The sequence below is a fragment of the Ovis aries genome, chromosome 4 (assembly GCF_016772045.2).
Source record: "Ovis aries strain OAR_USU_Benz2616 breed Rambouillet chromosome 4, ARS-UI_Ramb_v3.0, whole genome shotgun sequence".
Taxonomy (NCBI): Eukaryota; Metazoa; Chordata; class Mammalia; order Artiodactyla; family Bovidae; genus Ovis; species Ovis aries.
Genome location: NC_056057.1, coordinates 8,574,490 through 9,727,922, shown reverse-complemented (window position 1 = coordinate 9,727,922; position 1,153,433 = coordinate 8,574,490). Strand labels below are relative to the sequence as shown.

The following is a 1,153,433-nucleotide window of genomic DNA, read 5'->3' as shown; positions in this document are numbered from 1 at the left end:
TGTTGGCAATTTGATCTCTGGTTCCTCTGCCTTTTTTTTTAAAAGGCAGAGGAAATTTATGGTTCATATACTGCTGAAGCCTGGCTTGGAGAATTTTGAGCATTACTTTACTAGCATGTGAGATGAGTGCAATTGTGCAGTAGTTTGACCACTCTTTGGCATTGCCTTTCTTTGGGATTGGAAGGAAAACTGACCTTTTCCAGTCCTGTGGCCACTGCTGAGGTTTCCAAATTGTGCTGACATATTGAGTACAGCACTTTCACAGCATCATCCTTTAGGATCTGAAATAGCTCCACTGGAATTCCATCACCTCCACTAGCTTTGTTTGTAGTGATACTTCCTAAGGCCCACCTGACTTCACATTCCAGTTTGCTTATTGTGTGCTTATTGAGCATTTGCTGTAGCCCTGGTAGTATAACAGATCAAGGAGTTGTGCAAGAACAGAAAATGTTACCCTTTTCTTCAGAAACCTACATATTAGTTAAGAAGACATGACAAGCACCTAAAGTGATTGGAGAGGCCAAATCAAGTATGTGAAGTGAAGTGCAACTTGCTCAATCATGTCCAACTCTTTGTGCAGTCCCACATCTCTTGCACTGGCAGGCGAGTTCTTTACCAGCTGAGCAACCAGGGAAACCCTGCAATTTTCAGTGATAGCTAACTTTAAAATAATCTTTAACTTTCCCAGTAATTTGGCTGGAAAAAGGTTTGCATTATTGCTTTTTCCCTCTGTTCATTCTTCCCTGCTCTGCAACCCTCTCTCTGAGGTACACAGGGCCTGGCTGTTTCTCACCCTGCTTTGCAAGCCTCAGCCAGTTTGGAGTCATGTGGATTTTGAGCTGAAGCAGGCAACAAGGTTCTCTCCAGGGATGGATTTGGAGGGTCGTGTTGGCAAGTTCAGATTAGCTGAAACTATTTCTCTTAAGGCTTGGGTGTGTTTCAGAAAGGAAAATGGTTTCAGCCCAAATCCATTTGCCATACCAACCTTCCTGGTTGGGGAATTGAATGCTTAGCTAGTTTATTTTTGATGGGCAGGCTTCTGTGTATTTTAAATGATTGCTGACTGGCTTAGAAGCTGAGTTTCTCCAGAAGGCATTTGGTGTTGTTCCATGATCTTCAAGGGAACTCACACTTTTTGTGGAGGAGAAGCAGGAAGCTGTGGTTGGTCAAAGCTCTGCCATTTCTCTAGACTCACTCCACTGACTTTTGATGATTCTTCCCACCAACTTTTTTAAAAAATTTATTTATTTTTGGCTGTGCTGGGTCTTCATTGCTGCATGGGCTTGCTTGCTCTAGTTGCAGTGGGTGGGGGCTACTCTTCAGTTGTGGTGTGTGGTCTTCTCATTGCAGTGGCTTCTCATGTGGCACTGCCAGGCTTTAGAGCACAGCCTCAGCAGTTGTGGTGCACAGACTTAGTTGCTCCGCAGCATGTGGGGTCTTCCCAGACCATGTCTTCTGCATTGGCTGGTGGATTCTTTACCACTGAGCCACCAGGGAAGCCCCACACCAATACTTTCTTACTGAACATCTGCTCTGTGCAAAGGACACAGCTTTTGGGATGCCAAGCAAGTCAATAGAGAGCTGAGGCATGGACTCTAAACAAGGCAGAGTTTAGAGACGTAAAGTGTTGTATGCATGGAGTGAAAGAGTTGCTTCAAACTGGGTGGATCAGGGAGAGGTTTACCGAGAGTGTGACCCTTGAGCTGGGACTCAGAAAACAGCTTTGACTTGGCAGCTAGAGAAGGAGTCACCAAACTGAAGCCTATGGGCCAAATCTGTCCTCTCCTCCTGTTTTAATAAATGAAGTTGTATTGGAACTCAGCCAGGGTCACTGATCGATGTGTCATCTATGGCTGCCTTCACATAACAAGAGCAGAGTTTAGTGACTGGGACAGAGACTGTAGAGCCCTTAAAGCCACAGAAAGGTGCCATCTGGCTTTTTACAGAAGAAGTAGGTGACCCCTGGTTTAAAGTCAGTTGCTTGAGGGACTTGATATATGGCCTTACTGTTTGGACTTGATGTAAGCCAAAATATATGACTTCATTTGGCAGACATTCTGGAAACAGAATGTTTCTGAGCCTGGGGAGTATTTGGGTGTTGATGGTGGCACTGAACTTCAGGACAGAGAATGAAGTTGATGAGCTGCAGAAGAAGGACACTGATGGTGAGAAACGAAACTCAGAAGTTCATGTTGTCACCTAAGTGAAAAACAGGGAATGTGGATTAGGAGGGTATCTGTGATGAAAGGGAGTGGACACACACATGAAAAAAAATATTGTGAATAAAATTCTAGAAAGATGAGCCAAAGGAAAGACAGAGTTGAGGATGACTCTCTGGTCTTGGGGGGCTTCCTTGGTGGTGCTAACAGTAATGAGCCCACCTGCCAGTGCAGGAGATATTAGAGACACAGGTTCAATCCCTGGGCCAGGAAGATCCCCTGGAAGAGGGCATGGCAACCCACTTCAGTATTCTTGCCTGGAGAATCCCATGAACAGAGGAGCCTAGTGGGCTGCAGTCCACAGGGTTGCAGAGTCAGACACGGCTGAAATGACTTAGCGCACACGCACTACGGTATTGAACCAGATGAGTAGGGATGTCAGTGATTCTTTCTCTGAAAATACATCCTCCTAAACAGGACATATTTTCCTTTCTTCCACCCTACTCTGTTTAGGTGGAAGGAAAAAGCTGGAGTGGCGGCTGGTGTTGGGAGGTGAGGTGGTCAGAAGCTATTGTTACAGATGGAGTGAGACTCAAAGCCTCACCTGTGGAATAGTATCTGTTCCCAGACAGGAAATCAACATATGTCGTCTCTGAGGGAAGAAAACCACTCCATGAGTTGGAGGAGTGTCCTTATATTTTAGGTCATCTTACAGGACTGCCAGATAAAATGTACATTGCCCTGTTAAATTTGAATTTCAGATCAACAAAGAATATGTTTTTGGATAAGTATCTTCCAAATATTACATGGGACCTATTTGTACTAAAAATTATTTGTTCTTGATTTAAAATTCAAATTTAATTAGGTATCATTTTCAGATCAACAATGAATAACTTTGTAATATATGTCCCCAATAGGGGATGTATTTATTAAAAAATTATCTCCTGGTTATCTAAAATTCAAATATCATTGACCTTTTATCCCTCTAAATCTCACAACCCTACGTGTTTGGCAAACAGCTGAAGTTTTCACTTTGGGAGGGAGAGACCGAGCAAGAATCGGGATACCTATATATGCTTTTCCTCAGAGCAGTAGAGTTGACTCCTTCAGCCCTTCTGGAGCCCACAGTGGGCAGAAGAGAGCTCAGTGAATGTCAGGCCAGGTTGTGGGGTGCTAATATAGAGGGCAGACAAAAGAGGGGCCAAGGGGTGTATGTGGGGATGGGGAGAAGTTTCCAGTGGTGGTGGATTGTGCAACCAGCTGGGGAACTTAGTAAGGGAGTGTGTGGCCTATAGAGGGTCTGGATGAGAGGGAGGGAGTGAGTTCACAACAGAGACAGATTCCTTTGAGGAGCCTCCTTTCAAAGACCCAATTTTGGAAGGAATTTTCTTGGGACAGTACAAAGCAAAAATTGTTCTAGATAAAAGTCCCAGCTTCTCACAGTCGCTCCAATGTGGAGATCTGCCTACTTCAGACCTCTGAACCTTTGATCCACTGGCTCAGTATCTGGAGGGCTGCATTTATCTCAGGTGTCTTATAGAGCTGTGTGATTGTTAATTTTATGCATCAGTCTGACTAGGCTGTGGGGCCCAGTTGTTTGGTCAAGCATCCATTCACATGTTGCTGTGGAGGGATTTCTTTTAGAGGTGGTTATTGGGATGATCCCTTGGAGGAGGGAATGACAACCCACTCCAGTATTCTTGCCTGGAGAATCCCATGACAGGAGCCTGGTGGGCTACGGTCCAAAGGGTCGCAAAGAGTTGGACACGACTGAAGTGACCTAGCATGCAGCACACATTTAAGTCAGTAGACGTTGAGTAAATTAGATCACCCTCCATAATGTTGGTGAACCTCATCCAGTCAGTTGAAAGCCTTAAGATAAAAGGCTGAGGTCACCAGAAGAGGAAGCAATTCTGCCCCCTGATTGCCTTTGACAGAGGTTCTTGACATTATACAGGAGACAGGGATCAAGACCATCCCCAAGAAAAAGAAATAGAGGAAAACAATAGAATGGGAAAGACTAGAGATCTCATCAAGAAAATTAGAGATACCAAGGGAACATTTCATGCAAAGATGGGCTCAATAAAGGACAGAAATGATATGGACCTAACAGAAGCAGAAGATATTAAGAAGAGGTAACAAGAATACACAGAAGAACTGTACAAAAAAGAGCTTCATGACCCAGATAATCACAATCGTGTGATCACTCACCTAGAGCCAGACATCCTGGAATGCAAAGTCAAGTGGGCATTAGGAAGCATCACTACAAACAAAGCTAGTGGAGGTGATGGAATTCCAGTGGAGCTATTTCAAATCCTGAAAGATGATGTTGTGAAAGTGCTGCACTCAATATCCCAGCAAATTTGGAAAACGCAGCACTGGCCACAGGACTGGAAAAGGTCAGTTTTCATTCCAATTCCAAAGGAAGGCAATGCCAAAGAATGCTCAAACTACCACACAATTGCACCCATCTCACATGCTAGTAAAGTCATGCTCAAAATTCTCCAAGCCAGGCTTCAACAGTACGTGAACCATGAATTTCCAGATGTTCAAGCTGGTTTTAGAAAAGGCAGAGGCCAGAGACCAAATTGCCAACATCTGTTGGATCATCAAAAAAGCAAGAGAGTTCCAGAAAAACATCGATTTCAGCTTGACTAAGCCAAAGCCTTTGACTGTGTGGATCACAATAAACTGTGGAAAATTCTTCAAAAGATGGGACTACCAGACCACCTGACCTACCTCTTGAGAAACCTATATGCAGGTCAGGAAGCAACAGTTAGAACTCAACATGGAACAACAGACTGGTTCCAAATTGGGAAAGGAGTACATCAAGGTTGTATATTGTCACCCTGCTTATTTAACTTATATGCAAAGTAAATCATGAGAAACACTGGGCTAGACGAAGCACAAGCTGGAATCAAGACTGCCGGGAGAAATATCAATAACCTCAGATATGCAGATGACACCACCCTTATGGCAGAAAGTGAAGAACTGAAGAGCCTTTTGATGAAAGTGAAAGAGGAGAGTGAAAAAGTTGGCTTAAAGCTCAACATTCAGAAAGCTAAGATCATTGCATCTGGTCCCATCACTTCATGGGAAATAGATGGGAAATCAGTCAGACTTTATGTTTTGGGTCTCCAAAATCACTGAAGATGGTGACTTCAGCCATGAAATTAAAAGACACTTACTCCTTGGAAGAAAAGTTATTCACTGGAAGGACTGATGTTGAAGCTGAAACTCCAATACTTTGGCCACCTGATGAGAAGAGCCGACTCATTTGAAAAGACTCTGATGCTGGAGAAGATTGAAGGCGGGAGGAGAAGGGGATGACAGAGGATGAGACGGTTGGATGGCATCACTGACTCGATGGACATGAGTTTGAGTAAACTCTGGGAGTTTTTGATGGACAGAGAGGCTTGATGTGCTGCAGTCCATGGGGTCCCAAAGAGTCGGACATGGCTGAGCAACTAAACTGAGCTGATTGCATTTGAACTCAAGACTAGCATTGACCCCTGCCAGAATTTCCAGTCTGACAGCCTGCCCTGAAGACTTTGGACTTGTCAGCCCTCACAATTGCATTAGCCAATTCCTTAAAATAACAGAAATTTCTTTCTCTATACCTCTCTCTGTCACATAAGCATATGTGTACACCCCCTCCCGCCACTACACATACACATTCTGTTGGCTTTGTCTCTCTGGAGGACCCTAGTATAGGCAGGCCAGCAATTCTGAGTAGCACTGACCCCCCGTCATCTTCTTCAGATTCTCACTGGGAACTGGATCTTGTGAGGCCACTGCTGGTTTCTCCCAGCACCAGATTCTTCTCCTTAACCTCAAGCCAGAGCAAGAGTAAAACCAGATTTCCTGCTTGCCCACACAGGCCATCAAGATACGTTCTTCAATGACAGGAAGGCAGGACCTGCTACACCTGGGTTATACATCTCAAAGCCATCATGCACGGGAGAAGGGTTATTCCCTATTGCTGGATGGATGCAGCCTTTGCCTTGGAATCTGGGGAGTGAGATGTGCCCTTTGACCTCAGGCATACCTGCAACACAGAGTGTGCTGTAGACTGTGCTGTTAAAATTGTGTAGGAAGACTGCTTCTCCATATTTCTTTCCCTTCCTTATCCTGTCTCCTCACTGAAGAGAGGATGCCAGCAAAGACGTGCAGGTTTATATTAAACGTCTTTGGTGGGTGGCGTGTCTGTCTGCTCTCCTCTCAGCTCCCTAGCAACAGCTATGTCATGCTTTTTGAAAGCTTTTCATGGAAACTCTAGCATTTCTGGGAAGATCTCTCTCCAGGTTTTTTGTCTCTCAGTGTCTTTCCGTCTGCCTATGTCTGTTTCTCCTCCCCTTTCCTCCCCTGCCTCTCTCTGTCTCTGTGTCTCTGCATGTCTCTTTCTCTCTGCTGTGATTTCCCATATTAGCCACTGTCCATTTCTTTGATTCCTTCTTGGCAACAAGAGTTACAGCACCATTATGCAGCAAGCAGTCCCGCTTCCCTGCTACCTTAAAATAATAATGTTTCGTGGTGACAAATGGCTATAGTTAACAATGGAGGTAAAATGCTTAGCAGGCAGGGGTGTAACCGGGTCAGATTTCTCTGTCTGGCAAAAACCAGAGCGTATTGTGAGAATAACTAAAGAAAGATATATATATATATGTGTGTGTATATATATATATATGTGTATATATATATGTGTGTGTGTATATATATATGTGTATATATATTTGTGTGTGTGTATATATATATGGGGGAAAGCCGGTGATATTTATTTTTATTTTTAAACTTCTTGTATTGGGGTGTAGTCAATTAATGATGTGATAGTTTCAGGTGATGCTGCTGTTTTATTTTTAATTTAGCTTCTAACTTTTAACTGCAAAAGTAAGTTTTCGAAGGCAGAACAATGGTTATTCTTAGTTTACTAAGGTTTTGTCATAAGAAACTTAAAAAGAAAAGATTTAAAAATCTTATTTTACATCTTCTGTTTTTCTTTGATTTGAAAAAAATCAAAACCCAAAATAAGATGGTCTGAACTGATGAAGGCATATAATCTTTTTGTGCCCCAGTGGCTGAAGTTTCCATATTGTATCAAAAAGCCCCAGTTAAAGTGAAAAAAAAAAAACCCAATATTTTCTAGACCTCCTTTCCCTTTCTTCCACTAAGAGGAGAAAAAAATCCTAATATCCAAGAGATCTTCCAACCCAAAAGCTGTCTGCATGCCCGTGTGTGTGTGTGTGTGTTTTGCAGACTGCCCGTATGTCTCCCCCTGTGCAGATGGCTGCTCCTCCAGCAGTGCATGTGTGTCTGAAAGCTGGCTGGGTTGTGCGCATGGAAAGAAGAAAACAAGAGAGGGAGGTGAAAAACCACACAAGCCTAAATCAAAAGCAAGTGTCATGTGTACCATGAGGGAAGCAGGCGGGCCTTGTTTCCGTGCACACACCACTCTGTCTTTGCCGCCCAGACTGATCTTTGAAATAAAATAAAGAAGCATGGCAAACTAACTGAAACATAGGTAGAAATAATATATTTGGGTTTCAGAAAGAGAAAAAAAATGAACCTGGCATAGCTTGAAAGGCAACCCATTTCATAACAACACATGTGCAAAGAATTACAATAATTGCAGTGCACACATCGGTAACAGACAGAGTGAACAATGAATATTAAAAACACATTCCTAGCACTGGCCCCATGGCTTGGCAGCGGCACGCAGCGTGGAGACCTGCGCGGGAGTCAGAGGAAGGCGTTTGGCTTCCAGAGCTGTCAGGGCTTGGCAGGAGCTGAGGAAGAGAGAGGAGGACGGGGAGGTGGCAGAGATTGTCCCCATCACGGCGACTCCTCTCTCCCACTGACAGCGCCCTAGGATGGCTTCCGGAGGGGAGCACAGAGGAAGTCTGCCTCCAGCCTTCTGGGGCTCTGGTTCAGAGCTGAATCCGAGCCAGGCTGAGAAGGAGGAGGGCTGAGGATAGAAAAACAAACACCAAAGAACAGATAGAAGGTAACTCTGGGAACACCCAGACGGTGCCCTGGCCGGGCATCCCAGGCCTCTCTCTCAAGGCTCGCCTCCAGCGGGATCCAGCAGGTTGGACTTCACTGCTGTGGAGACAGAAACTGGAAACACGTTTTTCTTCTGTGGACTAAATGCATGGCTCTGCCTTTTCGCCTTTAGTATTTGCTATGCGGTGGCATTAAAGTCTGAAGCAGGGTGAATTCTTCTGGTGGTTTGCTCTGAATCCTTCAAAGGCACATTAACCAAACACCCAAGGTACACAATGATCTTTGCACCGTGAATCCTTCCCATTGTCAGCAAAGACAAAAGCCCGTCTCTTAAGTACAGCTTTGGTTGCGAATGTTCAGATTTTGTCTCTTGCCATTGGCAAGGAATTGACTTTTCAGTCCTTGCAACTTTGGCAATGAGACAGGCCAGAGGGTGAGAATCTCTAACCAGAAAGTTTGGTTCACACACTGGGAGCTGAGACCCACGGATTCTTACCCTGAGGACCATGAATATCCAAGGAGTTGGTGAAGCAGAATTCAGGGACATCCATACACTTGGATGGGAAAAAAATGATATCTTTATTTTTGCTGATATCTGAGATTTAGCATTCCCTTACATTACAGGTATAGGAAAAAACCATTATGGTACTAGTTGATATGTACGACTTTGTCACTGCTAAAACCCATGGATATCTTCATGTCATTTCACTGTTGTTTCAGATATCTCTAATTATTATCTATGCTCATCGCTACTAGGAATTTTGGTAATTATTAGACCTGCCACAAGATCTTGTCTTGTGCACTAGTGCAAAGCACATAGCAAAATAAAATAATTTGTTAACTATATTTTAATATATTATTTTCCCTTAACATGTTATGTACTGCCTTTCATTATTTTTAAGATTATTCTGAGAAGAATACACAGGCCACTTGGCCTCACTGTGGAGGCCTCCAGGGCACCTGAAGAAGGACCCAGTCTCTAGAGCAGTCATGAGCGGTTGGTGATTCCCAGCGTCACACAGTGCTTCCTCAGGGGGTTGGCCTTAGGCTTGTCTCCACATAAGAGAGAGAGAAGGGGACCACAAACATACATTTCAAGGCCCGACACTGAGGACTTAACAGAGGAGCTTCTGGCTTGTCCTTTCTTAAGAGATGCTCAATAAACCTTAGCATCTGCCAGACAAAAATTTGCATTATCTCTTCAATGATTTGTGGCACAGCTTCAAAATGGTTTCATTAAAAAGAAAATATTGGGGGAGAATGGATACATGTACATCTATGACTGAATCCCTTTGCTGTCCACCTGGAAATATCACAGCATTGTTAATTGGCTATATTCCAATATAAAATAAAAAGTTAAAAAACAAACTCCTCAAACAACTTCTCCAGTTTCTCCATATGTTGGCCAAGAGTGTTTGCCATAAAATCACAGTTGATAGGGTAGAGAAAAGCTAATGAGGAACTAACTATATTTGCCAGTTTCCAAACTGAAGGTAGCAGGAACAGCTATTAGAGGAGTGGTAAGAGAATCAGATAAAACAAGACAGCATGGTGATGGTATCTTTTATATTAAGGAGTCAGCTAGGGGAACTGACTAGCTTCCCTGGTGGCTCAGTGGTAAAAAATCTGCCTACCAATGCAGGAGACGCAGGTTCCATCCCTGGGTCAGGAAGATCCCCTGGGAAAGGAAATGGCAAGCCACTCCAGTATTCTTGCCTAGAAAATCCCATGGACAGAGGAGCCTGGCAGGCTATAGTCCGTGGGGTTGCAAAGAGTCAGACACGTCTTAGGAACTAAACGACAACACAGCAACAAATCCTGCTGAACTCTTGTACCAAAGCAGAATCTAGCAGTAGGAGTGCTGGAAGAAACAGGCCTAATCACAGTCCTCAAAAATATGAAGCTCAGCATCTGACCTACAAGGGGCAAAAATATTGTCCTAAAAGAAAATATGTAGAAGATTAGCAAATCTTCATAGACACTTTTTTTTTTAAATTGGGAGAGAGAGAATATTTTACTAGAGTTCTTGATATGATCATATAAGAAAGTCAGGAGATATATAGAGAAAGATAGATATATAGATGATAGATAGGCAGATGAATAGATAGAGGATTTGGTAAGATCTAGACCTATTATGTGTCAGACACTACATTTGTTTTTAAGATATACTCATTTAATTTTTAAGATATATCTCATTTAATCTCTCAGCATTTGCATGAGACATTATTAGCTCAGGTTTCTCAGATGGAGGGTAAGCTTAGCGAATGAAATAATTTGATTGACGTCACAGAGCTAAAATCAGTGGGATTTAAACACAGGCTTGTCTGACCCCCAAAGCCACTATTCCATTATTTCAAGTGGCTCCAATTACTAAAAAAAAAAAATTACCCCTACTAAATCTTTAAAACACAAGTTGTTATAGGAGTTGAAGGATCAAATTTCAAGTTAGAAACATAAATGGCAATATGGTAACAGGTTACAAACTGATAAAAGAAACTTTATGATATCCAACAAAATTGTTTCTCATGTACTGAAAGTCAGATGGGCTTGTTCAACTGTTTTATCATTAACATTAATATTAATTTAATCATTTTATAAAAGTAGGTATAAAAGCAGGCACCTGGAATTTGAGTTCCTTAAATATGTAGTAGTTTCCTGTACATACCTATTTTCAGAATGTGAAATTGTCATCTCTGATTATTATAAAGTTATATAAAATTTTGTGTATGAGACTAAATTTCATTATGTTTGAAGTGTGCTTTTGTGCCAATTGCCACCTCTTAACTACTGTGTCTGCAGAGTACCCAAGGTTAGAGCTGAGGCCTTGATGATAGCTATCAACAATTAGGTATAAAGTAACAGTAGAAAATCTCAAGCTTATGCCAAGATATCCATCATGGAATTTCTGCTCTTCATGATCCATGTGTCTCCTCCCATTTTAAGTAAAGCCATGATGAGAGAATGAACACATTTTGTTCTCCTTAAAATAATCTCTCTTCATCAGATCTCAGCCAGGTATTGTAATCTACACGCTACAGACATTAGATTCACTTTGGGATGATCTCCAAGACCTTGCCCTGCCCTAACTTTCTCTGATTCCAGGAACTGAACAATTGCCAAGATAGAAAAGCCCCCAAGGGGGTCTTCACAAGGTCTTATAGCCGTCAGAACTTAAAGGGTCCTTGACCTGAGTTCTGCTTTGGGAGACTACCCCTGAGTTCTTTTATGCTGCAGGAGTTACTCAGTCAGTATGAAAAACAGGGGCAAGTTGCAGGATTTCAAAGACTAAGTAAATAACCTACGATCAGAAAACTCAATTTGTACATGAGGTGGAGAAAGGCATCCTGCCATTAAGCAGTCAGATGGAAAACATGCAAACCACAGTTTGTAGAGGAGAAAAGGAACATTAAAAGCCCTTGCCCAGAAGCATAGGCGAGTGCAGGAAAGTTAATGCTCAACAAAGTGAATGTGTCTGTTGTAAATGTGGGAAGTGGGAGCCACAACACTGATTGCAATTCCAAACTGTGTAATAATCAGAGACAGCACTGGCAGGCCAGTCCCTCTAATGAGGAGCACGGGGGAATCTGAGATTTCTGGTCCAGTGATTGGCAAAGATAGCAGAAGGCACAATCTGAGAGGGTCACCTTACTCAAGAAAGATCAGACAGATCGGATCTCCTCTGGGAAGAGAAAAAAAAAAAGCTCATGATAAAGCATATATTAAATATTGCTGCAGAAGATCTCAGATTTGTGTGAATGGGGTGATAGCAAAAATTACATTGGCAATAAGAATCACCCGTGTATCCAAAAATGAATATTGCCTAGTGCAAACACTGGCAAGTACTGCCTTATTCTAGCATGCCCTCTTTTTCACAGCAAGGAGACTGTTGTGCATACAATTAGACCCCATTACCCTGTTACTGTTTTGATATCTGTTGTAATACTGGGGTGGTGTCATCAGGGCCACTGGTGGTCCATTTGCCACCTTGGTGTAGATTTGAAAGAGAAATTTTCTTCTTCCCGGTGGAGGCAGCCCCAAATGGAGCATGCAGTTTGGCAAACAGAAGGTGGCCTGGATTTTAGTCTCTTTCTCACTCTCAGTTGGATGCCCTTCCACACACAGTCCGAGGAGCAGCATTCTCACAGGCTTCCCAGGGTCGGTCCTGCTGGGTCTTAGGTTCCATTATACATCAGTGGGCATGGCCAATGCTGCTGGAGTCTAGCCATATCCCTTCAGCCACCTGCAGCTTCAGTATTCAGCTTTGTGTATAAACTAAGACTTCCTAACTCAGGCTCCTGATTCTGTCTGCTGAGAGCTTTTTCTAGCTCCAGGAGCATGCTAGACGAGACAGGGATTAATGCCCAACAGCAGTCTTCAGTCACAGAGCGGTGGAATGGAGTTGGTAGGTACATTCCCCGGCCTCTTCATCCTGAGGAGGGTCAAAGTAAGGGGCATTTTCTCCATGTCACACAGAGTCCTCGGCAGGATCAACCCCCCCCCCCACCCCCACCCCCCCCTGCTCAGTTGCCCAGAGTGGCCATCTGCTTGTTAATACTTCCTTTGTTGACTTCCTTCCCTTCCCTGTTTCATTTCTTCACTCCCTCTCTCCATGTTTCTTGGGATTACTTCTAAATCCTTGCACCCAAATCATTGTCTCTCTGAGTCTGCGTTTGGGGGAATCCATATTAAGACGCTGGACCTCCTCACTATAATTCTACCTCTTGGCTTGATGTACCTGCCAGTGTTTGCAGCTTTAAATCTAATTTGACCAACACATGACATTTTTTATGAACTGAAGTACTCTTTCACAAGTCAGATGACATTAAGAAAGGAGCAAACCACACCATAAAGAAAGAAGAGGCAAAAGGGTGGCCTGTAGAACTCACAGTAGGAAAAGAGTGCTGCAACTGTCTTAAAGAAAATGTACTTAAAGGAAAAGCAAACCATATGCCCTTTCAGCAGTGGGGGGTGGGGGAGGTGCTTATTAACATTTAGGCAGTTGTATACTGGCTTTGGATTTAGTACCATGGTCCTAGTTGTGAGGCTAGGAGGACCAAGTGAAGAAAGGGGCAAGAGTGCAGCAGCTTGGCAGAGACAGGCCAGGAGGTGCAGCCAAGGGCTGTGGGAGAAGACACCGTGTGGAGCAGGTGCTTCCTGTCCATCCATCCGTCAAGTTTTGAAGTTATTGCCATGTGCAGGGACTCAACACAAGCATTTATGGAGCCCTTACGATATGTGCATAGGCTAAGCACAGCACGGACACTGCTTCTTGGTGACTGAAAAAGAACAGAACACAAACTCCACCCACAAGGAACTCGCAGACTAATGAGGACACAGGACGTGACAAGACATCGGCAGGGGCCAACATAACTGTCCACAAACAAGGCTGCCTGCTAGGCTCTTAGGAATCTTAAGGGCAGGGCTGTACTTTTCATATCTTCGTATGAGATGGAAGACAATGCCTTGGATACAGTACGTGCTCATAGATGGGTGGTGTTTGCATCACCCAACAAAGAATTTCATTCTATCAATATAACGAAACTTTCATGAAAAGATAGAGAAGGCAGAAACACCTGTGGCTGGGGGAATACTGGAGGACTTCATGGAAGAGGTGGCTTTGGAGCTACTTGACAGTTCTGAAGTCAAATACACCCAAGCAAAATGGCCCATTGGGTTTTCCTTTGCTTGTCAGCAGAGATCTTGACTGAAGTTTGGAGATAGGTCCTTCCTTCAGCATTTCTTGGTATTTGAAAGTTAGTTGCTCAATCACGTCCAACTCCTTGCAACCCTATGAACTGTAGCCTGCCAGGCTCCTCTGTTCATGAAATTCTCCAAAGAAGAATACTGGAATGGTTGCCATTCCCTTCTCCAGGGGATCTTCCCAACCCAGAGATCGAACCTAGGTCTCTTACATTGCAGGCAGATTCTTTACCACCTGAGCCACCAGGGAAGCCCTTCTTGGTATTTAATGAATGCCTATTCAACTTGGACTTTTTAATATTTTCAAAAGTGGTTTGCTGTTAAAACATCCTAAGTCAGAGCCCTTTCTTCTCTTGACATCGATCGAAGGATATGATTTTACTGCTTTTCCTGCAACTGAGGGACCATTGTTACTTTATACTTCATTGTTGTTGAGAGATGCACTTACACACACAAGGATACATTTGAATGTGGCAAACAAAATAGATGGGAAAACATACACTCTTTAGGAAAGCTGAGCCTCCCAAAAAGAAAATGAGCGGCTGCCAGGTCGATGTGTGTTTTAACTTCTGATCCTTCTCGTTCCCAGCTTGTAGCCACCTAACCCCTCACACCCCGGCTCACTTTTCCTCTGCCAGGAATCACAGTAGTGCTCTCAGTCGGTTCTCCACGGGTAAACAAGGGAGCAGCATGGGTTTCCGAGGAAGACCTTGATTTTGGGAAACCCTCAGGCAAGCAGCGGTCCCTGCCGGCCCTGCAGGATTTGCACCTGCCGTGTGGATAAGCTACCTTTTCCTGCACTGAGGAGCCACATGACATTGCTGTTGCTGGGGGTCGACAATCGGCTGAACTGCAGTCATTTTACATGGTGTGAGCTAACAGTTTAAAAAATAAAAGACTAATTATTGGGTTGTGCTGGGTCTTTGTTGCTTTCAGGGCTTTCCTCTAGCCGCGGCAAGCGGGGGCCACCCTCTAGTTGCAGTGTGTGGGCTTCCCATGGCGGTGGCTTCTCCTGTTGCTTAGGGCGCGCAGGCTCAATAGTTGTGGCACATGGGCTCGGTTGCTCTGCGGCACGTGGGGCCTGCCCAAACCAGGGCTCAAACACATGCCCCCTGCGCTTGCAGGTGAATTCTTTACCACTGAGCCACTACGGTAACCCTGAACGAACAGTTCTGTAGAAAAACTAGCCCCTCAACTAAGAAAAGGGCTTCCCTGATAGCTCAGTTGGTAAAGAATCCACCTACAACGCAGGAGACGTGGGTTCAATTCCTGGGTCGAGAAGATCCCCTGGAGAAGGGATAGGCTACCCCTCCAGTATTCTTGGGCTTCCTTTGTGCCTCAGCTAGTTAAGAATCCGCCTGCAATGCAGGAGACCTGGGTTCAATCCCTAGATTGGGAAGATCCCTTGGAGAAGGGAAAGGCTGCCCACTCCAGTGTTCTGGCCTGGAGAATTACATGGTCTATATAGTCCATGGAGTTTCTAAGAGTTTGACATGACTGAGTGACTTTCACTTTCAACTAAGAAAATGAATAAATCAATCTTGAGGCTTTTCTTTTTTCTTCTGATTTCCATTGTGGCATAGCAGGCATGTGCTGCACGAGAACTCTTAGTGAGTCTAAGGAGGTCACCACAGGCAGAGTAGATCTGAGTATCTCAGTCCTTGAAGAGAGACTGGCAGGAAACATCATGCCTGTGCAAAGATCAGTTAATGGTCATGCCTCTCACAACCCCTTCCAGTGAGCTCTTCTAGAAGGCAGATCCAAATTCTTGCCACCCTGGATCAGTCAACTTCTCTGCATCCTGCTCTCTTACTTCTAGACCTGCAGAGACCCCTTTGTTTGGATCTCTCCCCAGGCTTTTCTAGCTCTGCTTCTATTCACAGATTCCCTTCTCTTCTCCTTACCCCTCCAGTGAGATCATGTTCTAAACATTTAGGCTTTTGCTAACTGTTTGACCTTGGAGACTTTTCTGCTTACTGATTATAAATTGGACTTCCCCTGGGCAAGGTAAAGGAGAGCTACTTATATGGGCCAAGGGTAGCAGGAGGAAAAAGTGGAGAAAAAAGTAATTAACATCACAAAATCATTAGCCACAAGGAGAATTTCTGGTAGAGGAGTCACAGTTAGAAATACGTCCAGAACTTCTCCTTAATAATTTTTCCCAGGGCAAATTTTAATTCTCTTGATGCCTTGGAGTGCTTTGAGACCCATAGAAGAAGCTACTGGAATAATTTGCCTCCAGGCAAATTAGGAGAAGTAAATTAGTACGACATGCCCACTCCAGCACTCTTGCCTGGAAAATCCCATGGGCGGAGGAGCCTGGTGGGCTGCAGTCCATGGGGTCACTGAGAGTCGGACACGACTGAGCGACTTCACTTTCACTTTTCACTTTCATGTATTGGAGAAGGAAATGGCAACCCACTTCAGTGTTCTCGCCTGGAGAATCCCAGGGACAGGGGAGCCTGGTGGGCTGCCATCTATGGGGTCGCATAGAGTCGGACACGACTGAAGTGACTTAGCAGCAGCAGCAGCACCCCACGAAAAATGCAAGACTGGTCTGGGTTTGTGAGATGGACTGGGGTTGGTTCCTATCTCGTTTGAGCTGGCTCATGAAAAATAATCCTAATAAAAAGCACAGGAATCTTTTCTAGACATTTAGAATCAGAGCAGGACAGTCCAAAGGAACTTCCTCTCTGAGCCCCAAGGTACTCTTTACATTTCTTTTGATTCTCAGGGCCGTTCAGAATTTTTGTTTCAAGACTGCTTCAGACTCTTTGCCTCCTGTTCACATGTGGGTGGCACTGGTTGATGTTTAAATTTATTTTTTGACTTAACTTTCTGTTTGCCCAGTTACCCAGGTGATTGATTCAGGTGGCTTAAAAGCCACGTTCAGAAGCCTTCCCTCTTCCATGCACCACTGACAGCCAATATTTCCAGTCTGACTCAGAGAGCCACCGTCTTTGTGGAGGTCGCCATGGCACGGGCTGGTCTTCATTGGCGTTCCCTCCTGCACGAGCTCTGCCAAAGACGCGTCTGCAGGGGTGAGCTAGAGGACATGCGAGGCGTTTAGAAGTCAGAGTTTCAGCCAGGCCTGCTGACAGTCCGTGAAACTGCCATGATTTAGAGAAGCCAGTGAGCAGCAGAAACTGAAAGTCCAGCTGATGTGCAGTGCTCCAGAGTTTTCTGTCAAGCAATGTTGTTTTCTGACAACAACTTTGAAAAATAGACAGAAGGGCCACCCAAGAGGAATATGCATCAATGAGAAAAATTCTATGCCAGATAAGAAATGAGAGATAGTAAAAATGGATTAAGGTATCTTGCGGAGTTAAGAGAATAAAACATTTACGGAAAAAATCTTCATTTGGGGCTGAGAGTCTGAATGCCAACAACAACAACAAAAAACAACAAACTTGCAGCTCACTGAGTTAGGATACACTCCGTCCTTAGCTGCTCGGTGTGTAAGAGGCGGTGAGGAGATTCCTAGCTTGTTGCGAAGAAAAAGCTTCAGAGGGAGGGAGAGGGGGCAGGCCCAGACTTGGTGGGGCTGAGCTGTGAGCAGATGAAAAACTAAGTCAACAGAAGCAGTGATGAAATGCTTCTAAATGGCCTCAGAAGGACTTGGAATGCGGCTCTGTATGCACTATCTGACCATTTAATCTCTGTGTGTGAAAGAAGAACCCAACATGGCTTTTCTTCTTCAACTCTGTACAGGAGGCAGTAGAGGTTGAAAGATGGCAGTGAATGGCACATTCGCCTCATGCGTACAGAACTGAAAGGTGTTGAAAAACAGGAAAATCTTTCTCTTTTTTGGCCATCTGTTCAGGACCACAATTATAGTTGTCAACCTTGAGGTCATAGGTTTAGCAAGTTTTTCCACTTACAGGGAAAAAAGTGTTATTTGTGTGTGGCGGGGGGAATTTAACCTTTCCTTTTTAACCAAGAGCTCTTAAGCAAATAATTTTTCATGGTCCTGGGAGTTCTGGGGCTAATTTCAGATCTTGAGCTCACTTGCTGTCCAAAAATGGGGTGGGCATCTTTGTTCTCCTTGCTGGCTACCTCAGGGAGGATGTAATTCTTAGCAGTGCCTCACAGCAGAAGGGTTAGACAGCTTGTTTCTGGGTTTGAGAAGGGACCATGAGACTAGAGACCTATAACCCAGAGCAGAACACAGGTTTCTGTGCCAGTTCTCGCCAGTCTCCTCTCACTGTTAGAGTTTGGACAGTCTGACAGTGGCTGAAATTTTCCTGGGGAAGATCAGCAATCAGATATTGACAAAGCACCAAGGGAAGGAGGTTACTTACTCTGGAAAGAGCAGGGCAGAGGATTTCCCTGGTAGTCCAGTGGCTAAGACTCCCAGCTCCCAAGGCAAGGGGTCTGGGTTCAATCCCTGGTCAGGGAACTAGATCCCACATGCTACAACAAAAGATCCTAAATGTTGCAACCAAATTAATAAATTAAATATGTTTTTGAAAAGAAAGAGCATGACCTTATGAAGAAAGGAAATGACTAACTGCCAAAGAGAGGTTCTTACAAGTGATCCAAAACTATATATAGACGTGGCTGGGTTGTAAGTATGTGCCCCAGAAATGGCCACTGACGGGTCAGTCTACCCCTCTGGTTCATGGCTGGGCCCCTCCCCACACCCATGACCTCCCAGCCCTGGTAGCCATGGTGACCATGTGGCCAATGAGAAGAGCCAGAATCCTGTAACCTGGGCATATAACCACAGTGCACACTCATCACTCAGTGATTTCATTTCCCTGGACAAATTGCTTAATCTTGTCTGATCCTGTTATCTCCTCAGTGAAATGGGGATGCTCAACTTAAGCTATACTAAAGATTTCCTTGAGTCAGCTACAAGAATACAAAAAAGAAGACCTAAGCCAAAGGCTACTGCAGAGTGCTATATACAACTGTGAGGTCTACAAAAGTCAAGATGGAAATCAACATTCTGTATCATCATCACCTTCACTGCATGCATTGTTGTTCAGTCGCTCAGTCATGGCTGACTCTTTGCAGCCCGTGGATTGCAGCACACCAGGCTTCCCTGTCCTTTGCCATCTCCTGGAGCTTGCTCAGATTCATGTCCATTGAATCGATGATGCCATCCAACCATCTCGTCCTCTGTTGTCCCCTTCCCCTCCTGCCTTCTATCTTTCCCAGCATCAGGGTCTTTTCTAATCAGTCAGCTCTTTGCATCAGGAGCCCAAAATATTGGAGCTTCAGCTTCAGCATCAGTCCTTCCAATGAATGTTGAGGGTTGATTTCCTTTAGGATTGACTAGTTTGACCTCCTTGCAATCCAAGGGACTCTCAAGAGTCTTCTCCAACACCACAGTTCAAAAGCATCAGTTCTTCAGTGCTCAGCCTTCTTTATGGTCCAACTCTTACATCCATACATGACCACTGGAAAAACCATGGCTTTGACTCTATGGACCTTTGACGGCAAAGTAATGTCTCTGCTTTTTAAGACCCTAAGTTTATCATAGCTTTCTTGCAAGGAGCAAACGTCTTTTAATTTCATGGCTGCAGTCACCGTCTGCAGTGATTTTGGAGCCCCAAAAAGTAAAGTCTATCACTGTTTCCATTGTTTCCCCATCTATATGCCATGAAGTGATAGGACCAAATGCTATGATCTTCGTTTTCTGAATGTTGAGATTTAAGCCAGCTTTTCACTCTCCTCTTTCACCTTCATCAGGAGGCTCTTTAGTTCCTCTTTGCTTTCCGCCATAAGAGTGGTGTCATCTGCATATATGAGGTTATTGATATTTCTCCCAGCAATCTTGATGCCAGCTTGTGCTTCATCCAGCCCGACATTTCTCATGGTGTCCTCTGCATATAAGTTAAATAAGCAGAGTGCAGTATACAGCCTGGACATACTGTGTGTGTGCATGTGTGCTTCAGCCATGTCCAGCTCTTTTGTGACCCCATGAATTATAGCCTATCAGGTTCCTCTGTCCATGGAATTCTCCAGGTAAGGATACTGGAGTGGGTAGCCATTCCCTTCTCCAGGCAATCTTCTTGTCCCAGGGATTGAACCTGAGTCTCCTACATTGCAAGGAGATTCTTTACCATCTGAGCCACCAGGGAAATCCTCTGCATAGTAAGATGCAATTAACTATGAATGTAGAGGTAACTGATGGTTTTAAGAGCTGCTGAAAGTATCTGTGGATTTTTACTTTTTGTTAGTCCTTGTTATGAGCCTAGATACCTTATAGCTTTCTTGAGGATGTACCATGTTGCATAAAGCCCACCAGTTTTCCTTGCAAGGGTTTCCAGACCCTTTTCTATGTGCTTATTTTTTAAAAATTGAGATATAATTGACATATAAGACATACAACAGTATATTAGTTTCAGATGTACAACACAATGCTTCAATTTATGTACATGCTGCAAATGATCACCATGAAAATCTAGTTAACATCCATTATCACACATAGTTACAATTTTTTTCTTGTGATGAGAACTTTTCAAATTTACTCTCAGCCGCTTTCAAATATACAATACAGATTATTAACTACAGGCCCTCTTCTTTATGTATCACATGGTACCCACTTCCCCTAAAGGAGTGACAGTTTTACTTAGCAGTTCTCCCCAGTCTTCCCAACAATTGAGATTTTATAATTATTTTCATTAAAGGTATGTTGTTTGGACTGTACAGGAAAAAGTGTTGGTTTTCTATTGTGACTTGGCACATTTTCATAAATCCCAAGCCCTGTTTGAGATGTCAAAAAACCCTATTTTTCAGATTTCAGACTCTGTAGATCAATGTCATTAAAGAGACAGAAGAAAAAACACATCACCCTGGAACCAGTGTGTCTTAGGCTGAGCAATGGAGCTTGTTTCTGCCTTCACTTGTGGCACCATTTCAGATTTATGTGCCTTTATCCCTGGGCCAAATTTGGGGCAGGTTTGGGACTGAGGGAGTGGATGCCAGAGGAAACATACATTTTATTTTATATTCACACAAATCTCTTCAAGTTTTATTACAGGCCTGTGAGCTCCCTAGGCAGGAGGAAATTTTGAATGAACTTAGCTTTGAGTGACCAGGAGTGGAGACATAAAAAGAGCTATTCAGCCTCTCTGGTTACAGAGATAAGTACAAAGGGTAACCGGCATTAAGTCTGTAGTAATAGCTGCTCTAAGTACTGACCATGATTTGAATCTCTCGATAACTGATTCTCGGGAGGCGGGAATATTTATCAAGCCATTAGGAGAGGCTGTTTCTTGCTGATAAGATGCTTACAACTGATGAGGTCCACCTGAAGAAGCGGATGAGGCCAGGCTAGATTTATAGCCATTTGTGGCAAAAGCGAAAAACGTTCTCCTTAAAAACAGCATGAGACATTCATCAGCAAAATTATCAGTCTATCCTCTGGGGCCAGCCTATGGCGTCTTCACGAGACAGAGCTGGTGAACACCCTGACATATACGGTGATTGGACACCATGCTCAGACAGCCGGCAAGTCACAATTTCACTGACTCATAGACCGAGGAAGTCGGGGGGGCAGGGGGTGGGGTGAACTAGACGGAAGAGCTGCTTATCTGTAGATCTCATTTTTTTCAGAAAAATCTCACGTTCAGTTATAAGGTGCCAGCTATGTGATTACCCTAGGCTTTAAAAAATGAAATCACTCACTCTATACAACTCAGGGGCTTTATTTTGGTTTATTACTACAGTGGAAGAAGTTGCAGTATGGGGATATTAAAGTTAAAAACAAACAAAATAATGAAACAGTCACCTGCATTTTGTCTTCCCTCTCTGTGAAGTTTTGTAGCATGTGTAACCTCGATGCCAGCTTTTACATTTTTTAAAAAACACAAATTGACTCTTATTACTTAAGATATAGGATTTTAGTTGGAGAAGGTAATGGCAACCCATTTCAGGACTCTTGCCTGGAAAATCCCATGGATGGAAGAGCCTGGTAGGCTGCAGTCCATGGGGTCTGGAAGAGTCAGCACGACTGAGCGAATTCACTTTCACTTTTCACTTTCATGCATTGAAGAAGGAAATGGCAACCCACTCCAATTTTCTTGCCTGGAGAATCCCAAGGATGGTGGAGCCTGGTGGGCTGCCATCTATGGGGTTGCACAGAGTCAGACATGACTGAAGTGACTTAGCAGCAGCAGCAGCATAGGATTTTAGTGACTTCTGAAATTTAAATTCATTTTTCTAGATTGATTCTATTTTGAAAAATAAAATCTAGAATAAGAGGTAGATATGCTGATATGGGGTGGTTGGGTGGCCTCTTCAGTAGCCTTCTAGGTCATGTTTCTTAATGTCTGTAATGGAACATCCTTCTTACCTTCTTGATTGATTTTTCAGAAGCACATAGATATGGTCTAAATTAGCCAAACAAAATTTCCCTCTTTCTAGGCTCAAAATATCTGCTGCCCAACATTTGCCTAAAGCATGTTTATGAGAATAATATTTATGGAAGATTGCCTGGAATATGTATAGTTATTTTATTTCACTTGATAGCCTAGATTTTTCTCTCTGGATGAAACCACTTTGACTTGGTTTGAAGAATTCTTTAACCAATTGTCGCTTGCTTGCTCAGTCATGTCTGACTCATTTTGACCCCATGGACTGTAGCCTGCCAGGCTCTTCTGTCAGTGGAATTTTTCATGCAAGCATACTGGAGTGGGTTGCCTTTTCCTACTCCAGGGAATCTTCCCAAGCCAGGAATTGAACCTGCATCTCTTGCATCTCCGCCATGGGCAGGTGGATTCTTTACCACTGCGCCACCTGGGAATAGCCCTGTGTAATTTGCTGCCATAAGTCGAGCTGGCTGTGGTGGAAGTTGGCGATCTTCTCCTACCCCTCCCCTCAGTCCGCCGGAATCTCTACTCTAGAAGAATTCAATCCTCCCAGATGGGCAAAGTGTGTGTGTGTGTGCGCGCGCGTGTGTGCGTGTGTGTGTGTGTGTGTGTGTGTGTGTGTGTGTGTGTGTGTGTGTGTTGAATGTGCTACCTCATGAGCCTTGTGACTTGTCTGGCTCCCTTTCTAGCTTTGGTCTTGAAGACTCTTGTGGAACACATCAGTAACTGCCTGTGACTGTCACTGATGTTTCCTCCATCTCATTTCCTCTTGTTTTTCCCACGGGCTGTAGACCCTGGAGCCACACAGTCTGCGTTTGAATCCTGCTCCACCAACTCTGGCTTCACTGAATATTAGAATATTAGGAATAATATTAGGAATAAGCTAGTACTCATTTGTTGCTCCTGGAGCCCTCTCTTCTTCTTTCCCACTGTGAACGTTACCCCAAAGCTTCTTGCGTTTTCAAAATGTTGGCAGGATTCGTGACAAAAGCACGGCAAGTTCCCACTAGTGTCTTGCTGCTCTGCTGCTGTCCTGGCAGTGTGCGCACACAGGGCTCCAGGACAGGGTGGGGGCCGCGCCCGACAGGCTGCGGCTGGATCCACAGCCCAAACCCCCTCCTTGGAGGCCCCTCTGCCAGTCCCCTCCCAGGGGGCGCTGTGCCTCCTGAGCACCAGCTCCAGGAGGCGTGGGCTTTGCTTCTGAAGTGGTAGCAACCAAAGAGGAAAAGGATGTTCTCCCCTAGTGTGCCTCACTCTTGCCCAGTTCAGTGTCTTTCAGAACAGAAATTTCAGGCACTAGATTCTCAGTTCGGGGCTTGTGTGAGAGCCTCGCCCTCCCATTGGCACTAAACAGATAAAATATTAAGCACCAGTGTGCTCCCTAAATCATTAGCAGCGAGTCCACAGGTAATGAATTCCGCCCTAGGCCGTTTGGGGCCTGTTGTTTTTGCTTCCTACCCATAACCCACGCTCTCCAGTAATGAACTCTCCCTGTACGAGACTGAGGGTGCACACTGTCCTCAGAAGGCTCCGAGTGCCTCATTTCTGCTGGAAACTCCGGTCCTGGGTGCTGCAGTCCCGCTGTCAGGAGCAGAGAGGAGGAAAAGACAACCACCTGACCGTCCAGCCTTCCCTTGCTGACTGACTGGATAAGAAAACTCTATTTCTTTCTTTCTTTTTTTAATCTTTTTATTTTGTATTGGAGTATAGCCAGTTAACAATGTTGTGACAGTTTCAGGTGAACAGTGAAGGGGGTTCAACCACACACACATGTATCTGTTCTCCCCTAAAGTCCCCTCCCATCCAGGCTGACACGTAACACTGAGCAGAGTTCCCTGTGCTATACAGGCGGTCTTTGTTGGCTATCCATTTTAAATATAGCAGTGTGTACATGTCCATCCCAAACTCCCTAACTAACCCTTCCCCCAATCTCCCCCATACCCCAAGCCTAAGTTCATTCTCTGTCTGGGAAAACTCTTGTTAAATCACTGATTTGGAACAGTTTGGAATTTAAAAAAATCTGTAAAAATAGATCAAAAGTTACTTGGTACACCTTTTTTCTTTTCCATAATTGTTGTAAATTGGGTCATTAGTTGACCAATGCTATCTTTGGTTCTCACGCTAGCCCTAGGAGGCTGGTGGCTTTGGCCTCTGCCATTTCCGAACTCCCAGTGGAGAAACCAAGTCTCAGAAGAAATGAAGTAAGTTTCCAGAGCTCTCCTGATAAGTGAATGGAGATGGATTTTGTAGGTGGTCTCAGCTGCTTGTTCTGATATTGAAACTGCCACGTTCCTGGTAGTCTCACCTTAATAGTCCCCTGAGAGGACGATTAAGTGGGGAATGGCAGTTCACTTTACACGGGGCTACCCAAGTATTTTTAGTAAAAGAGAGAAGCACATTTCCAGTTTAGACAAGGTATCAGCTAGACGGATAAATTATGTAGCCCAAAGTATGTTTCTGAGCTGCAAGACTTTGGAATGGAGTAAATGCCATTCATTAAACTGTCAAAGCAACTTTGTTTGATGTACTTTTCACGTGGGGGCTTATCATATCAGAATTTTGCTGATTGCTCTTTGGAATATAAATATCATACAGTTTAAATACAAGGTATTATTTGAAACTTGTTTCTCTGTTCTAGACTCAATGAAGTCAGCTACTAGTTATTTCCTGCCTGGCCTTTACAAAGGCTGTATTGGTCTTTTAGTTCAGTGAATCATAGTGAGGGATTGTAGGGACTGTGTTTAAGAAATTATTTTCAAATATGCAAAAAAGTAAGTTAATATGCAGTGAACTTGACTGTTTGATTTTTAAATCCAGAAAAATACTGCAAAAAAAAAAAAAAAAAAAGACGACGGCTGAAAATCGGGAGAGAAAATAAATCTTCTCTAACTCCAGGAGTTGGTGATTGACAGGGAGGCCTGGCGTGCTGCGATTCATGGGGTCGCAAAGAATCGGACACGACTGAGCGACTGAACTGAACTGAACTGAATGTAATATGTTGATGAATGCATTTGAGGATGCTGTTGGTGTTGTAGAGTTGCTAAGTCATGTCTGACTCTTTGTGACCCATGGACTGTAGCCTGCCAGACTCCCCTGTTGAGAGGGGATCGAACCCACATCTCCTGCACTGGCAAGCAGATTCTTTACTGCTGAGCCACCAGGTAAAGTGGATGAATTCACTTTATGAGTTCATCTTTGAGGATGAATGTTATGGCTAAAGGCTATGGCAGAACCATTTAACAAGTTTATAAATGAGTTAGTCTTTAGTGTTTATCAGGTATCAGGACTATTTCTATTGTAACATAAAAGCCACCCCAAATTAAGTCAAGAGGGAATTTATTCACTGATGTAAAACTCACCATTCCAGGTAAATCTGGTTTCATGCAAGGCTTTACTTAGCAGGGACTCCAGGACATAGTCTCTCCATCTCTGCTTGGCTGTCTCTGTTATGTGTTGGATTCATTCTTGGGCATCCTGGGGTTTCAAAGTGGTTCTAGCAACTGTTTATTCTCATTATGCTCAAATTAAGGTCCAAACGTTTCACTAAGAATCTCATGGCACCTTACGTTTCTGATGCCTTTCTCTGAAACAATCACTGTGGCCAGCAAAATCTGCGACTGATTGCTGGAGCCTGGGTCACATGACATCTGTGAAGTTGGGTGTGGAATCAGTTATGCCATTACTACTGTGGACTGAGAGGCGAGGAGAGAAAATACTCAAAATGGAATGGTACACTGATGAAGGGAGGGGAAAGAATGGATGCTATAGGTCCAAAAGCCACTGTCTACTGCACATAGCATAGTCATTAATCGTAGTGATAAAGGAAAAAATAAATTACTACAGAATTTTAAAAATAGCATTAAAAATGGAATACTGCCCCAATGAATGGTTGTTGGTCTTCTGTGTTAGACACATCCTTATGTCTTTTCTGTATCACAGATATGCTTCAGACAAGATATATTAGCTAAAGACTATGGAAGAGGAACTAAAAAGCCTCTTGATGAAAGTGAAAGAGGAGAGTGAAAAAGTTGGCTTAAAGCTCAACATTCAGAAAACGAAGATCATGGTATCTGGTCCCATCATTTCATGGGAAATAGATGGGGAAACAGTGTCAGACTTTATTTTTTTGGGCTCCAAAATCACTGCAGATGGTGACTGCAGCCATAAAATTAAAAGATGCTTACTCCTTGGAAGGAAAGTTATGACCAGCCTAGATAGCATATTGAGAAACAGAGACATTACTTTGCCAACAAAGGTCTGTCTAGACAAGGCTATGGTTTTTCCTGTGGTCATGTATGGATGTGAGAGTTGGACTGTGAAGAAGGCTGAGTGCCGAAGAATTGATGCTTTTGAACTGTGGTGTTGGAGAAGACTCTTGAGAGTCCCTTGGACTATAAGGAGATCCAACCAGTCCATTCTAAAGGAGATCAGCCCTGAGATTTCTTTGGAAGGACTGATGCTAAAGCTGAAACTCCAGTACTTTGGCCACCTCATGCGAAGAGTTGACTCATTGGAAAAGACCCTAATGCTGGGAGGGATTGGGGGCAGGCGGAGAAGGATGAGATGGCTGGATGGCATCACTGACTCGATGGATGTGAGTCTGAGTGAACTCCAGGAGTTGGTGATGGACAGGGAGGCCTGGCGTGCTGAGATTCATGGGGTCGCAAAGAGTCAGACACGACTGAGTGACTGAATTGAACTGACTGATGCCATTTAATAGTGGTGGAAGATCTGAAGTGTTTCTGCAAGTTTTTACCAACAGAGTGCAAAGGGTTGTTCCACTGATGTATAGCTCTGTGCTTCTTTACTCACTGACTTTTCCCATCTTGAGGATTATTTGCAATGAACAAAATAACCGAACTGGGTTAGGAGAGCCTTCTGGTAGAACTGAGGCTGAAAGAGGATCATTCTTCCCACTTCAGTCTTTCCAGGGCATGTGTGGGAGTTGCACAAGCAAGCTACAGTCCCATGGCTCCTGTCTTACTTGGGTGTGTGTGAGACCCATGGAAGAGGACTAAGAGAGACATGAAGTTGACACAGTCTGAACACTGAGGCAGAGTGCAGCACTTGCAAACCAAGGGAGAAACAGCTTTCTGGAGGCATCAGCATTGTGACCAGAAGGCATCCAGTCTGTCATGAACCAGCATGGGATGTTCACAGCCCTCATGTGTTTTTCCTTTTGCCTTTTCTTCTGCCTGGAATATCATGACTCCACCTTTCCCCATGTTTGGTACATGCTTATCCTTTAATCCTAAACTCTGCAGAGAGAGATTTCCAGATCCCTCACTCTGCCCCATTTACTTAATGTTCTGTTTGTTTCCTTTATGGAGCTTTTCTTAGTTTGATATGACACATGGTAATATAAGTTTCCATGTTACTCTTACCTTACATCTTACCCTCCTCCCTTCTCCCCATGTCCATAAGTCTGTTCTCTATGTCTCTTTCTCCATTGCTGCCCTGTAAATAAGTTTTTCAGTACCGTTCTTCTAGATTCTGTATACATGTGTTAGAATACGATATTTATCTTTCTCTTTCTGACTCACTTCACTCTGTATAATAGGTTCTAGGTTCATCCACCTCATTAGAATGGACTCAAATGTGTTCCTTTTTATGAATGAGTAATATTCCATTGTGTATATGTACCACAACTTCAACAGACTTCCCTGGTGGCACAGTGGATAAGAATCTGCCTGCCAGTGCAGGAGACATGGGAGACATGGGTTCAGTCCCTGGGTTGGGAAGATCCCCTGGAGGAGGGCATGGCAATCCACTCCAGCATTCTTGCCAGGAGAACCCCATGGACAGAGTAGCCTGGTGGGCTACAATCCATGGGGTCACAAACAGTTGGACATGACTGAGGTGACTTAGCACACACATAGCACAGCACTCTGCATTCAAATGGATATATCTTTCCTTTTCTCCTTTGCTTTTTGCTTCTCTTCTTTTCACGGCTATTTGTAAGGCTTCCTCAGACAGCCGTTTTGCCTTTTTGCATTTCTTTTTCTTGGGGATGGTCTTGATTTCTGTCTCCTGTACAATGTCATGAACCTCCATCCATAGTTCATTAGGCACTCTGTCTATCAGATCTAGTCCCTTAAATCTATTTCTCACTTCCACTGTATAATCATAAGGGATTTGATTTAGGTCATACCTGAATGTCTAGTGGTTTTCTCCACTTTCTTCAATTTCAGTCTGAATTTGGCAATAAGGAGTTCATGATCCGAACCACAGTCAGCTCCAGTCTTGTTTTTGCTGACTGTATAGAGCTTCTCCATCTTTGGCTGCAAAGAATATAATCAGTCTGATTTCGGTGTTGACTACCTGGTGATGTCCATGTGTAGAGTCTTCTCTTGTGTTGTTGGAAGAGGGTGTTTGCTATGACCAGTGCATTCCCTTGGCAGAACTCTATTAGCCTTTGCCCTGCTTCATTCTGTACTCCAAGACCAAATTTGCCTGTTATTCCAGATGTCTCTTGACTTCTTGCTTTTGCATTCCTGTCCCCTATAATGAAAAGGACATCTTTTCTGGATGTTAGTTCTAGAAGGTCTTATCGGTCTTCATAGAACCGTTCAACTTCAGCTTCTTCATGTTACTGGTTGGGGTATAGATTTGGATTACCATGATATTGAATGGTTTGCCTTGGAAACGAACAGAGATCATTCTTGAGAACAGAGATCGTTTTTGAGATTGCATCCAAGTACTGCATTTTGGACTCTTTTGTTGACTATGACGGCAGCTCCATTTTTCTAAGGGATTCCTGCCTGCAGTAGTAGATATAATGGTCATCTGAGTTAAATTCACCCATTCCAGTCCATTTTAGTTTGCTGATTCCTAGAATGTTGACATTCACTCTTGTCATTTCCTGTTTGACCACTTCCAATTTGCCTTGGACCTAACATTCCAGGTTCCTATGCAATATTGCTCTTTACAGCACCAAACCTTGCTTCCATCACCAGTCCCATTCACAACTAGGTGTTGTTTTTTCTTTGGCTCCATCCCTTCATTCTTTCTGGAGTTATTCCTCCACTGGTCTCCAGTAGCATATTGGGCACCTACCGACCTGGGGAGTTCATCTTTCAGTGTCCTATCTTTTTGCCTTTTCATACTGTTCATGGGGTTCTCAAGGCAAGAATACTGAAGTGGTTTGCCATTCCCTTCTCCAGTGGACCACATTCTGTCAGACCTCTCCACCATGACCGATCCGTCTTGGGTGGCCCCACAAGAAATGGCTTAGTTTCACTGAGTTAGACAGGCTGTAGTCCATGTGATCAGATTGGCTAGTTGTCTGTGATTGTAGTTTCAGTCTGTCTGCCCTCTGATACCCTCTCTCAGTGCCTACCATCTTACTTGGGTTTCTCTTACCTTGGACTTGGGGTCTCTTTTCATGGCTGCTCCAGCAAAGCGCAGACACTGCTCCTTACCTCAAGAAAATTAGAGATACTAAGGGAATATTTAATGCAAAGATGGGCTCAATAAAGGACAGAAATGGTAGAGATATATCAGAAGCAGAAGATATTAAGAAGAGGTGGCAAGAATACACAGAAGAACTGTACAAAAAAGAGCTTCGTGACCCAGATAATCACGATGGTGTGATCACTTACCTAGAGCCAGACATCCTGGAATGTGAAGTCAAGTGGGCCTTAGAAAGCATCACTACGAACAAAGCTAGTGGAGGTGATGGAATTCCAGTTGAGCTATTTCAAATCCTGAAAGATGATTCTGTGAAAGTGCTGCACTCAATATGCCAGCAAATTTGGAAAACTCAGCAGTGGCCACAGGACTGGAAAAGGTCAGTTGTCATTCCAATCCCAAAGAAAGGCAATGCCAAAGAATGCTCAAACTACCACACAATTGCACTCATCTCACACGCTAGTAAAGCAATGCTCAAAATTCTCCAAGCCAGGCTTCAACAGTCCGTGAACTGTGAACTTCCAGATGTTCAAGCTGGTTTTAGAAAAGGCAGAGGAACCAGAGATCAAATTGCCAATATCCACTGAATCATTGAAAAAGCAAGAGAGTTCCAGAAGAACATTTATTTCTGCTTTATTGACTATGCCAAAGCCTTTGATTATGTGGACAACAATAAACTGTGGAAAATTCTTCAAGAGATGGGAATACCAGACCACCTGACCTGCCTTCTGAGAAACCTGTATGCAAGTCAGGAAGCAACAGTTAAAACTGGACATGGAACAACAGACTGGTTCCAAATAGGAAAAGTGTACATCAAGGCTGTATATTGTCACCCTGCTTATTTAACTTATATGCAGAGTACATCATGAGAAACGCTGGGCTGGAAAAAGCACAAGCTAGAATCAAGACTGCTGGGAGAAATATCAATAACCTCAGATATGCAGATGACACCACCCTGATGGCAGAAAGCAAAGAAGAACTAAAGAGCCTCTTGACTCAAGTGAAAGAGGAGAGTGAAAAAGTTGGCTTAAAGCTCAACATTCAGAAAACTAAGATCATGGCATCCGGTCCCATCACTTCATGGGAAATAGATGGGGAAACAGTGGAAACAGTGTCAGACTTTAGTTTTGGGGGCTCCAAAATCACTGCAGATGGTGACTGCAGCCATGAAATTAAAAGATGCTTACTCCTTGGAAGGAAAGTTATGACCAACCTAGACAGCATATTAAAAAGCAGAGACATGACTTTGTCAACAAAGGTCCATCTAGTCAAGGCTATGGCTTTTCCAGTGGTCATGTATGGATGTGAGAGTTGGACTATAAAGAAAGCTGAGTGCAGAAGAATTGATGCTTTTGAACTGTGGTGTTGGAGAAGACTCTTGAGCGTCCCTTGGACTTCAAAGAGATCCAATCAGTCCATCCTAAAGGAGATTGGTCCCAGGTGTTCATTGGCAGGACTGATGTTGAAGCTGAAACTCCAATTCTTTGGCCACCTGATGCGAAGAGCTGACTCATTTGAAAAGACCCTGATGCCGGGAAAGATTGAGGGCAGGAGGAGAAGGGGGCTACAGAGGATGAGATGGTTGGATGGCATCACTGACACAATGGATATGGGTTTGGGTGGACTCCGGGAGTTGGTAATGGACAGAAAGGCCTGGCGTGCTGCAGATCATGGGTTCACAAAGAGTTGGACACTGCTGAGCTACTGAACTGAACTGAACTGAGCACAGCACACCACAACTTCTTTATCCATTATTCTGTCATAGCAGCCTAGCATCTTGGTTGCTTCCATGTTCTAGCTATTGTAAATAGTGCTGGCATGAACAATGGGGTACATATGTCTTTTTCAATTTTGTCTTCCTCAGGATCTATGCCTAGAAGTGGGATTGCTGGAATATATGGTGGTTTTATTCCTAGTCTTTTAAGGAATCTCCATACCATCTTCTATAGTGGCTGTATCAATTTACATTCCCACCAGCAGTGCAAGAGCTTTCCCTTTTCTCCATACCTTCTCCAGCATTTATTGTTCATAGACTTTTTGATGATGGCCATTCTGACCAGTGTGATGTGATATCTCATTGTAGTTTGGATTTGCATTTCTCTAATAATGAGCAATGTTGAGCATCTTTTCATGTGTTTGTTAGCCATCTGTAGGACTGATGCTGAAGCTGTAACTCCAATACTTTCGCCACCATATGCGATGAACTGACTCATTTGAAGAGACTCTGATGCTGAGAAAGATCAAAGTTGGGAGGAGACAGTGATGACAAAAGATGAGATGGCTGGATGTCATCACTGACTCAATGGACATGACTTTGAGTAAACTCTGGGAGCTGGTGATGGAAAGGGAATCCTGACGTGCTGACGTCCATGAGGTCACAAAGAGTCAGACACAACTGAGTGACTGAACTGAACTGTATGTCTTCTTTGGAGAAATGTCTGTTTAGGTCTTTTTCCCACTTTTTGATTGGGTTGTTTGTTTTTCTGGCATTGAGTTGTATGAGCTGCTTGTATATTTAGGTAATTAATCCCTTATCCCTTATCCATTGTTTCATTTGCTATCATTTTCTTCTATTCTGAGAGTTGTCTTTTCACCTTGCTAATAGTTTCATTTGCTGTGTAAAAGCTTTTAAATTTAATCAGGTCCCACTTATTTACTTTTGTTTTTATTTCCGTTACTCTAGGAGCTGGATCATGGAGAATCTTGCTTTGATTTATGTCATCGAGTGTTCTGCCTATGTTTTCCTCTAAGAGTTTTATAGTTTCTGGTCTTACATTTAGGGGTTTGATGCATTTTGAGTTTATCTTTGTGTATGGTGTTAGGAAGTGTTCTAATTTCATTCTTTTACATGGAGCTGTCCAGTTCTCCCAGCACCATTTATTGAAGAGGCTATCTTTGCCCCATTGTATATTCTTGCCTCCTTTGTCAAAAATAAGGTACCCATAGGTGCATGGGTTTATTTCTGGGTGTTCTATCTTGTTCCATTGGTCTATATTTCTGTTTTTGTGCCAGTACCATCCTGTCTTGATGACTGTAGCTTTGTCATATAATCTGAAGTCAAGAAGGCTGATTCCTCCAGCTCCAGTCTTCTTTCTCAAGACTGCTTTGGCTATTCAGCGTCTTCTGTATTTCCATATGAATTGTGACATTTTTTGTCCTTTTTCTGTGAAAATTGCCATTGGTAATTTGATAGGGATCTCATTGAATCTGTAGATTGCATTTGGTAGTATAGTCATTTTCACAATATTGATTCTTCCTGCCAAGGAACATGGAATATCTCTCCACCTGTTTATGATGCCTCTGATTTCTTTCATTAGTGTCTTATAATTTTCTGTGTACAGTTCTTTTGTCTCCTTAGGTAAGTTTATTCCTTGATACTTGATTCTTTTTGTTGCAATGGTGAATGGAATTGATTCCTTAATTTCTCTTTCTGATCTTTCATTTTTACTATATAGAAATGCAAGTGATTTCTGTGTATTGATTTTGTATCCTGCAACTTTGCTAAATTTACTGAGTAGCACTAGTAATTTTCTGATACTATCTTTAGGGTTTCCTATGAACAGTATCATGTCATCTGCAAACAGTGAGAGCTTTACTTCTTCATTTCTTATCCGGATTCCTTTTATTTATTTTTCTTCTCTAATTGCTGTAGCTAGGACTTCCAAAACTATGTTGAATAATAGTGGTGAGAGTGGACACCCTTGTCTTGTTCCTGATTATAGGGGGAATGCTTTCAATTTTTCACCATTGAGAAAATGTTTGCTGTAGGCTTATTATATATGGCCTTTATGATGTTGAGGTAGGTTCCTTCCCTGCCCATTTTTTGAAGAGTTTAAATCCGGTCCCATCACTTTATGGGAAATAGATGGGGAAACAGTAGAAACAGTGTCAGACTTTATTTTGGGGGGCTCCAAAATCACTGCAGATGGTGACTGCAGCCATGAAATTAAAAGACGCTTACTCCTTGGAAGAAAAGTTATGAGCAACCTAGATAGTGCATTCAAAAGCAGAGACATTACTTTGCCGACTAAGGTCCGTCTAGTCAAGGCTATGGTTTTTCCTGTGGTCATGTATGGATGTGAGAGTTGGACTGTGAAGAAGGCTGAGCGCCGAAGAATTGATGCTTTTGAACTGTGGTGTTGGAGAAGACTCTTGAGGGTCCCTTGGACTGCAAGGAGATCCACCCAGTCCATTCTGAAGGAGATCAACCCTGGGATTTCTTTGGAGGGAATGATGCTAAAGCTGAAACTCCAGGACTTTGGCCACCTCATGAGAAGAGTTGACTCATTGGAAAAGACTCTGATGCTGGGAGGGATTGGGGGCAGGAGAAGAAGGGGACGACCGAGGATGAGATGGCTGGATGGCATCATGGACTCGATGGACGTGAGTCTGAGTGAACTCTGGGAGATGGTGATGGACAGGGAGGCCTGGCATGCTGCGATTCATGGGGTCGCAAAGAGTCGGACACGACTGAGCGACTGAACTGAACTGAATCATACATGGGTGCTGAATTTTGTCAAAGGCTTTTTCTGCATCTATTGAGATGATCATATGGTTTTTATCTTTCAATTTGTTAATATGGTATATCACATTGATTGATTTGCATATATTGAAGAATCCTTGCATTCCTGGAATAAACCCAACTTGATCATGGTGTATGAGCTTTTCGATGTGGTGCTGAATTCTGTTTGCTAAAATTTTGTTGAGGATTTTTGCATCTATGTTCATTAGTGATTTGGGCATTTAGTTTTCTTTTTTTATGTTGGCTTTGTCTGGTTTTGGTATCAGGGTGATGGTGGCCTCATAGAATGAATTTGGAAGTGTTCCTTCCTCTGCAATTTTTTGAAAGAGTTTTAGAAGGATAAGCATTAGCTCTTCTCTAAATATTTGATAGAATTCTCTTGTGAAGCCATCTGATACTGGGCTTTTGTTTTTGGGGAGATTTTTGATCACAGCTTCCATTTCAGTGCTTTTAATTGGGTTGTTCATAATTTCTATGTCTTCCTGGTTCAGTAAGAAGATTCCAGATTATCCGTCTTATTGCCATATAGTTGTTCATAATAGTATCTTATAATCCTTTGTATTTCTTCATTGTCTGTTGTAATGTCTCCTTTTTCATTTCTAGTTGTGTTGATTTGATTCTTCTCTCTTCTTTTCTTTATGAGTCTGGCTAAAGGCTTGTCAATTTTGTTTATCTTCTCAAAGAACCCGGATTTAGCTTTATTAATCTTTACTATTGTTTCTTTCATTGCTTTTTCATTTATTTCTGCTCAGATCTTTATGATTTCTTTCCTTCTACTTATTATTTTTTTTAATCATCTTTTTCCAGTTGTTTTAGGTGTAAAGTTAGGCTGTCTATTTGATGTTTTTCTTGTTTCTTGAGGTAGGATTGTATTGCTATAAACTTCCCCTTTTAGGACTGCTTTTGCTGCATCCCATAGGTTTTGAGTTGTCATGTTTTCATTGTCATTTCTTTCAAGAAAATTTTTTATTTCCCTTTTGATTTCTTCAGTAACCTGTTGGTTATTTAGAAACACATTGTTTAATCTCCATGTGTTTGTGTTCCTTACAGTTTTTTTTTTCTTGTAATTATATCTAGTCTTACAGCATTGTGGTCAGAGAAGGTGCTTGATATGATTTCAATTTTCTTAAATTTACTGAGGTTTGATTTGTGACCCAAGATGTCATCTATCCTGGAGAATGTTCTATGTGCACTTGAGAAGAAGGTATATTCTTCTGTATTTGGATAGAATGTCCTGAAGATATCAATGAGATCCATCTCATCTACCATTTAAGACTTGTGTTTCCTTATTAATTTTCTGTTTTGATGATCTGTTCATTGGTGTGAGTGGGGTATCAGTCTCCTACTGTTATTGTGTTACTGTCAATTTCTCCTTTTATGTCTGTCAGTGTTTGTCTTATGTATTGAGGTGCTCCTATGTTGGAGAAGGCAATGGCACCCCACTCCAGTACTTTTGCCTAGAAAATCCCATGGACAGAGGAGCCTGGTAGGCTGCAGTCCATGGGGTCGCTAAGACTGAGCGACTTCACTTTGACTTTTCACTTTCTTGCATTGGAGAAGGAAATGGCAACCCACTCCAGTGTTCTTGCTTAGAGAATCCCAGGGATGGGGGAGCCTGGTGGGCTGCCATCTTTGGGGTCACACAGAGTCAGACACGACTGAAGTGACTTAGCAGTATGTTGGGTGCATAGATATTTACAATTGTTATGTCTTCCTCTTGGATTGACCCCTTGATCATTATGTAGTGTCCTTCCTTATCTCTTGTAATCTTCTTTATTTTAAGGTCTATTTTGTCTGATATGAGAATTGCTACTCCAGCTTTCTCTTGGTTCCCATTTGCAGAGAATAAATATTTCTATCCTGTCACTTTTGGTCTATATGTGTCTTTAGGTCTGAAGTGGGTTTCTTGTATACAGCATATATATGGGTCTTGCTTTTGTGTCCATTCAGCCAGTCTGTGTCTTTTGGTTGGAGCATTTAATCCATTTACAGTTAATTATTGACATATATGTTCATATTGCCATTTTCTTAATTATTTGGGGTTGATTTTGTAGCTCTTTTTTCTTCTCTGTATTTCTTGACTATATAAGTCCTTTTAACATTTGTTGTAAAGCTGTTTTGGTGGTACTGAATTCTCTTAACTTTCGCTTGTCTGAAAAGTTTATATTTCTCCATCAATTTTGAATGAGATCTTTCCCAAGTACTGTAATCTTGGTTGTAGATTTTTCCCTTTCAATACTTTAAATATATCCAACCATTCCCTTATGGCCTGCAGAGTTTCTGCTGAAAGGTCAGCTGTTAAGTCTATGGGGTTTCCCTTGTATGTTACTTATTGCTTCTCCCTTGCTGCTTTTAATATTCTTTCCTTGTGTTTAGTCTTTGTTGCTTTGATTAGTATGTGTCTTGGCATGTTTATCCTTGGATTTATCCTGTGTGGGACTCTTTGTGCCTCTTGGACTTGATTGACTATTTCCTTTTCCATGTTCGGGAAAATTTCAACTATAATCTCTTCAAAAATTTTCTCACACCCTTTCTTTTTTCTCTTCTTTTTTTGGGACCCTTATAATTCAAACATCGGTGTGTTTGATATTGTCCCAGAGGTCTCTGAGACTGTCCTCAGTTCTTTTTATTCTTTTTGCTTTATTCTGCTCTTCCGTAGTCATTTCCACCATTTTATCTTCCAGCTCACTGATTCGCTCCTCTGCTTCAGATATTCTTTTATTGATTCCTTCTAGAGTATTTTTAATGTCAGCAATTGTCTTGTTTGTCTCTGTATGTTTATTCTTTAATTTGTTTAGGTCTTTGTTAATTGAATCTTTCATTTTCTCCATTTTGTTTTCAATGTTTTTTTTTTTAAATTATTATATTTACTATCATTATTCTGAATTCTTTTTCAGGTAGTTTGCCTATTTCTTCTTCATTTATTTGGACTTCTGTGTCTCTATTTTGTTCCTTCATTTGTGTAGTATTTCTCTGCCTTTTCATTATTATTATTTTTTAAAGTTATTGTGTTTGAGGTCTCTTTTTCCCAGGTCAAGGCTGAATTCTATATTCCTTTTGGTTTCTGCCCTCCTAAGGTTGGTCTAGTGGTTTGTGTAAGCTTCATATAGGGTGAAGTTTGTCCTGAGTTTTTGTTTGTTTGTTTGTTTTTCCTCTGATGGGCAAGGCTGAGTGAGGTGGTAATCCTGTCTGCTGATGATTGGGTTTATATTTTTGTTTTGTATGTTATTTAGATGAAGCATCCTGCACAGGGTGCTACTGGTAGTTGGGTGATGCTCGGTCTTGTATTCAAGTGGTTTCCTTTGTATGAGTTCTCACTATTTGATACTCCCTAGGGTTTGGTTGGCACCCCACTCCAGTACTCTTGCCTGGAAAATCCCAGGGACAGAGGAGCCTGGTGGGCTCCAGTCCATCGGGTCACAAAGAGTTGGACATGACTGAGCGACTTCACTTTCACTTTTCACTCTCATGCATTGGAGAAGGAAATGGCAACCCACTCCAGTGTTCTTGCCTGGAGAATCCCAGGGATGGGGGAGCCTGGTGGGCTGCCGTCTCTGTGGTTGCACAGAGTCAGACACGACTGAAGCAACTTAACAGCAGCAGCAGTAGCAGGGTTCGGTTAGTTCTCTGGTGTTCTATGGTCTTGGAGTCAGAACTCCACTCCAGAGACTCAGGGCATGACCTCTGCTCACAAACGAATATTCCACAAGTGGTTTGTTATGGCATTAAGTGAGATTAAAGCAAATATCCAAAAAGGAGAAACCAAAGATGAGTCCCAGGCAAATGGCAGTTACAAAATCAGGCAAATAATAATTAAAATATAGGAATATACATATACATATACACCCATGAGCAAAGTCAAAACAGTCCAACAAGGGGGGCAGTCCTAAGATGTCAGAGGAACAGGACGGGGAGACCACTTTCTCCCTTACAAATTCATCGAAAGAACATTTGAGCGCTGAACAAATTCCACAGAACAACTTCTGAATGCTGGCAGAGGACATCAGGCACCCAGAAAAGCAGCCTGTTGTCTTTGAAAGGAGGCAGGACAAAATATAAAAGATAAAAGAGAGACAAAAAAGGTAGGGACGGAGATCCATCCAGGGAAGGGAGTCTTAAAAAAAGAGAGAAGTTTCCAAATACCAGGAAACACTCTCTCCTGTGGGTCTGTGGTGAGCCTTGAAATCTCAGAGGGCAAAATAACCAGGAGGGAAAATAAATAAATAATTAAACCCCACAGATTACGTGCCCAATAGCAACTCCCAGTGCTGTAACAGCTCAGAGGCTCGCATCCCCCACTAGCAAGCGGGGGAGGGACAGGGAGGAGCGGGCCACATTGCTTAGGGTAAGGACCGGGACTGAATGCCCTGAGGGCAATCTGAGGGAACTAGCTTGAGTTGGCAACCCAGACTGTGGGATAGCTATCTCACTATCGTGAGATCCCACAAAAAGCCCTAACCACCGCCAGGCATGCTCACAGAACAAAAGACTGAGCAGAGCTAGATGGCTGCAGACTGGCCCATCCCCCGCTGGAGACAGGCAGGTGAGGGCAGCCAGAGCTGGAAGGGGGCAGAGAGGCATCCTATACCAGACTGCAAGCAGACTTCGTTGCTAACCAAGATTTCTTGGGATTCTGGATGGTCGACATCCTCCAGGAGGGTCGCAGCCAGAGATCATCAGCTTCCCAGAAGAGAGAATGCATGCCCTTTGTACACCCAGAAAACCGAGCAGCTGGGATGGGGGAGGGGATAAGTCGCAGCCTTCAACTGGGGGCAACTATGTACGCTCCAAGCACCTGGTCACCTGAGCTGCTCAGACCTGGGACGGGTGCAAAACACAGGCCCAACCAAGTCTGCGCCTTTGTGGAGTACCCAAGAACCTGAACCTGAGCAGCTTAGATTTGGGAAGTGCATACAAACCAGGGCCTGCTTCAGACAGTTCCCGGCAGAGCAACCTAGAGTCTGAGCAGTGTAGACTGGGAAAGCACACGTGCCGTGAGCGGGGGCAAACCCAGTGTGGCTGAATCACTGTAAACACACCCCAGTGATATTTGTTTGCAGTGTTCCTCCCTCCCCAAAGCACAACTGAATGAGCGAGCCTAAAAAAAAGTCACCACCACCGCACCTCTTGTGTCAGGGCAGAAATTAGACACTGAAGAGACCAGCGAACAGAAGAAGCTAACATAAACAGAGGGAACCACTTTGGAAGTGACAGGTGCAATAGATTAAAACCCTGTGGTTAGCACTGACTACATAGGAAGGGGCCTATAGACCGTGAGAATTACAAGCCAGACCAAGGAACTACCTGAAAATGAACTGACCCCACACTATCTGCAACAACTCCAGAGAAAGTCTTAGATATATTTTTACTATTATCATTTTTTAAATTAAAAAATTTTTATTTTATTTTTTGTTATTTTGAAGTCCCCATTACTCCTTCAATTTTCATTTTTATAACCTACTATTACTTTGAAAGAAAAAAAAAAGAAAGACACTATTTTTAAAGCAAACTTCATATATATATATATATATATATATATAATTTCTGTGACTTTGTGTGTTTTTTTTGTTTGTTTTTTGTTTGTTTGTTTTGTTTGTTTGTTTAATATTGTATTTTTGAGAATCTAACCTCTACTTAAGATTTTTAATCTTTGCTCTTTGGTATTTGTTATCAACTTTATGCCTTTAAGAACCCAATCTTCAGTACCCATTTTTACTTGGGAGCCAGATCACTGGCCTGATTGCTGTCTCCCCCTTTGGACTCTCCTTTTTCTCCACCAGGTAGCCTCTATCTCCCCCCTTCCCCTTTTCTTCTCTACCCAACTCTGTGAATATCTTTGTGTGTTCCAGGCTGTGGAGAACACTTAGGGAACTGATTACTGGCTGGATCTGTCTCTCTCTTTTTGATTTCCCCTTCATCCTCCCGGCCACCTCTGTCTCCTTCCTCCCTCTTCTCTTCTCTGTGTAACTCTGTGAACATCTCTGAGGGATCCAGACTGTGGAGAGCACATAGGGAATTGATTACTGGCTAGTTTGCTCTCTCCCCTTTTGATTCCCCCTCTTCTCCTCCTGGTCACCTCTATCTCCCTCCTCCCTCTTCTCTTCTCCATGTAACTCTGTGTACCTCTCTGGATGTCCCTTACTGTGGAGAAACTTTTCATCATCAACCTAGATGTTTTATCATCAGTGCTGTATAGATGGAGAAGTCTTGAGGCAACTGTAAGAATAAGACTGAAAACCAGAGGCAGGAGGCTTAAGTCCAAATCCTGAGAACACCAGAGAACTCCTGAATCCAGGGAACATTAATCGATAGGAGCTCATCAAACACCTCCATACCTACACTAAAACCAAGCACCATCCAAGGGCCAACAAGTTCCAGAGCAAGACATACCACGCAAATTCTCTAGCAACACAGGAACACAGCCCTGAGCTTCAATATACAGATTTTCAATATACAAACCCATTGACATCTCATAACTCATTACTGGACACTTCATTGCACTCTAGAGAGAAGAAATCCAGCTCCACCCACCAGAACACCAACACAAGCTTCCCTAACCAGGAAACCTTGACAAGCCACCTGTACAACCCCACCCACAGCAAGGAACCTCCACAATAAAGAGGAACCACCAACTGTCAGAATACAGAAAGGCCACCCAAAACACAGCAATATAAACAAGATGAAAAGGCAGAGAAATACCAAGCAGGTAAAGGAACAGGATAAATGGCCACCAAACCAAACAAAAGAGGAAGAGATAGGGAATCTACCTGATAAAGAATTCCAAATAATGACAGTGAAATGATCCAAAATCTTGAAAACAAATTGGAGTAACATAAATAGCCTGGAGACAAGGATTGAGAAGATGGAAGAAACATTTAACAAGGACCTAGAAGAAATAAAAAAGAGTCAATATATAATGAATAATGCAGTAAATGAGATTAAAAAAAAAAACAACAACACTCTGGAGGGAACCAACAGTAGAATAACGGAAGCAGAAGATAGGATAAGTGAGGTGGAAGATAGAATGGTAGAAATAAAGGAAACAGAGGGAAAAAGAAAAAAGTATTAAAAGAAATGAGGACAACCTCAGAGACCTCTGGGACAATGTTAAACGCCCCAACATTCGAATCATAGGAGTCCCAGAAGAAGAAGACAAAAAGAAAGACCATGAGAAAATACTTAAGGAGATAATAGTTGAAAACTTCCCTAAAATGGGGAAAGAAATAATCACCCAAGCCCAAGAAACCAGAGTCCCAAACAAGACAAACCCAAGATGAAACACCCCAAGACACATATTAATCAAGTTAACAAAGATCAAACACAAAGAACAAATATTAAAAGCAGCAAGGGAAAATCAACAAAGAACACACAAGGGGATTCCCATAAGGATAACAGCTGATCTTTCAAAAGAAACTTCAGGCCAGAAGGGGATGGCAGGACATACTTAAAGTGATGAAAGAAAATAACCTACAGCCCAGATTACTGTACCAAGCAAGGATCTCATTCAAATATGAAGGAGAAATAAAAAGCTTTACAAACAAGCAAAAGCTCAGAGAATTCAGCACCATCAAACCAGCTCTTCCACAAATGCTAAAGGATCTTCTCTAGACAGGAAACACAGAAAGGGTGTATAAACTCAAACCCAGAACAATAAAGTAAATGACAACAGGATCATACTTATCAATAATTACCTTAAACGCAAATGGGTTGAATGCCCCAACCAAAAGACAAAGACTGGATGAATGGTTACAAAACCAGACCCCTATATATGTTGTCTATAAGAGACCCACCTCAAAACAAGGGACACATACATACTGAAAGTGAAGGGCTGGAAAAAGACATTCCATGCAAGTAGAGACCAAAAGAAAGCAGGAGTAACGATACTCATATCAGATAAAATAGACTTTAAAACAAAGGCTGTGAAAAGAGACAAAGATGGACACTACATAATGATCAAAGGATCAATCCAAGACAAAGATATAACAATCATAAATATATATGCATCCAACATAAGAGCACCAAAATATGAAAGACAAATGCTAACAAGTATGAAAGGGGAAATTAACAATAACACAATAATAGTGGGAGACTTTAATACCCCACTCACACCTATTGATAGGTCAACTAAACAGAAAATTAACAAGGAAACACAAACTTTAAATGATACAATAAACCAGTTAGACCTAATTGATATCTATAGGACATTTCACCCCAAAACAATGAATTTCACCTTTTTCTCAAGTGCACACGGAACCTTCTCCAGGATAGATCACATCCTGGGCCATAAATCTAGCCTTGGTAAATTCAAAAAAATGGAAATCATCCCAAGCATCTTTTCTGACCACAATGCAGTAAGATTAGGTGTCAATTACAGGAGAAAAACTATTAAAGATCCCAACATATGGAGGCTGAACAACACGCTGCTGAATAACCAACAAATCACAGAAGAAATCAAAAAAGAAATCAAAATATGCATAGAAACAAATGAAAATGAAAACAACAACCCAAAACCTATGGGACACTGTAAAAGCAGTACTAAGGGGAAGGTTCATAGCAATACAGGCTTACTTCAAGAAACAAGAAAAAAGTCAAATAAATAACCTAACTCTACACCTAAGGCAACTTGAAAAGGAAGAAATTATGAAACCCATGTTTAGTAGAAGGAAAGAAATCTTAAAACTTAGGGCAGAAATAAATGCAAAAGAAACAAAGGAGACCATAGCAAAAATCAAGAAAACCAAAAGCTGGTTCTTTGAGAAGATAAATAAAATTGACAAACCATTAGCTAGACTCATCAAGAAACAAAGGGAGAAAAATCAGATCAACAAAATTAGAAATGGGAATGGAGAGATCACAACAGACGACACAGAAATATGAAGGACCATAAGAGACTATTATCAGCAACTATATGCAAATAAAATGGACAACGTGGAAGAAATGGACAAATTCTTAGAAAAGTACAACTTTCCAAAATTGAACCAGGATGAATAGAAAATCAGACCCATCACAAGCACAGAAATCGAAACTGTAATCAGAAATCTTCCAACAAACAAAAGCCCAGGACCAGATGACTTCACAGCTGAATTCTACCAAAAATTTAGAGAAGAGCTAACACCTATCCTACTCAAACTCTTCCAGAAAATTGCAGAGGAAGGTAAACTTCCAAACTCATTCTATGAGGCCACCATCACCCTAATACCAAAACCTGACAAAGATGCCACAAAAAAAGAAAACTACAGGCCAATATCACTGATGAACATAGATGCAAAAATCCTCAACAAAATTCTAGCAATCAGAATCCAACAACACGTTAAAAAGATCATACATCATGACCAAGTGGGCTTTATCCCAGGGATGCAAGGATTCTTCAATATCTGCAAATCAATCAACGTAATACACCTTGTTAACTTTCATTAACAAATTGAAAAATAAAAGCCATATGATTATCTCAATAGATGCAGAGAAAGCCTTTGACAAAATTCAACATCCATTTATGATAAAAACTCTCCAGAAAGCAGGAATAGAAGGAACATACCTCAACATAATAAAAGCTATATATGACAAACCCACAGCAAACATTATCCTCAATGGTGAAAAATTGAAAGCATTTCCCCTAAAGTCAGGAACAAGACAAGGGTGCCCACTCTCACCACTACTATTCAACATAGTTTTGGAAGTTTTGGCCACAGCAATCAGAGCAGAAAAAGAAATAAAAGGAATCAAGATTGGAAAAGAAGAAGTAAAACTCTCACTGTTTGCAGATGACATGATCCTCTACATAGAAAACCCTAAAGACTCCACCAGAAAATTACTAGAGCTAATCAATGAATATAGTAAAGTTGCAGGACATAAAATTAATGCACAGAAATCCCTTGCGTTCCTATACACTAACAATGAGAAAACAGAAAGAGAAATTAAGGAAACAATTCCATTCACCATTGTAATGAAAAGAATAAAATACTTAAGAATATATCAACCTAAAGAAACAAGAGACCTATATATAGAAAACTATAAAACACCGGTGAAAGAAATCAAAGAGGACACAAATAGATGGAAAAAATATACTGTGTTCATGATCGGAAGAATCAATATAGTGAAAATAAGTATACTACCCAAAGCAATCTATAGAGTCAATGCAATCCCTATCAAGCTACCAATGGTATTTTTCAGAGAACTAGAACAAATAATTTCACAATTTTTATGGAAATACAAAAAACCTTGAAGAGCCAAAGCAATCTTGAGAAAGAAGAATGGAACTGGAGGAATCAACCTGCTTGACTTCAGGCTCTACTACAAAGCCACAGTCATCAAGACAGTATGGTACTGGCACAAAGACAGAAATATGGATCCATGGAACAAAATAGAAAGGCCAGAGATAAATCCACGCACCTATGGACACCTTATCTTTGACAAAGGAGGCAAGAATATACAATGGAGAAAAGACAATCTCTTTAACAAGTGGTGCTGGGAAAACTGGTCAACCACTTGTAAAAGAATGAAACCAGAACACTTTCTAACACCATACACAAAAATAAACTCAAAATGGATTAAAGATCTAAATGTAAGACCAGAAACCATTAAACTCCTAGAGGAAAACATAGGCAAAACACTCTCACACATAAATCACAGCAGGATCCTCTATGACCCACTTCCCAGAATATTGGAAATAAAAGCAAAAATAAACAAATGGGACCTAATTAAAATTAAAAGCTTCTGCACAACAAAGGAAACTATAAGCAAGGTGAAAAGACAGCCTTCAGAATGGGAGAAAATAATAGCAAATGAGGCAATGGACAAAGAATTAATCTCAAAAATATCCAAGCAAGTCCTGCAGCTCAATTCCGGAAAAATATAAGACCCAATCAAAAAGTGGGCCAAAGAACTAAACAGACATTTCTCCAAAGAAGACATACAGATGGCTAACAAACACATGAAAAGATGCTCAACATCACTCATTGTCAGAGAAATGCAAATCAAAACCACAATGAGGTACCATTTCCTGCCAGTCAGAAAGGCTGCTATCCAAAAGTCTACAAGCAATAAATGCTGGAGAGGATGTGGAGAAAAGGGAAGACTCTTACACTGTTGGTGGGAATGTAAACTAGTACAGTTACTATGGAGAACAGTGTGGAGATTCCTTAAAAAACTGGAAATAGAACTGCCTTATGACCCAGCAATCCCACTACTGGGCATATACACCGAGGAAACCAGAATCAAAAGAGACACATATACCCCAATGTTCATCACAACACTGTTCATAGTAGCCAGGACATGCGAGCAACCTAGATGTCCATCAGCAGATGAATGGATAAGAAAGCTGTGGTACCTATACACAATGGAATATTACTCAGCCATTAAAAAGAATACATTTGAATCAGTTCTAATGAGGTGGATGAAACTGGAGCTGATTATACAGAGTGAAGTAAGCCAGAAAGAAAAACACCAATATAGTATACTAACGCATATATATGGAATTTAGAAAGATGGTAACGATAACCCTGTATGTGAGACAGCAAAAGAGACACAGATGTATTTAACAGTCTTTTGGACTCTGTGGGAGAGGGCAAGGGTGGGATGATATGGGAGAATGGCATTGAAACATGTAAAATATCATATGTGAAACGAATCACCAGTCTAGGTTTGATGCATGATACAGGATGTTTGGGGCTAGTGCACTGGGATAACCCAGAGGGATGGGATGGGGAGGGAAGTGGGAGGAGGTTCAGGATGGGGAACACATGTACACTCACATCAGATTCAAGTCAATGTATGGCAATCAATACAATATTGTAAAGTAAAATAAATAAATTAATTAATTAAAAAAAAACAGTGCAACCAAAATAAAGTACAGTAGATTGACTGGAGGTACAAAGGAAATAAAAAATTATATTTAGCAGTTAAGAACAAAACTAACTAAAGCACAAGCTAGAAAGAAAAACTAAAGCAAGGTGCCTAGTGGGGAATAAAGCAATGAAAATAAACCTAACAAATATGTTGAGAGGAAAGGAAAGAAAGGAAAGAAAGAATAGATATGCAAAGTTAAATAGAAGTAGATGAAGAAGATTTATATAGCTTAAAGATTAACTGCAAGGGGAAAAGAACAGTAGGGAAAGCAAACAAAGGAATAAATGTAGAAAAAATAATAATAGGTTAAAAAAAAAAAACTCCACAGACCTGCAAAAGCCCAATATAGAGGCAGAGGTTTATAACAACAATAAAAAATGTGACTGAGGAAAAGAAAATGGCTTAAAAGCTTAATTAGATTTCATAGTGCCAATAAGATCAACAACTACAACAGAGGGGAAAAAAAGGGAAAAAAAAAATCCAAAAGAACCTATAGAATAAGTCAAAGCATAAGAATAATCGTTTTCTTGAGTCACTGCTGTCAGAGTCCTTTTGCTCACTGGGAGTCACAGTCCACCTCACCTCACTAGGATGCCCAACACTGTGCTGGTCTCTGGACCTGCTGTGGGGGCAGCTCAGATTCTAATCTGGTCCTACTCCTCTGTGTTCTTGCCTCTAATGTCCACAGCTATCAGAACTAGTGCATTTTCTTTTGTGGGAGCTCTCAATGACCTTTTATATGTTCCATAGACACAGAGTCTGCCTGTTGATCGTGTGGATTTGTGCAGCTTGTACAGATGGTGGGAAGGTTTTGGGTCTTCTTCCTTAGCCACACTTCCCCTGGGTTTCAAGTGTGGTTTTATTTCCACCTCTGCATGTGGGTCATCCACTGGGGTTTGCTCCTGAGGCTGCCCTGGAGGACTTGGGTCTGCCCCAGTGAGGGCCCGGTGTGGAGGTGGTGCAGCTGCTTGGGTCTCAGGGGTTCTGGCAGCACCAGGTACTCAGGGGAGTTGGCGGCTAGGGCAGCAGGAGATACAGTGCTCTAGAAGGGCATGGCAACCAGTATTGGCCAATATGCTCCAGTATTCTTGCCTGGAGAAACCCCTCCATGACAGAGAAGCCCTGTAGGCCGCAGTCTACAGGGGTGCAAAGAGTTGGACTCTACTGAAGCAACCCTGCAGGCATGGATGCCAGACTTTTTTTTGCCTGTGGCAGCTCTGTTCCAGTGAAGGTAGTGCAGCTGCTTGGTTTTCGGGGACGTGGCAGCACCAAGTGTGAAGGGACATGGACTGCCTTTGCCGCAGGAGTTATGGCCCTATGAGAGTCTTACTTTGAGCCTCTTGTAGCTGGCCATCAGAGAGCCTCTTTGTCCAGTCCTTCTCCATAGCTCCACCCATTTAGGCACTTAGATGGCTCCCTTGCCTGGGGTCCTTCTCTGTTGTTTGATGTGTCAGGCACATAGAGGGACCTCTCTGGCTGGGGTCCTACTCTGTAGATCCACATGTCAGGCACTTAAAGGGGCACCCTGGGTCGGTTTCTTCTCTGTAGTTCAGGGGCACATCAGTCACTTAAAGGAGCACCCTGGGTGGGGTCCTTCTCTGTAGTTCCACACATCAGGCATTTGATAGGCCAGCCTCTCTGTTGTTCAGCTGCGGATGCTGGTGTGTGGGGAGAGAGAGGCTATGGTGATGGCTCCACCCCCTACACACGACTCAGCAGTATCACCTTGCTTCCTTGGCTGCCCAGCTTTCCTCAACTGGCATTTCTCACCACAGTCTCCTCCCTCACATTCCCTCGGTCCATCTCTCCTCAGTCAACAGCAGCCCTCACCTTGGGATTGCTCCGCAATCCCTAAACTCCAGCTCCCAGCTGCTGTGCCTTCCGGGGGAGCCATGTCCCTGTCTGGGGTTTGTATGTCTGTGGCAAGAACTGTCTGATTCTCATTCCATTTAGGCTGCACAGATCAGCTGTTTAACTCTCAGCCTTAAATGTTTCTCCTCTGACTCAGACAATTGCCCCAATGTGGGGTCAGACCCCTGCTTCAGTTCCCCACTGGCCAAGGGCAGGTCCAGTCCCACTAACACTCCTATTTTCCTTCCTAGATCCTTCACCCTACCAAGTTTTGTGTGGTTCTATATATTCTTTTCCACTGGTCAGGTACTCCTGTTTGTGCTCAGCTCGTGTTCTGCATGTACTTCTGTGTCTGAAGGTGTATTCCTGATGTATCCATGGAGAGAGATGTACTCCACGTCCACCTACTCCTCCACTATCTTGTTCTGTCTTGTGCTTCTTTAATGTAGCAAGTAACAAGATTTAGTGATGGATCTAATAATTAACATGATTTTAAAGTAATGATGAGTGTAAACAACATTTCCAGATATTTGCAACACCTATAATGTGATATGAAAATATGCATTATTTTTAACATATTAGTAACAAGGCACAGGTATGCTGATACTATGGTAGCTTATTGCCTACTAACATAGTTGAAGGAAATGCTAAAATTCTTTGGAGATTAATGAAAATAAAGATGTAATTTTTTACCATCAAAATGTATGAAATCTGAACACTAAATTCTATCTACAGACTTCTTAGGAAGACTATAAACAAAAAGGTACAAACTTCCAGTTATAAAATAAATAAGTCATGAAGATGTATGATTCTAATTAATATTATTATATTGAATATTTCAAAATTTCTAAGAAAGTAGATCTGGAAAGTCCATATCAAAAGAAAAAGATATAAATATGTGTGGTGATGGACAGTAACAACTTATTATGGTGGTCATTTCATGATACATACAAATATCCTATCATTATGTTATACATCTGAATCTAATATAATGTTATATATGATGTATTATAATACTTATATTTTATATATTATTATTGTTATATGTCAATTATATCTCAGCTTAAAAAAAGAACCACTAGGCTAAGAATTTCAGTACTCCATAAATGGGGTGAGATTGAGATTGAGAATGAGTATTAGTCAACCTAAATCTTCAGAGAAGGCAATGGCACCCCACTCCAGTACTCTTGCCTGGACTGAAGTGACTTAGCAGCAGCAGCAGCATACCTAAATCTTACCTTAAATTGCCTAGTTGTGAGAGTAATTTATGTATATATATATTTATATATGTATGTATATGTTATTAGAAAACTATATATAGCTCATCAATGGTGGTTAAAGTCCTTATTTAAATAAAGTTTTCTTGCCCTCATAGAGTATCAAGTTAAAGGACTCCTTAAGTACTGCTAAAGGGAAATAACTGACCAGGTGACTATTGTTGCTATTCTGGTTCTATGATTGGAGGAGTGAGAGAACAAAATTTATAGAACAGAAGCTCCTTCAGAGATAAACTGTTTAGCTCAGGTGGGTCAAGACCCTTAATAAATGCAGGGAAGCATTTAGGACATCAGACAGTTCTATAAAATGCTCATACATCGTATCTTCCTTCTGCAGGGGAATCTGTTTATCATGAACTTTTGCCTTTCCAGTAAGCAATATAGTACTTTTTATATAATAGTATATAAAGGGATTTTCCTGGTGGCTCAGACTAAAGAATCTGCCTGCAGTGCAGGAGACCCAGATTCAACCTCTGAGTTAGGGAGATGCCCTGGAGAAGGGAATAGCTACCCACTCCAGTATTCTTGCCTGGAGGATATAGTACATATACTATTACATAGTATAAATTACTATAGTATACCATTATATATAGTGTAATATATAGTATGTGTGTATATATATATACACACACACATACAACTATCTGTGATGCTCCTCAAACTAGAACATGAGGGTGTGTGAGTGTACATTCATTTCAATAAGGGTCTCAAAGTGATATTTAAGAATTTTCTTTCCATTCTGACCTGAGAACAAACTGTGATCCTCACACAAAGTTTTTCTTGATTTGTTTAAGGTTTCATTAAGAATTTAGCAACATAGTTATAATTTTAAAAATTTCCAATATAGAGAAGTCATTTTCAATGTGAGAGTCTCATTTTCAGGTATTTCCAACAATACCTATCTCAGCAAGAGCAGGGTTTTCTAATTCAGTTTAACATGTGAATCAGCCAGTATCTATTAGATTTTTTCACAGTAACAACTTTCACATCTCTGTAGCTTAACCCAAGAAGTGTTTATTTCATACATTTTTCTTGTGGTCCAAAATAGATGCTTCTGCTCATAGTAGTCACTTGAGACCAAAGCTGAGAGAGGCTCCATCTTGATAGATGCTTCCATGATTGCTGTTCTAGGGGGAAGGGGGAAGGGGGAAGGGGGAAGGGGGAAGGGGGAACGGAACACCGAAATTGCTCCCTAGCTCACAGCACCATGCATCTCCTCTTTTCATATTTTATTCTCTAAAGACAGTAGCATGGCCACACCAGACTTCAAAGGATAAAGCAAGAGCAGGTTTACTGTGTGTCAAGCAGGAGGAGAGCTAGAAATATCTGTGAAAGTCCTTATGATGACTATGGTCCACCTTTTGGTCACCATATATTTTGCTCACTCCCTGTGCCCAAGGCAGACAATGCAAAAGTCCCATTCATTGAGAACATCAGGTTCAGAGCTCAGGATCTCAGGGATATTCAAAGATACTCTAATATTCTGAGTAGTATCTGTACCAGGTCTGGATGTAGCTCTTCTGAAGCCAGAGCATCTGGGTTATATTTCCTCCAGGGATCCAGAAATAGGAAAAACCTCAATAAATATTAGTATTCAGTAAGGGAAGGAGGACATGCACTTAGGAATTCTGAAGTTTCTCTGGGCAAAAGTGGCAGGAGTCTCCTTTCCAAGGAGTGTGGGATGTTTCTTCATAAATTTGTGCTCAGTCATGTCCAACTCTTTGTGACCCTGTGTGCTGTAGCCTTCTAGGCTCCTCTAGTCTGCGGAATTTCCCAGGCAAAAATGCTGGAGTGAGTTGCCATTTCTTCCTCCAGGGGATCTTCCTAAGCCAGGGATCGAACCCACATCTGCATTGGCAGGCGGGTTTTTACCACCGAGCCACCTGGGAAGACCGATGTTCCTTTGTTGACCTGACTTTGCTCTTGTTCCTCCCTTTAAGATGCCCTCTCTTCCCCTTTATCTCCCTTGTGACATCTGAAATGAGCATCAGAGACTGCTTTCCTTGATCTCTAGCAGCGTGCTCACCTTCTCCTTTCACTTCCCCATCCTTCTCCTCCCCCACTTCCTTCTCATCCTCCTTCAACCAGTTGTTGTCTATCATCCAGTAGTTCTATCTTCGTGCACGCAAGTTCTTTTTGTTCTGATTGATCTTCCTCTTGGGAAAGTTCCTCTTTTTTATTTGTTGGTTGCTTTGGACGCGGATCCAGTACCCTAAGTTCAGCAGTTCCCTAAGCAGGGAAAGGTGACACAATTTCTGCCTACGAGGTCAGTGGTGCAGAAGCAGGCAGGCTGCAAGTCTGCTAATAAGGCACCTGGAAGAAGCCTCGTGGCCCCCTGGACTCCATGAATTCCTCCAGGTCAAGCTCAGGAAAGCCAAAGTCTATCTGTTGAGCTCCCCTTGGGCTTTTAGAGAGCGGAAGAACTCCACGCTTACAGGAGACCACACTTGGGGTCCAGATGTGTTTCTGAGTCAAGCTTTTCCAAATCCATTACTTTGTGGTAAGCAGGAGAGTGATTATCTTCAGTCATACATTCTACCTGCAGGGGAAAATTCTCTCCACCAAGATTCACAAGCCCAAGGCTCTCTTTCCTGTGGACTACAGCAGCCTTTTATCCTCATGAGAGGATGAAGGAATGAAGTTGGGTACAGGCTTCCATCAATCCCTAAATAATCCCTATGTGTTGCAGGAAATAACCAGAGAGTGCAAAATGTAATTTCTGTGATGGTTGTGTTTGTGGTGACCAAAAAACTGACACTGCCAGAGAAAAAAATTATGACCACCAGAGCAAGATCACATTTTAAAAATTTTATCATGAACAGTATCTGTGTTTTGGTACTCTCTTGTCCTGAAATTTTTATACAGATGTTTTTGTCTGCTAGCACATTATTAATTATAAAAGATAATTTAGCAGGTTGCTGCTGAAATACAGGAATCTTAAGTGTTACTTTAGCCATGATTGAATAATCAAGTTGAAGCTTTTATACTCACAGTATTAGAGTTTATTGAACTGCTCTTAAAGCCCTATAATGAGTGAACTGTCTTTGAACTCAGATATCAATAAAATATTTTTCAGTTTAAAAACATGTTGAGTAGCTGGAAACTGGAGAATTTCTCAATGAGATTTAGTTTATGCTGTATGCAAGCAGAATGACAGATCTTTATATACTAACAACTTCAAAAGTTACAGAGGAAAATTAAATTATAGCAGAAATTTATAAATTTAGATGAGTACAGGAGGGTGTAGGGAAAGGGAAGAAGCAGCTGGATTTAATAAATAATTTGATCTTTAAATTCTTTTGAAATAACTTTAAAGTACAGCATCTTGGCTCCTTAAAAACACGCATATATATGGAATTTAGAAAGATGGTAACGATAACCCTGTATGCAAGACAGCAGAAGAGACACAGATGTATAGAACAGTCTTTTGGACTCTGTGGGAGAGGGCGAGGGTGGGATGATTTGGGAGAATGGCATTGAAACATGTATAATATCATATACGAAATGAGTCACCAGTCCAGGTTCAATGCATGATACTGGGTGCTTGGGACTGGTGCACTGAGATGACCCAGAGGGATGGTACAGGGAGGGAGGAGGGAGGGGGGTTCAGGATAGGGAACACGTGTATACCTGTGGCGGATTCATGTTGATGTATGGCAAAACCGATACAATTTTGTAAAGTAATTAACCTCCAATTAAAATAAATAAATTTATATTTTAAAAAATTATAATAATTTCTAGGTAGAAACTGTTGAGTGGAACCCTGTATCTTGTTTAAAATTTTTCAAATTAATTTTAATTTGTAAAATTAAGTTTGAGCATGAGTTTGAGCAAACTCTGGTAGATAGTGAAGGACAGGGAAGCCTGGAGGGCTACAGTCTATGGGGTCGCAAAGAGTCAGGCACGACTTAGCAATGAAACAACAATTTGTAAACAGTAGAATCTATTTCTAAAGAATTAATAGATTAAAATCCTAAGTTTTATTGACAACAGTATAACATTCTATAAAAATCTTAGTTCATAAATTCAATTTATAAACACATTTAAGCAGGACAGATCTTTATATACTATATATATAAGTATACACAGTGTATATATACTGCATATAAAAAATTGTAGATTGTTGCTGTTGTCAATAAGACAGTCTTTAATTGTTGCAAAACCTAACTCCCTCTTATAATCACTGCAGAATCTCTCTAAAGGAACCAGAAAGAACCCAAAATAATGGGACCAAGCACAGTTCTCCAGACATCTGAAAACTTGCTCGGCTGTCTACACCTTTAATTAAACTAACATTGGACTATGCCAAGGTCATCCTTTTGCAGTATTTCACTGTGAGGGATTTATGGGGACAGAGTTTAGATCACCAGGTGCTATGGCCAGAAAAAAGTACCCATTTCTTTACTTCGTGCCTCTCGTCAGGCATGAGAAATCCATGATAAAAGCACCAATACAATGCCCTTTAGATAGTTTGCTAATCCATTTGCTAACGTATGTAGATGAAGTAAAAATGTCTAGAAAGAAATTGTATCATTATATATTTCCTCATATTATAATAAAAACACAGTTTATAATAAAATACCGATACCGGTATGCATAATTCAGGTAGTGACGCTTTGCTAGGTTTCACTAGGGGAGAGGTTTCTGTGTTCTTCACTCTCCAGTCATTGTGATCGATGATTACCTGACTGAGCTGGCAGTGCCACTCCCGATTCTCTGTGTGCACTCTTAGTTTTTAGGACACAGGCCAAGTGTGCGGAATGCTGGTTTGGTAGGTTCACTCTCATCTCTTCCCTCTTCCTGGTTTTAGCAAGCACAGAGAAGAATAGAGAGACTGCATTTATATCAAGTACTCTCTGAGCACCTTTTACATGCTTCACTCCATACTTGTTACCCCTCAGGATGAGAGAAGAATAAACATGGTCCATATTCTCAAGGGACTGGCAGCCTAGTGAAGGGGACTAGAGAGAGAGAGCCTGGGCATCTGTACTTTTGATAAACTCCAGAGTTGAATGTGGTTCATGCCAGAACAATAATCATGACTTCAGGATGAGTTTATAAGCCTCACAAGCTTTCACCTTACCAGTAATCTCTGGTGTGGGCCACTGGTTTTGAGATAATTTATTTGGTTAGACGATCAAGAGTCCCTTCACTCCCTTCCCATAGAGCAAAAGAAACACTTTCAGCTTTAAAATAGCATGATATTATCTGTTTGTCTTGTACATTTCTAATTCCTCAGTGTACATAGTGAACAATTTGAGGATTTTTACCAAGACAAGAATGCTTGGAGCACTGATTTCTGTTGGTTTCATTCATTTAGTTCTTAAGAGACAAAGGCGATATTGCACTAGGTTGAGTGAGAAGCTCAATCAGTAAGGAGTTTATTCTTACAACCTCATGATTATTTCCAAAACCCTAAAGTATACCATGACTTCAATAGCTTGGACAATGTGCTCTGAGAAAAATTACATACATTCTTCCCCTTGACTGATTATCTAAATACTGCAAAAGAGTATTTTGCAAATACTACAAATCCCATTTTTTGTTCATAGCTATGGATGGGCACTGTTGTAAATACTAAAGTACTCAGCACTATTTTACCTTAGCATGAGGGCCTAGATCAGTGGTGCCCAACTCTGATTTCATCCAAAATCTGGGCCATGCCACATTTCTAAACCAGTAGCTGAGCAAGTAGAGGATCAAGACACCATTATTTGATTCTAATATGCAGCCAGGTAGACACCCGCAGCCTTAGGCCACCTGAATATGATACTATTTTGAGAGTCCCATTGACTGCAATCAAAGTATAGAGTAAGGTGATGCTATAGACTTTCTTGGCCTTCTCAAGGAAAGCTCTTTAATGGCCTAGTCTCTTATAGCAGGGGCCCTCAACCACTGGGAATCCAATGCCTTATGATCTGAGGTGGAGCTGATGTAGTAATAATAGAAATAAATTGCACAGTAAATGTAAGGTGCTTGAATAGTCCTGAAACCATACCCCCCACACACACTTGGTTCATGGAAAAAATGTCTTCCATGAAACTGGTCCCTGGTGCCAAAAAGATTGGGGACTGCTGTCTTAAACAGCATTCCTTCCTTCAGAAGACATTGTCTTCTTGAACCTGGAGGCTGAGAAGGATAATCCTCCATGTTCTGAGATGTGGTGAGCACGTAAACTGACCTGCAGGTGCTGTGAAGCAGGAACTCCCAAGCACTGATGACTAGTTGGGTCAGCAGAGCCTTCTGCCTGCATTTTGTGGCTCTGGTTTTAGTGGTGAAGGAATGGCCTCTCACTCTCTAGGGCCTTTCCTTTGGTCAAAATAACGATCAAAATGGTATCATTGAACAACTTTTATTATGGATTTAATTATGTCTTGCAAAAAGTATTCTGAGATCCTATTCCCAGTACCTTAGAAAGTGACGTTATTTGGAGACAAAGTCTTTAGAGAGGCAATAAAATTAAAATGAGGTTCATAGGATGGGCCCTAACCCAATATAATTGGCGTCCTTATAAAAACAAAAAAAAATATTGGACACAGAAAGGACACTGCGTGGAGACTGGAGTTATGTAGCTACAAGTCAAGGCTCTACCAGAGCTAGAGAGGCTTGGAATAGATTCTTCCGGAACACCTTCAGAGGCAGAATGGCCCTACTGACGCCTTGATCTAGGACCTAGCCTCCGAAACTAGAAGACTATCTGGAACTTAAGCCACGCAGTCTATGGTTCTTTGTTAAGGAAGCCCAATGCGCTTCCCGAGAGGCTCAGTAGTAAAGAATCTGCCTGCCAGTGAAGGAGATGCAGGTTTGATCCCCGGGTTGGGAAGATCTCCTGGAGGAAGAAGTGGCAACCCAGTCCAGTTTTCTTGTCTGAAACATCCCTTGGACAGAGGAGGCTGGCAGGCTACCGTCCATGGAGTTGCAAAGAGTTGGACATGACTTAGCCACTAAACAACAACCGTTAACTAATCCAGCTTTCCATACTAGACAATTTATAAATAGCTTTTTGCCTTCTTGTATCTGTACAATGTTTAATAGTTTACAAAGGGCGCAACATGCATTTTCATATTATGCTTCTCAGAAAACGGCATTTGGGATTGACCTTGAAGAATGAAGGAGAGATTAATAGGCAGAGAACAGGGTGGGAATGGAGCCAAGGAAACAATAGAAACAAAGATATGCAGGTAAACGGTGAAGAATGTACCCCAGAAACAGAACAAGAAAGTCTCTGTGGGGCATCCCTGTCAGTGCAGGGGGCCATGAGAGAAGAGGCTGAAGAGTTAGGTTACCGTCACATTGACGAGGATCTCAGACACCAGTCAGAGGGGTTTGTGCACAAACGGGCACTTGTCAGGCCACAGAGAGATGTCATACATGAAAAACGTGTTTGAAGAGGTACGTCGAATCGCATGTAATGGGGTGGGTTTGTTTGGGGAAAGACTGAAGCAGAGATTTAGCTGAGAAGCAATGGCACTAGCCCAGGCAAGTGATGGGGGTGGGGGAGGGGTGGCGATGACAGTGGGGATGGAGAGGATGAGGTGGACTTACGGGCATTGACACAAAGGAAGAGAAATAGGCAGGGACTTCCGGCGCATGGCAGACTGATGTGGAAAGGTTTTTAGGCATGTGGGATCTTTTTTTTTTTGTTTGTTTTTTCACCTGTTAAATCACACTTCCATGTGCCTGGGCATAAAACTGGCCTGCTGAGGCTCTGCAGTTAGAAATACAAGTCAGGAACCTGACCCAGGATCTAAGAGAGAATTCCCCGAATGGTACCTATAACTCGGAGCACTCAGGATTTGTGACAAGGGGTGTGACACTGTGCAACACTAGTCAGGCAGCTGCACTTAACACATCTGCATCCCGGGGCAGGTAAGCCTGCGAGTAAGAGCATCTAGAATCTTTCAGTTCTCCTCAAAGTCTGCTACCCTGACCAAGGACAACATACTTTAGTCAGGAGTCACCTGCTATCCACCTGAAGTATAACCTAAATTATTCCTCTTCTGCACAAAATAGCCACTTATTTATTAGCTTTCACACTTCAGCCATCTTTTTACCACCTTCTCCTCCAGCCAAAATCAGACCCCCAGCAAGGAAAGGCAACCCCTGCTCCTTGGAAGGACAGAAAAGTCTGAGGTCTCACAGAAGACCAGGCTTTGCCCATCTACAGTGCATGACGGCTGCCTAACCTACTTAGGTAGCTCCGCACTCACAGGTAAGTTAGAAGTGACAGTGCCAACTGGATGGATTAGAGTGCTCAACATCAGGTCACTCTTTCACTTGAAATTCTTTGTGAGTATAGACAAGTCTGGAGCCACAGAAGCAGTGTGATCCTCCGCCCCGGGCTCTGTGGGCTAAGCCAGCTCTGTGGCTGTCTGGCTCCCTCCTCCAGGCGTTAGACATCACTCACTTCTTAGTCCTATCCTGAGGACATAGTAGCTTTTTGCCTGTTGATGGGAAAGTGTAAGAGCGGAGAGACCTGAATTAGGGGATGCTGGGGGCTACGAGCTGCTGTTCTGTGTGCTTACCCTCACTGCGGGGAGGGCAGCAGCTCCCTCCAGGTACCCTGGGGGGCCATCTGGAATCCTGGTTGCCAGCAGAGCCAAATCCTGCATCTGATTAGTAACTTCCTGGCAAATGCTCTAAGAGCAGGACCTTAGCCTGTTCCCACTGCCACTTTCATAATCTGAAACATGCATAGCCGAATCACTGTTAATAAAGGCTCTCTACCGAAAGGATTGCGAATTTGATGATCATGAAGAAGAGGACATCCAATCTCTACTGCTTCTCAGGGTCACAACGTAAGACAGCCCGTCCCAGAGTAGCATGCAGAAGATGACTACAAATGTGGGAGTAGTGAGTCAGGCATATATTTCCCCTTGTAGCAAACAACAGAGACTGTCTCTGATGATCTTGGGAGTTGGGAAATTCACCACACACTACTGCTTTATGGATGGAGAGGCAGAGGGAACTATTTTGAGAGGGAAGGAGAGAGAGAGAGAGAGAGAAAATTAGATTTGCAGAGGAAAATAAGGGGATTCAGATAGAGAAAGATTCTTTCTGGCTTTGCTGGTTTTAGTTCCAGAAAGTTACGAGTCTTTATTTCATCCCTGCCCCACATTCCGAAAGATGATCTTCTATCCTTACAGTGTAAGTGCTTAGTCTCTCAGTCGTGTCTGGCTGTTCGTGACCCCGTGAACTATGTATAGTCTGCAAGGCTTCTCTGCCTATGGGATTATCTAGGCAGGAATACTGGAGTTAGTTGCCATTTCCTTCTCCAGGAGATCTTCCCAACCCAGGGATCGAACCCAGGTCTCCCGCTTTGCAGGTGGATTCTTTACCATCTGAGCCACCAGGGAAGCCCTGTCCTTAGAGTAACTCCCACTTTTTCATTTCAGCTAGTTTAAGCAGGTCTCAGCTGTTAGCAGCCCAAGGGTCTTAACAAGGCATGGATGTTTCTTGTGATAGACCAAGCTAATTTTGACTAAAATGTAACAGCCTTTTGCCAAGTCTCAGAATAAATGTAAGTAAATGAATAATCTCCTTGATTTTCTCTCCTAAGTTATTTCTCAAGCCACTGGCACTTGTGATGTCTTGCCTGATTGTGAACACTGGGAGATGACCAAATGACATGCTAAGTGCTAATGGGAAAACAGAGAAATAGTCCCCTGTGTCTAGGGCACAACTTATTTTGCTAGAGATGGTAATAATCATTTTGCATTGTGTATTCCTACAAATGTATATTTATATGTACATATAAAATGTGTATCTATAACCTAGTCTTATATTCTGCTAGTAATCCTCGTTTATATGTTAGAATCCTGGTTTTATGTTAGAAGTAGAACAATACGGGTTTTGACACTTGGACAGTGTGGGAATCACTGCCTTAGCTTAACTGAAATCTCCCATTTTCTTCATTCTCTCCTCTTCCAGGCGCTGTGGGGCCCCCATCTGTCTCTCCCACCACTGCTTCATCCCCTGCAGCCCAGGTTCTAAGCCTCGCCCAGTGACAGCATCCTCATCACCCATCCTGCCACTTCATGTGCGCAGGGCGACTGCTGTGCGCACAGCACGGAGGGCCAGAGCCTCCATGTGTGACTTGCTGGGAGAGGCGCTGTTCCTCCCAGTGACCCTGGGGTTGGAGGGCCGATGGTGAGGTGAGCACCGTAGCAGAGACTTCTTACAAGTTTGCTCAACTCTGGGTAAGCCCAGTGGAGAACACATGCGCTTTGTCTGGCTTCTTTGTCTGGTTTAGAGACAATATTTTTAAAGTTAGGCCTGTGGAGGGGAATAGGAGTGTTTTAGGAAATACAGTAAAACTTTTCAAAGCAATTAAACCTAGGGCTTCTTTGTTAGATACTTTTGATAAAATGTTTATTGAATGTCCCATAAATGGTGGTCTGATAATAAAAGATCGTTTTTATGTTTGTGGAACTGAAGACTAAGTTGATTTTTTTTCTCTTGCTATTCATATATTTTAATGAAGAGTTGAATGCTAATTATTGAATCTCCCTTTTCATGAAGATCTCTGTTACTCATGTAGATAACTGGCAAGTTCAATATTAATGAAGCTTAGTTTCCCATAGATAAGGAAATCTGGCAATTATAACTCTATTTGCTAAAATTTCAAAGGAGCCGGTTTTCCCTTGGGAAAGCCATTTATTTATTCATTCTAATTTGGCATTTAAAATGCTGTTGTTTATTGAATCTTCCTCAGAGTCCTTGTGGCTTAGAAAATCATACTGCTATAAATGGAGTCTTTCCCTTTTGTTTGGTATTTTTAGGTAGTAAAATCTTTGCCTATAAAACTATTTATCTGTGCCACTTCCCCCCCACCCCAAACAAGTCCTTCACTCCTTACTGTATTTAAGAAGTTAATCTCTTGATAGCTATTATGTTAGACAAACGTGAAACATTTTCATAATATCTTCCTACTAAATGTTAATTTCTAGCCAAAAATTTCTAGTGTGTGTTATTTTGCTTTGCAGTTTTGTCGCCGCCTACCCCCTCAACTTCCTGCTCTTACTTCCAGTTCTTCTAGGCCTTTCTCCTGGTGAAACTGTTCTCCCTAGTGGCTCCTCCATGTCTAAGAGTCCTTAGTAGTTATGGGTTATCCTTTATCCTCCCATCACTACTAAGAACTCCTCTTCTTAAATATGTACAACACTGTCTTTCTCTTGAAAGCCTCCCTGACCCTGCCTCATTTACCTTATATTTTCTTTCAGCCTCACTTGAAGTCTTATTTCCCTATAAAGTCTTTTCTAATCACCAGAGCTCTTTGTGAATACCACTTTCACAGAGCTGTATTTATTGCTGCTCTCACTCATGTGACATATTATAAAATATATTTTGCCAGGTTATTTGAGTTTTTAGGTATCTGTTCCATTTCTCCAGTTAGATTCTAATGCTCTTGAAGGCAAGAAATATCCATAGAGATTTTTGTATCCAGCCTCAGAGCATAAATAGGTCAGGGCCTATGACATAGTAGATATTCAGTATGTGTACAGAATGGTTGATGCTGCTGTTCTGACTGGAAACTGTGATCAGAAGTATTTTTGAAACAATTAGCTTTTCTAGGATATAGAAACCGTCATTATACATCTCTCATTAAGGTTTTAATACATAAATAGTCATATGAAAATGACATTTAAGTCAGTTTTTGGGGGGGTCATGTTAGTCACATGAAATCAGTCTAATTATAACTGTACTGAAAGGTGACTCTAGGAGAAATCTGAACTATCAATACCCTTAGTGTATCATACAAGTACCGTAAAGTGGAAAGAGAAAGGACTTTAAAATATAAATGTATTTAAGATTTTGCAAGGAATGTAGACATTAAGGATGACAGATGAAAACTATTAAAAAAGAACCAAATGGAAATTCTTTAAGAAATTCAATATATAAAATTTAAAAAAAATTGAGTATGCTAATAGAAGTTTGGATACTACATAACAAAGAATTTTAGACTTCAAGACAGGTCAATAGAAATTATTCAAACTGAAATGAGAGATTAACAAGGTTTAAAAACTGAATGAATATCAGTAACCTGTGAGAAAATATCAAGAGGTTTAATATACATATAATTGGAGTCCTGAATGATAAGGAAAATGGAACAGAAAAATGTTTGAATAGATACTTACTTGTTGAAAATTTTCCAAATAACAGGATTCCATACACTGAGTGGCTTAAACCACAGAAATGTGTTCCTCATGGTTCCGGCATCTGGGAAGTCCAAGATTAAGGTCCAACCAATTCAGTTTCTGATGGCAGTTTTCTTCCTGGCTTGTAGACACCTGTCTCCTCATGGCCCTTTCTTAGTATATGTACTCAGAGGATGATCTCTCTTTCTTCCTCTTCTTATAAGGACACTAGTCCTGTTGGATTAGAACCCTATGCTTAGGCCCCCATTTATCCAGGTGGCTCAGTGGTAAACAATCCTCTTGCCAAGCAGGAGATTCGGGTTCAATCCCTGGGTCAGGAAGATCCTTTGGAGAAGGAAATGGCAACCCACTCCAGTATTCTTGCCTGGGAAATCCCATGGACAGAGAAGCCTGGGGGGCTACAGCTCATGGGGTTGCAGAGTCGGATATGAAGGAGCAACTAAACAGTAACCACAAAACTTAATTACCTCCTAAAAGCCTCATCTCCAAATACAATCACTTTGGGTGTTAGAGATTCACCAAATGAATTTGAGGGGACACAATTTAGTCCCTAGCAGGTATGTTCATCCAATGGAATACCACTGAAAATAAAAAAAGAAAAAATTACTGACTTTCATAGACATTAGGAGTGGAAGAAGCCAGATACTAAATAGTACATACTTTTGATTCCATTTAGATAGTGACAGAAGTCAAAGGTGGTTGACTGTGATTGTGGAGGGTGAGAAGGGCAGTTAATTGGTAAGGGGGCACTAGGGAAGCTTCTGGGGGTGATGGCACTGCTATGGCTTGATGGGGATGACATTACATTGTGGTATATGTTTGTCAAAACATTTTACACTTAGAGGATCTGTGCATTTCACTGCAGGTAAATTATAGCTTGACAAACTAAAGGCAACTCAAACCAAATAACTTAGTTAAATTTATCTTAACAAAGAACAGCAGTCTCCTTCGGTAATTTTGATGAGCTCCTAGGGGTGTGTGTGTGTGTGTGTGTGTGTGTGTGTGTGTGTGTGTGTGTGTGTGTGTGTGTCTGTGTGTGACTCAGTCGTGTCTGACTCTTTGCAACCCCATGGACTGTAGCCCACCAGGCTCCTCTGTCCATAGAGTTCTCCAAGCAACAATACTGAAGTGGGTAGCCATTCTCTTCTCCAGGGGATCTTTCCGACCCAGAGATCGAACCTGGGTCTCCAGCATTGCAGGCAGATTCTGTACCATCTGAACCACTAGGGAAAGCCTGCCCCTAGATTAGCAAATACTCTTCTATAGAGATTTAAAAATTTTAAACTTCTTTACAAATGACGTCAGAGTTAGGGGATGTCAGATCAGCACATATTTACTGTGTGCCTCCAATAACAGACTCTCCCATTCACAGACCCAGATGAGAGGAAAGTCACATTACTAACCAATTAATTATGGGATGGGGACCATATTTCTGGCTTCCAAATTCAGACTGGTTTTAAAGAAAAAAAAAATAGCATAGCACCGCAAGTCAGTGTAAAGGGGTTCAAGTTGCTGGAGCTCGCTGTCTCCCAGAAGGTCATCCTGAACCTACATTCGAGTTGTGAGAGCAATTAGGAGCAGGCAGGTTTTCTGTGACGCTGAAAAAGGCTCGCACTGACCACACAGAGGCAGGGAATTTGATCTCAGCGGGAAGAGTCTCCAGTACCCCTCTCAATCCTGTAACTCTAACTGAGTATTTCTCTCAGACTTTCAAGTCTTTCCTTCCTTCCAGGGATGGGCTTTTCAAGCTTAACCTCTGAGGCACCAGGTCTACCCCTTTAGTATTTTCCTCTCTCAGGCATTTTCAATGGCTCTTTCGCTAGGCATCTTTGAATTCTCTGGGAGCAGGAAACCTCTGGCTCACACATCTAACACAATGGTGGGGGCTGAATGTTTGTGTAATCACTGTAGGTGTTTAACCACAGAGAAGCAACCAGCCTCCTTTCCATCAGCGACAGCTAACTGTGTTATGCAAGCGCTTTGACGCAGCTTCACGAACTGCAGAATTAAATCTGCAACCACATAAGAAAGAAGCTGATTTCTCATGGCCCTTTTGTAACTTCAGAAAGGGTTTTGGGAAGTCTCTAAATTGAATTTAACTGTTGAGCACAGGCTGAACTTGAAACCCTCATCTGTTTTAAGTCATGCACTCGCCCCCATACGCTGTGCCTCATGCAGGGTCTGACTCCTCAGCGTTGGCTGAGGACACATGCTCTATGGGAAAGGCCAAGGAACCCAGGGGGCTGAGATTACTTTACTGCCTACATCACCACATTCCTTTTGTTCGAATTCACTCAGATGAAAACCACTGAGTGCTTGTCCTGTACGGAGGGAGCGGTGGGGTCCCATCAGGCCACAAAGGAGGGCAGAAAAGAGCGCAGCCCCACAAGGAATGTTGGTGCTATTATTCAGGAAGAAAAACTGGAAGTTGGGATGGGAAAGAGAGATTTCCCAACAGCAGCAATATGCCAAAAATATCCTACTTCAAAATGAGGGTATAATTGGCATCTACCATGAAGCCAGACCCCGTGGTGAAAAAGTGAAAGTCAGTCGCTCAGCTGTGTCTGACTGTGATCTCGTGGACTGACTGTAGCCCGCCAGGCTCCTCTGTCCATGGGAGCTTCCATTCAAGGGTACTGGACTGGGTTGCTCCTTCCTTCTCCAGGGGATCTTCCTGACCCAGGGATTGAACCTGGATCTCCATATTATTTTTACAATCTGTGTCCTGGTATCCGCTGTGACACTTGTCTCACTGGGTCTCACTGAACCTTCCTGAGCACAGGGAGTGTATTTTTTCATTGGGATAACTGTTGTAACAAGCTGCGGATATTTGAGGGGATGGATGGGATGAGGAGAGTTCATTTTTCTTGCTCTTATCCCAGTCCAGTGAGGGTAAGGAGGCAAGGGCTTGGGGATACAGCAGGATTAGAGGTTGGGTCTAACAGTGCCCGATGTGGCTTCTGCCCACCTTCCATTGGCAGGAACTTAGTCATAGGGCTTCAAAACTTCAGGGGAGACTGGAAAACGTGGTCTAGTTTTATCTATTATTTTTAAAATGTGTTGTATTTACTCATTTATTTGCGGCTGCACTGGGCCTGTGCCGTGTGTGGGTTTTCGCTGATTGCAGGCCATGGGCTTCTGTTGTCGCAGAGCACGGCCTCGGTGGTTGTGGCACCTGGGCTTATGCAGTCTTCCCAGACCCGGGATCAAACTCGCGTCCCCGCACTGGCAGGTGGATTCTTAACTTCTGGACCATGAGGGAAGTCCTGAGGTCTAGTTTTATAAGTTCTAGAAGAAAAATGCAGGGGCTTTCATGAACACATAGCGTTGTCTCTGTCACACTATGTAACTGTAGGTAACAATAATATAAATTCTGTACTTACTAAGGTATTTAGATCTAAATACTCTGAGAAACAGAGTATATCCCAATCTAATTTTCCCAAGTGGTGTTGGTGTGGCTTCTGAGGATATTACCAACAACAAACCTGAAATCTCCTACTTCCAAACAAGGGTGTAATTGTCATCTACCTTGAAGCCGAAACCTATAGTAATGTATCTTTTTTATTTGTGTCTTGGCATGGACTGGCCCTGTCTAAATGCAGGCAGTAACCTTTTCACTCTTGTACCATTTTTAGGATCAATGCCTATTGAAAAAAAATTGTTAACCTTTTATAAAGGTTTATTTATTTCTTAATTTTTGGCCGTGTTGGGTCTTTTTCGCTGCACACAGGCCTTCTCTAGTTGTGGAGAGTGGGGGCTACGTTCTTGTTGTGGGGCACAGTCTTATTACAGCGGCTTCTCTTGTGCAGAGCATGGGCTCTAGAGCCAGTAGCCGCAGTAGTTGCGGTGCCTGGGCTTAGCTGCTCCGCGGCACATGAGATCTTCCCAGACCAGGGGTCAAACCCGTGTCCCCGGCATTGGCAGGTGGATCCTCAGCCACTGCGCCACCAAGGGAAGCCCAGTGCCTCTTCCTGAAGCTACAGTTTCACAATTGCCATTGGTTATACCACAGTTGTACAGGACAGATTTCTCTGCAGGACTAAAATCATGCATATGTTGAAGGCTATGCAAAGCCTTTAGCTGATCAGGAGACAAGAGAAAGGACTCCATTATAGGACTTCTAAAGTGTTGCTTTTTTTGTTCTATTTTCTAATTACCATTAAGCAGCACTGTTAGTCAATATACCCCATTGTGATTAAAATAGAAGATAGTATCAGTCAGAAAATAATATCTTCAAATTTCTGTTCACTAGTTAGATGGTAGCAGTTCTAAAACCAAGTCAGAAGCATGGGTTCGGAATAAGGTCTTTAGCAGGTACAGGTGTTAGGAGGCAGGGAGGAGTGTAGGTACAGATCTGGAACGCTTCACAGGGAAGGAAGATATGACCTGGAGTCCCTACCAGCCCGGGAGGAGCTTGAGGGTGCAGGTGTCCCTGGAAGAGATGGCAGTAGAGAATAAATTCCAGAAACAGAGTTATTAGATGCTACAGTATTTTAGGTGTCTTGGGGGCAGGTACCACAGGCATTTCCAACTGAACTGACCTCTCTTGGTTTCAATGCAATGTCTATGTTAAGTACTAGTGAATTCCTAATATCTGTCCCTTAAGTGGGTTCTCATGACTGATCAGGCATCTAAAATCTAGACACTGTTTTCAGCCAATCAAACCATCTCGAAGTTTCCTTGGAGGTTCTTTATCAAAGACCTGACATGGAGCTGGAGGATTAGAGTCATTGCACTGGTGATAAGTAGAAATCCGGGCCATCATCTCTTCCTACCAGAGCTGTCACTCCCAGGAAAGTCACAATTTCATTTTGTAATGAAATATAGCATTATGTTGCAAGAGCGTTTCTAGTGCTCGCTGCTCTGTATGTTGGACTATGGCAATGATTGAATAACTGTGAGGGGTCCTGGCCTGCACATTCCCATGTGGTTAATTGCAACAGCATGCGGTAGAAGTCTGTACTGAGCATGTAATCTGATGCCACTAACATGATGGTGTCAGGTGCATAGAATGCTCCAGATAGTTGGATTTTTTTTTTTTTTCCTACTACAGTGGGGGTTTGGAAACTTGCCCAACAGTTTTCAAGAGCAGGGGAAAATTCTCTTTCTGTGTTTAAGCCTTTCAGACTTCTTGCAAATAAAAGCTCTCTGCTATGAGCCTGTCTGAAAGAGTGCTTCTCTGCACCCGTGTTCTGAGCTTTGCACTTCTTGTAAGTAGGCAGAGGAGAAAGGTGGAAGGAAAGTCGCACAGAAGCCCTACACGTGGGGGTGATGAGGACCGAAGTGTGATTGAGGGAAGAGAGTCAGTAGAAGAGAGGACAAGATAGTAGATCCCGGAAGCACAGAGGAGAGTAGCATAGAGAGATGCTTTAAGACTAAGGGGATAAGTGTGTTTCATTCACTTGAAATAAATGCAAGAAATGTAAAAATCATCCAGCAAATATGAGGTTCCAAGTCATAAAAGTTATTCTTTATCAAATGCCTTAGGTTATTTAGACAAAAAAAAAGATATCATTATTACTAGTGGGCAAGTCACATAATCTCTCTTAGTCTCAATTTCCTTGTATGCAAAATGGGGACACTAATATTATCTACCTAACAGAACTGTGGTGAGATTTCTAATAGATGGTATGTGTAAAGCACTTAGCACAAACCCATTATAGAGAGAGAACACAATATAGTTTAATGATAATGATGGAGATGGAAGAAACTGACGACAATGCCAAAAGAATCGAGCCAGGGGATCTTATTCAAACCAATGTGATACGTTTATATGAGGCAAGAGTTAATCAGATTTAAAAATTACTGGGTCATTTCCAGCCCCATGGAAGAGCTATACAGTAGCTACAATTTATTGGCAGATTTTCCACCTCCCTTTCATTCCCAAACGCATGGACGAAAGAAGAAGTAAAAGCTAGAGAAATGTTAATATATGTTATTATGTGTTAATGTTAAATGTTAAAAATGATATGTTATTAAATGGTAATGAATGTTAATATATTTGGGATATATGGTTACAGTGTTGAAATATCAAAAAATCATCTTCTATATAGAAGTATATTTAAACATCCAAGACAGGTGAATGTCTAGCCTATTCCTAAGGACTTCTAAAGGTGTGACTTTTCTTAATAGTTGGGCTTATGGTCTAATTATCCAGATGTTTGACTGAGACAGTATTTCCATCTGGTTGTGATCTCCCTGTACAATAGCTGGGGTTCTATAAAATAACCTGTGACCCACAGAGTTGGAAGATAGGAATAACAGCCACACTATAACCTGGTTGTGCTTAACCAGACTTAGCGCAGATTCCTAAAGGTGAGCTGAAGGTCAGGTGTCATCTGCCTTCAATCAGGGATGTTTGTGGAGAAAATGAGAAGTGTGTCATGCCACAATGTGGTCCAGATGGCTGAAGCATCTCCAGGGAAGAGAAACAGGAGGCAATAATGCAAAGCAGGTGTAGTTCAAGGTGACTTATTGGGCAACTCTGGACTGGTCCCTTTTGACAGCAAAAGAGCCAGAAAATAGTGGAAACTTCATAGTGGAAGTTCAATCCCTTTGCGACTTCCTTGGGGGAACGTGCTGTGAGTCATGGTAGAGCTGAATGTGAAGCCAGCTAGGATGGAGCCTACTATTGCTTCCATCAGCATCTCCAGCGCCTTCTTTTGCAGGCCTTCCTCTCTTCCGTGCATCTCCACTAGACTCTCCCTAGGGTCCATATCCGTCTCTTGAGTGGAGGAGAACAAATCTGAACTCCGGGCTATGTTAGAGTCTGACTCATGATGTTTGCAGACCAAAGATGTCTCTTCAGGTGTTATAAGTCACCTGTCATATAACATGTGATTCCTGATAATCCATTCTAGGACAGTCCTCCTGCAAACAAACAATCAAACAAATAAAACAAGAGCATGTTTCCTGACTCATATGTATGATGCGTTTCAAGACGTGAATCTTTTCTGTTTAGTTATTGAATCTCTCATTCTTTATGTTTTAGTGGTATAGTTTATTTGGGATTCTTAAACTTATAACGTGCACCTGGCTAAGGAAACAGAGAGCGCATCTTTAATTTTTATTTCTCCATTGCCTTAAACAGTACTGACACCATAGGTGAATTCCTATTGTGCACATGAATGAATAAGGCATGGGAAAAAAATCATCTATCTTTTTGCTCACGGTGATTTTTATTTCAGATCCTAGACCTGGAATTTTAATTCACCAACATGCTTACGCACAGCTGCATGCAATACCCTTGGTTTTCCTAGTACCATCTGCTGGCTAAGCTGTGCCCCGAAGGCCAAAAGACACAGAACAAAAGGAGCATTGGGAAAGGGGGAAGGAGGTGTGGAAAGCGGACAGGAAGAGGTGTTTAAGGGAAACGGTGTACATTAACACGTGCCGCAGAGATTTATTCCTTTTTCTATGGGGATTTACTCCAGTGACCAAGCTCTGCTTTTAGGATTTTTTTTTTTCCAAAAAGGCTTGAGGTATTTATCATTTGCTATAGGGACTGCTTTGTTGGCAAAACTTTCCCTTTTTTTTCAGATTTTTGATTCAGGTTTTAGACTTGACATATTGAGAGGAGCAATACTTTGACATGGTGGCGAGAGAGAAGGTTGAAAGCTTACAGTGGAGGAGGGAGTTGTCAAAATAATTTTTCGAGGTACCTTTTTCAAAACCATCATTTCTCCCACTCCTCACTCCTGGAGCAACCACATCAAGAGGATGAAAAGAGTGACGGCCTCAGACCCTCTGTGTGGTGGGGAAATGTGGGCGATGAGGTCGTGGCATAAATTTTAGGCCGCATTTTAGAACCAGTGCCCAGACAACAGGTCCTGTGTGTTGCTGACGGAGCATCCGCAGTGGTAAGGCTCAGGGTTGTCAACCAGCAGGGAAGCCCTTGTGTGAACTATATTCCTAGGAAACAATAAATCCTCGCTGATTCATTCCAGACCACCACTCCTTGCCCAGTTAGAGATGTAAATTTTCCTCAAAAATGTTTTTGAAGATGAGGAGTGCTTGAAAGGGTTTAAAAGAAGGGGGGCTTTAAGAAAAAATTTTGTCGGGTATCTATTTATTTTACAAATAACTATGCTATAAATGTGGAGAAGGCAACGGCACCCCACTCCAGTACTCTTACCTGGAAAATCTCATGGATGGAGGAGCCTGGTAGGCTGCAGTCCATGGGGTCGCTGAGGCAGACATGGCTGAGCGACTTCACTTTCACTTTTCACTTTCATGCATTGGAGAAGGAAATGGCAACCCACTCCAGTGTTCTTGCCTGGAGAATCCCAGGGATGGGGGAGCCTGGTGGGCTGCCATCTATGGGGTTGCACAGAGTCGGACACGACTGAAGCGACTTAGCAGCAGCAGCAGCATGCTATAAATGTGTTTTTATGGCCCTTGTGTTTGAGTGCTCAGTTGTTTCAGTCTGAGTTTGAGTATCACACATACTTTGAGTACCATACCTAGAAATATAGGAGAGTGATCATTGTGTGCCCAGTCACGTCTGAGTCTTTGCAACTCCATGGACTGTAGCCTGCCAGGCTCCTCTGTTCATGGGATTTTATAGACAAGAATACTGGAGTAGTTGCCATGCCCTCCTCCAGGGGGTCTTCCTGAGGATTGAACCCACGTCTCCTACATTAACAGACAGATTCTTTACCACTAGTGCCACCTGGGAAGCCCAATAATTATCCTTAAGCTTTAACTAAGAGAAAATCAAGGGACAGAAAGGCAGTCATTGGAAAATGACTTGGGAGAATCATTTCCATTTTGTAAAATTAAAGTCAGTGAATTTAGCAAACAAGTATTTATAGTGATAAGAAATAACAGAAATCTTAATCCTCTTCTCCAATAAAAAGTATAGTCATTTTTCTAGGGTACTGCTAGCTAGGTTTGCAGACAAAGCCTGCAATGTCATTGGTTTTCTCAAGAAACATTTTTTTTTTCCTTTGCTCACGGAGTAAGGCACATTTGTTCTACTATTACTTGGGGGCCCTGGATCAGCAGCTCTGCCCTCTTCAGCACGTGCATACCAAGGACGCCCCAGACAGCAACACACGCCAGAGGATGGGAAAGGAGAAGCATGCAAAGGTACATCTGCTTCTGACACAGAACGCTTCTGCTCACGTTCCACTGATGAACATGGCCACACCCAAAAGGGTATAGGGCTGAGAGCGTAGTCCCTGGCCTGGCCCCCACTCTTGGCCAAAACTCTCTACCCTGCAAAGGGAAGCTTGAACTCACTGGGAGACAGTTAGATAGTTTTTCCATGAAAAGAATCAGGAATTGTGTTGGAAGGGAGGCATCAATGAAGTCAAATTTATGCAGTCATTTTAGAATCTGGCTCTGATACCTACCAGCTGAGTGATTTAGTCTCTTTTGACAAACAGTTTCCTCACCCGGAAGATCAAGATCATAATAGCAGATCACAGGATTGCAGTGAGAACGAAATCAACACTAAGTGTGAAGGTTTTTGTAAATAAGGAAAGGTCCCCTGAGCAGAGCTGATTTTGTAAAATCAGATTTACTGTATGTTTTTGAAAGCTTACTATTCAAGTCATGGGCTAATTCAAGACTGAAGAAAACTAGGTGTTTCTTAAGCTTATATTTCTTAATTATTACATGAGAAAAGGATAGTGTATTTTTAAAAGTGTAATTTGGAAATTTGGGGTTGGAGGAATGGAAAGAAAACCTGGATTCTAATTGTAACTCAGACCCGGGCCAACTGACTGACCGCGATCTGGTCACTTCATCTGTCTCGGTTCTCATTGCCTCAGAGGCAAAAAGAGAGCGGTTAGCTAAGTGGTCCTTTCCTGATCGTGAAAGAGATGCTGTGAGGCTGAGACTCATCTAAACGACTCATCTGCGGTACCGGATTACGATCATGTGGAGGTCACTGGAGAACGAACACCCAACCTTTACAAATTCTCTCTCTTGTCTTGCTTTTGCAGTTTTCTTGTTGAGCATGTAATATGGGGGGAGTAGTGTGTAAAATATAAATATGACTGGGTACATGTGTTTTCAAGGATAAGTACGCATGAAATTGTGACAAACAAGTATCACTTCATTAAGTTAGATAGAATCATTTGGAAAGAAAGACTTAGACCAGACATCTTAGGCAACTGAACTTATTTCTCTGTTAAGAAGCGAGCGTTTGCACAGTTTACTTTCTTCTCTAGATACTGATATAAAGCTTTGGTTTCAGAGGTTAAGTAAGTTCTCTGATCCTAGCAGACACTGAATAGTTGATAAGAATAGTGAACTAGGTCAGCAATTACTAGTAATACTTTTTTTCAGTTCCTGCTTTTCTACACAATTAACTATGACCATCTAATTACTTAAAAGGTTTTATTCATTACATGCAGAGTCATTCTTAATTAAATTAGCAGTATACCTTGACTTAGTCTCATAGTCTCTCTGACCCTCAGTTTCTTGATCTGTAAGATGGGGATAATTTTTTTCCTTTGGGGTTATCATACAATTGTATGAATCAGAGACAGTGTATGTTAAATGCCTAGTGCAGGGTTTGGCACGTGGAAGAGAATCAATAAATGGCCGCTCTTAACTACTTTTATTATACAATCAGGGCTTTCCCGGTGGCTCAGTCGGTAGAGTGTTTGATCCCTGAGTCGGGAAGATGCCCTGGAGGAGGGAATGGCAACCCATTCCAGTATTCTTGCCTGGAGAATTCCAAGCACAGAGGAGCCTGGCGGGCTACAGACCATGGGGCCACAAAGAGTCGGACATGACTGAGTGACTAACACTGCATTATACAATCAATGGTCACCTACCTTGCGCTTTCCATACTGTACTAAGTTATGTCTATTAAAAGAGAGTTGAGAAATAGTCCTTATTTGTAAGGACATACAGACCAGTTGGAGAGACAAGCACACTAATAAAACTACAGGGTGTCATTTGCCAAGTGCCAAATCATTATCAGTGATGATGTCCTTATTGTAGAGACAGCCAGTGTGACTGTCGGATGCTTCATACTGTATGCATCATATTTAAATACAGCCATTACCCAAATTTGTATTTCTGGACAGCCTTGTATTTGCAAAACTTTTGTTGATTCCTTGTACATACTGTGGTAACAATGGGGGAATCAGTCAACTTCCTCCCATTTTACAGAGTGAGATTTGAGATGAAAAAAGCTCAAGGTTTTTGTAAGGTTGTGCATGAGGGGCTTTACAGAGGGAGGACCAGAAATCAGACGTGTTGATACCTGTACTTGTGTTCATCTCTCTATGTCCCATTGGAGTTCAGAGGAAGAAATAAGATTCACTTAAGAACTGAGTCTCATTTTCCCATCTCTTAAAATTCATTACATTTATTCAAAAAAGATTGATGGCTCAAATGAATACTGGAAACTGCCTCCACCTTTCATCTTCTTGAAATCATGCCAGAAAAAGCCTCCAGCATGCTCAACTCTAGTTTACCTTTTCTAAAGTTTCTTCCTCCCTGGATGAGGGTAGTAAGAATCATCACTTGTTAAAGCACAGATGACTCCAAAATGTCTGCACTTCAAAGTGAATCCTTTATTCACCTGAGTGTTTAACTGTGTCAATGCGCTCTCATTATCAGATTTAGTTGAATAATTCAACAAGGAAATGTGCCCAGTGCCCACATTATACAGATGTGTTTGCCAAAGCTATCTTGGCTTATGGGAGAGAGCAACCCTCTGATGCCCTGAGTTACTCAAAAAGGCCATCACAGATGTCAGCTTAAGGTGGGAGAGATAGATACCCCCGGTAATATGTGAGTATTGAAATTCATCCCTATTTCAGCCCATCATCACACTGATAGGATGTCACCCTTGTGCTGGAGTTATGCAAATGAACAGCTGGTCATGAGGAAGTTGTTATACTTACCCTCCCACTGGCTGGGGTGTTATTCTGCGCCAACATAAAGCCTGTAGGAGTGGCTGTACTCTAAGATGCATGCTAGGAGGCCTTGCATATGTGAAGACCTTGCTAGGTTCCTGACCAGCTAGTAGAAACTGAAATGTTTCTAACCTAATGGAAAGATGCAGGTATATTTCCATTGCATCCACCCAAGTGTGGCTACCAAACTACATGGTACAAAGTTTTTCTTTTTTGCTTGTTCATATGGAGACTTGATTAAGTTGGAGAATCAGATATATAATTTGAATTGTCTACTGTGATTTATATAAAATATAGAGCATGCCAGAATAATTTCCTACAAGATTACTGAATAAGTCAGCTTTATACTGAAATAAGGCTATAGAGCAAAAAACTCCCCAAGTCTCCATTGACTTCTAACAACAAATACTGGTTTCTTGCTCATCAGTCTGTGGATTGGGTTATGACTCAGCTGGGTTTGGCTGGGCTTGGCAGCAGGATATGGGTTAGATTCGGGTCTGTTCCATATGTCTCCTTATTCTGGGATTCAGAATGAAGAAACTGGTGTTCTGGACAATCTCTTCATGGAGAATTGCAAGAATGTGAGAGGGCAAACCAAGCCACACATATACATTTATAGTCTGGTTCAGAGTAGTACACAGAAGTCCTCTCATGTTTCATTGGTCAAAGCAAATCACCTGGCCAAACTCCAAGCTAGGGACACTGGGAAGTTTCTCTGCTAAAAATGCATCACAGCTGAGGGGAGTGGGGTAGAAGAATGGTGAAGAAATAATTTACCACAGCTAGTTACTGTAAGCTGCTAAATGAAATTCAAGCCAACTGGACCACACCAAAAAAAACCAAATCAATCAGAGTCAGTTGAGTATTTTTTAAAATGTTAAATCAGGGTATTTTTAATTCCCTTTAAATCATTAGGCCATGTGATTTCCGTTCCATTGAATCAATGGGTTTCAGTGCTTCAGGGCCTAAATATATGTCTTATAGGGCAATAATGCCACTTGTTGGTGTTGTTCAGTCGCTCAGCTGTGTCCAACTCTTTGTGACCCCATAGACTGCAGCATTCCAGGCTTCCCTGTCCATCACCAACTCCTGGAGCTTGCTCAAACTTATGCCCATTGTGTCACTGATGCCATCCAACCATCTCATCCTCTGTCACCCCTTTCTCCTCCTGCCTTTAATCTTTCCCAGCATCAAGGGCTTTTCTAATGAGTTGGCTCTTCTCATCAGGAGGCAAAAGTTTTGGAGTTTCAGCTTCAGCATCAGTCCTTCCAATGAATATTCATGATTGATTTCCTTTAAGATTGACTGGTTGGATCCCCTTGCAGTCCAAGGGACTCTCAAGAGTCTTCACCAACACCACAGTTCAAAAGCATCAATTCTTCAGCACTCAGCTTTCTTTATGGTCCAGTTCTCACATCCATACATGACTACTGGGAAAACCATAGCTTTGACCATACACTGAAAACCTTTGTCGGCAAAGTACTGTCTCTGCTTTTTAATATGCTGTCTAGGTTGGTCATAGCTTTTCTTCCAAGGAGCTAGTGTCTTTTAATTGCATGACTGCAGTCACCATCTGCAGTGATTTTGGAGCCCAAGAAAATAGTCTGTCACTGTTTTCATTGCTTTCCCATCTATTTCCCATGAAGTGGTGGGACCAGATGCCATGACTTTCATTTTCTGAATGTTGGGTTTTAAGCCAGTTTTTCACTCTCCTCTTTCACCTTCATCAAGAGGCTTTTTAGTTCCTCTTTACTTTCTGCCATAAGGGTGGTGTCATCTGCATATCTGAGGTGATTGATATTTCTCTCGGCAATCTTGATTCCAGCTTGTGCTTCTTCCAGCCCAGCATTTCTCATGATGTACTCTGCATATAAGTTAAATAGGCAGGGTGACAATATACAGCCTTTACGTACTCCTTTTCCAGTTTTGAACCAGCCCATTGTTCCATGTCCGGTTCTAACATTGCTCAGCCTCAAATTAGGTTTTTTGAGTCTGTAGTAAGACAATAGTTTTAAAGGTCAGGGTTTTGTGGTAGAGAAAACAGATTTCAAATTCCCAAATTCCCTTTTATGTATAAAAACAGAGTTTAGGAATATGAATGTCAATTTTTATTATAAAATACAGGTAGAAAGGGCTTATAAGATAAAAAGTAAGTTCCTAATTGTACTGGAGGAAGGGACCGCCTCTAGGTCTTAGAGGTGGGAGGAGATCAAAGAGGAAGGGCAAGCTATCATACATGTGGGGCCTGGCAACCCCTCCCAGGAGGATAGGAAGAGTTAGCATTTGCAGGTAGCTTGGGAAATTTAGAAAACAATGAAAGCTGTTCCCTGATGCCCTGATGCTCAGCAATATTATTTCAAGACCTTTTTGAGAAGCTTTGTGTTCAGCCTAGTACCAGAGGAAGAAATACAAGTTCTAGTAGTTAACCCCATATAGCCACATTTGCTGATGGCAGTGCAGTAAAATTAGAAATCAATTAATTAACTGGTATGTAAAATAATTAGTACTCTGGAAAAACACTTCTAGTAGCTCTTGGTTTCAAGAAAATAAAAATTAAGCTACAAAATATTTTATAACTACATAGCAGCAAAAAATTTTATATAAAATCTTATGGGATAAGAGAGTCAAAGAGAAAGCTGAGGGAAAATTTAAAGTATTATATATGATTTTATTTTAGAATATAAGAAATAATTAAGATGAATGGACTAAGTTTTAAACTTTAAAAAGAGGGAAGGAGTTAATAAAGATATGAGAAAATGTTAAGGAAAATAAACAACAAAGTAATCACAAAATAAGACTTCATTACTTGAAAATGCTTATAGGCAAACACAATGTCAACAATGTCAAAGTTAGACATTAACAGATATCAGAGAAAAAGAGAAACCCCCAAATAATAAGATTCATAACAAAAATGGAACATAAACAGGAGAATAAAATATTATAAAAAGGACCAGTCAATGTGAATATCAGATGAAACAGACACTTTTTAAAGAAGTGTAAATTGCTAATTGGCCTGGGGGATGCTTGAACAGACCGAGTCCAGAAAAGAAAGCAAAATGGTAATTACTGATCTGTGTCTACAAGAGGCAATAAAGTCACTGCTGTCAACTCTGCAAACAATAGGTATAGTCAGTTCTCATTATTGGTGGGTCGCAAAGAGTCGGGCACGACTGAGAGACTGAACTGAGCTGAACTGAACTGATGCTCTAAAAAGTCACTATTAACACTGAATTAGCGAGCACTGAATTATTGCTGTTCGGGGAAATGTAGAGTTAGTCCTGTGAGCCTCTGGCCACATTTTCACCAACTGATCAATACATAACTTTATTTTATGTATGTTTCTGTTTAAAAATATTTTACTTAATAGATATTGTTGATTCATTAACATGAGACTCATGGCCAACAGCACAATAAGTTATGCCTCAACAAGACTTATTTCAAATACAAATTTCCTCCATAAGGCACGTCATAGCCTTCTTGTGCTTAGAAACTTAGGCAACATGCCAGCACTGTGCTTGGAGACCACTTTAAGCTGCAGAATCACCAACAAAGGCACAGAAACGCAAAAGACACGGCACTAAGTAGACCATGAAAAAGATACTTGATCACAGTAGGAGAGCTGAGTCACGGAGGCAGAGCATCACCTTGTTTGACCTCCACTGGGAATGTGCCTGTAGGATGATTCAAATATTTCACTTCTCTGCATCTGTCTTCAAATGACCACAAAAGTGCTGCAAGTATTGATTTTGGGATTACAAATCAATTTTAACTGGTAGGCAAATTCACAGATAGAGAATTCACAAATAATGAGGATCAATTGTAATTTCTAATGTATCAAATTGCTCTCAGACATAGAAAAATAGGAGGAATTAAGCCACTCGGCTTAACCCTGATATCAAATTAAGCTGGAGATCACACAAGAAAATAAAATTATGAAATATTTCCTATGTGTGTGTGTTCAGTGTCTGACTCTTGGTGACCCCATGGAGGGCGACATGCCAGGCTTCCCTGTATGTGTGTGCTTAGTCACTTCAGTCATGTCTGACTCTTTGCAACCCTGTGGACTGTAGCCCACAAGATTCCTCTATCCTTGGCAAGAATGCAGGATTGGGTTGCCTTGCCCTCCTTCAGGAGATCTTCCCCACCCAGGGATCAAACCGGGTCTCCCGTGCCTCCTGCATTACAGGCATATTCTTTACCACTGAGCTGCCTGGGAAGCCCAGCTTCCCTGTATATTTCTTAGCAAGCTAGGGCTCAGGGCAGCATTTGGCTAGCAACCTGAGGATGAATCCAACATAGGAGGGTAACAAAGCAGGGAAGTCTTTCACTGAAGCAGAACTGGAACTTGACATGCTGTACCTGTTGCCGCCCTATCTTGGAATTTCTTGGTATATAAAGCAATCAATCTTATATTGTTTATGTTCACTTAATCATATGTTTTGGGTACTTCTTGACTTATATGAAAAGCAAGACCTAAAACAGCCAATTACTTCAAATGATTACCTATCTAAAAAGAAAAAAATGAAGCTCACATCATGATTATTGGAACCAATAAGAAGGTTAAATGAACTGGCCAGAAAGAGTAATGATATCTAGTAATTAATAGCTTGAGAATCATCATAAACTTGGAGTAGACAAAAAATTTTAAACTTTACAAAAAGCGATAACCATAAAGAAAAATGATAAATTACACTATAAGACACCATTAAAGAATCCTCAGTGGGAGAAGCTTTCGACAATACATAAATCTGACAAAAGACGCATATCTGGGATGTTATTAAAAAAATAAAAAACTCCTATAAAGCAATAAGAAAAATATTGTTGTTGCTCAGTGGCTAAGTTGTGTCTGACTCAGTGACCCCATGGGCTGCAGCACGCCAGGCCTCCCTGTCCATCACCAACTCCTGGAGTTTACTCAAACCCATGTCCATCGAGTTGGTGATGCCATCCAACCATCTCATCCTCTGTCGTCCACTTCTCCTCCTGCCCTCAATCTTTCCCAGCATCAGGGTCTTTTCCAATGAGTCAGTTCTTCGCATCAGGTGGCCAAAGTATTAGAGTTTCAGCTTCAGCATCAGTCCTTCCAATGAATATTCAGGACTGATTTCCTTTAGGATGAATTGGTTGGATCTTTTTGCAGTCCAAAGGACTCTCAAGAGTCTTCTCCAACACCACATTTCAAAAGCATCAATTCTTTGGTGCTCAGCTTTCTTTATGGTCCAACTCTCACATCCATTCATGACTCCTGGAAAAACTATAGCTTTGACTAGATGGAACTTTGTTGGCAAAGTAACATCTCTGCTTTTTAATATACTGTCTAGGTTCGTCATAACTTTCCTTCCAAGGAGTAAGCATCTTTTAATTTCATGGCTGCAGTCACCATCTGCCGTGATTTTGGAGCCCAAAAGAGTAGTCCCTCACTGTTTCCACTGTTTCCCTACCTATTTGCCATGAAGTGATGGGACTGGATGCCATGATCTTAGTTTCCTGCATGTTTTTCACTCTCCTCTTTCACTTTCATCAAGAGGCTCTTTAGTTCTTCACTTTCTGCCATCAGGGTGGTGTCATCTGCACATCTGAGGTTATTGATATTTCTCCCGGCGATCTTGATTCCAGCTTGTGCTTCCTCCACCCCAGCGTTTCTCATGATGTACTCTGCATATAAGTTAAATAAGCAGGGTGACAATATATAGCCTTGACGTACTCCTTTTCCTATTCAAAACCAGGTTGTCTTTCCATGTCCAGTTCTAACTTTTGCTTCCTGACCTGCATACAGATTTATCAAGAGGCAGGTTAGGTGGTCTGGTATTCCCATCTCTTGAAGAATTTTCCACCGTTTGTAGTGATCCACACAGTCAAAGGCTTTGGCTTAGTCAATCAAGCAGAAATTGATGTTTTTCTGGAATTCTCTTGCTTTTTCAGTAATTCAGTGGATGTTGGCAATTTGATCTCTGGTTCCTCTGCCTTTCCTAAAACCAGCTTGAACATCTGGAAGTTCACAGTTCATGTATTGTTGAACCTGTCTTGGAGAATTTTGAGCATTACTTTACTAGCATGTGAGATGAATGCAATTGTGTGGTAGTTTGAGCATTCTTTGGCATTGCCTTTCTTTGGGATTGGAATGAAAACTGACCTTTTCCAGTCCTATGACCACTGCTGAGTTTTCCAAATTTGCTGGCATATTGAGTGTAGCACTTTCACAGCATCATCTTTCAGGATTTGAAATAGCTCCACTGGAATTCCACCATCTCCACTAGTTTTGTTCATAGTGATGCTTCCTAAGGCCCACTTGACTTCACATGCCAGGATGTCTGGCTCTAGGTGAGTGATCACACCATCATGATTATCTGGATCATAAAGACCTTTTTTGTATAATTCTTCTGTGTATTCTTGCCACCTCTTAATATCTTCTGCTTCTGTTAGGTCCATACCATTTCTATCCTTTATTGAGCCCATCTTTGCATGAAATGTTTCCTTGGTATCTCTAATTTTCTGGAAGAGATCTCTAGTCTTTCCCATTCTATTGTTTTCCTCTATTTCTTTGCACTGATCACTGAGAAAGGCTTTCTTATCTCTCCTTGCTTTTCTTTGGAACTCTGCATTTAAATGTGTATATCTTTCCTTTTCTCCTTTGCTGTTTGCTTCCCTTCTTTTCACAGCTATTTGTAAGGCCTCACACAGCCATTTTGCTTTTTTGCATTTCTTTCTCTTGGGGATGATCTTGATCCCTGTCTCTTGTACAGTGTCATGAGAGAAGATCAAAACTGAAGCCACAGTGTGATAGTACTACACACACAACTATAATAAATGACTAGAAAAGGGTGCAGAGTACCAAGTGTCAGCTGGGTGCTGAACAACTGATGGGTTTTGTACTAAATTAAACTGGAACTCTCATACACTGCTGATGGAACTATAAATTGGTTCAACTACTGTAGACATCTGTTTGGCAGTACCTTTTAAATATGTGGCTAAGCTATTCCATTCCTAGGTGTGAAACCAACAAAAAATGCATAAATAAGTTCAAAAGACATGTTGAAGAATGTTCACAGAGATACTATTTGTAATAGCCTGAAACCAATGCCCATTAAAAATAGGGTGGACAACCAAATTGTGGTATATTAGTAAAAAACAAAACAAAACAAAACTATTCAGCACAAAGAATGTACAAATGTCAATTATACAGGATAAGGATAAATCTTGCAAACATAACATGGGATAAAAGAAGCCAGACACAAAAGAGTTCATAATGTAGGATTCTATTTATATGAATGCAAAAACAGGCAAAGTTGTTGTATGGTTTTAGTGTTGGGTTAGCAGTTATTCCGGTGGAGGAGTGGTGGGAAAGGAGAACAGAAGAAGCACCTTTTCTCGCCCTCAGTGCAGTACTGAGTTTGTGAAACTGTAGTGAGCCATATGTTTTTCTGCAAATAAAATGTTCTTCAATAAAATTATTCTCCAAAAGACTACTGCCAAAAAAAAAACCCAAACAGAACAAAAATAATATTTTCTCATGCATAATTAACAGCTAGTCAGTAAATGTGTTAGAAGAAAATATCCCTTTCAAAACGAGCATAAATAGAACAATGCACCTAGTAACAAGCTGACAAGAAATTTTATAGACAACTTTGGAAAAATTAAGAAATTTTTAGTAAATAAAGATACATACTATGTTCATAGATTAGAGAACTTCCTGTAATTCAGTCGCTCAGCCATGCCTGCAAAAACTTAGTTCCAGGATGAAAACTTCCTCTGTTGTTTCTGGTGTTCCCCTTATCATGGACACTTTAGAGATCAATGAGAGATTAGTGCTAGCTCTGAGACTCAGAGCAGTTCAGATTGTTGAGGAATCTCACGTTCAGTGGAGAGTTGGAAGAAGAGAAAGATATACATCGGTATTATCTGGCATTCTACTTGACAAAAAAAATAAAGGGATATTAAAACTCTGACTAGTGTTTATGTTCTGGGATTGTGCAATTTCCATCTTATTGCATCTATAAGAAGGAATCAGTGTGTGTAGTCCAGAACGGAGACGTAACAGCTCTAATTCTGGCATCTGCCAAAAATAATACAGGGTCCATACTCTGCTCTTATGACCAACCTAGATAGCATATTAAAAAGCAGAGACATTACTTTGCCAACAAAAGTCCGTCTAGTCAAGGCTATGGTTTTTCCAGTGGTCATGTACGGATGTGAGAGTTGGACTGTGAAGGAAGCTGAGTGCCGAAGAATTGATGCTTTTGAACTGTGGTGTTGGAGAAGACTCTTGAGAGTCCCTTGGACGGCAAGGAGATCCAACCAGTCCATTCTAAAGGAGATCAGTTCTGGGTGTTCATTGGAAGGACTGATGCTAAGCTGAAACTCCAATATTTTGGCCAACTCATGTGAAGAGTTGACTCATTGGAAAAGACCCTGATGCTGGGAGAGATTGAGGGCAGGAGGAGAAGGGGACGACAGAGGATGAGATGGCTGGATGGCATCACCGATTCGATGGACATGAGTTTGAGAAAACTTCGGGAGTTGGTGATGGACAGGGAGGCCTGGCGTGCTGCGATTCATGGGGTCTCAAAGAGTTGGACACGGCTGAGCGACTGAACTGAACTGAATTGACAGTCTGGTCTGTATCAAGGCACACTGTGAAACACTATGGAATAGACAAATCTGCCACTGGGATAAAATAGAGTTAAGAAGCAGATTCACTTAATGACACCCAAACCTGTGCTAGAAGATCTGTTTACTTATTAATTTATAATCAACACTCATGACTAAGGTACATTATTACATGTCATGCACACTGTTTCTATACTCACTGAATGAGTGAGTATATATCTCATATCTCTGAATGCTAGGTTGAGAACAACAGATGGAAAAATATACCCAATACTACACTCTGTCATATGCAGCTCAGTTGATATTAACTGAAATGTTTATTCTTGTCCTCAACATGACTTTTCTGTATTCCAATTTTTTATTGGATTATGTTACTTAAAAATGGAGAACAGCCAGCACAGCGGAAAGAACAAATAAGCCCGTGACAAAGAGTGCAGGCAGTGAGATGAAACAAGTGCACATAAGCCCCGTGATGCAGAGGGTGGGCATGGGAGCTGAAACAAGTTCACACTGGCCCCACGATGCAGAGGCCCGCCTGGGGAGCTGAAACAAGTGCACACAGAGGGTGGACCTCGGGGACTGAGTCAAGTACACACAGCTCTGCGACCCAGAGGGTGAGCTTAGGGGGCTGAGGGAAGCCCACACAAGTCGCCACGACACAGAGGGATCCACACAAGAACCTACCTGGCAAGTTTCGGCCAGCAGCGCAGGGCGGGATAGGGGAACAGAAGCACCAGCAACGATCCCAGGGACAAGCAGGGGACTGGCGGCACTGCAGTTATGCCGAGAGAGCCACTTTGAAGCAGCTGCAGAAATAGATGTGCCCACCGTGAAAGCTGGAACCACTGCCCAAAGGCATGCTGAACCCATAGACACTCCAAAACCTACTACTGGACACTGCCCTGCCTTTCAGAGAGAGGAGGTCCATTCCATCAACCAGAACACAGGCACGAGCTCTGCCAACCAGGAAAACATCACAGGCCTCTACCCAACCGCTCATTCACAGGGTCAGACTCCACAACTGAGAACTACGACTTTGGAAACTCTTTTAAAAATGTTTTTCCTTTTGCATTTTTTCTTTACTTTTCTTTTATAAATCACACTGTTTATTCCCCCCAAGATATCTCCACCTTCACACTAGCATTTAGCAGTGCTATGGAGTTCTCCTTTTTGTTTTCCATTTATATATTTATATAAAGGTCATCTTAAGATTCTTTCTTCTTTTAAATCACACTGCCTATTCCCCAACATATTTCCACCATTACATTAGCTCTTTCCAGTGCTGTGCAGTTTTCCTTGTTAAAAAAAAATTCACTTAAAGATTTTTTTTCCCTTATAAATTACACAGTTTATTCCCCCTACATATTTCTACCTCCATATTAGCCTTTTGTGGTGTTGTGGAGTTTTCCTCTTTGTGTTTCTTGTAAAAAAAAAAATCATTTTAGGTTTTTTTCTCTTTCTCACTTTTTTTTTCTTTTTTCTTGAAGAGTTTTTTTAAATTTTGTTTTGGATACATTCAACTGCTTTTCCTACTGTTCTTTACCAGCTGTAGCTATTCCTGAATTTATATAAATCTTTTCCACACATATCTATTCATCTTTGCTTTTCTATTTTTTCTTTTTTCTCTCTCTTTTCATTTTTCAATCCTCTTCTCCTTTCCTCTTTTTCCTCCCTTCTCCTCTTTCTTTTTTCTCTCTTTTTTATTCTCCCCTTTTTCCTTCATGCTTTCTTCTTTCACCAAGTAGGTTAAATTGTTGAGCTCTCTATGCTATATTCCCGTCAGCCTTCTGCTCATGCTAAATTTCCAGACTGAGTGTAACTCTGCTTTCAATTGGTTGAGATCACCACTGGTTTCCTTTGCTCACCAAGTCAATCTCCTGTACTCTTTTCTTTAGAACACTTTGGTTATAACTGTATGTGTGGAAGTGTGTGTGTATATGTCCCAGTATTTCTGTAATTATCTACTTGATCTCCTTCCACTAGAACACGGGCACAAGTCACCCCCAACAAGGAATCAGCACAAACCATCCAGCCAACATTTCCCTCCAAGGGCAAAAATCAAAAAGAAGAAGTAATACAACCTTAAAGCCTGGGAAAAGGAGAGCTCAAGTGGAGCAGGTTAAGACAGAAAAATACAACCAAATGAAAGGGAAGATAGCAACTCACAAGACCAAATAAACGAAGAGGAAATACACAATCTCCCTGAAAAAGAATTCAGAATAATGTGGTAAAGATGCTCTGAGGACTTGCAAATAGAATGGAGGAAATGCAAGAAGCATTTAACAGTTAATACAATCACCAAGAAGAAATAAAGAAATACGATCACATAGAAGAAATAAAGAAGAAGCAAACAGAGATGAAGAACACACTTACTGCAATTAAAAACACATTTGGAGGAACCAATAGCAGAATAACTGAGGCAGAGGAATGGATAAGTGAGCTGGAAGATAGAATGGTGGAAATAACTGCTGAAGGGCACAGTAAAAGGAAAAGAATGAAAGGAATTGAGGAAAGCCTCAGAGACCTTTGGGATGATATTAAATGCACCAATATTCGAGTTATAGGGGCCCCAAAGGAAGAAGAAATAAAGAAAGGCACTGAGAAAATTTTTGAAGAAATTATAGTTGAAAACTTGCCCAACATGGGAAAGGAAACAGTCAATCAAGTCCAAGAAGCACAGAGAGTCCCCTATAGATTAAACCCAAGGAGAAACACTTTGAGACACATATTAATCAAGCTAACAGAGACTAAGCACAAAGAAAGAGTATTAAAAGCAGCAAGGGAAAAGCAACAAGTAACATACAAGGGAAAACCCATATGATTAACAGCTGATCTTTCAGCAGAAACTCTACAGACCAGAAGGGAATGGCAGGATATATTTAAAGTACTGAAACAGAAAAACATACAACCGCAATTACTATACCTGGCAAAGATCTCATTCAAAATTAATGGAGAAATCAAAAACTTTATGGACAAGCAGAAATTAAAGAGAATTCAGCACCACCAAACCAGCCTTGCAACAAATACTAAAGGGACTTACGTAGCCAGTAAATACAAGAGAAAGGAAAGACCTACAAAAACAAACCCAAAACAATCAAGAAAATGCCAAGAGGAACATATGTATCAATAATTACCTTAAATGTAAATGGATTAAAGGCACCAGCCAAAAGATAGAGACTGACTGAATGGATACAAAAACAAGACCCATATATATGCTGCCTACAGAAGGCCCACTTCAGACCTAGAGACACATGCAGACTGAAAGTAAAAGGATGGAAAAAGATATTCCATGCAAATGGAAACCAAAAGAGCTAGAGTGGTGATCCTGATTTCAGACAAAATAGACTTTAAAATAAGGAATATCATAAGAGACGAAGAGGGAAATACACAAAGATCAACGGATCAATCCAAGATGAAGACATAACAATTGTGAATGTCTATGCACACAACACAGGAGCATCTCAATACATAAGGCAAACACGAAAGGCATAAGAGGAGACATTGACAGCAACACAATAATAGCAGGGGACTTTAACACCCCCCTGTCATCAATGGACGGATCATCAAAACAGAGACTCAATAAGGAAACACAAACCTTAAATGAAACATTAGACCAAAAGGACCTAATTGATATCTTCAGGACTTTCCATCCAAATGCAGAAGAACACACTTTCTTCTCAAGTGCACATGGAACATTCTCCAGGGTAGACCACATCTTGGGTCACAAGTCAAGCCTCAGTAAATTTAAGAAAATTGAAATTGTATCAGTATCTTCTCTGACTACAATGCTATGAGACTAGATACCAACTACAGGGAAAAAAACAGCAAAAAAACACAAACTCATGGAGATTAAGCAATACATTACTAAATAACAAAGAGGTTACTGAAGATATTTAAAAAAAAAAAATCAAAAGATTCCTAGAAGGCAATGATAATGAAAACATGATGACCCAAAACTTATGGGACTCAGCAAAACCAGCTCTAAGAGGGAGGTTTATGGCCATACAATCATAGCTCAAGAAGCAAGAAAAGCATCAAATAGACAGCCTAACTCTACATCTAAAGCAGCTGGAAAAAGAACAAAAACCCCCAAAGTCAGCAGAAAGAAGGAGATCGTAAAAATCAGAGCAGAAATAAATGAAAAAGAAATGAAGAAAACAATAACAAAGATTAATAAAACTAAAAGCTGGTTTTTTGAGAAGATTAACAAAATTGACAAACCACTAGTCAGACTCATCAAGAAAAAAAGGGAGGAAAATCAAATCAATAAAATTAGACACGAAAAAGGAGAGGTTACAACAGACAACACAGAAATACAAAGAATCAGAAGAGAATATTATGAGCAACTATATGCTAATAAAATGGACAACCTAGAGGAAATGGACAGATACTTAGAAAAGGTCAGCCTCCTAAACTTAACCAGGAAAAATAGAAATCATGAACAACCCAATTACAAATACTGAAATGGAAACAGTGATCAAAAATCTCCCCTGCTATGACAAAGACCCCAAGTACTGCAACTAAGACCCAGTGCAGCCAAATTAAAAAGAAAATGTTTTAAGATAACTTATTTGTACAATATATATCTGAGACATTGTTTAATAAAACTTACTGCAATAATGAAAAAAAACCTCCCCAAACAAAAACCCAGGGTCAGATGGCTTCGCAGAGGAATTCTATCAAGCATTCAGAGAAAAGCTAATGCCTATTTTTCTGAAACTCCTCCAGAAAATTGCAGAGGAAGGGACACTTCCAAACTCATTCTATGAGGCCACAATCACCCTGATACCAAAACTAGGAAAAGACAACATGAAAAAAAGAAAATTATAGGCCAATATCATTGATGAACATAGGTGCAAAAATCCTCAACAAAATTCTAGCAAACAGAAGCCAACAACATATTAAGAAGCTCATACACCATGACCAAGTTGGGTTTATTCCAGGGATGCAAGGATTCTTCAGTATATGCAAATCAATCAACGTGATACACCATATCAGCAAACTGAAAGATAAAAACCATATGATCATCTCAATAGATGCAGAAAGAAAGAGACTTTGACAAAATCCAACATCCATTTATGATAAAAACTCTTTAAGAAATGGGCATAGAAGGAACCTAACTCAACATAGTAAAGGCCATATATGAAAAGCCCACAGCAAACATTATTCTCAATGCTGAAAAATTAAAGCTTTTCCTCTAAGATCAGGAACAAGACAAGGGTGTCCACTCTCACCACTATTATTCAACATAGTTTTGGGAAGTCCTAGCTACAGCAATTAGAGAAAAAAAAGAAGTAAAATGAATCCAGATCAGAAATGAAGACATAAAGCTCCCACTGTTTGCAGATGACATGATACTGTGCATAGAAAACACTAAAGATAGTATCAGAAGATTACTAGAGCCAATCAGCAAATTCAGCAAAGTCGCAGGATGCAAGGTCAATACACAGAAATCACTTGTGCTTCTATATACTAACAATGAAAAATCAGAAAGAGAAATTAAGGAATCAATTCTATTCACCACTGAAACAAAAAGAGTAAAATATCTAGGTATAAACCTACCTAAGGAAACAAAAGACCTGTATATGGAAAACTATAAGACACTGATGAAAGAAATCAAAGACAACATAAACAGATGGAGAGATATTCCATGTTCCTGGGTGGGAAGAATCAATGTTGTGAAAATGACTATACTACCAAATGCAGTCTACAGATTTTATGCTATCCCTATGGGAAAAACTGAGGGCAGGAGGAGAAGGGAATGATGGAGGATGAGATGCTTGCATGGCATTGCTGACACAATGAACATGAGTCTGGGTAAACTCCAGGAGTTGGTGATGGACAGGGAGGCCTGGCGTGCTGTGGTTCATGGGGTTGCAAAGAGTCAGACACAACTGAGGGACTGAACTGAACTGAACTATCAAATATCAAAGGCTTTTTTTACAGAACTAGAATGAAAAAAAATTCACAATTCATATGGAAACACAAAAGACCCCAAATATCCAAAGCAGTCTTGAGAAAGACTATACTACAAAGCTACAGTCATCAAGACAGTATTATACTGGCACAAAAACAGAAATATAGACCAATGGAACAAGATAGAGAACCCAGACAACCCAGAGATGAACCCATGCACCTATGCTTTATTTTTAACAAAGGAGGCAAGAATATACAATGGGGCAAAGACAGCCTCTTCAATAAGTGGTGCTGGGAAAACTGTACAGCTATGTGCAAAAGAATGTAATTAGATCACTACCTAATGCCATACACAAAGATAAACTCAAAATGGATTAAAGACCTAAATGTAAGACCACAAATGTCAATGTAAAACTATTAAACTCTTAGAGGAGAACATGGGCAGAACACTCGATGACATAAATCTAAGCAAGATATTCTATGACCCACCTCCCAGAGTAATGGAAATAAAAACAAAATGAACAAGTGGGACCTAATTAAACTTAAAAGCTTTTGCACAGCAAAGGAAACTACTAACAAGGTGAAAAGACAACCCTCAGAATGGGAGAAAATAATAGCAAGGGAAACAACTGATAAAGAATTAATTTTCAAAATGTACAAGGAGCTTATACAACTCAGTATCAAAAAAGCAGACAACCCAGTCAAAAAGTGAGAAAGGGACCTGAAGAGACATTTCTCCAAAAAAGACATACAGATGGCTAACAAGTACATGAAAAGATGGTCAACATCACTCATCATTAGAGAAATGCAAATCAAAACTACAATGAGATACCACCTCACACCAGTCAGAATGGCCATCAAAGAGTCTACAAACAATAAATGCTGGAGAGGGTGTGGAGAAAAGGGAACTCTCTTGCATTGCTGGTGGGAATATAAACTGATCCAGCCACCATGGAAGGTGGGATGGAGACTCCTTAAAAAGCTAGGAATAAAACCACCATATGACCCAGCAATCCCACTTGTAGGCGTATACCCTAAGGAAATCAAAACTGAAAAAGACACATGTACCCCCAGTGTTCACTGCAGCTGTATTTTTAATAGCTAGAACATTGAAGCAACCTAGATGTCCATTGACAGATGAATGGATAAAGAAGCTGTGGTACATATGTACAGTGGAATACTACTCAGCCATAAAAAGGAAGGCATTTGATTCTGTTCTAATGAAATGGATGAAACTAGAGTCCATTATACAGAGTATAATATAAGTCAGAAAGAAAAATATAAATATCATATACTGACACTTATTTATGGAATCTGAAGAGATGGCACTGATGAATTTATTTTCAGGGCAGCAATGGAGAAACAGACATGGAGAACAGACCTCTGGACAAGGTGGGAGGAGAGGAGGGGCAAGGGGAGATGTATGGAGAGAGTAACATAGAAATTTACAATACCATATGTAAAACAGATAGCCAATGGGAATGTGCTGTATGACTCAGGGAACTCAAACAGGGGCCCTGCGACAGGGTGAAGGGTGGAGGGTGGGGAGGGAGCTGAGAGGGAGGTCTGGGAGGCAGGGGACATGGGTATACCTATGGCTGATTCTTGGTGATGTATGACAGAAAACGACAAAAGTCTGTAAAGCACTTATCCTTCAATTAAAAAATGTTTTTAAATTAAAAAATGAAGAACAAAAAATAAATTAATATCACTTATGATTTCTAAGAAAGATAATAGAAGTCAAATCAAAACTGTCTTGTTTTGGTAGTGGTAGAAACTGAAATAAGCAAATGCTAGTGGATTGAGTATTAAAGAGCTGTGGGTCTGTAGCGGGATAAAACGCCAGCTTCAGCCCAGGTCTGATTTTGCTACTGACCTCTTCAGCTGGCATTACGCTCATTCAGCTGGCATTCATCTGGCATTACACTGGCAATTAGAGAGGAGCCTGTGCTGGTCTCACGGCTGGATCTTCCTCCCAGTGCCTATTCGGAGTCTGAACTCTGCAAGGAATCATTATGTTGCAGGAAGAGGGACCCCTTCCAGGGCCCGAAACCGGGCTCTTGTCTAACACTCAGAAATGAATTGTCTGAGGAGACACATGTGCTGACAAAGCAAGAGATTTTATTAGGAAAGGGCACCCGGGTGGAGAGCGGTAGGGTAAGGAAACCCAGGAGAACTGCTCTGCCACGTGGCTCGCAATGTCAGGTTTGATGGTGATGGGATTAGTTTCCGGGTGCTTTTTGGCCAGTCATTCTAATTCAGAGTCTTTCCTGGTGGCTCACGCATCGCTCAGCCAAGACAGATGCTAGCAAGAGGGATTCCGGGAAGTGGACGGACACGCAGTGTCTCCTTTAGACCTTTCCCGAACTCTTCCGGTTGGTGGTGGCTTATTAGTTCCGTATTCCTTCTCAGGATCTCCTGTCATAAAACAACTCATGCAAATGGTTACTATGGTACCTGGCCAGGGTGGGTGGTTTCAATCAGTGTGCTTTGCCTAACAATTAAAAACGTGAATTCACAAAATTCATTGAGTCTAACATACATAGTGCACTGGAATATGTTTGAGGAAAGGTTTCTTTCTGCCTATGAAAGTATATATAATCTAATGAGAGTGGCGAAAAACAAGCAAAAAATTTCAGTTGAGAAGCTCCTTTTCCATCAGTTTAAGTCATAGATATCCTCTGGACAGAGAAAGCCAGATCATTTTGGTCTTGATTTTCAGGGACCCATATCTAGGAGGAAACCTGTAATTTCTTTCTAAGTAGCTCTGAGACATTATAAATTGTCATTTTTCCCTTCCTTCATTTACGCAATTTCATTTTACTGTTGGTAAGTATAAAATACAGTTAACACACATCAAGAAGTTCCTGCTTGTGGCTGGAGAGGACAGCGTACTTCACATACAATAATGGGGAAGGTCCATCACTTAGCTAAAACTAGAAAAGGTAGCATCGTGGGTAAGGGAAAAAGACGAGGTCCTTTTCTCTGAGAACAAAGCTAGTGAAAAACAGGATGCAAGGCTAAGTCGTGTCAGGGGTCATGTGGGACTGGACTTCTTTTGAGAAATTTTGAATGTTTTGCAAACATAAATTAATCTTTATTTATCCTTGTGCCTTTTAAAATTTGGAATCTTAACAAATTTTCCCACTGAATAACATTTTATATTACAGAAAAATAGTAGAAGAAAGCACTGTCAGTTTCCCTGTTTGTTCTGTGACAGGGCAGAATAGTCCTCAAGCTTAATTCTTTCATAAAGATAATCCGTGTTTGTCAGAAACAGAGACAAAAGGAGCCTCTTCTTGCTTTTCTGTTGCCAGTTAAGTCCATATTTTATGATTTGATTTACATTTTATGACTTGAGTTTTTCCTTAACAAATTTACACATGACTTGGAGATGATAAAAGTTTTCTCATATTAGAATAAAGATAAGGCTCCAGAGGAAAAAAAGGTATTTGAATGTTTTATTCCCATAACATTTTTATCTTTGAATCTAATCTAATGCCAAGTGGGATTTCCAACAATGTGAAACAAGGCAAGCACTGCTGAGAGTCCTAAAGAGCCCCAGATTGTCAAAAAGGGGAAAGTCCTTTCTTTTCCCCAGAGGATCAATCATCTTGAAATGCCTGCTTCAAATACTGGTAGCTGTGAAATAATGATTCACCTGAAATAGTGCTTCTTAATGCGAGGGTATGTTTACTTTCTCCTTGAAACCGGAGTTACCCAAATGTAAATCATATCAAAGAAAGATCACGGCAGTAGCTAGATATTCAGATTATAAAATTCTTCAAAAGTCTGCATCATGTAATAATTTTATGCCTGTGAATATTTTGCTGGTTTTAAATCATCTCTATTTCCTTTTCTTCATTTGCTTGTTTCAGTGAATTTATGTTTTAAAGGATAGTAACTAAAGAAATAATTCTATCCAAAAACCACATGTACAGTTATTTCCTCATATTAGCATTTATTTTTCATTTAATTTTACTTTTTGTTAAATTTTAATTTAAAATTCACTCAATACATATTCATTAGGGAAAATTAGAAAATACAGATAAACAGAAAGATAAACATAATATCAAAAGTGATCAACTAAAGATCTTTATAATGGACATTTTCCATGATCTGTTCAGATACTTTTCTGCTGTGTGAGTATGTGTGTATGAGGTATTTTAATGGGATCCTTCTATGCCCGTCTACATTTTTTCAGCTGACCTTTTTCTTTTTTAAAATTGCTGTAATGTGATCATCTTCCCATGTGAATATGTATATTTTTACATTAGTTTTAGTGATTCAATTTCATCCTTCAGAGTCCTTGGATTCATTTTCATTCAATTAGTATTTTATTTCTCATATAATTTCTTCTTTGACCTATTGGTTATTCAAGAATGTGTTGTTTAATTTCCACATAATTGTGAGTTACAGTTTTTCTTCTGCTATTGATTTGTAGTTTCATTCCATGTGGTCTGAAGAATCGTATAATTTCAATCATTTAAAATGTGCTGAGACCCATTTTGTGGCCTAATGTATGGTCTACCCTGGAAAATGTTTCAAATGCACTTGACAATAGTATGTGTTCTTTGTTGTTGGGTGGAATGTTCTGGGTATGTATCTCAGGGCTAGTTAGTTAGCCGTATCACTCCAGTCCTCTATCTTCTTATTGATCTTCTGTCTAGTAGTTTAATCCATTACTCAGAGTAGGGTGTCATGGTCTCCCAACTACTTATGGAACTTCTTATTTCTCCCTTGAAGTCTGTCAAGTCTTGCTTCATCTTGGGGCTCTGTTTTTAGGTGTGCACATGTTTATAATTTTTATGTCTTCTTGATATGTTGACCCTTTTGCCAAAATATAACATCCTTCTTTGTTTCTTATAATAATTTTGACCTAAAATCCATTTTACCCGATACTTACATAGCAATTCCAGCTCTCATTTGGTTACTATTTGCATGGACTATATTTTTTCCATGCTTTTACTTTCAACCTGTTTGTGCTTTTGAATCTGAAGTGAGTGAGTCCCTTATAGACACTATAGTATAGTTGTATATTTGAATCATTTAAAAAAAATTCTTTCTGTCAATGTCTTTTAATTGGAGAACTGAATCTATCTGCATAAAAAGGAACAGATTCTTTGGGAATAAAGTCCTCTTTGTTTTCACCAGCACCAGGAATCCATACCAGAAATGTAGGCTGTTGCCCTTAAGACTGTCATTATAGAGGGGGTTAGGTAGGATGATGTTAAGTAAAAACACCACAAAGGTCTCCTATTGGGTTTCAGAGGGTTTCTTGATTAAGCATTTATCTGACTGCTGTAAATCTTTGATTATCTTCCATATCACATTTGTGGATTTATTATGCCTTAAATTTGGGGCTATTATAAATAACACTATTATAGCCAGAATTTATAGACATTATTTCCTCAGGATAATTCCTATAGAAGGAATGATACATGCTAGGAATAAAAGGTTATGGGTTTAGAATTTTACTAGGTAGATGGTAATTAACATTACTAGAGAGGAAAACACATCCCAGATCCCTCATACGAGTATGGTGGTGGTGGTTTAGTTGCTAAGTTGTGTCAGACTCTTGCAACCCCACGGACAGTAGATTCTCTGTCCATGGATTCTCCAGGCAAGAATACTGGAGTGGGTTGCCATTTCCTTCTCCAGGGAATCTTCCCCATCCAGGGACTGAACCCATGTCTCCTGCATTGGCAGGCAAATTCTTTACTGCTGAGCCACCAGGGAAGACCAGGATGCAGTATAATACTGCTTTAATTCCAAAATGCTGGGGACAAAGGTATTTCAAGACCAGTCTTTAAATTTCAGAGAGGAGTTAGAGTCTAGGTTTTTTAAAAAATGGGGTTAAAGAAGTAATCTTTTCCATTAATTTCTATTTTTCTTTCTGAGCACTCTGTATGAAAATGAACAGTTATGTCTTCCGAGAGAAGAAAGGCTTCATTTACCAAAAAGTGAACACTATTTATTCCTTTTTTATTCCTCCATTTAGTATCTGTGAATTGCCCTATATACACCGGGTGCTGGGCTGCAAGGTGATGGAAAAAGCGTGTGCTATTTTCAAAGAATGAATGTCATATCAGAATTTTAGGGGCAGTATGCTGTTTCTGTCAGCGTCCATGGAAATATCCAGAGCTAAGTCTAACCTCATAAACCGTTACCCACCAATTCAATAAAAATAAACACACACAAATCTTGAATTCATTCAGCTTGTGCCCTGTATAACCATTATAACTTGCTTTAATTTTTGCATTTTATCCAGTTACTTGGAAAAAGTTTTACTTCAGCTTCAGTCTGAACTGTGGAAGTAGACTGGCTTAGATGTGCTGATTGAGAGAGAAATCATCTTATGTGTAAAAATGTCTCGTCTATTGGATCAGGTGTTCCAGCAAATAATTACTCAATGAAATATGTACATATGACAATTTTTATGGATAACAATTAAGAAGGGCTTACCTCGTCTTCCTTTTATTCTCCAATTTCTGGCAGGGGTACCAAGATTTTCATGGAGGGTTTGTAGAATAACAACTCAATCAGAAAAAGGAAGTACTTCAAGTCCTCCTGGGAAAGAGTATTCTTTCTGGTCCAGGAAATTTCAAACTTTGGCTCTTTGCATTTTTACCAAAACATTACAGAGATTTTTGGAATCAAGTTGCTAAAACCCTGGGTGGTTCATTCATCTTCAATGGTAACATTAAGATGTACTGACTGGACTAGCCAGAAGCAGTGGAAAGAAGTTGCCCACAATTCTGTTCAGCATTTTTGCAATGAACAAAATGTCAAGTTAGGAAAATCGTTGGTTATGGGCTTGCAGCATGATTTTCCTCCACAAATAAAGCCCAATGTGACATTTTATACAAGTTGCATTTCAAAAATAAGGAAATGGCATCTTTTATCTGTAACTAGGTTCCAGAATTAATTTGCTTTTATTCATCCTCTAATGGCATATATTGCAGCCCATATGGAAAACTCATGCACAAAGAAGTGTTTGTTGCAAGAGCAGTGTGAACAGAGTATTAATAAAATTTTGATGCCAGATAAAGTATTTGTTGTATTAGAGAGCATAATAATGAAGAGACTTACAGAGAACCTGGTTTATTGGTGTTTGGATTTCTTGCATGGGACAGTAGTAAAGTTGGCTCAACCATTTCAACAGCTGAGTAGAGTGTGAATATTTCTTATTATCCACAACCCCTCTTAAATGGGATAGCTTATAGGAATTTCAGAAAATTTTGATAATTTTATCATGTAGACTTGGTTCAATTCAGTTGTTTATATCTTGAATTCTTTTACATTTTAAAAATAATCTGTTTATTATAAATATAATTTAATAAAGGATAACTATGTTCTCACTTATGCTCTTCCATTCTATCTGCTACAATGTGTCATTTAATTTATTACATATGAATGAAATCTAGCCTTATGCATATATAAAACATAAAAGGAGTAGTATTTTCATAATTCTCTCAGGTAGTGGTATATATTCATTTTTGATCCTACATTAAAGTTTGGTAAGTATTAGTACCTTAAAGATTAGTTGTAGTTATTAAATGGATATTTAGAGAGTTTTTGATGGCCCACCTGTACCACAGTTTGAGAACCAATAAGCTACACAAGAACACAGCAAATATGTAGAATGATTGACACTATCGACCACCATTTTGTAATTAAAAATTTTGGAATACCATATTGAACAACTGTATAATTCACAATCTTTTCAAAGGAGCGTGATATATTTATGATGAATTAACCATATTCTGTGATTGATGAATTAACCAAATAGCTGTGAAGAGAAGGGAAGCAAAAATCAAGGGAGAAAAGGAAAGATCTACCCATCTGAATGCAGAGTTCCAAAGAATAGCAAGGAGAGAAAAGAAAGCCTTCCTCAGGATCAATGCAAAGAAATAGGGGAAAACAACAGAATGGGAAAGACTAGAGATCTCTTCAAGAAACCCAAGGGAACATTTCATGCAAAGATGGGCTCGATAAAGGACAGAAATGGTATGGACCTAACAGAAGCAGAAGATATTAAGAAGAGGTAACAAGAATACACGGAAGAACTGTACAAAAAAGATCTTCATGACCCATATAATCACGATGGCGTGATCACTCACCTAGAGCCAGACATCCTGGCATGTGAAGTCAAGTGGGCCTTAGGAAACATCACTATGAACAAAGCTAGTGAAGGTGATGGAATTCCAGTTGAGCTATTTCAAATCATGAAAGATGACACTGTGAAAGTGCTGTACTCAATATGTCAGCAAATTTGGAAAACTCAGCAGTGGCCGCAGGACTGGAAAAGGTCAGTTTTCATTCCAATCCCAAAGAAAGGCAATGCCAAAGAATGCTCAAACTACCGCACAATTGCACTCATCTCACACGCTAGTAAAGCAATGCTTAAAATTCTCCAAGACAGGCTTCAGCAATACATGAACTGTGAACTTCCAGATGTTCAGGCTGGTTTTGGAAAGGGCAGAATAACCAGAGATCAAATTGCTAACATCCACTGGATCATCAAAAAAGCAAGAGAATTCCAGAAAAACATCTATTTCTGCTTTATTGACTATACTGCTATATTGCCTTTGACTGTGTGGATCACAATAAACTGTGGAGAATTCTGAAAGAGTTGGAATACTGGACTACCTGGCCTGCCTCTTGGGAGGCCTGTATGCAGGTCAGGAAGCAACACTTAGAACTGGACATGGAACAACAGACTGGTTCCAAACAGGAAAAGGAGTACGTCAAGGCTGTATATTGTCACCCTGCTTATTTAAGTTATATGCAGATTACATCATGAGAAGCGCTGGGCTGGAGGAAGCACAAGCTGGAATCAAGATTGCCAGGAGAAATATCAATAACCTCAGATATGCAGATGACACCACCCTTACGGCAGAAAGTGAAGAAAAACTGAAAAGCCTCTTGATGAAAGTGAAAGGGGAGAGTGAAAATTTGGCTTAAAGCTCAACATTCAGAAAACGAAGATCATGGCATCTGGTCCCATCACTTCATGACCAATAGATGGGGAAACAGTGGCTGACTTTATTTTTCTGGGCTCCAAAATCACTGCAGATGGTGACTGCAGCCATGAAATTAAAAGACGCTTACTCCTTGGAAGGAAAGTTATGACCAACCTAGATAGCATATTAAAAAGTAGAAGCATTACTTTGCCAACAAAGGTCCGTCTAGTCAAGGCTATGGTTTTTCCAGTGGTCATGTATGGATGTGAGAGTTGGACTATAAAGAAAGCTGAGCATGGAAGAATTGATGCTTTTGAACTGTGGGGTTGGAGAAGACTCTTGAGAGTCCCTTGGACTGCAAGGAGATCCAACCAGTCCATCCTAAAGGAGATCAGACCTAGGTGTTCATTGGAAGGACTGATGTTGAAGCTGAAACTCCAATACTTTGGCCACCTGATGCGAAGAGCTGACTCATTGGAAAAGACCCTGATGCTGGGAAAGATTGAGGGCAGGAGGAGAAGGGGATGACAGAGGATGAGATGGTTGGATGGCATCACCGACTTGATGGACATGGGTTTGGGTGGACTCTGGGAGTTGGTGATGGACAGGGAGGCCTGGCGTGCTGGGGTTCATGGGGTCACAAAGAGTCAGACATGACTGAGCGACTGAACTGAACCATATTCTGGGCCAAAAAGTAATAAATATAAAATACTTAAGTGTGGGTAAGATACACTCCACAATGAAGTTGGGATACAGGATAAATCTATTGAATAATTTATAGCAATACTAAAGAGAAGTTATACTGAGAAATGGGGATTTAGCTTATGATTCAGTTCTTATTGAGACAGTACAGGAAAATAAATGTGAAGACAGTAATAATATTTTAATAGAAATCAGTTGGGTTAGAAAGGATAATCCACACATATTTTAGGAATAAGAAAGAAAACAGCTTTGTAAGAAAAGAATATGTAAGAAAACAGCTCTGGTGTAGAGGGAAGATTGGTGGATGAAAAACCAGGGATAGATTCTAATTATAGATTCTAATACCAATTCAGTTGAGTGGCTTAGAGAAATTGACAATGCTGAGGATAATAACACTTAACCAGATTATCTCATATGGCAGTTGTGAGATGAGTCGTTAATGTACTAAGTAATAATAAAGTTCTTTGAAAATTAGAAATTACCCATCAGTTGTTATTTCAGAGCAAGTTTAAAGGTAAGAGACGGACAGATGAACAGATCTTGCCTAATCTTAAAAAAAAGACAAATGTATACGCCCGATAATACACATGATTTGACATTCCACTGAAATGTAAGTGGTAACATATATTAAATCTAGATCCCTTTCCTGTGGTTCTTGGGTTTCCATGTTAAGCTTCAGCTTTAATGTGTCTATTTATGCAGCTTATGACATCACAGCTGCAGTGCAGGTCCCTGGCAAGGATGATTAAGAATAAAATTTGGTGGAAGGCATAAAATGTGAACTAAAGGAAAATCTGCATTTTTTCTCCCCCTGTAAACTCAGCTTTAGGGACATGTGGGAATATCTTAGTAGGGTCTTCAATGTCAAGATGCTTTCTGAGAACTGACTAGTTGTGTGCTGGACAGAATCAGGCCCTTGGCCAACATAGACCTGAATGGAGGGACACATAACCAGAATGAGTTAAATAAAATTGCTTTTTTAATGTAGTACTCTTACTTTCTAAGAAGATACTTCAATTCAAACCCCTTGTGGATCAAAAACCAACAATGAATTAATCAAAATGTTGTCAGTTTGAGACCCTGGTGGGTCTAGTTTTATTTGGAAATGATTAATTCATGATCAGACTATTTATATTTGTGTTCAATGAGAGTTTGTTGTCTATTAAATATAAAGTCATGAAATCTTAGTTTCACTATAAATTTTCTTAAACTCCTACTTACCTTCTGCTGACTTATCCTAAATCCCAAATAGTGGAATTCAAAGCTCTCTTCATAATCTGCTGGACCTCAGAATATTGGAAACTGAATGCGTCATCATGTTTAGCCCTCCAAAATTTGATTCCATGACTTTCTTCCCACTTTCAATTTAGACAGAGAATTATTTGAGAACCAAAAGAAAGGTTGTTTTGATAGTACTTTAGTCCAACAGGAGGCTCTGTAAATATCCAAAGAAACCTTATTCCTCAAATATTGCCAGTTTTTTTTTTTGTAGATCCAAGATATTGAGATAATCATAATCAGCTCAGTTTCCCCATCCTTTGGCATTCAGAGCTCCCAGTGTCTCAAATAAAATGTAATAAAAATGAAAAAATTAAATATAATCTTAAAAGGCAAGAGAAATAATGAATCATCAGTTGGGGTTGGAAAAGCTTAGTTGTTTATCCTGCTGAAACCTCTGTGATTTTTTATTTTCCTTGAATGGTTAGGTGGGAACAATAGTATTCAAAGACCATTATGAATCAAGATTCTGGGTTCTATTTTTATTTCCATATTCTTCAATCTAGTTGAATTTCCCCAAGAACCAAATACTGAGATTCTGAGTATATTGTTGAACAAATGTTTATATAGGCTCAAGATTCTTGGATTAAAGGTTCTGTAAAGGAAAAGAATATTATTGCTGTTACTCATGAGAAATAGTTTTAGTGCTGATTTTGGCATTGTCTAGCTGCCTTCATGTTGGCTAGCAAAGAAAAGTCAACACAAATTCATCAAGCACATTCTCTGCACTAAGTATTAACGGTAAGAGTTATCAGGCTGGGAATTAAAAATACTTCCTTTAGAAATAGATGATTGAGTACAAACAGGCTTCCTCATGAAAATAATACAAATAATTTATCTACCTAAATTCCTGGTAGGGGGCTGGGCACTCATTAGACTTGATTGATTTCCCTCCACTTTCATCTGGTTAATTTTATCCTTTAACCAATCCACCTGAAGCAAGCAGAGTAGATTCTCCAAGAAGAACTTTTATAAAAATTACTTCTTTGCTCTGAGATCCATATTTCCTTCCAGGCAAATTTATAGGGGCTGGCCATGTATCAACAAATTACATGTTTTGAAATGATTTCAGAGAGATGAGCATGTAAGCATGGATTATCAATGATAAAGTTAGGGCTTCTGTCGCCCAAATTTTCAGTTACGGCGATTTCACCTACAGCTTCATAGTGCAATGGCACCCCACTCCAGTCCTCTTGCCTGGAAAATCCCATGGACTGAGGAGCCTGGTAGGCTGCAGTCCATGGGGTCACTAAGAGTCGGACACGACTGAGCGACTTGACTTTCACATTTCACTTTCATGCATTGGAGAAGGAAATGGCAACCCACTCCAGTGTTCTTGCCTGGAGAATCCCAGGAACGGCGGAGCCAGGTGGGCTGCCGTCTGTGGGGTCGCACAGAGTCGGACACGACTGAAGTGACTTAGCAGTTCATAGGAAAACCCTATTGAAGGAGGTTTAAATAACTTATTATTTCCCAGGAACACAGTTTCTCAGAGCCTTTTCTCCACTCTGATATCCTCCCCTAGCTCTGCAGTGCTTCCGGTTGTGTTCATCCCTGGGGTGAATGTCAAGACGGTTGCAGCAGCTCTGAGTGTGACATCTGGACAAAGCCCTGTCCACAGGATTACCGTAAAGGGTGCACATCTTCCTCATGGTTTTTTTAGGAGCAAAGAAGGCTCTCCTGGAAACCCCCGCTCCTCTTAGCAGACCTTTCCCCTTAGATCATTGGTTGAGATTAAGTTATATTCCTTTTCGAAACACACTGGCAAGGTGAATGGGATTATCATGATTGGGAATCTAATTGAATAGGGAATTTATATTGAGAGACTGCCACCATGAATTCTTTATATGAGGAATATGAAGTTCAAATTCCTATGACAGAAATCCCCTTAAGTATTCCGTAATTTATCAGTCCAGAATATACTCTGAGCATATTAAAATTGTTAATTTTTTAAATAATCAAGATATTAAAAGCATCTAATACAAGAGTTTTTCTTCATAAAGATCTGTCTTTGATGGATTCTACAAGAATGAATCTGAAGGACAGACCACGAATTTGCAAGGAGTCCATAGCACTAAATGTCTTCACTGTAGGCTCTGGGAATTCTCAGCTAACCCTGCTTCTCAAGGGCTTCCCAGGTGGTGCTAGTGGTAAAGAACCCAGCTGCCAATGCAGGGTTGGCTTGATCCCTGGGTCAGGAAGATCCCCTGGAGGAGGGCATGGCAACCCACTCTAGTATTCTCGCCTGGAGAATTCCATGAGCCTGGCGGGCTACAGTCTACGGGGTCGCAAAGAGTTCGACAGGATTGAAGCGACTGAGCACGCACACATGCACGATGCTTGTCAAATGCCAAGCGAAAAAGAGGATAGGAAGGGTGGGGAAATTGATCGTCCCCATTTTCACTAAGGCCTTTAACCCTTCTAAGTTCAAAACATTTTTGTTAGTCAAATTAGTTACACTAGAATAATGAAAAGGGACCCAAGGATTGCCCAGGTTTGCTGTTTGCAGTTGTAGTCTCTCATAACCACTAAACTTTTCTTCGTTTGCTTAGATAACAGCAGGGTCCAGGCTGAAGTCTCTCATGTCCCTAATTCTAAGGAAATATAATGCTGGTGTCCTTCAGTTTCTGCTATTTCCCTTTGCAAATAAAAAGAGAAATTGCTTCAAAGCAGATAACCTAAAAGAGAACAAATCCAACTGAATAGGGCTGGGCCTAATCATTTCTGAAATAATCAAGGGCAGACTTCCTAGACAATCACATGACTGAAAGCACTGTCACTTGTAAAGCCCAGAAGAAATGCAGTGAGTGGATCTCAAGTGGCTTTGTCAGTAGGTATGTGGGAGGGGAGCAGAGACAAAGGAAGCATCTTTTATGAAAAGTGAAAGTGAAAGCTGCTCAGTCATATCTGACTCTTTGCAACCCCATAGCTGGTAGCCCCCAGGCTTCTCTCTCCATGGAATTCTCCAGGCAAGAATACTGGAGTGGGTTGCCATTTCCTTTTCTAGGGTATCTTCCTGACCCAGGGATCAAACTCGTGTCTCCTGCATAGAAGGCGAGTTCTTTACCATCTGAGCCAGCAGGGATTCCCTGGTAGCTCAACTGGTAAAGAATCTTTTATGGGAAAGCAGAAATAGAATAATAGAGAAAATGCTGCATTTTCCAACATCCTTCCATTTATGAAGCATTGCTATTTGATCCTTTGATCTTTACCACAATCTGGGGATGCAGAAAGAAACTATGTTATGGTCTTCTTCATTCTACAGATAAAAAATATGAGACTCAGAGAGCCCACAGGTATGATACTGGCAGAACCAGTAGAGAAGTGTCTTTGGGGAACTCTACCTATTTTTTTAAGCCATTGACTTGTTCATATTTGTTTAGGTTTAAATGCTAGAACTGTTAGACAAACAGTTTCTAAGGAAGTTTTGTTGGGTTGGGATTCTCATGTTATCCACTTAATAAATACTTACTATCTATCACGTGCCACGCATGCTTAATTATGTCTCCATATTGAAGTATGTGTATTCATACCTCCTAGACCTTCCCTCTAGTTTGAAAAGCCTCTGGTTGGCTGAGATATTTTGACCTTGAGTTTAAATCTCTTCTTTGGATTTAGAGTTAAATGATTATTCTAACCTTTCTATTTCATGCCTTTAAAACAGAGAATAGGTTGACTAAAGAGCTGAGAGCAAGGCATTTGCCCCATTCCACACGTAAGGCCTTCCCGGCAGGATCCCTACTGGGGCTTTTCACAAAACTACTGGCAGAGTCAGAAACAGAAACAGTTTGTTACCCCAAGAGCTTTCAAGTTGCTACATCTATTTAGCCATAAACCTGCTAAGTCTGATGAACACTGCTTTTTAAAGTTCCCTTAAATACCACTACTCTTAATCTTTTAACATGTTATCAGTATGGCTAAACAGATTCACAGATTTGTTCCATTGTTACGAATCCATGCTCATGCCAGGCACTTAAATAGCAAAGAAACTTTCAGAATGGTGATTTAACCGGACTTCGTCCAAGAAAAAAAGATACCCCAGGTAGAAGCTGGAAACAAGCCCTGGCAACTAACAGTAAAATCAATGTTTTTTCCATAGACCATGATGATACTTGTAATTACTGTCACCTAAATCAAAATGATTAAAGTAAAATCATGTCCTTCCAGATGCTCAGCATACACTTCCTCACAGTAAATTAAAGTCACCATCAAGCATCTGAAATGCCTATAATTTGAACCACAGCTGCAAGAAAAGTCACTCACTTATGAATTTGTTAGGCCATATGTTATTGTACAAGTGTGGGTTTTCTTTCCTAAGGCCCCTATTGCCCCCACTGGGATAATTTTTAAAAGAATGACATTGACTTGTGCTCATAGCTACTCCATGACTAAGAGGTAGCAGGTTAAATAATAATAATAAAAACTACTTCAGCAAACACCAGCTTTTAAAAATAGAATTAGTCTTATGTTTCGGGTTTGAACTGTTAAATCTGTTTATCATAACCATCTCTCTCCCCACCCCTACCTCAACACACACACGCAAACACACACACACACACACACATACATCACTCACGTCAAAAGTGTCAAGATGCAGAGAGCTTGTCATCAGCGATTGTAGAATAATTCTGAAACCACTGTTTAATAAACAGTTTTTACTTCTTCCCACAAATGAACAGATTTGTTTAACTATGATCTGGTTTCCCTCAAGTATCCAAGTCTCTCTTCCAATGGAGAAGCAGAAAAATGGTGATCAAACAACCAAAGAAATAAGGAGATGGCATCTGGATAATCCAAAAAGAAAAATAGTTTTTAAAATTACCAACTTGGATTGAATTGTTGACTAGTTTCAAAACATTTAATTCATGAGTCTTCCTGGTGATTCACTGAGAACTGGCAGAGAAGGTTCTTCCGTAGATGCTTCAATAATTTTAAGAGTCTAGAAGCTGAAGTAAATTGCCTCTTGCCTCTTGGATAGGCCATTAAGAGAGAAATAGCCAGCTTTTTAGTCAGTTAGGTCTGTTGTGTAAAAATGGACATTTGAACTAGTACAAATTCAAAATGAATTCGAAATTTTAAAATATTCAAGTATATTCTGATTATGTTTTCTCAGAAGGTGGTTTCTATAAGTCAGACAATGTATTTTTTACATCTATTTGCATGCATGCTCAGTCACTTCAGTCATGTTTGACTCTTTGTGACCCCATGGACTGTAGCCCGCCAGGCTCCTCTGTGCATGGGATTCTCCAGGCAAGAATACTGGAGTGGGTTGCCAGTCCTCCTCCAAGGGATCTTAACACAGGGATCAAACCCATGTCTCCTGTGTCTCCTGCCTTACAGGCAGATTCTTTACCCACTGAGCCTCCTGGGAAGCCCTCAAAGGGAATGTTACTACATTTGGGATAGTGGTGAAGACAACTGAGACTGGCTATTGAACATTTATTCTTCATAGAAAAAGACTCCCATCTAATATTATGGCAAACTCTCTATCGCCTATTATATCTTTCTAGGAGAATTGATGCTTTTAAACTGTGGTGTTGGAGAAGACTCTTGAGAGTCCCTTGGACTGCAAGGAGATCCAACCAGTCCATTCTGAAGGAGATCAACCCTGGGATTTCTTTGGAAGGAATGATGCTAAAGCTGAAACTCCAGGACTTTGGCCACCTCGTGTGAAGAGTTGACTCATTGGAAAAGACTCTGATGCTGGGAGGGATTGGGGGCAGGAGGAGAAGGGGATGACCGAGGATGAGATGGCTAGATGGCATCACAGACTCGATGGCCTTGAGTCAGAGTGAACTCCGGGAGTTGGTGATGGACAGGGAGGCCTGGTGTGCTGCGATTCATGGGGTCTCAAAGAATCGGACACGACTGAGCGACTGAACTGAACTGAACTGAAGGCGTCTCTTCCAACATCTTCAAAATTTCCAAGCCATAGTCCAATTATCAATGGTGCTATTCCTAGAGACCAGAGGCCAATTTCCATGGAGACAAAACTGCAGACTTTTCCCTCAATAACTTTATTAAAGCTCTGATTATCACAGTGCATATTAGAAATAGTTAAAAAGTTTCTGAAGAAAATGACAGTGCTTAAGCCCCAAACCAAGGACAATTAAAATGACAATCTTTGGGCTTGTAAACCTAATATTAGTACTTTTTTCTGAATATCAGTGCTTTTTAAAAGCTTCCCAAGTGATTCTGCTGTACAGCCAGGAACCTCTGACTTGGTTTACCCTATTACATCAGAGAAATGAATACGGGAGTTCAGAAATATAATTTACATACAATAAATAATAAAATTTTATCACTACAGTTTAGTTTTGCTTATTCTATCACTTCATATAAATGGGAGAAAAATCAAACCCAGTGTGTACTCTTGTCTGTCTTCTTTTGCTCAGATAAACGTTTTTGAGATTCATCCATGTTTTTTTGTGTGTCAATAGTTCTTCCTTTTTATTGTTAAATAATATTCCGTTGCATGAGTATACCACAGTGTATAAATTCACCCACTCATCTGTTGATAGATATTTAAGTTGTATTCAATTTGGGATTATTATGAATAAAACTTCTATGAACATTCATGTAAAGATCTTTCTGTGTATATAGTTTCTTTTCTGGTACAATGCCTAAGAGTAGCTTTGTTGAGTTACATGGTAAGTTTATATTTAACTGTATAATAAATTGTCACACTGTTTTCTAAAGTCGTTGTACCATTTTACACTCCCACCGGAATCTCTGAGACTTCCAGTGGCTGCATCTTCTCATCAACACTTGATATGAGTTTTCAATTGCTGCCATAAAAAATCACCACATATTTAGAGGCTAACACATTGCAAATGTGTTATCTTCTAGTTCTGTAAGCCACAATGCTGACATGGACCTCACGGAGCGAAAACCAAAGCAATGGCAGGCCTCAGTTCCTCTCTGAAGGCTCCGTTTCCCACTCATTCGGGTTGTTGGCACATTCAGCTTCTTGAGGCTGTAGGATCAAGATTCCCATTTCTTACTGGCTGTAAACTGACTGCTCTGTTTCTGGAGGCTATGACGTTCCCTGGCTTGTAACCATCTTCCTCTATCTCCAAAGCAACCAGTAACCAGTGGGGAGTGGCCTCCTTTTCCCTTAACATCTCTCTGACCCACTCTTCTGCTTCACTCTTCCTGTTTCAAGAGTTTATATGATTAGAACTGAGTCCATTCAAATAACTCAAGATAATCTTCCTGTTTCCATTATTGGCCTTAATTCCGCTTCCCGTGTAAGGTAACATATTCCAGGTCTCAGGGACTGCGGGCTGCATCCTGCCTGCCCCACCCCCGACCCTAGATCTTTATGCTATTACTGTCATTCCTTTTGCTTCTGTATCTGTTATAGACTCTACTTGACAATGTTACTGACTTTTCTTTCAAATAAGCTGTCTTTCACAAAAGGCCACAAATCGTATGATTTCATTTATTTGAGATGTTTAGAGTAGGCAAATTCATAGATACAGAAATAGTTCAGTGCTTTCCAGGGGCTGGATGGGTGAGCGGAGGACGAGGTGACTGCCAATGGTGCAGTGTTTCTTTTTGAGGTGATGAAATGTTCTGGGATGAGATAGTGATGTTGGTTTCACAACCTTGTGGATGTATTTAAATTTATTGTACTGTACACTTTAAAGGGTGAGCTTGACAGTATGTATATCTCAATTGAAAAATTTACTTGTCTTTGAAAGAAATTGCATGAAGGAAAAAAAGCAGGTTTTTTTTTGTGTGTGGTTTTTTTTTTTTTTTTTAACCAGTCACAGGTTGATTAAGCTTTTTCCATCAGGATTCAACCCAGCTGCGCTATGTCTGGCATTCTACCGTATTCTATACCGGAGGCTATGATGAGCAGTCTTGAATAAAGAGAGTAAAAGTGCCTGGCTGGACCTTTAACTATAGGTAGAAGCCCAGTTCAAAGGAATAATGAAGTTAATATGTGAAGATAACTTCACTGTACATATATATATATGTGTGTGTGTATAATATATATATATATATATATTTATGTATTTGTCTGTAAAGGATACTGACCTCTAACATACAGATTAGTGTATTTTATGTATACTATGATTTCTTTTTCTTTCCCTATTTCCCTAACCAATCCTCCACTAAAATGTTTAAGAGAAATGGTGATAGTGTACATCCTTGTCTTATGCTTGACCTCAGAGGGAAGCATCCAGTATTTCACCATTAAGTACAATGTGTGCTTTTTGTTTGTAGTCAGAATAAGAAAGCATCTTTCTATTCCTAGCTTGCTCTTTGTTTAGTTTTCAAGTATCTTAATAACTTACTGGTTAGCACGTAGAAACAAGTTCATGGTATCTCACTTAGACCATCAGATCGAATCACTCAGTGAATGGTGACAAACTTCTGTGTGGTTAGTACTATTTAGGCACTAGGACACGGTGAAAAATATGACACAGTCCTTGTCTTGTACAACCTCACAGTCAAGATGCTGTGGGATTATGAAGAAAGAAAATGACTTTAGTTGAGAAGAATCAAGGAAGAATTCAGAGAAACTAATATTTGAGCCAAATTTTGCAGGCAGACAAGGTGAACACAGGATATTCTGGGTAAAAGTCACATCTTGGAGCTGTGAAAAGAAACATGGAGTATGAGGTCACACGTGAGGCCAGAGGGGGATGTCTGTGTACACCATCAGTAAAGTCAGTTGTGAAGCTTGCTGACAGGGTTACATGGTATCCTGTGGACAAACAGGGGCCATCAGATTGTTTCAGAAAGATCATTCTGCTGACAGTATCGATGATAAAATGAAGATGAAGGAGGTTAGAGCTGAGAAATTGGGTGGGAAGCTAGTGATGGGAATCTGAAACAGAGGAGATAACACTCAAGAGGAAGGAACAAAATAGAGTGAGATTTAGGAAGCAGAAACAACTGAAAGGGTTGTCCAACTGGTTGTAGAAAGTGAGGGAGAGGAAGAATCCCTGTTGCTTTCCTGGTTGCCTGGGTAACTACAGGGGATTTGGAAGGGTGAAGATGCTGGGTTCAGTTCTGCAATTGCTGAGTCTGAGGAAGGCCACCAAGGGGGACGTTTGATAAAAAGCTGAAAATGTTGGCCTCATGCTCCTGATTATGATTTAGGGTCAGTCCTGGTAAAGCTCGGATCCAGACGCTGGATTATTAACGTGAATCTAGGATTGGTGCTAGCAGTTTGAGGGATTTACAGCAAGCTGTAGCTCCAGAACCCCCCATTCAGTAGTCAGGATCTTTAACCTGCATATGGCAGGTCATCTGATGATTCCAAGCCTCTTTAATCATTCTTTTCCAGGCTTTTGCTCTGAATTATTTTGACCTCTGACCCAGCTATCCTGGCTTATATCTAATTTTAACCCAAATATGGAAGAATCCCTTTGAGGTCTGATTCTGTTCTCTATACGACTGAATAAATGTCCAAAGACAATTCTATGAGACCTAGAAGAGTTATGTGGATGACTTCTGAAGGCACTCTTGAAGGAGTGGCATGGGGTTTAAAGAGTATATCACATAGCAGAATAATGTAAAACTTCTCTCTACCCATCCATTACTTCAAAGCCTCCACATCAACCCATTAGCTGTCTAAAAATCTCTTTTCTCTCCACCCACCTTCACTTTCTCAATACCCACTGCTGCAGTTTAGTTCTTGCTACTCTGGTCTCTGTTTCTGTAAGGATAATATGTATTTAACAATATATAGATACATAGACACATACATACCATAAATCATTACTGAACTCAAAATCTCTTCCCAATGGAAGGATGAGAGGAAATAGATACGCATTAGGCATGTGTGTGTTTAGTTGAAATGTAATTAAATGCAGATTGGATACCGGGTTAATGATAGCTGGAGAAAGTAGGAATTGTGCAGGAGAATGAGAAGGCTTTGCAAGGTTTGGGATTAAAGGAGAAGGAATGTTCCTGGGAGATGGCGGGAGGAAGAAGGTCATGCCAAACAGCATAGCTGTGATGTTGGACAGGAAGGTTCACTAAGCACATCAAAGAAGAACTCTACATATAACCCTGGTCTGACAGAGCCCCTCTCACAGTGGTTGAGGAAGGAAATTCCTCTTACTTGATGAGTAGTCTCAGCCACAGCTGGCTCCGGGTCCCCCTCTGGTGATCAGTGCTGTGTGGGAGTGGTGGTGATCTGTGGGTGTTGGGTAGGGTGGCCAGAAAAGGCCTTACAAGGTGGTTGGGAAATCACGACCCTTTCTGTCCCATGCACTCCTCCCCTGGCGACTCTTCCCCAGACCAAACTCAAAGGCCAGAATTCAAAGGAAGTACACACATTCCCTTTAGGAAAATGTCAGGAAGGTCTCCCTGAGCAGTATCACCTGAAAACACCAAGATTTCTGTTTTCCCTCCTACCACGGAAGGTGGTAGGGTGCTTACAGACTCAGACGTTCAGACTGAAGGTGCACTCCACACGCTTTCTTTTCCAGCTCTCTTTCACTCTCCCCCACCTCCTCTTACGTCATCCTATGGCTCATTCTTCTAGACCTCCAGTTCAGTGTCCACACCCACTCTTCAGGACGCTTCATTGCTCCTCAGTGGAGTCTCTTCCCTTCTGTTCTTTCCAGTGTTCTGACTCAAGCTTCTCGGGGTTTGCAGATTCCAGAGGGGAAGTAATGTGCTCTGGATTTACGTGTGGAAGAGACAGACAGTACCTTGATTCAATTTCCCTACCAGCAAGAATTGTGGCTGATTTCCTCTGGTCCAAAGAAGCAAGCATATTCATCAAAGCAAGCATTCCTTTTCACTCACCAAACCCCTCCAGCCCACCCCACTCCACCAAAGACTTCACAGTCTAGTCTCACATGAAGAAAGCGTACTTCATGGGCAACTGTAATACTGACATCGTCAAACCAAGGGGCATTGGCCCCTCCACGATGAGAGCCACAACTTGAGTGTGAATGGCATCATTGATTGTGAATGAAGCCATCTGCAACAGGCGGCTCTTACTCCAGTTAGACCCTTCACTCGTGAAAGAAATAGACCAGTATGCATGTGTTAGGTCTCAGTCCATTGTGCAATGATGGCTGCCACTTGCTGATATGTAACTCACTTTGCACACTTAATCTTTTATAATCCTCACAGTGACCCAGCAAGTTTCATATCATGAAACATTTCTGGGGCTCAGAGAGTTAGAAAATTGCCCAAGATCTCATAGATGATGAATAGTGGAGCTGGTATTTGAGCCCAAATTTAGCTATCTTCCCCTGATCTTATTACTATATTGTGCTACCTCTTAGCATGAGATGAACAGAGAAGAAATCACTCTGGTTTCAGAATGATTCAAGTGCATCACATTTGTTGCACGCCTTATCTCTATTATTAGTACATCAGCTCCACCTCAGATCATCAGGCCTTAGATCTAGGAGGCTGGGGACCCCTGGAGTCTGAGACTGGTCACAGGACCTTCCTATAATATAAGGCAAATATTTTCAGCCAAAGGACAGCGCTGATATTTTGTGAACTTAGTGTTTACTCCTTTCACTTCTCGTCCTGGGCAAGTGAAGAGTCTGGAGCTCTGACCTAGGACTGTGTCCTCAGATCAACGGCTTAGGCATTGGAGGCACTCTTTTCTGTAGGATCTGCTGAGAACCAAGAAGAAAGATTACAGGATTTTGGACTTTTAATTTCACAGGATTCTGGACTTTTAAACAAGATGCCTCTGTGCTTATTAATTGGTTAGGAAGAAAAATAAGACATAATTCTTCATTCATTCTCTCTCCCTGCCTTCTTTCCCACCATCCTTCCTTTCCCCCCTCTTCCTTCTCTTCATTATGAAACCCCAATAGTAATCATAGAAAAATCAGAAATAATAGAGTGTAAACTGCCTTAAACCAATGTCTGGATGAAAAGCTATGAAAACATTCCATTGTTTTATGATCCTATTTAGAATGAACATTATATTTATGGCTTTTTCCCTGAATACACATTAAGGTAATAGTGAACTTTTGGTAAAAATTATGCCACACATCTATGCTGACAGCTTGTTTCCTGAGCACAAATCTATATCTACTGCTTTCAGCTTTCAATATTTTCTCCAAAGAGTAAGTTAGGACATTAAAAAGTCCAGAAAGAAACATAAAACAGATTGGACTAGATTTTTGTAGGGAGTGACAACCATGCTGAACTTAATGGAAGCCTAGCTAGAGGGAGGCCTGAGAGGAAAACCCATGAAGTGCATGTAGGGAGGACCCTGGTATGGGATGGAATCACGAGAGTGTATGCAATTGGCTTACGGCTGTAGATTGTCCTTGAAGCTGAAGGTTCTTGCACGCCTTATCTCTATTATTAGTACATCAGCTCCACCTCAGATCATCAGGCCTTAGATCTAGGAGGCTGGGGACCCCTGGAATCTGAGAATCACAGGCTCTTCCTATAATATAAGGCAAATATTTTCAGCCATTGGACAGCGCTGATATTTTGTGAACTTAGTGTTTACTCCTTCCACTTCTCGTCCTGGGCAAGTGAAGAGTCTGGAGCTCTGACCTAGGACTGTGTCCTCAGATCAATGGCTTAGGCATTGGAGGCACTCTTTGCTGTAGGATCTGCTGAGAACCAAGAAGAAAGATGCAAGGGGAGTCCAAGTTAACACAGGACAATACCAGCAGCAGCATGCATCCTTAGATGTATTTCCAATGAATCCTTTTCATTTCTGTTTATTCAACCCCTCCTTGTTAAATGGACTAGTCTCATCAATATTTAAATGGTAAATACCTGCCCATCACTGCATGGCAAATAGATGTGGAAACAGTGGAAACAGTAGCTGACTTTATTTTTTTGGGCTCCAAAATCACTGCAGGTGGTGACTGCAGCCATGAAATTAAAAGATGCTTACTCCATGGAAGAAAAGTTATGACCAATCTAGATAGCATATTCAAAAGCAGAGACATTACTTTGCCAACAAAGGTCCGTCTAGTCAAGGCTATGGTTTTTCCAGTGGTCATGTATGGATGTGTTGGACTATAAAGAAAGCTGAGCATGGAAGAATTGATGCTTTTGAACTGTGGGGTTGGAGAAGACTCTTGAGAGTCCCTTGGACTGCAAGGAGATCCAACCAGTCCATCCTAAAGGAGATCAGTCCTGGATGTTCACTGGAAGGACTGATGTTGATGCTGAAACTCCAATACTTTGGCCACCGGATGCAAAGAGCTGACTCATTTGAAAAGACCCTAACGCTGGGAAAGATTGAAGGCAGGAGGAGAAAGGGACGACAGAGGATGAGGTGGTTGGATGGCATCACCAACTCGATGGACATGGGTTTGGGTGGACTCTGGGAGTTGGTGATGGACAGGGAGGCCTGGCGTGCTGTGGTTCATGGGTCGCAAAGAGTCGGACACGACTGAGCGACTGAACTGAACTGAACTGAAATACCTGCTGGCCCCTCCTACTTAATAATAAGAAAATAAGCCCCATTTAAGGTTGCTTTCCCTTTCATCTGCCAACCCTCCCTTTTCTCTTCAAATGAATTTTGTCAAAACTCTATACCCACTCTCTTCATTTCCTCACATTCCAGTAACTCCTCTAAAGACACATTTCATTTTGGCCTTTTGTTCCATCAATCTTAACAAAGAGCCGTCTAACAAAATGACTCTCTGTAGACTTATGCTAAATCTTAGACTTTGCTAAATCCCCCTGTCGATTTCCGGTTCTCCTCTTGTTTGATACTCAGCAGTGTGAACCCCCACCCCTCCACACTGACCGCTCCTCCATCTTGAAACCTCCTCGTCCCTTGCCACCACCCCCCACCATACTTCATGTTTTCCTTATGAAATACTCTCTGGCTGCTCTGGTTCAGCTTCTGTGCCAGTTTTCCTCCTCCAAGCACTAAATGTTGGAACTTGTTAGAGCTCAGTTTCAGGCCCTCTTTTTTTATACTGCATGTTCTCTTGCCGGGCTGGCTCATCCATCCCCATGACCTGAGTTACCTTCCTACCATCAAGTGTGGTGAAAGCCATTGGAAGTGCCTTCCTTCACATTGCGGTAAAGATCAACATCCTTAATAGAGTCTATAAAGCCATGCATACTCTGGCCACTGCCTGCCTTGCTCCTCTTCTGCCTCCTCTCTCTGTACTTCATCCTTCAGCACATGGCATCTTTTTATTTCTCTCTCCAAATTCTGTCTTCCTCAAAGCCTTGACACACATTTTCCCCTTCTCCAATCATCCTCACTTGTCCACAGCAGATTGTTGAAGAAGACTGGGGTGCTCTTGTGATTCATACTTTGAAGAACTAAATTGCTGGCCCACTCTCTGAGCTGGCTAATCCTGTTGTGCTGAATGAACCCCAAGTAAACACACATGCCATGAACAATGCTCATACCATTTATTTCCTCAGATAAGTTATCAGACCAACTTTTAAAAAAAATTAAAGCAACATAGAATAGTAAAACTTCCTCGTGTGCATGCTCAGTCGCTTCAGTCATGTTCGACTATTTGAGACCCTGTGGACTATAGCCCACCAGGTGCTTCTGTCCAAGGGATTCTCCAGGCAAGAATACTGGAGTGGGTTGCATGTCCTCTTCCAGGGGATCTTCCCAGCCCAGGGATCGAACCCTCATCTCCTGCGTCTCCTGCACTGCAGGCAGATTCTTAACTGCTAAGCCACTGGGGAAGCTTAGGAGTTTATTAATTTCTCCATACTTAACAGATTATCACAAAATTAACTAAGATTTTAAACTGTGTCATTTTAAACTAGGTAACTAGAAAGTTTCAAACAAGAAATAGTTGCATGGAGATATATGAAACAATTCTATATTTTATAGCAACATTTGCAGTGAACGTGATTGTTAATTGATTTTCCTTAGGCTACACTTTAACATGATACTGACCAGAAGTAGGTGAAACAAAACTCTCGGCCTCTGGCTCTCTTGATACCAGGCAAGTTGAAATAATAGGTCTTGGTCCTAACAAAAGATTTGAAGCAGGTAAGGAGACCGAGTTAATGAGATCCCATAGTCTGATCTCCAGTAGTCTGGGGCGGTTGTTCTCAGAGCCCTAATGAACCCTACCCCTTTAAGATCATGGACTGGTAGAATCTGACCCTGGTGGGCACAGGCAAGTCTTGACACCAGGTAAATGGCTTTGCTGGTGTAAATAACAGGGATCTGTTACCATGAGATTACCTGTCTGTAAAATGCCTATTTATCTTCATTATGTTGCCTCTGTCGGGGAGGAAGGAGGTGGTGAGTTGAGTGTTAGTGTGTAAGAGGATGGAGCTAGGAGAGGAGAAAGATCTCTGACCTAAGGTGAAACCTGCTTTAGCACGGTGGGCTTGTACGGCAGCCAGGTGAAGTCCGCGGTGTTATTTCCAGCATTGCGCTCCCTTCAGTATTATAAGCAAAATAATGCAAGAACGAATTCATGCCTGGGCTTCCATACAACTTCATAGTATGCGCAAGAGAACAAGATGGTAGTTTGTATTTAGTAGTTTCAATCTGATTGTTTTTCATTATTTTTTCGCTCATTCATCCATCCATTCCCCGAATAGTTGAGTGACTGCAGGACTGGCCATGTGCTCGGCACAGGCTATTGTCAGATGAACAAAATAAGCACGGTGGTACCCTGTTGGACAGCTGAGTCCATGGGACACTGAGATAACAATATAAACAATCAAATAAACATGTGATTAAAATGTGATAAATGCTACAAAGTAGAAAAGGGTACCATGCAGGAGAAAAAGAGGAAGAACCTACTTTAGAGAGAGAAAGGGGGGTGACTTTTAAAATGATACATGGAGAATAAAATGGAGCCAGCCATGCAAAGGAGATGCAGTGGGGACAGCTGATCAATTTCATTTATCTTGAGTTTAATGTGAAATTTAAATATTAATTTAATTAAGTGCAATTATGAGATATTCTTTTAATCAAAATCAAAACAATTCCAAAAGAAAAGTGACTTCTTTTTACCTATGACCCTACAAAAATTCCACTTTTGGTAGGAAGTATGATTAACAGGTTTGGTCTATTTTGTTCTTACCCAGTCGTTTCCCATCTGTGAAAGAATACAAACAGTAAGGCTCTTCTTTTGGAAAGAAAAAGCAGACTGACCCTAAAGTAACAAAGGCAACACATCACTAACCTGAACATCTTTCCAATATCTTAGTATACTTCCGATAGCATGGTAATTTGCATCTGTGAATAATCAGGGAACATAAAGTTCTGTACACTCTACTTTCCAATAATCACATTTCCAGATCTTTCAGAAATTTACTTGAAATAAAGTTTATAACTGTTATCTTTCTGACAATCCCTCGAACTAGTGAAAACTTTTACTGCTTGTTTTGGCAGCTCAAATCTCAATTTTTGGGTCATTCAAGTTGCCTTTGCTTTTGTTCACACTTGATTGATTTTGCAATAGTGGTGAATACAGGAATCAAAAAAATCCCCAAAGTGGACATACAAGGCATATCACATTGCTAAATGAAAGCAAACAGATGACATTCAGAATAGCTAACTGACAGCACTCAGTATTTCACTAGATCAAAAATATACTTTATAACAGTCTGGATTAATTTTAAAAGTATAGTTTTTTAAAAAGTCAGTTACAGACTCATGATATATCCCATGAGGAGAAATAAATTCAAAATAGAGACTGCTGAGCTAGCTCGGCTTCATGTGAAATTCAGAGCGTCTCCATACCACGAGGTATTTATTTCCCAGCACAGTATGCTTCATGCAGTGAATTGAATCAGGAGGCGTCCTGGGCCTCAGGAAAGCCAAACCACAGGGTGAGGAAAGCCACGGTCCAGAGGCAGATGTCCGTGGCCCCACAAGAAAAAGTACCCAAAATGTTGGACTTATTTGTTAACCATGTAAAGAACGGTGAAATGGAACACATCTGTGGAAAAGTGTTAACATCTAAAGGTGTGTTTAATACATGTCACCTGTCTTTACCGTGAGCCAGGTCAAGGGACCAACCGTTGCCAGGACCCCCAAAGCTCCCCTGTGCTCTGCCCCAGTCCCAACCCCCTTCCTTCCTTCAAAAGTTAGCACTTTCTTGACTTTTCTAGTCATCACCCCTTCGCTTTCTTAATACTTTTGCCTTCTGATTATGTGGCTTCCCAGATGGTGCTCGCGGTAAACAACCCGCCTGCCAATGCAGGAGACGTAAGAGACGCGGGTTCCATCCCTGGGTCAGGAAGACCCCCTGGAGGAGGGCACGGCAACCCACTCCAGTATTCTTGCCTGGAGAGTCCCATGGACAGAGGAGCCTGGAGGGCTACAGTCCATGGGGTCACAAAAAGTCGGAAACAACTGAAGCGACCTTGCACGCACGCACACTTATCGGATTCTGTGCCTCTAAACGCTGGAGAGTAATAGTGCCTGTTTTTGAATTTTACGTAGATGGATTCACAGTGTATGCGTTCTTTTGTGTCTGGCTTCTATCACTTGATCTAATATAGCTGTGTGTGGCTGAGATTCATTTACTTTCATTGCTGCGTGATTTCCCATATATGCTCTACCCCAGTTCATGTATCTCTCTGCTGTTGACAGGGATGTAGGTAGCTCTACCTACATTCTATTTGGAAATAATGTTGTGATGGACATTCTTGTGTGTATTTCCTGGCTTACCTGTACAAAATAGTATCTATTTAGGAATGGGATTGTTGGGTCACAGGATATGCATGTTTTTAATGTAACTAGATAATTTCAAAGTGATTGTATCAGTTTCCACTCCCACAGGGAGTGTGTGAGGGTTGTTATTGCCCCATAACAGCCTACATTTACTATTGTCAGACTTTGCATTTTTGTGAATTTGGTGAGAATAAAGTGTCACAAGATTGACTTCTGTTCTTTCTTAGGGATCATATACAATATTAGTTACATCTAACTTTTATAAATAGAACAAATAAATAGAAAAATTAGAATATAGAGAGTAAAAATATAAGTTTTTTATTGATGCCAGCATGAACATTAGATTAAATCAGGCAAAGTGGCAATTAGTGTATTTCTCTTATAACTGAATCCATTATTCCAATCATATAATTTGGGGACAAAGCAAGAATAGAAGTAGTATGGTTGACACCTTATAATTTGTCCCTATTTTATTACATATAGTTAAATTAGTGACAAAATATATGAATGAATGGGCCACTAAGATGTGTTAAATGCAGTCTCTAATTTAAGTGGATTTGTTTCTTAACCCTTTGTTGTTGCCATCGATCTGTTTATTCCTGTGATGTTGCCTCACTGTTTTAACCACTAGAGTTTCATGACTGTCTTGCTGTCTAGTAGGTCATGACATTTGTCTTAGTTTCTGCTAAAATTAGAGCCATTTTCCTTTTCTGGACAATATCATATTTTGATTCTTTTTTAAAAAAAAAACATAATGAGGTTAAAACAATACAGATTAATACACAGATACAGATCAGATAATTTCACTTTCTTTTTCTGTCTTATTGGGTAGAATGTTGGGTAATGCTAATATTTTACCAGTTCTGCCTCCAACTCTCTCCTGAATGTGAGATTCTTCTGCAGTTTGAATCTGATCTCTCCAGAGCTGGCCTTGCTCTTCCATGTGAGGGAGACCAAGGAGGGTGGTTCACATGTGCAGTCAAGTTTTTGCAGGCACGACTGAGCTATTGACCTGCAGTTTTCTTACCTATGAACATTATATATATGTTTGTTTATTTACTCAAACATGCTTGTTTCCAGATACATCCTGAAAATCTCTTATAGGTATGTTCTTAAGTGTCTTGTATTTTTTATGGTATTATAAGTGAGATATTGTCTTCTATATTTTTTTGTTCAATCGCTAAGCCATATCCAACTCTTTGTGACGCCATGGACTACAGCCTGCCAGGCTCCTCTGCCCATGGGATTTTCCAGGCAAGAATTCTGGAGTGGATTGCCATTTTCCTCCTCCAGGAAATCTTCCCAGCCCAGGGACTGAAACATCATCTCTTGTGTCTCCTGCGTTGGCAGGTGGATTCTTTACTATTGGTGCCACCTAACAGATACTGCCAAACAGATTTCCAGAGTGACTGAGCTAATGTACATTCCCACCAGCCATGCATGTACTCCTCTTAAGTCAAATGATAGAACGTGGTCCACATTACAAACCGCTGCTTCAGTTGGCCTAGATTGGGAGCATTGATGAGGCCACGAGTGGAGCACTTGGGTTTCAGTGGTATTTCTCTCATCTCATATTCCAGGAAGTTGGGCAGCTATCCAGTCACCTACCGAGGAGCCAGCATTTTCCCTGGTGACATATGTGAGGGAAAATGTAGTCAGTGATTCTCTTCTCTCAAGTTAAAAAACGACTGTCCTAATTATGTCCTTGGACTGCATGCCCCCTTTATGCTGTTTTGATGCTTTGAGCAAAAGCTGGTTTGAATCCAAAAACTATTATGGAAATCTTTACAAATTTAGTACAATTTAGGTAGAAATTCTTCCAAATTTTAGCAATCACAGGACAGCAACATACCCATGGCTCTTCAATTGATTTTCAATAGCTTCTCTTTATCTTTCAGGCTAGTATTAAAATGTCTTTTTAAAGTAACCGTATCTCTGTTAAGGAAAGCTTTTTGTTAAAAATACCACAGAGTTATTAAAGACCTCTGAGGGAATAATGGCTGATTGAGTGAAGCTACCCATTAAAAACCCTATAAATTTTTTTTTTAATCTAAAGGATTTCTCTCTTCACTTGCCAAACTATGCAGTCTACGTTGCTTTTATGAACAAGTGCCATTAAGTTGGTCTCTACCTGCAGTACCATTGAAAATAAACCATTGTAGCGTTTCCACGGTGAAATCATTAGAATTCTATTCATTTCGATGCCTTACACCATTTGTCACCTTTCCAAGCTACCAGGCAGACATACTCAAAACCCATTTTTATGTGAGCACACTCTATTACTCTCCTCTTGTCATGGATTTTTATTCCTTCCTGTGATGCTTCTATTTCTTCTTAGGAGTCTCAGTGCAAGGATCCCAACATGTGGGTCCTATTATAGACTCACTACCCAGCTGCCACCATGTCTTGCGTTCCTTTTTTTTGTAAAACAAAGGGAAATGAAGCAGCCACTTGTACTAAGAGATTTGAATATCTGTTCTACCACCTTGCGATCTTGGATTTCCTCTCGACTAAGTTTCCAGGCAAGAGACAGATAAGCCAATCAAACACAAAGTGAATGCAAGAACCCACAGGCTGAATGATGATAAAGGCACGCATCAGTCCTGCTGGGCTCTTCCAGTGATGTCTCGTGAAGCAGGCACACCCCTGAATAATCACTAGAAGTAACCGCAAGGAGAGGTGGTAGAATTGGACATTGTCCCAACACCACACATTCTGACCAGCATTTACACGTAACATTGTTTATAAGCAGCCTGTCATTGTGACATTTTGAGCAATATATTGCTGGCATCTGGGTCAGGACAACAGTTATACACTTAGATTGTTGGTCAGCCAAATAAAATTGCAACACTATGCAGTGATTTTATCCCAAGCCTGTTCATATGGGATAGGTGTTAGCCACATCCTCTTGAGCAACACAAACACGGGGGGCCTACAGCATCTTAGCAAGCCTAGCACAGTGCTTGACACATAGTGGAAACTTAACAAATGTTTATTGAATTAACAAGTGACTGAGTAAATGAATGAAATAGTGAGCTTGATTCTCCCCCTAATGATCTTCTAGGCTTCTTATCATTCGTACGGTACCAACCTCTTGTGTGAGGAAGGGAAGCTAAACTCAGAATTCTCTGGGAGGTTTCCATTTGATTCCCCTAATTGTTCAGTGTGGAAAACCCCAGCTCATTTTCTGACCAACCGGATCAGAGCCAATGGGATCCCACAGGGCTGATCTAATGGAGAGAGCTCTCTGGGAACTGTGGCATTCCAAAGTCAGGGAAGTGCGTCAGGCTCACTCCCCTTGGAGCTGGGGTAGGAGAACCTCTGGATTATCTCCTAGTAATCCAGAAAGAGGAGTGAGAATAAATGCCCCCAAACTCAGTATCAGGAAAGAAGTGGGAAACCAGGGAAAAGATTAACAAGATAGGGATCAGGAAAGCAAGGAGTCAAGAAAGAGGTAGGACCTGATAAGGAAATGGCAGTTATGTACAATTACTTGGGCTCTTTGTGTGCAGTGTGATGTCTGGGCCTGCCAGGCTAAGGACAGGGCTAAGGGTAGCATGTCCTGGGACCCTGTATATTCAGCGCCTGGATTTTAGTAACTTGAATGGTCACCCCGGGCTCTATCACTCAGTGGATACAGACTTGGTGTGCTCCTAGGTCCAGTACCAAGACATGCAAAACAGCCTGCCCCTAATTTCTGCATGAAGGCTTGGGGTAAAGGACATGGGGTGGGTGTGAGTAGAGAGAATGGAATGAATTATTAGTGCCTAAGATGACTCAGTAATATCAAAGCATAGGCTTACAGTTTCAGGATCTTTTTCAGCAAGCTTCAAAAATCAACAATTAAAAAGAAAATTTTTTCAAGAGGAAAAAAACAATGAAAATGAACTTTCCATTGGTTTTCCTAATGTAATTTTTCTTGGAAATGAATAACCCTGTCTCTGATTCATTCTTCTAACTCACTGTGGCTCAATTTCTTCCTTGCAGATCAGCTCATCAAGCTGCTGGGAAGCCCAAGAAGAATATAATACATAATACAGAATTGGGGGGAGGGTAGGAATCCCAATTACTGTTTATGTTTAGTAGAAGTGCTAATTACTCAGAAAATACTCATTACACTCAAAAGGAATCATCTTGTGGCAAAAGAAAACTCCCTCAAGAATTAGCTAGAAATATGCTGTCCTTTCACTTATTTGCAGAGGAAAATCTGGGTTCAGATATTTAAGAACTCAAGTGAAGGTTTCCTTTCCTTTTGCGTGCTTCAGGGCCTCTCCCTTCAACCCCTGGGGACGGCATACCCACCACTGACAGTATCTCTGTCACCTCCAGGTGGCACCTTCCTCTGGGACCCTAGGATTTTGTGAGCCAGATGGTTGGGACTAACTTAGCATCTGTTTACCAGATCTCTCAAGGGGAAAAAATAGCTTCCAACTTCCATCGTCTTCTGCCTTGCTCCTCATGGCCCTAGAGCCCAGTAAGAAAAGGCGACTGTGTACCCATGTTTGAAATTCTCCAGATTTCTTCAAACGTGTGAACGGAATGAGCAGCTCCATTTGTGTGATTAACATCCCCAACTGCTTCGTGCCTTTTTCATTTCCCCATTGATAATACTACACTTGGCAGACATACCTTAGGTTATTGTTGGTTTTTCCTTTCCCAGACCTATTCTTTTTCTGCTTTTCTTTGTGTAAAGGGTATGTACTGGCTTTGTGAAATCCCTGTAGCAAGTGGTGAATGATACATGAAGTGAAAAGTCTTTTTTTTTACGCAGGGCACAGTGGGAATACAGAAAGTGCTGTGCCTTCACTGCTGGGCTGAGCATTTGTGCACTGGAGTCACAGATAGCCTGCGTTCACGCTGCACTGCCTCAAAATCCCTGGAGCTCTCACCTGGTGGCAAGGGGCACCATCCCGCAGAAAGGCAGAGAGTTGCATTTATTGACCTCCAAAAGTCCTTTCTGGCACTGTGATTCTGCTTTCGCTACAGGTAGGTCTTTTCCCCTGTAATTTTAGCAAAGAAAGAAGAATAGGAATCCACAGTCTGAGTCCAGAGTGTAGAAAATTAACCCGTTCCTGAGCCTGTGATACGGGGAGGTTGGGGAAGGAGGTGGGCAGTTGTCAGTACTCTGCAGGCTAACATCACTTGGAGAGGGTATGTTTCTTCACCCCAGCTTGAGAGAAAATTTGTTATTCTGAGAAGCCAGGGACAGAGCTAGCCTTTTGATTTATGTGGTCTTTTCCTTTCAAGAAATCCAAACTCTCTGAGAATGATCACAGCTTCTCTATGAACCAAGCGTCCCATTGATTCATGACCTAAAATTCTACCATGTTTCAAAACTAGATGCCTGATCGTACAGCAAATATCTTATACAATCAATTAGACATTATGCAGTGTCTGTTTGTGGACCCGTGGTTAACTGACCCAGGTGCAGCAAGGCTGTGGGACATTTACCCACGGGAGGAGGGAGCTGAATAATTATGCACCGGCTTCTATGTGTGCTCAGCCGCCCAGTTGTGTCTGACTTTCTGCAGCCCCATGGACTGTAGCCCACCAAGCTCTTCTGTCCATGGGATTTTCCAGGCAAGAGTACTGGAGTGGGTTGCCATTTCCTCCTTCAGGAGATCTTCCCACCCCAGGGATCAAACCCGGGTCTCCTGTGTTGAATGTGAAGTCTTGACTGCTGAGCCGCCTGGCACTGACTACTTATTGCTAATTGCTGACTTCCTGAAGATAGACACAGGGGTTAACAGAGTGGCTCCGGTTGCGAGGAAGGGAGGCAGAAGGGGCAGAGTCCTCTCATTCATCCTCTGACTCATTTCTTTCTCCCAACAGGAAGCCTTGGAACATTAAGTCTTAAATACTCTCTTCTGGGGGGAGGAGAGGAACTAAGCAACTCTTTGTTTAAGCAGTACTCGGGGTTGAGCATGTTGTGGGTCACGCTGCTCCTTAATGACACTTAGGACAATGCTGAATAATTGAATCATAATTCTAGTTTCATTTCTGTGCTTGAATTTTTTGTTACCCATCCACTTCTACCCCAATCTCACTGACCCAGTTCAAAGAGAGTTGCCTGCTTTACCTGTCTTGTCTCAGAAGATGGGAAATTATTCTCCAAGCTGAGAGACCAACATTCAAACAGAAACCCTGACTTCCCAAATTGCATCTCTTTCCAGAATCCTCCAGCATTCATGATCAGGATTTAGGCATTCCATTCAAAGTCAGGCTGTCTTTATTATATGGCCCGTGGCCTCCCCTTCTCAGCCTTCAAACTGAATTACCACATCCTGTTCCCTCCTTCACAACGCAGAGGGTAGCAAACCTAGAGGAGACCCACGAGGGAGAAAGAGGCCTCACAGAAAGCCAGGTTAAAGAAACCACGGGTCCTTTCATCCTGAAGGGAAGAAACCAGAGACATAACAATGGTTTTTCAAGGATAAGAAGAGATTCCAGGGAGAATGGGAAACAGTTGTGTTGAAGTCGGTTTGGAAAGATGGAATGAATTCAATGAACGGCCAGGAAGATTTGAGTGAGAATCATTATAAATCATTCACCTAGCTCTTGCCTTTGATATGGAGAGGTTTCATTTCGTTCCTTGCATCTGTTATAACAGGCTACTTAAAGTAACATGGAAAATAAAGTGGAAGCAGTGACAAACTTTATTTTCTTGGGCTCCAGAATCACTGTGGATCATGACTGCAGCCATGAAATTAAAAGACGCTTGCTCCTTGGAAGAAAAGCTATGATGAGCCTATACAACATATTGAAAAGCAGTGATATCACTTTGCTGACTTAATTCCATATAGTCAAAGCTATCGTTTTCCAGTAGTCATGTATGGATGTTGAGAGTTGGACTATAAAGAAGGCTGAACATCAAAGAATTGATGCTTGCAAACTATGGTGCTGGAGAAGACTCTTGAGAGTCCCTTGGACAGCAAGGAGATCAAACTAGTCAATCGTAAAGGAAATCAACCCTCAATATTCACTGGAAGGACTGATGCTGAAATTGAGGCTCCAATACCTTTGGCCACCTGATGCGAAGAGCAAACACATTGGAAAAGACCCTCATGCTGGGAAAGACTGAGGGAAAGGAGAAGGGGATGACAGAGGGTGAGATGCTTGGATGGCATCACCGACTCAGCGTACATGCTGCTGCTGCTACTCAGCTGCTCAGTCGTGTCCGACTCTTTGCAACTCCATGGACTGTAGCCCCCCAGGCGCCTCTGTCCATGGGAATTCTCCAGGCAAGAATACTGGAGTGGGTTGCCATGCCCTCCTCCAGGGGATCTTCCCGACCCAGGGATTGAACCCAGGTCTCCCACATTGCAGGCAGATTCTGTATCATCTGAGCCACCAGGGACATGAGTTTGACCAAATTCCAGGAAATAGTGAAGAACAGGGGAAACTGTCCATGGGGTTGTGAAGAGTCAGGAATGACTGAATGACTGAACAAAAACAACAAAATTAACAGAAATCTGTAATGGAAAGTACCTTGTAGAAAAGTTGGGATAGAATCTTTGGAGGGCTTTGCTCATTGCTGGCGCTTGGTTAAAACAGAGAGCGGATATTATGTCAAGCTACAAACAGTTTGGTGAATCTGTTGTGGGAAAATTGGTATTTTATTCATGCATGATTTTCTGTATTAGGGTAGTATGTTATTATGATATTTCAAGTTCTCATCTCATAATTTTTCTTGTCCCAGGCCATTTGCCCATACTTCCCTTCCAAATGAAAATTGCTGCCTGAATTTCTTGCATTTGCTTCTGGAGTTCTATTTCCTATTTTCTCCTTCTATTTCTCTTGATGACTATCAGATGCTCAATTATCCACCCATTGCCTGCTAACATTCTAGGCATCAAATGTAAGTGCCAAAACAGTGAAAATATGGGGATGATAGTAGAGGTGCCTGCCGTTTATGTTAGAACAATTCATTTAACTCCAAGGGCCAGAGTGAACCTTGGTTTCTTGTAGACTAGGAATATATTTTCCTACTGAGACTCTTCCCTTATTTTAAGTAGCCCGAAAATAACTGGTCTAAGGAATAAAATGAAACCTCTCTTCTTCAAAAGCAAGAGCCTTAAGCAAAGGTTGTATCAAGCCTTGAGACACTAAGGTTTGTGTGAATTCAAAATTCAGCAGGGTTCTATCACTTAGCATGTCAAAAAATCTGAATTGTATCTTACAAAGAGCGACTGTAGATTCTGGGTCCATTAGGAGCATATTAAACCATGGAGATATAAAACATTCTTTCTCTCTAGTAGTAAAGATCAAACAGAATCCTGAATGCAAATATACTCCACCATCTCACCAACAGATAGTCTTCAACAACTCAGATCGTGCATGAGGAAGCACCCTTTCCTTAGGAAGAGTCTTATCTTGACGGTAGCGATGGGCCTGTCATGATGCCACTGCTTGGGTTCATAGCGATAGCACAGGCAACACACTCCATGTTTATTCCTAGCATCATTGTCAGAACATTCAACACAGGAACTGCACACTCCAAAGAGAGCGCCACTTGATGGAGGCACAACCTATTCATACCCTCGGCCACAAGAGATCCTGCCAGTCCATGACATGGGAGGTTGCTGAGCGCTCCTCCAAACTCTGCACCAGCCCGCCATGATTTCTTACAGATATTTACTTTCTCACATGGCATATAGAACATTAAAAGGGTTTTGAAAAATCCCTCAGTTTTTTGACTTCTGAAGGATTATTAACTTCAAAGTCTGAAGAAATGTCGCCTTTCTATCTTTGGAAATGCCAGAAGCCTTTGCATATCCCTACCACAGGACCCAGCAACCCCCAGCAGAGAAGAACGATTACTGCCTCAGTGGCAAGAGGCTGGCTTTTGATCTCTTAACATATTGGAAATTACTTAAAGGTAAGCCATCTGCTAGCTGAGGAACAAAAACAGATTACATCACACCCTGCTAGAAAGATTGTGTTAAATCCTGTATATCAAGGCTTCTAATAATTCTATATTAAGTCAGCTAATAGGATTAGGTACACATCTTCTTTAGGCTTATTTCCTCAACTATTAAAAAAAAAACTTTTTGTGTGTGTTTGACGATCTGCAAAATTCAAGAGTATTCCACTGTGAATAGAAAGGGTTCTTTCAAGAGAAGGAAGCATTGCTTCAGATCACCACTGCTCTCCAGAGAGACGTATCGCACAAGTGCCTTTCCAGAGCAGTTCGTAGTAGGGGGAGGGGAAAGCAGTGGACTTCCCTTGTTGCTCCTGTGCTTCACTGCCTGTGCGTTACAAACCTGCCTGCAGGAGCCCCATGCCTGCACTGTTATTCTTCGACAGAGTCACAGGTGGGATGTGGCAGGTGGGGAAGGTGAAGATGCCTGCTTCCCTCAATAATGCTAGTTAATGGTGACCTTGGTTGACAGTTTACCATGAGGTTGTGCTGTCTCTTCAGTTGTGTCTGACTCTTTGTGACCCTGTGGACTGTAGCCTACCAGACTCCACTGTCCATAGAATTTCCTAGGCAAGGATACTGGAGTGGGTTGCCATGTCCTTCTCTAGGGGATATTCCCAACCCAGGGATTGAACCTGTGTCTCTTTTGTCTCTTGCACTGGCAGACATGTTCTTTACCACTAGCACCACTTGGCAAGCCCAACCATGAGGTTGGTGTGGCACAAATATTGGGGATGAAAAAGGAATGAGCCTTGATTAATAAGAGCTTTGAGCACCTGCAATACTGGACAGTCCCAGCCTTGAAAAAACTCATGGTAAAATTATATCATGGCCGTGTCATAATACTGTCCCCCCCACTCACGGTAAATTCTAGGTCATGGGAATATTACAGTATATTCACTTGATTGCATGTGGAGAATAAAAAGAAAGGGTCTTCTTTCTTCTCTGCCCCTTCTTTTGCTAATTTGTTTAGTGTTATTCTACAATCCCAGAGCATTAAATATGCACATGATGTAAATTAACCTCCACTCATTGCTTCTAAATCTTTGATAAGAAGTTCATTTACACACTCTGGGATACTAAATGTTGAAAGTTTTAGTAATAGTAACAACAAACACTTAATCTCTCAACGGTCCTTGAAGTAGTACCTGAAAACACACCTAAAAAGTCTCAGGTCTTCTGAGATAAGGAAATTCTTATCTTGTTGACAACAGAGAGTTACAATCAATGAGAGCAAATAAAATATAAGAATAACTTATTTAGAAACCATTATGTGTTGCATATTGAAAGCGCTTAAGTGTTTATTTAAAGTATATATTTACAACGTTCTGTTAGTTTCCAGTGTGTGCAAAGAAATTCAGTTATCAGAACTTTTTCCGTTATAGGTTAATCCAAGGTGTTGAATATAGTTCACTGTGCTATACAGTAGGACTTTGTTGTTTATCTATTTTATGCAAAGTAAGGCTATGGTTTTTCCAGTGGTCATGTATGGATGTGAGAGTTGGACTGTGAAGAAAGCTGAGCACCGAAGAATTGATGCTTTTGAACTGTGGTGTTGGAGAAGACTCTTGAGAGTCCCTTGGACTGCAAGGAGATCCAACCAGTCCATCCTGAAGGAGATCAGCCCTGGGATTTCTTTGGAAGGACTGATGCTAAAGCTGAAACTCCAGTACTTTGGCCACCTCATGCGAAGAGTTGACTCATTGGAAAAGACTCTGATGCTGGGAGGGATTGAGGGCAGGAGGAGAAGGGGACAACAGAGGATGAGATGGCTGGATGGCATCACAGACTCGATGGACTTGAATCTGAGTGAACTCCATGAGTTGGTGATGGACAGGGAGGCCTGGCGTGATGCGATTCATGGGGTTGCAAAGAGTCGGACATAACTGAATGACTGAACTGAACTGAACTGAATATGTATCTATTAATCTCAAACTCCTAATTTATCCTCCCCCCGCCACCTTCTCCCCTTTAATAACCATAAATTTGTTTTCTATGTCTATGAGTCTTTTCTGTTTTGTAAATAAGTTAATTTTTATCATATGTTTCAGATTTCACATGTATGTGATATATGACATTTGTCTTTCTCTGTCTAACTTATTTCCCATAGTATGATGATCTCTACTTGCATCCATGTTGCTTCAAATGGCATTCTTTTTAATGTCTGAGTAAGATTCCATTGTATATATAGATATAGATACATATACCGCAACTTCTTTATCCACCCATCTGTTGATAGACGTTTTGGTTACTTCAGTGTCTTAGCCATTGTGAACAGTGCTGCTATGAACATTGGGGTGCATATATCTTTTTGAATTAGGCTTTTCATCTTTTCTGAATATATGCCCATGAGTGGGATTGCTGGATCACATGGTAACTTTTAATTTTAGCTTTTAAACGAACCTCCACACTGCACCAATCTACATTCCCACCAATAATGTAGGAGGTTCCCTTTTTTTCACACTCTCTCCAACATTTGTTATTTGCAGACTTTTTTTATTGTAGCCATCTTGACTGGGCCATTCTGGTGTGAGGTAGTACTGTAGTTTTGATCTGCATTTTTCTAATAATTAGCAATGTGGAACATCTTTTCATGTGCCTATTGGCCATCTATATGTCTTTGGAGAAGTGTCTACTTAGATCTGCTTATATTTTGACTATGGTGTTTGTTTTTATGATACTGAGTTGTGTGAGTTGTTTGTATATTTTGGAAATTACACCCTTGTTGCTTGCATCATTTGCAAATATTTTTGCTCATTTGATAGGTTGTTTTTTCATTTTGTTTATGGTTTCCTTTGCTGTGCAAAAGCTTATAAGTTTGATTCGGTTCCATTGTTTATTTTTGCTTTTATTTCTTTTGTGTTGGGAAACTGACCCGAGAAAACATGGGTGCAATTTTTGTCAGAGAATGTTTTGCCTGTGTTCTTTTCTGTGAGCACATATGTTTTGCCTGTGTTTTCTAGCTTTATGGTGTCATGTCTTATATTTAAGTCTTTAAGCCATTTTGAGTTTATTCTTGTATATGGTATGAGGGAATGTTCTAACTTCATCGTTCTACATGTGGGTATCCAGCTTTCCCAGCACTATATGCTGAAGACACTGTCTTTTACATAACTTGATAGAGAATATCAAATATGATGGTGAATCAATTTCTATTTGTTGTTGTTGTTGTTACTGATTCAACCATGCTGTATGGCAGTGGCCTTAATCATAATTACTTACCACTCTAAAAATGTGCATTAATTCTACTCTGTAACACACCTTCTGGGTGATATGAAGGATTTTATTAAAGTCTGCTCTTTCTAATCTGGACTCCTGGGAGTGGATCAGCAGCCATGTTGTAAAATGTGAAAAGTAGAGAGGAGCCTACACTGATTTACTATCTCAGCCTTCATTTTCAGCAAGTCACTTATTTCCTCTGAGCCTCAGTTTCCTCACATAGAAAGTGATAATAGTAATACCTATCTTCCAGAGTGAAGAAGAACTAAAGAGGCTCTTGATGAAAGTGAAAGAGGAGAGTGAAAAAGTTGGCTTAAAGCTCAACATTCAGAAAACTAAGATCATGGCATCCAGTCCCATCACTTCATGGCAAATAGATGGGGAAACAGTGGAAACAGTGGCTGATTTTATTTTGGGGGGCTCAAAAATTACTGCAGATGGTGACTGCAGCCATGAAATTAAAAGACCCTTACTCCTTGGGAGGAAAGTTATGACCAACCAAGACAGAATATTAAAAAGCAGAGACATTACTTTGTCAACAAAGGTCCATCTAGTCAAGGCTATGGTTTTTCCAGTGGTCACGTATGGATGTGAGAGTTGGACTATAAAGAAAGCTGAGCACAGAAGAATTGATGCTTTTGAACTGTGGTGTTAGAGAAGACTCTTGAGAATCCCTTGGACTGCAAGGAGATCCAACCAGTTCATCCTAAAGGAGATCAGTCCTAGGTATTCATTGGAAGGGTTGATGCTGAAGCTGAAACTCCAGTACTTTGGACACCTCATGTGAAGAGCTGACTCATTTGAAGAGACCCTGATGCTGGGAAAGATTGAGGGCAGAAGGGGTAGGGGACGACAGAGGATGAGATGGTTGGATGGCACCACCGACTCAATGGACATGGGTTTGGGTGGACTCTGGGAGTTGGTGATGGACAGGGAGGCCTGGCGTGCTGCAGTTCATGGGACTGCAAAGAGTCGGACACGACTGAGCGACTGAACTGAACTTTCCAGAGTTCTAGGGACAGAAATACCTACATGAAAGAACCAGGACAGAGTAGACTATAGAACACAGAAGGCACTGGATAAATGGTATTAATAATAATGATTGATCATTTGTAATGTTAGCATTCATAATAAGGCTTCCTTGGTAGCTCAGATGGTAAAGTATCTGCCTGCAGTATGGGAGACCTCGGTTCAATCCCTGGGTTGGGAAGATCCCCTGGAGGAGGGCATGAAAACCCATTCCAGTATTCTTGCCTGGGAAGTCACATGGACAGAGGAACCTGGTGGACGACAGTTCATGGGGTTGTAAAGAGCCAAACACACCTGAGCAACTAACACACACAGTCATATTAAAAATGAAGAGCATCATGCAGTTTTGTTTCCTATTAGATATGTTGCATCAGAAAGTTTAATATCTAGAGGCAACATCATAACAGAATGTGAGGTGGAGGGCAAGTTTTTCCAGCCTCCTGCTGTCTGACTTCCTGTTGAGCAGATATAACCCTGAGGACATGACAATCCATCAGATGCCATGTCAGCTAAAAACTTGAGCTGCCACTGTCTCCTCTATGAGTCATCTGCCTTTAGCTTCCAGAAGGGTAAACAGCCAGCAAACCAACGAAGCTCTTGTCACTCAGTCCCACACAGCCTTATTAAAGGATCTTACCTCTTTCAGTACCTGCCAGCAGGTGTGGAATGTTAGAATGTTTATTCCAAATCTACTGCTGTCTTGATTTAGTGACCTTGGCTCAGAACTGACATATTTCTATATCAAAATAGTGGAAGCCTTCCTTTTCTCTCTTTCCTGATGCATAACATTCTAAAAGACAGGAATGGCCTTCAGCTAATACAGATCAATTTCTACTCAGCTTTTGGTCATTTAATTACTGTTGACTGCTTTAACCTTTGTCACTTCCTTAATGGATTATGTTTCTTTCTCCTCTACTGCCATTTAATTTATTCACTGACATAGTCAAACTTAAAATTATGTGATAGGGTTTGACATGTTTCTTATTCTCTAATGTTTTTATTGTGCTGAATTTATTTAGAAGCAAATTATTTCCTGAAGGAGAAAATGTTTTAATGAGCTGACTTTTTACTTAATCTGTGTATTCACTTCTTAAATCTTGATTCAATAAGAGAGAACACTCTGATTTCCTCCATCACCCGTTTCAAAATGATGAACCCCTGCCATTCCCTTTAACATTCCTATAATATTTACCTGTGTAGAAGTGCACTGTGTACTAATTTACATACTACAAAGAAAAATTAAATCTTAAAGTGAAAACCAACCATTAATAGTGCAAAGGGGGTTATCAGAATGATACAAGCATGGGAATTGCCTTCTTTCTGAGAACTCACTTGTCACCATTGATCTAGGCATAAAGGTGGAGAGGAAGGACTTTGAGTTTGAGACTTATATACTTAATGGGTCAGAATCTGACTCTGCACCTCATAAGCTGTGTGTCCTTTAGCAAAATCCTTGACTTATCTGAAACTGTCCCTGGAAAATAGAAATAACTGTTCTACCTTTCAAGATCATTGTGATGATTGATAAAATAAAATAAGATAGGGCTTTCCTGGTGGTTCAGTTGTAAAGAATCTGCCTGCCAATGCAGGAGACCCAAGTTTTGGTCCCTGATCCAGGAATTGATCCAGTCGTCAAATGAGTAGAGTCACCTCATACATTTGGAAGGCAATTAGAGAGGACTTTGTACAAGATGATTATTATAAAATCATCTTGTGGATTTCATGACATCTAAAGACCCTTCTAAGAATATGGAATACACAAATGATAGTACTAGGCAGCCAAGAAAATATAAAGATTCACCTGTGTTTTTTTCTAACAACCCTAATAGTTTTGTGGCAGCTCTAAAAGCATCCTCTGAGGGGAATATGTAATTTACCCTTCAGCTTAGGGATGTGAAACTAGTGTCATTAGCCCATTCTTCCCTGGATGACTTAACCATTTGTTTGACATCATCCACCTCCTCTGTGGTTAATGAAACCCAGCAGTGGGAGCTGCTAAACACAGTTATCCCACAGTTAGCGTCCACTAAACCTCCCACTTCTGCTACAGTAGTTAGTGCCAAGCAGGTGAATATAGGAGTTTTGACTTGTTCCTAAGGATTGAGTCACAATGAGACGCTGGGTCACCAGAGCCTCTGCTGCTGTTGTTTCCATTTTCTTGGCAAGTATCTTCCAAGACTTCCCATTGGCAAAGGAAGACACTCAAGATTGGTGAAAACCAATCCAGTTTTTCTAATTATGAGTTTTTGAAAACTTCAGCATCAGCCCCAAACCAGTAAAAGATGTATTAGTATATAAGTGGTTGGTTAAAGTGATGGGATCTGGGGCCTGACTGCTGGGTTCAGGGTCTGCTTCTGCCGCTTGCTGGTTGTGTGGTGATGGGCTCGTTACATACCCTCTCCAAGTCTTCATTTCCTCATCTATAAAATGCAGATGGAAATAGGATGCACCTAGTAGGATCTTTGTAAGAAATAAATACAAAGGTGAACACAGGTTAAACACTTAGCTTAGCATCTGGCACATAGTAAGTGCTCAGTTAACAGGAGTTATTACTCTTACTATTAGGTGCTATTAGCTGAAAATAACTTCCCAAGGGCCTCAGTGAATGTGTTTGAGAAATGAGTGACAAGGAACGGCTTCTCTGAAGACATTTGGTTGTGAGAAGAGCACAACCTAGAATTGCTTTGAATTTCTCAAATCTCATTATCTTTTCCTCTTGTGAAAGAAAGAGGTCAACATTCTTGAAGACTTGGAGGTACTGCTCAGCACAAATCACAGGGAGCTTTTAAGTGAATATTCCTTCTTCTGGGGAAGGCTCCAGCTAAGAGATCATATTCAGTTGGCCCGCCTTCTCTTTCTCTTGAATTGGTGCCATGTTTCCCAGGTGGCTCAGTGGCAAAATATCGGCCTACAATGCAGGAGACACAGGAGATGTGGGTTCAGTCCCTGGGTTGGGAAATTCCCCTGGAGGATGGTGTGACAACCTGCACCAGTACTCTTACTGGGAAAATCCCATGGACAGAGGAGCCTGACAGGCCACAGTCCATAGGGTCACAAAGAGTCAGACATGACTGAGGCAACTGAGAATACACACATGCAATCCAATCACCATAGACTTTCCCTGCAATGTGAATTATTATCTCAAAGAGGAGAGCAACAAGAGGACAGAATCAGCCCTTCTTGGCAGTGTCTACGGTAATAGTCCTCAGCAACACTCTTACTAAAGCAAGCTGTGCACAGAGAATTCACCCCTTGGGCCAACCGAACCATTTCTTCCTCAACGCTGTGTCTCTCCTGCAATCTACATGTATGATGATCGGACTCTTGACCACTGGATATGTCTAAAGCCTCTGCAAGTATAGATTTACACATAAATGCTCGTATAAAATACTTCTAGACATGGACAAACATGCACAGTACATATGCGTGTGCGAGGCACATATGCCTTTCTACAGAGAGAGAAACTCGGTCTTATATTTTGCTTGCAACAAGTCTTTATCTATCCTTTGGTCTAGTAATTAAACAATTAAATGTAATTTATGATAATTACACCTTACAACAAAGCCGTAAGTGGGCATTAACTCATTTGAGAAATATGTTCTGTTTTAGAGCCAGCACAGCGTGATAGGCAAAGTTGAGAAGGTGTTAGTGCTGGGCACATGGCTCACTGCTAGCATCCTTACAGACAGACTAAGGTCGCCAGAGATAGGAAAGGCCCACCATCCATCGAACCAGCAGGGCTCCATGGCCCGCTCTGGAGTGTTATCACCACTCCATTAGTCTCATTTACAAGTGGTTCCGGAGATGCCAATTCCTGTGCCTCTCTTGAGGATTAAGGGAAGGGTGTGAATTTGCCTATTTCTTCCACACACATTACAAAGGATTCTTCATTTGTCTTAAATCCTGTCATGGGGAATATTAAAACTGCTGGGCTTAAATTAGAGGAAGGAATATCCTTGTCTTCTTATCTGTTCGTCCTACACTGAGCTTAAAGATGCTTCATGAACCTCAGCTTTGGAACGTGAGGACTTCAGGGCTGCACCAGCCATGTGGCTTCTGAGAGGAGAGGAAGTGAGGGAACTTGGAATGGCTGCATTTGAGCCCACCCTTCCTGGCCGTTTCTTTCTCTGCTGTGTGCTGTCTGAGCCCTGCCACTGATCAGGGCTGGATGCTGTCAATGCAGAACAGAAGAATTAGAAGGATCAAAAACATCTCAGCAAGACCATGCCCCAGCTGGCCAGCTACTAGGCAGAAACTTTCAGATTTGTTACTTTAATGGATGGGGCTTTCCAGGTAGCACTCGTGGTAAAGAACCCACTTGCCAATGCAGGGGATATAAGATCTCTTGCATTTCTTAATACCCAAGAGATCTTTGGGTCAGGAAAATCCCAGGAGCAGGGTGTGGCAACCCACTCCAGCATTCTTACATGGAGGATCTCATGAACAGAGGAGCCTAGTGGGCTACAGCCCGTGGGGTCACAAAGAGTTGGACACTTCTGAATCTCCTTAGCACACATGTACTTTAATGGATAAAATCATTGAAAGTTCGAAGAAAAATTATAATACTGGGGAGGGTGATCGTCATACCATTAATAGTTGCTGCTGCTGCTGTTGATGAATAACAGGACATAATAGTAGCTCTTCTTTGGGCCATTCATATTTACACTGCAGTGTTTTAAGTATCATGGTTTGACTCTAAAGCAACTGCTCTTAAGGGCTTACAATATTGCCCTTATAACCTTATTATGTGCTGGTGTTTTAGAGCTCTTAATGGTTTTCTGTAAGATCTTGAAAAAAAGGAACACAGCATGCTCAAGTTTTGTTAAAATATATGATCTGGGAAGATAATAGAGTTTTAGCAAAGGAGCTGTGTTGACATGCCTGAGAGGAAGTGTTTAGAGAGGTCAGACACTGATCAGATGCTACAGTGAGGTTGCCATTGGCCATTCAGGGATGCAAAATGCTAAGGGGTTACTAGAGCAATAAGATATAAAGATGCAAAATCTCCCTAGACAGAAATCACCTGGATTGCAGCTCTGCCTTTAATAAGTATTGAGGTTCATTCTGAAGCCCTAACCTGAGCCTGGCGGGGAAGAACAGCAATGGGATGATAACGGTCTTTCTAGTAATTCTACCAGTGTTAATCATAGTAGATATTTAAAAAACAGTTTAATAAATAAATCAGGGCAAAGATTTTAAGGGCACAAAGTCTCCCTTAAGGACATCTGCCAGGTCACAGCCAGCCACAGATACTGGGCACCTTGCGTTACATCTCTCTGTTGTAGTTAGGGCCCAGAAAGAGCTTGAGGAAAACTTGAGACATGTCTTGAAAATGCAGAATTCTAACACATGGGTTTTAGTCTCTAAAAACCATTGTGTTTTCTCTGCCATTGTTTCTAGTGCAAACCAGAAGTTTGGGTGCTGAGCTCCCACAATACTGTGACTTCTTCAATGACCAACTTTCTGTCACAAGCTGACAGAAATTGCTGAGGAGTCAAATATGGTGGGCCGTGGACCGCTCGCTTGCTAAAAGCTCTCGTACCTGCAGTCTTTGCACTTTCCCTGTTAACAATAATAATAACAATAGCAGGAAGATATCTGTCTTTCTCTGGTGTGAAACTGAACTCCAGAGGAAGGATCTCACTTATCTGCCCCCTCTAGAAAGATTTCAGAAATAGGGCTGTGGTAGAAATATGTAGGGAATAGAGCAGTGGTGTTAGCATCTTCAGGGGACATGAAAATTCCTCACTTATCTACTGTAGACTGAGGCAATTTTTTCTGAGATAGCCAGGATTTTTAAAATGCCTTTCTGGAAGCAAAATATACCACATACCAAATATGATTGGAACAGACTCTCTTTCCTTAAAGCTTGTATTATATAAATGGATATAGCTAGACCTTTTGTTCTTCAACAAACAATTCCCATCAACACTCAGAAAGAATCTAAAGCTGACCAGTTGGACAAGGAAACTGGAGAGGGGAAACCGCTGGTGGAGGAGAAGAGTGTGAAGGAGACAAGCCCTGCTGTAAGTTCCCAGTCTAGATGCTCTTGCTGTTTAGTTGCTTCAGTCGTGTCTGACTCTTTGTGACCCTCGTGGACCTGCCAGGCTCCTCTGTCCATGGAGTTTTCCAGACAAGAATACTGGAGTGGGTTTCCATTTCCTTCTCCAGGGGATCTACCTGGGTCAAGGATTGAAATCACGTCTCCTGCACTGGTAGCCAGATTCTTTACTACTGAAAAACCTGGGGAGCCCTCCCAGTCTCAACTCAAGGTTAATAGACCCATCAGTGCTCAAAGAAGGTCCTGCTTCTTTTGAATCAAGTCACATGAAGAGACTACTCAGTTGCTTGCCTCTCAGTTTAAATCCAAAGCAATCAAGCCAGGTATTTGAAAATACTTTTTTTCCAAAGCACTTATTTTTAATGTCCAACTGACATTTTTATTATGATATAATATTCCATGCTTCAAAATGACTCTGAGAAGTTAATCTTTGGCCTACTTGGTAGATTGCCAGTGTGGGGCAGGATTGAAAGGATGGGGGCACTGTGCTTTGTTTTAACTCTATTCAGTATCAAAGACATCACATGGAGACAGTTATTTAATATGATTCTAGTCCCTACCATGGTGCAAGGTTTCCCTCAGCAGAATCAAGAGGGAAGGCAATGGGGTAGTTCTCCAGGAGCCTTGGGCTCATAGCTGTTTCCAGATGGGCCTCAGTTTCTTTGTTTGTAAAATGAGACACTAGCTTCCCTGAGGTCCCTTCCCAACTCTGCTTTTCATCTCAGTTAACATTTTTAAAAGTATGAAATGTCTAAAAATGATCGCAGTATATTCCCCTGATTTTCTATGGCATCACTTTTTGAGACACTCAAAACAGTGTTTCTCATTCATTTTCTGACAGGTAAAAAGACAGAAAAGTCTAACCACATAAACCCAGTTCAAAGAGGGAAGGTGAGAGCCAGAAAAATTTTCCATGTAACAGAGAAATAAGAAGAGGCAAGCTATGTCAGACCTGCATTTCCAGGCATCAGCTTCCTCTATATACTCAGAGAATAAGGTAATAGCCCAGGACTAATTCCAGTTCTGTCAGTAACCCTTAGCTCTGACATTCTAGGGCTACAAAAAACACAAGCAAGAGAGAACAAGGTGGCGGAGGAGTAGGTGGACGTGGAGTAAGTACACCTCTCTCCATGGATACATCAGGAATACACCTTCAGACACAGAAGTGCATGCAGAACTGAGAGCGAACAGGAGTGCCTGACCAGCAGAAAAGAATATATAGAACCGCACAAAACTTGGTAGGATGAAGGAGCTAGGGGAAAAAACAGGAGTGTTAGTAGGACTGGACATGCCCTTGGTGGGTGAGGAACTAAAGCAGGGGTCTGATCCCCACATTGGGGCAATTGTCTGAGTCAGAGGAGAAACGTTTAAGGCTGAAAGTTAAACAGCTGATCTGTGGCAGCCTAAATGGAATGAATCAGACAGTCCTTGCCGCAGCCATACATATCCTGGACAGGGACACGTGTCCCCTGGAAGGCACAGCAGCTGGGAGCTGGAGTTTAGGGAGTGTGGAGCAATCCCAGGGCGAGGGCCCCTGTTGACTGCAGAGAGACAGATTGAGAGGATGTGAGGGAGGAGATTATGGTAGGAAATGTCTGTGGAGGAAAGCCTAGCAGCCATGGAAGCAAGGCAATACTGCTGAGTCACACATAGTGGGTGGAGCCACACCACAGCCTCTCTCTCCCCACAGGCTACCGTCCACAGCTGAACAATAGAGAGGCTGGCCCATCAAACGCCTGACACACTGAACTATATAGTAGGACCCCACCCAGGGTGCCCCTGTAAGTGACTGATGTGCCTATCCACAGAGTAGGACCCCAGCCAGGGGGGGCCCTCTGACACACCAAATAACAGAGAAGGACCCCAGGCAAGGGAGCCCTCTAAGTGCCTGAACGAGCAGAGCTATGGAGAAAGACTGGCCAAAGAGACCTTCTGATCACCAGCTACAAGAGTCTCAAAGTAAGACTCTGATAGGGCTATAACTTCTACAATGGAGGCAGTCCATGTCCCTGCACACTTGGTGCCACCAGGGTCCCCGCAAGCCAAGCAGCTGCACCACCATCATGCTCAACTCTCACTGGGGCAGAGCTGCCACAGGCAAAAAAAGTCTTGCGTCTATGTGTGTAGGGTCGCATCAGTAGTGTCCAAAACTTTGCAACCCTGTAGGCTATTTCTCTCAGGGAGGCTTCTCTGTCAGGGATGCGGGGCTCTCTAGACAAGAATATTGGGGCGTATTGGCCAATACTGGTTGCCATATCCTTCTAGAACACTATATTTCCTGCTGCCCGAGCCACCAACTCCCCTGAGTACCTAGTGCTGCCAGAGCCCCTGTGACCCAAGCAGCTGCACCACCTCCACACCTGGCCTTCACTGGGGCAGACCCAAGTCCTCCAGGGCAGCCTCAGGAGCAAACTCCAGTGGACAACCCGCATGCAGAGGTGGAAATAAAACCACACTTGAAACCCAGGGGCAGTGTGGCTAAGGAAGACCCAAAACCTTCCCACTAGCTATACAAGCTGCAGATTAAATCCACACGATCAACTAGGCTGATTCTGTGTCTATGGAACATATAAAAGGTCACTGAGAGCTCCCACAGAAGAAAACGCACTAGTTCTGATAGCTGTGGACCCTGAGGCAAGAACACACAGGAGTAGGAGCAGATTAGAATCTGAGCTGCCCCCACAGCAGGCAAGAGAGCAGCACAGTGCTGGGCATCCTACGGAGGTGGGGTGGACTGTGACTCCCAGTGAGCAAAAGGACTCTGACAGCAGTGACTCAGGAAAAACATATATTATGATGATGTTTTGACTTGTTCTGTAGATTCTTTGGATTTCTTTTTCTTTTTTCCTCCTCTCCCCACCCCCTGTTGTAATTGTCAATTTTAGGGCCACTATGAAATCTAATTAAGCTTTTGAGCTTTTTTTTTCCCCCTTTCTTTTCTCAGTCACATTTTTTATTGTTTCTATAAACCTCTGCCTCTATGTTGGGCTTTTGCAGTTCTGTGTAATTTTCCTTTTTTTTTTTCTTTTCTTTTGATTTTAATTTTTTTAACATATTATTATTTTTTCTATATTTATTCCTTTGTTTGCTTTTCCTACTGTTTCTTTCCCCTTGCAGTTAATCTTTACTGTATATAAATCTTCTTTATCTACCTCTATTTAACTTTGCATATCTCTTCTTTATTTTCTTTCTTTCCTTTCCTCTCAAAATATTTGTTAGTTTTATGTTCATTGCTTTAGTCCTCAATTGGCACCTTGCTTTAGTTTTGTTTTCCAGCTTGTGTTTTAGTTTTGTTCTGGTAGATATAATTTAAGTTTTCCTTTGTTTGCCAGGTCAATATATTGTGCTTTATTTTTGTTGGGCTGTTTTGATTTTGCTTACGGGTATGTATATGTGTATATTCAGTCACACTTTTTATTGTTGTTGTAAACCACTGCCTCTATGTTGGGCTTTGCAGTTCTGTGGAGTTTTCTTTTATTTTTTATTTTTTTACTTTTATCTTCTTTTTTTTCTTTTTTATAATTTTAATATTTTTAAGCCTATTATATTTTTCTACATGTATTCCTTTGTTTTCCTTTCCTGCTGTTCTTTTCCCCTTGCAGTTAACCTTTAATGTATATAAATCTTCATCTACCTCTATCTAACTTTGCATATCTATTCTTTCTTTTCTTTCTTTCCTTTCCTCTCAACAGATTTGTTAGTTTTGTTTTCATTGTTTTATTCCCCACTTGGAACCTTGCTTTAGTGTGTTTTCTAGTTTGTGCTTTAGTTAGTTTTGTTCTTAGCTAGTAAATATATTTTTTTATTTCCTTTGTTCGCCGCGTCAATCTACTGTATTTATTTTTGTTGGACTGTTTTGACTTTGCTCATGGGTGTATATGTATATGTGCATATTCCATTATTTTAATTATTATTTGCTAGATTTTATAACTGCCATTTGTCTGGGGTCCTTCCTTGGTTTCTCATTTTTGGATATTTGTTTTACTCTCACTTAATGCCATAGAAAACCACTTGTAGAATCTTCGTTCCTGACCAAAGATCAAGCTCTGAGCCTTTAGAAAGAGAGCACTGATTCCAAAACCCTAGACTACCAGAGAACTGACCCTAGGGAGTATCAAATAGTGAGAACTCACACAAAGGAAATCACTTGAATACAAGACCCAGCATCACCCAACCACGAGTAGAACCCTGTGCAGGATGCCTCATCTAAACAACAAACAAAACAAAATGCAAACCAAATCATCCGCAGACAGGATCACCACCTCACTCAGCCTTGCCCCTCAGAGGGAAAGCAAGCAAACAAATTAAAGCTCAGCACAGATCTCACCCTATATGAAGCTTATACGAACCGCTGGACCAACCTTAGGAGGGCAGAAACCAAACGGAAGAAATAATCCAACCTTGAAGCCTGGAAAAGGAAACCTCAAACACAATAACTTAAAAAAAAATAATGAAAAGACAGAGAAATACTACACAAATGAAGGAGCAAACTAGAAACACACTCAGGCAAACTATCTGAAAAATAATTCAGAATAATGACAGTAAAAGTGATAAAAACCTTGAAAACAAAATGGAGAAAATGCAAGATTCAATTAACAAAGACCTAGAAGAATTAAAGAATAAACATACAGAGACAAACCACACAATTACTGAAACTGAAAATACTCTAGAAGGAATCAACAGCAGAATATCTGAAGCAGAAGAATTCTAGTGAGCTGGAATATAAATTGGCGGAAATAACTTCTGAAGAGCAGAATAAAGTAAAAAGAATGAAAAGAACTGAGGATAGTCTCAGAGACTTCTGGGACAATATCAAACACACCAACATTCGAATTATAGGGGTCCCAGAAGAACAAGAGAAAAAGAAAGGGTGTGAGAAAAGTTTTGAAGAGATTATAGTTGAAAATTTCCCCAACATGGAAAAAGAAATAGTTGATCAAGTCCAAGAGGGACAAAGATTCCCACACAGGATAAACCCAAGGAGAAACATGCCAAGACACTTACTTATCAAACTAACAAAAACTAAACACAAAGAAAGAATATTAAAAGCAGCAAGGGAGAAACAACAAGTTACATAGAAGGGAAACCCCATAGACTTAACGCTGATCTTTCAGCAGAAACTCTGCAGACCAGAAGGGAATGGCCAGACATATTAAAAGTACTGAAAGGGAAAAACCTAAAACCAAGATTACTGTACCTGGCAAGGATCTCATTCAAAATTGAGGGAGAAAAAAAGCTTTTCAGACAACAAAAGGTAAGAGAATTCAGTACCACCAAATGAGACAAACATTAAAGGGACTTATATAGTCAAGAAATACAAGAGAAGGAAAAAGAGCTACAAAATCAACCCCAAACAATTAAGAAAATGGCAATATGAACATGTATATCAATAAATTATTTTAAATGTAAATGGATTAAATGCTCCATCCAAAAGACACAGACTGGCTGAATGGACACAAAAGCAAGACCCACACATATGCTGTCTACAAGAAACCCACTTCAGACCTAAAGACATGTATAGACCGAAAGTGACAAGATGGAAAAATATATTCCATGCAAATGGGAAGCAAAAGAAAGCTGGAGTAGCAATCCTCATATCAGACAAAATAGACCTTAAGATAAGATTACAAGAGATAAGGAAGGACACTACATAATGACCAAGGGGTCAATCCAAGAGGAAGACAAAGCAATTGTGAATATCTATGCACCCAACATAGGAGCACCTCGATACATAAAACAAACACTGACAAACATAAAAGGAGAAATTTGCAGTAACACAATAATAGTAGGAGATTTTAACACCCCACTCACACCAATGGACAGATCATCAAAACAGCAAATTAATAAGGAAACACAAGTCTTAAACGATACAGGTGAGATGGATCTCATTGATATCTTCAGGACATTCCGTCCAAATGCAGAATACACCTTCTCAAATGCACATGGAACATTCTCCAGGATAGACCACATCTTAGGTCACTAATCAAACCTCAGTATATTTAAGAAAATTGATATCATATCAAGCTTCTTCTCCGACCAAAATGTTATGAGACTAGATATCAATTACCAAAAAAAAAAAAAACAAACAAAACTGTAAGAAACAGAAACACATAGAGATTAAGCAACGTGTTTCTAAATAACCAACAAGTTACTGAAGAAATCAAAAGGGATATCAAAAAATGCTAGAAACAAATGACGATGAAAACATGACAACTCAAAACCTATGTGATGCAGCAAAAGCAGTCCTAAAAGGGAAGTTTATAGCAATACAATCCTACCTCAAGAAACAGGAAAAACATCAAATAGATAGCCTAAATTTCACCTAAAACAACTGGAAAAAGAAGATTTTTAAAAAAACCCAAAATTAGTAGAAGGAAAGAAATCATAAACATCTGAGCAGAAATAAAAGAAAAAGAAATTAAACAATAGTAAAGATTAAAAAGCTAAAAGCTGGTTCTTTGAGAAGACAAAATTGACAAGCCTTTAGCCAGACTCATCAAGAAAAACAGAGAAAAGAATCAAATCAACAAAATTAGAAATGAAAAAGGAGAGGTTACAATAGACAATGAAGAAATACAAAGGATTATAAGAGACTAGTGTGAACTATATGGCAATAAAATGGATAATCTGGGAAAAAAAAAAAACAGATTCTTAGAAAAGTTCAATCTTCCAAGACTGAACCAGGAAGAAGTAGAAATTATGAACAACCCAATTAAAAGCACTGAAATGGAAGCTATGATCAAAAATCTCCCCCAAAACAGAAGCCCAGAATTAGATTGCTTCACAGGACAATTCTATCAAATATTTAGAGAAGAGCTAATGCCTATCCTTCTAAAACTCTTTCAAAAAATTGCAGAGGAAGAAATATTTCCAAACTCATTCTACGAGGCCACCATCATCCTGATACCAAAACCAGACAAAGACAACACAAAAAGAGAAAATTACAGGCCAAAATCACTGATGAACATAGGTGCAAAAATCCTCAACAAAATTTTAGCAAACAGAATTCAGCGACACATCAAAAAGCTCATACACCATGATCACGTTGGGTTTATTCCAAGAACGCAAGGATTCTTCAATATATGCAAATCAATCAATCAATGTGATACACCATATTAACAAATTGAAAGATAAAAACCATATGATCATATCAGTAGATGCAGAAAAAGCCTTTGACAAAATTCAGCACCCATTTATGATTACAACTCTTTAAAAAATGGGCATAGAATGAGCCTACCTCAACATGGTAAAGGCCATAGATGGCAAGGCTATGGCAAACATCATTCTCAGTGGTGAAAAACTGAATACATTCCCCCTGAGATCAGGAACAAGACAAGGGTGTCCACTCTCACCACTATTATTCAACTCAGTTTGAAAGTTCTAGCTACAGGAATCAGAGAAGAAAAATAAATTAAAGGAATCCAGATCAGAAAAAAAGAAGTAAAGCTCTCACTGTTTGCAGATGACATGATACTGTACATAGAAAACCCTAAAGATAGTATCAGAAAATTACTAGAGCTATTCAGTGAATTTAGCAAAGTTGCAGGATACAAAATCAATACACAGAAATCACTTACATTTCTATATAGAAACAATGAAAGATCAAAAAGAGAAATTAAGGAATCAATCCCATTCACCATTGGAACAAAAAGAATTAAATATCTAGAAATAAAACCAGACATCCTGGAATGTGAAGTCAAGTGGGCCTTAGAAAGCATCACTACGAACAAAGCTAGTGGAGGTGATGGAATCCCAGTTAAGCTATTTCAAATCCTAAAAAGATGATGCTGTGAAAGTGCTGCACTCAATATGCCAGCAAATTTGGAAAACTCAGCAGTGGCCACAGGAATGGAAAAGGTCAGTTTTCATTCCAATCCCAAAGAAAGGCAATGCCAAAGAATGTTCGTACTATGACACAGTTGCCCTCATCTCACACTCTAGTAAAGTAATGCTCAAAATTCTCCAAGCCAGGCTTCAGCAATACATGAACCGTGAACTTCCAGATGTTCAAGCTGGTTTTAGAAAAGGCAGAGGAACCAGAGATCAAATTGCCAACATCTGCTGGATCATGGAAAAAGCAAGAGAATTCCAGAAAAGCATCTATTTCTGCTTTATTGACTATGCCAAAGCATTTGACTGTGGATCACAATCAACTGTGGAAACTTCTGAAAGAGATGGGAATACAGACCACCTGACCTGCCTCTTGAGAAACCTATATGCAGGTCAGGAAGCAACAGTTAGAACTGGACATGGAACAACAGACTGGTTCCAAATAGGAAAAGGAGTACATCAAGGCTGTATATTGTCACCCTGCTTATTTAACTTATATGCAGAGTACGTCACGAAAAACACTGGGCTGGAAGAAACACAAGCTGGAATCAAGATTGCCTGGAGAAATATCAATAACCTCAGATATGCAGATGACACCACCCTTATGGCAGAAAATGAGGAGGAACTAAAAAGCCTCTTGATGAAAGTGAAAGAGGAGAGTGAAAAAGTTGGCTTAAAGCCCAACATTCAGAAAACTAAGATCATGGCATCTGGTCCCTTCACTTCATGGGAAATAGATGCAGAAATACTGGAAACAGTGTCAGACTTAATTTTTCTGGGCTCCAAAATCACTGCAGATGGTGACTGCAGCCAAGAAATTAAAAGATGCTTACTCCTTGGAAGGAAAGTTCTGACCAACCTAGATAGCATATTAAAAAGCAGAGACATTACTTTGCTAACAAAGGTCCATCTAGTCAAGGCTATGGTTTTTCCACTGGTCATGTATGGATGTGAGAGTTGGACTGTGAAGAAGGCTGAGCGCCAAAGAATTGATGCTTTTGAACTCTGGTGTTGGAGAAGACTCTTGAGAGTCCCTTGGACTGCAAGGAGATCCAACAAGTCCACTCTAAAGGAGATCAGTCCTGGGTGTTTATTGGAAGGACTGATGCTAAAGCTGAAACTCCAGTACTTTGGCCACTTCATGGGAAAAGCTGACTCATTGGAAAAGACCCTGATGCTGGGAAAGATTGAGGGCAGGAGGAGAAGGGGATGACAGACGATGAGATGGCTGGATGGCATCACCGACTCGATGGACATGAGTTTGAGTGAACTCCGGGAGTTGGTGATGGACAGGGAGGCCTGGCATGCTTTTTCTTCATGAATAAAATTTAAAGGCAGTGATCAGTGACAGTGTTAAACACTCAGTGGTGTCCAACTCTTTGCGACCCCATGCACTGTAGCCCACCAGGCTCCTGTGTCCATGGGATTCTCCAGACAAGAATACTGGAGTGGGTTGCCATTTCCTCCTCCAGGGGACCTTCCTGATGCAGGGATTGCACCGCGGTTTCTTGCATTGTAGGCAGATTCTCTACAGTCTGAGCCACCAGGGAAGACCCCAAAATAGTGATTGGAAATGTACAAAATGTGAAACTCTTTCCTTCCCTCCTTTTGAAAACCTCCCATTTGCCAACTCCCTTTTTCATGGAAACCATCATGATAAAGAATGGGTCCCATCTCCAGGCCTTTCCAGCTCCTCCTAGGCTTTCATGCCTCATCCCTCCTCACGAAGTCTTCTGATTCTCTTTAACTTCTCCAAGAAGAAGCTCTTCAGTGGTAACTTAAGATATATCTGACCAGTATAAATGTTATTAACTTCATTAATCGACTTCTAACTGCCTTTTCTTTTTATGAAGGAAGGATCAAAGCTCTGAGAAACAAACTACAAATAGCCCCACAATAGTAGCAGGATGGTATTTCAAAAGGAGGCATGAAAGGAAGCTCACCAACAGTGATACTTTTTCCTAATGGTTCTAAGAGGATAATTAAGTTGTTTATCACCTTTGATGCTTATAACCCTAACACAGGTGTTCCCTGGAAACCAATTAAAAATACTTACAGCTGGTAAAGAGTGTCTCTCAGCTCAACAGATTTACTAATAATTTCAATCCCATTTGGAAAAGAATCTTGTCAGGTCTTTGGACACCAAAAGGCAACATTCACACTCATTTACACTTCAATGCCTGTGGTGATAAGCACACACGGGGTATTTACTCAGCCTCTCTTGATCTTAGTAGCAGTGTCCTCCAGAAAGCTTCCCTTGGCCATTGAATGTTAAGTTTAATTTCTGAGTATGAATTGTGCTCAGTAGTTTGGGATTTCCTTCGAAAGGCAATGGACCAGGATCCTTCTGATGTTAGCTTTACCTAATTGTCAGGAAGCAGTGGTGCCTTGAATCTGGGGCCCTAACTTTGTAACTTTCAGTGGACATCAAGTTGAAAATTTTTATTTCTTCAGGGACTCATAGAAGCCAGAAGGATTCTTTGTGAGAATCTCAGGTGGTAACAGTTGGCTTGGGCTTCCCCGGTGGCTCAGACGGTAAAGAATCCACCTGCAATTCAGGAGACTCAGATTTGATCCCTGGGTTGGGAAGATCCCCTGGAGGAGGGCATGGCAATGTTCTTGCTTGGAGAATCCCCATGGACAGAAGAGCCTGGTGGGCTACAGTCCTTGGGGTCTCAAAGAGTCAGACACGACTGAGCAACTTACCCACGTACAACAGTGGGCTTATATGGCTGACTCAATAGAAGGTGGACTCCGACTTGGTAAGTTTGGTCAGGACCCACTTGTTTCCTTACATTCTGAGCAGTTGGTTCACCACCCCCACCCAGGTCCAATTCATACGCACTGACTATTTTTCCAGAAGTTATTTCAATCTAGTTGAAAAGCTCCTTGACAAAGTTCCTGCTTCTAGTGTCTGAAGGCTCACTAGTTCTTTTGTGGGAACGTTTGCTGGTTGATTGGTGGGTTGGTTCAACTCCTTTCATCTGCCTCAGCCTCATTCTGATCCCTCCTCCATGTCTTTAGAGCTACGTTAATTCTCAAGTCACTTTATTTCTCATTAGCTATTCACTCTTCAGTTGGGTCAAGAGGTATGATTTTAGATTTAGGCATTTACCTTCTAGCCCTGCTATTAAAGAGCTGTGTGGCTGTAGTCATTTCATGCTCCTCTCTGGAACTTTATTTCCTGTCCTTCTTTGGAAGGAAAGGATTAGACCAAATGTGTGTGAAGGACCTTTCAGCCCTAAATTTAATGCCAGCTGGGAGCCCTAGGTAAGCAGAAGATACATTAAATTAGTCTTAAATAATTGAGCCTGAGATAACTTTGAGACATTCAGTGGACATACCAAATAGGCATATAGGTCTGGACCTAAGAGGGCAGTTTCAGGCTGGATGTACAGATTTTAGTCATATCCAACTCTTTGAGACCCCATGGACTATACAGTCCATGGAATTCTCCTGACCAGGATACAGGAGTGAGTAGTCTTTTCCTTCTCCAGGGGATCTTCCCAACACAGGGATCAAACCCAGGTCTCCTGCATTGCAGGCAGATTCTTCACCAGCTGAGCCACAAGGGAAGGCCAAGAATACTGAAGTGCGTAGCCTATCCCTTCTCCAGGGGATCTTCCCAACTCAGGAATCAAACCTGGGTCTCCTGCATTGCAGGCGGATTCTTTACCAGCTAAGCTATCAGGGAAGCCCAGCTTTGGGAGTCATCAGCAAATAAATGGTGGTTGAAGATACAGAGAGTTTACCTGGAGGAGAGAACGTGAACTGGAAAGAGGGCCTAGGACTAAAGTCAAACTTTAATAGCCAGGTTGAGAAGGGAAAACTGGCAATGGAAGTGATTATGGAGGTGGAAGGAAAGCCCAGAGGATGCAGTGCCAGTGAAATAAGGGGCTTATTTCATGAAGCAGGGAGTGATCAACAGCATCAACTTTTGCGGAGAGATTAGCTGGGGGTAAAAAATAGCCATGTGATTGAATAACGTGAAATTAACCCATGACCTTTGAGCTGCTTCGATGGAATAGTAAGAGTGGAGCCAGGCTGGAGTGGGAAGAAGCGGAACTAGGATGAACTCACAGGGACAATGCGTGTTAAGATCTGTTACAAAATCGGTTTCTGAAGTGGATGGAGGAGACGGAGGAGTAGATCTAGGAGGACTATGGGGTTGTGTGACATTGTTTTAAAAAGAGAGAGACTCAAGCATATATTTGTTCAACACAGATCAGACAATTACCTTGTACTCAACCCGATTTAGGCAACATAGCAAAGACTTAAGAAACCTTGGTCCAGTGGAATTCACTTTCTAGTGAGTAGGGACAGAGACAATCGCTAAACACATAAATGCATAACACACCCACTGATGATAGTGTATGAAGACAAAAAAAGTGAAGAAAGGGGATAGAAACTATCCATAGGGGAGTATTATTTTATACAATGAATGGTCAAGAAAGACCTCTCTGGTATATGGCTGCTAGATATCACACACACACACACACACACACACACACACACACACACACACACACACACACACAGGAAGATGAAGGATGCCCAGTCAAATCTGAACCGCAGAGAAGCAACAAATACCTTCCAGTACAAGCATATCCAGTGCAATACTGGGGGCATACTTACACTAAAAGATTATTTGTTGTTCGTGCTAAGTTGCTTCAGTTGTGTCTGACCCTTAGCGACCCCATGGACTGTAGCCCGCCAGGCTCCTCTGTCCAGGGGATTCTCCAGGCAAGAATACCGGGGTGGGTTGCCATTTCCTCCTCCAGGGGATCTTCCTGACTCAGGGACTGAGCCCACGTCTCTTATGTCTCTTGCACTGGCAGGCAGGTTCTTCCCCACTAGCACCGCCTGGGAGGCCCATTTGCTCCCCCTGTATTTAACCCGGCAAGCCCACTGTGAAAATGTCAGATGACATTGTCAGTGTTTAGTGTCAGTGGAAACTCTCCAGTTAAGAGGCCGGTTGAATATAAAGGAGAGAAGGGAAGTTGTGCTGGAGAGTGGTCTGAGGCCGCTGAGGATCATGAAGGGACGGGATCCGAAGGCCAGGTATAGGGGTGGACCCCAGACAGCGGAAGGAAGAGAGAACGCGTGTGGATGGGCAGTGGTGCGTAAGCGTGGAGGGAGGAGAGGAAGGCTTCCTGGGTGATTCCTTTGATGTCTCCCTGGGAGTGGGATGGAGAGGCAGGGGCCGAGGTGGGGAGTGTGTGGCAGGGAGCCGGGTTGGAGATTGAATAGAATGGAGATATGAGAAGAGGAAGATGTTGAGTTGGCCTGCCAGGCTGAGAGCTCTTTAGGACGGAGGTTGATTATTCATGGTCTCCATTATGCTTCCAGAGCACCCTGAAGATGCGAGCAGAGACGCTCAGTCTACTTGCTGACCCCCTGCTCTACCCGACCCCAGGTTCCTGTAGGGACTGCTTGCTAAATACTCACACCCAGCATCCTCGCCCTGGGGCTTCTCCAGAGAATTGGACCCATTAAGCATTTACGCTATTTTCCTTTGGTTGCAAAGATTGCTGTCCCTGTAGAAGCTACTTTAATAGCCCTACTTAGGAAAGGAGATGAAGTTGAAGATACTATCAAAAGAGCCGTTTATGGAGCATCTGATTTTGACACACAAACTCCATCTTCACAGCCTGAAGTAAACTGGAGATCTGGCAATTAACCTGCTAATTTGAACAGTATTGACAGTCACTCAGCATAGATAACACGGTAAACTTGACTTTGGGGGGTTTTGGCTTTTGTCTCAATCGTGTTTCACTTTCTGCCTCGTGTATGCTCCTTCAATGTGGCATCTTCCCAGGTTTTAGTTGCACACAGTGCATTTGAGAAAGGGGCAAGTCATTTTGAACAAGTCAAAACATATTTTATTCACTATTAGCACTTTTCATGTCATAATCCTATTGTTGCCTTTTTAACAAGCATAATAATTGCTTTGCATTATTTCATTTATATGCAGACCATTTTTACAGCATGTACTTTCACGTTTCACAAACACAAGGCTGAATAGAGGGTGCCTTCTGAAATGAGAGCAGCTAAGGTGAAGGTAACTTCCTCTGCTTTCTCTGCTGTGGAGATTAGCTCAGCAGGCCATTGTGCAGGGCTCCTATCCGAGCAAATCAAGAGCTCAGTGGGCAGCAGCATTTAGTGACATGTCCCTTCTGCCTATGAACACTTGAGTGCTCGTGAGGTCAGCATCCAGCAGGAGACATGGAAACGCTCACCAATCCTGAAAAGACAGATTCGAGGTTGGGTGACGGGAGCCTGGGGCTTCCCCTGTGGCTCAGTGGTCAAGAATTTGCCTGCAATGCAGGAGACCTGAGTTTGATCCCTGGGTCAGAAAGATCCCCTGCAGGAGGGCACGGCAACCCACTTCCAGTATTCTTGCCTGGAGAATCCATGGACAGAGGAACCTGGTAGGCTACAGTCCATGGGGTCACAAAGAGTCAGGCACGACTGAAGTGACTGAGCATGCATGCCCACAGGCAAGGGGGGAGTTCTGTGCAAAGAGGCCCCTCTTCCCTTCCCCCAAGGTGACAGCAGGCTGAGAACCTTCAGAGACACACTTCGGAAGCACTTTTTTTTAACGTGTGTGTGTGTGTGTGTGTGTATATATATATATATAAACTTTTTATTTTGTACTGGGGCAAAAGAAAGTGAGGTGTTTTCACTTTGGTCATGTTTGACTCCTTGCGACCCCATGGACTGTAGCCCGTGAGGCTCCTCTGTCCATGGAATTTTCCAAGCAATAATGCTGGAGTGGGTTGCCATTTTCTCCAGGGGATCTTCCAAACCCAGGAATTGAACCTGTGTCTTCTGTATTGCAGGCAGATTCTTCACTGTGTGAGCCACCAGGGAGGCCCCTGGATTAGAGTATAGCAGATACATGAACCATGTGTTGATAGTTTCACGGTGAAGCAGGAGGGACTCAGCCATACATGTATATCAGATACATGTACCCATTCTTCCCCCAAACCCCCTCCCATCCAGGCTGCCACATAACGCTGAGCAGAGCTCCATGTGCCATACCACCTTCTCTGGATGAATTTAAATAGAAGAGGCAATCTGTAAACAACCTTTAATCACTGACTTAGATCCAAAAAAAAGAGATGGGGTGGGGGGAGATATCAGGAGATATCAGATATCTAAGTAACATTTGATAGCTAAATGTGTGATATTTGGTCTTCTTGGCTTCCTTGGGTCTCATCCTCTGGGGACCTTTCCTCAGATGAATTTTACGTGATACGGAACTGCATTTCCACCTGTCATCTGTAACTGCCTCATTCACATGCAGCTTGAGGCAGAAGTCTTTCAGCGTTTGTGAAGTGGGTGAAGGAGCAGAGGAGAATTCTGTCCAGGCCACATGTTAGGAAATGTTATCTCTTACATGTGAGAAAGACTGGTCCCCTGCCAGCTTTCTGGGTATTTCTGTACAAAATCACTCTGGCCGGTCAAAAGCCCGTGAGGAATCGCTGCCCAGTTGTGACTGGGATCTTTGTTTCTTTCACAGAGTCAGGGAGTTCAGACGTGAAAGAGACCCGTGTACATTAACCTTGTCCAATGGTCCCGAGACGTCCCACTGGCCTACACTGGTGGGTTACAATCACTTATGAACAAAGTGTCAGAGTTTTGCATCAGAAGGATTAAGGATTATTTCCAGGTTAATGCCACGTTCTCTCAATTGCATTTTGATGTGCTTTCTTGCCCGGGTGACAAAGCAAAGGTGCCATTTCCCATAGTCTGTGTGTCTCTGTGACCATGGGCTGTGCTTGTGAACAGTATCTCCCATGAAGACATGGAGGAATAGAGGTTGAGAAGTTAGTCACCCTGAGCTGATGGCTGTCTCACACCCACTGGCCTGCTGGTCAGGGTCAAGGCTCAGCTGCAGTGTTAGCAACACCCCTTCCAAGTACTTGGGGGTGTGGCCTCAGAGATCTAAGGGGCAGCCTGTGGTTTTGAACTTTTACCGGAGTGGCGAGTAGCAAAGGCTACTTGCCCTTGAACCTCTTGTCTTTCAGCCCTTGGACAAGAAAAATGATTGCATTGGTTTTGAGGAGGATTACAAACCCTATATCCCAACTCTGTCTTTTGGAGAAGGTCCCATTAAATGTCACTGCTTACCCTCAGACATGAAAGTGTGTTAGTCTATCAGTCATGTCCAATTCTTTGCAATCCCATGGACTGTAGCCCACCAAGCTCCTCTCTCCACGGGGATTCTCCAGGCAAGAATTCTGGAGTGGGGTGCCACTCCCTTCTCCAGGGGATCCTCCCGACCCAGGGATCAAACCCGGGTCTCCCACATTGCAGGCAGGTTTCTTTACTGTCTGAACCACCAGAGGAGTGCCTAAGACATGGAAGTAAGGCAGATTCTGTTTTGTACCATCTCTTGTGTTGAACAGACAAAACGAAGTGGAGAATCGTCCAGTTAATCAACATTAATTAACACATATAAGGAACTTGGAAAATTAAAGCCAAGACTCACATGTTCCTCCTAAAAGCAGTCTTGCTTTTAAGAATATTATTGCTCCATTTTATTTTCAATTTGTGGATAGCATATCAGAGATAGAATATTCAGCTTCTGCTTTCTTAGTAAACATTCCAATTCTGTCTTTTGACAAAAAAGACCTGCTATTACTCCACTGCTAGTTCAGGGACAATTTAAGACAAACATAACAGACACATACACAAAACAAAGAAACAAAAGCTCATCTTTATTCTGTGTATCAGAGCACATCAATACACCTTTATTTCACACACTTGACTTTATAGTTTTTAACCTTCCATGCTGATTTACTTATAAGAATAAGGTATGGGATTTAAATAGTCTACTTTAGAATATAAATTATCAGCTGAATAAATAGAGGTTACTCATTGGATAAAAATGAATTTTCCCCTTTGAGAGAACCCATTATATGTTGCCTTGTACATTCAACTATCAACAGTTTCTTCTAAACCCATGCAATAAATCAGTTTTCAAATGATGATGGTGACCGCCTTGCAAGAGGCATATACTTCTTTCTCTGTATATCTACTGAGTGTTAAATACATTGAGAGCTTAGCAGTTAAAACCAATATAGTTAGGCCGTTTATATTTGGTCAATAATGAAAAGAATGCACTATATTTAAACCAAGCCTTACAAAGCACTTCTCATGTATTATTTCCCTTGGATTTTACAAAAGACTATAGGAAAAGGAATCGCTAAACAAATTGTGTAACATCCAGGCAATGGAGCAGTTTGCAACCATTAAGGCGCGATCAGTATGAAGTGGGATGAGGCCGCACTATGGATAAAGGAATAAATTACAGAGCAACATGTACAGCGTGATTCCATTTGCATTAAGAATTGATATGTGTGACTTTTACATACATTTAGGTAAATATATATTGTGTCTTGGCATGGGCCTAGAAACTATGCCCCGAGCTCTGGGATGACACAGAAGGGGAGGAGAAGGAAACACTGCCCCTCCATCTTCAGAAAGCACAGGGCTTCCTTCATGGCTCAGATAGGAAGGAATCCACCTGCCAGTGTAGGAGACTGGGTTCGATCCCTGGGTCAGGAAGATCCCCTGGAGAAGGGCACGGCAACCCACTCAGACAGAGGCACCTGGCAGGCTACAGTCCACGGGGTCCCAAAGAGTTGGATACGACTGAGCAACTAACATTTTCACTTTCAGAAAGCACAAAGTGTGAATGATTTAACTATTTTCTGTCTTTCTGCATTTTCACATGCAAAACCTTCCAAAAACATTGTCTTCATTTTGAGGATGAAAAAGCAAGGCTCAGATTTTAAATGATTCATGCAAAGTCAGGCCACGCACTCTTTGAACCCAGGCTTCCCAATCTGATTCTGCAGCAGTGGCTCTGGCTACCATATGCCCAGAACAGAGCGTCTGAACTGTTGACTAGGTTGGAAAAGATCTACCATTCAACGTTCCTTCGTAAGACTTCTTGGTCTCCAGCAACCAAGGGTTAGCCTAGTTAGCATATAAAAATATAAAATATAAGCTGCTAACTGCTTGTATTTTCTTTCTGGGAAGAAGGTAGCCCACTTGAGTGTGTCCGGATGGAAACCCGGAAATTTGTGTCCCTACCCGAGTCGTACGTGTGGGGTGAACCCCCGAACACTGTATCTCAGTTTCCTCACCTGTGAAAATATTGTGCTGACCTACTTTCCCGGGATCACTGGGTGGGCCACTTCATGATTTAAAACTGCTTTGAAAATACAAAGCTCCATTGAAATTGTTTGTCAAGAGTTCCTCCTGGTTTCACCTTCTTCCTTCTCATGCCCTTCTCTGGCATATAAGCCCTCCAGACTTGGTGTTTTTCTAATCAAAAAGCATACAAAATTAAGCAGTAATTTTCAAATCAGAAATATGTCCTCCAATATTTGGTTCAAATGAGAATGGAGTCATTCTTTCTCTTAAACCTGAATAAAAAGTGTGTGTGTGTGTGTGTGTGTGTATGTGTGTGTGTGTGTGTGTACATGTTTGACACAATCAAGCAGAAGCTCATTGGATCTGGAGGCAGCTTGCAATGCTCTCATCACGAGGGCACATCTCTGGCTTCATGTGGTGTTATGAGGCTTAACATCACCTGGACAGTAGGATTTAGTGGCACAGACTGAAGAGGGGAGGCAGAAATTGTTTCCACTTCTTCTCTCTCCCCTTACTCACTTTTAAAAATTTTTATTTATTTTTAATTTGAGGATAATTGCTTTACAGTATTGTGTCGGCTTCCACCATACATCAACATGAATCAGCCATCGGTATACAACTGTCCCCTCCCTCTTGAACCTCCCTCCCATCTCCTATCCCACCCCACCCCTCTAGGTTGTCACAGAGCACCAGGTTTGAGCTCCCTACATCATACAGCAAATTCCTGCTGCTGCTGCTGCTGCTGCTAAGTCGCTTCAGTCGTGTCCGACTCTGTGTGACCCCATAGACCGCAGCCCACCAGGCTCCCCCGTCCCTGGGATTCTCCAGGCAAGAACATTGGAGTGGGTTGCCATTTCCTTCTCCAAAGCATGAAAGTGAAAAGTTAAAATGAAGTCGCTCAGTCGTGTCCGACTCTTCGTGACCCCATAGACTGCAGCCTACCAGGCTCGTCCATGGGATTCTCCAGGCAAGAACACTGGAGTGGGGTGCCATTGCATTTTACACATGGTATTCCTCCCACCCTCTCCTTCCCCACGGTGTCTGCAAGTCTGTTCTCTAGTCTGTGTCTCCACTGACAGATGAATGGATAAGGAAGTTGTGGTACATATATGCAATGAAATATTGCTCATTCACTTTCGCTGCCTGTCCCATGACTGCCCTCACCCCAGTCTATGGGGAAGTGGTGACAAAGGATCAATAAAGCACCATGGAAATAAAAAGAAGAAAGAGAGACCAGGGAAGGGAAACCAAGAGTTTACAGGAGCTGCTTTCAACAACTCAAATATTGGTGAGTGGAAGTGAAAGTCTCCACCAAGAACAGAGTGCCTCCTCCCACCCCACCTCCCACCCTGACGCGGCTGCGGGACGACAAGCAGATGTGGGTGGTCACAGTGTAGGACTGCCCCGTGGAACACTTTCAGCCGGGTGCAACACAGACCTGGGGAATGCCAACCCCCTAAGTTACAGCTGGAATCCCTTCGATCACTCTCTCTTCTTTTATATTTGAATGTTTCTGACATTCTCTGTGTTAATCCTGAGTTTGGGGTTGGTAAAAATGCCTTTCTCCAAATACATCAGTCTTTCCCTGGGCCATAAACATCCTGTCACTGTCCCAAAACCTACACCTGTGTACAGCGGGGAGCTCAGAAGGGTGAATGAACACAATTCTCCATGCTGTCCAGCCTGTCGGCTGTTCTGCAATTCTGGGATTGTCTCCAGACTCCTGGCAGCTGATTCTGGCAATGGGCATGCTTTTGGTTTAAAGGGGTTTCTCTGGTTCATGATCATCCCTAATACATTCATGAAGACCTCACAAAACCCATTTTAAGAAAAAGAGAATTGACTCGTGTTCCTCTCCGACACGCTCTGACTCAGGTTGTGTTTTCATAGATTCTTGAGGGAGAAAGGAATCTCTGTGCATTTCCTGCCCAGTCACCCAATGGGTTTCCAAAATGCCTCTCCGACTTCTCCACAGGATGGGCTCCCAGCCTCCGGCTGAAGCTCTTTCCTTCTTGGAACAACTCTGATGGAAAGGCCTCTGCCACACGGAGTGGAGGTCGCGGTGGCTCAGGCAGAGGTCCGCCCTGGAGTTCTGCTTCTGGGACCATGGAGAGTAAACCTAGTCTGCCTTGAAGATGACTCTCACATGCCTCCTCCATCTCATAAGTTGTCCTCGAGTCTTTTGTCCTCCTGACTGAACAGTCTTGCTCCCTTCCTTCTACTAAACAGCTGCCTAGCTGCTGCAGGTGTCATGGTCTGTGGGACAGAGATAAAGCCCTCTGAGTCCTAGAACCCCATCAGGCCTGTGGATGGAAGAAACGTGAGCATCCATCCCTTCTCTCCTTTGCACCCAAGAGCCCACACCCAGTACTTCTGCTAAGGGCAGGCACTCAGGGCGTGTGCCCACCTTCCTTCCCTCCATCCAAATATGTCCTGAGGGGCATGGTGCCCGCTTCACACCTGCTCCCTCTCTGAGGCCTGAGTAAGGGTGAGGCTGGGCATCAGGAACTGACAGACACAGTCCCTTCATGATGTCATCCTCAGAAGGAATCACCTCAATCTTTGGGTCACCCCACTCAGGTTTAAAATTCCAGGGAGGCAAAGTTTGATTGTGCAGCAGTAGGCAAGGAACCTTGGTTGACCCAAACACTCTGCTGGACTTAGGGGACATCATGCTGGTTTTCCTCGAGCAGGGAGAGTGAATTGCCAGTGGGCCTAAGAGCTGTCTATTAGTACAGGTGACCTCATTCCTGTTTTATTTTTTCCAGCTTCAAGTGCACTTTACTTTACATTGAATAAAATAATGTACCTCAAGCATCATTTTGCTGGTTAAATAGTCAACTTATCCAATTAAATGGACTGAAGCTCTGACTAATGATAAGCATAATGATGAGAACACAGATTCAGGAAGCCCAGACTAATGTGGCATAATCTTTGTTTTATAGATTAGGAAACTGTAACTCAGAGAAGCTGTGCAGATCTCCCCAGGTTACACAGAAAATAAGTGGCAGGGCCAGGGTTTCAACCTAGACCCTTTACACTCTATAAAGTCCAGGTGCCTCCCATTCCTCCTTGCTGCCTGTTTGCCTGACCTGCATGTGGATATTGATATTTGGAGTCGAGCTATGCCTGGTAGGAGAAGAAGAGGGTGACAGAGGATGAGGTGGTTGGATGGCATCACCGATTCAATGGACATGAGTTGGAGCAAACTCTGGGAGAGACTGGAGGACAGAGAGCCTGACGTGCTGCAGTCCATGGGGTTGCAAAGAGTCAGACATGACTTAGCAACTGAACAGCAAATGCCTGGTAGGCAGAAACTCTGCTATCAGTCCTATATCTGGGTCATCCTCCTTAGTTTCCACTCCAGTTCTTCATGGACCGCTCCAGAAACATCTTTCTGTCCCTTAGCAGGAGCCTATTTTGCTGTGAGGAAATAGCCATGTTCTGTTTGCCCTAATAGGAGATAAGAGAACAGCCAACCACAGCCCTTCCCTCCAGTTTCTCCCATGTTTTGCCCTTAGGACCAACACACAATGCTCCTTTCTCTACATGCTGACCTTCTAAATATTTGAAAGGAGCTATCTGTCCCACCCAGATCTTCTTTTCACAAAGCTAAATATTCCCATTCCTTTAATGATTCCTCATACCGCCATCCCATATGACCACATGGGGATAATTTCCATATGTCGGCTAATTCTCCAGAACTTACATCAGATGAGAATCTGGCTCTGAATGAAAAGAAACTATTTCCTCTTGCTTTCTCTTTCTGATTCATTAGATTTCACATAAACCTTTCTGATGACTACCTGCTGTTTTCCAATTCAGCTGCAACCCAGTATGACTCACTAGGCAAAATTCTTTTTCTTCAGTCTTCGTTTATCATTTCCCACCAACCTAGAGCCTGGAAAATCTCCCTTCAGAAGCGCTAGCCCATGGGCAATGTGTGTCCACTAAAAAGGCCGGGTTTGATTCGGTGCCGTGCTTCAGTTTATACATAGTCATATGACATTTTAAAATCAAGGTTTTTGTTCAATGTAAATAATTTTAAGTTTGAACAGCTGTAATCACATCCTCCAAAGAAAATACCCTGGAAATTGGCTGAGGGTGTTGCATGCCAGATTCTCCCCCTCAAATCTCTTTAATTGTTCTTTCCATTTTTCAAAAAAGAAACTAGAGATTTGAAAATTGTTTGAGGTTTTGAGCATTTACAGGGCATTTCCTCACAAAGACATTAGTTTCTGAAACAGTGTCTGATTATATAAATAGTCATGGGACCTCCGAGTTTGAGCTGGAAGAAAGGGAAAAGGAGACTTGCAAATGGAGGGAAAGCAGCTTAGGATTTTTCTGGTCTGAATCTTACAGCTAGGCAGCTTGGAAGTCTGGTGCTGGCATGTTGTGGAATTAAATAAATACATGCAGAGTTGGACTGAATGACTCCATATACTAGGCTCAGCCTATGATCAGCCCAATCAAATATTCCCATCCTCTTACTCTTCAAACCATGATTCAAAATTCACCATTTCCAATCTGCATGTCATAGAAAATGAGCTGAACTCAAACAGCAGCACTTATTGTCAGTTCTGCAATCAATGAACTATGTATCGTTAAAAAAAAAATCTTAAAAAATTATGTTTGTTTGACTGTGTGAGGTCTTAGTTGCAACATACAAGATCTGCATTCTTCATGCAAACTTAATTGTGGCATGTGGGAGCTAGTTCCCTGAGCAGGGATTGAACCGGACGGAGCACAGAGTCTTAGCCACTGGACCACCAGGGAGGTCCCTGAACTGTGTATCTTTGAACAACTTACTGCATAATTTTGAAGACCTTTTCCATAGAACCGTTGGTCAGTAACCATCTCTCTAGAGAGATGATATTTAAAGATGAGTCTGTAGTGAGTGGAAGGAGCCGTTTCTATTGCTCTATGGTGTTATTTCACCTGGAACAAAGAGAGAGCGAGTTTCTGTGCTTCACTGGCCTCAGCCTATGCGGGCTGCAGCATGAATTGCTAAACCAAGCTGGTAGCTTCTGTGCTCACCGGTCATAGGTTTACGGAATGCAGAACCCCAGAACTAGAAGACTCATTAGGAATCATCTAGTGCAAACCTTTGCCTGTTGCAAAAATTGCCTCCACAACAGCTCTGAGCAGGGGCATTTAAGGTGGTGGATGCTTCAGTACAAAAGAGTAGGGTGCCTGCCGCCTTCCAATGCAGAGTGTTCCATCCTGAGATGATTCTAAACATTATACCCTTTCTGTATTGAACTGAAACCCAGCACCTCTTGGTGAGGCTTATGCCCTCTAGAGCCACACAGAATAATACCTGCACTGTCCCTGAACTTTCCAGTTTCTTTCAACCAGTCTTTATATTACTTAATTCCCAGACCCCTGACTTCCTTGGTTGCCTTTTCAGTGTGCATAATTTGCATCTGGTCCTCCTGCTGTGTGAGCATCCCGGATATGCAGAAGTCTAGAGTAGGAGCCCTATGAGGGCCAACGCTGTGTTTGTTTCTCTAGCAACTAGTAATGCCTGAAATGTTGTCGATACTCAAAGAATATTTTCTGAATGAATGACTCTGGCCATTTCTTTAGTTGCCTTGTATAGAACTCCAAAGACTGTTGCAAGTCCGCTCTCCTCCTAAGAGGATGGGAAATTATACGCTTTGTGTTTAATTTGAATAAAGAGACCATCTCTTTCTCACAGGCAGAACCAGGTTAGACTTGCTGAAAGGCTGATAACATATGCTTTAAAATCTTAAATGATGTAGAAACATTACTAGAGAATAAGTTAGATGGCAACTTTGGCTCAACACGTGTTATACTGGTGTTTTTCAATACCGTTGTGATTCATACAGTTTTCTAGGCTTTTTTGATTAATAAGAGAAAAACTTATAAATCAGCAAGAAGAGGAACTGTGGAGTTTTGCCTTACTCAGAATAAGTAATCACCTGAACTCTGCAGAAGGTCACCCCTGGCACTTGGCTACACAGAACAGATAGTTCACTACTTACTTTGTTGTGCACCCCTTGAACTGATTTCGGGGGTGAGTGGGTGTTTGAGGGACTCAAGGGGAGTAAAATACAGCTGTCAAATTCATTAATGTTCACTTGAAAAGCAAAGAACACAAAAGTCCTGTGATTTCCTCTCAACATTCCCAGGCCCCATGGACAGACTCTGGCTCGTCCTCAACCAACAGAAGACCCAGGTCTTCTCTCCACCATGACCGAAGGCGGTCTGTGGCTTCCCTCCCTGGGAAGTGCTGAGATCAGCAGGCATCTCCATCTGCGGAAGAGGAAACAGTCTACTAATAGGACTTCTTATCCTTCCATAAAACCACTCCCAGTTTTAGCGAAATTGAGTTAATGTGAACATATTTTTCTATGGTACTGTCTTTCAGTGAGCTTTCTGTGTGTGTGTGTGTGTGTGTGTGTGTGTGTGTGTGTGTGCACGCGTGCATGTGTGTGTGTCTGTATAGACATGTGTACTTTGTTTCATTTTAATACTCTCACAAACAGCCGGGAGACTGCAGAGGGCATGGCCAATCAGTCCTCTAGTTCCTGGCAAGGAATCATAAACTGCTGGAAATCAGCTTTAAAAGCTTTTTTGGCCCCTCACGTTATGATTAAGCTAAACCTAACAAGGATCTGAGTGGGGGAAAGGAGGCAGTATGCTTTCCAAGGAAACTAGCCTGAAACTATATATAGAGACATGGTATCTACAAATTCTGGAAAAAGAAAGAAAAAGAGAGTTTTCAATATCTTCTTCTCTTCCTAAAGTTTGAAATAACACTTAAAGCCAATGTAATTACAGCATTTATTTCTGATCAACATCTTTTTTGTCAGCCTTCTTCCACCTCGACCTCATATAACCTTTGCCACTGAAAACCGCCTTGTTTAAACTAAAAAAATAAAAGGTGTTCCTACAGTGGTTCATTGGTAGAGAATCTGCCTGCTAAAGCGGTGACCCACGTTCGATCCCTGGTCGGGGAAGTCCACATACCATGGAGAGACTAAGGCTGTGTGGAAAAAAAAAAAACAACACAACAACTCATGATCATATATGTTTCTAGTTTTTCAGCAAAGACCTACAGTTTATTATAGAAAAAAATAAATGACTAACAACAAAATCTGTTCTTTACTTGGTGATCCTGGACTGACTTTTTCTCAGATGATTTCAGTTTGTTTTCACTGGGAAGCAGTACCTACTGAGGAACAGGATTCTGTCTGAAAAGAGATAACAAGTCACAGAAAAGATTAAATGTCCACCAACAGGTTTTCACTTTTCCCAAACTTCCTAGACCAAAACCTCTCTAGACCTGTCTGTAACTCCCGCAGAAAGACGTCACTAAGGGCTCTCCGTGGCTGTCTTCCTTCGAGTTCCTGCTTTTCCTAAGGCTCTTGGTTGGAATTGTCCCCTGCTAAGTTCCAGCAGTCTGACTCACCCTCGGGACTGGAGTGGAAGGGCCTTCCACACTGTGAAGTTCAAGGCTTCTATAAAAGAAGGTCAGACAGCGTAACCGCAACTGGGCTTAAATAAAGGCCCAGGGGAAAAGGCAAAATAATTCTGGGGCCAACTCCCAGGTTTTACTGAGGACTTGTTGATTTTAGTTTTCTTTTCTGCTTTTATTCAGATAAAAGGTTCAGTGTAAGGTGTTTATATGTGACTTCTTGACCTCCCACGTGGTTACTCAAAAGTATGCAGTGGGAAGACTTTAATCCAAAGCTATCTCTCTAGCATCACATCTTACAATTTTGGGTGTGGAGAGCTGAAGATGCCATTATAATGTTATTTACTTGTTTATGGTTCTGTCTCTCCTGCTCAGCTGGAAACTTTATCAAAGGCAAGAACTCTGTCCTTTGTGTCTCTTTTATTTTTTTAAATCCCCAAAGTCTTGTTTAATGCCTGGTACATAGCTAATAAGTATTTGCTGAATTAATCCATGAAGGTAAGTTGAAAGGATGCCATCGACTTTAATTGTTATTACTGGCGAGACCTTCTGTGGGCAAATAAATGCCTCCACTATGGGTCTGGTAACCACTGTGTCTTTTGAGGCCCAGTGTTAAGCCCTTTTTTCATTTTTCCTCCCAAGCATGGAGCCTGAGAAGGCTCAGCTTGATTTCCAGGGTTGGATCATGCTGAGTGCAGACCCCGGTTCCATAATCCATTTCTTTCTGAGGCTGTTGGCATCTTTAGAGTCAGGAAGTAACATCTGCTTCAGTGCGCTGATTACCAATGAGGAAAAAAAAGAGGTAAAGGCCAGCGTTAGGTGGGGTCTGGCTTTGCTTCAAAGCCGGCATATGGCTTGTATCTTAATGAGAGAGTTTACATATTCAGGAAAGATACATCTGAAGGGCAAATTAACTGGTTCAAGACCAATGCGGTGTTGTTGACTAGCTTGCTCTGAGTCAGTGGCACACTGTCTGGTAAAAGCTGCCCGCTCCGTTCTCACTGATTCACTGTGGCTGGGGCCCTGTTTGCCTCAAGCCGGGATAATGACAGTGATTCCTCCTGTGATCCACCCTCCTGGGGGTCTCCGCACCAAATCCTGTTCCATACACTAGAATGTTAATATCCCTGAAACACCATCTTCATTGCTTAAAAACTTGTTTTCTGGCATTCAGGTATATCCATGAAGCTCTGGTCTTAATCCATATTTTCATTCTACCTCCCGACAGACTTCCCAACCAACGCTCCTTCCCGCCAGCCTGGTCCACGCACTCACACATGGCCTCCTGGCTCCGTCCTGCCCTGCTTGTTGGTCCTGTTAGTCTGCAAGTCCTGCCTCCACTGCTTCCTATCTCCAAGCCCTGCCCACCTGCCCAGGTTCACTTAAAGCCTTCCTATCTCCAAGCCCTGCCCACCTGCCCAGGTTCACTTAAAGCTTCATCGGATCCACAAAGCCTTCTGTCATCATTCAAGTCCTCGGCAACATGTCCTCTGAACACTTAAGGAACTGCTGGATACTGGGGAGGGACTAATGTGTAGGGTAGTTTTTAAAAAATATTTATTTAGTTTTGGTTTCCCTAGGTCTTTGTTGCTCCACGAGGGCTTTCTCTAGCTGTGACGAGTGGTGGCTGCTCCTTGTTGCCGTGCCTGGGCTTCTCAGTGTAGTGGCTTCTCTTGTTGCGGAGTGTGGGCTTTAAGGTGCACGAGCTCCAGACTTGTGGTGTGTGGCTCTAGGGTACGTGGGCTTCAGTACTTGCAGCACACAGGCTTAGTAGATGCAGCTTGTGGGCCCTAGAGTGTGTGGGCTTCAGTACTTGCAGCACACAGGCTCGGTAGATGCACCTTGCAGGCCCTAGAGTGTGTGGGCTTCAGTAGTTACAGCAAATAGGCTTAGTTGCTTCATAGTATGTGGAATCTTCCCAGACCAGGGATTGAACCCATGTCCCCTGCATTGGCAGGTGGATCCTTATCCACTGTGCCACCAGGGAAGTCATAATGTGTACTATATTTTAAGTATCCTTGGATTCAAATGTATTCAATAGGATAGAGCATAGTTTCTTTGAAATCTCAGTGTTGGCTCAGTCCCATGTGGAGAACTCCTGTGGTACAGAAACCAGAGACTCAGTCTAATGAGATAAAACCAGTATTTCAGGATGAGATGCTCTATCCACTTCATCCCCTTGGTCCCTTCCAATCACTGTCACGTTTAGTCTCAGTTATGTCTTGAGGATGAGTAGCATCAGTCAGAGAAAGGTTTTAGTCTTAGGAGGACTCCACTCTGAAGAACTGGAAGATCTAGGTGAAAAGAATCTGCTGTTTGAGTGGTGATAACTTGCAGTGGGATGAGCTCGAGTGGTAGCTTGATTGGTTTGGATATAGGGAATGGTGGCAGAATGAAGCTGAGATCCCCAAGGAGAAATGGGTAGAAACAGATGAAGGAGAGGATCCCAAGGGAAAGGGTGTGTCCAGGCATCCATGCCACACAGCACAGCGGAAGGTGGCTTGATGAGAATAGCAACACTGGAAACAAGAGCCCATCCTATCCTTTGGACTCTATGGATTTCTGGCAACCATGAGTAAGACTGCATTATTTCTGGTGGTGAACTGATCATGTACTCATTTTCAGGAGATGTAGAAGATAAGGGCTGGGATACTTCAGCTTGTAAGGGACTAGATCTGAGGGCTCTACCTCAGAGATTCTCCTATGGAAAACAGGAGGAAGAGGCGGTGGTGATGGTGGTGGTGGGATGAAGGTAACACTGAGAGAAAATTAGCTGGTTGGTTCATGGTGCCATAACAGAAGAGAAAGCCATTTATCTAATGGCAGTTATATACATTTTGGTGGAAATGCCTAGAAGAAAATAACTTCTAAAGTGCTAAACTTAGCGTCTAAACCTTGCCACTTATTCCACACGTGCTCTTGGTGCTCATAAGGTAGGATCTTGTTTTTAAAAGACATGTTTTTTAAACTTTTTTGATGGCTACCTGTACTAAAATATATCCTACACAGGCTCATGTTTCATGGAGGGGGAACCAAATGTTACTAAGAATAAAGACAATGCATTTTGGTATTTTCTAATCTGGTAAAGTCTTTGGACTGTGAAGACAGCTGAGCGCTGAAGAATTGATGCTTTTGAACTGTGGTGTTGGAGAAGACTCTTGAGAGTCCCTTGGAAATCCAACCAGTCCATTCTAAAGGAGATCAGTCCTGGGTGTTCATTGGAAGGAACGATGCTAAAGCTGAAACTCCAGTACTTTGGCCACCTCATGCGAAGAGTCGACTCATTGGAAAAGACTCTGATGCTGGGAGGGACTGGGGGCAGGAGGAGAAGGGGATGACAGAGGATGAGATGGCTGGATGGAATCACTGATTCGACGGACCTGAGTTAGAGTGAACTCTGGGAGTTGGTGATGGACAGGGAGGCCTGGCGTGCTGCGATTCATGGGGTCGCAAAGAGTTGGACACGACTGAGCGACTGAACTGAACTGAACGGAATGTCTTTTTAAATGGAAAAAAATGCTGATCAAGACTTACTAAATTACCTTCATGACCCACTAACGAGAAAACTATGTCAGAGCAATTAAGCATGGCTGCCACAAGACCATAAGACAAGAGTGGAGAGAGAACCAGCAAACCTAGTTCCAAGTATGTTCGAATGGATCGTCAGGGGTGGTATTGGGAGAAAATTTTAAAGACTTCTTATATCCTTTAAAATACATCTTCTGTTGTTTAACCCTTTAGGTACAGGTAAAACTCCTTAAGAAACCCCACAAGTTTGGAAGGAGTGCTTAGATACGTGGGGGATAACCTTGAATCTGAGAGTCCACACCTCATTCCACAGTGGTTCTTGGAGGGAGAAAAGATGTTCATAGTAAGCCAAATCTGACTCTCTGAAGGCAGGACTGCATCTTCTATTCCTTTCTGTACCCAGTATGGGGCTTTTCATGAGAAAAGTACACAATAAAACACTGGCTCACATGTTTTGAGACTAATCAATTCTAAAACAGTGACTTTCAACTTTTGAAGTGTATTCTTCCTTTTAATTAACACTCTCAAGTCTCTGATCATATACCCCAGACTCTGATCCTAGACTTTCTCTTACTTACTGCTCCATTGTTGCTTACTTAAAGATGAATAGAAGACGAAAGGAGCATTTGTGAAAAATATTAAGCTTTAAGCACATAGTATAATTTGACCCTGTGGACTGCAGTCCACCAGGCTCCTCTGTCCATGGGATTCTCCAGGCAAGAATACTGGAGTGGGTTGCCATTTCCTTCTCCAGAAGATCTTCCCGGCCCAGGAATCAAACCCAGGTCTCCTGCATTGCAGGCAGACGCAGGCAGATGCTTTAACCTCTGAGCCATCAGGAAGCCCCATAGTATAATTAATGTCATTTAAATTGTGTAGCAGTTTTATGAGATAGATACTGTTTCCCCCATTTTGAATGAAGAAACTGGAACCCCATGGAATTAGAAGATTTGATCAAAGACTCAGAACTAGGGTGTTCCAGGGCCAGGATTTGAACCCATGCCTAGATGATTCTGAAGCCTACCTTCTCATGCCTTCAGAATAGGTGAGACATGGAAGTCAGGCCTTTGGGGCCTTGGTGGAATGAACAGTGATCTGAGTACACGTGTCAGTTCTCCTAAAACTCTCCTTGTAGCCTGGGCTTTATTGGTCAACCCTTCTGAGTTTCAGCTTTTCCATTTATAAAATTGAGGATCATGCCCTCCTCACAATAGCAACACTGTGAAGATTAAAGGAGATGATTTATATGAACTGTAAACTGGTTGATTTTATAAATATGAGATGTGACTTGGTGCCTTGGTTTCCTCTAAGGGATGATGGTAAATGTGACAACTTTTATAAATAACCTGGCATCCTGCCTGAAAAAACTGATGAATTTCGATACATTTCTCTCTCCTCTTCTTCTTCCTTAAGGTGTGTATGACAAATCTACTCTGAAGTAGCCCAAGAAAAGTATACAAATAAATACTAGGCTGGCAAGATTGAAGACAAACTTGCCAAGGGTCCTAGCAAGAAGGCAGGGACCAGAGCTTGAGAGCCCAAACTTGCAAGATACATGCTCGCTGACAGCTTCTTGGAGTCCTGTCTACAGATGACATGAGTGGCATCCAATTGGTGAAAGTTTAAATCCAGGTTGCCAAGCAGCAGTTTCAGAAAAATTAAAAAATCGCTTTTCCTGGCTCAAGCAGCATGTCCGTCTCTGTTGGATAACTCCCACGGGGTGTGTTAGCTTAGATGGGAAAGATCAAGGGAAGAGGAGATAGTTTTGTTTTTATTCAGTTCAGGGTCATTAATGATATTTAACTGCTTTCCAGTCCCAATAGGTGTGACCCAATGGTCTCCCAGTTCTCTGCTTGTCTCAACTCTCCCCTCTACACTACAGAGTATTGCAGATTCCACACCTAGACTCTCCAGGTTTCCTCAAGTTCAGAGGACCAAGGAATAAAGACCTGCTCTTCCAAAATCCTCTTTCTTCTCCTGCATTGCTGCCGTAGCTGCTGGATTTCGAAGCTTCCTTTTTCCTATCTCTTCCTCTCAAGTTCATTTTATAGACATCTTCCTCTATTTTGTCCCCTAGTTCAGAGGGAAACTCTGCTTGAGAGTGTTTCTGAAAAGAATTCCTAGCCCTAGCTCACAGAAAACAGAATAGAAGGAATTTTACTCAAGTCACTGCCAAGGGCCAATTTCAAGATGAAGTACAGAGAACATTTTTCCAGTGTCAAAGGACTCGGACCCTCTGAGATCATGGACAAGGCTAAGAAGACCTTAGTGTATCTCTCAGGGCTGTGAGGATCAAGTGAAGTAGAATGCTACCAGCAGCAGACATCAAGCTACTAGAGTAAACGTGCCTTGTCATATAGAAAACATTTTACAAATGCAAGAGTGTTTTTGTGTCAGAGGCTAGAGAGTCCAAGACTCACCCTCCCCTTTGCTATGTTCAGACTGACAGGGAATACGTGTAATGATAACAAACCAAAGAGAACAGTACAGACCGAGAATAGACCTTGCAACTGACAGAGAAAACACCCACCGTTCCTCACAATGCAGCGCTGAGAACACAGAGATCAGAGGGCACAGTGTGACCTTGAGGCCAACGTGGAGTCATTCTAACACTCGCCTGAATCCAGACCATAGGCTTTACTTGACTGGTTGACTCCTACTGTGGGGTGGCCTCCAAGTCTCCTTACCCCCTCAGCTGGGGACCTGGGAGCAGAAAGGGGCTGTGAGCTGCACTGTTGAGAGATTCTGTCCATTCTGTGATGCCAGCTCTGACCAAGTCAGCTCACTCTTCCTCTTATGGGGTGAGGGAAGGTCCCCAACAATCCCCAAGGGAAGAGAGAGGGCAGAATACCAGTGGAAATATAGGAAGTGAGGTGGGGAATTAAAAAAAAAAAATGTTAGTTGCTCAGTCCTGTCTGACTCTTTGCGATCCCATGGACTGCAGCCTGCCAGGTTCATCTGTCCATGGAATTCTCGAGGCAAGAATACTAGAATGGGTCACCATTCCCTTCTACAGGGGCTCTTCTGACCCAGGGATTGAACCCAGGTCTCCTGAATTGCAGGCAGATTCTTTACCGCCTGAGCCACTAAGGAAGCCAAAGTTCTCCCTTTTTCAACATATCCTACATGGTGCAATGGGATCATAATTTTCCATACAAAGCAAAAAAAAAAAAAAAAAAACACCATTAATTCAGGGAACTGACTTTCCTGTTGCATTCAGCAGAGAGCAGAGTCCAAAATCCCTTAGTTGGCATGAAGAGTTCTCTGTGTGACTTCTACTGAGCTTTCTATTTCTCATGTGACCCTGGGGAGCCCCACAGTCTGGTCAACAGGAACTACTTTGTCTCTCTGCTCTCGTCTTTCAATTACCCTCCCTAGATTTGGTTCACTGTGATTAGTTGGGAAGTGTTTTGTAAGCAAAAGCACAAGTTCAGGATCAAGACAGATAAAGGACAAGAGACTCCTACTGGGCAGATTAACGGGCAGTGAAGAAGCATTCAGGTTGTTTTGATGAGTTATGTTTACCCAATATATTGTATCTACTTGCAGTAGCAAAATATACTTAGAGATATTAAAAAGTTTTATTACTGAAATTCACATACAAAAAACAATTTGTTGTGACCTTAAATTTATTGGTCAACAAAGGTCCATCTAGTCAAGGCTATGGTTTTTCCAGTGGTCATGTATGGATGTGAGAGTTAGACTATAAAGAAAGCTGAGCACCGAAGAATTGATGCTTTTGAACTGTGGTGTTGGAGAAGACTCTTGAGAGTCCCTTGGACTGCAAGGAGATCCAACCAGTCCATTCTAAAGGAGATCAGTCCTGGGTGTTCATTGGAAGGACTGATTTTGAAGCTGAAACTCCAATACTTTGGCCACCTGATGCAAAGAGCTGACTCATTTGAAAAGACCCTGATGCTGGGAAAGATTGAGGGCAGGAGGAGAAGGGGACGACAGAGGATGAGATGGTTGGATGGCATCACCGACTCAATGGACATGAGTTTGTGTAAACTCCGGGAGTTGGTGATGGACAGGGAGGCCTGGTGCGCTGAGGTTCATGGGGTCGCAAAGAGTCGGACATGACTGAGCAACTGAACTGAACTAAATTTATTAGCCAAAATCTCCTTTTGAGCTTCCCAAGTGGCCCAGTGGTTAAAGAATTCGCCTCCAATGCAGGAAACGCAGGTTTGATCCCTGGGTCGGGAAGGTCCCCTGGAGGAGGGCTTGGCAACCCACTCCAGTATTCTTGCCTGGAGAATCCCAGGGACAGAGGAGCCTGGCGGGCTACGGTCCATGGGGTCCAAAGAGTCGGACACGACGGAAGTGACTGAGCACACACGCATCACACAACCCCCTTTTCCTATTGAAACTACTGTTTTTGTAACATAGGTTTTCTCAGTGAGATAATAATCATATTATAGAAGGCAGATCACATTTTGTTCATCAGCTATCTGCTATGTATCTGGCATGTGTTAGACCCCATGAGGAATTTAGAATTAAACAAGACAAGGTTCATGATCCGGATAGCCAATGGGAGAGACAGTGGGAAAACTAATCATAAAATAATGGGAGCTAAATGTATAGAGCTTATAACTCAAATTGGAAAAAAGGAGGTGCTCAGAGTGGGGTCCATACATACATTAAGTAATAGGGTAATTCCTGGGCTTCCCTTGTGGCCCAGCTGGTAAAGAATCTGCCTCCTAATGCAGGAGATGAGGGTTCCATCCGTGAGTCAGGAAGATCCCCTGGAGAAGGAAATGGCAACCCACTCCAATATTCTTACCTGGAAAACTCCATGGACAGAGGAGGCTGGCGGGCTGCATGAGGTTGAAAAGAGTTGAACACACACAGGGTGATTACTAGCCTGGGGAGCAGAGACAGGGAAGATTTGGGAAGGACGAAAAAACCCAGGAAGGACTTCAGAGAGGAGGCAGCATTTGAGGGGTCTTCCAAAGGTAGGTATTATTTAGATATACAAAGATGGGTGAGACATGATAGGCCAACAGAGTAATGAGAGAAGGCACTTGCGTGTATCTGTGCACAGTCGCAGCTGACTCTCTTGCGACCCCATGGACTGTAGCCCACCAGGCTCCTCTGTCCATAGGGCTGTCTGGGCAAGAGTACTGGAGTGGGTTGCCATGTCCTTTACCAGGGGATCTCTCTGCCCCAGGACTGAACGCGAGTCCCCCGTGTCTCCTGCATTGGTGGGCAGGTTCTTCACCACTTGGTGTGCAAGTTACAATAGGAGAGTACTTCCTGGTGACCAGGCTGGGGGGCTGTACCAACCAAGAAGCTCATGAGGAACAGAAGGCTCAGCAGAGGCCACACAGGGAACTCTTCTTGCCAACCAAGGGATTTTGGACTCTGCTCTCCATCGGCAGTGGGGCTTTGTTTAACAAAGCCAGGAGCAAACTGCAGGATCTCTTGCATGTTTGGCGTGTGTAAACCTTGGCTTTCCCCTCAAAGGTTTGGAGGTGGAGGGAGGCCCTTGGGGAGGCTGTCATCATTATCCAGGCAGGAGTTATGTTTGCTTGAGCTGGGATGGTGGCTGTGACTGCAAGAAGAGGGTGAATGGTAAATGTATTGCTCAGAAAGAACTGATGGAATTTGATTCCTTGATGTCAACCAAATAAATGCCATGATCCATTAACTTTAACAGAGATGCCCATCAGCAATGTAACGTAAAAATCATTTTTTATCAAGAATAAATACAAGTATTATTTAAATGAATACACATTGGCTTCAACTCGTTAATTTTCCAGCACTGCTTATTGTGTTGCTCCATTTTCTGAGTTAGGTGACACTAGACAGAGCAGCTTGCCCAGGTGTTTGAAACCTGTCGCTCCAACTCCCAACCTGTCCCCTCCTTTTCTGCTGTTTAATTTCCTCCATATATAGGCTTCCTGTACCATTTCTCTTGCCCGAAGGGTTCCATAACTATAAAACAACTTGGAAATCACTAACTAGCCCAAAGGCTTCCTAGGTAGTACTAGTGGTAAAGAGCCTGCTTGCCAATGCAAGAGAATAAGGAGATGCAGATTCACTCCCTGGGTCAGGAAGGTCCCCTGGAGAAGGAAACAGCAACCCACTCTAGTATTCTTGCCTGAGAAATCCCATGGACAGAGGAGCCTGGAGGGCTACAGTCCATAGGGTTGCAAAGTCGAACTGAAGTGACTTAGCACACACACAGCTAATCCAAACTTCATCGATGAAGGAATGAGCTGGAAGGACATCATGATTTCTGGACTCCAGGTCAGATCACAAAGAAACAGATAATAAAGCCCCTTTCCATATGGTGAATTCTCAATTTCTCTTTCAGTGTTGTAACCCCTGCTGTGTTATTATTATTCTGTTTTTCATCTTGGCACAATATTAACATCAGAGGTGGTTACAGATTTATCAGTATTCAGATGTGGGAAAATTAATCATTTACAAAAAGAATGCTAACTTCTAGACGGAGAGCTGCAGAGCCACTGCTGTGGGAAAGAAATAGAAAGTTTCGCCTGGGTGTTCTTTGTCTTTTTTAATTATTTGTGTGCAGTACCTTTTTACTCAAATGGCTAATATTCCATTAACAACTCACATTATAGAGTCAGATAATTATGAATTTCTGTTTCTGGCTGGAAAATTTGTTGTTTTAAACAAAATAATTACAACCCACTAATCCTCAGGGAAGGTTGTAGACATAATCAAAAGATAATTTATAAATCCATAAATGGTCTGAAGGGTCAAAGAGAAAAGAGAAAAGTAAAATGTATCATTCTTTTAGGATTTCCCAGGTGGCATTGGTGGTAAAGAACCTGCCTGCCAGGGCAGGAGACATAGAGACGCAGGTTCGATCCCTGGGTGGGGAAGACCCCCTGAAGGAGAGTATGGCAACCCACTCCAGTATTCTTGCCTGGAGAATCTCATGGACAGAGGACCCTGGCGGGCTATAGTCCATGAGGTCGCAAAGAATCAGACACAAGTTAGCATGCATACATGCGCATTATCCTTTTAACAAACTCATACTCCTCAAAGAAATTTGAAAAAAATGCTAATAATGTTATACAAATTGTTAAATTTCTAAAGAGGATAATGGAGTACAGCTTTGGCAAAATTGAGCTGCGTTCTGGTATGCCTTACATTTGAGATGACTCTACTGGACGCTTTTCCCCCCTCTCCTGCACTAGGGTTTCTCAGAGTCTAAAGCACAGACAGCCCCAGCTGAGTATCTTGTCAAAATGCAGATTCTGATTCAGTAGGTCTAGACAGGTGATGCTGTTGATCCAGGTGATGCTGCTGGTCCTAGGGCTCTACTTTGAGTAGTAAGGCTATAAATATCCTTTTTAAATAATGTATTCCTATTTATTTATTTGGCTGTGCTGCTCCTAGTTGCAGCATTCTGGGTCTTTAATCTTTAGTTGTGGTCTGTGGGATCTAGTTTCCTGACCAGGGATGGAACCCAGGCCTCTTGCATTGGGAGTGCAGAGTCTTAGCCACTGGACCACTGGGGAGGTCCCAAGGTGGTAAATACTTCTCTGCTCTGGCTCTGTGGAGTCTGGTTACCTTCACAGGATCTCCAACATCCATGCTGCAAACAACTTTTTTCTCAAACTGTGCTTCCTGAAATCCTACGGCCTAGTGGATATGGCTGAGGGGATAAGGGTAGGGTCCAGAAATAGATTCAACAAATATGGCTCAGACACTATACCACTCTGCTACAAAAGTTTCATGTTTATGGGCTGGACATGTAGGCTATTGTTTTAAGGAGAAACTCCAATGCTCAAAAAGGAAAAAGGTATCTGGAAATGATTGTTCTAGACTTTTCCATCTTCTCTTCTCTTCAAGGAAAGCTAACAGTTACTGAGAACTCAGGCCCATACAAATGAACTGCCCAAGGTCACACACTTGAGAAGCTGTGGAGGAGGGGGATGGGGTCCCAAAGCTGTCTCATGTTACCTAAGCCTGGGCTATTTCACATGCACCAAGCTTCTCTCCTGTCCTGCTTCTACGCTGTCATAGCCTCACGGGGTCTGGTGCTCTGTTTTCTCTGGTGAGAGCTAATATTATGAAATATTCAGTATTTGTACATAGAGAAACAAGTCTCTGGTGTAAAACGCAATAGACAGAGAAAATAGAGGGGCCCAAGAGATCTCAGAAGACCTCAGCTTTCTTTAGATGAGTGGTATAATTCAGATCTACAAATATTAAAAGGCTGAAAGAGTTGAGTCAATTACTGACTGGCCCATCTGGACCAACAGAGAACAGAGTGTATTACTCTAATAACTGAAAACTCTGTAGACAAGCAAAAGATGAAGGCATTTTGATTTTCAGTTACTCATTATAGTCTTCATCTTTTCTCATTAGTCTTCTCTCTATATACTATTATGTCAATACAGGCAAATAGTGATTACTATCTCTTCCTGGGGATGCTTTGGTGAAAAGTAATATATTTGAAGGCTAAAATTAAGTTGTCAATTCATTCTGTTCCTCTGGTTCCCCCAAACTGGGAATGCGGAGGCTTAGCAATTTGATACTACTGCCTCCTGGTGTGAGTTGTGAGAATTGCAGGCATAACAAACTGCTAGGTCAGGGGTCAGCAAACTACAGTCCATGGCCCACAAGCTAAGAATGTGCTTTGTATTTTTAAAGGGTTGTGCAACAAAATCAAAGAATGTGTGACAGAGACAATATATGTCCTAGGAAACCTAAGACATTTGTCTGTTTATAGAAAAAGGAATGCTGAGTTCTGTTTCATTCCTGATTTGAAACCAAACCCCACAAATTTCAGCAAGTAGGATTAGATGGAAGCATCCTCAACCTTACATACTGCATCTACAAAAAACCTACAACTGACATCATACTTACTGGTGAAAATCTGGATGTTTGCTCTACTCTCTAAGATCAGAAAAAGGACATGAACATACACTCTCCCCACTATTCTTTATCATTGTGTCAGAAGTTCCTGTCAGTTAAATAAGAAAAAATGTTTTCCCAATTTGGAAAAGAAGAAGTAAAACTGTCTTTATTCACATATGACATTATAATTTAAATAGAAAATCCTATGAACTCTACCAAAAAACTACTGCAAGTGAGTTTAGCACATTTATAATATATATAAAAGTTCATTGTATGTCAATATATTAGCAATGGGTGGAAATTTAATTTGAACATTTTAAATAACATCAAAATGTAAAATACATAGGCATCTACTTCAAAAAATAGAAAACACCTCACAAGGAAGTTCAAGAAGACCTAAATAAATTGTGTTCATAAATCACAGGAATTAAAATGGTTAAAATGTCAATTTTACCTAAATTGATGTGTAGGTTCAGTGGAATCCGAACAAATTCCAACAGGCTCTTTTGGACAACTTGAGAAGCTGATTGTGAATTTATATGGAAATGCAAAGAGCCTAGAAGAGCCAAATCATCATTTTAAAAGGACAGAGTTGGATAAATCACACAACCTGTTAGAGATTCTTAAAAAGAAGCAAATCCCTGAAGGCAAACCAATGACAGTAATGACCCTCACTGAACTGTACAGTTGCGAGGATAAATTGAAATATGTTTTTCAGGTCTGATAGTGCATTTTAAGACACACACTACAACCATAAAGATGGGTGATATGTCTAGCTAGAAGACCAGTTTTAGAAACTATTGAAGTAACTAGTAATATTTAACCTGGAAAAGAAAAGGACTTATTAAGGAAACCCAATAGCTATATTAAAAATATAGGGTCTTCCTTGATGGTCGAGTGGTTGGGACTCTGAGCTTCCAATGCAGGGAGCATGAATTCAATCCCTGGGTGAGGAACTAGGATCTCACATGCCCTAAGCATGGCCAAAAAATGAAGAAGAAAAAAAAATAACACTAAGAATAATAAAATAAAAACATATATAAAGGGTCATCATAATAGGAGACATATTTGACTTTTCTGTGTAGCTTCCGAGGAAAGAACCGGACGATAAAGGAGGCAGAGACTGACTTGGGCTGGGAACAAGGGAGAACTTGCTACAGTGAAACGGGGCTGCTTTGTGGGCTGGTGAGCTCACCATGGCTGGGCGTTCAAGCCAGCACTGGAAACTTCTTGTCATGTCTGATCTGTTGAAACTAGATCAGTGTTTCTCAAAGTGTGGTCTGAGGTCTACTTGTACAGAGAAGTTGTTAAACATTTAGATTCTTAGGGCCCATCCCAGACCATAAATCTCAGTTTCTAGAGATGGGATCTGGGGATCTGCACTTTCACAGCCTCTGCAGGTAATTTTTAATGTTCATTAAATTTTATAACTGCTGGTTGAGATGACTGACAGGGATCCTTCTGAATTCAATGAATCTCTGATTCTCTCTTTCCTAAAGTTCTCCTTTTGTTCACTTTGGTGGGTCAGTGTGAGAGTCTTCCTGGGACTTGCAATTATTTCTGCATCCCAGAAAACTTCATGGCCAACTAAACTTCGAGAGACGTTGAATCGTGGGATGATGCAATGTGTTGTCATGCTTGTGATTATTATGGTAGAGCAACATGACTGCATGCTGATTGCTATCTCCACTTTAATGCCAGGATTTCAGCAACCCATGGGACCAATTGGAGCCTAACATGGAGAAAGAACACCAAAGGGATGGCCTCACCACAGTAGAAATTATGGGCATGACATAGGCTACCACGGGCTGTTGACCCAGCTTATTTTCAAAGTCACAACTCCTGGCTAGAGAAGTTTGCAAAGGAGATCCCTAAATATACTCCATGAACTTGGGGTTATATCCACGAAAATGGTAACATTTTTTATTTTCAAGTTAAAAAAGAAAGAAACAATTGCCACCTGAAATCCATATATAGTTTCTAGGCAGGAAGAAGCATACCATTTACCTACATTACACATACAATCACTTACACCTACACATACAATTACACTACTTAAACCATCTCACATCATCCCTGGGTATACAATAGCCACAGAAAGGACAGGAGCTCTCCCACAAAAATGGGGGGCAACTTTCCCACTCAGCTCTGTTTTATATGCAGTCTAATTAGTAGATGCATACACATTTACCATTATTGCATCTACAGATGAATTGGTTCTTTTTATCATTATGATACACTATTTTTATCTCTGATAATATTCTGCTTTGAAGTCAACTTTGTCTGATATTAACATGGCTTACACTTATTCTTCACATGGTGTATCTTTTTTTATCCTTTAACTTTTTTAAAAAAAGATTTTTTGATGTAGACCATTTTCAAAAAGTCTTTATTGAATTTGTCACAATATTGCTCAAGGCATGTGGTATCTTAGCTCCCCAGCCAGGGATCAAACCCACATCCCCTGCATTAGAAGACCAAGTCTTGATCCCTGGGTTGCCAGGGAAGCCACTCACCTTTAACTTCCAATGTATGTCTTTATATTTTAAAATACCTCTTATATAAACAGGATATGGTTGGGGTCTTATTTGTTGTTGTTTTCCCCAGTCTGATCATCTCTCCTTTTTAACTGGCATGTTTAATCCATTCACATTTTATCTAATTATCAATATAATTGGGTTTAAGTCTCTTACCTTTCTGATCATTTTTATTTGCCTACTCTATTCTTTTGTTTCCTTTTTTCCTGTGTTATTTTTTGTGATAATCAATGAATTTTTAGTATTTTATTTCATCTTATCCTCTGTTGGCTTTTTTCTTACACTTTGTATCTTTTCCTGGGAATTACAATATACGTGCTTAACTCAGCACCGTCTGTGTTGAATCAATACTGTATTGCTTGCAACAATACAATTCCTTTTATACTCTGACCCTTTTTTGTGCTATTGTTGTCAAATATTTTACTGCTACATCTGATATAATGCTCCACATAAACTGTTTATCAACTGACTTATAAAGACTTTTTTAAGAGGGAAAATAGTATTTTATAATTACCTACATCTTTACCATTACTAGTACTCACCCTTTCTTCCTGTAGATCTGAATTTCCAACTTATATCATTTCCCTTTTGAATAATTTTTAGCATTTGATATTTAATTTTTTAAATTTAGACATTTAGAATCTTTAGTACTCTTTTGTAGTCAGGTCTGCTGGTGCAAATGTCCTCAGCTTTTATCTAAAAATGTCTTTATTTCACTTTAATTTTTAAAGATATTTCACTAGATATAAAATTCTAGATAATGAGTTTTAAAAGATGTCATTCTATCATCTTCTGGCTTAAACTGCTTCTGAAGTCAGCAGTTATTGTAATCATTGTCCCCTATATTAAAGGTGTCTTTTTCTGTGATTGTGCTAAGAATTTTCCTTTATCACTGGTTTTCAGCAGTTTTGTCTATGATGTTCCTATAAGTGGTTAATCTTAGTGTTTTTCATGGCAGCGTTCTTAATATTTATCCACTGGGGTCATTCAGCATCTTTGATACATGAGATGCTGAGTTTATTTTTTAATCAAATTTTACAATATTTAAATGTTAAAAAATATTGAATCATTATTTTTGAATTATATTTTTTCTCTCATTTCTCTCTTCTCCTTCTGGAAATCAATTTACACCTGTATGAAGTCACAGGAGAGTCACCTACATGTTCATTCTCTTCCCAATCTTTTTTCTCTCTGCATTTTGGGTTGGATAATTTCTATTCATCTGCCTTACATTTTCCTGATTTTTTAAAAATGATTTTTCTACAAGCTGTTAATTTCTATTTAGTGATTTTTTTAAAAACATCAGATAACATATTTTTCAGTTTTTGAATTTCCATCTGGTTCCTTCTCAGTCTTTCACTCTCTCCTGTAATTCCCATTCCATAATTCCAACATCCAGGGCACTTACCAGTCTGATTTTTCTTTGGGTTACTGATCACAACATCACCTTGTAGAGAGTCAGTATCCTGCGATCTTATCCTAAAGAGTGTTAAACTTTGTTCCAGCAAGCAGTCAGATTACTAACTGATCGCCATAAACTTTTTTAGACTTGGTTTTATGCTTTACTGGATGTATTTTCATTTGTCCTTAGTTTCAGAGAAAACCCATTAATCTCGTTACATGGTCTTTACTCTTAAGGTCTCTCTGGTGTTTCAGTGCAAATCCAAGGTGTTTACCGAGCTCTTCTAACTTGCCATAACTCTCAATGCAAATGGTTTCCCCTGTGGTTCCAGCAGGAGCAATTTTTCTCAACTCTCTCAGCCTCCTAGATGTCATTTTCTCCTTAGGATATCTGGAATCCTACTTGTGCCTATACTACTCAGAAGTCAATGATGGTCGTTTTTAAATTGAATTAAATTATTTGGAGCTGTGCTGAGCCCGCATTGCTGTGAGCTTCCCTCTAGCTGCAGCAAGCAGGGGTCTCCTGCGCTGGTTGTGACGCGAGGGCTTCTCACTGCAGTGGCCTCCCTTGCGGCGCACAGGCTGTAGGGGGCGTGGGCTTTGGTAGCTGCAGCACGTGGGCTCAGGACTTGCCGTTCCCCAGCTCCAGAGCACAGGCCCGACAGTTGTGGCTCACGGGCTTCGCTGCTCAGTGGCGTGTGGGATCTTCCCGGATCTTGGCAGGCAGATTTTTTCTTTTTTTTTTTTTAACCACTGAGCCACCAGAGAGGCCTCAATTATGGTTTTGAAAGAAGTTTATATGGAGAGCTTAGCCCGCTCCTTCACGATGGCTTCCTCGCTTCTGGGATCCACACCTTCCACTTCCAACCATTCTGCTTATCCCTTCAGGCAGAAATGACTGTAGGTTTCTTGCTTACGTTCTAGCACCCTGTGTGGCGTGCAGCCTGGGAATCTCCTCAGAGGACAAGCTCCCTTCTTTCAAGGGCCAAACGCTCCCGTTTCTGCCTGCTTCTGGTCACTGTTCAGTGCTTTCAAACAGCTCTATCATCTAGTATCTGCGGAGGGGCTACGCAGGGGTGCTAGTGGTGAAGAACCTGCCTGCCAATCAGGAGACTCAGGAGACGTGGGTTCAATCCCTGGTCCGGAAGATCCCCTGGAGAACGGAGTGCCTGCCCACTCGAGTATTCTTGCCTGGGAAATCCCATAGACTGAGGAGCCTGGTGGGCTACTGTCCATGGGGCCACAAAGGGTCAGACATGATATGTAGTGTCTTCAGAAGCATTAATCCAATAAAAGCTATTCTCCCCATACAGGAGTTGGAACCCCAATATGTAGTTTTGATGTCAATTATCCTAATTCCTTCACAGGATCTTTTTCTAGGGACCATTTCCTACTGCTGGCTCAGGGATTACCACCTAATGGTTTATGAAACATTTCCAAACTCCTTGTAACATTCAAACCAATTATTTTGTGCTATAAAGAGCCAATCCAATTATAGGTTTATTACTTTAAAAATTTCTGTTTTAACGTTAAAGGAACTTTTCATATAAGAAAACTCAGAGGATATGTCTAAAACAAAGTTCCAACAAACCCAGTGTAACTATCTTTAGGCGCAATAGCGCCTTCTTAGTATAATTTACCACTGATTATTTTTTCAAGAATATTCTCCTTCGCATTCCTCTGCTACCTCTTCTTCTTCTCTGTCTTTTAATTCTTAGATCAGCCATTCCTCCTTTAAAAACTTCCTTGATCTTCTCCTCCTCCAAAATAGCCTTACCTAGCTTTTATCATTGCACTTTCCACATTATTTCAGTAATTGCAAATTTAAGGTCAGGCTGGCATCCCACAATTTTTTTAGGTGATAATTTGTGGTCACTCAGTTCTAAATATTTCATAAGTTCCATTATTATTTCTTCTCTGATTCATGAATATTTATAAGATTATTTTCATTTCCAAACATATTGATTTTTTGGCTCTTTTTTGTTGTTGATGTCCAATATAATTGCATTATAGAAAGAGAATGTGGTCAGTGTTATCAATTCTTTGGTATATCTTAAGACTTTTTTTGGAAGTTGGTGTTTTCAATGTGTACTTGATAAGAATGTGAATTCTCTGTGTGAGGAATACAGGCTTCTTCTATAAAGGTCTCCTTTACAGCTGTCCTGTTACTTATATTGCTCAAAAGCGTCTATATATTTACCAACTTTTACTGCTTGTTCAGTTTATGAGACAGGCCTACAAATATATTTCCCATTAAGAGAAATTTGTCAAATTTATTTTGTAAGCTGGGAGCCTGTTTTGTTCGAAATATACAGATTCAGCATTGCTTTTACTTTCCTATAATAATACTTTTGCAATCCTTAAATCATGACTTTATTCCAGATGACACTTTTTTGCCTTAATATTGCTTTTCCAGCAGTATTATTCTTTACTTGTTTTATCTTTCCCTTTTCATTTTCAATCTTTTAGCATCATCATGTTTTAAGTACAACTCTTGTAAACAACACATAATGGATTGCTTCTTTAAAATGAACTAATCTCTGCCTTGGAACAAATCAGTTTAATCTATCTACATTCACTGAGATTACTAATATAGCTAGACTTTTTCTGCTATATTTTGTTTTTTCTTAGCTTTTACATATATTTTTCCTCTGTTTCTTATTAGATTATCCTAGAATTCTTTCTTTTGCATGTACTTGTTTTTAAAATTACACATTTTCCCCTATTATTTAGGCATTACTCATAAATTTTAAAAGGCATACTTGCTTAAAGTGTAGGTTAAGCCTATCTCCATCTTCCTCCATACAGAACTTGGAATTTACAATTTCGGCCTCTCCCAACTCCTTTTGTCCATGTTATTGTCATCTAGCATTTTAGTTTCTTGTTGTTTGTACAGCTTCCTAATTGATTTTTTTGAAACCGTGCTTCTTTAGATTTACAACCATTTACAACTTTTTCTGCTCATCATTCCCTCTTGCATTTTTACTTTAGGCTTAAAAGTCCCTGTTTCTTGAATGATATCTATGAATGGTTACTTTGACAAAGGTCTAGAGTTGGTAAACTCTCAATCTTTGTTTCTCTGAAAATGCTTGAATAATAATCAAGCTTGGTGTATTATTCTGAGTTAATTTCTATTTTTCCTCCTCATTTTAAAGATACTATTCTATTATGTAGCGTCTATTGTTGCTAATGGGGAGTATGTTGTCAACTTAATTTGCAGTTCTTATAGAAATAGCTGCATTATTTTATATGGAGTTCATATTCCTTTACTTGACACATCCCTGAAATGGTGTTTCTTAACTTTAGATTTGAAGAGGGGGCTGGTTTTACAGAGTTCTATGAGACTCTGATGACAGAAGTCATCCCCACATTCCCCTCCATACATGATCAATAGGTTCAGGGACCACTTGAAGTCCATCTTTGAATACTGTTGTGAATCTCTGTGTAGAATCATAGTGAAACAAAAGAGTACTCAATAAAAACTTATTTGTTAAAAGAATTAATTAATGTGTGCAAGTCTGATAGAGCACTGGATGACTGAGCCCAATGAATTCCAGGTAATCCTGGGTAAATGCCATTATTTCAGACATTTGTATCTGTTATTCTTTTGAATATTACTGAGAAAGATTGTGTCCTAGTCTGTTAATGCAGTATAATTTGAATAGAAAAATGGAGTTTAATGCCAATTCTTAGAGATACAGTCCTATTCAACATGACAATTTGATTATTAATAATAATACCTGCTTAAGAAATAGCCAATGTTTACTTGTTAGAGTTTCTAAAACATTCCCACATATATGCTTTTAATTCATTTGATAATCAAATAAACCCAGTGGATTGAGAATGGTTGCCTTCAATTTTTTGTAGCTAAAGAAACCAAAGCCATGAGAAGATTTGAGTGATTTGCTTAAAGTTACAAAACCAGATAACTGGACCCCACTCAGATTTTCATTCTGTTCTCTCTGATTTCTCATTGCCTGCTGTTCATTTCTCATCCTTCACTCCCCTAGCCTCAGAGGGGCCAGACATCTGTATACATACAGTATATATATACCATATATATATATATATATATATATATACCCCATAGCAAGGGCAGCCACGTGAGAGGAAGGGCACCCCCAAGTCTCCAGAGTGGACTTCACACCTGAGCAGCCCTTGAGCCCAAGCCACGTGGACTAAAGAGAAAAAGAAGAGAGGGGTGATTTTCTAGGACCATGTCATATGCCACAGAAAAAGGCAGAGAGGGTGACAGAGATCCATAGTCTTCTCCTACCTCCGAAATGACCTTGAACATGACTGCTTCCTCCACCAGGCTTCTTTCTTCCATCCTATCCTTCCCTCACAAGGTCATGAGGAACCCTTTCCATTAGATCTGCTGTTCACTCTTCTTCCTCACTCTGTACCATCCCGTAAAATCTAGCAAGCGTTGGTTAGAATTCTCCACATCATTCACCCCAGCTTCTTCTGGTGCTGGTAGGAGTGCAGAGGGGCACAGCTCTTTGGGGAAACTGGCAGTGTCTACATACCATGCAGCCCAGCAATGCTGCTCCCAGGTGTAGGCCCAAGGGCAAGGATATGTTTACCAAGCCATACGTTCAACACTTACAGCAGCGTTGTTCATAATACCCCCAAACCAGAAACTATCCACAAACCTGTTAACAGTAGAGTGATAAGCTATAGTAGTCACACCATGGGATGGTACACGGCCGTGAGAATTGAACAAACTGCAACCACATAGATGAAGTCTACAGACGTGGTAAAAGCAGCTAGGCACAAAGGGCAAAAGTTGTACGGGTTCATTTAAATTTGGTGCAAAACATGTACAATTAATCTCTGTTGATAGAATTGAGGATAGTGGCTACCCTTGGAAGGAGTAGAGATTGGGAGGAGGGCAACGGAGGTGTCTGGGGTCCTGGTGATACTCTGGGGGTTGGTTATATGAGAGTGCTCATTTGTAAACTGGGCAATTACAATATGTGTGCTTTTCTATATGTACATTTTATACCCAGTTAGAATATTTATATTTATCCACACTGGACATTTAAATGCACATGTCCAAGACTTAGATATACCACATAAATGTGCATACTAGTTATGTGCTTGACCATTATGGATGGATTTGAGGCCCTAATCCAGTCCTTAAAAAAAAAATCAAAAAGAGTCACTAACTGGACCAGAGCTTGGAATTTTAACTTTCTCGTTTCATGAGATATTATTTTAGTGGCCTCCCACCAAACCACACTGAGATAGTAAAGGAATCATGTATATACAATAGCTAGCCCTGATGAGACAGTAATTATATATCTTAGCAGCTGTGTGCTTCTGTTCATGTTAGATAATTAGCCAGAAAATTGTTTGCATAATTATTTTATGGAGCATTTGGTGATTTAACCATTTAACTCCAAAGGCATATCCAAAAGTCATTAAACCGTTTAAAGAGGTAGAGATCACAGTTGGTGCTGTTTCAGCAAACATAACAAAACCCAAATGGCTTCAGAATTCCATGGATCTCCTCTGTGTGACCAGTCATTGCAGCTGGCAGGTCTGAGCCGGCTTTTGCTTTTTAAATTTTATTATTTTCTCTCTAAAGGACATGTGTGTCAACTCTTTTAAAATGATATACAACGAAATGAGTTCTTGGGCCTTCCACTGTTCTTTCTGATTAAATGAAAGTCTACATGAATCACTGCCCCGGTTATTAAATCCATGTGGCTCATTCCCTGTTTGTGGATAGGAAACATGGAGAACGAGAAATCAAGAGAAGTTGCGAACCAAGGCAAAAACAGGAAGGAAAAACTGACCTTGGAAATCGGTTTGAAAAATGCTCCTGGCCCACCAAAAGTAGGGCCAATCTTATAATGTCACAATAATGACATTGTAGCTCAAAAACAAGCCTCAACCAGGAATGTTTTCTATTTCTTTTTGTTTGTTTGTTTGGCTTAGCTGAAGGACTTGATTCTGTGTAGCTGGCAAGATGCTGAACTAACTCATTGGTTAGTTGGCATGATGGCGAAGGCATGTTGCCTCATTATAGCATTAAGCTTGGGGTCCAAATACATGTATTCAGGTTCCAACTAGTTCTTCTCATAATGTATAACTTCTCAAAGCCTCAGTCCTTGCTTCCCAAATGGGAACACTAAAGGCAATTAGAGTGGTATGTAGAGTTCAGATTGCAATCAAACTGCACATGCTCACATCTCAACTCTGTCCTTACCAGCTCTACGATCTTGGGCTTGTCATCATTTAACCTCTCTGCATTTCTGGCTAATTTTACCAGAGCCCTGTCTCATCTGGTGCTTGAGGATTAGATGAGTTAATGCAAGTATGGGAAGCACTTAGAGTTGCCAAGCATAGAATAAGCACTTATTAAGTGAAGGCTATTGTTATTTTTACTTCTGACTATTGTTTGGGAGGAAAAAAGTAACACTGTGTATATGAAAGTTCTACTCACACTGTACATCCTAGAAAAGATGATTCCTATAATCCTGTTATTTCCTAAGAATAATCCATTCATGATTCTCCAGAGAACAAGTCAGAAGAAATTCTAAATTGGAAAGCCAAGTTCAGGTTAGTGCTCCTTGGGGAAGGAAACCCAACTGCCTAGCTGCCATCAGGTAAGTCTTCTCAGAGAACCCACTGCAGGCACAGGTCTTCTGAAAGATCTTGAGTGAACAGTTAAGTCCAGGAAAAGAACAAAAGATAAGCAAACATTGCTTAGGAAACAGTGTCGATCACTTTTTAAACTGCCCCTTGGGAGTCACTGCTATTAGGTATTGAGTTTCTTTTTCTTTTCTAAATTTGATTGTGGTGATGGTTGCCCAGCTCTGTGAATATACGAATACTACCAAACTGTACACTTTAAATGGGCAAACAGTATGGTATGTGAACTATGTCTTGATTTTTAAAACTACCTATTATACTTCAATTCATATCATGGATTTTTTATAAAAGCGAGGGAAAGGGGAGCGAGAAAGTGAGAGAGAAGAAAGGAAGAGAAGAAGGAAGGAAGGAGGAAAGACAGGAAGGGGAAGAAAGAGGGAAAGAAAGAGAGGAGTGAAGGAGGTGGAAGGAAGCAGGCATGTGGCTTTTTCCAAAGCGGGCTGTGGCTGTGGGCACCCAGGCTGGGCTCGGCAGTTCAGCATTTGCCGTCAAAGTGAGCTTGGCAGGTAGTGCAGACCGCAGCCACTTAAAATTTTCACGGGACCCTAGGGGATGGACAGGGTGAGCATACGGGGGACCGTGGCGCACAGACTCCCAGATGGGCCCCTGCGACTCCTGCCGTGCTTATGGTGCCGCTGCTCTCAAGCTGCTTGCATTTGCACAGGGTCTTCGGAAGAGTAAACCCTGAGCTCTCAGGTGGTGGTGGTGGGGCTTCTCCTTGCCCTTCTGATAGCCTCCCAACTGGTGATCACTCTAGTCTCCCAGTTCAGACATGGGGCTCGGAGCTTAGAGGCGAAAGCTAACCATTTCCAGTGTAAACAATTAGAAGCCGTTGTAAGGAGATCCACAGGTTCGAAAAGACAAAAGCTCTGCAAAAAGCCCCCCAAACAAGCCACAGACTGCAGTCTCAGGGACGAGAGTAGACAGGCATGAGAGATTCTCTGGAGGCTGGCAGGAGGCCAGCTTGTCCCAACGCCAGCTTGGAGGACTGTTTGAAAGAGCTCTCTCCCAGGGGGAGTGGAAGGAATTGTTAAAAGACACAGGGCCTTAGAGACACGAGAGAACCCAAGCCTGATCTCTGGGCGTCTGGGCTCTGTCATGGGATGGCCTCGTGCACCTCAAAGCACATCCTTCTTTGCTGTGCCTTTCTGGGGAGATGAACTTTCATTAATAGCACCACTTTGTTATTTTTAGCCAAAAAAATTACAAAAGGGGAAAATGTGAGGAGAAAGACAATGTTTCAACAGTTTCCAAGTATTTCCCTACAAGGTTTTTATTAATTACAAAGAGAAGAACAATCTCACAGTTAGGGTGGTAAAAGAGGACAAACTGACATCAGGCGTTTCCTGGAATGATCCACTGAGAAACATCTCCTAGGATATTCCTGCCAAATGTGCATAAGCTGAAAATAGTTACGAGGAAACCTCAGACAAATCCAAATTGAGGGGCATTCCCCGGAATGAATGGCCTGTAGTCTACAAAATTGTCAAGGTCCTAAAAGACAAAGGCGGAAGAAGAATTCAAGATTAAAGGAGACTGGAGCGATGAAAGGCGGTGTCTGATTCTAGACCGGAACCTTTTGTCATAAAGTCCATCATTGTGACAAGAGTGAAATTTGAAAAAGAGCCAAGGATTGAGTAACAGTGTTACAGCACTACTAATTTCTTGACAATGATAATTGTACTGTGTTTATGTGGGAACGTGCCATTATTTTTAGGAAATACACTGATTATTTAGGGGTAAAGAGGCTTCATATCTGTAAATGGTTCTCAAATGATTTTAGAAAATAGTAGTGATAATAATTATATATAATTATATTATAATTAAAACAACTGCACTAAATGTTACCATTTGAGGAATTTGTGTGAAGGGCATATGAGATCCTTTGGATTCTTATTGCAGGTCCTTGGGAAGTTTGAAATATTTCAAATAAATAGTTCTCATATATCATTATATTTCCCAGGAGGAAAAAAAAAAAAAAAGAAATCCTACATGGCCCACTGAACTGAGTTTTGTCTGTAAACCCTACAAGGAGGATGCAGGTTTGGATAAAATGCTTCTTGTGGAGTAGGCTCCACGTACCGTGCTGTGCTATGCTGCTGTTGGAGCTTTGGAATCCCAGAGAAGTCTCTTCCAGGAGGCTGCTCTGGGGTTGCTAAACTCGTCCTGTCCCCAAGGAGAGCCAAACTGTTTAATGGTTAGGAGAATGTGAAACACTCCCGTGACACTCAACATTTGGAAATAATATCTAATGTGATAGAGGCTGGGGACCCTGTCCAAGGGAATCACTTCACATCCTCCTGTGTGAGCCAGCAAAGGGCTGTTGTTTTGGATTATTAAGATAATGAAATGCAGATGAGGACTTACATTATAATGCTATAGAATCCTGACATGTTTTCTTACTGTATCTCGGGCTACCTCCTCCTCCTCCTTGTCCAATTTCCTTTTTATCTGTTTTATGTTTATGAGTTCATTAGCTGCCATCCCCAAGACACTGTAGGAAGAATCTTAGGACTTTGTAATTCATCATTTGCCAAACACTTTTAGAAGCTTTAATCTAACAGTCCCCTGCCCCACCCCCACTCCCAGCTGCCCTCACCCACTGAAAGTTATATTTTTAACTGGTGAAAAGAATAAAGGGGAAAAGGAGGGAAGAGACCTAACAAGCGAGTTACACCAGTATCTCATTAAAGTTTCACACAGTCTTGGAAGATAGGTAGAAACACCATTGGCAGATGGAGACCAACACTCAGAGAGGTGAAAAAAGAGGCTAAAGCCACACAAATCACAAAAGCAGAACAGGGATTCAGTCGCCAGGTTCGTTCAACTCTGAGGCCTCTGCTGTTTCCACCTCACCATGTAATACTAATGAAATCTGATGTGTTTGTTTCTCCTTAAAAATAGCAGTTTTTCTAACTGTGGAAGTGATTTTATATATTAAAATGTGATTACATATATACATATACGATTATATATATATATATATACATATATACACACACACATATATATAAGCATAGAAAACTGAAAACACAGACAAGCACACTATGGAATCCCTTATTCCTAGACCCAGAGTTAACCTGCACAGTTTGGAAGTCAAGGCTAATTAAACAGCACCACATTGATCAGTATTAACAAACCCAATCTGATATTCAATATCTCGGCTCTTTTTTTGATTGGTAAATCAAATTTCAGAACAAAATACATTTTAGATAATCCAGGATGGAACACTCCTTTTTAGGTATGAGGTCTCCTCCATCTGGCAGGGCTATGAAAACATCAACTTTCTGAACTGAAAAACAAGTTGTACTACATGATCTGAAAGGTTCCTCTTAAATCAAAGGTTCAATGATTCCGGGACCTGTGTTTCTGTATATTTGTCTCCTGTGCTACTAACCACTAACATGCGTTTCTAAACTGAACATTTAGTTCTTCTGTATCCAATAAGGCAGTGATAGAAACTTGTATGCAGTGATGAAGGGAAATTTTAAATATGACACTGATCCATCACTCCTTTCCAGATCTCTTGTCTAAACAGCATACATGAGTGTGTAGTCCCTTCGGTCATGTCCGACTCTTTGCGACCCTATGGACTGTAGCCCTGCAGGCTTCTCTCTCCACGGGGATTCTCCAGGCAAGCATACAGGAGTGGGTTGCCATGCCCTTCTCCAAAACAGCATGCTGCTGCTGCTAAGTCGCTTCAGTCATGTCCGACTCTGTGTGACCCCATAGACAGCAGCCAACCAGGCTGCCCCATCCCTGGGAGAGTGTTCTCCAGGCAAGAACACTGGAGTGGGTTGCCATTTCCTTCTCCAATGCATGAAAGTGAAAAGTGAAAGTGAAGTCGCTCAGTTGTGTCCAACTGGTAGCAACCCCATGGACTGCAGCCTACCAGGCTCCTCCATCCATGGGATTTTCCAAGCAAGAGTACTGGAGTGGGGTGCCATTGCCTTCTCTGCCAAAACAGCATACATAGTCCTTAAGAAAATGAACTTCAGAGTCAGACACTCCTGGGATCCAGTTTGAGTTCTGCCACTGTGGTGTTGGAGAAGACTCTTGAGAGTCCCTTGGACTGCAAGGAGATCCAACCAGTCCATTCTAAAGGAGATCAACCCTGGGATTTCTTTGGAAGGAATGATGCTAAAGCTGAAACTCCAGTACTTTGGCCACCTCATGCGAAGAGTTGACTCATTGGAAAAGACTCTGATGCTGGGAGGGATTGGGGGCAGGAAGAGAAGGGGACGACCGAGGATGAGATGGCTGGATGGCATCACTGATTCGATGGACGTGAGTCTGAGTGAACTCTGGGAGTTGGTGATGGACAGGGAGGCCTGGTGTGCTGTGATTCATGGGGTCGCAAAGAGCCGGACATGACTGAGTGACTGAACTGAACTGAACTTTCTAGCTATGGCACATTATTTAAACTCCCTAGGCTTCCTTCCCTCTTCCATAAAATGGAAGCAATTATAAAGAATACTGAAGATAACTCAGGGAGACAATATGGCTTTGAATAGTTTCTGATGGGGCTTCCCAGGCGGCACTAGTGGTAAAGAACCCACCTGCCAGTGCAGGAGACAGAAGAGATGGGGTTCAATCCCTGGGTTGGGAAGATCCCTGGAGGAGGGCATGGCAACCCACTCCAGTATTCTTGCCTAGAGAATCCCAGGGACAGAGGAGCCTGGTGGGCTACAGTCCATAGAGTCACACAGAGTCAGACACAACTGAAGTGACTTAGCATGCATAATTTCTGATATAAAGGAAAATGCCTGATTTTCCTATTATCAATAAATGCTGGGATTAATTAGATAGCATCCCATAGTGAAGTAAGCGTGGGTTCTGGAATAAAAACAGAAACAGGTCACATCTTGGCATGATTTTTCTACGTACAAGCTATGTGATCTCAGTCACGTAACAAATTCTACGTGCTTCAGTTTCCTAAATTTATAACATGAAAATAGTGATTCTGATCCCAGTCTGTTTGACTCACAAGCTTAGGCGCTCAACTACTATACTGCAGTGATAAGAAAAACGCCTGCAGGCTTGATATTCATGTAGCACTCTAGCAAAAATGGCATCTAGATGAATTAAGTATCAACAGACACAGCGGTCATAGCAGAAGTAGTTTTTATTGCTTCAGCCATGCTCTGATTCACCATCATCACCATTCACTGATCCAGGATGGGACTGAAAGGTGGGACTAGGCCCGTGTGAGACGGTGACTGAGATTGCACAAACTGGTAGAGGCATAGCAATAACACGGCCCTACTAGCTTATGGCTGGCCGGGTCACAGCCACTTCTGCTCATGTTCTCCACCTGTTCAATGGGGATGCGATGGGGACGAGTTGTCTCATGGCTTAGTTCCTGTGTCTTCTCCCCAGGAGGAGAAATGACTGTGAAAACCATAAAGGTCTTTTGTAGCCTTCAAATTTTCAAGCTGAATAACTAGGGAAGTTATTAGGAAATTAGGTTCTGATTTTGTAAAAACTTTTGATTGTGTATTGGAGTATAGCCAGTTAATGTTGTGATGGTTTCAGGTGAAAAGCAAAGGGATTCAGTCATACATATACATGGATCCATTCTCCCCCAAAGTCCCCTCCCATTCTGGCTGACACATAACATTGAGCAGAGTTCCCTGTGCTATACAATAGGTCCTTGTTCATTATCCATTTTAAATATAGCAGTGTGTACATGTCCATCTCAAACTCCCTAACTACCCCTTCCCCCCTTCCTTCCCCCTTGGCAAGGAAACTAGGTTCTGATTTTAGCAGACCCTGGTTCTGAGCCACTCAACCTCTCCGACTGTTTTTTGTCATCTGCCAGGTGGTGATAATAAAACCCACATCCTCAACTCCTGGCAGGGACCACTTACTCCCCGTATCCTGAACGCCTAGGACAGCGCCTGACCCTAGGATGAGGATGTAGGTCTGAGCCTGTTGCATCCTGAAGAAATGGGGAGGGAGAGGTACCTGCCAGTGCATTTATCCTCTTATATTAACCAAAAACACTGAGCAGAGGTCACTCACCAGCTCCGTTCCTGCAGCTCCTCACAGAGGAAGGCTCTTTGAGAGTGGAGAATGCCAAAGGTGTCCCCAGGCTCTTAGGTATAGAGGAAACCGGCCTGCAAAGTTTAAAAATGATGTAAAATCCCAGCTCCTCCCAACTGCCCATGAGAGAGCCAGTTTAGACTCCCTGCAGGGCTCACCAGACTGGAATGTGATACCCAGGAATGGGGTGAGGTGCAGCTTGACGGGGTCGGCAAAGCCCAGCCCCCTTAAGTGTTTCTCCATGCTGCCCACCAGCCACCCACTGGGGATATTTCTTAGCAGCAGTGAAACTGTAGCCTCTGTTGTGTGCTTCCATATCACATTCCCCCTTCCTCCCCAGTCCCAATCATCATCACCATCATTCATTGCCTTTATTAAGGGCCCGCCAATGGGCGTTTGACTGTCTCTGTACAACAGTGGATCAGCTCCACTTCCGGTTTAACATGTGAGTGCTCTCCAAGCGTCCCCACCCCCGAATGTCTTCACCACTCTTTATCCCTATTTACACACACACACACACCCCTTACTATTTTCAGCCAAGAGGTAGAGAGCTAGTTAATAAGCAAATGTTCCTAGATATTGGGAGCACATTAAAGCCATTTTAGTCCAGTGTCTCCAACCAGTTCTCTGGGATTGGGGGATTCAGAAGCAGGTACCTGGAGTATATTTATGTCTGGGCATTGGTTTGGCAGGGAGAAGGCTGAGACAAAGATCTGGAACAAGGATAGGGTGTAGAATACACCACTGCAGAGGGGAGCATCTTCAAAGTCATGTTTCTTCCACCCAGACCCAGCCCGGGGCTGCCCTCCAGATATTTGCAACAGGATCTTGACAGTCATCCCCCAAATTGGGCTCAAATAGAAAAAAACACTGAAAATACAGTCGATGTGAATGATAGCATTTTCTTGAGGCACAGTCTCCCACACCAGAAGGGAGAATGTGTGTCCTCATTAGCTGACTCCGAACAGTTCTCAGCGCTGCGTGGAGTCCAGGCTTGGGTGCTACGGAGGAAGGGCAGCTCTCAAGGTCTGAGCCCACCAGTTAGTCTGCGATTCCCACGCAGTGCGTGACCCGGGGACAGCCCGGAAGCAGGCACAGCCCGACAGAGCGCCCTCTGCTGGCTGGACCTCACACTCCCAATACCGCGCGGTAACGTCGGGGCTGCTTTGGTGGCTCAGCCAGTAAACAATCCGCCTGCAAGGTGGGAGACCCGGGTTCAATCCTTGCGTCACGAAGATGCCCTGGAGAAGGGAATGGCTACACATTCCAGCATTCTTGCCTGGACAAGAATTCTATGGACAGAGGAGCTTCGTGGAGCACAGTCCCTGGGGTCGCAAAGAGTCAGACACGACTGGCTGACCAAGCACCCAGAAGGAGCAGAATCAGGACTGGAAGGCCAGGGAAAAGCAAAAGTGATGAGGAGAAAACAGCTTTCTCCCTGTAAGAAACAAAGACTTTCTGTGGAACTGCTCTCAGGCTATCCGCCCTCTCGTTATCGATTTCCTCCTGGCAAATCCTTGGGTCATAATGCTTTCATTTCTAATGCAGCCTCCGGTCCCCTCAGACCAGCTTCACCTGGGTGGATGGCAGTACCACCGTAACCCTGATTTCCACTGGTGTAGTTCCTCTTCTTGCTCTTGTGTGAAACCACAGTCTTCTTTCGGGCTGGGTTTCAAAGGAGCCGGAAATGCTGCTGTCTGACTTCTTGAACTAACGAGTTCACTGTTGGGACAGCACAAATAAAGACGGGTGCTTGGGACATCTTGGCTCACTTTGGAAGGGCGGTGTTTATGAGAGCGCCTTCAACAGTGATCAGAGGAAGTGAGAAGAGTTATAAAAAGAACTCTGTGTAGTCATCGGGAGTGGAGAGATGGGAAAAGCTTAACTAATCTGACGGAGCGGGTCCTTAAACAACATTACTAAGCTTCAGATGCACAAAGACACTTAAATAAGTTGATGCTTTAAAGTCAAAGGAAAACCAAACAGAAACTAATCCGGGGAAGTGTTTGAGTGAGGAGGTGCTGTACCTGACTGGCAGTAGTGACTTTCAAAATCCCAAACATGGGGAGAGAGGGAATTGCTCTTTTCAAGACTTTAGAAATTTTTATCTTGCTGTTCTTGTAAAGGGAAAACAAGTCTGTCCTTGGGAGAAGCTGTAAGACAGCCTTCTTTGTTAAAAAACGCTCTGAAAACAGTTAAGTGCCACAAAACTTTGAAAGAACTAAGATCAACTTGGTGTTTGACAAAGCTAATATAAGAATGGTAATCAATCCCTTGGCAATGGAAATTTTAAATTTAAAATAAGCTTCAACAAAGCCTTTGAACCTTCAAACACTTTATCCTTAAGAAATTAATGGGTCCCTGAAGAAGTCACATTTCCTTTTCTGTTTCTGTAATATATACTTCAATTACATTAATCAACAATGCTGCAAAATAACTGACATCCACCAACTTCCAAGTCACATTTCCAAATGCTCTTTTTCTTCAGCAGAGACTTAGCATTTGAAGATAGCTAATTGAGGTTTATATAAGCATGAATAAATATTTGGTGTAGCTGGATTTTCCCATCCTGCTGTCACCCGTTGCTCACCCCAGAATGGTTTCCCATCCTTTCTTTAAAAATTTCCTTCTGTCATTTCTGTTGAGTATGATAAACTAGTTTGATGAAGGAGATATTATGTTAAACCCTTCCTTCTACACTATGAAGATGCTGAAGCACCCCTCAAAATACGTCTTCTTCCAAAGCAAACTGGAATCCGTGAGTCACTTTGTTTTTCCCCAGTGAAAAGTGAGCTGGGGTTTCTCCAGTTCTCTGCGTCCTCCTCTGCTCTGAATGAAAAACAACAGCAACAACAAAAACAAGTCTCACGGCATTCATCTTTTCTAGATGTGATCTCCCTTGAAAACTGGGTTATGCGTTTATTGTATTTACCCTCAAATCTATCACTAGTAGAGTTTTTGTCTCATTTAACTTGTCTCAGAGAAAGTGACTCCAAGGATCCTGTTTTTTCCATTTTTGCTCACTCACTCTCTTTCAGTCTCAGAAATGAAAACCTTAACAATAAAAGGCTCCAAATACTAATTTTACTAGTGTAGTATGTACACCAGTGTGTACATACATACAAAAGAACCGTCATTTTCATTCGAGTATTCACTTGTCTATTTGGAAGTGACCAATGACTCAGTGGTAAAAAAGCTAAGATCATGGCATCCGGTCCTATCTCTTCACGGCAAATAGAAGGTGAAAAAGTGAAAGCAGTGACAGATTTTATTATCTTGGGCTCCAAAATCACTGTGGATGGTGACTGAAGCCATGAAATTTAAAGAAGTTTGCTCCTTGGAAGAAAAGCTATGACAACCCTAGATAGCATATTGAAAAGCATAGACATTTTGCCAACAAAGGTTCATGTAGGTCAAAGCTATTGTTTTTCCAGTAGTCATATATGGATGTGAGACTTGGACAATAAAGAAGGTTGAGTGCTGAAGAATTGATGCTCTCAAAATGTGGTGTTGGAGAAGACTCTTGAGAGTCCGTTGGACTACAAAGAGATCAAACCAGTCAATCCTAAAGGAAATCAAGCCTGAATATTCATTGGGAGGACTGATGCTGAAGCTCCAAAACTTTGGCCACCTGATGCAAAGAGCTGACTCATTGGAAAAGACCCTGATGCTGGGAAAGACTGCAGTCAAAAGGAGAAGAAGGTGGCAGAGGATGAGATGGCTAAATAGCATCACTGACTCAATGGACATGAGTCTGAGGCAGCTCTGGGAGATAGTGAAGGACAGGGAAGCTGCAGTCCATGGGATCACAAAGAGTCAGACACGACTTAGCGACTAAACAACAACAGCAACAATAACTGTCCAGTGGGAGGTCACGTCTCCTTTTTGCTGATGGCCTTTAAGAGAACTGATCCTGACACTGCACATTGCAAAGATGGTCAGTCTTGCTTTGGAGCTCTTTCAGCCCCTGGTGGACATTTCTACATTTATCGTCTCCTCTCTGCAAGGCATAGATAGTGAGTCTGTTTCACTAAGACTCTTGCCTTAACCATTATGTTAGATTTCCCCTCCCAAGGTGAACCAAGGACTTTGGATTTTAATGGGGGAACCTCCTGAGAAAAAACCAAATCTGTTTCTAAGGTGGAAATACCTACACACAGCAGTGTAAGAGATTTTTTTAACAGGTCATGTAATAGGGTAGACCTTTGAGTCTTGTCAACACAGCACCTTAAACCCATACATTCACAAGGCTCATCCTTTGTAAAAAATAATTATGGGTTATCAAGTACTGCAATGCCAAAGCCTTTGACGATGTGGATCACAATAAACTGTGGAAAATTCTGAAAGAGATGGAAATACCAGACCACCTGACCTGCCTCTTGAGAAATCTGTATGCAGGTCAGGAAGCAACAGTTAGAACTGGACATGGAACAACAGACGGGTTCCAAATAGGAAAAGGAGTATGTCAAGGCTGTATATTGTCACCCTGCTTATTTAACTTCTATGCAGAGTACATCAGGAGAAACGCTGGACTGGAAGAAACACAAGCTGGAATCAAGATTGCCGGGAGAAATATCAATAACCTCAGATATACAGATGACACCACCCTTATGGCAGAAAGTGAAGGGGAACCAAAAAGCCTCTTGATGAAAGTGAAAGAGGAGAGTGAAAAAGGTGGCTTAAAGCTCAACATTCATAAAACAAAGATCATGGCATCCGGTCGGTCTCATCACTTCATGGGAAATAGATGGGAAACAGTGGAAACAGTGTCAGACTTTATTTTGGGGGGCTCCAAAATCACTGCAGATGGTGATTGCAGCCATGAAATTAAAAGACGCTTACTCCCTAGAAGAAAAGTTATGACCAACCTAGATAGTACATTCAAAAGCAGAGATATTACTTTGCCGACTAAATTCTGTCTAGTCAAGGCTATGGTTTCTCCTGTGGTCATGTATGGATGTGAGAGTTGGACTGTGAAGAAGGCTGAGCACCGAAGAATTGATGCTTTTGAACTGTGGTGTTGGAGAAGACTCTTGAGAGTCCCTTGGACTGCAAGGAGATCCACCCAGTCCATTCTGAAGGAGATCAGCCCTGGGATTTCTTTGGAAGGAATGATGCTAAAGCTGAAGCTCCAGTACTTTGGCCACCTCATGAGAAGAGTTGACTCCTTGGAAAAGACTCTGATGGTGGGAGGGATTGGGGGCAGGAGGAGAAGGGGAGGACAGAGGATGAGATGGCTGGATGGCATCACTGACTCGATGGATGTGAGTCTGAGTGAACTCCGGGAGATGGTGATGGACAGGGAGGCCTGGTGTGCTGCGATTCATGGGGTCGCAAAGAGTCGGACATGACTGAGCAACTGAACTGAACTGAACTGAAGTACTGCAAAAGTCCTATTATTTAGAGTTCAGTATTCTGCAAGAAATTTTCATATAGTGCGAGATCTGATCCCATAGTTGATCCTTCAGTGGTTACTTTGTTTTCAAATCCTCTAGTCGCTGAAGGGGAAATCAGGACATTTGGGACCACATAAAACAAATCATCTGTACAAGTGGTTGGGTTTTTCACTTTCCACATGGATGTCTTAGTCCAATAGCTAGAGACAGGGAATTTCAGGACTTAGCTGTCAAGGCAGACCTCTCCACAGTCTTGTCTTGCTTCTCTCTGCTTTGCTGATATCAAGAGACCTGAATCTCTTCCCTCCAGTTCCCGGGGAGTGGAGAAGGGCTTTTCACGTGCCCTTTTCTTGATGCCTTGAATATCACTTTTGTGGCTGCATATGTGTGTGTTGGTTACTTTCTTCTATTTAATAAGATTGGCAATATACTGTAAACAGATAAGGTGGATGAGGCCCTCCACCCACATACCCTTACACACAGAGACTGACTCCAGGTCACCACTGGAACTAGAAACTGGGATTCATTTATCCTAAACAACATCCTCCGGAGGGAGGTTCAGGCGATCCCCAGCACTTGCCTATCAAGGGCGGAAACTCCACACACCTGTTCTCAGCTACAAGCAAAGCTCAACATCGCCACAGTCTCTGGGAAAATGAGATGTTACATGTTCTTAGCAGGAGCAGACAATTAGGCCAAGTGAACAGTCCTGCGAGGCGGGGGAGTGAAGTTCACGCTGCTTTAGCCACAGGCCTCAGGTGCTGGGGCGAGTGTAAGGCCAGGGCCAAACACTTTCAACCACCCAAGAAGCCGGGGACCCCCAGATCTGCAACCCTCTGGTTTGTTATTCTGTTTATTATCGTGGAGACGGCACTCTTCCTTCCAACTGTTTCCTCTGGCATGATAAGGATTTTGTGAGGTGTCAGGGGAGCCATAATTTATCAGAATCAAGTAATGATTTGTAATATTTAAACTATTCCGTTAAATCAGGAAGCAGGTCAGAAACTAACCTTTAAATACAGCCAAGGGAGAAAGTCAGCCCAGCAGCTTAAAATATATATCTTTTGCAGGAAGCATGGAGTGTGTAATTAGCTGTAATTATTGCAACTGTAGTCAAGAAGCTTTATTTTTTGGCTGATAGGCAGTGTTATCTTCTGATGGCCTGGGAAACTAGGTTGTGGGGTTACAGTCTCTGAGCTCCCACATGGACCCTCGTGGGTGGCTTTGGGGGGAAACTTGGCAAGGGAGCAGAGGAAAAGGATGGGCAGGGTGTTGTCAGGAACTGGAGAAGTTACAGGGAAGGATCCGGGTGAGAGCTTCTTCAATTCTTCTGGAAGGAGACTCTGAATTTTGTGAATTAGGTCGAAACATATTCTGATTTCCAGTGTGATCATTTCCCCAGGACACTATTAAGGCTTAATATACTGAGCCAAAGCTATCTGCCTTGGCTCCTGCTGGTAGTCATGGAGGAAGTTGAATGTGCTACTGTTAGAAGATCACTTTTATTTTTGACTGTTTCAACGAGCATGGAATTTTTTTTTTTTCCAGTGGGCAAGTCTCAGTCTGGTAGAGGCATTAAAAATTAGTGAAGGTGGAAATGCTTTGAAACATTTGATCTCTTCTCTAGGAAGCTGAGCAGAGGGGTTGGAGAGTCTCCCTGGAAGGCTTGCTGGGTGGAAGCCTACACACCGACAAGGAGATCTCTTCAGTACCTCCTATGGCCTTGACTTCTCCCTCTAGCCAAGCACCAAAGGAGAAAAATATCCAGCTCTCCTCTCTGACATTTGATCTAAATCTCCTGAGGTCTCGGGGGAGGCCGTGGAGGCTCAGATGGAGGGCAGTGCAGCCAAAACAGCAATGTGTGCGTGCATGCTCAGTCATGTCCGACTCTGCGATCCCGTAACTGTAGCCTGTCAGGCTCCTCTGTCCATGGAGTGGGTTGCCATGCCCTCCTCCAGGGGGATCTTCCAGAACCAGGGATAGACCCCGCATTTTTTGTGGCTCCTGTGTTGCGGGCAGATTCTTTACTTCTGAGACACTGGGGAAGCCCAAATAGCAACAATAGAAAATAAATCTGACTTTTGCCCATTCCAGCTAAGGCTTATTTGGTTTGGTGGAAAATGAGTGCTCTTTCTTTTGTTTTCTTGGAGATTGTCAAATCCTGCCTCACCTTGTCCTCTGAACCACACCAACCATCTGATCATCTAACAGAAATCAATCCTGTTCTTAACAAGTGGTGGTAATTGGCATTAAGAAAAAATTCTCTCTCCCAGTTATTTGTCAGGATCCCACAGTAGATTAAACCACTTTCCTAATTATTTATTTTAAAAAAATTCTACAGTCCATTTGGCAAGGAAGAGAGGTGATTTTAAAGGATTTAATCTTTAAAAATTGTGTGTGCTTAGACTGGCACCAGAAAAGCCCAAATACCATTTCTCTCTTCTGCTTCCTAGGATGCGGTCCCTTTGATGGGGATCACGTTCAGATGTGTGTTCTACTGATATTCCCCAGATAACACATCTTGAAATACAAACTCCGGCATCTTGCAGGTACTGAGGAGGGGAAAAGACGAAAGCAAGAAGGTGAACAAGCACTCATTAGAAGAGAAACGGAGAAGCGGCGGGGTGGGGGGGGCATCTTCCCAGGGACCTCTGTCGCCAGCATTCATCCCACAACAGCCACAGTATACAAGTAATTGCCTCCAAGCCCCTACTTGGCCAGAGAAACCTGCTTTCCGCCTCGCGGAAACAGCCCGGGACCAGTCCTCAGAGCTCACCTCTCTTCCCCAGAAGCTGCCCTTCTGTAATGCGGCAGTTCTGTGCCGCTCCCCAGAGCACAGCGCCATTGTCCCAGCTATGAATAAATCATTGACCCTATTTTATTAATAAGGTGAAGCTAACAATACTCCCCACCTCGCCCTGCTCTTCCTCTCCATCAGTGCCTCAGAAACAAGAGCCAGCCCCTCTTCCTGGGAGGGGAAAGGCTGGAAGCCCCAAGGAGGCAGCCTGAGGATCTCGGGTGTGAAGTGCCAGCCAGCTGTGGGCAGATGAGCCCTGACTCTGCAGCTTCGGAGGTCTGCATCTGATGAGAGAACGGGCTTTACCAGGAGGCGGTTACCCAGGGGTGCCGGCTGCTTCCCTGAGCTGTGGCAGTGATGCAATGCCAGGGGAGAGAGTCCAGGTGAGGAGGCAAAGCAGAGGAACAACTTAACCTTGGGCTTATTGTTTTAAAAAGAATTAACTGAATTTTAAGAGCATTTTGCTTAAGAAATATTAATACTATTGTAATGTCATGCTTCTCGTGTGTGTGTGTGTGTGTGTGTGTGTGTGTGTGTGTGTGTTAGTCGCTTCAGTCATGTCCAACCCTTTGTGACCCCATGGACTATAACCCACCAGGCTCCTCTGTTCATGGGATTCTCCAGGCAAGAATACTGGAGTGGGTAGCCATCCAGGGGATCTTCCCAATCCAGGGATCAAACCTGGTTCTCCCACATTGCAGGCAGATTCTTTACCATCTGAGCCAGAAGGGAAGTCCCTAACCCTTGTCTGAGCCATCAGCATCTCCTCTCATGGACCAGTGAGTAAGTCACAGGGGAATGACTTGTCTCCTTACCAATATTCTTCCTCCCCTAAAGTCCCTTTTTCATGCTTAGCTATAGTAACCATTTTCAAATGATCATAAGTGGTGATTAAAATCTTCTCTACTTTTTCACTGTTCTAAAGGCTAGAATTCTGGATTCGCAGTGTTGACAAGGGTTGGTTCCTTCTAGAAGCTCTAAAAGAATTTTTCCATACCTCTCTTCCAGCTTCTTAAGAATGCCAGCTAGTGTTGGTGTTCCTTGGCTTGCGGCCGCATCACTATAATATCTGCCTCCATGGATGTCTTCGTATGTTTCCTACGTCCATGTCTCCCTCCTGTTATAAGGATACCAGTCATTGGATGGGATCCACCCTAAGCTGGTGTGATCTCCTCTTAACTTGATTATGTCTGCAAAGACCCTGTTTCCAAATAATATCACATTCACAAGTACCAGGGGTTAAGTCTTAACTGTATCTTTTGGGGAGACACATTTCAGCTCAGTATAGTATACCCACACATTCACCTCCTCTCAGATCCTTAAGAGTCTCAACCTACTCCAGCATCAATTCTAAGTCTAAAATCTCATCTAAATATAACTGACTCCCCAGATCCCAAATCTTGTCTCTTAAATTATCTTAAATCAGGTATGGGTGGGGTTTCCCTGGTAGCTCAATTGGTAAAGCATCTGCTTGCAATGCAGGAGACCCTGGTTCAACTCCTGGGTTGGGAAGATCCCCTGCAGAAGGGAAAGGCTACCCACTCCAGTATTCTGGCCTGGAGAATTCCATGGACACAACTGAGCGACTTTCACTTTCACACTTTCAGGTAAGGGTGAGACTCTGGGCACAGTCCATCCTCAAGCAAACTTTCTCTCCATCTCCGGACCTGTGAAACCTAGAAAGCAAGTTATCTGCTCCCAAAATACAACAACAGGACGCACATATGACAAGCATTCCTGTGCCGAAAGGTAGAAACGGGGAGAGAAAAAATGGGTGACAGGTTGCAGACATGCCTGAAACCTAGCAAGGCCGATTCTGTTAGGTTTGAGGGGTCAAAATCCTCTGTGGCTGAATGTTCTGTCTGCTGGGCCAGCTGGCTTGAGGGACCTGAGCCCCTAGGGAGTTGTAGTGGGGCCTGGTGCCCTTGGGGATGGGGCCTAAGGGAGGGTGGCGTGAACTGAAAGGAGAAAAATACTGTGAAACAAACTACTTGTTTTACATGTTGCTGAGGATGAAACCTGGGTCCCTGGGCTGGGCTAACCACATCTGTGTCTGCAAACACTCTAGCAGCCCCAGAGCTTCCCTGAAAGCCAGGAGAAGGGAAGGGAGGAGGAAGTTCTGCAGCCAGTAAGTTGTTTATGCTTGAGAAGAAGGGAGAAGCAGGGCTGAGTTCGCGGGCCTGCAACCTGTACAGCTGCATGGGGCCCCACACTTTGAAGGACCCACAATTGATTTAATGGTCTTCTGTCAACATCTCCAAATTCTTAATATTTGAACCAGGAGACCTATATTTTAATCTGACACTGTGTGCATGCTAAGTCGCTTCAGGTGTGTCCAACTCTCTGCAACCCTATGGGCTATAGCCTGCCAGGCTCCTCTGTCCATGGGATTCTCTAGGCAAGAATACTGGAGTGGGTTGCTATGCCCTCCTTCAGGGGATCTTCCCAGCCCAGGGATCGAACCTGTGTCTCTTATGTCTCCATTGGCGGGTGGGTTCTTTACCACTAGCACCATCTGGGAAGCCAAATTTTATACTGGGTCCCCCAAATTATGTAGCTAGTTCTGAATATGATCACTGCCTACCACTTACTTAAGACAACTTGTATATACATGTAAGACAAAAGCTGCAGTCGGTGTCAAGTTATTGACACAGTTATCTCTGGGAGAAAAGGTGATTTTCAGTTTTCTTTTCTTTTGCTCATCTTGTTGTTGTTCAGCCGCTAAGTCGTGTCGTCTGACTCTTTGCAACACACAGACTCATGCGACCCTAGCACACTAGGCTTCCCTGTCCATCACCATCTCAGCTGTTTGCTCAAACTCATGTCCATTGAATCAGTGATGCCATCCAGCCATCTCATCCTCTGTTGCCCCCATCTCCTCCTGCCTTCAGTCTTTCCCAGCATCAGGGTCTTTTCCAATGAGTCAGCTCTTCACATCAGGTGGCCAAAGTATTGCAGCTGCAGCTTCAGCATCAGTCCTTCCAATGAATATTCAGAGTTGATTTCCTTTAGGATTGATTGGTTTGATCTCCTTGCTGTCCAAGAGACTCTCAGGAGTCATTTGCTCATCTGTATTTTCTAATTTTCTATAGTGAATATGTATTACTTACATAAATTAGTTTTTAAACTTTATAAGTTACTGGTATGGAAAAACTGCAGAAATAAATAAATCATGAAGTATCCTTTCCATCTTGAACTCAACTAGAATGAGACCCAGAGGCCATATCTTGTGTGTAGAGTTTATTTTGAAGGGGAGGAAGCTGTACCAGGCAAGAATGCTCCTCGGGGAAGTAGCAGAGGGGATGGAAGGTGAAAGGGAAAATGCTCCCCCCACCAAAAAAAAAATGATGATGCTTTCAAGATCCTCAAGCTGTGTCCCTACAGTCTTCTCTGAAGAAAGTAACAGGAACATACCTCCAACACTCACAATCTGTTCTTTCATGAAGACCTAGCTACTGATTTCTGCTTCTGTCGCTGCAGAAGGAAGCCATGCAGCTCTGCTAATGGGCCACGCGACACAGTTATGGGTCAGTGTCAGCTGGGCTAGGGCTTCTCAGCATACCAAGTGCTTCATTGGGAACCATTTCCCATTTTCCACAGCATATGCCACACTTAACTGCTCTTCTCAACCCCGAGTAAACACTCACTTTCCTAACTACCCCAGGAAAAAAAAAGGGCATTCAGTACGAATTCCACAGTCTCACCCTTCCAGAGTTTCTCTGCATCGAAGTGTCTCTCTCTCCTCTGACTTCTACCCCTTCCAAATGAATAAGGTCCTCCTTCTCTTCCGGTGCAACATAATTAGACACCCAAGATCACTCTCATCCATTTCTTTGTCACGCGGTATATCTTTCAGGATTTAAAAATATCCCTATTCAAGCATTAGTATAACTCTCTATGCTTTGGGGGTAACTGATGCTTGTGTGCACGCTCAGTCGTGTCTGACTCTTTGCGACCCCAGGGACTGTAGCCCACCAGGCTCCTCTGTCCATGGGATTCTCCAGGCAAGACTACTGGAGTGGGTTGCCACTTCCTCCTCCAGGGGATCTTCCCAACCCAGGGATCAAACTCACATCTCCTGCACTGCAGGCAGATTCTTACAGTTAATATGCTTTAATCTATCTATGAATGAACTCTTTTCGTCTGCCTTAGCTCAGAGCTCACTTCCCCTGTCTTTTGTCTCTAATACGATTACCTTGACTATTTATGATAAGCAGGCTACAGAGACACCCCCCAGTGAGCCACATATCCCAGAAATCACAACTTTGTATAGCCCCTGACTTTTGAATCTGACTGACCCTGTGATCCACTTCAACCAATAGAACAAGACATCATTGACACTGTGCTGGTCTGGGTCTAAGCCTTTGGAACATCTGGCTACTTTTGCTTTCCCACTCTTGAGATTTAGATTTAAGAGGCCTATTTAAAGAAGCCCAAGCTAGCCCCAAAGTGAGACATATTAATACAGAAAGACATCAGCCTTCCAGGCAACCCTGCCAATGCTTGAGATGAGTGGAGTCATCTCAAATTATTCAGCTTGTGCCACTTTCTCTACCACATGCAAGACTCTGAGAGAAGAACCCGGTTAACCCACTGAGGCCATTGTAAGAGGTAATAGGATTACTGTTGTAAGCTCCTAAGTTTGAGATGGTATGTTAAGTATTAATAGATAACTAGGACACTAACTGTCTTCACCAATCTACTCCTGGTAGATTCACAATACCCCCTTACCTCCATTGCCTGATCTCTGCCAGGCAACCATGGGCAGTCAACATACTGAATAAATGAATTCCAAGCAGATGGAATTCCAAAATATATCTTTGCTTCACAGTTTGGATTTCTTTGGGGAAGTATCTTCCTGTCTTTTTAAAATCCAACCTTGGGCTGCCATTCAAACATTTACCAATTACCTTGTAATTTGGGCAGTTATATTTTGCCTGACATTTCTGTGGACCTCCATTGTATTAAAACTATTTCAACATGGACTTAGTAGGTTATATATATATATGTATGTATATATATATATATCAGAGAAGGCAATGGCACCCCACTCCAGTGCTCTTGCCTGGACAATCCCATGGATGGAGGAGCCTGGTAGGCTGCAGTCCATGGGGTCGCTGAGAGTCGGACATGACTGAGCGACTTCACTTTTACTTTTCACTTTCATGCACTGGAGAAGGAAATGGCAACCCACCCCAGTGTTCTTGCCTGGAGAATCCCAGGAACGGTGGAGCCTGATGGGCTGCCATCTCTGGGGTTGCACAGAGTCGGACACGACTGAAGTGACTTAGCAGCATATATATATATATATACACATACATATGTGTGTGTGTAATATAGACACTGGTCTAAAACATGGAACATTGTTTAAAATTAATGTGTTTTGATTGCTGTGAATGCTTTGTCTAATACTGAGGTAATTCATAAATGATATCTTGGAAGCATTCATCCAGGGTTGCAGGCTGTTCCGTAAGTATATTACTTCTAGCAATGTGTTGCAGACTTGTGAAAGTAACAGTCTAGAATGCATGCCACAGGCAAATGCCAATTTGGAGGATTTAAAGAAAAGTATAACAAACCACCATATTTGTTAGCATTTTGAGGTAGCAAAGTATTTGGGAAATTTCCGAGAACATCCATTTCCTCAGGCCTATATACACCAGTGCGGTCACATTATAAATCAGAACTCGCAGGCTCTTGCCTGAAGAAGTATTTCCTAGAAATGTCTAGTGAGTTTTGAGTGAGGATATCTTGTCCACCCCACTGGACCCTCCCATTTCTCTGCCATCTTTCCTCCCACAGCGGATGGTTCTGCCATACCTCCCAGAACAGATGTTTTCCCCTCAGCGCACACACCAGAAACCTCAACTTGCCAAACCACTTAGCATTTTGTTCTCGTACATGTTCTGTTAGGTAGACACACAGCTGTGCTCCTTGGGCACAAAGTTTTGCAAAATTTTCCTGAAACAAATCTTCCAAATCTACTCCCTGCTCACCACACAGCTCACACATAAACTCCTTGGGCTCAGAGAGGACTTGTCTTCATGAACCACGTGACTGACACCTTCCCATTCTCAGGACTAACCCCCTTCCCTGGAACCCTGAAATTCCAGCACCAGGGCACACTTTTCAAGCTTCCAGAAGCAGCTTCCCCTCTTCCTGTAGAATCTTCTAGCAGGCCTGCTCCACCAACTCACAGATGCCTAGCCAGAGTGAGCTGTAACCTTTTTCCAACTTATATTCAAATTATATCTTCCACTACACACACAAAACGTTAATAATTTCATGAGACCCTGAAGACCTGAAATGCAGGAGTCGTTTACTGAGTGGGAGGCCAGAGGCTGTGTGTATTCCTCCCTTAGTTGCTGGTTGGGTAATTCAGGTAAGACAGTGAACCTCTCTCAAACTCAGTGCTGGGATAATTCCAGCAAGATTATCCTGTCCTGGAGCGAATGTTGACTCTTTCGCATGCGTCTTAGTGAAGCTCCCTTCTCACTAAGTGTAGCACATGGCCTGAAAAGGCAGGGGGAGCAAGGGACACAAGCTAAGTCATGGTAGATAAGCATGGAGCCAGCAACGCAACAAAACGCAAGTGCAACAGAGAGAACCTTGGCTTTCTTTTGTAAAAACAAGAGGGGGGGCGGTGCGGGGGGTGGGGGAAGATGAGAGAGAGCTATCTCACTGAAACAAATCAAAGATCATTTTTCCTGCACTTCCTAATAGGCTAAGATAGGACATTGTTTTTAGGATTAAGATGGAGAAAAGCTATTCCCTTGGACAGCATGAATTGAAGGTGTTCTTTTAAGACAAAGAGAAATCTAATTTGCCTCCCTAAGGCCAGAAAGGCTCTAGATAATAAAAATAGGAGCTATCCCAGGGAGCCTTTGCTTCATGCCAGAGGCTGAGCTAAGCATTTTACATGCACTAGTACATCTCATTATAACATCAGCACCATGACTTAATACTACTACGTGCGTGCTAAGTCGCTTCAGTTGTGTCCAACTCTTTGCAGCCCCATGGACTATATCCTGCCTCTGTCCGTGGGATTCTCCAGGCAAGAATACTGGAGTGGGTTGCCATGCCCCCTAGTCATTTCTATTGTGAAGCTGGGAAAACTGAGGCAATAAAAAGTTAAGCAACTTGCCCTAGACCCACAGTAGTAAGTTACAGAAGCAGAACTGGCATTTAGGCAATCTGCGTAAGAGCATTTAAATAATGTGGCACCAGGATTTTTCAGCATCTGCATTAGCAACACTTCGAGCTGTATATCTCTTTGTTGCAGGTGGTTGGTGGAGGGGGGAGAGGTGGCCTGTGCATTGTAGGATGTTTAGCAGTATCCCTGGTCTCTACCCTGTACTTCCCAGGTGGTGCTACTGGTAAAGAATCTGCCTGCAATGCAGGAGACCCAAGAGGTGCTGGTTCGATCCCTGGGTCAGGAAGTTCCCCTGGAGGAGGAAATGGCAACCCATTCCAGTATTCTTGCCTGGAGAATCCCATGGACAGAGGAGCCTTGTGTGCTACAGTCCATGCGACCACAAAGAGTCGCACACAACTGAGCGACTGAACACACACGTGCACACACAAGCGCTGGTCTGTGCCCATTAGATGCTGTACCACCTCCCTGCTGAGACAGTCAAAAATGTTTCCAGATGTTGTCAAACAACCCCATGCTGAGAACCATTGTTTGGTACTAAAAGTCCTTACCGTCTGACAGTGAACCCTATCTCAGCACTGACGAGCAGTTTTCTGTTCCCAGATTCCTTGAGATTATAAGGTAGATTGTATGTAAGTATTAGGTGAGTTAATATTGGTATGGTGCTTAGGAAAGTGCCCCGCATATAGGGAACTCTAATGTGAGTATTAGCTATAGTTATTGCTGTTTTTGTTATTGTCATCATGACAGGGAAGGCAGCAGAACAGGGTAGAAGGGAGGCTGTAGTGGACGCTGGAGATATAGGGGTTAATAGTCCCCACTCTTGGATAATCACATCCAGGAGTGCAGTGTGGAATGTCCAGCCATCAGTGACTAACTCCATCAGTCAGGGCAGCAGTAGGAGCTTTGTAATCACAGTCAAAATGGGAGTCTCGTCCAGGCAGAAAATAAAATCATCAGGAAAACAATGAATTGTTTTCAGTGAGTCTTTAACAAAAACTTTTTTTAATGCATTTTTAATTTAAAAAAAAGTCATTCCCAGAATACGATCACTTTCCCATTCTTGCAATTAATCCTTTTCACTGGCATCTTGGGTGTCTCCCACTTTGATGCAATCAAGCCACTGGACTTACTGAAGAACTTGTCTCACGTCCAATAGGTCATGGTTTGAGGGAGAGAAAGGGTAGGTCTGCATGGAGTAAGAAGGCTGATGCTGAAGGGGCAAAACAGTAAAGAGAATCATCCTGTCTTCTTGCTCAGTTGCTCATAACGAGCATAATGGCTGCCTCAATAAGCAGGCAGCCATTTTTAACTGGCAACAGTGAAAAGGAAATGGCAGACCAGGGAGGCTGAGTGCTGACACACCTGCGTGAAGTCAGCACTGGGACTCCTTCCAGACGCAACCACAGAGGGATTTCAAGAGACGTGGAGATACTAAGGCACCCCGAGGCAGCTTGTGAAATGCTAGCTAACCACCGCCCCCCCCCAAGTCTTCACTGCCGAAATCAAGACTGACAGGCAGGGTTCAATGGCATCAGCTGTTTGAAAGCGAGAAACGTTTAAAATTCAGAGGACGTGAGAACACAGGGCCTGAAAGAGGATTTTACCACTGTCACTCAATGTCAGGTTGGCAATGCTCACAGACTTGGAAAGCCACGTTGGGGTTCACAGGTCAGGGTTGGGAAGAAACCTAAGCACCTTTCTGTAAGTCCACTCAGCTTCTCTGGGGCTCAGTTTCCTTATCTGAAAGAGTAGCTGTTTTGCACATGATTTAATGTTTTTCACATAGAAAATTTATTCTCATAACACTTCGAGAGGTAGGTGTTATTGTCCTTAATTAAGGGATAAAATCGAGGTTCTGAGAGTTTGTCTGTTACTTCCCTAAAGTCACACAAACTGTCCTAAGTCCACCAGGCTCTCTATTTCAAGCTCTAATACTCTTTCTAGAATCCTGCTGAAAACCAGAGGTCAGCTCCCTGAGGTCTCTTTCAGCTCCAAAATTCCATGATTTTATGGGTTCTGTGCCCAATATGCTACTGGAGGTCAGTGGAGAAATAACTCCAGAAAGAAAGAAGGGATGGAGCCAAAGCAAAAACAATACCCAGTTGTGGGTGTGACTGGTGATAGAAACAAGGTCCGATGTTGTAAAGAGCAATATTCCATAGGAACCTGGAATGTCAGGTCCATGAATCAAGGCAAATTGGAAGTGGTCAAACAAGAGATGGCAAGAGTGAACGCTGACATTCTAGGAATCAGCAAACTAAAATGGACTGGAATGGGCGAATTTAACTCAGATGACCATTATATCTACTACTGTGGGAGGAATCCCTCAGAAGAAATGGAATAGCCATCATGGTCAGCAAAAGAGTCCGAAATGCAGTACTTGGATGCAATCTCAAAAGTGATAGAATGATCTCTGTTCGTCTCCAAGGCAAACCATTCAATATCACCATAATCCAAGCCTATGCCCCAACCAGTAATGCTGAAGAAGCTGAAGTTGAATGGTTCTATGAAGACCTACAAGACCTTTTAGAACTAACTCCCAAAAAAGATGTCCTTTTCATTATAGGGGACTGGAACGCAAAAGTAGGAAGTCAAGAAACACCTGGAGTAACAGGAAAATTTGGCCTTGAAATGCAGAATGAAGCAGGGCAAAGACTAATAGAGTTTTGCCGAGAAAATGCACTGGTCATAGCAAACATCCTCTTCCAACAACACAAGAGAAGACTCTACACATGGACATCACCAGATGGTCAACAGCAAAATCAGATTGATTATATTCTTTGCAGTCAAAATGGAGAAGCTCTATGCAGTCAGCAAAAACAAGACCGGGAGCTGACTGTGGCTCAGATCATGAACTCCTTATTGCCAAATTCAGACTTAAATTGAATAAAGTAGGGAAAACCACTAGACCATTCAGGTATGACCTAAATCAAATCCCTTATGATTGTACAGTGGAAGTGAGAAATAAATTTAAGGGCCTAGATCTGATAGATAGAGTGCCTGATGAACTATGGAATGAGGTTCGTGACATTGTACAGGAGACAGGGATCAAGACCATCCCCATGGAAAAGAAATGCAAAAAAGCAAAATGGCTGTCTGGGGAGGCCTTACAAATAGCTGTGAAAAGAAGAGAGGCAAAAAGCAAAGGAGAAAAGGAAACATATAAGCATCTGAATGCAGAGTTCCAAAGAATAGCAAGAAGAGATAAGAAAGCCTTCTTCAGCAATCAATGCAAAGAAATAGAGGAAAAGAACAGAATGGGAAAGACTAGAGATCTCTTCAAGAAAATCAGAGATACCAAGGGAACATTTCATGCAAAGATGGGCTTGATAAAGGACAGAAATGGTATGGACCTAACAGAAGCAGAAGATATTAAGAAGAGGTGGCAAGAACTGTACAAAAAAGATCTTCATGACCCAGATAATCACGATAGTGTGATCACTCATCTAGAGCCAGACATCCTGGAATGTGAAGTCAAGTGGGCCTTAGAAAGCATCATTACGAACAAAGCTAGTGGAGGTGATAGAATTCCAGTTGAGCTATTTCAAATCTTGAAAGATGATGCTGTGAAAGTGCTGCACTCATTATGCCAGCAAATTTGGAAAACTCAGCAGTGGCCACAGGACTGGAAAAGGTCAGTTTTCATTCCAATCCCAAAGAAAGACAATGCCAAAGAATGCTCAAACTACCGCACAGTTGCACTCATCTCACATGCTAGTAAAGTAATGCTCAAAATTCTCCAAGCCAGGCTTCAACAATACGTGAACCGTGAAATTCTGGATGTTCAAGCTGGTTTTAGAAAAGGCAGAGGAACCAGAGATCAAATTGCCAACATCCGCTGGATCATCGAAAAAGCAAGAGAATTCCAGAAAAACATCTATTTCTGCTTTATTGACTATCCCAAAGCCTTTGACTATGTGGATCACAATAAACTGTGGAAAATTCTGAAAGAGATGGGAATACAGACCACCTGACCTGCCTCTTGAGAAATCTGTATGCAGGTCAGGAAGCAACAGTTAGAACTGGACATGGAACAACAGACTGGTTCCAAATAGGAAAAGGAGTACGTCAAGGCTGTATATTGTCACCCTGCTTATTTAACTTATATGCAGGGTACATCATGAGAAATGCTGGACTGGAAGAAACACAAGCTGGAATCAAGATTGCTGGGAGAAATATCAATAACCTCAGATATGCAGATGACACCACCCTTATGGCAGAAAATGAGGAGGAACTAAAAAGCCTCTTGACGCAAGTGAAAGAGGAGAGTGAAAAAGTTGGCTTAAAGCTCAACATTCATAAAACAAAGATCATGGCATCCAGTCGGTCCCATCACTTCATGGGAAATAGATGGGGAAACAGTGGAAACAGTGTCAGACTTTATTTTGGGGGGCTCCAAAATCACTGAAGATGGTGAATGCAGCCCTGAAATTAAAAGATGCTTACTCCTTAGAAGGAGAGCTAAGACCAACCTAGATAGCATATCCAAAAGCAGAGACATTACTTTGCCGACTAAGGTCCGTCTAGTCAAGGCTATGGTTTTTCCATTAGTCATGTATGGATGTGAGAGTTGGACTGTGAAGAAGGCTGAGCACCGAAGAATTGATGCTTTTGAGCTGTGGTGTTGGAGAAGACTCTTGAGAGTCCCTTGGACTGCAAGGAGATCCAACCAGTGCATTCTGAAGGAGATCAGCCCTGGGTGTTCTTTGGAAGGAATGATGCTAAAGCTGAAGCTCCAGTACTTTGGCCACCTCATGTGAAGAGTGGACTCATTGGAAAAGACCCTGATGCTGGGAGGGATTGAGGGCAGGAGGAGAAGGGGACGACCAAGGATGGGATGGCTGGATGGCATCACTGACTTGATGGATGTGAGTCTGAGTGAACTCCGGGAGTTGGTGATAGACAGGGAGGCCTGTTGTGCTGCGATTCATGGGGTCGCAAAGAGTCAGACACGACTGAGCAACTGAACTGAACTGAACTGTGTCTTGAAAGCATGTCTGATCCTTAACATTTTCCTCCCTTTATCCTGAAGGGATTTAAATCATTGGAGGCAGATAACCGCCCAAGGGGGCCAGTTTTTCACCTTCCCTCCCACCTCTTATCTCTTTCTGCTCCAACCAGCTTAGAAGACTTACAGATGGTCCCACATGCCTGTTCCATTTAAATGTTTAGATTGAGAGTCTTACCTCAGAAAAGAACCACAGAGGATAAGTTAGGATAATCCAGACAGATGCTAGCAAAAGCCTAACTAGGGATAGGCTAGACCTTGTGGCCTTTTGACTGAGGAGCAGAGCAGTCTGAATTCTCGAGTTCAGTGAGATGATACTCTCACACTTGGCAAGAAGCCACCTCAATATCTCTCACCTCCAGCAAATCCTTCACACGGAAAACAAGTGAGCTCTAGAAAAAACAAACCATGTTGCTTCTTGACTGAAATATCTTCATGGGGTTTCAGCACATTTTAGGAATAGCCAGAATCCCAAGGACAGCCTCCCAACCGCTTCAGTCAATGTATTCTTGCTTGGGTATATTACTCGACAACGGGGAATATTCATTGGAAGGACTGATGCTGAAGCTGAAGCTCCAATACTTTGGCCACCAGTCACGAAGAGCTGACTCACTGGAAAAGACCCTGATGCTGGGAAAGATTTAAGGCAGGAGGAGAAACGGACAACAGAAGATGAGATGGTTGGATGGCATCACTGACTTGATGGACCTGAGTTTGAGCAAGCTCCAGGAGCTGGTGATGGACAGGGAAGCCTGGTATGCTGCAGTCCATGAGGTCGCAAAGAGTCAGACGTGACTGAGCGACTGAACTGAACTGTATCTTACTTGAGGCACATTTTTTTTTTTTTACAAGCATTTAGAATCTTTTACTTTGACATTAAAAGCCAAGACTAAATTGTTTTCAGAGTATAGCATTGGCTCCCTAAGTCATGGAGGGGTCGATGCTTAGTCCATGGCTCCATAAATATTAATGAAGGGTCTAGATACCGATGCTGATGGCAGCGGTGCTGAACTGGTTCTCAGCCTCTGCTTGCACCCAGAGGGGTCGGCTATGACTTCATGATACAATATATCAGATGCTGTGATATATGTCTTCCTGCTTCTGAACAATGAACTCTATGCAAGTTCACAGCCGTACACACACACACATATTTAAATTCATAAAAACCAAACTCATTGGATTGATAGAACTGTTTGTTTTGCTTCTGAGTTTCAGTTTTGCCACTGAGACTATATTTCTTCAACTTTAATCTGATTATTTTGCTAATGTCTAAAAAGCCTAGATATGATGGCTTTTTTGGGGAAAGCAGTACTTACCCTAATTTCCCCCACATTTTCCCAAGGTTTCTCATACCTTTCAGTCCCGATAGTTCCTTCCCTCCCCCCCGCTTCCCATTCACACGTGACACTCTCAGCTCACCTGTCTTCTATTTTTCCATCTGACTGTGGACATGTTTCTTTAGCAATGATCTAAGAACTTCGTATCTGCCTATGTCTTCCTGGCACACGCCATCACACACACATGGGCCTGAACAGACACACTGCTGGCTGCTGGTCAAGGGGCTGGGTACCATTTTCACACCGAATGGGGAGGAACTGTCCTGTGCATCCATATCGCATTCACAATACACTGGCCATAAGCATCATTTAGCGGTTCAGTAACCAAAACTCCAAAACCGCATATGCCTGCCTACACGCTACCCCAGAGTCACCATGCCCACACAACATCATTAGCATGAAACCACAAAATTATAACTGAAAATCACATAGGAACTTAAAGAAATAACTATTCATGATTTTACTTCTTAGCAGCAAATAATAACTAAGACCCAGAAACTGTCAAAGGAAAATTGACTTGGCAAAATAATCATCTGACTATAACTTGACTTTTCCTTCTAAAAGAGTCTTACATTGTCATTAAATATTTTTTTTATATCATGAAAAGGCAGGAAATAAATACATAAGCATCCTTTCAAAAAATCCACCATAGATCCATCCATGATACTTATCACTAATATGACTTTATAAGATGATACAGAACATACAGAAATTTCAAATGTTTTTAATCTTCAAATCAACAATTCTAGAGATTTATCCTAAAGATGTTATAAAAGTATCAAAAGATATATCCACAAGTACTTCATAATAATGAAAAAGAAACTGTATGATTAATACTCCTGGGTTCGATCCCTGGGTTGGGAAGATCCTCTGGAGGAGGGCATGGCAACCTACTCCAGTATTCTTGCCCGGAGAATCCCATGGACAGAGGAGCCTGGCAGGCTACAGTCCATGGGGTCCCAAAGAGTTGGACACGACTGAGCAACTAAGCATAGCACAGCACAGCACATGATTAATACTAAGAAACCAGGGACTTCCCTCACGGTCCAGTGGTTAAAACTCTTTACCCTGCAGGGGACGTAGGTTTGATTCCTAGTCAGGGAACTAAGATCCTACATGCCATGAGGCAAGGCCAAAAATAGAAAAAAAAAAATTGAGAGAATGCTGTAGAATGTAGTTATGGGCATGAGAATTTGAACATGTGTGTTTCTCAATTAAAAAAGGAAGTTTTTGAAACAACATATGTATGTTTGTGTTTATATGTGTTTGTGTGTATATATGCACAGAAAAAATATCTAGAAAAATATTAAAGGTGTTATTACTGATAGTAAGGGTGACAGTTATTTTTCCTTATTGCTTTATACCTCTTTGCATCGTACGAACAGTTTTGAGAGAGGACGAAAGTGAAGCTCTTTAAATTTGGGGAGGGGAGAGGAAACACATGACAATAGGGGCCGTAAAGATATTAAGGCCAAACTGAAACGCATAAATAGCCACCATCAAAATCGATGCCCGAGCATCTCAGGGGCCAGGTCCAGTTACTGCAAACTCCCTCTGTGCACACAAGCTCAGTGAGGTGGTGAAATCCGGGGAAACCGTGACTGTGGAAACCAGCGCTTTTCCAGTGGTGTCTCTCCACACACAGCCTTGTCTTGTTATGATTTAATATTTGCCCCCCCACTCACCTTCCTCAGTATTCATGGTCAGCCTGCTGGTGCTTGGTGGTCTCGCTATTGCCAGAAAAATGCGCTGAGCTGTCAGGGGAGTGCAGGCGACAGTGAAGAGGGGCGTGTTCTGCAAGGCAGATGACATCCAGGAAAATGTGCCCACGTATGACGTGCCTATGAGATCCAGCAGTGCACTTGCTCATCAAGACACGACCAGGTGAAACGTTCAACATGGGTTATTTAGCATCCATAGTAAAAAGTGAAACAGCTGCAGAAACAAAATCCAGCCTTTATTTTTTTCCCTTCCTTCTCTTTCTCTCCCTCTCCTTCCTTTGATTCTCCTCTCATTCCCTCCCATCCTCCCCTTCCCTCTCTCCCAGCATCTCTCTCGAATTTCAAACATGTCTTATAACCTGTCATATGGACCAAGCCATCCCTGCAGAGAGATGTTAAACAATTCTGAGCGGCAAGCTGCCATATTTAAATTTAAAGGTTACAAGATAAATAAGTACAGAGGATATAATGTACAATATTAAAATAATAATTAACATGGCCATATGTTACACATGATCAGTTCAACTCAGTCCCTCAGTTGTGTCCAACTGTTTGTGACCCCATGAATCACAGCACGCCAGGCCTCCCTGTCCATCACCAACTCCCAGAGTTCACTCAAACTCATGTCCATGGAGTCGGTGATGCCATCCAACCATCTCATCCTCTGTCATCCCCTTCTCCTCCTGCCCCCAGTCCCTCCCAGCATCAGGGTATTTTCCAATGAGTCAACTCTTCACATGAGGTGGCCAAAGTATTGGCGTTTCAGCTTCAGTATCAGTCCTTCCAATGAACACCCAGGACTGATCTCCTTTAGGATGGACTAGTTGGATCTCCTTGCAGTCCAAAGGATTCTCAAGAGTCTTCTCCAACACCGCAGTTCAAAAGCATCAATTCTTTGGCACTCAGTTTTCTTCACAGTGCAACTCTCACATCCATACATGACCACTGGAAAAACCATAGCCTTGACTAGATGGACCTTTGTTAGCAAAGTAATATCTCTGCTTTTTAATATGCTATCTAGGTTGGTCACAACTTTCCTTCCAAGGAGTAAATGTCTTTTAATTTCAGGGCTGCAATCACCATCTTCAGTGATTCTGGAGCCCAAAAAAATAAAGTCTGACATTGTTTCCACTGTTTCCCATCTATTTCCCATAAGTGATGGGACCAGATGCCATGATCTTTGTTTTCTGAATGTTGAGCTTTAAGCCAACTTTTTCAGTCTCCTCTTTCACTTTCAACAAGAGGCTTTTTAGTTCCTCTTCATTTTCTGCCATAAGGGTGATGTCATCTGCATATCTGAGGTTATTGATATTTCTCCCAGCAATCTTGATTCCAGCTTGTACTTCTTCCAGCCCAGCATTTCTCATGATGTACTCTGCATATAAGTTAGATAAGCAGGGTGACACTATACAGCCTTGACGTACTCCTTTTCCTATTTGGAACCAGTCTGTTGTTCCATGTCCAGTTCTAACTGTTGCTTTCTGACCTGCATATAGGTTTGATAGTTGTTAAGAAAGTTAATCCTGAGTTCTCATCACAAGGAAAAATACCTTTTTTCAATTTCTTTAGTTTTATATATATATGGGATGATAGATGTTCACTAAACTTATTGTGATAGGTTTCCCAGGTGGCACTAGTGGTAAAGAACCTGCCTTCCAATGCAGGAGACTTAAGAGACTCAGGTTTGACCTCTGGGTCAGAAAGATCCCTTGGAGGAGAGCATGGCAGCCCACTCTAGTGTTCTTGCCTGGAGAATCACATGGACAGAGGAACCCAGTGGGCTATGGTCCATGGGGTCACAGGGAGTCGGACACAACTGAAGCGACTCAGCACGCACACACACAACCTTATTGTGATAAATATTTCATAATGTATGTAGGTCAAATTATGATGCTGTACATGTTCAACTTATACAGTGTTGTCTGTCACTTGTATCTCAATAAGACTGGAAGATAGATAGATAGATGTGAAAACAAAGAGCAAACGTCCCCTTTCCCCCCACCACACCCTGGTGCTAGAGCTGGAGTGAGTCTGTTCTGTACACTCTCTACCCTGAGCATGACCAGCATCGAGTTTGTTCTTCCCACCCCTTCTGCAAGGACTTCTCTGGTGGCGCAGATGATAAAGAAGCTGCCTGCAATGCAGGAGGCTTGGGTTTGATCCCTGAGTTGGGAAGATCCCCCGGAGAAGGGAATGGCAACCCACTCTAAGTGTTCTTGCCTGGAGAATTCCATGGACAGAGGAGCTTGGCAGGCTACAATCCATGGCATTGCAAAGAGTCAGACATGACTGAGTGACTTACGCTTTCACTTTCAACCCTTCTGCAAGCATGTCTAGTCCGTTGTGCTGTCTTATTTCCAGCCTGCCTTGGGCTCAGACACTCCACCAGGCATACGATGGGCCAGTTAAAGCTATACACTAGGCAGAGAAGGAGGATGTAGATTTTACGTAAAAGAACACATGGCCATCCATTCAAGAGGAAATGCTGTCATCCTGGTCAGGCCTCGATCCAATCTGTGTTGGAGAACATGAGAGGAGCCCTGCCTAAGCAGCACAGCACCGTGCGAATGCATCCTAGTCAAGGACACCGCTATTTCTTGCCGTCTTCTTTTTCTCCTATGAAGAGTGCCATCGTTTCACACATGTGATAAAGGTAGTTCCATTACTATCCGTCAGGTAGGGATTGGAGTGTGTATGCTCAGTCATGTCTGACTCTTTGCAACCCCATGGACTATAGCCCATCAGGCTCCTCTATCCATGGGATTTCCCAGGCAAGAATACTTGAGTGGGTTGCCACTTCCTTCTCCAGGGGATCTTCCCAACCAGGGATCGAACCTGAGTCTCCTGCACTGGCAGGCAGATGCAGGAGCAAACATTTCATAACTGGGTTTGGACAGTTTTGACTAGACTTCCTCAGCTCTCTCTTCACCCTAAGCCTTTCTCTTTATATGACTTTTTGTCTTTAAATACAAATATGATGCCCTTCTTTGTGAAACATAGATGCACAAGGTCTGGACAAATAGCTAGGGGATTAGGGACTCTGCTGTCCCACCTCCCGCTGAATATTTAAAATGGAATCAGGAAACTCAAACCACGATTCTCTCAAAGCAATTTGGGGGTGAGCCATCCCCAGACTGATGGAATGTAGATGTAGCAAAAACTCACTCTAAACATCAGAAACCGGAAGTCGGGGAGAGACCTTGCAGTCCTAAGTCTCTGAAATCTCTACCACTCACTGACCCTGAGAAGCCCACAGCACTCAGCTTCAGACCTGGAACAGGAAAGACCGAGACTTGTAGTGCCTTTCAGTTCATTGTGGCTGCAGTTCACGTGTGTAAACAGTGTAACTCCTAATGAGGTCATTTAGTGAAATGTTCATCTCCTTCTATGTTATTGCCATGACACTCAGCAGTGAAAGGGCATCAATCAAGTATCCAGTAACTAAATACTCTCTTGGATGTTACAACTTTCTCCCCTCCTTTCAGAAGGGATGTTCTATGACTTTCACCTCTCAGGTATGTTACATGTTGGAGAAAGAAAAAGGGGGGGAAGAACAAACAGCATTTACCACCTGCCACTCGAGCAATAGTAATTGGCAACATCATTCAGAGATATTCAGCAGCAGTGCTGAGCCCTATAGAAATGAGTGAGATCAGTTCCATTTCAGTTATAGCACAACAGGAACCAGGCCTATGTGTTTGTATCTTAGTGGAGGAAGGCGACAGACTGTAGAGAAAGTCTAAATTCAAGGATCAGACAGAAATAAAGCCCTCCTCCCCAAAATCAAAATGAGATAATTGCCACTGGCAGCTTGCCTTGGGTTCTGAGAGTTAGGCAGCAAATATTTTTGCAAAAGGAACCATAGGGAAGCAAAACAAAAATAAATTGCTTCAGTTCCAGGCATTCTTTGACTTTTGGGGCATTGGCTGTTTTTTTCACACAGTCCAGAGAAGAATGGATGGTTCAGAAACAAAATAAAACAAAATAGAACATGTAAGGGACTCTATCTGCATGGGCCTGAGTGAAAAAACTTCAGGCTTCCCAAACTTGTGTCTATGGTGTAATAAAGGTTTTAAAATCTACCTTGCTTTATCTCTAGTTCTTTTTCTCTACCATTGGGCCAAGACACAAAGAAGACAAGTTTTAATCGAATTTTCTAAATACTACACTGGAAAACAGAAATCAATATTGAGAACTTTAAAAAAAGAATGTCTATTTCGCTTTTTTATTAGCTTCAGGTCTGCTTTTTTTTTTAATTAATTGGAAGATAATTGCTTTACAATGTTGCGCTGGTTTCTGCTGTACAACAACGTGAATCAGCCATAAGTATACATGTATCCCCTCCATCTTGAGCCTCCCTCCCACAATCATCCCGCCCCTCTAGGTCGTCACAGATCACTAAGTTGAGTTCCCTGTGCTATACAGCAGCTCCCCACTAACTATTTTGCACATGGCAGCATATATATGGGCTTCCCTGGTGGCTCAGATGGTAAAGAATCTGCCTACAATGCAGGAGACCCAGGTTCAACCCGACCCAGGTTCAACCCCTGGGTCAGAAAGATCCCCTGGAGAAATGTACATAAGTCACTGCTACTCTTTCGTCTCAGCCTCTCCTTCCCCCAGTGAGTCCAAAGTCCAGTCTCTACACCTGCATCTCTATTGTGTGCCTGCTAAGTCGCTTCAGTCGTGTCTGACTGTGCGATCCTGTGGACTGCAGCCTGTCGGACTCTTCTGCCCATGGAATTCTCCAGGTAAGAACACTGGAGTGGGTAGCGGTTCCCTTCTCCAAGGGATCTTCCCAACCCAGGGATCCAACTTGGGTCTCACTCACTGCAGGCAGATTTTTTTTACCATCTGAGCCACCAGAGATATATGTGTAAATATATAATATTTGTTTTCCTTTTACTTCACTCTGTATGACAGGCTGTGGGTTCATCCCTAGTTAGCTTTTATGGCGCCCTGAAAACAAGCAACCCTGAGAGGTCTGTTGACTTGGATCTGATCCGAGATTTTGAAATCTACTCTTCCTTACTTCTGCCAAGTGAGTCCCACCCCTGTCTTCCACTCCCACTCCTGAGCCCTTTATGATTTCCTCTCTCCCTGACATCCAAATGCAGAACCGAAGTGTAAAAAGCCGTTTAAGCAGTCTTAACTTACAGAGCAAGGAGGCTCGCCGCCCATTTTTTATATTCCATGATATTAAAAAAAATTCATCTGCATTTGCACTAATGACAGTAAATCGCTGGTGCTGACAAGCTGCGGTCAATTATCCTTTCTACAGCCTTTTAAAGTCGAAGTACTAGGAAATGCGTCAGTGTTGGAAGCTTGTGGCTTGTTAATTCAAATGAAGCAGACAACCAGCCTGAGCACTGCTCCCAAACAGCTCTCCTAGGCCCTCCAAGTGTCGGGCACTTCCGCCGGAATTTGCATGAACGGAGGAAACGGTTTAAATAAAGTGGCGTGTTATTTATCCCTATAATGACTAGTTTAACAGCCACAATTAGGAAGGAAATTCTACAAGCCCAAACTCCAGTTACTTATTACTGCCACCGAAAGTCAATTAAAGTATCTAAGTAATTACAGGGATTGGCATCATCTGTCATCTGGCGAATCCTATTAGAGGGAAGAGGTTCTTGGTTTGTTTTGAGAGTGTGTAATCTCCTCTCCATCACGTTGGTTAATTTTTGGACAAGGGAGCATGGGAGGGGCCAGCCTGGGGACCTGCTCACCTGGAGAGCCACAGACATGACCACTGAATTTCCTTCAACCTCAGCAGCCAAGCAAAGGAGCAAGAATCATCCTGGGGTGAGTGGGAGGTACCCGCTCTGTCAGAGAAGCCATCCAGGGACATTCAGCTCAGTTCCGTTCAGTCGCAGGGACATTGCTCTCCCCTCAAGAGCCTCCAGTGGTGCCTTGTTCCTTCCTGAGCTTCTACTGCACCACGTACTTGATTCTTTGCCCACTTCAAGGCCCACCAGCTCCCCAGTGACCTCCTCAGTCATCTGGGTCAGCTCCTGTCTCATAAACGTTATCATCATAATTCTAAGGCTTCTGTGCTCTTGCTTAGCCTGTTACTTAATCTGCTATCTTCCCCTCTCTTCTGTCTATCCAAACCTCTTCTCTCTCCAAGGCTCGGTCAGAGTCCTAACCCCTCCCCAGTGCACATCCGATATCAGACCTCTCCTTGCGCCAGCTGCCTGTGGAATGATGAATTTACCGCTCAGTGGGTCTCAGGCTGTGAACACCTAGAAGGGTCTACAACATCTGAAGTTTCCACTACTAGCCTAGCATCTGGGATACATTTACACCCCCAGTATGGTAACCCCCGATCCTTGATTTCTGTGGTTGCTGTAATTGAGTCTCGTGTATCATGACGTCTTTCTTCATATCATTTAATTTATTCATTTTCAGCTGCGCTGGGTCTTGTGGCTGCTCGGACTTTTTGTCTAGTTGCAGTGCGTGAGCTTCTCATTGCGGCGGCTTCTCTTGCTGCAGAGCACAACTCTTGGTCGCCCGGGCTCAGTAGTTGCAGCTCCCAGGCTCTAACACACAGGTTTAGTAGTTGTGTGCATGGGTTTAGCCGCTCTGCAGCATGGGGGATCTTCCCGGATCGGGCACTGAACCCCCGTCTCCTGCACTGGCAGGCAGATTCTGTACCAGTGAACCAAAGAACCCAGGTGAAATGTCTTACTCAGACCTGCCTGCTCTCCCTCCTTTATTCACTCCTTCCTTCCTTTAGCAGCATGTATTGAACGGCTGGCTTAGACCAGGACACCAGGACCATGGCTTTTCAGTTTGAATCCAGTGCTGCTTCTCCAACCATAATGCCTTGATGGGAAACTATGTTTTGCTCACACCACCCTGCACAAATGAAGGAGTCTCTCAATGCTCATCATTCATTTGCTGGCCAACACTTGCAAGGAAATCAGCAAAAAAGTACATATAAATACAGAAAGAAAGCCTCTGTCTCCCCGGTGATTCCGCAGGGCTCTCCTCAGAGCATTCTCAGTCCAAGCGAGGAGGCCAAGATAGGAAAATAATTTCAAACGATCTTCCAAATGACTTCAGCGCTTACATAGGGTTCAAGTTTGGTTCAAGGGATGGGCAAAACTCAGGTCAGCCAGCTCTGTTAGGGTTAGCCAGACACTGGGGTTGATGGGCCATTTGGGGTAGAACTGAGAACTTTCTGCTGTTCTTCACATCCCAAGACAGATATTGGAATTTTAACTTCTTTTCTCACAGTCTCCTTATGTTTTGAAAATTCTTTTCATCTTCCCAGAAGATCTCTTTTCTCATTCTCCCCTTTCATGGCACGTCCTTTGGTAGCTCCTGTTCTGCCCCTGTGGTATTCAGACTTCGTATTTCCACTAGCAATCTCCCCCAACATGCTTCTCACTGTTTTCTGCAGGAAATACTGCCCATAACAAAGCACTGAAAATAGAATGTTCTCAGGAATTAATCATTAAGGCAAGACTGACAAGCTCAAGGACATCAAACCATGTCAGAAGACTGCTGAGAACACTTGAGTGGCTTGAGCTCTCTGACAGTGGTGGGCATATCACAGTGAGTCTGTTGTGCCTGCGTCTAACCCTAACCACCCCCAGGCAGAGCCCCAGCTCAGGGCCAGGATTTGCCGTGTGTCTCCCTGGTGGCTGGCATGGTGCTTGGCGCCCTGTGTGTCCTTGGTAAATGCTTGTACAGTGAGCATTTGGTCACTGTCTTGTTATATAAATACCATGTGCTAGGTGTGCAGGTCTTTTAAAATACTATGACACACAATCCTCATCTTTAAGAAGTTTAAACCCAAGCCTGAGAAAGCACCAGAATTGCTCAGGAAGCTCTGATACTGCTGCTGCTGCTAAGTCGCTTCAGTCGTGTCCGACTCTGTGCGACCCCATAGATGGCAGCCCACCAGGCTCCCCTGTCCCTGGGATTCTCCAGGCAAGAACACTGGAGTGGGTTGTCATTTCCTTCTCCAATGGATGAAAGTGAAAAGTGAAAGTGAAGTTGCTCAGTCATGTCCCACTCTTTGCGACCCCATGGACTGCAGCCCACCAGGCTCCTCCATCCATGGGATTTTCCAGGCAAGAGTACTGGAATGGGGTGCCATTGCCTTCTCCATCAGGAAGCTCTAAAAGTACTTACTTGCAGGCCTTACCCCCAGAGATTCTAATTTGGTAGGTCTGGGTTAGCCCCAGAATTCCATGCTTTTTTGGTCATTTTCCAGATGCCTTTATTAATTAAAAATGTTTTAAATTTTATATTGGGATATAGCCAGTTTAACAATGTTATGATAGTTTTAGGTGAACAGCAAAGGGACTCAGCCATACATACACATGTATCCGTTCTCTCCCAAACTCCCCTCCCATCCAGGCTGCCCCATAATATTGAGCAGAGTTCCCTGGGCTATATAGTCCATTCTTTTTAAATAAGCTTCCAGACCCCTCTGATGATCAGATTGGGACCCTTGGACTAGTGGGCGGTAATAGAAGCCTTACGTTTTTACATCTCTTTTTCCACATATGAAGTGTTTTCATATCCCTCCTCTCGCTTGATTCTTACTTTCTCAGAATCTCAAGATTCTAAGAATCTCTGCAGTTTATGAACGAGGACACAAAGTCCAGAAAGTTCACATGGTTGGTGAAGTCCGAATCTGGGTCTGAAGCCAGGATTCCCATCTACAAGCTCAGCATGGTTTCCTTCTCACAAACTCCTTCTTGTGAGTGATGACCAGGCTTGCTCTACTGGGTAAAGAGCAAAAAACCGTATTGTTGTTCAGTTACTAATCCGACTCTCTGCAACACCGTGGACTGTAGCCCATTAGCCTCCTTGGTCTATGGGATTTCCCAGGCAAGAACATTGGAGCGGGTTGCCACTTCCTTCCCCAGGGGATCTTCCTGACCCAGGGATCTGCATTGGCAGGCGAATTCTTTACTGAGCCACCTGGGAAGCCCAACAAACCTTATAGGTCATTATTAAATGAACAGTGAGTAGGGTTCAGACCTCTCCCCTAGGTTCTTTGGGGAGAAAAAGTGAGAGGAAAATATTGCCTTCCTCACCCCACTCCAGCCCTCCACCCTTCACCCTGAAGAATCACACTGGGAAAAGGAATCAGTTATGGAGACAGGCTCTCTCAGTGGTAGCAAGTAATGAAGGTTATTTCCTTATAGGTGTGTTTTACCTAGAAAATAAAGAAGCCAACTGAGAAAGTCAGTCCTACTGGGTGGAATAAACTTGGCTCACACTCCACGAGGTCCCTGGAGAGGGACCACGTGGTGAGCCAGGCAGCGAACCAAATGCCCTCCTTTACGCGAACATGGCTCAGGAAGCAGCCTCTTGCTGCCCTCTGGTTGGTTACCTGCCCCATCCTGTTTCACTCTTCTCTCCGTGGTGTGGGTGAGACAAGCCGTTCCAGGATTTACCTCACCATTATCACCTAATCCAGTATGACATCAGCAGTGCCTTCGACAGCAGATGGATGAAGATTCCAGCTGCCTTTCTGGATTAGGAGCACAGCAAGCTTCACTTTGCAATGACAGGCTGTGCGAGAGCACAGTCAGCAAAAGGTGCCCCCATTTCCCACGCAGGTACATGGCCCGCAGCTTGCGCCTGCCACATCCCCGACAAGAAAAGGCCAGGGGCTCAGTACTGTGAGCGCTGAGCTCTCCCATCCTTCAGGGACGCTGCCCCTTCAGGCTGTGTCTGAGAGTGAAGTAAGGCTCTGTGAAGCAGCTGGAGAGCTTGTGCTGACCACGGGAAAAGGGAGTGGGGTGGGGAGACCAGTCACTAGAAAAATAAGCAGAAACAAACGGTCTCCTTTAAATTCTGCCTGCAAGCGTTTATGGGTGGAAGGTTTTTTGGTTTTCCTCTCGGAGGTAACTTTCTTTCATGGGCTGGCATCAAGTGTGAACTGAAGAAGTTAAGAAAGGGAGATGGAAAGACTGACACTTCACCTAGCCGGTTATCGGAGCACAGATACTCAAGCAAAATCACCAGTGGCCCTTATTTCCTGATACTTAGAATTGGAAGGTAACAACTCTGAAAGGGTAGTTGTGAAGAAGGAGGCATTCTGTGATGATTCTTCCTTTAGCATCTCCTGGGTTGGGATTTTCTGACCAGTTTACAAAAATCTGATCTCACTCTTTAAATTATACACACAAATATACAAATTCAAGGGGCTTCCCAGGTGGCTCAGTGACAATCCACCTGCCAGTGTAGGAGATCTGGGTTAGATTTGGGTTAGGAAAATCCCCTGGGGAAGGAATTGTCAACCCACTCCAGTATTCTTGCGTGGAAAATCCCATAGACAGAGGAGCCTGGTGGGCTGTAGTCTGTGGGGTCACAAAAGAGTTAGACACGACTGAGCAATTAAGCACACACACATGCAAACATACACATTCAGATCACCTTCTAAGAAATCAGTTTGAGATGCCACATGCTGGATGGGAACCCTTCTCCTTTAAATTGAGCTTTACAGTCTATGGTGTGTTCCTTTTAACCGTAAGGTATGTGTCTACTGACTCTATGATTAAACAGCTCAGAAACATGTGCCACCAGGGTACGATCTCATCCTAGCAGCGGCAGCAGAGTGGACTGGGGATCCTCCTGGAAATGTACAACTGGTCACTTCCTGATAAGAAGGAGGCCAGCTGTGTCCCTGGCTGTGCCCACTTCCCACTGGACATAGATGAAGTCAGAGAGGGGGAGAGGGCCGGGAATGAAGGTGCTGTGTAGACTGTGAGCCTGTACGGTGATGTGAAAATCTGAGATTTGAAGGCTGAATCATACTTGCTCCGATGCCAGGAGTTTCTCTTCTTCTGTGCTCGATGTGATTGGTAGGAGCTTCCTCAGGAACGAAGGGTACATCCAAAAGCCTGGGTTATATGAGTTTTATGTGTTAGTCTGGGATGGCCTATGAGCTCCAGTATTTTTATTGGGGCAAGCTGCATTTCGAAATAAAACCAACAAAAACAAGGTCTCCTGCAGCTTACCAGAACAGGATCCGTGAGAGCATGTCAAAGTGGTCATGCAGATCTTAAAGAGTGGGTTGTGGTGGCTGGACCATTCTCCACGGGAGCTGGCGAGGTGGCCAAGTTCACGGCTTAGGCATTCGGATCAGTCCCCAAGGGCCTCCATTAGGATGTCTCAGCGTCCTTGTGAAGATCTCCAGTTACAGTCATTTGTGTTCCAGAAGAACAGAACGTGGAGACCCTAAACGTCTTGCGAGCGAGGTGATCCACATTTTGTGGGTTTTGCAATGCTCGTGGTCACTGTAGTCTTGTTAATCTTTGTTAGGAACTCGCCACAAAAGCAAACATTCTAATCATTCCGTGAGCGGAGCGCTTTTAGTTAGCTATGTTAAAGGCTTGGGCATCGCGTTAAAGAGCTTTCTGCTGAGAAGACTCAGCTGAGACATCCCTTGGCCTAGATTCCGCTTCTAAGCCTCCCAGTCTGTGTAAGCACACAGATTAGTTATCTAAACAGGGCCCTGGACATACTGAACCCCTCTACAGCAATGCCAATGGACTACATATTCTTTGCAGCTTCAGTTTTAACTTGCTCATTTCTCCTTTTAAAGGAGAGGCAAGATATGCCTGTTGGTGACACCGCTGGTACTTTGAGTAGCTTCCTTGAAATTGTTGTGGGGAATGTCGTGCCTGCTTGCCTTTAAAGATACTCAATTAGTCTAGGAAGACAGCTTGTGTTTTCTGGTATGATGAAAAGCAATAAATGTAATCTCTCTAATGTTCTTAATATCTCTAATAGTCTTAATAGTAATGAATAAAGCTCAACCTGGGAAATTGGGCAGCTAACTAGTCAAAGTGTCTCCTAAAGAAATGGATATCTGACAGGTTTTTGAGAAACAAATTTAATTAAAACCTTATTTTGTAATTCTACTGCTAAATGAGTTAGAATTTCAGAATGTGTCTGAAAATGACATTGTCCCCTTACATGATAGTCTCTGGAGACAATCGTTTTTTAAGATTTCACTAATTTGGATCAAGAAAAACTCATTTTCTAATATTTAAATTCTAACAGTTAACTAAAATGATCTTAGTATAGGTAGTTTCTATTTTTATTAACATTGTATTATTGTATATGTATATGTGTATATGTGTATACTGGTTCCTCCATGAAGAACTAATGGATTAATGACCATTTTAAATGTAAAAGATGAAATGCCGTGTTTCTTTGTTGTTGAAAATACAAAGACATGCCCCTGTATGAGGATATTGGTCAAGCAACCTACTAGTCTAGTCTAGTAAGAGTAGAATTTTTTCAAAATACTATTGCAAATTTTTGTCTGGGGATTTAATTTGGGGGAATTTTTGAACATAGTCTAAAGAGATGTGGAACCAGCCCTGGAAGACTGAGTAGGTTAAAAAAACTTTGCAATAATATTTTGGACAATTTTTAACTATAATAAAAAGACTAATTTTCCTTTTGGCTCAAAGACTACTCTACCAAAAAAAAGTTTTGAAAATGTTTGGAGAAAGGCAGTACCAGCAGAAGAAACAACACACGTGTCCTCATGCATGGCTGCCCTGAAGGGGCCCTAATTTGAACTTAATGATTATGAGGTATTTGCTTACAAATCAATTCAACAACAGAATGGGAGAGATTATGTTTAAAAAAATCTGTTTATGTTTTAAAAAATCTGATTATCATAGGTAAGAAGTTTAATTTTTTAAGAAAATAAAAACACATTGGTTTTGCAAATAACACCAGAGTGAAATTATTCTAAGATCACCTCTTAGGCAAAGAATCTTAAGCACTGTTTATTTTCCAGATGGGAAAAAAAAAAAGTTGATACACCCAACATTCTTCTCTATGCCTAAGAGATTAATTTATCACCACTCTGGGTAATATCAGTGAAAGTCATTCTGAGGTTAATCAAAAATTTTAATGCAAGGAATACATGGCATGGGAATACTGGTATATACAGGCAATGATTAACTAAAAAGTTTTCTTTATCCATAAGTAACAAAACTGTCCATTAAAAACTTTTTTTTAAAAAGGCTGAAAACTTGGCAAATTCTTTTATTTAAATGAAGTTGATGTTAGTTGTCTTCAGTACTAGTACATTTATCTGTTATACTGCATCCAAAAAATTCTCTCTGAATATATTCATTTTTACAAGTTTAAAGCGGATAAAATAGACCTTGAAAAGCTGCATATGCTCAAGTGTACAGTTTAATGCCTTGTTGGTGGTAAACATCCAGGAAATCATCACCATAATCAGCATTGTGAACCCATCTGTCACCCACCAAAGTCTCTTCTGGCCCCTTTATAAGTCCTCCATCCACAGACAGCCACTAATTCACTTTCTGTCTCTATAGATTCTAAGATTTTATGTAAATGGGGTCACATAATATCTACTCTATTTTTTTCTGACTTCTTTCACTCAGCATAATTATTTTGAGATTCATCTATGTCTTTTTGTGTGTATCAGTATTTTATTCTCTTCTATTATTATTATTCCTTTTAATTCTACTTATTCTTACTTATTCCAGATATTTCTATTATTTATTTAATTTCATTGTTTGAATTTACCAGAGTTTGTTTACCCATTTACCTGCTGATGCTTGTTTAAGATGTTTCCAGTTTTTAATTTTCATTCATAAAGCGGCTGTGGACATTTACGTACAGACCTTTGTATAAACATATGATTTCTTTTCTCTCGAGTCGTAGTTAAGTGCGTGTTTAAATTTTTAAGAAACTGCCAGTTTTCCAACGCAGCTGTCCTCTTTCACATCTCTAGCAGCAGTGTGTGTGAGATTTCTGGCTCCTTCCTGTCCTCTCAATGCTTGGTCCAGTCGGCTTCCTTCAGTCTGAGCCATTCTGATGTGTGTGAAGCGATATCTCATTGTGGCTTTGATGTGCATTCCCCTATGGATACCAATGTTGTCCCTCTTTTCATGTTTTTATTTGGCATCCATATTTCTTCTTTAGTGACATGTCTATTCAAATCTTACGGGTTTCCATTGGGTTGTTTATCTCGTTAACTAGTCATGAGTTCTTTATATAGCTTAGACACAATTCCTTTGCTAGATATTTATCTTGCAAATATTTTTGCCTAGGCGGTGGCTTGACTTATATTTTTGTAACTGTGTTGTTTGAAGAGCAAAGCTTTAAAATTCTGATACAGTGTCATTTACTGATTTTTCCTTTTGGGCTTTGTGCTTTCAATGTTGTATTTTAAAGTCTTTGCCAAGTTCAAAGCCGCCAAGATTTTCTCCTATGTTTTCTTCTAGAAGTTTGATAGCTTTAGCTCTGACATTTAGGATTGTGAGCCATACTGAGTTAAATTTTATATGTATCAGTTAAGGGTCAAGGTGTATTTTATTTAATTTTTTTCACAAGTCCACCAATTGTTCCATCACAACCTCAGTGGAATATAGTTTCCTCATTTGTAAAATGGATTTACATTTTCCATCTCAAAGTTTGTTGTGTACACTAAATAAAACAATATACGTACAGTGCTTAGAACCTGATAGGCACTTAATAAATATAATTTCCTTCCTCTAACCACCCCCCCAAAAAAAGAACCTTAAAAAAAAAACTATGGAATACTACTTACTGTGTATTGGAAAATGACTTATCACTTAGTACAATATTTAAATAAATAAAAATATGAGCAAAGAATTCATAGATGCTTGAAAGTTTGGTGCTAGAAAGATTTTTCAAAGCTTATTTCATTCAACCCTCTCCTTTCAGATGAAGAACGTGAAACCAGAGGGCTGACATGATTCACCCGAGGTCATTGACCAAGATGGTCAGAGATGGGCTAGAACCCAGTCTCTTAGCCTTCATCTCAACTCTTACTCATCATTACTTAATTGAAGGGTGGGCTATGAACAGATTTTTCAGAGGGAAAAATCACCACATACATTGAATTAGAATAGTTTTAAAAGAGACACATAGTAATTTCCTCACAAAATTATCACTAATTACGTCTAGTAGTCTGAAAGTGCTAGCGCATAATCCTGTATCCAACAACACTGAATTCTTTATAGGTTGTTATTAAAAGATTTTGGAAAAAGTGTTAGGAGTAAATTCATAACATTATTGAGAGCTTTTTAAATGAATAATAAAAGCAAACTGTTTATATATTTGGCTATGTGAAAATTAAATTTTCTGCCTAGCAGAAGACTTCATAAATTAGAATTTTAAAAACTGACATGACTTAGAAAAGAATGGTAAGCTATATTAACAGGCAGTTAATTGATATATTTGATATACGATGAGCTGTCACAAATCAGCAGGGAAGACATGAAGACCCCGGCAGAAAACAGGCAAGTGTGTCTCAGGTAAACACGCATGACCATTAAGCAGGAGGAAGGAGCCTCAGCCCACTAACATTCAGAGCACATCTGAAAACAATGAGATACTTATTTACCTTAGAGACTTTGAAGGATTAAAAAGAGCAACAACACCCTACACCTTGGTGAGGATGTGGAAAAAGGACCCCTTTCATGTACGCTGTTGCTATGAGCCTAGTATTGACATGACTTTCCTGGAGGGCAATTTGGCCATTTCTATGAAGAATTCCATGAAATGATTAGCCCAGAAATGCCATCGCCATGAATTTATCTTATATGCCTAACTAAGTGCCTATTTTTATTAAGAAGTACATTTCGGGCTGTAATATCAAAAACAGAAACCATCAAAATGTCCACTCATCAATGGACCGTGTAAAAATAACAGAGGAACCATGTGTTCATACGGCATGCTCTGTTTTTCTCAGAAGAATGAGGTTGCTTTAAATGTACCACCTCGAAAAGTGCTGATGAAAAGTGAAAAGGCAAATTGTTAAGTAAGATGTACAGAATGATCCTACTTTGTTAAATCAGGAAAGGGGGAAATAGGTGTTGAATATGCATGGAAGGAAGCTTTACTAGGACTCTTTAGAGAAAAGTTTCTCAACGGACAAGGAGAATGCAGCCTAAGGCAGAAGGAAGGGTTTGGCTCCCATCGCTGGAAACACACAGAGCAGGCCCAAGGGGTAGCTGAAGTTGGGGGCTCAGGTAATGTCCTCATCGTCTCCCCCACTGACTCCACCTCCCTCCATATTTATCGTCACTGTTTTATCCCAGACAGCTGCCTCCCTCATGGAGCTCAGAAATATGGCTGCTGGCTAACTTTGGGCGTCCGTGGTGGCTCAGTGGTGAAAGAATCCCCCTGCCAATGCAGGAGACCTGGGTTCAATCCCTGGGTCGGGAAGATCCCCTGGAGAAGGAAATGACAACCCACTCCAGTATTCTTGCCTGGGAAATCCCAGAGACAGCGAAGCTTGGTGGGCTATAGTCCATGGGGTTGCAAAGAGTGAGACAGGACTGGGCGACTAAATAATAACAAGCTAACTGCAGATCTTCCCGATAGAATGGCCTGAAAGAATAAGAGAATTTCCTGCTAGCTCTCCAAGGAACCCCAGCTAAGACTCTGACATTTACATCCCATTTCTGTTAAGGATCAAGCCCTTTCCTGAAGCGTGACTTGGGTCTGGGGCCAGTGTTCATTCTCATGACAGGTGAAGCTCCTGATCCCATCTCTGGGAGCAAGGGGAGCGCAAGTGGGGGCACAAACTGGGGGGCAGCGGTTCCCCATAGCAAGGAATTCTACTGAACAGCCAGTGTCTACAATATGCTGGACACCTTTTATAACAATAACGTTAGGAAGTGGGTTACTATTATAATTGAAAAATGCAAAGATTGGCACTACAGGAAATGGTATAAGAAATAAGCAGCCAACCAGGAGTCCTACATCAACCCTTATCAGATTTCCTTTCCAAGACTTAAAAGAACAAAGAAACACATACACACTAGCATATTTTCCCATTATTTTGTCAAAATGTGGCATAGGTCTTTCTTGGCAACAAAGGAGTTAATTTCTTCTGGAAAGATACTGGGAAATGAATTTTTATTGAAGAGGCTGATTCAACATTTTCCGGGAGCAGACACTCTTGGACTTGGTGAGATAAGGGGAGGGAGTGCAAGGCGGGGTGAGTGCTGAGCCGGCTCTGAGTGAGCTTGTCCTGGAGCCCCCTCGGGGCAGGAGGACTAGAGGGCAAGGCCAGCCCCAGGCTTTCTGACAGCTTCTGAGCAGGCTGTAAATGTCCCCAGCATCGATTTTTCTCTCCAGAAAGCAGTCAGTGCCCTCTGTCACACTTGCTGCTGACTGTCTTCTCCCTGCCACCCCTGCCTCCCCCTAACAGTTGTGTCGAAGAGAAACCAGAAATGCAAAGCCTCTCAGTTAAAGTCCTTAGTTTGGATTCCACAAATTCTGCATTTGAGAGAAATCAGATAGGAGCTATAGTGAAGTTTCTGTATTTATTACCTCTGAATAAATGATTGATTTTGCAGATTATAGGGTAAATAAGATTGTAGGAGAGTGGAGAAGATATTTCACTTCAAGCACCCTTTACTATTTCAGAAACATCCATCAATGGGTAATCAACTGAGAAAGTAGTGACTAATTATAAATCACTGCTGTCTAGTCAATCAAAAAATTTTTTTTAAAAAAGTTCTCTTCTACTGGAAACTATAGCCTGATTCCTCATTTCTGTGAATAGCCTCAAAAGTAATTAAACAAAGTGAAGTTCCAAATGTCTTACTAATTCAGATCACAGGATAGATTTTATTGTAGGATAGTTAAGACCCTGATGTGAGATGTCTGATATCAGATGTGATATCTGGCATAGTTATAGTGGTTAAGACTCTTTTGAAATGGTTACCAACCTTTCGTGTATATATAGATACACACACACACACACACATATAATTTTATCTATTTATTTTTTAGCTGTGCTTGGTATTCATTGCTGCATTAGCTTTTCTGTGAGGGAGTGGGGGCTGCTCTAGCTGTGATTCGAGGGCTTCTCATTGCAGGGGACTTCTTTTGTTTCAGAGCACGGTCTCTAGGGCGGGTGGGCTTCAGAATTTGCAGCACGTGGGCTCCGTAATTGCAACTCCCAGACCCTAGAGCACAGGCTTGGAGAAGGCAATGGCACCCCACTCCAGTACTCTTGCCTGGAAAATCCCATGGATGGAGGAGCCTGGTAGGCTGCAGTCCATGAGGTCACTAAGAGTCGGACACGACTGAGAGACTTCACTTTCACTTTTCACTTTCATGCATTGGAGAAGGAAATGGCAGCCCACTCCAGTGTTCTTGCCTGGAGAATCCCAGGGATGGGGGAGCCTGGTGGGCTGCCGTCTATGGGGTCGCACAGAGTCGGACACGACTGAAGCGACTTCGCAGCAGCAGCAGCAGCAGCAGCAGCAGCAACAGCAGAGCACAGGCTCGGCAGTTGGGGGGCCCCGGCTCAGTTGCTCTGCAGCACGTGGGATCCTCCAGGACCAGGGGTTAAGCCTGCGTCTCCTGCACTGGCAGGCGGATTCTTTATCACTGAGCCATCAATGAAGCCCTAGTTAAGACTTTTGAGTCAGGGCTGGTTCAGGTTCAGGTTCTATCATTTCATGCCATCTTGGGCAACTTGCTTGCCTCTGTGAGCCTCTATTTTCTCATCTGTATAATTGGATAGCTATACTGGCCTTATGGAATTACTGTGAGAATTCAGTGGGAAGCTTGGGACATAGTAAGGAAAGGGAAAGTGAAAGTGAAGTGGCTCAGTCATGTCCGACTCTTTGCGACCCCATGGACTGTAGCCCACCAGGCTCCTCTGTCCATGGGATTTTCCAGGCAATAGTACTGGGGTGGGGTGCCATTGCCTTCTCCAGCGGATCTTCCTGACCCAGGGATGGAACCCAGGTCTCCCGCATTGTAGATAGATGCTTTATCATCTGAGCCACCAGGGAAGTCCATAGTAAACCATCAATAAATACAGTAAGTCCCTGCATATGAATGAGTTCCTTTCCAAGAGTATATGTGTCCAGTTTGTTCACAGCAACGAAGTCGGCCTAGGTACCCAACAATCGGCTATATAGTACTGTACTGTAATGCTGTATAAGAACAAGCGATGTCTACCGTCTTTTTACCTCACTCCACTCAATTATTTCACTGTTGTTTCCATTATTGTCACTTGGCACTTCTTAGCAATAGCAGCTACATCATCACTACTTTATACTTGCTTCCAAATATCTTGGGCTGAAATAAAGATACTGAAATACTGTGCTCCAAAGCTAGTGGAGGTGATGGAATTCCAGTTGAGCTATTTCAAATCCTGAAAGATGATGCTGTGAAAGTGCTGCACTCAATATGCCAGCAAATTTGGAAAACTCAGCAATGGCCAAGGGACTGCAAAAGATCAGTTTTCATTCCAGTCCCAAAGAAAGGCAATGCCAAAGAATGCTCAAACTACCACACAATTGCACTCATCTCACATGCTACTAAAGTAATGGTCAAAATTCTCCAAGCCAGGCTTCAACAATACGTGAACCATGAACTTCCTGACCTTCGAGCTGGTTTTAGAAAAGGCAGAGGAACTAGAGATCAAATTGCCAACATCCGCTGGATCATGGAAAAAGCAGGAGAGTTCCAGAAAACATCTATTTCTGCTTTATTGACTATGCTAAAGCCTTTGACTGTGTGGATCACAATAAACTGGAAAATTCTTCAAGAGATGGGAATACCAGACCACCTGACCTGCCTCTTGAGAAATCTGTATGCGGGTCAGGAAGCAACAGTTAGAACTGGACATGGAACAACAGACTGGTTCCAAATAGGAAAAGGAGTACGTCAAGGCTGTATATTGTCACCCTGCTTATTTAACTTATATGCAGAGTACATCATGAGAAACGCTGGACTGGAAGAAACACAAGCTGGAATCAAGATTGCCAGGAGAAATATCAATAACCTCAGATATGCAGATGATGGGTGCAATGGCACCCCACTCCTGTACTCTTGCCTGGAAAATCCCATGGACGGAGGAGCCTGGTGGGCTGCAGTCCATGGAGTCGCTAGGAGTCGGACACAACTGAGCGACTTCACTTTCACTTTTCACTTTCATGCATTGGAGAAGGAAATGGCAACCCACTCCAGTGTTCTTGCCTGGAGAATCCCAGGGACGGGGGAGCCTGGTGGGCTGCCATCTATGGGGTCGCACAGAGTCGGACACGACTGAAGCGACTTAGCAGCAGCAGCATGCAGATGACACCACCTTTATGGCAGAAAGTGAAGAGGAACTAAAAAGCCTCTTGATGAAAGTAAAAGTGGAGAGTGAAAAAGTTGGTTTAAAGCTCAGCATTCAGAAAACAAAGATCATGGCATCCGGTCCCATCACTTCATGGGAAATAGATGGGGAAACAGTGGAAACAGTGTCAGACTTTATTTTGGGGGGCTCCAAAATCACTGCAGATGGTGATTGCAGCCATGAAATTAAAAGACACTTACTCCTTGGAAGGAAAGTTATGACCAAACTAGATGGCATATTCAAAAGCAGAGACATTACTTTGCCGACTAAGGTTCATCTAGTCAAGGCTATGGTTTTTCCTGTGGTCATGTATGGATGTTAGAGTTGGACTGTGAAGAAGGCTGAGCACCAAAGAATTGATGTTTTTGAACTGTGGTGTTGGAGAAGACTCTTGAGAGTCCCTTGGACTGCAAGGAGATCCACCCAGTCCATTCTGAAGGCGATCAGCCCTGGGATTTCTTTGGAAGGAATGATGCTAAAGCTGAAACTCCAGTACTTTGGCCACCTCATGAGAAGAGTTGACTCATTGGAAAAGACTGATGCTGGGAGGGTTTGGGGGCAGGAGGAGAAGGGGACGACCGAGGATGAGATGGCTGGATGGCATCACTGACTCCATGGACGTGAGTCTGAGTGAACTCCTGGAGTTGGTGATGGACAGGGAGGCCTGGCGTGCTGCGATTCATGGGGTCGCAAAGAGTCGGACATGACTGAGTGACTGAAGTGTACTGAACTGATACAGTCCTTTATCCAGTACTCATATATGGATGTGAGATTTAAACCATAAAGAAGACTGAGTGCAGAAGAATTGATGCTTTTGCACTGCGGTGCTGCAGAAGACCCTTCAGGGGCTCTTGGACTGCAAGGAGATCAAACCAGTCAATCCTAAGGGAAAACAACTCTGAATATTCATTGGAAGGACTGATGCTGAAGCTGATGCTCCAATACTTTGGCCACCTGATACAAAGAACTGACTCATTGGAAAAGACCCCGATGCTTGGGAAGATTAAAGGCAGGAGGAGAAGAGAACGACAGAGGATGAGATGGTTGGATGGCATCACTGACTCAGTGAGTTTGAGCAAACTCTGGGAGATAGTGAAGGACAGGAAAGCGTGGTGTGCTGCAGTCCATGGGGCCCAACAAAGAGCTGGACACAACTGAGCAACTGAACAACAATACGGTACTGTACAGTAAGCACAGCCACCTGCAGGGGATGCACACACGTGGCGATGTGTGCCAGGCAAGCAAACTAACTTACGTGAATGAATAGGCAGATGCATGTTCACATCTCTGAAAGTTTGCAACTTGAAGGCTCGTATGTTGGGGACTTACTGTATTAACTTTAAGTTTTTAATCTTTTTTAGTCATGTGTTGTGTTTTACAGGTAAATGACCCTCCTAGGTTCCCAAGACATTTCCTAAGCTTCGGTTTAGTGAGAACAGAATAGGGCTGGCCCTAAACACATATTGGCCAAGTGCTGAACTGCTCAGTACAACGGGTCATGTAGTATCTGAGGGGAGGAAGTCGATCATCTGAACCAATATGCCAACTGTTCATTATTTTGATAGGATTTGTGGATTCTTTCCTCAAGAGAACAACATTCCCTGCTGTGTTCTACCTTTCCGTTAGCAAACAAATGAACAAATAAACAAACAGGCAATCAAACTTCTACTCCTCCACAGAGTTAGGCAGCATTTTGATCTGTTCAGCCTTGGAGGAGTCCACCAGCATAGATGGTTTCCATTTTGACAACATCCCAGCGTATGGCGCATGCAAGCAGTGTTTACCCACAGACCCAATTTCCCAGCTGAGTGGTGAGCTCGGAAATTGCGAGGCAGGTCAAGCAACTGTCATGTTTAAGTACAGAGATTAGCTCTTCAAGTGAAAAATTCCACTAAAAGTTTACAGAAAGCTCACTAATACTCTTTGCATTTGAAAAATCATCTCTTTTCTTCTTTTTCCTTCTGTTTGTTTTGGGCTAACTCTTCTGCTTCTAGTTTCCTAAGGTGGAAGGTTAGTTATTGATTTGAGATCGTTCTTTTTAAATATAGGTCTTTAGGGCTATAAAATTTTCTTCTAAGCACTGACTTCGCTGCCTCTCATAGTTTTCAACATGATGTATACTTTTTCAAAACAGTTTCTACTTTCCCTTGACCCACTGGTTTTTTTTAGGAGGATGTCTTTTAAAATTTTCCATCTAGTTGTGAATTTTCCAAATCTTCTCCTAATATGTTTACTGCTTTGATTACGCTGTAGTCAGAGAATATGCTTTGTATGATTTCAGTCCTCTCTAATGTGTTGAGACTTGTTCATGACTAACGTATGGTCTATCCTGGAGACGGTTCCATGTGACTTTGAGAAGAATGTGCATTTCCTTGCTGTTGATTGGAATGTCCTATAGATGTCTGGTAGGTCTAGTTAGTTAGTTTATAGTATTGGTCAAGTCTTCCACTTTGGTATTGACCTTCTGCCTATTCTGTCCTTTATTGGAAGTGGAATGTTGAGGCCTCCCCAGCTATGATTATTGAATTGTCTATTTCACCCTTCAGTTCTGTCCATTTTTGCTTATGTACTTTGGTGTTCTAGTGTCAGATGCATTTATGTTTATAATTGCTATTTCTTCCTGATAGATTGACCATAGATTAAAACTTTTGTACTATTTTTTATCTCTGTTAACAGTCTGTGTCTTAAAGTCTATTTTTTTCTGATCTTGATAGAGCCACTTCAGCTCTGCTTTTGTTATTGCTTGCATGGCATATTTTTTCCACCTTTTTTCACCTTCAATCTGTTTGTATTCTTGAATATAAAGTATGTTTTTTGTAGGCATAAGTAGTTGGATATTTTTTTAAACCCTTTCTACCAATCTGTAGCTTTTAATTGAAGTGTTTAATGTATTTACATTTAACGTAATTGCTGACAAATTAAGATTTTCAGTTGCCACTTTTTTTTCCTATGTCTGATCTTGTATATTCCTTGCTTGATCTATCACTGCCTTCTTTTGTATTACATAAATGTTTTTAGTGTGCCATTGTTGTTTACTTTACTGTATTTGGGGAGTTAGTTTCTTAGTGGTTGTCCTGAGGACTACAATAAACATCTTAACTTAATATAGTCTAGTTTAGGTTAATACCAGCCTAATTTTAACAGCATAAGAAACTTTGCTCCAATACAGCTCCATTTCAACTCTCAACCCTTCCTGGTGAGAATAGCTTTTGGAGGGATATTCATTGTATCCTTTTTGCTAGTTACCATTGGTTATGTCTCACTTTAACTAATGGGTATGTCTTAAAGAATTTCTAATTTGTAGTTAGGAGTCAAATGAAGAGATAAAGTAACCACGTTGCTAGTTAAACAAGGAACATGACACCTCCATTTCACACAGGAGGTTTTGAAGGAGGCATCCCCATTCACTGAGCTTTCCCAGTTTTCATTCGGCAGCTCACAAAATGATTTTATGTGCAACTGTAAAACTGTTTCCCACAGTGCTTTAAACAAACTATAATGCATTTTCAAATACAAAGGGCTATAGGGAGATTTCCTGACAGGCTTGAATAAAGGTGGGAATTTCAATTTTTTATGAGATTTTTAAGTACTGAGTCTAAGACAGCAGCAGCTCACTCTTGCTAGCTATGAGTGCACGGTAATTCCCAAGCTGAAGAGGGTGAATGAGCATTCCAGAGAATGCAAATTGGAAAAAAAAATACATTTACAATTCATGTGTCACAGAAACAATTATTCTTCAAGTTTTATCATCAGGAAATGAGAAAGGCAAATCAAATATATTCATACACATACATTTATATAATGTATAGCACATTTCTTTGTATTGCAATGATTTGGCCATGGGCTATAATAGAAAGTGTGGCTGGTATATAATAGCTTCTATATGGTCTTTCAAATCATGTGTATCAGTACAATTCAAAATAGCTTGCTTATTTGCTTGATTGGTGCTGATGTTAGGTGGATCTGAACTTGAGCCATGGTGTTGCCACTTAACTCCTGTGTGACTTGGTACTTCATCTCTCAATCATTTAATCTCTTTATGCCTCAATTTCTTCAACTAAAACAAGAGACTTAAGGTTGGTACCCACCTCACAGGGCTATTGACATGATAAATCAATGTGATTAGTTATTGCTAATAATATGTGTTAATTAAAAACAATAATAGAAACTATTCTGAGCACTTGCTATATGCAAACTAATGTAAATGGTTTGGTAAGTGGTAAATGGAATATACTGAATCCATGTGATTCAAATATGCTTCAAGGTAAGTCTGAGAAACAAGAAGTAATGGCATAAAGAATGCTGACATAAAGCAAATCTCAGTGGAATTTCTAGGGGAATTGGGAACAATAGGATTAAAGTAGACATTGTGTTGGCATTGTAATGTGTCTACTTACCATTTTCAACATAGCTCTTTTTGGGGGCAGTTTTTCACTACACTTATTCTTTCCTCAATACCCTAAGGAGTTCTATTAATATCGATTGGCCTTTGAGTTCCATAATAAATTATCTTCATTTTGACAATTAAAGATATTTAAAAATTCTATATATAAATCATATAATGTAAAATAATATGAAGTAACTAATATAAAATAGACACAAGTAAAGTAAATTTTGCTTTAAATTGTTCTGAAGGAGCTTTGCGCTTTCTAGTCATCGCATTTCATTCACTTCACTTCTTACTTAAACAGTATTTCTGTCTATTATCTGTCAACTCAGATCCTAGCCTGTCTTTTAGAATCATCACCAATACCACTTCTTCTCCGAAACTTTTTGACAAATCTGGCTTTTCGGCTGGAACTTAGAGCTCAGCAAGGTTTATACTTTTTTTTTTTTTTTCCAGAGATGAAAAAGTGGCCATTTAGAAGCAGTTTTGCTTTGTCTCTACAGTAAGAGGAAAAATTCACCTATAAGGAAGAGTTTTTATTTGGAGAAAGCACTCTAACATGCATTTTGGTGATGCAGCAGTAAAGCCAAAATGCTACTCTGGAATGGGACTCTAGGGGCCATAAGTAGCCAAACTACCTTGCACAAAGATGTCAGTGTTTGATTTGATCATGGAAAGAGTTACATCTTCAATAAATTAGCTTTTGCCACAATAATGGTGCACAACAAAACCCCTCAAAACGCAGTGACTGAAACGGAATTCCCCCCCACCCCCAGATCTGAGTCAGCTGGGTTGGTTTTGCTTCACACTACAGATCTGCAACTCTGGGTCTTTCCCTCATGTCTTTCTTCTTCTCTGGTCCTCTTGGGCTCTTCCGGATGCATTCTTACGGTGATGGCAAAGGCACGTCAAGCGGCAAGCCCAGCCACAAGAACACTTCCCAAGCTGGTTTTTGCATTGCAGCTGCTAACATCCTTCAACCCCAAACAAATCACATGGAGGAGCCCACGTCAAGAGGCAGGGACTGTAATAAGAGGGAATACAAAGCTATAAGGCAGAGGGTGTGGATAAAGGAAGGGGCGAAGAACTGGGCCCAATAGTTCAATCCATCAGACATTGCCATGGAGACATCAGTGGAAACTGAGGGAAGGGTTTGGGGTTTGGAATTCTACTTGCTGGACCAGGGAAAGGAAAGCAGAAGGTGAACAATCTGCACAACGTAGGAATAGGTGGGACTTGATGAGAGAGTTAGCTGTGGCCATCTTGTGATACTCAAGTTGCTTGGTAGGGTTCCTTAAATGTTACTGCATGATAGTAGCTGCGTTGGGAAAGTTGAGATGGGCCCATGAACAAAGCAAAGTCAGGAACATTGAACTGGCAACCCAATTTTGGAATGATTGTAGAATCTGTCTACAGTATGATGCATGGCCATGAAGGCAAGCAACAATGAGAGGGAAGTGTGGGAAATACAATTTTCCCAGGGCTTTTGGAAATAGTCTTTGTGGGCAGCCCTGGAGAACAGTGAACTTTCTGGTAATATTGGCACATAGAGTCTGCTCTTTCAGATACCACAGTTGTGTAATAACTGTGAAGCAAGACATAATTAGGTCTGCCTGATTCAAGCAGGTTTACCAGTGATATTATTAATTATAACTTGTCTGTTTTAGATTAGACTAGGTTTTGGTTCACTTCCTGGACCTGTTAGCCCAAGCTCGTTTATTTAGATACAAAGTTACATTTCCCTGTAGGCTTGAATCATACATCTCATGATCACTTATATCTCTGGTCATTTACTCAGTCCATACTTAGGAAATCTAAGCTATATACAAGATAAACAGCTGTGTAAAACAAAGTTTTATTTTAAATTAAAAAGTTTAATTTTAAATTATCACTGCAAATAAAGTGATAACACGATAAGATAGATGATACAAAGTCTATAAATATTTTGAAGAGAGACGCACTATTCAGTGAAAATCTTGACCTATAAAAGTCTAAAACAAACCTGATCATGGTAACAAGTCCCTTAATGTTTTTAAATGGACTGTGACAACCAGTAAGGAGCTGGCTCAGCGTTCAGAAAGTTAAGCACATAAGCTAAACATATATCATAAATGTTAGACTCCATCATGGGACTCCCAGTGAAGAATATACCACAGAAACTCAAAGCAATTAAATATGCCCATTTGCTTATGTGCGTGTCGTGCTAAATCACTTCTGTCATGTCCGACTCTCTGCCACCCTATGAACTGTAACCTGCAGGCTCCTCTGTCCAAGGGGATCCTCCAGGCAAGAATCCTGGAATGGGTTCTTCAATCTTTCAATCTTCCCAACCCAGGGATCAACCCTGCATCTCTTACGTCTCCAGCATTGGCAGACAGGTTCTTTACCACTAGGGCCATGCGGGAAGCCCCCATTCACTTTTATACTTGTTCAGAAACTAATCACAGAGCTCTCATTATGTGCCAGACACTCACCAAGGAAATAGTAATGAGCAAAGTAGAACAGAGTTCTGTCTTCCTTCCAGTTGGTTGAGAGAGGAGAGACAAAAATCAGCCAGCAAACAAATAAAATGAACAACGCCATCCTAGAAAAAACAAATCCTTTATTCTGATCAAGAAACGTCCTAGCATCTCTACCCATCCTCAAATCAATGAACTTGCTACTTGGACTGTGGCTGGAGGCTCCCTCTTTGTGTTCCTTGCTCACAGATACAGCTCACCTCCAACCTTCCCCAGACAGGCCTGCAGCTTGTTGCCTTTTGTGTTTCTCGAACTGTATTTCCTCTGCTATTGCCAAATAAACTCAATTTCTGGTTAGTTCAAGCTTGCCTCAGTTTACCTCTTTATTTAGGTTGCCCCTGGATAAATGAGGCTTCCCTGATGGCTGCCTGCTAATGCAGGAGACCCACGTTCCATCCCTGGGTTGGGAAGATTCCCCCAGATAAATGATTTTAAACTGTTTTCATAGTGCCTTGAACAATGTGGACATTCTATAGTCATTAAATGAATGAATGAATGATGGATTACATAATTCCATAGCTCAGTGAAGAAATGCTCAAAGAAAACATAGGACAATAATAAATAATTCCAAATATTATCATTGTTCAAGATTTATTTTTGCAACCTAAGGGTACGGTCATGCTAGTTTCTGTTTTATACCAGATTTCCTGGCTCCATCCCACTATTTAGGGCCAACTCCACTAAGCTGAAACAGGAGGTTTAAACTAAAACATGTTAAATGAAAATCCATAGCACTTTAAGGAGCTTTCCTAGTGGCTCAGATGGTAAAGAGTCTGCTTGCAATGCAGGAGACCTGAGTTCGATCCCTGGATCAGGAAGATCCCCTGGAGAAGGGAATGGCGTCTCACTCCAGTATTCTTGCCTGGAGAATTCCATGGACAGAGGAGCCTGGCAAGCTATAGTCCGTGGGGTCGAAAAGAGTTGGACACGACCGAGAGACTAATGCATAGCACTTTAAAGAAAAGTCCTTTCTCTGGCAGGCAAACATTTTCAGAATGTTAATTGGAACAAATTTTATATTGCAGCCTTTTGTCACATTGTAAAATAATCCCTAACCAACTGCAGGGATTCTGCTGCTGAGAAGTCATTGCTGTTGGCGAAATTTCGGTGAAAAGAGAACAATTGTTGTGTTCTACTGTTTAAGGGAATTGAATTGACTCTTGCATATGTAGAAAGATGACAGACTCTAAAAAATGTATGTACTGTTTAAAACTCAGTTATTCCCAACTGAAATTGGCAAAATGGTAGCCTAAGGGATTAGTCAATTTATAATCTACCATTCACTTTTAATGTGTAAGCCTTCTCTGGTGACTCAGCCGGTAAAGTGTCTGCCTACAGTGTGGGAGACCTGGGTTCAGTCCCTGGGTTGGGAAGATCTCCTGGAGAAGGAAATCGCAACCCACTCCAGTACTCTTGCCTGAAAAATCCCATGGACGGAGGAGCCTGGTTGGCTATAGTCCATGGGTTCGCAAAGAGTTGGACACGACTAAACGACTTCACTTTCACTTTCTCTTAATGTGTTAGATCCCAATAAGTTTTGAATATTGATTTAATACCAAATCCTCTGACTGCAATTCAATCAAGTTAGAATTCTATACCAGTGTCCTCCTGCTCTCAAGAACCAGTTGTTCAATTTTCGGGAATTTTGTGAACCAGTTGTAAAAGCACCCATTATTATTAACAAGATTATAAAAACTTACAGATAAACATAAGGGAAATAAGGATTCAAAACTCATCATCATTTCCTAGTAATTTGATTGTATTTTACTGTTATTTATGCTCTTGAGGTTATTTACATCTATTGTGTCTGTATGGCAGAATTTTATATATATATATATATATATATATATATATATATATATATAAATTTATATATATAGTACACAGGGCTTCCCTGATAGCTCAGTTGGTAAAGAATCTGCCTGCAATGCAGGAAACCCGGGTTCAATTCCTGGGTTGGGAAGACTGGAAGATTCCCCTGGAGAAGGGATAGGCTACCCACTCCAGTATTCTTGGGCTTCCTTTGTGGCTCAGCTGGTAAAGAATCCACCTGCAATGTGGTGGGTTTGATCCCTGGATTGAGAAGATCTCCTGGAGAAGGGAAAGACTACGCACTCCAGTATTCTGGCCTGGAGAATTCCATGGACTGTATAGTCCATGGAGTCACAAAGAGTCGGACACGACTGAGCGACTTCCACACTATTCACTATTCACTATATATATATAATGAGACGCTAATGAACAGCCTTTAAACTCCATGTTCAGTGATATTGCCCTGACAGTGGCCACGGTGGAAATTAGACAGCACTGTAAGCCAGGGCTTAATTTATTTTGTCTTCTTGATTGTCCAGACAGAGAAAGTGATGGAGAAGTAATGACATTCAGTAAACTTAAAAGTGTCCAAGAAGTGCATTGGCGAGTCAGTTGGTAGACCCTTACCAGGACTCACTGAAGCTAGGGATTCAGATTTCGGGTGCATTAATCTAGAAGTCTTATGCCCTGTGTCAGGGTCCATTCTCTAACAATGAAGGTCCTGACCTTGGGATAGAAGACCACGCTTGGTTGGGAGTTAGTATTCATCAGAGCTCATCTTCTAATTAAATCTTAAGCCTGTTTCTCAGCTTTTTACATCTTTCCACTGCAGGAAATGGGAGATTCTTCATATGCTACCAGGAAGACTCCCCTTGGCTTTTAAACTTGACTTTTAATTGCTGAGTAATTGCCCTTAGCATGTTTTTTAAAAAATCTTTTCCCAGAGTGTTAACTGAGCTTAGCAATAAATCACCACTCAATTCCAAAGTCCTTATAGAAATGATTTCTCCCATACTTCTGAAATGCCTCTACAATGTACCAACTAACGCCTTTATTTTCACTAGTATACAATCCTGGTTTACCACCATTCAATTGCTACCTAGTGGGAGGGACGTGCCACATCCCACCCGTGTTGGAGTCCTCATTGCCTGTCGGTTGGCAGGTGGTTCCCCTCCAACATCCCATTTAAGCGTCTGTTTTCTCAGTGCCACTCCTGAGTCATCTCAGGTTGGGTTTCCCAGGAAGCAGACTACGAGACAGGGCTTAGCAGTGCGTGTGTGCTCAGTCACTTCAATCCTTTCTGACTGTGCGAACCTCTGGACTGTAACCTGCCAGGCCCCTCTGTCCATGGGATTCTCCAGGCAAGAATGCTGGAGTGGGTTGCCGTGCCCACCTCTGGGAGATATTCCTGACCCAGAGACCGAACGTGGGTCTCCTGTATCTCCTGCATTGCAGGCGGATTCTTTACCCACTGAGCCACTGGGAAGCCCCAGGTTTAGCAGTGTGTGTGTGTTAGTCACTCAGTCGTGTTAGACTCTTTGTGATCCCATAGACTGTAGCTCACCAGAGAGCATGTCAAATAGGAAATGTTCCTGAAATCCACATTTGCGGAAAGGAGAGGAAGGAAGCAGAACTGGGCAGAAGGAAAACCTGAACACTGATGTAGGCTTAAGGAAGGCTTCAGCCGACCCCATGGAGAGATCTGGAACTTGGGTGGTCCTTCACAGTGGACCCAAGGCGGGCATGGCATACAGACCTTTCTCCCCTGCACTGATCGGTCTTACCAGATGGGAAGAAGTGGCCCCATGCAACTGTCTAAGCTGTCGGCAATCTCCCATGAGGTCTCTCCTTTGCAGGGCTTCCAGTAGTTTCCATCCCTGAAGCATGCACCTACAGCAGTGCCCACTATGTGCCACCGTGGGCACTATTCTAGATCTGGGGGTATGAGCAATAAAGGAATCAACAAGAAAACCTGCAGCATGTCAGCTGGTGATGAGTGTTACAGGGAGAAATGAAGCAGTGTCACTCAGCTCCAGCCCGTGGAGCTCATCACTCATCACTCATCACATCCCTGATGTTCTTCAAGCCCACACTGTGTTTCCATTCTGAAATCTTTGCTGTTTCCTCCACTTGGAATGTTCTTCCTTCCTGCAACTTAAGACCTCTCTCCCTTTAGATAGTGGCTCAAATGTTATCTTATCAGTAAATCACTGTCTGACCATTTTATTGAAAGCTGCAGTATTCCCCCAGCATATACACATCCTAGCATTCTCTGTGTGCCTTTCCTTACCTATCACTGTTCTCTGTTTTCCTGAAAAAAAGAAAAAACTGTACTCAGCTACCCTGGGCTTCTCGGGTGGGTCAGTGGTAAAGAACCTGCCTGCCAATGCAGGAGACATGGGTTTGATTCCTGGGTCGGGAAGATCCCCTGGAGTAGGAAATGGCAACCCACTCCAGTATTCTTGCCTGAGAAATCCCATGGACAGAGGAGCCTTGTGGGCTACAGTCCATAGGGTGGCAAAGAGTCGGACATGACTGAGCAACCAAACAACAGCTACCCTGGCTGCCTACTGCCCCTCTGAAGCCTCAGCATCCTTACTGAGACCTTAGTAAAATTTTTCTTTTCCTTTATTTTTCCCAAACAAGTAACACAGCACTGTTCAGGAAGGAGAGTGGCTACTCTGTTGGGTCTCCCCATCCCTGACTTCTGGCCCTTTCCTCCCCCACCCTCTCCACCAAATAAATGATAATGTAATTTTTCTCAACTGGGGGAAAAGAAATTAATAGGAAACTGATTAAAGCAGATCAGGAGGAAATGATGGCTACAGAGTGGGGTGCACACACATGACTGGTTTCCTCTGAGCAATTTTATTTTCCTCTTTGGCGGAAACCAGCTTTTCCCTTTGCAAAATCCTAGGTGGGTCCAGCGCTGTTTCTGAGTGCCTCTTGATGAATGCACGTGTTTGTGTAGTGGTTGCCCCTCCTATCCCCCTAGCTGGATTTGAACGCCTTCAAACTTGAAAAGGACCCCTTCAATCCGCTCCCTCAGCAGATTTGCAGCAGCATGTGCTCAGGCTCTGAATCGTGGGGTGGGAGAGAAGTTTAAGCATACTTTGTACAGTTCGATTCTCAGTGTAAGTTCAAAGCCAACACAATAGTTAAGATCTGAGCAAAAGCAAAGGGCCAGCCTTTCTATGCTGTGCAGTAATGCACATCACTGTCTTGTCGGCCAGAAAGACAGGCATTGCCAGCATACAGCTACATGCATGGTCACTGACAAGGGTTGAGTGCTTGATGCTTTCTCCAGTGCATCATTTTCCTGCCATTTCACTTGCCACTTCCTTTTCATGGCCCTCCATCATGCACATTCCAACTCACCCTCCTCCATGCCCCAATTCACAAATTAAAGTGTTTCTGCTGGGACTTATATATTCTGCTAGATGACAGGGGTTCCCTGCTGGAGTCCATGTAGCTGAAATATCCAGATGGCTGTCATAATTTTTCACTTGACTTTTTGGTGTGCCTGGCTATTCTTTCTTGTTTCATCCATCATCAAAACATTTCTGAAAGTCATTTCCTCCAACAAATGGCAAGGCGAAACTTCAAGTAAGGGGTTCTACAGCAAAGCTAGAAATTACACTTGAACTCAGAGAGCAAGTTTTTCAAAACAAATGTTGACTGAAGTGAGAAGATTAACATACCTTTAAAATGTTTGCCTTTTCTCTGTTTATTAAAGTTTTTGAACAAATATTTATTGAACACTTATGATGTGCTGGACATTTTTCTCAGTGCTCAGCATATCACAATGAAGAAAATGAAGCCTCTGAAACTGTGAGAGCTTACATTTCAGATAGGAATGCTGAGAATAAACAAAAATGCAATAAGTAAATAAATTATACAGATTGTTAAGAAACTTCCTATGTGATACTGGACTGGCAGTCCAATGGTTAAGACTCTATCTGCACTTTCACTGCAGGGGTGATGTTTCAATCCCTGGTCAGGGAACTAAGATCCCACATACCAAATGGCATGGCCAGAAAAAATAAAATAAAATCTACTGATTCCCAAACATAAAAAAAGAGTGTATGTTGAATTAAAAAAAAAGAGAGAGAGAACAGAATAAGGAGGATCAGGAGAACAGGAGGTGTTGAGGGTGCAGTATAAAATAAGGTGCTGGGGGCAGGTTTTGTTGATGAGGTGACATCTGTATAAAGAGTATTTGCTTTTTCAGGCAAAAGTGACAGCCCCCAAAAGGCCCTTAAGTGGGATTAGCCAGGCATGTTTAAGGAACAGCAAGGAGACCAGTGTGGCTGAAGGGAAGTGAATTTAGGGGAGAGAAGGAGAAAAAAAAAAGGCTCAGCTAGGGAACTGGGGTCAGAACACATAGGGCCCCCAAAGACCACTGCAAGGATTCTGGCTTCGAATCTGGTTGAACTGGGAAGTCCTTAGGAGATTCTGAGCAGAGATGTAATCCGATCAGATTTAGATACAAGAGGGTTACTTGGCTGTTGTGCTGAGAACAGATGTTGGAAGGGATAAGGCTGGAAACAAGGAAGAAGGTTAGGAAGCTGGTGATGGTGATGCAGACCCAGACGGCAGCAGAAGTGCTGCTGAGAAGTGGTCAGGCTCGGGGTGCATGACGGAAGCAGAGGGAGTCAGTTTCTGATGAATTGGGTACGTGTGTGCGCTAAGTCACTTTAGTCACGTCCAGTGCTTTGACACACCATGGCCTGTAGCCCCCCAGGCTCCTCTGTCCATGGGATTCTCCAGGCAAGAACACTGGAGTGGTTGCCATGCCCTCCTCCAGGGCATCTTCCCAACCCAGGGACTGAACCTACGTCTCATATGTTTCCTGCACTGGCAGGTGGGTTATTTACCAGTACCGCCACCTTGGAAGCCTGAACTGGGTATAGGGCATGAGAAAAATAAAAGTCAAGGATGATGCCAAAGTTGCGTCTGAGCCCCAGGAAGATTGTATTGCCATTTAAGTGAGATGGGGACAGCTGCAGGGGACCCAAGTGTGGGTGTCGGGGGCTCAGTCTGGGGTATGTTCCGTTTGAGACAACCAGATGACAATGTGGTTGGTAACTATACATGAGCCTGGCAATCAGGGAAGAGGTCTAGGGTGAAGCGATGAGTTCAGGAGTCCTAGGCATTTAAGTGTCGTCCTCTGATGGTTAAGGCTTCACCTTACAATGCAGAGATTGTGGGTTCGATACCTGGTTAGGGAGCTAAGTCCCACATGCCTCATGGTTAAAAAAAAAAAAAGAACATAAAACAAAAACAATATTGTAACAAATTCAATAAAGACTTTTAAATGGTCCACCTAAAAAGAATCTTTTAAAAAGTGGTATTTAAAGTCACGAGTCTTTAAAATGTCGGCAAGAAAGTAAGTGCAGATGGAGAAAAAAAGAGGACCAAGAACTGAGACACCAGGGATCTCAATATAAAGAGATCAGGGAGGAAAGAAACACCAGGAAGTAAGACTGAGAAGAAACAACTAGTAAGGCAGAAAGAAATTCAGTGAGCGTGGTGTCCCAGAAGCCAAATGAAGAAAGGTGGAAACAGCTGACCACTGGATTTCACAACAGGGAGAACATTCTCAGTCTTGATAAGAGCAGTCTCAGTGAAACAGTGGAAAGAGGTACACATCTGGTTGGAGAGGGCTCTGGAGAGGAAGGAAGGAGAAGAATCAGAAATGGAAGGTCGTGACATCCCTTTCAACACATTTTGCTAGAAGTACCCAAAGAAATGACGTGATAGCTCGTAAAGGAAAGATGGGAGAAGAGCAGCACGTTGGCATGCTACTGGAAATGGTCCAGTGCCGAACTAACATCTGGATAATACAGGCGTTGTTGTTGTTCAGGGGCTAAGTCATGTCTGGCTCTTTGCAACCTCATGGTCTGCAGCATGCCAGGCCTCCCTGTCCTTCACTGTCTCCCAGATAATCTAGGAGAGAGAGAACAATTGCTAAAGCAAGTAGGTGAAAAAGGATGGGAACCAGTGTCCGTGTAGTCAGGAGTCTGGATAGCTCATCTCTGATCGCAAATGGGACAACACTGTAGGAGGGGACAGATGGGAGGGTGGAGCTGTGACTGTGGAAGGTGGAGGGTGGAGATGTGATTAGAGTCGGTGGAAGTTCTAATATCTTCAGTTTTTCGGTAAACTAGGATATAATATCCTCAGCTGAGATGATGAAGATGGGGGGAAGACCTTGGAGGTTTGAGGACAGAGAAGATGTCAATTAGGTGGTGAATAGGTGAGTGAAGGGACTAGAGAGGGGTATGGAGGAGAGGGTACCGTGAGTGCTAAGGGTGCATCGAGTGTGCGCTTCTGAATTTAAAGTGAGATCCATCAGTACAGTCGTGTTCTTCTCCAGCCATGACAAGTGACCCTCCAGCATAGACAAAGAGCTGTATTTAGGCAACATTACGGCTTCACCAAACCAACGTGACAGGACAACAGAGGGGCAAGGAGCCCAAAGGTGTGCGCAGTGGTGTGATGGTTGTGGATGGAATTCAGCTGGGCCAAGAGGAGTCCGGACACGAAGGAGTAAGAGACAGTGAAAATCTGTCAGAATTGCAGGCCCCAGTGGGGTCAAAGAACTACAGTCAGAGTACTAACGGATAGAGGGGTGCGATGGGGTGGGAAGCGGGAGGGAGGTTCAAGAGGGAAGGCGTGTATATGTGCCGATGGCTCATTCATGTCGATGTATGGCAGAATCCGATACAGTATTGTAAGGCAGCTATCCTCCAATTAAAAATAAATTGAAAAAACAAAGAATACTAAAGGGAGTGATCCAGAAAGTCAGAAGATGTTGGTCAGAGTGGGATACACGACACCGGGGGAGTGGGGATGGCATGGCCCAGTAGGGTCTGCCCGGGGGAGCAGGTGACTGAAGCAGGGTGGGCACCACCACTAGGGAAAAGGTGTCAGGGATCTGAGCACCCAAGGCCCTGGAAAGATCATTCACTGCAGGACTGAAGTCACCAAGAAGGTAAAATCTCAAATGGCAAAGTGGACAAAGTTATGGTACAACTGTGCAATGAAATATTATGCAATTGTAAAACACAGAATTTGGGGAAAATACTTAAAGATATGAGGAAATGTAAGAATGCCAGAGAGGAAAAAAATCTAAGATCTATAATTTTGTGTGCAGTACATAATTACCTTAAATTATATCTTTACCGATAGAGAAAAGACTAGGAGGAGATAAAATGTCAAGGAGGTTTATCTTGATGTGAAATTTATTTTTTTCTTCGTATCATTTGTGATGTTTCTAAATTTCCTACTCCCTCCCTAAAACAAAACAAAACAAGAAAAAAGCATTTTAAAAAGAGAATAAACAAGACAGTAATATTAAATTATAATTCCAGCACATTAAGCTTCCCGAGTATTTTTTTTTAAATTTAGTCACAACCCTCAAGTTTCTCTCTGTCTTCTAGATGATAGCTTACATAGGTTAAGTGAAATATGTCACACTCCTATGGTTAAATTTTAAATTTTCTTTTATCTTCAGAGAATTTTTTTCATACAATAGTTTGTGTTTTCAGTTAACTGGGACTCTAGGAATTTGTCCCAATTGGGACAAATTGGGACTCTAGAAATTTCTCCTGAGAGTTCTGTAAATGGATGTTCACATTTGAAATGATCTTTCCTTCTAGATAGTATAATTATTTTTTTACAGAGGCTATGGGAGCTCATAGTTCTGTTTCTAAAGCTTTAAGCATCTAGATCTGTCGTGGAGAGCCAGAATGGCTATAACTTAGGTCACTTCTGTAGAGCTTCTGCTGTTCAAGGCTAAGTTGGTCTAGGCGTGCATCAACAGATGAGTGGATAAAGATATTGTGGTACGTATATACAGTGGAATATTACTCAGTCATAAAAAGGAATGAATCTGAATCCGTTGTGTGTGAAGCGCATGAACCTAGGGCCTATTATACAGAGTGAAGTAAGTCCCAATGAGAAAAACGAATATCTGTTCATGCATATATATGGAATTTAGAGAAACAGTGCTCATGAACCTATTTGCAGGGAAGGAACTGAGGCGCAGACAGGCAGAACAGACTTGTGGGCACAGCAGGGAAAGGAGAGGGTGGGACGAACTGAGAGAGGAGTGTTGATATATACACTACCATGTGTTACATGGATAGCTAGCAGGAAGCTGCTGGGCTTCCACGGTGGCTCAGCTGGTAAAGAATCCACCTGCAACGTGGGAGACCTGGGTTTGATCCCTGGGTTGGGAAGGTCCCCTGGAGAAGAAAATGGCTACCCACTCCAGTATTCTGGCCTGGAGAATTCCATCAACTATACAGTCCATGGTGGGGGCAAAGAGTTGAACACAACTGAGTGACTTTCACTTGATTGCTTGGGAAGCTGCTGTTTAACACAGGCAGCCCAGCCTGGTGCTCTGTGACCACCCAGAGGGGTGGGATGGGAGGAGGAGGGAGGCTCAAGAGGGAGGGGATACATATAGAATTATGCATTTTTTTAAGGCAGAAACCAACAGCATTGTAAAGCAGTTATCGTCCAATTAAAAAAAAAGAGGCTAAGTTGGGAGAACAAGGCTTCCAACTGGGGGTGGGTGGGTGGTGTCTTTGTTCCTTGTAGCTGGGCATTTTTAAAGAGAATGCAGTTCATTTATTAATAAAAATTATAATTAAGTAATTAGCACAAACATACTTATTCCCTGCTGCTGCTGCTGCTGCTGCTGCTGCTGCTAAGTCACTTCAGTCGTGTCCAACTCTATGCGACCCCATAGACAGCCGTGCACCAGGCTCCCCCGTCCCTGGGATTCTCCAGGCAAGAATCAGGGACAAATAAACTTCCATGTTTGTGAACTAACTGGTTGTCTTATGTTGTTTCACCTTTAGTTCCAGCTTTCCCAGATCATTTTTTCCCTGACCTATTAAGGGTAACTATAGGGGAAAAGAGAAAGACCTGCTTTCGACTCTCAATAAAATAGATTTCTACCAGCCCTTATCTCGAACACCCTCTGTAGTCTCATGTTGACAACAGAGGAATAGGTTAGGCAAGATATTCTAAGAAAAGACTTAGGGTCGGACGATAGGACATTTTGGAACACATTAATCTCACACTGACCCAACCTGAGAAATAAATCCCGTTTACCATTTTAAAGATTTATTTTACTTTTAACAGGTAAGACTAAAGAGGAAAACTTTTATTTTTACTTTAAAGCAACTTACAACTGAAAGGAAAAAACTGAAAAGAAAATATGACTGAACTTTAGCCATCAAAAGTTTGTGTCTAATCGTCTCTGCAGAAAAATCTCTGGGGGTGATTTTGAGAGGGGGGAAAAAGAACCATTTTCTGAGAGCTGAATGATACTAGTTTTAAACATGAAGTTTCGTAAGTCACGAGGGCCCAGGGTCACACGGCTGTTTCCCTGGTTACTGCTCCTTTTAAATCTTTGGACTGCATGCATAATCAGTCACTCAGCCATGCCTGACTCTTTGTGATCCTATGGACTGTAGCCCACCAGGCTGCCCTGTCCGTGGAATTCTACAGGCAAGAATACTGGAGTGGGTTACCACTCCTTCCTCCAGGGTATCTTCCCGACCCAGGGATCGAACCCGGGTCTCCTGCACTAGTAAGCAAATTCTTTACCACTGAGCCACCAGGGAAGCCCAAGAATAATGGAGTGGGTTGCTCTCTCCTACTCCAGGGGATCTTCCCAACCCAGGGATAGAACCCACGTCTCCTTCATCTCCTGTATTGGCAGGCGGATTATTTTTTAATCACTGCGCCACCTGGGAAGCCCCAAATCTTTGGTATCCTCGTTCAAAAACTTAGTGCCTACAGCCTGGGGAGGGAGGAAGATGGAGTGGCTCCCCCTGTAAAATATCGCATGTATCCTCTTTTGTCTCGATCCCTAACTACAAGATTAAAGCAAATGAAAAAGAAGACTCTTATTTCTCCATCACGTTTATGTAAGACATATGTTTGAGGTGTCTAGGCGACTTCTAGCCCTTTTTATAATAATTCCAATTTTTAAAATTCCACTTTTATGGTAGGATGTGTGTTGAGTCACTCAGTCATGTCCAACTCTTTGCGAACCCATGGACTGTATCCCTCCAGGCTCCTCTGTCCATGGGATTCACCACGCAAGAATACTGGAGTGGCTTGCATTTCCAACTCCACAGGATCTTCCCAACCCAGGGTTCAAACCTGCATCTCTTGTGCCTCCTGCATTGGAAGGCGTGTTCTTTACCAATGCACTGCCTAAGGAGCCCGTTTATGGTAGCATAAACAGCCTGAAAGGAGAAAACACCTGAGGGGTAACAGAGAGCCCAGTCTTACAGACTAGGAAAGTACATGACTTACCAAGTTCATGAGGCTGAATGAAGACGTCAGAATTAGATTCTCCTGTGTGCTTGTATCTACAATATAGATTCTCTACACACACACACACACACACACACACACACCTTCAAAGTCTTGAGGTAGCTCTATTTTAAGAAGAAAGAAGCAAAAGCTAAAAATTTAGTTATAGTTACTGGTTAAAATGTCTGCCCGCTATAAACTGGAATTCTTTCTTATTTAAATGGAACATTTCAATTGCCTTAGTTCGGACACTTTGTATTCTGAACAATCATAAGTGTACAAATATTTCAAAATTATAGACATCCAAAAACAGTTTTTAATATATTAACATTGAATTTTTCTATTTCTTCCCATGCCAATTTATGAAATTTTTGTTGATTCTAAAGTAAGAACTTGGCTGCATAGTCCAAAAGTACCAAGAAAGTCTGGCCTGCATGATCTAAGATAAGTGGAAGTTTATGCAACTAATATGATTTTGGCAAAAATATACTTTTCTTATTAAAAGAGCCCTATAGCTGTATAAAGAAGCTGCTTATGTTAAAGCTAAAAGCAACAACAATAATAACAAATATTTACTACATGCCAGAAACTGTGCCTAATATTTTACATACATTCTCATTCAGTATTTCCAAAAATCCCATGGAGAGAACTACTGTTCTTATGCTCATTTGAAAAAAAAAAAACTATTTCATTGAAGTATAGTTGGTTTACAATGTTTGTTAATTTCTGCTACCATAGCAAAATGACTCAGCTATACATATATATGCATTCTTTTTCACATTCTTTTCTATTATATTTTATCACAGGATATCGAATATAGTTCCCCGTGCAATACAGTAGGATCTTTCTGTTTACCCTTTCTATATGTAATGGTTTGTATCTGCCAGTATTATGTTCATTTTATAGATGGGGGAACTAGAAAAATTACAGAATTTGCCAAGATAACAAGCTAGTAAGTAGCAGAATTTGAGATTGGAACCAAGCAGTCTTAACCACTCCTTCAACCAGATAGCACAGAACAACTATTGGAAAACTGGAAAAGTACGCTTTTGTGTGAATTCAGTTCTCAGTAGAATGGATTGTGTATTTGATGGCTGATAGCATAATTAGCACCATATATGCTTTGGAAATGTTGCTTGTCAAGCATGGAAAATTAAAACATTTCTGCATGCTCTCCTATTCCGAAGACAAATTTTATTAATTTCCACTAACATATTGATAGTAATAATAAAAAAAATGAAAGATAAACGGTTAGGTTAAGAGTCTACACAGGCATGACCCGCCAATTCTCCAAAATGATAGTAGAAACGAATGGAGGGATGGACTTTAACCATTGCGTGAAAACAATCCAACATGGCTTGTAAATCATTATTGAGCTCATTACTCATTGCAGATTATACGTCTCATTATCATGCCACATGTAAAATCTTGGCAAGATTTGCCTGACATCCAAACCGGCTCTTCTAACTGTAGCAGCATGCTTCTCCTGTGTCAGCCCGCTGCAGGTATTTCTCTATCACAATGAATAATTACATCAAACAAAGACAAGAAATATTCTAAAGCTGACAAAACCACACATCTGAAATCTGTATTTTCTACCTCTTGGGAAATTAAAATCTACAAGTTCAGGGGCTTCAGTGCCCATGTCTTGGGGCCATTCCAGGTTTATTAAGAAAGATCTTTTCTTTGCAAGCCCGCAGATTGCAATAATACAGGAAATTAAACTATATTTATAGACTGGACACCAGCATGCCAGCATGCGTTCTTAGCTCTCTGAATCTCCCAACAAAAACAAAAACACTAGCAATCAAAAGGGTGAGCAAGACATGACAAGTGTTTTGACAGCTCTAGAATACTTTGAGGTATTTTTAGCATATTTCTGAGTCGTATTAGCTTAACCTGTAATAGAATATAAATGAGCCCGTATGGCACAGATGTAATTATGTTCCATGCGAGAAATCCCTGTGGTAGGTCGGGGAGGGGGGCCAGGGGAGAAGAATACACCAGCCCCACCCCCTGCCCACCCTCTCCCCCTCGCCACATGTGCCTTCTGGAGGGCATGATTTACACATCATTTGCATCGAGAAGAAAATGAAGAAACGCAATGCTAACAACACGGGACTGAAAAGGGCAAGCGAAAGAGTGGGGATCCCTAGGGGTGCTGCTCTCTGTGACTGACATCCCACTAGGAGCGGAGGCAGCAGCCCCTCGGGACCACATTTGATGAAGCGATCTTTGATTATGTGGGCACAGCAATCATAAGGCGTAATTATTATTACTGCAAGAAATGGGCGACACATCTCTGGGGAAAGCTTCTGTCACAGACACTTTGCTGGCGCACGCTGGAAGCAAATGTTCTCCCAAGGATCATTTTCATTCCAACCTGATATTTAGCTGAAGCTTCTTTGACTACCAGTCATGAAACATTAAATATAGATTAGAGCCAGAGAGATGTTGAAAGTTGAAATTCACCGGAGGTGCATGCCTGTGTCCTTGAGAGGCAATGCGAATGCCGTCCAGATGTTGAGCAGCAAGTCAGAAAGGTCCCAAGCTGCACGGAGGCCACAACAGAGGGGAGCGGGGATGTTTAGCATTCCACCAGCCTTCTGTTCCGTTTATTTGTCCGACATCCATTTAGCAGAGGATCCTAACAGACTGTTAGTTGGTAGATGTTGCAAAGTGTTCACTGTCCGGAAAGAATGAAGAAATGCTTTGGTGCCAGGGCAGGGAGTAATTCAAAGCACGTAATTGATTTTCCACAGTTTCAAACTGTGATAAGACTAAGGCCGAACAACAGAAACATGTGTTAGCAGTTTTGTCTGTGTTTCTCAATGAATCCACTTAAAAAAAGAGCAACCCCCCGTAACTCATAGATGGTTAACTGGCTTTGAACATCTCACTCGATATTAACCAACACTCGCCGTGGAATTTGGAATAAACGGGCCCGCTTTGGAACAGTCTGCAGAAGGGCAGCTGTGCTGGGCAAAGCAAAAATCTATCCCCCAGGTGTGTGATGGGAACACCCCTTTCGTTTCCACCACAAATCGCCAGAGCCGTGTTTACACTCGAGGCTTTCTACACTGGGGCCCTCCTCCAGCCCCAACCTCATCCACTTTTAAATCCGAGGGAGGCTCTGATACAAGTTTGAAACGTGTAACTGGCGTGTTCGGGGATCCCTCTTGCTTCCTGGCAGCCCCTGGAACCTGGAGCTATGAAGCCAGTCACTGTAGAGGCAGGAATTGGAGATAAGGAGATGGGTGGTGGGCACGGGCAGGAAGTGAGACCCAGAGACTCCTTGTCAATGAGGGCTGACAGGTGCTGGCTGCAAAAAAAACAAAGGATTTCTCATTCCCACAGACCTTTAAAAACTGGTAGTACTGGTTAGTTCCTGGGTCTTTCTGGAAGCAAAGAACTGCAGTAGATGTTATGCCGACTGTCCCACCCTTTTCCAGCTCTAAGATTTTACCTTTCTATGAAACTAGCTCACAGGATTTCTGAATCTCTTGTCCAAAAAAAAAAAAAAAAAGGCGGGGGATGGGCAACCAACAGCTTTGTCTGAAGTTGCACTAGTCACTGGGGGTCTCTCATCCTGTGCTTCAGGGCCTACGGTGGTCATTAACAGTCAGCAAGGCAAGTGCCCCGAGGCACGAGCAAGCGGGAGGGGCAGAGCGCCTTCTGACCTTTCAAGCCTCCTCCGCAGCTCACGATCCAGGCCCCTTCTGCAGTGCCTATCCTTGCGTTTATACTGATGGTGGGGATAGGTTTGTATCGAGTAACATTTAAGTCACGTTTAAACAAATACGATTCACCAAAAAGAGGGGAAACACCAGTCCCTACCCATCTCTGTTCCGTTTCCATCAGAACTCTGGCAAACTGGGCACAAAAGGAATTTCAGGAAATATTGTCAGACTCAATCCAGTGGACAGCCCTTCCTATCAGACTCAATTCAGTGGACAGCCCTTCCTATCATAGTTGTAGGGTAGAATGGGAATTGTTTCACCAGAGAGGAACCCCTTGAGTTGGATCTTAAACATAAACAGGTGTTTCCTAGGTGAATGGGGCTGGAGGTGTGAGGTGCTGAGGAGGACATTCTTGTGGTTGGAAGGGCACAAGTATAAACAGGGAGATTTAGAATCATACCCGGCAGGGAGCTGCAAATAATCTGGTCTGGTTAGCAGGTAGTGGTGAGATAGAGGTGAAAGTGAGGAACTGGACAAATACGTAGATGGTGGCCATCCTGCGGTGTCTGCTGCCACTGAATGCTCTGAGTGGGGGCAGAGAAAGCACTGCACAGTAGATGTAAGATCACTTAGATGGGATTATAGCAGCCCAGAGGAGAGAGAGGATGAGTTCCTAAACTAGAGCGATAATGGTTCGGATGAAAAACAAGGTGGGTAGGGGAGAAGGTAGGCTGGTTAAACCTACCGGGCTCAGTGGCTTTAGAGTGTGAGAGATCCGGGAAAGGAGGCATCTAGGATGACTTGCAAGATCAACAAATAAACCCCAAAGCATTTAAATTTCATTTCCAAGTTCATTAAGGTGGCTCAGATAGTAAAGAATCCACCTGCCTCTGCCGGAGCCTCAGTTTCCATCCCTGGAGGAATGCAGGGCAACCCACTCCAGTATTCTTGCCTGGAGACTCCCATGGACAGAGGAGCCTGGCGGGCTGCATCCAGTCCATGGGGCTGCAGAGTTGGACAGACTGAGGGACTAATACTATAATAGTTATTGGTAGCAGTTTTTTCTTCTTGTGTTTTGCTCTTATTTGGTTTGGGGAGGGGGCTTGGTATGGGACTCTCTGGGGATCTCCTCCATGGGTGGCCAAGGAAGGCACACAGAGGAAGGGCTGGGATAAGAGAACGTCTGTGACAGGAACCTGGGATCACAAACAGAGCAGGAGGGGTGCTTATAGTCACTGATAGGCCCGTTGGGGAAAGTCATGTAATAAAACGTGTTAAAAGTCTTTAAAAGTTTTAAATCTTTTGACCCAACAAATCACACTAGTAGGAATCTATCCTAAGGAAATGACCCAAACTACTCAAACTCTGTTGTGGATGTTCAACACAACATTATTGCAACGGGAAAAATTCTAAGTGGTCACTAATTGAGCTTTAGGTATATAATTGCTTTACAAGTACTTGTTCATACAGTTACACAAGAGAACAAAATAAGAAGCTTAAAAATTGGAAAAGAAGAGGCAAAATAGTCATTATTCACAAATGAGACAGACATCTGTGTAGAAAACCCCAAGAAAATCAACTAAAACCTGCTATTATATATATATAAGACAAGAAAATTCAGTAAAATGACAGATTATAAGATTTGTAAAAATGTTCACAGCTTTCTTACATACAATGTGCAATCCAATAGAAAATAGAATTTAAGAAGCAACTCTGTCAAAGGGCCATGAAATGACCAAATAAAAGAAAATCAGATATATCTCAACTGAAAGGAATTTAAGTAGCCTAATATTTAGGGGAAAAAATGATTCAACAGCATAAGTCAGTTCTCCCTACAGCAATCTCTACATTTCACAAGTTTCTCAATAAAGATAAGGTTGTTGGTGGTGTTGGTATTTTGGAGTGTTTTGCTTTTGTTTTGCTTTTGAATAGGAAAAGTGATTCTAAAGTTCATGGTGGGAGTAAGTCATTAAATAATAGTCTGGACACTTTTAAAATTAAGAGACTAGTCTTATCCGCCATATTACAGTAAATAAAACTCTTGTGCACTGGTAATTATATACATGGCCAGATCAGTGGAAGAGAACTGAGAGTCTATTAATAGAAATAGAACCAAATATACACTGGAATTTAGCATCTGATAATAGTTCAGCATTGGCCTGGTCTTAAATTCCAGGGAGATGATGGTCCCTTCAGAAGCAGACAAAGTATTTCAAAATTCACCGGATTCTGAGTAATTACTTGCCTGTTGGGGAATAATGTAATTTGGTTCCATTTTTACAGCAGGCAAGATGGAGCATATATTTATTTCAATACAATTGTTTTTACCAAAAATGTATATAATTAAATGTCTGCATATATTCCTCACATTTGTATATAACCAGATATCCAGGGAGCAGTGTATGTGTGACATTTTTGCTTCATGCAGACATTTTTGGGTACCCAGAGAAACAAACCCCTTACATTATCATCTTTAGTAAAAGGTTTGATAGGTGAGGCGTGTAAAACTTCTGGCTAAAATAAGGTTTGGGGATTACTAACAGATTTAATTTCTGCAAGCCAGGCCCATGACACATTACCACGGCTAACTAAGCTTTAACTGGATTTCCCATATTGTTGGGCTCAACCTAAACTTGTCAACTTGGGCAAATCCCTTAACCCCCAGTAAGCCTCAGTTTCTTCCTCTGTCAAATGAAAGAGGTAGGAGAATTGATCCCTCCAGGCCCTTCTCACTCAAAGCTTCTGTTACTCTGGTTACGGCCGCTCCTGCCATGCGCTCTTGCAGGAAGCATCCGGTAAAACCGAAGGAGGAATGTGGGTAGCTAAAAATGGTGCAGACATTTTAGTGAAGGTTGTTACCAGTTAGGAAGAATGATTCCCAAGCGCTTTTGAGCCTGTAATTCTGTGTTTTGTTTTGTTTTTAAGAATCTGTCTCAATATTTATAAATATACTTACTTAGAAATTATACACATTTATTGCCATATATAATGTATTGTGTGTGTGTTTATTTATGTATATACGTGTTGAGGTATACTGCAATGATATACTATGCTCATTCCAACACATCCAAAAATATAAAGGTAAGAATCCTAATATTTTCTTTCTGGTGTGTATCCTCCAGAACTTCTGGCATAGAGAATAAAACTACTTTACTCTTCCATTAGTATATTTAATGGACAACAAGCTGGTAGCACCCAGAAGGTTTTTCTATTTAATGACAAAAGAAAAAAAAATACTCAAAACAATTTTGTTTTTCAGCTTGCCAGATGCTACCAATTAATTTGTGGTTGAGAATCAGCCAAGTATGGTTTAAACAATATCTTTGAATCTGAAGTGAGAAAACCATAGTTTGAATCCCCATCTCTGGGGGTTTCTACCACTATCATTACATCTTAATTTTTTGTGCCTTAGTTTCTTCGTATACCAAATAGAGTTAATAGTACATGCCTTATGTACCTCACAGAGTTATTGAGACCACATAGGTTACATACATAATATATAAAAAGTGAAAGTGTTAGTCACCCAGTTGTGTCCAACTCTTTGAGAATCCCATGGACTGTAGCCCGCCAGGCTCTTCTGTCCATGGGATTCTCCAGGCAAGAATACTGGAGTGGGTTGCCATTCCCTTCTCCAGGGGATCTTCCCAACCCAGGGACTGAACCCGGGTCTCTTGCACTGCAGGCAGATTCCTTACCATCTGAGTCACCAGGGAAGCCCCACATAATATATATATAAATATATTTATATATAATATACACATGTTCATGGGGTCACAAAGAGTCAACACGACTGAGAGACTGAACTGAACTGAATAATATACACTGCATTATACATGTGCAAAGTGTAAGAATTATTATTACCAAATGTGCAAATATTAATAGTACAGATTCTAAGCCAACTTAAGCTTCTACAGCTGACCCAAGTCTTACAGACATGGAACCTAACCAAAGAGGACTTGAACCGTGTCCCAAGTTGAAAACCTTCTGAGAATAATGCTGACCTTCTCATCTTTGTAACATGATTTGTTCCCGGGTAGACAATAGATATTTTGGTCGTAGGGGCCCCCTTGCTGTTCTGCTCACATCCTGCTCCCCCAACCGCTCAACCTTAGCCACCCAGTGGCTGTGCACTTACAGTGAGCCCCCTAGCAGGATGGGGCTGCCCCCTCCTGGGCCCTGTCCTGTGCTCTGATGCACTTTGTGCCCCATTATCAAACTTACCCACCCCATGGCTCCTTCTCTCAGAATTTTGCCATTTCTTCCCAGAGAAAGCATCCCAGGGCAGATGACATCAATCCTGATCACTGATGAAAGGTTAACACATCAGAGTCAGAGTCAGTGGGGGGCACTTCCCAGGTTCAGTGGTAAAGAATCGGCCTGCCAATACAGGCAGGAGACCTGGGCTTGAACCCTGCGTGGAGAAGATCCTCTGGAGGAGGAAATGGCAACCCACCCCAGTATTCCTGCCTGGAGAATCCCATGGACAGAGGAGCCTGGCAGGCTGCAGTGCATGGGGTCACAGAGAGTTGGAGTCGACAGAGTCAGTGGACAGGCAGCCCAGATGCTCTCATACAGGGCACCGATTCCAGCTTTATTCAAACCTCTGAGAGCAGCGGGGAGCGCAGTCGCCACATCTCATCTCCCTCATAAAGGCAGTTGTTCAAGGAAGCGGGCTGGGACAACGGCAGGAGACTGCACGCTTCTCTCTGTACCAGTCCTATGCCAGAGGAAGAGTGCAATCCACAATGCCGAAACTTTTCAAAAGTCACTTGAAAGAGCTTAAAACCAAACAAGTACACTTTGCAATGGAAACTTCTAGCTACATGTTAAAATTCACTAAAGATAAAACCTCAAGCTAGTTTAAAAAAAAAAAAGAAAAGAAAAGAAGTCAACTTTGTGAATTAGGAACAAAGTAAATTAGATCTTGGTCTCATGGGTACTCTAAAGAGATTTCCTACCATTAGTGTCTTGACAGGACTGATGTGGCCGGCTGTGATGAGAAGTGACGTGTTTCTAAACTGGACTGCCAGGCTTTTAACATAAAAACATCCTTTTGGACCTTGAAAGGCTACTAACCCAGAGAGAAAACAAAGCAGAGAGTGCGATCAAATAGCTAAAGTGGGGCGTACCATGACCACTGGGACAGCATGACCATTCTGTGCAAGGTAGGCCACTGCGGCGTTGCCAGTGGGAAAAGAATCATTGACAAGGAGTGTACAGACATAACCTTCTGGACTATAATATGGCATCAGGAAGTGGGGAACTAGGGTCAAACCAACAATGTGACTGTTGGAACGATGACAGAACGCTGCTTCTGTCTTTGCCCTGTCCCTCTTGGGAGACCTCATTCCTTTGGCTTCATTTAGACGTGTGCGTCTGTGCTCACTCACTCAGTCATGCCTGACTCTCTGGGACCCTATGGACTGTAGCCCGCCAGGCTCCTCTGTCCATGGGGTTCTTCAGGCAAGAGTACTGGGGTGGGTTGCCATGCCCTCCTCCAGGGCATCTTCCCAACCCAGGGATCAAGCCTTCATCTCTTACGTCTCCTGCATCGGCAGGCGGGTTCTTTACCACCAGTGCCACCTGGGAAGCCCTTTAGATGTGTAAGTTATATAATTTTATATATTTTTCTGATTTAAAAAATACATGCGTAAGATTGAACCGCAAACATTATAAAACTAAGAGTGGAAGCGACAGTTCTTAGGAGAAACTATTTGTGACTCTACGTGGCAGTTTGTCCAGGGTGTTCTTGCTGTGCTGTGTTAAGTCGCTCAGCCGTGTCCAGCTCTTTTTGACGCTATGGACTATAGCCTGCCAGGCTCCTCTGCCCGTGGGGTGTTCTTACTTGACCTCAGTTGTCTTAGCATTATTAATAACATACCCTTCATTCTCAAAGTCATCCTGTTTGGATGACAAATTGCTTGTTGTTGTTGGCGGTGGTGGTGTTTAGTTGCTAAGTCATTCCCGACTCTTTGCAACCTCATGAACTTTAGCCCACCAACCTCCTCTGTCCATGGGATTTCCCAGGCAGGAATACTGGAGGGGTTTGCCATTTCCTTCTCCAGAGGTCTTCCTGACCCAGGGATCAATCCCGCAACCCTTGCATTGGCAGACAGATTCTTTACCACTGAGCCACCTGGGAATTACTTGTTACTCTATTCATAATGACACTCTAGACTTACGTATGTTAACTCTTCCAATCCATTTTCAGAATTCACTCACCTATGAATTTCAATGGCTCTGAAAGCCAGCTCAAATGTACTCAAGACCAGGGCCCTCACCACCTGGTATCTGCACCATCTTCCTCTTCCCTCCATGTGCTTCTGAATTGGCAGCACCCACAGAGGTTCTGCGAAGGCTTTCCTGCAACCCCTCTGCTGCCCCATTGGAACTGGGCCACTTCCGTTTCATGTCAAAACCAGTTACAGCACCGATGATGCTGTGACATGATAGCTCTGGGCTAAGCTGCTCAGTCATGTCCAACTCTGCAACCCCATGGACAGTAGCCTGCCAGGCTCCTCTGTCCGTGGGATTCTCCAGGCAAGAATACTGGAGTGGCAAATCTGGTGCTCTGGGACAACCCAGAGATGGTGTGGGGAGGAAGGTGGGTGGGGGGTTCAGGATGGGGGGACACGTGTGCATCCCCGGCTGATTCATGTCAGTGTATGGCAAAAACCACCACAATATTACAAAGTAATGATACTTCAATTAAAATCAATAAAGTAAAAAAAAAAGAATACTGGAGTGGGTTGCCATGCCCTCCTCCAGGGGGTCTTCCCAACCCAGGGATCAAACCCAGGTCTCTCACATTCCTGGCATGATAGCTCTAAGGAAACCAAATGTAACCAAATTGCCAAGCATGTAAAGATCCAATGCTTTCAGCAACCCAAAGTCGAGATGAACTCTCAAGTGACCAAGGGCACCCCCTTCATGGAAACGCTGTGTCAGTGAAGTGAGAAAACTAACTGCTAGGATCTTTCACAGCTTTCCTTTAAAAAAAAAATTATTTATTTTAATTGGAGACTAACTACTTTACAATATTGTATTGGTTTTGCCATACATTGACATGAATCCGCCACGGGTGTACATGTGTTCCGCATCCTGAACCCCCCCTCCCACCTCCCTCCCCATCCCAGCCCTCTGAGTCATCCGAGTGCATCAGCCCTGAGCACCCTGTGTCATGCATAGAACCTGGACTGGCGATTCGTTTAAATGAAAACAGTACTATTCTTGTTCATTCTCAGGTTTCCCTTTTGGTAGGCTTTCGAGAAGTTTCCATCAGGATCCATCCAAGGGCAATATGCTCATACGTCCCACTCCAAAAACTCTGCCACTAATTTTCCATCAAGCTGGGTCATGACTCTCAGCCTAAGGTGAGCTGTTTCCCAGGGGGTGCCTTGGTCCTAATTGAAACACAATCCCCATGGTGCCCTTGCTATGCAGGCACGTTTAAATCATAGCCTGATCTTATTTACCACATGCAAGAATTTCTTAATCTATTTATACTCATGGTCCCCTTTCTCTTTACCTTTGCCTTCCTGTCCCACCTTCCATTCAGGCTTCCCAAGCCCCATGGATTTTTTTTTTTAATTACTGCATCGTCTGTTCACCTCCCTGGTGGTCAGTGGTAAAGAATCCCCCTGCAGCAGACACAGGAGAGGGGAGTTCCATCCCTGGGTCAGGAAGATCCCCTAGAGGAGGGCAAGGCAACCCACTCCAGTAGTCTTGCCTGGAGAATCTCAAGGACAGAGGAGGCTGGCGGGCCACGGCTCATAGAGTCACAAAAGAGTCGGACATGACTTAGCGACTAAAAAATGTTTGTTCATTTTGTTAATTCTCAGACTTCTTATAAATTTTTTTCATGGTGGTAGAAGAAAGAATGGGGGAAAACCTTTCATGTAAAAAATCTGTCAACTGTTAAGTTCTAGAGAACAAGACCATGTCATAATACAGACTCAGAGCCACAGACAGATGAGTCCTTAGTAACTGAAGTTCTGGTTCAGAAAACATAACTCAAGGATTTATGATAAATTCTTCATATTATTGCTTCCCAGGTGGCGCTAGTGGGAAAGAACCTGCCTGCCAATGCAGGAGACATAAGAGAAACAGGTGTGATCCCTGGGTCAGAAAGATCCCCTGGAGAAGGGCATGGCAACCCACTCCGGTATTCTTTCCTGGGAAATCCCATGGACAGAGGAGCCTGGCGGGCTGTAGTCCTTGGGGTCACAAAGAGTTGAACAAGACTGAAGCGACTTGGCATGCATTTCATATTATTAACTTTTGGACAGAATATAAATATAGATGCCAAGGCATTAAAATTGGGTGGGTTTTGAACTATGGTGTTGGAGAAGACTCTTGAGAGTCCCTTGGACTGCAAGGAGATCCAACCAATCCGTTCTGAAGTAGATCAGCCCTAGGATTTCTTTGGAAAGAATGATGCTAAAGCTGAAACTCCAGTACTTTGGCCACCTCATGCGAAGAGTTGACTCATTGGAAAAGACTCTGATGCTGGGAGGGATTGGGGGCAGAAGGAGAAGGGGACGACTGAGGATGAGATGGCTGGATGGCGTCACTGACTCGATGGACATGAGTCTGAGTGAACTCCGGGAGTTGGTGATGGACAGGGAGGCCTGGCGTGCTGCGATTCATGGGGTCGCAAAGAATCAGACACGACTGAGCGACTGAACTGAACTGAACTGGGTTTGGGAAATAGAGATGTATTTTCTTTTTCACGGCATCCAACAGCTGACCAAAGGGGAGAGAACAAATAAGAACAGTATTTCTGTCTCTTCAGAATCTGCTCATGGAAAGCCTACTTTTCATTAGGGCTGCTTTATGTTAAGAAGCAAACCATATATGAAAAGCTTCCGTTTGGGTAGCTTTCTATTTCTCACATTTTCTGCCTCGGTGTTCCCAAAGTTTCTCTTGTCAGTCAGCCAGTAGCTGGCTGTTGCATTCTGATGCTATATTCGAATAGAAGAATTCAGGGTAAGGTCAACAAAAGGGCTCTCTGAGATCCGGACAGAGCTGCCTAGCCAGATCACATTCCTGCGTGCTTCGGCACTGGGCTTCCTAAGACCCTGGCCTGGTCTGCCAAATGGGACAAGTTAAGATCATTTTAAGCAGCCTTAAGTCACATTGCAGCATTTTGTACGAAGAAACTGAAATTCGGTGCTAATTAGGAATATTTATATCATGGAGATGTCTTGCAGAGGAGAGTTTTTAAAAACCAAATAATACTGAGTTTTCACCAGAACACTCCTTTAGACTTCCCACTGTGGGACCTCCTTTGGAGGGGGCGAATAGCTTCTAATAACATCTTTTTAAATGTTCTGGGAATGTGAGGAGAAAGTGTTCGTCGCTCAGTCGTGCCTATCTGTTTGTGACTCCCTGGTCTGTCCATGGAATTCTCCAGGCAAGAATACTGGAGTGGGTTGTCATTCCCCTCTCCAGGGGACCTTCCTGCTCCCAGAATAAAATCCCTTGAGTAGTGCCTCAGATGCCCCAACTTGGAAACTCAGCACTGCAGCCTAGAGTTATGCAGACATTTCAGGGCAACAAATACACTTTGAAATGTGTCCATTCCAAATTGACCTTTTGTTTATTGAGAAATTGTTATGCTCCACATTTTAGGAGGTTTACGATTTTGCTGAATGTAAGTCATCATTTGATTAGCTTATGGGAACCTGAAATGCTGCTATCAGAGAAATAATGTGATCTGCTGACTGCCTTTCTTTCCCTGAAATAATGTCACTTGTTACTTTGAGATAACATACCCCATCTTTTTAGTGACTGATCCAGCCAGTGGTGGAACCACACAAAAGAACATAGTGTTTATACATATTATCTAATTGATCTAAAGTAGATTTGACTCAAATAAAATTCTAGCCAGGCAATGTGCTAAGCTAGTGAGATGCTGAGTAAAAGCTAGATATTGAGACTGTAGATGGGCAACGGATAGGGACAATGACACAAACTATGACGCAAGCTCTCTGATGGTGATCACGAGATGCCGTTGGGGTGCGCAGTTGGGACACGTGAGACTTGTGCATCCAGGGCAGGAAGGAGGGGTTGGGATGAATTGAGAGCAGCACTGAAGCATTTACACGACATGTGTTAAATAGACAGCTAGTAGGAATCTGCTGTAGAGTGCAGGGAGCTCGGCCCAGCGCTCTGTGATGACCTTGGGGTGGGATGGGGGCAGAGGGAGGTTCAAGAGGGAGGGGATATATGTATACTTACGGCTGATTCATGTTACTGTATAGCAGAAACCAACACAGCATTGTGGAGCAACCATCCTCCAATTAAAAACAAATTTTAAAAAATTACCACCAAAAAAAAAAAAAAAAGAGTGTCTGTAAGGGTCAGGGAGTCATCAGGCAGAGAACATGTATTTTAAATGATGACGTATTTTTCCAAATCTATCTGAAGTTTTGATGAGGGATGGTAGGAAAGAGGAAAGCAGTGGTTTTTTTTTGTTTTTTTTTTTTGTTTTTTTTTTTTTTTAGAAACTTGAATTAGAAGGACAATAAAAAAGTTTCCCAACAAAAAATTGGACTGACTGGATATTTTTTCTTTGGGCACTAAGTCCACAATTAGATTAAAAAGGCGAATGCATATATTTCACATTATCCTCCCACACACAATGACATCAAACTAGTTGATAGAGCGGGTGGGACACGTGACCGAATTAACACTGAGATTTTCCGATTTGGTCTGGCAAGATGAAGTTGTCCGTTCCCTCAGAGAACAAGATGACATTTATCGGGGTACAAATAAAGGCTCACATTTAGATTAGAAAGTGAAAGCTGAGGAAAACCTGGTTTTCAGAGCAGATGGGCGCTCGGCACCCTGATGGGCTAAAATCTGCAAAACGTTTATTTCACTCTGGGGATCACTTCTAAAGACGGACAGTGACAAACAGGTGCGTCTATGCGAGGGTAAGAAGTCAGGGCTGACTGACAAAAGCAACCTGGCACCGTGCCCCTTGCTGAAGATCTGCTCTGTGACAGTCACCAAAGGCGGGAAAGTGAAGACAGCTCCTTCCCTGTGACCCCATCACTGTCCACCAGGGAAGGCTGACCCCTAAGCAAACGACACCTGGAAAGTCTATATAGTGGCTGCTTACACAGTGCTGTGAGCGCACAGAGAAAGGAAGATTGATTCTGTCTGGGGGGCATGAGGGATCGACCAAGAAAAAACAGTCACGTATGAGTTTGGCCTTGAAGACCTGTGTTTGGATTTCCTCAGTGGAAAAGGTGGGCAGGGCAAAGAGCGAGTGTGGGTGCCTTGCTGGGCGCAAGGACTTCAGAGGCTGCTCTTAGGCCTTCTACCATCTGGAAGAGTCAGCAGTGGCAGGAACTGCATCAGGATTTAGCCTCTCCTCGACACTGGACGGCTTGTGCTGAGAATAATGCTGCTATGGTGGCATTGATGGAGTCTATCTTGTTTTCAATTTTATGAATGTTACAAATTTCATAGTTCATCACTTTACTCTGGCTCCTAGGAAGCTCAAAGACAAAAACTTAACCCTCCTCTAGTGAGTGTGCCCACATGATAAGTCGTTTCGGTTGTGTCCGACTCTTTGCAACCCCATGGACTGTAGCCCGCCAGACTCCTCTGTCCATGGGATTCTCCAGGCAAGAATACTGGAGTGGGTTGTCATGCCCTCCTCCAGGGGATCTTTCCCACCCAGGGATGGAACTGGAGATTCTTATTTCTCCTGCATTGGCAGGAGGGTTCTTACCACTAACGCCACCTGGGATCAAAACCTTGTAATACACCTGTTGCATATTTAAAGTTTCTACTCACCCAACACAGTGCTATTACTTGTAGCAATGTTTTATATTTTCCTATGTTTATGTTATACATTTTGATAAGCTATAGGCATCCTTTTATTAATAGAGTCATATATAAAGAAATAGGTAAGCTATGATCCAGTTCTAGAATTTAACCCTAGAATTTCCTTTTTCAGTTTATTTGGAGGTATGAAAACTATCATGAGCTTCCTTCCTTTTTTACCATTGAATCAATTTCAAAACATTGAAAGAGGCAAAATTGAAATGCACATCAAAACCACAGTGAGATACCATTTCATACTCATTAAAATGGCTATAACAAAAAAAGAAGACAATAACAAGTCTCAGCAAGGATGTGGAGAAATTGAAACCCTCATCCATTGTTGGCAGGGATATAAAACGGTAAGGCCACTTTGGAAACCAGTTCAGTAGCTCCTCAAAACATAGAGTTACTATGAGCCAGCACCACTCTTAAAAGTATACACAAGAGAACTGAAAACATATGTCCACACAAAATCTTGTACACAAATATTTATAGCAGCTTTATTCTAATATACCAAAGTGGAAACAACCCAAGTATCTATAGACTGATGAATTAATAAGCAAAATATGTTATATCCATACAGTGGAATGTTGTTCAGTCATAAGAAGGAGTGAAGTACTGGTATATGCTAAAACATGCATGAACCTAGAAATCATTCGCTAGGTAAAAGATGCCAGACACAAAAGCCACATGGATGGTTCCATTCATGAGAAATATCCAGAATAAGCAAAGACACATTGACAGAAAGTAGATTAACAGCTGACAGTGGGGTGGGGGCAGGAAGGAATGAGGAGGACCTGCTAAAGGGTCAGGATTTCTTTTTGGTGTGATAAAGTATCCTGCAATTAGGTAGTTGTGAGGTTGTAAAACTTTGTGAAATATCAGAAGCCACTGAACTTTACACTTTTTAAAAGGGTAAATTTTATGGTGTGTGAATTACATCTCAATAGAAAAAGACTGAAAAAATTAGTTGGGGCAAGTGGAATGTGTGGGAGAGAGAACAATTTTATTTTCCTGTAAAAGGCTTTAACTGATTATCACTTCAACCATCTCTATTTACTTCAGGTACTTTCTACTGTAACTTTCTTTAAAACTCATCACAAAATTTGTTTTCTGTAGCCATGAAATGTGTACAGTTTGTTAACTGGAGGGGGTGATTTTTTTAATGACATTTTTTTCCTTCTTAGTCATGAGCTGTCCCTTGAGTTAAGTATTAAGACTATGTACAAGTAATAAATTAGTGACTAAACAACAGCATAGGTAATTAGTTAAATCTAATATTTGTTTTTGGAAATTTAATATCCATCTTTACTTAGACCACAAAAACACTTTCATAATTCTGAAGGAGATCAGTCCTGGGATTTCTTTGGAAGGAATGACGCTAAAGCTGAAACTCCAGTACTTTGGCCACCTCATGCGAAGAGTTGACTCTGGAAAAGGTCCTGATTCTGGGAGGGATTGGGGGCAGGAGGAGAAGGGGACGACAGAGGATGAGATGGCTGGATGGCATCACTGACTCGATGGACGTGAGTCTGAGTGAACTCTGGGAGTTGGTGATGGACAGGGAGGCCTGGCGTGCTGCGATTCATGGGGTCGCAAAGAGTCGGACACGACTGAGCGACTGAACTGAACTGAATAAAAATGTTGATCAAAAGCTGTTTTCCATATGCCCATGTGTTATTGTTTAGTTGCTCAGTCGTGTCCGACTCTTTTGTGACCCGCCCCCCCCAGACTCTAACACTCCAGGCTCCTCTGTCCATGGCATCTCCCAGGCAAGAGTACTGGAGTGGATTGCCGTTTCCTCCTCCAGGGGAATCTTCCTGACCCAGGGATGGAACCAAGTCTCCTGCACTGGCAAATGGATTCTTTACCACTGAGCCACCAGGGAAGCTGCATACTCCTTTGCTGGGTGCTAACATGCCATTCACTCTTCCGAGAGGAGGTGTTACTTTCTGGTATATCCCCAGCACAAAGGAAGAAGCCACTTGGAACTTTCCAAGCTTCGGTAGATTGTATGGAATAAAATCACTTCATTCTAAAAAGATGTGACTGTCCTCTCCTCTGTAACACGATTATTCTTCCCTATGAAACAAGTTCTTAACATGCTCAAGACAACATGACTTTAGATACCCTAGGTTTGGTGGGGTTTTTTTAATCTTGTAAAATCAGTTGGGTTATATTTTAGTCCTGTGTTACTCATATTTCCCAGTTACCTGGCTTAATTGATGTGAACAACAACAATGGTGCTTTGAAGTACTCAGGTACAACAGTGGAAATGATCACATTTCTTACTGAATGAATTGCTCTTTCATAAGGCTTTGTTTACGGAAATAAATAGAGTATCACCTTCATTAGTGAATTCCCTGGGAAGAAAGGGCCTTCTAAGAAGTCAGTTGTATGAAAAATCTAAACAAACAAAACCAGAATGGATGGGAAGCTGAGTTGCCTAAGAGGCCTCCATGCTCAGCTTCTGCTAATGGCTGCCCGGCTGAAAATGAAGGGCCCAGGCTGAGGGGAAACAGGAGCCTTTTGAAATCCCTGCTCTGCCTGCCCATCAACCCTCCACCTGTTGCTCTATCTCCCTCTCCGTGTCGCTGTCAGATGCTGTATGTAAGTGAGAGGAGGAGACCCTTCTCCTTCCCTACCTCGTGATCAGTGAACTGACTGGATTCTGAAAGTCTTCTAACTATTAATAAAGAAATCACTTTAAGTTAACCTCTGGCTCAGAGGTAAAGAATCTGCCTGCAATGCAGGAAGCCTGGGTTCGATCCCTGGGTCAGGAAGATCCCCTGGAGAAGGGAATGGCTACCTACTCCAGTATCTTTGCCTGGAGAATTCCATGGACAGAGGAGCCTGGCAGGCTACAGTCCATGGAGTTGGAGTCAGACATGACTGAGCGACTTTCACTCCACTATGGAATTAAAGCCCTATCCTTTAAAAAACAAAAACTTAGAAGAGTTTTAGACGTGGCCTTGGAGAGGGGTCTGTTGGGCACACCAGACTGGAACCTGGCTGTTTCTAATTTTGATCTTCAGGGACAAAGGCAAGCAGGATGGGTCACCTCCCTGCTGAGAGTTCTAAAAAGCTAGTTCTTATAGTTTTCAGGCTCTGAGTCCAGTGAGCTTTCTACACTGTCTTTATAAAAGGAGGTTTGTAGATAGGAGAAAGGGCTAGGGACTTGTCTTGAGGTTGTGTTTGTTAAACCCTTCACACAAGCTTGAGAAACCTCAGCTGTCCCCATCAAAAACTGAGGGAAAGGCTGGTAGAGCAGAGGGTCCTACGAGCACTGCCCCTTCTGTGCATGTAGTCAGCAGTTCCATCCAAGGCCCCACTACCCCGACTTGGTCTGCTGGGGCGTTCTTTCTCCAAGCTAGCTCTCTTTCTGGACTGAGCGCTATTGGTCACTTCCTTAACCTTGCCTAATCCAAATGTTTCAATGAAAACCTCTCAAGGGACTTCCCTGGTGGTTCAGTGGCTAAGACTCTGCACTCTCAATGCAGGAAGCCTGAGTTCAATCCCTGGTCAGGGAACTAGATCCTGAGTGCCAGAACTAAGACCCAATGCAGCCGCATATGTATACTCAAGAATCACCAGTGTCAGAATCACTAGATTGGAGCTTTGGGAATCTCCTCTCCTGGCCAACAAAATCAGAGTCTCTTAAAATGATGCCCCAAAGCCTCATATTTATTAAGCTCCTTGAATGGTTCTACTGTATACTCAATATTAAGAATTTCTAATAATCCATTACCATCTTTGATAAATATTGCATGTTTTGAGGATCATATAGTTTTAGCTCAGTTAGCATTGAATGAATTTTCATTATAACTTGCCTTATCTGAGATCTTCAAACACACCCTATACTGCCTATATTAATTCAACTTGACTCTAATGAAGCTGTATATTATTAAAAACATCTTTATAGAACAATTGCTGCATTCAAATGAACTTTCATCAAATTATCTCTACTTGGGGAAAAAATATAGAGAGGATGAATGGTGTAAATTTTAAAAGAGATAAATGATAATGTATTTGATCATAACTTTGTACATGCTAACTCATTATTGATTTTGAGAAATTCTCTGTATCCCTATATTATCCCTGAAAATTCAGATGCTTGCAAATAATGCATATTTGGGAATAAATGTGAATATTTGAAATCCTTCTTCTTAAATAACTTGCTGAAAAAGGCATATTTTTTCAGACATATTTATATGTATATGGGAGGAAAATATGTACTTTTAGCCCTAAGTCTAGATAGAAAAAAAAATCTTGCAGTTTGTTTTTAGTGTAGGCTAAAAGTCATATTTTAGAGAACATTTTTAAGGATGCATTTGTAATGCTAGAGAAATTTCTCCTCCAAAATGTCAACATAACATTTTAAATTAGGGCAGGCGTGCTCATTACCTGAATTTGTCTAAAAATGCAACCCAGGCAATTGAAATTTTTCTTTTTCAACAAAATGTTTAAATTTAAAGATGAGAACAAATTTTCTCTATGAACATGGTGGTAACTTCATAAAGAATTAAAATCTTTAGTCACAGCTAGAAATACAGATCAAATTAATCTGAAATGGGGTGAATTAGGTAAACCGTTTCTCACATCCAGTGCTTCATTAAAGGGCAAAACTATAATCATTTTGACAGGTGTGTTTCTGATGAAAATCATAGAATTTTATCACCTGCAATTAAAAAATAGTGGGATTATATTATTGTTCACTTGGAAGAAGATGTTTGACATTAGTCAATCATTGTCTCTTTCTGACCTATTTCTAGGACAGACATAAAACATGAATCTAGCGGGAAATGTATTGAGAAGACATATAGGGTAACAAAAAGGGTAGCAAACAAGAGGATATGTAGCAAGAAACATGAAGAAAGATGACATCTGGAATATAAGGAAATCTGGTAGAATTCGAGGGTGAGAACTGATATGCAGCCTACTTAACAGAAAATGGGGTGTAGGGCAATCTATGAGGAATTGACCACTGAGAGAAACGTACTTTGAGAGGACAAAATGAAGAACAGAAGGAATTTAGGAAGCCAGTTTCTAAAACTTGGAATTGTAAAGAATGAGAATACGATAGGAATACTTCTTCTTCTAAAAAAAAGATCCTCTAGCTATTTCCAACATCTAAACGTAGACGTGGCAGGTGGAATTCAAACACTCTAATTCTTAGAGCCTTGTCCTGCATTGATCTAGTCATACGTGTGCTTGAAGTCAGGGCACCAGTCCCAGCTGGTGAGAGTCAGACAGTGAGAGAAAAGGCTTGATCCAATATTGCTGGTTTGGGGATGGGAGAAGGGTGTCAAGAGCCACAGGAGCAGCCTCTAGAAGTTGGAAAAGGCAAGAAAATTGATGCTCCTCTAGAGCCTACTGAAAGAAACATAGCCATGCAAAACCTTGATATTCATAGCCCAGTGAATGCCACACTCGGAACTGTAAGACAGCAGGTTTGTATTTTTGTGTATGGTAATTTGTTACAGCGGCAACAAGAAACCAATACTCTAGACCCTGGGTGGGGGGGGGGTCACCAAGGCACTAGAATGTCCAGCTGCCCTTTCTATATTAAAAAAAATAATGAGATAATGAAATGACCAACTGCGCCCATATAAGCCCTCAACCCTGCTACACTTCAGGCATTAAAATATATTCAGTATGTTCCAGTAACATCAAAGGAACATTTTCACAATCACTATCGAACAAGCTCCCTTTGGCAACATAGGCAACAGGGACAAAGGACTCCTGCAATTCAATTAGTTAGCAGTCTGGTAGAGCAGCTTATTTCTAAAAGGAAGATATGATTCTCTTCCTGGTCATGATTTAGAGTAGCCCTGAAGAACTGCTGCCATGCTACCCAAGTGTGCAACCTACCAATTAGGTCAGAATTGTTAGCATCCACAAAGAAACTGAATTTGAAACGGTGACTCCCACGGTGGGTATGGAATGCAGAAAAATGCACTTATGCTATAAGAGCAACATCACTAGTTCATTAATATACAGAACCTTATTTGTGTCACTTAACCTTAAGGTTGCCCATTAACTTAATCTTTATCTGAATAAGTCTTGCAAAACATGCTTAGCCTGGAAAAAGGATGCAGGAACAATATATTAGTTTTCACTATGCATTTTCAATTTCCATCAGCAATAAACATAACTTACAGAAGGAAGAAGGGAAGGGGAGGGAATTACGGGAGGGAAGAGTGAGGAGGGGAAGTGAGGAGGGGAGAATAATAAGTAGCGGTGTGTGTGTGCTAAGTCGCTTCAGTCGTGTCCAACTCTTTGCAAACGCTATGGCCTGCAGCCCACCAGGCTCCTCTGTCCACGGGATTCTCCAGGCAATAAAGAAAAAGAGAGAAAAGAAATATACAGTGAAGAGAGGAAGGCTAACACCTGTAGATTTAGTGCTTAAGTGAAAGTGAAGTCACTCAGTCGTGTCCGACTCTTTGCGACCCCATAGGTTGTAGCCCACAGAATTTTCCAGGCAAGAGTACTGGAGTGGGTTACCATTGCCTTCTCCAGGGGATTTTCCTGACCCAGGGATCAAACCCGGGTCTCCCTCATTGCAGGCAGAGGCTTTACCTCTGAGCCACCTGCTTAAAATGCTGTCATATACTTTATTTCTTTAATCCTCCCAACAGCCAGATGAATTAGTAAAAAGTTGTTATTACTACCATTTTAGATAAATGTATCTGAGGCTGAGAGCTAGTTGAGATTCAAACCACGTCTTGCAAATCCAAAATTCTTTCCAAGATGACATTCAACCTCTTTGTGCCCACGAGTCTATTATCTTGAAATTGATTTTTTTGAAAAAGAGAAAGATGAAAGGTCATATTTCCAACTCAGGATTACGGCCTTATTCACCAGATGTGTCCACTCAGCTACCACTCTATCTACTCCCATGAGACTCAGTTCTGAGAAAGATTGGTTGGCTTTGGTTTGCATTATATCCCTTTCTTTTTCACCGCTTCCAGTCCAAATGACCCCAACCTGTCTGTCTTGATCAAGCAGACTGTCTCAAGCTGCTCCACACATCTACCCCAGCTTCATTAATGAAGGGACTGACAGTTCCTGAGGCACCTGTGCTGCTCTGTGAGGCCTCCCAAGCCAGAGTGTCTGTGTGTGAATTTGTCAGTTTTGGACCTGGACCATATTGTTAACCTTCCTACGGTTCTGACCTTCAAACACTCCTGTAGCCAAATTCTTGCCCCACACCAGCCGTCTCAAACAAAACCCTTCTTTCTCCTCATGAGGACTCAACCCCATTCAGTGCGGTAGGCACTGCAGATCAGTTTATCCTAAATTGAACCACAGTCTCATAAAAACTGGGGAAAATCCTGTGTGTGTCCTGGAGAACCCAAGTCCGTAGTGATAAAGTCAGAGGACTGTGACCAAGAAAACTGCAGAAAGACCCTCAGTCTCCTTGAGTCCCTTCAGTGACTGGAACGTCCTTTTACAAAAGTAGTGGAAGGGAGCAGGCAAAGCCAAATCTTCAAGATGTTTCAATCTCCTCCTTAATTAGCTCAGTGTGAGAGAGTGGAGACCACTAGGATTTGTACAGAGCTTCACTGTTTATATGGAGAAGGAAATGACAACCCACTCTAGTATTCTTGCCTGGAGAATCTCATGGACAGAGGAACCTGGTGGGCTACAGTCCATGGGGTTGCAAAGAGTCGGCCACGACTGAGCGACTTTCACACTTCACTGTTTACAAAAGGGTTTGCAGTCTATTATTTCATTACTGTCTTCATTTGACTCCTGAAATCCTGTGTGTCAGACTCACCCAAGGAACTCCAGTGTGCTTAGCCCAGTCCAGACTGGGCCCAGGTGTTCTGCCTCCCAGGCCAAACCTGGGAGGAACCAGGTTCCTCTATAGAAGAACCTTCAGTGATGCAGGGACCTGCATAAAGAAACTGGAAATGTGAAATATGAAGAATAATAGAATAGAATAGAATAATAATAATACTAACTCTTTAAAGAGATTTCCCAATAAACTAATTTACAGATTTGTTTCCCCACTAAAATTATGATACTCTGTGTCCTTGTCTAGATTGAAGTAATAAAAGCAGCGTTTATTTTATTGAGTGTTATGAGCTGAATGTCTGCTTCCCCACAAAATTCATATGCTGACATCTTAATCCCCACCGTGTAGGTATTTGGAGGGAGGGTTCCATACTTCAGGAGATTTGTCTCTGGCATCTTGATCTTGGACTTTCCAGACCTCAGAACTATGTATGAGAAATAGCTGCCTGTTGTTTAAGCCACCCAGTCCATGGTATTTTGTTACAGCAGCCTAAAGCAGATGAAGACATTGACTATGACTGTGATACAATGTCATCAGGCTATTCAACAGTGTTTACAATGTTTGCAAGTCAAAAGTGAAGCCCATGCTGCGGGCACAAGAAAATCTGTATTTTTCTCAATCCTATTTCATAAATATAATGTGTAATTATTTAAAAATACATGCTCACAGTTTTAAGTATCCCTCTAAAGCAGCGTTTCTCAACTTTGGCACTTGGAATCAGATAGTTGTTGGTTGTTAGGGGTTGCTGTGTGCATTGTGAAATGTCTGGTATCCTGCCTGGCCTCTACTCACTAAATGCCCATGGTAACTCTACCCCCCAGTTATGACAGTGGAAAAGGAGTCCAGATGGTGCCAAATATCTCCTGGTGCCAAAATCGCTCCCTATTGAGAACTTTGGCTTTAGAGTCAAATGTGTAGGTACCTCCTGAAATAATTACATTATCTGCACATCTTTTTATTTTTTTACATCGAGTTTAATTCAAAGATAGCAAGAATAGTCTTTTGGTTCAGCCACAAAGGCAGTGAAAATTTATGTGTATTTACAAGAAGATTGATAGGAATGGATGAATCAGAAGGATGACAAGAAGGATGAAGTCGATATAAAAAGGGGTAGACCAATTTGAAGAGTTTCATGCAAATAGATGTGAGAATGCCATGGATTTCCTGGCCCACACCCTACCTCTTCCAACTCCCAATAATCACCATAGAATTTTAAATGTATTTATTCTTTTTCATTCTTGTAGATACAACTTTTCATTTGGGGGGAAAACATGGGTTCTAAACCTATTTACCTCTGAGAAGAAGCATGACAATTAAGTGTTGATGTATGGCCATTGGGGTGCTCCCTGCTTGAGTTTGTAATCTCATTACAGTGGACTGTACTGACAGAAAAATAAAAGAAATAAAACCATATGAAAAAGTCTAACAGTTCCTTACAATCTGATAAACTCTAACATCAATCAGAAAAGAAAAAAAAAAAACATTGTATTCCAAAGGAATACTTTTGAGAGTCTTTTATAAAAATAGCTACTTGACCTGGTTTCATAAGCAGCAAGAACAGGGCTCTAAGTGGCCACTTAAGTTTCTATCTCTATGCCCCGTTTCTTCAGAAGGCAGAGGCAGAATGGCCAAGATATCAGTGTGGTTTGTTCCAATATACCTTCATGTTCCACTCAGCCTCTGGTGATTGCTACTCACTGTCAAGATCAGTTACAAAGGGCTGTATTCACCGGCTTTTCATCTAGTAATGAATGAGGCTACAACTACAGTGGAATAGTTTTAATGCTGGACTGGTGACTGCCACAGCTTTTACTCTATCTTGGAAGCACAATTTGATCCATCATCCCACTTTGCCCAGGACTTTCCTGGTTTTACCACTGAAAATCCCACATCCCGAGAAATTCCTCAGTCCTGGACAAACCCAAACAGTGGTACCTAGTCTGACTTATGAGTTTTTGACAGAATGTTTATTGAAGCCAACTTTTAGAAAGTATCTGCCAAGAGCTGGAAAGATAAGGTCAAGAACAGTATCTAAATCTGCCTTTAAAGTAAAAGAACTCTCTGTTTTATAACAATCAAGTGGCACTTAGCATTTGGAATATACATTTAACTAGCCTGTATGACTTCCAGGTATTTGCTGCTGTGTTTGTGAAGATGAGCATTTCCAAGGGCAAGAGAACAGTCTGTCTCTGAGTGCTTCATTTAAGCAAGGACACGCTGCCAACTTGAAAAGAAATAAAGGCCACACTTTGTCGAGGGGGGGATCCTGCAGTTATTCCTCTGCAAATTTAATTCAAATAGGTAAAGAGATCTAAAACATGGAGATATCCACAAATTAGAGGATACTTGGATTTTAAAAAGGAAAGAAAAGAAATCCAGGCCACTGAGAACTATCTCGAAACAGCAATAGTGTTTCCTTTTCATGGTAATCACTCTAGTCCTGTGAACATGTTTTGAAAGTCCATATTGTGAATGAAATTTCTTGAGATCATCTTTATATGAAATATAAAGATAAAATAACAATTTTAAAAGCTAAAAATTGTCTTCAAGCAAATTGATTTAAAAAGTAGCATGCGTGTATAAAATGTGCAAATCAATGCTATTCTGGTACTTTGCTTTTAGGATTATTAATTATATAAATATGACATTCAACTAGTATATTAATGATTCCTTTAGAAAATTCAGTGTTATTTTTATCACTCAAAATTATACCTTTTTAGAATATCACTATCTTAAAAGGAATTATTCAGAGAAACTGCTTTTGGAAAATGTTATATTATCTTTTCAAACAATTTTAAGAATCAGCTTGACTTATAAAACCGATGATAACCTTCAGAATATTTATTATGTGTTCATATAAGATATAGATTATACTTGATTCTATCCATTACATGAGAAAGATTTCTGTGATAAATCCTTTTACCTGATCCATTATTAGGCTCCCAAACCAACTTATAAACAAAAGTCCCCACTGGAAGTGTTATTAAACAGGAACTTGATTCTGTAATGTAGTAGAGACACGTGTCACCACAGATCACGATAAAACTTAAGAAAATTAGTCTGGAGTCTCTCTTTTTATCACCACGTTACCAATAATTTGTTTTGTCACTATAGTTATGGTTTTATCCATCCATTGTCAAAGTTATGACCAAACTGAATAGAAATATTTAAGCCCCAGAAGTTTTACAGAATTCTGAGTCATGAAGCTCAAAAACTGTTTCTCAAATTCTAAAGGTATCTGCCAACAGTTCAAAATATAGATATAAATCCTAGTAGTCACCAGAATTAACCTTATCATGTTTGGCACCTCCCTTGTAAGACCCCATTTCAAATGAAAGGGTCTTAAAATAAGTCTTGAATTTAAGATTGTATCACAATTCCTTTTTAGTAATGTAACTGGGGAACTCTTATATGTAGTCCACATCTCATTTTGATTTCTACAGCTTAATCCTGCAAGACTTTTATGTTTGTATTAATATTCTCCATGAAGTATTTATTGACAATATTACTAGTGTCGACCTCAAGACATATGTAATGATCACATTTTGATTATCTCTTAGGCCCCAGTTACACAGAACATTATAATCAGAAATGTATCAGAGCTATCCAGTGCCATAACACTGGTTTCAATTAATTGCATGTACATTACAAAAAATCTGGCTTACAGCCAACAGATGGATGAGAAAGCAATAAACCAAGAGCAGCTGAAGATGAACACAAATACACACTGAAAATATGACATCCTTTAAAAAAATAAATATGTACCAGGATCGAAACATGGTACCATGGAAAGTGATCTGAAGTCACTCAAGTCCTGAAATGGTTTGTGGTTTAGGCATTTTTTTTAATTGGCCACCAACTCCTCACCGTGGTCTCCTTTCCTAGTTCACTGCTAGACTTTGAGAATGATGCAACTACAGCGGAAGGCTTCAGTGCTGAGAGACAAAAGAACCAAGACCAACTCAGGCTAACAAGTGACTGCCTCAGATAGACTGAAAAATCCAATCCAGCTGTTTTGCATATGTTTGACACTGACTGGCTTTGAGATTAAAAATATGACTTTCTGCCCCCCACAAAATGTAAGAAAAACTGGCTTTTTTTTTTTTCTAAACAGAGCATTAGAAAGCTTTCATACTATGCATAGATTTACTACAAAAGCTGAACCAAGCACACAAACCATAAAGGGGAAAATTGACTCCAATTGATAGCTGGCTTAAAAAAATAAAATAGGCAAACAGAATAATCTGAAAATAGGGCTTGTCATGGAAACAGCATATTAATGGGACCATATTCCCAGTAGCCTTATGGTTTTTCAGGCAAGTCTTATTTTGCCATCACTGCACAAGAAACAAAAGAATACACTAGCTTTTTTATATGCTACACAATTTAAAAGTTGTTTTCTAAAAACAAAGCCTGGTGGTGACTTAAAAATGTCTTTTAAAATTGCTTAAAGCTAGCATTATAAAAGCTGTCTGCATTAAATTTATAGTTACATCATTTTAAGGACACCCATAATAAGAATGCTATATATTTATTATTTGGATAGAGGCTAATAATCTTAAATTTTTTTTCCAGAAATTATCTGCTGAATTATTTAGTGAGAAGATGTTTTTAACTTAGCCTAAGCATTGTTATTTTTTGTGTGCCTATACAATAAAACCTTCTTCAATATCGCCTAATACTAGATTAATGTAACAAAGAAAAAGAAACATAAAATTGCACCTTGGTAATTGAAATTGAATGCTCTTATTTTCACTTAGATTTAATTTTGTCATCTGCCTTAAAATGATGACGATGACTTATGTGACAACTGGCTTACAACCATGAAACTAACTCTATTGTATTAAAGGTCTTCATTTCAGCCCCTTGTCATTTTATCACAAAATGTTTTCATGGGAAAATTTAATATAGGTATTTTTAGTGCATACAGGGATAAGAGACTTATTTTCCAAAGGTATTTGAGGTTTTCCATCTGGCATTCTCCTTTTCTTATAACCTTATTTCCATATTGTAAAATATATAAGTAAACTTTGTATCTTTAATTTATAAAAATTAGCGTGTATATGTGTATATTTTATACATAGACATAGATATATGCTTATTTACACTATGCATATTATACATTTATAGAAATTCTAAGAGTAGACCAACCAGATAATTCCTCTAGGGCAAGTTCTTTGAACAATATAAAAATGGGTCTTCAGAAACAAACAACAAAACAGCCTTATCCACCTAACTGCTGCTTAAAATGCTTATAAACACACAGTTAACCATTTATTGATTGCCTGTTTATGGTTTTAGAATATCCAAATATGATAATACTTCATAAAAATTGTGACAAAGATGATGGCTGATGATTTAAAAATCAACCTCCATATTATAGAAAGTTATGTAAATTTATTCTTTACGGAAAAAAAGCTACAATAAAATTAGAGTTTTCTTCTTAATACTCTTCTGTAGGTAAGGAAATAATTTGTAAACTTCTGTTATATTGTTACTGTCATGGAAACAGATCTTTTCAAGGGACTTCACATCATCAATCGCTACAATGGAAGTCAGTTAATTTTTTGGAAAGATTGGTCTCAAGGTTTAAAGATAGACTTTTTCATTGAATTCCTGAATTCATATACTGTGGATTTGGACACTATAAAATGTAAAGACAGATAGTGCATAGTGCAGACAGTTACAGCTCTATTATTTTCAGGCGCAAAAATCATAGAATTTTGTACAAAACTTTGATTTTTTTTTATTTGTGAAATTAAAAATATGGTAATATATATATATATAAACTTCTATTCCTCTATAAATATAGATGATTTTGTGATAGTGAACAGAATAAATGCATACCAAATTCAATGAGCATTGTCATTTTAGGGTATGACAGACATAGATAGATTTATGTCCTAAGTACGGGCATTTTGATAAAACTCTTAACAGTTTAAAACAATACAATCAGGAAGATTGCTTTTCTCCTCTTTTTCACAGAGAACTAAAGTGAATATTTTTCAATGGCTTTGAAAGATTACACTGGGCACATTTCTGTAAATCCAAAAAGGAACACACAGGATTTAGTGCAGCAGACATGCAGCACCCATTCTCCCCTTAGCATACATGCCCATATTTTGTTTATTTCGGTGGCTAATCCCATCAATTATTCCACCTCCTTTACTTCCTGGAATCTTACCAGGTTATTATTAGTGATGTGGATTGTTCCTCCCTCACAATGTGTTGTTGAATAATGATCATAATAATATGTTACAATGTACAAGTGTACAATGAACATTTTAAACTTTCTGACATATGTCTGATTATTATTTGATTGAAATGAGAAAGTACCACTTCATTTTGAGGACATCCATTACACTGAAATCTCCTTCAAGTTTTCGTACTCAGTTTACCGTCTTGCTCTCCTGTTAAGGAAAGCAAAGATTATCAGCTCCTTAACAAAGCTTTCCAGGTGACCTAGTGCCTCCACTTTGCAGAAAGGGAAATCTAGACAGAGGTGCTCTCTGTCTTCAGAAGCAGTTTGCCAGGCACCCGGATGCAATTAGAATTGTCTCTCCCCACCCACACAAAGCTCCATGCCTCTTCCCCAGATCTCAGTAACCACATCTTTCCATGACGCTGGCCAAACCCATACCAGGTTTTAGACGCTAGAGAATGAAATGAGCTCATCCACCAAAAATGAGACTTAAAAAAGTTTGGCATTGGTTACCCCACTCACCCTCTAACCAACTTTGTTGGAAGGAGGGAGTGTCTGGGCGTTGGAGGCCTGAGCCAAGGAGCCCGGGGCTGCCCCTGCCCACATCCGTGGGCCTCCTAGAAGCCGGGGAAGGTTCTGGACAGTGAAAATTTCAGCTTGGGAGAGTCTACGGGCCCGTCTTGGCGATCTGTCTCCGGACAAGAGCAGATTTGGGATCGGCCCGGGCCCACCTTCCGATGTGGAAGCTTTGTGGATTTCTGTACCTGGAAGAGTCCCGACCCCAGCAAGGAAGGTGAGGGAGGGAGCAGAAAGAGGAGGGGTGTAGAGACCCAGGCGGCGCGGCCCAGGCTCTCCCCACCCGCTGCAGGGAGGGGCGCGCCAGCACCAGGCAGAAGCTCCCAGCGCTGCGCTATGGTTTTCTCTCTGTGCTGCTCTGAAAAGGGCTAAAAGGAAAAATGGTCAAACCGCCCGAAATAATTAAAATTAAACAAACAAACAAGGAGAGTAAAAGAAAAACGCGTGACCGGTCATTTAAATACAAATATACTTACAAAAATCTTACACAGGCTATTTACAAGTCATAAAAGCATACAGTCCTGGTACCAGAGCAAAAAAGGTCTGTCCATCCCCCCCGCCTCTGGCAGTTGGGCCCTCAGGTCCCTGTGCACCCCCGGGGACAGAAGCTTTTGCAGGAGCCTTGTTAAAAGCAGTGAGTGGCTAGGGAGAGTAGCCAGACTTGGCCAGGATTCCATAGGGCCAGGGAGGCTGGGACCAGGCCGAGGGCTGGCGACCGGCTGAGTCCCGAGCCTCAGACGGTGGTCTCCCCCTGTTTGCTGTTGGTAAGCCGAGTGTAGAACTTCCTCCAGGAGTTGAGGGTCTTGCCGGACCAGATCCAGAAGCCTGACGTGATGCCCACGATGAGGGTCATAAGGTACTTGATCATGAAGACTGTGAAGTCGGGGCTCATGGGCGGGTGCGGCGGGGCGCCCCCCGCCTGCAGGTGGGGGCAGGGGATGGCATAGCTCTTGCAGCTCTGGGCCACCCAGCTGCGCTCCCACTGGTCCCGGAAGGCCTGCTCGTAGAAGTAGCAGGCGATGACGATGGTGGCCGGCACGGTGTAAAGCACGCTGAAGACGCCGATGCGCACCATCAGTTTCTCCAGCTTCTCGGTCTTGGTGCCGTCGTGCTTCATGATGGTGCGGATGCGGAAGAGCGACACGAAGCCGGCCAGGAGGAAGGACGTGCCGATGAACAGGTACGCGAAGAGCGGCGCCAGCACGAAGCCGCGCAGAGCGTCCACGCTGTTGAGCCCCACGAAGCACACCCCGCTCAGCACGTCGCCGTCCACCTGGCCCAGCGCCAGGATGGTGATGGTCTTGATGGCTGGCACGGCCCAGGCGGCCAGGTGGAAATACTGCGAGTTCGCCTCGATAGCTTCGTGGCCCCACTTCATGCCGGCCGCCAGGAACCAGGTGAGCGACAGGATCACCCACCAGATGGAGCTGGCCATGCTGAAGAAGTAGAGCATCATGAAGAGAATGGTGCAGCCCTCCTTCTTGGTGCCCTGCGCCACGGTGCGCGCCCCGTCCTCCGCGAACTTGTCGTTACACACCACCCGGTCCTCCAGCAGGAAGCCGGCGATGTAGGCCACGGCCACCGCCGTGTAGCAGCCCGACAGGAAGATGATGGGCCGCTCGGGGTAGCTGAAGCGCCGCATGTCCACCAGGTAGGTGAGCACGGTGAAGAGCGTGGAGGCGCAGCACAGCACAGACCAGATGCCGATCCAGGTGCGTGAGAAGCGCAGCTCCTCTGGCCCGAAGTACATGAGCCCGTACACCTTGGTCGGCTCGCAGGGGGCGCCGCAGTCCTTCTCCCCCAGGAAGTGGTAGTTGAGGTAGGAGGGCACCTTGAGGGCGCGCGGGCACGAGAACTTGCCCCGCGCCGCAGCGCCGGCGCCCCCCGCGAAGCCGCCGCCCCGGTGCCCTCCGCCGCCGTGCTGCGGGTTGCTAGTCCAGAACTCCGGCAGCAGCGAGGGCGTCGGGGTGCCCTTGTCCGACGTGTTCTGGCCCACGCACAGCTCGCCGGCGCCGTGCACCGGGAACTTCTCACACTTGAGCGTGTCGGGCCACTGGAAGCCGAACTTGTTCATGAGCGCCTCGCAGCCCTGGCGCGCGCGCTCGCACAGCGAGCGGCAGGGCGGCAGAGCCTGCTCCAGCACGGTGCACACGGGCGCGTACATGGAGCACAGGAAAAACTTGAGCTCGGCGGAGCACTGCACCTTCACCAGCGGGTAGAACTGGTGCACCTCGAGGCCCGCATCCTCCTGGTTCGTGTGGCCCAGCAGGTTGGGCATGATGGTCTGATTGTACGCGATGTCGGTGCACAGCGGGATGGAAATGGGCTGGCAGTAACCGTGGTCCGGTATAGAGATGCCCCGCTCGCCGTTGTACTGCTGCCCGCTCTGCTGCTGCTGAGGCGGCGGGGGCTGCTGCCCCGGCCCGGGCCCCTGGCCGGCCGCCTGCGCCCGGACCCCCAGCAGCAGCGGAGCCTCCAGCAGCCAAAGCAGTAGTAGCAGCCGGCGTGCCAAGCGCCGGGAGTCAGCCGGGGTGCGGCGGCGGCTGCCCGCGTCCCCGCTCCCCTCCGCCGCCGGCACAGTGCGGAGCGCCCCGGCACAAAGTTCCCAGCTCGCGCCGCCGCCGCCGCCGCCTCCCCCGGCGGCTCGGGACTTCTTAGGCGCCTCCTCAGCCATACTTTCTCGGCGCCGCTCGGCTGAGGCTGGCTGTCTCGCGGCGGGAGGATGCTCCCCCTGCGGCCGGGGCGATCTCCTCCCCGCCGGTGCCCTCCGTCGAGCCCGAGCCGTGCTCGGCCCGCTCCCCCGGCTCCCGCTCCGCGTCCCGCAGCCGCCGCCGCCGCGGAAACTTGCGATTCATGAAGCGCGGGCTGCGGGGAGAGCCCGGGTGGCTCGGGCGCGCCGAGGGTCGCGTCCCGCCTTCCTGGCCCTCTGCTGGCTGGCTCCTGGCAAGCGGCGCCGCGCTAGTGGCGGCGGCCGGGTAGAGCGCGCAACTCTCGGCAACCCAGCAGTCTCGGCTCCCCCCCGAGCCTCCGCCTCCTCCTCCGCCGCCGCCGCCTGACCATTTGTGTCAATCCCTCAACTCGCTCGCTCTCCTCTCCCTCGCGCGCCCTCCGACCGGTTTCCAGGCGCCCCGCAGTCTGTCTTTCACCAGAAGGGAGGAGCCTTGAAACCGACGCGGAACTGGAGGCTCAGGGATCGTCGCCCAATCGCTGCACTGGCTTCCCGGCGCAAAGGGCGCCCGCCGCCTGCTTCCCAGAGCGAAAGTCGGCGGCGGGCGGGAGAAGGAGGCGGCGGGAGGGGGAGCGGTGGCCGAGGCACCGCTCGGGCACAAAGAGTGGGTTTGCTATGAAGCGGGACAGGCTTGGTTGCTTTTGCTTTTGCGGAAGAAAGGGCGCGGACAAGTAGGAGAATGGTCCCATATGCTGCTGGAGATCATGAATAGGAGTCGGCCGATCGCGCGATTTAGCTTTTCTTTTATCCATTTTCGTGTTTAAAAATCCTGCTCTGAACGCTGGTTACAAACAGCAGACCGAGCACCTCGATCCGAACAGATTCCTGTGACTTAAGGAACGCACGGCTTCCTTCGAGTTTGTATCTGTATATTTATTTAAAATATTACTCTCAAATCCTAGAGCTCTCAGGCTGGGCTTGGCGGGCTTCGGGCGCGCCATTTCCCCCGAGAAGTTCGCCGGGTCGCAGTCAGATGAAGAAAAACCACCACAACCAAACACAAACTTCGATAGCATTTAAAAAGTAAAGCCAGACCTACAGTCCGCTGTTACTGTCTTTTCTGTAGTCAAACTCCTTTTTCTCCTTTTTATCAATCCAGAAACAGAAGCAAAGGGAAACTACCCATTAAATATTACGAGAGAAAAACTTCAGAGCCCTACTAGTCTCTGAAGGAGGAGAGAGTCCTGGATGCCTGAGACTCCAGAGGGGGTTCAGGGCAGAGCTGGGCTTGGGGGCAGCCTGGACCCTGGGGAGCTTCAGGGAGGCTTCCAAAGGCCGGTACGCCCACGGCTCCGGGGGAAGTGTGCAAGGGTCAGACCTGGGCCAGTTGGGTTGGGCTGCAGAGTGATCTGCCACTCAGATGCAGAACAGCGGGATGCCAGTTCAAAACAACAAAACAATTCAGCCCACTTACATCCTCGTTGTTGTTTTCCTGTAAGATATTTTCAAGTAATGGTCTAACCAGTGATTCGTTTTATCAATAAAATGCCACCGTATTATTAATTCTACCTAGGATTTGTGGGCCTATGATTAGACTGTCTCTTGGGATCCTCTTCTACAGTTATTTTCTGTCTTTTGTTTATCCATTCATTTTTTAAAATAAATACTTACCAAGCTCCTATTGTCCTAGAAGCACTGTTAGGTAGTAGAATACACAGATAGACAAGACCTGGCCTAGCCTTACAGGTAGGAGAGTGTAGCAGGGCACAGAGATGATCAGTTCCCTTAATGCACATCCCTAAGCTGAAGGAGGGGCTTTCCTGGTGACTCAGATGGTAAAGAATCCGCCTGCTTTGCAGGAGACAGGTTCCATCCCTGGATGGGGAAGATCCACTAGAGGAGGGCATGGCAACCCACTCCAGTATTCTTGCCTGGAGAATTCCATGAACAGAGGGGCCTGGGGGGGCTACAGTCCATGGGGTCGCAAAGAGTCAGGCACGACTGAGCAACTAAACACACACAAGCTCAAAGAACACACGAGAGCAGCCAGCCAGTGGAAAAGATGGGGAGGGATCTGATGGTGAGATGGATGGAAGATGCGAGAGACAGGAGCTCCAAAGTGCTTAAATTGCCAAAGGAGGAGACGGGGTGGGTGTGGCTGAGATATTATGGCAGGAGAAAATGTTAGCCCAGAGTCAAAGTTATGGTTTTTCCAGTGGTCATGTATGGATGTGAGAGTTGGACTATAAAGAAAGCTGAGCACTAAAGAATTGATGCTTTTGAACTGTGGTGTTGGAGAAGACTCTTGAGAGTCCCTTGGACTGCAAGGAGATCCAACCAGTCCACCCTAAAGGAAATCAGTCCTGAATATTCATTGGAAGGACTGATGATGAGGCTGAAACTCCAAGGCTTTGGTCACCTGATACAAAGAACTGCCTCATTGGAAAAGACCCTGATGCTGGGAAAGATTGAAGGTGGGAGGAGAAGGGGATGACAGAGGATGAGATGGTTGGATGGCATCACTGACTCAATGGGCATGAGTCTGAGTGAACTCCAGGAGCTGGTGATGGACAGGGAGGCCTGGCGTGCTGCAGTCCAAGGGGTGACAGAGAGTCAGACACGACTGAGCGGCTGAACTGAACTGAACTGAAAACATTTGGGCTAAATTTTACAGACAGTAGGGAGCTGTGGAGGCTGACTTTTCCCCACATGAGCGGGGAGTGGCTTCAGGGGTGGCTGAACAATATTGTTATAATTCATATCAGTTTGATATGTTAAGTTCAACGAAAATATAGCTTTTTCTTTTCTTTTTTAAACAGCAGTGCTCCTCAAAGTGTGATCTCTGAACTAGCAGCAGCCCTTGGGAACTTGTTAAAAATTCGAATTCTCTTGCCCCACCTAGGCCTTCCTGAGTCTGATATCCAGGTGAGTCTGATGCTAGACAATAATTGTTGTGTTCTTTTCTATACTGAACACTTTATTAAACATTTGATGTCAACTCCATTTTAAAATTGTCATAGTAGTTGATACTAAATGGTAATTTATATTTGGCCTGATCATTTGCTGTCTAATCAACTTGGTCACCAGATCTACGCAGTTGAATTGATCATCTAATTCCTGAGAATGGATCAGACCACCAACCTGCCAAGAGTTGAGATGACTGAACACAAAGCCTTCATTCATAAATCATTTATTAATAAATCGTAAAGCAGGAGACTCAACTGGAAGTAAAATTCTTCATTCTCATATAATGCATAGGATGGATCTTAAAAGATAATTCCATCTGGATAACATTCCCACTGAAAACAAGCTCAATTCATCAATATTCACAAATACTCTTAAGAGCCCCAGAGTTTTTCCGAGGTTTGCAGTGATTCAACCAGTGGCTTCAGGATGACTGGGGAAGAGGGAACCTGGGGCAGTGTCATTGGGGAAGCTTAAACATTAGTCTAGACAGTACTTCCCTGGTTGTCCAGTGGTAAAGAATCTGCCTTGCAACTCTAGTTTGATCCCTGGTCGGGGATTAGATCCCACATGAGGCAGAGCAGCTAAGCCCCCTTGCCAAAACTCAAGTCCATTCGCCTCACAGGAAGATCCTGGATAATGCAACTAAGATCCGACATAGCCAGATAATAAATTAAAAAACGAATATTTAAAGAAACAAAAAACCTATAGTCTAGATATAAAGAGTGGCTCAGTGGTGAAGAAGCAGCCTGCCAATGCAGGAGACACAAGAGCCGCAGGTTCAGGCCCTGGGTTGGGAAGATCCCATGGAGTAAGAAATGGCAACTCACTCCAGTATTCTTGCCTGGGAAATACCATGGACAGGGAAGGGGCAGGCTACAATCCATGGGGTCACAGAGTCAGACATGACTTGGCAACTAAACAGCAAAAGGGCACTACTTAAGGTGAGCGTCACTTGTACTGCACACTGACAGGGCACTGTGAATCTCATCATCACGTATGTTGGTGTCTCTAAAGAGTGTGCTGTTCTATCTTCGCCGGTTGAAACAAACTGACGTGTATTTGTCTCAGATACATATGTTATTATTTTTCAACTATTCATGGATACAGTAAATTCTTAAAGCTCACATTTGTCTTAAACCATTTCTGGATTTCTAGTATTTTTAAAAGAAAATGCAACCGGTATCATAATGTGCTGTACAACAAGTATCATAGGTGACTGAGAGAGTGTGTGTCTGTGTGTGTGTTGGCAATAATTCATGAAAAATGATATTGAACAGGAGGGTGGGAAGCTCAGGTGCTCTCTGAGGTCCTTTGAACACTGATGGTTCATAGCCATTCATTCTCCCCCAGCATCCCGTTCCACAAGTCTCCCAGGGACCCTTTTCTCCAGCTTCCCGCCCTGATGCTCTTTCTTCTGCTGATAGCATCCCATGCTTAGAAACTTTATCAAGCCGTGTTTCTTCTGCCACTCTGCTCGTGTAAAGATGTCTCTGTCTTCTGTTCTATTCTCTCGAGGTCATTCGTGGTGCCAGGCTTGGGAAACATGAATTCATTCTACTGTGTTACTTACCAAGAAGCATCACATGCATTGAACGTGCACCATCACTCCAAGCTCTGCCTCTTCTCCCCAAGGAGGTGGGGAGGCACAGGGAGTTTGGCAGAAGGCAGTTCTGTCCCCCACAGTCGGTCACACTGTACTGCTTCAAAAGTTGTTCTTTTGACTTTCTTGTACTTTTTTTTTTTTAAATTGGAGGAAAATTGCTTTAAGATGTTTTGTTGGTTTCTGCCGTACAGCAATGTGAATCAGCTATAAGTATACACATATCCCTGCTCTCTTGAGCCTCCCTCCCCCCGGCCCATCCTGTCCCTCCAGGTCATCACAGAGTGCCAGACTGGGCTCCGTGTGCTACACAGCAGCTTCTCACCTGTTCTCTGCTTTGCACGTGGGAGTGCATCTATGTTGATGCTCCTTCCTCCATTCGTCCTGACCTCTCCTTTTGAAATTCTTGAGCTTGTTTTATCTTCCACTGGACAGGGGAGTTTACTGGAGAGGAGGCTCGGAAGAGCAGTAAGAGTGAAAAAGAGAAAAAAAAAAAAGTCATTTTTTTTCCAAATCATGGAGCTGGAAGGAACCAAAAATATTCTCTAGGAACTAGTTAATTTTCTCTAGTTTATAGTTAAGAATACCAGAGGTGTTAAAGGAAGAGCTACAGGGTAAATGGCCTTGTTTGGCTTAAATTTCATTAGACACTTATTTTAACACTTTCCATGTTATTTTAGGGCTTTCCACGTGGCTCTAGTGGTAAAGAAGCTGCCTGCCCCTGCAGGAGTCACAAGAGACGTGGGCTTGATCCCTGGTTACGGAAGATCCCCTGGAGGCGGGCATGGCAACACATTCCAGTATTCTTGCCTGGAGAATCCCATGGACAGAGGAACCTGGTGGGCTGCAGTCCATAGGGTCGCACAGAGATAGACACAACTGAGTGACTCAGTACGCATGTTCTTTTGAGTAACTATCATTCTTTGTACTAAAAACTTTTATTGGCATATAATTCCTTTACAATGTTGTGTTAGTCTCTGCTGTACAAAGAAGTGAATCAGCTATGTATACAGGGATCCCCTCCCCTCTCGGCGCCCCCTGCCCCAGCCATCCCACCCCTCTGGGCTGTCACAGGAGGAGGAGCTGAGCTCCCTGTGCTTCCCATCAGCTGCTTTGCGCGTGGCAGTGCATGTATGTCCACGCTGCTCTCTCAGTTTGCCCCACCCTCCCCTTCTGCTCATGGTGCCCACAAGTCTGCTCTCAACATCTGCGTCTATAGACATTCTCTCTCAATGGCTTGTCTAAACAAGAAATCATTTCCCAAGACTTATCTTCCAAAGTTTTTTTTATTTAAAAACCTAGATTGTCTATTTATTTTGATACTAATATGTTATTTCATTTATCAAACCTACGTGATACAGAGGAAACCCTTAAAAGCAAACAATTCAGGGTTGTAGCCAAGAACAGTTAGTGTTATGGAAAGTCTTTTGGGGAGGTGAAGGCAGTGGATAATAAAATGTTAGAGGGAAAATATGAGCAGCATATCTTGACTCTAAAATACGTTATTTTCTCATATACAGTGGAAGGGTTTGAGATCCAGATAAAAATTATTTAAGTATGAACTACTATGAACTTGATAATAAAAATATTTCAATCAGGTATAAACTATAAACACAACCCAACTCCTCCTTGATACTGATTCTTCAAGCATCAGATTCAGTCAAATTTTCTTTTTTTTTCTAAAACAAATCCTTGTGTCCAGGGCTGATTTTTCAGGACATTGCAACAAGGGAGCTGCTCTGCTATGCAGGAAACCCCGACCCCGAAGCAGGTCATCTAGGAATGGCTTAGTGCCAGGTTCCCCAGGAAAATGCAGTGTGTGATGTGCCAGGTTCCCCAGGAACATGCAGTGTGTGATGGGCGAGGGGGCAGCTGCCTTTGAGGTGACTACCAGGACACAGGGCTTTCTGAAACGCCAAGGTCCTTACACTTATCAGGGAGCCTTGCAGAACCAGTCAAGTTTTCTTATATCAAAGATCTTGTTTTATCAGCCCTTTCTCCAGACTGCTTATATCAGGTTGAATATGGTTACCAGCGCCAGTTACAGTTGGGTGCACATGGACACGCCAGTTGCTCCAAGTGCAATCAGGCAGACCTTGAGCTTTCAGGCGAGTTGTTTGTTGCTGGCTTGTGGGTGGCAGGATTGCGTTGTCTTCGTTGAATACTGGAGATTATAACACAGCTTAAGCTCTGTTGTATCAGCATTTCCTAATTTTTTTCTGTGAAATACAACATCCTCCCCCAAAGACGTTCTGTGAAAAACAAACAAACAAACAAACGTTCAACTAAGTTTGGGAAAAGGCCATACTCTATGTCCTTTCTGGAGACCCATGTTAGCCTAATGAAATCATTGAGAAGTCCTGAGGTTAGGAACCCTTTTAAAACTAGTCTTACCTAGTATTTCCCACCTTGGGGATTACACACACACACACAACAGCTTGACATCACGCTCTGAATAATACAGGATGAGAAACCTTGGATTAGATCTAAGGTATTTTAAAACTAAACTTTGTAAGGTTGAACTGGTACCTCTGTGTCACTTTCGTAGGTTAAGAGTATAAAGTGAGAACTTGGCTTACTATGCTTTGAGTTCCTGAACCTGATCTTTGAATTCCTAGTGAAGGGAAATTGATTAGTTCAGCACCTGGTAGTAATTAAGAAAGCTGGGGAAAAAAAAAAAAAAAAAGCCTGGACTATGCTATTCCTGCCTTACTCTGAGGCATCACCTAAGAATCTATTATATTGTCTTTATAAAATTCATTTTATTTATGTATTCGTTTTTGGTGTCTGGGGTCTTGGTTGCTGCGTGGGCTTTACTCTCTGAGTAGCTGCGGGGAGCAGGGACTGGTGTCTAGCTGCAGTGCCCAGGCTTCTCATTTCGGTGACTTGCTGCGCCCGGAGCAGGGACTGTAGGGCGTGCAGGCTTCAGCGCCTGTGGCATGTGGCTCAGTGGCTGTGGGTCCCAGGGTCTATCGCACAGACTCAACAGTTCTGGTGCACGGGCTCAGCTGCTCCGTGGCACATGGGATCTTCCTGGATCAGGGATCGAACTGTGTCTCCTGTGCTGGCAGAAGGATTCTTTTCCACTGAGCCACCCAAGGAGACCTGTCATAGTGTCTTTGCGGAGATCTGCGTAAACTCTCAGCATAGATTTCCACCTCTCTCTTCTTGAATTTCCAACCCAGGAATTATGACATAAACTAATTCTTAATTGCCAAAACATCCAAAAAATCTTGCAAGAATTCTAAAACTAAATGTCTTTTCTTTATTATTTTTCTCCATCATTCTGACTCAGATCTGTTCTTGACACTGGTGAGATGGTTCTTGGATTCGTTTATACACAGAACCTCAATTTATAGACTCTCTTTGAAAAGTCTATCTTTTAAAAACATGTATGGCTTTCCCTAAGGCAACTTACTGAAGGAGACAGTCCGTTTCACTATGTTGACTTTTATCTTACAGGGCAGTTATAGCCAGTTGGTATTAAGATCCTAAACTAACTTGTTTTTTCTAAGTCAGCCAAAATTTGTTAGAATTTACATTTTAAACATTGTTAAGACTCAAAGATTTAATATAAATGGGTATATTCACTAGGTCTAAGTATGAATCATGTATTCCATAGACACAAATCTCACAAAACACATTAAAAAAAAATAAAAGTGTGAAAGGAAAACAGAATTATTGAACTATCATTAAGATCAGGTAGTTGTTACCCCAAATTTTCTTATAATTCAAAGATTAAACTATAAAAGGGGGTTTACTAAATCTATTATTTAAATCTCACTTTAAAATACAAAGGGCTCTCTCATGATTGTGCTTTGAGTTCTGTTGTCTTTATGACATTGGAGATGGTGTACACTATCTGGGCAAACTTTCGTAAAACATATAGGCATTTCTATTGGTTTTAGAATATAGTCCTTCTGGGCAGCCCTGGGAAAGAAATATAGATGATCCCTTGTAAATTAAAACCTTATGCTTCTTTAAAGAGGCCTCTCTGATTTGCTAAGATGTGGGGAGCCGAGTTTGGAATCATTTTGGTGCAGAAAAAAATTTTTAAGAGAATGAGTCAAACTTGTACTTCTGTAAGCAAGCATGTCTGTTTTCCCTTCTGGAGGACTTGACAGTTTTTGTCAAGGAAGGGATGGGGAATAGTATTATACATATTTTAAAACCACAGACTTATCAAATTAGGTTTTTTGTTTGTTTGTTTGTTTACTTGCTTCTTGCTTCAACCTGAAATCCTCTGGCTGAAGATAACATGTAAATTAATCCATGGTGTCTAAAGTATTAGTAAAATTTCTTCTTAAATTAACATCTTTGGAATTATGATTAAGAACAAGTGGAACAAGCAACCAGGCATTTTCATTTAGAGCCAACATTCCTTTGGACAGAGTAAAGCAAAGCACTGGGTTGTTTATAGTTTCTTAGACATCTAAAGTGAAAGAAATCCTAATACATGAAAAGAAGTGAAAAAGAACCATTATTTTCTCATGAAAGTTGTCGTGTCTTAGTACTTGACTTACTCTTTACAACGGCACTGATGAAGGTAGCAAGGAGATGACTCTCGATTCAGATGCAGAAATGGAGGCTTTAGATGTTGACTTGCTCACCTAGCCTGTCATTATGGGAACCAGAATTCAAACACAGCTGCTGCACGCATTACCACAGCAGCACACCCCGGGAAACAAGAGAAGATTCCACAGCTTCTGTGACCTAATTAAATAAAGTGAAAGTGAAGTCACTCGTGTCCGACTCTTTGAGACCCGTGGACTGTAGCCCACCAAGCTCCTCCGTCCATGGGATTCTCCAGGCAAGAATACTGGAGTGGGTTGCCATTTCCTTCTCCAGGAATTAAAGTTCATTAGAAAGAGACTCACAGGTTTAGAGAATAAATTTATGGTTGCCAGGGGGTGGTAGGAAGGGTGAGGGATATTTAGGGAGTTTGGGATGGACATATACATGCTGCTATATATTTAAAATGGATAACCAACAAGGACCCACTGTACAGCACCGGGAAATCTGCTCCATGTTATGCGGCGGCCTGCATGGGAGGGGAGTTTGGGAGAGGATGGATACATGAGTATGTAGGGCTGAGTCCCTTCTGCTGTTCTGAAACTATCACAGCATTGTTAATTGACTATATTTAAATACAAAATTAAAAGTTCAAAAAATAGATAAATAAAGCTCATTAGAAAATCCAAAATTCTGTCTAGAATCTAGCCCTCAGACAGTTATTTGGATGTTTTAGTATAAAGGACATCAAACACTACAGGGGACTGTCACATGGCCATTTCTTGTACCCACCCATGATAAAATCCAAGAAATAACGGTACATTTTAGATAAGGGAAGGCGTTCCATAAGGAGTCGGAAAAATAGATTTAAAATGCAGCTTTCCTGTGATCTGATCTGATCCGTGGGTAGACCTTTAGGGGATATACTCACCATCCTTACATTTATTTTGCATCAGAAGAAAAGCTTGGACACTGGGGTATTCTTTGTGCTCAACAAAAGGCCCCTGCATTTCTTTTATCATGGTGAGTTTTCCTGCTTTCCCAAGCCTCAGTTTTCTCATTTATAAAATTAGGATGATAATCTAATGAATACCCATTAGATTATGTAGTTTGCTGGTTTTTGCGTGCTGTAATTTGGATAACAACAAAGAAATATGCACATTTATATTTAAAAGTCGGGGTATTAATCAATAGGCAACTGCATTTGGTAAAATGCCTCAGCACATTGATTTTAGGAATCTCTGCATTATTGATCTGATAAGTTGAAATGCAATTGGGGTCCATTTAAACCAAGGGCTTTTCTTTTCAGCTTTCAGGCCCTCTCAGTTCTCTCAAGAACAGAAGTAAGAGAAGTACCTGTCTGCACGGGCTCATGAGCTTCCCCTTGGGGCCCTGCAGTGTATGAAGTTCGTATGGCATTCTGTTTGCTGCAGGCTCTTCAGATGAGCACAGACTTTTTGCTCAGAAAAAAGAAATTACATTTTGCCATCAGTGAAATCTGATAGAGGGATTTTCCTCGCAGTCCAGTGGTTAAGGCTTCACCTTCCAAGGCAGGGAGTGTGGGTTTGATCCCTGGTCAGGGAGTTAAGATCCCACATGCCTCGTGGCCCAAAAACCAAAACATAAAACAGAAACAATATTGTAACAAACTCAATACTTTTAAAATGATCCACTAAAAAAACGTGATATTTGAAAATTATGCCCACAGATCAAGGTTGGATCTGATGATGTTTTAAATTTTATCTATTTTAATTTGGAGGATAATTGCTTTACAATACTGTGTTGGTTCCTGCCGTACATCCACATGAATCAGCCATAGTATACATATGTTCCCCCCTCTTGAAATTCCCTCCCACCTCCCTCCCCATCCCACCCCTCTGGGCTGTGACAGAGCCCTGATTAGAGTTCCCTGAGTCACACAGCAAATTCCCCCTGCTGTCTGTTTTACGCATGGTAGTGTGTGTTTCCCTGCTACTCTCTCCATCTGTCCCACCCTCTCCTTCTTCTGCCCCAGGTCCCTAAGTCTGTTCTCTATGTCTGGGTCTCCATTGCTGCCATGCAAACAGGTTCATCAGTACCATCTTTCTAGATTCCACATAGATGCATTCAGTTCAGTCGCTCAGTCGTGTCCGACTCTTTGCGACCCCATGAATCGCAGCATGCCAGGCCTCCCTGTTCATCACCATCTCCCGGAGTTCACTCAGACGCACGTCCATCGAGTCCGTGATGCCATCAGCCATCTCATCTTCTATCACCAGTCACATCCACAACTGGGTATTGTTTTTGCTTTGGCTCCATCCCTTCATTCTTTCTGGAGTTATTTCTCCACTGATCTCCAGTAGCATATTGGGCACCTAATGACCTGGGGAGTTCCTCTTTGGTATCCTATCATTTTGCCTTTTCATACTGTTCATGGGGTTCTCAAGGCAAGAATACTGAAGTGGCTTGCCATCCCCTTCTCCAGTGGACCATGCTCTGTCAGACCTCTCCACCATGACCTGCCCGTCTTGGGTTGCCCCGCAGGCATGGCTTGGTTTCATTGAGTTAGACAAGGCTATGGTCCTAGTGTGATTAGATTGTCTAGTTTTCTGTGAGTATGGTTTCAGTGTGTCTGCCCTCTGATGCCCTCTTGCAACACGTACCATATTTGTTTTTCTCTTTCTGATTCACTTAACTCCATAATAGGCTGTTGGTTTATCCACCTCATTAGCGTTGACTCAAACATGTTCCTTTTTATGGCTGAGTAATATTCCACTGTGTATATGTACCACAGCTTCTTTATCTACTCATCTGTCGATGGACATCCAGGATCTGATGATTTTGATATGGTTAATTTGCTCTTTTGCCCCATTGTTTCCCTTCAAATCTATTATTTTCTGAATGTTCCATATACCTATTGCTGTATAGCAAACCACCCCAAATTTAGTGGCATGAAATAATAGTCATTTTATTATGTTTATGATTCATGGAGTAGACATTTGGACAAGGACAGACAGAAGGACTTGTCTGTATGTCTTCAGGGTCTGGGAACTCAGCTGAGAGGACCCTAGCAGCTGGAGGGGACTCAGGCAGTTGAGGGCTGGAACAGTTGGAGCTGAAGGATCCACTTTCAGAATGCTTGGCCCCTGGGGAGGGACGCTGGACTCTGATGGGACGATCAGTCAGAGTGATGGCTTGTGGCCTCTCCAGCATCATGGAAGCCTTGGGGTCATCAGACTGCATGGGGCAGCTCAGGGGCCCAGCTAGCCAGGCAGAAGCTGCATGTTCTTTCATGACCAAGCTTTGGAAGCCACATAGGGTCATTGCCAATGTATTCTAGAGTCAAAGCAGTCACAAGCGTGATCAGATTCAAGGGGAAGAGACCTAGATTCTACTTCCATGGGAGCAGTGTCAAAGGATTTATAATCATTTTTAAAAACTGCCATGCTAAGAAATCTAAATTTATAAAATAATTTTATTTTATATTACATGGCTAACAATAGCCATTTTCATACAGTCCTTCACTGGAAGGACTGCTGCTGAAGTTCTAATACTTTGGCCACCAGATGTAAGAGCCAACTCGTTGGGAAAGACCCTGATACTGGGAAAGATTGAGGGCAGGAGGAGAAGGGGGTGACAGAGGATGAGATGGTTGTATAGCATCACTGACTCAATGGACATGAATCTGAGAGAACTCTGGATGATAGCAGAGGAGCCTGGCGTGCTACAGTCCATGGGGTCACAAAGAGTCAGTCACGACTTAGCGACTGAACAAAAACAACAAAGATAGCTATAGTAATAACATTGAAATGGCAGCCCACTCCAGTATTCTTGCCTGGAAAATCCCATGGACAACAGAGCCTGGTAGGCTACTGTCCATGGGGTCGCACAGAGTCGGACACGACTGAGCGACTTCACTTCACTTCAGTGCTTACTATGTGCAAGTTAATTCTCACGTTCATTCTTTGAGGGATGTCCCCTTGTTATCTCCCTTTCACAGAGGAGACAATGAGGCTTAGGGAGGGTAAGGAACTGGCCATACCCCGCTGAACGGGAGAATGAAGGTTGAACCAGGGTTAGCTGGCTATAGCCTGGAGGAGCTTCATCTCTGGGCTCTATATCATTCCTCCTTAGCACCTTAGAGCAAAGTTTTTCAAGAATTGTTAAACAAAAAAATTAAAGGTATGGACCCTGCCAACTTAAGAAGTTTGCACAGTGTGAGCTGAACATGTTAAGTTTTATCAGGGCAAAATGTGGGCTGCAAGCCTGGGAGACAGCACCTCAGATAGCTCTGAGAAACTGTTTCAAAGAACCAACCAGGAAAGGTCAGTATAAATGTGATTTTGGTGAAGAGGGAATACATGCAATCAATCACATGTTTTCCCAGGTTTCTACTAGTCTCGTGAAACTTTGCTAGTCACAAGGAACAGTCATCACCATGAGGGATTTTAGTGCTTTTCTTGATAAGGGGAGAAACAGTAGTTGGGCTCATAAACTTGGCTCCTGAAGATATCTGAAGACCCGTGCTGGCAGTTTCTCCCCCAGCACCGAGTGCCTCATTTCTGCTCTCCACCCTCAACTCCTTTCAGGGGGCACTGAGGTTCAGTAGCTGTGGGAACGTATGATTTAATCCTTGTAGAGCTAGATGGCAAGTGCCAATTTGTAGTTGACAGCCCTCAACAAATATTAAGAAGCATTTTGCATACAACTGTTACTAAGACAGAGGTGGTAGTCTCAGACCCATAGCAATTGAACAAAATATCTCAGCTCTCCAAAGACACCTGTACATTGGCAGAGCATTTTCTTGGCAAGATTGGACACATTTAACTGGTAGAGCTGGAACCTACCCCAAGAAGGATGAGATGACTCACAGGGCTTGAAGGCCCCTGGATTGTGACTGCTGGGAAATCAGATTTTCCTCTTGGACTCTTAGCTGGATATCATTCCAAAATTCAGAGATAGTTTTCCATTCAGAATTCGGCTGTTATCAAGACATATTCTGACATAAAGTTGTTTCAGGGTAGTTAGAAGGTAGGTAGCCACAGCATAGAGATACAAAGCTCCCATTTTTTTGAACTCAACATCCACACATCAGACAAGTGAGTTAGCAGGTTCATGTCCTCCAAATAAATGTAAAATTGCAGAGGCACACCTCTGTGGTGAATTAAACCCTGCTTCTTACTAGAATCTTTCAGCCTGCAACTTAGATCGAGAGCCCTGTGTATGCGTGCTCAGCTGTGCCGGACTCTTTGCGACCCCATGGACTGTGGCCTGCCAGGCTCCTCTATCCATGACACCGGCCTGGAAATACCAAGGTGTAGTGAGCGACCCCAGAGTTCTGTGGCTTTAGAGCCAGTGTGGATACTGAATGTCAGAAGACAGGAAATGGGATCTCCTCTAGCCTTTCACTTCCTTCCACTCCCACTCACTCTCCTTGCTGCAAAAAGCTGTCACGGCTGCTCTGTCCTCACCCCTGACCACTGGAGACTTCCGGCGTTATTCCGCCTGCAGGGCTGCCCTCTCGTCCGTCAGTCTGCGAGGAGTCACACAGCCCTGCAGGGTCCACTGCTTCACAGAGCTACGCTCCTTCTCTCCTGCACTACCCAAGTTACAGAGATTTTCTTTCTGACTTTAGCTCCTTCAGCTTCAGCCTCAGCTCTCTTGCCTGGAGAATCCCATGGACGGAGGAGCCTGGTAGGCTACAGTCCATGGGGTCGCAAAGAGTCGGACACAACTGAGCGACTTCACTCTCTCTCCTTCAGCTAGTCTGGGCATCCGAAGGTAAACAGGGTCTTTGTATTTGACTCTTTCTGTCATCAGATAATACAGGATGTTTTTCCAAACCTAAGCAATTCGACCAAGAGTCTCCATTCAAAATATTTCTCACCAATGTGGCATCCAAACCACAATGGTCCCTTAGTCCTCCCACCCAGCCTAGTGAAGTCTCATTCTCCCCCAGGCACTTCCTGGAGAGCTGCACTAGTCTTATGTCCTTATTTATTATTTTTGGCTGCCCTGGGTTTTCATCGCAGTGCCTGGGGCTTCTAATTGTTGTGCTCCTCTTATTGCAGAGCACAGAGTCTAAAGTGTGGACTCAGGAGTTGTGACATGCAGACTTAATTGCCCCATGGCCTGTGGGATCTCCCAGACCAGGGATCAAATCTGTGCCCCCTACATTGACAGGTGGATTCTTAACCACTGGACCACCAAGCAAGTCCTGCATCAGTCTTGTGCCTCCACTTATTCATTCAATAAATATTTATGGGCCACTTACTGTGTGTCAACCACTTCACTTGGTGTTCAAGACACAGTGCCAAGCAAGGCAGGCATCTTCTTGTTTTCACAAAACCATCATTCCAGCACTGAAAAGGACGCGGAGCAAATACGCTAGTCATTATGCATGCATGAGTGAGTTCATTCCAGTTAGTATAAATTGTCTAAGTCTTTGAGTTGTAGAAAATTCTGGAGAGTTTCAGGAAAGAGCAGAATCCATGAGGAAGTCATACAGGTGTCTAATAGAATACGAGGAGGAGATATACAAGCGCAAGGAGCAAATTAGCTCTCCCTCTCTGGCACGGATTTATGGACCTTCCTTCTGCTGCGCTTCACTAATGCAACTAGTGATCAAAACTCCGCATCTTTCAGTTCAGAAGGAAATGTCTTTGGTCCGTCTTAAGGTTAGTGTCTGCCTCTGGACTCATGGGTCAGAACCAGGGAAGCTGGTCTTACTGTATACACACTGTTGGGGGCCACCCCCGAACAATGGGTTAAGACCCCAGAGAAGGGGTGAGGCAGCCTCGGCAAAATTATTTATACAACAGGCATAGGATTGGTCCTAATTGGCATCTGACCTAATTCTGGGAACCGGGTGGGCTCAAAGAAGATTTCACTGTGGATGAGAGATATAATCCCATCACCCAAGAAGCGGTCTGCAACCATTTTGGCACCAGGGACCAGTTTTGTGGAAGGACCAGGAGGGAGGTGTGTTTCCGGGATGATTCAACACTTAGCGTTGATTGTGCGCTTTATTTCGAATCTAACGCCACCCATGTCTCTTCTGTCTCTTGCGTTGGCAGGTAGGTTCTATACCACTAGCAGCACCTGGAAAGTCCAATTATAGCCAATAGCATATCTCGACTAAAGAACTGGTGGTCTTATCTCCATCCTCACATCCCTCCCATCAGCAACCCCCGCCCCCACCCCCCGAGGAGGCCAACGGGACACGCAGTGGCCAGTAAGGGCGCTGCTGAATTCCTGGGAAGGGCGCCTACAGCTGCAGTAAGCTCTTCCCTATTGTTCAGTAGCAGAGCTGGTTGACACCTCTGATTTATGGCTGTCCTTGTCTTTCAGAAATATTCACCTTCTTTGCAGAAATATATTGGCTTTTCTTTTGGGAAAACAAACAAAAAAAAGGTTGATTAAAATTCACTTCACCTACTTTCTCTAGATTTTATGGATATGGTACCTGATCTTTGTATCTATAAAAGAGACCTATATAAATTCTAGCTGAATTTTAAATAGTTCTTCAAGCAGGTCTTGAATTTTAAGAGTCTAGAAATTGAGCTATTTTGTTCTTTTGGAGAAGCAGTAATGCTATGAGTTACATAAGATGATCTAACTCAGATTTATTAAAACAACCAAATAGCTATTGTGATTACTGAGGTGATTTGAGCTGATCAAACATGGACATCTATGCTGAATTCAAGCTGACCACAGATTCCTTGCCCTTCCCCTCACTGAGGGATGGAATCTATTTCCCCTCTCCTTGACCCTGGGTTGACCGTGAGATTTGCTTTGACCAGTAGTGCTATGAAGAGGAAGCAATACTATGATAATTGCTGGTCTAGACCTTCAGAAGGCAGGCAGTTCCTGTTTTGTGCTCGTGGAAGCCAGCTGCCGTGATGTCAAGGAGTCCAGGACTAGAGGGTAGTGAGAAGGAACAGACGGGTCCCAGACGTTGAGATTCCTGCAGCCACGCTCCTAGCTGCGTGCTGCTCCTAATTGATCTTGGTTATACCCCTGTGAACCAAAGAACTGCCTAGCTGAGCCCTGTCAACCCACAGACATAAGACATCATAAATTGCTGTGTTTTAAGCCATTCAGTTTTGGGATAGTTTGTTACATAGCAATAGCCACTGAAGAGGTTCTATGTGGATTTCTTTTCCATTTCTTTGGGAGACACTGGATTGTTTCCTATGAAACAATTATAATGTCCAATTATAATTCCAATTATAATGTCATAGAAGCCAGCAAAGAGATGGTGCCATTGAAAAGACTTAAATTTCTTGATGGATAAAGGGAAGTATTCCAGGTAAGAGAGAAAGGCTGAGGCATGCTGTGGGATGGGAGTGAAGGGAGAGACATTGGTCACTGATTGAGAGAAATTCTTCAAGAGATGGTGGTGGTGCTGCTGCTAAGTCGCTTCAGTCGTGTCCGACTCTGTGCACCCCTACGGACTGCCAGGCTTCTCTGTCCATGGGATTCTCCAGACAAGAATACTGGAGTGGATTGCTATTTCCTCCTCCAGAGGATCTTGTAACCCAGGGATCAAACCCAGGTCTCCTGCATTGCAGGCAGATTCTTTACCTCTGAGTCACCGGGGAAACCCTCCAAGAAGTGGTGACAGGGAGGGGTTTCTAGCAGAAGAAGGGGTTGACTTGGCCTTGGAAGGGAGGAGGCCACCTCTTCCCATGAAAGTGGGGCTGACTATGGGAGAAAATCCAGGAAATCCTGAGACAGGGAGAAAAGCTGAAGAAGCTCATGTCCTCAGACGGTGGGATCCCACTCAACTGGCAGTAAGATGATAGGCAGAGGAGGAGGGCAGCCAGTGGTTTCAGCAATAGCCTATTTGGAAGAATATCAGTAATAAGTAAATATTAATAAATAGGCAGACTCAGTATAAAAAATCTTAAATCACAAGTGATGATTCACTGCCATTGTTCTAGCAGTTGAAAATGAAAAGTCAGCATTGGATAGAGAAAGTAAAAGTTGGCAGATTGGGCCTCCAGGGCCCAACGCCTGGCATGTATATAACTCATATATAACTCATCTGAATGAACTGCCTTTTCCTTCCTTATTTAGTGGAGCTAATTCTCAGCACACAGCGTCCACAAGCAGGGGAGGAGAGACAAGTTCCTGGAACAAGGGAGATGGCTCTTCTGGAGACCAAGGGATTCCTTTCATTCAGGCAGTGGGCAGCATTTGAACAAGTCAGCAGGTATGAGTACCACATACCTGGGTATGTAGGGGAAGTGGCCGCAAGGCCACTTTTAAAATTTTTATTGGAGTACAGTTGCTTTACAATGCTGCGTTAGTTTCTGCCGTACAGCAAGGTGAGTCAGCTGTATATATACATATGGCTCCTCTTTTTGGATTTCCTCCCTAAAGGTCCCCACAGAGCACTGAGTAGAGTTCCCTGTGTTGTACGCTCGGTTCTCATCAGTTACCTATTTTTTGCATAATATCAACGTACGTATTTATCAATCCCAATCTCCTAATTCATCTCATCTGTCTCTCCCCACTTGGTATCCATAAGTTGGTTCTTGATTTCTGTGTCTTTATTTCTGCTTTGCAAATAAGTTCATTTGTCCTGTTTTTCTAGATTCTACCTATAAATGATATTATACAATGTTTGTTTTTCTCTTTCTGACTTACTTCGGTCTGTTGGAGAAGGCAATGGCACCCCACTCCAGTACTCTTGCCTGGAAAACCCCATGGACAGAGGAGCCTGGTGGGCTGCAGTCCATGGGGTCGCAAAGAGTCGGACACGACTGAGCGACTTCACTTCACTTTTCAGTCTGTGACGGTCTTTAGGTCCAACCACATTGCTGCAAAGGGCACAGTCTGTTCCTTTATGTGGCTGAGCAACCACCCAGAGGACTAGTACCATATCCAGTCCTCTGCTGATGGGCGTTTAGCCTGCTTCCACATCCGGGCTATTGGAAATAGTGCTGCAATAAACATTGGGATGCCTGTGTCTTTTTAAATGGACAATATTAGGGCTTTTAAAAATGCTACTTATTTATTTTTGGAGGCACGGGGTCTTTGCAAGCCTGGGCTTTCTCTGGCTGTGCGGAGCAGAGTCTCCTCTTTATTTTTGGAGGCACGGGGTCTTTGCAAGCGTGGGCTTTCTCTGGCTGTGGGGGCAGGGTCTCCTCTCTCATTGCAGTGTGCGGGCTTCTCATTGTGGTGGCTCCTCTCGTAGGGCACAGGCTCCAGACTTGCTGGGCTTCAGTAACTGCAGCGTGTGGGCTCAACAGTTTCAGCTCACGGTCTCTAGAGCGTGGGCGCAGCAGTCATGCTGCACAGGCTTGGTTGCCCCGGGGGGTGTGGAATTTTCCTGGACCAGGGGTTGAACCTGAATTCTTACCCATTGGACCACGAAGGAAGTCCCCATGTATGTTTTTGAATTACAGGTTTTTTTCTGGGTATATGCCCAGGAGTAGGATTGCTGGGCCATGTGGTGAAGCTCTTCTCCTTTTAATGACCCTGGAAAGTCTGTTTCACGTTCTTTCAAAAAGGAGACGAGAGCTGAACCTGGAAATCATTAAGTATTCTCAACTGTCCTGTCTGCACCCTTGAGGAGGAATCACTCTGAATTTTATTTAAGTGTCTGATCTTAGAAGTGATTAAGCTTAATATGTGATGAGGTAATTTATAGGCTTTATTAACACATGACACTGGGTTTATTCTGCTCTGGTAGCTCATTAGCTGGGTTACTTTGGACAAGTTTACTTAACAACGCTGAGCCTCAGTTTTCTCATCTGTAAAATGGTGGTTATGAAAATAGCTTCCCCCATTATCTCCTGGCTGTTGTGTAAGGATCAAATGAGCTCATGAATACACAGAACACTTTGAAAGCACTCTCCAAGCATAATGTATATTGCATAAGTCACTTGCGAAAAAAATCTCTGCTTACTGTTAAAGCTCATCCCAGGCCTGGGACAGAACTAGGGGCAGAATTTTGCTCTTCCTTCCCCAAAGCACAAATGAAGAAAGGAATTTTTAGTATTTGAGGGCAATGCCTTGTGGACTCTGTATGGCATGGATTGTGATTTGCTGAGCTTCTGAAACCCTGTTTTTTAGGCTCTGGGCTGATATACCAGCAAGTTATACACCTGGAGTTCAAGCACAGTGAGGATGGGGCCAGAATGACTTGCTATATAGGGAGATTCTGTCTGGAATAGGCTGGAGTGGATAACCACCGACACAGCGGGCGGATGGGTGGGAGGAGATAAAAACCTTTGACTGGCATGAGAAAGAGAGAAACAGTATATTTTCAAATAACCATTACAAGCTCAATAGTTACAGAATGTTCTGGTTTAAAGACGGGAACTCAGGGACCAAACTGTGTGTATTAAAAAAAAATTACTCTGTATTGGGGTACAGCTGATACACAATGTTGTGACAGTTTTAGGTGAACAGCTGAAGGGACTCAACCATGTATGCACATGCATCGGTTCTCCCCCAGACTCCCCTCCCATCCAGGCTGCTACAAGGATCTGCTGTTAGATCCTTGTTGGTCATCCATTTTAAATATAGCAGTGTGTCTCTCAGCTCTGTCACTTACCAGCTCTGGGACCTTAGACAAGTTGTCTAACTTTCTGATTTTCTTCCCTGTTCAGTGAAGAACATGCCGGGATCTCCTTCATGGAGTCATTGTGAGGAGTCAAGGAGTTAATTATAATACACTTGAAACAGTCTCAGGCAGATGCAAGTGCTACATAATGACTTATTAAATAAGTTATCTGGCAAGATAGTATTAAGTATGTTGAACTCCGCTTAGACTCTGTTTGTCTGCTAATTCAGTACACTGAATACAGAGTTTAAAGAGCCCATGCCTTTACAGACCTAAATGTAAATATTTTCAGAGACATTCCCTTGCATTTAGTGCAAAACTCCTACGTGGACACAATTACAGAGACTTTCTCAAGACAACATCAAACCAAGTTTGAGAACTGTGATCACACACGCGCTCTCAGATGGGGAATATGTTTCACCTCTTCACGCCTCAGCTGCTCTCTCTAGTCATGCTATAAAAAAGGCTTGCTTCACAAGGGTGTCATGAAGATGAAAATGAGATAATGTTTTTAAAACTCTTAGTGCTTGCCTGGAGAGGCGCCACCTAAATGCAGATTGTAATTATTAACATCATCTGGTATCCTAATGGTGATTGGTTCGAATGCTATTATCTTATTAAATGACTAAAGCCAATCGTAGAAATTACAGTGTTGGGTGGTTGGAGGGTTAGGAGCATGGCCGCAGACAGCTTCCTGTGTGAAACTTGTTCAGAAGGCACCATGGCTTTGTGCTGGCTTCAAACTCACTAGCTGCACCCCCAGGATTCTGCTGGGGCAGAGGCTTAGCCATTCTCTCTCTCTCTCTCTCAGGTTAGCCTCTGTGATCCCTGAGAGCTCCCAAGTCCACAGGAATCTGGAACGGGAAGATCTGGGTTGTGAATTTTCCTATCAACATTCATAGCCACATGGGCTCACAAAGCTTTTTCGAGCCATTCAAAGCTTTGTGAAACCAGTGATGTTCATCTTCTCCTGCCTGTTCCCGGTGACAAATACTCAGCGAGTAAGTTAATGACCTGGTAGAGACAAAAAATTTTTCTGTAAAATATTACTATCCCTGGGAGGATAGAGTATTCCAAAATGGCAGACATGTAGTTGGTAATAAGCAAGATGATAACCACCTTTCAGGTAATATACAGATGAATGTTGTTGTTTAGTCACGAAGTCGTGTCCGACTCTTGGCTCCTCTGTCCATGGGATTTCCCAGGCAAGCATACTGGACTGGGTTGCCATTTCCTTCTCCAAGGGATCTTCCCAACCCAGGGATCGAACCCACATCTCCATCGAACCCACACCTGCATTGGCAGGTGGATTCTTTACCACTGATCTGCCAGGGAAGCCCGTATGTATGGCAAACACATATAGAAGTGTATATAGACATGTACATATACATTTATTTGTGTGTGTGTGTGTGCGCAAAAAATTAAACACTAGGACATAAAACCTGTGTATTCATGAATATTGTTGCTTAGGCAAAAATAAAGTTAGTAATTGAAGAAGATAGTTGGTAGTAAGTAAAAAAAACATATTGGATTTAAATGAAAAGATTAATAGTAATTAATAGTAGTAGAAAATAATAATGCAGTTTTTATAGCAAAAATCATGACTGAAGGAAGCATCACCTTGGAAGAAAGATGAGAGCCTCTGTTTGTTTCAGATTTCTAAGTGTGGGATTTAGATCCCAGGGAAGAATCTAGGGAGAAGTGATTTTTTACAGCTGGATTGATCACCACTGTCTGCAAAGTCCTTTTACATGCCTTTTGCTTATTTTCAGAACAGGCATAATTATTTCTGTTTCATAGACAAGGAAACAGACTAAGTGTCCTTGAAAAGTTGAGCAAGAGCAAGCTGGCAAGTGAATAAAAATCTGCACATGTTGTAATACTGTTTAGGGAAAAGAATCATATGCTAAGTGGTTTTTACAAAGTAGAAAACTATTCACTAGAACTAGCGGTCATTCTTTTAACTCCTTGGAAGCCAGCACTGCTGATGGTGGTCCTGTGCACCCAGGATCATTCATGGATCAGGTGCTGGGGGCTGAGCTGGAGCCGAGACCTCACTGGGCACCACCTGCTCTGTTACTCCAGGCCCTGAAATCTGGACGCAGCTAACACTCTGCTAGCCCAGTTGGGCCTCCAGTTCTGTTCTGCTTGAACAATGGAGTGGTAGCGTTTTTTCCCAGGTGGCACAGTGGTAAGGAATCCGCCTACCAGTGCAGGAGACCCAGGAGACTCTGGTTCGATCCCTGGATTGGGAAGATCCTATGGAGAAGATCTTCTCCATGATGGCAACCCACTCCTAGGACATCCCACGGGCAGAGGAGCCTGGTGGGCTACAGTCCCTGGGGTTGCAAAGAGTTGGACATGAGTGAGCAACCGAGTGCACACACAGTTTTTCTTTTTAAACAATGTGTGATTAGTATTTAAGAAGCTGGAGGTTTTCAATATAAATCTGGTGTCTGGCTTTGCCTGTGAGCTAAGTCGCTCAGTAGTGTGACCCCATGGACTGTAGCCCGCCAGGCTCTTCTGTCCATGGGATTCTGCAGGCAAGAATACTGGGGTGGGTGGCCGGTGCCTTCTCCAGGGGATTTGCCCACCGTGGGAATCGAACCCACATCTCTTGCATCTCTCGCATTCGCAGGCAGGCCCTTTCGGGTTCCTGCTTAGTTAGCCTTTGGCAGGAACTGTGTGCTGTCCGGGACACAGCCACTTGCTGGATTCCTGTCTCTCCCTCCCCTGCCTTAGAAAGCCCCGGTGCAGAGGGCAGCTCTTAACACATCCGCCCTCAACAGGGTGTGGTAAAGCCAGAACGGTGGACATCAGCCTAAAGCGTGAAAAAACCCAAGTTGGGAGAAATCAACCTTACTTTCATTAAACCGAAGGTTAAATATATATGTTTTTAATATGGACCACCTTTTTCAAGTCTGTACTGAATTACTTACAATACTGCTTCTGTTTTATGCAAAGTAGAAAACTTTTTTTGGCCGTGAGGCAAGTGGGATGTTAACTCCCTGACCAGGGATCAAACCCACACCCCCTGCCTTGGAAAGTGGAGTTTCAACCATTGGACCACCAGGGAAGTCCCGCTGAAGGTTCAATATTTAAACAAATAATATATCGTGCTGCCTGCAAAATATTTTTACTGCTTTGGCTGTTGACATAATTTTTCCACACAATTTGCCATTTGCACCCCAACTTTGAGAGATAGACAAAGCAGGAGTTATTATCCACATTTTACTGACCAGGTCATTAAATGTCTAAAATCAAAAGAAAATTTCCAGAAACAGAGCCGAAGACAGGGACTTGGGTGCCATGATCTTGAGCAAGTGCCTTTCAGGAAAATCCTGGAGGGAAGGGGTGAAGCAGGAGAGGCAGGGCATGGATGTGGTGTCAGAGAAAGCCCACCGGTATCTGCAGCGTGGGGGAGGGGAGAGCTGTGGCCCTTAACCACCCACAGAACTATTCCTTCCCTGGCGCCGCCTAGGTGAGCCGTGTGTAAGGCTTCCTAATCAGTCATTGGTTGCAGCCTCCCTCCTACCAACTTCCTGAGCGAAGCAGCTCCTCTTTCAGGCCAGGAAAACTTTCCCTGTGAGCCTTCAGCAGCCAAAACGCAGAGCAACTGGTGGAACTGAGGCAGGAGGCAGATGCCCTCCCGCCCACCCCCAACTCCCCCTGGGGTAAAGCAACTGAAGATTCATTCTCTATTGACAAAAACTCCAAGGCAAGAATAGCAGGGCAATTAGGGAGGAGGCTAGGCCCTGCCAGAACCACATATTTCTTATTCCTGAAGTCAGGAGATCTCTGTTAACCACACATGTGCAGAAAAGGCTTCTTAGGGGCCAGAGGAAAGCTATGTCAAGGGATGCTCGACCCAGATGCCTTTTCGGTGAAATCTGTCTTAGCTAAGAGATCCGTGTGCACACATGGGAGGATCCTGAGATATTTACCAACTATGGAGTGTAAGCCAGGCAAATCAAATGATTGGCCAAAGCAAACCTGGAAGAAATACCCCATAAGAGTAACTCAGACTGCCACAAGGGCGCAACTTAGGGACTCTCCCTCTGAGGCCACCCATGTGCGTTTCTACACATACTATACTCTTTTCCTCTGAACATGTACTGTGTTTCGCTCCTTGCCATCCTTGTGGGGATTCTCTTCTGCAGAGCCAAAGGGCCAGGGCCCTCATCACTGATCACTAGTCCAGTGGGTAGGTTCGGGTGCTCTCACCACCACAACCCAGCCCAGTCTCCAGCTGGGATCCCAAGCCCTGCTCCAAGCTCTTGCAGGCCGAGGCCACCCGAGATCAGAGCTTGGGGATGACAGCAAACAGACAGAGTCTGGGAGGAACTACCACGAAGCATCTTTGAAAATACTGAGCACATGGGATCACAGGGAGTTCAACCAACAGCACTATCTCCTCTCTCACACACACACACACACACACACACACACACACACACACACACTACACAGTGTGTTTCAGGAGTCCGCAATTTCAGACAATACACTCATTCCTCTCAAAACCAGAAAGTTGGTCTACATTTTGAGACACTGAGAAGAAACAGTCCCACTTTTAAAAAATCTAATTGCCCAGCTAATTCTGTGCAAACTATGGAAATAACTGAAAAATAAAAACCTTAGATTTTATAAATCAGTAGATTAAAATAGAGAGATAGAAATTCATATGCAGAATATACGCATATGGATATGTAATGTATGTGTGGATATAAATATAGCCCTAAGATGCAGTGATTAATGTTTGTCTGGGAAAAATATCTTGCCACGGAAAATGGAAAAGCTCTGTGTTCAAAGGGTTTAGAAAATAAATTCTCCTTTGACAGAGCCTAGGCCCTTGGGATTTGTCATAAGGAGGAAGAAAGAGTTTCCAAGAAATATCAGATGGTCCTCCTGGCACATTCTTACTTTGTTCTGAAACAATTTGAGTCAAAAGCACATTCCATCAAGTATGGAAGTTATAGGTTTTGCTAAGTGTGAACAGAAGAGAAAAAAATGAGAGACAGGGTGACATTTTCAACCTCTAAAATGTTTAGATGAAGATTGAACAGAATTCTCCTTATTAAAGGATGCTAATTTTGTGTCCATCCTACATAGGGATGTTGTCAATATTCACAATTGTGGCAAAGAATAAATAGGTGAAAGCCCAAAGTAAAATACAGTTTATTTCATTTCTCTCCTGATTTTTTTTCCATAACACCTTCAAGATGCCATCCCAAAGCTATTATCATAACTGAATTTTTTGCATAATGAAAAGTGCAGGCACCTCAGATCTCCTTTTGCATGACAAATGCTTAATTAGAAAAATAATAGGATGGAAATGAAATTGGTATTTACTATGACTGGAACGGAGAATTGTCCCAGAGAAGAAAATTCAGTTTTAATTTACCAAAGGCAAAAAAGAAAAAAGATTTTAAAAAAGCAAGCAAGCAAGAAAAGAATCTTATATGGTGGAAATAAATCAGAGACTAAAGGGTATGGCTTGTGCCTATAACTGGGTTGGAATTCCTCTCTCTTTTTCTCTCTCTCTTATCCACTACACACACATCATAAAGCGCAACACAATTTTTTAAAATGTGATATTAAAGTTAAGCTGAAGAAGTCCTTTTTAATTGCTTGTGAAAAAAAGTCAAGCCCTCTAAATGTTACATTTCTATCAGATTAGATAAAGGGTATACCAAATTAGTGTATCGTCCAATTCTGTGTGGCATTAGCAACCTAATTATAACTGTGAGATAATTCTGTGTAGAAACTTATGCTAAAATATGGTAATTGCTATTTTATGGTTTTTTGAAGAGCTGGTTGTATTTTCCTGTGTCTCTTTGAGTTGTTGTTGCTAATTCGTTGCTTTTTGCTAGTGAGTCAGAGGCCATAAGGCTCTTCCTAAGATGGAAAAGAATTATATTAATTCCCCCCTTTGCATTTATTTGCAGGTTTTCTTTCTTTCTTTTTTAAACAGGAATACATCTTGTCTTACAAAAGAGGATAGGGTCCCACACAAGTCGGGTTCCTGAATCTTTTGTCCATCTTGGGTTTGTTCTTAGGAAGCTATCTAAAAATGAGCATGGGACATATATGTGTTTGCACGCTAAGTCACTTCAGTCCTGTCTGACTCTGCGACCCCATGGACTGTAGCCCATCAAGCTCCTCTGTCCATGGGATTCTCCAGGCAAGAATACTAAAGTGGGTTACCATGCCCTCCTCCAGGGGAACTTCCTGACCCAGGGATCGAAACTGCGACTCCTGTGTCTCCTACATTGGCAAGTGGTTCTTTACCACTGTGCCACCTAGGAAGCCCATTATGCCCTTTAGGCCAATTTAACTCTTTTCTTGAAAAAACAAACAAACAAAACAGAAAGACTGGAGCCCCTGAAGTTTATCTGAACCAATATCATTCACCAGTTAGTACATTTTTTAAAATTCATGCCATTAATTAATTAATTTATTTATTTTGGTTTCACTGGGTCTTTGCTGCTTTTGCTCAGACTTTCTCTAGTTGTAGTGAGCAGGGGCTACTCTTTGTTGCCGTGCTGGGGATTCTCATTTCAGTGGCTACTCTCATTGTGGAGCACCGGCTCTAGACTGAACACAGGCTTCAATAGTTGCCACATCTGGGCTCAGTAGTTGTGGCACACAGGCTTAGTTGCTCTGAGAAATGTGGCGTCTTCCCAACCAGGGATCAAACAACTGCCACCTACAGTGCACTGGCGGGCAGATTCTTACCCACTGTACCACTAGGTAAGTCCTTGCACATTTTTTAATAAGGATGAAGCTACATCAATACAGCACGATCACCCAAGTGCACAGTTTACATTACATTTCACTCTACGGGTTAGACAAAAGTATAACGATGTCTAGGCTTTCCAGGCGGCACCAGTGGTAAAGAACCTGCCTGCCAATGCGGGAGACATAAGAGACGTGAGTTCCATCCCTGGGTCGGGAAGATCCCCTGGAAGAAGGCATGGAAACCCACCCCAGCATTCTTGCCTGGAGAATCCCATGAACAGAGGAGCCTGGCGGGCTACAGTCCATGGAGTCGAAACAGACAGGACTAAAGTAACTTAGCACACACACACACATAATGACGTATATGCACCAGGGTAATATCATTCAAAATAGTTTTGCTGCCCTAAAAATCCAGAATTCTTGCTTTTTCATGCCCACCCCACGGTCGCTATAGTTTGGGCTTTTCCAGAGTGTTACATAGTTGAAATCATACAGTAATTATCCTTTCCAGATTAGCTTCTTTTACTTAGCAGTATGCATTAAAGTTTCCTCTATAGCTTTTCATGCCTAGATAACTCTTTTCTTTTTAACAGTAAATAATATTCCATTGTCTAGAAGTACTACAGTTTATTTATACAATTCACCTACTGAAAGGCACCTTTGTGGCTTTCAAGTTTTGACAACTATGAATTAAATTGCTACAAGCATTCGTGTGCAGGTTGTACTTCCTTTAAAATGTTTTAATCCTTCAGGACAAAATAAGATGACCAGATGGGAGAAGCTATTCAAATTATTAGCTGTGAATTATGTTACCTTCAAAATGCTACACAATAGGTCCTCAACTCATTAGAATGTCTCAGCCATCTGTGTGTGTGTTTGTGTGTGTTTGTGTGTGTGTGTGCACATGCGCGTGCTTGTGTGTGTTTGCCCAGTTCAACTTGTCACCATTCCACCAGACTTTGGCTCAATTTTTAATTGGGAAAAATGTGAAGAGAGAGTTCATCTCTGCCTCTATATCTAGGTAAATAGGAAATTGCACAGAGTTCCGCTTCTTTCTTTTTCTAGCTGTTTGATATTTGTTTCTTGGAGTCAAATTCAAAGCAGAGGAAGTGATACTATTAATACCTATTTATTTGTTGTCACTGTTCTATTGCTAAGTCATGGGTGACTCTTTGTAACCTACAGACTGCAGCACACTGGGCTCCCCCTGTCCTTCACTATCTCCCAGAGCTTGCTCAAATTCATGTCCATTGAGTCGGGGATGCCATCCAACCATCTCATTCTCTGTTGCCCCCTTCTCCTCCTACCCTCAACCTTTGCCAGCATCAAGGTCTTTTCCAATGAGTCAGCTCTTTGCATCAGGTGGCCAAAGTATTGGAGCTTCAGCTTCAGCATCAGTCCTGCCAGTGGATATTCGGGACCGATCTCCTTTAGGATGGACTGGCTGGATCAGTTGAAGACAGCAGGTCACAAGCAGGCCTGGAGCCTGAGCTGCAGGTGTGCTGTGGATGCAGATGTCCAGTAGACGGAGCTTCGTGGGAAAAGCTTCCCTATTGTCATCACCCACTTGAGGCCAACATCAAGTCTTACTGGGACGGATGACCGTGGGGCTCCTAAGTGATCTTTCTGCCACCAGGTCTAGCTCCTCAAATCCACCCTCCTCACCATTGCCAGAATTGTCTTCCCTAGTTGCAAACATTACTTACAACCCTTCAACATCTGGCCCTCACCTTGAAGACCGAGGCCAAGTTCGTCGGCAAGCCCGCCAAGGTTCACCCCCTACTCACGTTCTGGCAAAGCAGCCGCTTGTGAGCCTGTCGCTGCAGAGCAGTCAGGACCCCCAACTTTCACTCCGCTGGTGCTTAAGATCCTGGATTTACCATCACACCTCTGGGTTTGACGGTGGGCTCCTCTAATTCCTAGCTCTGTGATCGGCTGTGAGTTCTGTCCTGTGAGCCCCAGTTTGTAAAGCGAGAGTGATAATGGAAACTGCTTCACAGGACACCGCTGTAGGAATTGAATTAAATAACACATATATCACACAAGTCAAGATCCTAGTCCAAATATGTGTTCAACATATTTTACCTTATTGCATTATCTTTTTTTATATCCATAGGACATTGTTATTCTTCTTAGTTTTATTCTTTGGCCACGAGGCATGATGGACCTTAGTTCCCCAACCTACAGTGGAAGCGCAGAGCCGTAACCACTGGGCCACCAGGGAATCCCCCCCCCCTTTTTTTTTTTTACTTTTTTTTTTTTTTTTTGTTTTTTATTTTTTAAATTTTTTTTAAAAAGGAATTTAAGGCAGCTTGGGCTTACCTTTCTCCAGGAATGTGTCTCTGTTCTGCCTCCAGTTTCACAGGCTGCATTAGGTACTCCTCTCGGGGGGCCCTCATCACCCCGGTATCGCTCTTATTGCTGTTGCTGCTGCTGCTAAGCCGCTGCAGTCGTGTCCGACTCTGCGCGACCCCAGAGATGGCAGCCCACCAGGCTCCCCCGTCCCTGGGATTCTGCAGGCAAGAACACTGGAGTGGGCTGCCATTTCCTTCTCCAATGCATGAAAGTGAAAAGTGAAAGTGAAGTCGCTCAGTCGTGTCCGTCTCTTAGTGACCCCATGGACTGCAGCCCACCAGGCTCCTCTGCCCATGGGATTTTCCAGGCAAGAGCACTGGAGTGGGTGCCATCGCCTCCTCCTGCTCGCATTGCAGTGTACTCTAATTATTGTCCTGCATCCAGGTTACTGTTTCAGACTGGGAACCTCATAAGGGCAGGGACTGTGTGTGCACATTCCTAGGCCCGCGGCTTCTGGCATCCTGTCTAGGGCCGAGTGTTGCTCAGTTGGTATCTGCAGACCAGTGGATGCAGCTCTAGGAAGACGACCGAGGCAAGAAGGGGCAAGTGTATGCTTTGCCATGTGGGCTGATGCCTCTGCGGGCACAGCGGGGAATCCAGGCCAGGAGACGGGGCCACAGAGGCACCCAGTGTGTGCCCAGGAAGTGAGATGGCAGAATCCATCAGAAACATCTGGACAACACGGTCAGCACCCAGCTGCAGAACGGGACCCTGAGGCTTCCTAGGGCGCACCCCCTTCAGCCCCCTCTCAGAGTAGCTGCTGGGGTTCATTCCGACTAGAGCTGGGACGAGGGGCAGGAAACAGGGCGATTTCTTACAACAGACAGGGGAGGGGGAAAATGATATCCTGGATAATCAACAAAGTTTCTCTACTTGCCCATTTTCCTGTTATAATTAGCAATACTGTGGAGAGAAAGAAGATCTTCTTTTGGGGTAAGTTCCATGTTGGTTTCCCACAGAGAAAGTGTCATTTTGGTGACGTGGCTTGCACGATGGTTTTCTAGTTCCAGATTTTGACTCGAAAGAGAGTTCTGAGGCAGTCATGGACTTGCAGGTGCTCTGAGTTAGCCCTAACTGCACAGAAGAGGGCAACGGGTGGAGAAAAAGATTGTGATCTCAGCAGAAACAAGCCTCCCTTCCACTTGGTGGTGGAGGTTTAGTCACTTAGTCGCGTTCGACTCTTACAACGCCATGAACTCTAGCCTTCCGGGCTCCTTTGTCCATGGGCTTCTCCAGGCAGGAATACTGGAGAGGGATGCTATTTCCCCCTACAGGGGATCTTCCCAACCCAGGGATTGAACCCCACGGGCCCGCGTTGCAGGCAGAGTCTTTTACTGCTGAACCACCAGGGCAGCCCCCTCTTCTGCTTAGGGGTCATATTTATGCGCCTCTTTTCTGGGCAGTGGGAACCCACTCCAGTACCCTTGCCTGGAAAATGCTATGAACGGAGGCACCTGGTAGGCTTCAGTCCATGGGGTTGCAAAGAGTTGGACACGACTGAGCGACTTCACTTGACTTTCTTTTCTGGGCAGGCTTGATTTGGGCATCTTTTTCTATGTGGCCAACAGAAAACAGTCAGACAGACAGAAAGGCAGGAAGTCCTGAGAGCTGCTTCATGGTTATCGTTACTAAGGAAACTGATTCTTTAGTATTCATGTGTTCAGCAGACAGTTGCTCTGAATCTCTGAGGTTGAGGCCGTATTGCAGAATAGCACGAGGGAGAAGAAGGGATGGAAACAGCAAACAGAGAAATACGGAAGCTGTTTAAGACTATGTTAGTGATTTAGCCACCATTCGTGGTTACTAATGGTTTTAAAAATGAGATCACTGCCAGCATCAGATGATTTATAGAGTGATCGGGAGTACATCTTCCCGCTGCATCTGTGTAATCACATTCACATACTCACCACACACTGGGCAGAAAAGCCTCACCGGAGGGGACAAAGATCCTTGAAACCTGGTTCCATTGTGAGAAAATCATCATGATGTGAAAAGGGCCCCTGAAACCTGTCTCCATCTCTTGTCCCTGTTCCAAAATGCCTTTCCCTTCGTATCTGAAGATGGAGGTGGCAAGTGTATCATTGATGAGCACCAAGGCAGTGTCTCTCTAGCAGAGGATGAGAGCATTGGCCACAGCCAAGCGTCAGTCTCCAAATCTAAGAGCTGTCCGTTCCACAGAAGTCCCAGTCCCGGAGGGACACCTGTAATCCCAAAGATGGGCTTGTGGGCAGCAAAGGTCTGCAGAGTGTGAAAGAGCCAAGTCAGGGACATGAAACCCCACACGGATGATCAGATGGAGTGAAAGAGATAAACTAGAAGAACTAGGGAAGGAAAATCCACTTTCCACCCCTGGCGTGGCACGGCATGCTCAATCATGTCCACCTCTTTGCGACCCCATGGACTGTAGCCCACCGGGCTCCTCTGTCCATGGAATTTTCAAAGCAAGAATACTAGAGCAGGTTGCCATTTCCTACTCCAAGGGGGATCTTCCTGACCCAGAGATCGAATCTGTCTCTTGCTTCTCCTGTATTGCAGGAGAGTCACCGAGAATCTCCATTTCCACCTCTACTTTCCGCCCCTGCTGGCCTCCAGTCATCAGAATGAGGATCAGTGAGTTTTGCAGTTGAGATTGTGACCAACTAGCAATTCTCCTAATGCATATCCAAGCAAGGGGATCGGTAAGAACTCTTTCCCTTACAGAGAAATAGTACAAACTGAAACATTGAAGTTCAAAACAGAGTGTCGTGGCCCTTCTCATTCACCTGCACGGCTGAGGGGGGAACCCTGGGGATTCTAGGGGTGTCTTTTGGTTTGGGGAGACAAGAATCCCCTGAGCAAGATCCTTGTTAACTTCCCAGTGCAAGGTCACATCATTGCATCATTTCTACATGTTCAATCAGCATTCATTGAGCACCAAATTATTGCATCCAAAGCCCTCTGCTGGATGTGGCCCGAGAGGTAACAAGGAGTATGACACAGCCTCATAACAGAAAGAACCCACAATCTAGTTGATAGTGAACAGTGTGAGAAATGTAAATCCAAGCAGATCACAACCCTTTGCAACATTCTGAAAACTTTGTTATTCGGTGTGAGCTTCCCTGGCCCTGTCCAGCTCCCCACTTCCTCTGCATGGGCCCCTCACCCCCTGCACTCCCACACCATGTTCCTCAGTTCTGGCTCCCGTCTCCTCTCAACATTCAGAGCTTCGATTCCCTGGGTCAGGCCCCCCGCCGTATCTTCTCATTGCACTCTCTTTTTTTTTTCTTTGCTGCAGTAATTGCAGTTTGATTATATATTTATGCAACTGTTTGATACTGCCTGCCCTCCCCTGTGTTAGACTCCAAGTGTAAGGGACAAAGAGACCGGGGGAAGTGCTGCCTTATCACAGAGTCCTCAGGGCCCGTTATAGAGCTGCTTCCTCAAATAAACGAATAGATGTGCACAATGAAATAAGTTCAGAGAGAAGAGAAACAAGATCCTGAGGCAGAGGGTCACTAAAGTGTGTGGCTGGGGGCTGGTTGTTTCCCCGCGCTTTGTACGTTTGCTGTGTACACATAGAATGCTCGTAGAATGCTCCCGGTATGAATAAATTGAATGAGCGAATGAGTCAGTTGTGAGCTGAAAAAAGTCATCTCTCATTTTCTCTTTGTGCGCTCATATGATTAGACTTTACATAAATAGGGATGTTCAAAAACCCATTTTTGTGTGTGTGTCACAAAAAAAGTTAAAAAATAGTAACCCAGGATCTGGCTGAGTGACCCCTTTTGCCATTCTGGTAGCAAAACAGAAATTTATGAGCCAGAGTCTATTTTTGATAGAAATGGCAAAAAAAAAAAAAAAAAAAAAAAGGAGGGGTCACTCAGCCTGATGGTGCGTTCTGCACAACTCCGATGGTCTCAGGAAGAAATCCCGGCTGTTTTGGCTGCGAATGCCGACTTGAGAGACTTCTGTTCCTTATGTGCTTAGACCTGGGGCAACAGCTCATTCATTCATTTTTTTAGCTGACTCCTTCATTGATTCACTCAAGGCACATGTATTGAGTATCCACTCTATGCTAGTTACTGAACTATAGTATCCACCATATACCAGGGGGAAAGATAGGTAAACCCTCTCGTGGTTTACGTGGGTAACCAGAGCTGTGTCAAGATGATTCCATGCTAGCTCATGATTGACAGGGGGATTTTTGCAGAACTAATGCCCATGGCTGACAGTTTTTATGTTGGCTGGCCAAAAATTTATTCTGTTATTTCACTAACACTTTGTAGGTTATTACATTCATTAGCTACACCTCACATGCCTGTAAAGTCTTCTAATTTTCATGAAACGTTGTCTTCAATCCACTATTCTGTAGAAGCAAAGGAGCAGTCTCCAGCACCATGAGTTTCATTTTCACTTTCTGTATCAGAATCAGTCACTACATCTTTTTTGTTGACCTGTCATTCATATTGTTGAAATCGGAACTATATTCTGAAGAAGTATCATCTTCTGAGACAATAGTATATCTGTCACTTGGACAAGCAGAGAAAATATCTGCATAAAGTTCACAGAAAAATTCTTCTTCACTCAAAATTTCTCAAAACATCATTTTTGAAAATGTACACAAGGTTGGAACAAAAATGATCAGAATGTGAGTGGTATCAACAATCATAAGTTGTATAATGAATCCTTGATCAACTTTGAGCTCTAACAACTTTGCACAGTGATGTTACTTGCATCTCACCCTAAAAACGTATTTCTATGGGTCGGATCAATAATATTTGGGTAACAAAAGTGAAAGTCACTCAGTCATGTCTGACTGTTTGCAACCCCATGGACTGTATAGTCCAGGGCATTCTCCAGGCCAGAATACTAGAGTGGGTAGCCTTTTTCTTCTCCAGGGATTCTTCCCAACCCAGAGATTGACCCCAGGTCTCCTGCTTTGCAGGCAGATTCTTTACCAGCTGAGCCACCAGGGAAGCCCAAGAATACTGGAGTGGGTGGCCTATCCTTTCTCTAGCAGATCTTCCCGATCCAGTAATTGAACCGAGGTCTCCTGCATTGGGCTTCCCTGGTGGCTCAGAGGCTAAAGCATCTGCCTGGAATGTGGGAGACCTGGGTTCGATCCCTGAGTCGGGAAGATCCCTTGGAGAAGGAAATGGCAACCCATTCCAGTACTCTTGCCTGGAGAATCCCATGGAGGGAGGAGCCTGGTAGGCTACAGTCCATGGGGTCGCAAAGAGTCAGATACAACTGAGCGACTTCACTTTTTCACTTTCTTTCTGCTGCATTGCAGGTGGGCTCTTTACCAGCTGAGCTACCAGAAAGTCCATTGGGTAACAAAGGATGTTGATACGTCTCTGGCAAGTGATGGGCTAGCATCAGAGCTAAGAAAGAGGCAGCTCTGGCACTCAATTCTTCTTCATCGGTAGCATAGATCAGACTCGGTACTGCACTTTTAGTGGCTATGAGCACCACAAAGGCAAATCTGCTTTTCTCTTATCTTTCGAACCTCCTCAACTGTTACTATCCCTAGCACACAGTCAACCTCAGGAAATAGTTATCTCTCGACTAAGAGTAGCTAAAGTTTATCATAGGAGCCAAGCCCTAGGGTCTGCATGTTAGCGTGAAGTGCCTCATCTAATCCTCAGGACACCATTAGAGCTTAGCTGTTATTATTATTTCCAGTTTACACATGAGAAAACTAAGACATGGAGAAGCTGAGGATCTTGACTAGGACACACGGCAAGTGAAGCGACAGGTCCAACCTTCAACCTAGGTCTGTCTATATATACCACCATGGGTTCTTACTTTTCTATTAGAATTGAAATTGCTGATAGTTGGTCCTTTTGACCTACAGAAATAGCAAACATACAAATAGATACATAACATAAGTATTTATAATCTAAGTAGATGAAATAAAATAAAGGAAAAGTCATATGTGGGCTACTGGGGGAGTAAGGCAGGGGCAGGGGTCCAGAGTGATTTCCTGGGGCAGCTTTGCAGGAGAGCTGAGGATAAAGTGGTATTTTAGGTGGCAGGAGGGGCACAGAGTGGGCACCATTCACCCCCTCACTCAGTCCATCTTTGTTAAGTGCTCACAATGTTCCATACCCAGGGCTCAGGCCGAGAGGACAGAGCTGTGCAGGGAAGACAGTCATAATAAAATGAGCTATATGAAAAACAGTTATGCCCTGAGGATACACAGCAAAGACACAGATGTGAGGACAGTGGTTGAGACAGGCAAAGGATCAGGCTGGGGAGTAAGACAAGGGGAAGAGGGTGCCACCAGAAAGGCTCTCATGCCTGGCATGTGCTGGACGCAGAAGGCAGGAGAGACCAGTGGAGGCATGCAGCAGAAGGGGGTTCCCAAAGGTTCCGTTGGCCACATCACGGGGGAGGGTTCGAAGGGGAATGGATGGGAGGCAGGAAGAGCACTTGAAACTGTTTGGTTGGGAATACTGAGACCCTAAGGCTCACAGAGTCAGTGGACACACTGACGGTCCAGTCCAGTGCAGCTTAGAGCTGAGGAAACCCTGAGAGTGATCGCTTCCTCTAGGTATTCTGTGAGACCCAGGGGTGTGGGTGTAACTGGTTTCAATCTCTAGAAAGCCTCCACTATCTTTCTACATCAAGGATTCTGCTGCCAGATGGCTTTTTGTGCTAGGCTTTGTCCTGAAAATCCCTCCCTGAATATGTTTAAATTCAGATGGCATACTCCGCTGATAGAAGTTGCTTGCTTTAACACTTATGTTTATGGTGGAAGAGGTTTTAATCAAAGACGATGGAACGTCGTCTCTTCTGAATCCAGAACTGTTTCTCACTCCACATGCCTCCTTGAATAGTGTCAGGAATCTCTACTCTGCCTCTTAATGTTTGCAGTAGGATTTTTGAATCGACTGCCTCATGTTCCCTCTGTTCTGCTAAGACAGACCATGAGCCACTTTTGCCCCTCTATTGGCACTCAAAACAGATGTCAACATGCCAATCACCAGAAAACATGATGATGCTCATTCAGAGTAATGACATAGCTCTGTCACCCTTCCTGACATGTCAAATGTAGTGAAAGCTGTTAATAATTATAGAAGATATGCAGATTTCAGTTTTTAAAATCAACCACACGAAGTGTTTTAAATAGAACATAGTAAATCCTAGCTCTCAGTCATGTCTGACTCTTTGTGACCCCACGGACTGTAGCCTGCCAGGCTCCTCTGTCCAGCTAATTCTCCAGGCAAGAGTACTGGAGTGGGTTGCTATGCCCTTCTCCAGGGGCTCTTTCCAACTCAGGGGCTGAACCAGGTCTCCTGCCTAACAGACGATGCTTTACCCTCAGAGCCACAAGGGAAGCCCAAATCCTAGCTCTAGCTAAAAAAAAGTGTTAATGTTATCATGTATTTCGTGAAGCTCAATCAACCAAACGTTGTCACAGAATACAAAAATGGGACTTTTAAAAATTAAGACAATTCAGCAAAAGGCTATATTCTAGTGAAGTGCAGGATCATAAATTTAAAAATTTAATTTTTGAGATTCTCTGATCAAAAACAGGGCTAGACTATCAGGCTTTCCCTTGTTATAATTAACACTATTAGTCTGGCCACTCTGTATGGTCACCAACAAACCTTTTGGAGAAAGGTGGCCAGATATTACAACCACATCTGTTGTCCTCGGGGCTGAGCAGAAAGGAAGTGGCAGAGCTGCTGACTGGTACATTTCACTCCAGCACTGGCACTCTATTGCTGTTCTAATACCCACAATCGCAGCCAACAAAATTCCCCCTAAAACAATGAAGCATCGTTACTTCCTGAAAGTAAATCTCTTTTTAAAGAGCCCTTGTGGGAAAAAGTCACCTCTAATGTCCCATTTACTGAAGAGAAAAGCAGCGCTGGGACTCCTCTAAGGGAGCAACAATGGAGATTTATGTTGCCATCTGTCTCTGGCAGATTTAAATGTTTATGTCTCCCATAGCTGTAGGGTTTTGGCAGCAATATTGTTGATAGCCAAGAAGAAAAGATGTGATTAAAATTGAGACAGAGCAGGAAGCGATCTGATCCAATAAGATACTTTGTCATCATAACTTACTGCTTCTCTTTCTCAGTTATTCTGCTCCCCTGCTGACACTTTTTTTCCCATTCATCTGGAAAAAAAATCAATGATCTCCAAGATTTACCTTAGCTGTTTGTGTGTTCGTGCTAAATTGCTTCAGTCATGTCCGATTCTTTGCAACCCCATGGACTGTAGCGCACCCACTCTGTCCATGGGATTCTCCAGGCAAGAACACTGGGGTGGTTTGCCATGCCCTCCTCCAGGGGATCTTCCTGACCCAGGGATCGAACCTGTGTCTCACATGTCTCCTGAATTGGCAGCTGGCTTCTTTCCCACTGGTGCCACCTGGGAAGCCCTTACCTCAGCTGAGTCTCTGTCAAAACTTCCTAGAGTCCAAACACCTGTTAACTGTGGGAAAGAGAAAGTGAGCAAGGTGGCGTGGAAGGTGTCTCCTGGAACAATAGAACCTGAGCTTTTCAAAACAACAGTGAAGACATCATTGGAAAACTTTGAAAGAAAACTTCCCTGCTCTGCTCCCTCTAAAGCTTTGCGGATTTCAGTCATTCCCCTTCTGATTCCAATATGGTAATCTTTGGATTATGCAACGATTTTAACATTTTCTGTACCATTTATTTTAATGGAAATTATTCACTGAATAAGACATGTATATGACATCTTTCCATTTTTCCCTCTGGAGTAACTCACTCTCCCTAAGGATGTGACCAATAGGATCTGTGTTTGAGCAAGTTGTTAAAAACAAGTCTTAAGCTTTAGGAAGGAATCACTTGTAACTCAGTTATTTCTAAAAATAAATAAATAAAGCCAGGGGAGTGGTGAGGGCAGAGAGAGAAAGATGTAGAGGGAAAAGAACAAGCACTTCATTTACATGAAATGCAAGACACAGTCTAAATATGGAAACAGAGACTCCAGTATTCTTTGAGGGCTGAGCCATCACTCCCTGACAATACCCTCAGACATCAAAATACACCCTTCCATTTGTCAGCCTGCAGAGAAAAATCTCTGCACCCTGAGAAATTCTCTACACTTGGAAAACGTTGGCACACAGTCTTAGAGCTATGGCCACAGAATCAAACCTGATAGAAGAGAGATTTTGTTCCTTGAACGAGGTGGACTTAAAAATCAGATTGTCCTGGAAGGTGTTATTTTTGTTGTAGTTGTTTAGTTGCTAAGTCATTTCCAACTCTTCTGGGCTGTAGCCTGCCAGACTCCTCTGTCCCTGGGATTTCCCAGGCCAGAATACTGGAGTGGGTTGCCATTTCCTCCCGAGCCAGGGAAGATCCTGTGTCTCCTGCAAAGGCAGGTAGATTCTTTACCACTGAGCCGCCAGGGAAGGCTTGAATGGGATGGAGTTGAAAATGAGATTGTCTTTGAAGATGTTATTTTAGTCCCCTGCAAAGCATTTAAAGCTAGACACACGCTTATTTAATTCTTTGGCACAGCAGGATTTAAAAAAAAAAATTAGTATTAAAAAGCTCCTTACTCAGGCTAAATCAAATCTATGCATTAGCAAATCTTAGAGACTAGAGATGGAGGGAATGCTGAGTGTTGGCTACTTGAGGAGGGTTCTTTATCCTTTGGGATAGTGACTGCCTGGCTTAGGGATGCAGGAAATAATGAGGAACAGAGAACAAAACTCCTCTGTGTAACATGTGGTTTCTGCTGAGGAAAGTAGGACTCCAGGCAGTTATCACCTCCAGATTCAAAAGCAAAGGTTTCCCAAGTGCTTATGGGGGATAACATGCAGTTGCAAATAAGTTTTAAAGCAGAGACCTAGCTCCCAGGACTCCAGGAAGATCCCAGTCTTGGATTTTCTCCCATTCTACCAAACTCCAGATCAGTAAGCAAACACTTACTAGGACCGTGCCTGTAAGAGTTGCGGCAGTTTTAACGCAAGTCTGCATATGATTTGAAACAACTCCCATCAAGAGGTCTAATTCCCTTCCCTTTAAATACGGGGCTGGTTTTAGTGACCTGCTTCTGATTAAGAGTTGTGCATGTGTGCTCAGCCGTGTCCGACTCTTTGCGACCCCGTAGACTGTAGCCCACCAGGGTCCTCTGTCCAGGGGATTCTCCAGGCAAGAATACTGGAGGGGGCTGCCATTTCCTCCTCCAGGGGATCTTCCTGACCCAGCGGTTGAACCCACCTCTCTTGTGTCTCCTGCATTGGCAGGCTGATTCTTTACTGCTGAGTTACCTGGGAAGTCCTAGCTAAGAGTAGGTAGGAGAAATAAGTCTGTGTGGCTTTCGAGGCTAATTCATCAGGTGATAGGCCTTCTATTTGGTTCTCTCTCTCTGGAGGCATATTCGCTGGCATGGAAACCATCACGCCAGAGAAACCGCAGAGAGAGAGCATGTAGAGACAAACAGAAGATGCCTTTGGAGACCCAGCAGTTCAGGTCTTCCCAGCCCATGAGCCAGGTTCAAGTGCAGAAGCAGTTGAGTTGGCTCCAGCCCCAGCAACCTCCGAGGTCTTGAGCCAGAACCACCCAAACAAGCTGATCCAGAATGCTGGATCCGAAGAAACCATGAAAGAGAACACAGCTGAATGCTGCTTTTAGCCTACCAATTTGGGGGGTGACTTGTCTCAAAACAACAGACAAATGGAAACAGGTTGGTACCTAGAAGTGAGTCGTTGCCACGACAAACCTTAAAACATGTAGCAGTGGTTGGGGGCCTGGATAGAGGGTGGAGATGGGAAGCGCTTTGAAGAGGTTGTTGGAGAAGGATTAAAGGAAAGTGAGGAAGGTGTGGTGGAAGCTGGAGGAAAGGATTCCTTGCTTATAAAATAGTGGAAAATCGAGGAATACGTTCACCAGTGGTAACATGGAAAATGGGACTACCCTGGTGGTTGAGATAGTAAAGAATCTGCCAGCGATGCGGGAGACCTGGGTTCCATCCCTGGGTCGAGAAGATCCCTGGAGAAGGAAATGGCAACCCACTCCAGTTTTCTTGCCTGGAGAATCCTATGGACAGAAGAGCCTGGCGGGCTACAGTCCGTGGGTTGCAAAAGAGTCTGAGCAACTGACATACAACATGAGAAATAGAAAATGTATCTAAGAAGCTCATGATCTGGTAAGATTTCCAGGCAGAGTGTTCAAGACCCACTTGATTCTTCCAGTTGCCCGTGGGAAATACAAGAGGAGAAAGATGAAATAAATAAAGAATTGTTAATTATAAAAGAGCCAAGATTGGGGGTTCAAAAAATAAAGCTATTCCTCAGTTTAATCTTCTCTGGATGTCTAAAGAGGCTAAAATTAAAACATGTCATTTATATCTAAAGATGAAGGCAATGGTGAAGAACCCTATAAGATTTGAGGTTGTGCCATATAGATTCTTTCAAACCATCAAAGGCCCCTCGAAAGATATGAAAGGCATGCTTTTTAGATGTTTTCATTAAACAAAAATACTTTAAAAAATCTCAAGGGCACAGGCCTGCAGTAGCCACGGAGAGAAAGCAGTGATAAAGAATCCACCTGTCAGTGGGCGGAGTCAATCCCTGGGTAGGGAAGATCCCCTGGAGAAGGAAACGGCAATCTGTGCCAGTATTTTTGCCAGGAAAATTCCACGGACAGAGGAGCCTGGCAGGTACAGTCCATGGGGTTGCAAAGCGTCAGACGTGACTGAGTGACTGGGCACACATACACACAGCCCACAGACGAGGGAGAGAAAAGCTTGTGTCAGTCCTAACAAGACCGATGAGAAACAACATGTGAAGGAGACTTGTACTAACGAGAACATTGCCAGCTCAGTCTACAAGGAACAGAGGTGCTATACAATGAAAAGAGGCTTTTGGACCTCCAGAGTGCTATGGGAAAGAAGCAGGCTGAGATAACTACACAGCCATAAACATTTTTGTAGAACAGGAGGGATAATTCAGAGGGAGGCCACAAGAGCCCAAAGAATGAAGTCAAGTGCCAAGGAGAATCATTACTTGGGAACTGTGTGTGTTAGTCGCTCAGTCATGTCCGACTCCTTTGCGATTCCATGGACTATATAGCCCTCCAGGCTCTCTGTCTACAGAGTCGTGCAGGCAAGAATACTGGAGTGGGTTGCCATGCCCTCCTCCAGGGATCTTCCTGACCCAGGGATCTTCCTGACCCAGGGATCTTCCTGACCCAGGGATCTTCCTGACCCAGGGATCTAACCCGCATCTCCTGCATTACAGGCAGATTCTTTACCATCTAAGCCACCAGGGAAGGCCTTAGGGAGCCATATTGAGCTCTAATCAAGGAACTGGCGGGGGCTTTCCTGGTGGTCCAATGGTTAAGAATCTGCTTTTCAATGCAAGAGACATGGGGTGTGATCCCTGGTCAGGGACTTAAGATCCCACCCTTCTTGGGGCAACTAAACTGCTGAGTGGCAACTAAGACCCAATGCAATCAAAAGTGAAAGTGAAAGTTTGCCACACAGTTGTGTCTGACTCTGCGATTCCCCTAGGCTCCTCTGTCCACAGAATTCTCCAGGCAAGAGTACTGGAGTGGGTTGCCATTTCCTTCTCTAGGGGATCTTCCTGACCCAGGGATCGAACCTGGCTCTCCTGCCTTGCAAGCAGATTCTTTACCAACTGAGCCACTAGGGAAAACCAACAAACACATAAATGAAGTTGAAAAAAAAAAAAAGGAACTGGTAACGTGCCTGGTTTGATTTTAGAATGCTACAGACTGATTACGGTGATTGCTGGAGACTCAGAAATGTCTGTAGCGGCTCTCCTATGCCTATCCCACCAAACAGCTGTATACCTATGCAAAGTATGTTGGCTATAGGGAGCAAATAACTTGCCGCTTTAGTTCACAGATCTTCAGCCCAAGAACTGGACTCAGGAAGCTGTCACAGAGAGTCTGCACTTACAGAGCCTCATCTGCAGCACCTGAACTTGGCTTGGATGATGGAACGCTGGACCTCGTGTGAATGGATGCCATCCAGAAGAGGTATGTGGGAAGGGGTGAGTATGTTTTGCTTCCCAGGTAACACTAGTGGTAAAGAATCTACTTGCCTATGCAGGAGGTGTAAGAGATGCCAGTTCAATCATTTGGTTGGGAAAATCCCCTGGAGGAGGGTGTGGCAACCCACTCCAGTATTCTCGCTTGGAGAATTCCAGGGACAGAGGAGCCTGGTGGGCTACCGTCCATAGAGTCACGAGGAGTTGGACATGACTGAAGAGACTTAGCACGCACTCACGAGTATATTTTGCAAGTGGGATCAATATATCTAACTTGTGGTCAGAGGGCAGGCTGTTGTGGTTTTACAGCATACCCACAATTTTTTGACATTCATTTCACCAAAGGATGGAGTCTAATTCTCCTCCCTTTAAATATAGGCTGGACTTTGTGACTCACTTCTAACAGATGCAATGCCAGGTCATAAAAAGCAATACACCTTCTCCCTGGTTCTCTTCTTCTCTTGGTGCATGTGTTGGGAGCCTTGAGCCACGGTATGAACTTGAGCCATCATGCTTAAGAGACCTCGTGGAGGAGTCACATGCAGTTAGAGGTGCTCTGCCCTAGTTGTTTCAGCCCCTAGCTCTTTGAGACGTCCCGACTCTGGCACCAGATATATGAGTTATTGTTCATTCGCTCAGTCATGTCCGATTCTTTTTGGACTGCAGCACACCAGGCTTCCCTGTCTTTCACCATCTCCCGGAGCTTGCTGAAACTCATGTCCATTGAGTCGGTGATGCCATCCAACTGTCTCATCCTCTGTTGCGCCTTCTCCTCCTGCCCTTAGTCTTTCCCAGCTGCAGTGTCTTTTCCAACCAGGTGGCTCTTTGCATTAGGTGGCCAAAGGACTGGAATTTTAGCTTCAGCATCAGTCCTTCCAATGAATGTTCAGGGTTGATTTCCTGTGGAATTGTAAGTGATGAGCCTTAAACATGACCCTGGCTAAGTCACCATCTGACTTTAGTCTCATGAGAAATCTCAAACCAGAACAACCCGACTGAACTGTTCCTGATCTCCTGACCCACAGCATTATGAGAGATATTAATAATAAGTAACTGTTGTTTTTAAGACACTAAATTTTGGGGTGATTTGTTAAGTAGCAATAGATAATCAGAACTTGGGGTACCAGTCACATTTTATTCTGCATAAGTGGGAATCCCTGGGGTTCCTCAGCGAGATGGTAACCCAGAGGCATGTGCAAAGCCAGCTGTCAGTGTGGCTTGACATGAGTGTGTGCTTAGTCGCTCACTCATGACTACTTGGCCTACTCTTGCGATCCCACAGAGTGTAGCCCACCAGGCTCCTCTGTCCATGGGATTTTCCAGGCAAGAATACTGGAGTGGGTTGCCATGCCCTCCTGCAGGGGATCTTCCCAATTTAGGGATCGAACCCAGGTTTCCTGCACTGCAGGTGGATGTTTTACCATCTGGGCCACCATGGAGTTTTCCCCTGAAACATCCTCCCAAAGCGTATAGAGCTGGTGCCCAGGGGCTGGTCTAGGAGGGGCTGTTTGCCAAGGATATGGACAGGCTGTGATGCAGGGGACTGGGGTGTTCACATGCACACATGCTAGCTACATGCCGCCAGGTTTCGGTGAGGAGTCGAAGAATTCTAAGAACAAACTTGGCTTTCTAGGTCATTATGAAGACGTATTTGTCAAGGTAAGAGAATAGGATTTCTTTAACTTTTTGTCAGTTGCATTTAGAGTTTGAAATATTTAGTTATATGGTAAGTGGGCTTCCATTTTGACTCTGCTCTGGGTCTTGCAAGTGTCAGGGTTGGTCCTGGCCTACACCATCACCAGGGCCCATTTTAAACCAAGGAAAGCAACCCACAGCCCCCGGGACAAATCCCTGCCCATTGCATGCTTTTATACAGGCTGTCAGCTACCAATGGGCTTTACTTATAAAACAGCTTTTAAAAATCAAAAGCAAAATATTTCATAACATATCTATATGTGAAAATTACATGAAATTCAAACCTCAGTGCCCCATAAATTGTTTTATGGGAACACAGCCATGCTCACTCATTTATGTATTGGGCACGGCTGCTTTCACACTCTAACAGAATCGTGAGTCAACCCTGCAGTGAGCCGACAGAGACGGTATGGCTCAGAAAGTGGAATTTACTGTCTGGCTCTTAGAGAAAGTTTGTCTGCTCGCTTCCTGGAGGATCAGACAGACAGGAGGAAGGGAAGAGTCTTGCAGTTCTCTCGTGGGGTGCATGATAGAAATACCTGCTGAGCACCCAAACAGACCCGTGCCAGGGATCCACCCTCCATATTTCTAGAGTGAATTGGTCTGGGGTATGGGTGCCTTCCAAACCTTCCCATGATTCTAATGAGAGCCGGAGCTGCGAGCCACTGGGCTGAGGGGATTGGATATCCGAGGGTCTGAATTTCCCAAACGTTCGGCAGAATAAGAACTTGTTCTTGCTTGCCCCAAGGCTCTGCGAGCTACTCAGTTACTCCATTTGGCTGAAGATGGAGGGAGAGAAGAGTCATTGTTTCACACCGTAGTAGGATGTATTAGCTAAGCTGTGTGTGAGCAAGCTAAGTGGCTTCACTTGTGCCTGACTCCTTGCAACCCTATAGATGGTAGCCTGCCAGGCTCCTCTGTCAGTTCTGCAGGCAAGAATACTAGAGTGGGCTGTCAGATCCTCCTCCTGGGGATCTTACCCACCCAGGGATGGAACTCATGTTTCTTACCTCTCTTGCATTGGCAGGCGGGTTCTTTCCCACTAGCGCCACCTGGGAAGCCCTCAAACTAAGCTGCATTTGAACCTAAATCCTTGAACCGCTGCTTCAAACACATGTCCCTGGATGTCCCCAGCATTGCCACGTCACTCGGGCAGGCAGACCTTGCCTGCTATAGAAGGTACCCCTGCCGGGCCCTTTCTCAGGATTCACTCCAACAGGGAATCCTCACCCCATCTTTGCCGCGTGCCCGCTGTAATTATTGGTGTTCTCGCAGGGAAGGAGAAAAGAGACAACTCTATCAGAATCCCATTCTCCCCCGGCACATTCAGCACCGTCAGTGGAGGCTGGCTCGAGGGGGCTGCAGGCCTGCTCTGCGCTATTATTGTGCCTGGCTTCGGCTCAGCATGACTCAACGCAGACAATAAGCACACCGAGAGCACAGGGATGAACCGTAAATACGAAGCCTGGGATTTTTTTTTTTTTTTTAAGTCTTGTCAGTTTTCTCCTGATTTGTGTCCTTTATCCCAGCCCCCTCTGCTGTATAAGCTCCTCAAAGCTAATGCCCATAACGCCACCACCCACTGGTAGCAGCAGGCTACTGGACCACGGCAGGGCCTCGTGGCAGAGCTTTCACAATGCCCGCCATTCTTCAGCGACCAGGACGTGTTAACCTAAGCGGCACCGGGTTGCTCCAACACCTTCCCCTCTGGTTTCTCTTTCCTCTGGGGACCAACAGCAAGTGGAGGAGTGCCGCCCCCTGACTCGCATCGCTTGCCTCAAGGAGCCTCCGTCGCATGCTCCCACCTGGCCGAGCTGGAACCGGCCCCCGGCCCCCACCTGCTGAAAAAGCACAGCGAGACACTGGGCAATTAAGGAGCTGAAAGATGATCCTCGTCTCTACTGCCCCATTTGAAAAGTCTGAACTGTTTCTCAAAGCTATTTCTTTGGCCTTCTGTGGATCCCAGCTCTCCCCCTGCTTGTGGGATGACGTCACCCCAGCTACGCAGCGGAGCCCCGCCCCGCCCCGCCCCGCCCCTACTGGGAATGACGTCAGCAATGGCATCTGTCCGCTCTCCTGTCAATCACCAACGTGGGATGATGGCGTATGTTTTGCTCCCTTGAAACAGCCTCAAGGAACATGTTATTGTTCCGACCCTTGTACAGTTCTAATCAGTTTCCAAGGTCACTCGTGGCTCCCATTTAACTAAGAAATGTGCCTATTTTCTCCATCTTGCCTACCATGAAGTCTGCTTCTACGCCAGGGGTCCCCAACCCTCCCCGCAAACAAGCCCGTAACCTGTTAGGAAGCCCACCACAGCGGGTGAGTGGTGGGTGAGCTGATCAAAGCTCCCTCTGCCCCTCTCCATTGCTCTCCATCACTGGCGTTACCACTTGAACCATCCTGTTTCCCTCCCCACCCCCTCAACCCCACAGCCCCTGTCCATGGAGAAAAATTGTCTTCCATGAGACCGGTCCCTGTTGCCAAAAAGGCTGGGGACTGCAGCTCTACACCCTCCCCGTCTCAGAACCCACTGGGGAGGCCAGAACTGTGTGGAAATGTGCGTGCCTTTGACATAGATGACTAGATGCTTCAGGGAAACGGCAGGGGCAGTTGAGGGCTGGAGACGCAGGGCTCTCATTAACTTTTGCAGCATGCAATTCACATCAACTGGGAATACTTAAATTCGGTTCTGTGACAGTGTCAGCTTGTGGGGGCTTATAAACCGTACCATCACAGGAGTTACCGGGAAAGGAGCCAGGGAAAGGACACCGAAGTACCTGCTGTTGGGGGGTGAGGGTCTGCTTAGGGGGAGAAAGCCAGGGGTCCAGCTCCTCTTAACATGAGATATGAATTTTGATATTTTCTCTTCAAAGAGAAACATTTAAAGATCACCCAACTGCATATCTGGAAGTTGGAAGAAAGCAAGCAGTGTGGGGAAAAAAAGTGAGCAGATTTTACACATTCTTTTGTATTCCTAATACTTGGTGATGTGCCTGGCAGTTTAGACACTGAAAAATATTTGTTGGATCAAAGAACGAATGAATGCATGCCCATGTGTTGTGAACTTTATTATCAATTCATGGCGATTTGTTGGGGTTATGAAGATCCAACAAGAAAGAAGAGGTGGTGATAGAAATGAGACTGGCCTCCCCAGGTGGCAAGGTCCCTCCCAGGGCAGCGCCCAGCAGTGCTGGGTCAGGTGCGGGTGCCCGCTCGGCAGGGTTCAGAGAAGTGTGCTCCGTTGCCCAAACAGTAATGCCTCTGACAGAATGTCAGCATGTTCGGGCTTTGATTTGTATTCAATGGAGGGTAACCTATTCACCTTTCTCCTTTGCCTTTATCAATCCTAAAGGAAATCAACCCTGAATATTCACTGGAAGGACGGATAGTGAAGCTGAAGCCCCAATACTCTGGCCACCTGATGCAAACAGCCAACTTGTTGGAAAAGACCTTGTTGCTGGGAAAGATTGAGGGCAGGAAGAGAAGAGATCAACCAAGGGTGAGATGGCATCACCAATTCAACGGACATTGAGTTTGAGCAAAGGGGGAATTTAACAGATACCTGGCACATCCCAGCTAACTCGCGCCTTCACATATCCCAAAGCATGGTATACTTGGTCTCTTATTTGCACTATTCCCTCCCCCCCGCTTTTTTCTCTTTTTTTGGGCCACACTGTGTGGCTTGTGGGATCTTAGCTCACCAGTCAGGGATTGAACCTGGTCCCCCTGAACTGGAAGCTGGGAGCCTTAACCACTGACTGCCAGGGATGTCCCTATACTTTAAGCCTGGTTGTGTCTAAGAGTATTTAAGATAATGTTTCTTTGATGGAATATAAGGTGTTATTTGAGACTCACCAAGAAGATGTACCAAAAAAAAAAAAATGTACAGAGATTCTGCTATACTTTATTCCATATCATGTTACAAGAAAACAACAGTGACAGCCGACAAACCATTACGTCTTTCATAATACAGACAAATTACAATTGGTAACAAATATGCAACATGAATTATTCCATTCTCCTTTACTATGTATCATTTTGAAGGATAACAGTTTTCTGAATGATGCTAGCTCATTTCTTAGGTACCAACCTCCTGTTAGAAAGTACACATTTCAGTGTATCATATATAAAAAAAAAAAAGATAAAAGAAAAATTTAAAAAATCCACTCCCAACTAGAGACTCTAGATTTTGTATGTGCCTCTAAAATATGCTGCTATAGGAAAGGAATGAGGAGACTGCTTATTTGATTTGATTTTGTTTGGTTTGGCTTTTGGTGTCTGAGAAAATTATAAGGCAGTAGCACATATGGTTTCCTCTGCCTACAAGCTGGTAAGGGAGATGGAAGTTCTATGCAATTATGCAGCATATTCCTATGTATAAGGGGCAGGCAATAATCTACCCCAGTATGTACAGCCTAAACATCCTCTTATATAACAAAGATTACAAAACCAGTAATATTCACAGATGATTATCTTGTGTAGACTCATTACCTAAGGTATTGATTACACTGGCTATCATGTACACACTGAGGAAAGGATACCAAGAGACCGTGCTTTCTGCAAGCTTGAAGGCTCCTCAGGGACTCATCTTGTCACTCTTGGGAGGGAGGAATAGCTTCTCATCCTTGTGTTACTGGAGGGACAGCCATTCCCATCTTACACCCCTGTTTTGCTTTTTTTTCTGAGTACTGCAAACATTTTTTTTTCCATGTCCTGTGTATCTTGTATCTTTAAGTCAACCAAACTCTTCCTTCAAGACAATGGAAACGAAGTCCCAGGTTTCCTTTCAGAGCACTGTGTGTGCGGTCATGTGGATAGAGCTACCATGCTAACATGTTCCAACTATTCCAGCTGTTTGAACTGAAGCTACTCCTTCATATAAAAATATCTCACAAAACATTCCAGTGCTTTCTCAACAGAATAATAAATCTGCTCATGAACACAGTCTCGAGTGATTTTCATGGCTGTCCTCAGTGAGAGGAGAGGGAAAAAAGGAAAAGGTAGTTGCAAGTGGGAGAGGAAAGAGAAGGAAACTTTGGATGTCCCGAACCAACGGCAAGCAAGGGGAACCAGAGGTCTCCTAAGTGAGACCCTTCTGAAACACATCACTGTAATAAAACATATTCCTTTTACTGAGCAGTATCACATTTCATTTTGCAAGAGAAACTGTCAGTAATAGGGTCACAGATCTGTGGATAACTTAACATTTCTAAGTGAAGTCTTTAAACATTAAATATCTTCAAATTTTCAAGTTAGAAAACTTATTATGTAGCAAGACTTCATCATCAGTTGCCCTTGGTTTAAACCTCATTAAGTACAAAAGCTCTGCCTCTCCCCCAGAATGAATAATTCAGACAAATCACAGGAGAGGCTTGTTTTCTGATTGCAGGTCAAGTTTTCTTCCCATGTTTACTTTAAGAAATCCTAAAGTAAATACACATTAAGTCAAAATCCCTCTGCAGACTTCCAAAGAGTTGGAATGTGTGAAAGAAGAACCGGAAGGAGTTCTAGGTGGCAAAGAGTAAACATTCTGGCCTTGGATAACTTTTCCTCTCTTTTAAATCAACCAGTAAATGGCTTAGCACTCAGAAGTTTACAATGAATGCTACTTTGGGGACAAGATGGATTGTGACCTTAACATCTATCCTCACATCCCATTCCAGGGAAAGTACCGTTTTAATGTTAAGAAATTCTGGGTCCGATTTCCTATGTGTAGTGGGTTTGACCACAGAAAAGCTTTTCCTTCACCTGACGCTCAGGGAAAAGTCTTTGTCAAGCTGGCTGGTAATTCCTATTCTTGACCCTAGAAAGTGCGACTCTCCTCTCTAACAGGCAAGGTAAAACAAGGTACATGCTGGGATTTCCATAAGAACTGGTGTCCTGAGGAGCTAGGTTTCATGCTCTAGATGACGCTTCCTAACTTTCCCATTAGCCTCAGTGTTATTTGGCATCTGCAGCGGGGGCTGCCCCGCCAGGAACAGACCTGTGCCAGGCAGCGCTCCCCCGGATCAAAATCCGCACGCCCAGCCCACATCTCGCTCCATTCACGTATTCGCCTTCATCCTCCAGGGTCTCTCAACTTCTTAAACAAGCGAAGCCAGGCTTTTCTCTTTTTCCCCCCTTTCCATCTTTAAAGCAAGACTCCTGCCTTGTCTCTAACACCTGCATCCGTGCAGTTATTCCCGGAGACTGTTTACAGGTAGGGTACCCAATTATGCCTTCCAATCAGCTTGGAATGTTTAAAAAAGAAAATGTGGTTCAAAGGTGCTTTGGTGTAAACGGGAAAGTTTCACACTCTGGATAACTTGGTAATCTGCTTTTTCAATGTTGACTAGTAAAGACAGTATTTGGGGCTCATCCAGAGGATATAAGTCTTTTGCACCCACGATTTAAACATTCTGTTCCTCACTTTTCACCATTTAGAAAATACAAAGCATAACAAAGTGGATGGAAAAAATAAGATGTTGACAAGACCCAGAAAACATGTAAAAAGTTACCTCAATTTCCAGAGGTTCAAAAGGAAGCGATTTATCCCTGTCTTTGTTCTTAATGTTTCATATTTGTTTCTTCACTTCCAGCCTGCTCGGAGAACAGTCATGCTATGTGGCTTGAAGATGCTAAGCAGATTCCGATATCTTATATAAATGTGCAGTTGTTTCCGAGAGAAAAAAAAAAAAAAGCATATTTGCAAACGTTCTCAAAAGGAAGAGACAAGTGGTGCTCCACCGCCAGAGACCAAGTTGTCAAGTCAGTCAGAGAACATGGGTTTGCTTCAGCTACAATTTTCCTTCCTGGTGGCTGCAAAATGTGCACTGCTCTCAAAGAAAACACACATTGTTTCATGCCACTATGTGGCTTTCAAGTACAGACATTACTGAGGAAGTGTGAACACCGAGTGTGTTGTCTTAATGTATTTAAGACATGGCTGGTGAAAGCATAAAAACCTTTACAGAGACGCTGCGGTGCAGAGGGAAATCAAACAAAATCAAACGCAAAAGACTGAAAAGAATACATGCCATGTATCAGTAAGCAAAACTTAATCTTCACACAGTTCTTGGAAATCACAAGGTATCCAAATGCGTGCAAGGTTTTAAATAAATTGCGGAGAAAACAGGGTCTTGTCAGCTTCAATTTTCTTCTAAGTGAAATCCACCCCAGGGAGCGAAAGGAAACTGATCCATGAATCCCTTCGTATTATTGGCCACTTCATTAATTTTTTTTTTTCCTCCCCAGAACGATGACAACTTAATCCTGGAAGGAGGAAAAGAGAAAACTGTTACATGTTAAAAAACAAAACAAGCAAATCTTACATCATTCTTTTTCCAAAATTACACAAGACATCGAAAGTGCTCAGGCCAAAGGGAGCCTGTCCATTTTTTTTCCACAGCTACCTCAAGCATTCTCTTGAGCCAAGACAGTTCTTAAAATACAATAAACACATGTTCTGATTGCATTTTCTTCCATTAAAATAATTCAACTCCATGAATTTAAATGGTCTAACCTCCTCTTGGATTATTTAGAGAAAAAGAAATTCAGCAAATCTCCTTCCTCAAGTCATTAGCACTAATACTGGTCTTAATTAAGTGCCTGTGGCATCATACAGATCATTAAAAGGACAGATCGTATTCATTTTTTGGACATGAAATAGAAAAACGGATCACTTTTTTTTTTTTTAATCCAGCTGCATATGCATCCACAGTGCTGACTATCAGACCTAGTTTCAGCAGAATGAAAATTGGCCAGCATGACCTGAATTGCCAGGCTCTTCCCACCACCCTGCATACAACTGTGGGTTTCCAGTGATGCCTGCTTAAATTCGGTAACTGCTTCCGAATGGAATGTGAACCATTCCAGAAGAAAGGAGGAATGTTCACTCCGCTTCTCTCTCTGTTTCTTTTTGGCCCTTCAGCATTGAGTTTCTAAGACAGGAAAAGAATGTCTTGCTAGGAAGGGTGAAAAGAAATGCTGCCAAGGCAAGGCACACAGCTGAGAGATTCTATCCATCAGCTCCATGGAGGCCCAGGACCAACTCATTATCTCAGTAGAGAAGCTGGAGGTCACCTGTCCCCTTCCACAGTGCCACACGGTCCCCCTCCTGGGCAGACAGGACCCCATGGCCCCTGTCGAGACCTCATAGTGCAGTTGCCTTACCGCTGCCCTTGGAGGCTGTGCTGCCAAGCATGTCATCCTGAATGGCACAGCCTTGACCATCTGACAGTGAAGAACCATTAGAATAGTACCCTTTCCACCCTCTACTCATCCCCCTCCCCCCACCTACTATGAGGATTTTTAAAAGGTTAACTTTCCACCTTGTTTTAAAAGTTGACATGAAATTCACATAACACAAAATTAACCATCTTTCAAGTATACAATCCCTGAGTTGGGAAGATCCTGTGGAGAAGGAAATGGCAACCCACTCCAGTATTCTTGCCTAGAGAATCCCATGGACAGAGGAGCCTGGCGGGCTACAGTCCATGAGGTTGCAGAGAGTCACACATGACTCAGCAACTGAGCATGCACGCAGAGCGTATGATTAACTGGCCCTTAGTGCCTTCACAGCCTTGCGCAACCGGCACCTCTATTTAATTCCAAAACACTTCCGTCACCCCCAAAGGGTAGCTTATATTCTTTACTTATATTTCTCATATCCTTTACTCCCATTCTTCCCTTGCCCCAGCCTCTGGCAGCAATGAATGTACTGTCTGTCTCTACATGTTCACCTATTCTGGAAATTTCATGTGAATGGAATCATACAATATGCGATGTCTGGTTTCTTTCACTTAACATAACGTTCCTAACGCTCACCCGTGTTGTAGCTTTTGCCAGTACCTCATTCTTTTTTATGGCCGAATAATATTCCGTTATATGAATATAAGACATTATGTTTATCGATTCATGAACTGACATATGCTTGGGTTAGTTTCACCTTTTGGCTATTGTGAATAGTGCTGCTATGAACATGCATGTACAAATATTTGACTCCCTGTTTTCCATTCTTTTGGGTAACAATTAGAAGTGGAATTGCTGGGCCATATAGTAATTCTGTTTAGCTTTTTGAGGAACTGGCAAATCATTTTCCACAGTGGCTGCAACATTTTATAATCCCACCAGAAATATACAAAGGTTCTAATTTCGCCACATCCTTGCTAACATTTGGTATTTTCTGGTTTTTGTGTGTGTGTGTTTGCTTTTTCTTAATTATAGAAAAACTAGTAGATGTATCTGGTATCTCATTGTGATTTTGATTTGCATCCCCCTTATGATTGGTGATGTTTAACACCTTTTCATGTGCTTGTTGACCATCTGAATATTTCATCTGAAGAAATATATATTTCTTCTTTGAATGAAATATTCAAGTCCTTCACCCATTTTTAAACTGGGTTGTTTGTTGTTGAGTTATAGGAGTTTTTTAAAATATATATATTTTGGATAGTAATCTCTTGATTTGCAAATATGTACTCCCATTCTGTGGGATGCCTTTTCATTGTATTGATAGTGCCCTTTGAGGTACAAACATTTTAATGATGTCCATCTTACCCATTTTTTTTCTTTTGTTGCTCATGGTTTTTTAGTGTGTTAGTGGCTCAGTTGTGTCAAACTCTTTGTGATCACAGGGACTGTAGCCTGCCAGGCTCTTCTATTCGTGGAATTCTATCCAGGCAAGAATACTAGAGTGGGTTGCCATTCCCTTCTCCAGGGGATCTTCCTGACCCAGGGATTGAACCCAGGTCTCCTCACTGCCGCCAGATTCTTTACCACCTGAGAGGTCCATGTCATATCTAAAAATCCATTGTTAAATCTAAGGTCATGAAGATTCACCCCTATTGTTTTCTTCTAAGAGATGCCAGTTCTTCCAGGAGGCTTGCCCACCCTGGCCAAACAGGAGTCGGGGTTTGTCCTGACATCTGCTTGCCAAGACCCAGGTGGCAGGTGGGTTCTTTACCACTCCAGCCGCCTGGGAAGCCCGAGGTGAAGCAGTCATTGCCTGCCTCTCCTCACTCCAGCACTTTTACTGGCAGAAGGCAGACCCCAAGGTCAGGCCCCCAAGCTGACCTTCTGAGCTAGAGACTTCATGCAGTGCTCCTGAGGTGTGGGGGCACTGACTGTGGGGGAGCGCCTAGGGTAGCAGGTGGCGTCGCTGTGCTCCTGAGTAGGCTTGGTTTTGTTGGCCATCCTCTCCCTAGAGCATAGCCCAGATCCAGCGCAGGTCCTCAGCCAACAGCTGTGGTTTGAACAGGAAGGAGAAAGGCAGACTTGGAGACCCTGGGAGTGGAATATGTTCTCAGATGTTAGTCACCCTGGCATGGTGACGGGGGGCAGCTGCTACGCCTCTGCTGTTGCTGAAAGACCGAAGGGCTGGGACCAGAGCAGGCCATCTCCAGATACCCCGCAGGCTGAGAAGCCTGGGTCCAATTAACACCTGCCTATAGGCTGAACATTTCTTTTTTTAACTCCATGACATTCTATTTGAAAGAAAGAAATGATTTGATTTTCAGTATTTTCAGGACTTCGGGCTTCCCAGGTGGCTGGAGTGGTAAAGAACCCACCTGCCAATGCAGGAGGTGTAAGAGATGTGAGTTCAATCCCTGGGTCAGGAAAATCCCCCAGAGGAGGGCATGGTAACCCACTCCAGTGTTCTTGCCTGGGAAATCCCATGGATAGAGGAGCCTGGCAGACTACAATCCATGGGGTTTCTAAAGAGTCGGACATGACTGAAGCGACCTAGTATGCACACATATTTGATTTCATGTAACCATAAGCTGTCCACAGCATGTAACTGTCCTATTGGGCTGATTTGAGACACACATTGATTGTGCGTATCCTTGCCTTTGCCCTGATTCTTTGCCCGTAACCTCTAGGAGAACCCTATGGATCTAACCCAGGGCATAAGCAGAGTTGGGGAACGAAGGATAAACATAATAATCGTAATTGGATAGTAAGTGGTGAAAACAGTGATGATGAAGAGTCTATTACTTAGGTTGAGGCTCAGACATTCAATGGAAGGAGCCAATAACATGAAAAGAAGGGAGGTGCCCGTGAGAGCTAGACTCTTTCCCATCTCTGTGAGAAGCTGAGCCCAAATTGTGTCTGCTTCGCTGCCTGACTCTGGTCACTGGCAGCTCAGGATGGCCATTCTACATCCTTGGGCAGCATCAGCATCCATTTCAGATTTCAAAGACTGCATATGACGTAGAAAAATTCCCTAAAGTCTAAATGTAATCATGCATTTGACAGGTGGGGATAAAGAGAGGTGAAGGAGAGAAGGCACACCACATTCATAGGGAAGCAAGGTACAATAGCAAAATCCTGCCCTTACATTTATGCCAGAGATTATTAAAATGCACTGCACACACAATAAAAATGAAACTGAACATCAATTATAGGCTCGACTACGTGCACATCAACTCCGAGGTCTAGAAACCATAAGATTAACAGATGCCATTGGTATCCTGCTTTCTGTTTTCACAACGTTCTTTCTCTAGAAACGAATGTTTTAAAGCGGAAATTGCATTTTATTGATAAAATCCTTATTCAGAAATATCTACATAGAACTTCTCGGCTATAAATATTAATTAATTGGATCGCTGGTACCCATAATGCAACTTCGCTCTGACCCATGTGCCCTATGAACTAGATATTTTTTGGATTCAATTTTCTTAAAACCAACTGTCAGCGTCATGTGATGGAAGAGATGAAAAATGAAAATGAGCAGCCCCGCTGTGCAGGTGGGTGACCTGTGGGAGAGAGTCTGCCTGGTAGGGTTTTTACACGAACCATCAGACACAGACCAATTGATTAGATCATCTCATACCCGCCACCAACTAGGCTCAAGAGACTAATTAGAGAGAGTACTGCCTGCGCAGGCACCCCATTGACACCTAATTTGCTCAGCCAAAGCCTTTGGGGAAAATGTATTATCTCTGCAGCCGCACTTCATGCATTTCTGATTTGAGGCATAAGCAAGGAGCGCTTCATCACTCTTTTGAGCAAACTGAATGTAGAAACCCTTAAGTGCTCAATGCAAGCAAACAGACCCAAATTAAAAACGGGCCAGGCTCCTTCTAATTCCCTCCGTGCTCCCTGTTAAATCTCTATGTGTACACATACACACACACACACAGACACACACACGTGCGCGCGTGCAGTTTACATGCTGGCGGGACAACAGAGCCCAAGGAGCCCAGCTCAGGGTGCCTGCATCAGATGGTCTTTCACTGGCCTCTTTACCCGCTCGAAGGTTCTGTGTTTGTTTTATTTTCTATTTTTTTTTTTAACCCTGCTGCACTGCCCCTCCACAAAGTATTCCTTTTTTCTACAGGAAAGCTCTGCCCTTTCCCCCACCCCCCCATCTCTCTCTCTAAGCCTCACTGGAGAGAAGTGATTATTTTTCCTCCAAATTAAAACAACTGTAGGTTTTCCTTTCATCCCCTAAATTGTGAAGGGGATATTCACCAGGATGTATGTGAAGCTGCAGGGTAATCCACTCATTTCTATTTGAGGGAATTCTTTGTAAAGATGCCTAACAGAAAGGGAAGAAATTTGATAGGAAACTGCCTTGTGGTAGCAAGGACAGTACAGAATTATAAAATAGTTAGTCTCCCTTCAAGAAAACCGGTGTGCACCATTCGACCATCTTTATCTTTTATCTATTTCTAATCTAGAACAGAACTAATTCCATTATTTCCTTCACTTCAAATGTAGTACCCCAAAGACGAGCATGTAAGGAGGAATTCAAAGATAGGTGTATAATTAGTCACATGCTTACAAAAAGGAGATAAAAATGAAAAGTTCAGGCAATATGGGAAAAACAGAGTATCTCTGTCCCAGATCTAGTGGCTAGAGGGAATGAATTTCCATAACGCTGGAATAAAATTAAAAAAAAAAAAGAAAGAAACAGAACCTGCTATGGTGTGTTCTGCTGCTGCTACTGTTGCTGCTACTGCTGCTGCTAAGTCGCTTCAGTTGTGTCCCACTCTGTGCGACCCCAGAGACGGCAGCCCACCAGGCTCCCCAGTCCCTGGGATTCTCCAGGCAAGACCACTGGAGTGGGTTTCCATTTCCTTCTCCAATGCATGGAAGTGAAAGTGAAGTCGCTCAGTCATGTCCAGCTCTTTGAGACCCCATGGACTGCATGGACTTTATGCCTTTCCACTCATATATTGGATGAATTATTTTACCCATGTATTTCAGTAGATTACAATTCTGTTTTGCGCAAAGTCACTTCAGTAGTGTCCAACTCTTTGTGACCACCCCATGGACTGTAGCCCGCCAGGCTCCTCTGTCCATGGGATTCTCTAGGCAAGAATACTGGAGTGGGTTGCCATTTCTTCCTCCAGGGGATTTTCCTGACCCAGGGATCGAACCCATGTCTCCTGTGTCTCCTGCCCTGCAGGTGAATTCTTTAACTGCTGAGTCACCAGGGAAGCCCCCTTATAATTTTCACATTTATCTTATTCTTAAGAATTTGATGAACATTTGGGGGGATCAGTTTAGCTGTCTACTTTTGAAACCAGCATTTACAGTTGGCCTAAACTGGGCCTTCCAGTAGTCAGAGGGCTCCAGAAGTCATTGGAGTGATTATCTTTCTGAAGGCATATGGAGAATCATTGTAGGGGAGATGTTTGAAAATAGTTAAAAAATCAGGGCCTCAACAAGCACATACAGAATTTTTTCTGACTTAATGAAAAAAAAAAAAAAAAAGACCAGAAAGCTTTTCTTCCCCAAGTGCCATATTAATAAGATTCACAAGAAAAATACCCAGGGAAAAAAGAAAAACAAACCAAAAACCCACCAGGCTGTGCCATTTTGTATCTGATTTTGCTTAAAATACTAAACTGAAACAATCAAATTAATCTTTGGTACCTAATTAATCCTCCAGCAGAGTTTGCTACTGTAGAAAATTAGGTCCACACAAATAAGGTTGCTAAACCCCAAGCGCCAAGGCAACTATGAACCTCTGTGAAGTAAAAATATCATGTATATATACAAATATACACATACGTGACACATGGGCTCAGCTGTATTTATGCAACATACATACTCAAAAATTTCACCCTGTAGATTTTATAGGAATGTTGGACTCAAAATGACATATTTTAAACTTCACACAGAATTCCAAAGATCTAGGGACAGCTTAATTTGTTCTTTTTTTTTTTTTTTTGGTGAGTTTAATTATGCTGTGACTTGGCTCGAAATATAGGTTTTCTTTGAGACTATCTGATATCAGTGATTTCCAGTGACTCTGACATTGCACTGAAGCTGCTTGGGGCGGGGGCAGGTGGGGGGGAGGAAAGAAATGCTATGAGACAGAAGGGAGCAGAAAATGAGTCAGACCCATATTCTGTAACTTGTTTCTGATTTGTGACCATCCCTGCAGTACTCCCCAGAAGAGAACGCGTCTTTGAGACTAACAAGAGAATATTAATTAAAACGAATGTAGAGATAGCTGGGCTTTGTTTTAAGCTTAACAGAAGGTCCATCACTCAAAATAGCCCAAATCCTTTAAGTTGAAAGCTGTTTGGTAGCATCCATATGGATGCACAATGCACTAATTGCAGCAACTTTGCACATTTTAAGCTTCTTGCCAAAGTGGTGATTTTAATTAAAAATTTTTAGGCAAAGCTTTAAGTCTAACATTTCAAAACAAAGCATCTCTTGTACAGGGAGACTGACTTAACATATCATTTTAATAATCATCATTATCAACAAACATTTATTGAAATCCTCATTAAAGACCAGGCATTATATGATATGTAATTAGCCGAGATTGAAAAGAATCTCCAGTTTAATGGTGTGACTGCTTATTAAATCAGATTTATGTAAATGTGAAACACTACTCGTATTTTTGACACATGTGGATTAAAGGACAGCAATCCTGGGAGTACGTCCTATCTCAGTAAAGGCAAAACGTGTGCAGGGGAAGTGCTGAGGTCTTCAAGAGTCACCAAGGCATATTTTAATCTTTTAAAGGTTTATATATATATACTCAATCACATATAATCATAAATATATAAAAGTCATATATATAATCATATACACACATATGCATATATACATGTAATCTAAGGTTGGAAATAGCTCATAGAAATACTTTTAATGACAAAGTTAAGAATAAGAAAAGAAAGCCTTCACTAAGTGGTTTATTCTTTTTTTAAGATTTTTTTTTGGTGTGAATGATTTTTTTAAAGTCTTTATCTTTAATTCTGCTTAGAATATTGCAATTTGTTTAATTTAATTTTGTTACAATATTAATTTTATAATGATTCATTACAAATATTATAATTGTAAAATTTAACTTTGTTAAAATATTGCTTCTGTCTTATGTTTTGGTTTTTGGGACACAAGGCATGTGGGATATTAGTTCCCTGACCAGGGATCGAACCTGTACCCCCTGCATTGGAAGGGGAGGTCTCAAACACTGGACCACCAGACAAGTCCCCCTGGGGCTTATTCTTTTCAAGGATTTCATATGTGAAGCTTTATTTGTTCAGCATACCTTTATAATTGACTGGTTCCAAGTGGGTATAAGTTAATTAAACAGAATTCTGACCCCTTCACCTTCCTTATATATTACAGTCCTACTAAACTATATTTAAATAAACCAAAGTCATGTAACCCAGCAGTGTGTGCATTTTTTACAACTTAAAACACACACACACAAATCTCATAAAACCACTTCTAAGTATTTAGCAGTCAGAGAAACACAAGGGTTCATGTCTGACTTTAATTAAAAGATCTGAAAGGAGATGTGACTTCATTTTGGGTGGATTTTTTTTTTCTTTCAAATTAAAAGCTGTCTAGTTATTACTGTCCAAAGTGTTGAAGCACAAGAAAATGTCATGCTAAGGTGTTTTCTTGAATTCAATATATATGATCACCTACAATTTGAATCTGTCTCATGAATCATCTTATTCAGCAGAAATCTGCAAAGCTAAAGTGTATTTCTGGATCACATTTGATTGGTAAATAGAGAACAGTGTCAGCATAAACCAGAAGTCGTGTTGGTTCATGGGAGTGAGTTCCTGCCAGTCTTACAGTTTTGAGCCACTAAGTCACAGCAGCCGTTGTGCAAGAGACGTAAACACAGTTGCGTGCAAGCTGAAAGGGTCTACAGTACTGTACATGCGGTCTGCTTTCCTCTCGGTTGCTTTGGCCACCCTTGGTGTTGTTTATCGTATAGTTCTCCTGGGTCTCTGCACATTTTGCCCTTTTGATCCAAATTTGGAAGCCTCAATCCTTCCACCAAACCTCTTTCACCTGTAAACTATGCTAGTATTTTGAGTAGTTTTTTTCATAGCTCTTGTGAGTGCTATCTGCTATAGACTGAATATCTGTATCCCCCCTCAAATTCACAGGTTGAAACCTAAGCCCCAGTGTGATGGTATTTCACATGGAGTCCATGTGAATGGGATTAGTGCCCTTATACAGAGATTCTGGGCTTCCCTGGTGGCTCAGAGGTAAAGAATTTGCCTGCCAAAGCAGGAGATGCAAGAGATGTGGGGTTGATCCCTGGCTCAGAAGATTCCCTGGAGGAGGAAATGGCAACCTGCTCCAGGAAATACTATGGGCTATGGGCGACAATCCATGGGGTCGCAAAGAGTTGTACATGACTTAGCGATTTAGCAACTAAACAACTGAGAGATCCCAGAGAGCTCTGTCGTCCCTTCTGACAAGCTGAGGACTCAGCAAGGAGAGGGAGGAGGGTCCTCACTAGACACTAGATCTGCGGGTGCCTAGACTTTGGACTTCCAAGCCTCAAAGACTGTGAGAAAGAAATTTCTATTGTTGAGAAATCACCGTGTCTATGGCATCCTGTTACAGCAGCTCAAACATACTAAAGCACTATGCTGAATACATTCTGAGTGTTTTGTGCCTTACTGTCTTTCTTCCCATAAGCTGCACAATTTTTACTGTGGCAGTCTGCTAAACACAGGAACACATATGTCATATCATAAGAGAAACATCTATTCTTGTGGGGCACAATCTGATACTGTCACAAGGTAACACACTGTGGACGTGACCACAACACATCATTTCCACCAGGAAATGTCTGCTGACAGCGAGGACGGACGGTCCAACAAGGTCATGTGAAGGACTCGGACACTGGACACCCAGCTGAGCTCCCCACCAACTCTTTCCCGTGTTCACCATATGAACAGTGCTGCCGAACAACAAACCACTGAGGGCCGACTGATGGAAGTTCCCAATCTCCACGTGCAAAGTCATCTGATATATATGTGTGCGTCTGCTCACTCAGTTGTGTCCACTCTTTGTGATTCCACGGACTGTAGCCCACCAGGCTCCTCTGTCCATGGGATTTTCCAAGCGAGAATACTGGAGTGGGTTGCTATTTCCTCCTCCAGGGGAAGCTTCCCAACCCAGGGATCAAAACTATCTCCCGTGTCTCCTGCATCGGCAGGTGGATTCTTTACCACTGAGCCACCTGGGAAGTATCATCTGATATGTATGCCCCCCCAAATCATAATATGCTATTTTAAAGGATTTTGAGACTGGTTATCCCATCATAGCAAGCTGCTGTATTTCTCTCCTACCTAAGACAAGTTCTGAGAATATGTAATAGATTTGGGACACGTATGTCATTTTGAGAAATAAATAGCAACTTTTTGTGCACATGTAGCATTTCCGTGTGTCTTCTCACTTAAAGAATGTGCCTGAAAAACAGTACCATAACCCTAGGAGGAGAACAGATTTTATAAACTGGGCTTTCAAAAAAGTTCTGATCCTTTTAGTCACTGGTTCAGTGTCTCCTGACATACCAGCCGCAGGAGGAATATTCTTAGTCTAAGGACCCAGAGCATTCACTATAGGAAGCACAGCCTCTACAGAAACTGGGGTGGCCAATGTCCCACTCTGTCAGGACTGAGGGGGTTTTCAGGATTTGGGACTTCCAATTTCAAATCTGGGGTAAACCAGAGGGAGTTGGTCACCCTGATAGGAACAACAGGATTGATATGTTGTTATTTCCAAGTTGATTATAAAAACAGAGCCAGCCTGCTTTGCACTTTACTGCAGGAACTAAAATATGCTGATGTTCCAATCCCAAATTGTGAGTCACAAGAGTGAGACAAAGGCTCCACATCAAGAATGGCAAAGGATCTGTTGAAAAGAAGGTGGGAACTGAACCCACAGCCTTCTCTCCGCTCAGCCCCTCAAAGGATTTGTCATATATCTCTCTGAGTCCTTATTTCAGGCTTTCCTCTGTGTTTTATTGACGCCACAGCAGATCACATTGTGTGCTAATGAGGTTGCTGAATTCAAGACCATTAACTTGCTCCTCACCGCAGTTCTCAGCTGCACTTCCAATAAATCCGTCTGTTTAAATTCACATATACCAATGTGGTGCTGTGTGGAGGAGACGGCTAGCTCTCAAGTAACAAGAAGTGCAAACATTCCCTGAATCTTTGTGGCAAATGACACCACACTCACTGACCAGTGGCTGAACCAAACCATCGGCTGGCTTGCCTACTTCAATTCAGGAAACACTTACTGAGCATCTATTTTTAAGGTAGTCCAGTGTTTCGTGGGGAAAGAGACTGTGACAAAGACTATTAACGTGAGGTCCCAGGGCTGTTCTGAAGCTGGCATGAACTGGTTTGTGAGAGAGCCTGACGTTAACATTTTCAGGAATTTTGCAAGCTGTTGTTAAACACAGCCACCCTTGAAACTGGCAGTGGAAGGAGGTGTATTTACACCATGGGATACGGACAACTGACCAATCAGGGCTCTTCTGCTCTTTCTGGGGAGACGGCTGTTAAACATTACCAGCACCTCCCTGCTGCCCTAGACCATTGCCAGGGCAACAACGCCCTCTCAGTCAGCGGAAAGTGACAGTGTTATCCCAGAGGGACCGAGGCAGTGAGGAAGACGTGGGCTTTGAGAGATGCATAAAAGTTTAGGGCCTCCCTAGTGGCTCAGTGATAAAGAATCCACCTGCCAACTCAGGAGATAGGGGTTTGATCCCTGATCCGGAAAGATTTCACGTGCCGCGATGCAACTAGGCCCGTGGATCACAGCCACTGAGCTGGGCTCTAGAGCCCGGGGAACTGCAGCCACAGAAGTTCACACGCCCTAGAGCCAGTGGCCGGCAACAAGAGAATCTAGGAAGATGGTACTGACGAGCCTGCATGCAGGGCGGCAAAGGAGACACAGACGTAAAGAACCAACTCTTGGACTCCGTGGAAAAGGAGAGGGTGGGATGATTTGAGAGAAGAGCAGTGAGACATGCACATTACCATGCGTAAAACAGCCAGTGGGAGTTTGACGTATGACGCAGGGCACCCAAGAGGGTGCTCTGTGCCAGCCTGAAGGGACGGGCTGGGGAGGGAGGCGGGAGAGGAGTTCAGGATGGAGGGGACGCATGTATGTCTGTGATCGATTCATGCTGATGTACGGCAAAACCATCCTAATATCCTAAAGCAATTATCCTCCAATTAGAATAAATAAATATGTAAAGGAGAGTGGCCCCTGCTTACCACAGCTAGAGAAAAACTCGCACAGCAATGAAGACCCAGCACAGCCAAAAGCAAATACATAAAATTAGTCTCAAAAAATTGCAAAAAAGGTTAACGTGTGGAAAGGAGGAAAGGAGGAAGGAAGGCAGTCTCCAACAGCCTAGCGCGCTCCGGGATGCAACGAGCAGCCTATGGGGCAGGCATGTATTTGGATGTCAAGAAATAGATGCGGGGAAGTGGGCAGGGTAGGTGAGGGTGGGAAGGAGGGTCTAACATGTCCTGCTGAGCACTGTGGGCTTTATTTTTTATGCAGGGAGGAGGTCTTGGAGGCTTTTTACCAGGGGAGTCGCCACGCCCGTCTGCAACCCAAGGGCAGTTGCGTGCTACCCACACGTGAGCTGCCTCTGTGAAACTGATGGGTAAACAGCTGCCTTTTTCAGGACGACATCAAATCAGATAATGCAGTAGGCTCACAAAGCTCTGGTATTTGTAGTACTTGGCATGGAAAGGTCTCATTCTGCCCATGAGAAACATCCAGAGAAGCCTGGACTCTGGGTAACACAGAAACGAAGTCTCTTCACAAGCACTGCATTTTTGAAACGTAGCCCATGGGGATAATTTGGACATTTTCAGGTACCAGAAAGATGCCGTAGGCCCTTGATAAATTGTCTATTCACTTGAGTGTCTGTATTTGTCTATACATTCAAAAAAGAGGGGAAATAGGTACTAATTCTTAGTTTTACTACTGTGCCGTCCTTTATAAGTCAAACATGATTTACTGTTTTTGATTAGCACACAACCTCAGACAGACTTCCAAACTATGGTGTTTAGAATTCTGAAACACTGTCAAATCTTTTAAAGAGCAACTGCAATAAATTAGAAAACGTCATCACGGCACGCTTGTCTCGATTCACTGCGGTTACACGTTGTGGACTTGGGAGTTTCAGCTCATTGAAAATGTGAAGCCTGTAATGTCTGGTGAATGAGACATTCACATCCACACAATTGGCTTCCTCCTGGTATAAAACAATTAAAGTGACAAGAGCTCAGTGGTTTGGTGGCAGACCTGGGGTCAGTCTCTCACTTCCACTGGCAACAGAGTTGGAGAACGCAGTGACTAGAGCCAGCACATACCACGCTCATGGGATTAAGGGACGCTTCATGCCTTTTTAAGGTCCACTTGTGGCTGACCGAAACAAAACACCCATGAAGTTAGGTGAATTGGGCTCTTACTGTGAGAGACAATCCAATAGCCTGTTGCCTCGTCCCCCAAACCGGAATCCCACCCACAACGCGGTGAGTCGGGAACTGACATCTTCTCTTCCCCACCTGTGAGCGGGAGCACAACCCAGAAAGATCTGATTTCCTTTTCACGCAGATGCTACAGAACAAAGTCATCCCTTGTCTGCGTTATGCTGTTTGTTTTCCAGTCTGTTGGCATTAAAATTGCACTCCAAGCACCTATCACGTCTCATGATGCTCCAAGTCCTTTTCAAAAGATCTGACTTTGAACACTGGGGTCATTTGAAAGGAAAAGAGAGAAAAAAAAACACAACACAGATCTAGTGACTTAGTTGCTTATTGTCATGGGGGAAAAAATCACCACAGTTTTATCTGAAACATAATAATTAACTGGTGGGCTTCCCCGGTGGCTCAGTGGTAAAGAATCTAACTGTCAGTGCAGGAGATGCGGGCTTGATCCCTGGATGCGGAAGATCCCCTGGAGGAGGGCATGGCTACCCACTCTAGCATTCTTTCCTGGAGAATCCCATGGACCCAGAGGAGCCTGGTGGGCTACTGTTCATGGGGTCGCAAGAGTCAGGCATGACTCAGCGGCCAAGCAACAATGAAAACCACAGTTACCTATAATGACTACGGCATGAAGCACACAAATGTGAAAGCAAAGCCTCCTCATCTGTTCCAATAAGCTCTTCTGGTTTGCTCCATTTGTCTCATTTGCCCTTAGATGCAGTGGCTTGGTGTGAGCTGTCACCCACAGTGAGCCAGGGCCTGCTATGCTAAAATGGAGAAACTGCTTTGTTTTTTAATTAGTAACTTCCTGAGTTTTAGTGCTAGAGTTTCTGTGGTTCTCATGATCAATTATTAAGCACGTTGGTCCAAGCAGGATAATAAAACTACTCATGCCTGGATTAACGCGGTAAAATTAAATCTCATCTTGTTTAGGACTCTCTTATTAAGAAAAAATTCTAACAGGTTGATTTTTAGAGACTGACGTATGCCTTGTAAAATGTAAGGAAGAACACGGCAAGTCTTTCCTCAGCTGAGGTGTAGTGTGTGAAGACTGTCAACATACTAGTGATGGGTGATTAAGATAAGATGTATCTGAAGTAGGTAGGCAGAAGGAAATTACTAAGATTAATGGTGTGAAATCAAGCAAAGAAATATTTAGGGAGACTAGAAAATAATTAACGGCAAGAGGAGCTTTGTGTTAGAATAAGCTCCAAAATAAAACTATGAAAAGATCTTACCAAATCTAGGGAAAAAGAGGCAATAAGGGTCACTGTTTGGAGAGCTGTCTTGCTAATACACACTCAGATACATCACAGTAATTCCTCTTGACCAGGAATTCTTTGCACTTGAAATCTGAACATTTGTAGGTTTAATTCTATGTATTAAACAATTACCTCCAAACCGAACCAATCAATATCAAAGTTATAAAATCAATTTCCAGTCTCTCTTTCAACCCTTATTCTATCTTATGTGTCATATATAGAGTTAACATTTTACTAAACTTTTCAAGAAAAACAAAAGAATTATACAGTGAACATCTATATATCCACTACAAAGAGTCTACAATTAATATCTTGATGCATTTGCTTGGTAACATATCTCTACTTCTGTCTATGCTTTTATCCATCACTTAACCTATCTTATTATTTTGATCCATTTCAAAGTAAGTTGCCAATATCAGTTACCTTCACCCCTAAATACGCATATCATTAATTAGAGTCCATTATATACTTACGGTTTTAGGTAAATTTTACCTATAGTGAAGAAGAAGAAGAAGAAGAAGCGAAGTCGCCTAGTCGTGTCCGACTCTTTGCGACTCCATGGACTGTAGCCTGCCAGGCTCCTCAGTCCACGAGAGTTTCCAGACAAGAATATAGGAGTGGGTTGCCATTTCCTTCTCCAGGGGATCTTCCCAACCCAGAGATCGAACCTAGGTCTCCCACATTTCAGGCAGACTCTTTACTGTCTGAACCACCAGGGACTGTTTTTTACCTATAGTAAAATGCACAGATTTTGAGTACATTATTTGGTGAAGTTTTAGTGGTATTACACAGGAACTGCCACAGTGCTAGGTAATAGAGAAATGAGTTTTAATTTGGAATCTGAGAATATGGTTTTTCTTACTAAAAAAATTTACTTAATTGCATCCCTCTTTTTCTACTCTTACGAACTCCTCAGTGGCAAAACACATAACTACCAACAAGAGAACAGGCACAGAACACTTAGACTATGATATTTTTAAACTTTCTGAGTCACTGCCAACCCCGGGAGTCTCCAGAAAACTCCATCTATGTATATAACCACATGCAGGTTTTTTTTCATACAATTTCAGTTGCCTCACAGACCTTCTGAATTCCATTCGTAGACCCATGTGCTGCAGGTCAAGAACTTCAGGACTGGAAAGTCTGAAAGTGGAGCATAAAATAACAAGTGCACCACTGAGCCACAGTTCTAGAGAGTATGCAGAAGGAATAACTTTCCCTGAAAGTTTATGTACTTGAAGGTATAATTCCTTCTGAAAAAGAGGCACAGACTATGGACATGCCTGTTTAGAGTAGGTAGAGGCTGACATGGGTTTCACAGGTGGCACGAATGGTAAGGAATCCACCTGCTAATGAAGGAGACTCAAGAGACAGGGGTTTGACTCCTGGGTTGGGAAGATCCCTTGGAGGAATGAATGGCAAACCGCTCTAGTATTCTTGGCTGGAGAATCCCATGGACAAAGGAGCCTGGCAGGCTACAGTCCGTGGGATCACAGAGTCAGACATGACTGAGCAACTGAGTGCACACACACACACACACACACACACACACACACACACACACACACACAGAGGCTTATGTAATTTCCTACACCCTCTCTAGATGATAAAAAGAAAATCAACCAAACAAAAGCAAAATAAAAATCTCACCTAATCCATGCATCCTGTTTCAAGAGGGGTGGACCCCAGTCCATGTTATTTGAGGAAGGCAACTGCCAACAGGAGAAGCACAAATGGGCGTTGCGGGCCCCTAAGTAGGGATCTAAGGAGGCGATCCTCAGAGGACGAGGGCTTTTCACAGCTTTACCGATGATGCTAACCTCTATCGTCCCTATTAAGGTAAAAACACTATCAGCTGAGATTTTGCAACTGTTCTCAATATGGCCACCCATGCTTTCCCCCTCTGAAAGGGTCACAGGCAACTCATCTGAGCTGCTGAGGATGATACACTGGGTCTCTAGTCCCCATGACAACCTTCAAGGCAGGCATTTTTATTTTATCTTTCAGATAAGAAAGCTGAAGCTCAGAAATACGTGCTGGAAAAAAAGTGCCTCCCGCTCCTACTCTCTGGACAAACCTTTGTCTCTCGTAACACCAGAGTTTCTTCTTAACATCAGAAAATGAACTCATGGTCTTTTATACCTGCACTTCACAGACTCATCTGGCTTCTCTAGGCTTACATTTCAGAACTGCGGCATTCCAGGACTTGGCCTGGAAGCGTGGCATTCTGATGATTCTTGCTCGCTTTCGTCTCCCTGATTAAACCTTACACATATTCCCTGTTTATCGAGGCACAGGAAGAACCTGTGCCTTCCTGGCGAGGGGACAGCTACCTCAGGCTATATGTTGTCTTTCTGTGACCTGGTTTGATAGCACCCAGACCCCAAGGACTGCAAATCCTCAAGAGCCAGTTAAGAAGAGGGTAAAGGAAAATGCAGAGCCGGGGATGAATCAAGATTCCTCAGTCTTATTCCAATCCGCACATGGTTGCCATGGCAACCGCATCTAACTGTCCCTCCACCTTGCTCCTCCCACTGATCTGCTGGCTGCTTCAGGTGATCAAGGGAATCCTCACAGAATTGCTTCAGTTCCCTCATCTGCATAATTTTACTTTTATACAACTGAATTTTACACCATTTTGTCCCTTGACCATAAAATAGAGACGAAAAATTTCAAAACCAAAGTACACATAGTTTTTTTGACTGCCGTTTTCCGCTGATCAAATGTAATGAGACCATTCCCTGTTTCCTCTTCTTGAAGCTTTACGTTTCCTCTTCCCTATGGGCTCTACCCTCAGCCCTCTCACACACGCAAATACACACCCACACCATTCCAGTGCCCGTTGGCGAAATTTTTGAAGAAATATTCTAATCAGAGACATTCTAAACTTATAGAAATGGGAGCCTAAGTATCTTGGAGATTTGTAACTCTTCTACAATTAAGCCAAAGTGGAGGAAACATGATGACCTTGGTCGGGAAGATCCCCTGGAGGAGGGCATGACAACTCACTCCAGTATTCTGCCTGGAGAATCCCATGGACAGAGGAGCCTGGCGGGCTGCAGTCCACAGGGTTGCAAAGAGTTGGACATGATTGAAGTGATTTAGCACGCACACACAGAGGAATCTTAGGCAAAACAGGATGTGGAATAAAGCAATCTAAACTTTCTCCATTGCAATTGACATACTTTCCTTTTAAATAATGAGGGAGGCTTAATTCCTTAATTTTATTTATTTATTTATTTATTTTTTATTTTTAAATTTTAAAATCGTTAATTCTTACATGCGTTCCCAAAGAGAAAAACCGAATGCTCTTTAGAGGATCTGAGGGGACAGAAAGAAAACCCTGCTGCTACTGTTTCAGTGGCTTTTGAAGCCTGGTGGCCATGGCACTGCCAACATGGACTGGGTAGAGATCTGCCATGACAAAGAGCCCTGGGAACTGTCAGTGGCGGGGAGGTCACCTGAAGCAGGAGCAGTTCAGTGGGAGGAGCAAGAACTGAGCAAGACCATAGTGCCAGGGAGCAGAGGCGACAGCAGGAACTGAGCTCACAGGTGGAGTGAAGCGGCTCTAAGGTCGTCTGTGCGGGCAGGCATCCTACATCTGATGATGTGCGTGTTAGTTGCTCAGTCATGTCCAACTCTTTGAGACCCCATGGACTGTAGCCCGCCAGGCTCCTCTGTCCATGGGATTCTTCAGGCAAGGATATTGGAGTAGGTTGCCAATTCCTCCCCCAGGGGATCTTCCTGACCCAGGGATCGAACCTAGGTCTTGAACCCAGGTCTGCTGTATTGCAGGCAGATTCTTTACCGTCTGAGCTATAGGGAAGTCCCCCACATCTGATGATCCATGGAGGGGATTGAGGAAGAGTTCACCTAGGCTGCAGTTTGCAACCCTCTTCAGACCTAGAAACCTGTGGCTTAATCTCTTGTCACATATAAACTTAGCTTGTTTCACTTTAATCTCGTCCCTTCTCTCACTTTCTTTTCTATCTTTTCTATCTTTCTTTGAGGTCACATGTCATAGCATGTGGGATCTTAGTTTTCCAACAAGGAATAGAATCTGTGCTCCCTGTACTCCCTTCTCCAATGTACCACATTTTATCCATGAACAGTATGAAAAGGCAAAAAGACAGGACACTGAAAGATGAACTCCCCAGGTTGGTAGGTGCCCAATATGCTACTGGAGATCAGTGGAGAAATAACTCCAGAAAGAATGAAGGGATGGAGCCAAAGCAAAAACACCCAGTTGTGGATGTGACTGGTGATAGAAGCAAGGTCCGATGCTGTAAAGAGCAATATTGCACAGGAACCTGGAATGTCAGGTCCATGAATCAAGGCAAATTGGAAGTGGTCAAACAGGAGATGGCAAGAGTGAACGTCGACATTCTAGGAATCAGTGAACCAAAATGGACTGGAATGGGTGAATTTAACTCAGATGAATTTAACTCAGGAGATCCCTCAGAAGAAACGGAACAGCCACCATAGTCAACAAAAGAGTCTGAAATGCAGTACTTGGATGCAATCTCAAAAACAACAGAATGATCTCTGTTTGTTTCCAAAGCAAAACATTTAATATCACGCTAATCCAAGTCTATGCCCTGACCAGTAATGCTGAAGAAGCTGAAGTTGAATGGTTCTATGAAGACCTACAAGATCTTTTAGAGCTAACACCCCAAAAAGATGTCCTTTTCATTATAGGGGACTGGAATGCAAAAGTAGGAAGTCAAGAAACACCTGGAGTGACAGGAAAATTTGGCCTTGGAGTACAGAATAAGGCAGGGCAAAGGATACTGGAGTTTGCCAAGAGAACGCACTGATCATAGCAAACGCCCTCTTCCAAAAACACAAGAGAAGACTCTACACATGGATATCACCAGATGGCCAACAATGAAATCATTGATTATATTCTTTGTAACCAAAGATGGAGAAGCTCTATACAGTCAGCAAAAACAAGACCGGGAGCTGACTGTGGCTCAGATCATGAACTCCTTATTGCCAAATTTGGACTTAAATTGAAGAAAGTAGGGAAAACCACTAGCCCATTCAGGTATGACCTAAGTCAAATCCCTTATGATTATACAGTGGAAGTGAGAAATAGATTTAAGGGACTAGAGCTGATAGACAGAGTGCCTGGTGAACTATGGACAGAGGTTTGCGACATTGTACAGGAGACAGGGATTAAGACCATCCCCAAGAAAAACAAATGCAAAAAAGCAAAATGGCTGTCTGGGGAGGCCTTACAAATAGCTGCGAAAAGAAGAGAAGCAAAAAGCAAAGGAGGGAAAGATATATCCATTTGAATGCAGAGTTCCTCAGTGATCAGCGCAAAAAAATAGAGGAAAACAATAGAATGGAAAAGAGTAGAGATCTCTTCTAGAAAATTAGAGATACCAAGGGAACATTTCATGCAAAGATGGGCTTGAAAAAGGACAGAAATGGTCTGGACCTAACAGAAGCAGAAGCTATTAAGAAGAGGTGGCAAGAATACACAGGAGAACTGTAGAAAAAATCATGGCGGTGTGAAAACTCACCAAGAGACAAACATCCTATAATGTGAAGTCAAGTGGGCCTTAAGAAGCATCACTACGAACAAAGCTAGTGGAGGTGATGGAATTCCAGTTGAGCTGTTTCAAATCCTAAAAGATAATGCTGTGAAAGTGCTGCACTCAATATGCCAGCAACTTTGGAAAACTCAGCAGTGGCCACAAGACTGGAAAAGGTCAGTTTTCATTCCAATTCCAAAGAAAGGCAATGCCAAAGAATGCTCAAATTACCGCACAATTGTACTCATCTCACACACTAGTAAGGCAATGGCAACCCACTCCAGTACTCCTGTGTGGAAAATCCCACGGACGGAGGAGCCTGGTGGCCTGCAGTCCATGGTGTCACTAAGAGTTGAGCACGACTGAGCGACTTCACTTTCACTTTTCACTTTCATGCATTGGAGAAGGAAATGGCAACCCACTCCAGTGTTCTTGCCTGGAGAATCCCAGGGATGGGGGAGCCTGGTGGGCTGCCATCTATGGGGTTGCACAGAGTTGGACACGACTGAAGTGACTTAGCAGCAGCAGCACACACTAGTAAAGTAATGCTCAAAATGCTCCAAGCCAGGCTTCAGCAATATGTGAATCACGAAGTTCCAGATGTTCAAGCTGGTTTTAGACAAGGCAGAGGAACCAGAGATCAAATTGCCAACATCCGCTGGATCATCGAAAAAGCAAGAGAGTTCTGGAAAAACATCTATTTCTGCTTTATCGACTATGCCAAAGCCTTTGACTATGTGGATCACAATAAACTGGAAAATTCTGAAAAAGATGGGAATACAGACCACCTGACCTGCCTCTTGAGAAATCTGTATGCAGGTCAGGAAGGAACAGTTAGAACTGGACACGGAACAACAGACTGGTTCCAAATGGGAAAAGGAGTACATCAAGGAAGTTATGACCAACCTAGACAGCATATTAAAAAGCAGAGAGATTACTCTGTCAACAAAGATCTGCCTAGTCAAAGCTATGGTTTTTCCAGTGGTCATGTATGGATGTGAGAGTTGGACTGTGAAGAAAGCTGAGCGCTAAAGAATTGATGCTTTTGAACTGTGGTGTTGGAGAAGACTCTGGAGAGTCCCTTGGACTGCAAGGAGATCCAACCAGTCCATCCTAAAGGAGATCAGTCCTGAGTGTTCATTGAAAGGACTCATTTGAAGCTGAAACTCCAATACTTTGGCCACCTGATGCAAAGAGCTGACTTATTCGAAAAGACCCTGATGCTGGGAAAGACTGAAGGCAGGAGGAGAAGAGGACAACAAAGGATGAGACAGTTGGATGCCATCACTGTCTCAATGGACATGAGTTTGGGTAAACTCCGGGAGTTGGTGATGGACAGGGAGGCCTGGCGTATTGTGGTCCATGGGGTCAAAAAGAGTCAGACACGACTGAGCGACTGAACTGAACTGACTCCCTGCATTGGAGCTCTTTTTTCTTACTGAATTCCTCACCGTGTGTTCCCTTTTACCATGCCTGACAGCCATACAAGGTTCCCATCTTTGTCCTCAGACTCCCTTGGAAATCTTTCTTGAATATCTTTGGAGTCTAAGAAAATAACAAAGAATGACTTTCCACCCTCCCCCTAAAACACTTGATATTATAGCTAATGTTTTTAAACATTTGTGTGCTGGTCGTCCGTGCTTTTCAGTAATTTCCAAGTCCCTGTCTCCTAGACCCTGGGTGGAATGCCTTTTTCATCAGCTGTGGAAGTCAGACATGACCATTCAAACTGCTCTGACCAGTGAAATGTACCCATCCATGTGGCTGCCTTTAAAGCCAGTATTCTTCTTGCCATAGTTCCTCTGAAAGAGTTCCCCTGCCAAGTTGGCTAAAGAAGCCTGTATGGAGATGTAACCTTGGTTATCCTGCATCCCTGAGCAGAGCCCCTTGAGAGTCATATGACCACACAGCGTCAATCAGAAATAAAGGTTTGTTACTTAAGCCATAGAAAAATGGAGTCTATCTTGAATGACACGATGCCTATTATGTCTAGTTTGGATCACAAGTCCTTGGGCAAGAACTGCAACTTATCTACTCTTCAAAACAATCCTTGTGAGGCAGTGATTTTTTTTTTTTGGTGGCCATTCCTTATTACAATGGGGAAAATGAGGGGTGGAGAACACACATAATTTACTTAAGAACTCACAGCTAGTAAGTGGCCAAGTTGGAACTTGTACCCAGATTTTATTACTTCAAATCCCATACTTTTTCTACTGTATCATGATGGTGAAAAGTACAGTGAAAGTGTTAGTCACTCAGCTGTGTCTGACTCTTTGCAACCCCATGGACTACAGCCTGCCAGGCTTCTCTGTCCATGGGGATTTTCCAGACAAGAATATTGGAATGGATAGCCATTCCCTTCTCTAAGAGATCTTCCCCACTCAGGGATCGAACCCAGGTCTCCTGCATGGTAGGCAGATTCTTTACCGTCTGAGCCACCAGGGATTGTGATGGTAGTAGCCCTTAAATGATGTGGGCAGGAGAGAGGACTCAATTCTGAAAAGCAGTAGAACAGAATCTGATAAGGCAAAAAGAAAACTACCACAAGCCATGGAAGAAAATGCATGCTTTTGTAGAAAAAATGAAGAGCAGCACTGGGTACATCTGTCAAGCATTACAGTATTTTATTTTTACTTTTATTTCTTCATTTTAGCAATAGGCAAGTTTCTAGATATCTGGTGCAAAAATTGGAATTCTCATATGAATATCACTCTCAGGTTGGGTAATTTGAATTTTATATAATTTGAATGTGAGTAAAAATTTAAGGAACAGTATCTTTTGAAATTATAAGCATGAGATGTCATGTATATCAAAAAGAATCTGGAAACATACATGCCAGCTATTAATAGTGGCTACCCCTGGAAAGGGATCCAGATTTTCTGCAGGTTGGGAATTTTAAAGTTTTACTACATGTTTCTCTGAGTTATTTGAATCCTTTCCAGTATGAAAATTCCACTACTGAAATTTAATGACTGGAATAAATAACTATTAACTATTATTTTTAATAAAGTGTTTTTAAAAGTCTTTATTGAGTTTGTGACAGTACTGGTTCTGTTTTATGTTCTGGTTCTCTGGCCTTGAGGCATGCAGGATCTGTGTCCCCAGCCAGGGATCGAACCTGCATCCCCTGCACTGGAAGGTGAAATCTTAACCACTGGAACACCAGGGAAGTTCCAGCTCTTAATGATTTGTATAATTAATATACACACGATGTGGTGAATAGCTGCTGATTTGGTGAGATGGCTAGTATCTGGCAATTGCAATGAAAGGCTAAACTTGTTCAGCACTGAGTCAAGCCTTGTGAAATATCCTTACGTTGAAGACGGAATTGTTCAGAAAAGGAAGGAAGAAGTGAAATAGGTTTCATCCTTCACACTGTATAGAGAAACTGAATTATTTTGTAATTTTTTTGGGGTAATGGCCTCTTTTCAATGTATTAGAAATGAAATGATAAAGAGGGAAAACAGAGCTATGATATCTAAACAGAAAATAATCATGAATGTCAAATGTTGCTCAAAACTTTAACTAAAAACACTTAAGACTCGTGTATGAAGAAAGAAAATCAAATAAGTACCCCTTTCAGGCACTAAAATTTGGTAATATTAAAGTAACACTTCAAATTCAAGATGTTTTATTTTATCCTCTTATTTACAGAGAGGAAACAAGGTTTGAATCTCTTATTTCTAAATTGATCAACAATTATACAACATACTGATAAACTGCTGTTCCACAGTCATACTTGATCTTAAGGTATGATATAGTACTGACAATAAGGCAATCGAATTACCTCTTCATCCAATGACTAGTTTTTTTATATTCACATTCCATACTGAGCACCGAGACAAAAGATTTGGACTCTGTAATTTTTATCTAAAACTTAAACTACAGATTTTGGAAATCTTACTCTAAATATAACAGCAGCTTGCTTCTTCCGCTTATTTGTCCATCATCTATTTGTCTTAAATATATTTAAGCCACCTCTGTATCTGCACATGTACTGTACCTTGGTCCTGAGTGTCTAGCTCTTAGCTGGTGAGCTCAGAATTGAAGGGAAGAAACTGACAACCTATTACATCACTGGGGAATTCCACTACCAGTGAGGGTTCTGTTTTGTCTAGACAGTGGTTCCACTTGCTGAGGTGGGAGAGGATCAACACTAGATTCTTGCTACGGCTTCTTTCCTCCCAATAACATCAGGTTGATCGGTTCAGTTCAGTCGCTCAGTCGTGTCTGACTGTTTGAGATCCCATGGATTGCAGCACGCCAGGCTTCCCTGTCCATCACCAACTCCTGGTGATCAGGGTTGATCAACATCTGCATTTTCTCATACTGGTTGTTCATCCGTAATAAAGGGTGTGAGTTAAAATACATGAGGAATGATTAAGTAATATTCCTCAAAATATTTATGTAACTATTGGAAATCAAATTGCTTTTTTATAAAAATGACTATGAATCACAAAATAAGTCTCAGCACTCTGGGATCATTCAATGCGGTTCCCTCATTCTTCCTGATCTGAAAATGACCACTATCCTCAACAAATGAAAGTAATACTTCATAATAAGAAGGGAGGAAATTACCAGATTAGTGGTGAAAAGAACATTATTACTGTGTTCAGAAATATGTTTGGAAGAAGTTACTGACCATCTGTCTTAAGAGATTTCTACATACTCCTTGTGATATTTGCCCTTGATAAAGTGTGGATGTAAACCTCATGCTGAGGTAACTGTTTACTGATTCTCATGGATTTTGACTGCTGTATGAAAAAGAGAGGGATGTCTTAACTATGATAAAGAGCTCACCGGAGTGCTTCTGAGTACCTAACTATGTATTTGTGTGTGTGTTACGTCTGCAGATCGTATTGCATGCTTTTCTCTTTTTAAATTAATTTTTGTTGGAGTATAGTGGTTTTGTAAGTTGTATTAGTTTCTACTGCACAGAAAAAGGAATCAGTCATACATAGACATACTCCCCACCCCCATCTTTTGGACTTCCTTCCCATATAGGTCACCACAGTGCATTAAGTCCCCTGTGCTCTACAATATGTTCTCATTAGTTATTTATGGATTAACTATATGTTTTTGGTGGCTCAGATGGTAAAGAATCTGTCTGCAATGTGGGAGACCTGGGTTCGATCCCTGGGTTGGGAAGATCCCCTGGAGGAGGGCGTGGCAACCCGCTCCAGTATCCTTGCCTGGAGAATCCCCATGGACAAGAGAGCGTGGCGGGCTACAGTCCATGGGGTCACAAGGGGTCCGACACAACTGAGTGACTAAGCACACATGTTTTTAAGCAAAGTAGAATATTTTATTACGAGAGCAAAGAGTAATTATTGTATTTAAATGTATGCTGTGTGCTTAGTTGCTCAGTCGTATCCGATTCTTTGTGACCCATAGAAGTAGCCCCCAGGCTACTCTGTCCACGGGATTATCTAGGCAAGAAAGCTGGGAGTAGCCATTCCCTTCTCCAGGGGATCTTCCCAACCTAGGTATCTAACCCTGGTCTCCTGCATAGCGGGTGGATTCTTTACCACCTGAGCCACCAGGGAATCCCTTAAATGAGTTAGAATTTATTAAATTTAAATTTAAAGAGATGCAATGATATAGATATAATTATGTACCATTTAAAATAATTGAACTGTTCTCTATGACTGCTTTATTTAATTCTCATCCTATTCTCATCCTTTATTGAACTAATATTTTACTTTTAACCTGTTTTTGGAGGTTCTTTTCTCCTACAGATTTTTTGTAGCTCTGTTATTTTTCACGAGTGTTACCAAGTATAAAATCTCATGTGCATATTTTTCCCTTAAAGGGTATAACTAATTAACTCTCAAATAGAAGGTTTTAATTATCACAGTCTCTGTGGGGTCAACAGGAGTCCAGACCTCTTGGTATATAAATTCATGATCTTTCCCTGTTTCAGAATTTAAAGGAAAAAAAACCCCAACCACCTTTTGGATTCACATGGTTGCTGAAAGACTATATACAAATATAACTCTTCGGTGAAGAACATTAAACCAAATCCACCTCCCCCACCCCCCACCCCACCCCCACCCCCACCCCCGCCACCAAAGAAGGATTCATTCAAAAGTACCTTTTTAGACTTTATCACGAACTTGGAAGACAAAGTTTTTGTAATCCGCACACATACAATGGATGGAAGATTAGCAGCCATCCAGCCTCAAACCTTTCTATTCCCGAGTAGGGGCATCTTCTTTCAAAGAAATCCTATGAGAACATGGGGACATTGGAATCCTCATGCACTGCTGGTGGGGATGTAAAAATGATGTAGTCACCCTAATATTTATAACAGCATTATTCATAATAGCCCCTAAATGGAAGCAGCCCAAATGTCTGTCAACTGAAGGATGGATAAATTAAAATGTGCTGTATCCACAGAATGGACATGACTTTGAAAAAAGAAAAAGAATATAACACTGATGCACGCTGCAACATGAAAACATTAAGTGAAAGAGCTGATCAGAAGAGGCCACATACTGTATGATTCCATTTAAATGAAATGTCCAGAATTTCAAATCCACAGAGACAGAGAGGAGATTAGTGGTCGTCTGGGGCTGTGAGGATGTAGGGAAATGGGAATAGGGAATGACTGTTAATAGGTATGTGGTTTCTCTTCAGGATGATGAAATGTTCTGGAACTAGATTGTGGTGATAATTCGCACAACTCTGTGAATAAACTAAAAACTACAGAATTGCTCACTTTAAATGGGTGAATTTTATGGGGTGTGAAATATATCTCAATAAAGTTGTAAAAATAAAAGAATTCCATGTTCTCTCTAGGTTGCTGTTGTCCAGTCACTAAGTCATGTATGGTTCTTGGTGACCCCATGGTCTATAGCATACCAGGTTCCTCGGTCCTACACTGTCTCCCGGAGTTTGCTCAATTTCATGTCCACTGAGTCAGGGATACTATCTAACCATCCCATACTCTGACACTTTCTTTGCCTTTTGCCTCCAATCTTGCCCAGCATAAGGGTCTTTTCCAATGAGTCAACTCTTCTCATCAGGTGGGCAAAGTATTGGAGTTTCAGCTTTCGCATCAGTTTATAATGATGAAGATGATGATGACAATAATACACTGGTGGCTGCACAGAAGTAAAATATTAGAGGAACTTCCCTGGTGGCTCAGATGGTAAAGTATCTGCCTGTAATGCAGGAGACCTGGGTTCAATACCTGAACTGGGAAGATCCCCTGGAGAAGGGCATGGCAACCCACTCCAATATTTGTGCCTGGAGAACCCCCTTGGACAAAGGAGCCTGGTCAACTATAGTCCATAGGGCTTGCAAAGAGTTGGACACAACTGATCAACTAAACACACACACAAAATATCAGAGGAATATGTATTAATGCAAAGTGGTTCTTTTTAGTGAGTGTACATTCTCTTTATGTCAGGTACTTACATTGTTTTGAATTTGTATACTGAATATGTTATTTCTGTAATCAGAAAAAAGTTAAGTATCAGAGTTTTTAGAGAAGTTTTTACAGTATGAGCTCTGGAGGAGATAAATAAGGACTATCACTGGGGAAGGTGGTTGGCATAGAGCTTTAAAAGGTGGGCTTTAAAACTGGATAAAGAAAGGCCAAGGGGAGGACATTTCTAGAATCACTGTCTACTTTCTCTGGGCTCTGAGGGCAGAGACAGATCTGTCTTATTTACACTGAGTCCCCAGGGTCTAGAATGATGTCTGAACCACAGGGCGTGCTCAAGAAACATAAACTGAACCCATGAACAAATGTGTGTTACTGGAATCCTTTTCCCAATGTGTGTCTTTATGTAAATTTAAAAAGGGGTCCCCTTCTCCTAGGTTGATGCAGCTTCTCTCTAGGACTTGTATTTGGGAGAGTTAATCATGAGTCCATCTATGAGTTGCCCCGATCTTGCTGCCTGGCCAACCTTCCTTGTGATGGTCCCACCCCAACTGCAAACAGGATAAAGTCCATGCATCTGGGGCTGGTCATCAAAGCCCTTGTCAATGCGACCCCAACATTCCTGTCCCATCATAAACATTTCCAAACCTATTCTGTGCTCAGATCATAGTAATCCTATTCTTCCATGTGCTGGCTCCTAATACTGCCTTCATCCCACAAACACCTACCACTGAAAAAAGACGAGCCCTCCACATTCTAACACTGTTCTCATTGCCTGTCCAGGACACAACCTCTCGTTCTCCTATGCTCCCATTCTGCCTTCCCTTCCATCTGACACTTGATGGAAAGCATCAAGCATTTAGGATGACCTGTTAGATGTCACCATTCTGGGTGGTGAGGAACAAGGGGGAGCTTCTAAATGCAGCAAGCCCTCAATAAATATTTGCTGTGTGATTGGTGGGGCCCAGAGAATCTCTTACAGAAACACAGGTATGAGGTGAGAGAACAGAGAAAAGTACAGACATTAAGAGACCGTTCGGGGCAACGATGGGCAGGCCCTGGAGGCCAGCAGGAGATGCAGATGAAAGGAGAGAGGAGCCACAGCGAGCAGAGTGGGACCAAGGATGAGAAGACACAAGCTGGGAGGGGGAGCCGTCTTATCTGGGGAGAAGAGCCCATCTTCGAATGCACTGAGTTGCAGGGGCTGGCATGCGCACTCACGCGTGCTTAAGTCACTCTGTAGTAAGGCAAGTCTGTGACACAATCCTTGTGCTGTTCCAATAAGTCTTCCCTCCTGTTGGGCACCGCCCCTGCCCTGGGTTTAAGTGTCTGCCAACAAAATCAAAATTACTCATAAAATGAATGGAAACAATCTGCCTCTGCCTTTTTCTTGCCACAGAGAAGATTTTTCTTAATCACTTTATTTTTTGTCCTTTGAATCATATATCCTGTTGCTTAATTTAATCCCTTAGAAGTTTAAGCATTAGAGGTTTGCAGCATGAATCTCTGAGCTGATGTTTGCTTGTCTCATGGAAACGGATCTGTATTGGAAATCGGATCTTCTGCTAAGGTAATGAGTGCGTGCTTTCCGTCTCTGGCACAAAATTTATTCCTCAATATTTTCAAGGAAATAAGACTTGGTTAAAATATCAATAAGAACTGAGTCTCTGGATAATCACTCAATGTAAAGTTAACTTTTCTAATATGGATCTCTTGTGTTTGAGTAGGTCTTTTTTCCGTTTTTTTTTTTTTTTTAAAGTGCTTTCTTCTTCTCTCAAATTTTCATTTAAAGAGGCATGGCAGGTGGTACAATCCCCATTTGAAAGGTATTTCCTGATATAAACTGAGACATGAAGGAACTTTCCAGATGATCTAGCGAGCGTGTAAGGGCTGGAGCCAGGCCTCTACAGCAATACAAAGTTCTCTCTACAGGCTCCCTTTCCTTCAGCCCCTAAGGGAAAATGTCAAAATACTTTTCAGCAACAGGAAAAAAGTTGAGAGAAATATGGGAAAGAGGCTGCAGAAAACGGGGCCCTCGGACCGTATATGTTGATCCCGGCTCGCCCTCCTACAGGCACTCAGTCCTGGAGGCGAGGGGGCCAGAGTGCTAAGTGTGTGTTGCGTAAGAGCTCCATGGGACGGCTCACTTCTGTCTCCAGCCCCTCGTGGGGTCCCAGCAAAGGTGGACGGGTCACTGGAGGACATGGACGAGAAGCGGAGCTGATGGCAGAGAGCAGATGGGGGCCTGGCCCTCTCTGTAGCTCAGATCAGGGGACGTTTGGAGGATCTGGTCCCCAAAGGTGATCTTCAGGGGTGTCTATCTTTTATTTATGTGCTTTTTTACCTTGTTTATTTGGCTGTGCCAGGTCTTACTTGTGGCACACTGGCTCTCTGGTTGCAGCCTGTGGGATTAGTTCCCTGACCAGGGATCAAACCTGGGCCCTCTACATTGGGAATGTGGAGGCTCAGCCACTGGACCACCAGGGAAGTCTGGGATGTCCACCTTCAGAGTCTATTCCCCTTTCCACAGCCCATAAAGTGAACTCAAAGTTGCTTAGTCGTGTCCGACTCTCTGCGACCCCATGGACCATGCAGTTCAGGGAATTCTCCAGGCCAGAATACTGGAGTGGGTATCCTGTCCCTTCTCCAGGGGATCTTCCAAACCCAGGGATTGAACCCAGGTCTCCCATATCGCAGGTGGATTCTTTACCAGCTGAGCCACAAGGGAAGCCCTTAGGGCCCATAGCCTCGTACCTAAAATGTAGACTCACCCCAGGCCCACCAACAATGAATGGCTTTATTATCGAAGGGATCTTCTCCTTGGAAAAGTTATCAATGTGAAAAGGCAATTAAAATCCCACATAGTTGTACCTGATCAAGAAAGACTGTGAACATTTTGCCTACAATTTTCCACCCTCTTTTTCAAGCATATCTGAATCCACTTCTGTTACTGAAACGGAGTTGTACTAGACAGAGCGGTTTACATCCTGCTGTTTTCACTCAGTGATGGGCACAGAGAACATCTCAGCATGTCATGGATTTTTACTTTAAGATATTTAATAGCCTTGGCATGAAGTGCATTATTATTTAAACTTTTCACCAAAACTAGAAAGTAAACTCCTTGAAGGCAGGAATGATGTGAATTCATAATGCATTTTGCATCCCAAGCATCTAGCAAAGATTCTTTCATGATAAATGTTGATGTCTCCTTCAGGGGGGAATATCTGTTTGAGTTAATCAAGTGGTTGTGCTTTGGTGTCTCAGCTGACAGGGGAAATCTGAAAACTGTAGATCCATGAAAAATGATCCTGCATGCAGAGTGTGCTAAGACACTTCAGCTATGTTTGACTTTTTGAGACCCTGTGGACCATAGCCTGCCAGGTTCCTCTGTCCATGGGATTCTCCAGACACTCTCTTTCTACTGGTGGAAAAATGATCCTATTACACTTTTAACCCAACCCAATGTCCTGGGTATGAGCTCTTGGTACTTGAGTGTAATAAAAAAAAAAAAAAATTCAAGGCTAGAAAGTTGTATGTTTAATGACAATGTTGGATGTCATTAATTTCTCAACTATATAATTCTAAATCCAAATAAGAAGACTGAACTCTTGCCCCAGCTTCTTTCATGCTAGATAAGCAGTGAGGACAGGATTAATAAAGTTGGGAAGAGTAGTCATGTGCTTACATAAGAAATCCAGTAAGTTTTGTACCCACTGGAGATTAGTGAGGCCCTTTGGAGCAGGCCCAGCTACAGAGATTCACAGAAGCCTTGTGTCCTTGGTGGCCACTGATTAGCCTTTGGATAATACTTACTGTTCAGCATAATTGGGAGGAAAGCGAGTTTGCCTGCTTGTCTATTAATAACACTAAAATAAAGTAATGGTGAAAAAAACAACCTCTTTAAAGGTGTAAGGGATAAACATTCCATATATTTGCTCAGCATTTCTAGGACTGGAATCTGATTATTCCAATTTAATATGCTTCAATCTTTTTTGCATGACTACTCCATAAATGTTTTTGTTAAACCATGTACTCTTCTTGCATATTTCAAAGCTGAAATAGGATATTTTTATCATAAATTTAATAGGAGCAAATGGTGTAATGTTTGGCTTATTGAAAACATTGACATTTTCAAATAAAGATGTTATATCATTCTTTAAACTTGGTCCACTGTAATGTTAGTGTAGTTAATCGATCACCTTTCACTTTCAAAAGCACATGATTAAGTTATTCTTCAGCAGTTGGAAATTTCACATCATAGTTTTTTCCACTTTAGTATTCCTATCCCACTTCCCTAAACAGAGTTTTATCCCAATATATTACATTCTTATCATGGAATTTATTTATCATTCTATAATACTCAATAGCATAAATATATACAGGAATCAAATTTAACTTAAAATTTTTCCTACAACAAATTGATCAAAGGGTCAAAATACTACAAAATAAGTATTGAACATTAAACTTTTATTGAAAACGTATCTCTTAATGAGGTAGACGAGGGTGGCCTCTCTTCTCCCCAAGTTAGCTGACGCATCCCTAGAAAAAGAGCAGTTACTGTTCAAATGAGTCTGGGTGCTTCAATTAGAGGAGGCTTTCTGGGCCTCTCAAGTGAGTCTAAAGGGCTTCCCAGGTGGTACTAGTGGTAAAGAATCCACCTGACAATACAGGAGATGTGGGTTCAATCTCTGGGTCAGGAAGGGCCCCTGGAGGAGAGCATGGCAACCCACTCCAGTATTCTTGCCTGGAGAATCCCATGGACAGAGGAGCCTGGTGGGCTACAGTCTATGGGTTTGCAAAGAGTTGGACGCGATTGAGTGACTGAGCTTAAGGACGGTCTCTATCGCTTCGTTACCTGGAGATCTGCACAGCTCATGACAATTCAACATGACAAGGTTGGGGTGGATGAGAAGACGCTTTCTTTGCTGACATGGAAGAAAGGCTATTGGGAAAGGAGAAACAGCAGATAGTCTCAAGAAGATCAGTTTTAGAACAGAAGAGGAAATTAGGGAAGAGTTTGGGTATAAAGGGGTACGATTATCGTAGTTGGAAAACTACAGAAATAAGACGACATCCATGCTTTACAGAAACTCATAATTTGATGGGGAGACATATAATAATATGTTAAATAATAAAATTGTATTGATATATTACTATATATAAATTAAGTTATATACAAATTACATTTTATATAAATTATATTATTAATTATAATCTTATTATTGAACAAAAATAAAATTTAATGTGAGTGCAGTAGTAAGGTACAAGGTCAAAGAGGAAGAACAATGGGGAAGAAAAAAAAAGGCTTTCTAGAAGAGCAAGCCTGAGAGAATAAGGAAGGAGGCATCTCCATGCCACCTCCAAGGAAACAGGTCTCGGGACTCGGCGGGGGGTGAGGTATGTTTATCAGCATCACCCCCAGCACCCCTGACTGAAGCACTGAAAGGGTTTGGAAGAGCAGATGGAAAGGTCAGTCACGGTCAGGCTGGGAGGGTTCTGTATTCTTCACTCCACCCTTGCGCCAATAGGACCCACTAGCTCTGCAATCCCCAACCTTTTTGGCATCAGGGACTGGTTTCATGGAAGACAATTTCCCCACGGACTGGGGTTGGGGAGTGGTTTCAGGATGATTCAAGCACATTACATTTTTTGTGTACTTTATTTCTATTGTTATTACATCAGCTCCATCTCAGATTTTCTGGCATTAGCTCCTAGAGGTTGGGATCCCCACTCTAGAACATTTCTAAGCAGGGAGTGACTGATCAGATTGGCATTTTGGAAAGAATACTCTTTTGGAAATTAGGCAGGTGGAGGGTGGTGAGGGACAGGAGGGGGAGTAACTAGATGCAGAGAAACAACTTAGGAAGCAGATGGGGGCTAAACAGGGCCTCGATTAAGATCACAAAACCGTGCGGAGTATAGAAGAGCTGGGATATTATTCAGAAGGGATTGGAGGTCTTGGTGGTTCCCGCAATGTCGGGTTAAGAAGCATGGCCCATCAGCAGGATGCTGAACCCTCTAGGTTGAGTGGTTGTGCCGCTGATATAATTACAGATAGCAAAGGGAATACAGAAGCTCCCTTTGAAGACAGGTCTCATATTTTCCTCATCTTCGTTTCTATACCACCTAACAATTTTTAGTGAATACATAAATAAACTATTAGCACATTTGACCTCACTAATGCCAAGTTCCCCAAGATGGCACATCTAAGCAGGTTTTAAATTTTGTTTTATGATAAAATTTGTGGACAGCTTATAACTGACCCTTAATAATAAAACAATAATCTAAAAACTGACCCTTAATAATAAAACAGTAATTTAAAATCTAGTCCAGTTGTTGAAAATAATAATGCATATTAAAAAAACTAAACATAAACATATTTTTAGAAGACCACACCATTCAATTGGAAATGCAGCCATCAAATATTGAAATTAAGCACTGGCCTGAAATTACAGAGTCAAGACAGTTAATTCTACATGCGATAATGTTTTACATTTTAAAAGAGACTATAGTTTAAAGTGGCGTGGCATTTATTTATTTATTTTTTTCTAGATTACGGATTTATTTATTTCTGGCTGTATTGGGTCTTTGTTGCTGTGTGGGCTCTGCTCTAGTTTCGGTGTGGGCTTCTTGTTGCGGAGGCTTCTCTTGTGGAGTATGGGCTCTAGGGAGCACTGGCTTCAGCAGTAAGGACAAGGGGCTCAGCAGTTGGGGTACCCAGGCTATACACACAGGCTCAATGGTTGTGGTGCTCAGGCTTAGCCGCCCCACCACATGTGGAAACTTCCTGGACCAGGGATCCAACCCATGCCTGCTGGATTGCCAGGTGGATTCCTTACCACTGAGCCACCTGGGAAGCCCTAAAGCAGCATTAAAAAAAAAGATGCTATTTAAAAATGTGTCCTCTTTACTCATAAAAGCATCTTTTAGCTCATATGACCGCATGGTAAATAGAGAGGTAAGGCCTGCTTCAGTTAGAAAACCAGGGACTTTAGGACGTCCCTGGTGGTGCAGTGGCCAGGAATCTGCTAGCCAAGGCAGGGGACACAGGTTTGAGCCCTACTTCAGAAAGATTCCACATGTTGGGGGGCATCTAAGCCTGTGCCCGACAGCAACTGAGCCCAGGCGCTCTAGAGCCCGCACTCTATAAAAAGAGGAGCCGCCGCAGCGAGGAGCCTGTGCCCCTCAGCCGCTGAGCCCAGGCGCTCTAGAGCCCGCACCCTATAAAAAGGGGAGCCGCCGCAGCGAGGAGCCTGTGCCCCTCAGCCGCTGAGCCCAGGCGCTCTAGAGCCCGCACCCTATCACAAGAGAGCCCGCTGCAGCGAGGAGCCTGTGCCCCTCAGCCGCTGAGCCCAGGTGCTCTAGAGCCCACACCCTATCACAAGAGAGCCCGCTGCAGTGAAGAGCCTGTGCCCCTCAGCCACTGAGCCCAGGCGCTCTAGAGCCCGCACCCTGTAACAAGAGAACCCGCTGCAGTGAGGAGCTGAGCACCGCAGCCACTGAGCCCAGGCGCTCTAGAGCCCGCACCCTATCACAAGAGAAGCCGCTGCAGCGAGGAGCTGAGCACCGCAACTATAGAAAGCCTCTGTGCAGCAAGGAAGGCCCAGCACAGTCATAAATAAGTAAGTGAATAATTTTTTTTTAAGAAAACCACTTTAAAAAACAAAAAAACTTCTGGAGATATATTTGCTACCACTGAAGTGAAGTGTTAATGGCTCAATCGTGTCTGACTCTTCGAGATCCCATGGACTAAACAGCCCACCAGGCTCCTCCGTCCATGGGATTCTCCAAGCAAGAATACTGGAGCGGGTTGCCATTCCCTTCTCCAGGGGATCTTCCCAACTCAAGAATCAAACTCAGGTCTCCTGCACTGCAGATTCTTTACCTTCTGAGCCACCAAATGGCTAACAAGGTACATTTTGTTACTTTTACCACGATAAAAATTTTTTAAAAAAATTGAATAAAAAACAAGCTTCTTACAAAAGTCATATTGGGTTATAATAAAATCTCTTAAAATTATTTTTCCTTTTACTTTGCATTCTCTTCATTAGAAAAATGAAATAAAGGCACTCAAAGTTTGCAGGGGCTTCCCTGGTGGCTCAGTGGTAAAGAAGCCACCTGTCAACGCAGGAGATGTGGGTTCGATCCCTGGTTGGGGAAGATCCCTTGCAGTAGGAAATGGCAACCCACTCCAGTATTCTTGCCTGGGAAATCCCATGGATAGAGTAGCCCGGCAGGTTACAGTCCATGGGGTCACAGAGTCAGACACAACTTTTTGACTAAACAACAACATACAGAATTCTTTCTAGTTCACACATCAAATATAACTAAAGTGAAAAGACAATTATATCTCCCCACTTAAAAACTGTTTCCTATTTGGATGGTAAAAGGTGTCTAATACTGTAGTCTTCAAAATACTCTTAACATAGTATTTTAAGATTAGCAAACCTGCAAATTTACCATGTTACTTTATCTATTCCGCAAGCATGCACACACATACACACAATTCATTTCTGCCATCATCAGAACTAAAGAGTCAATTCTGACACAGTAGAATCACTTATGATACTCAAACAACAAAATACTTATAAGCAAAAATCGTCTCTCTATATATTAAAAAAAATTAAAGCACAAGTATGTATTTTTTAAAGAGTCTCAAGTCCAGTACTTTGGCGAGAAATATGCCAAAATGGGCATTTATCATTATTTTTAGACCAATGATGGAATCTGGACTCTCATTCTCTCTGAATCTGTGAACTCAAAGGGAACAACTTATCATAGCATCACTATCTGACCTTGAAGGAACAGCTCATGTCATCACAGAGCAAAAGTGCTGGCGAACATTTATCTAGATGAAAGACCTCAAGCAGTTAACCTGCTCAGCAGAGGCAATGCAACCAGGCAACAGGATAATGACCTCTATCCAAATGTGGAAGGTGCATCAATTTAATACCCTGACAGCTTGACAAAAGATGATGGCGGCGCAGCAGGAAAACATTAGCCAGGATAACGCAGGGTACTGTATGTGAAAAGAATGAATTATAAAGCACCGTGCTATTTGGGCCGAGGAGGGATTTTTTTTTTTAAAACCAACTTTATATTTAGGACGGTAGTCATGCCTAAAAGCTCCTTCCATTCTTTTCTACCTGAAGAACATCCCGCTAAAAGTAAAAAGGCAGTGTGGATTAAATTGACAGCTTCAACACAAATCAAGTTTCCCAACCGATCCAGGAAATGCTGCCCATCATTTCTGGCAGGCCTGTTACTGTGTCAGAGTAGAAAAATCTGGGCATTGATGAACGGGCTTAACTCATTTGAAAAAGATAGGTAACTCAAGTACACATGTGTTATTTTGTTTTCTTTTTTAAAAGGAGAAGGTACTTGGTACACTCTAGGGTGCCTTGGGTCTTCAGCTGTAAACTTTTCCCACTGCAAATTCAGTTTTTTTTTTTTTTAAGCAATTTAATTTTAGAATAGTAGCATGATCATGCTTGTATGTTTGTTCAAGGACCTTTACTCTGCGACAGGGTTTCAGCCTGTGCGGTTTTTCTCTACACATGGCAGGCAGCTGTCAGAAGCAGTGCGAGGGGTCAAAGGGCAGCTCGGCTGCTCTGTTAAATCACGGGGTTCCATCAACATCTCAGAATTCCTGCCGAGTGGGAGCTGGGAGACCACAGATTAGAGTACACTGGAGTGTGTATATTAGGTCACTCAGTGTCTATCAAAGCGCTATCACGCCAGTGAGCCGTACAATAGATTTTACTGTGCTCCGTTCAAAGAAAATGGAAGGAAAGTGGACATGTGTGGAGCAGATCACAGCTGAACGCTGAATTCGCCTTGTCTTTAAATGGATGGATTTACTATCCACAAGATGAATGAAGAATAGGTGTGCAATCAATAGCTTTGGAAATCATGCAAAGCTGGTAGTTTTATTCAGTTCTTGGTAAAGGTCGTTTGGCAGATGCAAAATGAGGCCGACACAGTCCCCGGCCCAGCACAGCCAAGGGCTGTAATCAAGGCCCCACAGGACCTGGAGCTGGGTTACGGCTATGGCCCTGGACCAGAACTCACTTTATGACCTTGGATGGTCCCCTCGGTTACACAAAACTCCATGTCGTCTTCTGTAAATTTAAAATAGTAAGACTTGTCTACCTCCCCAAATGGGTAAACACACGAACAAACAAGCAAACAAGAATTCCTGAGAAAGGACTTTCAAAAAGTCAAAAGGAATACAGCATGATGGGATAATGTGCGGTATTTAAGAAATGTTTAAGAAATGAAATTTAACTTGTATTAATGGGTATTTGGTCTACATATAAACATAGAAAATACATACTCCTTCAAAGCTCATTGTTTAATTTTTTTTCTTTTTAAATATATGCTGCTGCTGCTGCTGCTGCTAAGTCGCTTCAGTCGTGTCCAACTCTGTGTGACCCCATGAACTTTAGCCTACCAGGCTCCTCCGCCCATGGGATTTTCCAGGCAAGAGTACTGGAGTGGGGTGCCATTGCCTTCTCTGTTTTAAATATATATATATATATATATATATATATATATATGTAATTTAATTTTCTTTTTAACAGAGTAAAATATGTATTCCTCAAGGAATCTTGTAGTCTTTAGCAAGACAATGAATATAATATGATTAACACCATGCCTGACAAGTGAAATTTTAAATAGCTTAAAAACTTTGCTTAATATTTTATTTCTCAATTATGACTTCTGCAAGGGACTCCTTGACTGTGATTAGCATACCCTTGACTTTACACTAATAATGATAGCTAACACTAACAAAATACTTATTAAGTGCCAGGTACTGTTCTAACCACTTTACAAAAATTAAGTTATTTAATTTACATGACCATATATAGATTGGCCCCAATGATCAGTTTTTAGGCTCAGCTGCCTTCTTACAAAAAGTATCAGGCTCTGTGTTATGATCTCCTTTTGGGTTAAATACATTTTCTAATCTTGTAAAATGTGAACAAGGCAACTATCTTTTGCAAAACAACTTCATTTCATATCCTATGATATAGATACCACTATTTTCACATGTTTTTAAAGATGAGAATACTACGCCCCGGGAAGTTAAGCAATTCCCAAAGCAGCCAAGTGTCGGACCCAGGATTCACATTGAAGTAGAGATGGCTGGATGGCATCACTGACTCGATGGACGTGATTCTGAGTGAACTCCGGGAGTTGGTGATGGACAGGGAGGCCTGGCGTGCTGCGATTCATGGGGTTGCAGAGTCGGACACGACTGAGCGACTGAACTGAACTGAACTGAACTGAGCCTGGCTAGACCGCTGGCTCAGTGTAAAGAATATGCCCGCCCATGCAGGAGACACGACTTCGATCCCTGAGTCAGGAAGATCCCCTGGAGAAGGAAATGGCAACCCAATTCCCATGTTCTTGTCTGGGAAATCCCATGGACAGAGGGAGCCCGGTGGGCTACAGTCCATGGAATTGCAAAGAGTCAGACACCACTGGGTGATTAAACAGCCACAAACGCCCGGCTCTCACCGCTTTCCCGTCTCTTTGCATCAGAGGGGCCCAAAGACCCTGTTACCTGGGGGGCAACGTCATGATGCCCACTTGGCTAATTTGGAATCCAAAACTGAGGCACACTGTTGAGACCTAACTAGTCCCTCAGAAAAGAGCTCAGAATGTATCACTGCATTGAGACTGGCTTCACACTATAATGCAAGCGCAGCCCTGCTTACATTACAGCAGTCTTTTTAGCTCAAATGCAGCAAAGGCCGCCATGTCAAAGATGCGGTTCCTTGGCAAAGGAGCTGAAGAGATACCTAAAGACCTTCTGTCCACATTCACCCAGGTGAACTTTGAACATCTGCCACTCTGAAGGCGGAAAGGATACCACCTAACAGGACAAGTGTCGGGGGCTTTGTTTTTTTCTTCTTTTAAGTTAGAAGTATTTTCCCTCATTGTTTGGAAATAAATCCTTGAAGTGAGTCTTTAGAAGATGGTAAAGAAATTCTCAGGTTGAGTTCCATCTGGTCTGTTTGTTACTAGTTGACAAAAGAGAGTGTGAAATACAAATAGGCATATACAGAGCTGCATATAACGGCTTTGGAGCTTTCCTTTCAATAAATTCAGAGACTGTCTTTGTATCCAGTGACCTTTCAGGAGAAATTTAAAAAAAAAAAAAAGACGCAGTACAGTTTGTCTCTTCCAAAGACCCAATTATAATAATTCTCAGCTTCATCTTGTATGGTTACTTCTTAAAATTCAGCGTAGGTGGCAAGAAGTGAAAAATATTCCTCTTTTCTGAATAATATCCTCAAGGGAAGTGAGATCGTGGAGCCTCCTTTCCAGCCTCCATGATGGGTGCCTTCTTTTCAGCTGATTCTTTAATGGGCTTCACTGGCGGGTCTGGGAGAACAGCTCACCTCTCTAAATTTTAATCAGTGAGCATCTCAGATGCAGACGGAGCTGTATTGCTAGGAGCTTAGAGAATCCAGCGAGTGTACTCTATAAGCCACAAAAACTGAATCTGAGAGGCTCTTGTCTTTAAAAAAATTAATTTATTATAATTGGAGGCTAACTACTTTATAATATCGTGGTGGTTTTTGCCATACGTTGACATGAATCAGCCATGGGTGTACACGTGTCCCCCATCCCGAACCCCCCTCCCACCTCTTTCCCCATCCCATCCCTCTGGTTTGTCCCAGTGTGCCGGCTTTGAATGCCCTGTTTGATGCATCAAACTTGGCCCGGTCATCTGTTTCACACATGGTAATATACACGTTTCCGTGCCATTCTCTCAGATCATCCCACCCTCGCCTTCTCCCATAGAGTCCAAAACTCTGTTCTTTATATCTGTGTCTCTTTTCTGCCTCACGTACAGGGTTGTCATTCCCATCTTTCTAAAGTCCATATATATATGTTAATATACTGTATTGGTGCTTTTCTTTCTGACTTACTTCACTCTGTATAATAGCCTCCAGTTTCATCCACCTCATTAGAACTGACTTACAAACATATTCACACCTACTCAGAGACCTAACAGATTGAAAGGAAGAGTGTCAAATTACTTGAGTAGTTAAACCAGCCCAAACCCTGACCTTCCAGGCTTGATCAGCACCTTACCAAAAAATATAAGGCTCTGTATTATGATCCTATTACGGGTTCAATTCATTTTCTAACCTTGCAGAGTATGAACAATCTGATTGCCTCCACCAGATAATTTCACTTCACAGCCTCTGTCACTGGCAGGGCAGCCAAAGCCTAGTGCCCTGCCTTACGAAAATTACTTACGAGGCACTTCAAGTTTAGCCTCTTTGCAAGGCCATCCTATTTATTTATAAATTTTATTAATTCTGAAGCCAGTCGCTCCTCAATGGTGTATTTATGTTCAACTAGGTCAGGTCCGCTGGGATGATATTTGGTCTTTCGGAGCAGACACACAGAGTCTGTCCAGGCAGCAGGCGCAAGCTACCAAACACACGTGTGTCCCTAGGATTTGAGTACAGGAATTCGTTAGACTTTTGTGGGGGAAAAAAAATCAATCTAGAAAACCAGTTATGCATTTATGAGTCTTTCTGCATGAGACAGTCTACACAGAAGGATATCATTAACACATGGCTCTCTGACCAGGGAAACAGGTATCTGGCAAACAGTCCATGTGGAGTGACTTGTGGGAATTGGTGTAGTTACCAGCGAAGGGCACCCGCAAATACAAGAAGTGGGAAACAGGGAAAACTAGTCTTTTCACATCATACGTTAGTTTGCTCAGAAAATATGCACTTGCTGACCAAACCTACAAACCACACATTTTCAAGCATGTTGTAATAGAATAAAATTTAGTATAGGAGAGACTTAGGTGATATTAAAAAAAAAACCATGTTTATCTTTCCCGATAATGCTGTGATTGACTAACTTTGAGAGTGATGATTCCACAGAAAGAAATTAAAAAACAATGTGAGGGGGTGGGGTGGGAGGGAGGCTCAAGAGGGAGGGGATATATGTACACTTACGGCTGATTCACGTCGATGCATGGCAGAAACCCACACAACATGGTAAAACCATTACCTTCCCATTAAAAATAAATTTAAAAACATTCAAAAAGAAACAGTGCAGAGGCATTTGACATTAACATGCTTAAATGTACGCTGACGTTCCCACGTCTCCTTTTAGAAAAGGGTATGCATGGCTTGCCTGGGGAACTCCATGAGCCGTCACCAGCTGACGGGTGAAGATTACAAGTGTCTAAGATGCCCACTTTCAGGGTCATGCTGCTCTGTGAGTTTATTAGTGGAATGTGACGAATGAACACCATTTTCATTTGAAACTGTTATTAGCTGGAACTCAGTGATGCCTTAGCACAGACTATTCGAGGCTTCTGGGGGCCCCAAACTCTAGCCTTATTTTATAGAAAGGGAGTCCAAGGCCTTGTAGGGGTGAAGGGACATGCTCAAGGTCACAGCTAGTCAGTGACAAGGTTAGACGTAGCCTCAAACCCACGTCTTCGGACTCCTAATACGGTGCTCATTCAGCCTATCACCCTAAACGTGATGAAAGACAGGTAATTGACACCGACGCCTTGCAGTTGCTATGTCAGCACGTGATTATGGGATGTATGCTGTCAACTCTGAACTTTCTGAGGTTAGAAGAAATGTGCAGCCATCTAAATGTCACAGGGCTGGAAGTAATCAAAAGGGGCTGAATGTTAGTTACTACTGTGCATAATGCCAGCAACATATCTGTGGTTGGTGGCGATGTATTATTAGAGCTCATGTTCTTGTTGTGACTGTGCGAACCAAGCCGCGCGGGGAACGCTGAAGAGTGATCACAAAAACACCTTTCTTTCCCCACTGTCCCTCAAGCAGCAGGGATCAAATAAACTGTTCCTCAGCTGTCTGTCTTTTAAACAAAAATACCTCCTTCGCTCTACATGTATTTGTGGCAAGTCGGTGTTTTCTTCCTTGTCTCTGTTCTGTTCTAGTTTTTAGACCCCAACCTTGGATCACCAGGGGGTACTGGGACTAAAAAGGGCCTGACACGGTGTCTTACAAATTGTCTTGGATTCCTTCAGGACGTCACAGTTTGTGTTCAATAAAGAAAGGCAGACAGCGTAGAACAGGCAGGCAAAAAAAAAAAAAAAAAAAAAAAGAGGTCTGTAATCGGATATTAAGTTTACGGAATCATCAGCCGCCAACCTTGATACGTGAAGGGCTTTCCACGCAGAGTATGTGGCGGTTTCCATCTGTATTTTGGGCGGGCTGCTAGGCTCCGATGCCAGCACTGCTATAATGGTGTGTTTCATTCGTCTGCAACACAGCCATGTCCTACATTTATCAAGGAAATCTTAGTTAGGTGACACCTGGCGGAGACATCTTTCGTCCACTCTGCTTCCTAACCACACACACATCCCCCACTTCCTTTATACTAATTCCGGCCTGGCCACCTACTGGCCAGATATGGTTTTTTTTTTTTTCTTTAATTAAAAAAACCCAAACTTTTGCTTTCGGCCGCACTGGGTCTTTACTGCGGCACCCAGGGCTTTCTCCAGCTGCTGCGAGCAGGGGCTGCTCTTTAGTTGTGGTGTGCAGGCTTCTCACCGCGGTGGCTTCTGCTGTTGAGCATACGCTCTAGGTGTGCAGGCTCGGTAGTTGTGGTGAATGCGCTTACTTGCCCAGTGGCATGTGTGATCTTCCCACGTAAGGGACTGAACCAGTGTCCTCTGCATTGCAAGGCAGGTTCTCTACCACTGGACCACAAGGGAAGCCCCCAATAGATTTTTTAATACTACTTTGCCCCAGTAGCCTCATGTGCAAAATGAGTTTATATAATAATAGTAGCTCTTTCTTAGGGTTACTCTGAGGATTTAATGAGTAGTTACAAATGCAAGACTTACCTAGGATCTGGCATATGACCACTATATACATATTAGTGATTATAATTACTATTTCCCCTCTACCCAGTTAAGACTTCCTCATCACTTTGGATCTCAGCTGGCTGTAATTACTTTTACATCAGTGAAAGAATGGCTTGTTACTCTAATGAACATCATATGGCTGTACAATAATTGGCTCAACCATTCACCTATTGTTCAACATTGAGTTTCCAACGTCCTGGCTCTGCAGATAAAGCTGTACGTCACCTGCCACTTCTAGAAATCTGTCCTTACAGCTTCCCTATGAAGTGGATGCTTTTAATATTGCCATTTCCCAAGTGAAGAAACAAAAACTCAGACACTATAAATACGATATGCTCACACACCTAGTTCAGCGTCACCTGCTAGCCCAAGATTCAGACACCAAACTGGCTACAATAACAACAAACTTGTGCGTGTAAAGCTGCAAACCCCACTTATCTAAAATTTTTCTTACAGTGTGTGTGTGTGTGTGTGTGTGTGTGTGCTAACCTGCTTCAGTTGTGTCCGACTCTGCGACCCTATAGGCTGTAGCCCTCCAGGCTCCTCTGTCCATAGAGATTCTCCAGGCAAGCATACTGGAGTGGGTTGCCATGCCCTCCTTCAGGGGATCTTCCCAATCCAGGGATCAAACCCACGTCCCGCCAGTCTCCTGCGGGTTCTTCACCACTAGCGCCACCTACAGTGCAGATCATCTAATTCTGCAGTAATTCAGAATAACTGCAGTGTTATTTTTCCCCTTGGGCCCAAGGCCCTCCATTCAAAACACTTAACCTACTATTAGAAACGGTTACACTGCAAACCTCCCAGCAGCTGCTGCACTGGCCTCTATGGGGCTTGGATATGCCCTCGCGCTGGTTCAGTCCAGACTTCTGGGCCAGCGGGACACGGAATGGACATGCAGAGCAGTGTCAGGGGCCCGAGGAGGCAACACAATTACATTTCAGCAATAAGATCTTTGCTGCTTTCGCCCGCTACAGGCTTGTAGGACACAGTTCCTGAAATGTGACTGAACACCTTGTTGGTCAGGGGTGAGCTTCCTGTCCTCACTCCTGTGGGCGGTGGGGATGGAGCTCATGGGTGCCACCTTTAGGAGGTCTGTATCCTTGGTCTTCCTGCTCTCTGATTTTACTCAGTATAGTGTGATGAATGAACACCATTCCCACTTGAAACTGTTATTAGCTAGAACTCAGTGATGCCTTAGCACAGACTACTAGAGTTGAAAGGCCTTCTGGGAGCCCCAAAGGCTATCCTCATTTTACAGGAAAGGAGTCAGAGACCTCGTACAGAAGAAGGGGCATGCTTAAGGTCACAGCTAGTCAGTGACAAGGTTAGATGTAGTCCCAAACCCATGTCTCTGGACTCCTAACATGGTGCTCATTCACCCTATCACCCTAAATGTGATGAAAGACAGATAAATGACACTGATTCCTTACAGTTTCTATGTCAGCACATGATTATAGGATGCATGCTGTAGACTCTGTTCATACAGATAAACTTGTTTTTTTGAAGACAGAGATAACTGAGGAACAATGATCTAGGGATACAAAATGCACACCTTGTATGCACATCTGCCAGGAAAGGGGTCTGGAATGGCTTTGAGAACATCACCATCCTACCTCAGGCTGACCTCTCTGACTGCATGGCCTTCCCTCTAAGGGGATCTCTAACCATAATAACAGCTGAAATTGATCCATCGCTTACTACATGTCTGACACTACCCTAAGAACTTTATATATATATATTGACTTCATTTAACCCTCCCAACTCGGAGAAGGCAATGGCAACCCACTCCAGTACTCTTGCCTGGAAAATCCCATGGACAAAGGAGCCTGGTAGGCTGCAGTCCATGGGGTCGCTAAGAGTCGGGCACGACTGAGCGACTTCACTTTCACTTTTCACTTTAATCCATTGGAGAAGGAAATAGCAACCCACTCCAGTGTTCTTGCCTGGAGAATCCCAGGGATGGCGGAGCCTGGTTGGCTGCCGTCTATGGGGTCTCACAGAGTCGGACACGACTAAAGCGACTTAGCAGCAGCAGCAGCAGCAGCAGCAACCCTCCCAACAAGCCTATGAGGTAGATACAATTATTATTATTACTACCATTATCTCCTCCCTTTTATTAAATGAGGAAGCAGAGGTGTGGGCTTCCCTGGCGGCTTGGTGGTAAAGAATCCGCCTCCAACGCAGGAGACGCAGATTAAATCCCTAGGTTGGGAAGGAAGATCCCCTGGAGGAGGGCATAGCAACCCACTCCAGTATTTCTTGCCTGGAAAATCCCATGAACAGAGGAGCCTGGAGGGCTATAGTCTATGGGTTCGCACAAGAGTCAGACATGACTTAGCAACTAAAAAACAACAAAGGAGAAGTGTAGAGAGGTAAGCAAGCTGTCCAGGCCACAGAGGCAGGAAGCGGTAAGGCTGGGATCTGAACTCTGATCCTGGGGTCTCTGCTGTTCATCCGGTCCCTTCGGTCCTTGGCTCCCTTGCCCTTTGCCCAGCCCAATTCACAGCAATCCATTTCTCCCATTTGCTCCCCAGGGGGAGCCTGCACTGGGCTCCCCAGTCTCCTGCCTCCTGCCTCCCCCTCAAGTCTCCTGAACTGCAGGCAGATTCTTCACCCACTGGGCCTCTGGGGAAGCCCACTACACCCCCCATCCCTTTCCAAAAGTCTCCCTACCTGCCTTCCTCAGGAATGAGCGCAAAGGTATCACTGAAGCAACCGCACACACAAAGATCACTTCCCTTCCATAAGAACCTTACATAATTACTAGGAATACACAGAGAAGAAACCGTTAATATAAAACAATGAAAAGGTACTCACTAATACAAATATATATTTTTAGAGAAATCAGTGCTTAAGGAAACCGTTGCACCCAGTGTGATTTCTTATACATGTGGACAGATTCTTTGGGAAACCCCTCTTGTACATACAAGAGGCAATAAATAAATACGTATTCAGTGGCCGAATGAATGAAGTCAGCTTGGGACTGTGGAATTTTAACGGAGGTTTTTGAAAACTTACACTTGGATGTTTTTGTTGGATGGCTTTAAGAAGATGCTCTTCTGAAAGAAAGACCATTTTGTGAGAATGTGTATAATCTAATGTTTCCACGTGTTATAAAGTCCTCCACTGAGGGTTTTCTAACAAGTCCGTTCATGCCCGCAGCCTGCCAAAGAAGGCAGTGACTGTTCCCGTTTATGTGCTTCTTTCATGAGTTTTTAAAAAATAACAAACATCTGCGACACCCAGAGAAAAGTTAATCTTTCTTAAACATCAAGGTAGGAGAAGGGAGAATAGCTAATTTGCTTTCTCGACTTCTGTGGGGATTTTATTGCTTCAGCATTCTATAAGAAACGCACTTACACTTCATGTTGACGTGCCATTTTATGAACTGTTAATAGAAATTATTGACTCACAAATTGAGGGAAAAACTAAGACTAATATGTTATTTATTATGTTCTAGCTAAGCGCTGAATGCCAAGAAGACTTTAACGGTATCTACACACTTTGTTGTTTTAATATTTGGTTTAACAATTTATTCTGTAATCATTTCTTAGATTTAAAAAAAGCCGGTTTTGGCTCATTTGGTTTTTTATTTATTAAATAGTTGTCTTGTTCAAACTGTTTGGAAACAGTAAAGTTTATTGAAGTTCATTAACAAGAGTATAATTAAAATAATGAAGAGGTTGACTGACTCCACTGTAAAAGCAGGATTTGGGTACCTCCACTCCATAGCTGTTTAAGGATTAGCCTATCACAGAAATAGCTTGTGCTGTTACCTGGAATCAAAATATAAACTTATTCCTCACTCAGCTCTGGTATTAAAGAAAAATGTACTGTTTTGAGCAATAAACCCTGCAATTCAGGAGTCTTACCAGTCAGGTTTTTCTCAGGAAACACTGGAACTTTTACAGTGGATGTCTTGATTTCCAAAATAAGTGAATTCAGCTTTTCAGTTTTACTTTCCACTCTTTCTAAGAAACCCGCCCTTACCACTGCCCTGTGCTGCCCTGAGAGGACGCCCGCCCTGGCCAGCCCGTCACAGACCCGGTGCCCCCACGCCTGGCTGAGTCCTTGTTGCCCACCCACCCACTTCTGCCCCTCAATATCCACACTGCTGCTGCCTTGTCCAGATCCAGGTCAAATGCCACCTCTACTAGGAGTCTTTCAAGTCAGAAGCCATCGGCCCCATCAATTTGTTCACTTCAGATATAAAGACTCAGAAATAATTCTAGTCACTAGAATTAAAATAGTTCTAGTCACTGCTTATTATTTATTTATATTTTCTACCAATGTTAGCTACAATAACAAAAAGAGAAAAATGGAAGCAATTCAAGCATTCAGCAATAAGAAGGATGGTTCAGTAAATTACAGAAAAAAAAACAAAAACCCACAACAAAACACCCCAATCAGAATAACTAACAACTTTGAGAGCTTATACAGTCCATGGAATTCTCCAGGCCAGAATACTGGAGTGGGTAGCCTTTCCCTTCTCCAGGGGATCTTCCTAGCCTAGGGATCAAACCCAGGTCTCCCGCACTGCAGGCGGATTTTTTACCAGCTGAGCCACAAGGGAAGTCCAAGAATACTGGACTGGGTAGCCTATCCCTTCTCCAGTGGATCTTCCCAACCCAGGAATCAAACCGGGCTCTCCTGCACTGCAGGTGGATTCTTTACCAACTGAACTATGAGGGAAGCCACATTATTGAAAATGCAACATAATTTCCCTTCTCTCCTGGAGCCCTGAAGTTCAGAGCAATTTTTCTGAGTTACTTCAAGAGAGCCAGGCCGTGGAAAGCTCCCCAGTGCCCATGATCCGACTATTTCAGAGCTGGAGAAAACCGTCAACCCTTTGGCCACCGGCTCTTCACCTGCGTCAGGTTGCAAAGATCCCTCACTCATGCACCTGCCTTGGAATGACCTTCTCACCGTCCTCCTTTTCCAAAGCTATGCTTGATATAATGTAACTTATGGTGGAGAGGACACATGACTTTGCAGGCAAAACTACTCAGAATACAGAATGTCTCATATTTCATGAATATGTACATTGTGACTAATTCCACTTCTCCAATGTAACAAGCCTGGAAGTGCCATAGCCTAATGGGATGTCAAAACCTTCTGAGTTGGGCAAGGAGAAAAAAAAAAAAAGTTTCCTGGGGGCTGTAGAGCTTATCCTGGCTTTGGAGAAGGATCATGAGAGATGTTAAGTGCCGGACCAGATGCTTCTGTGGCCATAAGGAACGCCACAATGAAGAGCCAGGTGTGTCTCATCAAGGGCGCTCCTGGCAAGGGGGGACTCCACACTGGATTACTTTACATGACAGGGACAGCAATTTCCACCTATTGTTTGCTCATGATGTGCCAAGAATCACAGGTGTAGACACCCATCTGCTTGACCATTCTTTGAGGTTAGCATATGAGAGTAGTGAGCACCTCCAAATACTGGGCAAATACGGCTCGAAGTCTTGTACACGGGTCACCTCCCTGTCACTTCCCATCACAGCTCTAGGAGATGTGAATGTGATTACCAGGCTATGTTTCCAAGGTCACGAAGTTAAGTGTCAGAAGCTGGGATGGCTGGGGACTTCCCCGGTGGTTCAGTGGCCAAGACTCTACACTCCCAACACAGGGGGGCCAGATTTGATCCTTGGTCAGGGAATAATATCCTGCTTTCTACTACTAAAAGACCCCACATGCTGCGACTAACACTTGGAACAGCCAAATAAATAAATCAATATATTTTTTAAATAGAAGAACTCGGACAGTTGACTGTGAAACCAGAATTCCTAACGGCCACGCCACACTGCCTCAATGCCTTTCATGTAATGCGAGGCACTGCTCTCTCAAATAATTCTCCAACAGCGCGGCAGGATCAGTACTGTTATGCATACCTGGAAATGAAGAAAACGAGCCTCTGAGAGACTGGGGACTTGCTCATGCACACAAAGCAAGAAATCGTGTTACTGGGATTTGACCCTGGGTCTGTGTGAATCTGAGGTACAACCAGACCCACAATGTGACTTCCAATAGTGAGCCTCTTGTTTGTCATGAATAAAAGCTGACTATGGCCAGAATTTAGGTGCTCCTATTGGCAAATCCCACAGGACAGGAGATTACTTTAGTTAGACATTGCCTTTTACACTTAAATCTTTTCTTCTTTTTTTCTTTCTGTTTGTGAGTGTGTGCTGGCTGTTTTTGATAACTTTTTTTGTTTATAATTTAATTAATTTGGGGCTGTGCTGGGTCTTTGTTGCTATGTGGGTTTTCCCGAGTTGGCACTTAGGCTTCTCCCACAGGCTCCAGCACTTGCGGGCTTTGGTAGTTCCAGCTCTTGCGCTTGAGAACACAGCCTCAACAGTTGTGGCTCATGGGCTTAGTTGCTCCGTGGCATGTTGGTTTTTCCTGGACCAGGGATTGGACCTGTGTCTCCTGCACTGGCAGAAGGATTCTTTGCCACTGAGCCACTGGGAAAGCCCCACATCTTTTCTGCTTACAGGGTAAATATGTGATTCAGCAAGTTCTGCGATGACCCTTAGCCTCCATCCTAATCTGGACTCAAATTCAAAACTCTCTTTCCACATGTTTCCCCTGCTTGAAATGCTTCTGAGCCCTGATGGTCCCTAAGTCACGAGGGTAGATATTAATCATGGGAGACATGTAATGCACAAAATATGGAGATAATCACTGCTTAAAATAAAATATAGGTTGTCTCATCCAAGCGAAGGCTGATCCAAAAATGGCAAGTCAAACCACTAACATTTCCTCCGACGCTATTTGCATGCTCTCCCATTCTGTCTACAGCTCTTGCATGTGTCTGCTCATGCTCCAGGAGTAGGTTGTGCCAAGAGGCTCAGCATAAATGGTTTCAAATGCACAGAATGTGATGGGAATCTCATTTGGAACCATATGGTCTTTCCCAAATGCTCCAAATGGCCACGACTCAAAGGTACAAGATTTAAAAAAATAATCCTGCCACCATTAAAAATATATGAATAAATAAACGACAGCAATGACTTCCTTTTCCCTACTGGATTCGTGGACGAGTTGCTTCTGCGCTGTGGCTGATTTTCGGTTCAGATAACTCATCTTTATTCATTTCCTTTCAGTTATGATGAGCCATATTGAGAGCAGCTGTAGGCAGGAGAAAAAAAAAAAAAAGAATCTCCTCACTCCCTCCTTCAAATCGTCAAACATTCATTATAAAGAATCCATCTGGACTCGGTGGTGTGTGGAGCACCCAGGAAATAATAGAAACCAGGAGAAAAAAAAAGACAAAACAGTTTAAGCTGAATCTAACAAAGAGATTTAAAAATTATCCAAACACATGTTTTGAGGCAAAAATCAAACTCAGAAATGATTTAATGCAAAGTCAGGTAGATCAGGACTTGAGGAAAATTATTCTTCAAATTAAAGTCAAACCCCAAACAAAACCAAGTATCCTTTAATGCTTGATGGAAAACACCAATCAGATGCCTTGTTACTGGCAGGTAACCAGTATGAGAGGTCTGGGGGCCAGTTCTAGTAAGAGCAACATACAAAGTGAGAAGGGAGTGACTGAGTGCCAATAAGCCAAGCCTTAACATATAGTAAGAGTGAAATGATCATGAGAAAACAACCTGCACCAAGTGGGAAGAAACAAAAGAAATAAGAAAGGATTTACATTCGTGATGGAGCTTTTAAATCCGGAAAGTCCTTCCAGGTTTACAAAGCAAATGAACTGAGAATCAAAACCCAGTTATATTTCATTTTTTAACATTCTGGATGAATGATGAACATTTTTTGGACCAAGCTTGGTCTGAATTAGGAAGTAAATGCTTTTAACATTTTACTTAAAATGATTTCATCTGCTTTAATATATAAACGCAACAGAAATCTTGTTTATAGACCATTCTACTATATTTCAATGACACAAAAATGGCTTCGGTTTCAAAGGGGAAACTTGGCAAGTGATTACTGCGTAAAATCTGCAGTCCTGTTTATTTTGCAGCATTTTTGTCCCTGTGTTTTTAATGGTTACATGAACCAAATGCTTAGGCAACTGCACCGAAGATGATTATGATTGAGAAACAAAGATATCTTAGGAGGCAAGTTGGAAAGCTAACTGCTTTGCAAGATTTCCGAAAATGTAACTTACAGGGCAAAAAAGAATCCTAAGTAGTGTTTGTAAATGATCCAAAACACACAGTGACTAAAATTCTCAACGTTTTAAGATATTGGAAGTAAAACTAATGAAAAGACCATCATCTTAGAACACATCAAGAATATTCAAACTTCTTTAATTTACTAACTAGAATTAGCAAAGGTTTTTATTTCCTGTCAATCTCTGAAAGTGAAAGAAAGTGAAAATTTTAATTGCTCAGTCGTGTCTGACTCTCTTTTCGACCCCACGGACGGTAGCCTGCCAGGCTCCTCTGACCATGGAATTCTCCAGGCAAGGATACTGGAGTGGGTAGGCATCCCTTCTGCAGGGGATCTTCCTGACACAGGGATGGAACCCGGGTCTCCTGCAATGCAGGTGGACTCTTTACCACTGAGCGACCAGGGCCTCCCAACCTCTGAACTCTCTGCCACTTTGGCGCCGATGAGGACCCACGCCTTGGTGACATTTCCCCTTCTCTGGTGCCCCAAACCTGATTCTCTGTTCACTTCTGCAGTGGCGCCTCTCCATTCTCTTTGGCTGGTCTGGTCTGCCTGCCTTCTTGACCCTCCCTCTCTCCTCCTACCTCCAGGGGTCCAAGCTTTGCTCTCTCCTGGGAGCTCATTCACGTTTGCTGACAGGTCGCGTCTGATCACCCCATAGCAACGTGCCCTTCCTCAGTCTGTATGCCGTCCCTCTCCCACTGGGTCAACTTCAGTGGCCAAAGCCACCTCAACTCCTAGAGACTCACTCCTCCAGGCTTAAAAACTTTGACTTTTGTTTGAAAAACCTGCTTTCTCTCCTTTGGCCGATATAGCCATCCGTCATGGAGTCCTACTGATTTGTCTCTCTCTCTGTAGTTTTCCTTTCAATTCAATCTAGACTCTTAGTACTTCAAACCTAAATGATTACCATAATAATACTAACAATAACTCAATAATGCCAGCTGTTATGTGCCCAGCACTGCTTTAATTGCTTCATATGAATTAGAACTCTTTACATAGAAGGAAATCAAGGCACAGAGATGAATTTCTCTGACTGAGGTCACACAGCAAGCAGAACTGGGATAGGAATCAAAGCTGTCTAGTTCTTCAGTACCAGATTAAATTGCTTCTCACAGAATCTCTTGTCAAAGCCATGCTGCACACTACATCCACTTTATATTTTCCTGAAATAGTGTTTTATATGTGGCAGTAGTCCTAGCAACCTCTATGACCCGTATCTGTTGGCTGAAGATTTGAGTAAAAATTTCTGGAACTTTATCCTAGGGAAAAAGTTGGCTTAAAGCTCAACATTCAGAAAACGAAGATCATGGCATCCGGTCCCATCACTTCATGGGAAATAGATGGGGAAACAGTGGAAACAGTGTCAGACTTTATTTTTGGGGGCTCTAAAATCACTGCAGATGGTGACTGCAGCCATGAAATTAAAAGACGCTTACTCCTTGGAAGGAAAGTTATGACCAACCTAGACAGCATATTCAAAAGCAGAGACATTACTTTGCCGACTAAGGTCCATCTAGTCGAGGCTATGGTTTTCCCAGTGGTCATGTATGGATGTGAGAGTTGGACTGTGAAGAAGGCTGAGAGCCGAAGAATTGATGCTTTTGAACTGTGGTGTTGGAGAAGACTCTTGAGAGTCCCTTGGACTGCAAGGAGATCCAACCAGTCCATTCTGAAGGAGATCAGCCCTGGGATTTCTTTGGACGGAACGATGCTAAAGCTGAAACTCCAGTACTCTGGCCACCTCATGCGAAGAGTAGACTCATTGGAAAAGACTCTGATGCTGGGGGGGATTGGGGGCAGGAGGAGAAGGGGACGACAGAGGATGAGATGGCTGGATAGCATCACTGACTCGATGGATGTGAGTCTGAGTGAACTCCGGGAGTTGGTGATGGACAGGGAGGCCTGGCGTGCTGCGATTCATGGGGTCGTAAAGAGTCAGACACGACTGAGCGACTGAACTGAACTGAACTGAAAAGATTTATTTATAGGGCTCTTCAACACAAAATGATTTATAATAGTTCAAAACTGGAACGGAATTGTGGCACATTCATATGAGGAACTATACACCATTAAGAGGTCTTCCCAGGTGGCTCATGGTAAAGACTCTGTGTGCCAATGTAGGAGAGACAGGAGATGTGGGTCTGATGATCCCTAGGTTGGGAAGATCCTCTGGACGAGGAAATGGCAACCCACTCCACTAATCTTGCTTGGAGAACCCCATGGACAGAGGAGCCTGGTGGGCTACAGTCCACGGGGTCACAAAGAGTCGGACACAACTGAGCATGCACCTACCTCCCTACACCACTAAGCATGCCACTTGTGGGCTTCCCTGATGGCTCAGGGGTAAAAGAATTCACCTGCCAATGCAGAAGGCACGGGCTGGACCCCCGGTTCAGGAAGATCCTACAGAGCAACCAAGCCCACGTGCCACAGCTATTGAGCCTGTGCTCGAGAGCCCGGGAGCCGCAACTTCTGAAGCCTGAACACCTAGAGCCCGTGCTTCACCAGAGGAGCCCCCACAATGAGAAGCCCCCACACCGCAACCCAAGAGTAGCCCCTGCTTGCTGCAATTAGAGCAAAGCCTGCATAGCAACAAAGACCCAACACAGCCCCAAACAATAAGTAGATAAATAAACTCTACAAATAAAAGAACGACACTGCAGAAGAGTATTTGATGACATGAGAAAATGTTCAAGGCTTACCAAGTGTTGGGGGGGGGGATCAGATCATAAATTATATAGAGCCATATGGAACATGAATTCAATTTTGTTTAAAAAAGGAAAAGACCCCCAAACTCCAAACCAAAATAAAACCTAAAATATACTAAAATGTTAACCAAAATGGTTTCTAAGGTACTGGGACCATGAAGGATTTATTTTCATGCTTTCCCCAAAATTTTTAATGAATATATGCTATTTCATTATCAGAGCCCCCTCTTGTGATAAATGTTATTTAAAAATTTATATTCAAATCCCACCATTTCTGTAGTATCATTTCCCAGGTCAAGATAATACTTACTGTCTGTTAAGCTTTGGTTGAAAGTTTCTCTACCTACAATTAAAGCCCCTGGGTCTAGGCTTCTTTGATTCTTTAGTTCCAACCTCTGCATCTTTCCAGGAAACCTCAGCCAAATTGATCCCTTCAGTATGCTGTCTTACCATCAGCTACCAGCTCCGCGGTGGGTCATGGTCCAGCCAGAGCCCCGCTCCATCACTCACACCTCACTGACACATATGCATCAGTTCTTCCACTGGATTCTTAGAGTATCACTTGGGTTTGTCCAGAAACATTTGGTATTTCTTTGTAGTTTTCCCATGTGTGGAAAATGACTCAACCCACGGGCCATATAGTTATTATAAAAAGTCATCATTAGCATATACAAGCCAGGCCAGTGCCACCAAAAACGTCTCCCACAGTTACGTGCTGAAGCTTTATTATTTACACGCTGGTCTTAATTGCTATTTTCTGTCTCCTCTACCACAGTGTTCACACTTGAGTGACAGCACGTCCCACCTCAATTAATCTGGTGTAATTACAGTTATGCTTCTTCTGCTCATTTGCCAGTTCCTTGAGTTCACTAATAATATCTACTTAAGCTTTATAGCTGTGGCACACAGCACATAGTAGCTACTCAACTAAAACTTATTGAATAAATTACAGATCAGAGGAAATGGGTGAATCTGTACTTAAAGCTAAGTTGCTTGAGGAAAATCCTGGAAGCAACTTCCACATGACTGATGATCAGAATACAACACCAAACACCGGAAATGTTGAAAATCTCCGTATGCGGTACTGCTAAAGCTGAAAATATGACCTATGCCCACTTAGCTTTGCCAGATACCTAAGAGATGCATAAAAGCTACGGAACATGTAAGTTTTTTTTTGTTAAATTTATTTATTTTTAATTGAAGGATATTGCCATTTCCTTCTCCAGTTATAATATTTTGTTGGTTTCCACCATACATCAACATGGATCAGCCATAAGTATTGGAACGTGCAAGTCTTACCCATCATATTAATTTCTTACACGGCAAGATGGTTCCTACCTAGAGATTTGGTGATAAAATGGATCAGGGGAGAAGGAAGAGGAAAAAAGAACTTTTATTGGTTGCGAACATTCCCAAATGGGTAACTCTGGTTGTTACTCTCCCCTGACTCTATCCTAAATTACCCTTAAGTTGCTGTGTATCTACGGAAACCAAAAGATCACACCACGATTCACGAGACAGAATGCTGTATGAATAAGAGGTCTAGATGGGGAGCTATAATTTTCCTGTGGGGCTTTATAACCACACGAGGAAAGTCTGACTGGTGAATATAGCAATCAAGCCACTGGTCGCATTTAAGAACACTGTAATCCTAAATACCCAGGCTTGGTTTTATATAATGCATGGGTATACCTCCAACTGAGTCTGCATAGTGCAAGGATTTTTCCACCTCATGTTGGCCCTAATTTCCATTTCTTTAGACTACTTCATTTCTCTCTTTGAGCTCTATGGGTCTTAACATTACATCGTAAGTGGGCAAAATTGAGTCTCTGCTTTCCATCTTAGCTATGACCGTGAGGCCATGAAATGTAGATATTTAGCTACCCGTGGATTCCGTTATCCAGCTAGGCATGAACCTGGATCAGAGGGAGAATACACAGAGAAAGAGAAGGAAAGCATTCTTCCTCTTCATCTACAGAATAAGGAACAAATGTACCCTCTTAGAACCAAATGGGGAACTCCAAGAGAGAAGTCATTCCAAACCAGTTTTTACTTAGACTGTGGGAAAAGTATGGCAAGCATGATTTAAAATAGAACTCCTAAGAGTCCAACCAGAGGAATAAAAATGGCATAGTTTAAAATGAACCCCCATCAGGAACTTCCCCGGTGGTCCAGTGCTTAAGAGTATGAGCTTCCAGTGCAGGGGGTTAATGGGTTCAATCCCTGGTGGGGGAATTAAGATCCCACATGCCACTAGGCATGGCCAAAATATTTAAAAAGTAGAGAAAAGATGAACCCATCATAATTCTAGAAGGAAGCTCAGGTCCAATCCCCCATTTTAGAGGCAAATCACATTCCCTCAGGCTTTTCTCAGGTGAAGTTATGTTCTGCAGAAACGAGGGCATGATGAGACCCAGAGTTATCTGGCTCTGAATAACAATGGGCCACTAAGAGTAGGGCCATTCTGTATTGAGGATATGATGTGCACCGAATGGACCCTGGGATGAGGATGCTCCTCCTGGACCTGTAACTACGGTAACAAATGAGACTCACTTTGGAACTGGGGATTTGGGTTCTGTCCCAAATTATGAGACAGCCTGAAGATCGGGGTGTGAGCAAGACGGGAGTGAGAATAACGGTGGAACAGAAGAGCAGAAGAAATGGAGCAGTCTCCACAGGGAATCCCAGTCTTCAGAACAAGCTATGCTTCCTGGGATATGCGATCCTTGGGACCTGGCAGGTATTAAATAAGGGACATTGATAATGGTATCTGAGGACAGTGATTGCAGCCATGAAATTAAAAGATGCTTGCTCCTTGAAAAGAATGCTATGACAAACTTAGACAGCATATTAAAAAGCAGAGATATCACTTAGCCAACAAAGGTCCATCTAGTCAAAGCTATGGCTTTTCCAGCAGTCGTGTACAGATATGAATTGGACCATAGAGAAGGCTGAGCAGCAAAGAATTGATGCTTTTGAACTGTGGTGTTGGAGAAGACTCTTGAGAGTCCCCTGGACAGTAAGGAGATCAAATCAGTCAGTCTTAAAGGAAATCAACCCTGAATATTCACTGGAAGGACTGATGCTGAAGCTGAAGCTCCAATATCTTGGCTACCTGATGTGAAGAGCCAACTCTTAGAAAAGAGTGGATGCTGGGAAAGACTGAAGGCAGGAGAAGGGGACGACAGAGGATGAGATGGGTGGATGGCATCACTGACTCAAAGGACATGAGTTTGAGCAAACTCTGGGAGGTGGTAAAGGACAGGGAAGCCTGGTGTGCTGCAGGCCATAGGGTTGCAAAGAGTCGGTCATGACTTAGCAACTGAACAACAAAAACAATGATATCAGTGTCCTTTCTCCATATCAACAAAATTTAAAAAATACTTTAATCATTAATGAGGCAAAAACAAAACCAAGAAATAAGAATCTTATATTTATAATAGTAAAACCTAATTTGGATTGATGGCTGGCAAGACATGTCTGAATCAAAATCTAAGGTCTAACACTGTTTAAAGAGATGCAATCATATTATCTCTAAGGATGCACAGAAACTAGAGGAGGGCTAAATCTGCCAAGTAGATGTCCTTCCTAGGTTCACCTGGAATGAGCATATTAACAGTAACTTCAATGTGCTTGAAAATAGTTTTCTTAATACGGTAAACACTGTCCTTTGCATTCTATTCAGAAACTTTATTGCCTTTGCAAACTAGTTTTCATAGACACTGCCTTACCAAAATTCTTATGCACTATGAAAAAATGAAAGTGCAAGAGTTGGTCGCTCAGTCGTGTCCGACTCTTTGCAACCCCTCCTGGACTGCAGCCCACCATGCTTTTCTATCCACGGAATTTTCCAGGCAAGAATACTAGAGTGGGTTGCCATTCCCTTCTCCAGAGGATCTTCCCAACCCAGGGATCAAATCTGGGTCTCCTGAACTGCAGGCAGATTCTCTACCATCTGAGCCACCAGGGAAGCCCATTATAGATTATACCAAAGCTTAAATGTTTAAAAAGTTGTATAAATTTAGGAGTCCCATACATGTATGTGCAGTGTATGTACACACACACAACCAAGACAGTAGGTCTTTCTAGTTATTTTAGGCCAACGTGTAAAAAAATACCCACCAATTATCTGAAAAATAATATAAATATATTACACTATTTTGCTACAGAGCAGTAAAAGTAAATTGGATGGACTGACAAGATTTCACTTAACTGCTACTGCTGCTAAGTGGCTTGAGTCGTGTCCGACTCTGTGAGACCCCATAGGCAGCAGCCCACCAGGCTCCTCTGTCCCCGGGAGTCTCCAGGCAAGAACACTGAAGTGGGGTGCCATTTCCTTCTCCAATTTCACTTAAAGAGATAATCAACTAGCTGACAATATATTTTCATCTAAAAGGAGACTGGAAAAGGGAAATATAGCTTTAAAAATGATTTAAACACAAACTGTCCCCTTGTAAACAATCATCAATCAGGAGGCCTTACTTCCCTGGCATTAGAAGGGTTAAGCGCTCTACTAAATGCCTCTCTCCCTTCCTCCCAACCAGAGGATGCTGTAATTTTTAGGATTTATGAATTGGCCGGGCCAGTCAGCATCTTGAACACGACAGACTCTGTCTAGATCTATCTCTTACCTGCTGGGAAGAGACAATTCCCCTCACACTTGGAACCCTGAAGCCCTTTAAGCTGCCTGCTCTGTAACCACGGCAGCTGGGCCCTACACAATTCTTCATCTCCTACCACTGCGGCCTCACTAAATAAAGACCATGGTGCCTTGTTAGCCAACAACTGAGCGTGAAATCACTACATTCCAATTCCCTACTCCCCGAGTCAATCAATCTCTTTTTTTCTTTTTTTGACATTATAGATCTGGATGCATTGGGTCAATAAAGAGATGGGGAAAATGGAGACGAATAAAATTATAATGTTTCAGGGCAACTGGAACACACCCAAACGACGTATTTAATTTCATACAGTGAAATTTGTGTATTCATATAAGACAGTTTAGAGCTAACACAATCACAACACATGCTAATCTACAGTCATCATTGTGCTCAGAACTTGTATGGGATACATAATGGGAAAGAGTGTAGCAACAGATATGCAGTCAAGAATAAGCTTTTGGTCAGGTCTAAAATTGTTAATGGATTAGAGTGTGCTTGACAAGACTTTGAGGCTGTAACGTATGTTCTTTCTAAGGGGTATTAACATTTTATGCATTAGCGATATGCTAAGTGAGAGGGAGCAAGGAGAGCCTGAACCACTAACTATGAGAACGTGACCCCTAAGAACCATGAGAACAGTACATGCAGCAATCAGCAGGCCTTCTCCTCACTTGGAATCCTGTGCGCAAGCGCCTGGGGACGGGGGGGGTGCAGGGAAGCTTGGCACAAGGGGAGGACAGTCAAAAAGGGAAGAACACAAAGAAATAGGCTGTAGCGTGTGTTGAATGTGGTGCTTTTTTCTTGAAAAAGCTCCCAATGCAAAGGGCATGTGCAGAAAAGGCCTTGAGAACAGGGAAGGAATGTTTTGGAATAAACCTTTCATCCCACTTAAATAATATCTCATAACTTATGTGTTACTTCTCTACTGGCAGGGCTATTTATACTCAGCATCCTCTAACAGTCCTTTCACTTGCATTCACATCATGAGTCTTTTTCAAGACTGCAAAATTGGGCCTGCCCTGTGGTCTAGTGGATAAGACTCTGCCTGCCAGTGCAGGGGACGTGGCTTCAGTCCCTGGTCCAGGAAGCTTCATATGCCTCGGGGCAACTAAGCCCGTGTATCACAGCTACCGAGCCCGCCTGCCTAGAGTCTGTGCTCCCTAACAAGAAAAGCTGCTGCCATGAGAAGCCCTCGGACTGCGGCGAGAGCAGCCCCTGTTCACCGCCACACAGAAAGCCTGCGTGCAGCAGTAAGGACCCAGTGCAGCCAAAACTAGGAGAAAAGCATAAAATTAAAACAGCGCAAAACTGTTGTATGGTAAAAGTCTGAGCAGCAAAAAAATATTACTACTAAAAATGAGCTGGGACTATTGGGTCCATCCAGAGCACTTGAGAATCATTAGGCCATTAATCTAGGGCACGGTCTCCCTAACTGTGAGGGAGTTACGTGTATATATATAGTGGCTTATGTCTTTATACAAAATCTCAACAATTTTTGCTGTTAGTTTGCAGACTTCTTATAGACAGCAGCTATATCCTGTCTCCTGTAATGCCTAGCCAACAGCAAGGACTGAATAAGCATGTGTTGACTTGGATGTACTACTTCTAAACAAGAATGAAAAATATCTGATGCTGGGAAAGACTGAAGGCAAGAGGAGAAGGGGGGAACAGAGGCCAGGATGGTTGGATGGCATCCCTGACTCAAGGGATATGAGTACGCACAAGCTCTGAGAGGTGGTGAAGGAGCGGGAAGCCTGGCGGGCTGCAGTCCACGGGGTCACAGAAAGTCAGACTCGATCTAGAGACTGAGCAACAACGACACCAGAAACCATGTTTACAGCCCTCGTCATGCTCCTCTGGGACTCCTGGGCGTCCCTGACCACAGTCCTCATGACTCTGGGCAGACTCGTGACTGCAGTCTGTCTTCCCCACAAGACTGCAGTACCCCGAAAGATGGGCACTAAGGCTCACCTGATTTTGTAGTCTAAACATCCAGAAAAGGATCGGACTTACAGGGGGCACTCCACTTTCAAACCTAAGGGGCTAAAGCTAATTATTACCTCACAAACTTCACATTTAACCAAAGATGCTGCCATCATATCTTATTAAAGGGGCTGGAAATGCAGAATTCCTGTATGAGCAAAATGTAATTATGTGCACATCATTATCTGATTTGCAAATTCTCTTTTGAAATGAATTATTTTGTATCATTCACATGTTATTTAGAATCTGACTATGAGTTATATATGTACATATGTATATATTTATTGACAGACTGATACACTAAAAGATAAGGAAACAAAATTTTAACTGGTTCCTTTTTACTTCTTGACTGATTTCCTTATGGTGATTTTACCATTAAACATGATCATTTTAAGGTTAAATATAATTAAAAGTGTAGATTAGAAGAATAAAGAATTATATTAAGTATTATCATACCAAACGGAGAAGGCAATGGCACCCCACTCCAGGACTCTTGCCTGGAGAATCCCATGGACGGAGGAGCCTGGTGGGCTGCAGTCCATGGGGTTGTTAAGAGTCAGACACGACTGATCTACTTCACTTTCACTTTTCACTTTCCTGCACTGGAGAAGGAAATGGCAACCCACTCCAGTGTTCTTGGCTGGAGAATCCCAGGGATGGGGGAGCCTGGTGGGCTGCCGTCTCTGGGGTTGCACAGAGTCGGACACAACTGAAGCGACTTAGCAGCAGCAGCATTATCATACCAAAAAAGAAATAATTTCAGAGTTGGTTGTTTTCCTGGGTTGTTTATCCATTATCCAGATTTTTAAGGGAAAAAAAAAAAAATGAGTTCAGTTAGGATCCTGAAACTCAAAGCTTCACTTCATATTTGGCAAGTCAGTAACATCTATGATAAAGTCTAAGATATTTATCATTCGTGCAAACATAATCTGTTAGGGGAAAGGCAACATGTTTTATAGAGAGAGGGCATGTCTTTCCAATCATTCTGAGTTATTTGAGAGGGTAAATAATTTGAGAGAGCACATAATTTATTTAAACTTTCAAAACCCTTTGACAAGGTTCCACATCAAAGACAGTTTATAAAGACGGAGTTAACATGGGATTGGGGAAAGTGTTTTCTCATGGAGAGAGGACTTGATTAAAGATGGGAAATGATGAGTAGAACCAACATTTTCCATCACAGAAGTATTAAAAGTAACTAGTAGCCAGCATCAGCTGGATTTTATTTTTAATATTAAAAATTATGTTGGCATGAGAGAGAGAGAGAGAGCACACTTTAAAAAAAAATAAAAAGCTTTATCTGCAGAATCCATTTACCTCTTGCAGGTGATAAAGTGCCTAAAGTCATGGAAAGATCTGTGTGCATGATAAGCCGGAGAGAGACGGAGAGATTTAGGTGTTGGTGGAGGCAGGGCAGTTAGGGGACCAGAAAAATGAAAAGTAAAGGATGCTCTTTATACCAAACTGGCTTATCTGCACTTACCCAATATGTGCAGGTTCGATCACTATGTCTTGTAAGGTACTTGATTAGGCAAGTCCAGTGAAACTGGGAAAATATCTTAGGTATAGTTTTAGAGAGCGGAAGGAAAAAAACCTCAACACGTGTGGGAGTGTGTGTGTGTGTGTATGTGAGAGAGATCAAAGAAAAACAGAGACAGACAAAACACAATAGGAAAATGGAGGCTGTTAGTTTGTTCAGCTTAGAAAAACCAGAAGTTGAGAGAGGCAACTGGAAAAGTTTATCAAATCACAAAGGACACACATGTGGGTGTCTATTATACTCACTGTCTGAACAGTAAAGCCAGGTAAACCCCTTTGAAGTTTAAAAGGCTCTTTCAGGACACCTGATAGGAAGGGCTTAGATTCACCCAACAGGTGGCTCTTCAAGAGAAAGCATCTAGTGGAAAACTGAAATGGGCTTAAGGCATTTGGGACATCCAGGGAGGCTAGATTCTTAACAGGTTAATAAAGGCAACCAGGAGCTTTCTGTTGCCCCCCTACCCCTTAAAATTCCCCTCCCTTACACCCCTCACAGACAGGGGCTGAAAAGTAGCCAGGCTGGTGAGCCACAGCTTCATTTCCCCTCTATTAATGCAGAAAATGAAGCATGAATTATAAATGCTGCATTAGTTATCACTGCTGTCAACATTAGTCCCTAATGACCCACTTTGGGAGGAGGGGGAGAGGGGTAGAAGGTACCAGCCAAACAACAGTGCTATCTAAAGATGTAAACGATCTTTTTCGAAGTAAAAAAAAAATTTGGCCGACTTTAAAGACTGACTTTCTTATGTGCAGTGCAGCAAAGAACAGCTTGTAGGCTGCAGATCAATAAATTCCAGTTAACTTTCAAGTCATGTTGGCATGCAGCCCTGGCTGGTTCATTAACTTACATTTCAGCCCTCTAAAAAGGTACGTATAAAGAACTAAGGCACTGTATGGATTGCAGTGAGATTGCTCAATCAGAACAGGTCTTCATATTTATTGGTTATCAACATCAGTGGGAAATCTTACAACACTGAAAAGAACAGGTCACCCCTCCTTCTGTCTCACCCAGTTAGTGTTCTTCTTAGGACCCATTCCTTTTTGCTTTTAAGAGCACTTGACATCTTTTTTTTTTTTTTTTTTAAGATTTTGATGCAGACCCTTTTTAAAGTCTTCATTGAATTTGTTACAGCATTGCTTCTGCTTTTACTGTTTTAGTGTTTTGGCCTCGAGGCATGTGGGATCTGAGCTCCCAGACCAGGGATCGAACCCACACCTCCTGCATCGGAAGGTGAAGTCTTCATAACTGACCGCAGGGAAGTCCCTGCAGGGCTTGCTCTCTATCTGCGCAGCAAAAACCTATGGCTTTCCCCAGGCAAGTTTCAGCAACTAGTTAAGGATAAAAAGAGTGTGAATGACAAGACTGTAACACTATCTCAATGTTCAAATTTCCATGTAGAAAAGCTTGTCTGCAGGGTTGCTCGGCTTCTGGAATCTTTGCTCCCAGACCACGGATCAATCCCAGATTCCCTGCAGGGGAAGCATAGTGTCCTAACCACGGGACCACCAGGGAATTCCTTTCTCTTTTTCCCTGCCCCCTAGTCCGCAACCCCTATCTAACTCTAAGAACATAACCTAAAAGTCTGAGAGTAGAAATGAAAAGCTAGACATAGCTTATGTTCTTTCCTTTCGATCCTCTTCCTGTTCTTTCCTCATCTTTGATCCTTCCCTTGGCTTGCTTTCAACATACATTTTTAAAAACCCTCTAATATCTGTCAGTGAATTATCCCTTTTATGGCCTTGCTCTAGGTATCGAGACATTCGGGAATTCCCTCTCCAAAATGGGTACCATTTTAAGAAGGACAAACTCATTTTTCTATTAGACCATGCTGAAAATTACTCTGAAAGGACAGCTGCAGTTCAAACAACGCATCCTCTAAATGACTTCTGGATTACCTGTGTCACCTCTCCCTTGTATTGACAAAAATATGGGAAAGCTGACTGAATCTATGAAAACTAGTCAGAGACGAAAGCTGCAGTTGAATTCTATGTACCTAATGCATTTTTGGCGGAGAAGGCAATGGCACCCTACTCCAGTACTCTCTCCTGGAAAATCCCATGGACGGAGGAGCCTGGTAGGCTGCGGTCCATGGGGTCGTGAAGAGTCAGACACGACTGAGTGACTTCACTTTCACTTTTCACTTTGGTGCATTGGAGAAGGAAATGGCAACCCACTCCAGTGTTTTTGCCTGGAGAATCCTAGGGACGGGGGAGCCTGGTGAGCTGCTGTCTATGGGGTTGCACAGAGTTGGACGTGACTGAGGCGACTTAGCAGCAGCAGCAGCAGCAATGCATTTTTGGACTTCCCAAGTGGCGATAGTGGTAAAGAACCTGCCTGCCAGTGCAGGAGATGCCCAAGATCCCCTCGAGGAGGACATGGCAACCCACTCCAGTATTCTTGCCTGGAGAATCCCATGGACAGAGGAGCCTGGTGAGCTATAGTCCATCCATGGGGTTGCAAAGAGTCAGACATGGCTGAAGTAACTTAGCAGGCATACACTGTGTTTTTAATTCTGAAATATTTATGAAAGAATATTACCATCTAAATATGACCCCAAATGATAGCATCTTATTTATATTTTTAACAACAAGTGTTTATGTGGAAATCTCAGATATTTTCAGCCCAATCGTGTCTTCATGAAGTTTATATAGAATATTATCATTTTATTAATAATTGTGATATGTATTTAAGAGCCAGCTGAAACAATATGAAACTTATGCCACATTTTCATGTTGAGAATTTCAGATTAAAGACAGATTCACACTTTTTATTTTTGACTACATTCAGTTTTAATCAGGTTCCTGGAGTTTCTCACTAACAGTGAAATTGTATTTAAATAGGGCCTTTAGGGTGTTCAAGTTACAGATTAATTAACTCAATTTGGACAAGGTGCTGGGGGGCACTGCAGTTCTCGCAGCTCTAATTTTATCTCCAGAGGTAGTCAAAGTTCCTCTAGACACTAGCAACTAAATAATTGCATAGGCTTGGACTGACTGTGATTGAAACATCTAAAATAAAGCAGGTTTGTCAGAAATCAGAAGACGAATGGTGAGTGCAATGGGATGACACAGGACTCATTTACATTTCCAGCATATTGTTGCGTAGGGCTATGAACGCAGCTCCCACTCAGCTGTGGGACATTGGGCTTCAGGTTTTATTTATTTTTTATTGGAATATAATTGATTTACGATGTGGGGTTGCTTTCTGCTGTACCAAGAAGCGAGTCAGCTGTATGTATACATGTATCCCCTCCCTGGTGGGCCTCCCTCCCCACCCTTCCCCATCCCACCCCTCTAGGTCATCACGGAGCACAGAGCTGAGCTCCCTGTATCCTACAGCAGCTTCCCACTAGGCTTCAAGCTTTAGCCCAGATGCTCTCTTCTCCATGAAGCATCCCCTGACTCAGTGAGGTCTGTCCCTTCTTTTTTGATTGCATTTTATTTAGGCATGTATAACAAACAGTATTCACGTTTTACCTTGATTTAATCATCTGTATCTCATGCCATTTACTGCACTGTAAACTGCTTGGCAATAGTGACCACTGTAATGGACTGAATGCGCCCCCCAAAATTCATGTTGAAGCCCTCATTCCCAAGGTGGGGCCTTTGGTAGATCAATTAGGTTTAGATGAATTCACGAGGGTGGGATCCCCATGATAGGATTAGTGTCTTTTCTTTTAATTTTATATACTTATTTTTTTTAATGTTTGGCTCTGCTGGGTCTTTGTTGCTATGTGTGGGCTTGCTCTAGTTTTGGTGAGTGGGGGCTACTCTTGTTTCGGAGCATGGGCTGAGTAGTTGTGGGACGTGGGCTCAGTTGCCTCGTGGTGTCTTCTTGGATCAGGGATGGAACCGGTGTCCCCTGCATCGCAGGGCGGATTCTTAACTACAGGAGAACCAGTGAAGCCCCAGGATTAGTGCTCTTATAAGAAGGGTCAGATATCCACCCCCCAACCCCACCATGCCATGTGACAACACAGTCAGAAGGCGGCTGTCTGTAAGCCCGGAAGAGAGCCTCATCAGGAGTCACGCCAGTCACTGAAAGCAGCCAGCCACGGCACTCTGTTACGGGAGGCCGAGCTGACCAGCACCACCATGCCCTGGCCTCTCTCCCAAGGCCATCTATGAGATTCACTGGCATAAATGTTTGCCAGCTTTCTTCTGGTTCTCATTCATCTGGGCCCTTTACTTCCACGAATATCTTTCTTCCCTACAAACTTGCTAAACTCTTTTCATTTTGCTCCTGGTTCCCTGGAAACTATATGCAAACATAAACACATATAACAGTGAACCTGATTAATTGTTAAATAGAAAAGATTCTAAGGGCCAAGAGACTAGTGAGCGAAAGGCGCTAGTTACTTATACAAAGAAGTATGTTCTTGCCAATTCTTCTTGCAACAAAGGCTCCTTTGGGCTATTTTCACATTTGTCATTTAGGACAGAGATACAGTTACAAGAACTATTTCATTTTTCTTTTCCCTCTACTGTAAGATAAACAACAGACAAAAGATGAAGGTAAACAGCAACTGCTTCTCACCCTCCCTGGCAGGACACCTGTGAGTGCCAGGGACTGTAGCAAATTTCAGAACACAGCCTTTCCTAAAAAGGCAGCCTCTACTCAACCCTTGCCAGACACTGTGGTTAGAGAATGCCCAGAATGGCTTGTTCACCCTTTTATTTATGTTTTTAGTGAGCTGTAGAAAAATAAAGATTTTTATGTAAGATCTCTTGTTGTTTAGTCATTAAGTCATGTCTGACTCTGCGACCCCATGGACTGTAGCCCACCAGGCTCCTCTGTCCATGGATTCTCCAGGCAAGAAAACTGGAGTAGGTTGCTATTTCCTTCTCCAGGGGATCTTCCCGACCCAGGGATTGAACCCAAGTTTCCTATGTCTCCTGCACTGGCAGGTAGGTTGTTTACAAGCAGGGAAGTCCAACCACATGACTACGTTGCATTAATAATTACACACTGCAGGCAGATTCTTTACTGTCTGAGCCACCAGGGAAGCCCCTTTCACTTGGAATGGTTTTCAACAACCCCTACTGGGGCTATAAAACAAACAAATTTTCTTCCAGACTGCCCCCACTCTACCGTGTTCCTCACATCACACATCCCCTGGATGTAACATGTTCAGTTCTCCTCTTGTGCTTTCTTGCTGACTTTCTAAAGAATATCTTGAATATCTCTTCTCAATTTCCCCAAATCCCTTTTCTTCATTCTCTTTAAAACTCATGCCAAACCAAGTCCCAATATGCCCTTCCTCTGCTCATGATTATGTATGATTTGTACCAAGAAATGTGCTGCACTGTAAGAATTCTAGCTTTTCTTCATGTTAGGTAAAAGCTTCCCAGGTGGCTCAGAGGTAGAGAATTCACCTGCCAATACAAGAAACACAGGTTCAATCCCTGGGTCAGGAAGATCCCCTGGAGAAGGAAATGGCAACCCATTCTAGTATTATTGCCTGGAAAATCCCAAGGACAGAAGAGCCTGGATGGCCACAGTCCATGGGATTGCAAAAGAGTCTGACATGATTTTAAGACTAAACAACAGCAGCAAATGGAAAGATAAATGAAAAATGATTATCACACAAGAATTCAAGTTAATATGTCTTTCGTATCACACACTTCATGAAATTTGGGATTCATAACAGTTACTGAGTGCCTGTTATGAACCAAGCAAGCCACTATGCTAAATACATTATCATCCCATTTAATTTGTACAACAAGCTGATAAGACAGACACTAGTTGTAGTTCTGATTTACAGATGGAAAAATTTGGAGGCTTGAGAAGGTTAAGACTTAGCCTGGGTCACGGAACTGTTAAGTAGTGCAGTGTAGTCTCAAAGCCGAGGTGGCTGACCCAAGTCAGAGATCTTCATCCCTAGCCTACACAGCTTCTGTGAGTTAAAGAGAGCTGCTTGGACCAAGTGAAGTCCACTGCTAACAGGACAGGTGTGAATGCAATGAATGACTAACCAATGTTCACCAAGTAAGGTCCCACTCTTGGGTGTGTATGCAAATAGGCAAAACAGGACCTAAAATTAAACAAAAGAGCTCAGCATGAGAGCAAAGCTCTTAGGACAGTCTGCCTCTCCACAATGTCAAGGGCAGAAACAAGGGTCAGCTAAACCTACTGCAACTTCCCAAAGGAGGTTCTATAAGATGCCCTTTAGCTTGTTTTCTTGGTTAGTCTTGTTTTCTTACTATTTCCTTTCTCTTCTTTCCCTTCTCCAGGGGATCTTCCCAGCCCAGGGATTGAACCCAGGTCTCCTGCATTGCTGGCGGATTCTTTACCAGCTGAGCCACCAGGGAAGCCCACTGGAAGGCTTCCCACTGGAAGGGACCCACAAAGGAAGAATACTGGAGTGCGTGGCCTAGCCCTTCTACTCCAGTATTCTGGCCTAGAGAATTGCATGGACAGTCCCTGGGGTCACAAAGACTTGGACATGACTTAGCGACTTCCACTTTCACACTATTTATTTGCATTAAAGAAGCTGTCTTTCCCCCGGATGCTCACTTCTCTGAGTAGCACGTGATGGAGCTGCAACCTCTTTCTCTCTCATGTCACCACTGCTCACTTCTGCTTTTCATCCCTCCCTAAAGAACTGGACAGGGGAAGGGCCGGGAGGAGGACTCGCTGTTTTTCCTTTTTTAAAAATAATAAGGCTGCTTCAAGTCTACTCAGATTTAGTGTTGTCTTGGTTATATGCTAAGTCTCACAGTTTTCTATAGGATTAAGTAGGGAAACTGCATTTCAGAGTTAGAAAGACAGGGAAAAAAAATACCTCAAGCAAATGAGGGCTGGATGGCTTCTCAAGCCATCCTTCACGTAGAACACCAAAATAATTCCTGATCCGCTCCTGGTCATTACCGTACTTAGCTCTAAAAATCCCAAGAAGGGACCTGGGAAATCACTTATGCAAACTTCTGGTCACTACATCCTTTGTTTAGAAGATATTTTAGGTGGAAACATAAAGTACAAAGCAGATTAAAGAGGACCTGCTCTGATGGGGAGAGCGAGGGGCTTGGACTCCTTCCCAGTGGGCGCCTCCCTCCCTTGCCTCCCCCAAAAAAACCTTGAAGGGGATCTGAGGAGCAGTCACTGGCTTGCAAACTCGTTTTGGGCACAACTCACTGTCAAAACACATTTGACTAAGTGACTCAGTATAGGAGCACTTACATCCACACAGACACACACACACACACACACACACACGTCACTAAGACAAAACTTGGATGAAATAATCTTTATTCCTAATACACTTGATCATCTTTAACATTTTCCTTTCTCGTCTAGACTATTCCATTTAAGAAACACTATTTCCAGTCCGTGAGACTGATATTGCCCCTGAGAGTAAGTTGAAAACCATGGCATTTAATGACTTCACCCTCAAAATAATTCTAAAGAAGAAACTTTTAGCTCATATTTGCATGTCCTTCCTCTCCAAGAAACTGATGAAGAAAAGATGTGGCAAGTGAGCTTCTATGATGGTCCTGTAGTTAAGAATCTGCCTTGCAATGCAGGGGACCCTGGTTCAACCCCTGGCCAAGGAACTAAGATCCCACACGCCTCAGGGCAACCAAGCCTGTGTGCCACAACTACTGAGCCTGTGTGCCTGCAGCCTGTGCCCCCAAACAAGAAGCCCTCACCCCACAACTAGAGACCGCTCACAGACAGCAATGAAGATCTGGCACAGCCAAACAATAAATTAATAAATAACGTTTAAAAAAAAGAAGTGGTAAGTGGAGGCACTAAAACTTGGATTTCAGGCTGATTCACTTGATCTAAGGAGGGCAGATTTCCTTTGCGGGGAATTGGAATGCTGGCCAAGAGAGATGTCTTTTTAACTTTTCTTATGACAAACCTTGGGACAAGTCGGCTTCGTTTCCACTGCATGGCCAGAGAAGCAGGCAAAGCCGGAATCGAGACAACGGAAAGATGCAGAAGGAGAAAGAGTGTGTCTGTACTTGACTCCTTTTGTGGACTTCCGGTTTATGCGCAAGGCACAGCTTGCTTTCTGTCCTTGGTTCCACAAACATCCTGTATCCTTGTACTCTCCCATTCTACTAGAAAGAAGAAGAAAGAATGGACAAGAAGAAACCTAGGACAGCCTCTTGCCTTCTGAGATGGCCCACATTCTGTCTGTGGAGCATGCATCTCTCTAAATAAAGCTACTTCTCCCATCGAAAGAAAGAAAGAAGTCTAGCAAGTCTTCATGACAGCAAGTCTGAAAATAAGCTGTCATTAGTATACATAAAATCTGTTTATGCTACAAAAGTATCACCAACATAAAAACAAAAAACCCTTTAAAAGAAGAATATAGAAAATATTTTTGTTGAATTTAAAGAAAGTGAAAGAGAATGCAAATACACACGTTTGCAGAAAGAGCTCCCAATGTCGATTACTTTTCCACCCTTAGCACTACGTCCGTCTAGCGGCAGCCACAGGATTTCAAGGTATCATTGAATTTCTTCACTAACTTGAAAGATCAGTCTCAAATACCAACTATTTAAAGATGTGTCCCTTTCTATGTTTCATTCAAACAAGAGGTTGTAAGAAATACACCTTAAAATGAAAAATCTAGCCATGCCAACCTACAATAAGACTCCAAACATATGTACTTCCACACCAAATCCCCAAATGGGCTTTTATAAGTTTCTTTTTACAAAAATAAATAAGAGAAAGTAATAAAAGATAAAGCCTTCATACAGAATTGCAGCAATTATATCCCCATAGCTACACTATAACCCAAAACTTTGCAAAGGCTTTGATTATTGAACCATGGCTGAAGTGAATAATTTGCTTTTCACTAAGAAAACAAGCACATTCATTCTCACCGCAATGGAGAGAGGCAGTTTTAATTAAACCTTATCAAAAGATGACTAAAGAATAAACTCAATACCCATTCCACAGAACTCTATTTTCATCTGTTTAGTTTAAGCTCGCCATGTTCATACAATAATTATCCACTGTCCAAGGAATGCCGGAGTTGTGTTAATGTTGGTAAAGATTTAATTAGCTCAATTATCTGGAGAGTATTGAATTGAGGCTCAGCACAGTACAAATTTCTTCAGGCTTTATACATACCTCGGATCAAAACACATGGAACTGAAATCTCAGTGAACAAAAGGCCCTTACTTTGACAATTCTACTATTGAAACAGTTCCATACTTCACAATTTTATTACTCCAATTAAAAAATCCCCCACAATATAAGTCTTTAGAAGTAGAACTCATAAGTGAAGGCTTATCTTGGTACGAGTATGTGTGTGTGTGTGCGTGCGTGCCCATACAGTACACACACTTACCTTCCTGAATCTGTAAATATGTTCTTAGAAAGTTAATTAAATTTTCCTTTTAGATAAATATTAACACCCAAAATCCAGCCCTTAGAAAAAATTTTATCTTTTCAATGGAGCCTACATCCATTACCTTTCTCTCAGAAAATGAGGCATTTAAAAAGCATTGAAAGCGCTGTAACACAGACAACTGTCTCAATCTGTCAGACACCAGGGACAGACAGTAGGGTTCATTTCAGACAGCAGATCGGCCCCCAGTGGCCTGACCTTCCTGGTGGGAAAGAGAACACAGTGCTGTGCTTGACAAGCTCAGCAACAAAGAGCGATATTCAGGTCCTCCCAACTCAGACACGCTTCTCCCAGGGCGAAATGCAAAGCAGGAGGCAGAAAAGCACCACTTCCAGCAAAGCAGAGTTTACTGAGATCAGACACCAGCACCACAATCATAACAAAAAATTAAAGTGTGTAGGAAAGTGCGAAGCACCACTGTATTCACTCATTTATAATAACTTCAGAAAGCCCGTATCTGGCCATCACCGATGTCTTCGCTTCCAACCTCACCTGTGAACCATGCTCACCGTCTTTTTCATATCCATGGAAATCCCCAAATATGACCTGGTAAAGGTTTTCCTAATTATTCTTCCAAAGAAGAAGGCAAACATTTTTTCTTAGAAGCCGGCTCATGTTCACTTCAAAGTAAGCTTTCTCTTTCTTTCTACAAGTCCCAGGTTTTGCCTTTATTTTGAAACTCAGATGGACATTTCCTGGTCTTTCAGACCCTTAGACAAGCAGATTTTTCATTACTCATTTTATTTTGAATTTGCATGGCGTCTTCTACGCAGGTCTCCAAATGAGCCAAAAATCCAGCAAAAGGATAAGCAACAACAACAACAACGAAATCCCAAAGTAATATCCTTAATTAAAAAAAAAAATCTTAAGCTAAATTCATGTTATGTGTTATGTATTTTTACTATTAAAACTACACATATTTTCCCCTAATCTCCAATGTCAACTTTTACTGTATATCCTGCTTGATCAACCATAAGCAATGTGTGAAAGTGAAAATGAAAGTCACTCAGTTGTGTCTGACTCTTTGCAACACTGTATAGTCCATGGGATCCTCCAGGCCAGAATACTGGAGCAGGTAGTTGTTCCCTTCTCCACGGGATCTTCCCAGCTCAGGGATTGAACCCAAGTCTCCTGCATTGCAGGCGGATTCTTTACCAGCTGAGCCACCAGGGAAGCCCAAGAATACTGTAGTGGGTAGCCTATCCCTTCTCCAGGGGATCTTCCTGACCCAGGAATCGAACCAGGGTCTCCTGCATTGCAGGCGGATTCTTTACCAGCTGAGCCACCAGGTTTAGCTTGTATGCTAAGTCGCTTCAGTCGTGTCCGACTCTGTGTGACCCCATAGACGGCAGCCCATCAGGCTCCCCCATCCCTGAGATTCTCCAGGCGAGAACACTGGAGTGGGGTGCCATTTCCTTATCCATTTGTTTATATATTTTAACTTATATATATAAGGTGGTAAGATAACACATTTTTTGAAGCTTTAAGCTCCATGTAGAAGATCGTAAAATTGAAAGGCACTCACAACTGCCCACATTATCCTTATAAACAAATAAATTGCTATTTTTTAAAACTCCCATTTTGTATTTTAAGTACATACTTTCCCTTAACTATAAGGATTATGGGTGTTTACAAATACAGACCAACTAGTGAAGCTGAAATGAGTCCTGGTGTCTGATCCAAAAAATACTGTGATGATTTAACATGTAAGCAGGTACTACAGATACACACTCCTCAATACAGATGTGTAGACTGTTAGAATGGAGAAGGCAATGGCACCCCACTCCAGTACTCTTGCCTGGAAAATCCCATGGACAGAGGAGCCTGGTGGGCTGCAGTCCATGGGGCTGCCAAAAGTCGGACACAACTGAGCGACTTCACTTTCACACACTGGAGAAGGAAATGGCAGCCCACTCCAGTGTTCTTGCTTGGAGAATCCCAGGGACGGGGAAGCCTGATGGGCTGCCGTCTATGGGGTTGCACAGAGTCGGACACGACTGAGGCGACTTAGCAGCAGCAGCAGACTATTAGAAAAACTTACAGTGAAGAATAGACCATTGCACACTATCCAGATCTTCTTGGGTCAGGAAAGAAGGCATCTTTTGAAAACTGGAAACAGACCATAGTCATAAACTCATGCTGCCAGTGTTGACTTGAAAAATAACCACAACCTAAAAGCTGAGGGTTATATTTTATTCGGTGGGATTTTTCAGGACTTTAAGCCCAGGAGACAGCATCTCAAGTAACTCTGAGAAATTGCTCCAAGGAGGAGGTAGGGAGAGGAATCAATTTATATAGAAGTTTTGCAGTGCAGGTAGTCTAAACATCAAAAGAATATTGTTAATTAAAGAAAACCAGATATCCTAAGTTAAGGAATTTAGGGCTTTTCTACGGATAGGAAGATGCAGGAATCTGGGCTCACTGAAATCCTTCTTTTGATGTGCACCTCACCTATCCGGGGCCAGTATTCTGTTTTGTTTTGTTTTTTTTTCACATCCTGAGCTTCCATGTAGCTCACCAGCTAACTGGAGGGAATGGCTGCAGTCCGCAGTCTGATTCTCTCCTCCCTGAGTTCCCTCAGGATCACCAGCTTACCTTTTGCGGCATCTGCAATTGCTGATGACTGTGACATCTTTTGTCTACTGACATGGCAGGAACTATTCCATGGGAGGAAATTCTCCGTTTCTCACCAGATAAAACATAAGGTTGACTGGGTGGTGAGAAAATTCCTTCTACTTAGTTGTCTAAATAACTTGTCTTAATTTCAAATACTTGAACTTCAGAACATTTTATAAGGAAACAAAGCAGAATGATGCATGGCAATAAAAAGCTTTTTATCTGCCACATTTTTTTGGAGCCATTTTTTCTGGTGATTGCATTAAAGCCTTCAATGAGTTTGCAAAAAAAAAAGACACAAGTCTGGGTTGGTTTCACCTCGTCTGCTAGTCTGCAAACACTTTTATGGTGTGACTCGCTCAGTGTGGCTCGGAAAGACATCCTCAGAACTTCAGAGTATTCTGTGCAAGAACAAAGGGTGCTTGGGTCCATTTTGCAACGCGAGTCATTCTTACCACACAGATTCCCATCCTTTGTGCTGGCGAAGGGGGATGCTCCGAGCCCTTTGGGTTTTGAAGATCTTTAGACATACAATAGCGTGCAAACAACCCTCGAGAACGTAACTTTATGAGAACAACCTCAAGGCTGAGACCAAGCCTTTGAGAAAGGCCCCTTCAGCAGATCTCCTTCCGCTCTTCACCCCGAACAAAGCCTGCCTGACAATACTGAAATCTCTTTCTTTCTTTGGACTAAACTCCCTTTGCAGGAAAAGTATGCAAATGCCAGCCCCGGGTCCCCAATCGCAGGCTACTCTCAACAGCTATGTTTTCTCTGTCTGGCTCCCCGGCGGACCATCCACTGCCTGACACGGAGTCCACCCTTTCGATCCAACATCTTTCACGGCTCTGACAGTCAGCTCCCTGGGCCTGCCACAGCCTCTAAAAGAGCCTCATTTAGTCATAATTAACGATTCCTTGCATATTTCCTAAGGTATGGTAATTGTGTTAAAAGCTGACAAGTGAAGCATTCATTCTCCTTCTGTAGTAAATCTTATTTCCCCCTTCAGCAGTCTTTTCTCCCTGCCTTCTATTCACCTCACACCACCACAGCCTGCCAACCACACACACTTTTCTTTTTTCTACTGCTCGCTGGTAACATTTCAAGAAAAGAGACGGGACAAAGATTGGTGAAAACTGGAAATTACAGGTATACAGTTCAAAAAGCAAAACTGACTGAAGGCTGAAGGAGTGCATGAGAAGTCAGAGAAACGGAAAGAGAATTCAAAAGGAAACAGATTGTTTTGCTGACACAAGTGTTTATATATATAATATATGGCTTCCGAGGGCTTCCCTGGTGGCTCAGCTGGTAAAGATTCTGCCTGAAATGCGGGACACCTGGGTTCGATCCCTGGGTTGGGAAGATCCCCTGGAGGAGGGAAAGGCTGCCCACTCCAGTGTTCTGGCCTGGAGATTTCCATGGACCCTATAGTCCATGGAGTCGCAAAGAGTAGGAAGGGTAGCAACTAGTTACTAGTTTCTGCTGCTGCTGCTAAGTCGCCTTAGTCCTGTCCGACTCTGTGCGACCCCACAGACGGCAGCCCACCAGGCTCACCCGTCCCTGGGATTCTCCAGGCAAGAACACTGGAGTGGGTTGCCATTTCCTTCTCCAGTGCATGCAAGTGAAAAGTGAAAGGGAAGTCGCTCAGCCGTGTCTGACTCTTAGCGACCCCATGGACTGCAGCCCACCAGGCTCCTCCGTCCATGGGATTCTCCAGGCAAGAGTACTGGAGTGGGGTGCCATTGCCTTCTCTGTCTCTAGTTTCCTAGAAAGTAGGAGACTGGGAGACTTTCATTTCACTTCACTTTCAGTGCTTCTCAGGTGGCGCTAGTGGTAAAGAACCCGCCTGCCAATGCAGGAGACACAGGAGACGTGAGTTCGATCCCTGGGTCAGGAAGACCCCCTGGAAGAGGAAATGGCAATCCAGTCTGGTATCTTTGCCTGGAGAATCCCATGGACAGGGGAGCCTGGCGGGCTACAGTCCGCAGGGTACAGTCCACGGGGTCACAAAGAGTTGGACACGACTGAAGTGCCTAAGCGCACACACACGTGCACACGTACATACATACACACACACACACACACACACACACACACACACACGCACGCGCGCGCTCAGTTCTGTCTGACTTTTTGTGATCCCATGGACTGTAGACCACCATGGGATTCTCCAGGCAAGAACACTGGAGAGGGCTGCCATTTCCTTTTCCAGGGGATCTTTCCGACCCAGGGATTCAAACTGCTTCTCCTGCATGGACAGGCGGAGTCTTTACCACTGAACTACCTGAGAAGCCCCATACATATGTATATCTGGATATTACTTATTTTAAATGACCACATAATAAACTGGTTTCAGGCCCCAAATAAGTTGTGTACACACATAATATGAAAATCCTACAAATTTATTTTTGGACACACATCTTTTTTTTCCCTCAAAATTTATTTTCACCCAGCAGTGCAAATAAAAGGTACAAATACAAGGTATAATGATTTTGTCTCACCAGCTCTCTTCTTTATCCTTCAGTTGCAGACAAGAGCAAGAGAAGGTCAAGAATCTTAAACTCTGACCTCTTGCAAATGTTTAAAGTCTTGGCAAGCGGCAAGGACCACTGAGGATTGTATTAATATTATGTTCTTGCAGGCAGACCAGCACTACTATGATCAGGAGATGTTTTTCTGCTACACCAGGGAAATGCCAGTTTAATGTATTTCCTTTGTCACTTTCCTTACACATAAAGTGTACACATACACATAGAATTAGTCTTCTTTTTCCACTTATCACATGTATTTTTCCATGTTATTTGCCCCTTTATGACAGTCATTTTTAAGACTGCATAATATTCCACCCAGTTTGGTCTACTTAATAATTCCTTTTAAAAGATACTTTAAGTGGTCTATTCCAAAAAACCTATGTTCCATCAGTCTTATTTTAGCCATCTTAGCATTTTTTCTTTGTCATCATCATCATTCAAAAAAGTTACTGAATTCCTAAATGGCTTTAAGAAATTTAAGACTCACTTTAAGGTTTTCAAATAATTTACACTTTATTTGGCTTTAGGCACAAATGGGCATGAAAACTACCGTTAACTCTTATAGGAGCTTTAAGTTCATAAACATCAGCATGAATTTTCATAAAAACACATCTGCATATGTACAGAGTACTGAGCATATTGCAAGTTAGCCCATGAAGATACTAAATTCTGAAACATTTCTTTCAACTTCAAAAATGATCTTTAATTTTTGTCCCTGGAAAATCAGTTATATCATTCTTTAGTTTTTGCATTTCCCCTAAGTGTTGGCGATGTGTCTAAATAAGCGGAATTTTACTTCTTCACAAAAGTTACATTAAGGGGATCATGATTCATTTTACAAAACGTATGCTAACAAAGAAGGCATACTCTTTCAGCTAAAATGATGACCTCATGCGTAAGTTTCCAAGGAGCGCATTTCTGTACGTGCTGAAAATGTACACTAGAGGAGCCGTACCCTTCCCTGGCGGCTCAGTGGTGAAGGGTCTGCCTGCTGATGCAGGGGATGTGGGTTTGATCCCTGGGCTGGGGGGAAGGTCCTCTGGAGAAGGGACTGGCCACTCACTCCAGCAGTCCTGCCTGGAGACGCCTATGGACAGAGGAGCCTGGTGGGTTACAGCCCAGGGGTCGCAAAGAGTCAGACACGGCTGAGTCACTACACAACAAAGCAACAGAACAGCCCCGAGACAACGGCTGCTCAGAGAAGTACTTGTTGAAAGAGCAGAAGACTACAGGATGGTGAGCCGGGTGAACACTCACTAATTCCATAATTGAATGGGCATAAACTATGACAATATAAATTATACTGTCACCCTGCCTATTTAACTTCTATGCAGAGTACATCATGAGAAACGCTGGGCTGGAGGAAGCACAAGCTGGAATCAGGATTGCTGGGAGAAATATCAATCACCTCAGATATGCAGATGACACCACCCTTATGGCAGAAAGTGAAGAGGAACTAAAGAGCCTCTTGAAAGAGGAGAGTGAAAAAGTTGCCTTAAAACTCAACATTTAGAAAACTAAGATTATGGCATCTGGTCCCATCACTTCATGGGAAATAGATGGGGAAACAGTGGAAATAGTGACAGATTTTATTTTCTTAGGCTCCAAAGTCACTGTAGATGGTGATTGCAGCCATGAAATTAAAAGACACTTGCTTCTGGGAAGAAAAGTTATAACCAACCTAGACAGCATATTCAAAAGCAGAGACATTACTTTGCCAACAAAGGTCCATGTAGTCAAAGCTATGGTTTTTCCAGTAGTCACGTATGGATGTGAGATTTGGACTATAAAGAAAGCTGAGCACCAAAGAATGATGCTTTTGAACTGTGGTGTTGGAGAAGACTCTTGAGAGTCCCTTGGACTGCAAGGAGATCCAACCAGCCCATCCTAAAGGAAATCAGTCCTGAATATTCATTGGAAGGACTGAGGCTTAAGCTGAAACTCCAATACTTTGGGCACCTGATGCAAAAAACTGACTCATTGGAAAATAGCCTGATGCTGGGAAAAATCGAAGGCTAGAGGAGAAGGGGACGACAGAGGCTGAGATGGTTGGATGGCATCACCAACTCAATGGATGTGAGTTTGAGCAAACTCTGGGAGTTGGTGATGGACAGGGAGGCCTGGCGTGCTGCAGTCCATGGAGTCACAAAGAGTCAGATATGACTGAGCGACTGAACTGAACTTTTGTGCCATACTACGTGGTGGAGACAAAGTTGTGAATTGAGGATAAACCAGTAAACAGATTCCTGCATTCTAGCTTTAGATGTCAGTGGGGAGGACACAAAATAACAGCTGACTTCAATACAGAGGGGCTGAAACTCAAACTTTGTTCCCAACAAGTGTAAAGTAGCCACACATTTATTTGTGTTCAGAAAAAAGCATTTCATACTCTGCCGGATATCTTGCTAAACTCTCTCACTGATCCTGAGTCAGAGGCTGGAACATCTCAGGATTCTTAATTCAGACACGGTCCTTTCTGTCAGGGACTCCTCTCCCCATTTCTACCCATTTTCAGTCTGAGTCTTGAGAGTAATTTCTCTCTCTCCCTCTGAGAAAGCCCTGATCACTGGTCTTGAATTCCTTCCATCTGACTGAGAACTTGTGCCAGAACTCCTGTTTCTCTGATTTTACTTTCTGGATATTACACTGGCTTTAAGGTCTCAGTTGCCTTTACCTAGCGATCAAGGTCAACAGGACCAGTAAGAAGCCATGTGGACATCGTGGACTTCCTGACATGATGATGAGAGGAACGCTTCACCTTGGTGATAATCTTCCCCGAAACTCATAACCCCAGGCTAAACAAGAGAAACCATCACAAGGGACATTCCACACAACACCTGAACAATATACCCTGGAAAAGCATCAAGGACAGAAGAACAGGGGAAGAGCGAGAAATTACTGGAGACCAGAAGAGGCTAAGAGGACACGGTGACTAAATGCAACGTGGAACCCTAGATGGACTCCTAGAATGGAAGAAGGACATGCGTGTCTGAAAACAGGTGAACTATAAGTAACACTGTAGTTTAATTAACAGTACGGTACCTATGTTACTTTACAAAGTTGTTAAACGTACCATTGTTATTAAGATTATTAACTTGATTTTGTTTTTAAAAAACTTATTTATTTAGTTCTGGCTGTGCTGGGTCTTTGTTGCTGCTTGGGCTTTATCCAGTTACGGTGAGTGGGGGCTGTTCTCCAGTTGTGGTGGATGGGCTTATTCTTGCGGTGGCTTCTCTTGTTGCAGAGCTTGGGTTCTAGAGCAAGGGTTCAGCAGTTGTGGTGCAGGGGCTTAGGTGCCCCATGGCACGTGGGATCTTCCTGGATTAGGGATCAAACCCCTGTTCCTTGCATTGGTAGGTGAACTCTTAACCACTGGGCCACCAGGAAAGTCGGTTATTAATTTTAGAAGCTGGGTGAAGGCTATAGCTCTCTGTACTGTCTTTACAGCTCTTCCATAAATCTAAAAATATTTCAAAATAGAGAGTTAACAAATATAACCCTAAACTGACTGCTAGTCATGCTGAGCTGTTGCTTTTAATTCCAAACCCCATAATGTACTCAGATTTTCATGAGCTACATCATGGTAGTTCAAAAAACTAAGATCATGGCATCTGGTTCCATCACTTCATGGCAAATAGATGAGGGGGAAAAATGGAGACAGTGGCAGATTTTATTTTCTTGGGCGCCAATATCACCATGGATGGTGACTGCAGCCATGAGATTAAAAGATGCTTGCTCCTTGGAAGAAAAGCAACGACAACCCTAGACAGTATATTAAAAAGCAGAGACATAACTTTGCTGACAAAGGTCCATCTAGTCAAAGCTATGGTTTTTCCAGTAGTAATGTACAGATGTGAGAGTTGGGCCATAGAGAATGCTGAGCACTGAAGAATGGATGCTTTTGAACTGTGGTCCTGGAGAAGGCTCTTGAGAGTCCCTTGGACTACAAGGAGATCCAACCAGTCATTCCTAAAGGAAATCAGTCCTGAATATTCATTGGAAGGATTGATGCTGAAGATGAAACTCCAATAGTTTGGCAACTTGATGGGAAGAGCCAACTCATTGGAAAAGGACCTGATGCTGGGGAAGATTGAGGACGGGAGGAGAAGAGGGCAACAGAGGATGAGATGGTTGGATGGCATCACTGACTCGATGGACATGAATTTGAACAAACTCGGGAAAATTGTGGGCTTCCCTGGTGGCTCAGATGGTAAAGAATCTGCCTCCAGTGCAGAAGATCTGGGCTTGAGCCCTGGTCGGGAAGATCCCCTGGAGAAGAGAATAGCTACCCACTCCAGTATTCTTACCATGGAGAACTCCATGGACAGAGGAGCCTGGCAGTCTACCATCCATGGGGCCACTAAGAGTCAGACACAATTGAGTGATTAACACTTTCACTCCCTTCTTTCACTTTCTGGGAGATTGTAAATGACAGGGATCCCTGGTGTGCTGCAGTCCAAGTGGTAGCAAAGAGTCGGGCTTGACTTAGCGACTCAACTAAAACAACAACAAATAGGCAGGGAGGGAAAGACAGAATCTATTCTCCTGAAAGAAGTTGAATATATGCTGAATCTGCTCAGGTGGTTGTGTAGAAAGTGCTGTTGAGTCGTATAAATGAGCCATGTAAAATGGCCTGATGAGTTAATACTGAGGATCAGAGCTCCTCCATCATCTAAGGTCAAACCTAATGTATCTAAGACAAGGGGAGAAAAGGCCAACAGAGGATGAGATGGTTGGATGGCATCACTGACTTGATGGACCTGAGTTTGAACAAGCTCTGGGAGTTGGTGATGGACAGGGAAGCCTGACATGCTGCAGTCCATGGGGTTGCAAAGAGTTGGACATGACTGAGTGACTGAACTGAGAATGTGTCTCAAAAAAGGGAAAGCTACAGCCTCCCAAACTAATATACAGTGAAGGTCCTTTAAGAATCAGCCTTCTAATCATCAAGGACATAGATTTTAATGGCACTCAACTGTAATTTCCAGATGACATCTGTGGGAACACAAGAATTGGAGTTTTATCGACTGTACCCAGAAAAATGGAGATAGTCAATTAGATGGATAGAACTGGAATAACTTTATAGAGCAAAACAAAAATACTACAGTGAAGAGTTCAGTTCAGTTGCTCAGTCGTGTCCGACTCTTTATGACCCCATGAATCGCAGCACGCCCAGCCTCCCTGTTCATCACCATCTCCCGGAGTTCACTCAGACTCACATCCATCGAGTTCGTGATGCCATCCAGCCATTTCATCCTCGGTCATCCCCTTCTCCTCTTGCCCCTAATCCCTCCCAGCATCAGAGTCTTTTCCAATGAGTCAGCTCTTCACATTAGGTGGCCAAAGTATTGGAGTTTCAGCTTTAGCATCATTCCTTCCAAAAGAAATCCCAGGGCTGATTTCCTTTAGGACGGGCTGGTTGGATCTCCTTGCAGTCCAAGGGACTCTCAAGAGTCTTCTCCAACACCACAGTTCAAAACCATCAATTCTTCGGTGCTCAGCCTTCTTCACAGTCCAACTCTCACATCCATACATGACCACAGGAAAAACCATAGCCTTGACTAGATGGACCTTAGTCGGCAAAGTAATGTCTCTGCTTTTGAATATGCTATCTAGGTTGGTCATAACTTTTCTTCCAAGGAGTAAGCGTCTTTTAATTTCATGGCTGCAATCACCATCTGCAGTGATTTTGGAGCCCAAAAACATAAAGTCTGACACTGTTTCCACTGTTTCCCCATCTATTTCCCATGAAGTGATGGGACCGGATGCCATGATCTTTGTTTTATGAATGTTGAGCTTTAAGCCAACTTTTTCGCTCTCCTCTTTCACTTTCATCAAGAGAATATATTCAAGGGAGGAGAAAATTTTTTACTGGAAAAATTAGCATGTCAGAATTAATGCATAACACTATGGGCAGAGAGCAGTAGCTCTCATACTTTTGGGTCTTAAGCACCCTTTATACTCTTGAAAATTATAAAGGACCCCCACCACCACCACCCCGCAAAGAGCATTTGTTTCTATGGATTTGTTTACCATTTGTTGTTATTGTTCAATCACCAAGTCGTGTCCAGCTCTTCTTGACCCCATGAACTGAAGCACACCAGACTTCCCTGTCCCTCACCATCTCCTGGAGTTTGCCCAAGTTCATGTCCATTGTATTGGTGATGCCTTCCAACCATCTCATCCTCTGTTGCCCTCTTCTCCTTCTGCTTTCAATCTGTCCCAGCATCAATGTTTACCATATTTGATATTAAAATTTAAATTTAAAAATATTTATTAATTCTTTAAAAAGAATCTAAAAGCATGTTAACATAAAACACTATTTTAATAAAATAACCATATTTTCTGAGCAGAATTAGCAAGAGGGGTTACACTGTTTCACAATTTTGCAAAACTTTTAAATATCTGGCTGAATAGTAGACAGCTGGGTTCTCATAACGGTTTCTGCATTCAATCTGTTCTATGATATGTTGTTATAGTTGAAGCAACTGAAGAAAGCATGGCTTCTCACAGATAAGTAGATGGAAAAAACAGAAGTATTTTAATAGCCCTTTCAGATCATTGTGGTTATATATTTTTATAATATAACAAAACTCAACAAGTGGTAGTTTCTTAAAGATTAGTTGCACTGGGAAATTTGAAATCACATCAATGAATTCTTTATATTCTGTTACTTTAAAATCAACTGGTGTCTTTTGTACTTTTAGCAAACATTTTATCCACGCAATGATTTTGTACAATTATACATTGGTCATTTGGAAAGTACTGATTCAATAATTTATCTAGGTCTTTCAATTGCTGACACATTTCACTATACAATATCACAAAATCACATTTGCTTATTTCACCACCCATCTCACTGGAAAAAATGTCTGGAAAGATCTCAAGCTCATGGTAGCAAAAAAAAGTTTTCTGTGATTTCCCCAAATCCTAATTTTCCATTGGAAGCTTTACTTTTATCTTAGGCAGCAAATACTATTGGTTGTTTCCCTTGGGTGACAGATTCATTTTTGAGAAAATGTCTGCCAAATATTCAAGTCTGAATAACCATAACCAGTAACCACCATCAGTCAGTCATCCATTAAAGACCATGTTTTCAGGGAAAAAACAGCCAGTTTCCCTTATAGCCCAAACCCTTGCACCCCAGCTTTTCCTTGAGACAACCAGAGTAATTAGGTACACAGTGGAGATGGTTTGTGCAAACTTCCCATTTAGACACACTGAATATTCAAGATTCCTCGAGAAGGAAATGGCAACTCTCTCCAGTATTTTTACTTGGAAAATTCCAAAGACAGAAGAGCTTGGTGGGCTATACAGTCCATGGAGCTGCAAAAAGTCAGACAGGACTGGGCACACACAAAAAATATTAAAAATATATCTATCCAAAGGCAGAGTTTTAATAAGATGAATCATTTTTATTGTTTCACCAAGAACATTATTACGTGAAACTCGGCTTTAAAAACAATTAGCACTGTGTGACGGCAGAGAAAACAGTGCCTAGGAAAACAGTTTGGTGCCACTGCCTAGATTCATGTTAAGAGCCAGTGGTGTTACTTCCGTTGCTTTTGCACCATTAGCTCAAATGCCAACACAGTGCAAAAGGCAAAGACCATCTTAGTATTATCATGAAAACAGTTCTGACCCCCAGGGAGCTTCTGGGGATCCCCAGGGTATATGGACCACAGGGGAACCGAGATAAAGAGGACAATTATAAGGATGCCATTTCTTGTCTTTGGAACTAGAAAACTTATTAAGAGGAATCCACAAATCTGATGGTGAAACCTTCAACAACAAGGTCACTTAATCCCCAGAGTTGCAGAAAGATTCAACAAAGAAGCCGACTCACTGGAAAAGACCCTGATGCTGGGAAAGACTGAGGGCAGGAGGAGAAGGGGACGACAGAGGGTAAGACAGTTGGAGGCATCACTGACTCAATGGACGTAAGTTTGAGCGAGCTCCAGGAGATAGTGAAGGACAGGGAAGCCCAGCGTGCTGCAGACCACGGGGCCACAAAGAGGTGGACACGACTTAGTGACTGAACAGCAGTAACATGCAGGTGCAAATAAAAATCTTTATATTTTGCTCAAATAAAAGGATTCAACAAGGAGAATGAGAAATATAACATCAGTATGTATCAGATATTATTCTAGTTGATCGAGAGGAGATTAACTGAGAAGAATGCAACAAAGTGGAGAGTCTCAAAGGCTGTGAAGGCAGAGCTGACTTTGGAAGGCCAAGGTGAGGGCAGAGTGCGCAGAAAAGGGTGAGACGTGGGACCGGCCATGAACCAACGCCGCCATTCCCCTCCAGCTCTTCATGACCAAATGCCTTTGGCTGGCCTGTCTTAAGAAGTAGTAAGGGTACCTTACTTCAAGCTTCTGAAGGCTGAGAAGTCCTTGGGAAGACAACTAGAACCAAATCTCCTGTTAAAAACTTTTTTTTTGATAATATTTTCTCTCAAAATAATTGACATTCATATTTCTAATACATCTGTCAGTCATTAACAAATTGAGTTACTATGGAAGAATAAGAAATCTTAAGTTTAGATGAACCATTTCAAAAATCTTTTTTAAAGGCCAGCTCCTGGACCACACAATAAAGCCCCCAAATGAGGGGATGAGTGGATTCACACTGATGTTTAAATTTTTAGATTTGACAAAATGTAGGCAATCTTGACAGCTATATTCAGTAGCTTAATGCTAAGCTTTTTTTATGCTGAATACAGAACAGAATGAATTTTCCACCAGGGTTTCGACTAGGAGGTTTTAGGATTCCTATTCATTTCAGACAGCAGTCTGAAGCTGCTTGATAAAACAAGTACTGGCTATTTCGTAACTGCCTCATAAAATGTCCCAATATTTAAGAGGAGAGAAAACTCAAGACAAAAACATTTTGAAAATATATGTTGTAACCAAAATCTGGAATGCTAAGTAAATATCCTTTAGTGTGCAGCCAGAAAGACTTGCAGCTGTAGCATCTGTCGCTTAAAAAAATACAGCGAAGATCTCCATGTAAAAGATAAATGATATCGCAAAACTTTCTGATCAAAAGCAAATACATTTTCTGATGCCATTTATGTAGGAAAAAGCTTTACCCTAAAGCCCATTTAATACACAATAAAAATACTGGAACCTTTAAATCTGGCATTTGGTTTGACTGCATGCTAGGCAATTTTATTTTCTGTTTTGCCACTACACTCTCTTTACAAATTGCAGATTAATTCTTCCTATCAGGACACCTTTTAATTTTAGCTTTGTTTTTTAACTATGGCTACTGGTAAGGTGTTGATTTTATGATAAAATATCAAATTATAGATTAACTACAACTAGGCAGGAATGAAACTTGGAGAGCTGTTCCTTTAAAAAAAAGAAAGATAAAAATTTCAACACTGGACCAAAATATGATATAGTCATATTCTAAAATATACATATATATTTTAACATGGATTAGATCTAAATCTCCCAAAGGGCAAACACACTCTTCTGTAAATGAGATTGCATGAGAATCTGGAACCCGGTTTGATTTGTGCAGCCTAGCTAACCACTGAAGATAAACACCAAGTCTGTTATAATTCCATATGCAACCGAGCTAGTCTTCCACACCAACAGAGGAAAAAGAAAAAAAAAAATCCATCTTATTTTCTAAAGTTGCCTATCTCCATCCATTTCTATGGAATTGCCACAACTTCGCAGATAAAACATTTGAGAGTATGTCAGCTTTAATTAATGTAACATGACCTGATCATTTCCACAGTTAAGAATAAAGAAGTTTGCATTTTTTAAATCCAAAGCTCAACCTGGAGATTATGCTAAGCTGCTTCATTCATAGTCCACACTCCTCGGCTCCTGTCAGAAGGAGAGCATTTGTCCCCTCTAGTGATAAACAAATTATACATGAAATCAATTCCACTTCACAATCATTTTCCCTATTGGGTATTATCTTTCCTTCTCTGCTCCCTCCAGTTAAGCCCGCATCCTGTAACTTGCTAATGAGCTGGGGGCTTTCTGTTCCAGGTGGCACCCCCTGCCTCGAAGTCATGACATTTCCCATTTCGAATGCTACTGGCATTTTTCGACAGCTCCTGCTAACTAGCCTTTTTGACCTGCGCTAAGAGGAACTCATCTGATCGAATCCTCTAACCTGCCAATCATTCCAGCAAATGATCTTCACAGTCACTCCCAAGGCAGGAATGGAGGGGAAAAAAAAAAAAAAAAAGGAAACGCAAGTGAGAGAATGAGGGAGTCGGCAAGCGGCTGCCTCTGCAGCTACCTAATGAGAATACTTTAAGTCTCTGAGGCAGCTGAAACACTGAAAAACTGGTGGGAAAATTAGGACACAACTGAATGCCTGGCTCTGTAATTACTGATTTCTTTCCATCCTGAGATCATTTTGAGAGCAACACCTATGAGATGTGCCAATTTCTAAAGAACACAAGAACGCCCTACCTTACACTGAGAAAATAGATGTGTTTCTCCTGCCACTATCAATATGCAATTCTCATAATCCCATTCTGTCAGACAGCCTCCTTTGCAGAATTAATCATGTGCTATAAGCTCGTTAAACGTGCATCTGTAAACTAAGGGTGATTATCGTGTTGGCCACGGTGAAGAAAGGACCTCACTTTTTTCTTCCCCAGGCATATTTTAAATGTTGCCACCATTTAGAGGGGTGTTGATTTTCACATGTTTACATAAAAACAAATAGGTGTGGTGAAGGTTGGCACTGGGTTCCGGGAGGCTTTAAGACTGACAACGTTGGATAATCTGGACATTCTTGATTTTAAAGGGAGGTAAAATAATGTTTTTTTCTTTCCAGATTTTTCTTCCCTGTGCATAATCAGTTTATTAAGTGGGTTCCCAACCCACAGAGTAACCCAATTACTTTGGGAAAAAAGATCCACTATGTGGGTCTTTGGTAATGTATCATAATTCTAGAGATCTTGACATGAAGTAGATTTGTTGACCGAGGAATGATACAATATAATTACATGTTATCATTACACCATTTACTTAATAATGTAAAATAAATACTGTACATGATTTAATTGTACATGATAATCAAACATCTTTCCCCATTTATAACAATTAGGCCAATAGCCCCATTTACAGTAATTATTATATGTAATTGAGGGCATTTTACTAATTACATTGAAAATGATAATCCAGAGCAATTAAAAATCCAAGGGCACTATACATAATGCAAACTACATTAAAAGAATGGTGATAATTTAAAGGAAAAAAATTCAGCCAAGTATGGAAGTTAACAGCACAGTATTTGACTCCATGCTTGGCATACCAGGTAGTATTTATTCTGAGATAAATTTCCATAGATGTCTCAAACTTCTGCATTGTTTTTGTTCTAGAACTTGTGCACTGTTTTATCAGCTGGAGGAGTTATCCTTTGTTTAATCTATGACGTTATCCTAACAATTCTAGGACTGTTGACAAATTATTCCATTTGGCTGGGTGAGTGTACAGAGCATATGTGTTGTGTGTGTGTGTGTGTGTGTGTGTGTGTGTGTGGTAGAGGAGACAGCTATCCTAAATTCCAAAGAAGACCCGCTACATTATTCATTTGCACAGCCAATTTGATGTTCTTAAAAGCTTTATTCGTTGAAGCATCTCAGAGTTTTGCAAACATTTTGTTAAATATATTTGTAATAATTTAGCTAAAATGTTTAACTTTGTAAGACTTGAAATCCATTCAAGTTGTGGTTTTCATCGCATTGGCTATCTGTCTAGAATTTTAATGCGTCTAAGGACCGAATCCCTGGCTTTTGTCCCAGGGCCCCAGTGTCTATCCCTTCTCAATCCCACTCCCATTTCTTCCCAGACAAAGCTCGTCTAGGAGGAGTATCTCAAGAGTGGTGAGCATTTGGGGACAATGGCAATAGTTTCAAGCTTTTTTTTTTTTTTGCCTTCCCTTCTCGGCACTGTCATTTAGACATTGTCCTCCACGCGTTCAAATGTCATCCCAGACCATCAGCCCACTTCAACTCAAACAGCCTCCTTTTATGCTCAGACACTTCTTAGAGCATCTGCAGACCACAAAGACTGTCTAGTGGGACTCAGCTGCTCTACTAGTATTAATAATACAATACAGTGCATTTAGGGCACAGACAGGTCCCTCTGTATCCCAAACTCCTAAGAATCAACATTAAATGAAGGGGAAAAACAGAGCACCTGAACTGATTATAACTCCTTGTTCTATGTGACAGTTAACTTCATAATAGTTTGGCCAAGCAGTCTAACAGAGATCTTGCTAGTAGCCTTATCGCATCTTGTGCCCACTATTTATAAGAAAACTTCGCTCATATTATGCTGCTGGCTAAATAGTCCCTAAGAAATTAATTTAGGTTTTAAAAAGAACAGAAGACGCAAACTGCAGTGCTATTCTCACCACACCCCCCCTTACCCATCCCCCCAGTCCTCAATTTGAAAGCTCATCTGACCTGGAAACACTGAATCACAAAAACAGAGTCAAGTTTTGAGCCTCCATGGGCTGATGAACCAATTTGTGGAGCATCAGACCAGTTTCTTCTCTTTTAGCCCTTTCGCATTTAAAAACTCGCAGTCAGAGAAAGGAAAGCGAAAAGCAGAAGCCAAAACTCCTGTATTTTTAATGTAAGAAATATTCACTCTGAATTCTCTGTGTTTAAGAAAAACAAGGAAATGTTTAGAGGTAATGGAGGATCACGTGAAGAATAACTGGTTTAGAAAAGCAATGCGGACGTGTACACATCTGCGTATCTGCGTGAGAAAAAGGCGAGAGAATGAATATGATACAGCAAACGGAGTAAAACGCAAACATCTGGGGGAAGCGGGTGATGGGTATCAGGCATTCTTTGTACTACTACTCCTGCAACTTTTCTGTAACTCTGAAAACATGTCAATACAGAGAAAAATGTATCCTTTAAAACATGCACTCTGGATGCACGAAGCACGATGCATTAAAGGTTCTTTTGAGTCTGCTTTGTGACAATCCCAGGACATAATTAAGCAGACTAGATAGCAGAGGACTTTGGTGAGCCCATTCACAAAGCTGATGGAGCGTCGGGTACAGATCAGAGGTGAGCCAAAGGGAGAGAGGAGTGGAGAGGCAGAGAAAGGAGGAGAAAAGAGAAGAGAACAGACAAGTATCTGCAGATACCCCTTAGCCTGCTATTTTGCATCAGGGTTCAGAGGAGGCAATAGACTCGCTAGGGTAGAGGAGAAAGTAAGGAAAGAAAGGCGGAGTTGGGATGGGGAAAATAAACCACATCCCAGCCTTTTCCCAATCTAGTGTTCACAAGCGCAGTCTGCATCTGTGGTTTGAAGCACTATCGATTTCCTGAATAAGAGTCCTTAATCTGCAGCAGTGAGGAGGTAAAGACAAAAACCAGGGATTCTTTCAAATGAAACCTGAGGGGAAGACTCAGGCTTGTTTCCCCCTCTGCCTGTTATTTCCACAACTATTGACACAACAGAGATACAAATGTAGTTGTTTGATAGGAAAAAAATTTGCAGAGTCATGCAGACAAGAACAGTTCTTGCAGGGGAAAAAAAAAAAATCATAAATCTTCCTGCTACTGAAAGAAAACGAGATCCAACACTTGAATTTCTTATACTGTGATAAGTACTGCTGCTGCTGCTGCTGCTGCTGCTAAGTTGCTTCAGTCGTGTCAGACTCTGTGCGACCCCATAGACGGCAGCCCACCAGGCTCCCCCATCCCTGGGATTCTCCAGGCAAGCACACTGGAGTGGGTTGCCATTTCCTTCTCCAATGCATGAAAGTGAAAAGTGAAAGTGAAGTCCTAATGGGTGTTATCTCCTTTTGTGTCTATCGCTAAGAAAATGCAACATGGCTTAATAAGACCTTTAGTCAAAAATATCATACGCGAGACTTCCCTGGTGGTCTGGTACGTAAGAATCTGCCTTGCGATGCAGGGGACATGGGTTTGATCCCTGGCTGGGGAACTAAGATCCCGCATACCATGGAGCAACTAAACCTACGCACCACAACTAGAGAGTCCCTGAACCACAAGGAAAAGGTCTCACACAACACGACGAAGATTCCTGCATGCCACCACTAAGACCCCATGCAGCCAAATCAGTCAATCAATTGATTAAGAAATCACACATTGAGGGCATTTTGACTCCATTAAAACTGGAGTTTCCCTCTATTTTGTTATCATTCACTAAGTCACATCCGACTCTTTGTGACCCCGTGGACTGCAGCACGCCAGGCTTCCCTGTCCTTCACTTTCTCCTGGAGTTTGCTCAAACTTGTCTGATTTTACCCTTGATAGAGTACAGACCAGGCCAAGCGCCTTCTGGCTATACCTTTCCTAGAAGGTTCAGAGGTTGCCAAGCCCAGAGTCCTCTTCTGAGGGGCTGTTTCAGGACTGGCTGGCCACCCATCAGCTGACCGGACCTGCTCAACAGCCATGCTCTCCCTCCGTGATGACGGTGACACCAAGCAGAGCGGCTCTGGAGGAGGGTTTGAATCCGAAGGAAAGAGTTCGGCAGCAGGCTACCCCAGCCACAGAGAGACAAGGAGAAGCGAGGTGTATGAAGAAGCAGATGGGTCAGCAGAAGCCATGCGGTGCAGAGGAGATTAAAGCACCGTTAGTCAATGCAGAGACACAAGAGGTCACAGGCTGGCGGAGAGCGAGGGGGCCGTTTCTCCAGGAGTGGGTACCAGCGTTGAGAGGGTGGTTGAGTTTGATGGCAGACAAACCACAGCTCCTGTCAGATCCTGACAGACATTCCGTCTCTTGTGAGGTCTGCCCATGCAGCTTCTCAGACTGTCCCCCTGTTCTTCCTTACTTTCCCACACAATCTCCACCAAGACCACAGTCAACCGAGGAAACCTCACCACGCTTACTTCCCTCAGAGGATCCTCACCCATGCTTCTTCTTGGGGGCTCCTGTCCCCGACACGGAACGGGTCACCCCATCATTCACCTCTGTCCCTCTCTGTCACCCAACTTCTTCCTCCCCTGAGTGTTTCTCTTTTTCAAACATTCTGAGCTCCTCTGAAGTCATTATGTTCTAGAACGGAAATATAATTTTACTGAGTGAATTCAGTTTAATTTCCCTGGTTCCTCTTTGCAAAAGCAGGCGGGAGGCATGCCCTTCACCAGTGCTGGGCAGCAGAACCTTCTGTGATGCTGAAAAGGTCCTCTCTCTGCCCTGTCCAATACGGCGGCCCCTGGTCGTGGGTGGGTAATGGGTACTTGAAATGTGGTACTGCTTCTGGGAGTACAGAGTTGTAATTTAGTTTAATTTTAATTAATTAAAAATAAACTTCAGATAGATAGGTGCCTAGTGGTTACCTTGTTGGACAGCACAACTTTTATTAATAAAGCACAACTTACTAATCTTCCTTTAAAAAAAAGAAGGGAAAGGAAGGGATAGGTTTTCCCATTTTGTCTTTATCCAGTCCTGACCCAAATAAGTTAATTACTTTACTTTATTAATGTATAATTCTTAAACATTTACTGAAGAGGTCATAAGCTGTGGTTCAAAGGTTACCTGCATCAGCATTCTTTGGGGTTCTAAAAGGAAGATTCACATACCCCAGGAACCTAGATTTTTAAAAACTCACTAGGGAAGACATCCCTGGTAGCACCAGCGGATAAGGATCCCCCTGCTAATGCAGGGGCCACTGATCTGGGAAGATCACACACGCCACGGGGCAACGGAGCCTGTGTGGCCCAACTATGGAGCCGGTGCACCCTGAGCACCCACAGCCCACGTTCTGCAACAAGAGGAGCCCCCACAGCGACAGCCATGCACCACAGAGAAGAGCAGCCCCTGACCACCGAGACTACAGGAAGTCCCCAAGCAGCAAGGAAGACCCAGTGCAGCCTAAAGTAAATAAACAAACAAGCAAACAAATCAGCTGGATGTTCAGACAGCGATGCCAAAGAGTCTTAAGTACCAACGCATTATACATTTTGTCTGGAGTTTGGTTAAAAAAAAAAAAAATCCTTGTCTTATTTAATCAAAATTTTTGAGCAATTTCTGCATCCTACTGTTTACCTGGCAGCCTACTTTAGGAAATTACTGCTTGATGACTGAATCAAACAGAAAAAGTCTACTACATTTTTTCTTCCATTTTCATTTCATACTTACATCACGTTGATTAGCAAAGATATATCCTAGAAGCAAGGAGAGCATCACCAAAATCTGTGTGCAGTTAATTCTTGCACCTGAACCAAATACAGCTTTTTCATGCACCAGACAGACATTTATATATTTATTATGAATTTAATAGGGTTTGAAGACCAGTGGATTCATTGAAAAGAGATGTTCCATAATGAGCATAGACTACTTCAGGAAAATTATAAAACGTCTGTCTAAAAGATCAGAGACCATTCTTATCCCTCGTATTCGGCAAAGGGAGAACAGACAGAGTGACTATGTACGTCCTGTCTCAATTTAGAATGACTGGAAAATTGAGCTCAGCATGGGGTGTATTTGGTATTGCTGTGCACAAATATAAGTGATACTAATGGGTGTGATATTCAATATAGTTTCTAGTTTTTCCCTTGGGGAACATGTCTATGCACATTTAAGGCGCTCTCAGACTTTAAGAAAATCCTGTCCTTCCATGCAGATAAAAAGATGGGGACAACCTATGTAATCTGTGGTCTATGCACATCTTTAGAGGATAACAAACTGTAGGAAGCACAGGATTTTGAGCATCCATTGCCTCCTATCCCATTTTTAAACTTTGGGGCATGTGGTTTTCTTTTCATTTCATTTGGTTACAAGACTCTGAAGCCAAAATTGCTTTCCACTGCAAAGAAAAATGCTCCTCATTAGCTTTTCCAATAAGGCCAGTTTATGCAAATCCAGAATTATTAACTAAATGACTGAAGTGACCTTAGTATGCAAGTTTAGAAATAGTTGGGCACTGTGGTATAGGAGGAAAACTAAGGCTTGAACTCCTACTGTCCATCACTTCAAAATCAGAAGTGATACAACGCCTTTTCCATATTTACCTCTGTCTAACTCCCCAAAGAAAGGTAGTTAAAATGCTAGATTACAGTCTGAGCCTCTGTGAGCCCTCAATCTCTTCCCTCTTCCTCTTTTTCCCAATCTCTCTAAGGTTTATAAAGAATTGGGACATTTCAGGAAAATTTAAGATGCCACAGCTTGCTCTAAACAATTAGTTCATCAACATCAAAATCTAGGGAAATATATATTTTCCTTACAAATATCCTTATTTATGTAGACTTTTGACTCTATAATGTCTGCAATATAGACATTGATATTCAGCTATTGATCAGAATCAGCTCCTCTATGCAGGATGTCTCAGGCCAATATAGAGGCTATGTTATTTAATCTCTAAGATAAACCCATTTGATTAATGCAAAACCCTACAAAGGCAAAAAATTAAAGTGATATCTTTTTTTTTTTTTTTTGCTGAGAAAACTCTTAAAATCCAACTTCCATGCGGCTTTTCTGAGAAAAAAACATTAGATGTTTCCTCAATATAATGTTGAATCAAACTGAGGCATTTGGATTTCAAAGAAAACAACAAAGACGATAATAATATTAAAGCTTTAAAAGTTGATGTGAAAAAGACAAAATTCACAGAGAACATATTTGTAGTATTATTAGATAATTCTAGAAGAGATTCTAGATATATTCTGGAATCTAGTTAAAAAAACATACTACAAAGAAAAATCATCTTTGTAATGGCTTTTGAATACCGATGACTAGTTCTGAACAGCTCTTCAAAATCCTTTTTTGCTTAGCAATTTTTCATGTGTTTCTTTTTTTTTTTAGTTTTTTATTTTTTAAATTTTAAAATCTTTAATTCTTACATGCGTTCCCAAACATGAACCCCCCTCCCACCTCCCTCCCCACAATATCTCTCTGGGTCATCCCCATGCACCCTGCGTCAGACATGGACTGGCGATTCAATTCTTACATGATAGTATACATGTTAGAATGCCATTCTCCCAAATCATCCCACCCTCTCCCTCTCCTTCTGAGTCCAAAAGTCCGTTATACACATCTGTGTCTTTTTTCCTGTCTTGCATACAGGGTCGTCATTGCCATCTTCCTAAATTCCATATATATGTCAATTTTTGAGACCTTATGGAGAACACTTGTGTCCAGTGAGCCTGATTTAATTTATATGGAAAAGCTGACCTAAAGCACGTTCTAGCAGTTTTGACTGGCCAGGCTCAGCTCAGAGAGACCTCCAAAGGGCACAGAAAGGATACAGCCTTGAGATGGAAATTCAGGCTTGAGAGTGTGTGTGTGTCTGTGTTTCTGTGTGTGTGTGTGTGTGTGTGTGTGTGTGTGTGTGTGTGTGTGTACAAGGCAATAGCACAAATGAAGTTCACTTTTTGTTTTGCCCTACTGAATTAAGGGGTTTATAAAGCCAGGGGCTCTCATTATGGTAATGCAGGTTAAATACTTTAAAAAGCATCTGCTGTAACCCTCATGAATTAAAATCATTCTCAGAACCAGCAGATAACTGGTCAAAAACGCAGCCCCACGCTTTGTCTGACCAATTGAAGAGAGACTGTAAATGCTGTTGGGCAAATAAAGCTATGCTTCTTGGTAGCTTTTTATCCAATATAGAGAAATAACCAGAAGAAGGAAGAATCTTACTCTTATGAATGAAATGGCAAGTCTACTAGTAATACTTCCTGACTGGCATTTATACACCATCTTTTATCAATCTGGGAATCTACTCTCCAATCATTCATAAATCACCACCGAACTCCTGAGAGGCCAAAACTGACCCCCACATTCATTGAGTCCCCAAAACCTGAGTTCACTGGTATAGTCTAGTCACCCAGTAGACAATGTGGGCAATTAATGTTCTGATAGTTCAGCCTGTTAATATATTCCAAATTAAGAGTGAGAGGAAGAAAGAGGAGCTCCTGCAATACTGTCTGTATCTTTGGATTCACTGGAACATTTAGTGACTGAGCAGTGACATGAGCAAGTAACATACGAGCCAGCAAATAAAAAGCTTTCCCCACAAAAAAGCTGGTTCTCTATTCATTTCAGAATTATGTTGCATTAAACAAAAAGGTATATATCAGCATAAACCTTGGAATAACCCAGACATTCCCAACTGGCAATAAAGACACAGCCTTTTCAGAGGTTGCCTATGCTTGTTTCTGTAATGCCTATGTGATAACCACTGGGACAGTCTGATGCCTAGAGATTGTCTCGCTTAGGTTCTACTTTCCATCTGCAGAAGAGCAAAGGTCAAAGTCAGAAAGCAGGAAAAGAAAAGGTTCGCCATGATAAGGATTGTACCAGGGGCCACGCAGGAATCAGAAGGGAGTGGAGTGACCCAAATGGCCACTAAGCAAACCTAGGGAGCCCATGTCCTTTTCAAAGGAGGTAGACAGTTCAGCTATACACACAAACTTCTGGCAGGAATGTGAGTGCAATATTGCTAGAGTTGCTGATTTTTTAAGAAAAGCCAGAAATCTAGACATTGCATAAAATTACCTAATTTTAAAATGAGAGCAACCAAGGGGAAAAAAAATTGCATGGGCCACACACAGTAAGTCTGTGACTTAGATATCCTCCAAGATTAACCATTTCTAACCTCAGTGAAGAATGTGTGAGTAGGGAAATGATTTGCTTATGACTAAAATGGTTTGCCTATGCCTATATAAATAAAATACTATTTTGGTCAGAATCCAGAAGGTGTCTAAAAATATGGAAATGAGTCCAACTTGTAATGAAGGCCATAACGAACATAAAAGAGTCACCAGATAGAAAAAAATAAATCTGAAACATTTCATTTGAAAGATCGATCTGGTGTCTTTTCACAATTATTTTCCAAGTAGAGTTGATCATCCTACCTGTGCTCTCTTGAGAATGCTCTGCACATCAGTGCTTGCTATTTGATAGACTTTTGCCGTAACTATTGTTTTTCCCAAAGGTCCTCATGCTTTCTCCGGCTTCCGGTTGCAGTCTTACATTGGGGACGGTAAAAATAGAAGACACTGTGGACAGAATAAAAAGTTTCCATTTATATATTTACAATCTTCTCTTTCAAAAAGTCAGGTAGAAATGCAATGCTGGACGTCCAGTACATGAAACAAAATGTATACATTGGTCTTTGAAACTGGCAAGCTGTCACAGCCACACACAAACACACAGACTTACACACACGTATGACAGGACAGTCTGACTTCCTCTCCAAAGTGCAGCTCAGTTCATCTCTCATATTTCTCTGATCTAGAACAATTAGCTTGAACTTGGAAGTGAAATATGTTGCCCTTTCTTTCTGCCGTTCTTCCATTCATTGTTTGGAGAAGCATCTATTGAGCCCCATACTGTTTGAGGCTTTCAGAATCCTGTAGTGTATAAATCAGAAGGAAAAGAAACTCTGTGTTTGTAGACTTCATTTAGGGGAAAAAGATGATGCTTAGGAAGCATCACTATGAACAAAGCTAGTGGAGGTGATGGAATTCCAGTGGAGCTATTTCAAATCCTGAAAGATGATGCTGTGAAAGTGCTGCACTCAATATGCCAGCAACTTTGGAAAACTCAGCAGTGGCCACAGGACTGGAAAAGGTCAGTTTTCATTCCAATCTCAAAGAAAGGCAATGCCAAAGAATGCTCAAACTACCGCACAATTGCACTCATCTCACTTGCTAGTAAAGTAATGCTCAAAATTTTCCAAGCCAGGCTTCAACAGTATGTGAACTGTGAACTTCCAGATGTTCAAGTTGGATTTAGAAAAGGCAGAGGAACCAGAGATCAAATTGCCAACATTCGCTAAATCATTGAAAAAGAAAGAGAGTTCCAGAAAAATATCTACTTCTGCCTTACTGATGATGCCAAAGTCTTTGATTGTATGGACCAACAACAAACTCTGGAAAATTCTTAAAGAGATGGGAATACCAGACCACCTGACCTGCCTCTTGAGAAATCTGTATGCAGGTTAGGAAGCAACACTTAGAACTGGACATGGAACAACAGACTGGTTCCAAATCGGGAAAGGAGTATGTCAAGGCTGTATATTGTCACCCTCCTTATTTAACTTATATGTATCATGAGAAATGCTGGGCTGGATGAAGCACAAGCTGGAATCAAGATTGATTCCAGGGAGAAATATCAATAACCTCATGCAGATGATACTACCCTTATGGCAGAAAGTGAAGAAGAATTAAAGAACCTCTTGATTAAAGTGAAAGAGGAGAGTGAAAAAGTTGGCTTAAAACTCAACATTCAGAAAACTAAGATCATGATATCTGGTCCCATTACTTCATGGGAAATAGATGGGAAAACAGTGCAAACAGTGGCAGACTTTATTTTCCTGGGCTCCAAAATCACTGCAGATGGTGACTGTAGCCATGAAATTAAAAGACACTTGCTCCTGGGAAAAAAAGTTATGACCAATCTAGACAGCATATTAAAAAGCAGAGATACTACTTTGCCAACAAAGGTCCATCTAGTCAAAGCTATGGTTTTTCCAGTAGTCATGCATGGATGTGAGAGTTGGACTATAAGGAAAGCTGAGCACCGAAGAATTGATGTTTTTGAACTATGGTGTTGGAGAAGACTCTTGAGAGTTCCTTGGACTGCAGGAGATCCAACCAGTCCATCCTAAAGGAGATCAGTCCTGGGTATTCACTGGAAGGACTCATTTGAAGCTGAAACTCCAATACTTTGGCCATCTGATGTGAAGAGCTGATTCATTGAAAAGACCCTGGTGCTGGTAAAGATTGAAGGCAGGAGGAGAAGGGGACAACAGAGGCTGAAATGGTTGGATGGCATCACTGACTCAATGGACATGAATTTGAGTAAAGTTCGGGAGTTGGCAATGGATAGGGAGGCCTGGCGTGCTACAATCCATGGGGGTCACAAGGAGTCGGACATGACTGAGCGACTGATCTGAACTGAAATGATGATAAATACTCAGACAAATAAATCAACTAGTTCTAAGTGTTATGAAGAAAAAGAAAGCAGGGGCAAGAAACAGGAAGTGCTGGAGTGGAACAGGTCAGTGAAAGCTTCCCAGGAAAGGTACCTTTGAGCAGGGACCCAAACAAGGTGAGAGGGCAAGTCATAGAAAAATCTAGAGGAAGATCAAGGATGAACTGAAGAAAAAGCAAACATCAAAGCCTTTCTAAGGAGAAGCAGGCAAGGAAATGGCAATCCACTCCAGTACTATTGCCTGGAAAATCCCATGGACAGAGGAGCTTGGTAGGCTACAGTCCATGGGGTTGCAAAGAGTCAGACACGACTGAACGACTTCACTACTATAAAAATGCAGGTGAAAGACGATGGCAGGTGGCATGGGGTGGGTGATGGCAGGGGAGAAGTTAGGATGGTCTACTGGTCTACTTTGAAGGTATGCTAACGGGGTCTACAGAAGAACTTGGTTTGGGTGTACCAAAAGAAGAATCAAGGGTAACTTCCAACAAGTGGAAGAATGACATTGCCATTTATGAACAGAGTAAAGACTATAAAACGAGCAAGTCTGGGGGAAAAGATAAGGAGTTCAGTTTTGGTAATATGAAGCTGGAGATGCCTGCTAGACATCCAAATGGAGATGTTAAGTAGGAGCGCGATATGCAAGTCTGGAATCAAGGAAGATGGGCCTGGAGATTAAAATTTGGAAGCTGTCAGTATACACAGATGATATCTAAATCATGAGATTAAATGAGATCATCTGGGCTCTTGGGAGTGTATGCAGATAGGAAGATCTGAGGATTAAGCCCCAGGGCATTCCAAGAGTGAGAGGTCTGGCAGATGAAAAATCTGCAAAGGAGTATGAAAAGAAATGTTTAGCGGAGTGAAAGGAAAACGTCCTGTCCTGGAAACCAAGTGAAGGAAATATTACCAGGAGGAGATGGTGGTCAATTGTGAATTACGCTGATGGGTCAAGATGAAGGCCAAAGATCCATGGATAGAGCCTGAAACCGACAGCTATCGCATTTTGGGTGCGAAAGTTTGGAGCAAAAGGATTTAAGAGAAAATGGAAGTCTAGGAACTGGAGCAGCGAATATATTTGAGCAGGGTGAGTTTTATTTTTAAAAAAGATGGCATGGAGATCCATTCATGGCCTGATGTTGTTTTAGGATAATATATAGGACACATGTAGGAACAGGGCAGAAACCCTACCAACAGAAGAGCTGGAAAGGTCCTCAGGGATCACTGTGTCTCTAAACGGGAAGCCAGAAACCCACAGAGACTAAGGCGCTTGTCCAGAGTTGCCTGGCTAGTTAATAGTGGAGCTGAAGCTATAAAGCTGGAGTCCAGGCGGTCTGATTCGCAGCTCAGTGCTCCTCGTACTGCACCAATTTGTTGGCCTTCTTTTACTGTAGATCTGAGCTTTGTGAATTAGCAAATGAATGTAATAAAATCAAGGACTCTGAGCTATGAAGTGTATTTTGTTCATTTACTTTGACAAGGGTAGTTCAGCTTCAATAATTTATGTAACTTGATAGTATACACAGGAGAATGCCCTGTGGTGTATTTGGGGAAAGTAATGAATTTCTTCTAAATCAGCCCTCGATTTACTTCCCTGCAATTAAATCTTTGTGAAGAAGTGGGGCAAGGCTGTTGGGGTTTGGGGATAGAGGGAGAATGACAGGGTGCCACTAGAATTAGCCAGCTTTAACCGTCAGATCCCCAGGTAACTGTACCATAATTCTTGCTTGATGAATTTATAATTCCTTCTTCAGTGGCACACTAATATATTACTTCTAAATTTTGGTATTATGTAAACTGGTGAGGTTTTAAGGACTAGCACAATAAAGATATTATATTGTTATACGTTCTTCCAAAGCAAATAACAGTCTGGCATCAGCATATAACTTCGTTTTTATAAGAATTCATGGAATGACTGCAGGGCTCTGTGTAACCAAGGTTCTAATAACATTTGATTCTCATCCCGAAAGGTCTGCTACATTAAAAGTAGGCCAAGAAGGTTGGAGACCACTTTGAATTTACTTTTGTTACAATCTTCTTCTCTTCACCTGGGTTTGCTTTCTGCTTGCGTAAGTGTTTTCTCTCTGTGGACATTCTTTTCTTTAAAACAAAACAAAAAAAAGGCATGACCTATCTTTAAGAATGTGATGCTGTGGACTTAATTGTATCCCTCCAAAATTCAAATCCTGGAGTCCCAATATGATAAGCTTTTAGAGATGAAGTCTTTGGGTAGAAATTAGGGTTAGACGCAGTCACGAGAGTGTGGCCCTTAGCATGAGATTAGTGGCTTATAAGAAAAGGAAGAGAGAGAGATGTCCTGCCATGTGATAAGGGAGGCAGCTGTCTTATCGGGGACCTTGATTTTGCAAACACCTTGATCTTGAACTTCTAGCCTTCATAAATGTGAGAAATAAATATTTATTGTTTAAGCCCCAGTCTATGTTATGTTGTTATTGCAGCCTGAGCAGATATGTATTAAAGTGAGGCTCCTAAAACTGATCAGTCTAAACCATGACTTGGTTGCTAAGACAATCCATTTACTGGTTCTGCAGTACTTCTTTTCAGATGGCCCTCTTTCCAAATCTCCTTGAAAAGGAGGGTATGAGGCTATGAAGATATGAGGATACTGGCACTGCTGCTGCTGCTGCCATTTGCCAGGTGGTGAACTTTTACAAGACTCCACATTAACATAAAACTTAATTTTAAGAATTTCAAGAACTTCTAAATACAGTCTGCGGAATATTAACCTAGATAACAGTCACCAAAACCAGTCATTTCACCTAAAAAGAAACTAGTTCCCAAAGTCTCCAGAGCCTAGAAATTCTTTGTTTTGTAAACATGTTTACAAGGACGACCACGTTGTTCGAGATGGAAATGACTGCGGTATTTAAGACCGGGATTGTCCTTTCTTGCGACTGGATTTATGCTTCATAATGATTATCTACTAGACACAGAAATAGCATTTCTGTAACTCAAAATTGTTACCGGAGGCATTTAGCAGAATCTTGCTTGAAAAATATAATGATTTTTCATCTTTATTCTCCCCCCTTCAAAAGGTTTCACTGCCCCTGATGTTTAACGTTATGCAAAGGCGTGTTTCTGCCAATGAATATCGCCTTATGGTTATGCTTCTGCAAATAGCCTGCTGTGAGCTGATAAAGGGATTAATGCAGCCAAAATTCTTAATCTGTGAAATTACAAATTAAATTCTCATATTAAAAATACCACCCTGAGGTATTTTTTGTGGTTTTAATTCCCCTCTGGTGTTCTGCATACATTGTGCTTGTTAATGACAGGGACAAGGCTGTCTCCGTTGGCAGCCTGCTGCCGAGTGATAATGTGGAGGCATTTACTTACTGATAGAAACTGGATTTAACCACCGGCTGATAAACTAAGTGGCAAGTGGGTAATAAGTCCATATTAACAAAAAAGTACTACTACAGAATTCAGAATTCATAGACCATCAAAATCCTGGCTTAAACTCAATCATCGAGTCAGATGGGATTGAGATGTCACCAAGGAGGAGTGCTATCACGTTACAAGTTACTCTAAAGGGAAAAACAAACCATGTGTTCGAGTTCGATGAGCCATCAACTCATCAGTTTTTTTTCAGTATGGGAAGATGCGTCACCATCTTCCTATACTGATTATTTTTCTACAGGGATTTCATCTTTAATTTTTTTTATGGGGATAGCAGTAGTAATGATTGATAGGTAGACTACTGGCCAGTATGAAGTATCAGATAATATGGACTTGGACTATATAAACTACTGAAGAAGATTTCCAGTACAGGGCAGTAGTGGGTTAATACAGCTAGAGTCACTTAAGAGTTAAAAAAAAAAAAGTAATTAGAATTCAATGTGAGATATCAGAAAAGATTTAGCGTAGGAACACTCTCGAGTTGTTACTTGGGATTTGGTTGCCAAATAAAAGGTTACTGTTGTCAAGGAGATTCCAGTGCTATCACTGGGGGAAGTCTAAAGTCTAAGAGAATAAAGACAGAACTTTTATGTATGGTGCGTGCGTGCGTGCTAAGTTGCTTCAGGCATGTCTGACTCTTTGTGACTCTATGGACCATAGCCCACCAGGCTCCTCTGTCCATGGGATTCTCCAGGCAAGAATACTGGAGTGCGTTGCCATGCCCTCCTCCAGGGGATCTTCCCAACCCAGGGATCATCGAACCTGCATCTCTTCCATCTTCTGCACTGGCAGGCAGGTTCTTAACCACCAGTGCAACCTGGGAAGCCCATGTCCATGGTAAGTGATGTATATTCAAGGATTAATAATGATATTATAAATATCCATCCATATATGCAGTATATGAATTTTTAAGGCAGTAAGAAAAGCGTATGAGAAGAAATATCTCTCACTGGCATTTGGAAAGAATGTATCACCACTGAACAACAGTGTTCTTACTACAACAGCATTTTGCAAAATTTCACAAGAATTTTGTTTCACACTTTGGAAGAAAGATGAGATCCTCCCAGTCATAAATCCTCCCCCAAATATTTAAAATGTAATTGGAAAAGGCTGTGTAAATATGAACACTTGTAAAAACAAAACAAAAACCCACCCAGGAATGTGTTTTGTTTTAAAAGACCCAGAGAAGAACTCTGTATGAATACCAAGAGCATTTGTAGTTAAAATGAATTACATGTCTTCAGTTCTTACATGTCAATTCAGTGCATCAGCCAATTGCCAACTCTGTTCGTCAGCTCACTACATTGCAGCCCTTTTTAAGGTTATTGTTACAACCAAGACAGTCTCTGAGAATCAAACAGAAATGAATCATTTCTACTCCGTGTTCTGCAGCCAGTTAAAAAGTACTGTATGCATAAAGTACTAAATATGTAAATCATATTTTCCTTCTCCTTTATGACTGCTCAGATCATTTTTTTGGACACACACATAATCAAATACAAAGACATGCAGCTGCTGACTGCAGAGCAGAGATAGCAAAATAAGCAATCCATTTTCCTCCTGTGTCTGGTAAGCTCACAATTGAATGGCAGGATTCTACGAAATATATATGCACACTACCTCCCTTCCCCCATTCCATCGCTCTCTCTTTGTATACACACACACACACACACACACACACACACACACACACACACATATAAGTGTAATGCATATATTAATATAAACACACATAATATTACAGAAGCACAAATGGGAACCCCTCTACATGTATGTTACACATGGATGCTAAAATCATGCCCCGGCTTCAATTAGATGTTTCAAACTTGTCATACTCACTATCAGTCAGCTCCCATAGCCGTGGGGGTAGGTCACTAAAATACTCATGGCTCAAGGCAGCCTGAGCTGATAGTCTGTTCTTTGGGGAACACTGGAGGAGCTTGGAGGCCAGATCTTCTGCATGATTCACATAGCTGAGCCTGAAAACACAAGCGAAAAAGGGAGAAATCAGAACAAACAGAAAGTCCAAATAAGACATGCTGTTGTTTAGTTGCTAAGTCATGTCTGACTCTTTGGACCCCAGGGACTGCAACACACCAGGCTTCCCTGTTCTTCACTATCTCCTGGAGTTTGCTCAAACTTATGTCCATTGAGTCAGAGATGCCATGCAACCATCTCATCCTCTGTCTCCTGTGTCTCCTCCTGCCCTCAATCTTCCCCAGCATGAGGGTCTTTTCCAGTGAGTCGACTCTTGGCATCAGGTTGCCCAAGTATTGGAGTTTCAGCTTCAGCATCAGTCCTTCCAATGAATATTCAGGGTTGATTTCCTTTAAGATTGAGACATGAGGCTCACCTAATTTTTCTGGGCTTATTTATTCCCGGACAAGAAAACAAGTTAAATTGGCCTTTGAAAGTAAAAAAGAAGCAGGCTTCACAGTAGTTCTTAAAGTATCTGTTACTCTAAACCAGGTTTTACTCTTAGTATCCTCATTGACCTAACATATTTCTACTATGAGCCGAGGGTTGATGTTTTCAATACAGTAGGTCCCAAGGTGGAAAATTTCAGAACACAGTTTATCAAATAGTAGCCAGAATTTGTTCAGAGAGTCTATGTACTGCATACACACCTGGATATGTTTACAAGGAAATTAATATAAAATAACCAGGAGAATTAAAATAAATCTTCTATTAAATTCTCTAGTTACTAAAGTTACTTTTCCTTGAAGAATTTACACTTTCTTACATTGAATGAAAAATTATTGGAATAAACGCCCTTTCAAATATTAACAAGCATAATATTAATGTGCAGGTTAACAAAGGGGATGAGCTTAAACCATATGGGACTGAATCAATTCAAGTTGACCTTGAAAACAACAATAGATAGAAAATATGTGTTTCAAGATTACCAAAAAACCAGAAGAGTAAAATTTTCCATGTGGTACAACTTTCAAATGAGTAGCAGACCACACTGTCCAGCCCAGCCTTGTTTTTCCTGGAGTCTCTTTTTCACCTCTCAGAGCAATCAAACCCTGCTCGGAGAGTTAACCTAAAAGGTGATAGTTAAACTCTTCCTAACAGTGACTACTGCTTACGAGTAGCTGAACATTTGTCAAGCACATTCTTGGGCACTTTTCACAAACTCTCATATTAACTATTTGGCAAGATAACTCTGTTTCCATCTTAACATCAGGGGGAGCGAAGTGGAAGTCAGAGAAGGTAATAACTTGCCCAATTAGCAGTTTGAAAGGATTCGAATCCATCTAGAAATAGTTGACTCTAAAGTGGTTTGTATGGACCCAAACTCTCAGATCATTGCGAAAGGCTTTTACCCACAGATTCCAGAGTTTGTGCAGTAAGACGCAGTTAAGTACAGTGGCTCTGAGACAGCCAAAAGAATGTGAAGAAAAGCTGCATTTGTTGATGGGTAGTCTTTCAAAAGCCCTGACACTACAAAAATTGCAATTAACCAATAAACATTTTTCCTCAATGACCAAAAATTCTCTCCCTTCCCCTCCTCAAGCATCTCTTAAGGGCTGATTTAAAATTATTAATGGTGCGTGTGTGTGGGGAGGATGGATTAGGGGTGAGGAAGAGGAAAAGAGGTCATGAGTTTGGGAAGAGGAAGAGAAAAGGAGGAGAGCAAAGAAAAAAATTACAGTATCCAAAGATCCAGTCTAAGAGACCTTCTCTCTAAATCTTTGTAGGTACAGGTCTCACTGATGGGGGTTCAGTGTTTGGCTGTTGCCAGGGATGCTTTTAAAAAACTGATCAGTGTATTGGTTTTAAATTTCTACCTGGCAAAAAGAAACCTGTCTAAAGGAAAAGGAGGCATTCTTAAAATTCTCTGTGGTTTTTCTCTTTCTTTTAATAGGGTCCAGGACCATCCAAGTCATTCTTTCCTCTTACTAAGACTATTTTGCTAGTAAAAAATTTTCATTAATATGTTGCTGCTGCTGCTGCTAAGTCACTTCAGTCATGTCTGACTCTGTGCGACCCCATAGACGGCAGCCCACCAGGCTCACCCGTCCCTGGGATTCTCCAGGCAAGAACACTGGAGTGGGTTGCCATTTCCTTCTCCAGTGCATGACAGTGAAAAGTGAAAGTGAAGTCGCTCAGTCGTGTCCGACTCTTAGCGGCCCCAGGGACTGCAGCCCTACCAGGCTCCTCCGTCCTTAGGATTTTCCAGGCAAGAGTACTGGAGTGGGGCGCCATTGCCTTCTCTGCATTAATATGTTGCTAAATATCGAATGCAAACTTTGAGATAGGTAGACTTCACGGTAAAAACTTCACTTATATTGAATGTATAGTTTATGTGTAATCATGGTGAATAACATATTGGTATCAATTTTATACAGTTTTGATAAAACACAACAGAGCCAGACTGAGAGTAGATATGAGTTTTAGGCCTGACTCTGTTATAAGAGAGATGAACCACATTACATCTGCAGTCCTTCCAGCTTCAACAGGCCATGAATCATCCTTGCAGCATGGTTTCATTATTTTGAAGAATGATAAGTACCTAGATTTAATATAAATGCATAAATAATATTTAAGTATGATAAATTGATAATATTAATGATAAATATTTAGATTTAATGTACATACATCTAAATATAGGGAATTAATCACGAAGACATTTCCCCTTCCCCAAATAGACCAAACTTGTTAATAAAGTCCATAAAACAATAAAATGCTTATTTGTGTTATTCAGTTTATGCACAAGCATTTGAATTATCGTATAAAACTTTAATTTGGAGAGTTTGCTATCTTGTATCTCAGGAACCACTTTTTGGGCTTGCGTGGTGGCTCAGTGGTAAAGAATCCTCCTGCCAACGCAGGACACGTGGGTTGGATCCCTGGACCAGGAAGACCTCACATGCCATGCAGCAGTTAAGCCGGTGTGCCACAACCACCGAGATTGTGCTCTAAAGCCCAGAAGCTGCAACTACGGAGCCCACGAGCCACAACTGCTGAAAGCCGTGTGCCCCGGAGCAGTGCTCTGCCAATGAGACGCCACCGCAAGGAGAAACCCAGGCCGCAGCTAGGAGCCGCCCCCGCTCGCTGCAACTAGAGAAAAGCCTGCATGGCAATGAAGACCCAGCACAGCAGAAACGAGCCAGTGACCATTTCTGCTCCAGCTCGCCGCATGCACTGTCCACATCACAGCCCTCTCCACGACCAGAGCCCCTTTCTGAGACATGATACTTCTGGGATGTCTTATTTGGAAGTTTTATCCCAAGCAATAAGTTTACTTTATCAGGATGTTACAATGACTGTGTTTGTTACAATGACTGATGTTTCCGGTCACCCACTGTGATGGGAGCCAAATTTTGTTTTATATATTGTCAAGTTAGGTAATTAAAAGTTTAGCTCTCTAGCACTGTTATCTCTTCCTGGTAGTATCAGTTTTTAATCCATCTATGATGACCTTCTTTATCTTTAATAAAGTTTTCTGAGCTAACATTCTTTTTTTCTTATTAATGTAATGACCTCAGCTTTTTTGTTTGTTTAGTATTTGCTTGGTAAACCTTTTGTCACCCTCTTATTATTTCACACCTGTAATTTTAAGGTGTCTCTCATAAACATTTCATAGCTGGGTTTATCCAATTAAATAATCCCTGACTTCTAAGGAGAAAATTTAGTCCATTTATATGTCAGGATTACCTTATTGATATATTTGGAATTACTGCTACCATTTTAATCTTGCATCCCATTTTGTCCTGCTTTTATCTTTTCCCTCTTTCCCTACCTTCTTTGGATTGAGTTTTATTTATTTATTTATTTATTTTATTTTTATTTTTTCTTTATTTTACTTTACAATACTGTATTGGTTTTGCCATACATTGACTTGAATCCACCACGGGTGTACATGCGTGGATTGAGTTTTAAAATTCACCATTTTCCATCTTTTATTTTAGAAGTGATACATTCCATTTCCATCTTTTTACTAGTTACTCTTTCCTTTACTTTTGCATTTCAATATATTTATTTCAATGTTTAGAGTTGAGCAGTAAGTTTAATAATTTGTATTGCAACAAATTATTTTTCCAAAGAACTATACTTCCAGATGTTCAAGCTGGTTTTAGAAAAGGCAGAGGAACCAGAGATCAAATTGCCAACATCCGCTGGATCATCAAAAAAGCAAAAGAGTTCCAGAAAAACATTTATTTCTGCTTTACTGACTATGCCAAAGCCTTTGACTGTGTGGATCACAATAAACTGTGGAAAATTCTGAAAGAGATGGGAATACCAGACTACCTGACCTGCCTCTTAAGAAACCTATATGCGGGTCAGGAAGCAACAGTTAGAACTGGACATGGAACAACAGACTGGTTCCAAACAGGAAAAGGAGTACGTCAAGGCTGTACATTGTCACCCTGCTTACTTAATTTATATGCAGAGTACATCATGAGAAATGCTGGGCTGGAAGAAGCACAAGCTGGAATCAAGATTGCCGGGAGAAATATCAATAACCTCAGGTATGCAGATGACACCACCTTTATGGCAGAAAGTGAAGAGGAACTAAAAAGCCTCTTGATGAAAGTAAAAGAGAGTGAAAAAGTTGGCTTAAAGCTCAACATTCAGAAAATGAAGATCATGGCGTCTGGTCCCATCACTTCATGGGAAATAGATGGGGAAACAGTGGAAACAGTGTCAGACTTCATTTTGGGGGGGCTCCAAAATCACTGCAGATGGTGACTGCACCATGAAATTAAAAGACACTTCCTCCTTGGAAGAAAAGTTATGACCAACCTAGATAGCATGTTGAAAAGCAGAGACATTACTTTGCCAACAAAGGTCCATCTAGTCAAGGCTATGGTTTTTCCTGTGGTCATGTATGGATGTGAGAGTTGGACTGTGAAGAAAGCTGAGCACCGAAGAATTGATGGTTTTGAACTGTGGTGTTGGAGAAGACTCTTGAGAGTCCCTTGGACTGCAAGGAGATCCAACCAGTCCATTCTAAACGAGATCAGTCCTGGCTGTTCATTGGAAGGACTGATGCTAAAGCTGAAACTCCAGTACTTTGGCCACCTCATGCAAAGAGTTGACTCATTGGAAAATACTCTGATGCTGGGAGGGATTGGGGGCAGGAGGAGAATGAGATGGCTGGATGGCATCACTGACTCGATGGACGTGAGTCTGAGTGAACTCCGGGAGTTGGTGATGGTCAGGGAGGCCTGGTGTGCTGCGATTCATGGGGTTACAAAGGGTCGGACACAACTGAGCAACTGAACTGAACTGATAATCATACAACCCATAGAGTATATACATGATTGAACTAACATCCATATATAGCACCATTTTACCAATTACATAAGCAGACAAAATATCAAGTGTACAAATATTAAGTTATATACCTCAACAGGAATATAAAATGTTAGACATCTGCTCAATTTGTCAGCAGAAACAAATTTCTCCTTTTGTAAGAAAGACAAAAAGAAGCAAAAAAATTTATACTCTCTAATAACAATTGTAGGCAAATAATTTCCAATAAATACTGGAAAAAATTAAAGGATTTTCAGAATTTTTGATTTAGAATTATTTTAGCTAAAACAACAGATTATGTCTACCTTTAAAAAAATACTGGCTAAACTAATGGGCATATTCCATATGTCCTACATGAGACAAAAACAGTGTTTTGCCAAAAATACTTAACAAAAATACTTAACTCCTAGTTAAGACTTAACTCCTAGTCTGTTTCCAGGCCTTCTCTTTTAAGTTGCAGCCCGAAGTGCAAACATTAAATTAATTTTAAGACATTTTTGTCTGGAGACATTAAAATATGTACTTCTGTACAATGTGGACTTTACATGAACTTTACAACCAGAGATTTGTGATTTTAAAAATGGAGCTTTTCATAACAACATGAAATGAAATTTATAGAACGACATTAAAACCCTGATGATGGGAAAGACTGAAGGCAAAAGGAGAAGGGGGCAGACAGAAGATGAGATGGTTAGACAGCATTACTGACTCAAAGGACATGAATTTGAGCACACCTGGATTTAGTAAAGGACAGGGGAGCCTGGCATGCTCCTGGCAGGGGGTCGCTGAGTCAGACAGGACTTAGCAACTGGACAACAACAACAAATTAAAAAATAACATAAAATTTGATCAAAGGCCAACAAAATCTGTGGTTATACAAATCTTATGTATACTGTTTTAAATATGGCAGATACAGACATAAAAGAGCAGGCAAGTAGCCATACAGGCCCTCCTATCAAGGTCTGAAATGACTGATGGGATAAACCACAGAGGACAGTTCCTGGGATTTTAACTCTGTGTGATATTAAAAACATACAAGTATCGTGCTGGCTATTTCAGCACTTAGTCTCTCTAAAATTCTCATGTATTAATAAGATTCTGGAATGGGAATAGATTAGAAGATTTATAACCCAATACTGCATGGTTTTGGGAAATGTCAATTGATCAAAATGATAAGCATGCTTTAAATGCTGAACAGCAAAATTGTTTTGCTAAGTTTCCAAACAGGTTGATCATAATCCAAACACAGAGGCTGCAATTCTCCTAAGCTTGAGGCCTAATAAAAATGCTTATCAATGCTCGTATGAAACCTTCATTAGACTTATCATTCACCAAATCTACATGCTGGCTAACACATACAATAAACTGCGTCCAGTCTAAAGTTCCAGTTCCAAGGAAATTAAGGCATAGAGAAGTCCAGCCTTACTGACTACAGTAAGGGTCTAAGACTGGTAGTATCTATGAAGTGCAGCTGGATTTTAGAACAATGCTTCCCCATATACAAAAGGTGCATGTTTTTAAAATCTCAGCTCCACTTTTGTTTCAGAAATTTTACTGCATCTTCATATTTCACTCTGCTTTCAATTAATGGGGCTTCCCTGGTGGCTCAGACAGTAAGGAATCTGCCTGCAATGTGGGAGAGCTGGGTTTGATGCTTGGATCCGGAAGCTCCCCTGGAGGAGGGCATGGCAGCCCACTCTAATATTCTTGTCTTGGAAGTCCCATGGACAGAGGACCTGGCGGGCTATAGTCCATGGAGCTGCAGAGAGTCAGACAGGACTGAGCAGCTAATACACTTTCAATTTATGCTAAGACAACAAACATTAGAGTTCTGCCCAGACCTGTAACACGCTGATAATTCTTTAGGAAACTTCATTTTTTTTGGCCACGTCACACAGTGTATAGGATCTTATTTCCCTGACCGAGGACTGAACCCTTGCATCCTGCATTGGAAGCACAGAGTCTTAAACCTCTGGACCGCCAGGAAAGTCCCAGGAAACTTCATTTTACAAGACATAATCAGTCAACCACAGTCCAGCTAGATGGCAGTACATCACCATTCTTCAGCCAACCAAAAACCTGATGACATTTCTCCACAAAAGCAGTATTGTAAGCTGCTTCACATATTCTTACCATGTGCTAACGCCACACTTTTTAAGTTCCTCTATGCATTGAAAGAGATGGAAATATCAGACCACCTGACCTGCCTCTTGAGAAACCTATATGCAGGTCAGAAAGCAACAGTTAGAACTAGACATGGAACAACAGATTGGTTCCAAATAGGAAAAGGAGTACGTCAAGGCTGTATATTGTCACCCTGCTTATTTAACTTACACGCAGAGTACATCATTAGAAACGCTGGGCTGGAAGAAGCACAAGCTGGAATCAAGATTGCCGGGAGAAATATCAACAACCTCAGATATACAGATAACACCACCCTTATGGCAGAAAGTGAAGAGGAACTAAAAACCCTCTTGATGAAAGTGAAAGAGAGTGAAAAAGTTGGCTTAAAGCTCAACATTCAGAAAACAAAGATCATGGCATCTGGTCCCATCACTTCATGGCAAATAGATGGGGAAACAGTGGAAACAGTGTCAGACTTTATTTTGGGGGGCTCCAAAATCACTGAAGATGTTGATTACAGCCATGAAATTAAAAGACGCTTACTCCTTGGAAGGAAAGTTATGATGAACCTAGATAGCATATTGAAAAGCAGAGACATTACTTTGCCAACAAAGGTCCGTCTAGCCAAGGCTATTGTTTTCCCAGTGGTCATGTATGGATGTGAGAGTTGGACTGTGAAGAAAGCTGAGCACCAAAAAATTGATGCTTTTGAACTGTGGTATTGGAGAAGACTCTTGAGAGTTCCTTGAACTGCAGGAGATCCAACCAGTCCATCCTAAAGGAGATCAGTCCTAGGTGTTCATTGGAAGGACTCATGCTGAAGCTGAAACTCCAGTACTTTGGCCATCTTATGAGAAGAACTGACTCATTGGAAAAGACCCTGATGCTGGGAGGGGTTGGGGGCAGGAGGAGAAGGGAACGACATCGGATGAGATGGCTGGATGGCATCACCAACTCGATGGACATGAGTTTGGGTAAACTCCAGGAGTTTATATACAGGGAATGATATACAGGGAGGCCTGGCGTGCTGTGGTTCATGGGGTTGCAGAGAGTCAGACACGACTGAACAACTGAACTGAACTGGACTGATGCATTTGTTAAAGTCACACTAGTTGGATTGTCCTGTGTATGACTTCACAAGAGGTGGTCTCTTCATTTGAGCCACGTTAATTTAGGTTAAAAAAATACTCAATGGGATTATAAGAAAATAAAAAAATTTGCATATAGAATACAGAAGCGATGCAAAGGATGATGTAAGGAAATGAACATCTACTTCAATATACTAAAATTTGAAATTCTCAGTGTTTTGTGTATGAGGCTGGGAGTAATGGGCAGTGAAACGATCTTCCTGGTGAGCCCTAGCAAATCTATAATCCAGTAATGAGGCAACAGAAAGGAAGTTCCCCAAGTTTAGCTCACCCAGGTCAGAACTCTTTTTTCTTTTTAATTTAAAATTTAAATTTAATTATATTTATAATTGGAGGATACTTGCTTTACAATGTTGTGTTGGTTTCTGCCTTACATCAGCATGAATCAGCCATAGCTATGCGTAGGTCTCCTCCCTCTTGAACCTCCCACCCCATCCCAGCCCTCTAGGTTATCACAGAGCACCAGGCTGAGTTCCCTGTGCTACACAGCAACTTTCCACTAGCTGCATATATGTGTGTGTGCTAAGTCACTTCAGTTGTGCCCGACTCTTCACAACCCTATAGACCATAGCCCGCCAGGCTCCTCTGTCCATGGGATTCTCCAGGCAAGAATCCTGGAGCGGGTTGCCATGCCCTCCTCCAGGGGATCTTCCCGACTCAGGGGTCAAACCTGCGTCTCTTATGCCTACCTGACAGGCAGGTTCTTATTTGCAGGGCAGAGATAGAGACGCTGACATACCGAATGGACTCGTGGTCATGGCGGGGGAGGAGAGGGTGGGACATGCTCTCTAAGTCGTCCCTCCCTGCCTTTGCACCGCTGTGACCACAAGCCCGTTCCCTATGTCAGTGTTTCTATTCCTGCCCTGCAAATGGATTCATCAGAACCACGTTTTCGAGATTCCATATATGTGTGTTAATACACAACATTTGCTTTTCTCTTTCTTAGGCAGAGCTCTTGTAACCTGCTCTCCTGGTTTTAACTCAATCCTCCTGGGTCCTAGTTAAGCCCTCTGATGGATCTTCTGGGTGACACGGTAATGAATTTCTATAGTTCCCTTGTCTGTCTAGAGGTCATGCTATGCTCCCATCCAGAATCGCCACTGCACTCCAGAGAATAAATATGTGACCAAGCACATCACAGGATTTCCCAGTCTACAGCCAGTGGAGTTCTCTTTTGGGTAAGCTGGCTTACTGTTTTTAATACCATCAAGCACATCATAAAGGCTTCCACACTATATACCTCCACCCTTAGTTCTCCAAGTGTGTGGGGATCCTTAAGTTTCTAAATACTTGAAGTTCAAAGTGACACCTTCTCTTTACCCTCCTGCCAAACAACAACAACAAAAGACAGGAACACTTGAATACTGATGATATTAGTCCCCTCTTTCATGTTATACTGTTGAATACTGCTCTCTACACAAGGACACACATTAAACACTGTTTTATTATTATTAAAGTTTACCTGTGTTTATCATTTATTTAATCAGCTTTCCTTGCATCTTTTAGACATTCCTTTCCAGGTAACCTTTTTGTATCTGAAATACAAACTTTAGAGGTACTATAACTAAAGAGGTTGGTGGCAAATTCTCCATTTTGTGTTCATACAGGATAATGGTTGCCTGGTGATATAATTCTAGGTTTAAAGCATTTCCCCTTAACTCGGGAGATACCATTAAACAGGCTTCTCTTGATGCCTGTTAGTACTTCTCTTCCTGCTCAGAGTTCTGTAGCTGTGATGAATGGGGTTCTTTTGATTTAACCTGCTTGGTATTCACAGTGTTTCCTGAATTTGAGGTTGCATGTCTTTCATCAATTCTGGAAGAAGATCTCAGCCATTACTTTTCGAATATTGCCTTAGCTCAATTCTCTCTCTCCCCTCATTTTGTATTAATAACACCAATGTAATGCCATCTTATTAAATTTTCCATGTCTTCACTTATTCTTTCATATTTCCAATCTGCTAGTCCCTCTGTTCTCCATTCTGGGTAATGACTTCAGAGCCATCTTCCAGCTCAACTAACTCTAATCAGGGGCATCTAATATGCTGTTTTCCCTAGTCGTTTTGTTCTTATAAATTCTTTTTAAATCTCTGACAAATCTGCATTTTCAACTTTAAAGTTTTTAATGTGATCTTTTACTTTTTTGGGCTTCCATGGTGGCTCAGATGGTAAAGAATCGCCTTCAGTGCAGGAGACCCAGGTTCGAACCCTGGATTGAGAAGATCCCCTGGAGAAGGGAATGGCAACCCACTCCAGTATTCTTGTCTGGAGAACCCCATGGACAGAGAAGCGTATTTTAAATACAGTTTTGTTCTATGATAATTTCTAATATCTGAAGTTCTGGGTGAGGTGGAGGAGCCCAGTCTTGTTGCGTTTACTACTGAGCGTCACTCACAACGACTTTTTCATGTTTTATGATTCTGGATTTGGGGTGCATGCTTGGCTTTGATAATCTGTGGGGCTCCTGAGGTGTCTGGGTTGAGAATATGTTTCTTTATATGGATTTTCTTATGCTTCTGCCAGGAGCCCTGGAGCTCTCTCAACATCTAGGAACTCCAAGTTCTTTCTGCTGGCTTGCAAGACCAAGTGAGTTATGTAAACTCAAACCTAAATGTGTAGAATTCTCAGGGGAGTCTTTTTCATCCCCAGTCAGAGCCATGGCCAACACAAACAAGTGTCCTTGCAGTCTCTCTTTGCTGGAAGTAGATTTTTTTTTTTTTTAAGCGAGCCCATTACTGACTGAAGTGCTTTGAGGGCCTCGACTCTCTGTGGGGAATCTCAACTCTGATACCCTTCCAACTTTCTCAGGCCCAAAGTCTTGCTTCCTGACCCCCAGATCGCTCCATGTTCCCATTTTAGGAACACCTCCAGGGCAGCGCCAACTGTAGCACTTACTTATCACTCTGTGTTTTCCATTCTTGGCCCCTGGAGATTTCACGTAAAGTCTTCTTGGTTCAGCTATGGGTACACGTTGGAATGGATGTGTTTGTATTTTATCTTGCATTTAGGTGATTTTTAGGTAGTAGAACAGACTTTCCTACTCCCCACTCATACTCTATAATCTAAGTAGCTACTATAAAATCATTTGCACTTGCAATTTTTAGGCATTTCTCCTTGGAATAATCAAAAATTGGTATTGCTATTTCACCCCCTTTTTAAAAATTAATTCTTTTAGGTCACCTCTATTAAGCCTTGAAAACTAGCTTAAGTGAAGTTGTTTCAGGCTAATGTTCCTTCCACACGCAGCTTTATTAAAAAATAATTTTTAAAATGTATTTATTGCTGTGCTGGGTCTTTGTTGCTGCGCTGGCTTTTTCTCTAGTATGGCAAGTGGGGACTTCTCATTGAGGTGGCCTCTCTTGTTGCCATGCACCGGCTCTAGGGCTCACAGGCTTCAGTAGCTGTGGCACATGGGGTCCGTAGTTGTGACTCCCAGGCTCTAGAGCACAGGTTTAACAGTTGTGGCACAGAGGCTTAGTTGCTCTGCAGCATGTGAGATCTTCCTGGATCAGGGATCAAACCTGTGTCTCCTGCTTTGGCAGGCAGATTCTTTACCACTGAGTGACTAGGGAAGCTCCACCACTCAACTTTATAGATGACTCTCAAGCACATTTTCCTAAGTGGAGGAAGCCAAAGGCTACATACAAATGATTTTCTTTAGATGACATTGTGAAAAAGGCAAAATTATAGAAACAGAAAAGTGATCAGTGACTGTCTGAAGCTGGAGGTGGGAGAGATTAACAAAGGGGCACCAGAGGATTTTTTTCAAATGGCTCTACGTTTAGAGGACAGAGATCAGGTCATCTAGAGATGTGAGAGGGTAGGGTCAGGGGAACCTGTCAAGGAAATTCAGCAAAGGAAGCAATTTGGAGAGAGGAAGTGTTACAGGTTTGTCACAAGGAATATTTAGATATCACGGGTGGAGGCTGGCTCCGGTGAGTGACTGACATTGGGACGTCTGTGTCTGAGGGGAGCCCTGATGCCTCTAGGGATGTCCCAGCAAACGGGGAGATTCAACTGCTAATGCTGAGTGACCCCCGCCCCCCAGCTATATATTTCAGTGCTGGATTCCAGATCACTGAGTGGGGGTCTGCCTTAGGCTGCAGGAACTGAGCCTGTCGCCCACAGGGTGAGCTCAACCAGTTCCAAGTTCCTGGAGGGTCACATAAACCAGGAAGGGTACGTGTGACAGAAACTGTCATGTTTCGTCCTCATTTATTTATTGGTCATACCAGGTGGCATGTGGGGTCTTAGCTCTGTAGCCAGTGAGCGAACCCTCACCTTCTGCAGTGGAAGTGCAGAGTCTTAACAATGGATCACCAAGGAAGTCCCATAAATTCTTTTTTTTTTTTTTTTCAAGTAAAAGATGTGTTTGTTGTTTGTGGAAACTCTCTGGGAAAAATCTTAAGGAATTTCAAAATAATAAATCTGTGTGACAATGAAGAGAAACAATATCTACTGAATTTAGAGGGTTTTTTTTTTTGTGGAGAGTCTTATTAACTTTCAGACAAATGCTTTTAATATAGTTGAAAATAACAGCATTCTGCTGTTCTAATCATAACAAACTTGCATCCTTTTCTGAGTCCCTACCTATGCAACACACACACACACACACTCACACACTTTTGTTAAAAAAAAATGTGCAAGGCTATAACATGAGTAGCAAAAAAAAAAAAAAACAACATGACTAGAGAGCCGGATATTTTCTTTATCCCTTGTGCAGTTTTTCCACCTCAGATATGAGGCAGATGGAACAGACGTTAAGGGCTGTCGGGCTCTCTCATCAGGTGTCCTCTGACCTCGGAAGAACCTGAGCGTGGCCTGGAGGCAGGGAGCATGCGCACAGCTGTACTGGCTGGCCACCATGCAGCCCCACAACTTTCTCCTCTGCCGTCCAGACAACGGTCCAAGCAGGCTCTCTCACTTCCCTTCACCCAGCCTGTCCCAGGTTCACCCAGGTTTCTAAGCCATCTTGAAAATAAAGAGTAAAGCAAATCCAAAGTCTTCTGCCACACTAAAGAAGATGGTTATCACTGCGCGGAGAAAACTGAAAGTACAGCATGGGGACCACACTGGCTGCCCAGTGGTTAAGACTCCATGCTTCCACTGCAGAGGGCACGGGTTCAATCCCTGGCAGAGGAACTTAACATCCCACACGCTGCTTGACACAGTCAAAAAAAAAAAAAAAAAAAAAAAAGAAGAAAGTAGAGGACGAAATCAGTGGTACAAAAAAGAGGAAGAAGTGGGTGATGGCAAGGCAAAGAGGACCACTTCTTATGATGCAGAGACACAGCATGTGCTGAACAGCTGTTTCCTTGAGAACTGACTGTATTCATTTTCATGCTTATGGAGGTTCTACCTTACCTGAGATGCATGAATTTAAAAAATAAACAATCATTTTGGGGCGAAAACATGTTAAGGTCAGGTTCTGGTCCTTAAGGAACATCTTCAAAGTATACACGCTTCAGAAATGACTGTTTTTTAAGTGGGAAGGAAATTCATCCTTGTCTTTTTAAAGTTACTTTACAAACTGGGACAGCAAGGGTTTCCATTTGTTTGTTTGTTTTCCCATGTTGTAGTTTCAAATGACTCCCTCTAAAACTGATGATTTGCTTGTACAACAACTAAAACAAGTTACATTTTGTTCCTAAGAGCTGACTTCTAAATATCTCTATAAAAATCCTGACTGGGATTTATTAACATTTTTAGCTCATGAAAGCGGACATAAAGAGTAAAGGTGTAGCAAGTTCAAGTTGCATATTAAGGTGTTCAGCAGAGATACCTATTTCCATAAAACGGCTTAAAAGGCAATGGAAAAAGAAGAGAAAGTTCTAGAATATTCCTCATTTGCATTCTGTGATGGAAAAGAACGGTGTACTCTGTGGGCTGATGTCTGAAGCATAAGAGTGTGCTCAGCCTCACAGAGCTGGAGATGGAGCGACCCGGAGGGCATGATCAGGAGGGTCTATACTCATGCTTTACTCACGGCCACTCCTGTCATGGAGCAAAGTCAGAGCACCTGGGTCCATGCATTTGGCAGTGCACATCTTATCTCTGTGGCAGTGATGCCAACAAGGGCACTGGCCACTGGAATTGACTGCAACTGAGCTCTTGAAAATGATTTGTGAAGAAGCCCACCCACCCACAAAGGCAAGTCTGACTGTTTCCTCAGCTGTACCGACCAGAACTGTCAGAAACAGCGCTTTCTCATCTATATATCAAAAGCCAAATGCTCATTTAATCACCTTCATATCAAAGTTCTGACTTAGAGGGAAGACCATGGTCATAAAACTTTCACAAAGTGAGTTATGAAAAAGAAAAACAAACAGGTTTTATTCATTTTGCAAAGAGGGGTTAGTAACTGGTCAAGCAGAAGATGAAGGGAATCCCTGAGACTGGAATAAACTCTTGGAAGAAAATAAAGACTCATATAAGGCAAGATTTAGGTCTGGGCTGTGACTCTCAAGTCCAGGTGCTGGGTTGTGCAATGAAATTAGAGAGGCAAGACTCTAGTCATGAAGACAGAGTTGTTTAACGCTGGGACTTTCTTTGTCAATGCATTACTGGTTAAAATAATAATAATAATAATAATAATAATAGTAACAATAATAATAATGAGTCCTCCCTTCAAAGGTAAACAGATAACATTTTTATATGAGTTTCCATGAATAGGTTGTGTTTTGTTGTGCACAGAAAATTGTTCAATTCTCATCCATCTACTCTTGTTAAACTGTTTAATGACACAATCTCCCTGGAAAACACTCATTCCCATCAAGGTTAGCTTGCTGCTGCTGCTAAGCCGCTTCAGTCGTGTCCGACTCTGTGAGACCCCATAGATGGCAGCCCATCAGGCTCCCCCATCCCTGGGATTCTCCAGGCAAGAACACTGGAGCAGGTTGCCATTTCCTTCTCCAATGCATGAAAGTGAAAAGTGAAAGTGCAGTCGCTCAGTCATGTCTGACTCACAGTGACCCCATGGACTGCAGCCTACCAGGCTCCTCCGTCCATGGGATTTTCTGGGCAAGAGTACTGGAGTGGGGTGCCATTGCCTTCTCTGAAGGGTCAGCTTACTTGACTGTTAAAATGTTATAATGATAGTGATACTCACAGAGAGCTCTATGGTCTATGAAGTGCTTTCACACATACAATTTTATTTGATCCAGATCATCAAAGGCTACACTTACAAAATGGAAAGTATCGAGATTTCCGACTCTTTAGTGTCCATTATATGTCGTGCCAAAGATTTACTGTATATATGTGTGTGTGTGTTTATACACACACAGACACAAATAATGTACACATATACACACACACACACCAAGCTATATGATAGTCAGTTTATAAAGGGATTATTGGATTAGACTCAGTCATGTCTAACTCTTTGCAACTCCATGGACTGTAGCCAGCCAGGATCCTCAGAATACTGGAGTGGGTTGCCATTCCCCTCTCCAGGGGATCTTCCCAAGCCAGAGTCTCCTGCATTGCAATCAGAGTCTTTACTATCTGAGTCACCAAGGGAAACCCATGTTATTATATAAAATGCCAAAAACTTATTGTACATATGTATGTAAGTATATGGGACTTCCCTGGTGGCTCAGACGGTAAAGCGTCTGTCTACAGTGGGGGAGACTTGGGTTCGATCCCTGCAATGGGAAGATCCCCTGGAGAAGGAAATGGCAATCCACTCTAGTACTATTGCCTGGAAAATCCCATGGACAGAGGAGCCTGGTAGGCTACAGTCCATGGGGTCTCAAAGAGTCGGACACAACCAGGGTTAACTCTATAGAACCCTCTCTGAACTCCCACTGATGTAAGTATATATGAGCTTCCTTGGTGGCTCAGATGGTAAAGAATCTGCCTGCAATGTAGGAGACCTGGGTTCAATCCCTGGGTTGGGAAAATCCCCTGGAGAAGGGAATGGCAACCCATTCTAGTATTCTTGCCTGGAGAATCCCATCGACAGAGGAGCCTGGTGGGCTACAGTCCATGGGTCGCAGAGAGTTGGACATGACTGAGCAGCTAACCTTTCATCTCATTTTTCTTCCTGTGTGTATATATACACATACATATAAATTATATATATATATATATATATATATACACACACATATATATACACACACACATACACACAGACACATACACCAAGCTATACATTACTCAGTCTGAAGAGGGATTACTGGATTACTTTAAATCTCTTAAGGATGCCTTACCTGTTTCTGTATTTCTCTTCCTTTAATTCTGAATTCTACTGCTAGAGAGACTATTCTCCCTTTATTCTTGCTAACACTTCCAATGCCCTTACTAGATACTAAGAAAACAGGGAAAGTCCAGCCTTAACATGAACAATGTGAATAACCGCAAAGCCAGTCACACTAATCTGTACTGCTGGGTCTTTCTTTCAGATCTAACCCTTACTCAACATATAGCTGCCCTTGCAGTAAACTCTATCTGGTGGAAAAATACAGAAAGTGCTGTAGAGCCCTCAGCAGGCTGTAAATGAATCGAGTTTTTGAAAATGCTAGCACTGACACTCTTAAGAGTATTATAAACTGCCAAAAAGTGGGCCAGAAAAAGGAAAATGCTAAATTCTTGCTTTGGATTTCAGAGCTTAGCTATTTACCCCCAATTTCTGCTTTGATTTTATTTATTATAATTTTCTACTTTTCCCAGAAAATAAGATATGTCATTGAATTTAAATGTTTAAGTTCAGTCTGAAATCAAATAGAGAGTGGTCTGGTTTTAAAAAATTGGTTATTAGTCACTCAGCGGTGTATGACTCTTTGGGACCCCCCATGGACTGCAGACCACCAGGCTCCTCTGTCCAGTGAATTCTCCAGGCAAGAATACTGGATTGGGTAGCCATTCCTTTCTCCAAGGGATCTTCCTGACTCAGGGATCAAACCCTGGTCTCTCGCATTGCAGGCAGATTCTCTACCATCTGAGCCACCGGGGAAACCCCAAGAACACTGGAATGGGGAGCCATTCCCTTCTCCGGGGATCTTCCTGACCCAGGGTTAACTTTTGTCTGTAACTGTACTAGCTTTTTGCATGTACTACTACAGAGCTATAGATTTTCACAGTTACATTTCATAAATCTAAGATGCAGACATTATCATTAAATATTCATGGGGAACAGTTAATATAAGTGAACTCCTTGTTACACTTTTTGCAACAAAAGCCCTGTGTATTTACACTTACTTTTACTTTACCACAAATTCAGATCATGCTCCCATGCAACTTGCTCATAGGAAAGGAAGAGCTAACTGGTTGACCACACTGTTTCTGCAGAGATGCCACTTCCCCAGCACCTAGTAGCAGTGGCTTTTTTGAGTTGTAAAATTGTGGTTTTTAGTAGTTTATATAAAACACTATAATCCCCATGCATCTCACCTCTAATTCTACACACTATATAATTTTTAAAAATTTACTGAAGATTTATTACAGCTTGCCAAATACTGACAATTTTCTTTTACAGGAATAGCACAAAGCTGTCAGGCATTATACTTACATTTTAGAAAACATTCCTAGATTTTGCTGAATAGTGTTCATAAGATATTACATTTTTGTTTAGTATTTTACTTTAATAATGTGAACAGAAGAAGAGTGACTTTTCAATCCTCTGATTGAAGGACATGGTAGAAAAGGAAGTATCTTCTTTCAGTAAAATAAATGAAAAATATGGAAATAATAATTAATCCTTGTAATCAGGTTAAAACTTATAGAATAGTAAAAAAAAATTCTAAACTTACAAATAGGTGTAGAATGTCTTCAAAACCCAAAGGATGTGCATTCAACAGCAGAATTCATTTCCAATCTCCCAGTTATTTTGCTTATTGTTACCACCTATCATAAACGCTAACCCTTCATAACCACGTGACCTTCCCCCACATAAAATTCCACTGTTATCTGAAGGATATCAACAACTCGTAAACTTTCTGACTTCTGCATGCAGAATTAGGATAAAATTACTAGCCCTCTTCTACTCCATAGTACTGCTGTTAAGATTGATCTTTTCTTCCCCAAACGTGTTGAAATCAATTAAAGTACTATATTATTTCACCTATTTCATACGTTTTCCAAACATTTTTAGTAAATCAAGAGTGAAGTAAAGTAAACAGCTAATGAGCTTTCTACCCTTGTGATGTTTTTGATATTTATGCTATTGAGAGAATGAAGATTATCCAATTTTCCTGAATTCAAAGTGGTTGACGATAGCACTGTTTCATCTGAAAAAGACAACTCTCATTTTTTTGATGATAGAAGATTGCACCAAGAGATTAAATTCAAATCTTCCTCTATCAAAAAAGAAATCAATCCACATTAAAGTTTAGCAATGGCTCATGTTTTTACATTTCAGATGGATCAGTCATAAATATTTAGTCCCATATGAAAACCATTTTCACTCTAAAATACTCCTGCAAAACAGTTTAACTTATTGGTGCATCTATATTAGGGTAAATTGAGTTAATGGAAAATGGTAACTTCACAGCCTTTCGTGCCTCTGAAACCCTAGAGAAGCTACAAATCTCATCATCAGAGGCTGGTATTGGAAGCTGATATTTGCTTTGCTAGAATGGAACCGTGTGTCCTTTAACTATAAACAATGCTAAAAATAGCTCCTGAAAGATATCATTTTGTGTGATAATATTTCACCAAAAGAGAAGAAAAAAAATATTCTTTAATCCTGAACAAAACCTCTTCAAAGTTTATGTTCTCAATAAACCTTTCACTAAGAACTGAAAATATAACTTAGTAATGCAATAAATGCCCTAACAAATATATCAGATTCTTCGCTTAATGCTTTTTACAGGCTTAAACCAAATGGACTAAAAGGAAATCACCTTTTGCAGTCCGATTCCTACAGGAAGAATGCCTTGCTGTTATGCTTTTTAAAGAAGGCATGGTGAATTTATATCAACTTTGGCAAATCTTGGAGGCATGATAAAAGAAGAAAAATATCAGTGCAGTTAACATTCCACAGAACTCTTTCTTCACATGTTTATTTCCTTAGAGACTGGACATGATCCAAGATAACAAGAAAAATGTAAAAAGGAAAGTTTTTTTTTTTTTTAAAGGCAAACATACGGTTTAGCATCCTGTGCTGATATAGAAGAGATAATGTTTCCCTACCCCTTAATAAAAAAAACAAACGGAATTGTTGCCTTGTAGGTTAAAGATATTAAATGGTTAGGATGGAGAAAATCACCAAAACCAGTTCTCCATTTAAATTCATATGAAAGAATATTCAGTTAGGTCAGAGCTTATGGGTTATTAAAGTTTGGTTCCAGGCAAATGTTAAATACATTTTCTGGAGACTCTCGGTTTCTTTATCTTATGACATTGCATCTGGAAAATATGATTTCATTATGATGTAAAGAAGTGATGGCCTGTGTGTTTATATCTAAAACAAGACTTGGATTAAGACTGACAAGTTGGGTGTCCTCTATGAGGGCTGATGATCTTTAGGAAGAAAAGTCAAATAGCTTTTAATGCTTATTGCTCCTAAACCTCCCATCTTTCCTGCAAAGAGTGTCCTGTTGGCCACACAATGAACCAACTACCTGTTGAACTATCTATTCATCCCTGATTGTCACAAAAGACATGACCAGCCAGCAACGGACACCTTTGTTTTCAATACTATGGGAGGGACTTTCCTGGTGTTCCAGTGGTTAAGAATCTGCCGTGCAATGCATGGGAGGAGAGTTCGATCCCTGGTCCGGGAACTAGGATTTCATATGCCATGGAACTACTGAGTCCAAGCTCTGGAACCTGGCCGAGCCTGGGGGCTCGGGAACCTAGGTGCCACAACTAGACAGCCCACATGCCAAAAGGAGAGATCCTACATGATGCAACTGAGACCCAATGCAGCCAGATAAATAAATGTTTAAAAAAAAAGACTACGGGAAGGTACACAGAGGAGACAAAGCATTTATTGAAGATTCACTATGTGCTAGCGACTCTGCATACACAGTCTCCCTTATTTAGCATTCCGAGCTATGAGATGATCACTACTATCTTGTCTTACAGATGAGGGAACTGAGGCTCAGAGGGGAGGAGCCCACAGCAGCCAGAGTCACACAGCAAGTGGGGGTGAAACATGTTACGTGTCTTGAATGCAGAAGCTCTCTTCTCTATATCACCCTTCTAGAGTCTCTGTTTATATCTTTGCCCCCTCATTATAAAAGTAAGGCATATCACTCTAGAGAATTTACAAAATCTTGAATCATAGAAAAGAAAATAAGACATCTCATATGTCTATAGAGATTGTGATTTTTTAAAAATCAATTCAATGTTTACTACTGTGTGTATCAGCTCAGTTCAGTCACTCAGTTGTGTCCAACTCTTTGTGACCCTATGGACCACAGCACTCCAGGCCTCCCATCATCACCCCCCAGAGTCCACCCAAACTCGTGTCCATTGAGTCGGTGATGCCATCCAACCATCTCATCCTCTGTCGTCCCCTTCTCCTCCTGCCTTCAATCTTTCCCAGCATCAGGGTCTTTTCCAATGAGTCAGCTCTTCGCATCAGGTGGCCAAAGTATTGGAGTTTCAGCTTCAACATCAGTCCTTCCAATGAACACCCAGGACTGATCTTTAGAATGGACTGGTTGGATCTCCTTGCAATCCAAGGGGTTCTCAAGAGTCTTCTCCAACACCACAGTTCAAAAGCATCAATTCTTCGGAGCTCAGCTTTCTTCACAGTCCAACTCTCACATCCATCCATGACCACTGGAAAACCATAGCCTTGACTAGATGGACCTTTGTTGGCAAAGCAGTGTCTCTGCTTTTTAATATGTTGTCTAGGTTGGTGATAACTTTCCTTCCAAGGAGTATGCGTCTTTTAATTTCAAGGCTGCAGTCACCATCTATAGTGATTTTGGAGCCCCCCCCAAAAGAGTCAGATTACTAGGTCATAAACTTGATTCCCCAGGCTTCCTATTGGACATCACATCTCAGCTGTGGAGAAGGAAATGACAACCCACTCCAGCATCTTTGCCAGGAGAATTCCATGGACAGGGGAGCCTGGTGGGCTACAGTCCACGGGGTCGCAAAGAGTAGACCTGACTGAGTGACTAACATTCACTCACTCTCAACTGTAGCCTACAAAGCCTTTCCTCACCTGGCCTCTGCCTCCAGTCTCTAATCCCATCTCTTTTCACTCTCCTTACACTTACTACACTCTTACCACCTTCATTCTTAAACACATATTTCTTGAGTGCCTACTATGTGACGGGCTATGTCATAGGTTACAAAGAATATAGAAACAAAATAGTCAAAGTTTCAGCTTTCATACGGTTTACAACTTGCCAATGCTATTTCTTTAAAAACGAAAAAAAAAATCTTACTGCCATGTTTTATTGTCTTCACGTAGTCATCACTCTCTGAGATTACTTGGTTCGTTTTATTACTTGTTTATTGTCCTAGACATTCTAGAAAGTGAATGAAAACAAGTTTATGAAAACAAGATCCTCATCTGCGCATTCCCAAGTATCCGAACATTTAGACGACGCTAAGCCATATTTCTTGAATGTGCCATAAATGAATATGTTTACAGCTTTTAACATGTTCCGTATTCTACATTGCTTACCAGTCTCCAGTGCCATCAGCAGTAAATAAATGGGTCCATGTGCCTATACCAGCATTGCGGTTTAAGAAGGGCTTCTCATTGCCGTGGCTTCTCTTGTTGCTGAGCATGGGCTCTCAGGTGCTAGTTGTGGCTCATGGGTGTAGTTGCCCCTTGGCAGGTGGAATCTTCCTGGAGCAGCGATTGAACCCATGTCTCCCGCGTCGGCAGGCAGATTCTTAACCCCTGGACCACGAGGGAAGTCCTATCTCACATGTCTTGGTTTCCTTCTACCTACCAGGCCCTGGGCTTCTCTGGTGGCTCAGATGATAAAGAATCTGCCTAAGACCCGAAGACCCAGCAGTCCCTGGGTCGGGAAGATCCCCTGGAGAAGGGAATGACAGCCCACTCCAGTATTCTTGCCTGGAGAACCCCATGGACAGAGGGGCCTGGAGAGCCTCCGTCCATGCTGTCCCAAAGAGTCGGACACCACTGAGCAACTACCACATACATACATACACCAGGACCTAGCGTGCTGACCTCAAGTTCAGATTCATCAAGACAACAAAGCAAAAGCCTTTCTTCCACTCTGCCATCCTCATTCCTCCTTTCCTCTTCCCAACCTTCCTGTTCAAATGGCCCCCAAACAGAGTGACTCACCCACATGTGAACCAGGGCCTTCAGAGCACATCAAGCTGACATGCACTGAAATCCTGAGTCACCGCTTCGCGTGTTTGGAGAGGGATTACTGGTAACTACTTACATGTCCAGGACTGATGCTGAATTTAGTCTGGAGAAAACATTTCTTGCTGTGTTTGTTTTTGTTTTGTGGTTCAAGGCCTGGAAAATAATTTATCCTACTCCGCGATATGATGTATGTTATAAATACAAGAACCATCAGAGGAAAGATTTCGTTAATTTTTAGAAAGATTATTTTATGTATTTTCATAAAAACACAGCATTCCCCCTTACATTAGAATGTTCAATTTACAGAGTGATTTTTAGCAATGAAGCTGCAGGGCGCATTCCAGCTGCAGAGGAGTTAAGAACTGGTCCCTTACATTCTTATCCTAGTTCTAAGCCCTTGCCTTTGACCTTTCATTTTTGGTCTCTATACCTGTATGAATCTGCGCATGATTACATCACTGTTATCAAATGGACTACAAGAGCTTCTGGAGTTTACAAACAGCTGTTCTCAGCACAGAAGTAGCTACTACATTAGAGAGACTTCAGGCCAATGATTTCCCTGCAGATGACCCTCATGTCCATTAACAGGAGGTCAACCCATCTTAAAATGGCAGGGAACGGGCTCTGTGCATGGGAGCCCAGTCTTAAAGCCCACAACTGACATAAAATACACTACCATGTATAAAATAAGGACTTCCCTGTAGCTCAAACGGTAAAGAATCTGCCTGCAATGCAGGAGACCAGGGTTCGATCCCTGGGTTGGGAAAATCCTCTGGAGAAGGGAATGGCAATCCACTCCAGTACTCTTGCCTGGAGAATTCCATGGACAGAGGAGCCTGGTGGGCTACAGTTTGTATGACTGCAAAGAGTTGGACACGACTGAGCGTGTAACACACACACACACGTGTAAAATAAGCAGCTAGTGGGAAGCTGCTGTATAATACAGGGAGCTCAGCGCGGTGCCCTGGGATGACCTTGATGTGGGGGACGGGAGTAGGAGGGAGGCTCAAGAGGGAAGGGATATATGTATACTTATAGCTGATTCGAATTGTTGTACAGCAGAAACTAACCCAACACTGTAAGGCAAGTATACTCCAACTAAAAACACAAAGCCCATTCCTAACAAGGGGTTGACAAGAAACTCATGATCCCTTCCTATTTCGTTCCCACGTGCCCTGTGGTGTGGGGGTGCCTAGGCTTTTCCAAGAGGCGGGTCTCTTAAAGAACACTGTGGCTCCCGCTCTCTCACAGTGTGAGGACGTTGTGGATCTGGGGGCACGAGTGCTATGAAGAGTGGGTTGATGGTGAGCACAGACTGGGCTGAGGCTGCCTTTACTGAAAGTGAGCACAGCCTTTGGGCTGCACATTTCTTTCTTCTTGCCTTTAATGCTACATTCACCTCTTCACAGAAAATGGTTTATAATGGAAAGATGCTATTCTATACCCACTTGGGCTTAGAGGTCCCCCCAAACTGACATAATTGCTGAGCTGTTTATTTTCTTGAGCACTATTCTATCTTTACAGCTGAAATAAGAGAATGATAAATGGAGAGAATTTTAGAAACTACACACTGATTATCATCTGGGGTCCAGGTACTTAGAACTGCCAGGTATATGGAAGAAAGGGTGGATTTAGTCATGTGTCCAACATGAGGCAGAAGGCAGAGCCGTGATGGAAACCATTAAAAGAAAAGCAATGAAATACCTCTTCTGTGTCTTAAAATCAGCAATACCAGCATATTGCAAAAAACTGAGGCATGCATTTACAGATCATGTGTAAACATATGGAAACACTTAAAAATGATTACTGGGGAACCAGTAAGAAAATTTGAAAAGAATACTGAGGTCACTTTAGAGTGGATGGAACAAACATAGGCTTTCTTGGTAGTCAGTGTGAATAACTGTTGCATATATATGAAAGAAAGTGAAAGTGTTAATTGCTCACTTGTATGCGACTCAGCTGTGTCTAGACTCTACAGTCCATGGCAACCCATGGACTGTAGCCTGCCAGGTTCCTGTCCATGGAATTCTCCAGGTAAGAATACTGGAGTGGGTTGCCATTCCATTCTCCAGGGGATCTTCCTGACCCAGGGACTGAACCTGTGTCTCCTTATTGCAGGCAGTTTCTTTACTGTCTGAGCCACCTGGCGAGCCCTACATATAACGGTGGGGGGCATTCCAATTCAGGAAATATGTTAACTTGCGCCAGGCCTATGCAGCTTTTAGGCACATTTTAACACATTCCCAAGTTTTATTTCTATATTTAGGAAAAACCAGATCTAGAGGTAACAGAGCTGAGGTGGTGAAATGGCCAGTGCCCCCGGAATCAGGGCTATCCACATGCCATGCTTTGAAATTCCATTCTGGATACCCAGGAGAAATATGTTCAATATTCAACAAAATCGAAGAATTTGAAAACTGAAATTTTCTCAGATGTTCTCAGAGAGAGAAAATCCTGGGGCAGAGTCAGAGGATTTGGGTTTAAGCCTACAGCTATACGAGAAAGAAAGAAGCAAGAGAATAAAAGCCTGGACAGGAGGTTTTCAGCAGCAAAATCTAATCCCCTCACAATATATTCTGGTGAGATACTGGTTAGAAACTGATCAGAATTTATGCTCTGTTCTGCACCATCCAATTTGGTAGCTACAAGTCAACAGATGACTATCAAATTAAAATTAATTAAAATTAAATAAGATAATGATGCCTATATAAATTAATTAAAATGAAACAAGACCAAAACTTAGTACCTCCATTGCCATAACCACATTTTAAGTTAATGTCCCAATATGGCTAGTAGATACCATATCAGACAGTATAGACATAAAACATTTCTATCAATGCATAAATAAAGATCTTTCCAATGTCTGCTGCAGCTTCTAGAAATTTCTAAAATAATAATTAAAGAAAAGAATTATCTCACTTATACAGCAGGAGGATTTTATTCTTTAGATGAAGACTGGATTGAGAAAATCAGTGAATATAGATACAGAGACGAGGGCTAGGTGAGGGATTACTCCAAAGATGTGGTGGCTGGTAAGAGAAGAAGGCTAAAATCATGATGGATGGAAGATGTCCCCGTGGAAACATTTTTCACTTCCTTGGGAAGAAGAGACATCAGAATTCTTTCAGCATCACAGCTTAAAAGTAAGGCATGTGAGGTAGCTGAATTCTAAGAAAGGAGAGTAAAGCCTGATTTGACCACTGGATAAAATTAGAACTCTGGGTACAATTTTAACCTTCAGTCGAGGGTGACCAGAAATGAGAGGTAAATGGAAAAATCCCATTTGTCTTCATCTTTATAAAAATAAGATATATTTAGTTCCATTTGGAGACAAAGGCATGGAACCTGGTCTAATTTAAGTAGCCTCCAAGGTAACTGAGCCAGCATATAAAAAATGTTGGCCATCCAGGGACTTCCCTGGTGGTCTGGTAGTTAAGAATCTGCCCTGCAAAGCAAGAGATGTGGGTTTGATCTCTGATCAGGTAACTAAGATCCCACATGCCATGGGGCAACTAAGCCCAAGTGCGCCATAACCAGAGTCCAGGCACCGCAACTCAGGTCTGCTGCATTGCAGGAGGATTCTTTACCAGCTGACCCACAAGCGAAGCCCTAGAATACTGGAGTGGGTAGCTCCTCCGTTCTCCAGCGGATCTTCCCGACCCAGGAATCGAACTGGGGTCTCCTGCATTGCAGGTGGATTCTTTACCAAGTGAGCTATGAGGGAAGCCCTGTGGTCTAACTAAGATACAACCAAATAAATAAGCATTAAAAAAAAAATGCTGGCCATCCAAGTAGATGCCCAAAGTGGCGGCCAGGTGCAGCCAATCAAACCATGGGGAAACACTGACTTCTCTATTTCAGATATCTTACTTGTTTTGCTAAGGTTGGAAAAAAAAATCAGTTGCTTATCTTACATATTTTAGAGATCAGTTCAGTTCAGTCGCTCAGTCGTGTCCGACTCTTTGCGACCCCATGAATCACAGCACGCTAGGCCTCCCTGTCCATCACCAATTCCCAGAGTTCACTCAGACTCATATCCATCGAGTCAGTGATGCCATCCAGCCATCTCATCCTCTGTCGTCCCCTTCTCCTCTGGCCCCCAAACCCTCCCAGCATCAGAGTCTTTTCCAATGAGTCAACTCTTCGCATGAGGTGGCCAAAGTACTGGAGTTTCAGCTTTAGCATCATTCCTTCCAAAGAAATCCCAGGACTGATCTCCTTTAGAATGGACTGGTTGGATCTCCTTGCAGTCCACGGGACTCTCAAGAGTCTTCTCCAACACCACAGTTCAGAAGCATCAATTCTTCGGTGCTCAGCTTCTTCACAGTCCAACTCTCACATCCATACATGACCACAGGAAAAACCATAGCCTTGACTAGATGGACCTTTGTTGGCAAAGTAATGTCTCTGCTTTTGAATATGCTATCTAGGTTCGTCATAACTTTCCTTCCAAGGAGTAAGCGTCTTTTAATTTCATGGCTGCAATCACCATCTGCAGTGATTCTGGAGCCCCAAAAATAAAAGTCTGACACGGCTGTCACTGTTTCCCCATCTATTTCCCATGAAGTGATGGGACCAGATGTCATGATCTTCTAAGCCAACTTTTTCACTCTCCTCTTTCACTTTCATCAAGAGCCTTTTTAGTTCCTCTTCACTTTCTGCCATAAGGGTGGTATCATCTGCATATCTGAGGTTATTGATATTTCTCCCAGCAATCTTGATTCCAGCTTGTGCTTCTTCCAGCCCAGCGTTTCTCATGATGTACTCTGCATATAAGTTAAATAAGCAGGGTAACAATACACAGCCTTGACGTACTCCTTTCCCTATTTGGAACCAGTCTGTTGTTCCATGTACAATTCTAGCCGTTGCTTCCTGACCTGCATATAGGTTTCTCAAGAAGTAGGTAAGGTGGTCTGATATCCCTATTTCTTTCAGAATTTTCCACAGTTTATTGTGATCCACACAGTCAAAGGCTTTGGCATAGTCAATAAAACAGAAATAGATGTTTTTCTGGAACTCTCTTGCTTTTTCGATGTTGGCAATTTGATCTCTGGTTCCTCTGCCTTTTCTAAAACCAGCTTGAACATCTGGAAGTTCATGGTTCACAGAGATAAGTAGCTGGCTTCTAACCCTTTTTTCCCCCCCCCAGACCATGCTGCCCCCTAGAGGCCACAAGAATATACACATATGTGAAGATAATGCGCTGGCTTCCCTGGTGGCTCAGAAAGTAAAGACTGCTGGCAAAGCAGGTGATCCAGGTTCGATCCCTGGATTGGGAAGATTTCCCTGGAGGAGGGCATGGTAACCCACTCCAGTATCCAGGCCTGGAGAATCCCATGGACAGAGGAACCTGGTCAGTCCATGGAGTCACAAAGAGAGAGACACGACCAAACAATCAACACTTTCACTTCCAATTTTTTCAAAGATAATGCATAGAAATAAAGGTCAGCTATATCCAAACTAATAGGATCAGCAGTAAAATATAGTGAAAAAGAAGGGAAGCGGTTGGTTACATCTATTGTCTAAAAGGCTTTAGGATAAAGACGAGAAGTAACCAACATTTATAAACCTCGAATAAACCTTAGCGCTTCATGCTGAAGCTGAAGCTCCAGTATTTTGGCCATCTGACGCAAACAGAAAACTCATTGTAAAAGCCCCTGATTCTGGGAAAGATTAAGGGCAGAAGGAGAAGAGGGCATCAGAGGATGAGATCACTGATGTAATGGACATGAGGGGGTCGCAAAGAGTTGGATATGACTGGGCAATTGAACAACAGCAACAATAAACCTCACCTCTTCAGCTGACATAAATATGAGAAATCAGCAATAGCACTGTAGCCCTATAATGGCGTTCCCCTGGAGAAATTTAAAAGCATGTCAACAGTCATGCTTCCTCCGTTTCAACTAGGCAGGAGAGAGTGTGAAGTAAGAGGAAGAAAAATGATTGGTGTGGTATGATCACTTTAATTAACATCTCCAAAGTATATCTAGTTTGGATATGAAACTTAATATATTAAAACAAGGCCCCGAGATGGGGAATAAAAGCCAATACATTTAAGGAGTGCACATGATTTTATCCCTGCTAAGAGTTTAATCTTTTAAACCTTGGCTGCAGTAAAGCGGTCAAAATCTGGCCTAAGAAATGAGAACTACTCTTCGTCTTGACTTCAAATCAATTCTTCCCCAACGATCATGCCATAAACACACACACACACACACACACGCACACACGCACACACACACGCAGAGCTGGTGTGTTTATTGGTTTATTCACTAAAGGATTTAGCTGGACAAACATCACAAAGATGATGGCTGATTTAATTGAATTTATGATCAAATGTTTTCCATTGCAGGAAGAGTGGGAAATCACTTATGGGGAGATTTGAATAATTTAAGTGAAGTTCTCTATTTGGCACTATGTTTGTATATCAAGTCTTGAGGGATTAAATTCAGCTGAGGACCAGCAGAGAATCCACATACAGATACACAAAGATATGCTGGCTAATAATGCAGTGAGGGCCAGAATACCGATCCCTTTGTGTTGCTATTTCTATTCACATATATGTCATTTACAGTCAGGGTGAGTAATAACAACCACATACATACATGTCTCTCACTCTGAGACTTCACCTCTGGATTTTTCTGACACCCCGAAATGTAGAAATGATCTAAAAACACTTTCAGATGAGACAAAAAATAATTGACCTGCAGATTGTATATATGTGTGTTTAAGGCTTTTTCATGTATCTTTATTGTTTTTGTCAAAGACAAAATAAAATCTATTGTTAAAAACTCCCATGACGGATACAACAAAGTAACATGGGACTTGTGCCTTGGGGTATGGACTTGGCTCAGTGTCTGAAAAAAAAGGCAGTTTCCCTTGGTGTCCCCTACCCATCTGATTGTCAGTGATGACAGGCAAACCAAACTAAAGTCATGCTCCCAGCCTTTAGTCTCTGTGTTTCTAAGCATAAGTCTTCCCCATTTAGGAGCTGCAGTCAGTAAGAATAATTACTTTGAGTCTCACAAATGAAACCCTCAGGTCAAGTGGACACCCAGGTTCTATGAAACTGGTTTAGGCTTACCCACCAGCTTATGTACAGAGTTCATGTGCATGTACGGAAGAGGTCTAAAAGATGCTTTGAACTTGGTAACAGTGCTTGTCTATGGGGCTTCTTTCGCTTTAATTAGGAAAACTGTCTAATAAGATGAGTTTCAAGACTTAGGGTAAATCACAGTTTTCCATGAATTATGTAGAACACTATTTGCTAACATATCACTCTTAGGAAGGAACTGCTGGGGAAGAGGACTCTTGTTTCTACATAAGAAGTATTTTTAAAAAATTATCTGGTTTCCGAGAAATTCAGCATATGGTTCTAGAAAGGCAGAAGGAATATTCCAGATATCTGAGGACCCTTTATAGCAGTGGTACTCATTTTCAAGGACAATTACTTATCTGGAAATGAATGAAACCCTCAGACTGGCAGGAGAGGGCAGGGCATGTTGAAAAACACAAGTGGGGCGGGGGTGGAATATAATGCTGCCAAGGGTGTTAAGGACTGAAAATCTGGGGCTCAGACTGGCTAGTGAGCTTCCTGAATATTAAATGGTTCAGAAGTAGATCTAAGATTGGAAGTTGGCCCCTATCAGACCAAAGCTTATGTGACTTTCAAGTGATTTCTGGCCATTAGCACCAATAATGAGCTTTCATGGGCATCTTTCCCCTTTTCTGTTCTTTTTTGATTTGTATCAACAATATTTATTGACTGTATTTTTACAGGATCAGTAGGACCACTGGCTGCCGAGCAGATGTCAGGTGCGCTCGTCAACATGAACAGTCTATTAACTGTCTCTTCACAATGAGGGGAAGTTGAGCCCCAGCTTTACAGAAAGTCTCCCCAAAGGATGAGGGGGGCCCCTTGTCCTCACAAATGATTGGGTCCCTTGTCCAATCCTAATTTTCATGAAAATCAACCAAGGTCAAGTGTGAAGTGGGCGACAGTCAATACAAGAGATGGCACTGTTGATCAAATCATCTTTTCCAGTGACAACTTACGCTCATATTAATTTAGAGGCTGACGATTCACTAAATTCATAAATATTTGCTTAATCAAAAGAAAAATGAAAAAAATAAGTGCTGAGGAAAGGGATCTCAAAGCCAGCAATTTTTAATAAATGAGCAATGAAATTTTCTGCATTTCTGTTCATGCTTAAAAATGTTGCATTTTTTTTAACACCAAGGCAGTTTTATTCCAAAAAGTAAAACTGATTTAACATTTTGAAAATGTATCAATGTAATTTTCCAATTTAATAGAAAAGAAACTTTTAGGCTTTTTAAATTATTTATTTACTGAAGGATAATTGCTTTACAGAATTTTGTTGTTTTCTGTCAAACTTCAACATGAATCAGCCATAGGTACAGATATACCCCCTCCCTTTTGAAACTCCCTCCCATCTCCCACCCCATCCCACCCCTCTAGGTTGATACAGAGCCTCTTTTGAGTTTCTTAAGCCATACAGCAATTTCCTGTTGGCTATCTATTTTGCATATGGTAACGTAAGTTTCCAGGTTACTCTCTCCATACATCTCACCCTCTCCTCCCCTCTCCCCATGTCCATAAGTCTATTCTTTATGTCTGTTTCTTCACTGCCGCCCTGTAAGTAAATCCTTCAGTACCATTTTTCTGGATTCCGTATATATGCATTGGAATACGATATTTATCTCTTTCTGACTTACTTCAAATGCGCCAATTTACAATGTTCTGACGTTAAAGAATTAACATATGTCCCCACAGGGGGCCATGAGAGGCTTATTTAGTAGGTGGGGCTCCTCTCAATAGCATCTCATATGTGGATAAGGGGAAGTTGAGCCTTTCTGCATTTTCTGATCAGAGTTGAGGGAGTTCAAGGAGGCCAGGAAAACAGCAAAGAGGTGAATTCTTCAGGGAGTTCAAAAAGGGTAGAGAGCTGTGTGTCTAACCCCTAGCAGTTCCCAACAGGAAAATGCAGAGAGAACAGGAGGAAAAAGGGATGCAGACAGCTGAAGCAGGCAGAGCTCTCAGGAAGGAAGAGCATGGCCCCTGGAAGGGGGGCAGGGGCGGCATGTCTGCCGGGTGTTCCCTGACCCTCCCACCATTCCCTCTGCAGATTTATCACACTTACTGGGTCCTCCACAGTATTATCTTTCCAGTGTTAGCCACTCAGTCATATCTGACTCTTTGTGACCCCATGGACTGTAGCCCGCCAGGATCATCTGTCTACGGAGCTCTCCAGGCAAGAATACTGGAGTGGGCTGCCATTCCCTTCTCCAGGGAATCTTCCCAACCCAGGGATGGAACCTGCGTCTCCTGTATCACAGGCAGATTCTTTACCATCTGAGTCACTAGGGAGGCCCAGAGTTTTTACAAACAAAAGACAGAGGTGAGAAGCAAACACATCAAGCAAGATCCTCAGGCACTTGAGTATAAAAGGACTTTTGAGCGTACAGTTTCCAAGCATCAGACACCCACACTTGAATTACATTGGTGGGCACCTAAAATAAATGGATAGTTTACATGCTGAGCCACAGCTGTGTTTCCCAGTTTGGTAGCGACCAGTGCTGGCTATTTACATTTAAATTACAGTAAGTCTCCTACATTTGAACCTTCACGCTGCAAACGCTCAAAGACATGAATGTGCCCTGTACGCCAGCTGCTATACTGTACTATTAAACTTCTCAAGGTACTATATACTGCAAGATTGAAAATGCTCTCTTTATGTTTTACATTTGTCTTTTACATATTATTTCTGTGAAAAATATTACAAGCCAGTTACAGTACAGTACTCTATAGCCCATTGTGTTACTTGGGTACTTAGGCTGACTTTGTTGGACTTACAAACAAATCAGACTTACGAACATGCTCTCAGAATGGAACTTGTTGGTATGTAGGGCACTTACGGTAATTAAATTTAAATGAAATTTAAGATTCAGTTCCTAAGCCACATTTCAAGTACTCAGTAGCCATGGTGGGCTAATGGCTATTGCCCTGGGCAGTGCAGATTACAGATTTTCATCAACGGAGAAGGTTCTGCTGGACAGCATTGACCTACAGGGGAAAGAAATGTCAGGCCAAATTTTTACTTTCTTAGAGACAATGAGCTTTCCTGAGAATAATCTCTTTTATTCTCTTTGCTAGGATGGAAACAGGCTTTTTCCTTATACATGACTTTGAGCGGAGCTAATGTGAACCAGGCAATATGGAACCTTTAGGGTCAGGGGCCTATGCTTGTCACCTGATTAGCCAGAGCTTGGGCAAAACAGGCAGTGCCTGATCGGATGATGGCTGGGTTTGCCCTCTCCGCTCTGCCTCACCCCACAACTCATCACTGAATAGGAAACCCCAGTACAACTCATGAAAAGCAGAATGGCCCAATGATGTCCTCTCACCCATCCATCCCTGAAGCCTGTGGATGTGTTACTTTTCAAGCAAAAGGGACCCATCCTGAGGGTGCAATTAAGGCCTTAAAATAGAAAGGTTAAGCTGGATTATATAATTTAGAAGAAGGGACCTTTTTCTTCCTGGAGGCAGAATAGATGAGACAGAAGGGCGCGCGAGAGAGAGAGAGAGAGCGAGAGAGAGAGCGAGAGAGAGAGCAAGAGAGAGAGAGAGAGAGAGAGATCTGAAGTATAAGGAGACTTGTTGCACGGATGCTCGTTTAAAGAAGGAGATGGCATGGTGACAAGGAATATACATGGCCTTCAGGAGCTAGGGGAGGTCCCCAACTGACAACGAGAAAGGAAATGGGACCTCAGTCCAACAACCATAAGGAACTAAATTCTGCAAACTATCTGAATAAGGCTGGAAGCAGATTCCCCCCAAGAGCCTTGAGACAGGGACCAGCTACCCATACCTTGTTTTTGGCCTTGTCAGACCCAGATCAAAGAAACCAGCTGAGCCCATCCAGGCTCCTGCCCAAGAGAAGACAATACATATGTGGTATCTTACATCAATAAATTTGTGGTAATTTGCTACAGCAGCCACAGAATACAAATATACCATTTTATATTGTGGAGAAGTAAAGAACCTCCTCAGTTCACACTTCAAGGATCTGTTCTGGGGAACTGTTCAAGAAAGCCTAATTCTATCGTCCTTTCAGGGAAATGAGCAGCCCAGCTGCTCTTGGAAACTCTTTGCTGTTTCAGAAGTGTGGTTGGGTTTTATCCCTTAATAAGCTGATGGGAGAAAGAAAGTTTTAGCTGCACCAGAAGTGTGTATTTTTGAATGAACAGTCCAACACATAGTCTGAAAGGATGAAAAACAACTGCTATTGCCAACTCCCAAGCCTGGCATGTACTGCCAATTAGTAAAAGGGAAGATGGATGGTTTCTGCCTATCAGAAGGGAAATGAAAAACCTGTTCTAAAAGGTAGCAAACAGCACATGGGGCCTGCCCTTGGCCGTCACCAGGGGTTACTAATGTCAGCAAATTCTTTGCTACACAAAGAAAGACACGGACAAGAAATCTGGCGATGACACGAAATGACAGAAGATAATTTCTTGGGGCAGTGGGAGTTGTGTGGAATGGGCAACAAATTCCCCCAGCAGGGTCTGCGTGGGTGGCTGGCAGGCCCTTCCTCTCCAGCCCTTGGCTTGCCACCAACCTGCCTTCATGCCAATGGCACATTACCCAGCAGTCTCAGGAGACACCTTTGTTGATGGTGTGGGTGGTCAGCCTGCTACAAACACTATTCCCTAGGAGAGAGGAAGTCAGGTCTGTACTCCATCCCTGCTCTCCCACTGCTGAAAACCTAGACTTGGAATGAATGACACCAGGCCCCAGAAGAGATCTCCTGACCCAGAGTCACAGCGAAAGCAACAACAACAAAAATCAGGCATTGATAACCCTGTTTGAATATCAGGGATTTCAAAATGACAGTATTTCCTAAGATTCACTCTGGGGCATACCATCTAAGTTGTAACTCTCAATAGCATGGATCAACTGTCCTCAGCATGCCTTTTATTTCAAGCTATAAAGTGAAGATGATAATATCTACCCTACCTTCCAACATTGTTATAAGCATATGAAGATGGGACAACATATGTAAGAGCCAGTTCTATATTGCAAAGGGCTGTCCGATGGTTTATTACCCATCACAGTCAGGACTCGGAGAAGGCAATGGCAACCCACTCCAGTACTCTTGCCTGGAAAATCCCAGGGATGGCGGAGCCTGGTGGGCTAGAGTCCATGGGGTCGCACAGAGTTGGACACGACTGCAACGACTTAGCAGCAGCAGCATCAGGACTATGGATTAGTGAGTGTATGTCAGGCTTTTTACCATGTTATCACTTTATGCTGTAGCTACTATCAGTGATCAGGGCTAGGCCTTTGACAGATTTGCCAGCTTTTGCTCAGACAGCCTTCTCCTCATCCCCCTGGTACCTGCCTCCAACGTGCGTCTTTGGACAGACTTTTACGCTGTCTTCTTTGACTCCCACCAGAGCCTGGAAGGCATCTCCTACTTGAGGACCTCCTCCTTTTTCCCCCTTCAAGAATCTACTCTTTGGTTTTCTAGAAGAATTGTTTTCTGTTCAGTGGCAAGGGGGAACAGATCAGATAAACATCACACCTCCATAATGCTTTCAGTAACTGAACTAATGATTCATTCTTCTGAAAATAAGTCACCCCAGAAACTGCTCTGAACTGTGATTTTTTTTGTAAGCAGGCAGGTGAGACCAGGGGCTTCCGAACAATACCATGTGTGGGTGTCCAAGGTCAGGACAAGAGACCTGCTTGGATTTGACTGTCCAAGTGTTAAAAATCACATTTTTAAGGGTGTGGAGAGGAACTCCATGCCTCGTAGCCTCCTATGCTGGACTCAAATCCCCAGAGCTGGGCAGTCGACAACTGCAGCTCAGTTTCATCCTCTGAGTGAAGAGAAAGGAATTCCAAAATGCCTGTTCTACCGTCTGCCTTAGCGCTGGTCACCTTAACAAACCTATCCCTAAAAAGGTGATGGATGATGGGAAGAACAATTTCTTTGAAAATATGCTGAGAAGAAATCTCCAGGCACTAAATACATTAAAACTGTTACTCTGAAGTAAACAGAATTACAAGAAAAATGATCAACAATGAGAAGAGAAAAAAAAAAAGTGAAACTGGAAAAAGATGATTCAAAGATCTGGCTCAACTCAACTGCTCCTCCTAGTGTCAAAAACTGTTCTTTCCTTCCTCTAAAATTTCCAAGCAACTGTAGAGAAATGGAAAGCTTGAACTTCCTTTGCAATACATTGTTACTTTAGAAAATTTTAGGTCGACTTTGAACAATAAGGCAGAGTAGAAGACAGGGCTTTTCTTTCTTGAGAAGTCACCTACTTATATCTTAATGGGATGCATTAACATATGATGAGAAATATACAATAGAGAACCACTAATATAAATACACAGACTGAGATTTATGTTACTCCTCTAAATATTATTTTAAATACATTGTGCTTTATGAACATGGAGAACAACTTTCTAGCAAGCCATTGCCACCTTTAAAATATGTTTTGGAAGTTAATCATCAAATTAGATAAAACATTCAAAGAAAGTTCAAGAACGCCAAGCAAGAAAACACTTCTAAAGCTCCTAAATGAGGGTTTGCGACTCTACTGGTATCCGACAATACATGCAGGAAAATGTTATTGTCTCTATTTTTGCATTTCCGTAAGGGTAATGTCTCTGAATTTATTACACATCTTAGAGTGTCGTCTTTTTTTTTTTTTTTTCAATTCGTAGGGAAATCTAGTTGGACTTACTAACTAGAAGGCTTATAAGCAGAACTAAAGCATGGGGGTGGAGGGAGTAGAAAAAGGCTGGCTAATACCTGTTCGGTGTCTGTGGACATGCTTTGCTTTATCAGCCATGAAATTTGTTTTCCAAATCTGACTTGGTGGTTTATCCTTAGTTCTCTTTTTGCTACTTTCAAACCTCCAAAATTGTTCAGCTGCTAAAAAGTTCCAAAACAAGCAAATGCATTCCTGGAATCCTACCCTTAACTTTGCTGGATAATATATACTAAGGCTTCTTCTCCAGCCAAAATAATAAAAGATCTTTTAAGTGGGTGGAATTCTTGGTTGATTGCACATGCATGCCAATGTCAGACAACTATAAATAGAGAGATCTGGAAGAAAAATAGGGGGAGTCTTTATAACTCCAAGGAAATAAAATGGAATGTTTTGAAGGCCACTGGAAAACAGAACATGTATTTATAAAATTAAGATTTGTCTCCCTTTAGTCCAAAATCCCCTTCAAGCAAGAGAGAAACCACATGGGTAATAAAATTCCAGTAGGAAGGAATAAAAGGACCTTCTTTTCTATATTAATATGTATTTATTGTTCTCAATCCTATAATTAAGACTTCTTCTTTATATTATCCTTTTCAGTTTAGATATCTGCTGAATCTTTTTGATATTTTTCTCCGATCACTGCATTGTTTCACCAGAATACTAAAAAAATCTTTCAAAGGATAAAACTATGCCCATGGTCACTGGTATAAATGAAGTCAGCAGGGAATTGCATGGGAGTTACCTAGGGCAGACTTGGTCCCAAAATAAACTGGGTCACTTGTTACAGCTGTTCAAAGAGATGTAAGGCTTCATTTGTCAAGAAATTCTTACTCTCTTAGGCAGGTTAACATACCCACTAGCTTCAACAGCTGTGTTAATACATATTCTTAAAGACAGTGTTTCTTAATTCTGAACAGTAACTTACACTTGTCTATTAACCTGCCCATCTTATATTAACCTGTCTAAATTGAATTCAAACCAGTCCTTGCAAATTAGTTCACTTTATTTTGAACCTATTACTGCTGTACAAGAGAATTTAGCAATTGCTTTGGTTTCGTAATTGTGCTGTTGAGGAGCAAATGAGTTAGCAGCAAGGGAGAAAGCCAGCATTTGCCTAATTGTCCTTAAATGCCATTCTTCCGAATCCAGACTCCCTTCTTAACTCAGAGATGTTGAAATGTCAATGATGGTTACAAGGTCACAAGTCCATTTGGAGGAAGGATCAATAATATAATTCATATCTCAGAATTCTTACTTCTCTGTACATCGCATTGGGTTCAAATTGGTTGGAAGCTCCAGGATCACTTTAAGGGCTCAGTACATGACGGATACCAGGAAATCATATTTTTATAATATTTTTAGTGATGAATTTATTACTTGGTGTTTTGTGAAATAAACCCTTAAGGCAATAGCAACAACAACGGACTTGTGGGGATTTGAAAATAGCATGGTTCTAAACATATCATGTTTATAATTTTAAAACATTACTTCAAAAGCTCAATTTTAGTATTTTCCCTAAAATGCTTTTAAAGTAATCTAAGGGTGGGACTCTATTAAATGACTATGAATTAATTCTAGGTTTTTTAAAAAGGCATATGTGACTGTATAAATAAAGAATGATATTAACTGCAATTCTATCATATGGTTTAAAAGACTTTACATAAAAATACATCTTTCCTTTAGTTCTTAAGAACTTGTTCTTAGTAGAAAAAATATAAATCCTATGTTCACAGAAAATGCAAATAAAAATATTTCTCAAGTGACATCTTAAAGAGAAACGGCATCCTTATTTTGTGAAAAATCATATTCTGAAGAATTCTTATTTGCCTTCAAAAGTAAAATCATATTTACTAAATCTAGCATCTTTTAAGAAAAAATTCGAGATTGAGCACAATGTCCAGTTTTCAAAATTTCTACAGCAGCAATACCGGAGTGTTAGCCAGCCTAATTTTGTTAGTGATGTTTATCACTTTTATTGTGACCTGATGCTGAAGCTGAAGCTCCAATACTTCGGCCACCTGACTCAAAGAGCTGACTCATTAGAAAAAAATCCTTATACAGGAAAGACTGAAGGCTAAAGGAGAAGGGTGTGGCAAAGGATGAAATAATTAGATAGCATCACTGACTCAATGGACGTAAGTTTGGGCAAACTGGGAGATAGTGGACAGAGGAGCCTAGCTTCTTACAGTCCATGGGGTTGCAAAGTCAGACACATCTTAGCGACTGAACAAGAACTGTGACATGAACAGTACCTCTCAGAGAAAGGAAAGCATCAGGTCTTAGGTGGTCAGAATGAAGCAAAGCAATGCAAAGCTTGATTACTACTTCCATTGCTTTTTTCTTTTGGAAAGACACGAGACAACCTAGTTTTTCCTGAGACAGAGTGATGTAAATGGACAAAAGTATCTTCTCTGAGAGGCGTCCCACTAGTCACTATGAATGGTTGAACAAAAAGAGGCCATCCATCTGGGCATGCAGATGGTAGGTGCTGAATACAAGCTGCAGAGATGAGAGACTGGAGTGGGTCAGGTGTAAATGCTGTTGGGGTGCCATTCACAGGGGGACAGTGGACCTAACATCACGCAGCATTGTCAACTGCCCTCCCCTCCCCTTCCCTGTCTTTCTTTTCTTTTGACATAGAAGAACTGTATTTATTTTTGAGATGAAGCATGTGATAAAACAGCCTGTTTATATCCTCACATGTAACATATACCATTTTGGAATCTGAATGAATATGCACTAAAATATTAAAACTGGCTTATTTAGAAGAAGAAAAGGTAACTGAGCATTAAAAAAAGTCGACCTAGATGTACTTTAGTTTACTACAATAGACAGTATTTTCGAATCATGGTGGCAGCTATCATGGACTACCTGTACCTAACTGCTACTCCTGTTTCTTCCCTACTAACAAAACCCTGCATTACAGGCAACAAGATGTAGGGTCAGGGGACAAAGAGGTCCACCCCTCCCTTTTTACCAGTGCCCAGCCAAGGGAGGGTATGCGGTCCACCCCATCAGAGAGACAAAGGGGCAAATATCTCTGGGCATCTCCAGGATATTCCTCCCTGATGGGAGCAGGATGGGGAGAAAGTTCCTTTACTGCTGTCTACTTTGCTTCCTGCTTTGGTTTTGGACGCTGCCATTTGAAGAAATGCTGCTGAGTTGTTACAGCCACTTTGTAACACCGAGGATGACAGAACAAAGGCATCCAAGAAAATCTTGAGGTCTTCCTGCCCTGTCCTTTCTCAGCTACTCTTGAGTGGATAAAAATTGCCATTTATTTTCCCAGGCGATTCATAAGTCATTTCAGCTCTGTCCCTCTGAAGGAAGGAAATGGAGGGTTAGCTAAACTGAAGGCTGTTCTCCACAAACGCTACTCTGTATTAGATTCGCCAGTTTTTCTGTTACTTCAGAGATGGAGTTAAGAGATTCAATTGCTTTATCAAGAATTGTTTCATAAAGTGGATACCAAGTTGGTCAAAACTATTGAGCAATTATGAGAAACGTGTTTGATGATTTAATTAAAACAGCAACTGTATATTGAAGATAGTACCTGGTATATGAAAGCACTTAATTAAAATATGTTAGACCTCTGATCAGTGAAGTCAGGGTGGAGGAGGTTAAAAGGGTGAGCAGCACACACAGAATGTTCCCACCCAGCTGAGGGCGTGCTTCCCAGGGGGGATTCTGTTTAGATATTAAGAACTGACCCTTCAAATGGGAAATGCGAAGTTCTGTGTTAGATAAAATAATTATACTGGTGTATTCTTCTAAGTATGAATTTAACCAAAATAAACTGCCAAATCTTTCAAAGAATCCACTGAAGAATTTAATGTATTCATTTCATGAGTTCCTCATAATAAGCTGTCTGATGTTATCTGCTGACATCATTGATTAAAGGCATTTTTATTACAAAAAGTTTCTATTTTTTCCATAATTGATGACATATAAAATTAAACATGTCAAAACAGTAAAAAGGGAGACAATAACACTAAATTCCCTGTAGACAAAATTTTGTTATGACAAATAATAGTTAACTTAATCAAAGCAGAACCAGTTACCCTTTCCCCCAACATAATGCTTGAGATGTGATGCTCACAATCAAATGGGAGTGACTCAATTACTCTGCTTACTAACTTTCAAAGATTTACTAGCAGTCTGGCTTGCAAAAAAAAAAAGCCCCCCAAAACCCTGAATCACTTGAGACACTCACATCATCAGATGTCATCAAATTTTGAAACCAATCAATAAAACAGTTTCAACAAGGTATGATGACAGAATAGAAATTAAATCAACAGCGTACATATACTCCAAGTGATACATGTACTTAGCTTCCCATTAGGGCTCAGGGGAAAAAAAAATTAGGTAAACTGAAAGCATTTGAAAGATCAGTTTCATCTAGCTCAAAGGTTGTCACCAACATTAATCAGATCAGAAAGTCAGTGGATATATTGTACTTAAGAAACATTATTTTAGCATCCAAGGATGCTAAAACATTTCTTGGAATCTAGTTAGAAGAAGAGAGACCACAGTGAATTGCAGGATTAACAACTCTAAAGCAATAAATACAACCTCACTCTGGGAATCCAAGCTCACAGAAGAGGGTTGGCTCAGGTGAGACACGGGGGCTGGCAAATAGGACCAAGTAACTGCCTGATGGCTAAATGAAAGGATGAATAGATAACTGGGTGATCAAATGAAAGAATGTCAGGAGAAAGGGTTTTAAAAGTTAAGAGAGATAAACAGAAAGCATAATCTGTATTAAAAACTTACTTATTCCATGCTTGTCTAAGGTTTTTAGAGCTGTACAGGGTAAAGCGTTCTGAAATAAAAAAGAAAAATGATAAACAGTCTTTATTTCAAATGTCCATATTGACAGTATATTAAAAAAAAAACTTTTAAAAAAGTTACTGTTGGATTTAGCCATAGTTATGCTAGACAAACTAGATCTTCACCTCAGATTAAATAGTTATAAAGAGTAAAACAAGAACAGCTTAACACTTTAAGCAATGAAACAGTGTACTCTTTATCACCTGGCTTCCTAGTAATTCTTTCTTAGAATAAGTTTTAACTGGGTTGAAAACAGAAATGCAAGTTCCGAACCTGCAAACTGTAGGTAGATCTATAGAAGAATACTGCCACATCAGTCCAGTGAAACCTGCTGTTTTCTCAATGAAGACATCTCTCTTTTTTTTTTTTAACATTTTAAAATGTTTATAATTAGAAATTTTTATATAGTTTTTAAAGGTTACTTTCCATTTACAGTTATTACAAAATATTGGCTCTATTCCCCGTTTGTATGATATATTCTCGAGCCTGTCTTATACGCAGCAGTTTGTGCCTCCAATTCCGCACCTCTCCATTGCTCCTCCACCCCTTACCCCACTGGCAAACACCAGTTTGTTCTCTGTATCCATCTGTCTGCTTCTTTTCGGTTATTTTCACTCGTTTGTTGTATTTTTTAGGTCCCACATATAAGTGATACAGCACTTGTCTTTCTCTGTCTTATTTCACGTAGCATAATGCCTTGCAAGTCCATCCATGTTAGTTCATTCCTGGGTTCTTCATTTCTCCCTGCATTCCCACATTTTTTGTCTGGGGTCCTTTCCTTCTACTTCAAAGACTCCCCTTATTCTTGCTGTAGCGCAGGATTTGGAATGTTTGTTTATTTTCTAGAATATGAGGTCATCGAGTCTTAGTTTTAAAATTTTATTTATTTACTTTAAATTGGAGGATAATTGCTTTACAATATTGAGTTGGTTTCCGCCATATATCAACAAAATCAGCCCTGCATCCCTGACCAAACACAGTAGTGCTGGATCTCCTTGCTTATACCACATAGTATTTACACACACGCAAAGCCAAACCAATGTCCTATCGTGTATATTTACATTTACCATTGAACAATCTTTATTAAATTTTTTAAAATGAAAGCATACATGTTTTACAAAGCTAAACAATATAATGGCATAAAATATATATTAATAATATTTTCTCCTACTCCCCGTTTTTCACTTCTAATGACATAGCAATGGTTAATGGCTTGGTATGTCTCTCTCCACATGTTTATGTTTATAAATAAAAATCTATCCATATATACAAATATATATCCTATTTTTGGAGAAGGAAATGGCAACCCACTCCAGTATTCTTGCCTGGAGAATCCCAGGGACAGAGGAGCCTAGTGGGCTGCCGTCTATGGGGTCACACAGAGTCGGACACGACTGAAGTGATGCAGCAGCAGCAGCATATACTATTTCAATTTTTAAATGGATTGTACAAAACACTCTCTGACATTTTTTAGTATCTAATAATATATACTGTATAGTCCTTCAAATGAAAAATATATAACAACTGTTTCAAACCTATGTAATATTTCAGAGGATAGAATTACAGAAACTATGTGACCATTCTCCTACTGACGAAAATTTAGGTAGTTTCCAGTCCTTTGTTGTCTTAACAACAAGGGATGGGAATCCCAGACCACCTGACCTGCCTCTTGAGAAACCTGTATGCAGGTCAGGAAGCAACGGCTAGAACTGGACATGGAACAACAGACTGGTTCCAAATAGGAAAAGGAGTACGTCAAGGCTGTATATTGTCACCCTGCTTATTTAACTTCTGTGCTGAGTACATCATGAGAAATGCTGGGATGGAAGAAGCACAAGCTGGAATCAAGATTGCCGGGAGAAATATCAACAACCTCAGATATGCAGATGACACCACCCTTATGGCAGAAAGTGAAGAGGAACTAAAAAGGCTCTTGATGCAAGTGAAAGTGGAGAGTGAAAAAATTGGCTTAAAGTTCAACATTCAGAAAACAAAGATCATGGCATCTGGTCCCATCACTTCATGGGAAATAGATGGGAAACAGTGGAAACAGTGTCAGACTTTATGTTTTTGGGCTCCAAAATCACTGCAGATGGTGACTGCAGCCATGAAATTAAAAGACGCTTACTCCTTGGAAGAAAAGTTATGACCAACCTAGAGAGCATATTCAAAAGCAGAGACTTTACTTTGCCAACAAAGGTCTGTCTAGTCAAGGCTATGGTTTTTCCAGTGATCGTGTATGAATGTGAGAGTTGGACTGTGAAGAAAGCTGAGCACCAAAGAATTGATGCTTTTGAACTGTGGTGTTGGAGAAGACTCTTGAGAGTCCCTTGGACTGCAAGGAGATCCAACCAGTCCATTCTGGTTGGGAGATCAACCCTGAGATTTCTTTGGAAGGAATGATGCTAAAGCTGAAACTCCAGTGCTTTGGCCACCTCATGCAAAGAGTTGACTCACTGGAAAAGACTCTGATGCTGGGAGGGATTGGGGGCAGGAGGAGAGGGGGACGTCAGAGGATGAGATGGCTGGATGGCATCACTGACTCGATGGACATGAGTCTGCGTGAACTCCGGGAGTTGGTGATGGACAGGGAGGCCTGGTGTGCAGCGATTCCTGGGGTCACAGAGAGTCAGACACGACTGAGCGACTGAGTGACTGAACTGAACTGAACTGTTGTCTTAAAAACAATGTTTCAATAAATAATCCTTGCACATCTATTTTTGCATACTGGTGCTTTCTTTTTTTGTTACCCAGATTCCCAATATAGAACTGCTTGGAAAATGGTATGCATATTTCAAACTTTAGTAGATGATGACAGATTACTTTTCATTTCCCACCAGCAACAAAAAAATAATGTTCCATATTATGCATCCCTGGGATGCAAGGACAGTTCAACATATGCAGACGAATAAATGTGCTACATCATATTAACAGAATGAAAGATAAAAATCACCTGATCATCTCAATAGATGCAGAAAAAGCATCTGACAAAATTCAACACCCATTCATTATATAAACTCTCAATATATTAGGTATGGGTGGAACATACCTCAGCACAGGAAAGTCTATATATGACAAGCCCACGGCCAGCATCATACTCAATGGTGAAAGGTACAACTCTAAGGTACTGACTCTCGCTATTCCAATTCAACACAGTATGGGAAGCCCTGGCCAGAGCAATCAGCAAGAAACTATCAACAACAACAGAAAAACTGAAGCCAACCAACCACACCCCCCCTAAAAAAACACACACACATCTGAATCGGAAAAGAAGAAGCAAAATTGTTCGATGTTTGCAGATGACATGTTTTTTTTTTTCATAGAAGATCTTAAAGACTCCATCAAAAACCTGTCAGAACTAATCAGCACAATCAGGGAAGTTGCAGGAGACAAATCCAATAAACAAAAATCAGTTACATTTCTATATACTAACAATGACTAATCTGATTAAGAGACAAACAATCTTATGTACAACAGCATCAAAACCTACAAAACATCTAGGATTAAATTTAACCAAGTAGGTAAAAATCTGTACACTGAAAGCTATAAGACATTGATGAAAGAAACCGAAGACACAAATATGTGGAAAGATATTCCATACTCATACTGGAAGAACTAATACATTGGTAAAATGTTCATACTACCCAAATCCACCTCTAGAGTTAACATAATCCCTATCAAGATTCCAAGGTGTTTTTTACAGAAATAGGGAAAAAATGAGAAAATTCACACAGAACCACAAAAACAGAACCGCAGTATGGAGAAAGAAGAACAAAGTTGGAGTTATTATACCTCCTAATGTCAAACTATAGCACAAAGCTACAGTAATAGGAACAGCATGGTACAGGCATAAAAACAGACTCATGGAACACCAGTGGAACAGAACTGAGAGCTCAGGAGTAAAATCATGCATCAATATGGTCAATGTTTGAGAAGGGAACCAACATACTCAGTGGAGAAAAGATAGTCTCGTTAGTAAGTGGTACTGGGGAAAAAATGATACTCAAATGAAAAAGAATGAAACTGGACCTCTATTTTATATCACTCAAAACACCTGGAAAAAGATTAAGGACTTAAACACAAAATCTGAAACCATAGAAGAAAACCAGGAAAAAGCTCACTGACCTTAGTCTTTATGATGATTTATAGTTACAATACCCAACACAGGGAATAAAAATGAAAATAAACAAGTGGAACTACATCAATCTGAAGGGTTCTGCATGGCAAAGGAAACAGTCAACAAAATGAAAGAGAAAGCTTCCAGATGGGAGAACATATTTACAAACCACATATCTGAAAAATAGTGGTGCTGAAGCTCAGTCGCTTCAGTTGCGTCAGACTCTTTGTCACCCCCTGGACTGTAGCCTGCCAGGCTCCTCTTTCCATGGAATTTTCCAGGAAAGAATACTGAAGTGGGTTGCCGCTTCCTCCTCCAGAGATCTTCCCAACCCAGGGATCGAACTCCTGTGTCCTGTGTCTCCTGCACTGGCAGGCGGATTCTTTACCACTGAGCCACCTGGGAAGCCCGTCTGAGAAACGGCTAAAATCTAAAATATAGAAGGGACTCATATAAAAGAACAAATAATCCAATTTAAGGAATGGGCAAAGAGCCTGAATAGACATTTTTCCAAGGAAGATATTCACATGGCCAAGTACATGAAAAAGGGCTTGAGCTCACTAAACATCAGGGAAATGAAAACCAAAACCACAGTGAGATTTCACTTCACACCTGTTAGAATGTGCAGAAATGTAGAGAAAAAGGACACACCTGGGCACTGCTGGTGGGAATCTAAATTGGTACAGCCACTATGGAAAAGAGTATAGAGGTTTTTCAAAAAAATTAAAAATAGAACCATGACATTATCCAGTCATTTCACTTCTGGGTATGTGTTAATATCTGAAGGAAGTGAAAGAGATTTCCACACTCTTATTTTTGCTGCAGCATTATTTGTAACAGCCAAGGTATGGAGCCACCATGCGTGTCCCTTGGTGGATGGATGGAAAAGCAAATATAGCATATGTATACACCAGAACGTTGTTCAGTCGCTAAGTTGTGTCCGACTCTTTGTGAGCCCGTGGACAGCAGCATGCCAGGCCTCCCTGTCCCGCCACTATCTCCCCGAGCTTGCTCAAACTCATATCCATTGGGCTGGTGATGCTTATCTCATTCTGGTCACCCTCCTCTTCTCCTGCCCTCAGTCTTTCCCAGGATTCTGATCTTTTTCAATGAGTCAGCTCTTTGCACCAGGTGCCCAAATTGGAGCTTCACCTTCAGCATCAGTCCCTCCAATGAATGTTCAGGTTTGATTTCCTTCAGGATTGACTGGTTTGACCTCCTTGCTGTCCAAGGGACTCTCAAGAGTCTTCTTCAGCACCAGGCATTAATTCTTCAGTGCTCAGCCTTCTTTATTGTCCAACTCGCACATATTCAGTCATAAAAAAGAAGGAAACGTCGCCATGTGCAATAACATGGATGGAAATTGAGGGCAGTATGCTAAGCAAAATAAGGCAAACAAAGTCTGTCTTCTATGAGAAATCAAAAAAAATACTTAAACTCACGGAAGCAGAGAGCAGACAACAGATGTGGCTGAGGTGTAGGGCTGGAGATGGGGAAAGAGATGAAAGTAGCCAAAGGGTATAAACTTCCAGTTATAAGATGAATAGGTTCTGGGGCTGTCATGTAAAGCGTGGTGACTATAGTTAACAATACTGCATCGCATATTTACTTGAAAGTTGCCAAGAGAGTAGATTTTTAAAGCTCTCACTACAAAATAAAAAACTGAAACTACGAGTGTTAACCAGACTTATGGCAGCATTTTGCAATATAGTCACATATAAAATAACTGTGTTGTATATCTTAGACTCACACAGTGCTATCAGTTATAACCCAATAATGTTGAGGGAAAAGACGGTGTTCTACTAAATAAAACATGGAGGTATGATGTAGAGGGCAAGGGACACTTCGTGTTGGGTGGTCAAGGAAGGTGAATTTCAAATAAAACAGTCAATCAACACAACAAACAAAGATCCCACTGGAAACCTGGTTGGAGTTTCACTGAAATATGTATTTATCTGAAAAGGCTGATACATAATTTTTGTATGTAAAAATATATTGTATCTTTCCATTTATTTAAAAAGTTTTTTGATTATGCAATTTTACCTGTAGGAATTCATCTAAAAAGTGAATTGAACCTAAGAGTCAAGTGAACAAAAATATATGCACAAGAATATTTATCAAACAACTTTTTTTTTCATTGAAGAACAGTGATTTACAATACTATAGTAGTTTCAGGTGTAAAACATAGGGATTCAATATATTTATAGATTACACACCATTTAAAGTTATTATAAAATAATGGCTATATCTCTCGGTGCTGCACAATAAATCCTTGTTATTTATTTATCTTACGCATGCTCAGTTCAGTTCAGTTGCTCAGTCGTGTCCGACTCTTTGCGACCCCATGAATCACAACATGCCAGGCCTCCCTGTCCATCACCAACTCCTGGAGTTCACTCAGACTCACATCCATCGAGTCAGTGATGCCATCCAGCCATCTCATCCTCTGTCATCCCCTTCTCCTCCTGCCTTCAATCTTTCCCAGCACCAGGGTCTTTTCTATGAGTCAGCTCTTCGCATTAGGTGGTCAAAGTATTAAGAGTTTCAGCTTCAACATCAGTCCTACCAATGAACACCCAGGACTGATCTTGTTTAGGATGGACTGGTTGGATCTCCTTGCAGTCCAAGGGACTCTCAAAAGTATTCTCCAACACCACAGTTCAAAAGCATCAATTCTCCGGTGCTCAGCTTTCTTTATAGTCCAACTCTCATATCCATACGAATCCATATGGAAAAACCATAGCCTTGACTAGACGGACCTTTGTTGACAAAGTAATGTCTCTGCTTTTGAAAATGCTATCTAGGTTGGTCATAACTTTCCTTCCAAGGAGTAAGTGTCTTTTAATTTCATGGCTGCGCAGTGATTTTGGAGCCCCCCAAAATAAAGTCTGACACTGTTTCCCCTGTTTCCCCACCTATTTCCCATGAAGTGATGGGACCGGATGTCATGATCTTCATTTTCTGAATGTTGAGCTTTAAGCCAACTTTTTCACTTTCCTCTTTCACTTTTATCAAGAGGCTCTTTAGTTCTTCTTCACTTTCTGCCATAAGGGTGGTGTCATTTGCATATCTGAGGTTATTGATATTTCTCCCGGCAATCTTGATTCCAGCTTGTGCTTCATCCAGCCTGCCATTTCTAATGAGGTACTCTGCATATAAGTTTAATAAGCAGGGTGACAATATACAATATACAGCCTTGACATACTCGTTTTCCTACCTGCATACAGGTTTCTCAAGAGGCAGGTCAGGTACTCTGGTATTCCCATGTCTTTCGGAATTTTCCACAGTTTATTGCGATCCACACAGTCAAAGGCTTTGGCATAGTCAATAAAGCAGAAATAGATGTTTTTTTGGAACTCTCTTGCTTTTTTGATGATCCAGCAGATGTTGGCAATTTGATTTCTGGTTCCTCTGCCTTTTCTAAAACCAGCTTGAACATCTGGAAGTTCACGGTTCATATATTGCTGAAGCCTGGCTTGGAGAATTTTGAGCATTACTTTGCTAGCATGTGAGACACGCTAGTGTCTCTTAAACTTAGCTTTTAAGGACTTCCCTGGTGGCACAACTGGTAAAGAATCTGGCTTCAATGCAGTAAACTGCCTGCAATGCTGGAGACCAGAGTTCAATCTCTGTATCGAGAAGATACCCTGGAGAAGGAAATGGCAACCCGCTCCAGTTTCTTGCCTAGGAAATCCCATGGGCAGAGGAGCCTGGAGGGCTATAGTCCATGGAGTCGCAAGAGTTGATAACAACTTAGTGACTAAGCCTCCACCGAACGTAGCTTTTAATATAAAATATAGGAATAAGTGTACTTTGATAAAGGTTCAGAAAAATGTTTATTTTTAAAAATCTTTCCATTTAGAAAGGATTTGTGCATACAGTAGAATTAAGTGATTTCTTTTTCATATTGATCTCATTTTTCTTTTTTTTTAAAAAAAATTTATTTTTACTTTATTTTGCTTTACAATATCATTTTTTTCATAATTTAATACTTAATAGACTTAATTCTGCTTTATATTAGCTGGTACCTTTTGTTGATGTTATCTGCTTAGAATTGTAAGTTTTTGAAGAGAACCCAAATGATTTATATTGCTTTTGCTTTGGTATGTTTCACATGTAACAACACCATTAGATCATTAGATAAAAAGAACAAAAAGAAATTTAAGAACATACTCAGCTTCCTGTCTCTAAATACAGAATTTATTCAAAAGAAATGACTAGAAATCTGTGCAATGATTCATTCATTCAACTACTATTCATTGAGCAACTACTGGGTGCCAATATGCTTCTTGGAATGGAAGATATGGGAGAGAACCAAAGAGAAGACCTTCTTGTCTACAAGCTGCTCACATTCCAGCAGGGGATGTGAAAGTCTGAAGTGAGCCCGGAAGACAGAGTGCCTGGAGCAGGCAGCCCCGAGAGACGGGTGGGGGACCGGCTCACGCAGATTCTGCGGCCTTTAGGTATGATTTAGAATTTTTTTTTATAGGTTCACTCTGGCCTCTGTTTAGAGAATACACTAGCATTGGAGGCAAAGACGGAAGCTGGGAGATCGATAAAGGTTTTCACAACAGTCCAGGAGAGACAGGACGGGACATGGGCTATGGCAACAGAGTGAACGCAGAGAGAGAAGACAAGCTGAAAACATTTTCAAGGTAGAGCAAGTAAGATTTGCTGATGAACTGGACATGGGGTGTGACAGAAAGGTAGGGGTTGGGGTGACTCATAGAGCACTTGCTGCTGCTGCTGCTGCTGCTGCTGCTGCTGCTGCTGCTGCTGCTGCTGCTGCTGAGTCGCTTCAGTCGTGTCCAACTCTGTGAGACCCCATAGACGGCAGCCCACCAGGCTCCCCCGTCCCTGGGATTCTCCAGGCAAGAACACTGGAGTGGGTTGCCATGTCCTTCTCCAATGCAGGAAAGTGAAAAGTGAAAGTGAATATCGCTCTCCAATTTCCACATTTCAAAGATTTGGAATTTGATCAGTTCAGTTCAGTCGCTCAGTCGTATCTGACTCTTTGTGACCCCATGAACTGCAGTGCGCCAGGCCTCCCTGTCCATCACCAACTCCTGGAGTCCACCCAAACCCATGTCCATGGAGTCGGTGATGCCATCCAGCCACCCCATCCTCTGTCATCCCCTTCTCCTCCTGCCCTCAATCTTTCCCAGCATCAGGGTCTTTTCAAATGAGTCAGCTCTTCGCATCAGGTAATATTACTCTGAGAATGCATTAATACTCCCACGAGGGCTCAGAAACTTGACATTTGCATGGGTTTCAGTAATCTTTCAAGCAGAGGTAATTGTCAAAATATTTAATACTCTGCAAGGCTTGAACCAATCAGTACAGAAACTAGCCAGTATGCTTCAGTGGTGAGCACTAGCTGAGGAGTAGCCCCGATTACAAACATTCACTGTTTTAAAGCTACAGGCAAAAGCGCTCACCAACAATTATGTATTTATTTGGTTCAAAAGAATGTCTAACATTTGCATTTATTCTCTACTAGATTGCATTACATAAGACCCAACATAATTCAGTCAGTTGGTGTAGAACAGAAATGTAAAGCCATATTCTAGGTTCGAAAATTAACTGACAAAGAAAGGAGAAATGGCAAGAACAGCTTTTTACGGAGGTTTAGAGAAATTATTATTATGTATAATAAATATAGCCTAGTATTTAAGAGCAAAATATATTTCAAAATTAATTACCTCAAATGTCCTTGTAATACAAATTTGATCTCCTTAACTTTGTACTCCCCACAAGCAATTTTAATAATTTGTTATGATTTCGGGAAGGAAGAATTCCATTCCAGATAACATTAATACAATCTTGCATTTACTAGTAAATTATCATTCTTAGCAATTAATGACTGCACACAAATATGAGCTCTAAGGATTGCCTCTATTTAGAGTTTGACAGGATATGCTAATTGAAAAATTTTTTTCCGAAATACAATATGTCAGTTTTAGCTGTGCATAAAAGAGCCAAAATTGATAGCGAAACGTGCCACATGAAAGTGAAAAAAATAACAAAGGAAAAAGTCTTCCTTCATTTACTTTCCGTCACTACTCACATGAACTCTTTTTGTTTTAACTTTTTATTTTGTATTGGGGTACAGCTGATGAACAACGTTGTGACAGATTCAGGTGAACAGCAAAGGGCCTCAGCCATACGTACACAGGTACCCCTTCTCCCCCAAACACCTCTCCCATCCGGGATGCCATGTAACACTGAGCAGAGTCCCCTGTGCTCTTCAGCAGGTCCTTGCTGGTTATCCATTTTATAGCAGTGTGTATACATCCATCCCTAACTCCCTGTCGCTTCCCCCCATCCCTCCCACCAGCAGCTGTAAGTTCATTCTCTAAGTCTGTGAGTCTCTTTGTGTTTTGTAAGTTCATCTGTCTCATTTCTTTTTAGATTCCACATATAAGGGATGTCAAACTCTAAATTCTTCTAGCGAATGTCACCTGCCACCGGCTCGTACGCCAGGCACTCCATGGACTATGGGCACACAGAAATGAGGACATCCTGCTTATAATTCGGTGGCCCAGCAAAGTAAATACACAATTACCAACACAGGGTGAAAAGTGCTTCAGTGTGGATATGGACACAGTCCCCTGGGAGCCCAGAGGCAGCGCCACTAACCGCATCTGTTTTCTTTTCCAAATGAAGACAGGATAAGCTCAAATCTCTGAAGCTAGTTCCAGTAACACAGAAGACCTGATCTCTTGCATCCAACATCTTTCAGATCTTAACTGTCAAACCACACAATTTCAAACAGAGATATTTCCAACAGTTTCTGATAACGTTTAGAATTAGATGTTTTAAATTCTAGTTTGAAAACAATTGCATCATGGGTAAAAATAATGTTCCATTAGCATGAAAGCAACCTAATTCACTAGGTAAGTTTTGAAAACAAAAAGGGGCTTAAATTAGTGCCCCAAATCAGAGGTGTATTTAATAAAACAGTCAACTGCTTATGAACGATTTTCACAGATTATTCCAGTATTTGATTAGGAGTGCTTCACACTGCTCTCCTTCAGTTAGTTTTATTCTGTCACCATTTAATGTCAGCTTTCTCTTTCCAATTATGTTTAAACTAGAAGTTTAGAATGCGGTGATTTAAAGCACTGGCAAACTCACAGTGTAACTGAGAAGTGCAATTAATTTAAACCTGCAGGCTGATTTTCACCTTCTCTTCTTATTGCAGGGACACGACAGAGGATGGTCGCACACAGCAGGGAGCCAGGGAGGAGAGTTCAGAGAGAAGAAATCACTTTTCTGCGATGTGGTGGGGGTGGGGGACAGAGGCTGGAAAGGTTTTGCTCACACTGCCATGCTTATAGGCAGTGATTCGCTGCAATTTCATGGGAAAATACTGGTGAACAATGCTATACATTCTGAAGTTTCCCAGCTTAAAAGAGCTAAATCTGAGATGCAGACATAAAGAATGGACTTGTGGACATGGGGTAGGAAGGAGAGGGTGGGATGAATTCAGAGTCGCACTAACATACATACTCCCAGGTGCAAAACGGATAGCTAGTGGGAAACTGCCATACAGCCCAGTGAGCTCAGCTCGGTGCTCTGTGACGACCTCGAGGGCTGAAATGGGGGGTGGTGGGAAGGAGTCTCAAGAGGGAAGGTATTTACATAAACATACGGTCTACTCATGTTGCTGTACAGCAGAAACGAACACAACATCGTAAAGCAAGTATGCTCTAATTTAAAAAATTAATTTTATTAAAAATAAAAGAGCAAAGGGCAAGGGGAAGGAAAAGAACGAAACCTGAGTGGCTTGAGGCAGTGTAAAAACAAAACCTAAATTGGAATTTTCCCATTTGCTTATATGTATGTACTGTATACTCTAGGAAGCTAATTTTAATTTTTATTTTCCATATCTCCTTCTCACCAATGTATTTTTGGGATCTCATAAGACATTGCTATGTTTTTAACTTCAATAATGGGAAAACTTATAAGTAAGTAGTCAAAAAACCAACCGACTAAAAACTCCAATAAGATTCAAGGGACTTGGAAGGCTAACCCAGGATTTTTAAGAACACTTTTCTTTCATTTTTTGGATTTAATAGCATTGAATTTTTAAATAATATCCTGGAATAACTGTAAGTCAATATAAAAATGAGTATGTCCAAAATGCCACAGGAAATGTTAGATGTCCTTTATAATGAATGCCTCTAAACCATATATTCATCTATTCAAAATTTCCATTCGTTAGGGTTATTTTGCATTTTAACAAATGCATTTACCCTTGCCTCCTGAGCCTGTCGGAAAGTGGTAATGATTTAAGCCAAGAGGCTGTGGCCGAGCTATCGTGGGGCGCAGGTATTGAACCTGATGCCTGTCTCAAGATAGTTTCAATGGAGCAAAAAGGGTCCAGTCCTCTGTAAGGATGAATAGTAAACCAAGTCACGAATCACTCTCTGATGTGTCCAATTATCACTCTAATGCTTATGTGGTAGAGTATAGCCATGAATCCTTCAGAAGACAGGAGTAGTCCTCATTCTCTCACTCACTCTACAAATATTTCTCATGTACATACTGTTTGCCAGGCCCTGTGGAAGAGCACTGCATGAAACCTACAAGGTCATCCACAGCCTACGATGAATCATGGAACCCAGTATCAAGGGGCCATCCATAGGAGAAAATTCTATTTACAGGTATTCAAAAGGATCTGTATACAAAACTGACTTTCTTAGAGTTATTAGGAAAACCAAGCCCAGTGGTCCACATTTCAGCTGATATTCTGGCTAACATATAGGAAAGCTGGATCTAAAACATTTATAGTCCTCAGACCAGAAGTAAGAACCCATGCATAATAGATGAGAATTTGGGGCTTCCCAAGCGGCTCAGTGGTAAAGAATCTGCCTGCCAATATAAGAGACTCAGAAGACCTGGGTTTGATCCCTGGGAAAGATTCCCTAGAGGAGGGCTTGGCAGCCCACTCCAGCGTTCTTGCCTGGAGAATCCCATGGACAGAGGGGCCTGGCGGGCCACAGTCCACAGGGTCGCCAAGTGTCGGACACACCTGAGCGACTGAACAGGCATTCATGCAGGCAGATGAGAGTCTATCCCAGAGAGGGCTACACTTGTTCCAAAATACAGGATGTCTCAACTCCAAAAAAGCACAGTAATCCAAAAAGGCATTTTAGAAATAATTTGTGTGTCTGCACAACTGCAACTCACAGCTTTAAAACACTTGCTATCCCCCAAATATATGCTGGCTGTGATTTGACACAGCCCCAGCGTTACCAGCGAGAGGCTCTGATGTGACCTGTTAACTCAGAACAGAATCATACTGCCTTGTTGCAAAACCCAGAGGGGTTTCCTGCAAAGGCCGAGTAGCCATCTTCAGTCCTAGAAACAGGGGACTGAAGCATCCTGCTGTGAGCCGGCTGCAGCAAATCATCCTTTCATTACCAACGGTGTGTGTTTTCAGAGAGCAATCTCTGGGCCTCCCTGGTGACTCAGTGGTAAATAATCCACCTGCCAGTGCAGGAGACAGGGGTTCGATCCCTGGTCCGGGAAGATCCCACATGCTACAGAGCAACTAAGCCCATGTGCCACGACACTTGAGACTGTGCTCTACAGCCCAGGAACCACAAGTACTGAGCTCATGCTCTGCAATTACTAAAGCCTGCGCTCCACAACACAAGAGAAGCCTCCACAAGGAGAAAACTGCACACCGCAGCTAGAGAAAACCCAGCACAGCTGAAATTAATTAATTAAATTAAAAAAAACAATCTCTGAGTAACTTCTAGAAGCAGACATCTACTCTATTCGTTAAACTTTCTTACTTCCTATGGCATTTACAGATAAACATACAAACACGGGTTTGTGTGTGTGCATAGTCCCAACTGAGGTCTTCACACCAACCACACCTTTCTCAACCTAAAAGTTAACGGACACTTCTCTTGCCATAAGATGCTTTTCTTTAGAGAAATAAAGTTTAATCTGTTAGGCATTTATCACAAAGTGTACTAGTCACCAATGAGACGGAATCCTTACAGCTCCCAGAAAAGAAAGGAGAAGAAAGATTTTTGTGTCTCGGTCTCCATGCAGCCCCACCCATGCCTGCATGCAAACTCTCCACAGGGAGAAAGAGACCAGGAAGACAGCACCTTTGAGGGGAAATGTGAGCCATCAGGTACCGCAGGTCCCCTACATATGAACCTTCAAGGTGCGAACTTTCACACATATGAACGTGTGTCTGGCTGCAGCAAGGGATGTCAGGTGCGAGTGAAACTGCAGCTTGCCCCCGGCTCCTCCTGCTCACAGTCCTTCAGCTCCACCGTCTCCCCCTCCTCCCCTTCCTCCAGTTGGTCTTCCTGCCTGTTCACTCGACACCAGCCTCTGTATGTCAGTTGCTGTACACTGCACTGCTGTACTTTTCAAGGTACTACAGTCTAAGAGTAAAAATGTTTTCATTATGTTTTCCTTTTTATGTATTATTTCTGTGAAAAGTCTTATAACCCTGTAACAGTACAGTACTCTATATCCAGTTGCATTAGCTTGGTACCTAGGCTAACTTTGTTGGACTTTATGAACAAATTGGACTTAAGAACATGCTCTCAGAATAGAATACATTCATATGTAGGGGACATACCATGGTCGGATCACTTCTTTCTACCAGTGACTAAACTGAGGTTAGAAAGGTTGAGTTGCCTGAGGCCATGATACAAACTAGTGGCAGAGGCTGAACCAGGATTCAGCGCCTGGTTTATCACCTGTTACCAAAGAGCTGGGTGATCCAAGCCTCCTATTGGATATTCGGCACACATATCCCGTGTCCTATTGGTCTGCAACTTGATTTAGTCCGCATAACAACACTGTGGGCTAGGGGATAAGATCTCCATTTGACACATAGAGAAACCGAGGTACCGAGACACTGGGCACCTTGTCCGTGTCACATAGCTCACAAGCGGCAGAGCTGGGATCTGAACCCAGGCAGTCTGGATGTGGAGTCAAGGCTCAGCCACGACACCATGACATCTCTGTATGTCTCCACCGGAAGAGACTTGAAGTTTGACCTCAGCAATGCACAATGCTGGCAGCAGCACCAGCAGATCAAAGCTCCTTTAACTAGCAATGGCCCCCCACTCCAGTGCTCTTGCCTGGAAAATCCCATCGATGGAGGAGCCTGGTGGGCTGCAGTCCACGAGGTGGTAAAGAGTCGGACACGACTGATCGACTTCACTTTCACTTTTCACTTTCACGCACTGGAGAAGGAAATGGCAACCCACTCCAGTGTTCTTGCCTGGAGAATCCCAGGGACAGGGGAGCCTGGTAGTGGGCTGCCGTCTATGGGGTCGCACAGAGTCGGACACGACTGAAGCGACTTAGCAGCAGCAGCAGCAGTTAAAAAACATGCACACTTCCAACTATAAGACCTTCAGGAAAAGGCAAAAAACTAGAGACGATAAAAAGATCCCTGGTTGCCAGGGGCTAGAGGGGGGAAGGGATGAGTGAGGGGAGGACAGAGGATTTTTTTCAAGAGTGTGAAACTACTCTGCATGGTAAACATGTGTCCTGATACATTTGTCCCAACCCACATAATATATAGCACCAAAAGCAAAACCCTCAGTTATGAACTCTGAGGTATAATGATGTAGGTTTCTCAGCTGAACAAATGCACCATCCTGGTGGGGGATGTTGATAAGGGGGGAGGCTATGCATGTGTGGGGACGGCAGGCATATGGAAAATTTCTCTACCTTCTGCTCAGTTTTTCTGTGAGCCTTAAAATGGTCTAAAAAAATACAAGTCTACTGTACTTCCCTAGTGGTCCAGTGTTTAAGAATCCGCCTGGCAATGGTGGAGACACCGGTTTGATCCCTGGTCCGGGAAGATCCCACATGCAGCAGGGCAAGTTAGCCCATGTGCTACAAGTACTGAAGCCTGTGGGCCCTAGCACACACGCTCCGCCACGAGAAAGCACAGTGGAGAAAGCCCGCACGCCACAACTGCAGAGTGGCCCCCATTGCTGCCACTAGAGAAAGCCCATACGCAGAAGACCCAGAGCAGCCAAACAAAGATACAAATGATGAAGTCTACTTTGAAAACCAACAGTGACACAATCAGTACTCTCTCCACCCCCGACTCCCTTTTCACATGTTGCAGAGCCTCAGCCTTTTAGTTTAGAACAAATCTGTCTTGTGTTCATGGGAAATGCCAGACAAATGTCTGCCAAGTTCCAGCGATCCTGGACATATTACTTAAAAAAAAAAAAAAGACAGATCTTTCAGTGCCTCAGTTTCCTTCACAGATGGGAGAAATAGCAGTATTTACCTCCTAGAATTATTGTGAATCTTCAATAAGAAAATCCCCTTAAGAGCTGGGAAGAGTGTCTAATGCATAAAAAACTTTTGATATCTGCTAGCTATTGCTACCACCGGAAATTACTATTAATAATAAGCTTTAACAACTGATCATCTTGTACCCTTATGCTGTACATACACAAGGCAGACATATGGTATATTAAAAGCAGTATTACTCCAGGGAGGGTAAATACTTTAATTACCCTCTGTGGCAACAGTTACAGAAATGAATAAAAATCACAGACAGGTGAATACTCTTCAAATTCCTGTGATTCTATGATTTTAATGCACTAGTGGAGAGCAAGGATCAGCTTTCTGAGACAGTATCAATTGTCCTTTTTTAGCTGAGAGACTATGAGCTGACGCTACACAGCTGGCTCCAGGGGCAAAACCATCTGTGCACATAACATTTATGTCTTTTCTCAATAATCTCAACTTTGCTGTCTGCTCGCCCCTACAGTGCTCATCAAGGGTGGGTGTAAGCGAAGGACAGTTCACCACTATCTTAAAACTGAGCTAACTGTCAGTAGTTCATTTATTATGTGTTACTTAAATATTTCGGGGGTGAAATATTACTTGACCAAGACCTTAAATAAAATAAACCAAGCTCTTTTCCTTCCACCTCTACATTAGCAAAAGAGTTATTGTTCCATAGTCATTATCAGGGGCTTTCCTAGGTGGGATTAGTGTTAAAGTCCCATTGCAGGAGACATGAGATGCAGGCTCGATCCCTGGCTTGGGAAGATGCCTTGGAGGAGGGCATGGCAATCCACTCCACTATTCTTGCCTGGAGAATCGCATGGACAGAGGAGCCTGGCGGGCTACAGTCCCTGGGGTCAAGGAGAGTCGGACACGACTGAAGTGACTGAGCATGCGAAGAACACAGTCGTTATCAGAAGAATTCCACTACGTGTAATCTCACTACGTTTTCTCTGGCATTTCCTGGACAGTGTTTGTCTCCCTCATTATGGATGCCCTCTAGTGAAAATAAATGGGAAATTCTTCAAGCAGATACCCAGAAAGTCAGCACAGACAGACCCTTCCTTGCACTGAAACGAATTTCTTCAATTTATAAAGATATCTCCCCCCAACAGGTCTGCCTATGGGGGAAGAGCTGAATTATTAGTTTACATTTTCAGTAATCATCATGATTTTTGGCTATTTAAAATTTTTAGTGTTGCCCATATGTATGACTTTGTTTTCTGCATATCAAATCCTTGGTCAGTTATGGACCTATGGGGAAAAGCCTACAGCCCATGCCTATGGCATCACTGTTAACTCGTGGGAAATAATTACTCCCTGAGCCTGGATTTGCTATCACGCAGCCTTCTCAGCCCAGAGTCGTGGGCACAAACCATTAATCAAGAAGAGTTCACACTTGAGATGAAGCCCCTTTCCATCTCTGAGACAGGTTCGTGACTTTTTGTAGCCAGTAGGTCCTTCAGAAAACACACAACATCAGTTTCCTCCTCTGCTCAAAAACCCTTCCCTGATTCCTTCTGCACTTCGAGTAAAAATCCTAGCTCTTCACCTTGGCCGTCAGGAACCCGCCCCTGCTGCTCTGTCCCAGGTCATTTATCCAGTCGTGCTGACTTGTAATTTGTCTACTACCTGCCTCCCCCCGGCACGGACGCCCCATAAACCACGGGCTTATCTGCTTTGTTCGTGACCGTGTCTTCGGCACCTCCAAGGCTGCTTGGCACCCAGGGAGCACTTGTTAAGAATCCGAGTACATGAGAGTGTCTGGAGCATCTGGCTCTTGCTGATTGAAACGTGAGCTCTCGGCTCCAGCATTTTCTCCCCTGCTCGCAGCCACCCGTGACTCAGAGCACGAGGGCCAGGATCAGAAAGTCCGAACGTCCAGACAGTGTACCCTTCTGGTCACGTTTAACACTGCTCACTTCCTCTGCTCTGTAAAGTTCATGTACCCCATAAATGTACCAATTAACTGGCTTTTTCACTGTGGGACTGTAGTGGCATTTACTGGGATGGGGAAGCACAGAGTTGAAAAAGGTGGTGGTCGATGGTGCAGGGAGACAGCTTTAAATGTCCTGAGCCTTAGAGCAGGCAGACCCACAAGGTTTTAGCAATAAAATCTGATAGGACTTCCCTGGTGGCTCAGTGGTTAGGAATCTGGCTGCCAATGCAGGGGACACAGGTCTGATCCCAAGTCTCGGAAGATTTCATGGGCCACGGGGCCGCTAAGCCCATATGCCGTGACTACTGAGCCCACAAGCTAAACCAGAGAAGGCACCGCAATGAGAAGACGGCCCACCGCCACTGCAGAGTAGCCGCTGCTCGCACAAGCAGAGAAAGCCCAAGCTCAGGCAGCAACGAAGACCCAGCACAGCCAAAAATGGATAATAAACAATTAACAAAAAATCTGAGATGATGGCTATAGATTTGCAGAAGAATCTTTCAAGTCCATCTTTATAACCGTCACATAGTCACACCCTTGAATATTCAGACATAACCCATGACTGTTATATTCGCTATCAATCACTCAAAAAAAAAAAAAAAAAAAAAAAAGACATAAAGAGGGATTCTTGAGGAAAAGCATAAAGTGGGAAAGGAAATACCTGATAGAGGACACAACATAAATGGTAAAGAATCCTAATTTGTAGATACATGCTCTTAACAATTTAAAAGCACTTTTATATTAGTTCAAGTCTTAAAAGTAAGTATGTAAAAGGTGGCAAACAGAATGTAAAAATGGATGATCTCATTTAACTGCCGTAGGACTTCTGTGAGCTGGAGGGAGGGGATGGGAAGCTTCTGAAAAAGTAACGAGGATGACCCCACATGTCCACAGCTGTCCCCTAACAGCAGGCGTGGTCTCTGCAGGCCAATAGCCTGTCAGGAAACTGCCCTCCTCTCAACCTCCCTGCACTGAACATCCCACTGAACAATTTCTACTGCTTGCAGTTTTTTCCATCACCTTTTTAAAGACCAGGGAAAAGTCCCGAGTGTGAACAAAGGCTTAGGCTTCAGATCTCCTCTGGTCTGCAAATCATGAAACTGAGCAGTTCCCATAACATGTACCAAGGACTGGACATTTAAAACTAAACATCCACAAAGGCAGTTTCGAGTTGACAATTTATTGGAAGCACAAGTTTCAAAGAAGATACCCATACTTATGGAGGGTAATATTAGCAGGTAACTTGCCAGGTGGTTCAAGTGGGAAAGGATTCCACCTGTCAATGCAAGAGCTGCAGGAAACTTCATTTGATCCCTGGGAAGATCCCCTGGAGGAGGAAATGGCACCCCACTCCAGTATTCTTGTCTGGAAAATCCCATGGATGGAGGAGCCTGGCGGGCTGCAGTCCATGGGGTCGCTGAGGGTCGGACATGACTGAGAGAACAAACCACCACCACCACCAAGGGTAACTTAGCAAGTAACATGATAACCACTCAGTTATTCCAAATACCAAATGAGATAATATGTTGAAATGTTTTGTAAGTAGTATTGATTAAAATACAACATAAATATAAGGTGTTATCATCATGGTATCTATTCCTGAAATGATTTACATTTTCCCTCTGGAATTAAGCAGTCTGGATCGATTTAGTTTGCGGACTTCAGTTAGGCCTGTGAACAGGCAGGATTGACAAGTTTTACCTCATTACAGAACCTGAGTACAACTAAATCCAAACTTGCCTGTTGCCTTCAAGGTCAGTATGTCTGTGGGCTTAGTTTTGGGCACAGAATGTTTAAAATATTATCATTTTGCAATTTGCTTCCAACACTAATTATTTTGTTTTTATATTACTGCATTCACTGCAGGAAATTCTTGCAGGCTTTAACAAACTTTCCTCAAGCTGCTTCTTGGATTAGATAACTTTCTCTTCAGAATAATACAATCGCTTTAGAAATTCTCTGTTTCCTTGCTTGATTCAGGAAAATAGAATTATTTCACTCTAATTTCATTCCTTTGAATTGCTTCTGGTCTAGGAACATTTTTCTCTCCCTGCATTTTACAGTGGCTTCCTTTTCTAAACTCCTGAATAATAACTGGTCATTAAATAGTTGCTGAATGCCCCCTGTGTTGGAAGCATTTAAGAGATGAATACAAGTATCATATGGACTCTACATGTTATTTGGGGTCCAAACTATTTCATACAAAAGTGATGTGTGTGGTTTCTAACTACAGAGATCAGATCTTTCTAATTTTTTTTTTGTGTGTGGCTACTTTCTTGTTAGCCTAATTGTCAAGAAACTGTCCATTAGAAGAAAGTCAATGAGAAATTATAATACAGATACAGCAGAATGATCCCCCATGGTTCATTCTGTAAAAACACAGCACTGAACTGCAGTCCAGGCTGAGACCTCCTGGGATCTACTTCCATCTGACAGTGACTTTGGGGAAGCCCTTTAATATCTCTGACCTCGGCTTCTTGCCTTACGAAAGACTGAGCAGGGCGAGATGCCCCATGGAACTTCTTTCCGCTGTAATGCTCAGTTTGCTTCAGTAGTTAAGGCACAACCAAAACACGGCTTCCACTCCCAGCTCAAGCAGTCCTGCAGTTTCCCTTGATGGCAGGGAACTGCAAAATCTTTTCAGAATTCTCAATCCCTCATCCTGATTCTACCAGTCTGGAGAACCTCAAATGCCTATAATCTGCCTATAGAACCTATATTTTGCCCTGATCTGGGATTACCAGAATTTCCAGGACTGTTCCCTACAGATTGGCAGGTCATGCGAGGCAAATGTGGGCTTGCCTCAACATGGCAGGACGTCCAGCATCCTAGCTTTATCTTCAGACAGGCAGCGTTCCAGCTCAGTTGAGTCCAGCTCTTTGTGACACCCTGGACTACAGCCTGCCAGACTCCTCTGTCCAGGGATTTCCCAGGCAAGAATACTGGAGTGGGTTGCCATTTTCTACTCCAGGGGATCTTCCTGACTCAGGAATAGAATCTGTGTGTCCTGCACTGCTGGTGGATTCTTTACCACTGAGCCACCTGGGAAGCCCCACAATTCTACAAAATCCAATCAATCCCTCCAAAACATACACAAGATGTTTTTAAAAAAATATTAATGCTCTGTCTTATAACCCAAAATTCCAAGCATCACTTCATCAGAGGTGTATGAGCCATGTGGCCTCTGCTGATGTAAAGCAGGCAGGACAGAGAGGTCCTGGGACCCAGATGGGGAAGACTCTTCTTATCCCAGAAGGAAATGGAGCAGAGGGCATTACGCAAAAGCATCCTGGGAGTGAGTCACGATGAACCAAGCGAAAGGGCAAATGTCGTCATTTGGCAATGGACTCTTACTTTTGATAGACAATGAGGTTTGGCTGGTGATGAATCTCATCAAAGGCAACAGAATGACTCTAGCGCTAAGAATACCAGAGGGTCACCTCGCACCTCCAAGGCTGATCCACAGCAAGCATCCTGAAGAGGTTCCAGGAGCCTCTCTGGAACAAGAGGTGGGCGGAAGGTGGAGAGCGGGGACAGAAAGATAGAGTGGACTGAAGGGAGAGGCAGAGACGGAGAGACCTCTAATTTTTTTTTAAATTTTTTTTTATTATTGTGGTAAAAGTCACATAATATAAAGTACACTTTTAACCACCTTTAACTGTACATTTCAGTGGCACTAATGCAGCCTTCAACATCATCCACCTCTTAAATTTTCTACCTTCCTAAACTGAAACTCTGTCCCCATTAAACACTAAGCCCCCATTCCCCCTCCCTGCCCCTGGTACTGCCAGTGTACTTTCTGACTCTACGAATTTGATTATTCCAGGTACCTGTATATACGGAGGGCTTCCTAGGCGGTGCAGTGGTAAAGCCACCTGCCAAGCAGGTTCAATCCTTGGGTCGGGAAGATCCCCTGGGGGAGGACATGGGAACCCACTCCAGTTCTTTTGCCTGGAGAATCCCATGGACAGAGGAGCCTGGGGGGCTACAGTCCATGGGGTTGCAAAGAGTCGGACACGACTTAGGGACTACACAGCAGCAGAAGCAGCAGCAGCAGGTACCTCGTATAAGTGGAATCAAACAGTATTTGTCTATACCTACTGTATACTGGCATGCATTTTTAGGGTTAACTTCATACATGGAGAGACCTCTCATTTGGAGATCATAAACCACAGAACTGAGGCTGAGGGAAAAGAAATGAGAAGGCAGTCAGGTTCAAAGACACAGATGCACTTCCCAATTCTTTAGAGAGAAATTTAAAGAGAAGTGAATGATGAAAGTTCCAAGGTTGGATTCCTTATTTACATGTAATACACGCCTGTGTGTGTGCACATGTGTGCCTGTGTGTTACATAATTTTTTTTTTCTGCAGCTGTGGCCTGTCCCCGCTGCCTGGTTGCTATGGAGACCAGAGGCAAAGGAATTTTGTGATAGCATAAATATAAGTGCAGAGGAGGACACATTCATGCTAAATACTAAAGAATAGATCCCAATTGTTATCTAACTGTTCCTTTAATATCTTAACAATTGTTCTCAAAATGTTCCTTCACTTTGGCCCTACTTTCCAAGGGAAAACGTGTTAGTTAAGCTCTGAGCTAAAATGGAGCAGTTGAGAAAGCAAGACCATCTTATTCACGCACATTTCTTCATCTCCCCTCTAGACTCCATCATGGTCTCCTAACTGACCTCCCCAATTCTGCGTGGGCCGCCAATCTCAGCACAAGACCCAGTGTGATATGATTTTACCATCATGTAACCCAGGTCATGCGCTATCCTGTGCGAAACGGCCCCGTGTTTCCTATCTTGCTCAGAGTAAAGGGTGAAGGTCTCCTAGTAGGCCCTCAAGGCTCTTTCTGACCCCAGTGCCATTGACAGTGACCTCATTTTCCGTCACCCTCCTTCCCGCCCCAGGACCTTTGCACCTGCTGTTCTCGTGGGAAAGTTCTTCCTTCAAATACCTGCCTGGTTCTCTCTCTTCCTGTCCTTCAGTCAATCATAATCTTTTCAGTGATGACTGCCTTGATTCTGTGTGCAATTTAAAAGTGCAAATCACTCCCTTCCCTGGAACTTTCTGCACCCATCTGTTGTTCTGTTTCCCTCTGTTACACTCTCTACTGCTTCGTAATCTATTTTACTAGTTATACACCTCTCCCACATACCACAGTCTTGTGTGTTTTGTTCACTGCAATATTCCCACTTGCTAACCACACAAACGGTGCTCAGCACATGTTGTTGCATTAATCAATAAGTTTAACTTATTCTATAGAAATAAACTACAAATAAACGAATTTTTAAAAAGACCTATTAGGAATTAAATGAGCAGATGCTACATTCAAGAGACTCAGCTTTTAAGCTCTATTCATGATCCAGATGACAGTCATGAAACAATCCATTTGAAAATATAAACTGGTTTTTCCAATTTATGTAAAAATATGTAAAAATTTGTACATATGTCTATCTATAATAGCAATTGGTCCTTTTTAAAAATAGAATGACAGTACTGTTCTAAGCCACACAGATTTTTTTTCTCTTGAGACAAAACAATTTAAACAAATCTAGTAAGATATGTGAATGAGGATTATTTCAAAAATTGGTTAAAAGTTAGAAACAATCATTTATAACATTCCAGAGATGTAAAAGCTTTTTATAGAAAAAGGGATACTTTCTCTAATATATAAAGAATTCCTAGAAATTAATTGAGAAGATGACAAATGACACATAGCTCAACTGTAAATTGGGTAAAAGTGATTAGCTGGTCACAGAAAAGCAAATACAAGAGATCCCGAAAAATATGAAAAGATGCTCAACCCATGCAAATTAAAACTATATTAAGAACTTTTTTGTCAGCTAACAGGCAAAATTGGAATGTCTGACTATACCCCGTGGAGTGAAGAAGTTCTCATGCATTGCTCAAAACAATCAAATGGTACTATCCCTTTGGACAACAGTTAGAACTGGACATGGAACAAGAGACTGATTTCAAATAAGAAAAGGAGTACGTCAAGGTAGTATATTGTCACCCTGCTTATTTAACTTATATGCAGAGTACATCATGAGAAACGCTGGGCTGGAAGAAGCGCAGCTGGAATCAAGATTGCTAGGAGAAATATCAAAAATCTCAGATATGCAGATGACACCACCCTTATGGCAGAAAGTGAAGAAGAACTAAAGAGCCTCTTGATGCAAGTGAAAGAGGAGAGTGAAAAAGTTGGCTTAAAGCTCAACATTCAGAAAACGAAGATCATGGCATCTGGTCCCATCACTTCATGGCAAATAGATGGGGAAACAGTGGAAACAGTGGCTGACTTTATTTTTCTGGGCTCCAAAATCACTGCAGATGGTGATTGTAGCCATGAAATTAAAAGACGCTTACTCCTTGGAAGGAAAGTTATGACAAACCTAGACAGCATATTAAATATCAGAGACATACTTTGTCAACAAAGGTCCATCTAGTCAAGGCTAGGGTTTTTCCAGTGGTCATGTATGGATGTGAGAGTTGGACTATAAAGAAAGCTGAGTGCCAAAGAATTGATGCTTTTGAACTGTGGTGTTGGAGAAGTCTCTTGCAAGTCCTCTAGACTGCAAGGAGATCCAACCAGTCTATCTTAAAGGAGATCAGTCCTGAGTGTTCACTGGAAGGACTGATGTTGAAGCTGAAACTCCAATATGTTGGTCACCTGATACGAAGAGCTGACTCGTTTGGAAAGACCCTGATGCTGGGAAAGATTGAGGGCAGGAGGAGAAGGGGATGACAGACGATGAGATGACTGGATGGCATCACCAACTCAACAGATATTAGTTTGGATAAACTCCAGGTGTTGGTGATGGACAGGAAGGCCTGGCGTGCTGTGGTTCATGGGGTCGCAAAGAGTTGGACACAACTGAGTGACTGAACTGAACTTTGGACAACAATTTCACAGAAGTCTTCAAAATTGTAACTGTATACAGCTGACCCTTGAACAACAAAGGAGTAAGGGGCACCAACCTCTGTGCAGTTGAAAATATGCCTATAATTTATAGGCTGCCTTTGATATCTGGGCTTCCCTGGTGGCTCAGAGGTTAAAGCATCTGCCTGCAATGTGGGAGACCTGGGTTCGATCCCTGGGTCGGGAAGATCTCCTTGAGAAGGAAATGGCAAACCCACTCCAGTATTCTTGCCTGGAGAATCCCATGGACGGAGGAGCCTGGTGGGCTACAGTCCACGGGGTCACAAAGAGTCGGACACGACTGAGAGACTTCACTTTCACTTTATTTGATATCTGTGTTGTACATCCCCAAGTCAACCACACATACTGCAGAGTGTATTAATGGAAAAAATGCATGTATAATGGACCCATGCAGCTCAAATCCGTGTTGTTCAATGGTCACTGTACACTTATTAATTCTTGAACCCTACTTCTGGTCATTTATCCTTCAGAAAAACTTGCTAACATGCAGTGTGCGTATTTATGTGTATATATGTATGGGGTTGCAATGATTTACAACAGTGAAACGCTGGAAACAACCCAAACATCCACAAGTAGGGACAGGTTCGTGCCTGGTCAGTCGCTCAGTTGTGTCTGACTCTTTGTGACTCCATGGACTGTAGCTAGGATTCTCTGGGTGAGAATACTGGAGTAGGTTGCCATTTCCTACAACAGAGGCTCTTCCTGCCCCAGGAATCGAACCTGCATCTCCTGTGGCTCCTGAAGTGGCAGGGGGATTCTTCACCACTGAGCCACCTGGGAAGCCCAGGGACAGGTTAAATCCACACAGTGTAAAGCTATATGGCTGCAGGAAGAGAGGGAAGCCAGACTGGCCTCCTCTATATGGTCACAGGACAGGACCTACAGAATGCATTCATGAGAAGAGCAAGACCCCAATCGTGTTTCATATGGGAAATACAGAAACAGACATTCACAATTTCTTACATTTACATACATGAAAAGAAATATGAGGGAAACTAACGACTAAGGTCCGTCTAGTCAAGGCTATGGTTTTTCCAGTGGTCATGCATGGATGTGAGAGTTGGACTGTGAAGAGGGCTGAGCACCGAAGAATTGATGCTTTTGAACTGTGTTGTTGGAGAAGACTCTTGAGAGTCCCTTGAACTGCAAGGAGATCCAACCAGTCCATTCTGAAGGAGATCAGCCCTGGGATTTCTTTGGAAGGAATGATGCTAAAGCTGAAACTCCAGTACTTTGGCCACCTCATGCGAGGAATTGACTCATTGGAAAAGACTCTGATGCTGGGAGGGATTGGGGGCAGGAGGAGAAGGGGATGACCGAGGATGGGATGGCTGGATGGCATCACGGACTCGATGGACGTGAGTCTGAGTGAACTCGGGGAGTTGGTGATGGACAGGGAGGCCTGGCGTGCTGCGATTCATGGGGTTGTGAAGAGTTGGACACGACTGACCGACTGAACTGAACTGAATGAAATGGGGGCTTATAGTGGGGGGCAATAGTTCTGGGGAAGGGGGTAGGTGGCAGAAAGGGGCGGGGAGGCCTTGTACGGCGTTCCTTCATAATACTGTTAGATATTGAGAGTTGCTTAAATTTATTATCTATTCAAAACCTGGGCAAAGGACATCCAACCTAGTAATCACACTCCTTGGTATTTACCCAAAGGAGCTGAAAACGTATGTCCACATGAAAACCTCGGCAGGCTTAGCTTCCCGCACTATCAACATTCCCTATCAGAGTGGTACATCTGTTAGTAAGTGACTAACCTACATCATTATCACCCAAGTCATATTCAGGCTCACTCTTGATGTTGTACTTTCTTTGGATTCGAAAAACATATGTAAACGTGTATCCACCATTATAGAGTAGCCTCACTGCCCTAAAAATTCTTTATGCTACACACACATGAGGGCAGGGGATATATGGGAAATCTCTATCCTTTAAGGCCAATGTTGCCGGAAATCTAAAACAGCTCTAAAAGATAAAGTCTTTGAAATAACTAACCAGGAATAAATAAATAACGACGACAAATGAATTATGTCAAGGCTCAGCTAGGAGTGAGCAGGGCCGTGGGAAAGGAAGGTGGACAGAGGGGGGAAGAGAAGAGAACCCATGGACATGTACACCGGAAACCCTGCACAGAACTGGATAACAATTTCAGCCAGCCCAGTCTCTGGATGCCCAAAGGGCCCATCAGTGTTTCTGGAATGATTTCATGCAGTTAGACTGAAATTGTTTTCACAGGTTAGACAGACCTATAAATATTATTTTTAATAGGGGAAAGTGAACTAAAGTAATCTGGAAAGTGTTTATCCTGTTATATCTTATACCTCTTGGTCCATTATGAAACACCATAACAACTTTCTACCAATTTAAAAATCGGTGCCATTGAGGGGTTTTTAATTTTTCCTTTTAAAAAATAAACTTGATTTATAAGACGAAGAAGAAAGAGAACCTGTGCAGGGATGCTTATAGCATTTCTATTCATAAGTGCCCAAACCTGGAACAATCAAGATGTCCTTCAGTAGGTGAATGACTACATAAGCAGGGGTGCATCCAGATAATGGGATATTATTCAGCGCCAAAAAGAAATGAGCTATCAAGCCAGGAATAGATCTGGACGGACCTTTAAGGCATATTAGTAAATGAAGGGAGCTAATCTGAAAAGGCAACATCCTGTATGATTACAATTACATGACGTTCTGGAAAAGGCACCACTATGAAGATAGTAAAAAGATCAGGGGCTGCCAGGGGCGAGCGGAGAGGGGGGAGGGGTAAGAAGCCAAACACAGGATTCTTAGGGCAGTGAAGCTACTCTGTATGATACCACAGTGGTGGCCACAAGCCATTATAGAATTCGCAGGTGACTCAGTGGTAAACAGTCTGCCCGCCAATGCAGGAGACACAGGTTCGATCCCTGGATTGAGAAGAACCCCTGGAGGAGGAAATGGCAACCCACTCCAGTATTCTTGCCTGGAAAATTCCATGGACAGAGGAGCCTGGCGGGCTACAGTCCATGAGGTTTTCAAAGAGCTGGACACAACTCAGCACATACACGCACAGACCCATAGAGTGTACCACACCAAGAACACACCCTAATGTAATCTGTGGACACTGAGGATAATGATGTGTCCGTGGAGGTTCATCAGACTGTAACCAATGTACCAGCTGGTGGGGGACACTGATAAATGGGGGAGGCTGCACATGCGTCAGGGTGGGGGGTATACCGGAAGTCTCTGCCCCTTCTGCTCAGTTTTGCTATGAACCTAAATCTGCTCTAAAAAATAAAGTCTATTAAACAAAGCAAAACAAAGCATGTCTTCAAGGCTCAGACTTTCTTATTGTCCCTGAGACTTACTGAGGCACTGTTTGGGGGCAGAATGCGGAGGGGGCAAGAGGGGTGGGGCAGGTAGGCCCTAGGACTAGAATTTCTCCTCGGGGAATATGTAACCCCTTCCCCAGGACTCCCTGATGGTCTCAGAAGACTCCCTTTGTCTCGGTCCATTGTTTTGTCTCTCCTTGACTCCTCCCAAGGGAACTCAGGAAGCACTTATCACAGCTGCTCTCGCCCACAAGCCCTAAGCCTTGTGTGGAGTGTGTTTTTTGCTTGTCAGCATCCATGCCTTATGCACATTTAACCCATCATTCTTCTGGATCCCTGTTACATTTTATTGTTTCCCTTCTTCTTAATTTTATCTATTTGTTTTTGGCTGCCCTGGGTCTTTGCTGCTGTGCCCCCAGGCTTTCTCCAGTCGTGGAGCTCAGGCTTCTCACTGCAATGGCCTCTCTCGCTGCGGAGCCTGGGCTCTCGTGTGTGCAGGCTCAGCAGCTGTGGTGCAGGGGTTTAGCTGCCTGGAGGCCTGTGGGATCCTCTGGGACCAGGAGAATTCTCAACCACTGGACCACCAGGGAAATCCCCCATCACCTTTTATATATCTGTGGCTGCACTCATACATAAAATTAATAACTTAAGCGCGCGCGCGCGTGTGTGTGTGTGTGTGTGTGTGTGTGTGTCAGTTCAGTTCAGTCACTCGGACTTGTCCGACTCTTTGCGACCTCATGAATCGCAGCACGCCAGGCCTCCCTGTCCATCACCGTCTCCCGGAGTTCACTCAACCTCTTTTCCATCGAGTCAGTGATGCCATCCAGCCATCTCATCCTCTGTCGTCCCCTTCTCCTCTGGCCCCCAATCTCTCCCAGCATCAGGGTCTTTTCCAATGAGTCAACTCTTCGCACGAGGTGGCCAAAGTACTGGAGTTTCAGCTTTAGCATCATTCCCTCCAAAGAAATCCCAGGGCTGATCTCCTTCAGAATGGACTGGTTGGATCTCCTTGCAGTCCAAGGGACTCTCAAGAGTCTTGCCTTGGATCCATATACCTTTATATATATATATCATCAGAGTCCCATAAATAATGCTTATTTTAAATACTTAATATAATTCAGGGCAACAGACATTTATTGAACCAAAATATGTACTAGTCAGTGTCCTTAATCTCATGAAGTTCTCAAACTGTTAGTTCAGTTTGCATCACATCATAGTACTTTCCCAGAACACATTTAATAAGTGCTTTTGTATGCTGTTGACGAAGATAAACCTATTCACACCAAAATAAACCACTTACTCCATGTTCTCAAGTCCAGACACTTGGCAGACCAAATGACTATCTTAATTGTTTCTTTCTGCATCTAACTTTATTCATTTCAACTCTTTTCATATTCTCTGTTTTATTTCCCTAGGACTTAAGGTTTTAGATATTAACACAAGGAAGCTAGTCTTCTTCAGGAGCCTACACTTGGAAGATGTATAAAGAGCTCTGTTCTCACGTAAACTCCATAGAAGCAGTTAGAGAATGCTTCTTGCTCAGTTAAAGAAAGAGCAATCCACGTTCAATTGGTAACTTTCTATAGTCCTTCGGGACACAGAGGTTATTTAAGATATTCAGTAAAAGTACAAAGAATCCTTGGGGCAGCCAAAGAAGATAAGAGAATTCTCAGCACACTGTATACCTTCAGAAGAGAAATATTAAGAACAAAAATAGTTTCCCATCTCAGTCATTCTTCGGGATTGATAGTTAATTCCTGGTGGTCCCCCAGAAGAGAGGAAGGGGAGAAAAAGAATGTACTTGACTCCTGTACCAGTAATTATTCATCGCTCTTTCCCCTCGTAAAGTAATAGCCCGTTAGGTCTTCCATATAATTCCTTTCAGTAATTTAATGGTAGGGCTTCCCCTGTGGCTCAGACGGTAAAGACTCTGCCTGCTACTCAGGAGATCCGACTTTGATACCTGGGTTGGGAAGATACGCCGCAGAAGGAAATGGTAATCCACACCAGTATTCTCTCCTGGAGAATTCCATGGATAGAGGCGTCTGGCGGGTTACAGTCCGTTAAAGAATTGCAGAGTCGGACACAACTGAGCGACTGACAACGGTAACTTTCTGTATTTTATAATTCATGTTTTTAAAGAAAATAAAAACAAAAGTATACTTTACAATAACTCATCCCACATATTTTTATTAAGTTTCCAATTCTAAAGCTTTCATTCACCTATAAAAATTACATAGACCATTTTGAGATTCTTCTTCCCAGTGTCATTATTAAAACTAGAAGTTTCTTGACTGCCACCTACTGGTATGAAAAAAGTGACAGCATTTTAAAAGTTTCACATTTTCTCTCAGATTTTCTGGCTCAGGGTGTAAATATTTTAACATTTTCAAGTGGAATGTTGGACATATAGAACATTTTCTCTGTTTACACTCAAATTAATTGACCATGTATTACTAGAGTTTTTTAAAAAATAAATCAAATATGAGTTTTACTTTTTCCAATTTAATACTTTTTTAGTATTATTACTAGAAATCACACAGATGGAGTTCAGCAGCTAGATTTAAAGTTTGTTTTTTACAGACATGGAAGCTAATCTAACTGATGATGAAATGAGAGGTCACTTTAAGATTAGCCAGTCAAATCAAACATAAACCATACGGTGAAACACTGATGAGGGATGTCAAATAAACCGTGAAGACGAAACAACTCCAATAAGAGGTAGAGTACACAGCGGCCAATGTAACCAGAATTTTCCAGGTAAAATGTTAGCCTCAGGGAGCGCATCTATGCGTTCACCACTGGCATGTCAGAAGCAGTCAGTTGTTTGTGATCAGTGAAACATACCTGGCTTAAAATGTGGTAGAGAGTGAACTCCGGGCCACGTGTCCTCATTCGGCGTTCCAAGAACCTAGTGGAGAGCAGGAAATCGTGGAGACAGACTTATTATTTCCAAAGCACTCAAGATTCTCCAGTGTAGAAAACAATATGATGAAACTCTTGATTTTATTTTATTTTTCCATTATTGTGTGCCAGGGATTTTATTTCAGTAAAAACAGCTAAAGAGCCACCGGAGTCGAATGTCTGTGTTTTAACAAAGGCAGCTAAATGCGGTCAGGCAAGTTAAATCTGCTGCGTTTTATCAACTCCAAACTTAAGAAGTAGGCCTAGGATGCAAAGGATGAGCTGTCATCTTCACAGAACTGAATAAAGCATGTATGTGCCCCTCAGGACTCTTTCAAGAGCTTTTGTCCTTCACGGCGGTATCAGACACGTCATCATTTAACAGTTCTAAGAATTCTGTTACTTCTTCCCCCACATCCGCTCTCTGGGCAGCAGGATGTTTCAATGAAACGGGACAGGCGGCTTGGGATGCTTCCATTCTCCGCTGGCCCCGCTGTTTGTCATAGTTAACGGCTTTAGTCTTGTGACACACAGTTTCTTCATCCCCAAATACTGTTCTCCCTACACTATCATTTCCTTTCCACACTTTCAGTTTCTTTCTCCATGCTGCTGCTGCTGCTAAGTCACTTCAGTCGGGTCCGACTCTGTGCGACCCCATAGACAGAAGCCCACTAGGCTCCTCTGTCTCTGGGATTCTCCAGGCAAGAACCCTGGAGTGGGTTGCCATTTCCTTCTCCAATGCATGAAAGTGAAAAGTGAAAGTGAAGTCGCTCAGTCGTGCCCGACTCTTAGCGACCCCATGGACTGCAGCCCACCAGGCTTCTCCATCCATGGGATTTTTCAGGCAAGAGTACTGGAGTGGGGTGCCATTGCCTTCTCCGTCCATGGTCAACTACAAATTGGCATTTGCCAAGCTTCCCTGGTGGCTCGGATGGTAAAGAATCTGCCTGCAATGTGGGAGACCAGGGTTCAATCCCTGGATTGGGAACATCCCCTGGAGGAGGGCATGGCAACCCACTCCAGTACTCCTGCCTGGAGAATCCCACGGAGGGAGGAGCCTGGAGAGCTATAGTCCATGGGGTTGGAAAGGGTCAGACACCACTGAGTGACTAGGCACACAGCACAGCACAAGGGCACTGCCACTGGCTGAGCAAGAGCACCTGCCATCTGCCTCTCAGGAGACTGACCCCTGCACTGCGGCTGCTGACCTTCAACACCCCGAAGGAGTGAACTCATAATCCCAATCCTTACATCTCTTCATATATAGAAAAATCACTAAATCCCTTCATGGTGACATCAGCTCCTGATGACTGGCAGAAAACCTCTTGTACAGTAAGCACTGATTGCATTGAGCTGCCCCTTCAGCAGAACCTCATATTCTGACCTTCCCCCACTGCCTCCTTGGAGCAGTTTCTCAGAGCCATCAGAGGTGCTGCCTCCTGGGCGGGTGTCCTCATTGCGTCCCAAATAAAACTTAACTTGCAACTCTCAAGATGCACATCCTTTTTAGTCGACCGTCTACTTTTCTATCCCTATGTCCACTTAATAAATATTCACAACATGAAAATTGAGAATTACATTTTATTTGGTGGAATTTTTAGGACTTCAAGCCCAGGAGACAGCATCTCAAGTGAGCCTGAGAAAACTGCTCCAAGGACACACGGGGTGCCGGGGGAAGAGTCAGGTTATGTAGAAGTTTTGCAACAAAGGTCAGGGAATCTGAACTTCAAAGAAAATTTTTTTTTTTTTTTGCAAATTAAAGAAAACCAGATATCCCAAATTAAGGAATTTAGTGCTTTGTTCTCTGGCTCAGACAGTAAAGTGTCTGCCTACAATGCAGGAGACCTGGGTTCGATCCCTGGGTCAGAAAGTTCCGCTGGAGAAGGAAATGGCAACCCACTCCAGTACTCTTGCCTGGAAAATCCCATGGGTGGAGGAACCTGGTAGGCCATAGTCCATGGGGTCGCAAAGAGTCAGACAGGACTGAATGACTTCACTTCACTTCTGTATAGGAAGGTGCAAGAGTCTGGGCTCCCTGAAATCATTCCTTTCATATGCATCTCAGCTATCTGGGGCCAGAATCCTGTGTTTTCACAGCCCTGAATTTCCTCAGGGCTCCCTGTAGGGAGTGGCTGCAGTCAGATGGATGCTACAAGGCAGGTATTCTTTCTGTCCTGAGTTCCCTCAGGGCTCACCAGCTCACCTTCCAAGGTGGCAGTAATTGCTGATGACTCTGACATCCCTGTTTACTGATATGGCAGGAAATATTCCATTTCTCAACCACAGTGTTTGATTTGGTCAAAGTCATTAAAAGGCAGTTCTGGTTTACCTGTAACTGGGCACACTCTTTTTGAATTTTGAGTTCCACCATCCATAGCTATTACACTCAGTGATCATGGTAGATTGCTGATGGAGAGCAGTGGAGCTGAAAGGTTTAGGATCTCAGATCATGGAGACAGAAGTGACCCCTTCGATCCCCTCCTTGCTAGACATGGGGCCTCACAGAGCTTCAGTTTCCTTCTTTGTAAACCAGGGTGATAATGAAGGAGGAAACAGACAGAACAGGTTCTATCTTGAAAGCAGGACTCCATCTTGGGCCGGACTGTGGACTTTGAGCTATATGCCCAGTATCTATGGAAACGACAACCAACTGGAAAACCAGGTCCCCAGAAGGAAAAGCCCCAGGGCTCCTACCTAGACTCTCAGTTGCCTAAAAGAATACCCTAATTATCTGTATAACTGAATAGAATCATACATTCTATTATGCTTATTGGGGTATGACCACAGACCTACTGATAACTGTCCACTGTTAACCACCTAGGCTTAAGGCAAATGAATCACGGGTTAACTTTGATTATATCTTTCATTTTCCTTTCTTCAGACTAGTTTCAGGGAATTTGGGGAGGTGGGTTTGGGCATGTACACTTAGGGAATATAAGGTTTTCACAAAAACTGGTTGGGGTCCTTAGCTAAGAGGAGACTCTGCCTTGGGCCCGCCAGTGTAATAAACTGCACTCCACTATCTGAGTGAGTTTGTTTCCCAGAACGCATGGCTACAACAATAACAGCAACTTAATCACCTGTGGCAGAACACTCCCTGGCATGCGGTAAGCACTACATAAGAATTAGATACTATTCAAAGCACTCATAGAAAACGGGTCAGGTCAAGGAGGTCTGGGCAATGGGGCAGAAACCAGCCCACTTTTCCCATAGGGATGCCCTGATCTGGGGAGATAGTGCCAAATGTGTAACTCAGAACTATGATAGGCCAATATGGACAATCAAATGAGGGAGGAAGGAGGAGATATAAAGGCAGAAGCTGGCAAAATTGGAGATGTGGCAGAATCCTGGGAGGAAATGATGCGTGCTCACTTCATCTCTGGGGATTAGCAGGTGCTGCTAGGAGGTAAGGAAACACAGAGTTCGGACTCTTCGCGCATTGACTTTCTGGGGGGTAAGGGCTATTATGGGCTTCCCTGGTGGCTCAGATGGTAAAGAATTCACCTTCAATGTGGGAAAGCTGGGTTCAATGCCCAGGTCGGTGAGATCCTCTGGAGGAGGGCATGGCAATTCACTCCAGCATTCTTGCCTGGAGAATCCCATGGACAGAGGAGCCTGGAGGGCTACAGTCCATGGGGTCTCAAAGGGTCAGACATGAATGAAGAGACTTAACATGCGGGCACACAAAGGCTATGATGGCAAAGGGGAGCTTCACTCACTGCTTCCTGCTCTGACAAACTAGGGTTAGACACAAGTATTCCATTCCTCTTGAAACACTGGGTTTGGGAGATCAGACAATACAATTCTTGCAAGCACTAATTAACACTAATATTCACAGGGAGTAGATCTGATAAACAGAGTGCCTGATGAACTATGGACAGACGTTTGTGACATTGTATAGGGGACAGGGATCAAGACCATCCCCATGGAAAAGAAATGCAAAAAGTCAAAATGGCTGTCTGAGGAAGCCTTACAAATAGCTGTGAAAAGAAGAGAAGCGAAAAGCAAAGGAGAAAAGGAAAGATATAAGCATCTGAATGCAGAGTTCCAAAGAATAGCAAGGAGAGATAAGAAAGCCTTCCTCAGCGATCAATGCAAAGAAATAGAGGAAAACAACAGAATGGGAAAGACTAGAGATCTCTTCAAGAAAATTAGAGATACCAAGGGAATATTTCATGGAAAGATGGGCTCAATAAAGGACAGAAATGGTATAGACCTAACAGAAGCAGAAGATATTCAGAAGAGGTGGCAAGAATACATAGAAGAACTGTACAAAAGAGATCTTCATGACCCAGATAATCACGATGATGTGATCACTCACCTAGAGCCAGACATCCTGGAATGTGAAGTCAAGTGGGCCTTAGGAAGATCACTACGAACAAAGCTCGTGGACATGATGGAATTCCAGTTGAGCTATTTCAAACCCTAAAGATGATGCTGTGAAAGTGCTGCACTCAATGTGTCAGCAAATTTGGAAAACCAAGCAGTGGCCACGGGACTGGAAAAGGTCAGTTTTCATTCCAATCCCAAAGAAAGGCAATGCCAAAGAATGCTCAAACTATCGCACAATTGCACTCATCTCACACACTAGTAAAGTAATGATCAAAATTCTCCAAGCCAGGCTTTAGCAATACATGAACCGTGAACTTCCAAATGTTCAAGATGGTTTTAGAAAAGGCAGAGTGCCAGGAGCCAGCATGGGGAATCCGGCCCGTGGCAAAGGTCATGAGGAAGAGGCCTGACAGAGCAAAGGCGGGATCAGGCCTCAGGGGTCCCCCTGGACTTTCTCAGGCATCTACCCCTAAACCAGAGTCTGTCTGCCTTACTGCATTATGCCTTTCACCAACTTTTCTGACATTAATAGGGGGCTATCTCCCCCTAGCTTTTTCTGGAAAAAGTTAACTTAGAGCTTTTAGATAATAAGTCTCCTGGGTATAATAAGAGTGTTTCAGTCCCAAAACCCCTCCTCTAGCCTGTCTGACAGGTTTATCCAGACTCTTACAGCTATGCATGTGATTGTTTACAGCCTCCTGACCCAGAGAGGCACAGGAAACTTAAAAAATTCTAGGAATGTAGGGGCTTCCGAGGAGCCAAAATCATTAGAATAGGACTGATTAAGGGTTTCATTGTTGAGCCAATACTTGCTGCCAAGTTTTCATATCTTTTATTTGTTGATATAGTTGGTATGTAGAAAAAACAGGTAGTAGCCCTGCATTAGCAACATTAGATCTTTGAGTTAAGTACTTTCTTTGTTATAACCCACTGCACCTTTGTTCTACAGGAATGCAACTTTATTTAGTACTTTGAGGGTGATGCAGATTAAAGAAAAAACACTTCAAGGAAAAATGAGTTTTCTGGTTGACAGACATTTATCTAGGAAAAGAGTCATAAAAATGTTAAGAGGCCTCTTGGCCAGAAGATGATGTAAAACCACCTAAGACCTTTGAATGCATGCATAAAGAGTGCTTGGTCTCGATAAGGGTCAGGTCTGCTGACCTTGCATGACTTTGTATTATACATTGATCTCTATGTACAACGTAAAGTATAAAAGCTTTCCTGAAAAATAAAGAGATGGACCAGTTCCTGGAAAGACTGGTTTTCCCCATGCCGTTCTTTTCTTATTCTCCCTTTTCAGGCTGAATTCCCATCTGGAGCATAGACGCTCACAGTGTCTACTTATTTGCCTGGGCTTCTAAGACCCACGCGAGAGGGAGCCAAGGCGGGGCACCCTCCGCTATTCAAGTGGGCGCCTGCGGCCTATGTAGACGATGCAAGTCCCTTGTCTCGGGGCTTTATTAGCTTTCTATGTAAACCAAGGAATCACAGCCTCTTTTTCTCTCCTCTCTCTCACTACACTATTCTTCCCTAATCTCTCTTTATATCTCTAATTAAATAATTCTTTCCTAATTGCCGACTCCGTCCCCGCTTTGAATTACCCTGGATCCACCGGGGCTGGACCCCGGCAGCAGAGGAACCAGAGACCAAATTGCCAACATCTGCTGGATCATCAAAAAAGCAAGAGTGTTCCAGAAAAAAAATCTATTTCTGCTTTATTGACTATGCCAAAGTCTTTGTGTGGATTACAATCAACTGTGGAAAATTCTGAAAGAGATGGGAATACCAGACCACCTGACCTGCCTCTTGAGAAATCTGTATGCAGGTCAGGAAACAACAGTTAGAACTGGACATGGAACAACAGATTGGTTCCAAATAGGAAAACGAGTACATAAAGGCCATATGTTGTCACCCTGCTTATTTAACTTATATGCAGAGTACATCATGAGAAACACTGGGCTGGATAAAGGAAAAGCTAGAATCAAGACTGCTGGGAGAAATATCAATAACCTCAGATATGCAGATGACACCACCCTTATGGCAGAAAGTGAAGAAGAACTAAAAAGCCTCTTGATGAAAGTGAAAGTGGAGAGTGAAAAAGTTGGCTTAAAGCTCAACATTCAGAAAACGAAGATCATGGCATCTGGTCCCATCACTTCATGGCAAATACATGGGAAACAGTGGAAACAGTGGCTGACTTTATTTTGGGGGGGCTCTAAAATCACTGCAGATAGTGACTGCAGCCATGAAATTAAAAGATACTTACTCCTTGGAAGTAAAGCTATGACCAACCTAGACAGCATGTTGAAAAGCAGAGACATTACTTTGCCAAAAAAGGTCCATCTAGTCAAGGCTATGGTTTTTCCAGTAGTCATGTATAGAAGTGAGAGTTGGAACGTGAAGAAAGCTGAGTGCCAAAGAATTGATGTTTTTGAACTGTGGTGTTGGAGAAGACTCTTGAAAGTCCCTTGGACTGCAAGGAGATCCAACCAGTCCATCCTAAAGGAGATCAGTCCTGGTTGTTCATCGGAAGGACTGATACTGAAGCTGAAGCTCCAATACTTTGGTCACCCGATGCGAAGAGCTGACTCATTGGAAAAGACCCTGATGCTGGGAAAGATTGAGGGCAGGAGGAGAAGGGGATGATAGAGGATAAGATGGTTGGATGGCATCACTGACTCAATGAACATGAGTTTGAGCAAACTCCAGAGACAGCAAAGGACAGGGAAGCCTGCAGCCCATGGATTGCAAAGAGTTGGACACGACTTAGGGACTGAACGACAATAACAACAAAGTCTTATAAACAATGGCTAGTACCGCCAGAATGTGAACTTTGTTCTCTCACTCCTAATAAAGGTATAATTGATACCAAACTGAACCTGCTTCTACAGTGTTTATGTTAACAAACTTTTTCACCGGCACTATCCTCATCCATAACCAGTGTTTGGTTGCAAAGTGATAATACCATGGTCATCTCACAGAAATCACCTGCAAAGAACAAATACATTAGACTTTCTTTTTCAGTCATTAGAACATTGACTGGTGAGATTTCATGTCACAAAAAAATATTCTCCTGTCTACAACTACTAGGCCATTTGCACAGGAAATGGAAAGTGGGCAAAGGAAAAGAAGAATTAGAAGTCAACGTTGCTTCTGCAGGAAATACCGCCCATGACAAAGCACTGAAGATACAGTATTCTCAGGCATCAATCATAAAGGCAAGACTGACCAGTTCAAGAACGTCAGACCACATATAAGGACTGCTGAAAACCCTGCAATGGCTCAAGCTCTACAACAGCAGCCAGTATACTACAGTGAAACTTGTGCCATCGTTGTTGTCCAATTACTAAGTTGTGTCCAACAGTTTGTGGACCCACGGACTACAGCATACTGGGCTCCTCTGTCCTTCACTCTCTCTTGGATAAGTGAGAGTTTGCTCAGATTCCTGTCCATTGAGTCAGTGATGCTATCCAACCACCTCCTTCTCTGTGGCCCTCTTTTCCTTTTGCCTTCAATCTTTCCCAGCATCGGGGTCTTTTCCAGTGAATCAGCTCTTTGCATCAGATGGCCAAAGTATTGGAGCTTCAGTATTAGTGGTTCCAATGAATATTCAGGGTTGCTTTCCTTTAGGATTGACTGGTTTGTTCTCCTTGCTGTCCAGAATGCTGTCTCCATTCCTAGCCCCTGCAAACCCTCAAATCTGCTTAATCATGCCTGTCAGTGTATAAAAGCTCTGTAACCCCTCTGTTCAGGGCTCAGGGCTTGTAGTGTTAACTCGTAATAAACCTGGGTTCTCCAATTCTCCTCGTGTGGTGCTTGGTTGCTCGAGTACTGGTTTCTGCATCATTTTTGGAGGCCCTAGTGAGATTCCAATGACGCCTGCCCCTTGAGCTGCGTGGACCGGTGGCTTGGCTGGACCAGATCGGAGGAGTTGGGAGACGAACGAGGAGGCATGCCACCTGACGGTATTTGGGTTCTCTTTCAGACTGGCGTTCAGACTCTCTGGATGGCTAAGAGGTGACCGGACATATTGAGGGATGGACCAACTCACCGGGAATGGCCACAGGATCAGGTAAGGCCCTGGGGCCAGTCCCTAGTCAGGAGGTCCTACCCCGACGGGAAGAAGAAGAGACGGATCACTTCCTTGGAGCTCCCAGGAAGTGAGCACCAGAGAGGGAGACCTGGAGCCTCGGGAAAACGGAGGTATCGTGATGACCTCTGAGTGGCTGTGTATGCATGACTACTGACTGAAGGAAGTGAAAGTGAGCTCCACAGTCCTCGGGCTACGGAGCCCGAGAGGGTCTAAAACCTGAGGCCCCATGACGACCTCATAAGGCTGAAAGGCAGTACCAGCCTCTGGGGGATTTGATCCCTCCCTGTGAGGCTGGTCTGGGTTGGGGGTTTATACTGACCTGCCAGTGCTAAGAGGTGTCTTAAGTCTCCCTCGGGAGAGTGGCCAGGCAGACGAAAAATGAACGTGAATGAGTGGGCGGCCTGATCCGCTTGCGCTTCAGGCTCCATTGTGTGGCTTCAGGGCCTTCCTGGCTACAGAGTCCGAGTGGGCCCTAGCTTGCAGCTCCGTGGTGATCTCACACGGCTCAAGGCCGTGTCTGCCTCTGGGGGACCCAGTCCCCCCCTGAGAGACAGATCCGGATCAGAGGTTTACACTAATTCGCCAATGCTAACAGGGACCTAAGTTCCCCCTGGGAACGTGGCCAAGTGGGCACCTGAATGGTCTCCTCCTTTGAGGGGGTGCCCACCCTTGTCTGTCTCTGCACAACTGACTCAGGGTGGGAAACATAGGGAGGGAGGAATTATTGGTTACCAGTTATTCTACTGTCCACTGACTCCCTGAGATTAGGTTTTCCTGAAAACCCTGCCAGGTAGATTACATTTGTTAACATGGGAGGTTCCTCTAAGCCAACAGTTTTAGATTGCATGATAAAGAACTTTAAAAAGGGCTTTGCAGGAGATTACTGGAGTCAAAAAGCAGAAATAGATGTTTTTCTGGAACTCTCTTGCTTTCTTGATGATCCAGTGGATGTTGGCAATTTGATCTCTGGTTCCTTTGCCTTTTCTAAAACCAGCTTGAACATCTGGAAGTTCACAGTTCACGTATTGCTGAAGCCTGGCTTGGAGAATTTTGAGCATTACTTTACTAGCATGTGAGATGAGTGCAATTGTGTGGTAGTTTGCGAACTCTTTGGCATTGCCTTTCTTTGGGATTGGAATGAAAACTGACCTTTTCCAGTCCTGTGGCCACTGCTGAGTTTTCCAAATTTGCTGACACATTGAGTGCAGCACTTTCACAGCATCATCTTTCAGGATTTGAAATCCCTCAACTGGAATTCCATCATGTCCACTAGCTTTGTTCATAGTGATCTTCCTAAGGCCCACTTGACTTCACATTCCAGGATGTCTGGCTCTAGGTGAGTAATCACACCATCATGATTATCTTGGTTGTGAAGATCTTTTTTGTACAGTTCTTCTGTGTATTCTTTCCACCTCTTCTTAATATCGTCTGCTTCTGTTAGGTCCATACCATTTCTGTCCTTTATCGAGCCTATCTTTGCATGAAATGTTCCCTTGGTATCTCTAATTTTCTGGAAGAGATCTCTAGTCTTTCCGATTCTGTTGTTTTCCTCTATTTCTTTGCGCTGATTGCTGAGGAAGTCTTTCTTATTTCTTCTTGCTATTCTTTGGAACTCTGCATTCAGATGCTTATATCTTTCCTTCTCTCCTTTGCTTTTTGCTTCTCTTCTTTTCACAGCTATTTGTAAAGCCTCCCCAGACAGCCATTTTGCTTTTTTGCATTTCTTTTCCATGGAGATGGTCTTGATCCCTGTCTCCTGTACAATGTTACGAACCTCCATCCATTGTTCATTAGGCACTCTATCTATCAGATCTAGTCTCTTAAATCTATTTCTCACTTCCACTGTATAATCATAAGGGATTTGATTTAGGTCATACCTGAATGGTCTAGTGGTTTTCCCTACTATTTTCAATTGAAGTCTGAATTCAGTAATAAGGGGCTCATGATCTGAAGAACAGTCAGGTCCTGGTCTTGTTTTTGTTGACTGTATAGAGTTTCTCCATCTTTGGCTGCAAAGAATATAATCAATCTGATTTCAGTGTTGACCATCTGGTGATATCCATGTGTAGAGTCTTCTCTTGTGTTGTTGGAAGAGGATGTTTGCTATGACCAGTGCATTCTCTTGGCAAAACTCTATTAGCCTTTGCCCTGCTTCATTCCGTATTCCAAGGCCAAATTTTCCTGTTACTCCAGGTGTTTCTTGACTTCCTACTTTTGCATTCCAGTCCCCTATAATGAAAAGGACATCTTTTTTGGGTATTAGTTCTAAAAGGTCTTGTAGGTCTTCATAGAACTGTTCAACTTCAGCTTCTTCAGCGTTACTGGCTGGAGCACAGACTTGGATTACTTGCCAACATCAACTGGATCATCGAAAAAGCAAGAGAGTTCCAGAAAACATCTATTTCTGCTTTATTGACTCTGCCAAAGCCTTTGACTGTGTGGATCACAATCAACTGTGGAAAATTCTGAAAGAGATGGGAATACAGACCACCTGACCTGCCTCTTGAGAAAACTATATGCAGGTCAGGAAGCAACAGCTAGAACTGGACATGGAACAACAGACTGGTTCCAAATAGGAAAAGGAGTACGTCAAGGCTGTATATTGTCACCCTGCTTATTTAACTTCTATGCAGAGTACATCATGAGAAATTCTGGGCTGGAAGAAGCACAAGCTGGAATCAAGATTGCCGGGAGAAATATCAACAACCTCAGATATGCAGATGACACCACCCTTATGGCAGAAAGTGAAGAGGAACTAAAAAGAATCTTGATGAAAGTGAAAGAGGAGAGTGAAAAAGTTGGCTTAAAGCTTAACATTCAGAAAACGAAGATCATGGCATCTGGTCCCATCACTTCATGGGAAATAGATGGGGAAACAGTGGAAATAGTGTCAGAGTTTATATTTTGGGGCTCCAAAATCACTGCTGATGGTGACTGCAGCCATGAAATTAAAAGACGCTTACTCTTTGGAAGGAAAGTTATGACCAACCTAGATAGCACATTCAAAAGCAGAGACATTACTTTGCCAACAAAGGTCTGTCTAGTCAAGGCTATGGTTTTTCCTGTGGTCATGTATGGATGTGAGAGTTGGACTGTGAAGAAAGCTGAGTGCTGAAGAATTGATGCTTTTGAACTGTGGTGTTGGAGAAGACTCTTGAGAGTCCCTTGGACTGCAAGGAGATCCAACCAGTCCATTCTGAAGGAGATCAGCCCTGGGATTTCTTTGGAAGGAATGATGCTGAAGCTGAACCTCCAGTACTTTGGCCACCTCATGCGAAGAGTTGACTCATTGGAAAAGACTCTGATGCTGGGAGGGATTGGGGGCAGGAGGAGAAGGGGACGACAGAGGATGAGATGGCTGGATGGCATCACTGACTCTACGGACGTGAGTCTGAGTGAACTCCAGGAGTTGGTGATGGACAGGGAGGTCTGGCGTGCTCCAATTCATGGGGTCACAAAGAGTCGGACACGACTGAGCAACTGAACTGAACTGAACTGGAATCAAGACGGCCTCCAGGAAGCTTCATAACTAATGTGAGCTCGACTGGCCAGCCATTGACGGTGGATGGCCACCAGAGGGCACTCTCGACGTGCCCGCTGTCCCAGCAGTGCACCAAGGAGTCACTGGGAGTCCAGGACTTCCAGATCAGCTTCCATACATAGACTCCTGGCTTCTAGTAGCACAGAACCTGCCCCTCTGGGCAAGAGTTTGCACTAACAGACAGGGACAGAGTAGGGTATTTGTGACCCAACCACTCAGAAAATAGAAAGAAGGAAAAACCCCTTTATTACAGGGAGATCCCATAGACGACCCACTGCTGCCCCCGCCTTATGTTCCCCTGATTCCACAAGCCCTGGCACAGCCAGCGCCGGACCCACTGCCAGACAGCCCACCTCCCCCCGTGTCCCCTGCACCACGTCATGAGCAAGACTCCAGCCCCAAGGCCGTAGGGACGCGGCTCCGCTCAGCCCAACCATTTAACCAGCTGGCCGCGGCCCGTCAGATGCCGCTGCAAGAAACTCAAGGTCCTCAGGAAGTGAACCAGGCTGGCTCAGTCCAGCCGGTCGCTCCCTCCTCTATCATCAGCCCTTCAGCACTGCTGATCTCCTAAACCGGAAACACCATGACCCAGCATACTCTGATAAACCACAGACCACGACTGACCTCCTAGAGTCCATTTTCCAATCCCATCAGCCCACGTGGGACGCCTGTCACCAGCTCTTTATGCCTCTCTTCACCACTGGGGAAAGGCGATGCATCTCGACAGAAGCCGAAAAATGGCTCGGAGGTCAGGCCACCACAGCGGCCTTAGATGTGGAAGGATGGCCATGAGCGGTGATGCCGGAGACAAGACCTCGCTGGGACCTCCACGCCAGAGAGGGACAAGAAACCTGGGGTCAACACCATGATGCCCTTCTACAGGCACTTCGAGCGGGGGTCAGAAAGCCCACCAATATGTCCAAACTGACAAGAATAATCCAAAAAGCGGATGAGACCCCCCGCCGATTTCTATGAAAGACTGTGAAGCACTCAGACATACACCCGATCTGACCCTGAGACAACCGGGAGTCAACAGATGATGAAGGCTGCCTCTGCGGCTCAATTCCGTGCAGACATCCAATGAGAGCTCCAAAAGCTGGGAGGCTTCCGTGGGACGAATGCCACACAGCTCCTGGAGGCAGCAGATAAAGTCTCTGTGGACTGAGGCCGTGAACCCCAACGAGAAGCAGATAAAAAAATGAAACAAAAGCGGCCCTGCTAGCAGCGGCATTGAGGAGCTCAGGTCCAGTGGAACAGACCGTTCCCTCGTGGAAAGGGGAAACTAAGCAGAGACCACCAGTACGCTACGACCAGTGCGCCCATTGCAAAGAGACCGGACACTGGAGAGATAAGCACCGCCATCGCAGAGGGTCAGAGAAGTTCAGTCCATCCAACAACGAAAGGTACCAGCCTGAGCCGGCTGTCCAAAACCTGACCGGCCAGAGCAGAATCAGCCTAGGGGAGACCAGGCTCCCTGATCCTGGGACCCCGGGAGCCCACGGTCATGATGAAAGTAGGGGGACAATCAATGACTTTTACAGTGGACACCAGAGCTGAACACCCCGTGGCAACCACACGTGTGGCTCCCCTCACAGGCCGAACAGCAGCTGTTGTTGGGGCCACAGGGGACACGGCAGCCCGCTTGTTTTGCAAGACCCGCTCGTGTCAGCTAGGGGGCCATCTGGGAACTCGTGAATTTCTGTCCTTACCGGAATGCCCCATTTCCCTGCTGGGTAGAGGCTTACGGACAAAGCTGGGGGTGCAAACTACCTTTGCCCCCAGAAAGCCCGCGAGCCTCACCCTGGGGAGCCAATCGGCTCTGATGATGGCCATGGCTATGCCCAGGGGAGACGAATGGTGTCTCTATTCCTCAGGGAGGGAACAAATAAATCCCGCAGCCTGCCAAAAGAATTCCCTGATGTCAGGGCAGAGAAGGGGCCTCCAGGTTTGGTCAAAAACCATGCCCCCACTGTAGTGGACCTGAGGCTGGGAGCCACTCCTGCTGGACAGAAATGATATCCAGGACCATGGGAGGCACGCCTGGGAATGCAGGACCACACCCAGCGCCTACGAGAGGCCGGGATCCTAATCGAGAGTCAGTCTCCCTGCAGCACTCTGCTCTTGCCAGTGAGAGAGTCAGGAAGCAATGACTACAGCCCTGTCCAGCACCTCCGTGCCGTCGACAGTGCAGTGGTCCCCATCCATCCAGTGGTCCCAGATCCCTACACTCTCCTGAGTCTCTTACCCACTCAGGCAAGCTGGTTCACCTGCCTCGATCCCAAGGTCGCCTTCTCCTGCCTGTCATCGGCCAGCCAGTCCTTGTTTGCCTTTGAATGGGAGGACCCACACACCGGGAGAAAGACACAGCTGACTCAGACTTGATTGCCACAAGGCTTCAAAAACTCACCTGCCCTGTTTGGTGAAGCTCTGGCTGCAGGCCTTGCTGCCTTTCCCCAAGAAACTTTCAATTACACCTACTCCAGTACGTGGATGACCTGTTGCTAGCCAGTCCCACCCAACGGGACTGCTGGAGAAGCCCCCAAGCCCCATTGGCCCTACTCTCCACCACACAGTACAAGGTGTCATGGAAAAAGGCTCAGACCGGCAGACAGGAGGTCAAGTACATGGGGTTTGTCATCTAAAAGGGCGTTGGGCGCTTGGACATGAGAGGAAGCAAGCCATCTGTTCAATACCTCGGCCGAACAGCAAGAAAGAAGTCCGCGAGTTCCTTGGGGCTGCCGGGTTCTGCTGAATCTGGATACTGGGTTTCTCTGAAATTGCCAAGCCTTTGTTTACAGCCACAGCAGGGTCTGGTAAGGACCCCCTAGAGGGGGGACCTCAACAGGAAAAGGCCTCTAAGGAGATAGAGAGACTCTTGGGCAGCGCTCCAGCATTAGGGTTGCCAGATGTGACATGGGAGTTTAACCTCTCTGTACACGAGAAAAATCCCACTGCACTGGGGGGCCTCACACAAACAGCTGGGCCATGGCAGCACCCAGTCGCATACTTGTCAAAGCGACTGGACCCAGTGGCCGCGGGGTGGCCGCCATGCCTCCAGGCAGCAGCTGCCACTGTGGTTTTGGTCAGAGAAGCAGATACGCTTACTCTAGGACAAAACATAAACGTAAAGGTTCACCATGCTGTTACTGCCCTGATAGCAGGCTGACCAGCTCCTGGGTGACTCGCTACCAAGGACTGCTTTGCGAAAACCCACGGGTCCAACTTGAGACTGTGGATGCGGAACCCCGCCACGTTTTTACCTACGGAAGCGGGAACCCCCGACCATAACTGTGAGGAGCTCATGGTGAAATTGACTCGAGCTGGCCAGACTTGACGGACATTCTCCTCCAGAACCCAGAACTGGAAACGTTCACCGACGGAAGCAGTTTCACCCCAGAAGGGCAGTGCAAAGCAGGCTCTGCCATAAGGACAACTGACGAGCGAGCGAAGGCTGAGACCTTGCCACAAGGGTGGGCAGCACAGCGGGCTGAGCTGCGGGCACTCGCCCCGGCGCTAAGGCACGCCAAAGGGTCAGCGTCTACACTGATTCAAGGTATGCCTTCGCTACTTTACGTGTACATGGAGCCATTCACAGAGAAAGGGGACTATTGACAGCAGGGGAAAAGGAGATTAAAAACCAAAAAGAAATCCTTCAGCTGTTAGAAGCAGTCTGGAAGCCTTGCCAAGTGACAGTCATCCACTGTAAAGAACATCAACGAGGAACTGATGCAATCAGCAAAGGAAACTGGTTGGCTGACCAGGCAGCCAAGGAGGCAGCGACCCCACCGATCCCCAGAGTCGGCCCCAAGTCAGTCTTTGAGGTCCTCCTGGCACCAGAATTGCCTCCATCCCCGAGATACACCGAGGAAGATCAGCGGGCTCTAAACAAGGGGGGAATGAAAGGAAAAGAGGGCTGGTGGAAGCTCCCAGACCAAAGACTCTCTGTCCCCAGCAATATAACAATCCAGATGGTAAAACAACACCACGAGACAACTTAGGAGAAACTGCGCTGGAGAGTTTACTAAGCTGCCAATTTTATTCCTCAGCTCCCAACCCTGTGCGCCCAGATCAGGGCTAGAAGTGACTTGTGCGCAAAACAGCGCCAGCCAAGGATCTGGCTATCAGAATATCAGTGGATTTTCACTGTCAACCCTGGACTCCATCACTGACTGGCATTATTGCTGAGCTCTTTGCTACAGGACTAGCTTCAGTCACACCCCAGCACTGGAATTTGGGTCAGAAGCTGCGGTTAGCTGTCTGTCACTGTAGGGGGAAGCCTCATTCTTATCAGATGTCTCATGATCGATTCTCCCTACTAACCAAATTGCTCCACAGTATAGCTGACCTACCTTCACGATAGGCTCAGTTGCAATCGCCATGACAACACAAAGATGGGGAGAAAACCTTTTGCTAGCGTTCAATGATCCGTACAGCAAGGTGAGGACAGGTGAAAGTACAGACACGGACAATAAGAGAGGGATTTAAGATCAAGAAAAACATTTAGCATATATACCGTAGCAGAAAGCAAAGACCCATATACCAGCTATTGGTACCAAATGGTCTCACTTCCCTATATTCATACATACACAGCTTCCAGAAGGCATCTCTGTGATTTCCTGGACTTTTAAGCCTCTGTTAAGAAAAAACAAGGGACTATCTTACTCTCTCAGTAGAAGTTGACGATACTTGACCCCAAGGAATGATGATTTTTTTTAACCATCATTGAAAATTACATTTTCAAATAACATTTTCTAAATATCTTCATTGTAATTGTCAAGAGTTGATGCTTTCTTTTAAAATGCTCTGCCTAAAAAAAGATGTGATTTAAAATTGAAATAAATTTTAACAGAATAAGAAAATATCCAACGTATTTTATAAACATGACCATCACTTCCGTTTATCCCGTGGCCATCAGGTCAGCCTCTCTGATGGGCAGAGGAAGACGCCGAGGAAAAGTGGGCCTCTCTGCTCAAACGTCTCCTTTACCAATAACAGAAGAAAAGGGAGTTCCTAACTTTCAGAGCTCAGAACGTTCTAAATCTGAGAAACTCTGACTTGCCCTTCCACTAATTCTCAAATTTGCTAGTCTTTGCTTTTGCACAGGCCCCAGTGCTAAAACCGGGCTCCTGGGCTTTCTCTGAATAATACCTGTGGTTGAGATAGAACATGCACGCGTGCTCCGTCGTGTCTGACTCTTTGCCACCCCACAGACTGTAGCCCGCCAGGCTCCTCTGTCCATAGGATTTCCCAGGCGAGAATGCTGGAGGAGGCTGCCACGTCCTCCAGGGGATCTTCCTGATCCAGGGATTGAACCGGCAACTCCTGCGTTGGCAGGTGGGTTCTTGACCCCCGAGCCGCCTGGGAAGCACTGAAATACAACAAGGGCTGCTAACAGCATTCCAGGACCCAGGGGTGAGGGAGGTCTCTAACCGAGACGCCAGTGCAGGGGAACTCTAGCGTATCACACGAGACAAACCCGGCTACGAACGAGGCTGTCCTGACGAAGGGACGGGAATGGGACGTTCTGGGGTCCCAGGCGGAATGCTCAGTTCTCTAAGCTGCGTCTTCTACAGTCATGTTGATGATTCCAAACTGACTTAGCAATGGGGCTAAGGGAATGGAAACAACCGACTAAATTCCATGATCTTGAAACTGACTCTCCGAAAGTCCATGCATACCGCGTCTCCACAATCACGACTGCTTCACAGCTGTGTTCTACTTTAGGTTCTGGGAGATGTTTTTCTGGTTCCTCATGAGGAGTCCTCAATGCCAACTTGTGAAGAGGATTCACAGAACTGGGCTTGGATGTTACACACTCTGCTTGGAACAGATGGTATAAAGATCAAAGATGAGCCGAGGAGAAGGGAGAACTTCCTAACTCTCATCCTGTGAGTGCGCGCCCTAGAAGAATAATACCTGCGGTTGAAATAGAACATGCACGCGTGCTCCGTCGTGTCTGACTCTTTGCCACCCCACAGACTGTAGTCCACCAGGCTCCTCTGTCCATAGGATTTCCCAGGCGAGAATGCTGGAGGAGGCTGCCATGTCCTTAAGATCAAGCTGGTTTGATTAGGAAGACTATGCTTTCAAGAGCTGTGCCATTGCGTGCCCCGGGGTCGGGTGGGGGCGGGGAATCAGAGAATGTGGCTCAGATGGTGTTAAATCATTCACAGCCAACTAGCCAGTCTCTGGAAGGAGGTTCTGAGTATTAGGAGCAAGGCTTTTTTTTTCATTCTCTCTCTCTAGCCCAACACACACACACTAGGTACCATTACCAACCTCTTCGGCGTTTCATCAGTGACTTTAAGGAAAACATAGAACACTACCTTGTATTTTCAGATGACACAAAACAGAAGGGATGTGCAATATTCTTTTTTTAAAAAATGATCTCTCTCTTTATTTACTCATTTTCGGTCGCACTGGGTCTTCGCGGCTGCTGCATGCAGGCGTGCTCTTGTTGCTGGTGGGTGGGGGCTCCTCTCCAGTGGCAGGGGGCAGGCTTCTCATTGTGGAGGCTTGTCTTGTCGAGGAGTACAGGCTCTAGGCTCACAGGCTCACTAGTTGCGGTTTGACGGCTCTAGAGCACAGGCCCAATAGTTGTGGCACGTAGGCTTAACTGGTCCACGACACCTGGAATCTTCCCAGACCAGGGATTGAACCCGCGGCTCCTGCACCAGCAGGCAGACTGCTTACCGCAGAGCCACCAGGGAAGCCTGGGCCGTGCCGTATTCTGACAGCTGAGCCAGGGTTAAAAGAATATTTAAAGTAGGAACAACGGGGTGAGATATGAGTCAAGGCCCAAGAAGGGCATGCTGATGACCAGAGCTGTAAAACACGGAATACACAGCTTCAGGAGGCTCCATCAGACCCCAGGCTTGGGCTGCACCGCATCTGGCCTGCAGACAGAACAAGGGTCAAATTCTGTCTCCACAGGCCCAAGGGCTGTGCACAGTGAACATCTGGTATCATGCTCCAACAGCCTGGTCCACAAGATGAGGTCCCTGTTTCCATCTACCTGCGTTTGCCTTTGGCCATAACGATAAACTACAGGGCAGAAGGGAGAAGTGAGTTGCCAGAGGATATATATGAAAGTGGGTAGAGAAGATATGGATGAAAGCGTTCCTCCTCTATTTTCTAACCAAAGTATATATCAAAGCTGTTCTGCAGGGAACAAGTGTGATCAATGGCTAATATCCGATACCTTCTGGTATCAACGTAAGCAAAATATCTGCAGGCATGTGGGTGTGTGTGTGTGTGTGTCTCTGTATACAAACACACAGACATACACACATATAATTTCTTTCCTCCATCATGCCTTATAGTCAAAACTATGGTTTATCCAGTAGTCATGTATGGATGTGAGAGTTGGATCATAAAGGAGGCGGAGTGCTGAAGAATTGATGCTTTTGAACTGTGGTGTTGGAGAAGACTCTTGAGAGTCCCTTGGACTGCAAGGAGATCCAACCAGTCCATTCTGAAGGAGATCAGTCCTGGGTGTTCATTGGAAGGACTGATGTTGAAGCTGAAATTCCAGTACGTTGGGCACCTCATGCGAAGAGCTGACTCATTGGAAAAGACCCTGATTCTGGGAAAGATTGAGGGCAGAAAGAGAAGGGGAGACCGAAGATGAGATGGTTGGATGGCATCACCGACTCCATGGACATGAGTCTGAGCAAACTCCAGGAGATAGTGAAGGACCAGGAAGCCTGAAGCTTGCAAAGAAATCATGACTTAGCAACTGGAAAACAACCACAGAAGTGCCACTGGATAAGGGGTTAGTGTGTTAAGATGGTTCATTTTTGGCAGTGGCCACTGAGATGTGAGTTGAATACGGGATTAGAAACGCTGCTTTAACAGGCGGACTGCAGTGAGCTTCTGCAGATCAGGAAGCTTTACTTACGACTGGCCAGCAGAGGGAGCAGCTGGACCGTGGAAATGAAAAGCCACTGGGCCTTCAGAAAGCTGCAGAAAGCAGAAATCAGCGGCTCAACTTAAGTTGCTGGACTGAAAAAGATCTTGTTTCCAAAACATCCTGTGGAGTTTCCAACACAGCAAAGGCTTAGATGGGAGGGAACTGAGATATGGAAAGGATGGCTCTTAAGAGTTTTACTTAAAATGGGTTCAATTCATGGGCTAGAACATACAGACCTGACTTAGTGGTACACATGGGAGTCATTCGGGAAGCATTAAAAAATACATGTTAAGGAAAAATTCTGGAACTTCCCTGGCGGTCCAGTGGTTAAGACTTCATCTTCCAATGCAGAGGGTGTGGGTTCAATCCCTGGTCAGGGAGCTAAGATACCAAAAAACCAAAACATAAAAACAAACAAAATCCAAGAAATTCACTAAAGAATTCAAAAAAAAAAAAAAAGAAAGAAAAAAGAAAACTACAGCCTGGGACCCACCTCAAAAGTTCTGGTTTAATTGGTCCAAGGTGCAGGCTAGGTATGTGGAATTTTCCAAACCTCTCCAGTGATTCTAATGTTCCATCAATGGCTCGGCTTGCTGACTGGCCTTCATCGAACTAGGCCATCTCTCTGAGGCCCTCCATTCAGTCAGACAGTATATAGGTTTTTTTTTTTTTTTTTTTAAGTCTTCAGCCTCAATCCAGAGGGTTACAAAAGATTTTCAGTAGATGAATGAACAAAACAAGCAGTTGGCTCTTTATTAGAGAAATCAGAGGTTAACTTGCAGCTAAATTTGAGACTACTCCAGAAAGCGCTTTCAGAAACTGGAAAATTCTATAAAGGAGCTCATTTACAATATGTTTTCCTGCATCGAAAAATTTTCTTTTTTTTTTGTGTCTCTTTTCTCCTGCTATTCCGATTTCCTGTCGCTCTAGCCCTGGTGCCCTCATCGATTTCACTCTCATCTCAAGGCTTCTCTCTTCTTTTCACTGACTGATGATATTGTGACAGGGATCTGACAGGGCTTCAGTATGTCAGCCCCCTGCTGTGGGAGCCGCAGGGACATGGAGGCGATGCTCAAGAGCCTGAGGGTGGAGGCTGCTGAGGCTGGAGGGGGCAATGTTGCCAAGCAAATGCAGCAGAATGAGGCTGACTGCCTGAGGCGGCAGCACAAAAAAAAAAAAAAAAGAGAGAGAGAGAGAAAAGAAGAATCCAGAGAGGCACCTGGAGGCAAGAACACTAGATGCCACAGCTAAAGAGGCCCCCAGACTAGCAGCATCACCTGCGGAAAAAAGCCCAGTCCTTGCTCCTGACCTGATGGGTCAGAATCTCTAGCTCAGCACGAACCCTGGATGCTTCCAACTTAAGTGTCAGCTGTGCCGCTTTGAAAGAAGTCCTTTTAACTGAATTTTTCAACCCAAAAAACAAAATGCAAGCATCAGGCAGGAAGTCATCACCCCAGGTACACCTTCACATCCAGTTCCCGTGGAAGATATTTGTTCAGATAGCATTCGGAAAAGAGAGATGGGCACGTCCCATCAGGAGCTCGTGCAGATGGCAAAAACTGCATGGAGCGTGGCTCAGCGATCTGTACATCAGAGCTCGCCCACCAGCACTGGCTTTCCTGTCCTTACTTTAATAGTCTTATACCCTAGGTGTCTCTTACAGCAAGAGGCTTCAAATTCTCTCTCAAAACTGGCAGGATGTGAAGAACAATAATAATGAAAGAAACACTCCATTCATCCACTGATGTTCTTTACTTGGTCTGCAAACTTGAGGCCAATTAAAGTCCGATGACAGATAAATGTGTCATATATGACATAAAACACATGCCTAGATGGATTGTCATCTTCTTGCATGGAAGTAGTTTTCCTATTTACTGAGCACTGACTCTCTGCAAGCAGTGTGCTGATTACTGGGAGACAGGAAAATGCGTAACTACATTTCGCTCTTGAAAATGCAGTATTTTAAATATTCATTTTTATTGCATTCACATTAAAAAGGACAAAGCCGTTGAACCGATTCATAACACTAGGAAACTCTGACATCCTTGAGAGTGTTTTAGAAAATAAGATAATTTTCAAAAACATCTTAGTGTGAACGTATTAGTTTCCTGTGGATGCTGTAACAAATCATCACAGAGTAGGTGGCCTCAAGCAACAGACATTTAATTCTCTTGAGGTTCTGGAGTCAAAAGTCAGAATCATCGGGCTGAAATCAAGATGTCAACAGGGTTACCCTCCTTCTGGAGATTCCTGGGAAGAATTCTTCTCTTGCCTGACCCGGCTTCTGGTGGCTAAGGGCATTTTCCACTCTGATTTCTGCCTCAGTCTTCACACTGCCTTCTCTTCTATATCAAATCTCCTTCTGGCTCTCTCTTAGAAAGACTGCTGGCTGCACTGAGGCCCCTCCTGGATAACCCAGGATAATCTCCCCATTCCAAGATCCTTAATCCCATCTGCAAAACTCCATTTTCTAAATAAGGCGTAATTACAGGTCTGGGGATTGGGGGCTTATGTCCCTTGTTTTCGCTGTGTGGCCTACTACAGAGTAGAATGACCATTTACCAAATACTGTTTGTAATGATACTCAGAGTGGATCTTTCCTCATATACAACACGAAGGAGACACAAGCTGTGAACAATGCCTACTCGCAGCAATAACTTCACATAAGCTGCCTAATTGTTTGCAACGTCACATCTATCATTTCCTACGAGCTGTGATCAACCCAATAAAATAGGACAATATGGGCAACTCTGCAGGTGAGGAAACTGCAAATCAAGGCGCCCGCCTCAGTGTCCCTGAAGAGAGGAACAGAGCCAGGACACAACCTGCATTCGGGTCCGGTGACCTTCTCACATCACTCGGATGCCAGGGCAAGACCGTTCACAGGACTGTTAATTCCCCTCAGTTCAGTTCAGTTCAGTCGCTCAGTCGTGTCTGACTCTTTGCAACCCCATGAATCGCAGCACGCCAGGCTTCCCTGTCCATCACCAACTCCCGGAGTTCACTCAGACTCACGTCCATCGAGTCAGTGATGCCATCCAGCCATCTCATCCTCTGTAGTCCCCTTCTCCTCCTGCCCCCAATCCCTCCCAGCATCAGGGTCTTTTCCAATGAGTCAACTCTTTGCATGAGGTGGCCAAAGAACTGGAGCTTCAGCTTTAGCATCATTCCTTCCAAAGAAATCCCTGGGCTGATCTCCTTCAGAATGGACTGGTTGGATCTCCTTGCAGTCCAAGGGACTCTCAAGAGTCTTCTCCAACACCACAGTTCAAAAGCATCAATTCCCTAAAGCTCCTTACACATGTGAAACCAGCAAAGACTGAAGCCAGATGACCTCTCTAGCCATGTGGCCCCGTTCCTCCCAGCGGGCGCTGTCCATGCTTCTGCTGACCTACTGGACATACTGAGACGGGTCTCAGAGTCAAGGAGAGGTGTGCTCATAGAGCCGTGCTCAGCCACTTCAGCCCTCTCTGACTCTGCGGCCCCACGGGCTGTAGCCCGCCAGGCTCCTCTGTCTGGGATTCTCCAGGCAAGAGTACTGGACTGGGTTGCCATGTCCTCCTCCGGGGGACCTTCCCCACCCAGGGACGGAACCCGTTTCTCTTATGTCTCCTGCACTGGCAGGTGGGTTCTTAACCACTAGCACCATCATAGCTATTTACTAAGCAAACTGATTTTGTCATTTATTCTTACACAACCCTGAGGATTGTAATGAAGTGCTTATCCCTCAAAACAAAAAGGAAAAAAAAACCCCAAAACCTGTTATCTTTTTCTTTCTCTGGACCTAATGAACAGAATTTTGTTTATATTAATATAATAAGCACCCGTGAGTTCATCACCCCAGACAAGAGCTAGAATATTTAACAACAGCTACATCGAATCCCCAGGATTCCATGTGACCATCCAGCCTCCCCACACCCACTGGCGGTAAGCTTCATCTTGAAGCATGGTCATCACTCTGCCGTTCCTTGAAATGTAGTTTTATTGTCCTTATAAAGATCACAAAATATTTTTAATTATTTAAGAATTTCGAAACATAATATGTGACTACATGCATGCTCAGTCATGTCTAACTCTTTGGGATCCTGTGGACTATAGCCTCCAGGCGCCTCTGTCCATGGGATTTTTCAGGTAAGAATACTGGAGTGGGTTGCCATTTTCTTCTCCAGGGGATCTTCCCGACCCAGGGATCGATCTGCATCTCCTGCATTGCAGGCTTATTCTTTACCACTGAGTCACTAGGGAAGCCCCATACAGGATACAGAACTGTAGCGAATCTTTTGAGATTTTTTTTTCACTTCGTATTATATTGCTAAGATTCATCCAAATGCTTGTGCGATGGATGAATCCTATCATGTGAATGGAATATTATCCATCCATGCTCTTACTGACAGGCATTGTGTTGTTATAAGTTTCTGTACAGTATTGGGGAAAGAAAACCGCATGATGTACAAATAGCAAGTTGAAAGCTCAGCAGAGATCTTATTATCCTTTCACTGCTGTAAAATTCCATAATACAAAAAATAAAATATTGGCATCTAAGATGGAGTTGCATTCTAACAGTTTGAGAACTGTTTGGGATTCACAATATATTTCCCCAAAGAAACAATTCTATCCCCTGGGTGTTGCACAAAAGCCTGCTGAATTTATAACAAACCAAAAAGTGCCACGGAGCCAAACCACTCTGTACAACAGGGCTTCTGATCAAGACGGAGCTGTGTGGAAATCACAGTGGTTTCTATGGACGTAGCCAGGGAGCAGGGCAGGGCTCCTGTCCCCAAGACTCCACATGCTGAAGTGGGGGGCGGAGAGTCCAGCCCAGAGGAGGGAGACCAGGCTGGCCCAAGGCTTCCAAGTCCACGGAGAGGCTGGGATGCAGACTGAAGCCAAGGAGAGGCAGGAGCTGTGACTTGGAAGAAATGACAAGCACTCTAGCAGAAAGGGTGAGGGGTTGCCAGAAAGTGAATCGTTTTCTCTGCGTTGGTTAGCACCGGTTCATGGGGAGCGCTGGATCAGTGGTAAAGAATCCGCCTGCAATGCAGGAGACAGACACAGGAGACTTGGGTTCGGTCTCTGGGTCAGGAAGATCCTCTGGAGGAGGACACAGCAACGCACTCCAGTATTCCTGCCTGGAGAATCCCATGGACAGAGGAGCCTGGCAGCCTACAGTCCATGGGGTCGCAAAGAGTCAGACACGACTGAACGCCCAAGCCCATGTGCTTGCACAATGGGGGGCAAAACAATGTGGGGGAGGTGGCTCAGGGGCTGCCCTTGAGGTGTCTCCACTGGGTGACAGGCTTGGGTTTTCTTTCTCTCCTCGCAGTCTGTGTATGTCTTCATTCACAGAGGTACCTATTTGCACTGAGGATGGGGTTTGGACAGAGAACTGGAGGAGCTCCTGGAAGAAGGGGCAAATATGGAAAGGAGGTGCCCCCTCCCCTGTGCTGCGTCTGCGTTGGTGGGGGCGGGGAGGGGTGGAGGAGGAGAAAGGAGAAGAGCATGGCCTCAGCAGCTGTGCAGAGAGCAAGGGCTGAGCCTGTATCCCGAGTATATAGGTCAGGGCTGCCTATCAAAAGGAAATCCAGACATTCACCTGTGCTACAAAAGGAAGCGGTTATTTTTAGAGCTTTGAATGGGGTATGCAGGAATGTGTCAGTTACAACTAAACCTCTGGTAAGTTTACCCATAAAAAGGCTGTTAAGAAATTGAGGTCAAAATAGTCCTGTTCTATAGCATGTACTACATTTGCAACACTTTATTATAGTTTTGGCAACTGTGTATATACTATTCAGATACATGTGGTTACCTTGTCAACATATATATTATTAAATAGTATTCATGTTTCCAGGGCTTCCCTGGTACCTCAGGGGTAAAGAATCTGCCTGTCAATGCAGGAGATGTGGGTTTGATCCCTGGGCTGGGAAGATTCCTTTGAGAAGGAAATGGCAACCCACTCCAGTATTCTTGCCTGGAGAATCCCCTTGGACAGACAAACCTGGTGGGCCATAGTCTATGGGGTCACAGAGTCAGACACGACTTAGTGACTAAATGTAAATATTTATTTATTCATAAAAGGTTATTGTGGCCTTGTTATTGCCAAGGATTGTGCTAGAAGCTGGGGCAGTCCTTGACAAACGTGATCTTCATGATCAGCTCCAGGTCCTCCAGGGACCTGCCCCTTCCTGGTCAAGAATATATTCCCAGTTTCAGCACAACACTCTCTTGGCAACTGACATGAAATATCACAGACGTTCCCCCTACAAATGGATTACTTATTCCTAGCAGACGGAGCGGGTCAAGAACTGGTATTTAGAATGCCAGTGTTAAAATCTAGTTTTCATACTCTAGAACTAGTAAATTACTTAGAGCTGAAAATGAGGTATTCGGTCAGGAAGTGTGGCAGCCACTGAAGTTCTGACAACTGTGGACACTCCTGACAACCGCTGGCACGTCAAGACAGCTGGAATTCCGCCATTCTCTGGATAACACCGAGCCGAAGGTCATCAGTGTCACAGCGAGCTCGTTATAACTTTCCCATTTGCTGTTATCCTTAATTCTAAATTCTAATCTGGTATTAGTTTACCTTCATTAGTATCAGATTGTCGTGCACTTATCTTGTTAACTCCACATTATATTTTAATGCATTTCTGCACCAAATGCATATGTGGCCAATTTCCAATAACTAGAAATCATGACCGTTGCGCATTGTGAGTTATATGCGAATCAGCTAAGAGACTAATGCCAAAGCAGATATATACCTAATGCTTCCTTACCCCTTAATCTGTGTTTTTCATATACTCGTTGCTACGGACTGAATCTTGTGTCCCCCAAAACTCAGATGTTGAAATGGTAACCCGTCGTGTGATGGTATTTGGAGGTAGAGTCTTTGGGAGACAATTAGGACTATGTTAGGTCAACGGGATGAGGTCTTCATGATGGACTAAGGTCCTTATAAAAAGAGGAGACCTCCCAGGATTGCTCTGTGTGCACAGTCCAAGGAAGGCCATGCAAAGACATCAACAGGGCCCTCAGCAAGACCTGGCCATCCTGGCATCCTGATCTAGGGCCTCCAGCCTCCAGAACTGAGGAAGAAGCATTCATTACATACGTCCACCCGTCTATGGTATTCTGTCATAGCAGTTGGTAGTGACTAAGAAACTCCCACTGGACCCACATCCCTGGTAGTGTGGTGGACAGCAATTCACCTGCCAAGGCAGGAAACCCATGTTCGATCCCTGGTCTGGAAGATCCCACATGCCGTGGAGCAACCAAGCCCAAGAGGCCCAACCACCGAGCCTGTGTGCGGCAACTGCTGAAGCCGTCGAGGCCTAGAGCCTGTGCTCCGCATCAGAGGAGCCACCACAGCGAGGAGCCTGCGCCTGCAACAGCGAGCGGCCCCACCGCTGCAACGAGAGAAGGGCCCCTCGAAGCAAGGGAGACCCGGCACCGCCCGAAACAAAGGCATTACAGTTCATTCAGGGCTTCCCTGGGAGCCCAGTGGGTAAAGAATCTGCCTGCAGTGCAGGAGACCCTGCTCAGTTCCTAGGTCAGGAAGATCCTCTAGAGAAGGGATAGGCTACCCACTCCATTATTCATGGGCTTCCCTCATGACTCAGATAGTCAAGAATCTGCCTGCAATGTGGGAGACCTGGGTTCTATCCTTGGGTCGGGAAGATGCCCTGGAGGAGGGCATGGCAACCCACTCCAGGAGTCTTGCCTGGAGAATCGCCATGGACAGAGGAGCCTGGCGGGCTACAGTCCAAGGGGTCCCAAAGAATCGGACTCGACTGAGCGACTAGGCACAGCCTTGGGCTTTCCCGGTGGCGCTAGTGTTAAAGAATCCACCTGTCAATACAGGAGACGCAAGAGATGTGGGTTTGATCATTGGGTTGGAAAAATCCCCGGGAGTCGGGAAAGGCAACCCATTCCAGTATTCATGCCTGGAGAATCCCACGGACAGAGGAGCCTGGCGTGCTGCGGTCCATGGGGTTGCAAAGAGTCAGACACGACTGAGTGACTGAACAGCGTTCATTTTTAAAAAGACACGGGAACTTAAGAGTTATCCCCACAGTTAGATAGAAAAGGATGGGGCTGGTAGGCCAATGAGATGTTTTGCCTGCCTAAGTGTACCAAGGAAAAGAAAGTGAGCGCCCATCCTAGGGGAGGTTCAGGTGAGAAATGCACAAACTCTGTTCATCTTGCATCACACCAGTCTGGACAGAGACTTTACAGTGCTCAAAGGGCTTGCCGGGAGGGCGGGATTCAGCATCTTTGACTAGGAAGAGTGATATAATGAAAAAAAAAAAAGCCCTAAATGGGGATCTCTGATTTATACAAAGATATAGAGATGGTGTCTGAGATAGGTCGAGTGACTTACAACCACCGCCCAGCCCAGGGTGACAGGTGTGGGGAGGGGAGAGGGATGGTCTCTGAACTCTAGAGAACTGACAGGCTCCCCACCATTCAATTATCCTGTAAAAATAATTTAAACACTAGTGATGACCTCTGACCATGAATTTTATCCTCATCTGAAGGATAAAAGGGGGGTTAAAGATACCCAGATAAATGAGGTGTTGGCCAGGAATGGCATCTCTTCCTATTTCCCAGCATACTTCTCCAAGACCATCCCGTTTTGTTATTTCTTGAGAAGCTGTTTTCACCCTGGATGATCAGTACATCATAAAATATTACTGGCGTGGTTTATCATCTTCAGTAAAGGATAAAGTTTCCCCCAAGTTTGGAATCTCCATGTTGACATGTGTGGCCTGGTCACATGGCAGAAGCTGTCAGTAGAAGCTTTAGCTCCCCTTTCTCAAGAAGGCAGCTTCTAATCATTTCCTCCCCGTTGTGCCCCATTCTCCAGCTGAAGGTTATAGGGGACAAAGGATAACCTTACAAGTCAGCTTGTCAACAAAAGGGGTAAAGGACCAGTCCACACAAGGCACAAAGCATCCTAAGGACCCCGGTCACTAAAAAGGCAGAAGGCTTAATTCTTCCAAAGAGCGCTCCTAGACTTTCTAACACTCAGTCACCTGTTTCTTATGATGAAAATAGGCTCCCCGTGCAACAAGCTGAGGAACAGTGGTTGAGGGTGGCTAGGCACTTATTTTTATTTAACTTTTGGTACTGGAGTATAACTGATTACCAATGTTGGGACAGTTTCAGGTGAACAGTGAAGGGACTTGATGATACATATACATGTATCCACTTCCCCCAAACTCCCCTCCCATCGGCCAGCCACGTAACACTGAGCAGAGGTCCCTGTGCTATTCAGTAGGTCATCGTTAGTTTGGATAGGCATTTTTGAAAGATAAAAAATGAGAATTCTGGCCAACAGCACTGCTGCCTCAGAGTCCAAGGGACTCATTCTTTTGGTATAAGTGAAATTGAATTAAAAACGGAAGGGAACACTCACTGCTCTCTAACTTTCCTATGTTGCTTTAGAGACAGCACGAATGCAGCTGGCTCAGTCTCACTTGCACAAGATTGCCCTCAGTGGATACATTTTCAGACTGCGCTGTAATTTACAAAACATTTGTGCCTTTCTTTCTCCTACAAGCGTTTTCGAAAGGGGCAGCAGGCAGATGATCGAGGTCATCTACAGTCCCTTAGAGCACCGGACTTGAGTCCAAGTACAATCACCATTATTTGCAGCACTTTCTTGTTCCATGGACCACGCTCACATGAGTGCAATAAAACTCACTATCCTCTACTAGCTTATTCACTGAGGAAACCTTAAACCACCGCCTGCTTGAACTGAAAAGCTAGGTTTCCCCAAGATGCCTCTGAAAATCTTTTCCATCTTTAGACCATCCCCTGAAAGAAACCAATCTCTTCCTTAATTGGCTCTTCTGTCACTGATTTCAGAGTTAAAAGATCCAAACAGTGCCAAGCAATTCAGTTTTGTTATGGCATGTTCATAACATAAAACAGACTTGGATTCTCTCATTCACATGTCCTATGAGAATTTCTATTACTGGATTAGAAACAAGCACTTTGAAAATACTCAGACCCAACCAAGACCTCGCTTTTTCTTGAATCTATTATGCACTTTATTATAAATTAATATATTTGACTCACAGACAGTTAAACAGGAAGGCATATGTATAAATAACAAAATCACTCACAAAGAGCACCATTAACATTTTCTTTTGTCTTTTTACTCACACTAGTTGTGTTTTATGTGACAGTATTCTTATTGAATGCTATATGATGAATATCTTCCTTGGTAGGTGAATTTGTCTTGAGGTGGTATGCACCGGTGGAACTGTGTGGCTTAGGTCATCTCCAGAAGAGGTCTATGCTTCTAGAGGCCAGCACCTGCGGTGACCGTGCTCACTGTTGGTCACGCAGGTAGACGAGCAAAAGGCCTCAGGGCACAGAGCCCCAGTTCTTAAGTGGCGTTAAAGTTACTCGACATTACTCGCATTTGAAGCCAGGCTCGACTGTGTTTGGAGAAGAAGGTAGGGTAGCAAACTGCTGATTGATAAGAACGAATGCTCGCAGAGGCAGGTTTCAGAACGCATGATGAAAGCCTGAAGGACTCAAGGGCTGCTACTCAGGAGAGGTGTTTGGAGAGTGCCAGCTGAGAGCTGAGGGGAAGGAAGGATCAACAGGTGCCCTCTTGGTGCAGGAGGTGTTGATGCACTGCCTTATGTTTTAACTGGAGGGTAACTGCTTTACACTGATGTGTTAGTTTCTGCTGTACAACAGTGCAGATGAGCCATGATTATATGTTCCCTCCCTCTGGAGCGTCCCTCCCCACCCCTTCCTCACCCCTCTGGGTCATCACAGAGCACCGAGCTGCGCTTTCTGTGTTATGCAGCAGTTTCCCACCAGCTATCTGCTTTACACATGGCAGTGTTACATACACTGAGAAGGCGATGGCCCCCCACTCCAGCACTCTTGCCTGGAAAATCCATGGACGGAGGGGCCTGGTGGGCTGCAGTCCATGGGGTCGCCAAGAGTCGGACACGAATAAGCGAGTTCACTTTCACTTTTCACTTGCATGCATTGGAGGAGGAAATGGCAACCCACTCCAGTGTTCTTGCCTGGAGAATCCCAGGGATGGGGGAGCCTGGTGGGCTGCCGTCTGTGGGGTCACACAGAGTCGGACATGACTGAAGCGACTCAGCAGCAGCAGCAGCAGCAGCAGTGTATATATGGGGGCTTCCCTGGGAGATCAGCTGGTAAAGAATCTGCCTGCAATGTGGGAGACCCGTTACGATTCCTGGGTCGGGAAGACCCCATGGAGAAAGGTTAAGTTAGCCACTCAAGTATTCCGCCTGGTAGCTTAGATGGTAAAGAATCTGCTTGCAGTTTGGGAGATCTGGGTTTGATCCCTGGGTTGGGAAGATCTGCTGGAGGAGGGCATGGCAACCCACTCCAGTATTCTTGCCTGGAGAATCCCAAGGACAGAGGAGTCTGGCGGACTACAGTCCATGGGGCTGCAAAGAGCCGGACACGACTGAGCGACTAAGCACAGCCCGGTGTCTATATGTCAACGCTACTTTCTCAGTTTGTCCTTTTTCTCCCACCCTCTGCTGTGTCCACAAGCCCGTTCTCTATGTCTGTGTCTCTATTCTTGCCCTGGAAATAGGTTCATCAGGATCATTTTTCTAGATTCCATACATATGTGTTAAAATAGGGTATCTGTTTGTCTCTTTCTGACTTACTGCACTCTGTACAATAGGCTGTAGGTTCATCCACCTCACTATGATTGACTCAGATTTGTTCTTTTTTCACAGCTGAGTAATATTCCATTGCATATCTGTACCACGTCTCCTTTATCCATCCATCTGCTGTTGGGCATCTAGGTTGCTTCCATGACCTGGCTATTGTGAACAGGGCTGATGTGAACAAAGGGGTACATGTGTCCTTGGTACATCATCTATTCAATTCTTTTAACAAAGCCTTCACGCAGGTCATATGCCTCCGTACTACAGATGAGGAAACTGAGGCTTAGAGGTGCTAAAAGACTTAATTAAGACCTCACCATGCAGACAGAGGAGGCAAAATTTGAAAGGGGTATCTGGCTTTAACTCCTTACTTAAAATGATCCTGCCTCAGGTGCTAGGCCCAGGCTGTATCCTTCCTTCTGGGATGAAACTGTCCACCCCCACTCAGTCATCTTTGCAGTCGGGAAGCTACCACCACATCCTGGAGGAGGCTAGGGAAGCTAGCGGGTGGGGGAGTGGGGCAACTTTAATACGATTAGTGAACTCATCTCCTCCTTGTCCTTGATGGCCTCTCTGTGTTTTATGCTATTTCCCATTTAGCTCTGAAAAGGGTAAATAATCGCATTATGGTCTACCAGACAATCCAGCAAATGGAATTAGCTTAAGTAATCAGCTATATTGCTCAGTGATTAAGAGACTGTCTGCCAGACCTGACCAAACAAAGGTTGTGGTAGGCACTGTGAGAAGAGCATGGCCTCCAAAATCAATCTATCTGTACGCAAACCTCTACTTAAATACTGTGAATGCGGTAACTTAACTCCTTCATTCTAGTCAGTTCACCTCCTTGTGCCCCAGTTTCCTCTTTGGTAAAATGCTGGTAACAAAGAGTACCTCCTTTATTGGGTTCTTGGTCAGAAGATATAAGCTAATCCATGTAAAGTACTTAGAGCCCCATGGGACATACACTGGCACCCAGTGAATGATAGCTGCCAAAATATCACTATTACCAGCACCATCATCATTTAATAGGTTTAAGACACAGTTTCCTTTTATGGTGATGGGATAATAATAGCATCTATTTCACAATATTGTGAGAGTTAGTGAGATAATGAATAAAAAATGCTTACTATGTTGTTTTGTTAGCTTTTGTAAAGAATCTTTGTGCAATAAGGGAGACCCTGGTTTGATTCTTGGTTCAGGAAGATCGCTGAGAGAAGGGAATGACAACCCACTCCAGTATTCTCACCTGTAGAATCCCATGGACAGAGGAGCCTGGCTGGCTCCAGTCCATGGGGTCACAAAGAATCCGATGACAGATTGATTAACACTTTCACTTTCAACGAGGTGTCAGAAATATTTATGTTTCCTCATTGTTGCACTTTTCTACTCAGAAATCTTGTGACTGTTTAGTGACTCCAAGAAGTCTTATTTTCACACCAAATAATATGAATATTTAACAGTTTTTCCTTATTTCTTCTGCAGAACCATGTGTTAATTTATAATCCCACCAAGAATTTGAGAGTATGTATTTCATCTTGCCAAGAACTTCCAAAGTCTTACCTGAAGGATTATATATCTGGCTGTAGCTGTGGAAGTCAACTTTATGTGGTGGTCACCACTACCATGATTAAGACCAACAAAAATCAAACTGAAATTCTGTGTTACCATAATACAGAAGATAGATGCTCCAGGAGCAGGGACCACAGTGCACTTATTACGAAGGCAGCAAACCATATATGCTGAAAACTGAACAAGCCTTGATGAGAACACCATCTTCTACCATCTGAGAAGGTGATCCTGTGACATGAAAAATACCACCTCATGACGCATACCGAGTCCTCAACAGGACAAGGACATCAATAATAAGCACAGTTCACATACTCCCAACGAAAAACCAGGGGTTGTTAGTACTTTGGAAAGATTCAGTTGTTTCGTTAGATGAAAAGTGTCTCCTTCCAGGGCTTAAAATACTGATGCCCTCAAGAGTTCTTCCTTACCGCCGACACAGCATCAGTCTTAAAGGAGATCATGGTAAGAGGCTCCTGAAGCCACAGGAAAGTTAAGGGGATGCAGTTTCTCATAGCGCAGGGAATAATTTTCCTTAAGAGGTCATAGGATCAGTCCAGAAGGAGATGACAAGCTTCCTTTTTAAAAAGTACACTGGAAACAAACTAAAAGAGATTCTTTCGGGTCATTTTCATCTTGAACACAAATGGGGGAAAAAAAAGTTGCTAATAAAAATATATCACATGTGCCTGTGTCTTATAAGAACTAGACACCCAACTATATTTCTATAAATCTCAGTGCAATCTCTGGAGATCTCCTGTGACCTAAATGATGGTGACATGTTTGTCTCTGGAGTAGAAATCTGGTACAGGGGTCCTGGAGTAAGAGATCTGTTTTTCACTGGTTACTGTTTTGTACTATTTGAATTTTTCTAAAATTATGCACATTTTAATTATTTTTAAAACATTCATAACTATGTGTAAAATGGAAATATATACAAAATATACTGGGACATTGGGGAACTCTCTGTGTTCAGTCACATCTGACTCTTTTTTTCGACCCCATGGACTGCAGTCTGCCAGGCTGCTCTGTTCATGGGATTCTCCAGGGCAAGAATACTGCGTTGTCATTTCCTCCTCCAGGGGATCTTCCAGATCCAGGGATCAAACCCATGTTTCCTGCACTGGCAGATGGATTCTTTACCACTGAGCCACCTGGCAAGCCTATATTTGGCAACATCTGTAGACATTTTAAGTTGTCACAACTGGGGATAGGGATTGCCATGGGCATTTAAAGACGAGGATAGAGAGCAGGTCTACAGTTAAGCACACTGTGCAGGCCAGCCCACTATGAAGGAGAACATATCCAGCTCAAAGGATCAAAGGTGCTGTGGTGGAGAAAGCCTGCTGTAAGTGATGGGCAAGAGGACCAGCACACCGCGCGCGCACGGCAGGCAGCCACTGACACTGCCTTTGGGCTCCTCACTGCTGCAGACAGAGCATCCCCTCCAGAGCCTGGGGATAGGGCGGACCCCACGGGGGACACACCGTCCCCACCCCCACGCAGCTCCCCGCCCGACTGGGGAGCAACAGCTTCCATCAGTGCCTCTTAGCTGGGGAAGCAGCAACAGAAAGACCCAGACCTTCCCTGTTGCCTCAAGACTACTTGGAGAGATGACCATATGCCCTCTCCAAATGGGCCTGCCGTGGATGGGAGAGGCAATTAGGGGGTGTCCTACTCCAATTATTCTTGTTTAAGCAAGTTTTGATAAAAGCCATTCACACTTTCACATTTCAAATACATGGACTCTAGCCAACCAGGCTCCTCTGTCCCTGGGATTCTCCAGGCAGGAATATAGAGTGGGTTGCCATTCCCTTCTCCAGTCGATCTTTCCAACCCAGGGATCAAACCCTGGTCTCCTGAATTGTGGGCGGCTTCTTTACCATCTGAGTCACCAGGGAAGCCCATATCACCGGCTATGTTCAAACTGTTACACGATAATTCAATAGTCTATTTGAGACTCACAGGCTTCAGTTACTTTAGGGGGCACTATGGCGAAGCAAGGAGGAAAGGTTCTTACAAAGCATTCTTTGCTCAGAGGGACTCTGGTTCCCCAGAATATCCCTTGACAAGGCAACCCACAAAACTTCAAACCAGCAATTACTTATGGAGGTTCTGCTGATGGCACAAAAAGGAGGAATGGATGAGCCCTGCCTCCTTGAAACATACAGTCTATTTAGGTTGATTTCAACTTGCCCTAATATTGGACCTTCTTTCTTTCTCTTTCTCTCTGACTCCTTCCCTCCTCCCCACCCCCCACCCCCCCCGCAGTAGATGTCCTAGCCTTGCTCAGTTTCATATTACAGTATATTGTAAGACGGGGCTTCCCAGATGGTGCTAGTGGTAAAGAACCTGCCTGCCAATGCAGGAGAGATAAGAGACCTGGGTTCGATCCCTGGGTCAGGAAGAACCCCTGGAGAAGGGAATGGCAACCCACTCCCTTCTCGCCTGGAGGATCCCATGAACAGAGGAGCCTGGCAGGCTACAGTCCATAGGGTCGAAAAGAGCCGGATACGACTGAAGTAACTTAGCAGACGCTCATATATTTTGTAACAAAACCACAAAACGTTTGAGCTGAAAGGGACCTTAAAAATCATCTAACAAAATCTTCACATTATGTAGATAGTAAAAAATGGTTAACACAGATTGAGATTTTTCTGTATCCAGTACTCTCTCAATGATTTACCTCTATTGATTTCTTTAATCCTCAAGACCACTTGATGAGACAGATATTACTATCATCAATCCCATCTGACTGATGGAAAAATGAGACAAAGAGAGGTTAAGTGACATCTTGCGGCAAGCAGAATTCTACAACGACCTTCAGTTAGTCATGTACAAACTGTTCCCACTGAATGCAAATGAAAGCTGTGACTTGCTTCTAGCCAACAGTATATGGCAATGGTGATAGAAGGGTCACTCCTATGATTTGTAAGACTGTCTTAGTAGACAACTTAGGAGGCTGGAGAGAGATTCTCCCACTGGCCTTGAAGAAATAAGGTGCCATGTTGTGAGAGGTACTGCAAGACAGCCATATGGCAGGGAACAATGGGGGCCTCTAGGAACAGAAAGCAGTCCCTGACTGACAGTAAGAAAACAAGGACATCATTCCTACAACCATGAGTAACTGAATTCTGCCAGTCACCAGGTGAGAGTCCAGGCTCCAGAAAGGAGTACAGTCTCGTCAACACCTAGACTGCACCTTTTGACACTATGATCAGAGGATCTAACTATGCTATGTCTGGACTCTTGACTCACAAACTAGGAGGCAATAATGCATGTTGATTTCAGGTGCTCTTTTTGTGGGAATTTATCAGGAAGGAAAGCTATGATCAACCTAGACAGCATATTCAAAATCAGAGACATTACTTTGTCGACTAAGGTCCGTCTAGTCAAGGCTATGGTTTTCCAGTAGTCATGTATGGATGTGAGAGTTGGACTGTGAGGAAGGCTGAGCACCGAAGAATTGATGCTTTTGAACTGTGGTGTTGGAGAAGACTCTTGAGAGTCCCTTGGACTGCAAGGAGATCCAACCAGTCCATTCTGAAGGAGATCAGCCCTGGGATTTCTTTGGAAGGAATGATGCTAAAGCTGAAAGTCCAGTACTTTGGCCACCTCATGCAAAGAGCTGACTCATTGGAAAAGACTCTGATGCTGGGAGGGATTGGGGGCAGGAGGAGAAGGGGACGACCGAGGATGAGATGGCTGGATGGCATCACGGACTCGATGGACGTGAGTCTGAGTGAACTCCGGGAGTTGGTGATGGACAGGGAGGCCTGGCGTGCTGGGATTCACGGGGTCGCAAAGAGTCGGACACGACTGAGCGACTGAACTGAGCTGAATGGAAAAATAACAGCCATGTCCAAGATCCCAAATAAAGCAAACAAACAAAAAAAAAAAGAAGTATAAAAAAGAGCAGGGATTCACACCCTTGTGGTCAGGCTCCACTATCTACCTCTGAACTACAAACACCAAACTGTTATTAGTGGCCACCTCTGGGACAGGGAGAGGTGAATTATTCTACTTACCTTAAGTTTTTCGTCATTACAGTTTTTACTCTCTGACCTATTATACACTCATGAACATATATACATTTATTTATTGTTTATCTCCGGCTAGAATGTGAGATCTCTGTGGGCAAGAACTTCTGTTTTATTCACTGCTGGCCCAGAACAATGCCTGGCACTAAAGAGATGGCAGAATTATTCGCTGAATCCCACACATGAATGAAATCATGGAGAAATCAAGGCTTCAAGACTTGCTCAAAGTCCCTCAGGGGTTAGTGGTAAAGCCAGATGTCACGGGCTGTGTTACCGATCCTCTTCCCCATCCCCTCCTGTAACTGGACCCTCTGCCACGTGACTCTGCAGTTCCCCGATGGTGTTCTGACTTGTCTGGCTAATGGGATGTGGCTGGAACTGAAAGGGGCCATTCCTGACTTTGGAGTTAGAACATAGCATCTGTTTCCATTCACCCCTCTCTCCCTTCTGCCATCACTAGAGAAAAGCACACCCTGATGAGCGCACTGGTCCAAGGAGGATGAAAAATACATGCAGCAAACCATGACTCTGATGAGTTGAGCTTGGATCACCCGGCCCAACTAACTCATGAGCATTTGAATGAGAGTAATTGTTTTAAGCTGCTAGATTTTGAGGCAGCTTGTTATACAGCATTTTTATGGAACAGAAAAGAGTTCTTTTGCACTTTTAGTATACCTAAGGTCTTAATGATGTGGAATTTCACAACACTGGCATTCTGGGGAAGAAAGCTCTAGCAGTAAAGGAAGATAAAATTGATGCTTTAATAATCCTTTCTGTTGGCTATAGGATGCTTTGTAACCATTATGAGAAAAGCAGATTTTAGGTTAGAATACACCAAAGATCATAATTCTGCTAAAATAACAAAACCAATGCATAAATGCACTTCTGAAATTAAGGCATTACAGAAAGAGTTATTTGAGATTAAAGGAGAATAAAGGTGTGAACTGGAGCCAGGAGTTCAACAGCTAAGAGAGCCCACATCCATGTAGAGCTGACAATGGTTAATCATCTGGTTTCAAGATCTGAAAAGACTAAAAAGGTTTGGAATTTCTGTAGCCTGGAGTCTCTGGCTAATACTTTAAAATACAGTATTATTGTCCATAATTTAGTAAAATCGAAACCAGATCAAAGCTAGGTCTATTTGGTGTAATTTTCCCTGGGTAAGGCTGCAGAAGCAGTGTTGAAGCTGAATATTGCAGACATGAAAGAAGTAGTCTCCAGGAGCTGCTAAGTGGATGGAGTTGTTCTTTCAGAGAGCGGAGCTAGTCCACAGGGGCTGACGCAAACAACGGGAGCAGAAGCAAGCTTAGCACAGAGGCTGCTACAGTTCTGCCAACAAGAAGAGCCAAGTTATTCTTACTGATCGGGACCTACTACATGCCAGGCTCTCCCTCTCCTGGAATGTGTGTGTGTGCCTGTGTGTGTGTGTGTGCCTCTGTGTGTGTGTGTGTGTGTGTGCACGCGTGCACGCGCACTAAGTTGCTTTGGTTGTGTCCGACTCTTTGTGACCCTATGGACTGTAGCCCACCAGGCTCCTCTATCCATGGGATTCTCCAGGCAAGAATACTGGAGCGGGTTGCCATGCCCTCCTCCAGGGGATCTTCCCGACCCAGGGATCAAACCTGTATCTCTTATGGCTCCTGCATTAGCAGGCAGGTTCTTTACCATTAGCACCACCTGGGAAGCCGTGTGTGATTGTGTGTGTGTGTGTGTGTGTGTGTGTGTGTGTGTGTACACAATCATCACAATGACATCAACAAGTTAGGTACTCTTGTGTTCATGAAACAAAGGCTCAGAAGCGAAGTTTGATGGAAGAAGGCAAACCGGTAGTAGTAAGTAGAGGATGAGGAAAAAGGATACAGAGCTCTGACCTGAAGGCTTAGATTCTTTCTGCACCATCACCTGCTCCAAACGTTTCGGAACAAAGATGGCTTCCATTCCTTTCTGATTCTTCTTGCTCCTTTCGAACTTATCTACCCATCATTAATGTCAGGACTCATACAACAATTCCCTCGTCCCCATGCCTCTGTGCAGGAAGCAATGCCACATTTGTCCACTGTTTGCCAGCACAACCCCTGGCTGATGCAAAGTCAATCTAATTTGATTTCATCCAAGCCCTGAAATTAGATGAAGCTGGAGAGCAGCACCATTCTTTAGTTATGGAAATAATCTGGAAGGCGGGCTAGTTTCTGCACTCTGGTGGCCCTGTAATTCAAAATGCTCTGTTATCTCTGTGCGCAGATTCACATTTCCACAGAACACAGGGATAACAGAAGACACTGGTGTTGGCCCTTCCTCCCAGAGCACTTTGAATGCAGAGCCCTTCAAGAAGCGCTGACACTCATCCGTCACACGGCACTGCCTGTTTGTCCTGCCTATGTCAAACACAAACACCCATTCAGGCAGCTAGAATCATCAATGGCAGCAACACACACCCAAGTCCAGCATTTGAGGAGTGTCACCGAGCAGTCAGCCCTGCTGAGCTGGAAGTTCCTACAAATGTGGACCAGAATATGTCTTGTTTTAAGGGACCTGCCTCTCTAAAACCTTTGTTTTTAACTTTCAGCTGTAAAAAAATTTATTATGAATGATCATATGCAAATTTTGTTGTTTAGTTGCTAAGTTGTGTCTGACTCTTTGTGACTCCATGAACTGTAGCCTGCCAGGCTCCTCTGTCCACGGAATTTTCCAGGCAAGAATACTGGAGTGCATTGCCATTTTCCTTCTCCAGGCGATCTTCCTAACTCTGGAATCGAGCCTGCGTCTCCTGCATTGGCAGAAGATTCTTTATCACTGAGCCACCTGGGGAGCCCAGTGCATATGCAAGTAACCAAATAGTAATAATTGACAGTATAGATGCATATCTGATAAAAAGTGAGAGTGTCAGCCCAGGCCCACTCCTGAGCCGGCTGCGAAACTACCATCTGGAAATGCTCCCTGCACACTTTGGACATCATATCATGTTCTTCTTTTCAGCAGAACATTCTCTATTTCTTCCACTAATGGACACTTAGACCTATTTTATACTTTTTTTTTCTTTTACATATCTTGAGAATCTTTCCATATTGGAGAAAACAGTGGGGAATCAAGCCTTAGGTCAGTCTCTTTTGAAAATGAAATGTATCTCACTAAGAAGTATTAACTTCAGAGAAAATACACCTGTCTTCTTAAACCATTTTTGCTCATTACAAATGGTTTCCAACAGAAAAAGTGAAGAAAGGAAACATCACAGGACTCAAGGACAGACAAACAAGAGTGCCCTAGGGATTTCAACTGTCTTCTTCCTCGATATTTGGATTCTGCCTTTATTCCCATTTCCTCTTTTACTTAACAGGAGCAACAGGCATATTGACATTTATGGGAAGTCTTATCAAAGGTCCCTTCTAGGCACCTTCTATGCCTCTACAGTACTAGTGTACATGAAGTTACTGCAGACAGTGCTTTGTCTAGTTTTGTTTGAAAGTTTGACAGATGAATATTCATTCACACACATGTCCTCCACACCCCCCCCCCACACTCCTCCTATAGAATACAGTCTAAAACATTAAAACCTGTCATAAGTGATGCATATAAAAGGCACCTTATGTATAACAGCACTGGATTCATCACAGCAAAGCCTGAGGTAAAAATATAGGTTATTTAGATTTCAAACACACGTTGCAATTTTGCTCCTGACCTAGACTGAAATTCTCTCAAGAAGTCCTTACTGAATACAGACGACTGGAGGCCGGGTCGGGTGGGCTCAGGAGGAGCAGCAAAAATGCACAGTTCACACTTTAACAGAATTTGTTAGTCCAGTGGGGCCACGTGCATGCATGCCTGCCTGCTAAGTCCCCTCAGTTGTGTCCAACTCTGTGCGATCCTATGGACCGTAGCCCGCCAGGCTCCTCTGTCCATGGGATTCTCCAAGTAAGAACCAAGTGAGTTGCCGTGTCTTCCTCCAGGGGAATCTTTCCGACCCAGGGATCAAACCTCTGTTTCTTGTGTCCACCTGCATTGGCAAGTGGGTTCTTTACCACTAGCCCCACCTGGGAAGCCCCATGGAACCATGTAGCACACACTAAACCGAGTATAATCTATAAAGAATATAAATTAACAAGGATAAAGTACCTCTCCAGTTGATTTCACCAGGTATGAAAACAGCTTGATGGATTTTCATGAATGCTTGAAGCATGTTTGGAATGAGTCTTCATTAAAAGTGGAGGAATATACCAAGTTCAGTCCTCAAGGCCTGTAGGGCCACCAGAAATCATGGTACAATGAGTGGCATGCATGCATGAGGTGGCTGGTGGAAAGATGCCAAGTATACTTCTGCCAGCAGAGAAAACATGTCAGATTTCAAATATTCTCAAATCTAAATTCACATGGTGGTTTCCCTGGTGGCCCAGTGGTTAAGAATCTGCCTGCCAATGCAGAGGGCATGGGTTCAATCCTTGCTCTGGGAAGATTCCACGTGTGTCAGAACAACTAAGCCACAACTACTGAGCCTGTGTGCCTGGAGCCTGTGCTCTGCCTCAGGAGAAGGCCCCGCAAGGAGAAGCCTGCACTCTACAGCTAGAGAGTGATCCCCTGCTCACGGCAACTAGAGAAAGCCAGCGCAGGGCAGCAAAGACCTAGTACACGTGCTCCAAAAATAAATGAATAAATCTTTCAAACAACTCATATGGGCAGAGGCTTTACTCTGCAGGCAGAGTTCTGCAGGTGCAGACTGGCTGGAGGGCTGCTCTTCCCAGAGGCAGCTCTCTGTAGCTCCACAGAGCACGCTGCAGTGCCACAGTTAGTCGGGGTCTGTTAATTTAGTCGTGAAAGGAAAGTGAAGTCGCTCAGTCCTGTCCGACTCTTTGCGATCCCATGGACTGTAGCCTACCAGGCTCCTCTGCCCATGGAATTTTCCAGGCAAGAGCACTGGAGTGGGTTGCCATTTCCTTCTCCAGGAGATCTTCCTGACCCAGGGATCAAACCCTGGTCTCCGGCATTGTAGGCAGATGCTTTATTGTCTGAACCACCAGGGAAGTCCATATATTTAGTCATGGTTAGTATAAAAATTGCTCATGTTATGTTGGTAATCCATTTCCAAAAAGGCAGGATTCTGCATGAAAATGCCACTGAGAGCCTGTAAAGTGAAAGAGTCAGTCATTCAGTCATGTCTGACTCTTGTGGACCCATGGACTACAGTCCTCCAGGCGCCTCTGTTCATGGGATTTCCCAGGCAAGAATACTGGAGTGTGGTAACATGCCTTCCTCCAGGGGATTTTCCTGACCCAGGGACGGAACCCCAGGCTCCGGCACTGGAGGCAGATTCTTTAATGTCTGAGCCACCAGGGAAGCCCTGTTGAGAGCCTAGTTCCCATAAATTTAACTGAGAGTGAGAGAAATTTTAACATGCTAACATGTCAAAGCCCCAAACCCCACAATCAACTTCCCCAAATGTAATTAAAACATTGCAGTCTAATAATAATATAGTCTAACCATCATTTTAGGATACTTTCTGTAAAAGCAAACTAATGTTTTATAGATGTTCATATACATCTTTTGTATATAAGCACAGAACTGAGTCATACCTATATTCCAAGAAGTAGAGGTGTTCTACTGGGGAAAAACAAAACAACATAAAAAAGCAACCCTGTTCACTGGGAAGAGAAATGCTACTGATCTACTTGCAATTACTGTCAGCAATGCTGGCTGCAGACAGCATACAGGATAAACACAACCCACGTGTGATGTGAATTGTGAATAATGAAGACCTAGTAACCGAAGAACTTCCCAAGGCTGCAGACGGCACAGTGGCAAAGAATACACAGAGCGTGGCTAAGGGAATGAAATCAGGACGCGCCTGGAGGAAGGGGTGAAGGCTGGAGAAAAGAAGAGACACGAATGAGCTTGGCAAATAAGGAGGTCCACTACGGAGACCAGCTAGACTCGATACGAAGGGACAGTGGGCAAGGAGCGCGAGTCAGGTAAGAAGAGACGAAGGTGTCTGGACTTCACCTAATGCAGAAAGACAACAAGCAAAAGCACCAACAGACTCAGGCAAAGTCAAAGAACACACCAACAGAACATTCTGTCAGACGGCGATAACACGCTGGAAGGAAAACTACGAAGCACATTAACAGATCTCAGTGGCAGCGGAAAGAACTTCTGAAAACTCAGTTTCAAGGATGTTTTAATATGAATAAGAAACTCAGAGACTCTGTGAACAGAAAGGGGCTTTCCCAGCTGTCCCAGTTGACCGTGATTCTGCATAAACGGTTGGTCCACACTGCTAGGCAAGTGGGCACTTGGGCAGTGGAAGCTGAGCCGGGCTGTCCATTCACACATTGGGGGTGCAAACCACTGGCACTGGATACTCACATCTCATATCAAACAAGCCTCTTCAAGTAACAATAATGACAACTAACCGCTGTTGGCAGCTAATCCAGTTTAACCACTGGCACGTTTGCTTAAAATGTTAGTCTGTATAGTGCTATTAATAACAAATTCCCTATGCTTGGGCAGTTTACCACCACCTCTATGTGACATGTAACCTGGTGACAATATTCTAACAATGATGAGGAAAAAAAATCAGCATCATTGTATGTGATGGCATATTTAATGCCGTATAGTTGCTAACAATTTTTTTTAAACCTTGGAGGGAAAAAAAATGGGATGGCCCATCATTCTAAACATCAACTCATGTTTTGATTCCAAGAAAAGAAGGAAGAATTTGCGAAATAATTTCCACTTTTGTTCTGGAATGACCTTTGTGTTTCTGTTTTTTCATGTCTATAATAAAGTCAGCATTAGATGACACTAAACTGAAGATGAAGGCTGGTGACGGAACCAGCAGAATGACATGCTTAATGCAATGTTGTAAAGTTCTACTCTCTTGTCAACTAACAAAAACATCATCAGCTTAAACACTAGAAGAGTTTTGTGAGATAATCGCAATACCTCTGTGACTACAAAAGAAAAGAGAAGAAGGTCACCTACTTTCCAGTCCAACTGTCCGATTCTGAACGGCTGTTTCACTAGTCAGACAGATTCATGCAAGGCTAAAAACACTTTCCAGCATTTTCAGCTGTGCAGAGCTAACCCTCTTTAGGTTGAATCTTAATTAACATAACCTCAAATTAATTGTGTTACACAAAGTTTGTGATTATTGCAGTCAGATGCAAAGATTCTCCTGTCTTACAATTAACTGCCTTTCCTTACCTTAAATTAGGAAGAAGGCAAATTAGGAAGAAGCAATAAGAAAAAACACAAAGATAATGAGTCTGTGGGTTCAACATCTTTCTTTAAACACATTGGTAAATTGATAGGAGAGGAACCTAGGCTTTAGCAAGACTAGAGTTAATTTGAAGAAAAGCAGCTCAAATATTCTTAATGCTGGAGTGGGTTTGTTTTTGTTTTCTTTTAAAGTCTCATGTGGGAAATAACCTGGTAGTTTCCTCTGATGATTTCCAGAATGTCTTTCCTTAAATTGTGACTCAGTTTCCAGGCTTATAAAATTTTGAAAGGCATAGGTGATAAAATAAAATACAAAGAAGCTCTAATAACTGGTAGAAGCAAGCAGGCACAAGCGAAGTACAATCTCCTGCCTGAAAGCAGAATTCAAAGTAAGAGGACAACGAAAATAGATTAATCCAACAGTAGCGGATGTCTCTCACAGAAAAACAGATCGGAGGCCGAGAGACATCCCTGAGGGAGGTGCTGGGCAGGAAGCTGGGCAGAGTACAAGGGAACACAGAAGGTACCAGGGAATTTCAGTTTTGTTTGCTATGTAAATCTGAGCCTATCTTTGGGACTTTTCTGGGGAGAGGGGTGGGGACTTGATGCCTTTCCCATTGGTTTTGATCAATCAGGTTAGGTAACAAATTAAGTAGTTACACACCCATATTGCTTCTGCTGTTCGGCAGTGCTGGAAACAGGTCAAGTTCAGAGGCCCCCTGAGTGACTGGCCAGGGCAAGGTGCAGTCCAGGAAGACCCCAGAAAAGCCTGATCAGGAATGCTGTGGCATGTGACATTTCTTATTTACCGTCATACCCTTTCAACAGGTTACATTTTGTTTCCTTTCACTCACACACCGCCCATTTGTCTGTGAGTTGTCTACGTGAGTGACTACAGTCAGTCTCTGAGGACTATTCACTATGTACCTAGCAGCATGCTGAATGCTAGGAGGTATTAAGAAACAGTCATACTCTTAGCCAAGATTAAGCAATAAAGACAGAATAAAGAAAATACATAAAATAAGGGCTCTCAAGCATTTAAATACCAGGCAGTAAAGGACAGTGACTCCTGAGAAACAGGAAACAAGGTGAAATCTATGACTGCTCTAATTTACCATCTGGAGAAAATTTCTAGGTCATGATGCAGAGAAAGGAAAATGAAGGAGAGCTTAGGAACCTCTAACAGTTTAAAATATGCAGCTGGGAGTTCCGAAGCAAAGGCTCTGCTAGAACGTGCAGAGCAGGCTATCAGAGAGGACATATCTGTACTGAGAGAAAACTCAAGATCTTAACTGGTGACTCAGTAAATTAATGATCAGTGCATAAAGTTAAGGACACTACCCAACACGAGAAAAACAACCATTCAGACGATTAGAGGGAACAACGCCCAGAATTCATACCGGGAGAACAGCGTACTTTGCCCAACAGCCGGAGTAGAAAGCCTCATAATACTTGAGGCACTGAGTTTACATTACTAAGACTGATTGTTTATTCCCAATTGAAGTTTCAAAGGCAGTTCAGGGGAGAAAGGATGAACGTTTCCACAAATTGTGCTGGAACAGGACAGCTGTATTAGGAACTGTGATCTATTCCTGGCCTCACATACAAAAATTAATTAAAAATGAATCACAGACCTACCTGAAACTATAACTTCAGGGAAAAAAAATACAGAAAAATGTCTTTGTGGCTACAGGATAGGTCAAAATTTCTTTGGACTTCATCAAAATTATGCAATTCTGCTCTTCAAAAGAAACTAAGAAATATTAGCAAATCATACATTTGACAGAGTTCATATCTAGTCTATATAAAGAATTTTCAAATCTCAATGATTGGGGGGGAAAAATAATCCAATAAGAGAAAAATGAGCAAAAGATCTGAAAGAACACTTTCTCAAAGAAGACATAGGGATGGTATGAAAAACTGTCCCCAATAATTCAGTATAATAAACTGTCCAGTAATTAGAAAACACAAATTGAAACTGCTAAGAGATACCATTACACTCCAAAACTGTCTAAAATCAAAGATGTGAAGTTAGAACTTTCGCTCATACATTGCTGATAACAATGTAAAATGATACATCAACTTTTAAAAAGAAGGGTAAACAGGCACCAACAGTATGATCCAACCCGTAGCCACAGGTACAAACCCAAGGGGACAGATAACCTTTCTCAACACAAAGATACATGCACAGCAGCTTAACTTGTAATAACCAGGAACAACAAAGCTGGAAACAACCAAAATGTCAATCAATAGGTAAATGGATAAATAAAATTCGGTACATTCACCCAATGGAATACCATTCCGCAATATAAAGATTGAACCCCTGACACTAGCAACACAGATGAATGGACAAATAGTTATTATGTTCACTGGAAAAAACCTGAACCCCCCCCCCAAACTAAGAGTATATACTGTATTTCCATTTATATGAAATTTAAGAGCATGTAAACTAATTGATAGTGACAAAAAGCATGTCAATGGTTGCTTGGAGGGCTTCCTTGGTGGCTCAGTGGTAAAGAATCCACCTGCCATCGCAGGAGGCAGGGGATGGATTCCTGATCGGGGAAGATCCCACAGGCCATGGAGTAGGCGAACTCGTGAGCCACAGTCAGTGAGCCTGTGCTCTAAAGCCCGGGACCCAAACCTACTGAGCCCACGTGCCACAACTGCTGAAGGCCGAGGGCCCTAGAGCCCGCGCTCCACAGCAAGAGAAGCCTGTTCACCACCACGAGAGAGTAGACCCTGCTTGTCATGGCCAGAAAAAAGTCTGCGCAACAGTGAAGACCCAGCACAGCCAGAAATGAGCAAATAAATACCACTATATGGCAAATAGATGGGGAAACAGTGGCTGACTTTATTTTTCTGGGCTCCAAAATTACTGCAGATGGTGACTGCAGCAATGAAACTAAAAGACGCTTATTCCTTGGAAGGAAAGTTATGACCAACCTAGGCAGCATTTTAAAAAGTAGAGACATTACAAAGGCCCATCAACTTTGGAGTTAACTTTAGTTAACTCCATCAACAAAGGTCCATTTAGTCAAGGCTATGGTTTTTCCAGTGGTCAAGTATGGATGTGAGAGTTGGACTGTGAAGCTGATCACCGAAGAATCGTTGCTTTTGAACCGTGGTGTTGGAGAAGACTCTTGAGAGTCTCTTGGACTGCAAGGAGATCCAACCAGTCCATCCTAAAGGAGATCAGTCCTAAATATTCATTGGAAGGACAGATGCTGAAGCTAGAAAGCTCCAATACTTTGGCCACCTGATGCGAAGAGTTGACTCATTGGAAAAGACTCTGATGCTGGGAGGGACTGGGGGCAGGAGGAAAAGGGGACAACAGAGGATGAGATGGCTGGATGGCATCACCGACTCAATGGACATGAGTTTGGGTGAACTCCGGAATTTGGTGATGGACAGGGAGGCCTGGTGTGCTGTGATTCATGGGGTCGCAAAGAGTCAGACATGACTGAGTGACTGAACTGAACTGAAAAAATAGAACTGGCATGCTGCAACAATGATCAAAGATCTTGAGTGCTGCAATGAAGTGCAGCCAAATGGATATATAAAAAATAAATAATTAAAAAAAAAAACAGTTGCTTGGAGCTGGAGGAGTTAAAGAGAGAAGGGATGGAGGAATTATAAAGAAGTACTAAGAAACTTTCAGGGATGATAGATATGTTCACTGTCTTGATTGTGGAGATGGCTTCATGGGTGTATACAAATGGCAAAGCTTATCATACTTGTATACTTTAAGTACAGTATGTCAATTATTCCTCAAAAGCAATGACAATTCTTTTATAAGAGACACAGCCTCAAATCAGCGTAAAATGAGACTTGGCACTTTAGCTCTAGAGCAGTGTTTCTAAGACTTTAGTTAACTGTGCAACCTCTTTGAAAGACATCCTCATGCCCCCTACACATGTTACTTAAATCTTCAGAAGTAATTAAGTATTCTAACAGGAACAAAGAATAGGCAACTAAACACACTTTTCCAAACTGCAAATTCTCCCCTCACTTTGATATGATCGAGTTCCTCTGAGATTATAATTTTTAAGTTTTTGAGAAAAGAATTACTGCCAGATAGGCATTTGGAAGGAAGGAGGCAAAGGAGAGAGAGAGAAAGAGGGAGATGGAGGGAGGGAGAGAGAAAATTAACAACAAATACCAAACACATAGGAAGCTTCAAAGAACAGCCTCAAGCTTAGTTTGCCGTTGGTTCGGTTTGGCCTTTGAAACTCGAAATCAAAAGCCACAATGCTGGTTTAGGTAGCTGCTTATTTCTTTTCCCTCTCCTGCCTGTCCTTTCCTCACCCCTGGTTACTCCGATTATCCCTCCGGCCACACTAAATTCACAATTTCAGCTGCTGGCTGGCTCCCCCTTGAGTCAGCAGAGCTTTGTGACACGTCAGACCACCGATTCCTTACCAGAATTATTCCGACTAAGGCCGCCGCCCGTCCTGATTTCCTGGTCTTCTCCTTCCCCTGGCTCACCTTCCCAGACCCTCCGTGAGGCTCTGCTGTGCCCGGAATGAGCAATTCTAGTCCAGAAGCAAGACACTTAGAGAGGTCTACTCCTCCAGGGAGGCCACCACCATCCTTACCTGAACTAATACCCAATGACCACAAAGGACGCAGCTACTGGAGAATTCAACAAAATGTCAGTTTTAAAGTGAAAAAAAAAAAAATCAGAACGTACAATTGTATATATGAAAGGATTTCCACCATGAAAAATCTTGACACATGGTTAAAAGTGAGAAGGACAAGTGTAAAAATGAAAATAAGGTAGTTGTTAGGGCTTTTTCCCCCCTCCCTCTTCACTATCTTTATTGATGTGATATTGTCTTTATAGAGGGGAAAAAAAGGTTTATTGACAGCTGCTGGCTTGAAGGCTTGAAGGCTTTCTTTTATTCCATCCAGCTGAAATGAGTCTGAGGCTTCTATTCATCTGGGGAAAAAAGGAAAAATAACAAATTTATTTTGCTCCTGTGGTGGGTGGTTGGAGCTCTGGTAGGTGCGTTTGACTAGCCAATTACGGGCAACAGTTATCTGATTGTTATCTTATAAATGTGTCTGGCAGTGTTCTGTCTGGAAATGTATATAATTTAGGTAAAAAGCTATCCTGACTTTATCTTCCATTCCACAGGATGAAGAAAACTGACCCTGTTTAATTTAGTGAGGCAGCCGAGACCTCACTACACACATCGCGTGTGTTATAATAACTCCCAGGAAGGTCTGGGGCTGACTACTGTCTCCAAGGAAGGATGATACTGTGGCAATTATCTAAACTCGGAAAAAAGCTTTCACTGGGTTTATTCTGAAGGGTTAGCAGAACACAACACTTCAAAAGACACCACTTTGGCATACTGATTATTTTTTATGCTGTAGGCTCTTAAAAAATAGCAAATGCAAGAGAGGCTTTCTCTGAACTCATGGCCTAAAGACAGATCCTCCACGAGGAATTCAACTGTCCTAGATTGCCTCCCTGGAGAAAGTTTCATCAGCCAGAGGAGAGTGACTCTTACAACAGGAAGGGAGATTAGAAGTGGATATTGTCAGTGGAATGTAAATTGATACAGCCGCTATAGAGAACAGCACAGAGATTCCTTAAAAAACTAGGAATAAAACTACCATATGGTCCAGCAATCCTACTGCTGGGCATACACCCCAAGGAAACCATAATTGAAAAAGACACGTGTGCCCCAGTGTTCAATGCAGCAGCATTTGCAATAGCTAGGATATGGAAGTGACCTAAATGTCCATTGACAGATGAACGGATAAAGAAGACGTGGTCCATATACAGAATGGAATATTACATATACAATGGAATATTGCTCAGCCATAAAAAGGAATGAATTTGAGTCAGTTCCAGTGACATGGACGAATGTAGAGCCTGTTACACAGACTGAAGTTAAGTTAGAAGGAGAGAAACAAATATCGTATATTAACACATATATATGGAATCTAGAAAAATGGTCCTGATGAACCTATTTGAAGGGCAGGAATAGAGATGCAGGCTTATGGAAACAGAGAGGGAAGGAGAGGGTGGGACAAATTGAGAGAGTAGCTTTGAAACATGTACTTTACCATGTGTAGAAGAGATAGCTAACGGTTAGCTGCTGTGTGACTCAGGGAGCTCAACCCAGCGCTCCGTGGTGACCTAGAGGAGGGCGACGGAACGGGAGGTGGGAGGGAGGTCGGAGAGGGAGAGGACATAGTGGACTTAGGGCTGATTCATGCTGTTGGGCAGCTGAAACCAACACAACATCTTACAGCAGTTATCCTCCAATTAAAAGTAAATTTAAAAAAAGAAGTAAAAAGATGTGAGCACCAAACAGTGACGAATTTGGTCATGAACTATCATACCTCTTATCTGCTCTTCTCCGGGCCCATTCCTTTCTACAAATCATTCCGTCTCCCCTAAGAGCCTTAGACCTCCTCTTTTCCTACTACGAAGGTACTGAGGTCTGCATTCAAAAGCACATCAGGGGAGTTAGACATTTTTCCCTGGTTACCGCCCCACATACACAAGGCAGACGTGTTAACGAACTTTCGTTTTTCTCTTGTTCATCTTTTACTGCAGGAGCCTCAGCTAAGAACTCAGAAGGGTAGAGAGAAATATATTTCTCCTCCTCTACAATCCTATCTCAGAAAATGGGCTAAACAATGACACTCACTCAAGTGCCCACCAGTCCCAGCACACAGGAGCGCAGCTTCTGCGGGAGCAGGAGAGAATCAGTGATGATGGCATTAAAAGCGGGACAGGAGAGCTCCCACACCATTGCTGATGCAGCAGAAACCGGTTCAACATTTTCGGAGGATGGCCCGCCAAAATCTATAAAAATGTTCAGAGGGCACCTAGTAGTCATCTTCTAGGAACTGTTTTTGCAGAGATAATGTATGAGCGCACGAAGTATTGGGTATAAACCAAGATGCTGCCCTCTGTGATGATACAAAACTAGGAATTTTCAGGACTGGTGAGATAAACGTGTAACAGCCACAGAAAGGATCATCACGCAATGGTCAAAACAAAGTGGAGCAAGTTGAAAACAAAGTTTGCAACATGTTTTGGTGAAACCCACATCACTCACAAATACTATTTATGCGCATGACTGCACAGGAATAGAAAGAAGAATGTACATGACATTTTTCATAAAGCTTACCAGGCAGGGGATTACAGTGACGCTGGAGATAATTTTTAATTTTATATGTACATACTTTCATGATATAGTGGAATCTGGAGTGCTTCTTAATTAATAATCAATAATCAATAAATCAAAAATGACAAGATTGAATCAATCTGAAATAAATGGGACAGGAGACTGACATACAGAATGAATGAGAAAAGGGGGGATGGGATCGAATTATGAAAGTGAATTTGGTAATACAGATGCTGGGAGTAAGAAATTTCTATGAAAGAAAATACATAATGTTTTTCCTGGAAAAAATGAGCACGCGTTAAATGACTTTCTCTCTCCTCCCTAGCCATCAACCAACCAGAATGCAAATTTCTAGATAAATGCAGCCTAATCACAGGCCATGGGAAATTAAAGAACAATTATAAGAGGGGACCTCTGGGGAAGGGGAGATTCAACACTTTTACACATTTAAGAACTAAAGGGACTTCCCTGGTGGTCCAGAGGTTAAGAATCCACCTTGCAATGCAGGGGACTAGGGTTTGGTCCCTGATCTGGTAGCTAAGATCCCACATACCCCGGAGCAACTAAACCTACATGCCACAACGAAAGATCCTGCGTGATACAAAGAAAATCCCTCATGTCGCAACTAGGATCTGACACAGCCAAACAAATGAAAGATGTTTTGAAAAAGAAAAAAACTAAAGAGCACTATGGGGAGAAAAAAGCTCCAAGCCCTTTCCAGATTAAAATAGGCACGATTATGCTGATTCTGAAGATGCCAGCAGGCCGAGTTCCCAGCTGCCCTGCAGTCTAGTCGAGGGTGCTGCCAGTCTGCAGGGGCCAGCAGGGCTGGCCTACAGGGATGGCTCACCCTGTCTTGTTGCCTGGACCAGCCTGCAGCCATCACTGCCTCCAGGGCGGGACTAGGACAAGACCCAATGTCTTGATGAACTGCCTCAGATCTTAAACCACAGCCGCCCACAGCACCATCTGCTTAGTGCCATGTGGACCCTAAAGGAAAAATCCGGTCTGGTCCTAAAAATACTGTTTGCTTCACCAGGAACCATCTCCTAGGGCTCCGCCTCACGGGCCTCTATTTCACATAACATTCACTAGAGATGCTAATTCTGTATCGGAACAGTTCAGTGGCTACACCCTGGAATGTGAAATTGTAAACTGCAAAATTCTGCCAAAGTGTGTCATTTTATCCAAGTGTAGCAAACACAGTTTTGAATTGCTTATGTCCTAAGGCTTGTTGACCACGAGTCCTAACAGGAATTGAATCCTAATCTTTCTCTTTTTACCTTCACAATCTATAAGATGTTTTCCTCTTGTATTTAACAGTGTGCTCAGTCACTCAGTCATGTCCGTCTCTTTAACGGCCCCATGGACTGTAGCCTCCCAGGCTCCTCTGTCCACGGGATTTCCTAGCCAAGAATACTGGAGTGGGTTGCTAGTTCATACTCCAGGACATCTTTCCAACCCAAGGATTGAACTTGCGTCTCTTGAGTCTCCTGCATTGGCAGACAGATTCTTTACCAGTAGCACTACCTGGGAAGCCATTCAATTAAAAAATTAGCATATGTATTTGCATGTGACTTAAAAGGAAATAAAATCCCTGAAATTGTTAATAAGGTTGCAGTACAAAGTCAGGAACTGTTTGCTGTATCAGTGTCATGCCAAGAAGCTCTGAATACACTTTCCATTGCCCACCTGTGATACTAGAATATTTCTCCTTTGCCAGCTGGCACAATGTTGAGTTTTATCCATAGATAGCTCTGGAGGTACCCTGGAGTAGAAAGGATCTTACCTTGATTCAGTGGTGGGTGACTCTCTCTGCCACCTAGTGGTGCTCACCTTCTAGCTTTCCAGCCCTGGTGAGAAGATTCCTGCTTACCCTGCTTGCCAGTCAGAACCCAAGAGGGATTTCCTGCACACAATGCCCCGCCCACCAGCCTAGGCTTGCTGGCAGCCCAGAGTGGGGGCTCCCAGCTAGCTAGTCTTGGCTGACTAGCTTGCATGCATGCTCAGTCCTGTCTGACTCTATGCAACCCCATGGACTGTAGCCCGCCAGGCTCCAATGTCCATGGAATTTTCCAGGCAAGAATACTGGAGTGGATTGCCATTCTCTTTTCCAGTGGATCTTGTCTCCCACATTGCTGCCAGATTCTTTGCCATCTGAGACACCAGGGAAGCTAGTCTTGGCTGACAGTTCCACATAACCAGCTTCTGTCCTACAGCCATGAACCAATCCTGGTCTGGGGCAATCCCGGGAATTCTCTGCCAGCTCCACTGAGTTTCAGACACACCTTTTCCAATGAGGTCTAAACCTCAAACGGGAAAGAGAGCCTTTCCAAGTTCATTCCTTTCTTGAGTTCTTTCCCTCAGCCTAGAATAGTCTTCAGAATTCTCTTTTATACCCTCTTATAAGCAAATCCCTCTATGTTAAATCTCTCTATATTAATTATTCCTTTTCAAATGACAGTGTGGCTTGTAACTCCAGACTGGATCTTAATTGAGAACCATCAACTGAAGAAGACAGCAACTTTTAACCTCATTTTACCTCAGTGCTGCTCCTTAATTTCATCATTCATTTCTCACTGTTCCTATGGCACACCATCCACCAAGTTGTTTCAGACCTTAGCTTGTGTCCTTGAGATTTCAATTCATTAAGCTTACCAACAACTTACTAGCAGAAAATGATACCAAATAATACTCTTTAAGAAAAAGTGGGAGCTTCCATCAGAATCCAAATTTTTTAAATTCCTGTATTGTCCTCCTTTTGATTTTGCTCACATTCTTTGCAGCTTCATTAAAAAAAGCTGAAATTGATTCTTACCAATACGCATCCCTCCAACTTGATATATAACACACTTGTTTTATATTCTTGATTTTATCAGCCAGGGTCTTCCTTACAGTTAACTGCCCCATGTTTTCTTTCTCTCAACAGATTAAACTTGGACATCAATTTTAAAAGACTTCACAACAACTCTGAATCTATTTGCTGGTGAACATGATATATCTATGTATGTAAATGTTTTAAGTTTCAATTAGCAGTTTTTAAAATTTTGCAGAATGCAAATGTATAACATTTTATTGGATATATGTATATCTAGGTATTTCATTATTGGATGCTATTATAAATGATATTTTAAAATTTCAAATTGTTGCTAGTATATAAAAATACAGTTGATTTTGTATACTGTTTTTTTTAGTAGCTTTGTGTAGTTTCTTTGGGATGTTCTACATAGGTGATAATGCCTGTGAATATGGAGAGTATTACTTATTTCCAAACTTTCTGGCTTGTATTCCTCGCGTCTCTTCTCTGTTCTCCTCTCCTCCCCTCTCCTTTCTTTTGTCTTATAGACCCTGTCTCCAGTCACATGTTGAACAGGAGTGGAAGGAGAGAATTACGTACTTTGTTCTGAACCTTAGAGTTAAAACATTGAGAATTCTACCATTAGGTATAATTTTTTTTTGTAGATATCTATAATCAAGTTAAGGACATTTTCTTGTATTTCTAGTTTTCTTAGAGTCTTGACCACAAATGGGTATGGAATTCTGACTGATTCTTTTTCTTCTAGTATGATGACCTCATGGAACCACCAGCTTGTACTATACATGAACAAGAGAACCATTTATTTTTCTCTAAGACAAGCTATTTCCGCCTCTTTGGAAGTAGCCAACTAATACGCTACATAATACACTTTCACTGTTATTTGAAAGGCACAGGATATCACGAAGGGTTGGGGGCAAGATGAGGCCAGATGGAGACTACTGCATTCACCAGGTGAAACGCAATGGTGGCTTGGACTAGCACGGCGACGCAGGAGACAGAGGTTCTTCGGTTCTCTGATTCAGGAAGATTCCACATGCTGTGGAGCAACTAAGCCCAAGTACTGCAACTACCGAGCGCACACTTTAAAGTCCACGCTCCTAAAAAAAATAAATAAATAAAGTCCACGCTCCTCAACAAGAGAAGTCACCAGAGGGAGAAACACACACTGCAACCAGAGAATCACCCCTGCTCGCTAGAGAAAGTCCACGCACAGCAACAAAAAACTAGTGCAGTAAAAAATAAATAATGAGTTTTTTTTAAAAAGGAGACTAGCTGATAAGTCTGATGCATGGAATGAGTAAAGGATAGAAATTAAGAATGACTTCTAAATTGCTCTTGAACCACTGCATCAAGAACAGTGACAAAGGAAAACAGAGAGGAAAAGATCTGAATGATTTTGTTTGTGATATACCAAGAGTCATGATTTAGATGGATTATATCTGATACTCTTATTAGACACCCAAGTGCATGGACTGCTCGGGAAACTGGATACATGAGGCTGGCACTCAGCACTTCAGTTCAGCTCAGTTAAGTTCAGTTGCTCATTCGTGTCCGACTCTTTGCGACCCCATGAACTGCAGCACGCCAGGCCTCCCTGTGCATCACCAATTCCCAGAGTTTACCCAAACTCTTGTCCACTGAGTCAGTGATGCCATCCAGCCATCTCATCCTCTTGTCATCCCCTTCTCCTTCAGCCTTCAATCTTTCCCACCATCAGGGTCTTTTCAAATGAGTCAGCTCTTCATATCATGTGGCCAAATATTGGAGTTTTAGCTTCAACATCAGTCCTTCCAATGAACACCCAGGACTGATCTCCTTTAGGATGGACTGGTTGGATCTCCTTGCAGTCCAAGGGACTCTCAAGAGTCTTCTCCAACACCACAGTTCAAAACCATCAATTCTTTGGTGCTCAGCTTTCTTCACAGTCCAACTCTCACATCTATATATGACCACTGGAAAAACCATAGCCTTGACTAGATGGACCTTTGTTGACAAAGTACTCTCTCTATTTTTTAAAATGCTATCTAGGTTGGTCAAAACTTTCTTTCCAAGGAGTAAGTGTCTTTTAATTTCAGGGCTGCAGTCACCATTTGCAGTGATTTTGGAGCCCCAAAAAATAAAATCTGCCACTGTTTCCACTCTTTCCCCATCTATTTGCCATGAAGTGATGGGACCGGATGCCATGATCTTCGTTTTCTGAATGTTGAGCTTTAAGCCAACTTTTTCACTCTCCTCTTTTACTTTCATCAAGAGGCTCTTTAGTTCTTCACTTTCTGCCAGAAGGGTGGTGTCATCTGCATATCTGAGGTTATTGATATTTCTCCCGGCAATCTTGATTCCAGCTTGTGCTTCTTCCAGTCCAGCGTTTCCCATGATGTGCTCTGTATATAAGTTAAATAAGCAGGGTGACAATATACAGCCTTGATGTACTCCTTTTCCTATTTGGAACCAGTCTGTTGTTCCATGTCCAGTTCTAACTGTTGCTTCCTGACCTGCATACAGATTTCTCAAGAGGCAGGTCAGGTGGTCTGTATTCCCATCTCTTTCAGAATTTTCCACAGTTTCTTGTGATCCACATAGTCAAAGCCTTTGGCATAGTCAATAAAGCAGAAATAGATGTTTTTCTGAAACTCTCTTGCTTTTTCGATGATCCAGCAAATGTGGGCAATTTGATCTCTGGTTCCTCTGCCTTTTCTAAAACCAGCTTGAACATCAGGAAGTTCACAGTTCACATATTGCTGAAGCCTGGCTTGGAGAATTTTGAGCATTACTTTACTAGCTTGTGAGATGAGTGCAATTGTGTGGTAGTTTGAGCATTCTTTGGCATTGTCTTTCTTTGGGATTGGAATGAAAAACTGACCTTTTCCAGTCCTGTGGCCCTGCTGAGTTTTCCAAATTTGCTGACATATTGACTGCAGCACTTTCACAGCATCATCTTCCAGGATTTGAAATAGCTCAAGTGGAATTCCATTACCTCCACTAGCTTTGTTCGTAGCAATGCTTCCTAAGGCCTTAACATATCATAGTGATCTGCTTTCTTGTTTTTCTCCCTGGCCAGACGATGGGTTCCTCAAAGGGGGCATAATGTCTTATTTATTTTTACATCCTCATTTCTAATACAGTATCTTTCATAAAACTGATATTCCATAAATGCTGGTGAATTAGTCCATGAATTCTTAGTTTTTGCTGTTGTTCAGTCACTAAGTGTTGTGTGATCCTGAGTTTTAGTGAAAGGCAAGTCATACTATAAGCTATACAAAACATTGCTCTGGGATTAAAATACTTATCTACACTTCACAGTGATCAAAATAGTTCACTAAATAACTAAACAAAATCAGAAGACAAGGATACGTATTTTCATGAAGGCAATATATTTAAAACTATTGAGGCAGAAAGGGACCCTTTATGACATTAATGTTAAAAATGTATAAGAGATACTATACAACAAAATTAAGTACAGTGGAGAAAACGCAGAATTTGTAGGGATACCATGAAGACCATCTAGTCTTGTGGTTCTCACACTATGTTCCTTGGAATTATACAATCTCTTGGAGGCACATCAGGACTATTGTGGGGACAAAGCGAGGTGGTCAAGCGGGTGGGACTTGGGATTTCAGGATAACAGAGGAATTAGTTGCTCAGTCGTGTCCTACTCTTTGCAACCTGATGGACTGCAGCCTGCCAGGCTCCTCTGTCAATGAAATTCTCCAGGCAAGTATACAGAGTGGATTGCCATTTTCTCCTCCAGAGCACCTTCAGGGCTTGAACCCGTGTCTCCTGCACTGCAGGCAATTTCCTGTATTGTAGGCGATTCTTTACCACTGAGCCACTAGGGAATAGATTTTACTTCAAAAAAGAAACTATTTTATAAAAAAATTTTTTTGGCAAGTTATGGTTACTCTAGCCTACAGTTGAAGAAACTGTACTTAAGTATGCCAAAATCCGAATTATGACACAGAAATTGGATATTCTCACAGCCAGTCCAGAGATTGTGAGCTTTCATTCCAGAATTCAACTAAGAATACAACTCACATACTTTTATATTTACTATCTATTGCCTGGTAGGGTCACAAGTTTCATAAATTTATTACTGATGGTTTTATTGCTTAGACTGGGCTTAAACACAGTAAAATGTAACGAGAAAGAGCTTTGAAGACAACAATGGTTTACGCTCTGCTGGCTACAGTTACAGCAAAGACTTACACATGAGTCATTGCAAGGGATGAAGCACAGAGCATTCAGGTCAACCAACTCTGTTGCTCAAACTACTAGGAGGGGAATACACAAATTCCTGTAACATATCCTAATTTTTCCCCTGAGGTTGCAGTGGAATTAATTAAATACTTATCAGAAGTAAAGGACAAAGTGATAGGATTTAAAAAAAAAAAGTCTTTTTATATTTACATTTGAAAAAGGTATTGCCTTTTCCAAGAAAGGAAAAAACAGAAAGCAGGGTACATGTGAAGGTACCTTCATGTTATGCTTTCATTATCACTGTATTATTTCCTGCAGCAGGTTCTGTGGATAAAATCCCTTCAATTGCTTTCTTCTTTCTTTTCTGATTTTTTTTTTTTTAAATCTTATCTGAAACGACAGGCTGGTATTATCAAAGCTGTGTATCCTGAGAGTGAATAGCAGGAATGCATTTCCGTTTTTCATTACTTTTGGTAGAACACACAGACCTTAGGGGTAAGCTCTCAGCGCCAATACATCTTCAAATTCTTACTAGGCTCCCTTAAGGGGAAAACAAGGTAATTAATCTGTCATCCTAGACAGTGTACTGCTCCTTCACAATATTTAAAAGCCTATTTCAATAAGGATAAAATGCTACCATAAATAGATGACCCAGAACAAAAGAAAAGGAAACATTTCCAACCAAAAGCTGCTGAAGAGTACAAAGGGAAGTACTGAATTTTGGGAAATTTGAAGACTAAAAACCAAAACTAATCGCAACAATATTTTTGCCTGCTAATTTGTAATTGCTATTTCTGTATTTAATTACACATTTCTGAAAACGAATCTGCCATAGGCCTACCTTGCTGCCATAAACTTTATTCCAGTGAAGACAAAATACGAGTAAAAAGATTTAGAGATGCCATGGCTCTTAAAATGCGTAATCCTCTTAGTTAATATGTTGGTGTGTTAGTAGGGTTTCCTGAAGCTCCGAGAAGCATCCTGAATCATCGCCGTTGCAAGCTGCTCTTTTGAAGTTGCCACTAAATGTGCAGTTTCTCATCTGAATATCTCCTTTTTTAGGGGGTTGGGGAAAAGCCTCTTAAAGAGCCTCTTACCTTTGTTTTGTCTTGTTTTTTTTTTTTTTTCTACTTTTTAAAGCTCATCCTAAATACTGTTGTAAGGCAGGCCTGAAGCATAAAAGATTATCAAAGAGCAGGCCTGGGGTATGTCGGAGGAAAAACGTCAGGGTACCCTTCTTTATCGCTGGAGCAACATCTTAATGAACTGCTTATACCAGTGGGTTTCCCTGCTGGCTTAGTCGGTAAAGAATCTGCCTTCAGTGCAGGATACCCGGCTTCAATCCCTGGGCTGGGAAGATCCCCTGGAGAAGGGAATGGAAACCCACTCCAGATTTCTCGCCTGGAGAATTCCATGGACAGAGGGGCCTGGAAGGCTGCAGTCCATGGGGTCACGGAGTCATACACAACTGAGTGACTATCACACACATAGCACAGTGGGAATCTCAGCCTCTCTTTCTGTACCTGCAGGGGTAGCCACAGCCTTCTAAGACCTTCCTGGATCCCATGCCAGTGCTATAAACATAAGTCTTGGCTTGTCAGGCCCAGCTGTCATCAGTGGAAACAACCTGGAATAAGTGTGCACATCAGCACAGCTGCTTTGGATGCAGGGGATGAGAAAGCACAATCAAATATTGAGCAGTGAAATGGAAGGAGCCTCCAGTCAACATATCTGTAGTTCTTTTGACTTTGATATAAGGTTTTGAACACTAAATTCAAATTATCGGCTAGATTCCTGGCATTTGGCAGACTCTGCTCCTGAGCTGCAGGCCCACCAGTGGATGGTAAGTCAAAAGGCAAGAGGAAATGAGCGTTCTCTTGTGGTTCATTCAGCTTTCTAACTTTCTGAGCAAAGAAATAGCAAGCAGTTGGCTTACTTAAAAATCACAGCTTGCTTCTTGAAGTCTTTTCATGAATAAAATCATCACTTTGGAAACTCAAAGACAAAGAAACTCATACATCAAGAGAATGAAACCATTTCATCCTATGCCTGAGTCATTATTGTTTCTCAACTTGGTGTTAAAGAAATGCTAAAGTGGTAGCTAAGGGAACTTCCCTGGTGGTTCAGTAACTAGAACTAAGTACCCAAGACTCCAAGCTCCCAATGCAGGGGCCCCGGGTTTCATCCCTGATCAGTGAACTAGATCCCACATGCCACAGCTAAAGATTCTGGGTGCTGCAACTAAGACTTGGGGCAACCAAAGAAATAAAAATAAACCTTAAAAATAAATAAATTGGTGGCTGAGACAATTATTTGCTAGTAAGTAGCAATGCAATATTTGTAAGTCAGGAGGGGTGGGATGGGGCGTGAGAGGGAGGCTCAAGAGGGAGGGGACATATATATACTTACGGCTGATTCATGTTGTACGACAGAAACCAACAGAACAATGTAAAGCAATTATCCTCCAATCAAAAATTTTAAAAATTTGTAAGACAGAAATATTTATGTTTTAACAAATAGACCACTCTCTACCTTCGAGCTCAAAGGTAAAGTATTCATTAATTTCTGTTAACGTCATTGCATTTTGCGTGACAGACAACATGCTATAGAAACCCTTACCTTGTTCTTTTTAGTAATGTTGACACAAGTTCGTTCAAATGAATGAATGCTCCCCTTACATCTAACTCACATCAACTTAAACACACACAGGAAGAGGAATGATCACCAGCAATGTCCCCTAAGCATACTCCCTACTCTCAAAGTACCAAGTAATGCCTCACCTTGATCTTGTTACTATCCTGCCAGCCAAACTGCTTCACGACCTGATACTGGCTTATCTTTGCAACTCCCTGCTCCACTTAGCACAGTTTCCATTAAACTGCCATGAAATAAATATTTTTATTGCCTAATTGTCTACTCCCTTCCACAGTGACTCCTTGGCAAGAAAAAAAAAAAAAAAAAAAGGTATAATTCCTAGAACTACTACTGAATCTTAGTATCAACTCAAAAGAGGAGAACAGATTTTTGAGAACAGTATTCTGCTTTGATTCATCTATGGCATCTTTTGTGTTTTCTTTCTAATAGACTTTATTTTATAGAGCAGTTTCAGATTCACAGCAAAATTGAGCGGAAGGTACAAAGATTTCCATATAATAGCACCTTATGATTTGCAAAAATTGAGCTTAATATTTGGAAAGATGAAAAAAAAAACATTGTATTATATTTGTTTAAATTTTTTTTCACCAGATAGAAGGTTATAATTTCACTAACATTAACGCCTTGTCCATTTGACATCCAATTTGACATCATGGTATACCAGGAAGATCACAATTATAAGAAGAGTCACTCTATATATTACTTATGTCTAAAAATGACTTTAACTACAAGAAAAAAATTAATAAGGAATTAGCAATCAAATTTACTTCACTTCTGGTTTTAGCTTCATGATTTCCTCTGAGTGGCACTCCCAGTGCAAAGTACTAACAAGACAACTCAGTGAAACTTTTGTCAAACTTCTTCAAAATAGAAATTTACTAAAACCCACTTCTGGGTATATAATAGGTACTCACAAGTGCTGAATGAATTGAATCACATCCCAAGAGGCAATAATCAGATTGAAATGCTCATACATTACTAATCTGTATGAGAGACAAACAATATTTCATTTTATTGGGAATAAGATGGGATCCCAAAATGAGCCTAACATTACTCTCGGAAAAAGGTTTTATTAACACCTTTCAGCTATTTACTTTTCACTTGGCAAACGTGAAACATTTTTAATACTGAATTTTACTGAGAGCAAATTGATGGTAATTTGTTCTACTGAGCTTCAATAAAACGAGCTCTGTATTTGAATGTTAAATGTTATCTGCTGTGAGTGATTTACATATTATTAGAACAAGGAACTGCAAAAGAAGAAACTAAAGGAAAAGAGGAAACTCACATTTATTTTAAAACAAACAAACAAATGAAGGAAAATTGTCTTTAATTTTTAAAGTGGTTCTTAATGTCACTGCCACAGAGTTCCCCCAAAAGATGCATTTTAAAAAGAACACAGTGAAGTTTTAAAAATGCAATAATTCTCTCGTCATGAGTTTACTTCTGTAGCATTAGGGAACACACGAATGCTTAATTTGCACAAAGTACTCCTTTCTTCCCTAGCCCGACTCCCAAACCCTAAACCCTATCAGGGAATAAGAGCAAAAACAGCCACAAGACAGGGTCGAAACTGAAGAGAAACAGCAGAGGGGTTTAGGGGAAGAACCAAGAAGTTCAGAAGGAGGGAGAATTGGTAGTTGGGAAACCAGAGAAAAATTCATTAGGGGAAAACATTTCTAATATTTAGAAGAATGGGTTAGGTTTAGACGCTGGAGACACGAGGAATTCCTGATGGGGGTAAAGGCATCGAACTCTGAGAACATAGGGTGTATTTCTATACCAATTCTTGCCTCTTTACCGAGGCCTGGCCAAGATACAAAGCAAAGGATAAGACTATCCTTTGCTCTGACCATGGAGAATAATATCCTCCCAAGCAGAAACTCAAGCTCACTGATGATTTTAATATGTACAGTCATTCAAAACTAACAAAAGTCTGAGGATTGGACACAATACTGAGGAAAAAATTCTTTGCATGGTACATTTAAAATAATTCTCAAGAAAATATGGCAATATATACAATGAAATATTATTCAGTCATAGAAAAGAACGAAATCTTGTCATTTGTGACAACACGGATGAAACTTGAGGGCTTTAGACTAAGTTAAATAAGTCAGACAGAGAAAGACAAATAGTGAATGATCTCCGTTATATGTGAAAATCTAAAAAACAAAAGAAAACAACAAACCAAGCTCATAGACACAGAGAACAGATTGGTGGTTATCAGAAATGCAGGAGGGGAGGGGGGTATTGAGTTGGGGAGAGAGGGATAAAATGAGTGAAGGGGGCTCAAACTGTACAAACTTTTAGTTATATACTAAATAAACTAGGGATATAAAATAAGTAAATGGATAAAAACTATGATACACGCTTATCAACACTTTTTCAGTACAACTAAACTCACAGATAAAGGGATTTTTAGGAAGAATTTTAAAAATGCATTCGTCCACACACTACCTGGCAAATGTATGCCTGGCATTTTTGAAAGAGGTAAGCGAAAGAGCAAATTCAGCTCCAAGGTCATATTTGTTAACCTGATTTAGGATTAAACTGTTCTCTAGGAGATATACTCCAATGACTTAGGGAGATTATTTAATATGATAAATTTTAATCAAACGGCAACCGCTTTCTTTCAAGATATAAAATAATGAGGCAATTTACAACAGAATGTTTTGAGGATGCTCTTTTGCCTTGTAGGGGTAGAGCAAGAGGTGATAGAAGGTCAAGTTTTAAATAAACTCTTGCCTCGCAGAAAGATGAACGGCATGGACAGATTTAGCCTTCTGGGTGAAGTCTTCTGAGGCCTAAGAAGAGATAGGTTGCAAAATGAGGGAGGGAACCAAAATTTTAACCAAGTAATCAGGCCGGAGAAGAAGTCATAGCATCTGGGACATGATGGTTACAGATCTCTGTTTGCTTGTGTGCACAATTCTAATAACAGTTGTGTAATCTTATGAATACAGCGTCATGTGAAAGAACCCCCCAGACAGACTCATTTTTAAGCATGCCCCTCGAGAAACATATCAAAAGTAAGAAACACCGGACATGGTCTGACTAATTAATGATTTCTGTATTCTGGATAGGAAAGCCGCACTGCCTATGCTTTCAGGCCGCCACGTCAGGCCGGAAAAGTCGAAACGTGCACAATCTGAAAGTATGACATGCATCTTTTTAAAGTAAGAATTTCTTATTCAGGAGGCCTCATCAACTAGGGTCTGCTTGTTTGTCTGAATACGCAAAGTCCCATCCCCAGAAACTCTGATTCTCGAAGCCCTGTGCCACCTGCTAAGTTGCTTCAGTCGTGTCCAACTCTGTGCGACCCCATGGACTGTAGCCCGCCAGGCTCCCCCGTCCATGGGATTCTCCAGGCAAGAATACTAGAGTGGGTTGCCATTTCCTCCTCCAAGGGATCTTCCCAATCCAGGGATTGGGCCTGCGTCTCTTGCATCTCCTGCATTGGCAGGCAGGTTCTTTACCACGAGCGCCACCTGGGAAGCCCTGAGTGGGGCCTAAGAATGTAGTATATTCAGGAAGTGATTCCCAACATGGCGACTTCGCTGTGATATTATGGAGACACTAAACCAATGCCAGCATTGGCCTACCCCAGATTACTCATGACATGAGAAAAAATAAATTTTTATATTGCTTAAAAGTAAATAAATAAATAAAAGTGAAAACAGGAAAGATTCCGAAGATCTTCCCTTTCTGTACACGAGGACCACTAAGTTGCCAGCCTCATCAAGACCAAACAAGAGAAAAACAACAACAACACCAGCACAGGTTGGCACAGATACACAAAGATCTAAAAAGATCTTTGGGAAACCGAGGTTCATTATGCTGTATTTGTAACAAATTAGCATTGAGGTTTTCGCATCCCCCAACCCCACCCACCTTGCGGGGTACGCTTGTGTGCAAGAGTCTTGTGCACGAGGAGAAAAGAGACATAACCTAAAGCTGTCAATCACCCTGTCAGTCAAACGTCAGGACTCAGAGAGGGGCTTGTCACCAACCAGACCCCTATTGCAGTTCTGCTTCTGGTTTCCCGACTACTCGCTCCTCCTTCTGTCTCTCTGGAGCCCACTTTTGTTTGCCTAATAAAACTCTTGCTACTTACTACGTCTCTTGACTGAATTCTTTCCTTCTGGGGGCAAGGATTGAGAAAACTGCCATTTTGGTGCTAATACCTTTAACTGGGTACCTCTGAGTCTCTCAAAACGTAGCAGTTAAAGTGTTAACTGGGGCTTCTCTGCTGGTCCAGTGGCTAGGACCTCACACTCCCAATGCAGGGGGCCCGGGTTTGTTCCCTAATCAAGGAACAGGATCCCACATGATGCAGCTAAGACACAGTGCAGCCAAACAAATTAATAAACATCTGAAAAATAAAGTGTTAATTATGGCTGCAGTCTCACATACAAAGGGCTTCCCAAGTGACGCAAGTGGTAAAGAACTGGCCTGGAGATGCAAGAGACATAGGTTCGATACCTGGATTAGGAAGATCCCCTGGAAGAAGGAAATGAGAACCCAATCCAGTATTCTTGCTTGTAAAACCTCATGGACAGAGGAGATTCATAGGTTACAGTCCATGGTCCCGACGAATCAGAGACCACTGAGCGACTGGGTGCTAGCATCACTAGCATCTCGAATATCAAGGGTTCACCCAGCAGAGATTCTCTTCCAAGCCCACTGACAGTGCGGTTGCCCAGCCTCAGGTCTTCACTGGCTGCCAGCTGGAACTTCAGTTCCTTGACAGGAGGGTCCTCCAACTGGCAGCATGGCAGCCGGCTTCCCCCAGAGTGAGCCAGTGAGACAGCAAGAGAGGGTGAGCAAGAAGGAAGTAGCAGGTTTTGTAACTTAGCTGCTGAAGGAATATCCCATTCTCTTTTGTCACAGTCTATCCATTGGAGGCAAGTCTCTAGGTCCAGCCCACACTCAAGGGGAGGGGATTACATAAGGGCATAAATACCAGGAGGTGGGGGTCACTGGACGCCGTATTAGATGACAGGCGCCATACCACAAGAGATGACATGTGACAATCTGAGCAATGAAAGATTTATATGGAAACATGTTCCAAATGGGGAAAAAAAAAAAAACCCCAATAAGGCAGAATCTGAGCTATAGAAATCTACTTTATGGATAACCTTCTGAGAATTTGCTAAGAAGTGTCACCACCTTCTCACTCACCTCCTATGTGTCGCCCTATGGTGGTATATCACGATTTTTTTTTTTTCAGGCTGACACATCTGTGAACTTGTTAGTCAAAAAAGGAAGAAAAGGAGGATGAGCAAATAAGGGACCTCATGACCCATCAAGTAACACTCTGACAATTCGCACTTTTATATTTATCATGAGAAGCAGTATGGTAATGGCCATAAGGAGTATGGGAAAAAGTAACAACAATTTTAGAAACTTGATAAAAACTGTTTCCCAGATTTTTTTTTTCCCCTACAAAGCTGTTTTATCAGCTCAAAATGGCAATACACCCTAATGGGAATGTACATAAGCAATGCAGCAGGTTTAACACATGGCCCCAGGATTCTTGACACTCGTTTCCATCTAGAACTGGAGTCTATGTCCCCTCCCCTTGCCTCTCCCATGAGAGTTGGGATGGCTTTGACTGAGAAACTCACTGTAAGACTTCTGAAGCTAAGAGAAACTAAGAAGTTTCTATCTGGTCCTCTTAGGAAATCCACTCTTCAGATGCAACCACCATCCCATGAGTGAGTGAGTAAAAGTCACTCAGTTGTGTCTGATTCTTTGTGACCCCATGGACTGTAGCCAACAGGCTCCTCTGCCCATGGAATTCTCCAGGCAAGAATACTGGAGTGGGCAGCCGTTCCCTCCTCCAGGGGATCTTCCCAACCCAGGGATTGCACCCAGGTCTCCCACACTGCAGGCAGATTCTTTACCATCTGAGCCACCAAGGAAGCCCAATGAGAAGCTCAAACTTGCCCACATAGAGAAAAACCCACACAGGACCTCAAGAACACAATGAGAGAGAAATTTGGCTAGCCCTCAACTGCTCCAGCTTCTGATTGCTTCTGCTCCAGCCATCATTGGTCTACAACCATAATATATGTCACCATATGAGAGATCCCTCTCCCAAGTCCAGAACTGCCTGGCCCACCCCTTACTGAATTCTTGACCCTGAAAGGATGACAGATAATTTTAAAATACAACTGTTGTTGATTTAGCCCACTGTTTTGAGGTAGTTACATAACAAGAGATAATTGTAACAGCCAGTAAGTAATCTCACACTGACAATAAAGTCATGTATAAAGAAAATGGTAATATCAAAGAGGGGTATATGAGGTTAAAATAGTCTCAAAGCATTTAAGACTGTTAGACAACAGAAGTGAACCACTGCCTCCAGGAAGGTCTTTGTGAAAACTAGGACAATTGGGAAACATTAACAGTGAAGATGGATATGCCTAAAAGTAATCTTATGATAATAGGAAAGTAAATGGTTACAAATCATAAAAATTGGAAGTAGAGCATTTTTATTCCTACAATATGTCTCAGATCAACTGATTAACAAATGTGGTCAGCCATGACCTCCTTCTCTTGTCATAGCAGAAATCATAATACCATTTGGTGTTACAGCACCTTTGCAAATATTATCCATTTCCCTCAACATTTACCCCCAGACACACATCACGATCAGTCACACACTGTCCCTTTCATTGAGAATCATACAGATCACACTATCTTCAGCTCCCTTTTTTTCTCCTCTACCACATATATTTACATCTTCCTCTCCTTTCCCTTTCTTCTTTCTGATCTTCTGGAAAATCTTTTCATCCCCATTTTGAAGACCCTGTCTTTTCCACTCATCCACTCTTGCCTGCCAATCTCCTGACCCATCAAATATGCTTCCTTATATCTCTGGTGTCCCTTCTTGTCCTCATTATTATAAAAATCTTTATGACAGATTATAAAATTTATGTCTTGATTTCAAAACTACCCTTAAGGTGATCTCTAATCTTCTTCACTCAGACAATTCTCCAAGAGGTTGTCTATACTCAATGTTTCCAAATATTTTTGCTGCACACTTTCTCTTTAAATCCATTGTAACCCGACTTCAAATATCCAACACTATTGGATCTATTCCTTTAAAAGGTGCCACCAGTGGTCTTTTCTCAGCACAGCACCCTTCTCCACTGACTTCACTGTCGTATTTGGCACAGTTGATAGAGATTTTCTTTCTGAAATTCTTCTACTTTTTTTTTTTTTTTGGCTGCACCATGTGGCTTGTGGGAACTTAAGTTTCCTGAACAGAGATTGAACCTGTGCCTTAGGCAGGCAGTGAGGGCTTAGAGTCCTACCACTGGACCACCAGGGAATTCCTGAAATTCTACTTTTGACTTTTTTTTTTTTTTAAGTGTTCACTGGCTTTCTTTGATTTGTATGTATTCTTTCTCTGTTCTCTCCTCTAAATCATTATCTACTCTCCAAATATTCCAACAGAAACATTGCTCATCTTCTTCTCTCTATACCAACATTTCTGATGAACTAAATCAGGAAGCTCAAATCTCATGCTCCACCATAATTCTGACTTGAAACAGGCACACAGGTGTACTTCAAATTCTCTTATTGATTTGCTCAATCTGATGTCTGAATATCAACCTGTACAGGAATTTAATGTATCACACAAAGCAAGGACTTCTCATATAAGAAAATGCTTTCTACATAGGAGGTCAGAGTCAGAAGAATGCTAGCGGTCACCTTGATGCACTGGGAAGAATGATCCTTAATTCAACAAATTCAGGTTTGAGAACTCTGATTTTAAGCACCAACTTGCTATTCTCTGCACCTAAATGCTCTGATCCCTGGTACCTGCATGTTTTATGCCTTGATTAACCTCACTCTGCAAGTATCAGCAGAGATACTTGCTTCTGAGACAGACCTCCCAGGAATGCCATATGTAAAGTGGCATCTCTCATGCAACACTCAGGAGACACATTATATATTAATTTGCTCGTTGTCTATTTTTCCCCACAGGAATATATATAGGTTTCATGAGACCACATACTTTGGTGCAATGCTGACTCCCTAGAACATGGAAAAAGAGTATTTAGCCCATAGTAGGGGGTTTCCTGGTGGCTCAGATGGTGGAGAATCCACCTGTAACGTGGAAGACCTGGCTTCAATCCCTGGGTTGGGAAGATCCCCTGGAGGAGGGCGTACTCCAGTGTTCTTGCCTGGAATATCCCCATGGACAGAGGAGCCTGATGGGCAACAGTCCATGGGATTGAAAAGAGTTGGACATGACTGAGCGGCTAACCCAACAACAACAAACCACATAATAAATAATTGTTGAAAACCGAGCAACAACTACAAAGTGAATGCTTTAATGAAAAAGTTTTCATTTCCATGTATAGAAAGTTTGTAACACTATAAAGTAAATGTAAGAACCCTCAAGGTAAAACAATATGTTTTTTACCAGGTGAGCCAATTCACATGTTTGGGTAACAACCAGCTTAAAGTTTCTTTGCAAAAAGTAATGTGATTATCTCTTCTGCAGTAGGACATCCCACTATCTTTCTTTTTTCTCAACAGAAATGATCTCACTGAAGTTTGCTACCAAACTTTCTATTAGCTTACTAGCACAGAACTTTCTTTCTTAGAACATCTATCTAAGGTCTCCATGTGGGAGTCGCTCAATTTTTATTTCTCTAACATCTTTGTTTTCTCTCCATCATTTTTCTTCCATAGGGACTTTTCTTTTTCATAGAACTCTTGACCTGCGAGGAACTTAAGATATTGTTAGCCCCAGGGTTTCTAATCTTCCTTTCAGCAGTGAGACCTATTTCACACACAAAATCTTAATGAAACAGCATCCTAAGTGGAGGGGCTGGAACCTGCTCCCCTGCTCACCTTCATTCCAGCATCCATGACACACTGGCGAGAATCATAAGTCTCCTGTGAAAACCCTAGACAGTGCTGTGCTGTGCTAAGTCATGTGCAACTCTGTGACCCCGTGGACTGCAGCCCACCAGGCTCCTCTGCCCATGGGGTTCTCCAGGCAAGCATACTGGAGTGGGTGCCGTTTCCTCCTCCAGGGGGTCTTCCCGACCCAGGCATCTAACCCGCGTCTCCTTGCATCCCCTGCCCTGACAGGCAGATTCTTTACCACTGTGCCAGCTGGGAAGCCCTGCGGATAGTCTGCTACGCTTTCTTAATTAAACTCAGATGCATTTTCCATGTCAATTCTTCCATTTCTCCAACAGGAGACGTAGCTCATCCTCTGGGTTAAAAGCATTTACTGCAAAAACACAGTATGTGTGGCATACTACGTGGGCAGTGGGGGGGCCATGCTGAGGAAACACAGACACGAAGGGCGCTGGTCTCAGCATTTCTCACCCACCAGATAAACACACCCGAGTAGATCTATAATTTCCCTCAAGGGAGTGATTTTTTTTTTTTTTTCTTTTTTTATCCTCACGTCCTGGCTACCTGCCCTTACCTTGACTTTTGTGTCCCCGAGGGCTAGGCAGGGCCTTTCTCCTTCTCCTCCAGCTTCTCATTATTCAAGAACTAGCATGCTTTAGGACCTAGCGTTGTCTGGTCCTGGCGGATGATCCCTGGATCTGCACTTATCTCCCGAGTCCCTAGGGTAAGAGATGTGTGCTAGATGTCTCCGTCGGGGTCACCTGCTATCATCCGAAGTCCACTGTCTGGACCTCTCTTCTTCTCCTCCCTCCAATGGAACTCCTTTCCACCGTCCCCATTATTTTCCATGACTTCATGGCTCACTTAGTTCCACGAGCTTGACACTCTGGAGTCACCTTTGCCTCCCTTCTCTTCTGAATCATTATGGATCACCACAGTTTTGTGACAACATCCTCTGATCTGACCTTCTAGAAGCTATTCCAATGTCAGCTAACAGTACACTTGAGGTGAGCAGAGACCGTGTCTGCTGGTTTCCCACTGGCTGTAGGCACAGCACGTGGCACAGAATAGATGCCTAATAGTTCTTGTTGAAAGAATAAGTGAATGGAATAAGAATGTGTGATGTTTACTATAGCATAAAAACCTCAAGTAAATTACCCAGTGATGGTACAATGTGTGGGCACATTAATAAGATATTATAGCATAATTAAAATATTTTCAAGCATATATTAATGGCATGGAAATTGCTCCCTGTTCAACACAAAAATAAAGAGAAGCTGAACACAAAAACCATAAATTATTAACCCAGTTGTGAAAATCTAGAAAATATAAAAATATTTACCACTGGTTATCTCTAAATGGTAGTTTTTACTTATTTTCATACTGCTTTAAAATTTTTCCTGCTTTATTTTTTAAAAAGTTAATGCTCTAAAGAAAATTTACTACCATGGAAATAACGATGCCTTTTGATGGAAGGCTTGAAAGAAGCATGCACAAATTAGAAGGGGCCTTTATTCCCAGGTGGACAGTATTATAACCCATCTTCCTGACTTGGATTTTCTAAGTGAAAGTGTGAGTCACTTAGTTGTGGGACTCTTTGCAACCCCATGGACTGTAGCCCTACAGGTTCCTCATGGAATTCTCCGGGCGAGAATATTGGAGTAGGTAGCCATTCCTTTCTCCGGGGACCTTCCCAACCCAGGGACCGAACCCGCATCTCCTGCACTGCAAGTGGGTCCTTTACCATCAGAGCCAAAAGCATTGCTTAATATTTTTGTATTCTTCACTCCAGGATACATTGCTTAGTTCTCTGCTTCTGCCAGCTTTAATACAGTTGAATTTATCATGATATTATATTATATTAATTTTGCTGAAACGTCATTTTAACCTTTACTATTCTTTTGTTAAACACTGTACTGTCTCCTTTTTACTTAAAAAATAAAATAAAATCAGAAGTCCTCAATCATTCAGGGTCCAAATTTCAATGTCCAATGTCCCCTTCCAGGCATATAAGACAGACACCTACTGTGCCTGCTCCACTCCTGGACTGCCCATCTCCCTTACTCCACTTCAAATCTTATCCTTTCTTAATGCTTAACGAAAATGTGCTTAGCAATTTTATCAGAACACCCACAGCCCTTATGCATAATCCTGTAATATCATGCATTTTTAGAATTAAAAAAGGTTAGAGCAGCAAGACATTATTAAAATCATTTGGCTCAACTTCTCCCTTTATGGATGCAGAAACTACAATCCAATTAGAAAAGATGGCTTGTTCAGTAATTCAGTATTGAACTCTTAAGAGTTAAGTATTTTAACGAATCCAGGACCTACAATGACTGGATCTCCCATCTGCTGAGCAATTGCTCAGCAATTTTTCATGACTCCATTCCCAAGGGTATGTCTAGCCTGCCTATCTTGATCGTCCTCATTTATTCCAGGGCAGATAGCACGGCAGATAGATTCCTTTCCATCTCCATTGTACCCAGTGCTGCAGAGTGAGTGCTGAAGAAATATTGCAGAAATCACCTCAAGCACCCCAGCGCTGGAAGTGGAGATACAAATCTGTGACAGCAATATTCCATCTTAACAATATGGCTGCTACACCCAGCTGGCTGGTAATGACCATCAGAGGAAGTGACGGAAACTTTCTTTTGCATACTATATATGCACACTATACTATACTATATGTTCTAGCCAATCATGAACGGAGAAGGCAATGGCACCCCACTCCAGTGTTCTTGCCTGGAGAATCCCAGGGATGGGGGAGCCTGGTGGGCTTCCATCTATGGGGTTGCACAGAGTCGGACATAAGTGACTTAGCAGCAGCAGCAGCAACAGCAGCAGCCAATCATGAAACCTCAGGGTTATGGTTAAGAGCACTGAGGCATATACACTACCCCTGTGAAACACAGATGGCTAGTGGGAAGCTGCTATATAACATGGGGAGCTTAGCCCAATGCCCTGTGATGACCCAAAGGGTGGGATGGGGGGTGGTGGGAGGGAGGCTCAAGAGGAAGGGGATATATGCGTACTTATGGCTGACTCACACTGCTGTACAGCAGAAACCAACACAATATTTAAAGCAATTATCCTCCAATTAAAAAAAAAAAAAAAGATCCTGGAAAGAGAGCCAGGATAAGAATACAGGGATTGGAACTGGGTCCACAGACGACATCTCTGCAGCCAGTTCACTGTGAAACACATAAGCTCAAGGAAGGATTGGACTCAAAAGCCAGGATGAGTAGTAGATTTCAAAGTTGCAAATGGCTCTTTCCACACACACACAGACACACACTCTTTTAAATTCTGAATGACATATACGAGGAAGAGAAACACTTAACAAGGGTACCAATCAAATAATGTACAATGTGTTAGCAAATAACTGGTGGATGAAATACCATTGCAAGCCAGAAGACCCAGGAGACAGGGAAAGGTGAACCTCTGGGGTTAATCAACATTCAAAACCAAGGAGAACTAGGACATGCCCTCAAGACACAATCATGCCAGCCTCTTCGTCCTGGCTGCGGTATTCTGCGGTCATGAGCCACACAAACCCAGGAGCATCTGCCAAGATCTCAAACAGCTGAGCAAGCACTCTCTGCCATTTGTCCAGCTGTTGTGAAATGACAGAAGAATGTTCCCAGGGTTTCATCAAGTAGATTTCTCTTTCAGTTCAGAACAATATGATTAGAATACAAAATTTCTTGTTAGTTATGACCTTGTCACTCTGAGTGTGTATTTACCTGGGTGTAGACATCTACTGCTTATTTTTGCAACTAACAAAGGTAAATAGAAAACATCATGGCACATTAAAAAGTGAGTACCATTGAAGAAATAAAATAAACCACTCTTTTCCTCTAATGGCAGACTCACCGCTAGAGAAGTAGGTGCCCATTCACATGGTGATTCAAAATGTCTTGAATATAATTCATCAAAATTCCATTATTTCCCTTCCTTTCTCGTATATGAGCATCACAATTTCAAGGGAAATGACTTAGTGGTGAAATCTCAGGTTGTAGAATAGCCAGCTCACCTTACATATATCAACACTGTTGTTGTACGTGGAAGTGAACACACTGGACTTGTTAAAAAATGTGAACTGCTCCTTCCCATCAAAGGAAGAAAAAAGAAAAACCTCAGAAAAAAGAAAACCTTCAAAAGAAAAATATAAAGGCTCTAGTGACTGATCTTGGTTGCTTTCCACATAAAGACTCAATGTGTGGGAGTTAATTATATTAGTGATGGAGGGTAACAAGCTATTAATTTTGTGCTTCAAAGTTATTAAACACCTTTCTACATACAGTTCACAGGCAAATGAATGGACTTAATCTCTGTATTAAAACACAAGACGAACCAAACAATCCCACGTTTCATGACTCTTCAGAGTTCATTACCTCCTTGGCAATGCTTTCCCACAGGCCAGATATGCTGCTTTAGAAAAGTCTCTGGCAGTTCACATGGGAAGCCTGTGAACATGGATTTAATCACATTTAAGTCATCCAGACATGAAAGGTCACCAAGGAAAAGCATTTTTCCCTAGTGATTCAACGATACTGGTCTAGTAAAATTTCTTCTTCCAATGATCCCACAACTCCCGAGAGAGTCTGCTAGTTTAAGGTGTCACATGGCTAACATGTGCAAATTTAAAGAAGTCAGTGGAGGAAATAAAATATTTAAGATGATAACATTTACTGTCAAGAGAAGTTTGTAGATTTCTTTCTTTAGGGTAAAACTTAACATTATTTAATTATAAAGCAGAAAATTCATATAGATGAGGATCTTTATCTAATTACCAAAGGACATTTTACTTGTAAAAATCATTACACATGTAAAAAAATTACAGTAAATGAAGGCATTATTATCATAAATCACAATACTTATCTGCATTTAAGGTTCTCTGTGCTCTAATAAGAGCAAACAACAGCTTGGTTTATCAATGTTTCCACACAAAATTTACAGTGATTCATTTGATTTATTAAAAGCCTCATCATAGCTCAAAGGTATCTGAATATCCATAAAATTAGGAAATAATTGCTATAAAATCAAGAAATAATTGCAAAATCTCCATACAAGAAACAATTCAACAAGATAGTACCTATTAGAAATGCTTACATTATAAAAATAATATTGAAAATTAAAACTCTAACTAAGCTGTATCAATAAACTATGCTTTCATGAAACAAAATTTTTGGTACTACTGCTATAGTGCTACTAAGTAAGTTGCTTCGGTTGTGTCCAACTCTTTGAGACCCCATGGACTCATGGAGAAACCCGTCAGGCTTCTCTGTGCATGGAATTTCCCAGCCAAGAACACCGGGGTGGTTGCCATTTCCTTCTCCAGGGGATCTTCCCGATCCAGGGATCGAACCCAGGTCATTGGCACTGGCAGGCCGGTTCTTTACCACTGAGCCACATGGTATATAATAAACCTCATCTTACCCATGGGAAAAACTAAGGCTCAGCGAGCTAAGTTCCTTGCCCCAAGTGATAGAGTAGGTGGCAAACCAAGGTTATCTAGCCACAGAACACGTTTATTTTTATTTTGTGCAGATTAAAAAATTTTTAACTTCAGAATACTTTGAGATTTATACAAAACGGTGGAGAGCAGTACAGAGGGTTCCTGTTTACGCCTCACCAGTTTCCCTGTTGAAACCTGACATTACACGCAACACCCACCACATCTAAGGAGCACACTCTGCAATGCAGATATGAACTATACCGCACACCTCACTTGCCTTGCACTCCTCTTTCCCTAATGCTCTTCTTTCCTCCCAGGATTCCATGCAGGACACCACATGACATTACGTTCTCATGTCGCCCTGGCCTCGTTCAGCTGTGACAGCGTCTCAGACTTTATGTGTTTCATGACCTTGACAGTTTTAAGAAGTACTAGTCAGGGGAAGGGTGTTCAGGATGGGGGTCACATGCACACCCATTGCTGATTCATGTCAATCTATGGCAAAAACCACTACAATACTGTAAAGTAATTAGCCTCCAATTAAAATGTTTTAAAAAAGTACTAGTCAGGTATTTTGTAGAATGTCCCTCCATTTGGGTTTGTGTGATGTCCTTTCCTGATTAGAGTGGAGTTATAATTTTGGGAGGAAGTCCACAGAAGCAAAGTGCCATCCTCAGTATATTGATGCAAAGGGTACACGCTATCAGTGTGACTTCCCTTTGATGATCTTAACTTTGAAGACCAGGCTGGGGTACTAGCTGCCTGGCTTCTCCGTTCTAAAGTTACCATCCTCCCTTTCTCTCTTTTCATGCTTTGCTTTTTGGAAAAAAGTTAAGTGGGTGGGAGTGGGAGGGAGTCAAGACACACCAACAGGGTGTAGAGCAGGTGGTGTGAAGCAGGGGCTATCTAAATAAATTATTTGGCATTTTCCTATCAGAGCCTTCATTTTTAGCCCACTTTTCTATATTGCCTCCGACATTCTATCTTTTCTTAGTGTTTTGGCATATTATTCACGTGCAGTAGTTTAAAAACACAATTCTTCACTAATTTCCTGCTTTTGCAAAGGTCCCAAAAAATATGTTAGGATTAAATGTGAAAACTAACAAATCTGAAATTATTTTCCACTATCACTGTAGGATTTGTCACTAAGGAATGCATTCAGAACCAACATTCCTCAGAAGCATTCTGTACAGAACTTACCAGAAATATTCGTTCAAGTTGATCCTGAATGTCTTTCATTCCTGGAAAAGCAGCAACTCCCTGGATCATCTCAACAAAGATGCAGCCAACTCCCCTAAACAGAGAAGAAAGAACTGTTACAAAAACTTCAATATATTCTGCTTAGAAAACTAAATCTGCAATTAGAACATCTACTCCTACAAAGAGAAACAGCAAATAAATAACACTCTCAACAAGTATAAAGGGTGGTGCCACATGCACCTAGACCCCATAACTTTTGTCGCCCTTTTCTGTCTACTCCCCAGAAAGGGTTCCAAACAGATACAACTATACAAGGCTCAAAGAATCTGCCCGCAGTGTGGGAGACCAGGGTTCAATCCTTGGGTCGGGAAGATCTCCTACAGAAGGGAATGGCTACTCACTCCAGTATTCTTGCCTGGAGAATCCCATGGACAGGGGAGCCTGGTGGGCTACAGTCCACGGGATCACAGAGAGTCCGACACAACTGAGTGACTAACACTTTCACTTTTCACTGTTTCACACCAGGCTCAGAAAATGGTGGAAACCAATTAAGTATAAATCTCACTGACTCACCTCCACTCAGGATACAATCAAGAAACTCCTTAGCCTGATATAGAAAGCCTCCATAGTCTTGTTCTACCATGCTTTTTCAACTCGGTTTCACAAATTCATAACGTGTTATTCTCTCTAACTTTCCAGGACTCTCTTTGCATCAAAATCATCTGGAGAACTTTTAAAACAAAGCAAATGATCTGAACATAAACTCCAGAGACCTGATTTCAATCAGTTGGAGGTCAGGCATTTAGGTGATTTAGGGCAACTACAGTGAGGATCTGTGAACTTTGAACGGTGGTGTTGGAGAAGACTCTTGAGAGTCCCTTGGACTGCAAGGAGATCAACCAGTCAATCCTAAGGGAAATCAGTCCTGAATATTCATTGGAAGGACTGATGCTGAAGCTGAGATTCCAATACTTTGGCCACCTGATGGGAAGAACTGACTCATTGGAAAAGACCCTGATGCTGGGAAAGATTGAAGGCAGGAGGAGAAGGGGACGACAGCGGATGAGATGGTTGGATGGCATCACCGACTCAATGGACATGAGTTTGAGCAAGCTCCGGGAGTTGGTGATGGACAGGGAGGCCTGGTGTGCTGCAGTCCATGGGATTGCAAAAAGCTGAGCGACTGAACTGAACTGAACAGTGAGGATCTCTGAACCAGACTGATCCGCCCACGGGCCAAGCATAAACCTACACAACTCGGCCTGAATTGCTCCACTTCCTAGAACTCCTTTTTTCTTTACCTGTTTGCTCCTGACATGTAAATACAACCCAATCTATGGCTCAGTGGTAAAGAATCTGCCTGCAATGCAGTAGATGTGGGTTCGATCCCTGGGTCAAGAAGATCCTCTGGAGAAAGAAATGGCAACCCACTGAAATAATTTTGCCTGGCAAATTCCATGGACAGAGGAGCCTGGTGGGCTACAATCCACGGGGCCACAAAGAGTTGCATACAACTTAGCAACTAAACAACACAAATATGATCTCTTCTACAAAGTCTTCCATGAACACTCTGCCAGACAGGATAGCTCCCTTTCTGAGTTTGTTTGTTAAACTCTTATTTAATACCAAACATCCACTATGGTCAGCTTCTTTGGTTATGCTCACAGCTCCTATCTGGCAAGGCAGTCCAGTGAATTAGGAGACCTTGCCTCCCAGACCCCAGAAGCCCGCACCTAACCCTATAGGAACACCTGACCCATAGTGCAGGCAGAAAGCAAATCAGATACTTCCGCTGAAAGTCTAGGGATAAAGACCCCTGGGAACAGGATGGAAAGAAACTAGCACATGTTGATGAAATAAATCACCTTAATGGCAGAGCTGGCAAAAAAAATGGCCAGCTTCCTGCAGATGAAGTTCCCTGAATTGATCTGATTCCCACCTTCTGAAGGCCTGGATTAATTCACTGTTTTTGCTAGATCTCTCTAACTTCTTACAGTTCTCTGTGATTTTATTAAATGGCTCTACCTTGAAGGAGTTTATGTTTCCTGGGAAGACCGTAATAAAATCATAAGCATAGTAAGACACTTCTTCACTTGCGGCACTCAAAATTGATTTTTTAAAAAGATTTTTTGATGTGGACCATTGTCAAAGTCTTTATTAGATTTGCTACACTATTGCTTTCTCTTTAATGTTTTGGATTTCTTGGCCACAAGGCAAGTGAGATTTGAGCTCTCTGACTACGGATTGAGCTCACACCTCCTGCGATGGAAGGTGAAGTCTTCACCACGGGACCATGAGGGAGGTCCCTCACATCCAGCTTAGAGTGCGTAATCCCTTGTGTACTTATTTCAGACCCTCCAGAAGTTAAAGATGATGACTTACTTCTCTGTAACTGCACCAGTTGTATGTGAATAGTATCTTGAATTTTAAAAGTAATACATTAGCAGAAACCTCTTCTCTATCACATCACATAATTTTTATCCAAATTAAATACCAGTAGTATATAGAGTCAAAATGAAAACAAACAAATGTGACTTCATATCATAAAAATAATTCCATTTTAGTAACAAAGAATTAATTTCAAAATGACTGTTCTAGGTTATCATGGAGTTCCAGTTCGAGTTCCCCGAGTCATACAGCAAATTTCCATTGGCCACCTGGTTACCTTTGTGTGTGTTCGTTAGTTACCTATGTTAGTATATATGCTTTCATGCTAGCCTCTCCGTTCATCTCTCCCTCTCCCTCTTCTCTCCCACCTTTGGCCATAAGTCTGTTCTCTATGTCTGTGTCTCCACTGCTGCTCTGTGAACAGGTTCACAGAGGTTTATGCTTGGCTCGTGGGCGGATCAGTGAACAGGTTCATCAGTACCATCCTTCCAGATTCTCTCTCTTTATATACATAGATAGACAGATAGATAGATATAAATATATATGTGCATTAATATATGATATTTGTTTTCCTCCTTCTGACTTACTTCACTCTGTATAATAGACTCTAGGTTCTGCGATAACCTAGAGGAGAGGCATGGGTGGCAGGTGGAAGGGAGAGTCAAGAGGGAGGGGACATATGTTCACCTATGGTTGATTCATGTTGATGTATGGCAGAAATCAAAGCAGTGTGTAAAGCAATCATCAGTCAACTACAAATAAAAAAATATTAGGAAAAAAATCAGTGTTCTAGGCAGATAATGAAATAATGCCGTTTGCAGTAACATGCATGGATCTGGTGCCATTCTGAGTGAAGCAAATCAGGCAGAGAATGAGAAATATCATATGACATCCTTTATGGGTGGAATCTAAAAAGAAATGTTACAAATGAACTTACTTACAAAGCAGAGATTCACAGACATAGAAAATGAACTCATGGTTGCCGGGGAGAAGGGACAGTTGAGGACTTTGGGAAGGTCATGTACACGTTGCTATATTTAAAACGGATAACCAACAAAACCCTATTGTATACCACATGGAACTCTGCTCTAGTTATGTGCCAGCCTGGATGGGAGGAGGATTGGGGGGAGAATGGATACACGTATATGGACGGCTGAGTTGCTTCAGTATTCACCTGAAGCTATCACAACATTGTCAATCAGCTATACCCCAACACAGAATGCTTTCTGTGTTAAAAAAAAAAAAAAAGTAAAAATAAAATTCACACACACACACACACGCATTTACACATGGAGCAATGCTCAGTGAAAACTAACTGACGGCTTGCAAGAAGGCTTTTGTACAACCTGTAAGAACGATGCAGATGGAAGTGGGAAGGAAGGGAAGAGAAGCAATCAGGCCAAGACCTGTGCCCTTCGGGGAGATCCCTCCTTCCTGGGGAGCGAGCTGTTCGAGTCACACACTGAGCATCCCAATTCTGTGGTCCAACAGTGGGAAGAAAGATGAGTGTCTTCAGCTGGATAGAAAGCCAGTGGGACTTAAAGAAGGAATGTAAAAGGCCTCGACTCCACTTGTGAAGAGTGCACACACACTTGCTTACTCGAGAAAGCAAATGGAAACCACACTGGCCTCTGGCCAGTTTCCCACCACTGCCCTGGCACGTACCCCAGCCTGAGCCCAGAGCTCATTCTGGCCCCACTGGCTTTGCAGTGCCACTCTACACTGGGTGAGAGCTGCCAGAGACAAGCAGAGCCCATGCTGGTGAGGGAGGGAGGCAGCTCAGAGCCAGTCAGCTCAGACTCCAAGTGGCATCTGAATGGGGTGAGGATGGCATCTGGGGCCTCAGTGGGCAGTGCACCAGAAGCAGGCCAGCACTCTGCCACAGCCCACACCCAGATCCACACTGAGTGACTGCTCCAGCCAGCCTCTCCTGATTTAGGGGCATGGGTACTGGTGGTGGAAGAAGGCAGACACAGTCAGAGGGGACTGACCCAGCTCAGCTCTGACCCTCAGGACTCCGCTCAGCAGCCTGGGACCTGACTTTGCCCCCAGTAGAGCAGAGTTGGCCACTAAGGATAGGGGAGCCCTGGCTAAGGATAGGGGAGCCCTGGCTCTTGCTCCAGCCGCTCCATCTCAAGCCCTTCTTCCTGACAAGCACACTTTGTGGAAAGACATGACTCTGCTTACAACAGATCCAGTTCTCCCACCAAAGCCAGCGGGCACACACAGACTGTACAAGGACGCCTCCACATAAGGATACCTCTTCAAGACCATAACCGGCAACTGTCCACCTAATTCAAAGAGACAGAGAGAGAGTCAACAACACGCTACTAAAAACCAGTGGGTCATCAAGAAGTCAAAGAGGAAATCAGGAGATAGCTCAAGGCAAGCGAAAATGAAAACACAGCTTTCCAAAAGCTACGGGACGCAGCGAAAGGAGTTCTGAGAGGGAAGTTTATAGTGAGACGGGCCTACCTCAAGATGTAAGAAAAATCTCAAATAGACGGCCCAACCTACCATCTAAAGGAATTAGAAAAGAAGAACAGACGAAGTCTACAGCAGCAGAAGGAAGGAAATAATAAAGATCAGAGAGGAAATAAAACAGAAAGCCAAAGCACAACGGAGCAGATCAGTGACCTCAAGAGCTGGTTTTTCTAACAGGTAAAACTGATAGATCTTTAGAAAGGCTCACCAAGAAAAGAAGAGAGAAGATTCAAATAAAATAAGTAAAGAAGGAGAAATAACAGCTGATATGGTACAGCTAATTAAAAAATCAGAACAGAATACTACAGCTATACGCCAACAAATTGGACAATACAGAAGAAATTAATACATTTTTAGAAACTCAAAACCTTCCAAAACTGAACAAAAGAAACAGATATTCTGAATAAATCACTAGTAGTGAAAATGAATCTGCAATTAAAAACAAACAAAACACCCAGACCAAACCAAACAAAAACTCCCAGTAAACAAACTCCAGGACTAGACAACTTCACAAGGGAATTCCACTGGACATATAATGAAGAGATAATATATAGTCTTCTCAAACTATTACAAAAAATTGAAGAGGAGAAAAAAGAAGAAAGTTCTCTGACTTTGAAGCATAATACGAAGCTACAGTAATTAGAGCAGTACAGTAATGGTACAAAAACAGACCAATAAAACAGAACAGACAGCCCAGAAACAAACCCATGCACTTATGCTGGGGTCTTTCTAATGCTATTCCGAATCTTTATAGATGAGTGTTTAATGAGAGAAATGCAGCTTTCTTTTGAAATATATTTAAAGATATCTTTCCTGACTGATATTAATACATTTACATCTCTACCAGAATGTTTATCACAATGCTTTAATTTCACCATTTTTGACAAAACTGACTAAAACCAAGCTTATTAAAGAACTGGAGCCTCAATCTGAAACAATCTATGACAAAGGAGGCAAGAATATACAGTGAGGAATAGACATTCTCTTCACTAAGTGGAGATGCAAAAACTGAACAGCTGCATAAAAAAGAATGACATTAGAACCACACACAAAGTGAAACCTCAAAATGGTTTAAAGACCTTAACACAAAACATGAGACCATGAAACTCTTAGAGGGGAACATAGGCAGAACACTCTTTAGCATAAATATAGCAATTTTTTTTTGGATCCATCTTCTCAGGAAAAGGAAACATAAGCAAAAAATAAACAAATGGGACCTAACTAAAGTTAAAAGCTTTTGCACATCAAAGGAAATGGTCCAAAATAAAAAAAAAAGGCAACCCATGGAATGGGAGAAAATATTTTCAAATGATATGACTGAAATGGGATTAATATCCAAAATACTAAATAGCTCATACAACTTACTATTTTAAAAAGTTTAAAAATTGGCAGAAGATATGAATAGACATTTGTCCAAAAAAGATATACAGATGGCCAACAGGCACATGAAAAGATGTTCAACATCACTAATTGTCAGAGAAACGCAAATCAAAAACACAGTGAGATATTACTTCACAGCTGTCAGAGTGCCTACCATCCAAAAGTGTACAAATAACAGATCTGGTGAGGATGTTGAGAAAACATGCCCTAGAGCACTGCTGGTGAACATGTAAATTGGTGAAGCCACTATGCAAAATACTACAGAGATACCTCAAACACTAAAAATAGAACTGACGTATGACCCAGCAATTTCACTCCTGGGCATGTATCTGAAGAGAACAAAAAAACTTTTTGGAAAAGATACATACACCCCAATGTTTGTAGCAGCATTATTTATAATAGCCAAGATACAGAAGCAACCTTAGATGCTTTCATCAACAGATGAAGGGATAAAAAGGATGTGAATACATATACACACACATACATACTACAAAAGATTTGCCCTAAAAAGAATGAAATTCTGCCACTTGCAACAGCATAGATAAATCACTAAGCATAGTGGGTATTATGCTTAGTGAGATAAGTCAGACAGAGAAAAACAAATAGTCTGTTATCACCTAACATGTTAAATCTAAAAAATAAAAGAAATGTATATAACAAAACAGGAACAGACTCACAGACACAGAGAACAAACTAGTGCTTTCCAATGGGAAGAGGGAAGTGGAAGAGGCAAGAAAATGGTATGGGATTAAGAGATACAAAATATTATGTACCAAGCAAATGAGCAACAAAGGATATATTGTATAGCACAGGGATATATATGGCCATTATTTTGTAATTACTTCAAATGGAGTAGAATATATATAAATATTGAATCGCTATGTTGCACACCTGTAATGCAATCTTGTAAATCAAGTACACCTCAATAAAAAGTATAAAATTAACAATGATAGTAATAATACTAATAAAAATTTTAAAAGATTAAATACCTACATTGGTATTAAGAATTCATTGACCTGTATATAGGGCTTCAAACATCCAGTTAGATCTAAGATTTCAATTTGATGGTTTTTTACATTTTTTATACCAAGAATTCTTTTCTAAGACACTGACCTGCATTTCTATCGCCTTCCTATTATGTTATATAAGGCCTTCCAGGTGGCTCAGTGGTGAAGAATCTGTCAGCTAACACAGGTAACACATGAGACGTGGGTTTGATCCCCGGGTTGGGAAGATTCCCGGGAGAAGGAAATGGCAACCCACTCCAATATTCTTGCCTGGAAAACTCCGTGGGTAGAGGAGCATGGTGGGCTACAGTTATTGGGTCACAAAGAGTTGGACATGACTGAGTACCCATACACAAACAGCAAACTCATAAAGAAAGATGCACAAGTATACATCAGTTCAGTTCAGTTGCTCAGTCGTGTCCAACTCTTTGCGACCCATGGACTGCAGCATGCCAGGCTTCCCTGTCCATTACCAAGCCCCAAAGCTGACTCAAGCTATTGTCCATTGAGTCTGTGATGCCATCCAACCATCTCATCCTCTGTCGTCCCCTTTGCCTCCTGCCTTCAATCTTTCCCAGCATCAGGGTCTCTTCCAGTGAGTCACTTCTTTGCATCAGATGGCCAAAGTATTGGAGTTTCAGCTTCAGCATCACTCCTTCCAATGAATATTCAGGACTGATTTCCTGATGGACTGGCTGGATCTCCTTGCAGTCCAAGGGACTCTCAAGAGTCTTCTCCAACACCACAGTTCAAAAGCATCAATTCTTCAGTGCTCAGCGTTTTTAACAGTCCAACTCTCACATCCATGTGTAACTATTGGAAAAACCATAGCTTTGCCTAGATGGACCTTTGTCAGCAAGTACAGATAAAATATAAAAACAGTATATGTGTATATAAGTATACATAAAATATCTTAAATCTTTAACAGCCACCAGCACCTTTCTTGGAGAAGGCAATGGCAACCCACTCCAGTACTCTTGCCTGGAAAATCCCATGGACGGAGGAGGCTGTAGGCTGCAGTCCATGGGGTCGCTAAGAGTCGGACACAACTTCACTTTCACTTTTCACTTTCCTGCATTGGAGAAGGAAATGGCAACCCACTCCAGTGTTCTTGCCTGGAGAATCCCAGGGACGGGGGAGCCTGGTGGGCTGCCGTCTCTGGAGTCGCACAGAGCTGGACTCAACTGAAGCGACTCAGCAGCAGCAGCAGCATCTTCCTTTATTCCATTCTGAATACACCTTCTACTCTTCATCTATCGACCTTAGACTTGCCCAACACAAGCTGCAACTAAGTGCAAAGACCCTCAGCAGAAGCCATAACACCCCACTGTGAACTCTGCTAAGCTGGTTGGTGAGGTAACCTTTACACTGTCAGAACTCCTTAATGGAAATTCTTTTACTATTGATTGTTCTTGGTCCATAAAATCTTCATGATCTGATGCTGAGAACAATTAAAAGATAAATCTATGTTGCAATTCTCAGTTGAAATGAAATGATACGGCATTTCTATAGGCACTTATCTGCTTAGTGGCCTGAAGGATTTGAACTCTCATTTCTAATGGATGTTTCCTATGGTGTTGTTTTTCAAAGATGCTTGAGGATATACTAATAAAGCTGAGAGAATTATATGTAAAGGATTTACACAAAGAGATAGAAAGCACAAAAAAATTAAAAAGTAGAAATGTAAAACATACCAACGTCTTAACACAGCAGAACACTTTATTACTGGAGCTTCTTTACTGCTAAACAATAAACACTTCAATTTAATATGGAGGGACTATTGCCTGCGTTCCCTTTATTTTTCCCGCCTTTTTCCTTTGTTACCCTCCATTAGCTGTGCTGCCTGTCTTGATGGATTAAGTTGACTTCCCTGAGTGGTTTATTGAGAAAGAATTCATCCACTTAAGCTCTATATTTATGATATATAACTTTATTTCAGCAAATGTCTCCTTTAATTTGCTTCTATTGGAAATTTGAATCGTGTAATTATCAAGCACTTGGTTTAAATTTTTCAAGAATAAAAACTGGTTACAAAAGCTTACAATTAAAGGTGTCAGAGAATGCAGTGTGTTCAAACTCTTATTTTCAGATTAGTTACCAGGCAAGGTATTATATAAAATACCCATGCATGCTCACACATCTTTAATTCTTTTGAAATCAGAATTTCTTGATTTAATTTTATGCCACAGCTGTGTAAATATTTTTGCATTAAAATTCAAATCAAGATTTTAAGCAGAATTGTTTATTCTTTGTCATTAGGAGCAGTCCTTGGGGTTGCAAAGAGTCGGACACAACTTAGCTACTGAATAACAACATAATGGAAAAAGTTGCTGTTTTTTTTCCAGCTTCACTTATTATTGGCACCACCACACAAACTTTTAGGACTATTGTCATTTGTGGGGAAATGTCTATCACGTGCCTTTCAAGTATATATGCTATAAAGACAGGAATTCTAAAACTTTATTTTCTAAAATTTCTAAAACTTTTCACAATTCCTGTGAAAAGTTACCAAAGAAGCACGAAAGGACATGCTCACAGCTCAGTGTGTGTGTGTGTGTGTTAGGGATGGGGGGTGGTGAGAAAACATTTGCGCGAGTGGAACGTGACGGATAATGAAGTGACGGAGCCAGGAGTGAGAACAGGCGAAGAAGATAGGCGCCAGTACCTGAGGAATCCTGACAGAGCCCAGCGCTAGCACCATGGCTCTGTATGGAAAACGGAAGAAGTTAAAAAGACAGCCCCAGGCCATGTTCTACTCTAAGAATCTGTGTCTTACTCCCCGGGCAAGAAGTTCTCGCCTTTATCCTATATTCCAATACTTGTGGCAAATGAAGTTGGACACACCACGAAGAATCCAGTTCTTTTGTTTTACCCATTTATTTTGACAGCGCCAGGTCTTTGCTGCGGCCTGACTTTCTCTAGTTGCTAGGTGTGGGCTTCTCATCGTGGTGGCGTCTCTTGCTGCAGAGCGCTGGCTCTGAAACACGGGCTCAGCAGTGGGGCACCTGGGCTTCGCTGCTCCGCAGCACGTGGCATCTTCCCAGACTAGGGATCGGACTGGTGTCGCCCGCACTGGCAGGCAGATTCTTATCCCTTGGACTACCAGGGAAGGCCAGAACCTGGCTATTTTAATAGCTTTGAGGACAGAAGCAATTACAACCGCTAGTTGTAAAGCTACCTCTTTCTTCCCCACTCATGGCAGCGAAGGAGTGAGACCGGCAGTATTATAAGCCCTTCCCCTGCTGGGTGTGCAGCGGGGCAACACACAGTAACACACAGGGCTCCACAGGCCACGTGCCAAACGCCACCAAGCGCCTGTTTCTGTATAGCCTCCAAGCTCACGATGGCTTTTAAATCTTTAAATGGTCAAAAAACTCAAAAGAATATTTGGTGATATATAAAAGGTATACGAAATTCAAATTTCAGTGTTCATAAACAAGGTTTTATTGGAGCACAGATCCAGCCATTCATTTATGTGCTGTATACGTGAATACTATGTTGATAAAAGGAGATAAGACAGATTTTACAAATTATATCTTGGGCTTTTTTTTCTGCCTCAAAATCAAGAATGGAGACCAGAAAGGGCGAAACCTGACATGCCTTCCAGCTTCCTCAGGGCACCTCTACCCATGACATGACTCCGAGACTCCATCAGGCTGCCTGCCGTCTTGCTCCTAAAACATGCCAAGCTCTTCCCCATTTCAGTATCTTTGCATCACTTGTTCCCTCTGCCCAGAACACGTTTTCCCTCCCTATTTGCATGGATAATTACTTCTTTTTTTAAAACTTTTTATTTTATATTGGAGTATAGCTGATTAACAATGCTGTCATAGTTTCAGGTAAACAAGAAGGAACTCAGACATACATATACATGGATCCATTCTTCCCCAAACTCCCCTCCCATCCAGGCTGCCACATAACATGGAGCAGAGTTCCCTATGCTATACAACAAGACCTTGTTAGTTATCCATTTTCAATATAACAGTGTGTACATGTCCATCCCAAACTCCTTAACTATCCCTTTCTGCCACCCCATCCTCCATTAACCATAAGTCCTTTCATATGATTTCTTTTGATATTCCACATATAAGGGATATTATACAATATTTCTCCTTCTCTGTCTGACTTACTTCACCCAGTATGACAGTCTCTAGGTCCATCCATGTTGCTGCAAATGACATTATTTCATTCTTTTTAATAGCTGAGTAATATACCAAGGGAACATTTCATGCAAAGATGGGCTCGATAAAAGACAGAAATGGTATGGACCTAACAGAAGCAGAAGGTATTAAGAAGGGGTGGCAAGAATACACAGAAGAACTGTACAAAAAAGATCTTCAAAACCAAGATAAGCACGATGGAGTGATCACTCACCTAGAGCCAGACATCCTGGAATGTGAAGTCAAGTGGGCCTTAGAAAGCATCACTACGAACAAAGCTAGTTCATAATGGAACTAGCTGATGGAATGCAACTAGGTGATAGAATTCCAGTTGAGCTATTTCAAATCCTGAAAGATGATGCTGTGAAAGTGCTGCACTCAATATGCCAGCAAATTTGGAAAACTCAGCAGTGGTCACAGGACTAGAAAAAGTCAGTTTTCATCCCAATCCCAAAGAAAGGCAATGCCAAAGAATGCTCAAACTACCACACAATTGCACTCATCTCACACACTAGTAAAGTAATGCTCAAAATCCTCCAAGCCAGGCTTCAGCAGTACGTGAACCGTGAACTTCCAGATGTTCAAGCTGGTTTTAGAAAAGGCAGAGGAACCAGAGATCAAATTGCCAACATCTGCTGGATCATCGAAAAAGCAAGAGAGTTCCAGACAAACATCTATTTCTGCCTTATTGACTATGCCAAAGCCTTTGACTGTGTACATCACAATAAACTGTGGAAAATTCTTTAAGAGATGGGAATACAGACCACCTGACCTGCCTCTAAAGAAACCTATTTGCAGGTCAGGAAGCAACAGTTAGAACTGTACATGGAACAACAGACTGGTTCCAAATGGGAAAAGGAGTACGTCAAGGCTGTATATTGTCACCCTGCTTATTTAACTTATATGCAGAGTACATCATGAGTAACACTGGGCTGAAAGAAGCACAAGCTGGAATCGAGATTGCTGGGAGAGATATCAATAACCTCAGATATGCAGATGACACCACCCTTATGGCAGAAAGTGAAGAGGAACTAAAAACCCTCTTGATGAAAGTGAAAGAGGAGAGTGAAAAAGTTGGCTTAAAGCTCAACATTCAGAAAACGAAGATCATGGCATCTGGTCCCATCATTTCATGGGAAATGGATGGGGAAACAGTGTCAGACTTTATTTTGGGGGGGCTCCAAAATCACTGCAGATGGTGACTGGAGCCATGAAATTAAAAGACACTTAGTCCTTGGAAGGAAAGTTACGACCGACCTAGATAGCATATTCAAAAGCAGAGACATTACTTTGCCAACAAAGGTCCAACTAGTCAAGGCTATGGTTTTCCAGTAGTCATGTATGGATGTGAGAGTTGGACTGTGAGTAAAAGCTGAGTGCCAAATAATTGATGCTTTTGAACTGTGGTGTTGGAGAAGACTCTTAAGAGTCCCTTGGACTGCAAGGAGATCCAACCAGTCCATTCTAAAGGAGATCAGTCCTGGGTGTTCTTTGGAAGAAATGACACTAAAGCTGAAACTCCAGTACTTTGGCCACCTCATGCGAAGAGCTGACTCATTGGAAAAGACTCTGATGCTGGGAGGGATTAGGGGCAGGAGGAGCAGGGGACGACAGAGAATGAGATGGCTGGATGGCATCAACACCTCGATGGACATGAGTCTGAATGAACTCCAGGAGTTGGTGATGAACAGAGAGGCCTGGAGTGCTGCAATTCATGGGGTCGCAGAGTCGGACACGACTGAGCGACTGAACTGAACTGAATATTCCATTTTAATTCTTTCTTGTTATTCAGGGGGTCAACTCAAATGGCTCCATTGAGAAATGTCTTTCCCAGCACCATATGCAAGGCAGGTTCCTCCGTATTATCCAGGTCCCATGTCTCGCCCTCCTTTCCCTAGTTCGTTTCCTTCATTACACTCAAAGGATGCTCATCTGTCTTTGCCTTTGGGGGTTGTATCTCAGCCAGATAAAAGACCTCTAAGATCAGGGCCAAGGTTGGGGCTATCATCTTGTCCGCAGGGCACAGCAGAGTGTCAGGCATATAGTAAGGGCTCAAAGATATTTCTTGAAAGAATAATCAAAAGCAGTTCTTTCCTCCTCCCTCTGCACTCTAGAGGGACAGCTGAGCTTAGTGACTTGTTTCCAAAGAGTAAAGTATGAAGGTGACGGTAGGGATGGACTGTACCCTTATAATGGAGAAAATTGGAAAGCAGAACCCTAATCATGTGATTAAATTAGCATCATCAGTGATAAGGCATCTGATAGACAGGACTGAAGAGACTTAGCAGCAGCAGCAGCATATAGTCTTGCCATGATATGACAAGAATGTCACTTGGCCTCTGCAGTCTTCTTTTCCAAAGCGTGACAAATCCAAATTGAGGGACATTCTACAAAATAACTCATATGCCTCAAAACTGTCAAGGTCAAGAAAAGCAAGGGCAGTCTGAGAAACTATCGTATCCCAGAGGAGGCTAAGGAAACACAGCAACTATTAATACATGTAATGTGGTAACCTAAATGGGGTCCTAAAACAGAAAAAGGAAATTAGGGGAAAACTAGTAAAATCAAAATAAAGTTTGGTTAATAGTAACATACCACTGTGGGTTTCTTAGTTGTGACAAAGGTATCATAGTGATTTAAGATGTTAACAATAGGGAAACCAGGTGAGAAATATGTAGGAAGAAGTCTTTATCATCTTTGCAAGTTTTCTATAAATATAAAACTCCTCTAAAATTAAGTTTATTTTAAGAAAGGTGAAATGAAGAAGAACAGCATCTCCTTGGGACCATATACAGAACTAATCATTTTAAGTGGAAGACCCATGGAATTTGGGGTTTTCTCCATATGAGGAAAAAAGAACTCATATATATTTTAATAAATTTGTCTTGGAATCAACACTAGCCATCTAGAACTGTGGACCAGAATGTGAAATGTCAGTTAAAGTTCGACCTTGAATAACTTGGGAAGCAAATCTGTTAAAGATTAATTAAACTAGATGTGAAGGTATTTGAAAACTGATCTATGCACTCCATGTCAAAGGAACTCAAAATAACATTTTTCTAAGTTACTAAATTTGGGGTAATGGTGGGGAGAGTGGAATGCAGAGGGAAAAAAAGAATTCCCTGGGTAAGGGGCAAGAATTTCTCTCAATCAGGGTAGGAGATATCAAGTTCAATGTCACTTCCCTGGGAAGGCTTCCTGGTCAACCAGACTAGGTTAGGTCCCCTAACTCCAACACTTCTCATACAACTTCCTCCAACTGTAATTTATTCACTTGTAAAAGTAATCATTCACTGTCATCGTTCTCAGAACAAGAATTTGCTCTTTCACTTTTAAGACATAGTTCAAATGAGTCAGAGGGGTTATCACAATATAGCAGCCCACCCAGACCTGAGTGAAACAGGATTAGGTCATCATAGTCCTAATAGTCATAAGTTGCTCAGTTGTGTCCGACTCTTTGTGACCCCATAGACTGTAACCTACCAGGCTCCTCCGTCCATGGGATTTTCCAGGCAAGAATACTGGAGTGGGTTGCCATTTCCTTCTCCAGGGGATCTTCTCAACCCAGCAACTGAACCCAGGTCTCCCGCATTGTAGGCAGATGCTTTACCATCTGAGCCATCAGGGAAGTCCAAGTCTCACAGTCATCATAGTCTGCAGCTAAGATGCAATGTAATTCAACCGATTAGTATTTTTTTTTTTAATGACTGAAGTGAATTTTATTTATTTTTGCAAAGTTACCATCAGTTCAGTTCAGTTCAGTTCAGTTCAGTCGCTCAGTCATGTCCAATTCTTTACAACCATGAATCGCAGCATGCCAGCCCTCCCTGTCCATCACCATCTCCCAGAGTTCACTCAGACTCACATCCATGGAGTCAGTGATGCCATCCAGCCATCTCATCCTCTATTGTCCCCTTCTCCTCCTGCCTCCAATCCCTCCCAGCATCAGAGTCTTTTCCAATGAGTCAACTCTTAGCATGAACTGGCCAAAGTACTGGAGTTTCAGCTTTAGCATCATTCCTTCCAAAAGAACACCCAGGGCTGATCTCCTTCAGAATGGACTGGTTGGATCTCCTTGCAGTCCAAGGGACTCTCAAGAGTCTTCTCCAACACCACAGTTCAAAAGCATCAATTCTTCAGCGCTCAGCTTTCTTCACAGTCCAACTCTCACATCCATACATGACCACTGGAAAAACCATAGCCTTGACTAGACGGATCTTTGTTGGCAAAGTAATGTCTCTGCTTTTGAATATGCTATCTAGGTTGGTCATAACTTTTCTTCCAAGGAGTAAGCACCGTTAATTTCATGGCTGCAGTCACCATCTGTGGTGATTTTGGAGCCCAAAAATATAAAGTCTGACACTGTTTCCACTGTTTCCCTATCTATTTCCCATGAAATGATGGGACCAGATGCCATGATCTTCGTTCTTTGAATGTTGAGCTTTAAGCCAACTTTTTCACTCTCCTCTTTCACTTTCATCAAGAGGCTTTATATGGTTTTAAATAAAATTTATTGGAGGATAATGGCTTTACAGTGTTGTGTTGATTTCTGCCATAAAATAACGTGAATCAGCGGTAAGTATACATGTACCTCCTCCCCGATCACGAGCTTCCCTCCTGCCCGCCTCCCCACCCCGCCACTCGAGGTCATCGCAGCGCACTGGGCTGAGCTTCCCGTGCTATACCTCTGCTTCCTATCTAGCTATTCCTACCTGCTTCTTTTACACATGGTCATGTATATATGTCAGTGTGGCTCTCTCAGTTTATCCCACTTTCTCCTCCCCTGCTGTGTCCACAAGCCTACATCCTGTTGGGATGTTATGGTGCAGGATAATTACATCTTCCAACTAAAATAGGTATTAATTAGATCCATCACCTCTCATATTGAAGTAATACCTGTACTTGACACATTTCATGTGACGTGTACCCACCTTCCCCACGAAGACACTGTTACGAGATGTAAATAACCCAATAAGTGGTTATCCCACCTGAAGAAGTATAAAATAGAATGCAGAGGTTATTGTTTATCTACTTGACATGAACCTTCTTTCGGTGATCAAAAAATAAAACGTTTTTCTCCTTCCTCCCCAAGTCTCTGGGCAAAGTTTGGTTCAATCTCAATAGATACTGTAGAAAGCTTTTAACATTTTAAAATATGGTGTAATTAAAACAAAACAAAACAAAATCCCACCCTCCTAGATTTTACCTTCTAATTTCCTCCTTTTATTAATAAGGGTTTAGGACAGGGAGCTTTAGGCAAAGAGCGCCGGCGTCACCCTCAAGTGGCAGCTTCTTTAGCCGCAGAGCCCGGGAGGAGTTACAGGGTTATGATACAGCCCAAGCCCCAGAGCGGGAGCAGAGGGGCCGCCAGCCCTGCACCCAGCTCACGCTTAGACCAGAAGGGAGGCGTGCCCTCACGGAGAGTTATAAGGCCTCAGCTCGTGTTTGGAAAGTCATTCAGAGCCACTGAGAACCATCTGCACTGTCAAAACCTTTAGAAAGAGGGCTGTGCACAAAGCCCGTATCAGAGCGCTTCTGACAGGAGGACAGCAGGTGAGCAGAACCATGCGTTGCCGTGCTCAGTCGCTGAGTCGTGTCCCACTCTTTGCGACCCCGTGGACTGTAGCCCGCCAGGCTCCTCTGTCCATGGGATTCTCCAGGCAAGAATACTGGAATGGGTTGCCATGCCCTCTTCCAGGGGATCTTCCTGACCCAGGGATTGAACCCAGGTCTCCTGCACTTCCTGCAGCTTCTTTACCACTGAGCCACTAGGAAAGCCCCAAGCAGAACCATTACTGAGCACAAGTAAGTTCTGTTGCCTTCCTCTTTTTCAGCACTATGCGTCCACTAAAAAAAAAGCATCTGAAGCGGTGCCTCTCACCTTTTAACAGGTTCAAAAGAGGAACTGGCCAGAATGCAGATTCTGACCCCCTAGGTCTGGGTGGAGCTCTGAGACCTTGCATTTCTAACAAAGCTTCCCAGCAGTGCTAATGTTGTTGTTCACAAGACCAGAGAGTGAAGAGCAGGAATCTAAAGGAAACTAACTCTTTTTTAAATTCTAATCTAAAGGAAACTAATTCTGTGTTGAAAGGAGTTTTATACCTAAGATTAATTCTCTAAATATATATTCAGCATCCATCCAAGGGAACCACAAAGAAACAACAGACTAGCAAATTAGATTAAATGCCAAACACAACCTGAATGTAACACACAGGGATGCATTACTAACTCAGAAAGGTTTCACATTAATTAACCTAATAGGTAATTTTATTTAGCCATGGTTCACTGAAATATACCATTGTGCAATTAAAGCTAGTGCAAGCTGATGCACAAGGTGGCCATTTATTTATCTTACTTTTCTCTGCTGGAATATGTTATATAATTGCAAAACAGAACAAAGAGGTTTCTTTCCCTATGAGTTTACCTTCTAAAAGATGAAAGACTTTTTGTTAAAAAAAAAATGGTTTTTTGGTTAAACTTGCAAGAAAATTTATGCCACATAACAAATGTGATCTTTTCATGTTGGCATTTGCAGTATTTGAAAAGTGAAAGATTAAAAAATTACAGCCCACGTGCCCTTGGTGACTACTGAAGGAACTGAATTGATTAAACTGTCACTCATCATTTACTGCGGTTAGTGCTTCATTAGGTACAGATAGGCACAATACATCTTAGTCAAATACTTCTATGGAGTACTTAGCTCTCAGGGAATGAAAACAAAACCAATCCAAACACTAGACTGTGGATAAAAGCCCATCTCAGAGAACCTTCAGTTCAAAACAACCAACTTTTTCTATATGGGGAAGCTTTAAGATTTATTTTTCAAACTACGAAGCAAAATTCTATCTCTAAGAATGATACTTATAAAAATTTAAAAAAAGCAAAGAAAGAAGTGTGTAAAGTAAGGTAGTTCAATGAAGCCAAAGCCCAGGGTGGCCTGCTGCTGACGAGAGAGGAGAGATCAGGCAATGGTTCACACTGAAATGGTCCACTGAAATAAAACTGACCAGAAAGATCTAGAAGCCTGGCCACCTTAAAGTACCAACTGGCAACACTGTTCGTGAAGTTACAATGACAATTTTTGCTCACACATTTTAATATGCATATTTCTATTTCAATAATATTTTAGTGTGTGTATTCCAGTATACTTATCTGCATTTTAGTGGACGTGGATGTGTGTACATACATACTTTCTATATATTTGTATATAAATATATGTAATATATGTATTAAATATAATATAGAAATGTATACTTAAAATACATATACTTACATACATATGTGAAGTCGTTCAGTCGTGTCCGACTCCTTGTGACCCCATGGACAGAGGAGCCGGCACCTCACCTCCTAACTGTTTCTAAATAGTCCTCGATTCTGGTTTCCACCCACTTTCCCCCCTCTCTCCATTTTTTCCTTTTTCTCTATCTGCTTCTTAAACTGTCCCTCTTCCCTACCCACAAACATCAGCTGCTTCACTTCTTGGCGGGGTATTTTTGTTCATGACCTGGCCAATGTGTCCTCAGCTCTAGCTCTCTCACTGGCTTATTACACCATTTTTCCTTCTGATCTTGAAAGCATGGATCTTTCTCATCTTTATAAGCCCCAGGACCTAACCTGGTGCCTGACACAGAATTAAGTGTTCAATAAATATCTTTCAAATAAATGAATTAAACAAACTATTCTGAGGAGTGCACAGAAGCAACTGAAATAGAGATAGGAATTTGATTTAGAACCAATATCATCATATAAAATTAAATAGAAAAAAAATCAGTTCAGTTACACCAAAATATCTAAACCCAAATTTCATTTATGTCACTCCAAAGGAATTCCAACTGTCTCCATGGAAACCTCTGGTTCAGCAGTACAATTTATTTGATTGCTAAAATTTAGAGACAGAGGGGCTTTACAGAATTCCTACGACAGTGCTTTGATTTTTACATGCAAGTAAACCGTATTACTTGTTTAAATGTCAACCCCAGAACCTGAAAATGTGACTGAGAATCCTGGGTCAGTGAGCATTAAGCCACACTGCCTCCTCAATTAGGACATCGTGTTTTTATGAAGTCGATATGGTCAGATTGAAAAAGAAGAAACAGAGATGGCAAATTCGTTCTTGAGCCTGGTAACAAATGCTGAGAAGGATAAAGATAAAATCAAAAGGAAAGCCTTCAAAATTAAGGTCTAGGCAGGAAAACACAAGAAGACTACTCTTAAAAACTGAAGTCTATCACCGTTGATAGTGTACAGAAACTAAGATGGGGGTTCAAGGATATTTGAAAGTTGAAAACAGACGTCCATAGACAACGAAAACTCCAGAGATTAAGTCTTACAACAAGAGCCACAGGTTATACAGATAACTGGGAATTTCAGACTAGTTATACCTAGAAACCAGTAACAACCAATACAAAAATGTAAATAAGAAAGTCCCTCACTGAGGACTACAATGGGGGAAAAAATGTAAAACTCAACATATTGCATCGAACAGCAGAGAAATATTATTTCTTATACTATGGAACCATAAAGGAAGAGATAGATTCCATTTGATCAGTCATTTAAAATTCTGCAACTGAGAGCATGTCTCCAAGGAATAACTGCAGACCGTGCAGGACAAGAAAAAACCAATTAATAAGCTTCACACATCTTTAATTCCTGTTTATATGACAGCTGAGGCAGAACAAGGAAGTCATAAGATTTCTCCCTCCAAATCTATTAATCATCCTGAATAATGTGGGGAATTAGGAAAAAATTATTTGTGGGCAATTATCTTAAAGATCAAAGTAAATGACACATTCAAGCAATCTTTTCAGAGAAATTATATCTAGCAAAACACAAGGAGAAATCACTGCTGAAATCGTCATGTAAATTGCTCTCCTGAAAGGAGAAATCTGAACTTCAATTTACAGAATGTTAAGCTGATGTATTTAGTTCTAGTTATCAAACGGCACGGCTGGACTTGGACAGTCAATGGTTAAGAACCTTGGAATGAGCACCACTTATATATACAACTAGATGGATGGTTTGACAATGAAATGATTGACAACCATCTTAGATAATATCTGGAAGACCCAAAGGCAAACACCTTCCCACTATAAATCCCTATGGTCCAATTTCTGGTGAAGTGTGCAGGCTTCTTGGAATACACTCAAAGACTTGCCCTGGAATGTGACTGTACAGATTAGACACTGCATATAATGTGGTTGATGCCCCCTGGAGTGGTATCAGGCTTAGTACTAGAGGGTACTGCTTGAGGGCAGGGACCAGGGCTTTTTCACACTTGAACCTCTGGACATTCTGTAAGGTTAGTTAAATGAATGAATGACTAAAGATAATCACAATGTGTAAGGGAGATCTTTATGGGAAGGGAGCTACTCTGGGATTCTAGAAGCTCTTTTTCCCTCTGTGCCCGCACCAACCAGCTACTATGAAGAGAACAACCAAGAATCTTCAGATTTGGGAGGCAGGGGTATAAAAATGGCCATCAAACTAAAATAAAATTATGAATTGACATTATTAGGTAGCTAAAATTCTGAAACAGCTTCTAAATTAAACATGTTAGGATTAAATGTGACGGACAAAAATGTCTATAATTGATATAATAAAGGTTTTGAATTTGTTGAGTCTATTTTAGGCTATGAATATATTCTGTCTTCAGAAGCAAACATGGGGAAAGCTAGCTATCAAGGAAGAACCACCGAATTATCAATGAGAGAGAACAGAAACGGTTTGCCAAGCTCTGCAGACAAGGCAATTACGTGAACATCTCATTCTTAGAATTGTACTGTCTCACATGGAAAGCTCACATGGAAATACAGAGAAATATAAAATGCCGTAGCAAAAGATGAACAATCCACATATGTATAGGAAAACAGGAAGCTACTCAGATTTGGTCCTCAGTAATTACTAAGTCCCTTAGACTTCCCTGGTGGCTCAGATGGTAAAGCGTCTGTCTACAATGTGGGAGACCTGGGTTCGATCCCTGGGTCAGGAAGATCCCCTGGAGAAAGAAATGGCAATCCACTCCAGTACTATTGCCTGGAAAATCCCATGGACAGAGGAACCTGGTAGGCTACAGTCCATAGGGCCGCAAAGAGACGCGACTTCACTTTTCACTTAGACTGCATTTGTTCCTTAGACAGACTATAATTAAATTTTGTTTTATATTTTAATGGAATTTAAAGCAGGCTCTTTCTTGGCCACTCATAGGCTAGTTAAGTTTGATTTTAATTCTGTTTCAACTATTGTACTATTTCTTTATTTCTCCAGTGATCTTTTATCAATAAGAACTTAAGGACATTACATTTGACGAGCGAAACTAAAAGAGAAACACAAATGCTCTAGTTCATCAATTACATAATATAGTCTAAAACTAAGAAAGCTACTAGTACATTTAAGTTACATTAATTCATACAGCAGAATACCAATAAATGAAAATGTGATTTCTAATTAAAGTACATGCTAGATAAAGAAGTGTGCTAGATAAAGTAGTGTCTTGAGGAGTTAATTCACAAATGTCATAACCACACAAAGTCCCCATTTTTGTCCTTCAATGAACAGTTTTGACACCTAAATCCCTTTACCAACAATTATGTTTATACAAGCTTCTAGCTTCTCTCCAATCACATTTCCATTCAATCATATCTTTCTTGTGCATGTAAGTTAACAGGCTACCTTTTTACCCTTATTGGATTAGAAACTTTATATGGACTGGAACACTTGCTGAGTTATACTAGTTGTTTCTGCTTGTTTTAATAGTAAGCTCTTGTTGGATTCACACATGCTGTTGATCCAAAGAGCTACTTGCAATCACGTCTCTCAATTCATGGAAAATTTTTATCTTTTAAAAAATTATCACTGCACTTCCTATTCCTTTCTATCGTTAGCTTGTCAAAAAGTACATGGCTCTCTTTTCATGCTTGTTTTCCTAACAAAGCTGCCATGACTGCATTCACAGTTAAATGGCAAGGATTACAAATTTCTACCAGCACACTAAGATGCTGGCAGTCAAGAGGCTCCTGCCTGCCTTGTGCTGTTTGACTGACTCCAACTCATCAACACTTGCAACTCAAATCTTGCAATCCAAGAAAAATCATAATTTTCTACGGGACGAGGACCTGAGCAGTCAACTGTCCATAAGTAAAGCTGTCGATATTAAATTAACAAGAGTAGGACATTTAGTAAAATGTACACAAACCCTGCTGTCCTGCCCCCCAAAGTGAATGAAGCGTCAGTTAAGGAATAACATTTTAAACAAGGATAAAATAGATGCAGGAGATGAGACACAGGAGATGCGGGTTCACACCTTTGGGTCAGTAAGATCCCCTGGAGGAGGACATGGCAACCCACTCCAGTATTCTTGCCTGGAGAATCCCAAGGAGAGAGGAGCCTGGCAGTTCCAGTCCGTGGGGTCACAAACAGTTGGACACAATGGAAGTGACTGAGCACACAAAACAGATGAGGACATACAGGAGGATGAGAGAGAGTTTTTTTCAGTAGTGAACACAAGTGCGGCTATCTGGGCAGACCATGGGCAGTTATAATGGCCCAAGTTACAGACAAAGCATTCAAGTACAGCAGTTAACAAAAGGCACACGACTCCAAAGTGTGACGTGAACCAACATCTGGAAATAAGGTGGAGGACTGGACGTATGTACAAAGTAATTAGCCCACATGCTTTCTCTGACCATTTCTCACCAATCCACCAGCGAGACGCCCGATGTTTATCATCTGGAGAAATTAAGTCCCAAAAGGCTCAGATTGAGGATAAGCAGTGAGAGCAGGGTGAGGCAGAGCTGGAAAGGGGGAAATTAAGTAAAAACACATTTAACTGATCTGTGTATCTATTGGCACAAAGAGAAAAAGACACAGTCAAAGCTCACTTTTGGAAACTTCCCTGGTGGTGAAGTAGTTAAGACTCTGCACTCCCAGTGTGGGGGGCACAGTCCTTGGTCAGGGGGCTAAGATCTCACCTGCCACACAGTGCAGCCAAAATAAATAGATAATAAAACAAACAGCAAAGCTCATGATCAAGCAATTTCAGAGTACCAGGGTTAGACAAAAGAACTTAATACTTTCCAGAGAGAAAGTATAATGAGGCACATAAATGACTGTAAATCTGAATGGAATCAGACTTTTCAGCAGCAAAACTAGAAGCTCTGAAGAAATTAAATAATACATTCAAAATTCTGGGGGGGGACTCATTACGTTCTCATTCAAAGTATTATCAGTCGTGTGTGGGAGATGAAAACCAAGAATTTGAAGACTTGCATCTTTCTTATATTCGTTCTTAGGCAACAAAAGGAGGAAGACAAGGAACCCAGGGAACAGAGAATCTATGATCAGTGAAGGTCAGAAGGAAAAGGAGTGGAACCCAGGACAGAATGAATTTACTACTTATAGAAGTGTAAGAATGAAGAAGACATACTGAAACACTGAGAGGCTGGTAACAGCAGGAAGTCATCACCTGCCTTATAACTAACAGCCATTACTGACCCTAGAATCAGAAAGGTCAGGTGTCACTGAAATCTACTGACAGCTACGGGGGCTTCCCTAGCGGCTCAGCGGGTAAAGAATCCACCTGCAAGGCAGGAGACATGGGCTCGATTCCTTGGTTAGGAAGATCCCTTGGAGAAGAAAATGGCAACCCATTCCAGTATTCCTGTGGAGCCTGGTGGGTTACAGTCCGTGGGGTCAGAAAGAATTGGACATGACTGGGCACGAACATGATTCACAGCTAGAGCCGTGACAGAGGTCCTTTCTCACAGAAACTGTAGTTAGCCATTCCCAGAAATATGGTTTAAAGCAGGGAAGAAGTAAGGATGACGATCCAACCCTCTCCCATGCCCTTTGCCTGAACTCAATTGGAAACCAGTAGCGAAGGCAGCTTGGAGGAGGTATTCCTTAGTGGCCAGCCATCCAGGACAGAGGTCAGGGCAGAAGGAGGCACAGAGCAGACGCAGCAGGAGACAGAAAATAAAGAACTAAGGACCTGGAGAGCAGGAGAGAGTGTAAATGGAAGTCCTAAAATGAGAGCCATTCGGCGGTATGAAGGCAAGAAACCACACAGCCAAGAGAGGACGCTCTTAAGGAAACGCGTGGGAAAGGGAGATGTCAAGACAATTAAAAGGGACTGACAAATTTGCTTATGCTTTCGAGCATCTGGAAAATATTTTTCATGTGTCACTGACAAATCTTTTATGCCTATAAGTAACAGCAGGGACAAAGACAACTAAACTAAAAAAAATCAAACACAATTAGAAAGTTTAAGAAAAGCAAAACACTGTACAAGAAAGGATACATAATCATGAATGCTACATGACTTCACCATGAACAATACGCACATATTAATATTTCAAAATGTGATATAAATTCTATATCAACACAATGAGGGAAGGTTAATAGAAGAAAGTTAAATCTTTGTCTACTATGCACCTACTTAGTAGACATGTCTAAAAGAGTAAATGAATGGGTAGCAATATAATTATTTAAGACACATGGAGACAGACCCTGAGTTGAAAGTAGTAGCTGCTTCTGAGAAACAGGATTAGAGGGTGAGAGGGAGGGGCCAAGAGATGGCTGCTCATTATAATTGTGGCAGCTATTAGCTACTGGTCATAACTGATGAACTGAGGGCAGGAGGAGAAGAAGGCGACAGAGGATGAGATGGTTGGATGGCATCATTAACTCAATGGACACGAATTTGAGCAAACTCTGGGAGACAGTGAAGGGCAGGGAAACCTGGCAGGCTATAGTCCACGGGGTTGCAAAGAGCTGGACACGACTGAGCGACTGAACAACAACAACGAATGTAGATTTAATTATCAGAGTGTTCTGATTTGGAAACTGAAGGGAAGGGTAGTTAAGGAATTTTGTCAGCTATGTTCACACAGCTAAGGAGAGGCAGAGTCAGAACCTAATTTGGGCTTTTGATGTGTTTTCTACTATAATACAGTCTCCTTAAACAGCAAACCACCGCTAGTTACCAGGAGCAGAGAATCGACTTGTAAATTAAAAAAAAAAAAATGCACAACTCACAAAACATAAAAAGCACTAGTAAGCATCCAGTATTTTCCAAACATTGAGCACTAACATATATTTCCAACTTAAATGCATGGGTGCACACACAGACACACACATACACACATAAGATCAGAACATCCTGGGCCAAATTTCTCTCTAAGTCTCTAGACACAGTGTCTTAATCTCCCTAAAACCAAACACAGAAGCTTTTAATTCTTAAATATATCCCACAGCGCCTGTCCACAGCATACTTTAATAGAAATGCAAAATACTTAGCTTGGCTGATACACCATTTTCAACGTTTATGGAGTCGTATATTTCTTAAAGAAGTTCCGATTTACCCATCTCTTGCTAGTCTCATCAACCAGTGAGGCAGCTAAGTGTACCAAGGGCAATCTCAGTAACACGAAAGTTAGTCATCGCAATTGGCTATTTAAAAGTCATCCAATGACCATGTTAATGTATTGAGCTCTAATATAGTGAGTCCTCTGGTGTGTCCTGGATTTTATAGGGCTGTTTGATCCCACACTCCTGCTTCCAGAGTAATATCAGATCAGATCAGTCAGTCGTGTCTGACTCTTCGTGACCCCATGAATCACAGCTCGCCAGGCCTCCCTGTCCATCACCGTCTCCCGGAGTTCACTCAGACTCACGTCCATCGAGTCCGTGATGCCGTCCAGCCATCTCATCCTCGGTCGTCCCCTTCTCCTCCTGCCCTCAATCCCTCCCAGCATCAGAGTCTTTTCCAATGAGTCAACTCTTCGCATGAGGTGGCCAAAGTACTGGAGCTTCAGCTTTAGCATCATTCCTTCCAACGAAATCCCAGGGCTGATCTCCTTCAGAATGGACTGGTTGGATCTCCTTGCAGAGTAGTATACATTTTGGAATTTTATGTCAGATTTTCAGTTTTCCCAGTTGTTCTCTCAGTCAGCCTAGCAGTGTGCACTTCCATTTGATTCTTTAGGTATCTCACACATGCCCTTAACACTTAATTTACATCCGCTATACTGCTTTGTGAACTCAGAAATCAATAAAAATATCTGAGGTACGCAAACAAGCAAACAAAAAGTCATCCAAACACCAGTTGTGGGCAACCAATTACTTTGCCAACTTTGGTGCAAATAAGGGAAGTTTTATTTGTTTTTAAAATATTTACTAGTGAAGTACACATACAACGTCTCATTTTATATGCTATGATTCAGCTAACCCATTATATAACAAGTGATCAAATATATTCCTTGAAAACATACATGGATTCTCTCTCTCACACAAACACACCGGGATAAACAATATGGACATAATAACCATAACCACGCCAAACTTTTGATAGGATAAGAGAACTGGTTTCCACCAGCATTTGAAAACCATCACTAAAGACAGCACTTCGGCAGCCACTCCCCAAGGTCATAATGATCTCATCGGAGAGAACTGTACTTTTGGAGATAATTTGTTACAAAGCGATGGAACAGAACTTTGCAGCCAGCTTTCCTTTGGTGTGAAACAAGCAGTCAAATGCGCCGTCTCCTCTGACGACCAGCATTCAGTAATTACTGCTCCAGTGCTATGAGTAAGATGCCCACAAGTCACAATTAAATCCCCGTTTTATACACACTGTCCTAGCAGAATTATTATTAACTCCGAAAGATATCCTGCTATGGACAATATACTCTATGGTCACCCTACTTTTAAAGAATTTCAATAATAGAAGGGGCTCCGAAACCATGGTTGCCACCAGGAGTCCAGCTTTCACCTCCCTGCCAGCCCCCAACACCCATCTGACCGTCTCTGTTCTTCTGTTTGGGTGGCACTGCCCTGCCCATGGCAACACCAACAAGTCATTTGGATCATGTATTATCTAAGCAGCTCTCAAGAGCTCTTAAAGAGATGTTACTTTGGACAGTGACTAATCTGAATCCTCCTTGGTCTTATGATCTGATTAATTGGAAAATGTGTAAATAATGTGAACAGTTAGGTGACTTTATGTAGCCCATGAAAAATTCTCATTTTTACCAGACTTCCTTTTCAAACAGACACATTCCTTTTAGCAGAAGTGGTAAATGAGTATTGGTTAGGAGCTGGGAAAATACTTGCCAGTATAGATATTGGTCCCACGAAAATGTATTTAATCCAAGGAGTCAAGTCTTCAGTTTATTTCAAAAAAGCTCCACCCTGAATAAAATTAAGAGGCAAGCCATCCACTTGGTTTGAAGCATGCAAAGGACCCAACATGACTCAGAGCATAATCTAAATTCTCAAAGAGGTGTTTTACTGACTTGTGTTTTGGAATCACATTTCTAGTCAAATGAAAAAAACAATTGCTTATACATCATCTTAGGAGACTGTGTAATATGTTTTAGGGAGAAAAAGTTTTGGAGTAGGTTAGCTGAGTTTGAATGCTGACTCTGTTTACTAAATATATGACCTTTATTATTCTATTTGGTCTCTCCAGGTTTTGCTTTCTTCGACTTTATCATGGAATGGTAGGTAAGTAATTAAACTATTTAAGAGGAATAGAAGATCTTATTTACAAAGCAGAAGCAGAAACACAGATAGAACAAACATAAAGATACCAATGGGGAAGAAGCGGGTGGGATGAATTGGGAGATTGGGATTGCCATATACACACTACTGATACCATGTGTAAAGCAGATGACCAATGAACCTACTGTTCAGCACAGGGAACTCTACTCAAGGCTCTGTGGGGACCTAAATGGGAAGGAAATCCCCAAAAGAGAGGATGTACGTATACATGTAGCTGATTCACTTTGCCATACAGTAGAAACCAAGACGACATTATCAAGCAACCATACTTTTCCAAAACAGAGTATTAGGACAAAAGAAACTGCAGATTTTTTTTTAATGTATAAAGGAGCTTAGAATACAATTTGGGTCCAAGAAAAGTATCTCTTATTATTACCATTGTTATTACTAATGCTAAGACTTAATTTTTATGATTACTACTAGCCAATTACTCAAGATATTATCTCACGTGGAACACATTTCTTTTCTGGGTGGGCACTACAGCAGGATTCATTTATGATTCTTTCTCTTAAAACAGTGGTAAACAAACCTGAGTCCTTAGGAAACTTTATTACATAAATTTCCTTTGTTCAGGAGAGATTCTTAAGGATGAGGGCAGAACTCTATATTGCCAATATGTATGGTAATTAGGCTTCTTTAATAAAATGCAATGCTAAATGGCCTTATAATACTCAATAAATAGGCAATTTCTTTTCTGATATATGCAAAATCAATTTTGATGCAGACATTTTTCTATATATCAAGATCAGTACGGAAATTTTTTTTCTAACCACCCAGCTGTTACAATGTTAAATAAATTGATTTTAATCCTAAATCAGAGATGTAATAGAGAAAGGGTGATTTAATATGCAATCTCATTACATTTGACAGGCTTATTTATAAACGACTTGCCCCACATTTTGACAAGCATAGTTAATATGTTAATTAGCTTTGAAAAAGATGATGAAAAGGGGAGACTGACATGCTACTGGGGAGCATAGAATCAACACAAGGTGGTGCCACTATAAACTGTGGCCCCTCCCGAAAGCAACATGATCTTGATGAGATATTTATTAACTACAAATAATTTTGTCACCCTATGTTAAAATTTAATCCCTTAAAACAATCCCAAGAAGCCTACTGCTTTAGAAAACAAACACCACTCTAAATATATTTATGAGCTTCTATGAAGCAATATAAAGCTTGTTTACAGCAAGGACCTCGATAGCTAGAGCGGAACTCCTTGACTAGGGAGGGACTGCACAGATAAGCTCGTTGGAATATCGGCACTTCTCTTAATGTGGTTTTCAGTACTTGGTAAGCCTTTTTGGTTTAGAAGCTTAAAGATGATTTCCTATGCCTGGACTTAAAGAGTTACAAAATCCAAGAATTAAGGGAAGTTATACACCAGACAAAGTCCAGTTTGATTCCTTTGCTTAAGTCCTCCTCCATGGAGGCAGTCAAGGTACCAAAAACTACCTTTCCTGATGAGTTCTCAAGCTGCCCAGTGTATCTATACGTCACCAACAAGCTGGAGACCTAGAGCAGTGAATCACAGCAGGAGAGCTCTGATTTCCATCACTCGCTGCCAATGTTAATGCATAAGTGTCTTCATTAATATTTTTATTGCCCGAAGCTATTTAAACAGAACACTGGAAACTGTGACACTGGGTAGGGATCGTTAGTTTTTAGTTACTACCCTGCTGCCCCAGGATGGTAAATGAACTGTAAAAACAGCCTGAAACCACTGCCACCTGCCTCCCCGCTATTGTCTATGGGTTAATATTTGTACTGCTCTCTGGGGCAGCTGAGCCAAGACTCAACTATAGTCCCATTTCTAGATCTTTCAGTATCCAGCATCAAGGTCACCAATGATGCAAAAATCAGTGCCCTGTGAACTTTTCTCTGACTGGAAAAATATATACATTTTACCTGGAAAATAACAAAACGGCTGTTAGAAAACGGCTTGGAATGAAATCAGATTCAGAGTGACAGGCATAGCATAGACATAACTCGGAAATGAACAGCCAATAATGCGGGAAAGTGCTCCAACATAACACATTTATTTTTTGTTTTTATGGCAATAAATAATCTTGGCAGGCAGACAAAAGGGGATTTGGGGTCTACTATTTCATATCAGTTTTTCCCCTTTCCACTTAAATTACAATCTTCTTCTTGGGCTTCATTATGTCTCTGTTAAAGCAAATGGGCAGAAAGCAACCAAACCTTCTTCCTTAAAAGGATACCAACAGGCACACACATGTGAAAGAAAGAAAGGCTGGGGCTGGGGGCAGTGGAAAGACAGACTGGACATCAAACACTACACGTCAGAAACAGACATATTAGCAAGTCAGAATCCAGGTAGTTCTTTGCTCTTTACACAGAGCACTTTCAAAGCTTTGGGGAAAATTAGCCACTAGCGTATAAAAAAAATAGCTTCTCCCCAGTCTAAGGGTAGAGCTTGAAGTGCCCTGCCAAGCAACTAAGACAAGACTGGCTCCAAGTTACAAATGTTTCCAAACCATGCTCTGTTAGCAGAGTCCTTGATTGACCTCACTGGAAGACAATCTAGAATTCCTATTCTCAAAAAATGGAGAAAAACACTGCCTAACTCAAGAATATTAAGTAATGATTATTTGCACAGCCAACTTGCAACTATAAGGGCAGGAAGGAGGAAGGGAATGAGACAGTAACTGATATTCAGATGGATGCATTCATTGACCTTTATTTCCCTTTTCCTCCATTACAGCTAATGACCAAAATAGCCGTTTTGTTCACGCCCCTGCTTAGCTCTGGGGGAAAAAAAAAAAAATCTAACTGTGTAAACAATTGTCAAAAAAAAAAAAAAAAAAAAAGCCAGGAAGTTTGATGTAAAAAATGGATTAGCTCAGCTCCTTAATGATAGATGGTCATCTTTATTCTCAGTGTTTTGGAACATGCATTTACAATGGCATTAGATTTATTATAAGGCATTACAAAATCTATGGCAATAGATATTAGGCTGTTTGATGGCCCAGATTCTTTTATAGCTCTAGTGAAAGCTGGAGATCTACACCTCATAAAAATAAATATACCCATGTGTACACGAAATGTTGCATAGATTTTCAGTGGCTTCACAGATCCGCAAATCCCATGTCTAAGGGAGTTGCTGGACTCTAAATTAAGTAAATCTATACCGTGCCTTACATCAAGAAACGTCATTGTTTTCTCCCCATAAAGTGTTTGGATCAGAAACATCAGGGAAGACAGCCAGGCCACATCACAGCCTAATTAACTAAAAGCCAAGATTACTGAGGGTAGAGCAGTGAAGTAACTACATGGCAAGAAGATAAACGGCACACGCTGCAGCTTTATTGAGGTCATAAACATTATGCGAACATGTAGCTGAATTCTGTATGTGGTGCATCATCGTTCATGGAAGATGATTCCTGCTATTAAAAAACTATGCGCTATATGGACTGTTTTACTTTAAATACAACTGTGAGTCTAGAAAGGGAATTTTTCTATTAATAAATGACATTTTTAACATTCACTATTAAGCCTTCCCTGGTAGCTAAAAAGAAGATTATTCCCTTATTTGAACTGGATCCTATTAGACTGGAAACTCATTAAAGTTTATCATTAATAATAATCATACATTAAATCTCATAGGTCTTGGGGCCTCCTATAACAGATTTTTAAGTTATGCTAAACCATTGTGCAGAACTGTGACTCTACTGGAATTGAACTTACTCTGACATTTTAAAAAAAGTGATTGTTTTATTTCATCTTGAATAATTGGCACCAACAGTTTTCAGGTACCAAATTTGTACCAAATTTAGCACCTCACAGTTATAGCAAAATGTTCAGACCATTTATCTGAATTCTGCTGTGAATTTAAACATGCTTCTACTACTTCCAACTCATACTGCTGTTTGGAGATATATACTCCCTTGTTATAAAACAAAGCCACAAATTAAGACCGTTAGGGAGAAAATCACTGAACTGACAGCTAGAAAAATGTCTGTGCCCTTGTCCATCAAGAACTATTACCAGACACCATCTGTAAGAGAGCCCCTGATTAGGGAACATTCCCAATTATGTTTTCAAAAACTCCAGTGGTATTGCCACACACCAGCAAACACTCCAGTACCATTAATCTTCATTCAGACTGTTAGGATGTTCGTCTAGGCTTGACCCAGACCAAACGCTATGGATAAATTAGCTAGAGTAAAGCTCCATTTCTCACCACATGTCAAGGCAGGTGGAATATTCTGTCGAGCCCAGGAGGACATCTGGAGGTCTGTACCACAAGGTAACCACTTCATTGGAGTATGTGTGGCTAGGGACGGATTTTGCTCTTGCGAGACCTGTGGGTTACAGGGAACATAAAGAAGTTTAACAGACATTAATGATCAAAGTAATTTAAATCTGGATGTTCACAGTTTTAAAAGGTCAAATGTGATATTATAATACAGAATCATGAATGCAATGTCAAAGTTACGCAAAAGGTTGGGGAAAGCATATTTTGGTCTAGCTGTTTCAAATACATGCTAATAACCAATAAATCCTTTATATTTCCTAATAAAGCACTAAGAACCTAAAAAATAAATCCCAAAAGAGTAAACAAATGATTCATAAACTATCAGATTTTATACAGAGGCTTAGAAATCTCCTGGCTTTCCAAAGATTGTTTCATGGTACTTTGGTTCTGACAGTTAAAAATAAGTATTACAAGAAAAAGTTCCAAGACTGAATAACTTTGAGGAAAGATGGTTTAAAAAGTAAAACAGGTCTGTATACTGTGAGACTTCTCAGCGCCCTTAGTTTTTTCTAACATGTATTATGAATCTGAAAGAAGAGAATATGACTCTTTTCTCAAAGGTTTTTTCCAAAATTTCTTTTGGTGTCAGTGTTCCATCAAACACTAAGAAATGCTCATTCAGGAGCGTCATTTGAAACACACAAATAAATAATTATAAAGGAGTAGTTAATAAATCTGGTACATGGAGATGAGACACCATGAAATAAAATTAAAGTTCTCTAAGAATGTTTAAAAATTGGGAAAGTGGTCAAAATAATATATGAAGTGATATGTGCAGTTTGACCTCATAATCATAAATACTGAGGCACTGGAAAAAGACTGTTGAAAAATATATTTCAACATCTTCAATGGTTAGTTCTGAATATAGAAATATTTAGTTTTTTTTAATTTAATATATTTTCTGAGTTTTTCCCAAGTTTTATACAATGAATGCATAATTCCTTTAAAAAACACAAATTACAGATATTATTTTTAGAAAAAAAAGCCGTATGATAGTTTTCTATCTGGGTATGTTCATTAGTGAGGAGAGTAAAGTTTTATCTATCACTGTGATGCTCTAAGTAAACAAACATGTTTACAGTGAACCTACCATAATATATTCATTTTAATGTTTTGATTATTTAAGCTTTTATGTAATACTCAGGAACCTTACATTTTTGTTTATTAAACACTTTTTAATGGCATTTCTTTTACTGTATTATATGCAAATATTAAAATTAACAGGGTAGCTGGTAAGATGAAGAATTTCTAATTAGTTCAGTTTGGTTACAAAAATTCAATTTTCCCTACCAGACAGTTTTTATAACAACACAATGGCATATTATAAATTGACTACTGTTACAAGTCTTCCATATTAAAGTGTACAGATTTGACGCATTCAAACATACATACACGTATATGGTCTCTAACTTTTCTGCACATGAATGGAATGACTATCTCTGAAAATAGATTTCCATAATAACCTCTTCTCCTTTTTTCTGCAAGGTTTTATCCTACCTCAAAGCGAGCAAAACTGAACAACAGAGAAAACAATCAGGGCATGAAAGTGTTTCCAGAGTAATGCCATCAAAGGGTTTCCTTCCTCAAATGAGCATGTTTCTATACAGACCAAGGAGCTGAGCGCAAGTCCCAAAATCGATTCTGACTTGCGCCTTATGCTATTGTCAAGGCGAATGGGATGCCAAAAACATTCGGGCTGGTTTTCTTGGTTTTGCCAAGGCCCTGTTGACAGAAAGCAAGGCCAGAGGGATAGGAGAATTTAAAAATCTGAGATTTTCTTTGACAGCTCAGAAGACCACACTGGTTATAGAAAATTGTGATATTCCCAGTTTTAAAGAGAGAACCAGACCTCAAAATAACCTAGTAGAAATCTAAATAATGATGTATGACTCCGAGTCAATTATGCTCACTCTGAATATAAGTTTGTAAAATTTATTAAATAGTTCTAAAAAACTAGAAACAGAAAAAGCTCTTTGTCTACATTATTTTTCTCCATCTCAATTTTAGGTCAACTGTATGAGTACTTAGTTGCTCAGTTGTGTCCGACTCTTTATGACCCCATAGACTGTAGCCCGCCAGGCTCCTCTGTCCATGGGATTCTCCAGATAAGAATACTGGAGTGGACTGCCATGCCCTCCTCCAGGGGATCTTCCCAACCCAAGGATCAAATCCTGTCTCCTGCATTGGCAGGCAGATTCTTTATCTTCTGAGCCACCAGCGAAGCCCCAAGTTTAGGTCAAGGACTACCCAAACTCCATTCACACGGGTCATATAACTTCCCAAATCATCAGGGAAAGTGAACTTTCGATATTCTAACTCTTCAAAGCGTTAAGACAGTTTCTTAAAATGGTTTGCCTGTAAATGTGTTACATTGAATAATGTTTTGATATTTTTAAGATACACTCTCTTGCATCACTTGAGAAAAACTCACATCTCACTATATCATAGAGTCAATTAAAACATATTCTTGGGGCAAATGTCTTGTATATTGTTAAACAAATTTTTTCATCCTAAAAATATTTCTGTTCAGTTAAAGAGATAGATCCCCAAACTTTTCAAAGAGGGAGCAAATTATTAAATCAATGATTCAAAAGAAAAAAAAAAAAAAAGCACACCTTGAAGCAGAAATACACAACCACATTTTTAAATAAATATTTTTAGTAAAGATACTCCTGTGTATTTATATAGTTCATGCATCAAAACACGCTTACTCATGCAAAATTTATTAAACTGTATCCTCCAGCTGAAGGGAATCTGTAGGATAGGATTAATTAGCACAGCATGTGTGAAAGCTTTCTTTCTCTGGTCCTTGTCAGTTGCTATGGTTACCCTACAGGAAGAGAGCTACATTACCTTCTAAAAAGGATGAAGTTCAGGGGTTATTACCAAAACTTCTTATATTAATGTTTAGTCTGAATTAAAAGTCAAAAAACCAAAGTGAAATGCTAACTAGATGAGTATAGGTTATTTATACGCTGCTGCTTTGGCTGAGCATGTGTATATGAAAGGGTGCATGTTCCTGTGGGCACCTAAATTGGCTTGCATAACCATTTAAGGGTATCCAACGTAAAGATGTTACCACTTTTAACTAAGGAAAGATCCCTAAAGAGCGGAGTTAAAAATCCTGATAACCAAGCGCTGTTGCCAATTATTCAAATTTGGGCAACCTTAATAGGAGTTAGCATCGCAGAATCTTAGATTTCCAAAAGAGTTCAGAAGCTTTACAGGTAAGTCCTTTCCCAAGGAAAGAATTCCTCTTCATATCTCTGTAACACGGTCTAACTTGCTGCCATTCTGAGTCTGGTTCTACCCTCTGGCAGGGACACAAAGTAAGTCATGTGATAGTTGCCTTAAGCGAACTAACCCTTTGGCATCAACCAGTGGAGATTCTTCAGACCTTATCTTAAAAGTCCTCAGCTGCAATGGATACAGTTGACCACTCCCATTCTTTTATTTTACTTTGTTATCTCACTTTATTATCATATGTAACATAAGATGAAATGTATAATAATATGCAAATACAATTATGTGATATGGAATATAATGCAATAACAGTCTAGAAGATGTCTCAGTGGGTAAAGAATCTGCCTGCAATGCAGAAGACACAGGAGATGCTGGTTCGATCCCTGGGTCGGGAAGATTCCCTGGAGGAGGAAATGGCAACCCACTCCAGTACTCTTGCCTGGAGAATCCGATGGACAGAGGAGTCTGGTGGGCTACGGTTTATGGAGATGCAGAGAGTCAGACACGACTGAGCGACTAAGCATGCAAGCATGAAATATAATACAATATACATCTGCCACATGGCAGGTTTTTTTTTTTTAATTTTTTATTTTGTATTGGGGTACAGCTGATTGGATTTCCCAGGTGGTGCTAGTGGTAAGAACCCACCTGCCAATGCAGGAGATATAAGAGATGTGGGTTCAATCCTTGGGTAGGGAAGATCCCCTGGAGGAGGGCACTGCAACCCACTCCAGTTTTCTTGCCTGGAGAATCCCTTCAACGGAGGAGCCTGGCAGGCTACGTCCACAGGGTGGCAAAGAGTTGGACATGACTGAAGGGATGAAGGAACGCATGCATGCATACAGCTGATTAACAATGTTGCAATAGTTTCAGGCGCAGCAAAGGGACTCAGCCATATATATATACATGTATCGATTCTCCCCCAAACTTCCCTCCTAATCTTTTAAATTTATTCCCTTGACTTCTCAGTTATGGAAGAGACAACAGCAGTGATTTGGCCGGCTTCTGGAACTTCCTCTATCTGCTCCACAACTGATGGACTTGTCTACAGCTACATATTTAAACCAATGCTTTCTAAATGCATACACTCTGTGGATAACTGTGGCTCATGCCAAGTTTTAACTGGCATCCTTAGGAGATTTCTCCAGCTCATACTTCTGTGCGGGCTTCAGATATGGGTTTACCCAATTCCTCACCAGTATCACTCAGTAGTGTCCAACTCTGCAATCCCATGGACTACAGCCTGCCAGGCTCCTCTGTCCATGGAATTCTTCAGGCAAGAACACTGCAGTCAGTTGCCATTTCTTTCTCCAAGTACAGGAATGGGGATGTACTACAGGCTCTAAACTGGACACCAACCACAAGTCTCTACAGCAAACTGTATTATTAATACAGGGAAGGTGCTATGAGTCCAGCGTCAAATGGCAATTTACTAGTAAACAGTTTTAAGAACCCCAAATAGTAAACATCCTTTTATTAATAGCTGCACACTCATGTCCAATAGATTTCTATTCCATGCACATCTAATTATTCTTTCAAATCCTGATGCATCCTTTTTACAGGTGGTGACCCTGCTTAGAAACTTGAGTCCTCCCTCTGACTCCATGGAGAAAGTGGCTAAATTAAGAACTGGGCTTCAAGAATGCTCACTTCCATGTTTTTGCTTTGATTAAGGAATTGCGAAAGAACTGGCAACACTGACTTGCTTCTTTCAAAGTAAGTGGAATAATGGCAAGAGCTAGATGGCCTTGTGAAAGCCAACTGAGACACAGCATAAAGGAACGCCTTTCAGCACTTCAGTCTTTCCGGAGGACGTGCCACTGTTCAGCGCTTCTCAGTGGTTTTGCTCTCATATTAGATCAATTCCCACCGGTCTCTCTCACCGTACCTCATTCCCCAAACTGAATGATCAGAAAAAGAATGTTCTGCTCTTAATCACAACGTGACATTTCTAAGACAGGGGCTCATTTCTTCAATACTTGATTCGAAACAGACATGACATACTTGGGTAACATTTTGCCATTAGGCTGTCAGGCTGCAAAGGAAAAGACTTTCTCTATTCTGTCAGCTAATCCATGGAGTAAGGGCAGAAGATTTTTATATTTCTTTCCCATTGCACAGTCCTGGGACCTGGCCAGGAATTCTTTCTAATTTTTGGTTGCTGCTGCGTGTGGAGTTTCCCCAGCTGCAGTGTGCGGGTTTCTCATTGCCGTAGCTTCTCCTGTTGCAGATTAAGGATTCTAGGCGTGCAGGCTTCAGTACCGTGGCGCACAGGTTTAGTGGTTCTGTGGCATGTGGGATCTCCCCAGACCTGGGATTGAACTCATGTCCCCTGCATTGCCAGGCAGATTCTTAACCATTGGGCCACCACGGAAGTCCAGGAATTTCCTTTTAAATAGATATTTTTAATGGCATTCTCTCCCTCTCAGGGATTTACATTAAGTATCTGATGATGAGTTAAATTAATTTGTAAAGCTCATCATTGCCACTCTTAGAGTGTATCAATAAACAACTATCAAACAAAAGAGAAAAGTACTTTCTTAAAGGGATGTTCAGAGTTTTGGCTTTGACCTTTGGTCTCTGCACTTGATTGGTTTTCCAGGAGGATCTGGTTTACCCTCATGTCTTCAGTTACTACCTATCTGCTGAAGATCCCAAATACACATCTCTACTATCAATCTTCCCCTAAAAGTTAAGATTTCTATATAAAAATAACAGTTTATATCCTCCGTATGTATGTTTATTTTTATTTTTCCCAATTCCCCAACCAATACTACCACTTCCAGTGTTCTGTAACTTACCACTAAAGGTCACTATCCGTCCATTCACCAAAACCGGCAATCTTGTTTCATGATAGGCTCCGTTCACTTACAAAATCACAAAACTCAATGGAAGATCTCCCTCGGGGCACAGCGGACAAGGGGACACACGTTCGATTCCTGGTCCAGGAAGATCCCACATGCCGCGGAGCAACGAAGCCTGCGTGCCACAAGTCCTGAGGCTGCGTGCTGGAGCTCCCAAGACGCAACCACCAAGCCCTCAAGCTGAAACTACTGGGGCTGCGTGCCACAAGTCCTCAGCCTGCGTGCTGGAGCTCCCAAGATGCAACCACCAAGCCTGCAAGCTGAAACTACTGAGGCTGCGTGCCACAAGTCCTGAGGCCCACGCACCCTAGAGCCTGTACTCCACAGAGAAGCCACCACAATAAGTCCGTGCACAGCAACCCCGCCTGCCAAAGTTAGAAAAAGCTTGTGCAAAGCAACAACGACCTAGAACAGTCAGAAACAAATAAATACATAAAAGCTTCTAAAAAATTCAATGGATTTTTACATCATAGTTTCTCTCTTTTCTTCCTTCTCCTCAGATTATCATCATCAATTACAGGAATGTAATAGCAGCCTCAGGTTCATCCATGGCAAACCGTTACCAATTTTGAAATATATTCTGGACAATAAATGATCTACATGCATTGAGATTAATTTTATTGAAAATTAAAATTTACCTGGGATAAACTTCAATGTAAATAATAAAGGACTTACATGCCCAACCTTCCCCTATGAGCACCCTCCAATTCCCTAGCCTCATACTTGCCATAACAAGAGGCAGGAAACGTGAGCATTTGGGGGACAGGCTTATTATTTTAATACCTTTAATATCACATGTTGTTTCTTATGGTAGAAAAAAGTTTTGAGATAACAATTATAATCTCCTCTTCTTTCCTTTAAATGAAACATCTTTGCTTTTGTTTCTGTCCAGACTTCTACTTTAACAGAAGGTACTCTTCACAGGATACCGAAATCCCTTTAAAATGTTATGACTGGCATTTGTCAGAGGCTTTCAACTAAGTACGTAATCTCTGAAAACAAACTCTGATTAAAATGAAATTAAGCCCACAAGACATTAGCACATTTTAAGGCAATATTTTATTTTGCTATTATTTAATTATCTTTGAATTCTTTAAGTTAATAAATTATGCCTAGCTTCTGTCTATCCACAAGGGCACATTTTTTTAATCTTTCCTTTGAAATAACAGGAAGGATCATAATATTTTTAAAAGGACATTCTAAATAAGAAAGGAACATTTCAAATACTTAAATGTTATATATATGAAGATTTTATTTTCTATTTTGCATAGAAGATGAAAAACAATACATTCCTGTGGGAAATACTGCTTTACGTGAAACTGATAGGTATGGTGGTAAGACCAATTAGCCAGAGTTTTTCGGCCGACTACCATGTAGAAAACATGCTTTTGCTACCAGAGCAGTATTCTGCATTTTGGAAGTTGCAGTAAGAAAAAACTAAAGGCCTGATCATGGTTCTGACACTAGCCAGCTAGCTGTGTGCCCTTAAGCTCTCTTGCTTATGTTATGAGTAAAATAAAGGGGCTGAGATCAGAGTCAGCCAGCTGTAGCCTACAAGCAGGCTACCTGTCTGTGTAAATAAATTTTGCTGGAACACAATTATAGCTGTTTCTTCACATATTGTCTATGGCTTTTTTGCTGCTGCTGCTGTTAAGTCGCTTTAGCCGTGTCCGACTCTGTGAGACCCCACAGACAGCAGCCCACCAGGCTCCGTCGTCCCTGGGATTCTCTAGGCAAGAACACTGGAGTGGGTTGCCATTTCCTTCTCCGATGCATGAAAGTGAAAAGTGAAAGTGAAGTCACTGAGTCGTGTCCAACTCTCAGTGACCCCATGGACAGAACCCCACCAGGCTCCTCCGTCCATGGGGTTTTCCAGGCAATACTACTGGAGCGGGGGGCCATTGCCTTCTCCGATGGCTTTTTTGCACTCAACAGCAAAGCTGAGCTGCATAACCTGTAAGGGCGTCCCAGGTGGCGCTAGCGGTAAAGAACCCAGCTGCCAATGCAGAAGATATAAGAGAGGCGGGTTTGATCCCTGGGTGGAAGGATCCCCTGGAGGAGGGCATGGCAACCCACTCCAGTGTTCTTGCCTGGAGAATCTCATGGACAGGGGAGCCTGGCGGGCTACAGTTCATGGGGTCACAGAGAGTCAGACACGACTTGAGCGACTTAGCACACAGCATAACCTGTAAAGTTACAAAATTTAGTAATTTGGTCCTTTAAGAAAAAGTTTGCTGACCTATGGGTCAGGCTAAGGAAAACCTATAAAGTCCATACAACTACTAAAGCTCAGGGATTCTAAGAAAATATTACTAAGAATTTTGTTCACAAAATGTATGAAGATCATATATGCTCAAGTTCTTAAAAAGCCCTTTTAAGTCAATAATTCCACCTCACTGATCCCACATCACATCTGCATTAGCAGAAAATGCAAAATCATTTTCAAGAGAGTATATGTGAATACATCATCATTTTCACAGTTCATTGATTTACATTTCATTTTCTAGTTTCTGCTTCTCAGTTAATGAAATTCACAGTTATTATTCCAAGGTTAGATGACAACACAATATAGAAAATGAATTTTATAACTTTGACTAAATTGGCAATTTTGATGAATTTCCATATCCATGCTTATTTGTTTCCAGTTTTTTTAAATTAAAGGCAAAACATACTAAATTTATCATAAGAATCCAAGTTTTAAATCAAGCTGTAATACTCAGAACTTTCAGACCATTTGTTTATAAATACATTTATATAACAAAAATATGAGTATGCACTTATATGTTTTAAAGATTATTTATTGAATAATTGCAACTAATTAAATTTTACATATAAGAAGATTTTATTTTCTATTTTGCATAGAAGATAAAAACAATATATTCCTATATTGTTAGAATAATTACAGTATTATGCCAAATGCATGCTTTGTGCTTAATATGAAAGAAGCCAATGTATAAAGATGAAATTATCATATATATATATTATTCAAAATAACCTAGTTCATTAATTTTTTTAATTTTGAAGAAAGATAATAAATGAGAGTGAGTGTTCCTTTTGGAGATGTATGTGAAAATTATTTCCATTTCCTTCCTAACCCACCTAGAATTTTGTAAAAATAGGGGAGGGACAATATTCTACTCTTATTATAGACAATATAAAAATATGAAGATCAGCGGATATGCTAGTGCTTATAATATAGAGGCAAACCTGATGAGAAATTCTTGAGCACTTACAATCTGCTGGGTATTCAAAGAGTTTTGAATGTGTGATATCACTTAATCATTAAAATAACCTAGAAAGTAATATAATTGCTGTGCATGAAGTCACTTCAGTTATGTCCGACTCTGAGACCCCACAAGACTGTAGCCCGCCAGGCTCCTCTGTCCATGGGATTCTCCAGGCAAGAATACTGGAGTGGGTTGCCATTCCCTTCTGCAGGGGATCTTCCCAACCCAGGGATTAAACCTGGTCTCCTGTGTCTCCTGCGTTTGCAGGTGGGTTCTTCACCACTAGCACCACCTGGGAAGCCCTAAAATAATTGTTAGTATCACAGTTAAACACAAAGGAAACGAATTTACCTCTGGCCATATGGTAAGAAGTGGCTGTGCTAGGCTTTGAATGCAGGCAGTGTGATTGCCTCCTCGGAAAGACTGGGAACCTGGGAACGTACTTGTGCCTGAGCTCCACAAGGGCAGCAGCACAGACTGCGTGGGTTGAAAGCCCCCAAACGGTGACAAGTCAGGCTCGTGACAGAGGGAGAGGGTTGGGGTGAGGACAGGGGGGCAGGGGACACTGGAAAGAGAAGTGAGGAGAGAACACAGCCAGTTCTACCGAAAGGAGGTTCCAGAAACATAAGTAAACTCTACAGAAAATGACTGACGCTGTCTAGAGAGCCTCACAGAACAGCCAGACAAGCCCTCAAGGCAAAGAGACATTTGATCAAGAGAAACAGCTCAGGAAGTTCAAGTTAGGCTCTGACTGCCGAAACGAGAACAAATTATTATCAGCTGCTTTGTCTCTTAAAATGGAAATTGGCAGAAAGCAATGGCCCCAGAAATGGAGTAGTTAGTCAGAAGGCTGTGGTAACTTGGAGAGTAACAGCTAGAAAGTCAGTTTTGTGGGGCGGGGGCATTATTTATCTTACAGGAACCCAAGGCCCAGGTTTTCCTTCAGAAACCTCAAACTTGAGTGCAGTTAAGCTAACCTGAAGAATATGTAGTAGCAACACCTTAACAAAAAGCCCTTCTGGGCTGTCCTTACGGAAGTGAATTTTTAAAATATGCACGTGCTGAAAGTAGGCCACTACACTCGAACTTGAACGAGGTTTTTCTGTTTTTATAAGGGTAAATGTCCAACTGAATGAGTTCCAATTAATGAGGGAATGAGTGAGCCAATGCCAGGGGGGAGGGGAGTGGTTTGGGCTACACCAAGTCGTTATGAAACTTCTAAAATGTTACGGTTGTTGCCAAATTTTTATGAATTATTTTCTCCCACTCCTTTACTTTTTTCTTTTCTCTTTTCCTACTATTCGAACAAAAGTCAGAAGGCAATGGCACCCCACTCCAGGACTCTTGCCTGGAAAATCCCATGGGCGGAGGAGCCTGGTAGGCTGCAGTCCATGGGGTCGCTAAGAGTCGGACATGACTGAGCAACTTCACTTTCACTTTTCACTTTCATGCATTGGAGAAGGAAATGGCAACCCACTCCAGTGCTCTTGCCTGGAGAATGCCAGGGATGGGGGAGCCCAGTGGGCTGCTGTCTATGGGGTCGCACAGAGTGGGACATGACTGAAGCAACTTAGCAGCAGCAGCAGCAAGTTATATTTTGGGGTCTCAACACTGTACTAGTCACTACAGGATTTCAGAATTTATCATTAGAAGAAAATGTTTATGAAAAGACATGAACATTATTTTGATGATTTTAACTTTACTTGGATGATTTCAAAACATGTTTTATGACACCCACTGACAATTCTGGTTGCCCTGATACTGGAATTGGGCATTACTAATTCAGAAATTATGGCATCTGGTCCCATCACTTCATGGGAAATAGATGCGAAAACAGTGGAAACAGTGTCAAACTTTATTTTTGGGGGCTCCAAAATCACTGCAGATGGTGACTGCAGCCATTACATTAAAAGATGCTTACTCCTTGGAAGGAAAGTTATGACCAACCTAAATGGCATATTTAAAAGCAGAGACATTACTTTGCCAACAAAGGCCTGTCTGGTCAAGGCTATGGTTTTTCCAGTGGTCATGTATGGATGTGAGAGTTGGACTGTGAAGACGGCTGAGCACCGAAGAATTGATGTGTTTGAACTGTGGTGTTGGAGAAGACTTTTGAGAGTCCCTTGGACTGCAAGGAGATCCAACCAGTCCATCCTAAAGGAGATCAGTCCTGGGTGTTCTTTGGAAGGAATGATGCTGAAGCTGAAGCTCCAATACTTTGGCCACCTGATGCCAAGAGTTGACTTATTGGTAAAGACCCTGATGCTGGGAGGGATCGGGGGCAGGAGGAGAAAGGGACGACAGAGGTTGAGATGGCTGGATGGCATCACCGACTCGATGGACGTGAGTTTGAGTAAACTCTGGGAGTTGGTGATGGACAGGGAGGCCTTGCGTGCTGAGATTCATGGGTTGCAAAGAATTGGACATGACTGATCGACTGAACTGAACTGACTGAATATAGAAATAAACTTTAAATCTCCAAAAGGAGGTAGACTGAGCATTCGGGGAATATTTTAAAGATACATTAATTGCATAAAAGAAACATATACCACAATCATTGCCGAGATGAGTCTTACTGGAGCTTTTGTTCTAGAAAGAATCTAAGACAACTGTTCTCTACATTACTACTTCTTTTTTTTTTTTAAAGTATTTATTTATTTGACTCCACTGGGTCTTAGCTGCAGCACATGGGATCTTCAGTTGTGGCACGTGGGATCTAGTTCCTGGATGAGGCATTGAACCCAGGCCCTTGCATTTGGGGGTGAGATGCAGTCTTGGCCACTGGACCACCAGGGAAGTCCCTATATTATCATTTCTCATTAGAAGGAAGTTGAGGCCTCCAGTTCTATCCAATCCGCCTCTACTGTTTCAAATCCTGTCCCCTCTTTCTCTCTTTATGGCACTAGCATTTATGGCACTTATCCTTCTGGGTCATGAATCTTGGAAAGAGCTCCTCACCGGTTTCCCAGCTGCCAGGTTGGCCCTTCCGAGTCCCTTGCCATAATCTGAGGACGAGACGGTTCCCTGTAATGTGTGAAAGCTTCCCCTGTGAGCTCAGCTGGGACCACTGTTCACAAGCTGTGTGATCTGGGGCAAGTGATTAACTGAGCTGACTTGTAGCTGCTTCACATATGAGATGCACGTGGTAACCCTGCTGGATATTCTCTGTCTGCCTCTCCTGATGCATTCTTGACTCTTCTTCCTTCCTGTTCTCTGCTCCCCAGAGGGTGACCTTAATAGGCCTGTAATTACAGAGTCTTAGGTCCCCTGGCCTCAAGCTGGGTTTGGCCACGGGGAGGCAAAGGGATCAAAAATCGCAGAGAAGGAAAAAAAGCAAGGTTGGTGTGTGTTTTTTTTCCCTTGGCTCCTTCCCAGCTGGACAGGAAATGGCCGTGGCTAAGTCCTCTCTTGGAAGGCTACACGCTTGCTCAGTCGGTTCTAGAATGCATTTCTCTCTTAATCCTGCAGGGCTGAGTGGTAAAGGCTTCCCACTACGGCTAGCCTAGAGAGGACACACCTCTTTAGCCCTGTGCACAGCGTCATACAGAGTTCCTTCATCCACCCCTCCTCAATCACCCATGGGAGTCGCCCTTTGTTTTCTTATAGGATCCCCGATAGAATGACCACACCTGACTCATAGGGCATTTGTATGAATTAAATGAGAAATGCATGGAAAGTGGTGAATAGTGCACTTGGTCTATAATAACAAGATACATTCCTAAGTGGCACAGTGGTAAAAAATCTACCTGCCACAGCAGGAAAAGGGGGTTGGATCCCTGGGTTGGGAAGATGCCCTGGAACAGGAAATGGCAACCTGCTTTCAGTATTCTTGCCTGAAGAATCCCATGGACAGAGGAGCCTGGTAGGCTACAGTTTATGGGGTCGCAGAGAGTCGGACATGACTGAGCAACTCACACAAACACACACACACACACACACACAAACTCAAAATATTTATAAGATGCTTTAATTCATTTCTGATGTTCATAAACATGTTAAAATAAAGTATAACAAGGGGTATCATACTATAATGCTATTAATATTCAAGCTACTGGTTAGCAATGTAAATGATGAACTTATTTTCCTAACAAAGTCCATGCTGTTGCAAACTTTAATATGATATTTAAAATTTAGATCCATGAAACCTCAAGAACTAGTCAATCTCTCCTCCAAAATTTCAAGTCAGACCTCACTTTCTAGTCAACTCACTTGACAGTAAGTACATAAAACTGTTTTATTCATATGTTTATCTATTATATATTATAAGCTCCCTACGAGCAATGTTCATTCCCTATGATTGCCCATTTCTTACCACGACTTCCCCCTTCTTCATCCCAACATAAACAGAGTCTCCTATAAAAGTTGGACTTAGACAAGACTACCTAAAGCATATCCAAGGGCTTCCCTGGTGGTTCAGTGGCAAAGAATCTGTCAACACAGGAGACACAGGTTTGGTCCCTGGTCTGAGAAGATCCCACAGTCCCTGGGACAAGCCTGGGAGCCGCAACTACTGGAGCCCGCACACCCTAGGGTCTGCGCTCGGCAACAAGAAAGGCCACCACAAGGAGAAGCCTGCTCGCTGCAGCTAAACAGGAGCCCCGCTTGCTGCAACTAGAGAAAGCCTGTGCATAGTAAGGAAGATCCAGCATGGCCCAAAGAAATAATAACACTAAACTAAAGCACATTCAGACAGGGGATCGATTTGCCTCTACTTACTAGAACCCTTGCCTCTGAACTGCACGGCTCCTGTGTGTGAAACCAGCTTAGATCCCAACTGTATCAACAGCAAGTGATGCTGATTCTGCATAGCACCTTAGCTGCCTCTCAAAAAGTTAACTTAAGCAAGGAAAGAGGTATGCGCAGACCTGAGAGTCTTTTTCAAAAACAAAACAAAAAAACCCTTGATGAGCAGAAGTACAAACACTCATTTCAAAGCTTCCAGATGTTTAGTTTTACTGACAGGAAGAGACCTGAATTTACCTTTGAGGCTGACTGTTCCTCTATTCTAAGAAATCCAACAATGGCAATTTCTGTTGTGTAAAAGTAAAGCAAGTCCCTACCCACTGTTCTGGGGCAAGCAGTGAAATTAACCTGCATCTTGATACTTCAAACTTGAGCTATCAAGAAACCTCAGGGAAGGGCCCCTGGTGGCCCAGTGGCTAAGACTCCACGTTTCCACTGTAAGGGGCGTGGGTTTGATCCCTGGTCGGGAAACTAAGGTCCTACGTACTGTATGGTGCAGCCAAATAAGAAATCTCAGGGAAGTATTATTCCAGGCAGAAGGGAAAATAAGTGCCAGCGTTCTGAAGTGGGAGAGGCCCTGGCACAAGGCAGGATTGGTGAGGAGACCCCGTGTGGAGGGCCATGCACCCAGCAAGTGCTTTGGTGCACCCACCTTCCTAGATCCTTCCCATACGCCTTCTCACACGTCCATACCACTTCCCACATGGACATCTAATTTCAACCCACCCTCAACTATTCCCTGAGGTCCACATCAGAAGTCACTCCCCCCGGCCGTGGGTCTCTGCAGCGGTCCGCCGCGCCTCTCACTGGTCACTCAGCACTAGACCGCGAAGCTCCGCGGTCACTGAGGAGTGACTGCCCTGTGGAGGGCGGAGATCATGTCCCTCACAGCCCCCAGGACCAGCCTAGACGGGGCCCAGAATGAGTAATGTGCTCACAGAGGTGGCTGGTTGAACTGAACTTGGAAGTCACTGAGTGTGTTTCCCAAGTAAGTTTCAGAAAGTGATCAACAGCATTGTTCTCCTATGTTTTTACACACAAAGACTTACGTGCGTGGATACCTGCTGTGATGCTGTTTATGCCAAAAGGCTAAAAATAACCTCAAATTCTAGGAGAAACTAGCTAAATAACTTATAGTACAAAATGCAGCTGATGAGGCCATTCAATCTACATGTACTAATATGGAACCAACAATGACATGCTCCCAAGAGAAAAGGCAAAATAAAGAACAGTGACCAAGACAGGAAAGCATAAATATCATACGACATCCCTTATATGTGGAATCTAAAAAGAAACGATACCAATGAACTTACGAAACAGACTCCCAGACTTCTGAAAGGAGCTTATGGTTGCTGAGGGTGGGGAGGGGGGAAAGTAAGGGGGAAGGAATAGTCAGGGAGTTTGGGATAGACACGTACTCAACGCTATGTTTAAAATGGATAACCAACAAGGATCTTCTGTACAGCACAGGAAACTCTGCTCAGTGCTCTGGCAGCCTGGATGGGAGTGAGGCTTGGGCGAGAATGGCTGAACACCTCTGCCCTGGTCACCTGAAACTGTCACAACATTGTTAACTGAGTAGACCCCAATACAAAACAAAAAGTTTTTTTTTTGAAAAGAACAGTGAGCATGATATTTACTATTTGCAAAAAGAGAAAGGTGCTTATACATGCATATGATGTCTCTGAAAAGAGACTTAAGAGACAAGTGGAAGCGACCTGCCTGTGCGGAACGATGGAGACAGGAGACAGAAGGACGCCGTTTTCACTAAACGCCCATTTTTCCCTCTTGGAAGTATCTACTACTGTTGCGCACATGTTCCTACTGAACAAAAATACTGGATTTTAAAAGAGAAACAAAAGGGATAAAAATAAGTCCTCACTCAGCCCTGTGCAGTCTTAGTGCCCCCCTTTTCAACGCCACCCTAAGATTTCAGCCTATTCCTTATACTTTATAGCGCTGGTCCTAAAATAGTCATGGGTTGTAAACGACAGGCTTTTCTCGTGCCACAGGAGAACTGATGGCTGGTGGCAGTGAGTTAATGACTAGGTGGAACAGGCAGAAATAAACTATTATTTAGATATTCTCACCACTACAACCAAGCTGCCTTCTAAAGCTCTTATCTGTCTGCATAATAGCCAGTTTAGCTACTAAGACCAATGAGAAGCTTGCATGAGTAATGTGAATCATCACGCAATTTTGAAGTTAAAAAAAAAAAATCTTCCTTAAAGGGAAACATGCTTGAAAGTATAGTACTTAGAATACATTTCCCTAAGATGAAAGTGTCAAGACTGCCCGAGCAGCTGGGATTTTTAAATTTTTACAACTCAGGCAATGAAGGTTTCACTTCTACATCCAATTAACCCACCCGAAGGCATGGCACTCTCTAAATAACCCAGGACTCATGGCAGTAAGAGTATCAGGTAGAGTTTGAAAAGTTTGAACGTAGACTCAGTAGCCAGACAATCTATTTATCCTCACTTGTCAGCACAAATCACACATGCTAAGTTTGAGAGGACCAGGAGCGTTCACAAAAGACTGCCGTGGTTTTAAAAGAGTTGTCAGTAATGAAATGTAAACTCATCTTGTGCTATACTAGACAACTGTCTTATCCTTTAAGAATTAAAGACAGAAACCTACCATCTGAGGCACATGTCCTTTTTAGAATCTGTTAAATATACTTTAAATATCCCCATCTTGTCAGTCCAAATAACTTGTTCTTCAAGGCATTTATCTTCACCAGTGAAGCTTTATTTGAAAGCTTACAATGTAACTTAAGGCATTTTAAATTTAGAAACTTTCTTCCAACCAATTTGAGTTCCAGAGTCATGAAGTCCTCTCGGTTTTGCTATCTACTCTTTTCTTGATCCTACTCGTTCCTTCATTAAACACTTCATTAAAGGAGCACAGAGGGGAAACGATACTTGAGATACATATTTGGAAGTCAGGTACAATTTAGTACTTGTGTGCAGACTGATTAATCTTTGAAATCATGATTGCATATTAAAATCTAAAAGTATGAGACAGTACCTCATGGGCACTGAGTGACTCTAAAGAAATACGTGCCATTAAAGATGACACTACAGCAAATACTTCGTCCACCGGATGCAAAGAGCCGACTCAGGGTGGACGGCATCATCCACTCAATGGACGTGAGTTTCAGCAAACTCCGGGAGTCAGCGAAGGACAGGGTCATTTGACGTGCTGCAGTCATGGGGTTGCAAAGAGTAGGATGCAACTGAGCAACTGAACAACAAAAACATCAAATTTTATGAACAAATGCAGTATATATTTCTAAAAATATATTTTGAGGGAACTTATCTTCAAAACAAAACAAATCATCCATAGCTTTCTAAAAAAAAAAAATCCTTTACACTAAATCATTTTCTATGAGGGTTTTTTTGTCTTAAAAAATGGTAATTTACACATTACTTACTTTTAAGTAGAAAGGTAAGATGTCTTATATAACATTTTTTTTCCCAAAACACTTTTTCTATATTAATGTCCAGTTTTTGAAATGTTCCTATCACGAAGTCACAAATGACTATTTTCTATTACAAATCACTGATTACCTAGCACCTAAGATGCTGCAAAAGACTCCTGAGAGTTCCTTGGACTGCAAGGAGATCCAACCAGTCAATCCTAAAGGGAATCAAGCCTGAATATTCATTCATTGGAAGGACTGATGCTGAAGCTGAAGCACCAATACTTTGGCCACCTGATGCGAAAAGCCAATGTGTTGGAAAAGACCCTGATGCTGGAAAAGACTGAAGGCAGGAGGAAACGGGGGCGACAGAGGATGTGATGGCTTTCATCAGCGACTCAATGGACATGAATCTGAACAACTTCCGGGAGAGAGTGAAGGACAGGGGAGCCTGGTGTGCTGCAGTCCATGGGGATGCAAAGACAGACATGACTTAGCGATAAACAACATCAGCGCCTGTAATAACCCATTCTTCCTCAATGATGCGTGAATCAGTAAATCAGGGCCGATTTTATTGTTTATATAACATTACTAGGCTTTGACTTAAAAACTGTTTGGTGAAGACAATATAACATTATAAACGACTTTGAGCAAAGAAAAGATACTATGACAAACGTCTTATGTGCAGAGTCTAAAAATCCAACCTGGAAAAGTGTTCCATCACAGCCTAGACTGTAAGTATGCTCAGTTGTCCCAAATGGCACCACTGTTCTCCTGCATCAAGCTCTTGAACCCTGAGGAACTGGTAAGACTCTTCAAATGGTGGCAGAACACTCACAAAGCAAAGGCAGATTATTCACTCAAAAACAAGGAACTATGCCATTCAGAGCAGCAATACCACAAGAAAATACAGTATGACATATGTTAAGCATTTGTAAAGATTCTGTAGGTTGGTACTATGATTTACAATGTACAATCCCGGTTTTAGCTTTTGGTACTAATACTAATTTCAGACAACTGTTTTTTCATTATCTCTTTGTTACTACAAAAAATTGAATAAAGTTAATTTATTCTAATTATAGTTTGTGGGTTGTTGGCGTATCTCATATATTGGACATTTTCAGAAATAACAACTTCTAAAAGACAAGTATGGTAAATTAAAATGCTACAAATTATTTTATTAACTAATGTATTGCTTTGAAAAACTCACTGAACTAAATGTTTTATTACCAGCTCATTGGTTATATTAATAAGAAATACTGAGTTTGAAAGGTCTAGAGCATGGGTTGACAAATTATACCTCATGGACCAAATCCTGTCACATCCATTTCCTGAAATACTGTCTGTAGCTGCTTTTTCATTAAAGCAATAGAATTGTATAGTTGTGATAGAGACTTCATGGCCAAAAATATTTATTATCTGTCTCTTTATATAAAAAGTTGGCTAACCCCAGTTTAGAATTTTTCATAAGACAGGAATTTTCTTTTCCAAGTATTTTTTATTATTCAGGGTCTCTAAGATTGACCAAGGTCTGAAAAAAAGTTTAAAAATAATATTAAGAAAAGTATTTACTTGACTGCTATAATATTTGTTCAGGTGATGAAAGTGTTCTTATAACCTGGTTATAGAGGTAGTATTATCACTATATACCTTTATCAAACTCATCAAATTGTAAATGGTTGATTTCATTTTATGTAAAATATAATGCAACAAACAAAATCACTCAAGGATAACATTTGAAGTAAACTGTTATAGATGGAAAAATTTTAAACTGAAAGGTATTACAAGATCATAATAAATAAAATATGCTAATAATCCGATTTTGTGATTTCTGGTAGAAATGTTTCTATAATTTATTAGATGAATTATTACATACAAAACAATATAGAACTATGAAAATTATTCTTAACCATTATTTACAATGTCCCACACCTTGAATTATTAAAAACACAATTTGGATGTCAGATACAACATGATTATTCATCCACATACCGGGAAGTAGATCAGAGAGCAGTAATTATTTTGTGATGAAGACTCTTCCCTTCCTGACAGCACCCAAGCTAAAGTCTAAGAACTGAAGGATTTTAAAGAATTATTTAGCCTGAGATACACAAATCAGACAGCTATGATAAACCTAGACAGCACATTAAAAAGCAGAGACATCACTTTGCCAACATACATCCATATAGGCAAAGTTCTGGTTTTTCCAGCAGTCATGTATAGATGTAAGAGCTGGACCATAAAGAAGGCTGGGCACCAAAGTGGTGCTGGAGAAGACTCTGGAGAGTCCCTCGGACTGCAAGGAGATCAAACCAGTCAATCCTAAAGGAAATTAACCCAGAATATTCACGTGAAGGACTGATGCTGAAGCTCTATCTCCAATACTTTGGCCACCTGATGCAAACAGCTGACTCACTGGAAAAGATGGGATGCTGAGAAAGACTGAAGGCACAAGGAGAAGGGAGTGATAGAGGCTGATATGGTTAGACAGCATGAATGTGAGCAAACTCTGGGAAACAGTGGAGGAGAGAGGAATCTGGTGTGCTACAGTCCATGGGGTCACAAAGAGTTGAACAAGATTTAGCACCTGAACAATAACAAAATTAAGTTAAAATAAGGACCACTTAACAGGACTGAACAAATCTACATTAAAAGAATCTTTTGCAGGTTTTTGGTTACCATGAGGTTCATATATTTCATCATATATAAAGAGATGCAATCAGTCAATCCCAAAGAAAATCAGCCCTCAATATTCATTGGAAGGACTGATGCTGAAGCTGAAGCTCCAATCCTTTGGCCACCTTTTGTGACGAGCCAACTCACTGGAAAAGACCCTGATGCTGGAAAAGACTGAGGGCAGGAGGAGAAGGGGGCGACGAAGACAAAATGGTTAGATGGCATCACTGACTCAAAGGACGTGAGTCTGAGCAAGCTCTAGGAGATGCTGAAGGAAAGGAAAGCCTGGTGTGCTGCAGTCCACGGGGTCATAAAAGATCAGATATGACTGAGCAACTGAAAAACCACAATACGTATAAATATGTGTGTGTGTGTGTGTGTGTATATACATACATATGTATCAGTTTGTTTTATTAAACTGATAGTCACTTAAGTTTGAATACAATCTAACAGCACATTTTTACTCTCCACCTCCATGTTTTCTGTTTTTGACATAATTTACACATTTTTAAATAAGTAACTATTCATTGTAACTACAGCTAATTTTATTATTTTTGTCCACCCTTCATACCAGCTTTTAAACTGGCAGATTTACTGCCTTTACAGAATATATTTGCCTTTAACAGTGAGATGTTTTTCTCTCATATATTTTCTTATTATTAGCGATAGTCTTTTCCTTTTCTTTTTAAATAACCTATTTTAACAGGAGGATAATTACAATATCGTGATGGCTTTCTGCCACAGGAAAAGCCACAGGTAGACCTGTGGGAGCCCCATATCCAGAAGCCCCTCCCTCCTCCCTCCCCACCCTACGCCACTGGGTCTTTCCAGAGCCCCAGCTTTGGGTGTCCTGCTTCATGCATCGAACTTGCACCGCTCATTTATCTTACATATGGTAATGCAGAAGTTTCAATGCTATTCTCTCTTATCATCCCACCCTCACCTTCTCCCGAACAAATAAATAACAAGAAATAACAAGTGTTGACCAAGATGAGAGAAAAGGCAACCCTTGCACTCAGTTTGTAGGAATGTAAACTATTGCCTTCACTATGAAAAGCAATATGGAAGGTCCTCCAAAAACAAAAAATAAAACTATCATACAGCCCAGCAATTCCACATCTAGGTTTTTAGCTAAAGAAAAATCACTAATTCAAGATATATATATATGCACCACAATATCCACTGTGGGCAGGAATTCCTTAGAAGAAATGGAGTAGCCATCGAAGTCTACAAAAATGTCCGAAATGCTTGGATGCAATTTCAAAAATGACAGAATGATCTCTGTTTGTTTGGAGTGGCAAACCATTCAATATCATGGTAATTCAAGTCTATGCCCGACCAGTAACGCTGAAGAAGCTGAAGTTGAATAGTTCTATGAAGACCTACAAGACCTTCTAGAACTAACACCCAAAAAACATGTCCTTTTCATTATAGGGGACTGGAATGCAAAAGTAGGAAGTCAAGAAATACCTGGAGTAACAGGAAAATTTCGCCTTGGAATACTGAATGAAGCAGGGTAAAGGCTAATAAAGTTCTGCCAAGAGAACACACTGGTCATAGCAAACACCCTCTTCCAACAACACAAGAGAAGACTCTACACATGGACATCACCAGATGGTTAACACCGAAATTAGATCGATTATGTTCTTTGAAACCAAAGATGGAGAAGCTTTATACAGTCAGCAGAAACAAGACCGGGAGCTGACTATGGCTCAGATCATGAACTCCTTATTGACAAATTCAGACTGAAATTGAAGAAAGTAGGGAAAACCACTAGACCATTCAGGTATGACCTAACACAAATTCCTTATGATTATACAGTGGAAGTGAGAAATAGATTTAAGGGACTAGATCTGATAGATAGAGTGCCTGATGAATTATGGACGGAGGTTCAGGACATTGTACAGGAGACAGGGATCAAGACCATCCCCATGGAAAAGAAATGCAAAAAAGCAAAATGGCTGTCTGAGGATGCCTTACAAATAGCTGTGAAAAAAAAGAGAAGCAAAGGAGAAAAGGAAAGATATAAGCATCTGAATGCAGAGTTCCAAAGAATAGCAAGAAGAGATAAGAAAGCCATCCTCAGCGATCAATGCAAAGAAATAGAGGAAAACAACAGAATGGGAAAGACTAGAGATCTCTTCAAGAAAATTAGAGATACCAAGGGAACGTTTCATGCAAAGATGGGCTCAATAAAGGACAGAAATGGCATGGACCTAACAGAAGCAGAAGATATTTAGAAGAGGTGGCAAGAATACACAGAAGAACAGTACAAAAAAGATCCTCACGACCCGATAATCAAGATGGTGTGATCACTCACCTAGAGCCAGATATCCTGGAATGCGAATCAAAGTGGACCTTAGGAAGCATCACTATGAACAAAGCTAGTGGAGGTGACAGAATTCAAGCGAAGCTATTTCAAAACATGAAAGGTGATGCTGTGAGAGTGCTGCACTCAATCTGCCAGCAAATTTGGAAAACTCAGCAGTGGCCACAGGACTGGAAAAGGTCAGTTTTCATTCCAACCTCAAAGAAAGGCAAAACCAAAGAATGCTCAAACTACCGCACAATTGCACTCATCTCACATGCTAGTAAAGTAATGCTCAACATTCTCCAAGCCAGGCTTCAGCAATACGAGAAGTGTGAACTTTCAGATCTCCAAGCTGCTTTTAGAAAAGGCAGAAGACCCAGAGATCAAATAGCCAACATCCAATAAATCATCGAAAAAGGAAGAGAGTTCCAGACAAACATCTATTTCTGCTTTATTGGCTATGCAAAGCCTTTGACTGTGTGGATCACAAGAAACTGTGGAAAATTCTGAAAGAGATGGGAATACCAGACCACTTGACCTGCCTCTTGAGAAATCTGTATGCAGGTCAGGAAGCAACAGTTAGAACTGGACATGGAACAACAGACTGGTTCCAAATAGAAAAAGAAGTACGTCAAGGCTGTATATTGTCACCATGCTTATTTAACTTATATGCAGAGTACATCATGGGAAACACTGGGCTGGAAGAAGCACAAGCTGGAATCAAGATTGCTGGGAGAAATATCAATAACCTCAGATACGCAGACAACAGCACCCTTAGGGCAGAAACTGAAGAAGAACTAAAGAGCCTCTTGAAGAAAGTGAAAGAGGAGAGTGAAAAAGTTGGCTTAAAGCTCAACATTCAGAAAACGAAGATCATGGTATCTGGTCCCATCACTTCATGGGAAACAGATGGGGAAACAGTGGAAACAGTGTCAGACTTTATGTCTTTGGCCTCCAAAATCACTGCAGATGGTGACTGCAGCCATGTAATTAAAAGATGTTTACACCGTTGAAGGAAAGTTATGACCAACCTAGATAGCATATTAAAAAGCAGAGACATTACTTTGCCAACAAAGGTCCACCTACAATGCTATGGTTTTTCCAGTGGTCATGTATGGATGTGAGAGTTGGATTATAAAGAAAGCTGAGCGCCAAAGAATTGATGCTTTTGAACTGTGGTGTTGCAGAAGACTCTTGAGAGTCCCTTGGACTGCAAGGAGATCCAACCAGTCCATATTAAAGGAGACCAGTCCTGGGTGTTCACTGGAAGGACTTATGCTGAAGCTGAAACTCCAATAGTTTGGCCACCTCATGTGATGAGTTGTCTCATCGGAAAAGACCCTGATGCTGGGAACGATTGAGGGCAGGAGGAGAAGGGGACAACAGAGGATGAGATGACTGGATGGCATCACCAACTTGATGGACATGGGTTTGGGTGAACTCCGGGAGTTGGTGATGCACAGGGAGGCCTGGCGTGCTGCGATTCATGGGGTCGCAAAGAGTCGGACACGACTGAGCGACTGAACTGAGTGACTGACTGGTACTAGACTCCTGGTGACTATTTCATAATGTATGAAAATATCAAGTCACTATGCAGAAAATCTGAAACTGATACAATATTGTACATAAAGTATGTTTCAATACAACTTCTTAATTAAAAAAAAAAAAAGTCGAATAACTACCGTCAGTTCAAAGAAAAAAGAAAGAAACAGCATTAATAATAGGAGGTCAACCTTTGTGCACAAAAGTTTTCGTTAAAAATCTGAGTAGTATATTCAGGTATATGAACGTACAAGGTAGCAAAAGGCCTATTTGTATTGTAATACAATGTTACTGTATTTCAATATAAAGTTTGTGACCGTTTTATGGAAAAACATTTGTCCACTTGTCTACTGCACTTCTGGTACGTCACATAAATCTCCACCTTACCAGAAACATCATTTTTGACAACTAATAGGCTATTAACTGGTGATTGGTGAGAAAATTAATAAAATTATATAGCCTTCAAAAGCAGTATATGCACCATTAAAAACTTAAGTAATTTACCTTTTAAAAGAAAAATATATCATGTTAAGTATACAAAATAACTGTGAGGTATGTTAACAGAGCCTATGTTATAAAAAAAAGAATATTAGATAATGTTTCTTTTCTTCTTTATAACAGGCTGTAATGTCTATTTTAAAACAAAGAACATGCATGACTTAAAATTAATATAGAAAAATCATATATAAAAATTTTCCCTATGTTAGTGATAATAACAGAATCCATGCTATCAATGATATAATTGTTATTTTGTGAAGATAACTGGCTCCCCTGGTAGCTTAGTGGTAAAGAAGCCACCTGTCAATGCAGGAGACCTGGGTTTGATCCCTGGCCAGGGAAGATTCCCTCGAGAAGGAAATGGCAACCCACTCCAGTATTCTTGCCTGGAGAATCCCATGGACAGAGGAGCCTGGCTACACTCCGAGGGCTCACAAAGAGTCGGACACGACTTAGTGACTGGACAACAACAAAATGTGAAGATATATATGCGTGTTATCAAGGAATTAAAAGTATTTAGAAAATTTTAAAATGACTACTGGCACTAGGTTCACAAGCTTATGATTTTAAATGTGTTTCCTTTGGTACTCTCAGCTTATTCTCAGTGTTGAGAACAATAAACGAAAGAGGGAAGGAGGAAAATAACTGTGCATTCTCTCTGGGTGTAACGTGAAGATATCCCTTGAATTTACTTTTAAAAATGACACTTTCCACAAGCATTAAAAGTTGCTCATTCTTCTTCCTTATTTCCTATAGACATTAGAATTATCATACTAAGAAAGGTAATAAAAACTGTGCTCTAGATAAGGCCAGTAGTCAAATAATTCTGTATCTGTTGGGTTTGCATTTTCACGGGGAAAGCAGTTTACTTTGAAGTTGACAAAGGTATCTACAAGAAGATGACCACAAACTGTATGTACACAACAGAGAACAACTTATTTGGAAGAACAGTTTTTTAAGGGACATTTAAAAATACTGAAACCTGGAATTTAAAGTTTAAAGAACGTTAAATGAAGTCTTACTTTTTCTTTTTTTTAAAATTTTCAGAAAGTAAAACTGTTTAAGTGACAAGTCCAGAATCAAGCAACGATTTAGAAAAAATGTTAGAACAAGCATGTGGACTTACCACCCCCGCTGCCATGCCTTTTTTTTTTTTTTTTTAACTAAATTTCATCTCTGAATAAAGGAGGGGTTCCAGCGGGTTCCTAATTTTTCACCCACAGTATTTGTTGCGGGTTTGGCTGTCACTATTCTGATCCAGAGGATTGGAAACCCAACCAGGACTTACTCTCTTAGCTTTGACCTCTCCGGATCTGTCAAGGGGCTCTGAGTGGCAAACTGCAGGTTGCAGGCACCGGGCTCAATGTCCTATCACAGTCCCAGGGGCTTTCCTGTGCAGGGGTTGGGCCAGGCCCAGGTCCTGGCTGACTGGCAGTAGGTTATAGCTGATAGAAGGCCAGAGAAATGAGTGCTAAACCCTCTTGTGCTGCAGCTTCTGGGGCCTCCAGGCACTGGCAGGAGTGCCTTTGCAGACGCACATGACTGGAGATAAAGCCCAGAGATGGAAACTGGAGATGGGGAAACAGGCAGAAACAAGTCTGCCTAGAACAGCCTCAGGCTAAAGAATAAAGCAAGTGGACCATCAGATTAGCAGCTGTTTCAGGGCCATTCTGGAAAGCGGAGGAAGATAAATAAATAATTAAAAAAATATAACCAAACAGTTGCCATCTGCTGCTGTGCCACCCCGACTGACATTTAATCTGCTGTCTGGCTTTGCTGCCCACGTGTCCACCAGCATCTCTACCAGCGGCTAAACAGTAAAAGCTTTGTCCTTTGTCATGGTACTTGGAGAGGGGCTGTAAATACTAATGGTGGGTAGTTTGGGAGAAAAGGACTCCAAGATGCCGACTCCAGAAAGTGGCAACTAGAAACACCACAGCGGGGAGGCGGGCAGACAAAGAGGAAGCAGAGGGCGGGAGAGAGACCTTCTGGCAAGAAAACATGCCCCCGAAACAACCCTCTTCACTGATTAGCCTTAAGAGCGCGACTGCTTGCATTCCCTTCCCTAATTGGTGGTGGGTACAAGCCTTATTTTGCATATGGCTGAACCAATCAGAGAGCCGGAGAGCATAAAAGGGGAAGCCAAAAGAGAGGACGGCCACTCCTTTGCGACTGGCCCACCCTCATGTCTCCAGGGTGTACCGGAGACATGTACACCCTCTATACACTGTGTATACTATGTGTGCACGCATAAAGTTCTGCCTGCTTGAGCTGTAACTGAGCTGTAGCTAGTATGTTGTTTCCAATCTTTTTTATAACCAGAGAAGAACAGAGGGAGGAAAATAAACCAACCTGACATTACCATTCTTAACTTACACCGTGTCCCTGTCCTTGTCTCAGAAACCTCATAAAATCCTACTCAATCTTTTGAAAGACTTCTTTACGTGGTACCATCTAAGTCTCCCCAGCAAAAAGTGTGGCACCTTTTTCTGGCTCCCTATTCTGTATAGAGAAGTCAAAATTTTATAATTAGTGGCATGAATTGTCTATTCTCTCAGTAAGTCACTTGAGAACAGCCTACAGACTTCATGCTTATTTAACTTCTCAAACTTCTACTTTGGTTTCTGGACAAAGAAAGCTTACTACAAGGATCAAGACAGATACACAAGCAGAGGGCTCACCTCCTATCTGACACAACACCAATCAATAATGCTTATTATCACCATTTACCATCATCACCATCATCATCACCAAACCCTTTATACATCTTTAGACCACATAGGGTTTATATGCTCAGCTCATTGTTAACTCTTTACGGAAAATCATACCAAATAGCATAACTACCATAAAATACCTGGAGAGTACTTTTTACATCAAGTTGGCAGCCTGTAAGGTAGTTCTCAGAATCCCCTGCCTTCTGGTATTCATGCTCTTAGGGAATTTCCTCCCCTTGAGCATTGGTGAAACCTGTTACTTGTTTCTTAAAAAATGGGACATGGTGTAGACAGTGGGATATCATTTATAATATTAGGTTTACATAAGACTATAACTTCTATCTTGCTGCAGACTCTCTTAATTGCTTTCTTGGTGAAGCAAGTAGCCACACGGGAGAGGTCCACGTAACAAGAAGCTGAGAGCGGCTTCTGGCCTGCAGCTAGCTTGGAACCGAGACCCTCTGTCCTACAGCTAGGACAGCTAGGAACTGAATTCTGTCAAGAACCATGTGAACTAGGGTAGGTCCTTTTCCAGTAGAACCTTCCGATGACACCAAGACTGCAGCCTTGTGAGAGACCTGGGAGCAGAGGCACCTAGCTAAGCCATGCCCAGATTCTCAATACACAGAAAAAGTGAGAGAGCAAACTTGTGTAGGCTTAACAAGCTTCAGTTCAGTTCAGTTCAGTTCAGCCGCTCAGTCGTGTCCGACTCTTTGCGACCCCGTGAATCGCAGCACGCCAGGCCTCCCTGTCCATCACCATCTCCCGGAGTTCACTCAGACTCATGTCCATCGAGTCCGTGATGCCATCCAGCCATCTCATCCTCGGTCGTCCCCTTCTCCTCCTGCCCCCAATGCCTCCCAGCATCAGAGTCTTTTCCAATGAGTCAACTCTTCACATGAGGTGGCCAAAGTACTGGAGTTTCAGCTTCAGCATCATTCCTTCCAAAGAAATCCCAGGGCTGATCTCCTTCAGAATGGACTGGTTGGATCTCCTTGCAGTCCAAGGGACTCTCAAGAGTCTTCTCCAACACCACAGTTCAAAAGCATCAATTCTTTGGCGCTCAGCCTTCTTCACAGTCCAACGCTCTTAGTTTGTGGTAATTTGTTACATGGCAATAAGATACCTAATACACCAACATTTCTCTGACTTACGATCCACAAGCCAAAAACTGTCCTTAATGAAATACATCTAGGAGGTATAATGTCAGATTTTAATCTTTTAATCACTAGCTAATATATGCTCTGGTGACACTGGGAGTGGGGAAGCGGGAAAAACACACACAGCTCCCCCAAAACTGGTGAGACCAAGAAAAGCGTTTATAACTTTAAAAACCAGTTTTCGTTAATTAATGCTAAATGCGTCACAATTTTTTTTAAAGTCTTCAGGTATAGAAAAGCAATAAAAGAAATAGCAATCAAAAGCTGGCTCTGGCTGGCTCAGTGTACAAAGAGACAAGAGCCATCCAACCAATTGGGGGAGGTTTGCGGCTCCTTCAAGAAATAATATTATACAAAAATGAAGAAATTTCACTTTCAATATTTCTCTAGTCTTTTTTGGTTTTTCATCATTCTAAATATATCAAGCTTGGTATTTTTATGAATAAAATGAATCATACACTTGTGTCTCTCAACAATTCCAAGCTATGAAGATGACCAAACAGTAGTTCTCATTCTTTCCGCTTGTATCCCCATCACAACAGTGATGTGCGTCACATGTTACCAGCATCCATGGTGACTGGCAGTGAACTGACAGCTTGAATGGGACAGACCAGCTTAGACAGAGGAAGGGAAGGGGCAGATTAAAGTCTAACAAGCACCTTGCTTGGTGTCACATATGTTAAAAAGAAGGTTTTGAGTTTTGGTTTTGGTTTTTAATGCCTCTCTGATTTCCAGAAATTTTATCTTTGGCAATGAAAGGGCAACTACACAGATAGTAGAATGTTTTACTGCCTTTAATGTTTTTGTCCTAAATTTTTAGATAACCATTTAGTGCCAGTGGGCAAAACTGCTACTGATTATTTTGGCATTCCCTGATAGCTCAGTTGGTAAAGAATCCACCTGCAATGCAGCAGACCCCGATTTGATGCCAGGGTCAGGAAGATCCCCTGGAGAAGGGATAGGCTATTCCCTCCAGTAATCTTGGGCTTCCCTTGTGGCTCAGCTGGTGAGGAATCTGCCTGCAATGTAGGATACCTGGGTTCAATCCCTGGGTTGGGAAGATCCCCTGGAGAAGGGAAAGGCTACCCACTCCAGTATTCTGGCCTAGAGAATTCCATGGACTGTATAGCCACAGGCTTGCAAAGAGCTGGAAAAGACTGAGTGACTTTCACTTTTAATGATTCAAGACCAATTTAAAACTTGCATTAAATGTTTTCCTTTCCTTGGAGGGATATCAAACAGTTTATGTATACCTATTCCCATTGATAACAGCTGGATAGCAAAATATATTTATCTATAATTGTCATATTGAGAAGATTACTGAGGTGTTGGAGAAGACTCTTGAGAGTCCCTTGGACTGCAAGGAGATCCAACCAGTCCATTCTAAAGGAGATCAGTCCTGGGTGTTCATTGGAAGGACTGATGTTGAAGCTGAAACTCTAGTACTTTGGGCACCTGATGTGAAGAGCTAACTTGTTTGAAAAGACCGTGATGCTGGGAAAGATTGAGGGCAGGTGGAGAAGGGGACGACAGAGGATGAGATGGTTGGATGGCATCACCGATTCGATGGACATGAGTTTGCATCAACTCCGGGAGTTGGTGATGGACAGGGAGGGGCCTGGCATGCTGCGGTTCATAGGGTCGCAAAGAGTCGGACACGACTGAGCAACTGAACTGAACTGAGCTACTGAGTTGTTAAAAGGGAATATCATTCAAATCAATTCAGCCTTCGTTTGTCCACAGGGCTTCTCAATGCTTTAATTTATCCCAGGAATGTAATGAAAGAAAGTAGCTCCTTCTAATTCATAAATCACCAAGCCTTTATTCCAATTGATATTTCCAACAAGCCTTTCCACGGGTCTGCTGTGAGCTATGATATTTGTGCTGTTTCTTGCAGTTTCCTCAAGACACATGTCCTAGTTCCAGTGTTTAGTATGGAATGGGCTCACTGTTCAGCTGATGTAGGTCACCAGGCTGGCAAAGGTCACTGTGACCTGGATATCTGGTTAGCACTTGTACCTTCTCATGTACTGGGGGGATTAAGACCATCCACACACATGCTAAGTTATCAACAGTCTGTTGGAAACTATACTAGGGCTGAAGAGACGTTATAACCAATATATATAGAGAGAGACATTGGTTATAATACTTGCTGTGGTTTAGTAGCTCAGTCCTGTCCAACTCTTTGCAACCCCATGGACTGCAGCACGCCAGGCTTCCCTGTCCTTCACCATCTCCCAGAGTTTGCTCAAACTCATGTCCATTAAATCAGTGGTGCCATCCAACCATTGTGTCCTGTCATCCCCTCCTCCTCCTGCCCTCAACCTTTCCCAGCATCAGGGTCTTTTCCAATGAATCAGCTCTTCGCATCAGGTGGCCACAGTATTGGAGCTTCAGCATCATCCTTCTAATGAATATTCAGGATTGATTTCCTTTGGATGGACTGGTTGGATCTCCTTGCAGCCCAATAATAATAATAATAACTTAACCCAACACTCGCCAAGTAACAGGCACGATGCTCACTTGGTTTTTCACCTCTGGGCCAAAGGATATACATTTTTGAAATGAGGGGGGTTTGGACTAGATAATGAGAGGTTCCTTCAAAATCCAGAGAAAAATCTAAAATAAAAAAATTCTGTAAATGTGAATGTCAAGTTTTCCTCTTTAATTATACAATTACAACAGATTTATTTCAGCCTTCCCCTTAGAGTTATCTTTATTCTGAAAAACAAAAATAATAAAACTTTCTCAATGATATGACTCAGTCAAAAGCTAGACGATGACTTCAACAAAAACACGATACTCTGCTTCCAATTCTTTCAGCAAAATACTTGCATATCATATTTATTTTGTATCGTTCTTATAATAGTATTAGCAATTCTCATTAGATGCTCATAACTTATTTTAAGTCTGTGGAGAGCTTACTGGTAACGTTTCAGAATCCTCCAACTTTTCTCATGCCCTGTTGTCCCATTCTTTTGCTGGGAGCACTCAATTTAGCCAATTCATTGACCTCTTTCACCCACTGCCCATCCCTTCATGACTTCTAGGCTGGTTCTCAGCACTCTTTTTCCATACTTCGGATGGGCTGCTTGTTGCTTCACTCAATTGATTTCTTTAGCTGACATTTCAAAACTAGAAGAAACACTTCAATTTAAATATTAGAATGTCAAACAACTTGACAGATATTTACTAGCGAGATGCTCCATTTTTAAAGTTTGAACTTCTGAAAAAAGTAACACTATCTCAGATCTGCAGCCTTGATTACACACATCAAGGTTATCTTATGGAAACACACATGCTTGTGTCCGACTCTTTGTGACTCCATGGACTGTAGCCCGCCAGGCTTCTCTGTCCGTGGAATTTTCCAGGCAAGAACACTGGAGTGGGTTGCCATTTCCTCCTCCATATTTAATAGTATGTGATAAAATGAACATACTTTTCCAGACCTGTAACTGAATTTGCTCAGCAAATTAGCTTAGCTCTCAATTTTTTTTTTAAATTTTTTAATTGTCTAGTACTTTATTCTTTCATTAAAGTGAAAAATAGGACAGAGCTTTCTATGATTATCTATTATAATGGAAGAAACCATTCAAGGTGAGAAGGGAATTATTTTTCCAAAATATATATGTCCTTCATTGAATGTTATCTTATTAATTATTCAGTTCAGTTCAGTTGCTCAGTCGTGTCCAACTCTTTGTGACCCCATGAATCGCAGCACGCCAGGCCTCCCTCTCCATCACCAACTCTCAGAGTTCACTCTGACTCATGTCCAAGTCAGTGATGCCATCCAGCCATCTCATCCTCTGTTTTCCCTTCTCCTCCTGCCCCCAATCCCTCCCAGCATCAGAGTCTTTTCCAATGAGTCAACTCTTTGCATGAGGTGGCCAAAGTACTAGAGTTTCAGCTTCAGCATCACTCCCTCCAAAGAAATCCCAGGGCTGATCTCCTTTAGAATGGACTGGTTGGATCTCCTTGCAGTCCAAGGGACTCTCAAGAGTCTTCTCCAACACCACACTTCAACATCATCAATTCTTTGGCGCTCAGCCTTCTTCACAGTCCAACTCTCACATCCATACATGACCACTGGAAAAACCATAGCCTTGACTAGACGGATCTTTGTTGGCAAAGTAATGTCTCTGCTTTTGAATATGCTATCTAGGTTGGTCATAACTTTTCTTCCAAGGAGTAAGCGTCTTTTAATTTCATGGCTGCAGTCACCATCTGCAGTGATTCTGGAGCCCCAAAAAATAAAGTCTGACACTGTCTCCACTGTTTCCCCATCTATTTCCCATGAAGTGATGGGACCAGATGCCATGATCTTCGTTTTCTGAATGTTGAGCTTTAAGCCATCTTTTTCACTCTCCACTTTCATTTTCATCAAGAGGCTTTTTAGTTCCTCTTCACTTTCTGCCATAATAATTATTATTAAAGTACATATTCATGACCTCCCCTGGAAACCCCCCTTTCGTTCAGCCCTCCCCTACGTCCAGTCACTACTCACCCCAAAGGGGGTATCCCTGTCTTGATATCTAAAGTATTGATTAGTTTTTGTCTGATTTGTTCTTTATATAAATGGTGGTGGTTTAGTTGCTAAGTCATATCTGACTCTTGCAACCCCACAGGCTACAGCCCATCAGGCTCCTTTGTCCATGGGATTTCTCAGGGATCAAACCTGGGTGTCCTGCAGCCAGTCTCCTATATTGCAGGTGGATTCTTTACCAACCAAGCCGCCAGGGGAGCCTTTCATATAAGTAGAATCTTACAACATGTACTCTCCTGTGCTCTCCTGTGTCTGTATCTGGCCTCTTTCCTTTTTATCATTTTGTGTAGTTGTGGGTTGTATATATTAACATGAATGTGCACTCTTTCAAAAGTGACAAAGCAACACATACAGCATTTTAAAAATCCTTAGTGAACAAGAGGAAAGCAAACTAATATTGGACTGATAGTATTAAAGCACACAAAAAATCAAAATCACAAAATTTTCAAGTATGTCTAACCTTCAGAATTTACAGTTTATCTTGGATTTTTCATAGTACATGGTAAGCTTTCTTTGCTTCCAGTAAATTTTTTAGAAAACATATGCCTTCGACTGCAATGACTCACTGTCATCCACGATATCAGAATAAATCAGAGTACTGATGCGTGTATCACTCAAGTCTGACTTTGGCTGTATTTTAAAATGCTTCTTGGAAGGCAAAGAGCAGAAGATAAAGGGAGACCCATAAACAAGGGCCATCAATGACTTCTGCACTTACTTAACGGTTATGAAAACTCACGTTCAAGTGTAATCACAATGGTCTTAAGTAGCAAGTGCTGCTGCTGCTGCTGCTGCTAAGTCGCTTCAGTCGTGTCCGACTCTGTGCGACCCCACAGACGGCAGCCCACCAGGCTCCCCCGTCCCTGGGATTCTCCAGGCAAGAACACTGGAGTGGGTTGCCATCTCCTTCTCCATAAATGGCAAGTGAGCGCTACCTAATTCTAAGTTTCATTACAGTGCTGTTCTTGACATCATATAATTCTTCCATTCTGGTCATCACTGCCAACCCTTAGGGTTTCAGTCATCTCATATGTAGATTTTTAAAAGATATATTGGTGTATTTCAACTCAGTCTGCATTACTTATCTGACTTGCTGCCAACAAATCTGCCCTCATATTGTACAGAACAAAAAATATTTTGCACATTGAAATCTTTTTGCCCAGCAGGTTTCCATCAAGAGTAGAGAATGCGATGATCAGCCCTATTTGAAGCGTCTGTTCTGCATTTTAAGATGTCTCGTTACCTCACATGCATGATTTGGCTAAAAATGAACTAACACTTTTGAATTTTCTCATTTCCATGGAGTTTGAAGCTGCCATTCTTAGCAATCAACCCCTCACTACATTGCTTCAGTCTGCTTTATGGTGATTGAACAGAGAGACTTCTCATATATAGAGGAGAATATGCTTATTAATTGCATTTTACATAATTTTCTCTCCTGTTCCCATTTACAACTTAAAAAATATAGCTAAGTTTTTAGACAATTTTTAGGGCAGCAAAACTCTTCTCTATGATACAGTAATGGCCAATATATTACACGGCATTATAACCTGTCAAAAGTCAGGAGGTCCATCAACAGTGAACCCTACTGTAAACTATGAACTTGGGGTGATACTGATGTGTTCATGCAGGTTCATCAGTTGCAACAAATGTTAACACTCTGGTGGGGGATGTTGATAATGGAAGAGGCTACGCATGTGTGAGTGCAGGAGGCATATGGAAATCCTCTCTGCTGTCCATTCAACTTTACTGTGAATCTAAAATTGCTCTTGAAAGTAAAGTCCATTTAGAGACTTAATTATAAGGCATCAAACTATAAAACTCCTAGAAAACAGGCAAAACATTCTCCAACACAATTTGTACCAGTGTTTTCTTAGGTCAGTTTCCCAAGGCAATAGAAATAAAAGCAAAAATAAATAGCACCTAATCAAATGGACAAACTCTTGTATTGCAAAGGAAACCATAAATAAAATGAAAAGCCAGCCTATAGAATGGGAGAAAATATTTGTAAATGATGTGACTGAAGAGTTAATTTCCAAAATATACAAAGAGTTCATACAGCATGATCAAAAAATAACACTAAATAGGCGTTTCCCCAAAGAAGACATACAGATGGCCAATAGGAACATGAAAAGATGCTCAACATTGTTACTTATTAGGGAAATGCAGATCAAAACTATTATGAGGTACAACCTCACACTACTCAGAATGACCATCATTATCCCATTAAAAATTAAATTTTGCACTGTTGTGTGATAAAAATGTAAACTGGTACAGCCACTATAGAAAACAGTATGAGGTTCCCTCAAAAAGCTAAAAATAGAGTTGTCATATGATCCTGCAATCCCACTCCTGGGCATATATATCCTGGGAAAACTCTAATTTGAAAAGACACATGCACCCTACTGTTCATAGAAGCACTATTCACAATAGGCAGACATGGCAGCAAACCAGGGTCCATCGACAGCTAGATAAATGAAGATGACGTGGTGTATCTATAGAGTGGACTATTACTCAGCCACAAATGAATGAAATAATGCCACCTGAAGGACCATGGATAGACTTGGAGATGATCACCCTAACTGAAATAAGGCAGAAAAGACAACTACCACATGATATCACGTACACGAGGAATCTATTTATGATGCAAATGAACTAAACACAGAAACAGACTCACAGACAACAGACTTGTAGCTTCTAAGGGGGAAGGCTGGGAGAAGAGATGGACTGGGAGTTCAGGATTAGCAGATTCAAGCTATTACACAAAGAATGGATAAATAACAAGGTCCTCCACAGGGAACTATATTCCACATCCTGTGATCAACCAAAAAAAAAAATATGAAAAGGAATGTACGTGCATATATACACATATATATGCATATCTGAATTAATTTGCTGTACAGTAGAAATTAACACATCGTTGTAAATCAACTATACTTCAATAAACTAAAAAAATAGCAAAGTCCATTTAAAGGCAGAAAAACAATGTAATGTAATGTCATCATCATCCCTTTTGAATGCAAGAACACTTGTAAGGGGACGAGTGAGTGGGAGATATTAAACACGATTTAAATAATGAAGCTAAGTGATGGTTTCATGATCTGAGAGAAGACAACTTTAAGTATCAACATTCCTTTTCCAAAGAGTCATTACCACATCTCTAAAACAATGAGTCAAGGCAAATCATTTGAATTCAAAGGTCAATCAAAGTATTTCTAACATGGAATCTGGATAATCTATTTGGTAGACTTTAACATGTATATATTTTGATTTCGAGTTTTAACGAACACCCTCAAAATTAGAGGAAAAAAAACCCTTTCTTTGCTTCATATTATAAAAGTTATTCTAAAAATACACTTTAGTTTTCAAATCTGTATGAAAGCAGCTATATTGAACTGCGTATTTTTTAAACTGTTCAAGGGACCTTTCTGAAAGTAGAGTGATACCTCACACTAAATAATAAAGGTATTTTTGCTAACAGAAAATATATTCTAAAACAAAGACACAGTAACATTGAATCCTACAGGCCAAAACAAATGGGCTAAGTTATGTCTAACCCTGAATTTATAACTATGGCTTCAATGCTGAATTTTACATGTAGTAAGTCGCTTCAGTCATGTCTGACTCTTTGCAACCCTATGGACTGTAGCCCGCCAGGCTCCTCTGTCCATGGGATTCTCCAGACAGGAATACTGGAGTGGGCTGCCATGCTCTTCTCCAGGGGATCTCTGTGACCCCGGGATTGAACCCCCATCTCTTACATCTCCTGCACTGGCAGGTGGGTTCTTTACCACTAGTAACATCTGGGAATCCCAAACTGTATATGCTAATGACAAAAAAAATAGTTAAAAGTTTATAATTTGGAGACTAACAGGCTCTTATTTGGAGGCTTTATATTTTATCAAGTTAACAGATGCCACACCTGACTTCTTTTTGTTCTCTGTGATTCTCTACATGAATTCTGAGAGGCAGATTACAAACAAACCCTGCGCTCACCGTGGCCTCTGCAGAGTTACATCTCTGGGGTGTTCTGCAAATTAATCTAAAAGGTGATTTATAATAATTTCCTTTCTCAAATCAAGACAAGGAACAGCCTGGAGGAGGAAACTACCAACATTAGGAAGGCCATATTTTTTAGACCTCTGGTGGGAAAGAGACCTGTGTAATTTTACTTGATTAAAACCACAGAACTGTTTAACTCTGTTCCTGCGTTAGGAAAGCCAGTAAAATAATCCAAGACCTTAAATGCTTATATTACAGAGTTTGCACTGTCTTTTTTTTCTCAGAGGCAAATTTAACCCAGCAGTCTTCCCATGCAGCAAGGCTGGGCATGCAGGCGTGCACGCTTAGTTGCTCAGTTGTGTCCTTCTCTTTGCGACCCCATGGACTGTAGCCGGCCAGGCTCCTCTGTCCTTGGGGATTCTCCAGACAAGAACATTGGAGTGGGTTGTCATTTCCTCCTCTAGGGGAACTCCTCAAACTCGCACATCCGCGCCTTCTGCATTGGCAGGCGGAATCCTTGCCACTCAGCCACCTGGGAAGCCCCAGAGCAAGGCCATGACCCCGTAAAACAGCAGAAGAATGGCTGGAAAATGTGTATGACACCATCATCTTCTTGCAAAAATTGCAAGAAGCTGCTACTCTACAGCCTCATCTATTTTGCTTTAATCTCATTTACATGGAAACGTATCTTTTAGTTTTCATACTGTCATACTGCAAATGAACATCAGTTTCTCGGTGAGTTGATACATTTACTTGTCACACTTCAACAATTTTCTTTTAATGTGATCTCAACGGATACCACAAAAGTGTGGCTCTCATCTCTCTGAATTTCCAGAAACCAGAATAAAAAATTAGGTCCTAGGAAGGGATGGTGTAGCACTGATTAGGGATTCACTCAACTGATTTTTATCCACCAGTGACTACCTGATCATTAGAAAATAAATTCATTTCAGAAATGTACAACATAAAAAGAAAAAAAGAACGCACTAAGAAGAATCTTAGTATCTGTTCAATGCACTTATTTTTTAGTTGAGGAGTAGAAAGCTCAGAGGGGAAAACTAGTTTGAAGTCATAAGCTAGCTATAGACAGTTATAGGCAAAAGCTACTTATAGGGTCAGGCCTCCTAATTCAAGGCTCAATACGTGCTGCACTCAACAATAGTATAATCAATCATTTAAGGTCTGTAGAGTAGGAACATCAAATCTTATACATCTTTTGTGCATGTTTATATTCATTGAGTGTTTATTTCTGCAGCCTGAGGTTCAGTTCAGTTCAGTTCAGTCGCTCAGTCGTGTCCGACTCTTTGCGACCCCATGAATCACAGCACGCCAGGCCTCCCTGTCCATCACCATCTCCCGGAGTTCACTCAGACTCAAGTCCATCGCGTCCGTGATGCCATCCAGTCATCTCATCCTGGGTTGTCCCCTTCTCCTCCCGCCCCCAATCCCTCCCAGCATCAGAGTCTTTTCCAATGAGTCAACTCTTCGCATGAGGTGGCCAAAGTATTGGAGCTTCAGCTTTAGCATCATTCCTTCCAAAAGAAATCCCAGGGCTGATCTCCTTCAGAATGGACTGGTTGGATCTCCTTGCAGTCCAAGGGACCCTCAAGAGTCTTCTCCAACACCTGAGGTTACAAATATAATAATACCAAGCAGGTATACAAGGCTGATGTGTAAAAGCCTCGAAGCGCTCCTGAGGCTCCCACACTCTCAATACTGAGGTCATCTAACTCCATCTGCATTCTCGACTGTGCCCAGCCAGGACAGGACTGATGAAGAGAGAATTAATTTGTAAACTGGTGGTTTGATAAAATGAATCAAGCAAAAATTAGGAAATGCAGGTGGGTCTTGGTCTTTACACTAATACTCTATTTTGTTACACATATTGTTTCTTCATTCAGGCAGTATTTCCCGAGCACCTCCAAGGTTCCAGACATAGCAGAAACAAGAGTGAGCAAGACAGGCCCAGCCCTTGGCTTTATGGGATTTACAATCAAATAGCACAAGCAAAAAATTAACAGATAAACAAATGACAAAATTATTTCAGGGCACCATAAGTGCTGTTGAAGAAGTTGAACTGGATGATTTTTGGAAAGGTGGCCTTTTAAAAAATATTTCATTTATTCATTAAAAAAAAATTTTTTTGGCCATGTCACAATTTGCCGGATCTTAGTTCCCTGACCAAGGATCAAACCCTCAGCAATGAAAATGTGGAATTGTAACCATTGGATGACCAGGGAATTCTCAAGAGGTGATCTTTTTGAAAAAGTAACATAGGATCTATCAGCTGTGTAATGAGAAGGAGTCAGCCCCGTGAGAAGCAGGGAGAACAGTGTTCCAGGAAATGGGAAAAGCTAAGTAAGAGGTTCTGATGTGTGGACACATTTAGGGTTTGAAATATTTTTTCCCAAAGATAATGTAAAGATGAACCCTTTTTAAGAAATGAATCTGTATTCTACACAATTTTATTATCTTATTATATACAGATGGGACAAACTTCTGCATTAGGAAAACACAGTGATTCTAAATCATGCATAATTTACTTATTTTCAAATGCATATAGAAAATAAGCATCAAGAAAGTGCTTCAATATGACTTTGTTTACAAGAAAAAAAAAAAACAGTACAGTACTTTGACCAACTGGAATTCAGAACTGCATTCCGGTTAAATCTGAATGGGTTTACATATAAATTATGATCTGGTTTACTCTGTCCAGCAGGTAAAAGCTCCAAAGGACTAAGGTTGAAATTACTCATTACTGAATTACTACTGCTACTGCTACTGCTAAGTCATATCAGCCGTGTCCAACTCTGTGTGACCCCATGGACAGCAGCCCACCAGGCTCCGCCGTCCCTGGGATTCTCCAGGCAAGAACACTGGAGTGGGTTGCCATTTTCTTCTCCAATGCATGAAAGTGAAAGGGAAGTCACTCAGTCGTGTCCGACTCCTAGCGACCCTGTGAACTGCAGCCCACAAGGCTTCTCCGTCCATGGGATTTTCCAGGCAAGAGTACTGGAGTGGGGTGCCATTGCCTTCTCCGGAATTACTACTACTCACTACAAATAACAAAATGTTCGTTAAATTATGTGATGCTTTTTTTCTGGGGGGGGGGGGGTATTAGTGCAATCTATTTTCATAGCACGGGTATCATATTTGTTGTATGTAGAAAGCACATATAATGGTTAATAATTTGCCACTGGTTAATAATATCACTGATATATAAACACATGTGATGATCAACAATTTATTGGAAGATTAGGCAGTTTTATAAGGTAAAATATCTATATAAATAAATGTAAAGACCCTGGGCCACCTCAAATTGGAAGATATGGATCAAGCATCTGAATTCCAGTTTTGTGAGCAGCCACCCTCATACACTCAAGCTTGGGCAAATTTCTAACCGTCTCTGAATTTCTTGCCTCTCTCAAAAGTGGAGGTTAGGATAACTTCCTACGTTTATGAGACAATGAAATAAGAATTTCTAAGGGTCTGGCACACACAACAAACTCAGTAAATTTTAGTGTTTGTCCCTCCCCACCATATATTTTCTCTAATAAAAATAGCATTAACAACACAAGAATTATGCTCATACAGATTCCTTCTGTCTCTTTTAATCAGAATATGATGGTATTTTTCACATTAGAGAAAAAGGTAGGACAAAGAAACTGCTGCTATAGCTCTTGACACATCAAACTGAATTAAGACCCGGGGTTCCTAATTGTTCTGCTGCCTGGAACCGTCCCATTTTGACTGTCTAGCTCCTCCACATCTTCCAGTGTACTGCCTTCATCTGAGACCCAGACACGTGCCCAAGCGCAGTAAATCACAGTTAATTGCATGTCTTAAATTAAAAGACAAAAATGATGCACAATTAATTGGAGGAAATTGTCATTTGGTGAGTGAGTCTCGCTCATTACACTCTGTGCACAGGACGCATGCCAAGTCTGTGTTCCAGGCAAGAAGACTCCCTCTGTGACACTGAGGTTCAACCTTTCTGCAGAGCACCCTGTTCAAACACTTTAAAACACTCAGCACTGCAGCTGGAGTATAGACAGCTTGCTCTGCAAGGACATTCAACACAGGGACGGCACATAACCGTGACAATTAGAAAGAACCATAATGTTCAGTGATGAGGGACTGAGTAAAAGGACCAGGCCTTGGCCATTAAGGGAAAAATCTACATTGTATCAAACGATTTTTTCATATTGAATAAGATGAGAAAATGTCCATGACATATTCCTAAGTGAAAACTGCTTACAAAACAGTGTGGGTTTCTTCTTTTGAGGATTACATAATAAATGGAAGAAGAAAAAGAAAGAATGAGGAGAAACAGTGGGAAAATATACAATAAAAATTTTAACGTTTGTAATTTCAGAGTTGTTCACACTCTCTAGATTTTTCTCCTTTTCTAAAAAATTTTCTAAGCTGTTTAAAATTACATTTCAATTTATTTCTGAATCTATTACAAAATGTCAGTTTTAAAGATTCATAAGAATCCTTTAACGTGAACTTACCCATTATAATAAAAAAAGTCATCGTAAAATTAAAAATGAATCCCTAGTAAGCACTTAGATACAATCCTATTATTCCCTTAGTTACACAGACAAAATAAAGTTAATAAAAACTGCATTTTATAAATATACAAGAAAACCACGTTCAGCAAAATTAAATGTTTAATATGATAAATTATGCAAACATATACCTTATACTATATATTAAGATAACAGAAGAAAATCACTATGAATTCTTCTTAGTTCAATACTAATATCAACAAACTAAGAAAATATGTTCATGGTGAACATAATAACCTTGAATTTGAGGAGCTGCAAATCTCCCCTCCACACCTCCTCTCTCATCATTTTCTACCCTGAACTGAAACACTTTACATCTAGCCACCTGGTATTCTTCTGATGCTAACACTTGACAACAAACAACTTTCTAGCTCACATACACACACACAGTTTCATAATTTTCCCCAAATAAGAAAAGAACAAAAAATGTTCTGCAATGTATCACCAATGATGTTAACTTTCGTTTCAATTTTAGAAAAAAACAATATACAAAATGCAAGTGTAGATTAACTCCAAAGATACCGAACAGTCTCCTAACCTTGAGATAAGCAATAAACATTTCCTGCTCTCTTTTATTTCCCGGGGGGGTTGGTGGAGTGGGAAAAGATAATCATATTCTGGCAAAGCCCGCATCTCAATCTCAGGCGTCCTTATGTCCCAAGGGTAATATTTCCATTCCACTCTTAATGGAACAAATTTCTAATCAGAATATGTATCCAAAAATAATTGAGGCAATGCAATGCCATCAGATCATGCTGCCACCAGCATTCCTGGTGCTGGGAATCAACTCGCACACCGGGGTGACAGAGAGCGCGGGCAGAGCAGACCCATCAGACCAACAAGCAGGACACAGCAGCTCTGTTCCCCTTTGGGCGCTCAAGTCAGTGTTGGAGGACAGCTTCGAAGCTGGAAGAGACCAATCTCAAAACCTTTCAGAGAGGGATGACTTACAATGGGGCCAGGCCAGGACCTCCACTTTTAAACTGGCATCAGTGTCTTCCTTTATAATTTTTGAAACAACAGCCATTTTAGGAAAGGTTAACAATGCCCTTAGATTTCTGACAACAAACACTACTGAATGTATTTTATGATGCTCTGAAACTGTCCGGAGGTTTAAAATTCAGGTTTGACAATATATTGGTAATTGCTGAAGCTGGGTCATAAGTAAGGCAGACCCCTTAAGGTATTCTACTTGAGAATGCGTTTGACATTTTCCTAATTAAAAAAAAAAAAAAGATTTCTTTCAAAGTATTTTATATTCAAAATTATACTGACTTCAACTTTGGAAATATATGAAATCTGACTTGTGCTTAGTTAAGACTTTAATAAGCAATGTGGACTTTTTAAAAAAATCCACCAAGCATGATGTTGATCATAAAAAAAAAAAATGTCTTCACTCCTGAAAAAATGTTACCAGGATCTATAAGGGTAGAAGACGTGCACCTAAACACACGCAGGGCCTCCATATGCCTGGCATTCTCACAGTGCGGCAAAACAGACTGGTAATCAACCGCTTTCCTACCGAAATCTGCCAGCTTTAACTCCCCCGTGTCACTGATCAGGAGGTTCTGTGGCTTCAGGTCTCTGTGCAAAATATAGCGCTGGTGGATGTAGGACAGCCCTCGCAGCAACTGGAATAAAAACAACTGGAGAGACAGGGACAGAAAAGTTAGACCATGAACACAGTCCAATGCCACTTTCTACATACAGCCCGCCAAGTACTTGGATTTCCTGAAAATGGGTACCCATCACTAAATCCTCTATCAAACTATTGAAGCAGAATTTGCATACATGTATGAAATTCCCAATGCACAAACTAAATCTGAAAATTTTTAACAACCTATTACGTCAACCCAGAGATCCTTAGCCAGAAAGATCTACAATCCAACCTTTGTTCTAGAAATTAAGTGAAACGTAAAGAAACATTTTCTAAATAATATTTGATTTCCTCAGGTCTGAACTGATGCTTGAGCCAGAGAAAAAAACTATTCAGAATGTTATAAAAGGAAGCAGAATTTTTTAATGTAAATTTAATTAACATATATTTAATTCCATGGAAATGATATAAACATGGTATCCAGTGATTCACTCAATAACATGCTTTAAGGAATAGAAACATAAGATGATTTCAAATAATTAAAACAGAAACAGTCATGGGGTCCAATTATTACTACACTGTAATTACACTGCTTTGGCACATATGGCCACAGAGATTAGGCTGCTGCCTAAAGACAGACGTGTACTTTTGCTAATTACAGAACAGACCCAACCTAAAGGGACAGGAAACACAGAGAACAGAGAAATCAAGAATTCAAGAGCAATAGTTTCGTAAGAAATACAATTAAGAAGCGACCAACGGTCTTCTCTGTTTACATTCATATTGGATCATAATAAATATTTTCATTTTGATAACAAAAAATGTGATCCACTAGGCTTTCCAATACTCTGTTTATATATTTTAAAAAAACTATCTTTAAACTATTTACTTGCCAAAATAATCCTAATTGACATAGTTTTTAAAAAACAATCTCCTAAAACAAAACTAAAAACAAGTGGTTTTAAGTGCTATCGATATTGTAGTCTATGTAATCAGCTGGCAACAAAATGCACTTTCTGGGAAATTTTAAAGGAATTAGCTGCCAAATACTGGTAGGATAGCGCTTCCCAGGTGGCAATCGGTGGTAAAGAACCCACCTGCCAATGCAGGAGACATAAGAGACATGGGTTCGATCCCTGGTTCAGGAAGATCCCCTGGAGAAGGGGATGGCAACCCACTCCAGTATTCTTGCAGGAGAATGCCATGGACAGAGGAGCCTGGCTAACTACAGTCCATAGGGTCGCAAAGAGTCAGATATGACTGAAGCAACTTAGCATGCATACTGGTAGGATAAGGATTCTAGAATCTTCACATAACAAAGACTGGCAACTCCTCAAGGGCCGTGGGAGCTAACATTTCAGAATATTTTCCAACTAACTAGGGGGCTCTGAAAGCCAAGTAAAATGCTTAGAGAGGGTATATCTTGAAACACTTGTTCAGTTGCTAAGTCATGCCGGCTCTTTGCCACCACATGGACTGCAGCACACCAGGCTTCCCTGTCCTACGCTCCATCTCAGTGTTTGCCCAGGTTCATCGAGTCGGTGATGCCATCCAACCGTCTTATCCTCTGTCGTCCCCTTCTCTTCCTGCCCTTAATCTTCCCCAGCATGAAAGCCAGAAGATAAATTCATTTCAAAATCTTTGTATGTGATAATAAGCTATGGTGTTGGGAAGGCCTAGATTCATTTCCAGAATCTAAGTACCAGACACTAAACACCTGTTCTGTGTCAGGCTGGATTAAATTACTGGCTCAAGAATCTCAGGAAGTAAACTTCTTCTGGACTCCGTCTTTCAGTCCTTCCTGTGTAGCAGATGGGGAGACTTAACGCCATCACCAGCAGCTTCCAGCCTCATTCCTCACTTCTAAAACCCCCTGCATCCTGAAGCGGAAAAGCTCACAATTTCAAAGAAAATCCAAATCCCTTCAGTTCGGAAGGGAGAAAGGATGAGCAAATAAAGCCACTTTGTGTTTTCAAAAGCTCTTCATCAATCAGTCACATAGGCAGATCACAACACAAATAACCTGAATTTCAAAAATAAACGGATTTTGAAAGTCTGCATTTTGAAAGTCTGCATTCTGCAAGGTGCTAGCTGGGACTTACCAGACTGTGATTATCTACCTAACCACAGCAACACATTTTAGTTGAACAAGCAAATGACACAGAGTGCCAGCTGCTATTCGACGCATCATAGAGTATGAATTCATTTGATCTCTGTAAAGAAATTTTTTAAAAAGATTTTTTGAGGTGGACTATATTTTCTTTAAAGTCTTTATTGAATTTGTTACAACACTGCTTGTTTTATGCTTTGGCTTTTTTTGACCCCAAGGTATGTGGGGTCTTAATTCCCTGACAAGGGACTGAATCCGTACCATGTTGGAAGGCGAAGTATTAACCACTGGACCACCAGGGTAGTCCCTGACCTTGGTAACAATTTTAATGGTGATGGTACCACTATTCTGGGCTTCCCTGTTGGCTCAGCTGGTAAAGACTCTGCCTGCAATGCAGGAAGAGGAAAAAAGAGGAAAAAAAATGAGGATTCGATCCCTGCGTCGGGAAGATCCCCTGGAAAAGGAAACGGTGACCCAGTCCAGTATTCTTGCCTGGAGAATCCCATGGACAGAGGAGTCTAGCAGGCTCCTGTAGTTCATGGAGTCACAAGGAGTTGGACACAAATGAGTATACATGTCTGTGCCCACACACACGCACACACACACATCACATCCTATCTGTGTCAGTGACGAGGAAACTGGAATCAGTTTAAGTGCCAGGACTCAAATCCAAGAAATCTGACTCCAAAATCTACTCCGTTACCCACTCTACCCTAGGAATCTTGGCCAGAACGCAAGTAGGCAGTGTCCGCATAGAAGCTGCTTCCTCCAATCGACAGGAAAAAGCACAGGCCCCTAACAGCATGGTCTTCGAGGCCACTGAGCTGAGCCCTGATTCCAGCTGGGTGCCCAGGCATCATTGCTCCACACTTCCCGACCCCAAGCAGCCTCATGCATCCCCACACGCAAAGCATATTGCTGTTCAGCCCTTTTCCCTCATGCTTGCATCTCCTGTCACAGGAAAGCCTTGTCTCACTTTTGCCTGCTAACTTCCCTGTGCTTCTTAGGTCTCTCCTCAAAAGTCCTCCCTGGTGCCTTTGCAGACCCCAGGCCTTCAGTCTCCCTGCAGGTCTGTGTGAGGCGTTCCTCCTCTGTGCTCCGGGGGCAGCTGCTACATCTGTCTCTCACAGGATGGGATTCCCCTGTCTCCCCAGAATGTGTTGCTGTAGTTCAGTCACTCAGTCATGTCCAACTCTCTGCGACCCCATGGACTGCAGCATGCCAGGCCTCCCTGTCCTCCACTATCTCCTGGAGTTTGCTCAAACTCATGTCCATTGAGCTGGTGATGCCATCCAACCATCTCATCCTCGGTCATCCCCTTCTCCTCCTGTCCTCAATCTTTCCCAGCATCAGGGTCTTTTACAATAAGTCAGCTCTTTGCATCAGGTGGCCACAGTACTGGAGTTTCCGCTTCAGCATCAGTCCTTCCAATGAATATTTAGGGTTGATTTCCTTTAGGATGGACTGGTTGGATCTGTTTGCAGTCCAAGGGACTCTCCAGAGTCTTCTCCAACACCACAGTTCAAGAGCATCAATTCTTCGGCGCTCAGTCTTCTTTATGGTCCAGTTCTGACATACATACATGATTACTGGAAAAACCATAGCTTTGACTATATGGACCTCTGTCAGCAAAGTGATGTCTCATTTTTAATATGCTGTCTAGGTTCATCATAGCTTTTATTCCAAAGAGCAAGCGTCTTTTAATTTCAGACTGTTTGCCTCAACCATCTTCCTAATCTGCTCCCACAGCTGACACTCATTACTAAGTAATGTGATGACTAAACAGGATTTAGGGACATCTGCATGAAGCAGATACAAAAAAGAATAGATTCCTGGAATGGGAGTTTCTAGAAGCTAAGAGTAGAAGTGGGAAGACCAAACAGTCCCAAAGGGCTCTTCTTTTAACCCCTTTACTAATTAGTGGAAATATATAATCCTCATGTTAATCCAGAAGCTATTCAAACAGGATAGCAGATTAAAGAGGATTAAGAGACTCAAAGATGCAAGTACACACTCAACTAGACTGTATACATGACAGACTAAGCTCTAAATAAGACAGACACAGCCCCGAGCATCCAATGAGAGCCCCGGACAAATTTTTAGATCCTTGAACAACGCACAAAGCTAAGTCAGAACAAATCCCCAGATAACAAATTCCTTCAGGATTTACGAAGTGCCAACCGTCTGGCAGGTGCTATCATGTAAGAGGGATGCAAAGATGAATAGGACGTAAGATGTAGTTCCTTGACTTGAGGCACTCACAGCCCACTGCGTATGACAGACACACGAACAGATTCGTGTATCCGTGCTAAGTCGCTTCAGTTGCGTCTGACCTGGGAGACTCTGTGGACTGCAGCCCTCCAGGCTCCTCTGTCCGTGAGACTCTCCAGGCAGGAATACTGGAGCGGGTTGCCATGCCCTCCTCCAGGGGATCTTCCTGAGTCAGGGATTGAACCCAGGTCTCTTACATCTCCTGCACTGGCAGGTCAGTTCCTTTGCCACTAGCCCCACCTGGGAAGCACATACACAGATTAACTGCATTTAAAGAGCTCTGCTGAGCAGCAGCAGTAGCAGCAGCAGCAGCACTATGACCGCTACACAAACAGAGTGTAACTGAAGGCCCACAGGAGGGAGGAAACGTCATTACGCATAACATTTTAGTAAGAAAAGGAGCATTCATTAGATGCACAAGATGAGACCATGTATTATATGACAAACTTCTTGCTTTTTTGAGGGAAAAAATTGAGGAAACCAAGCAAGGAAATCACTAGGCAGATAAATTAATAAGAAGAAAAATTTTAATTAATGAAAAGAAGACAAAATATGAAACTGTAAAACGATGAACACACCATCATCATAATAATGGTGGTGAAAGGGCAATATAATTCACTGAAACCATTAGTAAGGGCTTCCCTGATAGCTCAGTTGGTAAAAACTCCGCCTGCAATGCAGGAGACCCTGGTTCGATTCCTGGGTCGGGAAGATGCCCTGGCAAAGGGAAAGGCTACCCACTCCAGTATTCTGGCCTGACAATATATGAAACTATAAAACCATCAACACACCATCATAACAGTAATGGTGTTGAAGGGACGATATAAGTCACTGAAACCATTAGTAAACTTGGTGCATTTTCTGTTAAACACCTTAAAATGTTATTTCTTAAACACCAAGTTTACTAATGGTTTCAGTGAATTATATTGTCCCTTCAAGGGACAAGGAAAGAGCAGTCATTCTGAGTTTAACAGAATGTGCCATAGAATATTCTTTGGGAATGTTTTGAGAACCCAAGCCTTAGGGATTTCTTTCTTTAGACATACAGGCAAGTATCAAACTGGCCCATGTAAATTTTTAAGAAAGCCACTTCACTGGGTTGTTGTAGAAATCACCACCTAACAAGCTAAATTTGATCTCTATGAAAACCAGAGGGTACTGTGAAAACAAGAAGGACCACCAAAGGAGGGGCCGCATGCAGAGGAAGAAGAAACATCAGCTTTGTTGCTCGCTAATAAAACTTGGTGAACATCGCTGCAATCTCAGGTACTGAAAAAAAAAAAAAAAAAAACGGAAGACAAACTCACAGTAATTGAAGGTTTACACTCATTTGAAGACTGTTCTGAGACTTTCTGCTAGTCCAGTAGCTAGAACGCTACAACTTCCAATACACAGGGCCCAGGTTCAATCCCTGCTCAGGGAACTAGATCCCACATGCATACAGGCATGCTTAGTCGCTCACTCGTGTCCAACTCACTGCAACCCTATGGACTGTAATCTGCCAGGTTCCTCTGTCTATGGGATTTCCCAGACAAGAATACTGGGGTGGGTTGCCATTTCATCTTCCAGGGAATCCTGCCCACCCTGGGACTGAACCCGTGTCTCCTGAGTCTCCTGCACTGCAGGAGGATTCTTTACCACTGAACCACTAGGAAGCCCTCTAGACCCCACATGCTGCAACTGAGCAAACAAACAGAAGACCCAGCGTGCCGCAGCTGCTGCTGCCGCTGCTAAGTCGCTCAGTCGTGTCCGACTCTGTGCGACCCCACAGATGGCAGCCCATGAGGCGCCCTCATCCCTGGAATTCTCCAGGCAAGAACACTGGAGTGGGTTGCCACTTCCTTCTCCAATGCATGAAAGTGAAAAGTGAAAGTGAAGTCACTCAGTTGTGTCCGACTCTTAGCGACCCCATGGACTGCAGCCCACCAGGCTCCTCCATCCATGGGATTTTCCAGGCAAGAGCACTGGAGTGGGGTGCCATCGCCTTCTCCGCAGTGCTACAACTAAGACCTGGAGTAGCCAGATATATAAGCAATAAAGAAACGTTAAAAAAGACTCAGTAATTTTATGTATCTTTTATAATCTCGTAGTTTTTTCCTTTTCTTTTAAGCAAATGAGGAAACTAACGCTCTTAAAGCCCAAGAAACTTAGTCAATCCAACCATCACACAGCACTTGTGAACTTTCCACTACACCTCATTATCTTAACCAAGGATGATGCTTACTAAACACGTGGATGAATACAGCTATACACCCAATAAAAGCAAAGTGCTTTTATTAAGTGAACCCACATTTGTAAAAGTCTCAATTAATGTAGTATGTAATAAGCAGATGATTCTTGAATGTCTATTTTTGCTATTTAAAATCCTCTTAGAAGTTAATACTATGGCAGCAAGAAGCTTTATATACTGAAGTTGATAAATTAACATATTTTCCTTTCTGTCTGCTTATTTTTCTACTGTAGTAACCATAAGGTCTTCCTAAGAATATTTTGTCCCCTCGGAACATGTTTGTTTTTTTTTGTTTTTTAAATTTAATTTTTACAGCATTGTGTTGGTTTCTGTGAATCAGCCATAATTATACTTATATCCCCTCCCTCTTGAGCCTTCCTCCCTCCCCTGCAGCCCACCCATCCCGGTCATCACAGAGGGCCATACTCAACTTTATGAAAGGAGAGGTCTTCAAATTCTTAGTTATACTCTAGTTCAAATATGTTCACTTTTTGCAATAAGAACCCCAATGGGAAAATGCCTAGAAAAGCAATGACGTGATGAACAAGGACATTTTGCCAGCAGGAGATCTATCTATAACCCTGCTTTCTTGCCATCCCCAGCAGAAAGCAACTCACATCCTCACTGCCATGGCAAATACTGCTTGGGAGTATCCTTAATACTCCTTCTAGTCCCTTCTGAAACTCTTTGGACTTTGAGTAGATAAAAAAACAATATCAAGATAAGGCTTTCTATCAGAACATTTAGAGCCAGTTGATTAAAAGCACACACACATCATTGGACTCAGGAGGTTATATCTGTTACTCAGAAGAATTACTGGCACTTTCAGTGAGCAACAGATTTGTTACCTTCCTCATCCCCCTTCAAAATCTAAAGATGTCTGATTTTGATGCTCTTTGTCTCAATGTTTACAATCAGATTTATGAATGGTCTGAAAGGCATGCATTATTTAATGTATAAGGGTCCCTTTAATATGAGACTAAGCACGGTGAACATCTGCAGATTTTCTAGGCAAGGGTTCACTATCTTCAAGGAATGTCCATCATCTCTTAGGGTTTATTGGAGCAACTAGCAATAGATGAAAGGCCTGTGGACAGCGCTAATTCTTCTTTTTCAAGAGTAAAATGTCAGTACTGTTTTTCACTGACCATGCCATAATTTTTTTTTAATTGGAGGATAATTATTTTTGCAATCTTGTGTTGGTTTCTGCCATACAACACCGAGAATCAGGCATAACTATATATACAGAGAGAGGCAGGATATATATACATATACATATACATATACATATACATATACGTATACACCCTCCTCTTGAGCCTCCCTTGCACTCTGCAAGTCCATTCTCTACATCTGTGTCTCCATTCCTTCACTGCAAATTAGGGTAATCAGTACCGTTTTTCCAGATTCCATATCCATATATATAGCTTTAATATATTTGTTTTCCTCTTTCTGACTTACTCCACTCTGTATAATAGGCTTCAGGTTTATCCTCCTCTCTCCAACTGATTCAAATGCATCCCTTCTGATGGTTAATATTCCATTGTACGTCTGCACCACAAACATACCACGACTTCATCCACTCATTGAAGAGCACTCATTCTTACAGAGACAGTCAAGCGACTTTTCTGTCACTTGTACACCAAGGTTAAATATCCATTATCTTAAGTTACTCACCTCAAAAATGATAAATTTTCTCACATGCCCTTAATATTTATCCAAGCTATAAAATTGTCTCATTTCATAACTGTATGGATAACAGAAATAGAAGAGACTCTGCAATTTAAGCAACTGTAATAACTGCTGTTTACTAAGTACTTTATAGTAAATTAATCTTCCCACCAATTCTGCTAGGCAGATCCTATTATCTTTATTTCACAGATAAAGAAATAAAGGCTTAGAGAAATCACATGAATTGGAAAAAGGGAGACACAGCGCATGTAGTAGAGATCCATTGCCCATTCCCAATATTGATATTTCCCATTTCTGTCTTGCTCTGACACCCACAATTTAAAATACTGCTACCAAAAATGTACGTATACCGTTTGATTAAACAAACGGTAACAAAAAGTAATACGCTGTGTGACTACAGGATAGGAAACATGACATTAGCAAATAAACCAAAGTAGTACATGGGTAATAAACGCCTCAAATATTGTGCCTCATGGTTGGGATCATATTATTTAAAAATCCACTGATGCACAAGCATTAAATTACTCAATACATCAAACTTTCTAGGAGTTAAAAATAATTAAAAAATTTGAGTCCTCAAATATCTAGTGACTAGTAAAAAACTTTCTAATAGGAATCAGATAATGATTTTACTGCAATAATATGTCTTCTTCAATTTTTAAAAGAATGATTCATTTAGTTGAGTTTCAAATTCGAAAATGCCTAATGCAAATATCAAATCCTAATCAGTAATGCAATGTACATAATTCATGTCCAAATAGTTTATATTTTATAAAGCATCTCTGTAATTTTTTGTGTTGGATTATTTTAAAAGAAATACTAATAAAGCTATATGGAGATATAAGGGAGACAGGAATAAAAGTCCAGGTAATACAAACTATGGTATAATTTGACACTTTGGACATACTGAACATATTAACTGTGCTCCTGGGATGGTGTAAGACACACATTTATGCCAGGGCGTCGGATCAGAGATGCGTCCTTTTTTTGCCGTGTACTAGTCAGATTCGGGCTTCCCAGGTGGTTCTAGTGGTAAGCCACCTGCCAATGCAGAAGACGTAAGAGACGCAGGTTTGATCCCTGGGTGGGGAGGTCCCCTGGAGAAGGGAATGGCAACCCTCTCCAGTATCCTTGCCTAGAGAATCCCATGGACAGAGGAGCCTGGCAGGCTGCAGTCTATAGGGTCACGCAGAGTTGGACACGACTGACGCGACTTCGCATGCACACGTGCACAGACAGATTCAGTTCTCAGAAAATCTGAGGATTTAGGGGAGTCTGCCTTGACACATTTTGTTCTATCTGAGTTCTTCTAGAGAAGGCAATGGCACCCCACTCCAGTACTCTTGCTTGGAAAATCCCATGGACAGAGGAGCCTGGAAGTCTGCAGCCCATGGGGTCACAGAGGGTCGGACACGACTGAGCGACTTCACTTTCACTTTCATGCATTGGAGAAGGAAATGGCAACCCACTCCAGTGTTCTTGCCTGGAGAATCCCAGGGACGGGGGAGCCTAGTGGGCTGCACAGAGTCGGACACGGCTGAAGCGACTTAGCAGCAGCAGCGATCAACTTTCCGCTTCTTCATTCCACTCCCCCAAATTGCTGACATATGTAACATGCTTCATCATTTCCAGATAATGTAACCAGAATTTAACTCGCACTCTCTAATATATTTGTACATTAATCTTCTATACTAAAAATGATAACTTTCTGGAAAAGGCAATAACTCAGAATGAGAATTTCAAGTACTGGGGCAAAGACTTCGGAGAAAAGATCTTACACGCTTTCTGCGCTCCATAAGTTGGCTTCCCATTCTGCCCACTCCTCCCACCTCAATACAATGGAGGACGCCAGCAAGGGGTTATTCTAAGCTCCAAGATGCCCACAGGGATGAAGGGGACTGGACTCATGGGATCCAGAACTGGGGTACTTACAAGGAGTCAAATGGCAAAAACCGAGCCTGGTTTGCCCATGCTCTATGAAAGAAGTTCATTAGCTTTTCTAGAATGCTAATATATTACATCAATGTATAATATATTAGATACTAAGCAGGTTTCCCAGTTATGAGGGTTTGTAGGTATGATGATGAACTGGGGAGGGCGGAGGACAAGAACCTTCCATTTAACAAGGTTGGTCAGAGCTTCCCTGGTGGCTCAGTGGTGAACAATCTGACTGCCAGTGCAGGAGACACGGGTTCACTCCCTGATCCAAAAAGACCCCCACAGCTATGGGGTAACTAAGCCTGTGTGCCGCAACTATTGAGCCTACTGAGCCTGCACCCTAGAGCACAGGGGAACTACGGAGCTCATGTGCCACAGCTGCTGGAGCCTGCCTGGCCTAGAGCCTCTGTGCCCTAGAGCCTCTGTGCCCTAGAGCCTCCGTACCCTAGAGCCTGCGTGCCCTAGAGCCTGCGTGCCCTAGAGCCTCTGTGCCCTAGAGCCTGCGTGCCCTAGAGCCTGGGAGCCCTAGAGCCTTTGTGCCCTAGAGCCTCTGTGCCCTAGAGCCTCTCTGCCCTAGAGACTCCATGCCCTAGAGCCTGTGTGCCCTAGAGCCTCTGTGCCCTAGAGCCTCTCTGCCCTAGAGCCTCTATGCTCTAGAGCCTGCTTACCCTAGAGCCTCTGTGCCCTAGAGCCTGCGTGCCCTAGAGCCTGCGTGCCCTAGAGCCTGTGAGTCCTAGAGCCTCTGTACCCTAGAGCCTCCATGCCCTAGAGCCTCTATGCTCTAGAGCCTGCTTACCCTAGAGCCTCTGTGCCCTAGAGCCTCCGTGCCCTAGAGCCTGCGTGCCCTAGAGCCTGTGAGTCCTAGAGCCTCTGTACCCTAGAGCCTCCATGCCCTAGAGCCTGAGAGCCCTAGAGCCTGTGCTCCACAACAGGAGGAGCCGCCACAATGAGAAGCCTGCACGCTGAAACCAGACTGTAGCCTCTGCTCTCCACTACTAGAGAAAAGCCCACACACAGCAAAGACCCAGCATAGCCAAAAAGAAAACAAATAAATACAAATTATTAAAAAAAAAAAAAAAAGAAGTTGCTCAGTAGCCTAAACTTAGTATTAGGAATATTCCCTACCTGAGTAAAAACAAGATAATCAGATTGAAGCTACTGGCTTATTAGTTACCCAACATAATTTTCCAAGAGAAAAACTGAAACAGTTGTTTCAAGGAATTCAAATAACAAAATAATGTTGAGTATACATTGACCTTACTGATATGTACTCTTTGAAATGAAAAAGAAATAGAATGAAATACAAATTTTTACTCAACTTCACTTGTGAATGCATGCACTCCTTCCCCAACTTCAGAGCCATTCTTTTTATACACGATGAGAAGAAAAAAATGGAATTTAGAAGACTCTTGAGAGTCCCTTGGATTGCCAGGAGATCAAACCAGTCAATCTGAAAGGAAATCAACCCTGAATATTCACTGGAAAAACTGATGCTGAAGCGGAAGCTCTAGTACTGTGGTCACCTGGTGCAAAGAGTCAACTCACTGGAAAAGACCCTGATGCTGAGAAAGATTGAGAGCAGAAGGGGGCGACAGAGGATGAGATGCTCGGATGGCATCACTGACTCAATGGACGTGAGTCTGAGCAAGCTCCGGGAGACGGGGAAGGACAGGGAAGCCTGGTGTGCTGCAGTGCATGGGGTCACAAAGAGCGGGATACAACCGAGCGACTGGACAACAACAAAATGGTTTTACTGCCTAAGGCAACATCTCAGACACTATCAGCATGAATTGTCTTAATGTCGTTTGATAAGGCCAATGTAACTTTAAAAAAAAATGAGAGAGATGCAGACTGAAAAACTGATGGAGCTGGTGAATCTTGAGTATAAGAGTCTTAGAGAAAGATCACATCTGCAAGCCGTACAATAGAGAAAAATATGTTTCAAGCGGCATGCAGTAAAGACTCTGAGTTTGATAGGTATGATAAACAAGCTTCTCTGCATCCTCTTTAGAAAGGTCACAAGTGACAGCATTTCTATATTAATGAGAAAATATCTATGAAATGTACCGGCTAGTCACATGAAGGCAGAACCTGTCTAAAACAATCAGGAAAATCCCCAGGAGTGTGTACACACACTACCACTCAGCTAATTTTCCTCCTGCGTTCTCTTGTTTGTCTAGGAAAATATGCCAACAAAGGGGTCAAGGGCAAGATCCATCTTAAACAGGAGAGGGGCAAGGTGAACGGCTTGAAGCTTAAAATCCAAGAGGGTATTTTTCCTATTCCCCCTGGATAGCTGCCCCCTAAGCTGGGTAATTCTATCTGACAATTAAAATATCACATGACATTATTCTAATGACTATGTGAATTTCATCAATCTTTGGGGTAATTCCTTTTCAACCTGGCTTTTAAAGCACCTCTAGGAATGAGTGGGCTGTTTAATTAGCTGCCTTGATTTCTTTGTCTGATTCAAATTGTTATAAGCAGATCAGCAGATGATGCCAAGGATACAAAAGACATGTTCCCAACAACCAAATGCAAGCCCCACATCTTGGCCAGAAATTCACGATTCAGACTACCTCTGAACATCCGACACAGCATGAATTGACACGTGGATTTCACTCTGTCATTGTTAATCTTTCACTTTCTAGATATGGAAAATTATTTTGTTATAATAAAAATAGGATGAAAAGGTTCAAAAGAAAACTGGACAGGTGCTGAGACTAGGTGTCAAATTTTTAAAACACTGGAATGACTTCATGAAATAACCGTATTTTCCAAAATACAGCAAAAGGAAAGGCTTTATAATATTCACTATAATGCATAGTGGGAAATCATTACCAGCTAAATGGAAGTTCTAATGCAAAATATGGAGAAAATCAGGTGTTACCTGATTTCCTGTCTCAACATTAGAAATTCTCATTTAGTAATCCATTCACTGTGCCATCTGTATAAGACAATCTTAATTTGGCACAGTATTATTCTGACTGTTATACACCTGCCTGTTCTCTGGACTATGAAAGAAAAATAGCAGTTTTTCAACCATAATAATCCTCAGGTCTTTGTGATTAATATAGATATTTAGATACAAAATAAAACAGCTTTACGTCAAAAGAATTTCAGATGCTTCAGAGAATAAGGCAGAGAATTCAGAATTACTTTGGATATCTTTGATTACAGTTCTGCAAAAAAAAAAAAAAGACAAATGTGTTTTTAGAAAAAAGTCATCTAGAAAAGTCATTACTATAACATGGAAATGAAGGTAATTACATAAAAATACAGGAAGATCCAGGGTTGTCATGGTGATAAGATGTAAGCATCTACATTTCTGGATATGAGCTGGAGACAGCATCAATTAATCTCTTTTTTAAAGATGAATCTCAATTTTTAGCCTCTCATGCTTACCATTTTTTAAAGAACACGTGAAACCTGAATGAAAGAGATTTAGACTGTTATGGTTGCTTTTTAGAAAACCAATCAATCTGTAAATCACTGAGGATTACAGAGCGAGGAACTTCAAGTTCTGTCTTCAACTCAACTATGATAGTCAACACCCAATAAAATTCACAGTGAATGGTTTGTAAAGGGGAGAAAAATGAACTACCCTCCTCCCAAATTCTTACAAACCAATTATCATATCCTAGCAATTGGTTGTTATGCCTTTAATCATCATAAATATTTATAACAAGGCCAGTGTCCTCAGGCTTTCCATTCTGGTTTTAAATTGCCCTCTAAGTAATTAACTGCTAAAATTACCCATTTGTCTAAAATTGATATTATGCTACAATACAGACCATTAGTTAATAGTGAATATTTATTTCAGAACCATATTGCAAACAGACTCAGTTTGTAGACAATTAAAGTAGCAGAGTGACTACAGAAATTTAGTTAACACTGAAACAATCTTTTTCTGATGTGCTTATTCCAATGCTTACAAGGAATATATGGCACAAAAGATGAAACTTTTAACAGATGTTCTGCTGGGATTTAGTACAGAATCACCACAGACTACTCCGTGGCTTATTATGAAATCACTAGCTATGTACTCTTCCATTTGTTCCTTCCTACCCCCTCATTCTCCAGTGATACATCACCTTTGTAATGCCTGCAAGCTGACCCGATTTACGATAAAGAAAAAGCGCCTGAATTCTTAGACGCGCGGTATCCCAGCTTTTCACAATAAACAAGTTATATGAAATCTAAACAAAGATATGCACATTTTTATAATCCAAGAGACATGTTTCAAATATTTCTCCTTATCATCATGCCACACAGTGATGAAAGCCAAAGTCAAAACTGTCAAATTTAGAAGCAAGGAGATTTGACCAGTATGTTTTCCTTCTGTTCACCATAATCAATATCTTCTGTTTATCACATCCAACCCTTTAATAATCCATGAAGTATTTAACCAAATGCAGAGCTTCAGAGTTACTGCAAGAACATGCTCTTTTAAAGACAACTGCTTATCTCACCTGGTTTTCACACCCTACATTTTTAGAGAACCATTAAAAGATCTAATTTTAGCTCAGCTGCAGCACCCAGCATAGCAATATGAACAGCTGTTAACTTAGTAAATATTATTCTTAGGTTCTTCATTTTGCATTCAGAAATTTTAAGTGACAATAAATATCACCACATGAAAAAAAATACATTAATCCATCACACAGAAATACCCGTGGGACCTCTGCCACTATGTCATAATCAGACTTCTTTGAGAATAATTTCACCTGCAGTGCAGATCCTACATGAAACCCTGGAGGAGGGCACTGTCTCTACGCAGACAGACTGTGAAGAAATGCCAGTGCATAATTAGCGGAGTGGCCTCCCATGGAAACCAACGTGGTAATAGGGGCTGTCTGCTTCCAGGCACTGCAATTCAGATGCCAAAACACAGGCATTAACCTGATGCATTCTGTTTTTTTCAACTTCCCATACCCTCAGAGAAGGTAGAACTATTATCTTCACTATGAAAAGGATGACAAACCTATGTGACTGAGTGCATATAACGTCACAAATAAAAAAGCTAAGTGCAGTAATTTAATAAATGAGTCATGCATTGTAAGGAAAAGAACATTGGACAAAGAATCAAAATGCTCTGACAAAATGATTTTGATCTTTATTTTATATCAAATGTGGCCGGTGAAATGGAAGACTGTTTTAGGATGCTAATCCTGGAATGAGGCTGGCTATAGCAGAATCCTAAAGAGGTCTTTGACTTTTTTTAACTATGTAATACATCGACATGTAATATTGACTGCATATTACAATATCACATATTGATTATAATATTGTATTATAACCATGGAAATGTTATTTGCAGCTGAGCCACTACGTTTCATATGAATACTTTTCTCTCCTGCACAATAATTTGTTTTTCCTGGTGTAACAATCTAGATCTTTTGTTGGTTGGTTGGTTTGCCGTTGTTGAGTTTTCTTTGGGGTTATCACTAATGCAACACCCAATTCTTCAATCTTGTGCATGCGTGCTCAGTCACGAATCTGTGTCCGACTCTTTGCGACCCCATGGACTGGAGCCCGCCAGATTCCTCTGTGCATGGGATTCTCCAGGCAAGAATGCTGGAGTGGGCTGCCATTTCCTCCTCCAGGGGATCTTCTAGACCCAGGGATCAAATATGCATCTCCTGTGGCTCCTGCACTGGCTAATTCTTTACTACTGAGGTGCCAGGGAAGCCCCTTCCAACTTGTAAATCTGCTCAAACACATTTGATATTCTATCTGACAATTTCATCTTAGAAATCTCGCCTGGAGTCTTCTGACCTGAGCAATTGGACTGACAGGTTACTCTTCCAGTCTGATGCCCCGCTGTTATCCTGGGATTCTTTTCATCATCTCGAGGATCTCCATCCCTCTTTTGAGGTAGCCTCTATTGCCAGGTTTCCTTTTCTATTCTGCCTTGGTTTATTCCCTGAGTTACAGGGGGGAGAGTGTATCTTCAAGCAGTTTTCTGAGAAAGGATGCAAGGTATGCATAATTTTCAACTCCTTGAACATCTGAAAATAACTATTCTGCTTTCACACTTCATTGATAGTTTGCATATTATACTAGATTGGACAATTTTACATCAGAATTCTCAAGTCATTGTCCCACTTCCGTCTCCCTTCTAGGGCCGCTGCTGAAGTCTAAATGGTGAAGGTGGCGGTGGTGGTGGTGGTTGAGTTCCTAAGTCATGTCCAGCTCTTTGCGACCCCATAAACTATAGCCCTCGAGGTTCCTCTGTCCCTGGGATTTTCCAGGCAAGAATACTGGAGTGGGTTGCCATTGCTTTCTCCAGGGGATCTTCTTGACCCAGGGATTGAACCTGAACTACTGCATTGCAGGTGGGCTCCTGCATTGCAAGCAGATTCTTCACCAACTGAGCCACCAGGAAAACCCCCCTAAACGGTGATGACACCACTGTAATTCTTGATTCTTAGCAGTAAATCTGCTTCCTTTCAGTAGGATCTGTCTTTGAAATCATGTTCAGAAATTCTGCCATAATAAATATTACTGTTCTTCTATTTTCATTAAATGTTCTGGGCATTTAAAAGATCTGTTTAATCTTGAAGTTCACATCCTTCACATCTAGAAGAAGCATATTTCAAAGTTTATTATTTTAATAACTACATCCTATTTTCTCCAATTATTCAGATGGCCCATCTCCTGAACTGGATTCTAAATTTTTTAAATAATTGTTGTCTCATGTTTCAGATTTCTATTTTATGCTCTACTTTGCACATAAGCATAAGTTGGTACAATTCTCCAACTTTTTCTTCCATCCATTTTCACGACTGTTGTTTTTTATTTTATTATATTAGGAATCGCTTCACTTTATTTTAGAAAGTACAAAGAAGAAAAGTGGAAGAAAGCAGACTTTGCTTAACTTAAATAGTGAAAATAGAAACCTGAAGGGGAATATAAAATACAAGAGCCAATTTCAAAGTTTACCTACAGCAATGATGTAAATTGCATCCTAAGTAATCCTATTTCCCATTTTAAAATTGTTGTTGTTTTTAATTTCTGTCATCGTATTTTTAATTTCCAAAGCTACCTCATGTTCACTGATTTATCCTGTTTAAAATAAAGGGGGATAGTGAAGGACATGGAGGCCTAGAGTGCTGCAGTCCATGGGGCTGCGAAGAGTCAGACACGATTCAGGGACTGAACCACAAGGAAAGTAATGTAGCATTGTGCTTTACAGGTGTACTATTCTCTTTTGCCTCTTAGATATTATTATTGATAATTTTTTGATGCTTCTTTCTCTGTCTAATCAAAACAAACCAACCTTGCTTCCTCTGAGTACTTATTTGTCAAGGGGGGCCTTCTTTACGTCTGTTCTCTTGGACTGACCTGATGCCCATAATAGACGCTTTCAGGCTTCAGGCCTGGGTCGGAGACCTGTTTCATGAAGCACCCATATCCCCTCCTACCTGCCCAGCCCCTGCTGTTCTCTCGGACACCCCACCAATCACCTAGCTGGCAGAGCGACAGCTCTTGAGGCAGGCAGGCTGTGGAGCTGGGAGAGAGCAGCAGGCCCTCATCACCACCAGCTCTCCAGGCTGCAGGCAAACGCCTACAGGCCACAAGGAAAGCAGGCTGATGCTGGGGGCTGTGCGAGGCAGCCAGGCCTCTCAGCCCTGGCCTGAGCAAATGCCCACCATCTCCTACTTAAGAGAAAGTCGCTCATGGACTATATACGGTCCACTGAATTCTCCAGGCCAGAATACTGGAGTGGGGAGCCTTTCCCTTCTCCAGGGGATCTTCCCAACCCACAGGTCTCCCCTATTGCAGGCAGATTCTTTACCAGCTAAGCCACAAGGGAAGCCCATTTCCTACTTAGGGTGCTTTTAAAATTTTGATTCTGGGAAAAGAAAAGAGACTATATATGTGTATATGTGTGTGTGTGTGTGTGTGTGCTCAGTTGCTCAGTCATGTCCAGTTCTTTATGACCCCATGGACTGTAGTCTGCCAGGCTTCCCTGTCCACGGGATTCTCCAGGCAAAAATACTAGAGTAGGTTGCCATTTCCTGCACCAGGGAATCTTCCCAACTCAGGGATCGAATCCACACTGGCAGGCAGACTCTTTATCGCTGAGCCACCAGGGAGGCCCATGTACACATATATATACATACACACATATACATATATGTATATTCTTTTAATTTCACAGATGACTGTGCTATGGAGCCCAGTTTGAAGACCTCGTCAATGCCAACCAAAATTTCTTGCACCCTTAAGTATTCCAAGAACTGGGACAATCAAGAACATTTTGGCAAATCCTCAAAGAAGCCAGTACCTCAATAGCTATGGGGAAAGGGATACTTATATATCAATACCTATTGCTGCCTCTCATATTTGGAAAGATATACATACTAAATATTTGAATGATGTATATATACATATACTAAGCATATGATGACTGATCATGGGGTCAAAGAAAAGCTTGCCAAACAGGTAAGAGTTATTGAAACACAATTTCAAGCAGTGCAGCCTAGTAACTGAAAATCAGTAACCTAGAAGCTCAATCTCTCCATGACTATCAAGAAATTAAGGAAAAATAAAATGTAATGGAAAAAGCAGAACTTACTACAAAGGCTACAGAAATTACCAGTGATGCCAGCCTGAGATGAAAACAGCAATGCTCTATGGGAAGAGCTCTCTTCCTTTGCTTCACAGATAAAGTTTTCCACCAATTCTTACCCATAACTAATGAGCCATAAAATTAAAAGACGCTTGCTCCTTGGAAGGAAAACTCTAACAAACCTAGACAGCGTATTCAAAAGCAGAGATATCATTTTGCCAACAAAGGTCCATTAGTCAAAGCTATAGTTTTTGCAGTAGTCTTGTATAGATGTGAGAGCAGGACCATAAAGAAGGTTGAGCCAAAGAACTGATGCTTTTGAACGGTGGTGTTGGAGAAGACTCTTGAGAGTCCCTTGGACTGCAAGGAGATCTAAACAGTCCATCCTAAAGGAAATCAGTCCTGAATATTCATTGGAAGGACTAACGCTGAAGCAGAAGCTCCAGTACTTTGGCCACCTGACACGAAGAGCTGACTACTGGAAAAGACCCTGAAAGATGCTGGGAAAGATTGAGGGCAAGAAAAGGGGGCGACAGAGGATGAGATGGTTGGATGGCATCATTGACTCAGTGGACATAAGTCTGAGCAAACTCCAGGAGACACTGAAGGACAGGAAAGCCTGGCGTGCTGTGGTCCAGGGGGTCACAAAGAGTCAGACATGGCTAAGTGACTAAATAACAGCCACGAAGTATTGGTGAGAAGACCAAACCAGGATACTGGAAATCCAGTGATGTCTTTGTTCTTTGCAAAGGCGGAGTCAGCTCTTTAATCTCAATCCTGTCACTGAACTTAAAGTTGGGAGGTCAAAGTTAGCTCAGAGTAGCCTCTGATTTCCACTGATTCTAATAGGTCCTGGGCTTCCACTAGCTGGGCTCTCTGCAGATTACCTGGGCTGACGTGGAAAATAAGAGTAAGGAGGTACCATACTGTTGATTTTGAACCCAATCAACCCTAAAAAGAGAACATTAAATGTAGTAATGAGATGACTTGAGATGTTTTGATGTTAAAAAAAAAAAAATTGCGGTCATTAAACATTCAGGTCAGGTCAGTCGCTCAGTCGTGTCCGACTCTTTGCGACCCCATGAATCGCAGCACATCAGGCCTCCCTGTCCATCACCAACTCCTGGAGTTCACTCAGACTCACGTCCATCAAGTCAGTGATGTTTGATGTTAAAAAAAAACTGCGGTCATTAAACATTAGTATTGTAATTAATAATACTATTAATTAGTATTAAGCAAGATTTAAAAATCTCTTAGCCTGTTAAAATTTCTTGCCCAATGCAACCACTAAAAATCTATGTCAATGTATACAGATGTTTAAGAAAAGCGAATAGTCAAAAAACTGAATCTAAATAAAAATTTAATAGAACAAAAAGTCACAACAATGAAAAAGGACATATATGAAAAAAGTCAACAAATACTTCAAGTACCATACTGATTCTAGTATTTATTTTAAAAAGAATGTCTTGCAGAGTTCCTACAGTTTCCCACATTTTAAAAATGTATAACAAAAGTGATCACCTTAAAAAGCCCCATCTTTAATGTTACAAATATTAAAAATAGCCTTCAATTTATTAAGAAAAGAACAATGCAATAGAAAATTGAACAATATATAAGAAACAGGCAAACTGTAATGGCAGAATTACAAATGGTCAAGAAACATGAAAAGATGCCCAATGTCACTAGCAGTCAAGAAAATGCCAATGTAAAAACATCTCATTTTTACTCATCAGAATGGCACAAGTTTTAATGACTGGTTAGTCAGTCCTAAGGAATGTAGAGAAAAAATCCTTTTGTCATTTACCACCATGGGGGCAAATGTCTCAATTAAATTCACTATAACTGACATCACTAATTCTAATGAATAAAGAAAACCCATTAACTAGATATTGAAAAAATAAGAAACTACAGACAATAAAATAGTATTTTTATAAAGCAAAAAAGAAATGAACACATGTAACGCTATATGTGAAGTCTACCTCTAGCAAAGGGGAAAGTACAGCAGGAAAACCATGCCACACTGCAAGAAAGGTGCAGATAGTGAATGGGATGAAAAGGAGACAAATAATGATACTCCAAATGCATTTATATCACTGAATGGGTTCTCGGGATCCTGAAATGTAGCCATTTCAAAACTAAAATGGAAGCACATCATTAACCTACCGATAACCTTTAGTATCTCCTACCTCCCTAACATATGCCAAGAAAAGACTCTCCTCTTTTAAGTCTGAAATATGGGGAAATGTTTCCAAAATGGTTGCTAGGTCAAAACTTAGAAAAGCTTAATTCTTTTTACACGTAGTAATCCAATATCTGGTGAAAGAAATAAAAGAAAACTGAAGGAAAAATCATTTTTATCTCTTTATACAAACAAATGAAAAAATATGCACCATGAACTCATCGTAACATGATTTTGGATCATAATCATACATTATCTTGAAACCAACTGGTACTTCAGTATGGAGCTCTAAGCTACAGCGACTGGAGATTCCTCTCTACTGAAAACATAGTTTTGGCAGGATTCCAGTAGATCTCTCTCATTACTGGCAAATGGTTCTCCATGAAGGAAAAATAGGGTACAGTATAAATAATAATACTCCAGTGAAAATATCTAATGCCAAAGCATGGCTTCCATTGTCAAAGCAATGACTGTGGTTCACTTCAGAATCACTTCTCTTTACACAATTAAAAAAAAAAATTATAGTAGAGGCATTGGACTTTGGTTCAAAAAATGCACATGAAGAATGCTAAGCCTTGACTTTTAAAGATCTTTTCGTACCTTCACATTATCTGGATGCAGCCCCCCAGGGTGCTTGTCCATGTACTGACATAAATCAGTATGCTAGAAGAAAAAAAGGAAAACGTATTAACATCCCTTTGGCTATAAAACAATGAATCAATATTTTTCTATTTCAAAGTCATCACTACTTTCTGAACCAAGCAAATATAAGACAAGTGGGTGGATTTTCTAGTGTATGCAGCTGCACGTTCCTCCACCCTCCATTTTAACCACAGTTGAATCATTACTCCAGATTCTATCTTATGTTAAACATATCTGTGCATTAGACAGAATTTAGGTCCACAATTTGCTAATTTGTTAAATGCCTAATTCTCACATTGAATATGTATCTCTTAAGTGGAATAAGAAGAAACCTTACCTAAAATATATATACCTTAACTTCAACTAAAAGCACACACACATACAGTTAACCAATCCAAATACAATTTCAATTACCTGCCTTTTTCAGGTGGAAATGAAGGTGATGGTTATTTATTTTGTATGACATGTAAATATTACAAACAGATCATTCTAATAAAATTCATCATTGGATGTATTTACATTTCTCATAACTATATTCATTAAAAGATAATTTTCAGATTCTCAGCACTCTTGAATATACTTGAAAAAATATTTATTTTATAAAACTTTATAATGATTTACTTTCTAAATCAATGCAAATACTTCCAAAGTTATAAATTAAGACAAATACATCCAGATTCATTTTAAAAAGAAATATCCCTAGATAGCAACTTATACTGTAATTTTTCCAAATATCCCAAGTTGAATTTGCACACAGCTGTATATTTTCTTTTTAATGCTTTTTCTGTTTATATCATGAGCTACATAAAACTTCTAAAGAAACATGTAGAGTTGCTGTACAAATTTTCCTAATCTTATTTATTGGCGGTAACAATTTTATGATTTAATCACTCTGTAAAAACCAGTGACCACGATTATTTATGCTCCATTATCAGGTTTCAATTGTTGAGGAATTATAAGCTTTTGACACATTCATAAGCCTATACATGGTTGTAGCCATGATGATAACAGTTCAGCTTCCTTTACTGAGTTTTTCTTGCGTGCCAGCTGGTAACTGCTAAGAATATAGAGCAGAATTTAGCATTCATTCACTGTTCACCATGTATTTCCCAGCTCATTATCTTCCAGGCGCTACACTAGTCATTCTATTGCTGTTGTTCAGTCGTTAAATTGTGCTCCACTCTTTACTACCCCATGGACTACAGCATGCCAGGCTTCCCTGTCCTTTACTATCTTCTGGAGTTTCCTCAAACCCATGCCCGTTGAGTTAGTGATGCTACTTAACCATGTCATCCTCTGCTGCCCTCTTCTCCTTTTGCCTTCGATCCTTCCCAGAGTCAGGGTCTTTTCCAATGAGCCCGCTCTTCACATCAGGTGCCCAAAGAAAGCTCTGGAGTTAAGTGACACTAATCAGTAAGGACACAGAATTCAAGGAAACAGATGTAGGTGGAAAAACACCAGGACGTGTGTAATGGCAGTACAGTAAGTCGTACATTAGGAATACTACTGGGCAGTGTTTGAGGACATGGAGGGAGGCCCTTAACGTCTGCTCAAGACAGGCCACAGTAAGTGATACTTTCAAATAAGATCTGGGTAGAGAATGAAAAAGGTCAGCCATGGAAGAACAAAGGGAAAGACATGGGATAGAAGAGATGCTCATGGATATATTCTAAGACCGTATTGCCTTTCTCTTTTCCACACACTGAGGACAGAAACTATATACTTCAAAAATTCTTTATCTTGTACTAGGGCATAGCCGATTAACAATGCTGTAACAGAACACAGAAAATGGTCCATGAAAAAGTATGTTTTAATATACTACATGATATACAATATAACGTGCTTGTTGTCTCACACATAATAAACTGGTAAATAGAAAGTACATCCAATCATAACAATAATTAATAAACATATGTTAAAATCTCTTTTAAAAATGTAAATTTTCAGTTTACAAAACAAAATCAAACTCACACTCTTTCCAAGATAAAGGCTAAATACAAAATAACAAAAAATAACAGAAAACCTGAAAGTAAAGGGATAATACATCATATTATATATTATATATTGATGTTATTTATATTTTATGGTATTTATACTGGCAAATACCAATAAAAAGCAAAGAGCAACTTATCAATGTAAATGTTAAACATAATAGAATTCAAAGAACACGAATTAAACATTTATTCACCTAGCAACATGGTATATCACTATAAAGCAAATACTGATCAAAATAAAAGAAGAAGCTCAAATTTTCACAAAATTTTGAAGGTTACTTCTTTAAAAAAAAATCAACCAATGAAATTGACAAAAAAATTAAAAAGTAAAAAGGAGGTTATATAAAGGATATGAGTAACACAGCTAAAAAGCATGTTTAATTTTATGCCCAATAAACTTATGCTACATATATATCCTTTAAGAAGTGAAATGATGTTAGGGTCAAAGCTTCCATTGTACTTTTTACTTGACGTATATGCATTAAATGCAAATTGTGCATAAATAAATAACAGAGTCTCTGCTTTCAGATAACTCAAACGTTCTGTGGATTTTCATATACCTGTGAAAATACTGTAACTTTTTTCAAAGAATAAAGTACTCAAGCATTTTGTTTGAAACCAACCAACCAAACAAAATCCCCACTTACCTATGAGGATGGAAATATATCAGGAACGGGGGAAAAAGTTCCTGAGTCTCATGTATACCTTATATCCTTTTGTGTGTATATGCATGCCCAAGGATACTGCAACATGAATAACAAGGAGGCTTCTCCAGAAATGAGATCTTAGGGAAATTTCAAAAAGATTTTTCCCAAACCTTCAAAAATTTTAAATTTGTATTCCCTCAGTTGTACGGCATGAACATGTATGTATGCACACACACGGCTGCCACTAGCTACGTAGCCTTAGGTGGTTATATGACCTCTGGGTATCAGTGTCTTCGTCTGTGTTATGGGGATAATCCTAGCACACCTTCTGCATATGGATATTGTGAAAATTAGTGCATAAGTATCCATTATGCCCAGCACGGGGTAGATGCTGCAGGTGATGATGAGGATAATGATGGTGATGAAGATTTTCTGTAGTGTGTTTAGACTACGAAGGGATATTTTGGAGGACTGCAATTCAAAATGAAATGCTAAATACCGTTTGAGAACTGGAACTCTTAGGCATAACATTTCATTCTTATTGTATGCGTTCTTCCTGTCCGTACGTCCAGACATTCTCATTCATGCTCCACAGCTCTCCGTACACAACCTCTGAGACTACTTCTAGCAAATACATCATTCATCTGAGATTGCTCTGGGTGACTAGGGGCAAAAATCTAGAGAACCTCAAATGGAGGAAAAGACAAAAGGGGGTATAAGGTCTTATGTTGTATCCTGGCAAACTTCCGTTTGACTTTAATTAAAAACTTTCTCCTCCCCCCTTTTTTTAATATACAATACTATGCCTGGAACTACATTAGATGTGCCTAAATTACAAATTTCATTACATCTCTTCATTTTAACTTCTCTCCTTCGTTCAACTCACTGGATTATGTGACCCTTATGACCTTTCCTGGTCCAGGAATAATAGAAGCAACTTTAACAGTCACGCTGGGAGGTAATTCTCTGTTATTACGCTTTTTAAAGCCATCCTACACATACGAGTTCTGAACAGAAGGCCCCTATAGCACATGACCAACAGATCACTGTCCACTGATGAGACACGCATAATCTCAATCCATCTGGCTTGATCTCTGGCCATTTCTTGTTCTAAAAATAAAAGGAGTATCTTTAGACTAGGTGCCTGGTAACTATAGACCAAACCCAGTCACTCTTCCCGCTCCGATCTCTATCTTGGCTCGTGGCTAGCATCTCTTCTGGCCTGTACCCCCTTATGCTTCACTCCATCTTCCTGCACCTCCCTCTTCCTCACTCTACAACTGCTGCTGTTCTGGGCAATGCTTTTAGAAGTACTTGTGTCTGACAGGTTTATACCTGAATGCCTAAGAATACTTCGTCAGCCTTCCCTCTAGAGTGGGCGGTTTTAAATGAAGCCAACAAGTGTGGCTAGATTTGTATACCAAGCAGAAGAGTGAAAGCAGAAAGAAGCTGGAAGGTTCAATCCCCACACTTGCATACATTTCTTTCAAAATCAGGTTCCTCTTTCTTTATTGCTGATTACCCATCAAGTAGCATTTATTTAAGGTTCCCGTGTGACGCTAGTGGTAAATGCAGGAGACATAAATGCCAAGAGATAGAAGACATGCAGGTTTGATCCCTGGGTGGAGAAGATCCCTGGAAGAGGAAATGGCAACACACTCCAGTATTCTTGCCTGGAGAACCCCATGGACAGAGGAGCCTGGTGGGCTGCAGTCCATGGGGCTCACAAAAGAATCAGACATGACGGAAGCGACTTGGCACGCATGTACGCAGCATTTACTATAGGATTTACAAAGGTGCAGGAGTATTTCAAGGGGAAGGAATTTGAAGAACATATCTGAAACCATAATCCCCTGAACATAAACGTTTTCTGTAAAAGAACCACATTTACAGTTTGGGTTTCTCCATGTTGACTTCATTACACTGTGGCAGGATCAATTTAGAAGGCAGAAGACAGATATTCCTTCGTGAAACAGCAGCATATAGAAAAGAGCACAAAATACCGGAGAAAAGACTTTTTCCTCATAAGCACTTTCACACAGCAGAGTCTCAGTGAATTTCAGTCATATGTAGACCTGAGAACTACATGACCAACAGAACACACCCATGAAACTTCAAGAGAAAGACATGAAAGGAGACTGCAAAGATAAATTATAAACACGATGACAGTTTTAAACAGGCCTGAGTGCAGAACATCCCTTCAAAAGATTACCTGGAAAAAAAAAAATCCAGCCAAAGAAAAAGATGCGAAACCAGCTGGACTATGACATTCCCCTTTTCTTGCTTTCCACTCTCCATTGCTTGTTGTGGCTGTTCAGTCAGTCAGTCGTGTGCGACTCTTTGTGACCCCATGGACTGCAGCACGCCAGGCATCCTGTCTATCACCAACTCCTGGACCTTGCTCAAACTCAGGTCCATCGAGTGGGTGATGCCATCCAACCATCTCATCTTCTGTCGTCCCCTTCTCCTCCTGTTCAATCTTTCCCAGCATCAGGGGCTTTTCTAGCGAGTCAGCTCTTCGCATCAGGTGGCCAAAGTACTGGAGCTTCAGCTTCAGCAGCAGTCCTTCCAGTGAACATTCAGGACTGATCTCCTTTAGGATGGACTGGGTGGATCTCCTGGCAGTCCAAGGGACTCTCGAGAGTCGTCTCCAACACCACAGTTCAAAAGCACCAATTCTTTGGTGTTCAGCCTCTTTCATGGTCTAACTGTCACATCCATACATGACTACCAGAAAAACCATAGTTTTGACTAGACAGACCTTGGTTGGCAAAGTGATTGTCTGTTTTTTAATATGCTGTCTAGGTTGGTCATAGTTTTTCTTCCAAGGAGCAAACGTCTTTTAATTTCATGGCTGCAGTCACCCTCTGCAGTGATTTTGGAGTCCAGGAAAATAAAGTCAGTCACTGTTTCCATCGTTTCCCCATCTATTTGCCATGAAGTGATGGAACCAGATGCCATGATCTTCGTTTTCTGAATGTTGAGCTTTAAGCCAACTTTTTCACTCTCCTCTTTCACTTTCATCAAGAGGCTCTTTACTTCTTCTTCACTTTCTGCCATAAGGGTGGTGTCATCTGCATATCTGAGGTTATTGATATTGCTCCCAGCAGTCTTGATTCCAGCTTGTGCTTCATCCAGCCCAGCATTTCTCATGATGCACTCTACATATTTAAATAAGCAGGGTGACAATATACAGCTTTGATGTACTATTTTCCCAATTTTGAACCAGTCTGTTGTTCCATGTCCGGTTCTAACTGTTGCTTCTTGACCTGAATACAGATTTTGCAGGAGGCAGGTTAGGTGGTATGGTATTCCCACCTATTTAATAATTTTCCACAGTTTGTTGTGATCCACACAGTCAAAGACTTTAGCATAATCAATGAAGCAGAAGTAGATGTTTTTCTGGAATTCTCCATTCCTTACTCCTTTTAAAACTGACTTTGGGTAAGGGAAAAGAAGCAATATGCCTTCACTGAACACCACTGGTAAAAAGACTCTCAGAAGACCCCAGAGTCAGACAAGCTTTTGGACGTGAAAGCTGACCAGGGCAGAAACAAGTATAAGTCAATTATTCAGTAGGCTTCATCATTTAGTATGTGTTTGAAAGTGAAAATGTTAGTTCACTCAGTCGTGTCCAACTCTGCGATCCCAGGCAGGCACAGTAGTCCACCAGGCCCCTCTGTCCATGGGATTCTCCAGGCAAGAATACTGGAGTGGGTTGCCATTTCCTTCGCCAGGGGATCTTTTTGACCCAGGGAACAAACCCACGTCTCCTGCATTGCAGGCAGATTCTTTACCATCTGAGCTACCAGGGAAGTTGTTAGTATGGGTTTATGTTTCTTTGTAATCAATGTACCATCAATGAAATGAGGTTTTCCAGTTACTGTTCCTTGAAAAGATCAAACTTTTTATTCAAGAGACGCCAAGTCCCTCAGAGAAATTATGCTTTAATATCAGCAATGAATTTCAGACTGACCTTTTCTCATTAAGCAGGAATCTAAACAGTACCCCTTCCCAACACATACACTTTCCCCCCACCCTCTCATGTTAAGCATGGTGTCGACAATATCTGTTAGCTAATTTTTGATGTTTTTCAGAAGCACTGCCAAAAATGTGATATTGAAAGTAGCACAGTCCTATTTTTAGCATCTAGGCTAAAAATAAGGAAGTCTTTCCATGGGGATAACCAACAGAAATCCTCATTTTCTGCTACACACACCCTCCATATTCTTGACTTCTTTTCATGTTAGTTTTCCATCTTGACAGCAAGACAGAAGTCAGTATATTCAGGATTCATGTAATTTTATAGCATTAAAAAAAAAAAAACTGCTTCACAATAGTAGGAATACTAGAAAGATTCCAGAGATAATAAAACTAATTCTGAATTTCTTTCTTCTTGAGGAACAGGCTTATTTTACATAAATACCACAGTCCATTCATGTTCGTGTGTGGCAAATTCATGCTGATATATGGGAGAAACCAACACAATACTGTAAAGTAATTATCGTCCAATTAAAAATAAATTAATTTTAAAAATAAGCATCACACCTCAGCTATACTTTTATTTGGAAATCAATGAATACTCGTTTAAAAAAAATGAAACATTAAGTGCCAACCTGAATTTTAAAAAAAAGAAAAAGATGGGGGTGGGGGTAACTTCCCTGGTGGTCCAGTGTCTGAGACTCTGTGCTTCCAACGCAGGGAACCTGGGTTTGATCTCTGGTCGGGGAACTAGATCCCACATGCCACAAGTAAAATCCTGCGTGCCAAAACTAAGACTCAGCACAACCAAATAAATACATTAAAAAAGCAAACACATGAGATACGTTAAGAACTAGTTGATAACATGTACCCCTTGGAAACACAGAGCCGAGGCACAGTGATATAGAGCCCACAAAAATATCAAGCCCTCCTTTTCCAGACTGATCCTTATTGTTTAAGGAGCTCCTGGCTCCTCATCCCAGAGATTACACCCTAATCTCTTCCTTATAATGGGGAAGTGATCCACTGTTAAAAAAAGAAAACTTTGAATATTACTCTGACTGGTGAGAGAGCATCTTAAGAAATTTACAAATATCTAAAGCACAAGAGCATTCAAGAGCAATTACTTCCGCTCTTCAGTGGTACCACATAGGGTCCCAAAATGAATGGCAACCATGCTGACTGCTCACGTATCCAAGGCGAGCCTTACTCGTGATCCTTACCTTCTCTGGGCCAGTGTCGCCTTTCCTACCGTCTGGGATACACCACACGCACTTCAACTAGAACCACACCTCTCAGACAGGAGCACGTTTGGGAGACCTCACTATCGTTTTAGTTTTTAATTTATCAATATTTCACCTGTAGCTCATTAAAGTCAAGCGATTCTCTGGGGAATGGCTGCTGCTAGAGGCAACTGAAGAAAACTTCTAGAAGCTGAGCCCTCCTTCCTTCTGCAGCGATCAATGCCATGTTCCTCTGGCTATAATCTCTGTTCCAATCAGCCTACATTGCTGTGAGAATTAATACATCAAGTTACTGAGCAGTTAGTTTTTAACTGCTCATATATGAAGCCCACAGGTTTAAACTGACTTTGAAATTGCATTTTCCCCCATTCAGCTTTGTAGTAGTCATCTATTTAGTCCCAAATTATAATAAATAAAATTTTAATGGGGGTTCAAACATGTGAGCACTATTCATTAGTGAGAAAAAAATGAAAAGAAATATTAATCAACTCTCCATTTAAACAAAATCATAGCCATTCAAGGTGCCTCATAAAGAAGGTTTGTATCCACTATATACCAAAAGGTCCATTTTTAAAACAGTGGTTAAAAAATAAAAGTTTGTAAGTATTCCATATGTTATATGTTATTTAGGTATTCTGCAAATGAGCTGAAATCCCTTATCTTTAATGACAAAAAGAAGACCCTCATGAGCAACTACAAAAGTACTATCTCTTCCCTCTGAAGTACTAATAGCAATTCTAATTACTGTGTCTCAAGTTGCATCACAGGACATGATATGACAATAAGAGAAAAATACGGTCTTCTGATCTATCCCATCATATGTAAAATACGTTCTTAAATGGAATACTCTCAAATACTCCACTGTTACTGCAAAGACTTACTTTACATATTCCAAAGCCTGTTTCTGGGTTATTTTATTTTCAGCTGTATTTATGCCACTTAGAAAATGTTTGAAATTCTAACAGTAAACCTATTTCCTAAAGAGGGCAAGGGTAGCTAACACACACAGTAGTTAATACTATATAAAAATCCTCCATAGTCATTCCATTGTGACAACCTAAATGGGTGGGATGGGGAGGGAGGTGGGAGGTTGGTGCAGGATGGGGGGATGCTGATGTATGGCAAAAACCATCACAGTATTCAAAGTAATTATCCTCCAATTAAACAAAGAAATTTTTTAAAATACAAAAAAATACTATATAAAAATCCCCTATAGTAATCACACTGCCTCAGCTTAGCCCTAATTAAATTAGTTGCTTCTTTTTTTAATCATATAATGTATTATTCTCCTTTTTGGACATAACCTATATGTGACTTAGAGATCCCCTAATTCTGCCTAATTGGTTTCAGCTGTCATTTCTGAATTCAAAATACATGAGCAGCCTGGGGCTGGAGACTGGAGCAGGAAGCATTTCTAACCATGTAAAACCAGCAAACTGAAAGATCTTTTCCATTAAAACAAAAAACGTACTATTTGGCTTCTGGCAATGACATTATGGGTAGAAAGGCCGTATATCTTTACCCAGGGAGTATGACTGTTGGGAGTCATTTTTCTCCGATAAAAAGAATGCAGACATTTATTTTCCAATAGTTCAAATGTCTGAAGTAGTTTCAATATTATAGGGGCTAATTCATAAAACAAACATATATTTATGTCCACATCACTGCATAACATCTTTAAGAGGTACAAATGATAATCCTTTTTTAAATAAATTCAAAGTATAGATTTGGGATGTTTCAAAAAATTGGATGAAATCTTCCACAAGAAAAACATTGGGGTTCTACAGAACTAAATGCTTTTGTTGCATTACAAGACTGTATAAAACCTGCTCTCTTCAAAGAGTGAAGGAAAGGACTACTCCGTTTGGTTTATATGCCCTCTGGCACACCATTCACAAGCCTAAACCATTTAATAAATTTTAACAGAGTCAAACAGCCACTTTAAAAAGATTTTCATGCTATTTTGAAGCCAAGTTTAAAGGGGGAAAAAGCCAATGGGTATGAAGAATGGAATGCTCTGATCATCCAAAACCCTCAAATATTTGAAGAGAAAAAAAAGGTTAACAAAGTGGGCCATGAAAAATTTTCTGGAGTCAAACTATGAGACAGAAAAAAAGAAAAAGGAACTGGAACAGTTCTCAGGAATAATATTAACTCTGAAAACACCCTCTGGAGCTGCCCTGCTGGAAATAGAGAGAGATTCCAAAATTATAGGGTAAAAGCAACATGAGAGAAAAGATTAGAGACAGAGAGCTAGAATGGAAGAGAAGAGAGAGAAAGAGAGGGAGATGGGGCGGAGGAATCAATGGTGGCTGTCTTGGAATAACGTTTTCTGGCTACAAAATAGAAAGCTGTTTCTTAGCGGCTCATGTCCTACTCTTCTGCGACACCGTGGTCGGCAGCCCACCGGGCTCCTCTGTCCATGGGAACTCCCAGGCAAGAGTACTGGAGTGGGTTGCCATTTCCTCCTCCAGGGGATCTTCCTGACTCAGGGATCGAATTCGAGTCTCCTGCATTGGCAGACGGATTCTCTGCCACTGACCCACAAGTGAAGCCCAATGGGTAAGAGTAACACCCACATAAGGATAGGTCATACCAGATGTATGTTTCAGACAATTCTATGAATTATACTGCAATGAACTTTCAGTACATGTTACTTTTTAAAATTTTATTGGATATAGCTGATTTACAACAGTGTATGTTATTTTTACCATCAAAAACAACAGTTCTGGAACACACTAGGAAAATATTAAACAATTACAACTATTTAACTCTGTCATCCTGTCTTGGGTTTGGCTTACCAACTGATATTCAAAATATACTTTCAAACTCAAAATGGGTAAAACATTGTAAATGGATCAAAACAGATAAACAGTATTCACTCTTTAAGAGCTTACCGATGACTACAAGGAAAACAAGAATGATAAATCAATAATACGCTCTCCCTTACCTTAAATGAAACATTTATAGCAGTGTTCATATCACTCGAACAACTAGTGGCAATGTTAGGCATTTTTCCTCCCAAGGAAATACAGAGGGATGTAATAGAAGCAACATTATTACGATTTTACAATGCAAAATACCTTAAAGTTTTTAAGATGGTTATGGACATCTGATTATTTATGGAGCAGGAGTTGTGTGCTACAAACTCCAAAATGGGTGGGACAGATCAAAATCTCTTGAACTGACAAAATAGTTTGAAAAATAAATTTGTACTACAAACGTAAAATTCATTTATAGTTTCAGTTAAATCTGTGGCTAGTGGCAATACAAAGAATGTAGAATGATAAAGCTTTCAGCAAAAGCAAGACAAAGTAACATATATGAAATGTATGTTTGTCATACATGATGAAAGAGATGCCATACTGCTATTCCTGTACACACCTGAAGCCTAAGTACATTACAAATACACTCAGGTAAGATCTATTGTTTTCCATTAATTTAAAGTATTATAATATAGTACATAAAGTGGCAAAGTAATTTAGATTTCCTCAAACTCTATGAGTAAAAGAATCACAACAACATTTTTTTTTTTAATGCAAGCTTTTACTTATAGGTTTTGATGCTCTGAAGCATGAAAAATTGAAGAGTAGTGAAATAGAATATTAAGGGGCCACAAAAAATTATAAAAGTTTTGCTTGAAGTAGCTCTTTTAACACCAAAGAATAAAAAGATCTCAGATCATGGAGGGGGTAAAAAAAAAAAAAAAAAAAAAAGAAGAAGAAGGAATTCTTGTATTCTGCCTTTTACCAAATGTTAAAATGAAGCAGAAATTCCCAAGTATCTTTTTTTTAGGTTCCACCACCAAAATCAAGTTACTGACTTACCTGATATTTAAAAAAACAATTACCAAAGATTAAATCATCACTGTTTTTCTTTTCTTTCTCTACTTGCTTTTTGCTTAATCCATGTACAAAGGAAATATATTTAGTTCCTTGCCATGCATGAGTATGAACTTAAAGATACCCTGGAAAAAGAACTGCTTTTTTTCCCCTCCATCATTAGACACTTGCAAACTTGCCAAGATAATAACTTTCCCAAGAGCTTGACATATTTGGCAGATATAGTTGATATTTTGAATATGAATTCTGAAACTTCAAGAAGCAAAGGCCAACATTATTGCTCCTCTTGATATGTTTTAAACTTTAATGCCAAAATCTAGTTATATATTCAGTGAATCAGAGCTAAAAATATCCTTTCTTGACTTACTGCAATTTGCCATAAAAAGATTACTGAAAAAAAATTTCAAGAGAAGGAATAAAATCTCACCAAGTCTGTCTAGGATGAATTCAGGTATTGCTTTCCTGATGCTGTGGTTGAAAATACCACTTGAAGTCAGTCTCAATAGATTGCCAGTGTAGAGAAGGCAATGGCAACCCACTCCAGTACTCTTGCCTGGAAAATCCCATGGATGGAGGAGCCTGGTAGGCTGCAGTCCATGGGGTCGCTAAGAGTCAGGCACGACTAAGAGACTTCACTTTCGCGTTTCACTCTCATGCATTGGAGAAGGAAATGGCAACCCACTCCAGTGTTCTTCCCTGGAGAATCCCAGGGACAGGGAAGCCTGGTGGGCTGCCATCTATGGGGTCGCACAGAGTCGAACACGACTGAAGCGACTTAGCAGAAGCAGCAGCAGTGAGTATTTGATGTGTGACAGAGGGAGCTCAAACCTGTGCTCTGCGGAAACCTAGAGGGGTGGGAGGGGGTGGGAGGGGGTGGGAGGGTCAAGAGGGAGGGGACAGGGGACATATATATACCTACGGCTGATTTATGTCGATGTATGGCCAAACCCAACACAATATTATAAAGCAATTATCCTCCAATTAAAAATGAGTAAATTTATTTTTTAAGTCAATCTTAGCAAAATTTAATAGAAGCTACTAGTGCTTAAATTTTAAATCAACTAGAAAAAAAATTTAGAAAATCATAGTAGAGAATCTGAGGCAAAAATTCCCATATTTACCTTAAAATAAATTAGTAGGCCTAGCATGTAATTACTATAATCAATATATAAACATGGTTGCAACCATTTCTATCAAGAAAAACAGCAGAAACCATTCTTGACATAGAAGGTGACCACATCTGTGCTTGACCATTGACACTATCACACAAAAACTTGTGGTAGGTGTGCTGATTTAGCGCCCTCACTGATAAAACATTTAGTTTTGTCAAAAACCAGAATCAAGTGCTTAATAAAATATTTTTTTAAATCACTATTTAAATTTGTTTTATTAAGAATTTCAAATTCATCCAAAATTTAAAATGGTATCAAAGAAAAGCATGGGAATTTTATATTTACACAAAGGGTGTATGAATTTTAAAATGTGGACAAACTTTGGTACATAACCACATTTAGTTATCTGGAACAACAGTAGCATTAACTTCTGTAAGCTTTTAAAAAGATTAAAAAATAGTGTATGTACCATAAATTATAGTGTACATATATGTATATACACACGCAACTTGTATGTGAGTATGAATCATAAAAGAAATCTTTTTAAAAAACACATTAGCATTAGCTTTCTCCTGGGTGGCTGGATACTAAGTAATCTGGAATATGCCAGTCAGGATAGGCTAAGTTATACTGTGACAGCAAATAACTCTTGCTCACAATTTATTGGTCAAAGCAAGTCACAAGGTCACACCCTGGTTTAATGGAGAAAAGAGGTATAATCTTCCTGCAGGAGCCAGAATCCAAATACTAGAAAATAATAATATAATTATCTACATTAAGCAAATTATATTCATTTTAACTGCTACTATAGTAAGAATATAGTAAGAATAGGGCTTCCCTCATAGCTCAGTTGGCAGTTGGTAAAGAATCTGCCTGCAGTTCAGGAGACCTGGGTTTGATCCCTGGGTTGGGAAGATCTCCTGAAGAAGGAAATGGCAATCCACTACAGTATTCTTGCCTGGAGAATCCCATGGACAGAGGGGTCTGGCAGGCTACAGTCCATGGGGCCGCAAGAATCAGACACCACTGAGTGACTAACCCACCACCATAGTAAGAATAATAAATATATACACATATATTTGCACTGAATTTTAAAAGAAACTTTTGTCAAGGATTTAATAATTTCAAAAGGATTGTACAATTTTATGAACTCAATTATTTCTCATCCAAAGTCAACTTTTCCAGAAATTCCTGCTATCCCAGGTTATTTATTTCCCCTCTAAACTCTGAAAAATCTTTAGATTTTTCGGGTAGATGTCCTGATATTCTTGGATATGTAAATCCGAACCCCACCTTTAAACAGGAATTCCCCTAAAAGATAATAAATTCTCATTAAATTTTGAAATTAATCTTTACCCACTGTACAGGACAGGGAATCCTGTTCCATGTTATGTGTCAGGCTGGATGGGAGGGGAGTTTGGCGCAGAATGGACGCGTGTGTCTGCATGGCTGAGTCCCTTGCCTGCCCACCGGAAACTATCACAGCACTGTTAGTTTGATATACTCCAACATAAAATGAAAAGTTAAAAATATAGAATAAAATCCATCTTTATGACACCAGGTCATAGGTTTGGCTCTCCAGGTGGACTTCGGGGCTAGAGCACCCTTGTTAGGTTAAAAAAAAAAAAAATGAAATATGTTCATTAGGTGAAAGGAATGTACAGGAAGCAGGGTTGGACAAAGGATGTGAAAGTGAGATACAATAAAGCCTTGGCCAACCGAGTGCCAGAATCTGCCCTGTGTCAGGCAGGAAAGGCCAGGCCTACCCAGCCCCACTTCACACAGTCACCAGACACAGGATGCCTGGGGGAAGGCGCGACCTCATTCAAGACACGCCCCTCCTCCCTGGTCAGACCCTGAGCTGCTGCTGAGGGATGCATTCTGGTGACATATAGCTATGCTTGCTGTATTAGTCAGCACGCTCTCCTTTAAAGAGGATATGGAGCCCATATCTCTTTGTCTGTCATACTCTACAAGGGTGTTTAATGAAATCCTTGAAAAATGACTACATTTATGTTACACACACACACACACACACACACAATCACATCTGATGCACCTATTTTATGGGAAAAAAGAGTATAACAATTGGGCAATGATTTATAGAGTTCCTACTGTAACTGTACTACGAGACATACTACGTACAAAGAGGAACAAGCCGGTGCGCTCAGGAAGGGGAGCTGCTTGTACATCTCACACTGATGTCAGAACGACAGGCAGGAACAATCCTGTTGCCCTGCTCACCCTTTACAAGACACCACTCAGTTCACTGTATTTTTATGCTGGTGAAATCTGATTTAAAGAAAACCAAGCAAAAAAACTAATCCTTTCTTGTCTTCTTGATTTCTAATAAATATTCTGTTATTGGTCAGCCCTCCCCATACCCTTTCTCCTCAGCATTGCTAATTTTCTATCTTGTTGCTAGAATTAGGTACTGTTCTTCAACACATTTCCTAAAATCCTGGCTAAAATACTCAACATATCATCTTTCCCTGTTGCTTCTAATCCAAATAGAAAGGGAAGAGAAAGAGAAAGAGGAGAAAAGAGACCAGTTCAGTCTTTCAAATGTCTCTGAGGATGGCCAAAATGAAAACTAATAACTGAGATCCAAGGCTTCAAAACAAAGAGCACATATTCAAGAAAACAGGAAAGACCCAGAAGATGGAAAATTCTTTACTTAGCTGCCATGACAAATTAGTTTTTCAGCTTCTGAATTATGAAATCAAAATGAGCCATGAGCATCTGTCGGGGATTTTATAGCTGAACTGGTATCTGCCAGGGAAAAAGGAGTAAATGACTCACTTGAAGCTGGAAGTTAACTTAGAGCACTAAAGTTCATATTCTCAAAAGGAAGATTCTCATAATATTCACCTATCAAAAGCATAATGAACCTTCAAAATGAGCAACCTATACATTCTTAGTTATGTTTTAAAATCAGGAGCCTTCACCATTGTTCATTCCTTATACATACAACTTGCATTGTAAAAAGGTTCTTATTAACTTTTAAAATAAAATGCTCTCAAATGTATGAGTGTGTATTTATACAGGCTATCAACTTCCTACAATCATCAGAACAAGCTATAATTAAAAAAAAAAAAAAAACAAGCAAAATGACTAATGGACCAAGTAATAATAACTATTTTTCATCGAGACAAGACATCCTAATAAAGGCATATTCATGCTCTAGATACTGATTGTGTGCCTAAAATTTTACTGATGGGATAATAATCTGAAAGTGAAAGTATTAGTCAATCAGTCATGTCCAACTCTTTTTGACCCCATGGACTGTGGCCCGCCAGGCTCCTCTGTCCATGGAATTCTCCAGGCAAGAATACTGGAGCAGGTTGCCATTTCCTACTCCAGGGGATCTTCCCAACCCAGGGATCAAACCTAGGTCTCCTGCACTGCAGGCAGATTCTTTACTATCTGAGCCACCAGGGAATCTAGTAACAGTTAATTCCAATATCTTTACTCCCACTAGCCTTGTCACATGCGATAAACTCTGATAATTGATAAGTAGCAAAGATTTATATGCTTCACAATCAGCGATGTGAAAAAATTCCTAATTACACAGTGGTTGACACAGTGACAAGCTCAAACATTTGTTCATATTTAAACTGAAGAATGGATGTAATTTGAAGGTAAATATGGCAAGCTAGACACGCATACCCATTCTGTACTCTTGAACAGGTACTCACCAAAATTTTAGGAGCTCTGAAACAGATGGTAGCAAGTTCAGCATAGCAAAACACAAACAAACAACAAATGGATTATTATAGTGGCGGCAGGGAAAGCCTAGAAGCGACCTTATTTGTATGACAGAACAACCAAATGGCTCAGAGTTGGCACCAGGAAGTGAAAATGAACAAGAGATCTACATATAGAGGTCAGAAATACGCGAGAGTAGTGGGAAACCTTTTGAGTAGATTTTAAGCGTTATACCTTTATCCCACTTTGCTTACACAGGTAATTGCCTCTCCAGAACCCAGAGATGGTAAAACAGTGAACTGGGAAACCCAGCCAGTTAAGGACAGGCATACCATCTTGAAACAGGAGGAGTCACTGGATTTCCGTCCTCTATTTTGCTTTCAGAAGATTGTCAGCTAGGACTTTATCTTATGAGCGGGGTTTAGGAGAATCTTCACCAGAACTCTTATTGCACTGCAGGGAAGACAGTGATATCAAAGGTGTATCAACAAAATGGCTTAGACAATTCCTACAGTGAAATTCATGGTGAACCAGCTATCCAACGCACTTGGAGCTCCCAATCAAGTTGTTACTGCACCATCTGAAAAGGTATTGCAACCCTGAAACAAGAAAAGGGTCTTAAAAACTGGAATATTCTGGGAACAAAAAGGTCTCTAAGAAATTAATATTGAAATTTTAAATTTCAATAAAATAGATGAAACACAAAGTTGAGTCCCTTAATGCTGAGCTAAAGGAAAGAAGAATTAGAAAATAGGAGAGAAAAGGCGAGAAAATTGGAAGAGCAATCCAGGAGGTCTGACATTTACATAAAAAAAGAGCTAAGAAAAAAGACAAAGTAAAGTGAGGAGCTCAAAACAATTTAAAATACTTTCTTGCAACAGATGGACCTTAAAAGAGCTCAACCTCATTAGTCACTCGTCGCCAGGGAAATGCAAAACAAAATGACAATGAGAAACTAGCACAGATCTCCTGCAACGGGAAGGACAGACGAGAACAAGCACCGGAGAGAGTGTGGATAAACTGGAAACCCCCCACACTGTGGGTAAAATGGTGCATCCAATTTGGAACACAGTCTTAAGATGGTCCCTTAAAAATTTAAAGACAGTTAGATGACTCAGCACTCCTGCTCCTATGTATGGACTCAAAAGAACTGAAAACAGGTGCTTATTTATACACAAATGCTCACAGCACTACTATTCACAGGAGCCAAAAGGTTAAAAGCAACCCAAATGTACATCCACTGATGAACGGATAAACAAATTTGATATTAACCTGTTAATCAAGATTTCAGAAATGAAGGCATGATTGAAACAAAGAGCCATTCATTTGGAGTTTGTTAGGACTGCATGTGAGAAAGACAGCTCAAGAAGTCCTTGAATTGTGCTCTGTCACAGCACAAAATGGAAGAAACTTAGAAAGGCAGAAATTGCAAGGCCACAGTTAATGACAAATTGTTTGTCAAGAATTATAATTTGAACTGGCAAGAAGTAAGGATGCATGTTAAGCAAGGATGGATTGGGGTCTGAAATGGCTGTGTAGTTACAAGGGGGGACTTTGAACCTACAAAGTTGCAGCTAAGAGATGATGTTCTAAAGACAGGTGGTGGGGTCATAGAGTTTGACTTGAGTTCAGAGAAAATTCAAAGCCTCAGTGTCTCAAACCAGATTCTCAATGACTGCCTAACACCGTTTTTATATGTCTGACCTATGATTATATAATTATCATTTGTCATCAAGCCATACTATAGACTATTCAGTTCAGTCGCTCAGTCGTGTCTGACTGTTTGCGACCCCATGAATTGCAGCACGCCAGGCCTCCCTGTCCATCACCAACTCCAAGAGTTCACTCAGAGTCACGTCCATCAAGTCCGTGATGCTATCCAGCCATCTCATCCTCAGTTGTCCCCTTCTCCTCCTGCCCCCAATCCCTCCCAGCATCAGAGTCTTTTCCAATGAATCAACTTTTCGCATGAGGTGGCCAAAGTACTGGAGTTTCAGCTTTAGCATCATTCCTTCCAAAAAAAATCCCAGGGCTGATCTCCTTCAGAATGGACTGGTTGGATCTCCTTGCAGTCCAAGGGACACTCAAGAGTCTTCTCCAACACCACAGTTCAAAAGCATCAATTCTTCAGCGCTCAGCCTTCTTCACAGTCCAACTCTCACATCCATACATGACCACAGGAAAAACCATAGCCTTGACTAGATGGACCTTAGTCAGCAAAGTAATGTCTCTGCTTTTGAATATGCTATCTAGGTTGGTCATAACTTTTCTTCCAAGGAGTAAGCGTCTTTTAATTTCATGGTTGCAGTCACCATCTGCAGTGATTTTGGAGCCCCCCCCAAAATAAAGTCTGACACTATGGACTATTATTCAGCCATAAAAAAGAATGAAGTACTAATACAGGCTACCCCATGAATGAACTCCAAGAACATGATATTAAGCGAAAGAAGCCTGTACAAAAAGTCACATCTTAATTATTCCATTTATATATAATGTCCAGGCAATTCCTTATAAAGATATAAAGTAGATTACTGGTTGCTAGCAGTTAGAAAGGTGGAGGTTTCAGAGTGACTGCTAATGGGTATGGGACTTCTGTTCGGGGTGATAAATTTTCTAAAATTTAGCTGTGATGGTTCCCAAACTCTGAGCATATACTAAAAACCACTGAATTTTACACTTATTTAAAACAGTAAATTTTGTTATGTGAATTGTATCTCAATAAAATTGTATTTTAAAAAAAGGAAAGACATACATGAGTTTCCAGAATGAAAAGGTGCACCCAAAGAAAATAAAGCTGTATCTTGACCAACTTTTTGATTCAGCATGAAATTTCAGAACACTGGAAATAAAGAGAAGTGTTTTAACAGAAACAATGGAAACTAGACAATAATGGAGCAATTTCATTGAAATTCTACGGCAATTATTTCTAACCAAGAAACCTGTATTTAGCCAAAATGCCAATCAAATGTAAGTGCAGAATAAAGATATTTTTGGAAATGCAATGTCTCAAAAAAAAAAAAAAAATCTCCCCCACACTCTTTCCCAGGAAGCTATCAGAAATTGTGTCCACTCCCAAAAAAAACATGGGATGGAAGAAAAAGAGCTCCAACCTAGTAGTGATAGGAAGGGCACCCCAGGAAACTAGTGACGAGATACAGCAAGCAGAGATTGGGGAAGGTCTTTAATTAACAGTAGAAATGAAAAATGGGAAATTATTAATTTCAGCGAAACCAAACTGGTAAAGAATCCACCTGCAAGGCAGGAAACGCTGGTTCGATTCCTAGGTTGGGAAGACCCCCTGGAGAAGGGAGAGGATACCCACTCCAGTATTCTTGGGCTTCCCTGGTGGCTCAGCTGGTAAAGAATCTGCCTGCAATGTGGGAAACTTGGGTTCAATCCCTGGCTTGGGAAGATCCCTCGGAGAAGGGAACAGCTACCCACTCTAGTATTCTGGCCTGGAGAATTCCATGGATTATATTCCATGGACTGTAGAGTCGATGGGGTCACAAAGAATTGGACATGACTGAGTGACTTTTACATAACATACTATAAAAAAGTAACCATAGTATAGTAGTATAAACATAGTGTACTACATGCCTCAGCTATAAACAATATTTATATTGACATAATATGTAAATATTGAATTTGTGATCTAATCAAAATTATAATACACCCATATAGAGAGGATGGAAGCTTGGGACAGTGGCAGAATAGGATGGGTTCACTTGTTTGCAAGTGGGGAAAATTTTTATTTAAATTTTAAAAATTCCCATTTTTCACTGTAGGAATCAATGGATAATGCCAAAAGGTGAAAAATTAAGAAGTAGCAATAAAAGAAAGTCTTATTAAGATATTTACAGAAAAATTTGAAAGAATCAGGTAACAGAGGTGAAAGTAAAAACAGCTATTTCTCGTAACAAGCCAGAGAATGAAGCGGCTGTTTATACACGTAGGATGTACAACATGCATAAAACAACCATCACAGAAACAAACGGGAATGACTTGACTCTGGAGTGGCTTTAACTGCCTTTTACCAAAGCACAAAACTAAAGGGATGCTAACAAATGACCCTGAAATGTAATAAATAATAATCACAGGAAAGAAAATCATTCATCATAATGGTCATTATAAGGGTACGCACTTATCAAATTACTGATTTACAAAATTGGTGAAAAGCTGTAGGCACTCCCTTTTGTATGATATATAAGAATTTACACTTCACTTAGAGATGGATTTGTTAATGATTTTTTTCTCCAATTACTTCATGGTCTATTCAAACACAATGTGAAGGTAATTGGAATTATTGATCATCTTCATCCTGGTCTTGAGTACTTTCATCTCAGACGGCAATTTTAGTACTTTAGCTGGAACATTTGTCCAGTTTCGTCACCCAAGCTGATCATTATTGTCAGACTTATCAATGCGTCTCTCTCCTGCCTCTACCTGTGTGCATGGTTTTTTCCAAGATTATTACTTCCTTAACTTAGGAAACATGAAAACAATTTCTGTGAGGAAAAAACCAGTTAATATGTGAAATATGTTTTTTCCTTTCTAAAGGAATTCTCTTTTTGTTACTGCTATCTTCTGTATGACTTGCTTCTACCAGTGAAGTCTGTCTTTCCAGTCCACTCTTTCCACATGTCAGAGATTATACCAACTTCCCCACTACATGTCTGTAGTTTAAATGATGAAATTTGATATGACAGTGAGAAAAATAATTTTTAAAGAAGCCTCAGAGGCATAGGGTAGTCTCACAGAAGTTGCCTGATTCAGAACCTATTTGCAGGGAAGGAATGAAGACACAGTTGTCCAGAATGGATTTGTCAGCACAGCAGGGGAACTAGGGGGACGAACTTGAGAATGTAGCACTGACGTGCATACACTATCGTGTAAAACAGACAGTTAGTGGGAAGCTGCTATAGAACACAGGGAGCCCACCCTGGAGGTCTGTGATGACCCAGAGGGGTGGGATTGGGGTGGGGGCGAGGCAGGCTCAAGAGGGAGGGGACATATATATAGTTATGACTGATTCACAGTGTGGTATGGCAGAAACCCAATACAACATTGTAAAGCAATTATCCTCCAATTAAAAATGGATGGAAGTACCATCTATAGTGGAAGGCACTCTTAAATTGTGTATCTTTGTAAATAAGCAGGTATTTACTATCACAATAGGTAAACATCAGACACAGTTCCATCTTAAATCCTGTAGATTAAAATCCTGAACTATGATCAAGAGCTACTAATAAATGGATGGCAACCATATGAAATAAAACGAGAACACAGAAAAGATAGGTATGAGGTAAACAGAAAAAATAAACTAAAATCTCAGCACCCAATGTGATAAGGAACTAGTAACACATTTGAAAATGACTAAAGGAGACCCTTCTTGCAGCCATGAAATTAAAAGATGCTTACTCCTTGGAAGAAAAGTTATGACCAACCTAGACAGCATATTCAAAAGCAGACATTACTTTGCCAACTAAGGTCCGTCTAGTCAAGGCTATGGTTTTTCCTGTGGTCATGTATGGATGTGAGAGTTGGACTGTCATGAAGGCTAAGCACCGAAGAATTGATGCTTTTGAACTGTGGTGTTGGAGAAGACTCTTGAGAGTCCCTTGGACTGCAAGGAGATCCAACCAGTCCATTCTGAAGGAGATCAGCCTGGGGATTTCTTTGGAAGGAATGATGCTAAAGCTGAAACTCCAGTACTTTGGCCACCTCATGCGAAGAGTTGACTCATTGGAAAAGACTCGGATGCTGGGAGAGATTGGGGGCAGGAGGAGAAGGGGACAACCCAGGATGAGATGGCTGGATGGCATCATGGACTTGATGGACGTGAGTCTGAGGGAACTCCGGGAGTTGGTGATGGACAGGGAAGCCTGGCGTGCTGTGATTCATGGGGTCACAAAGAGTCAAACAGACTGAGCGACTGAACTGAACTGAAAGGAGACCCTAAGGGCTTCCCTGGTAGCTTAGCTGGCAAAGAATCCACAGGCAATGCAGCAGACACTCGTTTGACTCTTGAGTTGGGGGTTTCCCTGGAGAAGGGATAGTCTCTCCCCTCTAGCATTCATGGGCTTCCCTGGTGGCACAGTTGGTAAAGAATCCACCTGCACTGTAGGAGACCTGGGATCGATCCCTGGGTTGGGAAGATCTCCTGGAGAAGGGCATGGCAACCCGCTCCAGTGTTCATGCCTGGAGAATCCCATGCAGGGAGGAGCCTGGCAGGCTACACTCCCTGGGGTCACAAAGAGTCGGACAGGACTAAGTGACCAACAGTTCAACACAGCACAAAGGAGAGCATGACTCCCTATCAGATGAGAAAAAGCCATGAGGGAAAAGGATAGAAAAGAAGCTAATGGACTTTGTCTTACCAATTAGATAAACGGAACATTCCCAACAGAACAATGGTGGAAAGCTGGTTTGGTTTCTTTTCATTTCTGTACCTTCTCCTTATGATTGTCCTTATGCTGTACGCACGCAGTGTCATCCACAATGTTTACATCTGTTCACTCGCAGTAATCGGTTCTGCATGGCAACTCACCCTTCCAGAATATAAGATCATACTATTGCCCGGCATAACTAGTTCTCCATATATGAAACTGAATCTTCCTTGAAAGTTTTCCAGTAAAGGAAAGTCCATGAGTCAAATTGTCTTCCTACTGTTGTCACTGAAACATAAATACGTTCTAGTCCTTGACACGTGAAGATCTGTAACAGCGACTGAGAACTCACATGGCAGGTGGAGATATCTGAGATCAGAGATATTATCTGAGATCACCAGATTTCAACCTCTTCAGCAAGGGCTGTACAATGTTCTGTGTACAATGCTCTGTGATGACCTAGATGGGAGAAACAGGGATGGTGGGAGGGATGCTGGAGAGGGAGGGGATATATGCATTTTATGGCTGATTGATGTTGCTGTATGGTAGAAACCAATACAACACTGTAAAGCAACTATTCTCCAGCTGAAAATTTTCTTAAAAGTAAGGGCTATATATTTATATCCCTCGAGTTTAAGGTCAGTCCCTGGCATAGAGAAGACAGTCTGTATGTGTTGGAGGGGGAAGAACTGAATTATTGGTTGAAAGTTTATAGCAAATTGTATTTCTGCTTCCAAAAAATATGCCAAAAGAGATTAAACAGCAATGTAAAAAATTTGGGCAGTCCTTTGCTATGTAAACTTGGAGTTACCCAGATTCACACTCAACGCAGGTTATGATACGGTGCAGCCACTGTAAAGGGCATGCATTGAGACTTAACATCTAAGTATGAATTTCCTCACCTGCAAAATGGAGGGATCCCCACTTCATGGTATCAGTCGGAACTAAATGAAATAACGTATCTAAGTCACATATCTCAGTCCCTTGCATAAACTACAGGTTAGGAACCCTCCCTACAATATTTGATGTAAAGCCATTTATCCTCTACTGAACGCTTTTAGTGATAAGGTGTTCAAGGCACTGAGTTTAAATTTGTAACACAAAGCATCTAACATTCTTCCCAGGATTAAGCCCAAACTAGCATCTCCTGAACTCTCACATTTCGCTTTCTTAAGCTATCTGGAATATTTATGTTCCCTTTTCTCTGCTCTCCCCAATATGGCTTCAGTTCTCCTAAATCCTGGCATCTTTACTGGGTCCATGTTGTATCTGTTCATAAAGCCCTCCTCAGCACACTCTCTTGTCCGCTTCAGTTCTTTGAGCCAAAGAAATTACTAGACTTTTTCACATACACTGCTTTTAGCCTTATTTTTCTGTATTAGGTTGGGCTGCCTTTTTTTTTTTTTTTAATCAAATACACTGTTTTACTTATCCCCACAGCAATTCACCTTGTAGGTTCAACTTATCATTTCATCAGATCTTTTTTGAGCCCTGATCCCATCATCCAAGTGTTAATTATGGCTCCCAGCGACAACACATAGGCAATAGGTCAAGCACATCATCTCTGTCTTCATCTGAGTCATTAATAAAAATATCAAATAGGACAAGGCCAAGGACAACACCCTCCAGCATACCCCAATAGACTTTTCTCCATCCTGATGTCAATTCATTAATCAACTGGCTTTAGGTAAAGTTGTTCAACCAGAACAAACTGAAAGAATAATCTTTGAACAGTTGAGTTTAAATGTGAATGTTTATAAGGATCTCATGAGAGTCCCTGTCCCAATCTTGGCTGAAATCAGGGAGAAACAATGTTCCTTACTATTTATAAAAGGTAACAACTAGACTTGAATGTCTAATAATCTATTTTTGCATTTTACTAATGTTCTATAGTAAGCTTGTAGGTTTGTTTCCTACCACCTTCTAAAAACCTCATCTCCATTCTTGATGATTTCTCAAAGATTATATGCAATAGTATTTTTTTTTTAACATATTCTAGACGTCATTTATCTGGGACTACATAATGAACTTACTGAAGTGGATGTTTATGAGTCGGTTTTCTTCTTCTTCTTTTTCCTTTTTTTTTTTTTTTTGGAGGGAGAGGTTGGGAAGAGCAGGGAACTCTAAGTCCTATATCTGAAAACATTCACTCTATTGAGAAAAATGCTCTGCTTCATGAATTCTGACGGGAGGCAAGACCTCCCTGTCACGACAAAAGTCGAAAGGCCAGACACTTCTAAGGGGCCTGTGCAGTCTCTGGCCCCTTATAGTTATTGGCCCTTCCTGCTTCAAATGTCACTTACTCATTCATACAAGAACCACTGGCTAATATTATGAGCCACTCTGCCAGGCACTGGAGAGGCAGTCTCTGCTCTAGCAAAACCCCAGTCAATCTAGCTATTTCAGCTGAAACAGCTTTATCTGAGTTCACAAAAAAATCCCCTTCCTTCCTGGGATTCCTTTTCAATACCCGCTGCTGGTGTTCCTCATCACTTTGACGCCTTAATGGTATGTTGAAAGTTGAAGTGCCCCGGTGCTCAGTCCTTGAACCTCACTTCTACATTCTAGGTCCATCTGCTCACACAGAGTTTAATTATTGACGGCTGGACAAGAAACTAACCCAAAGTTTAGTGGCTTACATCAACCACCAGTAAATTACTTCTAGCGATTCTTGGGTCAAAATTCAGAAAAAGCAGAGCGGGGGACAAACCATGTTGGCTCCACACGATGTCCGTGAGACTGGAATTTGCCCTTTACCCCCACCCAAGAAGCACGATGGCTTGGCTGGGGTCTCAGGTCTAACTTCACACTGTCTTCTGAGTTCTCAGTTCTCCTCCATAGAGTCAAGGGCCTCTTCTCATGGTCTCCCCAGCAGAACAACTGGAATTCTAACATGGCTGAGCAAGTGCTCAACAGGGCAAAGAAGCTGTCAGGACCACAACTGGCATTGTGTCACTTCCAGCATGTTGCTTTATTGGTTAGAGCAAGTCACAAGCCCAGCCTAATCATAAGAGGCAGGGAGTACGCAAAGGTGAGAGTATCCAAAGGCAAGGCTCCTTTAGAGCCAACAAGGAACAATGATCACATCTGGTGATCTCACCTAACCCCCTTGTTAACTATCATAACGCAGATGACGTGCAAATCTCCACCTGTGATCTCTCTCCTACATTCCAGACCCGTATACCCAACAGCCCTGCGACATCTCCACTTGCATATATAATAAGCATCTCACACTAAACCCTGCAGAGGCTGAGTTGCATCTTCCCGCAGTCTACCTTGTGTCTTCTTATAGCAGCTCCACTATTACAGCCATTTCAGCTTTAAACAAGGTTGAGCGATAAGGAATTGATGCTTTCAAACTGTGGTGCTGAAGAAAACTCTTGAGTGTCCCTTGGAGAGCAAGGAGATCAAACCACTAATTCTAAAGGAAATCAACCCTGAATATTCATTGGAAGGTCGGATGCTGAAACTGAAGCTCCAGTACTTTGGCCACCTGATGTGAAGACCTGACTCCTTAGAAAAGACCCTGATGCTGGGAAAGATTGAAGGCAGGAGGAGAAGGGGATGACAGAGGATGAGACGGTTGGATGGCATCACCAACTCCATGGACATGAGTTTGAGCAAACTTTGGGAGATGGTGAAGGACAGGGAAGCCTGGCGTGCTTCAGTCCATGGGGTCGCAAAGAGTCGGACACGACTGAGTGACTGAACAACAGCCAAAATTACTAGGATCATCCTTGTCTTCATTTCTCAAATCCCACACCAAATGCTATCAGATCAACCTTAGAAAAATGTCTAGAATTCATCCACTTCTCACCACCTCCACTGCCAACATCATGCCACACAACTGTGACAGCCTTCTAACTGGTTTCCCTGTTTCAGAACTGGCCCATCTATTCTTAAGAAAGCAGCCAGAGAGATTCAACTAAAATGTCAGAGCCGATCGTTTCTCTGCTGAGCATCCTTTTGTGGTTTCCCATCTCATTCTGAGCAAAAGCAAAATTCATCAAAATAAAACACTACAAGAAAACAGATAGCTAATGAGAAGCTATGGTACAGCCCAGGGAACACTACTCAATGACCTGTGGTGACCTAAACGGGAAGGAAATCCACAGAAGGGGGATATGCGTATAACTGATTCCCCTTCCAGTACAGTAGAAACCAACACAACATTGCAAAGCAGCTATACTTCAGCAAAGTGTTTTTTTTAAAAAAAGGCCTGAAGCAATCTGGACCCCACTGTGTCTTGCATTTTGTCTCACTGTACCATCCTCCTTGCCCGCTTCATTTCAGCCACAGGGACCCTGCTCCTCCTCACACGAACCTTCTATCTGGAAAGTTCTTGACAAGAACATGTCTTCCTTCGACACCTCGCCTTGAACCTAAAGACTTCTCAGCAAGGTCTTCCCTGACCACCACCATCTAAAGGTGTACACGCACACACGTGCGGACATATATTGTATCTCACAGGAAAGCAGGAAAATTCTCAACTGCCTTGGGATCGTTTAGCCTGGAAATCAGAAGACTGATGGAGAGCTCACTGTTGAGAACAGATGTGGTATAAAAATCATGCAAATTAAAGCATTCTTAGAAATCAAAATGTATGAAGCATAGAAAACAAGTAATTAGGTAAATTGTGTGGCAGGGTGAAAAGACAGAACGTAACCTTTCAGCTGCCAGTCCCATATCATAACATAATACATACCTCAGACCATCAGTATAACTAGCCAAAAAAGAATGAAATAATGCCTTTTGCAGCAACATGGAGGAACCTAGAGATTATCACACAGAGTGAAGTCAGACAGAGAAGGAAAAATGTCATATGACATCCCTTATATGTGGAATCTAAAAAGAAATCCTACTAATGAACTTACTTAAAAACCAGAAAAATTTTATGGTTAATGGTGGGGAGAAGAAGGGAGGGGATAGTTAGGGAGTTTGGGACGGACATGTACACACTACTACATTTACAATGGATAACCAACAAGGTCCTACTGTGTAGCAGAGAAAACTCTGCTCAATATTACATGGCACCCTGGATGGGAGAGGAGTTTGGGGGAGAATGGATACATGTATAATATATGGCTGAGTCCCTTTGCTGTCCATCTGAAACTATCACAACATCGTTAATCAGCTATACTCCAATACAAAAAAAAAAAAAACCTAGGAAGATGGTTACTATCAGAAGGCTGCAGGGTAAAAGGGAGTAATAAAGATCTTTAGACACTGCAGATGGGTTAAAGTTTTATCTTTTACCTATTAGCCTATCCCAAGTGATTCAGTGAGTCTTAATTTCTCTAAGTATTCTTTTTCCCTATCAGTGAAAAAAACTGAAGAAAAATACAGGTCTTAGGTACTTCACCGGTGGCTCGGTGGTAAAGAATCCGCCTGCAATGCAGGAGACACAGGGCACACATGTTCAATTCCTGGGTTGGGAAGATCCTCTGGAGAAGAAAACGGCAACCCACTTCAGTATTCTTGCTTGGGAAATTCCTGTCCAGAGGGGTGTAAAGTGTCAGACAAGTCTGAGCATGAGCAATTGAAAGATGGAATCTAATGGAATAACATTGATGAGAGAGAGCTTTTAATAATGTAAAACACTAGAAAAAAATCTTATGTGAAAAAAAAGGGAAAAAAATGTGATTTTTTTGGTGACTCATAAATCACTTTATATGACTTTTGGTGACAGTTTTTTTTTTTAATGTGGAACACAGATTTTTCTTTTACATAATAGTGCATATTAATTTGGAATTTTTCACAGTAGAAGAAATAAAATGATTGCTCCAAAGACTAATTATGATTAGTTATAAGCCTGCTGGTTTTCTTCTTGTACATAATTATTAAATAGGTAATGAAAAATGCTGACACACATACTTTGCTCTCACGCAATTTAAAATAGAACAGAACGGTTGTACACTTTAACTAATGGTAATATTTGTTTACATAATCATATTTACTAATTTATTGATATTATTTCCACTTACAGAGTCTGTTTTAGATTTTTTAGCATGGTGTTAAGTAGGGCAACGTGGCACTTACTTGTCTTTGGCAGAAAAAATAAAAACCACATTGCTTAACTTCCTGTTTAAGTAGGAAAAATATTTATTAGCACTTGCACATTTTCTATATTTCTCTTCCATGTTTCAAACCTATGCAGAGAAAGAACATGGCTATAATAATATTTCAGACCATTGTGAAACCACATACCTTTCCAAGCTAATAAGAGTCACTGCTTGGTTAACAACTGGAAGAAGGAAGGACCAACCAGGGGACCCACAGGCTACAACAAGAGCCATGAGCAGCGTGGGTGGCACACGTCCAGGTGGATGTCAGCCTTGCAGCCTGCAGATCCCTGTATCTAAACATTTTGAAAGTGTGTAAGAAAGTAACTTTCAGATGTTTTAGGAGTTCTACCCAATACTCTGAGATAGCCTACACTAGCAATCTCCTCTTATCCACTGAATCACTTTTTTTTTTTTTTAATGATCTTGTTTCCTAGTTCAGTTCAGTTCAGTCACTCAGTCGTGTCGGACTCTTTGTGAGCCCATGGACTACAGCACACCAGGCTTCCCTGTCCTTCACCATCTCCCGGAGCTTACTCAAACTCACGTCCATGGAGTCAGTGATACCATCGCCAACTCCCAGGGTTTACTCAAACCCATGTCCATTGAGTCGGTGATGCCATCCAAGCATCTCATCCTCTGTCGTCCCCTTCTCCTCCTGCCCTCAATCTTTCCCAGCATCAGGGTCTTTTCAAATGAGTCAGTTCTTCACATCAGGTGGCCAAAGTACTGAAGTTTCAGCTTCAGCATCAGTCCTTCCAATGAACACCCAGGACTGATCTTTAGGATGGACTGGTTGGATCTCCTTGCTGTCCAAGGGACTCTCAAGAGTCTTCTCCAATACCACAGTTCAAAACCATCAATTCTTCAGCGCTCAGCTTTCTTTATAGTCCAACTCTCACATCCATACATGACTACTGGAAAAACCATAGCTTTGACTAGATGGACCTTTGTTGGCAAAGTGATGTCTCTGCTTTATAATATGCTGTCTAGGTTGGTCATAACTTTCCTTCCAAGGACTAATCATCTTTTAATTTTATGGCTGCAGTCACCATCTGCAGTGATTACCTTTATTAAATTTGTTACAATACTGCTTCTTAGTTTGTGCTGTGGTTTTTGGGGCACAAGGCATGTGGGACCTCAGCTCCCCTCCCAGGAATCAAACTCACACCCCCTGCATTGGAAGGCAGAGTGGTAACCACTGTACCACCAGGGAAGTCCCAGAATCACGTTAAGAGTGACCTCCAAAGTCATTTCCTCAAATATTCTTTCACATCTCTAACTTTTCATCACTTATTTAATTATTCTGGCCTTCAGCAGACTTTATTGTAACCTAAAATGTCATTCTTGGGACTTTTAATATAAGGCAGCCAGGCTTAGAGCTCTTTTATAAAGCACAAAAACAGAACTATATACGGTGTGTACACTACCATAAATAAGAATCTTTTACACTGTGGAACAAATTCCATAGATACCTCCAAAAAACCCTTGATAACTTAGTTAATAAAGGCCAAAGGAAAGATCCAATAATAACTAATGAATTTTAAATTATGTTACTTTCCCTGTACATCTAGGTTTTAATGGTATGAGGCATGGATTTTTCTTACACTGTTTAATATACTTGGTCCACTCCCTCAAAAAAGATACTGTTAATTACATGGAACTACAAAATCAACATCTTTTAGAAAATAATTTTGATGTTAACAATTTTTAAATGTGGCTATATCATCATTAAGTTTGGGAAACTGCCGATTAAAATGTTTGATATTGATTTTGAAAGTGAAAGTCATTCAGTCGTGTCTGACTCTTCGCTACTTCATGGACCTCTCCAGGCCAGAATACTGGAGTGGGTAGCCTTTCCCTTCTCCAGGGGATCTTCCCAATCCAGGGACTGAAGCCAGGTCTCCCACATTGCAGGTGGATTCTTCACCAGCTGAGCCACACGGGAAGCCCAAGAATACTGGAGTGGGTAGCCTATCCCTTCTCCAGGGGATCTTCCCAACAAGGAATCAAACTGGGGTCTCCTGCATTGCAGGCGGATTCTTTACCAACTGAGATATCAGGGAAAAGTGAAAGTGAAAGCCACTCAGTTGTGTCCAACTCTTTGTGACCCGCTGGACTAAAAGTTCTGGAACTCTCCAGGCCAGAAAACTGGAGTGGTTAGCCTTTCCCTTCTCTAAGGGACCTTCCCAACCCAGGGATCGAACCCAGGTCTCCCCACATTGCAGGCAGATTCTTTACCAGCTGAGACACAAGGGAAGCCTGATATTGACTTAGGTCTTGCTAAATAACACGGCTGTGTGTATGTATTTGGTAGATCCCAGTGAAACACATCAGGCATGTACATGTCACATTTCATAATTAAAATTTTAAATGGGTTGGGTTTTCAGCGAGTCTACAACACTTATTTAAACTATAAAGCACTTGAACCATATTTGGGATTTAAGTACAGCTATATCTTAAGTGCAGAAAAAAAGAGATGTGGAAAGAAAAAAGAAAGTTTCCTTTCTTCCTTCTGACCAATGGCTCACCCTACGTAAAGTGGAACATAAACAGGAGATCCAGCATTGCCACTAGGGTTCAAAGTGAGATGGATCTGAGTCTATCTTTCTTGCTGCAAAATCCTAAAAAGCATTTCATCTTCCCAATCCTTAGGTTTCTTCTTTGTAAAGTGGTAACAGTCACAGATCCATAAGACTACTGAGAACATCAAAAGTGAAAATGAATGCAAACCCCCCAGCGCAGTGCCCAGCATAAAGCTCAGTACGTTTTCATTGCTGGTTTTCAGTACTGTGGTCACATGTGTCTTAAACATTATCTCACCTCCTTTTCTGACCCTTCACTCATCATCTCAAATCTGCAGTGCCCTCCTGTTTCCTACTCTGCCTCCCTCTACTAGATCCGCTCTAATTCCTGTGGCACATCATGCTTTGAAATTTCTATCACCCTTCCACTGCTGTGAAACATGCAAGGGAAGAAATTTTATTCCTGCCAGGTACTGCGAGGAAAGCAATCTGGTTAAATTAATTCAATTAAAGTGTGTAAGAATCTTAATTTTCCATTGGCATATAAAAAAGTATTGCAGGCTGAGCCACAACGGAAGCCCAAGAATGCTGAATTGAGTAGCCTACCCCTTCTCCAGTGGATCTTCCAGGAATCAAACTGGGGTCTTCTGCATTGCAAGCAGACTCTACCAACTGAGCTCTGAGAGAAGCCCCAATTAATTCATTAAAGTATGTAAGAATCTTAATTTTCCATTGGCATATGTTAAAAAAAAAAAAAGCAAGCAATGAAAAAACAGTGTAAGAAAACAAAAGCTTTAGGAAATACTCAGGAAGCTATTTCTATATTAGGCAACTATCACCGAGTCAGGCTAATACTGTCTCAGGTTAAGGAGTCTACATCTTCCCGACTCTAACTTGGAAAGCTCTTCTAAGCAGTTTCTATAGCACAGAGCTCTTCCCCTCCCCAACCCATTGTCCCAGCCTCCCCAACTCTGATTTCAGACATTCAGTGGAACATTTTACTTAGAACAAACAAAAGCCAAACAAACTACAGTTGAGGCAACAAGAAGTACTAACTTCATCAGAGAGGCAAAAGGGTAGGAGATGAAGTGAACAGAAGATAACAAGCAAAGGAAGGCAATGAAGAGAAAGGCAGAGAGCCCTGGGAATATACAGAAAGAAAGGTGGAACAGAGAAGTAGAGATGAGGCAAGGAGGGCAGTCATAAGAAATGAATGACACGAGTGTGCCCATTCTCTGAAAGACAACAGGGAAATCTACATCCTCGCTGCCCCAGGGAGGTTAGGTGTCAACCTGAGACATAGTCACAACCTAAAGGTTGAGAGTTATGTTTCATTTGGCAGGAAATTTTAGGATTTCAAGCCTGGGTGATAGCATCTCAAGAGAACCTGAGAACTGCCTCAAGGAGGCGAGGGGAGGAGCCAGGTTACACAGAAATTTTGCAACACGGGCCAGGTAGTCTGCACATCAAAAGGTCATTGTTAATTAAAGAAAACCAGACATCTCAAGTTAAGGAATTCAGTGCTTTTCTATGTATGTATTATAATGTGCAGTCGCCGAGTCCTGTCGGAATCTTTGTGATCCCATGGACTGCAGTCCACTAAGCTTCTCTGCCCGTGGAATTTTCCAGGCAAGAACATGGGAGTGGGTTGCCTTTTCTTCCTCCAAGGGATCTTCCAGACCCAGGAATTGAACCCAAGTCTCCTGCACTGCAGGTGGATTCTTTACCACTGAGCCACCAGCATGGCATGATGTAAGTGTCAGAGCTCACTGAGATCATGCAAGTTTCCTGTGTTTTTCACATCCTGAGCCTCCTGAGGGCTCACTGTAGGGCATGGCTGCAGTCTGACGGCTGCCAGGTAGCAGGCAATATTCCATTTCTCAAAGGCATGAAATGCCCACGGAGTGCTGCATATGTGCATGCTATTATGTGGCTTATTGAAGAGGAGCTGGCATGTTTCCACAAGAACTGGGGCCAAGGGAAAGTTCACGCACACAAAGAAGAACGAGTTTAGCAGCCGCAAGCAGTTGACAAATACCGCAGGACGGTGCATTCCCTTCCTTTTATATGGCAATTCCACAGAACATAAAAGCGTCACATGGCAGTGTGCTTCAACGGGCATATTTTTAGCCTCACACATATATTTCATTTTCTTTTAAGATTTGAAAGACCCAATGTCACATTATTTTTGTTCATTACTCTATCAACATTACTGATTTTAGGGACCAAACTAAATTTTTCTTCTTCTCAATTAAATCATCCAATTTGGGGGGATGGAGCAAGAATATTTTTGAAACCTCTTTTATAGGTTACTGAAGTATACTAAGAAAAAAATTTGGATTTATCTGAAATACTGCAACTAGACATACTAGAAAATATGGAACAAAAATTCCAATTTTAAATCAGCTGAATACATTATTGACCCCCAAATTATCAATTAAACAAAAGAAATTATATTTGCATTGATGTTTGAATCTGCATCCCTTCTTGGTAGTATGTAATATATGCAACTGCTCAGTTCTAGCTGTCCTTGTAGCCACATTACCATATTATTCAAATGTATCCATCATTTATATGTAAATAGACAAGATGAATGGCTTTTTCATAGGACAACAATTTTCAAATGACAAATAGACTTAGGCAGACATTAGCAAGATAAAATGTTGTAAATATTCATTCTATTATATATTTTTAAGGAAAAATGGACACTATTTCAATTTTTTTAAAAAAGTAGTGTGGTAATTACAAAATGGGATCTTAATATAGTCACAATACCAATAGCTACTCTTCTTAATAAAAGTCTCCACCAATGTCATTTGTACCTTGTAAATTACATGTTCTCAGATCCATCTGTGAAAATTGGGATGTTAATTATCATGGTTACATTTCATGATTCCACAGTTAAATGCTGAAATGGTGCTACACAAATACCATATGTTTTTCTAAGAGAAACGGAGAAAGATTAATTATGAGTTCAAGCCCAAGTCTCAACACAATAAGATCATTACACTGTGTGCTATGCAAATTGGAAGTTTTAATTAATAGCTGAAATACTAACCAAGGGGAAGAACTGTGAAGTCTAAATTATAAGTATCAGCCTTTTCTCTACAAAAATCACCCGAATAAGGATGCTTTTCTGAAACCAAGTTATAAATCCAAAGGAGAAAACATTTTTGTTGTCTGTGAACTTCCTTTGATGGAGTGATCACCATCATATCGTTTTCTATTACTTGATAAACCTGAAATTTAGAAAGCGTACTAGTAACAAACAGGTTATAACAGATCATATAGCTAATGAAACTTCAACTGAACATTTTTTCTGGATTTTTCTTTAAAACACAAACCATCCAAAATTATGCAAACTAAGTCTCATGTACTCAGATGAACTACTTCAGTATAGCTCCCTAAAGACAAAACTCTATCATAATACTATAAGAATTTTGTTCCTAATTATAAAAGCTGAGTTCTCATCTTACTCACCACGTATTCAAACACAAGAGTCAGTGTCTCCTTGGTGTGGATGATGTCGTGAAGTAGCACGATATTAGCGTGTTTCAGTCCTTTCAACAGAGAGGCTGGAAGATACAGTGAACAAAGATACGTTATTACGGGTAACAACCTACTGATAAGCTTCTTTTATTGTACTGCTACATCATCGGATGAAATATACCTATTCTCCCACTTTCTATGCCAATATAGATATGGCTTATCTCCATATGTATGAAATATATATTCTGCTGATGTTGAGTGGAGGTTTCTGTAAGTGTCAACTACAGCCTATTGGTTGATGTTGTCATTGAATTCTTCAATATATTTGCTAGTTCTCTGGAGAGTGGTTCTTTCAATGACTAAGTGAGGGATGGTGACATCCTCAACTGTAATTGGGGATCTGTCAATTTCTTACTTGAATTCTCCTAGTTTGGGCTTTGTGTGCTTTGAAGCTGTAGTTTGCCACATGTAACATTTAAGATTGTTGCATCCTGTGAATCAGGCCCTTTTATCAATACATAAAGCATCTCTTTGTCCCTGGTAATTTTTTTCACTCTGAAGTATTTTGTCTGATATTAATATTGCCACTTCAGCTTGACTTTGATTAGTGTTCATATGGTGCATCTTTTATATATACATTTTTTTTCTTTTGGCCTATACCAATGACCAGTCAGGTAGAACATTCAAAGACCATCTTTTTCTATCATTGTTAATCATTTTAGTAACATTGTGTCTTCAATTTTGGTTTTTGGTATATACCCTAAAGAGAAAAAAGAAACACAAAACACATGTTTTACATGTGTTCTATCAGGAACTTGTAATTGCTGATATATTCATCAAGCATTTATTGAGAACCTAGTTACTGATACTGATGGCCCTGGACAAACCTCAAACCCTTGATACTCAATAATGCTGCAAGCCCCCCTCTTTAAAAGGGGATTTATAACACCAAATGTGAACACTAGTGTACACTCTGGACTTCAGGTGATTATCAGGTGTCAAGGTAGGTTCATCTATCGTAACAAATGTACCACTCTGGTGAGAGATGCCAACAGTAGGGAGGGTTGGGGTGGGAGGCAGGGAAGAAAGGACATGAAAATCCTCTGCACTTTCCACTCAATTCTGCTTTGACTTTAGAGCTGCTCTAGAAAAATAAAGTCTATTTTAAAAAATAAAAAGATATACCTATGTTTTAACATACTAAAAGAAACAACAAATCTAGGTTATCTAATATTTCACTCAAATAAAATGATATTTTAGATACGGAGTCATCATGCAAAAAAGGCTGTTCAGGACAGTCCCCTGTGAAGAGAGAGAGAGAATGTGGAGACTGGTACATTCTCGTATGACCCCCATGAATGCAAGCTTATTATTGCCTTGAATTTCCACTGTCTTCACCAGGCAAACCTACTTCAGAACTATAATATATCTTTAATCCCAAGATATACTTCAATAAATACCTAATTGGGCCAAAGAAGGCCATTCAGACTGAGAATTCTCTGGTGTGGCTGGTTCCAACACCAGAAGACCACGAAGAAGTATGTTTTCTCTGAAACCGAATCGGCAGCTTCATGCGCTGCCCAAGGCCAGGGAAGTCTAAGCTCTCCCAGGGAAGTCCTACAAAAAAGCAAAAATACTTCGGACTTCTCTGGTAGTTCAGTGGTAAAGAATCCACCTGCCAATCAGGGGACACAAGTTCAGTCCCTGATCCGGGAAGGTTTCATATGCAGCAGAGAAACTAGGCTCAGCGCCACAACCACTGGCGCTACCACAGTGGGGAGCCCGTGCACAGCAGCTGAACAGAGACCCCACTCACTGCAGCTGAGAGCAGACCCCACTCACTGCAGCTGGAGAGAGACCCCACTCACGGCAGCTAGAGAGCAGACCCCACTCACTGCAGCTGGAGAGAGACCCCACTCACGGCAGCTAGAGAGCAGACCCCACTCACTGCAGCTGGAGAGGAGACCCCACTCACTGCAGCTGAGAGCAGACCCCACTCACTGCAGCTGGAGAGAGACCCCACTCACGGCAGCTAGAGAGCAGACCCCACTCACTGCAGCTGGAGAGCAGACCCCACTCACTGCAGCTGGAGAGGAGACCCCACTCACGGCAGCTGGAGAGAGACCCCACTCACTGCAGCTGGAGAGGAGACCCCACTCACTGCAGCTGGAGAGAGACCCCACTCACGGCAGCTAGAGAGCAGACCCAACTCACTGCAGCTGGAGAGCAGACCCCACTCACGGCAGCTGGAGAGGAGACCCCACTCACTGCAGCTGGAGAGGAGACCCCACTCACGGCAGCTGGAGAGCAGACCCCACTCACTGCAGCTGGAGAGGAGACCCCACTCACTGCAGCTGGAGAGAGACCCCACTCACGGCAGCTGGAGAGCAGACCCCACTCACGGCAGCTGGAGAGCAGACCCCACTCACGGCAGCTGGAGAGCAGACCCCACTCACTGCAGCTGAGAGCAGACCCCACTCACTGCAGCTGGATAGGAGACCCCACTCACTGCAGCTGGAGAGCAGACCCCACTCACTGCAGCTGAGAGCAGACCCCACTCACTGCAGCTGAGAGCAGACCCCACTCACTGCAGCTGGAGAGGAGACCCCACTCACTGCAGCTGGAGAGAGACCCCACTCACTGCAGCTGGAGAGCAGACCCCACTCACTGCAGCTGGAGAGGAGACCCCACTCACGGCAGCTGGAGAGGAGACCCCACTCACTGCAGCTGGAGAGAGACCCCACTCACGGCAGCTGGAGAGGAGACCCCACTCACTGCAGCTGGAGAGGAAACCCCACTCACTGCAGCTGGAGAGCAGACCCCACTCACGGCAGCTGGAGAACAGATCCCACTCACTGCAATGGGAGAGAGCCCGGGCATGGTAGCAAAGACCCAGGGCACCCCAAATTAAATAAATAGAATACATACATGAAATATTTACAGATTTATCAGAGCTTTGTAAAATTAGCACTCATGACAAAATACTTACCAAAAATAACAATAGCGACAGTACAGCACACAAACTTTGAAGAAATCAGCACCCCAAAGATGTATAACAGAGTTTAGTATTGTTAGTTCCAATCATTTACAGTCTTCTTTCTTTTAATTATTCAACCATCAGCCTCGAACAACTGAAGCATATTACATGGCTATTTTCGACACATTCCTCATTAATCTGGGGACCAGCTTCACATGTGCTCATTTTAAAAATGACATTTGATCCCATATTAGTCTTCTAGGACAGACTCTAAGACAGACAGAGATCAAGATTTCAAACCGCAACCCTGTGTTTGGAAATGATGGCCAGGCACAGTACTTCACACCTACACGGTTTGGGAATATGCACAGGTGAAATGAATTAAGGACCTAATGGGTATCACGCTTATGAAAGGATTTAGGCAAGTTTTGGAAAGATAAATATCATTTGTAATTTTGTCCAATTTTATTTTTCAAGTTATCCCCTCAGTTTGTCAAGCGCTGATCCATCCTTATCAGCAAGACCTCCAAAAAGGTACTGAAGCTTACAATCCATGGATGATCCCCGCTCTAAGAACCCTTTGCCTAGCAATTTTGTTGTTGTTTTTATTGTTATGATTATTACTTTTCTCCCACTATTGCCCTGCTTCTCTGACTGTTTAGACCTCTATTGTTTCCCATTTCTCAAAGAAACGACTTCATGCCCATCATTTCCCATTGCGTTTTTCCTACAATTTCAGTAAAATCAAATCTCTGCCATCATTCATCCTGTGAAAAAACATCTTTTCTTAATTGTGACCGATATTGTACAAAAAAAGGCCATGTCCTTTTTCTCTTTTTTTGGCTGCGCCCCGTGGCATGTAGGATCTTAGTTCCCCAACCTGGGATTGAACCCATGACCCCTGCATTAGAAACAGAGTCTTAACCACTGAAAAACAAGGGAAGTCCCTGTCATTTCATTTTTTTAAAAACATGATATATATATTTTTTACCATTTCTACAGAAACACTCAAAGCCTCCACATTTCAGTGTATTAACTCTCAATTATTATAGATTTTAGACTTCTAACTTTATTTACATACGCTTTAAAAAACACACTATCTGTTAAATAATGACCAAGAACTGTTTGAAAGCAAGCCCTTTTTCTTTTGAGATTAACATAATGAACTCGTATTTGGAAAAGGATAAGCCATTAATTTCAAAACTGATGGCAGAAAAACGGCATCGAAGGGCACAAAACCGTCCCTAATATCCACCAACATGAGGGTGGGCGACAGACCTGACTGACTTGAAAGCTGCCAACCGACAGTCTCTGCTCCAAGCCAGGTGCCAGATACTGTCTCTCCTGCTGTTGCCAAGGCGAGGAGGCCTCCTGGCTGCCAAGCGGGCGCGTGATTAACACCACAAGCCCCAGAGCCGCCATATCTCCCTTTGCAAGACAAACACTGTCAAAATAATACTCCCTGTAATCCGAACAATATCTCAAACATACCACATGTTATTTTCTCATCGTTTACATACAGAACAAATCCTGTAACACTGGCTTTAACAATCCCAGCACACTTGGTTTCCTGCAAGTTTTAAGCAAACATATGGCAAAAATTTTGAATTCATTTCACCAGTGAGGCTTGGAAAGGTATGATTCTACATGACATAAAGGACTTGTAATTAAGGTTGAGGGTAAAATTTCTAACAATCATTTTGGGGCCGTGTCAAAACGATACAAAAGCAGAAAAACACGTTGCTCATAAAGGTAACTGCAAAGTCTTGGCAGGAGAGGACATAGAGAGCCGCCCCTTAGTGCGGGAACAAGCTCAGACACCCACTCATCCACCATATACAAACCTCGACCTTCCACTTTCAGAATAAACATCCTAGGTTTCCACTCTGAGGTGAAACAGATACATTTTACCTAAACACCAACCTTATCATGATTAAAATAAATTATGTGTTATCAAAAAATTCAGAGCATGTTCATTTTTTTCACGGAAGGGGTCATTTTAAAAGCAATGTTAACAAAGAAATGACAAATAGAACCTTTCTTTACTAAGTCAAATAGTCTTCTAGGTCATTATTTGACACCTTATTGCTAGGAAAGGAGATATCACAAATAAATACAATCCAAGCTTGCTCACTCCCCTTTAGCCTCTGGAAGGAAGGAGTGTGTTCACATTCTCTCCTCATCATTTTACATGTCCCCTTTCTGTGTCAACCCTAGCGGTGTGGGCTGGAGGTGCTGCTACCTGATTTTTCCAGAAAACAAAGATTATTGCCTATTATTACCCAAGAAAGCAGCCATATCTCACACCACAACCACAGTGGACATAAACTTTTTCCTCAAGCTCACAGGTAGACAGCTCTGTGTGTGTTAGTCACTCAGTCGTGTCTGACTCTTTGCAACCCCATGGACTGAAGCCCTCCAGGCTCCTCTGTCCATGGGATTTTCCAGGCAAGAATACTAGAGTGGGTAGCCTTTCCCTTCCCCAGGGTATCTTCCTGACCCTGGGATAGAACTCAGGTCTCCTGCATTACAGGCAGGTTCTTTTCCATCTGCGCCACCAGGGAACCCCAGACAGACCTAAAGCTGTTGATATTCACCTTATTCTAGAAATAGCGTACTTCCTTCCCTTAGCTACTTTATTTCTAAATTGAAGTATAGCTAATTTACAATACTGTGTTAGCTTCAAGTGTCCGGCAAAGTGATTCAGGTGCACACACACACGCACGCACACACACACACAAACACACGCTCTTTTCAGATTCTTTTCCATTATGGGTTGTTACAAGATACTGACTGTAGTTCCCAGCGCTATATAGTAGTTCTTGCTGTTCACCTATTTAATAGACAGTACTGCAGATATGTTCATCACAAACCCCTAATTTATCTATTCATTTATATTCTGCAAGAAGTTCTCACTTACTTGCTACTGGATTCTGAATATTTTGAAAGCGAAAATATTCTGAATGGGAAAAACTTCAGGGCAAAAAAGAACAACAAGATAAACACAGAGAAAGACGAAAGTGCTTGCCTGTGTGTGTCTGTGATGAGGCGCTCGCAACAGGGAAAGGAACTCATGCCTGCCCTGAAAACAGCTCCAGGGTAACTTGTGCATGGCTCCAGAAGGTATGCTGCCCACTGCGGCTGCGTATTAGGAGAAATAGTGTAGTCCTGCTCAGTTCTGAATCTTCCCCTAAACGAGATCTGATCTAAAACACACATACACGTACAAACCATAAACTAAGAAGTGAAAAAGTGAGAGAATCGAGTAAAAAAAAAAAAAAAAACAGAATTGTATTTTTCACTTCATGTTTACTTTTTATACTTTTATACACATATATACCAAATTTGAGCTTCCCGGTAGCTCAACCGGTAAAGAATCTGCCTGCAATGCAGGAAACCCCAGTTGGATTCCCGGGTCGGGAAGATCCCTTGGAGAAGGGATAGGCTACCCACTCCAGTGTTCTTGGTCTTCCCTGGTGGCTCAGATGGTAAAGAATCTGCCTGCAATGCAGGACATCTGGGTTCAATCCCTGGCTCAGGAAGATCCCCTGGAAGAGCGAGTGGCAACACACTCCAGTACTCTTGCCTGGAGAATCCCCATGGACAGGGGAGCCTGGCAGGCTACAGTCCCTGGGGCTGCAAACAGTCTGACAGGACTGAGCAACTAAGCACAGCACATACCAAATTTACATGAAAAAGAGTTAACCCTTTGTTATGGGGAAAGAGATCACAGCTAATCCAAAACACAAAGTTAAAACGCATGTGACGCCCTATAAACTTAATTTAGCTAAAATCACAATAAGGATTTAGAGACATGTTTTTCACTCACCAGATGCTGTCCAAATGTGGAAGGATAATAAGATAGGTTAGGAATACTTTATAAACATCACAAAACTTGTTCTCCATCCACCAAAAGGTCTACTGTTTTACTTGCTCCTTAGTTGAGCCTTGCTGTTGGGGAATAGACTAACTTCAACCCCACTACATATTTCCCCTGCTTTTTTCCCCTCCCAATTTCCCCAACGTCACAGACCTGAAACGTAGTCCTGACATTACAACCTCAACTATTCTCCCTGCCATATACCTCTGGACTACTGGCAAAGATCAGTCATCTGGGGTCTATTTCTACATTGTAGGACTGCTTCCTAAATCACTCAAAGAAGAGATTCCTCTAAAAGTACAGCTTAGCCACACGAAACAGCCAATATTTGACATTTTTGATCTATTAACATAGCAATTTCCAGTGGCTCAACCCAATAGAGTTTACCTGGTTTAAACCAATTTTAACTTTTTCACAGAGGCATAGTTACTTTTCCCATTGTTAACATTGAAACCAATTAATCAGCTGCCAAATGGTCAATAAGTGATCCTGAATACAAAAAAAAAAAAAAAAAAGGAAGAATCTGTTCATGAAACTATGGTTATTGATGAGGGGAGGGATATAGAAACAATTTGTATGAGTACTTTTTGATAACATTTGAATTGTTATGATAAAGATATATTCCTTTTATAATAAAAGAGATATCTGGAAAAGTTCTTTATTATAGTAGATAAAGAAAGTTTCTTTATTACAAAGAAAACTGAAAAAACACTATAAGATTGGCCAAAGAAAATTGAAATAACGCTATAAAATAGCATTTTGTGTGCTAAGTCACTTCAGTCATGTCTGACTCTGTGTGACCCTATGGATGGTAGCCCGCCAGGCTCCTCTGTCCATGGGATTCTCCAGGCAAGAACACTGGAGCGGGTTGCCATTTCTTACTCCAGGGATCTTCCCAACCCAAGGATCGAACCTACAGCACTTTCATCTCCTGCACTGGCAGGGAGGTTCTTTACCTCCATCATCAGCAAAAAGGGCCTTACAGAGGTACGCTGCTCTTTACACAAGTAATGCGCAGCTATAATAATGAATGATTATAACTGTAGGGTGATCCCTCACTACTAACCCCTTCCCACAAAGGGAGTGGTGCCAATCTTTGCATTAAGGGTTTCTTTTCATATCCTGGAACTTGGGAGGCCTCTAATTTGCACTGAAATCCAAAATATTGAAAGTTTTTCTTGTCTAAGAGGTCACTTTCCCACATTAAGATTAACTTACTCACTGCAAAAGACTTCTACTTTTGTTTCCAACTACTTCCAATTGAGGGCTTCCCTGGGGGCGCAGTAGTAAAGAATCCCCCTGCCAATGCAAGAGACACAAGTTCTATCCCTCGGTCAGGAAGATCCCCTGGCGAAGGAAATGACAACCCACTCCAATATTCTAGCCTGGAGAACCACACACACAGAGGAGCCTGGTGGGCTACTGTCCATGGAGTCTCAAAGAGTTGGACACAACTTAGCAACTAAACAACTTCCAGTTGAACCTATAAATGACCCACCAGCTGCCTTTCTGCTCCAGCTAATCTTGCTCCTATTTGCTCCTGGACACAGCCATGCCTTATAGGTTGTGCATGAGTGCAAGACATGCGGTTCTTCTCAAATGTAAACACCTCACTAGTAGCTTCAGCAGAAAAAAAAAACAAAAAAAAAAAAAAAAAAAACTCATGCCAGGCGAACAGGGACGGAGACAGTGGTGGTCATGCTCCGTGTGCCGTCTTTAGGCAGGAAAGAGACCACGGGGGAGCTGAGGGTTACTGAAAGACTTGGTCACAGTTGTTTTTGTCTGGCCATAAAAACCAGGTTTAAAAGCTGTTAGGCCATTTACTTTTTTTATTTTATTATGGTGGGTTACAAGTATAGACAAAATATTGCAAAGTATGCAAAAAAAATGTGATTTGGCATCAATCCCCTTACACTTTATGGTTAAGAAGAATAAACATTTATATCATAACATTAATAGCTATCTCTGTCTGACTAGACTTAAATAACCTCTCCCCACATAAAATTATGTGAAGCGCTATCACTGTATTCTTTTACAAAAGCTAAAATAAGTCTAAAGTCATGAAATATACTCCTTGCCATGGCGGCAAGCCCTAGTGCCTAAGGACCCGCACCTAAGACTCTGGCCCTCGAAAGCACTGTCGGACTCCTCCACAAAACAGGGTAGGTTTTCAGACACAGGCCTCTCCACCCCTTCTTCCCCACAGTCATGGCTGGAGTCCCACCAGGAGGTGCTTCGCAAAGTGTGGTGCTTCATCCACCTCTCAAAGTCAAGTGGCCAGTGAATGAGGCCCCACCGCAAATCTACCAAATTCAAGGCTACGGGGCACTGGGCCCCAGAATCATCCAACAAGTAGTCCACATCTACTACGTGCCAATCACCACAGGGAAACATATGCTTTTGTTCTCACGGAACTTGTATGTTATATGTCAAGCAAGTTTTGCATTCAATCCTTACATATCCTAAACTTTGAAAATCACACTGCTGTGTTATGGTTTTTAAATACAGCAGTGGGTAACTACTGGAGGGGTGTGTGTGTCTGTGAGTGTGGGTGTGTCTATGAACGTAGTCACACTGCAATCTACTCACTGTTCCATGAGCAAATAAATAAAAACAGCAATTCGATCAGTTAATGTATCTAGAATCTACTTCTATCTATCTCTGTTTCTCTCTTACACACATACACAGCCATTAAGATAGATTCTACCAAAAAATATAGTCTTGGCCTAGAAAACAAAGAGAGTTCTTTATTCTGAAAATTTGATGGTATTTTGATGTATGTGGATTTTCTCCTGCTCATTTCAAAAACCCCAAAAACGTGAGGTCATATTTTCAACATGAATAAAATGTTGAAAAGGTCATGATTTATAAGGCCTTTACAATTCCACCACAATTTCTAAAATCTATGAAAGAGCTAAGTTTTATATAAAATGTTTGCAACACATACTGCCTCAGGACCAGAGCTTTGATAAACAGAAACCAACAGCAGGTCTGGAGATAATCGTGAGCAGACGAAGAGCAAAGGAGGAGAAGTGAAAGACTATGAAAAATGAACACGAATCTCAGTGGGGGTTCATTTCTACCCCTGAATATCCCCTGACTTGAAACTTCACACATAACATCAGTTCATCTCACTGAACAAGAAAGTCCAAGTTATAAAAATTACAAAAGAAAGCAGAACTCAGTAGAGAGTACACAGCCCCAGAGAACTGTGTTTCTCACAAAATTAGTTCAGCTTCAGGCAGTCACGGCACCTTCCCTTCAACCTCCCCAGGACAGAAGTCAGCCCGCTGTTCCTAGGCCTGGGCCAGACCTTGAATTCCCTTCATGCGGCCCAGGTGAGAAGCCAAGTTCATCTCAGCCAAGGAAGCTCTGCCCCTTCTGAGAAGGTCGCTAACACGCCGAGTCCCAGCCTGCTGCCCTCAGTCACGTGGTCCCTACGCTTGGTCTCCACTGACGCTCAGCTATGGATGGCACAACAGCTGACAGGTTCTAGCGCCACTTAACAGGCTTCCTGGGGGCACTAGTGGTGAAGAATCCGCTTGCCAATGCAGGAGCTGTCAGAGATGCGGGTCCAAGCCCTAGGTTGGGAAGATCCCCTGGAGAAGGCAATGGCACCCCACTCCAGTATTCCATGGACAGAGGAGCCTGGCAGGCTCCAGTCCATGGGGTTGCAAAGAGTCAGACATGACTGAGCATGCACACACACACACACACACACACACACACACACACACACACACAGAGTACCACTTACATGTTCAGGAGTATCACAAGATACTTAAGAAAAGCAAGTAAGGACTCACTCAGTGATTGCCTTCCAACTGTACAATGACAGGCTAGCAAACACCATTTCTGAGAGCTCTCACTACTTTCTTGCTTCATATAGCCTTGGTCTATGGGAGCATTTGAAGGAGATGTTTCTATATTTGGAAATCCAGGAAAATAAACATACCTATGAAAGGCAGAGTGACATCTTAAGTGTTCAGTATTTAGAATCCTATGATGATGATAATAAAACTGTTAATGCAGTCACATGGGCCAAATGGTATTTAATGAGTTTAGGGAGGGGTTCCTCCCAACCTCTTCTGAAAATAAGAACTTTCTAAATTGCTTCTATGCTCAAAAGGTCACTTCAGGACACAAATAGTAACTTAAAAGAATTTCTTTTAGAGTCTCATCCTTTTAAAGTCACTAGCTATTTGTCAGAAACTGGCAACATCTTAGAAGTACGAGATTTCCTGCACGGTATCACACGATTGCTTAAGACAGAACATCTATCTGCTGTGATAACTATACAAGTTAAGTTAGACAAGGAAGGTGGACATTACACATTTTATGCTTCTAAATTAGCAAGGCAACTTCAGACTGGCGTGGCAGTTAAAAAAAAAAAGAGAGAGAGAGAAAGTCATGCAAGGAAACGTCAAGGGGGAAGAAAAATAGTACTATGATCTCAAATTTTCCAAGAAATGTGCACTTCTGTCTTCCATACTGCCAACCAGAGGAACTAGGGGAAGGGATAACTGGGTTTTCCCATTTACCAAGGTAGCCTCATCATTTGGTCCTCAAAAGTGGTGACTGTGCAGAAGTTTCTAGTGTCTCTGCAAGGCACTCTAGAGACTTGAGACCGGTCCCACCAACAGTCCCTGTTCACACAACCTGCCTTTCCATAGGTGGAGTCAACTCCTGGACTATGACGAACATCCGCCGGTGATGGCCGTGACTGCCGTGTTCTCAGATGTATTCTGTCTCCTACGGACCCACCCGTTCCTTGTTAGTGAAATTTCACCTTGTTTCATGCGCATCACACACACATACACTCATACACACACAGACACGGAAAACCTTAGTGCATGAAAGGCATCTGTCACTTAACACAAGGTGACGGAGTCACCACTCACAGCTCAAACAATCCTCATAGAATTTAATAGCCAAATGTCATCCTCAAGAGCATCTAACCCAACCCTTCATCTGACAACTGAGGGAATTAATATACGGAACTTTGGTCACGAGACTCAAACCCTGCCCTCCCGACCCCTTCGCACAGGAGAATTCTGTTTCTGTAATCAAAAGAAGCGTTATCCTCTCTCTCACTGTCTTGGTTCTCTCCTCTCCACTCCTCGTGTTTTGCTGTGATCATGGTTTCTCTTTATCTTTGTTTCTTTCCAGGTGTTAAAGGCAGAAAAGCCTGAAGCTGAGAAGACTAGGACATTCGATATCACAAACCTATCTACACAACTCTTCACCTGCAGCAGGTCACCTGTTCTAAAGACGTTTCAAAGGAGAGTAATAGGTAAAGAAGAGAGCTAAGGGGGCAACTGCTGTTCAAAATTGCTTTTTAAAATCATGTTTAGGGCTTTCCTGGTGGCATAGTGGGTAAGAATCTGCCTGCCAATACAGGCATGGGTTCGACCTCTGGTCTGGGAAGATCCCAAATGCCGCAAGGTGACTAAGCCATGGGCCACAACTACTGAGTCTGCTCGCCTACAGATCATGTTCCGCAACAGGAGAGCAGCCCCTGCCCACAACTAGAAAAATCCCACAGGCAGCAACAAAGACCCAGACGGCCAAAATAGCCATCTTTTTAAAACACTCACCTTTCTCTGATCGAGTTCCTCCTCTTCTTCAAACATTTCAATGGCTGCCTAACAGGACTCCCAAAGACCTGCACAATAAGGCTCTGAATTTCAGAGGCTCCGCCTCCCTCTACACCGTGAGCTCCAGCCATACAGCACTTCTTGTCTGGGCGTGTGTGCTAAGTCACTGCAGTCACGTCCAGCTCTTTGCAACTGCATGAACTGTAGCCTGTCAGGCTCCTCTGTCCAAGGGATTCTCCAGAAAAGAACACGGGCCTGGGTTGCCATTTCCTCCTCTAGGGGATCTTCCGGGGATAGAACCCGCGTCTGCCTCAGTTCCTGCATTGCAGGCGGAATCTACTGCTGAGCCACCGAGGAAGCACTGTGCCTCCTACAGATTTCCAGTTCACTTCATCCTCTCAGACCTCTGGGATGCTATCTCTTCTGCTCCCGTCCCCATAGTCTCTGAGCCTCAGAAACCCCTGCCATCTCCTCAGAGCTCAACTTAGCTGTCATTTCCTTTGAAAGGGTCTGCTGACCACCAAGCTCAAGCAAGAAGCATTCATTTTCTGTCAGTCTCTGAGCTTGGTCTTATCCCAATGTTATAATTACCCAATGACCTAACTCCACCTGTCTGTATCCCCCACTCACTCATCATTTGCTTTTGCTCCGGTGCAGGAGATATAAGAGATTTGAGTTTGATCCCTGGGTCAGGAAGATCCCCTGGAGAAGGGCATGGCAACCCACTCCAGTATTCTTGCCTGGAGAAGCCTATGGATAGATAAGGCTGGCGGGCTACAGTCCAGGGGTTTGCAAAGAGTCAGACATGACTGAGGCAACTTAGCACACACATATGCACCTGCTATTCTCACAGCAACCCCTTTAGTGCTGAATTTATAGAAGACGCCTATTAAGTGTAGCTTGAATAATATGCGTGAACGAGAAAAATAAAATCCTGACATGATCTCCCATAAATCGCCATCAGCAAGAATAGTCCCTAAGACTGAGCCCTACTGTGGACTGGTTATCTTACTACAATGGTTTTAGTTCTGCCTGGATATGGTGATCAAAATAAATCCACTCTCAACTTTGTAGCAACTGACAAACACACTGAGGCTACATATTTCTCTGACTTTAGAAAGAAGCAAGGAAACATCTTATAGGATGTCACTAGGAGTTTTCCTTTCATAAGGAGGTGGAATGCCGTATACAATGCTACAACTAAAAAAGGCAGTATTTTATTTCCACTCATATTTCAGATTATGGAAAGATGGTAAAAGGTTTAAACCATACTCTATTTCTAAAAACTCCTATTAAAAACTAAAGTTACATCCTCACATTTTTACCCAGCATGAGATAATCTCATAAACAATAAGGTGGTACCAATTAGAGAAGGAAGATGTTCTCAACCCTCATGTGGGTTCACAGCAGAGTCAAAGCCAACCCATGGCTTTGTTTGTTTGCCCTGCGAAATGTTTCAGAAATTTATCAAGTACTGAAGAATCTGAGGTTTTCACATAAAACGCACAACTTTGGCTCTTCAGAAGTAACAGATATGGGTAAAAGTTGTTGTGTCTACACAACTGGCCCCTTACACAACACATCACTGCTACGGCTTCCCATCCTCCTTGTCCTCCAGAGTGACAGAGGGCCTTCCAGCCTGTTACCTTAAGGACCTCTACACTTGTGATCTAGGAATTAATATTTCATGTGTTAAAAAACCAACATCGGGCTTCCTGTGGTCCAGTGGTTAAGAATCCACCTGCCAGCACAGGGGTTCTGAGTTTGAACCCTGGTCTGGGAAGATCCCACTTGCTGCAGGGCAACTCAGCCCGTGCTCTGCAACAAGAGAAGCCACAGCAATGAGAAGCTCTCCCACCTTGACAAGGAGTAGCCCTGCTCGCTGTACCTAAAGCAGGCCTGCGCAGAGCAACAAAGACCCAGCTCAGCCAAAATTTAATAAATCTTTTATAAAAAAACATCCAACATTACTTTGATCACACAAGCTGAAGTAATAATTATGAGGAAATTGGAACCAGCCAATCAATCAAGGTGGGTTTTATGAGTCCCACAGACCAACAAAAGAGATAGAAAGGGAACTAGAAAGAGAACAGGGAAGAAGCTGTAACTACAGGAAAAGTCACAATTCCTACCAAAGAAGAATAGACAGAAATGAAATTATATCGATTTCAAATGGCACAGCTCAAAGTGCCAATGAAACACACGAGGTGGAACAGGTAACACCCTTACGGTTACCAGCACAGGACTTCTTTTTTACATCATTTAAAATATAGATTCGTTGGCTGAAAGATCTATACAGACCTCAGAGGGTATTTAGTCCAACACTTGCACTTTTTCAGATAGAATACCTTGGCCCAGAGAGACTGTCAAAAGCCATATAATTTGGTATATCACTTCACCTCTCTAGCCCCTTTTCTCCAATTCATTCTCGGAGACTGATTAAAGAGGAAAAAAATCAGGTAGGCATTAAACATCTGATATTTACCTCATAAGAGAAATGAGAAGTAAACAAACAAAATGGACTTATTCAAGGTAGCAAGAGTGAGTCAAGCGCCAAGCTGGGCCAAGAGCCAGATCTCTGATTCCCAAACCACAGTGCTAAGGCTTCTACCTACAAACCTGCAGAGTTTAAAGTCAGAGAGTGACAGGTAAAGCTCATGGGCCTGATAGCCTTTACCCCCGGTGCACAAACAAAAGAAATAAATGAGGGGCAAGGCACTTATTAGAGAGGAAACCTAAAGCAAGAAACTCAAATCATTAATAATTAATGCAAATAATATTTCTTACTGACAAGATTGTAAGGAAATAAACACACTCATACACTTTGAAACCACATTTTACTGGGGTAGGAAGGGAGACTGGTCAAAATTTATCAAAAATGAAAATACTTCTCATAGCCCCTGAGCCAGCATTTCTTTAAGGAATATACAGACAAAGACCCAAGATAAGCAAGATACATTGCCAAGAATGTTCTCGTCAATGTTCTTAATAAATAGTAAGTGGCTCAGATGAATGTGCCTGCAATGTGGGAGACCCAGGTTCGATCCTTGGGTTGGAAAGATCCCCTGGAGAAGTAGATGGCAACCCTCTCCAGTATCTTACCTAGAGAATTCCATGGGCAGAGGAGCCTAGTGAGCTACAGTCCAAGGGGTCTCAAAGAATCGGACACGACTGAGCAACTAACTGCCCATCCACTGTGTTTTGGTTGAATAAAATATGGCACATGACAAAAACTGCACAGCCATTAAAAAGAATGCAGTGAGTTACTATAAGCAGTGATCCTGAAATGCCTAAGATATACTCAGTGGGGGAAAAAGCCGCAGGCTCAAAGCGGTCTGTATTCAAAGGGGAGTGGAAGGGGTGGGTATAGTCCAGGAGGGTTTTCCTGGGGGCTCAGTGGTAAAGAATCTTCCTGCAAATGCAGGAGACACAGGTTTGATCCCTGGGTCAGGAAGATCCCCTGGAGAAGGAAATAGGAACCCACTCCAGTATTCTGGCTTGGGAAATCTCACAGAGGAGCCTAGTGGGCTATAGTCCACCGGGTCACAAAGAGTCAGACACAACTTAGCAACTACACAACAGCAGCAGCATTCCAGAATCTATGAACACCACACCGACTGATACTGGGCTCAGCAGAAGCGTGGGTGGAACGGTGGTTTACTTTTCTCTTACATTTATTATTGTTTAATGTTTTTTTTTATCTAGAGCTAGCATTTTATAGTAATAAAAATAAATTTTTAATTTTTTATTAAATAAAAAATTTAATGAAAAAAAATCAAAATTCTTCGCTCTCTGCTCTCTCGTTAGGTGGGCATCTCTTTAACAAACTACTTATTTATTCATTCAACTAACATTTACTGAAGGCTTGTGATTTATTTGCGACTCTCTGATCCTGGATGTCATACTCTGTGTGGGTTAGTGATGGATTAAACGTGCGTATAGAACCAACTCCCACTGCTTCGTAGGCTCTGCCTAGAGAAACGTCTTGATAAGTACAGTTACTAGCTCTGCTCCTCTAAGATAAAGCAACTAAATGAAAAAATAAGTAAGTATCATGTGGCCAGCCCCTCCTCCAGCCCGCCCCCCCAAAGTCTTTGATGGAGCCATAGAAGGAAAGACGGTGATGAGAGGCGAGGCTCTGTTTGCCCTTCCGCCATTCATACATAACAGCTCTGATGAGACGGACCAGCCAGAAAAGAAACCGCTACTGACAAGGAGTAACGGGAAGGGAGAGATGGAAACTGCAGGAAATGACTGCACACAGGAGCAAGGCCCCAGTGTGAGACTCCTGGGCACCATTTTGGTTACTTACACGATGCTCATGTCTTTCCCAATGAATCACCTCATAAAAGCCATGGTCAACAATGGGCCTACAACCAGGTAATGAGTGATTACACCAAAGCTGGCCACACCTATCCTCTGCCCAGATCACAGGCCTAACCTCCTCTGGTGTGGGAGACCGGGCAACTGATGTGTTTGTATCTTTTTCCCTCTTTTCCTGCTGCCTCAATAAACAGGTAGATTTTTGTGTCCCCTTTTAACTCTGGAGGTACTGCAGAGTTTGATGGAAATGGGGCAGGAAAGCTGCTTTCAGCACACTGAGATGGTCTCTTGCCCACAGTCCTGGAACATCCTACCGAGTGTTCAGCAACAGCACAGACTGTGGTCTCTCCAAGAAGAATGCTACCTAGATCCTCACTTTATGTAAAACATCCACACTCAAGTGGACAAGAAGCAACACACAATGAACTATCAGAGATCTGTGTAAGTGCCATGGAAGAGTAGTAACTGGACAACAGAAATACTAACACAAAGGAGAGGAAGGAGAGGTAACTCCCAAGGGAGCAAAGTGTGGCGTCTCCTAAGACAGGCATCGGAGCTTCTCTAGAGGAGACCATGGGCGTGCTATAGGAAGATGGGACATTCTAACCTCAAGGAAATTGAGTGTTGGGAAAGAATAAGAGGGGCTTCCTTGGTGACTCAGATTATAAAGAGTCTACCTGCAATGTAGGAGACCCAGGTTCAATTCCTAGGAGGGGAAGATTCCCTGGAGAAGGGAATGGCTACCCACTCCAGTATTCTTGCCTGGAGAATTCCATGGACAGAGGAGTCAGGCAGGCTACAGTCTATGGGATCACCAAGAGTCAGCCATGATTGAGTGACTAACACTCACTTTCTTTCAAAGAACAAGAGTCCTAAATGGGGAAATGTTAGGTAGTTTATTTTGGTAGAAAAAGAAAATATATGAAGAAAAGAAATGGAGACAAGGTTAGAGCCAAAGGTTTGGGTCTCCCTGGCTTTTCTATATTATTGCATACAAAAAAGAGGGGAGGGTGAAGCAGGACCTGCATTTCTAGAAGATTCAGAGAGTGGACTGTCATCTAAAAAGAGGACGCCTTTTCACATAAAACTAATGACCTAATGTACTCTTCTAGTGACCGTTTGACAAAACATGTTAACGGATAGAAACTACATTGCTAACTGTCATCCTAGCTCAGTGACATAATACTGTCACCAAGGGGGGAAACAATTCTCATTTCATTTTCTCCGAAAATGTCAGACAGGTATTACATTAACTGAAATGGAAATGTACATGTCTAATAAAAGGTTAGCACTCAGTGGTACCTGTTACGTGTCACATAAATAATAGAATTTACCACAACAAACCTAGCAAGAAGGTTCATTGGGAACGTATTCAAATGAGTGGTACCAGGAAAGAAAGCTAGCAAAAACAATTTCCACTTGCCTACATACTGTACATTTGAAATTGGACGTATTATTTCCTGCTAGTTTTAAATTACCGCTTCATTTGTGATGAAAAATGGATTGCAAGAAGAATTCAGATAAGGAGCTTACTCAATTTTCTGACGGAAATTTCACCTAGAAAATAATGTTTCCAGTTAATGATTACAAAAGATGAAGAGTATAACAAAGCCTTTAGAACAAGTGGGGTAAAAACAGTGACGCCAAGAAATGTTTAACCAGATTTACTTGAAGTGATTTCTATCGTTTAAATCCCTTAAACTATGGAAAATGTGGTTTTAAAGGGCACATATACATATCATGCGATACTTGCTTTTAAAATGTCTCATGAATTCATTCATTTACTCAGTGAATGTTTATTGAGTGCCTGCTGCATGAGAGGCACTGGAGACACAGCAGTGGGAGAAAGAGCGAGCAAACTCCCTGCCTGCATGAGGCCTGTATTCTGGTGGGGAGAGGCCACAGAGAGAAAAAAGAGACGTACAGAATCTGTGGTGTGTTAGAGTGTGATGCCCACCAAGGAGAAAAAGGAAGGGCTCAGATGGCACTGAGACCGTCTCATCATCATCTGTTGACCTCAGACAGGGGTAGGGTCACCTGAACACGCAATCTGGAGGCCAGGATGAAACACAGTCATCATTCCTACCATCTCTTTCAAAATCTGTGCAACTAGAACATGACTATTCTATAATTACAGGACACAGAGAAAGTCGAGAACAGAGAAATTAAAGAGCGCCCTAACTAGAAGTTCCAAGAAGATAATCTGGCTTCATCCTTCATTTTCAAGGAGAGACTGAAACCCAGTTCAGGAATTTGTAACCCTTGCCTCCTAGCTTTAAGACCAATGTTCTTTCCACCATCTGTTCTAGAAGAATACCACGTGAGCTGAAAGGGAGCTTTCACATGACTGAGACCAAACTCCTCATTTTATAGATTACAACTTGAGATCCTGGGAAGTCAAATCCCTTGGCCAAAATCAAGGTTTACTGAAAGCAGATTTTGAACTCACCTCTCCTAACATCCCAAGCTGACTACACTTTCACAGGCCTATTCCTCCTAATTCCTCCAGTATTAAGTGCCTATGCAAACTGTGGAAAATTCTGAAAGAGATGGGAATACCAGACCACCTGGCCTGCCTCTTGAGAAACCTGTATGCAGGTCAGGAAGCAACAGTTGGAACTGGACATGGAACAACAGACTGGTTCCAAATAGGAAAAGGAGTACATCAAGGCTGTATATTGTCACCCTGCTTATTTGACGTATATGCAGAGTACATCATGAGAAGCGCTGGGCTGGATGAAGCACAAGCTGGAATCAAGACTGCCGGGAGAAATATCAATAACCTCAGATATGCAGATGACACCACCCTCACGGCAGAAAGTGAAGAACTAAAGAGCCTCTTGATGAAGGTGAAAGAGGAGAGTGAAAAAGTTGGCTTAAAGCTCAACATTAGGAAAACTAGGATCACAGCATCTGGTCCCATCACTTCATGGAAAATAGATGGGGAAACAGTGGAAACCGTGACAGACTTTACTGCCTGGGGCTCCAGAATCACTGCAGCCATGAAATTAAAAGATGCTTGTTCCTTGGAAGAAAAGTTATGACCAATGTAGACAGCATATTCAAAAGCAGAGACATTACTTTGACAACAAAGGTCCGTCTAGTCAAGGTTATGGTTTTTCCAGTAGTCATGTATGGATGTAAGAGAAAGCTATACTATAAAGAAAGCTGAGTGCTGAAGAATTGATGTTTTGAACTGTTGTGTTGGAGAAGACTCTTGAGAGTCCCTTGAACTGTAAGGAGATCAAACCAGTCCATCCTAAAGGAAATCAGTGCTGAATATTCATTGGAAGGACTGATATTGAAGCTGAAACTCCAATACTTTGGCCACTTGATGTGAAGAACTGACTCATTGGAAAAGACCCTGATGCTGGGAAAGATTGAAGGCAGGAGAAGAAGGGGATGACTGAGGATGAGGTGGCTGGATGGCATCACCAACTTGATGGACATGAGTTTGAGAAAACTCTGGGAGTTGGAGATAAACAGGGAGGCCTGGCATGCTGCTTTGCAGTCCATGGGGTTGCAAAGAGTCGGACACGACTGAGCGACTGAACTGAATTGACTGAAACTTTCTAAACTTTACAATTCTATTGATAAGTAAGACTGGAGTTCCAATCATCCCCTTATTCTTGAAAATCACTGCCAGTCTCCCCAGTGGGGAGCTACACTCAATATCTCTTTCACTCATTTAAAATAAAACAGGGCGTTGAAACAAAGATAGGGGTTGCTGGGCTAGAAAAAAAACAGGAGAAAAGAACATCTTAGCTTGAAAGGCTGACAGCTTCTGGTGACAGTGACAAGGTAATAAGACAGGCAGTCCTTCTTAGCAGGAAAATAGATGTAGCCTGTCCTCTGAAACAAGTTATTTCCAGCCTCTCATCCATCCATCCCAAAGTATAAATGACAGACAGCTTAACTCTCACTCTTTGTTCTTCCTGTATCTTTACAGATGTCTAAGTGGGTATAAGTTTTGGCTGCACTGAACTGAATGTCCCAGCAGGCAAACCTATGTGTCGGTTCAGAAAGGATGGACCAAGAATCACCATAATACTAGGAAACAATTTTAAAAGGGGAAAAAATTCACTATTCATAAGCATCCAGGCACATATTTCATTTTTATTCTGAATGAAAACTGCATAATACTGTCTTGTCTGTAACAATTACATTTCAGTAAAACCAACGGTTTATGCTAGACAAGTTAATGTAAGCACAGAATCCAGTGATGCTATGTGGAAGAAATCTGCAAGATGACCAGAAAATACAAGTATTTGTTTCTTAAGTGGAATTTGTAGGGTTTCTACAAAACCTTTCTAAGACTCCTGAGGCACATATTAGCCATTCATTTCTTTTTTTTTTTCCCCCATCCTTGTCTGAATCTTGAGATACTCTGTGCTAAGTAGAGACCATTAAAGTACTGTATTCTAAGGAAAAGAATAGATGGGGTGGGAGGAAATAGGCAAATGGGGTTCTCCACTTACAACCTTTGTTACTGAAAAGCAAGCTTGCTGTGAATTTCAGCACACTGGAGCAGCAAGTTCATTATGACTAATGAACTTTTTGTACGGAGGCTTCCCAGGTAGCACTAGTGGTAAAGAATCTGCCTGCCAATTCAGGAGACACCAAGAGACGCAGATTTGATCCCTGGGTAGGAGTAGGAAATGGCACCCCATTCTAGTTTTCTTGCCTGGAATAATCCCACGGACAGAGGAGCCTGGGGGCTATAGTCTATAGTCCCTGGGGCTGCAAAGAGTCGGACACAACTGAGCATACGCACACAAATGTGCAAATGTGTGCGCACACACAACACACACACAACACACACACACACACACACACACACACACGGGCATAAGCACAGTAGGGGAAAAACAGAGAACTCTGGAGAACCAGCTATAGTCTCCAGTTTACACTATTAGCTATGGAATCCAGGGGTTAAGTCAATTCACCTTTGGGACTTGACTCATTTGCTTACTCCTTAAATGAATGGGTGGGACCAGATTTCAACATGTTTTCATCCAAACTTTCTGCCAAACTTTCTCACTTGACTGCCAGCTTGTCTGCCACAGCCAAGGGAATTCTGATCAGTGTCTCTTCTGTCATTCGTATCATGAAAAGAGGCATCTATACGTGTTTTTCCAAACAACACCTGCTTTCCCCTCCCCACCACAATTTTAGCGTGCAACCAATCTAGGTTTGAAAATCATTACAATAAAAGAGGTTCAATATGCTTTCTGACACTCATGTTTTGAGACTCTGGAAATCGACAGTTCATCCTACAAAACCGAGGCACATCTTTGGAAAAGAGATGGTATCCACACGAACCTCTGCCTAATTGCTCCGACTGGGGCAAACAGAACAAAAAGGCAAAAGTCTAGCTGCAAAAGTCAAAGAAGGACAGGCTCGTATGGGCTGTCCTTACGTATGGGCTCGTAAGTCCATCTCTAACACTCGGGCCATGCTCCTCTGGGCCAGCATGCCTTTCTCTTCTATGCAGAAAAGAAAGAACACACCCAGCCTTTGACTATAAAACCAGGGAGCAACAGACAGATAGAATCTTTGATGGGACAGCGGGAGTAGGTACATCGCTCCCTCCTTCTGTGTTATCCGAAGGACTCTGACACCATGTTCTGACATACAAAGTCTATCATTCTATTGTCTAGAATTGTATTTCATTTGTAAATATTACTAAAAATATTTTTGCATTAGTATGTGCTCACTCAATTGTGTCTGACTCTTTGCAGTGCAATGGACTGTAGCCCACCAGGCTCCTCTACACATGGAATTTCCCAAGCAAGAATATTGGAGCAGATTGCCATTTCTACTCCAGGGGATCGTCCCGACTCAAAGATCAAATTCACATCTCTTGCATCTCCTAAACTGCCAAGTGGATTTTTTTTACCGCTAATGTCACCTGGGAAGCCCTTGTATTAGCACAGCACATCTAAAAACAAAAAAACTCCCCATGGCACATAGACGTCCTCTCACATAAACCTCACGGTCGATCACAGTGCCCGGAAATAACCATTGCTCTGAAGTCCATAAGACTGAGGGAAAATGGCCCCATCATTTCATTAAACTAAAGAACTGAGTCTTAGGCTTCCCTCAAGGCTCAGATGGTAAAGAACCAAGTCTTAATGTGGGGAAGACAGGAAAGCGCCTGGCATTCAAGTAACCCCGGAAATGTGTGCTAATGTTTATGGTTTTATATTTTCCTGATGAAGGAAGACTGAATGCTTACATCAGATTTCAAGAGTCTATAATCGAAAAGAGATGAACACTACTTGCTACTCGTAGCTGGAGAAACATCATACAAACACACTCACACAGTGGAGATGGGAAAGAGGCAGGAGGAGAAGATAAGGGAAGCGAGCAGTGACAGCGGGTCGGTTCTCTCTGACAACTCACACTTCTTCTACTGGATCACTCCCATCCAACACGCCCTTTAGGTCAGTTCATCTCTTTGAAACCCCATGGACTGCGGCACGTCAGGCTTCCCTGTCTATCACCAACTCCCAGAGCTTACTCAAACTCATGTCCACTGAGTCGGTGATGCCATCCAACCATCTCATCCTCTGTCATCCCCGTCTCCTTCCACCTTCAATCTGTCCCAGCATCAGGGTCTTTTCCAATGAGTCAGTTCTTCATATCAGGTGGCCAAAGTATTGGAGTTTCAGCTTCAACATCAGTGCTCTCAATGAATATTCAGGACTGATTTCCTTGAGGCTTCACTGATTTGATCTCCTTGCAGTCCAAAGGACTCTCAAGGGTCTTCTCCGACTACACTTCAAAAGCATCAATTCTTCAGTGCTCAGCTTTGTTTTTGGTCCAACTCTCACATCCATACATGACTACTGGAAAAACCATAGCTTTGACTAGACAGACCTTTGTTGGCAAAGTAATGTGTCTGCTTTTTAATATGCTGTCTAGGTTGGTCATAATTTTTCTTCTAAGGAACAAGTGTCTTTCAATTTCATGGCTGCAGTCACCATCTGCAGTGATTAAGTCTCACTGTTTCCATTGTTCCCACATTTGTTTGCCATGAAGTGATGGGACCAGATGCCATGATCTTCGTTTTCTGAATGTTGAGCTTTAAGCCAACTTTTTCACTCTCCTCTGTCACTTTCATCAAGAGGTTCTTTAGTTCTTCCTCACTTTCTGCCATAAAAGCAGTGTCATCTGCACATCTGAGGTTACTGATATTTCTACCGGCAATCTTGATTCCAGCTTGTGCTTCATCTAGCCCAGCATCTTACATGATGTACTCTGCACGTAAGTTAAATAAGCAGGGTGACAATACACAGTCTTGACATACTCTTTTCCAGATGTGGAACCAGTCTGTTGTTCCACATCCAGTTCTGTTGCTTCTTGACCTGCATACAGATTTCTCAGGAGGCAGGTAAAGCGGTCTGGTATTCCCAACTCTTTAAGCATCTTCCACAGTTCATTGTGATACACACAGACTAAGGCTTTGTCATAGCCAATAAAGCAGAAGTAGATGATGAATTTCTGGAACTCTCTTGCTGTTTCGATGATCCAATGGATGCTAGCAATTTGATCTCTGGTTCCTCTACCTTTTCTAAAACCAGCTTGAACATCTGAATGTTCATGGTTCACGTACTGTTAAAGCCTAGCTTAGAGAATTTTACGGATTACTTTGCTAATATGTGAGATGAGTGCAATTGTGCAGTAGTTTGAGCATTCTCTGGCATTGCCTTTCTTTGGGACTGGAATGAAGACTGACCTTTTCCAGTCCTGTGGCCACTGCTCAGTTTTCCAAATTTGCTGGCATACTGAGTGCAGCACTTTCACAGCATCATCTTTTAGGATTTGAAATAGCTCAACTGGAATTCCATCACCTCCACTAGCTTTGTTCGTAGTGATGCTGCTTCCTAAGGCCCACTTGACTTCACATTCCAGGATGTCTGGCTCTAGGTGAGTGATCACACCATCGTGGTTATCTGGGTCATGAAGATCTTTTTTTGTACAGTTCTTCTGTGTATTCTTGTCACCTCTTCTCAATATCTTCTGCTTCTGTTAGGTCCATACCATTTCTGTACTTGATTGTACTCATATTTGTATGAAATGTTCCCTTGGTATCTCTAATTTTCTTGAAGAAATCCCTAGTTTTTCCCATTCTATTGTTTTCCTCTATTTCTTTGCATTGATCGCTGAAGAAGGCTTACTTACCTCCCCTTATAAATATTTGGAACTCTGCATTCAGATGGGTGAATCTTTCCTCTTCTCCTTTGCCTTTAGCTTCTCTTCTTTTCTTAGCTATTTGTAAGGCTTCCTCAGACAACCATTTTGCCTTTTTGCATTTCTTTTTCCTGCAGATGGTCTTGATCACTGCTCCTGTACAATGCCACGAACCTCCATCCATAGTTCTTCAGGCACTCTGTCTATCAGATCTAATCCTTTGCATCTATTTGTCATTTTCACTATATAATTGTAAGGGATTTGATTTAGGTCATACCTGAATGATCTAGTGGTTTTCCCTACTTTCTTCAATTTAAGTCTGAATTTTTCAATAAGGAGTTCATGATCTGAGCCACAGTCAGCTCCTGGTCTTATTTCTGCTGACTGTATAGAGCATCTCCATCTTCAGATGCAAATAATATAATCAATCTGATTTTGGTGTCGACTATCTGGTGATGTCCATGTGTAGAGTCTTCTCTTGTGTTGTTGGAAGAGGGTGTTTGTTATGATCAGTGCGTTCTCTTGGCAAAACTATGTTAGCATTCAGTATCACAGTAATTGAAATCTATGTCCCAACCAGTAATGCTGAAGAAGCCGAACAGTTCTATGAAGACCTATAAGACCTTCTAGAACTAACACCCCAAACAGATGCCTTTTTCATTATAGAGGACTGGAATGCAAAACTAGGAAGTCAACAAGCAAATTGGGCCTTGGAGCACAAAATGAAGCAGGGTAAGGCTAACAGAATTTTGCCTACAGAACGCAGTCATACCAAACACACCCTAGTGTAATATTAAACAAAAGCACTTCCTTGACAAGTTCTTCAGCCCACACCTGCCACTCTTGGCAACCATTTCTAGTTCCTGCTCAGAGAGGCCAATCCTTGCTCATTCTTCTGATCATCCCCTGTTTGACCCGCAACCCAGCCTGGCATCCATCTTTTCATTACTTTTAGTCAATTTCTGTCTTCTAAAAAAAACAAAACAAAACAAAAAGCGACAAATCTGAATGAGCTCTCTTTCAATGTCTCTATCCTCCCGTTTGCCTTTTTCCCTCCCTTCGGTCACCTCTGCTTTTCTGACTGACCTCTAAACGCTGAACTCTGTCCTGACTCTTCGTCTCTGCCTACATTCACTCAGTAGGTGACTTATCAATTTCTGTGGCTTTAAAACCATCTAATTCACTAATAAATCTCCAGTTTTCCCCTGAGGCCCTAGTGTCTCCTTGAGCACCAGTCTTATCCATCCAGCTGCCAAAAAACATATGTCAAATTGGATAACTCATGAATGCTTGATTTCCTCCAGGTCTGTCTCCAAACCCATTATTCTTACAGCATATCACATTTCAGTGAATGCTAAACCTTGATTTCTAGTTCACTCTGGTCCAGCAGTAGTAGCATCAGCAAAATATATCCAGACTCCATTCACTTTTCTCCTTCTCCAGACTATTACCCTAATTTAAACTACCAACTTCTTTCTTTCTGGTCTACTGTAAATATAAAGAAGTCTCTTAAAACTTAAATCAGATTATATCATTTCCCTGTAAACAAACAAATCCTTCAATTCCTTGCCAATCACCCCAGTGGCTTCCCACTGTACTCATAATAAAATCATAGCCTTTTACATACAAGGACCTACTTTACCTGACCGCTCCCTCTGCCTCAGTCTCTATGCTTTGTTTTTAAACAAGTCAATATACATCCAGATATAGTACTATTATTTTAACAAACTAAATCTATGTGATAATCAAGGTTTTGCTCAGAGAATCCCTACTGGCATCATTGATTAATATCCTTTTCAAAGTCTTTTCTCAGAAGATATACTAATTACATACGTAAAGTGAAAGATAGAAAGTAGTAACACAACCTCTAATTGACTCCATCTTATTTTCAGATCATTTACTTATAAAAGCTTTTACAGTAAAGCTTTAGAAAGCCACCGAGCTTTTTGACCATAAGACAAACACCAATAGCTAATGATTGATTTCATCACCAGTAAAAGGAAGAGGTCTCTTAGTCATGGTGTGAACAGTTCATAATAAAGCAATCAGATAATATAGATGCCACACAGTTTTAAATCGCCACTAAGATCATGGGAACTATAAAACAATATCCAAAGTTCACATTCTAAGGTATGTGAAAAGAGATGCAACTTAAATTTATAAAACATGTGGGGAGGGAATTTATCTTCACAACAGAAACAAAGTTAACCAAATGACTGGGTCTATTTTTAAGTCATTCCTGAAAAATCTTACCAGCTTAGGGAGAGAAGGGCAGGTGTGGGGGGTGGTGGGACTTAAAAGTCTACTTTACCCTAAATATGCTTGGAAGCCAAACTAATGAGTGGCATGCTAAAATAAACCATGCTACACCAGTCAGACCACCTGGTACATTTCTACCCAAACTCTCTACCCCAGGAATAAATCAAGGGCACTCAAACCAATGCTGCCGTATCTAGACTCCCCTCCAAACACATCAATCAAATAAACAGAAATCCAACTCCATGGCACTATGCCATTCATGTTGACTTTCATTTTCTGACTAGTATCTTGAAGGCAGAGACTCTGCCTTAAAATTCTTGTTCTGTCCCCAGAACAGTGGTTTCAAACATCAGAACTTTACCACCAAGATCCCTGCTCAGGAGCCTCAAAGGCTCTGACTCAGCACAGCTGGGTGTGCCATGGGATCTGTCTGGAACCACCCTCCCATTTCCCAGGGGATCCTCGTGCATGGAATACTGGCGAACCGCAGCCTCAGAGCCCTGACACGGTGCTCTTATCATGGACACTCTGACTAAGGGTTTCACAAATTTTAGACATCAGTCAGTTTCCATTATCAGTCAACTAAGCTTTGGATGTGATCCCATCTTTATAGAACATGAATGAGCTCTGAAATGGAAAAAGGCTGTAAGATGGTGACGTGGTGGAGGCGAAGCCATAAACAGGCCTGGTGATCGCGAGTCCCATGATCTCAGTGCTCAGGAAGTGTCAGGAGCTAAGCGCTGGGCTGCCCTGCTGGTCCAGTGGTTAAGAGTCCACCTTGAAATACAGGGAATGCCGGTCCAATTTCTGGTCCGGGAAGATCTCTCATGCCAAGACCACCTGAACCCGTGTGCCACAGCTACCGAAGCCCTCGCTCTAGAGCGCGTGCTCCGCAATAATGAGAGGCCCACAGAGCTCAGCCAGAGAGGAAGCCCCGCTCGCCGCAACCAGAGAAGGCCTGCACGCGGCGACAAAGACCCAGGGCAGCCACGGGCAACAAAAATGAAACAAATAAAGCCATTTTCTAAGGAAGAGCTGAACGCTGGCATGGTGGATGACAAGGCGAGGACAGGAGGTATGGGAAGCAGAGGGCTACACGCCTGAGAAGAGACTCTTCAGGTGCCACTGACAGCTCCAGAAAGTTCCCCAGGCCCTAACCCACATGACCCTTCTCATCTCCATGGACCATCCTAGGCATAGCCACCCACCACTCGGAGGACCTCCCTCTAAAAGAACCTCCTCAGGGCCTTCTACGTAAGCTTCTCTTCATGGTCTCCATTCTGAAGGCAAGCATTTTTATCAGATGCGATCCCAGACCCACATCTGCTTAAGATAAAGCAGAGGAGAGTGCTCTGTGAATTGTGTGACTCTATTAAAATGTAAGAGCTTATTCTATCCTCAATGATAGGTCAGAACTTAGCAACACATTTTTTTCCCCCAGTCTCAGATGCTATTTTAGAAATTCAAACTTATTTAAAGGATTTCAGGTATATATTTTAAGCACTGCTATCTTTTTGTAAAGTACTAAGTATTTTACTATAAATTACTCTGTATAAAAAGTGGCTTAAAAAAAAACTATAAATGTCAATGTCTAATGTACACTCTATGTGGAAGACCGTAAGTTACTTTAGCAATTCTAAGTCCTCAAATAATTTCAAGTATTCTGTTTTGTTCTCAGCTTTGTGCTTACACCACTAATTTTACTTTTGGTTTGAGATGCTATCAAGCAGTACAAGAGGAAAATGAAATCAGCTAAGGGTCCATGGACAAGTGTTTCAATTAGAGTCTTTTAAATGTAACTTACAAAAGACTCCCTTCAGCTGCTGCATTACTGGGAAGGGGTGCAAGCAGCAAGGGAGGGAGAGAGGAAAGTGACAGTCAGTGAGTAGGACATGGTCAAGGGCATCTAAGACCAGGAATAGAAATGCCTTAGAGAGATCTGAACTCAAATCAGTCCATCATTCACTCGATAAACGTTCATCAAGTGCTTGCTTGTGTGTGTCGACTCCTGCGGATGCAGCTATACTGAGACAGGCATAGTCCTCACCGTCATTAGGTTTTCATTCTTTTTTTTTTTCTTTGCATAGGTTCCATTATTCCATGGCATGTGGGATCTTCTCAAATCAGGGATCGAACCCATGTCTCCTGGTTTGGCAGGTGGATTCTTCACCACTGAGCTACCAGGGAAGCCCTATTGGGCTTTTATCCTAAGGAGAAAACCATTCATTCATGCAGTGTGTTATGTTGTAAGTGACACTGGATCATTACCGGCGCCAGGAACTATTTTAGGTGCTGAGGGTACAGCAACGAACTTGGAACAATAAATGAACGAACAGCCTAGACAATGCCAACTGCTCGTGAGGACTATGGATAAAAATTACTCCATAAGAAACCACAGAGAGGTGGTGACGAGGGTACAACGAAGGGGAGGTGAGGGGGGGACAGAGAGGGAGTTTAGATCAGAAAGCGGTGATCAGATGGTCAGACGCACTCCCCGAACACGTCTCTAAGGAGGTAATTCTTGATGTGAGGGGCATCAAAATCACTATTAATTTTACAGAGCAGAGAGTGCTCAGTAAACGCTAATATTACAGAACACAAGGTCACAGGAAGAGGCACACTCAAGTTCAGAGGTGCTGAGGTGAAACCTCAAGTAAAGGAATAAGGAACAGGGAGCCCAGTCTGGCTAAGGAAACTGACTAGACGTGAGGTCACAAAGAAGCCAGGATCTGGGACATACGGGGAAAGGATCTGGATGTCAGTCTATTCGTATTATGATTAAAGACTGAAGGTAACCTAGAGGAGTGGGATGAGGGGCGCTGGGAAGGAGGCTCAGGAAGGAGGGAACAGAGATATATTTACGGCTGATTCACAGTGTTGTGTGACAGAAACCAACACAATATTGTAAAGCAATTATCCTCTGATCAAAAATAAAAGTAAGCAAATAAAGCCACCGCAGGGATGATCAGTAGTAGGTTGCTCATCTAATTGATGGTTTAAGATCAAGCCAGCTGCTGTGAGGAAGATAGACTATGGGCAGGAGTGGGCTTACTGCGGAAGAAGAGACAAACAGGCAGGAAAAATACATTAGGAGGCAATCTAACGACAGAGCCCAAGTGAGATATGACAACGGCCAGGGAGGCGCTGAGAAGCTGGTGATTGCTGTGGATCCAACGGGATTTATCAGTGGACTAGATGTAGAAGGTGAGAGAAAGAAGCAAGTTCATCCTAATAACCTCATCTCAAAACTGTCCTTCACAATAAATCTTTTGTGAATAGCCTCTAGTTGGATTTGAAAATCACCCTGGCACTTTTAGAACAATACATTTCCATATAATACAAATGCCATGCAAGACTTCAAATATCTGAACGCTAGAACGCTACTACTTCATCTTTCCTTACTAAGTATGATTTACGATCACCGTTTCCTCAGTGACTCATTCAATGAGCAGACAAGTGTCTCAGTCAGACATGGCTGGAAACTCAGCACAGCTGTCAAGAGCCAGATTCTAGTGTCCTGGCTTGAGACAGACAGAGGTGTGAGAGATACAGAGAATTCAGTAGTAGCACTAGATTAAAATAGCTTTAAGGGTTCTGACCTAACTAGACAAGAAAAATATGAAAAGAATATATAATTCCACAAGGAGGAAAAGAGATTAGCTGAGAGAACTCAAGTGCCTCTGACTGGGAGGACTGCGGGGTCAAATAAGATCAAAGAATTACTTAAGAATGGAGACCTGGCTCCTCCAGCTGTTATCCTGATTACACAGATGGTGCAGTGTGTCCTTCAGTGCCTGGGGAAGAAGAGCTGCGACACCCACGCCCTCTACCAGGCCTCAGACCTCTGGCTGGTAAGTGACCGACCTCACTTTATACAAGGAGCCTGACTCTTCCTGGGATGGCAACTCTAAATCACTCCGGTAGACAAGAACTCCAAGAATCTTTCGTTTTCAATAGAGACGTAATGATCAAATCTAACCCTAGGTATTAAAATCCCCGATGTTAAGTTTAGGAATCATTGTGTAATAATTACTTGCTTCCCTGGTGATTCAGATGGTAAAGAATCTGCCTGCAAGGAAGGAGGCCCGGGTCAGTCTCTGGGTCAGGAAGATCCCCTGCAGAAGGGAATGGCTACCCACTCCAGTGTGGACAAGGTTCAATATTTAGTTGATAACATGTTTATTATGTTTAAGACACTTTGATATGTTAACAGACTATACTTGTAATCTCTATTTAATTTATTTGAGTCTGTGATTTTAAATTGAAAAGGTGGAATCTATATCTTTTATATATGGACTCTAAAAGGATGAAACTGATCAATCTGTTCGCAGAGCAGCATTGGAGATGCAGACATAGAGAACAGACCTATGGCCAGGAGTCGGGGAGGAGAGGGAGAGGCTGAGATGAGTGGAGGGAAGAGCATGAATGCTATGTATGTAACATGTAACATATGTATGTAACATACGTAAATAGATAGCCAATGGAAATTTGCTGTATGACTCAGGGAACTCAAACTGAGGCTCTGTAATAACCCAGAGCGGTGGGAATGGTGGGAGGTGGGAGGGAGATTCAAGGGGGAGGGGACATATGTATACCTATGGTTACTTCATGTTGATATATAACAGGAATCAAGCCAATATTGTGAACCACCCATCAATCAAATAAAAATAAGTAAATATTTTAAAACTAAATAAATCGAAAGGTGTAAAAGGGTTTTACTGGATCCTCCCAACCACTGGAATTCTTAAGATGGACTTAATAAACGTGTGTCAGCTTTACAAGAAAAGTTCAAGGACTTGGAGAAGTTCCAGTTGTTAGACCAAGGTCCTTGAACACTTAAGAAGAACCAAATACATTAAATTTATAAATGCAGTTTTAAAGTGTTTATGGGAATTTAATTAGCTAGGCCTGTAACTGGGACAGATTAAGGCTGTTTATTAGTACTCCCCATTGATTGTTCTGAACTGTAACCAAGCAGGAAAACATCCTTCCAGCTTCTCCCCTATGTCCACTTATCCACTAGCAGGAGACAGACTGGCCTTTGCAAGCTTTGCTGGACTCATGCTTTAAACAATCCTCCCCCATCCCAGCCTCCCACTCCCATACACAATGGTGTGTTTATCTTGACTCTCATCTACATATTCAGTGTCTACTTGCTATCTAGGTACTGGGTTGGCCAAATGTTCTTTGAGGTATTTTCATAACATTTTAAAGAAAGAAACAAAGTACCCAAAGGAGTCTGCACAAAATCCTGCACAGAATGCTTAGAGCAACTTTACTCAGTTACCAAAAGCTGGAAGCAACTGAGATGTCCTAGGGCTTCCCAGGTGGCGCTAGTGGTAAAGAACCCACCTGCCAAGGCGAGAGGCACCACACATGGGTTGGATCCCTGAGTCGGGAAGATCCCCTGGAGGAGGAAATGGCAACCCACTCCAGTATTCTTGCCATGACAGGGGACCCTGAAAGGCTACAGTCCACAGAGTCGCAAAGAGTCAGACACGACTGAAGCGACTTAACACACACATACACACACACAAGACATCCTTCAGTAGGTGAATGAATAACTGTGTTATATCCACACAATGGAATAGCATTTAGTGATAAAAAGAAATGAGCTATGAAGCCCTAAAAAAGCATGAAAGAAACTTAAATGAATATTAATAAAGGAGAGAAGCCAATCTGAAAAGGTTATATACAATATGGTTCCAACTATATGATTCTGGAAAAGGCAAAACTACAGGGATGGTGAACAATCAGTTGCTGTCAAGGGTTAGATGAGAGTAAGGTAGTGAGGGGATAAACAGATGGAGCCCAAGGGATTTTTAAGGCAGCAAAACCATTCAATAATCCTGTGTCTGACTGTTTGCAACCCCATGGACTGTCGCCCACCAGGCTCCTCTGTCCATGAGATTCTTCAGGCAAGAATACTGGAGTGGGTTGCCATGCCCACCTCCAGGGGATCTTCCTGACCCAGGAATAGAAAGAACCCCAGTCTCCTGGGTTACCATGCCCTCCTCCAGGAGATCTTCCTGACCCAGGGATAGACCCACAGTCTCCTGCATTGCAGGCAGACTCTTTATCATCTGAGCCACCAGAGACGCCCTTAGTAATCATGAATGCATTATCATGCATTTGTCAAAACCCATAAACCTGTACAACGCAGAGTGAAGTCTAACGTAAGCTGTGGACTTCAGTTAATCATGACTTCATTCACTAACTGCAGCAAACTCTGGGCCTGGGGAGAAGGGTGTACAGGAAATCTCTGCATTTTATGCTCAACTTTTCTGTAGGCCTAACACTATTCTAAAAAAAAAAAAAAAGGGTATATTATTTTTTTAAAAGCACACATAAGCAACTTTCTAGAGAAGAAGAGAATTTTAAAATCATAAGAATTGTAAAAATTAAGCCTCCCTTTCTTTCTTCTTCTCTTTGCCCTCCACAGGGATGGTCAGTAGTGTCAGGGATACTGAGCTCATGGAAACAGAAAATGAAGAAATCAAGGCTTCACTTAAGAATTCAGTCAAATGAGTGGACAACTGTCTACAAAGCTTAATGGCTGCTAAATCATAGGATTGAGGAGCTTCCCTGCAAGTTACTAGAGCCTGAACTCAGACATTTACATCTAGTTCACTCCAACAGCTGGAATTAATTGCCATTCTTGCTCAATTTCTCTGGAAGGAATGCTTCTAAGATAGCTATAATTGCAAAAGCAGTTTCTTAAAATTTCTATCCAGATGACTGATCAGGTCTTTAATTTTAAAAAAGTGAAACTGCTAGGAGTTTTGACTAACAGAAGCATACCTACCACACTCTGTGCGGTCATTCTGATGTGAATTTACCTTTAAACAGTCCTTTCCAAAATACGAGTAATTAAATTTTTAAACAATGATGAATAAATGTATGATATAGAAATCTAGTCAAGTAGAATTAGTCTTATTAGCAAAACAATTCATGAAAAAAAAAATCACACATTTGCCAAGTCCTTAATATTCAAGTTCATACAACGTGAAAAAATTCCATAAGGACTGTACTTGCTATGAATTGCATATAGAGTTATTAAAGGGCTTCCTCAGTGTCTCAGCAGTAAAGAATTCGCCGGCAATGCAGGAGACCTAGGAGACACTGGTTTAATCCCTGGGTTACGGAGATTCCCTGGAGGAAGGTATGACCACCCACTCCAATATTCTTGCCTGGAGAATTCCATGGACAGAGGAGCCTGGAGGGCTACAGTCCATAGGGTCGCAGAGATGGACGTGACTGAAGCGACCGCATATACACACACAAAGCTATTAAAAAAAAAATTCATCCCCCAATATTTTGATCCAAAAATAATCACTTCCAACTTACCAGCTTACTTACCAGTAAGTCTCCATTACTTATATCACAGCAAGAAAGAAAAGCAACAGCAATCAATACAGACATACAAAGTAAATGTTTTCTAGCTCTGAAGAGTTCCCTCTAAGAGTATCTGAATTTTATTTTTAGAAAGAATTATATGGCTTTATTGGTTTCCATAAGGCATTTTACTTAAAAGAGATGATTTGCAAATGACTAAAATGTTGCTATTATCTTTCATTTATACAAAAATTTTCCTGGAAGGCCCTAGGGATCCTTTACAAATCTCAAATGCTAAATTGGAGGCATCCTCCGTTAAATTGGCAATTCCGGCCCAAATGGGATGCTCACTTACATATAAACACAGGCTTATATGGCCACATTTCAGCCTGTGAGTCAGTGTACAAAGTATAGAAGTATAGTCTCTTTTTCCTGGCTACACTGTGAAATTCAAGTTTCTTAATAGCTAAGTACTACAAGTTATGTACATAATCCCATTCTTTATGAATAGGTCTCAAGTGATTCAGATGTTAATTTGGCCATGAATTGTGAACTGAAGCCAAAATTCAGGAGTATAGACTGCACAAAAAAGGGTAACCTTTCACAATTTCCTGAGGAGAGTTTAATTGCTTGTTTGAGCCAAGAAGGGCATAAACTGAAAATCTATCAAAACAACTTAATCAACAAATATTTGAAATACTGCCAACAAAGGGAAGTTCAATCTTTGTGGCCATCTGATGCAAAGCTATTACTATTTTTTTTTTACTACTTTAAATCATTCTTATTATGATTGTTATTATAGCATCATCAACATATAATTATTATTAGCATCACCATGTGTATTACTTTACACTGTTAACAGAAATAACTTCTTTTGTAGCACTTGACAATTCATAAACCCAAGAGTTTGGTTACAGTAGTCCCACAGAACAAAAAGGCAAAGGACATTATTTCTCAATCCACTTTGAAAGAGAAAGTCACGTCCGGCTCTTTGTGACCCCATGGACTGTAGCCTACCATGCTCCTCTGTCTATGGAATCCTCCAGAAAAGAATACTGCAGTGGGTTGCTACTCCTTTCTCCAGGGGATCTACCCAACACAGGGACAGAACCCAGGTCTCCTGCATTGCAGGCAGATTCTTTACCATCTGAGCCACCAACGAAGATATTTAAAAGAAATATATACCCTGTTTTGTTAAGTAACTTATCCTAGACTACAGAAAAGCTATGGAGTGGCAAGGGCTTGAAACCAGTTCACTCTCCACAACCTTTCCATGGAAACATGCTAACCTTTTATTAGCCACTGTTTCGTGGGGTTTCCCTGGTGGTCCAGGGGTTAAGAATCTACCTGCCAATGCAGGGGCCACGGTTTTGATCTCTGGTTTGGGAAGACCCCGCATGCTACGGAGCAACTAACCCCACACACCACAACTACTGAGCCCACACTCTAGAGCCCACAAAGCACAGCTACCAAGCCCACGGCTGCAACTACTAAGCTTGCGTGCGCAGCTACCGAAGCCCGAGCACGGCCGCTAGAGAAAACCTGCTCACAGCAACGAAGACGCCGCACCACTAAAAACAAGTGAATCAACGTTGTAGAAGAGCAGAGATGGAATTATTGACCCCTCATCAACTCTCCAGAAAAAGAAATGCAAAGACGGGCACCATAAAGGGCAGAAATGGTATGGACCTAACAGAGGCAGAAGATATTAAGAAGAGGTGGCAAGAATACACAGAAGAACTGTACAAAAAAGAGCTTCACGACCCAGATAATCACGACGTTGTGATCACCAACGTAGAGCCAGACATTCTGGAATGCAAAGTCAAGTGGGCCTTAGCAAGCACCACTATGAACAAAGTTAGTGGAGGTGATGGAATTTCAGTTGAGCTATTCAAATCCTAAAAGATGATGCTGTGAAAGGGCTGCACTCAATATGCCAACAAATTTGGAAAACTCAGCAGTGGCCACAGGACTGGAAAAGGTCTGTTTTCATTCCAATCCCAAAGAAAAGCAATGCCAAAGAATGCTCAAACTATCACACAATTGCACTCATCTCACACGTTAGTAAAGTAATGCCCAAAATTCTCCAACCAGCCTTCAGTAGTACATAAACCATGAAATTCCAGATGTTCAACCTGGATTTAGAAAAGGTAGAGGAACCAGAGGCCAAATTACCAACATCCATTGGATCATCAAAAAAGCAAGAGAGTTCCAGAAAGTCCAAAGCCTTTGATTGTGTGGACCACAAGACTGTGGAAAATTCTTAAACAGATGGGAATACTAGACCACCTGACCTGCCTCTTGAGAAATCTGTATGCAGGTCAGGAAGCAACAATTAGAACTGGATATGGAACAACAGACTGGATCTAAATAGGGAAAGGAGTACGTCAAGGCTGTATATTGTCACCCTGCTTATTTAACTTCTATGCTGAGTACATCATGAGAAACACTGGACTGGAAGAAAAACAAGCTGGAATCAAGATTGCTGGGAGAAATATCAAGAACCTCAAGTATGCAGATGACACCACCCTTATGGCAGAAAGTGAAGAACTAAAAGCCTCTTGATGAAAATGAAAGAGGAGAGTGAAAAAGTTGGCTTAAAGCTCAACATTCAGAAAACTAAGATCATGGTATCCGGTCCATCACTTCATGGCAAATAGATGGGGCAACAGTGGAAACAGTGCCAGACCTTATTTATTTGGGCTCCAAAATCACTGCAGATGGTGATTGCAGCCATGAAATTAAAAAACACTTGCTCCTTGGAAGGAAAGTTATGACCAACCTAGATAGCATATTAAAAAGCAGAGACATTACTTTGACAACAAAGGTCTGTCTAGTCAAAGCTATGGTTTTTCCAGTGATCATGTATGGATGTGAGAGTTGGACTATAAAGAAAGTTGAGCGCTGAAGAATTGATGCTTTTGAGCTGTGGTGTTGGAGAAGACTCTTGAGAGTCCCTTGGACTGCAAGATCCAACCAGTCCATCCTAAAGGAGATCAGCCCTGAATATTCATTGGAAGGACTGATGCTAAAGCTTAAACTCCAATACTTTGGCTACCTGATGGGAAGAACTGACTCACTGGAAAAGACTCTGATGCTGGGAAAGACTGAAGGCGGGAGGAGAAGTGGACGACAGAGGATGAGACGGTTGGATGGCATCACCGACTCGACGGACATGAGTTTGAGTAAACTCCAGAAGCTGGCAATGAACAGGAAGGCCTGGCAGGCTCCCGTCCATGGGATCGCAAAGAGTCAGCCATGACTGAGCGACTGAACTGAACTGAATCAACTCTCAGTTCCCCTTGGAGCAACTGTTTCCAAAACAACTTCGGTACCATCCCCCACAGAGGCTGTGTTGACTCTTAGGATGATTCAGATGACTACAGAGGTTTTGAACACCTGTCCCCCTCCCTCACTAACTGTGTGTTTCTGAGCAGGCTGCACCCCTTTCTCTGAAGGTTTTTTCTTTCTTTTATAAAATGGCAGCATGCACCCCATAGGGTACTTGTGTGGATTTGACAACATATAAAGCAGGTAATTACGTGCCAAGCCCACAGTTCACATAGCATTCCTAAAAGGGGACAAGAATCACAGAGAAGGAACTCCAGGCTGCAGTGGCCCCAGGACAATGTGAGCAAGAGAGCCAGGACAAGACGAGAAGGAAACTGCTATGAATTCATAACTGTACTAAAGCTCATCCACTCAGGAGCCATGCAAACCCTGTAACCCGGACACTCTGAAATTTTCTGCAAGAAAAATGTCATCCCTTGAGTTCAAACACAGTCTTTCTAGAAGGCCCCTTCCACCTTAAGTCATCACTCTTGAGATTCAATTTTTTGGCTGCACCACCTACAAAAACAAATCGGGAAATCAAACAGCTTCTCATGAATCCTATACTATGAAGCTAACATGCTGCTAGATTCTGCCAAGAACACTCAAGAGGTGAAATACTATGTGCCACATTCCAAAATAATAGAACACTGAAAGTCAGAACAGCTTATCGCAAGCTACTGAAGAAGTATGATAAAATAAACAATAAACTACAGAACTGTACAGTGCTAACCAGAGGCAGGACTAAGACACTGGGTGTGAAAGGACAGACTTAGAGGAGGGGGCCTTGCAGGCAAGGGGACAGCACAAGTCACCCTGAACGGGGGTGACAGGGGTCTCAAGGAGGCTACAGAGCGGACTTGACCACTCGGGTGACACCGAGGTCAACCCTCGGAGCACTGGAGGGCGGGCAGGGAAGACGGTGGGACACTGAGTTCAGTAACAGATGCGGTGGGCCCAGATCACGGAGGGCCCCTCATAGTCAGGCTGAGACACCGACCCTGAAGCAGGCAGCAAGGAAGCAATGCAGGTTCCGACACGGGAAAGAGCGATGCTCAGTGTGGCTGGAGTGAGTCTCATGGGGCTGGGCTCAAGTCCCCTTCAGCATCAACACACTCATCTCTCAGAGGATGCTCCGCTGTGTGTCCCTTACCACGAGGAGCCCCTGGCTGCAGGAACAGACTCGCTCGGTTGCTGCCTCCTCTGAGTTGGGGTAACTGGCTTAGAGCCAGGCGCACGAGGAGGCAGCAAGGTCACAGAGCAGAACGCTTCCCTGGCGGCTCAGTGGGATCTGTCTCCATGCAGGAGACCCTGGTTCTATCCCTGGGTTGGGAAGATCCCCTGGAGAAGGGCATGGCAACCCACTCCAGTATTCTTGCCTGGAGAATCCCCATGGACAGAGGAGCCTGGTGGGATATAGTCCATGGGGTCGCAAAGAGTCAGACATGACTGAATGACTAAGAAGCAACAGACCAATAGCAAAGCAAACAGCCAGACAGGCGAGGAAGTAAGAGCCCGTGAAATGAGCCACAGCAGGGACGTCTTGGTAGAGCTAAGGGTGTTGAAGGGGCTGGTCCTTTGCCTCCATTTGTGAGCGCTCTGTGGGGTCGGCTACAAACTCACTGCAGGTGAATTTCTCTCCATTCAACCTGTCTTCTCACTTCCTTGCAGGTGAGAGCACCTTCAGTTCCCATTAACCTGCATGTAACCTGGCCTCTGAGTCTGTTTCCAGGGAACCCAGCCAAAGACTGTGCTTCAGGAGGATGAATCCGGCAGCAGTAAACAGAAAAAACGGAAAGGATGGCCCCATGAACCAGAGGGGCCCAGAGAGGAAACCACTTCACGGACCTTCACAACTTTATATCTGGACAGGAACACAGCAAGGAAGATGAAAAGGAAGAGGATGAGAGGGGACGCCATTGTGAGGAAAACCCTGCAGTGGAGACAGGTTGCTTACGAGGGAAGAGGGGAGTCGAATATAACAGGACCCAGCACAGATAACCTGCTGTCTTTCAGTCAAAGGAAATAATGTTATGCCTGAAACACACTGGTCCCGACGCATCTAAAACTGTTGGGTTGGGTTGGGTTGAGTTGGAGAGAGCAACAGAACCTTTAATGAGTTATTCTAGGTTATCTGAAGGCAGGCGCGTACACAGTCAAGGCTAGAGCTGTGGTTTGGGGAATCAGCCCAGAGAAGTGATAGCTGGTACCACAGGGTCATGATTTCCCGTGACCGAGTGAGGAGACCCAACACCGTGGATTTGCAGGATGCCTTAAGAAGCCAAAAGAGAAGGTCTCTGCAGAAAGGAAAGGGTTCTACGAGAGGCCAGCTTTAGCAAATAAAAATACAGCACAGCATGCCCCGTGAAATGCAAGGGGCGTACAATTCCTCAGTGGCAGCAGCAAACAGTGTCAAACAATAAAATGGTATTACGGATGACCAAGAATTTGAAAAGGTCACGAGTTTTTGCTAAATGGAAGTCACTGGTAACCTCTGAGGGAAAACATTCTAGTTTTTATTTGAAAAATACTGTGAAAGACTGATTCCTGTGTTTTGAATGACCACGCGTGCTCTCTTAACATTTTGATTTCTGGGTAAATTATTCTTTCACAAAAATTGCTTGGGGTTGGGGGAGGGGAGAGCAGGGCATTTCATCCCTTCTCCAGGGAAAGGACAAATGTTCAGCATTAGAAATTCTTCTCTTCCAACTAGGGGAAGGTTAAGATTCCTCAAAAATATGGAAGTTTCTCAAAAGACTGGTTTTCTACATTAATATATGCATTTAAATGACCATTTAAAACCTTTAAAAGATGTCTTCTCGCTCTTCTGAAAGGCTACAAATTGCCTAGAGTGATACCAGGAACTCCGGGGGCCCACAGCAATTAAAAGGAAGACAGCTCCTTAAATGTTTATGTCTATGAAATTAAAACACACACACACACACACACACACACACACACACACACACATATATACACCAGGGAAATGGAAAACATGAATTGCACTTATTAAACATGATATATCTAAAATAGGCTTTTAATTTGCAGAAATGTGTCGATGTGTATATTAACGTGCATATATAATAGAAAGGGTTATAGCTAGGAAATATAAGCATTGAAGAAACCTTCCTAGATATCCCCTAGGCCATATATGCATAACAAATCATTTCAGTTACTTCCTTATAAACAAAGAAAAGCAAACATTCTCCCTCAGAAAAGTCCACAGGTTTGAAAACCTCAATTCTTAACTGTCATCTCAAATTAGCTTTTTCATTATACTTCATCCTGAAATAGAAAAGGCCATGTACTGCCCTCCAATGACACATAAAGCTTCCACTAACAACTCTATTCAGAGACCAAGGTAATCTATCACCATACTTAAGGATTTGCCTAGATGCTTTATGAAACCCAAAAGCAAAACATGGGTTTATCAAATCATCGAAATAACATAACCATATATTTCTCCAGTCATATTTTTTGCTCCAAGTACAGCAATATGTATAATAACACAGCAGCAAACAAAGAACTGGGGTAATAAATTATATGTACACACACACACACACACACACACACACACACATACACACACACACACAAAATGGCCATTTGTTCTTTGTAAGTTTTAAGATTGTTCTTTACCCAAACATTATAGGAGCTTCCTGGTAGTCCAGTGGTTTAGAATTCACCTGGCAATGCGGGGTGCGTGGGTTCGATCCCTGGTCCGGGAAGATTCCACACGCTGTGGGGCAACTAAGCCATCTGCCACAACTAGTAAGCCTCTGTGCTGCAACTGCAGTCCATGCTGCAAGCAGTGAGGCCCACGTGCCTACAGCCCATCCTCCACGACACGGGAAGCCACAGCAATGAGAAGCCCCAGCCCCACAACTGGAGTTAGGGCCCACGCGCTGCACCTAGAGAAAGCCCGCGCCGAGGACGAAGGCCGCGCATGGCAAAAAATAAACTAGTAATTGATTAATTTTAAAAATATTATAGGCTGATGAAGTTTTTACTTAAAGAAGGCAGGAACTTCTGGTTACACACTGCAGTATTTCACACCAGTAACTTTTCTATCTCATAGACAAAATTCAAAGTTGACAATCTTAATGAACCAAGTTTAAGATCGCTTGTTTGTGCAGAATATTTTTATGACTTTACTTTTAATGGTGTAGGTAAAGCTAGAGTTTAGGTAAAGCTATCCCACGTTGAAGGTCAGGAACGGCAGCGGTAAGGGGATACCCCTCGTCCAAGGTAAGGAGCAGCGGCTGTGCTTTGCTGGAGCAGCCGTGAAGAGATACCCCACACCCAAGGTAAGAAAACCCAAGTAAGATGGTAGGTGTTGCAAGAGGGCATCAGAGGGCAGACAGATTGAAACCATAATCACAGAAAACTAGTCAATCTAATCACACTAGGACCACAGCCTTGTCTAACACAATGAAACCAAGCCATGCCATGTGGGGTCACCCAGGACGGGCGGGTCATGGTGGAGAGGTCTGACAGAATGTGGTCCACTGAAGAAGGGAATGGCAAGCCACTTCAGTATTCTTACCTTGAGAACCCCATGAACAGTATGAAAAGGCAAAATGATAGGATACTGAAAGAGGAACTCCCCAGGTCAGTAGGTACCCAATATGCTACTGGAGATCAGCGGAGAAATAACTCCAGAAAGAATGCACGGATGGAGCCAAAGCAAAAACAATACCCAGCTGCGGATGTGACTGGTGATAGAAGAAAGGTCCAATGCTGTAAACAGCAATATTGCTTAGGAACCTACAATGTCAGGTCCATGAATCAAGGCAAATTGGAAGTGGTCAAACAAGAGATGGCAAGGGTGAACGTCGACATTCTAGGAATCAGCAAACTAAAATGGACTGGAATGGGTGAATTTAACTCAGATGACCATTATATCTACTACTGCGGGTAGGAATCCCTCAGAAGAAATGGAGTAGCCATCATGGTCAACAGAAGAGTCCGAAATGCAGTACATGGATGCAATCTCAAAAATGACAGAAATGATCTCTGTTCATCTCCAAGGCAAACCATTCAATATCACATTTATCCAAGTCTATGCCTCAACCAGTAATGCTGAAGAAGCTGAAATTGAACGGATTTATGAAGACCTACAAGACCTTTTAGAACTAACACCCAAAAAAGATGTCCTTCTCATTATAGGGGATTGAAATGCAAAAGTAGGAAGTCAAGAAACACCTGGAGTAACAGGCAAACTTGGAATGCAGAAAGAAGCAGGGCAAAGACTAATAGAGTTTTGCCAAGAAAATGCACTGGTCATAGCAAACACCCTCTTCCAACAATACAAGAGAAGACTCTACACATGGACATCACCAGATGGTCAACACCGAAATCAGATTGATTATATTCTTTGCAGCCAAAGATGGAGAAGCTCTATACAGTCAACAAAAACAAGACCAGGAGCTGACTGTGGCTCAGATCATGAACTCTTTATTACCAAACTCAGACTCAAATTGAAGAAAGTAGGGAAAACCTCTAGACCATTCAGGTGTGACCTAAATCAAATCCCTTATGATTATACAGTGGAAGTGAGGAATAGATTTAAGGGCCTAGATCTGATAGATAGAGTGCCTGATAAACTATGGACGGAGGTTCGTGACATTGTACAGGAGACAGGGATCAAGACCATCCCCAAGGAAAAGAAATGCAAAAAAGCAAAATGGCTGTCTGGGGAGGCCTTACAAATAGCTGTGAAAAGAAGAGAGGAGAAAAGCAAAGGAGAAAAGGAAAGATACAAGCATCTGAATGCAGAGTTCTAAAGAATAGTAAGAAGAGATGAGAAAGCCTTCTTCAGCAATCAATGCAAAGAAATAGAGGAAAACAATAGAATGGGAAAGACTAGAGATCTCTTCAAGAAAATCAGAGATACCAAGGGAACATTTCATGCAAAGATGGGCTCGATAAAGGACAGAAATGGTCTGGACCTACCAGAAGTAGAAGATATTAAGAAGAGGTGGCAAGAATACACACAAGAACGGTACAAAAAAGAGCTTCAAGACCCAGATAATCATGATGATGTGATCACTAATCTAGAGCCAGACATATTGGAATGTGAAGTCAAGTGGGCCTTAGAAAGCATCACTATGAACAAAGCTAGTGGAGGTGATGGAATTCCAGTTGAGCTATTTCAAATCCTGAAAGATGATGCTGTGAAAGTGCTGCACTCAATATGCCAGCAAATCTGGAAAACACAGCAGTGGCCACAGGACTGGAAAAGGTCACTTTTCATTCCAATCCCAAAGAAAGGCAATGCCAAAGAATGCTCAAACTACCACACAGTTGCACTCATCTCACATGCTAGTAGAGTAATGCTCAAAATTCTCCAAGCCAGGCTTCAGCAATATGTGAACTGTGAACTCCCTGCATTCAAGCTGGTTTTAGAAAAGGCAGAGGAACCAGAGATCAAATTGCCAACATCCGCCGGATCATCAAAAAAGCAAGAGAGTTCCAGAAAAACATCTATTTCTGCGTTACTGACTATGCCAAAGCCTTTGACTGTGTGGATCACAATACACTGTGGAAAATTCTGAAAGAGATGGGAATACCAGACCAGCTGAATTGTCTCTTGAGAAATCTGTATGCAGGTCAGGAAGCAACAGTTAGAACTGGACATGGAACAACAGACTGGTTCCAAATAGGAAAAGGAGTACGTCAAGGCTGCATATTGTCACCCTGCTTATTTAACTTCTATGCAGAGTACATCATGAGAAATGCTGGACTGGAAGAAACACAAGCTGGAATCAAGATTGCCAGGAGAAATACCAATCACCTCAGATATGTAGATGACACCACCCTTATGGCAGAAAGTGAAGAGGAGCTAAAGAGCCTCTTGATGAAAGTGAAGGAGGAGAGTGAAAAAGTTGGCTTAAAGCTCAACATTCAGAAAAAGAAGATCATGGCATCCGGTCCTATCACTTTAAGGGAAATAGATGGGGAAACAGTGGAAACAGTGTCAGACTTCATTTTTTTGGGCTCCAAAATCACTGCAGATGGTGACTGCAGCCATGAAATTAAAAGACGCTTACTCCTTGGAAGAAAAGTTATGACCAACCTAGATAGCATATTCAAAACCAGAGACATTACTTTGCCGACTAAGGTCCATCTAGTCAAAGCTATGGTTTTTCCAGTGGTCATGTATGGATGTGAGAGTTGGACTGCGAAGACGGCTGAGCACCAAAGAATTGATGCTTTTGAACTGTGGTGTTGGGGAAGACTCTTGAGAGTCCCTTGGACTGCAAGGAGATCCAACCAATCCATTCTGAAGGAGATCAGCCTGGGGATTCTTTGGAAGGAATGATGCTGAAGGTGAAACTCCAGTACTTTGGCCACCTCATGCGAAGAGTTGACTCAATGGAAAAGACTGTGATGCTGGGAGGGATTGGGGGCAGGAAGAGAAGGGGACGACAGAGGATGAGATGGCTGGATGGCATCAGGGACTCGATGGACGTGAGTCTGAGTGAACTCCGGGACTTGGTGATGGACAGGGAGGCCTGGTGTGCTGCGATTCATGGGGTCGCAAAGAGTCGGACACGACTGAGCGACTGAACTGAACTGAAATGATAATAACATAGGCTTGTCAGTCAAGTATTTTCAATAATCTACTACTGAGGTAAAACTCTTCTGGAAATATAAGAAGTATCTCGAAGTCCAGTGTTTCAAGCAGTAGCTAAGCTACCAGCAATCCCTAATCCTGAAAACTTTCAAGTATGTGTCTGAAATCAAAATTGTACGGTAAACAGCTGTGTTTTCATGTTTTTCCATTTCCAGTTTGCTTTAGCTCCCTGCATGGAGCTAAATCCCACCTTTAAAAATATTTTCTTTTGCACTAATTATTCCACGAAGGGCAGTATCAATAAGTTCTGCAAAGTTAATCACCTTAAAATTAGCAAGATATCTAGTATTTGGTTAATCTATGTTCCAACAGTTAATTGCTTATGGGTGAATCCTGCCAGGAAAGTTTCCATTCTGTTCTAACACAGTCATGATTCTACTAGAGAAGACTACATGTATTATTAGGCTAAGAAAGGAAAGTTGGAACAGGAACTGGGGAACTGATCTATGGCTCTGGGCCAATCAAGTACAAATCACTGAGGGGTTAAATCTTAATCTCTGTGATCCTGCCTCTAGGAAGTGGTACATTCTCGTGTTAATAGCTGTGCTATGGAGTCAGATGGACCTGCGTTCAAATTCATCGGGTAGTCAATTCTGTGGGTTTACAATCTGCTGGTTAGAATGGGTAGGTGTGGGAGTTACCTGTTCCCTACAACACCATCAACCACCTATAATAGTCCAGATGTATCAATATAACAGGGGCAGCGGGAAGGACATACTCTGGAGCCAAATAAACCCTGGAAAGCAAAGAGAAAGTAGAAATGTTTAACTGTGGAACCTCCCTGGTGATCCAGTGGTTAATCTACCCGCCAATGCAGGGGACACAGGTTCGGTCCCCGGTTCAGGAAATAAGATCCCACATGCCACGGGGCAACTAAGCCCATGGGACACAACTACTGAGCCTGCGCTCCAGAGCACATGTGCTGCAGCAAGAGAGGCCCCTCAACAAGCAGCCCACGCACCACAACTAGAGAACCCTGCACGCGGGGTGAAGACCCAATGCAGCCAAAAATTTAAAAAAAAAAAAGGAAATGTTTAACCATTTCCCACAGGCTTACAATTTTTAAAATATATTTAAAGGTACTTAGAAAGCAATGAAATAGATAACTGTTTATTGAATGCCTATAATGCATGTAGAATATTTAAAATACTACCCAGGTCATCTTAAATAAATATACCCAACCAATGTGCTATACATCATGCATACTTTCTCAAATCTCTGAGGAAAAAAAAAATGTCCCTGCAGAAAAGTTAATCCTGGTCTTGCAACAAGAAAATTTTGTAATCATAAGTAGTTCTGTGAAACCAAGTTGTTGTCATTAAAAGTGAGCATGCTGTGGGTGCCTGCTTACCCTAGCCCTAAACTTCAGGACAGAAGGAAGAACTATCAGCTCACAAATGACAGAATCACTGCCAAGTGCACGCTTATTATTTCCTTTAATTCTTTTTCTTGGGCTCTATTCAAACTGTTCGCGCTTTTAAAAAGTGCTATTATCAAATCAATTCTTCTGCGTATACTCAGGGACTTGACTGGGATGGCATGTGTCCAAAACATACAAATGTCCTATACTAAAATTTCCTTGAACTCTCTACTTCTAAACTTTTCCCACCACAAACTGGTACATCTTCTCCGCATATGGGATTAATTTTCTTTTTTGAAGAACCAAAATCGGAATTATTTGATCGGTCTTCTGAAGGCTTCCACCACATTCCAAAATGTCAGAAGAAAATGAGAAATAGAGAAAAATTGAAATGACGTATCTTGTTTGGCACTTCCCACTGAGATCAGTTATAATCTGTGGCGAGAGCTGCATTTTTAAGTAGTGATTCACTGCCAAGACCTCTGAGCATCTTCTCTACAATAATGACTCAAACTGACTTCCACTCCAGGCCTAACTGTCCTGACCTTGGTAGTTATAAACTGTCTACTGAACACTCCAGGACTCAGCCTCTCCTTTTGCTAAATGAAGGAACCAGATGACAGAGTCACTAAAGATCTCAGCTCTAAAATCCTACGATTTGGTGACTTCTAACACACTTTTGAACTGTGGTGCTGGAGAAGACTCTTGAGAGTCCCTTGGACTGCAAGGAGATCCAACCAGTCCATTCTGAAGGAGATCAGCCCTGGGATTTCTTTGGAAGGAATGATGCTAAAGCTGAAGCTCCAGTATTTTGGCCACCTCATGCGAAGAGTTGACTCATTGGAAAACACTCTGATGCTGGGAGGGATTGGGGGCAGGAGGAGAAGGGAACGAGAGAGGATGAGATGGCTGGATGGCATCACGGACTCGATGGACATGTATCTGAGTGAACTCTGGGAGATGGTGATGGACAGGGAGGCCTGGCGTGCTGCGATTCATGGGGTCGCAAGGAGTCGGACACGACTGAGCGACTGAACTGAACTGAACTGAACTGAACTCGTATAAATGGCTCTCACCTCAACTTCAGCATGTGTAACATCTATTTAACCCCTCTGACTATAAAACTGCTGCTACCTCTAGCTTCCGGGGCTTCTCAGGTAGCACTAGAGGTAAAGAATCCGTCTGCCAACACAGGAGATTTAAGAAACAAGGGTTCAATCCCTGGATCAGGAAGATTCCCCTGGAGGAAGCCACGGCAACCCACTCTAGTATTCTTGCCTGGATAATCCCATGGACAGAGGATCCTGTTGGGGTACAGTCCATGGATTGCAAAGGGTTGGACGTGACTGAAGCAATTGAGCACGCCTGCACACACCTCTCGCTTCCAGTTTCTATAAATGTAGCTTCTATCAACCTCAAATTCAATTCTTGCCCAAGACGTTCAAATTGTCCTTAGCTCCTTATCAATCCCCCTCAACTAGGCATGTTCTTCCTTCTCAGCGAACTGTTCTAGATTCCCTTTCTCAGGTTCCACGGCATGCCCTTACAGATCCCTGGGTCTCTTGGTTTTCTCCTCATCAGTTATCCCACATGTCCTGGCCACATTAATGGGCTCAACCATGAAACACACAGTAACAAATACTGGAGTAACAAAACAAATGAAAAAAATAACAATTTACAAAAAGTCCTAGAAACAAAACCTTTGCACAGAAAAATACACAAATTATCTCTTTAGTAGACTATGAATGAAAACAAGAACAGGTACAGTTTTCATCAGAAAACATTTAGGAACAACACACACACACCCCTGCCAAGAGATTTACTGCCTCAGTGGCTGTCAAACTGGTGATGGGATTGAGGTGGAGGGTGAAAGTGACACCTCCTACCTTAGATAACTACTCTAATGGGCATGCTTTCTTCTCTTCAGTTCAATTCAGTTCAGTTGCTCAGCAGTATCTGATTCTTTGCAACCCCATGGACTGCAGCATGCCAAGCCTCCCTGTCCATCACCAACTCTTGGAGCTTGCTCAAACTCATGTCCAAGGAGTCAGTGATGCCATGCAACCATCTCATCCTCTGTCGTCCCCTTTTCCTCCTGCCTTCAATCTTTCTCAGCATCAGGGTCTTTTCCCATGAGTTGGCTCTTCGCATCAGGTGGCCAAAGTACTGGCGTTTCAGCTTCAGCATCAGTCCTTCCAGTGAATATTCAGGACTGATTTCTTTCAGGATGGACTGGTTGGATCTCCTTGCAGTCCAAGGGACTCTCAAGAGTCTTCTGCAACACCACAGTTCAAAAGCATCAGTTCTTCGGCACTCAGCTTTCCTTATTTTCTCTTCATTCCTCCTTATGTGAATGCTACCTATCAGCTATGGTCTGAATGTTTGTGCCTCGTCCACTCCCCACATATTCATACGTTGTAATCCTAATTCCCAAAGGTGATGATAGTAGAAGGTGGGGCCTTTGGGAGGTGATTAGCTCATAAAGGTGTTGCCCTCATGAAGGGATTAATGTTATTTCATTTTTTAAATAATTTTGTTTATTTATCTTTGGCTGTGCTGGGCTGCTGGGCTCAGGCTTTCTCTGGTGTGGTGGGCAGGCATTTCACTGCAGTGGCCTCTCTGGCTGTGGAGCACGGACTCTAGAACACACAGGATTCAGCAGTTTTAGCACAAGGACACAGTAGCTGTAGTAGTTACAGCTCCCCAGCTCTAGAACATAGGCTTAACAGTTGGAGTGCATGTGGAATCTTCTCAGATCAGGGATCGAACCCGTGTCTCCCGTACTAGCAGGCGGATTCCTCACCACTGAACCACCAGAGAAGCCCTCTTTTTTGTTTTTGGTTGTTGTTTTTTTTTTTTTGGCCCTGCCGTGTGTGCTGTGTGGCATCTTAGTTCCACAATCAGGGATCAAACCTATACCCCCCACAGTAGAACCCCAGAGTCCCAACCACCAGACTGCTAGGGAATCAGGATTAATGTTCTTTAAAAAGAGCTGCCCCAGGGCTCTCTAGCCAATTCCACCACATGAGGACACAATTAGAAGTCTCTGACCTGGAAGAGGACCTTCACTCAAACATCCTGTCCCTCTGATCTCAGACTTCCAGCCTCCGGAAATGCGAGCCATACATTTCTGCTGTTGATGAGCTGCTGGTCTCTGGATTTTGTTGTAGCAGCTCAAGCCATGATACTGTGATTTAAGCTCGGCCCAAATCTCATCTCTTCCATGTCCACACCAGAGATCGCTTTCCTTTTAATCCCAAAACTATTACAGCCATTTTCAGTACTGTTTAAACTTCAAACACTAACTGGATTCTTGATTAGTTTCATTCTGATGGCAGCAGAGAAAGAGCTGGGACATGACTAGTCAATGCCGGCTTCATACCACAGTCCTCAGAACATAAAGGCCCAGAAGTTATCAGTTAGTTTACAGTTGAACACAACTGACCACACCATAGAGTACAATGCAGTACGTGCGGAAAAATAAGTGTACAAAGGACAACAACAACCGAGGCAGAGCAAGCCAAAAGAGCCAAAAAGGAGAAGAGATTATTTCTGTGACAGTTGAAAGGGTTTCAGGAAAGAGCCAGGACTTTAACAAGGTCTTAAAAGATGGTTCGGAGAAGGCAATGGCACCCCACTCCAGTACTCTTGCCTGGAAAATCCCATGGACGGAGGAGCCTGGTAGGCTGCAGTCCATGGGGTCTCGAAGAGTGGGACACGACTGAGCGCCTTCACTTTCACTTTTCACTTTCCTGCACTGGAGAAGGAAATGGCAACCCACTCCAGGGTTCTTGCCTGGAGAATCCCAGGGACGGGCTGCCGTCTATGGGGTCGCACAGAGTCGGGCACGACTGAAGCAACTTAGCAGCAGCAGAAGCAAAAGATGGTTCAGGCAGAGCTGAGGAGGGACTGGGAGGACTCAGGAAGGGCAAGGGACATTTCTTCCTGTGAGATACAGCTTCTTCCCTGACTGCTTCTCCACTGCGTAGTCGTAAAAGTACAATCTGTCAATTGCCACTTACAGACAGCTTCTCAGCTCCGTAAGTTATACAATGATTTTTTTTACTTCTAGTGGGTTATTTTATCTCACCAAACAAAGAGTGTGCTGTGATTAAAGCTATTTGTCAAAAACTAACTGCAACAAAAGTTTGGCTTCAAAAGTTCTTTGGTGCAACCGTATAGGATGTCTCTTTCCTTCTCCCAAGTGCTTAGAGATCAGTTCAGCTCACAGAGACTGCTCCTACTCGCCCTCTGCCTTGGAGAATGAGGAAACCTTCAGAATCGATGATGTCAACTGTATACGTAGAAGACTTCATTTCTTTCTGTCCTTTGCCTTTTTAAACCTTTTTTTAATAGAGGAAAACTGCTTTACAACGTTGTGCTGGTCTCTGCCGTCATCCCTGTACATACCACATACAGCCCTTCCCTTTGAAGCCTCCCTCCCCTCCTTCCACCCCTCCTCTCTGGGTCATCACAGAGTGCCAAGCTGGGTTCCCTGTGGCACAGAGCAGCTCCCCACCAGCCACCTGTTTTACACACGCCAGTGTATATTCATCATGGCTGCTTTCTCCATTCCTGCCACCCTCTCCTCCCCCACAGTGTCCGCAAGTCCAATCTCTAAGTCTGCCCCTCCATTTCTTTCCAGTAAATGGGTTCATCAGTACTATTTTGCTAGATTCCATATATATGCTTTTTTTTTTTTTATTGAAAGTCGCTCAGTCGTGCCTGACTCTTTGCAACCCCATGGACTATACAGTCCACGGGATTCTCCAGGCCAGAATACTGGAGTGGGGAGCCTTTCCCTTCTCCAGGGGATCTTCCCAACCCAGGGATCGAACCCAGGCCTCCCACATTGCAGACGGGTTCTTTACCAGCTGAGCCACAAAGGAAGCCCAAGAATACTGGAGTGGGTAGCCTATCCCTTCTCCAGGGGATCCTCCCGACCCAGGAATTGAACTGGGGTCTCCTGCATTGCAGGTGGATTCTTTACCAGCTGAGCTACCAGGGAAGCCCTAGCTGTTTCCTAGTAAACTCTATAACAGAGGATAATTTATTTTTGTTGGACCTCATCAGTAATATGGAAATACTGATATTTATATTTAACACAAGAAATATTTTGGGAATTAAACAAGATGACATTTTTAAAAGGTTCTTAGCATTACAAGCACCAAAAAAAGTCCATATTTAAAATAACTATGTAACTATTTCTAATTTGAAGACATTTATAACTGGCTTTAAATAAATAAATAAACATTTTTAGCCAGTTATAAATGCCTTCAAATTAGAAACAGTTATATAGTTCTCCTAAATGTGTTTTCAATATAAATATATCAGAACTCCATTTATATTTCCAATAAAATGTTTATTTTATGTTTAATTTAATGTATGTTTATTTATATATCCAATAAAATGTATATTTCCAAATATAAGCTGAAAACTATTATTTCCAAATAAAAAAGACAAACTATAATATAAAACTTCTTAAAAATGTAAGGCAGACAAGAAATAGATGTTTCATTAAAAAAAACTTTATCCTTAAAAACTAAAGACGTGAAAAAAAAAATTAAAGACGTGAAAAAGACATGATTTTTATAGTTTTTAAAGTCACATGATCTAACAGCTTGCAAATTTTTTGTTGATATCAATTGGCAGACACTCATCAAATTGCTCAGACTTACAAAGAATAACAATTTTGGAAATTTACATAAGCTTACTTAGAATCAAAGTCTAGACTCATAGATTTTTATCTTCCATTTAAAAAAAATTTTGTCTGTCAATTGTCAAATGCTCTGAAGCAATTCACGTTCATTTTTTCAGTGACAGACATAAAAGGGTATTATTAGAAGGTTTGAAAGAAATATTCTGAGTACAATAATGTGTATCACACTACAGAATGTGTGGGTGAGGAATACTGATGATACAATTAGAGCTCCTTTGCCCAGTAAAAGATTCATGCTGGTACTAGTATTTTGCATATGGGGTTTCTCAGGTGGCTCAGTAAAGAATCCACCTTCCAATGCAGGAGACCGAGGTTCAATCTCTGGGTCAGGAAGATGCCCTGGAGAAGGAAATGGAAACCCACTCCAGTATTCTTGCCTGGGAAATTCCATGGACAGAGGAGCCTGGTGGGCTACAGTCCATGGGGTCGCAAAGGAGCTGGACACAGCTGAGTGACTAAACAACCTCAACATAAGCTCAGACAGTTCAGCTCTTCTGCTTCAAAGATGAAGAAACCGCAGACAAAATGTGTTCAGTAAGCTGCTCATGATACACAGGTAGTTGCATAGTCTTCATCACAATTTCACTATATGGAACTTCACCTCTTTATTTCTTAGCAGCCTAAAAGACTCTGCATACAGTTGGGATCAGTAAGGACTTGGGACTTCTGCGCTCATTCAGTCACTCACTGATTCAACACGTACGGAATGGCTATCACGTGTCAGGCGTTGTTCTGGGCACTGGGTAGGAAGACCCAAGCTGAACTCCCTATCTGGCACAAAGTATTTGTGTGACTTTGGACAAAAATCTCTTTAGATCCCAGCTTCTTAAAAACTTCTTAACACGAAGACAGTAATATCAACTTCTCTCACAATGGTGAAAGATTATATGAAATCACTCAGGAAATGCTGAATAATGTCTCCAATTTACATGCAATCGACCTATTATCTAACGTGCAAACCACATAAACAACGGCCATGTGAATGTCAGACTTCACACTGAACAAGTCAAGACTGAACTTACTATTTTTCCTTTCTGTAACTGCTACATTTCTTGTATCCTAAGACATTTCAGCTACTTCCTTTCAAACCTTTCTTGTAACTCCTGATGCTTTATCAGTACAATCAAAACTCATGACAGTATCATACAAGGATTTTAGAATAAAATAGAAAAGCTGGCCTCAGCACAGCTACTTAATTTCTCTAAGCTCCCATCAAAGACAGAATGAGTTTCAAAGCACCTGAACCTGAATTAAAGTCATTAAGCACTCTAGCTCTATGAGATAAAATTCAAAGTCCATCTTTGGACATAAATCTAGGTAAGATTAGGGTTGCTTACAAGTGTTTCCACTTTAGGTGGAAATTATGCGTTAACATCTAAATTCCCAGGTAAGCTTGTAACTGGCAAGCAGCCACTTGAAAACTACTTTATGATGCACAGGGCTTTCCTCATTTGAAATCTTCCTGCTATTGACATTTTGTGAATGAGGAAATTGACCAAACAGCAGAAAAGGGGCAAACTCAAATTAAAGTGCTCCCTCTCAGCTGAACAAGCCATGACAGAACCCTCATCAATGTAAAAACGAACATAACCCCAGCAGCTACCACCTTGGTCCTAACTATTCCAAGTTCTACGACAGGAAACACAGAGGAGTTCTATGCATGGATTTAGGATTAGTAACACCAAAAGGGAAGGAGCAGTGGTGATTGCTCTGCGGCCACACATAAATAGCAGAAAAATAAGACTTACAAAAGGAAAGAGTGGAACAAATAACCAAAACTGCCTAGAGTTCGATTCTTTTTCTTATATGGTCATTTTTCTCCATTAAAAATCACTTGGAAGTCACATTTTATTAGGAAAATCTTAAAATATTTTATTCAAAAGGAAAATACAATGTCTCACTGTGATCAGTCTCTACACAGCTCTACAATTCTTATACCATTCATTTCCAGAGCATTCAGAACTCTGAATTTAAGGACTCCAGGGAAATCAACGCCACGATGCAGAGGTACGTGGCGCTGAGAAATGACACAAACCAACTCCCACGTTCTGCATAACAGGTTTGTACTTCATGCTTAGTCTCTGAGTCATATCCGACTCTTTTTGACCCCACAGACTGCAGCCCACCAGCCTCCTCTGTCCACAGGATTTTTTCCAGACAAGAATACTGAAGTAGGTTGCCATTTCCTCCTTCAGCAGATCTTCCCGACCCAGGGATTGAACTGGCGTCTGTAAGGCCGGACCCCGGGGGCCATGATGGGCCGCCCCTCCTCTCTCTCCCGCTGGCGGGGGAAGTCCCTAACGGAAGGAGCCTCCCAGATCCCGGGGATCAATGAGGGCACACTTCACCAGCTCAAGCCGCCCCACCCCAGCCACGTAGAAGGACCTGTCAGCCCGGCAACGACTCGGCCTTGTGACCTATTCGAACCCCCTTCCATCTAGCCTGACCATCCCTCGCAAGGAACATATAAAAACCACGCCCAACACGGTCCAGGCTCGGACTTCCTCGACCTGCCTCTTTCGGGTCCGGGAACCCTGCCCGGGAGCGCTTCACCATTAAAAAGCCTGTTAGACACTCTTTTGGTGTCCTGGTCTTTTAGCTAACAGCGTCTTCTGTGTCTCCTGGATTGCAGGCAGATTCTTTACTGCTGAGCCACTGGGGAAGGCCCTTCTGCACAGAGTTACTGAGGCCTAAAGCCATTAGGTGCTGTTGTGGATTGAATTGTGTCCCCCAAAACGCATATGAAGTCCCAACACCCTAGCACCTCAGGTTATGACAGTATTTGAAATAGAATTTTTTTCAGAGGTAATTAAGTTAAAGTGAGGTCACCAGAGTAGAACTTTATCCAGTATGACTGGTGTCCTTGTAAGTAAAGGACATTTGGACAAAGGTACAGAGAGAAGCTAACTTGAAGACACCAGCAGAAGACAGCCATCCGTTAGCCTAGAAAGACGTGAAACAAGCCCTTCCCTCGGGATCAGAAGGAGGAGTGCCCAGACACCTAGACCTTAGATTCTAGCCTCTGGAACCATGAGACCATACATTGCTCTTGCTTCCGCCACTCAGTCTGTGTTAAGGCAGCCCTAGCAAAGTCGCACAGTGATGGAAAATAAAGCCAGGATTAAAATCCAGCTTTGCAGACTCTAACATGAGGCTTTCCAACTCAGTGCATGGTCCTGCAACTTAACTCTCTGTTTCCACTCAAAGTTCTCTCCCATAAAAATCTTACCACTTGTTCAACTTGTAAAAGACCATGTTAATGTACACTGGTTGTGTTGAACTCTTGGGAGCTACACCTCCACATCCCAGACAGAGATTTTCACATAGACGTCTCATGAACTCAAACCCCAATGTCTAAAATCCCAATGAACTACTCCACAAAGTTAGTATGGACACTGTTTTAAATCTAAAAATTTCTAAGTACAAGATTCAAGTCCTTGGACAAGTCGTCTAACCTCTCCAAGCCTTAATTCCATATTAATAATATGAATTGTACCAACAATATTAATTCTATATCTGCCCCTCCCAGAAAAACCTTCAAAGGGCTGATGTGAAAGAAGGTTAAATTGGATAACAGCCTTTTCAAATTGAAAGGTGTTCAAACCAATTCTCCACGCAATCACAAAATGACAGAATGTGTCTGACAGAATGTGGCCCACTGGAGAAGGGACTGGCAAACCACTGCAGTATTCGTGCTTTGAGAACCCCATGAACAGTATGAAAAGGCTAAAAGATAGGACACTGAAAGAGGAACTCCCAAGGCCAGCAGGTGCCCAATATGCTACTGGAGATCAGCGGAGAAATAACTCCAGAAAGAATGAAGGGATGCAGCCAAACCAAAAACAACGCCAAGCTGTGGATGTGACTGGTGATAGAAGAAAGGTTTGATGCTGTAAAGAGCAATATTGCGTAGGAACCTGGAATGTTAGGTCCACGAATCAAGGCAAATTGGAAATGGTCAAACAGGAGATGGCAAGAATGAACATCGACGTTCTAGGAATCAGCGAACTAAGATGGACTGGAATGGGTGGATTTAACTCTGGTGAACATTATATCTACTAATGTGGGCAGGAATCCCTTAGAAGAAATGGAGTAGCCGTCATGGTCAACAAAAGAGTTCGAAATGCAGTACTTGGATGCAATCTCAAAAGTGACAGAATGATCTCTGTTCGTTTCCAAGGCAAACCATTCAATATCATGGTAATCTAAGTCTACGCCCTGATCAGTAATGCTGAAGAAGCTGAAGTTGAACATTTCTGTGAAGACCTACAAGAACTTCTAGAACTAACACCCAAAAAGATGTCCTTCTCATTACAGGAGACTGGAATGCAAAAGTAGGAAGTCAAGACACACCTGGAGGAACAGGCAAATTTGGCCTTCGAATGTGGAATGAAGCAGGGCAAAGACTAATAGAGTTCTGCCAAGAGAATGCACTGGTCACAGCAAACACCCTCTTCCAACAACACAAGAGAAGACTCTACACATGGACATCACCAGATGGTCAACACCAAAATCAGACTGATTATTATTCTTTGTGGCCAAAGATGGAGAAGCTTTATACAGTCAGCAAAAACAAGACCAGAAGCTGACTGTGGCTCAGATCATGAGCTCCTTATTGACAAATTCAGACTTAAATTGAAGAAAGTGGAGAAAACCAATAAATCATTCAGATATGACCTAAATCAAATCCCTTATGACTATACAGTGCAAGTGAGAAATATATTTAAGGAACTAGATCTGACAGAGTGCCTGATGAACTATGGAATGAGGTTCGTGACATTGTACAGGACACAGGAATCAAGACCATCCCCAAGGAAAAGAAATGCAAAAAAGCAAAATGGCTGTCTGAGGAGGCCTTACGAATAGCTGTGAAAAGAAGGGAAGCAAAAAGCAAAGGAGAAAAGGAAAGATATAAGCATCTGAATGCAGAGTTCCAAAGAATAGCAAGAAGAGATGAGAAAGCCTTCCTCAGCGATCAATGCAAAGAAATAGAGGAAAACAATAGAATGGGAAAGACTAGAGATCTCTTCAAGAAAATTAGAGATACCAAGAGAACATTTCATGCAAAGATGGGCTCAATAAAGGACAGAAATGGTATGGACCTACCAGAAGCAGAAGATATTAAGAAGAGGTGACAAGAATACACAGAAGAACTGTACAAAAAAGAGCTTCACCACCCAGATAATCATGATGGTGTGATCACTCACCTAGAGCCAAACATCCTGGAATGTGATGTCAAGTGGGCCTTAGAAAGCATCACTACGAACAAAGCTAGTGAAGGTGATGGAATTCCAGTTGAGCTATTTCAAATCCTGAAAGATGATGCTGTGAAAGTGCTGCACTCAATATGCCAGCAAATTTGGAAAACTCTACAGTGGCCACAGGACTGGAAGAGGTCAGTCTTCATTCCAATCCCAAAGAAAGGCAATGCCAAAGAATGCTCAAACTACCGCACAATTGCACTCATCTCACACGCTAGTACTCTTGCCTGGAAAATCCCATGGACGGAGGAGCCTGGTAGGCTGCAGTCCATTGGGTCGCTAAGAGTCAGACACGACTGAGCGACTTCACTTTCACTTTTCACTTTCATGCATTGGAGAAGGAAATGGCAACCCACTCCAGTGTTCTCGCCTGGAGAATCCCAGCGACAGGGGAGCCTGGTGGGCTGCCGTAATGGGGTCACACAGAGTTGGACACCACTGAAGTGACTTAGCAGCAGCAGCAGCACACGCTAGTAAAGTAATGCTTAAAATTCTCCAAGCCAGGCTTCAGCAGTACGTGAACCGTGAACTCGCGGATGTTCAAGCTGGTTTTAGAAAAGGCAGAGGAACCAGAGATCAAATTGCCAACATCCACTGTATCATGGAAAAAGCAAGAGAGTTCCAGAAAAACATCTATTTCTTCCTTATTGACTATGCCAAAGCCTTTGACTGTGTGGGTCACAATAAACTGTGGAAAATTCTTCAAGAGATGGGCATTCCAGACCACCTGACCTGCCTCCTGAGAATCCTGTATGTAAGCAACAGTTAGAACTGGACATGCAACAACAGACTGGTTCCAAATAGGAAAAGGAGTACATCAAGGCTGTATACTGTCACCATGCTTATTTAACTTACATGCAGAGTACATCAAATGCTGGGTTGGAAGAAGCACAAGCTGGAATCAAGATTGCCAGGAGAAGTATCAATAACCTCAGATATGCAGATGACACCACCCTTATGGCAGAAAGTGAAGAAGAACTAAAGAGCCTCTTGATGAAAGTGAAAGAGGAGAGTGAAAAAGTTGGCTTAAAGCTCAACATTCAGAAAATGAAGATCATGGCATCTGGTCCCATCACTTCATGGCAAATAGATGGGGAAACAGTGGAAACAGTGTCACACTTTATTTTTTGGGGCTCCAAAATCACTGCAGATGGTGACTGCAGCCATGAAATTAAAAGACGCTTACTCCTTGGAAGGAAAGTTATGACCAACCTAGATAGCATATTAAAAAGCAGAGACATTACTTTGCCAACAAAGGTCCATCTAGTCCAGGCTATGGTTTTTCCAGTGGTCATGTATGGATGTGAGAGTTGGACTGTGAAGAAAGCTGTGTGCCAAAGAATTGAAGCTTTTGAACTGTGGTCTTGGAGAAGACTCTTGAGAGTCTCTGGGACTGCAAGGAGATCCAACCAGTTCATCCTAAAGGAGATCAGTCCTGGGTGTTCATTCGTAGGACTGATTTTGAAGCTGCAACTCCAATACTTTGGCCACCTGATGCTAAGAGCTGACTCACTGGAAAAGACCCTGATGTTAGGAAAGATTGAAGGCAGGAGGAGAAGGGGATGACAGAGGATGGCATCACTGACTCAGTACACATGGGTTTGGGTGGACTCCAGGAGTTGGTGATGGACAGGGAGGCCTGGCCTGCTGTGGTTCATGGGGTTGTGGAGAATCGGACATGACTGAGCGACTGAACTGAACTGACCAGGCAATCAGAAGCTATTTCTTTCCCTGGCACCATTTTTTTTTAAAACTCATTCAAGCTCAGAACCATTGATATTTCCCTGTCAAATCATCTATAACCAATCATTCACCAAGATCTGACCTTTTTTCCTCTACAACATCAGTTTGTTCCTGCTTTCTAATAAACCTGAGTTCTCATAATTTCAAATCTACACTGCTTTGAATGACTGACTTATCCACTTCCAGTTTCCTCCTTCTCTAATCTATATCATATCCTAATACCAGATTTATCCTCCTAATAAACTCAGCTCAAAAGTCTTCAGAGGCCCTCTAAGCCGCAAAACAGGTCCCAACTACAGTACCATCATTCTACAACACAACCGCAGCTCAGGGCCGGCTTCTAAGCTTATCTCAAGGTATACCAGGTGCCCAAAGGCCTTGCCTCATACCCAGCCAGTATGAACAGACAGATCATCATTAATATGACCCTACTTCTTGTTTCTTCTCTCGAGCTTCCCATTGGTGGACCAAACTGTCAAAACTGCATCTTCTGATAACACTAGGAACTTCCTCTTAACCTTGAATCTAGGAAGACATCAGCAGGGTTAAGCTGGTTAATTCCAGCACATGCCCCACATGCTAAGGAGCATGCCTGCTGCCCAGAATCACTCCCCTCGTGCTTCTCTCATCGCCCAGCAACTCTTTGGCACTCTCCTACTTCCTAATATTCAGAGTCTACCATAATTCAACTTCACAGGTCAATAGGAACCCACTGTGCCCTACCTCAGCCCATGGTTTCCAGTTCCATCAGACTGAACACAAGTAGTTTATTCCTGGAATAAATCTCACCTGACAGTGATATATTATCATGTTTACATATTACTGGATTCAAGAGGAAATGCCAGATACACAGAAGGAGATGTGAGAATGGAAACAAAGACAGGATCTTAGCTAAAGAGAGGTATGTGCAGGTCATCACATTATGGCTGCTATTTAACTCATGAAGTGAATAAAATCACATGGGAAAGAGTGCTGATTAGAGAAAAGAAGGTCCTCTCCCTACTTAAAACTCCGTAACACTCAGACAAGGAGACAACACAAGACAAAGAGAAACAGTTACCTACTTGGAAAATCTGATCTCATTCAAGAGAATGTTTTAACCACATACAACCAGATAAAAGGTTGGAGAAAGTAAGACAGGTGTCTACTGAATGTGACAATAAGGAGTTCACTGATTAATCTTCCAATATTTCCAGCTAAACAGGAATGACAGAAACCAAACTGAAGAGAGATGAAAAGGAGAATGAACGGTGAGAAAGCGAAAATAGGAAGTAGATTTCTTCGGAGCTCCCTGGTGGCCCAGTGGTGAGGATACTGGGCTTTCATTGCTGTGGCCCAGGTTCAATCCCTGGTCAGGGAAACAAATCAGACCACTGACACATTACATTTAGTTCATCAATATCTTAATAATACTATTGAAGTAAATCATTATTATTTATCTTATTGTGGATCAGCAGACAAGCAGTCATAGTTCCGGCAAAGCCAAAATAAACCAAAGTCTTATTTCAGGTGTATCTGTACTTTAAAAACATGCAGTAGACGTAAATGTTCTGAAAGTGAACTGAAAAGATCCCACTAATAAAAGGTGACTTATTCCCTCGAAGTAGAAAACTATGCAGGAAGGCATAAAGCAAAAATAGAGCAATTTTATTTTATAAAAGATTATATGTGACGAATTACTGTTTAAAAGACTTTTTAGGACTTCCCTGGTGGTCTAATGTTTAAGAATCCACCTTGCAACGCAAGGCACGTGGGTTTGATCCCTGGTCCTGGAAGCTCCCATATGCCATGAGGCAACAAAGCCTGGGGGCCACAACTACTGAGCCTACACGTGGCAAACAGAGAATAACTCCTGCCAGCCCAAGCTAGAGAAAGCTAGCGCACAGCAACACAGACCCAGTGCAGCCAAAAGTAAATACTTTCTTAATCTAAAAACACAAGAATGCTTTCTAGAAAAATGACAGTGGAGCAAAATATTACAACATAATGTTGATACATAAAGAGCAGCTATAAATCAATAAGAAAAAGCCAATAGAAAATAAAGAATAGGGAAAAAGAAATCAAGAAAGATGAAGTACAAAAGACTAAGAAGATAGCATTCAGTTCAGTCGCTCAGTCATGTCCGACTCTTTGCGACCCCATGAATCGCAGCACGCCAGGCCTCCCTGTCCATCACCAACTCCCGGAGTTCACTCAGACTCACGTCCATCGAGTCAGTGATGCCATCCAGCCATCTCATCCTCTGTCGTCCCCTTCTCCTCCTGCCCCCAATCCCTTCCAGCATCAGAGTCTTTTCCAATGAGTCAACACTTCGCATGAGGTAGCCAAAGTACTTCCCCCCATTTTTAAGAAGTGTCCTTAAAAGTCATGAGAATAGAGTAATTTTAGATTAACACGTGCCTTAAGAACTCTGCAAACAAAATCAGATGTATAAAATCCCTCAGCCAGCTAGTGATAGTCTCACCATCAGCACATACTTTTTTCCCCCCACAGCTGAATACGCAGCAGGACAGTTTTATTTAACATGACTTGATATGATTGTAAGAGGTGCTGATTTTAAATTTCAGTCTTCACATTCCAATTAGAAACATGACCATATAATTTAAAAACAGCATCACTTATGGGCATCACACAAACACAGAAGCAAGAATAACAAGCGAAAATGCCTACCTTCCCTGATAGCTGTAAAAGGTGTACCTTCCTCTTCCTGCAGCCTGATCACCTTCAGGGCTACCAGCTTTCCATTCACCCTGGAGAAACAGAGAAACAAAAAAGAGAAGGAAATCCATGAAAATATGTTCTTGTCACGGTTCTAATTGGGCTTCCCAGGTGGCGCTAGTGGTAAAGAACCCACCTGCCAACGCAGGAGACATAAAAGACACTGGGTTGGCAAGATCCCCTGGAGAAGGGCATGGCAACCCATCCAGTATTCTTGCCTGGAGACTCCCATGGACAGAGGAGCCTGGCGGGCTACAGTCCATGGGGTCGCAGAGTGAGAAACGACTGAAGGGACTTAGTACACACTGTTCTAATCGTCTTCATTACAATTTGTATTTTATGGATTTGCACTAAAAATGTCAGTGACTCAATTATGCCATCACCACAAGATTAACTTCAGTAAGGCTGGGAACCCTATATCATCATCATAAATATTCACACTTCAAATATCCACATTTTAAATATTCACACTTGCATAGTCCAAGATTTAACTCAGGTTTTCTGTGATTCACTCAATGTTCCTTCCAACATGAAGCTAGTGCTTAATAAAAAAAAAAAAAAATAACTGCGTCTGATCAATTATTCAGATTAATTAAAAATCAAGTACTCAGAATAACACTCTCCCTTTGTTTCTCCAGTAGCTCCTTTGTTTCTTAGGATCAAATGTCTTTAGGGCTTCCCAGATGGCTGAGTGGTAAAGAATCTGCCTGCCAAGCCGGAAACCACAGGTTAGGTCGGGAAGATCCCCTGGAGAAGGAAATGGCAACCCACTTCAGTATTCTTACCTAGGAAATTCCATGGACAGAAGAGCCTGGCAGGCCACAGTCCCTGGGGTCACAAAGAGTCGGACACGACTCAGTGACTGAACAGCAACGACTTCATTTCCAGTCTTAAGCCGAGGTCGTTCAGTCCCCAAAGACAGGAAAGTGGCCCTGGCTTCTTTCTTCCCCCCCTCTTCTTTCTCTGTCTCTTTCTCTCGATCAATACCACCGATTCCTCCCTGTTTTGCCATTTTCTTAAACTAGAGTCTCCTAAAGTTGCATTTAGTCTGATGATGTTTTATAATGCAGTATATCATCACAATAAAAGTTAAGAATATTTTACTATTACAAAATTACACAAGACCCATACAAAACAGATGGTTCGTCCAAACACATTCTCAATGTGTATCAGCTCTAATTAAAAGTAAGATTACAGTAGGCAAGTAACTTTCTATACAATCAATTCTGTTAATGAAATAAAGACATGATTATTTATATTGGTCTTCCAGCTGAATATTCTACTTCTACCTTGACCAGGCTTACCAACATACTTCATATCAATATACTTAAATAAAATAAGTAAAATAACCACATATTAAAAATGGAAAAGCTACAGGAAAGCTGTAATGAAAAGTAAATCTCCCTGCCATAGCCAGCTCCCACCCTCTGAGGTCACCACTTAACTCAGGTAACTTAGCTTGATATGACTTAACACACACATATACAAATGGTAATACGCCATACAGGGTACAGTGTATATTATTTTTATCTCTCAATATATTTGGGTGACTTCCTCATAAACTCATAGAAATTGTCTCGTTTTTAAAAAACCACAGGGTGTTCCTTTGTCCAAGTGTAGATGCTTAACTTAATCCCAAACCTCTGCTGCTGCTGCTAAATCACTTCAGTCGTGTCCGACTCTGTGTGACCCCATAGATGGCAGCCCACCAGGCTCCACTGTCCCTGGGATTCTCCAGGCAAGAACACTGGAGTGGGTTGCCATTTCCTTCTCCAATGCATGACAGTGAAAAGTGAAAGTGAAGTCGCTCAGTCGTGTCCGACTCTTCGCGACCCCATGGGCTGCAGCCCACCAGGCTCCTCCATCCATGGGATTTTCCAGACAAGAGTACTGGAGTGGGGTGCCATTGCCTTCTCCATCAAGCTTTTTAATGGAACATTAAGAAATTATCCTGTACACAGGTTGCACCAATTTTTACTACCTATAGCAATAGGAGCTTGGGTTCCCCCTTTACTGATAGATCCTAGGTTGTTGACCACTGATTGGGCCAACTTGATGGACACTGTAGTCTAAATTGCAACCAAAAGTCTTTAAAGGTTATGGAATCAACAGAGAACCCATGCATCCCAGAGAATCCAGTGCCCGAGTCTGAAATAACCTGAAAGTCTCTTTTTTGTAAACTGCATCCAACTGGTCTATTTTTGATGGGGAAAAAAATAATCCTGCCACAGACACAGAATTTGAAAGGTCACGGATTTATCACAGCCCAGCCATCCTAATGGCATCCCTCATCGAACTGATTGTTCAAATAGGTTACAGTAATCAAAGGACATCTGATTATAAGGCTCTGCAATGTGCCGTCTCCTCTGGGTTAGGGGGCTGGTTTATTTTCCCCTGTGTTTCAGCGGGAAGGACAGCCTGGCACTGTTCTGCTCTCCTCTCCTGAGTATGTCACCTTGACGTCTTTCTAATCCTGATTATGCTCTAGGTACCCAGGTGCAAGAAAAATATTAATATTCATGTAGGGTTCAACTGGAGACTGACTGTACCTTGCCCTCTCCACTTTGCTCTTTACAGCTGAGGGAGGCCTCCAGCCCAGCTTGAGGCTGGGATGCAGTCAGTATTGACATCTGCACAGATTTTCTCAGCCCAGCTGAGCTCATCACTGGCTCCCCAAGGAGGTGGGAACTGAGGCCAAGAACTGCTTGGAATTCTCCCTTCATTTACAGATAGTCTCCCAACACCCATAACACACACACACACACACACACAACCTTCTTCCCACAAAGCTTTTCCATCTCCCTTGAGATCGCTGGCTTACACAAACTGAATTCTGGAATATAGGGAATTTATGGTTTTGGAAGGTTAAATGCTTAAACAGACTCAGACTATGAAGCTATGATTCCCCTGTGATACACTGAAAGGCGATGAGCCTTTAGCTGAACCAGCCTTGATACTTTAAATGCAACCAGAGAAAGAACACCTTTAAGCAACCTTATAGACTGTGTGCATCATTTTTGAGGTGAAATAAACCTTGAACATATCTACTATGATAAACTGCCTAAAAGAACAAGATCCGGGTTAATGGAATTCTGATTCTGAAGCATAATGCTCCAAGAGGTAAACCTCCAACTATCAATTTCTTATAGTTAGGATAACCACAGGAGTTAAAGACACTGAGATTTTATGTGAAACTAAAAACTAAAAACTTTAAATTTATACTAGACTATCAGATTTAGAAGCAAAGGAACTTTCTTCTGTTTTGTTAACTGTTACATGCCCAATGCCTAAAACCATCAGACATACAGAATACTCTCAAAATATTTGATTGAGTGAATATTAATAATGTTAATATACTAACATTTCTTTCATTACATTTGCAAGATAATTTAAGAATAAAATATAAAAATTATTGCTTTCAAAGATTTCAGAAATATCACATTTTTTAAAAGATTTCAGTATCTTCTTTCACATTTACTGTTTTTAACAGTAGGTCCTTGTTGGTCATCTATTTGGCATTTTCCTGTCAATTGCAAAACTCTCAATGTTTGAGTTTAAATATTTATTTTGGGACTTCCCTGGCGGTCCATCAGTTAAGACTCCACACTTCCATTGCAGGGGCTGTGGGTTCAATCCTTGGTTGGGGAACTAAGATCCCACGTGCTAGAGAGTTCAGCCAAACAAATAAATAAATATTTTCTTTTTTCAAATTAAAGGTGCAGTCTCTTTGTTTTTGATGATGCATGCAGATATATACAATTTTCATTTCCTTAAGGTTTTAGAATTTATAGAATGCTTTGTTAATTAACCTTTTTTACCCAACAGACCTGTTTCAAACCCCTCACTATCTTCAACAATCTGAGCTCAGACCATTAATCACTTTCTTCCTCTTTTTCAACTGCTTAATTGGTTTCCCATTAAGAACCATGTTGATCATCAAATTGTTCTTTAACCTAGGAGTCACTGTGACTCTCTGTTTTCTTAATTTTTCTCCACACATCTAGACACTCACCAACTACTGAATCCCTCAGCATAAAGTCTAGTAAAAACATTAAGTCACTGGCTCAACTTTAGGAAAAGGTATCTTTTGAAAAAATAATTACAAATATTCTAATGTTCAACCTTTGGAGCATATCTAATGATTACTTTGTGTGGTTAAACTGTTTAATTAAATATGCAAAACACATACTTCAAACATTGATTTAAGTTCTTTAGAATAATTACAAAATTCAAACTGAATCAATAAATTAGAGCTGTTTACAGGAAAACATTGAAGATTCCTCTTTAACAAGTCTTATTAATTAAATCAAAGGCTAATGAATAGAAGGCAATCAAGAGTTGACTGGCAACGGAGACATTAACCCAGGTAAACAACATTTTTAAAATGCTTTAAATTGTGTTAATACTACAACAGAACCTTCTGCTGGAGAAATTGCCCGGTTCATGTCTAGCTGTTCTAAGCCATACAGGGAGCTGTTTTAATTTGGAGCTGTTTTAATTTCAGAGACTAGTTATCAGTCTCTAATTCTTCCAAGAACTGCCATTCCCAGCTTGGCCTCCCTGTGAAGCTCGCTGCATGCTCAAGGATGAGTGATTTCAAACTGGTTCTAACCACAAATCCAAATCTCTGCCAACTTCAGAAATTCTGTCCACAGATATGTGTGCCCATAAGTCTGGAAATAATAAAATTATCTTGTGTGGGTGAAGCAAGACGGATAAGTTCTGAATAAGAATGGCCTATTCATTTTTCCCACTCATGTGCTATTTTGACATTTCATGAACCCTACAAAGGAAAACTTTCCCACTCAGGGTCAATTTTCCAGGCTCAAAAGACGATGCACAAAGAGAATTTCCTAATGGACAATTCTCAAAGGAAAGCCTAAAGGTTTTCTATCAGATTAGTTACCTCAAATCCGTAAGATAACTTTGTAGAATGAAACAGAATAACAAACATTATCTAGGTCATCTCTGAAAATAGTGTTCATGTGCTAACACCTAGAAGAAATTATGTCTAGAGGATATAAAGGAAATTAAAGCAATACACCTAAAAGAAATTTAATATACTCTGGCAAATTTAATACATTCTGCCTCTCTCTTCCATTATGATTCTGTCTCAAGAGAAACTGCTATGGAAAATAAGACTGAGCGCGTGGAGATCCACGGCTTTTGTTTCCTTTCTGCACTGGTTTAAAGCAATGGAAGGAAATGCAGTTACTGCTGAGAGAGGGACAATGGCAAGGCTGAGTACATCAGGGACAATATTTTGAACTGAACTTACACCTTTTTGGCAAAGTCATTAAAAATATGTTAAAGGTTTTACCATCAGTGTTTCTTTCCTTTGTTTTCTCTTAAGACACTGGTTGGAATGCTGATGATACTGTATCACATACACACTTCAAAAATTAAAAGGAACTAAATATTCATTCTTGCTGTCTCCACCTAAATTCAATTTTCACTCAGGTATAAAAGAGAAACCATCTCAGTACTATTTAACCTTTGATATTCAGAAATATTCTAAAAGTACATTATTTATTCTGGAAAAGTAAATTTAGAATTTCAAGGTAAGTTGTCAGTAATCCCACCTCACCCTAGTCTTTATCAAAACAATACAGAAAGAACAGGAAGAAGACTAATGTTATTTCTGCTAAATTGATTTTTAAAAAAAGATTTATAAAAGAATGGCATAATGGTTATTTATTAAGATGTGATTAACAATGCAAAAAGTCTAATCATTTAACGCAATGAGAAAAAGGGTGCGCTCAACCAACAATTATTATGAGAGTGTACGTTTGATAAAATATTGCTAATGATGCTTCATTAAATGTACAAACTCATAATACTTTGAGACATAAAATTAGAGGAACATATATCGTTCCTGGGAGAAAAGAAAATAATTACATTTCAATAACTTAAAACTTGCATTATTCCTAAAATAAAATCTGTCAGTAAAGGATTTGAGAATCTTAGAACTTTAAAAAGTAACCTCAGTGGAGGGAGGGTATGGCCTGGGAATTTGGGGTTGGCAGATGCAAACTGTTACATTTAGGAGGGATAAACAAGGTCCTGCTGTACAGCACTGGGAACTATATTCACTATCCTGTGATAAACACAATGGAAAAAACACAACAGAGAATGCATATATGTGTGTATAACGTGATCGAGAAACGAGTCAGTTTGCTGTTCAGCAGAGGTTGGCACAACACTGCAAACCAACTGTACTTCAATTTATAAAAATTAATGTAAAAAACCAAAAAGAAGTAAACTCAGCGATCACTCCAGACGAAAACGTTCTTACTGGGTTGGTTGTCTGTCACTCTCGGGAACAAAGCAGTCCCTCAGAAGACTTCGGTGGAACTCAAGTCCCCTAAAATACCACATTTTTAGTTCCTCGTTACGTTCAGCCAAAACTGGCCTCCTGTAACTTCTAGTCTCTCAGTCAAGTTCTGAGTCCACAGAGACTAGACTAAACGCTCTTCCTCAGGATAGCCCTCCACTTAATGAAGTTTTACTACCCTGCCTCCTAGTCAACAAATACTAATTGAGAGACTGTCGATCTGTGCTGGGGATAAAGAATAAACCACCCAGACACGGTCCCTGCACTTCTGGCTCAGCGAGGAGATAGATGTGAGACATGTATCTACAAAAACAGCTAATCAAAGGTGGGGGGCGGGGGGCAGAAGATGCTCGCTTGTCAAAAACGGGACAACTTGAGCATCGCTAAATGAATACCTGTGATTGAAAGGTATTAAATATGTTTAAATCAATACATTTACAATGAGATATTATTTACTTATAAATTCTATCTTTTTAACATTCTTTTGGATGTGGATCATTTTTACGTTTCTTTTCCTTTTTTTCAGTTTATTCTTCACTGGAAGATAATTGCTTTAAAATGTTGTGTTACTTTCTGCCATACAACAAGGTAATCAGCCATAAGCATACATATATCCCCGCCTTTTGAACCTCCCTCCCAACCTCTATCCCCAATCCCCCGAACCCACCCCTAACCCACCGCTAACCCACCCCAAACTCACCATCACAGAGCACTGGGCTGAGCTCACTATGCTATTCGGCAGCTTCTGATGTGGACCATTTTTAAAGTCTTTGTTGAATTTGTTACACTACTGCTTCTGCTGTTTATGTTCCAGTTTTTTGGTCATGAGAAAATGTAGGATCTTACCTCCCTAACCAGGAATCAAACCTGCACTCCCTACATTGGAAGGTGAAGTCTTAACCACCAGACCACCAGGGACGTCCCCTATAATGAGACTTTAAAAGAAACTCATGAGTTACATTTGTAGAGTACTATGGATCCCACTCATTAGTTTAAAAACTGTTAAAAGAGAACATGTCAAGCATTTACTTCCCTTTTCATATACCTTCCTATACACTAAGTGTTGCTAAGTTAATCAAAGGTGTTTGTTTAGCAACTGTTTAGTTGCTAAGTTGCTTTGACTCTTCTTTGGCATGCAAGCATGCCATAGACACTATACTCAGTGTGATCAGACAGTTGATATGCGAAATTGCTCTGTAGAGATGTACTGTGTGAAAAATGAAGAGGGAATGACAAAATTCGAATATCGCCATTACCAGCTGCTGAAATCACACAGAAAAAGGCTACCAGATATTAAGTGCCTCCTGATGGGAGAGCTCATGCACCTCAATGGAATCAATTCAATCTGAATGTGACCAAGTACACTCTAATCCCTTATTTTCAGGAGACAAAGGAACACGTTATTAAATAAATAACACCATTTCTTATTGGGCTACAGTGAGAAAAATCTAGACTACAGGAAGCTATAGGGCAAGGAACCTGTTTCTTCAACAAATAGATTTCAAGAAAAAAAAGGTGGGGGAAAGCCCACGACACAAAAGAGAGAGATCAACTAACTGCAGTGAACTGCAGTGCCATCTTGATTCCAACAAAGCTAATTTTAACACTGACTATGCATTTGATGATTTAAAAATTGCTAAAATGTTTACGTTTGATAATGGTATTGTGCTTAGGTGCTTATCTTAAAACAAGGTTCTTATCTTTCAAAGAGAAAATATACAATGATGTTTAGGGTTTGTTTCAGAATAACTGGGAGGAATGAAGACAGATGAAACACATAGGCTGTCAAGGATGGCATCATGGGGAGTTATGAAAACTCCAGTCTCTTCTAGTTTTCCAAAATATGTTCTTTAAAAACTAAAAAACATACCCCATACAAATGGAGATAAATGCCATGAAGGAAATCACAGCATGCCATAAGAAGACAAAGAACCTATTGTACCGGAAATACAGATGAGCTTACTCGCAGAATGCTGCTGCTGCTGAGTCACTTCAGTCGTGTCCGACTCTGTGCGACCCCATAGACGGCAGCCCACCAGGCTCCCCCATCCCTGGGATTCTCCAGGCAAGAACACTGGAGTGGGTTGCCACTGCCTTCTCCAATGCATGCAAGTGAAAAGTGAAAGTGAAGTCGCTCAGTCATGTCTTCGCGACTCTTCGCGACCCCAGGGACTGCAGCCTACCAGGCTCCTCCATCCATGGGATTTTCCAGGCAAGAGTACTGGAGTGGGTTGCCATTGCCTTCTCCTACTTGCAGACTAGACTAACAAAAAACGAACTTATGGTTCCAAAAGGAAAAAGTAGGGGAGGGATAAATTAGGAATTGGGATTAACAGATACAAACTGCTATAAATAAAATAGATAAGCAATAAAGACCTATTGTACAGCACAGAGAACTATATTCACTATCTTCTAACAACCTAAAACGGGAAAAGAATCTAAAAAAGGATATACACATATGTATACCTGAATCACTTTGTACACCTAAAACATTGTAAATTGACTGTACGTCAGTTTTTCTTTTAAAAAATAACCTATTTTAGACAGTTAGAGAAGGACTTTCTGAAAGTGTGACTGACATCTGAGCTGAAACAAGAAATACAGAAGAGTAAGTGAAGAACATTCCAGGCAGATGGGACAACCTGTGCAAAAGCCCAGAGGCAGAGAACACAATGCATTAAACAAAAATGTAAGAAAGAGTGGCTGAGGCTTGTTGTCACTGGTGGGTAGGGTGCGTGGATGGGGGAACGTGGAGAGGAGGACAGGAGAGCTCGATCACAGAGGTCCTTAAGGGCCACAGAAAGCCCTGATTAAAACAAACCCCACTGGGGACTCTTCAGAAAAGAGAGAGCATGATTAAATTACATGCCTGCAGCTCCCTCACTATGGTGTGGAGAAAAGACTGAAGGAACCCAACTGAGGGAGCAGCGAGAAGGGAGGTGGGGCAGTGAGCGCAGTGATCCAGGGAAGAGATGCTCGCCACCAAGAACCAGAGCATTGGCAAGAGGAAAGCAGTATTCTGAAGACAGATTCAACAGGCTATAAGCATAAACTGGATTGGGTGTAGGGCAAGTGGTGAAGGATGATTTCAGATGTCCTGACTTCAAAGTCTGCGTGGATAGAAGTATGTGTACCAAGGCAAGGGAAACTATAGAAGAGATTTAGACAGAGATCCAAAAGTCCATTTGGGAGGAAAGCAGTCTAGGAGCGACCAAGTGCAGACATAAGAAAAACACTGGTATTTATGAGTCTGGATCTCAGTACAAAAATCTAAGCTAGACATAAAAACGTGTGAATCGTTGGAGGAGTTCAAGGGAAGCAATAATCTCAAGACAGCCAGTTTTCTGTTAAAGCAGGAGTAAAGAAAACACTAAGAAAAAAGCAGAATCAGAGAATTATGTTCTAGATCTAGATGACATGAAAAGAGTCTGAAGGATGGGGGGACAGACAGAGAGGAGACGGAGTAAGAAATACAGGTGTGAGGTCTGGGAGCTGACAGCAAGGGAGCGGTATGCCACGGGTGGTGCTGTGGCAACAGATAAATGCACAGACAGACAGGCAGACAGACAGACAGATTACCAAGCAGCAGATAGAAAACCGGGAAGTTATATACCACAGGTAGTGCTGAATATCCATTGGAAGGACTGATGCTGAAGCTGAAACTCCAATACTTTGACCATTTGATGCGAAGAGCTGACTCACTGCAAAAGACCCTGATGCGGGGAAAGATTGAGGGCAAGAGGAGAAGGGGACAACAGAGGATGAGATGGCTGGATGGCATCACCGACTCGATGGACATGGGTTTGGGTGGACTCCGGGAGTTGGTGATGGACAGGGAGGCCTGGCGTGCTGCAGTCTATGAGGTTGCAAAGAGTCGGACCTGACTGAGCGACTGAACTGACTGAGTGCTGTAGCAAACGGTGGAGCTGAAATGGAGCAGAACGCTATGGTCCTTGCACCCCATGTCCTCAGTCTGCCTTCTGCCTATGGAAGAACTTCAGCCAAAGGATAAATTTATAGTCAGAGAAGTGAGAAAACACAGAAACAAAGGAAAACAGTCAAAGGAGAGCAAATAATAACAAGATATTCATTAAAGTCAAGGACTTTTGGTTCCTTCTCAAGGGCAATAGCTTTTCAAAGGCTTTAGTTCCCCTGAGCCACATCCTGTGAGCTGTCTTATAGATACTGAAACCTCCACCAGGCTGAAACAGTTAACTCCATGATGACCAGACTCCACCCATGACACAAGCTGCCACAGTTCCGTGAAGCAGAAAAAAACAGGAGCAAGCTGACCCTAGGACTGAACCTAAAACAACCGAAGGACACTGGTCAGACCCCAGCGACCAACTTGAACATGGCTGTCAAAGCTGCCAGAGCTGTTTCTGCATGGAGCCCCTCCCTCTGTCTATGCTCTGTGCACCGACTCTCAGCGAGCTGTGGGAGTAGGGGACAGTCGCCCTTTGGACCGGTTGCAGGCATCCAAAAAAATGCAAAATTCCTTTCCGCCAACCTGGCCTCTTCACTGGCTTTCGAGCAGTGAGCAGCCAGACCCCACACCTGCCGTGTGAGGCAGAGGCAAGTCCATCCTGGTGGCCTCTTGGAAGCAAGTGGAGAAGGGCTGATGTCTTGGCCGTTGCTCAGCGAAGCCACCGCTGCGCATGTGAGGCAAGGCCTGGAGTGGGCTAGGGCCAGCCCAGCGGCTGCGCAAGAGACCAAAGTACAGGGTCTCACCTCCGGCTCCATTTTAAAAGTGACTTCTTGTTGTTCAGCTGCTCAGTCATGTCCGACTCTTTGCAACCCCATGGACTGCAGCACACCGGGGTTCTCTGCCCTTCACCATCTCCCAGAGTTTGCTCAAACTCATGTCCATCGAGTTGATGCCATGCAACCATCTCATCCTTCATCGCTCCCTTCTCCTCCTGCCTTCAATCCTTCCCAGCATCAGGGTCTTTTCCAATGAGTTGCCTCTGGGCATCAGGTAGCCAAAGTACTGGAGCTTCAGCTTCAGCATCAGTCCTTCCAATAAATATTCAGGATTGACTTCCACAATGCCTGGCACCATCCTTGATTTAACTGGTGTGGGGTGGAGTTCTAGCATCCATATTTGTTAGAAACATCCTTGCTGCTTTTGTTCAGTCGCTAAGTCATGTCCAGCTCTTTGAGACCCCATGGACTGCAGCCCACCAGGCTCTTCTGTCCATGGGGATTCACCAGGCAAAAATACTGGAGTGGGTTGCCATGCCCTTCTCCAGGGGATCTTCCCAACCCAAGGACTGAACCTGGGTCTCCTGTATTGCCGGCAGACTCTTTACTATTTGAGCCACCAGGGAAGCCCCTTCAGGAGTTTGATCTATCCCTAATAATATTCCAACATGTCAGCAGCAACCAACTGCTCACACCTTTCACGTCTGCTCTAAATTCAGTCCTGGTTTTGACAAGCCCTGGACCCCCATTGGTCTATGTGTCCTCATCTGAAGCAGAGTGGAAACACCGAACAGGATGAGGCCCAGAGCAGTACTTAAAAAAAAATTTATATATATACATACATACACACATATGTGTGTGTGTGTGCTATATATACTTGGCTGTGCCAAGACTTAGCTGTGGCACGTGGCATCTTTCAGTTTTAGCCATGCAAACTCTTAGTTGTGGCATATGGGATCTAGCTCCCTGACCAGGGAAGGAACCCAGCCCCCTGCATTGGGCGTGTGGAGTCTTAGCCACTGGAAGCTATCAAAGAAGTGCCCGGGGCAGTGCTCTTTGACACCACACTCTTGACATCCATCCCGTCCCCTCTGGGGGGACCTGGCTTCATTGACTGTCTTCTCCTTCTCTCTCTCCCCCCTTCTTCCTTCCCTTTCCCTTTCAGACTCTCTAACCCAGCCCTTCCTCCCCACGGCCACTCTGTCCCAAACCACCACGCTGACCTTCTACCTCTCCCACTGGACTGTTTTGGAAAATTTGCATCTAGTACACAGTGTTCAGTGGGGAATGAATGAGGCAACCCTTCACCTTATAAAAAAAGTACTCGAAAGCCTACCACTCTTACCAGCCTGTTTTAAATCTACCACCAGAAACAGCAGATGACTCAACTGCCTGTTGCTCTCTAACCTACCAATCAGAACATAATCAGAACATTTACCCATGTTGGAAAAACGAGCAGATATCCAGCATTTACAGTGTTCCAGTCCACTAGCTTAACTATCTCCTCAAAAAGAGCAATTAAATTTATTTAGGTATGACATAATCTTTTATGAACTCCTGCTGCTGCTGCTGCTGCTAAGTCGCTTCAGTCGTGTCCAACTCTGTGCAACCCCACAGACGGCAGCCCACCAGGCTGCCCCGTCCCTGGGATTCTCCAGGCAAGAACACTGGAGTGGGTTGCCATTTCCTTCTCCAATGCAGGAAAGTGAAAAGTGAAAGTGAAGTTGCTCAGTCGTGTCTGACTCTTCGAAACCCCAGGGACTGCAGCCCACCAGGCTCCTCCATCCATGGGATTTTCCAGGCAAGAGTACTGGAGTGGGGTACCACTGCCTTCTCCGTATGAACTCCTGAAACACTATTTTTCCTTCTATTTTGACTTACTCAGAAATCATCTGAGTGGATCATCTGTCCTAAATTTTCAGCTGGAGGAAGGGGAATGCAAAAATGTACACAAGGGTAAGGTGAACCATTTCCATCTTCTTTGTGAACATCTGGACAGCTCAAGGCTGCTACTGTCTCCCCAATTTTCCATAGATCCTCAAAGGTGACTAGCAATGATAGGACCATCTCAACTCCCAATTTCTTTAAAAGTCTGTGACACAGACATCTCGGACCCTAAATCAGAATCCCTCAGAGAACCATAGTACGATCAGACTTCCTGAGACATCTGATTATTTAACTGACTCCTACGTTTGCTTTGCACTTTGGGGCTTAAAACGAACTCTTCCCAGTATTATGATGTCAGCAAAACATAGAGTAATTGCACTTATTTCTACCCCAATAGCATCTTTTGTATGTAAACGTCAAACCTGAGCTTTTCCTGAATTATTAATGCTTCCTCTCCTTCCCTCATTGAGCTGGACTGTATTGTGGTTATCTTGACGTGTGTTGGCTTTTGAGAGATTTTTATCACCCGTGTTGACACGTTAACCTTCCAGAGTTTTAGAGCAAACCACTGTACACATCTCAGTATTCTTCTGGAATACCTCCAATTGCAAGGAACCATTCTGGGGCGAGCAAAAAGTTACCAGCATATAGTACCTGAGGAGATTACCAGCCAAAGTATACATAAGACAGTATCAAGCAACTTAAATGCATAAGCAACAAAGGTAAGTTCTTTGTCAAAAAAAAGTAAAGCAAATTTATCAAAGACAAGGAATGAAAGAATTAACTTATCAAGAAAAGGCAAGAAGCTTGGAAACAATGCCCAGGACATCCACAGATGTAAAGGTAGTTGGTTACACTACTCCTGAAGTTACTGGAGAACCCTTTATTTGATGAGATGGGAGGGTTTCATAAGACGTAAGTAAATGTAATTTATTGTGAGGAGTTTTGAGACTGAGATTTGAAGCTAACTATATTAATCAGTTCTGTAAGTTTTCATCTTTAACGTACTGCAGTTCATATCCCTAAACATACATCTATATGCACACATATCGAAGAAAACTAAGAATTAGGGCATGATGGGAAGATCAAGGAACAAAAAGAAGAAGCAGAAGGGTTTTTTTGCTTTGTTTTTCTCTAGCCCCACTTTCAAGAACACTTGTCTTAGGAAACATATTACTGAGGTCTTTGGAAAGGTTGCATTTTACATTTCTAGAGAAATCACATTTTCTTCTTCTGAGATCAAGTTGCCACTTCAAAATGATTTTTATCTTCAGTAGCTTTTTTTTTTTTTTTGCCCATAGAAAATGCTCCCAAAAAAGCAGAAGAGAAATGGACATATTTCTTGATGATATTGTCATTTTTACCTATCTTGGATTACTTACTATTTCCTGGATAATTCTTACATGGCATCTCTTATATTTTTCAACAAACTCAGGGAGATAGCAAAGGACAGGGAAGCCTGGTGTGCTGCAGTTCATGGGGCAGCAAAAGAGTCAGACATGACTTAGCAACTGAGCAATAACAATATCTTATACTACTAATATATCTAAAAATAAAAATAATTCATAATTTTTAAAAAGTCTAACTACAGCATCAGAATGACAGTGAATAGTCATTCATTACATGAGCTGGGATTAAAGAAAAGACGATGAAGTCTGATGCTAACTCTTACAGCATTTCAAGCTTCCTAGTTCAAAGGTATGTTTAAAACATGATACTCTCATTTCTCGAGGAGAGTCATAAATGTTCCCCTCCTCTAGGAAAGACATACATGTTCAGCATCCTAAGAGAGAGGTCAAGCTTCTGCTCTCAGGAAAAACGCATCTCCAAAGAAGTTAAATGAGATGTGCCAAAAAGCCCATCACTGATTCACCAAGAGACTCTGAGGAGTCCCCAAATACTCATTGCCAAGTAATGGTAACCACAGAGATCTTGTATTTTCCATTCAAACACAGCCTTACAAAATTAAGAGAAGTTTGGAACAGCAGGATTAAACAATTAAGGCAGGGGTATTCAGAGTTCAGACTATTCTCAACCCATTCTCCCATTCTAATAAAGACGTGTATGTACACACACACACCCTCCACACGTCCAGCTTCCGCTACAAACAGGACAGCAAGCTAATGTTTTCTTTTTTTGGTTTGGCTGTGACAGACCAAGAAGAATCAACAAAGAAAATTATTATAAATACACTGCGATTTGGTTAAAGCAGTAGAAGACTTATATCAAGTCAAAGAGATTATGAGTGATTTTAATTTGCTCCAGTGAAAATTTCTTCCTTTCATAATTATAGAAAATCTGTCATTGTTAAATAACTTTTAAATGAAATTTTACAAAAATATCAAGCAAAGCCAAACGTATCTAGTTTGACTTGTCTTTACGACAAAAATGATAGGACAAAAATGCTACAGCATCACGAATTATCTAAGAGACTACACTCCTAGAAATAAAAGTGACACTCAACTGGAATTGCTTTTTAGGCAAGTAAAGTCTCAAAGTAAAAAAGTGATTCTCCTGACTATAATGTTGAAAATAACCAACCTATACATGCTGAAGATCAGAGTTTATATCGATTCATACGTTGGGAAAGAACTGATTAAATATTAAATATTAGTAAATAATATTAAATATTTTAAAACATTAAATATTAGTCGCTCAGTCGTGTCCAGCTCTTTGCCACCTCATGGACTGTACCCCGCCAGGTTCCTCTGTCCATGGGATTCTTCAGGCAAGAATACTGGAGTGGGTAGCCATTCCCTTTTCCAGGAGATTTTTCCAACCCAGGGGTTTAATCTGGGTCTCCTGCATTGCAGGCAGATTCTTGAGCATCTGAGCCACCAGGGAAGTGATGACACAAAGAAAGACTTTAATAAAAATCGTACATAATTGATATGATATGATCTATGCTAGTCTTACTTTCAAATCCTATCAAGAGAGTATAAATCAGTCAGCCTGATTTGGAATAAAGTGACTTTTTATACTGCCAGAAAGTTTAAAATCAAGATACTTGTCTTCAACTTAAAAATAGCATTCATGTTAAATACTCGTATTGTTAAGGTACCCACAGTACCTTAACTATGGCAGGCCTGGGACAAGGAATTTATTTACACTAATTTGGTCACTACACCACCTTTGTGTGGTAGATACTATTGCTATCTCCATGTTTATAAAGAAACTGAGGCACAGATTAGAAGCAGTAGGTCCACAAATTGGACCTAGGAGACTAGACGTCAAGGCCCATATTCATAAATTCTCTGCGGAGTAACAATAATAAAAGGGTAAACTTCAGAATAAAGGCGTGCGGCCCAGAGCCTCATATTCTCCCTTCAACAGATGCACTCTGCTTACACCAGACACTTATATTACTTACTCTCAAAGCAATGTCATTACTTTCTGTGTTTTCTAATGCTTTGTAAATATTATCAAAATAAATCAATACACTTTAGAATGGCATTAATAAGTCTTACCCTAATTAGCACGCTTATCAGAGAACAGTTGGAAAATACAGAGAAAAAATTTACATCAACAATAATCCCAGTATTCAGTGATAAATTCTTCAACAAAAGTATTGTCTAGACTTTTTCCCCCTATTGTAGATTTTTATAAATGGTGTCCTACCATATCTTGTCATCTACTTTTTCGCTTTAGTTTAAAAATCATTATTTTACTGGATGGACTGCAGTAAGAACCTAGGAAGCCTCAAGTTTGAACAAACCTACATTTTCCTTTTAAAGTAAATGGTCCCAGTACTCCTTTAGTTCATGAAATCTCATGATACCTGTACTGTGATTTACTGATAAAAGTAACTCTGCTAGCCAAGCAATAGAGGCCTGAATAAGGAGAGAGTATATGGGCCCGACTGCAACATGGGGCAGAACCTACGGGGCACAGTTGTTCCGAGTCAGCCTGACTGGAATTCAGTCTTCCGGGGGTGCTCCAACCCAGTGACAGAAAAGAATCACTTAAGTCACCTCCAGGAAAGACATTCTAGCATATTTAACTCCATGAAGCCAGATGCATGATCTTAGAAGAATGGAGACCCACGATAATCAAATGTGTACTTGAAGAAAGAACTTAAGTCCTGACCACAAATCTCTCTGTACAAGAGCCAAATGTCTACGTCTCTTGTCGTATTTAAAGAGCCTGCTGACAGCATTCCTAAACATGTCCCCAAACATTACATACTTTTTAAAATATTTCACTTATTTGGCTGCATCAGGTCTTACTTGTGGCATGCGAGATCTTTCACTCGTGGCACGTAATCTGGTTCCCCGGCCAGGCATCGAACCAGACCCCGTACACTGGGAACATGGAGTTTCAGCCGCTGAAACCAGGGAAGCCCCATATAGTTAATCTTTATTAAGCGAAGTCGAAAGTGAAGTTGCTCAGTCATGCCCAACTCTTTGCGACCCCATGGATAGTAGCCTGCACCAAGCTCCTCCGTCCATGGGATTTTCAAGGCAAGAAGTACTAGAGTGGGTTGCCATTTCCTTCTCCAGGAATCTTCCCAAGCCAGGGATCGAACCCAGGTCTCTCACATTGTAGACAGATGCTTACCGTCTGAGCCACCAGGGAAGTCAGTCTTTATTAAGCATCTATTAATAGTACTATAACAGGTGCTGAAGAATAAGGTATACACACACGAGAATATGCCACATACATATGAGGCAAAGGAGCTGTCGAGCAAGGCAGTAACTGAATTATGAAAAAGAAGGAAAAAACTATTCTGATATTTGCTTTAAAAGTTAAGATTTTAATCAGGACTGTTCCAACAGTAGAAACAGAGATATGGTTCAACTTTGAACACAGCAACAACAGGTGGGTTTTTATAGCCAAAGAGCAGATGGACAGAAAATTACTAAGAGGAGGCAACAAGGGGAGGAGGGAACCTTGCTCAACTGATCTATTGAGATTCCTGCTAAAACCAGTCCAGAGCCATCAGGTATCAAGGGTGGGGGGAATTTTCTCTAAACTGACTTAGCAGGATCCTTGCTAAAACTGGGCCAGGTAGGCCTGGCAAGGATGGGGCTAGAGTTGGGGAGGGAGTGGCAAAGTCAAGGCCCAGTCAAAAGAGAGCTTAAAATAACATGTGTGTGTTCAGCTACTTTAGTCCTGTCCAACTCTTTGCAATCCTATGGACTGTTGACCGCCAGGTTCCTTTGTCCATGGGATTCTCCAGACAAGAATACTGGAGTAGGTTACCATGCCCCCCTCCAGGGGATCTTCCCGACCCAGGGATCCAACCAGTGTCTCCTGCGTCTCCTGCCTTGCAGGCAGATTTACCACTGAGCTATCGGGGAAGCCCTTACAGTAACATAATTGAAGTTTATTCCAAGAGAGCATCTTGTCAGAAGGCAGGGAATGCTCATAACATGAATAGGACTTGAAGATGGGATAGAATGTGGACATGGAAAAAGAGGAGGCAAGCCGCTTACATAAAGGGATCCATCATAAAGATGCAAAAGGGGTACCGGGGGAGGGGGGTGGCAGGGAGGCACATTCAAAGCACAGAGAGAAGAAACTAGGGAAGCAGTAGGCCATAAGGCAAGAAAAGCAGATGCCGAGCTGCCTACAAAACTGAACCAGTAATCAGATACCTGATCTTATTAGACAGCAGTATCTTCATCATTTGCCTACATATTTCAGGGTAGAGCTTTGAAAGAAGCAAATAGGCTTCTAAAGTTAAATATACATTAAAAAATTTTAATTGGAGGATAATCGCTTAACAACGTTGCACAGATTTTTGCGATACAACAACATGAATCAGCAGTAAGAAAATGTATGTCCCCTCCCCCTTGAGCCTCCTTCCCAACCTCTCACCCCATCTCACCTCTCTAAGTCATCACAGAGCAGTCGGCTGAGCTCCCTGTGTTCAATACGCATTTTTATTCCCAACCAACATAGGCAAATTAACAGAGCTTATAAGTCTATCAAATATATCTCCATGATATAAACAGAGATTAAAAACAGACTATAAAATGAATACAGTTATCAACATAAATTAAAACATACTAAATATTAATATAGCTTCCCAGGTGGCTTAGTGGTAAAGAATCCGCCTGCCAATACAAGAGATGCGAGTTGGTTTCTTACGTCTCCAGGAAAGAAGCTCCCCTCGAGGAGGGCATGACAACCCAGTCCAGTATTCTTTTTTTTTTTTCACTCCAATATTCTTGCCTGAAAATTCCATGGACAGAGGAGCCTGGTGGGTTACAGTCCATGGACTCGCAAAAGAGTTGGACATAGCAACTAAATAACAACAAATATTAATACATTTCTAGGACTGAAATACTGTAGCCACATATCTATACAGAACTATAACATATTTGGTAGCGAATCTGCACTGTAATGAGAAAGAAAGCTGAATCCAATCTGTTAAATCCAATTATGCCACTTTCAAGGCTTTCCAAGCAATAACGTGTGTTTATCACCATCAAACAGGACATTAGCATCCTTTCTCTACACACAGCATCTGTTTTGCTAGGTTTGGTGCTAGAGAGTAAGGGAAACTGACAAGATCTTCAATTACCATTCAGTAACATTAAGGCTCGCCCACCAAATCTACTTCTAATAAGAAATCTAATTTCTACTCAGTGAGATGAAACAATTTAGCCATTCTGAGGAGAAATCATGTCTCATGGCTTTCATGGAGTCTGGCTCCAATAACGCTGTACACATGAATGGACAAAGTCAACTATCTCAGACAAGGGCTAAACTAGGAAGCCACGGTAGACAGGACATGACATCAGCTCTCCTGATAGAACACTTTCTATAAGTAAGAAACTCCCACACTCGGGTTTCCCCCAAGAGCTGATGCATTGGAAAAGACCCTGATGATGGGAAAGACTGAGGGCAGGAGGAGAAGGGGGCAGCAGAGGAGGACATGGTTGGATGGCATCATCGACTCAATGGACATGAACCTGAGCAAACTCCAGGAGATAATAAAGGACAGGGAAGCCTGGTGTGCTGCAGCCCATGGGGTCCCAAAGAGTTGGACAGACTAAGCGACTGAACAACAATATACTCAAAAGCAACTAAATATTTGCTGGGTTTTCATCTAAAACGAGGGATGAATATAACTGCCATGACTCTTTTCCAACTGAAGCAGATGGGAAATCATCAGCAGTCATCCAGCTGAGGAACTCTTCCATAACAGCGTCGTGTTTACAAATCCCAGCCCAGAAAATAGATGAGACTTCGCCTAGTGCAATATGTTACCTTCCAACGAGTTTAAAAAATAGTACATCTGCAACTTGGGTAATTAAACACACATACCTAAATGTTTCTGTCTAATACCTATAGATACCTATTCACTCAGTAGTTGTCTACCATCCTCTTCTTTTGTAATATTTATACTCTTGTTTAAAAACAAATGGAAAGTCACTATATTAAAATTACAGTAAGACTTTCCCTGGTTATCTTGTGGTTGAGAGTCCACCTGCCAAGGCAGGGGAGGCAGGTTTCATCCCTGATCCCGGAGGGTCCCACACGCTGCAGAGCAACCAAGCCACATGCCCCACCAGTACTGACAGCTGCATGCCAAGAGCCCAGGCTCCGCCATGAGAGAAGCCGCCACAGTAAGACACCTACACACCGCCAGGAAGCGCAGCCTCTGCGCACTGCGAGTAGAGAAAGTCTGCGCGGCAAAGACGACCCAGGGCGGCACAACATAAGACTAAATACACAACATGACAACGGAAATGGATACTGGAAAACTAACCTCCTGTGTTCACAGCACACAGACAACACACAGGATTACCTTTCCTTGTTTCTTTGTTTTTAAATACACAAATATTTAAAGAAAAAGTACATGCAGATCAGGAAGCAACAGTTAGAGCTGGACACGGAACAGCAGACTGGTTCCAAATTGGGAAAGGAGTACGTCAAGGCTGTATATTGTCACCCTGCTTATTTAACTTATATGCAGAGGACATCATGAGAAACGCTGGGCTGGATGAAGCACAAGCTGAAATCAAGATTGCTGGGAGAAATATCAATAACCTCAGATATGCAGAGGACACAATCCTTATGGAAGAAAGCAAAGAACTAAAGTGCCTTCTGGTGAAAGTGAAAGAGGAGAGTGAAAAAGTTGGCTTAAAACTCAACATTCAGAAAACTAAGATCATGGCATCTGGTCCCATCACTTCATGGCAAACAGATGGGGAAACAGCGGAAAAACTGGCTGACTTTATTTTTGGTGGCTCCAAAATCACTGCAGATGGTGACTGCAGCCACAAAATTAAAAGACGCTTGCTCCTTGGAAGAAAAGTTATGATCAATCTAGACAGCATATTAAAACGCGAGACATTACTTTGCCAACAAAGGTCCACCTAGTCAAAGCCATGGTTTTTTCAGTAGTCATATATGGATGTGAGAGTTGGACTATAAAGAGACCTGAGTGCCGAAGAATTGATGCTTTTGAACTGTGGTGTTAGAGAAGACTCTTGAGAGTCTTGGACTTCAAGGAGATCCAAACAGTCCATCTTAAAGGAGATCAGTCCTGGGTGTTCATTGGAAGGACTGATGCTAAAGGTTAAACTCCAATACTTTGGCCACCTGATGCAAAGAACTGACTCATTTGAAAATACCCTGATGCTGGGAAAGATTGAAGGCAGGAGGAGAAGGGGATGACAGAGGATGAAATGGCTGGATGGCATCATTTGACTCAATGGACATGAGTTTGAGAAAACTCCGAGAGTTGGTGATGGACAGGGAGGCCTGGCGTGCTGCAGTCCATGGGGTCACAGAGTCAGACACAACTGAGCGACTGCACTGAACTGAACATTGCTTATTTTCTTCTTTTTAACCCTGATCTTAAACATCCCAACCATGAGGACTTCCTTGGTGGTACAATGGTTAATAGTTCACTTTCCAGTGCAGGGGATGCAGGCCCAATGCCTGGTCAGAGAGCTAAGATCCCACATGTCTCCTGACCAGAAAACCAAAACACGAAACAGAAGCAACACGGCAACAAATTCCCCAAGGACTTTAGTAACAGTCCACGTCAAAAAAGAGATCCAAACCACTAATAATCTGAGGCTATTAACTTTATTGAGAGGACAGGATTAATCAAGCAAGCATTCAATCATTATGCTCATAACTTACTCAATATTTTGGCCACCTGATGTGAAGAACTGACTCATTGGAAAAATTCCTGATGCTGGGAAAGATTGAAGGCAGGAGGAGAAGGGGATGACAGAGGATGAGATGGTTGGACGGCATCACCAACCTGATGGACATGAATTTGAGTAAGCTCCAGGAGCTGGTGATGGGCAGGGAAGCCTGGCGTGCTGCAGTCCATGGGGTCACAAAGAATCGGCCACAACTGAGTGACTGAACTGAACTGAACTGAAGGAGAAAGTATGACTCAATTATACAGGAGACTTGAAAAAACAGAAAGATTAACTCGTTTTTGGATAGATGGAATGACTCCAACTCTTCGATACAATAAGAAAGTATCAGATGAGAAGCTGAGACACAAGTTTTCAGTGAAGAAATTTTACTACTCAGGGCTATAAACCTGCACCTACCTTTCAACCTGTCAACTCCACTTTCTTCAACTTTCAAAGAAAATCTCTACTACAACCTCTTTGTACTTTCTTCTCATCTATATACACAAAGCTCAACATTCAGAAAAGGAAGATCATGGCATCCAGTCCCATCACTTCACGGGAAATAGACGGGAAACAGTGGAAACAGTGTCAGACTTTATTTTGGGGGGCTCCAAAATCACTGCAGATGGTGATTGCAGCCATGAAATTAAAAGATGCTTACTCCTTGGAAGAAAAGTTATGACCAACCTAGACAGCATATTGAAAAGCAGGGACATTACTTTGCCGACTAAGGTCCGTCTAGTCAAGGCTACGGTTTTTCCAGTGGTCATGTATGGATGTGAGAGTTGGACTGTGAAGAAGGCTCAGCGCCAAAGAATGGATGCTTTTGAACTGTGGTGTTGGAGAAGACTCTTGAGAGTCCCTTGGACTGCAAGGAGATCCAACCAGTCCATTCTGAAGGAGATCAGCCCTGGGATTTCTTTGGAAGGAATGATGCTAAAGCTGAAACTCCAGTACTTTGGCCAACTCATGCGAAGAGTTCACTCATTGGAAAAGACTCTGATGCTGGGAGGGATTGGGGGCAGGAGGAGAAGGGGACGACCGAGGATGAGATGGCTGGATGGCATCACTGACTCAATGGAAGTGAGTCTGAGTGAACTCCGAGAGATGGTGATGGACAGGGAGGCCTGGCGTGCTGCGATTCATGGGGTTGCAAACAGTCGGACACGACTGAGCAACTGAACTGAACTGATATGAGTATCTGTATATTAATATGCTATATGAATATATATAATACAAGGGAAAAGTTTTGACACATATAAAGGGAAATAAAACTATACAGGCTAATTACTAAGTAGCTACTAACACTGTCTCTACATAGAAATCTGGCCATGTCAGCTTCAGCACAGCTTCCCAGGTGGCTCAGCAGTAAAGAATCTGTCTATCAATGCAGGAGATGCAGGTTTGATCCCTGGGTTGGGAAAATCCCCTGGAGAAGTGAAGTGAAGTGGCTCAGTTGTGTCCGCCTCTTTGCGACCCTATGGACTGTACCCTACCAGGCTCCTCTGTCCATGGGATTTTCCTGGCAAGAATACTGGAGTGGGTCGCCATTTCCTTCTCCAGGGGATTTTCCCAACCCAGGGATCGAACCCAGGTCTCCCGCATTGTAGGCAGACTCTCTACCATCTGAGCCACCAGGCAAATCACTGCATTATTCTTGCCTGGAAAATTCCATGGACAGAGGAGCCTGGCAGGCTACAATCCAGGGGGTTCACAAAGAGTCAAACACAGCTGAGTGACTGAGCATGCACGTAGCTTCAGTAATTGTGTTTGTGATGAAGCATCATCCACATAAGCATACTTATTAGGCAAAATAACTTTAAGTACAGTTGTTCTCTCCAGGTCTTATTAATTAAGCAGGCTTCTGTTTTAACAAATGCGTCAATGCCAAGTTAGCTCAGGTCATGTCGAGCATTCTAAAAATGATTTGAAATTAATCAAGTCACCTGAAAACTGGTGAACAAATATATTCAAAAAAGGTATCTGCTTAGATACTAACACAAAAGGAAGTGACTAAATATAAGAACAAGGCCCATGAAAATTTGACAAGACTTTCAAAGGATGTAATAGGTACAGAGAATCGTTTTCTCCTCTTAATTCTAGGTTGGAATGCCAAACTACATTCATAGCTTGCCGGGGTCCAGCCCTGGTGGATCCAGGGTGATTCGAAGGTAGGGGGACGGAGTCGGTGTCTTTGGAAAAATACATATTTAATCACAGATAGAGAGAGATTAGAACCGGATAGTGTAGTAGGAAGATTAGTGGAGAAAAGGAGGCTGAATAACTTGGATTACGTGGAATAGCATCCATGCTCCAGATGGGAATTCAGCCAGAAAAACGGGAGCAAGAAAGAAGCGACATGGGGGAATCAGTCTTTCCGGAAACTGATCCCATTTCTTTATTTTGGGGTTTGCTTATATACCTTTTGTTACACATAGGGATGAATACAGAGTCACGTGGGGGTCAGCAGTCCTGACCTTTATCAAAATCAGGTGCTTCACATAAATGTATAAAAAAGGTCTTAGGAATATTACATCATCTTCTGGCCATGAGTGAGACCTGCTGACATTTTATGATCCTTTCTTTCTGATAACCAAAAACTTATTTCTTCCAAGGGTGTTTTTTCTTAAACCAGGCACCACCCTCCAAATAAAGTTACATTCCTATATGGTGAGGGTGTAGTGAGTTACAATCAAGAAAGGAATTTATTCAACCCAAGGTTAACATGATTAGTCTTAAAGGTTAATACTTATTTCTCCTATATGCTTAAAGGTTAATACTTATTTCTTCCTATATGCTAGTTATATTCATTGTAAGGGTAGGGAACATGGAGATTTAGCAGCAAACATCAACCCAACAAATGAAAATCCTTTCACCAATGCTCCCCTTAAGATCTATTTAGTCTTAAGATATGATAAAGTTACATTTTTACATAGCAAGGACACAGTGATTTATAACAAAGTACAGTGATTTATTACAAAAGAGAAAATCCATTAACTCAAAACGTCTAGTATTGCTAACATCAAAAACTACTATATTTCCTTTGCTATATTCCAAATACATTGATTAATATATTCCCAGGTGCCTAAGGATATAGAGGCCTGGCGGCAATCATTGACTCAACAAGAAGAAAAAGTCCTATGCTAATTAAGACTCTCAAAATACTCCAAAACTCTGTGCTGTTTACAGTTGAGAGGTAGTAAACAATCATGTGCCTAGTGGCAGCAGTATGGATAATCCTGTCACACAAGCTAGTCTGTCAGCAGAGAGGTTTGACCTGAAACATCCTTGTCCCACCCCGAGCAGGGAATTAGCAGCAATTATTGACACAACAAATGAAGAACCCTTCACCAATATAATTCCTAACCAACACACTATACTAATAATTTCCAACTCCCCAAAAGAATTTGCCTTTAGTAAGTCTAAAACATCTCATGCCTCTCAGATTTGGAGGCTGTAAACAATCACATGTGGCCGGACAAACCTATACAGGTGGGCTAGATAACCTTCAGAGGAGTCCGTAAGCTGAAACACTCTTGTCACGCCCAAGAATTTTTATTGTCTTGGAGCTGCACGTTTACTCCTTCTCCGAGAGAAACGGTTATGGGGGAGAGCCCCCCGTAAAGTCAGAGGTGTAGGTGAGAGCATAAAACAGACTCTGGTTTTGGGGTTAGATGCTTGGGAACAGGGGGTTTCCTGAGGCTTGATCACGCCTTTGCGTATGCCAAGCCTCCTTCCTCATGACCTTTGCCATGGGCGGAATTCCTCACGCTGGCCCCCGGCAATAGCTGGTGCTGGGAATACACTTTGAGTAGAGGTTCAAGGGTACTGAGTTTCTGATTTACTCAAAAACCTATTTGAAAGCATTTTATTTTGTTAAGGTACAATTCTTACTACCATATCAGTTGCTCCATTATTTATGAGAAGATAAAAGGGCTGTAAAGGTGCTGGAAGATTGGGAGTTATGTCTGCCATATGAAAAGAATTTTTAAAAAGTGGTAAGAGAAATTGGTGCCATGAAACCTTGGTCTGTGGTTCACAATGAAAAGGGTGCAATGAGACGGAAACCTTGTCCAAAATAAACGTATCCAATAGAAAACGAAAGGGAACAGTGAGAGTTCTATTTCATGCGGGCACCTACTATTTGGAAGGCCATAAACCACTTGGGTGAAATACAGGGAAAAATAACCATGGTGTCACTGTAGAGTTGCCCAGAATAGTGGAGAATACAAATGATAAATGAAAATGACCCAGAGGAAAGATATAAGAATCATGGGGAAAAAATGGCTAAGTACCCCTAGCGTTGATCATTAACAAGGAATAGAGTGATCATGGATAACATAGATGTTTCAAAATATTTTCTTTATTCCTTCATTTGGCTGTGCCAGGTCTTAGCCACAGCATGTGAGCGCCGAGCTGTGGCATGTGCGAGCTTAGCTCCTTGATCAGGGACTGAATTAGGGCCCCCTGCACTGGGAGCGCATAATCGTATCCACTGGACCACCAGGAAGTCCCGACAGCATAGATTTTAAGAAAACAGACTTCAAAATACTCCCCTCACACACCCTGCAAATTGAAAGGAGATAAAAATTAAGAACTTGGCTCTGCAGCTGGACTGACCAGCTCCATCACTGAGCCATGCAATCGTGGACAAGTTACTCAAACTTTACGGACCTCAGTTTCTACATCTGTAAAACAAGAAAGTAACCTCATTTCAAAGCTTTTCTAGTATTGTTAATAGAAACAAAGAAAAAGGTAATGGCCAACATTCATTTAACATGCGAGACACAGTTATAGACACTCCAAAGGCATTCATTCATAGACACTCTTCAAAACCATGTGAAACCAATTTCATTATCAGCCCTACTTTCACAGATGAGAAAATCAGGCTTAACCCAGTGTTCAATAAACATAAGCTTTATATCATGACCCTAATTACCAAGAGATAGGCAGCATCAAGAAATAGAAGATTCACATAAATCAGTGTTATTTTCAAATCTTAACTAGTACCAGTGAAGAAACATTGGCCAAGAAGAGAAACCAATGGGCCACACAGAAAGTTCAATAATGTATCTGAATTTTTAAAGGACACAAATAAAAGGCGAAGAGATATTTAAGAAGGATCATGTTCTCATGGGCTTCCCTGCTGGCTCAGATGGTAAAGAATACCTGCCTGCAATGTAGGAGACCTGGGTTCAATCCCATTCCCTGGAGAAGGAAATGGCAACCCACTCCAATATTCTTGCCTGGAGAATTCCATGGACATAGGAGCTGGTGGGTACAATCCACAGGCTAGCAAAGAGCTGGCCATGACTGAGCAACTAACACTTTCATGTTCTCATATGTCTAAGTCCAAAATGAGACAAAGCCGGTAAGGAAAACAATGATTTCAGACCTATATACTGTCAGAATAAGAAAGGGCAAGACCAATCACCAGGGACACACGAATGAAGTTCAAGTGACAGAGAAAAGAGAGTACCTCAAATTTCTGCATCCAGAATACATTGTAAGTGATTCTTTAATCAATTCCTCTCTCCCTTTTTACTGGCTCCTTTATTATAATCTATACACACACTCAGCTCCTTCCCATTTAGTTTAAAGCCAAAACATCAAAAGCACGTTTGCCCTTTCTCCTTGTTTTTTCTTTTCCATGTTCTTATTGGCCATTTGTGTCCATTTTGTTGGGCTGTTTTTCATGTTCTTTAGCCATCTGAAATTTTGCTACTTTTTTCTTATTTTTCAAGAATTTTTTTACAATAATATTGCTTTTATTAATACCACACATAGTATTTTACATATAAAACATAATATATAGCCACTCTTACTATGACTGTATTCCTAAGTTGTCATGTATTTTCTATACTAGTTTAAAATTTTTTGAATAATTAATTATAAATCTTATAAATGATTTTCAAAGTACATAGAGTAGAAGATAAAGTCTAAAAATATCAGCAAAATTCATGTTAGCTATATTTATTCCTGTTCTTATATCCCAGTTACAGCTATTATTTTTAAAATTTAGTTTTATCTGGAGGATAATTGCTTTAAAATGTTGTGTTGGTTTCTGCTGTATAACAACACGAATCGGCTATAAGTATATACATATCCCCTCCCTCTTGAACCTCCCTCCCACCCGACCCCTGTCTTACCCCTCTAGGTTGTCACAAAGCACTTTCGCCTTTTCTTCTTGTTCTCCTTTCCTCCCCTGCCTCACCCCTCAAAAGAACTGCCTGCAGAGTTCCCTGGTGGTCCCGTGAGTTAGGACACCAAGCTCCCAACTGGAGGCACAGGTTCGATCCCTGGTAAGGGAACTAAGATACCATATGTGGCATGACCCCCCCCTCGCCCCCGAAAAAAAGAAGAGCTTGCATTTCCCCCTCCATTCTCCCCCTTCTCCCTTCAACCAAAGCAATTAGATCTGCAGCCCTCATCGGTCCCCTACACACACTCAAGAAACACCTTCCTCATTGTAAATGTCACGGGTTCTTTTCAGGACTCTTCTGATTTGCCTTCGCCAAATATCTGACACCATCATCCACACTTTTCAGCAGCTCTCAACCTTCCTTGGTGCTTGGCTGGTTTTCTTACTCTTTCTCCTAGCAGTGCCTTTCACAGTCTTTGGTTCTTCCTTTGTCCAACTCTATTAACACTCTATTTTTTCATCCCTTCTATTTCACCCAGAGAAGAGACAGACTCAGTTTAATTTAATCCTCCTCTAGGCTTCCCTTTGGGCACAGTCCCAGGCGCCCTCAACTCTCCAGAGTTTGACACTGAGACTCTCCCAGGACACGAATCGGGTGAGTGGGCGGAGGTGCGTCACTCTGCTTAACCGAGTCCATTGCCTTCTCATTAGAAACTCAGCTTCCTCTGGGACCCCCAGTAGGCCTTGTTTGCAACATTGACTTGGTTTCCCAGTATCTCTATTTCCTTCTTGTTTCTCCTAGGAGGTCTGATCAGATATACAACAAAGGCCTTCGGTTCCTTTTCCTCTGGGGGTTTTTTGTCTGTCGCTACCTGCGCTGCCTACCAAGCTGCTTCAAAATTATAACCCTGTCTCACCCATCAGGCCAATTAGGAATGACGTCTATCTTATTCTCAGTTGAGTTATAACAGGGCTTTCAACTGGTAACCAAAGTTCCTAGCGTTTACAATCTTCCTTCCTCTCAGTCAATGCTGGTGGATCTGTAGGATCATTTATTTAAATCCCTTAAAACAGAGATAGTTAAAAACACAGCAAATCCCAGGGAGACCATTTCAAACTAGAAACAGAATTATGTTTTAAATTTTCAAAGAATTTGTTTTATAGGGAAATATATATAGCTCTGTCTCCTTGAACCCTAGAAGGAAGGGAGCACATATTTGCTAGGAATCAACCATTAAGCATGAGAAATGTCTTATGCTTGGGATGTTTAAAATAATTTCCTGTCTGAGATTTGTTGAGCTCAGAATATTTTTCTTCATAAAAGCCACTGAGCTTGTATTATCTTTTCCATTTCCAAATTTTACTGACAAACGTAGATAACACTCTCCGGTTAATTATAATGGAGCAACAAACAAGAACCTGAAGTTGGAGGATTCCCTGGTGGTCCAGGGGATAAGACTCCACGCTTCTACCACAAGAGGCATGGGTTCGATCCCTGGTCAGGAAACTCAGATCCCACATGCCAGAGGGTACACCAACCCTAAAAGAAAACAAGAGCCTGAAGCTGAAATTCAGGGGCAACTTAAGCATATGGAAGGAAAGAATCAGATCAAACCCCTGACCTACCAGATCTTGTAATCCTTAAAAGTCACCCCAAATCAACAGGGTCTATGATCCAATTTTGCTTCACTTACTCTATACAATTTGTAGTCTGAAACCGTCAAGTACATGACATATCTCCATTATTATAATTGCTCCTAATGGTATAGTGAGGGCTTCTCAGGTGGTGCTAGTAATAAAGAATCTATCTGCCAGTGCAGGAAATTCAAGAGAGTCAGTTTCGATCCCTAGGTTGAGAAGATCCCCTGGAGGAGGGCATGGCAACCCACTCCAGATTCTTGCCTGAAGAATCCCATGGATAGAGGAGCCTGGCGGGCCATAGGGTCGCAGAGTGGGACTCGACTGATGTGATGCACGTAATGGTTTAATATACTCTTTTTGTACACATCAGTGCTAAACAGACAGTCAGCATTTGACTAAAACTCATTGACAGTAAAAACTATTAGCTTTGGGCTCTAAAAGCTCCTGATTTCACCCAAGCCCCAGCTTACTCATTAAAGCATGTTTCAGATGTCCAATATTTCTCTTGCCTTGAGTGGCTCTGAGCCTATGTTTTATGGCATGAGTAGTAAGGGATCTGGGTAAGTCATATGAGTTTTAGACTGATCAGTTGCTGTTTCACAAAATTCCTGAAGTCTAGCCTCCATACCTTGCTGTCCAAGAGCATGTGCTATACCTAAAACTCACTAATTAGCCATGAAACTTTTAAAATCAATTGACAAATCTTCATTAGAGGTTCAATGATAATCACAAACAATTCAAAAAATCTCCAAGGTTCACTGCAACTGATGCTTCTAAATACTCAACTGGATTCCACAGTAAAATACTTTAAAGGAATTTTGTTTTTTTGGCAAAATGTTTTGTCAAGTTCTAAAGGAATAAAGCACTACGTAAGGAAGGTGATCACATATTTTATCATCCAAATGGAGACAGCGAAGAGTAAAAAACGCTGAGTGAGCAAAAATGAGCACTATAAATAATTACACAAAGATAGGAAGCATAGATCAGGACTGTCCCAAGCAAACCAGGACAGAAGGTCCTCCTTTCCAAAAAGCACCTTACACCAAAACATCTCTGTCCCGCTTGGAAATATGATATAAAATGAGTGAGGGTAATCCAAAAAGCAGTAAGTGAAAAGACAAGTGAAAGAACTCTGTGCAAAGATGAGAGTAAAGACTGAATTCCAGACTAAAATGAAATCCAGGCAGTATTGCGAGGTATTAAAACATGGCCCAAAGAGTCTTTGACATTTTTCACTGAGAAGTGCAGCCTGCATCCCCTTCCCTTGAATCTGGTCTCTTCAAACAGTTAATTGATAAAGCTGACAGTGACCCCTCCAGTGCTGGGCATGGGTCTTACCATGTAGGCTGCTTCCACTTTCTACATTCTGTTGTTGCTCAGGGCGTCGATTCCTTGCTAATATTCCTTCTTGCTTCATCTATGCATTACTGACAGACAGATGGGTCCTGAAGTCCCCAGTTACTTCAGGGAATTTGCCTATCAATCCCTTCAGTTGTATCAGTTTTCGCCCCATGTGTTTTGACACTTTATTGTCAGATACATAGACTTTAAGAACTTTTGTGTCTTTTTTAGAAAACTGACCTCTCTGTCATTATGGAATGCCCCTCTTTATCCCTGATGGTCTTTTAGAATCATCAGAAGTGTCTGCTTAGTCTGAAATGAATATCACTAATTCCAGCTTTCTTTTAATTACAGTTAGCATGGTATATTTTTCTCTCTCACTTTATTTTTAACCTGAGTCTTCATACCTAAGGTGGGTTTTTGATAAAGAACATACAGTTAGTTTGATCTTGTTTTTTATCGAGTTTGACAATCTCTGTCTTTCAACTGGAGTATTTAGACCAACTACATTCAAAGTGGTTTTCATATAAGTGCATTAATATCTATCTTGTTTGTAACTATTTTCTATTCATTGCTTTTTCCTTTTCCTTCTTCTTTTTCTGGCCCCTCTTATTGAGCATTTTAGATAATTCCACTTGATATCCACTTAGTGAATCACATATAGACCCCTCATTTCCCAGTTCAGCTATGAAAAATGACACTATATGGAACAGGTGCAACCCTTCCCCGTCTAGCCCTTCACAATAGCAGGTTCATAAGCAAAATAAATGGCAGCTGCTGTTTTAACTCTCTAGGCTTTGAGATAGTTCATTTTGCAGTCATATATAAGCAGAACATTCCTAAGACTATCCTCAAGTCCTTGACAACTTTTCAAAGCTCAAATCATACCAACCTCCCCTGAACTCCCAGTCACCTGGGGCTCTCTGAGTCTGTAGAAAACACCAAGCTCTTCTCAGGGTCTGACGTGAAACTCTCTTGTCCCTGATCTTTACTTGGTTGGTTATATCTCCTCCTTCAGATTTAAGTGTAAATGTCCCCTCATCAGCAAGGCTTCCACTGGCCATTCATCTAAGGCAGACGCACTGCTCACTGCTGTCCCTGACATAAACATAGAAGCCACCACCCTCTACCTTAATTATTTCTCCTAGCTCACTTTTCCTTTATGTGATTTAAAATTGTATCTGCTGTAATTTGTCTGCTGACTTAGAGCTTTCCAGGTGGCGTGGCGGTAAAGAATCCACCTGTCAACACAGGAAATGCAACAGCCGTGGGTTCAATCCCTGGGTCAGGAAGATCCCCTGGAAAAGGAAGTAGCAGAATACTTCTCCAGTATTCTTGCCTAGGAAACCCCATGGAGAGAGGAGCCTGGTGGGCTACAGTCCATAGGCTTGCAAAAAAGTCAGACACAACTGAGCAATGAGCACATAGGCTACTGACTTGAGTCATTTTTGCCTTCCCCACTAGACAGGCCCCATGGAAAGCAAAACTCAGTTTGGTCCACCATTAAGGAGAAGGGGGTGACAGGATGGGATGGCTGGATGGCATCACTGACTCAGTGGACATGAGTTTGAGCAAACTCTGGGAGACAGTGAAGGACAGGGAAGCCTGGCGTGCTGCAGCCCACAGGGTCACAAGAGTCAGACACGACTTAGCAACTGAACAACAACAACAACATATGCATTGCTTGGCCCATAACACCAAACTCAGTACCAGCTTAGTAAATGTCTCCAATGGAAAGAGCTCTTTTAAATGGGCAATGCCTCTATACATCGGAGAAGGCAATGGCACCCAACTCCAGTACTCTTGCCTGGAAAATCCCATGGATGGGGGAGTCTGATGGGCTACAGTCCATGGGGTCGCACAGAGTCAGACACGACTAAAGCGACTTAGCAGCAGCAGCAGCCTCTATACATTCCTTGTTGAGACCAGGGCTTCTCAGATTTGGCACTACTGATACTTTGGACCAAGCAATTCTTTGTTGCGTGAGACTGTCCTGTTCATTTGTACCATATTTCACAACACCCATGGCCTCTCGATGCCAATAACACCACTACCACTCCCCGAGTTATGAAAACAAAAATGTCTCCAGGCATCAGCAAACGCATCCTGGTTTAAACTAAAAGGATGGCAATGATAATAAAGCAACTCAGGAATGTGGCTTTGCTTTAAACTGAAACCAATCTTATCATCATGTCATTCCGAGCCCTCCTCAAAAACCACTTAAGCTGAACTACAAGAGAGAGAGTCTAAAAGCCCTGACATTATGATAATTGGATATTCTACACTACCTCTTTCAAAGGATTCCTAATTTCCAAAGAGTGCCTCCATTTTCACCAGCTAGACTACAACCCTAAAGACAGGAAATATCACTGGTTATTTTGAGGGTCTCCTAATCAAAGAACCCTGATAATGAAAATGGCTTACAGAGGCCATGACTAAAATATTGTTTAATAGGAAAGCTATCCCCGTGCAGTGTAGTCTAATGCTTGAAATCATGCTTCTTGCTTAAACAATATCCTCATTGTCACTTTTGTCAAAAAGATTAGGTATTGTTTGTGTATCTGCTGCAAACTAAAGGAAACCAGCTGTGCCCGCGAACCAGCTTGCAATGCCTTGCATTCTTCTTCCAAAGGAAGTCTGGGCTGAGTCTGCAATCTGAAAAGGCTTTAAGATTTTGAAAACTAAAATTAGTAGATGTCGGTGGATGGGCTGTTATCCTCCTTGGACTAGGTAAGGATAAAAAACTCTACTTTTCCAACTTCATCTGTATACAAGGAGCCCCCGGTTTGGAAATTACATGGTGCCAACTCCATTCATTCCATTTTTAATCCAGTGTCTCTTGATGTACGCTATAATACCATACTTTGTGCATTAAATTACAAAACTAACACGGATTCTATTATCATAGCACGCTGCCGTTTTTCATACCATGTGACGAATAGTGTGCTTACAGGCCTGATCTTTGAAGTGAGCTGTGACAATAAGCCTATGGACCCAAAGTGAAAAAGAAATCTGAGCGGACCTAATGAGAAACAGAGAGCAGCAGAGCCCATAAAATGTGATCAGATTCGCCTCTCTTCCGTAGTTTCTGTTTGTGGGTAGATAACCTCTCAGGATGCTGACAGTCAGTATGACAATCCAGGTGTCAACAATGAAGACGAGAACCTCAGTGAACCCGGAGTCCAGTGCTCTCCGCCTGGGGATCTCTGACTTTTAGACTGCTTCACACTCTGCTGACAGTGTTTCAGCGGAGCTGACCTTCAGGGCCCAGCAGTGAGAGCCACCCCCTCTTTAATCTCACATATTCTGAAAAAGTGGTTAAGTGCCACTGCCTTTCTTCTTGCTACTGCTTAGTTTAATTAACAGCATTTCTTCCCCCTATTTCTCCTGGGCCATTGAAGAGCTCTTTGAAACGTATTTAGTACGGTTCAGCCTTGGTTTGGCTGTAGTCTCTCAATTTATGAGGTCATTGATTTCAAGTTCAATTATTCGGCACAAATTGGCAGCAAGAAATGCTAAAAGAAGACTGGCATTTTCAATCACATAAGTCTCGTGTTACAAAAAATGAGCAAATTCCTCCATTGTTCCTTCCTATTGACCTCTGAGACAACGATTCAGAGCTGGCACAAACCAGCGTGGGCAGGCTTCTCTGTCGAGCGGGCTCCTGCAGGAGGAAGGTTTTGGTATCTTCACCTCAATAGAAACTGAAGACAAGCGGGAAAAAAAAAGACCAGAAATCAGGAGCATCCATGGGATGACTAAGTCCCGTACTCTTAATTCCAGAGATGAAAAGAGAGAACAGAGTTTCTCTCCCTCTAAATGACACGAGAAGTATGAGAACATCAAAAGCTAGCAGCAACGGAACTGCCCTGGAGGTTCGAGGGCTAAGACTCCGTGCTCCCAGCGCAGCGGGCCCGGCTTCCCGCTGCATGCCACGGCTAAAGCAGTACCGCAACAGAGAGCTGAGGCAGCCAAATGAAGAAATGCATTAATTTAAAAACAAGCAGCTACAGTCTCCATCCTCTCTAGGTAAAATAGGAAGGAAGGAAAAGAGAGGAGTCTGGAATCTGTCCCAGGCAAGAGTAAAGGTTCCCACCACTCACGGCAGGGGGTGGAAGCCTGGAAAACTCAAGCATCCGGGGTGAGGCGGAGATACGGGTGCACCCCCCAAGCAGATCCCAGCGTAGTGAGGAACACACAAGCCCACCACACTCCAAGTCTGGGAGCTGAAGTGGCTGGCGCTCACAGCTCCTACCTACAACAGGCAGCCATGCCTGAGCTCACCCATGAACAACCCACCAACCCTTTCAAGTTCTATTGCTTATGCCAACCCCATGTTAACAGTCAAACACAGCACTCGTGCTTTTACGAAACTTTGCACAATAATTCAATAAAGCATCTTGCTTTTACTTTATGGCCTCAGGCTTTAACAGACTTTGTGAAGAGTCTGGTAACAAAGAGTGAAAATGTCATTGTATGTGGCTAGAGGACCAAGTCCCACACGAAAACTCTCCCAAGGAGTCCTACAAACAACACACAGCGATGAGGGAGGCTGGATTTAAAAGCACATGAGGCTATGAATTCAACCAGTCACCACTGGAGAGAATAAATACTTTACTCAACATTCTTCTTTTTGAAATTTCACACCATTTCCCCTGGGCCTTTCTGACTGCATTCTAGCTTCTATAGAATATACTATGGATCTATATGTAAATAGATAGATAGATACTGTGGCCACTTAATGCAAAGAGCCAACTCATTTGAAAAGACCCTGATCCTTCGAAAGATTGAGAGCAAGAGGAGAAGGGAGTGACCGAGGTTGAGATAGCTGGATGGCATCACTGACTCAAGAGACATGAATCTGAACAAACTCTGGGAGACAGTGAAAGACAGGCAAGTCTGGCAAGCTGCAGTTCACGGGGTCACGGAGTCAGACACAGCTTAGTGACTAAGCAACAATAACAACATTCTAACTTATACAGAGTTCTTTATAGTATATGGACCATCTGCCTTCAAAACTTGATTCCTGAGGGCAGAATCTGTATCTAAGTTTCTTTCCATCCATCTACAACATAGAAAGAGCATAAAAACAACATCATGGACACTCACCATTAGTTTTAAAAACTCAAAAAATGTGAACAAGTCTCTGAATGTGCAAAAGTCTTTTGGAAACCAGATGATTTCAAGGTGCTGAACTAAAGATATCTTTAAATGCCACAAGTTTTAAAATGTAGAGTATTATACACCGCATGATTTTTTTTAAATCCTATATTAAATGTTACAGGGATTTAGAAGAGAGAACAAAACCAGGAAATCAAACCAGGAAAAAGATTAGTAGCAAGAGTGATGATAAACTGTCTCCCATCCCAAACATAAACACACATAAGCACAAAGTATTAAGAAGCTGGAAAACACTGGTTTCAAAACAAAACAAATCTCTACTCAAACATGGAACTGTGGGAGGTTCAAAACTTTTTTTTTTTTTAAATAAGAAAACTTATTTGCGAGTGTTGTATGTTGAAATGGTTGCAGTTAACCAGCCACACTTTTTAGAGGCAAGTTCATTACCAAAAAGCTACACAGTATAGGAAGCTCAGACAACTTCTCCCCAGACTATGTACTGTTACAGGAATAAGAATCCCAAGCAAATTCAAGAGTAATAAAAAATCTTTCTATTTCTTCTCAGGTTTCTAAACAATGGCTAACAGCAACAGTATCAAAGTCAAAAATTATACAAATCTTTTGATGGGGGGGATATTCTTTGCTTATTTTATCTGAACCATGAAATAAAAGATGACTTACATATACCATAAATGGAGATGGTAAAGAAGAATATTACCATGCACACTGATCCTAAATTAGTGAGGTCTGAAATGAATGAGTATTACGGATTCAGCTGTATCCTTCAAAAAAGATATGCTGAAGTTCCAAGTCCTAAATCCTCAGAAAGTGACCTTATATGGACATAGCATCTTTACAGAAGTAGTCGAGCGAAAATGAGGTCATTATAGTGGGCCCTAATCCAAAATGACTGGCGTTCTTATAAAAAGGGGAAATTGGGATGTGGAGACAAACATGCTGAAAGAGAACACCATGTGAATATGAAGGCAGACATCAGGGTGGTACAGCAACGAGTCAGGAGTGCCAGAAGCTGCCGGGACACCTCAAGAGCCAGGGGACAGTCAAGGAACGCACTCTGCCTTACAGCACCAGCCCTCAGAAAGAGGTCACCTCTGCCAATACCCTGATCTTAGCTCCAGCCTCGAGAACTAGGAGATGATCCATTTCTGTTGTTTAAGCCATGCTTAAGCTATGCTATTTATTTTAGCAGCCTAGCAAACTAATAAAATGAGCTCTATGGCAAAATTCAAACTTGACATTTTACACATATGTAAAATGCTCATCATTCAAGTATCAGTGGTATCTCTACAAATGACAGGCAGCTTTACTGCAATATAATGGTAGCTGCTCTTGAGGATGATGCTAAAGATAACATTTAAAGATGGAAGCAAGAAGACTTCACTAGTGATCCAGCGGCTAAGTCTCCCAAAGCAGGGGGCCTGGGTTTGATCTTTGGTCAAGAAACTAGATCCAATATGCCACAACTAAGACCCAGCACAGTCAAATAGATAAATTAAATAAACAATTTAAAAAAAAATAAAGAAGGAAGTAGGGATGCAGACAGCTATGGGAGAGTGAGTAGTATTAGGACAAGGATCTCGACATTCAGTTGACTCTTTAAATTATGTGGTGCTTCAGAAGACACACCAAATTCAGCTCTCCAATGTTGCTAGATGCACGTAACGATTGTTCTTTGGCCTGACCTTGCAAATAAAGCAAGCAGCCTGTCATCTCCTAAAGCAGGTGAGTGGTCAGTGGATTCCATCTCCAGCTGGAGGAAATTAAATAGTACATGTTACCAGAGAGTTTTAAACTGCTCGAGAAATGCTGACAGGTTACACTGAAACCTGCTGGAGTGCAAAGTATTAACTGTCCAGAAGGATCCTTCTCAAAGGCTGTAGGTACTTAAAAAGCAGGCTTTGTTTTATTCAGGCATAATAAACAGAGAACGTTTCAACTATGTCTCAAGATTTTGTCATAAATCTTAAGCATCTGAGTTGTAATCTTGCACTTGGAAATCAGGTGAGCATATCTTTGGTGGGAAGGCACTGCAGTGATTGGTTTATTTCCATATAATGAAATACTATGTTTGCTTCAGTTTGATTCACAGTTAAAATAAGTCAGAGCATCCGGGAGAACCATCTGGAATACTTAAGCAGGACCAAGTCTTTCCAAGAAGACCTTATCCTGTGGAAGGACAATGGTTAGGAAAAGACGACCTCAAACCAGACAGACATGAGCCAAGACAAGCTCTGTCACTAATAACCCGTATGGACTTGGACAAGGGACTAACTTTCTCTAAGCACCAAGATGCCTGGTCCAGCAGAGATGGTATAATATAAAAATGGGGCCTAGCTTACAGAGTGTTGTGAGGAGTAACTGAGACAATGAATATATCATACTTTATACAAAACAATTGCTTAATGCAGTGTAGTTATCTTCACCTTCTTAACATCAAAGGCGCAAGTTATATTTATACAATAGAATACTATTTTTCCTTAGGAAAAAAAAAACAGTGGACACAACCACTGTTGAAATTAACTCAACCAGTGAAGCCATTATCATGATATTCCATTATGCTCAAGTGACAGAATGAAGTCATCAACAGCCCTCTAGATTTTGTTATTTCATTCCTCGTATTTTTTTCTTACTCAAAATTTATAAGGCTTGCAAAATTAACACTCAGTTTTTGATCTACAGCATTCCTGAATTTCCATACTTACATATCTTCCTTTATCAGGAATATTGCTTCACCTTCTTAACTTAAAAACTATGAACAATGGTGTAAGACTACCTTCCCAGCCAAAGAGTACCTCAATAAGCAAAGAGTCAAAATTTCCAATTACAAGTTTAGAATGATCCTTCACAGAACTGTCTTCTATAGCTCTTTGATTGCTTACCTTAGTGAGTTAACTCAATTACTGCTAACTAACTGCCTAGTTGGAATTTCCTATCTTTCATAATGACTTAAAAGAGAGACAAAAACAAGGATAGTTTACATGCTACATGTTACCAGATACAGTAACTCAGTGCTGTTAATAAAAAAGGGAGAGGGAGGAGGCGTATCAGGAACATACAGAGGCAAGCTTCTGAAGAACCCAAATTTGTGGGATTCCCTGCCAGTCCAGGGGTTGGGGCTCTATGCTTCCACAGTAGCGGGCACGAGTTCAATTCCTGGTCAGGAATCCCACATGCCACTTACCAAGGCCAAAATAAATCATCAAATTAAATTAAATTTAAAATTACCTCATTTTTAAAAAAATTTTTTAAAAAGAATCCAATTCTGTGTCCTGATCCCAGGATAGCATGGGGGGAAGAAGAAGAGTTGCTTCTCTCTGTGGGAATACTTACAGCGTGAGGTCAAAGGAGACAGGAAGAAACAGCTTATAGTTTGTTAATTACTTCTGAAAGAGGGCGTAAAAGCTCAGTTTTAAAAGGTGCCAAGAATGGTCAACACATCTGACTCTGTGAAATCAGTCCTCTTATTCTTAAGCAAACCCTAAACCTCCAGAAGAAATTAATCACATCATTCACCTGGAAATGAATTCTCATTGGAGGGTTCCACCTCCAAGGAGAGAAAGAGAAAATAAAGATGGGGGAGGGGTAAGATAGAAAAGAAGAACTGGGCAAGTCTGCAAAACTTTGCTCACAGAAAAAACCAATTCTAATGATTTGTTAAAACAATGACAACAACAAATAACAGAAAACCTGAGGGAGGAAAGTCTACTGTATATGAAAATTATTTAAATACAGTGTCATTTTATAATAAGAGAGTAGGCATACTTTCCATGTGAAATATTCAAAAATGAGTGGACTTACTTGCTTTTCCCTTTGTATACTGTAGCGTAAGATCCTTCCCCTAGCTTTTCCAGTTTTTCATAGGAGTCAGCTTTTCCAAATTTGGGACTTGTTGGCTAAAAATGAAGCAGAGGGCAAACAAAACAGATTGTATCAAACTAATTAACAATAACCCAATTTTGCTAAAAATGTAGATTCTCTATCCGTTTTTAAATAACTCTTCTCTGATATAAGAATGTTTATTTTTAAAACATAATAAATATTCAGGATACAAAACTAAGAAAATGCAAATGAACACAGCACACACTCCTCTGTGCTTCACCATCTCCTGGGGTTCACTTGAATTCATGTCCATTAGTTGGTGATCCTATCCAACCATCTCATCCTCTGCCACCCCCTTCTTCCTTTTGCCTTCAATCTTTCCTAGCATCAGGGTCTTTTCCAATGAGCTGGCTCTTCATATCAGGTGGCCAAAGTATCGGAGCTTCAAGCTTCAGCACCATCCTTCCAGTGAATATTCAGGGTTGATTTCCTTTAGGATGGACTGGTTGGATCTCCTTTGAGACCACGAGACTCTCCAGAGTCCTCTCCAGCACCACAATTTGAAAGCATCAATTCGTTAGTGCTTAGCTTTATGGTCTAGTTCTCACATCCATACATGACTACTGGAAAAACTAAATTAGGGGCTAAAAAATTTAGCCTACCACCTAGTTTTACAGATCTCCTAAACTTAAGAAAACTTTTTATATATTTTTAATGCAGAGAGAATCTAAAAAAGAATAAAATTTCATGGCATGTGAAAATTCTATGAAAATCAAGTTTTAGTGACCGAAAGTGTACTGGAACATTTGTTGTTTAAGTCGCTAAGTTGTGCTCTACTCTTCTGCAACTCCATGGACTGTAGCCTGCCAAGATCCTCAGTCCACGGAAATTTCAGGCAAAAAATACTGGAGTGGGTTGCCATTTCCTTCTCCGGGGAATCTTCCAGACCCAGAGATGGAACCCAGGTCTCCTGCACTAGCAGGCAGATTCTTTCCCGCTGAGCCACCAGGGAAGCCTATTATTGGAACACAGTCCCACTCATTCATTTACATATTATCTTACGCTTTTCCAACTTCCCTGGTGGCTTAGAGGGTAAAGTGTCTGCCTACAATGTGGGAGACCCAGGTTCAATCCCTGGGTTGGCAAGATCTCCTGGAGAAGAAAATGGCAACCCACTCCAGTATTCTTGTCTGGAAAATCCCATAGACGGAGGAGCCTAGTAGGCTACAGTCCATGGGGTCACAAAGAGTCGGACACCGCTGAGCAACTTCACTTTCACTTTTCACTTTTATGCGTTTCAAGCTACAGCAGAATTATAGTTACTATAAAGATCAAATAGCCAACAAAGCTGAAAATATTTACTACGTGACCCCTGTTATAAATCATGACTGTATAAAATTCAGTCACATAAAGTTACCCCTCTGATACCTTTCGGCAATAATACAAATAACCAAATACATTCAGATAACATTAGAGGTGATGGAATTCCAGTTGAGCTGTTTCAAATCCTAAAAGATGATGCTGTGAAAGTCCTGCACTCAATATGCCAGCAAATTTGGAAAATTCAGCAGTGGCCACAGGACTGGAAAAGGTCAGTTTTCATTCCAATCCCAAAGAAAGGCAATGCCAAAGAATGCTCAAACTATCGTACAATTGCACTCATCTCACATGCTTGTAAAGTAATGCTTAAAATTCTCCAAGCCAGGCTTCAGCAATACGTGAACCGTGAACTCCCTGTGTTCAAGCTGGAAAAGGCAGAGGAACCAGAGATCAAATTGCCAACATCCGCTGGATCGTGGAAAAAGCAAGAGAGTTCCAGAAAAACATCTACTTCTGCTTTATTGACTATGCCAAAGCCTTTGACTGTGTGGATCACAATAAACTGTGGAAAATTCTGAAAGAGATGGGAATACCAGACCACTTGACCTGCCTCTTGAGAAATCTGAATGCAGGTCAGGAAGCAACAGTTAGAACTGCACATGGAACAACAGACTGGTTCCAAATAGGAAAAGGAGTACGTCAAGGCTGTATATTGTCATCCTGCTTATTTAACTTATATGCAGAGTACATCATGAGAAAGGCTGGACTTGGATGAAGCACAAGCTGGAATCAAGATTGCCAGGAGAAATATCAATCACCTCAGATATGCAGATGACACCACCCTTATGGCAGAAAGCGAAGAGGAACTAAAAAGCCTCTTGATGAAAGGGGAAAAGGAAAGAGAAAAAGTTGGCTTAAAGCTCAACATTCAGAAAACTAAGATCATGGCATCCAGTCCGATCACTTCATGGCAAATAGATGGGGAAACAGTGGAAACAGTGTCAGACTTTATTTTGGAGGGCTCCAAAATCACTGCAGATGGTGACTGCAGCCATGAAATTAAAAGACGCTTACTCCTTAGAAAAAAAGTTATGACCAACCTAGACAGCATATTCAAAAGCAGAGACAGTACTTTGCTGACTAAGGTCCATCTAGTCAAGGCTATGGTTTCTCCTGTGGTCATGTATCGATGTGAGAGTTGGACTGTGAAGAAGGCTGAGCGCCGAAGAATTGATGCTTTTGAACTATGGTGTTGGAGAAGACTCTTGAGGGTCCCTTGGACTGCAAGGAGATCCAACCAGTCCATCCTGAAGGAGATCAGCCCTGGGATTTCTTTGGAAGGAATGATGCTAAAGCTGAAGCTCCAGTACTTTGGGCATCTCATGCGAAGAGTTGACTCACTGGAAAAGACTCTGATGCTGGGAATGATTGGGGGCAGGAGGAGAAGGGGACAACCGAGGATGAGATGGCTGGATGGCATCGCGGACTCGATGGACGTGAGTCTGAGTGAGCTCCGGGAGATGGTGATGGACGGGGAGGCCTGGCGTGCTGCGATTCATGGGGTCGCAAAGAGTCGGACACGACTGAGCCACTGAACTGAAAACTCTCTTATGTCTACATACCCCAATCCTTAAGGTTAAGCTGCAACAAAATCATTCTCCCTTAAGAAACCGTACATCCTATCATGACTACAAAAGTGCTAAGAGCAAGCGGTCTCACTGCTCTTGTGCGGTCAACTCCCACCCCACTCTCACCAGACAGCAAAAAAAAGGGAGTGCTGTCCTCTATGGGGATAAATTACCTGTTGTTTTAATGTCACTAGCAATCCCACTGCTGGGCATACACACCGAGGAAACCAGAATTGAAAGAGACACATGTACCCCAATGTTCATCGCAGCACTGTTTATAATAGCCAGGACATGGAAACAACCTAGATGTCCATCAGCAGATGAATGGATAAGAAAGCTGTGGTACATATACACAATGGAGTATTACTCAGCCATTAAAAAGAATATACAATGGAGTAAAGACAATCTCTTTAACAAGTGGTGCTGGGAAAACTGGTCAACCGCTTGTAAAAGAATGAAACTAGATCACTTTCTAACACCGCACACAAAAATAAACTCAAAATGGATTAAAGATCTAAATGTAAGATCAGAAACTATAAAACTCCTAGAGGAGAACATAGGCAAAACACTCTCAGACATAAATCACAGCAGGATCCTCTATGATCCACCTCCCAAAATGCTGGAAATAAAAGCAAAAATAAACAAATGGGATCTAATTAAAATTAAAAGCTTCTGCACAACAAAGGAAAATATAAGCAAGGTGAAAAGACACCCTTCTGAATGGGAGAAAATAATAGCAAATGAAGCAACTGACAAACAACTAATCTCAAAAATATACAAGCAACTTCTGCAGCTCAACTCCAGAAAATAAACGACCCAATCAAAAAATGGGCCAAAGAACTAAATAGACATTTCTCCAAAGAAGACATACGGATGGCTAACAAACACATGAAAAGATGCTCAACATCACTCATTATTAGAGAAATGCAAATCAAAACCACAATGAGGTACCACTTCACACCAGTCAGAATGGCTGCGATCCAAAAATCTGCAAGCAATAAATGCTGGAGAGGGTGTGGAAAAGGAACCCTCCTACACTGTTGGTGGGAATGCAAACTAGTACAGCCACTATGGAGAACAGTGTGGAGAGTCCTTAAAAATTGCAAATAGAACTACCTTATGACCCAGCAATCCCACTTCTGGGCATACACACCGAGGAAACCAGAATTGAAAGAGACACATGTACCCCAATGTTCATCGCAGCACTGTTTATAATAGCCAGGACATGGAAACAACCTAGATGTCCATCAGCAGATGAATGGATAAGAAAGCTGTGGTACATATACACAATGGAGTATTACTCAGCCGTTAAAAGAATTCATTTGAATCAGTTCTGATGAGATGGATGAAACTGGAGCCGATTATACAGAGTGAAGTAAGCCAGAAAGAAAAACACCAATACAGTATACTAACACATATATATGGAATTTAGGAAGATGGCAATGACGACCCTGTATGCAAGACAGGGAAAGAGACACAGATGTGTATAATGGACTTTTTGGACTCAGAGGGAGAGGGAGAGGGTGGGATGATTTGGGAGAATGACATTCTAACATGTATACTATCATGTGAATTGAATCGCCAGTCTATGTCTGACGCAGGATGCAGCATGCTTGGGGCTGGTGCATGGGGATGACCCAGAGGGATGTTGTGGGGAGGGAGGTGGGAGGGGGTTCATGTTTGGGAATGCATGTAAGAATTAAAGATTTAAAAAAAATAAAAATAAAAATAAAAATTAAAAAAAAAAAAAAAAAGAATACATTTGAATCAGTTCTGATGAGATGGATGAAACTGGAGCCGATGATACAGAGTGAAGTAAGCCAGAAAGAAAAACACCAATACAGTATACTAACACATATATATGGAATTTAGAAAGATGGCAATGACGACTCTGTATGTAAGACAGCTCAGAGGGAGAGGGAGAGCATGGGATGATTTGGGAGAATGGCATTGTAACATGTATACTATCATGTAAGAATCGAATCACCAGTCTATGTCCGACGCAGGATATAGCATGCTTGGGGCTGGTGCACGGTGATGACCCAGAGAGATGTTATGGGGAGGGAGGTGGGAGGGGGGTTCATGTTTGGGAACGTATGTACACCCGTGGTGGATTCATGTCAATGTATGGCAAAACCAATACAGTATTGTAAAGCAAAATTTAAAAAAAAAAAAAAAAAGATGGTAAGCCCCAAATTATAACTGCCATTTTGAGTCACATTTTTCTGTGAAGGCCCTCTTACGTGAGTAAAAGTCTGTCTTTTCTCTTCCTAATAAAAAAAAAAAGATAGTATCAAAACACATTAAAATGATAATGCTATAAGGAATTAATAACTTCTTAAAAGTATTATGTAATCACAGTTTTAAGTATATTTGTAACTGATAAAAAGTTACTAATGACTGTGAGGTACTCTGTAAGAAACCAATCTTAGAAGCTTAGGGAAAGAACTTAATGTTACACTATTCTTGATCACGTGCTCTTATACCACTTATGAAAAAAACACAATTTACCCTCAATGAATCTGACTCCTACAGTTTATAAAGATTCTGTGTAGCAAATTGAGCAAAGCTGTTTACCTCCTTCCTACCCAGAATGCCACAGAATGACTGAAAAGAAACTTTTCAAAAATAATAAATCAGAAATACAAAGGGAAACAAAAAAGAGTGCCAATTTCTAATCACATATTTTGAGGAATTCTAAAATACAAAAAGTAATTTGAATCAAAACTTCAGAAGAAAGCAGGGGGACTTAGCACCTTAATATGTAGGAGAAAATCAGTACAGACAAAAGAATCAGGAACCTCTAGGTAAATGGGCTTCCCTATAGCTCAGATGATAAAGAATCTGCCTGTAATGCAGGAGACCCGGGTTCGATTCCTGGGTCAGGAAGATCCCCCTGGAGAAGGGAATGGCACCCTGTCCAGTACTCTTGCCTGGAGAATCCCATGGACAAAGGAGCCTGGCCGGCTACAGTCCACGGGGTCACAAAGGCTCAGACATGACTAAGCGACTAACACTGCTGCTAGGTAAATAGGACACTAATCAACAGAGCTGAACACATAATGTCCTCCCAAGCAAACTGCAGGGACGTGTGCAGAGGAGACAGCTGAGAAGGTGGGTATTCAGGCCAGAAGGGCAGAGCAAGGACTGCAGTGGCCAATACCCAGAGAAAGAATAAAACATCTACCTTCCTCAAAATGTAGTCCCTGCCTCTCACACAATCAGCAGAGACAAGGTACAGAAAGCAGAATAAGCTGAGAGCAACTCTAAAATGCAAAAATGAGTATACAACCAAGAATCACAAATCACTTCAGGAATACCAACATCTTACCGAAAAAGTAACAACACTGAATAAAAATAACCCGTATCTTAAGAGAGATCCAAGAAGATATTATATCCTTTTAAAAGAAACAGAGATTTAGAGACTAAATATTTCATTAATGAAATAAAACATGTACGGGCTGTGACTGAAAGAATGTACACAGGTGAAAAAGTAGTAAGTTCAATGTTTGGATGGAATTTTCAAAAAAATTCTAGGGAGAAGTTACATTTAAACAGAAAGTTTTTTCAACCAGCATAGTATTTCTATAGATTTAACAATGGCTGAAAAAAGACAACCAAGCAACTGATACTCAAGATAGTTGAGTATCAGTTGGGATGGAAAAGCTGCAATTTTACCACCCACAGGGAAAGAAAAGGTACAAAATTCCATTTTATCTCCATATACGTTATAGCTAGAGTGATGGGGGAAGGGCAGGAAGGCAAGAGACAGTAGAATAATAAAAATAAAAACATACTGGGATTTATTGGATTGTTAAAGACAGATTGCAGATACTAATTAACTCCATATGCATAATTTTTAGAACATTTCTTAAGACTTAGACGGTAATTACTAGAATAAATAAGATGTACAAATCCCAAACAAGTTAAGGCGAGAAAGAATGTAAGAGAAAAGCACATGGAAGAAGGGAAAAGAGGGAAAAGAATGGGGGAGCTAGAGAAGGGGCATATACTCACTAACAAAGCATATAAAGCAGAAAATCATAAAGTAAGAAAGTTATATCCAAACATATCAATGTTTATAATAAAGCTTTAAAATTTTCCCTACTAAAAGAAAGTTCTCAGATTGGAAAGACAATCTAGCAATGTGCTATTGAGAAAAGACAAAAGAACAAACAAACAAACAAAAAACCACACAAAAGAGCAAATCTGAAGATAAAAAGGGAAGTCTAGCCCAAAAAAGTTATTTTTGCAAAACTGTACATTATAGCAACACTGATGGCAGACAAGACAGAATTCACAAAACAGCAAATAGATTATTTTCTCCAATAAAATCCAACAAAAGATTTCCTTTTAAAAAAACTTTTTATTTTGCATTGGGTTATAGCCGATTAACAATGCTGGAACAGTTTCAGGTGAACAAGGAAGGGACTCCGCCATGTACATACACAGGTATCCATTCATTCCCAAACCCCCCTCCCAGCCAGGCTGCCACATAATATTGAGCAGAGTGCCCTGTGCTACACAGTAGGTCCTTGTTAAAATCCACCAAGAAATTTAATAATCATATACTAGTATGAGCCAAACAACATAGCTTTGCAGTGTATGAAACAATTGCTGGTAACAATAAACTGAGAAAATGTGAAATCCACAGTGATAATGCAAGACCAACATACATCATTCAGACATCAACAGAGCAGGCAAATGACCAATAAGTAAGAGATATATGGGCTTGAGTATTAGAAATAGCATTTTAACACATGCATATTAACATATATTCTTTTTAAGTACACATTTAACATTCACAAAAATGGTGAAAGATTAGGCCACCAAAAAAAAAAAAATCTCAATATCAAAACTGTAAGAAACACTTCAAGTTACTTATTCTGAACACAACACAACAAATTAGAAATTATTAATAAGAATAAAAAGAAAAATAAATAGTCTAGCCATATGGGTTAAAAAGCAAATCTAAATTGAAAATTCATAAGTAAATATGTGGCATTGAGGACATGACATTTTAAGACCCATGGGATGCAGGCAAATCTATACATAAAAGAAAATTTAAATAAATGTGTACATACTAGAAAAGAAGAAAGGTTGAAAGTATTATGATTTAGACATTTAACTGCAGTTAGAAAATGAACAAAAAACACTACAGGAAGACATTAATAGACAATGGACCATCTATTCTTTTTTCTTCAAGAAACTTGTAAAGCATCAACCACATGTTGAGTTGAATCAAGTAAAACTTGATGGAAAATTACATTCAAAAGCGCCTGACTAGTCCTGTGTGGGTTATGTTCTCATGCATTTTTCATCACCAAGAAACAGCTTGAGAATGTCACACTTTACCATCACCCTCCTGAGCCCAAGTTTTAAATAGAAATTTTAAAACCTATATTAAACTTCAGTATAAAATGATCTTCAATGGGGAAAATATTGTGTTCACAGTTCCACTCTAAATTATTTAAAATCAGAATGAGGAGTCTGCATGTTTGCTTTTGTGCTCCTTTAAAACTAAATTCAATCTAAGTTAAAGAAAAAAGAAGCAGCAGAAAATTACCTCTTTAGTCCTATTAGGAGATAAACTGCTAATGTGTACTGAGAGCAAGGACAAGACATGTTATACAAAGCTGGTAACATAACAGGAAGCTATTATTTTATCTTTCTGGAAAGGTGCAGATATTTTCCAAAAATGATATATTTCACTCTTCCTAAACTGCCTATATTAGTGTATGTAATTTTAAGACATGGACCATATTAAACTTACTATTTGAGGAAACTGAATTAAAGAAATTCAAAAAATAAGGATAATACTTTTGTTTAGGCTATATCTCATTTATCCACAAGAAAAAATAACCCAATAGATGTTAATGACACAAAGTATTCTAATTATCTAACTGAGTAGATCTGGGTGCATTAACTGCCATGCTTAAAGTACATTCTATTAACAATGTGATGGCAGAAAATGATTATTTTGCCACACTGGGTGGGAAAATAGTCAATGTGATTTGCCTTGTGCAACTGATATATACACACTGTGGAAATATACTGCAATTTACGGATCAATCATTCTGTAAAACAGAAAGAATCACACACAGGTAGCGCCTCTCTAAAAGTGATTTTAGTCCACCAAAGAACGGGTCCATGGAACAGGCCATGTCTGTGAGATGGTCTGAGCTTTAAGAGTTAAATTCTTGTAAAGTTAATCTTCTATTTTAAGTAAACAGAAATGTTCTGATCTTAATTATTTTGCATATAAATAAGGAACTCAAATGCCAAGTGTTTAGAGAGGCCAATATTAAAATACTTCCAATCAAAGGAGCCAACTAAGAATAATTCAGAAGGAGAAGTCCTGTTTTGTTGGATAATTAAAGTCCAGGCCTTTGGTTTGCCTTTTTTTTTTTTTTCTTTTTCCCTTGAAACTTCATTAAATCACCACATTTTAAATAAAGATGCTAGCCCAAACCAATAAGCAGTTAACCCTAACATTATCTTTGGCTTTGATGTCAGGTGCATGGATGGATGGAAACAGCTTTATGGGGCCACTATTCTCTGCTTAATCACTTCCTCCATTTAGACTGCAGGTTTGAGATAGCACTTTCGAGAACTGGAAATACAGAGGGCTAATCAGCAATTATTAACAGGCACTACATGCATAGAGACATGGAATTTAATGAGATAATGTTAATACTTTTTTTTTTAACAGAATAAAGGCACAGAGAACTGTCAATTGCCTGGATCAGTGGAGGGGAACACTGGCGTAGGTAATGCAAAAAGTCAGGGCAATATTCCAGCTGAACGGTGTTTGTCACCGTGTCCTGAAGGAGATGCTCCTGGCCCTTGCTGCTCTGGGTTCACCACGGAATCAACAAAAACAATCAGCTACTATGGATTGTTTACTGTGGTCCATGCTTTGAGCTTATCACTTTACATTCATTATCTAACTTTAAACCCTGTTAACACCACCTGGAAGGTGGTTCTATTACTACCCCTTTTCGAATACGAACAATTTAAGACTGCAGAAATAAAGTAACTCATCTAAGATCTTAGAGCTAGTGCTAGAGCTAGAATTCAAACCAAGTTGACTGGAATTGAGAACTTATTTTCTTTATACTACCACATTGGTAGATCTAGTAAAGTCGCTCAGTCCTGTCCGACTCTTTGCGACCCCATGGACTGTAGCCTACCAGGCTCCTCCGCCCGTGGGATTCTCCAGGCAAGAGTACTGGAGTGGGTTGCCATTTCCTTCTCCAGGAGGTCTTCCCAACCCAGGGGATCGAACCCGGGTCTCCCGCATTGCAGGCAGACGCTTTACCATCTGAGCCACCAGGGAAGACTCCATAGGTAGGATCTAACTCCCATCCAAACGGAGGAGATTTAAATCATGCTTAAGTCTATCATGCACTGAAGTCCCATTCTTAGAAACAAGGATGGGGTTCTTACCAGATTTTTATAAACTGCACAAGTATACCTGAGTGTTCGCTGCAGCGATACTGTGATATGGCTACACAGTTTTACACTGAATTCACTGAAAATTTACTTTAGCCTTCAAACATAACCCCTTCCTTAAGCTTGCTGATGATCCCCTGCATTGCAGGAAAACCGCAAGTGAGAATCACTGCTCCATTACATTATACTAAGTAAGTGTGAGCCTGGGTAAGGGGAAAGTGGGACAGACTCAGCACTATTTGACCTGGGCTTCCCTGGCGGTCTGGTGGTTAAGAATCCACTCTGCAACACAAGGAACATCTGTTTGACCCCTGGCCTGGGCAGCTGGGGAGGGGGGGAGTCCCACATGTCGTGGGGCAACTAAGCCTGTGCACCACAACTACTCACACGTAGGGCCCACGCTCTGCAAAGAGAGAGGCCACTGCAAGGAGAAGCCGGCTCGAAGAGCAGCCCGCACTTGACGCAACTAGAGAAAGCCTGCACGCAACAGTGAAGGCCCAGCACGGCCCGATGTAAATAAAGACACTTCTCTTAAAGAAAAAGAACTATCTGACCTCATTAACCAACCAGGATTTCTGAAGTCAAACCTTCCTTGGCTAATTTTTCTTCCGTCTTAGATCTTCACAACCGGCTCTATCATCCTGCTCATTTCCAGCCCTTTTAAACATAGCAACACTGAGATAATTCATAGTTGATGGGTAACTTGGCTACAAAATAGATCTAGATGCTAGACAGGGCAACAGACCCAACCTCCCCACATACTAACAACCTGACAGGGGTCTCGGTTCTTGTCTTTGACTGCACTGGGTCTCAGCTGCAGCACACAGGATCTTCAATCCTCCTGAGGGCATGTGGGCACTCGAACTCCTAGCTGTGGGCCGTGGGGTCAGTTCCCTGACCAAGGATGGAACCCAGGCCCCCTGCACTGGGAGTGTGGAGTCTCAGCACTGGATCACCCGAGAAGTCCTGGGCAGGGCTCCATCTGGGAGCTTCCTAGTCCCCGTAAGAAGGAGGCAATGCCAAATGAGGTCCTCAAGGACGAGCGTCAGAGACCTGCAGTGGGACTCTCATTTTCAAGTCTGCATCTTCCTCCTCACTTTCCAAATAGAGCCTGCCTGACACGGGCGCAGCTTTCCCCACCCCACCCGACCCCCACTCCAGCTGAAAGGAAGTAAATTTGGGAGAAATCTGCAGAAAGCATAGAGGACCTTAATGTAAACATGGATTTCTGAAAATATGTTCTCTTTAAGCTCAGCTTATGATAGCACAGCTGAATGAAATCCCTTCTAAATTGGACCAGGAAGACAGTCTCCTGCAGCATTGCCAATACTTCTAGCTACTGAAGGGCACAGCCTGGTTGGAGGAGGTGGCAAGGAAAAGGAAACAAAAGTTTGTCCTGTCAGGGACAGTGTTGAATACCACCCAGGGACTGGACCCAGGGAGAGTAGGCACTCAAAACTCCTCTGAAACAAATGCACGAAATCTGTCAAATACCTCTTGAAATATACCCATTTAAATAAAATCCCATCCATAATATTCTGCCTGAATTTCACTCTATTTTTAAAAGCTTTTTATTTTGTATTGGGTATACTCAATTAACAATGTTGTGATAGTTCCAGGTGGACAGCAAAGGGACTCAGCCATACATACACACGCATCCCATCTCCCCCAGACTCCCCTCCCATCCAGGCGGCCACATAGCATTGAGCAGAGTTCCACCTGCTATACAGCAGATCCGTGCTGGCTGTCCATTTTAAATATAGCAGAGTGCACGTGTTCATTCCAGACTCCGGAACTATCTCTTCCCCTGTCCTTCCCGCATGGTGACCATAAGTTTGTTCTCTGAGTCTGAATTTTAAACTGCCACTGTCTGGACACAATCAGGAAGTTCCGATGAATGTGATGGTCACTAAGGCTAAGGCACTCTCAGTTCCATAATTTCAGTCATGACTCCTCACGTAGACAATGACCAGTATATGACCAGCAGAGACATGTAATGGTGCATAACTGTTTCTACCACAGTATTTTCAAGAAACAAGAGTGGCTACCTTGCTTCCTCATAAAATCAGGAGCAGCCACGCCACCCTGCTGCTCACTTCCCCCTCCTTCTCAACTGCACGCTTGGAGCCCATTCAAGATACCTAAGACTTTCAAAGAAATAACAGTAAAATAAAGATATAACATTAATGTTGGTGGCCTTCAGATAAAAGATATCCTTGGATGCTCATCAGTCTTTCAAAAAAAATCTTTAAAAATAAAACATATCATAAAACTCTCATGCCATTGAGTACGAAATCATCAAATGTTCCATAAAGATCCTATCTCAGTGTCCCACTGAGTATGAAATGATCAGCGTCCCATACCTATAGGACAGGATGCTGCTCAAAAACTTCCATTTCTGGCCCAGTGAGGAATCTAAAGGAAAACAGTTTTCCTGTGAAAATGAGCATGGTAAAATCTCCCATCCCACTACAATCAGGGAGAGAACAAAAAGGCAGAGTGGGCAGAGAGGACTCAGAATAAAACAGAATACTGTGGTATCATACTAAAAGAGGAAAAGAAACGATTTCCAGCTTGAACAAGGAAAAGCAAAGGCTTTTTTCCAGGGCATAGTGAACGGAAGAAAAAGCTCCCAAAATGAAAAGGAAGCAAAGCATTTACCACACAAAATAACAGAAGTGCCCTGATATAGAAGAAAGGCATCCCAGAGTGGACCAAAAAACGATAAACTCAATAAGAAACTCTCAGGAAAGAGGATCTAAAGGAAGTTAATATAATAGGAGAGAAATAGTGGACATTTCCAGTTAAACATGGTAGCCTGGAATTCCAGGGCAGGATTCCCTGTTTCAACATTTTAATAATGTGCGTATGTGTCTGTTTACCCCACACAGCTGTTCAATCTGTTCCCTTGGTAAGCCCCCTGTTAAAGAATAACACAGGGCTTCCCAGGGAGCGCAGTGATAAAGAATTGGCCTGCCAATACAGGAGACACGGGAGACTCGGGTTTGATCCCTGGGTCAGGAAGATGCCCTGGAGAAGGAAATGGCAGCCCACTCCAGTTTTCTTGCCTGGAGAATCCCATGGACAGAGGAGCCTGGAGGGCTACAGTCCATGGGGTTGCAAAGAGTTGGACATGACAGAGCAACTGAGCACATGGTGTCTTGAACACAAGTATTTATTTCTCCCCCATACACCAATCTGTATTAAAATGAAAGCAAAGTTATAACTTAGAAGAGCAACTGAATGAATAAGGGGAAGACTGCAGACAAGATACAAACAAAAATTTTGAGAAACAAATTTTGGGAAACAAATGGATAGGAGGTCACTGACAAGGACGATGACCACAGGTGGAAACCAAGGGTGGGAATCAATGAGAAATAAGTCAATTCCCACTTCAGAATCCCTGAAACACTCAAGAATTGGAAGCTGAACTTCAAGGAGGGGTGAAAACCAAAATGACTGGTCAGATTAGATTTAAAGAACAAGTCCTTTCCCCTAGACTCTCCCAATCAGGTGTCTGTCCATCCCTGATCCCGGGAAAGGTTTATTCTCTGAAGAGGTTGAACGTGAAAGGCTCATAACTAGGACACCAAGAATTATGAAAATCAGGATTAAGAATCAGACTGAACGAAAACAATGCACAAAAAAGGGCCTGAGCCCCTTCTTGATCATCTCGGGAACCAACAACTAGGCTTACATATCCTGAAATCTAGATTGGCCATTCAGCTTTGGAGGAATGAAAGGATGCTCCTGACAGCTCATAGGAGATGGACCAGTCCAGACCGGATGAGGCCAATGGAGAACCATAAGGAGACGAAACCCGACAGATGACCTCATTCTGATTTGTTTCAGAGGAGTGTTCTAGTTTTATCAAATAGTTTGGGGCCTCAGTTTGTGGTTAAAATTCTATTAATTAATTGTATTAATAGCAAACAAGTGAACAGAAGGGGTAAGTACAACCAGGAAAAACAAAAAGTTGCGCAAGCAAAGAAACTTAATCATAGTATACTATGTGACCTCACTAACAATGGTACTCACATCACCACAAGACTGCAAAGACTGGATATTAACTAACGGCAAAAAGTAGGGAAGGAGACTTCCCTGGTGGTCCAGCGGGTAAGAATCTGCCTTGCAATGCAGGAAACACAGGTTTGATCCCTGGTCGGGATTCTCGCCTGAAGAATTGCATGGACAGAGGAGCCTCGTGGGCTACAGTCCATGGGGTTGCAAAGAGTCAGACACAACTAAGAAACTAACACTTCTAAAAGAGAAACTTCCCTTCATCAATGACTAGATTACCTTGAGGTGAATCTCATAGAGAAATCACTGAAAATAAATGCTTAATCATCTGCTTTATTTACCAGCTTTCAACACTAACTCTTTTCTTTTTTCCTGGCCACACCACACAGCATGTGGCGTATTAGTTCTCCCACCAGGGATCGACCCAGCACCCACTGCCGAGGAAGCCTGGAATCTTCACCACGAGACCACCAGGGAAGTACCTCAGCACTAATTCTTATTTGTCCTTATAACGGTATCTATTGGGTTTTGTATATTAATGTTCCAATCTGCAATCTGACTAACTTCTCTCACTGTTTATAGTATTCCCACTGATTCTTTGGTTTTTTTTCAAATATAGCATCATAAATCTGCAATAAGGAAAACTGTGCCCCTTCTCATTTGCTCTCATTATCTGTAGAGATGATATGCTACTCCCTATTTTCTCTTTTTGACAGATTTGTATGGGATTCAACCAATAATTTTTCTATCGGTTATTTTCAAGGGAAAGGAATGTTTCAGTAGTTTGAGAAGGGTATGACCAAGAGAGCTTTTCTAGCTTTATGGAATAAAGGTCTTTGCTCTGTTTTCATAAAGTAAAAAGAAAAAAAAATGACAATATCACATACATTGAGATTTCCCTTTTGTTTCACTTCAACACTGCTTTCTGGAATTTCTTTTTCCCTATTGAAACTGCCCTGCATAGACGTCTACTCAGTACAAGGCTTTGCCCTGAAAAGGTGCTCCAATCTGCTATTCTAGAGAACACAAGGAGGAAGACCAGCAGACACCCCCTGGTCTCTGGGCCTGCATCCACCCACAGGTGCATCGAAGTCCCCTCCACGCACGGCTGCTGTCCTCACAAGGCCCCAGCATGCGGGGGTTCCCGGGCTCTGAGAGAAGTCCCTAGTCCCCTGGCCTTTCCTGAGCTTCCTCCTCTACACTTTCTCGTACCACATGCTTCTTAAAATTGTCCACGGTTTGCTCCCCTCACTCCTCTTTTGAGGTTCACGGAGAAACCTCCTCATTTTTATTTGCTGTTGATGTTGCCATGCCATTGCCACCCTCCCTGAGTCTGCCCCTATTCCACACATACACATTGCTATATTTAAAACAGATAACCAACAAGGACCTACCGTACAGCACAGGGAACTCTGCTCAATGTTATGTGACAACCTAAATGGGAAAATAATCTGAAAAAGTATAGATAACGTAAACGTATAACTGAATCACTCTGCTAAACACTGAAACTAACATAACATTATCAATCACCTGTGCTGTGCTCAGTCGCTCAGTCACGTCTGACTCTTTGCAACCCCATGGACTGTAGCCTGCAAGGATCCCCTGTCCATGGGATTCTCCAGGCAAGAAAACTGGAGTGGGTTGCCATCCCTCCTCCAGGGGATCTTCCCAATCCAGGGACTGAACCCAGGTATCCTGCATTGCAAGCAGATTCTTTACCGTCTGAGCCACCAGGGAAGCCCAAGAATACTGGATTGGGTAGCCTATCCCTTCTTCAGGGGATCTTCCCAATCCAGGAATTGAACCAGGGTCTCCTGCATTGCAGGCGATTCTTCACCAGCTGAGCTACCAGGGAAGCCCCATTAATCACCTATACTCCAGTATAAAGGACTGGACTTCCCTGGTGGCTCAGACGGTAAAGCGTCTGCCTACAATGCAGGAGATGCGGGTTCAACCCCTGGGTTGGGAAGATCTCCTGGAAAAGGAAATGGCAACCCACTCCAGTATTCTTGCCTGGAAAATCCCATGGACAGAGGAACTTGGTAGGCTATACAGTCCGTGGGGTCGCAAAGACTCAGACATGACTAAGCGACTTAACTTTCACTTTCCAGTATAAAATAAAAAGTAAAAGAAAGAAGATGGTGCTGGAGAAGACTCTAGAGAGTCCCTTGGACAGCAAAGAAATTAAACCAGTCAATCCTAAAGGAAATCAACCCTGAATATTCACTGAAAGGACTGATGCTGAAGCTGAAGCTTCAATACTCTGGCTACCTGATGAGAAGTGTCAACTCACTGATGCTGGGAAAGATTGAAGGCAGGAGGAGAAGGGGGTGACAGAGAATGGGATGGTTGGATGGCATCACTGACTCAATGGACATGAGTTTGAGCAAATTCTGGGAGATAGTAAAGGACAGGAAAGCCTGGCATGCTGCAGTTCATGGGGTCGCAGAGTTGGACAAGACTTACTGACTGAACAATAGCAACAACAAAAAAAGAAAGAAAGAGAAATGCGGAATATATCAGACAAGTCTCAACTTTCCTTGAAAAGAATTTTAGCAAATCCCTTATTTCAAATCACAATTAAATATCAAAATCCCCCCATTGTTATTTATACTATGATGTACACATTGACTTTTAAGGTTATATGACCCCTAGTAGCAGCAAACACACCCAACACCCAATCCTGGTTTCTAAATACTATGCTTCAGTAAAAGGAAACAGGGCTCTCTGGAGAAATGGCTGAATCTGGGTCTGGGGCTGGGAAAATACAAGATAAGCCAAGAGCAACTTGTAGGACAAGAAAGTACGGAAGTGCTTCAAAAACACTCCGCATAATAGGCTCTAGGTTCATCCACCTCGTTAGAATTGACTCAAATGCATTCCTTTTTATGGCTGAGTAGTATCCCATTATAACTATACAGCTTCTTTATCTATTCACCTGTCGATGGACGTCTAGCTTGCTTCCATGTCTTGGCTACTGTAAACAGTGCTGCAATGCATACTGGGGTACATGTGTCTTTTTCAGCCCATGGGAATTTGCAATATGACTGAAGTAACTCAAACTGAGGCTCAGTAATAACCTAGAGGGGTGGGAAGGGGATTCAAGAGGGAGGGGACACATGCACACCTATGGCTAATTCATGCTGATGTATGACAGAAATCAACCAATATTGTAAACTAATCACCAATCAACTAAAAATAATAAAAAATGTTTTTAATATTAAAAAAAAATTTTTTTAATATTTTTTGAAAAGGTATATGGGACAAATTGAGAGCAGCATTGAAACACAAACATTGCCATATGTAAAGCAGACAGCCAGTGGGGATTTGCTGTGCGACACAGGGAACTCAAAGCCAGGGCTCTGTGACAACCCAGAGGGGTGGGATGGGGTGGGAGGTGGGAGGGAGGCTCAAGAGGTGGGACATAGTGTATCAAAGGCTGATTCATGTTGATGTATGGCAGAAACCAGCACAATACTGTAAAGCAGTCATCCTTCAATCAAAAATAAGTAAGTAAATAATAAACATTTCAACAATTAAAAGGGGAATGAGACATCTCAAAAGGACACAGGGGCCAACCTAAAAGAGCTCCCAATGACCAATGACTAAAGCAGCAACAATCTGAGCAAGAAAAGAAATAATGCACGATTGGACAATAACTAGGATTGAAGATAAAACACAGAATAACTAGTTTAATTTGATTTTCATATAAACAGTGAATAAGTTTGCCTCATTGCAATATCTCAATGCCCATTTCTATATATCATGTAGGGTGACAATTAACATTATTGAGATGACTATACAGTAAAATGGGCTTCCCTGATGGCTCAGGTAGTAAGGAATCTGCTTGCAATGCAAGAGACCTAGGCTTGATTCCTGGGTCGGGAAGATCCCCTGCAGAAAGAAATGGCTACTCACTCCAGTATTCTTGTCTGGAGAATTCCATGGACAGAGGAGCCTGGCAGGCTACAGTCCATGGGGCCACACAGAATCTGACACAACTGAACAAATAATATCTGTAGTAAAATATATATATAATTCTCTTGCCATAAGAGAAGTTTAATCATTCTCAAAGATTCTCTTTTCATTTCTTCTAAATGATACTAAATCTAAAAGTTTTCCCAAGTGTTAGTGTTGTTTATGTGTGACCTAGACAGACACTACACTGCAATCATGGATAAGATTATAGGGACCAATCCGGGGAAACCCAGATAATCAATTCTCCTCAAAAAGGCTGCATTAACAATATTTATTTTCACTTCATTAACAACAACAACAACAAAAAAACCTGTGACACAAGATTTTCGTGGTATCCCACACTTTACTTAAATTGAAGCGTCAATATTCTAGCAGCTGACATTTCTTGCTCTTTTTTGACCATCATGGAATTTAATATTTAAAGTCTACGAAATGGAATATGCTTCTTAGCAAGATGACAGAATCAAAACTCTCTTAGCACTCTTCTCTCACCCTTTAAATTCTTAGACTATGTCATAAAGTTCTTCAGTGTGGGTTAAATCTGAAAATTACTGAATTTCCAAAGATCATAAGGCTTATTTTTTTTTTTAACAATGTTAAACGCAGGCCAGTCTTGGAAAGATGAGTTTCAATAAAATTCTTTACAGTCAAAAAGCAGCGATCATCTCAAACTTTATACCTTCTTCGGCCCAAAGGCAAGACTTGCTTTAATACAGTTTGACCTCAGAAAATTTCCTTGTGATGAATAAGATTTCTCTTTATAAGATCAATTTCAATGTCTAGCTCCTAATTTTAAAAATATTGACAACAAAAACCAACTGTAATAAGACAAGTGAACAACTTTTAACAAGTATTCTGAAATGAAATTCTTTGTGAATCTGTCAAATTCAAAACTATCCTTACTGCCTGCCAACACAGTAAAGTTTGAAAATCCTCTCCAAGAGTTTGAATTACCCAAGGAGTTTAAATGACAAATTCCTCTAACTGGAAACAGCTAGGGGAAAAAAAAATTTTTCCCCAAAATAAGTTTAATCATTTCTCACTGGCTTGCTGGGTGCCTGTGAATCAAGAGTTTGTATATGTAGTTGGCACTTGCGCAGGCCTGCACACTCTCTTCCAGAAAACGCTGAACCACCTAAGGAGAGAATGCATAATAAGGCACTGATAAAGCCACCTGCTGGCTCCCTGCACATTGTCCCACTTGCTCTGCTCACCCGTTAGTAAGTGAGAAGATCGCACTCACCGAGCTGGGGCTGGAGTGCCGCCGAACTTTAGGAGACTCTTTGCCAGCGGAGGAGCTCTTATTAAAGTTAATGCAAGCATTGTTCTCAGAATGCACCCTCTTCACTTGATTAGCGGGTTTCTCAAATGGGTCAAAAGTGCTCTGTGTCCTCTGAACCCTGACTTTCTTATCCTCAGGAATTGTGTCCAGGGGTTTGATCACTGAGTCCATTCCTGGGCAGTTTCGTGTGGACATCTTTGTGACACATATCTGGCGGAAAAAAAGAGAGAGAGAGAGAAATTAAACTCAGATCACTCCACTGAAACTTTAATATCACTACACATGAGGATTTATTATCTTACAAAGCATGCCCATTTTTATCTCAGGAAATAACCCCAAAGGCTATATTCTAAAAGCTACACCAGCTTAAACCACAATATGAAAAACTCGTCACCATCATTCCACTTACCATACTTGCTGGGGGCTTCCCTGGTGGCTCAGATGGTAAAGAATCTGCCTGCAATGCAGGAGACCCAGGTTCAATCTTTGGGTTGGGAAGATCCCCTAGAGAAGGGAATGGCTACCTACTCCAGTATTCTTGCCTGGAGAAATCCACGGACAGAGGAGCCTGGCCGGGTCACAAAGAGTCGGTCGGACAGACTGAGCAACTAACACTTCGCTATATTATATTATAATTATATTATATTATAATTATATTCACTGAGGGCTGACACTGAAAACGTTATCCCTAAAACAGGAAGCTTAGCACCCAGGCTGCTAGTGCCCTGAGGTGGTTCTCGACCTTGTCATTTATTTTACCACCTGACTGCAAGTGGGATATTTCCGAATCACTAAAAGATGGATAATTTGCCTTAATTTTTTTTTAAAAAATCGGTTCAATTAATTCAGAAGGGCATTTTCATTGATGGGCCATCCCAGAAGCAACTAACATGGCTACAGGAAAACATCACTATGTTCTTCAAAACCTTAAAGCTTGAATACATGTTTAAAATCTATCCCCATCTTGATTTCATCTCTAAACTAGAATGGAGCATATAAAAGGGCTAACGGTTAGAGATACTGAAAGGTGAAAGCAATGTTGTTTCTAATACTAAAACTAACAGATGAAAACGAAAAATAATACCACGTAGAAAAACACGGAATGACACTCATTTCAAAATGCTGTATGTATTACTTCACTACACCCCTACTTCCTTCTCAATTTTGCTCATTCTCTTCCAGCATAATCTGAACGAGTCTTGCTTTATTTTAGTCTCTCTGATTTTTGCTCCTTGCTTTCCACTGTATGTTCCAGCTCTCTCATTCTCCATATATTCTCAAGACATTTTTACTTAGTAACTTCATGGCCTCTAGCTTGTCCGTAAAGTAAGGTAACTTTATCATGCAGTCTAAAGAAAAGATACCTCTGATTTGCTTTTAAAGTTTTATTTTTTCTTCTTGTGAAAAGTTTCCACATTCCTATTTAAGAAAGCAGGAAAACAGACGGTATCTAAGAAAATCTCATATTGTTAAAGCAAACATTTAAGTGTCTGAGTAATACATATGGGATGATTCCATACTGGCAAGAAATGAAACTATGTGTATGGATATAAAAATATATATATATATATACATACATACATATATATATATGACAGATAGAGCTATTTGTATGTGTGTGTATGAGCACATATTAATATAAAGGTATACAAGGAAATACACCAAAGTGTTAAGATACCTCCAGATAAGCAGAACTGAAGGGGCAAAGGGTAAGATTACTTACTTTTTACATACCCCTGTATTTTTTGAACTGTATAATAAACATGCTTGACATGCAATTTTTTGAAAATAGTAAAGTGTATAATTAAATTATTTCAAGTTATTGAAGCAAAATTTGGATTAAATACTAAGTATCAACTCTGTCCTATGAGTGTATCTGAACTACCAAGCATAGGTTCAATTTTAATTAAATCCAATAAGAAGGAGATCAACCCACTTTTTACAGTATCACAAAACTGCTGAAGATGTCTTTAAAAGACAAGGCAGAGTCCTCCTGATCAAGAACTAACGATTTATCACAATATTAAACGCATTCAGTTTTTTTTAAGAGTTCATGTGTTCCTCATACAGATATGAAAGCAAGAAACAGTAGATGTGATATGGATATGAAACCACTCGTCTCCCCGAGGCAGCTGAACTGCAACATAAAAACACATGAACCTGAGAAGTCAATGAACTCTAAATATAAGAAATCTAGAGAAAATAGCACGAAGGTACATCAAAATCAAATTGCTTAAAACCAGTAAAAAAGAGAGTATCTTAAAAAGGGGGCAGAGGGAAAAAAGTACTTTAAAAGAGAAGACAGGAAATATTTGGAAACTAAACAATAGGGGAATTAGAAAGTCTCTTGAATTAGTTGAATAAAATCTCTTGAACAGAATATCAAAATAGATACAGCTCAAATAGCATTTTAACTGTAGGAAAATTTATAATAGTAAATGCATTGAGCAGGAAAAAAAAAGTCTCAAAGTAGTCAGAGTACACCTTTAAGGGATCACTCTGGTGGTTCAGTGGTTAAGAGTCTGCCTTGCAATGCAGGGGATGCGGGTTTGATCCCTGGTCAGGGTGGCCGGACAGTAAAGCGTCTGCCCACAATGCAGGAGGCCCGGGTTCAATCCTTGGGTTGAGAAGATCTCCTGGAGAAGGAAATGGCAACCCACTCCAGTATTCTTGCCTGGAAAATCCCATGGACGGAGGAACCTGGTAGGCTACAGTCCACGGGATTGCAAAGAGTCAGACACAACTGAGCAAGTTCACTTTCAGGGAACTGAGTCCCACACACCTCAGAGTAACTAAGCCAATGCACCCCAAGAAAGCCCACGCATGGCAACAGAAGCTCCTGCATGCCACAACTAAGATCCCAGGCAGCCAGATAAATAAATAAACTTGTTTTTAAAAAAGAGCGCCCCTTAAAATACTAGCCAGAAAAAGAACACTTATTAAAACCTGAAATAAGCAGAGAATTAACGTAATGAAAATATATCATCATGGAAATAAATGAAACAGAACATGAAAAACCACAAAGAAAATCAATGAAACCGAAAGCCAGTTTTCAGAGAAGATTAAAAAAAAAAAAAGGATACACCTCTAGCCGGACTGATAAGAAAGAAAGGGAAATAACATGCATTGCCAGTAACAGAAATGAGAGAGACAGCATCACTACTCATCCAACAGACATTATCAAGAACTTTATGCCGGTAAGTCCAGCAACTTCGATGAAGCAAATTCCTAGAAAGACAAAAACTACCAAAGTTCACTTGAAATCAAAGTGATTTCAAAGAAATCAAAGGTGTAACCAAAAACCTTATCACAAAGAAAATGCCAGGACCAGAAAAGATTGCTGGTGAAGTAAACCAAACATTTAAGGGGAAAAAAAAAACACCAATTTCACAGAAACTCTTCCAAAATATTCCAGAGAAGGGGATACTTCCTCACTCATTCTATGAAGCCAGCATCATTCCATCACTAAAACCAGAAAAAAATAAGAAAACTACAGATCCATTTCTCTGATGAATATAGATTAAAAATTATTGGCACATTTTTAACAAACTGAATCCAACAATATATAAAATGGATAAGTAAGGAAAAAGTGGCATTAATCCCAGGAAGGCAAGGTTGGCTTAATACTCAAACACGTGCAATTCACCATTTTATTACACAACGTCAGAAGTCTCTGGAACGGCTCCCCGTGACGGCCACTTGCAGGCAGCCACACTCTTCCTTCATCTGCGGATCTTCCCCGTGGGCTGTACTTGCTGACTTAGATCCAACAAACAGAATACGGCAGAAATCACTTCTGAGAGAAGATAAAAGACTGTGGCTTCCGCAGTGGTACCTCCTCACTCCCATCCCCCGTCTCCTAGATCACTATCCAAGGCAAAGTCAGCAGCCACGTCAGACAGGGGCTCTGTAGAGAGGTGCGTTTATGAGAAGGACTGCCAACAACCACATGAGTTGAGCCCTCAAGTGTGACCACCGCCCCTGCCCCTGCCGGACTGGAACCTCATACAAGACTCTGAGTCACAGGCACTCAGGTAAGGAGTCCTAGATTCTAAACCAACAGCAACGGTTAAACTGAATGCCTTTCTCCCAAGAACAGGATGTCCACTCTCAGTCACGTTGACTCAGCATTGTATTACAAGCTCCAGACAATGCCACAAGGCAAGAAAAAGGAAATAAAAGACATCCACATTGAAAAGGAGGAAATAAGACCCACTTTATTCGCAGAAGACATTATCATCTGTGTTGAATGAAATCTACCAGGAAAAAAGCAAAAACACTAGAATTAACATGTTGATCAAGGGTGCAAGATATAAGACCAATATACAAAAATCATTTGTATTTTCAGATATTAATAACAATCAGAAATGTTAACTAAAAATAACACCGTTTATAACAGTTTCAAGCAATATAAAATACTTAGTGATCCATCTGACAAAATCTGAGCAGATCTGTACACAGAAACTATAAAGTATGCTTGAGAAAAATGAAACAAAGGGGCCAACCAACTCACGGGTCTTTCAATCCACTGTGATACTTTCAGAAAGAAGTCAATCTCTGTGTTTCAGCCATAAAATACTGAATTTCTTAAAGGAAGATTTACATAGAACTATCAAGCAAAGTGATAAATGTGTGTGAAATGATCACATAAACAGGTACAAATGGGGGTTGAATTGATACAGTGATAATGGGAAAATGATGACCACGTTTGAGCTCCAACCCTATCCTTGAAAGTAGCACCAGGAAGTATAAACCCCATGGAAACTCTTAATTTTGCCAAAGAGAATAAGGAGCTAACACAGCACTGTACTTAACTCTACATTCTATTTTTTATTCAAGCTCTTTGAACTACCTTAGTAAATTCGACTTTATCAGAGAAGTTTTTCTGCCACATTCATGAGGAAACAGATGGGGGAAAAACTCCTGCAGATGTATAGGGAAATTTTACTAGAAAATATAAAATTTTAGCACACATACACCAGCACACCATAGTGGGGGAGAAGGTAACATGACAAATGACACTTCAATATGTTGGCAGAGGAAAGAAGACCACCTTCAAAGCTAAAAAGGAATGAACTTACTTCTTAGCCAGTTTATGATAAACTCATACAAACCCATATCAGATAAACTCATATAAACCTTTTATTTGCTTCCTGCCTCCAACCATGAGAAAACTAATATTCACACGGCTTTTTGTTAACTTTAAGAGACACAGGTACATTGGATCGGAAATTTTGATAACTCTTTAAGAGAAACTGTTACAGAATATACTGTGATGCAAGCCTTATCTCCTTCTTCATGCCTTATATTAAGAGCCCTACATTAACATGTTTTCAGTCAGGTAGCATCCTACTAAAGAGACACGCATGATCATTGTAAACATCAGTGTAAACTGTACACCTGTGGAAAACCAAGTTCTCTAAAGCCATGAAGACAAAAAAGGCAGCCCAATTCTTATTTTTAAGAGGAAAATGTATTTCAACAAAATTTTCTAAAATTAAAATATTTCCCACAAACATTCTTAAATATTTCATGTTTATCATTTTTGCTGCTGCTGCTGCTAAGTCGCTTCAGTCGTGTCTGACTCTGCGCAACCCCACAGACGGCAACCCACCAGGCTCCCCCGTCCCTGGGATTCTCCAGGCAAGAACACTGGAGTGGGTTGCCATGTCCTTCTCCAATGCAGGAAAGTGAAAAGTGAAAGCGAAGTCACTCAGTCGTGTCCGACTCTTTGCGACCCCATGGACTGCAGCCCACCAGGCTCCTCCACCCATGGGATTTTCCAGGCAAGAGTACTGGAGTGGGGTGCCATCGCCTTCTCCAATCATCATCAGCAAATGACTAAATACAAGCAGAAAACAACTACTAATGCAAAGCGAACTTCTGGGAAACAGTATACTTGTTCAAATACACGCCTTGGATGTTACTTTACTTACTACATTCACAACCGTATTTCTCGCTAGTCAGTTTCTAATTCATATGATAATTTAGAAAGATATCAATACTCTATGGTGGTTTGCAGAGTGTCGTATTCTCCAGGCAGCTCATCAGAAGAACACAGGGGAGACTCAGCATCTTCTGATGCATTTCCACACAGGCAAGGATGTTGTATATATCACTTAACCCCTTCCTTACTGGCTCAGTGCCTGGCCCACAGTGAAGTGCAACAAGTTTTTCTAGAATTAATCCACCAGATTTAAGAGGATTCATCCGAATCATCAGTCTTCATGCTCTCTTGCTAAAAGGGCTGACGTTCTGCGATATTTTTTATTCAAGATCTACTGTCACAAACAAACCAAAAAAAAAAAAACAAACAAACAAACAAACCACAGCAATCTTGACATACAAATAATAAACATACGTATATATTCATAAAATGCTATCAGTAAAAGTATTTCTAAACTACAAGCTCAATGTGATAAGCAGAATTCTACGACACCCAATTGACCTTTCTCTCTCTCTCTTTAGTTGTTCAGTCGTGTCCAACTCTTGCGACCCCAATGGACTGTAGCCCGCCAGGACTTTTAAACTATAGAAACTGTAAGACAATAAGCTAGTAAGTATGTAGCAATGTGTTACATATCAACAGAAAACTAATAAACTCACTTTAGTGAAATTGCCTGAAGCACTCATATTTGAGCAGAATGTTCTTAGGAACATGGGGCAGGTACCACTTTCTATACCTGATACACTGTATCAGATCCAAGAGAGATAAGCAACATTTCTTAGGACTGCTATCTATGCTGCTAAGTCGCTTCAGTCGTGTCCGACTCTGTGCGATCCCATAGACGGCGGCCCATCAGGCTCCCCCATCCCTGGGATTCTCCAGGCAAGAACACCGGAGTGGGTTGCCGTTTCCTTCTCCAATGCATGAAAGTGAAAAGTGAAAGTGAAGTCACTCAGTCGTGTCCGACTCTTTGCGACCCCATGGACTGCAGCCCACCAGGCTCCTCCGCCCATGGGATTTTCCAGGCAAGAGTACCGGAGTGGGGTGCCATAAATGACCATATTATTGGGAGCTTTCTGCATGACATAACTCCATCAGCAATATAAAACCCATGAAAAAATTCTCCACATAACTAAATTAATACACAATTTATGCCTGTGTCCCCTTCTCTTGGGTTTGTATGAATAAAACCAGTATCAGGCCCGCTTTGTTACAGGTACCTTCATCCAGGGAGAGTAATCCATACTTGTGTTTTCCACATAGGGCAAAGTGGCTGTTCTGGAAAAGCTTCCAGTTTCCAGTATTTAGGACCAGCAACTTAAACTTGATCTGGCCATCTCTGTTAACCACAGCACAACAGAGAGCAGAATCCAGGCCCTTCAGAAGGATACAGGGAAGCAGCCTCACTGAGCTCATTAGCTCATCAGGGAGAGGTCTTGCCCACAGAAGGAGCCAGGCAAGGTGAATCAAGAGTGGCCTTCATTCCCCCTAGCTGCCATTTCTGGCTTCCCTGGTGACTCAGCTGGTAAAGAATCCACCAGCAATGCAGGAAACCTGGGTTCCATCCCTGGGTTGGCAAGATCCCCTGGAGAAGGAAACAGCAACCCACTCCAGTATTCTTGCCTGGAGAATTCCATGGAAGGGGAGCCTGGCGGACTTCAGTCCATGGGGTTACAAGAGTCGGAAACAACTCAGCAACTAAACCACCCCCCCCAATTATTAAAGTGCACATGGTGCGTGAAGAAAAAGGTGAGCTGACAAGAGTCCTAGTGTCAAAAAGGGTTCTAGGAGGCAGACTATGCACTCTCCAGTGCCCAAGGCTTCGCTTGAATCCTTCCATCAACCTGGCAGCAATCTAAGTGAACACTGTGCGTGTGTACTTAGCTGCTCAGCTGTGTCCAGCTTTTTGCAATCCCATGGACTGTAGACAGCCAGGCTCCTCTGTCCACGTGACTTTCTAGGCAAGAGTAGGTTGCCATTTCCTGCTCCAGGGGATCTTCCCAAACCCGGGATCGAACCCACATCTCCTCTGTCTTCCGCACTGGCCGGCAGATTCTTTACAACTGAGTCACCCAGAAAGCGTGTGGGCTACATTTGCGCCCCCAAATAGAATCTGTCTTTCTTCTCACAACAAAATGCTTGTGGTTGGTGCAGTAGAAAGTCTTGGTGACAGAATCTCATAAGAAAAGCAGAGGATAAAAGCATGATATGTCAAACTGGGAAAAAAAAAAATCAGCAGGAACCCATAACCTCAAAAAGGCAGATTTTTTTTCAACCACCAAACAGTAGCCCTTTGATCCACTGTTAACTTTCATGTGCAGCCCCAGTGCCCAGATTCTGGTCTATGTTCCAATTTTCCACTGTAAAGAAAGAGGAATCCTTGGAAGCAACCTGATTCCAGGTCACAGGGCAGGAAGCACAAAACAGCTGTGAAATATCCAGCTGTTACCAGAAAATTAAGATCCTTTCAAAAATGTCAGGGACAATGTTAGAAGGACAAAGGAATCTGGATATAGGGGTTCCTACTGGTCAAGCTGTGATTATATAATTGAGCATCAAAGAGAAAATAAAATTATGGTTATACGGAACAAGTGAATTATTGAAAGACCCCAAGTTCATTCTGATTTTGAGAGAGAAAAGTCAATATTAAAGGACAAATGGCAGTTGTGAGGAAGGATGAATATAACAGGATCCACAGTTGGTTTTCACATGTGGAACTGTGAGTGAGCCAACCAGTGCCAGAAAAAGTAGGAGCTGTACCCACCACAGGAGTGAGTGCTCAAGGCTTGTGGAAAGAGGGTCTAAACAGCCCAAGTGCGCAAAGTACAGCAATGCAGGATGTTTCAATAACAGACCAGGTCAATATAACACAGCAGTAAACCAAAGGGTACGTGATGTGGCCTAAGCAATGTTTTACAAAGAATACATTTAGTGGAGAGAGACCAGATGGTCAAGAAACATCACTGTGGAAGATATTTTTTGGAAATAAGTTAAATTTTTAAAACTAAGTGAAATTTAACCCTTAAACAGAAAATTCAACTCAAGTGCTAACCAATGACTCAGATCTGAATCACTCTGGAAAAAATCAACCAAGACTTTTGTGGACCGCAACAGTCAAACATGAGTTTGAGCAAGCTCCAGGAGTTGTTGATGGACAGGGAAGTCTGGCGTGCTGCAGTCCATGGGGTCACAAAGAGTTGGACACGACTGAGCGACCGAACTTAACAGTCTACACCTCCAGATCTTGTAACCCCAGCTATTCTACAAAGACATTGTTTTAATCGTGGATTGGTAACGATTACACAGTGGGCTTCCGTGGTGGCTCAGTGGTAAAGAATCTGCCTACCAAAGCCGGAGACATGGGTTCAGTCCCTGGTTTGGGAAGATCCCCTGGAGAAGGAAATGGTAACCCACTTATTCTTGCCTTGGAAATCCCATGCACAGAGGAGCCTGGCAGGCTACAGTCCATTGGGTTGCAAAAGAGTTGGACACGACTTAGCAACTAAACTACAACAACAGAAAAGATTACACAATCCGAAGAAGATTCAAAAACACTATTACTGAAACCCTTAGAAGGAATCTAATTAAGTAGACCCATATTCCTAGGAAGGCATAAAAAGAAATATAAAAATAATATGAAATTAACTAAACCCACTGTTGGTGTTTTAAAATAGGATGAGCATAAGTGTGGTAATATAACGTGCAAGAATATTTGTGCATGTTTTCCTTGTTTAAAAAATATCTGAAATATGTTAAGTTAATCTGTCACACTAAGTATTTGAAATTAAGGGAATTTAATTAAGGCAGTAATCAGTACTTAAATAGATTGAGACAAATTGGTTTTCAAAATTACATTAACTACATATTTTTAATGATGTGGGCACTAGCTGGGGATGTTCCAGGCACAGAAGACTCTTAGCCATGATATTCACCATCAGCTTTAACTGTCCTTAACTCAGCACAGGGCACACCAAGCCACAGACTTCCTCTTACTCCAAGCCATGGACCAACCCAATCACAGTAAATCGCTACACCAGCAGTACTGCCTGAAAACAACAGATATTCCAATGTTACCAGGAGACAGGATATGTTTTCTCTATGACGGCATTTTTTCACACTTCCGTGATCCACTTAGAAACTGAAGTGACAAAAATTACATAAGCAGGGCTGTCTGATGGTACTTGAAAACAGAAAAAAAGAAGAGATCATCACAAATACCAAAATAAACTTCTGTTCCTTTCTTTTTTCCAGTAAATTCAACAGAACCCAGAATTTCAAACATGGTTAGAGAGGCACCCACACGTTTAGACATTCGCCGGAATCCATTACTTCGGGTCACTCATCATAAGCTCACAGACTCAAAACTCAGTAAAAACTGCTAGCAATTCAAACAGTGTTGGAGGCTCCAAAAGTCACAGTTTGACCTGCAATTTTAGCTTGGAGCTATGTAAAATCCAGACAACTGTCTCCCAAACTCACAGCAGTAGATTTGAAACAGCACAACTTAATTCTGTTAAGGTTGGCACTCGCTTCAAGTGAATTCACTGGGGCCAAAAACTGTCCCTTTGAATCAACCATTTTCTGATGAGTGGCATTTCACTGGGTTTCAGAGGGTGATCTCTACTTCACTCCACACTCTTCATGAAGGCAAACACCAGAAAAAGAACTGGCTTCCACCATGATCTTCTGACATTCATATAAGGAATATCCATGCCAGATTCAATGCAAAACCGAAAGCAGCACAATTCTTGACAAGGAATCAACCTCTTCCATTTGTTTTCCCCTCATCTGTTACCCAGTGAGGGCCTGGTGGCTTTGTCTTACTCAGTATCCTCTCTCAAAATCTGTTCCCAATTAAAAAGCAATCCTCAGTCATTCACAAGGCTTTGAACACTTAAAATCAGAGTATCACCTCTCCCTGGATTATTTGAATGTTAAGCATTACAGGATAAAAAGCTTCATCCACTGTAAAGAATTGATGAGTGGGGAATGAATGGGGAGAGTATAGGAGAAATTTCTAATGCCACTAGAATCATAATTCTTAACAGTTGCTTTCATCTCTAACCTAAACCTGCAAGATCTAAACGCATGCTGTCCTCTCTTTGGTTGTAGCCTTCTCTGTTCTCCTCTGTGTGTAAGAGGGTGTATAGCAGCGGCAGTGTGAATGACTACATGGAACAATTAAAAAAAAAAATCAGAATGCACCATCTGTATGTATATAATGGGATATATGCCCGAGAATCCTTTCACTTACAACCATATTTCATCAGAACCAACATCTTGCCTAAAATCACCTTCAGAACATTAGCAAATATATAGGCAAGCTTGCCACCCATATTACTTCAGAACTAAGTGACTCAGAGGGCTTCCCTGGTGGCTCAGTGATAAAGAATTTGCCTGTCATTGCAGAAGACTCAGGTTCGATCCTCGAGTTGAGAAGATCCCCTGAAGAAAGAAAGGACAACCCACTCCAGCATTTTTGCCTGGGAAATCCCATGGACAGAGGAGCCTGGCAGGCTTCAGTCCATGGGGTTGCAAAGACTTGGACATGACTTTGCAACTAAACTATAAGTATTTCAGAACAAATCACTTCAGTTACCTGGGTCTCAGTCTTCTCACCTATAATGTGACAAAGCTGAAGCAAACCACTCTTCAGGCCTTCTGGCAGCTCAACTGTTCCATCACAAACTCCAGGCAGCAACTTAGTCGCTCAGTCGTATCTGACTCTGTGACCCCATGGACTGCAGCATACCAGGCTTCCCTGTCCTTCACATACCCTAAAGTCTGCTCATGTCCACTAAGCTGGTTGGTGATGCCATCCAACCATCTCATCCTCTGTCACCTCCCCCTTCTCCTTCTGCCTTCAATCTTTCCCAGCATTAGGGTTTTTTCCAATGAGTTGGCTCTTCACATCAGGTGGAAAAGTATTGGAGCTTCCGCAGCAGTCCTAATAAATATTCAGGGCTGATTTCCTTTAGGATGGACTGGTCTGAACTTCTTGCAGTCCAAGGGACTCTCAAGAGTCTTCTCAAGCACCACAATTCAAATTCCAGCAACATCAATTCTCTGGCACTCAGCATTCTTTATGGTCTAAATCTCACATCTGTACATGATTATTAGAACAACCACAGCTTTGACTATATGGGTATTTGTCGGCAAAGTGATGCTTCTGCTTTTTGATACACTGTCTAGGTTTGTCATAGCTTTCCTTCCAAAGACTAAGCATCTTTTAATTTCATGGCTGCAATTACTGTCCACAGTGGTTTTGCAGCCCAAGAAAATAAAATCTGTTACCATTTCCACTTTTTCCCCTTTGCTATCAGTCACTCAGTTCGGTTCACTCGCTAAGTCGTGTCCGACTCTTTGTGACCCCATGAATCGCAGCACGCCAGGCCTCCCTGTCCACCACCATCTCCTGGAGTTCACTCAGACTCACGTCTATCGAGTCCGTGATGCCATCCAGCCATCTCATCCTTGGTCATCCCCTTCTCCTCCTGCCCCCAATCCCTCCCAGCATCAGACTCTTTTCCAATGAGGCAACTCTTCGCATGAAGTGGCCAAAGTACTGGAGCTTCAGCTTTAGCATCGTCCCTTACAAAGAAATCCCAGGGCTGATCTCCTTCAGAATGGACTGGTGGACCATAGCAAAAATCAACAAAGCCAAAAGCTGGTTCTTTGAAAGGACAAATAAAATCGACAAACCATTAGCCAGACTCATCAAGAAACAAAGAGAGAAAAAACAAATCAATAAAATTAGAAATGAAAATGGAGAGATCACAACAGACAACACAGAAATACAAAGGACCATAAGAGACTACTATCAGCAGTTATATGCCAATAAAATGGACAACGTGGAAGAAATGGACAAATTCTGAGAAACGTACAACTTTCCAAAATTGAACCAGGAAGAAACAGAAAATCTTAACAGACCCATCACAAGCACGGAAATTGAAACTGTAATCAGAAATCTTCCAGCAAACAAAAGCCCAGGTCCAGACGGCTTCACAGCTGAATTCTACCAAAAATTTCGAGGAGAGCTAACACCTATCCTACTCAAACTCTTCCAGAAAATTGCAGAGGAAGGTAAACTTCCAAACTCATTCTATGAGGCCACAATCACCTAATACAAAAACCAGACAAAGATGCCACAAAAAAAGAAAACTACAGGCCAATATCACTGATGAACATAGATGCAAAAATCCTCAACAAAATTCTAGCAATCGGAATCCAACAACACATTAAAAAGATCATACACCATGACCAAGTGGGCTTTATCCCAGGGATGCAAGGATTCTTCAATATCCACAAATCAATCAATGTAATACACCACATTAACAAACTGAAAAATAAAAGCCATATGATTATCTCAATAGATGCAGAGAAAGCCTTTGACAAAATTCAACATCCATTTATGATAAAAACTCTCCAGAAAGCAGGAATAGAAGGAACATACCTCAACATAATAAAAGCTATATATGACAAACCCACAGCAATTATCCTCAACGGTGAAAAATTGAAAGCATTTCCCCTAAAGTCAGGAACAAGACAAGGGTGCCCACTTTCACCGCTACTATTCAACATAGCTCTGGAAGTTTTGGTCACAGCAATCAGAGCAGAAAAAGAAATAAAAGGAATCCAAACTGGAAAAGAAGAAGTAAAACTCTCACTGTTTGCAGATGATATGATCCTCTACATAGAAAACCCTAAAGACTCCACCAGAAAATTACTAGAGTTAATCAATGAATATAGTAAAGTTGCAGGATATAAAATCAACACACAGAAATCCCTTGCATTCCTATACACTAATAATGAGAAAGTAGAAAAAGAAATTAAGGAAACAATTCCATTCACCATTGCAATGAAAAGAATAAAATACTAAGGAATATATCTACCTAAAGAAACTAAAGACCTATATATAGAAAACCATAAAACACTGGTGAAAGAAATCAAAGAAGACACTAATAGATTGAGAAATATACCATGTTCATGGATCGGAAGAATCAATATAGTGAAAATGAGTATACTACCCAAAGCAATTTACAAATTCAACGCAATCCCTATCAAGCTACCAGTGGTATTTTTTATAGAACTAGAACAAATAATTTTAAGATTTGTATGGAAATACAAAAAACCTCGAATAGCCAAAGCAATCTTGAGAAAGAAGAATGGAACGGGAGGAATCAACTTGCCTGACTTCAGGCTCTACTACAAAGCCACAGTCATCAAGACAGTATGGTACTGGCACAAAGACAGACAGATAGATCAATGGAACAAAATAGAAAGCCCAGAGATAAATCCAAACACATATGGACACCTTATCTTTGACAAAGGAGGCAAGAATATACAATGGAGTAAAGACAATCTCTTTAACAAGTGGTGCTGGGAAAACTGGTCAACCACTTGTAAAAGAATGAAACTAGATCACTTTCTAACACCACACACAAAAATAAATTCAAAATGGATTAAAGATCTAAATGTAAGACCAGAAACTATAAAACTCCTAGAGGAGAACATAGGCAAAACACTCTCCGACATAAATCACAGCAGGATCCTCTATGATCCACCTCCCAGAATTCTGGAAATAAAAGCAAAAATAAACAAATGGGATCTAATTAAAATTAAAAGCTTCTGCACAACAAAGGAAACTATAAGCAAGCTGAAAAGACAGCCTTCTGAATGGGAGAAAATAATAGCAAATGAAGCAACTGACAAACAACTAATCTCAAAAATATACAAGCAACTTATGCAGCTCCATTCCAGAAAAATAAACGACCCAATCAAAAAATGGGCCAAAGAACTAAATAGACATTTCTCCAAAGAAGACATACGGATGGCTAACAAACACATGAAAAGATGCTCAACATCATTCATTATCAGAGAAATGCAAATCAAAACCACAATGAGGTACCATTTCACACCAGTCAGAATGGCTGCGATCCATAAGTCGGCAAGTAATAAATGCTGGAGAGGGTGTGGAGAAAAGGGAACCCTCTTACACTGTTGGTGGGAATGCAAACTAGCACAGCCACTATGGAGAACAGTGTGGAGATTCCTTAAAAAGTTGCAAATAGAACTACCTTATGACCCAGCAATCCCACTGCTGGGCATACACACCGAGGAAACCAGAACTGAAAGAGACACATGTACCCCAATGTTCATCGCAGCACTGTTCATAATAGCCAGGACATGGAAACAACCTAGATGTCCATCAGCAGATGAATGGATAAGAAAGCTGTGGTACATATACACAACGGAGTATTACTCAGCCATTAAAAAGAATACACTTGAATCAGTTCTAATGAGATGGATGAAACTGGAGCCGATTATACAGAGTGAAGTAAGCCAGAAAGAAAAACACCAATACAGTATACTGACACATATATACGGAATTTAGAAAGATGGTAATGATGACCCTGTATGCGAGACAGCAAAAGAGACACAGATGTATAGAACGGACTTTTGGACTCTGAGGGAGAGGGAGAGGGTGGGATGATTTGGGAGAATGGTACTGAAACATGTATACTATCATGTAAGAAACTAATCACCAGTCTATGTTGGATGCAGGATACAGGATGCTTGGGGCTGGTGCACGGGGATGATCCAGAGAGATGATATGCGGCGGGGGGTGGGAGGGGGGTTCATGTTTGGGAACTCATGTATACCCGTGGCAGAATCATGTCAATGTATGGCAAAACCAATACAGTGTTGTAAAGTAAAATAAAGTAAAAATAAAAATTAAAAAAATAAAAAATTATAATAAAAATTAAAAAAAAAAAAAGAATGGACTGGTTGGATCTCCTTGCAGTCCAAGGGACTCTCAAGAGTCTTCTGCAACACCACAGTTCAAAAGCATCAATTCTTCGACGCTCAGCTTGCTTCACAGTCCAACCCTCACATCCATACATGACCACAGGAAAAACCAAAGCCTTGACTAGATGGACCTTAGTTGGCAAAGTAATGTCTCTGCTTTTGAATATACTATCTAGGTTGGTCATAACTTTTCTTGCAAGGAGTAAGCGTCTTTTAATTTCATGGCTGCAATCACCATCTGCAGTGATTTTGGAGCCCCAAAATATAAAGTCTGCCACTGTTTCCACTGTTTCCCCATCTATTTCCCATGAAGTGATGGGACCGGATGCCATGATCTTCATTTTCTGAATGTTGAGCTTTAAGCCAACTTTTTCACTCTCCTCTTTCACTTTCATCAAGAGGCTTCTTAGTTCCTCTTCACTTTCTGCCATAAGGGTGGTTTCATCTGCATATCTGAGGTGATTGATATTTCTCCTGGCAATCTTGATTCCAGCTTGTGTTTCTTCCAGTCCAGCGTTTCTCATAATGTACTCTGCATAGAAGTTAAATAAGCAGGGTGCCAATATACAGCCTTGATGGACTCCTTTTCCTATTTGGAACCAATCTGTTACTATTAATATCCACTGCTGGTAAATGATTTTAAGTAGAACAACTACAAAGATAAGACCAGACACATAAATTCACTTCTTTGTGTTTCATTTTACATTTTCTTTCTCTTGGGGTTTTAGGATTTAGAGAGGAGGCAGACAGGTTCACCCCAGGAACTCCTCTCCTGAGAGCTCCAGCCTCTGTGGATCTTCCTTAACTCTCCAGCCCTGTGTTGTCTCAGTGACAGTATCCGGGGCCTCTTGGCTGAAGGGCTGGTTACGAACAAGCAGCACACAGTGGCAGCCACACTGTGTGACACTGGTAACCCCAGTCCTGTCTACTAAACGCTAGTCATGTCCCTGCATCACGGTCACTGTCGCAACCAAAAACGCCCACAATAAGAACGACACCATTTTTAGACTGTACCTCATAACCTGTCGCTTAAATACATGCCGTCTAATGTGTTTTCATATAAGCTACTATGGAATTTGTTTTCATGCATTTGGTTTATCTGCTGGGGTGGGAGGAGGTGTTTGCCTTGCTCTGTTGCTCATGTGTTTTTACTTCCACAACCAGACTGCAAACCCTTGGGCAGAGAAACCACACCTTCCATTTCTTTCATATTCTCAGAGCTCGAAAGACAGCAGGAAATGGTTACTCTGATAATAGTTATTCAGAGATGGATTGTTTTCCTTATTGTTTCCTTTTTCCTTAGTTTAAGCCTTCCCTTTTAACTAAACATAGGCCATTTCAAAAATGAGTCCTAAGAAACTACGTACAGTACAGTGGGGTACCTTCTGAGACCAGCTCTTTCCCAGTCAATGAAAAGGCTTCACCAGCCACTCCCACTAGCCAGAATTCTGTTACTGGCATTTAACTTTAAAATGCTTATTTTTCTACTGACTGGTTTCTTTGGGGTCTGACCTAATTTCATTCAGTCCTGAATCTGTCAGCTAATGCACACAGCTGAATGGAGAACTCTTGAGGACATCACATTCCTTTATGCCGCTTCAGTGACTGTAGTCTCCTTACGTCCTTCCTGGGCTTCAGTGCTTATCACCAAGAGACTCAATCGTGGTTTTCCTGATTGTGTTATGAAATATGTAGGTAGTCTTCCCAGGAGTTTAAACTTTAATATGCATCACTAAAATGATTTTATTGAGTTGCTTTCCCTTCTGGTATAATTATACACTTGATTTAGACGTAAGAGATTCAGTTTGCTTAAAGGCTGGCATAGACAGAGGCATGTATTTACTGACCTCTAGGTTCTTTATTTTATACTATTTCTACACTGAAAACTAGCCCCAAAAGGTCAAAGGAAGAAAGAAGAAGACATGTGAATTTTTCTGACTCCCACTTGATATGCTGGTTAAAGTTCCACGATTTCATAATGACAAATTTAACATGAAGTTGAATGAACACTCACAGTAAGGGCTGAAATGCCCTCTCTGCTGTTAGTTGTTGTCTGTTTTTTGGAATGTGGTTATTTTGGGTGATCAGGATTTCATCTGGAATAGTCTTTACCCCCGGCTGCCCTCAGTGCGGCAACACAGGCATCACCCAGGACCACAGGCCCCGCACTTACCTCAGTCCTCCCGAATCAGAACCTGCATTTTAACAAGCCACCCAGGGGATTTGTGTGGACATTAAAGTCTGAGGTGCAATGCTCTAACCCACGGAAGAATAATAAAGTCTGCCGCTACAGTCAAATAAAGAACTGAGACTGTGAAAGAAGTCAAGTGTTTGAGAGGCAAACGCTGTTTCAGTCTTTGGGTACAAAATAAGTGATAATCATTTCAACATTCCTTGGGTAGCATTTTTGCTCAAGCTTCCCAACAAACATCACAGTAATTTCAGCTAATTCTTTTATATAATTTTGAACTCTGAAGACAAATTCTCCAATAAGATACACCCAATATTTACATGAATTTTTTAAAGGCAATGGGATGAGAGCATGTGAGGTGTAGAGAAAGAAGACTACCCACAGATTATAAAAACACAAGTAACATTACTTCCTGCTGTAGAAGGAATTATGAATTATGTGTTTCTAATGCAGAAGCCACTGTTTTGCTCTGAACCACTATTATCTGTGATGAAAATAACCACGTAAGTATTCTAAGAACTGAATCCAGAATTTCACTTTATTCTTTATCTACCAGAGTTTATGTGGTAACTTTGAAAAGAAAAAAAAAAAAAAAGAAGACGAACTCAAAGGAAGTCACTTCAGGATCCAGAAATGAAAATTTTAAAGGCACTTATACATGTGAACAGTGCCATGTACTATAAAACAGGTAAAAAAAAAAAAAAAAAAAAAAGCCTTCTGCCTATGAGATATAACTGTTCATTTCCTGCCCTAGTCTAGACAAAGGGCTGGAAGGCCGACTCCCAAACAGAATGCCGGGCAATTCTCTGCAAGTCTGGGCCTCTTTCCTAACTATTTCCAGTAAAAACTTACTAAATATCTCCTAAAGGTCCAGAGGGGGAAAGGAGACGATGTGTGAATTTTCTGCTTCCTACTTGACAACCATAATTATATGCCAGTTCAAATTCCATCAAGGGGCTCCCCTGGTGGTCCAGCAGTTAAGAATCTGCCTTGCGATGGGAGAGACACAGGTTTGGTCTCTGCTGTGGGAAGATCCCACATGCCACAGGGCACCTGAGGACCGGTGCCACAGCTACGGAGCCAGAGTTCGAGAGTCCACGAGCCACAACAGCTGAAGCCCACTCTCCTAGGGTGTGTGCTCCGCCACAAGGGAAGCCACGGCAAGAACCCCGCACGCCGCTGTGGAGCGTGGCCTCCGACTGCTGCAGCGAGACAGCCCGCGTGCAGCAACAAAGACCCACCAAAGCCATAAAAATTATAAACGGATCTTTTTAAAAATCCCGTCATGGAAAAAAAGGGAGCCATGGGTGTCACAGTCATGTCATAAGCCAAATGAACACAGGGTGTGGGAGGTGAAATGCTAGCATCGACACCTATATCGCTTCCCCCCTCCCATCTAGAGCCAGAGGGCCCAGAAATGGACGCATGAAACAAGAACCCGCATGCATGAAACAGGAGTGGCCCTGCTGAGATTCCACAAAGCAAAAGCCTATTCTAACCCACAAAACTCCCACAGCTGCAGTGGGAGCTGGAATACCCACCCTCAATGCAACAGAAGACTCGTGCTACAGAATGTGGCTCACACGGCATGGCTAATTCGTTTCTTCACCAAGACACTGCTCCCTTACAGCTCTTACTCTAGAAAAATGTCTGTTCGTGCAAATAGGGACTTTTCCTCACCTCTTTCATAGAATTTACAGGTTTAAATAGAGCTTTTCTCTTTATTAGGTTTTGTTTGGGGTCCTACCTGAGAAGAAGAAACCTGGCTGTGTTTTCAAAGGACCCCATACTGTGCAGAGGTACAAAATAACCCAGGGAGGGGCGCTGGCTAATACTGGGGCAATGTTAAAAGGTTGTTCATGTCAGAAGCACTAACAACCAATAAAGAGACCAGGCTGAACTCAGAGTCGTAGATGTTTAAAATCAATAGCATGGTCCAGACTGCTTTCTGTACACATATGCTTAGCATTTGAGGGGGTTTTTTTGTTTGTTTTTTTGACATCATGAGAACAAGAGAAACTGCCATGTGTCTCAAAGGCTGTGAAAACAAGAGTCTCAATGCCTTCTGAATTCTGTTTTCTGTTCCTAGCCTTACTGCACCACCCACAGCTTCTTTGTACTAAATTAGCCTAGTTCTTCCTTCATGTTTAAACCTTTCAAATATCTGTAGCTCACTATTCTGTCCCTCATGTAAGATAAAGCATCCAGAAGGTAAAATAACATTAAAAATATAAAGCTGAAACAAGACACTACTGCAGGTACTTACTGATCCATCAGGACCTGAATTTCTTCCCCTGGTAACCATATGAACAGCATTTAAAAATAAAGATTATAAACATGTTTAAATTCCTCCCCTGAAGGAGAAATAAAATTGTGTACTTTCTTCTTCTCTCAAACAGATGGCTGTATAAATAAACACAACTTCTACCTCCTCACCTATAATAACCATTTTTTTAATAACATCTAAATGTATTATTAATGCTTGGGAAATAACAGTGATCAATGTCGAGAGTGATGCTAGAAAGTTTAGAAGTTTAATGGGTTTATTCTAATAAAATAAATCTAGATGCAAACCTCACTGAAGAATTCAGAAATATATAGGGCACCACTCAATATAGAATTGACTTCTGAAGCTCTTAAAATTTTCAGAGAATCATATATGGGTCACTAACCACACAGAGCTCATGAAGAGAAACACAGGGAACAATGAACCTCTAGGTAGAAAATGGAAGTATCTCTCAATGTAGCTTTAACAGCTGGCCCATCTTTTGTAAAGAACTAAAATTTCGACAATAATAAATTTGACAGCAATCCATTAATAATAAAGTCCTGATGGCTTTCATGAGGACTGGTTCTGTAAACCTTTCCCATGACTGACAACATTCAATAGTGAATCCTAACTGAGATATTCAAGGTGAATAGAGCAGAACAGTGGGATACACACGCCCTGCTGTTCGGCTGCCACCTGAAAACAAGCCCCAGTGCTTCCAGGAACATTCCACTGTCAGCTTTGTATTTTTAGCAAGATCTCATTTAGCTATGGAATAAGCCACTGGAGCACATTTGTATCAGTTGGGCCGAAGAGGAACTCTACAGACCATATAATCCTTCCCAAACCTGCCAGGTTGTAACCAGAATACTGGAGAATTATTTCCTTTATTCTCCTTTTATACCCAAACCCAATAACATTAAGAAACTGTCACATATGCTCAATAAACTAGCAAACTGGAGAAGGCTCTTGGGCAAGATTTGATATAAATGGATAGAAAAGAGCGATGGAGATGAAGGATTTCTGGATGGCCATGACAATGATGATGAAGGCTATTGTGTGTGCTCAGTCATGTCTGACTCTTCGTGACCCCATGGACTGTGGCCCACCAGGCCCTTTTGTCCATGGGATTCTCCAGGCAAGAATACTGGAGTGGGTTGCCATTTCCTCCTCCAGGGGATCTTCCTGACCCAGGGATTAAACACGTGTCTCTTGCATGTCTGCATTAGTAGGCAGATTCTTTACCACTGAGCCACCTGGGATGATGGCTATTATTAAACTCTTATTAAATGCGATGCTATTTTAAAAGTTTCATAAGTAGTTTCTCAATTAATCTCTACAACAACCTCAAGAGGTACTATTATCATCCCAGTTTCACAGATGATTAAATTGAGGCACATAAGAGTTAAATAACGTGTCCAAGACCACACAGAGCATGCACAGGAAACGGGAATTATTTCAGGACTTTGACTGTGATGCCCAAGCTCTTGACCACTAGGTTATCTTCCTTACATGTCCCTTGGGACGTAGATCCTGAGAGAAATAAGGAAAGCACAGATCTGACCTGCAACACTTCTCTCATTCTTCTCTTGATACAAAAGCAAAGTGCTTTTAGAACTGAGTAAAGTAACTGCCCTGTGCTTTGAGGTTTTCCGACCCATCCTTGCCACCTCCTCATCACTTCCACCATGTAAATTTAACATGCTTTTGACTAATCTGGCTCTCAATCTTATCAAAAGTTGATCCTCATCAAAAGTCAAGGCTGAAAATCAAAGTATTAGGGTGCATGTGGGTGGGGGCAGAAAGGAAAAGATTTATTAAGAAGAACAGACTGATGGGGAAGATGGGAAGGCTCAGGCCTCTTCCCATATATGTTTGTGTTTCCTGAAGTGAAAGTGTTAGTTGCTCAGTCCAGTTCGACTCTTTGTGACCCTACGGGCTGTTGCCTCTGTCCATTGGATTCTCCAAGCAAGGATACTAGAGTGGGTTGCCATTCCTCTCTCCAGGGGATCTTCCTGACGTGGGGATCGAACCCAAGTCTCCCACATTGCAGGCAGATTCTTTACTATCTGAACCACCAGGGAAGCCCTGTGTTTCCTGAAGAGTATGCTAATGGCATGAATATAAAGTGTTGATTGAACCCATCTAAGAATCATCATATTGGTCAATGGTAGATAAACAGAGGCTCTAGAGCCTTAACTCGGCTTTCTAAAAAAGATCTATGAGAAAGTCATTTAGATTTAATAGTAGCATCAGGAAGAAAGGTGAGAAGGAGAATGCTCCACTGATGAAGCCAGACTTACCTCATCCAATGGAAATCTGCTTAACGGGGCATGAAGCTTATACCCTTTCTCATTCCTCTCTAACTCAGAGGAGATCTGTGATTTGGGGGTTGAGTGTACACTGAAAACAGCACTGGGGAGTGAGAGAGGACTTGCAGTGGCATCAAGAGACTCAGTGGAGTCTCACCCTCCAACTGGCCAAATGAAATGAAGATGAGTCAACTGGTTAAACGACTGACTGCTGAAGTCCCTCCCAGCTCTAAGAGTCTCTGGTTCTGCAAGAGGATCTCAACATGATCAATCTTTGCTTATAAAGTTTTTAATGTAACAGACTAGAAGCAGAGTGGGTAAAATCTGAATGTTCACAATGACAAGAGCCACAGTCCAGCCTTGCGCTATATATTTCAGACGACAGTTGCTTTCTCTAGCAAAAACTTCACATGAAAATCCAGCCAATTACCATGCTCAACTACCAGGCCACGTAAAGAATCCAAATGAATATATTCTTAGATCAGTGTATTTCTGTTCCTCATTCCTACACTTTCCCCTAGGCTTTTCAGCATTTCTAAATTATCCATATTGATTAGATGTCCATAGAAGTCAATATGGGAACTTGCTTTATTGAAATTATATGGCAGGGAGTGGGGGGCACTGCTGTCTTTTCCATATTAAAAAAAACTTAAAGCATACATTAAAAAGGAATGAAATTCTGATATATGGTACAACATGGATGAACCTTGAAAACACACTGGATAAAATAAACTAAACACAAAAGGACAAATACTTTATGATTCCACTTGATATGATATGACATACCAAGAAAAGGCAAATTCACAGACACGGATGTAGACTAGAGATTACCAAAGGCTAGAGATGGAGACCGGGGAGTTATCACTTAATCGACAGAATATCTATTAGGGATGATGAAAAGTTCTGCACTTGGACAGCAATAATGACAGCAAAACATTGGGAATGTACTTAGGCCAATAAATTACCTACCTAAAAATGGTTAAAATGGAAAATTTTGTGTTACATATATTTTTCACCATGATTTTTAAAATGGAAAAAAATCAAGGAATATAGTGTGTGTTTCACAATTGCCCAAAATGAAAAAAAAATTTTAATGTCTCCTTGAACTATTTTAAGGAGTAGATTGTAAGTTTTCTGAGGACAGGGACTAGCTGTGTCTCAGCAGTTACACCGCTACTCAGTAGACTCTCCATAAATGCTTGTTTAATAAATAAATGATTAAAAGATATAAATAGAGGACAATTCTCCGAAGTAGGAAAATAGAAAAAGCATCAAATTTACTTATTCATGAGAAAGTATAACGGGGCATATTCCTGAGAAAAATACCAAAGCTACGATCCCTAAGCTCCTTCAGGGAAGGGAGTATATCTATTTCATCTTTACTTCCTTCACAGCACGTCTTACGATGCCTTATAGAGTAAATGGCTGATAAATGTTTGCAGAATGAGGAATTTTAAAAAGACTGATAGGAAAATCAATCTTATTAACTGCTCTACTATTCTCCTTTTAAAAACTTACTTACTTTTTGCAAACGTACAACTCCTGCCACAGGGTGAAAAAAAAGAAACCTCACAGCTTACAAAAAGTGAAGGTAGAATATAAATAACTAGAAGATATCACTCTCAGGAAAAGAAACAGCACACACAGGGCACATCATGTTCTGAGTAGAAAAAAAAAAGTTGTTTTCTTTTTATTTTAAAGGAACAACTAAAGTATAGAAAAGATAGCTTGTAGTTCATCTCCATTTTTTAGGAAAAAATAAATGGTCAAAATAACAGAAAATTTTCACTATCTTTGGAAGAAAATCCAAATATTCCTTGCCAAAAATTAATGTCTGACCTTTACAATAAATAGTGTGAATACAGAAGAATATTTAAGGTCCCCCTTAAAAAAAATTCTAGTGAACCCAAACATTATCACTAATTCTCTCAACTAGCCTATCAAGTAATCAAGTGTTCTTTCTTAGAAATACTTATGTCACAAAATTACATACAACTGGCTTATGAGCAACATGCCACACCAAGTGACTGATGTTTTTTCTCAACTAATATTCACTATCATCATCATTTACATTTTACACGAAGTACTCAGTTAAAGTAGACATAAGGAGAACATTTTTAAAGCCAGAAAATTCAAATGCCGACATGCTTAACATCCAGTACCTATACAATAGTTGGAACCTTATAAAATCACCAGAACCGTGCAATGTAGTAGTCTCACTTTGAACAATATTAAAACATGTCTTTCAACTTCAACCACCCCCACCCCTAAGACAAGGTGCCCACTAACAAATGGAAATAGGAATTCGACCTCTGCAGAGATCAAGGTTTATTACATTTCTGTGTCTCAGCTGTTATCTTCTCCCCAAGCAGGTGGGCATCATTTTGGAGGCGCCTCTCTGCTGCCCGGACCTTCATGCCTGCAGGAGTTCTCCATTAGCATCCAAAATGCTAACAGTCCACTCAGAGTCAGCGCTTCAAGCAGAACTGCATGAAGGATGACCACTTCTGTATCTGAGAGCACAACCACGCCAGGTGGGAAGATGCAAAATACCAGCACACTGACCTCTGCCAGGCAGCAAACACCTAAAGCAGGTGCATTTCCGTGCTCCAGAAGGGAGGGGGGAGGAGCAGGGAGGAAGCCCCACATCCCTAATATATCAGAGATGTGTACTGCACTCAGAGCCATTCCAGCTAATTCACGGACATCAGTTCATCCAAACGAGAAAAGTGGTCTCCCGTCCTTCACCAGCTCGACTCAGAGGGCATTCAGCCAAGCATAGCCGGGCAAAACAATCCGTAAGACCTCTTTAAGCTATAATAAATAAGATGAGTTGCAGAAGAAATAACATTCAGCTCCGGCAAAGAAGCACAGTCGCAAACCTTTTCCTCATCTTATCGCTGCTCCTGGTGTTTACAAAGTACAAGCAGTAGCCTCGGAAACCTCAAGAGACTCTGCCGTCGGTAACCTCCTGTCAGATCTTTAGTTTAAATAGCCCCTTGATCAACCTGTGATGGGTTCTGGCAGTTAAATAGAAGGGAGTGAGTAAAATGACATGCACAAAATGAATCCTTTTCAAGTTGTAAATGAGTGAGTCAGGATTCAGACTTGCTGAGATGCTCCAAATTAAACCCCCTGCTCTAATTTTAAGCATGCTCCGTCTTACCGTTTTGCTGTTGTCTCTCTCAGGCTCGAATCACCTGGAACTCTTTAGCATGTCTCTAGCAATGTGCTTGCACCAGGCCAGGCTCATACAGCAACTGAATTCACATCTTTCTGCACTAGCAAGCTGAAATGGTACGGCCGTACTACAACCAAGAAAGGGGGAAGCAAAAGCAGGGGAAAGAAAAAAAAAAAAAAAAACCACCCAGAAATACCTAGAGAAGCTAATCTCCATGGAAGAAGACCAAAAATGGTTCAGAAGAACACAAAGGACATGCTCACATTCAGGATCAATAGCTTTAACACTTTAATTTTTGTTCCCAAAAGAATCTCTCTTTTTTTTTTTTTTCCTGTAAACACGATGGACTTGCCTGTGGAGTTCCCAGGAAGACAGAGTAATCCGGGCTCTGCAGCAGCATTGCAGCCAAAGTAACCGTGCATATTCTGTCCAGGCAATTCACAACACTCTGTCTCTTCAGAAAGATATTGATTTGCAATGCAGGGCTGCCTCAAAAGAATGGGAGCCAAACAGATAATGGTGATTGCAGAGGAGGAAAAACATTTAATCAAGGGGATGGACCTCATCATGCTCGATTCAATTTTTTAAAAGCACTGGGGCAAGCCAGTAAGTGTCGTGAGTGACAAACCCATTAAACAGTAACCTGAGGTCCTAGAGAAGGCCAAGTTCAGGCTGCCATCATTTGCATTTGTGCTGCAAAAGCCACTAAAACGTTTACTGTATCTATGTGCATAGATTTCTCATATGCAAATGGGGCATGATGAGAACTCTAAAATAACCATGCACCAAAAAAATGCACAGGTGTGGCATTTACGGAACCAAAGTGATTAAATACATAATAAGGAGCTTGCAGAATTCTTGATGGGAGTTACAGCTCATATGACCCTCAAAAGTAAAATATCAACACAAACCAGATCTCACAATCCTTAGGCTAATTGTGTCAAGTCATGCCACACGGTGCTGGGTGGCCAGCAAAGATCCCAAACTGCCACTCTCATAGCGACCCCTACAGGACAGAGACTGATCTACAACTCACCCTTGTTTAAAGTTATCTCCTATCCTCAGAAGACAGAATTGCAAAAGGGCAAAAATGTAGATTAGGAGACAACCAAGAAATACATTAGGCAACAAATCAGAAAAGTCAGGTATGACATCTGACCTCATAGATATTCACTTAATTAAGAAATCAAAGGACAAGAAGAGGTAACAACAATGTCAAATATTTCTATAGCTCCCAGGACTAGTGCACACTTAGTGACCTCAGGGAGAGAGCAGCATTGAAATATATGAATGCCACGTGCAGACCAGATGGCTGATGGGAAGCTGCTCTCCAGCACCGGGAGCCCGGCCCTGTGCTCTGTGCCGACCGAAAGGGGTGGGAGGGAGGCTCAAGGAGGAGGGGACCCAACGTATACTTGTGGCTGATTCATGGGGTACGGCAGAAACCAACACAACACTGAAAGCAATTATCCTCCAATTAAAAGTAAATTAAGAAAAAGAAATCCCAGGGAAAAGTGTTTTCCCTTTACCCGCTAACTGGTTTAAAGGAATCATCTCCCGCATCCGCTATTCATTCGCAAACCGTCCTCATCTTCATCCTTCTCAGCGACAATGGGAAGACACTGAACTTTTTTTCTGCAACAGCAAAGCTCATCCAAAAATCTTACGAAAAGTTCTTCAAACACAAATAGTATGTAGCTTGCTCTTCACAAAAGCCAAGAAAGTTATCTCCTTAATATCGGAAAACTACCAAGTTATATGCACTTTGCTCTGTGCTGCAGAGTTCATTTCAACAAGTCTCTCAAGAATCTGGAGCTGTGTTTGTGACTGCTCAAGCTCCAGCCCACAAAGACTCTCCTTTCTAAGAACCAACAACATTTACTTGAATCATTTAAGCCTTTGAACCATTAACCATATGCTGCTTCATAAAACTCTCCCATAATACTGGTGTTTTCCCCCTATGAAGGCCATTGAGGAACAAATTCACATCAATTTCATCTTTTTTCTTCTTTTACTCCTCCATAGCACGTTAACACACTGCTACACATCCAGCAAATTTTAAATTAAAAATTAAGAATTAGTGAATCTCCCAACTCCATACTTTAAGGCTTACTCTCCCCTCCCCTATGACTCAATGTTCCCTGACAAAAATCCACGTCAGAAGTGTTAGCTTTAGTTTCTTCACTTAAGTAGTGCCTATGTGTTTTTTCTTTCTAGAGAGTTGGTAGCTAAGGGCATGTACAGTGTTTGTGTTCGCTAAACTATTCTGTATAAAACCCAAGAAACAACACAATACTCTGCTTTATTCTTTCATTTATTCATTCAACGAATAGGCACCGATGCATCCAGCGATGAGCAGCCAGGTTCTCTGCAATCAAAGACTCCTCCTCCTGACTTGGGTGGGTCCTCAGGTAGCTCCTCCCCAGAGCCCTCCGGGGCCTCCCTCTTGCGTTGGTGACCCCTCAGCCCATCACACTGCACTGTTCTTGCTTCACTATCTAGATTATTTGCTTGCTTGTCTTCCTCCCCCACTAGAACACAAACTACTCAAGAGCCTGCAGTTCTACTCACTGGCTCTCCTGTGTTTCCCTAGCCCCCAAAACAGCCTCCGCACCTGTTACATCCATCACTATCACGAGGATCTGCTGATGGCAGCAGTTCAGACCGACGCTGTGGACTCCCGCAGAGTGGAAATGGATGGGGAAGCTTGAGAGGTGTGGGGGGGGAAGAGGAGTGTCACCGAATATATACAGGTAAACAAGGAGCTGGGCCATGCAACAAAAGAAAGGAGAGAGGCTGAAGGTGAAGCCGGGGAAAATTAATCAGTATGCTCATGTTTTACAGGAGGGATTCGCTATCTACTGCTAGGAAGACTATCTTTATCAGGGGACACTGAGGTGTCTATATCAAACCACACCACAGAAGAGCATTAGGAGAGATTAAGATAAAGGGTCTGTCTTCAAAGAGAAGAGACAAAAGTCTTTTGTAAAAACACTATCTCAGTGGACACAGAGGAAAAGGTGGGAAAGAAACCAACAAAAACACTAGGTACTAAGTAAACAAAACCTGATGTCTTAAAATAAGATCTTTTTAATTAAACCTTTTTTAATTAAAAAATTAAAAATTTAAAATTTTTAATTCTAAAAAATACTATGCTCTTCTATAACATTTTAAATATTGCATAATAAACCAAAGCTAATCTTCAATTGACGATGGGGTCAATTATGAGCCAGTGACAGCCAGCAGGCTTTAACAGCAAGCATACAGGGCCACTGCCTCCTGATCTCGATAATCGATATTTGTGAGCTCCTCTGCTTCACTGAGACGGCTCATCCTTTCTTTGCCATTAAGCTTTCCTTCTTACAGCTCTAACTGTGCCACTTCCTTCTACCACCACCACACACCCCTCTCAGTCTTGCCAGAGATTCTTCAACCATCCCTGTGCTGGGCAGCTTAGAGAAACAGGCTTATTAGAACACCGGGTGAACAGAGGTCTGAGTCAAAGGGTATGTTCAAAGCAGAACCAGGAACCTTCTCCTGAGTGGAGAAATATTAGCTCAGGCATTCTACTGACCACAGGCTTTACCATATAGGCTTTGTGGTATTTCTCTGTGCAGAAACTCTTGCTTCGTATCAGCCTACGTGGAGCTAGCTCAGACATATAAGGCTGCCAGATGTCTGACCTTCACACAAGGAGGGCCATACAGGCAGATGAGACCGAAGATTAAACCTGGAGAAAGCAGGTACCTGGAAAAAGGGATGCGGAGGGGGACGGGGGAGGTGGGGGGGTGGGCGGGTAGAAAGTGTGTGTGTGTGCATACGTGCACGTGTGCACCCACATGCTCAGTCATGCCTGACTCTGCCACACCATGGACTGTAGCCCGTCAGGCCCCTCTGCCCACGGAATCTCCCAGGCAAGAATATTGGAGTGGGTTGCCATTTCCTATTCCAGGAGATCTTCCTGACCCAGGGATCGAACCCATGTCTCTTGCATCTCCTGCATTGGCAGACGGGTTCTTCACCACTGTGCCATCTGGAAAACCCAGAAAAAATGAATAGAGAAAGGTTTTTTTAAAAACTGAAAAAAGGAAACATTAAGGAAACTGTTTAAAGATTAGGAAACGGGTTAAGAGAAAAAGGTTACTTTATGCATATGACTCTAATACAATGTCATTTATTTAATGAATTATTATCATTAAATACTTAGGTCTAAAGAGGGGACACAGTTTATTTTGAAAAGCGATAGAGAAAAGATTGAAATTTCCCCAAAAGAGGTTCAATTTCAATAGTTCCATGAAACCCTAGCAATTTCTTTCTACTGTAAACCTTTACAGCGAAATGTTCACATTAAGATTGGTTTGCAAATGTTCAGTAAACCTGTTTTTCCAGTGGTCATGTATGGATGTGAGAGTTGGACTATAAAGAAAGCTGAGCACTGAAGAATTGATTGATGCTTTTGAACTGTGGTGTTGGAGAAGACTCTTGAGAGTCCCTTGGACTGCAAGGAGATCCAACCAGTCTATCCTAAAGGAGACCAGTCCTGGGTGTTCATTGGAGGGCCTGATGTTGAAGCTGAAACTCCAATACTTTGGCCATCTGATGCCAAGAGCTGACTCATTGGAAAAGACCCTGATGCTGGGAAAGATTGAGGGCAGGAGGAGAAGGGGACGAGAGAGGATGAGATGGTTGGATGGCACCACCGACTCAATGGACATGAGTTTGAATGAACTCCAGGAGATGGTGATGGACAGGGAGGCCTGGTGTGCTGTGATTCATGGGGTCGCAAAGAGTCGGACACGACTGAGCGACTGAACTGAAGAGAACCCTTAACTTTTTAATAAGCCCTAAAATCTTTATGACTTAATACTTCTCCTCTGGTGTCAGTCATTACCTAGTTCCCACATATTCATTGAAATATTATTTATTTAAAATACTTTCTCAAATGATGTAACTGACAAGGGATTAACCTCCAACATATACAAACAGGAGGCTTCTCTGGTAGCTCAGAGGGGAAAGAATCCGCCTGCAAAGTGGGAGACCCAGGTTTGATCCCTGGGTTGGGAAGATCCCCTAGAAAAGGGAATGGCAACCCACTCCAGTATTCTTGCCTGGAGAATCCAATGGACAGTGAAGCCTGGCAGGCACAGTCCACAGGGTCGCAAAGAGTCAGACATGACTGAATGACTAACACCCACATACAAATAGTTCATATAAGTCAATATCAAAAAAACAAATAAACGCCCCAATCAAAAAATGGGCAGAAGATCTAAGTAGACATTTCTCCAAAGGAGACATACAGATGGCCAAAGGCACATGCATAGATGCCCAACATCTCTAATTATTAAGGAAATGCAAATCAAAACTACAATGGAGTATCACCTCACAATGGCCAGAGTGGCCACCATCAAAAGTCTGCCAATAATAAATGCTGGAGAGAAGGCGGAGAAAACGCAACCCTCCTACACTGTTGGTGCAAATGTAAATTGGCACAGCCACTATGGAAAAGTATGAAGCTTCCTTAAAAAACTAAAACTAGAGCTACCCTAAGATCCTACAATCTAACTCCTGAGCATAGATCTGAAGAAAACTGTAATCTGAAAAGATAGACACATGCCAATGTTCATTTCAGCACTGTTTACAATAGCCAAGACGCACAAGCAACCTAAATGTCCATCAACAGCTGAAGAGATGAAGAAGGTGTATGTTTATACAATGGAATACTACTCAGCCATAAAAAAATGAAATGCCATTTGCAGCAACACAGAGGGACCTTGAGACTATCACACTAAGTGAAGCAAGCCAAACAAAGACAGATATCATATGATAGCACCATATGTGTAATACGGAAAACACTGATACATGTGAATTTATATACAACACAGAAATAGAGCCACAGACATGGAACACAAACTTACGGCTACCAAAAGGGAATGGGGAGGGATAACATATATACGCTATTACATATAAAATAGATAAGCAACGAGCACCTACTGCATATCACAGGGAACTATACTCAATATTTTGTAATAACCCATAAGGGAAAAGAATCTGAAAAAAACAGATACATATGTGTGCATAGCTGAACCACTTTTCTGTACACCTGAAATAACCACAACATTGTAAATCAACTATACTTCAATCAAAAAAAAAAAAAAAACCCTCAAAATACTGTGAAATGGTGGAGGAGTTTGAACTGAATGTTTAAAAGTCATTTCTTAACCACATACCAAAAACATCGACGTGGTATTCATGGCATTTCATAGAAACTTTGCGATTTTCTCCTTGAGTGATACTTGCTCAGTCATGCCTGACTCTTTGCAAACCCATGGACTGCAGCCTGCCAGGCTCCTCTGTCAGTGGAATTTTCTCCTTAATATTACACAATTTTGAATGTTTTCTAAATTCTGGAGGGAGAAAAATGAACCGATTTTATCAGTAAATTTGGATAATTCCATCAACGAATATTTTTGTTCCTGAAAAACATTGCATTCCGTTAAACTGCACCCTGAAAACAAGGTTATTTATTGGGAAAATAAGATTGAGAACAGACTATTCAAAACCCATGCACCTACAGCACTAATAAAAATAATAATAATAAATCCCTGGAGAAGCAAATTGCAACCCACTCTAGTATTCTTGCCTGGAAAATTCCATAGATGGAGGAGCTTAGGGGGTTATAGTCCATGGGGTCACAAAGAGAGGGACACAACTGAGCAACTGATCATGAGCTTGGCTTCTCATGGAAGATGCACTATTTTCCTGAAAACCAAAGCTATCAACCATCAGAGGATAATTTACCAAAGCTCTATAAATGGTCACAGGACACTCTTTACCATCACAATCTTTTTCGGGGAAATTGCTTGAATATTTTCCTAAGGACATTTCTGCATAAGTGAAAACTCTGAGCTGACTGTAAAAATGTCTATTCTGGGCTCTGTTTATGTGATTAGGTAGGACGCAGACCACTCTAACAGCGTAACAGAAACAACCTTTCCTGTTTTCTCAATATATTTACTTTTCTGTTTGTTGCCGATACATTTTATAATCAATTTACATCTAAATTCATTTTATAATTAATTTACATGTACTTTGACTTTGATAAATTCACTTATTGACTTTAATAATTTATAAACTCTAATGCGATCAAGCAAAACAAAAATCTTAACAAGTCCAAAAACAATGCCAGAGCAGCAGAGCTTTAGGTTACGTTTGCTAAAAAGCAGCACAGAAGGTAGAGAGTCAGGAATCTAAAAACAGAACAGGCTACAATAATTAAGACAGGTTGTATTTTCCTGTATTTCAAAAATCTGAGGTCTGATCACAGTTCTGCTCCAATGCAAGGTTTTAGCCTAATCCCTTTTAGGGAACAATTTTCTTCCTTGCAGTACGTTGTGCATTCCTGAGTGTGTGTCCTCAATTACCCCCGGGTAACAACCTGTTATCGATAAAGGACAGAAACGGTATGGACCTAACAGAAGCAGAAGATATTAAGAAGAGGCGGCAAGAATACACAGAACTGTACAAAAAAGATCTTCACGACGCAGATAATCACGATGGTGTGATCACTCACCTAGAGCCAGACATCTTGGAATGTGAAGTCAAGTGGGCCTTAGAAAGCATCACTACGAACAAAGCTAGTGGAGGTGATGGAATTCCAGTGGAGCTCTTTCAAATCCTGAAAGATGATGCTGTGAAAGTGCTGCACTCAATATGCCAGCACATTTGGACAACTCGGCAGTGGCCACAGGACTGGAAAAGGTCAGTTTTCATTCCAATCCCAAAGAAAGGCAATGCCAAAGAATGCTCAAACTACCACACAATTGCACTCATCTCACATGCTAGTAAAGTAATGCTCAAAATTCTCCAAGCCAGGCTTCAGCAATACGTGAACCGTGAACTCCCTGATGTTCAAGCTAGTTTTAGAAAAGGCAGAGGAACCAGAGATCAAATTGCCAACATCCGCTGCATCATCGAAAAAGCAAGAGAGCTCCAGAAAAATATCTATTTCTGCTTTACTGACTATGCCAAAGCCTTTGACTGTGTGGATCACAATAAACTGTGGAAAATTCTGAAAGAGATGGGAATGCCAGACCACCTGACCTGCCTCTTGAGAAACCTGTATTCAGGTCAGGAAGCAACAGTTAGAACTGGACATGGAACAACAGACTGGTTCCAAATAGGAAAAGGAGTACATCAAGGCAGTATATTGTCACCCTGCTTATTTAACTCATGTGCAGAGTACATCATGAGAAACACTGGGCTGGAAAAAGCACAAGCTGGAATCAAGATTGCCGGGAGAAATATCAATAATCTCAGATATGCAGATGATACCACTCATGGCAGAAAGTGAGGAGGAACTAAAAGCCTCTTGATGAAAGTGAAAGAGGAGAGTGAAAAAGCTGACTTAAAGCTCAACATTCAGAAAACAAAGATCATGGCATCTGGTCCCATCACTTCATGGCAAATAAACAGGGAAACAGGGGAAACAGTGTCAGACTTTACTTTTGGGGGGCTCCAAAATCACTGCAGATGGTAACTGCAGCCATGAAATTAAAAGACACTTACTCCTTGGAAAGAAAGCTATGAGCAACCTAGATAGCATATTCAAAAGCAGAGATATTACTTTGCCAACAAAGGTCCGTCTAGTCAAGGCTATGGTTTTTCCAGTGGTCATGTATGGATGTGAGAGTTGGACTGTGAAGAGGGCTGAGCACCGAAGATTGATGCTTTTGAACTGTGGTGTTGGAGTCAACTCCTGAGAGTCCCTTGGACTGCAAGGAGATCCAATCAGTCCACTGTAAAGGAGATCAGTTCTGGGTGTTCTCTGTAAGGACTGATGCTAAGGCTGAAACTCCAATACTTTTGGCCACCTGAAGCGAAGAGTTGACTCATTGGAAAAGACCCTGATGCTGGGAGGGACTGGGGGCAGGAGGAGAAGGGGATGAGATGGCTGGATGGCATCACCGACTCGATGGACATGAGTCTGAGTGAACTCTGGGAACATGGACAGGGAGGCCTGGCGTGCTGCAATTCTTGGGGTCACAAAGAGTTGGACATGACTGAGCGACTGAACTGAACTGAACAACGTGTGTGCATCTCAGTCTTTGCTTCTCCTTTTCTAATCCCTTTCTAATAAGACTTGTGTTTGCCCTAAAACATATATGGTTTTTACGTAAATATACACACACATCTATGAACTTGATAATTATTCGGGTGATCTATAAAATGCACGGGCATTCCCATGGCCCAACAGAACGTTTTCTATTAACACCCGAGCAGAAACACAACAGGATCGTTGATGTGGTGTGAGGTAAACCGGAGGAATGCAGGTGCAGAAGAGCTGTTGTTATAACCACATTCACAAAAGGACAGTATCAGAGAGTTCCAAACCTGTAGAACGAATGTGATCTGAGAAACGTGAATTAAATCACAAGACTGCAGTGGCCGACACAGAATCCTCAGGCAGGGGATTCGAGAAGAAAGGCAAACGCATTGAGAAAAGACCTGAGGGCTTCCTCCCTTGCTGGGGTCAAGATTCCAGTAAGGACAGGGGCTACAAATCCACAACTATCAAAAGCTTCTTAAGGAACTAAGTCTTTCGTCTTTCTCTCTCTCTCTCTCTCTCTCTTTTTAACTTCTCTAAGTTTTCGAATTAACTATGAAGAGAGGAGAACAATTTTTCTAGTTCAAGGTGAAAAGTCAGCTTTCTTGCTTTTAGGGACTTTATCCAGCTTTCTAAAATTTCACTTGGTTAGAAAATCAGAAAAATCCCCAAATGAAAAAACCTTTCTTTAAAGAGCTTGCCAAACAGACTTACAGAAATAACTTTAAATTAAATTATATTTGGCATTCTTAAGTCTAGAAATAGCCCTAATTTAGGAACTCATATGTACTTTCAAATATTAAAACAGAGCGTTCATTAAGTAATCTTTCCTTTGTCTCATCGAGACACTTAAGAAATAAAATACGATGCTAGACCATGGGAAAAAGTGGAAAACAATGCTGTACCTTCAACAACAAACATTCGTGATAATATGAAGATGACTAAGTAAAGAAACTCACAACTGAAATGAAAACATGTTCTCCTAGGTAATCTAATTAACTGCTGTGGAAAATGTCTTAGTATTGATATTTGCCTTTTCAAGCTAGTACTGATATAATTTAGATCATTCTGAAACCACATGGATGTCATCCTCAAAGAAGAGAAAGCAAATCAAAGTTGATCATTTATCTAAGGAGGAATCACCATGTTACTATCATATTACCACTCCAATCTCACTGGTGCAAGAGAGAATAATGTTTGCTACAACTGAGAAGGCAATGGCACCCCACTCCAGCACTCCTGCCTGGAAAGTCCCATGGACGGGGGAGCCTGGTGGGCTGCAGTCCATGGGGTCACTAAGAGTCAGACACGACTGAGCATCTTCACTTTCACTTTTCACTTTCATGCATTGGAGAAGGAAATGGCAACCCACTCCAGTGTTCTTGTCTGGAGAATTCCAGGGACGGCGGAGCCAGGTGGGCTGCCATCTATGGGATCGCTCAGAGTTGGACACGATTGAAGCGACTCAGCAGCAGCAGCAGCAGCAGCAGCAGCAGCAACTGTGCATAAGTAGCAAGGATATAAACAACTCTGAAATGCTTTAACTTCCCCTTAAAATAGTGACTTCCCAGGAGGTGCAGTGGTAAGAATCCGCCTGCCAGTGCAGAAGATGCAAGAATCACGCTCGCTCTCTGGTTACTGAAATAGCCTACTGAAATAGGCTGATGTTGATGACAGGAAAGGAAGATTTAATAGCAGGCAAAGGTTTCAGCTATCTCATAAACCGACCATATATAATATTTCTATAAACTGTTACTCAATTATCATATATGTTAAAATTACTTATTTATTCTTATAATTTACAGTGGAACTTATACAACTACCATAAGTCATGGAGCATGGCCTATTACTCAGAAGAAGTAGAACCAGTCGTTCTGAATGGCCAGCACGTCTTTTCCCTTTGCCTGGAGTGGAGCCCCCTGACGCCACCCACCACAGTCCTGGTAGCGTTGTGCCCTGTCTAGTAGCAGACAAGAGATCCAACTTGGGCCAATCATTCTCTGGGACTTTTCCAACCAAAACTGAGCTGCACCTCACCTCTGCACCTCTGAGGGCAGCAAAGCAGAGAAAACACCAGCTTATAAGCAGCCGGTGTCGGTGTTCCCAGCCTGTTAAGAGAATCCGGACAGGGATGCTGAACTACCAAGTACCAAGCATAAAGATGAGGGCAAGAGAGAGCACAGATACCGCGGAACCCGCGATCCTAGCCCTTGAAGACCAACCAGCTGGCTGTCTGGCTTTCCAAAGCCTGGCTGTCAAGCCCTCGTGTCTCCTCGGTCACTCTCCTTTCCCGATGGAGAAGGCGATGGCACCCACTCCAGCGCTCCTGCCTGGAAAAGCCCATGGACAGAGGAGCCTGGTGGGCGGCAGTCTATGGGGTCGCCAAGAGTGGGACACGACTGAGCGATTTCACTTTCACTTGTCACTTTCCTGCATTGGAGAAGCAGATGGCAACCCACTCCAGTGTTCTTGCCTGGAGAACGCCAGGGACGGGGGAGCCTGGTGGGCTGCCGTCTATGGGGTCACACAGAGTCGGACACGACTGAAGCGACTTAGCAGCAGCAGCAGCACCTTCCCAATAAATCTCATTTTTTTCTTTAGTGACTTCAAGTTGATTGTCAGTTCTTTGTAACCCAGAGTGCTAGCGTCACTTCACATGGAAATACTTTAGAAGGATGAAGAGCTACTGGGAAACACTAATGTCAGAGCCAGAGCTAAGTAACAAGAGATGTGTTGCTTTAAACTCTAGGAAAAGAGGATTTCAGGCTGATGTTGACTTTAAGGCTGACGTTGATGGCAGGAAAGGAGGGGTTTAATAGCAGGCAAAGGTTTAGCTATCTCATAAACCGACCATATATACTATTTCTATAAACTGTTATTAAATTATCATATATGTTAAAAGTACTTATTTATTCTTATAATTTACAGGGGAAATTATATAACTACCATAAGTCATGGAGCATGCCCTATGACTCAGTTATCTGTATCTGTAGGATACCTGAATGCCTGTACCAGTTACTTCACCCAGGCATCCAAGTTGCTGTAATAGCATTAATTCACATCTAGGCACCTAAAGGGAAATAAACTGACTTACTTATAAATCGTTGGTACCCACAACTAGCTAAGAAATGTCACAGGAATTATGAAAGGGAAATCAGTTTGTTACACCAACCCTGAGCATTAAAGATTTCTAGCCATGAAGGAAAGAGGGTTATTAAAAATTAAAGAACAGCAGGGGGATTTGGGAAAAAGCCACAAAAGGACATGAGGGACTGGTGGAGTCTATACAGAAAGTGCTAAGAAGATGTAAAGGAAACTACATTTTCTGCATTTCATCAAGAAGGATTATTTTTTTTTTCCCTAACTTGATATTAAGCATTCAAGATGAATGAATCTGCCGGTCTCACAGATACTTATACAAATATTAAATATAATACAAGTAACAACTGCCACAGAAGAAGGAAAATAAAATACTAAGGGAGTTCAGAATGAGGGAGGGCTCAGCACGAAGGAGCCTCTGAATGAGGTCAAGCAAAATTGGCAGATTTCCACTAAAGTCATCAAAATTCTGAATACTAGAGTTATACTGAATTTAATAGGTGAAATGTTGGGGAGAAGTATACATCCAGACACTAGCAATGGCCACTCCTAGCACAATAACTGTTATCAATATTTGGATGTAATTTGATAATTTAACAAAGACGCTTTGTAAAACCATAGGAGCACAGCTTAGAAGACTTGACCAACTTCCGTGATTTGAACCCTCGTGAACAATGGTTCTTTTTTCCCCTCTGGTGGAAGATTATCTGGATGGACTCCAGGGACTCCATGTACACGGCCTGCCCATATGGCTCAAAGATGTGTTTTCTCCTAGTTACCGTGGACACAGAAAACCAAATTCTTTTCTCGTAATGCTTAAGGAAAACTGACCTTTGCAAACTGTTGCAACAGCAAGTCACAAGGAACTCAGGGAGCATCTTTACTTCTGAGTCCTCTCTCCAATACTGATTCTAATTTAGGGTTGGTGGAATTTTACTTTTCACAAAACAAAGGCCAAATCTATCTACTTAGTTTTACCAATTCTCCCCTGAAGCATCTGATTGCCTCAATAGTCACTGTTTCTCCTAATCACTGAAGGAAGGTTCAGTCCAGACAAAAGTTCCTTAAAAAATAAAACAAAACAAAACAATTCCATTCACACTTCTTGGATGACGCCATCACAGTTAGTTTCTTATAAAGGCACAGAGTAACTGCAGTGCTTCAATCTGAAACTCCAATCCTTTGGCCACATGATGCGAAGAGCTAACTCACTGGAAAAGACCCTGATGCTGGGAAAGATTGAGGGCAGGAGGAGAAGGGGATGACAGAGGATGAGATGGTTGGATGGCATCACTGACTCGATGGACGTTGAGTTTGAGTGAACTCCGGGAATTGGTGATGGACAGGGAGGCCTGGCGTGCTGCGGTTCATGCAGTCGCAAAGAGTTGACACGACTGAGCGACTCAACTGAACTGAACTGCAGCACAGGCAGGACCACCTGCTTTCAAGGAAGTACAACCATGTAGCAACCCACCTGGAGAATTCTGAAAGAGATGGGAACACCAGACCACTTGACCTGCCTCCTGAGAAATCTGTACACAGGTCAAGAAGCAACAGTTAGAACTAGACAGGGAACAACAGACTGGTTCCAAATTGGGAAAGGAGTACGTCAAGACTGTATATTGTCACCCTGCTTATTTAACTTAGATGCAGAGTACATCATGAGAAATGCTGGGTTGGAAGAAGCACAAGCTGGAATCAAGATTGCCGGGAGAAATATCAATAACCTCAGATATGCAGATGACACCACCCTTACAGCAGAGAGTGAAGAGGAACTAAAAAGCCTCTTGATGAAAGTGAAAGAGGAGAGTGAAAAAGTTGGCTTAAAACTCAACATTCAGAAAACTAAGTTTATGGCATCTGGTCCCATCACTTCATGGAAAATAGATGGGGAAATGAAACAATGAGAGACTTTTATTTTCTTGGGCTCCAAAATCACTGCAGATGGTGACTACAGCCATGAAATTAAAAGATGCTTATTCCTTGGAAGAAAAGCTATGACCAAGCTAGACAGCATATTCAAAAGCAGAGACATCACTTTGCCAACAAAAGTCTGTCTAGTCAAGGCTATGGTTTTTCCAGTAGTCATGTATGGATGTGAGAGTTGGACTATAAAGAAAGCTGAGCGCAGAAGAATTAATGCTTTTGAACTGTGTTGGAGAAGACTCTTGAGAGTCCCTTGGACTGAAAGGAGATCCAACCAGTCCATCCTAAAGGACATCAGTCCTGAATATTCACTGGAAGGACTGATGCTGAAGCTGAAACTCCAATACTGTGGCGACCTAATGAGAAGAATTGACTCACTGGAAAAGACCCTGATGCTGGGAAATCTTGAAGGCAGGAGGAGAAGGGGACAACAGAGGATGAGATGGTTGGATGGCATCACCTATGCTATGGACATGAGTTTGAGTAAGCTCTGGGTGTTGGTGATGAACAGGGAAGCCTGGCATGCTACAGTCCAGAGGGTTGCAAAGAGTCAGACACTACTGAATGACTGAACTGAGCAACCCACCCTGGTTAAGATAATTCCTCTCAGGCGTCTCCGGTGTCTCAGTGGTAAAGAATCCACCTGCCAATGTAGGAGACACCAGTTCGATCTCTGGTCCAGGAAGATCCCACATGCTGCGGAGCAACAAAACCAGTGCAGCCCAACTACTCAGCCCAGGTGCCACAACTACAGAAGCCCTCGCACCTAGGAGCCCCTACAATGAGAAGTCTAGGCTCCGCAGCTGGAGAGTAGTCCCTGCTCACCATGGGGTCGCCAAGCGTCGGACACGACTGAGCGACTGAACTAAACTAAAACTGGAAGGCACACGTTTCAAAAAAAAAAAAAAACAAACAAACGCGGGGTGCTGTTTTGAGATATGCCAATCAGGAAGCAGGACTTCTGAGACTGTACTAAACAAAATGTTCTGCGTGATCAAAGGAGAAATAAAATTCTGATGCACCAGCTTTCAAAATACACACAAATAAATGGCTTTCTTGTAAAAATTTGGAAAATCATCCCTGATCATCTCTATGTAGAAGCAGAGTCTACCCACAGGTGCTAAATCTTCACCAGGTGAACCCACCACCATCCTGCTCTTCCTCTCATTTACAAAAGTATTTCCTTCCCACTCTGGGCAGGTAACCTAAGGTAATACAACTTCAAAACTGCATTTGATTAGTAGGTAAGAAATTTATACATAGAACTCAATACTGAGCTCTCACTGCAATTACCATGAAATTAAAATGAAAATATAAACACTTATACGAAGCAATTTGTGTTAGAACAGTAATATGCAAGTATAGGTGAAAATCCCACCAATCACAGGATTCAGAAGAATACTTCTCCAAGAGATTTCCCTCCAACACACTGAAATGTCAGATGAGCATATAATCGTGTGGACAATTAATTTTAACTAAAAGTAACCCTACCTACGAGAACAAACATCGAGTAGCACGTATCAGCTAATTTTCTTCAAGTATTTAAGTACTTTTCAAATGTTTTTAAACAACTGCCACATCCATCTACCACTTCTTTTTATTGGGAAAACGTCTGATTTGTTTAACTCTGCGTACGTTGGAACGATCCATCCCCTGGAGAAGGAAATGGTAACCCACTCCAGTATTCTTCCCTGGAGAATTCCATGGACAGAGGAGCCTGGGGGGCTGCAGTCCATGGGGTCCCAAGGAGCTGGAAACAACTGGCATGAACATGAGGAATTCTACAAGAATTAGAGTACTATAACTGTCACCAATTTTGTTTCAGACACCGAAGTCCTCTCTAAAAATTTTATTCTGAAATTACTTGTGGTTCACAGAAAATCTCACACAAGGTAGTTCAGCTTTATACAGGTTCAAAGACACCATCTGATATCTAGAAAGTTAAAGATGAAAGTCCCAGTGCAAGTGCACTGAAATCTAATACTTTATATTAAAAGATTTCAGCACCACAAAGAATGTACAAGCTCTCTCTGTCCATGACAATTCTTGTCATTTTTCTATAGGACCTGTAGCCATTAGAGCTAAGGAGTGCTTCAGCTATGGAATGTCTTCTTGTTGTTCAATAAAAAAAGAAAGAGGGGAGGGGAATGAAATTGCCATTATTCCCAAAGTTATCTTCCTCCTTAAAACCTCCCTTGACCGCGGAACCCCTCCCCTCTTCACGTCTCTGTTCCCTTTATACCAAAATTCCTCAGGAAGAATTAATTGGCTTACTAATTGAATTAATTAATCCTAATTGCCTCCAGTGCCTTTTCTCGCTGTTATTGCTTTCTGTTTGTTTTTTAAATTGAGATATAATTGACATATAGCATTTTATTAGTTTTAGGTTTATAACTAATGTGTATTACATATACATACACACACACATATGGCTATATATATACACACACACACACACACACACACACACACACACACACACACACACACACATATGGAAAATAATTACCACACATCGGTTCTGGCAATGGTTTTTGACACCAAAAGTAAATGCAACAATAGCCAAAACTGCCTTTCCTTTCTTCATTTCCTTTTTAAATTTTATTTTTTGGCTGCGCCACTCAGCATGTGGCTCTTAGTTCTCCAACAACCACAGAATGAACTCACACCCTCTGCATTAGAAGCATGGAGTCCTAAGCACTGGCTCCCCAGGGAATCTCAAAGCTCTCTTTCATTCTTAAACTCATTTTACTCAGGCCTCAGACCCCCCATGCCTCCAAAGGTCAGCCATGGCCCCCACCCTGCCAAGGCCATGGTGCAGCCCTGGACCCCTCAACAGTGGCAGACAGACTTGGCCCCTCCTCCGTCCTCAGACTCTTTCCTTCCTCGGGCTCCAAGGCTGGTTTTTCTCGCTGCTTCATGGGCTCTGCCTTCTCAGTCTCCTTTGCTAGAGGCGTCTCTTCCCATCCTCTAAAGATGGAGTTTCATCTTGTCTATGCTGCGGTTCATGGGGTCGCAGAGAGTCGGACACGACTGAGCAACTGAACTGAACTGAACGCTCCCTCCTCAGGTGAGTCACGAGTCACGGGTCCAGTGGTTTAAATAACATCGACACACTGAGGGTTCCCAACATTATACCTGCCACTAACACACTCGATGTCTCTGGCCCAAAACTGGAGAGCCCTCGACTGCTGTGTCTGATATCCCACATCCGACCCAGCAGCTGGTGTGGCTTCCTCGGCTGCACTTTCGGAACATCTCAGCACCTTCACTGATTCCCTCCTGCTCCAAGCCACCGTGGAACTTGACGGGCACAACAGCTCCCTAACTTGTCTTCCTGCTGCTACTGTCCTATCTCTTTCCCTGCCCCAGTCCACGCACAACAACCAAAGTTTTTGAAAATGCCACTGTCTTAAATGCAAATCAAAACTACAATGAAGTACTGCCTCACACAGTCAGAATAGCCAATCTACCAACAGTAAATGCTAGAGAGGGTGTGGAGGAAAAGGAGCCCTCTGGCACTGTCCGTAGGAATGTAAATTGATGCAACCACTATGGAGAGCAGTGCGGAGATTCCTTAAAACACTAAGACTAAAACTAATACATGACCCAGCAATTCTACTACTGGGCATGGACCCTTAGAAAACCTTAATTCAGAAAGACAAGGGTTAAGTGCAGCACCATTTACAATAACCAGGACACAGAAGCAACCTAGATGTCCACCAGCAGATGAATGGAAAAAGAAGTTGTGGTGCCTCTCTGCAACGGAATATCACTCAGCCATGAAAAGGAACAAATCTGAGTCAATTGAACTGAAGTGCATGAACCCAGAGCCTCTTACATAGAGTGAAGGAAGTCAGAAAGAAAAAAACAAACATCGTATTTTTATGCATATAAACAATCTAGAAGAATGGTACTGATGAACCTATCTGCAGGTCAGGAATGGAGAAGAGACTTGCGGTCACCGCACGGGAAGGAGAGGGTGGACCAAAATGAAAGAGGCTCTGAAATACACACAGTGCTTTGTGTAAAGCAGCCTGCCAGGGGCAAGTTGCCGCATAACACAGGGAGCTCGGCCCAGTGCTCTGTAACAACCTAAAGGGGTGGGATGGGGGGGGATGAGGGGATGGAGGATAGGATGCGGGTAGGGGCTTGGAGGCAGTTTCAAAATGGAGGGGACATGTATACATTTACGGCTGGTTCACACTATTATGCGACAGAAACCAGCACAACGTTATAAAGCAATTATCTCCCAAGTTAAAAAAAAAAAAATACCACTCTCTTGCTGAAAAGCTGTTTCTGACTTAGAATAATGGGTTCCCTGGTGGCTCAGAGGTTAAAGCGTCTGCCTGCAATGCAGGAGACCTGGGTTCGATCTCTGGGTCGGGAAGTTCCCCTGGAGAAGGAAATGGCACCCCACTCCAGTATTCTTGCCTGGAGAATCCCAAGGACGGAGGAGCCTGGCGGGCTACAGTTCACGGGGTCACAAAGAGTCGGACACGACTGAGCGACTTCACCACCAAGTACCACCTTTCGGCCCTTCTCACCAGTCCCCTGCTTGCTGCATCTACACTTCTTCCTGTTTCTTAAGAACATTAAGCCCCTTTAGACCTCAAGGTTGCTGCACCCTCTTCCTCCAGATACGACCACAATTTGCTCCCTCTGTTCTTATAAAGCTACCATCAAACATGACCGCAGAAATGTAATCTCTGACCATTTTATCAACACTCTCCTCCACGTCTCTCTTCCTCTTTGCCTCGTTTTGCAGTCTTTGCACGTCTGCCTGACCATCATATGTGTCTATGATCTGCTTTTGAGGGATTCCCAGGTGGTGCTAGTGGTAAAGAACCTACTGCCAATGCGGACGATGTAAGAGACTCAGGTTCGATCCCAGGTCGGGAAGGATCCCCTGGAGGAGGGCATGGCAACCCTCTCCACTATTCTCGCCTGGAGAATCTGATGGACAGAGGAGCCTGGTGGGCTACAGTCCATGGGGTCGCAAAGAGTCACAACTGAAGCAACTTAGCACATACATCTGCTTCTTATCCCCACTAAAGCAAAAGTTCCATGGTGACAGGGATTTCTCTATCTGCCTCACTCTTAAATCTCCAGGGCCAAGAACAATGCCTGACAAATAGTAGGTGCTCCAAAATTATTTCCTGAATGAGTACATCAATGACTCATTTCTATACTCTTACTCATTTCTTGGCTTTCCAGGTGGTGCAGTGGTAAATAATTCGCCTGCCAAGCAGGAGACACAAGTTCAATCACTAGGTCAGGAAGATCCTCTGGAGAAGGAAATGGCAGTTCACGCCAGTATTCTTGGAAACCTGCAGATCATGGAGTCGCAAAGAGTCAGACATGATTTAGCAATTAAACAACACCAACTCAATTCTTACAGGGGTATAGTATATATATTTCAATTGTTTATTGCTTTAATACACATTAATGTCAAAAGGAGTCATTAAAGATTTTTCAACTTATTTTTTTAGAGCCTCATATTGAGAGCAAACATATTTTTAGGCAGAAACAACAGCATGAGGAAAACAAATAAGGTAAAAAATATTACAACAAATTTATGGGGAGATGGTAGAAAGCAAAGAGGCACTAAACAGCCTTTTGATGAGAGTGAAACTGAAGAGTGAAAAGCTGGCTTAAAACTCAGCATTCAAAAAACTAAGTTCATGGCATCCAGTCCTATCACTTCATGGTAGAGAGATGGCGGAAAAGGGCAGATTTTATTTTTCTGAGCTCCAAAATCACTGTGGAGGGTGGCTGAAGCTGTGAAATTAAAAGACCGTTACTCCCTGGAAGAAAAGCTATGACCAACCTAGACAGCATATTGAAAAATAGAGATATCACTTTGCCAACAAAGGTCCATCTAGTCAAAGCTATGGTTTTTCCAACAGCCATGTATGGATGTAAGAGTTGGGACCATAAAGAAGGTTGAGCACCAAAGAATTGATGCTTTTGAACTGTGGTGCTGGAGAAGAGTTCCCTGGACTGCAAGAAGGTCAAACCAGTCAATCCTAAAGGTAATCAACCCTTTAGGACTCAATCATTGGAAAGACTGATTCTGAAGGTGAAGCTCCAATACTTTGGCCGCCTGATACAAAGAGCTTATATATTGGAAAAGACCCTGATGCTGGGAAAGATTGAGAGCAAGAGGAGAAGAGGGCTACAGAGGATGAGATGGTTGGATGGCAAAACCAACACAATGGACATGAGTTTGAGCAAACTCCAGGAGATGGTGCTGGACAGGGTAGCCTGGTGTGCTGCAGTCCATGGGGTCACAGAGTCAGACAGGACTTAGTGGCTGAACAACAACAACAGCAATGGGAAGATGGGTAGTTTCCTATAGAAAATTTGAGGAAAGCTGGGAGAAAAGAAAGCAGGATAGGTAAAAGATGAAGCTTGGAATAACGCTGAAAGCAGATAATGGGCAATCATGAAGGATCTTCTGTGTTGGCCTAGGTTTCAAGTGTTATCTTGTAGGCAATAGGCAATCATAAAAAGGGAAACAGCAATCAGAATTTCATTTGGAAAAAAAAATACTCTGGTCACACGGAATATATAACACACATAATCATGTCTGTTCTGAGTTCAAGTAGCAATTTTGCTGCTCAAGGTCCATACAGAAATAAGACATGCCACATAAGTCTCAAAAACCTGGGCTCTGCTGTGCTTAGCCTTTCAGTCATGCTCTCCTCTTTGCAGCCCCATGGACTGCAGCCCCATGGACTGCAGCCCTCCAGGCTCCTCTGCCCAGGCAATTCCGCAGGCAATACTGGAGCGGGTTGCTATTCCCTTCTCCAGGGGATCTTCCCGACCCAGGGATCAAACTCAGGTCTCCTGCATCGCGGGCAGAGTCTTTACCATCTGAGCCACAATTATTTAACCCTTTTTCATACCTAAAAGGAATTCATCGTTTCTGGCTCACAAACCCGTAACTAATTTTCCTAATGAAATATTTTCTCAGCACGTTCCTATTTGAATATTTTCAACTTTTAATCAATTAGCTCTCCAATTCAAGAACACTTACATGACAGTCTTTAATGAACGCGTACACACAGTGAATCAGTTAACTTACAATACTAAACATTAATACTATATTGGGTAGTGAAACATTTAACAAGAAAATTCAACTATGGGTTGTTTTTTTTTTTTAACTAGTGAAAAATTGGCATCTGATCACTCAGATAGCAAAAGGGTCTACAGTTTATCCAATACAAACTTCAAATTAAAGTAAAAAAAAGAGTTCAGTTCATCTAGACAAGAGGCATATAAAAAGCACTGGATGTCTAAGATTAAAACGGTAGCTTGGTTTTAATATTCAAGAAGCAAAAGGACTTTAATATTCAAGGAAGCAAAATAACTCAGAGAAAAAACAAGGTATGGTATTAGAGCCAGCTTAAATAACTTCTCACTGCTTAGTAAGCAGGTTTCAGGTTCCTATCAAGCCACAGAGGATCTAGAAAAGGAATCAATTAGCAAGAATAAACAAAGGCAGAACCCAAAGTCAATGACTAAGTGGATTTTCTGTCACTGACTTCTTCATGTGTGCCTGAGACATTCACTGAATTGAGTCTAGGGACAAAGAAGGTACACGCCACGGTTACACTGCAGTGCAAACTGGTTCAGTTTATGCCTTCCTCCTCCACCTCCCCCACGAGCCGTTCCTAACAATGAGAGGAGGGCGTTTTGCTGTGGTTTCGTCACTAAGTTGCACCTGACTCTTCTGCGATCCCATGAAGTGTAGCCTGCCAGGCTTCTCTGTCCATGGGATTTTCCAGGCAAGAATACTGGAGTGGATTGCCATTTCCTTCTCCAGGGCATCCTCCCAACCCAGGGATCAAACCAGCATCTTCCGCACTGGCAGGTGAATTCATTACCACTGAGCCACCAGAGAAGCCCCTAGGGCGGGCGTTTAGGGAAAACCAAAAAGAAAGGCATCTGCATAGCAATTCACTACGAAGATTCAAATTACAGGAAAACAGGAAAACCCCTAAAGATGTCTGTCTCCAGCTGGGAATACTTACAGAGTGGGTGTCAATCTTGGCCCATTTCCTCCAACTCTATGTGGGCATCACAGACAGGGGTCTATTCCAGGACTCACTACCAGTTTATATAACTTATACAACTTCTGTTCCATAAATATTTAAGTATGAAGGAGCGTAGATGTTTTAAATTTTAAAAATGACCTTTAGACATCAACCTTAATATTTACATTCCACAGAAGTCATCACATTTTAAGTACCTTTGGGAAGAAGACACAGAGCAACCATTTCAAAATGGAAAAATAAAGCAAATATGTACAAAATCTGAAATACTTCCTATATAACAGCATGAAAAAGAAATCTAGCTTTTCACACACAGGCTAAATGAACTATTCTTTCGTTCATGTGCCTCACATTTTTATGCACCCTTTCCTAGTACCCTATAAGCTCCAGAACCCTGCTGGCAAAATGCTTCTCTCTGGGGAGAACATTTTTTTTTAACTTGACAGAAAAAAAAGGACTTGAATTTAAAGCGGTTTTTCTTTCACATTATAACAGTGCAGTGACCTCTACGCAAAACACAAAGAAAAATGCAAGTCAATTCTATCAGGTAGAAAATGAAATGTGGGTTTGTGTCTACAAAGACAGCAGACCTACTTTAGAGTTCACACAGTTAAAACAAAGAAAAGATAAAATAATCCTATGAAGGTAGGACCCCTCCTGCTGGGAAGCCAATTCTGATGACCAGCCTTCATTCCCAAATTCCTATGTTGTCTAAACAGATAGCAATTCAAGAGGAGACAAAATAAGATTTAAAAAAAAAAAAAAAAACTAGCACATAGACTGTACTCGCTTTAACATTCCAATAGAATTTCCAACCCACAATAAATTCGAAAGTTATCAAAGGAAAAGGGCATCAGACAGAGATTCAGAAAGAAGTCCAGTCTAATTCCCGGCCAGTAGTTCATAAATGCTTACTGACTTGGCTAAAGAGATTATGATCGTGGGCAGGGATGATCATCTCTCTTTCGTAAGGCCGCACAGTGTAGCAATGAGGAGTGCTCAGTGGTTGCCTTTATGATCTAAGATGCAGCAAGGAAGCAGAACGCTTCATCCCTTTCTCCAAGGCTGTAAATGACAGTCTGGAATAGCTGAAAATAACCACCTGGGTAGAGAATCTCCTCCCGCAATTATGAGAAGGATCACCTTTATCCTGAAGGCTATAAAATACACTGAAAGGGATTTAGCAGTTGAGGGGCAATGGCACATTTGAGTTTTAATGGGATCACTAGCTAGAATTTTGAGGCTCGATCTCAGAGGCACAGAATGAGTGACTGGAGCCAGACAAGGCACTGCTGCAGGAGTACAGGCGAGAGATGAAATCTATGACTGAGGTTAAGTGAAGTACGTGAAGGCGCTCAGTCGTGTCCGACTCTTTGCGACCCCATGGACTGTAGCCTACCAGGCTCCTCCATCCACGGGATTCTCCAGGCAAGAGTTGGGTAGAAAAGAAATTTGAGAAACATTTGCAAATGAAAGCAGTAGGGTGAGTACGTGAAGGAGAGGGAGACGTTACTGCCTTGCTGCTAGTTACAGCTAACACTATTACCACCAAAATGTACTGTGTTTTCAACGTGTGAGTCGTGGTATTAAAGGCTTGCTCATATCATCCATTCAGTCCTGCTGCTGCTGCTCAGTCGCTTCAGTCGTGTCCGACTCTGTGCGACCCCACAGACGGCAGCCCACCAGGCTCCGCCGTCCCTGGGATTCTCCAGGCAAGAACACTGGAGTGGGTTGCCATTGCCTTCTCCAATGCATGAAAGGGAAAAGTGAAGTCGCTCAGTCATGTCCGACTCTTAGCGACCCCATGGACTGCAGCCCACCAGGCTTCTCCGTCCATGGGATTTGCCAGGCAAGAATACTGCAGTGGTGTGCCATTGCCTCTCCACCATTCAATCCTATTGACATCCTATTGACATTTATGGATATTATTATTCTCCCCATTTTATAGATTAGAAAAATGAAGCTCAGAGAGGTCGAGCAGCATGTCCAAGGCCATATAAGTGGCGGAGCCACTTTATCACCACAGGGGAAGCCCAAGAACACTGGAGTGGGTGGCCTACCCCTTCTCCAGGGGATCTTCCCCACCCAGGAATCGAACTGGGGTCTCCTGCAATGTAGGCTGATTCTTTACCAGCTGAGCTACTAGGGAAGCCAGACTTTTACTTCATTTGGAATCTTATGGTTACTCTGGGCTTCCTAGGCGGTGCAGTGATAAAGAATCCGCGTGCCAACGCAGGAGACACAAGAGATGCTGGGTCGATTCCTGGATCGGGAAGATTCCCTGGAGCAGGAAACGGTAAACCACTCCAGTATTCTTGCCCGGAAAAAATCCATAGACAGAAGAGCCCAGCAGGCTACAGTCCATGGGGTCGCAAAGAGTCGGACATGGAATGAGCACACACACACTATGACGGCTATGCTACAAGCTCTTTAACAAATATCGTGGTTCAAACGAAGCCTGAACGGGAGCTGTTAACAACTTTACGTTGACACAGAGTGACCGTTCTGGTATGAGTTACTATTTTATTTCATAATGGTCAAGACCATGGACTTGGGAACTAAACTGCCTGGGTTTACATCAGGACTCTCATCTACCAGCTATGTGACTTCCAGCAAATTCCTTCACTTTTCTGAGATTTCCTAGCCAGAAAACAGAGATAATAATAGTACCAACCTCAAGCAACTGTTGTAAGAATTAAATTAGTTGATCTTTGTAAAGAACTTAGAATAATGCCTTAAACTTTCTAAACACTATATAAGTCTTTATTACATAAAATAAACATAAAAACACCTCTGGCCAAATACTGAACTTTTGCCAATGCACTAAGCAGTGAGATGGAAAATCCAATTACAATGTGCTCTAAAGCTAATCAACCTTCAAATAAGATGTTTTATATCTATATATTATTATAAGAAATGCCCTCCAGCAAGGAAACTACTCTTAAATAAATGCATTATTCCCTGTTTAGGAGATGTACACAAAAATATGTTAAATCTATCCAATGGATAGAAAACAAATATAAGGAGAATTTGGTCTGTTTATTATTAGATTCCATACAAGTAGACAACCTCAGTTACCCTATTTGAGTAAACACAAATATAAAATAGTTCTTATACAATTTCACTTGCCTACCTAAATTTAAGTCTCATGACACCAAAGATTGCATTTATCTCTGAAATTTAACAGGGTCATAATTTATCATTGAGAACTTTCATGGACTAGTTCTGGCAGGAAGAAAAATAAACACAGATCACACTTAGAAACTACAAAATATGAATTTCTTTTATTTTACAATCTATTTTTAGTAATTAACAAAAATACACAGTGATCAGCAAAAAAAGGAAAAAAAAAATCACACAGCTATTTGTCAAAATCCCCACACCTCTAAAGAACTCACAAAGCAGGGAAAGAGAGAGCAATGGAAACAGAATGTGCCTGCGGGCATACTCCACTATTCTTTAGCAGTTCCCCCCACCTTTTTTTTCTTCTTTTTGCAGAATAGCCTACATAGAAGGAACACTAATAACCTATTTCAGACATCTAAAACTGTAAAGCTTGCCTTTAATCAAACTAAATTCTATTGCCTGGAGAATTCCATGGACAGAGGAACCTGGCGGGATACAGTCCCTGGGGTTACAAAAAGTCGGACACAACTGAGCAACTAATGCTAACACTGTCTAACATATCACTATATTAATGTTTCATGGATCTCTCTATTTGGTGTTTCGATGCATATTAAAGTTCTATACCCATTCACAACACTATCCTTTAAAATCAGCTGTTAAAGCATTTCGTACCCAGCCGTATTCCAGAATGACTTTTAAGGTGGACAGGAAATTACTTAGACTATAGCAAGATAAAAGGAAAATGTTAATAGCCAAATGGGACATCTGATAAAACACAGCAGATAACCACCCAGACCTTCTGTCTTCTTTCTCTCTCAAAACATATGCCAGTAAAGGGACAGAAAGTACATGCACCAGGACAAAAAGAAAGTTAGAAACATTTCAACAATGCTGGAGAAACAATTTTAGGTCTGACAGGCTAGAAAGCTGCTGGTCAAGTGTCTGTCAGGGGTATACCAGTGAGATGTGAGCCACTTCCCAAACGAAACTCTGACAGGTCAGGTTGACCGGGGAGAGAGAGAGGAGCAGAACTGTAAGCAGGAGGGCTGGGTAAACTGAATCCCCCTCCATCCTCAGTCAGGGCAGCCAGGTTATTCTCTGCAGAAAATGACCCTTACAGCAGAAACCAACACAACGCTATAAAGCAACTATCCTCCAATTAAAAACAAATAAATCCTTTTTTAAAAAAGCAAAATTACCTTTAGAAGATCAGAGTTATTATGAAGGAAATAAGGCCTGAAAACCAGGGCTGAACAAAGAGGGAGGGAGTGAAAACTTGCAAACAGAAAGACGGTAGGAGTCTCAGATTAACTCTCTTGATCTGCTCTCACACGTGGGACTCAAATGCCCCATCTACGAGGCTGAGTCTCCTCTAGAAAACGTCAATCTTTCTAAGAAAAAAGGCTTCACGTACTGACAATTATGAGTCCGTGATGAAGCACCTTGCTTCCCACTTCATCACCATACAGCCAAAATAACCTGCCAATAAACTGTACACAGAGGAGGGGTGCTGGTCAGCACTCAATCTTGAAAAACACTTGATAGAGGATGAAAACTACACACTTAAGAACAGTCTCCAACATATAAGGGCAACATACCAAAATAAACAGGAAAAAAAGGGGGAGGGGCCTATGGATGTAACAAAGACATTGCGCAGACAGAAGAATCCCTTAAAAGCAGAGAGAAATTCTTTACTTAAAAATTATATTCAATATTGCCTAGAGAATCATTAAAACACAGACCCCCAAAAAAGAACCTAAAATTAATATCTTCTCTATTAAATAAAGAAGAAATCATATAATAAGAACAGAATGCTATGTAGAAGGAATCATCAGTGACAAAGAAAGATATTCCTGATATTAAAAACATAATTAATAACTAAAATTTTAAAACAAGATGTTGGAAAACTAGGTCAAGGAAATCTCCCAGAAAGCAGAAACAAAAGAGAAAGGAACAGTAAATACAAGTGAATAAATAATATTAGAATACCAATCCCATCGTCCAGTAGATCCCAAAATCTAACTAACAGAAGTTTCCTAAATTATAGGGAAAATTGAGAAGAGGCAATTAGTAAAGTAATAAAACCAAAAAATTCCCAGAACAGAAAGCCTGCAGACTTATCCTAGGACCAAATGTTGTTATAAGTCTTCAGATTCAAAGAACTCACCAAGGGCTCAGCATGAAGAAACCAAAGGAGACCTATAAGGAAAATTACTATGACATTGTACCATACCAGATTATAATAGCCAAAAGACTCAAAGAGCTCCCAAAGGAAAAAAATATATGTCTGTAAGCATACAGACTTATCTAACTAGAAATTACAATAACAGAGTTTTGAAAGTAAAAACGGAATCTGGAAGACAATACAGAACACTGATTTTTAAATTCTATAGGAAAACATTATTTTCAACATAGAATTCTATTCCCAGCCAAACTATCATTTAAGTGTGAGAACAGGAATAAAGGGACCCTTAGCCATTTAAGGAACAAAAAATTAGCGCCCTATATTCCTTTCCTTAGAAAACTATTGATTGGGTGTTCTGCCAAACAAGAAAGCAGAAGGCATGGGATCTTGATGATCCTAAAGCAGTGACGATGGAAGAACCAGAATAATGGAGACTCTTGTGACCCAAAAGTGAGAGCTGCGGGACAGAAGTCCCCCAAAGCAGTTAACCATTTAAAAGATCCCCTTAGCATCTGAGCGGGGAAATGGTAAGGATTTAGAAAAGGAACCAAATGGGCAACACAGTCTTAATTATTAACTCAAACTGAAACAGAGCTGTACAGGAATGGCAACATATCACTCTACCCCTGCACTGGATAGTAAATGCTAGTATAGTTCTCATAATGCAAATATACACCACTTTGTAAAATAAGAATGGTGACATCAGCTAAACACACTCGAGAAGCAACATGTAAAGACCTGAACGTCACTGTCTACATAGATTAAGAACTAGCAGAGGAAGAGAGAGAACCACAGGTGTACACGGAAAATAGGAAATCACTTTTTTCTCACAATCAGTGATTATTTAGGATGATTTCACATTTTAATGCTGTGTGCATACATGAGATATTTATTTAAGTAATCCTTAAAACTGTGTGAACCCGTGAGAGAGGGAAACCGGAATTGTTCAACAGATGTGAGTTTCTATTTGGCAAGATGAAAAAGTCCCAGAGATCTGCTGAACAACAATGTAAGTAGAATTAACACAACTGAACTATACACTTTAAAAATAGTTAAGATGGTTAAGTTTTATGTTACATGTTTTTTGCTGCTGCTACTGCTAAGTCGCTTCAGTCGTGTCCGACTCTGTGCGGACCCCATAGATGGCAGCCCACCAGGCTCCCCCATCCCTGGGATTCTCCAGGCAAGAACACTGGAGTGGGTTGCCATTTCCTTCTCCAATGCATGAAAGTGAAAAGTGAAAGGGAAGGCGCTCAGTCATGTCCGACTCTTCGCAACCCCATGGACTGCAGCCCACCAGGCTCCTCCATCCATGGGATTTTCCAGGCAAGAGTACTTGAGTGGGGTGCCATTGCCTTCTCCATGTTTTTTACCATTATTCAAAAGAAAATTAAATTTAAAAATAAGTGCAACAGAAGATTTAAGTCAAAGGAAAAGCATTTCACATTTTCTAGACAACAAATTTGACAGTAGGCTTTTAGCAGCCATGATAAGTGATATGATTTAGTGCCCAAAGATTTTTTAAAACAGAACCATTATTTTCAGGAAAATTATAACTAAACCCTGACGTGTCTGTTCAGTCACTCATTCCTGTCTGAGCTTTTGTGATCCCATGGACTGCAGCCTGCCAGGCTGCTCTGTCCATGGAATTTCCCAGGCAAGAATACTGCCGTAGCTTGCTGTTTCCTTCTCCCGGGGATCTTCCTGACTCAGGGATCAAACTCACACCTTCTGCATTGGCAGGCGGATTCTCTGCCACGAGCTCTACACGGGAAGCCCAAATTCTGATATAGGAAACAAGAAAAACTTATGCAAGGATTCCATCAAGATGATACAATAAAAGAATTATACAAACACAGAAATACGCCTCATATATTTTAAAAGAATCTATTGGGAATAAAGAGATCTTTAATACCTAATACCTATTTCAGAGAAATAAGATATTAAATGCCTACAGACCCCTCTCCCCTTGGCCCCGAAGATGAGGACAGTCCTGGTGCCCGGCAGTCCTGGGGCAGGAAGCAGAGGACAAGGAGGGCCCAGCCCCCTCCCCAGCACAGGCTCCAGCAGGCAAAGTCTCATGGAGGCTCATCTGTCCACATCATTAGCCTACTGATGAGCTTAAGACTAAATTTGGCACATGCAAACTTGTTGGCTCCTAAGGAGTATCAACGTACAATGTGCCAAAGCGGAGGTTGAATGAAAGTCAATGTCTAAAAATTGAAACTCTCTTTAAAAGACTAATTTTCCCGTGTGGCTTACAAGCTAGTTGTGAATTAATATAAGAACAAAATTCCAAAAGTATCTGAGCAACTGTGGCATCATTTTGGGATAAACACACAGCTATCCAACGTAGATTATCCTTGAAAGATAAGTCCCTAAAGATAAATATGCAACGGAAATGTTTGGGTATATCTGCCTAAAATCAAACAAACAGAAAAATCATTCTTAGCTTACCAGAAAGGAAACGTTAGAACAATGACATAAGGAAGCAAACTAGCAATATGGCTTTCTAAATATCTGCAATCAAGTGAATCTCTAAATCTTTAAAGGAATTCAAACTATAAACGATGTATTTCTCAAACTGGAGCACAACCTATCTCATTTTCCCTTATATTTATCTTTTAATTGGAGGATAACTGCCTTACAATATTGTGTTGGTTTCTGCTGTACAATATCATGAACCAGCCATAGCTATATATTTTATATATATACTCTCTCTATGTATATCTATATCCTCTTCCTCTTGAGCCTCCCTCCCTCCACTCCATCCCACCCCTATAGGTTAGTACAGAGTGCCAGGGCGGGCTCCCTGTGTGATACAGCAGCTTCCTGCTGACGATCTATTTACACATGGCAGTGTGCATACATCAATGCTACCTTCTCTTAAAAAGTGTTAAGAGAAAGTGTCAAGCTCTTTAAAAGTGTTATTTTTTTAAGTAACCTGTAAGTGTAACAACACATGTGCTGTGGGAGTCTATGTAGAAACCTGCACCTCTCCCCTGAAGCTGAACACATCAGAAACTAAACCGCTGAGCCGCTGCCCCGCAACAATCCTAAAACAGATTGCCCAACAGTCTTTCAAAGGGTCCATTAACAGTAATCCCATCATTCAAGTTCTATTCAGGCCCAGCACTTCAGTTCAGTTCAGTTCAGTCGCTCAGTTGTGTCTGATTCTTTGCAATCCCATGGACTGCAGCACGTCAGGCCTCCCTGTCCATCACCAACTCCCGGAGTCCACCCAAACCCATGTTCATTGAGTCGGTGATGCCATCCAACCATTTCATCCTCTGTCGTCCCCTTCTCCTGCCCTCAATCTTTACCAACATCATGGTCTTTTCAAATGAGTCAGCTCTTCGCATCAGGTGGCCAAAGTATTGGAGTTTCAGCTGCAACATCAGTCCTTCCAATGAACATTCAGGACTGATCTCCTTTAAGATGGACTGGTTGGATCTCCTTGCAGTCCAAGGGACTCTCAAGAGTCTTCTCCAACACTACAGTTCAAAAGCATCAATTCTTCGGTGCTCAGCTTTCTTTACAGTCCAACTCTCACATCCGTATGTGACTACTGGAAAAACCATAGCCTTGACTAGAAGGACCTTTGTTGGCAAAGTAATGTCTCTGCTTTTTAATATGCTATCTAGGTTGGTCATAACTTTCCTTCCAAGGAGCAAGATTCTTTTAATTTCATGGCTGCAGTCACCATCTGCAGTGATTTTGGAGCTCTAAAAAATACAGTCTGCCACTATTTCCACTGTTTCCCCATCTATTTGCCACCAAGTGATGGAACCGGATGCCATGATCTTCATTTTCTGAATGCTGAGTTTTAAGCCAACTTTTTCACTCTCCTCTTTCACTTTCATCAAGAGGCTCTTTAGTTCTTCACTTTCTGCCCAGCACTTGGATGATTCTAATTTGATATCCAATCCGATAGCAAATCCTGTTGACTCCACTTTCAAAGTAAATCAAGACTCCAATCATTTCTCAGTATCTCCAGGGCAGTCACTCTAATTGGAAGGTGATGTGATCCACCATCATCTTAACTGATTATTGAAGAAGCCTCTCAACTGGGCTCCTGCTGCTCCCTCCCTTCTTTTCTCAGAAGAGCTCATGAAGTGATTCTTTTCAAATGGAAGCCAGGTCACTTTATTCTGCTCAAAAACTTCCAGACTCCCGTGGGGTTCCACGGATGAAGAATGTGCCTGCCAATGCAGAAGATGTGAGTTCGACCCTTGGTCAGGGAAGATCCCACGTGCCACGGGGCAACGAGGCCCGTGAGCCACAACGGCTGAAGCCTGCGGTCTAGAGCCCCTGGTCCAGAACAGGAGAAGCCGAGAAGCCGGCGCACCGCAGAGGGCGCCCCACTCCCGGCGACCGGAGAGAGCCCACGGGCGGCCAAGACTGGGGGCAGCCAAAAACAAATAGATAAACTTATTAAACCAAAGCCTCTCGTGGCTTCTGATTTCATAGAGAACAAAAGTCAGGGTTACAGAGGCCAATAAGCCCTCTCTGCTGCTGCTGCTGCTGCTGCTGCTGCTAAGTCGCTTCAGTCGTGTCCGACTCTGTGCGACCCTATAGACCGCAGCCTACCAGACTCCTCTGTCCATGGGATTTTCCAGGCAAGGGTACTGGAGTGGGGTGCCAATGCCTTCTCCGTAGTGTAGCTTATTTTTCTGACCTCGTTCCTGCCATTCTCCTGCTTGTTCACTCTGTGCAGCCACAACCGCCTCCCTTCTGTTCCCTCTGCCTGAAACACTCTTCCCCCAAGGAGCCACATGGCTCAACTCCCTCATGGCCCTCAAATCACACCTCCTGTGACGTTTTCTTCAACCTTCCTAATTAAAATGACCAACTTTCCTATAGACTCCCTTGCTTTACTTCTCCCCATGGTATCTACACCATCGGACAAACAAACTTTCCCTATGGGTTATCATCTGCCTCCCTTCACAGCTCAGTTCCAGAAGGGCAGGGATTTCTGTCCGCTTTGCTCACCACTGTACCTTCATTCTTCAGCCCTGAGATACACCTACTAGATGCTCAGTAAGTACCCAGGAATGAAGCAACTTCTATCTGCAAATCACCAAATTGCATGTGAGTGCAGTTTACAGTTTTAAAAAAATATTTTCTAGTAGAGAGATTTCCCTGATAGTCCAGCGGTTTAAGACTCATACTCCCAACACAGGGGGCCTGGGTTCAATCCCTCATCAGAGAAATAGATCCCACATGACTCATCTATGACCCGGCACAGGGAAATAAATATTTTTAAATGTATTTTCAAGTAATTACTATCATGAATAAAAATAAAATAGAAAAATCACAGTACAGAGTACACTGAGGACTTAAATCAGAGTTGGGCATCAAGAGAATCATGGTCACATTTACAATCAAAAGATTTTTTGTTTGGTTGTGCCTTTATTTGCTTACTTTCCAAAGTAATCTCTGTCAAAATAAGCTGTTACAAGTGTAATTATCCTAATGACCTTTTAATGCTCTTAAAACACTTGTATGTGAAAATAATTATTTACAACTGAGTGGAAAATGCTATACGGTTGCCATTGTCAATGTTTTGATTCCCTATTAATTTCATTTTAAACTAATGTACATGATTGCTCCTAAAGTGACACACAGCTAAAGGATCCTTTTTTCTGTAGCTAGAGAACGCCATCTGGCTCAACGTGAGAGAAACCACACTGTTATACTGAATACGGCTGGAAGTGCAGCATTTAATATTTGTAAAGGGTTTCCTTCTAAGATAAAATAAATTAAATTGTGGTATTTTATCTAATTCACTTAATAAATACTTTCTAAATGACAATCACATTCACAGTGACAGAAATTAATATTATTAATAACAACGCTAGGTACTTCTGAACATTTTACACGAATTGCCATATTTAATCTGTCACTGACATTGTGCTCAGTCGTGTCCGACTCTTTGCGACCCCACGGACTCCTCTGCAACCCCACCAGGCTCCTCTGTCCATGGGATTTCCTGGGCAAGAATACTGGAGTGGGTTGCTATTTCCTACTCCAGAGGATCTCCCCGATGCAGGAATCAGGCCGCATCTCCTGAGTCTCCGGCATTGGCAGGTGAATTCTGTAGAACCTGGGAAGCCCATTTAATCTGTACAATGGTCCTTTGAGGTTAGGTAAGTACCACTGTTATCCCATTTTACAGAAGAGGAAACGAGAGCACTGGAAAAGTAAGTTACTCTATTGGGATTCTTGTAGAGCTAGAATTCAAATTGGAATGCACCATACTTGGGGCTCGGCACAGTGGTGGGGTACCCCTGCCAGCGCAGCAGAGGCAGGTTCAGTCCCGGTGTCGGTAAGATTCCCTGGACAAGGAAACGGCGCCCACTCCAGTATTCCTGTCTGGGAAATCCCATGGACCGAGGAGCTAGTCCATGGGGGTCACAAAAGAATTGGACACGACTTAGCGACCAAACAATAACTGACTCAAATGAAGGTGAAATCTCCAGGTTGTTAGGCTTTTTAATATGATCACAAGAGACATGCTATCTCCACTTCTATGTCTATTTCTTATTTATTTCCTAAGGTGTCGCTATTGACTCCCATTAAATCTGCATTCATTGGTCTATGACTGATCCCAGCTGTCAAAACCAGATATTGGATGTCCACAGGAAATCTGTGAAGCAAAAACTGTATTTAATTCATTTTAGATGCAGGAAAGGGCATAGGGATGTGTTCGACATGTGGACTCCGACTGCTCTGTGATTAGCACGATCCAACCTGGATTTCTTGAATTTCCCTCCTAATACCTTCCTTCTGGCCTGAGCTTTTTAACTTTATACTTTATCATTCTAATACTGTTGGTATTGATTCAGGTGATACAGAGAAACAAAGACATCATAATTCTAAGTCATATTTCTCAGTTGTCAAATCCGGTGACTTAAATCAAGTTATTTAGTGACTGCCTTTTCTGCCCTTCGGCAGCTACTGCTTTAAGCCACCAGCACTGTTCTTGCTTGTTTTAGAGCATCAGCAAAAGACACCACTATTTTACTATTTTATTTATCAGAGTATCTCAGAAACTGCTTTTTTTAAAGCAAGTGAAGTTTCTTTGTGACTAATAATGTCTTTCAAATTCCTTTGGAAGAAGTTAATTAGATTTTAGAGGTAAAATGCCATGCTTATATAACAGCCTCAATCCTTCTTTAGGGACATGGGCAGAAAACCTGCCTAGCAATCAAGGCACTCCAGAAACTCAGCACACGGTTTCCCAGCCCATTACACACTTAGTTGCTAATATGTGTCTAGACCCATCCTGGCTCTCACACATCATTATTCCTTCCATTTTCAATACAATCACTCTCATCTTTCCCTCTTGTCCAGAAAGCCCTCCTTTCCCAGCGTTCTACTCAAATCTTCCACCTTCTACTCGAATCAAAGCCTTTTGCCCTCACAGTTCATGTTTGAATTAGCCTCCCTCAACCTAAAAATACTATCCAAAGACTTCTTCTTACCCAGCCTGTCCTTGAAACCCTTAACAATGGGTGATTAACATAATAGACCCATATTGAAAATGATTTTTTTTTGTTTGTTTACAGGGGGGAAAAAAAAAGAACACATTTCATTACTTAAATCTTCCTATTTCTCATGTGTATTTTGCAGTCCACCCAGACCATGGATTAAGAAATACTGAAATCCATTTTTTAATCCATGATCCCTTCTGCCCTGATGTGAATGGTTTGATCTGGTTGCAAGTTAACATTTCTAAACTTTGTAAGTCACAGCTGCTGCTTAAAAAAAAAAAAAAAATTCATTCACAATTAGATCATGCATTCACTTGTGAGAGGCGACCATGATGAATGGATTTTTAAGTGTGTCTTCCTCCCTCCTCTTTGGTTCACAAACAGTTTGGTATGTGCTTAGAGTATCTCATTTTCTCTTCTTCATACAATATAATGCAACTGCATTACTTACTTAAAATCCACTTTAAGCACGACAGAATGTATAACACATGGAAGGTTTTTATTGGAGACGAAATAATATTTCGCTGACTTTCTCAACAAATCCCTGTCTCGGGATTGATGGCTACTAGAATCAATCTGAATTCATCATTTTCCCCCAAAACATTTTACTTTCAGAAAATAATAATAGAAATCATTTTTATAACATCTTATGCACTCAATATAATTATTTTTGGTTAATCCTCTTAGTTAATAAGATTTACCAGCACTCCTGAGGGAAAGGAGATACACTAAGAAACAAGAGAGTCCCCTTTTAATAAGCTGATGTTGACTCCGGCTTTTAACTGGGGCATTCTGGACAGCATACTTGCTTACAAACCATGTCTCCCAAAAGCTTTTCAAAGAAATGAACAACGCCTATTATATCATTCATTCTTCACTAGCTAATTCCCCAAATTCATTCACATTAGGAGACAGCTCATATTTTGATCAACAGGTCAGAGACAATTGAAAATGGTAACGATCCAGGACACATTTTCCCTGATTAAACTGGTTTTCAGAAAGGTACTTCGAAATCTTACCTGACTTGAAAAAGAAAACAAAATATTTATAAAGGGGTAAAGGAATAAATATTTGGAAATTATAGAAAAATCAAATGAAAGACACTACTGAAAACACTAAGAAAATGCAAAGAGAAACCTGTCAAAAACTAAAAATCATCATAACAGCAATTAACAGTTGCTGAGAACTACAGTGTGCTAATTAAAAGTCATCTCATTTAAACTTGAAACAACTTTTAAGAAGCAGTTACAACTATTATCTTAAAGATGAGAAAGTCTGAGCAAGAAACTTGCCCAAAGATACACACTGTGCTCTACTGTTTATTAAATTTCGTATGTAGACTAAAACATTTTTTTACATACCAATATTAAAAGACAAAAAAGACAGCTGAATACAAAGCACAATCAAGCTATCAAGAAAGGAGGCAAATAAGAAATCCATAGTACCTACTTGAGAAAAACTAATATAAGTGACTAACAAAGAAGAAAACAAATAATTGGAAAGATAACTTAGTTTTGAACACAAAGACTTCAATATTCTTAACCCTTCCTAGTCAATTTCTAAATTAATGATATTCCAGTCAAAATTTCAGTGTGAAATATTTTGTATTTTGAAAAAGAAATTCTAATATTCATTGGAAGATACGTATGATAAATGTATCAGCATGTTTTGGTAATTAAAAGAGTGGTATTGACACCAGTAGAAAAAGACAAATCAATGTAATATCACCAAGATATAGTCCAGACTATGTACTGAAAATTAATTTAGGATAACAGTGGCCTTTCAAATGAGTGAGGAAAAGATGGATTATTCAATAAATGCGATTGAGACAAATGAAAAGCAATTTTAAATAGGTGGGGTCCTGCCTCAAACCTTATATTAAAATAAATTTCATATAACTAAAAAATATAAATGTAAAAATGAAGTTATCAGAGGAAAATAAGACAACCTTTTTCTTATATAGTGTAGGTAAACTTCTATAAACATGATTCCAATATGGAAACCATAAAAGGATTGATGGATATGATTCCTTGAAAACGAATAAAAGTCTTCATATAACAAAAATTACATAGATTTGAAGGAAAAATGACAGACTGGAAAAAATTATTTGCTACACAAATATGGCTGAAAAGATGGCTGCCCCTAGAAAAAGAATTAGCTCTTGAAATAATAAGAAAAAGTACTATTCCAATGGAAAAACTGACAAAGGTTAAGAACAGACTAGACACATACAAACTGCTGCTGCTAAGTCACGTCAGTCGTGTCCGACTCTGCGACCCCACAGATGGCAGCCCACCAGGCTCCCCCGTCCCTGGGATTCTCCAGGCAAGAACACTGGAGTGGGTTGCCATCTCCTTCTCCAATGCATGAAAGTGAAAGGTGAAAGTGAAGTCGCTCAGTCGTGTTCGACCCTCAGCAACCCCATGGACTGCAGCCTTCCAGGCTCCTCTGTCCAGGCAAGGGTTTTCCAGGCAAGAGTACTGGAGTGGGGTGCCATTGCCTTCTCTAAGTCACATACACACACATAAAAGCAAATGACCAATAAGCAACTGAAAAAAATTCAACCTCAGTAGACATCAGTTCAATCTCAGCTCAGTTGCTCAGTCGTGTCTGACTCTTTGTGACCCCATGAACCGCAGCACGCCAGGCCTCCCTGTCCATCACCAACTCCCAGAGTCCACCCAAACCCATGTCCATTGAGTTGGTGATGCCATCCAACCATCTCATCCTCTGTCGTCCCCTTCTCCTCCTGCCCCCAATGCCTCCCAGCATCAGAGTCTTTTCCAATGAGTCAACTCTTCGCATGAGGTGGCCAAAGTACTGGAGTTTCAGCTTCAGCATCATTCCTTCCAAAAGAACACCCAGGGCTGATCTCCTCTAGAATGGACTGGTTGGATCTCCTTGCAGTCCAAGGGACTCTCAAGAGTCTTCTCCAACACTACAGTTCAAAAGCTTTAATTCTTCGGCGCTCAGCCTTCTTCACAGTCCAACTCTCGCATCCATACATGATTACTGGAAAAACCACAGCCTTGACTAGACGGACCTTTGCCTAGGTTGGTCCTAACTTTCCTACAAACGAGTAAACATCTTTTAACTTCATGGCTGCAGTCACCATCTGCAGTGATTTTGGAGCCCCAAAAAATAAAGTCTGACACTGTTTCCACTGTTTCCCCATCTATCTGCCATGAAGTGATGAAACCGGATGCCATGATCTTAGTTTTCTGAATGTTGAGCTTTAAGCCCACTTTTTCACTCTCCTCTTTCACCTTCATCAAGAGGCTCTTTAGTTCTTCTTCACTTTCTGCCATCAGGGTGGTATCTTTCTGCATATCTAAGGTTATTGATCTTGATTCCAGCTTGTGCTTCATCCAACCCAACATTTCTCATGATGTACTCTGCATATAAGTTAAATAAGCAGGGTGACAATATATAGCCTTGACGTACTCCTTTTCCTATTTTCAATCAGTCTGTTGTTCCATGTCCAGTTCTAACTGTTGCTTCTTGACCTGCATACAGGTTTCTCAAGAGGCAGGTCAGGTGGTCTGGAATGCCCATCTCTTTCAGAATTTTCCACAGTTATTGTGATCCAGAGTCAGAGGCTTTGGCATAGTCAATAAAGCAGAAATTGATGTTTTTCTGGAACTCTCTTGTTTTTTCCATGATCCATCGGATGTTGGCAATTTGATCTCTGGTTCCTCTGCCTTTTTTAAAACTGGCTTGAACATCTGGAAGTTCATGGTTCACGTATTGCTGAAGCCTGGCTTGGAGAATTTTAAGCATTACTTTACTATGGTGTGAGATGAGTTCAGTTGTAGACATCAAGTAGACATCAAGGCAATACAAATAAACTAAATGTTTTCACCATGTCAATTTAGGCAAAGTAGACGAACTAGAAATTACAATGGTGAGGCTCCTATACAATTAACTTGGTACCATGTTTCTGGAGAACAACTTGATTATTTCCAGTAAAATATAATTTCACACTGACTTAATTCTCTTAAAATTTATTCTGAGAGATGAAACATACACAAAAATATGAATGCAAATTATAGCCTTAATTTTAATAGCAGAAAAGCAAAGAGAATTTAATTGTCCACAATCAGGGAATTAGCTAAATAAATCATGATGTATCACAGCTGTGATTTGAGCATGATGAAGTATCTATTGCTTCAAAAAGTGTGCATGGCTGGTGCGCTGTAGCAACCCAGAGGGAGGGATGGGGTGAGAGCAGGAGGGAGGGTTGAGAGGGAGGGGGCATACGTATACCTACAGGGATCCATGCTGTGATGGCAGAAACCATCACAATGTTGGAATTACTCTTCAATTAAAAATAAAATTAAAATTTTGAAAGATGTGCATGGCCTTTTGACGACAAAAGCAGAACATCAGCGATCACCTGAAAGTTATGCTCCAACAAGTAGGTGGGAGGATAATGGGGTAAAAAAGGAAAAAGACGAAGCAGAATTTAATTCACTGAATGGAAGAAGAAAAAGAAAAATACAAGAAACATTCAGTACTAAATTCGTGGAGGAAAAAAATAAATGGAGGATACTGAAGAATATAAATTATCAGAATTAATCCAAGTGATATAAAAAAGTTGATATAGAAGAAATTGAAAAGTCATCAAAGACCTAGCTACCTAAAGAATACTTTGGAGGCAAATGCTACCGAATCTTTATGGAACAGATAATCCCTTGGTCACTAGCAGAGCCCTCATATCCAAACATCACAAAAGTAATGTAAAGTTTTAATCTCTAAAACAATCTCATTTATGAATATGAATTCAAAACTCCTAAAAACACAGGCAAATCAAGTTAAGGTGAAATACAATCATACTTTTAATCTATTGATTTGATTCTGTTGGGTCTTGGTTGCAGCATTCGAAACGCTGCATTGCAGTGCACACTCTCTAGCCGTGGCCCGCCGGCTCAGGAGTTGCAACACAGGGCCTTAGTTGCTCAGAATGTTCTCAGACGCAATGGACGCTCCTATTAGTCTTACAAGACTACTAGGTGGAGATTAGTTATGACAGTGTCAGGTAGATACAGAACTGGAGTCACCTCTACCAGGGAAGGAAAACACTCATTTCAAACAAGTGAACTAAGCACTTCATACAGAGCTCTTAGTCTGCCAGAAGTGCACAGGGATGAAAGTGACATCTGATCAAGGTTATAGGCAAGTGGACTCTCTGAGACCCTCCTGGTTTTCTTACAGACCAGCAATATGAGAGAGAAGAAATGGCCGGTGCTAAATAACGTACAACAGTTTGAAATTTGCACCCCCAACTAGCCAAGTCTTAAAATAGTTCATTAAAAACAGAAATATACGAGCTAAAAGGGAATAACGAGAATATAAGAAAAGAGGAAAGGTAAGATTTGATGTTTAACCTTGATGCTCTCTTATGAAATAAGCTAAAGACCCTGATGCTCTCTTACAAAATAAATTCAAGCATCCATACTTTTGATGTGTATACTACTCCAAATGCAGAAATCTATCTCTCTAGAATCCATAAAAGGGGCTTTGATTTTCCAACGGAGTTTTTAGAAAATGTGTTAATTACACTCATGGTCGTATTCTAAAGTGCACTCAGGCATGGTTGAAACCTGGTTAGCCCTACAAAGTTTCAAACCACTAAAATAAGTTCTTTAGGACTTCCCTGGTAGTGGATAAGAATCTGCCTGTCGATACAGGGGACACATTCCTGGAATATATTCCTGGTCCGGGAAGATTTCACACGCCTTGGAGCAACTAAGACCCTGCAGGACAACTACTAAGCCCACGTGCTGTAGCTACTGAAGCCCTAGGGCCTGTGTCCCTCCAGCCTGTGCTCCACAGCAAGAGAAACCACTGCGATGAGAAGCCCACGCACCATAACAAAGAGCAGCCCCCACCTGTGGCAACTAGAGAAAGCCTCCACGCAGCAACAAAGACCCAGTGCAATCAACAAATACATAAAATGCATTTAAAAAATAAGTTTTTTAGTCTTTTAATCTAGGATTGCAACTGGGTCTCCATTAGAATTATGTGTCAACAAAATAAAGATCACTGTCTGAGTAACTGGAGCTAACTTCTATCACAGGCACCTCTTCTCCAGCCTCAAGGACTCAAAGGAACAACAGTGTCCAAATGCCACAGCAGCCGATCTGAATCACTACCTATTATGCACATCTGATATGTGATGAAAAAGAGACATGCAACTTAACGCACTATCTTGTTATGAAGAGCTGACAGAGGGAATTTGATTAATTTGCCCAACAGATTTCATATTACAGGTCTTGGGGAGCAAGACAAATAGAAGCTCATTTTGTCCTACTCCAGGTCTCATCTGGCTCTTTCTTTGCTGTGATTGTTAAATGTATTATTCTTGCTATATTTTATTTGTCCAGTCAATGAAGAACTGATGCTCTTCCATCTACTCGTGGATGGAGAAATTTAATTATATTAAATAATACTTGACAACGTAAGACAACATTGAAGTATTCTAAGCATTTTAAAATCAGACATCAGAAAAGACATACAATGATACAACAAAATTTGAGTTCACCTCATAGAGATTGTCATAAATTCCACAGCAGATATAAACTGGTGTCCTTCTAATGATCATTAGCTGAGCTAATATTTTACAATACACAGAAGGCCAGATGCTACATGAGACTACTACCTGAATGGAGACATTTTTCTATTTAGTCCTCAAATTTCTCTCTATATATATGTATATGGAGTGTATTTGTGTATATACACACAAATATATGTATAATATACATAAACAAATACATATATAAAATATATATAAATATACAAATAAAAATTATAGTTTATATAAATTTATATATAAAAAGGGGGAATAGTAGTGCTATAGCCCCTGATTCTCAATTACACAGAAGCATTTTTAATCACATCTAAATTACCAGGGGGAAAATAATGAAGATAATGGCCTGAGAGTCACCACACGTTTCTGAGTTGCAGAATCAATCGAGGCAGTCTCTTTAATAGCCATGGTGACTATGAATCTATATGACAAAAGATCACTTTAAAAGTCATTCTTAAAAATGAGAGCTTCAGTGATTTATAAAGCAAATCATATGATACAGCTACACTTTGCCAACAAAAATGGGTTGACTTGTTAAAAAATAATAAGATAAAACAATTTTTAAGAAAAATCTACCTCCTCTCATCCGGTAAAACGACTGGGGTCACTTCAGAGTATTTCTTCCATAGCCACAATACACAGAGTATTTTAAGAGGTAAAAAAAAAAAAAATCAAATCAGTTGGCTCTTTCCTCATTCTTTGCAATGTGGATGAAGGCAGTCAAAAGGTACAAACTTCCAGGTGTAAGATAAAAAAAAAAAGATACTAGTATGGAATGCATATGCCAAATATAACAAAACCCTACTGTACTTATACAGGAAAGCTGTTAAGAGAGTAAGCCTTCAGAGTTCTCATCACAAGGAAAAAATTTTTTCTGTTTCTTTATTTCTGTATCTGTGACATGATGGATATTTACTAAACTTACCGTGGTAAGCATTTCATGATGTATGTTACTCACATCATTATGCTATATACCTTAAACTTATACAGTGCTTGCTATACGCTTCCCTGCTGGCTCAGCAGATAAAGAATCTGTCTGCAATGCAGGAGACCTGGGTTCGACCCCTGGGTTGAAAAGATCCCCTGGAGAAGGGAAAGGTTACTCACTCCAGTACTGTGGCCTAGAGAATGCCGTGGACTGTATAGTCCATAGGGTGGCAAAGAGTCAGACACGACTGAGCGACTTTTATATCTCAATGTAACTGGAAGACAAAGGAGAAAAGACAGAAACTGCTTTGGGGAACTGATGTTTCTAGAGGTTCTTGTAAGAAGTAAAAGATTCACAGTTTGCCTAAATACACAAAATACTTCTGTTACAGGTTACTAAAGAGACGATGTATTACTTACCCTAATAAGGCATTAGTTTTATTATACAAAAAGAAGTACTTTGAGTAAATTATCAGAAAAATGTATCTAAAGTAATGAGCTTTCATATGTTATATCTGAATATGTAACTGAAATTATTTTGTTAATTCATGTTGCTATCAGTTAATATATTTTAAGTGGATCACACAAAATTATCTCTGAGTTACATTTCTTAAGAACTGTTCCCAACTCTCCTTCAACTCTACATAACACAATTCCTTTGGAGATAATTTAGGTGGATAATTATTCTCTTGCTCTTTTTATTTCAAATAAAGAAGTCTGTGAGCTCCTCCGTAAGCCACTGATGAGATTATATTTTGTATCCCCAGCAGCTGGCACTTAATAGGTGGTACCCAGGACGTTTGGTGAATGAATAAATGAGTGGATGGATGGATATTCAATGAATCAATGATGATTCCTGCATTTATATAAAGATGGTCCTGTCCTCTGCTCTTATACAATCCTTCTTCATTAAGGCTCATACCTTCAAAAGGAAGAGAGTAAATTTACACACTGTGGGCTCCTCAGAACATAGCTGAAAAACAAGTTACCATCAAACTGAAGAGGTTAAAAATGACATTAGTGTCAAATAGATAGCTAGTGGGAAATTGCTTTATAACACAGGGTGCTCAGCCTGGTGCTCTGGAACAACCTAGAGGGGTTGGATGGGGAGCAGGGTGAAAGGAAGTCTCAAGAGGGAGGGATATATGTATACTTATGACTGCTTTGGGCTTCCCTGGTAGCTCAGCTGGTAAAGAATCCGCCTGCAATGCAGGAGACCCTGGTTCAATTTCTAGCTTAGGAAGATCCCCTGGAGAAGGGATAGGTGACCCACTCCAGAATTCTTAGGCTTCCCTGGTGACTCAGCCAGTCAAGAATCCACCTGCAGTGCAGAAGACCTGGAATCAATCTCTGGGTCGGGAAGATCCCCTGGAGGAGGGTATGGCAACCCACTCCAGTATTCTTGACTGGAGAATCCCCATGGACAGAGGAGCCTGGCGGGGTACAGTCCATGGGGTCACAAAGAGCCGGAGACAACTGGGCGACTGAGGACAGCACAGCATGGCTGCGTCCCATTTGTACAGCAGAAACCAACACGGCAGTGTAAAGCAATCAGCCCCCAGTGTAAAACCAGATGACATTCAAAAAGGAAACTCACCCCGCTCTTCCGTTTAATGAACAATGCTGATCTAAGATGAAGATGCACGAACAGCTCTCTCAGGGCATCCACAGTCCAGTGGAGGAGAGAGAACACGTAAACAAACAATGATGCGTGTGTGTGGTCACGCATGCTGTTCCCTCGGCCTCCCTACCCCTCCTCTCCTCTAAAGGCGTGAATCAAGCTTCCCCACTCACGTAGCGACTGGTGTGACTGTGCAGTGTCTCAGCAACCAACACTCTACCCTCAGCCCAAGCACTGGCCGGAGGAGGCAGGCAAACCGCTTCCACTCTCTCCTGCCTGCTATCCTGCTACAGGGCCCCCCGAGTGCCTGTGCTCCAACATCGCGGCTTCACTGGATATTCTGAACAGAAAATAGGGCACATTTTCTTTCCTTCTCTGAAAGCCCCTATTTTATTTGCTTCCAATAATACTGTTCTCCAACAAAGGCTGCAGCTTCCCACCACTGCACTCCTATAATCAGCTAATAACCGAAGACCAGAAGCTCTGCTCCTCCTAACCATTCAAACTATTATTTACACTCATCATTGATTTGCAGCCTTCTCTGGCCCAACTGTTAACTCCACCATAGAGGCGCCTCTGTGGCCCAGCTGCTTGCCAGCCACATCAGCTGGCACCACTGGGCATCTCCCTAACCCATTCTCCTGACAGCCTAAATCAGCAACATGCCCTGGAGTGGGGCGCTAAGCATCAACCACAGAGCCCTGACACGCATTAACACCCACCCCCCATTTCCCCTTTCCATAAACAAAGTGATAAAAATCACAGATGTCATTAAAGCGGAAAAACCAAGTCACTGTAAATACCAAACATCAGCTTCAGAGGAATCGGGCTTGATTACACATGTGTGAGGGTGCAGATGGTGGACTTTCCTCCTCCTATGCACAGGAAGAAAGAGCAGCTTCCGAGGAAATACATTATGTATTCTTCTCTCGTCGCCTCGAAAATGCCAAGTGATTTGATATTTTCCTCCTTAGTGAATACACAGAAGACCTCAGTAAAATGACTATCGGGTTAGATTCTGGAACTAAAACCATGATTTTATAAACCTCACTCTATTTTCTTTAAATAAGCAGATAACAAAAAGCCAACAACACAATAAGACAGTGTGAAAATGACTACAAGACCCAAATAAAGGTATCTCTGTCTTGAAAAAAAAAGTATAAAATTAGTCTGAAATTGACTTGTTACTAGCATCTTGAGTTTCACAGTAAGTTTTATAGGAACCCATAAATTTAGAGGGAAATTGGCAGGTAGGTGAATGACAGGAAATTATATTTCAGGGATCATTATCTGCAATTCTGACTCCTTAAAAGAGATTACAAACCACAGAGTTCACCAGCTTAGAGCACAATACTCTTCTGGTGGACATCTAAGTATTCATAATGTCAAATGGATCAAGAGAGGCCTTTTCTTCTTTGCATCCAAAATAAACAGTGATGGACCAAATGTAGGAGGGCATCCTAAAATGTTTGCTAAAACTTCAAAATGGTCTATGTCAAAGTAAAGAGAAAAGAAACTATAAACTTGTACCTGTACACACCAGTATGTCTCTTCATTCTTCAAAGCGTCAGAAACCCTGAGCTCATGCACAACTTAATATACAATTGAATAAAAATTACGAAGTATGACAAGGCTAATTTCTTTGTTTTTTTTTTTAAAAAAAAAACTTTTTATTTTATATTGAAGTACAGCCAAATAACAAATGTTACGATAGTTTCTGGTGAACAGCAAAGGGACTCAGCCATATATATTCATGTATCCATTCTCTCCAAACTCCCCTCCCACCCAAGCTGCCACATAACTCTCAGTGTAGAGTTCCCCTGCTATACAGTAGTCCTTGTTGGTTACCAATTTAAAATATAACATGTGTACACATCCATCGCAAACTCCTTAACTATCGCTTCCCCCAGTCTTCCTCCCATAATTGTAAGTTCTGTGAGTCTGTTTCTGTTTTAGAAGTAAGTTCATTTGTATCATTTCTTTTAGATTCTGCATATAAGGGCTTCCCTGGGGGCACAGAGCAGGTAAAGCATCTGCCTGCAAGGTGGCTGACCTGGGTTCCACCCCTGGGTCCGGAAGATCCCCTGGAGAAGGAAATGGCACCCCACTCCAGTATTCTTGCCTGGGAAATGCCATGGATGGAGGAGCCTGGTAGGCTACCGTCCATGGGATCGCCGAGAGTCGTACACGACTGAGCAACTTCACTACTCATACCAGGAACATCATATGATATTTCACCTGTGTCTGATTTACTTCACTCAGCATGACAATCTCTATGTGCATCCGTGCTGCCGCACGTCGCGGTTTCATACCTTTTCGTGGCATGCATGTGCCACGTCTTCTGCGTCCGTTCGTCTGTGGACAGACATGCAGGCTGCTTCTGTGTCTTGGCGTTATAAATAGCGCTGCTACGAACACTGGGGGCGTGTGTCTTTTCAAATTAGAGCTCTCTTTATTGGAGCTGTCTTTCTTTCAGGTCCTGCCCTTTATTAACCAAAGAGCCTTGAAAACATCTAGGTCCACTCCTGGAGTTGCAGGCGCTAACCACAACCCTTCCAGCACCGCCCCCCCCCCACCCCCCGCTCCCTCCAGCCTCCTAGGAGGACACCATCCTTTAAACTGGCTGCTCCTGCAGCCAGCATCTCTCTTCCCCTAATACCCTCACCAGACCCTCACAGCCTTCTGGTCATTTTTCCAAAGACGGCTTCTCAGGGAGACTTTCCCCAACCACTTTATCAAGTACCCTCCCCAATCTTTTACCTCCTCTCCCTTCCGGGTTTGTTTTTTCTGCTCAGCAATTACTAATACCCAATATACAACATAGATTGTATATTATTATGGTTCCTACACTAAAATCGAAGCTCCAGGAGAGCAGGGATTTGTGTCTGATTTGCTGACTACTTTGTTTCTCATGCCTAAAGGTGTACCAGGCATAGCTGCTGCTGCTGACCCCATAGACAGCAGCCCAGCAGGCTCCCCCATCCCTGGGATTCTCCAGGCAAGAACACTGGAGTGGGTTGCCATTTCCTTCTCCAATTCCTGAAAGTGAAAAGTGAAAGGGAAGTCGCTCAGTCGTGTCTGACTCTTTGCGACGCCATGGACTGCAGCCCACCAGGCTCCTCCGCCCATGGGATTTTCCAGGCAAGAGTACTGGAGTGGGTTGCCATTGCCTTCTCCGACCAAGCATAGAGTACGTGCTCAATAGATATTTCCTGAATAAATGAATGAATCTACATAAAGACCATGCTTAGATGGTTCTACCAGTTTGTCTTGTAGCCAAGCTGTACAGTTTGCTAGCGTGAACACACAGGACCTTTGCCTCACCCAAAGTTCTTGACATTTAGCTTTACCACCCACCTCCTCCTTTTTCAGTTTTCTTCTGCTTTCCTGTAATCACTGTTTTAGGTCTTTTTGAAAGTGGACATTCGTTATCAGCAACCTGAAATTGTTGGGGAAAGCAAGCGGATGTAAAGCAGTCAATAAACAGAAGACCATGGTTCCGGTGGAAGGTTTTCTCTCTCTTTCCACCTTGCTGCAATCTTTGAATCATGTTATAAGCTCATCAAGAGGTGACTGATATTAACTGACGTAGAAAACAGCTGATTTGTATACATACTTTGCACATATAGAAAAGAAGATAAATTGCACTGGTGCACCAAATCCGTTCTGAGTGTAATTCAAGAAGGTGCTGTTGAAAAGTTAAAGCATAAAAACCCTTTATAGAGTTACAGTTGTCTGGTTATTTTTCAGAGCATGTCTCTTGCTATCAACTTCATGATACCCCCAATTTAACTATGGTTAGTTTGTCAGCAGTAACCATATTTGTATTTCAAGAAAAAAGCTCTACACAGTCTAGACCAAGGCTCACTTGGCATGGTGGGGGAAGCCTATATTCAGATCTTAAAAACTAAGTATTCAAACAAATGAAAATAGTTTGAAAGCAGAATGAATCAAAGGCCAGCCTGGCCGAACCAGGTATTAGAACGTCTTATATGCCTGCAATAAGCAGCACAGGTTTGGCACAAGAACAGACACATAGATGAGTGGAAAACGGTATCTTAAGGTTTAAAAAAAAAAAACCCTACTATAAAACAACTATTTCTGCTTTATTGACTATGCCAAAGCCTTTGACTGTGTGGATCACAATAACCTGTGGAAAATTCTGAAAGAGATGGGAATACCAGAGCACCTGACCTGCCTCTTGAGAAACCTGTGTGCAGGTCAGGAAGCAACAGTTAGAACCAGACATGGAACAACAGACTGGTTCCAAATAGGAAAAGGAGTACATCAAGGCTGTATATTGTCACCCTGCTTATTTAACTTATATGCAGAGTAGATCATGAGAAACGCTGGGCTGGAAGAAACACAAGCTGAAATCAAGACTGCTGGGAGAAATATCAATAATCTCAGATATGCAGATGACACCACCCTTATGGCAGAAAGTGAAGAGGAACTAAAAAGCCTCCTCATGAAAGTGAAAGAGGAGAGTGAAAAAGTTCTAAAGTTCAACATTCAGAAAACAAAGATCATGGCATCTGGTCCCATCACTTCATGGGAAATAGATGAGGAAACAGTGGAAACAGTCGCTGACTTTATTTTTCTGGGCTCCAAAATCACTGCAGATGGTGACTGCAGCCATGAAATTAAAAGACGCTTACTCCTTGGAAGGAAAGTTATCACCAAACTAGACAGCACATTAAAAAAGCAGAGACATTACTTTGCCAACAAAGGTCCGTCTAGTCAAGGCTATGGTTTTTCCAGTGGCCAAGTATGGATGTGAGAATTGGACTATAAAGAAAGCTGAGCGCCGATGAATTGATGCTTTTGAACTGTGGTGTTGGAGAAGACTCTTGAGAGTCCCTTGGACTGCAAGGAGATCCAGCCAGTCCCTCCAACAGGAGATCAGTCCTGGGTATTCACTGGAAGGACTGATGTTGAAGCTAAAACTTCAATACTTTGGCCACCTCATGCGAAGAGTTGACTCATTGGAAAAGACCCTGATGCTGGGAAAGATGGAAGGTGGGAGGAGAAGGGGACGACAGAGGATGAGATGGCTGGATGGCATCACCGACTCAATCAACATGAGTCTGAATAGACTACAGGAGTTGGTGATGGACAGGGAGGCCTGGTGTGCTGCAGTCCATGGGGTCACAAAGAGTCGGACATGACTGAGCAACTGAACTGAACTGACCATGTACATATAAAAACTTGATATGTGTAAAGGGAAGGTTGAATGGGCAGGATTCCAGGCTTTCTAATCTCCAAAGTCCCCAACCCTGAACCATCTCAATATTAATGAGCTCCATGTGGTTGATAAGTCAGTATGTTTCCCCCACCACAACCACACACCACACAATGAGAATGAACAAGACTTAATAAACGGGGCTCCTAAAATTGACTACTGGTGAGGGGGTGGAGGAGAGGAGCCTATTTAAGTCTTTTATACAATTGTTGTTGTTTATTCATGTCTGATTCTTGTGACGCCATGGACTGCAGCCCACCATACTCCTCTGTCGATGGGATTTCCCAAGCAAGAATACTGGGGTGGGTTGTCATTTCCTTCTCCAGGGCATCTTCCCAATCCAAGGATTGAACCCATGTGTCCTTCATTGGCAGGCAGAATTTCTACCATTGAGTAACCAAGGAAGCCCCTTTTACACCATATATCAAAATAAATCCCAGATGGTCAGGGCTGGATTCTACCTTCTGAGCAGGGTGCTGTGCCCCATCCAGGCAGGGAAGGAGAGGCAAGAGAAGAGAAATGCCTGGCTTGGTTTCCCAGCCAGATTGGGGAGTGCAGGGAACCTGTCCCAGGAGTCTGGAGCCGCCAGAGTGCAGGGTAGGAGGAGCCGGTGCTTCCAGTGGGGAGGCAAGCATGTCACTGTGGTTTCTACCCACCACTTCCAAAACTGCCTAGACAAAATGTTTTGGAAAAGTATCCTTATACCAACCATAATTATGCATTTTATATTTTCTTAGCCCTCTGAGAAGAGAACCATCCCTTAAATGTCTAAATCTAAAAAAAAATCTAAAAGTTTAAATGTGTCCTACCTCCCCATTTCCACGTATAATTATGGAAGCCACTAAGCTGCTGAGGCTACTCAACAGTTCATTTCTCTTCTCACCCTGAACACATCTAAATCTGTAGGAACTCTAGAGGAATCTGAGGTCCCACCTCTACTAACTGATGGTTTTTCTCTAGCTATGACTATGCTCTCTCTGGTGGTGGTGATTTAGTCGTTACGTGATATCCAATTCTTGAGACCACATGGACTGCATCCCACCCGGCTCCTCTGTCCATGGGATTTCCCAGGCAAGATTACTGGAGTGGGCAGCCGTGTCCTTCTCCAAGGCTCTCTCTAGATGGATATGATTTGTTCAGGCTGAAACCACCAATCCAAACTCTGACAATCCCACCAAGTGATCCCCAGCCACCTCCACCAGCCAGAGGTCCCCCTCATGACTGTAACCTGGTGGGCCCATAGCCCAGTAATTAATATACGGCTTTTTTCAGAGGCTGTATTAATGTTCTTGCTATAGATAACCACATCCTTAAAAATGCTGTTCCATCTTTGGAAGCAGCCTTTTCATAAGACTAATTCAAAATTTCCTCGCAATTTTATATCCCCCTTCATTATGAACAATAGGCTATCTCACCATGGAACTAGGGGTCAAAACAGCCAACTTCATTTAAATGCCTAAATGTCAAAAAAAGTATTTTCATAACAAAGCACTCATTTCAATGCAATCAGCATGATTCAACATTCTATAAAAGCAATAAGCAGCATGTATGTGGATGCTGCTTAAACAAGTGATAAACAAGTTAATTCAGTTTATTAGATTCTTAATATCCACGTAACAATAAGTTTTAACTTCGATATAAATTTAGCGGATGTCAGAATAGTTAAAAATATATCAATTACAGTATTTCAGAATTTTATCAGTGCAATCAGAAGTAACCATGAAAGCAAAGTAAGGATGTGTTACATAACAAATGAGGGCTAATATTTATAGCTTTGTGATTTATAAAAGATGAACTTGTGGTTATTCACATACAGATTATTCTCAGTGCAATGATATGCATTGGAATCACTGTCATACTGAAATTAGACGACTTCTAGGGAAAATCTTGTTAATAAGCACCATCTGTTTTGTCTCTGAGCAATGGACTAAACAATTTTAAGTTTCTTTCAAATTCCATAGCTGTTAACATAACAAAATGAGCAGTTTTCACAACACTTTTAAGTAAGACAACAATTAATTATTCTTTAAAAACTAACATAGACTTCAAAATACTATTTGTGTAGCAAAGATATGCTGAGAAAAACCTAAGAAAAAAATTTGTATTAATTTTAAACTCTATCTCAATGCTAAGAACTTCATCTTTCCGTATAAAGTTACCCCTATTCTATTTCATTAATATCCGAGTTTTCTGTTCAACAAATGGATTTAAAAAAGCTTATCAAAGTGTTAATATAAATATAAAATAGCTCAGAAGAAAGTAGACATAATGTAAGTCCACAGAAAAAGAAATTTTAATTTTGTACAACTGACAAGGTTTGGTAGTTTGTTATGTGAACACGATTCATTTTATTTTGTTTCCCTAATAAAAAAGAAAACACACTGAGTGCTAAAGAATAGTGATTATGATGGTAACAAAAAAGTAGTGAGGAAAAATTTAAGATATTTTATATTGTGGCAAAAAGAAAGGCTCTAATTCATTTTTGGAAAACTCAAATTTGAATGTGACCACATTTGTGAAATGCAGTCTTCACTGCCCCTTCCAGGTGTGAAGCCATCATTCCTCCTCCTTCTCCAGTAACGACCTCCCACAATGCTACCGACATACTGAAATCTCTCCACGATGCCACCGACATACTGAAATCTCTCCACGATGCCACCGACATACTGAAATCTCTCCACGATGCCACCGACATACTGAAATCTCTCCACGATGCCACCGACATACTGAAATCTCTCCACGATGCCACCGACATACTGAACTCTCTCCACGATGCCACCGACATACTGAACTCTCTCCACGATGCCACCGACATACTGAAATCTCTCCACGATGCCACCGACATACTGAAATCTCTCCGTGTGCTACTTTCCTCTACTAACGGCGTCTCTTTGCTGCTGGAGCATCAGTAGCATGGAGCCAGCTCCAGCGCCTGATGGGAGAAGGTCCTACCCCTTAGGCAGAGTGAAATGGGAAGAGTGTGAGAACCAGTATCTTGGATAGTGATGTGTCTGGGGGAAGTTTAATAATTCCTTAAAATGGAACCAGTTTCAAAAGTCCCAGCTCCATAACTAAACTAAAATCAGACTTCTGAATTTTTTATCTACTCCTTAGAAATAAATACACAGGTTTTACATTATAAAACATTAACTAGTATTAAAACTACAGTAAGCTAAAATATTTCTGACATCTTAGTTATTAATAATTTCCCACTGACCTGTGTATTACATCTGTATGAAAATAAAATGTATAAACACATGCTTAGAGCAACATTATCCCTCATAGCCAAAAGGTGAGCAGAATACAAATGTGGACCAACTGATGAATGGATAAACAAAATATGATATATGCACACCATGAAATACGACTCTGTCATAAAAATAAATATGACACTGAGGTCTGCTACAGCACAGAAGGATCCTATAAACTTTATTCTAAATGAAAGAAGCCAGAAACAAAAGGCCACGTATTGCAATGTTACGATCCCATTAATACAAACATGTCCAGAGTAGGGAAACTCATACACAGAGAAAGGAAAACAGCGACTGCTTAGGGCTGGGGGACTGCAATAGGCAGAGCACACAAGGTTTCTTTTTGTTTTCAATTGGAGGATAATTGCTCTACAAGGTTGTGCTGGTTTCTGCCATTCGACAATGTGAATCAGCCTGAAGTATACATATATCCCTTCCCTCTTGAACCTTCCTGTGTTACAGACAGCAACCGCCACCCCCCCACCCAGCCCGCTATCTGTTTTACACATGGTGACGTATGTTTCAACGTTACTCTCTCAATTCATCCCATGAGGGTTTCTGTTTGAGGTGATGCAATGTTCTAAGATTGACAATGGTATTGTTTGCACAATTCAGTGAATATACTAAAAACCACTGAAAAACTTTAAATGGTTGAGTTGTATAGTATGTGAATTATATCTCAATACAGCTATTACTAAATATATATATATATACACATATAATTTTCTACATTCCTATATTCTGTATGCCTATACTCTTCTCTCCCAGCTTCACTCAGACTTCATCTCTTCCAGTTTCCCTTCTACACTAGGTCCAAGCAATTCCAAAAGTTATATTTTCCTCCCATTTCACTTATCCGCCAAGACAAAGTACATCCAACGGTGAGTGTAACTGACAAGCTATTCTATTCCCCAAGCGCTAGCAAATGGTTCCTGGACACCAAAGAGAACAGAATAATTTGCAGCTAGCTTAAACACATTTGTCTTTCTGTGTCATCCTGTTTTAGACAGCAAACTTGTAGTGAGTGCATGGCATGTTAATTCCACTTTTCTTTTGACATACTACTAGGAAATGTGCCAAAGGAACTTTCCATGTGTTAGGCAAGTTTCATAACTGCAATAGTGGGAAACTCATTAGAAACACTTCTACAGAGCATCAGCAAAGGCATGAAACAACAGTCGGTGGCTAAATACCGAAGCGTGCTGCAGGAGAGAGAAAGAAGAGCATTATCACCTGTCTCCCCAGACTCCATCAGTGGCCCCCTATTCAGCCACCCCAGACACACACAAAATAAGAAAATATGGGCTTGCTGTCTAAATGAAACATCAAGACATGTCATCTTGATTATCACATAGATTTCCTCTTCTGAGCCTAGTCTATACAAAGATTCTGAGAGTCAATTGTGTGCATAATCAGTCATGTCTGACTCTTGCGACCCCGTGGACTGTAGCCCGCCAGGCTCCTCTGTCCATGGGATTCTCCAGGCAAGAATACTGGAGTGGGTTGCCATGTCCTCCTCCAGGAGATCTTCCCAACCCAGGGACTGAACCCAAGTCTTCTGCACTGATAGGTGGATTCTTTACCACTGTGCCACCTGGGAACCCCTGAGAGCCCAGCAGAAAGGAGCAAACATTAGCATCAACTTTTCTGAAGAAAAAGAAATTCTAACGTTTCTTTATTTTGTCTGCTTACCTCTTAACAGTTTTATGCTAATCTCTCATCATCTTTTCTGAAGCTTCAGTGGGTCTGTATAACCTTCTTATTATGCAAGTTGCAGAGGGGAGAAGATGGTTCAGTAAAGAAGATTAAAAAAATCATCTCCCAAGAGAAAAAAAGAATATGAGACTTGTAATAATTGCCTGATGTCAATTCCAGTATGCTGGGAATCCTGCATGCTGGAAATAGGTGTGAAGAGACTCTGCGTAAGGACCACAGTTTCCCACCTGATTTAACAGACAGTGGGAGCACCATCTGGAGGAAAAGTGGCAGCCACCCAGCCATTCCAGTGGAGTCTGCGTACCAAACTCAGAATGAGGAAAACACCCAGCTGGCAATCTGCTAAACAAAAGGCTCATCCCCATAAAATCCTGCCCTGTTCTTTACTTTTTCCTCAAGAATTTCACTGCAAGTCCCACCAGCTTTTGTTCTTAAGAAAGTGATTTTTTTTTTCTTCAGTAGAAGCTTCAATAAAAGATATGAAATAGAAGAAATACTAAACTAAGAATAAAGAAACCAAGATTATAGTTCCTTCCCTGCTGTGTGACTTCAGGTACACTCTAGAGGGGATATAATTTCTTTTCTCCGTGAAATGAAAGAGTTGGACTGAATGATCCTAAGTCTATAGGGTTAAAACAACACAAAGCACAATACTATACGGGGCCTTTATCTCAAAACTACACTGAATAGGACTTCCCCGGTGGCACAGTGGGTAAGGATCCGCCTGCCAATGCAGGAGAAACAAGTTCAGTCCCTGGATTCCAGACGCTGTGGAGCAACTAAGCCCATGCGCCACAACCACTGAAACTGCGCCTCGACCTGTCCTCTGCAACAGGAGAAGCTGCGTGATGAGAACCGTGCGCTGCAGCCAGAGGACCCCCTACGTGCTGCCCCTAGGGAGAGTCTGTGCACAGCAACGAAAACCATGTAACCAAAAGGAAAGTTGGGGTTTTTTTTAATGAACTAAGTAAAATATAGTAAGGCTCTCAAAACCTTAATGCCACTTCCCAAATTATGAATTTTCTAACAACCTGGTACTTCAGTTCCCAGCTTCTCTTCACGGCCATTCAGTTCAGTTCAGTTCAGTCGCTCAGTCGTGTCCAACTCTTTGCGACCCCATGAATCACAGCACATCAGGCCTCCCTGTCCATCAGCAACTCCCGGAGTTCACTCAGACTCATGTCCATCGAGTCCGTGATTAACATTCAGCTATCTCATCCTCTGTCGTCCCCTTCTCCTCCTGCCCCCAATCCCTCCCAGCATCAGGGTCTTTTCCAATGAATCAACTCTTCACATGAGGTGGCCAAAGGACTGGAGCTTCAGCTTTAGCATCATTCCTTCCAAAGAAATCCCAGGGCTGATCTCCTTCAGAATGGATTGGTTGGATCTCCTTGCAGTCCAAGGGACTCTCAAGAGTCTTCTCCAACACCACAGTTCAAAAGCATCAATTCTTCAGCGCTCAGCCTTCTTCACAGTCCAACTCTCACATCCATACATTAGAAAGGTGCCATGGTATGGGCCATCTCACAGTCGGCACCATACTACTGGTCGAGTGTAGCAAAGTGTCCTTCCACAACATAATGGAAATGATTTCTGTAAGCCGTGGAGGAAGAATGGGTTCTGTTGTTTGCAAAACAAGGTAGTGAACGCCAATTCATTTCTTAGCCCCAAATGAGTAATTATCTTTTTGAAGACTTTTTCCGGTTCCCTCCCCAGTAGTTGTCCTGTTCACCTGTTTTATTCAGACGCCTACTCATGCATTAGTCATACATTTCTTTCTCTCTCTCTCTCTCGGTTTCCCTTCTAGGTTGTCAAGTCCAAAAAGGCACAAAGCATTTTCCACATCCTATCTTCAGCTTCCATCAATCTATCTGCGGCAGAACCACAACTGTTTCAGCTGTGAATCTAAAAAGGAATATCTGTGTATCTCATGCATTCAGAAGGTCCAGAAATAGTCTAAACTTCAGGCAAAGCTGGGTCCTGCTGTTGAGTGGATAGTAAGAACCCATCTCTCAGCTCACCTTTCCTCATATTGCTTGGTTTTTTATTGGAGGATAACTGCTTTACAGTATTATGTTGGTTTCAGCCATACAACATGTTGGTTTTCTTAACAGACAGATACCCCTTTCTGCAAAGAACTGGGGAGCCTCTTGATGAAACTGAAAGAGGAGTAAAAAAGCTGCCTTAAAGCTTAGCATTCAGAAAACTAAGATCATGGAATCCAGTCCCATCACTTCATGGCAAACAGATGGGGAAACAATGGAAACAGTGAGAGACTTTATTTAGGGGGGCTCCAAAATCACTGCAGATGGTGACTGCAGCCAAGAAACAAGAAGACGCTTGCTCCTTGGAAGAAAAGCTATGACCAACCTAGAGAGCATATTAAAAAGGAGAGACATTACATTGCCAACAAAGGTCCATCTAGTCAAGGCTATGGTTTTTCCAGTAGTCATGTATGGATGTGAGAGTTGGACTATAAAGAAAGCTGAGTGTCGAAGAATTGATGTCTTTGATCTGTGGTGTTGGAGAAGACTCATGAGAGTCCCTTGGACTGCAACGAGATCAAAGCACTCAATCCTGAAGGAAATCGGTCCTGAATATTCATTGGAAGGACTGATGCTGAAGCTGAAACTCCAATACTTTGGCCACCTGATGTGAAGAACTGACTCATTTGAAAAGACCCTGATGCTGGGAAAGATTTAAGGCAGGAGGAGAAGGGGATGACACAGGATGAGATGGTTGGATGGCATCACCAACTCAATGGACATGAGTTTGCGTAAACTCCAGGAGTTGGTGATGGACAGGGAGGCCTGGCGCACTGCAGTCCATGAAGTCTCAAAAAGTCAGACACGACTGAGCAAGGGAATGTAATGTACCCCTTTCTGACGTTAAGACAACAGGACTTCCAGGCGACACCTGCTTACTTTCCCACTAATCCCACATACATCTCTCTTGATCCTTTCGGTTCTATGTACATCTCTGAACCAATCACTATGGCTCCAGATATTAAATTCTCATTGGCCAAGTCAGCACAGTTTGCCCACTCCTTGAACAGGCGTGTGTGCTGTAAGGTCAGCTTACGGACAGGGACTGTGGGAAGCCAACTCCACAAACCACGTGCCATTTCCAGAAAAATGGAGTAGTCGAGGACGGCAAAGGGCTTCCCTGGTGGGTCAGTCAGTAAAGAATCCGCCTGCAGTGTGGGAGACCTGAGTTCTACCCCTGGGCTGGGAAGATCCCCTGGAGGATGGAATGGCAACCCTCCCCAGTGTTCTTGCCCAGAGAATCCCATGAACAGAGGGGCCTGGAGGGCTGCGGTCCACAGGGTCGCCACGAGGCGAACGTGACAGTGACTAAGCAAGGAAGGCAAGAACAGACCAACCAAACAGGAAGAAGACGAAAGCACCAGATGTCTATCATAGCGTGCTTGTTTGCTTAATTAAATGTAATCAATTTGTAATGAAGACTTTGTCCTCTCATACTCTGATTACACTGCTCCCTAATACACAAAGAAATTCTAATAAATTGTGTCCTGATTTGCTAAGGATGGAGGAGTTGGGATGTGGCGTGGGGTCCACAGGGACACGCAGGCAGCAGGGAAACAAGTCTTTCCAGGTCAACCTGAAGGTGGAAGCTAAAATTTCACTTTTACGAGTGTGGCCCCTTCCTTATATCACACACACATAAAAATGAGCTTGAAATGTATCAAAGGCCTAAATAAATGCTAAGTTGTAAAACTCTCACAAAAAAAATAGACATAAATCTATATGATCTTGGATTAGACAATGGTTTCTTAGGTATAACACCAAAACCAGAAGCAACAAAAAACTGGTAAACTGGACCTGATCAAAATTTGAAATTTTCTGTGATTCAAAGGATACCATCAAGAAAGTGAAAAGACAACCTGAAGAATGAGATTTAAATACCTGCAACTAATATATCTGACAAGGCCGCGGGATTCAGAATATACAAATAACTCTTGCAATTCAATAGAGAATAAACAAATAACCCACTTAAAAGCTAGGGAAGGATTTGAGTAAGTATTTCTCCAAAGAAGAAATATAAATGGATAATACACAAAGGAAAAGGTTCTTCATATTTGTCATTAGGGAAATATAATTGATCATATATTATATATTTATAATTTATAAATTATATATTTATAATATATAATTTATATATTTATCTTTATATCAATTATATATATAAATGATTATGCGAATCAAAATCACAATGAGATACCACGTCACACCCACTAAGGTGGCTAAATCTCACAGACAATAAGTAACAGGCAAAGGTGAGGATGCAGCCATCAGAATTCTCAAAAGTTGACGATGGGAATGGAAAACGTTGCCATTGCTTTGGAAACAGTTTGGCAATTCCTCAAAAAGTAATATATAGAGTTACCATGTGACCTACCCATTCCACTCTTAGGGATATACACACAAAAAATGTAAACATATGTCAACACAAAAATGTGCATGAATGTTCATAATGATGTGTTTCAAACAGACAAAACGTGGAAACATCCCAAATGTCCACCAGCATTTGGCGAACAGGTAAACAAAAGGTAACATATCCATACCATGGGACATAACTCAGCCATAGAAAGGAATAGCGTACCAATACGTGCTAAAATGTGGGTGAACTTTGAAAACATTAAGCTAAAAGAAAGAAGCCAGTCATAAAAGACCAGACACGGCCCAGAATAGGCAAAATCTAGAGACAGGAATTAGATTAGTGGAGGGAGAGAAAACGGGGAGTGACTGCTGAGTATGGGTTTCTTTGGGGGGTGATAAAAAGATGCTGAAAATACGAGTGATGGTGGCATATGTTTTTTAATATCCTACAAACCACCGAATTGTCTATTTAAAGACTAATTTTTATGTTATGTGAACTATATCTCAATATTTTTCAAAGTTAGAACGTGAATGGGGTAACAGATATTCCCAAGACATTACCATAATTTTGATAAGTGCAACATTATTATTGCAAGTAATATAAGTAATGTCCACTTCAGTGAAGACACACTGCAAGAGTAAAAGAATGAAGCGATATGATGTCTTGGATATGCCTTAAAACAGTTCAGCAAAAAAGGAGGATAGACATAAAGAAAAAATGAAGCAAAATTTTAATAACTTGAATCTTGATAATAAGCATATATGGGTTCAACATACTCTTCTCTCTACTTCTGTGTATGTCTGAAATTTTTCAAATAAAACATTATTAAGATTGTGATGCAAATTTGTATTTCTTGTGGTTGGACTATGACTATCTGGGACACCATGGCTTCAATAAGGAGTCTGCACTAAAAATGATGCAAATATTGAAGTACTGAAATGCAGTTGTGAAGTCCATTCAAAGAAATGGACAAAATCTATTTGGTCTCTCTATCATTCCAGAGACATTCTTTTCTAAGATATTTCTTCATATTAAGCAAAACCATGTTTTAAGGCAAGATTGTCCCCAAACTATGTTCTCAAATCAGCCTTCCCTCAAGACGTTGATAGACGTTCTGAAAGAACAGTTTCCATTGTCAAATAAGTTGGAGAAACACTGACTCAAACAATATTCGGACTTGCAGCTATGCTCACAAGCACAAGGTGAGTCATTCAAAAGGAGCTACCATATGCCTCATTTGGGAAGCTCATGTCAATCCATTTATTTATGGTGTGTTAGTTGCTCAGTAGTGTCCAACTCTCTGCAGCCCCATGGACTGCGGCCTGCCAAGCTCCTCTGTCCATGGAATTCTCCAGGCACGAATACTGGAGTGGATTGCCATTCCATTCTCCAAGGGATCTTCCTGACCCAGGGATAGAACCCATGTCTCCTACATTGCAGGCAGAGTCTTTACCATCTGAGCCACCAGGGAAGCCTTCCATTTATTTATTCAGCTTATCTTGCAACCCTGGCAGAGAGTCAGAATCACTTCTACAGCTTGATGTAAATACAATTTTCTCTGTTTTCTTAAGCTCTGACTTGAACCAGAGCTTCTGAAATGCTGGTTTAGAGATAAGAAAGTATTTGCTTAAGAAAAGATACTTAAACTGAGTGTGGAAACCACAGAAGCTAATCAGGCAACATTATATTCAAGACAAAGGGAACAACAAGTGCAGGGATGCAAACGCAAAAAGCAGTTGGGAACTGAGATTAGTCCCCTATTCTGGGAAGCAGGAATACATGAGGGAGGGGGGCTGGCAGAAGGAGAGGCTGAAGGGGCAGGCAGGGGCCAGGTCGGGAAGGACTCTGCTAGGCTAGTACGGTTAACGTGCAAGCAGCGGGAAGTCGCTGAATGACTAGATAGGAAGGATGTGGTCAAACCTGCAATTCTTTTTGGTGTCCCCAGATACAGAGGCATTTACCCTGAAGCATGGTGATGTGCTCTGGTTAAGTCACGGATCTATATGAAAACTGATTTGCAGGCTTCCCTTGAGGCTCAGTGGTAAGAATCCACCTGCCTATGCTGGAGACACAGGCTCAATCCCAGTCCAGGAAAATCCCACATTCCCTGGAGCAAATAAGCCCATGCATCACAACTACTGAGCCTGTGCTCTAGAGCTCGAGAGCCACAATTACAGAGCCCATGGGCCACCACTACTGAAGCACACGCAGCCTAGGGCCCGTGCTCCGCAACAAGAAAACCCACAGCAATGAGCAGTCCACACACCGCAACAAGGAACAGCCCCCAGTCGCTGCAACTAGAGGAAGCCCGCACAGCACCCAAGACCCAGCAGCCAAATACAAGTAAATAAAATTTAAAACAAAAACAAAAAAGGTGATTTGCCAAATGAAGCAATTCCCCAGTCCACACTGACAATTACTCAAACTTCGGCGTAGGCCCAATTCACTTACGTATTCTTTCCAACTCATCCTACCACTGGCTGCAAATGCAAAAAATTTCAAACGTGTTATTCTCCTGTACTGCAAACATGGAACACACCTCTCTAAAATTCTCTCGCTCTCTCTCATTCTTTCTCTCTGATGCTTGGATTTCTAGAAAGAAGAGAAAGCTTCCAGGATATGCTTCCACTTGAAAGAATTTCCCTTCATTACTTAAAAGCTATTCTCACCAGTGATTTTCCGTGTTGCACTTTCAATTATTGACCCTGACTGCAGCTGAGGTTAAAGACAGTCCCCTTACTGTGTGGCTGGGGATTTGCTTTTTCACTGGTTTGTCTACCATCCAGTGTGCTCTTAAAATAAATAAACGATAATAATTAAGAGCATTTAAACATCTAGTGATTTAAGGTAAAGTCTGGATTTCTTGAGTTCCTTGATATTCTTATAGAGCTGGCAATACTGAGCTTGAATGTTTGCAGGGATATAATCAGCTAGAGATAAAAAAAATAACAGCACCCCTTAAATGAGCCTTCCAAATACAAAAAGCACCCCAACCACCCTGCACTTTGTACATTCGCATTCGTGAAGCGTGGGCTGCGCTGCCTGGTTGAACTTTTATTAAATACACTTAAACTGACCCGGAGAAGGGAATGGCTACCCACTCCAATATTCTTGCCTTGAGAACTCCATGGACAGAGGAGCCTTAAGGGCTACAGTCCACAGGGTCACAAAGAGTCGGATACAACTGACCAACTAACACTTTCACTTTCACTTCATCCAAAAAAATTTCATCCAAAAAAATTTAAGCAGTTTATCAAATTAAATATATAACACAGGATCATTAACAATAAAAACAATACCCACCAATTAAATAGAACAATCAAATAAATTTTCCAGGCATCTGGGGGATATAATTACACAAAGTGCAGCAAGTAATTACTGCAGTTGAATCTTGACTTTGTCTAAGTAAAGCATGACTTCAGATTCTTTTTCTACAAGTAAAAAATTTTAGGATTCCAAGGTAAGGCTGAGCTGATCCACTGAGATTTAGCAGAATCCCCCCACCTCCACCCAGAGTAGAATTCCTTCAACTAACTTTATTTTATTCATTATTTTTAAAAATATTTCTTTTTACTTATTTGGCTGTACGTGAGATCTCAGCTGTGAGATCTCAGCTGTGGAATGTGGAATCTAGTTCCCTGACGAGGGATCAAACCCAGGCCCCTGCAATGGGAGTGAGGAATCTTAGCCACTGGACCACCAGCAAAGTCCCCCTTCAACTAGCCTTAATCTTCAGATCTTTACAGTCTATCTCAACCCAGAGAGGACTCAATATTTCTGTGATCTCGCGGTGGGCTATCCATTTGAACCCTGTAAGTAATGTCTAATAGCAGATAAAGGCCATAAATCATTTCTGATCGATAAACCTTATCAAAGGTATGAAGTTCTGTTGACTTCTCCTTCAGTTAACTCAGTCTTAATAGTCACTCCTCCTTACCTCTTTCAAAAAAGTGAAAGAAAACTTTTTACACTGGATGTGTACATAGCTTTCAAAATAACATCAAGCTATGAAGAAACAATGGGAACGAGGAGAAATTACTTGCTCACGCTTTAGCCAGGAGAGTGACTGGCTGTTCAGCATTCTAATTATCAGATAAATCTAGCACAGAGTAAAGGCACCAAAAATTCCACCTCAGTGTGGAGTGACCCATTTTCTGATGGAAACAGAAAAGTCACCTGGTCTCTCCCGGTTGTCTTGTGTTTTATGGAGGTGACTTAGATGCTAAGGAATCCAGCCCTTTGCAACACCATGGACTGAAGCCCACCAGGCTCCTCGGCCCATGGAATTTCCCAGGCTTGTGTCTCATAGAAAGTTGCCCTTCCTTTCCAGTATCTGCTTCACACTGAAGTGTACACACTCTGCTCCAAGGGGTTAAATTTATTGTAGACGTCAGCTGGCCACAGGATAATGTCTAAGATCCTTCAGGTTCTATGCCCCATAAAGTTTAGAGGTAATTTATAAAAGTCCTTGCAAAAGTATAAACAATCACCATGGTGGTGGGAGGGGGATATATTCGTCTTGACCTATTTTCATAGTTCATTACATCTTGAACGTTTTTTAAAAATATCCATTAGTTTCAGTATTATTAAAGTACAATTACGCAACTTCTGCTGACTTTACTTCTTCCTTACGATTTACTTCATTTGAAGGCTAATTTTTTTTCCTTCTTTCCACTATATTGTAAATTCCTCAACTTTATGCCATTCACTATTATTATATTCCCAGAATCTAGCATAGCACCTGCCATAGAATGCATAATACATATTGGATGAATGAATGCTCCTTAAATACTATTAACAACAATATAATTTTAAGCAACACTCAGGGAAGATGCATTTAGAAAGTTTTCAAGCAAAATGAGGGAAGTAAAATGCAAAAATGTGTTATAATACAAGTATTAGAAAATACTATATTTAAAAGCACTCCAGATTGAGAATGTACATACTTCCTCCACTGGTTTCAGACTCTGTAACTGTAAAAACTCAATACTTTTTTAGAAAGCAATTTCTATTCTGCAGAGAAAAGGTGCTATAAAATGCGTGCATTACCAAACATCTCCTGAACCAGGAAAGCAATGGAAATTTGTTTTTGTTTTATTAAAGGTGACTGAAGGTTGCAATAACTTTTTAGAGAGACATTCTGAATAGAAGACAATGGCCAAAAATCTTATGCAGAAACTTTGCTCATAACAAGTCAATGTCTGGGAATATCTCTAGTTTTTTTTACACTAGAACAACAGAAACAAAGGACCAGTGGCTTGTGGAGATGGGAAGCAGAAGGTCCTCATCTAACACAGAGGTACTGAGATTAAAAACAGTGGCTGAAGAGGGCAGGCCTCAACACGCTGGCAGGAAAAGGCCCACTCCTAGCCAGGTGGATGAACTGTCCCATCAGCACCAACACTCCCTTCCTGCGTATCTTTCACACACTCAATACCAAGGTGAGGGTACTCCAAAATAAGCACAAATCCTTTTTTTTAATTGGAAGAGAATTCCTTTACAACTTTGTGTTGGCTTCTACTGTACAACAATGTGAAACGGCCATGAGGACCGCTCCCTCTTGAGTGTCCCCGCCCCGTCCCACGCCTCCAGGTCGTCACAGGGCACGAGGCTGGCTCCGCGTCACACACCAGCTTCTCCCTAGCTATTGGTTTTGCACGTGATAGTGTATGCACGTCAATGCTACTCTCTCAACTTGTCCCCACCTCTCCTTCCCCTTCTTTGTCTAGAAGTGCATTACCTATATCTGCGTCTCTATTCCTGCCCCTCAAATAGGCTCATCGTGCCATTTTTCTAGATCCCATGTATATGCGTTTATGTGTTTTCCTCTTTTCTTTGTCTTAACTGCATTTATTTGCCAGCTGTGCTGATCGTCCTGGCTGCACAGGCTTTTCTCCAGTTACGGCGAGCGCGGCTACTCTCTACTTGAGGCACGCAGGCTTCTCACTGCGGTGTCGTCTCCTGTTGCAGGGCACCAGCTCTAAAGCCCTTGGGCTTCAGCAGCTGTAGCACGTGGGCTCTCCAGCAAAGGCTCAACAGGCGCTTAGTTGCTCCTCGGCATTTGGGATCTTCCGGGACCAGGTACTGAACCTGTGTCTCTTGCACTGGCAGGCAGATTCTTTACCACTGAGCCACCAGGGAAGCTCTATTTTTTTTCTTTTCTTAATTCTCTTTCTCAGACAGAGAAAGCAGATACATGATGAACAATGTTAAATAATTCAAGACAATACACATGAAGTGAAAGAAAGTGGGGCAGGTGTGTCATAGTTTATACAAAGAGAGATCTATGGATGTTGGAGAATGATGGGGGAAGGAGACTCACAGAAGAAACAGAACTCCACCTAAGAGTGTGCATGTGTGCGTGTGTGTGCGTGTGTGTGTGTGCAGACATTCCACTCAGTGCAAAGGGAACAAAAAGCACGTGCCACCTGTGTGCTAAGGCTAGTCCCACATCCACTTCCTCTAGCCATCATAACCTCACGAGCATATACCACTTAGTACACGAGCAAACGGAGCCGGTGGCGTGAGATGAATCCACGTGCACGGCTAGCAAGTCAAGAAGCCCAGGCTGAAATTTATGGTGACCTGATGCCAAAGTTTCTCCCCTCCTCAACCTCATATAACAAAGTCTCAAGATCACTGTGTAAGCTTCTCTGCAGATACTTCCTCTCACACGCGAGTTTTAAAAAATTAAAAGGAAACTTTCAACACATCATCCTATCAACTCGTGCTTGTATAGCACCTACTCTATGCCAAACACTGTCGGAAGTACAAGTATTCACACACGACATCCTTGCACCTCTACTAGTAGGAAATAGACTTCTTAAATTAGGAAACTGAATCAAGCTCCACCCCTCGTGAAAGACTTCCTTCTCTCCCAGCTCAGAGGCGCTGTGGAGTGGCCCCAGAGTCCATCTGAGAGTATGAAGGCTTACTTGCAGCAAAGCAGGCTTCTAGAGCTGAATTTGGGGCTCCAATCTGACATCCGTCAAGGACCAGCTGAGCTGAGGTGTCCAAGCAGCCATTTTGCATAGACACTCTCGGCTGAAGTGATGGGTGCGAGGCAGCATTCCATGAGCAAGTGAAACTAGACAAAGCACAAAGGAAAGGAAAGACGTGGGGGAAAAAAAGGAACTGTAAAGATGGCGGAGGAATAGGATGGGAAGACCACTTTCTCCCTCACAAATTCCTCAAAAGAACATTTCAACACCGAGCAAACTCCACAAAACAACTTCCGTAGGCTGGCAGAGGACATCAGGCAACCAGAAAAGCAGACCATTGTCTTCAAAAACAGAGAGAAGAAACCCAGCTCCATCCACCAGAACTCCAACACAAGCCTCCCTAACCAGGAAACCTTGACAAGCCACTGATAGAACCCCACCCACAGTGAGGAAGCTCCATAATAAAGAGAACTCCACAAATTACAAGAATATAAAAAGGCCGCCCCAAACGCAGCAATATAACCAAGATGAAGAGACAGAGGAATACTCAGCAGGTAAAGGAACAGGAGAGTTGCCCACCAAACCAAACAAAAGAGGAAGAAGTAGGGAATCTACCAGAGAAGGAATTCCGAATATTGATAGTGAAAATGATCCAAAATCTTGAAATCAAAATGGAATCACAGATAAATAGCCTGGAGACAAGGATTGAGAAGATACAAGAAAGGTTTAACAAGGACCTAGAAGAAATAAAAAAGAGTCAAAATATAATGACTAACGCAATAAATGAGATCAGAAACACTCTGGAGGCAACAAATAGTAGAATAACGGAGGCAGAAGATAGGATTAGTGAAATAGAAGATAGAATGGTAGAAATAAATGAATCAGAGAGGAAACAAGAAAAATGAATTAAAAGAAACGAGGACAATCTCAGAGACCTCCAGGACAATATGAAACGCTCCAACATTCGAATTATAGGACTCCCAGAAGAAGAAGACAGAAAGAAAGATCATGAGAAAATCCTTGAGGAGATAATAGTTGAAAACTTCCCTAAAATGGGGAAGGAAATAATCACCCAAGTCCAAGAAACACAGAGAGTCCCAAATAGGATAAACCCAAGGCGAAACACCCCAAGACACATATTAATCAAATTAACAAAGATCAAACACAAAGAACAAATATTAAAAGCAGCAAGGGAAAAACAACAAATAACACACAAGGGGATTCCCATAAGGATAACAGCTGATCTGTCAATAGAAACTCTTCAGGCCAGGAGGGAATGGCAAGACATACTTAAAGTGATGAAAGACAATAACCTACAGCCCAGATTACTGTACCCAGCAAGGATCTCATTCAAATACGAAGGAGAAATCAAAAGCTTTACAGACAAGCAAAAGCTGAGAGAATTCAGCACCACCAAACCAGCTCTCCAACAAATTCTAAAGGATATTCTCTAGACAGGAAACACGAAAGGGTGTATAAACCCGAACCCAAAACAATAAAGTAAATGGTAACAGGATCATACTTATCAATAATTACCTTAAACGTAAATGGGTTGAACGCCCCAACCAAAAGACAAAGACTGGGCGAATGGATACAAAAACAAGACCCCTCTATATGCTGCTTACAAGAGACCCACCTCAAAACAAGGGACACATACAGACTGAAAGTGAAGGGCTGGAAAAAGATATACCACGCAAATAGAGACCAAAAGAAAGCAGGAGTGGCAATACTCATATCCGATAAAATAGACTTTAAAACAAAGGCTGTGAAAAGAGACAAAGAAGGCCACTACATAATGATCAAAGGAACAATCCAAGAAGAAGATATAACAATTGTAAATATATATGCACCCAATAGAGGAGCACCACAATATGTACGACAAATGCTAACAAGTATGAAAGGGGAAATCAACAATAACACAATAATAGTGGGAGACTTTAATACCCCACTCACACCTATGGACAGATCAACTAAACAGAAAATTAACAAAGAAATGCAAACTTTAAATGATACATTAGATCAGTTAGACCTAATTGATATCTATAGGACATTTCACCCCAAAACAATGAATTTCACCTTTTTTTCAAGTGCTCATGGAACCTTCTCCAGGATAGATCACATCCTGGGCCATAAATCTAAACTTGATAAATTCAAAAAAACTGAAATCATTCCAACCATCTTTTCTGACCATAATGCATTAAGATTAGATCTCAATTACAGGAGAAAAACTATTAAAAATTCCAACATATGGAGGTTGAACAACACACTTCTGAATAACCAACAAATCACAGAAGAAATCAAAAAGAAATCAAAATATGCATAGAAACTAATGAAAATGAAAACACAACAACCCAAAACCTGTGGGACACTATAAAAGCAGTGCTTAGAGGAAAGTTCATAGCAATACAGGCATACCTCAAGAAACAAGAAAAAAGTCAAATAAATAACCTAACTCTACAACTAAAGCAACTAGAAAAGGAAGAAATGGAGAACCCCAGAGTTAGTAGAAGGAAAGAAATCTTAAAAATTAGGGCAGAAATAAATGCAAAAGAAACAAGAGACCATAGCAAAAATCAACAAAGCCAAAAGCTGGTTCTTTGAAAGGATAAATAAAATTGACAAACCATTAGCCAGACTCATCAAGAAGCAAAGAGAGGAAAATCAAATCAATAAAATTAGAAATGAAAATGGAGAGGTCACAACAGACAGCACAGAAATACAAAGGATCATAAGAGACTACTATCAGCAGTTGTATGCCAATAAAATGGACAACGTGGAAGAAATGGACAAATTCTGAGAAAAGTACAATATTCCAAAACTGAACCAGGAAGAAATAGAAAATCTTAACAGACCCATCACAAGCACAGAAATTGAAACTGTAATCAGAAACCTTCCAGCAAACAAAAGCCCAGGTCCAGACGGCTTCACAGCTGAATTCTACCGAAAATTTCGAGGAGAGCTAACACCTATCCTACTCACACTCTTCCAGAAAATTGCAGAGGAAGGTAAACTTCCAAACTCATTCTATGAGGCCACCATCACCCTAATACCAAAACCTGACAAAGATACTACAAAAAAAGAAAACTACAGGCCAATATCACTGATGAACATAGATGCAAAAATCCTCAACAAAATTCTAGCAATCAGAATCCAACAACACATTAAAAAGATCATACACCATGACCAAGTGGGCTTTATCCCAGGGATGCAAGGATTCTTCAATATCTGCAAATCAATCAATGTAATTCACCACATTAACAAATTGAAAAATAAAAACCATATGATTATCTCAATAGATGCAGAGAAGGCCTTTGACAAAATTCAACATCCATTTATGATAAAAACTCTCCAGAAAGCAGGAATAGAAGGAACATACCTCAACATAATAAAAGCTATATATGACAAACCCACAGCAAACATTATCCTCAATGGTGAAAAATTGAAAGCATTTCCCCTAAAGTCAGGAACAAGACAAGGATGTCCACTTTCACCGCTACTATTCAACATAGTTCTGGAAGTTTTGGCCACAGCAATCAGAGCAGAAAAAGAAATAAAAGGAATCCAAATTGGAAAAGAAGAAGTAAAACTCTCCCTGTTTGCAGATGACATGATCCTCTACATGGAAAACCCTAAAGACTCCACCAGAAAATTACTAGAGCTAATCAATGAATATAGTAAAGTTTCAGGATATAAAATCAACACACAGAAATCCCTTGCATTCCTATACACGAATAATGAGAAAGTAGAAAAGAAATTAAGGAAACAATTCCATTCACCATTGCAACGAAAAGAATAAAATACTTAGGAATATATCTACCTAAAGAAACTAAAGACCTATATATAGAAAACTATAAAACACTGATGAAAGAAATCAAAGAGGACACTAATAGATGGAGAAATATACCATGTTCATGGATCGGAAGAATCAATATAGTGAAAATGAGTATACTACCCAAAGCAATTTACAAATTCAATGCAATCCCTATCAAGCTACCAGCCACATTTTTCACAGAACTAGAACAAATCATTTCAAGATTTGTATGGAAATACAAAAAACCTTGAATTGCCAAAGCAATCTTGAGAAATAAGAATGGAACTGGAGGAATCAACTTGCCTGACTTCAGGCTCTACTACAAAGCCACAGTCATCAAAACAGTATGGTACTGGCACAAAGACAGACGTATAGATCAATGGAACAAAATAGAAAGCCCAGAGATAAATCCACACACATATGGACACCTTATCTTTGACAAAGGAGGCAAGAATATACAATGGAGTAAAGACAATCTCTAACAAGTGGTGCTGGGAAAACTGGTCAACCACTTGTAAAAGAATGAAACTAGATCACTTTCTAACACCCCACACAAAAATAAATTCAAAATGGATTAAAGATCTAAATGTAAGACCAGAAACTATAAAACTCCTAGAGGAGAACATAGGCAAAACACTCTCCGACATAAATCACAGCAGGATCCTCTATGATCCACCTCCCAGAATACTAGAAATAAAAGCAAAAATAAACAAATGGGATCTAATTAAAATTAAAAGCTTCTGCACAACAAAGGAAAGTATAAGCAAGGTGAAAAGACAGCCTTCTGAATGGGAGAAAATAATAGCAAATGAAGCAACTGACAAACAACCAATCTCAAAAATATACAAGCAACTTACGCAGCTCAATTCCAGAAAAATAAATGACCCAATCAAAAATGGGCCAAAGAACTAAATAGACATTTCTCCAAAGAAGACATATGGATGGCTAACAAACACATGAAAAGATGCTCAACATCACTCATTGTTAGAGAAATGCAAATCAAAACCACAATGAGGTACCACTTCACACCAGTCAGAATGGCTGCGATCCAAAAATCTGCAAGCAATAAATGCTGGAGAGGGTGTGGAGAAAAGGGAACCCTCCTACACTGTTGGTGGGAATGCAAACTAGTACAGCCACTATGGAGAACAGTGTGGAGATTCCTTAAAAATTGCAAATAGAACTACCTTATGACCCAGCAATCCCACTGATGGGCATACACACCGAGGAAACCAGAATTGAAAGAGACACATGTACCCCAATGTTCATCGCAGCACTGTTTATAATAGCCAGGACATGGAAACAACCTAGATGTCCATCAGCAGATGAATGGATAAGAAAGCTGTGGTACATATACACAATGGAGTATTACTCAGCCGTTAAAAAGAATACATTTGAATCAGTTCTGATGAGATGGATGAAACTGGAGCCGATTATACAGAGTGAAGTAAGCCAGAAAGAAAAACACCAATACAGTATACTAACACATATATATGGAATTTAGGAAGATGGCAATGACGACCCTGTATGCAAGACAGCAAAAAAGACACAGATGTGTATAACGGACTTTTGGACTCAGAGGGAGAGGGAGAGGGTGGGATGATTTGGGAGAATGGCATTCTAACATGTATACTATCATGTAAGAATTGAATCGCCAGTCTATGTCTGACGCAGGATACAGCATGCTTGGGGCTGGTGCATGGGGATGACCCAGAGAGATGTTATGGAGAGGGAGGTGGGAGGGGGTTCATGTTTGGGAACGCATGTAAGAATTAAAGATTTTAAAATTAAAAAAATTAAAAACTAAAAAAAAAAATGATGCTGAAGATGAAGATTAATTGGCATAGAAAGATCTTCACCATTTTGATTTCATTTCTCCAAGAAAAAAACGTGTGTATATATATATGCACATATATATACACACAGAGAAAAAAAACTAAAACTAGAGTGATATTTTAGGGGGTTACTGAGTTTGGTGCCATAATCAGAAGTCTATTTTTCTCTTTTTTATTTATGTATTTTAATTAAAAATATATAATCTGTATAATAATGAAAAGTTATTTTGTATTTTAAAAAAATAAAATAAATAAAAATTTTAATTCTGTAAAAAAAATAATAATAAATTAGGAAACTGAAGTTCACAGAGATAAACTAACTGTCCAAGGTCACTCTTCCAGTAAGTGACAGGGCCTTTTTAGCACATTCCACACCATTCCAATCAAGTGTTCAAATGAGCATCACCTCAATTATACAGAGAGGCTCTCTGAGTAACCCCCGCAGGCCTCTGGCTCCTCCAGGGCCCCTGAGTCGGGGAGGACTGAGCAGGACGTGGGTCTCCGTGGCACAGCGCGGTCTGGGCGCTGGCTCAAACTCTGTCAACCACCCCTCAGTTCTGCCGCTTTGGGACTCCGCTCTGACACCTGGAAAAGGAAGAGCTTGTGACAGGGCTTCCCTGGTGGCTCAGCAGTTAAGAGTCTGCCTTGCAACGCAAGGGACACCAGCTTGATTCCTGGTTCAAGAAGATCCCGCATTGCCACAGAGCAACTAAGCCTGTGGGCCGCAACTACTGAAGCCTGCCGCCCAGCGTCTGTGCTCCACGACGAGAAAGGCCACCAAAACGAAGAGGAGCCCCCACTCAACGCAGCTAGAGAAAGCCCACACACCGCGACAAAGACCCGGGACAGCCAAAGTAAACGAATTAATTACTTTTTTAAAAAAGAGCTTGTGATAAATGATACCAGAACTTCTAAACTTGTTTGTGATTTCAATCAACCAGACTTGCTTAACACCCACACTCCTAACTGCCTAACATGTAGGGGGGGAAAGGATGGAAGGAAAGAAGGAAGGAAAAAGGAAAGAAATCTGGGCAGTGATCTGCTTAGCTGGTGTGCACGTGCACAGGTGTGTGTGTGTTGGTGCGTGTGTGCTCACTCAGTTGCATTAGCCCTGTCCGACTCTTTGTGACCCCAACAAAGACTAGCCTGCCAGGCTCCTCTGCCCATGGGATTTCCCAGGCAAGAATACTGGAGTGTGTTTCCATTTCCTTCTCCAGGGGATCTTCCCGACCCAGGGATCGAACCTGCGTCCCCTGCTTGGGCAGGCGGATTCTTTATCACTGAATTAGTTGATAAATAAACATAAATTCATTATAACCTATACAAGCAAAATGTATTATCCTGGTTCCAATCACCCCAAAGTTATTTTTCACTTTCCTAAGTTCTCTAAATTAGAATCACAAGCTGAAAGTATTCCCTGAAGTACCTAGAAAACTGGTTAAAATAAAGAGAACACAAACTTTTTGTCCCAGTTCAAGTGACCTCATAGAGATCCGTGCCAACATTTCCTTCTCCTTTGTTGAAACACAATTTTGTTTTTCTTTCCTGGAAGTGTTCTAAGCCTCTTGCCAGACACAGCTCTAGCAAACAGCAGATTTAATCCTGGTGTAACGCAGGAGAGGGCTTTGCAGACTTCTAGGGCAGCTGCTGGAGGTCCTTGAGACCCGCCTGGAGCAGCTGGAGGCACGGCCCGCCCTGCTGCAGGAGACTAGCAACCTCTTACACACAAGCATCAATACATTTATAACCCCGCAGACCTTCCAGAAGGGTCAATCCCAGCAACAGCAGCTGTAGGAACACAAATCAGGCTCGCAAGTGAAGAATGCTCAGTGAAGTTCCTAGTGCACGTGGGTTCGCATTCCTTTAAACCAGTCACCAAATGATTAGAGTGATAAGACCTATCCTAATAACCTGGGTAACAACAGTGAGAGTTTGGACTAACATCAAACCAGACAGGGGAGGCAAGTGGGTTATCTGAGTATTTAGAGTTCAACAGCCCAACCAGTTGAAGGTCCAATTTCATCCATAAGACCAGGATACATTCCAAAGGACTTGTGACAACAGGTTCTGAGAACAAAAGTAAGAGTCAAATTCAGGACAAGGACTGCCCTTAGCAGCTGTGCAGTCTGTGTCCCTCACAACTTCAGGGAGCACACTTTACATAAACTACCTAATAAATACTGTCCTCTGGCATTGCGCACTGCAGTGGTCTGGCTCAGCACACTTCTAAAATAGCAACAAAGCCAGAAAGAGAGCAGCAGCCGCCACGAGTACCTTTGGTCAACAGAAATTTTGCAAAGTACACTTTTTGGTTCTTGCTTTTTTTCACTTTTTATTTTGTACTGGGGTAGAGCCAATTAACAATGAGGTGACAGTTTCAGGTGAACAGTGAATGGACTCAGCCATACATACACATGTATCCATTCTCCCCCAAACTCCCCTCCCACCCAGGCTGCCACTAACATCGAGCAGACTTCCCTGCACTATATAGCACGGTACTGTTGGCTATCCATTTTCAACACAGCAGTGTGCAAAGTATACTGCTTCTCAACTTCACCTGAAGCAGACAGACCTCAGTGGGCAAATCTTGGCCCTTTTCACCGGATTCCTATACAGACATAGGACTTACCTGACCTGTCTCTCCACACTCTACCATGAAAGGTTTCCGAATCCTTGGAAATGACCTAAGGACAACGTCTGTTCTGTCTCTACATGCCAACTAACGAGGCTGAAGTCACCTCATGCAGTGGCTTTGCTCCATGCTTTGGCCAGTTTCTCCTTCCTTAGACTCGGGAGCCAGTACTTTGCAGGTGAACGGTAACCAAACCTTCAAGGAATAGGAGCATCTCCTCCTACGAGGTCCACTCACCAGAGATGTCAGGGTAAAGTTACTGTGCATTTCCCCAAGGGGCCAGATAGTCCAATCTTAAGAAATCCATCCAACTAGGAGAAAGCCATCAGAACTTACGGAAAAGTCTAAACCACAGGGCACGGTATAAAAAAATGTATTATTTCTATGTTATCTGAAGAGGTTCAAACTAGGGTTTGGAATGTCCACTGAATCGATGCTAGTTGCTAAATCGCAACAAAGAAAGCCCGCACCCAGCTCTTCTGTGTTGTATTGAAGGCGTATATATATATATTCTATGTCAATACATGCTATTTTACCTGCTGGTCCGTAAGACCTCTGACCCCAGAAATTCTCTCATATCTCTCCACTGCACTTAGCACAGTGCTAGGAACACATTAATAACAGTCAGCATGTGGGGCTTCCTGGGTGGCCCAGTGGTTAAGAGTCCACTTTGCAATGCAGGGGACACCGGTTCGATCCCTGATCCTGGAAGACCCCGCATGCCGCAGAGCAACTAAGCCCATGTGCCGCAACTACTGAGCCTGCGCTTAGAACCCAGGAGCCGTGATTACTGAGCCAGCAAGCCTCGAGCCCACGCTCTGCAATGAAGGAAACCACTCAGTGAGGAGCCCACACACAGCAACTAGGGAGTCGCCCCCCCCGCCCACGCACCACAACTAGGGAAAAGCTCACACAGCAATGAAGACCCAGCACAGCCAAAAATAAATAAAATTTCAAAAAATAAAGCGAGTGTGGGCATGCATGCCAAGTCACTCCAGTTGTGTCTGGTGCTTTGTGACCCTATGGTCCAGCAGCCCACCAGGCTCCTCTGTCTGTGGGATTCTCCAGGCAAGAACACTGGAGTGGGGTGCCATTCCTTGCAGGGGATGTTCCGGACCCAGGAATCAAACCTGAGTCTCCTGCATTGGCAGGCAGATTTTTTTTTTTACCACTAGCACCACCTAGGAAGCCCTAATGAGTGTATACTGGCCCCCAAACATGGATCTAACTATGTAACATTCAATCCTCACAGCAATGCTATATGGTAGGCAAAACTGTTATTCCCATCTTACAGAAGAACCTGAGGCTCAGAGAGGTTAACTAACTCGCCCAAGCCGCAGAGCTAGTATATAGCAGAGCGTGTTTTAATCCAGAAAGTCTGATGCCTGCATCTATGGTCTTAGCCATCACACCATGCTCTCTCCACATTCTACAGATTCAGTACAGGCTGCTGGAATGTTGACCTGTAGGTCCTTCATTACCGAGTGCTCTAAACCATTCTCTTCTCTTCTTTAAACCATTACATTCTGATGGATCAAACATTCACTTTATGTCACTGAGGCCATTGGTTTCTTGGAAAATTCTATCTAAAATTCAATCCTTACACAACACTTGCTCACAGTTCCTTAACTGGAGTTCAGATTAATAAGGTACGCTTTTACTATGGGGACTTCCCCAGTGGCTTAGCAATAGAGAATCTGCCTGCAGTGCAGGAGCCGCAGGAGACATGAGTTCAGCTCCTGGATCAGGAAGATCCCCTGGAGAAGGAAGGGCAATTCAGCCCACTATTCTTGCCTGGAGAGTCCCCATGGACAGAAGAGTTTCACAGGCTACAGTCCATAGGGTTGTGAAGAGTCAAATGCAACTGAAGCAACTTAGCACACACGTACACTCTTACTATAAAGAATCAATTCAAGGTTTCTGATAACATATATATATATTACATTCTGGTGAGTGATGCTGATAATGAGGAGGCTATGTGTGGATAGGGAAGGGTATATTTGGGAAATCTCTGTAGCTCTCAGTTTTATTGGAAATCTAAAACTCCTCTAAAAAAAATAAAATGTTTGAGGGGAAAAGAGTCAATCCAAAGATCTATATCCACACGTATTCCGCAGCTCCAGGATTCCAACCCCTCCAACCCCCCTAGACTGCTGAGCTCTTTCGGAACTACTGAACTCTCCACAGCCTTCTGAGTCATTCTCGGAGCCTCTCCTCGTTTCTGCTTTAGATCATTATTCGCATACGCTCCTTGAAACAGGGACAACATGCACACTGTTATGGCCTCCTCAGCACCCAGGAGAGAAAATATATAGAAGAAAATATTTGGATGAAACACAGGAAATCAAAGCAATATCACAAATAAATGTGGAGATCCTTATCCCAGGACATTAAAAACAAAAACCTAACTGTCCTGTAATGGAGGGCGATATTTTTGCAGAAAGTACATCATAAGATCATTTCTGGCGACATTCAGAGTTAAACTATGTGTATTTTTAAAGAGTAGTTTCAGGCTTCTGTCATCTCAGCAAGAAATGTCTATTTATTGAGCCAAAAAAAAAAGTTATGCTGCTTTAAAATTCTGCTGTTTTTTGCAGACAGATCAGTAGGGAGGCATGTAGTCCAACCCTTTAGGGTCTAAACATAATAATGCCTAGAATATGCTATAAACCAACAGAGATTATTGTACTGCTTTGGGTTCATAAACTTTCCCCCCAGATACCATTAATGCTCAAAAGGGCAGATTCTTACCTCAACTGCTATTCTACCAACAATCTATAGACTCCAGTCGCCCACATGACATTAAGACTACAACTTACATAAATACCAGCCTATATATGTATACTATATATTTTCAAACATGAAAAAAGAGATAAGAAGGAAGACTGTCATGAATTTTTATAAGACTTAAAGTTTTTTGACATGTACACCCTGGTCTATTTATTTATGGCTATACTGGGCTTCTATTGCTGCATGGGGGCTCTCTCTAGCTTCGGGAGTGGGGGCTCTCTCTAGCTTCGGGAGTGGGGGCTCTCTCTAGCTTCGGGAGTGGGGGCTCTCTCTAGCTTCGGGAGTGGGGGCTCTCTCTAGCTTCGGGAGTGGGGGCTCTCTCTAGCTGTGGTACACAGGCTTCTTGTGTTGGGGAGCACAGGTTCGTGGGCTCTCAGGAGCTGTGGCTCTCAGGCTCCAGAGCACAGGCTCAGCTGCTCCAACGTATATGGAATCTTTCCAGACCAGGGATCAAACCCATGTCCCCTGCACTGGCAGGTGGATTCTTATCCACTATGCCACCAACGAAGTCCTTGTCATGCATTTTGCATGTAAGAATTAAAGATTTTAAAATTTAAAAAATAATAATAATAAAATAAAATAAAATTTAAAAAAATAAAAATAAAAAATAAAAAAATAAAATCTCAATGGCATGTGCAGAAATCTGAAAATAAGTATTGATTATTTTTAAAATTTTTTACCTGGTACTGAAGGAGAATACCAGATACACTAGTGCTATTATCTTGAATGTCATTCCATTGTAACCCTAATTTCCTAGTGGACAGAAACCCAAGAAATAGGGAGGAACCAATCATATGTATCAAAAGAGAAACCACCCCTACCCCAGAAATGCTAAATACCAGCAATTCCACTCTCAGGCAAACACCCAAACAAAATGAAACCATACGGCCCCACAAAAATTCGTGCATAACCATTTATAGCAGCGTCACTCATAATAACCAAAAAGTGGTAACAACCGAAGTCTCTAGTGACTGACGACTGAATAAACAAAAGGTGGAATATTATTCAACCATACAAAGGAAGAAAGTACTCGCACATACTTCAACAGGATGCAGCGTGAAGATGTTAAAGAAGCCAGTCTCAAAGACCACACAGCGTGCCATACGATTCCACTTATGTGAAATCTCTAGAATAGGGAAATTTAGAGGGACGAAAAGTAGTTTTGCGGTTGGGAGGGGCTGGAGAGAAGAGATGAGGAGCAGTCTCTGCTAGCAGGTCAGGGTTTCACTTTAGAGTAATGAAAACAGTATAAAACTTCAATCCTGGGCAAGGAGATGGTGGGGCCAATGGGAAGCGCAGCGTTGACATACACACAGTACCACGTGCAAGAGCCAGCAGGAGGCAGCTGTGTGGCACAGGGAGCTCAGCCCCGTGCTGTCTGAGGACCTCGAGGGGTGTGCAGGGAGGCTCCAGAGGGAGGGCCTTTCTGTATACTTACGCTAAGCATGCACACGCACACACAGACACACACACACACACGGCTGATGCATGTTCTTGTACAGAGGAAGCCGATACAATATTGTAAAGCAATTATCCTCCCATTCAAAATGTTTTTTAAAAAGACAAAAAAAACTTCAATCATCAGAAAACATCAGACAAACCCAAACTGAGTGACATCCTACAAAACAACTGATGCCGTGGTTTGAATTGAAATTAGACCCTGTGCTAACGCAGAATGAGCACGCCCCGTGCAGCAGCTCTGTGACTTTGGCCATGGTACCCACGCTCCCTGGGCCTTGCCCTCCTCACAGGAGAACAGGAGCTCACGAGGTTCCTACAGATCGCGAACAGTAAATACCCAGCGACCTCTCTAGCACAAAGTAAACAGATGCTCCATAAACTTTTATTTTTGTTGCTCTTATTAAGCATGTGAGGACGTTAAAATAAAATGTGACTCACCAGAGCTGTGCTATCCAGCACAGTAACCACTAGCCACGTGTGGTTCTTTAAATCTAAATTAATTAAAATTTAAAAAACCTCAGTTCCAGGAGACGTTTTCAAGTGCTTAATAGTCACAAAAGTCTAGTAACTACAGTAACAGTACCAACCCAGAAAAACATCAACAGATAAATTTCTGTAGCGCTAGAACATGTCTACCGTCATGCACTAGAGACCTGAAGACGCTCCAAAGAGTGATCATGTTAAATGTAAAAATAAACACACTTTACATTCAACTTTAAACTTTCACACTTAGCCTAAAACATTGCAACCATCAACTACTAAAAGTTCTGTCAAGACAATGATAAGACAGAGGGGAAATTAAGTTAAGGAATGTTCACAGAAAATACTTGCAAGACATATTTCAAACTAGAAGAAATAAAAACAAATCAAATTGCAACCAAAGTCCTTATCACAGTTGGATTGTTTGGGCTGTTAAATAAGCACTGCCAAAGTGCAAAAGTCTGACAGTCTCCTATAGTTACAAAATGAGAAGGAGGAAAAATTAAGTCAGTGAGCAACAGTGATCTCTGAAGGCTTGTGACACAAATTTCTCATTCATAAATTACACTTTTATAGAAAATATTTTAAAATATCTATTTCTCTGCAGCTGTTTCCAGTTCATGCTTTATCAACTGATGTCAACAAAAGGAGGCTTAAATCTCCAAGAGATGCTGTGTCATATTTTTAAATACAAAAGTATTTTAAAGTGCTTTAAAAACATGGGCTAATCCACCTTATGATATCCCCAGGCAGCAAAGAGAGGCTCGGTACTCCTGAAAACACAAAAAACTGAAGTAATTTCCATTCAGAGTTTGGTGAGTCAAGGTAGGAATTTCTATGTTCTGGTTCAGCACCCATATAACCCTGAACCAAAAGCTTTCAACAGACCACTAGAGACTCTAAGGGCATGAGTCAAAGTCTCTTAAGAAAGCCTGGCAAATTCCCAGCCATTTTCTAGGAAACAAAAAATAGATCAATTTATAGATATAAAACTCTTGTTTATGATTCTTATATACAATTGTAAGAAATGACAAAGTCATCCCTCAGTGTTTCTCACTTTTATTATCACGCTAGATGCTCTGAGCTACATGGAGAATCCACAGACTAGAACGGTTCCATGAAACAAGCAAAACCAGAGCAAGAAGCTCAGTCTGCTAGTGGTCTTCAGAAACAGGAAGGAAAAGCACCTGTCCACTTTAGATTAAGAACAATTCCGGGTGGCTGCATATGACACCTTTAGTGCAGATTTCCAGGTGGCCCAGTGGTACGGAATTCACCTGTCAGTGCAGGAGAAGCAAGAGATGAACGTTCAATCCCTGGATCCAGAAGATCCCCTGGAGCAGGAAATAGCAACCCACCCCAGTATTCTTGCCTGGGAAATTCCATGGACAGAGGAGCCTAGAGGGCTACAATCCACTGGGTCACAAAGAGTCAGACACAACTGAGCAATTAAGCGCACACACACCAAAACGATCAAGAGTACCAATTCATGATGAAATATTGAATAATAATTAAAATTTCTCCCATTGAAACTCAAATGCTCTCACATTCAAAATACATTACCCTTCTGAAGGAGTTAAATGGGAGTCCTCAGAAGAAAAGGGTTGAGTGTTTGGCTCTGCTTGCCTTATTCCAGCTAGAATACACCCAGTAATTATGCCTGGAAGTTGCAAGGCACTTCTCCCTGGGGAGCTTTAAGTGGTTTAAAAACATGGGCCAATCCACCTTTATAATATCCCTAGGCAGCAGCAGAAAGAAGCTTGGTATGCTCAAAAGCACACAAAAAAAGTTGAAGTGATTTTTATGAAGTTACACCACTCAGAGTTAGGTGATTTGAGATGGGAATTTATAGATTCTGGCTCAGCATCCACATACCCTGAACCAGAAGATTTAAACAGACCACTAGAAACTCTCATGGGTGTTTCAGCCTGAGTTAAACCCTCTGAAGAAAGGTTGGCAAATTCCCAGGATGTCAGCCCCTTTGGCAGAATTATTAGTGGCCACAGGAAGTCTCAAAAGAATGGCTCTTTGCTTACTCAAAAGCAAGGGAAAGCCGCATTAACATCCCAAAGATGTGTTCATACATCAAGCATGCATTCGCAACGTGTTTACGTTCCTCAGTTTGAAATAAAAGTCATCTGGTAAATTGCTCATATAACATTATAAAACAGATAAGTATTTTATACTTGATTTATGATGTCAGATATTCATTTGTATTTCACCTCTAATTCTCAGGTCATGTGATTAATTAAGCAATTAATTAAACCTTGGTATGCCTGGCGAAGAAGCAACTATCTGCCTTTGTCTCTGACTAGTCAAAGAAACCCCTCTTCAGGATTAGAGTCTGGACTTTACATCTGAGTAGGTAGTATACTTCCTTTTCCTGTGTTACCTTTTAATGTTATGTCTTTGCCTTAGTGCTTGTTTAATATCGAAATCATTATAATAGGGTGAGAACCAAACATTAGCAGAGAAAAAATTACATTTCTTCTAGCTGTTAAGAAAAGATTTATGTTCCCAAACTCCACCTACGTCTTAAATCCTGAGACACCAGTCCAAAACTTAGGTCCACACAAAAACCCACACACAAATGTTTACAACAGCTTTCATCGTAGTTGCCAAAATACAGAAGTAACCAAGATGTCTCTCCATAGGTGAATGGTTAAAAAACTGTGGTACATCCAGACAATGGAATATCATTCAGTGATAAAAAGAAATGAGCTGTCAAGCATAAGATACAGAGGAACCTTAAATGCATATTGCTTAGTGAAAGAAAGCTCTCTAGAAAGGTTCCAAGCTGTGTGATTCCAGCTCCATGACATTCTGAAGAAAGCAAAGCTATGGAGACAGTAAAAAGATCAGTGGTTGCTAGGGGTTCGGGAAAGAGGAGAAAGGATGAAAGGGAGGAACACAGATCTTTAGGGCAGTGAAACTATTGGGTATGATGCTGCAACAGTGGATACACGGCATGAGACATTTGTCCAAACCCATAAAACTGTAAACACAGTGAACCCTAATGTAGACTATGGACTTTAGCTAACAATAATCAGTTAACATTGGCTCATCAATTGTAATAAATGTATCACACAAATCCAAGATGTTAGGAACAAGGGAAATTAAAGTGAGAAATGATATGAGATCTATTTTCTGTAAACTTAACATTGCTCCAATAAAGCAGTCTATTAATTTTAAAAAACCGAAGCCTGATAGATTTTCCCAAACTTCCTATGCATCTTAAATCCAGGGACACAAGTAAAGAATTTTATTTGATTGACAACTTTTCTGGTGAACTTGGCTTTTTAGTAAATATGATGAGTTCTAAAAACCACAATCCCGGCTACTTTTTAAAAAAACTATAGTCTCCTCTTTGTTGTCAATTTTCAAAATCCTGGGCAGGAGACAAAGCTAATGTACAGGTAGACAGAATCAGTCAGCAGTTTTTACATTGCTGGCCACATTTCACCTGCGTTACCAACTCACTTCCTGTGCTAGACGGTCCCTTCAGTCACGCTGCTTCTCAAGTCCATTACCAGTTTCCTTTTCATTATTATTATTATGAAAATTTTAACCTACACTGTAAGTTCCCAGAGACTCCCCAAGTGGCAGAGTGGTAAAGAATCCGTCTGCAGATGTAAGAGACGCAAGAGGCATGGGTTCGATCCCGGGTCGAGACCGGGAGGAGGAGACCTGGGGGAGGAAGTGGCAGCCTGCTCCAGCATTCTTGCCTGCGGAATCCCCTGGACAGAGGCGCCTGGTGGGCTACAGTCTATGGGGTCGAAGAGTCGGACACGACGTAGTAACTGAGCGCGCACACACGTAAGTTCCCCTAAGGCAGGGGCCATGCCTTAGCTATCTCTTACCCTCAATACTGAACACCCTGAGAAAAGATGGAAGGGGGAAGGCATGGGGAAAGGAAGGGGGCACTTTACAAATATTTGCTCGTTATCAGTCTCAACCAGAAACACAATACACTCAAACTGGGTATCACACACTCAAACTGAGTTTGCTCAAAAGACCACTTTTAAAGGCAGGGCATGGCTCATGCTATGTTACTCACTCTGGACTGGAAGGGCCAAGGGGTGAAAGCAATTCCTGGAATTGACAGAGAGACAGAGAGAGGAGGGAAGCACCAAGCCGTGAGGGCAGAAGTGTGCGGCCAACAGGCTGGGGCCCAGTAGAAAAAAGCTGAAGGATAAACACCCACCACTCTTGACCTGCCCTCAGATCCCCTATTTCTTCCCATTGGTGGAATCAGTCTGGAAGCAGAGGGCAAGCATTCACTGGTGTAATCCACACAGGTCGGCCACCCAAGGCACAGAGCAGGATGGGCAGGATGAAGACTGGATCCAGGGGAGTAAACGGAAGACACCCAGCACATCTCAGAACACACACGCATACCAGCATGACCCAAGCGCTCCCTACCTCCCCTTCCCCTTACGATTCTTTAGACTCAAACCAACCTAGCCTTCAACTCCTAATTCCCGTCACTCCATTGAGGAGTATCCTTGGGCAAATGACTTAATCTCTAAGCCTCAGATTCACCACCTGCAAAACAGAACTAACCAAGGGACTGCTTGAGGACTGCAAGGATTAAATGAGAACACAGAGTGCTTAGTGGCTGTGAACAGGAAGTGACATTATTACATGCCCCACAACACACACTTAAGGACAGTTTCTAGCGCATAATCTTACACTTATTTTTGTCCCTTAGCTGTTTCATGTATATGTTCTGTCTCTCCAGGTACACTGTACAGTCTTTCAAGACAGGCAAGAGTTGGGACATTTTATTTCTTTGCTGTCCCCCAATGCACCCACCTGATATAGTGAGCTGAGTAAACAGGGCAACAGAATAAATATTTACTGAAGAAACACATAACCCCTCCAATAAAAACAGAAAGGCTTAATTAATTTATTAACCTGCAGAACAGAAGCATCACTAATGAAATCACTAGATGTTTCCTCTGGTCTATAAAGTACTCACTTGATTCATAAGTTGATATCTCTTTTCAAGCAAGTGCTTCAAATTTTAATATATACAAACTTGGCATCATTCCAGTTGGGGATAATAAGAAAAAGAGGGAACTAGAGTTGGGAATAGAAAAGGATATAAAGCAGATGGCAGAGTAGGAGTAAAGTCTTGGGAAAAATGAAAGAAGATGAGGAAAGATAAGGGTGGCTCCCCTACTGCCCACTGGCGGGCAGTGTCTGCGAGGAAGGAGGCCACTGTGTGTGCTGTGTTCAGGCACTCAGTCGTGTCTGACTCTGCAACCCATGGACCGTAGCCCACCAGGCTCCTCTGTCTACAGGATTTTTCAGCAAGAATACTGGAGTGGGTCACCATGCCCTCCTCCAGAGGATCTTCCCTGGAGGGAAGACCAAGGATCAAACCCACATCTCCTGCGTCTCCTGTGTTGGCAGGTGGACGCCCACTGAGTCACCGGGCAAGCTCAAGAAGTGGGGAGAAAGACAGACAGCAGATGCTCAGGCAAGACCCGGTAAAGCCAAGGCTATTCAGTGGATGCTCTTTTGTATTGGGAAAGAAAGAGGAAAATGCTGGGGTTGAACAGATTAAACAAAACCACTCAGGCATCCCAGGTAATCTGCATCTCCAAGACCACTATGGAAACAAGGAAGTAGGAACCCAGAGGGCTGCCCACGTGCGCAGACCCATAAAGCGAAGTCAAGAATTGTAAGCGCTGAAATACAGAAAAACACTAAACATCTGGACTAAGAACCACATGAAGCAAACCAATGCCCCTCAGCTCTGACCGTGCAAGAGAGAAAGTAACTTCAAAGAGATGACAACAGCTGTGAGGGATGACATACCTAGAAACCTGAGTGACTCTTTCAGTCAGTGGGAATGCGGAAACATTATGTGTTTTCAATGGCAGAGATTTAATAGAAGAAATTGGTTACATAGGTATTCAAAGACTAGAAAAGTGAAAAGGGGACACAGAGATAACCTTGATATCCGTCACTGCAAGAAGCAGCCTTAACCCTAGGGCTCAGGAAACAAAAGGGAAGAGGTGGGGTAACCGACTATTAATAGGACTCAAAGCAGGCTGGGGAGGGACTTCCCTGGTGGTCCCGTGGTTGAGAATCCACCTGTCAGTGAGGAGACAAGGGTTCAATCCCTGGTCCAGGAAGATCCCACATGCCTTGGAGCAACTAGGCCCGTGTACCGCAGCTACCGAAGCCCCCACTCTAGAGGCTGTGCTCTGCAGAGAGAGAAGCCCCTGCAACGAGAGGCTCACACTGCAACCAGAGAGAGTCCTCGAGAAGCAGCGAAGACCCAGCACAGTCAAAAGTAATCAATACAATCAAAAATGAAAGAAGCAGTGTGGGGGGAACAGGACACACGCAGAATAACTGATACTTGGAACCGGGCTGGGACCACGGCAAAGGGGTGCCAAAAATTCCTAAAGAAATTACGGACTAGAGCTATCGCCGGCCACAGGAGAAACGCAGACAGGAGCTGAAAGCAGCCAAGCCCCTTCTCCCCCTTGCTCCTACACGTCCATCTCCACCAGTGTCTCCTTCCTGCCAGAAACCAAGAAACTGAGACGTGAGGGGATCTGGGAGATGGATTTCTCAGAGTTCCAGCCCCAGCCTCACAAAACAAAGCAGAAAATGGTGGGCTTCAGGCTGAGACCACAAGGGAAGAGCCAGCACAGTGGGATACCCACATGTTCCCTATTAGGTTTCAGGTTCTTCGACGGAAAACTCTCCAATATTGGTTTTCCAGGAACCCAACCCTGATTTTTTTTCTTTTTTTTTTGAGAAACAGTGACTGTCATGAAGCTTTTCGGATTAAAAATCAGTTGGAATATTTCACTAAAACTCCTTTTCCCCCTCTCAGGATTATAAATATTTTCTATTTATTTGGGACAGAAATTTCATAGGATAGAGCATAAAGAATGATTGTTATAATAGAGAACGCTGGCCAAATACAACCCACTTCTCCTCCAACAAAGGAAAATTCTTAATAGACTTCTAGCATTTCCAAAATCTGTTTAAATAAGTATCCTCTAATTCTCCTACACAAAGAGTTGGCCTCTGCACTGGGATGAGGAGTGTGTGTGTGTGTGTGTGTGTGTGTGTGTGTGTGTGTATGGGGGGGGGGGGTCTGAGAAGAACGAGTGTATTTTGTCCTGCAGGTAAGAGAAATACGGATCTTTGGGGGCCAGAAGGTGAGCAGTCATTCTCCAAGAAAGCCCCCAGTGAACCGTGTCTCCTAGAATTCACACTCTCGTATGGTGCCTTCCCATACTGAATAGGGCTGACCAGTGGAACTGCAATGCAAGAGGATTGCAGGGATAGCCGTGCCTGACTTCCAAGTCAGAAAAGACAGAGCTTCCATTTTGCTTTCTTTCTGATTGCTCGCTCTGGGAGAAGCCAGATGCTGGAATGCAAAGACCTTCACTGCAGCTCTGCAGGGATGTTTATGTGGCAAGGAACTGAGGCCTTCTACGTGAGCCATGGGAGGAAGCCGTGGCTCGGAGCCATGTATAAGCACGCCCCCCAGCCAGTCGCGCCTTCAGATGGCTACAGCCCCAACATCCCGACTACAACCTCTGAGACACCCAGAGTCAGTGCCACCCAGCAGACCCAAATTACTGACCCTCAGAAACTCTCTGCGATAACAGATTTTCATTACTGTTCTAAGGCATTAAGACCAGAGGTAACTTACTGCGGAGCAGCAGCTAATTAACATATCCTGACAGCTAATTAACATATCCTGAAAGAGCCGTACTTGGTCATATTCTTTTATCAAGTGGACAAGATTTGCTTCACAGGCATTGCTCCCAGTCTCCTGACTGGGACTGAAAGAATCTTCCAGTTTCATTAAGGGGGTTTATTTAAAGAGCCCAGCTGCTCCCACCCTCTCTATCTATTCCACTACTCTTTTAAGATATCTTGAATTTTCTGTCAACTAAGCCAACAGAGGAATTAGATGCCCATGAGGTTTTAAGCCCCTTTAATACTGGAAGTATTCAAGCAAATGATCAAAGGTTATAAAGTACTTCCTACACCAACTGGAAGGTGGGACCAGATGGGCCGTAAGGTTTCTAATCACACTAAGAAGTTTCTAAGATGCAAGTCTCTGGGTGTGCTCCCCAAAAAACTGTGACATAATTCTCATCAGTTACAAAAGAGTATTGAAAGAGGCCTGGAGTTCACAGGGAAATAAAGAATTGAAATGGCTTATAAGCCATTATAAACTTAAAAAGACGTTCAGCCTATTAGTAACTAATGCAAAAATAACAGAACTAGTCAAACATTAATTTACATGCGCCCGGCTGGAAAATCTGCCAGTTCCAGAAAAGACATTAGGGCAAAGGGCAGAGAAATAGACATGAGGAGGGGGGGTAGGTAAATCAATGAATGTTCTTCAAAAAGTAATTCGGGCAATGTATATTAAAATTTTCACTCCTCATAGCATGTGTGGAGCTTCCCAGGTGACACAGTGGTAAAAAAAAATCTGCCTGCCAATGCAGGAGATATGGGCTCAACCCCTGGGATGGGAAGATTCCCTGGAGAAGGAAATGGCAACTCACTCCAGGATTCTTGCCTTGTCTGGGAAATCCCATGGACAGACTACAGTCTAGGAGTCGCAAAAGAGTCTGATACAACTTAGCAAGTGAAAACCAATAGTCCACGTGACTCGGCATTTTCCATTGTGAACAAAATTATCCATTCTCCTGTTTGTAAGGACAAAATCCTATAAAAGACCTAAATATTTACCAATTTTAAAAGAGCATAAGTAAATTCCATTGCAACTATATAATGAATAGCATACAATCTATGAACAGAATGAGTTGTATCTATATACAGGCCGATAGGAAACACCGTCAAGGTATATTGTTAGAAAGAAAAACAAGATATGTCTTAATATAAGAGGGAGGAAGCCCCAAAGCACAGAAAATGCCTGGGAGGAGTTTTCAAAATGTCGTTCCCACTTGCCACTAGGAAGGGATACTAATTACTTGGGAGGAGGAAATCTTTTTGCTTTATGCTCATTTGTGCATGCACACACTCTAATTTTTTTAAAGTGTGTGTGTCGGCAGGGGGGGAGCTTAATGCAGAAAAAAGAACAAAAGAAAAAATAAGGGTTAAGTTACAGCTACTTTCCAAGTAATTTAAAACACAATCCATCCAAGTAGCTGGAGTCTGGCTTTGAGTTTGACACTCACATGTACATTCAACCGTTAAAAATCACCTCTGAGAGAAAAAAGGTCCTTCAGTGTGCCTCTCACTAACTGCAGAACGAGAGCTCTCTGGCCATCTTAATGCAAACCACTAACTCAAAGACGGGAGGGCTCCACCAGACGATCATCTTCTTGCCCGAAGCATCACAAATCATGAAATGTGATAGAATGTTAGGCAAGGAGCGGCAAGGTTAAAGAAATACAAAGGAGTCAGCATTCACGGTCCTAACTGGTCCAGAGCACACAGTTCAGTTCAGTTCAGTTCAGTCGCTCAGTCGTGTCCGACTCTTTGCGACCCCATGAATCACAGCACACCAGGCCTCCCTGTCCATCACCAACTCCCGGAGTTCACTCAGACTCACGTCCATCGAGTCAGTGATGCCATCCAGCCATCTCATCCTCTGTCGTCCCCTTCTCCTCCAGCCCCCAATCCCTCCCAGCATCAGAGTCTTTCAGCTATTGTCAAAAAGCTGGCTGCCCCCGCCAACAGCCTCCCCCCATAAATGCCAGCCTCACGTGATCCTCTTCTCTGTTGGCCAAACCCTTCCTGAGACTAAGTGAGCACTTCCCAGATGAGTGATCTGCTTGGAAAAGAAGTCTAGTGAGTAATGGTTAATTATTCTCAGGGTGTGTGACACAGAAGGGAAACTGCATTCAGAAGGAACATTCTTTTGAGGGGGAAGAGACAGGGAGTTTGGGATTGACATGGACACTTTGCTATACTTAAAACGGATAACCGACAAGGTCCTACTGTATAGATCAGGGAACTCTGCTCAATATTATGTGGCGGTCTGGATGGGAGGGGAGTCTGGGGGAGAATGGGTACATGTGTATGTATGCCTGAGTCCTTTTGTTGTTCACATGAAGCTATTACAACATTGTTAATCAGCTATATTCCAATATAAAACAAAAATGTAAAAAATAAAATAAAATTGGACTGTGAAAAAAACAAAAGAACATTTCTCTTCCTCTTTGGTCCAATATGTTAAAGATGAGACCTTTGTATCTTAAAATGGGCTTGTATTTGCTCACAGGTGAGGCACTTTTGTTCATCTCGTAACAAATAAATTGTAACTGTCTAAAAACATTCATTTAAATGTTATCAATTATCTTATGACCTAAGCTGGACCATAAACAAGGCTGAGAGCCAAAGAATTGATGCTCGTGAATTGTGATTCTGGAGAAGTCTTGAGGGTCCCTCGGACACCAAGAAGATCAAGTTAGTCAATCCTAAAGGAAATCAGCTCTGAATATTCACTGGAAGGACTGATGCAGAAGCTGAAGCTCCAATACTTTGGCCACCTGAAGAGAAGAGCTAGGAAAGACTCTGATGATGGGAACGACTGAGGGCAGGAGGAGAAGGGGGCAACAGAGGATGCGATGGTCGGATGGCATCACTGACTCAATGGGGATGAGTCTTAGCAAACTCTGGGAGCTAGCGAAGGGCAGGGAAGCCTGGTGTGCTGCAGTCCATGGGGTCAAAAGCAGTAGGACACGACAGTGATCAAAGAACCACACAGCATAAAGGGCCCACCTCCAAATACAGTCATGCTGGACGAAAAGTTCTGGCACAGAAATTAAGGGAGGACACAATCAGCAGGTAGCAAGCCCCCTTTCACAGGGTTTCGATCCTCTCACTCCTTAGTATCTGTATATCGTTGAGATGTGAATAAGTCTGTCCCTTTCCTGCTGCCACAGACCCAAAGAGGATACGGTTGTTGGTTTGGCTCTCTGAGTCAAACACATAAAGCCACTCGACCTAGAGAAGACGTAGTAAAAAGAGAGAGAGAGAGCCACTGTCTCCTGGCTCGCTAACTCAGCAAGAATACGAGGCTGTTTACCGTCAAGGAGTGAGACCTGGAAAGAGTTGAGTGTGGGAATCGTGGGCTCCACATACATTTTACAACCCTCCTCACCACTTAGTGGGGAAACCACTTTCAGAAACAAGATTTCGCTGCTGCTGTTTCAGCCGAATCTGTAATTTTATGAATCAAAACAAGTCATCATAATTCTTATGTGATGAGAAAAGTAAAACTGAAAAGGAACTAAAATCAAAAGTCAAAGAACAGACTAAACTAGAGTGTCTGTCTTAAACGTGACAATAATTAGCGTAATATTAGCATCTGAACGGAGGCATGTGAATGGCAAACACAACAGCACATACTTCTGAATAAACAGAAAACACCAAGGACCTAACAGTTCTTCGGCCTGAGGGAACCTTTGGGAACTCCTTGCCCACGACACAGGGCCTGGTGGCTGTCTGTAATTCACACTCTCTCTGCCCGGCCTCGTTCCTCCCTTCAGGCAGAGACTGCGGCACATATTCAAGCTGCACAGGTACCTAACCTCGCTCCTATGCTGGCCACATTCCCCAGGTTCCTCCTCAAACACCTTCTTATACTTTCAGTGAAGCGCTCATCTTACCTACTATAATTAATTGCTTTCCCATGAGAAATGGAATTTTTTGAGTGCACAGGCTAAATAAGTCTTTCTCATCTTTGCCTATCTCCGGCAGAAGTCTTGACACCAAGTTAAAGCATTTGTCGCTTCAGTCCTGTCTGACTCTTCGAGATCCCACGGACTGTAGCCCACCAGGCTCCTCTGTCCGTGGGATTCTCCAGGCAAGAATACTGGAGTGGGTAGCCATTCTCTCCTCCAGGGGATCTTCCCAACCCAGGGACCAAACCCAGGTCTCCGGCACTGCAGGCAGATTCTTTACTGCCAGAGCCTCTGGGGTGCTCAGTAAACACTCTTGAATAAATAAAAAAGCCCATCATTCCTGAGGTAATCATAAGAAACAAACAGATTTTAAAACAATTTGTTTAGTCAAAGAAATACAATTTAAAGAAACTTCGACAATGGTAGGGGACACTATACTTAACAAAATAGCAAAATTGTATTTTAAATGTTCAAAACATTCTTCAACCCTTCAGAAAAATAACATGGCACTACCTATTTAAAGTCTCAGCAATCCATTCATTCCTGAGAGTCAGCTAGAATTCTATCCAAAGAAAATAACAGAAGAAAAAAAAAAAAAAAACAGCTTGTCTGGAAAGTTTCATTATTTAAAATATCAAAATATGAGAAAATCCTTATATAGGAAGAGAGTAAGCAAAGTAGTCTGCATCAATTCAATGAAATATTATGCAACAAAAAACTGATAATTTATGACAGCAGAAATACGGCACTTTTTTTTCCCCAGTGTTTAAAGTTACATCTGGAACAGTTCACCTTAAGTTTACTTAAAGGATCCAAAGTATGTCATTTCTGGCATATTCCAACCACTGACATTTTAAAACCAGAACTACTACATTATTGTTAAGGAACTCTATTGAGGTACACTTCACACGCCATACAATTTACTCGTCTAAAGTATACAACTCTACGGCTCTTAGTACATTCCCAAAGTTGAATGAACATCCACACAGTGAATCTGAGAACACTGTCGCTGCCCCACCAAGAAACCCCACTCTCCCTGGTTGTCAGTCCCTGACCTTCTCACCATCCTCCTAACCAGTCCCAGGCAGCCATCAGTCTACGCTCCACATCCACAGATTTGCCCATTTTGGAAATTTTGTGCAGTCCTGTGAGACTGGCTTCCCTCTTTCAGCATCATGTTATCAAAGCACACGCATGTCAGCATCTATCAACACTTCACTGCTTTTTATTCACAAATAACATTCCATTGCACAGATACAGCCCTTTTCACTTACCTCCTCATCAGTTGACAGACGCTGGGATTGTTCTCGTTTCCTAGCTATTATGAACACAGGTGTAGAAGTCTGTATGGGCCTGTTTTCATTTCTCCTGGATACACACTAAGGAGTGGAACTGCTGGATCATATCGTAACCGTATGTGTAACAATTCGAGGAACTACGGACAGCTCTCACGAGCAGCTGAATCACACACATCTGTGACGGCACTTGTAACTACGTCTTTTTCACTCTAGTCATCCGAGCAGGTGTAAGGTGGTATCTCACCGTGGTTTGACTTGCAAATCTCTGATAACTAATGATGCTGAGCATCTTTTCTATGTTTGTTCCCCATTTGTATATCTTCCTTGGAGAAACGTCTGTTCACATCCTTTGACAATTCTTAATAGCATTTTTGTCTTTTTATAACTGAGTTGTAATAGTTCTTTATATATTCTGGATACTTACCCCTTATCAGATATACAACATGCAAAATTTTTCTCCCATTCTGTGGGCTATCTTTTTACTTTCTTAACACTATTCTTTTAAATGTGTCCAGAGAAGCCTAAATATCATGGAGATTTCATTCCCACCATAGTCCATATACGGAGAAGGCAATGGCACCCCACTCCAGTACTCTTGCTTGAAAAATCCCATGGATGGAGGAGCCTGGTAGGCTGCCGTCTGTGGGGTCGCAAAGAGTCGGACACAACTTAGCGACCTCACTTTCACTTTTCACTTTCATGCATTGGAGAAGGAAATGGCAACCCACTCCAGCGTCCTTGCCTGGAGAATCCCAGGGACGGGGGAGCCTGGTGGGCTGCCGTCTATGGGGTCGCACAGAGTCGGACACAACGGAAGCGACTTAGCAGCAGCAGCAGCAGCTTAGTCCATATAAAACAGACATGAACAAAGGCTAGGAAATTTACATCATACCCTTTTCTCTTTGAAATATTTCATTCCTCTTCTCCCTCCGAATTTCATCCTAATGTATTTATGCTTGATAGTCTCCTGATTTATTAATACTCTGTTTTCTGTGTAACAGCTTCATACATACTTAAAAATTATTAAATGCCTTTGATCTCCTGTGACCACAAAATCTAGTCTTCAATGTTTTTCTTCTAAATTCAATTATTCTAGTTATTTTTTATTTGTGTCTTTTATTATAACTGCTCATAATTCAGGGCTTCCCAGGCGGTGTAGAGGTAAGGAATCTGTCTGCCAATGCAGGAGATGCAGCTCCGATCCCTGGGTTAGGAAGCTCTCCTGGAGAAGGAGATGGCAACCCGCTCCAGAATTCTTGTCTGAAGAATTCCATGGACAGAGGCGCCTGGTGGGCTACAGTCCATGGGTTGCAAAGGCTCAGACAAGACTGAGCACACACACACACACACACACACACATGCAAGAAGAGATCCAGATGCTGATTAATTGTATGCAACTTTCTATCTTTTACTCCAAAGTCTGGTGGCTGCAAATCCCTTGTTACACGAGACAGAGAAATACAAATTAGCTTAAAACCTATACTTTGAAAATCAGGCTTAAGCTTGACAAGCGTATGACTGGATTAATATTGCTTACACTCATCTAAACGTCACTTTGACAAACAACATGTTTGTCCTGACGGCATCTCCCCTCTAGGCATATGGCACTTGCATTAACTCTGGTGTTATCTTTGTAGCAGGAGAATATGCCTCATTGTTTTCAGAGTATTCATAATTTACAAGGTCTCTCTTTGGTCATGATTCATAATTGCTCATAATATTGAAGGCAAAGATCCCTGCACAGATGCTATTCAGTGTGTGTGGGGGGCGGGGTTAATTATTATTAATTTCAAAGAACAAACTGTTCTATTTGAAGCAAACATTCAGCAGTCATGATCCAAACGTTAGATGAAATTGTTACTTATAAAGTATAACATAAAAAAGATGTTAGGCTAAATTTTACCATGGCAACCTTGGGCAACTTGGAGAAAGTCTGCAAATATGAAGTCACAGAAGAATATAAATTCATGATATTCAAAATAATTCCATTAACAAGTATTTATTGTTAATTCTCCTTGCATATTACTCAATGATAGACATTGAGATCATACACACATTTCAACCCTTGATTCTATCACCTAACTGGCATAACGAAATACCCAAAGAATCTGAGGGCTATAAGGGGATTTGTGATACAAATATTTATCTCCAAACTTAGGTTGTCTTAATTCAAAACTATCCTCTGGGGAACTGATGACTTATAAAATCAGTTCCACAGGCAAACATTCCCTCCCATCTGCCCTTTCTGCAGTGGCATGAAAATTCAAACAAATCAACTACAAATCTCGCCAAATACACAATATTTCATGAGATGAATTAAAGTGACTTTGGAAAACTGCTTGTCATGCACAGGACCACAGAAAGAAGAGGACCACAGGATTCTCTTTATAAGCCACAATTAAAGATTTTACAATCTACAAGCTTATAGATACTTTAAAAGAGAATATAATGATTATCAAATGTTTTAATTTCTTAGAGAAATGAAAATATTTATTATAATTATACTTAAAGGACAGCAAAAGTCATTGGAAAAGGCCCTAATGCTGGAAATGATTGAGGGCAGGAGAAGGGAGCAACAGAAGATGAGAAGGTTGGATGGCATCACCAGCTTGATGGACAGGAGTTTGAGCAAACTCCGGGAGATGGTGAAGGAGAGGGAAGCCTGGTGTGCTGCAGTCCATGGGGTTGCAAAGAGTTGGATGTGACTGAGTGACTGAACAACAATATATATGTTATTATACAATTTCGGGAATGATTTTTCCCAAAAACCTTATTCATTTTCCCCCCCAATTACTGGCACATATTTTTCTAATTAACTGCAAGTAAAAACTAAAATGAACTTTATTTTCATGATGATCAGTTTATTTTCTAAAAGACCAAATCCCAATCACACTTTATATGCACAGTAATCATGAAATGTCGGTCTTCGTTTCAGTGGGTTCAGCTTCAGTGACCTTTTTCCAGGGTCAACTGTCCTTGAGCCTCCTCTCTCTATTTCCAACTAATGAGCAACATTTTAGCCAGATCTAAGCCCACCTGCAGTATTTCTCCTGTGGAACCCACAGTCATCTTTCTGCAGCTCAGCCCCAGGAGTCTTTCCCATCACCAAGCATGGGCTATGTATACCAACCCCCTACCCCATGCCCCGAGACTCACTCAAAACAACCACTGAGCAAGACACACAAGCCTCCCCAGTCCGAATTTCAAAGATCCCATTGTTAATTACTCTGGAGTAGACATTTAATTGTCAAAAAATTCTTATAATAGTGGGCCCCACTCTAAGAATCTTCAATTCTTCCTGGAAAACCGAAAACACATCCTACTTTTACTCACTTGACACTTGAACTTTAATTCATAAAACTCCCCACCTCCACGACCGCCAGCCCTTTCCACACCCCTTCATACCTCAGCATTTTCCTCATCTCTCCCTCCAGGGATTAGACACAGTCTGTCTTCCCTATTATTAATAAAAACACAAGGGAAGCAAAATAGTGGGTCTCAGGTGGGCACTCGGCCTTTCTGAGGAGCTCCAGGCAAGAAGTCACCAATTAAGCTAAGACATTTTATCACGAGTTCAGTCGGTCACAAATCATTTACTACAACTCGTATGACGTGGAAGTGAAAGTATTAAGTCATTCAGTCGTGTCAGACTCTGCGATTCCATGGATGGTAGCCCACCAAGCTCTTCTGCCCATGGGATTTCCCAGGCAACAATACTGGAGTGGGTTGCCATTTCCTTCTCCAGGGGATCTTCTGGACCCAGGGATGGAACCCAGGTCTCCCGCATTGCAGGTGGTTTCTTTTTTTTCTTTTTTTTTTTTTGGTTTCTTTTTTTTTTTTTTTAATTTTAAAATCTTTAATTCTTACATGCGTTCCCAAACATGAACCCCCCTCCCACCTCCCTCCCCATAACATCTCTCTGGGTCATCCCCATGCACCAGCCCCAAGCATGCTGTATCCTGCGTCAGACATAGACTGGCGATTCAATTCACATGATAGTATACATGTTACAATGCCATTCTCCCAAATCATCCCACCCTCTCCCTCTCCCTCTGAGTCCAAAAGTCCGTGATACACATCTGTGTCTCTTTCCTGTCTTGCATACAGGGTCGTCATTGCCATCTTCCTAAATTCCATATATATGTGTTAGTATACTGTATTGGTGTTTTCCTTTCTGGCTTACTTCACTCTGTATCATCGGCTCCAGTTTCATCCATCTCATCAGAACTGATTCAAATGAATTCTTTTTAACGGCTGAGTAATACTCCATTGTGTATATGTACCACAGCTTTCTTATCCATTCATCTGCTGATGGACATCTAGGTTGTTTCCATGTCCTGGCTATTATAAACAGTGCTGCGATGAACACTGGGGTACATGTGTCTCTTTCCATTCTGGTTTCCTCGGTGTGTGCAGGTGGTTTCTTTACCGTCAGAGCCACTGGGAACGATGTAGAGCATCTAGTGAGTTCAGAGACATTAAATGGGCAGCTTGGAAAAATAAGCCAAAGACAGAATGCAAGAATCCTTGGTTCCATGATGTCTGCATAAGAACAAAGGTTCTCAGCCCTACCAGACCAGTGCCACCTTCAGATACCAAACCACTGGAATCCACAGAGAATGTGTATGCACACAGACAGAGACAACTGCAGTATGAAGGAAAATGACAGAGAATAGCTTTTGCCATCTTTCATACGTGTAAATTACATGTATACATATTTCCAGATGCAAACAGACAGGACCACATCAAATGATTTAATGATAATGACGCCAGATGCTTGCAACTATTTCAAATGAGTCTGAACTTAGAAGAGGTAAAATGCATTCACCTGAAAATGTTCAATGCTTTTTATTGGATATTTTTATTTGTTTTGCTTTTATTTATTTTTTTACTGAGGGATAATTGCTTTACAGAATTTTGCTGTTTTCTATCAAACCTCAACATGAATCAGCCACAGGTATACATATATCCCCTCCCTTTTGAAACTCCCTCCCATCTCCCTCCCCGTCTCACCCCTCTAGGTTGATACAGAGCCCCTGTTTGAGTTTCCTGAGCCATACAGCACATTCCCCTTGGCTGTCTATTTGACATGTGGTAATGTAAGTTTCCATGTTACTCGTTCCATACATCTCACCCTCTCCTCCCCTCCCCCCATGTCCATAAGTTGGATATTTTTAAATAAAGGCCAAGTGTGTGTGTGTGTGTGTGTGTGTGTGTGTGTATTAATAATCATTATATTGCCCACAAATATGTATTGGTACAATTCAGATGTCACAAACAGCACTGCCACAGGTGAAAGGATTTACCAAAAGGTGGACATGTCTTTAAAAAGTTACCAATAAATCAAAATCAGTCAGTTCAGTCACTCAGTCATGTTCCGACTCTTTGCGACCCCATGGACTGCAGCACACCAGGCCTCCCTGTCCATCACAAACTCCCAGAGCCTACTCAAACTCACGTCCATCATGTCGGTGATGCCATCCAACCATCTCATCCTCTGTCGTCCCCTTCTCCTCCCACCTTCAATCTTTCCAATTAGTCAGTTCTTCGCATCAGGTGGCCAAAGTATTGGAGTTTCAGCTTCAGTCCTTCCAATGAATATTCAGGAATGATTTCAAATCTTCAGGACGGACTGGTTTGATCTCCTTGCAGTCCAAGGGACTCTCAAGAGTCTTCTCCAACACCACAGTTCAAAAGCATCAATTCTTCAGCACTCAGCTTTCTTTATAGTCCAACTCTCACATCCATACATGACTACTGGAAAAACCACACCTTTGACTAGATGGACCTTTGTTGGTTGGTAAAGTAATATGCTGTCTAGGTTGGTCATAGCTTTTCTTCCAAGGAGTAAGCATCTTTTAATTTCATGGCTGCAGTCACCATCTACATTGATTTTGGAGCCCCCCAAAATATAAAGTCTCACTGTTTCCATTGTTTCCCCATCTATTTGCCATGAAGTGATGGGACCAGATGCCATGATCTTACGTTTTCTGAATGTTGAGCTTTAAGCCAACTTTTTCACTCTCCTCTTTCACTTTCATCAAGAGACTCTTTAGTTCTTCTTCACTTTCTGCCATGAGGGTAGTGTTATCTGCATATCTGAGGTTATTGGTATTTCTCCCAGCAATCTTGATTCCAGCTTATGCTTCATCAAGCCCAGCATTTTGCATGATGTACTCTGCATAGAAGTTAAATAAGCAGGGTGACAATATACAGCCTTGACGTACTCCTTTCCTGGTTTGGAACCAGTCTGTTGTTCCATGTCCAGTTCTAACTGTTGCTTTGACCTGCATACAGATTTCTCGGGAGGCAGGTCAGGTGATCTAGTATTCCCATCTCTTTAAGAATTTTCCACAGTTTGTTGTGATCCCACTTCCCTTGTCGCTCAACTGGTAAAGAATCCGCCCACAATGTGGGAGACCTGGGTTTGATCCCTGGGTTGGGAAGATCCCCTAGAGAAGGGAAAGGCTACCCACTGGCCTGGAAAATTCGGTCCCAAAGAGTCGGACACGACTGAATGACTTTCACTTTCATACAAAGGCTTTGGCATAGTCAATAAAGCAGAAGTAAATGTTTTTCTGGAATTCTCTTGCTTTTTTGATGACCCAGAAGATGCTGGTAACTTAATCTCTGCTTCCTCTGCCTTTTCTAAATCCAGCTTGAACATCTGGAAGTTCACAGTTCAAGTACTGTGGAAGCCTGGCTTGGAGAATGTTGAGCATTACTGTGTTAGCGTGTGAGATGAGTGCAACTGTGCAGTAGTTTGAACATTCTTTGCCATTGCTTTTCTTTGGGATTGGAATGAAAACTATGGGCAGAAATCAAAGTACAGCTTTCTAAGTATCCAGCAGTCACATTTTCTGAAAATTTCAACATATATTACTGTTAAAACTGGGTCCCCAAAATTTTGTCTTTATATGTCAAATAGGGTTAGGTTTTTGGTAATTACAGACGGGTATTTCACCAAACCTCCAATAAGGATAATCTAAGATTTTGCAGGGGAAAAGGCAATGGCACCCCACTCCAGTACTCTTGCGTGGAAAATCCCATGGGCGGAAGAGCCTGGTGGGCTACCGTCCATGGGGTCGCTAAGAGTTGGACACAACTGAGCGACTTCACTTTCACTTTTCACTTTCATGCATTGGAGAAGGAAATGGCAACCCACTCCAGTGTTCTTGCCTGGAGAATCCCAGGGATGGGAGAGCCTGGTGGGCTGCCGTCTATGAGGTCGCACAGAGTCGGGCATGACTAAAGTGACTTAGCAGCAGCAGCAAGATTTTGCAGAACGCACAGGGTAAGCTTTCATTTGTTTGGTTATTATTGTTCTGTAAACTACAAAACGCCTAGACCTCTGATTGCCTACCCACCAAACACCAGTCGCACGCTCTGTGCTCCTGGCCCACCAGAGTCAGTTCCCACCGATTTCCGTAACACTCCGGGAGGAAGCAGTCCCCCTCCCACTGAGACCCAGTGAATAAAGCTCTACAGAAAAGTACTGCCTGGGGACTAACAGGCTCCAGACCCAGTGCAAGACACTAGAGTAAGGTGGTAAAAAAAAAACAAAAACAAAAAAACGAAACAAAGTGTAGCGGCTTCCCTGGTGTTCCAGGGGTTAAGAATCCACTTGCCAAAGCAGGGGACATGGCTTCGATCCCAGGTCCAGAAAGATCCCACATGCCCTGCGGTAACTAAGTCCCTGAGCCACGGCTACTGAGCCCATGTACTGCTCCTACTGAAGCCTGCACACCTTTCAGCCTGAGCTTCACAAGAGAAGCCACGGCAGTAAGAAGCTCACACCACAAAGAAGAGGAGTCCCTGCTCTTGGCAGCTACGGAAAGCTCAGGGGCAGCAGCAAAGACTCACTGTCAAAACTAACTAAATAAGTCAATATTTTTAAAAACAGGATAATAACTATAGCAAATATCTTTAAAAAAAATAAACTTGAAAAAAAATAGAACCTAGAGCACAGCGGAGAAAGTGACGTTAAACAACACCCAAGTCATTACGTCAATATAAAACACTCTATGCCATGAAAGAAAATTAACAAACTAATAATTTAGATGGTGGGGTGGCATCAGACTTTAGAAGTTTGCAGATCAGTGAAAATATTGTCTTTTATTAACTTGGAGACATAAATAGGTTTGTCGGTTTATTGATTTTGCCATGAAAGATCATTTTTAAAAAAAGAAGAACTACCATTTACCATCACCATGGTAACAAGAAGGCAGGAAAGAAATTATTTCTGAATTTTAAAAGAGTCGCTAAAACAAGAACACGTTTAGTGTAGTGGAAAACCTTACTCACTGTATTATTATTTTTCTCTTTTTGTTGCAGGCTAGGAAAAACTTAAACAAAGATTGGCATTTTGTGACCACAGCACAAAATCCTTGCTTCTGAGAAAGGCAAAATCTCAGGCCCCGTCTCAAACCTACTGCACCTAATCTGTTAACAAGACCCCCAGGTGATTCACATCCACATTATAGTTTGAGGAACACTGTCCTAGAATAGAAAATGACCTTCCAATGGCTGAAATTCAGCCATAACCATCTACACTGGTGACTCAAAAATTATCTTTAATCCTCAAGAACCGTTTTTCTCTACAAAGGTAATAGAGGGATCCTGGAAAGACGAGGGCACAGGATGAAACATACAACACATGAGCTGGCACAGTAAGGATCAGTCTTCTTTTACCTTTTAAACCTGATAAACTGGAAACATATGGGAGGCAGGTGTCAATCACAAATGACATTCACAGCTTTGCAGTAGGAGTTCCCAGCTTCCACGCCAGGCAGAGCATCCAGAGACCATGCTAAATTCTGCGTCTTACTCAGATAGCTAAGTCTCACCACTTGTCGTTCAGTTGCCAAGTCACATTCACGCTGCCACCACATGGACTGCAGGCTTCCCTGTCCTTCACTACCTCCCAGAGTTGCTCAAACTCATGTCTACTGAGTGGATGATGCCATCCAACCATCTCATCCTCTGTCCCCGGCTTCTCCTCCTGCCTTCAATCTTTCCCAGCATCAGGGTCTTTCCCAGTGAGTTGGCTCTTCACATCAGGTGGGCAAAGTACTGGAGCTTCAGTTTTAGCATCAGCCCTTCCAATGAATATTCAGGGTTAAATTCCTTTAGGATTGACTGATTTGATCTCCTTGCAGGCCAAGGGACTCTCAAGAGTCTTCTCCAGCACCATACTTCAAAAGCATCAATGGAGGGGGACCTCAATAAAGTCCAAATCATACTTTGATATGCTGGGTTAAATATTATATAAAATTAGTCACCGATTCTTTTTATATTTTAATGTGACCTCTAGAAAACTCATTTTCTCGTAAGTTTTAGTGTGACTTGCATTATAGATCCACTGGAGAGTAAAGGTCAAGCAGTTCATTAGACTTATACATGCATCAACCATATGTTTAAAATAAGTACGGAGTTGGGTTAAGTCCTAAAGAATAACTGCAGAAACCGTGTTTAGGAGGTAGCCAAACTTAAAAGGGGATGGCAAGTGTTCAGCAGATCTTTTTATTTTAACAACTGCTGAGCAAGTGAGTCCTTCTGAAATGAGGGGGCGGGGGGCGGGGGTCCCTGAATTTACATCCAAAGAAGCGAGAAACATCAAGTGTTTAATAAAAATAGAGCAAGGGGAGGAGCTGACACTAACTGAAAGGCAATCCCCCAGCGATGATGAGTTCTCTCAGAGTCCAGGAATGCAGAGGCGTAGAAAAGATAAACAAATTCCACTGACAATAGCCAATAAATTCCTGGCCTGAGCCACTCAAATCACCAAACCTTTCCACCCCTAAAATGGGAAAGGTGAAAACCACAAGCCCAATACCTGGATCCAATCAAGAAAGGTGTCAGGCATGGAGAACACCAGGGGCTGACCATACTTATTTGCAGAGATGAAACTATAAATGAAAATGAATTCACAATTCTTGCGCAGTACAAATAAAAACTAGAAAAACTTCCATGAGATTAAAAAGTAGATTCAAAAAAGTTTTTTTTTTTAATAAGACCTGACACACCAGTGTGAAAACAGTATCCCCAACAATGGGAAAATGGTGCTGGGTTAGTCAGTTTGGGAATGAGGTTACCAATCTGTAACTAGCAGAGGAGCTGAAGCCATATCCAATCTGGGCAGATTCCTTTCATTCCCGCCTGGGAACAATCCCATCACTTAGGAAGCCTGGATCTCTGCCAAGGCTCTGCTTCTGCAGTCGGCTGGGGGATGGGCGAGGAGGGTGGAAATGTCTGGGCAGCTGGCTTTTATCACAAAGCCTTCTCTCTTCAAAAGGCTTATCATGAATTTCCTAGACATGGTATAACACAGTATTTTAAGAGTTTAACAATAGAAAAATATCACATTTAAAACATAAGTGTCCAGTGCGTAGGAGGCCAATAACTACATAAAGGGAGGCTAGTGCTTATATGAAAATATATTCTAAACGTTTTTAAATTCCTTTCACTAGGCTAAACCTCAACAAATCTATAAGGGAGAAAAACCAACATACTGAGAGCTTAATAGAAGCACCAGGTACTTCCCTACCTTGTCACACTTCAGAATGACTAACTTTCGATAAGAAACTTGTAAGTCACTCATGTATTAAAATTCATGTGATCTTAACGACCTCAGGTTATGTTTCAGTTACGTTTGTCGCTCATCAGTCGTGCCGGACTCTTTGCGACCCCGTGGGCTCCTCTGTCCAGGCAAGAATACTGCAGTGGGTTGCCATTTCCTTCTCAGCAGATCTTCACAACCCCATGAGGTAGGTGTTATCAGTATCCCCCGTTCAGGATACGTGGGGAGGCAGGAGTATCGCATGACCAAGAGGTGCTGGAGCCTGGACGGGCCTGCAGGTTTATGACGTCAGACTCGCCGCTTCGGCACCCTGAACTCTCACCTAACCCAGGGCACTGCCTCACAGCCTTCACCCTCAGGCAGGAGACGGAGGCTCAGAGGGACCCAGAGACTGACTGTCCGTCCCAACAAAGAGCCTGCAGAGGGGACCAAGGACTCACACCCATACCAAATGCTGAATTCTTCTCAAAAGCAGCTTCCTGTTTGCACCAAACCTTTGGCCCAGTTTGTAATGCTCTCACAAGTATGTTCGCCCTATCCCCCAGGGAAGAGTGGCTAGCCACTTCTCCCTTCTGTTCCCTTAGCTAAACTGCCGAGACTCCTACTACAGTTTGAGCGGCTGGCCCTGAAGGCATCTGGAAAACACAAAAGAGGACGGATGCTCTGCTGCTGCTGCTGCTGCTCAGCCACTTCAGTCCTGTCCGCCTCTTTGTGGCCCCGTGGAGTGGAGCCCATCAGGCGCCTCTGTCCATGGGATTCTCCAGGCAAGAATACTGGAGTGGGTTGCCATGCCCTCCTCCAGGGGATCTTCCCAACCCAGGGATCAATCCCACATCTCCATCTCATGCACTGCAGGCGCATTCTTTACCACTGAGCCACCGGGGAAGCCCTCTTCACGGTTTTGTAAAAGTAAGTATTCAGGTCTAAAAATCTGTCATGGAATATAAAGAATCAAATGTATCTGTCCAAATGGACAAATTAGTGGGTGAGTCACATTAATTCTCATTAAAATTATAAGACTGAGGAAATTAAATATCACTTCAGAGGCCACATTATTAGAGCTTGCCTGATTTGATCCTGAATGCAATATCCTTAAATCCTGACTTTGGTGGGTGAAGCAGAATAATGGGGTCAAAGCAGGAGGCCAGGAAACCCTGGTTGCAGACCCAGCTCCACTGTGAGAATACAAAACTGTAGCCTGGGGCCCAGCACTCCCCTTCTTGGAATGCAGTTTCCCCTCCACAAAACAGGGATGAAAATATTTATCCACTGCTTCACAGGGTTGCTGCAAGAAATGACTGAAGTAACATGTGAAATTGTTTTGTAAACCCTGAAGCCCTGTAAAATCTGTTCTGAAAACACAGTGATGCTCTTGCCTGGTATGAGCCAGCATGAGAAGGGTTTCAGGACCTCAGATGACAACAAAGAGGAGGAATGAGGTCTGTCCCTCTCATCCCAGAAACCCAGTAACTTAGCCTCCAGGTGAATTCACCACCAGATTCTCAGGTCACGAGCTGTGTTTTTAAACAACAGTAAGAGATAATAAGCACGGATTTAAATAAAAGGCTTGCAAACTCCGGAAGGCAAATCACCCCAGCAAGTGCCATCCTAATCAAATCTCCAAGAGATGCCTAAGGATGCTCGAGGGGAGCTTTCATTGCTAGACCCTTTGATCAAGTGCAAGATGAAGGATTTTACCTTAAAATTACTTAAAAATGAATGACATGTACAATGCTTAGACACTTTACGTTTTTTTAAATCAACCACCACCAACAAAAAAACGTAGGAAAACAAACCAACACTTTAAAATTGAATGTTCAGAACACTTTGAGATAATCCTTTTCAGATGTTTTTATTTTCCCTCCATGTATCACATTATCAACACGCCAGTAGCAAAGTCTGTTACCAAACGTGCCAAGAAGATGCATATATGGGGAACAGCCCTTTAAAAAGAGGAGCAAAATAGCTCAAGATCTTCTAATTCAACTCCAGTAACAGCTGCCCCTCTCTTAAAATAAAGGCTGCCTAATTATTGGTATTCATGTGGTCAGGCTATACCATCAGAAGACAGAGCCACGCTTTCAGGCCACAACAGAAATCCTTTTAAGCCATTTGACATCTTGCACGGTGTAGTTTTAGGCCTGCACATATGCCTCAGCTAGAGACAGAAAAATCACATGATTACAAACCTTAGGAAAAAAATTTTTTTTAAGTCTGAGGCCAACATTTTTAAAATAAGTAAAAGAAACAGAATTTTAAACAATTACAGTACAAGGAAGCCAGTGCGCTGACAAATGACATGCTACTACATTAATGATGGAAACTATGAATATTCATTACACAATAGTCATAAATAGAATGAAGGGATGCCAGAGAGTGCACGTGGAACGAAAACTCAGAAAGCTTTCAAAAGGAGAAAGAAGGAAAGAAACCACAGACCGCCTTAGACAACACTATTTAAGTAAGGGTTCCTGGGTGGAAACTCTGATCTAAGATGAGATAGGACAGTAAAGAAGGAATTTCCTTACAAAAAGGTAAATAAATAAACAGTATAAAATTACCCAGAATGACCGGAAGAGCTCTCAGTAAAAGCACATTTGGGGTCATCTTTGCTCAGGATGTCTGGGATAAGAATGCTGCGGTCTCCTAATTACTACCAAAGTTAGCTAAGCACCTGCCACACCCCTCACACCCCCAACTCCCCACTTAGAGAAGGGACAAGCCCAGAGAAAAACCCAGCACACTGATGTGCAATCTGGAATGTTTAATTTGTATGTAACTCGAGACTAGGAGGAAAAACCAAAGTTGCAAAACTTTGCCTTCTAATGCAGGGGGAGAGGGTTCAATCCCTGGTCAGGGAGATAAGATCCCACATGCCTGGAAGAAAAAAACAAAACAAAACAGAAAACAGAAGCAGGATGGTAACAAATTCAATAAAGATTTTTAAAATGGTTTATATTTTTTAAAAAGTCTTAAAAAATAAAAACTGAAAGAAATCACAGATTTTGTTTCCCCCATGAGAAGCTAGAGATTTTGTTTCCCCCAAAATCACAGATTTTGTTTCCCCCATGAGAAGCTAGAGACTTCTAGGAAAAGACACCACACTGGACAGTCTTTCTAGAGGACAGTTTCAAGGCAAGGACAAAATTCCCACAAGCTCTAGATGAGCAAAAACACTACCATGCAAACATAGTCATTCTACATTTTTAAAATATGTGCACAGATTATTCTAACTTGCTGTCTCCAAACTAACCATAGGGGCAAAAAGCCATGGTTACTAAATTATTGACAACACGTAACATCTGGCCTGTACTGTTTAATTAGAGAAGAAAGGGTCCTTTGGGAAAATGCCACAGGATGGATGGGCTGGGAGGAAGCACCTTCTCTAAGTAGGAAAAGCACTGTCTGCAGCACTTTCATCTTGTTTCCCAATTAGTCCCACAGCCAAGGGCTACCCTAATATACTCTTCGCATTCATTTGCAGCTTAAAATTCACGCGATTCAATAGTGAATGTTACTCAATCGCCATTTAAATGCAAGGAACTTACAGAGTTCCTTTTAAAAGGCCAACAATCCTGCACGTCCCTCCCAGCAGCTTCTTTCGCTGTCTAAAGGGGGGCTGTGGAGATCATCCCCAGCTCTCCCACTTCACAGCCCTGGGATCCTGAGCTGGTTGCTTAACTTCTCTAAACTTCCGTTTCCCCACGTGCAAAAGTAGAAATACCAAATGCCAATATTATCTGCGAAAGTAGAAACAGCAATGCCGAGATTATTGGGAAGACTAAATAATGTGCAGAAAGAACAATGACTTAACCATTTATTGGGGTTTTCTCAAGTCTCACCATCAATAAGTGATTAGTGAATTCCAAAAGAGGACAGAGAGAAAGAAAAAGATATTGTGTGAACTGTGGAAATAAACTCACCAAAAGTGTCTTCTACTTATTCTTTCAAGGACCACTTACTCAGCACATACTAGGTACAAAGCACAGCGTTGAACAAAGGAGGTTTAGAGAGAGTGAGAAATGACCTCTGCCCCCAGGAGCCGACCACTCTTGTTGGGGAAATAAAAGATGATTTTAAGGATGTGAGTATCTGCTCAGGTAACAGGTCCCAAGATCCTGATAAGAAGCACCTATGACGGGATAACATCCTGATGGAGGAAAAACAAACAAACAAACAAATTCCTCAACACACGGGCACAGGACAGACAGAAAGGGACAAAGGGCTGCACCCGATCATGAATAAGTTCCAGGGAACATATTGGTAACCAAGGAAGAGAACCACACAGACATCATCCAGAGAAACTACCGGAGAAGCCCTGACCCAGAAGTGGGAAAGGATGGGAAGATCTTCCTCCCTCTATAGCTAAGGTAAGCCCTGGAGATCTTTCTGGAAATTGTCAACACACACACTGCAGATGTGATGTATGCAACCACTGTGTCCTACGGAAACGTTGGTTAAGAATGCTCACCACAAGAGCCAAGACACGGAAGCAACCCAAATCTCCACTGGCAGAGGACTGGGCAAAGAAGATGTGGTACAGACATGCAGAGGAGTATTACTCAGCCATAAAAAGGAGGAAACAGTGCCATCTGCAGCAACACGGATGGGCACAGAGACTGTCATACAGACTGAAATGAGACAGGAAAGGAGAAATATTCCGTGGCATCTGTTCTATGTGGGATCTAAGAAGAAATGATACATATCCACTTACTTACAAAACAGAAACAGGCTCACAGAGTTAGAGCTGCCGGTGGGGTAGGGGAAGGATGGACGGAAGGGGTACTTAGGGAGTTTGGGATAGACATACACACACCGCTATATTTTACATGGACAACCAACAAGGACCTACTGTACAGCCCAGGAAACTCTGCTTAATGTTATATGGCAGATTGGACGGGAGAAGAGTTTGGGGGAGAATGGATACATGTATATGTATGGCTGAGTCCCTTCGATGTTCACCGGAAACTATCACAACATTGTTAATTGGCTACATCCCAGTACAAAATAAAAAGTTTTATCAAAGAAAGAATTCTTACCAATGCAGAGTCCATGACTGTCTCCTAAGATACAAAATTCCACCCACCAAAACCCACAGAGCTGACAAACCCCACCAGTAGGCAAGGCCACTGAGATGGAGGAGAAGGGGGCAGGAGGAAGACTCGGCTTGGACTTCAGAGAGTCCTCATCTTTAAAATAAGGAGGTTTCCACAATGAGGTACCGCTTCACACCAGTCAGAATGGCTGCGATCCAAAAGTCTGCAAGCAATAAATGCTGGAGAAGGTGCGGAGAAAAGGGAACCCTCTTACACTGTTGGTGGGAATGCAAACTAGTACAGCCACTATGGAGAACAGTGTGGAGATTCCTTGAAAAACTGGAAATAGAACTGCCCTATGACCCAGCAATCCCACTGCTGGGCATACACACTAAGAAAACCAGAACAGAAAGAGACACATGTACCCCAATGTTCATCGCAGCACTGTATATAATAGCCAGGACATGGAAGCAACCTAGATGTCCATCAGCAGACAAATGGATAAGAAAGCTGTGGTACATATACACAATGGAGTATTACTCAGCCATTAAAAAGAATACATTTGAATCAGTTCTAATGAGGTGGATGAAAGTGGAGCCGATTATACAAAGTGAAGTAAGCCAGAAAGAAAAACACCAATACAGTATACTAACACATATATATGGAATTTAGAAAGATGGTAACGATAACCTTGTATGCGAGACAGCAAAAGAGACGCAGATGTATAGAACAGTATTTTGGACTCTAAGGGAGAGGGAGAGGGTGGGATGATTTGGGAGAATAGCACTGAAACATGCATAATATCACATAAGAAACAAATCGCCAGTCTAGGTTCGATGCAGGATACAGGATGCTTGGGGCTGGTGCACTGGGATGACCCAGAGAGATGGTATGGGGAGGGAGGTGGAAGGGGGGGTTCAGGATTGGGAAAACATGTACACCCGTGGCGGATTCATGTTGATGTATTGCAACACCAATACAGTATTGTAGAGTAAAATATAGTAAAATTTAAAAAAATAAAATAAGGAGGTTTCTTAAATTCTAGCACTGGTATGTCACAATAAAGCTAGCCTTCAGCTTGTGAGAGCACCCTCCCCACCCCCCCATAGATGGGAGAGCTCACACTGAGAGAAGGATGGCACAGGCGTCACTGGGCATGAGGGATGCTGTGAGTGGCACAACGGAGCCCTGTAAACAGAGTGCCCGCCATGTGCCCAGTCTGACAAAGGATGGACAGGTATCACCTGATTAATCATAATAACACCGCCAGGAACTTCCCAGGTGGTCCAGTGGTTAGAGGCCATCTGCCAGTATAGGGGACATGAGCTCAGTCCCTGGTCCAGGGAGTCCCACATGCTGCCGGGCAACGAGGCCTGTGCACCACAACTGCTCAGCCCACAGGCCCTGGAGCGCATGCTTCACAGCAAGAGCAGACTGCACACAGCAACAAGAGGCGAGCCCTGCTCACCGCAGCTAGAGAGCGCCCCTGCAGCAATGAAGATCCAGGACGGCCCAGGGGCGGTTCAGTGGTAGGATTCTTGCCTGCCGGATGGGAGGCTCGGGTTCAATTCCCAGCCCATGCAGCCAGAGTCCCCTTTAGAGCATCCCTGGTGGCCCAGACAGTAAAGAATCCGCCTGCAATGCAGGAGACCAGGGACCAATCTCTGGGTCGGGAAGATGCCCTGGAGAAGAGAATGGCTACCCACTTCAGTATTCCTGCCTGGAGAATCCCCATGGACAGAGGAGCCTGGCCGGCTACAATCCATGGGGTTGCAGAGTCAGGCACAACTAAGCGACTAACACTTTGACTTTGCACTTAAAAAAAAATATTAATAGTAACATTGCAAGGTACACTGTCCTTGCTGCACTGATAAGGAAAAGCAGGTGCACGAGGTCTGGGGCGTTGGGTGGAGAGCTCCACTGGACTCCAGGAGAAGTGAGACCCCAAAGCTCTCGTCCCTGTGCTTTCCACTCTCCACTCTGCTTCACAGGGAGCTGGGGGTGGAGAGGGGAGCCACACAGCGGTGCAGGGCACACGGACAGCCAGCACCAACCACTTGAAAAACTTTTTTTCATCTTAAAAAACAAAAACAAAAAAACCAACCCATCAAATATTGAATCAAAAGTTCCTGAGAATCGCCCCTGAATTGGTGATCTTTGCTGATCTCAGAAATGGCGGGAGATGTGCCCCAGAAAGTTCATACACAGTTTTCAGGTTTCTGGCTAGATTAAAAATACCCTGGGCTAATGGTGACCCAGGGCACACTTGTGGCTTTCATCACAGAATCACACCACATACAGACTCCTAAGACCAAAGGAATATCAAGAAGATACTGAACAAAAAGGCATCTCTCTCTTTTTCAAAAGCAAGTTTAAGAACTCCTCAATGCAACCTTCAAATAATCAAACATGACTGGCAGTTCTCTAACACAGAAGGCTTAAAAAAGTCCCCAACAAAACTTACTATAACATATATCTGAGGACCCTTTGATTATTAAATACCTAGAAGTAGAAATAATACCTTATGCTCACTAGATTTCTTTATTTTGAAAAAACTCTTCTCAGACCTGAAGAAAAATGACAGCCTTCATTTAGAAAGTTACAAACATCAAGAGGAAAAACAAATGATAACATCATTTCATGCCATACTGGAAAGGAAGAGATAAAAAAAATCATTTGCAGATGACATGATTATATACCAAGAAAACCCAAAGGAAACCTCTGAAGACCACTGGAACTGACAGAGTTGAGCAAAACAGCAAAACACAAAATAAACATGTAAACATCTACAGAAACAAGCAGAAATGATAAAAACCCATCCTCATTCTTAATTAACAATTATTTTTTAAAAGAAGTCTCAAAATAGCATCATTGACAAATAAAAAAGGTCATAAAAAAATTTTAAACTATAATATTTTATGAAGATATTTTTATTTTTTACAAAAGGCTTAAATGATATTAGACTATCCTATGTTTCTGGATTTAAAAAAATATAAACTTTTTGAAAAGAATATTTTAATAGTATTAAAAGAAAACTTTTTACTAAATATAAAACAATATTTTAAACTTCCCTTTTTTATATCATCTGTATTTTTTTACATTTTCATTAATGACCAGGTGTTATTTTACAATGTAAAAATACAACAGTATTAGAATTAATGGTAAAAATATCAAAAGCCTTCAAACTCAAAACATCTTTGAGTTTTAAGGCTGTATTTTAATCCATTTTCCAGCTTTCTTAAGCCTCTAAATATGTGTGAATTGAATTATTAATATCAGAAATGAGTTTAACAAGACTGAGCAGTAGACATAGAGAAACAGGAAAAAACTTTCATATCTTTCCCTTCCTTTAGTCTCAAGATAAATGTAATTTGAAGCTTTAAAATAAAAAACAGGTGTTACAACAGGAATCAGCCCATCGGACTGGTCACTGGCCTCGGAGGTGAGAGGCCCCGTGGCAGTGGAAGCCAGTTAGAGGCTCCCACACGCACGCAAAATGGTCCCCAAACAAACAGCAGGGAGGGCTGGCAAACACACTCATTTTAAAAGTAAATATTAACCTAATGCGCTTGGTGACCGGAAAACTGATACTGCTCTCTTGAGAGTTTTCACTTCCCTGCTCCTTCTCATCAAAAAAAAGAAGAAAAAAAAAATGCTAAGAAGGCACACATTCTTCTAGTTCTGCGCCCACTGACAAGCATCAGAGAAAAATCCAGAAGTCACTCTCGGGACTGCCCTGGTGGTCCGGTGGCTAAGCCCTCCAAGCTCCCAATGCAGGGGTCTCGGGTTTGATTCCTGGTCAGGGAACTGGATCTCACATGCAGCAACTGAGGCCTGGCACAGCCAATTAAATTAAATTAATACATAAAAATCACTCCTTACATCTGAGTACTCAAAACTTCCCAACTCGATCAGCAGTAAAAGCAGAAAGGTAAAGTAAATCAAATAATACACAGGCCACAGAGAGTCCATGAAACACAGCAGGGAGCATAAGGAAGTTCAGGTCTTTTTTTTTAGGGGGTATAATTCTGTTGATCAGTTGAAGGACAGGGGTCAATCATTGTAAGGCATCCGTCTCACCTGCCTGCAACTCTGCCCTCACCCGCACCAGTCACGCACCAGAAAAGAGTCATGTGTCACAGCGCGAGGATGCACAAGCACCCACAAAGGCTACTAAACGGATGAGGCCCAGTGCCTGGACTCGGAAGAGAGCTCAGGGCAAAGAGAGCCCAGTGGCTGCCAGTTAGATCGCTCGCTTCCGAGAAGAAGGAGCGGAGGGTCCCCACCTAGATCAAGCAGTTTCAGGAAAAAAAAGGAGACCCAGTGATACTGGAAGCATAGGAAGACGGCAGGAAAGAAGGAAAGAGGGATGGAGGGAAGGAGCAAAGGGAGAAAGGAAGGAAGGAACGGAGGAGGGCAGGAGGCAGAAACGGTCTCTCTTCTCAGCACCCATCCTACTAATAAAAAGGAATAGGAAGCATTCAGTATTTCTCTCCATGCCCACCTACAAGCCTGTTTTTTTTCTTACTAAGATCTATTGAAAAGATCTGCCTGTTTTCTCTCTATTTTTAGCCTTCACAAACATTCCAGTTGTCACAGTTGGCAATAAAAATGAAGCTAGAGTCACTTCACATGCACAAGCTAATAATCCCATGTGTACACACAGCCAGAACTTGGAGCAAAGAAATGAATTTATCATCTGACACTTTCTGTTCAATATTAACTATCTACCTTCATTTGAGGAAGGCAATGTACACCCTCTGAAAGGTGTTCTGACACTGTTTTCTGAACACACCAGTTAAAACACACACCAGCATCACCCTCATGTCTCCCAGCTCCAACCAACCTACTGGCAGGCTGGTTGGTGATCCAGGGTACCTCACACAACAGATAACCTTCCATACCCTTCACTGGGGCAGTGCCTTAATGTCTAACCAGAAATTTGTATTAAATGATCAAGGATCAGGCTTATTAAAAAAAAAAAAAAAGGATCAAGCTTATGTCTCAAACCATTCCACCTAATCCCCATCTATATCCAGATAAAAAATGGCAATCCAAGCACAGTTTTAATGAAAGCATGAAACTGAAACCTAAAATGTAAAGAGTTATTTAGACAAGAGACCTCCTGGATCTCACACTAACCAACCATATTCTCTTCACAATTGATTTCATCTGCCCGGACCTCAGTTTCCCCTCTCTAAAACGGTTACATGTAACTTGGTTCAAAAATGGCATAGCTCGGCTGCAGGAATCTTTTAGGCTCATTCACTCCCTGTGCCTTTTTAGGAAAACCATTCATCTATAAGAATTCCTACAAACCTGAATTGCACCTTTGTAAGAATGTGGGGTCCTTTCTCCATCTATCTGCAACACACCACAACACAGTCCCCGTGTATTGCTTCTCCCTTCTCCTAGGAGGGCTTTCCTCATAGCTCAGCTGGTAAAGAATCCACTTGGAATGCAGGAGACCCCAGTTCGATTCCTGGGTTGGGAAGATCCCCTGGAGAAGGGATAGGCTACCCACTTCGGTATTCTTGGGCTTCCCTTGTGGCTCAGCTGGTAAAGAATCCACCTGCAATGCAGGAGACCTGGGTTCGATCCCTGGGTTGGGAAGATCCCCTGGAGAAGAGAACGGTTACCCACTCGAGTATTCTGGCCTGGAGAATTCCATGGACTGTATAGTCCTCGGGGTCACAAAGAGTCGGACACAACTGAGCAACTTTCACTTTAACTTTCATTTCTCCTAGGAAGCCGCCTAGAAAAACGTCAAGCACACACTGGCGTCAGACAATCTTACACTTACAGATTAACTGAGTTTCTAGCTAAGGGACTTTGAGCAAGTTGCAGCGTCAATGAACTTCAATTTCCATATTAACCTTTTATTGTTTTCCCTTTTTTCTGATGCTTCCCCCGTATAGAGAACACACATGTTCTACAAAGCTGAGATCATACTTATATACAGTGGCTGCTTTCACTTAACAGAGTCATTTTTATTTCTCAGTATTTCATAAATTTTCTACAACAAGCATCCTTACTTTTCTTCATAGAAATACTGAAACTATTCAGTGATGAATACACTGATTATGATAAGAAGGGAAACTTGTGAACCAGAAAAAAAAATGTCCAGGGTGACTTCCATATGCTGTGTTGCCTGAACAAAAAATATTTAAGTGAGAGAAAAAAGTGTGTGTGTGTGTGTGTGTGTGTGTGTGTGTGTGTGTGTGTGTAGAGAAAGAAAGTGTTAGTCACTCAGTTGTGTCCAACCCTTTGCAATCCATGGACTGTAGCCCACCAGGCTCCTCTGTCCATGGGATTTTCCAGGAAGGCAAGAATATTGGAGTGGGTTGCCATTATGGCAATGGGTTGCCATTTTCTGCTCCAGGAGATCTTCCCAACCCAGGGATCGAACCCACATCTCCTATGTCTCCTGCATTTACAGGCAGATTCTTTACCCACTGCCCTCACGGAAGCCACGTGTATATGTGTACATGTGTATGTGTGTGTATATGTGTATGTGTGTGTGTGTATGTGTGTATATGTGTGTATATGTGTATGTGTGTATATGTGTATGTGTGTGTATGTGTGTGTATATGTGTGTATGTGTGTGTGTATGTGTATGTGTGTATGTGTGTATATGTGTGTATATGTGTATGTGTGTATATGTGTATGTGTGTGTATATGTGTATGTGTGTGTATGTGTGTGTATGTGTGTGTATGTGTGTATATGTGTATATGTGTATGTGTGTGTATATGTGTGTGTATGTGTGTGTATGTGTGTGTATATGTGTGTATATGTGTGTGTATATGTGTATGTGTGTGTATATGTGTATACAAATGTACATATACATTTACACGATGGATATGCCAGTGGAGGAGATGTAAGAGACGTGGGTGATTCCTGGGTCGGGAAGATCCCCTGGAGGAGGGCATGGCAACCCACTCCAGTATTCTTACCTGGAAAATCCCACGAACAGAAGGGCCTGGCGGGCTACAGTCCATGGGGTCGCACAGAGTCAGACACGACTGAGTGACTTAGCACGCGCGCACGCACGCACGCGCACACACACGCACATATATAAAACGCCATCACAAGGGAAAGAAAAGGAGCACTGCGGACCCTAAAAGCGAGCCGCTCATAATCATGGCCACCCAGCTAATGTGTTTCGCCCAGGTCATGACATTTTTATCTTCTAGTGAGTGTAGCGAGGGTGGCATAAAGGCAGGCTGGCATGTCTTGCAAAGTACATATTTATCCTTTCCTTTCATGGGACAAAGCACTTGCTCATGTAACTCATTACTTAGGTAAAGAAACACAAATCTCCTGGGGAGAGTTCTGAGCTCTACTAGGGCATCTGGAAACAGGCCACACGTTACCAAGTCTTCTGCATACCTGAACCCCAATTCCTAATGACCCAAGGATGCTCATTCATAAAATTAAATAGTCTGCCTTTTAGGAGAAGAGAATCAAGCACTGCAGAGCATTCTCCATCATATTCACCTGAAGACAATATAAGGCGAGCTATACAGCTGAAGAAGATTTAAAATAAATGGTCAAGTGGTCCAGTGGTTACAACTCCACACTTCCTCACAAGGGGCGCGGGTTCCATCCCTGATCAGGAAATTAAGATCCCACATGCTGCACTGCTGCTGCTGCTGCTAAGTCGCTTCAGTCGTGTCCGACTCTGTGCGACCCTACAGATGGCAGCCCACAGGCTTCTCTGTCCCTGGGATTCTCCAGGCAAGAACACCGGAGTGGGTTGCCATTGCCTTCTCCGACGCACGAAAAGTGAAAAGTGAAAGTGAAATCGCTCAGTCGTGTCCAAATCTTAGCAACCCCATGGACTGCAGCCTACCAGGCTCCTCCGTCCATGGATTTGCCAGGCAAGAGGACTGGAGTGGGGTGCCATTGCCTTCTCCACATGCTGCACAGTGAGGTCAAATAAATAGAATTTAAAATAAATGAGCATCAATAACACAAAAGATGTAATTCATGCCCTGAGTAACTATTAATAACATACAATTTTATTTCATCAATCTTATCTCTTCTTTACCTATAATGTTTTTAATTAATGCATTTTTCATTAAAATTGAAAAAATAACTAAGTTACTCTTACTCCTCTTAATCTGTTGTAGATATTATCTACTCAGTCCCTTTTTTGTTAAACATTTCTTTATCACTGTCTACACTTTTCTTGTAGCTAAAATACCTAGAAAATTAATGAGATGTTAGGAAATACACAATTGTAGAACTAAGACTCTATTTTCAGGACCAAAACTCAGGACACCTGGTCTAAAATCAAGAGCTGTTCAAAAAAGTTCAGGCTGCATGTGATTGCTCCAATGTCCATCTTCCACTCACTTCTAAAAGTTCAGTAACAGATATTTCAGAAGAGTGGCTCACAGTCATTTCTATCATCAAGCACACTTGTGGGATATGACACTCTCAAAAACTGACCTGCACTACCTATAGCAGCAGAATTCTCCAGGTGTGTGATCTGGGATAGGAGGAATTTTCCTGCCGCCAATCTCCATTCAGGGAGCATTTAAAAAACTGCCACCCTCCACACCATCACTGTTTTATAGAGCTGGTGCAATCCCCATTTTTGAAAATCCTTTAAAATAAGAACAAATAATGCTCTGAGATAAGTAGAGTCATAGCCCAGCCTTAAGGCAAGGAACAGACCAAAGGAACGCATTTCTTTGGTTTCCACTAAGACATATGTCACGGGTAATTGTTCCATACTTGGCACATTCCCACGGGCAAACTCTGGAATGTGCCAAATTCCTGGTCCTCTAACTGCAACTCAGCCCTCTTCTTTCCCACTCAAGAAAATACATCAAAACACAGCGGAGAGATCTCAATCTGCCACTTTTTTTATAGGAAGCTATTTGCATAGTTAATATTTCAGCTGATCAGAACGCAGCTCCAACTATGTTTTGGAGGCCAAATAGGCTAGAAGGGATAGTCCCAAACATAGAATATGAAATACATTGTAAACATCACACTTCATAGACATGTCACGTGAGAGTATGCAGAGACTGAGATAACACAATCCACAGATTCAAAAACACATGGAACTGAAGACTTCAAGACCTTCCCAGACGCTCCATCCAGTTCCAAGCCTCTTTCATACTTAAAAGTCTGATTTGCCAGGTTGGAAAAAACTATCTGTGGAAAGTCAAATAAATACTCTACCTGATACAACGTAGGCTGAGTCTACAATTACATGTTGAAGCAGATTTTCTACTTTAACTATATGGTCATAATAGTGTTTTAAAAGTTTCCCCCACACATCCGTTAGCCATGCATGTAAGATATAACATCATGTAATTTAAAATTTAGAGTAGCTATTTAAGAAACGTACACACTGACTTCCTTGGTGGCCCAACAGCTAAGACTCTGCTCCCAGTGCAGGGGACCTGTTTGCTGCCTGGTGAGGGAACTAGATCCCACATGCTGCTAGGACCCACTGCTGCCAAACAGACAAATTAAAAGAAATATATTTTTAAAACTTACACAAAAAGCTATTAATCTCATTATTTAAAAATTAAGCATATAATGTTCCAGTGTAAGACACTGTAATAAAGAGTACTGTCATAATTTCAGATCCTAAAACTTACACAGTTTTAAGAAAATGCCCAGACTCATAAACTGAAAAGGAAGGGAGAGAGGGAGACGAAGTGGGAAAAAAGGAAGAAAGGGAGAAAGGAAGGAGGGAGGGACGGAGGAAAAGAAAGGAAGAATGGCAGAAAAAAGTAAAATAAAAAATTTTTAAACTGAATAAAAAATTGAAGAATAAGCAGAATCTACTTGATATTTCAGAAAATACCCTGATATCAATAAAGACTGAAGGCAGGAGGAGAAGGGGACGACAGAGGACAAGATGCTTGGATGGCATCACCGACTCAGTGGACATGAGTCTGAGCAAGCTCCGGGAGATGGTGAAGGACAGGGAAGCCTGGCGTGCTGCAGTCCATGGGGTCGCAAAGAGTCGGACATGACTGAGTGATTGAACAACAACAACTTTATATATCGAAAATAGAATTGACTCAGAAGGAAAAAGTATTCCTTCCTAAAGAGCTCCTTCAGGAAGCCTGACACGGATCCATTCTGGAGAAATCAAACTTGCAATATAAGAGCATTTTGCTGGTTCCAATTTTTGATAACTGTGCCTTTTGTAAATTTTAGGACACAGAAAATAAGAGTCATGAGCGTTTTGGACCCTGCATGAGCACTCAGTCGCTCCAGGCGTGTCCGACTCTTCACAACCCTGTAGCCCTCCAGGCTCCTCTGTCCATGGGATTCTCCAGCCAAGAATAGTGGAGTGGGTGCCACCTGAGAATTACCTTTGGACTGTAAAAAAAAAAAAAAAAAAATTTAACAAATGTATCACCCTCAGAGAAGCATCATTTAGGCATCACAGAGCCCTAAAGGCCAGCACACTCCCAATCGAGCGTAGACGAGGATTCCAGTCCTCAGAGAACCCTCGCCCCTGGCTTAGTTCATTGTTACAGCTCCATGAATAAGAGGCCATTTCAAACCTGTGTGCTGTGCTTAGTTGCTCAGTTATGTCCGACTCTCTATGACCCCGTGGACTGTAGCCCACCAGGCTCCTCTGGCCACGGTGATTCTCCAGGCAAGAATACTGGAGTGCGTTACCATACCCTCCTTTCCAACCCAGGGACTGAACCCCAGTCTCCTGCACTGCAGGTGGATTCTTTACCAGCTGAGCTGCCAAGGAAGACCAACACAACCAGGATTTGAGGATTATAAATTAGTGGCTCACATTTCAGTCAGAAGGAAAATGGGTATAACGTACTTCCTAGAGCTGGATTCAATCATAAGTACCTGGGTTGCATAGACAGACTTCCTAAGCCAGAGGTCAGCTTTCTGTAAGTGAATTCAAACACAGTGAAAGCACTGTCTGTAAGGGAACATCAGCCACCATACAGGAGAGGCTTCCCACAGTCTAACGCAACTGCTGTCAGGATACACAGTGCCCACAGAGAGAAAGAGGATGCTGTTCAGCGCTTTCCACTTCCATAACATTCTGTCTTTGGAGAATGAAGACTATCAGAGTGACTGACTCTCCCAAATTGTCATACGTTTTGCATTTGGGGACATGTACCTCCTCTGTGAGTCTTTAGAGCACTAGCCAGACATTCTAGCCACTGTCTGGGACTAGATATAATTATGGAAATTATGTCTACCATAATTAGGGAGAGGGTAAATGTGATCAAACGTTTATAGAAAGGAAAAAATGAAGCATAGATGAAGTTTTAAGAATCCGAAAATTTCAACGAAATTTCCAAAGAGAGAATTAAGGAGGAAATGATGTTCTTTCTCAGCCATCTAAAATGCTGAACTGGAAAGATAATGACTTACCAAAGTATTGACATCATCAGGAAACAGTCTGTTAATTTCTAGACCTCTTTTCAGGTGACAGGTTCACAGCATCCCAGGCTGGCAAACACAGCCACAGCAAGAGGGAAACCGGATATAAAGTAACATAAAATCTTCATATAAAGAGACAGACTGAGTCATGCCCAAGCCCAGAGCTGTAAGGCAGCAGGAGCTGGTCAGTCTGTGAGTGCCAGTGGGATGATCTTGTGAGATCAACTGGACTGAGAGGCAGGTTCTGAGCACATTCAGAGCCTGAGATAAAACAGACATCGATTCAGCTGTCCCTCAGCACCATCAGCATGGATGCTGAGTTCCCTATAGAAAACGGCACAGTATCTGCACATAACACACACATTTTCAATGTATTTTACTTTTTCTGTATACTTTTTTTAACTGTTTATTTAATACTGGGGTATAGCCAATTAACAATGTTTGACAGTCGCAGGTGAACAGTGAAGGGACTCAGTCATGCATCCACACATACCCCTTCTCCCCCAAACTCCCCACCCATCCAGGCTGCCACGTAACATTTAGCAGAGTTCCACGTTTTCCCCTACACTTTAAAATCATCTCTAGATTACTTATAATACCTAATACAATGTAAATGATATGTAAATAGTTGTAAGTACAATGTAAATACTATGTAAATAGTTGTAAATAGAATGTAAACGCTATATAAATAGTTGCCAGCATGCAACAAATTCAAGTCTCACTGCTTGGAGCTTTCTGGGATTTTTTTCCACCCCCCCGCCCCCCACTGCCGAACATTTTCAATCCAAGGTTGGTTGAATGCATGGACCCAAAAGCCATAGAGAGGGAGGGCTGACTGTGAAAGCCTGCTGCACAAATCTCTGATCAGGAAAGGATCATGACAGGTTGGTCTTGTTTCCCTGGTGGCTCAGATGGTAAGGAATCTGCCTGCAATGTGGGAGACCTGGGTTCGATCCCGGGTTGGGAAGATCCCCTGGAGAAGGGAATGGCAACCCACTCCAGTACTTTTGCCTAGAGAATCCCATGGACGGAGGAGCCTGGTGGGCAACAGTCCACAGGGCAGCAAAGAGTCGGGCATAACTGAGTGACTGACAACAACAACATAGCAAGAAAGATGCCTTGGGAAGACTGGAGTGGAGGAGCGAGAGATGGAACAGTAAGACCAACGAAAGGGCTGCTGGCGTAAAATAAGCAAAGCTGATGAAGTCCTGAACTAAAGTGGCAGCAGCTGGACTGGTAATAAAGGCATTAAAATAAGAGGTGACTGTCTGATAAGGCGGAAAGGTAGGTGAGAGATGGATGGCGAAGGCCTTAAAAGGCAAGCTAGCAGTTTGGACTGGAACCTGCAGCTAACATGGAGCTTTTAAAGCATTAAGCAGGAGAACAGCACAATTTGTATTTCAGATCCGTCATTGTATTAGAATAGGAGGCAAGCTGTAGGCAGGAATGCCAGTCAGAAGGCTACTGCTGTCCAGACAAGAGAGGCTGAATGCTTACCTCAGCAGCGGGAAAGGATGGAACACAAGGGAACAAGAACCGACCCAAAGCATGGATGTGGGGCACAGACGAATGCGTAGGATGGGGTCATGTTTCTGCCTTCAAAAATCATGTGGCTGTGAAAGCAACCACTGAGATAGGAAAGAGAAAGGATGCACATTTAGAGAATACAGGAATTAGTAACACAGGTGACCCCTGAACAATTAGGGGTGCCAACACCCTGCTCAGCTAAAAATTTGAGTATAGGGCTTCCCTGGTCGTCCAGTGATAGGGAATCCACCTGAAAATGCAGGGGACACGGGTTCGATCCCTGCTCTGGAAAGACTCCCCCCATGCCGAGGAGCAACGAAGCCCCTGTGCCTCAATTACTAAGCCTGTGCACCTACAGCCCGCACTCACGATGTCTGAGCCCTGTGCTCACACTAATGAGCCCGTAAGCAGAGAGCCTGTGGTGACAACTACGGAGCCCATGCACCTACAGCCTGTGCTCACAACATCTGAGCCTGTGCTCACAACTACTGAGCCCGTGCACCCAGAGCCTGTGCTCACAAATACTGAGCCCGTGCACCCAGAGCCTGCGCTCACAACTACTGAGCCCGTGCACCTACAGCCTGCGCTCACAACTACTGAACCCGTGCACCTACAGCCTGCACTCACAACTACTGAGCCTGTGCACCTACAGCCTGTGCTCACAACTGCTGAGCCCGTGTGCCCAGAGCCTGTACTCACAACTACTGAGCCTGCACCCCAGAGCCTGTGCTCACAACTACTGACCGTGCACCCCAGAGCTGCCTGCAGCCTCTGAGCCTGTGCACCTCAACTACTGCTGTAGCCTGTGCACCTTGACCCCACAACCCACTACCGTGCACCCCCATGCACCTACAGCCTGCGCTCACAACTACTGAGCCCGTGCACCCAGAGTCTGCACTCGCAACTACTGAGCCCATGCACCCAGAGCCTGTGCTCACAACTGCTGAGCCTGTGCACCTACAGCCTGTGCTCACAACTACTGACCCTGTGCACCTACAGCCTGTGCTCACAACTACTGAGCCTGTGCACCTACATCCTGCGCTCACAACTACTGAGCCCGTGCACCTACATCCTGCGCTCACAACTACTGAGCCCGTGCACCCAGAGCCTGCGGGCACAACTACTGAGCCCGTGCACCTACAGCCTGTGCTCACAACTGCTGAGCCTGTGCACCTACAGCCTGTGCTCACAACTACTGAGCCCGTGCACCTACATCCTGCGCTCACAACTACTGAGCCCGTGCACCCAGAGCCTGTGCTCACAACTACTGAGCCTGTGCACCTACAGACTGCGCTCACAACTACTGAGCCCGTGCACCTGGAGCCTGCGCTCACCACTGCTGAGCCCCTGCACCCAGAGCCTGTGCTCACAACTACTGAGCCCGTGCACCTGGAGCCTGCTCTCACCACTGCTGAGCCCCTGCATCCAGAGCCTGTGCTCCACAACGAGAGGAGCCATGGCAGCATGAAGCCCAGGCCTAGCCCTCATTCTCCGCAACTAGAGGAAGCCCGCACGCAGCAACAAAGACCCAGCACAGGCAAAAACAGACAAATATATGTCTTAAAAAAATAAATCTGAGTATAACTTGATAATCAGCCCTCTATATCCGCAGTTATGCACCCACAGATTCAACCAACAGCATTTGCTTTGAAAACAATCCACATGTGAGCTGTGGTTCAAACCCATGTCATTAGAAGGCCAACTGTACTTGATACACTGAAATCCAGGTGACTACAAGATATAGAAGCAGAAACATCCAATGGGCAGCTGGATAGACGTAACCATGCTCAGACCCTCTGCTGAAATACCTATAAAAGGGAAGAGACAGGAAACGCAGATAAGAAAGTAAAGAATCATGGTTTCCTCAGGGTGTATGATCAGTAATGGGACTGCTAGGGCATATGGTAGCTTTATCTTTAGTTTCTTAAGGAACCTCCATACTGTTCTGCATAGTGATTCTATCTATTCACATTCCCAGCAACAGTGCAAGAGGGTGGGTGAACCTAGAGCCTGTCATACAGAGTAACGTAAGCCAGAAAGAGAAAAACAAATATGAACGAAGATTCATGGCATCTAGAAAGATGGTAGTGATGAACCTACCTGCAGGGAAAGAAGAGAGATGCAGACACAGAGAACAGGGAAAGAAGAGAGACGCAGACACAGAGAACAGGGAAAGAAGAGAGACGCAGACACAGAGAACAGGGAAACAAGAGAGACGCAGACACAGAGAACAGGGAAACAAGAGAGACGCAGACACAGAGAACAGGGAAAGAAGAGAGACGCAGACACAGAGAACAGGGAAAGAAGAGAGACGCAGACACAGAGAACAGGGAAACAAGAGAGACGCAGACACAGAGAACGGGGAAAGAAGAGAGACGCAGACACAGAGAACGGGGAAAGAAGAGAGACGCAGACACAGAGAACAGGGAAACAAGAGAGACGCAGACACAGAGAACAGGGAAAGAAGAGAGACGCAGACACAGAGAACAGGGAAAGAAGAGAGACGCAGACACAGAACAGGGAAAGAAGAGAGACGCAGACACAGAGAACAGGGAAACAAGAGAGATGCAGACACAGAGAACGGGCTGTGGACACAGGGTGGGAAGGAGAGGGCGGACAGCCTGGGAGCGGCCCTGACATACACTCTACCGTGTGTTCAACAGAGAGCCGTGGGGGCTGCAGCACAGCACAGGGTACTCAGCTGGGTGTCCGTGACGCCCGGAAGACGTGGGGCGCGGGGCTCCAGAGGGAGGGGACGCATGTATACAAATGGCTGATTCACACTGCGGCACAGCAGAAACTAACACAGCATTGGAAAGCAATTACACTCCAATCTAAAATAGACTTTTTTTTTTTTTTTTTACTTTATTCTACTTTACAATACTGTATTGGTTTTGCCATACATTGACATGAACCCACCACGGGTGTACATGCGTTCCCAAACATGAACCCCCAATAAACTCTAAAAATAAAATAAATTATACAAATAAAAGAAAGCTTACACGAGCTTCTGGAGTGGACAAAAGGGGAAGGAATCAAGAGGAAAGGAGGAGAAACCAGAACAGGAAAAAAAGACATATCTTCCTCTCAGGTAGAGAAAAACAGGAAGTATGATTGTAGCAAATAATGTACAGGTATAGCAAGGGGCTAATACCTCATGTTGTTAAGGGTTCTAAGAAGGTTGTTATCAGTTGAATTGTATCCACCAAAAATTCCTATGTTTAAGTCTTACATTACCCCAGTCCCTCTGAATGCGATCTGACTTGGAAACAGGGTCACTGCAGATGTAATTCGTTCAATTAAGATGAATTTGTAACAGTAGTCATTTGTGGATGTAAGCGTTAGACCATAAAGAAAGTTGAGCACTGAAAAATTGATGCTTTCCAATTGTGGTGCTGGAGAAGACTCTTGAGAGTCCCTTGGACAGCAAAGAGATCAAATCAGTCAATCCTAAAGGAAATCAACCCTGAATGTTCATTGAAAGGACTAATGCTGAAGCTCTAATACTTTGGCCACCTGATGTGAAGAGCTGACTCACTGGAAAAGACCTTGATGCTGAGAAAGACTGAAGGTAAGAGGAGAAGGGGGCGGCAGAGGATGAGATGGGTAAATAGCATCACCGACTCAATGGACATGAATCTGAGAATAGTGAAGGACAGGGAAGCCTGGCATGCTACAGTTCAGAGGGTCACAGAGAGTCAGACACGATTACCAACTGAACAATGATAAACCAGAGCAGAGACTGAGTGAGCCCCTAAGTAGAGTGAGCCCCTAGTTCAATATGATTGAGGTCCTTATTAAAAGAAAAGGTGGGGGATTTGGATACACACCCACTGAGGGAAGATGATGTGAAGACACATGGAAAAGAGGACAATCTACAAGTTAAGAGAGGAAGCCTGGAATAGATGCTTCCTTCACAGCCCACAGAGGGAACCAAAGCTGCCAACACTTTGACTTCAGACTTCTGATCTTCAGAATTGTGAGACAATAAAACGTCTGTTGTTTAAGCCACTGAGTTTGTGGATGTTTTTCTATGGAAACTCTAGCAAACTAATAGAGAGGGAAAGTCATGTAGAAAAGGAAGGAGGGTTGGATGAGGGCGGTTAGAAGGTTTGAGGGGAGTGGAAATGTTTCAGCAGGAAACAGGTCAGCCACACAGTACAAGGCTGTGCACTGCTGCCTCGGGTTCCAGCAAAGAACGGAGACGATAGATTTATTTACAGAGTGATTTCCTCAAGCAGCTTTGGCAGCCACTGCGTAAGAGAGGGAAAGACGCCAGGGCAAAATCGAGAGCTGGCAGAGTAGATTACAAGCAAAGCACAAAGGGGTAAGGCCACTGAGGATACTGTCCAGGGAGTGATATACCACGAGCGAACAGAAAGGAAATAGGGAAGGGAGGATCAGTTGTGGGCTGGAAGAAGGAGGCAAGGTAGGCAGAGGAGGGGTCCTCTGCAAACTGGAAACCAGCATAGAAGAGAAACAAGGAGTATAGCCTCAGCAACAGGGCTGCTGCTGCTGCTAAGTCGCTTCAGTCATGTCCGACTCTGTGCAACCCCATAGACGGCAGCCCACCAGGCTCCCCCGTCCCTGGGATTCTCCAGGCAAGAACACTGGAGTGGGCTAAGGAACCTGTTCCCAAAATTTAGTACTTTACATGAGGAAGTCAGGGAGGCCCGAAGCTGCAACATTGTATACAACACACACATCATTCACAAGACACTGAGAGCTCCAGCTATGAAGACAGTTAGGGTGAAAAAAGAATGCAAAGGCTTCTGCCACCCTCAAAGGATGGAAAAGAATCACCAGGAATATCCCCAAAATATTTGTACCTAACCCCTCGACTCTGGTTCACATTAAAAAAATCACTGCCGTATCTATCATCTTGGGTATTAGAGTTATACCTTTATACAAAATAACAAAAGAGGGACAAGAACTAGAAACTGAGATCAATGTACAATGCCCCATCTATCTCCCAATCTGGGTTGGCTGAATCCATAGGTGTGGAACCCTGATATGGAGAAATGACTGTAAAGTTCACATGGATTTTTGACTGTGTGGGGGTTCAGAGTCCCTAACACTGGAAGGAGTCTGAAATGCAGTACTTGGATGCAATCTCAAAAACAACAGAATGATCTCTGTTCGTCTCCAAGGCAAATCATTCAATATCACAGCTATCCAAGTCTATGCCCCAACCAGTAACGCTGAAGAAGCTGAAGTTGAACGGTTTTATGAAGACCTACAAGACCTTTAAAACTAACACCAAAAAAAGATGTCCTTTTCATTATAGGGGACTGGAATGCCAAAGTAGGAAGTCAAGAAACATCTAGAGTAACAGGCAAATTTGGCCTTGGAATGCGGAATGAAGCAGGGCAAAGACTAATAGAGTTTTACCAGGAAAATGCACTGGTCATAGCAAACACCCTCTTCCAACAACACAAGAGAAGACTCTACACATGGACATCACCAGATGGTCAACACCAAAATCAGATTGATTATATTCTTTGCAGCCAAAGATGGAGAAGCTCTATACAGTCAACAAAAACAAGACCAGGAGCTTCTGTGGCTCAGATCATGAACTCCTTATTACCAAATTCAGACTCAAATTGAAGAAAATAGGGAAAACCGCTAGACCATTCAGGTATGACCTAAATCAAATCCCTTATGATTGTACAGTGGAAGTGAGAAATAGATTTAAGGGCCTAGATCTGATAGATAGAGTGCCTGATGAACTATGGACTGAGGTTCATAACATTGTACAGGAGACAGGGATCAAGACCATCCCCATGGGAAAGAAATGCAAAAAAGCAAAATGGCTGTCTGGGGAGGCCTTACAAATAGCTGTGAAAAGAAGAGAGGAGAAAAGCAAAGGAGAAAAGGAAAGATATAAGCATCTGAATGCAGAGTTCCAAAGAATAGCATGAAGAGATAAGAAAGCCTTCTTCAGCGATCAATGCAAAGAAAGGGAGGAAAACAACAGGATGGGAAAGACTAGAGATCTCTTCAAGAAAATTAGAGATACCAAGGAACATTTCATGCAAAGATGGGCTCGATAAAGGACAGAAATGGTATGGACTAACAGAAGCAGAAGATATTAAGAAGAGGTGGCAAGAATACACAGAAGAACTGTACAAAAAAGATCTTCACGACCCAGACAATCATGATGATGTGATCGCTAATCTAGAGCCAGACACCCTGGAATGTGAAGTCAAGTGGGCCTTAGGAAGCATCACTATGAACAGAGCTAGTGGAGGTGATGGAATTCCAGTGGAGCTGTTTCAAATCCTGAAAGATGATGCTGTGAAAGTGCTGCACTCAATATGCCAGCAAATTTGGAAAACTCAGCAGTGGCCACAGGACTGGAAAAGGTCAGTTTTCATTCCAATCCCAAAAAAAGGCAACGCCAAAGAATGCTCAAACTACCACACAGTTGCACTCACCTCACATCCTAGTAAAATAATGCTCAAAATTCTCCAAGGCAGGCTTTAGCAATATGTGAACTGTGAACTCCATGATGTTCAAGCTGGTTTTAGAAAAGGCAGAGGAACCAGAGATCAAATTGCCAACATCCGCTGGATCATGGAAAAAGCAAGAGAGTTCCAGAAAAACATCTATTTCTGCTTTATTGACTATGCCAAAGCCTTTGTGTGGATCACAATAAAGTGTGGAAAATTCTGAAAGAGATGGGAATACCAGACCACCTGACCTGCCTCTTGAGAAATCTGTATGCAGGTCAGGAAGCAACAGTCAGAACTGGACATGGAACAACAGACTGGTTTCAAATAGGAAAAGGAGTATGTCAAGGCTGTATATTGTCACCCTGCTTATTTAATTTCTATGCAGAGTACATCATGAGAAACGCTGGACTGGAAGAAACACAAGCTGGAATCAAGGTTGCCGGGAGAAATATTAATAACCTCAGATATGCAGATGACATCACCCTTATGGCAGAAAGTGAAGAGGAGCTGAAAAGCCTCTTGATGAAAGTGAAAGAGGACAGCGAAAAAATTGGCTTAAAGCTCAACATTCAGAAAACCAAGATCATGGCATCCGGTCCCATCACTTCATGGGAAATAGATGGGGAAACAGTGGAAACAGTGTCAGACTTTATTTTTGGGCTCCAAAATCACTGCAGATGGTGACTGTAGCCATCAAATTAAAAGACACTTACTCCTTGGAAGAAAAGTTATGACCAACCTAGATAGTATATTCAAAAGCAGAGACATTACTTTGCCGACTAAGGTCCGTCTAGTCAAGGCTATGGTTTTTCCTGTGGTCATGTATGGATGTGAGTTGGACTGTGAAGAAGGCTGAGCACCGAAGAATTGATGCTTTTGAACTGTGGTGTTGGAGAAGACTCTTGAGAGTCCCTTGGACTGCAAGGAGATCCAACCAGTCCATTCTAAAGGAGATCAGCCCTGGGATTTCTTTGGAAGGAATGATGCTAAAGCTGAAACTCCAGTACTTTGGCCACTTCATGCGAAAAGTTGACTCACTGGAAAAGACTCTGATGCTGGGAGGGATTGGGGGCAGGAGGAGAAGGGGACGACCGAGGATGAGATGGCTGGATGGCATCACTGACTCGATGGACGCGAGTCTGAGTGAACTCTGGGAGATGGTGATGGACAGGGAGGCCTGGCGTGCTGCGATTCATGGGGTCACAGAGAGTCGGACACGACTGAGCGACTGAACTGAACTGAACACTGGAACTGTGAGTAATAGAGGGAGTATATCTCAACATAATAAACAGCATATATGACAAGCCAAAGCTATCATGCTCAATGGTGAAAGTTTTCTCTCTCAAATCAGGAACAAGAAACGGACAGCCCTTTTCACCTCTCTTATTCAAGAAAGTACTGAGAGTCCTAGCCAGAGCAATTAGGCAAGAAAAAGAAATAAAAAGCATTAATTGGAAAAGACGTAAACCTGTCACTGTTTGCAGGTGACACAATGCTAGATACGGAAAACTAAAGATTCCACCAAAAAACTGCTAGAAGTAATAAACGAAGACGTCCCTGGAGGCCTAATGGTTAAGAATCAGCCTGCCCATGCAGGGTGCATGGGTTCAACCCCTGGTCCAGGAGAATTAATTCCACATGCCTCAGGGCAACTAGACTCATGTATGACTACTAAACCCATGTGCCGAAACCTGAACACCCCAGGGCCCATGGTGTGCAACAAAAGAAGCCGTCGCAATAAGGAGCCTACACACTATAACTAGAGAGCTGCAGCTAGAGAAACTAATTGCCCTGCTCACTGCAACTGGAGAAAGCCCACACACAGCAACAAAGACCCAGCACAGCCAAAAACAAAAATAAATAATTTTTAAAAATAAAGAATGAATAAATTCAGTAAAGTTTCAGAATGCAAAACTCAATGCCCAGAAATCTGTTGTTTCTATATACAAATAATGGACTATCAGAAAGTCACACTAAGAAAATAATTCACTTTACAACTTAATCATGAATCTAAAATATCAAGGAATAACTTTAACCAAGGAGGTGAAAAACACCTGTACGCTGATAACGATAGGACACTGATGAAAGAAAGAAATGGAAAGATATTCCATGCTCATGACTGGAAGAAATAATATTGTTAAAATGTCCACATCATCCAAAATAGCAAATAGAATCTAATTTCACAGTTCTCATAGGAACAGTGTAAACAATTCCAAAATCTGTATAAAACCACAAAAGACCCCGAGTCGCCAAAGCAATCTTGAGAAAAAAGAACAAAACTGGAGGCATCATGCCCCAGATTTCAAGCTATATTAAAAAGCCACAGTAACCAAAACAGAATGGCATAAAATGAGACACATAGGTAAGCGGAACAAAATAGAAAGCCCAGAAATCAACTCACATGTATATGGTCAGTTAACGCACAAAGGAGCCAAGAATATACACTGGGGAAAGGACACTCTAATAAACAGTGTTGGGAAAACTGGGTAACTATACGCAAAAGAGTAAAACTAGACCTCTATCTTATCCCATACCCAAAACAATAACTCAAATGGATTAAAGACTTGATTATAAGACCTGAAACCCTAAAACTTCTAGATGAAAACACTGGCAGTAAGCTCCGTGACGTCAATCTTAACAATAATTTTTGGACCTGACACCAAAAGCAAAAATAAATAGCTTCTGCACAGCAAAAGAAACTATCAACAAGGCATATCAACAAGGCAACTGGATTATAGAGAGAATTGCAAAGGCAATCCACTGAATGGGAGAAAATATTTGCAAATAGTGTATCTGGTAAGGGATTACTATCCGAAATATGTAAAGATGTAATACAGCTTAACGGCAAAAACCAATTCTATTTTAAAAATGAGCAGAGAATCTGAGCAAACACTAAAGAAGACATACAAATGACCAACAGATGTACTGTACAGCCCTGTAACTACAGTTAATAGTGCTGTACTAAACATTTGAAAGTTTCTAAGAGTAAATCTTAGAAGTTCTCATCACAAGAAAAAAAATGTCTGTACCTATGTATAGGGACAGATGTGAACAAAGACTTATTGTGGTGATTACTTTGCAGCATGTACAAACATGGAATCATTATTGAAACTAATACAATGTACTATAAGTTAATAAAGAAAGAAGGAAAGTAAGGAGGGTTAGAGGGAGAAAGGGAAGGGAAGGAAAAATTGAAAATTCTTCCAAAGAAATCCACATTTCTTTTTCTCCTCTTTCTGTTCAAAGTCAAACATTTACAAGACCTACAGAAATACTCTACATGAATAAGGGAGTAGCTACCACGCTCCCCCTCTAGGCACTCTAGAGAAAGCCACTCCTCGAGATAAGGCACTCTCCAGCTCATAAACGCGGAGGAAGGAGTCGCCACACCTCGCGCATATCTAAGAATTGCACCCAGCCCCCAGATTCCAAGGCTCACATCTTAACTGGATTCCAGTGGACTGTTTGAGTTCCCCAACTCCCACACGAGAAGTGGAAGACCACGAAAGGAATTCAAGAAAACTTCTACCATTATAATCTGAAAACGATCATACAAAAACTTAGTGACTTCTTGTTTCCATAAGCGCCGATCTAGTACACATTTCAGATCTTGGTAAAACTGTAACTTTATGTTGACTGTTTTGCAGGATTCTGCGCTGCACTGACAGATAGAAAGCAACCTGAAGATCACAGTCTTACTCACTGGTTTCACAAATGAGAACACTGAGTCCTGGGTCAAGTAAATACCTGCACAAATAGCTAGGAAGTGGCAAATGAGAGTCCATGTTGGCTGACCCTGGGATGAACTTTCTCTTCATCTGCAACATATATTCACTCATATTCAATAAATATTTTTTGAACGTTAACCACATGCAAGACACAGAGGAACTACAAAACTGAACGCAGGCAGTCATTCCTTCAGGGAATCTAAAATATGGTGGTTTTTAGAGAGTAGTTTTACAGGCTTAATACGCAAATCATCACATGCAGTCTTTGAAAGTTTAAGGGAATATCTGAAAATAATTCTCCTCATAGCCCTAATACTTACCTTTGAATTTAATCTTTCCATCCTCCTTGTAGCCCCTTCCACTACAGAAGGCAGAGGTCATGGTAAGATCATCAATAATGACGGCAATGATGAAGACAAGGACAGTGACAGGATGAAATGGAAGACATTTACTATGTGCCAGTGGCTCTCCTGGAATCTTTACACACTTAGCTTATCTAACCCTCCCAATATGAGCTTCCCTGGTAGCTCAGATGATAAAGAATCTGCCTGCAGTGCAGGAGACCCGGGTTCGATCCCTGGGTCAGGAAGATCCCCTGGAGAAGGGAATGGCAATCCACTCCAGTATTCTCGCCTGGAGAATCCCCTGGACAGAGGAGCCTAGCGGGCTACAGTCCATGGGGCTGCAAAGAGTCAGACACGACTGAGTGACTAACACACACACACAATCCTCCCAATAACCTTAGGAAGGAGGCACTATCACATCTCTATTTTATAAAAGGCCTGGGGAGAGGAAGTTGATTGCCCTTGAAAGTGTGGTTGATCTGGGCTTCAGGCTTGTCTTGACTCATCCTGTCTCCCAGGCTCCTGGCCCTGGGTCCTCCCCTGACTAAAGGAAAATCACCTGTTCCCCCGTCCCGGACCTCAGTTCCTCCACCTTTGAAACAATGAAGTCAAGCACCTGATTTCCAACGTCTCCTCAAGATGGAACCTTCCGTGATTTACTTACTTAAGGTATCGATCCAATCTCTTTCCTGCAGCAGAGGAAAAAATTGGCTGTATAAAAGTTAAGGATAGGGGTTCCCTGGTGTCTCAGTTGTAAAGAATCGGCCTGCCGATGCAGGAGACACAGGTTCAGTCCCTGATGCCAAAGAGCAACTAGGCCCGTGCGCCACAACTGGTGAGCCTGTGCCCTAGAACCACCTGCCACAGCTGTTGCAGCCCCACACCCAGAGCCTGGATTCTGCGGCAAGGAAGCCACCCCAGCGAGAGGCCCCTGCACCATGCCTGCGGAGAAACTTGCACGGCAAGGAAGACCCAGCACAGCCAAAACTTAATTAAGCAATCAATTCTTTTCTTAAAAAAGCTAAGGCTAATTTTACCCCAAACTGCAAAATCCAGACGTTCAGCTATGCAGAGGTGTGGGGGTAAGGTAGGGCACGAAGTTACAGGTTTCACTCATACGTCCTGAACTTCCATCTAGGTTCCAGCCTCAGGTGTTTTTGAAAGCTGATGTCACCACCACGTGGCAGAATAACACACAATCATTCATGGTATTTAAACAAGACAACAGGTTTTTTTAATTTCTAACAAAAATTAGGTGTCATCTGTAAAAGTACTCAAAAATAGAGGTTGAAAAAGAAAGTGGGATAGAATATATGGGCTATAGTTTGGGGGGCAGACAAGCTTGAAGCCCCAGATCAACCACAGTTTCAAGGGCAATCAACTTCCTTTCCCCAGGCCTTTTATAAAATAAGAGATGTTTTTGTTTGTTCTTTACACAAGAAAAGAGCGAAGACATTTAATAGCAGATGTGATTGAATAATAGGATTAGGGAGGTTTTTCTTCTCTTTTTCCTTATTTTTTTTTTAATGTAAACTTAAATTACCTCCATTATTAGAGGGGCGAGTTTTCTTTATACAGAAAAGGTGCTCAATATTCTCACACTGATTTCTTCCGAGAAGAAAGAAAACACTCTCCGGAAAACATCTTGGTAACACTGCGGAAATTCCAGAAAGACAGGTTTCAAGGAGAATAGCATTATGACCCACTATGGATGGGAAAGAAAAGACTCCTTTATTGCTTCAGGTCTAGAATCACTAAATTTCACAGCATATCTCAGGAATGTTGGCAGGGAAAGCTGCTTTGGAGTCCAGGGACACGCAGCTTGTAGAGCTTGCTGTTCACTCACTCAGCCGTGTCCGACTCGTTGCGACCTCATGGACTGTAGCCCACCAGGCTCCTCTGTCCATGGGATTCTCCAGGCAAGAACACTGGAGTGCGCTGCCACTTCCTCCTCCAGGGGATCTTCCCAAACCAGGGATCGAACCCGTTTCTCCTGCATCGGCGGGAGCATTCTTTACCGCTAAGCCCCCTGGGAAGCCATGTGTAGAGCTGGACCCAGTGGGAAAAAAGAACAGGCGCAACAGACCAAGTGGCAGACCGTGAGAGCCAGACGTCTCGGGCACCCCTGGCCTGGGGCAGGCTCTCCCTGAGTGCCCCTGTCCTGCATCACAGCCAGCGACATGGCCCGGGGAACTCTCCCTTAGCACATGTGGCCTTTCCTCTCTGAAGCACTGCAGCACAGGGGGTCGGGTAGCTTCTTTCATGGAATCTGCAACTGTTAAAACAAATCAAACCACAACCAAACTCATCTATTCTTCCATCAGGCTACAAGATAAGTACACTGTGTAAATACATATGCGTTCACACATAAACATACTGTGTGTGTGTGTGTGCGTGCGTGTGTGTGTGTGTGTAAAGGGATAGGCTACCCACTCCAGTATTCTTGGGCTTCCCTTGTGGCTCAGATGGCAAAGAATCCACCTGCAATGCAAGACCTGGGTTCCATCCCTGGTTTGGGAAGGTTCCCCGCAAGAGGGCATGACAACTCACTCCAGTATTCTTGCCTAGAGAATCCTATGGACAGAGTGCTTGGGGTTGCAAAGAGTCAGACATGACTGAGCACAGATATACATACATACACACACACACACAGACACACACACACACACACACACACACACGGCCCCGTTTACAACATATATCAATGACAGTGGCTTTAGATGGCAACAATGAAACACTTCACTCTACAGAGCTCTTGAGAATATTCTGGAAACACATTATTTGTCTAGTGATTCCCACAGATACTGTCAAAAATTCTGAGAGAGTACAACTGAAAAATCACATTCAGAGTGCTATTAATTACATAGGAAGCCCCTGCCTTTCTGGAACAATGCTACTTTGCGTCAAGTAGATAAAGACAGATCTGATAGGCAAAGAATAGGAAAACTAGAACAAGAGAAGACAGCACCTCCTCTGGGAGCCTGACAGACAATCTGTGGCGTCAACATCACATCCCGCCCTCATTGGGAGCAGTGGGACCCGACCTGCCAACAGCTCCAGACTTGCCCTGAGCACACACATCACACTGGGCTTCACCAGCACCACCATCAGCAGCGAAGCAACGAAACAACAAAACAAGGCTTGCAGGAGTCTTGTGTTCGCTTATCAATTTCAAAAGACACATTTCTGTTGACTGATAACAAAATTCAATCTGAACAGTTATTTAAAATTGGAAAATACAATGTAACTAAATAAAAAGATGCCATCGCTTGTTTGTTTTTCTAAGGCATTTTTTTTGATTGTTTGCTTCTAAGTGCAAAGTTGACACCTCCTGAGTTTACCTGGCAGTAATCAAACACTTCTAACATTAGATAAAGAAATTTAACCTACCTCTTCAAAGGTGGTGTCCTCTTTCTTCAAGGCTATAAAATAAAAGGGGAAAGGAAACAATTATTGTGAAACATCTCAAAGAGGCCAAGTGTCTAAGTTCTAGGAAATAAAAAAAAAGTAGTATGGTGTTTCCATTTCAGAAAGTAAAATTGTACCCCAATCTGAATAACAATGTTATGATACAAATATGAAAACTGCAAATGATGGAATTGAACAGCACGCATCTTTGTGAAGCACTTTCATAAATATGTAAATGAAACTACACTCCCAACTATGGAAAAGTAGGCATAGCTTTCCTCTAGTCTCCTTTAGCAGAAAAAAGTTTTAATCAAAGTATAAAGGATTCAAAAAGGAATCTTAAAGAAACTTCCCCTTAAACTTCTGTTTACTCGTCTACCATTATGCAGGGGGTGGCTGGACCTCCCAAACCAATTGTCAGGAAGTCACCGACTCTGCACAGGGCCCCGAATGAGATTCTCATACTGACAGAAGTTTAAGTTTGGTGATGAAAGATAAGATGTGCAAAATAAGCACTGCAGAAACATAATTCAAACATTCTCAACATCACTTTTCTAACAGGGTATCACCAAAGGAAACAATACATTTGGGGTGTTTCATAGGAACAAGCAAATACTTGAAATTTACTTGAAATATTTATACCCTCAGAACAGGCATTTAATTACTCAGAAGAGAAAGAGAAGTATTTCATGTTTAGCTGACAAACACCTAGGTCCTTAAATGCTACAATTATTTAGAATGTTTGAGATTAAAAAGAATGCACAAAGGAGAAAATTTAACGGAAATCATGAGTTGGAGAAACGTTTCAGATGTACACAACTGTGCATAGGGGCTTACTGGTCTATACTCTAAAGTTCGATTCAGGCTGAATAGAGTAGAAACTAGAAAATCTTTAACACCCAGACTGGACTATTTCCTTCTTGCCACCTAAGTCTTACCAATTCCTCCAACCTTCTGGATAAAGGGCTGGGATCTATAGGTAGAAAGAAAAGGAGGAAAGAGAAGGAAGAATTGCAGGTGTATTTTCTAATATATAAAGAGAAGGAAGCCAGATAATCTCCCATATACACTATTCTCAAACCCAGGACACCACAGGGGAGCATATTTTAAGACCAAGAAGTCTACCCCTTCATCGAACACTTCATTACTAAATTGACACCTTGCACTGTTTCTTTTAAACACCGAATCCCTTCCCTGAAGAGCAATTAGTGGCAACAAAAAAGCCCAATTAAAGTTGTCTTTGCCAAATATTTATCAGGTCACTGATGAAACTCTGACCTAAACAAGCATACAACATCTCGTTATTGATTACATTCCCTGATTGTCATTAATTATTCATGTAAATACAAACTCACAACTGTCTTCAGGGATATCATGGAATAACAAGCATATTACATTTTTCTGGGTTAACAAAGGGGTATAGATCAAGCCATCTAACAAAATCAGATATTCTACTCAGTCCTCTGCTCAGACCCTGCTCCCTCCAGAAGTCTTTCCATGATCTCACTAAGACTAAAATGGTATCCCTCCTATGTTCTGCAACAGCGAATGATTCTTCCTGGTAGAATTTGTCAATGCTCATTCACTGGCCTGTCTTCTCTTACAGTCTTTGAGGGATAGGAATCAGTATCAATGGTCACTGACTCTGAACACCAGCACAATATCCAGCACACAGAAGGTACTCAATAATTATTTGTGAAATTAATGAGCTGTACTTCAAGGGCAAAAGAATAGCATCTCACCCTTTGAGATACATTAAGTTTTGGCATATGAAAACCAGGTACTATTGTCTCTTATGAAAGAATCCAGGTACTACTGTCTCTTATGAAGAATCATAGATATAAATTCCATATCACAGTTTTCAAAGTAAAGTCTTTTGAAACTGCATGGGGAAGGGGAGGATATGGTGCAAAAGTTCAATTCTTCATGTGAACCTTTAACCTTACATTTCTCTTTTTGACAGAATGGATTTATCAAGTGACAGCTGGACTCTAAAATTACACTCTTACAGAACAAGGTAACAAACCCCCAATTTCAACATAACCACAGCCTCTTCCTTTCTTTCAGTTATCTCATAAACTTCATCTTTTAAAGAAATGATATACATAGGGTTCATCTCAAATATCACAGAGTATAAACTTCCTTTCTCAGGGAGATAATCCGAGTAAGTGGGAAGAAATGCATTCAAACGAATATGAAGAAACATCAGTTCAACCTTAACCTCACATTAGGTATTACAGAAAGCCTTTCTCCTTCTAAGCAGTCATCTGAAAATAAAAGAAACAAGGAAAGAAAAGAGGAAATGGATTTTAATATTTAAACAATCAAGTTCCCATTTGTCTCTATTTATGCTAAACTAATTTTTTTTAAGTGAGACAACTATAGTAATTCCTAACTAACACTATTTAGCAAAAACCCATAAACATTCACTACTGAAATCAATGGATGACTTTGAAATTCAATTACACCCATCTTACAAAAGAACCGTAGCTGCGTCACTCCCCGGCAAATGTCATAAATTAGAGTGTTATGGCTTGAAAGCCAGTGTGTTTTATTAGACCTTTTATAATTGAGTAATCTCAGATCAGCTGTATTTGAAGTGGGTAGTGACAAAGTTGGCTGGTCTTGCATGTGCAAGTAAATTAAACATTAGCAATGTCACTGATATATAGTTAGAGCTATTATTATTAATCTTTTATAATAATGGATGATTAATCCATAATTAATGAAAATCACAGACTTTCAAAAACTGTCCTCATTTTCTGTAGATGATTACTAATTTCTCATGGCTAAACAATGATACTATATATTTTACCATATAACAAACTATACTTTTGAATCATACTAAAAAGCAAAATAAAGTCAGTATGTTTATTTCAAAACCCATAGTAGATTGGTTAAAGGGCATGAGCATACTGAGACGTTGAATTACTCAGCGGGAATAAATCATTCACTCTTTGATCTCCTCAAGAAGTACCAAAGAACAAAGGAAGAAGATAGAGGAGATAAACTGAGAAATCAGAAGGAACAGTCACAGCCTCCAGGATCAGTCTTCACCCTGGGACAGATATTCACTGGATAGCTTATGTATTTTATCTAATCCAATCTTCATAACGGCCTTAAGAAAGCTGACAGATGAGGACTCTGGGATTTAGGGAAATTCTGCTAGTTGGCCAAGGCACACAGCAGGCAACAGAAATGGGATTCGAACCCAGATCAGCATAACTCCCAAACCCATCCATTTTTCAGGGTAACTCAGCCCTCAGGTCAACGGCCACTTCTTTTCTCTTGCTTTCCACCGGAAGATCCATATGTCAGGATGGTGTAATCACTGACATAACACATTAGGAACATCTATGGAGTCTTCAATCCCATACAACACAGGACATCTTATGCTTTACTTAACTAAGTGCCAATAACAAAGTGACTCGAAAAGCAAGCTCAGAGATGAAGGACCTGTCCAAGGTTACTCCACTACAACTGATGATACGGGAAGCCCCAATCCACCTGACGCACAGCCCCTACCTTTAATCTATACTCTAGGTAATCCCACAGTGACGCTTCAACTCGACAGCCTCCTGTACCTTAAAAATCCTTAAATAACGGGATCGATTTCACTGCTTTTTGATTCTGCAAATAAAACTTTAAAAAATATGTAGATAACAAAGACGTCTCTTCTGTAACGCTACTTCTAATGACTGTCTTGAGCTTGGTGTACTATCAGAGTCACTCTTTATCTCCTTTCACAGTATTCCAGAATGAGATTTGCTATTCAGAATCGTGACCCTCCACCAATACAATAATCAGGTATGTTCAAAGCACTGTACTGCTTCTGAAAAGGAGCAGGTGAAAATCTACCAGAACTTAGAAAACATTTTCACAAGAGTTGGAATCAAAAGGAGCCCCACATCACTAAATCTCTGTAAGCTATAAAATCCAATTAACAACAACATCACATTTGCCAGCATTGTAGTTAATCCAAATTTTACTGATTGTCGATCAAAACCTTGAAATTATTTAAACATAAGGAATTTTTATATTAATGTCCTTGGCTTCTTACTGAGACTCAATTGCAATGAATTATTTAACACAAAACTGGAGGGGTTCCAACAGAGTCATTAGCATTAGTAAATATACACTTGTGCCTTTTAGAACAGGGCTTAATGGGCTCCAGAATCTGCCTCTGTGATAGTTTGGGTAGGGGGCTCAAACATCCTTCTTAATAATGCACAGCGACTCAACACCTTGCTCTCTCACACTTTTCTTGGCTTCAAACTTCATTTGAATGCAAGGGCTCTTCATAGGCATCCCTAACTCATAAAACTGCAAATACCCAATACACAAAATAAATAAACCAGGGCTAAATATTGGTTTCATACCATAACTTTATGGTCATCTTGGGAAAGTCTATGTATACCATACGAAATTTTTTAAGTTAGAAGACAACAAAGAAATCTAGATTTAAAACATGTTTTGACTTGAGGGAAGTTTGCCTATTTCACGATGCACTTATACCACTAGTTTTAAATGAATGGATGGAAGGACAAGGACAATACTCAGATGCATGAAGCACCTTATGTTTAATTTCCATTAACACCTTCATTAACATGATGACATGTTAAACACGTGAAACAAAGGCTAGAGGGACTCAAAAGGCTTCTTAGGGACTCTGAGGTATTATTTTTAGTACTTGTACCATTTTCCTGCTGAAAACAGTTGCCTGTGTAAATGAAAGTTCAGATGTTAGAAAAGGTAGCCGCCGATGTAAGGTTAAAGGGGGGTTTTATGGCCAACCCTAGAAATCGAAGCAACCCATTCCACGTGACACCGTTGTCAGCCTGTTATAGTCTGTGACACGGATTTATTCTTAAATGTCCCAAATATTTCTCGGTCGGCTATCTGTCGGTCAATTGGCCGGCTGATTTAAAGACAATAGCCCTGGAGCTCCAGTATATGGAAGAAGTTTGGGAGACTCACTCCTAAAATGTTCAGACAGGTTCACAGCGCGCTTTTCTCTGCAGCAATGGAAAGATTCAGAGAACTCGGGACTCAACAACCAAATCTCGCTTTCGAGGACCCGAAGTACCGAACAAAAGATCCCAAGGTATCTGTCCCACTTCTCTTCAGGCTGGATGTTAAACAATACCACGGCACAAACTCAACATTTCACCAATTCCCAAAGTTAAATTATTGACTAATACCAATACCAAGGCCTGAGAGCAAAAAAAAAAAAAAAAAAAAGAGTGACCCAGGCGGCCGCGCAGCTGGGAGCGCAGCCGGGGACCGAGCGTGCCCTCGCCTGTCCCCCGCGGGCGCGAAGGCAGGAGCGCTAGCGGCGAGGAGAGGGAACCCAAGTCTCAGGCTTAAAATCATGCAGAAGCGAACCCTCCGATCATGAGGGGAAGAGGCGTCCCTCCTTTTTGCCGTCGCCCTCCCCCAGGTCCCGGGCACTGCTGCCCCCACCCTTCGCGCGCAGCGCACCCACGCCAGTCCCGGGTGGCCCCTGAGCCGCTAGTGCCAGGAGCGCGGGGCCGAGGGCGCCGGGCCGGGTGCCCGGGGCAGCACGCCACTTACCAATGCGGCTGAAACTATCCGACAAAGTTCTCCGCAACTTCTTCATCTTGCCGATCTTCTCGGCCGGCTGCGGCTCAATGAGGTCGCACATCTGGGCGACACGGGGCTCGGGCAACTTCCCCAAACTGGTCCAGAGCGGAGCGCAGACAACGGCGAGGGCGCGCGGCGCGGCGAAGGCGGCGCCTCCTCCGCCTCCTGCACCTCCTCCTCGGACCCGGAGGCGAAGCGCAGGGCCGGGGAGGCGGGCGAGGAGCAGCAGGCTCGGCTCGGGCCTGGGCCGCGGCTGCACGGGCGGGGGCGTTCTACGTGGTGCCGGGGGCGGCCGCGGTCGCCGCCGCCGCCGAGGTGGCCCCGCGCCGCGCCGCCGCCGCCCAGCTCATTTTCCCTCCTTTGTAACCGAGAGAAGCGCGGCCGGCGGCCGGCGGTGGGGGCGGCGCGGGCGGAGGCGGGCCGGGGGCGGGCCGGGGGCGAGGTGCGGGCGCCCGGGCTGGGGGCGGGCGCCGAGCGCGCGGGGCGCGGGCGGGGAGAAGTTCTCAGCGCCGAGTTTCGGGCGCTCGGGAGGGAAAGCCGCGGCGCGGACCCGCCAGCCGCCCCGCCCTCAAGCCCCTCCCGCCGCCGCCGCCGCCTCGGCCCCGCCTTCCCCCTGGCGCAGGCCCCCGGGGCGCGGGACCCCGGCGCGACCTCGGCCCCCGGCCCGGAGCCCGCGTTCCCTGCCGCCCTCCGCGGCCCGCCCGCGCCCCCGCGCGCCTCCCCCGGCGGCCGGCCGGGCCCGCGCGGCCCAGGACCCCGGCCGGCGGAGGAACGCGATCGGGCGAGGCTGGGAACCCGGGCTCGCGCTGTGGGGAGGCCCCGAAAGGAAAGGGGGTGAGGCTGGATCGTTTATCCCAGCGGGTTTGTCCCTGCCGCGATCGCCTGCAGAGGGGGGGTAGAGGTGGGGTTGGCTGAGATCGCTTCCTCTTGGTCCGAGGAGTGGAAGAGCCTCGGGGATGCACCCAGGTTTGACGGTGACTTTTTATTTTTCTTCAGTTTTGACAAGGAAACTGTGAAGCGAAAGAACTAAACAGGAAGGTGGGCCCCTTTTTTTTAGGAGAGTCAAGTGCAAAAGCAGAAGCTTCAAGTGTTAAACTCCCCAGGCAGGGCAGGGCTGGTGGTCTGTTCCCTTCATCCCCCGTCACGCTGAGTGACAGACGGTAATGTAGACGCGGCTGATTTCTGATATGAATACCCAGTTCTATAGTAAGTAGCAGGCAGAAGGCCTCAGTCTACTTACCATTTTTAGAATATGGTTCCAAATTGAAAGGCTTAGAGGCAAAAAAAAAAAAAAAATTCAGACCTCCACTTCCCCAATCTCAAAACAAGAATTTTAAAAGAGGAGTTCGGGCTTTATAAAACCTACAGTTCAGTCAGCAGACACACATCATCTTCATCCTGAAGCTAGGCTCCAAAAGTCTGTTTCCCAAGGGAGAGAGAAGGAAGATGGGGGAAAGGCCTGACTGTTGATTTCGGGCCAGCAAACTCCTTATGAATAGAAATGTAGTAATCTTGAGTCATCTGGCTATGAAAGTAATGAGTTTGTGAGCATGTGACAATGCTATTTGGTTTAAAGGAAGTTTTAGGGAGTTTATGTTTTATTAATAGATTTTTATCTGAAAACAAAAACTAGCCCCCTGCCTTCCTTAAATTGTGAGGAGGAACACTTCGATTTGTTCTGCTCTGCACTGGGCACATTATAGGGTCTTGATAAATGGCGACTGATAAAAGACAGGAAATCAACCCAAGTGGGGAGCAGAGGAGGGTGGGGAATTCCTTGAGAAAGTTAAACTGATGAGTTAAAATGGATGTTGGGTCCTGGTGCCTCTAACTAGACGTTACTGACAGCACCAAGTGTGGCCTCAGACAGGAGAAGGTTTGACTTTTGCCACTATGTCAGGTCAGTTGGGGAGAAAGGTAGCAGCAGGTTTGAATGAAAAGTCTAAAGCCACCAATCAAAATAGGGATGGGTTGTACCTGTCAGTCAACAGCGATGAAGTAGTCATTAACTGAATGGACTCTGACAACTGTGCCCCTGTGGCTAGCCTATTAATCCTATTATTCACTCTGACAATGTTGTGTGTGTGTGTGTGTGTGAATGCTTATATATATATATGTATATACATGTATATAATTCATATTCTCTGTTTTACCTTCCCAGTATTTAGTATCATTGACTTTTTAAAAGATCAGCTTCTACTTGAATAAATTATGGTGTATGTAGTCTATGGTATAGTAGGTAAACATTTTAAAAAATGAAATAGATCGATATGTGTGGATGTATAAATATGTCTTGGGTTAGTGAAAAAAATTATATGTACCATTAACCCATTTTCATAGTTATAAGAAAAAATAAACATATAGGTTTCTAAATGCTTAGAAAATTTCAGAAGAGGAACAAAAAGCTGAGTGTGTATACTCAGGATAGAGAGAATGTTTTCTTTGCACTTTGTACCCTTAAATATAATTTAAATGCTTTACCCCCAAAAATGCATTAATTTTATAATAATAGAAATAATAATTTAAAACATAAACATAATATTTACTACATTTTTATGTATCCCACTCCGAAAAAATTTCACCTAACTGTGATGCTATATCTTGCAGGAGAAACAGTTGTTAGTAGTGGACCATGTAAAGCCTGGCAAGTATGAAAAATCAGCTTCCCAATATATCTGCTTCTTTCATTGGTTATAATTAAAATGGCTAATTTCGAAGAAATTGTGATATTAAAAAGGAAATTTTAACTGGATGCTTTTAAGATATGTACACTTAAGTTATAGGATTCAACTTTTTTGACTGTGCTGCCCAGCTTTCAGAATCTTAGTTCCCAGACCAGGACTAGCACTGTGCCGTCTGCATTGAAAAACCCCGAGTCCTGACCACTGGACCACCAGGCATTCCCAGACTCAACTCTTGATATGGTTACCTGTTCCATATTTGCCTTCATTTTAGAATAAGTTCCCCAAGGACTAGGGCCTTGGGTGTTGTTGTTGTTTAGTCACTAAGTGATATCCAACTTTTTTGTGACCCCATGGACTGTAGGGCCCTCGATATGAAAGGTATAATACCTGTTTCATAGTGGATGTGAATTAAATATTTGTCATGGCTCAGACAGTAGGAAGTCTGCCTGCAGTGCTGGAGACCAAGGTTCAATCCCTGGGTAAGGAAGACCCCTGGAGGAGGACATGGCAGCCCACTCCAGTATTCTTGCCTGGGAAATCCCATGGACAGAGGAGCCTGGGGGTCTACAGTCCATGGGGTCGCCAAGAGTCAGACACAATTGAGCAACTAATACTTTCTTTTACTTTTCACTTTCAGATGAATTCAGAATGTATTGCTGCCACTGAGAAGTTACGTGTTGTCCTCAGAAACAAAGATGACTCTCCAGCATCTGTATGGCATATGTATTTTCAGAGGGAGAATGGATCTGTGCCAGTTCTCTGTTTGAACTTCTGGTTAAGAAGGTTATAGTTTTGGCTGGCCTGAATTAAAGGTGTAGTGTCTGCCTATAAACAGATAAGCTTACTGAGGGGCTGAACCCAGCATGGGTGGAACTGAATCAAACTCATCAGTTAAAGCATGTATGTGTATTGACTTGCTCAGTTGCGTCTGACTCTTTGTGACCCTGTGGACTATAGCCCACCAGGCTCCTATGTCCATGGGATTCTCCAGGCAAGAATACTGGAGTGGGTTGCCATGCCCTCCTCCAGGGGATCTTCCCGACCCAGGGATCAAAGGGTATTAGTTAGGCCTCCAGTAATTCCAGCAGGTGGCTGGAGACCCAGGACTCATGGGTTCTCATCCCTACTCTATCCCCAGATGCTGTGTGGCCTTAGACAAGTGACTTGCCCACTTCGTTATCTATGAAATGATGATTTTCAACTAGCTGACCCCTAGGGTCATCCATAGCTGCAAAATTCTGATTCTAAGTTGAATGGTGACACTTCTCCTCTCTCAGCTTATACACTGGGATACATTAATGAAGAGTAATTAATACACGAGTAAGATAAAGATCCACTAATAAAACTGTTGTGAAATTTAACTAAGATACACTAGTCATGTTATACTTAAATTATGCTCTTATTATGAATGGATCTTGCTCCTATAAGAAAAATAGTAGGCTCATATGCTGGCAGTTAATTTTAAGGGAATGAATCTTAATCCAAATGAGATGAAACATAGAGGATTTGATTAGAATCTTAAGTCCCAGCAGAAGCAGATTTACTGATCTGATACAGTATCAGAAGATGGTATCAGAGAAAAGAAATCCATGAAACAAGGATGTGGGGACTAGAGTTGGAAACTGAAGTTAAAGTGAAAATCTGTGTTTATTAATGTAAATATTTAGAATTTAACTATGGTTGATAGCTAATGATTACGGCATATAGTTGAGCGTAGTTATTAAAGTGGTGGAAATTTACCTAATTAAATATCCTCTTAGAACTCTAAACAGTTACCCTAGTTAATTATTTTTAGGATCAAATATTATACTTTTTTTCCCACACATCCAGGAACGGAAGTAGCACAAGTTTAGGTGACCTATACCAAGTTCCCAGTGAGTCATCAGTGAAACTGGCACATGGAATTCAGAGCTCTCCTCACTGACTTTTATGTTCCAGCTGTTGGGTAATGTCCAATCTTACGGGTTCCTTTTTGTTTTTGTTGTTGTTTTGACAAAGAGAACATTAAAATTAAAAAAGCGAGAACCTCCCTGGCGGTCTAACCATTAAGACTCTGCACTTCCGCGGCCAGGGGTGCAGGTTTGATCCCGGGTCAGGGACTAGGATCCCACACACCTGCTGTGTGGCATGGTCAAAAATAGATAAATGATAAATCTTTTAAAACAATTTATTAAATTAAAATTTTACAAAAAGGGAGGGAAATGGAAGGTCGCAGAAACCAGTGTTTCTCACACTCAGGTAAATGGAGGCTCTCCTGCCTCCTTCTCTCCTGTTCTACCACCCATTCATTACCATTACGTCACTCATAATGCAAGTCCTATTCACTTTCACAGAAATCACTCAGTGCTGACACAAACCTCTCAGTTTGTTCAGGAATAAAACCTATATTTGTCTGATTATTTTGCGGATAATCCTAATTTTTTTCATCTTCTATTTCAGGAGACCAAGGGATGTAAGTCAGATGACCTACTTGCAAATGACTGCAGAAAGAACAAAGAAGTTGCAGGCCCATTCAAATGGTGTCAAGGATGAATTAGCTCAGAATAGTTCTGAAGAAAAGAAAACTATCAAGGTCAAAGTGTGCACTGAAATATTGATAAATTCTCCTCTCTTATTAAATCATTAAAGATCCAGTAAACGACCCAGGGATCAAACTGGGGGTCTCCTGCACTGCAGGCAGATTCTTAACCATCTGAGCTACCAGGGAAGCCCACGCCTGCCAGGCTCCTCTATCTATGGAATTCTCCAAGCAAGAATACTGGTGGGTAGTCATTCCCTTCTCCAGGGGATCTTCCCAACCCAGGGATCAAAGCCGGGTCTCCTGCATTGCAGGCAGATTCTCTACCAGCTGAGCCGCGAGGGAAGACCCCTATTAAAACATGCGTAAGAATGGGCTCTCATTCCTGTTTTTCACTGTTGTATTATTTGTACAATAGAATCTTGTATGAGAAACTGTCATTTCTAACTCACGACTCCCTCAGTTATCCCTTTGGTGTTGCTTGTGTGCGTGGTACAGACGTGTCGTCACTAGAGGGTCTTGTTTATGGTTGTCATCCGTTTCAGTGCGTCATGTTGCACCCATCAGAATGGAACTTCAGAGGCCAGTACTGTAACTGAGCTCTGGACATGGATGCAAAAGCAGTCAGAAGTTAATACTTCCAGGGAACCCAAACCCTGTGCCTTTTGGTCAGTCTAGACAAGTCCTGTGAAGAGGAATTACATTTAGAAATGTAGCTTTTTTACCAAAACCATCCTAGTCTTTAAAAAAAAAAAAAAAAAGGTTTTAAAAAAATTCTAATCATTCTTCCCAAGGCCCTTGACAGTTCATCTACGTTCACATGCCTGCTCTAATCAAATGCTTACAAGCCAGAAAAACTATCCATAGGATAACTGTATTGATGGTGTCATTGGGCGTATCATATTTCCTAGCTAAAATGGCTTACTATACATAATTGTGAAATGACTAGAATACCTTATGGCTTTATACTGGGCTATAAACTGATGATCTAATCTGATTTTAACCCATACTACTCCAAGGACATTATCATTGTCACTGTGTAACATAAAGGAAATGGGTCTAGAGATGCCAAGAGACTGTCTCCCAGAGCATTACACAGGTTCCAGTTTTAGACTGAGACACACTTTGGTTACCAAAATCTCTTCTTTCATAAAGCATTCTTCTAACAACTTGTGTGGTGTCTTCTTTTTCTTTTGGTATATTTTGGATATAAATATGGTTGTCCTTATTGTATAGAAAGGAACTATTCTAAAGCAGAGAGAGAGCAAGGAGCTAGCCAAACTCGAACAGGCTAATGGATGGATCCAAACTCCTAAACTCTAGTGCTGTGTTTTGCCTTTTCCTACCTTGTGGTAAGAAATTAGAAGTATGATGTTAAAAGATAGGGCGTCCCTGGTAGCTCAGACAGTAAAGACTCTGCCTGCATTGTAGGAAATTCAGGTTCAATCCCTGAGTGGGAAAGATCCCCTGGAGAAGGGAATGGCTACCCACTCAGTATTCTTGCCTGGAGAATCCCATAGACAGAGGAACCTGGCAGGCTACAGTCCATGGGGTCTCAGAGTCGAGATATACACTTGACTTTGAAAAATAGTGTTCTAATTAGTGTTTATAAATGAACTGAACATTCTAAAAGTATCACTTGTTGAGCCATTGTAGCACGTGTTAGTAATGGATTAATGCAGTTTTGCTCATAACTAATAGTTAATCCAATACTTCGTGTCCTGTGAAAGTCAATCATATCAAAACTAGTTGGTGTCTTGGTTCAGGCTGGTATAACAAAATGCAACATACTGGTTGCAACAAAATTAAAACAACAAAAATTAATTTCCCACACTTCCAGAGGCTGCAAGTCCAAGGTGCCAGCATGGCTGAGTTCTGCTGAGAACCCTCTTCTGGGTTGAAGACCGTCAACTTCTCACTGTGTCCTCATACAGCAAAAGGCATGAGGAAGCTCTTTGGGACCTCTTTGTAAGGACACTAATCCTATATGTGACAGCTTCACTCTCATACCCAAATCATCTCTCTAAGACCCTGCAAATACTGTCACACTGGGAGTCAGTTTTCAAAGCATGAGTTTTGGGTGGCTGGGGCACACAAATATTCAGTCTATAGCACTCGGGTAGCATTTTCAAAGGCAGGGATAGGAGGGGGAATGGGGCACAAAGAGATTGAAAAACCCTCCAAGATGATTCTGCACAACCTGCAGCAAGTGAGAATCACTGATTTAGTCTTTAAATAGCAACATGATGGTAGTTATTTGATGAAAGTTAAATATACCTAGAGGACAACGCAGAAATACCGGTGAAGCATAAAAGGCAATAAGCTTGGAGACATAAATCCTAGATGTATCTCAAGCAATAAGAAACAGAACAGGATTAGGAGTCAGGAGAACTAATTCTCAGTTCTAGAACCTTCTCTCATGACTTGTATAATATTACTAATCCTTTGCTTCCTCACTTGTAAATCAGAGACAGACAGTCCAAGAGAAGTCCAAGATCTTGGAGTTTCAGCCTCTAGAACTGTAGGAAATTAATTTTTGTTGTTTTTAAGTCACCTAGTCTATTGGATTTTGTTATACCAGAGATAGACAATTATCCTGGTACTGCCTATCTACAAATTTAAGGGACTGTTATCTCCTTTCCCAAATCTAGTCTGTTTTGACTTCTTCTAACCAAGGAATAGGCCAATATAGTTGAATTGAAAAGATTGAAAGAATGGATTTCCAGTACTAACTCTGTTCTCTTATCACAAGCAAGTCCTTTTACTTGTCTTCATTGGTCCATTCATCAGATACAAACTGAGCACCTACTATGTCCTAGGTCCTGTGCTAAGAGGTGGATATCCTGCAGTGAAAGCAGCAGAGCGTGGTCACAAGCCCTGCCTCCACAGAGCTTAACAGACTAGTGAGGGAAAATAAAAGGTGGCCCATTTTACGGGAGGGGAAGGAGACTTCCCTGGTGACCCAGTGGTTAAGACCCTGCACTTCCACTGCTGGGAGTGCAGGTTTGAACCCTGTTTGGAGAACTAAGATCCCACATGAGGACTGAATGCTACGGATATTCCAGCAGGGAGATTTCACCCTAAGCTGAGGGTCAGTGATGTCCACTCTGAGCAATCACACCTAAACTGAAACATAGAAGACCCACGGAGGCATTTGAGGGACAAGCAGGAGCTCCTGGAAGAGGGATCAGCACTTGTGGGGACCAGAGGCCATAAGAGGAGACTGTAGTGCACTCACGAAATTGAAAGGTGGCCCACGTAGAGAATGGACATGAGATAAGGCTAGTGAATTTCAGAAGGGCCAAAAGGGCAGGCACTTCAATAATCCTACAGTAAAGACCATGTACACTCTAAGTCCTACTAGAATGTCAGAGAGCACTCAGGGGACTCTCTGTTCCTCCTGTAAACCCACAAAAATGATAATGAATGCATTTCTTTAAGAGTGTAAGTCCACCAGCATATAGATACTGAAAGGAAAAATAGCATCAAAAATATTTGGATATTGGAAAAATAATGGTTGAGTAGTGACTGACTTGTGAGTTCCAAAAGCTGATTCCTAAGCCAGCAGTTGGCCAGACTGGGAGGCAACCTACTGAAAGTTTATAACTGACTGTCAAGATGCAGGGAGGAGAATGCAGCACAAGAAGATGGTCACGCCTGGGTCCCAGGGACAGCCACCAAGTGTGGGTTCTTGGATTCACACAGGAAAGAAGTCAAGAGTGAGCCAGATAAAGAGAAAGAAGGTTTATTCAGGAAGGAAGCACACTCCATAGACAGAAAGTGAAAGAAGGTGAAAGTGTTAGTCAGTCGTGTCCAACTCTTTGCAACCCCATAGACTATAGCCCACCAGGCTCCTCTGTCCATGGGAATTCTCCAGCAAGAATATTGGAATGAGTTGCCATTCCCTTCTCCAGGGTATCTTCCCAACCCAGGGATCAAACCTGGGTCTCCAGCATTACAGGCAGATTCTTAACCACTCCATAGACAGATTGTGGACCATCTCAGAAGGCAAAAGAGGCTCAAAGGTATAGGGTTGTCAGTTTTTATGGATTGGGTAATACATAGGCTAATGAGGGAGAGGAGCTTCAAAGGCTAACAGAGTTCTGCCAAGAGAATGCACTGGTCATAGCAAACACCCTCTTCCAACAACAAAAGAGAAGACTCTACACATGGACATCACCAGATGGTCAACACTGAAATCAGATTGATTATATTCTTTGCAAACCCCTAACAATTATACAGTGGAAGTGAGAAATAGATTTAAGGGACTAGACCTGACAGACAGAGTGCCTGATGAACTATGGACGGAGGTTCATGACATTGTACAGGAGACAGGAAGCAAGACCATCCCCAAGAAAAAGAAATACAAAAGAGCAAAATAGCTGTCTAGGGAGGCCTTACAAATAGCTGTGAAAAGAAGAGAAGCAAAAATCAAAGGAGAAAAGGAAAGATATACCCATTTGAAAGCAGAGTTCCAAAGAATAGCAAGAAGAGATAAGAAAGCCTTCCTCAGTGATCAGTGCAAAGAAATAGAGGAAAACAACAGAATGGGAAAGACTAGAGATCTCTTCAAGAAAATTAAAGATACCAAGAGAACATTTCATGCAAAGATGGGCTCGATAAAGGACAGAAATGGTATGGACCTAACAGAAACAGATGATCTTAAGAAGAGGTGGCAAGAATACACAGATGACTGTACAAAAAAGATCTTCATGATCCGGATAATCACGATGGTGTGATCACTCACTTAGAACCAGATATCCTAGAATGTGAAGTCAAGTGGGCCTTAGAAAGCATCACTACGAACAAAGCTAGTGGAGATGATGGAATTCCAGTTGACATATTTCAAATCCTAAAAGATGATGCTGTGAAAGTGCTGCACTCAATATGCCAGCAAATTTGGAAAACAGCAGTGGCCACAGGACTGGAAAAGGTCAGTTTTCATTCCAATCCCAAAGAAAGGCAATGCCAAAGAATGCTCAAACTACCGCACAATTGCACTCATCTCACACGCTAGTAAAGTAATGCTCAAAATTCTCCAAGCCAGGCCTCAACAATGCATGAACCATGAACTTCCAGATGTTCAAGCTGGCTTTAGAAAAGGCAGAGGAACCAGAGATCAAATTGCCAACATCTGCTGGATCATTGAAAAAGCAAAAGAGTTCCAGTAAAACATCTACTTCTGCTTTATTGACTATGCCAAAGCCTTTGACTGTGCAGATCACCACAAACTGTGGAAAATTCTGAAAGAGACGGGAATACCAGACTACCTGACCTGCCTCTTGAGAAATCTGTATGCAGGTCAGGAAGCAACAGTTAGAACTGGACAAGAAACAACAGACTGGTTCCAAATAGGAAAAGGAGTACATCAAGGCTGTATATTGTCACCCTGCTTATTTAACTTATATGCAGAGTAGATCATGAGAAACGCTGGGCTGGAAGAAACACAAGCTGGAATAAAGATTGCCAGGAGAAATATCAATAACCTTAGATATTCAGATGACACCACCCTGATGGCAGAAAGTGAAGAAGAACTAAAGAGCCTCTTGATGAAAGTGAGGCTAATGTTGAAGCTGAAACTCCAATACATTGGCCACCTGATGCGAAGAGCGGACTCATTGGAAAAGACCCTGATGCTGGGAAAGACTGAAGGCAGGAGGAAAAGGATGAGATGGTTGGATGACATTATGGACTCAATGGACATGAGTTTGAGTAAACTCCGGGAGTTGGTGATGGACAGGGAGGCCTGGGGTGCTGCAGTCCATGGGGTCACAAAGAGATAGACAGGACTGAGCAACTGAACTTAACTGATTGAGTGAGAGGAGTATTCCAGCTATTTTGGAAAAGAGGTGGGGATTTCCAGGAATTGAGCCACCACCCACTTTCTGACCTTCTGAGGTCATTCCTGGAACCATCGAGGTATCTGGGATGTATTACAATGAGCATTTGCTGAGGTTGAGGTCAGGTGGAAGTTGATTCTGACCTCTTGGACCTTGTTGGTTCAAATCAGTTTATGTCCTGTCCTTGGGCTGTGTCATTCTTTCAAAGGTTGTGCCCTGCCCCCTTCCTGTCTCAAAACACCTAGCCTTCTTTCCTCACTTTCTTTCCATACTTCTGCCCAATAGATAGCTCTCCAGTGGAACCCACAGTTAACAAGTCAACTGTGTAAACTGAACTGGCCCCAGACTTTCTAGTGCCTGTCTTCTAGATATGGGTGGACAGCCAAGGATCTCTAGACAGTTGATGGCATATTCGAATAAGAAAGACAGTGTCCAAAACTAACAGAAAAGAAACAAAGAAGAAATAAGGAAGATGCAGGAGGGGAAAAAAACCCTATTATTAATAACTTTAAATATTCAAAGATACTGACACATTATGACACTGCGGCCATTGAATAAGAGCTAGATGGTATTAATAATTTTAAAAGGAGCAGTCAGAGGATAAAGATGAACTCTTGGCTATTAAAAGCATCATAGTATAAAAGAAAATTTCTAGTGAAAGTTTAAAGTATAAAATTGAGGAAATCCCTCAGAAAGTACAACAGAAAGAAAGAGAAGAGGAGATAAAAGATGAAAAAGGTACAGACTAGTCCAAGAAATGCAATATCTGAATAAAAGGAGCTCCAGAAAGAGAAAACAGACAAAATGGAGGGGCTGAAACTATCAAAGAACCAATCCAAGAAAATTTCTTAGAAGGAACGGACATGACTTTCCAAATTGAAAGAGCCTACTGAGCTTCCAAGACGGATGGATGAAAATAAACCCACCCTGAGACACATTCATCATGAAACTGAACACCCTGTAGACACACAGAATATTCTAAAAACTTTCAGGAAAGAAAGATTTTAAAAAGAGTCAGGTTATGAGAATGGCTTTGGAATTCTCAGCAGCCACACTGAATGCTAGAAACTAGTAGACGGAAATGACTTCTAATGTAGAGTTCCCCAGGCAAATTAGTAACTAACTGAGAGGGCAGAATATGTATTTTTCTGATGTGAAAGAGCAAAAACACTACTTGATAGGTCCATTTTTCAGGAAGCTATGAGATACCTTATTCAACTAAAATACGAAAAGAGAAGATGGAATCCAGGGAAAGGAATTCTGATACACGAGAAAGTCCGGGTGATAGTGAAGAGAAAATCTAAGACCTCAGCTCTGAAGGAAGCCTAAAGATCAACCAGTCTGCTGGGCTGGAGCAGGACAGAGGCCACGGAGAGAGAGCACCAAGAAAAGGACCTGAGTAGAAAGAGTGGAATGTAAAGGACGCTGAAGGAAATAGTTAAACAGGGGGCGGGGCAATTTGGGAATGCATTAATGATAAGCATACAGAAAAAATGGAGTAGGAAATGGCAGCCCACTCCAGTCCTCTTGCCTGGAAAATCCCATGGATAGAGCCTGGTGGGCTACAGTCCATGGGGCTAGACAAAACTAAGCAACTGAGCATAGATTAAAAAGTACATAGTTCAGTCTGCCCAAAGGTGAGCTCTCCCCTTAGGAATTATCTGGACGTCCAGACACACTTGACACAAGGCATGCACCCACGAATACAATAAAGAATACTAAACTGGGGTTCCCAGCAGGAAAAGAGCTCACACAGAGGCTTGATGAGGAAATGACAAAGGTTGAAGGGTGGTTTGGGAGCTTTTATTGTGGTTAAAGGGTGGAGCTGGCATGGTGGGGGATTTTCTCAAACATGAGCGAAAGTCTGCCCTATTTGAAATTCCCTTTGACTCTTAGGGGGCTTCCCTGGTGGCTTAGATGGTGAAGAATCCCCCTGCAATGCAGGAGACCTGGGTTCTATCCCTGGGTCGGGAAGAGCCCCTGGAGAAGGGCATGGCAACCCACTCCAGTATTCTTGCCTGGAGAATTCCATGGACAGAGGAGTCTAGAGGGCTACAGTCCCTAGTGTTGCAAAGAGCCAGACATGACTAAAATGACTTAACTGTAAAGACCTACACAGGTCTTCCCATCTTGGTTGCCCAGATGTGGGGAAGATAGGGAAGAGGGGTGGGGACTGAAAGCTGCAAAGAGTCAAACACCAAAAATGGAGTCAAGGACTTCCCTGGTGGTCCAGTGGCTGAGACTCCGCGCTCTCAGTGCAGGGGGCTCAGGTTCGACCCCTGGTCAGAGAACTAGATCTCACACACTGCAGCCAAGAGTCTGCATGCTGCAACTAAAGATCCTGCACAGACAAATACATAAGTAAAAATAAATATTTTTTACACTAATTTAAAAATGGAATCAAACCTCTTCATTACAAAAATCAAGTTATGGGGCAGGGGAGTTATTAACTAAAACAACAAAAAAAGTTAGTACAGGAAGAGAAAAATATTTGTAGCTTAGCATTCTTTGCTATTTTAAAACAACTTCAGTGACGTCCACTCTAGATAATGAAGAGTGAGCTTATTTTCCCTAAGCCCTATAACACCACCATGTATGTGAACACTTTCTATTTCTCATCTTCTCAACATGGCCATGAGTTAACTCTATTACTTTCGGTAGCTACACTGAAATGTTATTCACTTCTGTGGCTTCCCAGGTAGTTCAGACGGTAAAGAATCTGGCTGCAATGCCTGAGACCCAGCTTCGATCCCTGGGTCAGGAAGAACCCCCTGGTGGAGGGCATGGCAACCACTCCACCGTTCTTGCCTGGACAACCCCATGGACAGAGGAGCCTGGAGCTGTACAGTCCACAGAGTCGCAAAGAGTCAGACACTACTGAAGCAACTTAGCGTGCAGCATGCATGCATGCTTCCTGAAGAGGCTAAAGCGTAAGAAATAGAGGACAGTGCTGTGGAGGATTCGTGTGTAACAAGTGTGCATGAGCAACTTCTCAAACAGATATAACTAAATTGCCCCTCAGATCTGACTTTATCGTAATGGCAATGGGGAGCTATCCATCACCTTGGCGATCTAAGCAATGAGGCTCTGAGCATGATAGTGAGATCAGTTTGCACTTTATGGGGATTACTTTTGTTACTTTATGGAGAGGAATCAAAGGAAGGAAAGAATGGACATGGTGGTGTCTATCAAGAAGCTTAGCTAGTCTAGCCTGAAACCCAGACAGGAAGTTGGCCTGGATTCAGGTATGGCTACAGGGGTAGGCAGCAGTACTAAGATGGTGATTGATTGGGCTGTGGAATGGAAGAGACTCGAGACTGAAGACTAATATTGCATTTTCTGGTTTGAACGAGTAAGTGGGGTGCCATTTATTAGAATACAAAATCCGGGGATTTCCCTGGCCGCCCAGTGGTTAAGACCTCACCTTCCATTGTAGGGGGTTCATGTTTAATCCCTGGTTGGGGAACTAAGATCCCTCATGCCTCGCGGCCAAGAAACCAAAATATCAAACAGAAACAACCTTGTCAAACTGTTTTACAGTTGCTTCGGTCAGGTCTGACTGTTCCTCTGTCCATGGGATTCTCTAGGCAAGAATGCTGGAGTGGGTTGCCATGCTCTCCTCCAGGGGATCATCCAGAAAATCCAAAAGAAGAGCAGGTTTGAAGGAAATAGAATGACTTTAGTATTGGATGTACTCAGGCTCAGGAGAGAAAGCCCAGCTGGTGATGGGGATCTGGCATCAGCAGCATAGAAATAGCCACTGAGGTCCTGGGAGCGAGAGACTGTTCAGGGAATCGGTGCAGAGGCAATAGGAAGGTCTCTGTACATTAGGAAGCCAGGGAAAAGAATGTTCAGCCATATCCAAGGAGCTGAAAGGGAACACCGTAGTACGCTGGAGAGGGAAAGAGGAGGGAATGCAAATAACCTTGATAAGAGCCCTGTCTGCGCAGCAGGTAGGCGGGCTGAAGAATACTTGTGAGTCAAGACACTCATTTTCATCACTGTTTAAAAGATCATAATAGGAAATTTTCATTTAATTTTTAAAACAACATCATCTCTACGAAATAGATACTGTTGTGCACACCCCCATTTTTCAGGTAAAGATCCTGAAGTTTAAAGAAGTTAAGCAATTACTCAAAAGAATAGAGATGATGAACAGACTGGCTGGAATTTGATCTCAAAAAAGAGATTGTCTGACTCCAGACTGTACAGTCTTCAACACTGCACTCACTATACCCTCTAAACAATCTGCCAAAAATCATACTATTCACTTGTCCATTCAACATACTGTGTGCCAGGCGTTAGTCCAAGTGTTGGTAATCCAGCAGTGTACGTAACAATGCCCTGACCTCACAAATCCTACTTTCTACGGGAGGACATTTGAACGGCTTGTGTACTCTCAGTATTTAGTGTCATGAATACCAAGAAATCAAGGTAAATAGCTGGAGAGTGGCTAGCAAGGAAAGCTATATTTTAGAATCACAGGCCTTTCTGAGATGATATTTGAGCAAAAAGCTGAATGAAATCAGGGACTGAGCCAGGAGAAGATGCATTCCAAACTGAAGGAGGAAGTGCCACAATCCTGAGATGGGGGCGGGAGCAGAGGGCACACAGAATGAGAGGGGGGCATTGGTAAGCCAGACGGTTGCTAAGGGAGGCAGGGCTGTAGCACGCTAAGGCTCCAAGCAAGAGTTTAGCTGTGCTTTGGGGAGTGATGAGTAGCCAGGAGGATTTTGAGCAAGAGGATGACAAACTCTTGACTCACGCTGCATTAGTTTGCAATAAAGTCCAGACTGTGGATTCTGTGACCATCACCCTTTCCATTTTTCTCTAGAACTGAGATGCTACCGGGGTCTCCCAGGTGGCACTAGTGGTAAAGAACCTGCCTGCCAATGCAAGAAGACGTAGGAGATTCAGGTTCAGTCCCTGGGTCGGGAAGATCCCTTGCAGGAGGGCACGGCAACCCACTCCAATATTCTTGCCTGGAGAATCACATGGACAGAGGAGTCTGGTGGATACAGCCCATGGGGTTGCACTGATCGGAAACGGCGGAAGTGACTTAGCACAGAGGCACTTTACAGAGCCCTTGAAATGTGACCAGTGCCAACTGAGATGTGCTTAGTGTGACAGGCACACCAGATTTCAAAGACTCAGTATCAGCAAAAGAATGGAATAGAACTCATGGCCAACTTTTTATCTCTGTTATATGTTGAGATGATAATATTTTAGATATATTGGGTTAATTATAATATTCAAAGTAATTTCACCTTTTTAACTTTTTTTTTTTTACTTTTTTAAAAATGTAGTTACTAGAAAAATTCTAGTTACTTTCTATTTGGCTCGTGTTATATTTCTATTGGACTACACTGGTCTAGACAACTTCTCTTTTGCTTTCAGCTTCAGAATGTTATAAAGACAAATGACATAACTTGTGTAGGGTTCTTTGAGTTTTCTTAAGGAAACAAATTATGTAACAACAAGATAAATTTTTGAGGATGATGGTCAGCCAAAACATGTACTGTTCTTTAGAGGCCAAAGATAATGTTACTGAATTGGTCGTGGTTTTGTGTTGTTTTTCCAACAATGCAGATGAGTTTGCACAAAAGCTTCTGTAGTGTTTCCCCACTCATTCCACCCGCTCCCTGTACTCCCTTATAACCCAAACAGCATGCTTTCTAAATACCTGGCCCAGGTTAAGAATGCAGTTCTCTAGCCATGAAATTTTTTCTCTGTGCAAAGCATTCAGTCTTGTACAGATTTGAACCTCAGCATATTTAACATGATATTCTAATTACCTGGTCTACTCAAGCAAGCGGATTCCAAATGTCAGTGATTATATCTGTAATCATAATTATAGGATACTCTTGGCTCTTTTATATTTAATTCTAAATATGGTCAATTAGAATGTGCTATTTATCGTGAAAAAATTTGCACACATACCCTGATCAAGAAATTTGTTTTTCTTTGTGAATTTCTATCTATGGAAAGTCTCACAGTGTTATAAATTAAATCATATTTTGATTTACAGCTAACATTATATTACGATAAGATGTTGGAATTATTGGGGATGATGTAACTATATTACTCCGTCCTAGGCCTGAAACACCAGAAAGAAAATAGAAGAATCAGACAGAAGAACCTCCCTCATCTTCTTTGACCACTCACTTCTGGTCCCACCTCCTTTTCCCTGTTCTATTAGGTATACGACAGCCCTTCACTCTCAGTGTTCAATCTCTGTTCTTATGCTCTGGAGTCATTCTCTTTCTCAAGGACCTCGCTGCTTTGCCTCACCCTTCTCCCCTGCATGCCACTATCGCCCTACTGGACCATCTCCATCAGCAAATGGCTCTAAAATCCCCCATCATTAACACACACACACAATCCTCCATGGCCCCTGTTCCCTTCCCTTTGTACCTTCTCTCTTCCTCTTCACAAAAATATCTTTCAAAAGCGTTGCTGGTATCTCTGCTTCCATTTCTTCTCCCATTCATTCTTCAGCTGTAGGACAATTGGATTTCCCTCCCCCACAGAAATTGCTCTTATTGAGCAAGCTAAGACCTCCTGGGGCCAAATACAGAAGACCTCTGTTTTCATCTTTAGAGTGTTCTTGCAGTCCTGGGATACTCCCTTCTCTAAACTTCTCAGCGATACTCTTGTTTTGCTCCTAAGAAGGCTGAACGCCGAAGAATTGATGCTTTTGAAGTGTGGTGCTGGAGAAGACTCTTGAGAGTCCCTTGGACTGCAAGGAGATCCAACCAGTCCATTCTGAAGGAGATCAGCCCTGGGATTTCTTTGGAAGGAATGATGCTAAAGCTGAAGCTCCAGTACTTTGGCCACCTCATGAAAAGAGTTGCCTCATTGGAAAACACTCTGATGCTGGGAGGGATTGGGGGCAGAAGGAGAAGGGAACGAGAGAGGATGAGATGGCTGGATGGCATCACGGACTCGATGGACGTGAGTCTGAGTGAACTCCGGGAGTTGGTGATGGACAAGGGAGGCCTGGCGTGCTGCGATTCATGGGGTCACAAAGAGTCGGACACGACTGAGCGACTAAACTGAACTGAACTGAATTGGCTGCTCCTGCTGCTGCTGCTAAGTCACGTCAGTCGTGTCCGACTCTGTGCAAACCCATCGAGTGCAGCCCACCAGGCTCCTCTGTCCATGGGAGTTTCCAGGCAAGAGTACTGGAGTGGGTCGCCAGTGCCTTCTCCGAACTAACTGGCTGCTCATTCTCAATTTCCCCCTCCCGCTACTGCTTTGTTTCCATCAGACCTCTGAATATAGGGGATCCTCTGATTCCTTCAACTCTGTTTATCTTCTCCTTCCCTTGTTGTTGTTCATTGTTCAGTCTCTCAGTCGTGTCCGACTTTTTGTGATCCCATAAGTTGCAGCACGCCAGGCTTCCCTGTCCTTCACCATCTCCTGGAGCTTGCTCAAACTCATGTCCATTGAGTCGGTGATGCCATCCAACCATCTCATCCTCTGTCATCCCCTTCTCCTCCTGCCTTCAATCTTTCCCAGCATCAGGGTCTTTTCTAATGAGTTGGCTCTTTGCATCAGTTGGCGCTCTCAATTCCCATAGCTTTAAATGCCATCTAATCGCTGATTATTCCAAATGTATATCCCAAATGCAAATTCCAGACTAACAGATCCACATAGTTGAATCTCAACTGTGTACCTCAAGTTTAACATGTCTACAAAGAAAATATTGATGTATTCCTCCCATACAAAATGAAATAAGAAAAAAGATGCTAAAAGAAGAGGAGGAAATTCCCTGGCAGTACAGGGTATTAGGACTCAGCGCTTCCACTGCAAGGGACAAGAGTTTGATCCCTGGTTGAGGAACTATGATTCCACATGCTGTGAGGTGTGGCCAAAAAAATAAAAAAGATAAAAAGAGGATTAGAAGGAGAAGAAAGGGGAAAGAAAGAAAGAAGAAAGGACATATTATATTTTTGTTCCAAGCAAAAATTAAGATGCTTCTTACTTCCCATATTCCCATGTTTAATCCATCAGCAAATTGTATAGACCAGCTCCAAAATGTGTCTCAGACCCTTCACTTTCTGCTTATCTCTACTGCTACTGCTCTACATCAGAAATTCATTCTCCGTGAGTTACTACTCTATCCTTCCTGGGTTGCTGCCAGTAGTAACCTGGGTTACTACTGTAAGTGAAGTCACTAAGTCGTGTCCAACTCTTTGCGACCCCATGGACTGTAGCCTGCCAGACTCCTCCATCCATGGGATTTTCCATGCAAGGATACTGGAGTGGGTTGCCATTTCCTTCTCCAGGGGATCTTCCCGACCCAGGGATCAAACCCCGGTCTCCCACACTGCAGGCAGACTCTTTACCATCTGAGCCACCAGGGAAGCCTCTGGGTTACCACTGTATCCTTCCAACTGATTTCCTGTCTCTGCTCTTGTATCTGCTCACCTCATTTTCAGAACAACCAAAGGAAGGGATCTTTTAGAATAACATATCAGCTCATGTCACTCTCCAGTTTAAACTGTTCAGTGGCTTAACCACTTCCCACTGCGCTTGGGAGTTCAAACACCTGACCATCACTCACGAGCTCCACGTGGTTTGGCCCTTGCCTAACTCTCTAGCTTCATCTTGTGCCACCTCCCATCCCCACCACCCCTCTTCCACACCTTACCTCTTTTGTACTTGCTGATCTTTCTACCAGGAACACCCTCATCTTCTCCCCTCCTCTGAACGACAGGCTTCTTTTCATCTTTCAAGTCTCACTTCAAATGTCATCACACAGAGCCTTGCCAGATTACCCCTTTGAAAGGATCCTTGTCCATTCAGTTTTTTCACAAGGCCTTATTTTTTTCCTTCCTGGTATGTGCCACAATTCTAATCAGGTCTTTTTAGTAGATCTGCTTTCTTGACTCTCAGCCCCTGCCTCTCACTTATCTCATCCCTGGTAAGAGGACTGACAACCTGGTTGGGGTTAGCCACCACTGGCTGCTGCAGCCACGTCTCTTCCTCTCCCCTTCTCTTGACGCTAGCCTGTCTATTGAGTATATATCTGAGTATGCACCCTTGTCAGGAGTTTTGTAAGACCGGTGTGTGCTGGTTCAGCATAGCCTGTGGCTGAGTGTGAAGTTCAGGTCCAAAGTATTAGGAAACTTGCTCCAAGCATAAGCTAAGCAATGACCACACAGCTCCATCTGTAAGACCAACATTTTGAACTGGCACCCACTGTCTTTAGAGCTCAGGTAAAGAAAAGAGAACATACTATATTCTGTATATACTGACCCATATAAACACTAATACCGCTTTCCTAAAATTTATGAAAATCTAGGTCTGTGGCTTTTCATTTGTCTTAAGCATGGTATCCTTTCTTTTGATCATGTATGTTAGTCCCAATACATGGGAAAAGAAAAAAAAAAAAAAACCCTAACAAAATAAATGCAGACATGTCCTGGTTACAGTAGTGATTGGTATTTACTATCACTTTTATGTAGCAAGTAACAGGAAACTCAATTCAGATTAGCAAGCAATAAGAAAAATTCATTAGGTCACATGACAGAGTTTGGGAATTTATATGTATCTGGGAGAGGATGGCCCCAGATTAAACGACTCTGAGGAGTTCCCAGTTTCTGCCAAGAGCTCTGAGAAGCTCAAGATGGAAAAAGAAATTGTGCTTGTGGAGGCAGGGCAGGAAGGAGAGTCTGGGACAAACTGAGATAATAGCATTGACATATATGCACCCATGTTCGTAAAACACACAGCTAGTGGGAAGCTGCTGTATAACTTCCAGGGATCTCAGCCCAGTGCTCTTGAAACTGTTTACCTCAGATTGGGACTTGAACCCTTGTGCTGGGACTCGAACCCAGCCAAAACTCACAGTACCTGGTTTCAGGGCCTAATAAAGCTCAGGTTCTTGATGTCTCATCACAGAAAGAATTCAGTGAGAGACAAAGTGATGGGTGAGAAGTGGATTTATTCAGAGAGAAGCACGTTCCACAGAGTGGGGGCCGTTGAAGACGACGAGTGTGGCCTTGAAATGTGGCCTGGTTAGTTTTTATAGGCTGGGTAATTTCATATGCTAGTGAGTGGGAGGACTATTCCAACTATTTTGGGGAAGGGGTGGAGATGTCCAGGATTTGGGCCACTGCCCACTTCTTGGTCTTTTAACAGTGCCTTGGAATTGACTCATTGGAAAAGACCCTGATGCTGGGAAAGATTGAAAGCGAGAGGAGAAGGGGACGACAGAGGATGAGACGGTTGGATGGCATCACCGAATCAATGGACATGAGTTTGAGTACATTCTGGGAGTTGGTGATGGACAGGGAGGCCTGGTGTGCTGCAGTCCTTGGGGTCGCGAAGAGTTGGACACGACTGGGCGACTGAACTGAACTGAACTGGAACTGTCATGCATGGCACCTCTGGGTGTGTCGTTTCACCTGCTGACTGAGGATCAAGGTCTAGCCTTGTCTGCCATCTTGCTTCCGTTTGATTCTGATGGGTTTATGTTGTGTGCTCGGCCTTTGCCGTTCTTTCAAAAGCTGTGCCCTGCCCCTTTCCCTCCCATTACACTCTGTGATGACCTAGAGGGACAGGATGGAGGAAGAGGAGCAGGGGAGGGAGGCTCGGGAGGGAGGCGATACATGCCTACTTAGGGCTGATTAACGCTGTTCTTTGACAGAAGCCAGCACCATATGGTAAAGCAACATTATCCTCCAATTAAAAAGAAAAAAATAATTGTACTACAAACAAGTAGTGTTGGATCTGTTTTTGAAAGACCTCTGCCCTCATGGACAGAGGAGCCTGGCATTCTACAGTCCAGGAAGTCGCGAAGAGTCGGACACAGCTTACAACAGAATAACAACAATAGCCCTTGTGCTTGCAAGGCGGCTACTGGAGATGCTTGGGGCTCGTTCTCTTCATTCATGCTGCTGCTGCTGCTAACTCGCTTCAGCTGTATCCGACCCTGTGCGACCCCAGAGATGGCAGCCCACCAGGCTCTTCATTCGTGTCCAGCAGCAAAGGAAGCATCTCTGCCAGTAGCTTCTGCCAAAACATATATTTGAATTATTTCTTTCTCCCTAGAAGCCTGGGGGAAATCTCCTGGATTGAATTATGTGCTATCTCAGACCAATCAATTCCTACAGAATATGGGGTACACTAGCCGAGGTCAATGACCACGTCAGAACCACAGGGCTAAGATGGGATCAACCGCCAAAGCCTCGTAACTGAGAATGAGTTGGGGGAACTCACGCTGGGGGTAAGTGTTACCGAAAGCTAGGCCTCTCTGTAAGCTGGTGCTGAATCAAATCCCGGAGATGAAGTTTTTCGTGAAGGAGAAAAGAATAGTTTGATTGCTTTGCCAGGCAAAGGGGGACTCACTGGGCCTCTGCCTCAAAAAGCCGTGTGTCTTCACTCCAAAGAACTTGAGGGTTTTATAACAGTGAGTCAACTGTTAACAGGGGTCCCTGACAAGACTAGCACGTGAGCAGGGTCTCAGGGGGTTTCTTCATCTTGAGGAGCTTCTCTGGCCCCTTTCATCTCGGCTCAGCTGGGTTTTTTTTGCTGCCCCTCCCTTGGTTAGCAACTGTTCAGATCTGCCCTTTGAAACTCAGGGAAGGTCATAATGGCTGGAGTCTTGCCTGCAAGAAATGGGGGAAAGAAAGGCCTTCATGCCTGCGAGCCCCACACTGCCCTGCTAGGTTTCAAAAGGAGGAAGAGCTGTTGAATGGAGACATCCAATCAAAGTCTCTGTGAGCCCGAGAAACCTGAATAACTGCAGCCTGATGCACAGCCCCGCTACATGGAATCAGGCTCTTATAATTTAAAATCCCATCTGTATCTGTAACAGTATTTGTGATCTTCCATCCCTCCTCTCTCTTTAAAAAAAAAAAACACATTATTTACTTATTTATTTTTGGCTGCACTGGGTCTTTGTTGCTTGCTTGGGCTTTCTCTAGTTGCAGCAAGCAGAGGCTACTCCCTCAGTGTGGTGTTTGGCTTCTCATTGCAGAGGCTTCTCTTGTTGCTGAGCATGGGCTGTAGGGCACACAGGCTCAGCAGTTGTGGCGCATGGTCTTAGCTGCCCCACGGTAGGTGGGATCTTCCCAGATCGGGGATCGAACCCATGTCCCCTGCATTGGCAGGTGGAGTCTTAGCAACTGGACCATCAGGGAAGCCCTCTCCTCTTCTCTTTCTTTTCCCCTCCTTCTCTATTCTCTCTTTCTATTAGATTGGCCGGGATAGTTAAATAGCTGTGTTCATAGAGTTGCCTTACTTATAAGACCTTATAGGAGCTTTCAGAAGACCTTAAAGTTTGAGAAAATATGTACAAGAGATGGGGAGAAAAAAAGGCCCCCTTCACAGAACACATATAAAAGACTAACCATTGAGCTTATCAGCAATGCTAGGATGCTAAAGTGCCAAATGAGCTAAAGCTTAGAAAAACAAATGCTAGACACCAAGGTCTTCAATTAGAGGAGGGGAGATACAGGAAGAATAACCAATGGGTAACTGGGCACAAGTTGTTTCAAGGGAATTCGTTTTCAGATAAGCTTTCCTAGAATGGATTGACCCAAGAAAGCTCCTGTTGTCCAGACTTCAGGCTGTTTCTCCTTTCCCATCTCTTCTGCTCAATTTCTTTTATCATAGAAAGACATACCTCACACTCACCCCAAACCTACTAAGGCACTGTTATTGTTGTTTAGTCACCAAGCCATGTTTCTTTGCAACCCCAGGGACTGCAGCACACCAAGCTTCCCTGTCCTTCACTAGCTTCCAGAGCTTGCTCAAACTCATGTCCATTGAGTCAGTGATGCCATCAAATCATCTCATCCTCTGTCACCCTCTTCTCCTCCTGCCCTCAGTCTTTCCCAGGGTCAGATGACCAAAGTATTGGAGCTTCAGCTTCAGCACCAGTCCTTCCAATGAATATTCAGGCTTGATTTCCTTTAGGATTGACTAGTGTGATCTCCTTGCAGCCCAAGGAACTGTCTAGAGTCTTCTCTAGCACCACAGATCAAAAGCATAAATTCTTGGGATCTCAGCCTTCTTTATGGTCTGACTCACATCAGTACATCACTACAGGAAAAACCATACCTTTGACTATACGGACCTTTGCCGGCCAAGTGATGTCTCTGCTTTTTAATACGCTGTCTAGGCATTGCCTGGGGTGTAAAAGCCTCTAGGGTGCTGAAGAAAGGAGAGTCGAATGACTCTAATAATAGGGTATTTAATCCTTTGCTACTCAAATGGACTCCAATTCTCTGCTTTCCACAAAGAGGAAGGACACCTAATTAAGTCGTCAAGATGACAGATTACTAAAAATAATCTTGATGATGTATAACCATGTAATTTGGGGGTATATAACTGAGAAGAATCCAAAGAATTGAGTCCTGTTCTATAATAAAACTCTATTGCTCCCATTTACTTATTTGGGTGAAGAGCTTCTTAGCAACTATCTGCCAAACCACACATGCAGCCATTGATGCTGACTCCTGTATATTTATCCCTGGATACATGGGGAGAAAGGCTTTACTTGTCTCATGAAGAGCTGGAATTCCATTGCAATTTTACACTTTAGGTTTAATAATGATTCATTAATATTTGCAATATATCTATGCTGTTCTGAGAAATTGTGTAGAGGTTTCTAACACTTAGAATCTTATGATCACATAAAAATTTTAAATTATTCCCATTTTTCCATGTTTCCATGTTTTTAACATGCATGCTGCTGCTGCTGCTAAGTTGCTTCAGTCATGACTGACTCTGTGCCAACCCCATAGACGGCAGCCCACCAGGCTCCCCCATCCCTGGGATTCTCTAGGCAAGAATACTGGAGTGGGTTGCCATTTCCTTCTCCAATGCATTAAAGTGAAAAATGCATAGACATATGTTATTCATGAAATACTTTAAAGTATAGAATATATTAGGAAATGGAATGGAAATACAATATCGAGAAGAAAAACGAACAAAGAAAATTTCTGATGGGTTAACAAGAACTTATTTTTGTGTATCTTAAAAGTATGATGGGGCATCAAATTGTTATATCATTTTCAGGAGAAGAAGGGGACAACAGAGGAGAAGATGGTTGGATGGCATCACCAACTCAATGGACATGAGTCTGAGCAAACTCCAAGAGATGAAGGACAGGGAGGCCTGGCATGCTCCAGTCCATGGGGTCGCAAAGAGTCAGACATGTCTGAGCAACTGAACAGCAGCAACAAATAAGAACTTATTTATGTGTATTTTAAAAGTATGATGCGTCATCAAATTGCTATATTATTTAGACTCAACTAGATAGACATTAAATAGTGATGTGACAGTTTATTTTTAAATGTCATTATTTATAGTGTGCTGGGACATTATATATATATATATATTTGTACATATATATCTGTAGCTCGATATGATAAAAATTCTAGGCATCAACTTAAAAATGTGGTGAGGAATGTACTGCATCTTAAAATATTTTAGGAGTACTTTCGTGAACACATCCAGAAACAATGAAAGGAGAAAGTTATGTTAGATAAGAAAATGATGAAGGGAAGAACAAGCCTGCTATTGAGACCGATTGCACAATGAAATATGATGAGAAAGGACCAGTCTATTCACATTTCTTTCGTGTCCTTTATCAGAGAGAAAGATCTAACAAGAATGATGGAATGGACTTTGGTAAAGAGGAAGAGAAGCCCAAGATGGAAAAAGAAGGGGTTCCCTGGTGGTCCAGTGGCTAAGAATCCGCCTTGTAATTCAGGGGACACAGGATCAGTCCCTGGTCCAGGATGATCCCGCATGCTGCGGAGCAACTTAGCCTGTGCAACACAGCTACTGAAGCCCGCGTGCCCTCGAGCCCATGCCTGGCAACAAGAGGAGCCGCCGCAGTGAGAGGCCTGCACTCTGCAACTAAAGTAGCTCCCTCTCCCTGCAGCTAGAGAAAGCCCAGGCAGCAACGAAGACCCAGCACAGCCAAAAGCAAGTAAACACATCGTTTTTAAAAAGATGGAAAAAAAAAAGTTGCAACAGTATACCCATTTCCTTTGGGAGCCAGGAGAAGTAACAAGGATTTGAGTCAGCCAGAACTGACTCAGAATTCTGATTCTGCCAGTATTATTGACGTGACCATGGCAAGATGCTTAACCCACCTCCTCCGTATAATGGGCATAGAACGATTTTCCACACAGGGTTCAGTTTCACACATTTCAACGTGAAGTGCTTTGCACAGAGTCAAGCGTGCGTGCATGCATGCTAAGTCGCTTCAGTGTCCAACTCTTTGGGACCCTATGGACTGCAGCCCGACAGGCTCCTCTGTCCATGGGATTCTCCAGATAGAAGTACTGGAGTGGGCTGCCACGCTGACCCTGGAAGGTTGTAAGACCTGGTTACAGGTTCTCTAGCTGCAGGGAGCGGGAGCTACTCCCTGGTTGCAGAGTGCAGGCCTCTCCCTGTGGCGGCTTCTCTTGTTGCCAGGCATGGGCTCGAGGGCATGCGGGCTTCAGGAGTTGTGGCGCACAGGCTAAGATCAAACCCCGTGTCTCTTACATCTCCTGTGTTGGCAGGTGGGTTTTTTACGCTAGCGCCACAAGGAAAGCCAGAGTCAAACATAGCCATACATAAATAGTGGCTGTTTTAATTACCATGTAACTATGGCCCTTGGGCAACTTATCTTCCATGAGCCTCACCTTCCTCCTCCACAACACAAGAATAATAACATCTACCTCTTAGGACTGCCATGACGATTAGGCTGATCATAAACCTGAGGGCACTTACAGCGCAAAGAAGGCATTCAATAAATATTAGTTCTTTCCCCACCCCTTCCTCCTATAGCTTCCTATCGATTCAAGCAATTCTATGGTATCCCTGATGGGGTGTGATGAACAAGAGTCTAATTCCAAATACCCACGTATAGACGAGTACATTACTTTTATTGTGTCTGTTAATAAACAGACTAAATCTGAAGTGATTCTTTTTTCTTGCTAAGAGACACAGGTCTCATATTACAGATGACTCTATCCTTGTGGATATGACCTTTCTGCTTTACTAGCAAATCTCATTAATGACAAAATTATTTTCCTGAAATTGTGGAAGACAAATATATCGCTGATCTATGACCGCGAGTCAATCCTCTCGCAGAGGTTTGCGCATGTGCGCTCAGCCATGTCGGACTCTTGCGATCCCACAGATTGTATTCACAAAGAAGAGCACCTCACAAAGAAGAATTTCTTCCAAGTGTTTCCTATTCTCCTCTGAGTGAAATGACAAGCATGTATTAATCTGTGGGAATAAATATACTGTTGATTAGTGTCATTCACTTGTTTTGAATGGCACCAAGTATGCCATCTCTTTGCAGCTTTGGGTACAAAACAAAGCCTGGATGAGCCAGGATGCCTAGGGACAGAGGCGGAGTTAGGGAGCCAAGTTGCACTGAACAGGCAGGAAATATGTGTAAAGCCACTTGCTCTATTTTAACCTGCGGGATAATGTTCATTTGGTTCTTCTCAGAAATAGTCTGACATGTGTCTGTCCTAGCTGAAGAGGGAGGTGCAATGACTCTGAATAGTAATTCAAGTGCATAGGGAGGCCCTACATCAGTCAGGATCCCAGCCAGAAACAGAGGGCACACGCCAAAGAAGTGAAAGAAGTATCATTGACCCTGGACAGTGGGTATGCGGGCATCCATTATACTAATTTCTCTTTTTTTGTCTGTGTTTGAAATTGTCTAGCCTAAGATATGTGAAAATGGAAGCATGGAAAAGAGGGTCTTGTTGTTCAGCCACTTGCTTGCGTCCAGCTCTTTTGCTGGACTGAAGCCAGCCAGGCACCTTTGTCCGTGTGATTTCCCAGGCAAGAATACTGGAGTGGGTTGCCATTTCCTACCCCAGGGGACCTTCCCGATGCAGGGATCGAACCCCTGTCTCCTACCCTGGCAGGCGGATTCTTTATGTCTGAGCTACCAGGGAAGAAGGACTAGTGAAAGTGATATACATTTAAAGGCCTGGGCAGAGGATCAAGGAAAATCACGGAAGGTGATATCTCCTTCCCCACCTCCCCACACCAGACTGGCAGTAGTGGCAGGCACTACCAGCAGCCAGCTTGAAGGTGCAAGGGAGAGGGGTCATTTCTGGGCACCCAGGGAGGCCTGTGGCTATGGGGACGGGCCACCATCAGGACTTGCAGCCTTGGGTGGAAGAATCATTAACTCTGACCCAGTACATAAATTTGTGAAACCCAGTGCAAACTGAAAAATAAAAAAATAAAAATGTAATTGAAGATCCTGAAATCTAAAACTTTAGCCTTTCTTTCAGCATCTCTCATTCCCTCTCACTTGATGGGTCATGTTTTGCAATTTTTTTCTATTTCACACCATTTTAAATAAAGAAAACATTAAAAGTTTAAGTGATTAGTACGAACTTCACCGCTTACATTGTGCAGCGTCAATTTTAAATGCAGTATAAGAGCATTTAACTTGGATGAAGAATCACAAAATGATACAATTTGTATTTCATAGTCCATACATAACATTGGCGGTGGATTCAAACGTTCTGACTCGGCTCTCGGCGCCTGTAGGAGCCTTGAGTCAGGGTTCCTAGTGTCCCCACTGGCGTGAGCGGCAGTGCACCACAGGGTAGACCAGGAAGCCGAGGTGGCCGGCTCCAGAGTCCGAGGGTGAGACGCGCTGTATTATCGCAGAGGAAGACGGGAAAGCGCAAGGCTCCCTGTGGCTTTCTAAAGCGCATCTTCAGCTGACTGTAGCCTCCCTGGTGGTCTAGTGGCTGGGAATCTGCCTGCCAATGCAGGGGACACGGGTTTGATCCCTGGCCCGCGAAGATCCCACACCTCAGGGCAGCGAGGCCCATGTGCCACAACTGCTGAGCCCGCGATCTAGAGCCCTTGGCTCCCCAAGAAAAGCTTCCGCAGTAAGAAACCCATGGACCTCAGTGAAGAATAGCCCGCACTCACCACCGCTAAAGACCACGGGCAGCAATGAAGACCCAATGCAGCCAAAACTAACTAAATAAATAAATTTTTTTTTTTTTTTTTTAAGAAGCCTCACCTTCGTCTGGAGACAAGTCACAACCTACTGGTGCATCTGAACTGTTTACTCTTTGTTCATCGATTAGCAGAAAAGTCTTGGATAAATGTGGTGAGAAGAAGCCTGGAGTCATTAAAACGGTGCGGGTACTGGCCGCAGCAAAGGTAGTTCTAAACAATAGCAGAGGTTAGAAGGCAAAGAACCCATTTTTGAAACTTGTATGATGTATTATTTTAGGTTGTAACAGATCGTGAAAGCATTTTTTTTTAATATAACAGTGTTGTGTATTAAAATATTGGCTAGCTGAGGGGTGTGTGTATTCGTATGTTTTTTACTGGTGTTGAAGTATCTCAAGTAAACACACAGAAATACAAAATCTTTGTTTTTGAGGAACTGCTTCATTTTAAGTTCATTCTACTTCCCTTTTGTTGGTACTGCAAATGTTTTTACCTATTGAAATCAAATGAAGCCAGTGTGCAAAGTAGCTTGAAGAGATGTATTTCTTAGAAGTAAGTCTATGAGTTGTTAGATGCAGTTACAGTTAACTATGGAATCAGTTTAGTCTCTGAAGAAAGACAATGAAGGGTCAAATCTAGGTGCATTTAAAATATTTTAACTCTTTAATGCCTTTGCATAAGCAATACAGTCTACTTTTATGTTAGGCCAATAGGATAATTCCCTGTCGATACATGTACTTTTGGGCTCCCCTAGTAGCTCAGAAGGTGAAGGATCTACCTGCAACTCGGAAGACCCAGGTTCGCTTCCTGAGTTGAGAAGATCCCCTAGCAAAGGAAATGGCTACCCACTCCAGAATTCTGGCCTGAAGAATTCCATGGACAGAGGAGCCTGGTGGGCTGCAGTCTGTGGGGTCTCAACGAGTTGGATATGACTAAACAATAACACACACATACGTAACATGTACTTTTTTTCTTACCAGAACAGTGGGACCACTCCACAAAAAGAGCTCAACTGTTCCATCTCACTTCTTCACACATACACATTGTACCAACACTGCCTTTGGCTTAGTAACGAGTAAAGAGGGACTGAAAGGAAAAGAAACTATGAATCGCGCATCTTCCCTTTCCTTCGATGGCATTATTTTTCAGTGTGAGCAGCTGGCAAAATAGGGAAGTAGCGTGAGTAAGAAAGGATATGATAGAGCTCCTTGGTTGGTTGGGTTTCTTAGCATGCAGCTGCCTTCTTCTTTTTAATGACTTTGAAGCAAGTTTTGGTTCAAATGGGAAAAGAGGCATTTGGGGCTTAATTAATCACAGATATTTACCTTGATCTTGTTTTGGTTCTCATTAAACTCCCAAACATCACTGAAGCACAAGAATCCTATACCTGTGCATGCTAAGTCACTTCAGTCACGTCTGACTCTTTCTGACCCTATGGACTGTAGCCCACCAGGCTTCTCTGTCCATGGGATTCTCCAGGCAAGAGTACTGGAGTGGATTGCCACACCCTCCTCCAAGGGATCTTCCCAACCCAGGGATTGGACCTGAATCTCCTACGTCTTCTTGCATTGGCAGGCAGGTTCTTTACCACTAGTGCCAGCTGGGGCACTGGAAGTACTGTATGCAAATGGGGCAACTGGAAATGGTAGACGTGTATCGTGTGTCTCTCCTCTGTTCACATATCAGACTTTGCTAACGAAACACACATTCAAAGAAAAAATTAAGAGTTTCAAAATGATGTCAGCAAAGCATTAAGTCAAGTGCAAGGCCCTTCTGGGCATGGGGTCCTGTTGACTGCAGACATCACACACCATGAAACCTGCCCTGCTGCCAACCCACGGCCAGGTGAGGAAGAGGCCAGAAGAATTAAAGCGCTTTTGTTCAGTCCTCCCACCTCCGGTAGGTGCCCCCATGGGATTCTCTAGACGAGAATACTGGAGTGGGTTGTCAGTTCCTTCTCCAGGGGATCTTCTTAACCTAGGGGGTGAACCCGGGTCTCCCACATTGCAGGCAGATTCTTTACCATCTGAGCCACCAGGGAAGCCCAGGCTGCTTGCTCTCAAATCCCTTTCCAGCAAACTTGGTTCCTTTTCAGTTCAGCTAAAACAATAAGGACCATCAGGCCCCAGGTGTGACTCCACATTTTTGTGGGCCCTGATCCTGATGCAATTTTGTAAGCCCTCTACAAAACAAACAAATAAAGCAGAATCACAAATATAAATTTGGTACCAAGCTGGCTATTTACTTAGAATGAGAAATCACAGTCAAATCCTGGAGCTTAGGAAATTCAAGTCCCTTTCTTCTGAGGTCTCTAGGGAACTATACCTTCAGAGACATGCTTCTTGACTGCACTAGCTTCCGCTCCCCACCTGGAACCCTCTACAACTCCAAGCAACTCCCATCACTCTCAGGGGCCTGGGATGTGAGGAGTCCTGAGGTTTAAACGTTATTAGCTTTATGGTAAATTTCTCTGCAGGCCCTGAAACTTAAAACATAGAATTAAATGACTGTAGAGTAGCAAGCAGGCTTGCCCCATGGTTCAGTGGGGAAAGAATCAGCCTGCAGTGCAAAAGACACAGGAAACAGGGGTTCAGTCCCTGTGTTGGCAAGATCCCGTGGAGGAGGGCACGGCAACCTACTCCCATATTCTTGCCTGGAGGATCCCATGGACAGAAGAGCCTGGTGGGCTACAGTCCATGGGGTCTCAAAGAGTGAGTCACGACTGCAGCAAGCATCTGCAAGCAGATGAAAAAGGCAGGCCCTTGAGCTGTGATGTGACCCCTTCCCCACCGCACACAGCATGGGCAGTGGGCCCCTGTGTGGGGCTCCTCGGCTCTACTGCTGTTTCACTGTAGTTAGGAAATCCCGTCGAGTCTTAGGTACATTATGTAGGGAACTGAGAAGGTAGTGGACACTCGTGGCCTCTCCTCTGCATCCACGATGTCTCGTCCACCCTCTGCACTGTTCTCTGACCAGGTTAGAATAAGCCATAGGGAAAATGACCTTAAGGAACTCACTGTTCTCAATCACTTTCAAAGTCTTTTTTTTTTTTTTTTTAGTTGCTCCACACAGCATGTGAGATCTTAGTTCCCCGACCAGGGATCATGGAAGCTTGATTCTTAACCATTGGACCACCAGGGAAGTCCCAGTCACCTTCAAGCTCTGACCAGACTTTGTTGCCCTGGCCTAAGTAACACGTTCCTCTGTAGACATAAAATACTACTGGACTTTCTTCATAATAGTGGAGGCAATAGTGGAGGCAATTTAGATTCAGAAAAAGGAAGGAACAGGTCAGTTTGTTGGCAAGGCTGCCCTCAATGGGGCTGTGGGGCCAGGGCTTGGGAGAAGCCCATGGGAAGAGGGAAAGGGGTAGATGAGGACAGAAGATGGGAAATCATGGGCAAACGCAGGGAAATGGAAACATGCTCAAGAAAGATTTCAAATTTTGCTAAAACCCTCGTGTTGCTGAGCTATGCGCTTTTGATAAGTAAGGTTGTTACTGGTGTTCAGTTGCTAAGTTGCGTCCAACTCTCTGTGATCCCAGGGATAAAACCTGGGTCTCCTGCATTGCAGGAGAATTCTTTACCATCTGAGCCACCAGGGAAGCTACTGAGTACGGGGAAGACTGCTAATATCTGAACTAAGAATATGTGCTTAACATGAGAGTATTTGGTTCAAATAAGATGGAAGAAGGTAGTGCTTAAGTGCTGGGTTCAAATTTTAATGTTTAATAGCTATGAGACTTTGATCAAGAAACTCATTCTTTTTATGCCTCAGTTTCATCATACAAAGCTCTTGTGTTGTGAGAGAATTAGAAAAGTTAATAGTTATAAACCACTTATAATAGGTATTAGTAAATGTGAGATAATAGAAAATATACTGGCCTCTACCCCTAGTCCCTGGTAGAGAGCTCCTAAAACCCTTTTAATTCCTAAGCGATAAGAGCTCTAGGAGCATCTTTTGTTCTAGTATTTGCTCTTTGACCCTAGTTCCTGACACCAATCTCCTAAATCCTTTGGAATTTCCTGAGGGATAACCATATCTTTATTCTAATAAGGTGACTCTTAGTGGGCTCTCAAATGGGGGCTGGTCACCAAAAAAGACCAAGGCATGATTAGAAGTGTGGAGTTTTCAACCCACTTCCCATTCTCTAGAGGAGGGAAATGGAGTTAAAGATCCATCATGCCTACATGATGAAGCCTAAAAAAAAAAAAAAAATCCCCGAAGTACGGAGTTCTCGGAGCTTCTAGTGTAGGTTGTGGAACACGTGGAGGTGCTGGGAGAGTGAGAGTGGAAGCTCTGCACCCCTTCCCACGTTCTTTGCCCTCAGATCTCTTCCATCTGGATGTTCAACAGTATCCTTTATCATGCCCTTTGATAAACTGGTAAACGTGTTTTTCCGAGTTCTGTCAGCTGTTCTAGCAAATAATCAAATCCAAAGGGGAGGCGTTCTTGAGAACTTTTGATTCGTAGCCAAGTTAGACGCAGGCTGTGGGTGACCTGAGGGCTTACTGTCAGGGGAAACACGCTGACCGGAACTGCCCACCTGGCCAGACACCACAGTAACGATTTGCATGAGTTATTTTATGATAGGAGGTCCTGGTAAGGAACACAGAACGGACAAGCGACCCCCAACCGGAAGAACTTGGGAAAGGTCAAAAGGAGACACCACGTCTCCTACCATCTCCCATAGTCCTTGACGGAATCCGTCTTGCCTGAGCATTGCCTGCACCACAGAAGGACCCTGAGTCAGAACGATTGGCCAGAGAAAGCCAGAAACTAATCCCATCGCCATAAAGCCCACGAGCCACATGGCAGAGTAGTTCTCCCGGGTTCTCGTCCCCTGCTCCTCTGCGTCTGAGCACTCCTTTCCAATGAAGTCTCTCGCTTCGTCAGCGTGTGTCTCCTCACACAACTCATTTCCAAGTGTTACACAAGAGAGTACTCTCGGGCCTTGGAAGGGCTCCCCCTTCCTGCAACAATACCACTTGTGAGTGGCATCTAAAGTGGTGGAGGGCAGGGGCAGTCTTGCAGGACTGAGGCCTTAACATGTGGGATCTGGTGCTCTCTCCCAGCAAATGGTGTCAGAATTGAGTTAAATTGTAGGACATGAGGCTGGTGTCGCAGGACTGCATATTGTGGGGAAATAAAAAACCCACACATCTGGTGTCAGAAGTGTGGTGAGTGTGGTAGTAGTGTGAGAGGAAAAGAGATACACAGGGGCAGTTTAGATTTTCTCTACACAATTAGTACCTGGTAAAAGTGAGACATTATTATTATGAAGTGACTGCAAATATAGCATTTAGATACAACGTTTGAAGCTGTAACATTTCAGCAACCGAGGAAGAATAAGACCCATTCATTTTCACTACGTATAATTTTATGAAAATTATGATTTTAAGTGAATGGATTTTTCCATGTTTAATCTCTAGCCGAAGGGAAGTACTGTGAAGTTTTCATTAACAAAACACAATCACTTCAGAATTTTTCTTACCAAAAAGCAGAGGTACAGTTTCCCATTTTTTGCCTTACAGATAATTGTCCTACTCCACAATCCCCAGACATTGAGGAAAGATTTTGTTTTCTCTTCAACCTTGGTCCATTTACACACTAACAGGAGGAGATTAGCTGGAATACCAGATCCCACTGGGCAAATAGCTAGGAGGGGCTCTTTTCTCATTAAAGGCAACTTCAGATTAGAATCAAGTTTGAATAAAATAAACAGTTTAGAAAAAGTTAGGGCAGCTTGATCATCAGTCTTTATTGCTTCTAGAGGTCAAGCTGAAATAAAACTCTAAGAGCCAGACTTTCTGGATTCCTGTTGTTGACTTAAAAAATATTCACAACCTTGAAGTTGAGAGTTATGCTTTATTTGGTGGGAATTTTTAGGACTTCAAGACCAAGAGACAGCGTCTCAAGTAACCCTGATAGAACTGCCCCAATATTGGGCAGGGGGATGGGGTAGGGAGCCAGGTTATATAGGAATTTTTACCAAAAAGATCAGGTAGCCTGATCATCCAAAGATTGTTGTTAATTAAAGAAAAGCAGATAATCCAAGCTAAGGAATTTAGTGCTGTTCTATGTTTGGGAAGATACAAGAGTCCAGGCTCCCTGAAATCATTCCTTTGGTATGCAGCTCAGCTGTCTGGGGCCAGTATCCCGTGTTTCCACATCCTCAGTTTCCTCAGGGCTCAGCGTAGGGAGTGGCTGCTCTCTGACGGCTCCTGGAGGGCAGGTATTCTTTCCATCCTGAGTTTCCTCAGGGCTCACCAGCTCACCACTGCGGTGGCTGCAATTGCTGATGACTGACATCTTTGTTTACTGATATGACAGGAACATTCCATTTCTCACTGTGTATATCCAAACAAGACCATCACATAACCTGTCTGACTTCCTTATCCTCATCCATGGAAGAATCACGTGGGAAGTGCTGCCCAGCACCACTCCTAAGGTTCTTGTGAGGATTTTTTTTTTTTAATGTTATTGTTTAAGAAAAAAAAAGTCCTGAAAAGCAAAAGCACTCTACAAATGCAAAAAGAATTTACTCAAATGACTTTCTTCTTACCCACTTTCTTCAACAGCAGGTAGGCTGGCTTATCTGCTAGAAGCAACAGCCCTGACTTAAACTGATTCACATCTTTGGAGTGCTCTTACCAGTATCTGTAAGGAAAAAAAAAATCATACTTGATTAACCAACTAGTGTTCTCTAGTGTTCGTTATAAACAAATGGTGCCTGGTCAATAACAGATACTCAATAAATATTTGTTGAATGAATTTGGAAGTTCTATAATTTAAAACATTTGACACAATTCTACTTCTAAGGCTACTAAATAATAGTTAAAACAACAATAGTCAAAATAGTTAAAACAATAGTCAAAATAATAGTTAAAACAACTCAATTACTAAGGAAACATAATTTTCATCTAGAAAGAGTTGAATAATAGCAAGAATCAGAGGCCCATGGGAAATGCTTTTCTCTTGGCAGACTCAGCCATGGTGGTGACTGTCTGGCATGAATGCATATCATCAACACTATTTAGCATTTCTATTAAAAAAAAAAAAGAGTTCATGGTAAAAGTGAAAAATTGAAGTTGGTATCAAACTCTTAATCAAGTCTTAGTACAGCATAATGTTGGCCAAAAATTAAAAAAAAAAAATGCATGTAGGTTTCATAAACATTTGCAGGACATTTGCAATGTGAACAGTGAACCCCTGCGAGGAATGAGAAGGGAGAAAAGGGTTTAAAGCATCATTATAGATTCAAGATATTGGCAGCTGTTGTCTGTAATTCATAGAGAAGGCTGAGAAAGTGAAAAAGGGATTTTGTGTGTGTGTTTTGTTTCTTTGTTGTTTTTTTTTTTAACATTATGTTAGCAGAGACCATCTTTTACCATCTGTTTTTCTTCAACATTTATGTCAACATTTTGTAACTATTTGTCAGCATTTTTTTCTTTCTTTAAACAGTTTAACTGAGATACAGTTCTCACATACCATGTAATTCACCCAAGTAGAGTATACAATTCAAGTTTTTTAGTATATTCACAAGATTAATTCCAGAACATTTTCATCACCCCTGAAAGAAGCCCTTGCCTACTAGCAGTGACCCCTCATTTCCCATCCTTCTCCTAGGAAAACCATTAATTCCCTCTCGTTACGTCTGTAAATTTGCCTGTTCTGGACATTTCTCACGAGGGAGTCATACAGTACGTGGTCTTCTGTGATTGGCTTCCTTCACTTACACACTGTTTTCATGGTTCATTTTATTGCAGCACGCATCTGGGTTTCACTTCTCTTTGTTGCTGAGGAATACTCCAACGTGCGGCTACACCACATTTTATTAATTCTTTCATCAAGCGATGGACATTTGGGTGGCTTTCATCTCAGGGCTATTTTGGACAATGCTGCTATGAACATTCCTGTGCAAGTTCTCGTGTGGACATGCACACCCATTCCTCCTGAGTGTATATCTTCTGGGGAGACGGTGCTATGCTGGGTCTTGGTTGCGGCATGTGAGAGGTTGTAGCACAACCTATTTTGTGTGTGTGAGGGGGATCTAGTTTCTTGAACAGGGGTCAAACCCAGGCCCCCGCATTGGGAGCATGAGTCTTAGCCACTGGATCACTAGGGAAGTCCCATCTTAAATACATATCTAGGAGTGGAATGGCTGGGCCAAACAGTAGCACTTGCAACATTTTAAATAAACTTTTAAAAACTCAAGATATAATTCACATACCATAGAACCCACCATTTTAAAGTGTGCACTTTACTGGGTTTTAGTATCCATACAAGGCTAAGCAACCATCTTCAACATCTAATTCTAGAAGAATTTCATAACCTCAAATAGAAACCCTGTACCCTTTACCCTTGAATTACCGTTGGATCAGCAAGCCTACATGCCTCTGCTCTCTCTTTTGCCTTGGGAAAATGATTTAAAACACATTGTCATTTTTATTAAAATTGAAATTTCAAGTGGTTATTCGAGAAATAAGCATATTGACTTTCTAAAATAGTGGACTTACTGAGATGTAACTCACATACCATAAAACTCACCCGTTTCAAAGTGTACAATTTAGTGGCTTAGAGTACTTTCACAAAGTTGTGCAATCATTACCACTGACTAATTCCAGAACATTTTCATCATGCCCCCAAGAAATCTCTACCCTTTAGCAGTCATTCCCCATTCTCCCCTCCCCCTAGCTTCTGGCAACCACTAATTTACTCTCTGTCTCTGTAGATTTTCCTGTTCCGGACTATGGTTAACTTTTTGAGGTGTAAAAAAGAATTCTTTACACTTGCATAAAACATTTGGCTACACACACCATGTACAGTCACACATGCACACGCCCCACACACACACTATTGTTTTTTGTCATTACTGGCATTTTTATATCTCCATGACACTTTGTTGTACTCACAGATGAGTTTGGTACCTGATAAAATACCAAAGTGGGGAAAATAAGATCTATTTTTTGGTATGATATGATAAATCATATGATAAATTATTGGTATCCTTAATAGAGAGGTTTACTCATCTCCCGAGTGACCATATAATTACAGACTAAAATAACTTGAAAAAAATTTATTTTGGCCTCGCGACACAGCTTATGAACTCTTAGCTCTCTGACTGGCGATTGAACTCACACTTTCTGTACTGGAAGTGAGAGTCTTAACTACTGGACCATCAGGGAAGTCTCTAAAACAAGATAATTTTTAATCAAAAATTTCTCTTCCGAAAAAGTTGAGTTATGTTTTATTAGGTGGAAATTTTTAGGACTTAAGCACGGGAGGCAGAATTTCAATTAACCCTGAGAGAACTGCTCTGAGGAGGTGAGGGGAGGAGACAGGTTATACAGAAGTTTTGAAGCAAAGAGCGGCTAGTCTAAACATCAGATATCTCAAGTTAAGGAATTTAGCACTTTTCTATGTATGGAAAGGTACATACATACAAAGGGCTCACTGAAATCATTCCTTTGGCATGCAGCTCCGCTGTCTGGGGGCAGTATCCCACGTTTCCACATCTCGAGTTTCCTCAGGGCTCAGCGTGGGGAGTGGCTGCAGTCTGATGGCTGCTGGCGGGCAGGTATTCCTTCCTTCCTGAGTGCTCTCAGGGGTCACCAGCTCAAAGTGGAGGGCTGTAATCACCCTCGTTTACTGATATGGCAGGAAATATTCCATTTCTCAACACTGTCAGTTCAGTCCAGTCGCTCAGTCGTGTCCGATCTTTGCGACCCCATGAATCACAGCACGCCAGGTCTCCCTGTCCATCACCAACTCCCGGAGTTTACTCAAACTCATCCCCACTGAGTCAGTGATGCCATCCAACCATCTCATCCTCTGTCGTCCCTTTCTCCTCCTGCGCCCAGTCCCTCCCAGCATCAGGGTCTTTTCCAATGAGTCAACTCTTCACATGAAGTGGTCAAAGTATTGGAGTTTTGGCTTTAGCATCAGTCCTTCCAGTGAACACCCAGGACTGATCTCCTTTAGGATGGACTGGTTGGATCTCCTTGTAGTCCAAGGGACTCTCAAGAGTCTTCTCTGACACCACAGTTCAAAAGCATCAATTCTCTATGCTGTCTATATTGGTCATAGCTTTTCTTCCAAGGAGTAAGCATCTTTTATTCCATGGCTGCAGTCACCATCTGCAGTGAGTTTGGAGCCCCAAAAATAAAGTCTGTCACCATTTCCACTGTTTCCCCACCTATTTCCCATGAAGTGATGGGACCAGATGCCATGATCTTAGTTTTCTGAATGTTGCGCTTTAAGCCAACTTTTTCACTCTCCTCTTTCACTTTCATCAAGAGGTTCTTTAGTTATTCTTCACTTTCTGCCATAAGGGTGGTGTCATCTGCATATCTGAGCTTACTGATATTTCTCCCGGCAATCTTGATTCCAGCTTGTGCTTCATCCAGCCCAGCATTTCCCATGATGTACTCTGCATATAAGTTAAGTAAGCAGGGTGACAACATACAGCCTTGACATACTCCTTCTCCTATTTGGAACCAGTCTGTTCCATGTCCAGTTCTAACTGTTGCTTTCTGACCTGCATACAGATTTCTCAAGAGGCAGGTCAGGTAGTCTGGTATTTCCATCTCTTTCAGAATTTTCCAGTGTGTGGTGATCCACACATGAAAGGCCTTGGAACAGTCAATAAAGCAGAAATAGATGTTTTTTCTGGAACTCTCTTGCTTTTTTGATGATCCAGTGGATGTTGGCAATTTGATCTCTGGTTCCTCTGCCTTTTCTAAATCCAGCTTGAACATCTGGAAGTTCATAGTTCACATATTGCTGAAGCCTGGCTTGGAGAATTTTGAGCATTACATTACTAGCATGTGAGATGAGTGCAATTGTGCGGTAGTTTGAGCATTCTTTGGCATTGCCTTTCTTTGGGATTGGAATGAAAACTGACCTTTTCCAGTCCTGTGGCCACTGCTGTTTTCCAAATTTGCTGGCATATTGAGTGCAGCACTTTCACAGCATCATCTTTCAGGATTTGAAACAGCTCAACTGGAATTCCATCACCTCCACTAGCTTTGTTCGTAGTGCTGTTTCCCTAAGGCCCACTTGACTTCACATTCCAAAATGTCTGGCTCTCTGTGAATGATCACACCGTTGTGATCATCTGGGTCATGAAGATCTTTTCTGTGTAGTTCTGCTGTGTATTCTTGCCACCTCTTCTTAATATCTCTGCTTCTGTTAGGCCCATACCATTTCTGTGCATTATTGAGCCCATCTTTGCATGAAATGTTCCCTTAGTATCTCTAATTTTCTTGAAGAGATCTCTAGTCTTTCCCATTCTGTTGTTTTCCTCTATTTCTTTGCCCTGATCATTGAGAAAGGCTTTCTTATCTCTCCTTGCTATTCTTTGGAACTCTGCATTCAAATGGGTATATCTTTCCTTTTCTCCTTTGCTTTTCACTTCTCTTCTTTTACAGTTATTCGTAAGGCCTCCTCAAATACCATTTTGCTTTTTAACGTTTCTTTTCCTTGGGGATGGTCTTGATCCCTGTCTCCTGTACAATGTCACGAACCTCTGTCCATAGTTCATCAGGCACTCTGTCTATCATATCTAATCCCTTTGAACCTATTCCTCACTTCCACTCTATAATCATAAGGAATTTGATTTAGGTCATACCTGAATGGTCTAATGGTTTTCCTTACTTTCTTCAATTTAAGTCTGAATTTGGCAATAAGGAGTTCATGATCTGAGCCACAGTCAGCTCCTGGTCTTGTTTTTGCTGACTGTATAGAGCTTCTCCTTCTTTGGGTGAAAAGAATATAATCAATCTTATTTCAGTGTTGACCATCTGGTGATGTCCATGTGTAGTCTTCTCTTGTGTTGTTGGAAGAGGGTGTTTGCTATGACCAGTGTGTTCTCTTGGCAAAACTCCATTAGCCTTTGCCCTGCTTCATTCTGTACTGCAAGGCCAAATTTGCCTGTTACTCCAGGTGTTTCTTGACTTCCTACTTTTGCATTCCAGTCCTTATAAAGAAAAGGATATCTTTTTTGGGTGTTAGTTCTAAAAGGTCTTCTAGGTCTTCATAGAACTGTCCAACTTCAGCTTCTTCAGCATTACTGGTCAGGGCATAGACTTGGATTACTCTGATACTGAATGGTTTGCCTTGGAAACAAACAGACCATTCTGTCATTTCTGAGGTCACATCTAAGTATTGCATTTCGGACTCTTTTGTTGACTATGATGGCTACTCCATTTCTTCTAAGGGATTCTTGCCCATGGTAGTAGGTATGATGGTCATCTGAGTTAAATTCACCCATTCTGATCCATTTTAGTTTGCTGATTCCTAAAATGTCAATGTTCACTCTTGCAATCTCCTGTTTGACCACTTTCAACTTGCCTTGATTCATGGACCTGACATTCCAGGTTCCTATGCAGTATTGCTCTTTACAGCATCGGACCTTGCTTCTATCACCAGTCCCATCCACAGCTGGTGTTGTTTTTGCTTTGGCTCCATCTCTTCTTTGTTTCTGGAGCAATTTCTCCACTGATCTCCAGTAGCATGTTGGGCACCTATCGACCTGGGGAGTTCCTCTTTCAGTGTCCTATCTTTTTGCCTTTTCATACTGTTCATGGGATTCTCAAGGCAAGAATACTGAATTGGTTTGCCATTCCCTGCTCCAATTCCTTCTTATAGGAGGAACACCAGTCACCATAGAGAGGGGGTAACCTAAGATCATATTTTAAAATGTTCATATTGGCCAAATTGTTTGACTTCATGGCTACTGTCAGTGCTGCCAAAAAAGAAGTGAGGGGGTAAATTTAATTTACCATTGTATTTGAAGATCAACTTTAAAAGTGCACCATATATAAAATATAGTGCAAATATATAAAACTCATAAACATTTATTATAATTTAAATTTTAAAATATTTTATTAAATCTGTCTCTTCGCTTTCTGTATCTGTACTATCTAGCTCTTGGAGTTATTTTAAAAATACTACTACCACACTTAAAAGTATTGCCTCACGATTGTATTAAGCTGCCCTCCGGTGGCTTTTAATTTAGTAAATGTCTTGAACCACCTTAGTATCTGATGTGAAGTATCTTTAAGGTATTGTGGTTTATTCAATACCGTATTAATTCATATTTTCTAAATGTGCTTATTTGGCAGGGGCTTTGAAATATTCATTCATTTGAGAAGAACGGACACTGCCTAGGGTCTAGAAAAGGTGAAAACAATAAGAGAATGCATGAACCTAAGTTTGTACATCCCGTATAACAAATCATCGGTTATTACCAGTTTCTCTTATTATCATGACAATACAGGAATGACAGATAAGAGCCTTAATCATAAAATGCAGAATATAACAATCGAAACCGCATGAAAACTAGAATACATTTCTTAAGTAATGGTCCCTAATACGTGCTAAAGGCTCTCATATCACACAATAAGAAAATATTCTCACTAATGAATTGGCTACATTTGTCACTGCTCCATGTAATTTTATAGAACTGTTTTTTAACTTCCTGCCAAAGATAAACAGTATGTACCTGTTGAAAACATACTTCTAGTCATATCAGTCTCTTGTCTTTTGACAATAAAAAGGAAATAGTCACTTTTGTTTTATTTTGTTGAACTTTCTCTAGTATAATGACTGCAATGTACAAAATGACTGTGATCACAAAAATGATACATTTTAACTGTAAGAGTTTAGAAGGTGGAGCACTATTCACATTTTCTTATTATTCTTTTCAGAAAAATGCAAGTTCTATTTGGACACATTAAATTATTTGCCTTACACGTATACTCTTCCGTTGAGGGAAAGGAGATTCTTATTACCTAAGATTTACATTAAACATTTTTCTTTTTTTACATTAAACATTTTTAAGTTCAAATATTTAGTTAAGTATTTGAGTACCTTCTGTGTGCCCAACGCCGTGTAGTTTGCACTGTAAAAAAGATGGCCATTTCTAGAAAAGAAGCTCCAAATACATTTTAAGCTGTTGCAACATCATGAGAATTAGCACTTGAGAGGAAAAGTGTTCCAATGGTTCAGGAAAGAATTAAGAGCTACATTAGCTGCAGGGGGGAATGAAAGCCTCCTAGAGGAAATGACACTTGAATTGGGCTGTGATAGATTGATGGGATTTTGGTGGCAAAGAATCAAATGTTGAAAACATTTCACATCAGAAAATAAAGATGAAGAAAAAGATGTAAGTGGATCGCATGTTGGTGAAAAGTACTAAGGGAACTGAGCTGAAAATCAGTCATCTTCTAGAACAAATATACAAGGTGTTGTAGTAGAAACAGAAATACACGTGCAGCTATGTTTTGCAAAATTCGGAAGATTCAAATGTTGTTGTTGTTTAGTTGCTAAGTCATGTCCAACTCTTCTGTGACCCCATGGACTCTAGCCCACCAGGCTCCTCTGTCCATAGGGTTTCCCAGGCAAGAATACTCGAGTGGGTTGCGAGTTCCTTCTCCAGCGGATCTTCTCGACCCATGGATCAACCCTGGGCCTTCTATGTCTCCTGCACTGGCTTGAAGTTTCTTTACCCCTGAGCCACCAGGGAAGCCCAAATCAACAATAGTTTTACCTACTTAGATAACATACGAACTGTTATTCATCAGCAACATTGAGTAATTGACCATTGTTAGTAGAATTAGTAGGATCTATGAATCAGTGGTTGTGACAGAGACTAAATGCAATTATTATATTATTTTAAACTGCTCAAGTTTTTAAGGATTGAGATACCATTTAGACAGTGAGAAACGCACAGATCTTACGTGTATAGTCCTGTCAGTTTTAACAAAATGCCCAACAGGCTTCAGTTCTGCCACCTGCACTCATCCACACTTTTATCAAGATAAAGAATGTCCTAACACAGCAGAAATTCTCTCAGCTCATTTCCAGGTATGCCCATCACCTTTACCTCCAAGCAACAGCTATTCTGATTTCTGCAACCATAGATTAGTTTCGCCTGTTCTTGAACTTCATCCTAAATCATATAATATGTACTCTTTTTTAATCTGGGTTCTTTTACTCAAGCACAATGTATGTGAGACTCATCCCTGTGGCTGTATTACTGTAAGAATATATCACAGATTATCTCTTGTCTTGTTTGTGGATACCTGGATGGGTTCCAAGTGAAGGCCACCAGGAATGAAGCTGCTATGAACATTTATGTATAGGTTTTTGTGCAATCATCTTTTCATCTCTCCAGGATATGTACTGAGTGGGACTGCTGACTTGTATGGTAAGTGTGTATCTTTTAAAAACATCCCTTATTGGCTTCTTTGGCTGTGCTGGGTCTCCGTTGGTGGGAGGGCTTCACTCTAGCTATGGTGAGCAGGCATTACTCTCTCGTTGTGGTGTTCAGGTTTCTCGCGGTGGCCTCTCTTGTTGTGCAGCATCGGCTCTAGAGTGTTTGGGCTTTAGTAGTTGTGGCTTCTGGGCTTCAGAGCAAGACTCAGTAGTTGGGGCACACACCCCTGAAGCATGTGGGGTCTTCCCTGATCAGAAATTGAACCTGTCTCCTGCATTTGCCAATGGATTCTTTACCACTGAGCCACCAGGGAAGCCCCGTAAATATATGTTTAACTTTATAGGAAACTGCCAAACAATTTCCCAGAATGGTTATATCATTTTATACTTCTACTTGCAAAACATGAAGAGTTTGGAGTTTTTCTTTTAAGCCATTCTAGTGGGTGTGCATCGTATCATTGCGGTTTAAAACTGTATTTTTATAAGACCTTAAAGATGTTGAGCATTTTTCAAGTGCCTATTGGTCATTTATGTATCTTTTTTTTGTGAAATGACTGTTCAAACTTTTTTGCCTAATTTTAAGATTAGATTTTTTATATTATTAAATTGTAGGGTTTTTTTTTTTTTTTTTGCTGCTGCTGCTGCTAAGTCGCTTCAGTCATGTCCAACTCTGTGTGACCCCAGAGACGGCAGCCCACCAGGCTCCCCCGTCCCTGGGATTCTCCAGGCAACAACACTGGAGTGGGTTGCCATTTCCTTCTCCAGTGCATGAAAGTGGAAAGTGAAAATTGAAAGTGAAGTCGCTCAGTCATGTCCGACCCTCAGCGACCCCATGGACTGCAGCCTACCAGGCTCCTCCATCCACAGGATTTTCCAGGCAAGAGTACTGGAGTGGGGTGCCATTGCCTTCTCCGAGGGTTTTTTCTGGGGGTGGGTGCAAATGTTTGGTCAGACACATGTCGTAAACGTATTCTCCCAGTCTGTGGTTTATCTGTTCATTCTATTAACATTGTCTTTAGAAAGCTAAAACTTCGGTGAAGTCCAATTTAATGTGTGTGTGTGTGTGTGTGTGTGTTTTCCTTTTGTGGTCAGTGCTTTCCGTTTTCCTCAGGAAATCTTTGCCTTCCCCAGTACTGCGAAGATATTGTCCTATGATCTCTTCTAGAATCTTTATTGTTTTAGAAGTTTGTTTAGGGCTATAATCCACATTGAATTAATTTTTGTGTATGGGATGAGGTATGAGTTGAATTCCATTTTTTTCCACATGAATATCTAGTTGTTTCAGCACTGTCTGATGAAATTACTTTATTCAAGATTAACTTCATTGAAATTACATCAACAGGAAAATTTGAAATGATTCCTGAAAAAAGGGAAATTAAGAGTAAAAAGGGCACTTGACTCATACTTAAGTCATTCTTTGAACTCATATAACAAGCATGCACAAATGACCACTAATTTTTTTTCTAAGGTTTTTTGATGTGGACCATTTTTAAGTTCTTTATTGAATTTGTTACAATATTGTTTCAGTTTTATATTTTGGTTTTTGGCCTGGAGGCATGTGGGAGCTTAGCTCCCTGAACTAGGGATCAAACCCGTTCCCCTGCATTGGATGATGAAGTCATCATCATCCACTGAGCTGTCAGGGAAGTTTCAATATTAAAACAAAAACAAAAACAAAACATAGCCACACATTTGCATTTCTGACAGTTGCTCTATTCCTCTGAATGAAAAAACAAAGCTATTTTATATGGAAAGAGTGCTCTATCTGCAGCAGAATCCTGACTTATTTGAAAACTTGCAACATCTTTCTATTTCACTAAGTGCTTGTGAAGCTAGTTAAATATTTTGGAGGCAGGGGTGGGCTTAAGTGGATCTTTTGACTCTGCAAAAATAAAGCTCAAATCTCTTCTAAATTGGAGTTTTAAGGATTTCTAGGAACTAGACTGCATGCTGGCACACGGTGGACTGGGACAGGCTTTCCATCAGGACAAGAGAGGAAAACTAGGTTTTTCTCTGTCATTGGCCCTCAGATGAGATGGGGTTTATGTTCTGGGTTGGCAGTACTTTGGAGGAGGCACAAACATGGGGTAGAAGGCAGCGGTCAAGGGGCGGGGTGGGGGTAGGTGAGCAGCATTTTAGCAACATGAAGACGTCCCCAGTGGCTCAGTGGGTAAAGAATTTGCCTAAAATATAGGAGACACAGGAGACCTGGGTTCAATCCCTGGGTTGGGAAGATCCTCTGGAGGAGGAAATAGCAACTCACTGCAGTATTCTTGCCTGGAAAATCCCAACTGAGCAACTATGCACAGAAATGAAATCAAAGGTCAGACTCCTTGAGAAAGGTTTAGCTGTGAACCCCAGAAGCACCCTTTTCCAGTGGTTAGTTTTCTGCCTGTGTTTCCATTCCATAGACTAGCAAGTTCTTGGTAAAGTTATAGCTAGATATTGCTTGCTGCTGCTGCTGCTACTAAGTCGCTTCAGTCGTGTCCGACTCTGTGCAACTGCATAGACGGCAGCCCACCAGGCTCCCCTGTCCCTGGGATTCTCCAGGCAAGAACACTGGAGTGGGTTGCCATTGCCTTCTCCAATGCATGAAAGTGAAAAGCGAAAGGGAAGGCGCTCAGTCATGTCCAGCTCTTAGTGACCCCATGGACTACAGCCCACCAGGCTCCTCCATCCATGGCATTTTCCAGGCAAGAGTACTGGAGTGGGTTGTCACTGCCTTGGGAAGTTCAAAAGGAAGGAGTGTCTCAGCTTGGAGTGAAACTGAAAGGGCAGCAGGCAGCAACCTCAAGAAAGGTAACCTGTGAAAAGTTTGAAGAATAAGCTGAAAAGCTTTGCTAGCGGAATATAAACCACAGACAATAATACCAAGTGTTTGGTTTAGATGTAACATATTCCATCTCTTGTGAGGCATCATGTATCTATTGTGAGGATTTCTGTGTTTTCAGGAAGAAAATTTAGATCTAGAGAAGAATTAATTAATGAAGCAAAGAGTAGGTTCACACATGATTTGACTCTTTTTTTAAAAAAGCAGCTTGAAAGGCAAAAGCTAAATGAAGGTATGAGAGTAATTTTACAGCACAAAAGTATTCACAGGACAACTTTGGAACTGTCTGATTTACACAAAATCATGTAAGTGAGTGCTTCTCAAACTTTAATGTTCATTCTGAAATTAATATATGTCAACTATACCTTGGTAAATTAAAAAAAAACTTTAATGTTCATACAAATAATCTGAAGATTGTGTTAAAATGTGGATTCTGACTCAGTCAAACTGGTATGGGACCTAAGAGTCCATTTTTTTTTAAGTATCTGTTATATTTTTAGCAGCATCAGGTCTTAGCTGTGGCATGTAGGGTCTTCATTGTCCCTCAGCACGTGGGATCTGAGTTCCATGACCAGGGATAGAATCTGTGTCTCCTGCATTGGAAAGTGATTCTTAACCTGTGGACCACCAGGAAAGCCTGTGAGACTTTTTTAAAGGACTGTTTCTTGGGCCCACACCAGACCAATTGAGTCAGAAATTCTGGGGCTGAAATCTTAATCCTCAAACATTCCTTCTGCTCTTGCCTTAGGCTATGGAGCCCGGCAGAAGTAGAAATAGAAGGTTGGGTTCAGTTCAGTTCAGGTCAGTCACTCAGTCGTGTTTAACTCTTTGTGACCCCATGGGACCGCAGCACACCAGGCCTCCTCGTCCATCACCAACTCCAGAGCCTACTCAAACTCATGTCCATGGAGTCGGTGATGCCATCCAGCCATCTCATCCTCTGTCGTCCCCTTCTCCTGCCCTCAGTCTTTCCCAGCATCAAGGTCTTTTCCAATGAGTCAGCTCTTCGCATGAGGTGGCCAAAGTATTGGAGTTTCAGCTGCAACATCAGTCCTTCCAATGAACATCCAGGACTGATCTCCTTTAGGATGGACTGGTTGGATCTCCTTGCAGCCCAGGGGACTCTCAAAAGTCTTCTCCAAGACCACAGTTCAAAAGCATCAATTCCTCAGTGCTCAGCTTTCTTTATAGTCCAACTCTCACATCTATACATGACCACTGGAAAAACCATAGCCTGGACTAGACAGACCTTTGTTGGGAAAGTAATGTCTCTCCTTTTCAATATGCTGTCATAGTTTTTCTTCCAAGGAGTAAGCATCTTTTATGGCCGCAGTCACCATCTGCAGTGATTTTGGAGCCCAGAAAAATAAAGTCAGCCACTGTTTCCCCATCTATTTGCCATGAAGTGATGGGACCAGATGCCATGATCTTCGTTTTCTGAATGTTGAGCTTTAAGCCAACTTTTTCACTCTCCTCTTTCACTTTCATCAAGAGGCTCTTTAGTTCCTCTTCTCTTTCTGCCATAAGGGTGGTGTCATCTGTATACCTGAGGTTATTGATATTTCTCCTGGCAATCTTGATTCCAGCTTGTGCTTCATCCAGCTCAGCATTTCTCATGATGTACACTGCATATAAGTTAAATAAGCAGGGTGACAACATACGACCTTGACGTACTCCTTTTCCTATTTGGAACCAGTCTGTTGTTCCATGTCCAGTTCTAACTGTTGCTTCTCTATTGCAATTTCCCAGAATGTGTTTTTCTCAGATCCCACACTGGGGCTTTGAATGTTTTACCTCCATAAACGTCTTTCCTATGAACAAAACAGAGAGTATCTTCCTTTAAAGAGTTTAGAGTTCAGCTGGGAAATCAGTCCTCAAGTAACTTATAAATACAGAGCAACAAGGGGCATGATATGAGGTGTACTGTGTGTTTTAGGAACCCACAGAAGAGGAATCTAAATGTGGAGAAAGATCTTCCCAGACAGGGAGCATTTAAGGTGAGTCCATATGGATGAATAGCAGTTTTTCAGAACAGGAGGGTTGGAAGGTTTCCCAGGGAAATACAACAATATGTCCCAAACCCCCAAAACAAGAGAGATTACAGTGAGTTCAGAAAACTGAACGACGCTCAGAATGACTGGAGTGTGTGGGAACAGGGGAGACAGGCGGTAAGGTTGTCAGGGACCAGGGCTTCATAAACAGGCTGACCTCCTAGGCCATTTTCTCAGACGGTCTCAGAAGACACATCACTCTCCAAAGTGTCCTGTTTGGACAATAAATTAAATGGCCATACTTCCTACAGGCAAACCTTTGACTTTTTCCAAATGGGAAGAGATTGATGATTATTTTTGAGACTGATGAATTCTAAGCAGAGAATTGACATTGTTAAAGAGTTTTGAAACAATCCTTTAAGACTTCAGAGAGAATAATGACTTGAAGACCAGTTAGAAGGCTGTTACAGGTACAGGTGAGAGACCGTGGTGTCCTAGAATTGTGGCACTGTGCATGGAGGAAAGTAGACAGAACTGTGAACTATTAAGAAAAGAGGAACAATCTGGTACGTGAACAGATGGGAGTCAAGCCGACCGCTCTTCTGGCTTGAGCTAGTAATACTCGGGTAGCGCATCATTTGCTGTGACAGAAAAGGAAGAAGGAAGGAAAACATTTTTGAGAGAACTGAAGTGTACTGAATGATTAAGAAATGTCAAGTAAGATGAGGTCTGAATATTCCCACTACATTCATTAGCCACACTGTGAGAGAAGTTCTTCTATTTTCTTGGAGCGAATAACTACATAGCAATGGAATGATTAGGAGAAAAATGGAATGAAAGAGAAGAGAAGGGAATGAGGGGAAGAGAAATTGAGTGGAGATAATCAAGAAGTTTGCCTCTGAAGAGGGGGGGAGGAATGTAGCTGTAGCTGGAAGGGAAATTGGAATTGAAGGTTTCTTTTGTTTTAAATCATTTTTCCATTGCTAATTGCTTGTTAGAAGGAGAAGGTAGATAGAGAAGATTTGAAGATGTGGAAAAAGAGAAGCAAGTGAGAAGGATTCAGAGCACAGATGAAGGTTGATTAGTTATCTATTGCTGCATAATAACTTATCCCTAAATTCAGCAGCATAAGACAATAAATATTTACCATCTCACAATTCCTGTGTGTCAGAAACCAGGGCACATCTAGGGCTCAAGGTCTCTTATGAAGTTGCTGTCAGGCTACTTGCTTTGTCTGCGGTCTCATCAGATGACTCAACAGTGGCAGGGGGAGGAGGGAAGAGGATCTGCTTCTGTACTTACGTATTATCTTCAGCATGCAGTTCCTCAGAGGCTGCTGAGCTACGAGCCTCAGTTCCTTGTTACCTGTCAGCCAGAGGCCTTCCTTGGCCCATGAGCCTCTCTAGAGGGCACCTCACAATATAGCAGCTGACTTTCTCCAGGGTCAGTGAGAGAGGAAGAAAGAGCTAGAGAGTATCCAAGACAGAAGTCATAATATTTTTATTAACCTAGCCATAGAAGCGGAGAAGGCAAAGGCACCCCACTCCAGTACTCTTTCCTGGAGAATCCCATGGATGGAGGAGCCTGGTAGGCTACAGTCCATGGGGTCGCTGAGGGTCGGACACGACTGAGCGACTTCCCTTTCACTTTTCACTGTCATGCATTGGAGAAGGACATGGCAACCCACTCCAGTGTTCTTGCCTGGAGAATCCCAGGGACAGGGGAGCCCGGTGGGCTGCCGTCTATGGGGTCGCACAGAGTCGGGCACAACTGAAGCGACTTAGCAGTAGTAGTAGCAGCCATAGAAGAGACAGTCTATGACTTTGACTGTATTCTATTTTAGGGAAGAAGCTGCCTATGTCTGACCATCATTTGAGGGGGGAGGGGTTTACAGAGCACGACCATGGCTGTGTGCATGCATTCTCAGCTGCTCAGTCATGTCCAACTCTCTTGCGACTGCATGGACTGTACCCCGCCAGGCTCCTCTGTCCATGGGATTCTCCAGGCAAGAATACTGGATTGGGTTGCCATTTCCTCCTCCAGGGGATCTTCCCGACCCAGAGATTGGAACCCGCATCTCCTGTGTCTCCTGCACTGGCAGGCGGATTCTTTACACCTGAGCCTCCAGGGAAGCTGATGAATATCACTAAGTAGGAGTCCCTGGAGCCAGTTTACAGACTGCCGGTCACAGAGTAATAGGTTAGTTTAGTCGCTCAGTCGTGTCTGACTCTTTGCAACCCCATGGACTGCAGCCCACCAGGCTCCTCCATCCATGGGATTTTCCAGGCAAGAGTACTGGAGTGGGGTGCCATTTCCTTCTCCAGAGGATCTTTCCAACCCAGGGATGGAACCTGGGTCTCCCACATTGTAGGCAGATGCTTTACCATCTGAGCCACCAGGGAATTCCTACAGAGTAATAAACTATCAACAAAGAAGGGAGACCTCTTCCCTGGTAAAGAAGGAAGGGGGAAGAGTCGGATCTAGATTTGGGTAGTTTCGGATAATTGTAGTGAGAATGGAGAGATTTCTGTTCAGATGGCTTCTATTTTCTATGCCAACTAAGACACATGGTCTTTTTAAAAAAAATGAAACAAGAGGAAATTGGAGTTTTGATAGTAGAGATGCTTTGAAACAATCCCTGTTGAGTATAAGATAAAGAAGTGAGCTGGGAAACAGGACTGAGTAGGAATGTTATGAGCCCAGCTGAAGGGGGAATCCACTGATTTATAGCCAAATCAATCTGCCCAGAAGGGTGATTTTTCTCCGACAACACTTAGTAAAGGGAAGAGGAAGTTCTCCATGGCTACTTCCTGATGATTGCCCACTTTCCCTTAGGGTGACATGGAAAGCATGAAAAATTGCTGAAGCTGACACCAAAATTTATATAACCATAAAATTGAACAAAGTAGCTGTCAGTGTCAGAGTCTAAAAAAGGAATCTGTCACACAGAGTTTCATTTGCCGCGAAATTCATGGAGAGTCAGGTTAGCACAAAACAGGCCGGGTTGCTAAGTTATATGCCATAAAGTTGTCTGTTCGTCTGCCTTCACTGGAGTTCATGCTTGCTAAAGATAGTTAAATCCACCACCAACAGGACAGTGTTAGAAACTTCTCACTGATTGCTTTGCAGAAGGTCTCTTTTTTTTTTAAATGAAAAGTCCCCAAAATGAATTCTTGAGACATAGTTTCACCTGTTAACTTCACCTTTTTTTTTTTTTTTAACTTCACCTTTTTAATAAAACCTAATTAAAGCTCTACTCTGATGCTTTCGTTTCTTATATATAAAACTAGTCTCTTTGGGGGCTTCCCTGGTGGCTCAGCAGTAAAGAGTCCACCTGCCAGTGCAGGAGACACAGGTTCCATCCCTGGTCCGGGAAGATCCCACACGCCGTGGAGCAACTAAGCCTGTGAGCTGCAACTACTGAAGGCTGCATGCCCTGGAGCCCATGCTCCAAAACAGAGGAAGCCACTGCGATGAGAGGCAGGCAGCTGGGGAGCAGCCCCTCCTTGCCACAAAGCCTATAGAGCAATGAAGACCCAGCACAAACAAACATGAATAAATAAATACATAAAATTTAAAAATAAATAAATAAGTGAAGTCAAGAATGAAGGGAAAAAAAAAAAAAAAAGAACTAGCCCTATTGTAAGAAGAATGAGAAGATTTCCCTAGACTGGAGGCCTGCCTAGAGGCGGGGAGTAGCCATCAGCCTTTTGCTCTCTGCCACGTGAGCGAACCCTGCCTGGCTAATGCCTGGCCACTGCATCAGTGCAGGGAAGGCTTTGATAAGAACTGACACGCACAGCCCTCTCTCTCACCCGTGTGCGCACGTGTTGCTGGATCTTGAAAGTGAAACGTTGAAAATGTTTCAATATTGAAAAAGTGAAAATATTCAGGCTCCGTATCACTCAGCCTGACTCACCTGTTGTTTTGGATTCAAGCATTTAGTGAACAAAGGACATCCAAAGATGGGAACATAAAGAGGCCTCATAAGGCAGGAGATAAAATTTTCCTAAACCAGAGACCGCTTAAAGCCAAGATACCAACCTGGAGAGAAGACGGGCCGTTGGATTTTTTCAGAGTTGAGAGTTTCTCAGACAGGCAGTGAAAGAAAGGCAGCGAAACAAGGAGGTTTAGGATTAGCCAGTAAGCATGGCTGACACATGGATCTTGTGACACGGGGGCAGATGGAGGCAGCAGGGCCTGAGGGATGTGAAGAGGGTAGAATGGTCCGTGGGTTGGTGGTGTTGATAAAGCAGACCCGAAGTCCTGAGGTGCTGAGGGTGGCGGAACCCCTAAGCTAGAAGGCGAGGCAGCTGTAGCCCTTAATGGGACTTGAACTCACGCTCTCCAGGAGTTTTGCAGTGTTATCATGATATAATGGGTTTTGCCCACTAACTGCAGTGTATAATATGATTTATATGGGAGAAAGCTTTCCAGATTCTTGTGTTTTTTTCAGAGATTTCGAGGGAAGCCTGGCGTGCTGCGATCCATGGGGTCGCAAAGAGTCGGACACGACTGAGTGACTGAACTGAACTGAACTGAAGTCACATCTCTTCTGTGGAGTGGAGACTCCTACCTAGATTTTGTAAGAAGAATGTGCTGTGCTTAGTGATTCAGTCGTGTCCAACGCTTTGCAACCCCACAGACTGTGGCTCATCAGGCTCCTCTGTCCGTGGGGGTTCTCCAGGCAAGAATGCTGAAGTGGGCCCTCCTCTAGGGGATCTTCCCAACCCAGAGATCGAATCCAGGTCTCCTGCATTGCAGGTGGATTCTTTACCAGCTGAGCCACCAGGGAGGCCCAGTAAGAAGAACAGAGCAACCAAAACAGGCTTGGGGGCTTCCCTGGTGGTCCAGTGGCTAAGACTTCAAGCTCTCAGGGCAGGGGGCCTGGGTTCCATCCCTGGGGGGGAAAAAGATCCCACATGTCACAACTAAGACCCAGCACAGCCAAATAAATACCAAAAACAACAACAGTAGGCCTGGCTAATCACTAGATATGACAACTGAGAGAGATTAAGTCAACATCTATTTCTGCTTTATTGACTATGCCAAAGCCTTTGACTGTGTGGATCACAATCAACTGTGGAAAATTCTGAAAGAGATGGGAATACCAGACCACCTGACCTACCTCTTGAGAAACCTGTATGCAGGTCAGGAAGCAACAGTTAGAACTGGACATGGAACAACAGACTGGTTCCAAATGGGAAAAGGAGTACGTCAAGGCTGTATATTGTCACCCTGCTTATTTAACTTCTATGCAGAGTACATCATGAGAAATGCTGGGCTGGAAGAAGCACAAGCTGGAATCAAGATTGCCAGGAGAAATATCAATAACCTCAGATATGCAGATGACACCACCCTTATGGCAGAAAGTGAAGAAGAACTAAAGAGCCTCTTGATGAAAATGAAAGAGGAGAGCGAAAAAGTGGGCTTAAAGCTCAACATTCAGAAAACGAAGATCATGGCATCCAGTCCCATCACTTCATGGCAAATAGATGGGGAAACAGTGGAAACAGTGGCTGACTTTATTTTTCTGGGCTCCAAAATCACTGCAGATTGTGATTGCAGCCATGAAATTAAAAGACGCTTACTCCTTGGAAGGAAAGTTATGACCAACATAGACAGCATATTCAAAAGCAGAGACATTACTTTGCCAACAAAGGTCCGTCTAGTCAAGGCTATGGTTTTTCCAGTGGTCATATATGGATGTGAGAGTTGGACTATAAAGAAAGCTGAGCACCGAAGAATTGAAGCTTTTGAACTGTGATTCAAAAGGAGTTCAGTCCTGGGTGTTCAATGGAAGGACTGATGTTGAAGCTGAAACTCCAATACTTTGGCTACCTGATGCAAAGAGTTGACTCATTTTAAAAGACCCTGATCCTGGGAAAGAGGAGGAGAAGGGGATGACAGAGGATGAGATGGTTGGATGGCATCACCGACTCCATGGACACGGGTTTGGGTGGACTCTGGGAGTTGGTGATGGACAGGGAGGCCTGGCATGCTGCGGTTCATGGGGTCGCAAAGAGTCGGACATGACTGAGCAACTGAACTGAACTGAACTGAAGTCAATCCTAAAGGAAATCAACCCTGAATATTCATTGGAAGGACTGATGCTGAAGCTGAAGCTCCAGTACTTTGGCCACCTGATGTGAAGAGCTGTCTCATTGGGAAAGACCCTGATGCTGGGAAAGATTGAGGCCAGGAGGAGAAGGGGATGACAGAGGGTGAGATGGTTGGATGGCATCACCAACCCGGTGGATAAACTCCAAGAGATAGTGAAGCACAGGGAAGCCTAGTAGGCTGCACGCCACGGGGTCACAAAGAGTCAGATACAACTGAGCGTCTGAACAACAAGTTACATAACAGGTAAAAATCTTTCCGATAACAAGATTGCCCTTCAAGCAAGATATTCCTTCTAAATATCTTTTACTTACTACTGAAAGGGAAATGCTCACTGAAAATTTGGGAACCTGACCCATCCATTTACCCACTCCTTCAGTGAAAACACAAAGCCTCGGTGGCGTTGTGGGAGTCACAAGGATACAACAGCAAATACGGCACAGGAGGTTCCTGGCTTCTTAGTGAGGGAGACTGCTAAGTCAAAAGTGTAATACTGTAATTAAGGAAAAAATGATCGGGGCAGTGAGATGGACACTGACTGCCCCATGGGGTGGGGAATGGAGACACAGCAGATGTGGTGCTTAGAAAAAGTCCTAGAAGAGATGACAGCTAAGCTGAGATCTGAATAATGAGAACCGATCAATCAGAATTGGGAGAAGGGCATGTTAAGTGAAAGTAATACTTGTTGTTCAGTTGCTCAGTCGTGTCCAACTCTGCAACCCCAAGAACTTTAGCCCGCCAGGCTCCTCTGTCAATAGGATTTCCCAGGCAAGAATACTGGAGTGGGTTGCCGTTTCCTGCTCCAGGGAATCTTCCCAACTTAGGGATCGAACCCACATCTCTTGTGTCTCCTGCATTGGCAGGTGGATTATTTACCACTGAACCACTGGGGACACCCTGAAAGTGGTATTTGCCAAGCCCTTAAGAGTGGGAGAGACATTAGCCAAGGCTAGGAACTGACCACAGCCCCGTGCACTGGAGCTGAATGAGCCAAGCCAGGAGCTGTTGGAGATTCAGTCTGCACAGTTGGCAAAGGCAGGACGGGGAAAGACCCTGCAGATGGTGGGACGGATTAGCATTTTGTTCCCAGTGCGACGGAAAGCCAGGTTGGAATTTTAGGCAGGGAAGACATGTGATTCATCCAGTTTCTTAAATACCATTTATTTTTAAAGATGTATTTATTTTCGGGTGTACTGGGTCTTTGTGCTGCTCGTGGGCTTTCTTCAGTTGTGGAGAGTGGGGGCTGCTCTCCAGGTCCACGGGCTTGTCATTGCGGCAGCTTCTCTTGTTGTGGAGCACAGCCTTTAGACATGCAGGCTTCAGTAAGTTGCGGTGCCTGGGCTTAACTGCCCTGTACCACGTGGAGTCTTCCCAAACCAGAAATGGAACCCATGTCTCCTGCATCAGATTCTCAGTCACTGGACCACCAGGGAAGTCTGGTCCACATTCTTAAAGGATGACTTTGGGGAATCGAGAGGGTATAGCTTTGGAGTTTGGAATTAAAATATATATTCAACTATATATAAAACAGATAATTTACAAGGATCTTCTGTATAGCACAGGGGACTGTACTCAATATCTTACAATAACCTATAATAGAACAGAATACATATATATATCTGAATCACTTCGCTTTATACTTGAAACTAACACAACATTATAAATTAACTACACGCATTTCAATAAAATTTTTTCTTAAAAAAGGATGACTTGGGCTTCTTTGTGAAGAATGAATAAGGAAGGGTATATGAAAGTATTAAAAAGAAAATCAAACCTATGAATGTGTTTCCAAAAATCATCATTCTAATGCAGGTACACTTTGGGGTCAGGTTTTTTCATTCCACATCACCAGGATATAATCATATCATTAAAAGTTATAAGAAACAACTTTTAAGTGAATGCATGAAATGCTTGGGGCTTCCCTGGTGGCTCAGATGGTAAAGAATCTGCCTGCAATGCAGGAGACCTGGGTTCAATCCCTGAGTCAGGAAGACTTCCTGGAGGAGGGCATGGCAACCCACTCCAGTATTCTTGCTTGGGAAATCCCACGGACAGAGGAGCCTGGCGGGCTACAGTTTATGAGGTCGCAAAGAGTTGGACATGAGTTAGCGATTAGACAACATGAAACTCTCGTCTGTGTCTTACCTTAGTTCACTCCACCATTCTCCTATTTTTGTTGTTGTTCAGTCGCTAAGTAGTGTCCAATCCTATTATTGGGAATTTAACTTATTTCCAGTGTTCTCTATTTTACCTGTGGCGACTATAGTTAGTTTTATTTGATCTTTGGTGGCATTTCCCACCTTATTAGGATCCATTCCTCTATGGGGAATGAAACTATAGGATCAAAAGATACGAGTGCTGGATTACTCTAATTTCAGTTTGGTGGTGCTGGGAACTACAGTCCCCAGAATTCCTTTCCCTGCACTCTTGGAGGTAGAATTGGCCAAGAGAGGAACTCAGTGTGGGGTTTGGTAGCAGCTTTCTCTTCCCTGGTGGCTCAGAGGTTAAAGCGTCTGCCTGCAATGCATGAGATCTGGGTTTGATCCTTGGGTCGGGAAGATCCCCTGGAGAAGGAAATGGCAACCCCCTCCAGTACTCTTGCCTGGAGAATCCCATGGGCGGAGGAGCCTGCTGCGCTACAGTCCATGGGGTCACAAAGAGTCGGACACGACTGAGCGACTTCACTTTCATTTTGCTTCCTCTTCGGAGGTCTTTGTCATTGGAAGCTGAGCTGCCCGGTGAGTTCCAGGTTGTCCTCACTCTTCTCTTGGCATCAGTCCTTTTTCCTGATGTCTGGCCCTGTGGATGGACAGGGGTCCTAGACTGGCTGACCAAATCCTGGCTGTGGATCCCCAAGACAGTGGCCTCCCAGAGATCTCCCGACGGGCCCGAACCCCCCTTTCAATGTCCACAGCAGTGTCTTGGATCTGCTCTGCCATGCTCGCCCGTCCCCGTGGGCTGGTTACTGTCTCCCTGTCAGGGCTTCACTCCCCTAGCTTTCCCCACAGTGGTGTAAGATCTCTTCATGTAACCAGTCCCAGGCTCTGCAGCACTCATGGTTCTGCTTGCCTGACCAGTCCAGCATATGAGCATCCTGCTGGCTCTTGTTACACACCACCAGATTGTGTTCCTGATAACTCATAACCAGTTATAGACTCACCAGAAGTTTATGAAAGTGCCCATCTCATCACCGTCTCAACACCATTGCTGTTTGGGGTCACTTTGAATTTTATGGGGGAAAGTTGATATCTAGCTTCAGTTTTCTTCTCTTTGATTAGTAACGATGTAGACCTTCTGGTCTATGTGATACTTTCTGTGATACTCTGATACTTCCTCTTTTCTTTTCTACTGGGCACAGTTGCCCTGTTTGTAAAGATGTTCGAAAATTTTGAGAACAGTTAGTTCAGTTCATTTCCGTGACTCAGTTGTGTCTGACTCTTTGCAATCCCATGGACCGCAGCACACCAGGCTTCCCTGTCCATCACCAACTTCATTCATTCTTCTCCCCTTTTGTCCAGCTCCCTGCCTAGATTCCTTCATATTACAGATTACAGGTGGTTTTTAGCAGTGGTGGTGTCTGCGTGTGTGTGTTCTAGTCTTACATCATAGTTCAATATGGCCAAATGATAAGTCAGTACATAAAAGTGAATCAGTTAGGGCTTTTAGATGAAAACCAACAGGGACTCTCCTAGCAGTCCAGGGGTTAAGGCTTCTCCTTCCAGTGCAGTGGGTGTGGGTTTGATCCCTGGTCAGGGAACTAAGATCCCACATGCTTCATGGCAAAGGCAAAACAAAGCAAAACATAAAGCAGAAGCAATGTTTTACCATATTCAGTAAAGACTTTCAACTGGTCCACATGAAAAAGAATCTTAAAACAAAGAAAAACAAATAAAAATATACTGGAATAAAGGAAAATGGGAACTTGTGGAATTTATGCAAATCTGTAGTAGCCTAGGCCTCAGTTCAGTGATCAGAGTGCTGGTGCACGAATAGTAAATTCCAGCCACGTCAGTTTCATTAACACCCTAGTCAGGATTTAAATTCCCAGGCCTGAGCCTGAAATTGACCTAGCCTACATGGAATGCTGGCCTCTAGTTTCATATGCTTACTGAGTGAAAGGATCTGAGTGAAAGAGCATCCAAAGGCCCCTTTCTCGTCCATAGAGGGAGGGAAGGCACTTGGATTTACCATTTTACCAGAAGTATTTCCAAAGCAGAGGAAGTCATTTCCCAAGGGAGACTGAAGTGTTGTTAAGAAGCACCCCGGTGCTTCTTGAATATTGGGTGGCCAATGTCTGAACATCCATAGGCAAAATCCAACAGCCTTCGGTGAATTTTCACTGATACTGATTACAGACTGAACATATTTCGGAATCTCATAATTCCTTTTTACGACCAATTTATTTTTAATTGGAGGATAATTGCTTTACGATGTTGTGTTGGTTCCTGCCATCCATCAAGATGCATCAGTCATAGGTATACATGTGTCCCCTCCCTCTTGAGCCTCCCTCCCGATCCCAGCCCTCCAGGTTGTCACAGAGCAGGGGTTGAGCTCCCTGCACCATACAGCAGATTCCCACTGGCGTCTGTTTCACACATGGCAATGCATGTGTTTCCATGCCACTCCGTCTCTCATCCCACCCTCTCCTTTTCGAGCTGTGTCTACAAGTCCGTTCCATCTGTGTCTCCAATGCTGCCAGTACCGTCTTTCTAGACTCCATATATATGTATTAATATACAACATTTGTTTTTCTCTGATTCACTTCATCCTGTATAATAGGCTCTAGGTTCATCCACCTCATTAGAACTGACTCAAATCTTTTATGGCTGAGTAATATTCCATTGTCATATTTCTTTTTAGCTACAAGTATTCTACAAGTCACCATTTATAAACTTATCTTGGAAATACATAACTGAATTTCCCTTTTAAAACTGTATAATATTATCTGAGCTTTATGGCTTTCAACAACCACTAGTAGATCAAGAATTTTGATTGGGATGTATTACAGGTATTTGTCATCGCATATAGGAAAGCCTTATTGCTTAAAAAACTATGCAATCCTGGAGCAGCAATTTTTAATATGCGTGAAACCTTTTCTAAAAGGACTATGTCATTAGAACAATGTTTTACTAAAAAATAGAAGGGTTTAACAGAAAGCACTACCAATAATTTTCAGAATCTTTTATATATGCTTTTTAAAAACTACACATATCTTCTTTTGTGGATACATATATATTAAATCTTGACTAGAGTGGTTATATATTATGTGGTTATATATTTTATATATAGATTATATATCTTTTGTGGTTACTATTACTCAGTTAAAATACCAGTACATATTATCAAGAAATTGTGGAGCTGACTTCTTTCCCATTTTCTATTTTGGCAATTATTCTCCAGTATGAATAAGCAATGAGACCTAGTTTTCTGAATTGTTGGTTGAAAGTACTTGCTTGGCAGCTAACTGGGCATTGTAAACAGGAAAGCCACTATGAAAAGAAATTAAAACCTGAATGTATAAGGAAGTTAGGGCTGAAAAATAAGAAACAGGGCTTCCCTAGTTGTCTGTCCAGCGGTTAAGAATCCTCTTTGCAATTCAAAGGGCAGCAGTTTGATCCCTGGTCCAGGAAGATTCCACATGCTGAGGGGCAACCAAGTCTGTGCACCAGCTGCTGAAGTCTGTCTGCCCTGGGGTCCGTGCTCCACAACCAGAGCGGCCACCACAGTGAGTCTGTGCTCTGCAACCAGAGCAGCCCCGCTCAGCACGAGAGAAGGCCCTCGCACCGCAGGGAAGGCCCAGCACAACCATAGATAAACAAGCAAACAAATAATAATTTTTTTTAATTGGACAAAGAATATGAGTAGGCCATTCAGAAGAAATAAAAAGCAAATGGCTAATAAACATGTGACAAATCACTTCCTAGTAATCAGAAAAATGCAAATTAAAATGAAAGAATATAAGGAATGTTCCCACAATATAAGGGATAAGAACCAGAATCTGATAAAGCCCTGGGCGCCCAGACGACTTCTCGTTTGCCCTCGCTGGTCTTTGGTCTCTGGTGTCCACTTTTCCAGACTTCTCTGGCTGTTCCCATCTCTTTATAACAGCCTTTTCTGCTTCTGTACATACTAGCCCTTTCTCATTTACTACACTCTAGAAAATCATTGCCCGTGTCATCATCTCTGTCCTTAGTAATCGGCTTCTGATATCCATTTGCCTTTTTATCCACAGGAAATCATGTTTAGCTGGACTCTTGACAGCTTAGGGGCTTCCCAAGTGGCTCAACGGGTAAAGAATCCACCTGCAATGCTGCAGACGCAGATTCGATCCCTAGGTCAGGAAGATACTCTGGAGGAGGAAGTGGCAAGCCCGTCCAGCATTCTTGCCTTAGAAACCCCATGGACAGAGGAGCCTGGCAGGCTATGGTCCATGGGGTTGTAAGAGTCAGATACGACTGAGGCAGCTGAGCACCCACGCCTGCAGGACCACTTAGATACACACTACATTTTTCAACCTTCCTTGCTGCCACCTGTGGATTTATGACTTTCTTTTGAGCGAAATAGTAAGTAAAGATTCTGGGTCAAACTCTTAACAGGAGTGCGCCTTTTCCTTTCACCCTACCGCAGCAGGTGAGAGCCAGGAGGCTGCCCAGTGGCCAGAGGGGAAGTCGAGTCAACATGACCCAACCGCCTTGCGGGCCTAGCTGTCCCACTTGGGACTCCAGTGTGGAAAGTTCCGTCCCTTCCACCCTGGGGTCTGTCCGTCACAGAGGCTTACACTGCATTGTAGATAGAACGTACCCTTCAAGACTGGACCTTTACAAGGGTGGGGGGGAAGATTTTTCTTTTTCATAGTTGTCCCCAATCTTTAGACATTTGGCATTCAAAATATATTGGTGAAATGCTGTTATTAGCTGAACTGTGTCCTCCCAAAATTAGTGTGTTGAAGTCCTAACCCTCAAGTGCCGCAGAAAGAGGCTGTTTGGAGACAAGAGTCTTTAAAGAGATAGTTAACATTAAATGAGGTCATTAGGGTGAGCTTTGATCCAAAATGACTGATGGTCATTCTAAGAGGCCATTTGGACACAAGCAGAGCAGAAAGACCATATAAAGACATAGGGAGAGACCAGCCATCTATCCTACCTACAAGCCAAGGAGATAAGCCTCAGAAAAAACCAACCCACTGACACCTTGATTTCAGACTTCTAGCCTCCAGAATTTTGAGAAAACATATTTTTGTTGTTTAAGCCACCCAGTCTGTGGTTCTTTGCTATGGCAGCCCCAAGCCAACTAACAAATATTTAAATAACAGAGAGATTTTAATAAAAGTTTTTTTTTTTTTAATAAAAGAAGGCCTGGGGCATTAATCAAGGTTAGCAAAAGACAGGTAGAGAACTTTTCTCTTCTTTTACACAAGGACAGTTTCAATGTGTGCTAGAGCCACTTAAATAAAAAGTAAAAAGAGACCATTAAAACTAAAAGGTGAAGTTCAATAGTTTCAAGTTTGCTGAAGATTTGAGTCACTTGTGGACTTAGCAATTGATCAGAAATCTAATTACCACTGTGATATTTAGAGTAAAGATCTTCATTTTAAAATCCTCAAGAACATTGCAAATTGCACCACTCATATTATCCAGGGTAAAAATGACTGCTTTAAATAGAACTTTCTTATGTAACAGAGGAGAAAATCCTCATTCAAGTGACAGTAATCGTAGCACTTCAAGATGTGCTCGGACCAAAAAAAGTCACTCTTCAGATTTGCTTTAGAGTTTAATGAGCTAAAAATCCACGACTGTGCTCCAGTTAGAAGACAGACTTTTATAAAGTAGGTGTTTGTTAAGAACTTCCACTTTAAGCAGTACAAACCTAAAGAGTAAACAAAAAACATATTTTACTGGAAAGTCACAGGGAGTCTCTCAGAATAAACAGGTGGAAACTAAAGGTGGCCTCTGGTGACCGCGATCATCACCATCAGTCTTCCCTGGTGTGTGTGTCTCTCTCTGGGCTCCCTTGCTCTCATCTCTGTTCCTTTATTCAGCTGTCTTCCCACTCCTGTCCCCTTCCTCCTCTCTTGCTCTCTGTGGTCAACAGTGGAAGTGGTAGCTGTAAGGCATGTTGTATACACAGAGCAGACACCCTCCACCTACAGGAGCCTGGTACCTTGATTCTCAGAGAACTGGAGATGATCTGTGTTTGGGCTACTACCCTCAAAAGGTTACGTTCTCATGTTCACTTAAAAAAATCCACATGTATGAATTCTCATCCTTGACAGTTTTCTTTGTTAGAAAAATCACACACTTCTGGTAGCTGAGTATAAATACTTTAAAAAATTCACATCATTGTCTTCCTATTTTTTTTTTAACAAATCGTGATTTGAAATAAAATGAACATGAGCTAGGCATTCTAAAAGATCTTGCTTACAAATTAATAATTTTATCATAAACCAAAAAAAAAAACAATTAAATTGAATAAAAATGAACTGAGCTTGCAGTTCTGTTAACTTAGATCAAAAATAGAAGGTGAGATAGTTAGGGAGTTAGGGATGGATATGTACACACTGCTATACTTAAAATGGATAACCAACAAGGACCTACTGTATAGCACAGGGAACTCTGCTCAGTGTTACGTGGCAGCCTGGATGGAACGGGAGTTTTGGGGGAAATGGATACAAGTATATGTAAGGCTGAGTCCCTCTGCTGTTCACCTAATACTATCACAACATTGTTAATCAGATATACTCCAACATAAAATAAAAAGTTTAAAAAAGATATAACCTGAAGAGGGTAAAATCTTACTGACTGCTCTGAGAGAGTTTAAAGAAAACAAAAAACCATAGAAGGTGGGAGAAGTCAGTCTACACTTACAATGCCTGCAGGCAACACACGGGGAAAACAATATCTTCGTTTTGGAAAAGAAAAAGTCAAGTCCTATTTAGACTCCACTTAAGAATCTACATTTAGAAATTTTCCTTAAGGCAATTTTATTTATGAGGTGGTTTTATTTTCTAAAAGTCATCTCATTGTGCATTTAAAGACATCTCATTGTGCATTTTTATGTAATACTAAGTGTGAACTTCTAGACAGTTTCAAGAGTTTATAAGACTAAGTGGCACTGTATTTTTATAACTTCACTGAGGTGACTAATGAAATTTCATACCAATTTATTTGTTCTTTTTTTTAGCTTTAACTGTTTAAAGACATTTTACCTTTAAAAAAGAATCACCCACTTCATTAGGGTAAGATGATGATTAGGGTATGACTTCCTAGAGAACAAAGCCAACTGAAGTTGATAGAGCTCTCTTTTCATGTAGTGTTCCCTGTGACCTCAAGTTAATTTCTGGGATTTAAAGTCTCTGCTGGTGGTGGTTTAGTTGCTAAGTCATGTCCGACTCTTGCAACCCCATGGATTGTAGCCCACCAGGCTCCTCTGTCCATGGGATTCTCCAGGCAAGAATACTGGAGTGGGTAGCCATTTCCTTCTGCAGGGGAATTTTCCCGACCTAGGGATAGAACCTGGGTCTCCTGCATAGCAGATGGATTCTTTACCAATTGAGCCACCAGGGAAGCCCTAGGGTATCAAAATTCTGAGCTGAGCTTTTATTGATTGGTACTGAAATCAGACAGACCATTGGCAATGAGGAATGAGAAGCAAAGTTCTTTCATATGTGTGTGTGTGTGTGTGTGTGTGTGTGTGTGTGCGCGCTCAGCCACTCAGTCATGTCCGACTCTTGCAGCCCTGTGGACTGGAGCACGCCAGGCCCTTTTGCCCATGGAATTTTCCAGGCAAGATTACTGGAGTGGGGTGCCATTTCCTACTCCAACAGATCTTCCCAACCCAAAGACAGAACTCACGTCTCCTGGGTCTCCTGCATTGGCAGGTAGAATCTTTACACTAATGCCCCATTGGAAGCGCTGCACACATATACACATCTTAAACAACAGTTGTCAATAAACAGAAGAACCAGTTTTCAAAGTAGGTATATTTCTATCCCACATGTTTAGAGTACTCTTTCTGAAGAAGCTGATGATGAAGAATTGATTGCTTTCAAGCATACAGAGTTCATGAAATTATTTGAGTCTCTCTCTGACGTCTATCACACTGTAGCATATTTTCAAGTGGCCCATCTGTTGGGGGCTATAAATTTACCAATACTTTTAAAAGTGGATCATTGTTTGGCAGTTTATAGCTCATTCCCCTTGGAAACTAGGAGGACCTATGTATGAGGCAGGTTGGTACCCAGGCAGAACAGAGCTGATGAGGAAGAGGATTTACACTGGATGTAGAACCCTGTTCTACCACGGTGCATGGGAGCGAGATGGGGGAGCGCTCTCATTTGCAGAGATTGTTTGGATCAAGGTTAATCCACAGCCTTAGGAAATGGAGCAGACCAGACATGAGTCATTCACGCAATACCATCAAGAAATCTACCAGACATGATTCTTTTAGTCACAAGTAATAGAAACCTCACCCCAAATTGGTTTGAGCAAAACCCAGATGAATTAGCTCATAAACTGGACACTCCCAGGAGAGTGTAGGTGTGGCTTATGCGGAAACTTACATGATATAACCATAATCCAGTTCTCTCCACCTTTTGGTTTGGCTTGGTTCTTCTCTGATATGTAGGATTTTTTAAAAAAAGTTTTTTTTGGATGTGGACTGTTTTTCATAGGTCTTCATTGAATTTGTTACAATACTGCTTCTCTTTTATTTTATTTTTGTCTTTAAGGCATGTAGGATCTTAGCTCCCTGACCAGGGATTAAAACCATGCCTCCTGAATTAGAAGGCCAAATCTTAACCAAGATTAAGATTAAGACACCATGGAAGTCTCTGATGTGTTGATTTAAGACACATCCTACCTTTATGGTTGTGAGACAGCTTCCTGAAGCAGTGCCATCCTTCAGTCCAATTGAAACAGGAACCCGCCCCCCCCAACACCCCAGCTCATAGGACCCTGTACTCTAGGGAGTTCTTCTCTGGATCTCCTTCAGCCATGCCCTTCCCTATGGAGCAAAGAGCCTCAGGAGCCAAATGCACACACTCCCCTAGAAGTTTCTCACATCCCTCTAGGTCACACTCTGTGTACCACGGACCCAAGGATTCCCTGCCCCAAATCTGCAAGCTAGCTCTCAGTCCCGAGTGGAACTCTGCTTTAGTCCATCCCCCTGAAGGCGAGCGAAACTGACAACTCGCACATCTTCAGGCTCAAGAGTGAGCTGCTTGCAGATGACGCAGATGGAATTTAGATGAGCAGGATGGGGTTCTCTTACATGTCTTATGAGCCCCCTTCTGTACAGAATTGAGGCAGAAGAAAGAAGAGAAGCAGCTGGACCATGGTGTGCAGATCTTTTCATCCAGCTGTGTTTCAGAGCAGAAATCTGAAGAGTCTGAGGATTTGAGCCTTGCCTTCAAGGTCATTATGAAAGTATATTTGTCCAAAAGTCAAAGTGTTAGTCACTCAGTCATGTCCAACTCTTTGCGACCCCAGGGACTGTAGCCCACCAGGCTCCTCTGTCTGTGGGATTTCCCAGGCAAGAATACTGGAGTAGGTTGCCATTCCCTTCTTCGGAAGATCTTCCTGACCCAGGAATCGAACCTGGGTCGCCTGAATTGTGAGATTCTTTACAGCCTGAGCCACCAGGGAAATAGAACAAAAGAACAATTAATGTTTAACATTGTGTGGGATTTTACATATTTAAGCATATGGTTCTCTGTTTGGAACATATGCCTCCTCTTGTTTCCTTGCTCTGTGACATCTACATGTTATCTGTTTAGGTTACAATCTTGCAGGTTTAAATTTAATCAAAGAAGATGGGCCAGCTATCCTACAACTTTCAGAGGAAGTCCTGACGTTTTCTCTGCTTGTCTTTTTTAGGTCACATTCCCATCTCTGAACCAATCACTGTTTTCAAATAGGATATCTTGGGTCCCAAACTGCCTAGGACTTAGAACAGAGGTCCACCTAGTCTACTCAGACTACAATGGGTGAAGACTGAATCTCAAGCAAAAGCTGGAACTGTCGCTAGAGAGAGGGATGTGTGTCTAAGCTAGAAGGCCAGCCATGATACTGGGAAATTGTATCTAGTTCTCAATTGTAGTATGTTGATGGCTTGTTTCAGAGGATGGCCTGGCAGGAACTGCTGGATCCTAGGAGGAGGGGCACCACTCTTAGTAAGGAAGGTGAGAAGAAGGCAGACAGGGCGACTAGAGGCAGACTTGTATCCATGGACAAACCAACCAGGGGGAGGATGGAACCACTCATCGGGCAGAGGAGGAAGAAAGCTCTAGCTCAGGAGTGCCCAGGCATCCACGACACACCGAGTCGGGTATGATGAATTAATTCTGAAAGGCTTGCAGATAGTCTGGGAGTCTATGCTTGGACATAGCATATGGGTGAAACTGTGTCTGTGAGTAGATGGCATCTGTGGAAAATACAAAGGAAAGATGGTGAGTCAGAGGGAGGAAACCAGGCTGGCTTTCCCTGATATTACTTCCAGAGAGAATACTCTTCAAAGAAAAGCTGGTTTCTTGAGTGTGTTATTTGCAATGTTAGAATCATTATGACCAAAACAGAGATTGTACACTTTTTAAAAAGGCATTAGATGAGAATATTATTAGTCTTAAGATCCCCAAGTCATGTTTATGCTTGCTTTGCCATAATTCATTAAATTCCAAGCCCTTTATAAACAGATGGTTTTTATTAATAATCAAATATATTCAATTTACTATCATTACATAGATGGGGAACTAAAGTACAACTAAATTTAATCCACATACTGCAGGATTTACTCCGAACTCCTTCCCTATCACTTGCTTTCTTTGTCAAGGATTTCTAAAGGTATTTCCACTTCTTTTGGGTTAATTTTCTAGTTGTGTGCCTACGTGCTATGTTGCTTCAGTTGTGTCCAACTTTTTGCAACATTTATGGACTGTAGCCTGTCAGGCTCCTCTGTCCATGTGATTCACCAAGCAAGAATACTAAAGTGGGTTGTCATGCCCTCCTCCAGGAGATCTTCCTGACCCAGGGATCGAATCTGCATCTCCTGCATTGCAGGCAGATTCTTTACTGCTGAGTGACTGGGGAAGCCCAAAATAAAATTATAGTAACTCAGTATTGGGCTTCCCTGGTGGCCCAGCTGGTAAAGAATCCGCCTGCAACGCGGGAGACCCCGGTTCAATTCCTGGATTGGGAAGATCCCTGGAGAAGGGCATGGCAACCCACTCTAGTATTCTTGCCTGGAGAATCCCCAGGGACAGAGGAGCTTGGCAGGCTACAGGCCATGGTGTTGCAAAGATTTGGACATGACTGAGAGACTCAGCACAAACACACAACTCGTATCTTATGGGGACTAATCAAATATATGATTTATATGGAAGAAAGTAAGATAGACCTTACTAATGTCCTAATTCATATCATACTGACTCATAGAAACTTGAGCCTAGAAGAATATTTGGAAAGCTCTCTTGTCCATCCTTTCTTTACAGAGGAGGAGAAAATTTCAGATAGTTAACTGCTTTACACAGGCATTTCAAAGGCAAGTACTAGATAATGGGAATATCCTGAAAGACCTGAAAATCACTTCTTTGTCTACATATAAAACTGGCTTGAGATGGGTTAAAACTTTAAAAATTGCTTTTTCTATCAATAACCGAGACATGTTAATAGTTGTTTTTGAAAATAGAAAAAATTCCACTGGAGAAAATGTTTACTTCTCAGGAACTCTCACGAATGGGACAAGGCCTTGGAGATCAGTTGGCTTAAAATCCAACGTGATGCAAGAATCCCTTTTTTATTGCCTTGAAAGTTATCGCAAGGTTAGGCAATTTTGAAACATCATTAACAAGGAGAAAATGGCTTTGAAATACTGGATGTAAGTCAACAGGAGCAGCAGCAATACCACAGAAAGCAAAAGAGGTAGGCCAGTACTGGGACGCTGGGACTCCCAGTCTAGATTCTGCTGCTCGGCACCTACTCAACGTTCTTACCAATTATTTCTCACATTATATCAACACGGGGACATGTCAACTTCCTGGAAATCTTTTAATAACTTGGTCCTAGGCAACTTTTAAAACTCATGCTTCTAGAAACTACACAGAAAATCATATTAGAGCTCCATGATGTTTTCATTCCCTGGGTTATGGATTTTCACCAGCAAGAGGGATGCAGTTAACTTCCGTGTCATGGTTAGTGGATTGCAAGAAGCATGGAATGATGATAGAGCACAAACGTCCCAGGTGGATGGGTTGAAAAATCATCTTCCTCATTTTATAGCTGAGGAAGCTGAGGCCCAGATCCCTTGGCTGGTTGGTAGCAACCCCAAGGATGGGTAAATGATTGGTTCAGTGACATCCCTGAAGGCCTGGGTTTTATCCAGTTGTCAGTTCTGCCTCTTTCAAGGTATTCACTTTTTCCATGTTTATCTCAATGATTGGAAAGTAGATGGAGCAGCTCTGGGAATCACAGCTAGATATGATATTGCCCAACTGAAAATGAGGAAAGTGAAGGTGAAGTCACTCAGTCGTGTCTGACTCTTTGCGACCCCATGGACTGTAGCCTACCAGGCTCCTCCATCCATGGGATTTTCCAAGCAAGAGTACTGGAGTGGGTTGCCGTTTCCTCCTCCAGGGGATCTCCCGGATCCAGGGATTGAACCTGGGTCTCCTGCATTGCAAGCAGATGTTTTACCCTCTAAGCCACCAGGGAAGCCCGAAAATGAGGAAGGTGTCTTTAATAGTAAGAAAGCCTTTCTTAGAGGCGTCTAGCAGATTTCTCATTTCTGATTGGTCAGAAGTGGGTCATGTATTCTTCCTAAACCAATGGCAAATAAAATCAGAGTGTCGTTGAGCCATTAAGATTTATCTTCTTGGGCTAGAATAGGGCCAGCCTCCTACTAGTACATGGTCACATGGAGGAGGGTGGCTATTTGAACAAAAACCTGGGTCATTTTAGCACGTGTGTGCAGAGAAATAAATATTGAGTAGGCAACCAAAAAAATCTTCTAAAACCTATTAGGCACCCCAAGCCTCAAGCAACAGCTGAAGGTCACTGGAAGTGATTTATTTTAGAACCTGCAGAGCATTTCTTTGCTGTCTCTTGCTCTGTTGCACCCAAAGTTTTCCTCTTTGGACTTCCCTAGTGGTCCAGTGGTTAAGCATCCACCTGACGTGAGTTCGATCCCTGGTCTGGGAGGATCCCACATGCCATGGGGCAACTAGGCCTGTGCACCGTGGGCTGAACCTACGCACCCAGAGCCCATGCTCTGCAACAAGGGAAGCCACCGCAGCGAGAAGCCCACACAGAAAAAACCAGAGTGGCCCCCACTCAACACGAGTAGAGAAAGCCCGACCAAAGCAGGGGAGGCCCAGGACAGCCACAGACAGCCAGATAGTTCTCTTTCCTTCTTTCCTGTCTGCCTCACCGCTTTCTCCTCCCCAGCGTTTTCCCTAAACTGGCTGTGAACTAAAACTAGCGTATACCACTTTCAAGGTCTACCGTATGCAAAGCATCACACTAATATAACAATCTTTGGGGCATGTTTGTTACAACATTATAAACCATATTCTTTAAGTCAGTTTAATTATTTTATAATATTAATGGGATTGCTATCTGATACCAAAACTTGTTCCTTGCTTTCTTTCTTTTTTTCACCCTGGTAATCACAGATCTTGCAAGAGAAAAGATTTACACTGAGTTGCAGCCACCAAAAGGGTCTCCCCAATGACTCAGTGGGTAAAGAATCTGCCTGTAATGCAGGAGATACAGGAGGCTTCAATCCCTGCGTCAGGAAGACCCCCTGAAGGAGGAAATGGCAACCCATTCCAGTAAACTTGCCTGGAGAATCACATGGACAGAGGAGCCTGGCGGGCTACAGTCCAAAGGGTTACAAAGAGTCAGACATGACTGAGCACACACATCGTGCCGTACATAAGAATACACGAGATACGTAAGAATCCACACCAGTGCATGGCGTTTCCCTTAAGTATTCACTGCGTCTCGAAATGCTAGTGAATGTATTATTTTCTCTACTAGTCACTTCATTCTATAATCAGAATTACATTCTCACTAGTAGGGAGGTCTCTCATTTCCTTAAAATCCTTTTTAATTACAGTTCCTTGTCTTGACAACCATATTGGCGCTGTTGTACTAACTGACAAGGGGTCAGTTGCTTTGTGTTCCAAAACCTGCTATATAAATTGAAATGAGTATTATTCTTCAGCTCTGAAGGGATATAACATAAATCATCAAGCATTATGATATAAATGTGTATAAGCAGTGACTATAAAAAAATAAGGCTAATTATTATTTAACATGACAAACCTTCATTAAAGATAAGCCAGTTCTTTCACTGAGCTGAAAGATGCAGGAAATCACCTAGATTTTTCAGGAAACAAAAACCTAGCTGAAATCTACACTGAAACATTGACTATTTCTGTGGCCTTTTGAAAGCTGTTCCTAACTCTTACTTTTCTTTTCTCTACAGTAGAAAAAATAAAAATACAAAGAATCTCTCTCTCCCTCTCTTTAGTCACTAAATTGTGTTCAACTATTGCGACCCCATGGACTGTAGCCTGCCAGGCTCCTCTGTCTGTGGAATTCTCCAGGCCAGAATATTGGAGTGGGTTGCCATTTCCTTCTCCAGACAAAGAATAGGGTCAGCCTATAACTTATTGTCCAGCTGGGACACTTTCTGCATGTTTCCCTCAGACATTCTTTCAGGTCCCTTTACGGGGGAAGTTTTGCTTGAAGTTTAATACATATGTATAAAGTGGATCATAAGTGAATTTTCAAAAACTGAATATATCTATGAAATAGATTATGAAATAACCAGATTTTAAAAATCTATAAAACCAGTACCCAGACTAACGAATAGAGTATGACCAACATTTAAGCTCAGATATGTTCTTTTCTTTTTTTTTTTTTTTTTTAATGTATTTGGCACAGCACCTGGGATCGTAGTTTCCCAACCAGGGATCAAACTGGGACTCCAGCAGTAAGAGCATCAAATCCTAAGCATTGGACTACCAGGTAACTCCCTAAACTGAAATATTTTTGAGAATGAATGGTGGCATTTTATGTTTACAGCCAGTTGAGGTATACTGATATACAATAAACTGCGCATATTTAAATTTACAGTTTGTGTTCCCTTCAACAGAACATATACTAAAATTGGAACAATACAGAGAGGATTAGCATGAGCCCTGTGCAGGCATGACATGAATTTGTGGAGCACTTCATATTTTAAAAATAATAAAATAATAATAATAAAATTACAGTTTGATGAGTTTTGGCATATACCTATGAAACTATTCACCGCAACATAATAAAATATTCACCATCTCAAAAGCTCTCCTTGCATCTCTGTGTGACTTCTCCTTTCACCCCTACCTTCCTTATCTTCAGACAACCACTCATCTGGTTTTTGTCACACTTGTTTTTTATAGAATTTTATATGCACAGAATCAGATCTTAGTAGAAAAGCTTTCAGTTTTTCACCATTGCACATTTTAGCTATGGGCTTGTCATATACGGCCTTTATTAGGTTGAATATGTTTCCTCAATACACTGTTTGCTGAGAGTTTTATCATGAATGGAGGTTGGATTTTGTCAAAGGTCTTTTCTGCATCGATTGAGATGATAATATGCTTCTAAAATTCCTTTTGTTAATGTGTTGTTTCATGAATCATACACTACATTCTTTTTTGTTTGACTTTTTCCCACATCAGTTCAGTTCAGTTCAGTCGCTCAGTCGTGTCCAGCTCTTTGCGACCCCATGAATCGCAGCACACCAGGCCTCCCTGTCCATCACCATCTCCTGGAGTTCACTCAGACTCATGTCCATTGAGTCCGTGATGCCATCCAGCCATCTCATCCTCAGTCGTCCCCTTCTCCTCCTGCCCCCAACCACTCCCAGCATCAGAGTCTTTTCCAATGAGTCAATTCTTCACATCGGGTGGCCAAAGTACTTGAGCTTCAGCTTCAGCATCATTCCTTCCAAAGAAATCCCAGGGCTGATCTCATTCAGAATGGACTGGTTGGATCTCCTTGCAGTCCAAGGGACTCTCAAGACTCTTCTCCAACACCACAGTTCAAAAGCATCAATTCTTCGGCGCTCAGCCTTCTTCACAGTCTGACTCTCACATCCATACATGACCACAGGAAAAACCATAGCCTTGACTAGATGGACCTTAGCCGGCAAAGTAATGTCTCTGCTTCTGAATATACTATCTAGGTTGGTCATAACTTTCCTTCCAAGGAGTAAGTGTCTTTTAATTTCATGGCTGCAGTCACCATCTGCAGTGATTTTGGAGCCCCTCCAAAATAAAGTCTGACACTGTTTCTACTGTTTCCTCATCTGTTTCCCATGAAGTGATGGGACCGGATGCCATGATCTTAGTTTTCTGAATGTTGAGCTTTAAGCCAACTTTTTCGCTCTCCTCTTTCACTTTCATCAAGAGGCTTCTTAGTTCCCCCTTCACTTTCTGCCATAAGGGTGGTATCATCTGCATATCTGAGGTTATTGATATTTCTCCCTGCAATCTTGATTCCAGCTTGTGTTTCTTCCAACCCAGCATTTCTCATGATGTACTCTGCATGTAAGTTAAATAAGCAGGGTGACAACATATAGCCTTGACGTACTCCTTTTCCTATTTGGAACCAGTCTGTTGTTCCATGTCCAGTTCTAACTGTTGCTTCCTGACCTGCATATAGATTTCTCAAGAGGCAGGTCAGGTGGTCCAGTATTCCCATCTCTTTCAGAATTTTCCACAGTTTCTTGTGATGCACACAGTCAAAAGCTTTGCCATAGTTGATAAAGCAGAAATAGATGTTTTTCTGGAACTCTCTTGCTTTTTCCATGATCCAGTGGATGTTGGCAATTTGATCTCTGGTTCCTCTGCCTTTTCTAAAACCAGCTTCAACATCTGGTAGTTCACGGTTCACGTATTGCTGAAGCCTGGCTTGGAGAATTTTGAGCATTACTTTACTAGCATGTGAGATGAGTGCAATTGTGTGGTAGTTTGAGCATTCTTTTGCATTGCCTTTCTTTGGAATTTGAATGAAAACTGACCTTTTCCAGTCCTGTGGCCACTGCTGAGTTGTCCAAATGTGCTGGCATATTGAGTGCAGCACTTTCACAGCATCATCTTTCAGGATTTGAAAGAGCTCAACTGGAATTCCATCACCTCCACTAGCTTTGTTCGTAGTGATGCTTTCTAAGGCCCACTTGACTTCACATTCCAAGATGTCTGGCTCTAGGTGAGTGATCACACCATCATGATTATGCGGGTCGTGAAGCTCTTTTTTGTACAGTTCTTCCATGTATTGTTGCCACCTCTTCTTAATATCTTCTGCTTCTGTTAGGTCCGTACCATTTCTGAGTGTATGTTATGTATCAACAATTTTTTCATATGGATTTCTGAGTAATATTCCATTGTATGGCTAATTCATGATTGTTTATTCATTCTGCTATTGTTGGATGTTTGGGTTTCCAGTTTGGAGTTATCATAAATAAAGCTGTTATGAACATTCTTGTAAAAGTTTTGGTACAAACATATGTATTCATTCTTAAATAAGCATCTACAGGTGGAACGGCTGGGTGATATGGTAGGTGCATTTCGGTTTTTAAGAAACTACTGGGAATCCCCTAGAGGTCCCGTGTTAAGGAGAACTTTCCAGGTTGTGCTAGTGGTAGAGAACCTGGCTGCCAAGGCAGGAGACTTAGGCGACTCGCTTGATCCCTGAGTCAGGAAGCTCCCCTGGAGGAATGCATGGCAGCCCACTCCAGTACTCTTGCCTGGGAAATCCCACGGAAAGAGGAGCCTGGTGGGCTACAGTCCCAAGGGTTGCAAAGAGTCAGCTGGACATGGCTGAGTGACTAACACTTTCATGTCACATACCACTGTATTAAAATTATACTTTCTCCATATGCTCACCAACAATTGTTATGATCAATGTTTGTTACGTTAGCCATTTTAGTGACTGTGTATCTTATTTTGGTTTTAATTTGCACTTTCCTAATGACTAATGATGTTGAACATATTTTCATGAGCTTATCTGAGGGGCCACTATTTTTAATTACACTAAGAAAACAAGCATTAAGTAAAAGTGTCCCAGGCAAACTGGGACATATGATGGCCTAAACAAAGACAGATGAAGGTTTGCTTTGTGGATGCTGAAACATCCTTATACCCCTGGAATAAAGCCCACTTGAACATGGTGTATGTGATACAACATATATGACAAGCCCATAGCTAAAATGTGCAATGGTGAAAAACTGAAAGATTTTCTACTAAGATCTGAAACTTTTGCCACTTTTATTCAACACAGTACCAGAAGTCCAAGCCACAATGGGTAGTCAAAAAAATTTAAAAAAAAAAATAGAGGAAAAAAGGCAGAATTGTCTCTATTTGCAGATGACATAATGTTATATAATGAAAACGCTAAAGAGTCTACCAAAAGCTGTTAGAAATAATAAATGCATTCAGTAAAGTTGCAGGATACAAAAGCAATATTAAAAAATCAGTTACCTGTTTATACACTAATAACAAACTATAAGGAAAACAAATTAAGAAAACAATTCCATTTCTAATTGCATCAAAGGGAATAAAATAGTTAATATATAACAGAAACAAACACAATAATGTAAGTCAATTATCCTCCAATTAAAAAGAAATAAATTTAAATTTAAAAAAGAATAAAAAACATAGGAATAAACTTAACAATAGAAGTGAAATACCTATACACTGAAAATTATGACATTGATGAAAGAAACTTAAGAAGCCATGAATTAGTGGAAAGATATTTTGTATTCATTGATTGGAAGAATTAATACTATTAAAATGTCCATGCTACCCAAGACACTGAATCTAGACTCAATGCAACTCTTGTCAAAATTCCAATGGTATCTTTCATGGCAGTAGAACAAGTAATCCTAAAATTTGTATGGAACCACAAAAGACCCTGAATAGTCCAAAGCAATCTTGAGAAAAAAAAAAAAAAAAACAAAGCTGGAGGCACCGTGCCCTCTGATTTCAAAGTATATTACAAATCTGCAGTAATCAAAGCTGTATGGTATCAGCATAAAGACAGACACATAATCCAATCAAACAGAAAAGAGAGAGCCCAGAAAATAACCCATGCACATATGGTGAATTAATTTCCAAGAAAGGAGCCAAGAATATACACTGAGGAAAGGACAGTCTCTTCAATAAGTGGTATTGGGAAAATTGAACAGGCTGTATACAAAAGAATAAAACCAGACCCTTATCTTAAGCCATATTCAAAAACCAACTCAAAATGGATTAAAGACTTGAAAGCAAGACTTGAACCATAACATTTCTAGAAGAAAACATAGGCAGAAAGCACCTTGATATCAGTCTTGGTAATGATTTTTTTAATGCGACACCAAAAACAAAGATAACAAAAGCAAAAATAAGTGAGACTACATGAAAATAAAAAGCTTCTAAGCAGTAAAAGAAACCATTAACAAAGTGAAAAGGCAACCTATGGAATGAGAGAAAATATTCACATCATAGGTCTGATAAAGTGTTCAGTTCAGTCGCTCAATCGTATCCGACTCTTTGTGACCCCGTGGACTGCAGCACGCCAGGCCTTCCTGTCCATCACCAGCTCCCGGAGTCTACCCAAACCCATGTCCATTGAGTCGGTGATGCCATCCAGCCATCTCATCCTCTGTCATCCCCTTCTCCTCCTGCCCTCTATCTTTCCCAGCATCAGGGTCTTTTCAAATAAGTCAGCTCTTCGCATCAGGTGGCCACAGTATTGGAGTTTCAACTTCAACATCAGTCCTTCCAATGAACACCCTGGACCAGTCTCCTTTAGCAGGGACTGGTTGGATCTCTTTGAAGTTCAAGGGACTCTCAAGAGTCTTCTTCAACACCACAGTTCAAAAGCATCAATTCTTCAGTGCTCAGCTTTCTTTATAGTCCAACTCTCACATCCATACATGACCACTGGAAAAACCATAGCCTTGATTAGATGGACCTTTGCTGACAAAGTAATGTCTCTGCTTTTTAATATGCTGTCTAAGATTGTCATAACTTTCCTTCCAAGGAGTAAGTGTCTTTTAATTTCATGGCTGTAATCACCATCTGCAGTGATTTTGGAGCCCCCCAAAATAATAAACTCTGCCACTGTTTCCATTGTTTCCCCATCTATTTCCCATGAAGTGATGGGACTAGATGCCATGATCTTAGATTTCTGAATGTTGAGCTTTAAGCCAACTGTTTCACTCTCCTCTTTCACTTTCATCAAGAGGCCCTTTAGCTCCTCTTCACTTTCTGCCATAAGGGTGGTGTCATCTGCATATCTGAGGTTATTGATATTTCTCCCGGCAATCTTGATTACAGCTTGTGCTTCATCCAGCCCAGCATTTCTCATGATAATACTCTGCATATAAGTTAAATAAGCAGGGTGACAGTATACAGTCTTGACGTACTCCTTTTCCTATTTGGAACCAGTCTGTTGTTTCACGTCCAGTTCTAACTGTTGCTTCCTGACGTGCATACAGGTTTCTCAAGAGGCAGGTCAGGTGGTCTGCTATTCCCATCTCCTTCAGAATTTCCCACAGTTTATATTAAAAAATATAAAAAATTCTTACAACTCTATAGCAAAACCCCCAAAATTATAGTTATGTGGTCATCATTTTGTTATATATGTACATATATATATACACATACGTATCAAATAATTATACAGAATATCTAAAACAATGTTACACATTAATTAAATAAACATTAATTAATGTTACACTTTAATTAAGAAAACTGGGGGAGTGGAGGAAGGAAGAATGAAGGAGAGAAAGGGAGAGTGATGTAGGGAAAGAAGAAAAAAAGTCCTTCATTGGCAGTGCTTTGTTAACATAAAGTTGTATAAAATTTTATTTTGTTATTATATAATAATAATTCAAGTTGATTTTTTTCCCAAAGAAAAATATGGTAAATGTTACATTCTTGATTAAGGGATCGCAGATTCAAAGTTTTTATAAAAGTTAGTAAACTGCTATGTTTAAAATTTACACATACACACACTCATAATATATATCAAATGGTTTAGATAGTACATAGAGCTTCCCTGGTGGCTTACTGGTAATGAGTCTTCCTGCCAGTGCAGGAGATGCAGGTTTAACCCCGGAGTCAGGAAGGTCCTCTGGAGAAGGAAATGGCAACCCACTCCAGTATTCTTGCTTGGAGAATCCCATGGACAGAGGAGCCTGGTGGGCTACAGCCCACGGGGTTGCAAAAGAGCTGGACACAACGTAGCAACTAAACAACGACACAGTTATACAGGAAATAGGAAAGTGTACTATTTCATAACACTGCACGTAAACTAGCTCAATTTCATAGGACGTTGTAAACAGTTCTTCTTAAAACGATTCTAGCCTTTCTTTTTTCCATAGTGCGACAAGCCAGAACGTGTAAGATTACAGAATGCTTAGGGCTCTTTGGAGAAAGTCTGCCAGTCACCTTTGAGACAGCTGAAGAGACTAAAAGATACTTATTATGCATTTTGAAGTATAGATTTTTTTTGTGTTTTCTGTCCTCTTCTTATAAAAAACAAAACAAATATTGGATATTAAAAAAACCATTTTTCCCCTTACTTAAAAAAAAATTGAAGTATAGTTGATTTACCATGTTACGTTAGTTTCAGGTATACAGCAAAGCAATTCAGTTATACACACACATATACATATCTATTCTTTTTCAGATTCTTTTCTGTTACAGGTTATAATATATATACTTATATACACATTATAGGTTATAATATATAATAGGTTATAACATACTGAATATAGTTCCCAGTGCTAATAGAGTAGGTCCTTGCTGTTACCTATTTTATATATGGTAGTTTTTGTATCTGTTTTAAAAACTCTTGTTTAAGTCACATTTCTCAACATAGAAGATTGATATCAGATTAAGGAAAAAAGCATTCTAGCTGTGGAAAGACTGAGACTAGCCACAGTCCTTATCTGTTGTTTTTTTTTTTTCAGGAAAATATTAGAAGAATTTTCAAGTGAGAAAAATCAAGTCAAGAAGATTTTGGAACAAAAAAGGGAGTTATATGTGATAAAATATCTTTATTACTGACTAAAAAAATACATAGAAAAAATACTACCAATTGCTGATGTTTATGTATATTCCACGGATTTTTTTTTCCATGTGTAAATTATGTTTTAAGATGACATAACCTGTCTATTGGCTACAGCATGAAGTTTAGAGCATGCAAGCAAACAGGAGAACATCCCATTAGCTAGAATCTGTATCTGCAGTGACTGATGTCTGGAGCATTACGGCACATTTTTACATGCAGCACTGTTATTGCCATTACTATGAACACCCTATAATGTTTTGTACAGAGCAGGGCCTCAAACGTTGTTAGGATTAAACACTGGGCACAAAACTATTCCTGAAAATGGAACCTGTTTCACTAAGGTTTTAGTATATGATTTCCAGATGACTAGAAGACTGTCTTTAATATAACCTTTTGAAATTTAGGATTTTCACCATGATGAACAAAGTAAACATTTGAGCTGTAAGTCAGTGGAAGTGTTTGAACCAACTAAAAGGGTAATAAAAAGCATACCAGTCCTTCACTTCAAAACCAAGCATCAAGTTTTCTGGTTTACTTTTGTAGAGTTGAAAAAGCATTTTCCTCCAGAATTATTCAGTTTTACTGAGAGGAAAGTCTTTTCTATTTAACAGCACAATAACCTCTTTTTTGCATGATTTTAGAAATATGGAAAGAAATTTTTGCGTTATTATCTCACTGAGAAGCAGCTTTTTATGTGACAAAAGTTGTGTCCTTCCAAGCCTACCTCCACATCTTAAACCCACTATGATCTTGGACAACTCACTTTGCTGTGGCTGGCTTGTTTAGGCGGCTTCCCTGGTGGCTCAGACGCAATGCAAGGGCAATTCAGGAGACCCAGGTTTGATCCCTGGCTTGGGAAGATCCCCTGGAGCAGGGAATGGCTACCCACTCTAATATTCTTGCCTGGGGAATCCCATGGACAGAAGACCCTTGCTTGTTTAAATACTTTATTTATAAAATAGAGGTCACTTTCACTTTTCACTTTCATGCATTGGAGAAGGAAATGGCAACCCACTCCAGTGCTCTTGCCTGGAGAATCCCAGGGACGGGGGAGCCTGGTGGGCTGCCATCTATGGGGTCACACAGAGTCGGACACGACTGGAGCGACTTAGCAGCAGCAGCAGTACCTGTCTAATTCAAAATACCCCTTTAGAAAATGAGAAAAACACCATTTTCTTGAATTAATTTGTCTTGATCACAAATAATTTGGGGTCCGGATTAAAATTAAGGGGTCACATGAGGGGAGGAGAGGGAGGCGTAAGAGGGAGGTGATATATGTATAATTATGGCTGATTTGCATTGTGCTACAGAAAACAACACAACACTGTAAATAAATTTTCTTCCAATTAAAAAGAAAATTGAAATTAGGACCAGGTGTCCTAAATCTGAAGTTTGAACACCTCTTCCAAGCATACCACTCAATCTCATGAGGTTAAGACAGAGAAAGTTGAATATCAGTATGAAATTTCAGCTAGCAGCTTGTATCAAGAGGATCATTTTTTATCCCTCTGCAGATTATATCTTTCTAAGGCAAAAACCATGGGTGTCCCTGGTGACTCATTTGGTTAGGAATCCACCTGCAAGCAGGAGACCCTGGGTCAGGAAGATCCCCTGGAGAAGGGAATAGCAACCCACTCCAGCATTCTTGTCTGGAAAATTCCATGGACAGAGGGAGCCTGGTGGGCCATAGAATGGGGTCACAAAGAGTCAGACATGACTGAGCAACGAGCATTTTCACTCTTCAAGATAGACCAAAGTTCTGATTTGGAATGGAGACTTTCTCTCTCTCAATCTAAACTCCTTTCCTCCTTTATAAAATTACTTTGATTCCTCTCTTCAAAGCCAATGTTTTCTGGAGTTACCTTGATTCAGCATCATCTATGCAACTCAAGTTAGTGATGGACAGGGAAGTCTGGCGTGCTGCAGTCCATGGGTTGCCAAGAGTCAGACACAACTGAGTGACTGAACTGAACTGAACCGCACTGACGCAACTCAAGAGTTTTCAGAAACTCAAGAAGGCTATGATGTCTTCCTAGTAAGAATCAAACAGGCTGGTACAAGCTGCAGGATTAGGCTTTTGTCCAGTTTGATGCCAGGTGAATGGAAGAGCCTTGGGAAGAAATAATCAGATTCATTTCTGATTTATATGCTATTTACTCTGAATCCCAGTACAGATATGAACTCAGAAGTACAAATTAAAATCATATAAAACTTCAGCACTTCATACGCCACCACTTCCAAATGTCTGCATCCTTTCAGAACAGTCACCGTTGAAAATTCAAAGTTTTTTCAACAACTGCTGAAATTGTTTTGAATTTTTCTTTTCAAATTGCTATCCTATCATAATCAATTTCAGCCCCTCCCTTTCCTCCCTGCCTTTTCATTTTTCCAAGTGTTTCATAGCCTATCCCTGACTTTGACCAAAAATGGATTTTCTAAAGTGATCAGTTAGTTACCTGTTCTCATCACATATGGGTATGAATGCCTGCTATTTTAAAAACAAATTCTTTGTTCCCATTTATAAGCCAACCTTAAAATATGATGACTTGCCACCACTGAAGATGTTTTTTTTATATGTTCTGCAGGTTCTTAAAGACATTTCAAGTAACATCAGAAGTGAAATATGTGAATAATTTCAAATAGTGAATATCCTCAAGGGAGAAAATTAATTTTGGTTCTTAATTTTAGTGTTAAAAGATGATTCAGATTAAATTATAGCTATACTTTTTATATATATGTACACTCACATACACACACTGCGTGTTCATGTACATCATCTTGAAATCTCTTGTGTATTTTTAAAAGGACAGTTAAAATTGAAAGACAGCAGGAGAAGAAAAATCAGCATGTAAAATGCCATGGGAGGAAACACCTGCTGGGAAAACATAACTGTAAAAAAGATCTGACAGCCTTCCTTCATAATTTCACCCAGGAAAGCAGTAATATTTAGAAACAAAAATGTTGTGGAAAAGCAGTAACAATGCAGTATTTTAACACATTTAAAGGCTCTGGCTCAAGTTGTCAGGAATCTAAAAGCCTTTAAGAAAACCTTCTGTTTTTCCAATAAATCAATTTCAATGTGCATTTTACTCCATTATTTTACTCATCTAAATGAATGACCTTTTAGGAATAAGTTTTAAAACTTTATAAGCAAATTTTGTCTTACTGATAAACTTGTGAAGACTACATTTACATTTCATCTAGGTATTTCATTTTGTTATATACTACTGAAAATCTGGTAATCATAAATGCACAATCTTTTACTCCTGACGCACACACACAGGGCCTCTTTAATAATTCAAAGAGCTTTCTGTAATGATGAAGTCATACTGACAAACTCAATAGGAAAATTCTAATACTATTAAACATAATTTAAATAATTCACTGTAGAAACCAGGCTTAATAGGGCAAGAAAAGTAAATTCTAAGTGCTCAAAATATTTTGCTTTTTCTTACACCAATGCATATTTCTTAAATCATGGTGACAGTTCTCTCTTTTGATGGAGTGCATGACAGATATTCATGTACTGGAGCAGGTGCAAAGGATAAAAGCCTTCCTATTAAAGTCAAGGACGTCAGCACTCGCTGTGCTGTGATGGGCAGGTCTCCATCATTTCTGCATAAGATGTCTCCTGGGAAAGCTATCACCAGACCATTACTACACTATCAACTTACTCTCATCTCAAATTATTATTCTTCAAAGACAGCCAGCTGAGCTGCACTTTACTTTATAGATTCCCTGATAGGTGATGAAATGAAAATGTCAAACAGAGCACAGAGAGCAAGGTTATTCATAATTTCCCTAAACGCCAAACAACTCCAAAGTCATTAATCCTTTAAATAGAGTATTTTTAAAAAAATATAGTATTGTTCAATTTGGAATTATGATATATTGATAATTATTCAATCTGACTACATAAAGTGATTGAGAAAAAAACTTCTAAAATATTTAGCAAATCATTTTTACAAATATAAAATTATAGTGAATTTTAAAATGAATTAATTAGGAACAGTCATGAAAAAATTAATTGAAAAAGTCTATTAAAATAAAATAAGTATGGCTTAATATTTTATTTTTTTCTTTGGTATTTATTTATAGAAGTTCTCTTTTAAATGAATGAAAATCAAGAGCCATACTCAGATTATATAACTAAAAGATTTTTTTTCTCAATTTAGTAGAAATGACATGACATTCTACAGAAGATAATATAGCCTATACCAAATTATTTTGAACTAAGAACCTAAATTGGAATTTATCTTGGTGAAACAAATAAAAAAGAAACTCTCTCCAAATATTAATTAATGAGATTTTGAAAGATTTGAAAATGGTCATATGTATTAACACAAAACGAATGTATTTTTAACATTCTGAAAGTTAGCATGCTATTGAGATATGAATTCCTCTAATAAAAAGGCTGTATTTCAATCTGGCAATGGTAATTGTATAAATAGTCAACATATGTTGAGTGAGTGAGTGAGTGAAGTCGCTCAGTCGTGTCCGACTCTTTGCGACCCCATGGACTATCAGGCTCCCCCGTCCATGGGATTTTCCAGGCAAGAATACTGGAGTGGATTGCCATTTCCTTCTCCAGGGGATCTTCCCGACCCAGGGATCGAACCTCGGTCTCCCTCATTGCAGGCAGACGCTTTTCCATCTGAGCCGCCAGGGAAGCCCTTCAATATAGGTTGCATACGTATATATATGTTATATGCACATGTGCATGCATGCTAAGTTGCTTCAGTTGCATCTCCCTCTTTGCGACCCCATGGACTGTAGTCCACCAGGCCGCTCTGTGCATGGAATTTCCCAGGCAAGAATACTGGAGCCATTCCTACTCCAGTATGTATACATAACAGCAAAATACTATTCAGTCCCGAGAAAGAAGGAAATCCTGCCATTTGTGACAACATAGATGAACCTGGAAGATATTATCCCACCTAAAATAAGCCAGACAAAGACAAACATTATATTGTATTATCTCACTTACATGTAGAATATTTAAAAAAAGAAAGTCAAACTCGTAGAAACAGAGTAGAATAGTGGTTCCCAGAGGCTGGGGGTAACTGATACAACCCTTCAGTCATAAGATGAATAAATTCTGCAGATATAATGGACAGTATGGCGACTGTAGTTAATAATGCTGTACCTTGCACTTGAAATTAAAGCACAGTCTTAAACTTTCCCATCACATATACACATTCACACATCAGAATGTGAAGTGATGGATGTAGGAATTAACTTGGTTATTTTATAATATATCTGCATTTTACAATACATATGCAAATCAATCATCATGCTGTACTGTTTTATATGTGATTTGCTTTTTCACCACACCATGTGGCTTGTGGGACCTTGGTTCCCCAGCCAGGGATTGACCCTGGGCCCTCAGCAGTGAAAGTGCAGAGTCTTCACCGCTGGCCCAGCAGGGAATTCCCTATATATGTAATTTTATTTGTCAATTATACCTCAGCAAAGCTAGGTCAAAGGAACTAAAGTGAGGGCAAACATCGGGAAACAAGCGAAAGCAGAAGGAAAGAGAGAGAAAAGAGCGAGATCAGGCTTGTTACTTCATGAGGGAAAAAGACAGGAAGTTCTCATACTTTGGGCTTCCCTAGTAGCTCAGCTGGTAAAGAAACTGCCTGCAAGGCAAGAGACCTCGGTTTGATTCCTGGGTCAGGAAGATCCCCTGAAGAAGGGAAAGGCTACCCACTCCAATATTCTTGGGCTTCCCTGGTGGCTCAGCTGGTAAAGAATCTGTCCACAAAGAGGGAGACCTGGGTTCGATTCCTGGGTTGTAAAGATCCCCTGGAGAAGGGAATGGCTACCCACTCCAATATTCCGGCCTAGAGAATTCCATGGACTGTAGAATCCTTGGGGTCACAAAGAGTCGAACATGACTGAGTGACTTTCACTTCTCAGATTTTGGTGGAACAAAGAGTTACTTATTTCTGCATTGCTGTTACAGTTCACTGCATGCTCAGCTGCTTCAGTGGTGTCCAGCACTTTGCGACCACATGAACCGTAACCCACCAGGCACCCCTGACCAAGGGATTTTCCAGGCAAGAATACTGGAGCTGGTAGCATGCCTTCCTCCAGGGGGTCTCCCCAACCTAGGGATCCAACCTGTGGCGATTGCAGATGGAGTTTCTCTGCCTAGCACAGAAATCAATCTTTGATCCAGTAAAAGATCTGTTTTGCTGGAGTTACAGCCACATCCACTGTTGTTTCCTAGCTCAAGTTATCCCACTCTTGATAGCTTCAAGAAGTGCTTCTAAATATATACAGAATCAAGTTTTTTTTTTTTTCAAATCATTTTACCAGAATCAAGTTTTATTCACTATATTCTGATAATTGATTGTTGTCTTCACAATTCTTTATATTACATCCCGCACTCCCAGTTTGACTGAAGCCATGTTAGTTTACATGGAAGTAAAGTAGCAAAAGTATCAAACATAAGTTTATGCCTTCTTTTTTCCAAATTCTGCCTAATAAGTAAAGTTTAAAAAAAATGCTGGTGAAACACACTTAATGAATATTTCAGAACATTACTGAATTTTAGTGAAGAAACTATTTCATACTGAAACAAGACTGGCATAATTTTGTTCTATTAGAAAAATCCTCTAGTATTTTTCTTACATTGTTAAGAGTCATTATCTCTCTTTTTTTTTTAAGAAAAAAACTTTCCACTTTGTGTTCGGGTATAGCCAATTAGCAATGTTGTAATAGCTTCAGGTGAATAGTGAAGGGACTCAGCCATATATACACATATATCTGTTCTCTCCCAAACTACCCCCCCATCCAAGCTGCCACATAACATGGAGCAGAGTTCCATGCGCTGTATAGTAGGTCCTTGTTGGTTACCCACTTTAAATATAGCAGAGTGTACATGTCCACCCCAATCTCCCTAATTATCCCCCCCATCCTTTCCCCTGGCAATCACTTTATCTCTTTTATTTTTAAACTATCTATAGCATTAAAAATACATTATCATTGATATATATTCATCAACACAGATTCTAATAACATTGATCATTACTGAAAATTTACTACTGTAGGGAAGGTTTGAACAGTGGAGCATTTTTGTAATGATAAATGTAAGCAAGATCAGAATCTTTATTTATTGTCTGGTCATCACAGCAACATCAGACACAAACATAGGTGCTGTGTGCACAGGCCTGTCCGACTCTTTGCGATCCCATGGACCATAGCCCACCAGGCTCCTTTGTCCATGAATCTTCCCAGCAAGGATACTGGAGGGGAATGTCATTTCCTCCTCCAGGAGATCTTGACCCAGGGATGGAACTCACATCTCTTGCATTGCAGGTGGATTCTCTATCGCTGATCCATTGAGGAAGCTCCTACAGACAGAGAGTGTAGCCACTAATCTTCCTGCCGTGCACACATTTACCCGTCAGGTGCTCGTGCATTCTATATTTATCCCATCTTATGCGCAAAGGGAAGAATATTAAGATTATGAAGCTAGTGAGGAAGGAGATTATTCAAAAGTGTAAAAAAATTTTTTTTAAACTAACCATAGAATCTTGTTTCAAGAGTTTTTCCAACCCTTAGAATCACAAATTACTTCACAAGTCATAATGTAAAAGCAATGAAATACTCTACAAAAGTGTTCAATAGAATTTAAATTTTTAACTTAAGGGAATTTGGAAGTTCAATCATTCTCATAGAGGCTGTATGGATGATTAAAATCCTAAAGGAAGCCTGAAAGAAAAAGGACACAGTCATTACTGGAAATGTAATACAATGTTAACTCTCAGGTTTCACTTTAGACTAGAAAGCTTAAGTTCAAGGCCATTATACCAATTTTCATAGAAATGTAATGTTCTCCAACTCATGGTTCTTCCCTTGAAAAGCTGTGCGTGGGTAATGGTGATTATCAACTCAAATTAGTCACACACACCAGGGTAAATTGGAAAGAAAAGCTTCTTCAATTACTCAGACTAACATAAGTGATTTATTTCCTTCTGCTGACATGAAAGGAAAAGGGTTGAATGTTCGTGAGGGATAGCATTTATCTGCCCTGCTCTAAGGTCAGGGAGCTCACTCAGCACAAATATTCCCAGAAAAGGTTCGACTTGGCAGAAAAGAAACCATCTATTCCAAAAGGTTACCACTTCGGCTCGACTTTTCATCTGCTGTGATAAAAATCCTGTCCAGTCCATTATTGTAAGGCAGCAGCTGCTCTATAGACTGATAGCCTCCAAAAGAGAGTAGTTTCTCATAATCCCCAGGGCAACTCCTCCACTTCAGACTATTTCATCTCCTGACACCATTCTTCCTCACAACCTCATGGCTTTGCTCTTTCATCTCAAATGCCTAATCCCAAATATTTCTCTACATTGTCAGTTCAGTTCAGTTCAGTCGCTCAGTCATGTCCGACTCTTTGCGACCCCATGAATCGCAGCACGCCAGGCCTCCCTGTTCATCACCATCTCCCGGAGTTCACTCAGACTCACATCCATCGAGTCCGTGATGCCATCCAGCCATCTCATCCTCGGTCATCCCTTTCTCCTCTTGCCCCCAATCCCTCCCAGCATCAGAGTCTTTTCCAGTGAGCCAACTCTTCGCATGAGGTGGCCAAAGTACTGGAGTTTCAGCTTCAACATCAGTCCTTCCAAAGAAATCCCAGGGTTGATCTTTAGAATGGACTGGTTGGATCTCCTTGCAGTCCAAGGGACTCTCAAGAGTCTTCTCCAACACCACAGTTCAAAAGCATCAATTCTTTGGCGCTCAGCCTTCTTCACAGTCCAACTCTCACATCCATACATGACCATAGGAAAAACCACAGCCTTGACTAGACGGACCTTAGTCGGCAAAGTAATGTCTCTGCTTTTGAATATACTATCTAGGTTGGTCATAACTTTTCTTCCAAGGAGTAAGCGTCTTTTAATTTCATGGCTGCAATCACCATCTGCAGTGATTTTGGAGCCCCTCAAAATAAAGTCTGCCACTGTTTCCACTGTTTCCCATCTATTTCCCATGAAGTGATGGGACTGGATGCCATGATCTTCGTTTTCTGAATGTTGAGCTTTAAGCCAACTTTTTCGCTCTCCTGTTTCACTTAAATTGAGCTGACTGGAGGAGGAACCAGCAGCCCACTCCAGTATTCTTGTCTGGAAAGTCCCATGGTTGGAGGAGGCAGGCTACAGTCCATGGGGTTGCAAAGAGCTGAACATGCCTGAGTGACTAAATAACAGCAAAGTCAGCTGGAAATCTGATCCTCTCAGTCACGTCTAAAACAACCCAAACTCCTTTTAATGACCTAAGCTGCTCCTGCTGCTAATTCAATTCAGTTGTGTCCGACTGTTTGCAACCTCATGGACTGCAGCCAGCCAGGCTCCTGGGTCCATGGGATTTTTCAGGTAAGAATACTGGAGTGGGTTGCCACACACTCCTCCAGGGGATCTTCCAGACCTAGGGATTGAACCTGTGTCTCTAATGTCTCCTGCCTTGGCAGACAGGTTCTTTACTAGTGATGCCACCCGGGAAGCTCTTCAGTTCAGTTCAGTTCAGTCTTTCAGTCTTGTGTCTGACTCTTTGCAACCCCATGGACTGCAGCCCACCAGGCTTCCCTGTCCATCACCAACTCCCAGAGTTCATGCAAACTCATGTCCATAGAGACAGTGATGACATCCAACCATCTCATCCTGTGTTGTCTCCTCTTCCCACCTTCAATCTTTCCCAGAACCAGGGACTTTGTTCGTAGTGATGCTTTCTAAGGTCCATTTGACTTCACATTCCAGGATGTCTGTCTCTAGGTGAGTGATCACACTATCGTGGTTATTTGGATCATGAAAATCTTCTTTGTATAGTTCTGTGTATTCTTGCCGCCTGTTCTTAATATCTTCTGTTTCTGCTACGTCCATACCCTATAAATTCCCACATAAGCTGATCGCTGCCTATGTTTCCAGCTTAACTCTTGCTCAGTCCAACCAACTGAAGTCCGCTGAACTTCAGTTTCTCCAAAACCCCGAGCTCTGGCTCACTCTGGAGTCCCCAGCTGGGATGTTCCTCCTGCCCAGACTGTTCCTCATCATGCCTGGGTCCCTGTTTAAACTCCACTCCCCTGGTGCCTTTGCTATTTATCTCAAGTACATTCACCACCTTAATTTCCCCCAATTTCAGTCCTTTTGTTCTTTCCAGCCGTGTCACAATTTTTAAATTATTTTTGTTTGCTCCTCACTTCTTTTGTACTTGGAGAAGGAAATGGCAACCCACTCCAGTACTATTGCCTGGAGAATCCCATGGATGGAGAAGCCTGGTAGGCTAAAGTCCATGGGGTCACAGAGAGTTGGACACAACTGAGAGACTTCACTTTTCACTTTCTTTTGTACTTATCCTGGGATCAGGTTTTTTTTTTTTTTCCAGCTTTATTGAGATATAATTGATATAAAACAGTGCATAAGTTTAAGGTATACAATGTGTTGATTTGATACTCATATATTTCAAAATGCTGACCCTAGCTGTTACATCCATCACCTTGCACAAACATCATTCTTTTCTTGGGGCAAGAACGTTGAAGATCTACTCTGTTTGTAACTTTCCAGTATATAATGTGATATTATTAGCTATAGTCACCATGCTGCACATTAGATCATCAGAACTTACTGTTGTAACTGGGAATTTGTACCCTTTAACCAACAGCCCCCCTTTGCCCTGATGTTGTCTGTCTTGTTTACACGGTAAGCCCAGTGACCGGCCACAAAGCAAAATGCAATAAATGCTTATTCAATCAAATCCATCCTATCCTGCTCTTTTTCTAACTCCCTTTGTTCATATTGGACTCAGAGCAAAATTAACCTGTCATTTATTCAAATATCATTATTATTCAAGGCAACACACACACCTATTATTAATGTATGCCAGGGACTGTAGGTGCAGCCATTGTTTACTGAGTATTCATTATGTGCTGGAAGTATTTTACCTGTGATATCACGTTATAGCCCCATAATTATGTAAAAAACAACTAGTTTTATCCCTATTTGAAAGATGAGGCAGCTGAGACAGAGAGAGGTCAATATGTGTTCCAGACGTCACAAACTGCGATAAAGCTGAAATTCTGTATTCTATCCAATAAAACACAATTTCCACCGACAGAGAGGGGAAAGGAAAGTGATCTGCAAATGTAAAGGGAAGAGATAACAGTTGCTTAAGGGAGACCAGGAAACTGTGTTTGAAGGTGGCATTTAAGACAAAAATTGGGGGAAAAAAAAAAGCATTTTGACAAATGAATATGAGGAGTTGGTATAAAGGGTCCGCGTCAGAAAAAAGATTTAGTGAGAACAAAAATACAGGGAAAGAGACAGCAAGTGGGCACAGGAAATAGTAATAGGAGAGTTACTATATGTTGTCCCATCTTTTGAACCCAATTGTGTATGTCTTTGCCTACATCACTGAGAATTTGAAAGTGAAAGTGAAGTTGCTCAGTCCTGTCCGACTCTTTGCAACCACATGGACTACAGGCTCCTCCATCCATGGGATTTTCCAGGCAAGAGTACTGGAGTGGGTTGCCATTTCCTTCTCCAGGGGATCTTCCCAACCCAGGGATTGAACCCGGGTCTCCCTTATTGCAGGCAGATGTTTTACCATCTGAGCCACCAGCGAATTTACCTATGGCTAAAGAAAGAATGAAAATGTAATCAACATTTCAAAATATCAATTACTGTGGACCTATTTTGTAAGTTATTAGTTACTCCCTTCTTCAATACCTATTTCTAGTAACTTTTCTCTCATCAACTGGATTTTAAGTTTTTTGATGGCTTGTGTACCTTGTCTTACGGGATTCCTTGGTGGCTCAGCAGTAAAGAATCCATCTGCAATGAAAAAGATGCAGGTGGCCCACCAGGCTCCTCTGTCCACGGGACTGCAAAAGGATTGGACACGACTTAGCGACTAAATAACAACAACCCTCGTCTTACACCTTCATCAGCGGGGTTATAAAAGCTGACTCTTGAAAACGTCAGTGGACAAGAAGAAAAGTCAGAGAGACCAGGGATAGGCATTACACATAGTGATGTCAATGATAACATACCACCCTTGCCCTTAAGGAGTTATGTTCTGACACAGAGATGAATTGATTTGTATAAATTTATGTAATACAGCAGATATGTTAGAAGAAATATTAATATAAAGGGCTAGAGCTCTAGAATTCCATAAGGCAAAATTATTTAAAAAATTAACTCCAATAGGTATTTAAATTATAATGACATTTTCCAAAAGTGTTTATGGACAACTTTTTTAAGACTAAGAACAGTAAATTTCTATGATAAAGAATGCTTACAGAATAAAAGCTTCTTTGCAACAGTTATTTACATAGAACAGCAAAGAGTCTCATCTAAAATTTTATTAATGTACTTACTATGAATTCTCCTCAGTGAATAATCCAATGTAGCATATGTCCCCTATCTATGGCTTTCTATAATCAAAGTTCTTGACTGGAGAAATTTAAATAACTTTTCTTTCACTTTCTGTAAAAACCAATGACCTTCAGTTTCTTCACATATTCCCACCAGTCTCCCATCAGAACATTTATCTAAAGTCCCAAAAAACACACACGCACACACACACACCCTGCCCCTCTAATGCTTGTATTAGGAACCAACCGAGTTGAAGGCGTGGGGTGATTTTCCCTCATTTATCCTACTGAATGCATATAATTTGTCTTCATTCATGCACTCTAGAGAGTGCCTCACACTCAGCCTTCATGTTACAAGCCTCACTGGAAAACTGCTACAAAAATCATGAGAGGTCATTGGCATTTTTAAAAAAACTGATGTATATGATAAACTAGGATTTGATGTTAACAGAACTTTAGTATTTTAACAATACTTTGTTGGTTTTTTTGTTGTTTAGTCGCTAAGTCATGTCCAACTCTTTGCGACCGCATGTGCTATAGCCCACGAGGCTCCTCTGTCCATGGGATTTCCCAGGCAAGAATACTGGAGTGGCCTGTCATTTCCACCTCCAGGGGATATTTCTGACCCAGGGATTGAACCCGCATCTCTTGGGTTCCCCACACGTGGATTCTTTACCACTGAGCCACCTGGGAATGTAACTTAATCTTCTGTGGCGGAATTTTAGGTATTATGCAGGGTAGTGATGATATTCTTTGAAGCCTGAGTTCCTCCCATGCTCAGCTGCTCAACTGTGTCCGACTTTTTGTCACCCCAAGGACTGTAGCCCACCGGGCCCCTCTGTCCATGGAATTTGCCAGGCAAGAATTCTGGAGTGGGTAGCCATTCCCTCCTCCAGGGAATCTTCCCAACCCAGGGATTAAAAACAGGTCTCCTGCATTGCAGGTGGATTCTTTACCATCTGGGCCGCCAGGGAAGCCTGAAATGATCAAGAAGGTTTGTGAATTCTAATCTAAAACGTCATTCAAGTCTCCTCCCAATTTCATGCTGTCAGCTGCGCCCACTTGAATGACTGGCACTCTCCTAAATTGTCTTCCTGCCTCCATCTCCCCTCTCTAAACCATCCATTCATCCCATCTCCTGTCCTTCTCCCCTCAATGATACCATCAAGATACATTTCCTTACAAATGTGATTGCTATTCTTCACCTTTGCCAAAGCGTGCTTCTACATTTCTTCCAAATAAAGTCAGCATCTCCTTTCACTTTAAAAATGAAGCTCAAATTCCTAAGTGGGGGTTTCAAGGTTCTCCAGGAAAAAGGGCCAGATGCCTTTCTCATTACACAGTATCATGATTACAAGCTCAGACCCTAGAGCCAGCGCGCCCAGCTTTGAGACACTACGTGGGACTGCTGCATGCACTCGTAGAGGCTGAGGTGTCCTGAGTGACCGCAGGTGAGGAGTGAGCAGGGGTAAACGTGCAGCCCACCGCTCACCAAGCTATGCCTCAGAACAGGGCTTCTGCAGGCTCAGAAGAAGGGGCACCATTTTCTGTTTCACGTATAGGCGCTGCTGCTGCTGCTGCTAAGCCGCTTCAGGCGTGTCCGACTCTGTGTGGCCCCATAGACGGCAGCCCACCAGGCTCCCCCGTCCCTGGGATTCTCCAGGCAAGGACCCTGGAGTGGGTTGCCATTTCCTTCTCCAATGCAGGAAAGCGAAAAGTCGCTCAGTCGTGTCCGTATAGGCACTATTAAGGTTCTTTTTTTTTTTTTTTTAATTTTAGTTTTTATTTTTTAAATTTTAAAATCTTTAATTCTTACATGCATTCCCAAACATGATCCCCCCTCCCACCTCCCTCCCCATAACATCTTTCTGGGTCATCCCCATGCACCAGCCCCAAGCATCTTTTCCCTTACACATTCAGCGGAGCTAGCACTAAGACTTTTCTCATGGGGCTGTTGTGAGGATTTAGTGAATCACAGCCCTCAGGGCAGGGTCAGGCAACGAGTGCCCAGCAACCATCAGCGGTTAATCACGCCCCTTCCCTGTTCCTTATGCATTAAAGAAACAGAATTGGCTTACTAGTTTATTCCTGTAGAACTGTGCTTTTCCACCTTCATGGCGTTCATCGATCCTTCTGCTTTCTTTCCCCCAAACTCCATCCCCTAGCAGCTCTAATCTCTGCCTGTCCACGCTTCAAACTCAACTGAGCTGCCATGATTGTTGCCGTGAAGGGCTTACTGCGGCTGCTGCTGCTCAGTCGCGTCAGTCGTGTCCGACTCTGTGCGGCCCCATAGACCGCAGCCCACCGGGCTCCCCTGTCTCTGGGATTCTCCAGGCAAGAACACTGGAGAGGGGTGCCATTTCCCTCTCCAATGCATGCAAGTGAAAAGTGAAAGTGAAGTCGGTTAGTCGTTAGTGACCCCATGGACTGCAGCCTACCAGGCTCCTCCAGCCATGGGATTTTCCAGGCAAGAGTACTGGAGTGGGGTGCCACTGCCTTCTCCTTGACCCCTACAAATATGAGCTATCTAGACTTTAACTCAACTCCGGGGCACCTATGGACCCCTGTTGTGGAACTTGACTATACTACTATTTGTACTATCTAAACTTATATATCTTAAGACCTTGTCCTCCTCAAAAGATTTTAAGTGTCTAAAGGTTAACCTGTAAGTTTCTTCCATATGTTTCTACAGCACCTACAGACCTACAGGGACATAATAGGCAATAACAGAACCATTTATTGAGTATCTACTATATGCCAGGCACTACAAAACTTACTTCTCGCAATAACATTTTTAGTATTGCTTTCCCCTTTCCTGTAGAATGACTTAGTATTTAAATAATTTGCTTAACAAGCAAGCAAAAAGTCTGATTCAACTTTAAAATTCATAAATTTAAATTTATGAGAGTTTTATTATAATTTTTGAAGTATACTTTATTTTTTTATTATGAAACAGTAAATATTTTTTAAAGAAATTTAGAAAATGTAAAAAAGTAAAATTATTCTGAATCCCACCACTGCAAATCAAACACTGTAAACATTTGGGTGTTAGAATTTTTTTTAGTTACTACCAATAATATTTCATCATTTAATTCGGTTTTTACCTATGGCTAATTCATGTTGGGTTTTTAATTATATATTAAAATCTTTATAATCAGTCTCTCTAATTATCCAATTTTTATTACTCTATAGTAAAATCTATAATAAAGACCAAAGTGAACACCAAAAAATAAATAATTTGCTTAGCATTAAACAGCTCAAAAAGCTTCTCCAGTGGCTCAGCAGGTAAAGAATCTGCCTTCAGTGCAGGAGACCGAGGAGATAGGAGATGTGGGTTTGATCCCTGGGTCAGGAAGATCCCCTGGAGGACGAAACGGCAACCCACTCCAGTATTCCTGCCTGAAAATCCCATGGAGAGAAGAGCCTGGTGAGCTACAGTCCAAAGAGTTGCAAAGAGTCAGACATGACTGAGCATGCGAGCAAACAGCCCGAAAGTGCTGGGCCGAGAAGAGAACCTAAGATCTTGCTGGTTCCGGGACTAGACTCTACTTCGTGGCAGTATCTTGCCAGGCTCCTTCCGTTGGCCAGGAGCTACCACTTACTGACTGCATATTATATTCTAAGAGCTTCTCCTACATTTTCCCTCAATTTCCTTGCAAAGTAGTTATTGTTATTCTTATCCTAAAGGAAATCAGTCCTGAATATTCTTTGGAAGGACTGATGCTGAAGCTGAAATTCCAATACTTTGGCCACCTGATGCGAAGAACTGACTCATTTGAAAAGACCCTGATGCTGGGAAAGATTGAGGGCAGGATGAGAAGGGGATGACCGAGGATGAGATGGTTGGATGGCATCACCGACTCGATGGACATGAGTTTGAGCAAGATCCGGGACCTGGTGATGGACAGGGAAGCCTGGCGGGCTGCAGTCCATGGGGTCACAAAGAGTTGGACACGACCGAGCAACGGAACTGAACTGATGTGCCATGCCCAATCGCTTCAGTCGTGTCTGACTCTGTGACCCCATGGACTGCAGCCCGTCAGGCTCCTCTGTCCATTGGACTCTCCAGGCAAGAATACTGGAGTGGGTTTGCCATGTGCTCCCTCAGGAGATCTTCCCAACCCAGGGACTGAGCCTGTGTCTCCTGCGTTACAGGCAGATTCTTTACTGCTGAGTCACTGGGGAAGCCCATTATTCCTATACGCAGCAAGAAATCAAGGCTCAGAGATATTCGCAATTTACTTGAGATCTTACAGTGAATTAATTCCAGACACATCTCGTAAATCTGACCCCTGAACTCTCCCATCTCCCCAAAAGCCTTGTCACATTTTAGGAGGGCCCTTTTAGAAAAATGTTACTGCCTTCACTGATTTTTAAAAATTCCTCACAGAGTCTCATTTAGGTTGTTCTATTTCATTTGGATACCCTTTTGACAGAAAGCATCACTATATACATTTATATTGAATAGAAAAAAGTTAATCCCTGCATTATATTTTATGAACTTTTATCTTTATATATCAACTATTAATCCTGCGTATTATAACTTGGCAGAAAAATACTTGTTCCCTAAAGAATTTGATAGAAATTTACATAAAAGTGACCTTGATGTCAGAAAAAGTTATTGATATAAAATGATTTAGACACCTTTTTGACAGAAAGTATCACTATATACACTTATATTGATAGAAAAAATAGTAAGTAAATACTAGGTCATTAAAAAAAAATAAAAATAAAATAAAACTACTGGACCTGCAAAAAAAAAAAAAAATACTAGGGTCAGGAATCTGTTGAGGGACTTACACTTAGGGCTTGGCATCATTAATTTCACCAGGTCATTAGCTTGTGCTGTGTTTCTATTATATTCCAGTTATTTGGAAGGTCAAGATAAAATACTAATGGGAGAAATATCAATAACCTCAGATATGCAGATGACACCACCCTTATGGCAGAAAGTGAAGAGGAGCTAAAAGCCTCTTGATGAAAGTGAAAGAGGAGAGTGAAAAAGTTGGCTTAAAGCTCAACATTCAGAAAATGAAGATCATGGCATCTGGTCCCATCACTTCATGGGAAATAGATGGGGAAACAGTAGAAACAGTGTCAGACTTTATTTTTTGGGGCTCCAAAATCACTGCAGATGGTGACTGCAGCCATGAAATTAAAAGACGCTTACTCCTTGGAAGGAAAGTTATGACCAACATAGATAGCATATTCAAAAGCAGAGACATTACTTTGCCAACAAAGGTCTGTCTAGTCAAGGCTATGGTTTTTCCAGTGGTCACGTATGCATATGAGAGTTGAACTTTGAAGAAAGCTGAGTGCCGAAGAATTGGTGCTTTTGAAGTGTGGTGTTGGAGAAGACTCTTGAGAGTCCCTGGGACTGCAAGGAGATCCAACCAGTCCATTCTAGAGGAGATCAACCCTGGAATTTCTTTGGAAGGAATGATGCTAAAGCTGAAACTCCAGTACTTTGGCCACCTCATGTGAAGAGTTGACTCATTGGAAAAGACTCTGATGCTGGGAGGGATTGGGGGCAGGAGGAAAAGGGGACGACTGAGGATGAGATGGCTGGATGGCATCACTGACTCAATGGACGTGAGTTTGAGTGCACTCTGGGAGATGGTGATGGACAGGGAGGCCTGGCGTGCTGCAGTTCATGGGGTCGCAAAGAGTCGGACACAACTGAGTGACTGAACTGAACTGAAGGCAAGAGTACTGTAGTGGGTTGCCATTTCTTTCTCCAGGGAATCTTCCCAACCCAGGAATTGAACCCAGGTCTCCCGCATTGTAGACAGATGCTTTAGCATCTGAGCCACCAGGGAAGTCCAAACAATAGGCACTGACATGAATACCAACATAGATCTTGAACTAAATAAATGCCAAGAACAGAGAGAAGAAGGGGGAAAGGAAAGATTCAGGATCAGAGTCAACCACTAGATTTAGTTAAGATTTTCTAAGAATACCATGTTGAAAAGGAAAAACTTGGAGGGGGGGGTGATTTTTCTGGAAATTAGTCTGACTTATTTATGGGAAAGCAATAACACCCAGTTAATATGCAACAACTTCCAAGCTAATTAAAAGATACTTAGAAGATATTACGTTACATGACTTGAATATCATTACTCCCTTTTGCTAGCGTTCACTATTTGATTGGAAATATCCTACTGGTTTGCGGGGGGAAACAACAGGCAAGTAAGTGAAGGTAGAAGAAAATTAATAGAACCAAGATCTTCCCAAGCAAAGAATCACTCCAAAAGAGTGGAGTTATAGTAACCTTCATTATGAAAGTACTAGTTTCCAGAGCTTCTAGAGGATTCTGAGGAAAACTGGACATATTTGCCATGCATTATAAATGTATAATTACCATTTAAATGGGGAGAGAAAGCTGGTGAGTGAAATGAGAAAAAGGCATTTTCTTACAGCCAACCAGAAGTTTGCATTCCGGGCAATAATCATCTCATCTACAGAGTCAGGTTAACAAAGCTATTGCTGTCTGCCACTCACCCTCTGCTCTCTTCTACCAGGAGAAACAGAAAGTTAAATCTACCTCCATGATTTTCAGTCCCAAATTTGCTCATGAGGCTCTGGCATGCTTGACAGATAATTCAACAGCATATGTTTACCAAAGGAAAAAAAAAAAAAAAAACAGAAGTGACATAAAGGCATCTCTTTTTATTCTCCCTTTTTATTATTTGAGGACCCAATTTATAAGAATAAGTGAAAGTTTGGAGTAAATTCCTATTGGTTGTACAGTCGCAATGATTAGGGTCATCTCATCTCACCTACAATCCAACGAAGACTTTCTTTAATAAAATTCCTGTTTGTGGATTTGGCCAGGCAGCAACTTGAATGTGGAAAATACTGCCTTATTCCAAAAAGGCATTGAACATCCTTTTCAAAGGAGTTTAAAATGTGTCATGTAGATTTCAAAACTCTGGAAAAGTATCAAAGGTGTTTTTATTGGACAGTTGAATAATAAAGAACAGAAGGTAAAAGATTTGTCAAGAATCACACAAATTAAGCGGAAAGACACGTATCACATGTATATTTCAGAAGTCTAATCTATTACTTTTGGATTACTGCTACATTTCTTATGAGACTGGCTACTTTTTAAGATGTCTTTGCCAAAATCTGTCTGAATTTATCGGGGTGGCATATATTGACTGGATTAATTTTTGCTTCCATCTTAGGAACTCAGTATTTAGAAGTAAGAATATAAAAATGGAAGATGAAAAATTAATAAATCATGAAACGAAAACCTATGTATACAATATTAACCATGTAACAAAATTGACGGGATTATTTAGTTACATAATGGCTACCCTATTTGGGCTTTTCTTTTGTGTCTTCTTTTGTCAATTTTATTTGGAATCTTTGAAAATATTTGTTACAAGTCAATGTAATAAGATAGGCAATGGTCTTTTTCATCATCTAAACCAGAAATCCATAAACTGTGGCTGGCAAACCAAACCTGGCCCTCTTGTTTTCTTGCAAATAAAATGTTATTGGAACACAGTTACATACATTCAATTATATATTGTCTATGGCTGATTTAGCAGAATGATAGTGAAGTTGAGTAGACCAGGAAACGCCAAAAGCCTAAAGTATTTGCTGTCTGGCCCTTTATGGAAAAAGTTTGTTAATTCCTAAATTGTTCCATCTCTTAGTGTCCTAGAAGACATTTTAATCCCTGGTGACAAACCTACAACTCCACTCTCTGTCCCATTCGATCTGCTTTTATTTCTACTTCTTCAAAACAACCATTTTTCAATTGCCTTTCTTTTCCTAGTAAATCTACCATCTTCTGTTTACATATTTTTCCCTTCTCGGTATCACAATTAATTCTATTCCAAAATTTATTTAAATATAGTCACATGTGGCCCAATCTCTGCATAAGGGCAATCAAAATAATAATAATGGAAAGATATAACTGAAAGAAATGTTACTATTCCTTTGGGTTGTAAAGAAAATGTAAAAGTTGAAATGGAGGAGTGTGCTTTTTTAAAAGAGTAATAGAACTCTTGAGAGTCCCTTGGACAGCAAGGAAGTCAAACCAGTCAATCCTAAAGGAAATCAACCCTGAATGTTTCACTGGAAGGACTAATGCTGAAGCTCCAATACTTTGGCCACCTGATGTGAAAAGCTGACTCATTGAAAAAGATCCTGATACTGGGAAAGGATGAAGGCAAAAAGGGGGCCACAGAGGATGAAATGGTTAGAGAGTATCACTGGCTCAAAGGACATGAATTTGAGCAAACTCCAGAAGATAGTGGAGGACAGAGGAGCCTCGCATGCTGCAGTCCATGGGGTTGCAAAGAGTTGGACATGACTTAGTGACTGAACAACAACAACATTTCAAATCCTGTCTTCCCAGCACTGCTAATCTCAATATTCCCCCCAAATCAATGACAGCTGCTGTGGTAGATGGCTGGACCTCCCTTTCCAGAACAGGGTACCCATTCCTCCAGCGGCCAGGCTGTCTTTGGTAATTGCCCTCAGTCAAAGGGAGCTGCCCCAATCAAAGTTAAGTCTCCTTTTGAAGAACGTTCCACATTTAATGACAGTTGATACAGAGGTTTGGGCCCCTTTGTCTCAATTAGAGAGCCTACCAGGTCCCAGAACGCTCCGTAAAATTGCCTGAGGTCTCTACTGTGATTCTATGACTCTTTTTCCCCTTCCCGAGTCTCCTTTTCTCTCTCCCGCACACGAGTTATTCCTAAGAGCATTCTCCAATAAATTCTTACAGGAAAAACTCTGCCTTGGAACCTATATCCCAATTTAAGATAGCTCCCTCTTCTAATACTCTTTCTCTCATTTCATTCTCATCAAAGGCTTCCTTGAATCTCAGTCTTTCTAGCTCTTTATTCCTCTCTGCTCAAAAGTCCTGTTTGCTCACAATCCTGGGTCAATTCTTTTCCTCTCAATAGAATTCATTACCTTTTCTTCAAATTTACTGGTTAGACATGAACAAGAATTGAAAAGTAGTTCTATAATTTGTGCTAGTATATTTTTATGTCTTATTTTAAGATTTCAAAATATTGCCTTATAGAAGACACTTTGGGGCTGGAATATCATGTCTATTTTTTAAATGTTTCAACTGTTTCATTTTTAACATAGTATCTAATCAAAAAGCATGAAAATTGTAATTTTTACATTATGCATTTGAAAGTCTTTCTATGATGATTATATGGTCAAATGCATAGTAAAAGCTCTTCTGAAACAACATTTTCCCTCTGCAATAGCATTTTATTCAAAATAAACTGCTCTGCTACAAAAGGTAAACAGCAAGGCAGCATAAGAAGACCTAAATTTAAAAGATATACTAATATCATCAAATTTTTCTTTGGTAAGTCTGCTCTGAAAAGAAGAAATGAAGGTTGGAGGAAAAAGAAAAGAGCAAGCAGAAAAAGAAAGAAGAGGAAAAAAGGAGGAAGAAAGACAGGACAGGAAAGGACAACCAACTTGAAACAAATCAAGAGGAAATTACTGTAAAATCATGAGTTACTTTACATGTAGAACCTCTGAAGTTCGAGAAAGACTATCTTTCCCAGACACCAAATGTTTAACTTTTTGAAATTTTCAGCATTGGTGCTAGTTAGAATAAACAACTTATCTTTATTATACTTGAACTTAAAATTAAGAAAAAAATGGAAACAAAAAGAGTTATGTGAAGTGGGAAGAAGTTTAATACCATCTCCAGATATTAAAATAATTTACATATCCTCCATAATTAATTAAGGTGTTAGGGAATGAATAGCCAGACAAACCAATGGCAGTCAATAGATATACAAAAGTATACTCAAATATGTATGGAAATTTAATGTATGAAAATGGTTCCATCTCATCACTGATATAAAGATGGACTTTTAAAATAAATTATGTTGGATAGCCATTTGGAAAAAGACAAACCTGGAACTGGATCTCACATCATATATTACGCCTAATTCCAAATGGATCATAGAGCTAAATGTTAAAAAATGAAGCTATTTCAGATTATTTTCACAGGATAAATTCCCAAAAGTGACATTTTTGGGATTTAAAGAGTAAAAAGGATTAAGGTTCTTGATTCATATTAGCAAACTGATTTTTAGAACTCTTGTACTAATTTATATCCCCAAATGTATTATATGTCAGTTCTATTCTTATTCAAGCCTGGACAAGAACTGTGTCCTATTTTTTAAAACATTAAATAAAATATGTGTGTGGTAGAGCGTAAGCTTTAGGAGCCTTCAGTTGCCCTAGGCCTTTCACGATCCTGGGAATATGTGTTATCAGAGTCAAACATTTTTGTAAAATTAAGAAAAGGATGATACAAAAACAATTTTTAGGAAGGTCTCCAAATTCCATAAGTTTCAGACCCCACAACACCAAGATCAACTCCTGGTCATTTTATTAAACTATATGCAATTGCTCCTTTAATATGTCACAAATGGACAAATCTAGAAATTTCAAATGATTCAACTAATACATATAGTTTTAGTGATTCATAAGAGGAAAAATCTCCATTAACTAATAACAGAATCACCAAGTCAAAGAGTAACTCAAAACAGGTTTTGACAGATATTGTCAGGTTTCCTTTTTTAAAGTTTGTAAAGATACCCAGCCCCTCCCACAGCAAACAGACGTACACGTGTCCCTCACAATGGTGGGTATCCACCAGCACGGCTGCACGTTCTCACTTGCGCACGAGACTCCTGGTTTACACCTGTCCTCCCAGCATACTTGTTAACACTGCCCCTTTTACTTTCAAAATGGTTTGGATGACAGGTGGTCATCCAGATGTCATCGGTCTTTTAAACTCTAATTTTTCTCCTGGAGACCATTCTGGCTTCTAGGGGGCCTTCAGGCTTCTGGGAGTTACCTGCATTCTCTTTTCCCTCCTTCCTTATTCGCCTGCACTGACAACTGCAGAGTCATCGAGTTACGGAGCAGCACGCCTCTAGGTAGGGACTCCCTTTCTCTGTACACGGAGGCTGGATGTAGGAGGTAGCAATAAAAGTATGCCTGTGTGTTTATCCTGTTGAAAGTCAAGCACCTGTGTGTGCACACAACATATATGCACACACACCACACAAAGCCAAATTACTAATTGTTTAAATCCAGCTGTTCACCATCCAACATGCCAGAGGTATTGGCAAGAGGGTCCCAGCACTGGAGCAGGAGCTGAGCAGGGTGACCTTTATTTGCCTCCAAGGGCTGAGATTCTGTGACTTCCCTAGAAACATTTGTTAAGGGCTTACTGAGCATGAGGGAAATTCTAAGAATTTTGCTGGTAAAAATCTCATTTTGTCTTCAGACAAAATGACTAATTTAGTCACTGTTACTAGAGAGTATTAATGAATAAGTAAACTAAGACATAGACAGGTCAAGTTAGTGGTCTAGTATGACATACTTAGTAAATAAAGCCCAGATTTCAACTCAGGGAGCCTGACTTTGGAGTTGTTATAGCTCCATTTTCTGGTTCATGTTTCAGGCACTGAAAATCACTTTACATTTCACAGATTTTATTTCCATTTACTTTCTGAACCACTCTGATTACATTTCTGAAAAGCTTCATTACAGAAGGGAGGGAAGTCATGCAGAAAATTCATGCAATATAATTTGAAAGCTTACCATTGAAGAAACTTCCTTCTTCTCTATCTGGGCAATCCAGCTTTTCAGTTATCTATTCATTATATACTGTGAGAAAAGATAATCAATTTACCTTTTCAACGTCTTCCTAAGCAAAGTCAATAATGACTTACCTAATTTTCAAAAAAAAATGCTAAACATAAAATATCTGTGAATATCATATGATTTCTATTCTGAGATTTTTATATTGTTGTTTAGTCATAACGTTGTATCTAACTCTGTGACCCCACAGACTATAGCCCACCAGGCTCCTCTGTCCATGGAACTCTCCAGGCAAGATTACTGGAGGGGGTTGCCATTTCCTCCTCCAGGGGATCTTCCCGACCCAGGGATCAAACCCACATCTCCTGCAATGCAGGCGGATTATTTACTGCTGAGCCACCCAACTGCTATTTTAATATTTAAGGCTGAAATGACATAAGGTATTATCAAATTGGGTGTGAGTCAAATAAAGAGAAAAAGGCCAAATATTTGGTGGTGACCACAAGACGACTTGTCTCTGATGACAGAAAGCCTGTGGATGCTCAATGAATTCCTTTTGACGAGTCTCGTTTTCTTTATTCACCCTTTTAATATAGGCAGTCCCTTAAGCCTGAGAAGTTTCTTCTGAGTAAAAGTAAAGCTGCTTTGTGAATTTGATTGCATTATATTCCTACAATGAATCTCCTGTAACTAACTGTTCTCAAAATGTGAATACGTAACTGTTTCTACCTAAAATGAATAAATATCCAACTTTGTGCTCTTTTGTAAAAAAAAAAAAAAAACCAACCTGTTATTTTATATTGGAGTATTGCCAATTAACAATGTGATAGTTTTAGGTGCACAGCAAAGCAACTCAGCCACATACATACAACCCTGTGCTCTTTTCAAAGCATTTCTCCTGGCCCAGTTTGCTATGGAATTGAACGTGGACGGGCATAAGTTGAAATGCCGCATCGTTCTCTGCAGTCCTCTGGTTTGATTTCAATGCTAGGAAGCAGCAGTAATTGATTTCAATGCTAGGAAGCAGCACTTTAGCTCCTCTCCTTAAACAGCTTTTTTTTTTTTTTAATTTATTTTTAACTGGAGGATAATTGCTTTACAATATTGTGCTGGTTTCTGCCATATATCAAGATGAATCAGCCATAGGCATACATATATCCCCTCCTTCTTAAACCTCCCTCCCGCCTCCCACCCCCCATCCCACCCCTCTAGGTTGTCATAGAGCATCAGCTTTGAGCTCCCTGCATCATACAGTACATTTTCACTGGATATCTGCTTTACATATGGTAATATAGATGTTTTAATGCTACTCTCTTAAATAGCTTTTCCAAATAGTTCATGATCCTGTTACCATCAAAACAATTTCTATGTAACAGGAGCTAGGGGTTAGCAATGGAGTCAATACATGCTTGACAGTTGATCCTTAAACATACAAAGTTTACCTTCTCATTCAGATATAGTATCATGTCCCAGAGGCCCAAAACAGCACAATAAGCTGGATATCCTCTGACATTATTTTTAATGGAAATTATGAAGGACCTTGCAGTACCCTTTCATCAGTCAATATTTTATGGTTCAGTCATCCAGGTGAACAAGGGTACTATGGTTCTGACTTTAGTTGGGCTTCCCTGATAGCTCAGTTGGTAAAGAATCCGCCTGCAATGCGAGAGACCCTGGTTTGATTCCTGGGTCGTGAAGATCCCCTGGAGAAAGGATAGGCTACCTACTCCAGTATTCTTGAGCTTCCCTTGTGGCTCAGCTGGTAAAGAATCTGCCTGCAATGCAGGAGACCTGGGTTCAATCCTTGGGTTGGGAAGATCCCCCGGAGAAGGGAAAGGCTACCCACAGTATTCTGGCCTGGAGAATTCCATGGACGGTTGATGGGGTCGCAAAGACTCGGACATGACTGAGTGACTTTCACTTTCCAAGGTCCAAGCATGGGTGTAAGCATGTGAGAACCTACCCAGAGCTGTCCATGTTTAGCTGAAGGAAGCAAAGATTTGAGTTCTGGGTAAGGAGGAATCTTGTAAGAAAGGGAAGTCTTAAAGAATCAAGCTGAAAAAAAGTAGAGAGAGGGTCAGTCGACTAAGTAAGGCAAATTGTTTTGGGAAAAGTCTTCAAGGATTTCTTAAAGCAAAGTTAATTTTTTGTTGAGTTCTTTTTGTGGATTGGGAGTAGGCGGAACTGGGAAAGCTATTAATATCCAACCCTGACTGGAAATTTTAGTCTTCTCTATCAATATGATAGTTTTTACCCATCTTAGATTAGCTATTGAGGTTACAAGAATATGTTTTAGAAATGAGAACAGTATTTAGTACTCATACTTTAATTTTGATGCCTGGAATAAGTAAGGGGAAGAATTCTAATTGTGAGTTACTGAAAGAGTATGGGCATTTCATCAAATAAATTAAAATACTTGCCAGGATCACCCCCATGAGGAATGTAAACTGCGTGTGGTCTTCCACCAATATAGACTCGAGTTCTGTTCAAAAGGGTGGTAAATTTAGAATTAGTAAGGCTTATTTTGAAAATAAATTTATCATTGGAGTTATTTTATTTCATTAGATTACATTTATATAATGTTCTATTACCATTGCTTTATCACATATTAAATCCTCCTTATATTTATCCATCAGGAGACTTAAAGTGTTTGATTAAGGATATGGTAATAAAATTAAAATAAATGAAATGTCATTTAAAATTTCAGTAAGTTAGCAGTAGAATTAACAACTGCTAATTTACTTCTCCACATCTTCTCTCAGTAGGATGTAAACTATGGGAAGGCAAGGATTTATCTTTTCTTGCTATAATTATGTCCCTAGTGACAACCACATTACATAAGGCATAATAAATACTCAGTAAATATTTACTGAAATAGATGAGAGTCAAGGAGGCTTTGAGTAGATGAATAGTTAAACATTTATTTTATCTGACATTTGGAAATTTTAAAAGTCCTTTAACTTAGAAGCATATCTGCTAGATAATAAGACCATTAGATCAGATATAATAATCAATATTTTAATGCCCCATTACTCATTCATTTTTTAAATTGAAATATGGTTGTTTCTGGAACCCAAGAAGAATCTTTGTATTATGAAGCACAATAAGTCCTTAACACAAATTTCCCTAACAGGATGCAGTTCTCATGGAATTAATAAGATTTCCAAAATTAAAAGATGCTTGGAAGAAAAGCTAAGACAAATCTAGACAGTGTGTTAAAAAGCAGAGATATCACTTTGCTGACAAAGGTCTGTGTAGTTAAAGCTGTTGTTTTTCCAGTAGTCATGTACGGATGTGAAAGTTAGACCATCAAGAAGACTGAGCACCAAAGAGTGATGCTTTCGAAGTGCAGTGCTGGAGAAGGCTCTTGAGAGTCCCTTGGTCAGAAAGGAAATCAAACCAGTCAGTCCTAAAGGAAACCAACCCTGAATATGCATTAGAAGGATTGATGCTAAAACAGAAACTCTAATACTTTGGTCACCTGCTGCAAAGAGCCAACTCACTGGTAAAGACCCTAAAGCTGGGAAAGATTGAGGACAAGAGCAGAAGGGGATGACAGAGGATGAGACGGTTGGATGGCATCACCAACTCAATGGACCTGAGTTTGAGCAAGCTCTGGGAGATGGTGAACCACAGGAAAGTCTGGTGTGCTGCAGTCCATGGGGTCACAAATAGTCAGACACGACTTAGCCACTGCACAACAACAGATCTCTAAATGAAAACAAAAAAAGAAGAGATAGATAGCAGGTGAGTAGCAGCGCAAAACCAGAATGAGGGCAGTTGTTGGCCCATATTTGCAGAGGTTTCAGAACTTTCCATTCAAACTACAGAAGCTTCAGTGATGGATATTTGCTCGGGCCCCTATTCTCTTGTGGGAATAATTAGCCACTTTACTGATAAGCAACTACGCAAAAAAGTGATGACACTTATGAAAGACCAGGGCCCTAGGGGAAAATATAGGTATTTTTTAAAAGAGCAACATGTTTGTTACAGCCTTTTGCCACACATGTAATGTACACTTTTTGGTTCTTCCTTCCGGGTATATTTTTATAATAAGATGTAAAGAATAAGGAATTATCTTCTATCTTACTGTTTCTTTTATCCTTACATGTGAATAAGAAGAGGATAAAAAGTCTCATAGCCAGAAAAATACCAAGTCCTAGAAAAATTAATGGTCTTAAGTAAGCGAACAGAACATTTGGCTAACACTTATTTTTTCATACAGGTACATTTTACTTACAGATGGGCCTATTAATGTGCCTTTGCCTTATCAATGGATCTGTCTATCTTGTCTATGGGTTCTTCTTGAAAAAGGCATACAAACTGAAGGAAGAAAGTAATATTGTGTTGGCTTGAAGGAGAATGGAGAAAAGCTTCTCAAAGTGTATGGACTATGAAAATATTTTCCATACCTTTTGTGAACTCCTTTTGAAAAAGTTACTTGAAAATACACTCCAGCAAAAGAAAAAAAGAATGAATTCTGAAAAAAGGAAGATATGGGATCCAAAAAGTTCTTCTAACTCAATAGAGCAGTGAAAAGAAACTAATTTTTGTAAAGTATACCAGGAAGTCAGAGTACTTTTAAAGAATATTTATAAGAAGAAAATGAATATAGTTTACCAAATACTAAATGAGTAATCACAGTGTTAAGAATAAAGATACATGTGTCCTGTGTCCTTTTTGTCAAGAAATAATGAAGGTAGCTAAAACTCCAGGAAATCCAAAAGCTGTATAAGTTACAATGTAAACATGAAACAAGCTGAAATGTATCATGATTTTGAGAAATGGAGAGTAAAGAAAGAGACTGTTTGGTCGGAACACTAGGTAATTCTTTGTTAAGCAATACATGTTTGTGACATAGAATTACCTTTCCTATTTCCACTTCAGTTCTTTTCTAAACATTATTTACACAATCATAATATGTTTTATTCTTTTTAATAGTAAAAAAAATTTAGATTCAAATTATAGAGTAAGTATTTCAAGATATAAATAAAGTTACAGAACAGAATGCAAATATTATACACTGAGAAAAGTCAAATGAGTGAGAGAGCTTACTGAATTTAGGAGCTAGAGAGAGAAGAAGACACATGGAAGGAAACAGGTTTCCAGATTTTCTGATGTTAATTAATAGGAAAACTATTGATAGGTAGAGAAATAGAGGGCTAAATAGATTACTCAAAGTGAAAAAGATAGCCAACAGAAGAAATATTAGGCATCTTAACAGCTAGTAGTGAACAAGGATAGGTACGATTCTAAAATAGCAAAACAATAATATGTAACAGTGAAAAACAAAAAGAAACATGGATCGTGCAAGATACATTTTTCAGTTTTCATGATGGGGAGCAGATAGATAATATCTAAAGGCAATAATCATGAAAAAGAGAAAAAGCCATATTGTTCAAAGATTTGGAGTTAACCAAAAGAAGAACTACAAATATAATCATACTAACAGGATCACTTTTGGAGAGGAGGTGTCAGAGGTGGAGTGGGGAGTGGAAAAATTAAACTTTTTATTTGACAATTTTCTGTACTTTTCAAAAAAGTGATGTGTCCTTATCATATGGATACATGTATTATTTTTATTACATAAAAAGGTAAACCATTTCTTGATTACTAGCTCATTCTCTTCACTGATATTATCCCAAAGTGCATTCTTACTAAGGATAAAATGAACATACCTCTGTAGGTAATGTTGATAAATGCAGAATTGACAAATGAAGGCTATAACCATGATTACAAGGAGTAGAAGCATCAGGAATCCAAACACGTCAACTGAAATGAATGAAAAGAACTATATTTTAAGCCAACAGAAGGTTAATTTCTCATAGTTTCATCATTTCTACTACCATGCAGTCTGATTCTTAAATACAAATTCACAGGTCATTATTAAAAATTATACAGTAACATACATTATACACTCCAATAAAACCATCTTTAACGCAATAGTCATTAACATCTGAAAATAATCTGGGTTGCTAAAAAATGTTCTTTATCTTCCTGGTGGCTCAGACGGTAAAGAATCTGCCTGCAATGCAGGAGACCTGGTTCGATCCCAGGGTTGAGAAGATTCCCTGGAGAAGAGAATGGCAACCCACTCCAGTATTCTTGTCTGGAGAATTCCATGGACAGAGGAGGCTGGAAGGCTACAGTCCATCATGTCAGAAAGAGTCAGACACAACTGAATGACTAACACTACTTTCATCTCTAAATTGGTGAACTATTAGGCCACTAGCTTTTTTTTTTTTTTTCCTTTATTTTATCTCTAAACTCATTCCCAGGCAATATCTCAACAGGAAAAAAAAAAAAAAAAGGTCCTTCAGGCTACTGTTTCTGTACAAATACAAATAGTAGGTAGTGGGGGGGTGGTTTACTGTTTGAGTTTCAAGAGTTCCTTATCAAAAAGACAATTAAAAAAAAAAAAAAAGACAACTAACATTTGCTGGGAAATCAGATCTCCAGCACTTGGAAACTTTATCTCCTCTCAATACTATTTAACTTATCAGCCTGGTGTACCTGTATAATGAAACCAGAGGGCAGAAGATGAAGTAGAAGCCTAGGGGTTCCCCATTCATACTAAATACACAAAGTATCACTCACTCATATCAGCTCTTTGCAACCAACAATTATGAATTCAGTTTACCTGATGGTATCTGAAGAAAACATGGGTTTGTGAAAAAAATTAGTAATCTTTCACTTTAATTTAAAAAAAAACCAAAATACAATATTACAGATATAATTTAAAGATTCTTTGATGATTGAGATGAGTTTAGTTCTAGGGAATCATTCTTTTTGATTGGCAATTCTCAGTATTGAATACATTAGCTGAGAAAATATAAATTATAATAACACCACTGGGCTCAAACTCAGTATGTCCTCATCCCCAGGATTAGCTTATAAGAAACTCCTGGAGTTCCTAAAGCAACTTAAGAACACAACCCTCCTTTCACTGGGTTATAGTCATTGTATATAGGAGTGTTTTAGAGATGAAATTTGAAGTATTTAACAATCGGTAAGGTGAGGCACCCACCAATCAGAAAAAGATTGACCTGGCTGGAAGCAATCAGGGGAAACAGAAATGAACAGATATGCTGTATTTTGATAAAGTCAATATAATAATTTTTCAACTGTAGCAAATCACTAGTGTTTGCAAGTCTGTTATTAAAAAGTACATAAAAATTCAACTAAGGACAACTCACCTTGACAGTTTAACCAAAATGAACAACTGGCAGGACACTCAGAATTTGGAAAACAAATTTTTTTGCAAGCCTTTTCTTTACTGCACCAAAAACACTGTGTTTGGAAGGAAAAAAAAAACAAGTATAATAATTGCAATCTCAGTAAGTTTCTGGTACTAGTTTGATAAGCATTCAATTTATAACAGCCATCATCTTATTATTATTATTATTTGTAGTTGATGCTGCTGGTGGTTTGCTCAGACCTGCTTTACCAGGCCCGTGCACACAAACCCAGCTGCAGTGTGTGGTGGCAGGCAGTGGCTCAAGCTGCCCTTTTTCTTGCATGTCCTCATGGATGGGTACCAGCTGGCCTATGAGGTTACTTCCACCTCCATCAGTAACTGACAGTATGTTGTATTGTCACACGTGTGTGCTCAGTCGTGTCTGACTCTCTGTGACCCCATGGACTGTAGCCCGCCAGGCTCTTCTGTCCATGGGATTCTCCAGGCAAGAACACTGGAGTGGGTCGCCATGCTCTCCTCCAGGGGATCCTCCCGACCCAGGGATCAACCCCGGGTCTTCTGCATCTCCTGCACTGGAAGGTGGACTCTTCATCACTGAGCCACTGTGCATCGCCAGCTGACAGGTATACGGGGTTCTGAACGATGGGTTTGCTTGCCTCAAGGCAGGCACCAGTCTGCCATATAACCTTTTGTCCCAGGGCTTCCCAGGGTTCAGGCCAAGTGTAGACTTTGGCAGAGATCACATCTTTGCTTGGCTCTTGTCCCTTAGTTTCTCTGCGTTCCTTACTCCTTCGTATTAATAATTCTGCTGAACAGCAGTCACTCAAGGAATCACACGTCCCTGAATTTTCTCAGGCTCTGTGAAAGAACTGCGTGAGTGTGCTCAGTCATGTCCGACTCCTTTCGACCCTATGAACTGTAGCCCACCAGGCTCCTCTGTCCATGGGACTCTCCAGGCAAGAATACTGGAATGCCATTTCCTCCTCCAGGGCACCTTCCCAACCCACAGATTGAACCTGAGTCTCTTGTGTTGGCACGTGGATTCTTTACCACTGGGCCACCTGGGAACCCCTAGTAAACCAACACTAAGACCTTCCTTCACAGAGCATTAATAAGGATTTCCGTAGGTAGGTTGCTTTTTCGCCCCTCTCTCTCACACTCTTTCCTATTCCCCTCGTCTGCAGCACTCCCGCTTTCCTCTGGGGACTCCGCTTCTACTATACATGGGCCTGGAGGTGCTTATACCAGCCTTGCCTTGCCCCCTTCCCCCTTTTGCTCGCTGGTGGTAAATAGGAAAGCTGAATTCTAAGTCCCTTGTTGAAGGAAGTAAAAGCAAGGTATAAAGGTGGCAACCACTGGTGGGAGATAAGACTACAATCTAGAAGAGTTTAAAAAAAAAAAAAAAGGACAGCAGAGTGGTAAAAATGGCTGTCACTTACATAAGGCTTACCATGTGACAGGCACTGTTCTGAGCCCTGTATGTGTATTAACTCACTTCACACTCACGACAGCCTCTAAGCTATGGACTGCTATGTCCACTTGATGGAGGAGCAGAAGGCGCAGAGCAGCCCAGCAACGCGCATGAAGGCACACATCTAGTAAACAGGGAAGCTCAGGTTCTAATGTGACCAACTCAGTTCCATGCTGGTAGCCAATCCTATGAGACTGCTCCCAGACCGCAATCAGCCAGCTATGCTCCCCCACTTTCTTCCTCTTGGAATCACCGGATGCAGGTGATGGCGGCCAGGGCAGCCCATTCCTCGGGCCCAGTAACTAGCGCTGAACCGGACAGGAGAGACAAGAAGGGTCAATCAGAATCTTTCGCGGAATTGTATAGGCATTGGGAGAGATCTGCTAAGAGCCTGCCTCTTCCCCAGCTCTATGGAATGTTCATTCACCGTAGAACACAATGAGGTCAGTGGTTCAGTGGTAAAGAATCTGCCTGCAACGCAGGAGACATAGGAGACTTGGGTTCGATTCCTGGGTTGGGAAGGCATGGCAACCCAAACCAGTATTCTTGCCTGGAGAATCCCTTGGACAGAGGAGCCTGGCGGGCTACAGTCCATAGCGTGGCAGAGTCAGGCATGGTTGAAGCAACTGAGCACATCCAGAGGGAGGCAGAGCTGGGAGATGAAAAGAAAGAGAGGAAATGTGAATAACAGCCTTTTAGACTCAGCTGCGCATGAAGTCAAGGCCACCCTGGACTTACCAGTTTTGTGAGTCTATATATTCTCTTTTGATTAAATTAGTTTGAGCTGGGTGTCTGTCACTTACCACAAAGAGATCTAATTCCTTAACTGAGGCTAAAAAGTCTTCAAAGAGCAGAATTTCAAATTACCCAGAAGAACAGAATATATTCAACCTCTCTAAATTACTAATGCATAATTGAAGACAAATTACAGGATTTTTTTTTTCTTGTAGCTAAGGAAGATGACCTGTATAAACACAAAGCCATGCCAACCAGAGACCCTTCAGAGAGTGACAAGTGAGAAGTCAGCTTACAGACTTTAGACTGATGGATAATATCATTAAAATGGAAAAAAATGCAGAGAGGAGGAAGGTACTTATTGTGCAAAGAGGGATTTTATAGTAGTGGACATAGAGAGGATAAAGAGTATTTACTAATTATTTAAGGCCAAGTGATAGAGATAATAGAGGTTAGATTACACTGATGTATATAGCGTTGTTTTCTATAGTTTTATTCATTTATTTACTTTTGACTGTACTGGGTCTTTATTGCTGCACAGGCTTTCTTCAGTTTTGGCGAACGGCAGCTACTCCAGTTGCAGCGCTCAGGTAGTGACTTTTCACGGTCTCTGGGGCACATGGGCTCAGTAATTGTGGCTCCCAAGCTCCAGAGCACAGGCTCAATAGTTGTGGCGCAGGGGGTTAGTTGCTCTGTGGCATGTGGGATCATCCTGCATCAGGGATTGAACCTGGGTATCTCCTGTGTAGGCAGGCAGATTCTTTACCACTAAGGGCTAGAAAGGAAGCCCTAAAGCACTGTTTCCTAGAGGCTGAATGTTTAACTAGCAGATATAATATGTCCACTCTATTTTAAAAAATGTCTCTAAGTGGAAAAATATTATAATTTCGAAAGGAGTGGAACAGATAATAAATGTGATAGTTCGTAAGAGAAAGTACTCACTCCTAGTTGATTAACTACATAAGATTTCTTTCAGAGAATTTGTCTGAGTTTTGAAGAATAGGTAAAAATTTATATAGAAAGGGAGGGCTTTAGATACAGAAGCTATGGTAGAATAAAGAACAGGGTTCAGCAACAAATGCTGGAGGGGGTGGGGAGAAAAATGAACCCTCTCACACTGTTGGTGGGAATGCAAACTAGTACAGCCACTATGGAGAACAGTGTGGAGATTCCTTAAAAAACTGGAAATAGAACTGCCTTATGACCCAGCAATCCCACTGCTGGGCATACACGCCGAGGAAGACAGAATTGAAAGAGACACGTGTACCTCAATGTTCATCTCAGCACTGTTTATAATAGCCAGGACATGGAAGCAACCTAGATGTCCATCAGCAGATGAATGGATAAGAAAGCTGTGGTACATATACACAATGGAGTATTACTCAGCCATTAAAACAAATGCATTTGAATTAGTTCTGATGAGGTGGATGAAACTGGAGCCTATTATACGGAGTGAAGTAAGCCAGAAAGAAAAGCACCAATATAGTATACTAATGCATATATATGGAATTTAGAAAGATGGCAATGATGACCCTGTATGCGAGACAGCAAAAGAGACACAGATGTAAAGAAGTCTTTACGACTGGGTGGGAAAGGGAGAGGGTGGGATGACTTGAGAGGGTAGCGTTGAAATGTGTATATTATCATATGTGAGGCGGATCGCGGGTCCAGATTCTATGCATTGAGACAGGGTGCTCAGGGCTGGTGCACTGGGATGACCCTAAGGGATGGGATGGGGGGGAGGTGGGAAGGGGATTCTGGATGGGGAACACAAGTGAGTCGGTGGCTGATTCATGTTGATGTTTGGCAAAACCCACTACACTATTGTAAAGTAATTAGCCTCCAATTAATAAAACAAACAAACCATCAAAGAACAGGTTTCAGGCTTCCCTGGTGGTTCAGTGGTAAAGAATTTGCTGACCTGTGCAGGAAACACAGTTTCGATCCCTGATCCAGGAAGATCCCACATGCCTAAGAGCAACTAAGCCCCTGCACCACAACCGCTGAGCCCCGGAGTCTAGCGCTCACAGCATCCTGGGCTCCGCAGAGCCCACGTGCCAGCAACTGCTGAGCCCTGGAGTCTAGAGCTCACAGCATCCTGGGCTCTGCAGAGCCCACGTGCCGCAACTGCGGAGAGCCCCAGTGCCCTGGAGCCTGTGCTCCATAACAGGAGAAGCCAGCATAGGGTGGAGCCTGAGCGCCATCACGAGACAGTAGCCCGAGCGCTCTGCAGCCAAAGAGAAGCCCAGGCAGCCACGGAGGCCCAGCACAGCCAAACATGCACCAGTAAAGTTATGTATACAAAAGAATGGGCTTCCACAGTGCCGGGAGTGAGATTTGTCATCATGGGATTTTGTGGAATATGTGGGGAAGGCAAACTTGTCTCAAGTGGAGATGGACTTTGAACCAGACTAAAAGAGTGTGTTTTTCCTTTTCTTTTCAAAAATTGAATTATACTGTGTGGGAGAGGGCGAGGGTGGGATGATTTGGGAGAATGGCATTGAAACGTGTACATTATCATAAATGAAACAGATCGCCAGTCCAGGTTTGATGCATGATACAGGGTGCTCGGGGCTGGTGCACTGGGATGACTCTGAGGGATGGAATGGGGAGGAAGGCTGGAGGGGGGTTCAGGATGAGGAACACATGCACACCTGTGGCAGATTCACGTCACTGTACGGCAAAATCACTATAATATTGTAAAGTAATCAGCCTCCAATTAAATAAATTTAAAATTGAATTATAATTTTTTCATACAAAAAATCATTTTGTTTTTGAAGTATAATTTTCTAGAAGTAAGTACATGTTCACACTAAGCTTTTCCTTTATTTCTAGGTTCTCAAGGAATGGTGTGAAATGCAGAAATACATCTTAATACCTGTGACCAGTCATTCCTATTATTAGAGAACTGTGTAAAATGAAGTTTGGCACACCGTTTAGACTACAGCTGTAAATTACATGCCTTTATAATACTCCCAAGACAATTTCTTCATATAAAAGTTAACTTACTTTCTTTCTGTTTATACATGATTGACAATTATCCGCTGCAGTACATTCTGAAAAAAAAAATTAAGTACAAACATATAAATATTTTTATTTGCTCAATTTTAGATAAAATGCATTTTGTTAAGTCATTCCTGTTTCATGGCAAATGTATCCATACCTGGAGCATTTTCCTTTATTATTTTCCTAAGTCCAGACACTTTCTCACTGACACTATTTAAACCCTAACTCCTTCTTACTTTCTCCTCTTAAACTAGGAAAAAAATGAGATAGCATCATCTAACTTTGATGAGACAAGTAAAGTTCTAAAAAATAACCTCCCTATCCTACACTAACTCCCTGGTCCGACCAGACATCGAAGGCTACACCTCTGAAGCAAACTGGGCTAATCCCACACCGCACTCATCGATCCAGGGAGAAGGCATCTGACCAAGTCAGACCAATCAGAAGCCTCCTTCCATGATTTACAGATGGGAACTTGAGGGTTAGGGGTCTCCAACTTTTCAAAAATTTAAATAGGATTTTTATCTTTGTGTAATTATAAAAGTGATACATATTCAGTATAAGACATAAGGATACATAAAAATCAAAAGTCAGCTGAAATTCCACCATCCAGAGAAATTCTGATGCTTCATCTTACTTTAAACAAATTCTTACCATGATCTAAATTTGAATTTTGCCATCATTGCAGAGGACTGCAACCATGAAATCTTAAATACCAATATTCTAGTCTCTGACTAGAATCTTCTCTCCTTTCCTCTCGTTTGCATTTTGGCATGACTCAGACCTTTACTTTTCTTGACGTTTCCATCGTTTTCCATATCTATTTGCTCCTTATGGCCTCATTCCTTTCTCTCCAGGCTGAACTTCAGGTCAGGGAATGACCTGACCTGGGTCCATCTCAGAGATTTAGACTAAGTATTTGTAGAACTAACCAGCAATCCTGCTTGTAGTCTTTCTTCCTATTACTGAAAAACCAGTGAAGGACAGCTGACCTACGCGACCGTCCGCGACATGAAGCACTGTGTTCTCTCCTTCTTTTCCTCTGTGCCTGAAGAAAGCGACACCAGCCATTTCCACAGCATTCTCGGGGCCAGATTCTCCTTTTACTCTGAAGACTGATTTTGTGTGTGTATTTGTTTTCTGTCTAGTCACTTTGGTCCTCCTGAATACATTTTCCTAATACCTCCAGCATCACTCTCTCCTAGTTCTCTTGGAATGCTTCTGGCCATTCTTTTTGAGTTTTTTGGTTGGTTCCACTTCCTCTAATTATGCCTAAAATGTTGTTAGTCCATAAAGTTCCATCCTTGGTCTTCTTCTCTTCTTCCATGAGGGATCACAATTTCAAATACCTAGGGATGCCAGGCATCAAAATATATTATACTCGATATCAAAACAAAAACTTTCTGATTGGTATTGCAAATAATTAATAACTAAAAAATTGAACAACTGAATCTGACAAGTTTATCTAGGATGAGTAAAAATATTTTTGGAATCAAAATTTTTTGATGAGCATGTAAGAGAAAAATTTAGGCAATGGATAACAAGATTTCATATATTACTGTTACTATACTCTATACCACCTCCTTATATTTTATTTGCTTTATTGATTTCTGATATAGGCATGTAAAGTGAGTCCATGGGGTTTTTAATTTGTTAAGTGTTTTTTAAGTTTCTATCAGCTTTGGCTAGAAAGTAGTTCTATTTCATAGTTTATATTTCAAAATTATATTGTTAGGTGAATAAAGATTCATAATATGTCATCTCCATGTATTGAGCTGTATGTCAGTATGGAATATTGCTTATTATTCTCCTTAAATATTTTTCATTTAAATTCTGTTTTATGTAAATATGTTGCTGCACTTCCTTTATTTTTCATTAGCATTTGCAATGTATATATTATTTCATCAATTTATTGTTTGTTCCTTTCTTTCCTCATCACACCCTGCAGTCACACCTGTTTCTGTTTCCTTAAAATTTTTTGAGATATGTTTTATATTCTTTTTTCTATCATTGATTCATCAAGATCTACATTCTCCGCCTATACAAGGATCTTAATGTGCTTGAAGTTTCTGCCTTTCCCTTCCCACACCACTCCCCAGGAAGAAGTCATCTGGAATTTTAATTATTATTAAATCGTTATCAATTATTACTAGACTATCAATGCATTTACATTGCTATCAACTTGTAATCAATCATTTATAGTTAATTCTGTTTCACTGGTTTCTTTGCTTACTACTCTTTTTTGAATCCCACATTTCCCCTTAGTTCATTTTCATTTTGCTGAACAATATCCCTGAGCACACCTTTCTCACAGAGGGTCTGTAGAGTTACAGAAGTCACTCTGATTATATATAACATAGGTTATAACATAGGAATTAGGTACCCAGGTGATAGAAAAGATTGAGAAATCTACCAGGAGGAAGACAGTGAAGACCCAGCTCACCCCAGATATCAGCACACTCTATGCTAGACGGCAGAGGAAGGAGGCAGCTACCAGAATCCAATACAATAAGTATATGTAGAGTCTGCATGACAGATATTCTTGGTGCGTTCACCATTAGCAGAAATAAACAAATATATACTATAGAAATAAAGGGAACACCTGCAAGCCTTGCCTCATTGTCAAATATGTAGCCTTCATTTTATCTCCTTGGAGAGACCTGACTTTTCATCTCATTCTGACTTTGAGATATGTTTCACCGAATCTGTTTCTCCTTTGGGGTTTCCCAGCTCAGCCCTGGTGGGGGAGATTTTCATCTGTTCCTTGAGCTATGCTTTCTTCTAGGACAGTTCATCTGTTTCTCTGCATGTGACCATAAGTGTGTGCTCAGCCACTCGGCTGTGTCTGACTGTTTGCAACCTCATGGACTGTACCCCACCATGCTCCTCTGTCCGTGGAATTTTCCAGGCAAGAATACTAGAGAACAGGTTGCCATTTCCTCTTCCAGGGGATCTTCCCAACGGAGGAATCAAACCCACATCTCCTGCTTTGGTAGGTGGGTTCTTCACCGCTGAGCCACCTGGGAAGCCCACGTGATCATAAACTCCTTCATTATTTACTGTTAGCTGCGCAGTGTTTGCTTAGGCTCTGTGTTGTCTATTTTCATCTTACTAATGCTTTGACAGCTGTTTTCAGACCTTCCATGTGTGCTGACATAGTATAAGTGACATCCTGGCCACCTTACCACTGTCCTGGAAAATTTTTTTCTGACAAACGACAGTTTTACCATATTTTATGGTGGCGCTAGTGGTAAAGAATCCACCTGCGAATGCAGGAGATGCAAGAGACACAGGTTTGATTCCAGGGTCAGGAAGATCCCCCGGAGTAGGAAATGGCAACCCATTTCAGTATTCTTGCTGAAAAATTCCATGGACAGAGGAGCCTGGTAGACTATTGTCCACGGGGTTGCCAAGAGTTAGACACAACTGAATGACTGGATACACACACACACACAGCACATTCTTTTCACTTGGCTGTTCTAAGCGTTTGACAAAGGGAGAGAACGTACGTGAGTCGGTGCCACCAGACTTTGTTATGGTATCTGGACTCTATACTCTCTTCTGAGCTTTTGCCATTTTTCCACTGCCAGGGTTCACTCTAGCTAATTGCTAAAATTGCTAATTTCCAAACAAGGGATATCTTTGAATTGTAGATCTGCCCCCTAAATCCAGTTTGTAGCCCAGGAACTAGTGTTTCTATCAGAGTCAGATCCATTGTTCAATTTCTCTGTTTTCCTTATTTCTTCTCTGTAACTATTTCTCTGTTCTTCAGAACAGGGTGAAAAATGGGACACCCACTCAATTTGCATCTCTCTAGATCTGGGAGTACTAATGAACATTTTTGGAATTTAGTGACTCGGTCATTTCTAAGGGGTGATGGTGGCATTTGGAGTATTGCCATGCTGTGCTGTTCTGATCCAGAGTCTTCTATTTCTTTCCATGCTTGCCCTTTGTTGTTTGATTGCTCCCAGTAAGAGAACTTCTCTACAGTTTAGTATTTTTTGTTCACTCATTAGGTATTGGAGAAGAAGATTCTTAATTCAAAGTACCAAGAGCAAACTAGAACTTCTTCAGATATTGCTTACTAAACTCTCGAATGTAAGTGAACATCAGGGTTAAAAGCTCTGGGGATCAAAGTAACCCATTTAGTAGGAGATCTCACTTGATGTGGGATCATTCTCAGAGTCCTGTGGGTACCTGTGGGAAGGTCTATCACTTGGAGTGTTAGAAATGATGGAGGTGAAAATCTCCTGTGAGAGAATAGAAGAGGTTTTGGAAATGAAAGTATCATGTCCAAGAAACCACCTGCTTATAAAAGGGGAAGGTTGAATGTGAGCTCAAAGGGGAAATTACCCCACGCTAAGAAGCCAGCACTCAGGAGAGGCTCAGAAATAGGCTGACCCAGGTCTTCCCTCCGAAAGGGAAGTTGTTTTCTGAGAAACACTGACCAAGATTGGTCAGCCCCAGAACCAAGCTGGCTAGAAGGCCAGACTCTGCCATCTGTTTGTTGTTGACTCAGTCATTTCCAGCTATTTGTGACCCCATGGACTGCAGCACACAGCATTTCCCTGTCCTTCACCATCTCCTGGAGCTTGTGCCAACTCCTATCTGTTGAGTTGCTGATGCCACGCAACCATCTCATCTTCTGTCATCCCCTTTTCCTCCTGCCTTCAAGCTTTCCCAGCATCAGGGTCTTTTCTAATTGAGTCAGCTCTTCACATCAGGTGGCCAATGTATTGGAGCTTCAGCTTCAGCATCAGTCCTTCCAATGATCACTCAGGACTGATCTCCTTGAGGACTGACTGGTTTGATCTCCTTGCAGATCAGGGGACCCTCAAGAGTCTTCTCCAACACAATTCAAAAGCATCAGTTCTTCAGTGTTCAGCTTTCTTTATAGTCCAACTCTCACATCCATACACGACTACTGGAAAAACCCATAGCTTTGACTAGATGGACCTTTGTGGGCAAAGTAATGTCTCTGCTTCTTAATATGCTGTCTAGGTTGGTCATAGCTTTTCTTCCAAGGAGCATTCTTCTAATTTCATGGCTGTCATCTATGATTCTGGATTTATTTTTGTTTCCTCCCTTTTTGTTCTTCCTCAGTATTTTAACAAGGTTTTCTGAAAAATGCTAGTGTGACTCCAATTTGCTAGAGGACAAAGGGAAAGATTTGTTTCTACATTCAGCCTATGTTTTTAGGCACTCTTCCTGGGGAGAATGTGGCAGGTGTGGTAAGAGAACATTGTTTCGCTTAAAGTATGTATGGGAATGATTGCGAGGTTAAGTGAGAGAAACATGTACAGGAGAGATGAAACCAAAGGAGGCAAGCCAGGTCTTCTGGTTCAGCCGCCCCCGCCCCTAACCCTCTCAAAGGAACTTCTCATCTCAGGGCAAAGCTAAGAGCTTTCGGTTCGGTTTTAGGAAGGAAGACAAACTTGGCTATAGATACTATCTTTTTGACTCTGAAAACCAGAAAGCAGTAACTATTCTGTCTCAGAGTCTTCATAAAAATGGTAACCTTGGCTTTACAGGGCATTTTCCAAGTAGTTTAAATCCCGTCCTTATTCTATCTATACAACTCCAGTTTAGGATACTGGAAACGTCATCTCCAGGTTCGTAAATTTAACTCAGTAAGGCTTTTAACATTTCAACATTTCTTCTGTTGGGGAGGGGAACCAAGGGAAGTCTCTAAACCAAAGTAATGACTTGATAAGACCCAAACTAAGAATTTATTAGTTAAGATCTTAAAACACTAAAAAAAGACCATATTTGACTCTGCAACCCTGTGGACTGCAGCCCTCCAGGCTCCTCTGTCCAAGGGGATTCTCCAGGCAAGAATACTGGAGTGGGTTCTAATTTTCTACTCTAGGGAATCTTCCCAACCCAAGAATTGTCTCCTGCATTACAGGTGGATTCTTTACCATTTACCAGAGCCACCTGGGAAGACCCCAATTTAACTAGATTTCACCAAAAACATGAAGACCTTTTAAAAATGTCTTCCCATCGTCAACTACAAACTGGCACTTGCCAAGGGCATTTGCCGTCAGCCTCTGTGGAGACTGACCCCTGTGCTGCTGTGGCTGTTGACCTTCAACACCCCCTGAAGGAGTTCAGGGTGGAGTGAGGCACTCTGTGCTCCAAGGAATCTGGTGGGACAGGTCTTTAGAAAGTTAGATATTTTCAGGAACTGATTTCATAATCCCAATCCTTACATCTCTTCATATATAGAAAAATCACTGAATCTCTTCATGGTGCCATCAGCTCCTGGTGACTAAAGAAAACCCCTTGTAAAGTAAGCATTTGATTGCATTGAGCTCCCCCTTCACCAAAACCTTATATATTGACCTTCCCCCACCTGCCTCTTGGGAGCAGTCTCTTAGAGATATTTGAGGTGCTGTCTCCCAGGCTGCAGTCCTTTTGCCCCTCAAAAACTTAATTGGTATCTCCCACATTTTGCATCTTTTTAGTCAACACCCAAAGGCAACTTTAGAGATGAAAATTTCAGCCTTCCAGGAAGGCTCAAATATAAAAGCCACGGCACACGTGAAGCAGTGCCTCTGGGCTCAGGATGGCTTACCTACCATCATTCATAGTTTTTGGTCTTTGCTTGTCCTTGTATCTGGAGATTTGGGAAACGCTATTTTCTGAGAAGCTGATAAACAGTTGGATGAGAAAGAGAGAGATAAACACTGGCAGGAGGATTTGGCTCCATGACCGCAGCCAGCACATAGCTCTTCAGACCTGGGTGCCACCAGTTGTTGGCCAGAGGGACTGTGGTAGGCATCAGGTACTTATTTGGACCTGTGGAGCCACTCATGGACCATGAGCCGTCCCAGCAGTCCCTTCCGAGGCGGCTCTTTCAGAGCCTTGGACTCCAGCATAATTCGCAGAATTTTAGTGCCACTAATGTTCCAGCCAGAATGCAGAATGTTTGTCATGCAACGCTGGCCTGCCACGGTCACCACCTATGCTTTGTCCACTGGTCTCGATCGAAGTCTATTACCCTCTGAAACCCACAGCGTTTCCCTGCTGGGTTGTTGCTTTTGAAGAAGGCCTGAATTCTACGTTCCACCATTCAATAGCTAGAAAACAGTAGCAGCTTTCTTCGCCTGGTTATTAGTTTTTATTTTTAAAGTGATGGGGAAAATATAACTAGTAGTTAAGATGTTGATGCTGGGAAAGATGAAAGGCAAAAGGAGAAGGGGCCAGCAGAGAATGAGATGGTTAGATCGCATCACCAACTCAATGAATACAAATCTGAGCAAACTCTGAGAGACAGCAGAGGACAGAGGAGCCTGCCTGGCGTGTGCAGTCCTTAGGGTAGCAAAGAGTCAGACACGACTGAGCGACTGAACCGCAACAAAGTCATAATGAAATACTGGCAACAATATATGCTGTTCTTTTAAAATAATCTAGGTTAAAATGTCACGTTTCAGAAATATAAATAGTATGATTTAAAGGATAAGGCAAAATTGTGAAGGTGGTTCCAGAATGACTGAAACTTGAGCAATATTGCCCCAGTGCCCAGGGGTATGGTGGGAAGGAACTGGGCATGGAGGCCTCTCCTTGGTCAGGGTCTATCTTAAGTTTTTATTGAATTTGTTACAATATTTCATCTTTTTTTTGTTTTGGTTTCATGGCCCCAAGGCATGTGGGATCTTAGGTCCTTATCCAGGGATCAAACCCCAAACCCCTGCTTTGGAATGTGAAGTCTTAACTGCTGCACCACCCAGGAAGTGTCTATCTTGTTTTGCTTTTTAAAGCTGAATGATGGAGCTGTCCCATGGCCTCCTTGACACACTGATCTAGACTTCACGCTGAGGACGATGGATCCAGTACTGACAATAAAGATGGTGAATGGGACAAGCACGGAGTCTCTTTTCCTCACCTCTTTGTAATGCAGAGGACAGATAGAGCTGTTAATATATATGAAAAGTTCTCATAAACTGACAAGATAAGGACAGAAGGAAAAACGATAGTCATTTCAGAAGAAGAAATAAGTCCCTGCTGATCCTTTTGGACACTGAATCAGACACTCTTCAGAATCAAATTGTTTGATCATCTGACTTAATAAGTCTCCTTTTGCTTAAGCCAATTTGAGTTATGTTTTCTGTCTTTTTGAGCATTCCTCAACAGCAACGTATTAAGACTTTTCCTAGAAAGGAAAAGCGGTGGTTACAGATTTGTGACACTGTTCTTTTTTTTTTAATTTTAATTTTTACTTTATTTTACTTTACAATACTGTATTGGTTTTGCCATACATTGACATGAATCCACCACGGGTGTACATGCGTTCCCAAACATGAACCCCCCTCCCACCTCCCTCCCCATAACATCTCTCTGGGTCATCACCGTGCACCAGCACCAAGCATGCTGTATCCTGCATTGGACATAGACTGGCGATTCGATTCTTACATGATAGTATACATGTTAGAATGCCATTCTCCCAAATCATCCCACCCTCTCCCTCTCCCTCGGAGTCCAAAAGTCCGTGATACACATCTGTGTCTTTTTTGCTGTCTTGCATACAGGGTTGTCATTGCCATCTTTCTAAATTGCATATATATGTGTTAGCATACTGTATTGGTGTTTTTCTTTCTGGCTTACTTCACTCTGTATAATTGGCTCTAGTTTAAAATTAAAAGCTTCTGCACAACAAAGGAAAATATAAGCAAGGTGAAAAGACAGCCTTCTGAATGGGAGAAAATAATAGCAAATGAGGCAACTGACAAACAACTAATCTCAAAAATATACAAGCAGCTCATGCAGCTCAATTCCAGAAAAATAAACGACCCAATCAAAAAATGGGCCAAAGAACTAAATAGACATTTCTCCAAAGAAGACATATGGATGGCTAACAAACACATGAAAAGATGCTCAGCATCACTCATTATCAGAGAAATGCAAGTCAAAACCACAATGAGGTACCACTTCACACCAGTCAGAATGTCTGCGATCCAAAAATCTGCAAGCAATAAATGCTGGAGAGGGTGTGGAGAAAAGGGAACCCTCCTACACTGTTGGTGGGAATGCAAACTAGTACAGCCACTATGGAGAACAGTGTGGAGATTCCTTAAAAAATTGCAAATAGAACTACCTTATGACCCAGCAATCCCACTGCTGGGCATACACACCGAGGAAACCAGAATTGAAAGAGACACATGTACCCCAATGTTCATCGCAGCACTGTATATAATAGCCAGGACATGGAAACAACCTAGATGTCCATCAGCAGATGAATGGATAAGAAAGCTGTGGTACATATACACAATGGAGTATTACTCAGCTGTTAAAAAGAATACATGTGACACTGTTCTTAAGCAAAGTCCCTGTGCCCCGTCCTGGAGTTGATGTGGATATCTGCAACGAGGAAAGGGAATCTGTAACTCAACAGATCCCATGTATGAAGCTCCTTTTGTTCATAAATGAAGCTTGCTCTTTCTATCTACATATACATTTCCATATGTACATATGTATTCTCATTTGTATATGTACATACACATGCAAAATTACCTATCCAAATAAGCAAAATTATCTATCCAAATACATAAAAGCTAAAAGTCCCACTTCTATACAGTCCCACATTCAGAACAGAACATTGTGATTGTCACAGGAGACCCCTAATTTCTAGTAGTACGGTTCTAGCAGAACCGTAGTGTCTGGTCAGGACACTCTCCCACGGCATCTCTCTCCTGTGCCTACTTAATGCCTTCCCTGTCCTGATGTGGACCTCAGCAGCTCTGAGTCCCTGAATCTATTCAGATAACTGCAACATCCCACTTCAGGCAGAGGGATGAGAATGTGATGTGATCACCCACCACGCCTGCAACTCGGACTGACCTCAGTCTCTTGGCACTTCACGAATTAGGTTTTATCATCTCATCACAAGTACCATCATGCCCAGAGAGGTTGCCCCAGCTCTGGCTGACCTGAAACCAGCCTCATATACTCTGACATAACAATTGCCACTTACTCATCACCCTCCCAAACCACTTGTAGCTGATGGCCTTGTTTACTACACCAGAAAAAATGGAACCAGTTCAGAGGAAATTTACCTGGATTCCACTTCCACACTTAGCCCAGCATCTGCACTCACATTCTCTGCTTTCCTGCTTGTAACCATAGAGAAAATTTCCGTGCTCCTGTTCAAAGGCAGAGTTTCTCCATGGGCACTAGATTCCCCCTCTATGTCTCTCCCACAGCATTGCTCCATCCACTCTCCTTCTTCTGCATTATTTGTTTTCCAGTCTCTATTGCTTCATTCTCAAAAGTATGCAACATGCTCTTATTGATTCTGTCTTTAAAATCACATACAAACTCTGTCCTAACTCTGCTTCTTTTATTAGGTATCACCTTATTTCTCAGGAGGAGCCTACACTTAGTGACTTCAATTTTCATCCGTTATTGGCTCTTGTTGGTGTTCAGTCACTGATTCACATCTGCGACCCCTTGGACTGCAGCATGTCAGGCCTCCCTGTCCCTCACCATGTCCCGGAGTTTGCCCAAGTTCATGTCCATTGATTCGGTGATGCCATTCAACCATCTTATCCTCTGTCACCCTCTTATCCTTCCGCCTTCAATCTTCCCTAGCATCAGAGTCTTTTGCAAAAAAGGTCCAAATTATCTCTTAAACTCTCTCTAATCATACTCCCCAAACCCCAGCTCCACCAAAAAGCTTCTTGTCAAGGACACTAATGATCTCCATGTACTAAATCCAATGATCAGATCTCAACCTTCCTTTTTCCTGACTGATGGCCAACAATTGGCACTGTTGGTCGCACCATCTTCCTTAAGAGGCCCTCTCACTTCGTTTCTAGGTCACCAAGCTCTCTTGAATGTTATGCCCCTCAGGTTATTCCTGCTCAGCTTTTTTTTGTTTTTGATGCTACTTTTCTCCAAGACCTACCTGTTCATATTTCTGTAGTCAAGAGTGAATCCTTGGTTTTCTTTTCTAAATACATTTATTCATCTAGGGACATGGTTTTAAATATCATGGCAAATATCATCCAATGTGCTGCTGACTCCTAAATTTCTATTTTCAACTTGGACCTCTCTCCTAAACTCCAGACAAATATATCAAAATGCCTATTCAACAGCTTCAAACCACATCTTCTCTCTAGACAGTCAAAATTTATGATCTTCCATCCATGTTCCGATCCTTCTAATTTTTCAGTCCCCAAACTGTAAAGTCATCCTTGTTGCTTTATTTTCTGAAACTCTGCACCCAAATTCATTAGCAGATCACCTCTCGTCTTCAGATGAATACACCTCTCCCTCCTCTCCTGTTATTCTTCGCTCACAACCTTGTCCTGCCCTACTCTCCCAGCCTGTCGGTAACACAGCAGCTAGTAACTCTGTTAAGAGTCAGAGCAGGTAACATCTCTACTTGGAAACTTCCTTCTGAGAGTAATCCTCGAGCTCCTTACAGAAAGCTGATGACCGTGTGGTCTGACACTTCCCTCTCGGGCCCCTCCGGCATCAGCTACTCTCTTTCTCTCCCTCCTCGTGTGATTAGGCTGCTGCCGTGCTGGCATCTCTGCTGCTTCTCGAATATACTCAGCACGCTGTCACCACAGGATTTTACAGTGGATGTTCCCTCTGCCCGGAACGCACTTCCTTAGATAAGCCCCTTGGTTAACTCCCTCAGCTCCTTCAAGTCTGATTAAATGGCATCTTCTCAGTGAGGCTTCACCTGAACCCCCCTGGAGAATATTGCAAGCCACACCCCCTTACAACGGTCCTCCCAGTCCCCTTAGCATGCTCTGTTGTCTTTCAGTTCAGTTCAGTTCAGTTGCTCAGTCGTGTCCGACTCTTTGCGACCCCATGAATTGCAGCACGCCAGGCCTCCCTGCCCATCACCAACTCCTGGAGTTCACTCAGACTCACGTCCATTGAGTCCATGATGCCATCCAGCCATCTCATCCTCTCTTGTCCCCTTCTCCTCCTGCCCCCAATCCCTCCCAGCATCAGAGTCTTTTCCAATGAGTCAACTCTTCGCATGAGGTGGCCAAAGTACTGGAGTTTCAGCTTCAGCATCATTCCTTCCAAAGAAATCCCAGGGTTGATCTCCTTCAGAATGGACTGGCCGGATCTCCTTGCAGTCCAAGGGACTCTCAAGAGTCTTCTCCAACACCACACTTCAAATGCATCAATTTTCGGTGCTCAGCCTTCTTCACAGTCCAACTCTCACATCCATATGACCACTGGAAAAACCATAGCCTTGACTAGACACGCTTTTGTTGGCAAAGTAATGTCTCTGCTTTTGAATATGCTATCTAGGTTGGTCATAACTTTTCTTCCAAGGAGCAAGCGTCTCTTAATTTCATGGCTGCAATCACCATCTGCAGTGATTTTGGAGCCCCCCAAAAGAAAGTCTGCCACTGTTTCCCCATCTATTTCCCATGAAGTGATGAGACCAGATGCCATGATCTTCGTTTTCTGAATGTTGAGCTTTAAGCCAACTTTTTCACTCTCCTCTTTCACTTTCATGAGGAGGCTTTTTAGTTCCTCTTCACTTTCTGCCATAAGGGTGGTGTCATCTGCATATCTGATATTGATATTTCTCCCAGCAATCTTGATTCCAGCTTGTGCTTCTTCCAGCCCAGTGTTTCTCATGATGTACTCTGCATAGAAGTTAAATAAGCAGGGTGACAATATAGAGCCTTGACGTACTCCTTTTCCTATTTGGAACCAGTCTGTTGTTCCATGTCCAGCTCTAACCGTTGCTTCCTGACCTGCATATAGGCTTTGTATTAACTTCTAAAATACTATAAAATTTGCTTCTTATGTTACTGCTGTTTTCCTTTCTCCTGTCCACTGGAAATATAAACTCCACAGAGTGAGGATTTTTATCTCTTTTGTTTAGCCATACAATGCAAACATTAGAAGAATGCCTAGCACATAGTACATGCTCAGGTTTTCAGATTGAACCTATATCCCAAAGCATTCATCACCTTAGCTCTGGTCTTATACTCCAAGAAATCTCTACTTGAACATCCTTCAGATATCTCAAACCCAGTATGCCCAAGGCCAGTCTCTTTTTTTGGCATCAAATTTGTTCTTCCTGCTGTCCTCCCAGTTGGATTCATAGCACCGATATCCATCCAGTCACCTAAGAGGGAAGCCTCAGAGTCATTCCTCAGTTTTAATTTTGGAACAGATGCCTAGCCCTTTCCAAAGGCTAACAGTCATTTGATATTAATTGCAGTCCTTCAGCCACATACACAAACATTATTGAACTGCTTTAGTCACTTGTGCTAGTCTCTTGAGGATTATTTTCCATTGGTTAGTGCATAAGCCTGCTTGGGCTGCCATAACAATATACCAGACTCGTGGCTTAAACAGTTAATTTCTCACAGTTCTGGAGGCTGGAAGTCCAAGCCCAAGGTGCCGGCAGCATTTGTCTCTCCCGAGGCCTTCATACTGTGTTTCCATGTGGCCTTTCCTCTGGGTGTGCACGGGCTTCCCTGGAGGCTCAGTGGTAGAGAATCCGCCCGCCAGTGCAGGTTCAATCCCTGGGTCGGGAAGATCCCCAGAAGAGGGCATGGCAACCAGCTCCAGGACTCTTGCCTGAGAAATCCCATAGACATATGAATTTGAGGGGCATATTCTGTCCCTAACAGTCAGACATAGCACTTTCCCCTCATCCTGAGATTCACTCTTTGTCCTTCAGAATTATTCCTGCCAAAAAAATTCATTCCTTGTGCACATGCAAACTCTGTTTTCTCTCATTTGCATTTTTTCCAGCTCATCCTTATTCTTGCCTTTATCAAAAGCAAATGTGTGCCTATGAAAGTAGTTTTTCAGTACTTTCCCTGCTTTTGTGTTTATCAGGTAGAGATAATTGTTCATAAAATATTTTTTTAATAGGGAAAAAAACACAACTCTTTTAGGTTTGGAGCACCAATTTTAACATATTGGGGGATATTCCCCCCACAATGCTGTGGACAACAGCTGGGTGTCCTACAACTCAACTAAATTCCAGTGCTGTCTACCCAGAGGTGGCATCAGATGCTTCAGGGAAGGGTTCCGTAACACAAGACTGCACCCCTACCCCAACACACTTTAGACACAAGTCAGAACAAGTCCATGTTATCACCTGTGCTCTCAAGGTTCCCACAACATCCTGCTCTGGTTCAATTAATTTACTAGAGTGGCTCACAGAGCACAGAGAAACACTGTACTTAAAAATCATCAGTTTATTATAAAAGGACACAACCCTGGGGCAGCCAGATGGAAGAGATACATAAGATAAGGTATGGGGAAAGACTGAGGGGCTTCCATGTGCTCTCCAGCCCCACCACTCTCCCATTTCCCCGTGCCACCAACTGGGAAGCTCTTCACGCCCACTCCTCTGTGGTTTTTACGGAGGCTTCATTACATAGGTGTGTTTGATTAAGTCATTGACCATAGACAACTGATTCAACCTCCAGCCTCTCTTGAGTGGAGGGGAGTGGCGGGGGTGGAAAAGGAGGGAAGAGGGGATGATTGGCAATCAGCTCCCATACTTAGGCGAGGCTCCAAAAGTCACCTCATTTACATCAAAAAGGCACCTTTATCAAGGTCCTTGGTCTTCCCTGGTGGCTTAGCAGTAAGGAACCCTCTCCAGTATTCTTGCCTGGAGAAGCTCCTGGACAGAGCAGCCTGGTAGGGTACATTCCACAGGGTCGCAAAGGGCAAACACAACTGAAGTCACTCAGCATGCATGCACGCAGCCATCATGGTCCTTACTTAGAAATTCCAAGGCATTGTTTCATTGAAGTATAGTTGATTTATAATAGTATACTAGTTTCAGGAGTACAGCATAGTGAGTCAATATTTTTACAGATTGTACTCCATTGACACTTATCACAGAATAATGGCTGAAGGAAATTGCAAGAATTTTAGGAGCTCTATGCCAGAAATAGGATGATGACCAAATACGTATATATGGATCTTATATATCACAAGCTGGAATCAAGATTGCCAGGAGAAATATCAATAACCTCAGATATGCAAAATGACACCACCCTTATGGCAGAAAGTGAAGAACTAAAGAGCCTCTTGATGAAAGTGAAAGAAGAGAGTGAAAAAGCTGGCTTAAAACCCAACATTCAAAAAACTAAGATCATGGCATCCAGTCCCATCACTTCATGGCAAATAGATGGGGAAACACTGGAAATAGTGGCTGACTTTTTTGGGGGGCTCCAAAATCACTGCAGATGGTGACTGCAGCCATGAAATTAAAAGACGCTTACTCCTTAGAAGGAAAGTTATGACCAACCTAGACAGCATATTAAAAAGCAGAGACATTACTTTGCCAACAAAGGTCCATCTAGTCAAGGCTGTGGCTTTTCCAGTGGTCATGTGTGGATGTGAGTTGGACTATAAAGAAAACTGAGCACTGAAGTATTGACACTTTTGAACTGTGGTGTTGGAGAAGACTCTTAAGAGTCTCTTAGACTACAAGGAGATCCAACCAGTCCTTCCTAAAGGAGATCAGTCCTGGGTGTTCATTGGAAGGACTGATGTTGCAGCTGAAACTCGAATACTTTGGCCACATGATGTAAAGAACTGACTCATTTGAAAAGACCCTGATGCTGGGAAAGCTTGAAGGCAGGAGGAGAAGGGGACGACAGAGGATGAGATGGTTGGATGGCATCACCAACTCAATGGACGTGAGTTTGAGCAAACTCCAGGAGATGGTGAAGGACAGGAGAGCCTGGCATGCTGCAGTCCATGGGGTCACAAAGAGTAGGACACGACTGAGCGACTGAACAGCAACAAGCCTCCCAAAGCCAAAGAGGCAAAGAAACTCAGGTAATAATGCAACCCAATCTATGGACATCAGAGCAGTGCAGAGGAGGGTGGAGAATGGGTTTAGAAGTTTAGCTGGTGAATAATCCGTACCTTTACTTCACAAAACAAATAGGCCTCTCCTCTGATATATGTTGCTAAGTTGCTTCAGTCGTGTCTGACTCTGTGTGACCCCATAGATGGCAGCCTACCAGGCTCCCCCATCCCTGGGATTCTCCAGGCAAGAACACTGGAGTGGGTTGCCATTTCCTTCTCCAATGCATGAAAGTGAAAAGTCAAAGTGAAGTCCCTCAGTCGTGTCCAAGTCTTAGCGACCCCATGGACTGCAGCCTACCAGGCTCCTCCATCCACGGGATTTTCCAGGCAAGAGTACTGCAGTGGGGTGCCATTGCCCTCTGATACATACTTATATACAAATATGTATTTGTATATAAAATCACGTCATATTATGAATTTTTATTTTATGTGTTTGGCTCCCTCTACTAAATCAAGACTCAGTTCTTACATGCCTCATTCATGGTGTTAAGTATGCCAGTACCCATTATAGGAGGAATTAATAAATAAATAATTTTTGACTAGCTAAATGAATGAATACTTATTGTCTGTCTCCATGGCTTAAAATTTTGCTGGGGGAATAAGGGAAAATGTACACTATTTTGTGTTACATTTTAATGACCAATGAATTCCATCTGGCTCCTAAGTATAATAAAGACGTCAATAGCAAAAACAGGATAATTTTCCTGATTGCTGGCTATATGCAGACATGAGAAGCAAACAGCAGAATCTAAGAATTTATACCACAATTTGCCTTTTAAAAATTAATTTTCCATTATTAAAAAAATCAAGACTAGCTCATTTATCTTTGGTTTTGGCTTTGAAAGTCCACATTTTTATTTCTTATTTTGAATTTAATTTATTAATTTTATACTGGAGAAAAGTTGATTTATAATGCTGTGTTAGTTTCAGATGTACAGCAAAGTGATTCAGTTATACATATATTTTCTTTTCCAGATTCTTTTCCAATATAGGTTATTAATAGAAGTGAAAAATTGAGTTTATCCCCAAAAGAAGCACTAAAGTAAAAATTTAAAACATTCAAATGTCTAACAGCCGAATCTTGATAACTAAACTGCTTATCGAAGGCAAGCAGATGAAAAGTCGCCAGGATACTACTGGATTAATCAGTGAATACTGTTAAAGTTGGTATCGATGCCCTTTCCCCCCAAAGTATAGAGAGATTGTGTTTTGGTGACTGATATTCCTTTTCGACCTGTGGGTCACTGAGCTTTGGAAGTTGTGTGATGATGTTTAAGGCAATCGCGCAAGTGTACTCATTACTTACTGTCTAGTACTGCTGTTGGCTCAACGACAGTTTTTAAGCAGTTTTGCGTCAGCTTTTAAGCAGTATTTCAATAACACAGTAGACATCTCTCTAGACTTCACATTCTTTCTACATTCCCAACCAGTGGAAAGAAAGCATAGTGGGGATTGCTTTCTTGGTATTTTGTTGTTACAGAAAAAAGGAATGTTTATGATTTGTTGGACATTTCTGAGGGCACGTATAACATGAAAAGGACATTTCAATAGAAAATGTACATTCTGATTGGACACTGTTGTTAAGTGCATTGTTCATCAAATGTTCCGTGATACTGAGTTTCAGGCATCAGTTGAATTATATTATGGTGAAATTTGTGAGTAAGGTAAGCTAACTCAAAATGACAAGCCAAGGGCTTTTAAAACCCACATTTCAACGAAACCTGGCACGCAAAAACAGCTGCTCTAAGTCTGCTTCTCTGATATTTCAAAGGAAGACTAGCAAGAGATTTCTGATACCATATGGGGCAACTGCAGAAATTCTAGAACAGTCTGAGAGGCCTTGGGTGAAAAGTCACACTCTGCCTTATACAGATGGCATGTTTAATTATTAAAGAGTAATTTTAATCATCTAATCATTTGAAGCCCTGAAATGAAAGGTTTTCTCAGATACCTCGACGCTTGTTGCAACCTAAACTCTACTGTCAAACTTCTGTGGAGCCTGGAAGTAGCATACGTGATTTCATATCCTAACTTGATTTACATTTTCATGTGAGCTGAATTTGTTTTGCAGACTCTGAAAGACATTATTTTGTGGGGGTGGGGTGGTGTGGGAAACTGAAGATCATGTCTTTGGCAGAGAATTTACCTATTCCTAGCAGGAAAATTAAATCTAAATCCTTGCTTCAGTCTTAAATGAGGCTCAAATTTCTCAGGAGGATGGGGCAATGAATTGCCCCTTCCTTCAGCAGTGTTTGCAGTTCTGAGAGAAATGTTTGCCTCTAGCTTTGAAAATCTTTTTCAGAAAAATCTTAGCTTTTGTTTGTTACCAAAAATAAATAAATAAACCTAGCAAAGTATCTGACATGCAACATTCAGTAAATATTAGACCCTTCTCATTCTCTCTCTCATTCAATGCGTGCACACACATTTTCACGGTCATAGATTGGAATTCAAAGTTACATGATCTGGCAAGCACCATGGAATAAAATCAAGGATAACTGCACCAATCTATAAAGGCAAAGTTAGTTCCTATTGTTTTCATCCAAAGAATTCTAATTGACTCATAGAGTTTATTTATAATGTCATGTTTTTATCTTTTTTAAAGACTTTATGTATTTTGGTTTTGGCTCCTCTTTGTCGGTGCACATGTGCTTTCTCTAGCTTCGGTGCCTGTGCTTCTAATGGTGGTGGCTTCTCTTGTTGTGACGCACAGGCTTAGTCGACCCTCTGCATGTAGAATCTTCTCAGACCAGGGGTCGAATCCACGTCCTCTGCATTGGCAGGCAGATTCTTAACCACTGGACCACCAGGGAGGTCCAATAATGTTTTCTATTGAGCAGAATCTGGGGGAAATGTCCCTTAACAATCTCAGTTGAAATAATAAGGAAGGACATATAGTAAATCTGTGGCTTCAAGTTCACATGGAAACCAGACTATGCTCTCCCAGGAGACTCTTGCTTTATTAAGACTACTGATCATTTTGCCTAGCACTGACAGGTGGTCAGAATAAACGGCCACAAAGATAATGGGTCTTTGACCTTGACTTTCATTATATGACATTATGTTACTTCTCAAAGGGAATGGATGATGCTGACTTCACATCTCTCCTCCAACTTGTTTTTACCAATCAACAAAGAGAGAACAGCTTTGTATCACTCTATTTACAGAGAAATCTGATTAGGAGCTACATAAATCTATAGACTATTTTCTACTAAGACTTCTGTTCTTTAAAAAATCACAGGTATTGGATCAAGATCCCATATGTCTCAGTTAAAAGGTTTCACATGCCACAACAAAGATCAAAGATCTTGAGTATCATAGCTAAGACCCAGCGCAGTCAAATAAATATTTTTTTTTAAAATCACAGATATTAAGTGGGATACTATGCTCTTCTGAGAATCACTCATCTGCTTCCAATTTTTTGGTTTTGTGCTGCTCCATTTGAAGTGGCACCAAGGAATAGAGGCTTTGAGCAACAGAGCAAGAAAAGAACATGATTATAACTATTCATATGTGTGTGCTGTGCGTAGTCACTCAGTTGTGTCTGACTCATTGTGACCTCATGGACGGTAATCCCCAGGATATTCTCTCCATGGGGGTTCTCCAGGCAAGAATACTGGAGTGGGTTGCCATGCTCTCCTCCAGGGGATCTTCCCAACCCAGGGATTGAACCCAAGTCTCCTTCATTGCAGGTGGATTATTTCCCATCAGAGCTACCAGGGAAGCCCTTAAGATACTTCTAGAAACATTTGGGATATCCTGAATATTGCTGGGACATGTGCTTGTAGATACTGGATACTGATTTTACTTCAGAAATCAGATAATCTTCAGTTCAGTTCAGTTCAGTCGCTCAGTCATGTCTGACTCTTTGCGCCCCCATGAATTGCAGCACGCCAGACTGTGGCTCAGATCATGAACTCCTTATTACCAAATTCAGACTTAAAGAAAGTAGGGAAAACCGCTAACCCGTTGAGGTATGACCTAAATCAAATCCCTTATGACTATACAGTGCAAGTGAGAAATAGATTTAAGGGCCTAGATCTGATAGATAGAGTGCCTGATGAATTATGGAATGAGGTTCATGACATTGTACAGGAGACAGGAAGCAAGGCCATCCCCATGGAAAAGAAATGCAAAAAAGCAAAATGGCTGTCTGGGGAGGCCTTACAAATAGCTGTGAAAAGAAAAGAGCGAAAAGCAAAGGAGAAAAGGAAAGATATAAGCATCTGAATGCAGAGTTCCAAAGAATAGCAAGGAGAGATAAGAAAGCCTTCTTCAGTGATCAATGCAAAGAAATAGAGGAAAACAACAGAATGGGAAAGACTAGAGATCTCTTCAAGAAAATTAGAGATACCAAGGGAACATTTCATGCAAAGATAGGCTCGATAAAGGACAGAAATGGCATGGACCTAACAGAAGCAGCCGATATTACGAAGAGGTGGCAAGAATACACAGAAGAACTGTACAAAAAAGATCTTCATGACCCGGATAATCACAATGGTGTGATCACTCATCTAGAGCCAGACATCCTGGAATGTGAAGTCAAGTGGGCCTTAGAAAGCATCACTATGAACAAAGCTATTGGAGGTGATGGAATTCCAGTGGAGCTATTTCAAATCCTGAAAGATGATGCTGTGAAAGTGCTGCACTCAATATGCCAGCAAATTTGGAAAACTCAGCAGTGGCCACAGGACTGGAAAAGGTCAGTTTTCATTACAATTCCAAAGAAAGGCAATGCCAAAGAATGCTCAAACTACCACACAGTTGCACTCATCTCACATGCTAGTAAAGTAATGCTCAAAATTCTCCAAGCCAGGCTTCAGCAATATGTGAACCGTGAACTTCCTGATATTCAAGCTGGATTTAGAAAAGGCAGAGGAACCAGAGATCAAATTGCCAACATCTGCTGGATCATGGAAAAAGCAAGAGAGTTCCAGAAAAACATCCATTTCTGCTTTATTGACTATGCCAAAGCCTTTGACTGTGTGGATCACAATACACTGTGGAAAATTCTGAGAAAGATGGGACTACCAGACCACTTGACCTGCCTCTTGAGAAATCTGTATGCAGGTCAGGAAGCAACAGTTAGAACTGGACATGGAACAACAGACTGATTCCAAATAGGAAAAGGAGTACGTCAAGGCTGTATATTGTCACCCTGCTTATTTAATTTCTATGCAGAGTACATCATGAGAAACACTGGACTGGAAGAATCACAAGCTGGAATCAAGATTGCTAGAAGAAATATCAACAACCTCAGATATGCAGATGACACCACCCTTATGGCAAAAAGTGAAGAGGAGCTAAAAAGCGTCTTGATGAAAGTGAAAGAGGAGAGTGAAAAAGTTGGTTTAAAGCTCAACATTCAGAAAACGAAGATCATGGCATCTGGTCCCATCACTTCATGGCAAATAGATGGGGAAAGAGTGGAAATAGTGTCAGACTTTTTGGGGGGGCTCCAAAATCACTGCAGATGGTAATTGCTGCCATGAAATTAAAAGACGCTTACTCCTTGGAAGAAAAGTTATGACCAACCTTAATAGCATATTCAAAAACAGAGACATTACTTTGCCGGTTAAGGTCCGTCTAGTCAAGGCTATGGTTTTTCCTGTGGTCATGTATGGATGTGAGAGTTGGACTGTGAAGAAGGCTGAGCACCGAACTGATGCTTTTGAACTGTGGTGTTGGAGAAGACTCTTGAGAGTCCCTTGGACTGCAAGGAGGTCCAACCAGTCCATTCTGAAGGAGATCAGCCCTGGGATTTCTTTGGAAAGAATGATGCTAAACCTGAAGTTCCAGTACTTTGGCCACCTCATGCGAAGAGTTGACTCATTGGAAAAGACTCTGATGCTGGGAGGGATTGGGGGCAGGAGGTGAAGGGCACGACAGAGGATGAGATGGCTGGATGGCATCATGGACTCAATGGACGTAAGCCTGCGTGAACTCCGGGAGATGGCGATGGACAGGGAGGCCTGACATGCTGTGATTCATGGGGTCACAAAGAGTCGGACACGACTGAGCGACTGAACTGAACTGAGGCCTCCCGGTCCATCTCCAACTCCAGGAGTTCACTCAGACTCACGTCCATCGAGTCCGTGATGCCATCCAGCCATCTCATCCTCTGTCGTCCCCTTCTCCCGCCTCCAATCCCTCCCAGCATCAGGGTCTTTTCCAATGAGTCAACTCTTCACATGAGGTGGCCAAAGTACTGGAGTTTCAGCTTTAGCTTGCTGTTCTGTAAAACAGCAGGTCCCACTGAGAAATATGATCCTTCTAAAAATGCTTGCCTCTTATTTTCAGATGATTGCTCACATAGAAAATCCAAGAGAATCTATAAGTTATGAGAATTAATGAGTTCAAAAAGTTTTCTTGATTTCAAATCAATGTTCTCATATGCTAGTCAATACCAACTGGAAAATGTAACTGAAACAAAGGTCTCATCTACAATATCATAAAAGCTAAAGATGTAAGTCTATTAGCTTTAAATATCAACATAATTTCAGAAACAAAATTGAATGTAAAAAGACAAAGTACAGCATGGTAGATGCAAGATAGATATTCATATAAATTTGATAAATTTATCTTTTTATATAAGTACAAAACTGACATTAGAAATTTATATGCTAAAGTACTATATAAACATTTATGGGTTAATATAAAAATTTTAGGTTGCTGGTTACTTCTGGTAGGTGCAAGTAAAGAATGGAATCGGAGAAACATTCACTGGGACTTTATTACTTAAAAAAAAAAATCTGAAGCAAACATATGGTAAAATGATCATGTGTGTTATAGCTGTGTGGTAAATATCATTGTTTTCTTCAAGGGATCATCATTATTTTCTATAACTACTTATATTTCATAAAAATGCTTTTAAATGCCATTGTAATTGTAAGGAATGGCACAAAAGACTTTTTTTTATTGTTCTCTTATGCCAAGTGGAGGATCTGAGTGTGAAATCAGAATCAGTCTGAATGAGTGAACAGTTTTGTTTTTCTTAGGCACTTAGCCAACAAGTTAGCCAGAGATGAAACATGCATTAAGTTGGAACCTACATGACCAGAGCTGATGCTTTAGAAAAACAACCTCCTACAGTTCCCCTAATGGAGGAAATCGTCCCTCCAGCTTTTGTGAAGCAGACACGGTTTTAGTGGCCCTGGGCTAGGGAGGAAAATGTCCTGAGTCTGGGGGCCAGTTGCGCCACTACTGGGTGACTTCGGAGAAGCTCCTTTCTCCTGTCCCCAGTCTCTTCGCTTGTAGCGTGTGGGTATTCCCTGCTTCCCCTTCTCACAGGCTTGTGCAGAGTAAATGGAGTGATGCACGCGTGACACTGTCTACTGTTGTAGAAATGACAGAGGATCCTATGTACATGATGTTCACTGATTTTCAGGCTGACCTTATAAAAAGCCAAGTGTAGTTAAGATGTCAGGGGAGTGCAAAGACAATCACTTTGCGGGGAAAAAGAATAAACTCTGCCTAATATCAAAGACGCAGTATCAGGGGAATGATCATGCATGAACAGAATTTAATCCCAAGGATTCTCTTTAGAAGAACATGTACAGAGATGTTAATTTTAATGGTTTTTCCTCCTACTTTACTAGAGGACATTATTTGAAGAATTTCCTTCTTCTCTTATCATGCTGAGTTGTTTGGTAGAAATTAAGATTCCTTAGGTTATTTTTGTGGGGTAAGGGCTCTTCTCCAGGATTTACTTTAACTGAAAAGAGACTGTCAACTATTTTTTATTTTTATCCACAGATGTAGAAAGTCAGTGGTTAAAAGCACAGATTCATTAGCTCCATTGACTGAGTTTGACTCCAGACTCCGCCACTTATAATTGATGCCAACTTATTAACCTCTTTGCCTCAGTCCCTTCCTAAGTAAAATGAGGATGATGATGGTACCTAACTTTAGGCTATTGGGTTTTAGAGAAGGCAATCATAACTCTCCCCAGAAGTGGCCCTAGGTTTTAAGGGGTCTGAAGCTTGTATTTTTTAGGGATCTCTTTAAGAGAAAGAATATAAAATTATAAATACAAAGTTATACGGCCAGTGAAGGGTTCAGTCAGATCTGACTTTTTGCAATCCTATGGACCATAGCCTGCCAGTTTCCTCTACCTATGGGATTCTCCAGGCAAGAATACAGGAGTGGTGAGTGGTTTGCCACGCCCTCCTCCAGGGGATCTTCCCAACCCAGGGATTGAACCTGTGTCTCATGTCTCCTGCACTGGCAGGTGGGTTCTTTATCACTAAGGGTACCTGGGAAGAGGAAGGATATTCCCATCTGAATGCAGAGTTCCAAAGAATAGCAAGGAGAGATAAGAAAGCCTTCTTCAGTGATCAATGCAAAGAAATAGAGGAAAACAACAGAATGGAAAAGACTAGAGATCTCTTCAAGAAAATTAGAGATACCAAGGGAACATTTCATGCAAAGATGGGCTCAATAAAGGACAGAAATTATATGGACCTAACAGAAGCAGAAGATATTAAGAAGAGGTCGCAAGAATACATGGAAGAACTGTACAAAAAAGATCTTCATGACCAAGATAATCACGATGGTGTGATCACTCACCTAGAGCCAGACATCCTGGAATGTGAATCAAAGTGGGCCTTAGAGAGCATCACTACAAACAAAGCTAGTGGCGGTGATGGAATTCCAGTTGAGCTGTTTCAAATCCTGAAAGATGATGCTGTGAAAGTGCTGCTCTCAATATGCCAGCAAATTTGGAAAACTCAGCAGTGGCCACAGGACTGGAAAAGGCCAGTTTTCATTCTAATTCCAAAGAAAGGCAATGCCAAAGAATGCTCAAACTACCACACAATTGCCCTCATCTCACACGCCAGTAAAGTAATGCTCAAAATTCCCCAAGCCAGGCTTCAGCAATATGTGAACTGTGAACTTCCAGATGTTCAAGCTGGATTTAGGAAAGGCAGAGGAACCAAAGATCAAATTGCCAACATCTGCTGGATCATGGAAACAGCAAGAGAGTTCCAGAAAAACATCTATTTCTGCTTTTTTGACTATGCCAAAGCCTTTGACTGTGTGGATCACAACACACTGTGGAAAATTCTAAAAGAGATGGGACTACCAGACCACCTGACCTGCCTCTTGATAAATCTGTATGCAGGTCAGGAAGCAACAGTTAGAACTGTACAAGAAACAACAGACTGGTTCCAAATAGGAAAAGGAGTACGTCAAGGCTCTATATTGTCACCCTGCTTATTTAACTTCTATGCAGAGTACATCATGAGAAATGCTGGGCTGGAAGAATCACAAGCTGGAATCAAGATTGCCGGGAGAAATATTAATAACCTCAGACATGCAGATGACACCACCCTTATGGCAGATAGGGAAGAGGAACTAAAAAGCCTCTTGATGAAAGTGAAAGGGGAGAGTGAAAAAGTTGGCTTAAAGTTCAACATTCAGAAAACGAAGATCATGGCATCTGGTCCCATCACTTCATGGCAAATAGATGGGGAAACAGTGTCAGACTTTATTTTTTTTTTTGGCTCCAAAATCACTGCAGATGGTGATTACAGCCATGAAATTAAAAGACGCTTACTCTTTGGAAGAAAAGTTATGACCAACCTAGAGAGCTAATTGAAAAGCAGAGACATTACTTTGCCAACGAAGGTCCATCTAGTCAAGGCTATGGTTTTTCCAGTGGTCATGTATGGATGTGAGGGTTGGACTGTGAAGAAGGCTGAGCGCCGAAGAATTGATGCTTTTGAACTGTGGTGTTGGAGAAGACTCTTGAGGGTCCCTTGGACTGCAAGGAGATCCAACCAGTCCATTCTAAAGGAGATCAGTACTGGGTGTTCTTTGGAAGGAATGATGCTAAAGCTGAAACTCCAGTACTTTGGCCACCTCATGTGAAGAGTTGACTCATTGGAGAAGACTGTGATGCTGGGAGGGATTGTGGGCAGGAGGAGAAGGGGACGACAGAGGATGAGATGGCTGGATGGCATCACTGACTCGATGGACATGAGTCTGAGTGAACTCTGGGAGATGGTGATGGACAGGGAGGCTTGGCGTGCTGCAATTCACGGGGTCGCAAAGAGTCTGACACGACTGAGTGACTGAACTGAATGGTAGCTGGGAAGCCTATACATTTCTCTATTCTCCAAACCAGGAACCAACTGAGCAAGCAGACACAGTTGGAGATCAAAATACAGCCAACAATCCTTTATCTACAGTTCAACATCCAAAAAGTTTTAAAACCCAAAAGAGTTTTTGTAATTCATTTGGCAGCAAAATCCAACATCTTCAAACTCATTTGACAATAAAATCTGGTCTGACTTAATGAGACATAGTCTTAATTTATCCAACTTTGCATGGACATTCATACCTTTTATTGCATAAATAACAAAGTGTTTGAAAATGGGGAGTTGTCCCAGAACCTGTAAGTAAGACATATAACCTTTCTGAAGTCTGAAAATTTCTCAAATTTGAAACCCACCAGGTCCCAGGAACTTCAGGTAAAAAATTGTGTAGTGTCAGGTACATTACAAATAAAGCTGAATTGGGGAACACATCAGCACCCCAGAAGTACAGGGGCAAGGTTCTGAGTGTGTACAGAGGGACTGAGAATCCCCTAGGCTGGAGCACAGCCTCCCCAGGGAATAAGTTCCAGCTCCTTTCCCTTCTCTTAAACCACCAACTCTCCCAAGTTCATCCTGAGGGGGAAGGAGTTACACAGGAGAAGATTACGTAGCCCAACAAGTCACTCCCAAAGTGACCTGGGGAGTGGAGAAGAAACACGGTAAATAGGAAAAGAAAGTCCCCCACTAAGAATGGTTTTATTGTAAAGATGAAGCAGAACCATGACTTGCAGAATGGAGCTGGAGGAATCAACCTTCCTGACTTCAGACAATATTACAAAGCAACAGTCATCAAGACAGTATGGTACTGGCACAAAAACAGGACTACAGGACAATGGAACAAGATAGAAAGCCCAGAGATAAACCCACACACCTATGGGCATCTTACCTTCAACAAAAGAAGCAAGACTATACAATGGAGAAAAAGATAGTCTCTTCAATAAGTGGTTCTGGGAAAATGGGACAGCTACGTGTAAAAGAATCAAATTAGAACACGCCTAACATCATATACAAAGATAAAACTTGAAATGGATTAAAGATCTAAACATAAGACCACAAACTATAGAACTCTTAGAAAAAAAAAAAACATAGGCAGAACACTTTGTCATATATCACAGCAAGATCCTCTATGACCCACTGACTAATGGAAATAAAAACAAAAATAAACAAGTGGGACCTAATTAAACTTAAA

General features: G+C 42.1%; 3 protein-coding genes, 2 long non-coding RNA genes, 1 other non-coding gene and 1 pseudogene across 9 annotated transcripts; 4 read left to right on the top strand and 3 right to left on the bottom strand.

Moving 5' to 3' along the window:
* Positions 1–224,206: 224,206 nt before the first annotated feature.
* On the top strand, positions 224,207–224,963 carry LOC114114588 (magnesium transporter NIPA2-like; annotated as a pseudogene).
* Positions 224,964–278,651: 53,688 nt separating this feature from the next.
* FZD1 (frizzled class receptor 1) lies at positions 278,652–285,740 on the bottom strand. The gene has a single exon (XM_027968435.3). It carries the CDS (start codon positions 285,275–285,277, stop codon positions 283,337–283,339), a length of 1,941 nt encoding a protein of 646 aa, XP_027824236.1. The 5' UTR covers positions 285,278–285,740; the 3' UTR covers positions 278,652–283,336.
* A 2,231-nt stretch (positions 285,741–287,971) lies between these two features.
* Positions 287,972–293,497, top strand: LOC132659659 (uncharacterized). Its single transcript, XR_009600319.1, has 2 exons — positions 287,972–288,196; positions 290,519–293,497. It is a non-coding gene; the product is annotated as an uncharacterized LOC132659659 (long non-coding RNA).
* Positions 293,498–333,561: 40,064 nt separating this feature from the next.
* On the bottom strand, positions 333,562–1,011,012 carry CDK14 (cyclin dependent kinase 14). Of its 4 annotated transcripts, none has more exons than XM_015095181.4 (15): positions 1,010,615–1,011,012; positions 1,005,023–1,005,054; positions 845,182–845,430; positions 825,517–825,611; positions 785,367–785,446; positions 723,069–723,163; positions 688,046–688,108; positions 666,373–666,496; positions 623,258–623,378; positions 591,075–591,168; positions 514,276–514,339; positions 482,748–482,796; positions 441,217–441,356; positions 433,875–434,018; positions 333,562–336,928 (listed from the first exon to the last, which is right to left on the bottom strand). In XM_015095181.4, the coding sequence occupies exons 1-14, from the start codon at positions 1,010,703–1,010,705 to the stop codon at positions 433,903–433,905; spliced, it is 1,413 nt and encodes a 470-aa protein (XP_014950667.1). In that variant the 5' UTR covers positions 1,010,706–1,011,012; the 3' UTR covers positions 333,562–336,928; positions 433,875–433,902. The 4 variants fall into 4 exon arrangements, with proteins under 4 accessions (XP_014950667.1, XP_004007752.1, XP_042104303.1 ...); XM_042248369.2 differs by lacking the exon at positions 333,562–336,928 and adding an exon at positions 374,037–387,624; XM_004007703.5 differs by lacking the exons at positions 1,005,023–1,005,054; positions 1,010,615–1,011,012 and adding an exon at positions 870,916–871,011.
* A 433-nt stretch (positions 1,011,013–1,011,445) lies between these two features.
* Positions 1,011,446–1,017,015, top strand: LOC106991117 (uncharacterized). Its single transcript, XR_006059587.2, has 4 exons — positions 1,011,446–1,013,807; positions 1,013,966–1,014,140; positions 1,015,159–1,015,273; positions 1,015,768–1,017,015. It is a non-coding gene; the product is annotated as an uncharacterized LOC106991117 (long non-coding RNA).
* Positions 1,017,016–1,046,215: 29,200 nt separating this feature from the next.
* On the bottom strand, positions 1,046,216–1,133,042 carry PTTG1IP2 (PTTG1IP family member 2). The gene is made up of 7 exons (XM_042249122.2): positions 1,132,895–1,133,042; positions 1,126,317–1,126,363; positions 1,121,100–1,121,193; positions 1,119,582–1,119,675; positions 1,116,324–1,116,385; positions 1,113,904–1,113,969; positions 1,046,216–1,046,310 (listed from the first exon to the last, which is right to left on the bottom strand). Exons 1-6 carry the CDS (start codon positions 1,133,040–1,133,042, stop codon positions 1,113,956–1,113,958), a joined length of 459 nt encoding a protein of 152 aa, XP_042105056.2. The 3' UTR covers positions 1,046,216–1,046,310; positions 1,113,904–1,113,955.
* Positions 1,082,951–1,083,053, top strand: LOC114114689 (U6 spliceosomal RNA). Its single transcript, XR_003589305.2, has one exon. It is a non-coding gene; the product is annotated as a U6 spliceosomal RNA (small nuclear RNA).
* Positions 1,133,043–1,153,433: the final 20,391 nt, after the last annotated feature.

What these genes read in the sequence shown, in the direction of transcription:
- FZD1 (XM_027968435.3), bottom strand. Translation starts at nt 285,277, where the DNA reads ATGGCTGAGGAGGCGCCTAAGAAGTCCCGAGCCGCCGGGGGAGGCGGC.
- CDK14 (XM_015095181.4), bottom strand. Translation starts at nt 1,010,705, where the DNA reads ATGTGCGACCTCATTGAGCCGCAGCCGGCCGAGAAGATCGGCAAGATG. An exon ending in GGATAGTTTCAGCCGCATTG is followed by an intron (nt 1,005,055 to 1,010,614) that starts GTAAGTGGCGTG and finishes TTTATTTTATAG; the next exon opens with CCTTGAAGAAAGAGGACACC. An exon ending in TGCATCCAGATAATGTGAAG is followed by an intron (nt 666,497 to 688,045) that starts GTACGAAAAGAT and finishes CTGTCTCTCCAG; the next exon opens with TTGTTTTTATTCCAGTTGCT.
- PTTG1IP2 (XM_042249122.2), bottom strand. Translation starts at nt 1,133,042, where the DNA reads ATGTGCTGGCTGCGGTCATGGAGCCAAATCCTCCTGCCAGTGTTTATC. An exon ending in ACCAAAAACTATGAATGATG is followed by an intron (nt 1,126,364 to 1,132,894) that starts GTAGGTAAGCCA and finishes TTTTTTTTTCAG; the next exon opens with AATGTACTGCAGCGGATAAT. An exon ending in TATCAACATTACCTACAGAG is followed by an intron (nt 1,116,386 to 1,119,581) that starts GTATGTTCATTT and finishes CCTTTTGAACAG; the next exon opens with AACTCGAGTCTATATTGGTG.